The 978,178-nt window shown below is 53.6% G+C and overlaps 337 protein-coding genes, 3 non-coding genes and 1 pseudogene across 341 annotated transcripts; 166 read left to right on the top strand and 175 right to left on the bottom strand.

Annotated features, from left to right (window-relative positions):
- Positions 1-10,099: 10,099 nt before the first annotated feature.
- On the top strand, positions 10,100-11,685 carry EV422DRAFT_503585 (uncharacterized protein; the record flags this gene model as incomplete). Its single annotated transcript, XM_053068355.1, has 5 exons — positions 10,100-10,174; positions 10,474-10,833; positions 10,865-10,955; positions 11,073-11,140; positions 11,518-11,685. The coding sequence occupies 5 exons, from the start codon at positions 10,100-10,102 to the stop codon at positions 11,683-11,685; spliced, it is 762 nt and encodes a 253-aa protein (XP_052929774.1).
- Positions 11,686-11,890: 205 nt separating this feature from the next.
- Positions 11,891-12,576, bottom strand: EV422DRAFT_516148 (uncharacterized protein). Its single transcript, XM_053069362.1, has 2 exons — positions 12,311-12,576; positions 11,891-12,214 (listed from the first exon to the last, which is right to left on the bottom strand). Exons 1-2 carry the CDS (start codon positions 12,369-12,371, stop codon positions 12,024-12,026), a joined length of 252 nt encoding a protein of 83 aa, XP_052929773.1. The 5' UTR covers positions 12,372-12,576; the 3' UTR covers positions 11,891-12,023.
- Positions 12,577-15,336: 2,760 nt separating this feature from the next.
- Positions 15,337-16,540, top strand: EV422DRAFT_161410 (uncharacterized protein). The gene is made up of 5 exons (XM_053064986.1): positions 15,337-15,492; positions 15,559-15,732; positions 15,804-16,016; positions 16,131-16,442; positions 16,515-16,540. The coding sequence occupies exons 2-4, from the start codon at positions 15,561-15,563 to the stop codon at positions 16,238-16,240; spliced, it is 495 nt and encodes a 164-aa protein (XP_052929772.1). The 5' UTR covers positions 15,337-15,492; positions 15,559-15,560; the 3' UTR covers positions 16,241-16,442; positions 16,515-16,540.
- On the top strand, positions 15,949-17,283 carry EV422DRAFT_161388 (uncharacterized protein). The gene is made up of 4 exons (XM_053064985.1): positions 15,949-16,016; positions 16,077-16,442; positions 16,515-16,770; positions 16,850-17,283. Exons 2-4 carry the CDS (start codon positions 16,380-16,382, stop codon positions 17,146-17,148), a joined length of 618 nt encoding a protein of 205 aa, XP_052929771.1. The 5' UTR covers positions 15,949-16,016; positions 16,077-16,379; the 3' UTR covers positions 17,149-17,283.
- A 1,003-nt stretch (positions 17,284-18,286) lies between these two features.
- On the top strand, positions 18,287-19,621 carry EV422DRAFT_503582 (uncharacterized protein; the record flags this gene model as incomplete). The annotated part of the gene is made up of 1 exon (XM_053068354.1): positions 18,287-19,621. The coding sequence occupies one exon, from the start codon at positions 18,287-18,289 to the stop codon at positions 19,619-19,621; it is 1,335 nt and encodes a 444-aa protein (XP_052929770.1).
- A 394-nt stretch (positions 19,622-20,015) lies between these two features.
- On the top strand, positions 20,016-22,255 carry EV422DRAFT_161288 (uncharacterized protein). Its single transcript, XM_053064984.1, has 4 exons — positions 20,016-20,298; positions 20,377-21,156; positions 21,250-21,640; positions 21,703-22,255. The coding sequence occupies exons 1-4, from the start codon at positions 20,235-20,237 to the stop codon at positions 22,106-22,108; spliced, it is 1,641 nt and encodes a 546-aa protein (XP_052929769.1). The 5' UTR covers positions 20,016-20,234; the 3' UTR covers positions 22,109-22,255.
- A 1,521-nt stretch (positions 22,256-23,776) lies between these two features.
- EV422DRAFT_503580 (uncharacterized protein) lies at positions 23,777-24,335 on the bottom strand (the record flags this gene model as incomplete). The annotated part of the gene is made up of 2 exons (XM_053068353.1): positions 23,777-23,817; positions 23,852-24,335. 2 exons carry the CDS (start codon positions 24,333-24,335, stop codon positions 23,777-23,779), a joined length of 525 nt encoding a protein of 174 aa, XP_052929768.1.
- Positions 24,336-27,179: 2,844 nt separating this feature from the next.
- Positions 27,180-28,198, bottom strand: EV422DRAFT_161270 (uncharacterized protein). The gene is made up of 2 exons (XM_053064983.1): positions 28,177-28,198; positions 27,180-28,111 (listed from the first exon to the last, which is right to left on the bottom strand). The coding sequence occupies exon 2, from the start codon at positions 28,031-28,033 to the stop codon at positions 27,212-27,214; it is 822 nt and encodes a 273-aa protein (XP_052929767.1). The 5' UTR covers positions 28,034-28,111; positions 28,177-28,198; the 3' UTR covers positions 27,180-27,211.
- Positions 28,199-29,673: 1,475 nt separating this feature from the next.
- On the bottom strand, positions 29,674-32,802 carry EV422DRAFT_601352 (uncharacterized protein; the record flags this gene model as incomplete). Its single annotated transcript, XM_053073698.1, has 1 exon — positions 29,674-32,802. The coding sequence occupies one exon, from the start codon at positions 32,800-32,802 to the stop codon at positions 29,674-29,676; it is 3,129 nt and encodes a 1,042-aa protein (XP_052929766.1).
- Positions 32,803-36,479: 3,677 nt separating this feature from the next.
- EV422DRAFT_161165 (uncharacterized protein) lies at positions 36,480-38,043 on the bottom strand. The gene is made up of 4 exons (XM_053064981.1): positions 37,732-38,043; positions 37,461-37,642; positions 37,269-37,371; positions 36,480-37,194 (listed from the first exon to the last, which is right to left on the bottom strand). Exons 1-4 carry the CDS (start codon positions 37,933-37,935, stop codon positions 36,577-36,579), a joined length of 1,107 nt encoding a protein of 368 aa, XP_052929765.1. The 5' UTR covers positions 37,936-38,043; the 3' UTR covers positions 36,480-36,576.
- A 558-nt stretch (positions 38,044-38,601) lies between these two features.
- Positions 38,602-39,598, top strand: EV422DRAFT_161196 (uncharacterized protein). Its single transcript, XM_053064982.1, has 4 exons — positions 38,602-38,938; positions 38,999-39,189; positions 39,257-39,353; positions 39,421-39,598. The coding sequence occupies exons 1-4, from the start codon at positions 38,720-38,722 to the stop codon at positions 39,475-39,477; spliced, it is 564 nt and encodes a 187-aa protein (XP_052929764.1). The 5' UTR covers positions 38,602-38,719; the 3' UTR covers positions 39,478-39,598.
- Positions 39,599-40,148: 550 nt separating this feature from the next.
- EV422DRAFT_503575 (uncharacterized protein) lies at positions 40,149-41,435 on the bottom strand (the record flags this gene model as incomplete). Its single annotated transcript, XM_053068352.1, has 1 exon — positions 40,149-41,435. One exon carries the CDS (start codon positions 41,433-41,435, stop codon positions 40,149-40,151), a length of 1,287 nt encoding a protein of 428 aa, XP_052929763.1.
- A 317-nt stretch (positions 41,436-41,752) lies between these two features.
- EV422DRAFT_564093 (uncharacterized protein) lies at positions 41,753-43,369 on the bottom strand (the record flags this gene model as incomplete). The annotated part of the gene is made up of 1 exon (XM_053072159.1): positions 41,753-43,369. One exon carries the CDS (start codon positions 43,367-43,369, stop codon positions 41,753-41,755), a length of 1,617 nt encoding a protein of 538 aa, XP_052929762.1.
- A 3,848-nt stretch (positions 43,370-47,217) lies between these two features.
- On the bottom strand, positions 47,218-48,350 carry EV422DRAFT_161099 (Endonuclease/exonuclease/phosphatase). The gene has a single exon (XM_053064980.1). The coding sequence runs from the start codon at positions 48,151-48,153 to the stop codon at positions 47,440-47,442; it is 714 nt and encodes a 237-aa protein (XP_052929761.1). The 5' UTR covers positions 48,154-48,350; the 3' UTR covers positions 47,218-47,439.
- Positions 48,351-48,547: 197 nt separating this feature from the next.
- EV422DRAFT_503571 (uncharacterized protein) lies at positions 48,548-49,561 on the top strand (the record flags this gene model as incomplete). The annotated part of the gene is made up of 1 exon (XM_053068351.1): positions 48,548-49,561. The coding sequence occupies one exon, from the start codon at positions 48,548-48,550 to the stop codon at positions 49,559-49,561; it is 1,014 nt and encodes a 337-aa protein (XP_052929760.1).
- A 273-nt stretch (positions 49,562-49,834) lies between these two features.
- Positions 49,835-51,540, bottom strand: EV422DRAFT_161097 (uncharacterized protein). The gene is made up of 2 exons (XM_053064979.1): positions 50,289-51,540; positions 49,835-50,202 (listed from the first exon to the last, which is right to left on the bottom strand). Exons 1-2 carry the CDS (start codon positions 51,182-51,184, stop codon positions 50,109-50,111), a joined length of 990 nt encoding a protein of 329 aa, XP_052929759.1. The 5' UTR covers positions 51,185-51,540; the 3' UTR covers positions 49,835-50,108.
- Positions 51,541-51,897: 357 nt separating this feature from the next.
- Positions 51,898-52,524, bottom strand: EV422DRAFT_503569 (uncharacterized protein; the record flags this gene model as incomplete). Its single annotated transcript, XM_053068350.1, has 1 exon — positions 51,898-52,524. The coding sequence occupies one exon, from the start codon at positions 52,522-52,524 to the stop codon at positions 51,898-51,900; it is 627 nt and encodes a 208-aa protein (XP_052929758.1).
- Positions 52,525-58,169: 5,645 nt separating this feature from the next.
- On the top strand, positions 58,170-61,319 carry EV422DRAFT_564089 (uncharacterized protein; the record flags this gene model as incomplete). Its single annotated transcript, XM_053072158.1, has 2 exons — positions 58,170-61,212; positions 61,294-61,319. The coding sequence occupies 2 exons, from the start codon at positions 58,170-58,172 to the stop codon at positions 61,317-61,319; spliced, it is 3,069 nt and encodes a 1,022-aa protein (XP_052929757.1).
- Positions 61,320-67,869: 6,550 nt separating this feature from the next.
- EV422DRAFT_160962 (uncharacterized protein) lies at positions 67,870-70,546 on the top strand. The gene is made up of 4 exons (XM_053064978.1): positions 67,870-68,794; positions 68,866-69,461; positions 69,554-69,904; positions 69,984-70,546. Exons 1-4 carry the CDS (start codon positions 68,069-68,071, stop codon positions 70,417-70,419), a joined length of 2,109 nt encoding a protein of 702 aa, XP_052929756.1. The 5' UTR covers positions 67,870-68,068; the 3' UTR covers positions 70,420-70,546.
- A 2,905-nt stretch (positions 70,547-73,451) lies between these two features.
- On the bottom strand, positions 73,452-73,730 carry EV422DRAFT_481114 (uncharacterized protein; the record flags this gene model as incomplete). Its single annotated transcript, XM_053067307.1, has 1 exon — positions 73,452-73,730. A coding segment is annotated over one exon (279 nt), but the record flags the coding sequence as incomplete, so codon positions are not given.
- A 508-nt stretch (positions 73,731-74,238) lies between these two features.
- EV422DRAFT_516083 (uncharacterized protein) lies at positions 74,239-75,474 on the top strand. The gene has a single exon (XM_053069361.1). It carries the CDS (start codon positions 74,345-74,347, stop codon positions 75,110-75,112), a length of 768 nt encoding a protein of 255 aa, XP_052929754.1. The 5' UTR covers positions 74,239-74,344; the 3' UTR covers positions 75,113-75,474.
- Positions 75,475-75,609: 135 nt separating this feature from the next.
- EV422DRAFT_516081 (uncharacterized protein) lies at positions 75,610-76,734 on the top strand. Its single transcript, XM_053069360.1, has one exon. The coding sequence runs from the start codon at positions 76,011-76,013 to the stop codon at positions 76,407-76,409; it is 399 nt and encodes a 132-aa protein (XP_052929753.1). The 5' UTR covers positions 75,610-76,010; the 3' UTR covers positions 76,410-76,734.
- A 1,451-nt stretch (positions 76,735-78,185) lies between these two features.
- EV422DRAFT_160717 (uncharacterized protein) lies at positions 78,186-78,843 on the bottom strand. The gene is made up of 3 exons (XM_053064975.1): positions 78,604-78,843; positions 78,331-78,464; positions 78,186-78,247 (listed from the first exon to the last, which is right to left on the bottom strand). The coding sequence occupies exons 1-3, from the start codon at positions 78,722-78,724 to the stop codon at positions 78,245-78,247; spliced, it is 258 nt and encodes an 85-aa protein (XP_052929752.1). The 5' UTR covers positions 78,725-78,843; the 3' UTR covers positions 78,186-78,244.
- Positions 78,844-81,292: 2,449 nt separating this feature from the next.
- Positions 81,293-84,158, top strand: EV422DRAFT_160796 (uncharacterized protein). The gene is made up of 6 exons (XM_053064977.1): positions 81,293-81,838; positions 81,902-82,066; positions 82,136-82,540; positions 82,611-83,769; positions 83,829-83,912; positions 83,997-84,158. Exons 1-6 carry the CDS (start codon positions 81,519-81,521, stop codon positions 84,072-84,074), a joined length of 2,211 nt encoding a protein of 736 aa, XP_052929751.1. The 5' UTR covers positions 81,293-81,518; the 3' UTR covers positions 84,075-84,158.
- EV422DRAFT_160744 (uncharacterized protein) lies at positions 83,911-92,430 on the top strand. The gene is made up of 12 exons (XM_053064976.1): positions 83,911-83,912; positions 83,997-84,234; positions 84,307-84,670; positions 84,745-84,805; positions 84,874-85,133; positions 85,196-86,058; positions 86,114-86,422; positions 86,491-86,733; positions 86,802-90,694; positions 90,778-92,125; positions 92,182-92,350; positions 92,422-92,430. Exons 2-11 carry the CDS (start codon positions 84,154-84,156, stop codon positions 92,275-92,277), a joined length of 7,518 nt encoding a protein of 2,505 aa, XP_052929750.1. The 5' UTR covers positions 83,911-83,912; positions 83,997-84,153; the 3' UTR covers positions 92,278-92,350; positions 92,422-92,430.
- EV422DRAFT_160681 (uncharacterized protein) lies at positions 92,431-94,474 on the top strand. The gene is made up of 2 exons (XM_053064974.1): positions 92,431-93,765; positions 93,835-94,474. The coding sequence occupies exons 1-2, from the start codon at positions 92,512-92,514 to the stop codon at positions 94,150-94,152; spliced, it is 1,572 nt and encodes a 523-aa protein (XP_052929749.1). The 5' UTR covers positions 92,431-92,511; the 3' UTR covers positions 94,153-94,474.
- Positions 94,475-95,833: 1,359 nt separating this feature from the next.
- Positions 95,834-96,802, bottom strand: EV422DRAFT_564083 (uncharacterized protein; the record flags this gene model as incomplete). The annotated part of the gene is made up of 1 exon (XM_053072157.1): positions 95,834-96,802. One exon carries the CDS (start codon positions 96,800-96,802, stop codon positions 95,834-95,836), a length of 969 nt encoding a protein of 322 aa, XP_052929748.1.
- Positions 96,803-98,714: 1,912 nt separating this feature from the next.
- EV422DRAFT_601318 (uncharacterized protein) lies at positions 98,715-102,072 on the top strand. The gene is made up of 7 exons (XM_053073697.1): positions 98,715-99,540; positions 99,684-100,130; positions 100,214-100,422; positions 100,485-100,648; positions 101,101-101,270; positions 101,304-101,535; positions 101,601-102,072. The coding sequence occupies exons 1-7, from the start codon at positions 99,003-99,005 to the stop codon at positions 101,962-101,964; spliced, it is 2,124 nt and encodes a 707-aa protein (XP_052929747.1). The 5' UTR covers positions 98,715-99,002; the 3' UTR covers positions 101,965-102,072.
- A 1,649-nt stretch (positions 102,073-103,721) lies between these two features.
- Positions 103,722-105,492, bottom strand: EV422DRAFT_160586 (uncharacterized protein). The gene is made up of 2 exons (XM_053064970.1): positions 105,472-105,492; positions 103,722-105,381 (listed from the first exon to the last, which is right to left on the bottom strand). Exon 2 carries the CDS (start codon positions 105,221-105,223, stop codon positions 103,805-103,807), a length of 1,419 nt encoding a protein of 472 aa, XP_052929746.1. The 5' UTR covers positions 105,224-105,381; positions 105,472-105,492; the 3' UTR covers positions 103,722-103,804.
- On the bottom strand, positions 105,346-106,501 carry EV422DRAFT_160644 (uncharacterized protein). The gene is made up of 2 exons (XM_053064972.1): positions 106,260-106,501; positions 105,346-106,198 (listed from the first exon to the last, which is right to left on the bottom strand). Exon 2 carries the CDS (start codon positions 106,155-106,157, stop codon positions 105,468-105,470), a length of 690 nt encoding a protein of 229 aa, XP_052929745.1. The 5' UTR covers positions 106,158-106,198; positions 106,260-106,501; the 3' UTR covers positions 105,346-105,467.
- EV422DRAFT_160652 (uncharacterized protein) lies at positions 106,483-112,261 on the bottom strand. The gene is made up of 7 exons (XM_053064973.1): positions 112,232-112,261; positions 111,209-112,159; positions 110,479-111,133; positions 110,305-110,401; positions 109,883-110,230; positions 108,818-109,809; positions 106,483-108,749 (listed from the first exon to the last, which is right to left on the bottom strand). The coding sequence occupies exons 2-7, from the start codon at positions 111,881-111,883 to the stop codon at positions 106,747-106,749; spliced, it is 4,770 nt and encodes a 1,589-aa protein (XP_052929744.1). The 5' UTR covers positions 111,884-112,159; positions 112,232-112,261; the 3' UTR covers positions 106,483-106,746.
- A 1,070-nt stretch (positions 112,262-113,331) lies between these two features.
- On the bottom strand, positions 113,332-114,872 carry EV422DRAFT_160591 (uncharacterized protein). The gene is made up of 7 exons (XM_053064971.1): positions 114,717-114,872; positions 114,559-114,656; positions 114,314-114,468; positions 114,024-114,241; positions 113,768-113,922; positions 113,641-113,701; positions 113,332-113,568 (listed from the first exon to the last, which is right to left on the bottom strand). The coding sequence occupies exons 1-7, from the start codon at positions 114,778-114,780 to the stop codon at positions 113,507-113,509; spliced, it is 813 nt and encodes a 270-aa protein (XP_052929743.1). The 5' UTR covers positions 114,781-114,872; the 3' UTR covers positions 113,332-113,506.
- A 304-nt stretch (positions 114,873-115,176) lies between these two features.
- On the top strand, positions 115,177-117,276 carry EV422DRAFT_503557 (uncharacterized protein; the record flags this gene model as incomplete). Its single annotated transcript, XM_053068349.1, has 3 exons — positions 115,177-115,709; positions 115,794-116,677; positions 116,702-117,276. 3 exons carry the CDS (start codon positions 115,177-115,179, stop codon positions 117,274-117,276), a joined length of 1,992 nt encoding a protein of 663 aa, XP_052929742.1.
- A 343-nt stretch (positions 117,277-117,619) lies between these two features.
- Positions 117,620-119,522, bottom strand: EV422DRAFT_160469 (uncharacterized protein). Its single transcript, XM_053064967.1, has 5 exons — positions 119,485-119,522; positions 119,014-119,375; positions 118,273-118,947; positions 117,866-118,197; positions 117,620-117,783 (listed from the first exon to the last, which is right to left on the bottom strand). Exons 2-4 carry the CDS (start codon positions 119,275-119,277, stop codon positions 118,045-118,047), a joined length of 1,092 nt encoding a protein of 363 aa, XP_052929741.1. The 5' UTR covers positions 119,278-119,375; positions 119,485-119,522; the 3' UTR covers positions 117,620-117,783; positions 117,866-118,044.
- EV422DRAFT_160468 (uncharacterized protein) lies at positions 119,523-120,488 on the bottom strand. The gene is made up of 2 exons (XM_053064966.1): positions 120,423-120,488; positions 119,523-120,345 (listed from the first exon to the last, which is right to left on the bottom strand). Exon 2 carries the CDS (start codon positions 120,251-120,253, stop codon positions 119,660-119,662), a length of 594 nt encoding a protein of 197 aa, XP_052929740.1. The 5' UTR covers positions 120,254-120,345; positions 120,423-120,488; the 3' UTR covers positions 119,523-119,659.
- EV422DRAFT_160479 (uncharacterized protein) lies at positions 120,423-121,543 on the top strand. The gene is made up of 2 exons (XM_053064968.1): positions 120,423-121,336; positions 121,421-121,543. The coding sequence occupies exon 1, from the start codon at positions 120,648-120,650 to the stop codon at positions 121,272-121,274; it is 627 nt and encodes a 208-aa protein (XP_052929739.1). The 5' UTR covers positions 120,423-120,647; the 3' UTR covers positions 121,275-121,336; positions 121,421-121,543.
- A 132-nt stretch (positions 121,544-121,675) lies between these two features.
- On the bottom strand, positions 121,676-123,459 carry EV422DRAFT_160517 (uncharacterized protein). Its single transcript, XM_053064969.1, has 8 exons — positions 123,246-123,459; positions 122,952-123,098; positions 122,801-122,892; positions 122,670-122,720; positions 122,330-122,533; positions 122,151-122,243; positions 121,929-122,086; positions 121,676-121,867 (listed from the first exon to the last, which is right to left on the bottom strand). The coding sequence occupies exons 1-8, from the start codon at positions 123,257-123,259 to the stop codon at positions 121,772-121,774; spliced, it is 855 nt and encodes a 284-aa protein (XP_052929738.1). The 5' UTR covers positions 123,260-123,459; the 3' UTR covers positions 121,676-121,771.
- A 1,169-nt stretch (positions 123,460-124,628) lies between these two features.
- Positions 124,629-126,319, bottom strand: EV422DRAFT_515998 (ras-induced vulval development antagonist-domain-containing protein). The gene is made up of 2 exons (XM_053069358.1): positions 125,051-126,319; positions 124,629-124,966 (listed from the first exon to the last, which is right to left on the bottom strand). The coding sequence occupies exons 1-2, from the start codon at positions 126,170-126,172 to the stop codon at positions 124,832-124,834; spliced, it is 1,257 nt and encodes a 418-aa protein (XP_052929737.1). The 5' UTR covers positions 126,173-126,319; the 3' UTR covers positions 124,629-124,831.
- A 272-nt stretch (positions 126,320-126,591) lies between these two features.
- EV422DRAFT_515997 (mitochondrial import receptor subunit Tom22-domain-containing protein) lies at positions 126,592-127,818 on the top strand. Its single transcript, XM_053069357.1, has 2 exons — positions 126,592-127,293; positions 127,401-127,818. Exons 1-2 carry the CDS (start codon positions 126,730-126,732, stop codon positions 127,476-127,478), a joined length of 642 nt encoding a protein of 213 aa, XP_052929736.1. The 5' UTR covers positions 126,592-126,729; the 3' UTR covers positions 127,479-127,818.
- EV422DRAFT_515991 (ubiquitin-conjugating enzyme/RWD-like protein) lies at positions 127,819-129,223 on the bottom strand. Its single transcript, XM_053069356.1, has 5 exons — positions 128,936-129,223; positions 128,695-128,863; positions 128,509-128,557; positions 128,381-128,431; positions 127,819-128,309 (listed from the first exon to the last, which is right to left on the bottom strand). Exons 1-5 carry the CDS (start codon positions 129,027-129,029, stop codon positions 127,995-127,997), a joined length of 678 nt encoding a protein of 225 aa, XP_052929735.1. The 5' UTR covers positions 129,030-129,223; the 3' UTR covers positions 127,819-127,994.
- A 2-nt stretch (positions 129,224-129,225) lies between these two features.
- Positions 129,226-130,028, top strand: EV422DRAFT_160357 (uncharacterized protein). The gene is made up of 2 exons (XM_053064965.1): positions 129,226-129,342; positions 129,416-130,028. The coding sequence occupies exons 1-2, from the start codon at positions 129,259-129,261 to the stop codon at positions 129,791-129,793; spliced, it is 462 nt and encodes a 153-aa protein (XP_052929734.1). The 5' UTR covers positions 129,226-129,258; the 3' UTR covers positions 129,794-130,028.
- Positions 130,029-130,179: 151 nt separating this feature from the next.
- Positions 130,180-131,001, bottom strand: EV422DRAFT_564072 (Tctex-1 family-domain-containing protein; the record flags this gene model as incomplete). The annotated part of the gene is made up of 4 exons (XM_053072156.1): positions 130,180-130,227; positions 130,303-130,442; positions 130,521-130,654; positions 130,736-131,001. 4 exons carry the CDS (start codon positions 130,999-131,001, stop codon positions 130,180-130,182), a joined length of 588 nt encoding a protein of 195 aa, XP_052929733.1.
- A 270-nt stretch (positions 131,002-131,271) lies between these two features.
- On the top strand, positions 131,272-134,089 carry EV422DRAFT_515981 (uncharacterized protein). The gene is made up of 10 exons (XM_053069355.1): positions 131,272-131,589; positions 131,657-131,692; positions 131,768-132,130; positions 132,204-132,281; positions 132,345-132,407; positions 132,469-132,628; positions 132,691-132,777; positions 132,844-133,138; positions 133,205-133,518; positions 133,596-134,089. Exons 1-10 carry the CDS (start codon positions 131,431-131,433, stop codon positions 133,685-133,687), a joined length of 1,647 nt encoding a protein of 548 aa, XP_052929732.1. The 5' UTR covers positions 131,272-131,430; the 3' UTR covers positions 133,688-134,089.
- Positions 134,090-134,448: 359 nt separating this feature from the next.
- On the top strand, positions 134,449-137,087 carry EV422DRAFT_515979 (WD40-repeat-containing domain protein). The gene is made up of 7 exons (XM_053069354.1): positions 134,449-134,884; positions 135,015-135,315; positions 135,430-135,604; positions 135,678-135,870; positions 135,945-136,318; positions 136,428-136,658; positions 136,775-137,087. The coding sequence occupies exons 1-7, from the start codon at positions 134,678-134,680 to the stop codon at positions 136,785-136,787; spliced, it is 1,494 nt and encodes a 497-aa protein (XP_052929731.1). The 5' UTR covers positions 134,449-134,677; the 3' UTR covers positions 136,788-137,087.
- Positions 137,088-137,373: 286 nt separating this feature from the next.
- EV422DRAFT_160254 (ubiquitin-conjugating enzyme E2-binding protein) lies at positions 137,374-139,820 on the top strand. Its single transcript, XM_053064964.1, has 6 exons — positions 137,374-137,552; positions 137,606-138,355; positions 138,746-139,075; positions 139,181-139,340; positions 139,422-139,473; positions 139,556-139,820. The coding sequence occupies exons 2-6, from the start codon at positions 137,714-137,716 to the stop codon at positions 139,710-139,712; spliced, it is 1,341 nt and encodes a 446-aa protein (XP_052929730.1). The 5' UTR covers positions 137,374-137,552; positions 137,606-137,713; the 3' UTR covers positions 139,713-139,820.
- A 547-nt stretch (positions 139,821-140,367) lies between these two features.
- EV422DRAFT_617230 (uncharacterized protein) lies at positions 140,368-143,203 on the top strand (the record flags this gene model as incomplete). The annotated part of the gene is made up of 1 exon (XM_053073999.1): positions 140,368-143,203. Exon 1 carries the CDS (start codon positions 140,576-140,578, stop codon positions 143,201-143,203), a length of 2,628 nt encoding a protein of 875 aa, XP_052929729.1. The 5' UTR covers positions 140,368-140,575.
- A 264-nt stretch (positions 143,204-143,467) lies between these two features.
- On the bottom strand, positions 143,468-145,101 carry EV422DRAFT_159796 (uncharacterized protein). Its single transcript, XM_053064961.1, has 5 exons — positions 144,729-145,101; positions 144,389-144,460; positions 144,183-144,259; positions 143,931-144,043; positions 143,468-143,844 (listed from the first exon to the last, which is right to left on the bottom strand). Exons 1-5 carry the CDS (start codon positions 144,949-144,951, stop codon positions 143,607-143,609), a joined length of 723 nt encoding a protein of 240 aa, XP_052929728.1. The 5' UTR covers positions 144,952-145,101; the 3' UTR covers positions 143,468-143,606.
- Positions 145,102-145,527: 426 nt separating this feature from the next.
- On the top strand, positions 145,528-147,296 carry EV422DRAFT_564066 (Ribokinase-like protein; the record flags this gene model as incomplete). The annotated part of the gene is made up of 10 exons (XM_053072155.1): positions 145,528-145,609; positions 145,678-145,708; positions 145,811-145,856; positions 145,964-146,017; positions 146,096-146,142; positions 146,206-146,404; positions 146,537-146,641; positions 146,707-146,824; positions 146,887-147,004; positions 147,086-147,296. The coding sequence occupies 10 exons, from the start codon at positions 145,528-145,530 to the stop codon at positions 147,294-147,296; spliced, it is 1,011 nt and encodes a 336-aa protein (XP_052929727.1).
- A 551-nt stretch (positions 147,297-147,847) lies between these two features.
- On the bottom strand, positions 147,848-148,880 carry EV422DRAFT_564065 (BET3 family protein; the record flags this gene model as incomplete). Its single annotated transcript, XM_053072154.1, has 5 exons — positions 147,848-147,879; positions 147,992-148,085; positions 148,156-148,248; positions 148,421-148,538; positions 148,696-148,880. The coding sequence occupies 5 exons, from the start codon at positions 148,878-148,880 to the stop codon at positions 147,848-147,850; spliced, it is 522 nt and encodes a 173-aa protein (XP_052929726.1).
- Positions 148,881-149,122: 242 nt separating this feature from the next.
- EV422DRAFT_564064 (uncharacterized protein) lies at positions 149,123-150,524 on the top strand (the record flags this gene model as incomplete). The annotated part of the gene is made up of 4 exons (XM_053072153.1): positions 149,123-149,220; positions 149,315-149,682; positions 149,814-149,894; positions 149,950-150,524. 4 exons carry the CDS (start codon positions 149,123-149,125, stop codon positions 150,522-150,524), a joined length of 1,122 nt encoding a protein of 373 aa, XP_052929725.1.
- Positions 150,525-150,545: 21 nt separating this feature from the next.
- On the top strand, positions 150,546-151,592 carry EV422DRAFT_159892 (uncharacterized protein). Its single transcript, XM_053064963.1, has one exon. It carries the CDS (start codon positions 150,607-150,609, stop codon positions 151,216-151,218), a length of 612 nt encoding a protein of 203 aa, XP_052929724.1. The 5' UTR covers positions 150,546-150,606; the 3' UTR covers positions 151,219-151,592.
- Position 151,593: 1 nt separating this feature from the next.
- EV422DRAFT_159891 (O-acetylhomoserine/O-acetylserine sulfhydrylase) lies at positions 151,594-153,636 on the bottom strand. The gene is made up of 3 exons (XM_053064962.1): positions 153,285-153,636; positions 152,771-153,191; positions 151,594-152,688 (listed from the first exon to the last, which is right to left on the bottom strand). The coding sequence occupies exons 1-3, from the start codon at positions 153,435-153,437 to the stop codon at positions 151,916-151,918; spliced, it is 1,347 nt and encodes a 448-aa protein (XP_052929723.1). The 5' UTR covers positions 153,438-153,636; the 3' UTR covers positions 151,594-151,915.
- Positions 153,637-155,540: 1,904 nt separating this feature from the next.
- On the bottom strand, positions 155,541-157,180 carry EV422DRAFT_159757 (uncharacterized protein). Its single transcript, XM_053064960.1, has 3 exons — positions 157,096-157,180; positions 156,271-157,025; positions 155,541-156,200 (listed from the first exon to the last, which is right to left on the bottom strand). The coding sequence occupies exons 2-3, from the start codon at positions 157,006-157,008 to the stop codon at positions 155,721-155,723; spliced, it is 1,218 nt and encodes a 405-aa protein (XP_052929722.1). The 5' UTR covers positions 157,009-157,025; positions 157,096-157,180; the 3' UTR covers positions 155,541-155,720.
- Positions 157,181-157,442: 262 nt separating this feature from the next.
- On the top strand, positions 157,443-159,502 carry EV422DRAFT_515927 (lactate/malate dehydrogenase). Its single transcript, XM_053069353.1, has 7 exons — positions 157,443-157,587; positions 157,663-157,821; positions 158,121-158,281; positions 158,353-158,457; positions 158,533-158,671; positions 158,738-158,989; positions 159,082-159,502. The coding sequence occupies exons 1-7, from the start codon at positions 157,585-157,587 to the stop codon at positions 159,214-159,216; spliced, it is 954 nt and encodes a 317-aa protein (XP_052929721.1). The 5' UTR covers positions 157,443-157,584; the 3' UTR covers positions 159,217-159,502.
- Positions 159,503-159,781: 279 nt separating this feature from the next.
- EV422DRAFT_491817 (GPI transamidase subunit PIG-U) lies at positions 159,782-161,981 on the top strand (the record flags this gene model as incomplete). Its single annotated transcript, XM_053067564.1, has 7 exons — positions 159,782-160,016; positions 160,094-160,283; positions 160,764-161,065; positions 161,142-161,235; positions 161,323-161,466; positions 161,540-161,664; positions 161,737-161,981. The coding sequence occupies 7 exons, from the start codon at positions 159,782-159,784 to the stop codon at positions 161,979-161,981; spliced, it is 1,335 nt and encodes a 444-aa protein (XP_052929720.1).
- Positions 161,982-163,488: 1,507 nt separating this feature from the next.
- Positions 163,489-164,638, top strand: EV422DRAFT_159618 (PRELI-like family-domain-containing protein). Its single transcript, XM_053064959.1, has 3 exons — positions 163,489-163,736; positions 163,812-163,873; positions 163,940-164,638. Exons 1-3 carry the CDS (start codon positions 163,592-163,594, stop codon positions 164,270-164,272), a joined length of 540 nt encoding a protein of 179 aa, XP_052929719.1. The 5' UTR covers positions 163,489-163,591; the 3' UTR covers positions 164,273-164,638.
- A 324-nt stretch (positions 164,639-164,962) lies between these two features.
- EV422DRAFT_491834 (P-loop containing nucleoside triphosphate hydrolase protein) lies at positions 164,963-166,090 on the bottom strand (the record flags this gene model as incomplete). The annotated part of the gene is made up of 4 exons (XM_053067565.1): positions 164,963-165,546; positions 165,610-165,721; positions 165,796-165,899; positions 165,967-166,090. 4 exons carry the CDS (start codon positions 166,088-166,090, stop codon positions 164,963-164,965), a joined length of 924 nt encoding a protein of 307 aa, XP_052929718.1.
- Positions 166,091-166,880: 790 nt separating this feature from the next.
- Positions 166,881-171,117, top strand: EV422DRAFT_159454 (Piwi domain-containing protein). The gene is made up of 8 exons (XM_053064958.1): positions 166,881-167,560; positions 167,844-168,163; positions 168,251-168,648; positions 168,732-169,320; positions 169,397-169,831; positions 169,918-170,067; positions 170,135-170,574; positions 170,671-171,117. The coding sequence occupies exons 1-8, from the start codon at positions 167,220-167,222 to the stop codon at positions 170,773-170,775; spliced, it is 2,778 nt and encodes a 925-aa protein (XP_052929717.1). The 5' UTR covers positions 166,881-167,219; the 3' UTR covers positions 170,776-171,117.
- A 1,485-nt stretch (positions 171,118-172,602) lies between these two features.
- Positions 172,603-174,290, top strand: EV422DRAFT_601232 (uncharacterized protein; the record flags this gene model as incomplete). The annotated part of the gene is made up of 7 exons (XM_053073696.1): positions 172,603-172,629; positions 172,698-172,793; positions 172,854-173,123; positions 173,185-173,256; positions 173,319-173,489; positions 173,553-173,683; positions 173,752-174,290. 7 exons carry the CDS (start codon positions 172,603-172,605, stop codon positions 173,903-173,905), a joined length of 921 nt encoding a protein of 306 aa, XP_052929716.1. The 3' UTR covers positions 173,906-174,290.
- On the bottom strand, positions 173,997-175,269 carry EV422DRAFT_159317 (uncharacterized protein). Its single transcript, XM_053064957.1, has 6 exons — positions 175,032-175,269; positions 174,930-174,966; positions 174,835-174,860; positions 174,359-174,767; positions 174,163-174,287; positions 173,997-174,105 (listed from the first exon to the last, which is right to left on the bottom strand). The coding sequence occupies exons 1-6, from the start codon at positions 175,089-175,091 to the stop codon at positions 174,082-174,084; spliced, it is 681 nt and encodes a 226-aa protein (XP_052929715.1). The 5' UTR covers positions 175,092-175,269; the 3' UTR covers positions 173,997-174,081.
- A 553-nt stretch (positions 175,270-175,822) lies between these two features.
- EV422DRAFT_564055 (glycosyl hydrolases family 31-domain-containing protein) lies at positions 175,823-179,263 on the top strand (the record flags this gene model as incomplete). Its single annotated transcript, XM_053072152.1, has 8 exons — positions 175,823-176,606; positions 176,670-177,358; positions 177,428-177,554; positions 177,619-178,041; positions 178,116-178,359; positions 178,431-178,569; positions 178,639-178,833; positions 178,904-179,263. The coding sequence occupies 8 exons, from the start codon at positions 175,823-175,825 to the stop codon at positions 179,261-179,263; spliced, it is 2,961 nt and encodes a 986-aa protein (XP_052929714.1).
- EV422DRAFT_601218 (MCM2/3/5 family-domain-containing protein) lies at positions 179,232-183,462 on the bottom strand. The gene is made up of 13 exons (XM_053073695.1): positions 183,232-183,462; positions 182,999-183,154; positions 182,652-182,829; positions 182,486-182,574; positions 182,242-182,410; positions 181,934-182,153; positions 181,654-181,861; positions 181,430-181,564; positions 181,144-181,335; positions 180,377-181,069; positions 180,160-180,285; positions 179,912-180,094; positions 179,232-179,802 (listed from the first exon to the last, which is right to left on the bottom strand). The coding sequence occupies exons 1-13, from the start codon at positions 183,232-183,234 to the stop codon at positions 179,536-179,538; spliced, it is 2,619 nt and encodes an 872-aa protein (XP_052929713.1). The 5' UTR covers positions 183,235-183,462; the 3' UTR covers positions 179,232-179,535.
- Positions 183,461-184,584, bottom strand: EV422DRAFT_159162 (uncharacterized protein). Its single transcript, XM_053064956.1, has 2 exons — positions 184,521-184,584; positions 183,461-184,408 (listed from the first exon to the last, which is right to left on the bottom strand). Exon 2 carries the CDS (start codon positions 184,372-184,374, stop codon positions 183,895-183,897), a length of 480 nt encoding a protein of 159 aa, XP_052929712.1. The 5' UTR covers positions 184,375-184,408; positions 184,521-184,584; the 3' UTR covers positions 183,461-183,894.
- Positions 184,566-187,082, top strand: EV422DRAFT_159156 (uncharacterized protein). Its single transcript, XM_053064955.1, has 5 exons — positions 184,566-185,179; positions 185,621-185,904; positions 185,984-186,211; positions 186,297-186,637; positions 186,722-187,082. Exons 1-5 carry the CDS (start codon positions 184,766-184,768, stop codon positions 186,838-186,840), a joined length of 1,386 nt encoding a protein of 461 aa, XP_052929711.1. The 5' UTR covers positions 184,566-184,765; the 3' UTR covers positions 186,841-187,082.
- Positions 187,083-187,084: 2 nt separating this feature from the next.
- EV422DRAFT_515897 (uncharacterized protein) lies at positions 187,085-190,676 on the bottom strand. Its single transcript, XM_053069352.1, has 12 exons — positions 190,397-190,676; positions 190,200-190,295; positions 190,026-190,125; positions 189,905-189,937; positions 189,552-189,644; positions 189,345-189,491; positions 189,204-189,270; positions 189,002-189,136; positions 188,875-188,912; positions 188,712-188,793; positions 188,420-188,617; positions 187,085-188,336 (listed from the first exon to the last, which is right to left on the bottom strand). Exons 1-12 carry the CDS (start codon positions 190,423-190,425, stop codon positions 187,324-187,326), a joined length of 2,031 nt encoding a protein of 676 aa, XP_052929710.1. The 5' UTR covers positions 190,426-190,676; the 3' UTR covers positions 187,085-187,323.
- A 528-nt stretch (positions 190,677-191,204) lies between these two features.
- Positions 191,205-192,145, bottom strand: EV422DRAFT_159099 (uncharacterized protein). The gene is made up of 2 exons (XM_053064954.1): positions 191,997-192,145; positions 191,205-191,896 (listed from the first exon to the last, which is right to left on the bottom strand). The coding sequence occupies exons 1-2, from the start codon at positions 192,001-192,003 to the stop codon at positions 191,226-191,228; spliced, it is 678 nt and encodes a 225-aa protein (XP_052929709.1). The 5' UTR covers positions 192,004-192,145; the 3' UTR covers positions 191,205-191,225.
- Positions 192,146-194,905: 2,760 nt separating this feature from the next.
- EV422DRAFT_515888 (Alpha/Beta hydrolase protein) lies at positions 194,906-196,417 on the top strand. The gene is made up of 3 exons (XM_053069351.1): positions 194,906-195,458; positions 195,713-196,090; positions 196,170-196,417. Exons 1-3 carry the CDS (start codon positions 195,023-195,025, stop codon positions 196,235-196,237), a joined length of 882 nt encoding a protein of 293 aa, XP_052929708.1. The 5' UTR covers positions 194,906-195,022; the 3' UTR covers positions 196,238-196,417.
- Positions 196,418-196,916: 499 nt separating this feature from the next.
- On the bottom strand, positions 196,917-198,324 carry EV422DRAFT_159038 (uncharacterized protein). Its single transcript, XM_053064953.1, has 2 exons — positions 197,306-198,324; positions 196,917-197,232 (listed from the first exon to the last, which is right to left on the bottom strand). The coding sequence occupies exons 1-2, from the start codon at positions 198,237-198,239 to the stop codon at positions 196,961-196,963; spliced, it is 1,206 nt and encodes a 401-aa protein (XP_052929707.1). The 5' UTR covers positions 198,240-198,324; the 3' UTR covers positions 196,917-196,960.
- Positions 198,325-198,470: 146 nt separating this feature from the next.
- EV422DRAFT_515883 (uncharacterized protein) lies at positions 198,471-200,426 on the top strand. The gene is made up of 3 exons (XM_053069350.1): positions 198,471-198,603; positions 198,681-199,832; positions 199,931-200,426. Exons 2-3 carry the CDS (start codon positions 198,742-198,744, stop codon positions 200,010-200,012), a joined length of 1,173 nt encoding a protein of 390 aa, XP_052929706.1. The 5' UTR covers positions 198,471-198,603; positions 198,681-198,741; the 3' UTR covers positions 200,013-200,426.
- Positions 200,427-200,449: 23 nt separating this feature from the next.
- EV422DRAFT_515880 (uncharacterized protein) lies at positions 200,450-202,543 on the bottom strand. Its single transcript, XM_053069349.1, has 2 exons — positions 202,004-202,543; positions 200,450-201,684 (listed from the first exon to the last, which is right to left on the bottom strand). The coding sequence occupies exons 1-2, from the start codon at positions 202,487-202,489 to the stop codon at positions 200,800-200,802; spliced, it is 1,371 nt and encodes a 456-aa protein (XP_052929705.1). The 5' UTR covers positions 202,490-202,543; the 3' UTR covers positions 200,450-200,799.
- Positions 202,544-203,675: 1,132 nt separating this feature from the next.
- EV422DRAFT_564045 (uncharacterized protein) lies at positions 203,676-204,809 on the top strand (the record flags this gene model as incomplete). The annotated part of the gene is made up of 1 exon (XM_053072151.1): positions 203,676-204,809. The coding sequence occupies one exon, from the start codon at positions 203,676-203,678 to the stop codon at positions 204,807-204,809; it is 1,134 nt and encodes a 377-aa protein (XP_052929704.1).
- Positions 204,810-205,610: 801 nt separating this feature from the next.
- Positions 205,611-207,638, top strand: EV422DRAFT_515876 (GroES-like protein). Its single transcript, XM_053069348.1, has 6 exons — positions 205,611-205,862; positions 205,931-206,080; positions 206,161-206,404; positions 206,523-207,050; positions 207,128-207,216; positions 207,283-207,638. The coding sequence occupies exons 1-6, from the start codon at positions 205,752-205,754 to the stop codon at positions 207,436-207,438; spliced, it is 1,278 nt and encodes a 425-aa protein (XP_052929703.1). The 5' UTR covers positions 205,611-205,751; the 3' UTR covers positions 207,439-207,638.
- A 911-nt stretch (positions 207,639-208,549) lies between these two features.
- EV422DRAFT_491614 (histone H2A variant H2Abd2 copy A) lies at positions 208,550-209,321 on the top strand (the record flags this gene model as incomplete). The annotated part of the gene is made up of 4 exons (XM_053067550.1): positions 208,550-208,637; positions 208,832-208,887; positions 208,985-209,056; positions 209,139-209,321. Coding segments are annotated over 4 exons (399 nt in total), but the record flags the coding sequence as incomplete, so codon positions are not given.
- EV422DRAFT_583637 (hexokinase-domain-containing protein) lies at positions 209,279-212,020 on the bottom strand. The gene is made up of 5 exons (XM_053073419.1): positions 211,224-212,020; positions 210,809-210,900; positions 210,289-210,734; positions 209,892-210,193; positions 209,279-209,808 (listed from the first exon to the last, which is right to left on the bottom strand). Exons 1-5 carry the CDS (start codon positions 211,864-211,866, stop codon positions 209,735-209,737), a joined length of 1,557 nt encoding a protein of 518 aa, XP_052929701.1. The 5' UTR covers positions 211,867-212,020; the 3' UTR covers positions 209,279-209,734.
- Positions 212,021-212,380: 360 nt separating this feature from the next.
- EV422DRAFT_564041 (uncharacterized protein) lies at positions 212,381-213,816 on the bottom strand (the record flags this gene model as incomplete). The annotated part of the gene is made up of 3 exons (XM_053072150.1): positions 212,381-212,437; positions 212,518-213,235; positions 213,722-213,816. 3 exons carry the CDS (start codon positions 213,814-213,816, stop codon positions 212,381-212,383), a joined length of 870 nt encoding a protein of 289 aa, XP_052929700.1.
- A 1,668-nt stretch (positions 213,817-215,484) lies between these two features.
- EV422DRAFT_158618 (RNase P subunit p30-domain-containing protein) lies at positions 215,485-217,050 on the bottom strand. Its single transcript, XM_053064951.1, has 7 exons — positions 216,824-217,050; positions 216,624-216,682; positions 216,363-216,542; positions 216,089-216,302; positions 215,873-216,005; positions 215,731-215,810; positions 215,485-215,645 (listed from the first exon to the last, which is right to left on the bottom strand). Exons 1-7 carry the CDS (start codon positions 216,906-216,908, stop codon positions 215,530-215,532), a joined length of 867 nt encoding a protein of 288 aa, XP_052929699.1. The 5' UTR covers positions 216,909-217,050; the 3' UTR covers positions 215,485-215,529.
- Positions 217,051-217,773: 723 nt separating this feature from the next.
- On the top strand, positions 217,774-220,294 carry EV422DRAFT_564038 (uncharacterized protein; the record flags this gene model as incomplete). The annotated part of the gene is made up of 5 exons (XM_053072149.1): positions 217,774-218,038; positions 218,138-218,703; positions 219,672-219,686; positions 219,758-219,889; positions 219,965-220,294. 5 exons carry the CDS (start codon positions 217,774-217,776, stop codon positions 220,292-220,294), a joined length of 1,308 nt encoding a protein of 435 aa, XP_052929698.1.
- Positions 220,295-222,282: 1,988 nt separating this feature from the next.
- EV422DRAFT_158684 (putative methyltransferase-domain-containing protein) lies at positions 222,283-223,645 on the bottom strand. Its single transcript, XM_053064952.1, has 2 exons — positions 222,769-223,645; positions 222,283-222,619 (listed from the first exon to the last, which is right to left on the bottom strand). The coding sequence occupies exons 1-2, from the start codon at positions 223,415-223,417 to the stop codon at positions 222,309-222,311; spliced, it is 960 nt and encodes a 319-aa protein (XP_052929697.1). The 5' UTR covers positions 223,418-223,645; the 3' UTR covers positions 222,283-222,308.
- Positions 223,646-223,944: 299 nt separating this feature from the next.
- EV422DRAFT_564035 (uncharacterized protein) lies at positions 223,945-226,207 on the bottom strand (the record flags this gene model as incomplete). Its single annotated transcript, XM_053072148.1, has 2 exons — positions 223,945-225,960; positions 226,034-226,207. The coding sequence occupies 2 exons, from the start codon at positions 226,205-226,207 to the stop codon at positions 223,945-223,947; spliced, it is 2,190 nt and encodes a 729-aa protein (XP_052929696.1).
- Positions 226,208-226,531: 324 nt separating this feature from the next.
- On the bottom strand, positions 226,532-227,656 carry EV422DRAFT_515824 (mitochondrial ribosomal protein L11). Its single transcript, XM_053069347.1, has one exon. It carries the CDS (start codon positions 227,273-227,275, stop codon positions 226,835-226,837), a length of 441 nt encoding a protein of 146 aa, XP_052929695.1. The 5' UTR covers positions 227,276-227,656; the 3' UTR covers positions 226,532-226,834.
- A 128-nt stretch (positions 227,657-227,784) lies between these two features.
- Positions 227,785-229,748, top strand: EV422DRAFT_515823 (uncharacterized protein). The gene has a single exon (XM_053069346.1). The coding sequence runs from the start codon at positions 227,798-227,800 to the stop codon at positions 229,550-229,552; it is 1,755 nt and encodes a 584-aa protein (XP_052929694.1). The 5' UTR covers positions 227,785-227,797; the 3' UTR covers positions 229,553-229,748.
- A 253-nt stretch (positions 229,749-230,001) lies between these two features.
- Positions 230,002-230,614, bottom strand: EV422DRAFT_158540 (uncharacterized protein). Its single transcript, XM_053064950.1, has one exon. It carries the CDS (start codon positions 230,433-230,435, stop codon positions 230,073-230,075), a length of 363 nt encoding a protein of 120 aa, XP_052929693.1. The 5' UTR covers positions 230,436-230,614; the 3' UTR covers positions 230,002-230,072.
- Positions 230,615-231,138: 524 nt separating this feature from the next.
- Positions 231,139-234,147, top strand: EV422DRAFT_515820 (uncharacterized protein). Its single transcript, XM_053069345.1, has 3 exons — positions 231,139-231,515; positions 231,635-231,734; positions 231,855-234,147. Exons 1-3 carry the CDS (start codon positions 231,345-231,347, stop codon positions 233,906-233,908), a joined length of 2,325 nt encoding a protein of 774 aa, XP_052929692.1. The 5' UTR covers positions 231,139-231,344; the 3' UTR covers positions 233,909-234,147.
- Positions 234,148-234,405: 258 nt separating this feature from the next.
- Positions 234,406-235,709, bottom strand: EV422DRAFT_515819 (ubiquitin-conjugating enzyme/RWD-like protein). The gene has a single exon (XM_053069344.1). The coding sequence runs from the start codon at positions 235,241-235,243 to the stop codon at positions 234,422-234,424; it is 822 nt and encodes a 273-aa protein (XP_052929691.1). The 5' UTR covers positions 235,244-235,709; the 3' UTR covers positions 234,406-234,421.
- A 255-nt stretch (positions 235,710-235,964) lies between these two features.
- On the top strand, positions 235,965-236,416 carry EV422DRAFT_515817 (uncharacterized protein). The gene is made up of 3 exons (XM_053069343.1): positions 235,965-236,002; positions 236,070-236,127; positions 236,211-236,416. Exons 2-3 carry the CDS (start codon positions 236,080-236,082, stop codon positions 236,394-236,396), a joined length of 234 nt encoding a protein of 77 aa, XP_052929690.1. The 5' UTR covers positions 235,965-236,002; positions 236,070-236,079; the 3' UTR covers positions 236,397-236,416.
- Positions 236,417-237,384: 968 nt separating this feature from the next.
- On the bottom strand, positions 237,385-239,422 carry EV422DRAFT_158394 (MEMO1 protein). Its single transcript, XM_053064949.1, has 8 exons — positions 239,180-239,422; positions 238,880-238,997; positions 238,741-238,809; positions 238,643-238,663; positions 238,486-238,577; positions 238,311-238,422; positions 237,872-238,232; positions 237,385-237,800 (listed from the first exon to the last, which is right to left on the bottom strand). Exons 1-8 carry the CDS (start codon positions 239,238-239,240, stop codon positions 237,681-237,683), a joined length of 954 nt encoding a protein of 317 aa, XP_052929689.1. The 5' UTR covers positions 239,241-239,422; the 3' UTR covers positions 237,385-237,680.
- A 357-nt stretch (positions 239,423-239,779) lies between these two features.
- Positions 239,780-243,411, top strand: EV422DRAFT_583623 (P-loop containing nucleoside triphosphate hydrolase protein; the record flags this gene model as incomplete). Its single annotated transcript, XM_053073418.1, has 15 exons — positions 239,780-240,114; positions 240,228-240,345; positions 240,477-240,502; positions 240,565-241,036; positions 241,107-241,191; positions 241,258-241,328; positions 241,393-241,403; positions 241,469-241,762; positions 241,839-241,925; positions 241,990-242,062; positions 242,136-242,244; positions 242,316-242,338; positions 242,413-242,499; positions 242,565-242,587; positions 242,936-243,411. Exons 1-15 carry the CDS (start codon positions 240,066-240,068, stop codon positions 243,409-243,411), a joined length of 2,004 nt encoding a protein of 667 aa, XP_052929688.1. The 5' UTR covers positions 239,780-240,065.
- Positions 243,412-244,176: 765 nt separating this feature from the next.
- EV422DRAFT_564027 (uncharacterized protein) lies at positions 244,177-247,273 on the bottom strand (the record flags this gene model as incomplete). Its single annotated transcript, XM_053072147.1, has 12 exons — positions 244,177-244,679; positions 244,765-244,865; positions 244,936-244,961; positions 245,038-245,376; positions 245,441-245,622; positions 245,691-245,911; positions 245,982-246,295; positions 246,386-246,507; positions 246,568-246,613; positions 246,674-246,859; positions 246,931-247,056; positions 247,181-247,273. The coding sequence occupies 12 exons, from the start codon at positions 247,271-247,273 to the stop codon at positions 244,177-244,179; spliced, it is 2,259 nt and encodes a 752-aa protein (XP_052929687.1).
- Positions 247,274-249,645: 2,372 nt separating this feature from the next.
- Positions 249,646-251,199, bottom strand: EV422DRAFT_617189 (uncharacterized protein). The gene is made up of 2 exons (XM_053073998.1): positions 249,859-251,199; positions 249,646-249,789 (listed from the first exon to the last, which is right to left on the bottom strand). The coding sequence occupies exons 1-2, from the start codon at positions 251,008-251,010 to the stop codon at positions 249,712-249,714; spliced, it is 1,230 nt and encodes a 409-aa protein (XP_052929686.1). The 5' UTR covers positions 251,011-251,199; the 3' UTR covers positions 249,646-249,711.
- A 1,387-nt stretch (positions 251,200-252,586) lies between these two features.
- Positions 252,587-254,170, top strand: EV422DRAFT_515795 (uncharacterized protein). Its single transcript, XM_053069342.1, has 3 exons — positions 252,587-252,767; positions 252,836-253,602; positions 253,676-254,170. The coding sequence occupies exons 1-3, from the start codon at positions 252,649-252,651 to the stop codon at positions 253,840-253,842; spliced, it is 1,053 nt and encodes a 350-aa protein (XP_052929685.1). The 5' UTR covers positions 252,587-252,648; the 3' UTR covers positions 253,843-254,170.
- Positions 254,104-255,856, bottom strand: EV422DRAFT_515792 (Tricarboxylate/iron carrier). Its single transcript, XM_053069341.1, has 6 exons — positions 255,739-255,856; positions 255,597-255,666; positions 255,400-255,509; positions 255,197-255,315; positions 255,007-255,112; positions 254,104-254,930 (listed from the first exon to the last, which is right to left on the bottom strand). Exons 1-6 carry the CDS (start codon positions 255,776-255,778, stop codon positions 254,389-254,391), a joined length of 987 nt encoding a protein of 328 aa, XP_052929684.1. The 5' UTR covers positions 255,779-255,856; the 3' UTR covers positions 254,104-254,388.
- A 2,625-nt stretch (positions 255,857-258,481) lies between these two features.
- EV422DRAFT_564022 (histidine phosphatase superfamily) lies at positions 258,482-259,714 on the top strand (the record flags this gene model as incomplete). The annotated part of the gene is made up of 2 exons (XM_053072146.1): positions 258,482-258,867; positions 259,138-259,714. The coding sequence occupies 2 exons, from the start codon at positions 258,482-258,484 to the stop codon at positions 259,712-259,714; spliced, it is 963 nt and encodes a 320-aa protein (XP_052929683.1).
- A 103-nt stretch (positions 259,715-259,817) lies between these two features.
- EV422DRAFT_157937 (heme peroxidase) lies at positions 259,818-262,644 on the bottom strand. The gene is made up of 6 exons (XM_053064946.1): positions 262,135-262,644; positions 261,564-262,055; positions 261,157-261,477; positions 260,743-261,086; positions 260,518-260,669; positions 259,818-260,444 (listed from the first exon to the last, which is right to left on the bottom strand). Exons 1-6 carry the CDS (start codon positions 262,517-262,519, stop codon positions 260,024-260,026), a joined length of 2,115 nt encoding a protein of 704 aa, XP_052929682.1. The 5' UTR covers positions 262,520-262,644; the 3' UTR covers positions 259,818-260,023.
- Positions 262,645-263,678: 1,034 nt separating this feature from the next.
- Positions 263,679-265,497, bottom strand: EV422DRAFT_157955 (uncharacterized protein). Its single transcript, XM_053064947.1, has 6 exons — positions 265,304-265,497; positions 265,015-265,228; positions 264,810-264,950; positions 264,571-264,742; positions 264,265-264,484; positions 263,679-264,195 (listed from the first exon to the last, which is right to left on the bottom strand). The coding sequence occupies exons 1-6, from the start codon at positions 265,397-265,399 to the stop codon at positions 263,965-263,967; spliced, it is 1,074 nt and encodes a 357-aa protein (XP_052929681.1). The 5' UTR covers positions 265,400-265,497; the 3' UTR covers positions 263,679-263,964.
- Positions 265,498-265,578: 81 nt separating this feature from the next.
- Positions 265,579-266,324, top strand: EV422DRAFT_157984 (uncharacterized protein). Its single transcript, XM_053064948.1, has one exon. It carries the CDS (start codon positions 265,751-265,753, stop codon positions 266,192-266,194), a length of 444 nt encoding a protein of 147 aa, XP_052929680.1. The 5' UTR covers positions 265,579-265,750; the 3' UTR covers positions 266,195-266,324.
- Positions 266,314-268,512, top strand: EV422DRAFT_515776 (uncharacterized protein). Its single transcript, XM_053069340.1, has 2 exons — positions 266,314-266,472; positions 266,545-268,512. Exons 1-2 carry the CDS (start codon positions 266,422-266,424, stop codon positions 268,285-268,287), a joined length of 1,794 nt encoding a protein of 597 aa, XP_052929679.1. The 5' UTR covers positions 266,314-266,421; the 3' UTR covers positions 268,288-268,512.
- Positions 268,513-268,574: 62 nt separating this feature from the next.
- Positions 268,575-270,110, top strand: EV422DRAFT_515774 (uncharacterized protein). Its single transcript, XM_053069339.1, has one exon. The coding sequence runs from the start codon at positions 268,836-268,838 to the stop codon at positions 269,820-269,822; it is 987 nt and encodes a 328-aa protein (XP_052929678.1). The 5' UTR covers positions 268,575-268,835; the 3' UTR covers positions 269,823-270,110.
- A 353-nt stretch (positions 270,111-270,463) lies between these two features.
- Positions 270,464-274,238, bottom strand: EV422DRAFT_157832 (Meckelin). Its single transcript, XM_053064944.1, has 16 exons — positions 274,228-274,238; positions 274,010-274,150; positions 273,792-273,894; positions 273,632-273,706; positions 273,435-273,564; positions 273,148-273,358; positions 272,957-273,077; positions 272,727-272,888; positions 272,443-272,634; positions 272,198-272,371; positions 271,924-272,106; positions 271,644-271,841; positions 271,420-271,570; positions 271,232-271,338; positions 271,026-271,125; positions 270,464-270,944 (listed from the first exon to the last, which is right to left on the bottom strand). Exons 2-16 carry the CDS (start codon positions 274,015-274,017, stop codon positions 270,718-270,720), a joined length of 2,142 nt encoding a protein of 713 aa, XP_052929677.1. The 5' UTR covers positions 274,018-274,150; positions 274,228-274,238; the 3' UTR covers positions 270,464-270,717.
- Positions 274,239-274,326: 88 nt separating this feature from the next.
- EV422DRAFT_157858 (uncharacterized protein) lies at positions 274,327-275,269 on the bottom strand. Its single transcript, XM_053064945.1, has 3 exons — positions 275,023-275,269; positions 274,838-274,937; positions 274,327-274,769 (listed from the first exon to the last, which is right to left on the bottom strand). Exons 1-3 carry the CDS (start codon positions 275,149-275,151, stop codon positions 274,450-274,452), a joined length of 549 nt encoding a protein of 182 aa, XP_052929676.1. The 5' UTR covers positions 275,152-275,269; the 3' UTR covers positions 274,327-274,449.
- Positions 275,270-277,091: 1,822 nt separating this feature from the next.
- Positions 277,092-277,973, top strand: EV422DRAFT_157752 (uncharacterized protein). The gene is made up of 2 exons (XM_053064943.1): positions 277,092-277,196; positions 277,274-277,973. The coding sequence occupies exon 2, from the start codon at positions 277,289-277,291 to the stop codon at positions 277,871-277,873; it is 585 nt and encodes a 194-aa protein (XP_052929675.1). The 5' UTR covers positions 277,092-277,196; positions 277,274-277,288; the 3' UTR covers positions 277,874-277,973.
- A 366-nt stretch (positions 277,974-278,339) lies between these two features.
- On the top strand, positions 278,340-280,579 carry EV422DRAFT_583607 (uncharacterized protein; the record flags this gene model as incomplete). Its single annotated transcript, XM_053073417.1, has 6 exons — positions 278,340-278,418; positions 278,928-279,136; positions 279,199-279,476; positions 279,719-279,888; positions 279,960-280,158; positions 280,216-280,579. Exons 1-6 carry the CDS (start codon positions 278,406-278,408, stop codon positions 280,577-280,579), a joined length of 1,233 nt encoding a protein of 410 aa, XP_052929674.1. The 5' UTR covers positions 278,340-278,405.
- A 415-nt stretch (positions 280,580-280,994) lies between these two features.
- Positions 280,995-281,712, bottom strand: EV422DRAFT_503503 (uncharacterized protein; the record flags this gene model as incomplete). The annotated part of the gene is made up of 2 exons (XM_053068348.1): positions 280,995-281,135; positions 281,371-281,712. The coding sequence occupies 2 exons, from the start codon at positions 281,710-281,712 to the stop codon at positions 280,995-280,997; spliced, it is 483 nt and encodes a 160-aa protein (XP_052929673.1).
- A 795-nt stretch (positions 281,713-282,507) lies between these two features.
- Positions 282,508-283,444, bottom strand: EV422DRAFT_564014 (Sm-like ribonucleoprotein; the record flags this gene model as incomplete). The annotated part of the gene is made up of 4 exons (XM_053072145.1): positions 282,508-282,681; positions 283,019-283,137; positions 283,236-283,304; positions 283,396-283,444. The coding sequence occupies 4 exons, from the start codon at positions 283,442-283,444 to the stop codon at positions 282,508-282,510; spliced, it is 411 nt and encodes a 136-aa protein (XP_052929672.1).
- An 879-nt stretch (positions 283,445-284,323) lies between these two features.
- On the top strand, positions 284,324-284,854 carry EV422DRAFT_503502 (ATPase, V1 complex, subunit F; the record flags this gene model as incomplete). Its single annotated transcript, XM_053068347.1, has 3 exons — positions 284,324-284,374; positions 284,432-284,695; positions 284,807-284,854. The coding sequence occupies 3 exons, from the start codon at positions 284,324-284,326 to the stop codon at positions 284,852-284,854; spliced, it is 363 nt and encodes a 120-aa protein (XP_052929671.1).
- A 456-nt stretch (positions 284,855-285,310) lies between these two features.
- On the bottom strand, positions 285,311-287,010 carry EV422DRAFT_553452 (uncharacterized protein; the record flags this gene model as incomplete). Its single annotated transcript, XM_053071878.1, has 4 exons — positions 286,315-287,010; positions 286,060-286,244; positions 285,867-285,988; positions 285,311-285,786 (listed from the first exon to the last, which is right to left on the bottom strand). Coding segments are annotated over exons 1-4 (1,386 nt in total), but the record flags the coding sequence as incomplete, so codon positions are not given.
- A 1,235-nt stretch (positions 287,011-288,245) lies between these two features.
- EV422DRAFT_157683 (cytochrome c oxidase assembly protein CtaG/Cox11-domain-containing protein) lies at positions 288,246-289,969 on the top strand. Its single transcript, XM_053064942.1, has 3 exons — positions 288,246-288,461; positions 288,534-289,377; positions 289,457-289,969. The coding sequence occupies exons 1-3, from the start codon at positions 288,399-288,401 to the stop codon at positions 289,468-289,470; spliced, it is 921 nt and encodes a 306-aa protein (XP_052929669.1). The 5' UTR covers positions 288,246-288,398; the 3' UTR covers positions 289,471-289,969.
- EV422DRAFT_601107 (cation diffusion facilitator family) lies at positions 289,593-291,876 on the bottom strand. The gene is made up of 9 exons (XM_053073694.1): positions 291,194-291,876; positions 291,053-291,122; positions 290,908-290,967; positions 290,746-290,838; positions 290,325-290,671; positions 290,182-290,244; positions 289,991-290,110; positions 289,864-289,916; positions 289,593-289,773 (listed from the first exon to the last, which is right to left on the bottom strand). The coding sequence occupies exons 1-9, from the start codon at positions 291,414-291,416 to the stop codon at positions 289,618-289,620; spliced, it is 1,185 nt and encodes a 394-aa protein (XP_052929668.1). The 5' UTR covers positions 291,417-291,876; the 3' UTR covers positions 289,593-289,617.
- Positions 291,440-293,206, bottom strand: EV422DRAFT_515708 (uncharacterized protein). The gene is made up of 8 exons (XM_053069338.1): positions 292,974-293,206; positions 292,839-292,908; positions 292,692-292,768; positions 292,520-292,612; positions 292,290-292,451; positions 292,138-292,214; positions 291,941-292,061; positions 291,440-291,858 (listed from the first exon to the last, which is right to left on the bottom strand). Exons 1-8 carry the CDS (start codon positions 293,148-293,150, stop codon positions 291,784-291,786), a joined length of 852 nt encoding a protein of 283 aa, XP_052929667.1. The 5' UTR covers positions 293,151-293,206; the 3' UTR covers positions 291,440-291,783.
- A 31-nt stretch (positions 293,207-293,237) lies between these two features.
- Positions 293,238-297,982, top strand: EV422DRAFT_515705 (uncharacterized protein). Its single transcript, XM_053069337.1, has 7 exons — positions 293,238-293,665; positions 293,745-294,648; positions 294,736-295,419; positions 295,487-295,921; positions 295,990-296,442; positions 296,511-296,846; positions 296,979-297,982. The coding sequence occupies exons 1-7, from the start codon at positions 293,334-293,336 to the stop codon at positions 297,501-297,503; spliced, it is 3,669 nt and encodes a 1,222-aa protein (XP_052929666.1). The 5' UTR covers positions 293,238-293,333; the 3' UTR covers positions 297,504-297,982.
- On the top strand, positions 297,428-298,716 carry EV422DRAFT_157520 (uncharacterized protein). The gene is made up of 3 exons (XM_053064941.1): positions 297,428-297,461; positions 297,553-297,914; positions 298,029-298,716. The coding sequence occupies exons 2-3, from the start codon at positions 297,687-297,689 to the stop codon at positions 298,539-298,541; spliced, it is 741 nt and encodes a 246-aa protein (XP_052929665.1). The 5' UTR covers positions 297,428-297,461; positions 297,553-297,686; the 3' UTR covers positions 298,542-298,716.
- A 2,304-nt stretch (positions 298,717-301,020) lies between these two features.
- Positions 301,021-306,668, top strand: EV422DRAFT_157415 (ABC-2 type transporter-domain-containing protein). Its single transcript, XM_053064940.1, has 6 exons — positions 301,021-301,372; positions 301,485-302,357; positions 302,448-302,792; positions 302,866-304,847; positions 304,924-305,826; positions 305,914-306,668. The coding sequence occupies exons 1-6, from the start codon at positions 301,285-301,287 to the stop codon at positions 306,478-306,480; spliced, it is 4,758 nt and encodes a 1,585-aa protein (XP_052929664.1). The 5' UTR covers positions 301,021-301,284; the 3' UTR covers positions 306,481-306,668.
- A 550-nt stretch (positions 306,669-307,218) lies between these two features.
- EV422DRAFT_157410 (Cas4p protein) lies at positions 307,219-309,198 on the bottom strand. Its single transcript, XM_053064939.1, has 5 exons — positions 308,678-309,198; positions 308,176-308,327; positions 307,847-308,105; positions 307,499-307,754; positions 307,219-307,420 (listed from the first exon to the last, which is right to left on the bottom strand). The coding sequence occupies exons 1-5, from the start codon at positions 308,976-308,978 to the stop codon at positions 307,282-307,284; spliced, it is 1,107 nt and encodes a 368-aa protein (XP_052929663.1). The 5' UTR covers positions 308,979-309,198; the 3' UTR covers positions 307,219-307,281.
- A 528-nt stretch (positions 309,199-309,726) lies between these two features.
- On the top strand, positions 309,727-310,527 carry EV422DRAFT_515686 (uncharacterized protein). The gene has a single exon (XM_053069336.1). It carries the CDS (start codon positions 310,116-310,118, stop codon positions 310,359-310,361), a length of 246 nt encoding a protein of 81 aa, XP_052929662.1. The 5' UTR covers positions 309,727-310,115; the 3' UTR covers positions 310,362-310,527.
- Positions 310,528-310,641: 114 nt separating this feature from the next.
- On the top strand, positions 310,642-311,785 carry EV422DRAFT_491676 (chromatin associated protein KTI12; the record flags this gene model as incomplete). Its single annotated transcript, XM_053067557.1, has 4 exons — positions 310,642-310,885; positions 310,959-311,144; positions 311,250-311,546; positions 311,604-311,785. The coding sequence occupies 4 exons, from the start codon at positions 310,642-310,644 to the stop codon at positions 311,783-311,785; spliced, it is 909 nt and encodes a 302-aa protein (XP_052929661.1).
- A 317-nt stretch (positions 311,786-312,102) lies between these two features.
- Positions 312,103-313,548, bottom strand: EV422DRAFT_503494 (fructose-1,6-bisphosphatase class 1/Sedoheputulose-1,7-bisphosphatase; the record flags this gene model as incomplete). The annotated part of the gene is made up of 6 exons (XM_053068346.1): positions 312,103-312,351; positions 312,416-312,580; positions 312,650-312,765; positions 312,846-312,912; positions 313,011-313,266; positions 313,358-313,548. 6 exons carry the CDS (start codon positions 313,546-313,548, stop codon positions 312,103-312,105), a joined length of 1,044 nt encoding a protein of 347 aa, XP_052929660.1.
- A 2,045-nt stretch (positions 313,549-315,593) lies between these two features.
- On the top strand, positions 315,594-317,748 carry EV422DRAFT_564002 (uncharacterized protein; the record flags this gene model as incomplete). The annotated part of the gene is made up of 3 exons (XM_053072144.1): positions 315,594-317,158; positions 317,236-317,467; positions 317,548-317,748. 3 exons carry the CDS (start codon positions 315,594-315,596, stop codon positions 317,746-317,748), a joined length of 1,998 nt encoding a protein of 665 aa, XP_052929659.1.
- On the bottom strand, positions 317,641-323,603 carry EV422DRAFT_157004 (DNA polymerase family B-domain-containing protein). Its single transcript, XM_053064938.1, has 10 exons — positions 323,321-323,603; positions 323,018-323,225; positions 322,833-322,945; positions 322,500-322,736; positions 321,928-322,422; positions 320,918-321,843; positions 319,551-320,834; positions 318,793-319,468; positions 318,370-318,703; positions 317,641-318,277 (listed from the first exon to the last, which is right to left on the bottom strand). Exons 1-10 carry the CDS (start codon positions 323,396-323,398, stop codon positions 318,072-318,074), a joined length of 4,557 nt encoding a protein of 1,518 aa, XP_052929658.1. The 5' UTR covers positions 323,399-323,603; the 3' UTR covers positions 317,641-318,071.
- Positions 323,604-323,995: 392 nt separating this feature from the next.
- EV422DRAFT_515673 (uncharacterized protein) lies at positions 323,996-326,889 on the bottom strand. Its single transcript, XM_053069335.1, has 8 exons — positions 326,753-326,889; positions 326,566-326,638; positions 326,139-326,491; positions 325,937-326,018; positions 325,684-325,869; positions 325,407-325,609; positions 325,281-325,334; positions 323,996-325,190 (listed from the first exon to the last, which is right to left on the bottom strand). Exons 1-8 carry the CDS (start codon positions 326,798-326,800, stop codon positions 324,348-324,350), a joined length of 1,842 nt encoding a protein of 613 aa, XP_052929657.1. The 5' UTR covers positions 326,801-326,889; the 3' UTR covers positions 323,996-324,347.
- A 92-nt stretch (positions 326,890-326,981) lies between these two features.
- EV422DRAFT_617164 (MCM2/3/5 family-domain-containing protein) lies at positions 326,982-329,876 on the top strand (the record flags this gene model as incomplete). Its single annotated transcript, XM_053073997.1, has 3 exons — positions 326,982-329,320; positions 329,424-329,503; positions 329,617-329,876. The coding sequence occupies 3 exons, from the start codon at positions 326,982-326,984 to the stop codon at positions 329,730-329,732; spliced, it is 2,535 nt and encodes an 844-aa protein (XP_052929656.1). The 3' UTR covers positions 329,733-329,876.
- Position 329,877: 1 nt separating this feature from the next.
- Positions 329,878-331,974, bottom strand: EV422DRAFT_515668 (uncharacterized protein). The gene is made up of 4 exons (XM_053069334.1): positions 331,166-331,974; positions 330,909-331,066; positions 330,705-330,808; positions 329,878-330,628 (listed from the first exon to the last, which is right to left on the bottom strand). Exons 1-4 carry the CDS (start codon positions 331,849-331,851, stop codon positions 330,353-330,355), a joined length of 1,224 nt encoding a protein of 407 aa, XP_052929655.1. The 5' UTR covers positions 331,852-331,974; the 3' UTR covers positions 329,878-330,352.
- A 905-nt stretch (positions 331,975-332,879) lies between these two features.
- On the bottom strand, positions 332,880-334,852 carry EV422DRAFT_553429 (IMP dehydrogenase/GMP reductase). Its single transcript, XM_053071877.1, has 2 exons — positions 334,202-334,852; positions 332,880-334,129 (listed from the first exon to the last, which is right to left on the bottom strand). Exons 1-2 carry the CDS (start codon positions 334,713-334,715, stop codon positions 333,018-333,020), a joined length of 1,626 nt encoding a protein of 541 aa, XP_052929654.1. The 5' UTR covers positions 334,716-334,852; the 3' UTR covers positions 332,880-333,017.
- A 95-nt stretch (positions 334,853-334,947) lies between these two features.
- Positions 334,948-336,613, bottom strand: EV422DRAFT_515660 (mitochondrial carrier domain-containing protein). Its single transcript, XM_053069333.1, has one exon. It carries the CDS (start codon positions 336,543-336,545, stop codon positions 335,256-335,258), a length of 1,290 nt encoding a protein of 429 aa, XP_052929653.1. The 5' UTR covers positions 336,546-336,613; the 3' UTR covers positions 334,948-335,255.
- Positions 336,614-337,059: 446 nt separating this feature from the next.
- On the top strand, positions 337,060-339,741 carry EV422DRAFT_156869 (uncharacterized protein). Its single transcript, XM_053064937.1, has one exon. The coding sequence runs from the start codon at positions 337,205-337,207 to the stop codon at positions 339,656-339,658; it is 2,454 nt and encodes an 817-aa protein (XP_052929652.1). The 5' UTR covers positions 337,060-337,204; the 3' UTR covers positions 339,659-339,741.
- An 82-nt stretch (positions 339,742-339,823) lies between these two features.
- On the bottom strand, positions 339,824-341,986 carry EV422DRAFT_563993 (pyridoxal phosphate-dependent transferase; the record flags this gene model as incomplete). Its single annotated transcript, XM_053072143.1, has 9 exons — positions 339,824-340,349; positions 340,437-340,522; positions 340,626-340,712; positions 340,797-341,018; positions 341,097-341,230; positions 341,324-341,412; positions 341,496-341,607; positions 341,686-341,841; positions 341,953-341,986. The coding sequence occupies 9 exons, from the start codon at positions 341,984-341,986 to the stop codon at positions 339,824-339,826; spliced, it is 1,446 nt and encodes a 481-aa protein (XP_052929651.1).
- A 257-nt stretch (positions 341,987-342,243) lies between these two features.
- On the bottom strand, positions 342,244-345,014 carry EV422DRAFT_515646 (SRP54-type protein). Its single transcript, XM_053069332.1, has 6 exons — positions 344,665-345,014; positions 344,128-344,307; positions 343,775-344,058; positions 342,802-343,684; positions 342,552-342,728; positions 342,244-342,480 (listed from the first exon to the last, which is right to left on the bottom strand). Exons 1-6 carry the CDS (start codon positions 344,881-344,883, stop codon positions 342,352-342,354), a joined length of 1,872 nt encoding a protein of 623 aa, XP_052929650.1. The 5' UTR covers positions 344,884-345,014; the 3' UTR covers positions 342,244-342,351.
- A 142-nt stretch (positions 345,015-345,156) lies between these two features.
- On the top strand, positions 345,157-345,756 carry EV422DRAFT_563991 (uncharacterized protein; the record flags this gene model as incomplete). The annotated part of the gene is made up of 2 exons (XM_053072142.1): positions 345,157-345,562; positions 345,635-345,756. 2 exons carry the CDS (start codon positions 345,157-345,159, stop codon positions 345,754-345,756), a joined length of 528 nt encoding a protein of 175 aa, XP_052929649.1.
- Positions 345,757-346,261: 505 nt separating this feature from the next.
- On the bottom strand, positions 346,262-350,084 carry EV422DRAFT_156665 (P-loop containing nucleoside triphosphate hydrolase protein). The gene is made up of 11 exons (XM_053064936.1): positions 349,690-350,084; positions 349,181-349,331; positions 348,773-349,122; positions 348,542-348,702; positions 348,253-348,425; positions 348,038-348,172; positions 347,495-347,962; positions 347,346-347,427; positions 347,136-347,269; positions 346,920-347,066; positions 346,262-346,836 (listed from the first exon to the last, which is right to left on the bottom strand). The coding sequence occupies exons 1-11, from the start codon at positions 349,887-349,889 to the stop codon at positions 346,465-346,467; spliced, it is 2,373 nt and encodes a 790-aa protein (XP_052929648.1). The 5' UTR covers positions 349,890-350,084; the 3' UTR covers positions 346,262-346,464.
- A 305-nt stretch (positions 350,085-350,389) lies between these two features.
- EV422DRAFT_515635 (ADP-ribosylation factor) lies at positions 350,390-351,828 on the top strand. The gene is made up of 3 exons (XM_053069331.1): positions 350,390-350,883; positions 351,060-351,152; positions 351,226-351,828. The coding sequence occupies exons 1-3, from the start codon at positions 350,736-350,738 to the stop codon at positions 351,528-351,530; spliced, it is 546 nt and encodes a 181-aa protein (XP_052929647.1). The 5' UTR covers positions 350,390-350,735; the 3' UTR covers positions 351,531-351,828.
- Positions 351,829-352,159: 331 nt separating this feature from the next.
- Positions 352,160-352,796, bottom strand: EV422DRAFT_563988 (yippee-like protein; the record flags this gene model as incomplete). The annotated part of the gene is made up of 5 exons (XM_053072141.1): positions 352,160-352,240; positions 352,313-352,322; positions 352,403-352,501; positions 352,566-352,609; positions 352,683-352,796. 5 exons carry the CDS (start codon positions 352,794-352,796, stop codon positions 352,160-352,162), a joined length of 348 nt encoding a protein of 115 aa, XP_052929646.1.
- A 1,492-nt stretch (positions 352,797-354,288) lies between these two features.
- EV422DRAFT_491424 (60Kd inner membrane protein-domain-containing protein) lies at positions 354,289-355,395 on the top strand (the record flags this gene model as incomplete). Its single annotated transcript, XM_053067533.1, has 3 exons — positions 354,289-354,846; positions 354,942-355,043; positions 355,114-355,395. Coding segments are annotated over 3 exons (942 nt in total), but the record flags the coding sequence as incomplete, so codon positions are not given.
- Positions 355,396-355,910: 515 nt separating this feature from the next.
- On the bottom strand, positions 355,911-357,225 carry EV422DRAFT_617152 (uncharacterized protein). The gene is made up of 2 exons (XM_053073996.1): positions 356,497-357,225; positions 355,911-356,420 (listed from the first exon to the last, which is right to left on the bottom strand). The coding sequence occupies exons 1-2, from the start codon at positions 356,735-356,737 to the stop codon at positions 356,128-356,130; spliced, it is 534 nt and encodes a 177-aa protein (XP_052929644.1). The 5' UTR covers positions 356,738-357,225; the 3' UTR covers positions 355,911-356,127.
- Positions 357,226-358,635: 1,410 nt separating this feature from the next.
- EV422DRAFT_491611 (dUTP diphosphatase) lies at positions 358,636-359,389 on the bottom strand (the record flags this gene model as incomplete). Its single annotated transcript, XM_053067549.1, has 4 exons — positions 358,636-358,695; positions 358,774-358,844; positions 358,924-359,135; positions 359,298-359,389. The coding sequence occupies 4 exons, from the start codon at positions 359,387-359,389 to the stop codon at positions 358,636-358,638; spliced, it is 435 nt and encodes a 144-aa protein (XP_052929643.1).
- Positions 359,390-359,775: 386 nt separating this feature from the next.
- On the top strand, positions 359,776-361,626 carry EV422DRAFT_563983 (iron hydrogenase; the record flags this gene model as incomplete). The annotated part of the gene is made up of 2 exons (XM_053072140.1): positions 359,776-359,880; positions 359,953-361,626. The coding sequence occupies 2 exons, from the start codon at positions 359,776-359,778 to the stop codon at positions 361,624-361,626; spliced, it is 1,779 nt and encodes a 592-aa protein (XP_052929642.1).
- Positions 361,627-362,270: 644 nt separating this feature from the next.
- EV422DRAFT_563982 (uncharacterized protein) lies at positions 362,271-363,541 on the bottom strand (the record flags this gene model as incomplete). The annotated part of the gene is made up of 8 exons (XM_053072139.1): positions 362,271-362,288; positions 362,354-362,421; positions 362,496-362,615; positions 362,677-362,727; positions 362,797-362,957; positions 363,020-363,109; positions 363,186-363,288; positions 363,361-363,541. The coding sequence occupies 8 exons, from the start codon at positions 363,539-363,541 to the stop codon at positions 362,271-362,273; spliced, it is 792 nt and encodes a 263-aa protein (XP_052929641.1).
- Positions 363,542-363,730: 189 nt separating this feature from the next.
- On the top strand, positions 363,731-365,542 carry EV422DRAFT_156476 (ribosomal protein L5 domain-containing protein). Its single transcript, XM_053064935.1, has 2 exons — positions 363,731-364,461; positions 364,533-365,542. Exons 1-2 carry the CDS (start codon positions 363,842-363,844, stop codon positions 365,068-365,070), a joined length of 1,158 nt encoding a protein of 385 aa, XP_052929640.1. The 5' UTR covers positions 363,731-363,841; the 3' UTR covers positions 365,071-365,542.
- On the bottom strand, positions 365,287-366,614 carry EV422DRAFT_563980 (endonuclease V-domain-containing protein; the record flags this gene model as incomplete). The annotated part of the gene is made up of 7 exons (XM_053072138.1): positions 365,287-365,487; positions 365,553-365,707; positions 365,773-365,823; positions 365,925-366,059; positions 366,130-366,154; positions 366,250-366,499; positions 366,568-366,614. 7 exons carry the CDS (start codon positions 366,612-366,614, stop codon positions 365,287-365,289), a joined length of 864 nt encoding a protein of 287 aa, XP_052929639.1.
- Positions 366,615-366,693: 79 nt separating this feature from the next.
- On the bottom strand, positions 366,694-368,593 carry EV422DRAFT_515603 (uncharacterized protein). Its single transcript, XM_053069329.1, has one exon. It carries the CDS (start codon positions 368,225-368,227, stop codon positions 367,004-367,006), a length of 1,224 nt encoding a protein of 407 aa, XP_052929638.1. The 5' UTR covers positions 368,228-368,593; the 3' UTR covers positions 366,694-367,003.
- A 260-nt stretch (positions 368,594-368,853) lies between these two features.
- Positions 368,854-369,544, top strand: EV422DRAFT_515601 (uncharacterized protein). The gene is made up of 2 exons (XM_053069328.1): positions 368,854-369,106; positions 369,189-369,544. The coding sequence occupies exons 1-2, from the start codon at positions 369,007-369,009 to the stop codon at positions 369,326-369,328; spliced, it is 240 nt and encodes a 79-aa protein (XP_052929637.1). The 5' UTR covers positions 368,854-369,006; the 3' UTR covers positions 369,329-369,544.
- A 281-nt stretch (positions 369,545-369,825) lies between these two features.
- On the top strand, positions 369,826-371,007 carry EV422DRAFT_515594 (uncharacterized protein). The gene is made up of 2 exons (XM_053069327.1): positions 369,826-370,515; positions 370,750-371,007. The coding sequence occupies exons 1-2, from the start codon at positions 370,051-370,053 to the stop codon at positions 370,864-370,866; spliced, it is 582 nt and encodes a 193-aa protein (XP_052929636.1). The 5' UTR covers positions 369,826-370,050; the 3' UTR covers positions 370,867-371,007.
- On the bottom strand, positions 371,008-373,802 carry EV422DRAFT_515592 (pre-RNA processing PIH1/Nop17-domain-containing protein). Its single transcript, XM_053069326.1, has 6 exons — positions 373,471-373,802; positions 373,235-373,330; positions 372,812-373,145; positions 372,588-372,731; positions 372,022-372,497; positions 371,008-371,932 (listed from the first exon to the last, which is right to left on the bottom strand). Exons 1-6 carry the CDS (start codon positions 373,516-373,518, stop codon positions 371,186-371,188), a joined length of 1,845 nt encoding a protein of 614 aa, XP_052929635.1. The 5' UTR covers positions 373,519-373,802; the 3' UTR covers positions 371,008-371,185.
- A 173-nt stretch (positions 373,803-373,975) lies between these two features.
- Positions 373,976-377,634, top strand: EV422DRAFT_601041 (uncharacterized protein). The gene is made up of 8 exons (XM_053073693.1): positions 373,976-374,635; positions 374,692-375,010; positions 375,077-375,148; positions 375,209-375,314; positions 375,378-375,501; positions 375,566-375,649; positions 375,714-376,127; positions 376,213-377,634. Exons 1-8 carry the CDS (start codon positions 374,232-374,234, stop codon positions 377,492-377,494), a joined length of 2,805 nt encoding a protein of 934 aa, XP_052929634.1. The 5' UTR covers positions 373,976-374,231; the 3' UTR covers positions 377,495-377,634.
- On the bottom strand, positions 377,619-378,601 carry EV422DRAFT_515587 (uncharacterized protein). The gene is made up of 3 exons (XM_053069325.1): positions 378,381-378,601; positions 377,941-378,307; positions 377,619-377,863 (listed from the first exon to the last, which is right to left on the bottom strand). The coding sequence occupies exons 1-3, from the start codon at positions 378,427-378,429 to the stop codon at positions 377,788-377,790; spliced, it is 492 nt and encodes a 163-aa protein (XP_052929633.1). The 5' UTR covers positions 378,430-378,601; the 3' UTR covers positions 377,619-377,787.
- Positions 378,602-379,405: 804 nt separating this feature from the next.
- EV422DRAFT_515585 (P-loop containing nucleoside triphosphate hydrolase protein) lies at positions 379,406-384,440 on the bottom strand. The gene is made up of 12 exons (XM_053069324.1): positions 383,726-384,440; positions 383,581-383,658; positions 382,492-383,510; positions 381,584-382,403; positions 381,422-381,500; positions 381,258-381,358; positions 380,661-381,178; positions 380,538-380,595; positions 380,299-380,449; positions 380,076-380,221; positions 379,842-379,997; positions 379,406-379,762 (listed from the first exon to the last, which is right to left on the bottom strand). Exons 1-12 carry the CDS (start codon positions 384,284-384,286, stop codon positions 379,556-379,558), a joined length of 3,894 nt encoding a protein of 1,297 aa, XP_052929632.1. The 5' UTR covers positions 384,287-384,440; the 3' UTR covers positions 379,406-379,555.
- A 331-nt stretch (positions 384,441-384,771) lies between these two features.
- EV422DRAFT_515581 (Endonuclease/exonuclease/phosphatase) lies at positions 384,772-389,774 on the bottom strand. Its single transcript, XM_053069323.1, has 19 exons — positions 389,501-389,774; positions 389,291-389,376; positions 389,161-389,220; positions 388,978-389,088; positions 388,804-388,908; positions 388,712-388,726; positions 388,499-388,643; positions 388,335-388,439; positions 388,161-388,278; positions 387,975-388,091; positions 387,616-387,899; positions 387,430-387,538; positions 387,248-387,357; positions 387,014-387,173; positions 386,770-386,949; positions 386,597-386,693; positions 386,114-386,532; positions 385,419-386,052; positions 384,772-385,348 (listed from the first exon to the last, which is right to left on the bottom strand). The coding sequence occupies exons 1-19, from the start codon at positions 389,647-389,649 to the stop codon at positions 384,918-384,920; spliced, it is 3,435 nt and encodes a 1,144-aa protein (XP_052929631.1). The 5' UTR covers positions 389,650-389,774; the 3' UTR covers positions 384,772-384,917.
- A 536-nt stretch (positions 389,775-390,310) lies between these two features.
- Positions 390,311-392,474, bottom strand: EV422DRAFT_155950 (uncharacterized protein). The gene is made up of 4 exons (XM_053064934.1): positions 392,425-392,474; positions 391,726-392,312; positions 391,418-391,667; positions 390,311-391,351 (listed from the first exon to the last, which is right to left on the bottom strand). The coding sequence occupies exons 2-4, from the start codon at positions 392,250-392,252 to the stop codon at positions 390,401-390,403; spliced, it is 1,728 nt and encodes a 575-aa protein (XP_052929630.1). The 5' UTR covers positions 392,253-392,312; positions 392,425-392,474; the 3' UTR covers positions 390,311-390,400.
- Positions 392,475-394,042: 1,568 nt separating this feature from the next.
- On the top strand, positions 394,043-397,821 carry EV422DRAFT_155897 (uncharacterized protein). The gene is made up of 9 exons (XM_053064933.1): positions 394,043-394,254; positions 394,322-394,458; positions 394,529-394,678; positions 394,748-394,927; positions 395,003-395,095; positions 395,162-395,318; positions 395,376-395,469; positions 395,530-395,661; positions 395,728-397,821. Exons 1-9 carry the CDS (start codon positions 394,176-394,178, stop codon positions 397,793-397,795), a joined length of 3,090 nt encoding a protein of 1,029 aa, XP_052929629.1. The 5' UTR covers positions 394,043-394,175; the 3' UTR covers positions 397,796-397,821.
- Positions 397,822-398,607: 786 nt separating this feature from the next.
- On the bottom strand, positions 398,608-400,028 carry EV422DRAFT_491688 (uncharacterized protein; the record flags this gene model as incomplete). Its single annotated transcript, XM_053067558.1, has 4 exons — positions 398,608-399,012; positions 399,083-399,478; positions 399,543-399,624; positions 399,823-400,028. 4 exons carry the CDS (start codon positions 400,026-400,028, stop codon positions 398,608-398,610), a joined length of 1,089 nt encoding a protein of 362 aa, XP_052929628.1.
- Positions 400,029-402,427: 2,399 nt separating this feature from the next.
- EV422DRAFT_492052 (PSP1 C-terminal conserved region-domain-containing protein) lies at positions 402,428-403,115 on the top strand (the record flags this gene model as incomplete). The annotated part of the gene is made up of 3 exons (XM_053067579.1): positions 402,428-402,831; positions 402,901-403,002; positions 403,073-403,115. 3 exons carry the CDS (start codon positions 402,428-402,430, stop codon positions 403,113-403,115), a joined length of 549 nt encoding a protein of 182 aa, XP_052929627.1.
- Positions 403,116-403,565: 450 nt separating this feature from the next.
- On the top strand, positions 403,566-405,586 carry EV422DRAFT_155751 (GDP dissociation inhibitor). The gene is made up of 7 exons (XM_053064932.1): positions 403,566-403,764; positions 403,876-404,022; positions 404,091-404,415; positions 404,481-404,821; positions 404,894-405,065; positions 405,136-405,280; positions 405,345-405,586. The coding sequence occupies exons 1-7, from the start codon at positions 403,762-403,764 to the stop codon at positions 405,538-405,540; spliced, it is 1,329 nt and encodes a 442-aa protein (XP_052929626.1). The 5' UTR covers positions 403,566-403,761; the 3' UTR covers positions 405,541-405,586.
- Positions 405,587-405,961: 375 nt separating this feature from the next.
- EV422DRAFT_617137 (glycoside hydrolase superfamily) lies at positions 405,962-408,058 on the bottom strand. Its single transcript, XM_053073995.1, has 2 exons — positions 407,461-408,058; positions 405,962-407,393 (listed from the first exon to the last, which is right to left on the bottom strand). The coding sequence occupies exons 1-2, from the start codon at positions 407,862-407,864 to the stop codon at positions 406,097-406,099; spliced, it is 1,701 nt and encodes a 566-aa protein (XP_052929625.1). The 5' UTR covers positions 407,865-408,058; the 3' UTR covers positions 405,962-406,096.
- A 1,173-nt stretch (positions 408,059-409,231) lies between these two features.
- EV422DRAFT_491770 (PLC-like phosphodiesterase) lies at positions 409,232-410,349 on the top strand (the record flags this gene model as incomplete). The annotated part of the gene is made up of 5 exons (XM_053067561.1): positions 409,232-409,300; positions 409,374-409,470; positions 409,534-409,600; positions 409,669-409,896; positions 409,965-410,349. 5 exons carry the CDS (start codon positions 409,232-409,234, stop codon positions 410,347-410,349), a joined length of 846 nt encoding a protein of 281 aa, XP_052929624.1.
- Positions 410,350-410,422: 73 nt separating this feature from the next.
- On the bottom strand, positions 410,423-411,823 carry EV422DRAFT_515537 (uncharacterized protein). The gene is made up of 2 exons (XM_053069322.1): positions 411,779-411,823; positions 410,423-411,704 (listed from the first exon to the last, which is right to left on the bottom strand). Exon 2 carries the CDS (start codon positions 411,568-411,570, stop codon positions 410,434-410,436), a length of 1,137 nt encoding a protein of 378 aa, XP_052929623.1. The 5' UTR covers positions 411,571-411,704; positions 411,779-411,823; the 3' UTR covers positions 410,423-410,433.
- Positions 411,824-414,955: 3,132 nt separating this feature from the next.
- On the bottom strand, positions 414,956-417,468 carry EV422DRAFT_155602 (armadillo-type protein). The gene is made up of 5 exons (XM_053064930.1): positions 417,382-417,468; positions 417,188-417,296; positions 416,070-417,118; positions 415,889-415,988; positions 414,956-415,817 (listed from the first exon to the last, which is right to left on the bottom strand). The coding sequence occupies exons 2-5, from the start codon at positions 417,219-417,221 to the stop codon at positions 415,009-415,011; spliced, it is 1,992 nt and encodes a 663-aa protein (XP_052929622.1). The 5' UTR covers positions 417,222-417,296; positions 417,382-417,468; the 3' UTR covers positions 414,956-415,008.
- A 2,337-nt stretch (positions 417,469-419,805) lies between these two features.
- Positions 419,806-422,673, bottom strand: EV422DRAFT_155552 (uncharacterized protein). Its single transcript, XM_053064929.1, has 6 exons — positions 422,115-422,673; positions 421,822-422,049; positions 421,461-421,759; positions 421,037-421,370; positions 420,807-420,975; positions 419,806-420,746 (listed from the first exon to the last, which is right to left on the bottom strand). The coding sequence occupies exons 1-6, from the start codon at positions 422,532-422,534 to the stop codon at positions 420,079-420,081; spliced, it is 2,118 nt and encodes a 705-aa protein (XP_052929621.1). The 5' UTR covers positions 422,535-422,673; the 3' UTR covers positions 419,806-420,078.
- Positions 422,674-424,417: 1,744 nt separating this feature from the next.
- EV422DRAFT_515523 (DnaJ domain-containing protein) lies at positions 424,418-426,787 on the top strand. The gene is made up of 6 exons (XM_053069321.1): positions 424,418-424,687; positions 424,747-424,778; positions 424,853-424,948; positions 425,051-425,066; positions 425,144-425,890; positions 425,957-426,787. The coding sequence occupies exons 1-6, from the start codon at positions 424,622-424,624 to the stop codon at positions 426,683-426,685; spliced, it is 1,686 nt and encodes a 561-aa protein (XP_052929620.1). The 5' UTR covers positions 424,418-424,621; the 3' UTR covers positions 426,686-426,787.
- Positions 426,788-426,826: 39 nt separating this feature from the next.
- EV422DRAFT_155416 (uncharacterized protein) lies at positions 426,827-430,967 on the bottom strand. The gene is made up of 2 exons (XM_053064928.1): positions 428,659-430,967; positions 426,827-428,579 (listed from the first exon to the last, which is right to left on the bottom strand). The coding sequence occupies exons 1-2, from the start codon at positions 430,681-430,683 to the stop codon at positions 427,092-427,094; spliced, it is 3,513 nt and encodes a 1,170-aa protein (XP_052929619.1). The 5' UTR covers positions 430,684-430,967; the 3' UTR covers positions 426,827-427,091.
- Positions 430,968-431,742: 775 nt separating this feature from the next.
- EV422DRAFT_503462 (uncharacterized protein) lies at positions 431,743-432,859 on the bottom strand (the record flags this gene model as incomplete). The annotated part of the gene is made up of 2 exons (XM_053068345.1): positions 431,743-432,105; positions 432,152-432,859. 2 exons carry the CDS (start codon positions 432,857-432,859, stop codon positions 431,743-431,745), a joined length of 1,071 nt encoding a protein of 356 aa, XP_052929618.1.
- A 309-nt stretch (positions 432,860-433,168) lies between these two features.
- On the bottom strand, positions 433,169-434,785 carry EV422DRAFT_515518 (Alpha/Beta hydrolase protein). The gene has a single exon (XM_053069320.1). The coding sequence runs from the start codon at positions 434,461-434,463 to the stop codon at positions 433,573-433,575; it is 891 nt and encodes a 296-aa protein (XP_052929617.1). The 5' UTR covers positions 434,464-434,785; the 3' UTR covers positions 433,169-433,572.
- A 414-nt stretch (positions 434,786-435,199) lies between these two features.
- On the bottom strand, positions 435,200-437,451 carry EV422DRAFT_155382 (uncharacterized protein). Its single transcript, XM_053064927.1, has 2 exons — positions 436,689-437,451; positions 435,200-436,604 (listed from the first exon to the last, which is right to left on the bottom strand). The coding sequence occupies exons 1-2, from the start codon at positions 437,105-437,107 to the stop codon at positions 435,272-435,274; spliced, it is 1,752 nt and encodes a 583-aa protein (XP_052929616.1). The 5' UTR covers positions 437,108-437,451; the 3' UTR covers positions 435,200-435,271.
- Positions 437,452-439,020: 1,569 nt separating this feature from the next.
- On the top strand, positions 439,021-443,510 carry EV422DRAFT_515515 (CobB/CobQ-like glutamine amidotransferase domain-containing protein). Its single transcript, XM_053069319.1, has one exon. The coding sequence runs from the start codon at positions 439,167-439,169 to the stop codon at positions 443,277-443,279; it is 4,113 nt and encodes a 1,370-aa protein (XP_052929615.1). The 5' UTR covers positions 439,021-439,166; the 3' UTR covers positions 443,280-443,510.
- Positions 443,511-443,518: 8 nt separating this feature from the next.
- Positions 443,519-444,413, top strand: EV422DRAFT_155133 (uncharacterized protein). Its single transcript, XM_053064925.1, has 3 exons — positions 443,519-443,715; positions 443,904-444,071; positions 444,146-444,413. The coding sequence occupies exons 1-3, from the start codon at positions 443,664-443,666 to the stop codon at positions 444,298-444,300; spliced, it is 375 nt and encodes a 124-aa protein (XP_052929614.1). The 5' UTR covers positions 443,519-443,663; the 3' UTR covers positions 444,301-444,413.
- Positions 444,414-447,675, top strand: EV422DRAFT_155245 (uncharacterized protein). The gene is made up of 11 exons (XM_053064926.1): positions 444,414-444,612; positions 444,679-444,804; positions 444,870-444,998; positions 445,061-445,537; positions 445,600-445,737; positions 445,796-446,018; positions 446,084-446,712; positions 446,806-446,902; positions 446,968-447,169; positions 447,246-447,319; positions 447,383-447,675. Exons 1-11 carry the CDS (start codon positions 444,526-444,528, stop codon positions 447,565-447,567), a joined length of 2,367 nt encoding a protein of 788 aa, XP_052929613.1. The 5' UTR covers positions 444,414-444,525; the 3' UTR covers positions 447,568-447,675.
- A 737-nt stretch (positions 447,676-448,412) lies between these two features.
- Positions 448,413-449,477, bottom strand: EV422DRAFT_491971 (S-adenosyl-L-methionine-dependent methyltransferase; the record flags this gene model as incomplete). The annotated part of the gene is made up of 2 exons (XM_053067574.1): positions 448,413-449,282; positions 449,355-449,477. The coding sequence occupies 2 exons, from the start codon at positions 449,475-449,477 to the stop codon at positions 448,413-448,415; spliced, it is 993 nt and encodes a 330-aa protein (XP_052929612.1).
- Positions 449,478-450,552: 1,075 nt separating this feature from the next.
- EV422DRAFT_563955 (uncharacterized protein) lies at positions 450,553-451,646 on the top strand (the record flags this gene model as incomplete). Its single annotated transcript, XM_053072137.1, has 2 exons — positions 450,553-451,267; positions 451,354-451,646. 2 exons carry the CDS (start codon positions 450,553-450,555, stop codon positions 451,644-451,646), a joined length of 1,008 nt encoding a protein of 335 aa, XP_052929611.1.
- A 241-nt stretch (positions 451,647-451,887) lies between these two features.
- Positions 451,888-453,590, bottom strand: EV422DRAFT_515485 (uncharacterized protein). The gene is made up of 2 exons (XM_053069318.1): positions 452,495-453,590; positions 451,888-452,417 (listed from the first exon to the last, which is right to left on the bottom strand). Exons 1-2 carry the CDS (start codon positions 453,372-453,374, stop codon positions 452,059-452,061), a joined length of 1,239 nt encoding a protein of 412 aa, XP_052929610.1. The 5' UTR covers positions 453,375-453,590; the 3' UTR covers positions 451,888-452,058.
- Positions 453,591-456,326: 2,736 nt separating this feature from the next.
- EV422DRAFT_478545 (major facilitator superfamily) lies at positions 456,327-457,814 on the top strand (the record flags this gene model as incomplete). Its single annotated transcript, XM_053067269.1, has 2 exons — positions 456,327-456,419; positions 456,498-457,814. Coding segments are annotated over 2 exons (1,410 nt in total), but the record flags the coding sequence as incomplete, so codon positions are not given.
- A 404-nt stretch (positions 457,815-458,218) lies between these two features.
- Positions 458,219-459,661, top strand: EV422DRAFT_155114 (Endonuclease/exonuclease/phosphatase). The gene has a single exon (XM_053064924.1). The coding sequence runs from the start codon at positions 458,456-458,458 to the stop codon at positions 459,404-459,406; it is 951 nt and encodes a 316-aa protein (XP_052929608.1). The 5' UTR covers positions 458,219-458,455; the 3' UTR covers positions 459,407-459,661.
- On the bottom strand, positions 459,530-460,636 carry EV422DRAFT_155056 (uncharacterized protein). The gene is made up of 3 exons (XM_053064921.1): positions 460,430-460,636; positions 459,943-460,349; positions 459,530-459,877 (listed from the first exon to the last, which is right to left on the bottom strand). Exons 1-3 carry the CDS (start codon positions 460,473-460,475, stop codon positions 459,653-459,655), a joined length of 678 nt encoding a protein of 225 aa, XP_052929607.1. The 5' UTR covers positions 460,476-460,636; the 3' UTR covers positions 459,530-459,652.
- Position 460,637: 1 nt separating this feature from the next.
- EV422DRAFT_155062 (uncharacterized protein) lies at positions 460,638-461,391 on the bottom strand. The gene has a single exon (XM_053064922.1). It carries the CDS (start codon positions 461,289-461,291, stop codon positions 460,803-460,805), a length of 489 nt encoding a protein of 162 aa, XP_052929606.1. The 5' UTR covers positions 461,292-461,391; the 3' UTR covers positions 460,638-460,802.
- Positions 461,392-463,803, top strand: EV422DRAFT_155063 (uncharacterized protein). The gene is made up of 2 exons (XM_053064923.1): positions 461,392-461,769; positions 461,857-463,803. The coding sequence occupies exons 1-2, from the start codon at positions 461,491-461,493 to the stop codon at positions 463,531-463,533; spliced, it is 1,956 nt and encodes a 651-aa protein (XP_052929605.1). The 5' UTR covers positions 461,392-461,490; the 3' UTR covers positions 463,534-463,803.
- A 1,650-nt stretch (positions 463,804-465,453) lies between these two features.
- EV422DRAFT_155029 (uncharacterized protein) lies at positions 465,454-466,515 on the top strand. Its single transcript, XM_053064920.1, has one exon. It carries the CDS (start codon positions 465,621-465,623, stop codon positions 466,425-466,427), a length of 807 nt encoding a protein of 268 aa, XP_052929604.1. The 5' UTR covers positions 465,454-465,620; the 3' UTR covers positions 466,428-466,515.
- Positions 466,516-467,051: 536 nt separating this feature from the next.
- EV422DRAFT_155020 (polyadenylate-binding protein) lies at positions 467,052-469,611 on the top strand. The gene is made up of 3 exons (XM_053064919.1): positions 467,052-467,402; positions 467,472-467,919; positions 467,996-469,611. Exons 1-3 carry the CDS (start codon positions 467,159-467,161, stop codon positions 469,407-469,409), a joined length of 2,106 nt encoding a protein of 701 aa, XP_052929603.1. The 5' UTR covers positions 467,052-467,158; the 3' UTR covers positions 469,410-469,611.
- Positions 469,612-471,867: 2,256 nt separating this feature from the next.
- Positions 471,868-471,940, bottom strand: EV422DRAFT_t13. The gene has a single exon. It is a non-coding gene; the product is annotated as a tRNA-Arg (tRNA).
- A 1,399-nt stretch (positions 471,941-473,339) lies between these two features.
- EV422DRAFT_154971 (uncharacterized protein) lies at positions 473,340-474,118 on the bottom strand. The gene has a single exon (XM_053064917.1). It carries the CDS (start codon positions 473,975-473,977, stop codon positions 473,438-473,440), a length of 540 nt encoding a protein of 179 aa, XP_052929602.1. The 5' UTR covers positions 473,978-474,118; the 3' UTR covers positions 473,340-473,437.
- Positions 474,119-476,610: 2,492 nt separating this feature from the next.
- EV422DRAFT_154978 (uncharacterized protein) lies at positions 476,611-478,324 on the top strand. The gene has a single exon (XM_053064918.1). The coding sequence runs from the start codon at positions 477,022-477,024 to the stop codon at positions 478,033-478,035; it is 1,014 nt and encodes a 337-aa protein (XP_052929601.1). The 5' UTR covers positions 476,611-477,021; the 3' UTR covers positions 478,036-478,324.
- Positions 478,325-482,894: 4,570 nt separating this feature from the next.
- EV422DRAFT_t12 lies at positions 482,895-482,963 on the bottom strand (annotated as a pseudogene). Its single transcript has one exon. The product of its transcript is annotated as a tRNA-OTHER (tRNA).
- Positions 482,964-487,262: 4,299 nt separating this feature from the next.
- Positions 487,263-489,788, bottom strand: EV422DRAFT_503447 (uncharacterized protein; the record flags this gene model as incomplete). The annotated part of the gene is made up of 1 exon (XM_053068344.1): positions 487,263-489,788. One exon carries the CDS (start codon positions 489,786-489,788, stop codon positions 487,263-487,265), a length of 2,526 nt encoding a protein of 841 aa, XP_052929600.1.
- Positions 489,789-490,704: 916 nt separating this feature from the next.
- On the top strand, positions 490,705-493,731 carry EV422DRAFT_503446 (uncharacterized protein; the record flags this gene model as incomplete). The annotated part of the gene is made up of 1 exon (XM_053068343.1): positions 490,705-493,731. The coding sequence occupies one exon, from the start codon at positions 490,705-490,707 to the stop codon at positions 493,729-493,731; it is 3,027 nt and encodes a 1,008-aa protein (XP_052929599.1).
- Positions 493,732-496,396: 2,665 nt separating this feature from the next.
- Positions 496,397-496,714, bottom strand: EV422DRAFT_503445 (uncharacterized protein; the record flags this gene model as incomplete). The annotated part of the gene is made up of 1 exon (XM_053068342.1): positions 496,397-496,714. One exon carries the CDS (start codon positions 496,712-496,714, stop codon positions 496,397-496,399), a length of 318 nt encoding a protein of 105 aa, XP_052929598.1.
- An 8,164-nt stretch (positions 496,715-504,878) lies between these two features.
- EV422DRAFT_503444 (uncharacterized protein) lies at positions 504,879-510,061 on the top strand (the record flags this gene model as incomplete). Its single annotated transcript, XM_053068341.1, has 5 exons — positions 504,879-509,007; positions 509,146-509,246; positions 509,390-509,456; positions 509,511-509,707; positions 509,897-510,061. The coding sequence occupies 5 exons, from the start codon at positions 504,879-504,881 to the stop codon at positions 510,059-510,061; spliced, it is 4,659 nt and encodes a 1,552-aa protein (XP_052929597.1).
- A 103-nt stretch (positions 510,062-510,164) lies between these two features.
- EV422DRAFT_503443 (uncharacterized protein) lies at positions 510,165-510,584 on the bottom strand (the record flags this gene model as incomplete). The annotated part of the gene is made up of 1 exon (XM_053068340.1): positions 510,165-510,584. One exon carries the CDS (start codon positions 510,582-510,584, stop codon positions 510,165-510,167), a length of 420 nt encoding a protein of 139 aa, XP_052929596.1.
- Positions 510,585-529,925: 19,341 nt separating this feature from the next.
- Positions 529,926-531,307, top strand: EV422DRAFT_154894 (uncharacterized protein). The gene is made up of 3 exons (XM_053064915.1): positions 529,926-530,148; positions 530,210-530,314; positions 530,380-531,307. Exons 1-3 carry the CDS (start codon positions 530,091-530,093, stop codon positions 531,186-531,188), a joined length of 972 nt encoding a protein of 323 aa, XP_052929595.1. The 5' UTR covers positions 529,926-530,090; the 3' UTR covers positions 531,189-531,307.
- Positions 531,308-531,480: 173 nt separating this feature from the next.
- Positions 531,481-532,930, top strand: EV422DRAFT_154944 (uncharacterized protein). Its single transcript, XM_053064916.1, has 5 exons — positions 531,481-531,634; positions 531,709-531,785; positions 531,846-531,998; positions 532,082-532,300; positions 532,372-532,930. Exons 1-5 carry the CDS (start codon positions 531,613-531,615, stop codon positions 532,528-532,530), a joined length of 630 nt encoding a protein of 209 aa, XP_052929594.1. The 5' UTR covers positions 531,481-531,612; the 3' UTR covers positions 532,531-532,930.
- A 1,486-nt stretch (positions 532,931-534,416) lies between these two features.
- Positions 534,417-535,925, bottom strand: EV422DRAFT_563927 (uncharacterized protein; the record flags this gene model as incomplete). Its single annotated transcript, XM_053072136.1, has 1 exon — positions 534,417-535,925. One exon carries the CDS (start codon positions 535,923-535,925, stop codon positions 534,417-534,419), a length of 1,509 nt encoding a protein of 502 aa, XP_052929593.1.
- A 750-nt stretch (positions 535,926-536,675) lies between these two features.
- EV422DRAFT_617115 (uncharacterized protein) lies at positions 536,676-537,557 on the top strand (the record flags this gene model as incomplete). The annotated part of the gene is made up of 2 exons (XM_053073994.1): positions 536,676-537,015; positions 537,091-537,557. 2 exons carry the CDS (start codon positions 536,676-536,678, stop codon positions 537,555-537,557), a joined length of 807 nt encoding a protein of 268 aa, XP_052929592.1.
- Positions 537,558-539,475: 1,918 nt separating this feature from the next.
- On the bottom strand, positions 539,476-539,994 carry EV422DRAFT_482527 (uncharacterized protein; the record flags this gene model as incomplete). Its single annotated transcript, XM_053067326.1, has 1 exon — positions 539,476-539,994. A coding segment is annotated over one exon (519 nt), but the record flags the coding sequence as incomplete, so codon positions are not given.
- A 13,318-nt stretch (positions 539,995-553,312) lies between these two features.
- On the top strand, positions 553,313-555,152 carry EV422DRAFT_154846 (uncharacterized protein). Its single transcript, XM_053064914.1, has 3 exons — positions 553,313-554,221; positions 554,291-554,412; positions 554,485-555,152. Exons 1-3 carry the CDS (start codon positions 553,600-553,602, stop codon positions 555,037-555,039), a joined length of 1,299 nt encoding a protein of 432 aa, XP_052929590.1. The 5' UTR covers positions 553,313-553,599; the 3' UTR covers positions 555,040-555,152.
- A 283-nt stretch (positions 555,153-555,435) lies between these two features.
- On the bottom strand, positions 555,436-558,488 carry EV422DRAFT_154834 (uncharacterized protein). Its single transcript, XM_053064913.1, has 4 exons — positions 558,434-558,488; positions 558,250-558,310; positions 557,001-558,162; positions 555,436-556,929 (listed from the first exon to the last, which is right to left on the bottom strand). Exons 2-4 carry the CDS (start codon positions 558,283-558,285, stop codon positions 555,623-555,625), a joined length of 2,505 nt encoding a protein of 834 aa, XP_052929589.1. The 5' UTR covers positions 558,286-558,310; positions 558,434-558,488; the 3' UTR covers positions 555,436-555,622.
- Positions 558,489-559,333: 845 nt separating this feature from the next.
- On the bottom strand, positions 559,334-561,800 carry EV422DRAFT_154805 (uncharacterized protein). The gene is made up of 3 exons (XM_053064912.1): positions 561,637-561,800; positions 560,983-561,564; positions 559,334-560,917 (listed from the first exon to the last, which is right to left on the bottom strand). The coding sequence occupies exons 1-3, from the start codon at positions 561,662-561,664 to the stop codon at positions 559,470-559,472; spliced, it is 2,058 nt and encodes a 685-aa protein (XP_052929588.1). The 5' UTR covers positions 561,665-561,800; the 3' UTR covers positions 559,334-559,469.
- Positions 561,801-562,461: 661 nt separating this feature from the next.
- EV422DRAFT_515413 (uncharacterized protein) lies at positions 562,462-563,951 on the bottom strand. The gene is made up of 4 exons (XM_053069316.1): positions 563,555-563,951; positions 563,366-563,481; positions 562,736-563,276; positions 562,462-562,642 (listed from the first exon to the last, which is right to left on the bottom strand). Exons 1-3 carry the CDS (start codon positions 563,822-563,824, stop codon positions 562,937-562,939), a joined length of 726 nt encoding a protein of 241 aa, XP_052929587.1. The 5' UTR covers positions 563,825-563,951; the 3' UTR covers positions 562,462-562,642; positions 562,736-562,936.
- Positions 563,952-564,226: 275 nt separating this feature from the next.
- On the bottom strand, positions 564,227-568,105 carry EV422DRAFT_617110 (uncharacterized protein). The gene is made up of 2 exons (XM_053073993.1): positions 565,440-568,105; positions 564,227-565,372 (listed from the first exon to the last, which is right to left on the bottom strand). Exons 1-2 carry the CDS (start codon positions 567,769-567,771, stop codon positions 564,354-564,356), a joined length of 3,351 nt encoding a protein of 1,116 aa, XP_052929586.1. The 5' UTR covers positions 567,772-568,105; the 3' UTR covers positions 564,227-564,353.
- Positions 568,106-570,008: 1,903 nt separating this feature from the next.
- On the bottom strand, positions 570,009-570,920 carry EV422DRAFT_154685 (uncharacterized protein). Its single transcript, XM_053064911.1, has 2 exons — positions 570,612-570,920; positions 570,009-570,535 (listed from the first exon to the last, which is right to left on the bottom strand). Exons 1-2 carry the CDS (start codon positions 570,780-570,782, stop codon positions 570,068-570,070), a joined length of 639 nt encoding a protein of 212 aa, XP_052929585.1. The 5' UTR covers positions 570,783-570,920; the 3' UTR covers positions 570,009-570,067.
- Positions 570,921-572,383: 1,463 nt separating this feature from the next.
- EV422DRAFT_154554 (uncharacterized protein) lies at positions 572,384-573,492 on the bottom strand. Its single transcript, XM_053064909.1, has 4 exons — positions 573,426-573,492; positions 573,288-573,358; positions 572,935-573,221; positions 572,384-572,866 (listed from the first exon to the last, which is right to left on the bottom strand). The coding sequence occupies exons 2-4, from the start codon at positions 573,299-573,301 to the stop codon at positions 572,523-572,525; spliced, it is 645 nt and encodes a 214-aa protein (XP_052929584.1). The 5' UTR covers positions 573,302-573,358; positions 573,426-573,492; the 3' UTR covers positions 572,384-572,522.
- Positions 573,152-576,700, bottom strand: EV422DRAFT_154588 (uncharacterized protein). The gene is made up of 11 exons (XM_053064910.1): positions 576,382-576,700; positions 576,237-576,324; positions 575,650-576,174; positions 575,110-575,584; positions 574,721-575,045; positions 574,516-574,663; positions 573,866-574,450; positions 573,699-573,792; positions 573,583-573,636; positions 573,284-573,521; positions 573,152-573,221 (listed from the first exon to the last, which is right to left on the bottom strand). The coding sequence occupies exons 1-10, from the start codon at positions 576,562-576,564 to the stop codon at positions 573,371-573,373; spliced, it is 2,628 nt and encodes an 875-aa protein (XP_052929583.1). The 5' UTR covers positions 576,565-576,700; the 3' UTR covers positions 573,152-573,221; positions 573,284-573,370.
- Positions 576,701-577,878: 1,178 nt separating this feature from the next.
- On the top strand, positions 577,879-580,716 carry EV422DRAFT_515401 (uncharacterized protein). Its single transcript, XM_053069315.1, has 6 exons — positions 577,879-578,303; positions 578,389-578,532; positions 578,606-578,918; positions 578,994-579,283; positions 579,354-579,505; positions 579,573-580,716. The coding sequence occupies exons 1-6, from the start codon at positions 578,114-578,116 to the stop codon at positions 580,506-580,508; spliced, it is 2,025 nt and encodes a 674-aa protein (XP_052929582.1). The 5' UTR covers positions 577,879-578,113; the 3' UTR covers positions 580,509-580,716.
- Positions 580,640-582,091, bottom strand: EV422DRAFT_549771 (aquaporin-like protein; the record flags this gene model as incomplete). The annotated part of the gene is made up of 5 exons (XM_053071733.1): positions 580,640-580,690; positions 581,041-581,060; positions 581,117-581,127; positions 581,160-581,906; positions 581,982-582,091. 5 exons carry the CDS (start codon positions 582,089-582,091, stop codon positions 580,640-580,642), a joined length of 939 nt encoding a protein of 312 aa, XP_052929581.1.
- Positions 582,092-585,643: 3,552 nt separating this feature from the next.
- Positions 585,644-586,823, top strand: EV422DRAFT_154344 (trypsinogen 2). The gene has a single exon (XM_053064907.1). It carries the CDS (start codon positions 585,734-585,736, stop codon positions 586,565-586,567), a length of 834 nt encoding a protein of 277 aa, XP_052929580.1. The 5' UTR covers positions 585,644-585,733; the 3' UTR covers positions 586,568-586,823.
- Positions 586,824-587,502: 679 nt separating this feature from the next.
- On the top strand, positions 587,503-588,901 carry EV422DRAFT_154351 (TLC domain-containing protein). Its single transcript, XM_053064908.1, has one exon. The coding sequence runs from the start codon at positions 587,607-587,609 to the stop codon at positions 588,696-588,698; it is 1,092 nt and encodes a 363-aa protein (XP_052929579.1). The 5' UTR covers positions 587,503-587,606; the 3' UTR covers positions 588,699-588,901.
- A 508-nt stretch (positions 588,902-589,409) lies between these two features.
- Positions 589,410-590,229, top strand: EV422DRAFT_489847 (uncharacterized protein; the record flags this gene model as incomplete). Its single annotated transcript, XM_053067453.1, has 3 exons — positions 589,410-589,794; positions 589,876-590,060; positions 590,152-590,229. Coding segments are annotated over 3 exons (648 nt in total), but the record flags the coding sequence as incomplete, so codon positions are not given.
- Positions 590,230-590,660: 431 nt separating this feature from the next.
- Positions 590,661-592,674, bottom strand: EV422DRAFT_154210 (uncharacterized protein). Its single transcript, XM_053064906.1, has 2 exons — positions 592,500-592,674; positions 590,661-592,359 (listed from the first exon to the last, which is right to left on the bottom strand). Exon 2 carries the CDS (start codon positions 592,280-592,282, stop codon positions 591,107-591,109), a length of 1,176 nt encoding a protein of 391 aa, XP_052929577.1. The 5' UTR covers positions 592,283-592,359; positions 592,500-592,674; the 3' UTR covers positions 590,661-591,106.
- A 598-nt stretch (positions 592,675-593,272) lies between these two features.
- EV422DRAFT_153947 (uncharacterized protein) lies at positions 593,273-595,235 on the bottom strand. The gene is made up of 3 exons (XM_053064905.1): positions 594,653-595,235; positions 593,597-594,577; positions 593,273-593,532 (listed from the first exon to the last, which is right to left on the bottom strand). Exons 1-3 carry the CDS (start codon positions 594,767-594,769, stop codon positions 593,368-593,370), a joined length of 1,263 nt encoding a protein of 420 aa, XP_052929576.1. The 5' UTR covers positions 594,770-595,235; the 3' UTR covers positions 593,273-593,367.
- EV422DRAFT_153906 (uncharacterized protein) lies at positions 594,960-601,018 on the bottom strand. The gene is made up of 9 exons (XM_053064904.1): positions 600,849-601,018; positions 600,726-600,788; positions 600,405-600,650; positions 600,188-600,349; positions 599,989-600,128; positions 596,072-599,927; positions 595,879-596,003; positions 595,636-595,810; positions 594,960-595,573 (listed from the first exon to the last, which is right to left on the bottom strand). The coding sequence occupies exons 1-9, from the start codon at positions 600,849-600,851 to the stop codon at positions 595,151-595,153; spliced, it is 5,193 nt and encodes a 1,730-aa protein (XP_052929575.1). The 5' UTR covers positions 600,852-601,018; the 3' UTR covers positions 594,960-595,150.
- A 119-nt stretch (positions 601,019-601,137) lies between these two features.
- On the top strand, positions 601,138-602,087 carry EV422DRAFT_563906 (uncharacterized protein; the record flags this gene model as incomplete). Its single annotated transcript, XM_053072135.1, has 5 exons — positions 601,138-601,197; positions 601,266-601,355; positions 601,439-601,467; positions 601,537-601,978; positions 602,025-602,087. The coding sequence occupies 5 exons, from the start codon at positions 601,138-601,140 to the stop codon at positions 602,085-602,087; spliced, it is 684 nt and encodes a 227-aa protein (XP_052929574.1).
- A 779-nt stretch (positions 602,088-602,866) lies between these two features.
- On the bottom strand, positions 602,867-603,822 carry EV422DRAFT_489322 (uncharacterized protein; the record flags this gene model as incomplete). Its single annotated transcript, XM_053067438.1, has 4 exons — positions 602,867-603,117; positions 603,191-603,479; positions 603,545-603,597; positions 603,669-603,822. Coding segments are annotated over 4 exons (747 nt in total), but the record flags the coding sequence as incomplete, so codon positions are not given.
- A 215-nt stretch (positions 603,823-604,037) lies between these two features.
- EV422DRAFT_153792 (putative esterase D) lies at positions 604,038-605,284 on the top strand. The gene is made up of 2 exons (XM_053064902.1): positions 604,038-604,732; positions 604,824-605,284. Exons 1-2 carry the CDS (start codon positions 604,198-604,200, stop codon positions 605,147-605,149), a joined length of 861 nt encoding a protein of 286 aa, XP_052929572.1. The 5' UTR covers positions 604,038-604,197; the 3' UTR covers positions 605,150-605,284.
- Position 605,285: 1 nt separating this feature from the next.
- Positions 605,286-606,390, top strand: EV422DRAFT_153793 (VPS4-associated protein 1). The gene is made up of 5 exons (XM_053064903.1): positions 605,286-605,462; positions 605,531-605,583; positions 605,663-605,718; positions 605,784-606,118; positions 606,191-606,390. Exons 1-5 carry the CDS (start codon positions 605,423-605,425, stop codon positions 606,295-606,297), a joined length of 591 nt encoding a protein of 196 aa, XP_052929571.1. The 5' UTR covers positions 605,286-605,422; the 3' UTR covers positions 606,298-606,390.
- A 129-nt stretch (positions 606,391-606,519) lies between these two features.
- On the bottom strand, positions 606,520-609,672 carry EV422DRAFT_600930 (uncharacterized protein; the record flags this gene model as incomplete). Its single annotated transcript, XM_053073691.1, has 9 exons — positions 608,932-609,672; positions 608,795-608,868; positions 608,489-608,727; positions 608,262-608,432; positions 608,102-608,192; positions 607,684-608,042; positions 607,373-607,627; positions 606,651-607,309; positions 606,520-606,562 (listed from the first exon to the last, which is right to left on the bottom strand). The coding sequence occupies exons 1-9, from the start codon at positions 609,234-609,236 to the stop codon at positions 606,520-606,522; spliced, it is 2,196 nt and encodes a 731-aa protein (XP_052929570.1). The 5' UTR covers positions 609,237-609,672.
- On the bottom strand, positions 609,603-611,449 carry EV422DRAFT_503422 (peptidase S28; the record flags this gene model as incomplete). Its single annotated transcript, XM_053068339.1, has 5 exons — positions 609,603-609,953; positions 610,026-610,577; positions 610,663-610,942; positions 611,000-611,202; positions 611,276-611,449. The coding sequence occupies 5 exons, from the start codon at positions 611,447-611,449 to the stop codon at positions 609,603-609,605; spliced, it is 1,560 nt and encodes a 519-aa protein (XP_052929569.1).
- Positions 611,450-612,065: 616 nt separating this feature from the next.
- Positions 612,066-613,082, bottom strand: EV422DRAFT_503421 (uncharacterized protein; the record flags this gene model as incomplete). The annotated part of the gene is made up of 3 exons (XM_053068338.1): positions 612,066-612,646; positions 612,669-612,810; positions 612,984-613,082. The coding sequence occupies 3 exons, from the start codon at positions 613,080-613,082 to the stop codon at positions 612,066-612,068; spliced, it is 822 nt and encodes a 273-aa protein (XP_052929568.1).
- A 622-nt stretch (positions 613,083-613,704) lies between these two features.
- Positions 613,705-615,843, top strand: EV422DRAFT_153560 (velvet factor). The gene is made up of 6 exons (XM_053064901.1): positions 613,705-614,114; positions 614,243-614,341; positions 614,411-614,473; positions 614,545-615,198; positions 615,293-615,378; positions 615,445-615,843. Exons 1-6 carry the CDS (start codon positions 614,080-614,082, stop codon positions 615,558-615,560), a joined length of 1,053 nt encoding a protein of 350 aa, XP_052929567.1. The 5' UTR covers positions 613,705-614,079; the 3' UTR covers positions 615,561-615,843.
- A 798-nt stretch (positions 615,844-616,641) lies between these two features.
- Positions 616,642-621,692, bottom strand: EV422DRAFT_563900 (Spc7 kinetochore protein-domain-containing protein; the record flags this gene model as incomplete). The annotated part of the gene is made up of 20 exons (XM_053072134.1): positions 616,642-616,771; positions 616,853-617,163; positions 617,240-617,395; positions 617,459-617,613; positions 617,678-617,859; positions 617,932-618,000; positions 618,097-618,203; positions 618,294-618,419; positions 618,501-618,638; positions 618,741-618,811; positions 618,883-618,991; positions 619,064-619,116; positions 619,198-619,488; positions 619,547-619,843; positions 619,909-620,855; positions 620,923-620,967; positions 621,048-621,140; positions 621,200-621,274; positions 621,339-621,475; positions 621,555-621,692. The coding sequence occupies 20 exons, from the start codon at positions 621,690-621,692 to the stop codon at positions 616,642-616,644; spliced, it is 3,630 nt and encodes a 1,209-aa protein (XP_052929566.1).
- A 1,254-nt stretch (positions 621,693-622,946) lies between these two features.
- On the bottom strand, positions 622,947-625,359 carry EV422DRAFT_563899 (uncharacterized protein; the record flags this gene model as incomplete). The annotated part of the gene is made up of 2 exons (XM_053072132.1): positions 622,947-624,564; positions 624,629-625,359. The coding sequence occupies 2 exons, from the start codon at positions 625,357-625,359 to the stop codon at positions 622,947-622,949; spliced, it is 2,349 nt and encodes a 782-aa protein (XP_052929565.1).
- A 1,759-nt stretch (positions 625,360-627,118) lies between these two features.
- On the top strand, positions 627,119-628,498 carry EV422DRAFT_153400 (uncharacterized protein). The gene is made up of 2 exons (XM_053064900.1): positions 627,119-628,017; positions 628,107-628,498. The coding sequence occupies exons 1-2, from the start codon at positions 627,216-627,218 to the stop codon at positions 628,472-628,474; spliced, it is 1,170 nt and encodes a 389-aa protein (XP_052929564.1). The 5' UTR covers positions 627,119-627,215; the 3' UTR covers positions 628,475-628,498.
- Positions 628,499-628,814: 316 nt separating this feature from the next.
- EV422DRAFT_575918 (ethylene-responsive protein kinase Le-CTR1-domain-containing protein) lies at positions 628,815-630,270 on the bottom strand (the record flags this gene model as incomplete). Its single annotated transcript, XM_053073221.1, has 8 exons — positions 628,815-628,895; positions 628,945-629,143; positions 629,208-629,225; positions 629,290-629,412; positions 629,499-629,624; positions 629,699-629,786; positions 629,818-629,937; positions 629,976-630,270. 8 exons carry the CDS (start codon positions 630,268-630,270, stop codon positions 628,815-628,817), a joined length of 1,050 nt encoding a protein of 349 aa, XP_052929563.1.
- A 1,106-nt stretch (positions 630,271-631,376) lies between these two features.
- EV422DRAFT_600912 (velvet factor-domain-containing protein) lies at positions 631,377-632,888 on the top strand. The gene is made up of 6 exons (XM_053073690.1): positions 631,377-631,502; positions 631,599-631,636; positions 631,715-631,931; positions 631,997-632,099; positions 632,172-632,247; positions 632,313-632,888. The coding sequence occupies exons 1-6, from the start codon at positions 631,446-631,448 to the stop codon at positions 632,506-632,508; spliced, it is 687 nt and encodes a 228-aa protein (XP_052929562.1). The 5' UTR covers positions 631,377-631,445; the 3' UTR covers positions 632,509-632,888.
- Positions 632,889-633,008: 120 nt separating this feature from the next.
- Positions 633,009-641,191, top strand: EV422DRAFT_563897 (adenylate and guanylate cyclase catalytic domain-containing protein; the record flags this gene model as incomplete). Its single annotated transcript, XM_053072131.1, has 17 exons — positions 633,009-633,194; positions 633,280-633,474; positions 635,154-635,558; positions 635,627-635,902; positions 635,981-637,192; positions 637,259-637,624; positions 637,687-638,162; positions 638,239-638,278; positions 638,338-638,403; positions 638,464-638,692; positions 638,778-639,221; positions 639,304-640,254; positions 640,328-640,446; positions 640,514-640,594; positions 640,665-640,728; positions 640,797-640,834; positions 640,898-641,191. The coding sequence occupies 17 exons, from the start codon at positions 633,009-633,011 to the stop codon at positions 641,189-641,191; spliced, it is 5,442 nt and encodes a 1,813-aa protein (XP_052929561.1).
- A 1,084-nt stretch (positions 641,192-642,275) lies between these two features.
- EV422DRAFT_503413 (uncharacterized protein) lies at positions 642,276-643,623 on the top strand (the record flags this gene model as incomplete). Its single annotated transcript, XM_053068337.1, has 6 exons — positions 642,276-642,317; positions 642,343-642,520; positions 642,578-642,685; positions 642,745-643,027; positions 643,083-643,123; positions 643,406-643,623. The coding sequence occupies 6 exons, from the start codon at positions 642,276-642,278 to the stop codon at positions 643,621-643,623; spliced, it is 870 nt and encodes a 289-aa protein (XP_052929560.1).
- Positions 643,624-644,617: 994 nt separating this feature from the next.
- EV422DRAFT_152582 (uncharacterized protein) lies at positions 644,618-645,755 on the bottom strand. Its single transcript, XM_053064898.1, has 4 exons — positions 645,659-645,755; positions 645,512-645,564; positions 645,006-645,443; positions 644,618-644,948 (listed from the first exon to the last, which is right to left on the bottom strand). The coding sequence occupies exons 3-4, from the start codon at positions 645,441-645,443 to the stop codon at positions 644,856-644,858; spliced, it is 531 nt and encodes a 176-aa protein (XP_052929559.1). The 5' UTR covers positions 645,512-645,564; positions 645,659-645,755; the 3' UTR covers positions 644,618-644,855.
- On the bottom strand, positions 645,689-646,963 carry EV422DRAFT_152365 (uncharacterized protein). The gene has a single exon (XM_053064897.1). The coding sequence runs from the start codon at positions 646,870-646,872 to the stop codon at positions 645,934-645,936; it is 939 nt and encodes a 312-aa protein (XP_052929558.1). The 5' UTR covers positions 646,873-646,963; the 3' UTR covers positions 645,689-645,933.
- A 335-nt stretch (positions 646,964-647,298) lies between these two features.
- Positions 647,299-649,510, bottom strand: EV422DRAFT_153126 (uncharacterized protein). Its single transcript, XM_053064899.1, has 7 exons — positions 649,225-649,510; positions 648,886-649,088; positions 648,728-648,817; positions 648,458-648,667; positions 648,129-648,385; positions 647,812-648,056; positions 647,299-647,748 (listed from the first exon to the last, which is right to left on the bottom strand). The coding sequence occupies exons 1-7, from the start codon at positions 649,337-649,339 to the stop codon at positions 647,726-647,728; spliced, it is 1,143 nt and encodes a 380-aa protein (XP_052929557.1). The 5' UTR covers positions 649,340-649,510; the 3' UTR covers positions 647,299-647,725.
- Positions 649,511-650,222: 712 nt separating this feature from the next.
- Positions 650,223-651,500, top strand: EV422DRAFT_515254 (uncharacterized protein; the record flags this gene model as incomplete). Its single annotated transcript, XM_053069314.1, has 2 exons — positions 650,223-650,480; positions 650,606-651,500. The coding sequence occupies exons 1-2, from the start codon at positions 650,246-650,248 to the stop codon at positions 651,496-651,498; spliced, it is 1,128 nt and encodes a 375-aa protein (XP_052929556.1). The 5' UTR covers positions 650,223-650,245.
- A 630-nt stretch (positions 651,501-652,130) lies between these two features.
- Positions 652,131-655,885, top strand: EV422DRAFT_503410 (P-loop containing nucleoside triphosphate hydrolase protein; the record flags this gene model as incomplete). The annotated part of the gene is made up of 7 exons (XM_053068336.1): positions 652,131-652,192; positions 652,432-652,632; positions 652,671-652,852; positions 652,967-654,196; positions 654,795-654,899; positions 654,970-655,568; positions 655,640-655,885. 7 exons carry the CDS (start codon positions 652,131-652,133, stop codon positions 655,883-655,885), a joined length of 2,625 nt encoding a protein of 874 aa, XP_052929555.1.
- Positions 655,886-658,280: 2,395 nt separating this feature from the next.
- On the top strand, positions 658,281-661,217 carry EV422DRAFT_617088 (uncharacterized protein). Its single transcript, XM_053073992.1, has 8 exons — positions 658,281-658,986; positions 659,067-659,359; positions 659,426-659,576; positions 659,663-659,871; positions 659,934-660,211; positions 660,478-660,647; positions 660,719-660,917; positions 660,980-661,217. The coding sequence occupies exons 1-7, from the start codon at positions 658,437-658,439 to the stop codon at positions 660,901-660,903; spliced, it is 1,836 nt and encodes a 611-aa protein (XP_052929554.1). The 5' UTR covers positions 658,281-658,436; the 3' UTR covers positions 660,904-660,917; positions 660,980-661,217.
- Positions 661,218-662,548: 1,331 nt separating this feature from the next.
- On the top strand, positions 662,549-664,186 carry EV422DRAFT_515209 (uncharacterized protein). The gene is made up of 4 exons (XM_053069313.1): positions 662,549-663,096; positions 663,191-663,422; positions 663,486-663,577; positions 663,648-664,186. The coding sequence occupies exons 1-4, from the start codon at positions 662,791-662,793 to the stop codon at positions 663,750-663,752; spliced, it is 735 nt and encodes a 244-aa protein (XP_052929553.1). The 5' UTR covers positions 662,549-662,790; the 3' UTR covers positions 663,753-664,186.
- On the bottom strand, positions 663,970-666,008 carry EV422DRAFT_563890 (uncharacterized protein; the record flags this gene model as incomplete). Its single annotated transcript, XM_053072130.1, has 9 exons — positions 663,970-664,109; positions 664,164-664,458; positions 664,526-664,657; positions 664,741-664,946; positions 665,016-665,091; positions 665,174-665,290; positions 665,358-665,522; positions 665,591-665,624; positions 665,737-666,008. 9 exons carry the CDS (start codon positions 666,006-666,008, stop codon positions 663,970-663,972), a joined length of 1,437 nt encoding a protein of 478 aa, XP_052929552.1.
- Positions 666,009-666,153: 145 nt separating this feature from the next.
- EV422DRAFT_515203 (Non-repetitive/WGA-negative nucleoporin C-terminal-domain-containing protein) lies at positions 666,154-671,088 on the top strand. Its single transcript, XM_053069312.1, has 9 exons — positions 666,154-668,920; positions 668,985-669,180; positions 669,243-669,488; positions 669,559-669,701; positions 669,770-669,998; positions 670,064-670,187; positions 670,246-670,353; positions 670,421-670,575; positions 670,666-671,088. The coding sequence occupies exons 1-9, from the start codon at positions 666,399-666,401 to the stop codon at positions 670,897-670,899; spliced, it is 3,957 nt and encodes a 1,318-aa protein (XP_052929551.1). The 5' UTR covers positions 666,154-666,398; the 3' UTR covers positions 670,900-671,088.
- A 317-nt stretch (positions 671,089-671,405) lies between these two features.
- On the top strand, positions 671,406-671,492 carry EV422DRAFT_t14. Its single transcript has one exon. It is a non-coding gene; the product is annotated as a tRNA-Ala (tRNA).
- Positions 671,493-672,798: 1,306 nt separating this feature from the next.
- On the top strand, positions 672,799-675,223 carry EV422DRAFT_600869 (uncharacterized protein; the record flags this gene model as incomplete). Its single annotated transcript, XM_053073688.1, has 4 exons — positions 672,799-673,043; positions 673,107-673,171; positions 673,244-674,451; positions 674,526-675,223. The coding sequence occupies 4 exons, from the start codon at positions 672,799-672,801 to the stop codon at positions 674,757-674,759; spliced, it is 1,752 nt and encodes a 583-aa protein (XP_052929550.1). The 3' UTR covers positions 674,760-675,223.
- On the bottom strand, positions 674,975-676,931 carry EV422DRAFT_152077 (RNA polymerase II-associated). The gene is made up of 8 exons (XM_053064896.1): positions 676,825-676,931; positions 676,618-676,758; positions 676,311-676,549; positions 676,054-676,240; positions 675,714-675,981; positions 675,458-675,643; positions 675,233-675,385; positions 674,975-675,158 (listed from the first exon to the last, which is right to left on the bottom strand). The coding sequence occupies exons 2-8, from the start codon at positions 676,647-676,649 to the stop codon at positions 675,015-675,017; spliced, it is 1,209 nt and encodes a 402-aa protein (XP_052929549.1). The 5' UTR covers positions 676,650-676,758; positions 676,825-676,931; the 3' UTR covers positions 674,975-675,014.
- A 55-nt stretch (positions 676,932-676,986) lies between these two features.
- Positions 676,987-678,469, top strand: EV422DRAFT_152057 (uncharacterized protein). The gene is made up of 3 exons (XM_053064895.1): positions 676,987-677,253; positions 677,356-677,661; positions 677,734-678,469. The coding sequence occupies exons 1-3, from the start codon at positions 677,176-677,178 to the stop codon at positions 678,298-678,300; spliced, it is 951 nt and encodes a 316-aa protein (XP_052929548.1). The 5' UTR covers positions 676,987-677,175; the 3' UTR covers positions 678,301-678,469.
- A 168-nt stretch (positions 678,470-678,637) lies between these two features.
- On the bottom strand, positions 678,638-681,394 carry EV422DRAFT_563885 (uncharacterized protein; the record flags this gene model as incomplete). The annotated part of the gene is made up of 1 exon (XM_053072129.1): positions 678,638-681,394. The coding sequence occupies one exon, from the start codon at positions 681,392-681,394 to the stop codon at positions 678,638-678,640; it is 2,757 nt and encodes a 918-aa protein (XP_052929547.1).
- Positions 681,395-681,914: 520 nt separating this feature from the next.
- On the top strand, positions 681,915-684,403 carry EV422DRAFT_515188 (DNA polymerase subunit Cdc27). Its single transcript, XM_053069311.1, has 11 exons — positions 681,915-682,098; positions 682,202-682,340; positions 682,418-682,473; positions 682,561-682,685; positions 682,748-682,812; positions 682,871-682,935; positions 682,995-683,100; positions 683,172-683,266; positions 683,328-683,770; positions 683,842-683,919; positions 683,986-684,403. The coding sequence occupies exons 2-11, from the start codon at positions 682,281-682,283 to the stop codon at positions 684,219-684,221; spliced, it is 1,329 nt and encodes a 442-aa protein (XP_052929546.1). The 5' UTR covers positions 681,915-682,098; positions 682,202-682,280; the 3' UTR covers positions 684,222-684,403.
- Positions 684,404-686,098, bottom strand: EV422DRAFT_515186 (uncharacterized protein). Its single transcript, XM_053069310.1, has 3 exons — positions 685,603-686,098; positions 685,143-685,516; positions 684,404-685,079 (listed from the first exon to the last, which is right to left on the bottom strand). Exons 1-3 carry the CDS (start codon positions 685,997-685,999, stop codon positions 684,849-684,851), a joined length of 1,002 nt encoding a protein of 333 aa, XP_052929545.1. The 5' UTR covers positions 686,000-686,098; the 3' UTR covers positions 684,404-684,848.
- Positions 686,099-686,245: 147 nt separating this feature from the next.
- Positions 686,246-686,327, top strand: EV422DRAFT_t15. The gene has a single exon. It is a non-coding gene; the product is annotated as a tRNA-Leu (tRNA).
- A 575-nt stretch (positions 686,328-686,902) lies between these two features.
- Positions 686,903-687,235, bottom strand: EV422DRAFT_563882 (uncharacterized protein; the record flags this gene model as incomplete). The annotated part of the gene is made up of 2 exons (XM_053072128.1): positions 686,903-686,918; positions 687,003-687,235. 2 exons carry the CDS (start codon positions 687,233-687,235, stop codon positions 686,903-686,905), a joined length of 249 nt encoding a protein of 82 aa, XP_052929544.1.
- A 537-nt stretch (positions 687,236-687,772) lies between these two features.
- EV422DRAFT_563881 (NUC188 domain-containing protein) lies at positions 687,773-690,522 on the top strand (the record flags this gene model as incomplete). Its single annotated transcript, XM_053072127.1, has 3 exons — positions 687,773-689,191; positions 689,252-690,366; positions 690,435-690,522. The coding sequence occupies 3 exons, from the start codon at positions 687,773-687,775 to the stop codon at positions 690,520-690,522; spliced, it is 2,622 nt and encodes an 873-aa protein (XP_052929543.1).
- A 414-nt stretch (positions 690,523-690,936) lies between these two features.
- Positions 690,937-691,663, bottom strand: EV422DRAFT_563880 (uncharacterized protein; the record flags this gene model as incomplete). The annotated part of the gene is made up of 3 exons (XM_053072126.1): positions 690,937-690,971; positions 691,041-691,307; positions 691,534-691,663. 3 exons carry the CDS (start codon positions 691,661-691,663, stop codon positions 690,937-690,939), a joined length of 432 nt encoding a protein of 143 aa, XP_052929542.1.
- Positions 691,664-691,856: 193 nt separating this feature from the next.
- Positions 691,857-693,342, top strand: EV422DRAFT_151893 (mitochondrial ribosomal protein S25-domain-containing protein). The gene is made up of 3 exons (XM_053064894.1): positions 691,857-692,354; positions 692,436-692,813; positions 692,900-693,342. Exons 1-3 carry the CDS (start codon positions 691,918-691,920, stop codon positions 692,985-692,987), a joined length of 903 nt encoding a protein of 300 aa, XP_052929541.1. The 5' UTR covers positions 691,857-691,917; the 3' UTR covers positions 692,988-693,342.
- On the bottom strand, positions 693,271-694,572 carry EV422DRAFT_491672 (mitochondrial carrier protein; the record flags this gene model as incomplete). Its single annotated transcript, XM_053067555.1, has 4 exons — positions 693,271-693,338; positions 693,425-694,153; positions 694,359-694,376; positions 694,446-694,572. 4 exons carry the CDS (start codon positions 694,570-694,572, stop codon positions 693,271-693,273), a joined length of 942 nt encoding a protein of 313 aa, XP_052929540.1.
- Positions 694,573-695,054: 482 nt separating this feature from the next.
- On the top strand, positions 695,055-696,188 carry EV422DRAFT_151878 (uncharacterized protein). The gene is made up of 4 exons (XM_053064893.1): positions 695,055-695,373; positions 695,490-695,622; positions 695,686-695,933; positions 695,996-696,188. Exons 1-3 carry the CDS (start codon positions 695,150-695,152, stop codon positions 695,782-695,784), a joined length of 456 nt encoding a protein of 151 aa, XP_052929539.1. The 5' UTR covers positions 695,055-695,149; the 3' UTR covers positions 695,785-695,933; positions 695,996-696,188.
- Position 696,189: 1 nt separating this feature from the next.
- On the top strand, positions 696,190-700,041 carry EV422DRAFT_151863 (uncharacterized protein). The gene is made up of 7 exons (XM_053064892.1): positions 696,190-696,336; positions 696,393-696,898; positions 696,964-697,099; positions 697,163-697,437; positions 697,512-698,380; positions 698,443-698,781; positions 698,845-700,041. Exons 1-7 carry the CDS (start codon positions 696,237-696,239, stop codon positions 699,839-699,841), a joined length of 3,222 nt encoding a protein of 1,073 aa, XP_052929538.1. The 5' UTR covers positions 696,190-696,236; the 3' UTR covers positions 699,842-700,041.
- A 503-nt stretch (positions 700,042-700,544) lies between these two features.
- EV422DRAFT_151848 (uncharacterized protein) lies at positions 700,545-701,402 on the top strand. The gene is made up of 2 exons (XM_053064891.1): positions 700,545-700,894; positions 700,990-701,402. The coding sequence occupies exons 1-2, from the start codon at positions 700,715-700,717 to the stop codon at positions 701,293-701,295; spliced, it is 486 nt and encodes a 161-aa protein (XP_052929537.1). The 5' UTR covers positions 700,545-700,714; the 3' UTR covers positions 701,296-701,402.
- Positions 701,403-701,627: 225 nt separating this feature from the next.
- Positions 701,628-703,628, bottom strand: EV422DRAFT_515171 (tryptophan synthase beta subunit-like PLP-dependent enzyme). The gene is made up of 4 exons (XM_053069309.1): positions 703,571-703,628; positions 703,304-703,444; positions 703,143-703,237; positions 701,628-703,066 (listed from the first exon to the last, which is right to left on the bottom strand). Exons 2-4 carry the CDS (start codon positions 703,425-703,427, stop codon positions 701,792-701,794), a joined length of 1,494 nt encoding a protein of 497 aa, XP_052929536.1. The 5' UTR covers positions 703,428-703,444; positions 703,571-703,628; the 3' UTR covers positions 701,628-701,791.
- Positions 703,629-703,726: 98 nt separating this feature from the next.
- On the top strand, positions 703,727-704,870 carry EV422DRAFT_151787 (Gar1/Naf1 RNA binding region-domain-containing protein). Its single transcript, XM_053064890.1, has 3 exons — positions 703,727-704,385; positions 704,482-704,694; positions 704,763-704,870. The coding sequence occupies exons 1-3, from the start codon at positions 703,956-703,958 to the stop codon at positions 704,768-704,770; spliced, it is 651 nt and encodes a 216-aa protein (XP_052929535.1). The 5' UTR covers positions 703,727-703,955; the 3' UTR covers positions 704,771-704,870.
- A 350-nt stretch (positions 704,871-705,220) lies between these two features.
- On the bottom strand, positions 705,221-706,898 carry EV422DRAFT_151768 (uncharacterized protein). The gene is made up of 3 exons (XM_053064889.1): positions 706,426-706,898; positions 705,610-706,355; positions 705,221-705,536 (listed from the first exon to the last, which is right to left on the bottom strand). The coding sequence occupies exons 1-3, from the start codon at positions 706,801-706,803 to the stop codon at positions 705,404-705,406; spliced, it is 1,257 nt and encodes a 418-aa protein (XP_052929534.1). The 5' UTR covers positions 706,804-706,898; the 3' UTR covers positions 705,221-705,403.
- A 319-nt stretch (positions 706,899-707,217) lies between these two features.
- Positions 707,218-708,971, top strand: EV422DRAFT_515162 (2-nitropropane dioxygenase). Its single transcript, XM_053069308.1, has 5 exons — positions 707,218-707,476; positions 707,693-707,872; positions 707,940-708,032; positions 708,102-708,306; positions 708,378-708,971. Exons 1-5 carry the CDS (start codon positions 707,357-707,359, stop codon positions 708,773-708,775), a joined length of 996 nt encoding a protein of 331 aa, XP_052929533.1. The 5' UTR covers positions 707,218-707,356; the 3' UTR covers positions 708,776-708,971.
- Positions 708,972-711,517: 2,546 nt separating this feature from the next.
- Positions 711,518-711,958, bottom strand: EV422DRAFT_479806 (uncharacterized protein; the record flags this gene model as incomplete). The annotated part of the gene is made up of 1 exon (XM_053067286.1): positions 711,518-711,958. A coding segment is annotated over one exon (441 nt), but the record flags the coding sequence as incomplete, so codon positions are not given.
- Positions 711,959-714,367: 2,409 nt separating this feature from the next.
- Positions 714,368-719,626, top strand: EV422DRAFT_617069 (uncharacterized protein). The gene is made up of 4 exons (XM_053073991.1): positions 714,368-715,372; positions 715,444-717,896; positions 717,976-718,105; positions 718,180-719,626. Exons 1-4 carry the CDS (start codon positions 714,673-714,675, stop codon positions 719,529-719,531), a joined length of 4,635 nt encoding a protein of 1,544 aa, XP_052929531.1. The 5' UTR covers positions 714,368-714,672; the 3' UTR covers positions 719,532-719,626.
- A 995-nt stretch (positions 719,627-720,621) lies between these two features.
- On the top strand, positions 720,622-721,624 carry EV422DRAFT_563870 (uncharacterized protein; the record flags this gene model as incomplete). The annotated part of the gene is made up of 6 exons (XM_053072125.1): positions 720,622-720,660; positions 720,971-721,034; positions 721,094-721,152; positions 721,224-721,392; positions 721,466-721,506; positions 721,583-721,624. The coding sequence occupies 6 exons, from the start codon at positions 720,622-720,624 to the stop codon at positions 721,622-721,624; spliced, it is 414 nt and encodes a 137-aa protein (XP_052929530.1).
- Positions 721,625-722,169: 545 nt separating this feature from the next.
- On the bottom strand, positions 722,170-723,508 carry EV422DRAFT_491664 (CTLH/CRA C-terminal to lish motif domain-containing protein; the record flags this gene model as incomplete). The annotated part of the gene is made up of 3 exons (XM_053067554.1): positions 722,170-722,564; positions 722,627-722,788; positions 722,845-723,508. 3 exons carry the CDS (start codon positions 723,506-723,508, stop codon positions 722,170-722,172), a joined length of 1,221 nt encoding a protein of 406 aa, XP_052929529.1.
- Positions 723,509-723,771: 263 nt separating this feature from the next.
- EV422DRAFT_515142 (tyrosine phosphatase-like protein) lies at positions 723,772-725,121 on the bottom strand. The gene is made up of 6 exons (XM_053069307.1): positions 724,740-725,121; positions 724,654-724,672; positions 724,499-724,593; positions 724,301-724,422; positions 724,096-724,235; positions 723,772-724,035 (listed from the first exon to the last, which is right to left on the bottom strand). The coding sequence occupies exons 1-6, from the start codon at positions 724,956-724,958 to the stop codon at positions 723,944-723,946; spliced, it is 687 nt and encodes a 228-aa protein (XP_052929528.1). The 5' UTR covers positions 724,959-725,121; the 3' UTR covers positions 723,772-723,943.
- A 1,226-nt stretch (positions 725,122-726,347) lies between these two features.
- EV422DRAFT_151465 (uncharacterized protein) lies at positions 726,348-727,706 on the top strand. Its single transcript, XM_053064888.1, has 4 exons — positions 726,348-726,686; positions 726,765-726,933; positions 727,002-727,210; positions 727,282-727,706. The coding sequence occupies exons 1-4, from the start codon at positions 726,591-726,593 to the stop codon at positions 727,513-727,515; spliced, it is 708 nt and encodes a 235-aa protein (XP_052929527.1). The 5' UTR covers positions 726,348-726,590; the 3' UTR covers positions 727,516-727,706.
- A 1,039-nt stretch (positions 727,707-728,745) lies between these two features.
- Positions 728,746-730,206, top strand: EV422DRAFT_515136 (uncharacterized protein). Its single transcript, XM_053069306.1, has one exon. The coding sequence runs from the start codon at positions 729,148-729,150 to the stop codon at positions 729,946-729,948; it is 801 nt and encodes a 266-aa protein (XP_052929526.1). The 5' UTR covers positions 728,746-729,147; the 3' UTR covers positions 729,949-730,206.
- Positions 730,207-730,911: 705 nt separating this feature from the next.
- Positions 730,912-732,162, top strand: EV422DRAFT_563866 (uncharacterized protein; the record flags this gene model as incomplete). Its single annotated transcript, XM_053072124.1, has 1 exon — positions 730,912-732,162. The coding sequence occupies one exon, from the start codon at positions 730,912-730,914 to the stop codon at positions 732,160-732,162; it is 1,251 nt and encodes a 416-aa protein (XP_052929525.1).
- A 1,844-nt stretch (positions 732,163-734,006) lies between these two features.
- Positions 734,007-735,680, bottom strand: EV422DRAFT_563865 (uncharacterized protein; the record flags this gene model as incomplete). The annotated part of the gene is made up of 1 exon (XM_053072123.1): positions 734,007-735,680. One exon carries the CDS (start codon positions 735,678-735,680, stop codon positions 734,007-734,009), a length of 1,674 nt encoding a protein of 557 aa, XP_052929524.1.
- Positions 735,681-736,207: 527 nt separating this feature from the next.
- On the bottom strand, positions 736,208-737,029 carry EV422DRAFT_151446 (uncharacterized protein). Its single transcript, XM_053064887.1, has one exon. The coding sequence runs from the start codon at positions 736,782-736,784 to the stop codon at positions 736,326-736,328; it is 459 nt and encodes a 152-aa protein (XP_052929523.1). The 5' UTR covers positions 736,785-737,029; the 3' UTR covers positions 736,208-736,325.
- A 1,725-nt stretch (positions 737,030-738,754) lies between these two features.
- Positions 738,755-739,632, bottom strand: EV422DRAFT_515130 (uncharacterized protein; the record flags this gene model as incomplete). Its single annotated transcript, XM_053069305.1, has 3 exons — positions 738,755-739,144; positions 739,215-739,472; positions 739,540-739,632. Coding segments are annotated over 3 exons (632 nt in total), but the record flags the coding sequence as incomplete, so codon positions are not given.
- Positions 739,633-742,033: 2,401 nt separating this feature from the next.
- Positions 742,034-743,509, top strand: EV422DRAFT_491427 (POT family-domain-containing protein; the record flags this gene model as incomplete). The annotated part of the gene is made up of 1 exon (XM_053067534.1): positions 742,034-743,509. The coding sequence occupies one exon, from the start codon at positions 742,034-742,036 to the stop codon at positions 743,507-743,509; it is 1,476 nt and encodes a 491-aa protein (XP_052929521.1).
- A 271-nt stretch (positions 743,510-743,780) lies between these two features.
- Positions 743,781-744,478, bottom strand: EV422DRAFT_563861 (2',3'-cyclic-nucleotide 3'-phosphodiesterase; the record flags this gene model as incomplete). The annotated part of the gene is made up of 3 exons (XM_053072122.1): positions 743,781-744,110; positions 744,194-744,301; positions 744,362-744,478. 3 exons carry the CDS (start codon positions 744,476-744,478, stop codon positions 743,781-743,783), a joined length of 555 nt encoding a protein of 184 aa, XP_052929520.1.
- A 440-nt stretch (positions 744,479-744,918) lies between these two features.
- EV422DRAFT_151001 (uncharacterized protein) lies at positions 744,919-746,278 on the top strand. Its single transcript, XM_053064885.1, has 2 exons — positions 744,919-745,785; positions 745,855-746,278. The coding sequence occupies exons 1-2, from the start codon at positions 745,200-745,202 to the stop codon at positions 746,022-746,024; spliced, it is 756 nt and encodes a 251-aa protein (XP_052929519.1). The 5' UTR covers positions 744,919-745,199; the 3' UTR covers positions 746,025-746,278.
- A 1,560-nt stretch (positions 746,279-747,838) lies between these two features.
- EV422DRAFT_151117 (Cys/Met metabolism PLP-dependent enzyme-domain-containing protein) lies at positions 747,839-749,783 on the top strand. The gene is made up of 4 exons (XM_053064886.1): positions 747,839-748,371; positions 748,447-748,833; positions 748,908-749,222; positions 749,287-749,783. Exons 1-4 carry the CDS (start codon positions 748,317-748,319, stop codon positions 749,694-749,696), a joined length of 1,167 nt encoding a protein of 388 aa, XP_052929518.1. The 5' UTR covers positions 747,839-748,316; the 3' UTR covers positions 749,697-749,783.
- A 1,062-nt stretch (positions 749,784-750,845) lies between these two features.
- EV422DRAFT_575883 (uncharacterized protein) lies at positions 750,846-752,498 on the top strand. Its single transcript, XM_053073220.1, has 2 exons — positions 750,846-751,337; positions 751,468-752,498. Exons 1-2 carry the CDS (start codon positions 751,170-751,172, stop codon positions 752,155-752,157), a joined length of 858 nt encoding a protein of 285 aa, XP_052929517.1. The 5' UTR covers positions 750,846-751,169; the 3' UTR covers positions 752,158-752,498.
- Positions 752,499-753,388, bottom strand: EV422DRAFT_515108 (uncharacterized protein). The gene has a single exon (XM_053069304.1). It carries the CDS (start codon positions 753,196-753,198, stop codon positions 752,659-752,661), a length of 540 nt encoding a protein of 179 aa, XP_052929516.1. The 5' UTR covers positions 753,199-753,388; the 3' UTR covers positions 752,499-752,658.
- A 1,296-nt stretch (positions 753,389-754,684) lies between these two features.
- On the top strand, positions 754,685-755,257 carry EV422DRAFT_563856 (transmembrane proteins 14C-domain-containing protein; the record flags this gene model as incomplete). The annotated part of the gene is made up of 4 exons (XM_053072121.1): positions 754,685-754,721; positions 754,819-754,840; positions 754,900-754,971; positions 755,068-755,257. 4 exons carry the CDS (start codon positions 754,685-754,687, stop codon positions 755,255-755,257), a joined length of 321 nt encoding a protein of 106 aa, XP_052929515.1.
- A 2,721-nt stretch (positions 755,258-757,978) lies between these two features.
- EV422DRAFT_150842 (MIZ/SP-RING zinc finger-domain-containing protein) lies at positions 757,979-759,522 on the top strand. Its single transcript, XM_053064884.1, has 3 exons — positions 757,979-758,339; positions 758,397-758,468; positions 758,548-759,522. The coding sequence occupies exons 1-3, from the start codon at positions 758,010-758,012 to the stop codon at positions 759,274-759,276; spliced, it is 1,131 nt and encodes a 376-aa protein (XP_052929514.1). The 5' UTR covers positions 757,979-758,009; the 3' UTR covers positions 759,277-759,522.
- A 436-nt stretch (positions 759,523-759,958) lies between these two features.
- EV422DRAFT_150702 (clasp N terminal-domain-containing protein) lies at positions 759,959-763,329 on the top strand. Its single transcript, XM_053064883.1, has 8 exons — positions 759,959-760,819; positions 760,902-761,355; positions 761,419-761,683; positions 761,774-761,881; positions 761,949-762,208; positions 762,273-762,404; positions 762,487-762,717; positions 762,786-763,329. The coding sequence occupies exons 1-8, from the start codon at positions 760,092-760,094 to the stop codon at positions 763,107-763,109; spliced, it is 2,502 nt and encodes an 833-aa protein (XP_052929513.1). The 5' UTR covers positions 759,959-760,091; the 3' UTR covers positions 763,110-763,329.
- Positions 763,330-767,173: 3,844 nt separating this feature from the next.
- Positions 767,174-768,102, bottom strand: EV422DRAFT_583466 (GTP-binding protein rho1; the record flags this gene model as incomplete). The annotated part of the gene is made up of 4 exons (XM_053073416.1): positions 767,951-768,102; positions 767,623-767,820; positions 767,406-767,540; positions 767,174-767,335 (listed from the first exon to the last, which is right to left on the bottom strand). Exons 1-4 carry the CDS (start codon positions 768,044-768,046, stop codon positions 767,174-767,176), a joined length of 591 nt encoding a protein of 196 aa, XP_052929512.1. The 5' UTR covers positions 768,047-768,102.
- A 2,610-nt stretch (positions 768,103-770,712) lies between these two features.
- On the top strand, positions 770,713-771,831 carry EV422DRAFT_563852 (uncharacterized protein; the record flags this gene model as incomplete). Its single annotated transcript, XM_053072120.1, has 2 exons — positions 770,713-770,764; positions 770,861-771,831. The coding sequence occupies 2 exons, from the start codon at positions 770,713-770,715 to the stop codon at positions 771,829-771,831; spliced, it is 1,023 nt and encodes a 340-aa protein (XP_052929511.1).
- Positions 771,832-773,320: 1,489 nt separating this feature from the next.
- Positions 773,321-774,197, top strand: EV422DRAFT_515078 (uncharacterized protein). The gene is made up of 2 exons (XM_053069303.1): positions 773,321-773,624; positions 773,714-774,197. The coding sequence occupies exons 1-2, from the start codon at positions 773,591-773,593 to the stop codon at positions 773,842-773,844; spliced, it is 165 nt and encodes a 54-aa protein (XP_052929510.1). The 5' UTR covers positions 773,321-773,590; the 3' UTR covers positions 773,845-774,197.
- Positions 774,198-774,872: 675 nt separating this feature from the next.
- Positions 774,873-776,407, bottom strand: EV422DRAFT_563850 (uncharacterized protein; the record flags this gene model as incomplete). The annotated part of the gene is made up of 3 exons (XM_053072119.1): positions 774,873-775,073; positions 775,150-775,257; positions 775,334-776,407. The coding sequence occupies 3 exons, from the start codon at positions 776,405-776,407 to the stop codon at positions 774,873-774,875; spliced, it is 1,383 nt and encodes a 460-aa protein (XP_052929509.1).
- Positions 776,408-779,028: 2,621 nt separating this feature from the next.
- EV422DRAFT_150613 (uncharacterized protein) lies at positions 779,029-779,548 on the bottom strand. The gene has a single exon (XM_053064882.1). It carries the CDS (start codon positions 779,488-779,490, stop codon positions 779,092-779,094), a length of 399 nt encoding a protein of 132 aa, XP_052929508.1. The 5' UTR covers positions 779,491-779,548; the 3' UTR covers positions 779,029-779,091.
- Positions 779,549-779,737: 189 nt separating this feature from the next.
- Positions 779,738-781,917, bottom strand: EV422DRAFT_515071 (uncharacterized protein). The gene is made up of 5 exons (XM_053069302.1): positions 781,771-781,917; positions 781,295-781,710; positions 781,005-781,162; positions 780,623-780,934; positions 779,738-780,563 (listed from the first exon to the last, which is right to left on the bottom strand). Exons 2-5 carry the CDS (start codon positions 781,612-781,614, stop codon positions 779,965-779,967), a joined length of 1,389 nt encoding a protein of 462 aa, XP_052929507.1. The 5' UTR covers positions 781,615-781,710; positions 781,771-781,917; the 3' UTR covers positions 779,738-779,964.
- Positions 781,918-781,986: 69 nt separating this feature from the next.
- On the bottom strand, positions 781,987-783,695 carry EV422DRAFT_515066 (uncharacterized protein). Its single transcript, XM_053069301.1, has 8 exons — positions 783,186-783,695; positions 783,075-783,120; positions 782,988-782,993; positions 782,849-782,906; positions 782,730-782,770; positions 782,588-782,666; positions 782,481-782,519; positions 781,987-782,408 (listed from the first exon to the last, which is right to left on the bottom strand). The coding sequence occupies exons 1-8, from the start codon at positions 783,366-783,368 to the stop codon at positions 782,126-782,128; spliced, it is 735 nt and encodes a 244-aa protein (XP_052929506.1). The 5' UTR covers positions 783,369-783,695; the 3' UTR covers positions 781,987-782,125.
- Positions 783,696-786,091: 2,396 nt separating this feature from the next.
- Positions 786,092-787,195, bottom strand: EV422DRAFT_491788 (kinase-like domain-containing protein; the record flags this gene model as incomplete). Its single annotated transcript, XM_053067562.1, has 4 exons — positions 786,092-786,298; positions 786,367-786,553; positions 786,617-786,822; positions 786,908-787,195. Coding segments are annotated over 4 exons (888 nt in total), but the record flags the coding sequence as incomplete, so codon positions are not given.
- A 1,051-nt stretch (positions 787,196-788,246) lies between these two features.
- On the top strand, positions 788,247-790,906 carry EV422DRAFT_515064 (uncharacterized protein). The gene is made up of 4 exons (XM_053069300.1): positions 788,247-788,638; positions 788,729-788,852; positions 788,924-789,258; positions 789,322-790,906. The coding sequence occupies exons 1-4, from the start codon at positions 788,470-788,472 to the stop codon at positions 790,551-790,553; spliced, it is 1,860 nt and encodes a 619-aa protein (XP_052929504.1). The 5' UTR covers positions 788,247-788,469; the 3' UTR covers positions 790,554-790,906.
- Positions 790,891-794,299, bottom strand: EV422DRAFT_150448 (uncharacterized protein). The gene is made up of 3 exons (XM_053064880.1): positions 793,856-794,299; positions 792,650-793,753; positions 790,891-792,574 (listed from the first exon to the last, which is right to left on the bottom strand). Exons 1-3 carry the CDS (start codon positions 793,998-794,000, stop codon positions 791,229-791,231), a joined length of 2,595 nt encoding a protein of 864 aa, XP_052929503.1. The 5' UTR covers positions 794,001-794,299; the 3' UTR covers positions 790,891-791,228.
- Positions 794,300-794,355: 56 nt separating this feature from the next.
- Positions 794,356-795,625, top strand: EV422DRAFT_150478 (uncharacterized protein). The gene has a single exon (XM_053064881.1). It carries the CDS (start codon positions 794,599-794,601, stop codon positions 795,262-795,264), a length of 666 nt encoding a protein of 221 aa, XP_052929502.1. The 5' UTR covers positions 794,356-794,598; the 3' UTR covers positions 795,265-795,625.
- Positions 795,626-795,702: 77 nt separating this feature from the next.
- EV422DRAFT_563845 (uncharacterized protein) lies at positions 795,703-796,379 on the top strand (the record flags this gene model as incomplete). The annotated part of the gene is made up of 3 exons (XM_053072118.1): positions 795,703-795,926; positions 796,003-796,215; positions 796,283-796,379. The coding sequence occupies 3 exons, from the start codon at positions 795,703-795,705 to the stop codon at positions 796,377-796,379; spliced, it is 534 nt and encodes a 177-aa protein (XP_052929501.1).
- A 1,556-nt stretch (positions 796,380-797,935) lies between these two features.
- Positions 797,936-808,545, top strand: EV422DRAFT_575872 (uncharacterized protein). Its single transcript, XM_053073219.1, has 5 exons — positions 797,936-798,950; positions 799,023-803,290; positions 803,363-806,290; positions 806,357-808,125; positions 808,195-808,545. The coding sequence occupies exons 1-5, from the start codon at positions 798,003-798,005 to the stop codon at positions 808,392-808,394; spliced, it is 10,113 nt and encodes a 3,370-aa protein (XP_052929500.1). The 5' UTR covers positions 797,936-798,002; the 3' UTR covers positions 808,395-808,545.
- Position 808,546: 1 nt separating this feature from the next.
- Positions 808,547-809,976, bottom strand: EV422DRAFT_515051 (uncharacterized protein). Its single transcript, XM_053069299.1, has one exon. The coding sequence runs from the start codon at positions 809,817-809,819 to the stop codon at positions 808,644-808,646; it is 1,176 nt and encodes a 391-aa protein (XP_052929499.1). The 5' UTR covers positions 809,820-809,976; the 3' UTR covers positions 808,547-808,643.
- A 156-nt stretch (positions 809,977-810,132) lies between these two features.
- Positions 810,133-812,748, top strand: EV422DRAFT_150370 (uncharacterized protein). Its single transcript, XM_053064879.1, has 6 exons — positions 810,133-810,718; positions 810,940-811,403; positions 811,480-811,784; positions 811,859-812,053; positions 812,127-812,269; positions 812,354-812,748. Exons 1-6 carry the CDS (start codon positions 810,357-810,359, stop codon positions 812,580-812,582), a joined length of 1,698 nt encoding a protein of 565 aa, XP_052929498.1. The 5' UTR covers positions 810,133-810,356; the 3' UTR covers positions 812,583-812,748.
- A 62-nt stretch (positions 812,749-812,810) lies between these two features.
- On the bottom strand, positions 812,811-814,409 carry EV422DRAFT_563841 (S-adenosyl-L-methionine-dependent methyltransferase; the record flags this gene model as incomplete). Its single annotated transcript, XM_053072117.1, has 5 exons — positions 812,811-812,879; positions 812,955-813,375; positions 813,456-813,595; positions 813,681-813,811; positions 814,127-814,409. 5 exons carry the CDS (start codon positions 814,407-814,409, stop codon positions 812,811-812,813), a joined length of 1,044 nt encoding a protein of 347 aa, XP_052929497.1.
- Positions 814,410-814,748: 339 nt separating this feature from the next.
- Positions 814,749-815,799, bottom strand: EV422DRAFT_515046 (uncharacterized protein). Its single transcript, XM_053069298.1, has one exon. It carries the CDS (start codon positions 815,357-815,359, stop codon positions 814,901-814,903), a length of 459 nt encoding a protein of 152 aa, XP_052929496.1. The 5' UTR covers positions 815,360-815,799; the 3' UTR covers positions 814,749-814,900.
- Positions 815,800-816,030: 231 nt separating this feature from the next.
- On the top strand, positions 816,031-818,965 carry EV422DRAFT_515045 (glycoside hydrolase superfamily). Its single transcript, XM_053069297.1, has 6 exons — positions 816,031-816,701; positions 816,791-817,436; positions 817,507-817,976; positions 818,046-818,139; positions 818,214-818,446; positions 818,521-818,965. Exons 1-6 carry the CDS (start codon positions 816,494-816,496, stop codon positions 818,601-818,603), a joined length of 1,734 nt encoding a protein of 577 aa, XP_052929495.1. The 5' UTR covers positions 816,031-816,493; the 3' UTR covers positions 818,604-818,965.
- Positions 818,966-822,178: 3,213 nt separating this feature from the next.
- On the top strand, positions 822,179-824,614 carry EV422DRAFT_617038 (major facilitator superfamily domain-containing protein). The gene is made up of 5 exons (XM_053073989.1): positions 822,179-822,826; positions 822,899-823,242; positions 823,309-823,401; positions 823,488-824,100; positions 824,179-824,614. Exons 1-5 carry the CDS (start codon positions 822,508-822,510, stop codon positions 824,460-824,462), a joined length of 1,653 nt encoding a protein of 550 aa, XP_052929494.1. The 5' UTR covers positions 822,179-822,507; the 3' UTR covers positions 824,463-824,614.
- Positions 824,615-825,323: 709 nt separating this feature from the next.
- EV422DRAFT_515035 (uncharacterized protein) lies at positions 825,324-827,173 on the top strand. Its single transcript, XM_053069296.1, has 3 exons — positions 825,324-825,432; positions 825,578-826,016; positions 826,090-827,173. Exons 2-3 carry the CDS (start codon positions 825,594-825,596, stop codon positions 826,921-826,923), a joined length of 1,257 nt encoding a protein of 418 aa, XP_052929493.1. The 5' UTR covers positions 825,324-825,432; positions 825,578-825,593; the 3' UTR covers positions 826,924-827,173.
- Positions 827,174-827,535: 362 nt separating this feature from the next.
- EV422DRAFT_563835 (uncharacterized protein) lies at positions 827,536-830,439 on the top strand (the record flags this gene model as incomplete). Its single annotated transcript, XM_053072116.1, has 1 exon — positions 827,536-830,439. One exon carries the CDS (start codon positions 827,536-827,538, stop codon positions 830,437-830,439), a length of 2,904 nt encoding a protein of 967 aa, XP_052929492.1.
- Positions 830,440-832,160: 1,721 nt separating this feature from the next.
- EV422DRAFT_150125 (thioredoxin-like protein) lies at positions 832,161-834,403 on the bottom strand. The gene is made up of 8 exons (XM_053064878.1): positions 834,097-834,403; positions 833,958-834,026; positions 833,755-833,889; positions 833,594-833,672; positions 833,265-833,520; positions 833,009-833,193; positions 832,766-832,935; positions 832,161-832,704 (listed from the first exon to the last, which is right to left on the bottom strand). Exons 1-8 carry the CDS (start codon positions 834,151-834,153, stop codon positions 832,312-832,314), a joined length of 1,344 nt encoding a protein of 447 aa, XP_052929491.1. The 5' UTR covers positions 834,154-834,403; the 3' UTR covers positions 832,161-832,311.
- A 38-nt stretch (positions 834,404-834,441) lies between these two features.
- Positions 834,442-835,835, bottom strand: EV422DRAFT_515026 (hemerythrin HHE cation binding domain-containing protein). Its single transcript, XM_053069295.1, has 3 exons — positions 835,374-835,835; positions 834,865-835,250; positions 834,442-834,786 (listed from the first exon to the last, which is right to left on the bottom strand). The coding sequence occupies exons 1-3, from the start codon at positions 835,437-835,439 to the stop codon at positions 834,654-834,656; spliced, it is 585 nt and encodes a 194-aa protein (XP_052929490.1). The 5' UTR covers positions 835,440-835,835; the 3' UTR covers positions 834,442-834,653.
- Positions 835,836-837,342: 1,507 nt separating this feature from the next.
- On the top strand, positions 837,343-840,023 carry EV422DRAFT_150083 (uncharacterized protein). The gene is made up of 2 exons (XM_053064876.1): positions 837,343-837,811; positions 838,173-840,023. Exons 1-2 carry the CDS (start codon positions 837,444-837,446, stop codon positions 839,662-839,664), a joined length of 1,860 nt encoding a protein of 619 aa, XP_052929489.1. The 5' UTR covers positions 837,343-837,443; the 3' UTR covers positions 839,665-840,023.
- Positions 840,024-840,381: 358 nt separating this feature from the next.
- EV422DRAFT_563831 (uncharacterized protein) lies at positions 840,382-843,476 on the bottom strand (the record flags this gene model as incomplete). The annotated part of the gene is made up of 4 exons (XM_053072115.1): positions 840,382-842,369; positions 842,443-842,658; positions 842,731-842,811; positions 842,882-843,476. The coding sequence occupies 4 exons, from the start codon at positions 843,474-843,476 to the stop codon at positions 840,382-840,384; spliced, it is 2,880 nt and encodes a 959-aa protein (XP_052929488.1).
- Positions 843,477-844,628: 1,152 nt separating this feature from the next.
- EV422DRAFT_150111 (uncharacterized protein) lies at positions 844,629-846,649 on the bottom strand. The gene is made up of 3 exons (XM_053064877.1): positions 846,208-846,649; positions 845,025-846,129; positions 844,629-844,950 (listed from the first exon to the last, which is right to left on the bottom strand). The coding sequence occupies exons 1-3, from the start codon at positions 846,384-846,386 to the stop codon at positions 844,909-844,911; spliced, it is 1,326 nt and encodes a 441-aa protein (XP_052929487.1). The 5' UTR covers positions 846,387-846,649; the 3' UTR covers positions 844,629-844,908.
- A 3,675-nt stretch (positions 846,650-850,324) lies between these two features.
- On the top strand, positions 850,325-854,852 carry EV422DRAFT_515015 (uncharacterized protein). Its single transcript, XM_053069294.1, has 4 exons — positions 850,325-850,503; positions 850,584-850,825; positions 850,912-851,890; positions 851,965-854,852. Exons 2-4 carry the CDS (start codon positions 850,821-850,823, stop codon positions 854,434-854,436), a joined length of 3,456 nt encoding a protein of 1,151 aa, XP_052929486.1. The 5' UTR covers positions 850,325-850,503; positions 850,584-850,820; the 3' UTR covers positions 854,437-854,852.
- Positions 854,853-857,977, bottom strand: EV422DRAFT_515012 (uncharacterized protein). The gene is made up of 5 exons (XM_053069293.1): positions 857,410-857,977; positions 856,977-857,186; positions 855,848-856,908; positions 855,438-855,772; positions 854,853-855,360 (listed from the first exon to the last, which is right to left on the bottom strand). The coding sequence occupies exons 1-5, from the start codon at positions 857,701-857,703 to the stop codon at positions 855,227-855,229; spliced, it is 2,034 nt and encodes a 677-aa protein (XP_052929485.1). The 5' UTR covers positions 857,704-857,977; the 3' UTR covers positions 854,853-855,226.
- A 12-nt stretch (positions 857,978-857,989) lies between these two features.
- On the bottom strand, positions 857,990-858,486 carry EV422DRAFT_515011 (uncharacterized protein). The gene has a single exon (XM_053069292.1). It carries the CDS (start codon positions 858,326-858,328, stop codon positions 858,095-858,097), a length of 234 nt encoding a protein of 77 aa, XP_052929484.1. The 5' UTR covers positions 858,329-858,486; the 3' UTR covers positions 857,990-858,094.
- A 300-nt stretch (positions 858,487-858,786) lies between these two features.
- Positions 858,787-861,158, top strand: EV422DRAFT_563827 (kinase-like domain-containing protein; the record flags this gene model as incomplete). Its single annotated transcript, XM_053072114.1, has 6 exons — positions 858,787-859,117; positions 859,226-859,336; positions 859,449-859,597; positions 859,707-860,019; positions 860,113-860,373; positions 860,464-861,158. 6 exons carry the CDS (start codon positions 858,787-858,789, stop codon positions 861,156-861,158), a joined length of 1,860 nt encoding a protein of 619 aa, XP_052929483.1.
- A 527-nt stretch (positions 861,159-861,685) lies between these two features.
- Positions 861,686-864,202, bottom strand: EV422DRAFT_515009 (pyridoxal phosphate-dependent transferase). Its single transcript, XM_053069291.1, has 9 exons — positions 863,893-864,202; positions 863,591-863,748; positions 863,274-863,511; positions 863,099-863,208; positions 862,931-863,035; positions 862,711-862,861; positions 862,469-862,634; positions 862,226-862,368; positions 861,686-862,139 (listed from the first exon to the last, which is right to left on the bottom strand). Exons 1-9 carry the CDS (start codon positions 863,969-863,971, stop codon positions 862,000-862,002), a joined length of 1,290 nt encoding a protein of 429 aa, XP_052929482.1. The 5' UTR covers positions 863,972-864,202; the 3' UTR covers positions 861,686-861,999.
- A 773-nt stretch (positions 864,203-864,975) lies between these two features.
- EV422DRAFT_563825 (uncharacterized protein) lies at positions 864,976-866,806 on the bottom strand (the record flags this gene model as incomplete). The annotated part of the gene is made up of 2 exons (XM_053072113.1): positions 864,976-865,036; positions 865,122-866,806. The coding sequence occupies 2 exons, from the start codon at positions 866,804-866,806 to the stop codon at positions 864,976-864,978; spliced, it is 1,746 nt and encodes a 581-aa protein (XP_052929481.1).
- Positions 866,807-867,865: 1,059 nt separating this feature from the next.
- EV422DRAFT_491734 (uncharacterized protein) lies at positions 867,866-869,030 on the bottom strand (the record flags this gene model as incomplete). Its single annotated transcript, XM_053067560.1, has 5 exons — positions 867,866-868,046; positions 868,126-868,283; positions 868,368-868,549; positions 868,628-868,778; positions 868,887-869,030. 5 exons carry the CDS (start codon positions 869,028-869,030, stop codon positions 867,866-867,868), a joined length of 816 nt encoding a protein of 271 aa, XP_052929480.1.
- A 622-nt stretch (positions 869,031-869,652) lies between these two features.
- EV422DRAFT_150006 (translocation protein Sec62-domain-containing protein) lies at positions 869,653-871,445 on the bottom strand. Its single transcript, XM_053064875.1, has 4 exons — positions 871,059-871,445; positions 870,876-870,993; positions 870,228-870,744; positions 869,653-870,152 (listed from the first exon to the last, which is right to left on the bottom strand). Exons 1-4 carry the CDS (start codon positions 871,065-871,067, stop codon positions 870,053-870,055), a joined length of 744 nt encoding a protein of 247 aa, XP_052929479.1. The 5' UTR covers positions 871,068-871,445; the 3' UTR covers positions 869,653-870,052.
- A 1,889-nt stretch (positions 871,446-873,334) lies between these two features.
- On the top strand, positions 873,335-876,052 carry EV422DRAFT_514993 (uncharacterized protein). Its single transcript, XM_053069290.1, has 2 exons — positions 873,335-873,919; positions 873,989-876,052. Exons 1-2 carry the CDS (start codon positions 873,601-873,603, stop codon positions 875,761-875,763), a joined length of 2,094 nt encoding a protein of 697 aa, XP_052929478.1. The 5' UTR covers positions 873,335-873,600; the 3' UTR covers positions 875,764-876,052.
- EV422DRAFT_514991 (uncharacterized protein) lies at positions 876,053-877,857 on the bottom strand. Its single transcript, XM_053069289.1, has 2 exons — positions 877,675-877,857; positions 876,053-877,604 (listed from the first exon to the last, which is right to left on the bottom strand). The coding sequence occupies exon 2, from the start codon at positions 877,585-877,587 to the stop codon at positions 876,364-876,366; it is 1,224 nt and encodes a 407-aa protein (XP_052929477.1). The 5' UTR covers positions 877,588-877,604; positions 877,675-877,857; the 3' UTR covers positions 876,053-876,363.
- A 1,219-nt stretch (positions 877,858-879,076) lies between these two features.
- Positions 879,077-881,178, top strand: EV422DRAFT_563820 (uncharacterized protein; the record flags this gene model as incomplete). Its single annotated transcript, XM_053072112.1, has 5 exons — positions 879,077-879,797; positions 879,877-880,230; positions 880,299-880,486; positions 880,556-880,791; positions 880,881-881,178. The coding sequence occupies 5 exons, from the start codon at positions 879,077-879,079 to the stop codon at positions 881,176-881,178; spliced, it is 1,797 nt and encodes a 598-aa protein (XP_052929476.1).
- Positions 881,179-881,515: 337 nt separating this feature from the next.
- On the bottom strand, positions 881,516-882,034 carry EV422DRAFT_563819 (uncharacterized protein; the record flags this gene model as incomplete). Its single annotated transcript, XM_053072111.1, has 3 exons — positions 881,516-881,648; positions 881,746-881,848; positions 881,920-882,034. The coding sequence occupies 3 exons, from the start codon at positions 882,032-882,034 to the stop codon at positions 881,516-881,518; spliced, it is 351 nt and encodes a 116-aa protein (XP_052929475.1).
- A 112-nt stretch (positions 882,035-882,146) lies between these two features.
- Positions 882,147-883,775, top strand: EV422DRAFT_149488 (uncharacterized protein). The gene is made up of 9 exons (XM_053064874.1): positions 882,147-882,266; positions 882,327-882,482; positions 882,554-882,578; positions 882,638-882,724; positions 882,796-883,050; positions 883,120-883,245; positions 883,310-883,367; positions 883,450-883,542; positions 883,610-883,775. Exons 1-9 carry the CDS (start codon positions 882,259-882,261, stop codon positions 883,672-883,674), a joined length of 873 nt encoding a protein of 290 aa, XP_052929474.1. The 5' UTR covers positions 882,147-882,258; the 3' UTR covers positions 883,675-883,775.
- Positions 883,776-887,191: 3,416 nt separating this feature from the next.
- EV422DRAFT_149413 (uncharacterized protein) lies at positions 887,192-888,565 on the bottom strand. Its single transcript, XM_053064873.1, has 3 exons — positions 888,350-888,565; positions 888,184-888,283; positions 887,192-888,114 (listed from the first exon to the last, which is right to left on the bottom strand). The coding sequence occupies exons 1-3, from the start codon at positions 888,478-888,480 to the stop codon at positions 887,398-887,400; spliced, it is 948 nt and encodes a 315-aa protein (XP_052929473.1). The 5' UTR covers positions 888,481-888,565; the 3' UTR covers positions 887,192-887,397.
- A 414-nt stretch (positions 888,566-888,979) lies between these two features.
- EV422DRAFT_514976 (major facilitator superfamily domain-containing protein) lies at positions 888,980-891,362 on the top strand. Its single transcript, XM_053069288.1, has 3 exons — positions 888,980-889,186; positions 889,363-890,113; positions 890,179-891,362. The coding sequence occupies exons 2-3, from the start codon at positions 889,466-889,468 to the stop codon at positions 891,019-891,021; spliced, it is 1,491 nt and encodes a 496-aa protein (XP_052929472.1). The 5' UTR covers positions 888,980-889,186; positions 889,363-889,465; the 3' UTR covers positions 891,022-891,362.
- Positions 891,363-891,807: 445 nt separating this feature from the next.
- On the top strand, positions 891,808-893,958 carry EV422DRAFT_563815 (uncharacterized protein; the record flags this gene model as incomplete). The annotated part of the gene is made up of 2 exons (XM_053072110.1): positions 891,808-892,078; positions 892,148-893,958. 2 exons carry the CDS (start codon positions 891,808-891,810, stop codon positions 893,956-893,958), a joined length of 2,082 nt encoding a protein of 693 aa, XP_052929471.1.
- Positions 893,959-894,243: 285 nt separating this feature from the next.
- On the bottom strand, positions 894,244-895,681 carry EV422DRAFT_149320 (Calcipressin-domain-containing protein). The gene is made up of 3 exons (XM_053064872.1): positions 895,280-895,681; positions 895,114-895,208; positions 894,244-895,057 (listed from the first exon to the last, which is right to left on the bottom strand). Exons 1-3 carry the CDS (start codon positions 895,425-895,427, stop codon positions 894,530-894,532), a joined length of 771 nt encoding a protein of 256 aa, XP_052929470.1. The 5' UTR covers positions 895,428-895,681; the 3' UTR covers positions 894,244-894,529.
- Positions 895,682-897,189: 1,508 nt separating this feature from the next.
- Positions 897,190-899,902, top strand: EV422DRAFT_491952 (Nicastrin-domain-containing protein; the record flags this gene model as incomplete). Its single annotated transcript, XM_053067573.1, has 12 exons — positions 897,190-897,259; positions 897,315-897,435; positions 897,498-897,672; positions 897,729-897,821; positions 897,893-898,001; positions 898,064-898,290; positions 898,355-898,872; positions 898,941-899,091; positions 899,145-899,214; positions 899,275-899,427; positions 899,538-899,673; positions 899,758-899,902. 12 exons carry the CDS (start codon positions 897,190-897,192, stop codon positions 899,900-899,902), a joined length of 1,968 nt encoding a protein of 655 aa, XP_052929469.1.
- A 706-nt stretch (positions 899,903-900,608) lies between these two features.
- On the bottom strand, positions 900,609-904,402 carry EV422DRAFT_600791 (P-loop containing nucleoside triphosphate hydrolase protein; the record flags this gene model as incomplete). Its single annotated transcript, XM_053073687.1, has 16 exons — positions 900,609-901,087; positions 901,158-901,210; positions 901,271-901,651; positions 901,723-901,812; positions 901,873-902,010; positions 902,083-902,201; positions 902,276-902,518; positions 902,594-902,689; positions 902,751-902,766; positions 902,826-902,951; positions 903,013-903,135; positions 903,199-903,381; positions 903,447-903,803; positions 903,882-904,067; positions 904,133-904,219; positions 904,283-904,402. 16 exons carry the CDS (start codon positions 904,400-904,402, stop codon positions 900,976-900,978), a joined length of 2,430 nt encoding a protein of 809 aa, XP_052929468.1. The 3' UTR covers positions 900,609-900,975.
- Positions 904,403-904,931: 529 nt separating this feature from the next.
- Positions 904,932-906,117, bottom strand: EV422DRAFT_491660 (TMPIT-like protein-domain-containing protein; the record flags this gene model as incomplete). Its single annotated transcript, XM_053067553.1, has 3 exons — positions 904,932-905,534; positions 905,617-905,926; positions 906,053-906,117. Coding segments are annotated over 3 exons (978 nt in total), but the record flags the coding sequence as incomplete, so codon positions are not given.
- Positions 906,118-906,743: 626 nt separating this feature from the next.
- Positions 906,744-907,364, top strand: EV422DRAFT_148961 (uncharacterized protein). Its single transcript, XM_053064870.1, has one exon. The coding sequence runs from the start codon at positions 906,901-906,903 to the stop codon at positions 907,282-907,284; it is 384 nt and encodes a 127-aa protein (XP_052929466.1). The 5' UTR covers positions 906,744-906,900; the 3' UTR covers positions 907,285-907,364.
- Positions 907,139-908,624, top strand: EV422DRAFT_149049 (uncharacterized protein). Its single transcript, XM_053064871.1, has 5 exons — positions 907,139-907,259; positions 907,331-907,852; positions 907,926-907,991; positions 908,066-908,182; positions 908,262-908,624. Exons 2-5 carry the CDS (start codon positions 907,445-907,447, stop codon positions 908,310-908,312), a joined length of 642 nt encoding a protein of 213 aa, XP_052929465.1. The 5' UTR covers positions 907,139-907,259; positions 907,331-907,444; the 3' UTR covers positions 908,313-908,624.
- EV422DRAFT_148958 (armadillo-type protein) lies at positions 908,530-911,449 on the bottom strand. The gene is made up of 2 exons (XM_053064869.1): positions 911,040-911,449; positions 908,530-910,975 (listed from the first exon to the last, which is right to left on the bottom strand). The coding sequence occupies exons 1-2, from the start codon at positions 911,175-911,177 to the stop codon at positions 908,936-908,938; spliced, it is 2,178 nt and encodes a 725-aa protein (XP_052929464.1). The 5' UTR covers positions 911,178-911,449; the 3' UTR covers positions 908,530-908,935.
- Positions 911,450-912,606: 1,157 nt separating this feature from the next.
- On the bottom strand, positions 912,607-913,645 carry EV422DRAFT_491477 (kinase-like domain-containing protein; the record flags this gene model as incomplete). Its single annotated transcript, XM_053067538.1, has 3 exons — positions 912,607-912,655; positions 912,718-912,991; positions 913,060-913,645. Coding segments are annotated over 3 exons (909 nt in total), but the record flags the coding sequence as incomplete, so codon positions are not given.
- A 3,760-nt stretch (positions 913,646-917,405) lies between these two features.
- On the top strand, positions 917,406-919,128 carry EV422DRAFT_514945 (uncharacterized protein). Its single transcript, XM_053069287.1, has 3 exons — positions 917,406-917,625; positions 917,757-918,694; positions 918,766-919,128. Exons 1-3 carry the CDS (start codon positions 917,451-917,453, stop codon positions 918,928-918,930), a joined length of 1,278 nt encoding a protein of 425 aa, XP_052929462.1. The 5' UTR covers positions 917,406-917,450; the 3' UTR covers positions 918,931-919,128.
- Positions 919,129-920,284, bottom strand: EV422DRAFT_514943 (glycolipid transfer protein domain-containing protein). Its single transcript, XM_053069286.1, has 4 exons — positions 920,083-920,284; positions 919,783-919,838; positions 919,465-919,719; positions 919,129-919,388 (listed from the first exon to the last, which is right to left on the bottom strand). Exons 1-4 carry the CDS (start codon positions 920,198-920,200, stop codon positions 919,227-919,229), a joined length of 591 nt encoding a protein of 196 aa, XP_052929461.1. The 5' UTR covers positions 920,201-920,284; the 3' UTR covers positions 919,129-919,226.
- A 216-nt stretch (positions 920,285-920,500) lies between these two features.
- Positions 920,501-924,135, top strand: EV422DRAFT_514939 (peptidase family M1-domain-containing protein). The gene is made up of 6 exons (XM_053069285.1): positions 920,501-920,851; positions 920,961-921,062; positions 921,153-921,549; positions 921,614-922,875; positions 922,942-923,157; positions 923,226-924,135. Exons 1-6 carry the CDS (start codon positions 920,562-920,564, stop codon positions 923,887-923,889), a joined length of 2,931 nt encoding a protein of 976 aa, XP_052929460.1. The 5' UTR covers positions 920,501-920,561; the 3' UTR covers positions 923,890-924,135.
- On the bottom strand, positions 924,136-925,245 carry EV422DRAFT_514938 (acetyltransferase). Its single transcript, XM_053069284.1, has one exon. It carries the CDS (start codon positions 925,068-925,070, stop codon positions 924,453-924,455), a length of 618 nt encoding a protein of 205 aa, XP_052929459.1. The 5' UTR covers positions 925,071-925,245; the 3' UTR covers positions 924,136-924,452.
- A 292-nt stretch (positions 925,246-925,537) lies between these two features.
- Positions 925,538-928,082, bottom strand: EV422DRAFT_514936 (Alpha/Beta hydrolase protein). The gene is made up of 7 exons (XM_053069283.1): positions 927,577-928,082; positions 927,439-927,483; positions 927,083-927,355; positions 926,784-926,996; positions 926,663-926,711; positions 925,996-926,597; positions 925,538-925,920 (listed from the first exon to the last, which is right to left on the bottom strand). Exons 1-7 carry the CDS (start codon positions 927,805-927,807, stop codon positions 925,852-925,854), a joined length of 1,482 nt encoding a protein of 493 aa, XP_052929458.1. The 5' UTR covers positions 927,808-928,082; the 3' UTR covers positions 925,538-925,851.
- A 197-nt stretch (positions 928,083-928,279) lies between these two features.
- Positions 928,280-929,639, top strand: EV422DRAFT_514935 (uncharacterized protein). The gene is made up of 5 exons (XM_053069282.1): positions 928,280-928,886; positions 928,955-929,031; positions 929,101-929,179; positions 929,244-929,297; positions 929,373-929,639. Exons 1-5 carry the CDS (start codon positions 928,369-928,371, stop codon positions 929,560-929,562), a joined length of 918 nt encoding a protein of 305 aa, XP_052929457.1. The 5' UTR covers positions 928,280-928,368; the 3' UTR covers positions 929,563-929,639.
- Positions 929,640-930,722: 1,083 nt separating this feature from the next.
- EV422DRAFT_148800 (uncharacterized protein) lies at positions 930,723-932,800 on the bottom strand. Its single transcript, XM_053064868.1, has 6 exons — positions 932,703-932,800; positions 932,467-932,634; positions 932,224-932,398; positions 932,075-932,150; positions 931,669-931,997; positions 930,723-931,593 (listed from the first exon to the last, which is right to left on the bottom strand). Exons 1-6 carry the CDS (start codon positions 932,713-932,715, stop codon positions 930,882-930,884), a joined length of 1,473 nt encoding a protein of 490 aa, XP_052929456.1. The 5' UTR covers positions 932,716-932,800; the 3' UTR covers positions 930,723-930,881.
- A 1,371-nt stretch (positions 932,801-934,171) lies between these two features.
- On the top strand, positions 934,172-935,446 carry EV422DRAFT_617002 (uncharacterized protein; the record flags this gene model as incomplete). Its single annotated transcript, XM_053073988.1, has 7 exons — positions 934,172-934,398; positions 934,480-934,547; positions 934,630-934,717; positions 934,798-934,861; positions 934,934-935,065; positions 935,138-935,278; positions 935,354-935,446. Exons 1-7 carry the CDS (start codon positions 934,343-934,345, stop codon positions 935,444-935,446), a joined length of 642 nt encoding a protein of 213 aa, XP_052929455.1. The 5' UTR covers positions 934,172-934,342.
- A 91-nt stretch (positions 935,447-935,537) lies between these two features.
- On the bottom strand, positions 935,538-937,746 carry EV422DRAFT_148733 (WD40-repeat-containing domain protein). The gene is made up of 8 exons (XM_053064867.1): positions 937,541-937,746; positions 937,266-937,478; positions 937,025-937,184; positions 936,861-936,953; positions 936,539-936,790; positions 936,122-936,473; positions 935,859-936,052; positions 935,538-935,779 (listed from the first exon to the last, which is right to left on the bottom strand). Exons 1-8 carry the CDS (start codon positions 937,696-937,698, stop codon positions 935,723-935,725), a joined length of 1,479 nt encoding a protein of 492 aa, XP_052929454.1. The 5' UTR covers positions 937,699-937,746; the 3' UTR covers positions 935,538-935,722.
- A 2,611-nt stretch (positions 937,747-940,357) lies between these two features.
- Positions 940,358-942,626, top strand: EV422DRAFT_148647 (peptide transporter PTR2-A). The gene is made up of 4 exons (XM_053064866.1): positions 940,358-940,828; positions 940,898-941,739; positions 941,809-941,899; positions 941,970-942,626. Exons 1-4 carry the CDS (start codon positions 940,629-940,631, stop codon positions 942,595-942,597), a joined length of 1,761 nt encoding a protein of 586 aa, XP_052929453.1. The 5' UTR covers positions 940,358-940,628; the 3' UTR covers positions 942,598-942,626.
- A 315-nt stretch (positions 942,627-942,941) lies between these two features.
- EV422DRAFT_553269 (uncharacterized protein) lies at positions 942,942-944,409 on the bottom strand. The gene is made up of 3 exons (XM_053071876.1): positions 943,662-944,409; positions 943,289-943,588; positions 942,942-943,227 (listed from the first exon to the last, which is right to left on the bottom strand). The coding sequence occupies exons 1-3, from the start codon at positions 944,226-944,228 to the stop codon at positions 943,216-943,218; spliced, it is 879 nt and encodes a 292-aa protein (XP_052929452.1). The 5' UTR covers positions 944,229-944,409; the 3' UTR covers positions 942,942-943,215.
- Positions 944,390-945,262, top strand: EV422DRAFT_583414 (uncharacterized protein). Its single transcript, XM_053073415.1, has 3 exons — positions 944,390-944,664; positions 944,866-944,949; positions 945,013-945,262. Exons 1-3 carry the CDS (start codon positions 944,542-944,544, stop codon positions 945,079-945,081), a joined length of 276 nt encoding a protein of 91 aa, XP_052929451.1. The 5' UTR covers positions 944,390-944,541; the 3' UTR covers positions 945,082-945,262.
- EV422DRAFT_514919 (thioredoxin-like protein) lies at positions 945,257-947,788 on the bottom strand. Its single transcript, XM_053069281.1, has 6 exons — positions 947,466-947,788; positions 947,291-947,391; positions 946,072-947,222; positions 945,910-946,011; positions 945,743-945,811; positions 945,257-945,671 (listed from the first exon to the last, which is right to left on the bottom strand). Exons 1-6 carry the CDS (start codon positions 947,690-947,692, stop codon positions 945,552-945,554), a joined length of 1,770 nt encoding a protein of 589 aa, XP_052929450.1. The 5' UTR covers positions 947,693-947,788; the 3' UTR covers positions 945,257-945,551.
- EV422DRAFT_514915 (kinase-like domain-containing protein) lies at positions 947,789-949,669 on the top strand. The gene is made up of 6 exons (XM_053069280.1): positions 947,789-947,970; positions 948,060-948,129; positions 948,219-948,339; positions 948,404-948,636; positions 948,701-948,957; positions 949,024-949,669. Exons 2-6 carry the CDS (start codon positions 948,094-948,096, stop codon positions 949,313-949,315), a joined length of 939 nt encoding a protein of 312 aa, XP_052929449.1. The 5' UTR covers positions 947,789-947,970; positions 948,060-948,093; the 3' UTR covers positions 949,316-949,669.
- A 125-nt stretch (positions 949,670-949,794) lies between these two features.
- EV422DRAFT_514913 (uncharacterized protein) lies at positions 949,795-952,376 on the top strand. The gene has a single exon (XM_053069279.1). It carries the CDS (start codon positions 949,984-949,986, stop codon positions 952,225-952,227), a length of 2,244 nt encoding a protein of 747 aa, XP_052929448.1. The 5' UTR covers positions 949,795-949,983; the 3' UTR covers positions 952,228-952,376.
- Positions 952,377-952,606: 230 nt separating this feature from the next.
- Positions 952,607-954,545, bottom strand: EV422DRAFT_491623 (uncharacterized protein; the record flags this gene model as incomplete). Its single annotated transcript, XM_053067551.1, has 9 exons — positions 952,607-952,900; positions 952,972-953,181; positions 953,248-953,288; positions 953,346-953,460; positions 953,526-953,652; positions 953,715-953,877; positions 953,966-954,095; positions 954,155-954,242; positions 954,316-954,545. The coding sequence occupies 9 exons, from the start codon at positions 954,543-954,545 to the stop codon at positions 952,607-952,609; spliced, it is 1,398 nt and encodes a 465-aa protein (XP_052929447.1).
- A 218-nt stretch (positions 954,546-954,763) lies between these two features.
- EV422DRAFT_148271 (class I glutamine amidotransferase-like protein) lies at positions 954,764-956,535 on the top strand. The gene is made up of 9 exons (XM_053064865.1): positions 954,764-955,131; positions 955,238-955,264; positions 955,350-955,378; positions 955,442-955,562; positions 955,648-955,791; positions 955,867-955,961; positions 956,033-956,170; positions 956,237-956,268; positions 956,331-956,535. The coding sequence occupies exons 1-9, from the start codon at positions 955,083-955,085 to the stop codon at positions 956,467-956,469; spliced, it is 774 nt and encodes a 257-aa protein (XP_052929446.1). The 5' UTR covers positions 954,764-955,082; the 3' UTR covers positions 956,470-956,535.
- Positions 956,536-956,601: 66 nt separating this feature from the next.
- EV422DRAFT_503316 (uncharacterized protein) lies at positions 956,602-958,318 on the bottom strand (the record flags this gene model as incomplete). The annotated part of the gene is made up of 2 exons (XM_053068335.1): positions 956,602-957,724; positions 957,789-958,318. 2 exons carry the CDS (start codon positions 958,316-958,318, stop codon positions 956,602-956,604), a joined length of 1,653 nt encoding a protein of 550 aa, XP_052929445.1.
- A 627-nt stretch (positions 958,319-958,945) lies between these two features.
- EV422DRAFT_491538 (ATP synthase subunit C-domain-containing protein) lies at positions 958,946-959,771 on the top strand (the record flags this gene model as incomplete). Its single annotated transcript, XM_053067544.1, has 4 exons — positions 958,946-959,142; positions 959,212-959,289; positions 959,358-959,479; positions 959,548-959,771. The coding sequence occupies 4 exons, from the start codon at positions 958,946-958,948 to the stop codon at positions 959,769-959,771; spliced, it is 621 nt and encodes a 206-aa protein (XP_052929444.1).
- A 274-nt stretch (positions 959,772-960,045) lies between these two features.
- On the bottom strand, positions 960,046-961,000 carry EV422DRAFT_563788 (mitochondrial genome maintenance MGM101-domain-containing protein; the record flags this gene model as incomplete). The annotated part of the gene is made up of 4 exons (XM_053072109.1): positions 960,046-960,230; positions 960,303-960,566; positions 960,642-960,849; positions 960,923-961,000. 4 exons carry the CDS (start codon positions 960,998-961,000, stop codon positions 960,046-960,048), a joined length of 735 nt encoding a protein of 244 aa, XP_052929443.1.
- A 341-nt stretch (positions 961,001-961,341) lies between these two features.
- Positions 961,342-962,134, top strand: EV422DRAFT_549748 (mago nashi-like protein 2; the record flags this gene model as incomplete). Its single annotated transcript, XM_053071732.1, has 4 exons — positions 961,342-961,385; positions 961,549-961,731; positions 961,830-961,917; positions 961,994-962,134. 4 exons carry the CDS (start codon positions 961,342-961,344, stop codon positions 962,132-962,134), a joined length of 456 nt encoding a protein of 151 aa, XP_052929442.1.
- A 1,277-nt stretch (positions 962,135-963,411) lies between these two features.
- On the top strand, positions 963,412-964,974 carry EV422DRAFT_514891 (acyl-CoA N-acyltransferase). Its single transcript, XM_053069278.1, has 3 exons — positions 963,412-963,507; positions 963,605-963,836; positions 963,917-964,974. Exons 2-3 carry the CDS (start codon positions 963,649-963,651, stop codon positions 964,776-964,778), a joined length of 1,050 nt encoding a protein of 349 aa, XP_052929441.1. The 5' UTR covers positions 963,412-963,507; positions 963,605-963,648; the 3' UTR covers positions 964,779-964,974.
- A 67-nt stretch (positions 964,975-965,041) lies between these two features.
- On the top strand, positions 965,042-966,364 carry EV422DRAFT_514889 (uncharacterized protein; the record flags this gene model as incomplete). The annotated part of the gene is made up of 2 exons (XM_053069277.1): positions 965,042-965,399; positions 965,997-966,364. Coding segments are annotated over 2 exons (514 nt in total), but the record flags the coding sequence as incomplete, so codon positions are not given.
- A 5,189-nt stretch (positions 966,365-971,553) lies between these two features.
- Positions 971,554-975,501, bottom strand: EV422DRAFT_616986 (uncharacterized protein; the record flags this gene model as incomplete). Its single annotated transcript, XM_053073987.1, has 11 exons — positions 975,350-975,501; positions 974,967-975,278; positions 974,553-974,902; positions 974,242-974,497; positions 973,426-974,172; positions 972,839-973,366; positions 972,700-972,774; positions 972,463-972,638; positions 972,327-972,391; positions 971,948-972,262; positions 971,554-971,875 (listed from the first exon to the last, which is right to left on the bottom strand). The coding sequence occupies exons 1-11, from the start codon at positions 975,435-975,437 to the stop codon at positions 971,554-971,556; spliced, it is 3,234 nt and encodes a 1,077-aa protein (XP_052929439.1). The 5' UTR covers positions 975,438-975,501.
- Positions 975,502-975,589: 88 nt separating this feature from the next.
- Positions 975,590-977,628, top strand: EV422DRAFT_514848 (uncharacterized protein). The gene has a single exon (XM_053069276.1). The coding sequence runs from the start codon at positions 975,826-975,828 to the stop codon at positions 977,551-977,553; it is 1,728 nt and encodes a 575-aa protein (XP_052929438.1). The 5' UTR covers positions 975,590-975,825; the 3' UTR covers positions 977,554-977,628.
- The last annotated feature ends 550 nt before the right edge of the window (positions 977,629-978,178 follow it).

The following is a 978,178-nucleotide window of genomic DNA, read 5'->3' as shown; positions in this document are numbered from 1 at the left end:
CCTAACCCTAACCCTAACCCTAACCCTAACCCTAACCCTAACCCTAACCCCCTAACCCTAACCCTAACCCTAACCCTAACCCTAACCCTAACCCTAACCCTAACCCTAACCCTAACCCTAACCCTAACCCTAACCCTAACCCTAACCCTAACCCTAACCCTAACCCTAACCCTAACCCTAACCCTAACCCTAACCCTAACCCTAACCCTAACCCTAACCCTAACCCTAACCCTAACCCTAACCCTAACCCTAACCCTAACCCTAACCCTAACCCTAACCCTAACCCTAACCCTAACCCTAACCCTAACCCTAACCCTAACCCTAACCCTAACCCTAACCCTAACCCCTAAACCCTAACCCTAACCCAGACATATCTCACTTTAAGCGAAATCCATCCACTCAGAGTTTCAGAAAATGCATTTTGGCAATATTTTCATAGTAAAAAATCGGAAAAACAGATTTTCCCGGGGCATTGAGTGGAAAACATGCCCCAAGATTTGAAGCACATTACAGTAAGATGCCCCTGAACATTGCTAGCAACTTTATTTGACACTTTTTGGATGGCCAAAAATAACCCATAACCGGGAACAGTCCTGTAACCCTAACCCTAACCCTAACCCCTAACCCTAACCCTGTTCTTCAGCCAAAAGCAAGGTTACACAAGATTTGCTACCACATCAGCTATGCAAACCATAGGCTACAATCAACTTTCATTAAGTGCCCTACACTGGATAGTCAGCCAGATGTTGAGATATCACCACATTTTCCAACTTTTACCCCCCGTCGCGTGAAAATTTCGTTTTTCTAAGTTTCTGAAGCCGTTTCCGCACGGATTGCCAATCCGAGAGTACTTCAATTAGAGAATATGATATGGGGCCAACTTTTCAATTAGGACGCCAACTCCGGATCGGCACTAGAAAAATCCCAATTTGCACAAGTCCTATAACGTATATATAACATATATGTCCCCTTTATATCAACCCCCCCCCCCCCGTACCCCCGCACCCACCGCCCATATGACCCATCACTTGCCCTTGCACACCTAGTCCTCCCCGACTTGCCTAGGTGCGCAATACCCCCCGCCACTACCTCCCTCAGAGTCAAAAATTCGAACTGTAGAACACACCCAAAAGCCAGAAAACTCGAAAATTTCTAAGTCCCTAGGGTTCCAGGCAACCCAATAATAAAACCCAACCCAGGGGGTCTTGTAACCCTAACCCTAACCCTAACCCTAACCCTAACCCTAACCTAACCCTAACCCTAACCCTAACCCTAACCCTAACCCTAACCCTAACCCTAACCCTAACCCTAACCCTAACCCTAACCCTAACCCTAACCCTAACCCTAACCCTAACCCTAACCCTAACCCTAACCCTAACCCTAACCCTAACCCTAACCCTAACCCTAACCCTAACCCTAACCCTAACCCTAACCCTAACCCTAACCCTAACCCTAACCCTAACCCTAACCTAACCCTAACCCTAAGATGTTTTTGGGGATGTTTTCTGAGACATATCTCACTTTAAGCGAAATCCATCCACTCAGAGTTTCAGAAAATGCATTTTGGCAATATTTTCATAGTAAAAAATCGGAAAAACAGATTTTCCCGGGGCATTGAGTGGAAAACATGCCCCAAGATTTGAAGCACATTACAGTAAGATGCCCCTGAACATTGCTAGCAACTTTATTTGACACTTTTTGGATGGCCAAAAATAACCCATAACCGGGAACAGTCCTGTAACCCTAACCCTAACCCTAACCCCTAACCCTAACCCTGTTCTTCAGCCAAAAGCAAGGTTACACAAGATTTGCTACCACATCAGCTATGCAAACCATAGGCTACAATCAACTTTCATTAAGTGCCCTACACTGGATAGTCAGCCAGATGTTGAGATATCACCACATTTTCCAACTTTTTACCCCCCGTCGCGTGAAAATTTCGTTTTTCTAAGTTTCTGAAGCCGTTTCCGCACGGATTGCCAATCCGAGAGTACTTCAATTAGAGAATATGATATGGGGCCAACTTTTCAATTAGGACGCCAACTCCGGATCGGCACTAGAAAAATCCCAATTTGCACAAGTCCTATAACGTATATATAACATATATGTCCCCTTTATATCAACCCCCCCCCCCCGTACCCGCACCACCGCCCATATGACCCATCACTTGCCCTTGCACACCTAGTCCTCCCCGACTTGCCTAGGTGCGCAATACCCCCCGCCACTACCTCCCTCAGAGTCAAAAATTCGAACTGTAGAACACACCCAAAAGCCAGAAAACTCGAAAATTTCTAAGTCCCTAGGGTTCCAGGCAACCCAATAATAAAACCCAACCCAGGGGGTCTTGTAACCCTAACCCTAACCCTAACCCTAACCCTAACCCTAACCCTAACCCTACCCTGTCAATGTCAATGCCACTCCCCCTCTCTCCTCTCATTTTGCCAATCCTCTTGCAATATCGCCACTCCTCCTCTCTCCTCTCATTTCGCCAATCCCCCCCTCGGCTTCTCCACACCCCCCACTACTTCCCCATAGCCAGCAGCTGTAGCAATGCTCTCTACGCTCGCCACGCACGCTCTAGGAGCATAGCTGATGCCCCCCCAGTCCCCTCTTGTTGTTGTAGTTCTCTGATCTGCTGGGTTGCCTATCTATAAATAGCCGGCCTCTCTTTGTCCGTTCCCTTCCTCCCCAGCAGATCAACACCAGTTCTTCTCATCTCCTGTTCTAGTCCTTGTTTCTTGTTTTGCCAATAAAATCTCTTGTCGCCTATCACTCTCGCCCTGTCTTCTCTACTTCGCTTCCGCCTCCGTCCCCGAGATCATAGCAAAAATGAGTCATTCGCCGCCAACTGGAGAACACCCCCATATTGCCTGGAAACAAAAAGTGCCAGGAGTTGATGAATACTAGAGTAGATGAAGGTTCCTAGATGTTTTTGGGGATGTTTTCTGAGACATATCTCACTTTAAGCGAAATCCATCCACTCAGAGTTTCAGAAAATGCATTTTGGCAATATTTTCATAGTAAAAAATCGGAAAAACAGATTTTCCCGGGGCATTGAGTGGAAAACATGCCCCAAGATTTGAAGCACATTACAGTAAGATGCCCCTGAACATTGCTAGCAACTTTATTTGACACTTTTTGGATGGCCAAAAATAACCCATAACCGGGAACAGTCCTGTAACCCTAACCCTAACCCTAACCCTAACCCTAACCCTAACCCTAACCCTAACCCTAACCCTAACCCTTCCCATGCTCACCATCCTTGGTGAGGGATTTGGGTCCACCCGCTTTGACATTGCGGGTCACGCCAATGTTCGGGTTACTTGCTACCCAAAGCTTGTTCATGCGCTCAAAGCCTACTCTTCGACTTTGTCTTCGCGAATGCCCCAAACCAAGTCCACCCGCTCCACATTACTGGCATGCGAGTTGAAGTGCGAGTTCAGTGCGCCAGGTTGGAATCAGCGGAACAGATGGTTTTGAATCTCCATTTGGACCAGATCGAGACCATTTTCCAGCACATGGGCGCAAACTCCTTGAAGCTTGTGCCGGTGGAAGAGTACTACAGTCTCATCAATGGCATCATGGACGCTGCCACCAGAGTTCTATTCAGAGGAGATCGCAATAGACAGACTACTGTGACAGACTGTCAGCGCTTCCGAGATGTTCTCAACTCTTTTGGTTTCAACCCCGGATGGTTCAAAGGCATTGCACCCGTCATTGATCCTGCTCGTGCTTGGTGGGGTCATGGGGATGGGGAAGTGCCTGATGCTGCTCCCATTGGCAATATCCGTGAACTCTTCCATCAGCATCGTGATCAGCTTCAATGTCCCAACTGTGGAGGCTCAGCTTTTCATAGCATTGGCGGTCAGCATCGTTTCCGTCTCCGCTGCGCCAGGTACCCTGAGTGCCGTACGACTTTTGGACAGAACCAAGTCCGTGACATGCTTGCGGAAGTCCTTTAGTACTGTTGAATGCCGTTGATAACGTTACACCAAAACCCTTTTCTGAATGTGCGCTTTTCCAATGTACTCTAAATCAATAAATGCAATACTACTTCCCACCATTTTAAATGTTCCATGACAGAGACAGTTTGGCTGAATTTAATAAGTGATCTGGGAAATCTCTAACCCTAACCCTCTCACTCTGCGTACCCTGCAAGCAAGCCCAGGTCACGTGCTCTCACCTGCATGGACAAACTGTAGAACACTGCTTTAACCGGAAAATGTTCAACAGTTTTGGTAAATAACATTCCGCAAGGGTCCTACAAACAGTCTACGATGCACAGCGGAATCACAAAATGTTTACTGGAGAACACAGCCAAACCCCTTTGCCTGCACATACGTACTCGTGTCTTTTGTTAGGAGGTCTTGGGGGTCACTACTTGAGAATTGAAAAGGGGCCCTGTTCTTCAGCCAAAAGCAAGGTTACACAAGATTTGCTACCACATCAGCCATGCAAACCATAGGCTACAATCAACTTTCATTAAGTGCCCTACACTGGATAGTCAGCCAGATGTTGAGATATCACCACATTTTCCAACTTTTTACCCCCCGTCGCGTGAAAATTTCGTTTTTCTAAGTTTCTGAAGCCGTTTCCGCACGGATTGCCAATCCGAGAGTACTTCAATTAGAGAATATGATATGGGTCCAACTTTTCAATTAGGACGCCAACTCCGGATCGGCACTATAAGAATCCCAATTTGCACAAGTCCTATAACGTATATATAACATATATGTCCCCTTTATATCAACCCCCCCCCCCCCCTATTGGCACCCCTGCCCCCCCCCGTACCCGCACCACCACCCATATGACCCATCACTTGCCCTTGCACACCTAGTCCTCCCCGACTTGCCTAGGTGCGCAACACCCCCCCACCACTACATCCCTCAGAGTCAAGAATTCGAACTGTAGAACACACCCAAAAGCCAGAAAACTCGAAAATTTCTAAGTCCCTAGGGTTCCAGGCAACCCAATAATAAAACCCAACCCAGGGGGTCTTGTAACCCTAACCCTAACCCTAACCCTAACCCTAACCCTAACCCTAACCCTAACCCTAACCCTAACCCTAACCCTAACCCTAACCCTAACCCTAACCCTAACCCTAACCCTAACCCTAACCCTAACCCTAACCCTAACCCTAACCCTAACCCTAACCCTAACCCTAACCCTAACCCTAACCCTAACCCTAACCCTAACCCTAACCCTAACCCTAACCCTAACCCTAACCCTAACCTAACCCTAACCCTAACCCTAACCCTAACCCTAACCCTAACCCTAACCCTAACCCTAACCCTAACCCTAACCCTAACCCTAACCCTAACCCTAACCCTAACCCTAACCCTAACCCTAACCCTAACCCTAACCCTAACCCTAACCCTAACCCTAACCCTAACCCTAACCCTAACCCTAACCCTAACCCTAACCCTAACCCTAACCCTAACCCTAACCCTAACCCTAACCCTAACCCTAACCCTAACCCTAACCCTTGGGTCCACCCGCTTTGACATTGCGGGTCACGCCAATGTTCGGGTTACTTGCTACCCAAAGCTTGTTCATGCGCTCAAAGCCTACTCTTCGACTTTGTCTTCGCGAATGCCCCAAACCAAGTCCAGCCTTGGTGATCGCAGTGAGACACTGAGAGGTTTACGTCAATGGCTCAACGGTCACCCGCTCCACATTACTGGCATGCGAGTTGAAGTGCGAGTTCAGTGCGCCAGGTTGGAATCAGCAGAACAGATGGTTTTGAATCTCCATTTGGACCAGATCGAGACCATTTTCCAGCACATGGGCGCAAACTCCTTGAAGCTTGTGCCGGTGGAAGAGTACTACAGTCTCATCAATGGCATCATGGACGCTGCCACCAGAGTTCTATTCAGAGGAGATCGCAATAGACAGACTACTGTGACAGACTGTCAGCGCTTCCGAGATGTTCTCAACTCTTTTGGTTTCAATCCCGGATGGTTCAAAGGCATTGCACCCGTCATTGATCCTGCTCGTGCTTGGTGGGGTCATGGGGATGGGGAAGTGCCTGATGCTGCTCCCATTGGCAATATCTGTGAACTCTTCCATCAGCATCGTGATCAGCTTCAATGTCCCAACTGTGGAGGCTCAGCTTTTCATAGCATTGGCGGTCAGCATCGTTTCCGTCTCCGCTGCGCCAGGTACCCTGAGTGCCGTACGACTTTTGGACAGAACCAAGTCCGTGACATGCTTGCGGAAGTCCTTTAGTACTGTTGAATGTCGTTGATAACTTTACACCAAAACCCTTTTCTGAATGTGCGCTTTTCCAATGTACTCTAAATCAATAAATGCAATACTACTTTCCACCATTTTAAATGTTCCATGACAGAGACAGTTTGGCTGAATTTAATAAGTGATCTGGGAAATCTCTAACCCCAACCCTCTCACTCTGCATACCCTGCAAGCAAGCCCAGGTCACGTGCTCTAACCTGCATGGACAAACTGTAGAACACTGCTTTAAACGGAAAATGTTCAACAGTTTTGGTAAATGACATTCCGCAACGGTCCTACAAACAGTCTACGATGCACAGCGGAATCACAAAATGTTTACTGGAGAACACAGCCAAACCCCTTTGCCTGCACATACGTACTCGTGTCTTTTGTTAGGAGGTCTTGGGGGTCACTACTTGAGAATTGAAAAGGGGCCCTGTTCTTCAGCCAAAAGCAAGGTTACACAAGATTTGCTACCACATCAGCTATGCAAACCATAGGCTACAATCAACTTTCATTAAGTGCCCTCCACTGGATAGTCAGCCAGATGTTGAGATATCACCACATTTTCCAACTTTTTACCCCCCGTCGCGTGAAAATTTCGTTTTTCTAAGTTTCTGAAGCCGTTTCTGCACGGATTGCCAATCCGAGAGTACTTCAATTAGAGAATATGATATGGGGCCAACTTTTAATTAGGACGCCAACTCCGGATCGGCACTAAAAAATCCCAATTTGCACAAGTCCTAAAACGTATATATAACATATATTTCCCCTTTATATCAACCCCCCCCCCTCCCCTATTGGCACCCCTGCCCCCCCCCCCCCCGTACCCGCACCACCACCCATATGACCCATCACTTGCCCTTGCACACCTAGTCCCCCCTGACTTGCCTAGGTGCGCAACACCCCCCGCCACCACACCCCTCAGAGTCAAGAATTTGAACTGTAGAACACACCCAAAAGCCAAAAAACCCGAAAATTTCTAAGTCCCTAGGGTTCCAGGCAACCCAAAAATAAAACCCAACCCAGGGGGTCTTGTAACCCTAACCCTAACCCTAACCCTAACCCTAACCCTAACCCTAACCCTAACCCTAACCCTAACCCTAACCCTAACCCTAACCCTAACCCTAACCCTAACCCTAACCCTAACCCTAACCCTAACCCTAACCCTAACCCTAACCCTAACCCTAACCCTAACCCTAACCCTAACCCTAACCCTAACCCTAACCCTAACCCTAACCCTAACCCTAACCCTAACCCTAACCCTAACCCTAACCCTAACCCTAACCCTAACCCTAACCCTAACCCTAACCCTAACCCTAACCCTAACCCTAACCCTAACCCTAACCCTAAACCCTAACCCAAGCTGCAGGTATGATCTCATAAAGCTTCTTCTTTGTGAAGGCCTGGATGGAAAGGCTTTTGCAAGACGAGGTAGGCATGTTTACACGCAATGTCTTGTCCTTTCTGAAAGACAGAGGATTCTATCTTTCAGAAAAGATTTTATTCTTTGTTGGTTGCGTTTCGTTTCGGCGAGCGCTCTAGAGCCGGAACTTCAGGAGGCTTCTACACATGCGTTTTCTACCAGCGTGCGTGGTTTGCTTCACGGTGGTGCAAGTGTTCGGTCGCCTAGGCAGATGGTACGGAACCAGCCGTTGATCGTACCGGTATAAACGAAAGCCCGGGATGTCGACCGTCTGAACCTCCGCCTCAGTAAAGACCTGCGCCAGGTCCTTTTCCACTGCTTGCCGACTACTTTTGGCATCTTTCAAGCGCCGTTGAAGATCACGCACCATCAAATGAACTTCGATAAACTCTCGAAGCAGTTGCTTAGTGTTTGGAGTATTGATGAGTCCTCCAAGGTCTCTTTCCTCAGTGACCGATCTATCAGTGTCTCCAAAGTGCATGTTTTCTTCAGAAAGAAGGTGATACCTTTGTTTTTCATAGAGATAGAAAAAAAAAGTTCGAAACGCTTCTTGTTTTCTATCTCGGGGATTCCCGTCGCACTGAAGCTACGTTTGTCCAACGTTCAACGGAATGGGGCAGGAGACTGTATAGCGTACACTTCTTGCCGCGCGTTTGTGACGCGCTGTCAGAATGTGTCAGTGAGCGGACTTGGTATACACGGCAACTAGCGACGGAAAGGCTGCTGCGCCTCAGATCATATCCTCCGTCCCATTCTGAACGGCTCGAAAGCCATGTCTATCCCACCTTCAGATACTGTGACAACAGCTAGCTTACCAGGATACGCCGCGCCTTGGGGTGGACGGTACTGCCATGTTCCCGCAGGCCACATCGTGCTGCTTGTTCCGAACGAGATCCTTGAAGCAGGGAAAGCATGGGTGGTTAGTGCAGCTATCCCTGCAGCCGCGTGCTCAGCAACCCCACACGCTGTGAGATTGGATGATCTCCCTCCATACACCGATTCACCAGTCAAAAGAGAAGGGCCGATGACCAACCCGAGCTGTACCTTTTAGTTCCATGGCCGGATTGCAGTTCGGAGATGAAGCAGCTAAGTGCGTTTGCGGGTCACATTTTAATCCATTTGTACTGTATCAAGATAGAAACATCCCTTTGCAACCTTCAGCGTCGCACGTGAAACAAACATGAACAATATGAACAGCTTCAGCGGCAACTCTCAAGAGGGACGCCAGTCCTGCAACTCTTTGAGTGCAGCTTTGACTATAGCAGGACACCATGGGGACCCGGAAATGTTCACCTTCATGGTTGAATGCTACGTTCGGCTGTTGGGTGTCCTCGCAACAGGGATGACACACCTTGACATAACTGTCAACCTGTTCTATATGGAGAATAGATCCGAGCTTCATATACCCGGTCCAAACGCCGATGCTGTGGCTGATACCCTGGTATCATGCGTTTCCCACAGCTTTCCTGCAGCAAGATTGCATATCACAAGGCTTCCCACCCATGTAGTCCTCGGCGTTGGTCGTGCCGTGTGAGGAGATAATCAAGGACATGATAAAGGCTGTACTGCTGTCTCTCGGTAAGACTCGCTATTCCCACTTCTATCGCTATTGGAAACGGACACATCCGTCCGTATTCTCCATGTGATGCCCTGCAGACCCACATGGAGGAGGGAGAGACGCTTATGCGGCGGCCGTTGATCATACTGAACCTGAACGAACCTATCACAAGCCACTACCAAATCAATGCCATTCAACCACCCTAAGAATAAACATCAACGGAGAGCACGAGAGCACGTCCAACCACATACCTGGCTTAACCCCTACGCGTTCACTAACCCTGTTCCTAACCCTAACCCTTACGCCCTTAGACCTAAGCTTTAAGCAGGTCCCAAGTTTGACAGCCCTCGCTGGAGCCGAACTTGGTCAAATTTGGCCCTTGGTTGCCAAGCAGGCAAACTTGCTACTACCACTTTGATCCATCATGCCAGCATACCCAATTGTATGCCCATGAATCATTCCTGACTAATACCATTAAACCCATACTACCATAGACGCCCAAGCACCATACAGCCGACAATCATGTACATCAACTGGAAGGCAGGGAGCGCCAAGGGTGTTGTGTTGTGCTCGGACACGAGCTTCCATACTTCTTGAATACGGCAGTATGAGTTACACAGACAATGTCAGCAGAGAAGCTCGCACAGTAGTGATGAAAATAGCCGGCGTAAGAGACCCTTGTAATAAGCAGCGTTAGCAACGAATAAGGAATCTATTGGAGCAGCCCTACTTCTAGTCGGCAACTTCCAAAAACAAGAAAGGGATGAAAGGTGCATTTAAGATGAGGACCTATTGCGTCCAAAGCTACCCTTCTTGGATTCCACATGTGAGCTTGAAGTACAAAAAGCGATCGATCGGGCTGCGACGGGCGAACCACTGTTACCATGCGCATAGGCTATCCACAATCAAGAATGTGGACCAGATTGCAGTGGTTCAAGGGGGGCGGATTGCGGAGCTTGGTAATCATACGGAGTTGGTAGCTCGGAATGGGATCTAGGCTCAAATGTGTCGTGAGCAGAACTTTTGAATCAATGAAACCCTTATATATAGTGAAGCATAATCTTCCGGAGGACCAGAGACTGGCGTCGTACTTAGTGTAAGGTTTGCATCCTGATGAATCAGTTAACCAGGGTACGAACCCCACTCCTGGTTTGGCTTCGTTGGGACAAAGTATACGCCGTCCGCTTAGAGATTGAAACTCACTCAAGCACGGCTTTGCATGGGTTGCATTCCTCCAAGAAAAATTTTGATTATTTAGGTCACTAACATATACTTGAGCACACCCATCGGAACGGGAATGTCATATCCAGGAGCCTCGCGCGGCAACAAAAAGCATGTTGATCTGAGCAGGAGTAACTTGCATCGTCCCAAGGTCACAACACTTGATCATGAGCTGTCGGCCCTTATTGCTAGAATCACGAAACAGCTCACAGCTCTCCATTTGGCTGCCGAAACTGCATACATGATGCCTAAGCACGTCGGAAAAAGTTCTGAAGAATTGCTGGAGGAAGCTCGAAGCCACCTGCACCTGATAACCCACATGGCAGAACTCAGTGTGAAGATGCTCGAATCGCTCGAAAGGTTGCACACCTGCTTAAGTAGGTCGTATTGGGATAGGGTCAGATCATGACATGTCCACTAGCTGATAGGGGAGCGGGGAAAAAGTGGGCAAAGGCCGCCATGGCGTGCATGTTTTAGGCTCTTCTACGCGACCTGATATGTCACGGAGCGAGAAGGACGGTATTTGACGGTCTGTCAAGGTGCTGTCGAAAACGGTCACGGCCTCGAAAGGCTAACTTAGCGCTTTCCCCTCACGTACTCGGAAACCTAGTGCGTCAGAGCTATGTGATGCGATAGCTGTTGGATCTTCTGGTGGCCTGGAGACCAGTGGTATTGAAGGGACAGAACCAGGGCTGCATCTGTTTGTGGGCGCCGCTCAATGGTAACACGTTTGCCTGTCCTGCAGTGGTCGCCTTCTTTGAGGATGCGTATGATAGTATTCACGGATAGGCCAAGCACTTTCGACAATGCCCTGAGACTCTCCGCCTCCACAGAGCTCGGAGAGCATCCTGCCCATATGAGGCTCGCGTGATAGGAGTATCTCTGTTTCATGATGATTACAAGTGCTGTGTCAATTTTATTTTATTTTTCATGACGCATTTAAGCACCATGTCAGATCCTCACCCATGTGAAGTCAACGATTCACATGGAGTTCCTGTGCAGTTGCTGAGTACGAAAGCGGACACCTTTCTTTTTCTGAAAGATATACATAAGCAGTAATAATATATCAATGGACAAACAGGTTTTCAGACATGTGCGGTTGTATCTCAGCGCGCACTTCTCCATAAAGGAGCTGCAGAACAAACTGAAGGCCGTCAAAGCGGAAAGGAAAGCTTTAGAAAATCGAATCGCCCCGCTTCTCTCAAAGGGCAACGTTCAGATAGTAGACATCGGGAAGTACCGGGTGTAGAGAGATGACGATACGATTGTGCCTTACTATCTACAACAGTGACCAGGTGGCAGCCACAGCGGTAGGCTGATCATTAAATGTTAATGCTGGCCTCTGACACTAAAGTCAACTCTAGAGGCAACTGTCAGGTGGTATGGAACCAGATCCTGCAAGTGAGGACAACAAGGCTTCAGGCGAACTCATGAGAGTCGAGTGACGTTAGTGATGTCGGTTCACATATTGCACCCAGAACGAAATGGCTTCCAGCATGTCTTGTAGGGTCCCAGAGAACCACTCACAGTGTTTTTTTGATGTTCTGCAACCACAGCTGATTTTTCCCAACCATTTACCTTGGGCCTTCAGCTCGGTGTGAATGAGGTTCTTGCAAAATCTGTGCCTCTTGACTCTCCATTGACCATCAGCTCGGGAGCATGGCCGCAACTTTTTGCCCATTGTTGTAGGCGCTTACTGATTCCAACTCCAGCTCCGGTGCAACCGATCTTCCAGCATGGTTGGCTCTGACGGCAGCATGCAACTTTTGCACAGATGTGTGAGTGCTGATGTATGCTCGAAGCATATCTTTGACTGGACGGTCCATTTGATCAACTTACTGTATCTCGCCTTGTTTGTTACCTATATCTTTCAGAAATAAAAAGAACTGCAAGCGCGGTTGCTACGTGGACGGCCCCCGCCGCCGAGGCTCCCATTTCAAGGCAGTCCCATGCGTATCGCTATAGGTCGGTTTGCCGGGTGTTCTATGATCAAGGTCCTAGCGCCGTCATCAGTCTCCACGTATGAGTATATCGTCTGCCCGCAGCTGTCTCCGTTATATGAGTAGAGGTATGATACGTTCTCAAAACGCACACGGTCGTCTTCGAGTTCGACCCATAGGCGCCCCAAGCACAACTTTATGTCAGGAGCCACCTCAATGGTGGCTTCAACGCTACCAGGGGAGTGGACACATGCCCAGCGCGTGGACAACTGCAAATTCGGGGAGACCAGACGGCACCGGGGGAAGCGAAAGGGCTTCCCATCGCTCATACGGGTGTTAGCGAACGCTTTTTCCATGCGAAATCGGTCGTCCACAGCGGCCATTCTATAGATCTCGTAAAGGACCTCAGCCGGGAGGGTGGCCATGCCAAAGGCTTTCACCGAGTTCATAGAGCAGCTGGAAATTTCCGATGTCATGTTTTCAGAAAGACTGAGGGTGGGTGGGACGAATTTACTGATGAAATAGAAAAAAAGTTCGCCGACTGAACGCACTTCCCTCGCCCCACATGTCTTGTCTTGTGCATCGGGTTCGTGGTAAGCGTTCGACCCTCCCCCCTTCAGCTAACGGCGACCGTAGGTGCCATATTACGTAGCGGGCAAAGATCAGGGGTTATCCGTCCCCGCATTCCTCCCAGCAAGACCCTCCTGGCACCATCGTTACTTATGCTTTTGCTGTGCATTGCTTTGAAGACGTGCGATTGGGATGCTGTATGTTCGGAGGGACGTTGGTCTATCATGTCCCAGGCGCTCCGGACGTGACAGGGAAGTCACTTAGCACGACTTTCAGCAAGTTGGTCTCATCTGATTAGCCCTTGATAGTCTCTGCGCCGGGGCAAGTTCACGGGGTCGGTTCGTCCAAATCCTTCAACGTGCCTCCCAGTTCAGTAATGAAATGGAGTTTACGGACAGTCCGCGAGCCACTCGCCGCTCCCATACACACACAAAGCCTCGGTCGTGTACCGCATCACTATGGCTTCCCATCTACCCACATCCGTAGTCCATTCGCCATATTCATCGAGGGACCACCACCGACGACATTGTCCAGAAAGAACAAGCCCGCGACGTGTGGTTATTTCAGTGTCAGCTTGTCTAGCATCGTCACAGAACATCCGCTCACACCAACCGGCTCGTAACTTCGGGTCACCACTTAAAGTGGAAGGGCGCGATGTCGAGCATAGTGAAGGGTCCAATCACAATTGCTGATGCGGTCCGACATGAGCTATGGGCTGATGCAAAGGAAATAGATTTCGCGCAGCGCAGGCACTTCGTACCGGAATGCCACTCACGTCCATGTGGCACATCTATAAGTATGGAGCTGTACAGGCCATCAGGACCGCTCCCTACCGCTACGAACTCCACCGCTCTCATATGTTGAAGACATTGCGGGCTCGCTTTTCCAGTGGTACGATGGCCAATGGCCTTGGGGATTGAAGCCCTAGCTCTAGCAGCATCATTTCAGGAAGGTCGGGTGCTTCCAGATCTAGCACATCCTACGTCAAGGACGCAGCCGTTAGGTTTTTCAAGTGACTGCGAATGCCGGCTTAGGGTACGGAGAAGTCTGCCGAATGGACGCTATCTATGTTTGAGCTCAATATACTATCTGTGGACCACATACATCCATCCATCTTCAAAGGGCGCTCGCGCGTAACTCACAAAATATGCTCAGATGTTCTGTCGTGGTCGCATTGATCTCGTGAAATCACAAGGGACACATGAGGAACCTTGTATTATGATGCTTTGATTACGGCTTCACTATTCCCCGATGTGGACACGACATTCTTGCACATGGAGGAGACACATACACCCCTAGGATCGATAGTCGAGCTGGATGATGGACCCACCACAACAAATTTCGAGGATTCGGATCAAAAATAGCACGATGGTTGTCAACTGGAGCAGCAAAATGGACTCAAAACAAACAGACCTGGCCTGATGCTAAAGCATGCCCCAACCCTAACCCTAACCCCATGCGGCCTCGGCAACTGAATCCGTGTGCAGACCCCCGAGCTCATGGGTTTGCAAACTGGGAGATTGAATTCGAGCGAGCCCCGGCGGCCAAGCTCGTCACTGGGCAGGAGCGAACTTGCAAATGATTTGAATGGAGCACATAGGAATAGGGACGTTCCACAACGCCGATGATATAGGCCCCTGCAAGCCGCACCTTCTGGATCGCATGCCACATTCTCGCTATGAAGCTAATGGCAGCCTTCATCCATCGCTATTGGCCATGACGTTTTCCACTACATTTGTCAGGAAGCAACCTGCCGCTTGCCTTGTGATAAAAAAAACCGTCATAACCAACAATTGAGACGCAGTCCTTTAATCCTTGGGAAATGCCCTCCTTGCACTGAGTGCTTAACAAACCGTCCTGCGAGCGGTGTGTTGTAACACCTAACGAACTGCGATAAATTGTTGAGCGATGAATGTGTGGCCCTACATTGAATATGGAGTGCGCGAAAATAGCAGGAAGGAGGGAGATCCTGGCGATACGTTATGATAATTCCTCATTCTATTTGAATCTGCCCGACAACGAGGTGTCCCCCGAATGATTTCTTTCTAGCCTCACTCAATACTTGGTTAAAAACCCCGAAACTTTTTCGGTGTTAGAGATACTTGCGTTCCGGCGGAGACCGTACTTGAACCGCCAAGAGTGCCAGTGGCGATGCGGGCGGAAAAAGGGGTTGTCACACTAGTTTGGGCAGTCCTCATGGTGATATCGCAAACTAGTGCAGCTTGTCTGACACCTACTTAACCGGGGATGGGTACCAACTTTCGGACCAGAATGTGCGGTTGTATTTTACTTCAAATTATTAGAATAACACAGGGGTGGGGAAAGTAAGGTTCGTGGGTTTTCTTTGTAGAACAACTGAAGATGCTCGCGATCTGTGGCCCCCTGCCGATCCGGAGGTTTCCCCGACATTCTCCGCGACGGTGTATCCTGGAATGCCCAAAGCCTGAGAGTTTCTACAAAGCGTGCTGTCAAAATTGCTATCGCATCGCGTGATGGTGCAACTGGATCTTGCAATTGCAAGGAGTCCTGTTCTCACATCTGGCCAAGTGACAGCGGCTAGATTCTACCCATCCCGTATACAGCGATCTTACTGATTGCCGCTTTATATGTAGGAATGAAGTCCCTCAAGATTCCGTTAACGGTGAGTCAGGCAAAGGCCATTGTCTGGCTCATCTTGGGGACGGTTTGGTGCCTCTATGTTACATCGACCATCTACTCGTATGCCCATCAAGGAACGGTGATCAGCACGTATTACGATACAGAGACAGGGGCTTTCCATCTCCCTCGTGAGTGCGCATTTCCATCGCTGAGGGCCTACTCCGCAGCTAATGTGCGTGCATATGGATATTCTCCGCAGCCATTGTCATCTTCGTCCAAGGAAATTCGCCAACAGCTCCGAACATTGGTTTCAATTGGGTCGGCGATACAACCAATTACGCGACGACTGTTTCCGTATCTCCCGGAGGGTCAACAGATCCTTTGAAGTCTGTGTTTGAAGTTAGCACTCTGATCAAACCGTGCACTCGGGCGCCAACTATCAACTGTACGTTTGTGCAATTGGATCCTACAGGCAAGTACCCTTTGATACCAAAGCTCTTCGAATCGGGCCCCTCACAGTGAAGCATCGCAGAGACGGGCAGGATCCGGTCAGAACCCTTTCAATTGATGATGTACACTTCGTCAGACATCACCCTCTCCATTCAAGCATCCATTTTTGGTAATGACAGTGGGCCAATTGCGGAATCTTTGGGGGACGACCTGACAAGTGTTACACTCAGGATCTCGATACATTGACCCGCGATTCAGCGAAAATGTTCAATATCCAAGTTCTGATCCGGAAGATCTGTTGAATATTCCCCGATTAGCGAAGCGCCCCAACATTCTTCAAACGTCAGCTGGGGGCGTGGGAAATGTGCAGAACTTGCAGTTGACAATGGTTCAATATACTGAATATCCGGGACCCTGGGCAAGCTTTTGGCCTGATTTCATTTCGAAGGTGAAGAACTGCGGAAGGTCAATACCATCCCTGTCGATATGCAGTCCCCTCATAATGATTTCGCGATGATAGAGGATTCAGGAACCGCGAACGGAATACTTTTACCAACTGTATTCGACATCATCTTTCACGGGATTGAACGTCGATCGCGGAAACAACGGGAATCTTACTGCTATCATTCTGAACTCGGGCCCACGATATACGATTGTTCAAAAAGAAATCGGAACCCAGAAAGCCACTGACATCATCAACAGTATATCCGCTCCGTTCGGTCCCATCACCTCCCTCCTCACCATCTGTTTCGGACTGGGCATGTATAGAACACATGGTAAGCACCACAAGACCGTACTTGCATGAGGATATAAAGATAGAATATCATGCTCATTGTCGGCACTCGTTTCTGCAAGGTCTATTCCAGCAACGGTTACTTTCGCCACGTAAGTGGGTTAGCAGCCAATATACAATTGTGACAAACTCGGTCAGTTCCCCTGATAAGGTGAGCTTTGCGGAGTTGGAGGAACGGGTGAGGGCATTGGAAGGATTTCGGACATTGCTCCGTCAAGAAATTTTGCACATCGACAAGCATCTGCTCCGCCGGCAATCTCAAGCTGTGGGCGTGGCAAATGTTACCCTGAGCCAATCACAGGGCACGATAAAATTTCCGATGCCGGATATTCAAAATGTCCCCCCCGCAACGACGAAGTAACAATATATCAGGGACTTCGTCCCTCAAAAAGAATACCCGACGGACTGCGCAGCGTCATATGGGCAGTTCTTCCTTCCCTAGTGTATGTGTAGCACGAGGCGTTGCCACTTTTTGTAATAGTATGGACGACCAAATCAATCAGATCTGACGTACCAGGAAATCCTTGAGTGGCAATGGAAACTCCAAAGAGAAGGTAATGGCGCTTGAAGTGGCAACATTTGCCGCCGATCGGCCCTCTCCTTCTTGACTCCAAGTCCGGGCTGATTCACTTACAATAGGGGGCGGGGGCAATAGAAGCAAGCCCTATTGCAAACTGTAATCATCCCACCGGTAATCTCCTGGCCCTTGCAATGCCGGGGGTGATATGATATGATATGATATGACATAATAAGCCCGATGCCCACAACACGCTGCATGTCTTTCAAGTTCAAACCTTCCCGGAACGTACCCAGCAGTGTGTGAGGCAAAGAATCACGGGAAGGTGCGAAACCGAAGAATGCGTTGAAAGCTCGGTATTCAAAATTATGGGAGGCAGCGCATATAAACATTGGGCGGCTCGTCTTGTGCACGAGAGCCGGAAGCGCTGGAAGAGCTAGAAGACGCACACATCTACGCGGTATTCTGTCTCGGGTATTGAAATGTTTCCGCGCGGGCTGTTATCACGTCACGCGTCCGTCTTTAGCTCCGCTCCCACTCGGAACATCCGCTTTTTCTTGGTAGAAATTCTGACAGAACTTCGGGGCGGATTGGTAGAACTTCATGGGTGCCAAAACGCTACTATTTATGGGCTGACAACCGCCGTTTCATGTTATTGCGGACCACAGGCGGAACGAGCTGCAATGGTGTGTAGCTTACAGTAGATCGTCCCTCCAGGACTTCGGGTTTATCTGGGGTCAAAGGGTGGCCATAGATACAGCATTTGCGACATTGAAGACAATAGGAGGGTTCAAGTTTCGGCCCTCGAGATTCAAACGAGTTCAGCACATATAGAGCGCCGGTGCTGCTGCCCGATGACCATGTGCCATCGGAATGCACTCATCTCAGCTCAGCTTGGTATTCAATATAAGTGCAGTTCTTGTGGCGCGAAGCCGGAAGACATACACCTGCATTTCAAGTCCAGGCGGCGAAGAGAGCTCACATGTGCCACTCACTGAAGTTCTCAACATTGACTCTGGCGCTCGGGGTCTTCGTATGGCAAACCGCTTTCATCAACACCCAACCCCCTTTTTGTCCTGCGGAAAGTAAGGTATCGGACGCGGCACTGTCAGAATGCTTGTCATCAAGCGGACAAGCCAAACTGGACTGTAACTGCAAAAAGTTTTGGCCAGCTCAAATTGCTTACGGTAAATGTTTGAAACTGTCCACCGTCAATGATGCGAGGGAGCTGGCGGATAGTTGCTCCCGCGCTGCCATCGGACAGGCGGCGCCAACGTCGACCTCGTTGTCACCATCTACTATGATAGCAACCGGAGGTACGGCGACCGAAATAACTTTTCCGGGCCGCGGGGGCGGGGCTACTGTCGGTCCTATCGCTGAGACCACCGAAATCGCAAAGCCTGCCTCTAGTGCAGGCGCAGTGGCAAGCCCACCCCGGACGATGCCTTTGACAACCTCGGTCTTCCCCGCCATGACGACCGGAGTCCTCACTGATGACCAGATTCCGGAAGAAATCAAACGAGCAGCGAATACGGAGCCGTCTATTCTGGTCTCCAGCAACGCTGAATCGTCCTTTACGGATGTTTCCGAGGCCTCGCTGGAAGCCTCGGATGTTTCCGATTTGGACAGCATACGCAGGAAGTTCACGGCCACATCACGGACCCTGCAGAATTTACGGCAAGGGGTTATAACCGTTACGAAGAACGCATTCAAATTGGGTGGTGTGATTACCTGCGTATCCCAGCTGGGACTCCACGCATTCAAGGTCTTCACTGGTGGCTTTTCTGCTGTGGATTCTTCGGGTACGATGCTTGCGGCAGCTATGAGCGATGTCGCATATTCAACCAACCCCGATGTACAAGCATCTGCCGTCAGCAATGGGATTATTGGCGGGGTCAACTGTCTGTCGCCATCCAACTACGGATCTGTCGGACGACGCGATGTGACGGGATTGTCATTGCCGCAGTCGGACAATGACACCCTCTGGTACGGCTTTCACTACAACGCCTCGCACTTTCACCTCGCCGTTTTCAAGAATGGAAAAGCTCGAGCCCTCAGCGTTGCTCCGCTAACCGTAGTGAACTCGCCCACCTTGAGCGTAAAGGTTATCACCGCCGACTTAAGCCCGGTTTCACCGGTCAATAGTGGCGGAAGTTCGGATTCTAGCTCTAGCGGGACCAATACAGGAAACGTGGGATCCTCTGGTTCGAGGAACTCCTATACCAACGAAGCAACAGACTTGGGTTCCAAGTCCCTCAAGGCTCTTATAGGTGGAGTTGTTGCTGGGGCTGCCGGACTCGCTGCAGGCCTAGGATAGGAGAGCAGTTTGCTGATTTGGGGGAGGTGAATGGTTACGGTGTCTGTATCGTAATCTAGGACATTCCACCTATATCGTAATCTCATGGAATGATCTCTGGTGGTTTGAAGAAAAGTAGCGGCACCAGAGCCGAGGATGAGCCGCATTTTCCTCGCTTCACCGTCAATGGGAGCTTGACGGACTTCATTCCTGCATATATAAGGTGGTGCGAAATGGAATTCACTCAGTTCATTCATTGGGATGTATGATTTAGTTCGTGTGTGTCACGATCTAGTAAGGGCCAAACTATCTGCAATAGGTTTAGCGGGACGAGGTTGCGCATCACTACTGTCAAATGGGACGCACATACGACAGCGCGCCGGGGGCATTGTGTGCTGAACGACCAACGCACTCGACTGTACTAACTCTCTGGAGGCTAGTAAACTCCGAATCGTGAAGCAGCCTACGTTCGATCCAAACACCCTACTTACGCATACCACTTTGCATCGCATACCACTTTGCATCGCATCGTTGCAGTTCGCAGAGGCGCTTTGGCTTCGCGTCGACCCACGTTGTTGCAAAGGAGTCCACATACCGACTGTTTAGTTTCCCTTTTGGTCGCTCCGGAACTTCGATGATGCTCTCTCTGGTCTTCAGTACCATTGTCATCGTATGGACTACATCTGTCGTTGCGCGCGGTAAAGTCTAACTGAACCACCTCCATCTCATCTTATGCAGGCCTCGATTCTTATTGACCAGCTTCTCTCCAACGATAGGTGAGGCGGGGTTTTACCCTGCCTGTACTAGATGCGCTCACACGGATGTCGCATGTCTCAGTACATGCACCACTAGCACGTTCCTTCTCCAGATCACGAACGTTGATTCTATCAATAAACAGGCTTTCGGTGATGTTCTCTGTCAGGCCAGCGTTACTGACATCGTAACAGCCGCAGGTAATGGTTCTGCTCAGAGTCCCAGCGCTGGATCTACCCAAAACACAGGGCTGCCAAACAGCCCCGCCCGCAGTGGAGGGGCGAACACGGGTCAATTGAACCCCCAACCCGATCAGAACACAGTCATTGCTGGGACCGCAAACCAGGGTGCGACGGTGGCAAATCCATCGGGAGGTGGGGTTGTCCCAGGGCTAGGTGGAACAGGCGATGCAATTGGTTTGACTCAAGGAAATCAGAATCAAAATCCCGGAGGATCTGGAGGTCTCGGGCAAGGTCAAGGTGGAACAGGCGATGCGACTGATTTGACTCAAGGAAATCAGAACCAGAATCCCGGAGGAACTGCAGGTCTCGGGCAAGGCCAAGGTGGTTCTGGTGGACAACTCGCACAACCCGTTCTACCCCCAATTGGTGGTAGTCCTCCAAATCAGGATACGAACCCGCCTGCAGGTTCTTCACACGAAGATTCAACTTCGGATGTGACAAACCCGTGGTGGCTCTCAGGAAGCGCTGCCGGCGGAGACCCGGATATTGCGATATCGATCTTCACATCGCAAAGAAATGCGCAATGTTTCCGAAACAATGGGTTCGATCTATTCCAAAACGGTATGTACATACGACACCATTCTGCTCATCGCTGCGGCGTGTATGCAAAGAAAAGGGTCGGTGTTCTATGCTCACGTGTAGTTCTCGCCTCAGGTACTTGTTTCTATTGTAGCGCCGGACGGAAGTGGGTCAATCCTGGTTTGGCAATCACCAATGAAGCTGCGGTCAGGAATGGTTTCAACGGCACACTTGATGAAGAGGGGGGGGGAACCATGAAGACTCGCCTCTATAGTCTCGATGGAGTCACGATAAACAAAACGCTCGTCTGGTTTTCCGCGAAGACCGCTTTCCAGACGCCCGCTTGTTTGGATATTCGGCAAGGGGAGGTTTTTCAAATAGACTTCAACTTCGACACAATACCTCGAAAGATTTTCAAAGTTAATGTCGCAAACAATCTGGATTTGATCGTTGGTTTTATCGAATGGCGGAGTGTGCTTGATATTTATATGTGGGAATTCAGTGCCAGCCAACATTTCATCGTACCGTGAGTGAGAATCAAAGATTTGTCCCTATTTGCATGACTTTGACATGATGACATCAACATAGTCAAGAAAATCGAGAGCACCCGGCATGGGTATGGGATGCACCGGCTGGGTCAGGAATAGAGATTCTAGAGCGCACCAGCGGACGCTGCCTGGATATAGGAGGGATCGATCTGTTCAATAATGGTTTGAATCTGATGACTGTCTTTTGCGACGTGACCCCCCACGGTAAACTGTTTCTAGTTGACACTGAACGTCCCCGTCTTCGCGATAGGTACCTGCTTCACTTGCGGCTTGTTTTTCGGCTGGGCGTCGCCACACGCGCTTGTGCCTCACCTCGACGCGCAACTTTCCTACAAATGGGATGGCACCGCGCAGCGACAGCTTGGACAAGGTCCATTCCTCAAAGCGAACGAAATAGGGGCAACAGAGGCCTATGTGAGGCCCATCGCACCAACGGCGGGCGGTGATGGGGCTTGGCGCCCTGTGTGTCTCGATGGCGCAGTCAGTGTAATGGAAGAGGACATATCAAAGCCCGGAAGTCGGAGTCCAAATCAATTATCTGGAGGAGTGTTCTCAGGCGTCACAGGGGTATACGACTTCGATACTAGATTCGGGTGGTGGTCGGAGCGCACAGTGGAGTGGCTCAAGGACCCTGTTGACACCTCCGATGCGGCGTTGATCACGGCGGGAATTCGCACACAGAAGGACGCGACTTGTACAGACCACGGGAAATTCGATGTTTTGCAGGACGGTGGGTCGATTAGATTCGCTCGGAAGTTGCGGTCTTTGACATCAAGTAACACATCTTCTGAGCAGGCATTTGCAGGCGGTGCCCCCCCGGTAGAACTTGGGTGAATCCGTATCTACGATTGACCATGGAAGGTGTACTTCGAAATCTGAGGGCTGGGATCTTCCTGCCCGCCAAGTCGCTGAACAGCGTCGGACCAAGAGATTTTATCTGGAAAGAATATCCATTGCTAGCTAGCGGGGGCCTCCTTCGGGCCCGTGAGGTTGTTAATGGGCGCGATATCGCTACATGCCTGTATGTTGAGCAAGGAGATGTGTTCGATCCAACTGCTACGCAAAAGATGGACATCAGCAATCTGATCGACATGGTTGCTGGAGTTCCAGGTATGCTGTTGCTGTGAAAGCGATTCCTCTCATACGCTAAAAAACGTAATCAATCAATCCATAGGCTTCAGTAAGACTTCTTGGAGAACCCAAAGGAAACGACGTGCCGTCGCTTCTACGTCTGTGAGCGGCTCGCCTATGAAAATCCAAATCGACTGGAGTGGTTGCAACTCCTCTGTGCCGGATGGTGGCGCTCCTCTCGTGGGGAACACGTACTTGGTGTTCGTGCGAAACGATAACTCCACCATCTACAGCGCCGGACAACCATGCGGTCCTTTCTTGGCGCCTAGTAGCGAGATTGTCACCAACCTTTCGCGAAGTGCTCCCATCATTCAAACGTGCTTAGCTGCTCACGTTTCCTCAAGGTCGTCGGAATCGTCAGGGGCATCCACGACGATGAAAGGTCTCGGGGCGTCGTTTATGGCTGCGTTTGCCACTTACTTTCTTTGGCCCTTCTGAGTTACCACAGATCCGTCCAACCCCTTTTGTGCTCCGGTTGACGTTTCGCGCTGTGCCGAACACTGTGCATTGCACTGATTTCATTCTGTAATAGAGCCTGATTGGAATCGTCGTAGAGCTTCTTCGGAGGGTGACCGTCGTTTTTTGTCAGTAAAGCAGGAGGAGGGAATCTACTGACATTGCGCTGCTGGCACGGTGAAATTAAAGCAGTAACGGTAGTCAGGTGTATCCGGACTAGCACAGCATCCACCAGCATCCACAATCAATACCGTCAGGCATCGAGCGTACTACGACGGTGACATGTCCCGGGCCATCCATTCTGTCCAGCACCGGAGCTCCGGAGGCATAGTAATGTGGAGAAAGAGAAGATACATAGATTTCCTATTTACATAGGGCTGCCAATTTGTGAGCGTTAAGGTTCCTCCTCCTTCGGCTCCCACGAAGTGACGGATGTAAAGACCTCCCAGTGCTCTCATTGGGGTGATAAATTCAATAGTGTTGATTCACGTAGTTCACCCAGAATCCGATGGTTTCCTGAAGGTCAGCTAACGGGCCCCGGAACCACTCGCAATGGCCTTTCTGGGTTCTGCACTCACATTGGACGTTTCCCAGCCACTTACCCTTCAACTTCAGCTCGGAATGTATCAAGTTCTCACATAATCTGTGGTGCTTGACCTTCCATTCACCGATCAGCACAGGCGAGCGGCCACACTGTCTTCCCCATTGCGCCAAGCGTTTCTTCACTCCCACCTTGAGGCTGGTGCATCCCACTTTCCAGCGGTCCTCATCCATCGAGTATCTATGTTGCAGACCATTCCTGAATATGTACATAGCGCCTTCCCCATCGGAGCCTGGTCTCATACCACAAAGTAAGCGACGGAAAACAGGCACGGCATTACTGCCTGGAATGCGGCGAGATATCGCGTTGAAGTCATGCTGGATGCCAGCTCCAGCTATAGGTTTGGGGTCCTCTTCGGGACTTTTCCGCTGGCCGGTCTCGTTCCAGCCCTTGTGCCATTCCCATGCAAGTGCAGGAGGCGCAGCCCATAGGACACATAGTGCTATCAGGAGAAGAAGCCATATGCTTGTATGATAAATGAACATTCTTGAGGCCCGGCTCTGACCAAGCTACTTGTATATAGGCTTTTCTTTTTGGGGAAGGCTGATCGTTCCATCCCCCACACCATACTCAAAATGACGGGGAATCTGGTGGCAGATTATGACAAACGTGTGATATTGAGTGGCACCGCTGAGTGCTTCTGGGGTTTGCATCTTTGAGAGCTGCACTCCGTTTGCTCATGTTTAAGGGAACCCGGCTGACCATCTTGAGCCCGCTCGGAGCTAGAAGGAGAAAATGAGAATAGAACCAATGTGCAACAACGAGAAAATGATGTGTTTACCGATGCAGTAGCGGGGTTAGCTGGTCCGAGTCATGGATCTTTTATCAAGAGCGCAATTTCTCTTGCTTTATGCAAGGAGTACTTTCTGGATGCGAATGCCGGGCCTCACTCACATCATTGACCCATGTTGTGCGACTTGAGCAAGGGGCTGCCGCGTCGACGACCCAAGCGTTACCGGCAGTCGTAAGAATATAGCTCGGGACCAATAGGACCGTATGCCCCAGCGGAATATAACAACAGGGGAATATTCTTTCCTTGGTCGTACATACTTTGCCGATGGAAAGTAGGAGGAGCGGAGCAGCCGATGGAAAGTCTGCAGATGTGGCTCCGAGCAGCCAATCGACCGGATAGATCTTTAATGTACGGTGGCGACGAAATGCACGTTGGGAGTGTCTTCATGCCACCACCACAGCTTGGCCACGCTCCTTTGCTGTGTCAAAACGGGTTTAATCAAAAAGAATACAAAGCGGAACCTGTCCTACGCGCGATAGTTGATATTCTAGATACGTAGCCACACCGGCGGTCCAACGCTGTTTGGCTCCGTGCCGACATGCATGAGCGAGGGCGCCCATTGTAGCATACTCCGCGCATCATCGACGCAGAATCAAGGGGACAACGTAACTTCGGTCCATTTTTGGGAGCAAGACTGGGAGGATGATTGGCACTTGGGATTGCCCGAGCTTCGCTTCTGGTTCCTGGTCAGGATTTTCGATCGAACCTTCTTCGAACAAGAGGGACGATTTACGAGGCATACCACAGACAAATGCCCAAGCCAACGCCGCAAAACCAGCAAACGCTAATGACAATCATGTGCTGAAGCTATGGAATAAAACAACGGCCACTTGGATGGTCGGAAAGTGAAAGCATGTGCGAAAGACAGGTGCTGAGATGCTGAGACGTGAAGAGGTATATGGGGTTACTAGATTTCACCCTCGGCTCCGCGTCCGACCAACTTCAAGGATAGTATGCAAGGGAAGCTTCGTTATCTTCAGCGATGCTGCGGGAAATAATCTTTTGGCGCGGGCCATCAAGTAGTTCGCAATGCACTGGCATTCGAGCCGGGTATATAGAGTTGCGATGTGCCTGCCAAACGGAAGATATTGACTGTGAGATCCAGGCTTGAGCCACCAATTGCGGTTGATGCAAGTTGACCAATATAGCTTTCGACCACATAACTGAATACTTCCAAATCACCGTGGTCGCCTGGTATATCAAGAGCCGTAGTCAGAGCGCTCCGTAGCCAGAATTGCGACGGTCCCGTTCCTGTAGGCGACGGTCCCAATCCAGGAGGAGGATAGATATTCATCCTCCTGATCGAGGTTGAATCTTATGAGGGTTGTGTATCTCTTTTGCTACAGGTTTGAATATAATATTCGGCGGTGAACGCACTTCTTTTGCATGTTATAGTAGACGCGGGGATGCGAGAAAGCCCGCCCACATCCAACCCCACATCTCGGAGACCCTCCGATGGAAAACAATGAGTAAGCGAAGGAGGAAAGGAAAGGTACAAAGAATCTCGCTTGGGTGGTGCATGGGTCAAGCTCCCAGTTGGAAATTGACGGCACACTGTCAGTACGAAGGAAAAAGACGGCCTTTTGCGCTGTCAAAGGGTTCTCGGGAACTGCCAGAAGTAGCGAAAGATAGAAGTGCTGCTCCCGCGTCAGTCCATACGTCTCGCTTGTCTTGAGAACTGGAGCTCTGGTAGCTACAAAAGACAGCGTCTCCTGTAACGATGTGACTTTCTTCGAGCGGGTGTAGGGGCACCTCCACTTTCTTGTGTGGGGACATGAACTGAAAGCTGTGCCAAAACCGATGAGATAGAATCTTACCCTTGGGCATCTCTGCCTCGCGGCTCACTTGCGGTTGATACCCTTCGCCATGCGGCTACCGCTGTACTGTGCTACCGTCCACGGTACACACTATTCTTAGCAGGATGCATCTGAGTGTTCCGTCGCTGGAAGAAGAGGCTTGGTTGCCAATTCGCATCGCCGGCAAGGAGTGAGAGGTCACAGCTACTGTTGGCGAGAGCGGAAGTGAAGATCGCCTCTGAAGACGGACGGAACAGGGACGATGACCGTCTTCTATTGCCGTGTACGGGGACAATCCGGTTTGATCATACCCCGTTAGACATCCCTATCGACTCGTTCACCGTCGCCCCCACACCGCAAAGCAGTTGAATAGAACAGCCTCGGCAAGCACAGGTCAAAAGCCGAGAAGCATGCGTGACGCTGGCGCTAAGAACCTCCGCGAGGTTAAACGGCTATGCGACGCTTATCGGGTCAGGCTCATTTGGGGAAGAGTAAGGTCCACATCGGATGGTGATCAGGTCAGTGACGGTCTACCAAATGAATAAGGAGTGATATCGTGACAATTTCGTGCGGGCATTTGATGGAAAAGGGAAAAGGGTGATATTCCAACGGCATATGCCCGTACAAGAAAAGGTTGAAGGTGTACTTCAACTTAAACCACGCAAGGGGCATCGAATGATACTATGTTTGATGATGCCGCACAGATGAAGGGGAATCAATGAAGTATATGAATTGAAAATATGGAGAGCTGAATCTATTCTGTTGCGCGAAGTTACAATTCGTGAGGTACAGTGTTTCGAGGCTCAAGCGCTCGTGCGCTGGCAGGCTTCAGATGATCACGGCAAGGACAACGCCAATCGCACAACTCGTCTCTAGATTCAGACAGAGCACACGCGCCCCATAACCAGTGTTTGGCTACCGAATGCACCGATTCCGTGTCGTCATCTTCCTCGTCTTCGTCATCTTCCTCATCTTCCTCTTCACCCTCCTCGTACTCTCCAGAGTCGTTCCATCCTTCCGGAATCTCATGACCGTCAACCGTTTCGATCAAGCTTGCTCCAAACTCATCGATGTGCACAGTCCACGGCTGAAGCATCCAGCGATTTTTCACTGTGCCACAGTGTACTATCTCTTTGGAAGGGATTTCCGGATACGTGTTCGCACCCCAAATCATGGAGTGAATGCGGAGTTCTTTGTTCGTACCATCGATGGGGATGGTCAAGCTCCGACTGACAAAATCGAGAGGGTAGGTCCGATTGTCTGCTGTGCTGCGTCGTCCAAGATGGTCTTTAATGATGCTCCGGGCTGTCATGAACGCAGCCCGACGAGCAATAAGGTTTCGCCTGCTAGTGCGTATCATGTAGAGGAAGAGCACAAGTTGGTCGTAGTTCATCACTCCCGCTGCGGCTTCCGCAATGCGTTCAAGAACTTCGATTGGCAAGATATGTATCTTCACTATGAGCAAAAAATCATGATGATTGACGTCAGCTTGGGTTCTGGATTTGCTGGAGCAAACTATGTGCAAAGTGTTACCAGGCAGGGAAGTGTGACGACGTGTTTCATGACTCTGGTCAACTGTCAGGGCTGCGTGCATTGCGGCTTCTGGACCAAAGATGGCTTGATATGGCTTGATAGGGAATCGGTGTGCAAAGCGTATCGGAGATTGACCTCGCTGGTATCGGGTCGTGGAGGGTTACCTCGCTGATTTTGAAACAAATCGAGGCGAGTGAGGCTTACCTGGTGTCTGGATAGGTGCTTGCCGGCAGTGGATCGTGAAGGAGCTTTCTTCAGGTGTTACTGGGGCCAGTGCAGTGAGCAGTACAAGGGGACGCCTTCGTACAGAAGACCGGGCGATGTGATGGGCTTTACTTTTGGCTTGAGAAACAGGAGGCCAACACGACGGGTACGGGAGGGGAAGCTCCAGCGAGTTGAGAAACGATCGCCCACAACTTGCTAGGTCGCAGGTCGCAGTCGCAGTCGCAGGACAAGCAGCTTCTTACCATCCCTTTGTACTCTCCTGTCCCTCCATTCTGATCCCACCCACCTTATACTGATGTCAGGATGAACAAGTGGTGGAGGACGGACAAAAACGTCGCGTCATGAGGACGAAAACGGAATGGAAATAAGAAAACCGTGTAGCGAAGGTTGTGAGGGAGAGAGATAAGGGGAAATGGGTTATCGCCCCTGGCACGCGCTGGCTCTCTTGAATGCTCCCCCTGGCAGAGCCCTCCGACGCAAGGCCCATCTTCGTGGATTGCACAGTTGTGTTAATGCATACTTCACCTTGGCAATGGGTTTGCTTCCTGGCCCGTCGGACTATTCTCCACAATGAAAATGTAACAATCTCGAGAATGAAAGTGCGTTTGTACAGTATTGCCTCAGAAGTCTTCCCGACCGACATCTGATTCGAAGGATTGAAGGAAAAGGCAAGATTATGACAGTTTGGTGGCACCTTGCTCGTCCGTATTCCTTAGATCTTGCAAGCTCATGTGCTCACCCCTTCTTATGACGTGGAGCATATGTACAATAGCTATAAGGGGCACCTGCGGATCATTTGTGTAGCAGAGGGGCCCCTGGTGGGAAGTGTAATAGGATTTGGTCGCTAGAGGAGAAAGGGTAACGGCATAAGAAATAGGCGAAAACGGTGAGAAAATTGCCGGCCTCCTGGCGGAATTCCTTCGACGCGTCCCACACATTAATTACAAGACAGTCGTTCGTGTGTGGAACCGAACCGGCCAATGGGAACGCGTTACTGGGATGTCGTAGCCAATTCCCACGGAGCCTCCTCCTTGAATCGGCATGTGGTGGGAAATTCACCCTACGTGTCATGAACAATGGACCTCCGGCGGCCTGATGCAGACACACACTTGGCAGTCATGGCAGCCCGATCCTTAGTCATTTGTCTACATCGCAAGCCCTGGTACATGTAATTAAATGAAAACGACGTCACTCGGAAGGTCATCGACGCAGGGGGATGTCGCAGCCCCGGTAGGTGAGCCATCACATTGCAGACTATGCCTCTCCAAAGGTAGGTGAACTCGTATGGGACGGGCAGGTGGACTCGTGAGAGTCAGCGCCGGTCCGAGATGTATGGGCTTCGCGCATATTTGAAGGGATTCCGCACGCCCTTGGAAACATACTGCATTAGGTCTCTCTCTACAGTGCATCGTTCAGGTCGGTCATCGAAGTAGCCCCATGAGGCGCATTGCGGCAACAGTCCGTACTGAGGATTGCTCACATACACGCTGCCGCAGTTCCAATTACCTGAAGCCCAGCGTAACCACAACTGTTCTTCCCGTTAATATCAACCCCTTTGGAGTAGGTGAACCTTGAATCTCGCTTGAGCTTCTGGCTGAAGTCGTGTTGACGGATCTGGTGGGCTTCAGTCTTCTGCCAGTCGAAGAAAGCTTCCCATAGCGGCTTGCTGTGCACCTTGTACTCTGCACCGATTTGACACTTTTCTTCTAGGAACTTCCCAACCATATCTTGTGATTCCTTGTAGTCCCGATTGTATTGAGCGATTTTGTCCGGGACCTCGTCAAGCCCCTCCTCCTGCCACACGTAATAATATCGTATAAGCATGTGCATGAAAGCGACTTTCCAAGGCCCGTCGATCTTGTCTTTAACGCTCTTGTCCATCTCAAACACAGCATCTCCTTGGGCATCTTGAATCAAGTGTTCGATGGGCTCAACTGATGCGTTTCCTTCCTTGTGGGCTATCCTGCCAATCTTGGCCACAAACTGGCTTTCAAAAGGAACCATTCGGATCTTCCGCCAGATTCCGTGGTCCGTCCCTTTTATGGTCAAGGGGTTGTTCGTGCAGAGGATCATCTTGAAATGAGGATAGAACTCTCGCGCCTCTTTGAACAATGGGCGGTAGTCTATCTTGTCACCACCCAGTGAGCTCTTCAGAAGCGATTCGTTGACGCTTTCGCCAGAGTTTGTTTCCTGCATGGCAACCATACGTGCCCCAACTGCTTTGTTCATTCCTGGAGTTGCGTTGTCAGCGGGAGGTGACTTTTGGGTCAACATCGTGGCCTTCATCGAAGCTGCGTACTGACCCAGAGCCGCAGCGACAAGCGAGAGCAGCGTACTCTTGCCGTTCGCTCCGCCTCCGATCCACACATGGAACTTTTCGTCGCGAGTATCCCCAGAAACACAAGATCCCAGGAGCTTGAGTACGTAGTGGCGAACCGCATCATCGGGAAGAATCTTGCTGATAAAGGCGAGCACGTCGCCGACGTCTTCTTCGATTGGCTCACCGTACTCGTAATGCACAGTCATGCTGACATAGTCGTTCGGCTCCCCTTTTCGAAACATGCGCTCCCTCAAGTCAAAGACCCCATTGGCAAAACCGATCAGATACCGGTTCCCATCCAGGTTCCGTTCGAGCTCATCGCTGCGTTCGTTGAAAAACAACGCACATTCGTCAACAAAACCCCGCTGGCTCCCATGGTTTTGGAAGCTCGTAATGAGCTTGTCGATGTTGAACGCAATCTTCCATGAGACCTCGTCGCCCTGACTGTAGAGCTTGCGCGCTCTGAGGTACGGTTCGAGGTTCTCATCGGACGAGAGGTAGCGCATTAGGTATGCCGCGCCCGGGTCATACTTCCAGCGGTGGCAGTTGAACACGTGCCAAGCAGCTTGTCTTTCCCGATTGCAGATAAAGAGAGCGCCTTTAGAGTGGTACAGGTACTTTGCGTACGCCGAGTGCGTTCCTCGAAATGTACTCTTGAACAGCCGGTTGGCCTCCGCGTCCTCGAAATGCTGTGTCTCGTCTTTGATCTCGTCTATGAATGGGGTGTTGCCCGCTAAAGTCCCGCTGTCAACAATGAAGGTGCGCTTGTCTACATACTGGAAGAGCACGTTGGTCACACTGCTTGGCAGCTGTAGACCAGAAGCACCGGACGGAAAGAACAGCGCAGGATCTTGCCTGCAGCCGACAAAGCACCCGTTAGAATTCGCGATGAGATAGTTCTCAGGACGGTCGTGCTCCTTTTGATGACTGGGACAGTGAGTGTTCTCCTGCAGCACGCACACCCAGCCAACTCCACTTTTGCGAACCTCTGCGGGCTTGAACTTCAAGTTCATACTCGGGAGCGTTTTTGCCAGGGCGCGAACTCCAGACGCAAACGCCTTCCTTCCCTTGTCTGAAGATTCCACATGGAAGACCTTCGTGTACGCTTCCGAAAGCTCTTCCGGCAGATCGCAGAGAGGGATACTCCGGGTAGGCACCTTACTGCATTCAAAGCTTGGACACTTGAAGCGACACCCATAGCTGGAGATGACGATGTAGGGATTGTTGCTCCCGTGGGTATCGCCTTTGATGTAGCACCTGCGGCTCTTCGTACTGAAAATGAGAGCTTTCTTGGCCCTTTGTACAATGATCGAGTGAAACTGCTCCGTCAGCCCGTACTGGGAGGAGAAAAAGCTGGTCGCTTTCCCTAGCACCGCGCTGTACTCCGGTCCTGAAAACACCTCTGTGTTGCTGTTGCAATCGACTGTCATGTCGCTCTCCTCGGCTGAAACTCCCCTCTTCAATGCTTGTCGGGGGACTTTCGCAGTTCTACGCGATTGAAGGTCTCCATCAGCCTCGTCACAAAGCAAGGTCACTGTTGCATGAGGCTGTGGAATGATGCTGTAGTCGTCTAGATCCTCTCTCCGAATCGCGCGCCGCTCAAGTGAAACACTGTCCACGGGGGTATAAGCGTACCGGAAGGATCCAGCGCCGAATCGCGCTTCGTATGGCTCAACATCGGCGCCTTTCAAGCTGCTTCCCTTGTGACATCCAAGCAGGCGGAGGCCCTGACCATTGTAGACCGAAGTGTCGAGACACTTATCTGCTTTGTCCACTGCAAGACATGCCTTTGTGATCAGTCGTACCCGCAAACGCTCACATAGGAAGACCGCAACTTCTTTCGTCACGACAATGCCGGGACAGTTGACATGAATTTTCTGGGCGCAGCCAACAGAGACCAGAAGAGGCGTATCTCCATAATCGGCACCGTAGGATGCAACAAGTTCGTCCCTGATTCCCTGCACGACGGTTTGGTTGGTCAGCAAAATATCGTCATCGGTTCCGACTTCGTGAAGCTTCACATCCCAATCGAAGAACAGTCGAAATCGACCATCTTGTGGTATGCGTTCACACAGAACGCATGGGCTCGCCCGAATGTCGTCACCTGCCTGCTGAATCACAGCGAAGAGTATGTCGTAGAGATCCCTGCGCTCCTTTTCAGAGGGCACGCTCAACCTTGCAAATATTCCAGTGAAGCCCGGGAAGTTGAAGTGCGTCTGATGTGCTTGGGAGCTCTTGTCCATGCGCAACTGCCTGACCAAGCTTTTGTATGCGTCAGTTGTCATCGCAATCTTATTCTCGTCCTCATTGCCTAACTTTGGGCAACGTTTTTTATTCTCGAGTTTCAAACGCGTTTGCTTTCTCGAGTTGCCCATGTCCTGTATGCGATCCCCTTGCCCTGCTCCACATCCAAACCGCAGAGGCGAAGTTACCAGATTACCAGACGGCTGGTATCTTTGCTGGTAGTTTCGGCACACGAAGGCTTCAGAAAAGTCGAGTGCCGTATAGCATCTGGTAATCTGGTAACTTCATATCAAGATTTTGATCTGGAGAATTATTCCATTAGAAGAGATTGTTGTTTCTCACTTTCTTTTCCTGTGACAGAAATGGCTTTGGAAGTTACCAAGTTACCAGATGATGTAGCGCAATCGATATTCTCGACTCGTTTTCGATGTTTTCGCGCGGAGCAGATACCGGATAAGATACCAGGGCTGTCGGGGTTCTGGTATGCACATCTGGTACTTTCTCCATTCCATTAACGATGTTAAAGTAGTCCTCCGCACGCCCCAGGCTTTCGGGCACGGCGTCTGGCGAGCTTGCTTGGCATTGAGTCAAGCGCCACTTCGTCCGTGGCGCTAAAAGCAATGATAGGTCGCGTCAACTTTTAAGCTTCTCAAACGCAAGCGGGACCCCCTAGTTCACCAGGGTGCATGCGTAGAAGGTAGAGAGGTGAAATGCTTCGGTACGTTGAATTCCTGGACATCTCCCTGCCTCCGCTGCCTCATCCATTGTGCGAGGTGGTGTTGCTTGCCGGGAGATCAAGTTGCTCGGCAGACCCCCATGGATGCTGAGGGTTCCGGCCACTTTGACGCAGGGTCTCGATTGATTCTGGCTATTTCTTACCATCAATCCCCGCCGTGAGTGTTGGCCAGCACTAGTTTGTCAGAAATGTACCTGGGAACCAAACTTACCAGATTACCAGATGGCTGGTATATTTGCTGGTAACTTCGGCACACGAAAGTGCCAAATTCGTCGAGTGGGGTGGAGCATCTGGTAACTTGGTACTTTCATTTCAAGATTTTGACCTGAAGATTTGAAAGGAGGAAAGTTTTTTTAATTTTTCACTGTCACTTCTTGAGAACGGAAAGGTGTTCCGAAGATACCAGATTTACCAGCTGATCCCCGCAATCGATTTCCGACAGTCGTTTTCGATGTTTTCGCGCGGCGAAGTTACCAGACCAAGATACCAGGCAGTGCAAGATCTGGTATTCTCAAATGGTACTTTTCGACGAACGATTTTCAAGCGGTGTTTGTCAGTGGTTCTTCCACCGTAAGTACCCCGAGAGCGATTCCTCCCCGCAACATAACCGAGCTCTTCGTTGATTCTGACATCGCGAAGCTCACACCTCAGTCAGGGAAGACCCAAGCCTATCTATTGAGGCATGTCGGCTGAATGCGGTTCCCAGTCCGCTACATCACATAGAGAGATGTGGTCATAGAGAACTCGAATAGCGGCTTCGTAACATCGAATCGCCGCCTCCATCCTCATCCACGTCGCGACTGTGGACAACATAAACCGTCGTGCAAACCCGTTGCTTGCAACGTTGATGATTGGCATGCGATGCGGAATTTGTTCGCGACAAAGGGCCTGCAAGGCAACGTGGTAAGAATCACTCACGCATAACAACATTTCCATCAGCGACAACACCTTTTCTCATCTTCTCTATCCTGATAGGCATCTTACCTGTATACTTACCGCCGTCAGCAAGAAGCATAGCGGTGGACCTACTGATCTTGAGCAGCTGTGCGAGAGATCGCAAGCTAGAAGCCTGGAACCTCTTGCTTACGCCGTGGAGGTCATAAGTTGCAATGTAGTCGTATCGTGAGGCAGGCATGGACGACAGTTTGTTGCGTTGTTTAGAGTCGGTCCACAAATAAATTCAATGTTTCTGGGGACGCACTACCCTCGTTGACGCAGTAAGGCCGTCCGAAACTTGAGCCGCTTCCGAACCATCAGTGACGGAGGCTCAGGAAGGACTTTGACGGCGAGGGACAGGATGATCGTAATGAAATGCGGACGGGACTCCTCACGCCGCGGAAATCGGTGTCGTTGACAGCTGAACGGGAAAAGTCAAGGGACCTGTCGTGGAGCTACCGTATATCCCGCTCCGGAATGTCCGGGCTCCCGGACAGACGCTGGACAGATCGAAGTTGCGGGATTGGCCGCCCTCCCCCACTATCTCCATCCTCCCACCGCCACTCCCCGGGTGTGTTATGAGAACAAACCACTCATCGTCAAGTTGCCCAGCTGTGGACACGAGCTGTGCGTCGAGTGTGCACGCATAATCAAGAAGATCCGCTATGAGCATACCGTGCTGTTGGAACCGGGCGATTCCTATCCGCAAGGCGATGACACCCCTGACAGGATTTCGGACTCTGAAAGTCTTGACATTGAACCGGGGACTTGTCCGTTGTGTTGGCCTGGAAGCAGCGTCCACTTTGATGATATGACGTCCTGACATTACATTTTCAAGGCGATCGTTTGACCGCATTCACTCGCTGAGTCAAGGTATGCATGCGTATAAAGGTTTCCCAGTGTAAACCCCATCATGCCATTTTTTGAGCTTCGATACATTCATAGGCTGCCCACAAAGCTGCATTCCAGTTAGTCGTTGCCAGTTGGCAAAGTGCTCCTGAGAACACGAGTGTCACTGTTGAGTGATCCATTCGCACGTACACTCGCCTCTTAGCAATACGTGAGATTCAGGAACGCATAGGCAATTCACAATGACTGCACCGACGATGATGGTTTGCTTTGAAACCACTAGCCTATGTTCAACCGGCATCGTTGACCCCGGCCTCCGCAAGCCTTCACAGAATGAGCGGAAGGCGGGCAGAGGACGAAAAGTTGCGATAGGTACTCGCGTAATGTACCGACCTTTCCAGTAAAGGTTACGCAGAATGTTCCTTCCTGTCCGGGTCCAGAAGCAATAGGCAATGGACAGACGACCGGAAGGATCTCCCTACGTTGAGATGGCATGGGGCCGTGGTTTCGGCGAATATGGGATGATGATCATTTGAGAGTAAAGAGCAACGGAGCTGCGCGGTTTCGGCGAATATGAGATGATGATCGTTTGAGAGTAAAGAGCAACGGAACTGCGGCCCATGGGGGCGAACAAGCGGGTAATGATAATGGCGGGAGAGTGACCGACGAGACGCACTGTGCCTGGGCCTGGGACTCAATGAAGATGGAGCAGAAGTCTCTCCCTGGTTAATTGAATCAGATTCCGCTCGGCATGTGCACCCTCCTTCACGAAGCAGCCAGGTAATGAATGATTGGGCGAGCACCAAGATGCCGTTGGCATCGACTAGTATGCCTGGTATCGACGTCCGTCATCCCCTGCATCAGCGTCAAGGATTTCGTTAAAGCTCCACATACACAGTAGGCTGCGTATCTCGGAAATCATCAGCGGCTGAAAAGACCTGCTTCGTTCAGGTGAAGAGTTCCTCGTGGATGGGAGGGAGAGAACCCGACCTGGGAAGGTTATCATCGGCTGGGCACTGCCCGTTACTCCCGTGCCAGCTTTCGTACACTGTGGGATCTAAACACGTTGTGCGGTTGACTAAACGCCCTCCCGAGCAATGATGTGCATAGGAAAGTACAGGTGAAGCAGTCTAAAATCAGCGCTCTCGCCCTGCAATCGGTAGGTAAAACCTAACTTCCGCACAAATGAAAAGGTACAGTCCCGCACACAACCACCAACCCCACCGCCCGCCCAAAAAAAAGAAGAGATAACTCCCGCCCAATTCTCTTTGGTTGTCGCATGTTAACATCCCGCTCAAAACCCTGCTAACCTGCGCAACCTCTGTAGGAAGGCTATAAGGGATATGAACGACCCGACATAGACCTGAATTATGAGGAACAACAACGGAATTGCGATGAAGGCTAGGACTGCCTTGTGAAGGAGCGTGTCGTTGCCGAGCAGAACATCTTTCACCCACTCAGGGAGCTGCGAGTTCTGAATTATCATTTCCCAAGCCCACTGCGGTGCCTCCATCATGCCCCAAATACCATGTTGATTTCCGTCGGCTGCTTTCTCGCCGGTTGCTTGTCCACCATTACCGTCGTCTGGCTGTGGATTTCGCTTGGTGAACTTCTCAGCGAAGCTATGCCCGTAGTCCGTTATACAAGCAGCTGCATGGTCGAGAATATCCCGCAACGACGAACGTTTCGAATCATCTATCTTTTCCGGTCGGATCTTTTCCGGTCGGATGGAGAAAGGGGACAAACTCCGAGAAAGTTCGATAGCCGTTGTCGCCCAATCGATATCCCGCTCGCTACCGTCTTCGACGAAGGACTCCTTGAACACTCTGCCCTCCAGCGTAGCTTTGAATTTGGACTCAATCTCCTCCACCAACGACGCCCGACCCGCCTCCTTTGCCGCCCAAATGGTGTCCTGAGAGGTTGATCGAACGTCAGTATCTTCGACGTGCATTGCTCGTCTCCGCGGACGGAAGGGACACCACATACGTTCTTCCCCCGAAAATTGAAGAGTATAGCTGCATTCCTCCACATGGCTCTTCCAAACGCATTCTCCATGGCCTTCAGAGACAAGTGCAGGTCTTCACCGAACCTTTCGATAGATACGTGAATATTCAGCTCCTCGTCCTGCGTTAAATGCTTTGAACGGGCTCGGGCGCTGAAGCAGAAGTATATCCTCACTTTAAGTTATCGGTCCCCGGGATCACAATCAAGACAAGATGCACCTGGTCCTCTCCAGCCTTGTCGACGCACACGGGAACTGCGGCATGGTAATCGACGGTCGTACTCCTCGTCCCTGGTACGTCCCATATTTCGAGACGGTTCTGCTTTGACGCCTCTACTTGGCACTCTGTCGTACAAGACTGCGGCGGTCCAGAAAACGTGAGTCAGTCGTCGGCGCTGTGCTGTAGCAATACGGATGGGTCAAACGGTCGTCGGGAAAGTCACTTACACGCGCACTGGAGCAAACGGCGAAGAGTTGGTCGCTGGCGTAAAGGCGTCCCATCAACGCGTTAGCTGTGGAGCTAACTCCAGCGCCCGTCTTGCCGGTCACGACAATCCTCGATAGGCCTGAATTCTGTTCGGCAAGCACGCTAGTCGGCTGCAGGAACCCAGAACACACGAGGAACGACCGACCCCAGCTGAACAACCGCATAGTGGCGGTGACGGGTGGAGGAGGGTTGGATGACAGGATTGTAGCGGGTCAATGTTTGCCCCCGAGCTTGGCGATCCACGCGATGCAATGGTGATCGAAGCCAGCGTGTGGTGAACTCAATGCGAGCTTATTTGAAGCCCGCAGCATAAGTTGCAATTATATCCTTCAGAGTCGAAACGGTTCCTTTTCCGTGCAACTCACCGCGCCTCGAAATCGCACCGGCATGTGTGTGGATCCGATATATTCGATGGGTCAATGACATCAGACGAGGGGCACTCCAGGGGTGCTGGATATGGAAGCATCGAATTCGCGGGGAAACAAGGTTCACGCCGGCGATGTCTCTTGTCTCAATTTCATTGTGTCCCCGGACAATGAGGGCATCTCCCGCCGTGCGAACAATGAAAATCCGATGCTTTTACGCCACCAAAGCGCCCCTTTCATACGTCGGAGGAAGATACCATTCCTCAGCTGCTGGCAAAGTGGCCTGTTCATCTGGAGTGTATCGCATAATATAGCGCTTCATCCCAGGGACCTCCTTGGTTATTGACTCCGGACAAAAAGGAGACATGTGTCGGGATTTCCTAGACCCTGAGCCTTTTGGAAAGCCGCCCACGGCATCGTCCAGTGCTAAGCGTCAACGCAAATCGCAGGACTGTTAGTCTGGCTCTATCTGCGGGATATCGAGTATCTACTTGATTCGGGTCTCTTCGTGGTCCTGCAGGAACAGACACCCTTGAGTACGCAGCTGCGTGTCCCAGGTTCTAGAGCCGCCACTATCACGACCATGCAGTTCTGGTCCTCCATCGTGGTATTCTACACGCTTCACGTCGTCACAGTGTACGCGGCAAAGTGCGATAATGGCACTGTCGATGCCACAGTGCTCATGCTCATCGGATCGACCGGCGTTGGGAAATCCACCACCGCGAACCGGATCTACGAACTCAAATCAACTTGGTCAATGGAGAAGAAAAGCCATGTTTTTGCCGAAGGCGATACGGCGAAGGTAAGGGGCGACCATACCTATTGGGCCTGATGTTAGGTTGTGTCCTGACTGGCAATTTAGGCTTGTACGAACGAGACGCAGATGGAAGTATTCAAAACTGCACAAGGATGTCTTCGCCTAATCGATACACCTGGCGTTCAAGCGACCGACATGCCTGAAGGCGTAATCATGACAGACATTGCCCATACGATGTTGAGTCTGCAATACGGAGTGAACGCATTCATTTTCGTGATGCGAGGAACCAACAATAAGTGGGTAGTGGGCGACGTCTCTTCCGACGGATGTTTTGAAACTGATGCATCATCTCATGTCGTTCAGGCTTGACATTGGATTACAGAAAGGGTTGGACCGCTACACCAAGGCACTCGGGAAGGAATTCTGGAAGAATGCGATCGTTTTTTTCAATCAAAAGGAGGTAATGGAAGGCTGCGAGAGCAATCTTGCCATTGTCCAATTGAAACCGTCGTTTGTTGACAATTCAGTCTTCAGGACTCGATAGCGTGGCACACGGCCGCGAATGCTCGATCAGAGATCGTTAAGTCGATGGAAGTGCAGTACAACGTTAGCCTTGCCGGAAGGATGATCGATGGCAACTCGTATCCGGGCCAACCGATGGGTTGGAGGGACGACATCCATCGAATCGCCCGAACCCTACACGTCTGAATTCGTCAAGAAGACAAATGAGATCCGGGCTGACCCAAAGCTGACCGACATGCAAAAGTATGAGAAACTGCTGCCTATCTGGCTTTCGGCATTGAAAGATTTCATGGGTTTTGGGTCATGGAACGGGTCCGACTTGGACCGAGCAGCATTCATGCGGGAAGCGATACTTTTGGGTCAAGCACTGGGCATGAAACTTGGGATCAAGAGGGAAGACGTATATACGGCTCTCTTCGATATAATCATGTTCTATTTTGGGTTTGGATGGGTGTCCTGGGTTCGGCCTTGGTTTTGGAGATCCACTTACGATAATTACTTTGGGAAGCCATGGAATCCTTTTAGTTGGTGGAATCATAGCGAGCTCTAAGGTAGTTCACGGACGGACGCCGAGTACATCGTCCGCATTCCATCTATTCCATACCCCAACACGGCGCAGGTGCCCAAGCTCATCTTGCTCAAGAATTTCGTTGCGATCTCACCAATACATAGTACGCCCTAGGTTCCCTGGAGGCATCTCCGGGCTCGAACTGCGACAGATATTCCTAAACAATCACAGTCCACCACCGTCGTCCCGGAAGATGTCGAAGAGCTGGTCGATGGGCAATTCTTCAGCGATCCTCGTCGCAGGTCGCGGGCGCCGCGCTCCTGGCGGACGGGGGTATCTTAGTAGTGTCCACCGGGGAAGCACCGATACAGACTCAGGGGGGACCCGAACGTGGTATGGCGCGTTTCGGTGCGTCAGGGCCATGGCGTCAATAATCTTGCCGATGATACTTGCTTTGAGTAGAGTCTGTCTGTGTACGCATGCTTTGTAGTCGTCCTCGATGCTCTGGAAACCGTCGTCAAACTCGCTGTACCAGATGGGCGGTTGGTGCCCCAGGTTGAACCCTGGGGCATGTGGCTTGAATCGCGACATCGCGTAGTCCGCTTCCCGTACAAGCAGGTACACCCTCCAGTCATGCAACTGCGCTACAATGCTGGTTGGTTCAAGTCTTCTAGGTCCCCGGTCTTCATATGTCCCAAGAATTTCCCATATCTTCCCATTCTGCTGCTCATAAGATCCGCGGTCCAGCCTGCTGATGCGAAACCTTCTAGTACGAGTTTTCGCAATCGACAATGGGTCGTGTCGAACGCACGAGTAACACATTCTCTCATGCGCCCGGTCGTCCAAATACAGATCCATTAACTCGCACATATCATGGCATACAGACACAGCCGGGTTGCGTCTTTGATCCGGCGCGGCTTCTCCGGTAGAGGCAAAGTCGATGTGTAGCACAAGATATACCAGTATAGACGGTGGACTGGAGTCGACCCAACGACGTTTGAGCCATGCGGTCGACTGCGAGTTGACGTTGGGGCTGTAGAAATCGGGCGCAGAGCAGTAGAGCATTCCCAAACGCCGAACCGTTGTGGACGCGCGGTCCCTGGCGGACGGACTGATCTCGTCGTAGCTAAGCTCGTATATGTCCATGCCACCCCGGGAGACCGCACGTATTAGCGCCTCCTGGATGAGCTTACATTCTACTGAGTCGTCGAGCTTGTTATGCTCGATCCACCCTATCAGGGTGTCCGTGATGGGCACCAGCTCCTGAAGTGCGTTGCGGGCAATGTGCTGTACGGCGAACACGAGCATCGACACTCTTGGCATAGTGCCCAAGCGAGCGGCTTGTGCGGGTCGATACAGCGTTTTAATCCAGCCGCGGTCCCATTTCCCAGGGGGAGCTCCGAGCTTGCAGTTGCAGCAAAATGGGGATGAGCAACCGAGGTGGCTGCTTGGCTGCTCGGATTTGTCTCGTTCACGCGTCCCACAGTGCATATTGCGGCGCGTGTTAGCCATGTTGAACGCCAGCTCTCATACCCTGGTTCCAATTGGCTCCACATAGCGGAAACCAGACGCTCGAATATAGATGTATGTACCTAGTAGATTTCATTATGATCATTCTATATGGTTTACAGATACTGAGAACCCATGGGCATAACGCTGGTAGTCCCCTCCTTTCCAACAAACGCAAATCAGAGAGGTAGATAAGCAAAGGCAGAAAGAGCCATGATTGCCATGGCAGTAATCCGCGCGTGAAACGGGTGCGTGTAATAGGTATCAGCTGTCGCCAGCTACAGAAGTTCTAAAATAACTGTTTCCTCCTCTCACAACCATCATGTGAACAGATTCTCAAAGGCATCACCCAACGCCCGTCCCGTCTGACCTTTGGGGTAGTAATCTTCTCTCTCCGAGGCGGATTCAAGCACCAATCCGGTTTTCGTACCGTCCGCCGGCTCCGATTCTGGGAGAGAGCGTTTGACCAAATTCTTTTCTCTAATGCTTTCCAAAATAGGCTCGATGTGAAGTCTGGCGGTCTGAGAAAGGGCGGTGTCTCCCATTTTGGTCACTTTCCTAGCTTTCTTCATCTCAGACATGATGGACTCCAAGATGTCACCCTTCAGATGGTCCATCAAGATGTCGAATTCCGCCTCCGTCAGCAGATAATTGTTGGCCAAGTCTTCAATGACTTGGTGGATGTAGTCCATCATGACAGCATTGTCGTCCTTGATGCGGAAGACTTTCGTTTGGGTGACATCGGCAACGTGCGACCCGAGCTGACCGCTGACTACTGAACCGACTACCCCGCCGACGACACTTCCCACCACTGTTCCGAGGCCAGGAACGACTGACCCAACGGTTGCGCCCAAAGCAGCTCCGGCGGTCCAACCCGCTCCGCCTGCCGCCACCCCAGTACCGGTTTTTCCAATGTTCTTGATTGCTTGCCCGCCGCCGATTTCACTGTTGTAGTACTGCTTGACATCCCACAATGACATGATAGTGGTGGAGATGGTGTTTGTAACGATCGTGCCTCTCATGAGTTTCGAGATGTGAGACATCGCTGCGGCCCCGTGTATGGTCTTGCCGCTAACGGTACTGGCCATGGTTGCAGCGGTGGCCGCTCCTAGCTTTTTGACCACGGAATCCGTCATAGGACGGAGAAGTAATTCAATGCGAGAGCGAGCCACTTGCGAGGATAGAACATGCGTGAAGATTGAAGTGCTCAGTGACCTCCCTCCGGCGCGGAAGGCATTTCCGCTAGCTTTATCGAAATCCTCTCCTTTCCATATATCTCCGGCGAACGTAAGGAACATCGATATTCCCCCGGAAGCGAGCGATGTGACTGCTCCTGTCTGCGCATCGAAGAAAAGCCCATCCACGGTTCCGAAACGGGCAATGTTTCTGGCTTGAAGATACGTAATATGCCCGCGGGAATTGAGCTTCTCCGCGGCAGCCACATCGGTCACGCCAGGCACCTTGCCTTGCATGATTCTTGTCTTCATGGCGGCGACCGCCGCCTCGTAATTGTCCTTGGCGACTTCGATTACCATAGGCGTCCCGTCCTCGTTTAGGTACATGAAGAGTCCCGTTTTCGGGTCAAAGCAGTCGACAACCGATAGGAGACCCGTCTTCCAGTATTTGACTTGCACACGCTGGGCGCCTCCACGGAACTGGCTTCCTGTCCTGATACGATCAGGACCATTCCTCTCGTTGTTGCCCCCCACGACGGCAGAGGTATGGTCCGACATATGGTTCTCAACGAAGTTGTTGACATGTTCGGCGGCAAAGCCATGTCCCTGATGGCTACGGAACAAGAGCCTTTCCGCATATTGCTCTGCGGCCTTTCGACTACCCAAAGCCGCGCCGGCAATATCCGCTGCGGTGGGTTCCGCGGCGCCACCTAGCAAGTACCCGCAGAGAAGTAGCAGAATAGGAAAACGAAAGAGTGTCATTCGGGTTCCGGTACTGTGGATGTGCTTACAGCAGGAGAGACACCGTTCGTGCGAGAGGAACAACGCGAACGCTCGGGGGTGAGGACGCCTTTGAACGTTTGCAAATGGTGGTTTTGCTTTTGGTCCTCAACGCCTACACGCGACCATGAACCCTGGCCTTAAATCAGCTTGAAAAAGGTAATTGCATTTCAAGCACTTGCAGCCAAGTAGAAAGAGCCAAATAAAGCTGCAGTGTGTCTGTCTCACCAACTCTCACCAACAGCGCGAAATCATTGAGCGCTTCACGATTTCCGGTGGTGGCCGAAAATAGCAGGTTGTTAGACCACTGGATCGGAAATCTGAGCAATTGGACAATGCACCCAATTGATCAGGCAACCGGCTGAAGAGAAAGACATCTGATACAGGTAAGGAGCTACGCCGCATACCACGCTGTTTGGTTCCGTCTAGATTTGGAGAGGGCAAGGCCCCGAGTGTAGTATTATGCTTGGCTTGTTCCACCTGTAAGTTTCATTTCCTTTGATCTAATCAGAGCATCATTTCACCCCTGTTGCTAAATTGAGCACCATGTTCTCGCCACAACATGCCTATCGACGCACCGACACCCAGGCAGCCAATTTCAACGTCTCGAAAAGATAGAGTGCGTCGTCGTGGGAAAGAAGACCTTTGGCGCAGCAGCAATGAGCATGGCCGTCGATTGACCAATCTTCATCGTCGATGCGAAAGCGTGCAAGCTAGAAGCCTCAAGCTTCTTGTGAGGCTATAGAGGTCACGAGCGGCGACGTTCGTCATATTGTATGGCAGGCAAGGGACAAAGGTCGGTTTACTTACGTGATCTGACTGCATCCGTCCACTGAATAGGTTCCTGAGTCAAATCGGAAAGCTGGCTGGAAGACGGTCGTAGCCTTGGAAAGATATCCGGCGGAGATGCATTGATATTGAACATGGCGGTGAAGGTTCGGGACTATGTTTGCTCCTTTTCCAGCTGTATGGGCTTGTATGGCCCTCTGTCGAAGGTAACGTCGGATGTGACACGCGGTGAGGGACTGATATCTTGCATCCCTCATCACATAACGCCCCTCAATGGTGTTGCCATATTCCGGAACAGATAAACCTTGTCAGGCTCCATGTTGTCTCTGATGTGAGTGGTGTGACAGCCCAAGCAGATGGAGCAACGGGAAAATGCATGATACGCTACGGAGTGTTTTTATGTTCTCATGTTATGATGGTTATGTAGATGTTAATGACCGACCCATCATAACATCCGGTTTCCTCTATATCCAATCTGGTTGGAAGCAAATGGGGTTTGCTAGCTGTCCTCGCCGAGTTACTGTCACGTTACTATGATTCTCAACTCAACATTGATCTGCTCCTGGTTGTACCTTTGCAGGTATGCATGAAAAATACTCTATAATATCATAACAAGAAAACGACCTCCTGAACCGTATATCTTAACCTCCATCTGTACAGCCAGTGCTACTCTGCAAATGTTATGTTGCGATAGGCAGGGATTCACCGTAACATAACAAAACACAGAACTTCGACTCTGGTGCAAGGATGAATCACCAGCCTGTGAGGCGATGTTCGTTTCCTCCCCACTTGGGCCGCTTTGATAACACAGGACAGCCCTTGGCAAACAGCTACGGCGTAAGGGGCGTCCGTGGACAGGGGGGCCGCAACATACCCAAATAGTCCCCGCTGTGCCAAAACAAATGTACCAGTTACGAGCATGTACCTACCAATCGCTCGTCAATACAGGACGTTCATACGATTCAATCAGAAGTCCCAGAGTGCAGCATCTCTTGACCACACCCAACGGACGCAAGCCGGGATGAGAGTGGTCGGGCGGGTCCCGGTCTTGCAATGCCGGCTAGCTACAATGACCGTGGCTTGTGCCGTCCGCCGGACATCAAACATCAATGATGATCGTTGTTTCGAACATGCAGTCGCAGGGAAATGGGCGTGCAACCGGGTTGGATGCTTGGAGAAAGTAATGTGTCTTGTTGACGCGTGTATCGTCCGCAATGTGCCGCGAGCTACACCCTTTAGCGTAGTCTCCTGTTATGGACGCGTTTCGTGATCATCTTGGGACGCGTAGCAGAACCCCCCCCCCCCCTTCCCTTTCCAATTGCCGTTTACACTCCCCGTCACTATCATTATCTTCATTCCCCATCCCCTTTCTGCTATCGGCGAATAACCAAACCGTCCTATGCCAAGTCTCGTCAAGAAAACTTTCGGGGAGCACCCTTGCTTGTCCACATGGTAGTGACGTATCTCCTGTCACGCCAATAAAGTGAGCATGAGCAACCGAGATCTCAAGCCCCGTCCTGCGACATGGTACGGCCGAAAGACAAATCTACGGTGCAGGTACATATATATATACCAGTCTCTGGTTCCACCATCCTGGGGCTGGCTGCATACACAAACATTCTCCCGGGACCAACCCAACGTCGGCCTTCACCCTTCGGTTGCCCACAATCTTGAACAGCCGCAAACTTCACACTCCTCACGATACCCACAATGCCCACCTCCTTTCCCCAAGAGATCTCGAACAAGTATTTTGACCGTCTATCGTGGGACGACCTTCCCCAGTTCCTCCTGATACAAGGAAGAACCGATATCAGTCGCGAGCTTTTCAAGAAGGCATCTGCTGTTGTCAGTCACCACCTCACAAGACGTGCCCGAGTCAAGGATATCAACTTCTCGATCACTACGTCCGATAGTAGGTCGCCCTTAACGTCTACACGATCTCAACAAGCCTTCAAAGTTGCGATACCCATCACAGACAAGAAAATGTTGTCGATGAAAACATATCTCATCCGGGATGACTGTGGGCTAATTGTGGAGACAACCACGGATGTGACGTTGTTGGACGAGGGAGTTCCCCAGGAGACGTGGTGGGAGGTGTGCATGACACCGGAAGCCACCTCGGTGTTTTATTACGCGGGCGATTCGGATGACCGGGTATGCCACTGGCTGATGGGCAACTGTGCCATGGATGGGGAGACTCCTTGTGATTGGAGCTGCCCATGCCGTTTGCACTTGAAACCCAGAAGCGCTCACAGCATCTTGGATCGGGGTACAAATGTAGTCAACCTTGCCTTGTAGTTATGTAATTTTGTTCCAATGTAGTCTCCCTTGCCTTGTAGTAGCGTATTTTCATTTCCCAAATATATTTGATTTCCGGAGGAATTCGAAAGATGAACCGCTCACGTATGGGGGACGATGGCAGGATATCGTTTACGGTGAATGTACAAAGATACGGCACCCTCTAGATGAGAGGAAACAAAGTATTGTATTTCTTAGTTAACACGTCGCCAATGCGACGTCGAGTATATACAGATCCTTGGATGAGGCGCCTCGCAGGATGGCATCTAAAGCGGGGACCAGTTTCTGCCGGGAAACGTATGACGATGCAAAATGAAAGGGCGGGTCTGTTCTTGTTTTGTTACAAGCAGAAAGCAACTGAATTTCACTCGCAACCCAGCTCAACAGGGGTTGATAAGCTCTTCCACTTCCACCATTCATTCATCAATGTATGTCTCTGCATAGGTCGACTAAATGTCGATATATCCAGTGGAAAGAGCCTCGTAGGTTGTTCACGCATAGTGCATTTCGGTCCCGTTTGACAGGCAGTTGACCATGCCACTCATACACGGGACTCGACAGCGCAGAGCACCCGGTTGTTCATCGATCTTCCAGTTTCATGAAGCATTGATGAAGTCAGAGGTCCTCCAGGAAGAAAGGTGACTATACCTAGGTGCACACTCCGCACTGAATCCGGCACGGCCGGCCACCTCGACCAAACAGTAGAGGGCAGGCTGATCCACCCGACCCGGTGGGCGACGGAATCGAAATGACCGCTGTTTCCTTTTTGACACGCAACAGCATCTGGTCGGCCACAAACCAGGTGCGGTCATCCTCTGTCCATCGCCGTCGCCACCCCCAGAACGTGACCCCTCGGTCCTACGCATCGCTGCGGGTATCGCGCTCGACATATAACCCTGTCTCATATCCTGCCCAGAAAACGGCACTATCGGAGGAGCGCTCGTGCGCCTCTGGCGAGGAACTGTTCAACCCCCTGGTGGTGGTTCTTCAGATTGAGATGTGAGCGTAAGTTCCGCGTAGATTCCGAAATGATCGCTCGGGAACACGCCATCGACAGGCTCCGTCCCCACTAAACGGCAGTCGATGTTACCCACGCATTTAACGTATATGCGATCCAATCGCGACCGGAACCCGTCTCGTATGCTTGTGTTCGACAGCGAGTCGTACGTGTACTCGCTCGGCCCAACGTCCAGCCACGGTGAGGGGAAACCCTCTTGAGGAAGGATGAAGTTCATGTCGCCGCTCAACACGACGGCGTTTTCGGGTAGTAAAGCCCTATGGATCTGGAGTGTCTGTTCCGACCGGCGTCCGACATTGTGCTTGAAAGACTCCATATGGCAGCTGGCGACCGTCAGATTCAATTTTCGACATCGAGCTAAAACACATGTCCGGCCCATACGGCTCGCGAGAGGGACGGTCTCGAAATCGGCGGCTATCTTGTCGCGAGCGAAGAGTACCGTTTGCAAGCCGCTGCCGCTGCGCGCAAATCCCGAATCGACATAACAGCCCGCAGCAAGTAGACGCTGTAAGACTCCATAGGTGGCCAATAAGACCTCTTGAAAACAGAGTATATCCGGGTCCAGTTTCCGTACAGTCTCGCCGACAGCGGCAAGCCTTTCTGCCCTGTTTTCGATCCTTGCGTCTATGTTCCAGGTCAGGATCGTAATAGTCCGTCCCATTGCTGTGCTCCAAGTCACGCTGGTAAACTGCTGGGTTTCCTTCTACTTCGGGTTGCCCGTCCGGTGACAGGTCAACGTTCCGGTTCGTGGTGCTCGCTGTGTGAGTGTTGGTTTGTGTGTTATGTCAATCCATATGCGGGTGCTGAACGACGACATGAGGAAGTCCTTCTCAGTCGCCAATACAACTTAACCTGTGCCCGTAGCGCCTACTGGACTGCCGGACTGCACCAGTAGTACCTATCGCTTTGGGACCGGAGAAAGGTTTGCACCGGTGAAACGAGGAATCGACTCGATGTAATTTACAGTACGTCGGGCACGACACGCGTGTGGCTTCAAAAGTGCCGACAGCAGGAAAGAGACTGCAGCGTTCACGGGGGCACACCAAGGGCAAAGCATGGGCAAAAGACGTGCGAAGGACACTGAACGACGGAACGGTCTCCTGGAGCAACATTCGTCCTTTTCCATACGAGATGCGGCTCAACTGGTATTGTTTCTGACCAGCCCTATCGAACCGACACCGGAGAGCGAAGAAGCGGAGATACAGTACGTGCAACCTTTCGGAAATAAGGAGGACACGTATCGTTTGGTGGCCTGCTATGGAGATCAGCACGGCAATCGCACCTTCGTCAGGATCGCAGAAAATACGGCCACCGGGGCCTTATGGGTTTGCTTTCGACCGACGATCCTAGAAGGTCTCCCCGGTCTCCTGTTGAGGTCCTTATGGGATACCGCCGCGCTTTGGCCCACGAGACGCTCAGATCGTTGCCTCGCTAACCTGTACGACATATGTCGTGCGGTACACAGCAAACGCTGCGGAGACCATGGCTTATCGTTGGCTCACCAAGGAATGCTGAACGAAGCTATGGAAAACACGAACGGCAGGACGCTCATGGATTGTTTGCGTGACGAGGTGGCGAAAGCGTTGCGACGGAAACGAAGGAAGAATGGAACCAGCGTCATTTTCGCCGGTTACAGTTTAGGGGCTGCACAAGCTCTCTGCGCAGCGAGCATGCTGGTGAACCCTGTGCACTGCGTCCAGATTGCGGGCCCCCGCGTGGCCGCCCGGGACAAAGCGGCAAACATAGAGCGAAGGCTGTCCTCCTGCACATACATCGGTATCATGAACGACCCGGTTTCCGACATGCCCTTTGGAGCGGATGACATGTCCTTAGTGGGCAGGCAGGTGTGGGTGGATCTGTACAGTCACAGCTTTCATGTAGGGAGTCCCGTGAGGGAGAGGACAAGGCAAAACATGCTTCGTTTTGTGGCAGAAGTTTCCTTGGCCTTGCTGTTTGGTGTTCGGCGGGGCTTATCGGACATAGCAAATGCACTTTTAGACGTGCACTTGGAAGCGGAAGATAAGTTGTACGAGCTACTCTGCAGCGAGAGGATTCTGAAGTCCATCTGAGGAGCATCGTGTCGCCGTGGCCATTGCAAACAATACAGAGCTTGTCTCGGTTTGCGCAACGACGGGCGAGAAGTGACTGGGCTCTGAGGGTAAAAGGGGTGGGATGCGAGCGGCGACCAATGCATAGACTCTTTATTCTGGGGAAGGTGAAGACTGCTGTAGAACGAATTGCGAAAAGAGTACGGTGGGGTCGCGGTATGTGCGGCCCAAGTTATGATAATGACACGATTTGCTCGAAGCCGGTTCCCAACATCGTCAATCTAAACGACAGCAACAGATGAAAGCCTCTCCGGCTGGATCTACTATCTATCATCTACATGAGACGCGCTCCCGCTCAGGGATACATATGAACGAACATGCCTATTATCCTTGCATCGTAAATTAAAGCCTAAAGCCTAAATCTAACACTGTCTATCGCCCTGCTACCTTCCAAAACGAAGCTCGAGGTTCAGTTGGTTTTCGGTCCACCACTTCTTCACCGCGGCTTTATTAGGGTTGCTGGCACAAGTCCGTTTGAGCCAACGGGGATCCGCCTCCCATTTGCAAGTCAGCCCACTGTTCTTCCACCATTCCAGGACGTCGACGCGACCGAATGCAGTCGCCCACGTACACGCACAGCTCGCCACGATTCTTCCAGAAATCTAGGACAGCGGTCAGACCGCGACAGCTGGCCTCGTCCATCGACGTCCTCTCGGGAACGACGTTCGCATCAGTGTTCCTCTCCCACCTGAAATCGGTGGTATACAGCGTCCATTTGCCCGACCGGGCCGTAGTTCCAGGGCACGGCTCCTGTCCAACTTCCACCTCGATCGCGTCCTCGAAAACCCGAGTCACGACGTGGCCCGCCAACCAGCCCGGGTCGTCGCCAGTTGTAGTGTGCCGGGACATGCGCATGGTGGCGAGGTCAAGGATGCAGACCTGCGCTTCCTTTCCGCGCGTCCACATATAACCCACGGACCCGATGATCCAAATCTTGTCGCCAACCACAGTGGCCGAGTGTCCATCGGTAGGCGGGAACACGTCCGTCGGGTAGCCGTATATGCGAATCTCGCCGTTGGGCCGGACCACGGTGACGTCGTTGTAGATGCAAAAGTCATCGTCGTAGTAGTCCTCGTGCTCCCCGGCAATGAATAGCTTGGTTCCGGCCTCTAGCATGTAGCCTCCCACTGATGCTACCGGCCGATCGAGGACGGTGCGACTCCGACCGAAACGTGGCGAGAAGCACCACTCGGGAGCCCGGTCCAGCGAACTCTGCTTCCTTGTGAACTTCTTCGCCGCGGACCACGCGGACCAGCCGCACTTGATCATGGCGATATAATACGGGTTGGTGAGGTCCGTCGGGTTCTCCTCGCAGCGGCGGGGCCAGCGCCACTCCATGTACATGCCCTTCGTGACGCTCGGATCTATCGTTGTGCTGCTATACACCATATAGTGCTGGCTAGGTCCCGCATCATCGTCGAACGGCTCCTCTTCAGGGAAAATTGGTGGCTCTCGTACGTTGCGGGGAGGCGAGGCGATTCTCCGCCGAGGCTTCCGACTGCGGGGAGGTGCTGCATCTGCGGCGGCTACCGCAGATACAGATTCGTCATCTTCGGCGAGTGCTGCGAACCTGTTTCCGGTCATTAGCTGAACTTTACTTTGGTCGCAACCATCAGGAGCGAGCGGGTTCGGGTATTAATACTTCTTGGAGGGCACGAAAGGACAAACGCTAACCGCAAAAAACGCGGTGGGCTGGACGCAGCGTTAATCGGAGTTTCCGGTGGATCAGGAAGGAGACGCAGCAGAGACGAACGCGTGAGTGACTGCGCCGCCTTCTCCCAAGGGGAAGCGACTTGTCCACTTCAATCGTCGCTGAGTACAGGAAGTCGGCCGAAGATGAATCCGGAGTCTCATTCGACGGCCAGCAACAGCCGCCGAAGCATCGACCCTGGTGCTGGTAATCATGTGCCATACTCCATCCCATCATGAAGGGGTACAACGAAAGAACCGCCTGCCAACCTGCATACGGATCTTTGACGGAGCTCACCGGTTGAGGATATCGCGCGTTTGTGTCCGGTATCAGCGATTTCGCAGCTCGTAGCTTCGGTACTGGGTCATTGCCCAATTCCCCCGGATTCCTCTGGGCTGGGCTATTTCACGAACAAGCCATCCGACTGACCATCGTTCCTGCATGAGAGCTCAATGATCCTGTAAGACACCGCTATAGATATCCGTAGGCATATTCAAGCACGAATCACTGTTGAACATCTCTGAGGAAGTCAACCATCATAGCTTCGTATAATGTAGGAATCCCTATGAACCCATTACCCCAAGCGCCTTTCTTTCGCGATACCATATCAGTAAAACCGATTGACGTAGTCGACCCAGAACGAGATTACGTCCTGCATCTCATGGAGCGACCCACGGAACCACTCACAATGCATGGAAGTCTTGCAACCGCAGCGGACTTTTCCCAACCACTTGCCTTGCGCTTTGAGCTCGGCATGAATGAGATTCTCACAGAAGCTATATCTCGTGACTCTCCATTCACCAATCAGTTTGGGAGAGTGGCCGCAACTTTTTGCCCATTGACGCAGGCGCTTTCGCACCCCGACTCTGGCTGCCGTGCAGCCAATTTTCCAACACGCTTGGTCATCGGGTTCTCCTCCATGATTCAAGTTTCGGAACATGTATATGTAGCCTCCTTTTCCTGATCTAGCGCTGGGCCCACGGAGCAGGCGGCGGAAGATGGGGAAAACTCGTTTCCCATTCATGTGTTTCCACACTGCGTTGAGGTCATTGTTCAATCCTGCAGTCACTCGTACAAGAGGTTTCACCCCGTCCATGGAATGAGCCATGGAATGTCCCTGACTGCCGGTAGGCCAACTATTGTGCATCGTCACGAGCATTGCGCGAGGCATAACCTGCAATGCCTGTACCGCCAAGATAAATAGTACACATATTCCGAGATACTGCCAGTACATTGTACCGTTGCCTGCTGGATACTGGATACTTCACCCGGGTTTCTCTTTCATAAACAAAATCTTACGTTATATCCCTGTTCAACTTCATGACATGAAATCCAAGCGGGAAGAAGGCGTAAATACATTGATGATGTCCCGCTACAGGTGAAATTTTCACTAGGGGGATGACAGAGGTAGTCAATGCGCGGACCTAGGATCAAGGTGATATGGAGTTGTTAGGGATGGCGCCGTCCATACCATGGCTCACCTCAGCATTCATCTGGGCAGCAAGCCTTGACAGCCCGTCGCTGTCAGTGCCCTGTCAAAACCCGAAACATGTCAAACACATGTCAACCTCGCCGCCACATATATCCCCACTGACCCGCGTGTACGACTCGGAACACGGAGATGAATATTTCATCGACCAAATTTCGATTTGCGATTCGGGTAGAGACATGGAAATTACCGACTACAGGATGGTAGGGGACGTGGATATTCAGTGGCTAGTGAAAATAAAGCCTGGGGTTTCTATCGGAACCGCACAAGAGGGCGAGGTATTCATGAAATGGGAGATTTTCACCGAAACTCGTTTATTGGTTGGAGGGGTGGGCTGCTGTGGACAACCGTGAGCTGTGGAGAGATGAGACTTTCTACGGGGTGAGGGGGCATCTTTTCAGCGGCTAGAAGACGGGAATCGAGGTTGACGACGAAGAGTAAGGCAGAGAGGGCGTCAGGATGTGGTTGTCCCTTGGTTCCTCTCGCTTCCCATCGCCTCCCGCTGTTCGGGAAACGAACAGGCATGTGGAGTTGCGCGAATGGTATGCAAGTTCCGGTCGGTCGTTGGTAGATATCTTCCTGTGCCCTTTGTATTGAGGTCTTCGCCTAGCCGCCATGCGCCATGCAGCAACAGAATATGATGATTCCCGCTCGGGCAGTGGGATGTCCAGAGGACTACGTGCAGTTATCGCCCCATAAAATCACTCCCACATCCCTTCCCTCGGCACTCCGTTGCCAATGTTCCACCCACCATCAGCAATATAGACTTATATGAAATATTTATTTCGGCGGTGGCAGTGTTCCCCAAGCTAGCCCGCGTGAATGGAGATGGGTATCGTTCCGGAATGAGTTGATCCTCTCGGCACCGCTCACGATTGTTTCCATCTTGCCCCTCTTAGTACCAGGTAAAGGTCTCGGCTGCCTAGACCCTGGCGGAAGAGTGCGACGTTTCGATATCGTATTCCCGCATGTTGCTGTTGGTACATCTGCGGCAGCTTCGCTCCGTATAAGTTACCACCTCGCGGTCAAGATCAGGTAAACGTTGGTTAACAAACACGGACCAGACGGGCCAGTTGAAACATGTGACCGTGTGAATGATGTGGGGCGAGGGCCCTGAACAAGAAGCGCCATTTGTCAGAATCCCGACAGACAACGGGCTCACGAGTTGTTAACGCCTCGTACTCCGCGGGGTCTTGTTGAAAAAACGTATCGTCAATGTTCTATCCCTCATCCTTGCACCAAGGGGAAATACTGTTTTGTTATGTTGCGCTGAATCTCAACATAACACAACATAACATCTGCCCAGGAACTCACATTCACGCATGAGGAGTGCAGAATTCAAATCTAGATTGGTGTTTTTGTGTGTTATTTTGTTATGGAGAATTTGAGAACTAGAGATCTATAGGGATTCCATGGATACCATCAATGTCCTCACCATAAGTGGACCAAAGGTTAGGAAACCATCATAACAAAATAACATCTTTGAGCAGGAGAGCGCGTCAGGTCCCATTTACTTATGAGGGGGTTGGATTTCCAGCGAACCGCATGTTGCGAACCATTTTCTATCATAACATCATCTCAACATCAACATAACATCAAGGTCAACGTCAACTTCAACCTCAACTTCAACATATCGTGCCATCATGCCGTCCATTTGCTTCCACGTTTATCGTCCTCGGGCGTGCAACTCGACAGCCATTCTTGCAAGGACGAGACCTCCTTTGATCCCCTGTGAATGGATAAAAAAGTCTCGACTTGTAGTGCGGGGTTGGTACAGCCGAAATCATGCATGTCTCATTGCCCTGGCACCCTGGCTGTACATCCTTGCGTTTCCTCTAATAGTCGTGCGTCAGGTTAGTCACCAAAGCCGGCAGTAGACCTGTCACTGTTTTGATACCACGACGATGGGCAGTCAAAGTCGGCGACCCCAACATCCATGCCCTCAGATGCATTCTGACGGTCATGTATATCTTATATCGCTCAGCCGCCATGCACAAACCCGGCATAAAGATGTGTTCAGCAGGACGTTAGTGGTAAATGATAGCTCGACGCTCCCCATCGACGGGAGGTGACGCCCTGCCAAATTGATTGTCATTGTCAGGGCTTGCGGCGTCGGTTGTGACGCACGGCGACTCCGGAGCAAAGTGCGTCAGAAATTGGGGTATTAAATCTGCGGACTGGTTCTATACAACACAAACAATCCATCGTACATGCCGGCCTCACAGTACGACTACATCGCCACCTATGATCTCTACGGCCTTGAGAAAAGGTTCGAAGCGGCTAGCTTGCGAGCCCTCGCTCAGATGCTCAAGATCAATGGCTCAACCGCAATGCTCCTCGCTGGGGATGGCAAGTATGCAGGAAAGATGCCCATCCGGATAGAAAGGATTAGGAAAGATGACGTCGGGAACTCTACCGCTGGTCTGTCTGTGCGAACATCTTACTTCCCAGCGTCAGATTCAACTCCGGCAGATAAATCACAACCATGCCGCTCGAGAACATGACATGCAACATTTGCGTCGGTCAACAAATGTTAGACAGTGCGGACAAGGATGGATCTTGCGATGTCAGACGCGTCGGTCAAAGTGAAGGTTTGTGCGGCCCGAAAGGGGGGCGGGTAGAATTGAGATTGGCACGAAAGGAAATGACAGGTTTACGCGCTGTCAAATTCATTCCGCCTGTGTCGTGACTTCGCCAGGAAGGAGACGAAGGTCTGTCCGGGATACCCGACGCAGATGATTCTCAAACGAGAGGAGGTGTACTCGCCTATCACTCTCGCGCCCTCGGACATATCTTTATACAGCACGGCCGACACCGAACACGACGTGTGATGCAAACTTCCTGACGTGCAATCTCGCTGCAGGATAGCTGTTAGCGACACAACATCTCAACGTATCGGCGATGGCGTCTGCATCGGGACCCGGTATATGGAGTTCGGACCGATTCACCATGTAATGAAGATCGACAGTGATATCACAGTTCGCCATCCTTGTTGCAAACAGCGTTAATAGTCGCACATAGCATTCGACCACAAAGGAGAAGACTTCGGCGTCCCCGTATTGCCGTCCATCCAGCGCCAGAGCTTCAAGCAAAGAGCTGCAATACTCCACTTGCGCCTGCTGAGGGTTCCTCCTGGAGTCGAAGTTGGTTGTGTCGCTCATATTGCTTCCACGTGTAAAGATGCGTGTCTGTTTTGACACATGTACAAAGAAAACAAAATCCTCTACGAACGCACCTCGACTCATCCATTCCCCTGGCCTCGATATTTTGAAAGCCGCGAACCTTACCGGTTTTCCGCCGATGATCGCATCGACATCGTCGCTGAGGGCTCGTCTTCCAACTGACTACGGACCTCCTCCTGGTACGGTCAGGGATGTATCTCAGACACATCTCGAAATTGAACGTCTGCCTCCCTCGGTGGCCTCGAAGCTCTCCCATGGTTGGCAGACCCTAGCGTCATCGCTGGAATTCCTTCTCCGTGTCGCGTTGAGGTTTCCATGCCAGATTGAATATCACACGGCATGCCCACGTCGAGGAACCACTCTCGACACAGAGCCATGATATCACGCTGCCGGATTCTTGAGAGCTTGTTCCTTCCCGGACACCGCACGCTGATATCCTTTTCGAAGTCACTCAAAGTCATAAGGAACATAACTGCCGTTGTCAGATTCAGGGGGTTGGCGGGAACAGGTGTGCGTGTCTCCGTTTTGATACATTACATAGAAGAGTAAAATGTCCTCAGCGGACGCAGGAGAACTCATCCTCGCACTGCCGGTTCGCGAAAAATAAATTTTGGGGGTGCACTTGTAACCATTATGACACAGAAATATTCTTATCAGGCCAGATTTATCTGGGCTGGCTGCTCGCCCAGTTCAGTGGAGGCACAAAGTCTCAGGGAGCTATCAAAGGTCCTAGGCTTATCTGTGAACACGATCGTACGTATTCTCAAAGAGGGCGACCATTGCAGGACAGGTAAAAGAGTAAATATCGAGCGCCGAACTAGCTGTACATAGCCTAGGGATGATATCGTGCTGGGGATGGACCAGGGAGAGCGCGTTTCACGTCGGTCAGATGTACTGTACATACAGTCTACCATAATGGAGGGGAGGAACACCTCGGATGAAGTTACAGCTATACTAGCTAGCGTGCACAACTCAGGTTCAGGCGTGTGGAAGTCAGCGGCTGTCTTACCGGCATGTGCTATAGGAGTGGGTGGGTAGGCTTCAACGCTTCAAGACTCGAAACGCACGTAGTGGCCACTGCCTGTTGTCGAAGGGCGGCCACATTCTCGTGCTTTCCGATGTTGGTCTCCCCGTCGCGGCGTTCAAGAGAGGGAACTTATTTTGGGTTGCACGACGTTGGACAACGAGTACAACGAGCACAACGAGCACAACGAGCACAACGGGCACGGCGATGACAAGGATGAATCTGGCGATCAAGGATCATCGTTTCCTGCAAGAGGCTTCACGACGGATATCACGCATCAGCACGTTGGACTTCTTCTCGTCTTTACTTGTGGCAAAACAGAGACGGTACGGACGTTGGGAACACCACACTTTGAAAGGTCTTTCTGTGGCTGTCCCCAGGAGGAGGAGGCCCTATGTCCACCCCAGCGGACGAACTGCCGCGGTGGGACAACATCTTAGAACTAGAGCAGCCGTGATAGTCAGTGAGATTGATCTGATTGTTAGGATCCCGGTGAAGACGAGCGCGACGGGCAAAGTGTTGAAATTGTCCACGGCGGACGTCGGAGAAAGATTCATCACGAGGTACAGCACGATTCCTTGCGGGTCGGAGGAGACTGGACGTCTCATATCCATGACCGAGGCGCATTTGCTATTCGCACAAAGATCGAGGGGAGGTTCAGGAGGAGTTCCAGTGGCTCTGGAGCACTTTCGCTCTTGGTCCGATCGATGAATGTGACTGCAATTGCAAGTGTCGGGATCACCAAAAGCCGGTGTGTCACCGGCGGGTCGGTGGATGATTCGGCCATCGTTGTTGAGTTCGACCGTGAAGTGTGCCTCACACGCTAACGCTATCCTTGACTTTGACTAGACAACCATCGGAAAGGAGAACATCTCGTGCTGGCTTGATATTCATTTCGGAGTGGACCGTTCTCCTGGTCAGCTACCCATGCGGCACGTGCTAAATGCCACATGGACAGAGACAGCGGCTTCCCTGCGTAGTTTCGGAGGTCGTTCGCCGCGACTGTCGACACATCTACCGTTGACTTGCGTTCTGGTGTGATACTCGCCTACCGCTCAGACGGTCCTCTTTTGAAATCAGTTTCGACCATGGTGAACGAAGCATCATCGCGTTCAAGTCACAAGAAAAAAATTCTGTTGTCCATTGTTAGACAACGGCAAACGACAGCGACGACGACGACAAGGATGGAGATGGCACCCGAGACTTACAAAGACGCGGCCCGAAAGCTGGGCATGAGGAAGGGCGACGCACGTTACCAGACGCACTTCAACCTCCCCGGCCGAGGCCTGTTCGCAAAGTTGAGCGTGCCCTCTGGGCATGTGCGCTCCGACCTATATGACAAGCTGTTCCAGGTGATGCAGCAGGCCGGGGACCACATCCGATCATCACCGTGCGTTCTGTGCGAGCGCGTACCACAGGATGGACTGTTCCGACTGTTCTTCGATTGGGATGTTCAGGTTTCCGAAGTGGGAACGGACGAAGAGGTCCTGCAAAGTAATCGGCAGGTGGTGCAGGGAATCAGAGCGGAAGTCATTGCCTCCTATGGGGTAGGCTTTGCCGGGACTTGTCTACTTATCTCGCAGGGATGCATGCAAAAGATTCACGTAAACTGTCCGGACATCACTGTGACCAAGGACATCGCGAGAAGCTTTTGTGAACGTTTGCGCAAGCGGCTGCTGGAGAAGGGCTGTCTGAAAGCAGGGATGGAGAAGGAATGGCTCGACACCTCGGTTTATAACGGACAGGGGCTGCGACTCCTCGGATGTCACAAAGGGGATTGCCTGGACCTCGGGGACGTGGAGAAATACGAGATGCGCTTCGGTAAAGGAACTTTTCGTTACGCCTACGAACCCGTGGACAGCGCAACATTCGTCAGGCGGCGCATTTGCAGGGAAGATCTGGACGACTACAGTATCATCCCGGAACCCGTTCCCAGCGTAACACCCCTCTGCCCCGCTGCGAAAGCCGCACTTGGCCTGGCGACAAAGCGGACGACGGGAACCTCGGACGTCACACGGACATCGGGGAAATTCCGGAACACAGCCGAGCTGGCTGACGCGGCTGGTAGCGTGGCGAACTCAAGCGGGGACCACGTCACAGACGATGGACTGAAGCAATGGCTAGCTACGGAGTTCTCCCTGTCAGACGGGAATAACGTATGTATCGACCAGAGCAGGCGCATCCCCGGGCCCGGCAAACGGAAGGGGGAAGGGAAGAGGGTGGAGGAAAACGTTGGGGTTATCATTCCTACTCGAGATCGGGCGTGTCCTTTCAAACGAGGTCAGCACAAGGCGAACCACGTCTACTTCTTGCTCCATAGGACCTCCCTCGAAATACGCTGTCACGACGAGGGCTGCGGCACCCGGAGCTCAAGAATCACATACGATACCATCCCACAACCAATATGCGAGAGTTTGGACGCTCTACGCAGTCGGGTATTGAAAAGTTCCACCGATGGCGGACTAGCGTGGAAGGCGGACAAACGGAGCGGGGCCGATCTCATCGGCAAGGAGCTTGCCAGTTTACGAATAGAATATCCACAAAATCAGTTTGACTTTGATGAAGACCAAGCTGCAGTCCACGAATCGGGCGCTTGGCTCATGTTGAGGGACCTCTACTGCATCAAGTGCAAGAAGCACCATGAAGACCCTCAGAACTTTCTCGAGTGCAGCACCACTGGGAAAATCGTCCTGCACTGTCTCCGAACCCTTTTCACACCCGGCCATCCATTGTTGACTGTCCCGAGCAGCGTGACGAACGTTCTCTTCCAAGGTAATAACAACGTGATAAACGTGAACTGCGCGACCGATGATGGTAAAGGAGATATCCGGGATTTTGGACGCATGGCGGACTTTCCGAGGTCGCATGACAACGAAAGGTTGGACCAGCTCTGCTTCGAGAGTTTGACCATGGGCCGCACCGACGACATTGCTGCCTATGTCGAGGAGGCCATCAAAGGGAAGTACGCGTTCATCGACGAGAACTGGTATCGTTTCACAGGCTCGTACTGGAACAAGGGAGTAACCCCGCGAGCCTTCTTGACCAGAGAAGTGAGCAGAACGTACGCTTCTTTACGCGACTCCTACAATGACCGGAAGCAGATTCGATGGTTGAACATGATCGTCGAGGACCTCGGCAACAGCAACCGCAGGAAATACGTGATGGCCGATTTGGAACAGCGGCTTCGAGAGTCGACCGAACCTCCTGTTCCGATTGATAGCAACCCTTGCCTCCTCGGTTTCCAGAACGGCGTCTTCGATTCGCGCGATGGAAGTTTCCGGGAACATCGCCAGGAGGACTATCTTTCATACTTGCTTCCCCACAGCATACCGGGCAGATCCGACCCGGTCCTTCGCGCTGAGATTCTTCGTTTCTTCCAGCAGATCATGCCGAACCAAGGGGTTCGGAAATTCCTGTTGCTGACACTGGCCTTGAGCCTAGAGGGAAAGAACTCCCATCAGATCGCGACGATTTGGACCGGATGCGGAGGAAATGGGAAGTCTCAATTGAAGTCGTTCATCAAGATGGTCTTCACCCACCTCCTTTTCGCGGAGCCGATGGTTACTTTCTTGACCAACGAAGTGCCAGACGCGCAAAGGCCAGCACCACATCTCGTGGATCTCGCGACCAAGAGAGCTCTCTTCTGCTCTGAACTGGAGGCCGGGAAGAAAGCCAACGGTGCGTTCATCAAGGTCCTTTCTGGGAACGACCACATATCCGCACGGGATTGTAACAGTAATAAAATCGTGTCTTTCCTCCCGCGGTTTATACCCACACTTCTGTGCAATGACATTCCGAAGATGTCGGGTGGGGGGACTGACTTGAACGCGCTATGGCGACGTCTGAAGATTATCCTCTTTGAGGTGAAGTTTGTGAAATCGCCGCGGCCGGAGTGCCCCCAGGAAATGCTCGTGGATTTTGACCTTGGTGCCAAGATGGAACGGTGGCCGGGCGAATTCCTCCTTCTGCTCATGGAAGTCTACCGGGAGCACATCGCCACAGGACGACAGCTCACCGAACCAGCGGAGGTCAGCGCCAATCTTGAGGAGCAAAAGACAGAGAACAATCCATTTCCGAGTTGGTTCCACTCGGCGTTCGAGCCCAGTGCTGAAGCAGAGATCCACGCGCACCGCGTTGCCAACCTCTTCGAACAACATCTGCATAGGGAGAATAACGACGAGAAGCTCCGCGGCCCATCTACAAAGGAGACCACCAAGCAGCTCAAAGGTATGAATCTGAACGTCCCAGAAAAAGTGGACCGAGTCAAAGGAGGGTGCAGTTGCAACAACTCCGGTCGGATTCTTCTAGGTTGGACGTTGAAGCGGACGGAGTAACGGGAGCATCGACATGATGCAGTGGTGATGAAGACAATGATGACAATGATGACGTGGCGGTGACGATGCTGTTGCTGTTGATGTTGATGCTGATTTTGACGTTGTTGTTTGTCGATGTTGTTATGGTTGTTGTTGTGCTATGTTTTACAATCATAACAAGCGGTTTGCTTGAAATCCAACCCGTTAATAAGTAAATTGGGGTTGATAACCTCTCCTGGTCAAAATGTTATTTTGTTATGATGGTTTCCAAACCTTTGGCTCGCTTATGGTGAGGACTCTCATGGTATCTATGGAATCCCTATAGACCTCTAGTTCTCAACTTCTACATAACAAAATAACTAAAGAAAACACCAATCTAGATTAGAAATCTGCACTCCTCGTGCGTGAATGTGAATTCCTGAGCAGATGTTACGTTCTGTATGTTGCACTGAATCGCAACATAACAGAAGAACATCAATGTATCTAACATCGTGGGAGGCAATGCTCGGTTGGTGGTTCCTTTGAAGTCACCCGGAGAGTCCGTCCGAATTGACGGCAGATCGACTGATAGCTCCGGAGAGCGCTCCTATGGCCGCTGGACTGTGAATCTCGAATACCGCTTGCAGCAGCAAACCATACAGCGGATGGAGTCCGGGTATGATCACATATTATCTAGGACACCACAACCACATCACCAAGAGCATGGAAAGCATGGACGTTCATGTTATCAACATCAAGACCAAAAAAAAAACAACGAAACCACCACCAAAGCAACAACATGAGGTGAAGTTACCATCACCTTCGGCGGAGAACGACTTCCACTTGTCAGGCAATGAAAGCCCATTTTTGCCACCGGACACAACTGTTTCTCATGATAACCGTAGGCTGCACGGATTCCTGCTTTGAGCCCGCCCGTTGAGAGGCTGAGATGGTGGCTTTCATTCTCTGGGAAGGGGCGCCTTCTCGGCGCGCAACCCCTGTCGAAGAGGGTCCGGGAGACCCCCCCCCCCCCCCGTAGGCAGCCGGCCGCTTTTTGGGCTGCTGGACATCACTATACGACGCACAGGGTTGTAAAAGTTATCTTTCTCAACAGGACAAGCATGAAGAATGCCTGGGAACAGCTTGAACACTCCAGAAGTATGCACCCGTTTCGTGCGAATATGAGCGTGATCTCGACGTTTGTCCCTTCTTGCCTTACTCTTTCTTTCATGTTAGGACTTTAACATGTCTTTCACCCTATGGCCGTTTGCATATTTAACAGGCGGTCAACATTCCGTACGAGCTTACAGCTGCCAGAGAGCCTGTCCGGCGGATCCGCGACGCTTCGGAGTGGCTTAGCAACGTCATGAAGTGGCTTAGCCACAGAGTAGGTGGCTTACCAGCCAGTCGATGTGGCTTGTGTGAATTTTTCGGACATCATGTCCGACCGAAACCGACGCAAAAGTACGCACGCGTGTTGTGACTCATCCAAACGGCGATGCAGGTTGCCACTATGTCCGGCGCGTCTATAAATAGAGGTACAAATGATGATTTTGAAGCGATACAAACGACACGCCTGTGCGACTTGACATCTCCGAAATCTAAATCTCAGAAACGCGTCGCATTCACGATGACTCACAGAACCTCCCCGACCATCACTCTCGACGATGTCGCCGTCGTCACGTCGCCGACAAGCACCCACCTCCTCCCGGTCAGCTTGAACATTGTTCCGACAACCGGCGACGCCTCCCCTACCGACAACACCCTGCACTTACCCAATGGGGGTAAGGAGAACAGCACTCCAGAACATCCGATCGGTAGTTCCAAGGCTCCCTCAGCCCGCAGTAACAGCAAGGCGGTGAAGCGGGCGAAGCTCGCCTCAAACGATAGTGTCACCGTAAGTGAGGGTGGAAACAGATTGTGTCTAGCCTTAACTTCTCTGATTCGATCGTCTTCTCTTTTCCTGGGGTTTTCCGTTTCGCCAGCAGAACGATTCCTTGGAGCCCTTGAAACAGTTCGCGCAAGGACTCCTCGAAAGCTTTTCGGAGGTGACGGCGAAGCAGCTCGAAAGTTATAAGAAGCATGTCGAGGGCAGCGAGAGGAAGATCGTCACCGCCGTCAAAAGCCTAGCCGATTCGACTCGGGCCACCAACGACCACCTCGGAGCCATCCGAACGCACACGCACTCGTTGCAGTCCGATTGCAAGTCAATCATGGCTGATACACAGTATCTTGCTCATCAGGGGAAGAAAAAGGAGCAGGATGAGGAGTACACCTTCGAAGGCTTCACGGTCTCCGAATTTGTGGCCTTCCTTGAGGATGTCTTGGAGAAGGAATGGGTAATCCCCCCTCCGCAGGCTGCAATCGACGCAGCATTGCGCAGGAAGTCCGGCGATACTCTCCCGCGTTTAACGGTCAAGAAGCAGCTGGGCGAGGTTCTGTTCGCCCACATCAAGTCCATCAGAGAAAATGATGGAATTGTGCTGCAGAAGGCCGGAAGGATTTGCGACCACTTTCTCGAATACCTCCACAAACGGGGCGGTGACGGCCATGACTTTGCGGACACCCATCCCGTCAAATACTACAAAACGATCGGATTTACGGCTTATATCTACAATTGGGTGGTTTGTCGTTGTCCCATTCCCGACCCTATGGGCTCGTGCGAGTGGCATCCCACCCCCAATCGTCAGCTCGCTCGTGCCTCTCCCCCCTGATACCCGGACATTTCGACCCCGATACCCTGGCATCATCCCCCGTTACCCTTACGCTGTCCCCCTCGCCCCACACCCTGATTTGCAACTTCGTTTTTTGGTTCAGTTGTCGGCCAGAGTTGGTGTTCATTGTTTTCCTTGTACAAAGTCAGCCATGTTTCCATCAGTACCGTTCACCCCCCTTCTGTGTAATCGTACCTTTCGTTATCCTTCTGTTTTGATTGTGATGGGTTCCCACATATGTACCCAGTTGTCGCAATACAATGTATAGCATTTGTGTTTTCCGCACTACCCATCGTTGTGCGAGTCGGGAGGTGGCCTTGATTGGTAACCCCCATCAACCTTGGATGGTGGAACAGTGCGGTGCCTCAGCAGCGTCAGGGATCATCGCAGATGTCCACCAACGTTGAAGCTTGCTCGGCGTCAGGTCCCATCACTCGGCGGAGCCACCACACGGTTGATTCTGCGTCCAACGGTGAGAGAGGGAACCGCCATATGGTAAAATACGGGGAAGCGTGAATAATTCATTTGAGATGTGGCACTCTGTTTACAGGTAGCAGAGTAAAACCTAACGCCTAAGCGAAACGTCCGAGGCTCTCTGAAGCCGGACTCCCACTTCCTCGGTGACGATTGAAAGTATGGTTCCCCAAAGCTGGGCATACATCTGATAAGGGCTCTGTCATACATATATGGCAAACTTCTACTGTGCTGTAGCAGTCTGGTGAACCCCTGCAGTCGACGCTGTGCGTTTGAAAGATGGGATACGCCGATTCGAGATGAAGATGGATCGCTTGACTGTTCTCTGACCGAGACGTAGTAAAGCTCTGCGATGTCGGGACCAAGGGAAGATTCTTCAGACTATTGGGCTTGCTATGGGAAGATCTCAGTAAAGGCCGATGATTCATGGGCAAAAATCCAATCAAGAAATAGTTCGCCGAACGAAACCATATGAGAATACCATATCTTCCACTTCCGGGTATCTTGGTCTGGTAACTTCCCCGCGCGAAAGAATCGAAGGCATCCATCGGAAATCGATTGCGTGGTGACCAGCTGGTATATCTGGTATCTTCGGAACACCTTTCTCTTCTCCAGATGTGACAGTGAGAAATGAAAACAGTTTCCCTCTCTTTCAAATTTTCAGATCAAAATCTTGAAATGAAAGTACCAGATTACCAGATGCTCCACCCTACCCTACAATCTTCATGCTTTCGTGTGCCGAAGTTACCAGCAAAGTTACCAGCTATCTGGTAATCGGGTAACTTCCCATCCCGAGGTCGCGCTTGTGAAAGATCAGGGCTTCTCACTAAGCCGTAAAGTCGCAACGCCCATCGCAAGTGTAAGCTCTTTCGCATCGGAAACTATATCCTCCAGCAGGACTTAATTCCCAGATACCGGGCAAGTGCTTGGCGAAGAACTTCTGGGTTCTGTTTCAAGTGCCATATTCCCAGGCAACAATGATACGGGTCAACGAACGGGGAAGTACCGAATATGGTAACAGGTCGACGTAAACGCAGTCGTCATCGACGATGGCCACCCGAAAGCTATATCTCATTAAACTCGAACCCTCGGCTTCATATCTATCTCTAAGCTCGATAGCGGCTCGGCTCGCTGAGAAATGGGAGAAGGCTGAAAGGCTCCAGAGTTGACCTTGACGCTTGACGCTTGATAACGTGAGCGAACTAGTAGTGAAACAGCGCGGTGAAAGGGGGCTCTAGCGTCGCTTTGTAGTTTTCGGTGTGAGAAGGAGCGATATGCGAGCAAAGGCAGGGAAAGCGATTTGTGCTGTTACAACGGCGGTGGTGAATGGAACGGCACGCGCGACGTGTGTACTCTTTGCTAGAATTTGGGAGGTGCACTTGAGTTGAGTACCACCCGACTGTAATCGCGATCGCACCTCCGATCTGGCTGTTCGGTCACGTCGAGAGGGTTTCAATGATCGCTTAGGTGGAAGGCTTCCGCCGTCCAGCTGCGAGTGACATCCCACTATTACCCTGACGGACCGACGCAACAAACAGCAAGAGGACGTGGCCTCTCGGTAGTAAACTTGTAACCCGAAGTTCAGGGATTCGGCCGAGTCAACGATTCGTTATATAAACGATTCGTAATAAAACATACAACCTTCGAGGTCGCGCCAGAAGGATGACCTTTAGGCGTCTCTGTCGCTGAAACTCTAGACAATGCACACAGCGTGCGGCGGCTAGGCATCTAGGAACGGGACATCCATTGTGACGCGTGTGTTGTCTCACAGGGAGCTATTTGGGAGACGCGATAACAGTGCTAGCTTCCTCTGCAAGGATGAAGCGTTGCCAGCGATCGGACATGGAGCTTACCATCTTTAACCAACACACTGATGTCTGCCTCGAAGTTAGAGTGGACTATGATGATACGCTACGACGGGCCCGGAAGGAGCGCAGTGTAAGTGAGCTTCAGTGGACTTTGGCTCCAAACAACCCGCTCGGGATGATCAGTTTAACCAGTTTTCGTATTCAGCACCCACACCCGAGGCGGCACCTTGCGGCCAGCTTGATTGTTATATCGGGAAGCGATCAACGATCCTGGGCATGGTTAGGCATAGGGTTTCCAACGTACGCCTTTGCTCACAACTAGAGCCACCTTTCTTTGTCGTCAGAACAGACAATGCTGATATCACTATCGCGGACCGGGATTCAGCAGGAAGTTCGAAAAACGCATGGCGAACACCACCACAAATTGTTCCCGCCGATAACTGCGCCTAGCAGACTGCAGCCGCCGTCGCAAACGGAATGTATATGCGATATATTGAGACACATGCAAATGGTTCGAAGCATCGATTCGCACCCATGCTCTTTGATGCCAACACCACGGTAGCAGGAGGGATATTTGATGAACTTTGACAAGAACGACAAGCCACGCATGCAGCCGCCGAGGAAGTGACCGAACTAGGAACGAACGCTTCTTGACGCTACAGGTTGCAAGAGCAAGTGGTCCACTTCGCCGTACGCTGTTTGGATATCCCGGGTCTCTTCCTCAGCGCTGCCGAGAGTGATGTGTGAAGGTGCTGCTTTGACGATGAGACCCTTCTCGATGTAGGCGTACAGGTGCGAGGATCTTCATATGTGAGGACAACATTCGGTGCTGTGCTGAAAAAGTTTGTTCTCAGCGGCACGTCAGAATTCAAGCAGCATGTTCAATTCGACCCCCTGATGACCTCGGGCTCACTTGCTGTACGCCAGCGCCTTTTCGAGCTGACGTCGAGGTTCCGATATGACATTCAGTCCGTTTGCGATTAGGGTGTGAATCATGTGGAAAGTTTGTGGTGGAAGGGTTACGCATCACGTGTCTGGTTGCCAAGGACTCGTCTCACCAGCGAGCATAAATTGAGCGGCATCTCGCGTCCCCCCGGGGGAGCAGCTGATTTTTCATCGTTCGCCGCCGTGTCTTAGTATATTGAAGGTGGAAATCCGACGAGGATGAGCTTACAGCTGCCCGCGTACCCGTCATCGCTGCTCATCTGGCGCAAGCGGGTCGGCGATGTTGCAGTCCCTGTACTGAAAGGTTGGAATTAGATCCGCACCTTGCCGTGGGAACCCTGGAGAAACGACTAATTGATCTTTCTACAGACGAACGTTCAGGCACTACCTTTTTGCTTCTCAAAGATGCCTGCTCCGCGCTAGGAGTCGCGTATGGAAGAATCCGTGGCATGCTGAACAGGAGGAAGTCTGAGGCCCCGGTGCTGATTCTGACTGGGGCGGAACTGAGAGAGTTCAAGGCGGTGTTGGCCTACGGTACGACGGCCTCCCACCTGGCGTTCGTACAGCAGGCTGCGCTAGGGAAGCTTCTTCGAGATATTGGCTATACGGACGATCGATTTCTGGAGGGTCCTCCTCAGCGGACGCATACAACAGAACAGGAAGGAGAAACTTTGACGGCCCTCGATAGCGCGACTTTGCCGCGGGCGTCCGGTGAGTAACAATTGCATCGATTCCAATCGGCGTTGGAAATGCCATCCCCTCCCTGGCCAGTTTGCAGCTTCGATATCCGATAGCAATATACGAAATCAATCGGAGTCGCTCAAGTGGCACCGAAACTGACTCAGAATTGATGTTATTTCTTCACTTTCCCTTTTCTCAATCAGTTCATCACGCCGAAATGGATGAGGCGCACACTGCCTATCCACGGAGTCGCGGCGATGAGAGATCCAACGAAGCCGAGGAAAGATATGAGGTGTCTTCGCCGAGACCTGCCAGTGATGCGAGTCTAAATCAACGGGTTGACGTTGATGTACCCCACACTCCAACGTCAAGGGCGGTGCTACGAAATGTCACTCCGCCATCTACCCCTGAGACCGAGCGGCGGAGGGCAGCGGACTCGCCCGGCAATCCTTCAGAGAATAGGAATCCCCTTCCACCTACTCCAAGCAATGAGCAGCGAGATTTCGTCGGCGTCAACTCGCAAAACGAGGTCCTTCCTACCCTCGCGTACGATTCTGGTCGATCGCCATCGGTTCCTCCACCCATACGGCCGAGAGACGTTATGCCAGACGTGGATGGGGACGACTTATCCCGCGGCATCAAGAGCGTGGTCCGTTTCAAATGCTACACACTGCAGACTTTCGACATGACGCCGCTGAATCACGTGGAGTTCCACAATCTGCGTGCATTTTTCAGTGCCTCGCACGATTTCAGGCGGGGCCACGCTCACCCTCGGAATGAACAAACGATCGCCAAATCGCGCGAAAGGATTTGCGGTTTCCTAGGATGGCTGAAAGCGTCGGGACGTTGTCGAACTCCATCCTTTGAGAATTTCGAAGACGTTGACCTGTTCTTGGTGAGAGATCCTCTGACGCCATTTCCACATCCTCTGTTGTCGCACTCACCGCTAATGTCTCATTGCGGTAGGAAAAGTATGTAGACGGATATCTCGGCCGTGTCAGAGGTCTGAGCGCTGGTAGTAAAGGCAATCATCTGAGTAGCGCCCTCGACGTGTTGCGATACCGCGGCACAACAGAAGAGGCATCCGGTAGCGGAGCTGAAGCGAACTTGAAGATCCGCAAGTTGATGCGAGCTCGTAACAATTTACAGACCTTAGCGGAAAGGGAAAGGAACGATGAGAAATACTCTGAACCTCGGGGCATTGTCATCTGGGAACAGGTTCGTTTCCAGATTGTTGAAACATTTGTCAACGTTGGCGTATTGGCGGGTCTGGCATATTGGCGCGTATGTGATGACAATATGCTCTTCCAGGTCCTCGAAGCCGTTCACCGTCAATATCGGGCGCTGCTGGAACTATGGGGTGCGACCTCGGATGAGCCTATTAAAGCTTTGGCTGCCGAAGCTCAGGCATTCGTTGCGTTGTCGTTATACACGGCGTTGCCACCTGCAAGGTCGAAAGAAGTCCGACTGCTCTGGGGCTGCATCTTACCCGAGTCCGAGAGTCGGGGGTCATCGCAAAACCATATAACTACCTCTCATGGGCGTTATGTTGCAGTCATGAGGTGAGACGTGAATGTGGCTGTGAATGTGAATTTTGCAGAAGGTTTGAATAGTTGATTACTTACAAGAAGGCACACCGACGCCCCATCTTCAGTGATTATAAAAACAGATTATCGAACGGCATGCAAGATAAAATAGAACTGCCAAAGGATGAGGAAGTTCTATTGAAATATCTTCTGTGGCTCATGCGTGCGGATGTTCGCCAACTTACGACGTGCGGTAAAGATCATGGATTGCTATTCTGCAAGCGCAGTGGGGACGCATTCGATGATGCCAGTCAATGGACTGCGTATATCTCCGGTCTTGTGGAGAAGCATTCGGGCATTCCGCATGTTGGGCCGAATGCTTTGCGACATGCTTTCGCTACTTTCGTGGAATCTTCGGACGGGTTGGACCATCAGCGCCTGAGAGAATCGGCTAGCCGTGCGATGCGGCACACCGTCAGGTATGTGATGTATGTGATGTATGTGATGCACATCGAAGGACTGCTGGCTGACATTACGACGTTCCTCTGAACGGATCAGAATGCAGCAGCTCGTGTACAACGACGCGGGCTCTATCGAGCGGAAACGCAAAGCTGTGGACTTTGCGACGGACACATTTAAGAGGGCTGTTCTCGGTTTCAACAAAGGGACAGAAGGCGCTTCTTCCCCTCGCTACGTCATCCCGCCCATTGGGGCAGTGGTGGGGATTGAGCAGAGCGACGGGCTGCCTGGCTTCGCTAAGCTTGTACGGCTCGAAGCCAACACCGAGGGCCTTTTCCTGGCCTTGCAGCGATCGCAACCCGGGGGAACATCTGCAGATGGGGTCATCTTCACTGCCGACGCACGGGATGTTCTACGCAAGAGCATCCCGAGAGATATCGTCTGGCCGCTCGATTATGACAATGTAGGGAGCGACTACCTAGTGCGAACGACTTCTAATACAGTGAAGGACGCGTTGGAAGCCCAACGCGGGTGAGACCGATGTCCCATCTGGAGACTCTTCGTAGGCCCTACACCTGACTCTGCAGCGCCGCTTGGGCCCCGCCTTCCCTGTGCACTCATTCGAAATGTAAGTTGACCATGGCAAATATGTCAGACCAGGCCCTCGGCGCCGAAACTCGGGCACGCCCACTCATCGGCCCTGCGACGCAGGAAAACGGGAGCCGAAGGTGGCCCCATTAGTTATTTTCGTCGGGCAGGCTTGCGACGTTGCCGGTTTTGCTTTCATCTATGACCCTCGCATACCCTTTTTGTAAGGCCAAAACCATTCAACAGCGCACTGTTGACCCAATGCAACTTTGGAAAGTGAAAGTACCACTTCCGACAAACATAGGCCGATATACATCAAAAGCGGTTGGCCGAGCGGCAAGTGGACGGTGGATTCGGCCGCCAGGCTCCGCCGGCAATGGCGCGGGGTGGAATGATGAGATCTCGTCGGGTGTGGTGTGATTATCCTTTAGAGCCATATTCGGTCTCTAGCCTCCAAACCCGGAGCCTGCCCCGGCGGAACCTCCAGACTTATCAAAAGCGAAATGATCCCGCTCGCTCTGATCCCAAGCCAGTCTTCGGCTGTGGGGTGGTGCCCTTCGTTGCAGTCACCGCAGAGCCTGGGGAAGCGGGACGGAGGAAGTGCTTCAATGTGGGAATGGTACGGTGGAATCCCCGAGTACGAGCAAGGCTTCGGATCCCCTTGAGCTGTCGTGCAATTGTGGTTCCTGACATGTGCCATGTGTCGGCCTTGACAGAGCGATGTCTGCCTCGGACCCTTCTGTCCGACGTGGGAACCTCATAGCGGTAAGCCAGGTTTCGAGTGTTTTCAGTATCTCCAGAGTATATTCTGACATGTGGATGACCAGATGCAAGTGTCCTCGGATCTCCAACATTTCTGCAGTCGGGTTCTCTATGTGCGTTGGCGTAACTCAGGCCGTTTTGGCAGCAATGTTGACAGCTCTGACGTGTTCCTTGGCTCTGCCAACGCGAGTCAACAGCCCCAATGGAACGAGACCGTGCGCCCGTCCATAGCGTTCCCGTCCCGAACAGGTTGCTGGCGACAATGGTCAAGAGCGGGGGCTTCGTTTATTGTGTTTGACTGTCAACATATGAATGCGCAGGCCGATAGCTGCGCGAATGAGCAGTGTATGGAAGCTTAGAACGGAACGGACTCCAAAATCGCCTCCCACATTATCAACAAAAAAAGGAGGCTGGAGTCGTGGGCATCATGGAGCACCGGATGAGATTCAAATCCGGCGATCTAACCTCCTGTGAAACCATGAATACTCCGCATTCGATTGCGGTATCGGCGGAAACAAAGTGCTCCCGATCGAAGGAGGTGACGCTGTCACTTATATCAGAAATATGAACACGAATAGCCCGAACTCAATCCGACCCACTCTTACCACCTCTGCAAGATCTCTTCTGCAATGGTCTGCTCGGGACAATCGCGGGGACGATGCAAGTGATTTCAAGTGTTGATTACACCTCCCTACACAGAGAGAAGACCTGGAATCGCTTAGACCAGGACTTCGCCCGGTAATCAATAAAGGCGAATAGACTAGGGGAACGTGCATGCCCCAACCCTGTCCCTAACCCTAACCCTAACCCTAACCCTAAACCCAACCCAGGGGGTCTTGTAACCCTAACCCTAACCCTAACCCTAACCCTAACCCTAACTCTAAGTCCTGTAACCCTAACCCTAACGTTTGTCATGATTGGGGGCACCACGCGGGCGTCCCTTGCCCTGACGTATGATAAGGTCATGCAAGGCATAGTGCTGTGAGCCCATGGCACCTGGAACCTCCCGCATTCGATCTTGCTGGTGCGGAGCGAGACGTGGATAAGTTTCTTGTATCTGTGTCAACAGAGGCTGGACGGCAGGAGGACCAGGTGCCTGTGTGTCGAGGGTACTGTTCACAGGTGCGGTGAGGTGCCAATGCACATCAAAATCAGGTACACATAGGCCCCTGCCGTTTTCAACTCGAGTGTGTAACGTGTGGCTGCAGGTTATGCCCATGGTCGTGGTTAATGCCCCTGAGCACCGCTCATCCTTGGACCCCTTGATCATCCACAACGCAGGTAGATGCTGCTGGTGTGCTTTAGCGAGAGCGACGGATGAGATGCGGTAGGTTACATCTTGGTAGAAAACATTGTTGAACTGAAATTGCATGCGGATCTGATCGGATGCATGTGCGGCCTTGATTTCGAGGCTTGTTTTCGTAAAGTACGTCGCAAGTCGCTTCTCCACATCCCGAAGATGGAGTGTTGACACGTTGAGGTACTTCTTGATGGTTGCATGACCGCCTTCAAACCGGGACGTGTCGACATTGCCATAATGGCGCACTTGATTTGTCCAGGCTGCAGTAAAATGCTCCTTGTATGGCAACCAGGTTTCGGTGAGGTATTGAATGGCCCCCGGGTATCCAGCGTACTGATGGTGGAGATAGTCCCACGCTTCAGCAAACCCATCGGGTGTAGTTGCATTAATCACCTGCAATGCTTGCGTTAGTCATGGATAACATGTGCGCATTGAGTATATGTCCTTACCGCAGTCCAAAGCTTCAGGAAGCTGTCCCACTCCTCGCCTGCACCAAACACGGGCTTGCACCTGGCAAGTACGTTCTTTTGAATGTGTTAGACACACAGAAGGTTCGCTGCGTGCGGAAACCTTGAAGGGATTGCATTCACCAATGCCTTCTCGCAATCCGTGAGCATGACCTTCACTAGATCAGGTGATGGCAAGAGTTTCAGGAGTCACTCAAGTGCCCATGCATAGTTTGCCTCAAGTTCCTGTTGGAGGAACCTGATGGGTATGGTGAACGTTTTCTTGAGCAAGGTCTCGCCGAGAATATGAAACATCGGCATCTTGAACTTGTTTGTCTTGTACGTGCAATCCATGAAGATCACGGTAGGATAGCGCTGGAGGAGGGCAATGCACTCAGGATGTGCAAAGAAGAGGTGCGTCAGGTTGTCGTCGGCACTGGCGCGGTATTCGGTATGGTAGGATCCATTCTGTAGCTGTTGGAGAAGCGACTGCAATGGGGTGCGGCCATCCAATGCTTGCGTGCGGAGGGCTTGCTGCTCATTGTATATTGTCTTCTGGATGGCGTAGCACGGGTCCACATGCTGTCGTAAAGCGGTGACAGCTTGGCGTGGCTGAACGTTTGCCTGAAGCAGCGCATGTGTCATTCCTCTCTGGGAATCGGTAAGTCTCCGCAGAATTGGGTGGGCGGCAGGGTTGTGGGAGGGCTTGTGGTTATGTTCACCATGAACTACGGTCAGCTGCCATTGATAATCCAGCGCTTTGTAGGATTGGACGTATAGCTTGAACGGGCAATTGGTTCCCCGGGTTGATGTGTTCCTCAGGTGAACATCGAAATGTTGGGGAGATGGGCGTGGGGTTCTATGGCGGTCGCACACAAAATAGGTACTGACACCAGGGCGGGAGTTGATTTTGGTGACAGCGTAGCCTTGGGCAGAAGTGAATGCCTTTACGTTGTGCATACATTCCTCCAGCATGCCATACAGGGGCTCGGTGGGTGGTGGAAGCATGTGTGTGTGTGTGGCTCACTTCCTGCACTCGAAAATGCTCAGGAAAGGTAACTGGGGTGGAAGGTCACGTCAGAAGTGAGCCTCATTATACCCAAGGGCCCAGGGGCGCGCCAGTCGCCTTTTATATGCGACGCGTCGCAATCAGACTGTCAAAAGCTACTGTCAAAAGCGCGGAGGGTAGCGTGGATAGCAAACACGGCGTCGTTAGCAATTCCCTATTTATACTGTCACTCGAGAAGAAAATAGAGAGAGCTTACTAAGCAACCTCTGAACGGAGTCCATCTCGCCAACACGTCGTCCATAGAACCATAAGACCCTCGTTGCATCGTGCATCACCGGCTATCCCACACACAACTATGGACAATGAAGTGCTCGCTCTCGCTTTTCCCGACTCCCCACCACAGACGTTCCGCGTCACGTCTGTATCTGCAACGGATCGCATCAAAGTTTACCTTCCAGAGAATGCCAAAGCCGCACCCGTCCTCTCTTCTGATCCTTCACCTACGACCCTGACGCTTGACAGTCGTCCATACTCCGTCCTCTTCACTTTCTGTCGTGACATCGTGACAGATACCCACGTAGTTCGCCTCGCCTGCCGACACCGACAGAACACTCGCGTCATCGCAGTATATCGTTCGATTGGCCCAGCCTCAACGCTTCCTGCTGCGGTGGCCCGCGTACTGAGTGCACCGTGCCTGCACATCCCGGACGACTTACCGGCCGACGGCCAGTTGAAGATATGGGAGATGACGGACGATCTCGGTCCCGTCGTCCAAACCTGCGTTGATCGTCTGCAAAGAGGCCTTCAATATCGTCTCCGTCCCTTCACCACGCAACGAAACCAGGTACCGATCCTGATGAGGATGGGTCACACCGAGCCGGCGGAGAGAAAGATTCAACAGATCCTGGACGGGTTCGACCGGGAGTTTGTGGAGCTCGTTGGGTGGCTTGGCATCGAGGCGCGCCGGTTGGCCACGGACAACTTCGATTGTCTGCATATAGAGTTGGAGCGGGCGTTTGTGGAGAGAATGGGTCCAGGTTACGACCACAAAGCTGGAAAGGCGGGGTTCGATTGCCGCCATACATTGCCGGGAAGGGGAGATCGCGTATGGCGAGCAACCTAGCCTGATACCTACTGCAATCTTTACCCCGTGATGGAGTCATGACGACGAATGGCAGCTGGAGAGCAAGTCTGACCTCAGACTTAGCCCAACCGGCCGGACATGGATATACCGAGACCTGGCGGATATTGCGTCGCTATATCACCGGGGTATATCGGGATAGCGGGGGCCAGCGGTAACCCTGGAGGGGTCAGAAGTGTAAACCCTTCTCACTCAGAGGCCCCACCGTTAGTCGTCTCGCCACCATAGAATCCTTCACGAAACTATAAGCCCTTTTAGATAGCTTTTCATCCGGATAGACCTGCACCCAGCCAGTGTTAAATGATTACCTACAGTCAGGATGCCAAAACGGACGTTACGACGGGCGCGTCGAAATTGACGGCATTTGGGCTACTACCTAGGTTAGTAGTCGCGGCTGGCCGGTCCCCGGTCAACCACGCAATGGCTAGACGGCAGCCGGTGATGTATGTCGTCGTAACGTCCGTTTTGGCATCCTACTACTGTAGGAGGACGCGCATGCCGCAACCCTGTCCCTACCCCTAACCCAGAGCAATAACATTGTGAATGTGTGATGTGAAAGGAATCCCAGGAAATAATTTCTGTATCATCGACCCATTGCTACTGCTATGTACATGTGTCCGAGGGTGCTGCACGGCTTCAACAACAACAACAGGCACAATAGGGCACTTTCTTCCGCAGCAGCATTTCCCTTTTCCACTTTGGCGGGGTGCCGCACCTTCGGGGCAGACTCGTAGCCGTCGGCGCTATGGTGCCACGCCTCCCACCCAGAGAAAGAGCCCTTCCACGCGGAGTTATAGCCTGTCCGTGTGGAGTTACAACCCTTCCCCATAGCCCTTCCCCATGGAGTTATCACACTGCGTGTTCTTCAGTAGCTTAAGAGATGATGGAACTCGTCTCCTATTCCTACACATGCATTACCTTTCTACTAGCATGGAATAGCCCGCTCTCTCTCTCTCTCTCTCTTCTCCTCTCTCTGTCTCCCTCTCTTCTCCTGTATCCCCTGGGTGGATACGCGTGGGCAGTTCGCGTAGTCATGGGAGTGGGTTTGGTACAATGGTGGCTAGAATGGTGGCAAACGAACTGCAAGTGCCCAAATGCAGGCTGTCCCTCAAGCGGAAGTCGGGAGAGCGCAACGCGAGTGCTCAAATGCGGCTGTCCCTCAAGCGATTGCGGAAGTCAGGAGAGCGCAACGCAAGTGCCCAAATGCAGGCTGTCCCTCAAGCGATCGGCTTTGGTAATGTGCGTGGTAATCTGTGTGGCTTCTGATTCTCACCTATAGTGGGGCGGACCGTTCGTTCCATGTAGATGTAGATGCACGGCGTGGAGGTGAGGTCCCCTATGAGCGAAAGAGAGGGAGAGAGAGAGTGAGAGTGAGAGTGAGGAGTGGGTAGGGAATCGGAGGCGAGAATGCAGCCTGAGCTCTCTCTCTCTCTCTTCTCCTTTATCCCCTGGGTGGATACGCCATTTGCGCCAATCCGGGGGCTGCTGACATTGGTTGGATATGTCATATGCACCAAACCATCTGGGCAGGGTATAGTCCGCTCTTTCTCTATCTCTCTCTCTCTTCTCCTTTATCCCCCGGATGCATGCGCCATATGCGCGAACCCAGGGGCTGCTGACAGTGGTCACATGCGCCATATGCGCGAAACCATCTGGGCAGGGTACCTCATCTCCTCACATTCCCGCTGCTCACTCCCTACCGGATTTGTGATGTTGTAAAGGTCAGATTGCCCACTCCGTGTTGCAGTGCGGTGATTGCCGTGATAGCTGTGTGTCAAAACCGTCAGTGTTGTGGGGTGGTGGTTGGCGTAAGGATGTACTGCCGGGGCAAGAATGAGAAGACTGGTTTTGGAGTCACCTTGTAAACAAAAGCAGAGCAGAAAGTTGGGGTTCCACTCTGGAACACTACTGCAGCTGACGGGTGTGCTGTAGGTGTGTAGTTCAAAAAAGATCTTGGCAATGGCGGTGGCAATGGCCGTGGCAATCTGCAATAATATACTCTCAGGTTATGGGTGCATCGGGCGGGAATAATGAGGAGTCCGAATTTCCCCCTCCTGCGCATTCTCACTGGGCCTGGCTGGGAAAAGGCAAACGCGTCTCGCTCGACGCGTAGACTCGACTTCTCACTTCGTCTGTAGCCATCGAGTGTACAGGTATGTACTTACTTCGTCGACCTACTGTACGCAAGACGGCCTTTTCTCGTCCGTAGCGAGCGGTCTTATTGTACAGCGGATCAGCATTAGCAGCCTCCTATCCCACAGTCTGCCAGGGTGATTCCCCTTCGCGCTTCGGTGCATCCGCTCCCTTTCACGAATTCGCGTTCCCAAGAAAAGCACTATAGATCACCAAGGGCACCACCACGCGTACCTGGGCCTTTGTTACAATATTCTTAGAGACTGTGATTCCAAACAATCGGCACGTTCATCTGCCTGCCGGGGGAGATGGGGCTCCGCAATGGATTTGTTGGATCTGTCGGTTCTGGAATGTCTCTTGCCGCTCATAAGCGCTGGAGAAAATGGGATGGGATATCCACCTCGCGGCTTACCAGCCTTCTTCTGGTATGCCTGCTACTAATTTCTTGCGAAACGGCGAGCGCAGTCCACTTTCGCCTCAACCAAACATACAGCTATGAGGTGTCTACGAAAGTCAGCTCGTTCAACGACATCTCCGACTCATTCGCCGGGTTCTCTGGCCTTCCGCACCAAAATCGCGCTCAAAGGTAATTTTTACTATGCTTGCTACGCTGTTAGCACGGGATTTGGGGAATCGCCGTGCAATTCTAATCTATCCATTCCCCTTTTCTGTATGGCAAGTGTCGGAAAGTTTCATCTCGATGCCAAATTCGATGTGACTCCTTACCAGGTACGTCACGGCCGAAAGGAAAGGAGACTGGGAGTCGTGAGCGGAACGAGGATCGAGAGCGGTCCTGATGCATCACTATCCTTCCCCGCAAACATGTACAGATTGATGAGGATGGCCGTATGTACTGTCAAGTGACATTTCCGGAGCAGCCAATCATCGTTTCCGAGACCTCGCACGACGACGGAACCTTGAAGCGGGTGACTATACCCGAGAACGTGCTCAACTTTCATGAGCACTGGTTTGGCTTTGTGCTTACTGAGCAAGGAGATGTGCACAAGGTAAGATATCTCTTGCCTGGTTCCCGCCAGTACACGTAGGCCTTGAAGAGGTTGACTTACGCGTCCGTGGGCCTCTCCATAGATTCTGGCTGATCCCAAAGAGCATCCAAAGGCGTTGGAAATCAAAAAAGGGTATGCACAAATATCGTCACCGTTCCCTGAGCGGCCTACACCCATTGAGCTGACGTTTGATGCTTCAGAATCGCAAACATTTTTTCAGCCAGACTCCATTCTGATACCGGGATGCACAGAAGGGATTTCGAGGTCGTTGAGAATGACCTGACTGGTATGTGTCTTTGACTCTGCAAGGAACATATGATGAAAGACACTCACATCTTGCGACTCCGCAGGAAAAAACCTGGCAAAGTATGAGGTGCAGCATGATGAAGCGAACCGCAACTTGGTGTACAGCAAGCGTAGTCTTCGGGACGAGGAACATGAAAGGATGAGCCATCGCAGCGAGAAGCAGATAGCGAAGAGCATCGATGTCAGTGTTCGACGCGTCCTTCCTCTTCTCATCGTTCTTCTGGCTAATATTGAGACGGCATCCTCCAGGACGGCGCGATTCTGTCGGTCACGATTGATGACTTTGTGTCGTCGCATGGGTCTGCAGGAACTCAGGTTACCGGTGAGCAATCCTAGTATCTCCAACATCCGCTCGTCGCGTGACTGCTCCTTAGCATCTCCCTGCTATGTCCATATCAACAGGTCTCAGCAAACGTGGTGACGACGACTACGAAGATGCATACGAACAGCCCGCGCCCTCCCGCGCCGCGAGCGTTTTCATGCAAACCACCGGAAAGACAACGGTCACGCTACTCGGCCGTCGGTCTATGAATGGGAACTCCCCGCATCTGTTGCCACCCAGCACCATCGAAACCCTCTCACTCATCGTTCAACAAGATGCGATTGTACAGAAGATCTCGCCCCAGGAAGCCATCAGGATCGCCCGAAAGAGCATTGCATGTTTCGACGGCTCTGTCCTCCACAGCACGACAACCCCATCACATGCGCGAAAAGCGAAGTGTTTCGGCGCGGCGAGGATCGCAATGGCACGGCTGGCGGAGGAGCACGTCCCGCAAGTCATCCAGCGCATCGTTGCGGACACCATTCTAGCGAAGAATGCGTTTGTGGCTGTGGACCTCGCAGCAGAGAGCTGCGCCCTCAGCGCGGGAGTTGCCGACGTCCTGTTTCGCACGGTGTTTGGGTCGACCAAGGGCGGGCCGCCAGTTGCGGATAGTGTGAAGGAGAGCGCATTGCAAGCACTTGGGAAGTGTAAAGGCGCGCCGACAACAGAGTTGCTTGACGCGGTGTCTGAAATTGCATTCAACGGGACTTTAAATGGTGAGGCATGGCGACGGGCATCCACTGCATGCACGGAATCGCATTTCTGACGTACGTGGACTTCACCTTTTGCAGGGCAACAGCAGCGAGAGACGGTCGCCCAGCATGGCCTGCTTTCGCTTGGACACATGTCCCGGAAAGCGTTCAAAGCGCAAGATGAGGACACGTCCCGCAGGATCATGGAGAAGCTGCAAAACTCGCTTGAAAAGCAGGTAAGACGGCGACGCTGGGTTTGATGCCTCGGGGATGCATGCGTTTTTAACATCCGTTGGTCGTTTACTGTCTCCTGTCTACTTGCACGCGATGGAATAGGATCCGGCTCAATACGCAGCACTTGCAGGGACCTCGGTCCCTCTAAATAGGAACCGTCTCTCGAAGGAACCTTTCGATCGTGAAGGAATCATTGCTAGCAAGAAGGCTGCGAACCATGCAAATATCTTGGCCGCTCTTGGAGCTACTCAGCGAGTGGAAGCTTTTAGGAACATCGTGGATGCGACAGTGCCGGACTCGAAATTACCGGTGGTTGTGCAAACCACTGCTGCGCGGGCTCTTGGTCATTACAAGAGCAAATCTGCGGAAAATTTCATGTTGATGGTCGCATCCGTTCATCCATACGCTGTTGTAAGGCAAGCCGCTGCCGTGGCGTACAAAGTACATAAGCGAGAGTTCACCATGGAAGATGTCGCTTCGGGCATTGAAGAGTTGCAAGAGCGGGAGGGGGCTAATGCTTCCGAGCCGCTTTCCACCAAAGCGCGGCGTGCATCGGAATTGGTGTCGTTTATCCAGACGGAGACATCGGTGAAGTTCCATCTGCAGACACCGAGCTTCTCATGGGAGAAGAAGTTTGGCGCGGATCTGGTGGGAGGTACGTGATCGCATTTTCCACGCCGTCACGCCGTTTAAGAAACGTTGGGGCATACTGCTGAATAACATCCTTGTCTTTCAGTGCGAGCGTCGTTAAAGTTCCAGAACAGCGTCGATCTCCTGCTCTCCGTATTGCAATCCCGGCTGACCATAGACGTATCGGACTCGGCAGGCGCATTCCTCTATGTCGACATCGGTGGATACCTCGAGCTCCCGATCTTCGACGCTGAGCTTCAGTTTCACGCCGAAGTCGGGTACGATATGGACATGCTCAAGGATTTCAAGCTCTCAGACATCACCAACATTGCCGAGCTGTTTGACAAATTCGCCGATGATGTCAAGACGAAGTTTGAAGAAGTCAGGTCGGGTCTCACGACTGCTTTCCTTAGCCTCTCCACGGCATTCTCAAAGTTCAAGAAGTTGACCGACGGGACGGGCGGTGATGGATTGGACTTCACCAAATTTTCATTCAAGCTTCCACTTGTTCCGGCAAACCTGTCCTTGGATGATGTGGACGATTTCAACTCGGTGCTGATGTTTTTCAAGGACATTGAGGATAAGATTGTTGACTTTGGAAAGGAAGTCAAAACGGCGGTCGTCTCTGGAGTCGAGCCCGTTATTCAAGTGATTCCACAAGCAATAGGTTAGCAAGTAAATACCTGAACAACCGGTCCGGAGAAACTGACAAATCCCTTTCTGCAGCGGATATATTTGCCGGAGTTGCTCAATTTCTCGACTGCCCCCAGCAAGCATCAACAGCGATCGTTCTGGGAGTGGAGGTAACTTCTTCATTCCGGAAATAATGCTGGAGGATCTAGAGCTTTGATGCCCACGCCTTGCAAACACAGGACGTAGAGAAAACAATACACAAGGTTGAAGACGCCGTGACGACTCTGAAAGGACTTTTCTCTTTGACCGCCCTCGAGGGCCGTCTTCCTGACTTTGAGGATGAATTCTTCGATTCCCTAAAGTCCCTCGCCACTCAGTTCAAAGATCAACTGGGCTTCATCGATCCACTACTGGATGCGTACACCAAGATTATGGACATGGGCACCAAGCTCCAGGCCGAGTTTGTGCAGGCCCTGCATATTTTTAAAGAGTGGACTGCCAAACTGCGTTCGGCGTACGATAAAATCAAGACTTTCATTGACAGCGTGTTTGGTGCGAAATTTGCCAAACAGTTTCCTTCCAAGCCGGCCTCGTTCCAGGACGTCGCCCTCGTCTTTCCCAACAACACGTACGGAACGTACAATGGCACTTCGCTGCTTGCTGCGGCAGGAACACCAATCGTTGCTCCAATGGCGGGCGTGGTCAGCAAAGTTTCAAGCGACATTGTCAGGCTGGAAGTAACTGAGAACAGGTGCGTTCAACGCAGGCGCCTTGTTCTCGAGAGCTGAATAACTGAAGCTAGATGACACCTTAGCTTGCGGAACTACTACATTTTCCTCGGTCATGTGTCGCTTGCAGCTGGTGTCACTGGGCCCGTCAAGAAGAATGCGACGATCGGGACTGTTACCACCGGTCAAAGCACCATCCACGTCAGTATCCAGCACAAGTTGACAAAGCGCTTTATTGATCCCGCCAAATAGTACGTTTGCGTTAAGTTTCCGAATGAGGTGGAGGATGTGTCTCATCATTCGTTTTCGATGGTCCTCAGTCTACCCCGTCGAATGCCTGGGATTTTAGGAAACGGATTTAAACCGGATCCGAATTTCTACTCCCTCACGGTCGTAGGGAAGCAGATTGTGCCTCCCACGGCGATTATCGATCTGAACTCCTTGAGGTCGGTGAACAAAACCGGGCGGACGAGCACGAAAGCCAGGAGAGGTTTTGAAGCGGATATTGGGCAAGACCGATCACTGGCGAGACGAGACTTGCTTTCCGATCTTGGCCTGCCCGAGTTCAATGTCAAGATCCCCAACGTCTGCACGGACGACGAGTTTCAGAATGCACCGGAAATATGTGGAGGGGGAATGCTCCCCGAGTTTAGGCGCAGTCTGCTGCTCTTCAAAACGAAGCAGTTTTTCTTGGTTGCTGGGTTTGTGCCCGTCACGTTCGAATTGTAGGTACCGCGCGGTAGGTAGGGTTAGGGTTAGGATTCCCGTAGCTAATGAATCTGGAACATTTTACAGGCAGTTCGACGCAGTGATGGGCATTCAAGCTGGAGTTTCGGTTTGTCTCATAGGACTGGAAGTGAAGCCGAAAGTCACTCCGGAATTTGGGGTCGCAATGCAGGGATCTCTCTCCGTAGGGGCTTTCATCGAAATTACCTTATTGGCAAGGGGAACGGTAGCGGACACGCACGTGCCTATCGCCGTGTTTTTCCCGCTCGCAAAGTTTCCAATTGGAACATGCATTCAAATCAATGTGGAGATCCTGCCACTACAACTCGAGGTTTCAGTCGGGGTTGAGATTGACTTTGTCTTTTTTTCCAAATCGTGGTTCGTGACAATCGTGCGACTCACCTTGGACAAGATCACATTCTTGGTGACCGACACATGCCCGCAACCGGACTCCCGTCAGCTCCCGCCGAAGGATTCTGGCACGATCGTGGATGTCACTGCGCCCATCGTTCATCAGTTGAGCATTTCGCAAGTCGCGAATGTGCCAACCTCAGCGCCTCTTCTTTTTGCTCGCTTCTCGATTGGTGACCCCGAATCCGGCATTGCGAATGCTTCCATTGCCGTCGGCTGGAACCCCGGCGACTCTACCGTAGCCGCTCCCGTTCTGATACCCAGAGACCAAGGCGAGTCGATTACGATCCCCGGTCTCGCTGATATCTCGCTGTTCGACGAGAAGACGCTTTACGTCACTATAACGGTTTTCAACCAACACCAGATGATGACGAAGCAGTCGCAAAAGCTTGTATGGGATCTCAGTCCTCCCGTGATCAAAATCGCAGAGATATTCACGCCCTTTGCGCAATACACTTTCCCGATTGGCAAAAACGAGACCCGCACAGCACTGCGAAAGGCAATGCAGACCTTCAAGTACGATCTTACGCAACAGATAGGAGGCGGCGCGCTACAAGGATTTTCGGACCGGCTCGATTTTTCGTACGTGATACAGGATGCCACTGCTCAGAGCACACTGGAATATGCGGTCGGCACGGGTGCCGCACCAGATCTGATTACTTCTTTGAGGGATTGGACAGAGCTGCCGGCTACACAAACTCAGGGGACGCTGGCGTTTGATAGCTTGCAGCTCTCTCATGGCGTCACCTACCACTTGGCGTTACGATCTTTGAATGCACTTGGATACGAAAGCACAACATTGTCTAGCGGAACCCTTGTAAGTGTTGCGCAAATACGCGCTTCGCGGTTTTGGAATGCTCACGCTTCTTTTCCTAGATCGATTTGACACCACCAGTGGTGGGCAGCATCTTCATGGGCCCAACGCTTCGCCAGAATTGGAATGCCACCAATGTGATCACCGTAAGTACCTCGAGCACCTGTATAGGGAGGGACGGTAAAAACACCTTCGCGCATTGTCTGACATCTTTTCCCATCGACAATTAGAATGCGGTCTTCAATTTCTTTGGGTTTTCCGACGCGGAGTCCGATGTAGCATGTGAGCAGCCATCGTCATCGATTTGAGCTTCGTCAGCAATGGTTTAATCTACCGCTTGACCTAGATTTCAACTATGCGATTGGTCCCAACACTACGGCAGCGGAAATGGTTCCTAGTCGTCTGGGCATCTGGACACCATTCGGATCGTGGACATCGCCTGTTATTAGCACCGGCGGGGCGACCTCGGTGAGTGCCCGTAACCGCATCGAAACTATCCTTTCCTTATTCCTCCTCTGACTCATGTAATCCCTCTTGAAGGATGTGAATGCTCAAATCGGCAATTTGCGGCTGCCAGAAGGAAATCACACCATCTGCGTCCAAGTCACGAATTGGGTGGGCATGCAATCCATGGCTTGCCAAAATGGTTATGTCGTCGACACGACGCCTCCAAAAGGCTCCCTTTGGCTTGAACACGGAAATGATCCCGCTTCACCTGGCGATATTATAATCCATTTCGAGTACACAGATAACCTTTCAGGGGTACAATATGTGCGAGTCGGGCTCGGCGACGGATACGTACCGATCTACAAGGAGTTTTTTACCATTGAGGTCCCCACGAATCCCAACACGACAACATATATGTTCACTATCGATCAATCTTTGGCCGGGGTGCTCATTTACGGTAAATTTTTTCAGTTTGGCCTTACCTTACCTCATTCTACACTGCTTGACTTTCTCTCTCACCTCTGGACGCAGGGCAATTGAACCTGGTTGATTTTGCGGGCAACCAGTTTTTCACAGCTTCGGAGCAACCCATGTAAGCTACGATCGTATGGGCGTGGCCTCATGCCCCCAAGATGCACTGACTTGTTTGTCGCTTTCCAGTAAAGTGGATTTCTTCCCGCCTATCGCTGGCAGTGTTTTTGATGGACCAAGACTTTGGATACAAACGAACTATATTGACAACGCTACGGCACTTTCGTGCAGCTGGACAGCATTTATCGACACTGTGAATGGGATCGGTCGCTCTGAAGTATCGTTCGGTTTCTCTCCCGGTTTAACGGACGTCATCCTCTGGCAAGACGTCCCTGTCACCGCGTTCAACACTACTCTCGCGGTCCCGTCGAACGTTACCGTTGGACATCGTAAGTGGCACATTTTCCGAACATAAGGGATTATGTGAATTGATCAAGTCTCTCAAAAACAGGCAGCATTGTGTTCTGCAACGTTCGAGCGTGGAACAACAACGGAAACGCCTCCCAGGCCACCGTCAATTCTGGCAGCGGCACTCTCGTTGATTTGACGGCCCCACTCTCTTTTAACGCGACAGTCAAAACCGGTGGCCTCTCAGCGTACCAGTTCCAACGGTCTTATATATCCCTGGAATGGACGGCGGCCCAGGACGGGGAAAGCGGCATTGCTGAGTACAGAGTATCCGTCACAGACTATTCGAACAACAATACTTTGTATGAAGACGCCGTCGTGGACTATCAGGATCCACGGAAACTGTCGACGGTCCTGTTCGGTGTGCCCCTCTTCCAAGGTTCTCGGTTTTACGCTACGATCACGGCCTACAATGGAGCGTCGAACACCACGGCATCTCGTACTCAGGTGGTCACGATCGATGAGACGTCGCCTATCTTGCAATCCCTCTCTTATTTGGGCAGGAATTCCAGTGGCCTTGCGCTCTACGTGACTGATCGTTCTAGCGTTCCCATTCTTTGGTCTTGGGAGGATCCGGAGTCAGGGATTGATCCTACGACCATCAAGTGTCTTCTTTTCCAGATGATCAACGGCGAGGCGATAGAAGTTCCTGGCGCCAACGCGAACGCAACCTTGCAAGGCTGTACCATTCGTGCAACTCCAGCGCTCGTTGAAGGGACGACCTACATTGTCTCGGCGGCGGCCGGAAACGGCGCCGGTTTGGTATCCACGGCGGAACTGCCTCTAAAGATCGTAATCAACCCGCCGAAGTTCGTCTCTGCTGGAACTGGGAGCTCTGTAATCGGTCAAACAACGCTCCCGAGAACTACCGATCATGGATCCCTGCGGGGATGGTTTACGTTCCAGGTAAGTAAAAGCGTATTGAAAATTGCATGAGTCCTTCCTCACGCATTGCAAACAGGATGCCTTCGCGCCCATAACGGGCTATGAGGTTGCTTTTGGCAGTGGCCCCGGACTATCGGATTATGCCGCTTTCACAACCGTTCGTCAGCCTTACGTGGTTGTGCCGCATCCATTGATTGACGAGCAAGTCTATTTCATGAGCGTGCGAGCGATCAACGCTGCTGGACTCGTCTCAGGGATCCGAAACCTCACCGAAGGAACGACGGTCAAGCCGGGCGCACGTCCCGGTGTAGTTTTCATCGGTCCAGATCCGAAAAGGAGTGTAGATTTCCAAGCTGAAAATGATGTACTGAGCGCAACTTTTAACGTAAGTGTACCTAAAGTTCCACCTAAGCATTCCCTACGCCCCGCGACTTCGCTAACACGTTCTCCCAGAATTTCACTCACTCACTACCCGGGGCTTTCTACGAATGGTCTTTGGGAACGATCCCCGGCGGGACTGATCTCGTGGACTACACGACCGAATGTCTCCTCATCCCTTCCAAAGAGAAAAGTGGACAAATCTTGTACTCCGCCATCTCGCTATCTTCGGGGCAATATTATTATCTCACGGTGCGCGCCACATTCGGCGGAGTGTTAGGGACGGACATTATATCCGTTACGTCCAATGCGTTCAGGGTGAGTTGGAAGAGGGAGTGGGGCGGCTATGGCGAACTCCGCAATCAATCTAAACTTGCGATTTATAGGTGATTGATCAGGCACTGCCGAAGCCTATTGTCAACATCGCGACGGTGTCGAAATACATCACGAACCAGACTTCTTCCATCGTGCCAGTCTCCTGCTCGACGACGGCGGATAGCCTCGGAAGTGCAATCGGCCAGCTCTCGATAGTATGTGGTACTGCCCGGAACCATGCGGAACAAGTTTCCACCTCGCCAAACCAGTCTCTTACTACAACCGCCGAGCAAACAAGTGCTACATTGAGCTCCGTCCTGGATCTCGGCGAGTTTGCCCCTGGCGCCGGAATCTTTTGTAGATGCGTTGCCGTCGAAAGGAACACGGGCTTCGTCTCGAGCGAATTTACTGGACCTCTCGCTATCGATAGCACCCCACCGATTCCTCCTGCAGATCTTATATGCAGTCCAGCGATCGTTTCGCCCGGCAGCCCCATCTTTTGCGATTGGGGATCCTTCGTCGATGCGGAGAGCGGGATTGACCATGTTGAGATTGCACTTGGCACGTCTCCCGGCGGGTCGGAAATCACAAATCGTATCAACGTGACTGGGACGTACTTTGTCTTTGACTCCTCCAAGTACAGCATGGACAGGCAGACCGCTCGCTACTTCGTGACACTTTGGGGCACAAACTCCGTCGGCTTGCAAACCCCCGTTATCACTTCCGTGAATGTGGACTTTACTGAGCCTCTGGTATCACCCGAAAATCTGTATGTGGTGAAACCGCTGGGTAGAGGTCTCCAAAAAGACACAGAAGGATTTTTCATCGCCGAACTGGAAGAATCGACGGACTGCCTACGTGAAACTTCGCGTGTCCAAGTGCGTTGGGATGGAGTATTCAATGACCCCGAGAGTGGAATGAAATCTTATCGAATCGCCATCAAAGGTCGACGCTTGGATGACTCATTGTCACCAGGTGAAGTCCTTCTGGATTGGGTGGAAAAGGGAAATGCTACATCGGGGGTATTCAACCTGAACAAGCGTGCTGTGCACGGCATGCAGCTGTCTGTTATTCTGCAGGGAACTAATGTGGCAGGTTTGACGTCAATGGTCGAATCAAAACCAGTGGGTGTTGCCAATCAGGGGCCCAAAGTCCTCTGGGTCGGGCAATCGTTGAGCAATACGGACGATGGGGAGACCTTTTCCCTTGATTCAAGAACTATTTCCGTTGAATGGCAGTCGCAGCACATCTGTGCCATCGTGCTATATCGGTGGTCGATCTTCGACTCCTTGACTGGAGAACCTGCGCAGCCGGAGGCGTTCACAACCCAGACTAGAGTAACGGCATCGAATCTCAGACTGGCTGCAAATCGGACATACATTGTCAGAGTACAGGCATACGACAGTCTCCATATCCCCGGGCCGGAAACGGAAAGCAATGGGATAACAATCATCTTTCAACCCCCTTATCCCGGACGAGTGTACGACGGACCGTTCTTCCGAGTCGATATTGATGAAACGCGGGTTTCTACCAGTTTGTCCGCTTCATGGGATGACATGTCAACCCCAACCTGCGCTATCCGCTCCTACTCGGTCTCGTTTGGAACCAACTATAGAGACGCTTCGGGTGACGTTTTCCTTCTCACGAATGTAGGACTGAACACATCAGTGTCGTTTGAGCTGTCCACCTCGCTTCCTTCGTACGTGAGCATCTATACGACTGTGCAAGCGGTCACATGTCAAGGGAACGTTGTTTCCGCTGTATCGAATGGCTTTTCGATCGGCGAGCGACCACCGCCTTCGAAAGGCTACGTATGGCTTGACAACGGCCTCGAAACGAAGAACGCAACGGCCCAGAGCTCAACGACTACCGTCACCATAAACTGGGAGAGCTTTCACTCAACGTGGAGCCCGCTCCAATACTACGTCGCTCTTAGTAGTTCCGCCAATCCTGAGAACCCAACGCAGTTCCGGAATGTTAGCACAATCACGACCACGTACACTTTCGCCAACCTCAGTCTGAACGTCACCACTCAGTACTACGCTTTCGTCAAAGCGGTCGATGCATCTTTCCAAAGTGTCATTGGCAGTTGTTCCTTCATCGTCGATGTAGTGCCTCCAAAACCTGGGCATGTATCGTTCCCCAGCTATAGCGCTTCTGCGGTTTTGGCCAATTCAGAATTGATGTGGACCTCGGAAGCCACGAGTTTGGAGTTTCTCGTTTCAAATGTCTCCGCAAGTACCGGAATATTTGCCTTGGAATACGCGGTCGTAAACGCGTCTCTTCCGGACTTAATCGCCCGCAGGGATACGGCGGGTATTGGATCGAATCCGAGCACGGTGTTGGTTGATAACCTGTTGAATTTAATGCAGTTCAACCCGGAAACGGTAATTCAACCATTTCAATCTATCGGAAATTTTGACCAGACAGCAGGCGCCGCGAATATCAGCGTTGCAACAACATTGACACCGAGTGGGACGTATCGCGTTCTCATCGGTGCGATCAACGGGGCTGGGGTGAAAGCTTATACGCTGAGTGCCCCGTTGCGCTTCGACCCGAGCCACCCAGTCGCCGGAACAGTCAATTTGGGATCGGACGTCACGGTGAATCAAAAGTATAGCGCCTTCTCAAACGAGTCGCAGATCACTTGGCTCGAGGCGCAGGACGAGATTGGTATGAACTGCCCAAGGCGCTTTCAGGATTTTCGCAATGGCAGTCTTCCCGCCTGGATGCGGTATACAAGGGGTCCGGGGGATTTCAACCTCACAACAGCTCGAGTGAACTTCCGAGACCAGTGCGCCGCGTCGAACTCCAACGGCCTATCTCTACGAGGAAGCTCTTCTAACAACGATTCCGAGACATTCTCGGGCTGCGAAGTTTTGTCGAGCATTTACGCCTCCGGTTCGTCATTTTCTTTCCGAATGAAGGCCTCGAATGCTTCTCGAACCGTCAGTACCATCATATTGGCGAACACGGATCAAACTGTTCTCGAAAGAGATTACTGGAACACGACCTACCAAACGCTTTCCGAGGCCCCTGCTTATTCCGCACTTGGCTTTGACGTTTATGCCGATGCCCCTGGCGTCCTCGTTGTTTGGACAACTCAACAAGGGGATAAAATCTGGAGAGGCAAACAGGTTTCTTTAACTCAGAACGCCACTTCGACCTACCTTCGTTACACAGTCGCAATCGGTCAGGATGCATCACGAATTGTGGTTACGGATGATTCGGGCAATGCGGTAGGATCAGTCACGACAAGCGGGCTGGCAGCAGGCCCCATTGCTTTCCCGGCGCTTCCCAAAGTTGCTCCGCGGTTCCGTCTCTGGAGCCTGGGCGGTGTTCTCACCACAAACGCGACTATGAGCGTTAGTGAGATGACTTACCCATTAAACACAACGCATGGTTGTAATTACGGTGAACCGTGGAATGATCTTGAGTCCGGTATACATCAATACGAGATCGCGATCGGCACCCAGCCAGGGCAAACGGATGTCTTGTCTTTCACCCAGGTCGATGCGAAAAGCATTCAGCCCAACATATCCGCCTTTTCGGCTGGACCCGTGAACTTGCGGCCTAGCGAGCTTGTTCGACTTGGAATGGTGTCGAGTGTCTTGCCTACGACGGTCACCACCATCAACTGGTGTAAGCTCAATGCTACGATGGGAGGATGCTCGCCACTTGCCTCCTGTGCGCAGCTTGCAGCTGTGCCCCTCGGAGGGGTCGGTGCTCAAACGAATGTTTCAGCAAACGGCACTGTCGCAGTCACTGCAAATGGCACAAACGCCAACAATGTCGCGTCAATTTCTGTGCAGCCGGCTCTCCCATTCACTTGCGCATGCCCTCCAGGCTACGAGGGAGATGGAGTTGGTTTCAGTGGCTGCCGAGATGTCGATGAATGCGCCGTCGCACTTGCCCAGAACGTGTCTCTTTGTGGCAAGAACGCGCATTGCACTAATTTACCAGGGTAAATAATGACCTGTCGAATTGGCGTCACATAGCAATTCATGATCTTTGAGCTAATGCTATCCTCCCTGCACCGAATGATAGCTCTTACATGTGCTCCTGTGATGCTGGATTTGCGGGGACCAACCCTTATTCTTCATCGGATGGATGTTCCGACGTAGATGAATGCGCAATATCCGCCGCCAACCAAACTACGATTTGTGGAAATTCAGGTTGCTGCCAAAATCTCTCGGGGTCATACACCTGCCAGTGCTACGAAGGTTTCCGACGGATTGACCAGTGGACGTGCGTGGATATTGACGAGTGCGCAACCGGTCAGCACAAGTGCAATAAGCTAGCTACCTGCGTTAATACACTCGGGGGTTACCAATGCTTGTGCCCGTCTGGGAAAGTGGGGTCTGGAGTAGGTCTACAGGGATGTTCTTCACCTGATCCGGAACTGAGCTGCGCAGGGGCGGCCCCACTATACATCGGAACCAACACCACCGGATCGATCAGCGGCTTTTTCAAGCGGTCCGATAAGCGAACGCCCGTCTCAACTTTTGGCAACTGGTACAAGTTGGTGGGAACGGGGGACCAGTTAGTTGCCCGGACCCAGCGGACGCCGCAAAGAAAATGGGACTTTTTCATGGCAGCATTCGGCGATTGCTTCTTCGATGCCATGGCCGTTTCGGTCTGCTCTCCTTCCGTTGGACAATGCACGCTTCAGCTCGATGCAGCTCGTGGGCAACCAGTGTACATCCTGGTTCTTGATGAGGCTCCTGTGAACTATACAATTTCACTCTCCGCTCGCAGTTCCAATGCTGGAAATGCTCGCCAGTATCAAATGCTTCCGCGAACAACTCGATCCGGAAGGCGCTGCATCGAAGCGACTTCAAACAATCAAACATGGAAGTCAGGGATCCCCGGTCCCGCCCCAGGCCTACCTGTGAGTCCTGTAACTCCGGAGTTCAAGGGCTGCCTCAACACACCGCGGCCGTGGATCAATAGTGGAATAGAATTACGCGGAGCGATGGAGGGTTCCTTATTGACCTACGATCTGAGCCTAGCCGCCTGCGCTACAAAATGCTCGAATTTCAATCTTCCGTTCTTCAGCTACCAATCGGCTGTCAAGTATGGCTCTTCCTCCACGTCATCCGTATGTGTGTGCATGCCAAACATTCCGCCTGGAAGTATGGCGAGATCGACTTCCAGTTGCTCGTACCCGAACCCCGCCGTCCGCGGGGACACGTTGTACACGATGAGCATCGACTTCCCGTTATTTCAAGTCGCGCTGCCTCCGATGTGGTGTGGAATCTCCGAAACTTGTAAGGCAGATGGGAGCCTTAACAAGCCGACAGACACGGTTAGCCTAGTGGCACCCCGACGGACAACAACGAACCAGACCTGTGTTCTACCATTCTTGTACAACGCTACTCTTCAAACGGACTGCGTAAGCGACATTGCTGGACGTCTTCCCTGGTGTTTTGTTGACATTGCCACCCAAAGGAAAGCCTCTTGCAACGAAGTGGATTGGTGCTCGGCCGTGCCAACCCCGTTATACGGAAGGTGCATATCTGGCAACACAACGACGCCGTCGTATAGGATTCAGTGCGATACTGGCTTTGCATACAATGCAGCAACTCAATCGTGTGTCGACTATGACGAATGTTTAGAGGTAAGGACATGACCAAATGAAGCAAGCTTTCCTAGAGGCGAAGGCTAATGGAGTGATTGCCGAACACTTAGGGAACCGATACCTGCGAGCCATTGGCCACATGCGTTAATACTTTTGGCGGTTACTCTTGCATTTGCGACGATACGAAAGGATATGTGAAGATGAACGATAGATGCTTCTATGACCCTGCCCGTTTCAACATCTCTGGCGCACCAGCCGGATCCATCACACCCGACCCTGACATCAACCCCGCAAAATATTACGTTGGTCTGAAGGCCATCAACAGAGCGGGTCTCGAAGCAATCAAATGGTCAGACCAAATGACCATAGACACTGAGCCACCGCAGTTGCAGTCACTGGACTTTATGCGCAACGGCGATAACGTCACTGTGATCTCAAGCCAAAACATCAGTCTAGCTTGGGCAGCTGGAGACAGCGTTTCTGGAATTTTATTTTACGACTTTGCCCTAGGGACAACCCCGTTCTCTAACGACTTGTATGCGTGGACCCGAACCAACGCAACAGGGGCAAATTTTACGACTACCGCCCCACTACCGGCCGAAGGAGGGAGGGTGTGCGTCAGCCTGAACGCGACAGACGGAGCGCTGAATATGAACAGCACGGTCACATGTGCCACGGTGCAGACGCACCCCCCCGATAACGCGTCGGCATCTGTGAGGCTCCAGATGCATGGGCGCCAGATTGCTTGGACCGGTTTTATCGAGTCCGCTACTTCGATTGCATATTACGAGGTTTCTGTCAGCTCGGGGAACTCAGGCGCCCCTGATGTTCTTCCTTGGACTGCTATTTCGTTCAGTGATCGAGTGGAAAGCGCCATCATTTTTGGCCCGAATGCCTCTTACCTCCTCCCAACGAATAAGCGCACCATCCTTTCGCCGCTCTTCTACCGTGTTCGAGCAACGAACTTGGGGAGTCTTTCGAGCGAGGTGTCTACTCGGGCGGCGTATTATTTGGGCACGGATTCCATGTTGCTGGCTCCTCGCGAGAACAACTCGGCGATGATCAAGGGGTTTCAAGATGAGACCATCGGATTAAGTGTGGCAACGTTGTTGCCGGCGACAAGCGAACATGCGATCCTCGTCGTGCCATTGACCGCAAATGTCGGCTACGTGCCAGACAGCTTTGGCGGACTTCCTTTGCCACCACCTTTACTCGTTTTGCGAGCCGGAGGAAAGTACGGTCGGTACAAGCGGGCCGAGGCTGCGATCCTTAGCGTCACAAAAGACGGTAACATCAACAGTGGATCCTTTGTTGTGGTTAACGGTACTTTTACGAGCAACGATAATGCCACGGATGTAAAGTCGTTCGCGGTTTATGGCGTCAGGGTCACCGGCGGTCAATGGGTCGGAGTGAAGTCTATCGCCAACAGCGCGCAACGTTCCCTCAATTTCACGGTAGGTGTGGCGGGTACGACTTCACGAGTGTGTGCGTGACCGACTAACTTAGGCTACACGAATTCCTAGGCCACTTTCGGGGGGATGTACGCGCTTTACGTCAATGAAACCGTGCCTACTTTTGTCGATCTGAACCTGGATGGACTTCCCGACATCTTATATACCCAGGACAGCCCGTCTCATAGATTGCGTCGTAAAGAGGAAGAAGCGGAAGAAGTATCAACGATCGATGATCCCGCTGAAACAACAGTAAAAAGACAGAAACGTGCACCTGTCTCCTTCGTGCCAACGACCTACGGGTACTGGCCTTCGACCTCCTATCTTATGAATGCGACATTCCAGTCACCGACACTTACCAGCACCATGACGATCGTCTCACTTTGGTAAGAGTCGCTGCTCCTGGAATCTGAAGGGCCGTGGGCGCGCTTACTTCCCTCCCATTTGCTCACGTTGCCATCTATTCTTTGTAACCAACCATTACAGCGATCTGGATGCCGATCTGGTTACGGACGCCATAATCTACAACAGCGCTACGAACCTCTACCGGGCGTGGCTGTTGAAGCCGAACGGCACTTTGAAAGCGGAACAGGCGTTCTATTCACCTCCTTTGGGTCCGCGATTGCTGGGATTTGCAGATCTTGATCTAAATGATAGGCTCGCAAGGTACGACAGTCGACAGAGACGTGGTCTTCTTGGAGGATTTTCCCCATATGGTTTCTCTCCAACCGCTGAATTCAATGCAATTTTTAGTGTTTGGGTTTCGAGGATCATGAATGTGGTGTCCTTCTGCTTTGGCAGCAATTTCACATTGGTAAGAAAGCAATCGGACGCGCTGATTGCTTTTACCCTAGTTCTGACGCAATTCCACCCTCTTCTAGCCTTGCACCGAGACTGTGTATGTATCTGCCAGTGGAACGCCAGTTGGCCTGGGCGCATGGGGAACCAGAATCGGTTTCCTTTCCTGGCAACGAACATACGACGGATTCGCCTTTGCCATTCAAAACCTCGCTGTCACGGTCAAAGGGACGGCACATCAGATGACGGCAACCGAGGTGGTGCTCCGAACCACGCTGCAAGATCGTCGTGGACAGACATGGGCAGCATATCTTCCCGGAGACATGGATGGAGATGGCTATACGGACATGGTGAGTGCGGCCAGGAGCAGGCTGGTGCAACACGGAATAATCCTAACCGCGGCCCTATTATGCAACAGCTCTTGCAGTGTACGAGCCCAACAGCTACCTGTGGTCCGTCAGGCAATCTGCAGAAATATGTCCTCCTGTGGAGCATCAAGCCGGACGGAACGGTCATCTCCCAGCCATTTTCGCGAAACTTGAAGCCGGGTCAAAATCTGGCGTTGGCCACGACACTTGGGTGAATGCGGAGGTTTCTTTTTAATGAGATGGACAATACACGTAGTTGAGGACGCGCCAGAAGGCGGAAATGTCAGACAGACTGATGAATATGGATCAGACTTATTAAAGCCTGCGCAACGCTCACTTGATGAAACCCACGTGATGGAACGCTCTCTCGGACGCTCTTTTGGCCACCTACTGTAATTGCACTCTGATAACACTGGCGCTTTGGCACAATTGAATCTTGCTCTCCCTGCAGACGTGCAGGTAGCGAGTTCAATTCCCATTCCCAGACAACTTCTTTGTTCAGATTATGACCCCTGTCGCGCTAGGCGCGGCGTGGTAACTACTGTCGCGCTCGGCGCTTCGTGGGTGTTAACTGAACAGCACAACTACCGTACGTACTATGTATCGCAACAGAAAGCAACCTTACCCACTCTCAAACAGCTCGAGCCACGACCATTTTTCCTCTGCCTCACGGTCCTTTGCGTTTTATTCCTGCTGAAACGGGTTGTTTATAAACACTGCAGATCGAATTCAGTCGCCGTCGCTCTGCATTCTGATCTCATGGAACGTTCCGCTCTCAACTCCCGCGATCGATGGAGACAGCCCGGAATAGGGGCAGCCTCGTGATTTGCTCTATGAGAGAGCGTGTGTCAGGAGCAGTGGAGATGGCGGAGACAGTTGTCTCGGAGACAATGATGAACTCACCCTCACGCAAATGCATGATCCTCCTCCTCCCACAACTCGGAGCCCGCTGTCTCGTCGCCACCAGATGTAGATCCGTATGACGACACGGACTCGGAGTGTGGGAGGCTGCTCTCCACCGACGTATACTCCTCGTCATCATCATCGGCGTCGTCGGAGGCGGGGGTAAAAGCCCGCACTTCCTCGGCCTTCTCCTTTGCAGCGGCCGGGCGCGCTCGGTGTGCGTCAAAGAGGGGCGTGGTGTGGGCCTTCATCGCCTGGCGTGTTGTTGAACCGCACGTCTCCCTCACTAGCTTTCCCAACGCCCTCCAGTGCCCCTCCTCCTCTTCAAGCGCGGCCAGCTCCTCCTGCGCCATCTCGTCATACCCCTCCTCCTCGTCACCGGTCGTCGGGGTGGGCGCTGCTGCTGCTGCTGCTGCAGCTGCGACCCCTGCTATGGCGGCAGCGCGGGTGGGGCGGGTGGGGATGGGGGCAGGTTTGAGAAGGGCAGAGATTGGGGCGGGGTTGAGGAGGCTGGTGATTGCAAGGGGGTTAGGGATAGGGGCGGTGGGAGCGGCAGCGGCGACGGGAGGCTGGGGGGCGGAGACGGGGGGAGCGGCGGCAGAGACGGGGGGCTGGGCGGTGGAGACGGGGGTTGGGATGGTGGAGACGGGGGGATGGTGGGCGGAGATGGGGGGCTGGCGGGTGAGGTGCGTGGTGGCTGGGGCGGGTGCGGGGAGGGTGGTTGAGGGGACGACGGGTTTGCCCGGGAGGGCAGCGATGGCATCCAGATATGCCTGCGCGCGCCCACACTTATTGCAGGCCGCCCTGGCTGTCTTGACGTTGTTCACAATGCCCGTTCGCCACGCAGCGGACGTCCGAGCCCCGCAAACAACGCAGACTCCTCCAGGAGCAAGGCAGGAGTAGTTTCGGTCGTCCCTACCCCTGCCTGCTCCTGCACCAGATTGAGTTCGGCGTGGGGGTGCTTTGGGCATGGTTGTTGTCGTTGTTGTCGTTGTTGTTGTGTTGTTGTCGTTGTTGTTGTGTTGTTGTTGTTGTTGTTGCTGTGTCGGGGTGTGGATCTCGGAGTGTGCTGAGGTTGGAAGAAGAGAGAGCGAGAAAGAGGTCTCAGAGACAGGGACCGCAAAAGTAGGTACGTTTGACAGTATTTTGACAGTGTAGGCATATAATAATGACGTCTAAATTTACATATCCTGGCTGCACACCGAAATCGTTGTCAGTGTTTAACATTCGCACAACAGCGCAGATTTGCAACGTAAAGAGCCTCCACACAGCTGTAGCAAATCATATTCGCTTATTCACCAAGTAGCGTACACACAGCTATACAAGATCGTCGCTTTTCTATGGAACTAGCTACTCCTCATTGTCGTTCTCGCCGACCTCGTTCCCATTCTGGCTCCCATCATCGTCATCACCATCATCATCATCCGCCGCAGGCTCCTGACCTTGGAACTGTGCAAGGTCTAAGTAGGATTGACAGTCATACATACGCCCGAGTCGTTCTCCTCTAAGAGCAATGGTAAAATTCCTCATGACTTCTCTCATCCACCCTTCCACCGTCTGCGCTGAAATGCAATCCAGCCCTTCATGAATAAGATGGGGAAGGTTGTCCTGAGTAGCTCAAATTTCGTGACAACAAATGAAGGGCTTGCCCACTCTGCGCAGTTGAAAAATGGGGTATAAGAGGGGAGCATTTTCAGCGTATGGCCCGCATCTGGCATAATATCCTTGATAACACATCGACGGTGGATAGGTGCATTGTCCATAATAAGAACTTGGTTGGCTTCGTCGATTCTAGGGATGACATCGTCTCGCAAGAATGACTCGAAGACCGCTGCTGTTGTCATCGCGCCCACGAAACAACCCGTCATTGCAACATCCTCAAACCACGCTGAACTCATCGCTTTACATGAAGCAACCCGGGAAGCCATTTGGTTACGGATGATGATCAACCATGTGGAATCTACGACAAAAAGAGGCGACACCTGCCATGAACGAACAACGATATTTGAAGATAACTCCGCATGCATCTTCCAAATTGCCCACGGTTTCATTAAAGGCGACAGAACCAAGCACATCGAGCCCAAGGTTTATGCCTACATCCGTCAGGAAAATGCGAAAACGATCAGCGTCACTCAGATCAATACACATGACAACATTGCGGATATATTTACCAAGTCACTCGATGAAAACAAACACTGGAAGTTTGTTCACGCTCTAGGATTGCGCCCAACAGCCGATGTTTCCTGATACGACGATGCGCTCTTTTCCTACTCCCAGGATCTATTTTTTTTTTCCTCACGGAGGTTTTTACAACTGGGAGAGGTTTTTACCGAGGCATCCACAACCATGACGACGAAGCGACAACGCATCCCATGCCGGTCGACCTCCCGCAAGCGGCGGTCGTGCTCAGCACTGGAAGCGTCGAGATCAGCGATGGCGGAAGTTGACAGCGTAAAGTTGATGGCGTACCAATCGCGAGCCCGGCTCCTACTCCGATCTGGACTCAAGCGATTGCGGAAGTTGAGAGCGGAACGTTCCATGGGATCATGCAGAGCGACTGCGACGGCAACTGCGGATTGAATTCGATTTGCAGTCTGAGAGGGAGTGTTGTAAACAACCAGTTTCAGCCACAGCTTCCTTTTTATAGCTACCGTACCCCCCCTTTTCTTCTCTGCAGATACAGAGCTGGTTGTGTGTTTGGGCAGACCGTCCGATCAAATGTCTATAAAACGAGTGGTATGTGTGAAGGGAAATAAAGTAACGAGTTCCACAACAAGGTCTTTGGGAAGGTGCGTCGAGTAGCTTGCATTCTCTGCACTGCCAAAGGCGCTTCCTTCTCAAAAAAAAAGTCCCGCAATCACCTGCAACACCTGTACATGTACACACACCAGGAAGCTACCTTTACACGCGTGTAAAAAACGTGGGGATCCTCACTCCCAATTACATACCACCCTTCCTTCCCACCAACCTTCCTTCCCAACCCCCTTCCTTCCCAACGCAATTGTGAGCAGTAAGCATCCCCGGTTTCACCTTCAACCGCCACCAGGTAACAACCGCAATTCCTCACCGTTCTCAGCCTCATTACCACAGCACTGACGTGAGTTCCTTGACGCACAGCTATCACGGCAATCACCACCCGTCTCGGCTGACTTAAAGCACAGCACGGCCATCATGCCATCACACCAGGCGCTCCAGGGGCACCTGTGGTGTGGCATCTTTACCGAAGCTACCACACCACGGCGGAAGAGGAGGAAGGTTGCTCCGGTTACCCCGCGGTTGCCCATACGTCTGCCAACCGCTGTGCAGACACCATTGCAACCACCCCCGCGATTCGAATTCCCACCGTCTGTCCAACGCCACTTGCCCCAAGCAATCGCAGACATGGTTAGCGAGAGTTCTGGCGATGAAGACGGGCAACAGCAACAGCAGCGAGGGCTCTCACCCGCGGACAGGGGTCTGCAGCGTCCGTTGAACCTCCCCGCTCCCATCCCTTTCCCTTTTCCCAGCACACCGGGCGGATCCCTGGTGCTTGAACCCCCCCCACCACCACCAGTTCAACGACCCTGCCCGCAGACGCATGCCAGCACGAAGGTTTCCCTTTACCGAATCCAAAATCACAATCAAGTGCAAAGGGAGCGCCTAACAACCTTCATCGCCGATGTTCACATCCTGGCGCCCCACACCAGCTTTTTTCTCAAGTACTACCTTGGTGAGTTTTTGAGTTACACTGTATATTTCGCATAAACCAATGTCCTGACTGCTACGTCTCCCCCCCACCACATCCTCTACACGATTTCCCGGACATCACCGACAAGCACATCAGTGTGATATTTGAGCTGCTCAACAATCCAGGCTACAACGCCAATCCGGTCATCGCGCAAGAGTTGCATCCATGGGTTCAAGACTGCTGTGATGTTCACGGATTCGCCCCCATCCGCATGCGGTATTGCCAACAGACCGCAGCGTACACGGCTACGAGCATCTTCACAAACCTCAAAGTTAACGTACAAGAGCATTTCATGCAAATGTTTCTGCGCTACGTCAATGAAAGGCTTGGTTTGAAGCAAGTCGTACTGCATCTCCGTAGAGCTGGAGTCAACCGAGCGCAGCGGCGACGCTATTACCAGCGTGTCCGTCAGTTCAAAAAGTATGCGACGTTTGAAGAGTTTCCAACCGAAGAAGAGTTTGCGCGCCTCACACGACTTGAGCGGACCGTCCTCGACGAGTTATGGGCTCTGCTTCCTCCCCTGGATGAAGCGCTTGCGTACAGCCTTGCGGTGGACGCAATGCCATATTTAGGTGAGTTACATCCTGTATAATTATGCCCCCCCCGCGCTGCTTCCTCTTTTGTCTAATCGTAGTCCGCACCTGCCTCATCACAGGTGCCTATTGTGAGCTCTCACGCCTCTATGAGCGCCGTGGAATGCGGCTGTTTTCCGCTATCCCGCTGCGCAAATCTCGAATCCAGTCATCTGTTCGGATCGACACGAAGATCCTAACCACTCATATCCTGGCCTTGGGCCACCATCGCATGGGGAAACTCACCGATCAACGCAAGCGGGAGCTGTGGGGGCAGTTTCTCAATATCAATGTAAGTCTGTATCCTTCTGCGGTTATTTCAATCTGATTACCTTGCTGAATGACGGATTGTAGGACAAGGTCTTCAAGCATCGAAAGAAGCTTGGTCTCAAATTTGATGGGTCAATCAGCACAAACGGGTATTCCGCTACCATCCACTTCAAGAAGCCAGGGCTCAAGTACGGCCATCGCGCCCGGAAGCGCAGCAAAGCCCAAATGCAGGAAGAAGTCAAGCAGCTGTATTTTGAGCACCACATCGCCTAACTACGGGAGGCTCCAAACATCGTCAGCATTGATCCGGGCAAGCGTGACCTCTTGTTCTGTCGAGACATCAAGAAGGAGCGGCCATTTTGGTACGATTCAGTCGATTACTGCTGCCCTGCTGTCCCCGCTACCCCCCCCCCCCCCTTCTGCGCTACCCCCCCCCCCCCCCCCCCGTCTCCGCTACCCCCCCCCCCCCCCTTCTGCGCTACCCCCCCCCCCCCCCCCCCCGTCTCCGCCCCCCAGCCCCCCGTCTCCGCCCCCCAGCCCCCTGTCTCCGCCCGCCAGCCCCCCGTCTCCGCCCCCCAACCCCCCGTCTCCGCCCGCCAGCCCCCCGTCTCCGCTGCCGCTCCCACCGCCCCTATCCCCACCATTCCCATTGCGGCGACATTCCGCTGCAGCGTTCCCACAATGCACCACCCCGTATCAGATACACATCCAATCAACGGGCGGTCGAGACAAAGTCTCGGTACTTTCAAAGAGACATGAGAGAGCGAAAGATCAATGCCGGCATCGCCGAGATGGAATCACATATTCCATCGCACAAGAGCATGAACATCGAGGCGTTCTCAGCGTTCATTGTGGATCACATACATGCAGGTATGATGTATTATGCGCTGTCTTCAAATTTAGTATTACCTGGGCTGACATCCATCCATATCCCAGATCCCGCCCTGGATGAGTTTTACCAGGATGAGATTCACATCGCTCGCAGGTTCAAGGCCTTCTCACTGCGGCAAAAGTCTGAGAGCAAGCTCATTAAGAACATGCGACGCCGGTATGGAAAGAATTTTTCGGTCATCTTGGGTGATTGGAGCGATGCTGGGAAAATGATGCGCTTTCAGGAGTCATCGAAGACCAAGGGGTGAGTAACCATGATTGGTGGTACCTACTATGTATTATAATATGCTAACTCATCATGGAAATCAGATTCCGCACACTCTTTGCAAGAAACAGCATTCCATGCTACTTGCTAGATGAGTATCGAACGTCGTCCGTGTGCCCTGACTGCCACGGCCGTGTGAAGAAAAACATCCGACAGCGGCTGTCATCTCGGCCATGGCAAGCTAGAAAGGGAAGAATGGAATACGTCCATGGATTGGTGGGTTGCCCCAACCCCGAATGTATCAACCAAGACTGGACACCATTTGAGATTCCTGGAAGACGACCACTACGACTACGGATGAAAGTGCACAATCGGGACGTCCTGAGCACCAAGAATTTCCTCTCGATTGTGCGTTCGGTGGTGTTTGGCAATGGCCGCAGACCAGACGCATTCTCCCGTAACCGGTAGTCTAGATTTCACCCCATCCCATTTTCCGTGGTGGTTATCTGCCATCCACATCATTGTACCTCTGCCTGAGGCGTCGCCAATGAAGGCAACTTGTAGTTGATGCTGCCCGGGAGCGTTCCCTAACGGAGGCCTGGCGTTGGATTTTGCCGAGTATCAAACCCACCATTGCACATCTACCACAAACCCATCTCTCTCTCCATCTCTCTCGGCAATCCCATGAAAGGGGGAATCATTTTCTCACCCACCATTTATTTCCACCCGGACCACCAGTACACGCTTTCTCCGTTCTCACGCCATTTCCACCACACGAAGTAGGAAAGTCAGAAAGACTTGACTGACGAAGGATGGGTAAGGGTGCAGTTTAGTGGGTTTTGAACCCAAAGTCCCTCAACCCGCTTTCCTCTGTTGAACTTTCGCTTGCCAAATTTGGGTTAAAATGGTGGGTCAAGATTCTGGCAATGCGCGCTGGGGTGAAACACGCGGGCTGGGAAGAACACGCGCAGTAGAAGCTTTGGGTGCAGAATAGTGGGCACGGCGATCGAGTGGGCAAAGTTGGCAAAACCCACTAAACCGAAGGATGTACAGTACAGTACATTGGTTCATTGTACCTACTATGTACTGTGTACGATTCGGCCGACCGGGGCACCGGGTGCTATAATGTACACGCGCTGTCGAACTTTGCAACACCGTGCGTGTGAAGCACCGCACAGAGAAGAAGTTGAGGGAGATGGATGTCAAGGAAGTGATGCACAATGATAGTATATACGGATAGCATAACATAGGCTAGCATATACGTCTAAAATCATATTACCATCTACTCTGCCCTTTTTTCTTGCAAAGGAACAAAGTCCGTGACGGACGTTTCACCGGCGTCTTCGTTCACCAACGGTTTGAATCCTCCTCTGCGGTAGTTTCTCACCTGAGCAAATCCTTCTCGAAACGACGTCGCACCATGGTCACGTGAACGGGCGCCTGTAATTTAAATAAGGCAGATAAAAGGCATACCAGTTTCTGCCGCCGCTCAGCAAAAGTGCGAACCCGGATTCAACCTCCAAACAACACGATGCTAATAGAGCAGCCGATTCCGTCGCAATCGACGTCGCACATTGACATTCGCATCAATCAGTGTCCGGACAACGTAGTGGTGAAGCTCGAACTAACGCCAGTCAAGGAGAAACGAAAGCGACTGGAAAGGGCTCTGACATCAGAGAGCGGATCAGACTCGGATACAGCAACCGAGCCCGAGGAAGAGATTCCGAAAGAGGTTCAGGGAGCGTGGGACGCACTGAGACGTATCCGTGCACTGGGTTGCAAACGGGTTGAGACAATGAAAGAGAAAGTGCCCGAGGCGGCCCAGGGCTCCAAAGGCGCGCGCGAGAGCCCATCATGGTGAACAGAGACATCCAAGGAGGCGCCAACTTTCGTTACCTCCTCTACACATATGCGCGATATGACGGGTTCAGACCAGATATGAACCGTCAGCCTTGGGAACCCAATCCCTATCCCCTCTGGTTGTGAATGGGCCGTGGTGGTAGTTCTCCTTAGTTCACCATGATCCCCCCCTTTAGTTTTTAGATGGCGCCTGTTACAGGGTGCATCAACTTTACGCGGCTGGCCTTCGAGTTTGGCTGCGCGGAATAACCAGCATTCACCGTTGCAAAGTCGAAAACTCATCCCAAACGTTCGATGTAATCGTCATGCTCACACCAATTTCCGTATACGCTGTCCTTCCGCTGTCTACAAAATTCCGAGTCACCTAATTAAATATTATTTTTGTTCGCAAAATGTCATCTAAAATCGAAATATTCGTAACATGAAGCATTGGTGTGTGCACCAGCGATCAAGCGCCCGGAAGCATAGTAATCACTCTGGTCTCAAGTCCTAGCAAGCCAACACCCCTCACAACTGCTGTGAAGTTCCTTCCTTTCGCACTGGAAGTCACCGGAATGACCACCGGGGCAAGGCTACCCGTCGAATCGGGCTTCAAGGCTTCCAAGCTGTAGATATTGTAAGCGCCCACACTATCGCTTGAAAAAACTCCCAACGTATGATTGACGGGGTATGTCGGGGCATTAGCATCTTTGAAAGCTGAGATCGCAACCACAAGATTCTTGGCGCTCGCTGCGTCGGTGCCGTTCCTCCACTCGAGGGTGACGGCGCCAGGAACCGGTTGTTGACTGGATATCCTGAACGGAGCGGAGCGGAAGTCGCTCCATAAACCGGCGGCGTTGTTCGCCCGAACTTCCAGAGTCATTGTGTCCAGTTTCGGTAATCCGCCGCTCTCAATCGTCAAGATATCGTGGGGGCCAATCGGAACCCAGTCGAACATCTGACCACCATCTTTCGCGAGGCGGAAGGAAATGTCTGCAATGTCAGCGAGCGTGGCTGCCGAGCAAGACAGTTGTGCCTTGATGTCTGTTTGAGGTGACAAGTAGGTGATGCCTTTGTAAATTGCGGCGTCCGTCAGAGCCCGCAACTGCTCGTCCAGCAGAATGATGGAGCAGTTGCTGGGAGGTGCTTTTGTAAATCGAACAGTTTGGGATGTAGCATTGGCTTCCAAGCCAGCTGCATTGACCGCGATGACAGACACAACCATCTGCGCTCCCTCTACAACCTCCACCGTCACATTGCGTATCATGCTGTTCATTCCAACAGACGCGAAGTTTCGGTAGCTTTCTCTGTCAGATGGACTCCCAAGGGCGACCTTGTATTCGACGATATCTGTTTCCCAATCCACGAAGGACCACCGCGCGTTAATTTGCACGCTGTCCACAACATTGACAACGTCATTGCCGTCCATTGCCGTGACGGGAGATTGCAACACAGGAGGTGTGAGGTCGATGAGTACGGGCCCAAACGTTCCGACCCCTCTGAGGTCTGCGGCATTTCTGGCAATAACCATCGCGTAGACCGTGGAGTTGTGAGCGAATTCAAGTCCGTTCAAGGGCAGGAAAGATTGTCGTCCCACCGAGGTCAGCGGAAGGATCTGAGCTCCTTCCGGGGAACTACCGAGCTGCACCATATATTCCACAACCGGCGATTCCGTATCCACGAACGTCCAGCTGAGCTTTTCTTCTGTCACAGACGCTTTCGCAATAGAACCTCCTGTCCCAAAAATCATCCCTTTCAGCACGGGTGGCGTGATATCCACCCTAAAACCGTTTGAGAATGCAGGGTCGCTCCAAAGACCGGCTCCGTTGCACGCCTCCACACGGACAGAGTAGGTAGAGTTCGGCGAAAGGGAGAGATTGCCGGCCATCAAGCTGGTAGCTATTCCAGTCGAAACCGGTCCGTATATGCACCTGGACCCATCCCACACGCATGCGCGGAACTCGGCAATGACGCTCTCATTCTCGACGAAACCCCGCCAGAACGCCGTCACTGACGATGGGTCTGACTGATATCCGTTCTCCAAGACTGATGTCACGTTTCCATCATACACAATGCCCCTGTAGAGTATGAAAGTTTTGTCCTCGGCCAAAAAGTAACTTCTCAATCACAACCTACCCAGTTGGAGCTGTGGCGTCAACGGTTATGGGCGCCGACGATAGAAGCGACGGAATTCCCGCTTCATCCCATGCAGTTATTGTGACAAAGTACGCGACACCAACTTCGAGCGCCGTCGACGTGTTGAAGGATGTGCTCGTCAAGCCGCGAACAACATCAACCGCACTTTCAAACGGTGCATTCCCGATCATCATGTCATAATGGTCGATTTTCTTACTCCCTGCGTACTCGAAGGAATCTTTCCATTCAGCTGCCAAATTCTTATCCGTCGGCTGGAATTGGACCGCTTCGTACAAGAATCCTTTGGCAGAACCATAACCGAGGATGCGAACTCCGGTGGGAACCTGACTTTGGACGGCGGGATTCAGCTTCACTGGCTTGTTGTCAAAGACGATTTCCGAGGAGGCAAGACAGTTCTGTCGTGGCTCCGCACCGTGTCCGTAAAAGTAAGGGCAAACTTCGAAACTGACGGATGTCATGGCCTTGAACTGCTCAAAGTTCGAGAGAGTTCGGGGAATGGTAAAGATCCACTCGAATGAATCGCCGGGCACGATCGCCAATTGCGAACCGAAGGAGGATATTGAGTAGTACGCAACGCTTTTTGCCGGAAAACGATTGGGCCAGGTCATCTGAAACAAGGCCCTCGATATCCGGTATGCTGAAGCCATATTATTGCTGAGGCCCATAGTGATGACGGCCGAGGTGGAACCCCAGGTTGTAGGAGCGACTGTGAGAAGGATGATCAGCACCGCAGCGAGTCATTATGCAGAACTCTGGGCATCAAGTACCTTTGTGGACAAGCCGGATCGGGTTGGAAGTGCTTTTCCCGTCAGGCGCCACAAGTCGCAACTGGACTGCATCTTGATTGTTCAAAGCAACTCTCTTTGGTGGCGGGCAACGCACTTCGGCGTGGAAGCGATCCAGCTGAGTTACTTGGAATATTTCATAGGTTAGTTGTGCTGATGCTGAGGACCAACTCGCTTCGCCCGGATAAAGAAATTGACATTGGAAGGTCGGCTGCACGGCGCCTCCAGAAACAACGAAGTTCGTCAAGCCATATCCGGTTACTGTGACGGTTTCCGGACTCGATGCGCCGAAGTTCAACACATTCGGTGTGGCCGCCGATATATTCCAGGTGAATCCGGCAGCGGCCCTGATCAGGACTGGATCTTTTGTGTAGACCTGGCCGATGGAAACGGGCGCTGATGAAAGTCCTCCAGCATCCACCGCAAACACTGACGAATTTGAAGGTGCTTAGTCCTCGTTATCCCCATTTCAGACTAGACCTTCGAGTTTGGCCGCGCACTTACCCGTCACAAAGTACATGGCATTCTCTTGCAACGATATCGGGAACGTTTCAACACATGGGTTGCAATCCTTTCCACTTCCCATTTGAAGGACCCGAGTGGGTGCCACGTCGTTTGCGCCACGGAAAGACCCAATGAGTATTCGATACTCCACGATCTCGCTAGTCTTGTCAAAGAAACCATCAATTGTTGTGGAGATCCCATTCGGGTTAAAGTCGACTTCCACTTTCCCCCCCGAAGGTGGTTCTGTGTCGACAATGAAGGATCCGGATGTCGCTTGAGACACCGCCCCGGCGCCATTCGTGGCAAGCACCACCGCGAAGTACTTTTTGCCATCCTCCAAGAGGAGACCGTCGGCGTCCGTAAACCTCCAAAGGGTGCTTCCACCGACCGACACAAACTGTTGCACAAGTTGTCCGGATTCTTGTTCAGCGAGAGCGACTTGATAGTTTGCAATTCCGCTATCGCTATCTGAGAAACCAGTCCATGAGACCTGGACGGTGGACCAGTCTTGATAGATCAGTGCCCCACCGTGAGCAGCCGGGATGAAATCGGCCGAAGACGGATGATGGACTGTGACTAGGCCCAGGGTCGGTGGTGATGGATCGTATTTGAATGGTGGTGACATGCCATAGGAAGACAGGCCGGCACCGTTTGTGGCACGGATCTTGATGTAGTACTTCTTGCCCACAACAAGCTCAGTGTCCAAGCCTGCACTGTAGACACCGGTGGAGCCATAAATTTCCGTCATCTCAGATGCGCACCTTTTAGGGTCCGGGTCAGCGTCAATGCAATAATGGTGCCGGGCAATACCACTGTGCCGATCCAAAAAGCCAGTCCAGCTGAAGGACACAATGGCGGAACTCATCGTCCACAGTTTGTGAACTGTCCCACGACCTTGGATAACTCGACCCACCAGAGGCGGGCTTTCGTCAAACGTGATACCAGCCGTCGAAATTACATCGGCGATGATTCCATTTTCTCCAAATGCTCGCATCGAGGCGTACAATGTCAATCCGTCATTGAATTGTTCCGTTAAGATGATTGAAGCTTCAGTCTCCGAAGTAACTCTCGTCCAAGGATAGATATCGTTCTGCATTGGCCTGGTGCCTAGAGCATACTCCGCGTAGAGAGGTGACCCCAGTAACCTCCACGAAAGATTGTAAATACTTTTCTCCGTGGAGTATGCTTTCGTCGAGTAAAGACTTCGACCTATAGCAGCGCCGTCAACGAGCGAGAGAATCCAGACGGGATACGGCACCGTGAAGGAGCGGATAGACTCCTGCGCCAATCCCGCCGTATTGGTCGCTATGACTCTGACGACGTACGTGATACCGACGCCGAGCTGCAGATTTTTTGCTTCGGCAGATGTCGGCGTGTCAGTCCTCGTGGCTGGGAGAACATCCCCATATCCATATTGTGTTTCGATCACCCAAGTGACGCTTGCAACGCGGGTTTCCAAATCGGTCCAGTGATCGTACTCAATTCTGACATTCCAAACCTTGTCGGAAACTTGAATGGGACGAATCGCGGTGATGCCAGATGCAGATCTCGGCGGTGTGTAATCAATGATGACTTCGTCCGAAGTTGCGTTCGACGAAAGCCCGTTGTCGGCCGTCGCTATTACAGTAGCGAAGTAGCTATATCCGTTCAGTAGCTTAATGCCAGTTACCAGCGCTCTCCCGGCGCTTGGGTAGGATCGAGTGGCGCTCACAATGTCGTCTCCGCCCGGATATGTACCCAATGTCCATTGATAGAAGGCAATCCCCGATCCGTTGGGATGCAGCCAACTTGGGGATGTGAAGCCATCCCAAGTTATCACAAGCGAGGAGGAGGTCGTTGCGTATTGCGCACCCAGGGAAATCTCCGTGGTGCCAACAGCAGGAGGGTTTGAATCTGCTGCGACTCCGGCACTGCATGTGAAAACCGACTCCGAAGTTGCCTGCACTGTGACGTTGACGCACACCGACACTGTACAGCAAAGAGAGGGTGAGTTGATGCCCTACCACATACGCGCCCTGGCCGTATAAAATGCTTACCAGGCGTTGCGTCCAGATATGTAATGGGAACTGCAAACATGTGGACTGGCACGTAAGTACCTTCAATCAACATGGATTGATTGGTAGCTCCGGAGAGGTCGAGTGCGGTCAAAGGTATGATGTTGTCAAATATGCCCGTAGTGTTCGACATCGCATTGCCTACCGAGTACTGAACGGTCGCCAACTGCGTCCCCGAGCTTTGCAGTTGTGGAAACCCAAAAAAAGCGGCGGCGAATGTCATATCTCCTCCGGCGGTCATGGTGATTTCCTCAAGAAAGCCGAAATCCGAGCTATTCGCAGGAGTCTGGCTCAACTTGGTGAGGGGGACCGAGACCACAGCAGCCTTGTTTTTAGGCGTAGTGAGAGTCGTCCACCTCGCAGGCACTGTGATTGATGAAGACCGATTCGCAACATCCACAGCTTCGATCACGCATTCGAGCTGCCAAGGGGTCAGCATATTCGGAACCCCATACGGATAGGCGACCTTTCCAGCGAACGACTGCGAGCTCGATCCAACCTCGGACCAGGATGACGTGCGAAAGGTTTGGCCTTGACGGCGGAAGGCAAGCCGATAGTTGGAGATGAGCCCATAGGTATCCACAAACTTAGGCCACTTTGCCTGCAAAGTTGCCGCAGGCCGAGGAACGCTCACGGAAGATACATCAAACTGCACGTCACACGAACTTTCCCCGACTCCCGGTGTGAATCCGATCGTTTCTGAGATGATAAGCTTCTCCGGCGCCAAAGCAGTTTTCGCGATGGTAGTTGCGTTCGCGCCGTCAGTCAAAAGCAAGTTTACGTACACACGGTACGCTCCTGGATTCGACGGAATGGCGACCAGCGCGTCGAGGGAGCTTCCGACGGTTATATTGCTTGCTTGGTTGTCGAGTTCGGAAACGAATTGGACAGCATAGGAAACGCGATTGGCACCGCTAAAGCCCCGGAACTTTTGCCAAGTGATGTGCAACTTCTGATCCTTTCCCTGAGGTATGCTAATGGAAAGGATTAGTAGTGAGTTCAGCATGACGTTGACGGGTTTGATCATCGTGCTGTCATGGCACTTACAGGCGATAAAGCGTGCTTTGAGTTTGGAGCACAATCCCGTCCAATATTGTTACAACAGGATCCGGAAAGAGGGCAGGATCGACGGCCTTGATACCGCTGGAATTGGTCGGGCCACTGGAAAGTCCAGCGGCATTTGTTGCGTAAATCGAGGCGGTGTAGGTCGATCCGACGACCACTCTATACCCCGAGAAATCATGAGAAAACGTGCCATCCGCGTGCGGCTTCAGGTCCACGGTCGACAGGGTGACGGGTCCTGCAAAGACAGACTCTGTCTTGTTCAAGGACATTGCGGTGATTGTGACAGTATAGTTCGAGATGAAAGTTGCTGCATCCTGCCAGGCGTCCCACCTGTCGATCGCATTCTTTAGCGGGAACCCGCTCAACAGCATTAAACTTGACCACGCGTGCGCTTATGCACTTACCCTACTGAAAGTCCGGTCAGACTTGTAGTTGTTTGAATTGGCAACTTCGTCGCCGGATCAATGTTTCGCACGCCCCCCGTCGGCATTGGCACAGTTGCTAACCACGGATGCGAGATAAGTTAGCCGTTGAGTGATGATTGTGATGGAAGTCAAACATGCATGTTAACCACTCACAATCAATGGTGACCGGATTGGTACAAAATGGTTGGTGAGAATCGCCAAACATGTCCACAGGCGTTAGGCACACCACAATCTTTCCAATGACAACCGTACTGTTCAGGGGCAACGCCAAACTGGTGGTATTTCCAGAGAGAATGCCGCGCTTTCCACCATACTCAATTTGACCGTTCTTCACGATATTGTATTCGTAGTGATCGACCATATAAGTGGCTGACACACACGACATCCAATCTAATTGAAGCGTCGCCATGCTGTTTGCCGATGTAGGCAATGTCATTCCTGCGGTGCTGCAGGTTGAGAAGTCGGGTTCGACGGTGTTGATCAAGGTATCCTGGCAAACCGGTCCCACCACCCTGTGCGCGTAACTCATGGCCGTGACGCAAAGTTTCACTTTGGTGCTGGCTGGGAGGGGCCCAGACTCTTTGTAGCTCAAGGTGGCCGAGTTTGTGTACCAGGTTGACGGTCCTACCGCGAGCTTATCATCGAAATACAGCGACGCATTGTAATAGCTGACACCTGACAACGAAGCGAGGGCACACCATTTGGCCGTAACAGTTCTTTCGACGCCGGACAGATACTGTTTCTTGTTGAACAGAGTTGCCTGAACGATTTCGATCGAATTAATATCAATGGAAGGGCCTGTCGAGTCCTATCAGAGCGGTGGTCATGACGATGAGCATTAGATGACCAATACACTCTGCTAAAAAGCCGTTGTGGCACTTACCACCACGAGTCCCAGTGAGCACGAAAATGAAACGCTCTGCGACATGGAGGAACCAGCCGTCGCAGCCCGATTCACTCCAGCGATCCCCAAATAGACTTTCGAAGCATTGACATTGCCGAGCTTGAGCAGAACCGTCTGCTCGTCGGGTGCATAGGCGTCCGCGTCTGCAGGGAGTGAGAATGGCTGCCACTTGCTTCCTGCCGGCAGAGGCAATGCAAAGTCGGCTCCGGTGCAAAAGCTATTATCGGAGCCCCACCGATAGTAGAACTCCTTGATTCCCGACTCCAGGTCCGCTATCCCGCCAAATGTCGCGCTAACGGCGCTCGTAACAGTGGGATCGTAGTAGGACTGATTGAAGCGAACGTAGCCCGACGACGGAGGCGTGCCATCGACGATCACAGTTGAACTCCGCGAGCTAACAAGCCCAGCAGCGGATGTAGCTTGTATTTGAACGACATAGGGTTGTCCGTGAAAACTCTTGCCATTCCACGAGGCTGCGTCGACCGCCAGAGCACCGGTCGCATAATTGACATTTTTTCCGAATGGAAGTGTGCCAAAGATATTCGGAACGCTGTTTGTGAACTGTGTGAAATCTGCAACAGCCATGTTGAGAACAACAGACGATAGTGGCGCTTCCGGCTCATAAACGGCGGTGCTCAGTTTGACATCTGTCATCCGCGCATAAAATAGAGTCCCCTCCAATGGTTTTTTGTCGGTCGCAAACGTCAATCCCGTAATGACTGGGGGCGTAAGATCCAATTTCTAAAGGGGGCAGGGTTAAAAGACAGGTTGGCATTCCCAAATGCGTTGCGTACTGACCACTCCTGGCGAGACACTGGAGGTCGAGTTGCCTACAGCGTCGCTGGCAGTGACCAGTACGCTAAGCTTGCAAGTAAAACAGTCGACGCATTTGAAGAGGGCAGAACTGAGGCGACATTTTTCCATGGCGGACTGCAGTCATGTTCGGGCGGAAATCGGTCGTCAGAATGCGTTCATGACAAACAAGTCAGAAATGTAACTTACGGTTATGAGTGGATTTTTAGACTCTTTAAATTGTGCCTCGTTACCAGCGTACGATTCGACGCAAATCATGATATTTACGGGACCCGGAACTCCTGGGAAGTAGCTGCGGAGTGCGGTATTCAAAGTACTCTGATCCTTACTGGTGATGTCGAGCATCTGCATATCGTCAAGTGTCAGTGAAACAGCGTACATGTTGGAGTTGCGGAAGAGGCACTATTCCCACCGTGGTCAAGGTGTAGCCAAATATTCCGTGATCGCCACCCGTTGCCCAGAAGGTATTGCCAGGATAAGCTTGTTTCATAGCTTCCACAACTTTTGTATTCCCTCTAAAACAATTCGCCCAAGTTGTGTACAGGCTCGTCGGAACAGTCCAGAAGACGGGAGCATTCGAATCGCCCGATGCCTATGTACAACGATGAAAAGGATTAGCAAAAAATGGGTAAATGTTCCTCTAGGACGCTTGCCAGGGCTTTTGAGCTCTGAACCTTACATGCGAAGGAGCTGTGATTGCCTCTGGTCTCGCTTTCAAAATCCCGAAGCGCACCGTTTTGGGGTTGCTGAAAGTTGCTATTGGGTTCCCGTTGAAAGCCTGACCTTGAATATCGCAAGTTGCTTCCCAAACAGACTGTTTAAGGACACCCGCCGCAAAATCCAGGGCTTTGTAGAATCCGAAGCCGTTGGCGGTCGGCATCGTCTGACTATATGTCCAGACGGTCAGATCTCCAGGACTGGCTAAGAGTTCTGAGTACATCGTGCAGGAAACTCTGAACTCCAACTTGGTCACGGTGAAATCTTCGAATTGAGGTGTAGATTGCCATCCCAGGTTTCGGACATTAGATAGAAAGCCATTGCTGTCGAATTTGTCCGCCGCTAAGGCCAGATTCCATGCCTTTGCTGCGGGATAAACGAAGGAAAACGTGGCCATATCGACGTCTCGTCCGTTTACATTAGCTTCGGAGGTCAGCGTCGCTTTCAAAGTGAAAGTCTCGATACTGCCGAAGTTGATTTTTCCGAAAATTGTAGATAAATTCGCTGGCGGTGTGTAACTTATGGAGCATTGGAGGTTTGACGTGTAACTGTCGTATCGGATGTTGCCGAAGAGGATGTTGCCGAAGAAGTTTGCCTCGGTTACGGTTACGAGCGCGGGGTCGCACTTGACCGTCGGCTGCTCGTCGAGCTTCAAGGATACTCCATCTAGTGGTATGGAGAGGGATGGCGGTGACGATCGCAGAACATGAGTCAGAGTCGGGCTTTGTGACACTGGTTCAAGGACTTTCACTTACTATTAACGATGTAGAACGTTCTGGTTGTTGTTGGCCAAGCAGAAGATGATGGGTCTGGAAGTAAAGAGAGACGTGATTAGAGCATCATCGTCGAATACCGTGTAGATGCCGCGGTTGCCGCCTTACTTGGTCTGACTAAGTTGTTTGTATACTGGACGTCGTCAAAACCCAGCGGGTACTCACGCCACTGTGGTGCGGTGTTAAAATTGAGAATCAGGGGGATGCCTCTACTGCAGATTGGGGTTGCACATACCGAAAGCGTGACTGCAGGTTGCCACACATTCTGCAAATTCCACTGCTGCGAGAGGTATTTGACAATGGGCGCTCCAAGCGGGGCACATCCCCACGTGGCAGCAGCTCTCCAGTTGTTTACACCGTTGCAGTTGCACTGTCCGTTGGCACATCCGGCTGTTGATGACGGAAGATACAAGGTCCAAGGTCCTTAGGGTCCGAGGGTGCGATGTACTGTATAAGGTTCAACCGCACGGAACCGCAGTCTCAGAACTCACCGCCAGAGCACCCGCTCACGACGAGCACCTCCGGTCCAACCGGTTCATGGTTTCTTGGTGGACTGATGGTAGTAGTGGATGCTGTCAACTCGTTGACCGATTTACACGAGATGTCAGAGTTCGTCTCGTGATAGGTGCACTGCGAATCTTTCCACGTCTCCCGGTAATTGATAGTTCCTGCGATTCCGCACTGTGATCCTTTGCAATTGCCGGTTTCACTGACAGCATCGAGAATGAAGTGAGTATGGCAGCTCTGTAAGTTGTGTACTGCAAGATAGCCCTTGGCTTACCGGCCCGAATACTGGCAAAAAGTGGAGCCCGGCGAAGTGCAGGTCTCCGTGCCATAATTATCGTGGGGGTTTGACCATCCCGCACAATTAGGATTATTGGTATCGAGGTTAACGTTGGTAACAATGACACCACTTTCACAACATATCGCCGAACACTAACGGAAATTGATCAGGGTTCCGTCTTAGCAAGGCTTTCGTATGGAAAGCGTCCTCACGGTCACGTATCAGAAGCCGAATTAACTAACCCGTTTGGAGTTCACCGAAGCGTGACAGCACTTGCCATTTTCACAGCACTTGTCGCCGTACTGTGTCGTGCCATCTGGGCAGCTTTCCCCGCCACCGGCTGAGACAGGAAGAATATGAGTTAAAGGAAGCGCGTCCTCAGGAAAAGCAACCAACATACCGTAGACATTCGCAATTAGCAGGCATGCGACAAGGCACAACGCCCACTTCGTTTTCCGAAGCATTGTAGAGTATATAGCAGCTAGATCAGACCGAGCGTTCCCTGCCTGCCAACAAAAGAAACGAACCGTTCAGGTGAAGAGATGCGATGCGAGGGAGGGACGCGTTGTCCCGAAAGCCCCGCCGGACTCGGACGCGTCTCTCGTTGAACGCGTCGAGACGATACTGCGCGAACTGCACGCAGCGCCCACCCCCACGGAAATCAGTGGCGGACAAGTTGGACAAGCCGCGTCTCGAGGGGCCGGCCAAGCTCTGACGGGGGGGGCGCTGCTTTACGCCAACAGCTGGAACAAACCTCACGGCAACTTCCGCAACGAGAAAGAACGAACGAGAGTTTGGAGGGCAACTCTCGTAGGACGCTTTCCGGTTTGCATTCAGTCACCCCCCCCCCACCGTTTGCGATGGCGACGTGCGCACCATCTCCTCCGTTCTCGCTCCTGCTAAAGCTGCTGCAACCGCAGCTGCTCGGAGAAGTTTTGGTCTGGTTGGACTCGCCCGCCATCGCAAGCATTACTGCTGCTTGTCGGCCCTTCAAAGACCTTACCGCAGATACCAGCTTCCGCCTTCGCTGGTTGCGGCACAGGGGTAGTCTCACCCATTACGTTGCTCAACACTTCAAAACCAAGCGCCGCGATCTCCCGCCAGACCATCCGCTGTACGATCAGAATGACTTCAGCTGCAATGCAAACGTCAGGCCTTGCGATCTCCCCCGCACTCATCCTGAGTATGATCCCTCTGGATACTACACTGATGCCTTCCTTAGCACATACCCACACAACCTACGGCTCAACCTCCCGCCCGCAATCGCGAGAAGCGAAGCTGTATTGCAGATTTTGCTGGAACGTGAAAAGTCCAAATTGACCTTTTCCCCGACGGAGTTCCTAACCGCAACTCAATGTAACATCTTTCTTGCCATCGCACGGCAAGCGTTTTGGTATGTGTCTCTGAACCTGCCAGCCTAATCTTGGTTACGAACCCACATACATTCTGACTTTTCTCCTCCTTTCGCGAAATTCAGGTATGGGCTCCCAAAACTGGCAGATATGTTTCTGCTGGACCATAATCTCTGCCGCCGAATCGTTGCTGCCACCGGAGGAACGCCGGGGAAATTCGAAGCCCCGGACGGCGTCCTTCATTCCTTTACACCTTTCCGTGACGCCGCCGTTGTGCGAAGGCATGTCTCACTCGTACGGCACATACTGGAAACCGGAAAGAAGCTTGACCCCATCCTCTGGTATCCGTCGATCGAGGTTAGATTGGTTACCACTTACTATCACCACGCGCAGCAGCCCCCTGTGGATATGTTGGCTTTGTACCTTGATCACTCACGTGCACAGGGCGAGAGCTTCTCGTTATACCAACCGGTTAGAGACATCTGTCGGAATGGCGACATACGATCCCTGCAGCTGCTGCAACGGCACTTGCCAACACTTGACGCAAATTTCCTCTCCAAAAGGTTAGGAGTGATTGTTGAAGCAGCGCAGGGTTGCCGCGAGCTGTCTTATCTGGCCAATCGTGCCGTGAAGGATTGCACACGCCTTGTGCCATATTGCGACAACGACTCACGTCTTGCGGAGTTCAAGGACCTTTTTTCGGCGCTGCTGGATATGCAACAATTGGATGACGAAAGGGGTACATACTGCCCGACACTGGATTGCCTGCTGAATGGGGGATCAACCCGACAGTATGGATGCGCGCCATTCGTACCGTTCACCCTCGAGATCTTTCAGCTTGCGCTACGTAAACGACCAGCAGACATCGACGCACACGTCAACATGTTTCTTGCCTCGTTTCTATTTTTCGCAATGCTGCACATGCCCGAACCCATCGATGCCATTCAGGAGCTGACCCTGCCTATCTGGGATGGAGAAGTGGTCTCTGAGGCCGCACGCATAACTCTCCGTGAGTTGATCCGCCTGTGCGCAGACCCTTATGTATCATTCAGATGGGATAATGTTACCACCGAAGATGATAGTGAGACATTTGACGAAGATGATAAGGGACGAAGAGGTGGGCGCGGAGGTGACAGATTAGAGGTCAACAAGGCGGTACATCGCTTGCTAGCCGAAACGAGCAGGGCTGATCTTGCGATAACGTCCACAACCGGTCTTCATCTGAGGAAAATGCTTTTTTCTCGATACCTGGACAAGCGGCACTTGAAGAACCTTCTCCCAGCCCTCCTGGAAGCGGGGGAGAGCTTGCGGGAGTACACGGTGCCTTTCAGCGATTGGATGAGCACATATGAGGAAGCTGCGGACGCCGGGGATGATTGGGAACTCCTACGGCTGCTTACGTCGGTGGAATGGCTCTTGAAAGCAGGATATGATCCGAGACTCATTGAGCCTGAGTGTAGGGAGCAGTTCCAAGACTTTGGACCTTCGCTGCAGCTTCTGGCGAAGTACGGGGTGGCCTGGGCAGAGGAAGACTTGAAAAATGGGCAAAACGATGAAGCTCGAGACGGGACCGACGTTGGTCAAGATCCGTACGGCGTTTGCAGATAAGGCCAGGCGAGGAAAGATCGTTATACTGACACGAGTGCACTGAAGTGCCCTCCTTGCACCCTCTTGCTGGTTGTCGCCTGCCGCTTTCGTAAAGCGACTGAGGCGGGATGGGGGAGGGGATGAACCATATAGCATTTTCAGGTGAAGAAGTACTATCTGCCCCATTACGTTGTCGTTTAGTTGCGAAAAATCCTTTGAATGCGCCGGCAAACCAGAGTCCTCTTTACAAATAAATAATATAAAACCTGCCGTTCGCTGGAGTCAAGTTGTCAAGTCGGCAGCCACAGGCAGATGTTTTGAGAGGCGGAGAACTCTGCATGGGATGTCGGTATTGGCGCACTCGCCCCCACTGCCGGCGTTTGTGCATAGATCCGGATTAGCGGGTGTCGGGTAACCGAACATATACTCGTCAATAGAGGAATCAGTGACGACTTTTGCAACGGAGTCATCACTGATATCGTTTGCATCCCTCGGGGTATAATCGTTCCCGCAAAAGAATAGCAGGTCCTTTGATGCGTGGGAAGTGAACGTAAAGATTAGGACGTTGTGCTTGATTTCTTGCACTCTGGGGCTCTCAAATCAAACTCACGTATAAGGCACCGGCAGTTGAGGTTGCAAACTGAGGTCTGGTTTCTCCTCCAATTCCACAGTCGTTGTTTCCATCATAATCATCGAGGTCGTCCGGAATGAACACTCCCAACGAAGGGCATGTGAATTGCATCGAAGTGGCTCTAAAGGATATGATGGCATCGCAAACCAAGCGAGAGCTCACGGTTCGTCAGTGGGCTTCCTTTCTGCACACGTTTCTGGCATATGAAGAAAGGGTACGTACATATTTTGCGCCATCTCCCGAAGCAGCGCCGCCTTCCTGTCTCGATCTGCGGCAAGCGCATTGCTCAGCCGGACGTTATTCCAGTCACCCTAAATCGGAAGGAGTGTCCGGTTTAGACGGTTTTGGCGGGGCGGCGCTCATATCGAAGTCAATCGATAACCCACCAAAATGACCAACGGAATCCGCTTCGTGTTATCTATTGGCTGGTCTGTTGACGTTGCGGCAAAGTCACATTTATAACCGCCGGTGACAGCCAGGCTGTTACAAAAGCTTTGCATGTCGGACCCAAAATCTCCGAGAAGTTCCCCGGAACTCAAAACCGGATCCGAGCTAAAATCGTGAACGTTCCCAATGACCACATATCCCAACACGCTATTGCCCGACTGGCTATGGACCCGATACATGCAGTAGATCACCGACTTGGTAAAGGAGCCTCGAGTTTTTTGTTTTTTTTGGGCGGACCCATCAGACCGAGTAGCCTTTGCTGTCTTTGAGTACCGAGAGCTTTGACAGTCCACTTTTTCCAGATAGACGTCTTCCACGTAACCTAGCTTGTTGTAAAGATTCTTCTGAAATAGTTCGTCTGGTCGAATTGACGATGATCCCACCGGAGCGAACGGCACTTGGTCTGCTGGAATTGACGATCCCACCCGAGCGGGCGGCACTAATCCTCCCTCAATATTAAGAACCTGTTGCGCTTTGATCTCCTGGAAAGCCATGGCGTGAACAATCGCTGCGCCTTGTATGTATCTGCTGATGCCGGGTCCTATATCAGCATCACCATCATCAGCCACCGGAGCTGCGTCTGCTTCGTCCGCTTCGTCTGCAGCGTTAGTTTCCTGCAATGTGCGGGGTGCCGTCAGATATGCGTGTTTGAAAGTGTTGTAAATGGTACCGACACATACCAGGTTGTAGGACCCGATCCTAATCGCTTTCGTTTGATCGCGGAATAAACGGAGAGTAAAATAGACGGGGAAATGGTTCGTATATCTCGAACTTTGAGAATGGTGAGTAATATGTGCGATGATAGTGGGCCTCGGCATGGGAGCAAAGCGAACATGCGTCCCACCTGCATCTTCTTGGGCGCGCATTCCGCCTTGTTGAGCAACCGGGGATGCTGGGATCCAGCTCAGCATGCCTAAGGAAAACGGAGGTGGCCCAGTCGCCATCTGGACTGTCGTTGCAAACAGCCGCGTCCCACGGATTCAGGCAAACTTTATCGGGTGTTATGACGCTGACGGCGGGTACTGTTGGCAGGTGCGGGAACCTGCATACCAGAGTGTAAGCCGTGTGCGGAGTTACAAGCCAACCACAAGAAGGGACGGAAAACGCCTGACGGACGAGGAGAACTGCAGGTGTTCATTCCCGGGACTCACCAAAAGAAGTCGTAAATCTTTCCGTTGCGCCACTGTGAGGCAGTGGGGGGTTTGGCAATACCTGGAAGCGTTGCGAAATTGAATACGCCAATCTGCTTCTGAGTATTTTTGAAAAATCGCTGCCTGAATTTGTCCACCTGGACAACGTTGCCGTCCGCGTCGATGCTCTGCAAGATTAATGTAGGGATGGGTGAGTGCGTGGAATGTCATGGGGGTAAACGGGGTGCAGGGTTGAAGTGGCCGTGGCCGGGGTGCGATGCGCACTGCGTACCGGGACATTTTGAGCATCCGAGTTAAAATCTCCACCAACAAGAGTGGTGCAACCTTGGGTCACTCTCAGATGCTCAACGGCGAGCAGGACCATCTGAAACTCCAGATCATGCCATGTATCCTCCTTCTCGTTGGTTTGCCAATGAACTGAGAGAGCACAGAAGCTGTGGATCCTTGAACCATCCTCGAACGTGATCTTGAAGGCGCCAGGCTTGTTGGGAGGAGGTTTGTTGTATAGCTCTATCGGCGGACGCCTATTTGAACGCCCGGTGTTTGGACGCCTCTGGTTGCCAATACTATTCGGTAAATCGACGGCGACCACACTCAATCCGAGATCCGCCCTGACAGCCACGGCATGCTGCGTTGTTCCACTGTGAGCTGTTTTTAGCCAGAAGTCGTAAGGGTGCTCCTGACCATCCGCAGGTGGGTTCGGGAAAATAGCCTTTCCGAAGAGTTTGAATTGGTCGTGGGAATCTTTCCCGCTCTCCTGCATCAGCATGAGTATCGATTTTCCAGCGAGGAAAACCTGATGTTCCCCCTTGGTCGGGTTCTTTGCGTTCTCAGGCAAGCCTTCGACGTTATACGAAAGGACTTCGAGAGGAAGGTTAGATGGAAACACAATTCCAGTCAGACTTGACTGTACCATGCCAACGTGAATCCGAGCCTACCATCGTGCAGAGGTATGGAAGAGAGTTGATTGGGATACAGGCCGTTCGCGACCGCTCTTATTCGTCGAAAAACGGAGATGAGATATTCAGGACTGCCGGGGGCATCGATATTCCGCGCTTTCAAATTTGCGGCTGTCGTCGAGTTCCCTTCCACTTGGAATCCCGCGTAGCTTCCACACTGAAAAACGAGCCTAACGTTGATGACCCCGGTCTCCGAGTTTGCCGATGCTTGACCAGTCGTTGTACCTGGTGGCGGTAAGTTGGGGGTTAGAGAATACCACCACTAGCGGCTCGAAGGTCCATGGGAAAAAGTACTTGCTTTTTCGAAGGTTACGTCTGACCCGGAAGGTGAGACCAAGCCGCGTCGGACCGAAAAAAGGCCGCGTGAGGGGCAGATCCACCAGAAACTCGTTCCCCGAGATAGTAATCACGGGCGACAAATCCGTCTCGATGCTGGCAGGATCCTCCCCGGTCGAGTATTCATACGGACCAACCGGGCGGTCGTCAAAAGTAACTCCGGGCAGAGGAACTTCCATGATGCTTATACGCGCCGATCCAGCCACGACGCTTACGTCGCTGCGGTTGAGAGTCAACCCAAGTTGTTCCAAGTTTGTCAAATTTTCTAGGAGGCGGCAACATGGGAACACGGGACAAAGGGAAAACATGTCAAAACTCCGGACGAATTCGCCGAGACACATTTCTCGCAACATAAAATTCCTTGTCGACATACTTCCTGGAATTCTAAAGCGCAGCGATCCACCCACCAGGCAGCTTTCTTCATCAGGAAAGATCTTGATTGCCTTTTGCACAGATCGGGTGGCACCAATTGGAACGGTCCCGTTGATCGATTGAATAACGACATCGTCCGGATCGCTATCGATGCCTCCCGGCACTGTGTATGAGATGCAGAAAGAGTAAGTTCAGAAATCGTTGGGAGGGAAGGACCTCCGTAGGCCCGCAAAACGCCGCGGCAAAGTAACGGATGCATACATGTGTAGTTTGCCGCCCCGTTCGCAACCGCCTGTGCGCTGTTGCGCACCGGCGAGACCGCAGTGTCTCTCCGGCTCTTCCCAGATGGGGTGTCAGGTTCAACAATGCATTGGAAGAAAGGAAGCGTTCGACGTCCCGGTCCACATGATTTGGAGGCAGTCTTTGTAAGGTAGTCCTCGAGCGCGGCCATGAATTTTACACACTCGTTCGTGACCGTCGCCACTGCTGAGTTTTGGACGTGAAAATCGACGCTTGATACATCGGTGTTGTAAATGAGAACGCCCTGGGTTGTTTTGCGGAGAAAAGTTATGGCCGTTAGCCAAATACATCACATGAAGTCATGATTCTTAAAATCACCTCTAAAGCCTTCGCAAAGGCCGTTCCCGTTCTGATGGCCGTAACGTTTCGATCCACCCAGACGTCGACGTTTCCGGACAGGCCCATGGCGTACATCCCTGCAAACTCGGTGAACACCGACGTCGGATTGTCAACGTCGTCAAAATAATCCAGAGTCACATTCAGTGGGTTGGTCACAGTTTGCAGGAAATGCGTCGACAAGAGTTTATAGCCCGCTTGTCGGTTCAGACAATCAGGTACCCTCGCGCCCGTCGTGTTGAACCCACAGGCTTGGTTGAGCGACCACGTAAAGGCAGACCGAGTGGGAACCACAGATCCTGTTTTTGTCCTGGTTAGCACGAACATTACCGCTTGGAGAAACGAGAGACATCAGCAACCCACCCGAATACAAGTTGCCAGCATCTTTTGCAGTCTTGAACGGAATCGGAAAATTTAGAGCAAAGTATTTACATCGCTTTTTCCGATATTTCGTGACTGGGTATGAGTTCAGAGCAAGAAGCGTTTATCGCGTGAGATTTTTGCCCGCTGTCTCTGAGGGGAAAGACACATGGTTACTGTACCGGAGCGTGACTGGCCACACAGCTTGTAGCAGTCCATGAAGCGCTTCGAGGTTTTGGCAGAAAGAGTATTGTCGCTCGCTGAATAGTATCGCTGAATGGCTGGCCACGCTGTTTTGTCTGCATATGCATTCCGAGCGTTTGCGGTTGATGTACAGAAAGGTGTGGTGTCGCTTTTCGGTGTAATCACCGAGAAATCTGACATGTCTGATGCGCAAGCAGACAGACAGATATCGAATTAGCACGCTTTGATCATCGCGTAGATTTGCGCTTCCCCACGGACTCTATTCCGGGTAAATCGAGACCGTCATCAAATATTTCATGGCACCACAGTCGAGCTTACCATCGGGCCCGGAAAGCCGCTGAATTAACGAATAACTGCAGTTCTTGGTCACTGGAAAGCATTGCGATCAGTGCCGCCTTTCCCAAATGGATTGATATGGCGCCAAAGAGAACGAAGAATGTGCGAATTACCGCGAGTAGGGCTCCCGAACCACACTGGCACCCCGGGGCCTACGGGTACGTTCGTTTCCGTTGTTAAGTTGAGTGTCGCTGGCAGGAGCGGACTAGCTGTGGGTCATCGACTAGCTTAAATGACAATCTGATAATAGGCATAATATCATACCTCTCAGTTGTCGACAGAATGACGCATTTTACTACCTTTTCAGCGGCATTCCAAATCCCTGGCTGCACATACTTGCCAGGGGACTTGTCGACGGTCAGCGTACAGGTGACATTTCCGAGGCGTAGCGTCGAGTCAGTAACTGGGACACTATATGCGTATGAGAAGAGGTCGGAAATGGATTTATCCTTTCCAATGTGGAGACGATCTGAATTGCGAGGCAGTTGTGAGAACAAGGATATCCGTGATTGAATAGAATGAACATCAGGTCCTCAAACACCTACTCCAAATTCCTACCGCAACAAAGTCATGCAAGAGGGCCAGCACCAAGAGCCTGCCTGTAGCTGTAACGATGGACATGCTTGCTGTACAGACACTTGATCCGCTCTCTGTAGATCACCTTGAGCTGCAAACGATGTCTGGAAAGCAGTGCAAACGACGCGTCTATTGCTTACGTCATACGCGTTTTGCCCAGTTTTGCTGCGCTCCCCTCAACTTTTGTGAACTCCCCTCATCACACCCCCCTTAGAGCCAAGCGTCACTCCGACGTCGACCGCACCTGTCCGTAGCCCCCCGCTCTACCAACGACAAAGCCCCCCCCCCCCCCCAACGACAAAGACGACCCCCCCCCCCACACAACATGTGTGAAACAACGGGCCGGGTGTACGCCAAACTCAAGGTGTCGCGGCGGGGAGAACCGGGCGGGGGGGGAGGGGGGGTGGGTCGACGAGCTCTACGGCCGATGAGCTCACGGTCGAGATGCCCTCGACGTCGCTACGGGCATTGATTAGATTTACGCAGTGGTCGGTCTATGGGATTGGGGGAATGGGGGAAAAGGGGGGGGTGGTGGGTGGGGGTGGGAAGCAGTGTGGGCAGGGATTCTTGAACGTAACTAGTCTTCTTCTTCTCAATACATCGTATCTCCAGCCCATTATCGATCAAGCTTCCTTTGACGTTTACATGTAACCCCTAACCCTACGAGCGTGACGCTGTAAGTTCGAGCGTGAAGGGCGTAAGTTCGAGCGTGAAGGCTCTATGGCCAACCCTAACGGCGAACCCCGATCCTAACCCCAACCCTACTCCTTCTTGCGATATTACCTACCTGAACACCACCAGGTAAGGAAGGGGTAATATGGCTCCCGCCCATGTGAGACCGCAGGCAGGTGGCATTGTGTGATGTGGAGGGCGAAATTGGGGGAAGAATACTAACGTCAAGGGATTTTGTGGAGACGAGAGACAAGGGGGGCTGGACGCAGCGTGAATATAAGAAGCTGGTGTCCCGAGGCCCCCGCGGGGTTTCAGAGTCAGCTTTCAAGGCATCAAGGAAGATGGGATGTCATCCAAGACGGTCGTGTCGCACACCCACGAAGCTTCGGATTCGTAGGAATGTGAAGAAAAAGGGGTCGCACACCAATGAAGATTCGGCGGAAGATTCGGCGGCTGTGATGTGAAGAAGAAACAAGGGTCGTATTACCCTTCGGATTCATTGAGCAAGAAACGTACTAGCGGCCGATACAACGACATCCATTCTGCAGTAGGCGAGCGCCTGCCACTACTTACACAAAGAAGATTCGGCAGTTGGGAAAGGAGCTCCACCAACTAAGGAAAGGAGCTTGGCCGACCTGCCAGCAAGTTGTGCAGCCCAAAAGCGTAGAACAGCGCGTTGTAATGTTTAGTAGCCATCACCGTAACATAGAACCGTTCATAGAAAGGCAAATGCGAAAATCATCGCCATCGCATAAGATATTGAAACGTTATTCCACCAAGCGTTCCACCAAGAGCAGAGACCCCATCCTGAGTCCTATCCGCGCATCACTTGTAGGCAAGGTATCGGCGTATATACATTTTTATTACAATCACATCCACAGAAACACAACGCAGTCTCAAGCAGCATCCTCCGCGGGCTTCATCTTGGCCGACACCATATCCTTGAAATTCGCAATGATCTCCGCCTCTTTCTTCATATTCGCCTCTTGATTGAACAGTAGCAGAGCTCGTTTCTCTTCTGCGCTGATGACCTGGCGGAAGCGTGGAGATAATTGGGTGGTGAGCTCTCTGTAAAGTAATCCACGTCATTTGAGTAGGTGGAGTCCAAGGCATACCTGATTTTCCTTCCTGATCCGAACGGCATTCATCCTTCGATGCCTGCTTCCCGACATGACGAACCCGACCTTCTCATAATCTTCAATCTCATTCGACGTCAATCCGATTTCACCACGACGTGGAATACGTTTGCCGCTCTGCAGGTACGCTGCCATTGCTGACCCCTCTCCAGCGAGCAGTGCTCCACCGTATGCCCGGTCATCATGTTTTGGATCTGCGACGTTTAATGGGAGTGGTCCGACAGGCGCGTCGTCGACTTGCTCTACGGTTTTCTCTCTCCAGTAGTCTTGCACTGTCTCGTCTACCTCGGCGGATGCTTCGGCTTGCTTTTCCGTCGAGGTAGTGATTGCTACCACCGCTCGTTCCGACTCCCCCTCAGAAGCAGACGACGAAGACGACGATGGGGACGGCGTCCGAGTCCTCCGCTTCTTACTACTCTTCTTCTTCTTATCCTTCTTCGACTTCCTATCCCTCCGTGAATCTTTCCCTTTCCTTGACTTTCGCCTCGCCCCCGCATCCGAGTCGCTGCTCTCCCCCGCGCTGTCCTCGCTGTCCCGGCTACTCCTCTTCTTCTTCCGTCTCGCCGGACTTCCAGACTCAGACCGGTTCCTCCGCTTCGAGCTCTTCCCCTTCCGCGTAGGCGACACCGACGTATCCCTCACGCGGACTTCAGGCGATGAAAGCCATATCGTCGCCGTGCTAGCTTCCCTAATCTCCTGCCGTCTTTGCAGGAATTGTTGGAACGTTTCTCCTTGCTGTTGTTCGAGTTCGTGACCCCCTCGACGATCGCCGCGGTATCCGTCCTGCTCACGGTGATACCCACCCTGATGTCCGTTTGCGGGGCCATTGCTCTCGTATCTATTCTCCCAATCCCTTTCACTTCGGATGTTACGAGGCGGGCTCTGATTCTCCGACCGCTCTCTCGATCTCCCCCGCCTGTCATCTCGATACTCGTTGCGCGCTTGCCGCTCGTCGTCATAATATCTATCCCGTGGCGGATTCCGGCTGGGTCGCTGATCTTGACTCCGCGAGCGAGAGCGACGAGCGTCTCTGGCGGGTGCCCCTGAGGAGTGGGAATACCGCGAAGTGGGTGGGGGCGACCTGGTTCCGCTTCGGCTCATGATGTGGGTTTTTCGTTGATTTCGAGCTCAGCGGAGACGAGGGGAGATCCCAACTTTGCGTATGAAGGTGAGGCTCTGAAGACAGTCAAGAAGGGAAGCTTGCTGCAAAATGACTGGGTTGGGAGTCCACGCCAGATTGTGCTGCTGGGAGGCGTGCGATTGGCCAGATTTTCTACTGTGATGTACGTGATTGGCTGGAAATACATTCCACACAGAGGGGCGTGATTGGCTGGCTGTTAGATGTCCTGGCCAGATTGTTCTGCATGGAGGCGTGTGATTGGGAGGTGCCTGGAAGATCCGGCGTGTTCCTTTATTTGGCCTTCTCATAAAATGACGGCTTTTCTGGGCACTGTCAGAATCGCGGGCCGGCGCATATTCGCCCGGAATAAAACGGGGCGAGACTCACGGAGGACATCACGTGCTGTTCTCCCCATTTGTATTCCTCTCCCTCGCCTCGACGCATTGAATATTCCGCCCGCTGCCCACCTGCAAAAGCCCAAACAGAACAACCTTCCATCACACCCCCAACCCCAACCAAACACATCCCCTAACATTACATGGTGGAACTCAACGAAATGGAAGTCACAATCACCGAAACAACCGATATCGTCGTCGACCCAACCGCCACCGCCACTGCGATCGAGCAGGACGCTGCCGCGGCTGACGCCCTCCTCCTCGCGCTCCAAGAAGACGACGGCGACTCGCAGTACGAGGATGACGACTCACTCGGCGACGTTGACGAAGACGACGACGGCAATGTCGTCGTCCGCACCCTCGGCGCCCGCGACATTCTGGGATCCGATTACGGTTCGGATGCGACCGAGGACGACGACGAGGACGAGTTCGAGGAGGATGAAGATCTCGCCCGCGAATCCCTCCTGGAGCGCATCTCCGCGCTCCGGGACGTCATCCCCCCGACCACGCGGGTCCGGGTTGTGAAGACGGTGACCAGGGCGGTTGAGGCGACGTGGGGAGCTGCGCAGTGGGTTGGCAGCGCGGCGTGGGTGGTGTCGACGGCGGTGATGCTTGTGGGGTTGCCTGTGGCGTTGGAGTTGGAGAGGGAGCAGTTTGTGTTTCAGCAGGAGGCGCAGATGAGGGTGCAGCAGCAGCAGGCTCAGCAGGTATGCGTTTTTAAGGATCCAGCAGGATATTTGTTTTTTTGATCGGCCGCTTCAGTTTTTTGGGGCATACTTGGACTGTTTCTTATTTTCGTTACTTTCACAAATAGATGGTCCAACCTGGCCTCGGTGGTCTCCCCGGAGGCGCTCCCCCGCAAATTCCCGGTCTCCCCGCACCCAAAGTATAAACGGCACAAAGCTGAGATCGGCAGTACACCATCAAATGGGGGAGTGTCGGGATAGAGTGGACGCACCCGACTCGAGAAAGTGGGGATGCCTGCTTCTGGAGTGTTCGGGATGGCACAATGCCCTGGGCTGGAAGCGAGGTCTCTAAAGGCAAACCCATCCCCGCGATATGCAAAAGTCCGCACGCACACATCACCGCAGAGCAGAATACACCACATCTGTAGATACTCCCCTATGCACACCCACCTCAACGGCGTCACATATACACATACTTTGTTCCACACCACACACACCATTTCTTTTCTTTTCTTTTATATATATATACAACGTGACTGACGGCATTATCGACATCCGGTCCGTGAAATTGGGGGTTTGTTGCTTGAGCGGGCTGTCTATATCGTCTTGTCTACTGTAGCATTAGGGGACATGGGTAGGCGAGGCCCGCGTCCGTGTCACTGGCGGCACGAACCAGTTCCCTGCATGCATCATCCTACCAACTTCTCCCCCACAACGCCATCTCATAAAACATTATCCGCCAAAACCGCCTCGAGCGCCCTAACCTCATTCCCATCACTCTGCCTCAACGCCCTGACCACCAATGCCCTCGGGAAGCCCATCTCCGTCATCCGCGCTATCGCGGCGCGGTCCAGGCCTACTTCCTCTGGGGGTGGTGGGGGTTGCTTTTCCGGCTTTGGATTTGGTGGTGGTGTAGGATGTGACGGCGGTTGGGAGGGTGCGTGGGTTTCGGTGATGGCGTACTGTTTTGTCCAGTCGGTGGCGGTGCGGTCGAAGCCCGCGCGGTCGGAGATGTAGCGTTTTGCTACCTCGGCGTCCTGTGGATAGGAGAGGGGAGATGGATTAGTATGCTGCGTGAGGAGATGAAACTTTCCGATGGAATATGGACCTGCGGGTTATCAGGCGCGGCGTCGCAGAGGAGGGATTGCAATGATATGAGCTGTGCGTGTATGAGAGACCGTGGGTTTTGTTAGGATGAGGATCCTTCCCAGGGATCTCTATCCATTGGGAACATACCACGGTTTTCAGCGTCAGGACTGGCGACCACTCATCTTTCAAGATATCCCTATGGAACAAGCAAGGTCAGTCCTTCCGCCCACAAGTTCCCGCTTCCAACTCTCACAGCCGGTCCCCATCCGAACACATCATCAAATCCCCAGCCCCTATCCTTCCCCACCCCAACCACCCCTTCTTCAAACTCACAAACAAATAGCCCCAGTAACCGAACTGATATTCGGATGATAAATCCGCGTTTCAAACTTCATCTTCGGCGGCGCGAACGGGTAATTCCCCGGTAGCACGATATCCACAAAGAAGGTGCCGCCGGCATACGGCGTGTCGGATGGGCCGGAGAGGCGGCCGCGGAGATGGCCTGTGGGTAGGGGGAATTCATTGGTTAACGTGGTGGAGATGGGGATGGGGAAAGTGGGGTTATGCGACGTACAGAGGTCGTCGCCCAGGACCTCGACATGGACGTTGGCGGTTTTGTCGGCGAGGACTTGGCGGATTTCGCGCTCTATGCGGCGGGTGTCGGGCATTGGAGATTTATGGTTGCGGGTTGATGGAATGGAATCCAGACGTGCGAACGGGAGGTGCAAGTGGGAGGTGCTTTCGGTATCAGTGTGTTGGCTGTGGGAGTTGCTGTTGAAGATCACGCCTATAGGTCCCGTCCATCCAGCCCGTCCACCAGGTCCGTCTCCAACGCGTGAGAACAGTGAAATTTCCCCCCCTCCCCTCCAACTCGTTAATGACCCCCCGCCGAGAGCAATGTCAGACCCATATGTAAAGTGGTCAACCCTCCTCAAGGCATTCCACGACCACCACAGGGAAGGCATCCTGAATCTGCTCAAAGTACTGTCCCGTTTCGGTGTTTCTGTTGTGCCCTCAAGCTCCATTCTAACCTTCCCTCTACTCGTCCCCAAAGGAATGCCGTACCCGCAGCCCCAAACGCCTCCCCCGTCTCCTCTCCCTCACCCGCACTGTGCTCTCCAACCTCGAAGCACACCACACGATCGAAGACCGCGCAATCTTCCCCATCCTCGCCACCAAATTCGACATGTCCGCCTTTGAAGCCGACCACGCCGACCTCGACTCGCTGATATACTCCCTCAACGGGGTCGTGGCGCGTGCGGGTGGTGAGGATCCTGCGGGGTTTGATTGGCAGGCTTTTGAAGCGGATGTTGGGCGGTTGAGGGCGTTGGTGTTTCCGCATATGCGGAGGGAGGAGGAGTTGACGGCGCCCGAGAAGATGAGGGGTGTGTTTACGGAGAGGGAGATGAGGGCGCTGTTGGGTGGGCATTGATGGTTGGGTGAAGAAAGAGAGGGCCGGAATGTTCATTGACTCAGTTTTGGAATGGAGAGTATATAGCAGATAGACAGACAATTATCGACGGTGGGGCAGGACATGTGCAGTATAGACCCCTGTCGGAGTTCTGAACGACACCTCTACGAGGATTTGTATCGAATTTATGCACCAACCATCGCACAGCGATATTTGTGTCCCATCCCACATTAATGCGCACATATACACAACAAAATCCCGAACCCGAAACCGGCGTCATCCCTCTCACGATCCGAGATCCCTGATGACGATTGACGAGCCCCAACCACCTACCTCTTCCCCATACACTCCCAGAAAGAATATTGCCCAAAAAGAGATATTGTGCCAAAGGCAGGGCATCTACCCATTTACTCAAAATAGCACCCAAACACAATCGCAACTGCAAAGATCGTTGCCTAGAGAATCAAACATGACAGCCCATCAGCCATTTTCCCATTTGAAAAGGCACCGTTCCGAAAACACCCAGGTACATACGTTCTTGAACGACGCGCCGAAGCATACGAGTCTGTTGTCGTATCCCACACCGCGCGCGACGCAACCTGGATCCCCTGTCCTTTAAACTCACCGATGGTTACGTCTACCATGATCTTGTAGCGCTCATAGTCCAGTTCTGTCAAAAAAAAAAGGATAATCAGGACGACCGTTCACACTTTCCAAAACACCTCTGATTTGACTTTTTGAAAACTACTCTTAACCGCCCCCAGAATCTCATTTGAGATACTCTGCGCAAATATGGGCGACTTCCCGCTTTCATACTTCTGTTTCGTCAAGTTTCGCTGCAGGATCTCCGCCGCGATGCGGCGGACCGTCTCGCTCTGAAACCTGCCTCAAAAGCGATCAATCATGCCCCCTCATATACATGTTCTCCCCCTTGCCCCCAACATTTCCCCCCCTTTTACGCACTTCCGATCCGGCTTCAACTTAAACGTGTTCTCAAACATCACCGCGTTCACAGGCGCATCCGCAACCGTGCGCGCGCTCTGCGGGACGCCTCCTGCACCGCGAGGTTCAGAGAGATTCATCCGGCTTCCTGCGCGCGACATGGCGAGGTTGTTGCGGAAGCTGGAGAGTTTGGTGTGGCCGGTCGGGGCCCGTGTGGGTGGGGCGGAGGGGTCGGTTGTTGCGGAGTGGGCGCGGGAGGCGTCGGAGGGGGGCTCTTCGGTTGGCATCTTGTCTGTCGGCGGCGGTGGTGCGAGTAGTGAGGTGGGTGGGCTTGTGTGGGTGGAAACTGCCGTCCCGTGGGTGGACAACAACAAGCTGTTGGGGGCAGAGTCCAACGCGTCTGTCCGAACGCGCCGCTTCACTCACTCTGCCGAGAAGCTTTAGCGTTCTAGGACCGTTAGATACGTTCGGAGCGAGGCACTAATTTACGCTACACCTAACCCTAACCCTATCAGCGTAGTTAGAACATGAGTATGACTACGTAACCATTGGCCTCACTGTGTTTTCATGTTCGTGACTCATCTGTGTGGATGACTCACAACCCCGAGTAAAAAGTTGCCATAGGAACTCACAACTCATCCGTACTGCGATCGACCAATACTTAATTGCGGCCGTCGTCACAAGATCCCTCAACCTTGGTCGTTAAAACCCCAAACATGTCAGAATCCACAGAAAAAGCAGTGGAGGAGCTCACCAAGAACGTAGAGGGGATTGTCCTGGGAGAGGATGGCAAGCCACTTTCCAAGTCGGCATTGAAGAAGCTCGAGAAGGAGCGTGAGAAGGAGAAGAAGAAGCAGGAGCGTGAAGCCAAGTTGGTAAGGGTCGTCCCTTGTTGTTTGTAGTGGTAAATGAGATCGTGGGGCTGATTAACCTCTCCACCAGGCTGCTGAGAAAGCTGCACGCGAAGCCGCGAATCCCGTAAGTTGGCTAGACCAGACGTACGACGGCACGAGCCAGCGTTATGGAAGCCTGTCTGACGTTTCATTCACGCAGGATTACTCAAAAAATCGCTATGGACTGCTTCCAACAAACAAATCTCAGGAGCGAACAGGTCGGCATCGAACCCGGATCGTGGACCTGAACGGAAGTCCAGTTGGCAGCACAGTTCTCCTCAGCGCCCGTGTTCAGAACTCCCGTCCTACCGGTAGCAAAAAGTGCTTCCTTACATTGCGTCAGGGAACCGTTACAGTTCAGTGCGTGTTGACGGTGGATGCCGAGAAGATTAGTGGACACATGCAGAAGTTTGCAGCCGGAATCTCTTCCGAGTCGCTCGTGTTAGTGGAGGCCACTGTTGTCAAAGCTCTGCAACAAGTGCAATCATGCACGATCCAGGACCTTGAGCTCGCGATCGAGAAGGTGCGGTTCTTCACATGACTGATCGGATGGCCAGGACTCCATCTTGCTCACTCCACCCCCCTGCGCACGTTAGATCCACGTTATCAGCGAGGCCAGCAGGTTGCCTTTTACTTTGGAGGATGCCTCCCGCCCCGAGACCGACTACGAAACTGTATGAGCTCATTTTAGGTTTTCGCGACGTTTTGCCGGAGGGCTCACCGAGTGAATCTTGTAGGACCCCGCACTTGTGCGCGTGAAGCTTGACACGCGGTTGGACCATCGCCCAATCGACTTGAGGGTGAGCAGACAGTGGGATGTCTTGTGGACTATCGTTGTGCAAGCTAAGACGGAATCTGTAGACGACAACAAACCATGCCATTTTCCGCATGCAACACGGAGTTTGCCGGCTGTTCCGCGAATTCCTGGAGAGCAAGAACTTCATCGAGATCCACACCCCGAAGTTGCTCGGTGCAGCAAGCGAAGGTGGTGCCAACGTCTTCAAGGTTGAATACTTCAAAGGTAGGCCCCGTACCATGGTTCGTGCGTGGATTCATATTGATTGACACTTTCGATCTTAACAGAGAAGGCGTTCCTGGCGCAGTCCCCTCAATTCTACAAACAGATGATGATCACCTCCGACTTCGAGAGGGTTTTCGAGATCGGACCAGGTGGGTGCGATAAAGGGTAGTTCATCGGAATATGGAGAGACCCTAAAACACCGGGTCTCGTTACAGTTTTCCGCGCTGAGAACTCCCACACTCATCGTCATATGACCGAGTTCGTTGGACTCGATCTCGAGATGGCCTTCGAGGAGCACTACCATGAAGTGCTCGACCTTTTCGACGGTCTTTTCACACACATGATCAAAGGTTTGAAGGAGCGGTATGCTAAGGAGATCGAGGTCATCAAGAAACAATATCCTTTCGAGGACTTCGAGTTTGGTGACAGCTGCTTGAAACTGGAGTTCCCCGAAGCCATTAAGCTTCTCCGTGAGCATGGTGTTGAAATCGGTGACTTTGACGATTTCAGGTCAGTTTGAGAAAGGCGATTTTGAAGTCTGTGCCCAATTATGCCTGACGCGTCTCGCCACTGCAGCACCGAGACAGAACGTACCCTGGGCCGCCTGGTGAAAGAGAAATACCACACCGACTTTTTCATGCTCGACAAGTTCCCCTTGGCCGTGCGACCCTTCTACACCATGCCTGACCCAAACAAGCAGGGTTACAGCAACTCATACGATTTCTTCATGCGCGGAGAGGAAATTCTTTCCGGAGCTCAGCGTGTCCACGACCCGAAGCTCCTGCAAGAACGCGCGGAAACTTTCGAGCCCCCAATTGACCCCGCCACCATCCAGCCGTACCTCGACGCGTTCAAGTACGGTGCACCCCCGCATGCCGGAGGTGGTATCGGTAAGTTTCGCTTTGGTGGAGCATATTCAGCCTTCGAAGCTCTTCTCGATCTAAGTGCCGAATCTCTTTCCATCTAGGTCTTGAGCGTGTCCTCATGCTGTTCCTGAACCTCGGCAACATCCGCAAAACTTCTCTCTTCCCCCGTGACCCCGTCCGTCTGAACCCGTAGATCCAGCAAACATCTATGTACATTCGTAGCAACCTCCCCGATAGCACTCTTTTTCTTATTGTCAGACACGCCGCATACCATAGATGTACACATCGCAGCCGTTCATCATATCTCGCTTTTGCCGCCTTTACCTTTGTGAATATGTTTTATCTGAGATTTTCCTTTGGGAGGGCTATTCTGACTATTGCAATATATGTATGTTCGCCATTATGACTACTACAATGATGTTATTGAAGTCTACAGGACTACACCTACAGTCAGAGATCTAGCACTTTGTCAAATTCGTATACTGATGAGCATCCCCATCATTAAGAAACGTCGCCAAAACGATGCTCAGCGCGATGTTATGGCGGGCATTGACGGCGGTCTGCGGATCATCGGCCCATGATTCCGTGACCTCACACGGCAACACCCCAGGCAATGGCATCAGCCATCATGCACACAAATGTACCGCAGTTCTGGTCATCGGTCTGTCGAGGCGTGAAGAGGGCGGCGTTCGTAGGTGCTTGGTTGAGGGGGGCTTTAGTGGCCGTGATGCACCAATCTCACAAGAGGGAGCCGATATTGGCCATCTTATCAACGTAGTCTTGTCGCTTGGACGGTCTGCAGGCGGAAGGGACGGCGAAAAGCACCCAATTGTAGACCCGTTCGGAGCGAGGCACTGATTTTTATGATGATGATGGAGTACACGTGACGCTGGTCAAGTTGTTTCATTGCGCTTTTTGTTTTCAAATTCGTTCGCGCGCTCGGTCTGCGTTCATGTTCCTCACTTTCTGGTGGGAGTTTTCGTCGAATTGCCTTCTTTGTACTTTTGTTCTTGCGAGCAGACGCCGCCCTTAAGGTGCTTCTTCCTCCCCCTTGCAACCTTGTGGAAACTGAGTCCTCGTCATTTGAAGAGCAAAAGGTTTTCACTCCGTGCACCTCAGTTCTGACCTCAGTTCGTGCTCAACCTTAATTTCAGTTCCAGGATTCTCGAGGCATAACGCAACAATGGGCGAGACAAAATACCACCCATACGTGAAACCGAATCGGTACAAGAGGAATGACCCAGCGCCACCCCCAGCAGCGCCCTCGGGGGCTACTGTGGTAGCTCAGTTCAAGAGCGCGGACGACGATACCTGTGGACCTCCGCTCAATTTGCCGGCGGACGTAACCCCTGAGCAACTTGCCCTGCTGTTGAACAACTTGCTGCAGAACGTACGTCAAAAGGGAGAGGGCGGGACAGAGGGAGGGAGATATTTGATGGGTCCCTGGCGCTTCATACAGCCGAGGGATGGAATAGGCTTGCCGACAGTCGCTGATAATGTGGTGTCTTTTTGGCTTTTAGGAGGACCCATTACCGTACACTTTCCTTGTAGACGACACGGAGATCACGGCGGACCTGCATACGGATGTGATTCATGGGCTCGGCAAATCCACCGAAGACCAGATCACTATTCTTTACCGCCCACAGGCGGTGTTCCGAGTACGAGCAGTCACACGATGCAGCGCTTCGCTGTCAGGCCATACCGAGGCCATCCTTTCGGTGCAGTTTAGTCCTGATGGAAAACAGCTGGCGACGGGTTCAGGGGATACCACTGTCAGGGTGTGGGATTTGGATACCGAGACGCCACAGCACACGTTGGAAGGTTAGTCTGCGGATATTGCTTGGGATTGAGCAGGCCCATTTTGTCAGTGATTGGATGTTCCTTGCGGGTGTATCAGGACGGTACTGAGAATGTGCGTATTGCACTTCCACGCAGGACACAAAAACTGGGTCCAGATTGTTGCTTGGTCTCCCGATTCCGAGATGCTGGCATCTGGAAGTATGGACAGTACCATCCGATTGTGGAATCCGAAAACTGGAAAAGCCTACGGCGACGCTCTCCGTGCACATTCGCAAGTCATTACCAGCATATCATGGGAGCCATGGCACTTGTAAGTCTTTCCCTCTACACCCATCCGTTTCGGGAGAAACGCCATCCCTGATTCTAATGTGCGCGTCTTTCAGGAACGAGAACTGCAACCGGTTTGCATCAGGATCTAGGGACGGCACGGTTAGAATATGGGACGCCAAGCTACGGAAAGTCATCATGACCCTTTCAGGACACACCGCGCCTGTCCTGAGTGTCAAGTGGGGTGGGGAAGGGCTGATATACTCTGGAAGCAGAGATAAGACCATCAAAGTCTGGGACTCCACGGAGGTGAGAATTTCGGTTGAATACACGGGCGTTCATAAATCGTTCCGAGCACTTGACTGACGACAAACACTTCTCAGGGTAAACTCGTGCGCACGCTGGAAGGCCACGCCCACTGGGTGAATCACTTGACGCTGTCGACGGATTTCATTCTCCGCACCGGTCCCCACGACCACACTGCACCAAAGTTCGCCACTCGGACCGAAGCCTACGCCGCTGCCGTCACCCGCTACAACACGGCCACGGCGAATGGCTCTAAGAAAGAGAAACTTGCGTCATGCTCGGATGATTTCACCATCTTCTTGTGGGAGCCCAGCACGGGCAAGAAGCCCATCACGCGAATGACCGGCCATCAGCAACCGGTCACACACCTGTCGTTTGCCCCCGATGGGAGCACATTGGCTAGTGCCGGGTTTGATAAGAGTGTCAAGCTTTGGGACGGTGTCACTGGAACGTGAGTATACCTGACCATTTCCCGAGGCCATTCACGGTCTTTTACCGCCTTTTGCGTTGTACTTTGCCCTCTCAACTGACATAAACACGCTCTTCCCTACTCCTACCAGCTTCCTCACCACCCTCCGCGGTCACGTCGGCGCGGTATTCCAAGTGTGCTGGTCCTCCGATTCGCGCCAAGTGCTTTCCGGTTCGCGAGACAGCACACTCAAAACTTGGGATGTCAAGAACAAAAAGCTGCGCCACGAGTTGCCAGGCCATGCAGATGAGGTCTACTCGGTGGACTGGAGCCCAGCGGGCGATCGCGTGGCGAGTGGAGGAAAGGACCGTATTCTGAAGATGTGAGTTTCTGTGACTGCCTTGGGAATTGGGTTCGGAGTTGGAGGGTTGAGGATGAAAAGACTTGCACCGTATCTCGTCGTTGGCTGACCGTGCTTTCCCTGATGCCATCAATTAGCTGGAGACATTGAGCCTACAGCTTAGTCGCTTCGACGGAAGAACCGTTCTTTGCGAAACTGGGCCTTCCACATGCGCATCCCAATACCTCACACTTTGCCCCCGCGCCTGCAACAACACGTCTACTCCGACGACTCGACAATCCTCCGCCTGATTCCCAAGCCCGCTCCACCTGTATATAGCATCCCACCTTCCATATATGCAATCACCAGAACCCTATATACTAAAGGTCCCCAACATGTTATCTTTAGAGTAGATCTTCCGTAGCGGGCGGTGTTCTTCTAGTATCTTATCTATCTTTCAATATTTAACTATCTACAGTGCCGTTCATAAAGCAAGGCCGCACTTGACAGTGGCGTCAGAGAAGTGCTCGACCGCGTCGTCGCCGGCCGGACGCTCCGGACAACCCGAGCGTCGAGATTGGAAATGCATGCACAACACATTCTCGCCATCTGGCTGGGCACCATGCCCAGACCCCTCAGCTTTGCTCAGAGAAGCACCATTGTGGCTCTCGCACAGGGCAGTCATAGCAGCTAGAGGAGGATTCACTAGATACTAGGCATAGATCTATCTATATGGAGAGGCGCGTCCAGGGGGCCGGTGAATCAAATTGACAGCGGCCTTGCTTTATGAACGGCGCTGTACGCTAATTTTTCCATCAAGTTTTCGTCGAGCTTCCGCTGCCATTGGGCTGACACTGAAAACACAATTTCGCTTGCAACCTCGCATAGAACGCAGAAAGTTAGCACCTTTGCTCTCCTCCTGCCCGCTGTCCTACTGTAAGAGGATCCTCAGGATCGCGGTTCTAATCATTAATAAACATAATAAACAGGAACTGCGGGGCGTTTATTACAGTCCCCGTTCTGGTCCCCGTTAACGATTGATTGGTGATCTCTGGACTTTTCGGCATTCCTCAAAAAAGCCTGTTCAGGGGAGGACGATGACAGAAGAGGATGGAACCACCTCGGGGCACGAACCAAACCCAGGCAGCCCCATCCCATACTTCCTCGAAGTCCTCCTCAAACTCCGGTCACTCGCCGTCTCCTTACGCGGAGTTTCCGACGTCACCGCTGGTCCAAAACACCTCGCCGCGACTTTCCAATCAGCACGACACACACCAATAGAGATCCCATTGCCCTTAGAGGTCGATCCAGCATCGCTGAAGAAGATCCGTCATGATTCCGGAGTGGACGCTCAGCTGACACTTCGGTACGCGGCACGGATACCGGAGACGCCCAAGGAGCGTTTGATGGACGTGGAACCTTTACGTGGGCTGTCACAGGTTGAATGCCATCAATGTCACAATCCTCTCTTACTGCCGGGATCAGGGGAATCAAACGATAGCAGCGCATCGGGTCCCCGATTCAGCAGGGCGGTGGAGATGCCCTCCGAGTACTGGCACGAACTGACGGACTGCTGGGCATGCCACAAGGAGGATTATTCACAAATGCCAGGGCAGAAAGGCGGGGTCGTGTTGGCGGTCAAGGGCACGCTCCTGGTCGCCAAAAGCTACGTTGTGCTGCACCCGGATGATGTGGATCTGACGACGGCTGTGAGGGTGGAAATCGGTGAACGGGAAAAGGTGAGTGAGCGAGAACATTCTATTATGGCATCAGTTGGCGGCGTGCGAGAGGGTAGAGTTGCGACGGAAGTTATAGAAGAAGGGCGTCTCTATGAAGGCTGTCATATCGATACAAACTTCCAAAATCAATCATATTATTGAACGCTGTGAAAATACCTTCATGTCCAGAGCTTGTGGACACGAATCTACTACCACAATGGACATCTTTCTCGTTGCCTCCTTATTTACTCCCGGGTCATTCGGTGGAAGGTTGGCGGCGGGCCATTGGATTTGCGCCGGAATCAATGGAACATGCATCCTTAACCGAAAAGAGCATATATGACCTATAGCAAAGAAAAGGGGCATCGAAGGGCTAGAAAGTGACTTACTGATCCTTTCTCCGGTATGCAGGGCATCCTCCGCGTCGGCCGCACCGCCCCAGCCTACTGCACCCACTGCAGCCACGACATCGGCGAAGTGCAACTCGACCAAATCCCCGACGCCGGGACCGACATCCGGCCCTACATCCACGGCGTCAAGTTGTACAAGTATTGGACGGATCTTGTCGTTCCTTCACCGGCTTTGAAGGACGTGGTGGGGAAGAGGGGGAGTGAAGGGGAGCAGAGGATCCATGCCCATTTTGCGACGTATTTCGTGGAAGAAGTTTTGGAATCGACGGGTGCACATGCGGCGTTTCGGTTTGCGGTTTATGAGAAGGGCGGGGAGCGGCCGAGGATACTGGTAATGTTGTCAAACCTCCGGGGGGTGCCTCATTTCTGTCACGCGATTCGCATATCTCCCTCGTCTCAGACTCACATCACATCTTCCCCCCCCTTTCTTCGTCAGCTATGGGTCCTCAATCCGGACGTCCTGATCACCACCACCATCCATCCTTCCACGGACGACATCACATCCGTACTCGCCGCTGCGTCCCAGGAAACAATCGAAGCCGCATCGGCAGTCATCGTGGAGCGGTTGGCGAGGGAGCCGCGGGGCTTTGTTCCTGGTAATACTGCATATCATCATTGCACAGGCTTTCGAAGGGGCGTTCACTGATTTTTCGGAGCCCTTTTCGGTGCGATTGAAGCGCTGAAAGTGATGTACATGGACTGTCGGGCCGAAACCGCGGCAATCACCAGGTAAGGAGCTGAACAGACCTATCCAGCCTACACCGTCGGAAAACCTACGCCATTAATCCTCACCTATCCTTTTCTCCATCAGCACAATGACCCAATGGGCGTCCGACCCGCAAGTCGAACCTATCACCCTTCACGCAACGCTCTGCGAGGAAGTCCTGGCGTCTTTGAAGTTGAGTTCGGGGTATGGCGGTGGGAAGAAGATGGGGGGGTTTGAGGTCGGGTTTCTGTGTCGGGGATAGGGTCTGTAGTGCCGAGGGTAGGGTTTTTGGTGATACCCAGCGTGGGTGCGGTGTTTGGGATTGGTTACGCAGCGTACGTAGCTTTGCCCCATATAGGCGTATAGTGCAATGGAAGCGAATTTTTGGAGGCGTATCATACGGTTCCTCCAGAGACTAAACTCCAATACATATATGTGACCCATCTGGGTTCTTTCTCCCTTGTCGCTGGCAGCCAAAATGACGCCAAAATGCGGCCAAAATGGAAAAGCGACAAAGATCGGTGATGCGTTGAGCTCTGCGGGATCCCGCAAGCGGCCCTGGATCGGAGGATTGGGCAGCCTCCTGTACATGAAATATGCAACACATGAATCGGTCGACATCAGCCGGACAATAATACCCACCAGTGCCACCCCCGGCCTCGTCCGCTGGATTCCTCCCCTCGACCTTGATTGCAGTCCGTCCGCTTTCACGACCTCACACAGGTAAGAGCCCGGATAAAATAATGCGTCTATTGTATCATTACTCATGATTTCATGCAGGAAGCGACTATATGCTCAGATGAAGGACATGGAGGCCGCGGATCTGCAGTTTCCCGGTGTGCATATGTGGCGATGGGTTAGGGGACATGGTGGATGCGAAGTGCGAGAAATGCCCTGTTTCGACAGGCTCCAAGAATGGGTGGCGCAGCACGGGTCGGCCTGAGAGGCGCGTGACGTGTTCACCGCGTTCCCCTCTTTCCGCCGGGCTTCCCGTCAACTTCTCTGTCTGCGGTTTCTCGCGCGCCCTCGGACATTTTCCATTTCCATCCAGTCCCTCGAGAATGCGGCCATAGAAACTCGGTCAAACAGAAACAACTCAGCATACGTACTTACTCCCTCGAACAAATGACTCGAGAAACTCCAACACCGACCCTCCACCACACCTCCTTCCCCGGCATCTCACCCATCCTCCCAAACGAACTCACATCCCTCTACGCAGGCTCAATACCTCCACTGCATCGTCGCGCTCGTTCCGCGTATGTTAGGCCGCCAAGGTCAACCTTCGATGGTGATGCGCTCGGAAATGAGGCTGCGCTGGCGATCGATGCCGCCGGCTTTGTGGGGCCTATCGAAACGTACGGGTTTCGGCAAGTTGGAAGGGGATATGTGGACGGTAGTAGTGGCTATGGTGTCGCGGAAAAGGATGACCGTCCACGAACAGCCGCGCCGATACCCTTTTCATCCGATGTCAACCTACGAGAAAGACGCATCGCCACCGCAACGTCAACATCCCAACCAACGCCGATGGGACTGAGTGGAAGCAAATACGATCTATGTAAACGACCGCCGACCGCTCCGCCGCCTTTCGTCACGGTCTCATCTCCTTCATTATACGTCGAAGCACATAAATCGGCAACGTCACAAAGTTTGTTCGATATCCCCTCTTCCCGATCAGACAATCGGCGCCTACCAGCCGATAGAGAGCGGCGGAGAAAGAACACCGCAAAACACACCTCATCGCCATCGCCTCATAGCCCATACCCACCCTCGTCCGCCGACGAGTCCGACAACAACTCCAACTCCGACGACGGGCCCGCCCACGCATCGGAACTCGTCCGTCCACCCCCAGCCACCCTCGCAACACCTACACCCCTCCTCACAGACACATTCTTCGACGACATCAGCGGCTGGCACTCCTCTGACGAAGACGCAGCCACCACCCACGCGTTCTCGGGGGCTGCATACCAGTATCTCCGTTTCGACACCCCGAATGACGGGCATAACAGAGACGCGGACGCCTCGCCGGCGCCGGGGCCGGATGTTGTGAGGAGATTGAGGAGGGAGGTTGGGAAACGGGGAAAGAGGAAGGTTCCGGGAAAAGTGGTGAAGAAGGAAGATGGGGGCTTGTCGAGGGCGCAACGCAGGAGTAGGAGACGGAGTGGAGGGGGTGGTGAGGAAGATGAGGAGGAGCGTGGTGGGGTTGAGAGACCTGTGTTGGACACGGGGACGACGACGGCGCTGAATACGATTGCAGCCATAACGACACAGAAGACAGGAACACCCCCACCACCGTCCGCCGACCCGTCCCCCATCCCAACACCGCCCCCGCCTCGCCGTCCCAAAACAACCCTCGGCCGGCCGCCTCCCACTTCACTTCTCGAACCCATCCCAATCCCCATCTCCTCCCCCTCCCTCCTCACCCCGCGCCTCCCACCAGCCTCCCTAACCGCAACGCGGCCGCCAACAACAACAGGGAAAAAGTTCGCCCGCCCCCCACGGTTACCTGTACCGCAACCGGTGGTGGACGCGCTTGTGCCGGATGTGATGGCGAGGATGAGGAGGCGGTTGCAGAGTTCGGCGAGGCCGGCCGGGAGGCGGGGTGGAAGTGTGAGCCAATTGTTGCCGCCGGCTGCGGAGACGGTGGCGGGACTGATACCTGCGACGGTGGGAAGCCATCCATCAGCATCGATTCCGTCGGCGGCGGCGTTGGCGATTGAGGGGGCGGTTGTTATGGGGACGCGATACTCTGCCAAGGGTGTAAGTGGTGCGGGTAACACGGCCAGTCTTACCATGACAACAAGCCCGGCAGCGACAACGACGACAACAGCGGCACGGATAACGTCCGCCCACTCATCACCCAGAGAGTCGACGACGTCCACCTCGCTGACGGTCCCCGCCCAGCCAACATGGCCACGCCCAAAAACTGCCGGGTCAGCATTGATGAGCGTGCCCGTTCCCGTCGCATCCAAATCAGAAGCACTCTTCCCGTTAATCCATCCTCCCGCGACCGTGCAGAGCGGGGCGGGTTCGATACCACAGAGACGGGACCACCTAGCGATGCGGCCACATACAGCGGCCCCAGGTGCGGGGGGCGTAGGGCGGAGTCAGTCTGCGCCCAACGTCAACGGTGGCGGGGAGCCCACTGTCGAAGCTCCGACAAAACCCAAATGCTCCGCCTCCTCGACATCTTCAGCAATCGCGCCCCCACCACAGCCCCAACAACAAACCCCACCCCCGGGCCACCCCTACTCCATCCTCCACCCGCCCGCCCCGCGCTCCCCGCCAACACTCCCCAAATGGTTCGCCGCCCCACCCTCCCCGCGCCACCGCCACCACCACTCCCACCCGACTCTCACCACCCTCCCATCCAGCAACATGATGAATCCCACACACCAGCAATATAGGTCAGCGACCCTCGATAAATTCGCAGCGGCGTTGGGTGGCCGCGCCCCGGTCTCCGCGTCGATGTTGGCGATCACGTCTCCGACGACCCCGACGACGCCGCTGATGCCTGGGCCAACGGGCGTGCATGTTGTGCGGAGGGCGGGTGGGGGTCGGCGCCTCGTGCGGAATGGGGAGCCGTTTGAGGTGGAGGACATGAGGGTGTTGGCGCTGACGAGTGGTGGTGGGGGAGGTGGGGTTGCCGGTGGGGAGAGCGGGGCGGGGATGGTTGGGCGGGGTGCGCCGATACGGTCGTTCCGGGAGTCGGTGTGTGGGGGGCGTACGGCGGGAGCGAGGGCTTTTGTAACTTGATGTTTGGGTGGATGTGATGGACACGAGGGCACCGTTATCCCCCTTTCCTTCACCGAATCCATATCCGAGGCGCAAGCTCGTCGAAGAGGAAGGTTTTTGGTGTATATTGCACATATCTTTATACATAAATGATAATCTGACACGCGAATAGAATGCTCGGTCCCCTCAGACCGCCAGGAGATTCTCCAAGTCGGTGTGCCGAAGGAGAACGTTGACTCCGTGTATTTATGTGCATTGATTCTGCTCATTCCCTCAGGTTCTGAGGTTCTGCGATCTTTCCGCACACCGCCTCGAAGGCCATCCTTTTTCCAAAATGCGTCAGCCACTCCATTCCAAAATCGGGGTCACAATCCCCACCCGAAGCCCGCCCGGAATCAGATCTTACCCCTTCCTCCCAACCACGCTACGCCGCCTTCCCACCCTTCCCCTTCCCCTTCCCCCTCCCGCCGACCTTCTTTCTCTCCTCCCTTCTCTCTCTGAACTGCCTATACCCCTCGCGGAACTCCGGCGGCACCTTCCACAGGAACGACAGTGCGTCTTTGGGCGTATCTTTTGAGGTTGTTTGCGGTGGTTGGGAGGAGTCCGAGTGCCCGATTTGCATGTTGAAGGGGCGGAGGGCGTTGTTGCAGCGGCGGGTGTAGCTGTGGGTTGAGACACGGTGAGCAGGGGTGATGCGAGAATTGGAACCGCGAACATCTACGATTGTCTATGAAGATGGGTAACTCACATCCTCGCACTCAACAGTTTCGCGCGCATGGATCCGCTTGCGAGCAGGATGATGAATGCCGATAGCGGGACGGTCACCCCAAAGACGTGCCAGGAGCTTTGTTGCGGGATGCCCTGTGTGCGATGAAGAATGAAGGGTGAAAAGCCCTTTCGCTACTGCGATCCCTGTACGCTTCGGTCGGTCTCCACCATGCCAACGTCGATAAAACGCTCCACCAATCCGCCAGGTAAGGACCCTCGAGCAAAGACATACCCGCTCATTGACTTTATCGTTTGTGACGATCCGATATGTGCTCCAAGCCAGGAGTAGGAATAGGAGAAGAACGCCAGCTATCAAGCATGGTCGCAGATCGAGTGATTAGCGCGGAAAGCAAAGAGTTGAGACAGAGGTTGGGTGGGACCCTGAGTCTCTCTCCGATTTCCCGGGGATTCCTGCATATCTGCACTCGGCCGCCTTACCTTGCCACCGCCTTTGCTCCGTCCGCGCATCATTCAGGCGGGATCGCAGCTGTTCCTCAAACCTGGACAGATCTGGTGAAAGCAACAAGGACAATATTGAGATTTTCGTGTCGTTCCTCATATGGGGTCATCTGCTCCGTTGTGCTTTCCAAGGTGACCCCGGCTCCTGTTCATCCTTCTCAATGACGTTTGTAGGGTCATGTTCCCAACCTTCCCTCATGTCACATTTGTTTTCCAGCGGTGACCTGGTCTCCAGGACTCACTAAAGCCCACCCCAGCCAACCTTCGCCAAACCGCCATTCCCACCCCTCACCCTCACCCTCGCCTACCCCAAACCCACCTCGAAAAGCCTCCTCCTTTGCATGAAACCTTCTCTCAAACGCCGACCGTGGGATGTTCATCGACGGCACCGTGTCGACATTGGCAACGGGGGAGGACGACGCAAAGTCGTCTTCGTTTTGCTCCATATCTGCTTCTGCTTGGGAGTGGGAGGACGGTGTGTGGGCGGGGCCGAGAGACACAGAAGCGGTGGTGAGGGGTGAGCGGGGTGGGCGGCGACTCATTTTAGGGGGTTGTTGCGTGTGATGGATGGGTTGGATGGAGTCAAGATGATCTCTCGTCAATTCTGGTGGGTCTGGTGGGTCCTCGCCTAAGAACCGCGCGCTTTGTGAAATGGACAGTTGAAATCAATTTTGGGGTGGTGTAAGAGAATGCTCGCTCATGTCTCATATGGTCAACGTCTATGTATCAAGCTGCATGAAGACTGAAACAGGAGAAGGAAGCGACAGTACTCCTACTCCGAGGGCGTTGTTGCAGCGGCGGGTGTCCGGTAGCTTCACCAGCTGTGGGTGATAGGGACACCGATGACTGTGCTTCCATTACATGGCTGCCCTCGGCGGGTTAGCGGCCTCCAGAGAAGACTCCCGTCTCCCTTCTGCAAAGCCCTCTGGGCCTCCGCCTCGTTTACGTCACCCTTTCCCATTCCAGGTGGCATCCCGTCCTTTCCGAACAAACACATTCCCTTCCCAGCGAGGAGTTCAGCGACTGCGACAGATCCAGTAGAAAAAGACTCCATACCGTCCACTCTCACCGCTCTACTGTTCCAAACGAACGCAACTATAATTTCCAATTTCGTCAAGATGACCGCACCAGCCACCCTCATCACCACCATCAAGAGGCTTATCCCGCCTCTCAGCGGCGCGTTGCACAAGGGGCAGGCAGGTCAGTTCTTATACTGCTGTTCTCGGAAAAAGTGTTTGTCAGAAGCTCATATGTTTTACGTTTGGCAGGTCGTATTGGTGTTGTTGGTGGAAGCGAGGAGTGAGTAAATCTAGAGGCTGTCGACGCGAAAACGAGGCGGAGATGGACTGAAATGAGACCGAGGCTGACGAGCAATGCTTGGAATCATCTCTCTGTGTGCAGTTATACGGGCGCCCCGTACTTTGCGGCCATTTCGGGGTTGAAACTGGTCAGTTTTGAGCATGTGGACTTCCCTTGCCACAAGGGACAGCAACACAGACAGGGTTTATGGACATGGGCTGAAGTCGAAGCGTCTGCGATTGGATCTCATACTAGGGCGCCGACTTGTCGCACGTCTTCTGTGAAAAACACGCAGGCACGGTCATCAAGGTACGGTATGGATCGCACGGGCTAGAATTGCACATTTCTCCTCTCATAACACGTCCACCTCTCTCAATCCAAACCCAGACCTACTCCCCCGACCTAATGGTCCACCCCTACCTCCGCAACACCGAGTACGTCCCCATCCCCATCTCCACTTTTCCATTCCTCCCACACTCACCCCAACACCAATCTAGCTCCCTCGGCCACCCCCCCTCTTCGCCCGAAGGCAAAAAAATCATCACCGACCAAATTGAGCGTGTCGCATCCACGCTCTCCCGCCTGCATGTGCTTGTTGTTGGGCCCGGGTTGTCGAGGGATGAGGTTATGGGGGAGATGACGAGGCAGATTGTGGAGAGGGCGAGAGAGGAGGGACTGCCGTTGGTTATTGATGCCGTGAGTTTTTCAAGTATTTGATGGTGCCGCGGAAAGGGCTTGCGTTCGTTACTGGCGCGGACGGGACACTGGATCATTGGTTCGCGTTTCTTTCTCCTGCGATGGTTTTGACACGCCCTTCTTTTTATGCAGGACGGCCTCCTCCTAATCCAATCCGACCCCGAGCTAATCAAAGGCTACACCCTCGCCGTGCTAACCCCAAACGTCAACGAGTTCAAGAAATTGTGCGAGTCGCAGGTACCTCATACTGCCCATCCCCACCCATCCGTTCACCATGAGAGATTGATTGTTTGGGATTGTAGAATGTGAAATTTGACGGCGACCACAAAGACACCGCCGCGCAAAACCTTAGCAAAGCTCTCGGGAACGTGACTATATTGCAGAAGGGGCCGACGGATATCATTTCTAACGGGAAGGAAGGTGAGTCCCCAACATTTACATCACCCATTTATGACCAGCACTAGCTAACCATCTACGATCAGTTATAAAATGTGATACGGAAGGCAGCCCACGCCGCTGCGGCGGCCAAGGCGACCTCCTGTCGGGCGCGTGTGCCGCGTTCTTGGCTTGGGGGAAGAATTACGAGGCTAAAGCTTGGGAGTACGTATACCCCTTCGACCCCTTTCCCCAACCGTACATGTAACATGTACAGCACGACTAAGCACCGATCACCTCCACCAGCCACCCGCCAAACCCCGACCTCGACACAGACTTCCAAACCCGGCTTCCCCTCCTCGCCGCCTGGGCCGCGTCGCATACCGCGCGGCTGTGCTCAAAAAGGGCGTTTGAGGAGCGGGGGAGGAGTGTGACGACGGGGGATATGGTTGATGTGATTGGTGGGGTCTTTGGGGAGGTTTGGGAGGGGGAAGGGGTGGTTAGGTCACAATTGTGAAAGGGTTCTTAGGGGGTGGGGTAGATGTAGATGTAGTGTAGTATTCGCAGGTTTTGCTATGTATCATAAACGGCCACCGCCCCCCCGCTTCCCCGGTCTTGTGCACAACGTCCCTGCGGGCGTATGATGTGCTGAAGTTGGGTATGACAAACAGCGCCTGCCCGTAACGGCAATATGGATACCCTGCAAATGTACGGGGCAGTTTCACAAGACATGGTGGGGTATGGGGCGCGTGCACGGCCCACCGAGATGGGCGCGTGTCGATATTCTCTGTGCACGCGTCGTTTCTTTTGCAGGGGCCTCTGATCAGCACCAATGGCGGGTGGGGGCAGCGTCCGTCCGCGATATATGCGACAACTCCATCTATCCCTCCCTCCTACCCGGCCTTTCCACCATCAACTACGTCCTTCCAAAATTGTCAGTTAGGCGGGCAAAGTATTCCCTCTCGCCCCCGCCCCATCCGCCACGAAATCCCACCATCGCACCGTCCCACGGAAATATGCATGCGCGAAGGGCACCACTTCGGCCCCCAACGACGTCCCCAGCGCACCCTATGGCTTAGATATCTTGATCTGAAACGTGCCTACATAACAAATGACGCATCAGACAAACCCCCAATGGAGTGCAGGCTCTGCATACCCCGACTCATAAACAGCGATTGATTGTACGGGAAGACGGAAAGATACAAGACTTACATTGCGGCACAGTAGACACCTCCCCAATGACAACACTCGGCACCCCGAGGTTGCTCAGGGCGCCGCGGATGAGACCACATGGGAAGGCTAGGTGCTATACACATAAAACGTAAGTGAGTGTGAATGGAATGCTTTCAGTGGGATTTGATGGGAGGAAAACATACAGCAAACGCCTGCCGCCCAAGATCGGTACTTGTCCCGTCGCCGGACATGCGTGAGAACCAGCGGAAGTTGTTGTCTGTCAATACATAAACGCCCTGTTGATGGAAATCGGATAGGAGAATGAGTCGATGAGGCCACCGGTCGGTTGAGGACGCTCCTCCTCATCGCCGCCACGCACAACCCCCATCCCCTCGACTTCCATTCAACAGCCCCCCGCGACCGCATCCCCCCCACTGGACCAGCAGAACCCTCGTCCCCGGAACGCACCCGATGGTTTGTCTTCAAGTTATCGATCTGCTTCTTGAACACGGCGATCCAGAAATCCTTGCAAATGAACTTAACCACGTCTAGGTTGTCCATGAAGCGTGGGCGCTCCCGTGTTATCCTACGGGGGAAACGAAAAGGTTCCACGGTTGAGCTTCACCGGGGGTGTCCCTTTTGGTCCTGAGTTCCACATGCGCACCTCGATAGTTCCCCAAGACATGCAAGTCCCAGCCGTCCCCTCTCAATCCCTAATCACTCTCCACTTTATCCCAACGCACCTCTCAACCATCGCAACCCCAACACGGTACCCCAAATTCTCGAGCTTGAAGTACGCGGCCTCCTTATCGTTCTCGGTCTCGGTGGGCAGACGTCGCATGAGGTCGACCATCTCGACGACGAGAAAGTCGAGGGCGGAGTCGGCGACTAGACGGCGGTCGTCGTGGCCGAGGATTGTTGTTGCCATTGTTGTGGTGTGGGCGTGTGGATGGGAGTTGCTGGACAATAAGCGACATAAACTTGGTGGGACGGTAGGCTGGACGGTAGGGCTGTTACTCCAGTATCCTAACCCTAACTGGGGCACCTAACAATCAGAGTACTGTATGAGTGCGAATAGAAGAGTAGAAGCTCCTGCAACAACAACCCCTGGCAATCTTCCCTCCGCCTACCCCCACATCCCAGCCCAGCCAACACAACCACACGCACGCAATGTCCCTCCGATCCCGCATCCTCCTCGCCGGCGACATCCACTCCAAAGTCGACAACGTCTACCGCCTCGCCATGGCCCTGCAGACTAAAAAGCTGATGTAAGAACCACCAACCCCCCTCCACGACGGTATACTTCCACGACGGCTTACAAGTAGACGAAGGAGGCACTGAAGCATTGATCGGATCCGATAGGCCGAACCTAGTGATTCTGACGGGCGACCTCATCAACGCCAACCACGACTATCAATCCCCGTCGTCACCATCATCCTCCTCAGTCTCATCACAATTGACCCGTATGCGAACAACAGCCGAAGAAACCCAATTCCGCGCCGTGCTCACCGCATTCGGGAGTATATCCAGGAATGTGATGTACGTGCCGGGGAATCATGACCCGAGGGAGGCGTTTCCGGATTTGGTTCCTGCGGTTGATTTGGGGGTGAGGGACGAGGGGAGGGAAAGGAGGGACAACGGGGAGGAAGCGTTGAAACATGCGCCGTTGTGGCAGCGGATGATGTATGAGACGGGCGCTGTGAATTTCCATTCGAGGCTTGTGCGGTTAGGTATGTGTTTGCGTTTGTTGGCCTTGGGTTGCATTTTGGGTGTTGGATGAAGACGAGGTTCGTGAAAGGGAACGGTAGCAACCTGCTTTCGCTGACTTCCACTACCTATTCTTTGTTTTTTCGTTTCACAGCCCCGAACCTCGTAATGGCCGGTCTAGGCGGCTCCGTCCCGCAAACCGACTACAACCGCCCCAACACCACAATCCATCCAGGTACGTCTACCCCTACATTCAACCCCTCAAAACCCTTCTGACCCCCACCCCGAAGGCTATCCCTACACCGACCCCCTCCTAAAAACCGCCCTCCTCAATCTCCTCCGCGCAAAACGGCACTTCCTAACCCTCCACCCCGCCTTCAACATCATCGCCAAATCCCATCGGCGCGCTGACACATCTCCCTCCTCACTCCCGTCCGCTCCCACGACCCCAACAGACCCAGACACACACATCCTAATAACCCACTGCGGCCCCGCGCGCTGCGCCACGACCGACACATACCCCAAACCATGGCTCTGTGATTCGAAGAGGATCGAGAGCGGAAGTGATGGGGTTAGGAGTGTTGTCACCCATATGTGGTGTCAGGGTGTGCAACCACCCCCACCGTCATCCACCTCGCAAATCACAACCCCCACGGGTGATACCCAACAGCAACCGCCGCTATTATTCCACGCCCACGGCCACGCCCACACCTCCTGGGGCCTGTCCCAGCTCGGCAACGTGCCTGTGATTAATCCGGGGGCGTTGAGGGACGGGCGGTATGCGGTTGTGACGGTGGAGAGGAGCTGGGGGGAGGAGGGGAGGGTTTGGAGGGTTGAGGATGTAAGGTTTGGGTGTGTTAGGTGATGTGAGAGGAGCGTGGGGGGGGGGGGGGGGAAGACGGCGGGCTCTATTAGGGAGAGAACTCGGGCGCCCACCCGTGCAAGGAATGAGAATGAGGCGAGGCGGGAATCTCCGTCCGCCAGATGAAGCACCCCTCGACATTGGCGAAAGAAAAACACGGATGGATCCAAACCGTCCCCGCTCGGCCCCGGTCCATCTGAGCGAATCTCTCCTTCCCCGGCTTTGCCCTGTGCCGTGGAGTTGGCCCCCGGCTTCTCCTCCGCGCGTTCTCCCCCCCGCCTCCCCGCGCCACCAAAAGGGTGATTATCGAGTGCACATCCCAGTGGAATTATTCAGAGTTTATTTCACTGGTTGTTTGGCGCCGAGGACCGTCACATCAAGCAAGGGGATCCTGCTCAGCACCCACCCACTCTCTGTTGGATTTTGTTTCCCGTCACCCCCCTCTCGGGTATGGTCAACCAAAACTCCATACCCTGATCATGAAAACGAGCGGAAAAAAGGGACAACAAAGGGGAGCGAGATGAACGCATTGCGGGGAGGCGGGCGGAACGTCGATGGACCCCGGACGAAAGACTACGGCGGGCGAGGACGGAAGGACGGGACGACGAAAGGGAAAGAGGGGGAAACCAGTGATTCCTCCCGCCCCCCTCAGGATCTCGCAGATGGGTCGATGTCTGATGGGCTTCAGGAGGTATGACGATCCACCTCGTTTCGTGTGGTTTGAAAGGAGGCCGCCGGCCCGAAGACTGATTTGACCGATCCCGCCCTGCGCTTCCCGCGGGGTCTGGGTGGGGGAGAGGCTTCCTCTCGAGTCGATGTGAGCATTCGGGGGCGTTCTGTTCGCCTACCCACCGTCAAAAATGGGGGGAGGTGGGGTTCCGTTTTGTTCCGATCATTTTTTTTTTTCATGGTTTTCCATTTGGGGGCAACAAACATTACGACGGATTCGGTGGGGACATGTTTGAAACCTGCAATTTGTACCTGATGGCTTGTATGTATATGGGTTCGTGAATTTCAAGTACAGTACAACTACAAGCATTCGATTCTGTTGCACATCCCAGCGCGCACGCCTGGACCGGCTTGGTTGTTGGCGCTGGCTTCGGAACGCGCGCAGGGGACGACAGAGATCCCAAAGTCGCTCGCACTTACTTTCCGAGTTCTCAAAAGAAAGAGTCTGATTTGCGAAGACTGTCTAATATTTACACCAACCACAGGAAAGGGAACAAGATGGAGGAAACGGGACGACCGAGCATGATGAGAGATCGTACAAGCTACACTAGGACCTGCCAAGAAGCGCAACTCGAACGTATATAATGAAGAGTGAGGGACCGGATGAGCACACTAACTACGTTTCCAGACTTGTCTGTGAGTATAGTAGATAGGGGTTGGGTTCTCTAGTTGATCGGGTTGGGAGCAGTAGACGCCGCGGCCTTCTCCAGCGCCTGTGCAAAGTCTTCCTTGATATCCTCAATGTGTTCCAAACCCACCGACACGCGAACAAGGTCACCAGAGACACCGGACGCGACCTGCTCCTCCTTGTTCAGCTGCTGATGCGTTGTGGACGAGGGGTGGATCACCAACGTGCGCACGTCGCCGACGTTGGCTAGGTGGCTTGCAAGTTTCACAGAGTTGATAAACACCTTGCCGGCCTCCTTGCCGCCCTTCAGACCGAACGTCAGGACACCGCCGAATCCGTTCCGCAGATACTTCTTCGCGAGCTGGTGAGATGGGTGGCTGGGAAGACCGGCGTAGGATACCCAAGCGACTTCTGGGCGCGTTTGCAGCCATTCCGCTAACGCTTGTGTGTTCTCGACGTGACGTTGAGCGCGTAGGGAGAGTGTTTCCAAGCCTTGGATGAGGAGGAAAGCGCCAAAGGCGTTTTGGCACGGTCCGAGGTCACGGAGCTGCTCCACACGGACCTTGATGCCGAAAGCAACGTTCACGCCAAGAGCGCCGGTGGGGCCAAAGGCGTCCCAGAACTTGAGACCGTGGTAGCCGGGGGAAGGCTCGGTGAATGTTGGGAAGCGGCCGTTGTTCCATGGGAAGGTACCGGCGTCGATGATGACACCTCCAATGACGGTTCCGTGTCCACCAATCCACTTGGTTGCGCTGTGAACGACAATGTCGGCACCGAAGTCAATGGGTCGGCAGAGGTATGATCCCATTCCTGCGAAATAAGGAGAGAAAAAGAATCAGAGACGATTTCCGACGACATCAATCGAACGCACGAACCCAACCAAAATACCCACCGAAAGTGTTGTCGACAACCAATGGTACACCGTGAGCATGAGCGACCTTTGCAATAGCCGAAAAGTCCGGCACGCTGTGCTGCGGGTTCCCGATAGTCTCAACATACACCGCCTTCGTCTTCTCATCAATCAGCTTCTCCAGCTCCTTCGGGTCGTCTCCATTGGCGAACTTCACGTTGATCCCCAGACGTGGGAAAACGACCTTCATCTGGTTGTATGTTCCGCCGTAGAGGTAGCTGGCAGCGACGATGTTGTCTCCTACTTGTGCGAGGGTGGAAAGGGCGAGGAATTGGGCGGATTGACCACTGGATGTGGCAATCGCGTGGACACCGCCTTCGAGGGCTGCCATGCGCTTTTCGAAGACGTCGTTGGTTGGGTTCATGATACGGCTGTAAATGTTGCCGAACTCCTCCAAGCCGAACTGATGTGGTGGAAGGAATAGATAAGTCTTGAAGCCGGGAAAATTTCAAGCAGGTGCCAAAGCCAACATCGTATCACTGCTCCTCCTACATACCAATCGGGCGCCATGGTCAGCGTCCTTGAACGTGAAGGACGTTGTGGCATAGATGGGCGTGGCACGGGCACCGGTGGACGGGTCCGGCTGAGCTCCAGCGTGAAGCTGCAGAGTCTCGAACCGGTAGTTCTTGTTCTCAGGGTCGAGCGACATTGCGGTGAGTGAAGATGCTTATGGGGAGATCCTTAGTTGGAGATGAGAGTGGTCGATGAATTGGTATTGCAGACGTTTCAGTTGGGGTGCTGGACAATTGAGGGAAAACGGTGGGAACGCTGTGCTTTTATATGCTTCTCTGGACGAGCTAGTTACTAGTAACTTTCCCACGGGGCCAAGGTTTACTGTATGGTGGCACATGAAAGATAAGGCCAGCGACACACAGAGCAGCCAGAATCCCGCCCGCAGGCCGAGCGAGACCCAGACCGCAGCTCTCCCGCCCCGTTCTCCCACGCTCTCTCCCATAGCACGCACGACGCTGTCGTCTGTGTGTGGGTCTGGCAGCACGCAATACGCTGCCAAATCCATCTCAATCTCCCCTCGCTTCATGTTTACCCTCACACTCTGTATGGGGCATTGGGGCATGTGTCATCCATCAGCACCAGAAGCATGAGCGTCGTGCACAACCCTCCTCGATGATGCGATCCAAACGCGTCGCCATTGGCCAGCAACGCAAGGCCTTAATTACGTGACTCACGCACTTAGCAATGTGTACATACGTATACTGGCGTTTGGGCTTTTGATCGGCTTCAAATTCAAATGGGAAAATCCCTTGGAAAGGAGCCCAGACCAAGAGGCAAAAGTCAACATGGGGGTAGACGACGATGAGGACGACGTGGCGGGTCGCTCGAGTTTCGCAGCCTGGGCTCTCAGCCCCTTCATTCTCTTAAGCGCTGCCTCCTGCGCTTCGATCTCGGCGTCATTGTCCGCATCATCTTCCGAAGGCATTTAGAAACGGTGACAATAGTTGCTCCCGCTACCGTACTGCTGTTTGCTTCGAGGTTGAGCTTTCGACGTGCTCAGAATGCTCCCTGCCGGGATGCGGTGTTCACAATGCTCGCAATTGCCGCCCTTCGCAACGGCAGAATCGAAAATTGGGCCCAAAAACGATCGTCCTGGTCGTGGTACGGTGCACACAGCAGACGGAGGGCTCACAATCAATCAATCAGATATTCACGAATAAACTGCACACCAAAAATATGAGGTCGAACCCCAATGACGTTTTGACGCTTTTTGAACCCATAAACAAGGACTATTACGCCGCCTGCTCCAAAACTGCTAACGCTCTGAACCTAACCCTACCGGAACGTACCCTATCCCCATGAAACCTGCACAGAGACCAGTGCAAGCAAACCCACCATGCGCTCCATTGAAACCCGACTCACGACCCAAGGCTAATGGGTATCTCACTCCTCAACCGCGCCCGCGTTGCACGTCGGACAAGTACCCTTCTTCTCCATCCACTCCCTCCCACACCTCTGAAGAAACTGATGCCCACACTTCAACGTGCACACAGCCCCACACTCTTCCTTCATCAACAAATCCAAACAAAAGCAACACGCAGAACGTACCCTATCCCCATGAAACCTGCACAGAGACCAGTGCAAGCAAACCCACCATGCGCTCCATTGAAACCCGACTCACGACCCAAGGCTAATGGGTATCTCACTCCTCAACCGCGCCCGCGTTGCACGTCGGACAAGTACCCTTCTTCTCCATCCACTCCCTCCCACACCTCTGAAGAAACTGATGCCCACACTTCAACGTGCACACAGCCCCACACTCTTCCTTCATCAACAAATCCAAACAAAAGCAACACGCAGAACGTACCCTATCCCCATGAAACCTGCACAGAGACCAGTGCAAGCAAACCCACCATGCGCTCCATTGAAACCCGACTCACGACCCAAGGCTAATGGGTATCTCACTCCTCAACCGCGCCCGCGTTGCACGTCGGACAAGTACCCTTCTTCTCCATCCACTCCCTCCCACACCTCTGAAGAAACTGATGCCCACACTTCAACGTGCACACAGCCCCACACTCTTCCTTCATCAACAAATCCAAACAAAAGCAACACGCAGAACGTACCCTATCCCCATGAAACCTGCACAGAGACCAGTGCAAGCAAACCCACCATGCGCTCCATTGAAACCCGACTCACGACCCAAGGCTAATGGGTATCTCACTCCTCAACCGCGCCCGCGTTGCACGTCGGACAAGTACCCTTCTTCTCCATCCACTCCCTCCCACACCTCTGAAGAAACTGATGCCCACACTTCAACGTGCACACAGCCCCACACTCTTCCTTCATCAACAAATCCAAACAAAAGCAACACGCAGAACGTACCCTATCCCCATGAAACCTGCACAGAGACCAGTGCAAGCAAACCCACCATGCGCTCCATTGAAACCCGACTCACGACCCAAGGCTAATGGGTATCTCACTCCTCAACCGCGCCCGCGTTGCACGTCGGACAAGTACCCTTCTTCTCCATCCACTCCCTCCCACACCTCTGAAGAAACTGATGCCCACACTTCAACGTGCACACAGCCCCACACTCTTCCTTCATCAACAAATCCAAACAAAAGCAACACGCAGAACTCGAGGGAGTACACCAGGGAATCCATAAATCCCCCGCAGGGTATGTATTGGTCTGGATAACAAGCGAGTGCCAATGACACACCCCGAGGTCATCGCTGCTGAAGGACTGGTAGCAGTCGGAGTCGGTGATGGTCTTCCAGTCGCATTGGGCGCGCTCGAGGTGGCCGGTTTTGGGGTTAAGTTTGAGTCCGAAGAAACGGTATCGGCAGTCGCTGAAGCCGCAGTCCTTCGTGGGGACGTAGGTGGAGCATTCGGGGCACTTTGATTTGTGGTTGTCATGCAGGGTGTTGTATTCGGTCATGCCCATGTTGATGCAGACCTGCGAGGGATTTATGACCAATGAGTGACTCGGATAGGTTAGGTCCGAATGCAGATACTTAGACACAAACCCATTGATTGTAAGCGGCACATTTACGGTTCCGGCATTTTCCTTCGAGGGTTAGCCCGGGAGCGACGACGCGCCAATCAGGTGCCTTGTCGACCCACTCTTCCTTCTTCGGCCCTTTCGGGTTGCTCATATCGACGAATTCCATCCCCCCACTCCCGCCACGCAGGCGCAAGACGAGGTGTAGGGTGGACTCCGGCTGGATGTTGTAGGGGACTCTCCACGGACGCTCATTCCACGGACGCTCATCCACTTTGCGCTTCTTCCGAATGTTGAAATCGCAGAGGGCCCGCAGATCCAGAAGTTGTTGTCCTGCGAAAGCGGGCTTTTTCTGCTTGGGCTGGGGAATACCCTCCTCAGCATCCATCTTTCGTTTGAGCATTTTCGCCACCGCCGTCACGGTGCTGCTTCCCACTTCTTGGAGAGTGAGTTTCTTGCCGGCGACGGTTTCTATTACTTGTACGGCCGGAGGGACGTGCAGAAACCAGTTTGCGCCCAGAGGCTCAAAGTAGGAGATCGGTTTCTTTCCGTCGATGTCAGGCCACACACGGCGGTTTCCAATCCCGAGACGGAAGTCGCGATCAATGTGGAGATCCTTTAGAAGACCGAGAATGTGCTCGTGAACCACGTCGACCGTGAGCTTGTCAACCGTAGCCGACGTCAGCGGGATGCGGATGACGTCGAGGGCATCTAGACCAGACGTGTGAAGCGTGATCACCGGGCCGTTGAGTTCACCGGACATTGTTGATTTTTCAGTTCCTGTAAAGGCAAATGGGTGAGACGAGTACCTCTGTTCGCGAATAGCCCGGTTGAGTGGACTCTGACTGACCTGAGGATACTGCCTTGTCCTATCTGACGTATTTCCGCTAATTGCTCTTGGACACGCAGCTACTCTGCTTGTCTCTGCTCTTCCTCCTTTACCCTTGATTTCTGTGCCAGTTCCTTCTGCGGCTAAACGTAGCTGTGTGTTCTCTGTCCAGCTTCGTGTGAGACGCAGCTTGCTTGCGAGTCTCCCTACTATACTTGGCGCCAAGGACACAAAAACTGTGGAGAAAAAAATGCGGAGAGAGCGGAGAAGCTCGATGACTGCCTCTGACAGGATTGACAGCGCGTATACTACGTATTCAATGCCACGCGCCTCCGATTCCTCCCGGCCGCCTGTGACCAGCCAAAAAGGCCAAAACTCACAAACTTGCACGTTTCCCACGGGCTTTCTGCAAATGCAATTTGGCTTATAACCCTCAGTTGATCTAACGTCCCTCGACATATCATCACTGTATTTTCGGGCATATCCTATTTACCAAATAACAACCTCACTATGGTAGGCCTTGCACTCAGCAACCGTCTTGTCCGCGCTGGATCAAAAAGCTCACGATCATCCAACCCTTTTTCCCAGGCAAAAGTAGCAGTTCTCGGAGCAGCTGGTGGCATTGGCCAGCCCTTGTCCCTGCTTCTTAAAGCGAACCCGCTCGTCACCGAACTCTCCCTCTATGATGTCGCTCCTTCCGTAGTCGGTGTCGCTGCAGATCTGTCCCACATTAGCACTCCTGCTAAGGTAATTACTCGTGGGAGCGCCGGAGGGAGATAGGAGAGGGATCGTGAGCAAAGCAAAGCCGGTGTAGTACCGATACCTGCGAGGACGCGTGGCTTGATTCGCGCAACGGAGTCTGCGACCTGGAGCGCACAAGGGCTGCTGCGAGCGAGGCGCATGGGCTGCTTGAAGCAGGCGCGCCATAGGCCAACCCCGAGGCGCGAGCTGCTCCCCTCACATACCTAGCGAGCGCTGGCAGTCATCCATAGCTTCGCTTCATCCAACCGTCGGTCATGCACTCACATCCTTTCTTGGCATCCCAGACAACGGCGTACAAGACAAATGAGGACTTGGAGGCAGCTCTTACCGGAGCTCACGTTGTCGTCATTCCCGCTGGAATCCCCCGCAAGCCCGGCATGACCCGTGATGATCTCTTCAAGATCAACGCCGGAATTGTCAAGACCTTGGCCACCGCCGCTGCTAAGTAAGAGGAAGAGACGCGCGGACAATTTAATCGTCATGGGCCTACACTAACATGCAACTATTTGTCTTCAGGTACTGCCCCAAGGCATTCATTGCCGTCATCTCCAACCCCGTCAACTCGACTGTGCCCATTGCGGCGGAGGTTTTCAAGCAACACAACGTCTACGACCCCAAGAGGTGAGTGATAAACAATAACATGAGTTCGCATGCAGACCATACGTTGGCTGTTCTTAATGCATTCTTTCGAAAAAGGATCTTCGGTGTTACAACGTTGGACATCACCCGTGCCAACACCTTCGTTGGACAAGTAAAAAACGCCGACCCTCAGAGCATCGCCGTGCCGGTCATTGGCGGACACTCTGGTGTCACCATCATCCCCATTCTCTCTGCGGTTAGTTCTCACAGTCGGTCACATTGGTTTTCGTGAGCATTCCCAATCTCAAACATTCACACTCAGTCTGGCCACACCTTCTCCGACTCTGAGCGTGACGCTCTCACGCAACGCATCCAGTACGGCGGCGATGAGGTCGTCAAGGCCAAGGATGGAGCCGGCTCTGCTACCCTCTCCATGGCATACGCCGGCGCGCGGTTCGTCAACTCCCTCCTTGAGGCCAGTGTCGGAAAAAAGTCTGGTGTTAAGGAATGCACGTTCGTTGCGAGCTCTGAGGTTCCGGGTTTGGAATACTTCTCGACGGTCGTTGAGCTTGGGGTACGTGTCCCTTCTTTGATCGCTTCCAAACCCAACTACGTGTTGTGCAATTCGTCTCTGACATCATTCCTATGAAATCCACATATATACAGCCCGAAGGAGTCTCCAAGATCCACCCCGTCCCCGCACTCAACGACTTTGAGAAGAAGCTACTCGACGCCGCCATCCCGGAACTGAAGTCCAACATCGCAAAGGGAGTCGAGTTTGCCAAGGCATCATCTGCGTGAGTTTTTCGTAACAAAGCGAGAAAATTAGATGTCCTTTGTGCTGATTGCGTCTCTTTTCGGCGTAGTTAAGTTCGGCATCGCATTTATGATCTGAGGGGGTTGCAAAAGATACGCTGTGACAAATATCCAGACGCGACTGTGACTCTGAGAGTGTAGAATTTCGTCGTAGCGTAGGACATGCATTGCGGTATATACAGTAGGTACAATGGAAAAAAATGATACGGTCTCCAAAGCGGCAGTTAGTGTACTACGTTCACATCCACATATATACAACTTGGAGAAATGATGCTGGGGCGCGAGTTTTGCGATTTGTGGGGTTAGGGTTCTGGCGTACGCGCGCCTACGTGCTCACTTCCGGTTGCAATTTCCTATGTAGCCTCTCTGGTAGCCTCTACACCACCCTGACTTCGGGCGGTCATCTTCGGGATTGGCTTTGGTTTGGTTTCCCAACGCACAGTCACTCGATACGTACAGCTTCGACAAAGGCCGTATCACCAGTGCAACGAACAGCAGCACGCGCGCGCCATATCCGCCTTACTCCCCTCCTCATCACCCTTCACCCACAATGCCCGCCGAATCACCAGCAACACCTACCCGACCCCCGGTGCCCTCCCTGGCCGTCTCCCCCACCAGCCCCGTCTATGACAGCGCCGCTCAAGACCCCTCGCAGGACCCCGTTGTACATATCCCGCTATGGGTTGGCGTCCTCGTCCGGATCGTACTGTTCTTTTATGTCGGCGCAAGCGGGTTTTTTCAGGAGAGGGTGGAGACTACTACGCCTGTGAATGGGTGGAAGCGATGTATGTACGTTTGTGTTGAGAGAACTGTGAAAGGAAGGCTTACGGTCGGTGTTTCTGACTCGCTCTATGTTCTTTAGTCAAGGAAGGACTGTATCTTTACCAACATGGCATCCCCCCGTACGAAGGCGGCGTCTTCCATCAGGCCCCGCTCCTCCTCCCCGTGTTCACCTACCTCCCGCCCATCCTCGTCCCCATACTCTTCATATCCCTCGACTACGCGATCGCCCGCTGCCTCGTGGCCATCGCGGCACATAAGCGCAATCTGCAGTTGATGGAACACTGGCCGGAACCGAGTACGAAGGTGGTAGAGCCGGGGGGGATACCCGAGGGCGTAGAGGAGGAAACGGATGTGGTGGATGAGTTGCGATCGGGGCTGCATGGGGGTGAGACGCAGACGCACGCGCGGCAACGGCGGCGGTCGTCATCTGCGAATCGGAGAGGGAGCAGATGGGCGGACAGTATGGCCGAGGATCTGCGAGCAGCGCCCATGACGCCGACATCATCAGACATGCCCAAACGGCGCCGCTCGTCGTCCGCGAACAGGCGGGTGCATAAAGCCGATACGCTAGCGACCAGCGAAGCCGAGCTGTCCAGAACGCGAGCGCGGAAGAATAGTTTGAAACCGTCGCGCCAGCAAAACCCGCTCACCATCGTCCCGCCCTGGCATGTGTTGTCGGAAACAACCGAGGGGGCACCGAGGAGCGCGATAGGGGCCCGCAAACAAAGCCTGAAACCCGGCAGCAGCAGCAGCAGTGACCCCACCAAACCCGTCGACGTGCTCATAAACCCCACCGACGTCGGATCCATGTACCTCCTTAACCCGCTCAGCGTGATCACATGCCTGTCGCAGTCGACACTGTTATTCATGTTCTTGGCGATTGTGGTCGCGCTGCGGCAGGCGATTGAAGGGAACAGGAAGACGGCGGTGGCGGGCGTGGCCGTCGCCGCGTATTTGGGGCTGTATCCGGTCATGATGGTTGTGCCCGTGACGTTGCTTTTGGTGGGGGCCAAGACGAAGGCGGTACTGTATGCTGTGTTTGGACATGCATGTTACGTGTTTATGGTGATTGAGCTGACTTGGAATTTGGATGGTCTTGTAGATCAAGAGAGAACTAAAGACAACAGTACCCCTCCTCGTCCTCTACACCAGCGCCCTACTAGGCCTGTCGTACCTGCTCGTCGGCACGTGGGACTTTCTCAACGCTACTTACGGGGTCATGTACGTGCCAAATTCCCCCCTCTCCCCCTCTCCCCACCTCTCACCTTACTTTCCGCTCACTTATGCCTCTATGATTTCTTTTGTTAGTCTCTTCGTCCCAGACCTAACACCCAACATCGGCCTCTTCTGGTACTTCTTCACCGAGATGTTTGACTCGTTCCGCACATTCTTCCTGTGCGTGTTTCAGATCATGGCGTTTGCGTTCGTTATCCCCATTGGGCTTGTTCTCAGGTTGGTGCTATCACTTCCACATCCTCCTCTATTTATCTCCTCGTATTGATAAATGGAATTTGGATTTCTGTAGGGACCACCCCCTCTTCATCGCATACGTGTACACCGGCATCATGGCCGTTTTCAAATCGTACCCGACTGTAGGCGACACGGCCCTCTTCCTCGCCTTCTTTAGCATGCATCGGGAGGTTCATAAATGTGTGTCTGTCGTTCCGCCACCCTTCCCCCTTCCCCATCACAGCCCCCACTTACTCATTACAACCCCCACAGACATGCGCCACCTCTACATAACAGCAACAGCCCTCTTCATCGCCCTCCTGCTCGGCCCTTTATTCCACCACCTGTGGATCTACGCCGGCAGCGGCAACGCCAACTTTTTCTATGCGATCACGTTGGTGTTTAATCTCGCCGTTGTGGTGTGTTTAACGGACTCGGTGGGGGCGCTTGGGATAAGGGAGTGGGAGAGGACACACGGGGAGGGGAGGCGGGGGAGGTGGGTGCTTGTTCATAAATAGAGAGAGGGGGGGAATCTTGCACTGGAGGCCGCAATCTGGTTCAACGCAGGTTTCGGCCATCTTTCAACTACCGATGACTGCGTCAATCATAACATCCACCGCAGCCCTACTGAGATGCCACCCCGTTCGTGGGAAACCCTGTCTTGTACGACTTTAGCTGATTCTTGATAATGCAGTGTCCCTGGTACGTAGTACCTACTATGTACTGTATGTACATGTATGTGCACAAGGAGCATAAAGCACGACGACAGAGCCAAAGGCTACCTTGCTTTTGGGCTTTCCCGCATCACCAAACAAACCCCTCGAAACCATACCGAAACTCACTAACTCATCACCTCTGACGCTCCACGAGTGTGCAAGAAGTCACCTGCATCAGTCGCGGCAACCACACCCTCCTCCCTCTCCCCCCGTTCGTTCCCCGTTCAAGAACGCTTTTCTGTTATGGACTACCCGTGCCAAGGTCTCGTATCATACTCGCCCGCAGTCGCGCCGATGGCGCTCCGGCGACACTCTCTAGAGAGTGTCCGGCTTCACGCGCTCGAGTATGATACGATAGTAGCAGTAGCAGTAGTAGCCCCACGTAGTAGCAGTGCAGTAGTTTTGTCAATTGGGTCAAGCGCGATCATTGTGACTTACCCCTCAGGCACGTGGTTTGACAGCAACTGACACTATAATGCGTCTCGCCCTTTTCCGCTCCAGGAAAAAAGGAGCTTCCTCGTTTTCAATGCAGACCGCTGGACAGGCAAGGGCAACGTGTGAGTGCCGTTGGTGCGGGACTTCAGCGGAATTGGCAGGGCTATCAGAATCAGCAAAAATATCTGAAAAAAGTTCCAAACTGGCCGAGTTACGGCTGGTTTTGTAAGGTCCTTGCAGATTTTGGGAGGAGTGCCATCATGCACCGCACAACTTCCTTACCATCATGAGGCGTTACGCTCTCAGAAACTAGAGTACAAGGAACAAAAAATTATAATTGCGCAAGGTGATCTGGCTCAAGGCAGACATGGTATGGGTGTACGGACCTCTGTCACTTTCACCCATATTTCTCAGAAGCCTGTGATTCAAATCGAGTGTTGTTTATTGTGAACCTCAAGCCTAGGAGGTGCTGAACCCTAATATTGCCAGCGGAGGTTCTGTATGTGTATGTCTGTCGCAGAGATGGCCATGATGTTGGCAATGGTGGGTAAGGAAGACAATTTCGCGACATAGTCCAGTTACGGGTGGCGCAGCACGGGTCGGCCTAAGACTTACCTGGAGGTGTATACAGTACATGCGCGTACGAGTCGCTACGAGAGGCAACTGCTCCAACTGCCACGAAGCCTACCTCTCCTACCTCCATCCTGCCATTCTGAATAGTCACCTCCCTGACCGACATCCCAACGCCAGCCGACGAAAAAGCCTTCCATTTAGTTCCAGACCGGCTGTCAAAGCGCCAGTATTGCGACTTCACAAGGACCGTTCTTGGTCCAACGGTCCAGGTGTTCCACCTATACGACAAAGCCAGTTGGACCTACCCATTGACCCCGTTAAACTGCACCGACCACCTCAGCGTCCCACATACGATACATATATAAACACACTCAATATACATATACCTGTTCCGACTCGCAACGATGCCTCAGTTCTTCCAAACCACCAACTACATCCAGCACAATTGGGCAAACGTTACCCAGGCCGTATGGCAAAAATACCCAAACCCGTTTGCGTCCCACGTGCTGTCGTCCGATGTCGTTGAGAGAAGGGTCGATCCGGTGACCGGTATGTGGGCGGGAATGGTGGGGTAGCCTTTGGGAAAGGATTTTCGTACTGAAGCGTGGTTTTTGTTTTCGTTAGGTGTCATGAGTACCACGAGACTGTTCTTGAAGAAAGGAGCTATACCAAAATGGGGCCGTTCGGTTCGTATTTGGGACGTGCGGATATGGAATGGATGGCTCATAGACTAAACGACTTCAAATTCTTAGCTATTCAACGTCCGCGACGCCTTCATCCTCGAAACCTCCACAGTAGACCCCCGCACCCAAACCATGACCACCGTAACCCGCAACCTTTCCCACAAGAAGATCATGCTTGTCGAAGAAACCCAAACCTACACACCCCGCATAGACGATCCCATCAACTGCACACAATTACGCACCAACGTCCGCATCATATCAAACACCGGCTGGGCACCCATCAAATCCAGGATCGAGGGCTTTGGGCTCTCCAAATTCAAGGATAATACCATTAGGAGCTCGAAGGGGCTGATGCATGTGTTGGAGAGGCTGAAGCATCATCAGGGGGAGGTGATGAGGTAGAGATGCGGATTGCTGCCCCATGTCGACTGCTCGTCGTAAGAGCGTCTGAGCGTCTGAGCTCGTTTTTGTGTATCCTTTTTTTTATTCCTTTTTTGCGAACATCCACAATGTCATCTGTTCATAGTCTCGGCACTCTCGCGATTGTGCAGTCTCCCCAGCGGAATGAATATGAAGTTTGCGCCGGTCGTTGCTACTACATGTCCACACACATACACAATCCGCATATCCGCTACCTACAAAATATAGAACGCACAAACTCTACGCCGCAGATGAACGTGGTGGCGCAGAGGTAGTGACTGTTTCGCGCTTGCAAATCTCAATCAAAAGCGTTTCAATGTATGGGGAATCAACTAATCTTCATGGTCGACGAAGAGTCACCATGGGAATATAGGGAGGATCACAGCGAAAGTCCAGGCCTACGTATTAGATCCCCCTTCCCTTTCATATGTGGATGTGCTAATGGAGCCTACAGCTCCAGTCTTGTCTAAGAATGTATACATGCGATGTACAATCAAGGGCAAACGGAGGATGTACATGGTCGATAAATACGACATCACGGCGACACGGCGTCAGTGAGGGGTGAAGCCTTTTCTTTTCTGCAAGTATTGAGCGGATTGGCGCAGGGTTTCCGTTTAAGCGTCAGTCCAGTAGTTGTAGTACTTGTCAGCTGAAGCGAAAGAGAACACCCGTTCAGGGAACGTTCAAGAAAATGTGCAACTGAGATGCCGCAGCATGATCTTGGGCAAACTCACCATACTGCCTCATATTCTCGCTCAGAATCTCCCACTTTGTCATCACTTTCCCCTCTGGACACTTCTTGCCTTCCTTCTTCCACCGCTCCTGATCTTTCTTCAACCACTTTTCCACCACAAGCAGTAACGGCGAGTTGTCCAACAACCCTGCGTCGCCAGTCCCATTCGCCCTCAACTCCTTTTGCTCATCGTACTCTGGAAATCCTCCCGCCGTAGTGAGATCCCGGATAACATCGACGGCGCCGTCAGCAATGTGCGCGACGTGCGTTGACCAGCCGCCAAGCCCGTCGAAGATGTGCGTCGCGTAGAGGATGGTTGCACCACGCGTTTCGGTTTCGGAGCGGAGGAAGCGTAGGAGGTCGGCGCGGACGAGGACGTCCAGATCAACCGTCACTTCGTCGAGGAGGAGGAGATCCCATGGGTCCATCAACCCAAGAACGATCTGGACGCGGCGGCGTTGTCCGTCGGAGATCTCATGCATGTGCCAGTTGGGATCAACGTCCATGATTTCGAGGAGGTGTGCTGTTGATATGATATGGTTATTATTCATTCGCCACCTCCTTATCGTCAATGATTACGACTTACAGCAGCGCTCCTGATTCCGTTCAGCGCCCAAAGTCTTCAGTAGGCGTGACACAGGAACATCCCGACGAACAATAGGGTTCTGTGCCCACTCGGTCCCTAGGTATGTGATGTCCTGTCATCAGCGGCGAGGTAGTCCAAGGATGAGCCTGTGTCTTTATTTGTAACATGCCAACAGAACAGACTCACCTGCGACCCTTGCTTGAAGGGGTTCTTGCCCAAGACGTGCACTCCCTCGGTGTTGACTAGTCGTTTCCCGGCCAAAATCCTCAGCAGCGTACTCTTGCCCGCACCTGCATAACAATAGAGAAGAAGTCAGCCTGGCACCTCTGAAGCCAAAGAAGTAAACGGAGGGCATACCGTTAGCGCCAACGAGCAGACATCGCGAACCCCGCGGCAACTCCAAGGAAAGGTCCTTCAGGACGCTCTGTGGTCCGCCAAAGCCATAGGTAAGGTGTGATACAGCCACTGCTTGGTTGGTCATGTCGGAGGTTACCAAGCGAGATAGCAGGTTTTTCGAGAGGGACAGCTCCCAAGCTTCAGGTGATGTTTTATACGGCCGCAAGGGGGAAGAAATCGCGGAAGGGAAAAACCCTTTCCCAAGCGGTGACGTTTCGCGGCCTCTAATAGACTCGTGCGAATCGGAGGATCGGAGCACACGCGATCGCACCTCGCAGTCGTCTGAGGGACTTGACCCTCGACATCTGGCCACACACACCCAACTGACCTGAGACCTTTGTGGGATAACTAAACCAGGTATGGGGAGCAACGCTAGCTTGTCTGTTGGACGAAGTAATTACTTACTGCGGGCTTTTACCAAGCAGGACAGGAAAAGAGCGCACGCCCCCAACACACTTCTCGATAATACATGTATGGAAGTCCCTCATCTTTAGCGCAATACCCATTTCCTCAATAATCCACAAGGTCTGATGTAGGCCTGCGCGAAATTTCACCTCCAGGACTCACAAACTGACTCCAGGAAGGCCCTCTTAGCTGAAGCAAGTTAAAGTAGGCATCTCTTTGTTTTTAAGAGAAAATAAAACAGATGTAATGAAACAGTTTTGAAGAGCGGCCTCTGGCGCACATATCCTACCATAATACTTGGGGTGGCCGTTCGTTGCCTGTGTGCAGAACCCTCGTTGACCATCATGACTAGGATCACTTAGGGGGGACGCGCGTGCAGGAAGGAAGGCCGCGCGCAGTCGCCCTCGCCGCTCAACTCCTCATAAACAACGCTTCAACCCGTTTCCCAGGAACTACAGCACATACAGAACTCCAACAGAGCACTGCTTCTGGTCAGCGCCGCTTCATCCAAGCAGCCGTCCCCTGCCCTCGCTGTCGCTCCAAGCTCCTCGTACCCGCATTTGCTGCCGTCTGCGCTCGTTCGCCTTGGAGCTTGAAACCGCGCCTCTGACAACAAAGCAGAATAACCGACTCGAAGCGAGGCAGGGCCCACAGAGCACCAAGTATCGGGACGACCCAACTTACCGAATCCAGTGGAGGCGGGGAAGGGTTGTGCGGGCAGTCTGAACGGCGTACAGGCGAAAGCTCACCCAATCCCCGCGCGGAACCCCCCCACACGCATTTCCACTACCCACCAAAAGCCGCTCGCAATGGACGAACCCCCCCGCTTCCCCCGCCGCCCCGGCTTCGGCACCTCTGGCCGCCCACTGCAAGTGCGAACCAACTTTTTTCCCGTGCTCTCACTCCCCGGGCAAAACATCCACCACTACGAGGTCACCATCACGCCCGAAGCCAACCCGCGGACCAACCGGCGATTATACACGTTGTGGGAGGAGCTGAATCGGAATGGGATCCTGAAGAATACACGGCCGGTGTTTGATGGGAGGCGGTATATCTTTGCGCCGAGGGGGTTATTGATGAAGGATGATGCCGCGTCGTTTTCGTTGGAGTTGGGGGATGAGGTGGAGGAGGGGGTGCCTCAGGTTCCGATGTGAGTATGAGTGAGGGAGCGGCGAGAGACAGCGAAGCGTGAGCGGAGCGACTTCATATTGCGTCAAAGGCGCAAGGTTCCCTTCATCGCAGTACTTAGCGGGCACCGGGTTAGATCTTCTGCGAGCCAAGCGAGCACGCTCCGCCCACCGCAACCCAACATCCTTGTCGCGAGCGGAGCGAGCAGGATGTCGTTTTTCATCCATCAATCAACCCACCCATCGCTCTGCACATCCATCAACCAACCCACACTGATCACCAATCCTTCCCTTTCATAAATGTAGTCGACCAGGCAGAGGCCCCCGAAAATTCAAAGTCTCCATCTCCAAAATCGGGGAAATCAACATGCACCGCTTGCATCTCTTCCTCGAAGGCAAATCCTACGAAGCACCCACCGACGCCATCATGGCGTTAGACATTCTCCTGCGACACCGCCCCTCGATGCTGTACACAACTGTCGGGCGGTGCTTTTATACGCCAGAGGGGTCGGCGAGCATTGCGAATGGGGCGGAGCTGTGGCAGGGGTTTCATCAGGCGATTCGGCCGAGCCAGCATAAGATGTTGTTGAATTTGGATGTTTCTGCCACGGCGTTTTTGGAGGCTGGTACGTTATTGCAACGATGTGGCGTTCAGTCTCATCCCCAATAGCGGCACGATTCTGACCCGATTTTCCTTCTTCTGGTCATAATAGGCCCCCTGGTAGACACAGTCGCCAAAATCCTCGGCCGGGCCCGCCCGGACGACATCCGCCAACCCTTCAACGAACGCGACCGTTACCGTCTCGAAAAGGGCCTCAAGAACGTCAAAGTAATCACCACCCACCGCGGCAACAGCCGTCGGCGATGGAAGATCGCCAAAATCACGACCACACCCTGCAGCCGCACGTTCTTCCCGATGAAGGAGGACAGCGGCGGGCGCGAGGAGACCGTGTCGAATTATTTTAGGGAGCGATATGGGACGAAATTACAGTTTGAGCATTTTCCGTGTGTGGTTGTGGGGGATCCGGCGAAACATATTTATTTGCCGATGGAGGTGTGTAGGGTGGTGCCGGGGCAGAGGATTTTGAGGAAATTGAATGAGAAGCAGACGGTGAGTAGCTATGTTTGGAGCGTGGACTTGGTTTTGCCATGGCTTGAAAAGAAAGGGGCTGATGTTACATCCCTCCCACGCAGGCCGATATGATCCGCTTCACCTGCCAACCCCCCCACGTCCGCTCCAATAAAGTCTCTAACGGCTTCAACCTCCTCCTCACCCAAGACAACGAATACCTCCAAGATTTCAACGTCACCATCGGCCGCGAAATGGCCACCGTCAACGCCCGTGTCCTTCCCACCCCAACCCTCTCCTACCACCCCTCCTCGCGCGAATCCAGCATCGCCCCGCGCGAAGGCTCCTGGAACCTCCGCGACAAAAAAGTCGCACAAGGCGCATCCCTTAACTCATGGGCGGTAGTGGTCTTTGGCTCGGAGCGCGAGGTCTCGGTCTACAACGTACAGAAATTCCTCCGGGAGCTGATCTCGACCTGCCGGGATACGGGGGTGGATGTGCGGCAGCTGCAGCCGCCGATCAGGCACGCGAACCCGTTGGGCAACATTGAGGCGATTTTGAAAGCCGCGTTTATGGATGCGGGGAACACGTCAAATCATAAACCGCAGCTGGTGTTGGTCATTTTACCGAATACGGGGGTGCCGCTTTATGCGGAGATTAAAAGGATTGCGGATACGGTTATTGGGATTGCGACGCAGTGTATGCAGGCCAAGCGTGAGTAAACCAAACCTTGCATTGTTGGCAGACAGGGCCACATGTGCTAACTTCCTTCCCCCTTTATATTCTACAGACGTCTTTGCAGCCAAAAAACAATACTGCGCCAACCTCTGCCTCAAAATCAACGTCAAACTCGGCGGCATGAACTGCTACCTCGGGAACGCGCAACTCCCCTTCGTCGCCGAAAAGCCCACCATTATCTTCGGCGCCGATATCACCCACCCCGCACCGGGGGACAACGCCAAACCCTCCATCGCCGCCATCGTCGCGTCCATGGACGCCCAGTGCTCGCGGTACGCTGCGGCTATCCGCGTGCAGAAGGGGAGGAGTGAGGGGATTAGGGATTTGACGGGGGCTGCGGTGGAGTTGTTGAGGACCTTCTATCAGTTTTGTGGGAGTAAGCCGCAGAGGGTGCTGTTTTATAGGGATGGAGTTAGTGAGGGGCAGTTTGGGGAGATTGCGAGGACGGAGGTGGCGGCGCTTGTTAAGGCTTGTTCTATGTTGGAAGGTATGTGAGGGATTCGTTGTAGTGTAATGGAGTGGGGGAGCTTTTTGGGAGGTGGATGTGGATGCTTACCCTTTTGTTTCATTCAGAGGGGTATAGGCCGACGATTACGTTTGTGATTGTGCAGAAACGGCATCATGCACGGTTTTTCCCGTTGAAGAAGGCGGATGCGGATAAGTCCGGTAATGTGCTTCCTGGGACCGTCGTCGAGGCGGGAATCACCCATCCTGCCGAGTTTGGTATGTGCAATGTCCCTGTCGTTCCTCACCAGTCTCCTACTGAAATTTGTCCCTTACAAAACCGCAGACTTCTACCTCGCCTCCCACCCCGGCCTCCAAGGCACCTCCAAACCGACCCATTACCACGTCCTCTTCGACGAAAACCACTTCACAGCCGACGGCCTGCAAGAACTCACCTACCGCCTCTGCTACCTCTACTGTCGGGCCACGCGCGCCGTATCCGTCTGCCCACCCGCTTACTACGCGCATCTCGTCGCCGCGCGCGCCCGGTTCCATTTTATGGGCGATTCGTGGGCTGATCCGTTCTTTGTGCCCCCGAGCGTGGTGGAGTTGAACCTGCCGCCGCCGGCGGTTGTGAGCGTTAGTGTGGGCGGGCCCGGGGGGGAGAATGCGGTGCCTTTGGGTGAAAGGACGGTCCGACAGGGGAGTATACCTGTGCGGTCTCAGGAGGGTGTTGTGGCTGCTGCTCCCATCACATCCACCTCTACCACAACCACAACGGCAACGGCAACGGCAACCGCAACGACCACTTCAAGCGAAGTCGCGATGGAAGGCACAAGCAGCCACAACAGCAACAGCGCCCACGGCTCCGTGGCCGGCGAGTCGGCGTCGGCCCGGTACAGCCCGACGACGGTGGGGATGGAGCATATGACGGCTGCGTATGGGCTTGTGAAGCCGGATCTGGCGAAGGTTATGTATTACATGTAGGCGGGGTGCGAGGTGACGTATTATCGCAGCGTGGACTGTGGATGTGTTAGCTTTCCTATGGAGGTTTGGGGATGGCTTCCTTTTTTTCTTGGGATGGGCCTGGGTGTAAATGTTAATGGGTGGGGTGTAAATAAACGTATGTAAATTATTGAAGCTTTGCGAACGGAAAAGCAGGACGGGAAAACAACGTGGGGAAAAGTGAGGGAAAAGCGACGCCGCTGGGCCCGCGTGCGAAAGCGCGTGCCTCGCCCGGCCGACGCTTGTACTGTATGTAATATTCGAACCCTGAAGGCCCCTAATGTCGCCTAATGTGGAGCATATGACAAAGATCGTGGCCGAACTTCACGAATTTCGCCTGAGAAAGCCCTTGTTCCAATAGAGGGAACTTTCCCAACCTCCGTCGATCCCGTTCCAAGTTCCAACCTCCATCGTCACCACACAGCAGACCCGGGAAGGAGCACCCAGACTCCCTCACTCATTTGTCTGTGCGTTGTGCAGTATCTATGTATATAGCCTAGCTTTCCGCCACGTATACGAGTTGACTGTCCTCCAAATTACCCACCCCACCGGTGCAATTGACAGGCAATAAACGCGAATGCCACTACAGTAAGGATGTCAATCGTAGGTTCGAATACGGTGGCCGGTCTGACGCCGCCGCCGCCCGTGCCACTCGACGCAACTAAAAGCTCCACAAGCAACCTTGTAGAATCGACGCTTGTGGTCTTTGGCTCCCAGGTCCTGTTTTTCGGGGTGGGCTGGGTATTTGTGATGGAGAAGCTGTTCAAAGACTACGAAGTACGGATCAGCATTCTGAAGCACGAAATAAAGGCCCTTGAAACTGTCATGCATCAGCTTTTCCTGGATTTGGAGGATCTGAACATGGAACGAGACCGCATTCGAAATCGTCCTTTTCGTCCGAAAGGCCGTAAATTTGAAACGAAGCCGTCCTGTCGCCTCCCGAGGCACAAGGTGGGAGTGTCGTTGGCCATTTTTCGACACCTCCATCTGACCTCCATTCCTACAACGTAACGTACTAACCCGTACCCCCCTCCCAGTCCCCTTGTCCCCTCCGCCCGCTAATTCAACATATATATCCTCCCCCCCACATCCGCCACAACCCACTCCAACCCCTCCCCAACGCCCTTGCCGGTGACAGCGCTGCAACCCCCTCGCTCCAAAATGACGTCCATAGAAGTTATCGACCTCCCCCGCTCCATCATTGTAACGTCAGAGGAAACTTGGACGATATTGGGCCCTTCCGAGAGGGCTGAAAACATGTATTGGAGTGAAGAAAAGAGTAAGAAGGACAGAATATGAGGAGTTTTCGACAGCGACGACGGAGAAGCACGTTTTCCGTGTTTTCCTCACCATGTGCGAGAAAAACGCGTTGTCCGGAGGTCGTTCTGCGGTCTGGATTGCGGTGTTACTCGGCCCTTCCTGCGCTGGTTCTGGGTATAAACTCCTCTTTGTAACACGCCGGATTTTGCGTGCTTCTCATGCCGTGGCGAAGATGGTTTACCATGGTCTGGGCTGGTAAAGGGAACTGGTTTTGTCAGGGATACCGTCGGAATCCCTGGGACTGGAGACCCACCAGGGCGGAATCCCAAGACGACCGGCGACCGGAACACGTACATCCTTGTCCCTGGAACATGTTCCCTGGCACATCCTTTTTTGATTCCCCATAATAATCACCACCCTGGCGTCAGACAAGTCGAGCAGAAGTCCAAAATTCGATTCTACATCGACGGCCAGGGCACTTTTGGGAACTGTGGAAGAAGCAGCGCAATCCTCTCTAGTCCTTTTCTTTTCAGTCTTCGGTAGTAGAGAATGTCATTTTTCAGTTTTGGTGGCGAGGTAGGTCCTTCTTTGAACGATTCCCATTCCGCTTCACTTCATTGCTAAAACTGAAGAACGTCTACTAGGAAGCAAGTGTCGGGCAAGCCAACTCTCTGACGATAGGGCAGCCACCTGCAACCCCTGAGGCGCCGGCAAACCTCATTGCTCTGGACGACGCACTCGTAAGGAACGGCTCAGGCGACTTCAAAGCGTAGCTGTTCTTTCTGACGCTCTCCCCCTAGCTTTCCAGAGAACTGACAGTAATCGGGGACTGCCTTCTCACTGAAGGTGGGGCCTTCCATCGACGGAGCCTCGCCGACATAAAATGGGAAGTAGCCGTTACGGACAAGCTCGAAAAAGCAGATTACTTTCGCGACGCGATCCTGTCGCAATCGGACCTGATACCTGGGAGGTACGAGGGAGGGCTCAAGACATGGGAATGTGCGGTCGATCTGGTAAACTACCTAGCGACACATGAGGCTGAGCAGCTGCAAGGGAAGAGGGTTTTTGAGGTGAGGGCAATGCACAGGCGGCTTATGCAGCGCGACATCATACGACTGATTTTTGAGAAAGCTGGGGTGTGGGTCGTCGCTTCCTGGGATCTTCTGCCTCGGGAAGGGTGCTTTGGTGGATCTGCAGGACTATGTACGTCAAAGTTTGAAAGGTCTCACCAGCGTATCAACCCTTACGCTAAATCATCTTTCTAGAACGAGGAAGTACTTCGGCTCGTCACCATACCCAACGTACTGTTGAACATCGCCACAGAACTTCCACCAGAAGATGAACATGAAGGGGGAAATGTCGAGGTGGACTTGGATTTCACGAAATTGGCCACGCTCCCAGTCAATTTTTGGGCAGGGGACTGGGCATCCTTGAAGGTGCAAAGCTAAGATTGAGCTCGGTTGTATAACCATTGAGCTAAACTTTCCGGACTTTCCTAGGACAAGCTCGCCGACATGTCTGCAGAACAAAAGTACGACATAATACTGACATCCGAGACGATCTACTCAGCAGACTCGCATCGCAAGCTGCTCGATCTGATCAAAGCGGTGATAAAACCTGGTGGCATAGCGTGCGTCCCTCTAATCTTATCGCCCACTCCCACTTTAGAGAGGACTCACACACAGACACTTTTTGCAGATATGTGGCCGCCAAAACGACATATTTTGGCTGTTCAGGGTCCCTACCGCAGTTCCTGCAGTTGGTGGAGGAGGATGGCTCGGCGAAAGAGATACAGAGCGTATGGGTCGAGGCGCACTCCGTGCGTCGTGAGATTGTCAAGCTACAATTTTGAGAAATGAACCATCGGCGATGGTGCAAGCAGATGTAGAAATGAGACATAGACATAGACATCGGCACCGATAGACAAGGAGGTCCTGGTGTACGATAGGGTATCTATTACGTAGTAATGCACTGCACAATGTAGCGGAGCAACTTCGAGTCCTTGATTCACCATCATCATCCTTATCATCATCCTTGTACATCCGCTTCCTGCTTGGAGGAGTCTCAGAGAGGTGCATGTACATATGAAAAGCGCCTCGGAAAGCTTACCGAAGGTAATGGTACCAGCTTGACATTAGAGATTATGTCGTAGCTCCTGTCCCTTCCGTTTTCAACTTTATCGTACGACATCCTCAACGGCCTGATGGATTGCGATGACGATAACAGCCTCGAGCCTGCCGGAGAAGAGTAGACATGAGCATTGGCTCAACCTCCAGTGGTCAACGGCGTGTCAGTAAGCACGTACCCGTAATGATATCATACCGCCCACTGTCCTCCCCCGACACCTGCTTCCTAACCCTATGCTGTCCCCAATCCTTCATAAAATCCCCGGGCGCTGTCGCCGGTTTCACCACCTGCCGCTTCGCCAACGGGTTCGCAGCCGCGGCAGCCGCCACACTAGGTCCCGTCGGCGCCGCGCCATCATTCGGAGCGCTTTTGTTCCCCGCGACGGGAACGTTGGCGACGCTGCGGAGCCATTTGGCGTAGTCCTGGGATTTGAAGCTGTCTCTATAGATCGTTTCGGCGTGTTTGTTGGGTTGGGAAGAGGACGGGAGTCGGGGATCGTTGGATTTGTCCCACCATTCGCCGGCGTGGCGGGCTTTGCCTTTGTTTTTGTCGTATTCTGCTCGTTCTTCTTTGAGGATCGATATTACCTGTTTGCGGATGCGGTTTTATATTATGAATTTACTTCTAAGTTGAAGGGCTCTGCTCCTGACTTACATCATGCGGTTTGTATGATGCTCGAGCTATGTAATTTGGGATCTCGGGTCAGAATGGTATATTACACAAGGCGTTAGAAGCAAAGTGGAACTAACATGTTGACGAGAAAGGAGCATCGTTGAAAGCCCTAGCCTAGATTCCAGGCTGTCAGATATGCCGCTTATCACCCCAAAACTAGTGCAACATCGCCCGGTTACCTCCCGAGCCTGACGACTGGTCAAATAAATGCGATCCACCGGCTTCCTGATGGATGTCATCTGGCTGGCTTGGAAACGGACCGCTCAATAGAGTGATTAACGGGCGGTACCGCTCTCCCTGATGCTTGTGAACGGCTCGCAGGAGTGTTCGAGAGCGCTGGCTTTTAGGGTTTTGGAAGACGTCGAAGAAGCAACTGAAGGAACGTTAGGCCGGCGTCGGCGGAGTTGCTTACCAATGGGAAGGCCACGTAGGGTTCCCATTGGCCACAATGGGAAGCATGGCCGATGGGAAGGAACGTTAGGCTGGCGGCGAAGTAGGGGTCCCATTGGTCAATCGGAAGCGTGGCCAATGGGAAGGAACCTTAGGCACCGCGTCTTACAGTTAGGGTTACATGTGCGACGAGAAGCCAATCACAGCTTTCCGCGCGCCTAGCAGCCAATAACAGCGTTCCGGAGGAAATGACTGACAGTTAGGGTTACATTCGAGTAACAGCCAATCACAGCCTTCTGCGCCAGTAACAGCCAATAATCTACAGTCTCTGTTCTGGAGGGGGGAACGCAAACAGCGACTATATGTGAGTTGCACGTCATGTTTCCAGGCTGGAAGCGCCAAAGATCAAGGCCCGTCGGCTCGACAGCGCGATCCGGTAGCATAGTAGACTTCGAATTCACTCTCATATAGTCTCTGATCCCCTGTGCTAAGGGCGCAAGACACTTTCTGCCGTCTACTATATAGAGTCCGGACTTAATTACCGGTCAGGTTATCCAACACACACAGCGATCTCTCGGCGATGGCTTCAGTCAGGCGCAAGCCCACCATCTCCGCCGGCTGGAAAACCCAGATCGCATGCGCCGCGGTGCTCCTAGTAGCGCTCTTCCCCGCTCCCGGCTACATGGTGAAATCCGACGACTTCAAGCGCTGCGATCAGAGCGCATTCTGCGTTCGGCAGCGGGCGTACGCAGACTTTGCCGACAAAGTGTACAATGACTCGAAGGACTCGCGGCTCTCGCCTTATGAGCTTGTTGCCGGGTCGCTGAAATTCGATGAGAAGGCGGGCTTGGTGACGGCGTCGCTGCTGGATGCGGAGAACAAGATCCCGTTCTCACTCTCCGTATCTCTATTGGAAAGAAATACCGCGCGTGTGCAGATAAAGGAGACTCGGCCCGTTAAGTCTCGTTATGAGTTGTCCGGCGATCTCGCGCTAGCATCAGAGCTGCCCAAGTCAGTGCCAATCAGCAGCTCGACGAATAGCAAGGACTCCTCGGAGACGACCGTTGTTTTTGGGGAGAAAAAGCAGAACTCCCTGGTGATCCGCGCCAAGCCATTTGCTTTCTCGCTGAGTGTCAACAATGTTCCCGCCGTGACTTTCAATGAACACGGTTACTTTTATTACGAGCATTGGAGGGAGAAGGACGTGGCCGCTGGCCTTGCGAACCAGGATGCTTCCTCTTCGTCTGGAGATCTTGTTGTTGAGACAGGGATCACGGATGATGAAGAGAAGAAGCTGAAAGAGGCGCTGAACAAGGATTTGTGGGAGGAGACGTTCAAGAGTACAACTGATTCGAAGCCTAATGGTAAGACGATAAATGTTCGCCACAGCCGTTGAGTGTCGCTCCTAATCAACTCGCTCTCAAAAGGCCCGGCATCGATGGGATTTGACATTTCCTTCCCTGGGTCCAGCAACGTGTATGGACTGCCGGAGCATGCGGCGAACTTTTCCCTCCTGCCGACAAGGGGCAAAGGAAAAGTCTACGATGACCCCTACCGTCTGTACAACCTTGATGTCGCCGAGTACATCCTCGACAGCCCTATGGCTCTATACGGCTCGATCCCATTCATGTTCTCCCACAAAAAAGGCGTCTCAGCCGGCCTGTACTGGATGAACGCCGCCGAGATGTGGGTGGACGTTGAGAAACACGACGAGAGCGATATCTTGTCGAAAGCCTCCAAATGGCTCCCGTTCGGATCGCACAAGGCGCCCAAAGCGAGCACGACGGCACACTGGATGGCTGAATCGGGCGCTTTTGATGTGTTTATCTTCCTGGGCACGAAACCGATGGATATCTTTGACTCGTTCACTGCGCTGACTGGACGGCCGGTGTTGCCGCAGCATTTCGCTGTTGCGTACCATCAGTGTCGGTGGAATTACATTGATGAGCAGGATGTTGCGGATGTGGACGCCAATTTCGACAAATTTGATATCCCGTACGATGTGCTTTGGCTCGATATCGAACATACCGATGGCAAACGATATTTCACGTGGGACAGTGCCAAGTTTCCTAATTCGGAACAGATGCAGAACAATTTGGCTGTGAAGGGACGGAAGGTTGGTTGACGCTACTCGCTATCGTCGATCGCGAGGGGGTTTCATCTGACACCGTGGACTTTCGTGTAGATGGTGACGATCATTGATCCGCATATCAAACGAGATGACAGCTACAAAGTCTATAAGGAAGCAAAAGACCTGGGAATCTTTATCAAAGACAAGAACGGCAACGATGTCGACGGGTGGTGCTGGCCAGGTAAGCTTCACACAACGGCATACTGAAAGCTCAACCGATTTGGCTAAAACTAACTCACTCACAGGCAGCTCAAGCTGGATCGACTACACCGACGAAAAAGCACGCAAGTACTGGGCCGAGCGTTTCAAGTTTTCCGAATACAAGGGCTCAACGCCCTCCCTCTTCACCTGGAACGACATGAACGAGCCCTCCGTCTTCACCGGGCCAGAGATCACCATGCCCAAAGACGCGCTCCATAACGGCGGCGTCGAGCACCGCGACGTGCACAACGTCTATGGTACACTGCTACACCGATCGAGTTATGAGGGACATCTGCTGCGATCGGACAATAAGGAACGCCCGTTCATTTTGTCCCGTGCTTTCTTTGCGGGGACGCAGCGGTATGGGGCTATCTGGACTGGAGACAATTTTGCCAAGTGGGATCATTTGGAGGCTTCGGTCCCGATGTTGTTGTCTGTTGGGACCTCGGGGGTCGTGTTTAGCGGAGGTAGGGAGTTTGGCCATCAATATCGTTTGTGTAAGATTATCCCTACTAAATCTCTGTACTTTGTAATCTTGCAGCTGACGTCGGAGGATTCTTCGGCAACCCCGAACCCGACCTCCTGGTTCGATGGTACCAAGTCGCAGCCTTTCAGCCTTTCTTCCGAGCACACGCCCACATCGACACGAAGCGTCGCGAACCATGGCTTTTCGGCGAGCCCTACACCTCCTTGATCCGAGCCGCGATCAGGGAGCGCTACAAGATTCTGCCATACATCTATACCTTGTTCGCGGAGGCTACGAGGTCTGGGGCGCCTATAATGAGGTACGTTTGGGACTCGCTTGCATAGAGCTTTTCGTGGCGTGGTTGAGGCTCACGATTGACCCGTTGGACAGACCATTGCTTGCGGAGTTTCCTGAGGATGAAGCCACTTTCGCGATCGGTGATCAGTTTATGCTCGGAAGTGGCATTCTGGTCAAGCCTGTTATTAGCAAGGACCAGGAGAGCGTGAACGTCTACGTACCCCAGGCATCGGTATGTATCGTGTTTGTGTGCTCACACCTTCAGAAAAAGTGCAGTTATAATGACCTCACTTTTTTTCAGGTATGGTACGACTACCACACCCACGCGAAGCTCGCGGCCTCAACCTCCGGCCATGTCACAATCAAGACTCCGCAAGAAAGGATCCCGGTCCTCCTGCGGGGCGGAAGCATCATCCCCAGACGCGAGCGAGTCCGCCGCGCCTCGAACCTTATGTTGCGCGACCCTTACACGTTATGGGTTGCTTTGGATCAACAGGTGGGTGGCAAACCCTCATTTGTAATTGCGAGCGTTGGAATCAGGTCTCACTCATATATCGGCAACGTAGGGACAAGCCCACGGCGAACTCTACGCCGACGACGGCCACACCTTCCAATACCAAGAGAACAAGTACATCCTCTCAGCCCTCTCCTACACCCACAACACGCTCAGCAGCACCCTTCACACCACCCAAACCTCTGCCCCGTCCGAGTCGACGATCACCGAGGTCGGCTCACGCGTGGAGCGGTTGGTGATTGTAGGCTTGAAAACGGCGCCGAAACGCGTCGTTGTGACTGAGGGCGGGAAGAAGAGTGATAGGGAGGTGCTGGTGGAGAGTGAAAAGCTGGCGGATGGGCTGGTGAGGGTTACGTTGAGGGATCCGGCGGTAATTGTTGGGAGGGAGTGGGAGGTTAAGCTGGAGTTTTGAGTTGTATCTATCTTGTGTACTATAGTGGCACTACAGTGGCGTACGGCACAACTGTGGCGTACCGAATATGTCTGCTCAGAAAGGGGGTTGCTTTTGCATGGATGCAAGAAGCTGCTGTCCTGACGCGTCTGGAGTTTTGAGTTGTCTGTTATGTCTGTTATTTGTACTATATCCCATGGCATGGAAGTTGCACATTTGGCATGGAAGTAAGCACAACCTCGAACGGAATCCATTCCATGGTGCGTCCAGAAATTCATATGCTACTATTATCCCTACATCTTCTTAACAATAACCCCCGCCCGTTCATCCAACCTAAAGGCACTCCTAAAGATCCTGCTCTGGTAATACGGCGCCAAATCATGTATGTTCAGCTGGCGGGCGCGGACCACCAGCTCCTCAGCGTCGATGCGGATCTCGCCGGTGGGCATGGCGTCGTTGCGGTAAAAGTCGAAGCGGATATGTTCGGCGACAAGCTCGGAGAGGATGTGTTGGAGGAGCTCGAAGAAGTCGCGGTCGCGGGAGAGGTATTTGTCGAATGCCTGTGTGGGATTACAAGGGGATGGGTTAGATGTGCCGACAGGTGATGAGACTGCCATGACGTTTTTTTTTTTCGCCCGGGGGGAAACGGGAAATGACACCAGCGCGTACCCTCTCCATCTGCTTCTTCACCGAATACTTCTGCGACGAGATAAAGCTCCGGATCGTGACCGAGATGGCGCGGTCGACATCGTCCTGCCTCACAAAGTCGCGCAGATGCATGCGCGCAAACGCTTCCGACATGCGCACGATGGATTCGAGGTACCGGACCGTGATGGGGATCCCGCCCGTCATCTAAAGCATGGGTTGGGGGTCAGCTTGGGGTTATATGAAATGAAGATGAATGGAATAATACGCACCATAGATTCCCGCCTCAGCTCCGCATACAGCTTCTCGAGCTTGTTATGGTCGATATCGGCGATGCGCGGGTACACCTTGTCGCGCGCGTACATGATGTACTTCTTCAGCAAGTCTTGCGGGATGATCTACAAATCACACACACAAGTCGCACATAACAGTCAGCCACAAACGCCTCCCACACAAACCCGCAGAGTTTCAACTCCGCCAAAAACTCACATCCTCATCCTGCGGCGGCGCCACACAATCCTCCACATCCTGATCCTTCTGATACAACGGATGACTGCGTATATGGCTATTGACCACAAACTGCGCCAGCCGCTCATCAACCACGGGATCCGCCAGATCCCTCACAACACACAGCACATCGAACCGGGACAAGATGGGTTCGGTCAGCTCCACGTTCTGCGAAAAGGGGACTTGGGAGTTGTATCGTCCGCGGATCGGGTTGGCGGCGGCGATGACGGCGCAGCGGGCCTGCAGGGTGGTGACGATGCCCGCTTTGGAGATCGAGATGCTCTGCTGCTCCATGGCTTCGTGGATGGATGTGCGGTCCTGGTCGTTCATTTTGTCAAACTCGTCGATCAGGCACACGCCCTTGTCGGCCATGACTAGCGCGCCGCCTTCGAGGGTCCATTCGCGCGTGACCGTGTCCTTGTGCACCGAGGCGGTGAGACCGACGGCGGACGCGCCCTGGCCGGTGGTGTAGACGGCGCGGTGGGCGGTTTTCTCGACGTATTTGAGGAACTGCGATTTGGCCGTTCCCGGGTCGCCGAGGAGGAGGACGTTGATGTCGCCACGGAGTCGGTGCTTGCCTTGGGGGTTCTTGAAGACGCCGCCGAACATGGCGAGAGAGAGCGCCGTCTTGATCTCGTCGTGCCCGTAAATGGAGGGCGCGATCGATTTGATGATCTGCGCAAACCATCAACACATTTAGAATCCATTCCCCACAACCCTTCAACTCACACCGCCTCTCAAACACGTACCCGACTCAAAATCTTCGGATCCTTGGCCAACTGCCGAATCTTCTTCTGATCATCCTCCGTCAACCTAAAGCTCGCAAATGCATCCTCCTTCTTCGTGATCGAGTTGGCCTCAATGACCGTGGCAAAGACCGGGAACCCGTTGCGCGTGTTGAGCGACACGTCGAAATTGTTGCGGTAGATTCCTGTGACTTCCTGTTTACGGGAGGGGTTTCACTAATTCAGCAAACGATGGCGGTCGATCACACACCGGGAGCATGAGGAAATCAACCAAGTCAAGAAAACGTACCACTTCCTCTCCAGGCCTCGCATAGTCGACCAAATCCCACAAGCAGATGACATCCTTGTGCCGCGGCAGACGTCCGGCGGGCACCGATCCGGGAGTTTCCTGGAGCGTCAGACGCTGATAATTCCTGTACACCGTCTGTCAAAGCGTTCCCGACACGCAGTCAGCACTCAGTCTTAGAACAACGGCGACTCAAGGGAGCGAGGGACAAAACCCAGCCAACTAACCTCCTCAGCATTAACATTAAAGGGCCCTTTAGACTGACAACTCGTGCAGTTTCCCACCCGGATCTCCGTGTTGGCGTCCTGGTAGTACGGCCCAATGACGGCACCGCATTTCACGCAGTCGTACTTGACGTACTTCAGTTGGGGGAAGACGCCCGTGCGGCGGGTGACGACGCCCGTGACGCGGACGAGGGTGTTGAGATGTGTTTGTCTAGGAAAATGTCACATCACAACATCTGTAAACGAATATAGAAAAAGGCAAACACAGATAAACAGGACAGACCTCAGATCCCGCAAAGTCTCACACATAGGCAAATCAGTCATCCGGACATGAATCTCATTCTTGATCTTGTCATACTCCTCAAACCCGATCAGCACCACCTCCAGGGCCACAACGTCAAAGATCTTTAATGTTTCGGCGGGCACGTTGGCAACGTAGAAGGCGAGGTTCGGTTTCACTTCTGCGAGGTGCACGTAGCTGACTTCGAGGGATTCGCCGTTGGCTAAGAAAGATTTTGACCGTCGGGAGTTGTGAATATGCGGGAACTTGATTTTATGTGGTGGGTAACGGATCGGTTTGACCGAGCCTACCTTCACACATATTCCGGATCCGCTCTCCATAGACCGACTCCCCCTGCTCGTTCACGAACGAGGTCAGGAAATGGTGGAATTCGCGCTTGATGGTCTGGCGTGGGCCATCCATGATCACCCACTCGTTGAGCGGGCCGCGCACATCGGAGATGTCGGCGGGGACTTCCACCTGGAGAGAAGCAACACCCTTACATTCAGCGCCGTTCCGCATTGATGTGTAGACAGGCGGTGATGTTTTTCGTACCTCGCCATCCAGATCCATCTGCAGATCGTCCAACCCATGTCTCCGGCGTCTGCGCACAGGCATGGGGCCGTCCAGATCCTCATCATCATCTTCAACAAATAAAAATCAGCAACCATCAACCCCCCCCCCCCCCCCCTCCTCGCAAATGCCCCCCACCTCAACTCACCATCATCCATGTAAGCAGCAGGCAACCTCCCCTCCCGTCTAGCCGCCTCGCGATCGCGCCGTCTCAATTTCGCCTCCACGAGCTGCCGGGTCTCGAGATCCATCGCGTCGAGCTCCTCGGCTTCGGCCGCGTCGTCGATCTCGTATCGGTCGAGGCGCACGTTTTCACGGTAATCTCTGTTTCCCGTTGGAAAAAGAAATCAATGGTTTAGGTCTGCTGTGGTGAAGGGGTATCACACCACACCACAAGGGACAGAGAGAGGGAGGACGAGTTTCACATACATACCCATCAACATTATCCCCAAACAAGTCCTCCCCCCCTTCCTCCTCCTCCTCCTCCTCCATCATATCCAACACATCGTCCACGAAGACTTCATCCGCTTCCTCTGCTTCCTCTTCAAATGGCTGCGCTTCATCGCCATTCCGGGGGGGTGGCGAGGAGGCCGGGTTGTCGTCGCTGAAGGGGCGGGTTGGGGAGGTGGGGCGTGGGCGTTTACGGTCGACCTGCGGGTGAGAGGTGTGAGTTAGCGGCGGGTTGGGATGAGCGGTGGTGGGGCGGAGGACGGGATGTGGGTACGGACCATGTTGGTTGTGGGTAGGTGGGGATTACGGAGTGTTGTTGAGAGTGTGATTTCGGAGCACTGGTGCTGTGCCTGCGGTGGGATGCTACTGCTCTTGCCTCCCCAAGATGCTCAGCGTCTCTTCTATCTTTCCGTTGGTGAACACACTGATCCAGTGGGTTCAGTGGGGTTCAATTGGGCTGGTGCTGTGCGAAGAAAGGGAACTCAGCGACGTCTGTGCGTTCGGACACGCGCCCTTCCCAACGCTTGTCCGAACTCTATTCCCTTTTTAGAGACCAAAGGGAAACCTTGCCATGTTATCATCACAAATCCCATCCCCGCACAACACTTCCTCTCCCCCATCCTGTCAACGTGGTTTTCCATTAAAAAGGCGGTAGTCTTCAGAAAGTCCCATTCTCTAAACTGCATCCAGAAGTTCCCATTTTCTGAATCAAGATCGGGCCAGCTGCGTTGGATGGCGCGGGCGATGTCGCTGGTTTCTACCAACGCATAAGGGACGGCAATGACTTGTGAAAGGCGTGGATCACGGTTTGCCCACATACAGTAGACAATCAGAACCAAAAACTTTGTATAGTTGCTTTTTAGAAGTAGAGTTTCGGAGAGGCTCTGTCCCCCAGCACGAACAGATACTACATATCACTGAATCTGCCCTACGCACGAGGTTTATAGACCTAATTCCGAGAGCCCCGGATGATCATCGGGCCGGCGTCCCTGCGGCCAGTGATATTTGCGTTCAGACTCTTTGATAGGCAAATCATTAATGCTCGCAAACCGCTTAGCCATCAAGCCGTCGTCCGCAAATTCCCAGTTCTCATTGCCGTAGGAGCGGAACCAGTTGCCCGAGTCGTCATGCCATTCATACGCGTACCGCACGGCGATGCGGTTGTCGGTGAACGCCCACAGCTCCTTGATCAGGCGATAGTCCAATTCTTTCTTCCACTTGCGCTCTAAAAAGGCCTGTGCTTCGGTGCGATTCGCGACAAACTCGCCGCGATTGCGCCAGTATGTGTCGACGGTGTAGGCCTGGGCAACCTTAGCGGGGTCACGGCTGTTCCATCCGTCTTCCGCCAAACGGACCTTCTGAAGCGCCGACTCGAGGGTGAACGGAGGAAGGGGCGGACGCTGGGCCTGGGCATCGGTCATGTTTGCGGAAGTGGTCAGGTCGCACACTTTACGCCTGTAAGTAGGATATCAGGATGCAGCAAGTCAGGGTCCACCGCGGGAGGTGATGTTTGTCACATATCGACGTATCGATATCGTCCAACCGATGTAGCCATGGGCGTCCCTACCTTAGTGGGAAGCCAAGAACTTTCTTCAGCTGGCTGGAGCCTGGAGTGAATTTGAAGGGGTCTGTCTGCGCGTTACTTTCGCGCACAAAATCAATTAGCCGGCTCTGGGTGGGAATGTTGCTGTTTTCGACGAGAACCCAAACCCCCCAGCAGAGAACAGCGGACAAGCCTTACGAAAACAAAGAGACTGTAGAAGGACCACTCTCAGATACAGCACTGAAGCTACGCTACCAATCGTCCCCGCCATGCTACAGACCTGGATTCCCTGGCTGATCGCGGGCGGCCTCGCAGCGCAGCAGCGGGACGTCTACGCTCAATCCTCCTACTACGACAATGACGGCGACGACGACCACACCTACGCCTACCGCAGCTCCGACTACGACGACGAAGGGCCCGAAGCGTACACCCTGCCCCCGCTCGATACCTACGACAAGACAACGCAGATCATCATGTCCGCTTGGGTTAACTATGCGGCGATTTCGACTACCGTTTTGCTGGGGTTCGTTGCAACTGCACTGACGTGGGACGTGCTGAAGGGGACTTGGAGGTGGTGGGGGTTTGTCGGTGGGAGTGATGCGGACGACGAGGAGGTGGAGACTAAGGACATTGGTGCGAGCGACGACGAGAGTGGGAAGCAGATGGCTGTAATTGTGGAGAAGGTATGGTACGAAAGGAGACTCCGAGCGTAGAGATGGCGATCAGAGCGAAAGCCTCCGCGAGCGACAGCGGCGAGCGAAGCGAGACACAGGGATGCTTGAGACAGGTGACCCATGAGGGGAGCCTTGGTTTGCGATGTGAGCCCGACCGATAGCGAGCGCAACCATCGCAAACGCTTCGCGAGCAGAGCGAATCCCTTGCACCAAAAGGCGCAATGCTCCGGATCACGGCTCTTGGCGAGCCTCAGCGAGCGTCAGATCTTTTCAAGGGAGGCGAGCACCACATTGCGCCAAAGGCGCAACACTCTCCTCACATGGTTTCTAAGTGTGAGCGACAGCGAACTGTCGTTCGTTTACACATGCATCGTGCTCGATGATGGCTGATGGTGGTCTAAGTGATGGGTTGATGATTGATGAACTAATCTTTAATGGGTAATGGTTTAGCAAAACGAAGCGGAGAAGATCGCGGCACTCGAGGCCAACGTCGCATACCTGCAAAGCCGTCTGTCTAGCCTCGAATCCGTCATCCCTGTTCCCGAAACCACAGGGCTGCCGCCTCCACCACCCCCACCTCTTCCACCCGTGATCCCTACCGACACGTCTCTCAAGATTGACGCTCAGGCCAAAGGGAAACGGAACCAGATGAATGGAGTTGCAGAACAACCGATGATGGGTGACTTGTTGCAGGAGCTGTGCAGGGTCCAGCGGAAGGTTGTCCAGTATATAAGGTGCGTGGAAGGGTTACGCTCTTCGACAGAGGCTCCTCCCGTTTTCCGCATTTTTTGCTCATGTTCTAATCAACGCCAGCCCGAGGAAACAATACATGTCGAAAAAGGCACCTGCGAGCTACGTCGAGTCCCCCCTCAAACGTGTGGCGGCGTCCGCTGGCTCGCTGCCAGCCCGCCCTAGATCGGTCAGCAATACCAGCTCGACAAGCTCGGGGTCGGCAAGCTCGTCGTCGAGGCCTTTGGAAACGCTCAAGCGTATGAAGAGCCAGCTGGCGTCTACGTACGGGCCTACTAGTGATGCTGAAAGGTATGTTGCACCATTGCGATTGTAAAACCGGTGAACGTTTGACTCTCGAGGCTAGGGCTAATCCATCGTCGTACGTTATTTCCAGCCCCTTCGAAGCTCCCCAAAGCGTGGCCATCGCCGCCGAACCCATCGAACCCACATCCACCCCAACCCCCTCAGAAGACAAAGAAAACGACCTTCCCACACCGCCTTCCTTCTCCACAAAACCACTCACCGAGAACACTTCCACCAACGCCCAAGACGCTTCAGACCTTGCAAAGGAGGCGATGTATGCGCGGCTTCGCAAGACTAATATCCCGCGGTCGCCTGGAGGTACTACGTTGATTCCGCAGAGACGTACTAGTGCGAGGTTGGCGGGTGCTCCTGCGCCTGCGGCTCCTAGCACGGCGGGCGTGACGGGGATTAAGGGTAGTGGGACTGAGACTCGTGAGTATTGACCATTGCGCTGCCGATTGCCACCATTCTTTATGATTCGCTGAATAATCCCTTCTTTGCCCCCATCAAACATAGTTCTGTCACTGAAAGACAAATTCCAAAAGGCATACCCAGACCAGTACGCCAAGTCCGCCGGCAAAACCGCCATTGCTAATACGGACGCACCTGCTGCCGCCGCTGCCGAGCAGCAGTGATATCAATAATCGAGCACTCAAAAGTACATTCTTTGGCTCGTTGACGGGCGGACACTATCAATGGTAAAAGAGGGAGGAAGGAAGAAACCAATGTTGGGCGGAGCAGGGAAGTGGATCGAGCTTTTCGATGTTGAACATATGAAAAGGGAGATCATGGAGGGGAAACGGAACTTATGTAGCGTAGAAAATCGTATCGGCAACCTGTATAACCAAAATCAAAGATGTTGCCACTGTATGTCCATCGTCTGCAATCCGAACGTTCATTTTTTGCGACAATACGAGGACCAATGCCCTTCAAATAGGAAAAAAAAGGTTGAAGATAACAAAGAAGGAAACGAAAAATTCCACTATACAGAAAAGAAGGTCCTTGACAGCACCCGTCCCGCCGAACACGGGTTTTCGCCGACCATCCATAGCGTTCATGAATCAGCCCCCGTCCCTTGTCCCAAACATCCGACCATCACACCACCGCAGATCCAATCATCACCCGGCCTTAATATCCAACACAAGCACCACAAGAGCCGCACTCATCATAATCATCAAACTAACCCCCGCCACCACCCTCGGGCTCACCCGCCTCGTAACCCAATACGGCATCGCGCGAAACTGCCCCAATTCCCCCGTCACGTCCTCCACAATATAACTGGGCGCAGCCATATCCGCGTCCAACCGCTTCCCGTCGGTGCCTTTCGCTTCAAGGTCGTCCATGTCGGACACGGGAAAAATCTTGTTCAAGTTGCCCCCTCCGCTGATTAGGGACATCCGCCGGGAGCGGGCGCCGGGGGCGTTCGGGCCGCCGCCGGGTACACCGAGGTTGAGCCCGGACCCGCCCAAACTTGTGCGGCGGGACTGTGCGCCGCCGAGCATGACACTTGCGCCGTCGCTTCCCACCGCCCCACCTTGCGCGCCCAGTTTACGTCGTGGCGGGCGATCACCGCCCGGTCCAAGCATCTGTTTCATGAGCTGCCGGGCGGACTGGCCAGACGCGGTTGAGAGCGCCGACACGGATTGGCCGACCCCGCCGCCGCGGCCGCGGTACAGGAACTGGGACTGCATTGCGCCCGGTGGGGCGAGCCCACCCGCTCCTGGGACCGTTAACCCGCCGCCGCCCCCCGCTGCGGTTGGGTCGTGGAGCCCGTGCCCGAGACTCGCCTGCGATGCGCCCACCGCGTTTTCGAAGGGGTTATACCTCCTCATCCCCAACCGTGTTAGATCCGCGTGCGGAAGATGGTACACATAATCGAAATCATCATCATCATCCCTCCACTTCTTGATCCCGGCATCCAAGTCGAGGAACTCGAGTTCGTCGAGGACGGACTGCTGCATGACCATGTTGCGCTTGTGGAGGAAGAGGTAGACGAGGAAGGGGGCGGCGAAGTTGCAGGTGGATTGGAAGATGAGCGAGGTCCAGTTGGAGAAGACGGTGATCCAGGCGCCGGTTTGGAAGGGGAGGGCCGCGAGGAAGGGGACGGCGGCGGCCCAGAATTGGGCCCATGCTGTGTGATGAAATCCGAAAAGATGATCAACCCATGCGAAACATTGCTGCCCTTTTGCGAAATCATGTTGGGCTCCAACTCACATCCAGTACACAACCGACTCGACACCAAATTCAGCTTCACGATAATGATCGACACCGGTATAGACGTCAGCAGGACCAAGATCGGGTACGTGACGTTGATCAGCGCATTGATGTTCTTGCCGGACTGCGACACGTTCGTGCTGGCGCTGACCGCTTGTATCAGGTTAGAGTCGTCGGGCATCGGGAAGGCGGCGCCGCCTGTGGTATGAGAGGTGTTGGTCAGGGTGGGGATGGGGATGGGCAAAGCGGGCAAAGCGGGCAAAGTAGAGCGGCGATGGCTGGGGGAACATACCGAATATGCCGATGACGATATACAGAGCCGTGGAGATCCAGACGGAGTACCAGATGGTTTTCGCGATCGGGACCCGTTTGTGCTGTAACGACACGATCAAGTGGACCCATCAGTTTTCCATGCCCACCCAGCCACCCTCTTCTTTCCCAGCCTCGTCGTATACCTTCGTATTAACCCAACTAGGCACCGTATTCGCCAGCGCTACGCAAACAAGCAGAAGTCGGTCAGTCAAAACAACCAATCATGGGGGACTGGGACAACCAATACCCCAAAAGAGACAGAAACTCAACTGTAATTAAACATAACAGTCCCCAACACAGGCGTCATATCATTCCCGATCGTCTTCATCCCAGCATTGTTGAGGCCAACGGCCAACGCGATGCAGACGTAGATGAAGATGGCGAAGGCGAGGTAGACCACGGAGACTTTGCGGAAAGGAATATCAGCAGTCGAAGAAAAAAAGTGACTGCGTCGGTGTCAAGATAAACTTACGCAGTTGGACGATCAGGTTATCGTTCAGATTCAGCGAGATGAGCGGGATCACGAGGACTAGCAGTAGCTGTTTCCCCCCCAAAAAATTCTTTCAATCCAGCTCCTCTCCTGGGGATATCATCTTGACTCCATCAAACTCACAATAAACCCCGCAGTAGCCAACATATAGTTATCCCCAAACGGCGAATTCGAATTCGTCTGCTCGCTGACGCAAATGAAGCCCGCCTGCGGGCTGATGCCGTACCCGCATGTTTGGCCGGCTAGGGTTATTAGGAAGGAGTCGAATGTCTAGTTTGAGATGAGATGGGTGAGTGGGTGTCGGGAGTGGGTGGGAGACAGTTTACTTACCTGGGCGGCGGAGATGATGGAGGCGATGTTGAAGGATTGGAGGGAGCCGTAGAGGACGACGTGCATCAGGTAGTACCATTTGCGCCCGTAGAACTATGTGGGTTAACGGAAAAAGGGTTTTGTTAAGCGGTCGATGGATTGGACGACGGGATATGTTTTCGATCTGCTGCGGTGCATGTTGTTTGCCTGCGCTTTAGTCGTTATTGTCGCTTCACCGCCTCCACCGCCGGTTTCTAAGTCCTCCTCAACTCATTCGATCCTCCCAAAACCATCCAGGCGTGTTCTCCATTTGCTCGATCCCCAGACTTCCCACATGGGAAAGGACGCAGATGCTCGCAGCTCCAGAACCTTACCTGATGCACCAAGACAGTCAGCTCGACGTTTCTCTGCTCGATCCAAACCATACCCAAATGACCAAATAGCGTTAGTATTCGCACCAACGCCTCCTGATGCATGGAAGACGCCTCCACGCACCTGAAACTTCTCATTCCCTGGAAAATACGTCATGCTCTCGATAAGGAACAGGCAGCCGAGGCCGGAGAGGAATGCGATGACGATGAAGCATACTATTGGTCTGAATCGAATCGGGCGGCAGGGGCTTATCAGTAAGACCTCTTCGCTCACCGCGACGGGTGAATTCACACTCACAATAGCCACCCGGATTGTTGGAAGAGCAGCGGGATGGTGAGGATTCCCGGTCCCGTGACACTGCTGATGAGGAGACTGATTCCTCCTATGAAGCCACTGAAGTTGGACCAAGGATACGAAGCAGTTAGTGAGTTTCCGTGGCGGCTTGATTGTTCGGCGGAAGCTTTGAACCGAATGGCTGCCCTCGTCGCACTTACGCGTTCTTCTTGTAGTCTGCTCCACCCATGGTTGCTATGGGTACCGAATGTTGATGTTGTCGCTCGTCGTCGTTCTCTTGACTACTATGCTCGTATTACGCCTCTGATGTTCTGGTTGTTGATTCCGTACGTCCGCCTTCCCTGTCCCCATCAGCTTTCCGGTAAGTGGTATCAAGTAACAGGATGGGAAGGGGATAGGAGGTGGAAAATGAGAGTGTTTACTTGTCTCTCAACAAGTGACCGTCTGTTTGGCTCTGTGACAGCGATGAAGGATGCGATATGAAGGGAGCTTGATGGTAGTGCGAGGACAAATGGATCGAATGCGCGGGAAGGCCACGGAAACCTTAAATGGCGGATGCTCAATAATGCACAGCTCCGATAGAGTTGGAAAGCGTAGGTTACGGCGGGATGGCCAAGGGCGGAGTGTGGTCAGTATACCAAATCGACAGCGCGTTGAATGACTCATTCACCAACAGAACTGTCGGCCTGGATGACTTTTTCATGTGCAAAAGAAATGCACTGGAGGAAAGGAGGAGGCCGGTCGCAACTGATGTTCCATATCGCTGTCAATACGAGTAGAGAATCAACTCAATGTGCAGCGTTTCTCCATGTACTCCGCGGGGCTATATATCAAGAGATGCGGGCTATGACAAGAGAAAGCTTCGCCATGGTGACAAAAAGAGAAGGATACAAATTTTCTACATCCACTTCGTGCAAAAGTGTACGGGATATGCAGAGTGATGAGAGGCGAGGGGATGCGAGTCAATGTCTATCTATGTCTATGTGAAAGGATAGCACTCCGTCGTAGGCTTTACGGCATCAAATCGAATCAGACGACCCCCGCAGCGACGAATAAACCCGCCATCACCGCGATCCCGCCCGCACTAGCAGCCGCACCGAACTTGGCATCAAAGCCAAGCGACCCCGCACTCGTCGCCGAATCCGCGGACGTGGCCGCCGCAGGCGTCGCACTCGTCGCACTAGCACTCGCCGGTGTACTCGCACTCACACTCCCCGCCCCAACAACGATGACCCTCTCCGTCGGCGTCGGCGTCAATGCCGAGCTCTGACTCCCCCCCGCGCTCGTCGACGCCGTAATCACCACCTTCTCCGTCGTCCTGGACGGCCTCACAATCGACACGGTCGCCAACCCCCCACCGCTCCCTCCACCACCACCGCCAACCACAATAGTTACGCCCGGCTGTGGTACGATCGTCGCGGGATGTCCGGGTACGGGCAACGGGAAGTCGGGGCAGCACCCCGGGATAAGAATGCACTTGATGTCGCAGGGTTGGATTGGTATTTGGGCGTGGGTTAGGGTGAGGAGGAGGACGGCGAGGAGGAGGCGGGTGAAGGGGGTTGGAGATCGCATTTTGTGGGCTTTGGATGAAGGATGTGAGTAGGTGTTGGTGGTGGTGGAGACCTCGGGTATTTGTTCTTGATTGAGGTGAAGATTATGTGGTCGTTCCAGGGATGTGATAGAAGGTAGGTGTGTATCCGCTATCGAAACGATAAGTTGAAAAACGCCGACCGTCGTCGGGACCTCAACAAAGCAACGAAGAGCTTGACAGCCTAGCGAGGCTGAGAGACCTTACCTCACCTTTCATACTTCCTCAAATTCATCTCACAAACCACAAAAAAAGTCTCACTTCCGAATTGCTATCGATTATTAGGCGGTTGGCGCCATATGCTTTTGTTAAGGTTTGCTTGAGTCGTCGTAGCGTTTTCGTTTCCTGGTTAACTCCACTAGCCTGCAGCGGCCATGTGGTCTCCATTGTTCAACGTTCTCGCAATCGCACAACCGGGGAGCTTTCATGCCGGACATGTTCAAATCCAAAATCCTACATCCGAGAGTGCGCCTCGGATGCCCAATCCATCCATCAACACATTGGAATAACGTTGTATCAAGCATGTATCAAACGACCTCCAACAGCACAAATCACAGCCCATTCGCCATTCTCTCGATTTGAAACGCACACCTTGCGATTGCATATACTGTATATAAGAAGAGCTCGTTTACTGTACAAAATGTATATGAGAAGGTTTCTATCTAGGTCCTAACTTCGGTCGTATTCGGCGTATGAATAAGGCTTTCGGATAGCTGAGCGGCTTGTGACGTGAGGTGAGATGGGATCCCGGTGGCCTGCCATCGGGGGGCTCCTCATTCTATTGCCGGTACGGATAAAGGTGCGGGCGGGCGGCGGGAGGGGGATGATAAGCGGCTGGTTTCACGGGGATTGCCTGGCAACGTTGTCCAGTTGCGCCGTCTTGGATGTGGATTCGAGCGCTGACCGCACCGCACGGCCGATGTCCCAAGGGGACACTCCCACGCTCCCCTCGGAAACAGAAACACAAAAACAAAAACTTGTGGATAGCACCCAAATCATCTCTACCAGAGCCCTACAACAACGCCCCCAGCCGCCGCCACAACTGCCGCCCACCCCATGCCCCCCACCCTTTCCACCCCACTCGACAAATGCGTTGCACCCGCTCCAAACGTCATCGTCATGCTCAACGGGTCCACATAGCTGATACTCGGCAGCGGGTCCCGCGTCGGTACAGCAGCAACGGAGGTGGTGCCGTTGGTTGCGCGTGTTGCAGTGCTGTTGGTGGTACGGGTGAGGATGGGGCTGCCCGTTGGCGCGGCGGCGGAGGCGGTGGTGGAGGCGGCGGGGATGAGGTCGCAGGTGGCGCCGACGGTGCAGGGGCCGAGGACGACGCTGTTGGAGGATTGAGCGGCGGCGAGGGAGAGGAAGGCGAGGAGGATGGTGAGGGTTGTGAAGTGCATTGTTGGGGTTGATGGAAGAAAGGTGTTGGATGTGAGTTTCGAAGTGTGTGGCAGGTTCACAGGTGCGACGAAGCGGGTGTGATCTGGTTTATAAGAGCTGGTGAGGATTCGAGAGACCGCAACGCCGTCGGACCTTTTTGTGCTTTTTTCATCGACCCTCGCAGTCGTCGCTTCAGCATTTCTCGGCCGCTGGCTCCAGCGAAATGTTGGATTTGGGTGTAGGTATTGGCCCTTTTCTCAATTGAACTGTCTCCCGCCTCCACTATCTACCTCCTACCGTCCTATTCCAACCTATATGACAAGGTTACGTTCCCGAAGAGGCGGCCGCGGAGTTTCAGTATGGCTTGATCATAAAATCACACCTCTTCCACCGTCGACTCCCAATGGTACGCCGCTCTCGCAATTTGTGAAGGTCATGCGACAACAACAAAGCCGTCCCCATGTGTCACTCCGCCGACATTTTTCCTGTTGTGGATTTTGCGGGGCTTGCATAATTGAGTGGGATTCGGAACTGGGTGTGGTTTATACCGCTACTCCATGTTTTCAGCGGCGGATCTTGTTATTAGCGGTTGGTTGTAACCCAACCCAGGCAAGCGGCCCGATCGCCCAAGGCGCTTTTCCACTTTTGCCAAGAGGACTCCGATGCTCGCTGCTTCCTTCTGTCCGAGTCTGCCCTGGTGCCCTGTGATAAGTGATGCAGGCCAGCAACAAGTCTCGACTCCACAGCCTTCAACAACCGTCGGAAGGTATCCTCGCGGATCAACTCCCATCTCCCCACCCGTTCTAGGAATGAAGAAAGAGGGAAAGACTTGAAGCAACGCTCGTGACGCCGACGAAGGGAGATCAGGCACGACCGTGCTGGACGAGTCTCCTACGGATATCCGGACAACGTTCACGCATACATAAATCTTGGTATTTGACGCCTATATGTAAGGGATGCCACGAGCCGTTCACCACTGGGATGGCTATCTCTCCGCCAGTGTCCTCTCGTCCCTTTCGCCAGACCCATCACACCCGTCGGCACTGGGCAGCGTCCATAGTGGCACCTGTCGTTTGAGTCACTTAGGGGTATACCTCTTTTAGATTTTTCACGGCACATGCGGAGCGTAATAAAAGCAAGCGATATTGCTTTGGGAAATTTTTTCGGCCGTTTAGAATTGAGGGTAGGATCTCTAATTCACTGTCATAATGTGGTGTGGTGTGGTGATGGAGCCCAGGATGAAAGGTGGGAATGGCCTCACATAGCGGGATTCGGAGCCCGCAAGAGCAATGCGCAGGAAGGATGTCTGTGCTGCATTGGCATGGGGCATTTCCATATGTTCTCGAGACAAAACAAGATGGGTCAAGTAGAGACGGAGACCTTCTGCTCTCTGGCATATGCGCTGTGCGACGAAGGAAGCAATGTCCCACATCCAATACATCCATGTGTGCATCCATGTGTGATATTATGATATGACCCCTTTTTGTAGGTGATCCCCCTGCTTGATCGCCTGTGCGTCCGCCGCTCCGCTTCCTCAACGACCAACAAGTGTGGCGAGCACCACAAAGCGGCCGTCACCCAAACACTCTCCACTTTCCACAAAAAGGCTTCGCTGAGCTGCATGCACCTTACCTCAAGCTCATCCCGCCTCCTCGTCGCTGTTCGTGAGTGCAAGATCATCCCCGCCCCCACCGTCATAAAGTCCCACCTCCTGCCTCCAGCACACTTCGTTCCCACCCATCACTCCCACTCCCACTCCCACTCCCACTCCCACCTCCACTCTCACTCCCCACCGAAAGCCCCATCCCACCCCACCCGCCTCCCACCCTCCCACCGTCCCATCCACGCCCCAGCCAAAATGTCCACCGCCATCATAACCGAAGAATGGACCACCCACGCCCCCTCTCCCTCCCCCATCTACCACCGCATCTGGTCGCCCCCCAGCAGCACCCCGCTGCGGGCCACCGTCGCCTTCTGCCACGGGATGGGCGAGCACGTCGGGCGGTACGACCACGTCTTCAACAAGTTCGCGGTCGCGGGTATCAAGGTGCGCGGGTTCGACCAGCGCGGGTTTGGGCAGACGGTGGTGCACAAGGATGTGGTCAAGGAGGCGACGTTGGGGCATAATGAGGGGTGGGAGAGGCTGATGGAGGATGTGGGTGTTTGTGTGGAGAGGAGTAGGGAGAGTGGGGTTAAAGGGTTTTTGATGGGGCATAGTATGGGTGGGGGGATTGCGTTGAGCTTTGCGATGGGGAAGGGGAGTGAGAAGGGGTTGGCTGGGGTTGTCGTTTCATGTGAGTATCGGGAGCGAAGCGATTCTACTCTAATTACCGAGCGAAGCGAGCCCACATTGCGCTGGAGGCGCAACACCCCTGACACAGTTTTTAGCGAGCCTCAGCGAGCGTCAGATCTTTTGTGAGCGAAGCGAGCACGATCACCGCTCCTGCCCATCATCGCCCAAATCTCCTCGTCGGCAGCTGATTATCCTTCAACCATCCATCTACTTCTCCTCACTAACCCAACCCTCTCCCCTCCCCTCATCCCCCAGCGCCCCTAATCGCCCTCGGGCCCAACTCCGCCGTCTCGACGCCCGAATACTGGGCCATCCGCGGGCTCTCCAAAATCCTTCCGACCCTCACCATCAAATCCACCGTCGACGACGCCAACCTCTCGCACCTCCCCTCCGTGCGCGAATCCTACCGCGCCGACCCGCTCGTGCACGCGTACACGTCGTTCGGGACCGCGGCGAGCTGCGTGCTGAATGGGGAGAAGCTGGCCAAGACCGCGGGCAGTTTCTCGCTGCCGGTGTTGGTTGTCTGTGGGGACGAGGACAAGATCGTGTCGTTCAAGGCGGCGGAGCAGTGGGCGGAGAAGTGTGGGAGCAGCGATAAGGAGTGGAAGGTCGTCAAGGGAGGGTTGCATGAACGTGAGTTTGGGGTTTCATCCCGCATTTGGGACTAGGGGGAGAAACTGATCTTTGCACAACACTCTTCATCTCTCCCCAGTCCACAACGACACGGAACAAGACGCAATCATCCAACACTACATCGACTGGATCCTCAAGCGCGCCTAAAGCCACCCGTCTCATTCTATCGCAGGCGTACATAATTCCCTACCTTTCGTTCATGTATATGCACCCTCATCTCCCCGTTATGCATAGCCCCCGCTTTCTTTTCTTCTGCGAAGGCTGAGCATCCGTAGCGACTTGCAATATTACCGTCCTCTTAATGAAACAACGAATCCTAATGCTGCAATCCTGCGTTTGCGTCTGTGAAATGGACTTTCGGGATGGATGCACAACTTTGGCCATGAGATGATAGGATGGGCAATGAGGATTACGGCAGCGCAAATGGTATATAAATAAATACAGATGTGGATGGACGGTGACGGGATGGTATGGCATGGGGGCGGGGGCCCTGTTGCAATGTGGGCGGAGCCTCGTCGGGGATGGGTTGAGCAAGTGATTTGCGGATCCTCGCAGATGTGCGGTGTCTGTCTGCGAGGAGGGGTGGAGCGGCGCCTGTCTTTGTGAGTCGCGTCGGGGATGATGGGTAGCGAGCGGGCCCAGACAAGACACGGGTAGCCCTCGGCTCCGTCTCGTGTAGGTTCCCTTTTTTTGAGTATGCGTGTCGAGTCATTCTTTCGGCGGTTGTGCCATTCGCGAGGTCCCCGACGGCGAAGCCCCACTCCAAAAGCGCCTCTCTACTCATTTTCATTCTACATCCCCCCACTCCATCCCCCACTCCAAATTCCAAACCCCCCTCGTCATCACCCTGGCTCCACAGCAACCCTCGCCTCACTCCATCTCGCTCTTCTTTTTCTTCTTCTTCGGTACCGCCGCCTGAGGGGTTACCGCCGTGGCCGCCCCAGCAACCTCCTCAACCACCGCACTGGAGCGTTTCCGTTTCTTAACGGGTGATGGGGCTGTTGGTGTTGTCGTTGTTGTTGTTGATGGGGTTTTAGTGTGTTTTGATTTTTTGGGTGATTTGGCTGTCGATGGGGATGTGGAGGTGGTGGTGGGTTGGAGATGGGGGTAGCGTGCTAGGGAGAGTTCAAGTGCGCGGCCGGCTGTTTTCGCGAGAAAAAGGGGGTTAGTTTTCAAGTAGTAAGAACATTGGAAAGACGTGATTGCAAATCTTACCGGTATCAAACCCAAACGGCGCACTCTGCAACCGCATCCCCTCCGGATGCACCATGCGTTCATTCTTCTCCCCCCTCGCCTTCTCCCCCGCCTTCCTAACCGCCTCGGCACTCGCCACATCATCGTCCACGGGTGCCACATTCAGGAACCGCGTGATCGGTTTCGCTGTGTGCGGGAGGAGGGCGTACCGCTGCTGTTTACCCTGGGGGAGGACGACGCGCAGGTCGGCGGCGTCGAGGGGGTTGTGGGTTACGTCGAAGACGCCGTAGGCGTGGGTTGGGGGGCCGGAGGTGGGGATGGGGAGGGTGCCTAACAACTCGCCTTCTTCGCTCGGTGGTGCTTTTGACTGTGTCTTGAGCATGAGACCACGTAGTTGTTCAAGGGAGACATCCAGCGGGGCGCGGAAGAGCCATACTTCTTTTGAATCGTCCTTTGTGAGAGTGTCGACGTCGAAGGGGTTGGAGATGGATGTGCGGGCGAGGGTTTCGAGGGTGAAGCCTTTTGGGGGCTGGTAGTCTAGTTCGAGGTCGTCGACGGATGGGGTGTTGTGGAGGTGGTCGAAGGCGTTGGTGTCTGGCTCATCGTCATCTTCCTCATCCTCATCCTCCTCGTCGTCGTTGTCTCCTGCCGGTGGAGCATTCGCCCCCATATCATTCTCGTCCTCCGTCTCCTCCTCCTCGTCCTCACTCTCATTCGGACTTTCCGCCGGCGCTACGGCCGCTTTGACGCCATTCTTTGCCCCCACCGGTTTGAAGACTAGCGGCGAGGAAGCCGTCGCCTGCTTTCGGATGGCCTGGTATTCTTCGGAGTCGGTGCTGTCGTCGCTGGTTTCGACGACCTCTTTGGAGAGTGGTGGTTTCGCGACCTTGGGAGGCGATGGAAGCTTCTTTTTTGCTGAATCTGTGGAGGCGGCGGCGACCTTTTTCGGCGGCATAGCTGCGTTGGGTTGCTGAGAGCAGGCGCCTTGATAGGACCGGAGTGTTTTCCTCGCAATTGCCTTCCTTGCTGGCTGTTCAAAGCCTTCCCAGCACAGGAAGCGATTCATGCGAGGGTCGAGAGAGAGCGCTTACGTACAGCGCACAAGCCACGCAGACGCCACGCACAAGCCACACCCTCATGGCTGATCTTCCCCGCATTTCACACTCCTCCCTCACTTACTCCCGCTCGCCCAACACAAATCGCATACGAACTACCACCACTCGCAACAAGTGTTCTCGTTCCTTCTTGCGCAACGTCTCCCTATCCACTTGAGGTCTCTCTGCTGAGACAGTCTCGCCCACTCACTCAGAGCAAACAAGGTATGTATTTGTCACACCTGTGGCCCATATGGCATCGAGTTCAAACGGGTGATACTGTACTTTACATTCGTGCCCAGATAGAAGGGCTTGCAGAACATACCCCCAACTCAATCCCTTCTCCGTATCTCCGCGCACGGAATGCATCTCTGTTCCTTAGGTGTCTTCCGAAGTTGTTTCCCGTCCACCCACAAACGCCCTACTCGCCGACAGAACAGCACCAGCACCAGCGGAACCCTGCACTCAAACCTAGACTTACGGCGTCCCATCAACATCAGCGCCCCTTTAGGACTCTTCCAACCGCTCGGAGGCCCCAGACCGCCGCCTCAGCCTGACCATAAATCACGAGTGAAACTTCAGAAGATACGTCAATTCCGTCGGCCGGTTACGATCCCGTATAAGCGGTTCAGCCTCCCACCCGCACCCACTCTCCCACCTTCCACCGCCCCTCGCACATCAATGACAGTGACCTTCCTCCCCCTCGAGCTCATCGCCGAGATCCTCCTCGCCAGCGACGGCCGCACGCTCGCCCGCTGTGCCCGCGTCTGCAAGCTCTGGAACAACCTCGCCACCCCGACAGTCTACGCCGTTCCCGAGATCGCGAGCGCATCCGCGTTCGAGAAGTTTCTCCAAACCATCGAAAAGAACAAAACCCTGGGCGAGCTGGTCCGCGAACTCAACCTCCTCAGCGCGCCCGGCCACTGGGAATTCGTCAACAACGCAGCCCTAGAGCGACTCCTAAACGCCTGCCCACATATAACCCACCTCGACCTCGAAGGCTGTCGATCCCTGTACGACCGCGCCCTCCCCGCCCTCGCGAAAACAACACACCTCCAATCCCTCTCGCTAGCCTACTGCGACCGCCTCACAGACGCAGGCGTCCGCGACGCCATCGCCCTCCTCCCCCACCTCCGCCACCTCGAACTCAAATGCCTCCCCTTTGTCACCGACGACGCCCTCGAACCCCTCGCGCGGCATCCACCGGCTCTCCCACACCTTGAATCCCTGAATATAGCGGGCACGAACGCGTCGGATATGCATCTCCCCGCGATCATCAAGAACCTGGCGCATCTGACCTTCTTGGACATCTCGGGAACGCACTGCGTGCAGCGGTTCCTCGAGACGTGTGGGGACACCCTGCCGGCGGGGCTGGAGCTTGTGGTGGACTCGTTGGAGGGCTTCGAGAGCTGGGAGAATGTGGGGAACGAGAATGATATGACTGAGCCGGATTGGTAAATATCATTGGGAGTTTTCTTGGGGTGGGGCCGTGTAAGGGGGGGAATTCACACACACACACACCCCTTTCTTTCTTTTTTTTTGGGACTTGTAGGGGCAACCTGACAGACGACGACGATGCGCAGATAGGCTGGGGCGCGACCGTGCACGCGTTCACCATGTCGCTCGACATCTGAAAACAGCCCCGAGGCCCCAGTTCCACCGAGCGCAAGCCTGGAATCAGAGAGGTGCACACGCCACACTCGCTAGGCAGGCAACGCTGCACTGAAGATGTCCGCAGAGTTGATGTATAGACTTCCCAGCCGCTGGTGGATTCTGTCGTGCCGGGTGGATGGCCTCCCGCTACATATGCGGTATCTGGGACGACTTGGGGGCTGATGAGGGGCCGGAGTGTCAACGAGGGGAGTTACACATTTGCCCAAGTTCCGTGCCGACCATCGAAGCGGGTTCCCGCTGGGTTCCCCCGTGATAGACATCTCGCGTGCGTTTCCCCGCAATATCTTCCGCTCTTTCCCGTTGGCAGTTGGAAATCATCCCTTCTCCCATCCCACTTCTCACTACCTCTTGCTCAGATACAATATACTCCCCCCCCCCCCCCCTCCTCCCCCCCTCCCCCTCCCCCTCGTTTTTCCCTATTCGTACTGCTCATAATCCGATGTTTGAACTCACCAAATATGTGTCGGGTCACGAAACAAAAGAACAAAGGAAAGCTGAACGTCTTGCAACGGACTGAACTCGGATTATGACTATATTGATGCGAATTCAACATGACAGAACTGTGTGATACCACTCCCCATCTATCTATGCATATAGGCCTGTATATACGGTGGGTGGGTAGAGGAATATGGAGGGGGATAAATTGTCTGTGCAAAGAGCACATCTACTGTATGAAATGTTCTACGCCGTCTCACAAAACTAAAAGTGACGCCATGTGTAAACTATGATATGGGGAAAATGTCACCTTTAAAAGGCAAGACCGACGACACCAGCAGCCGCAGCAGCAACAACCGCAAACGACCCAGCAATAGAGTTGGCGCCAGAGTTAGGTGCAGTGGCAGCCGCCGACGGAGTCGCAGACACAACAGGTGCAACGCTGGTAGCGACAGCGGGGCGGGTCGCGGCGGCAGTAACGCGGGAGGATGTTATGGGCCTGGTCACGGTCGCGGTAGAAGAGGTGGTGGGGTTACCGACGACGGACGAAACAGTGGAGTTGGGTGCGGTGGCACCACCGGCGACGATGGGGATGGTTCCAAACATGGTAGGGGCACCGGGGGCGGCGGGGGGCAGGTTGGCGACACCGGGGATGATGACGGAGTTGAGAGTGTGGATGGCGCCAGCGGAGGTGGGCACGTCAACGAGGGTTCCGATCGCGGCACCGCCGAGGGAAGCGGTCTCACCGACAACGGTGTATGGGAGGGCGAGGCCGCTGAGGGAAGTCATGGCGACGTTGTCCTGCTCCGTGCTGAACTTGGCGGGGCGGACAATGTGGGTGGCCAGGACAAAGGCGAGCTGGTTAGGGGTCAAGGCGGCAAGAGCGGGTGCGGCGGCGGCCATGGCGGCTTCCGTGGGGACAAAGATGGTCACATCGGTCAGCGAGTCCAGGGTGGCGACCAGTCCAAGCTTGGTGAACGCAGCGAGGAAGGAGGTGGCGGCCGGGTTGGCGACGATTGCCTTCGAGGGCACAACCGCGGCCTCAAAGGGGATGTTGGAAACGTAGAAGAAACCGTCATCGCAGTTGACGGCCTTGGTGATGAGGCCCTGCTGGGTGGAAGAGCGGACGTGGATCTCCGGTGGGCCGGCGGGAACGTAGTTGTCGAACAGAAGGGCCGTCTGGGGGGCCTTCAAGACCTGCGACAATAGAAGCAAGCCGACGCGAAGCAAAGGTCAGTTGGATGAGCGAGGCGTGGGAAAACAAACAAGCGACGGTTGGATGGTTGAAACCATGCGTAGGTGAGGAAAATCTAGCGCCGTAGGCGCAATGTGGCTCGCCTAGGGCTCGCCTTCCTCAATGATCCCTGCGCCTCGCTCCCCTCGTCCCAGTCCGAGCGTTCGCTGTGGTCGTCCTCACGAACGCTCGGATTCCCTGACCGAAACCAAACGCCCTCGCTAACGCTCGGGTCGCCAGCCCTTGGGTCGCACCCGCTCGGGTCCCTTCACTCGGCCTTACCTTGTAGTTAGCCTTATCCCTATGGTCCACAGCAGTAGGCAAAAAAACAAATCCCAAATCCGTAGGGGCCAGATTCCCCCTTGCCCTCGCAGCGACAATGCTCGCATCAGTAGGAACAATCAAGGTCTTTGGGGTCGCAGCGGCCCACTCCGGGTGAGCAGCGATGGCGGCGGCGACTTGGGCGGTCCCAGCGTTTGCGCGGAGAGCTTCGAGGACAGTGATTGCGTTTACGGAGCCTGCGACGGCGGCGACCAGGGCGAAGAGTGCGGAGCGCATTTTTGGTTGTGGTTGGGGGTTGTGGTTGGGGTGTGTGTGAAACTCTATGACTCTATATGGTATCAGTGAGCGACGGCGAGAGCGAGGACGTACGGGCCAGCCGACGACGAAGCAGTGGGGTGATGAGGGTGTTGGTTGGGAATGTGCGGGAGTCGTGGGAAAGGCCGGCGACGAGGGCCTTTTGTCTCTTTCGTTGTTTCTTAGCCGCATAACAAGAAGGAGGCCGTCCTTTCTGTTTAGATTCTGCACCCGTTTCCTAATCAATCTGGAGGGGTTGGGGGTTGGGCCCTGTCAAAAGTGATCACCCGCCGCACTTGGATGTTACACTCGGATCCCTCACTTACTGTAAATATGTATCCTTATGATGAATTAGGGGGGGGGGGCCGCCACCCAGCCAGATCAATTTTGCACCCTTCAAATTCAGTCCACAACTGAAATCGGACAAACAGCAAACTTCGTCAGCTCCCTGATGAAAACGTGGACTGCGACTCCCGGGGAACACGGCCGGATGGAGTAAACAAAAGCCTTACTCGTGCCCCATGGTCGCGCGTTGCTAGCTCTCTGCGCACGTCGTCAGAGGTTGCATATTAGTAGATACTGTATATGCTACCTTGGCACGAGTATCCATTCCATATCACATCACTGCACTACATTCCGCCAATGTCCTTCTCAGCGTGGCATATGCGGAAGTGCGAGTTTTGCAAATGCAAAAGCAAGTCGTAGGCGTCGGGGCAAGCTCCGTATGGCCCCTGCCCATCCTTCCGCTAGAGACTGCTGGTGAAATGTACTGATAATGGGCGGCAACGAAATCTCTTTGAATGCCCTGCTCGTCCGTCCTGTAGTGCTGGTGATCTCCATTGATATCCCTCCTGTTGCCGGCAAATGAATCATGCGACAAATCTCCGTCCGAATCCTCATCTCAGAAACGACGCGAATGAATCAAATGGACGGAGCAGTCAGTCTCACGAATGTTCCTCCCAGTTTTAACCCCCGACTTCCTGTCGCGGCATTCCAACTCGGCGTCCGGGTCCTAGTCCTAGGATATCCCCTAATCGCATGTCCTGGTGGCGTGTCGTCTCACTCCTCTGCCCAGTGCTGGCCGTTGCGTATTGGGTGGAGCTGCATGGTGGCAAAGTGAGCGAGTTGGTTTAATGCAGAAGATGAACAGCGCACGTGACCGCAATGTCTCGTTGCTGAGCGACTGACTGCCGACGGGTCTTTCCTCAACTGCCACCCAAACAACAAACAACATCCGGAAGGCAGATCATCGGCCTCCTCAGACCCCGCTTGCTACTCCTGATTTAGGACAATACTCTAGAACTGCGGCGCATATCGAAGGACACTGGACTCGACGGCCTGAGTCGGCGCTAGCCAAACCACACCACATCCAGCAACAATGCTATCAACCCGCTGCACATCCCGCGTCCCATCAGCAGCCTCCCGCCGCTCCCTCCGCCTCCGCCATTCCCAAATACGGCCCATCACAGACGGCCGAAACGGGATCCGCGCCGCCGCCCCACAACCCTCAACCACCCTCCAACTTCAAAAGGGCAACACACCCCCTGCACCTCACCCCAACGACCGGTTGTTTGCCCATGCGGCGTTTTTTGCAGAACATAGACCTTTGAATTTGAAGAGTTATGGTGCCAAGGCGGTCGTGCAGATTGAGACTGCCAGGAGGGGTGAGACGGCGGCGCCAACCACGATGGGGCCGACGGGGAATATGTTTGCTGAAGGCCCACATCTTCGACACCTGATCGAACGAATTGGCGAGAAGCGGGTATTAGCACTCTACAACGACGAATACTGCAAAATCTTCGGCACCGTCCCCTACTCCACCCCCCTGCGCACATTCGGCGCCCCGCATTACCCCACGGGCCCACAAGCCATCGTCTCTCAAGCTCAGCTTCGCATGAAACGGCCTAAACACCCGCTCGACACCGTGTCTGAATATATCGCGAGTAAACGCATCGCGCAACCTCTCCCTTCCTCTCTCTCCCCACCGCCCTCCTCCGTTACGAATCCGATAACGCTTGCGAAACAAGCTGTAGTGGACCGCGACTTCACGAACCCGAGGACGCTGGAACCCGTCGATGAGGACACGGCAGAGGTCCTTGCGTGCATGCTAGTGGACTCCAAAGCGCAGTTGGGCCTGACCGAGCAGCAGATGCTTGATACCTTCGGCCCAGAAAACAATATCGACGACTCCGACCCCGTTGCCGCCGCTCTCGACGCCTTCCAAATGGGTCCGCGTGTCTCCAACCCCACCGCCGCTTCCCTCATCCGTGGTCGCAGTGGGAGACATGGCCGGATCTACAAATTCGCTGCGAAACGCACCACAGCCATTGGCGACGCACCTGCATCCACCACCGAAGACAAGACAATGCACGCGATCAGCATCCTCAAACGACGCCGAAAGGCGATGAACAAGCACAAATTGCAGAAAAGACGGAAGGCGGTGCGGAACTCGACAAAGTACAATAAGGAACGGAGGAAGAAGGGTGGGGCGCAGAGGGAGAAGCAGGAGTAGAGTGTAGGGAGGTACTATATCTCACTTACGCACACCGGCGCGGCGATTGGGATTGTGAATGGACGTAGAAAGATTGTAGCAAAGCTGTGCAGAATGGTGGACGGGCCTATAGAAATCGCTGCGAGGATAGATCTCGTCTTCTCCCCACCCCGCATATTCGGGAAACGGAATAACAATACAAACGTAATTGAGAATCATACAAATATAGCAGGCTCTGTGCCAATTGCGGTGTTGTTTTGTGTCTCCCATATCCCCCACTCCACCTTCGCATGGACTTTTCGATCCCCAGGACTTGAACTCTTTATTCGCTGCTTTTGTATGTGGCTTGGCTGAGGAAAGACGAAACTCACAGCTCTGAGCAACTTAGCTTCAGGCCGTTTGTCGGAGGCTATGTAAGAGCTCGCTGCCGATGCATTGTATGATGTCAGGTTACATATAATCCACTTCATGCGACTTGCGAGGCTTCGGACCTAAATTCCTAAATTCCCGCTTCTATATACCGTAATTTGTGGCATCACGGGCATGCATGCCGCAGACGGACATGCGCCATACCCCACATCCCGCAACCTCCTCCACCCGTCCCTTGCCATACCACCTACGAAAACCCCAAATCAACAACACGGTCCGGTCCCCTCCCCGGAAAGACGCGGAAATGACGACACCTTGACGCGCCCCGCCGAACTGTCACTCTGCTGTCACTTCACACCCTGCGATTTCCCGCACAATCGGCGGGGTTTGAACCTGTTCTGGCGGCGTTGCGGGATAACGGGATGGCATGAATGCCGCTGTGGATGGGAAGGGTGGGGGGTATAAAAAGCGGGGGTGGGGGGTGGAGGGACGTCCTCCGAGTTCGTTCGAAGCCATCCATCATCGCACGAGATATAGTCGCAACATCCGCACCGTTACCAAAACCACAGAAGTAAGAAACCGAAAGGCACAACAATGCAGGTCCAAAACTACATCGGCTCCCTCCCGGAGAAGCTCGTCGGCACCGTCCCGACCGCGACGCCTACCGTCAGCATCAAGGATCCGATTCTCAAGACCCGTGCTCTGGTACTGCGTCCCGGCCGTCAACTATCTCCCCCATCAGCTTGCTTTGCTCACCTCTCGGATATATATAGGAATTCTACGGCAAGAAGGATCTGAGGGTCGTCGACCGCCCGCGCCCGATGATCAGCCACCCCAAGGACGCGATTGTGAAGATCACGGCGACGACGGTGTGCGGGAGCGATTTGCATTTGTATCATCGGCAGATTCCCGAGATCGAGAAGGTGCGGAGACCCAAACCCCTCGATTGTCCTACCCTATCTCCCTCCCCATTTCCCCACCCCACTAACCCATGCCCATGCAGCACGACGTCTTCGGGCACGAAGCCGTAGGCATAATCGAGCAAGTCGGGGCGGAGGTGACGAACCTGCACGTCGGGCAGCGGGTGGTGATATCCGCGATCATCGGGTGCGGCGAGTGCTGGTTCTGCCAGCAGGAGCTGTTTTCGAGCTGCGAGACGACCAACAACTCCGGGACCATGACGTATCTGTATGGCCACCATTCCGCGGGCATCTTTGGGTACTCGCATCTGTTGGGCGGGTATGATGGTGCGTGCGGAGCTTAACAACGCTCTTTTGGGCGGGTCGGGGCAATGTCGACGAGGGGTGTTGATCATGGACAATTCATGTTGATTTATTCTTTGGGGGGTTTTTTTTTTCGGAACAGGCCTCCAAGCAGAGATCGCCCGCGTCCCCTTCGCCAACGTCAACCTCCTCCCTCTCCCAGACAGCGTTTCCGACGCGCACGGCATCGTCCTCTCCGACATCGCGTGCACGGGATGGCACGGGGTAGACCTCGGCGAAGTCTCGTCCGCCGAAGGGCGCAACACCGTCGCGGTGTGGGGGGCCGGGCCGGTGGGGCTCATGGCTGCACGGTGGGCGTTGCATCGCGGGGCCAAGAAGGTGGTCGTGATCGACACCGTCGCTGCGCGGCTGGAGGTTGCGCGGTCGATCGGGTGTGTGCCGCTGGACTTTGCGAAGGAGGATGTGTACGAGACGCTCATGAAGCATTTCCCGGCCAATGGAGGCGGGCCCGATGTCGCGATCGACTGTGTCGGATTCCGGTATAACAAGAGTTACCTGCATGCGATCCAGCGCGGGTTGAACCTGGAGACGGATGGCGTGGATGTCGTCGCCGAGTGTATCAAGTGTGTGCGGAAGTGTGGGGTGGTCGTGCTGATCGGGGATTACGCTGGTAAGTACCGACTCGATGTGAAACCCTCCATTTGGACACATGCGTTAACGGGCATCGGTCCTTTCTTCGTTGGGTAGGCCTCGCAAACCAGTACCCCGTCGGCGCGCAGATGGAAAAAGGCCTCACCATGCGCGGCGGACAAGTCTTTGTCCAAAAATACTGGAAGGTAAGCCCGTCCCGTCCCGTCCGGATTCCCACACGTCTAACCCCACCGTCTCTCCATCCCACCTAGCACCTCCTCCACCTCATCGAAACCGGCGAAATGGACCCGTCCTTCGTCATCACGCACACCTTCCCGTTCGAGGAGATGCCGAAGGCGTATGCGCTGTTTGATGAGAAGAAGGATGGGATCATCAAGTGTGTTGTTACGACTAGTTATTCGAAGTAGGCGGTGTGGAAAGGTTATCCAAGACTGGGGGTGGTGAGAAGTGGGGGATTTTACTTTCTTGGGGAGTTTTATCATCATCATAATGTACATATACGTCGAATATGCATCTGCTTCACGGTTGAGTTTGAACGGTGCGTGTGGTGTTGCGCTGGGGCATCTTGTGTGGAGTGGATGTGAAAGTTTGCGAGGGAACTACGCAGTGCCCGAAAAAAGAGCCGTTGGTGTGTGATTTGACGGGCTCGCGCACTTACTTAAGCAACAGCCGGCTGTCAATCTCACAGAGATAAACACCAGCCGTGGCTTCTCCACACCGTTCTGCCCACCCCACAACCCGCCGACATCACCACTAAAAGGTAAACAGTCCCCTGCGCTGTTTGTCTTCTACAAATCGATCAACACTTGCAAACCCTTTGTCCCATACCTCCCCCATTCCCCCATTCGACTTAGATCCATCCATAAACCGCCACTTGCTCGAACCCGGAAAAACCATGTCGCAGCCCGCCCACCTCAAGAACGCGCGCACGATGGTCGAGACCGTCAAAGAAGGTAGCCTACACAACGTCGGGAGGGGTGGTCGGTTCTCTGTGTGAGGGTGTGCGTGCATACGGGCGACACATAAGGTGGACGGGATGGCAAAGGCCGCGGGAGTGGGAGGTCCTGGTTCGTTGCATATCACCCCCCACACACGCTCATCCTTTGCTCGCATATGCAGGTTCCGCCCTCCTCGCCAAAGCCGGCAAGCCGCGGGTGAGTCCACCCACACCCGACTCTCCACCGGGCTGTGCTGTTTCGTTTGGCGGACATGGTTTGGTTTGCTGATTTCCCCGTTTCTGACTTTGTGGAATGGCTAGGGTCCACGTACGGTGCGAGGGAAGATGACGTCGCGGTCTGACCGTGCCGGTAAGTGAGACGGGAGAGCTAACCACCACTGTCTTGGGCGGGGGCATATCCGCCCGGGTCCCTCACCTGTTCAATTCTGCGCCCCTACAGGCCTGCAATTCCCCGTCGGTACGTCGTGGGCTGTCCCATTCACCCCTACGACAGCCGTGGACAACAGTCCATATAACGAAACCCATCTCTGACTTCCGGAACCCCCCCCTCCCGAAAAAAAGGTCGCGTGAATAGGTTTCTGAAGAAAGGCCACTACGCCAAACGCATCGGCGGCGGTGCGCCGATCTACCTCGCTGCCGTGCTCGAATGTAAGTAGTCTTCTCTTCTCTCCGTAGCTTCCCTCGGTGAGTATTCGCCCATGTGGGAGGAAACCCCCGATGATGGGTAGCAAGGGCGAGAGAAAATGGATTCATTCGAGGGGGGGCGAAAACCTCCCTCCCCATCCTCGCTCCGATGGTCCTCACTGACATTTCCTCCCCCCACCGCTTCCACGTCACACTAGACCTCTCCGCGGAGGTGCTGGAACTAGCGGGCAACGCCGCGCGCGATAACAAAAAGGTGCGTTGCGCGTCTCCCCTCGCCCCCCGACCACATATATCCACCCGATCGTTAACCAGATGTTCTTCTCTTTTTTTTTTGGGTTTTGGTGAATTAGACCCGGATCAGCCCGCGGCACCTCCAACTCGCCGTGCGCAACGACGAGGAGTTGCATCGGTTGCTTCACAAGGTGCGTTTCTTCCCCGCATCCCCCTCTTCTCTCCGCATCCCACCCATCTTTCACACCCCCGCTCACCTCGCTCACCCCGCAGGTCACGATAGCGCAAGGCGGCGTGCTGCCCAACATCCACGCCGTGCTTCTCCCCAAAGCGTCCAAAGCAGGCAAAGCAGCCACGGCCGACGAGGGGGCCGTCAAGACGCCGGCCAAGACCGCGGGTGGGAAGGGGAAGACGGGGGGTGGCAAGACGGGGGGGAAGACGACGCGGGCGGGATGAAGTGATGGATGGGGGCGCCAGAGGTATTTGTTCTTTTTGGCTTTTTATTTTATGGGAGGGATGTTCTGCAAATGGATGGTTTAGAGGAATTGATCTTTGGGGACGACTTTTGGGATTTTTGTTGCCGGAGTGCGTGTTCTTTGAGCGACATGGAGCGGTTCTTTGTCGCCCCTCTGTTTGTGCCGTTCGTATTCGACCATCGCACGGTTTTTCTCTACGAGGAGCAGATCCGTTCCAAACTATCATAACCGTACGCAGTGTTCATTTCATTTCATCATGATCTCTGGGAAGGGGAAAAAAGCGTAGCAGAAAGACACACAGGGCGGGGACAATATGAATGAGGAGTCCAAATCGACATTTTTTTGGCATGGTGATAACAGTAACCGAATGAGGGAAGGGTGATTTCGTGAATTCTACTGCAACTTCTCCTCGCCGTGGTCAGCAAGCGCAGCGATGAGTGCAGCACCTTGTCCTGATCCGTCGCGGGCTATCCAAAAAAAAAAAAGTCAAGATCAGCATCAGTTACGGAGAGTCACCCCAAACCACCCCTCCGCACAAATTCAAACCCACCCTGAGCCAAAACAATCCCCTCAGCATTGATGCCCAAAAGCTCCCTCAGCGCATCCCTCATCCGATTCGCAAAATGCGGATAATGCTCAAACACGCTCCCGTCCACCGCCACCGTCGTTCCGGCAAGTTTATTCGTTTTCGTGACCACACTCGCGATCCCGACCGCGGCCATGCGCGCGGCGCGGGTTCCGATGAGCTCGCAGATGCGTTTGACGAGGCGGCGGTCGGCTAGGGTGGTTTTTTTGACGGCGTAGAGGTCCTCGAGGATGGAGCGGGTGTCTGTTAGTTCCATTGAGTGGTCGCTGGGGAAGGGGGGCGGGGGAGAGATAAAGGAGATATGTGTCAGTGGCGGATTGTGTGGGGGTAAAGTAAACGTTGAGAAGGAATGGAGACTCACCGTTCGATACGCGACATGTTGGCCGTGTCGAAGCTATGCTGCACCTCCAACGCCTCACACCGTCGTCCCGCAAACAGCTCCCCAGTGGAGATCAAATCCACTATAATATACCGCGTCAATTCGCCCAAATACAACCCGGAGATCATCTTCTCATAACTCTGTTTCTGCGGGTTCGGGCTCGCACGATCGACTTTCACGTCGTAGTCCGTGGTGGGGAGGATGATCCCGTCCTGGCCCCATGCGCCCCACTCCATGTTGATGATCATTTCGTTGGTAGGGCATTTGGGGCCGGTCCATTTGGGGATGTTTTCCAGGCGCTCGACGTACGCGGCGTTAGTGCCCGTGCCGAGGATCACGCCCATGGTGGTGGCCGTGTCGAGGTACGCGTGCGAGATGAGGGTTCCGACGGTGTCATTCACTAGGGCGGTTACGTCGATTTTCAGGCCCTAGTTTGCGAGGGAAGAAGGAGGTTAGGACATATGTTGCGAACGTCTCGCTGATGGAGAGAGACGAAACCAACCTTCCTCCGCAAGGCAGCGTCAAGAAGACCCACGACATCCTGGCCAACAACACCTTCAGCAGTGAAGCCCTTTGTCCAGTGGTACAGGGTTCCTATGGATTGAAGAGGCGGAGTTAGAAATCGATGGATGCGGATGGATGATGGATGATGGTTGAACGGTATGGTTGAAGATGGTTGGATGGTCCAACGATATGCTGCTCGCTCCGCTCGCGACGAGGATGTTGGTCGCCGATGCGTAATAAAAGCGATTGTTCGCTGTCGCTCACGGTTTAAGACAGGGGCTCGCTACGCTCGCCTAGACTTGCGCCTGCGGCGCGGAACTCGCTTCGCTCGCACTCACTGCGTTCGTCCTCGCTAGCGCTCGGTATTACAGTGGACTCGCTATCGCTCGTCGCTCGCCGGCTCGGTCACTCACCTCTATTCAAAGCCTGCTGCTGAACCGGAAAGGAAAAGGTAAAACCCAATTTCGTGCCGGCCTGCTTATCCAAGCCAAACCCATCCATAGTGGAACTAACACACTCGGCAAAGTAATCAAACAAGGCGGTGGCGGTGCCGGTCTTCAACTCTTCGGACACGACAAACTTCTTCTGGCGGATGCGGACCTGTCCTTTCCCAGCGAGAGTGCATTCACAGACACGAAAGTTACTTCCACCGAGATCAAGAGCGAGGTACGTTCCGGTCTCGTCACCGGTGGGTCTACGGATGACATAGGAAGGGATCATCTTCATGACAGCGTTGTCGCGTTTCAAGCCACGCTCCATGTCGCGGATGAAGGCCTTGACGAGGTTATGGAGCATGGCGGTGGAGATTGTGAACTGGCGCTCGAGACGCTGGGTGGCAGTTTCGACATTCTTGCGTTGGGCGACGGGGCCTTGTTGTGAGGAGGAGGAGGAGGAGGAGCGGTGGTCGCGATCTTCATCGGCAGCGGCGCGGAGGTTCAGCGGGGTGCCTGAGATGCTTGTGACGAGATATTGGACTGCAGCGGTGAGGGCGATGCCTGTAGTGAGGCCGAATACGAAGAGGGGGACCCTGTTGTCTGCGGACCAGAGTTGAGTCATGGTTGCTATGGAGAATACGAGGTCGCTTAATGCTGTTTGGAGGGTTCTGTTCAAAAGGAAAAAGGCCTTGTCTTTGTTGCCGCCGGATGACGCACGCAGTCATTGTATCGATATTATTAGAGCCTCTCAGAGAAGACACGGCACCAACGCGTTCCGCTCTCTCTCGGGATTCAAGCGCTTCCGTCCGTCCCTCTCGCCTGAGATGCACCTTTTGGAGGTACAGTAAAAAGCACGATGTATTCGACGGCACTGAGGCCACACGTACAACGATATATACAGTAGGGATGGTGGGTGGGTGCAAAACGGACGGTGATTCTCGGTCTTCGTGGGAAAAAGGTAAAGGAAAGAGAGGGCTAGAAGAAGGTGGAAGGCTATATAGACGCCCGGTCTTTAAACCACTTCTGCTGCGGCAACTTTCCCGTAGTATGTATGTGGAGACATGAATTCACTTATATAGTAAATAATGCTACATGTTGCTTACACCTGAAAGGTTCTTCAATGAAAAGTCTCATAATCATGCAAATTCTGGAACATCATCCACCCCACCACATTCCGGCCCGTCGTTCCCCTCCTGCACAAGACAAAGAAACAAAAATTCCCATCCCATCCGCCGCGACCAACGTCGTAATAAGTCGCTTCTGGACGATCTACATCGATCAGCTCGACAATATTGTCGTCTTTCAGCGCCTGATGCAGTCTCATTAAGGTCTGTCTTTGCGCATCGTTTTCGAGACTGAACCACCCGCGGAAGAATCGTCTATCCCATTCGAACAGCCTGACGAGAAACGCCATGACCGCGTCTTCATCTGCTAACGAGATCCTTCTGATTCCGTAGTATCCGCGAAGGTGTTCTGAAACCTGCAGCCGAGCGAGAAGAGCGTTGCAGGCTACCGCGTCGGATGGGTCGTCCAACTCAGGGACAGCTGATAATAGCAATGGGAATGCCATCTCTCCGTTATATCCCGTGCTGCGGTCAATGTGCTCGGTCCCATCTAGCTCGGTATATTCCGAGCCGATGACTTGGAGCGGCCCAGCGAGGAACGCGAGATCAGCGCTCAAGGCCGACCATTGAGACATATCCTTTGGCGCATTCGGATGATATCTGCGCATCTTATCACTGTCAATGCCACGCAGGTCGGATTGCATGGTCGAAAGGAATTCGGATTGCATGGTCGAAAGGAATCCAAACTCGGAGGTCAGGTAGGCGATGTTCGGGCCGTCCCAAATGCTGTAAGCGTTGGTATCCAGCGCCTGGATGTGGAGACTCGCGGCGTTGTTGAAGACACGTCCGCACCCAATGCCATCGAGTTCTTCGAAGTCGTACTTGATGAGACACCGTTCTTGCGCGGGGAGTGCGGAGTTCCAGGCTCTGCATACCCGGAGGCAGTTGAGTAAATCATGGCGAGAGACGGAGGCCACCTGCCGCAAGATGCGAGCGAAGCAGCAGGTGCGCGGGTAGGGCGGTGGCCATTTTACTGTACTTATGCTTTGTGCAGTGGACTTGAAAGTCGAGAACCGTCTGGACGGACGCTGCCGGGTCTGGAGCTACAGTACATGACAAAGAACCCCCGCTCCCTCCTCCAAAGAAACAACGACGCAAACGCCAACCCACGGGCACTGTGCCACCCAAACAAAAGACGACTGCAGCCTGACTGCAGCTGCAAAACCAAAGTCTGGGTCCAAGCCTGACCCCAAGTCAAAGCGTACGCGTTAGAAGTCTGCCCAATCAAAGAAGATCGCAAAGGCCCTTTGGGCCGCATTCCGGTCATGCTCTTCAAAAGCACGAAGCATGTACGTCGGATCGGGACATACTCTACCTGCAAGAACGGGACAGGATCTCGCCATCAAATCGTACGTCACGATGTCCAAAACAACAACAACAAGCAAACCGGTGCTTCCGCCACGTCTCATCCTCCATGTTGGATAGGCGTTATCGTCGCATTCGAGCATTGTGCCGCTTGGCTTTCGGGCGCGTACATTGCAGGGGCTTGAGATGGACGGTGCGCGCTAGCTTCGCATAGAAGTCAATCACACCTGCGAGATCGACCAAGGATCCCCCATCACGGAGTTCTGGTCTTTACCAATGTCGGGCCGTGCGCCGGCTAGTTGCAGGCACAGACGGCGATGGCCAACTACGTTGACGATCAGCAACTCTTCGAAGGGGTGTGTGGTGGAGTTCATCAGTGGTTACATCAACAAACTTGCTGGACCGCACTTAAATTCGTGCCTGGACAACAAGGGGATGGGTTTAGTGGAGAACTGCTCTACAAATGTATCCCGAATACACCTTGCCGTCGAATTACAACCGTGCGATTGAAGACAGAGATTTCCCTCGACTACTTGACTGAAGTGGACGTGGAGGAACAGGAAAATGCCGGAGATGAACGGGCTCTCCTTCGGCCACAATGGATGTATTGCAAGCCCCAACGATGTCAGAGTTCCCTCCCTATGTGATACGAGATTCCTCGACATTGAACTGGTGCGAACGCTCCGATGTCGCTTGCAGCATCTCGAACGACGATGCACGAACTCCGGATTGGAGAACGTTGGAAATCGCGTGGGATGGGCAAGAACAATCATACAAGAGCTTCGGCGCGGTCTTGCCACAGCGTAGGAATTGGAATACCGGAAGAGAAAGATGTGATGACTGTTCGCAGTCACTACATCTTTCTCTCCCGGCATTCCAATGTCCCCCAAATCGATCTTTTTACGCAAACCGTTCGAAATTTGGAACCGGGACTTTCGGCGTCCTGAGGCGCTGTAGGAACGCAGACGACGGAATGACAACTACATTAAAGGATGGCTCAAAAGCCGTGCTGCATCGGTGCTGCAGATAGATATGTATTTACTTGAACATGTTCGAAGTAGGCGAACGGCTCCTTCGCCTCAAACAAGTAGCTATGGAGAATGAAGCCCGCGAGACGCAGCTCGTGAGTCAGAGCACACTGAAACATGTGCTGAAGGTCGGAGAGATGACCGGAGTAGCTAAACATGCTTCTCGCCTTTTTGCAGTGCCCGCCGAGGAGGTCGTTCTTGCGCGTTTTGGTAAGTGAGAGAAAGTGAGACCTCGGGAGTCCGCTTCACTTTGTAATCGTCGTATGCCGCCATGTCCTGAATCAGCTTTGGCGTTTTCTCTCCTTCCTTGTTCTCTTTCCATATTTCCGTTCATAGTAGCTGTCCTGGTAAGTTGGTTCATTTCGTCTCGGCTTCGTAGCGGGGCACAGAGCTGAAATTATGGTCACCCATTCAGGAACAGCAGCAGGAGCAACAGCAGCAACATCATATCCGCGCTCTCAGCGGTGTCGCCCGGCACCAGACCCTCCACGTCAAAGAACTGAGAGAGCAGCTAGCGCTCCTGGTAAGTCGGTGATTTCGTCAGGCTGGTACCGGACACATGGCTGAAAATCATGGTCAACAATCCAGGAACAGCAACAACAACAGGACATCCGCTCTCTGGGGAGCATCGCTCGCCATTCAGACAACGACAGTAAGGAGACAGCCTGCCGGCCTAGCGACGATCGTGGCTATACCTGGCTTGCGCCGGGCGACCTTCATCCATCCATATTCTTCATAAATACACATAAGTTCTGATGCAACCGTTAACCTCGATCCACCACCCACCACTGTATAGCTATCAAGCTCTACGCCCTATTGTTTTAACATCTACTCCTGCATAGCTTCGGTCTCTTCACCCTGCCCAAGCTTCCATGTGCTCGCCGCACTCAACGATGCGGCAGACTCCATGCTGAGTATGCCGCGGTGAGTTTGACGTCGGGTGGCTGTTTGATACAAGGAGAGTAGATCAGTTGTTGATCCCGCTTTCTGCAAGAGTGTCCTCGGTATCAAAAGGAAAGTGCTTCTTACCAGCATGTAACACAACAGCCCGACAGTTTGCGTCCAAGGCATTTTTCGCTTGTTCGCGAGTCATTCCAAAAATGGTCGCACTGGGTGAACAACGTCACTGATCAGTTCCCTCATCAAAAGCATCGAATCTGGCATCACTCACAGATTTATCACATCGTAAGGTCCTCGTATCTCCATTGCCTTTTGGGCCTCACTCGTGATCAGGATATTCTTGCCTTTCGTCGCTCGGACCAGTGCCGCCGCATTGCTGATGAGATGCCTTCGTGCCGTTGCATCTGCGGAAGAGGCAAAGGCCGTGCTCAGGAAGATACGTCACGGCAAACCACGTCATGCACGAGATCCATCATCCATCACTAACCTCGAATAGCAGCCCCATAAGCGATTTCGAAAAACACCCCACGCTGTAATGCCCCATTTACTGTTGGTCCTTTGATGAAAAATGGCAGGCGGTTGGACATGTCCAGGGATACAATATCCACATCGAACAGGCTGCAGGCTGACTGGAAGAGCTTTTCGTTTGTCGGTTGCACTGCAATCAGATCATATGACGCTGCGTTGGAGTTTGCTGATGTCTGTGATGGACATGATTAGATCCTGGTCCGCTACTCAATCTGAACTCTCAGATTGCCTACCAATTGGTAATTCGCGCTCGTATCATCAGCAATGACTGTCAGTCGAGACAGTTGCTGAAATCCATCCGTCCACGCTGCCACATTTGCGGATATAAAAGGATGCAGGGACGAGCGACCGGTCGTCGTTTGGGCGGATTTGATGCCAATCTCGCTTAGTTTCAGAGGTTTTATCGGATTTGGCTGAGGGGAGTGGGAAATAGTGGTCAACCTCCATAAGCTACGTCCTGCACCGTAGACGTTTCATCATTCCCCGAAGCATACCTTGGAAGTTGCCTCTTTCCCAGAGTAGGTCACGTTATATGCAACTGCCCCATACCCAACTAAACGAGAAGAAAGCCGTCAGACGGAGTGTATGAGGGAACATGGAAATGTACTATTGCACACCTCGGCCGAATCTCAACCGCAATATGAGGGTCCTTCAAAGAAAACTCCCTACGAAGAGAACACCCGCACGTACCTACATTCGTGCAGTATGGCGATAGTCTTCTTTAGCTCTGTGTTAGCGACCGCCTGCGGCTCATATGGGACGTTGAGGTCCCAGAACATCCTTGTTGAAGTGGGGACGGAATGGGAGTGTCAAGCAGTCCGCCGTGTGTGTGTCCGTCCGTAAATGAGCGACGGGAACAAAAGTCCGAAGAGCAACATGCAGGGCGCGTCATGGAAAAGAGGCAAGCGTTACCTTCATGCAGGGCGCAGCTGCGTGTGTGGGGTTACCTCGTTGCCTGCGTGGCGAACGGGGCTTGCGGCGGGGGTGAAGATCGCAGCGCAAGTCGTGCGGGAGGGCTGCGGCCTTCAACGCTCAGCTCGGCTCCCAGCTAGCAGCAGCAACAGATGTCGCCGGTGGCGTCTCCATGCGCCTCCTCTGCCTCGGTCCCACAGCCTCCCTCCCCAGGTTTGTTCAAATTTCCATCCGTTTTGCTACGAGAAGCGCATTTGCCCAGGATGAGGATGGCCATGTCGTGTCGTGAGTTTTCCAGAGACCTCACAGTTCTGTTCGTTTATAGATCAAGTACGAGGATGTGGGCCTGTCATTCGAGCAGGCAGTGGCCGAGTTTTCGGCGGTTCTCACGGCATAGCCGTACAGCTGGTACCAAATCCTTTTGAGCTGGATTCCTGAGTGCTGCAGTGCCTCAATAGGATTTGGTACCAGCTGTACGGTATCCAAAAGCCAACTGAGCGAAGCGAAGGCCAGATTCTGTATCTCTGGCCAGATTCTGTATCTCTCCCGGTTCTCCCATATGGGAGGCTGTTCATCCCATTGGACTGCATGGGTGGGAGTACGAGGCCCCCCCGCCGGTAGGATATTACCGCTTGGCGCAAATGCTCGTTCTCTGGTCTGACGGACGTTGATGTGTACTGGTAGCGAATACAACCTCATCAAGAGCTACTGAAGGTGCCGAACCGCGACATCATGCACCCGGAGGACGGGACGGCCAGCACCAACGGCACTGGTATGAGTGGCCACTACTGGCATCTCCTTCCCAATGGAAGACTCTTCATCGCGGCGGAGGGCATGCGCTTCGAATACGAGTTCAAGGGCGAGTTTCCGATGATCGGCGCCATTATGTTGCTCCACCGCACACCGACGCCGACGAAAGCGAGCATGCCATCGCATTTGCCACTTCGGAGGAAGGCGTCGACGCCGCTGACAGTGACTGCTACTTCGAGTATTCGGAGTATGGAATTGCTTTGCGCTTGCGGAACAACATGCTGTGGTCGTGTTTGCCGCAGTTGTTGCATGGGACGAGGGAAATTGATACTAGTTGCGGTCATAGGTATAATGGGGTGGTATCGATACCTGCTCTCTTTTGCCACGACGCCGAGTACCGTTCTGACCGGACGTCGTATCATACGTAGGGAGTACGGGTTGATCCGGACCAAGAGCGGGGAGCCCCACCACCTCCCCACGAGTACGAAGACCGGCGCGGCCAGCACCGAGGCCACTGCGATGAGTGTGGAAGAGGGTGACGGTGTGGAGGAGGGTGACAGGAACGCGGATACAATCAGCGTCTATGATCCAGAGGACGGTGAAGACCAGGACCACCAGGAGGATATGGGCGGAGCGGCGGATATGGGCGATGCAGGTGGCGTGGATAATGGTGTAGATACGGGGAGGCATGAAAATGCTGCAGCTGAATCTGGAGCAAGGTTGAACGCTGCTGCTACGAGCGCAATACCATTGGACCAATGGAACACTGCCAATACGAAGGTCCCAGTGACGAAGCGATTCCTGGAGAAGGCCGACATTCATGGTCGATCCCCACTGGATGTTCTCCACCTCATACAAGGGTCGATAATCGCCATGAAGAAATCCACGACATCCGGTATCCGATCTGCTCCTGTATGCTGTGACCCTGCCAGAGTTGTATGAGGGATATGAGGACGTTGCCCACGGTAAGCTCAATACTGCGCTCTGATGGCAAAGTTGTTGCCCGCACACTAACTACCGCTTCCAAACCGCGCATAGGGGACCTTAAAGAACGCAATGTTCAAATCGACTCCGCTCGGTTTGCGACATGTTCGGCCTTGGGACCTGCTACACGGGACCGCGTATGTATGGCAAATGGTGACTGCAGACCAAGCAGTGTCGGAGTCAACAAGCGAAACTTTAATCTCGTCTTTCGGACACATCAAGACCCCGGATACGTCTTCGAAGTGAACATACGTGCACTCATCCCACTGACCCGGCAATCTCTGATTGAGTTTTACAACAACCGGCGTCGAAGTGGTGCAAAAACCACCGGGTCTATTGTCTATTCGTCCTGGGGCCCCGATGCCGTCGCCACAGGTTTACAAGGGAATGAGAAGTCAAGATGGAGCAGGTCAAACATCTTCGAATCCCGCACTGATCTGGCTGTGCTTATTGATGGACCACCGATCCCAAACGCGAGCGCAAGTACGCCGCGGAGCGAGAGGTGAAACGGCGGATCACAACATCGGAAGCCCAGAGACGCTATGCATTGCAACCGGCACTCAACCACCCCTTCGCATGCCATCGATACCCATATACACAAGAGGAGGAGCTAGAACACTATCGATCCCGCCGGAAAGCGAACGGGGAAGCCGGCGCTCCAGATAGGACTATCAACCCGTTGTCGTGGGGAGATACATTCCGAGGCAAAGCCGACTCTCTGAAGTAGTTCATTATGTTGAACTACGCGTACTATTACGCATGAAAGGTTGCATTCGACGGGCTTTGCTCGCTGGATGGTTGGCTGGATTTCATTTGCCCCCGGTCCGCAAAATCTGCCAGACAGACGGCATTTTACGGCTGGAATATCTCACCTTTGGGATCAGTGACCCTAACAGGGCTCCGACACGCAGGTGATTGTCATTGCATCATGACTTGCAAACTCAACAAACTGGTTTCTGATTTCGGCCCTACAAATCTACAGCTGGAAGACGTGGTCCTCCTGCACGCCACCGTCGCTGCTCGAACACAGTGGATGGACAGAGCTGAGCGAGGTCGCCACCTTTTTGGGAAGCGGAGTGTGGTTGCAACACTACCTCTTTTTCAGCGGAAAATGGTAAGGCTTGTGAATGCCGTTTGGAGAACTTGGAGAACTGAACGACTCCATTGCACTGACAACCAAAACTCCAAGAACCGCAGACCCGACGCCGAGGATAGCCACCAGCTATCAGCACCAAAAAAACACAGATGCCACCCATCTGATTCGGGCCCCGGCAACCTGGACCCCCCAACCGCCCTTTCTACCACTCTCGACACCGACGACCTCGACACCTGCACCGCTACGCTGTCCACCCTTGCCCTCTCCGCACCTGTCGACACAACCTCGCGTCACGACCCGCGGTTCTTTCCCGACACGTTCCTTATCGCGCCGATCGGGAATGGGAGGGTGCATAAAGCGAGGGAGAGGAGTTTGAGTCCGAACGAGAGGAGGAGGGGTGCGGGGGATTCGTGGGCGGCGTAGAGGTGAGTTGAGAGGTTCGGGGTTGGATCTGGATCGGGCATATCTCGTTCATGCGCCCCGCTCTCTCCGACCTCTCTTTCAAATGGCGGAGACGCGTTACTCTCCGGGACTCGAGCTCGCGAACGCCTAGCTCACCCACCTCCTCGTCAACATTCGCCAAGAGTTCATCCGCGCCAACCTTCTCGCGGTTTGACGGGGTGGCGCGAGAGATGACGCGAGGGTGACCGCGAGATAACGAGAGATGACGCGAGAGATCTCGCGAGGGTGACGTGAGAGATTGCAACCCTAATTCTCTCCCTAGGACTGCAATGGCGCAGAGGGAGAGGAATGATGCGACCCTGAACTTCCAAGAACTCGTTCAATCCGCGCAACCATCCAATGCACCTCATCAATCCAATGTACTCTCTCACCAATTGATGCCCCCTCACCAGGTCGGGAATGAAACCGTAAGTCGATGGTGTGTTTATGCGGCATGAAGGGCTACAAGGTGCTAACTCTGTCATCAATCTGTGCCAGATAGCTCCCTCCTCCTCACCACCACGGCCGCTCAAGTCCGGCAATTCGCCTTTCTACCATCGACCCAGCGTCTCCAGGGGAGATGATAGGTCGAGCTCAAGGGGACGACCTTCACCGCGGGCTGCGGACCTGTTTACCGCCTCGTCTCCGGTGTTGGCTGGTCTCCCCTTTGCGATTCACGAAGCTTGTCAATCGGCGCTCGTGCGAATTCAAGTATCGATCGCGAGACGTCGCAATCCACACCGACCAAGGATACACGAGAGCGTGCAAGAACTTTGCTGATGGCGTCGGTTCCGATCCCAGCACTCAACGGGAACGCATCTTGATGAAGTCCAGCCGGTATGTGAACGAAATCGCATGTGGTTGTGTCTGCTTCATACCATGTTGAGAGGATGTGCTCGTTCTGACGAAATGTCCAAACATTCTTGTAGAGACTGCAGGCGAATGAAGTTGGACACCAACGAGAAGGAGAGCACCAGCACCACCACCACCAGCACCACCACCACCACCAGCAGCAGTTGCAGCGATGATGGTGGTGTTGGCTTCAGGTATATTTACATCACACCCTGGGCTTCGTGTTGTTCTACCGGCCAGATGATGTTCCGCGAGAGTGGAGGTGTGATGCTCTGTATTGAGCTAGCTACCCGTGTTTGCTATTCACGCTACCTATCATGAGTACACCTACGATTATTGTGGAATAGCAATTATAGTTCGGGTAGCTCACTGAGCTGTGACATTGTATTCGAACCTCATCATCCCATTGGCAACAGGGATGAAGTTCCCATTCGGCACCAAGCGCATCCTTCTTCCCCGACTGCCTTCCAGGCGGAGACGCTCGAATGACACGGGCAGCTGGCCCTGTGATGCTGCATTCGCCCTCCTCATCCTCATTGCTGTACATGCAACGCTCTTCTCGAAGTATGAGTTGAACTATCATGCAAAGTCAGAGTCGAAAGTCGTACACAGGCCTGCGGAAGAGCATATGCTCCTAGGAATGCTGTCTTGCATGCTTTGAAAAAGCGACTTCACCGTTGGATCGGGGTGAGAGCATCTGTACCGAATGCGGGCAGGTGGTTTGACTTGTTAGAGTCTACATGAACTCTTGAGAACTTCGTGCTCTGTGCAGACTGAAGGTGGGCCATCAACATTCCACTTCGGGAAGATTGGTGGGAGATGTTGTTCGCTAGTGCCGCCGAGAACGGAGTCGAGGGGGTTGTTTGTGGACGAGGCGAGAATCGCCGGTGAGCATGCTGCCGTCGACAAAAAGGTCTCACATCCCGAGGGAGGATGCTACATGCAGGGCGTGATCGATGGAACGTCATCTTAGACACAGGCGAGCCGGAATTGGCACACGGGACCCGCCAGTATCCGATCTGTCAAGCCGTTGCGTGGGCTTTGTCGGAAGCGCCTGTTCCGTGTCAATTCGGTACAGCGCCAAAACACTGATCACAGCATCTTGATTCGTCCAAGGTGGATCGTAACCCCCGTTCGGCAATCCTCACTCCCCACCCCTCCTAACAACCACACAAAAGTTATTCCGTTTCCCACCCGGTCTCATCTCCCTCTTCGGCCACTCCACAATCTTCTTCCCTCCCTTGCCCTTCTTCCCATTCCCGCTTTTCCGAAACACGTAGAACGCAAGCTTGCGCGCATGATGATGGTCGACGAGCTCGTAGCCCATGGATGTGAGGATGGCGGTGAAGTGTTCATGGGTCATGTAGCGCGAGTTGGTGAGGCAGGGGAGAGGGAGGGCGAGGAAGAGGAGGCCGTGGGGGAGGAGGTAGTGGAGGGTTTTGAGGAGCATATCGCCTGTGGGTAGGATGTAGATTCAGTTGGTGGGGATGAGTGGCGTTAGAAAGATGAACGCAAAATGGTGGGTCGACTAGTTGCACACCAAGCACATCGCCCAGCATGATAGGAGGTGGCATGCCATGCAAACAACGCAGCATATAACATACCTCTCGCCTTCGGATCCCCCACAAAATTCACCACCAAACTCAAACACAGCACATGAAACCGCTCCGCATCCGATTTCGGCAACGACCGCTCAAAGAAATCCTGCTTCTCAATCCCAGGCTCCTGCGGGTTCAAATCGATCCTGGACACGTCGATCCACGACGCCTGTTTCGCATACGTTTGCCCGTTCACCGCTCCAACGTCCAACATCTTCAGTTTTGTTGTCGGTTCTTTTGCTTTCGTCCCCGTCGTCACTGTTGCATCGTCCGCGTCCTTATCAACCTCTCCTTCCACCGCCTGAGCAATACCATGGACCCTCGTCCGCTCCTTCCTCAAAAACGGCAACACCCATTTCTCACTCGCCACAATCCCCTTCTTCTCATTCCCCGCCAAACTCGCCCTCTGATACGCATGCAGTCCACCCATTGCTTCCATCTCCCTACGCACGGCGGCGGCGGCGGGCTCGTCGTGCTGTTTGACGAGTGTTGAGAGCTTTTTGTTGAGGGTGTGGTAGGTGGAAATGAGCTTTTGGGAGGAGCGGAGGCGGGTTGTGGTGGAGGAGGAGGCGGTGGGTTTGGTGATGCTGGGGGCGGGGCGGGGGAGGAGGGTGGTGATGGGTTGCCGTTTGGCCTTGGTGGGTTTGCGGGCCATCGCTGCGACTATTGGGCTGTGGAACGACTAGCACTGGGCGGTGGGCTTTGCCGTCTGAAAGTACGGCGCTCTGTAAGGAATATGCCACCGAGGTATCGAGTTTGGCGGCAATAACTAAAATGTCGCCGTTGGGTGCAGTGAGTGGTGTGCGCTGGACAATTGCTGCTCATTATCGCAGTGGCTGACATTGCAACCAGGATGTCCGTGAGAAAATCCTACGCCAACTTACGTACGCAGAACGGGACACAAAAACGCAACCCGCAAAACCTCGCTCCACCAACCAAACCTTCGACACTCCGGTGAACAGGCAAACAGTGAAAGTCGTGGAAAGCAATAATTATGATGCAGAGGAAAGAAGCAACCGTCTATTATGATATCAAAATCGCAAGTATCGCGGTGTATATACGGGGGTCTACGGGAAACGACAAAGTCAAAAATGCACATTGCTCAAATCGAAGTGTTACGGTAAGTGTGGGTGCCAACGAAAACAAAAACTATGGACTACACTGAACGACCCCGCTGAACTATTATGTGAGCCTCTGCAAAATAGCAGGGTAGATATGAGGCAAATGATCAGACCCCAACCGGCTTGTAAACACGATCTGGTTGAACGGCGCTGGGATATGCGGATGTCCCTCCGGCGACACCTCAATCTCAAACGCAGTAGCTACAGATTGCGCATTTTCGGCGTCAGCGGTATCGTCTCCCTGTGTTGACGGCTTGGTATCAAACACCCAGATAATCCGACCAGCGGGGTACAGCTTCTCCTGCACGAGACACTCCTCCTCGATCTTAGCCCTCAGCGCAATATCGGCTTCCGAGTCCGTCGCGGTACGGTCCCTGACTTCCGGTCGTTTATGGATCCAGCGCACGATACGCGCCAGGTCTTGTACGGAGCCGAGGGAAAGCCGGGGTACGAGGTCGGCGCCAAGTGCGATTGATGTTACGACCGGTTTTGCGTTCACGCTGAGAATGGGTGATGCGACACACGGTGCCGCGTACGCAAAGCAGCGAATGGCGCGGCCGGCGGGTAGACCGGACGCGGCGGAGGTGGAGTAGGTGCTTGGGTCTGTCCAGAGGAAAGTGAGGCAGGTGGCAAGGCCGGCACCGAGGGAGTGGCCGGTGAGGAGGAGACCGTAGGATGGGTTTTGGGAGAGGAGCGAGGAGACGGCTTTGAAGATGCCAGATTTGTGGGCGTGGGATGCGATTTCACGAGCGGCGGCCATCATGCCTGAATGTACTTTTTCGGGTTGTTGTTGGTACGTCGAGGATTTGCGAGCATGGCTGGGCCCGTCGATTTCGTGGCCGCTGCCCCAATCAAACTCTTCGTACTCGCAGCTGAGATCAACCATCACGTCTTCGAAGGAACTGGTACCTCTGAATGCCAAGATCACCTGCTTGTGTGGGTGGTCCGCGATCACGTAGACGGTCGGGCTATATAGTGCGGCATTGCTGTCATTCGAGAATGCAAACTTCCATCCGCTATCGTCCGAGCCGACTCCGCTGGAGTGATATAATGATTCGAGTGGTGTGTCGGCATGTTTCGAGAAAAACCGATCGTCCTCAGTACCGGTTGTTTGTCGTGGGTCAATATTGTTGGAAACGAATGGGAGTGGTGGGAAGTTGGGCAGCGGAACGGTGATTTCGCCGTTGAGGGCGCCGATGTGGTAACGGCCGTACATTCCAGTGCTGAATTTGGCGTAGCGTTGGAGATCGTGAAGGAGTTGCGTATCGGCAATCACGGTTCTGTCACGGTTCGGGGAGGTTTGACGGTCGCTGCTACCGGACAGGCGTTTGCTATCGCTCTTGACAATGGCGGCTGATCCTGCAGCCGCAAAGTTGCCAAGCGCGCTCCAGTCCGATGCAGAAGCAGAGGCAGATCCAGACGGGTTCGATCTATCGGGAGACGCTTCCCGCTTCTCCGCTGCCATTCCTGGCTCACCGATGCTTCCTCTGATCAGATCACCCGGCTCGGCCGTTGCGCCCCCAGCGATCTTCGCCCAATCCACTTCTTCCGTTTCAGCTGCCGCTGCCCGGTCGAGATCCTCTTGCTTGGACTTGACAAACTTCAGCCGTCTCCCAGTGCTTTTCCCTTCTTCCCACCAATGCACGCTTGTAGCGCGCTGTAAGGAAATCCAAGCCATCAACGCCCTAAACGCATCCACCGTCCCAATATCAGCGAGAGCGGAATCATCTCCACTCGACGATTTCAACTCCCTCTGCACAAGCTGGATGAATTTCCGAACCGCAACGGCGACGTCCCCAGATCCAAACATGTTGTCAAGCGTCTTGACGCTCCTGTCGGCCGTTGAGATGCCGAACTTTGTCCAGTACTGGCCAATCTCGATGCCGCTGATTGCGAAAAACTCGGCAACGGAGATGACGCCATTGGCGAGAGGTGTCACGCCGGCGGCCTCGAGACCTGTTGTCCGGCCCACTTCGGAAACCACACCTCTTGCAACGTCTAAACCGGTCTTTGTGAAGAACTTGGCCGCTTCGAAGCCCACCTTCGTTGCAGCGGAGGAGACTCCCACGAGAAAGCGCTGTGATACATCGGCTTGTTAGTGACCTGTTGTGAAGCATACTCCTATATCGTGGCATATGACGAGCACTTACGGTCGCATTGAAAACGCGCGACAGGTTCGCTCGTGCATCGCTTGTTTGTCCGCTCGAACTTGCAACTGTGTTGTCGGGCGGAGACCGTGTTGCGACGGCCATGCTGTCCTCCCTCTCTCCCTCCTGATAGTCTGTGATGATCATTTCGCGGCCGGCACTAAGTTTCTGGTCCATGACTTTGATCCTGGAGGTACCGCTCTCCGCTTTTTATATCGCGCTGAGGCGTATGAAAGCACCGACTTTTGGAATAACACGGCAGCTGCAGACCCTTTCTCTGCTACTACTACAGCACTCTCCTATGAGTCTGCGGCGTTGGCTCGTGGGAATGTGTGCCAGCAGTGCTTCGTGGGGAAGGAGGTTGTGAACTGTTCATCCGGTTATCCGATGTTCCCAATTCCTTGGCCACTGCGCGCAGCCGTCTGTTGGCTGTCTTGCAGACGCGCTCCACGGGGATAAAGCCCCTGAAGCCCCAAGGTCTTCACACACTTCTAGCAAAGTGTTCTCCGCAAAAGGAAGCTATATGGTATGTGTATGCAAACGTTAAATACATGTATGGTCTTCCCCCCATCCAGGAGTTGTCGTTTAGACCCAGTAAGCCCAATCCTCGCAGACTTCCCCAGTCCATCTCTATCTGGGTTTTGCTGAGGGTCATCGAATGAGTATGCCAGATAGATTTCCTCCGGATAGCCCGCACTGGGTGTTCCGACAAGACAAATCCATGGATCCCCGCTCCCCGCACAGCACTCTCTCCCTCTCCCTCTCCATCCCGTCTGACTGTCGCCCCCATCTCGCGTCCCATCATCAATTCACAACATTGATCCCCATCCCTCTTGCCGTCCCTATCACCCTGCTCGCAACCTTCTCCAGCGGCACACCCCTGAACGTCGAATCCTGTGCCTTAATCTTTGCAATCTCATAAACATGCTTGACCGACACCGTCCCAACAATCACATCGCCCGGCCGTGCGCTCCCTTTCTCTATCCCGGCCGCCTGCAGCAGCAACCAGGATGTGGGCGGGTTGCGCGTCTCGAATGTGAAGGTCCTGTTGGGCTCAATGATCATTTTGACGGAGATGGGCACGCCGGGAACGTAGTGCTTTGTTCGGTCGTTGAAAGCTTTGCAAAAGTCCATGGATTTGACACCGCGCTGACCGAGGGCGGGACCTACGGGAGGTGTGGGGGCTGCTTTGCCGGCGCCGACGAGGAGACGGAGGCGGTGGGCTGTTGTTGGTGCTTTGGACATTTTTCCAAATAGAGTAAGAGAGCGAGGGGATTGTCGTTTTGCTAACGGAGGTGGGGAGACTGGAGGCGGCAGAAAATTGCTCGCAAGTCCGGCTGGTGCGTTGTTGACGATAGCTCGCTCAAGTGATGGCTCTATGGTGCTTCACAACCTTCTAGCGATCTATGCCCCTTTTTGCAGCGGAACTGCAGGCTCGTTCGAAAAGGGTGTTCCGTAGTGAGTAAGCGTAGTTCGTTCTCACAGGTTTCTCGAAACTTTGAAAAGCGGATTTGAGGTTGCGGAGGCGAATGACTGTTTCAGATTCAGTTGAGTGCGGTTGTTATGAGCAGGCCGATACTGGTGGTTGATCCCGATGTCCGCTCAGCCTGGTTGCGTGGTGCAAGTCCCAAAGGACGATGGAAAGTTGGAAACGCTTGGGTGCGAATTGGTGGTCGGTGCTCACGTGATTCCGAGCAAGTTAAAGTGACGCTGCTTTTCTGCACCATCTTTCGCTCTTTCCGCCCACGTTCGGGCTTACAGGGAATTATGGGAAAGACGAGTTGCTACTCCTCGCTCACTTTACTCGAAGCTTTCACGCCGACCGAAAGAATGAACGTCAGCGACTTACAACCGCCGGTGGTCCCGCCTCCCAGCGGGGCAACCCTCGACTCCGACCTCCACTCCGACCTCCACTCCGACGTCGACCGGCCTTTCCGAGTCCTCATTCTAGGAGACGGCAACTTCTCCTTCTCCCTCGCCTTATGCCGCCTGCTGTTTCCCAAACCGGTCGCTCACAGCGCCATATCCCACTCGCACTCGAAACCTCACTCGGATGTGCATTCCCTCCCTTACAACCGCATCCCTCTCGCCCTACTCGGCCTCCTACCTTCCTCCACCGCAGCAACAACCCCACAACCCCGCCGTCGCATCCTAATCACCTCAACCTCCTTCGACGACCGTACAGAGCTCCTCGGCAAATACCCCGAAAGCCGCGAAATCCTCGAATCACTGCAAGGCGACTGGCTCCGGAACGTATGCGGGGTCGAAGTCCGCCACGGTGTCAACGCCTGGGAGTTGAGCAAAGCCTTTGAGAACCAGCTCGCGGAAGCAGAGGGATTCGATTGCGTGATCTGGAATCACCCGCATCTAGGAACGGAGGATTTCCGGCTCCATCGGTTCCTTATGGCGCATTTCTTCGATTCCGTCGCGTCCGTGCTGCGTAGACATCCTCTTGCATCCGTATGTGTGTCGCTGGTCGATGGTCAGGAGACGCGCTGGGATGTCGTGGCACAGGCGGCTCGGTCGGAATTGCGGTTGAACCAGGTAGCGATGTTTGATGAGCGGTTATGGCCGGGATACGTGGTTAAGCGGAACAAGCACGGCGGGAGTTTTAAGAACGGCTTGACGAGGCGGAACCACCATAGCGAGATGAAGAGTCGGTTGTTCAGGTTTGGATGGGGAGAGGGGAAGGTCGTGTGGAAGGGGATGGAGGAGACTTCCGTGGATGCTCTCTTGGTCCCTGGCCTAGACGACGGTTTGGAAGCTCCCACCGAGACATCACAAACGAACGGAACGACCACCGGTCCCCATCCCAAACCCCCAAAACCCACCCTCGACATAACCCCCAGCAGCCCCGCCTCCACAACCCCCACCTCCCGCCACACCGCCAAACAACGCCGCCTCGCCCTCATCCCCGCCTCCCTAACCTGCCCACACTGCCTCAAACAACTCGACACAGCCCGCGGATACACCCAACACGTCCACATGGTGCACACCCTCCAGAAATTCGGCGCGGACTGGTCACCCGATAAAGACGCGGCGAAGAAATATAAGTGTGAGAAGGATGGGTGCGAGAGGCTGTTTGCGACGGGGGATGCGAGACGGCAGCATTGGGTGAATAGACATACGACGGTTGGGAGGGAGGAGTTGCCTGTGCAGGTGGGGAACTTGGAACCGAATCCGCGGCCTTCACAGATGTTGCCGCATCCCCCTGCTGATGATGCGGTAACGGCAGATACGATCGATACAACCCCCGCAGCAGACTACGACTACACACCCTGCCCCATCTGCGGTCAAGCGGTCGTGCGGCGTTCCTGGGGGATGCAGCTCCATCTCGAGACGCTTAAACCCGCTGTGGGATTGAACATGCAGTGTCCTTTATGTGTCGCGGATGGGAATGGGAAAGGGAGTGGGAAGGTGAGGGGCTTTATTGAGAGCAGGGCGTTGTTTCAGCATTATAAGTTTTGTAGGGAGGCGAGGAAGGTGCGGGTGGAGGGTGGGGAAGGAGAGCCGGCGGTTTAAGGTTACTGCCTTCAGGTGTCGTGATTGGAATCACGTAGCAGGGACGAACTTTGTTGTGACATAGATTATGTAAGACATATAGAAACTGGAGACGGTGTGCCAGGGGAGTGGTCTGTCACATATGGAGGTGTATTTCGATCTCTCCACAATTCGAATAAGGCCTAACTGCACATCCATACATCCGTACATCCCTCCATACCACGCCTCACATCCTTCCTCAGGAGACACAGCTATCATCTCAATGATACACCTTGACGCACCTCTCAGACGTCCCACAAGCTCGTCCAGTTTGCCTGCTTTGAACATTTGGTAGTACCTGCGGCGCCGAGGTCTTTACCCTCGCAGCCCCCACCCTTTTCCACAATCGCCATAAGATGAGCCGCCGCAAAAATCCACACTTCCACAAAGGAAGGGTTTCATACTGTTAGCTGACCGCTGACGCTCTGGCTCCCAACGCATGCAGAAACATAGAGACTCTTCAATTGTGGCTGCAGAATCGCTTGATTGCTTTCCTTTCATTCTATCGGCACGGTGGGCTGAAGACGAGGGGAAACCGGAATGCAAAACTGTCGAATGTTTTCCACCGAACTGACAGGTCTCGGTGAGATGCTGTCAGACAGTTCACGTGCGCGTAATTGCTGATAGATGATGTCACGCGAATAGGCTGCGCACACAGCAGATGCCGAAAAGCATCGCCACCAAACGGGAATGACGACGAGTTTGCCTCCCCCACGTTCACAACCATGGCCCGTTTTTTGCATCCGTCGTCGGCAAGACATGAGGCTTGTGTGAGTTGGGAAATGATGAGGGTCCCCTGGCATCTGCTACAGTAGGTGGCCAAAAGTCCGGGTACGACGCGACAAGGACACATCATCCCCAGCATAGCCACCAGCAGAAGTCGCCGGCCTGCCTGCCCATCTGAAGAAGTACGCAAATTGACGGCACCTGGTCGTTGACTTTTGGGTTGCACACGAAGGCTTGGCGAACCCGTCGCCGGACTTTTGGCCACCTACTGTATATCGCCGATGGACGATTAGCTCTTTGAAGAGATCGCTGATGGGAAGGCAGAGATCGGCTCCCCCGGGTTCATGAATTTGAAGATCGAGCGTCCATCTGCGAGTCCAGACCATATATATATAGTATGGAAATGGGACGTTCCGCCGAGCGTTTTGTGCCCGGCGATCTGCCTCTGTCGCTCTGGATGTCGAAAGCCTCACCAGAATTGCGTCACCTTCACTAATTCACTTCTTTTGGTCTGGGCTCTCTGCCTTGGGTCTGATGACAGCCGTTATCGACGGTAAACCTCGTTCGCAGGCTGTCCTGCTGGGCTGGGTGAGGCTGAATATGCTTTTTGTATGGGGCGATTGACGGTGTGTGGGTGAAAGGGAGGCGGGTGTTCTTTCGCACGGGGATCGCCACAACGTCATCTGTCCCTTTTTTGTCGCGCGGAGTCCCTTTCTTCCTCGAACTTGCGCCTTCCTTCTCTGTCCCGCCACCACGCACGAGTTCAGGAGCTGCTCAATCCGATTCTCATCATCATCAGAGCTGTAGCCAGATTCGCCAAGGATTACACCTTCCGCAGCGTCATAGTTCCTTGCAGGCGCGGTATATAAGAAACTACGGGCCAGCACGACGCGCCTCTGTCTTTCCACCAATTCCCTCATCTCGCAACACAAACACACCAACTATCCCACGACTCGACCTTTCTTCGTCGCAACTTCATATATAGCTCCCAAGCTCCATCTACTCATTATCTAAACCACTACGACTACTGTACTATACATCTACAATCATGCCCGTCGACGTTGAACGCGAACGTATCGAGAAGGCCCGTGAGGTCACTAGCGCGCTTCAGGAGGGCAGGCTCCCAACGACCAACCAGATCGTAGGCGGTCTCCACGACGCTCAGACTTCCAACGCTCTGCATCAGAACGCTGAGAACTTGAGCCCATCGGGAAAGAGGGTAAGTTGGAAATCTCCATCTTTCTGCTGCCTCCCCCACGCGTTCAGGTTGCACTCGTTTCCCTGCGCAGTTCCCTGACCTCATTTTCCCCACGCGTTCCTTGAATCGTTTTCCCACAGATTGCTGTCGACGCTGAGCGTATTTTGGAGTCGACGCAAACGGTTCTTAAGCAGGTTAACGCTCACAACGAATTGCAGAATGTGGTCTACTACGGAAATCGTAAGTTCTTTGTGATGCTTTGTCGCCCTAAGCAAGCTCCATTTTGCCACGGCGTCAAAACCGCTTCAAACACCCCATGCATTTGATCTGACCTTTCCTTCTCCGTTTCTTCAACCACAGTGTCTGCCCAGCGACGAACTCTCTTGAACCCTACAGAGGCCAACGAAGCTGCTGACCGTCTGGTTCAAGCCGGTGCCACCTCCGCCAACCTCGCAAAAATCATCATTACTTCTCCCGAATTCCGCACCCTCCTCACCGACATTTCCTCAATCGCACAAGACATCGTCCGCTCTAACGTCTTGGAAGCAAGCGATGACCTTGCCAGCGACCCGAATGCACCCGAGTCTGTCCGTAACGCCGCTGCCCAGGCCAGGGACAAGGTTGGAGCCCACAGCAGCCTTCAAGGTGCCGCCCAGGACGTCCGCCAACAAGCCGAACAGAAGGTTCAGGAGCAAAAGCAAACCGTTCAGGGGACCCAGGCGCAGGTCCAAGGTCAGGCCCAGCAGGCTGGGCAGGAGGCTCAGGAGGCTGGAAGGCAGACGTACCAGACGGCGGGAGACTCCCTCGCATCCGGCGCCACGTTGCGTGACACCGCCAAGAACATTGTCGATGTCGTGGCAGACCAGGCCGAGTCTCGCTTACCCGAAGACAAAGTGAACCAGGCTTCCAACGCTATCCGCAGTGAGGGAGCTCAGTTGTACACCGGCGAGAAGACCACTGGGGATTACAAGCAGCAAGCCCAGGCGCAAGCTCACGGCGTCATCTCGCAGGCAAAGGACTACGCCAACCAGGCCAGCTCTCAACTCCGTGACCCTTCCTCGCAAGTCCGCCAGACGGGCGAGCGTGTCGCGCGCAAGCTTATCAACTTGCCCGATGACAAGCGTGATGATATCGTTCGCCGCCTCAAGTCGGTCGCAAAGACGCTTCAATCAAAGCCCGAGTTCCAGCAGGGCATCGACGACCTTATTGACTTGCTTGCCCCCCTTGCGTACCAGGCTAAGGACCTGACAAAGACGGCTGTGGAGAAGACAGCCCAAGCACCCACCAACCCCGACGAGATCCAGGCCTCCAAGGACTCTCGCATCGCCATCTCCAACGCGAAACAGCTGATCGAGAACATTGCCAACGGAAAGTCCCTCGACCCTCTCATCGAGGTCATCCGCGACTTTGCCTCCGAGGCTCGCGACGACAAAGAGTTGACCACCTTCTGGCACGACCTTTCTACCTACTTGAAGAAGACCCTCCGCCAGCCTGGCTACACCGAGAAGTCTTCCTTCGAGAAGGACGCCTCGGAGTTGGTCGAGCGCGGACGTCGTGCGTTGGAAAAGTACGGTGACCACACGCAAAACATCTCGTACGAGGCCGGAGCCTTTGCCGCTGCTTTGGCCGCCAACAAGGCTACTGCCCGCTTGCAGTCCGACACCTCGCAGTTGATCAACGACTTGTTCCTTGACGAGCGCGGCAAACCCGCCTTTAAGCCCGAGCTCCTTGCCGATTTGGCCAAGGTCGTGCCGCTCATCGCCGACAAGCTCGCGTACTTGCCAATCCCGCGTGTCGAGGCCGACGACGGCACTTACCACATGATCTTCGACAACATCATCCTGCACTCCACCATCCTTCCCAAATACATCCGCATCGTGACCGACACGACCGTCGACGCGTCAAAGGAAAAGGCCATCGACCAGATCAACAACGCCGTAACGATCGAGATCTCCAAGATTGAAGCCAGCGCCCGCGACATTGCCTGGTTGTTCAACAAACACAAGGGATTCTTCAAAGCCGGCGACGTCGGTCTCGCGGACTTTGACATCAAGGGCGACGGCCTCAGCGTGAAGATCAAGCTCACCCCCGGTAACGAGGCTGGGCGCGCTGCGGAAGCCGGCGCCGACGGCCGCTGGTTGAACGCCTCGGAAGTCAGCTGCAACGTCAAGTCGCTCGACCTGCGCCTGCACGACTCGCACCACGATATCTTGTACAAGGTCGCTAAGCCTATCCTCAACAAGACCGCCAAGAAGCAAATCGAGAACGCGATCGAGAAGAACTTGAAGGATTTCATCTTTACTCTGGATGAGAAGCTTGCTCAGGTTGCGCAGACTGCAGGAGCTAACTCGGCGCCGGAACCTGTGAAGGGCATCCCGGAATGGGGAAGCAAAGCTTTCGAGGCCAAGGTCTAAACACATGAATTTTTCTCCCCTTGTCTGCGTTGACATGCACCAGAGACATCCTCTCCATGGACCCCTCCCTCTTGGCTGTTGGTCTTACTCTGTAAATAATTGTTCGCTTTCGAACCTCCTGTGTGGGCATCCCCGTCTTGTTGTCAGAAAAACTAGTTGTTAAGCAACCCCAATTTCCTGCTGTTGATAACAATATATCAACATTTTGTCGAACAGGATAACTCAAAATCATTTGGCCCATTTGTTCAATGTGCTTTTGCTTCGACCGGGAAGTTACCGGTATCAGGTATCATGGAACGTGACGCTAATGCGCCTATTTCTAATGCTAATGACGGGAGTCTACGCTTGTAGTTGACAATGTTACGCAAGTGAGGTTGACGATCGCAAAAGGAAGTGGTGGAGGAGTGTTCGTCCCCTTCCGCTGCTTGCTATGCGAAACTCGATCCTTGGGGATGCAGCAAGGGAAATCTATTCTCGGATACAGCTGGGGGTATGGTTGTCGTCGCTAATTCCTCAGTCATCTCTACTACTCCTAATTCCGGCCAAAACCGAATTCTCCTCCTCATCCTCCTCATCATCCCCCACATCCAGATCCTCCATCCCCTCAAACAACTCCGCATCAACCGTCACATCGCCGTCCTCAATATACGCCATATCAGAGCTCGCCAGGGTCCTATCCTTCTCAAACAACTGCCGCCCCGTCAACTTGCCCGATTTGCCCTTTATGGAGTCCAACAACCCCGCGACGGCCGCCGCAGCTTTCTGCGCAGGCGAGAGCGCCTCCTCCCCCTTCGTCTTGAGCAGGTGGGAGATCTCTGCCAAAAACTCCGCTTTCCATTGATCGAACGAGGCGGGTGTCACCCGCGTGCCTGCATGCCGGATCCGCTCCGCCTCCTCCTCCGCCGCGGCCCGGGCGGCAGCCTCGGCCTCCTGCGCCGCGATCCGCTCACTCACCACCCGCTCCGCAATCTCCTTCGCGCCGGCCGCCAACGTGAACCCCATCGCCATCCCCACACTCTCCTCCGCCATCGTCGTCAGCTCCGAGACGATCTGCCCACACTCCCCCGCGTCGAACCCGGCGACCTCCGTCAGCTCCAGCAACGGGATCGTGTCGGGGTAGGTGTCGGTGTAGGTGATGTCGAGGAAGAATTCGACGGCTTCGCGGGGTGTTGTGGCGTCATGGTCGTCCGAGGGCGGGATGAGGCTTTCGACGTCGGGTTGGATGTGGATGTGGAAATGGGCGGGTGGGCCGGCGTCTAGGAGGGAGAACTCGTCGGGGAAGATGGAGAGGAGGGCTTCGAGTTCGTTGGATTGTTCTTCCGCGTGGAAAGACATTTTGTGTGATTTTGGTAATGTGGGGTGGTGGTGGCTGGAGGACGTTGCGCCGGGGGGAAGGGATGCGCCCCAGAGAACGGGCGAAGGCTCTTTTTCGGAAAAGGTCGTTAACGACGCTTCGTGGGAGTGATCTACAAGGAGGAGCAGGGTCAACAGACACCTTTGGTCAAGCGGGCGGAAATCTTGGAAGGTAGTTCGTTGGGGAACCACAACCCCAACATGTATGTTTATTTCCGCTTACCGTTTCGCTCGAGATATCGGGATAGTCAGACCTCTGTGAGAGAGGCCAAACAAGTGCCGTGAGAGGGAGGATGCGAGAGACGGAATATGTGCTGCACTTCTCGCAAGTCCATGTAGCTGAAAAGTTCATATCGCGCTCGCTCTGTCCCACCCACCGACGGCTTTCGACAACTCGGTTTCTTTCTGCATGAGACCTATATTACTGATCGGATTTCCGCCTTTGTCGTACACATATAAAGGCATTCGGTTGGTTATAATTCGTCAAAAAATCTACTTCCATATTCACCAGTCTATACAAGCAGAAAAAGCAAAGGAAAATCTATGTAACATGTGCGGAAAAGGAAGCGCCAAGCCCCTGGTCTATACAGGTCTATGTGTCGGGAATATCTCAATCTAGAGTTCGAAAGAGCACTAGGCTCTATCGCTGAAACGAGAAGGCGCCGTTGGGTTATCGAGCATTGAGCCAAGTATTTTAGCAGCGGTGGAAGGCGAGTTTGACCATCTGCCAAGCCGTGCATTCTATAGCGAGAAAAAATTGTGAGCCGATATCCTTTCAAACATCTGGTGATGGAATGTCGACACTCACTGTTTCCGCAATGAAGCGCGCAGGTGTTGTAATTGCCAACCTGGTCCCGAGGTGGGTGCTATCAGAGAGGAAAAGAAAATAAAGTCAGCGTCTGTAGATTGTAAATACCAGATATATGAATAGAGTTGCAGATGAACTTACAGCAACGCACTGGCAGAAGCACCTCTTGCAGCAGCTCCAGCATCCCGAGCGGACTTCGAGGGTGTTGGTCGGCGTGGCGTTCACGACGTCGATGACGACGAACATGGCGAGGAAGATGGCGAGGAAGACGAAGAGTGGACGGGCCATTTTGGGCTTGTTGGTGATGGAGCAGGAATGGGTTGTTGATTTGAGATGGCTGTTGGGATGGCTGTTTGACTGTTGGTTGGTTTTGATTTGGTGAAAAAATGAGGGATGTCGGCGGATCTGCCCTGGCTTTTATAGGAAGTCCGTCCTCTTAAACTGCCATGTCCAGCCATCTGGAGGGTCTTTAGTGGCCTACATAGGAGAAGCTCTACGACTTGTGCTACGAGCCTGTCGCCGGTCTGGTCACTATTCCCGCCACCGGCTATCTTTCCTTACCGATCACGACCGGGTAGCTATCCAGGCCCTGGCGATGCAGATTTGTCAGACGACAATAGGGGCACCGCAAGAGAGAGCTTAGAAACCCCTCGCTTAGCGCTTGTTCGGTACTTCCTGTCACGAGGGTTTGCAGCAGTGCCCGCGCAAGTCACCAGCAGCCTCGCAGCACTATCAAGAGGATTTCGAATAGCAAACCAGTCCATACGCGCACGCGAGCGGGCTGTCGACTGAACATGGCACTCGGGCCGGGATTTCCTGGGTCGCGTTTCCTACCATGGGGCCAGACAGGGTATTCCGGGTTCCGGTCTACAAACCGGGCGCCGTCCACAGCCATGGGCAGCTGCGGTTTACGGTCTTTGAGAATCATATCAGTTCACAAGCAAGCAGTTTGCCATGGACATCAGTTTTCCCGGCAGCGGTGCGTCTGCGAGTTTCGACTCTGGGGAAGGATCGGGGCGACATGCAGGTCCTCTTATCGTTTTTGTGACCTTTTCAGGTTCCCGAGTGAGGAATCGGAAAATCAGCGCAAGGGACCTCAAACGCGTTTGTCGACAAGGTGTCGGAGCGCGCTGTCGTATTCCTGTCATCTATTCCATTTATATACTTGCGTGACATGGTGTCGAAGTTGAGCAGAAATGGGAGCCTCGAGGCCCCAAAACCCAAAGCTATGCAGAAGTGATGTGGCAAGAGGTTGAAGTATCAGCGAGCAAAGCGAGCGCTCCCAGCTATCTAGCCCATGCTAAAGGACCAAAACTCAGCAGCACATTCAGCCATAGCCTGAAATTGAATTTGCAATATGCCTCCTTTAGGTACATGGTTTACATTATTATCGCGACCGAACCAGCTATCGACGTACTACTAAGCAAAAAGAAAAAAAGAATACAGCGGGGAGACTTTTCAAAACCAAAACCGAACAAAAACCTAGGGCTACGAACTATCAAAATAATACATTTCTTGGCGGCGATGTGTTGGACTCGGGCAGGAAGTTCCTTATGCTGGGCTCGCTCAGCCGCCCATCGCTGTCGATCGGAGCCGTGCTGTAGCACGGTACTAGAGATCAAGATACACATACGCCGACGCATAGGATACGGAACTATCCTTGTCGCTAGTGACTTTGCTAGACTGAGCGTAGTGCGTGAACTTGATTTCTGCTGTTTTTGTTGCGTTTGCCTGCAGGTGGGAGGTTTCGAAGATGAACGGGTCTCCTTCCCATCGCAGAACGCGCCTAAGACCTGCCTCACCTCCTTAAGCGCCACAATAGAATTCAACAGCACCGCAATAGGGTGCCGTCCACAAATCGTATTCTTCGTCCGTTTCAAATACTCGGTAAACGCCGTCGGGTCAACGCGTTCGATAATCCCCATCCCCTCACGATCCAAACTCTCAATTCCCTCATATATGGGCATCCCGCTCGCTTTGTCTTCCGCGGGGCCTTTGTTGGTGTATGAGAATCGACGGCCCCAGTGGCAGAAATCGGAGGAGATGATAAAGAGGCTGGTGGGGTCGGAGAGGTACGGGGCAAGGAGCTTGCCGTAGAGGGCTTCTTTGGTGGCGTTGATGGAGCCGACTAGGATTGGGATGACGGTGTATGGTTCTGTCTTTCTGCGTTACATCTGCTAAGTTAGCGTTGGGACGACCAGAGCTGCGCAAGGTTTCGTGGGTAGTATGATGGCAACTCACGACTCCATGATCTTGAACAGATACGGAATATGCATCTCGATGCTATGCTCATCCTCATCCTGCTGAAGGGTCATCTCCGAGAACTTGCCCGTCGCTCGAAGCTCCTCGATCACTAGACGGAAGCGACATGAGTCCTTTCACGTCTCCATCCGTGAAGTGTCCATCAATAACCAACCCTCCAGATCCAATTGTAAATCTCCCAGCGGTGTCTCATAGACCGTGCACTGAGACAGCGCACATCCGTCCAGGTATACATGATGGCTCGGCCTTTACCCAAGGAAGCAGATAATCAGCTCCCGACATTGTAAGTCTCGCAGTGCGCTATTCCTCACCCCAGAATGAACACGCGTTTTCTGCGAAAGGGGGAGCAGCCTTAGCTTCATGTCCGTCGTCAATGCATGCGATGTTCTCATCACACTCAGGTACGTACATAGGCTCTGCATCTACACATTTGTACGCGTACGCCGCGGTCGGTCCGCTGTATGAGTATCCCGCATGCCTAATAACTCGGAGTGAGACCTTCCATCACCATATCCCCTTATGACAGCTCAAGCAGCATTCAAGCTCACGGTCCGATAATGGCGCGGCATTTGGAGATGGGTAGGTCATGAGAGCTCAGGGACCCCGTTGTTGAGGTCGTCGGGACTTTGGAGAGCCAGTAGTCGAGCTCGGTGGACAGTTTGCCTCCTGCAAGTGGGTGGGAAGGTCAGCAGTCACCCTGGGACGACATGGTGGACTACGATCTCAACGGGATAACACAACAGCCTCCGCGGACACTCGTGAACTTTTTGGCCGCACATCCATCACGACTCTCCGATAGCCCGCCTGACAGCAACCCATCGTAGAGATGGAAGATGGTTGACACCCACCTGAGCCCGTATACCACGATCCTGCGTGGGAGGCCTCTCTTCGTACTGTATCGGACGGCATCTTGGAGTTGTTCGAGGTTACCTATGTGCTGTACATAACACTACGGTGGAACTATGGTTGTCTGAAATCAAAGACGGGCTGACATTCCTGGTGATAGCAGCAAGGCGGAAGCTGCGGGAAGTTGCGCGCTTCCTCTGCTTCCTCTTTGAGACCTCAGACCCATTATTGCTGGAATGAGCCAGACGTTGGTTGTTGGACGTTGCTGGACATTGGCTGGACATGTGGTCACAGACAGACACACTCCGAAAGGAACGTGCTGAAGAGTTGAGTTTCAGCCGATAAGAACTGAGCAGGCACCCCTCATGGCCCCGGCGACGTATTAGTAGTATCAACTCTTCATTGCTGCGTATGCGAGGAAAGGGACATGAAAGTGCCATTGTCAGTGAGAGTGAACTCATCATTCGTACATAGCGTTGCATTGTCTCACGGGGATAACATATGGAACTGGAGAGGACTTGGTCGATGTCACCGTGCCGTCGACCATGGTCTGCCATGGTCAAGTCGCTCGCTGGGAAAATGTCCAAGTCTGAAACCAGGTCTGAAACGTCAGGTTCCGGACATGCCAGCGTGTGCTCTGTTTGTCACAGGAATCGTTGTCCGTCTTTTGCCAAAGAAACATTGGACCCAGCAGGTGTCCACCGGAGGATACCGCTCTCCTGGCCAGCACATACTGTAGGGAAGCGTACGGGTATTCCCAGCGCCCAAAAGTTTTCGGAGCAGGCCTCAGGCCTTCATTAGCGCAGGAAGACATAAACACACGGGGAGCGGTGATGATCTTGCGGAACTGAAGCGGGAACTTCATACCACGACACGAGGGAGATCGGAATGAACGGCCAGGCTTTGTTGCTGGAGACGCTGCGTCAAGTTGAGCTCGGTTAGAATTCGGTGTCCGTTGGTTTCTTTTTCATTGCAACCGCCCCTAACCACAGCTTCTTCATGCATGTTCCGTCCGGCTTCCTACAAATCGACGAAAACCGAACCTCGCAGAGCAGTACTACAGTAACTTCTCTGTAGTGGGTATCAACGATGTGGAGACGCTGGTGCAGCTGACCATGCAGGACTATGGCATTGTCGGGGTGCATAGTATGGAAGACCGCAAACGTAAGCCAGAGATCACTCTTCCCATGCGTAAACCTTCCCTAACATAACTATGTTCTCCTTAGGATTGTAAGTTTATGCTTAGATCGTATGGCTTCCCCGTGGAGGAACGCTAAATCATTGATGTTTAACCCGCAGGTTTCAGCTGATACAAATGCTTAAAAGTAAGACCGTAGCTTGCATGACGAACCCCGGGCTAGTTCTCACGAACGGTATTGCTTTTCAGCGGAGTTCCCTAGCTTGAATACCGACGCATCATCAACAGCGGCTTTGCTTCAAAAAGCATCCAGTTTGCACAACGTCACCCCGGAACAGCAGACATATCAACAGCCAGTATCATCGCAACGCGAGGACAGTAATCTCCGCCGCGTAGCGAGTTCAGGACGCATACGCCCGCCGTCTGGCAGTTTCGGCGGCAACCGCTACAACGACTCTTTCGGTGGAAACGGAAGCGATGATGCGGACGAGGATGGTCGAACGCCTGTGAAGTTTAGGAAATCGCAGGCAGTGCTAAACGCGTATGGAATACCGCTGGCGGCGGCGGGGTCGCAGAATCTTGCGAAGTCAAATTCGAGTCTGAGCGATAGGATCCGTGTGTGCGTCAGGAAGAGGCCGTTGAACTCGAAGGAGCGGAAGCGGAATGAGAGTGATATTGCGACGGTGACCGGACGGAGGACTGTGAATATCAACGAGCCAAAGTATGTACTGGCATTGCATCACCGCGACAGAACATCCTGTTCAGATGGCTGATTGGCACTGCTTTTGTAGGGTCAAAGTGGATTTGACGAGATACGTCGAGCAGCATGAATTCGTCTTTGACGAAGCCTTCGACTCACACTGCACGAACGATGATGTACGTTCGTTCGCTTCTGATATGATGAGATACGGTCGACATCGCCAAAGCTGAGCCATCCTGCAGGTGTATCGACGAACCGCGTTTCCACTCGTGGAATACATTTTCACAGGAGGAAAAGCTACCTGCTTCGCGTAGTAAGTTCCAGTGGGGGTCGTTCAGTCACAACCCGTTCTAAATTCTGATATCTTGCATCTGTAGCGGACAAACAGGTATACAGGAAGCATTGTGGAGCCACGTGTCGCTGCGATATCCATCTTAACGTGAAACTATGTAGGTAGCGGCAAAACCCACACTATGCTGGACGAAAAAGACGGCCTCTACGTCAAAGCCGGCCGGGACATTTTCGCGACCCTGCAGCAGCCGCAACACGCGCACCTGACGGCCTGGGGCAGCTTCTACGAGATCTACCAAGGGCAACTGTACGACTTGCTCAACTCACGCAAGAAGCTGTTTGCGCGTGAGGATGGCAAGCAACAAGTCTGCATTGCGGGGTTGCAGGAACATGAAGTTAAAGATGTGGAGGGGTTGATGAGCATCTTTGAGTTTGGGAATAGTGCGAGGAGTACTGGTGGGTGTTTTATGGACGCTGGGGAGGTTTTCGCTTCGTACGTGTTGCATCGGATTGACTTGGATCGGGATTCAAGGTGCTACCGGCGCAAACGCGGACTCGTCACGGTCTCACGCCATCTTTCAGATCGTCCTCAAGCATAAGAAGTCGAAGAAGCTAGCAGGTATGGAAGATGCGACAGGTTCTTCTTCAAATTGCGGGAAATGCTGAACAAGCCGTCCGTATAGGCAAGCTGAGCTTCATCGACCTGGCGGGCAGCGAACGAGGTGCTGATCGTGGGGACGCGGATAAGCAGACCAGGTCAGACACAAGACTAGCAGAAGCGATGGTTCCCGTGGTCGTGGTATGGAACTGACGGGCTCGCACTTGACAGAATGGAAGGATCAGAAATCAACAAGAGTTTGCTGGCGTTGAAAGAATGTATCCGAGCGCTGGATCAGGAGTCGAGACATACGCCGTTCCGGCAGAGTAAACTGACTCAGGTAAGCGTGAACCCCCGTACTTCATGATTTTTGAGATATGGGCTCTGGTTCTGACATTTCTTTCTTTCCAGGTGTTGAAAGACTCGTTCATTGGGTATGTGTGCATTTTGAAACTTCATATAACAATTACCACGTCGGAGTGTCTGATTCTCGTCCGTGGATACGTAGAAACTCGCGGACATGTATGATTGCCACTATTTCGCCAAATATGTCAAACAGCGAGCACAGTCTCAACACATTGCGCTACGCTGACCGGTACGTCCCATCCTTGATGAGGCTCACAAATGCATGGTAAACTTACTTTCCTCCCCAATACACAGTGTGAAAGAACTGAAAGGCGATAGTCAAATTGAAGACGACGACAATGACGAAGCCTACCAAGAGCAGCAGCGACGTCATCGCCATCAACCCCAGTTCGACAACCAAAACAACGATCTTTCAGACGACGATCGGAACGTGAGCGATCTTGACGAGGAGGACAACTTCCTGTTTAGCGATGCGCCGTTGAAGGATGATGATGACCACCCGCTGCCACCGGATTTTACAGACGACGAGGATGCGGATTTCTTGACGAGACCCATTATGGAGAAGCCGACGCGGGATGTGCAGGAACAGGCGCAGCGGGTGATTCCGCAAGCGCCACAACCAGTACAGAAACCGGTCGCGGCCGTTGAGGAACCGGCGGCAACAGGGTACAACACGCGTAGCAAGGTCCCTAAATCGATACCCAAACCAACCCCACGCGGGGGTTTCTCCAAAGACAAATTGACCTCCTCGTCGGCGGTATCGTCTGAGGACAACGTCAGCACCAGCGCCTCATCCCTCGCAAAACCGCCACCACCCTCCACATCCATCCCGACCGCCGCCAGCACATCATCCACAACCACCCGACCACCCGCACCCAGCACTGACGCGGAATCCGTCGACGACTTCATCCGCTTGCACCGGCAGCACATCCGCGAGATCACCGAGATCAACCGGCTCGAGAGCAAGTTGCTGGTTAACCTCACGATGCGCATGGGCAACAACACGTCCGCGTCAGACATGTCGCAGCAGCAGTCGGAGTTTGAGAGTTATGTGAGGGAGCTGGATGGGTTGATGGAGAGGAAGAGAGGGACGGTGGAGGAGGTGCGGACTAAGGTTAAGCTGATGTTGGCGAGGGGTTGAGTGAGGAACTGTGCAATGGTGGTGGGTGGATAGGATATGTTTATTTGGAAAGCGGGGTACCAGATGTGGTTGGAACTTGGGACTGGGGATGGGTTTGGAGTATTAGAGAACATCCACGGCGCTTTGACTGAGTGTGAGTTATGTATACGAAAATGAAACACTGCCAGATGGCTAGGGACTGACGTTGCTTGCTTGTGTCGAACCTGCCCCAGACTGTCTCCATGACCGTTAGAAGTGTCATTTTCCACCAGCGGACTCAACCCTTTGACCGAATCTCTTCCAGTTCCCATGAAAAATGTGACCAGATGAATGCAGGAAAGCGCTCTGTTATATCAAAGATCCATATAAACCAAGGACAGGAAGGATCAATCTTTTACAGGAACCGCCATCACATCGAGGAAACATTCCGAGGGGATCGAAAGCTTTCATGATTTCCATTAAGATGTTGAAAAGCACCACAAGAGGTACATTTGATTGAACGCACTCAATGAGCAATAACCATCTGCCGGAATTAGGGGAGCTCAGCAAATAAGAATAAAATGAAGAGCTGGTCTCCAGTACGCCGTTCGGGTGGGGTAGGAACGGGTTGCGAGACGTCTACGGTATCCAAAGCATCACGTATCCTTTCTACGCGCGGTCCGTTGACCACAGAGTTCTTTCCTTGTCGTGCGATGGGCCAGCCGCAACGTGAGACCGCCTTAGGCAGGAAGATATCCCTGCATTACGTCCCCATTCCGTGCAGCATTACCACCGCATCCTGTCCAATCACCCCTCCTTCACATCCGCCGACACCGCCCTCAGCATCGCTCTGAAGAAGCTCTGCTCGGCATGTAACGGCAACAGCGCCGTCCCCGTCCACGGGTTCTCCGCCGTTGCCGCAACATTTGCACCGGCAGGAAGTAACGTGTCGCGCATATCCTTCAACTCCAATGTATCGTGCTGTCGACGGATGATCGAGATAACCACTTTGGGTGTTAATGCCGCAGATGCTGTCGGCGTCGTTGTTGTGGGTGAAGAAGGATCAGCAACATCGGTATCAGAGGACGAGGCGCCAAAGAACGCCGAGATCCCGCCGGAGTTGCTGGCTCGTTCTTCGATTTTGGGCATGAAGTGGGAGATGATGGTTGCGATGTTGGCATAGTCGGAGGAGGTGCGGTGTTGAGAGGTGTGGGAGGATGTTCGTTGGAGGTATGGTGGGGTTTGAAAGCGGGTGGAGGTTGGGGAGAAGGGGGTGGGGGAGAGGTTGGTGGAGGAGCGGCGCCGTTGGACTGTGATGGGAGTAAGAGGTGGAGAATGAAATGAGCATTTGTCATTGCCGGGCCGTATGAAATGGGATATAGGTTGATGGCATACCAGAACCATCAAGTGCTGTAAGCTCCTGAGCATTGCGAATGATTTCGTAGTAGAGCACGTCCAGACCGTCCGAGTCGGGCAGGAAGTTGTCGCCGTACGTGCTGATGAACAAGACAACGTTAGCTTTCCGTTTGGTACTGGATACAAAGCGAAACCGATCAGACTACTCACATGAAAAGGTTGAAGACGGATACAATCTGCAACGAAAAACCATACAAACTCGGTAAAAGTGCCCTCACCAGCCCCATAGAAACCAACCCCAATCATGCATACCTGCGACCACAACTCCGCAACCAAATCATCCTTCATCATAAACGCTTCCCTAAACTGCACAACAAATCGGACAACATTCAGAATCGCATGCCAAACCTGCGCCCAATGGTACGCGACGACGCCCGTCAATTTCGACGATTTCGGTCTGTCGATCTGCGAAACGCGTGCGCTGCTGATGATAAATGTCAGCAAGCGGTGGATGACTGTTATACAGTGTGTGTAGGCCGTAACGTCTAGGTTTTTCGTTAGATTGTGGTTTAGGAATGTGATTGCGACGTCGAGGATGGCGAGGGAGACTGGGCGCGCGGTGTCTGAGGCTGGTGGGAGGTGTGGAACACGCTGGTTTCAAGAAGTGTCAATCAGAATCCGGCTAGGATGAATATTACCGGGTTGAAAATCATACCTGCCGACACAACCGGATCACCACCGCCATGTTGATGTCACACACTATCCGGCACAGCACTGGGTTCTCCACTAGCCGAATGAGCGACATGAGGCACAGGCGGGTGTATAGCATCGTTCTGCCATCCCGCGAGTTCTGAAACAGGTAGGAAGTAAAGGACAGGATGTCCACCAACGCGCTGTCTGGGTCAAAGAAAAATCAGAAATGTAAATCGTCATTCAAAAGCAGTAGGTGGGGGAGAGATCCTTACCGCCCTGCAACAATTGCGGGTATGATCCCGCCGAGCTCGATCTGCGAGTCCAGGAGAAGATATCTGACTGCGATCGATTGAGGCGGCCGGCGCCAGCAGCCAAGTGCGAGCTGTGCGCGCCAAACTTCATAACGGACGCGAACGTCATCGCTAGAGTGTCGACAAAACGATGGTTGCGGACGCATTCGTAGAAGAGCAGGACAAACACCAGTTGCCGACACCTGAAGAGACCGCGTTGCTCAGTCGATACTGCTACCCAACTCCCCATGAGTGACCCGAGAAGGCGCGTACCCCAATGTGCCAGCCAGCTGCGGACTTGACGGCGAATCCTTTCTAAACAAAACATCCCCAACGTATCCAATCGCTCCAAAAAGCCCAGCCGAAGGTGGCTGAACATCCGGCGCCAGCGCCATATATTTCGACCGGCTATCCTTGCAAGCAAGCGAACAGACAGCTTCCAACGCCTGCAAAACTTCCCGGTCATCCACGTCCCTCAGCCGGCTCTCGTATGGGTTGCTGGACTCGTATTTGTTGTAGCTGCAGAGGAATGCGAGCAGGATGGACGCATCGAAGGCTAGGGTGCGCGTTAGGGGGTCCGTTATGGTCTTTGCTTTGCGAGCGGATGACGAGGAGGAAACTGTTAGCAATTTGCGTTATACTGATATGTGTGGAATGCGATAACCAGTTATGCATACCCGTATCAGAGCGTCGAAGAAATCGTTCATCATAAAATACTCGTTGAACGAATTTTGATTGAGATTATCGCTAGCCGTTACAATCGCCTTGGCGAGGGCCAGGACGGGCCGCCGTGCTTCAACTGTTCGTAGCATAAATATGAGCCGAATCCGCGTGAACCTCGCAAGAACAGTGACATTACCTGAATCTTCTTTAAGCAAAATGAACGCCATGTTCGCTATCAACGTCTTGGATGCGTCAGACCTATTGCATCCCATCCCACCACAGCCTTCAGATGAGCCGCCTACCTTGAAGGCCGTATCAGCATTGTCCATCCCCGTGAGCACATTGAGGACATCGAAGCTTCGATTCGGGAACTTTTTGTACACTGCTTCGAACAATATCGTCATCGTTTGAGCAGCGTGCCCCTGCCGTAGCGGAAGTCTATCATGCAGCGTATCAATCGCTCTCGTAAATAAGGCGCTGATGCTGCTCTATCGAACGGATGCAGAGGTTTAATGATCGGAGTTTCAGAATAGGTCGTAGTTTAAGAAATCGGACGTACCGCTAGATGGAGCAGTTCTGGCTCGGAGGCGCTCGAAATAACAGAGGACAGAAAGCTTGTGTTCACTTTCAAAAGGAATATCTCCTGCCAGTACTCGTCGTCGTCTTCCGCCGGTATTTCTCTGCCCTACGTGAAAGAAAATGGCGTAAGACCCCACATATGCTTGTTTTCGATGGGCTGTGCCCAAAGTGCTTTTCATGCCGCCGATAGACTGTAATGTATGCGGCGAGAGGTTTCCCATCCGCCATACCTGGAACAGCTCCTCGTACATAGAAACCACCTTCTCCCTGAGCGGCGGTTGGTCACCTACGCCGGGCCTGAGCAGCCAGTCGTCGGTCACCATGTCGGGCGTGCTGTACGATGGTAGGGAGCAGGTAGCAAAACCAACTTGTAGAACTCCTTACAGCACAGTCGCGTCTCATCAGTTGACGGAAATTTCAGTTGACGGAAGACCCTCTCAAAGCATCTCACAGGCATCTCACTCAACAGGTGGCCCTCCCGAACTCCGAAAAAGCGCAATAAGACAGCCAGAGTCCTTCTGTCACTCAGTCAACAGCATGAAGTGCTTCAGCCACATAGATAACTGGGATACCCAAAATCCCCTGTCACATAGCCTTTTCCCACTCCCATTTAGCGGTATTCTTCTGCTGCCAATATACCTTTTCGTCACGGAATTTCTCACCACCTAGGGCTTTTCCAGGCAAGCTGTGTAATTGAAGGTTTTGAAGCACGCTCCGCCCTACATTGCTGTTCTCAAAAAAGACAACTACGCAGCTGGCAAAATAGGTTGGCAAAAACTGGATCCATGTTCAGTTGGCAGAAAATTCAGTGACGGAAAGGCCACAACCTTTCCGTCAATTGAGACGTGACTGCACCGTTGACTGGGAGCGAGCTGCTGAACCTGCCGATTGAATGCGACCCGCCGCCGGGCCGCCGGGCAAGTCGTTTCCGTGGTCAAGTGAAAGTCGTGAGATGCGGCAAACCAACCTTCAGAAACGAACACCTGACAGCGCAGTTCCATCTCAGCGCAGATCCCATACATCTCAGCGCAGATCCCTCCTAGCGCAGTTCCACTCTAGAGCGCAGTTCCATCTCCGACAACTTCAACGGACGAGGCGACTGATGCTTGCTGCACAAGCATTTGCACATGGTACACCGCTGAAAGAGGGGATTGAACCGACCGCAACGCATCCCCTCGTCGTCTGTTTGCCTACCATCCACATCGAGGAGCCAGCACATCCAACATAAACAGGCATGATCAGAGAATGGCTCACTGTTCGGTTCCATAAAGCAGCACATCTATCGTGGCGTAGCGCACTGAGGGGGATGTTGGGCAGATGATCCCGGAAATGATGAATCTGACATATGCAGGAGAAACATCAATCAAGAGAACGCACAACTTAGTGTCAAGTGTTGCAGGCGCTGGCCAGCGGCGCCAATCCTTCATGGGAAGTTGATGAATAGAGACTTACCGAAACACTCCAATATTCACGGGCGATTTACCATACCTCATCGTGCATCGTCGCCATCTGACCGGCTCACGCTCGCCCATCCGCACTTTCCCAAATTGTCCGTTGGACTCCCAAATGTGAACACGACGATGCAACAGGGATCTGAGCAGGGTTGCATGCTCGACCGCTATTGGCGGTGATCTGTCTTGCGCCTTGAAGTCCTAAAAGTGGAAAGGGTTTTCATGAACAGCGCGTCGGAGTTCTGAAATCCTCATTCGCCGCAAGTCCGATGCGATGCCCTCTCGACGTGCGATGGGAATTCGAGACCTGCGACTCGTTAAAATATTCACACAACATTCCGTGGAGGTGCTGGGCATACGGTTACTCACAGTGGCGGCGATGGTGCTACTCGGCAGACCAAAAAATCCCAGCATCGCCGAGGATGTCGTCTACGAAAACACCGGACACCGTTAGAGAGAAGCGCACTAAGTAATCAATCCGAAACCGAATTTGCTGCCGACATTGCTTCACTCACTGACAACGCACACTCCGCAAACCAAGCATCATCTCGAGAACAGCAAAGAACAGGTTGAGAAGTTCGCGAGTAGATCAGACGCAACACGAGAACAGCAAAGCACACGTTGAGAAGTTCGCGAGTAGAGTAGACGCACACGAGAACAGCAAAGCACACGTTGAGAGAAGTTCGCGAGTAGAGTAGATAGCATTGTATTAAAATAGACGAGTATATAAAGTACAACGATCATAACAAGAGAGGAAGAGAGAGATCATCATCATCGGAAACCATTCATATTCGCAACCATTCATATGTTTCTGCCTTTTTTTGGGGGTGGAACTCACGGCACATCCGAAGATGCCGTCTACATCCCCGTAGGGGTGAGTTCCCGTAGACGGATAGGCTGCCAATGCCCACACCAAGGCCCACTGTGTCCCAACTGTGATATGCCCTCAGTGCCCAACTGTGATGCTCTTCACGAAGTGGATGATATGCCTCAGTACCCAACCAATATGCCTCAGTGCCCAATTGTGCCTGCTCTCGACGGACGAACAGGGTGATATGCCTCAGTACCCAACTAATATGCCTCAGTGCCCAACACCTTCATGCCAACTGTGCCCTCAGTGCCCGACTGTCCCTGCTCTCGACGGACGAACAGGATGATATGCCTCAGTACCCAACCAATATGCCTCAGTAACCAACCAATATGCCTCAGTACCCAACCAATATGCCTCAGTGCCCAACATTTTCATGCCAACTGTGCCCTCAGTGCCCAACACGTTCATGCCAACTGTGCCAACTGTGTCCCAATTCAATCTAGACGCGCACCAAACGTCCGTTGGCACGGGCCCAGCGAGCGGGCCCGTAGGTCTTGCGGGTCCTTTTTCGTGGCTCCTGTGGACGACGACGAGTGTTAGCGGATTCCGAACAGTGACCAAAGTAGACGATGATGATGATATTTACCTTGGGTTCCTTGGCGGTGGGCTCCACGACCTCGTCGATGTCGTTCGTGTCGGCTTCCTCGATGAAGTTCTCGATGTCGTATGTCGGCGGAACGTTCTCCTTGTTGTCGTCGATGTCGATATCTTCTTGCCCTGTGAAAACCGAACCCCCCCCGACGAACACCGGAGTGTTGTGCTCGTCATCCGACGAGTCCCACTCCGATTCATCTTCCCAGTTAAACTCCACTTCCGAATCCTCAGAGTCCGACAACCACAAAACCACCGGTGGCCGGGGCTCTGGGTCGACGTTCTCCTTGTCTTCTTCCATGGCCTCAAACACATCCCCAACCCACCACGAACAACGCACTTGCCTAGCTTGAAATTCTCCTTGGTCCTGAGGGATCGTCGCAGTTTCTTCGGTGGCCTTGTCGTCGTCTTCGGGGACCGTGTCGATGGTCTCTTCTTCGCTTGAGGACTCGATGATTGCTGGCCGCCGGAAGGGAGTAGACGCACGCCGGCGCATTGGAGTTGGTGGAGGGAGTTGGCGATGGTCTTGGGAATCGGAATCGGAATCGAAATCGGTGTCGGAGAAGGGATCGTAGCCGCCTGGGTTGCCGAGAATGTTGCCGTCCAAGTCGTAGAATGTGGTGTCCTGCTGGTACGCGTAGTCGTCGTCTTCCATGTCGTAGTCGTAAGCAATCGGGATCGGTTCGGGTTCAATGTCGTCCATGTCGAGTCCAAGTTGTTCCATTATCGTAGTGCGTTCCATGATGTCGTTCCAAGAGGTTGGCGGGCTGGAGAGAGAAGACAGTGTATACAAAGAAGGAGAAGAGGAAATATACAAGGAAGGGGAAGGGGATGTATACACAGAGGAGGAAGGGGAAGACAAAGAAAGGGAAGGGGAAGACGAAACCGAAACAGGACCACTGTCATTGCCAGCAACAACAGGAGAAGAAGACGAAACCGAAACAGGACCACTGCCATTGCGAGCAACAGCAGGAGAAGAAACAGGACGGGGAGAAGGTTGAACAGCAAGCCGACCAGCCGCTCCCACGAAAGAAATGTGGTCACGGCAAACAGAGAGCGTCGACTTGCAAAACAGGCAGGGGAAACAGGCCAAACAGGACACTGACTTGCAGGAGCAAGCAGTCGAAGAGGAGGAAGGGGCGGACATTGCGGATGTGAGGAAGGTGTACGTTGCGGAGTTTGAGTGGAGAGTGGTATGTACGGTGGGTATGGGTATGCGGATGTGAGGAAGGTGTACGTTGCGGAGTTTGATTGGTGTGTGATATGTACGGTTGCTTTGGGTGGGTTTGGTTTGCAGTAAAGTTTTGAGCTTTAGATGCAAGGGTTGCGGGAGTTCTGTGGTGGCGATGAGCGCAGATGGCGACGACCCGAAGAGTAGAGTTGCGATGCGAGAAGTGGATGGCGACCGACGAAGAGGTGCGATAACGCGTAAGGAGTTGGCGAAAACGCGTGAGGAGTTGGCAAAAACGCGTGAAGAGTGTGCGACGACGACGACCGACGAAGAGGTTTTGAAGACCGAGGATGGAGGATGGAGTAGAGTGCGGCAGATGGAGATGACCGACGAGAATCAGGTACAGGTTGGAGGGTGAAGAGCGAAGATGGCGAAGATGGCGAAGAGACGGGGGCGAAGAGATGGGTAAAGAGACAGAAAAGAAACGCGAAAAGATTAGTACAACAAACAACGGCCACGACGACGACGACAACCACGGGAATAGCAGAGGATGCCCAGTGAAGAGCGCACCAGCGAAAGACCAAGATAGCACGTACCGAGTCTTTCATCAAACTAGAGATCAGGAAAGGGAATGGCGAAATGGGGCCTCTATTTATAGACATCCGGGCAGGCAGGCAGGCCAGGCAGGCCGTGCGAGCGAGCGACCGAGCGACCGAGCGAGCGCTGGCATCCTGGTCGGGCATGCTCGGGCCCACTTTGGCGGCCAGGGCAGGGCCAGTTTCGAGCGGAGTTGCAGAACGCGTCGCGTAAGCAATTTGCTACGCGTGAAACCCACTGTTAGTCATCGAGTCTCGCGGTAGTGAATCACGGAGCGCGACTGTCAGTGGCTGAAGATGACTCGGCGCGTCAGATGAAAGAGGGAGGAGGTCCTTTCAACAGACACCAGAGTTGCTTATGCAATTGCGCGTGCAAACCCACTATTACTAATGGACTCTGAGTCACTCAAGTGATTCACGGTGAGCGACTCTGAGTGGCCGAAGAATACCCGGCGGATAAACAACATAGGCCTTTGAACAGACACCAGGTTTGCTTATGCGGTTGCACGTGGAATCGTGGGTGAAAAGAGAACGCTGAACAATGGTGGTGAACCCGGCTGGACCCGAACATGAGGGGAAGCTGAGAGAAGGTCATCTCAAAAAGGTGGCACAGTCATGCTAAATGCCCGCAATCCGCGCGTGAAGAGAATGAGGGTCTCTGAGGGTTGCCGTGTGAGCGAGGAGTGTCTAGGGTAGGGAAGCTGAAGGATACGGGATTGTTACATTAGGGGAACGCGCTGGAAAGGGAGGTTTGGCTAACTTGCGGCTAAACAAAATTGAATTCTTGGGCGTATGGGGAGATGGGGCGAGGAAGGGCCCTGAACGATATGGGCCTTTGTCTAAGGAAAGTCTGCGCAAAGGAGTCCCCGCTAAAGTTAGCGCTAAAGAAAAATGGGTGTTTGATGAATCATGCGCGCTTGAATGACGCCAAGAATAATGGGTTGTACGCTGGCAGTTGGGAAATGTACTGTATGGGAATGTATGGGAAAAGCGTCAGGCAACGATTTTGTGAAACAAGATGCCACACGATTTTGAGAAGGATTTGCGTGACCGCTTCGAGCGACTGAAAGCAACCAGCGAAGGAACTGCTGGTGCGGGTGCGGGATCTCAAGATGGTCGCTCAAATCCACTTCCCTCGTGAGTAATGTGTGCAAAAATGTTTTCATATGGTGGCTTGCAAAGGCTCAAACTATCAAGTTTCCCAGAGACGATGAGCTCCTCTCCCGGCTGAAATCCCTCACAGGCAACGACCCGATCGCTGCGTCAAGTTCCAGTCCGCGGCCAGAAGCACCGTACCATCGCCGGTCATTCGGGCCAGTTTCTCACGACCTGGTCGAGTCACTACATGACCTTCCCGATCTAGACGCCGAGCTTAACTCGCTACTGAACGATACGAACCTGCTGAAAGATGTCGGGCTCGACCTCGCATACGAGTCTGAACGCATCAATGTGCCCTTATCCGATCCCGCCGAAGATGACCCCGACACCGACGACGACGCGGCGCCCATGGCTGCCGTCTTAGCCGTCCTCAACTCCTCCGCAGCCGTAGCAGCCGCCCACGCCGCATCCGGCCAAAAAGGCCCCATCCCCACCCGGACAGGCTCGTCCGACGGCGTGTATGTGGATTACACCAACCTGCTCCTCACATCGCCGTCCAAACCGTCGCGGGTGGAAGCGGAGCTGGATCCGGACGTGAAGGAGTTGCTGCAGCAGGTGCATCAGGAGGTTGCGTTGGAGAAGAAGTATGGCGCTTTTAGTGAGATGCAGGCGGATGATTTGGAGAGGAGGGTTAGGGGGTTGAAGGAGTATGTGCCGCCGGCATCTTCGGCTGCATCAAAACCTGCATCGTCATCACCGACCAAAGACACCGCAAATAGTAATGCTACATCACTGGGTCTGCCGCCACGCCCACCATCTTTGAAAGATTTCGACTACGGGACCGTAGGACACGAAGAAGGGGACGACTGGTGCTGTAAGTACTCCCCAAACTCCCTTCCTTTCTCAAAATCCCCCAAATCCCCTAAACTCACACACATCCCCCACAGGCATCTGCAACGACGACGCAATAGTCCTCTGCCCGCAATGCGACGACGACCCGTACTGCCTGCGGTGTTTCCGCGAGGGGCATCTGCAGGACACGTCTGATCCGGAACTGAGACGGCATCAAGCTGTTAAGATTGTCAGGAAGGGGGCTAAGAAGGCGAGGTCGTAGGATTGGGAATTTTTGGGTGCGGGGCGTGGGGTGAGGGCGGGATCATCTGCGCATAGCGATTTCCAGGTATCCCCGCATATTTTCATACCCGCACCCATGTACCAGCGTCAACGGATGTCTGGCTTGTGTGCGAGGATGAATTTGTTCCACATCGGATATCAGACCCACCCTCAGGATGCGATGTCTGTGTTGGTTGGCCTGCGGGCACTTCCATATAGCTTTGTATCTGGGATGGGTAATCCTCCCTCCTTCCAGCCAGTGCCCATGTACACATGTTTATATATCCCTCGCCCAAAACTTTTTTACAATCAGAACATGGTTCCTTCTATTGCTGGCGGTTGCGGCAAAATATGGATATAGTTTCACACATGTATTTCACATGCGTGGAATCGGCGGGTGGACGTGGTTCTACGGACAAGAGTTGTGCTGTGTGGGATGTGTGTCTGTGTCCTCGAGTCTTCCTATCCTGCACATCGAGTCCATTTTTCTGCCTTTCAACCTAGTCCCAGGTCTATGCACAGAACAGATACGCCAGCCCATACGCAACTACAATCCCCGATTGAACCAGACCGTCTCCAACACCCGTCCATCCCTCCCCCTCACACCCCTCATCCGTTCCTCTAAATCACTAACCCGCATCGTCGCGCGCTGCGGGAACAATGCAACAGCGCACGGTAGTGCCGCGAGCAGGGATCCAGTGATCGTAGCCAGGTTAATCGGCGTCCTATATCCCGGATGCCGTTTCAAGAACTGCGTGCGGTCGATCCTTGCCATAAGCAGCGACGGGATAAACACGACCGGAAACGAGGTGGCTACGCGGGAGATTGCGACCTGCGCAATTGCTTTCTTCCCCGCCTCTGTGCTCTTTCCGACGCTGTTGCCCTGTTCATCTGTCACGTCGATGCCTTCTGTTAGTTCTTTTTGGCGCATGAGGAGGACGTTGAGGGAGCCGGCGGCGGCGACGGCGACGAAGGGGACGCTGCGGGCGAGGAGGGCTTGGGTGGTCGGGCTGAAGGTGGCGCGTTTGACGTATTCGCTGAGGGAGACGGCGATGGTGCAGGAGGCGGCTACTGCGGTGCCGTAGGCGACTGGAAAAGAAGAGCGTGTGTGTGGGCGAGGATGACTGGCGTTGAGGATTGGGGTGAGGAAGATGATATCACGAACCTGCGGTTTCTTGAACGTCCATCACGGTCGTTTTGTTAGCGTTGAAGTAGTTGAACGCAACGTTCACGCTTTGGTTTACCCATTGCCAGAACACAATGCTTCGTATCTGCATCACATTTGCGCACTCTTTAGTCGTACTCCTTGCTGCCAAACTACACTACCAGTTTGCACAATACGTTTCGTCACCTACCGATGGATTCGGCATCAACATCCCCGCCACGATCGCCACATTGGTAGGCACAAACGACGCCATCCGGAACGGCAGGATGATCTTCTCGCCCGTGTCAGGATGGAACGTGCTGTCCACCACTGAAAACCAAAACCGCGGGTCAAAATCAAAGTTCTACCCTACCAAAACCATCAGTTCAATATGCATCCCTCCCCAAAACTTACGGGTCTTGGCCTTCCACAACGCCTCAGGGTCAGCGTCAACCTTCCCCGCTTTGTAGTCCGCTACCAACTGCTTTGCGGCATCTTGTTGGGCAGAGGTCGCCAACAGATTTCTAAAGTCGTCAACATATCAGCCTCTCATCATGCCACTGAGCTCAAGTAACGAGCTCCTTCCACCGCCGACCCAATTCCACACTCACAGAGGGTTGGTAACTTCTGAGAAATGGCGTAACCGTCCGCTGTACGTTGACTGGTCGTAGCGCGGTTGGTCTAATGGGCATGCAATGTGAGTTTTGTTGCCATTAAGCTTGAGCCTCCCTGCTGCTTCCTGCGATCCCTTACCTAGGTCTATCCTCCCGGTGGGCAGTTGCTGCTGTGCCATTGCCCGTCTAGGTACTGTGGTGTCTATGGGAACTGGTTCATGTGGCTCTCGATGTCCTGTGGGAAGAAGCGTTTTCTGAGAGGACTGGAAAGTCATGAGAGCGAGACTCTATACGCGCACAGACGAGGGCGTGACAAACCAGCTGCGCCAATCACTCCGACCGTCCTCCAAATCCACCATATCCGACCCACCTACATACATCGCTCGCACAGTGAGCAGCCGTTGATTCGCTTGCACCGCTTCACTAAACTTTCGGAGCATGATGTCGAAAGATTCTTCTGTGTCGGCTAGCTCACGGAGGATGGAGCGCTGGTGAAATTTTGGATGATTTCCGGGTTTTGGAAATCGAAGGTGGAGGCCTGGACGGGGTTGGGTAGAGGACAGCGGCACATCAGCAGCAGAGCATAGCCGTTGGAAAGTCACAACGCATACCGCATGCATCAACACGTTCAGCTTCTTAATCGGGAGGCCCCTTCTGCAATACACTACTTCGAACACCACACCACTTCGGGAGGAGAGTACGGGGACCCGCCGAGTGAGCAGGAACGCACTGACTACCGCATTACAGAAGGTGGTTACGCTCAGGCACGCAACGACAAGCACCGCGGACCGTTCTGTAGTCACCACCTCGCTCAGGAGCCTGTGGAGAGCAAAAGTGGGGATAGATCAAACACCCGCAACTATGGTCGTCATTTGCGATAGGATCGTCTAAGCCCTTACTCTTCGCCCAAGTCTGCGAACATAGTGGATCTGTTTGCGGCGTAAATGTTCAGGAACGCCCGCATTGCTGAGCCGTCAAGCGTGTCTGCAAGGCCGCCCCAAACAGACATTGAGTTTCACTCCTCTGCGTTATAAACTAGTGCCAGTCTAACCTCGCATGGTCGTGACACATGTCTCGGTGAGCTCCAGAACTGCCGCCGGGAGGTCCGGAAAATGAGAACCAGATCAGCCAGCATAGCACAGATCGGAACTGTTTTAGATGACAGTGATGGCGAACATTACCATTGGCTTCTATCGCGCCTCCAATCCCTGTAACCAGGACATCGCTAACTGTACCCGGCATGCTATTCAAAACATGCAAGGTAGAAAGCTTCGCGGCTGCTCACCAACATGTGTCGTATCCCGTAAGCCCTTGAGCACCAGGATCCCGAGTGGCAAGGTAAGAGCCGCCGCGACGACGAATGTCACGACTCCAAAAATGGCATATTGGTATTCCGCTTATGGGCTTTTTAGAAGATGAACACAATATCGGGAGCGGGTGTGTATATACCAAGCAAAGCAACAGCGTATCGTATCCTAGTAGGTCTCGGGGACTTCCAAGTCGCTGGAAACTGCATCATTGCTGCCGTTGTTTTTGATCCTGCGAATGTGAGCTACGAATGACGTGTGTGCGTTCGACTCTTAAAGGGGCCCGAATGGGCAGTTGTTCATTGCTGTCTCTTTGAGAGCACGTTCGCTCTTTGCCTCATGGGTTCGGAAAGTGGGTAAAGACGGGACTGTCAGCAGGGACTGTCAGTGGGCCTGTCAAAATACCGCCAATTTGGCGATCTCCAGATCCTCCCATGCGGAAAATCTAGTATGGCCTGGGGCGGTCGCTTTCGCTCTCTCTGGACGCGAACCGCTGCTGAAGCGTGGGTGCAATCGCTTTGCTCGCTCACTTATTTGGGCAGTTGGGATTTGGGGCGATCCTTCAACGCGGAGTCCCTGAGTCCTTTCGTAAATATATAGATGGACTTCGACAGAATCTCGGTGTCATTTCATTAAGGTCGACCGTCAAGCTTACGTCGCCGACAGTCTCATTTGTGATCGACTTCGCTAGCCAGAGATGGTTTCCAGAGGCGACAGCAGTCTTGGTGTTCTCGCTGGTTCATTCCACAGGCGACATCGATCTGGTTCTCGCTGGAGGCAAGGTCGTGCCATTACACGTCGACCGTTCATATGTAGACCCAGTTTTTTTTTTTGGCATAGAACTCAAATCAACAACTACGGCAAGAACATGATTACCACGCTGCCTGATAGGTAGGTTGACCAAGCGTCGCAGACGCTGGAATGTCGTACAGCGCAACGCTGGCGGCGATGTGCCGTGATCTACCAACCGCTGTCCTGACTCCACCCTTCGCCGAGCAGCCAGCGTTTCATGTGGCCATGGATATCTTTTGTCAGTGACAACACATGTCTCCAACACATGTACGCCCCTCACCTACACAGTTTGGGCCGTTTCCGGCCCTATCCAGGTGGTTTGATCAGCGGGTCGCCATTCGGGAGACCTTCCAGGCTTCCCACAACCTCTAACCACTTTCATGCGACCACTCACCGTGATCATGAAAGGATATCTCTCATGCGCAAGACGTCTTTCCTGCTGCATATTCTGCAGCGTAAGGCACGGCGGGGCCTGAAGGCTCATCCAAGAGCGTGAAAATGCGCGATCAAGCGCGACCGTGAGAAGTGGGCCTAAATCCAAAGTGGGCACGCGTTGGCACTCGATCAAAGACCAGGAGCACAACTGGTGGGACAACTGATCAGCGATGACATTCCGACGGAGGCCCCTTCCCCCTACGGCCTACGGTCAGACGGCAAGCTGAGGTGGACGTTGTTGAGAGGGAGTGCGGAGGACTCGAAATCTAAATAGGAGACTCAAGAATGAGTGCCCTGGAGTTGCGACATCTTCGATTTCACTCAAGTTCAAGGTTCAAAGCAGCAGCAATGGGCAGAATTCCATCTCGCGCCGGGCCGATCCTCGCAGGTCTTTCGTTCCTCTTGGCAGTCATCTCGACCGTCGTTGACGCTGCTCCGGGAATTTCGACCGCCGCCCGTCTCCTGCCTGTTCGATTCACCGCAGTCGACGGCTTCTTTGAGCAGAGCAGCGTTGCAACCAATCCTAGGGGATACCCTGCTGTTCCGTTCGCACTTGGCCTCGCCGATAAAACCGACGGGCGCTGGAACAGAGCGTTCGCAAAGCTCAATGCGCTGAAGAAACGCGTTGGCAAGAAGGGTGTTGTCAAGATGATATTTTTTCAACGCCATGGCCAGGGCACTCACAACGTCGCGGTCGATACGTACGGCATCAAAGCTTGGGATGAATATTATAGGTGGGTGAGCTAGGCGAGAGGCGGGGGAGGCGCAGGGATGTTGAGGCAGACCACCCAGAGAATTCAAAGATAACACCTTTGCGAGCGGAGCGAGCTACATTGCGCCAAAGGCGCAATGCTTCTCTTACCGCATCTCTTAGCGAGCTTAGCGCTCCACAGCTCGGCATCCTTGCCGCAAGCGAGCGAGCAGGATGTTGTTTTCATCCATCAACCAACCTCCCATCGATGTTACTGACCGTCTATTCTTCCTTGTCCTCCTTGGTATCGCAGCAAGCTCCCCCTCTACCTTGACGCCCCTCTTACCCCACTCGGGACCGCTCAACTCGCAAACGCCACGGCCATCATCGCTTCCGAAATCCAGTCCCAACTCCTCCCCGTCCCCTCCCTCATCGCCTCGTCCCCGCTCTCCCGTGCGCTGAACACCACGCAACTGGTCTGGGGCACCATCACCCACGGCCAATACCACCCGCGCGTGTATGAAGATCTGCGTGAGACGTATGGGCCGTATATCTGCGATCAGCGCCATAACCGGACCGAGCTGGCTCTCACGTATCCCGACTTTACGTTTTCCGACCTGGTTAACGACGCTGACACGCTTTGGAATGGCGTTAAGCCGGAATCCGATGCGCATATCGAGGCACGAGTCAGGAGCGTACTTGGTGCCATCATGACCACGCCTGCGTCGTCCACCGGCAACTTCACTGGGCCCAAAGTTTCGGACGACCTCATTGGCATCGTGGCTCATTCCGGAACGATCCAATTCGTTACGAAAATAGCGGGACACAGGTCTTGGTCCGTACAGCCTGGAGGCCTGCTGCCCATGGTTATCGTTGGGTACTACAATTAAACCCCTCTCCCTTATAAACTGTTACCTGACAACACCATCTGTTACCGGACACACCACGTCCTTGTACTTAGCTTTCTTCGTTTAATAAAGTAGCGCAGAGACCTGAGGTCCTGAAGATTCTGTGCAATACTATCACTCTTCGTCTGACCTTTGCGGAATATGAAAATGCTACTGGTAGTATGCTAATGCTACGCTACACAAACGTACGCCGTGACGAAAGCGAATCAGCTGCTTCGTCCCCATGCAAAAGACTCGATGGGTATGATAGAGGGTATAAATCCCAACCCAAGAGTGGGCCGGACAAGCTTTCTAGAACAGATCCGCCGTCATAAGCTTACTCCACCCTTGCGCAAACACCTTCCGGAACCTCTCCTCATCGCCCGCAAACCCCTCCACAACCCTCCTCAACTCCCCATCCCAAACCAGCGCCAAATCCGCATCGGTCACAAAAACCTCCGCATCCACCGCCTTGTACTGCTTCGCGCCCGATTTGGAGGTCACGCCCGTCGGCGCCCATTTGTGGGACAGGAGGGTTTTGAAGTAGTCGTTGGTGAGGCGCGCGGGGTTGCGGGTGTAGGTTTTGGAACCGAGGCCGAGACGTGATTGTTGGGTTGGGCTGCGGAGACGCGCGGAGAGGGCGGTGTATTCGGCGGCGGTGAGGTTGAGGAGGGAGAGGGTGTCGTGGGCGGCGATGGTGGCGTTGGGGTAGTAGGTGCGGGGGAGGGGGTTGCTGTATAACAAAGAAGAGTCAGCACACTGTGGACTTTGCTGGATGAGAGGTGTGGGGCAGGAGAGACACGAACCTGCCGTCCTTGGCGTCGACGCGGCCACCGACGAAGGAAAGGGATTTGCTACCCGCTTTCTCGAGAGCGGTTTGTCCAGCGAGGACGATCAGATCGGCCCAGGAGAGTTCGACGCCGTACTTGGCTTTCACGGGGCGCAACACGTCGAGGACCTGAGCGGCGGGGAACACAAGCGTTTACAAGAGTCTCTTTCATTCGGAAGACGGGATAATCAAGACGGCCTACCTGATTGATCCCAACATTCTCAGGCCAATCCTTCTCAGGCGCCAACCTAATCCTCGCCCCATTACACCCACCCGCGAAATCCGTAGCACGGAACGTCGATGCACACCTCCACGCGAGCTCAACAAACAAGGCGCCGTAATACTTCCCATTGGGGCCATCGCCCGGACACGCCGCGGCCGCCTTGTCCGTCTGCAGCAATCTGCCAATGTCTGATTTCACGGCGGAGAAGTTGGGTAGCGGGGCCGTGCGGGCGGGGAGCGGGTTTTGGAAGGGGCGAGGGGCGGGGACGGTAGGGCCGTGGCAGCGAGTGACCGGGCCCATGTCGCGGGTGGTTAGTTTGTACCCTACAATGAAAACACATATCAGTTTCGCGGATCCGAATACAAAGGCACATTCGAAAAGGGGTTGACGTACAAGCCTCAGAAAAGTCCTTCTCGAGGCTGCGTCTATCACGCGCATACTCCTCGACCAAAGCGCGGTAGCTCGGGTCATGCAGCAGCGCAACATCCGCCGTGAGCATGCGGATATGCGCGTCAGCGGGCTCAACGGTATCGGTAGCCGCAGGGCGCCACTGGTGGTGTCCTCCCGGTCCGATGAAGACGGTCCAGTTGTAAGTGAGCAGGTTGTCGAAGTAATCGTTGCCCCATTTCGTGGGGTGGGCGGTCCAGGGGCCTTCGAAGCCGCTGGTGAAGGTGTTGCGGCCTTTGCCTTGGTCGGGGCCTGTGCCGCATTTGCCTGGATGTGGGGAAGTCCGATGTTGGCACACGGCTTGTCGTCTCTCCGCCCATTGCATGGCAGACATCATTAGCGTTTCAACTTACCAGCTCCAGCCGTGCAAGCACCATGGGCCTTCCCAAACGAATGCCCACCGCCAATCAACGCAACCGTCTCGCGATCATTCATGCCCATCCGTCCAAACGACGCGCGAATATCCGGTACACTCCCACTCGGCTCGGGGATCCCCATATGTCCCTCCGGATTCACATAAATCAACCCAATGGTAGTCGGACCCAGCGGGTATGTGCAGTTCCCATTAACAGGGCACTGCACAATCGCCTCTTGCTCGCTGCTGGGTCCCAAGGGAAGGGAAGCGCGACCGTCGGCATCGTCGGACCGGCCGGCGCAGAACCCGATGGTGGGTCCGCCCATGGACTTGATAGCGGTGGTGCCGGTGAAGGCGATGAGGTCGCCCCAGGAGAGCGCAGCGCCGTATTTGGCCTTGAGGGGCTCGAGGAGCTGGCGCGCTTTGTCGAGGTTGGCGTTGTCGGCCCAGGAGAGTTCGGGGTCGAAGCGGATGCGGCCTCCATCACATCCTATGGGATTCGCAGAAACGAGATGTTAGACCATGCACGATCAAACAGTGAGCAAATGTGCAATGAAAGGGAGACCAACCTCCACGACCATCCGAGGACCTGTAAGACCCAGCACAATGCCACGCCAACCTGATGAAAAACGGGCCATAGTTCCCAAAGTCCGCGGGCCAGAAATCCTTCGAATCCGTCAGCGTCTTGATGATATCCGCCTCAAGGGCCTTGAAATCAATCTTGGAGATGTACGTCGTCGCATCGTCGCGGGTTTCAAAGACCGGCGCGGCAAAATGGTTGGAGACGGCAGGGTGATTGGGCGGCAGCGGCGCAGGTGCGGCGTTGCGGATCGAGAGACGGGGGTCACGAGCGGCGAGGATGGGACAGAGTGCGTCGGCAACTTGGATGGTGGTGCTGAAGACCGCTGCGGCCGCGGTGGCCGCTAGCAGGGTCTTGCTTGTGGATGTGAACATTCTTTCAAGCAATGGATGGACAGGGGTTGTGTGTGCCGGGGGAAGACGTCGACGTCCTTGGCCTTTATACTCTATCTAGTCGTCTCGAGTGTCTCCACAGTGTCCATACCCCTCGTATAGGATACATTCCCTTCGACCGGCGGCCCATCCACAGCCACAACCTGCCATAGCCGGAGCCTTTCAAGAGCAAGAGTTCATCACACGCAAAATGCCGCGTTGTGCACGATCCAGCAACGCGCATGACTCCAGACTCACATCAAAGAAGTCCATATTTTGCCCGCCCCACACGTTCGAGGCTTTTGGGACAGCGCAATAACCCGCGAAAAACAAGTATCAGGTGTACATACATAGACACCTGTGTGCCTCCCAGGCGCTACAAAAAAGGTGTGCAGTGTGCACGAGAGGCACATTGGGCACGCGTTGAAGCGCCCACAAAAACGCAAGAGACACGCCGGAGGTCAATGGCTCATCCGGTGCTGCGATTTATCATACCAGTAACACCCGGGATATTAGCCGCCCTCGTCGAGCAAGGCTTCACAGTGGGCTATGCCGAACCACCACACGCGCCGCAAAGATACCCCGCCGGAAGTCGGGTTCACCGGAGGGAAGTGAAGAAACCCCAGATGGTAGATGGCGGAGGAGCCGGAGGAGCCGGAGGAGCCTTCGAACCCGGAGCCGCTCTGTTCGTTGGGGGAAGATGGCCGGTGAGGCGTGGTGAATCGTGATGCCGCTCTCCACAAATGCACATGTTGGGCAGGGTGGCTCGAGGCAGCGTCCCAAACGGAGGCTCTTGCCTCGTTGTGCTGTGGGGCTCATCTTTCCATAACGGCAGAACGACGGTCGAATAGAATTGACAGTATGACAGTGCCTTGGGGTTGCTAGCATCTTCTGTGTTTATCCGTATTGGAGGTACTGTAGACCTGTGCCGGGATGCCAGCTCAGCGTCTATGTAGGTGGAGGAGTGATGGAAGCATCGGCTGGGAGGGAAGCACTGGTCGAGGTAAGCGAGGGGTGGGAAGGTGTCCGAGACGCTACATAATGATGCACACTCTACAGACCAATCCGTGCGTAACTCCCGACCCATGTCGTTTCCTTTTGTATCGTAGAACTGAATTCACTTATCCGGATATGTGCCGCTATTATTGGCTATGGGGATTGCCGTTATGGACTATATGTTTATATACTGTACATGTATACAGTACTGTATGTTTGAGGTGTGCAGGAACGCCCCCCCACTACATCCATGAAGATCAGTCACAACGGCCCTGAGAAAATGTGATACGCTCAGAGGGTGCGGAGTGCATTTCCGATCCGTACCCGGTATAAAGCCAGCCTCTATCTAACATATTGAAACAGACACCGCTATAAGCCCTACACTATACATCTCAGAGCAGATCCACGTGCCTCCCTCCACCTCAACCCCTACTCCAACCACCCACGCAACTCTACCTCCACCCCCCAACCCTCCTCTCCTCCTCCCACCGTCCCCTCACAAACTTCAGCACCTCCTCCCCATAATGCCCCGCCAGCTCCCCTGGAGGCACCCTCTCATGCTTCTCCGCCTCCGCGCGCGTGAGACAGACGATGTTCTGGAACGAGATCGGTTGCGACGAGTCCCATCGGAGCAGGGCGAGCTTTTCGAAGGTGCCGGAGAGGGCTGAGCGACCGCGCCATATCTTTGTGTGCAAGACAATGTGATTAGTGTGGAGTGGGGGACTAACAGCAGCAAGTGTATTATCCCATACCTCCTCGAAAATATACCCCACATCAGCAATATTCAACCCCATCGCCCCACCCCCATGTTTCTTCTCCCTATTCACCAAATCACGATGCAGGCGCGCATACGTCTTTTCGCGACATTTGATGGCGAGCGGTTCTGTGGGGTAGTTGCCGAGGGAAGTGATCACGTGGGTCGCCATGGAGTTGCCGAAGAGGGCGGGGAGGGTGCCGAGGACCGGGAGGATGCTTCAAAAGATAATCGAGTCGAGATAGTCAATATACATGTATATGTCCCCAGGGTGATGGGGGGGCAGGGATCATGTTAGACTTACCGGACACGAAAATCAGGCAGAGCAGAGTATTCCTTCGCCTCCTCGACTTTATCGTCTTCAAGCGGCAACAATTTAACAGCGCCCGGTTTCTCGGTGGAGTAGACGACAGGCACGCCGCTTTCGACGCCTTTGAGTTTTAGGCCGCGGCGGGTGGCGCGGGCCAGTGGGTCCTCTAGGTGTATCACATGCGTGAGTGAGTGAGGTGAGGGGGTGAGGAAGGGGAAGGGAGGGTGACTTACCGAATGTCTCGCTTATGTCGGCGATCTGGATCCGTGATGGGTCGGCTTTGGCGCCCGCGCCCATGGAGGAGATGATGGGGAGGTTGTTGTCTTTGCAGTATTTGATTAAATCGATTTTGGTGTTGAGGTTGTCGATGCAGTCTGTCCCAACAGAAATGTAAGGTACTGCCGTATAGAAGTTGTAAAAGAGAGACTGACCCCTCACCTAGAACGTAATCCGGCCTCCCACCCAACAACTCCGGCGCCGCATCCAGCGTGAACAGCTCATTGCGGGCGTCGATCTCGACGTGCGGCGCGATCTGCTTGAAGTGCTGCTCGAGACAGGTGCTTTTGGGGATCCCGACGTCGGCTTGGGTTGCGACGGCGTGCCGGTTTAGAGATGAGAGGGAGACTTGGTCGAAGTCGATCAGGCGGAGGCGCTGGGGGATGCGGGATGAGGGGTGTTAGCGTGCTGTTGGTTGGCAGGAGGCAAAGTGAATGGTGAGGGCCCGTACCTCGACGCCTGATCGCATGAGCATATGTGCCTGTGTGGTCATCCTGATATGAGCTAGTTCCTGCTCCTCTGTTTCGCAAGGAAACGTCCTCAACATACCGCATGACTCCCTGCAACAGGTTTTGATCAGTCCCGGAATCCAGTTTCCGTTCGTCAGAGGTCAAAATCTCCTACCGACTCCGCCCAGTCCAACCACTATAACAAACGCTTTCCGCACATCCGCCACGCCCTGCCATGATTGGGTCCCCCATTAGTGAATGCGTTGGTTGGTTGATGTGTGACGGTAGGATAAGCTACAGAATTGTCGGCCAACATGCAATAAAAACGACCCGTTCGCCTGTCCCCCGCAGTTCAATGCGGGAGCTAGTTGCGCTCGCCTGAAAACCTCCATTATTCCCTGTCGGCGCCAGTATTGCGCCTGCGGCGCGGAACTCGCTTCGCTCTCTCGATGACTGGCCTATGGCTCGCCAGCCTCGCTTCATTCGCGAAGGCGTTCGCTCTGGTCGTCTTCGCCCCGCTCGCAAGTCCATCGCAAATCAACCTCAAGCATCCCTGCACCTCGTTCCTCTCGCCCCACGCTACTGTACTGCCCATAGTGTCGCCGCGGTGGGAAACCCACCTCTTCACCCAAAAACGCATAGTTCCTCGCCAACTGTTCCCTAATCAACCCTTCGTCGAGCGTTCTCTCCACAGGGAGTCTCGGCCTCTTATCCTTCGGTCGCGGCCTCGTAACCGTATCGTCGCTGTTGTCGGACTGAGCGATAGCCTCCGCCAGCTCGTCCTTTATGCGCTGAATGCGAGCCTGCTTGTTGAAGCGCTGGGCGAGGAGGATGGAGGAGACAGTCAGTGCCGAGGCTGCGAGGGCGACTGCTGCGAGCGAGTAGGGGGTTGAGTCGACGGTTGGAACCTTCATTGTGTGTTGCCCGGCTGTGGCCGTGAGGTTGCAGTGGAGTGTTCAGCCCTTTCAGCCAGTGGTCCAAGGCTTTCAACTCTCGCCGCGCACGCTTTCTCCTCCTCTTTCCTCGTCCCCTTTTTTTCTGCCCCACCCCACCCCCCCAGGGATATATAAACTGGACTCTACCTGCAAGCCCTCCGCTTCTAGTTCAACCCACCGGGCAAATGTCACTGAGGCTCCTCCCGGCCCGTCGTCTGCAACAACCCATTCGCTACGTCCGTCCACTCTCACACTTGCGTCTAGCGCCATCCCGGAGATCGCTCACTCAACACTCATTCCAACCACAGCACTCGCGGACGGTCCTTGTTGCAAATAGCCTTTCGACCATGGCATCCATAGTGGGACAGAACGGTGGAAATGGGCACCGCGGGGTTGCTGAGAGAGTTCTGGTTATCATGAGGGGCGCACCGGGGTCAGGCAAGTCAACGGAAGCACGGCGGCTTCTGCAAACCTTCAGCGACACTATCAACGGCCAACAACCCACCGGCCAAATCCTCAGCACCGACGACTACTTCATCTCCCCCCAAACCGGCGCCTACGAATTCAACCCATCCCACCTCACCCACGCCCACACCTGGAACCAATCCCGCGCCCTCGCTGCCCTCGACCGGGGTATATCCCCCGTAATCATCGATAACACCACCATGCAGGCCTGGGAAGCGCAGCCGTACGTCGCTGCGGCGGTCGAGAGGGGCTATACGGTGAAGATTGTGGAACCCACGACGGGGTGGTGGATGGAACGGGATGTGGATGCGATGGCGGAGATGAATACGCATGGGGTTGGGAGGGAGGCGATTGCGAGGATGCTGGGGAGGTTTGAGGAAGGGCTGGATGTGGAGGCGATTTTGAGGGCGAGGAATCCGTGGGAGAACTCGAGGGATGTGCGGAGGCCTTCGCCGCCGGTTGTGGCGTCGCAGGGGTGGGAGAACCATCGGTCGCCAAGTCCGTATAATAATAGGCAGCGGCCTTATGTGCGGCCTGCTCAGCGTCCTCCACCAAAAGCAAAACAACTGTTTATGTTCTCTACGACTGCCGCGAGCGCGGTTGATGTTGCGGACGCAGATGCAAGGCTTGAGGCGTGGATTGAGGAGGTCAAGTCGATACGACTCGTAGATCACGATCAGATAGCGCCTGGACACGGACACCTGCTGACATTGACGCTCCAGGGCGGTCACTTAAACGGACCCGGTCAACCAAACGGAACAATAGGTTCCACCTCAATGCCTGCTACAACCCCACCCATCCCCACGCTCGGCACCCCCATCCCCCCCGCCTTTCACCTCGCCTTCTTCCCCCCCCACATCCCTGAACGCCTCCTCGCCCCGGACGGCTACGACACCCACTTCGCTCCTCCCCACCCCTACATCCAACGCATGTGGGCCGGCGGCTCCTTCACCTTCAACCCTCACAACCCGCTCCGCTACACGACCGAAACAGTAACACAGACCACAACCCTCGACCGCGTTGAGAAGAAAATGGGGGGGAGGGGACCGAGCGTGTTGGTGTGGATGGACAAGACGATAAAGAATAGTGCGGGTGTGTGTGTTACTGAAAAGAGATCATTGGTCTACCTTCCCAAACTGGATACGAATCCCGAGCGGAGAGCAGTGGAGATCAAAACCATCCCGGACTTTTCGCGCACATTCACACCGACCCCCGTCACCCTCTTCCGGTACTCGGCGGTCACCTTCAACTCGCACCTCATACACTACGACGACAGATTTGCGAGGGAGGTGGAGGGGTATCCGGCGTGTCTTGTGCACGGCCCGTTGACTGCGACACTGCTCCTTGATCTGCTGGAGAAGTGCAAACCTGAAGGCATGGTGGTGAGGGAGTTTGGGTATAGGGCGCTGGCGCCGTTGTTTGTGGGGGAGGAGGTGCGGTTGTGTGGGAAGAGGACGGAACGGACGGAACGGAGTGATGACGGGGAGGATGGGGAAGTACAGTATGAATTGTGGGCTGTGAGTGAGAGGAGTGGGTTGGCGATGAAGGGGACGGCTGTTGTTGTGCGGGATCCGTTGAGGAAGTAGAGGAGAGTGGAGGGAGGGTCCCTTCGATCTTTATGGTGGACTACATATCATGCATTGTTACGTAGATTTGTTGGACGCTTCTTTTGTATATCACGCAGCATATCCAATCCATAGGGCACCGTAGAGAGTTCACTCCCCATCATGTTCAACCAGCTCCCTCTGGTATGCCTGTGTTTGTGAAAGCCGGAAGGAAAACCTCCCTGTGTGGTGCGAATGGATGTGCGAATGGAACTGCGCCACGAGTCGCTCTCCGCTCTTCCTTCTCGAATTTCACACTTCCGCCGTGGCTCTTTTCCCGAGAGAACCCAGGACTGTCCGCCGACTTACAACCTCCCTGTTCAATCGCACGCTGCATGTGCAGCCGTCCGCTGTCTACATATATATATAGAACTACAACCTGGTTTCAATACCGACCTCACATAGTCCTTCAATCGTTGAGACACAGGTTGCGATCGTCCCCACTGCGGACGATTTCCAAATAGATATACCTTTGGAAAACCGGTCGGCAAGCGAAGGAACGAAACAAAGGGAAACACCGCTTGGAAGTCATGGCGTGGGCTCTGGGCTTGACGTCGGTACAACAGTGCAGCATACGGCCGATGGGGTTGCAATTGTGCGCACAGGCAATAAGAGCAGGCCGCGGACATGTACCAGCGATGGCATCACAACGGCCGAGTGCAGGCTCAATACACAGATTCCTGCGAACACCTCCGCCGAAATCAAGACGGGTGGGTGATACCCCACCACAGTACATCCCATCCCCATCCCCTCTCCCTCCCCAACAAGGTCAGCGACTCGGCAGAATACAACTAGCGAAGCAAGTCCCCACCGACCACCCCCCCACCGACCCATCTCTCATCCCCCACACATCCAGCCCCAAGCGCACCATCCTCCGCCCTATCCTCTTCTCCCTCGCCGTCGTGGGCCTATCCTTCGGCGTCGCATCCTACGAACGCGCACGCGGACGCTGGGCAGCCGAAGACAAAACCAAGCTGGGTGCCTTATTCAACCTCGACACCTTCTTCGGCACCGACTCAAGATCATCGACACCCGCCACGAAACCTAAACCGGGTAGTTGGGAAACCTACCTCCCTGAACCCCTCTTCCGGATCAAATCCATGCTCACCCACTCCTGGGACACCGCCAAACCCTCCCTCAAGCTGGTATACAGCATCATCGGCCTCAACACCACCATCTTTCTCCTCTGGCGCATTCCCTCACTCCAACCTTTCATGCTCCGCCATTTCACTCACCACCCTCTCTCCGGGCGCTCGTACACTTTGCTGACATCCGCGTTCAGCCATGAAGGATTGCTGCATCTTACGTTCAATATGTATGCGCTGTATGGGTTTGGGACGTTGTTGCAGGATCGCGTGTTGGGGAGCACGGAGCAGATGGGCGCGTTTTATGTGAGCGCGGCGGTGTTGGCGAGTTTGGGGAGTCATCTGTTCACCACACTGTGGTTGGGGAAGTATAGAGCCGTGAAGGGGAGTTTGGGAGCTAGTGGGGCTATCTGGGCGACATTGACGGGGTAAGTCGGTCAATCCCACCTCTACAATCTACCCTACCCACCTCTCACTCACCATCCACTCCCACATCCACAGCTGCGCTGCAATGTACCCGCACCTCCCCGTCGGCATCATCTTCCTCCCCGGCCTGCACTTCACGATGGGCGACCTCCTCCCGCTCATGGTCGGTCTCGACGTTGTTGGATTAGTTCGTGGCTGGGCGATGTTTGACCATGCGGCGCATTTGACGGGGGCTGTTGTCGGGTGGCTTTATGTGATGTATGGACGGCGGTGGTGGGTGGAGGGGCAGGGGTGGTGGGACAGGTGGAGGAGAGAGGGGGGGTGGAGGTGATTCCGGGGTGATGTGGGATTTTGTCGGAACTCACCGCGGCGGGGAAACCGGGTGAGGTTCATACCCGTTTCCTACGGCGGCACGCTTGCCAAGTCATCGGCAGACGCACGCTCGGAGGTGCTGAGCTGTCGAGGGCGGCGGCGAGTAACCAGGACACAGGAGACAAATCGTTATATGTATATGTGCTGCCCCTCTTATTTGCATGCACTTGGCGTAATGGAGAGAATAACAAGTTATTCAGGACGAACTCGGCTTTAGCTCATAGGGAATAAATAGAGGATAATGACCCCCCATATGTGATGTTGCGAAGGTGTATGACTTGAAAGCCTGAGGTTATGAATACATCCGGAAAGTGGCAACTTCGCCTTGACCCGAACGCAAGTACGTGATCAGCGGAGTTGTCGCCCATGTTCCAGGAAAACGATGCGCTACGAACAAGCTTTCAGACCCAGTCCCGCTGCTCAAAACTGTCCATGTAAATAAATGTAGATAATGTCCCCCCTGCGTCCTCCAACTCTCGCCCCTTTCCTCCCTACGTACACCTCCATCCCACCGCCTCCATCCCACAGCCTAAACCAAAAACTTCCCATCCATCAACCCCTTCCTCCCCACATTCCCCCTCCCAAAATGCCTCCTCCCACATCTCACCGCCACATCGACGCCATACACAACCACGACCGCCACACCCGTCGAGTCCACGGCCTGCGAGACGAGCGTGAAGAGCAGGGCGTAGAGGAGGAGGAGGTGCGGTTCGAGGCCGCGGAGGAGGAGCGGGGTGAAGGGGGTTGCTGTCGTGTCTAGTGGGAAACATAAGGGAGGGGTGTGAGTGGGGTGTTGGGGGGAGAGAAGGACAGGCAGGGCGAGGGTTAGAATTTTACCGTGGAAGAGAACGCTTGTATGCGACACATCCGGCGTCTTGGCCAGAAACCGCTCAAAGTACGTCCGGGTGCGGATGACATAAGGGTAATCTTTCAGATTCTGCGGTAGAGGGAGAGAGTTTTCGTTTAGCACGTTATGCATGTATGTATGTATGTATGTGCGAAAGTGAATGAGAGAAGTTGATAGGGTGACGTGCTTTTGGTACCTGGTCGAAAAACGATTTGAGGAAATGGTTGACGGTCTCATACGCGCGCACACGTTCCTCGTCGGCGCCCGTGAAGCGGCGCGCGCGGGGTTCCATCGTCAGGCGTTCTTCAGAGAAATCGAAAACATCAAAAAGAGGATGTCAGGGCGCATCAAAAAGGATCGAGTTTCGCCAGATGAATGACTTACGAGCCCTCGCCGCGGCCCCATCCCCCCGATCCAGATCCGCGATAACCGCCCTGTAGACTTTATTAAACGCCGCGCGAAACTCTTTTTGTGCGAGGACTTCGAAACATTGCTGGTCGGAGCCTTGGAGGCCTCTTCGTGGTACCAGGTCCGCCTTCACAAAAAAAAAGTCAATACTCTGTAAAACCACCCAATACGAGCAAACGTTGCGCATCCGCGTTCCTCACCTGCTCCTTCCGCAGAAACCCATTAAGCTCCGCAACACTCGTATCCGCACACTGATGCACGCTCTTGCCGTGGATGTAGTACCCATGGCACTGCTCGTCGAAGGCGAACACGGAGAGGTTGGCCATCGAGAGGACGTCGATGAAGTTGAGGAGGCGGTTGCGGTAGAAGCGGTCGTGGACGAGGTGGCGGAATAATGCCTACATGTTTTGTGTCGCGTATTCGTATATCAGTTGGGGGGTGATCATGGGCCCTTCAGTAGAGGGCGGGACCATTACATACCTGTGCAGCGGAGAGAGCAAGCCAAACCATCCCCTCGACGCCAAACAGCAATATTGGACTAGTGGGACCGGGCGTGAGATCCTGCCGGTCGGGCTGCGGGGTGGCGGCGTACCGGACTTGAAGCGTGTCGAGGATGAAGAACATGGCGAGGAGGTTGAGTTCGATGTTGACGAGTCTGTGTGTCTATTCGAAAAATCTCGTCCATTAGTCAAGAAGTCCCCACACAAGAAGCAAGAGTGCCCACCAATTGATAGATGATATCCCCAACACGAACCTGAATATCATCCCAGACATTCATCAAAAAAATACTCCGCCACACACTCACAGGCGCCAACCGCGCCTTGCCTTCATCTCCACTCCTCAAGATCCGTCCTTTGCTCTGCTCCCAATCAATGAAGAAGATATCCGCGGTGCATTGGGCGTGCAGTTCTTTTAGGATATACAATGCCTTCCAAAAAAAGGGTGATCAATTTATTAACAATCATAAATAGCATAGGAATGGAAAAAAGTAAGACTTACGTAGCAGCAGAGAGCAACAACCCCAACAGCACTAAACGTGCTCAAATCCCCGCTTGACCACGGTAAGAGGTGGTCCAGCGCGTTGGCGGTGTTTTTGAACGCGAAGAACCAGTAGGCGGAGATCCCGAGCAGGAGAAAGATGACGGGGGGCGCGAGGCTGCCTGCGAGGATTATTATGCATCTGCCGAAAAACTGAAAAAAAAAAAGAAATCATGTCAACATTAGATTCTGTCCTCTCCAAATATGATCCTGGGTGGATGATGCGGATGGATGATATGACATACCTGAACATCCCACCCCTCCCCCGCCCCCAGATTCCGCGCGCTCCACGCCCGCGCGCGATACAGCGCCAGAAAACCGGCGTACACGCATACGAGCGCGAATACGATCTTGACGGCTTTCCAGAAGGAGTCGAGGGGGGCGGTGTAGTGCATTTCGAATGTCACCTGTTTGTATCATGATAGGAATGTCAACATTGAAAGATGTGTACGGGGAGGGGGATGTAAGAAGTTACCTGCGGAAACGAGACATCGGAACCCCCGTCGGCCCCCGAGAGCGTGCTGACGTCCCGCTCAAAGTACGTGAGATCCACAACAGGGATGTACACGCTCCTCGCCCCGGGCGCTTTTCTTATCCTACAAAAAAACTCCATCAGGCCCCACCCCAAACCCCAAGTCCCCTTCCTGCCCTGCACGGTCAACTCACCAAACCCGCACCCCCTGCACGCCCCTAACCGCCCTCCTTACGCCCCCCTCAACCCCACTGACCCCATCCGTGACAAAGAACCGCCGGAACAGCGTTGACGAGCCGTAGCTGAGCGGGTCGGGGTCGAGGTTGGGTTGGCGGGCGCCCGTGGCGCGGTAGTTGGTGAGGCGGATTGGGATCGGGAGGAGGGTTGAGGTGGCGTCGCGGATGTCTGGGGGGGTTGTGATATGGTTGGGTCAGTGATGTGTCGGTATATATGATGATGAAATGAATGATATTTCACCCACATAGTTGATAAAAGACAACCCCTGCCCGTCCCTGGAGGAGACTGGTCAGATTCACCCGACATGAACCCTCAAAGTTATGCCCAATTTTCAGCCAGGCGGTCGTTTGGTCGATCGGGGTTTGGAGGCAGTACTGTGCATCGTTTCACCTCGTTAGCATCTACGAGAGTTGGGGATGGGGTGAGAATTTTGAATGTAACCTGTAGTTGAGCGCCGACGGGCTCGTAGCCTAGGAATGTGCCGTTGAGTGTGTAGGCGCCGAGGAGAAGGTTGAGCTGTAGGAGGAAGGTTCAGCTGATCCTTCAGTGGGGCATCAATCAACTTCACAAGCACTGCACGTTTCGTCTGCTTGCGGCGTACCGTATCTGACCCCGCCGGTAGAGTGACCACCTGGCTCGTAACGGTCGTCGAGTCCTCTAGCGTCGTGCCGAGCCCGTAGTATATTCGTGGGAGGCCTCTTAACCTGTTCCACAAAAATAGGGTCAGAATAGCTCTCTCCGCTTCGAACTGCCGTCCCACATTGAACGCCAACCATCTCCTCCCCGCTTCGCCCATAAACCCTCCCCGCACAAACGTACTCACTCATCACCCTCACCCGCCCCCTGCGCCTTAGCCTGCGCAACCCGGGCGTAAAGCGCACACGCCGACGCCGAGGAGTCGTAGAGCTGCAGCACGCAGAGGTTCGCGAGGAGTTGGCAGGATTCGGTGTCCCAGTCGAACTGATGGTGGATTGATAGGGATGAGTTGCGGGTGGTGGGATGTAATGGGGCATGGGAAAGAGATGGGCATATGTTACCTCGCAGCCGGCAGCGGCGCCGATAAGGGTTGATGCGAAGATGTCGGAGCGGGCGGTGAGGGTTGTCGAGGTGCCGCTGGGAGTTAGGATATCCTGTGTGCCGTCAAGTAGATATCGATGAACAGTGCTACATATGTAGGGAATGGGAGAGATATCATACCCTGTAAGTGACGGTGTAGATGCTTGAGGCGGGCACTCTGGATTGGATGGCGGATGTACTGGCTAAGGCGATGCATGTGCCGTCTTGCTGGATGATGAGGCGTGGGAGGGGTTAGGGAATGACGGGCACTTGACGCTTCGAGATGGGATCCCGCTCCCAACAGACGGAACCGAACTCAAATAACCCACCGGAGTCTCACTAAACCCCAAATCCCCGCGGCACACACACTCATACGTTCCCGAGTCGGCCGCATAGACGGCCTGCATGACGTGCTGCGGACATTCGATGCAGGTCGTGAGGTTACGCGTTGGGTAGGCGTAGATGGGGCAGGGAGTGCATGTTGCAGATGCAAGTGGGAGAGCAGTGGCGGCGTCTCTGTCCACTGATGATAGTAGAGGATGTTAGATTCAAGGATATTGGAGGGAAGATGGGGTGAGGTGGGGGACATACCTAGATACTCTCCGACGCCGCATGTGCATTGGGTGCCGGATAGGGATGGGTCGGAGGGTTGGATGCAGGTGCGGCAGAAGGTCTCGTCTGCTGATGCGTACTATCAACACATTCAGATGAAGGGACACGATCGGTTTAGAAACATCAGGTATAGGGACATGGTGGTTTGGACCCACATTGCTTACCTGCCCTGCAGGACACGCAACACATGTCTGATCCGGCAATATGCCGGTCCCGTTCGTTTGTTCGCGGTAGTATCCAGATGCACATACGCATCTCCCTAAATTCAATGAAGAGTGACAACCATCAACCATCAACAATCAACAACCATCAACAACCTATCAACCATCGACGAATGATTTAGCGCTCGGTCCGAGCTCGCGACAAGAATGTTGGGCTGCTTTAAGAGGGGCGTGGCTAGCTTCGCTCGCGATGTTTTTTTCAACGCTCGGTGCGGCTCGCTCAGAACCATAATAGGGATATTCCCCTCTGGCGCAGGGGACCCTCCGCCGCGGTCGCAACTCCCCGCAGATCATCGCGCACCGCTCGCCTCAAAGCCACGAATGCACGCTATCGCTCGCCCTACCTCCAACACCAACGACCTGATTCGCGGCACACCCATCACATTTTAGCAATACCGAATTCCAGAACTGTCCTGTAGGGCACGTCGGGACGGGGTGTGATAGTAGTGCTGAGTTGGCGAGAGCGACGCTAGTGAGAGAGTCTGAAGACGCGGCTGCGCACGGAGGGGAAAGGGTGACGGTGAGGACGATGAGAGTGAGAAGTGGGAGCAGGAGTGCTGATAATGATAGTGGATGATATATGGGCATTGCTGTGAGTGTATCCGTTATGCTTGTGAGAGTGCGATCTGAATCCCGACGGAAAGGGTGGGGAAACGAGTGCCTGCCTGTATTGTCGATCTCTTGTCGGACGGACGCAACGCGACTGACGACTCACGCGATCCTGTCAAACTGTCAGTACGGCCTTTCCACGCTTCTCCATTCTCGGGAACCTCGCGGAGAGTTCTGGAACCTCCAGAGTGTATAGGCGCCACTGTCCACTGGACCTCTCAAGCCGCTGACCACCGAGAAACCAAAGAGTCATTTGTGTTCTAGGTAAAGTGAGTTCTACCGGATTCGCAAAGAATGCAATCCCGCGAACGCTGAGGCTCCCGCCCGCTTGTCGCCTCCGTCACGCCAAAACCCTCCACGCCAGCCTCCTTTGCAGCTGCTGAGGACATTGCCTGCATAATAAACGCACCATAGATATATAACATATCGTTGTGACACGGTTGAATCGAGGAAGTGTTCAGTGACGATAGTGCGGCTTACTTTTGGCTTGGATTCGAGAAGTTCCACAGAGGATTGCTCAAACTGCCTCTGAGGCGACGGACGGCTTCCGCGTACCCGATGCGGCCCGGTGAGTTCAGGATTGCCCAGCAAAGCGCCTAGCAAATTCAGTGACCACTCAGAGAATAAGGAACATGTCCTCTCAATCCGACACCGACCGGAAACACACTTCCAAGACGCTGCAGATTGTGCGAACGGGAAAACGAACAGATTCAGGAGAATGGGCACGAAGAGTACTACGCTGCAATTGGATATGGCCGTCGGCGTGGGTTAGCTCTATGCAGGCCCCATTGGCTTCGCTACGTCCCGCTTCACCTCTTCCCCGGGAGAGTCGGAGCGGCAAGCGGAGCAAGGAGTTCACTCGTTTCATCGCACCTCAACTAGAGCTCGCTCGTCTCGGAAACTCCAAAGAGGGGATCTACCGCGACGTGAACAACAGTTCAACGAGCCAGAGTGCATTGTTTTACCAATTAAGGACTGTGGTAGACTTTTTAACTCTGATGTGACCCAGATGAGGTTGACACTGCACAGGCATCTACAGAACGGTAGCCAGACCGTTACAACAAACAATATGGCAGGCTCTAGGCGCGCATTATAGATTTACCCATGCTCCCCCCCCCCCGGCCCCACTTCGTAGCTCTGAATGCATGGTTCTGAAAGCAGACGTGGCTCGACAGAGGGGGGTTTTCGCCCGTGCGCTCCCAGCAGCAGCTCCCACTGTGGCCGTCAGTTGAACTGGTTGAGGCAACAGAGGGTTAGTTTCGTGCTCTGCGTTCGTTGTCGCCCCTATATTCTGCTGCACTGTCGTTTGCCCTGGTCTGGCCCGCGCTCCGACTGTCAGACGTTGGAGGGGTGGAGAAGTAGGCCAATCGCGATCGTGGTGACCCTTTTGAACATGCAGAAACCGGGTATATTATGTAGTTCCACCAAACCACAATTGCGCACACTTCCACCCTCGCACATCAAGGCAAACCCCCAACCAACCTCTAAAAGCCTTCAACACATCGCAGGTAAGCAGGATTCCTGGATCCTCCTCGAGAGCAGGCCCCTTGCTCGGTCCCCTTGATCTCACCACTTGCCTGCACAGCACAGCACAGCCATCATGTCATCACACCAGGCGCTCCAGGGGCACCTGTGGTGTGGCATCTTTACTGGAGCAACCACACCACGGCGGAAGAGGAGGAAGGTTGCTCCGGTTACCCCGCGATTGCCCATACGTCTGCCAGCCACACTATTGCAACCCCCACGATTCGAGCTCCCGCCCTCTGTCCATCGCCACTTGCCCCAAGCAATTGCAGACATGGTTGGCGAGAGCTCCGGCGATGAAGACGGGCAGCAGCAGCAGCCGCAGCGAGGGCTTTCACCCGCGGACAGGGGTCTGCAGCGCCCACTGAACCTCCCCGCGCCCATCCCTTTCCGTTTTCCCAGCACACCGGGATCCCTGGTGTATGAACCCCTGCCTCCACCCCCGCCTCCACCCCCTGCTCAACGACCCCGCCCGCAGACGCATGCCTGCACCAAGGTTTCCCTTCATCGAATCCATAATCAGAATCATCAGAATCAAGTTCAAAGGGAGCGCCTCAGAACATTCATCGGCAATGTTCACATCCTTGCGCGCCACACCACCTTCTTCCTGAAGTACTACCTTGGTGAGTTTTTGGCGTACACTACACTGTATATTTCTTGAAACAATGTCCTGACTACTACGTCTGCCCACCACAGCTGATCATCCTCTGCACGATTTCCCGGACATCACGGACAAGCACATCAGCGTGATATTTGAGCTGCTAAACAATCCAGGCTACAACGGCAATCCGGTCATTGCGCAAGAGTTGCGTCCACGGGTTCAAGAGTACTGTAATGTTCACGGATTCGTCCCCATCCGCATGCGAAATTGCCAACAGACCGCAGCGTACACGGCTACGAGCATCCTCACAAACCTCAAAGTTAACGTACAAGAGCATTTCATGCAAATGTTTCTGCGCTACGTCAATGAAAAGCTTGGTTTGAAGCAAATCGAACGGCATCTCCGGAGAGCGCAGCGGCGACACTATTATCGTCGTGTCCGTCAATTCACAAAGTACGCGACATTTGAAGAGTACCCAACGGAAGAGGAGTTTGCCGGCCTCACACGACTTGAGCAGACTCTCCTCGACGAGTTATGGGCTCTGTTTCCTCCCCAGGATGAACCGCTTGCGTACAGCCTTGCGGTGGACGCAATGCCATATTTAAGTGAGTTGCATCCTGTATATTTACCCCCCCCCCCCCCCCCCCCCCCCCCAACTCGTGGGTGGCTGCGCAGCGACGCGAGCGAGCGCCTTACTTGGTACACCGACGCCCAGTGGCTGCCCGCCGGGACCCCGGCCGACGTGGTTCGCGATGCGCTGTTGGCGCTGGGCGCCCGCACGCTTGGCTCCCACAAACCACTGAGGGTGTTCACCGAGTCATCATTCGACCAGCGAAAACTACCAGGCATCGATTATAGATATCGCCATCATATAGGGTATCTCTCGCCGGGGCCCCCACCCCCCCCGGCCTCGACGACGCCGCCAGTGCGCGCACAGCGGGCCCGGGGCGCGACCGATGCTCTTGCCCACCGCCATGGCGTCAACGTAACCAGCGCCGCCGACGTGTTCGCCGCGCGCCAAACATAACGCGAAACCGCCCCCCCCCCCCCCCCCCCCCCCTGCGGTGCCCTCTTTTGTCTAATCATGGTCCGCACCTGCCTCGCCTCATCACAGGTGCCTACTGTGACCTCTCGCGCCTCTATGAGCGCCGTGGAATGCGGCTGTTTTCCGCTATCCCACTGCGCAAATCTCGAATCCAGTCGTCTGTTCGGATTAACACGCTGATCCTAAGTACTCATATCCTGGATGTCAGCAGACGTCGCATGGGAAAACTCACTGATGAACGCAAGCGGGAGCTGTGGGGGCAGTTTATCAACGTGAATGTAAGTCTCTATCCTTATGTGCTTATTTCAATCAGATTACGTCGCTGAATGACGGATTATAGGACAAGGTCTTCAAACATCGAAAGAAGCTTGGTCTCAAGTTCGATGGGTCAATTAGCACTGACGGGTATTCCATTACCATCCACTTCAAGAAGCCAGGGCTCAAGTATGGGTATCGGGCCCGGAAGCGCAGCAAGGCCCAAATGCGGGAAGAAGTCAAGCAGCTGTATTTTGAGCACCACATTGCGGAACTACGGGAGGCTCCAAACATCGTCTGCATTGATCCGGGCAAGCGTGACCTCCTGTTCTGTCGAGACATCGAGAAGGAGCGGCCATTTCGGTACGTTTCAGTTGATTACTACTGCCCTGCTGTCCCCGCTGTCCCCCCCCCCCCCCCCCCCCCCCGTCTCCGCCCCCAGCCCCCCGTCTCCGCCCGCCAGCCCCCCGTCTCCGCCCGCCAGCCCCCCGTCTCCGCCCGCCACCCCCCCGTCTCCGCTGCTGCTCCCACCGCCCCTATCCCCACCATCCCCATTGCGGCGACATTCGGTTGCAGCGTTCTCACAATGCACCACCCCATATCAGATACACATCCAATCAACGGGCGGTCGAGACAAAGTCTCGGTACTTTCAAAGAGACATGAGAGAGCAAAAGATCAATGCCGGCATCGCTGAGATGGAATCACATATTCCGTCGCACAAGAGCATGCACATCGAGGCGTTCTCAGCGTTCATTGTGGATCACGTACATGCGGGTATGATGTTCTACTTCAATTTTGATCTTCAAATTTAGTAATACATGGGCTGACATCCATCCATATCCCAGATCCCACCCTGGATGAGTTTTACCGGGATGAGATTGACGTCGCTCGCAGATTCAAGGCGTTCTCACTGCGGCAAAAGTCTGAGAGCAAGCTCATTAAGAACATGCGACGCCGGTATGGAAAGCATTTTTCGGTCATCTTGGGTGATTGGAGCGATGCTGGGAAAACGATGCGCTTTCAGGAGTCATCGAAGACCAAGGGGTGAGTGACCATCATTGTTTTTTATGTACTATAATATGCTAACTCATCATGGAACAGATTCCGCACACTCTTTGCGAGAAACGGCATTCCATGTTACTTGCTAGATGAGTATCGAACGTCGTCCGTGTGCCCCAACTGCCACGGTCGTGTGAAGAAAAACATCCGACGGCGGCTGTCATCTCGGCCGTGGCAAGCTAGAAGGGGAAGAATGGAATACGTCCATGGATTGGTGGGTTGCCCCAACCCCGAATGTATCAACCAAGACTGGACGCCATTTGAGATTCCTGGAAGACGACGACCACTACGACTACGGATGAAAGTGCACAATCGGGACGTCCTAAGTACCAAGAATTTCCTCTCGATTGTGCGTTCGGTGATGCTTGGCAATGGCAGACCAGACGCATTCTCCCGTAACCAGTAGTCTAGAATTTTCCGTGGTGGTTATCTGCCATCCACATCATTGTACCTCTGCCGGAGGCATCGCCGATGATGGCAACTTGTATTATGTAGTTTACCAAATGATGATGAGTGCAAAGCCGCAACAGCAGGGGTGTCAGCCTTTTTCGATATCGAGCTGTTGCAAAGACTACACTACCCAACGGAAACTATGCACCCTAATGACGCTAGGGCGCTTAACGCCTCCATGAATCCCTACTTCTATTAGTTAGCCTCGCGTGCCCTAATTCATGGCGCATCTGTACCCCCCCGTGCGAATGTAGACAGTCCCGCTGTCTATATGATATGCTTCTCCCCGTCGAGCCGCCACTGTCGAGGCCGTTGCAGAGCCCCTTGCCAATCCCTTCTATGAGAGAAACCAACCCCATTCCACTCTTCGCTCACTGCCGCTGCCCAGAAATGACACCAGAAGAGACGTTCTGCGAATTGCTATTCGAGTCGGCGAGCGGGTACGGATTACTGTTCGATCCTCCTATCCCTGTTGCGGGTGCCCAGAGACCTTCCTTTTTCCATCCGTGGACCTGTGAACGGAAGGAAATCGGGCGAGGTTGGTTGATGCATATTCGAATCGCTCGCATGTACGCATGAAAACCACCATCCTGCCCGACCGCACGACTCCCCTAAGCCCGCTTGGTTCGCGAAATTCCAACGCTCGCCGAGGCTCGCCTATGGCTCGTCAACCGAAAGCAATTCTTGCCCCTCGTGCCCGGCCCAGCCTTCAGTGCCACCCCTCTCTCTCTCCCATCCAGAACCTACCAGCACAGAAGTAACAAACGGCAACGGCGTCCTCCTCGCAAACCTCCTCCCCTCCACAAGCGCCGCATAAATCGCATCATACGCCGTCGCATCCACATCCGCCAGCGCCGGGTTATCTCTGATCCACTGGTCCGTCACGGGGGCGGGGTTCTCCGTGTATGGCGTGTGGTTGGCGGTCCAGGCGGCGCGCCGTTGTTCCCAGAAGGGGAGGCCGGGGGTTGGTGGTGGTGGTTGTGATGGAGATTGCGGTGGTGCGTTTGAGGAGGAGGGGGAGGGGGTTGAGGGGGCGGGGTGGGAGGTGGATGGTGGAGGTGTCGGGTTAGGGGTGTGGTGTTGCCCCATTGTTGGAATCGGCGTGTCCGGCGTCGGAGAAAAGCGTTTTTGTGACAGGGTGAAAGGTGGCAGATTAGGAAGCGAGGTGGAAGGGGTATCTGAGGTATCCCGGTATGCAAGGTTGGTATCAGGGTTGGTGTGGTGGGTGTTGCACTGACTGTTGTGCTAATCGTCGCTGGCAGGCGGTTGTGCTGAGGGGCGGGCGGGGCATTGGGCAAAGAACAACTTCGACAGACGCGTGCGGCTCGTTCTCCAAAGCCTCCGACGACGACGACAACACCACCTCCCCACGTGTGCAACACTCCTCGCCCTTGCATACCGGAGTCCGGACGAAGAGAAAGAGGAGTCCGGTGGTGGTGGTACGTAGGGGGTACTGTAGTGAGGGATTTTATCTGCAGCGGGAGTGTTATGACGATATGAAACGAACCATTATGCATCATTGCCAGCGAAGGTATCTTTGCGCAACAAGGAAGATGTGATTCTGTATTTCTTGAACCACGTCCACCCGAAGTGTTTGATCTTTCCCAATGTACAGTCAGGGTGCTGTACTATGTAATGTGGTGCTGCGATGTGCACGGGATTTCGTCCGAAGGTATGTGCATTTCCTCGGCGCTTCTCTTTGCCACCCGTCGGGGCGGCCGGATGTGGTCTCCACATAGCGGCCATCATGGGACGGCATAAACATAGCAAGAGCACTTGTCCGTTCACCAACGGCACCCCAGGAATTGCCAAGCCACCACCAACATCGCTCCATCAATAGTGAACCTTCCGCTCCTCTTTGATCGTCTTCAATCCCCCACACCCCTAATACTGATCCCCCTCGACCCCATCCACCGAGAACCCCCTCTCCTGCAACGCGCGCCTCTGGGCCTTCTCGTTCCGTTTCCGCCTGTCGAGCTCTTTCTTTGCAGACGCTTTGGCGGTCTCGATGGGGACTTGCTGGAGGGTCGACATTACAGTTGTTTCTTTCTCTTTGTCCTAGGTGTGAGGGAGGGGAAGGAGTGGTGGTTAGTGCCTTTGATGGAGGGTCGCCGCCGTTCGGATTAGATGCTTGTCGCCTTGGTCTGCGGATGGTGGTTCATGACGGGACTCCCTACATGTTCCGTCTAGTAAGGTCTGCTCATGCCACCGCTTTCGTGGGTTCCTGCGCCGGAGACATGCTGACAAGGCACGCCTCGCGGTCTCTCCCACATCGCATGATGTCCCACTCCATCAACGATACACATCCCAACCTCCAAACACTTCCTCTCCCGTCGACTTCCCATCACTCTCGATATCCCCGTCCACTCTCCTCGATCCAGACACCGATACATACAATCTCACCCAACATAACAACATTCTCCCCGCGTATTAAGAAGATCCCCCTGTACACATCGCCGTACGTGTTGTCCTCCGCATAGGTTCGTTCGACCGTATCTTGCAGTACCAGGTTTGCTGTAAGGGAAGAACGGGGGGTGTGAGATCGCCGGCGCTGAGCCCTTGACCCGTTGCACCATGACAACCCTCTTGAATTGAGGATCCCCTCCACATACCGAATTGGTCGTAGGACCGCAACCACCCTATCAGTTTGCGGCTGTCGCGTAGTATCACCAGCAGTTTCTCTGCAATATCAACGCAAAACGGTAAGAAGACCGTCCTCGAATGAACATTGCGCATGACACAACGTGGGATAATCTCGAGGCCAAAACGCACTGTCGACGCAATCCACTAAACTCGCCGAGCCTGGTAAGAAGTTGTCCATTGCTTTTCGTTTGTGTTTTCTGAAATTGCTATGGGTGTCGCATGAACTACTCGAGTGAGGATAATTCCGGTTGGTAGTGGCGGCTCAAACGACGGACGGCGGCGGTCCGAAGCTGTAAGGATATGTACTGTCTGTATGTACAGCACTACTGTATATACTGTATGTAAGGTGGTGTCTGCGACTGGGGCTGCGGGTCTGAGAACGCAAGAAGGGCTTTTGGGCAACTTTGCAGCCGAGGCGGTTTCTCGTCTCATTCCCGTGGGAACTTGGAACGTCCGCCCCTTACGCACTCTCAAACCGCACAGCACACCCTCACGACCAGGTACGTACATAACTCTTCAATACCTCACACCCATCCCCACCATCCACTGAGGTGAACCAGAACGGGACGAACCCCTCATATCTCCGGAAAAGAGAGTCAAGATGACACAGGGTCGGTCGCGCAATTACCGGTGGGAAGACGCACCAGCACCACCAGCGCCATGGGAATCGGGATATTGGCTGGAGGCGTGGATGGGGGATAGAGGGACTGGATGGGGAGAGTCTGCGTGAAAGCCTCTGAAAGAGAGGATGGATGACGATGACGATCGCGTGGGAACCAGCCATGGTCGTTGGATGGAAGGATGGACCCTGCACGGGAGGAAGTCCGCTTGCTGTATAACGCTGCTCAATGAATGAACGTGGTCCGCGGCATGGGCTCGATGACTTTGCATGGGGAAGAGAAGGGAGGACCACCTTAAACCCCAACACCCGCTCACCTGCCTCTGTGTTTCCCATCTACAGAACCCAAAGAGATCCACGCTAAACGCACACATCAAACAACTAGTTACGAAAAGATAGAGATCTAGGCCTCAAACCCAGAGGGCGAGCACCTCAAAAATGGCAAACCCACAAAAAGACCGCGTCCTTCTAGCCGCCATCGGCGACGAGGTCCGTAAAACCCACCTCCCCTCCTCCCTCCCCACCCTCTAACCCCTCTTTCCCCAGGACTCAGTGACAGGCCTCCTACTCGCGGGCATCGGGCACATGGACACCAAATCCAAGCCCAACTTCCTCGTCGTCGACTCCAAAACACCCTTACCCAAAGTCGAAGAAACGTTTCAGGAGTTCACGTCCCGCAAGGACATTGCGATCATCCTGATTACGCAGCAGGTCGCGGATGAGATTAGGCATTTGTTGGACGACTATGAGCAGGCGTTTCCAACTGTGTTGGAGATTCCGAGTAAGGATAGGCCTTATGATCCGTCGAAGGTACGTTGCGGGGGAAGGGGGGGGGGGGGGGGGGGTGTGGTTGGGGGTGGTTGGTGGTGAGGGGAAGCGATTCGCGAGATTTAACGGTGTTCGGTTTTTTGGTTTTCGCAGGACTCGGTTTTGAAACGCGTGCAAAGACTCTTCGGCGAAGGATCATAAACCGACAACCCCCATAACATCCCGTCCGACGCTCATACATGTGTTCTCCCCTTCGCGTCGCCAAGCTCCACTACATACTTGGGTTGGAGTCAAGAAAACGAAATAACTGGAATCAAAAACGCGACATATACGCGATCTCAATGCAGCCGACTTGCATTCCATCATCCGTATATATGTTGGCCGCCGGTGGTTACCTCATCGAAGGGAAGGGAAAAGGAAAAGCGAAGAGGGGGGCTAGAAAGAAAGGGGAGGCGGCTAGGGGAAATGAGGAAGCGGATGTCAGCTTTTCAGCCGTTGGGAGAACCATTTTGGGGCGTTTTTTTTGTCGTTTTTCGTGTATGTATTATCGCGAGGGTAGTGAAGAAATACACGTTCTCTCAACAACCACTACGAAGGGAGATACAGCCTATCTACAGCTAAGATGCCAATCTACGCCATCCCTCTAGGTCCTTACCTCAACCCAACAACCCCCCAAACATCCCTTAAAGTCTCCCTGGCAACTGCCCGTGCCCTCTCCTCCCCCTCCTCCAAAACCCCCTCCACAAACCCCCTATCCCTCCTCAACCGCACCAACTCTTCCCGCATAGGCCCCAACCTTGCAATAACAGCGTCCGCAACCGCGTCTTTGAACGTCGCGGTGGTATGGTTCCCGAACGTCGCCGCCAAGTCCTCCAACCTCCCTTCATCCCCCTGCGCAAGCTCCGCCTCGTGAATGCACCCAGCATACACACCCAAGAGATTCGCCACCCCCGGCCTCGTCACCGGATCGTAGGTGATACCGCGTATGGAATCGGTGGTCGCTTTTCGGATCTTGGCGCGGATCTGCTCGGGGGTGTCGGAGAGGTTGATGCGGGATGCGTCCGCGGGGTCTGATTTCGACATTTTGGCGGTGGGTTGTCGGAGGGACATGATGCGTTTTGTGTGGGTGGACGCTAACATATCAAGGGGTTAGATATAGTGGGGGTGAGCGAGGGCGTGGGGATGTGGGGAAGTGGAAAGGGAGGCGTTTTACCGTAGATCCCACGCGGGATGGGGAAGACGTCCTTCTTGTAGGTCGCGTTGAAGCTCCGTGCGACCATCTGGGTGAGTTCCATGTGCTGGACTTGGTCTTCGCCGATGGGAACTTGGGTCGCCCTACATTGGATATCACATCGCGTCAGTTCCATGCCCTGCCCACGAACAAGAATGGGGAAATGTAAACGCACCGGTAGATGAGGATATCAGCTGCCTGCAGCACCGGGTACGCTAATAACCCGACATTGGGCCCTGGCCCGGCTTCGTCGGATTGGGCTGATGGATCGTCGAGGTTGAGATCGGAGGTGATGGCGAGGGTTGCGTTTGCTGATGTTGTGGAGGTGCCTGATTTCTGCTGCATCATTTGTAGCTTCGTCTAACCCAAACCCCGCATCAGTACATCAGGAAGTCCTCGCCCTCCTCCTCCTCAAACCCCAGAAACACACCTTCCACTGATGCATTCGACTCAACCACCCAATCGGCGTCCTACAAAATAACAACCACGCCAGCTCCGCATGCTCATGCACCCTCGACTGCCTAAACAGCACGCTCTTCTTCGGGTCAATCCCGCACGCTAGCAGCGACGCGGCCATATCCAGCACGTTCTCGCGGAGGAGGGATGGGTCTTGCGGGAGAGTGAGGGCGTGCAGGTCGACAATGCTGTAGAGGTGGGTTGAGGGTGGTGAGATGGGAGAGCTAGGAAGGGTGGAGATGGAGGAGGGAGAGGTCGAGGAGGCGGGTAGATCATCTTGGAGTTTGACCCAGTTGGAGAGGGCGCCGAGGTAGTTGCCGAGATGGGGGACGCCGGTGGGTTGGATTCCGGAGAGGGTGCGAGAGGGGAAGCGGCGGCGGGTGGGTTTGGAGCCGCTATTGCTTTTTGCTGTGGGGGCCTGCGTTGTTGGGGCATCGGCGGCGGGAGTGTGCAATGGTGTGGTGGTGGAAGCATGGCGGCGTTGTTGCGCGGCCGCGGCGAGACACTCATACCTGCCCCCAGCGGCGCCGTTACGAGGTAGGGCCCGTACCGCACAGGCCCTTTGCGGTATTCTCATTGTGTGTATTGAAGGGAGCCGTTGCGTTTGTCTGCCGTCCACCTTTTCCCAGGCGTCGTTCTGAGCCAGGCAGGTTCTGAGCAAAAAAGTCGGAAGAACGCGCGGGTCGAAAAGGCTCGCTTGCGCGAAGGTCGGTTTCCTTCTGGGTTTCCTTCAACCATTTGCCGTGAGGTACTCCTCAAGCAAGGCAAGCATATGTTCTCCATCGTATACCTTTTCTAAGGCCTTTTCTGGGAAGGGTATCAGCAAGCTAGAGCTCTCCATTCACGGCCTTTTCCATGTATCGCCACGAAACGGCTGCCATCAGCACTCATCTGTTAATGTACAGTATGTATATTCCAAAAACGACTGTATGCTACATTGATGAGGCGTCAAATTACAGTCAGAGCAACGGCTAACGGTTGGAGCTCGCTGCTGTGCGGTATGCCCAATTGACATCCTTTGAGCTGCGAGGTCGAACTGTAGCGAGGCTCGGAGTGCAATCATAAAACCCCTTTCACTCGCTCCTGCTAAATTGGCGCTGATGCAGACTCGGCAGCCACCAAGGAAGAATTCGCTTTCCTTCGCACATTCTCCGCTCGAATGAGCTCCATCAGGTGCTCGAATGTACCCTTCGCGCCTTGCGTATTGAAGTGGCTTGCCCGTATGCCTTTTCCCGCCCCCTCCTTAATCAGAGAAGAGTATCGCGCGTCTCCGCCAGCGGCGATGTATATGTGGTGAACAGTGACCGGATTCTGCAAAACCTGGAAGTATTTCCAAACGAGGAGATTGTCGGCAGCTTGGGAGTCGTCGCTAAGTGCTCTGAAGTGGTGGTAAGCGCCTTCTGAAACAAGCTTCATCTTCTGCTCTCCGTTGGCGTTGAACGATTTCGAAGAAAAGCTGAAGATCCGGAATGGGCTTTTTTTCGTTAATTTGGCAGCCTCCGCTGACCGCATGAATTTGACCGCGCCGTTCTCGACATCCACAAGGATCCAGATCTTGTCGAGCAAGTCCCATTGGACGGGTGGAAAGGCGCTCAGGGGAGCGGTGGCGGTGGATAGCGGCTTCATTGTCCTATCGAAAGCTCTATAGTTCTTCCCTGCGTGTGCTGTGTGCTGCACGTCAACTCTGAGATATGCAGCTGCTTGTAACGTGCTGGACTCGCTGCCAGCCGGTCCCCTCCAGAGTCCCAAAAGGCTCTAGTAAGCGGTGATATCACGTCCTTGTTTCTCAGCGGGCAGCCGTATGCGAAGGGCGAGAAGTATATGTGTAGAGGGTCCTCTTTTGCTAACTTCGGAAAGTCGATGAGCGCAATGATGTCGGGCCAGTGGGAAGTCGGAAGACGCGCAAGAATCCTCTTCAGTCCGCGCAAGTTGAGAAGCTCCCAAAAGCTGAACAAAAGGAACAAACGGCAGAAGGCATCCCCAGTGCCCACCTCCATATCTGGCTGATCTACATAAGACAACCAACACCTGGCCAGTCGGAACACATACGCTGCAGCAATGGCCTCCACATGCAGGTGTCCAACCTTCCTGTCCAAAGCAACCTCAGGTCTGCTGCTTCCGGTAAGAAGTCCTCTTTTTCTCCGCCCGACATTATCTCCCAAAACGCATCTTACTTACCTATTCCTTCTGCAGAGCCTGCGGATACGAGGAAAGAGCGCCGTGCCGACGGCTGGGCTCTCGTCCCACAGTTTGCCGCAGGGGCTACTGAGGACCAGCACTATACATCGTGAAGCATTTGCAGTTCCACGGACCCTTCGCTCCTTACGACCTTTCTCGACAACAATATACCCACGGTCCGCCACAGGAGCACCACCACCACCACCCCCCTCATCCCCCGGGCCAACCGCCCGCGCCGCCACCGCAACCGCCACCCACTTCCCGCAAGGCGCCCACTCCCACTATTCCCACCCCCGCAACCCGCGCCTCGCCGCCCGGCAAGCCCAAGCCCACAACACCCAATCCACTCTTTACTACACCGGCGCCATCATCGTCTTCTTCATCGGCGCCTCCTACGCCGCCGTCCCCCTCTACAAACTCATCTGCACCGACACCGGCCTCGACGGCACGCCCATGGTTTCCCCCGGCCACAAATTCGAGCCAGAGTCCATGATCCCGCTCGCAAACGCCCAGAAACTCAAAATCAAATTCGCGTCCTCGGTCTCAGACCACATGCGATGGTCATTCACACCGGTCTCACCCGAAATCCACGTCGTACCCGGCGAAACCGCCCTCGCGTTCTACACGGCGCATAACCCGACCGAGGAGGATATCGTCGGCATATCGACCTACTCCGTCGTCCCCGCGAAAGCGGCGCAGTATTTCAATAAGATCCAGTGTTTCTGCTTTGAGGAGCAGAAGTTGGAGGCCGGCGAGGAGGTGGATATGCCCGTGTTCTTTTACATTGATCCGGAGTTTGCGTATGATCCGTGGATGAAGGATGTTAAGACCATCACGCTGCATTATACGTTTTTCAGAAGTATGTTTTCTTTGGTTCGATGGGGTGGTGGTTGGTTTCAGGCACTTGCTGACTCGTTCTCTCTCCCACGTGCATTTAGGCAAAGCGCAATAGGTACACCCCAAGTCACATACACCACACCCTACACTCTATTCTGCATCTATGTATCATTAAGGCCTGCATCAGACAAAAGTAACTTGGAATATCGCTAGATGAACGTCTATATACACGCTCTACCGACCGCATCAACGACGTGATCTTCTAGTGTCCATGCCCGTCCCCATCATACTCTTTCGCATGTGCCGTAGTCATAGTACTGGTCCCTGGCCCACTCCCGTCATCGCACCGAATCTCGATAAGCACCTCCTGCAGGCCGTCGACGGCATGCATCAGATTCTCACGCAGGTCATTCGCGATCTGGGTGTGATTTGCACACAATCCAGTTTAGTGATGATGGGCTCACAACGGGGCAAGTGAATATGAATATGGTTGTGTCATTTTTCGTACCTGACTAGCCTCCGAGACCGATGTTGACGGGGTTAGGATGATTTGCATATCCGCTAGAAAACCATAATACATTGATAAGCATCATCTCAGGTGGGAGAAAGGCAAACATCTGTTGCAGGGCACGAACCATAACTGAACGGTCCCGTCTTGCGCACGCGTAGATTGCGGACGGCCGTAATGTGGCCCTGATGGGCGCGGAAGGACTCGAGAGCGGTGTTGATTTGGGTGTAGAGTTCCGGTGGGGCGGCTAGTGGTTCCAAATCACTCAATCGTCAGTGCCATCCACCCCTCACATCATCAGCCCCACGCCTCACTCACCAGCATCCAACAACTCCAACAAAGAAGGCCACCCAGCCTGCACCCCCGCCTTCACAATCATACCTACACACGCATCAGATAAGTATCACCCTCACCGTTCTACGCCCTTCTACCCCATACCCAATACGACATAGATCACCCACCAGAAACAACAACACCCCCCACAGCATCCGCCCACCCAACCCCCATCACACCCCCCGCCACGCCCCCCAACGCCACAAGACTACTCAACGCATCCACACGATGATGCCACGCATTGGCCAACAACACCGAACTGTGCGTTCGTGTGGCGACGGAACGCGTCCAACGGAACATGGCTTCTTTGGAGAGGACGGAGAGGAGCATTATTTGGAGGGCTGCGGTGGGGAGATGATGGGGTGGTGTTGGGGTCGGGGTGGAGGTTGGGGAGATGATGAAGGGAAGAAGCACTTCGTAGGAATGCACGGCGATCCCGGCGCCGGCGGCTACCAGTAACGCCGATACCACCAGCCTGGCAATGATAACACGGAATTAGCGCCACACGGAAAGTGAACGGACAGGGATGCGACGAGTGCGAACTCGTACCCCCCGACAGGCTCCAGTTTGCCGAACCCGTATGGAAACCTTTGTGATGGTGGTGCGCGCGCTTTGCCGTAGGTGAAGAGGGTTACGAAATCACTGTCGGGAAAAGGGCTTCATTTCAGTTTTTGGGTACACCCATAGGCGAACGTTGAGATGGAACGTTACCTGAGCAGATCACTCAACGAGTGCACGGCTTCTGCGATAAGCGACGCAGACTGCCACGCCCTGTAATCGCACCAGATGCAACGTTCACATATGGTTCCCCTATCTTCCGGCCCATGCACCCTAACGCGACTCTCGTTCAACTTACACCCCGCCAACCCCCTTCGCGATCGTCAACCCGACATTGACTCCTATCCCCGCTATCGTCACCCTCGTGCCTAATGCCGAAACTAAAATCTTAGCATCCGTTCGGATCAATTTCCACGAGGTGATGAAATGAAACTGATACCTTCCCGCGTCTCCATCCGCACGCCATGGTGATGGCTATGCGTTCCATGCTGTCTCCGATGTATTCCCAGAGGGGAACTGTCTAGGGGGGTGCGGAGGATGGTTGGGCGGAGGCGAGGATGGGTTGATATTGATAGGGATGGCAGAGAGGAGAGGGAGCGACAGGAGCGTGGGCGGGCTCTGCAGGCTGTGCGGGATAGGAGGAGGTGCGTTTGCAGGGTCATTTTGGGGATAAGTGATTGTGATTGTGGGAACTGTTTGGAGGAGTGCGAAGGATGCCCCCCCCGCGATTATCCGACGCGTTTTCCCTTCATGCGGGCAGGGGAGGTTTCTCCCTCCATCGATCAGGATGCTTTCTCGCTATACATCGACACAACGCCAGACATGCGGTATCCACGGGGATATGGGTTGTTCTACGGTACGGCTTTCCCCACGACATTATCTACAACGCGCACCCGATGGCTGCCCATCTACTCTAACTACAAGTGAAAGGGCTGTAACCCGTACTCCGGAGTCATGTTTGGCCGCCCGACAAGGGGAATAAAGTCTTCCCGATACGCCGTAGGGTCGGACACGTATGGTCACAGGACCTTATGCGACGGTGGTGGTGGTGGTCGTGGTTGTGGTGGTGGTGGTAAAAAATGTGTTGAAGATTTTTTGCGCGTACTACAAGGGTTATTCAATCACCCACATGTTAACACCCAGTGATAGCCCCTGTTGACGACGGAGGGGCGATGTTTCTCCATACCTGCACAAGATTGGTATGCCGCAACACAGCCTGTCTCAGTTCGACTTCCACGGAGGGTAATGCGAGTAGGGAGAGGATGATGTGCAGGTAGGCAAAGATGGTTGCGTCGAGAAATGTTGCTCTGTGTGCGTGGTAAATATGAGAGTGAGTGAGCGTTCGTGGGAGACTGCAAACTTCTCCGCCAAGGGGGAACGTACTTGGATCCACCAAAGAACTGCTGTTCCCCAAGTGACGTGGAGAGTGCGGCGAGCGCCTGCTTTGCCTCACCCAGGATCTGGGCCAACCACCACAATCAGTCCTTCAAGAGCCAAGACGTGACACAAATTCAAGACCACTCCCCAGAACACACCTCATCCTTCTGCAAAACCGTCTTCCTGCTCAACATCCACTCCGTCTTCTCCGATTTGGCAGTCCACGTAAGCACCTTATTCAACGGCCATGGATACAGCGCTTCAAACAGCGGGTACGTGACGGTGTCTCGTATCCGGACGTCGAACCACATTGTGAATAGCTGGGATGCCAGTGAGCCCGCAGGGTAACGACACGTTGAAGATGGAAGAGGTTCAAGCTCTCACGTACCAGCGCAACCTCCAACTTGGCCTCGGCGAGAGAGACGAATGCCCTGCTTTTCGACTTTTCCTCTGCTGTTAATCTCGATTCTAGGTCGCCTGCCTGTAGCGGTTGTGAAGATATCCGCAGTCAGCGTCCTCGCACGGACTCCGGTTCCTCCTTCCCTCCCCACCGGGTGTACCGTTGCTGTGACCTCCTCCACTATCCCCGACCCCGTCAATATCCTCCCGTCCGGTAGTGCGAGGAACGGAAGTCTCCCTGTTTGGAAGACACAGTCAATGCATATAGCTCATGCATAGGTTCAGTAGGACGTCACAGAAAGCCATACCCGACGGGGACATTTCCGGTTCATGGCAATCCCGTGTAATATGTGCATAATTTGAAAACGTCAGAAACGCCTAGAGCTCACAATTCAACGAGTTAGATACACTCATTGACACAAACTACCCGGCATCCACTATACCTGGTATTTGACGCACTCAACATCTGTTGAGGTTACGGCGTGTTTGCTCCGTGGGAAGATGAACAGGACGGGTGAGTTTGCGGCTTCTGCGGGGTTTGCGCTGGTGCGCTTGGAAGCAGGGAAACGGTACAGGGGCAGGGCCCTGTGCAGCGCCCTGAGGGGATTTTCGATTGCCATTGCTGTTATGGTCGTTCTGTCGAGAGACTGGGAATCAGACTGGGAATGTCCTTCCGTTCCGGGTGAAGCTTTTGGCGCGCGTTTCGCGTGAGGTTCCGCACAGAAGAGGACGGGAACGGTGGACATTGGACTCCTTAGAGCTGTACTTGCATATAGTACATACTGATACGAGGAGGACCCCACATGCATAGGCGGCTCCTCTCCCAGCGACCGCCGCCTGCCTCGCGGCTGGGGCCTTGGAGATACCCCGCCTCTGTCGCCATTGTGAGGCGGAGAGCAGCAGCGTCAGTGAGGACCTTCACTTCCAGCACCCTCACTTCACCGACTCCGGCACCGAAATACAAGCTGCTGCCGGTGGACCTCAACATCCCAGTTCTCACAAAGCAGCTGGAGAACCGCCAGATTGCGAAATTGGAGCTGCCTAATGGGATAAAGGGGGTGGTGATCTCCGACAAGGAGTCGCCCGTCACAGGAGCCTCGCTGTCGGTGGAGGCAGGAAGTTGGATGGACGGCATGTTAGTTGCAGGGGATATAATCATGGGGGTTTAGGGTCTCCTCCCTTGCTTGTTCTTACCCATATCTATGCATCTGTAGACACGATGGCACGGCACACTTTACAGAACACATGCTGTTCCTTGGGACCAAAACATATCCCAATGAATACGACTACGAACGATTCATTTATGACCACAATGGTGCCTTGAACGGGTACACAGCATCCGACCACTCCCTCTACTACTTCCAATCCGTGACACCAGATGCCTTCGACGGCGCTCTAGACCGGTTCTCGCGATTCTTCTACGAGCCGCTCTTCAACGAGTCGTGCGTCGATCGCGAGATGAACGCAGTGGACCAGGAGTTCAAGAAGAACATCGAGCAGGACGGATGGCGCGTACTGCATGTGCGAAAAGAACTGGCCGACCCCAAACATCCGTTCGCGGGGTTCAACACGGGGAATCTGGAGACGATGAAGCTGATTGATCAAGATTACTTGAAGGGCTGGTTTCGGAAGAACTACAGTGCGAATCTGATGAACTTTGCACTGCTGGGGAAAGATTCTATCCCGGTGCTTGCAGAAAAGGCAGCCGCGGCATTTAGTCCTATCCCAAATAGCGACGTCCCGATCCTCTCCACCACCAACGGACGCGTGTTCCCAGACTCCCTGCACGGCACCCTGACGTGGGTGGAGCCCATCAAGAACCTACGGGAGCTGACGCTCTCATGGGAGATTCCGTTCAAATACCACGACATGTCGACGAAGCCTGCTAACCTCGCCTCGAAGGTGTTGGGGTACGAAGGGACGAACTCGCTGTTGTCGCTTTTGAGGGCCCATGAGCTTGCGGAGGGGTTGTCGGCTGGGAAAAGCCATCTGGGGGCTGATAACCTGCTGTTTGAGGTGTCCATCTCGTTGACGGAGAAAGGGGTTAGGGAATGGAGGGGAGTGGTTTCTCGCGTTTTTCAGGCCATCAATGCATTGGCGGAGCAACCGTATCCCGAGGTAGGTCGATTCTATTGCGGTCTTGCGATCCGAGTCGCGGCTCAGTCACCCCAGCGCCGTGCTGATCAAGACGTCCCTCATTCGCAGCACCTCTTTGAGGAGGAAAACTACATGCGCAAGATAGGCTACCAATACCAACAACGCAACTCCTCCATCGCAACCCACTTCTGCGGCCTCCTCCGCAAAGAAGGCCTCGAGACCTTCCCCCGCCGCTCCTACTTCATCGACCGCTTCGATCCAGACGCCGCGCGCGCCCTGTTCACCGAGCTGGTCCCCAATAAATGCATGTACACGATAATCGCGCCGCCCAACGCAGAGGTCAAGCTTGATAGGACCGAAAAGTGGATGGGCGCGAAATATGCAAACCGACCGATTGCTGACGAGGTTGCGCGGTGGACGGGGCTGGGACCGGGCACGGAGGTGAAATACCCGAAGCCGAACCCGTATGTGCCGCAGAATCTGAAGATCGTTCCACGCCGTGACGGTCCGCCTGTGATGCTTTCCACGAATGGGGTCGGTGGTCGGGTGTCCTCGACGAAGAGCCACCCGCTTCGGCCACAAATCCGCGCGTACTCGCTGTCGGCACACCCTCCGCCGGCGTCGACCAAGAGGCTGAATGTCGGGATCATTGGTGCTGGGCCGGCTGGCTTTTATACCGCTCAACATCTGCTGAAGAACCTGCCTAATGTGCATGTGGATATGTATGACTCCTTACCCATCCCGTATGGTTTGATTAGATATGGCGTTGCGCCGGATCATTGGGAAGTCAAGGTGAGCGATGAATACAAGATCCCCAACTTCAAGTAAACGTACTCAGAAAACTCCCCTCACATTACAGAACGTTATCCACAAATTTGACCTCCTCTCCCAAGACCCCCGCTTCACCTTCATCGGCAACGTCACCATCGGGCGGGACCTCGACCTAACCGAGCTCAAACCCCGCTATGACGCCCTGCTCTTCTCCTACGGCGCCAGCGAGGACCAAAAACTCTCCCTCCCCAACGAAGACACCATCCCCAACGTCTTCTCCGCGCGCGCGTTCGTCGGGTGGTATAACGGGACACCGGAGTATGCGGATCTGAAACCGGATTTGGTCAGCAGTGATACGGCGGTGGTGGTCGGGCAGGGGAATGTGGCGTTGGATGTGGCGAGGACACTGTTGAGGCCGGTGGAGGAGCTGGCGAAGACGGATATTACGGAGTACGCGTTGGAGGCGCTGAGGGGGAGTCGGGTTAGACATGTGCGGCTTGTGGGTCGACGGGGGCCGTTGCAGGTAGGGGGGTCACGCTTTCTCTGTGCTCACGCGAGATTATGGCGTTCACTGAATATTCAGCCCCGTAGATCGCATTCACGTCAAAAGAGCTCCGAGAAATGATCGCCCTCCCCGACACCAAACTCAACCTCGACGTCGCCCTCCTGGACTCCCACGTCAAAGCCAGCGCCTCCATCATGGACCGCCAACGCCAACGCCTCATGGATCTTCTCCGCAAAGGCGCTACAAAGACCTTCCCGGCCAACAACCCGCCAACAAAATCATGGACGCTCGATTTCCTCCGTAGTCCCGTGGCACTCGAAACGCGAGACGATGGGCAACTGGAAGCAATGATGGTGGAGAGGAATAGGCTGGAGGGGGATTTAGGGGCTCCGAAGGCGGTGGGCACGGGTGAGATGGAAGTGTTGAAGGCGGGGTTGTTGGTGAGGAGCATTGGGTATAGGAGCGCGCCGTTGCCCGGGTTGCCGTTTGATGAAAGGAGGGGACGGGTGCCGAATGTCAGAGGGAGGGTTGTTGATGAGGTGAGTTGGGGGCGCGATATGCATCCCAGGTTGAGAACTCACATGAATAAACAACGAATCGTTTTTAGGACAACACAACACCCTCACCACCCCTCTACGTCGCCGGCTGGGTCAAACGCGGCCCGACAGGCGTCATCGCCGCCACCATGTACGACGCCGTCGAGACCGCCGATACCATCATCGACGACGTGCGGAGCGGCAACATCCCTTCTCTCACCCCCGCCACCTCGAAAACATCCGGCGGTTTTGCATCCGTTAAACCCCTCCTGGACGCACGAGGAATTCAGACGGTGTCGTTTGAGGGGTGGAAGCGGATAGATGATGTTGAGGTGCGAAGAGGAGAAGAGGTGGGGAAGCCGAGGGAGAAGGTTGTTAGGGTGGAGGATATGTTGAGAGTTGCTGGTGTAAGTAGTGTGGGTGGATTAGCGGGTAGTGTGCCGGCATTGCGTAGCTTCTTCTTTTTATCCGGGTGTAACTGCTTCGTCTATTTGATACATATATACTCACACGCACGCACACACGTTTATGTGCAACAGGACAAACCCCTCTCCCCCCAACTCACCAACCCCACCGACCCCGCCGGCAAACTGTACTTCTATCCCGACTCCGAATTCCTCGTCCCGGAATGCCTGCACGCCTTCACACTGAAGACCCCCAAGATCCGTCCGAACAACCCGCGCTCCATCGTCCTCGCCCACCTCTACACCCGCTTCGTCAACGAACGGCTCACCGAGCTCTCCTACGACGCCGCCTCCGCGGGCTTACACTACGACGTCGCCGTCGCACCGGGCGACACGGGCATCGCGGTCTCTGTTGAGGGGTACAGCGAGAAAGCGCAGTTGTTGCTGGAGAGCGTGTTGGGGTGCGTGCGAGAGCCCGGGTTTACGGAGGCGGAGTTTGGGATCTTTAGGGAGAGTGCGAGTAGAGGGTATCGGGATGCGGGGAGGGACGGGCCTGTGAGGCAGGCGATGGAGTGCATGTCGGCAGTGGTTTATGAGGAGTATTGTACTTCTGCTCAGGTGCGGTTGTGTGGTTGGTGGGGCATCCCTTTTTTTTGCTGACCGTCGTGGCTAACTGACAATGAATTTTATGGGCGGCAGCTCGCAGAAGCGGTGGACTCTATAACCCTCGCCGACCTTGAACACTTCTCCCGCACCCTCTTCGACACCCGCTACATCGAAGCTTTCGTCGGCGGCAACGTCACCGAGCACGATGCGCGGCGTTCATGGGACACTTTGCACCGCATGCTCCCCGGCCAGCCATGCGCGCCTTCGGAGGTGTCGCGAACAAAAGTGCGCCCGTTCACGAATACCCGCCCCATGCTGCATGAGATGGCGGTGGATGTGAAGGGGAACGCGGTGGTGTGGGCGTTGAACGTGGGGAGAAAAAGCTATGAGTTGCGGGCGGCGCAGGAGTTGTTGGTGAAGTTGGTCAAGGAGCCGTTTTATACGGAGTTGCGGACTCGGCAGCAGGTACAAGTGTCATGTCCCCCTCTCGCGTCTCAAGTTGGGGTGGGTCCGTGAATTGTCCCCAGTCAAACACTCACACCCTCCCCCCCCCCCCCCCCCCCCCCGCGCACAAAACAGACAGGCTACCTCGTCTCGTCCAGCGGCTTCCAAGCCGCCCACCAACTCTTCCTCCAAGCCGCCATCCAATCCAACACCCACGATCCACGGGACCTCCTCTCCCGCATCGAGCTCTTCACCGAAACGTTCCTCCGCTCCCTCGCCGACGACGCCGCCACCCTCCAACCCCGCTTCGACTCGATCAAAGCCGCGCTGTTGGCACGCCTACGGAGCCCGTACGACACCGCGGCGGGGAAGTTGCGGTTTATGCAGCATCTGGCGTTTGACGAGAACGAGATGGATGGGGATGATGACGACGACCAGCCGCATTTCGATGCGATTGAACGACGCAGGAGGGCATTGGAGGCGTACGATCTCCCGACGCTGAGGGCGCGGGCGGTGGAGATGCTGGGGGACGGGAACAATGGACATCCGAGACGGGTGGCGGTGCTTGCGACCGGGAATGGAGAGGAGAATGTGAAACGGGCGTATGTGAGGGTGGGGTTGGAGGAGATGAAGAGGAGGGAGGGATGATGGGTGGGCGTTTTTCGGTAGATGTAGATTACGACGTGTTGCGAGGGGTGGTGGGATGTAAGTAGGTTATATGTAGATATTGGGATTCACGTAGGGTATATAGATGTTTTGCCCGTTCGACGGGATGGAGCCGATGGGTTGTTCTGACTGCAAATCTCAAACCATTTGTTTTGTCCTAGCAGTGACAACTTCTACATGCATATTCGAACGGTGTGGTGCGCTGGTGCGGCGTGAAACTGGGGATATGGGACTTGCAAATGCAGGCGGGGGTTCGTTCGAGTGGAAAGCCTCAGTTTGAAGAACTGATTGCCGCGGCCGTTTACCATCCGTCCACGGGGCTGGAACCCTTTTCACCTTTTCATGTTGGCATGTGGTGACAGCACTCGGTATGTATGTATGTGGGCAGCAACGTGAGACGTGCATTTTGCTCCGGTCGAAGATTTGGCGGATCTCAGTGCTGGGCGTAGAGCTTCCCCACGGGAAGGCGATCGCTTGCTTGCGACGCACATGCATCCGGATAAGATGGCCTTTGGGCGCGCTCATGGTCCGGCATCAACAACAAAAAAACCATCGCGCACTTGCCGTCTAGTCGCGGTCCGTCTTGTTTTTTTCTTCGGCCTGAGCATCCTCCCCTCGTGCTATCTTCCGCTTACGGACAGATGTCCTACGTGCGTTGCGTCGTCGGACTCCTGAATGAAGAAAGAGGAGTGGGGTAAAGAAACGTTTGTATCTACAACATTTTGGCAGTTGAGCGTTGCATCCGGGGCGGTCGCCGTTTTCTTTTCGGTTGGGGCGTCCTGCGGCAATTTTTTCCTGACCATATTCTCTCGCGACGTATCGATGCTCCGAGGCCGCCTGCGTGGGGTTGGGATCAAGCTGCAGAATTGTGGTAGACTCTATGTTGGATATGCAGATCATGCGCGGAATCCACGGAGGCGAATCGAAATGCACACTCTCACACGGTGGATGTTCACATGTAACATGGCACTCGTCTGTGTCGGCACGCCCACCAAACTCGCTCCCATCCGTCCGTCTCCAATGTGCGGTCTACCACGGGCCTCTGTTTTCTCCAGCACGTTTCCCTCTCAGCCCCGAGCCTCGTGCGTTCTGCCGCTATGATTGTCCTGCGCTTTAGAGTCGTTGAGCTCCTTGATGGAAACGAGGCGTGCGCGCGGAAGTTGAGCGATGCATCCGGGGCGTTCGCCGGTGCTTTGCGGCGTTGGGCGTCCTGCAGTGACTTTTCCACGGATCTCCATTTGCCTGCTCGATCTCGAGGGCGTGTTGAGTTCACACCTGTGGCATGATAGCGGAGAGTCTGTCGGTGAGAGACGACTTCAAGCTGTGCACGGATCGGCATATGATTCTGGATCTTCCAAAAAGAGGATTTACGCCCGCAAGCCTCGGCACGAAGCCTCCGAGGTTGTTTGTTGGTTGTTTGTATATTTGATTGGGGGTTGACGCCCACCGCCCGCGAGTCCGTGGGTGTTTGTTGTTGTCGGAGATGGCTCCATGCCACAACGCGATTGTTGACTGCGCAAAGTGTCGAATTCCCCAGATATCGATCGCAATGGGCAGCGCAAGGATAAATTAAATTCTTGGGGAGCCAGTCGGCCCGCGGGTGCTCTTCACATGCCTTGGATTCCGCATGTCATGGCAATGATGGCATATGCTGCTTCCAGTCATCGATCGGTGGGTCTGTTCAGAATTGAAACCCCGACAATGACGAGTGCTGTCCTTACGAAAATGGTGTCCGAGATTCGTCCGAGACGTACCTTGTCAACTTGCAGTCACTTAACTGTCCATTGACTCCCATGGATTTGAACATGAAGCCTGTGGGGAAGTGAGTGGGAGCAGAGACGGACCCGCGGCTAGTGCTATGTATCGATAGTAGTAACACGCAAACGCCTCCGAGTCGCTCGCGAGTTTTTTTCCACTCGCAAAACGGCTCTTCCACGCGTCCTCGCTGCATGCCCAGGGCTTATGTATGTATGTTTTGCCGGGTACGGATAACCATTTCAAGTCTGGCAAAACTCCGTCATACCCGTCTCCCGCTCACTCGGCTGAGTCGGCTCCCGCTCGCTGCCTGCAAAAAGTGTCCAGCGGATAAGGTGCGGCGCCTGCCACTCGGTAAGGCTTTCGCAAACAAGGAATGCTTTGACCAGCCGGATTCCCGGACACGCATGCAACGCAGCGCGGGTGCGTCGATCGAGGGCGGTGCCTTCAACCCTCCTCACCGCTCTCGGACGCCGAACTTTCTGCAAAGAGCGTAAACTTCCAATTGACGTGCTTGCCACGGGATGCAGGGATATTCCCCCTTAGTACGCCCCCTCCCCCCACAACACTGAAAGAAATCTAAGCGTGCTCCAACACGCGAATAGAGTACCGTGGGCCTCGATGAGAAATCAGGGAAGCAAGGCGGCGTTCCTTATGAGATGCTGCACCCGGATAGGGCCATTTTCGACGAGTATAAAGTCCACGCCCCGTTTCGTGGCCGCCTCCCTGTTCCAAAGAAAGTGTTCATTCATTCCCATCGTTCGTTCCGATACCCAACCCAAACACCGTTCGCTCACTCTTCTAACCTCACTCGATCTCGAGTGCTGGCCTATCAAATATTCGTTGGGTTGTCATACCCTCAGATCTTGCAACAGCCCCTTTCATTCGCTTACATATACCGATCTCGATCTCGGGCATTGAGAACATCGAGCGCTTTTCATACCAGGTTTCTGTTGGCAAATAAGTACAGATGTCTGCAAACAACCGCAGCTCTGTCAATCTGGTCGTGACCGACAATGTCGGCGCGCCGGTCTGGAGGGGGAGTGTTCCAACGACAGGTATGTTTCGACGTCAATGTCATCTACAAGGAGCCCGCCCAGACAGACTCGCAGCGATCCCGTTCCTGGATATTCATGCTCATCCGCGTTTTTGCCCCCTGCCCCCACACAGACTCCGGAACCCACAACTCTGGCGACATCGTCGTTCCCAGCGAAGTCGAAGACGAAGCCGACGCCGCCGCCCGCATCCGCCAAGCCAACCGCGCAACGCTCTTCGGTGAAGCTCTCACAACCCCCCTCTACATCCGCGACGCCAACGGCAACGTCATCAGCGTCAACGAACTCGACCGCGACCTCGAATCCGATGACGACGATCATCACGACATCCACGACCCGTCCACCCCAACGGCAGCCAACACCGCCGCCAACGCCGCGGTCGTCGACGTCGACTACGCTAATAGCGACGACGACGACCGCAAATCGCGGAAAGGACCCTTGAACCAACTCACCCGCGCCGTCAGCACCGCGACCCGGCGCTCATCCAAAAAATCCCTCCTCATCCCCAGACAAAAGGGCGTGGATCCCACAAAGGATAACTTTGACCTGCAGACCTTCCTCGCCACCCGCGTGCAGGTCGCGGGAGATGCGGGGTTCAAGGTCCCCACCGTCATGGTCACGTACAAGAACCTCGCCGTGTTCGGAAACCGCATCACCCGCCCGCACATCGAGACCGTCGGCGCCAAGATCTTCAACATCTTCAACCCCGTGCCGCTTGTGGAGGGGATCGTGCGCGGTGTGACCAAGACGCAGAAACCCAAGCCGCCCGCAAGACAGATCTTGATGCCCATGTCCGGGTTCATCAAGCCGGGGGAGATGACGCTGGTGCTTGGACGACCGGGCGCGGGGTGCTCGACGTTGCTGAGGTCGTTGGCGAATGTGACGGAGGGGCTGTCGAAGGTGGAGGGGGATGTGCGGTACAACGGCATTGACCGGGTGACCTTCAAGAAGAACTACAGTTCTTATATCGCTTATAGTCCTGAGGATGGTAAGCGTCGGTTTATATCATCAGTTCGGGGCGCTTCACTTTTCGTTCTTTTTGGGTTGCTTACCGTATTTTCTCTCTTTCATCTGCCAGACCCGCACTACAGCCCCCTCACAGTCCGCCAAACGCTCCGTTTCGTCCTCGAATGCCGCGTCGGCGGCGCGATCGACACAACCCGCCGGCAACGCATCGAGACCCACATCGAGGTGCTCCTCCGCGTGTTTGGCCTCCGAAACTGCGGCGACACGAAAGTCGGCGACGAAAACATCCGCGGTTGTTCGGGTGGTGAGAAGAAACGGGTGTCGATTGCCGAACAGATCTGTGCTGCGGCTAGTATTGGGTTCTGGGACGGGAGTACCAAGGGACTGGATTCGTCGAGTGCCTTGGATTTCGTGCGGGCGTTGAGGACTGCGACCGATATTTCGCAGACTGCCAATGGTGAGTTCCTGATGAGTTTCTTACATGTGTTGACGCCTTCGATGTGCTCATGCACCCAACCCTTTGTTCCCAGTGTTGAGTTTATACCAAGCCAGTCAGGACATCTACGACCTCTTCGACCGCGTTCTCCTCGTCAGCGGCGGCCACTGCATCTACTTTGGCCCCGCCAAGGACGCCAAAGCCTACTTCGAGTCCCTCGGGTTCTACTGCCCCAAGCGCAAAGTGATGCCCGACTTCCTGACGGGTATCACGGAGCCCAACGAGCGCGACGTGCGAAAAGGCTGGACGGGCGCACTCCCCAACAGCGACGAGGAGTTTGAGCAAGCGTACCTCAAGTCGCAGGTGTACAAGGACATGTGCGCGGAGCGCGACGAGATCGACGCGCAGATCGAGCAGGAGAAGCGCAAGGAGACCTTCGGGACGCAGGTAACGGAGAACAAGAAGGCGTTGGGCCGGTTCGATCTGCTCAAGACGCAGTACACGACCTCGCTCTCGCAGCAGTTCAAGGCGGCGCTGAAGCGCGAGGTCGAGCTGCAGAAGGGGAACGTGGCGCTTATCGGCAGGTTGGTGTTTGACACCGTCATGGCCATCATCGTCGGATCCGCGTTCTTCCAACTGGACCCGACACCCAGTGGCTCGTTCTCCCGTGGTGGTGCCATCTTCTTCGGTGTGCTGTACAACTGTTTCGGCGCCCTTGCGTCCGTGCCGCTGGTCATCCAGGGCCGTGCTGTCGCGTCCAAACACAAGAGTTACATGCTCTACCGCACCTACATCGCCCCCTTCGTCATGCAGGTCGCCGACATGCCCGTGTCGCTCGGGATGTGTATCGTCTGGTCCTGCATCAACTACTGGATGGTCGGGCTCAAACCCACCGCCGGCGCCTTCTTCACCTACATCATCTTCCTGTTCGCCACCAACCAGGCGTTCGGCGGGTTGGTCCGCATCATCTCTCTCTCTGCGCCGGACATCGAGGTCGCCAACCAAGTCAACTCGGTGTTCCTGCTGCTGTTCATCCTCTACACCGGCTACACCATCCCGTACATCTCGATGAAACCGTGGCTCAAGTGGGTCTTCTGGCTCAACCCGCTCAGCTACGGAATCAAGTCGCTGCTCGAGAACGAGTTCGAGGGGTTCCAGATCGACTGCTCCTCCCAGTTCATGCCCATGTACCCCAACGCCCCCGCGGCCAACAAGGCCTGTGTCGGCGTGAAAGGCGGGCAGCCCGGCCAAGACCACGTCGACGGGTTCGACTACCTGCGCGCCACCTACGGCATCGCGTCGTACAACAAGTGGTGGAACATTGCGATCCTGATGGGATTCTGGCTCGTCATCTGTATGGGGATGATGTTCGCTGCCAAATTCATCGATTTCAGCCCGCAGCGGTACTCCATCAACGCGTGGAAGAAGCACAAATCCCTCGAGTGCCGCGGTGGCGACCGGCGCACACGCCGCGCCGAGAACGATCCGGGACACCAGGAGATGAGCCAACGGAAAGTGGATGTAGAGGACGGCGGGTCACCGGGTTCCGTGACCAGCGGCGTGACGACGACCAACAACCACGATGCGCAGAACCACCCCGGAATGGGCGGGATCACGCTCAGCAAAGCCGAGGATTTCAGTTGGAAGCATATCGACTACACCGTGCAGGTCAAGGGCGGACCCAAGCAGCTCCTCGCCGACGTCTCCGGTTACGTGCGGTCGGGACAACTCACGGCGCTGATGGGCTCGTCCGGTGCCGGCAAGACCACGCTGATCGACTCGGTGTCGCAGCGTAAGACGATGGGCAAACTCTCTGGCCAGATTTACGTCGGCAAGAACCCGCAAGGCCCCGATTTCAAGAACATTACTGCGTATTGCGAGCAGATGGACGTGCATAATGGTTGGTGTACCGTCCGTGAGGCGTTGCAGTTCTCGGCGCGCTTAAGACAGCCGGCTGAGATCCCGATGCATGAGAAGGACGCGTATGTGGAGAACATTATGCAGATTTTGGAACTTGAGCCGCTCGCTGATGCGTTGATTGGCGAAGTTGGTGGAAGCGTTGGAATCAGTCAAGAGGTATGCACACACTTCATCGTTGATAATTGGTTTATTGATCGTATACTAAGTCTGTGTTCTCTACGAATCTATCTAGCAACGCAAGCGTCTCACCATCGGCGTCGAGCTCTGCTCCCGCCCCCGGGTATTGCTCCTCGACGAGCCCACATCGGGTCTCGACTCGCAAGCCGCCTTCAACATCATGCGCCTTCTTCGCAACCTCGCCGACAACGGGCAAGCCATCCTCTGCACCATCCACCAGCCCTCCGCGGTCCTCTTCGAGAAATTCGACGCCCTCCTCCTCCTCGCCCGCGGCGGCCGCACCGTCTACTTCGGCGAGCTCGGCCCCGACTGCGAAACGCTCCGCCACTACTTCGAAGGCCACGGCGCGCCCCCGTGCCCGCCCACCGCCAACGTCGCCGAATATATGCTGGACGTCATTGGCGCGGGCACCGCCGTGCGCGAAGGGCTCAAGGACTGGCCGGCGTTGTGGAAGCAGAGCCCGGAATTCACCCGTCGGCAGGAAGAGATCGACGCGATCCGCGGGGTCGGCGACTCGGCCGCGCAGGACGTCTCTGTCGCGCAAAAGAAGGCGGCGTCGGGTACCCGGCAGTTCAACGTCCCTTTCGGCACGCAGCTGAGCCTTGTGTGGAAACGCATGCTGCTGTCGTACTGGCGCAACCCGTCCTACAACTTTGGTCGGATCATCTCGCAGATTCTGTGTGCCCTGCTCATTGGGTTCTCGTACTACCAGCTTGAAAACACCGCGACCGATCTGCAGAACAAGGTGTTTGCGATCTTCATGGCGATGACCATCGGCGCGCTGTTGATCAACTTGGTCCAGCCCAACTACATCAAGAACAGGAGCTGGTTCACGCGGGAGTCGGCCGCTGGGTTCTATGACTGGAAGGCCTTCTCGCTGTCGATCGCGACCGCCGAGTGGCCGTTCGCTTTGGTCGCCGCTACCTGTTTCTTCGTCATCTTCTACTACATCGTTGGGGTATGTAAATCCGCTCTTCCTTGCGAGTCTGCTTCCCTTCCTTTCCATGAAAACTCATCATCCCCTCCCACTCTTTCCCCTCACCAGCTCAACAGTGGCTCCGACCGCGCAGGCTTCTTCTGGCTTATCTTTGTCATCTTCCACTTCTTCGCCATCTCCCTCGGGCAGATGATCGCCTCCGTGTCGCCCACGGTGCAGTTCGCCGCGATCCTCAACCCGATCTTCATGTCGATGCAGATGCTCTTCTGCGGTGTCACGATCACCTACCTCGCCATGCCCGTCTTCTGGCGCAGCTGGCTGTACTGGATCGACCCGTTCCACTACTTCGTGGAGGGCATCATCGGCAACGAGCTCGGCGGGGTGCGGACGATCTGCGCGGGCGGCGACGTCGCGACCATCATCCCGCCCGCGGGGCAGACGTGTGGGCAGTACTTTGCGCCGTGGTTCGCGAACGGCGGGCCGGGGCAGCTGGTCAGTGAGGCGGCGACGGATGCGTGCGGGTTCTGCGCGATCAAGTACGGGGACGATTTCACGGATCAGCTGTCGTGGAGCTTTGACCACCGGTGGAGGAATCTCGGCATCTTGGTGGGGTTCTGGATGTTCAATTTGGTGGTGTTGAACTTCTTGGTTAGGACTTATAAGACCGGTCGTTAGAGATGGAACCCACCCACTCCACATCATTTTTCATTCCCCCACCCCCCCTAATTCTGCATTTCTTGGGACTTCGCTTCTCTTCTTCTTGATTATCCATTTCACTTGTCGTTTGGACATATATTGGGCTGTATGCACTTTTAATACTATTCGTTTCCATGCAATCTGTGTTCGTTTCATGAGCTTCAAGCGGGTTGGGAGACCTCTTCCATTCACATGTAGAAGGCAACATCTTCGATGGGCCAAAGGGGTCCAACGACACGAAAAGCAAAAGCGAGGGATTCGAGGAATGAGGGCGCACTGTTACAGAACCGGTACCAAAGCGTGTTGATAGGATCACTTGAAAATTAAATACCACTCCTGTTGGGAAGCGAGGGACACCGCAAGCTAGGTGCATGCCACCCACTGTCCGTCCGCCAGCTCCAAGAGCCATATCCAGAATGTTTTTAAATCTGCTCCCACTCCTCTTCGATGAAAAGAAAGCCGTCCGTCTATAATAATGTACAAAAATGTCCCTGCCCCTCTTCCCGCTCCTCGGTCTCGCGCAATGGCTTGTCGTTGGTTTGGCCCGTCTCCTGGGCGATCTACTATGAGAGGGGGGCCCGAGATGTCGTGATGCCGCCGTCGTGGATCAGGATCGGAACATGGGGCCCCCAGGGAGGTATTCTCCCGTCCTGATACCCTCTCGCAGAAACAGCGTCTCTGCAACCCTCCCCCTTCCCCTTCCCCGGCCTCTATGTCTTCGATGTCCATTCCCATGTTTCTCATTCTCCTTCCACTCTCCCTCAGCCCAGGATTTACAATCTACGGCCGAACCGGCGAATGCGACGCCATTGTCGGCAGCGCGTACTCCTTATCGTCGTCACGGGAAGCCATGACGTTGGCTGGTTTGTACCCGCCCTTTTGTGATGAAGAGAATTCGCCACCTTTGTTACTCAATAACCTACGAGAGCGTCAATCGTGAAGAAAAGTCAGTAGAGAAAAAGGGACCCATAGCGAAACAGCGGAACGTGAAACTCACCCCAGAACCCTCTTTACCCCCAACAACGTGCTCTTAACCGGATGATTCCAAAACGCCTCTGTCCGGGTCTTGTACCTGATCAGCCCGAGCAGGGCTAGCGAGTAGCCGAACCCCTGCAGGGTGCCGATGGGGGTGCTGTAGACGAGGGTGGCGAGGACGACAATGCCGATATCTTTTAGGAGGCCGCAGAGGGCGAGGACGAGGGTGGATGTCTTTTTGATGACGAGGACTGCCGAGACGTTTAGGAGGAATGAGGCTGGACGAGGAGGTTGAATGATGGGTTGGAAGGTGTCAGGGAGACAAGATTCTGGGGAGAAGCCACGAATTTGGTTCTTTGAATCAACTCACTAGCTCCATTGAACAGAATAACCGACAACCCAACATTCTGCGCCGCGGCCATCGTAATCCGATCCGACTCCAGCAAGTACGTCGTGAACATGTTGATTCCCGCACAGACGGGGGCAAAGTAGTACAGTCCAACCAGCGCCTCCATCTTGATATCCCGCCCGCTCAGCAGTTTCTGGATGAGCACCAGCCGCGTCGATTCGAAAAGGAGGGCCATGGATTGGAGGATGAAGCCGGTCATTACGAATGTGATCTCTCCGAACTGTGATGGGGTCGGTGTTAATGTGAGTGAGGGACGAGGATCAAGTGAGAGATGCGCCTTGTGATCTTACCGAAGCAATAGCGATACCGAATGTGATGAACAGGACGTTGACAAAGATCTTTGGATCGAATTTCTCGGTCCCAAAGAACCAGGATACCATCAGTACGGCCACGGGAGTGGCTGATTTCAGCATTTGGATGAACGAGACGGATAGGTAGACGTCTGTGTAATGGAGGTGAAGGGAGGTGAAGGGATGTGTGTGAGTGTGAGAAAGTGGACGATGAACGAAGCGAAGCGACGGATGGTTGATGGTTGGTTGAACGACACCCTGCTCGCTCCGTTCGCGACAAAGAGGTTGGGTTGGCTGGGTGAACGGAGTATTGTGCCCTTGACGCAATGTGGTGCTCGCTTCGCTCGCAAATGATCTGACGCTCGCTGAGGCTCGCTAAGAGCCGCGGTTAGGGGTATTGCGGCTTTGGCGCAAGGCGCTCGCGGAAGGCATTCGCTCCCGCCCGAGCTCCCAGAGCAACCCAATGCCTCACTTCGTTTGGCGCTCCGCTCGCGGTACTCACAAGCATAGTTCCCACAAGCGAGACTGCCACTAAACAGCAGGCCAATGGGCAGCACAGTCCTCGCCCATTTATCCCAAGTGAGCTTCTTATCAATCTCGTCGATTCCCGGCAACAAATTCGTGTACTTTCTCAAGACCCTCGTGGCGATAGTGGCAAGAGAGAGATGCCAGGTGGTGAGGAGGAGAGGAAAGGGGAAGTTGAGTTCGACGAGGATGTATCTGTTTGAGAATATGAGGGTTGTTGAGAAGAAGAACCAGAGGGATATGAGGATGGAGGGGTGGAGGCCGTCGTGGAAGGCCATTGTTGCTGCGTTGGCTGGCGAGTGGATGAGCGGGGGAGTGTGGGTTGAAGGCCTGGGGGGGGAAGAGGATGTCACTACTGCTGATCACTTGTGATGGTTGCAATGCTGCCCGGTGCCCTTTCGCGGAAAGGAAAGGAAAGGGAGCGCGGCGGCCGCAGCAAAAAGCCCAAAATGCTCAGAGCAATTTCAGGCGGAGGCCGCCGCTCTCTCTCCTGCTACTCCTACTAATGCTACTACTCCTACTAACTAGATACCAGTAACAAAGGCTGCGCAACACTCGCTTTGTGACAGGCTGGTCCCAATCGCCACGTTTCCTTTCCTCCGCCACGGCAGGTGGAGGTCTGAGTGGAGGTTCTGCGTGGGAATGGAACACCTGGTGTTGTCCCCCGTCCCTTGTTGCCTGCCTGTCAAACCACCCGCCTCTTCGTCTCGAGAAACATCATGGGGAGCTGGGAGCTACCAGTCGGAAGGGGTCTGAGCCCAAATCACAACTCCGTCAACATCTGCACCCGCAGACATCTCTCTCCTCGTCTACAGCTATGCCCTTGCCAGCCTGTGACGAAGTGGTGCGCGGAGCCACGTTTCTCTGCCTCCGCGCTTCTTGTAGAGGTCGGTCGCGTCTGGGTCCGCATTTCCCACAAGCAACGAGAGACTGGACTGGACTGGCCTGGGCCACCGTTCTACAGATGCCGGCGCAGAAAACCTTTGACGTCGTCTTGGAAGATCGGCCGCAAATCCGATCTTTATTCGAAACTGATGATTTCGGAAGGGGGTTAAAAAAATACCTCCAGGAGAACCTCTTGATCACAGAGAAATCTCGCATAACATTTGAATATGTGGAACCCTGTCTTTCGTCGCAGGTGTCTCCGTTTTCAAACGTCGGCGTCGAGGCGGAGAAGAGGGCGGCCGGAACATGTTTCCGCGCACAAACCTCCCTGGTGCGGGAGAAATCTTTATCAGACTGGATGGAGATTCCGCGTGCAATGCCGTGCGTCCATATCGGGTCTACTTTGCTTAGGACAAAGACGTAGGATGAACACCTAATGTCATGCCATCAGAGCTACCTCCCCCCAACCGAGTGCCTGCGCTACTTCGCCGCGGGACGCTTCCTGCTTGTCTTCAGGAAGCCGGACGAAGATGACATGCCTTTGCGAAATCTCATCCCCGCGCCGTTTGGATACCCGACCACCCTGCCGTCATGGAAAATCACCAGGTACTGAAGCAGAGGTATCGCCGTCTTTCATCGCTCTGGCGTCACTCGTTGTTGCATTCGCTATGCTCTTTAACTCCATCGGCGACAGTCTTGTGCTTTTGATGCATTCCGGATCTGGTTTCTTAATTACTTTCCTATTATGGGGCTTCTTCGCCACACTCGTTCTTTGATGGGACACGCAGACATGTAGATGGATAGCAACACCGCCTACTATACACCTTTCTGGTTAGTCTGAGATGGTGGCCCGGAAGCTGTTGCTCCTGCACAGGCATCTATTTGATTCCCTTTGCGGGGTGTGACTCCGCTTGAATATGCTTGATGTCGACTAAAGGAAGGAAAATACGCGTTCCTTCCATGCGCCGTGCTTCTCAAACTTCGAGTTTCCTCTACATTCCGCAACACCCATTTCCTTCGGAAATCAAAACACCCCTCCACCCCTCGCACCCCATCATGCCGCTAATAACAATCTGCGGCGTCCCGCAATCCGGCAAAACCACCCGCGCCCTCCTGCTAAAGGAAGAAATCGAAATCCACCTGGCCGCCGAAACCACCAGCACCCATGACCCAAACGAACCAAACGCATCAGCAGGGGACGGAAGGAAGAAAACGGGCCGAGCACCGCCGGTCATGAACCGCACTGTTGTTGTGGTTAATGAGGAGTCGTTGGGGATAGATAAGGGTGTTGCGTATTCCTGTAAGTGACATGTCTTACCCTCCGGCTTCTTCCACCATGTACGAACGGGTTGTTTATCTCGTTTCTCGGCCAGCACCGCATGAAGAAAAAAAAGCGCGCGGCGCCCTCCTCTCCGCCATCGAACGGCACCTCTCACGCGACACGATCGTCATCTGCGACTCGCTCAACTACATCAAGGGATTCCGGTACCAGCTGTTCTGTGTCGCACGGGCGTTGGGGACGCCGACGTGTACGGTGTTTTGCGCGCGGCCGTTCGAGAGTGGGGGGTATCGGCCTTATGTGGGTGGGGAGGGGGTTAGGGGGGTGGATGTTGAGGGGGAGATAGAGCCAGACGATGTTGCATCAACACAGTCACCACCCGTAGAGGGGGCGACACCATCGCCGAACACGCAACTCACACCGATCTTGATAGCAAACCTAACCTCTCGCTTCGAGGAGCCCGAATCACGTAACCGCTGGGACGCCCCCCTCTTCACCCTCCTCCCCACCGACCCCTCCCCTCTCCCCCATATCCTCGCCGCCCTCCTCCGCACGCCGCCGCCACCTAACCTCTCCACGGTCGTCAAACCACTGACGGAGACCAATTATCTGCATGAGATGGATCGCAAGACGGGGGAGGTGGTGGAGTTTGTTTGGAAGGTGCAGAATGATCCGACGTCGGGTTCGGAGAATTCGGGGAGGGGGTTGGTCGTCCCCGGTAGCTCTGCGGCGGCGGGAGAAGGAAACGGCAGCAGTACAGCTCAGCAACCGCGACTCCGCCTCCCGCCGCGTATCGTACCCCTGGCGGAACTGAGACGGCTGCGGAGACAGTATACGACTTTGAACCGGATGCATACGCAGTTGGATGTGAGGAAGGTTGTAGATGGGTTTGTGGAGTATTTGAATACGAATTTGGAGTAGGTGCGGGAGTAGGTGTAGTTAGGGCCATTTTTGGTGGTTTTTATTGATCGAGTTCGGCGGCTTAAGGGGGGTTAGAAGGAAGGCTGACGGGAGGGCGTACTTAGAGAGTGGAATAGTAGTAGAATTGCACTGCATGCGATCGTTCCGGCCTGGTAACCCACGTAGATGGTTCGAAACCTCGATTCATTCGACCGAATAGATGTCCACCCCGCTTTACGCAGCGGTCAAAAAACCCAGCCTATTTCCACCAAACTCAAAGCCCCAAGTATGTAACATACGCTCCTGGATTGAAAGCCAAACTACGCAACAAAACCCCTTTACTTCTTCCCCGCATCCACCTTCCTATACCACCCCTCAACAGCCTCAACCTCCTCCGCGGTCCCCAGCACGATCCCCGACCGCGCATGCAGCTTGTCCGGCACAATGTCCAGCATGCGTTGTCGGCCCGTGGACGCTTTCCCGCCTGCCGCTTCGATGAGGAGGGCCATGGGGAAGCATTCGTAGAGAATGCGCAGTTTGGCGCCGGGGTAGAGGAAGACGCCGCCGTAGAGGATTGTTCGGTGTACCTGGTGGGGGATAAAGAGGGGTTAGCGATTGCGGTGTGCGGAGGGAGTAGATGGGGGTACTTACGTCGGCAACCATACTCCCGACATAACGAGCCGAGTACGGGGTGAATTTGCCTGTGTGGCCTGCGGGCGGGAACTTGAGCGAGTCGATGTAGCCTTTGATGGCTGGGTCGAAGGTGTGCGCGTTGCCTTCGTTGACGGAGTAGATCTTCTTTTTGCCGAGTTTCATCTGCATTCGGCAAATGCGATCATATCAGAGGAGATCGATCTCAAGGCTCAACGCGATGGAGGGACTTACGTTGCGGTGGGTCAACACGAATTCACCGATGTGAGGGTCGAGGGTGTACCCGTTGACCTGGTTGGAGCCGGTGAATGTGAGGACTAGGACCGTCGAACTGCCGTACATGCAGTATCCTGAAAAAAATGTACGATGTCTCGTTCAATTTCGTGGTTCACCGGCCCGGATCGGATAAACATAGCACAAGATAACATACCAGCAGCAACCATCTCCGTTCCGGGACGGAGGACATCGGCCAACGTGGGCTTTCCCGATTCATTCTTCTGCAATCACCAGCAACATGTCAAATCAGTTCCCCGTGCACAGTTTCTCCAAAGCCACATCGCCCCAACCGGCCCACATCCTCTTTATCACAACCTACCACTTTATAGATCCCAAAAATAGTCCCAATCGACACCCCACAGTCAATATTGCTCGACCCATCCAGCGGGTCAAAGCACACGCAGTACTGCCCCTGCTTCCCGCCATCCACAAAGATCGCCTCATCGTCCTCCTCCGACACCAAGATCGCCGTGCGGCCAGACTCGCGCAGGAGGTTGCACATGATCTGGTTGCTGAGAATGTCCAGCTTTTGCACGTTCTCGTTTTGTACGTTCGTGCCGCCTGTTACGCCGATGCTGGGGGTGGTGAATTGCGTTAGTCGCTCGGCCCGCTTCTCACGACATCGGCCCGAAATCGCGCCTCCTAAAACCCCGTCCTAATACATACACTTTCATCAACTCCGCCTTCCTGACAACGTTCGAGATCCACTTGCACGCGCTCGAGATAGCGGTCAACAGAATGGTCAGGTCGCCGGTGGCACGGCCATGTTTGAGCTGGCCGGTGAGAATGTCGTTGGTGAGGGTGACAAAGTCCGTGCGCAGGTCTTCGCGATCTGTTGCGGGGTTTTCGTGGGACATTGTGGGGGGCGTGGGGTGGGAGGTCAAATGTGGATGAGAAAGGGGTGATGAACGATGATGCTGACTTCCGGGGGTGGTGGGCAGCTGCTGGGTTGTTTTTATGCGAATGTGCCCGTGGGAAAAGGCGTAAAGAAACCGGGACAAACCGGAGGGCGTTCAAGCGCGTGGCATCCATGAGTTGAAGCGTACTACTGTAGTACTGTACGTCACGCACGCGAAAAAGACAGAACCGCGCTGCATGGCAAAGGTCGTCGACGATTATTGACATTCACAACAAAGAGGTTCGTTCATCTTGAGAAGGTAACCTTGGATGGATTATATCAGAGGAAACACCGAGCATCTTACGGGGGGTATCTATACATGTATAGTACATTCCTCTATACTTCCTTCCTATGTCCATTTAATCCAGTTCATCATGATCACTTCTTTGCGGTTAGCGGGAGTCGAGGAAGTTTGTTCAGGAGGGGATGCGGTGTGCGTACGCTACTCAGACGATGCGCTGAGTGGGTTGTATTCCATCGGTTTCGGCGAGGCCTGCATTTGCTCCAGTCTCCGCCGTGGCGGTTGGCATTCCTGGTGCGGAGGACTACTGCCGAGGTCAGTTGAGGTGCTGATGTTAGTTGCGTTGCCCACGGTTGTGCCAACATCTGTAGGTGTGGTGGCACCGGAAGCAATGATCTGATGCCGAGTTCGTCAGGGCTCCATCCGTCTCCGTTGGCGTGTCAGCAGCCGAAACCGCCTGCGGTCTAATTAGCTCCAGCATCGGAAGATGATCATTACAGCAATGCCACAATCTTTCCCTAGTCTTTCCGTCTCCTCTCCGCGTGTAAGGTTCGAAATAACCTCTCCTGATGTCCGGCACCGACGCACCCACTGTATGTCCTCCAATTCCCAATCCCTGTCCCACAGGATGCTATAGGCCACCATGTTCTCGATAGCCTCGGTCCACTTGCGTTCATCAAATAAGGCCAGAAGTCGGCCACAAAGTCCTCATCTTCCTCCGTATCGTAATCCTCGTTCAGAACGTCTAGCACCGTTGGACCCCGCACCTCTTTAAACACGTCTTCCATTTTGTCCGCGATCCAGCGAAAACATAGAAGGTGGCCGACTTGTTGGGGGCTTTGAGCTCGGGAATATGGTCCGTCGGCTCCATTGGGGCCCTTGTGTGACCTGATCAAGAACCGTACATTGCTGGGCTAGTGTGAGGCGCTCGAAAGGGAAGAATGCAAGTGGGTCCCCTCATTGAGTCTCGTTTTGTCAGGCGGTTTTTAATGAGAAGGATAGCCTGCGTCGATCATCATTCCTGCAACCGCTTCGCAGAACAAACGGGCTTATGCGTTGCGGTGCAAATAGGATGCAGAGACAGGAAAGTTTGGAAGTCAGCGCTTCTAGGTAGTCCTGCTGAAGAACTAGAGTTCAACAACGACCTTTACGATACGGTTGCCGCTTGCAGTGTTCCAAGTCATGTGTCCGAATTTTGGATGGTTTTGGCCTACTTGCGTCTCTCCTCCAACCACTTCAGGCCGCGCTTGACAATTGGCCAAGACTTCAAGGACCGACGAGGTCCAAATTGACTCATGCAGACGACCTGTTTTATGTAAGACGTTGGTGGGACTGAGGAGAAGTAAGTGTGAACGTAAGGAGATCGACTTACGAGTACAAGTCCGGCGAGCACGACCCCCCCTGCCCTGACAGAAAAGAAGAGGGCTTTGGTTTCGCGGCGGCCACCGGGGAGGGTGTGGGGGGAGGGAATGCGGTCTGTTGGCCTGAACATTTGTGCGCTGAACGTGTTCGGAGGGAGTCGCAGCATGGGGTGCAAGACTGGGAAGATCGCGTATTCAGAGAACCCGCCCCTCTTCATACGGAAAGGATTTGGGCAACTTGTTGGTTTAGGTCTGCACGCATACTCGAACTATATATACAGTATGCTGGTGCGGATTCTGGAAGCCGCTCTTGGGGACATTCTACGAACGGAGGGCAACTGCTTCCGAACTTCCGACTGGGCATCGGCCAATTCTTTGATTCTGCCACGTGTAATCCTCGCAATGACATCCGCAGGCTCCGACCTGGGCTCCGACGTTCCTCAGTCAGGCACGATCCATCCAATGACTGTACAGAAGCCCACCCTCCTCTTTCTCTTGAACATCCACACCATCGCCGAGCGCCTCGCGCTTTTCCTCCCCGTGCGCTCATGGCTGCATCTCCGTGCGTCCTCCCGCAGCCTGCTCGCGTTGGAGTCCACTCCGATGCTCTGGAAACGCTTGCTCGACCGGGACTTTTCCGCGCAGCTAAGCCGTTCCTCCCGGGTTCTCCATGGGCGCTATCCGGACATATGTCGCTCTGCATACATAGCGCTGGCTTCCCGTCGTTTACTCCGCCGTCCAGGCTTGTTTCTAGTTCGAGACGAGTTCCCGCGGTTCTTTCAGCGCTCGGCTCCCCAAAATCAGACACACTTTGTAGTGGGGAGGCACTTGTATCGTATGGCGGTTGTGGCGGAACCGGACGGATTCAGCTATTCGAGGGAACTGTCTCGATTGGATCTTGATGGATTCCTGCGGAAACGGGAACGGTCCGCCCCTGGGTCCGGATTGCTTTATTGGGATGGGGCCGCCGTCGACCTCGTCCATACCGACAACAAAGTGGAATGGGAGGCGGTTACTCTGGGTGCTGGCCTGGAGAGAGTCGAGGGAACCTTGTTCATTGGACCACCGCAATCTGACGCTGCCGCTCTCTTTTACTGTAATCTGCGCAACAATCTTCACGCGTATTCCTCGGATGGCAACGATGAAGACGACAGCGATGAAGATGACATGGTCCCCAATGGGACGGGAACGGCAACGGACGGCTTAGGGGAGGACTCAAGCTCTGATGAACCGGATATGGCCCAACTATACCTCTTCCGACCAGGACATCCACTCCAAACCATCATCCCTGATCCACGCTGTCCGCATCCCATCCCCCTACCCGCATCCTCCGGCATCACCATCCACGCAACCTCCACCACAGAGTTCCTAATAGCCGGCACCTTCCTTCGCCATCCATCAGATACCTCTCTGCCATCCTCTCTGGACACTTTAAATTGCCTGGAAATCATACTAATCCCCGATGGACCAACCCTTTACTACCGCTGGGGGTGGCTCGGTTGCACTACCCACCCTTCAGCCCCACCCGCACGGGACCGGCACACATTCATTGACGTACCGCACCTGAACGCGTTCGCCTCGTTTGGTGGTACGCAGCCGACAACCCTCTCGCCCGCGGATCTGATCGATGTATATATGCTGGATGCACGTGACAAACAGACTTTCTTGAGACTGCCCTCGGTGGGTGACGATATGCCGAAAATCAGCTGCGAGCACTTCCTCCCGCATCATTCGACGGTGCGGGTTGGGGATGCGCTTTATGTGTTTTCATGGGGGTCGAGCGGCGCAGCGGGTAACGCGGCGTTGCATCGAGTGGATATTGTAGCAGCACCCAGCGGCGAAGGCGGTCCCACCAGTGCGGTCTGGACGCAGGTGGGTTTGGTTTCGGTCTGGCCCACTTTACAGGGCAAGCCGCTGGTGTTCCTGCATGAGGGATACATGATTGGAGTGGTTTCCGCCGCGCATGGGTTGGCCCAGGTTTTGGTCGTTTGGGACCTGCTGGATCAGATGAAACAGTGATGTAGTCTGTTCATCGACGGCTCAGTGAAGAGGTGGACAACGCGGAGGACAAGAACAATGTTATCGCTAACCTTGAGACGCAGCGGATGCTGATGCAAACGGCGTGGACGGATTTAAGAGCCCAACGACAGCAAGCCCTCGCGGAGGTTGCTAAACGCGGAAAAGTCAAAGAGATATGTTCGCCGGACTGTTGCGAAGTTACGTTTCGAGCTTTGTGTATGTGTGAAGAGGAGGACCATGCGCAGGACAAGGACAATGTTATCCGCTAACCTCGAGGAGGAAGGAAAGCTCTTGCAACCTGTAGTCGGCGAGCTCAATGCCCCATCTCGTACTCTAGAAAGGCGAAGGGGCGGCCGGACGACATAAACTCCCCGCTGAGCTGGAACAGGTGGGATTCAAGCTGGAAGCAGGACGACGTGAACTCACCTCTGAGCGGAAAAAGTCGGAACTGAACCTGGAAGCCGAGATCGCAGAGCTGAAAGAGCTGGAATTGAAGCGAGAAGCCGAGATCACCGGACGACTTCAACCCACCGCGTAGCTGAAAGAGCTGGATTTGAAGCGAGAAGCCGAGATCGCAGGACAAGACTTCATTCAACTCACCGCTGAGCTGAAAGAGCTGGAACTAAAGCGGCAAGCCGAGATCACCGGAGGACGTGAATTCACCGCTGAACACTTTTTGGGTTGTTTCTCGCGTTATTATTACGCGGGTTCACACACCCTCAGATATACACAAGCCTATGTATTTTCAGATGTATGTACATACAAACCCCTTCCATTCGCATACCAAGCGTGTACATTTATGTATCCGCATTTAATACGGAGTGCACAACTGCTCCTGCTACGCCGTGCGCCTCAACACCTTCACCCATTTACCGCAACCACCTGCCCTTCCACACCTCCAACCGTTCCCGCCCCCGTCTTGTTGCCGCTCCCGCTGATGGTCAAGAACCCAAACACCTGCCGCAGATCCACAAACCCACGGGCGTTCTTTTGCAGGTACCTGTCCGTGAACGCGGCCAATTTGGTGAGGGGTTCAGCGTCTTGGCGGATGAGGGTGTTGAATTGGGCTGTATATGGAAGCGAAGCGAAGAGACGTGTGAGAAAGAGTGCGTGGTGGTGGAATAAGCGCGTAACCCCACGAACAACAAAAAAGACCTACCCAACAAATCCCTATCCCCACCCACTCTCTTCTCCCCCTCCCTCGTCTCAAACAAACTGGCAAAATACTTCAACTGCGTATACAGCCTCGTATCCGGGTACTCGAACCTCACGGTGCCCTGACACCCCGGGACAAGGCACCGCTCGCCATAGACGCCCATGGAGCGCGTGCGGGTCGCGCAGGCCTGCTCGTCGCAGATCAAGAAAGCGTTGGCGTAGCGCTGGATGTGGGTGCGGATCGCGGTGGAGAGTTGCGCGATGAGGGAGGCGGTGCTGAGGCGGGTGCCGCAGGTTGGGTGCGGGCAGGCGAAGGAGCTGGTTAGGGTGCCGTCGTCCTGTGAGCGGGAGGAGAAAAAACGTTGCGTAAGACGCGGATTGTGCATCAATGGCCCTATTTGAGTCTGAACCGAACTCGCATACATACCACCCGCCGAACACACCCCATAAACTCCCCCATCTCCCCACACGCCCTACACCTCGGGCACCACTTCTCCACATCCTTGAACCGCTCCTCATCCGTCAATTGGCTATCCAGCGTATACAGCTCATCCAAGTCCGCCGCGGCGCCACCACCCGCACCCCCACCGCCCACATTCCTATACTTGCTCGGATCCAGCCCCAAACAGTCCGCAAGCCGGCCAGCGTCCGTGTCTTCAATCGGGCTGCACAGACGCGCGATGGGCGGGTGCACCTGGTTGGCGAGGTACCACTCGAAATCGATCCGCAGCGATGCATCGTTGGCCACGTCGTCCGGGTGGTATGCTTTCGCAGCCATCAGGTTGGTCGGTGCGGTGTTCACCGTGGACGACTTTCCGTCCCCGGTGGCATCCTTGTCCTTGATGCAGATAACATAGGGTATGGTATCCCCAACGCGGGCGGAGATTCCTTTGGCCTTCATCTGCAAGGCGACCTGCACGTGCGGCTGCGAGTTCTTGTCGGCGTACTCTTCGGGGTTCTTGGTGAGCGATTTGGTGATGACGAATTTGGGGATGGGGATCAGGCCCGAGCGGGTTTCGAGCCCGACTTTGCGGAGGTGGGCGTGGATGTTGTCGATCACTTCTTCGCGCGAGGCGCCCGAGAAGATTTGGTTGAGCACGTAGCTGAACAGAGAGTCGTCGGACACGGCAGTTAGTTAGAGAGTCAACGTCTTCCATCACGCAAAGAATCTATCGAGCTACTCACCCACTGACATCATGACTCAGCCCACACCAATCCCTCCTTACCAAATCCAACCCCTTAGTCTCCAACGTCGTCACCAGCTGCCCACCCTTCTCCTCAACAGCAACAGCCGCATACTTCTTCTTCTTCAAGAGCAACATCCGCTGAAAAAACCCATCCATCTCAATCTCCAGCAGATTGTACCGTTTATTCACCGCCTTCTTGAAGTCATTCCCAATCCGCTTCACCTGCTGCAGGTCATCGGTGTTGGTATGGATCATGATCGAGTCCGTGTCGCCGTAGATGACTTCCAGGTGCTCATGCTCGGCCAAGTCGACCGTGGCTTGGAGGATCTCCCGTCCCTTTGCAGTGATCAGTATCGCGAGCGGTTTGGCGTAGAAGCGTGAGTGCGAGAAACCCAGGCAGCCGTACATGGAGTTGGCAGTTAGTTTCAGCGCTTTTTGGCGGATATCGTACCCCGCGAGTTCCGTGGGTGTGGCGCGAGGGTCCTTCATCAGGTTCTTGACCACCCGACGACGGTCGACAAGCGTGCCTAGGAGTTTGGGGAGGATACCCTTGGGCAGCTCTGGGTCGGGCACGTCGGGCAATTGATCATCTCCTAGGACAAGCCCACCGGTATTACGCCCGCGTTCCACCGTCGTGAAGCAAATGTTGTACTCCTGGATGATCGACGGATACAGACTGTTGAAATCCAGCAGCAGGACATACTTGTCATAGAAGCCCTTCTTGGGCTCCAGAACAAGTCCACCCGCATACGCCGGTTTTCTTCGAGCGCTTGCACCCGCTTTCTTAGCCGGCTCCGGCTGGTCGTCGCCTTCCTGCAGCTGATCCACTACAATCTTGGCTCCGGGGAGCGTCTTATCCGGCACCACAAACTTCTTATCGTGGAACTCATGCAGGAGCAGGTACTCATTCCGCTCGGCCCGGGCCCCCGTCATCGTGCGCGCCCATAGATTCCCCGCGAGGTTAGTCAGCTGCTTCGTAAGGGGTAAGATCTGCAGCTTGAACATGAGCTGCGCCTGGAGGTATCCGTCGAACTGGCAGTGCTGGATCATCTCCATAAGTTTGCCCGCGTCCCAGAAGTAGGTGGGGATCTTTTCGTAGTCGATGTTGGGCCGGTCGACGTTGAGTTGCGAGGCGGCGAGTTGGGTGAGGCTGTAGGATTTGGATCGGATTAGGTCTTGTGAGGCGCGGTAGGTGTCGCAAAGCAAGCGGCCGCTGGCGATTTGACGTTCGCCGAATGTCGAGTCGGCGGTGCCTCCTGCTCCGGTTTGAAGCTTCGGCCATCTATTGATTCGGAATCGGGAGCAACAACGTCAGCAAACAAACCTCAATCAATCCAGTGAAAATACATCACAACAACACCATACTTCGTCCGCCTCAACCTCCCAATCTTCGACCAATGCTCCACATTACAAGCCTGCATCCGATGCAAAAGCACATCCAAATCGAAATCAATAAAATTATGCCCCACAATGATATCCGGGTCACTCCGATGGATCTGCGCAATCAAGAACCCCAGCAACCCGCGCTCATTCCTCGGCACCTCGATGCGCGTCGGCTGCTGTTGCAACAGATCATGGAACCCGGCAGGAAGCGGGATCTCGTTCAACTGTCGCATGACGGTGAACCGCGACGGGTGCTGTTCCGCCGAGACGCCGTCGACGTTGACGTTGGTGTACACGAGCCCGCTGGCGGCGACGATCTCGTTGACGTGCTTTTTGTGGTTCATGACTGTGCGGAGTGTGAGACTCATGACGACGAAGGGGGGCGCCTTTTTCTGCGTGGGGCTCATCTGCTCGTCTTTGAGGGGGCTGATGCTTTTGGGGTCGGCGACGTTGACTTCGAGCTTGCACCAGGAGACGTTGCGGTTAATCATGCTGGGGTTCTTGATCTCGACCCAGCATGGGCCCATCAGCTTCCGCTTCAGGATGAACAGCTCCAATGCGTTGGTTTTGGTTCCGAAAATCTTGCTGAAACTTTTACCGCTGAGACCGGTGGGGAGTGCCGGCTGTGAGAAAGGGTACACGACTTTCAGGTAGTCCGACTCGGCAGGTATGTCGGGCACTTCGAACGCGTAGGCGCGGGAGACTTTAGCGGACGCAAACTCTTTGATGTGGTGTTGGCGGCGCAGAGCGTCGAATTCGCGGTATACCTCGGGGATGGTCACGTTGATATCGGTTTCGTGGCCAGAGTCGTCCAGAAGACGGGCGCGAGGGAGGACAAAAAGGTTCCGCTGCATGTTGTTGACGATTGTACAGCACGACGCATAGCTTCCGTCCCTCTTATTCTGGGCCTGATTGGGAGGGAAAGAAGGTTTCGACGGTTACGAAAAGCATTCCACTTATGCCATCACAATACCCAGATACAACAAACCCACCTTTCCAAAAAGGTAAATAACCCCATCTCTATCAAACGCATCAAACCAGAACATCCTCAATGACCCATCCTCCTCCAAAAACTCCGCGGGTCCTGACTGTGTCGCCGACCCCGCATCCGTCATCGATTGCGACGGCTCCATATTCTGGACCTGGATCGCATCCTTGAGCGACATCCAGCCACGGCAGTTGGCGTTGTCGGGCGCGGAGACGACGGTTGATTCTGCTCGCGCTTCGGCTTCGACTCTGTCCACTTTTGGGGCGAATTTAGGTGCGAAGCTCAGTGCGGGTTTTTTGGCGGTGCTGGTTTGCAGGGCTTTTACTTTGACTGTAACGGGTGCGGGGAGGGCGGGTGCTTGCGTTTCGACTGCACTCGTATCGGCTTCGGGTGAATGGAGGTCCGCGACTTCATCCTCGTCTATCTGTGGGGGCTCCTGCGTTTGCAAATCCGACATGTCAAAAGCCGGTGGTGAAGAATCCTCCTGGGGTTCGCTGGTCTACACATAAGCAAAAATGTCAATACGCTTGGTTTTTAATGCAGCAATGGCAAAGGAAAGCACAGATGATGGCATACCTTCGTAACGGTACGCTCCTTAGGTACCGCGGGGTTAGCAGCATTCGTGTTCCGAGATCCCCGGGCATAAGCCGCAAACGGATTCTGCGCCGATGTGACATAGGCCGAGAAGGCATTCGAGATACGTTCCGATTTCTGCCGTTTGGCCGCGTGATCGTCTACTTCGTTGTCGAGATTGTCGAGATCTTCGAAAATGGACCCTAGTAGATCCTTCGCGGTCGCGTCGGAGATGGCTGTCTGAGAGAGTGGTAGGTGGTGGATGGGAGGGAAAGTGGGATGAAGGTAAGGGGATGCTCGATGAATCGAGGGTGATGTGACCAAATGACTACCTACCCGTGGAGCTACTTTTGGCTTTGGTTTCGGATTCCGCGCTTGTTGATTGAACAGATTCTGAATGTTTCCGCCGGCAGGTTTGTTATCATTCTCTTTCCCTCGTTTCCGCTTGCCTAACCACAATCAAGCAGATGCCAATCAATATCAAATCTCAAAAAGTCTTTACCGAACGCACTACCTCAGACCTTTCCCCGCCTTGCCCTTATCGTCCTCCTCGTCGCTCTCCTCACTGCTATGTTCGGACGCCCACTCATCCTGGCCATAGTCGACGTATCCCAGACCGTCGTCGTCCACCACGAAATCACCGCCTTCCTCCATGCGGCGACGGCGGAAGGCATTGTACTCTTCTTCCGTTACCTCGTCGTAGACGTCGAGTTTGTCGGGTTCATCTACCTGCGCGTTAGAAAGGGTTAGAAGACATTCAAGGTCCCACTTTCTCCCTAGCAGCCAGTGGGCGAGACAACTATGCGGAGGGCTGTCGTTCGTACCTTGTAGGCCTCCAAAGCGGAGACACCCGCTGCTTTCGCATTCCGCAGCTTCTGCAACGCAGCTTTTCGGTTGGACATTATTCCGGAGGCGAAGAGTGTGAAGGTGAAGTGCAACCCAACGCAATATCTCCTTCGGTTTTGCTATGTGTGTCCCCTTTGCTGCCCCTGCACGAAGCCAAGCGCAAGCAAGCAACGAGTCCGGATGGAAAGGCGAACGCTCAGCGAGTGTGAAATTGGGATTCTTGTCCGAATGTGTCCGAACGGCCGTCGCGGAGGGGAGACTACGCGATTTGCGGACAGCTGGTGTTCGGGTTACGAACAGCGAGCCGCCGTAGGCGGGGCGATTGCTATGGCGACAAAGCCCCTGCATTGCCGTTATGCTTACTAGTGCAGCGGAAGCCAGTGGACAGTCTCTGCCTTAGAGGAATGTCAGGAGGGGTAAGGGTTAACCCTTTTGTAGAGATTTCAACTCATCAGCGGCAGGCAGATCCCAAAGGCACTCACAGCATTACCGGTTCAAGCGTGAGATGGTCGCATGTAGCTCAGCTGACTATCCCCAGCTGGTCAAAGAAAAAATTTCTCACGTATGGGGAAGATGTCGGTTTTTGAAATGGTGGAGGCAGTAAGAACAGAAGGGAGCGGGTGAAGAAGAGTCACCAGCAGTCAGATGCGGCATGCGCGTTTCCCCCGTACGGGACACCATGCGACGAGCGCTAGGGCTCTGTCTGCTTTGCAGCCATAGAACAGTACTACGTACGCAAGGGTGTTGGGGCCTTGTGCATGGTGGAATATGTATGGTCATGTAAAAATAGATGTCATTCAGATGGAAGGGGAAGCTGAGAAATTGAACTGGAGCTCCATTTTGAGCATCGAATATATATTTAAGATCGCCAGCCAGCGAAATCCTCGTTTGAAGCCCGCCGGAGAATACAGCGAGAAACCAACCCTTCCTGTTTTCGCTTCCTTCCCCGCCCTTCCTTCCCCGTCAACCTTAATCAACGCTTTCAGATAATTAATTCAATCTGCTTCATTCCGATGGAGGCGCCGGCGACGCGGTTCCCGACTCGGCGGCCGGTGGCGACGCAGCAGCAGCGGTCGAATCATCCTTCCCGGTTACGCTGCCAGGTGACGAGGACGCATTCGGTTGGGCGGGTGCAGAAGGCGCCGCGGACGAATTCTGGTCGTCGGTGGGTGGTTTGTCTTCGGTGGTCGCGTCGGGGGCAGGTGCAGGAGGTGCGCCAGGTACAGCGGACGCATCGGGGACCGCACCGGCGGCGTATTGGGGGTACATGCCGTAATACTGCTGGTACTGCGCGTAGTAAGCCGCCCAGGCTTCTTGGTCGTACTGTTGTTGGGGTTGACCGCCCTCGCCTCCTGCGTCTCCTTGCGGGTTGGCAGAGTCGGGGCCGGCACCGGGGGGAGCGCCACCGGCCTCACCGCCGGGTTGCTGCCCATAACCGGCCGCGTTCCACCCGTATGCGTTGGCATCGTACCCGCCGTACGCGCCGGGGGCACCCTCCGCGCCGCCCGCCCACTGCTCATGTCCGTATCCGCCGTAGTTCCCAGGCGGGGCGTACTGCCCATACGCTTGCTGTTGAACGTGTTGCGGGTACTGCTGTTGTTGCTGCTGGTATCCGCCGCCACCGCCATGACCGCCCATCGGCCCACCCATCGGCCCACCTTCCCTTCGACTACTGTAAGCGCGCTCCATCACCATCTCTTTGGCGCGGGCGATGTTCTCGGGCGGGCCGGAGATGGTTACCGTGCGATTTCCTTCGGGGTCGGATTGTGAGTCGACTTTGATCTTGACGTCGCATTGCATCTGGATGGATTTGATGGTCTCGCCACCGCGACCGATTACTAGGCCGACCTGAAGAGGGAGAGCGATGTCAATGAATTCTCCGGTGTATTTCTTTGCAAAGGCGAACCTCTTCGCTTTGTCCGGCGTGCAACAACGTACCCTGTCGGTGTGGACTTTGATGATCTCAGTCTCGCCCCTGAAGTTGTTTTGGAACTATCGAACAGAAAAATCAGCATTTAACATTGTGCACCAACGCACCACAAAATTCAGAAAGAAAGGCATTACCCTGCCCGGAGGCCCCTGAGAGTTGACCAGCTCATCGATCAGCTGCTTGGCCATGTCGACCGAAGCAGGGTTTCCGGACAATGTGATGGTTCGCAAGCCCGAGGACGTGTCCTGTGCACTCTCCTGCACGACGTTGATGCTGGCGCCGCTTTGGTCCTGCAAGCGATGAATTGTTTCGCCGCCACGGCCGATAACAAGACCAACTGCGAAAAGAAGAGGTGAAGAACGATAAGTGCGGGAATGCGAATACGGCAGGAGAACAATGTGAGAATATCACCTTTATGAGCAGGGACGGTAATGGAGTCGGATGGGTTTGCAGGTGGAGCCGAGGACATTGGGGCGCGGAACGGAGGAGCGTTTCCTTGGTTGACTTGCTCCATGATCATTGCTTTTGCTCGCGCGACGTCCTCGGGCTCACCGGTGATTGTGGTGCGGCGGTCTGCGTCCGGCCCGTCTGTTTTGTCTGGCGGTGGGAAAGATAGTGAGCGAGAATGGAAGGCAGCATGTGGGCTGAACGATGGGACATTTACCTGACGCAACCTGCACCTTGACGTTGCAAGTACTTTCGATTCGTTTCAAGTTGTCACCGGAGCGGCCAATGATGAGCCCGACCTATACGGACCGGGGTCATGACCTGCCAACCACGGACACACACATATGCGAAACGAGGCACCGCACCCTCCTCCTCGTCGATCTCGGGAGTGGGAGGGTGGCGGGGTGAAGCACACTTACAAATTGATTGGGAACTGTAATTTCCTCACTCACAGAGGACCTGCCGTGAGAAGCGCCGGGACCGTAGTGCGACGAAGGTGGTGCGTCAGAGTGACCAAGACCGATGCGAGGCCTGCCTCCACCACCGCCACTGGATCCTCCATAACTATCGTTCGGGCGGTCGTAAGGGTTCGAACCGAAGCTGCGGCTGCCTCCGCCGTACTGATCGTGGTCGGAAGCCTGACGTTTGCTTTCGCTTTGGAAGTCCTCGCGGCGGTAGCCAGAGGACGGAGGACGGTAGTCATCGAATTCGGCGTGGGAGCGTTTGGTGCCGGAAGTAGTTGGACTGCTTGCATTTTCGAACTGATCCCCTGCTGCGTCAAAGAGAATAGGTGTTAGCGTGCAACGCCGCCTCTTTTGGGGACAATGGACAGGTTATCAGACGCACCTGGAGGTTTCACTTGTGATAGACGAGCGGCTATAGCCTTCGCTCTCTCCACGGCGGCATTCAAAATGGCGCTCTGTAAAATGAGCACGAAAGATGGGTTAGCGAGGGGGCCAGCAGACAATGCTGCGAGATCACACAAGAATAGACAGCGGCCTTTCCACCCTGCCGGCTCCAAGTGACGACGTACCGGGTCAGCAGCAGCGGGAGCGCCGTCTCCAGTACCGTTGTAAGTCATGGTAGGTGGTTGGCTGGCTGGCGGGTAGCTGTGGATGGCAGTGTTATGGTCCGTCGGCAAGTCAGAAACACCAGACTGGCCGCTTTGTGCTTTTGGCCCAAGAAGGTCAAAGTGGCTTGTCGAGTCCTTGGCCATTACCACGCAGATGGCACCCCACAGCAACGTACATACGCACCGCAAGATGAACCCCTCGCAGCTGCTCGCCTCTTTCTGGGATACCTACTTCCCACTCAAGACGTTCAGACTCCGCGACGACGACGTGGCATTCGCAACCGCCTTCTTCCACTACTTCGTCCGGAACTACTCCTGCGCGGCATCGTCCGACGATGTTGGGCATATTGGATGGAACAACAGCAATAGTCAAACGACGACGGGAAGGGTGCTATGGACGGACAGGGACACTGTAGAGCTGGAATATGGGGATTTCGTGCAGGGTTGTGAGGAGGTCCCTGCTCTGGAGGCCAAGCTTCGCCAATCACCAGGCTCCATCCTGCCGTGTCTAAACCTCGCAGCCCACGCAGCAACCATCTCCATACTACGAGCTCAAGCGCCTGCAAACTCTTCTCACGCAATCAAGCCGTCGTTTGAGAGACGCACAGTCCGACTCTTCAACTATACCCAATCCACCCCGATTAAGAAAGTCAAAGCGAACCTCCTATCATCCTTCCTCAGTATCCGCGGCACAGTCTTGCGCGTAGCAGTCGTCAAACCCGTGCTTACGTCCATCCCATACATGTGCGATGATTGCGGAGAAGTGCAGGAGATGGCATTCAAAGAGCAGCCAACGCATTACTACCGTGTGCCAGCCAAATGTGCTCGGTATGGCTGCAAGAGTCGAAAGTTCACCCCGCAGCTAGGCGCGACCGTCGCTCAGAACAAGCAGCGGATCTGGGTGCGGGAGGACGCGAGTGAAGGCGATCCGTCGTCGTCGTCGTCACGGGGAACGCAAGCGAGGGTCGTAGAGTGTGAGCTTGCGGATGAGATTGTGGATTCCATCATGCCGGGAGATGTAGTGACGGTCAGTGGGGTTCTGAAGGTCGTGGAAGGACGGAAAGTGGACACCTACGCGGGGCTCTATATCGATGTCAACTCGATAGTAAAGGCAAATGATGGGCGTGGGATAAACGCCCTTGCGAATCCGACTGGCAACGCTGGGGTTCTCAGTAAGGCGGGCATAGCCTATACGGAGGCAGACTTGTATGGCATTCGGCAACTGGCGGAGGATCCCAACCTGTTTTCTTTGCTGGTGCATTCACTCTGCCCAGCCATATACGGACACGAGGTGATCAAGGCCACTCTTCTGCTCGCGCTGTTTGGAGGTCGTGTGAAGGGATCCGCTGGAGCCCAAGAAGACAGAGGACCTCGAAATTGCGCGCCGGATCACAACACATCAGTATCCTCAGACATTCACATCATGCTGGTCGGCGACCGCGGAATGGGCAAATCTCAAATGCTAGCCTCTCTCAGCGCCGTCCTACCTCGAGGCGAATACCTCACCGTTGGCACCTCCAAGTCTTCACCACCAAATTTCGGCTTAAGCACTACCCGTCTCCCCGACTCCGGCAACGACGTGGCCGTAGAAGCCGGCCCCCTGGTGCTCTCGGACCTTGGGACATGCTGCGTCGACAATTTCGAAAAGTGCGCTCCCTGGCACACCTGGATTGCCCAGACCCTCGACAACGGCTATGTCACACTCGACGGCAGTGCGGAGGACGTGCCCATGTACGTACAAGTCCCCGCCCGAACCTCTCTGATCGTCGCCGCCAACCCCGTCTGTCCTACAAGCAGCGGCATGCCCTCCGGCGGCAGTGGCGGTGGGGCAGGTGGGGGCTGGAGAAAAAGTGCGCCCGGCGGAAGCGCCACCGCCGCGCCAGTCGGCACCTACGACCGCAGCAAAACCGTCTGCGAAAACACCCGCATGACCCCGGCCATGCTCGCCCGCTTCGACCTCGTCTTCGTCATCCTGGATATCCCCGAAAAAGAAAAAGACGGCTACATGGCCCGCCGCGTCCTCGACCTCCACGCCGGTGGGACAAACATGCGCGGACCCACGCCCCACCCGCGCGTCACAGCCTGCACCGACGTCCAAGACGACGCGTCCGAGTACCTTCAAACCGACCCGCTCCCCGACCGCCTCAAACACACCCTCCCCCCCGTATCCACCCTTCTCCCGACACACCAACTGCGCGCCTACATCGCCTACGCACGCACCCACGTCCACCCATACTTAACTCCCGCCGCGGCCGCCGAGATCCTCGCGAATTACCCGACTCTGCACGCCCTGCAGCCGGCCGCGGCGGCGCCGTCGCGCACACTGGAGACGGTGGTGAAGATGGCGGAGGCGAGAGCGAGGAGTGAGTTGCGGGAGGCGGTGGAGGTGGGGGATGTGAGGGATGTGGTGGAGCTGTGCAGGGAGGCGTTTGGGAGTTGTGCTGCTGTTGTCGAGGGGCCCGGTGCCGGGTTGGGGAAGAGGAAACGGGGTGCGGGTGGGGGTGGAGGTGTTGTGGCGGAAGCTCAGAGGTTGTGTTGGGTGGTTTTTCCCCGGTCTTGCTGGATCTTTCTTCGAAGTTCCCATTCGGGGGGTTTGTTTGTCGCTGTGCTTACTATCGATCGTTTTTTCTAGATTCATCGCACACCTCCGACAATCCGCGGCAAACGGCACCAACCGATACGACTTTGACGAGCTGAGACAGATAGCAAAAGGTAAAACACCACATATATCTCCCCCTTCCCCATCCCCTTCGCCCCCTTACCCATTCTCATCTTTCGTCTCCCCCCAACTCACCCCGCTCATACACTCAACAACAAACACACAGCAATAAACATCCCCTCAGCAACAACCCCAAACACCTTCTCGACTCTGCTGGACACGCTGAACGCCGACGGGTTCTTGATCAAGAAGGGGCCGAGGGTGTATGTTGTTTCGGGGTGAGACGAGGGGCGCAGAGCTGGCTATCGAACTGTTAGATGATCACCGGAAGGGAGCGTACAACCATTTGCCTATTATTTCTCGGACGGAGGATCAGTGATTAGGTAGTGGGGGCGGCGTGTATGGAATGGGATGAAACGGGATTGGATGGGTTCTATTACGGTGTACATATATGAACAAGGATGGGAATAGAAAGATTCCCCAAATCAAAAACCTCTGCACGATAACGTCCTCGGAAACAATAGCCCGATCCACACATTCAGATCACTTGCATCTGGTGGCGCCGGATAGAGTGGGCCGGATAGAGTGGCAATGGACGGGATGGGGGGTGGGCGGCCGACCATCTCACACCCAGCACCCGTGCTCGCTTGCTCCAACCGGGTCAAAGAACACATACAATCTATAGAACATATGTACAAACGTGCCCGCCGCACCACCCCCAATACCCCCACACTCCCAAAAAAAAAGGCTGTTCCTGACCCGTCACTCTGTCCATAGGCAAATGTGATATATACACAAGCGCGGCTTCATCCGTCACATCCTCTTCCTACTCATATACACCCGTTCCAAAAAAAAAAACGAGAGGGGAATAAAAGATTCCATTGTCCCGTCCCGCACGGCCTCTATCCAAACCCCCACGCCGCTGCCAGTCCCAGATACACGCTAACGCCGACGCAGTCCTGGACCGCGGTCTCGAAGGGGCCGGCGGTCAGCGCGGGGTCGATGCCCAGTCGCTTGAACAGCAACGGGCCGGTTGATCCGATGATCCCGGCGAGGGAGGAGGAGAGGAGGATGGCGGTGGCTGTGATGAGGCCGAAGGGCCAGGAGTCGGACCAGGTGTGGGCGATGGGGAGGAGGACGGCGGCGGCGGTTAGGGCTATTAGGGTTGCTGTTAGGAACTGAGCGGGGAGGGCGATGTGGGGTCAGATGGGTGAATGGTGATAGGAAGTGGGGAGGGTGGGAAACTGGTTGTACCTCTCGCAACATGACCCGCAGGACGCCTTGGAGGTTGGAGTTGGAGGCGTGACCGGTGGCGAGGGCGCGGAGGGTTGTGGTTGATGCTTGTAAGCCGACATTGCCTACGAACCCATCCGGAACCCCCAATCAGTATATTCGGCATGCGATATCGTTTCTTTTTTCCCGACCGCACACATTTCCGGGGCGTTTTTCCACACCCACCTGAGATACTCGACAGCACAGGGATGAACGCGCTCAAGCGCGGCTGGGCCGTGATCACGTCCGCGTAGCTGCTGATGATGGCCGCGACGACGAGCTCCAGGCAGAGGGTGAGGACGATGGCGGGGAAGCGGAACAGGGCGATTCGGTAGAACGGTGTTCTGCGTTGGGGCGGGGGAAACCCATCAGTCTTTCGTCGTGCGCCGGGTGTGCAAATCCTTGCTACACCCCCCTCTCTCTCACACTCACAACACCCGTACCTCTGCAACTTCCTCGCATCATCACTCTCAAACAAATAATCCAACCTCGCCCGACACAACTCCTGCGCGTCATCCAAACTCGTCTGATGCAACAACAGGTTCAAAAACTCCTGTTCAGGCAACTTCTCCGCCGACCTGAAATGCACGCTCTCGATCCCATCTTTATCCCCATAGCCCGGATGTGGCTGATTGTGATGGTGGTGGTGGTGCCCAGCGCCGGAGAGAAGCGCCACAACCGTGCTGTGATTCGCGTCGGCGTCGGGGTGGGAGTGATCGTCGAGGTAGCTTGTTCGCCGCGGGGGGGTCGAGGAGGTCGATGAGGTTGGTTGTACTTTCACTGGGGAAGTCCGGAATCCCGATCCCGATGGGGAATGTAATAGCGGTGGCGGCATGATCCCCCCCGCCCGTCTCGGTGAACTCGTCCGTCTGCGTGGGGATGGGGGATGGTGCTGCCGCGTCGGGGTGTGGTGGCGGGGATGATCTCCCCGGTCGTCGTCGGCGCTGCGGAATGTATCCGCGAGGAATGTGTCGTCGTCGTCGTCGTCGTCGTCGTCGAGGAGGTCGCTAGGCGGGAGTGTGGTGATGGTGATGTTCGCATTGTGGCGGGGGCTGGTTGGGCGGGGCGGGTATTGGAAGTCGGAGAGGGGGACGTAGGTGGAGGGTGGGGGCCGTGATGGAGGTGGCATTTTTTTCGTTGTTGTTTTTTTTTCCAAGGAGTTGTGTGGAGGGACCTGTGGCCTTGCGCATGCGAGAGGAGGGCCAGGGGGTTCCGGGATGGGATGACAGCTGGGGGGGCAGGTTGTTGGGGATGTCAAAGTGGTCGAGGGATCATTAAGGTTTTGTCCGCCGCCTCCAAAGTTTCCAACCCTTTTGACATTCGCATTGTCCCCATCCCATCCCACCCCACACCCAAATCCCCCCCAGCACCAATGGACTCCTCCCTCACACCGACCCTCCGCCGCCTGTAAGTCCCCCCCACCCCCGTCCGCTCAAATCCCCCTCCTCACCCCTCCTCCCCCCGCACAGCGCCTCCCAATCCCCCGAACTCACCTCCCTCCTCCTCCTCGACGCCAACGGGCTCCGCATCGCATGTAAGGAGGCGTGTCCTTTCTCGATCCGCTCCCCACACCCGGGCCTACTAACATCGGTATTAGCCCACGGGCCACCCCCACGTTCCTCCGCCGCGCACATCATCTCCCTCTCGGCGGCGGCATCCCGGCTCGCGGCGGGGGGGTATGAGGCCGTTTGTGTGGAGTTTGGGCGGGGGTGAGTTGGGTTCAGTTGCCGTTGTTAGTAAGGGGGACTTGACCGTCCTGATGATTGTTTGGTGTGGTTTTGCGAATCCAGGAATGTGGTGATCAAACCCTCGGAGGCCGGCACGATTGCTGTGTGGAATGTCGCGGAGGATTGAGGGGTGTGAACAACGACACACCCTAGGCGGCACGCCCCGATATCGTACTTCATACAGTATATGCATGGCAGGATTTGCCAGGCCGACTACATTGTACGTCCGAGAGGGAGGAAGAGCGGCGATCGCGGAGATGGGGAGAGCCACACCCGCAAGCCAGGCACTGTCCGGCTGTTGGTGGGAAGGGGCCTTGAGTGATCATATATACACCGCCATCGCCATTTTTTGGAGACTCAAAACGAAGCCTGGGTCGATTTTAGTCATGTAAATAGCACGTATGTTTTGTTGAAATGATAAATACAGGAAGAAATGGTCAGATGCAGATGGAAAGGGATGACGCAGGGGCACTAGACTAAGCGGTTTGTCCCGATTTGGCAATGCCGGGTTGTGCAGGATGGTGTGGATAACACAGCCGTGTGACGACATGTCGCTCAGTCCCCCCTTCTACGAAAACAACCGTTTCTCATACGAATGCAACCCATGCACGCCGCCCTCCATCTGCGCGCTCGCGGTCCGTTTCTCAAACCTCACATTCCCCTCACACACCTCGCTCCTCAACGTCTCCAGGCTCGTCACGCCGATATCCTGCAACGAGTGCTGCACGCCCGCCGCAAGATACCCGATGAACTTCTTCACGCTGCCTTTATCGACCACAGCGCCCGCGACGCCCTGCGCGACTTTGATCTTGTCTGATTCGGAGAAATACCGTTTGCCCGCCGCGTCGCCCTTCTCCATGGCGTCGATGGATCCCATCCCGCGGTACTTTTTCAGACGTTGGCCTTCGTGGTAGTAGTACTCCCCGGGGGACTCGGCGGTGCCAGCGAGGAGGGACCCCATCATGACGGCCGAGGCGCCGAGAGCGAGGGCTTTGACGATATGGCCCACGTTGGCGATACCCCCGTCGGCGATGACGGGGACGCCGAACTGGCGCGCGTACTGTGCGACGCGGTAGACTGCTGTCCCTTGGGGGCGTCCGCAGGCCATGACTTCCTGGGTGATGCAGATGGAGCCGGAGCCCATGCCGACTCTCAGGGCGTCGGCGCCGGCGGCGATGAGGTTGCGGGCTTGTTCTTGGGTGACGACGTTACCGGCGACGACGTCCATGTGCGGGTAAGTTTGTTTGATGTATTTGATCATCTCGATCTGGAAGAGGGAGTTTCCCTGGCTGGAGTCGAGGACGACAATGTCGAGGCCGGCGTCAACGAGCGCTTTCAGGCGGATCTTGTCCTCCTCGTGCGTGGAGATGGCCGCGGCGACCAGGAGTTGTTTCGAGGACGCCATTTTGGACGCCCAGGGGTAGTCCCTGGCTTTCATGAGGTCGGAACGCGCGAGGAGGGCGGTGAGGTGGCCGTCCTTGTCGACGATGGGGAGCTTGCCCTTTTTGGAGGCTTTGAGGATGGTGTTGGCTTCGAGGAGGGAGACGCCTTGCGGGGCCGTAACGAGGTCGGTGGTCATGACGTCTTGGAGTTTGCGTTTGCGCTCTTCGGCGGATTGGAGAAAGTCGATGTCGCGGGAGGTCACGATGCCGAGGAGTTTAGACTGCAGTTTTCCGTCCTCTACACAATCCGAAATTCGATCAGTATTAAAGCCTTATCACCCCGTCCCACATTCCCTTCTGTTTTGTTTACCTGTAATCGGAATCCCACAGAACCCCAGCGTCTCCTTAATCCTGACCACATCCCCCACCGTATCCCTCGGACTCAAACACTTCGGATCCGTGATAAACCCATTCTCAAACTTCTTCACCTTCCTCACCATCTCCGCCTGCTCCTCCACGGGACAATTGTGGTGAATCACGCCGATACCCCCGTTCAGGGCCATCCCGACCGCCATCGCCGTCTCGGTGACCGTATCCATCGGCGAGGAGACGAAAGGGGTCTTGATGGTGAACCGTTTTGTGATGCGGGATTCGAGGGAGACGGCTGTGGCGGGGAAATCGACGTAGCCGGGGAGGATGAGGAGGTCGTTGTAGGTGAGGCCGCCGGAGAGGGTGGGGGACATGAGCTCGGCGGCGGAGAGGCCATCTTGTTGGGTTACGGGGGTGGAGAGGAGGGTTGCGAGGCGGGTGGCTTGGGCCGAGGGGGATTCGGAGGGGAAGGTGGGGGCGGTAGGGAAGTCGGGGAGGGTGTCTGAGGCGACCATGTTGCTGGGGGAGGGGGGGGGGTGTGAGTGGGTTGAGTGGAGGGGGGTGCTGCTGTTGCTGTGTGTTGTGGGAGCAGCAGAAGCAGGAGCACTTGCCAGCAAGCCTTTGGGTCCGTTGGCGAGTGGGAATGTGCAAGTGCGCAAAAAAAAAGGAAAGGGAAGAGACCAGAGAGGATGAGTAAATGGCTGCACACGCGCCTAGCGAGATGCCGTCTGCGGGTTAGGGTTGCGCCTCGGACACTACACCTCTCAACAAAGCCCCAGCCAGTGCCCCAGGACGGCCCCACGAACCCATAGTATTGGCACCGCTCAGACTGTGCGCATCGCTCCCATAAGATAAATGTAATAAATACTCAAACATAAAAGAGAAAGAGTATACAGTACATCTACAGCCCGCAAGCCAGACGGAAAAGGACGTAAAAGTAAAGCGGACGTTTCGTCTAATCCATCAGCGGGGAAAAAGATCCACCACGATATCGCTAGCCCTTCCATCACTCTCCCTGTGCTATATCCGCTACTCCCCGCCTCCAACAACAATAATCAAACACTAAGCGCATCAAACCCCTCCTTACACCTCTCCACAATCGGGAAAAACATCGAACACACACAGAACCACCACACCGTCCGCGGCGCGGCTCCCACAAAGAACGCGCGTGAGGCTGCGGGGATCATGCTTATCGCCGTTCTCGGTGTCGGTGTCGTTGTTGCTATCGTCGTTGTCGCTGCTGCTGACGATGATGTCGTTTTCGCAACGTGTTCCCTTAAAATCATCCCAGAGATCTGTCTCATATTCGGCGTCGCCCCTGCGGCGGTCCCTGGGGCAGCCTTGAAGGTCATGATCCGTGCGCGGATGACATCAAAGGGGGTGGTGACAAACGCAGCCAGACCCCCAGCAAGACCGCCAAATAACGTCGATTTCAGGGTGGGTATCTCGTGGGTGTAGACTGCTGTTCCATCAGCAATATCTGCGGGTGGGGCGTTGTTGATGGCGAAATTGTGATGCACGGATTTAAGGGTGTCGTAGGTGGTGAAGAGGATAATCATGAAGGGCCAGTCGCGGAGGGTGAGGGACCAGAACCCGCGGAAGAGGCCTGGGACGCCTTCGGAGCGGAGGATGGTGCGGATGGCGTAGGTTGCCCCCTTTGGCTTGGAAACTCCTTGTACCGAGTGGGAATGAGATGGAGGTGTGTCGTAGTGACCGGTCTGTAAACGGGCAGTGACGACTTCGCGGGGTACTTTGACGATGGAGGATGCGAGGTCGCCTGCGATCGCTGAGGCCGCGGATGTGAGCATGAAGGAGGCTGATGGGAGGATGTTCTTTTTTCGTCTCGTCCCGTCCGCGGTCGTCCCCGTCCCCGTCCCTCCGGTCGTCTCTGGGACTTTCTCGGGAAACCGCGCGCACAGCTCCGTCTTGCACGCGTCAAAGGTCATCCACCTCAACCCGCCCTGTGCGGCCGCACCCAGAACGCTAGTGGTGAATCCTCTCCGTAGAGTCTTTAGAGTATCGCGGGTGAAGAAACTCTTTATGGTTAGATTTGAGTGTGATGTGGATTTTGAAGCGGCCTGCATGCGAGTTTTGAGGGTATCGAGCGGGTGCATGACAGCGAAGGAGGTGGAGAGGGCTATTGCGCCGGCGCCAAAGTTGTTGCGGAGGGTTTGGTAGGGGGAGAGAAGGTGCGGGTGGGGTATTTGTTGTTGTTGTTGTTGTTGTTCGACTGAGCGGGCGGACATTGAAGGAGAGTCGGGACTGTGCCGTGGGCTACGAGAAGAAGGGATTTGCAGGGTGGAGTGGAGGAAGGAGTGTTCTGGGGTGGTGGTTGCAGCGGCCATGGCTAGTGATGACTGTGTGTGAATAAATGTTCGTCGCCGGGAATGCCTGGGGGGGGGGGGGGGGGGGGTGGAATTGCGAGACGAGACAGTTTCCTCGCGGAGTGGGCGGATGCTCTTATGGTTCCGCGCCAGGGAGTCTCTACATACAGTTCTGACGAATAGCAGATAGTGAAGACGGAGTGGTATGGATATATGTACTTCTCGGCGACGACGGATAGATACAGTATGTATGGGAGGGGCGATACCCTTTGGGCCTTTTAGCTCCTCAGTACATACGTAGCTCGTCATAGCGCACGCACATGCGACATTGCGAAGAGGGATGGAGGATACGCGCCGCGCAGCCATGCGAGAGCACAGCACAGCAAGCACAGCAGCACATGCGGTGGGAGGGACTCGGAGGGAGATGATGCTGAGCCCGTGAGTCGATGGCTGATAAGAGATTCCCATTTGCATCCGACTGACTGACTCATCGGATTTCACTCCCACAACGCCTCACGTGATTCCCTCGCTCAACCAGGGGAAGCCATTCTGAATTTAAACGAGGACTTGGATGACATAACACAGGCATATCCCCCCCGCTTCGGGTCCCTTTCGCATACAGTACATACCAGACGCCGTTCAGAAGTGACCTGCGTGGGTAGCAGAAATGAATGGACTGAATGGACTATAGCAGAAGCAGCAGCACACGTCGAGAGAAGAGCGTCCCTAACTTCCTGGGGCAAAGGCACTCGGCAATGTCCAACCCTCCAGAGAAGCCTCCCTCCCCACAAGACCTGCTGACAATCACAGCAGCGCTCGCCGCTCCACCAACAAACGAGCCCTCCCAGTTCCTCACCTCCCAGTTCCTCACCTTCCTCCGCTCATGCCTCCTGCAAACAACCACACCTCCCATCTCCAACAAGTTCCGCAATGACATCTTGCAGGCATGCAAAAAGGTCTACGCCGCCGTCAGGAGGGCATCCCTCCGGAAGACGAGCGATTCGGGCGGAGAAGAAGATAAACTCAACAGCTTCGTGGAGCTCGTCCTGCGTCTGCAGAATGAATGTACGATCGTAACCGGGCCGTACCCGCACATTGCTCTCTCCCTCGGCCTTCTCCAGGTTTTTGTCGGCCTGCATCGCGGTATCTCTACCCCCCTCGACGATCGCACCACTATACAATCCATCGCAACGCAATTAGTCGAAATCGTCATCCACAATCCGTTTGAGTATGCCCGAGCAGCCGCCTTCAGTCTCCTACGCGACGAACCGGGATGGCTGAAGACGGTGCAGCCGCGGACGGGAGAGTTGATAAACACCGCTGTGGCTTTATCCCAGGACGTGTCGACGTTGGCGAGGTTACGCGGCGGGATGGTCTGGCGGTTGGTCGCCTGTCTCGAGTCTGCGATTCCCTCCGACATCAAGGATCCCGTGATTCACCCCACCTATGCATCACTCACCCACCTCTCATCCCTCCTCACAACCCACCTCTCCTCACCCACCTTCGCATCCGCCGCACCCAACATCCACGGCGCCGTCGAAGGTATCGCGTACGTCGTGCAGGATATCACACACATCCAATCCGTACCCCGGAACCTAGTGCGTGAGTTGGTGGATGGGCTTGTAAAGGCGTGTAAGGCGGCGGTGGGGGTGTTTAGGGAGACGATGTTTTTGGAGGTGGGAGAGGGTGATGATGACGAAGGGGAGGAGGACGAGGACGAACAGGCGGGTGAAGATACTGCATCGCAAGAATTTCCACGGAAAGTTCTAATCGCAGCAGCCTGGCGCACGATCCGATCCGGAGGTCTGGCTCTTTCGACGATCGCGGTCAAACTCGTACAGTCACACTCCTCTGCACGCCACACAGAAACAATCATAACCACCACATATCACCTCCTCACCAAAACCCTCCTCGAAATCCGCCACTGGGGCGCCGCCAACTGGACGCAGAAATCGCTCCAATCTCTCTGCGCCGCCCTCGTAACATCACCCACCTACCACCACCTCCCACAGCAGTGGCTGGATGCCGTCATCGCGGGCATCGTCTCACCCGCGGGTACGAGTAGTAGCGTGGAGGCGCAGGTATACCCCCGCCACGACGACCGCACATCCGGGCCCGCGCGGATCCTCCTCGCCATCCTGCACGGCGCCTTCCCCGACCCCACCGAGCGCATCACGGTCCTGAACGAAACCGTCGTCGCCCCCCTCCTCGCGTGTCTCAACCCCGGTAACACACATGACAGAACGAGGACAGTCATGGCGTTGACGATCTTGCATCGTCTCGTGAAGGACGCAAAGACGGGGCCGGGGATGCCGTTTGGCGAGACGCTGTGTGCTGCGCTACACTCCATCCATACCCCCGATGCCGCGGCGGGAGTAGCGAGCGCCGGGGTCCTGTTACTCTGCGCGGTCCTCGAGCGCGGCGTACCCGGGCTATGTCAGGCGGAGGCGTGGGAACGGGTCGAAGCCTTTTCTCGCATGTACCCGGCCGCGATGGCCGCTGTTGTCAGCGCGCTGGGCGGAACGGGAACGGAGATGGGGCGGGTGGCCGGGTTGGTTGTTCTGGAGTCTGTTGCTGGCGGTCGATCGACCCCGATGAACACACTGGAGGCGGGGAGGAGGGGAAGGAGACGCCAACACGCGGGGTCGTCAGCACCGGGCGCTCCCGCGATACCACTACCACCGGCACCACCGACCGACCCACTGACACACCACCTTCTGACCGCGTCGACCCACCCCTCGTACGCAGTCCGCACCCTCGCCGCCCGCTGTCTCGCGCACACCACCCCGCCGGCCCTAGTACATACCCGCGTCCTGCCCGCCCTGACCCGCATCCTCACCGGACGCACGGGCGGTAACGCGCTGCATGGCGCGTTGTGTTGCGTGGAGGCGTTGGCTGCGATGTATCCGACTGGGACGGCCGAGACGCACACGGCCGTGAAGGGGATCGTCACGACGACGCTCACGCTGCACGCCACGCTCGCGCACCGGCACCCGTTCATCCAGGCCGCGTTTGCGGATGTTGTGGATGCGGCGCGCGCGGGTGGGGTCGATGTGGGTGCGGATGTTGAGGCGTTTGTGGAGGGTGTGCGGAGGGCGGGCGGGATGCCCTGTTTGGAGTACCAGGTGGGATGAAGACTAGGATGAACGATAGGAGCGCGTATGTATATAGTAGCCGGGTAATCTAGTGTACAGGGAAAAGCGTAGAGTATCAGAAATCTGAGGACGAAGCATAGAATCTAGAGGCCGTATATCGTTATATCCTACATGGACGATCCCGTTTGCGCCGAACCGCCCACTCTACAAAGTCACAAACCCCTTCTCCGCATGCCCCTCCGCATCCACCGCATCCCCGCCCACGCTCACCGTCTCCAACGCGCCCCTGAAAGCCCTCACAAACCTCCACACCTCCGCGTACGTGTTATACAACGGCGCGGGGCTGACCCTCACCACGTCCGGTTTGCGCTCGTCCACAATCACCGCCTGCCTGCACAGCGCCTCAAACACCTTCATCATCACGCCCTCCTCTCTGAACAGCAGACTCAGCTGACACCCGCGTGCAGCGGGGTCGCGGGGCGTCAGCTGCGTGAACCTGTCCGAGTCCAGCGCGTCGAGGAGGACCTCGAGGTATCCGGTCAGCAGGACGGATTTGGCGCGGATGTCCTCCATGGTGGTTTGAGCGAAGACGCGGAGGGAGCCGAGGAGGGAGACGGTGGCGAGGACGGAGGGGTTGGAGACGCGGAAGGAGAGCGCGGACGGGATCGGGGCGAACGTGTGCGACATGTCGAATTTCGTCGCCGGGTCCGTGCCCCACCAGCCCGCCAGTCTGGGTTTTGAACAGAGAGAGGAGGAGCTGTATGTTTAGCTTGCCTGATATTTCGCGAGGGGAGTTTGCTGAACGTAGTGCGTTTACCTTGGGATATCGGCTCTGGCGTGGCGCTCGTGCACAAAGGCCCCGCCGATACCGCCGGGTCCTGCGTTGAGGTACTTGTACGTGCACTGAACAAACCACACCCATACCCATGAATCAGTTTTCCGTCTCCCTCTCAACGCGTAACAACTTCCCCCCCCCCCCCCCCCCCCCCCCCCGTTTGTTCCTTACCCAACACGCAAAGTCCACACCCCAATCATGCAACTTCAACGGCACGTTCCCCGCCGCGTGCGCAAGGTCATATCCAACCACACATCCCTACCCCCAGAAAAAAAAGAACGCCCGCTTCATTAGCACATCTCCACCCTCCCACGCACACTCAAAATGGCCCGCCACCCGCACCTTCGCCTTCGCGGCGCTCGTGATCGCATGCAAGTCAAAAAACTGCCCCGTATAATACTGCACGCCACTAAACATCACCAACGCGATGCTCTCGCCCTCGCGTTCGATCGCGTCGACAATGTCCTGCGTGCGGAGGGTATGCTCCCCTTCGCGCGGGGAGAGCTGGATGATGGCGGTGGAGGGGGGGAAGTTGTGGTGTTTGACTTGGGATTCGATCGCGTACTACATTTCAGGGGGGGACAGATTGTTGAGGAAGTGGAGTCGCATACCACCGGGGGGACTGAAATGAAGGAAGCGTACGTAGTCGGACGGGAACGATTTGCTCTCCATCAGGATCTTGTACCGTTGTTGCGTGGGGCGGTAGAATGAGACCATGAGGAAGTGGAGGTTGACGGTCAGGCTGTTCATGATGGCCACTTCGCTTGGTTTCGCGCCTGCCCCATCAAGACCGAATTCCCCGCAGTGAGTTCCCGCCCCCCCGGTCTTCGTTTGCATCGTCCTCGCTCGGAGTTACCCCGCACACCTACCGACGACTTTGGCGCTCTCCTCAACAACATGGTCGTCAATCGTGACCCACTCGCGGTTCTCGGGGTGGCGGAAGTGGCCCTGTACGCCTCTGTTGCCCCCTTCATCAGCTTCGGGTCCCAATCTTGCCATCCCTTTCCTCAGCAAACATTTCCCACCCCGGAAGATACTCACAGGGTAGCCCACACATCCAACTCCTCATCCACCAGCTTCCGCGTATGCTTCGGCTGCAACCCCAACGAGTTCCCACATAGGTATATCGCTTCCGCATCCGGGTCTTCAGTCTCTGCACCCCCCAAAGACCCCATCAATATCCACCATCATCACGTTCCCCGTCCCCGTAAATCTTTCCCGCCCGCAGTACCTGTCTGCCCCTCCGGCACACAATCCCTCCGCAGCGGTATATGGAACTGACTCCGGAGATGTCGTAACGGGTCCCGGGCGTCCAGGGCGGCGGCAAATTCGGCGCTGTCGATGGGGTGGTTCAGTTCGCGGCTGAGAATTTCGTAGTATTTTCGGCCTGTAGGGGGGCGGAGGAAATGGGTGTGAGCCAAACGTAGGGAATTAAAAGGGCGGGAATGAACTTTGTTGCTGCAGGTTTTGCCACCCGGTTGCCGTTTCGGACTCTCACCTGTCAGGTGCAGGCTCATTGACTCGGGGTACATCTTGGAGGAGTATGTGCTGGGAATTGAAGCGTGGCTTGACCCTGTTCCACTCTATGATCACAAATGCGGATAGTCGCGGAGCTTGTTGGCGGGGAGAGGAAGGGCTCCTGTGCAGTCGTCGACGGAAGACTCCGCCGTGAGTCAGTAGTGGATGTTACAGTACAGTGTGCGTTGGTTTTGCAGATCTCTTGAAGTGCGAAACTCGGGAAAGCCGCAGTGCCGCGTAATTCGATGACATGCATATCTGTGCATATGCCACTTTCAGGCATCTCACTTTCCATATCAATCCCAATACACCCTTTCATTCAATCCTCATTGAACAGAAGTACAGCTCCCCATCCAGAAACTCCTCCCGTCCTACATCACTACTTAGCCAACAAGCTCCCAACAATACTCCTCACATTCATCCGCCTCAAATCCGTATACGTCTGCCCGGTCCCCACAAACAAAATCGGCTGGCCCGTTATATGCGTCATGCTCAATGCCGCTCCCACCTATTGAAAACGCAAAAATAAATCAATCCAGTGTATCATAGGGGTGTATCATTAGGGGTGTTCTTTGTTACCTTATCGTCAATCGTGTCGAATTTCGAAAGCACGATCCCATCGATCTGTCGCGGGTCACGCACGCCGCTGAAATCTTTGAGGGCTTGGTTGAATTTGGTCAACTGGTCGACTGCTTCGTTGCCGACGAGGGCTTCGCCGACGAAGATTATTTTGTCGGGGTTGTTGAGTGTTACCAGCTGAAGCAAGTTTGGAGGATGAGTAGGGATGTTGGGGTGGGTGATGATAAGAGCGGGGTATGTGAAACGGTACCTTAGCCAAAGCCCTCATCAACGGCTCATTATCCTGCATCCTCCCCGCCGTATCCACAAGCACGACATCAAACCCCTTATTCGCCGCATACCCAATCGCATCTTTCGCGATCCCCGCTGGGTCTTTGCCATACCCTCTATCAAACAACTCTACTACCGCGCCGGGCTGGACAGCGGTCAAATTCCGTTGATGAACACGTAACTGCTCAACCGCGCCTGATCGGAAGGTATCGCAGGCGGCGATGAGGACCTTCAAGTCGTTCTTGACAAGCCAGAAGCATATTTTAGACAGGTTGGTTGATTTCCCGACGCCGTTGACGCCGACGAATGTGATGGTGTATGGGCGGTTGGCCTGTTTGGCGACCATGATATCGCGGAGGAGGTCGGTGGAAGTTTTCGGGGTGAGGATTTTGCGGACGGATTGTTCGAGGTTTTGTTTGATTGTTTTTGTGAGGGAGGTGAAGCGGCCGATTTCCTTCCCTGTTAACTCTTGCATGACAGAGGTGCAGAGGTGGTCGGCGACGTCGGAAGCGACGTTTTTGGTGATCATGTGCTCGCGCATTTTGGTCATGACGGGGTCGAGGTCTTCGCGGGTGAGTTTGCGGGAGGCGGTGAGGTTTTGGAAGAAGGAGAAGAGGCCGCGGGTGGGGGTTGAGAGGGGCGTGGAGGTTTCGTCGATGTCTTCTTCGGAGTCAGAGTCTTGGCCGTCCATTTCTGCGGCGTCATAGAGGCCGTCTGCACCGCGCGTTCCGAGGTGAGTTCCAACCAAATCGGACGTTGACGCGACAGCATCCTCCGCCTTGCTGTCGCTGTAATCCAGGCTTTCCGATGACGCCGTTCCCGCGATTCCATTCACCCAGGTTCGTTGCGGTTTAGGCGACCGGCTACTCGAGCGAAAACAAAACGGCATCAGTCGACGGCTGCCATGCTCTGAACTTCATCGATGAGACCACAATCTCGGATCCGGTACTTACTTGGGCGCCGGCGACCCCTCACTGCTCACAGCACTACTATTCTTCCCTCCCGACCCCGACTTGCTTCCAGGCTTGCGTCTCGCGGCCTTCCCACCTTTACGAGTCCCTAACCCAAGAGCCATAAGCTTCTCATCGAGTGTGTCTACGCGTTCCATCACGGCGGGTCTTGACCCCGCACCCTTGTCCCCAGTCGCGTCCGCTTTGCCCGTGTCGGATTGGGCGGCCAGTGTTGTCTGATACGCTTTGGTCTGTTCGAATTTGCGAGGGGCTTTCCTTTTCTGTTTCTGCATCCATGAGAATCAGCAGTCAGTGCCTTTGCGCCTGTGCCCCTCCATTATCCATGCATCTCTCACCATTTTATCCTCTGCTTCCAACGCATGTAACAATGTCTCAAAGTTATCGTCAAACAAGTCATAGTCGTGCAATGCGGTTGAGTCCCTGATCTCATCAGCGAACGCCTGGCAGAACAGACGTTTGAAGCCTTCAAGGAGTTCGTCGATGTAGGCGAGCTGGAGGATCTTCTGATACACGATCTTCGTAAGAGAACATATAGAATCCATGTCAGTGAAGGTGAGGCTGAGCGATGCGGTGGAAGGGTGATTGGAGCGGACAATTGAAACGATACTCTGATCGCGCCGCTCGCGACAAGAATGTGGCGGGCGGAGCGTAGCTCGCTTCCCTCGCAAAGACCCAACGCTCGCCGGTGCTTGCTAAAAACCGCGGTGAGAGGAGCATTGCGCCTTTGGCGCAAAGGCGTTCGCCCTCCCTAACGGTCCGACTCCCGGACCGAACCAAACGCCCTAGCTAGCGCCCTGGCTCGCCGCCGGGCATCTTGCCCCCCCTCATGAAGCACGTCACAAACCCATCCCACTCCTTCGCGCCAGACATACCACAAAAACCAACCCCAAATCATTAGCAAAAGTCCATTTGATCTGATAAGCGTCCTTTGTAAACCCCTCGTCAGCGTTCGTAGTCGGGTTCTCCTCGATAAAGACGGTGCGGACGAGGCTGTCGATCGGGTTAGCGGCGGGGCCCTTGGTGAGCGGGGAGTAGACTTTGGACCAGAGGACTAGGCCGCCTTTTGTAAGGACTGTTACTGCGTCTAGCATGGTTGCGAGAGTGGGCTTCTCGGTGTGTATGAGTTGAGGATGGATTTGAAGGTCAAGATTGGAGGCAAGTCAAAGTCCGACGGGCGGGCATATTGTGTTTTTGGGCGCTTTGAGCAGCTTTGAGCGGGACGTGTCTTTTCCCATGACGCCAGCCGCAAGCCGCAAAAGGCTGAAAGGACAGCCCACTCTCTGTATAGATCAAGAGCTTCACCAAACGCAGCTACCCCGCCACTGGACCTTCGACCCATCCTTCAGTAAATTCGCCCTATAACAATGGGTCGAGATAACAACCAGCGCGGCAAAAAACGAGGCGGGGGAGGCCGCAATGATCAATCCAACCCCGCAAAAGTCGAGAACCGCGAAGCCTACCAGCGCATGAACTTCCTCTACCAGGCCGCACTGCTCATGAACACCGCCCCCCTCTCCCATTCCCCTTCCTCGCCGGATGTCACCTTGGCACCGGACTCCACTTCGACAGTAGAGTCAGCACCAAAGCAGGCGAGAGGGAAAGGGAAGGGAGGGGGAGATATGAGACCTCTCGCCCGGTTCTACGCGCAGACGTACCACGTGGTGCAGAAGAAACTGGTGTTGAGGTCGCATCCGGCGGTTAAGCGGACGTTTTGCAAGTATTGTAGGACTGTGTTGGTTGTTGGGGTTAATGCTGATGTTAAGTCTGCCGGTGAGGGATTTCGCTCGTTGCTGTGCTGAACGTATTGGTTTGGTGTTGTTGACTTTCCGGGTTGTTTTGTAGTCAAGGCGGGAACGAAAGGCGTGAAAACGACATGCAGGGATTGCGGGCGTGCGAGGCATCTCCCTGCTGATGCGAGCAAGTCGCTGTACGTTGACGGACCGGGCGCGGAGCAGGTTCCCTGAGGGCACATCGCAAGCATTGTAGGGGCTCGTATATCATCAAAATGCGACCTCGATTAGTCCTGCAATTCATGGTAGAGGACGCAACCCCGCCCCTCAGGCCGATTACATATCGCAGGCCCGTATAGTCGGCTGGGGACGTACAGAGGTCGGCGTAGCTGCAAGTACCCGACCGAACACCGGGTGGGTTCAAAACGTGCGAACCGACATCTGAAGTGGTCAGACCGCGGATATCGTCGGCGCAGATCGCAGACTAAGACGCTGGGCAGCTGATGCCCCACCAGTCGGGCCCTTGGTGATTTCATGTGGGGGGATCAATACCGACAATTCGCCACGGACATCGACACATTCCCTCGCATCGTGTTTATTCTCAGCCGCACGCTATGCCGCCCAATCAACCGATGGGGAACGTCCAGGCCTGCGTCTTAGTGGTATCCCGAGTCAGGGATTCAATGTTAGGAGGGCTCGTGCCAATTATGTGATCCCCATCTACCACACGTTCGCCCTGGGGTGGGCGACGGAGAGTGGAGCTGAGAGTATAATCCACACGTGTTCAGTCAATGCAACATAGATAGCTAGAAAAAATGGCTTCTCAAGCACAAGTTACAGAAAATGCAAATGTTCATAACAAAAAAAGATCCACAGAGGCGCTACAACGAGTCTGATTATCTCGCAAGAGCATGCGTCACAAAAAATGCCTATTCCCATCGCTCACGCAATCGAAATCGCTTCCCTGCCCCCCTCCCTCCCCCCACCACCCCCACTCGTCCCCTCATCCAACACCGAATTCACAAACTTCTCCACCGGATCCTCCCTATCCTGTGCCGCCATCTCGGTAACCATCAACAACTTCTTCACACCGATCGCCAGTCCCCTCGCTTCCACATCCGCGTTCCTCAGGGCGTCGATCGCGCGCCGGCGGTCGGTGTCGCTGAAAGTGGCAAGTTCGCGGAGGACGGTGTCGATTGCGGGGAGGGTGGAGATGTGGGGGGTGTAGAGGGAGGCGGCGAAGGCTTCGGTGAGGTCCATTTGGGAGAGGACGTGGCGTTGGTTTGTTGTCGCGAGGATTAGGAGGCGGTGGTTCTGTGATGTGTGAAAGAAATGAGGCGTTGGTGAGATGGGGATGAGGGATAATAGGATTATGGGTGCTGTGATTGATTTCATACCTTCATTGGCGGCTTCTTGAGCAGTACCATCAGCGTCTGCAAAACCGTATTCGAAAACCTAGGCCCAATCGCGACCCAGTCCAGTACGCGCTCAATGCTATCAATTACGATACAACTGAACTCTGACCGATGTGCGTCGTTGAAGATCTGCAAAAGAAATAATCCGTCAGGCAATCGTGCGCTGTGGGTATGTAAAGGGCGAAAGCACAATCGTACCTTGCTGATATGGTTCATCTTAGCCTGCTCCGTGAACCCGACCATGCTTTCCGGGGAGATGAGCTTGATGAAGGGGAAGTCGCTCGCCATGGCGATTGTGGCTGCTAGGGCGGTTTTGCCGGCGCCCGATGGGCCTAGGAGAGAAGATGAAAAGGTTTTAGAATCCATGAAACCACATTTCGAGGTTGCAGTCCGAATCCGCTTTCATACCGTGAATGAGCACGGAAACGAGAGGTGTACGTTTACTGCGCCTGACTTGTTCGATGAAGAGTTGGCCATCCGATAAGATGCGCTGCGGTGATATAGCAGTCAGCATTGCCGTCACCCGTCGCGACCAGCCTTTCGACCACCCCACTCACCTCGATATGCGGCGCATACTTGATAACCCCATTCGCAACACACTGCTGCAACTCCATCTCCGCCACCCCAAACGACGGATGCACCTCCTCCAACGCCAACATGAAGTCCTCCCTTGCCACTTTCATACTCTCATAATCCTGATCCACAGCAACCGACGCCCCAATCTTAATATGCCTATTAAACGAGAACGAACTAGCCGATTTGATCAACCCGGCAATCTCGGCCCCCGAGAAATTCTTGGTGCGTTCCGCGAGTTCCTGCAGGCTGACGTCGTGCTCGAGGAGCTCGTGGGTGCGCATGCGCGCCGTGTGGACGTTGAGGATCTGGAGGCGGCCTTTTTCGTCGGGGAGGTTGATCTCCATGTGGATCTCGAGACGGCCGGGGCGGATGAGGGCTTCGTCGATCATGTCGAGGCGGTTGGTCATGCCGATGATGAGGATGTTGTTGAGTTGTTCTACGCCGTCCATCTATGGGTGCGGGGTTGAGTGATGGCAGTAAGCTGCATGTTCGAGCGTGGATGCGTGACGAATGAGGGAGCTTACTTTGGACAGCAGCTGGTTGACAATAGAGTCCCCAACACCTGTTCCATCGTTCTTCGACCCACGCTGTTTGCAAATAGCATCCAACTCGTCGAAAATAATGATATGCAATCCGCTCTCTTCCCCTTTCGCCTTATACTATGTGCAAAAAAAAGCAATTCAGCCTCGCTCGAATAGACCGACTATTCCTGTCTTAAGGACCAAGCATTGAGACCGACCTCCTGTTCCGCAGCTGCGAACAGCTTCCGGACGTTCTCCTCAGACTGTCCGACGTATTTGTTGAGGATCTCAGGTCCGTTGACGATTTGTGGTTCGCGGGCGTTGAGCATTTTGCCGATTTGACGCGCCATGAGCGTTTTACCCGTTCCCGGTGGTCCGTATAAAAGGATACCTGGCGCGAAGGAGTCCAGTTTAAAGACCATGATGGAGCATTGGCGGGCAGACACTACAGACAGCTGACTCCGCAGATGCCTCCCAAAATCGCATGTCATCAGTCATGACACTGACCTTTGACGTGCTGAATCCCAAGCTTTTCGACGATAGATGGCGGGAAAATCCTAGACGCAAAAGCCCTCCGGAAGATTTGCGAAAACTCATGGTCAAGCCCTCCAATCCCCAAATCCTCAAAGCTGAAATTCGGCTGCAGCAGAGCGTTTGGAGCAGCAGACCTAGCGCCGTAACAACTTTTAGCTTTCTATCTTTGTCCGATGGGTTAATGACTGATCTTTCACCACTGACTTCTTCTCTCCCTTCAACTTGATCGCCGAGTCGCTCGCTTTCACAAAGTGGATGATCGTTTGGTTGAGGAAGATCCCACGGGACAATCTTGCAGCAGCGCCTGCACCCTGTTGCGTCCCGCTCGCTGTGCTCGCCACACCCATCTGTCCCGCCCCGCTGCCGGCGATTTGCTCAAAGTCCACTGGGGTGATCCCGACGACTTCACACAACAGATCCGTGCCGTGGAAATCAAAGTTGACCGTTTGGCCGACTGCGAAGATCTGCCCGTCGAACGATGCGCGGAAGATCTGTTCCATCTCTTGGACGTTGAAGAGCTCTGCTGTTTCGAAGTTTCTTTTCAAGAAGCCAACCTGTATCGTCGCGTTAGCATGCACTTCTGGGATGCTGGGCATTGAAGGTCATCCCCACCTGAAGGTCGATGGTCCCCATGAAACAGTTTGGGTTCTCCTGCGCCGGATCGAAGGGCCACACACTGACTTCCTGATTCAGCGACAGAGACCCGAAACGCCGATGGAACAATGTCGTGAAGATCTCTCCGGGAGGTACGGCATCGCTGGTTCTGTTCATAAAGGGACGACGTAGGTCGGTCAACTATCAAAGTTCATCAACCATCAACCATCAACCATTGACCATCAACCCATCAGTGACCATCCAAACACTTCAACATCAACCATCAACGATTCATCAACCATCTTCAACCAGAAAGGTTAGCGGCGCCTTGCGCCTTTGACGAGATGTGGCTCGCTTCGCTCGCGACGGCGTTCGCTCGGTCTCCCAGACTCACCCATGGCTAGCCTCTTTCAAGCATCCCTGCGTCTCGCTTCGCTCGTCACAGTCCACAGTCGCAACTCTCTCTCGCTCCCACGCTCCCTTTGCCCGCCGCAGACAACCACCATCGCTCGCTGTCGCTCATTTACCTCACGTTGAACGCGTAATTATCCTCCAACAGAACAAATCTCGCATTCGGGTCAATATCTCTCGGGTTAACAAACACACAGTTCGTCCTCGCCATGGCCTCGTTTGGCGACTTTGCAACCCTCAATCGTGGCTGTCCTCTAAGACTACCGCCCCCTCCTCCGGAAGTAGCCACCGCTGGGCTGCCGTATGGGCGACTCATCTTGGGGGTATGTGTCGGTGATGGTTCGAAGAGCGAGGTGCTGTGGGTTTTGATAAGGGAGATAAAGGGAGGGCCTGCCGCTGCTGAGATTGGAATGGGTTCTTTTACTTCGAAAGGAGCAGTGGTAATTGCGTGGGAAAATGGGTCTTTGGAGTCGTGATGGGCCCAAACGTTGCAAGTTGCAAACAGTCAACGTGGACGGCAAACTCCAAGTTCAAGAAGCGTGGCAAGTCATGACACACAAGTGACAACGCGCCACATAAGCCTCCCAGCCGCCACGTCCGTCATCATCAACAGATTCTGGCACTAAGGGACTAGGGAACAAGAAGTCACAGCATTCCACCACATGCGCAGGACGGCGGCGGCAGGGCGGTGACTTATTCCTCCATCTGTTTACAGTACCATTCATTGCGTTTGCGGCTCGCTAGGAACGCCCAGAAGACCCGCCGCCAATAAACCCTCCTTCGCATTCTGCAATCTTAATCTGCAAACCCCAAACACACAGGTATGTATGTGCGGAACGCTCGGCTAGGACAGCATCGCTGGGGAGGCGCGAGCGGGGCAACCGCTGGAGGACAGGAAGGAGGTTATGATTCTTGGAGCTCCGGCGCCAAGGCACTTCGTTTTAACGATAGGATTGCCCCTTCGCGATTGCTATGCACATCTCCGCCAAACGCTCAAAATCTCCGCGTTCGCATTCCCACCGCACCTCACTAATCCTCAATACCCATCTCGTATTTCCTTCACAGCTCGGACTCCCTCCCACCGTCCGTCTACAACCCATTCCGTCTAACCCAACAAAGCAACGAACTCCCCGATTTACCCACTCAGTAACGCAAAAACAAGATGGGTCTCTCCTTCTCGAAACTCTTTGCGGGCCTATGGGGCCACAAAGAGATGCGGATCTTGATGGTGGGTCTTGATGCCGCTGGTAAGACCACTATCTTGTACAAGCTGAAGCTCGGTGAGATTGTTACGACGATTCCTACTATTGGTGAGTGCCGATTTGTTTTTGTCAGGGTTGGAGCGGTGATCTAGGTCTTTTGAGGGGAGGAATCCGCGAGGGTGGCGGTATTTTTGTACATGGCGGAACCCCAATTTTTACTGTGTGGTCGGGGACCTGAAACTGGATAAGGCAAATTCGGGCTCACATTGTTCCGTTTTTGAAAGGTTTCAACGTGGAAACGGTCGAGTATAAGAACATCAGCTTTACCGTGTGGGATGTCGGAGGTCAAGACAAGATCCGTCCTCTGTGGAGACACTGTAAGTCCAATTCACTCCCATTCATTCACCACAGCGACCATTGTCTAACCCACCTATCCCCCCTCTCCCTCAGACTTCCAAAACACCCAAGGTATCATCTTCGTCGTTGACTCCAACGACCGCGACCGTGTCGGCGAAGCGCGCGACGAGCTCCAACGAATGCTCAACGAAGACGAGCTCCGCGACGCCGTCCTGCTTGTATTCGCCAACAAGCAGGATCTGCCCAACGCCATGACCGCGCCCGAAATTACCGACAAACTCGGCCTCAACGCCCTCAGGCAACGCCAGTGGTATATCCAGGCGACCTGCGCGACGACTGGGGATGGGCTTTATGAGGGGTTGGAGTGGTTGAGCAATATGTTGAAGAAAAGGGGTTAAATGGGGAAATTGCAGATTTGATGTACAACGGAAATGGTGGAAATGTTTGAGATGGGGAGTCCGTGATGTGTGAAGATGTGGAGGAAACTCTCTGTTTCCCACCCTTGTTTATCATCGTGGTACCCCCCCTCCATTCACAAAGAAAAAGCAAAAAAGACATCTTTTTAAACCGAAACTCTCCGTGGCGTGTCTCTCCGTTCACCTCCTCTTTTTTTAAGAGCGATGCACCTCGTCACCGTCTCTTGTCCCCCATATCTGTGCAGATCCCTAATGTACTCGATGCTTCAAATAGAGTTGTTTCTTTACTGCAACAGGCCTGGATGGCATATTTCAATGGGGTTCCGTGAAGAGAATGTATCTACGAACCAGCGCATAACCTCATACCGCTCACAAGATAAACCAGAAAACTTAGATTTCATATCAAACAAAAACTGCTGATCGGAGAGTACGGGGATCAGCGAAAAGAAAGGCCAGTACAGTAGCCTTCCCATACGAGCAAAACTGGCGTGCGTAACTACAAAACAAAACAATAAACAAAACTGAGAGTGGAGAAGGCGTGAATGAGATGGCGAAAGGGGAGAGAACAGTCGGGGGTCGTACGGAGATGATAACTGATGAAAGGAAAAGCATCATATGACTTCGCAGACGAGTTGCCGCTCGAGGATGAATTTGCCTTCTTTGTATTTTTGGCTGTCTTCGTGTGCGTGTTCCTGATGGGATTGATAGCTGTCAGTTGGGAAGATCTAGCGCGTCATCAGCGTCGTAGCGAGGATGGGACTCACGTATTTCCATCTGATGAGTGGGGATACGAAACGTCGGTATCAGCAGATGGGTTCGCGGGTCCATAGATGCATTAAGCGATAGTCACATACCCGACAAGCGTCTGACACGCGGTGCAGAAAATGTCCTTGACGGTGTGGACGCCTGTGGTCATGGTTGCTGTTCGTAGATCGCCTTCAATCACGTTCACCCTATGAGATGCTTTAGGATAGAGCAAACACCGAAGAGAAACCATTACTGGGAGGTGTTGCTTACACACTCTGCAAAAGATACGCCCGCCCGGTCGTTCCCTGAAACGCCTGAAACCAAAAGCCCAAAAGGAATCAATCCCAATCCCAATCGCAAACAAAAATTCAAAGTATGTGTACACACCTTTGACACGATATCCTCGGTAGTCGCCATATGCGTCTTGCATTCCGAGCAGCCGAATATGCGGCTGTTGTTGTGGGTCGGTGTGTCTAGGTAGCGTTTGAATATGATTCCCATTTTTGATGGTGAGGTGTGGATGATGCGGTTTGTGGACTTCGGGGAGGACGTGGAGTTAGCGATTGTGTATGTTTTCACGATGGGGAGGTAGTTCTCTTACGTAGACTGGAATCCGGCTTTGCCTTTTGAAATCGTACGTCCTTTGCTTCGTACGTCCCTTTCGGCGCCGCGGTAAGTTATCGCGAAAAACTCAAACTCCGGCTCCAAAAAAGGACGGAAAAGAGCCCACGTTTCGCTTATCGACTAACGCCGTGTCAAGGCTGAATAATCCACTTCGGAATACAGTCGGCTACCAGCGTATGCTTTTTGGGTAGGAGTGGTATACTTTGCGTTGAAGCACTACGAGCTCGCTATCTACGTTGCCTGGGAGAGCGAGGCAATCGTGGGGTGTTCTTCGGCGAGGGTCGTGCGGGTTTCCTAGAGTGTTATGAGCAGTGCTGTAGACGACGGTGCTGTGCAGGAGTGGTGATATGTTTTTCTCGCATAGACTCTGCGAGGGCAGGCTGCGTGGGCAGTTGAGAAAGGGGGGTCATGGGGAAGGGCAGCGGGAATTTGGAGAGGTGATGACACACGCCGATGGGATGATTTCCGACTGGAGAACACGCTGATTCACCCGCATTGACAGGGCTGCTCCATTTTGCAAGCGTACTGTCGAAATCTTGCGACGACGGAAAGTTCAAAAACTCGCCATTTCTTTGCAAGGTGCAAGTTGCAACGTCGTGGTTAGCGACACGCAAGCCGAAGCCTATCCTGAGCACGGCAGCAGCTTGCTAGAACACAGGCGGCGTCCCTGCCTGGACTATTCTGCGAGCGTGTACAGCAAGAAGTCACCGGGCGAAAAAGTCGTCCTTCACACGGCTCAAGAAGGAGATCGTCCACCTCCCCTTATACCTGTGACAATTAGGACACAGCTACGAACGCCATGTTGAAGACTAGTGTGTCGCTGCTGCGCTCAGCAGTGGGTCAAAGTGGACCTCAGTTTCCCAAAGCCGGGCAAAGGTAGATGCCGATTGCCTGACTTGCTCGCGATCGCACTTGGCTAACTGTGCGTTTTTGTTTCAACAACAGGGTCATCACGTCGCGGATCAACGTTGTCAGCCGGAATGTCTCCTCGCTCCAGCGGATAGAAAGTCGGTCTCGATTGTTGTTTGTTGGGCTCGGCGCACGAAATGTAACACCCGATGCCGGAGCGTTCGCGGCTTCCTCCCGAACGTATTTCTGGTCCTCAAAGCCCAAAGAGGCCGTCGTCGCCCCTGACGTCGTACCCGTACCAACACCACCGACAGGCGCTGTCCCTCCTCCAGCGACTGTACAGGCCACCGCACCTGGGGCGGCACCATCACCATCACCAGCACCACCAGCCTCGCCTTCACCGATTGTGGAAACGACCGTAGATGCGGGCCAGGCAGCCTCCACCGCCTTCAGCGCAAGCAGCACAACCCCATCCTTCATCGTCGACCCCACCGTCCTCGACACCACCACAACAACCCTCATCGACACCGCAACAACCCAATCAACACTAACAGCCATCACCCACATCGGCGACCTAAAACTCATCGGCCTCGCAAGCAACTGGACACCCTCCGGCTGGTGCCAAAAACTCTTCGAGGCCGTCTACGTAACCACTGGCCTCCCCTGGTGGGCCAGCCTAATGGTCGGGACCATCCTCCTCCGCGTTGCCTTACTCCCACTGACACTAAAAGGCCTGCGCGCCGGCGCCATCCTGCACAACATCTCCCCGCAGACGGAACCGATCAAAGCCGAGATGATGCGCGCGAGCGCCAACAAAGATATGGTGGAGCAGACCCGCACGAGGCAGAAATTGTTGAAATTGCATGAGGACGCGGGTGTTAGCTTCTTCTCACCGTTTTGGGGTGTTATCCAAGGACCCGTGGCGTTGTTTGCGTTCTTGGGGATTAGGAAGATGGTTGCGGCGCCTGTACCCGGGTTAGAGACGGGCGGTGCGTTTTGGTTCACGGATTTGACTGTGGCGGACCCGACTTATATTTTGCCCCTGGCTGCCGTGGTGGGATTGATGGCCACTTTGGAGGTGGGTTTACTCGGAATAAGCTTCGTTGTGGGATTTTTTTTGATACCGATGGGAAGTTCCAACCTCCTTCTGATTGTTCGGTTGTTCCGATTTAGCTCGGCGCCGAAAGCGGAGGCCGACCCATGCCCAGCGGAATGCGCAACTTTCTCCGCGCCCTCATGGTCGGAGGGTTCTTCTTCACCGCCCAACTCCCCGCGGTAAGTGCTTTCTTTCCCCTTTCCGCCTCCCGGTCCCACCGCACTAATCCCCATCCCATCCTCCTCTTAGGCCGTCTTCATGTACTGGATAGCCGCGAACCTAATCTCCCTCCTCCAAGTCCTCGCCGTCAACAACCCCACCATCCGCGCCAAGTACCTGCACATCCCGCCCATCGACAAGAACGTCACGCCCAAACGGCAGACGATGAGCGCGCTGGCGAAGCTGGGAGTGTCCGATGCAAAGTGGATGGTGAATAAGGCGGCGGAGGAGAGGAGGGTGCGGGAGGAGTATGCGCAGAGGGCCGTGGAGAGGATGAAGGCGAAGGCGGCCGGGCTTAGAAGGGATTGGTAAGATGTGGAAGGTGTGTTCGTGGGTACAGTTACCCGATTCGAGGGGGGAGATGTTGGGAGCGGGTTGAGACTTCTGCTCATAGCTTTGGACCGACGGAAGTGCGTGCGGTAGAGCCGCTCAATTATTATAGAAGTATACTAGTTCCGCGGTATATGTACCGTATCCACACAGTTTCTGTAGCTGAATAGAGCGTGCCTAAGAGCGTCATTGGAAACGGGACATAAGCTTCCCGGTGGCATGCGAGCATAAGGAAATAATATGAACCAAGCAACGTTTACCGTTTACTTCTCGACATCGTCCTGCACCCAGCATGATTGAACGGAATATCAGTCCGGATCGAATCGTTTAAGACGGTCGTAGCGTTGGACGCGGGAGGTGGAGTAGCGCTTCATCCCCCAGGTACCGCGCCCGTAGGGATCAGAACGCTGTGTTGTCGAACGGCCAACACCCGGTGCAGCAGACACATGTCACAGGAACGTCAATTCATTATAGAGAAGAACCAGCTTCCGGGTGGTCTCCGAGTCATCTAAACTAAGTACAGTATGTGTAAGGGGCAGGTGGGGTGACTATTGTGTAATCTAGATTATAGCGACGGTGTATGTATCGTGCGGATGAGGACGGGTCCCGATGCTTACGGGTATCTATGTATGGTGCATATGGCGCTGGGGGCGGGATGTGGGCGGCGGTTGTACGGCGAGGGAAGGGGATTGACTCCCCAACGACCCTCGGTTATTAGTATCCGCCCAATTTGCAGAACCGCATCGCGTCGTCCTGCTCAAACCCTTGGCTCTTGACCAGATCATCCAAACACGCCACCAAGGACTCCTTAGTCGGCGCGCGGATGGTCAGTTTCTTCTTAGGCGTGTTCTTCTCCCACGGCAGCGCCTTTTTGTGCTTATGTGCGAGCGCGACGAGTTTCGCAAACAGCTTGTCGAAGCACGGCTTGCAGGTGCTGACGGCGGTGCGGCCGAAGCTGGAGCAGGCGGTGAAGGCCGCGAGCGCGGCGCCGAAGGTCACAGGGGCGGCTAAGAGAAGGGATGGAAGGGGTCAGAAATGTGTTTGGAGGTTTGTGGTTTGAAAACGAGGATATGTGAGACTCACCCATGATGGTAACAGCAAAGCATGTGGCAGCCTTGGCGATCTCCAGCGCGCACTTGAAGCCCGTGAAGATCGTGCATTGGCCCGGCGCGCGGGTGGCGAGGTCCGAGCGCGCGCTGACGGCGACGGCGGTGGTGTCGTCGGCGCCGTCGTCAAAGTCGAGACCGTTGAAGACGATCTTGTCGGCGGATGCGACTGCGACGAGGGCCGCGAGGAGGGCGAGGAGGAAGAGGTGGGTGCGCATGGTTGTGATGGTACGAGGAGGAGGAGGTGGTGTGCGTGGTGATGGAATGGGAGTGGGGATCTGTGAACGCTCAGGGATTTATACTATTTTTCTGGGCTGAGCTACCGAAAAGGGGCGGATCGCAAAGCCAACGGAATCATACAACAAAAAGTAATGGGCACCCCCGGAAAGCCCCCCTTCCCGACGAAATCGAACGTGCGTGCCACCCAATACTCACAAGTGGCGTACTGCGCGGTGGGGTAATTCCAACATCGGGAAACTACTCCGACAGCCCCGACCTACAAAAAACACGCCGAAGGACCTCCGATAAAGCGTATCCTTCACGGTCGGACATGGGGCACGACTCATCAGATTTTTGGCAATCGAAGGTGGCGACTCTCCGAGGCGAAGCTACGAGAGGTCGGAGATAGAAGAGATGTCCGCCTGACTGTCCTGACGGCAAGGAAAATGAGCCTTCATGCGCGAAACGTTCGCGCAAACCGTCGCCGCGGCGGCTGCTATCTCGCTCTAGACATTCGCTCTTAGACAAGTAAAAATTTCACTGTCATTCGCCTTCGTCGGGGGGAATCATCTCCGGTGGTTGGTTCACGCGTCTCCCACATGAACCGAAGGGTGGGTACTCAGGGTTTCCGAGAAGCTGGAATCCGGAATACTGTCAGTGGCGTGAACTGTCAAATGTTTTTGCATCAGGACCTGATGGGTCAGGGATGGGTGGCAGACCCTCCCACGCAAGGAGGCCTTACTAGGAAGTTGAATCGAGCTCTCAAAACAGCCCTGCAAAGGTTTTCTTGGGAGACTCAATAGCTGCCAGTGGAAGCGAAACAAATGCTGTTCTTGGGGGTTGACCCACCGATCGTTTATTCTCTGAGTAGCTATCTGGCTGCACCAGCACAGATCATCCATCCGAAGGAGAAGTGACGGCTCTCTAGGCTCATGTTCTTCACGGTCGACAGCTCTTCCTTCCTGTTCTTCATGGAGAGGTCCCGCCTTTGGAGGACACTGAGACCCGCCACAGACCCGCCGTTGGTCACAGCTGGTGAAACTTCTTCCTCTTCGTGCCGTCCAACGAGACTGTCCAGTCCAATCAAAACCGCATACTCCGACGCCATGGTGATCATTCTGGCGGCGACAATGTCTGTTTCGTCCTCAAGGTCGATCTCTCTCGTCATCATCAGAAGAGTCGTCACCGGCTGCGCCATTCTTGTCTGGCTGTCTGCATCTGCTCGCCCAGCCAGGGATGCGAATACTGATGTCATACCATAATTCAATGCAATAATGAACGTTGCTGAGTGGATAAAGCATCGCTACTTTCCTTTGTGCTCTGCGCGCATTGCACTCTGCGGTGGGGACTGGGCCAAGATGTTCCCACAGTGGTCGAACCTTGCATGAAAGTCAAAGCGCAGACCTGGAAAGAGGGGAATGTCCATAATTCTACAGCACGCCCTGCCCGACAGCAGGCTTTACCATCCCGGGTTGGAACGTCTCGTGTTCGCAAGCCTGGAATACGGGGTTTTGTGGATCATGAACGCTTGAGTATGATAGTTTCAGCTGGCGTCAATGAAAGGTAAACGAAAGGTGATGTGACGAGGAGAACGTCGATATGGGAGTGGACCCGTGGGACAGCCAGTTGGATATAGTGTCCAGCTCAAGGGGAAAGCATACACTAAGAGTGAGAGCTCAGTGCCCGCGGTCGGACGCAACAGAGCTGCCGCCGAGGGGGAATTGCAAGCCATCGCAAGCGTTAAATGTAAAGATTGCTCAATTTTCGCTTCGCACGTTTTTATGTTAAATACGATTCGAGCTCGCTAGTCCAACTAAACTATGTACAATACGTAAGGGATGTACGCCTACGCCGTCGTCCTTTTGCAACCATATCGTTCAACCAACAATGAGTTAGCTCACAACGACACGCCTGTTGATCCGAATCCCCCGGCGCCACGGACCGTCTCCTCAAGATTCTGTGCAGTGGTTATATGACAGGGTTAGACTGACGATGTAGAGAATGAGCATGCTGTGCGAGAAAGTAGAGTCCATACCTCGACCTCCATCACATCGGGCGTCACAATCTTCTCCAGCACCAGTTGCGCGATCCTGTCACCCTCCTTGACTGTATTCGAAAATAAGAGAGTCAGCACAGTCCAAAATGGAATACGGCATTGCGAAAGCAAAGACGCCAAATAACATACTTTCAAAAGGGTTCTCGCCAAAGTTGAACAACACAACACCCAGAGGTCCCCTGTAGTCTGCATCAACGACCCCGGCACCGGTATCGATAAAGTGCTTGACGGCCAACCCGCTGCGAGGTGCCACGCGGCCGTAGGTTCCTGCGGGCACGGCGATGGAGATGTCGGTGGGGACGACGGCGCGGTTGTGGGCGGGAATTACTACGTCCTTTGCGCTATGGGATAGGATGAAGCTCAGGAATGGACTTTTCAACAAGACCAGGAACAGTGTCGACTCCGCAGTGCCCAAAGACCACAACCGCATCACAAAACAAACGTTCGCTGTTGCTCAAATTTACTACTCGCACCGCTCGCCCTCCCATCGCAACCCAACGCACCTGTAAAGATCATAACCAGCAGCGAACGCGCTTCCCCTAGTAGGCAACCTGGCCTTCTCGCTCAGACGCTTGACGAGTAACGGGGCGTACATGGGAGTGGCTTGAGCAGCGGCGGGCTCAGCACTGGTGGTGGTGGAGTCGTTCTTTGCCTTCTTGACGGTGATGGCGGGCGGGGTAAACTCGTTGTCGTCGGTACGCTTGACGGGGAGGGCTGTTTCTGGGGCGGCGACGGTTGGCTCGGGGTTGGTCATAGCTGCTGGTTGAGGAAGAGTATGTGGAAGCGAGAAGGGTGTATGTAGTATCTATGGGTGCTTGTGAGAGCGGGAAAAAGGAGGAAGGGAGTCTGTCTGGCTGGACATGGCCGTGGGATCGCGCGCATTGGGGAAGCATGTCCGATCGCGGCGTCTTCGAGTCTCTCCCCAATTCACCTCGCACTGACAACTACAGACAGACAACAAGGCACACTCACCTTCTCATAATGGGCTTCTCGGGTGCAGTCACCCTCACCGACCTCAACGACTTCATCACCCCCTCCCAGGCCTGTATCAAGCCAGTCGAAGTCAAGAAGAAGGCTAATGACCAGGTAACCGTCGTTGACAGCATTACAAATACACCTACACTGCCCGAATACTCACAATGGACACCCCTTCCACAGTCGCAGATACGGATAGACGACACAGGCGGCTACTACGAGGTCTCCCGGGACGGCGACGAAACGAAACTCGAAACAGCTTCCATATCGCTCAACGACTGTCTAGCATGCAGCGGGTGTATCACCTCCGCGGAGAGTGTACTGATCACAATGCAGAGCCATAAAGAGCTCTATGATGTTCTAAAGGCGAACAAAGAGGCGGAGGCGAACGGCGGAGTGGTGTCGGCAGGAGAAGTGGCGATGGAGGTGAATGGCGAGGAAGCACCTCAGAGACCACAATTCCGCACGGTGGTCATTTCGGTCTCGCCGCAGTCGCGAGCGTCGTTGGCAGCAAAGTATAACATCACGCCACTGGAAGTGCACAAACGGTTACTGTGGTTCTTCAAATCGTACCTGGGTGCACACTATGTCTTCGACACGGCCTTCTCGCGCGATTTCGCGTTACTGGAGAGCGGAAGGGAATTCGTCAAGCGGTACAGACAATACCGCGGAGGGGGTGCAATAGGATTGCAAAGCCCCCTATCGACGTCATCACCACCCTCACCACCTGCCCCACTCCCCATGCTCGCCAGCGCCTGCCCGGGCTGGATCTGCTACGCCGAAAAAACGCACGATCACATCATCCCTTACATCGACAGCACCAAATCCCCTCAACAAATCATGGGCTCCCTCGTGAAAGACTACCTCGCGCGGCAAGTCGGCCACACCTCGCCCGCGCAAGTCTACCACGTCGCCGTGATGCCCTGCTACGACAAGAAACTCGAAGCGTCCCGCCAGGATTTCTACAGCGACCTGTATTCCACCCGCGACGTCGATTGCGTGATCACTACCGGCGAGGTCGACCAGATGCTAGCGGAACATAACATGCACCTCCCCGATATCCCCGCCCTACCACTGGACGACAGCCTGTTCACGAAAGCCGTCATGCACTCGCCGGCCGATAACTACAACCCAATGGCTATAACCGCCCTCATCGACGCACCCATATTAGCGGGAACAGAAGGCTCCTCATCAGGCGGCTACCTCTCCTACATCCTCCGCTACGCCGCCTCCGAGCTGTTCAACATCCAGCTGTCCCTCGAGGACGTCGAAGCAGGCACGAACGGCGTCGAGATCCGCCCGGGACGAAACCCCGATTCGAAGGAGTACCTGTTCTACCTCCCCACGGATACGGAAACGCCCGTGCTGAGGTTCGCGATCGCGTACGGGTTTAGGAATATACAGAATCTGGTGAGGAAGGTCGATGCCCCTGCGTCCGCTTCGGCAGCGACGGGGACAGGGACGGGGATGCGGGGCGCTGTGAGGAGACGGCGGGTGGGTGCGGCGTCTGCTTCCACTGCGGCTGTAACGGCACCATACGACTACATCGAAATCATGGCCTGTCCCTCTGGCTGCATCAACGGCGGCGGGCAGCTCAAACCACCCACGCCCCCTCCCTCACCCATCCCAACCACCACCCCCACCAACCCCCGCGACTGGATCAACCTAACCGAGCAAGCCTACCGCAGTGTCGCGCGCACAGGCGGCGTGCAGCCCCCGGATAGAAACGCGGCGGTGGATCTGTTGTATGAGACGTGGTTGGGTGGGAGGGAGACGGAGAAGGCGAGGGAGATGCTGCATACGCGGTATCGGGCGGTGGAGAAGACGGATGTGAGTGGGTTGGCTGTTAAGTGGTAGAGGGAGCTGTGTGTCTTGTGTAGATAGGGCCAGCGAAAGTTTTTCTTTGCAATTTGACTATTATACACTATAGATGTCCCTCATGTTATTTGCAGTCTTGTACGCTGTAAAAAAAAAAAGGGGGTGGTGCATATCTCATGCCCGGCGTGCGCTCACTGTTGCCAGACATCATCATCCAGCTGCCAATTTCCCTCTTCATTCTCGCATACGGGGAAAAAAAAAAGAGACCAACGGCCTGGGGTGATTGCGGGACACCATAAGTTTGGGGCCCGCATTCTTTTGGTGCCCCACACCCACTTCAGGCATCCTCCACAGTTCAATTCACAAAGGCACTCTCACGTGTTTCGTAATAAGCATAAAATGCATCCCATTGCTCTACGGTTTACATAGATGCGTCTTCAAATGCTTCTCAGAAACAACTCAATGTATCAATGTCATACGTCAGAACCCGAACAGCAAAAACGGCCAAAAGGTCATCATAATAGGGATAGGCCATACCCAGCAAACGGTGTAAGGCTTCGCTCCATGGTATATACCACCATCATGGGATGGGAGGAAAGCCGGGCATCTTGCTGCTTCCTATGAAAGTCCATGTCCCTCCGTCAAGGATGCCGACTGTGTCTCCGCAGGTAAGGCTCTTGACCTCAATCCTTCAGCATCGTCTATGCGCCAATCGTGGTCGGTTGGATGTCCGTGCGACATCATACTGCGCCGTGTGTTGACCTACCTTCAGAACCTCCATCCGACCCGTGCTTTCCCTGATGCGTCGCTCGATAGACCGCATTTCGTCAAACACTTTTTCGAGTCAAAACAAGAAGAATCGGATCAAGCGGCCTGCATTATCGTAGCTCCGAAGTTTCACATCTTACCCCATTCTGCAACCCCATCCGAGTTCTCGTCATTGCTGATCTCCTGGTTCTGGAACTTGGAGTGACCCTGCGCTTCTTCGGTGTCGCGGCGTAAGGTATCCTGCGTTCGTTGGCGAATCTCTGGAAACGACACGTTGAAGGCCACCGTCGCGTCGTCCTTTTCGTCATCTACGACCCGAACCTGTATGCTCCGCAGCTAATCGTGCCGCGGCCTCCTTATACTCCGTCCAAGCTATGCGACGAACCCAGGATCAGTTCTCATTCCGTTCCCAGCTGCTCCATGCGAGTGCAAGGTCATCACCTCTGTCAAGATCAAGTATAGATCTCTCCACCATCTCAATCGCGTCCTTCTGCACACCCGCATCGTCGCTCTTCTTCCATTCATCCAGGGCCTGGCGCAAGAGCTGTTCCTGAGCTTTCATCACCTCCTTCAATGACGTCCATCGAGCTTCGCAGCGGTATCTGTCCAAGTCGTATGAGCGATACAGGCGACGCTGGTGGGAAAGCCACGTACGATTTGAAACCTGAGAGTCTGCGTCCGATCGCGCTGATCGGCGAGACGGACGTCTCCGTGCCATGTTTCGTTGCTGTAATCCGTTATATGGACTTCCAGGCTACATCGGAAGGGTTAAGCAGCGAGATCTTCGGCCGATTTGTGTCTCCGCGTACGGTTCGTGAAGCGACGCTCACTCGTGAATCACTCTAACGTTTTCCTCCACGCGCGACTGAAGCTGCTCCTGCTCAATCCTCAAGTTCTCCAGGTACGTGCTCTGGTCTCTCAAGGCATATTCGGCTTTGCGTGCAGGTCGGTGCGGTTAGCAATCCCGTGGGAAAAATCCTCGGGGTGATAAAATCGAGCGCATACCTTGCGCAATCTTTTCCAATATAGCTTCTCGGCTATCCGCCGCCGGGATCAGGGCAGACGTGGCTGTCGTGCGGAGCTTCTCCAGGAAGCTTCCCAGGTCAAGTGGACCGCGCCTTTGTCGTCGCTGACGAGGCGCAGAGCTCACGGGGACCAAGGAAACTACTCCGTTGTCGAAGTCCATGCTGAACGAGGCGAGAAAGAACTAGTGCGGTGGGAAGAAGAAAAGCAGCTATACAGCCTAGCGAAAGTGCTTATGATATGTCTCTATCACGAGGTTTATGAAACTGCAGATGGGGAGCAGGAAGCCAAGTGCAATGTTGCAAATGGAAACCAGAATGGAAACGCCTTTGCAGGACGCGAGCTGGTTTTTCTCGTTCGCAGAATCTGAAATTTGAAGCTGCTCCCAAACAACAATCCTTCCTGGCCACGATCTAAGGGCTTCGACGAACAGAAGCAACTAGACAGCAGACCGAACTTCAGTATGGCGTCCATAGCTCGCGGCTGCAAGCTGCGGTCTCTGCCACGGCGGTCGCCAATAGCACCATTCCAGTCGTCCCCATTACGAAGCTTTGCAACCGCTGTGGAAACCCCCTCCTCGCTATCAGACACACCCGCCGTTCCACCACCAGCGCCCGAAGCCTCACCCAGCCCTCAGTCGATACCAGTATCCCGTCCCCGCCTCGAAGAGCACTACTACAATTCCCTCCTGGAAGATCTCCTCGTGCTCACATACGATCACAGCTCGGCGCACGCCTCGCTCTCGCACCTCGCCACACAGAAGGAATGGCAACGCAGCCTGCCGCCTAACCCGCTGCAGGCGCTCTACTCGGTGAAGGTCGAGCAGCTGCCGACATACCCGGGTTCCGACACGGTGACGAACCTGCTGACCCTGGAGAATGCGAAGGTCAAGGAGGTGGTGCTGAAACGGGTGTTTAGGCGGGGTTCTTTCAACCCGATCGATTATACGACGGTGGCGAAGGAGAGGTTGTTTAGGAGGGAGGATGCGCCGCCGCCGCCGCCGTACTCGCCGTTGCCGTCGAGAGTGCCGATTGTGTCGAGGGTGGTGTTGAGGATTTGGGACGAGAGTGCTGTGCAGAACAAGTAAGAGATACCGCCGACAGACTTTCGATGTACTCCACAGACGAGAGACTGACCCTACACTCCATTTTCAGAATGGTCCTGCTATCAGCCATCATGTCCCTCCAAGCCATCTCCGGCGTGCGCGCCGAACCCATCTTCGCAACAGCCGGCGACGCGGCCAAGAAGATCCGCGCCGGAATGCCGCTCGGCGCCCAGGTCGAGCTCCGCGGCGTGCGCATGTACGAGTTCCTCGACAAACTCACCCAGACCGTGCTCCCCCGTCTGCGTGAATGGAACGGGATCAACCCTGTCGGCGACGACAACGGGTCCATAACCCTCCGCCTCCCGGGCCCCGCCGTCGGTTACTTCCCGGATATCGAACCCCATTTCGACATGTACCCGAAGCTGTTCGACACGGACATCGTTGTGCAGACCACGGGAAAGAGCGATTGGGAGACTGTCATGTGCTTGTCGGGGTTCCAGATCCCGTTCTTGGAAGAGCGGGTTGTGGCGAAGGAGAAGGAAGAGGCGGATTCTAATGACCCGTGGGCCAAATTTAGGAAACCGAAGACGAGGGAGGAGAGACAGGCTATGGCTGAGAAGGCAAAGAAGGCGGGTTCCAAGAAGTAGGGAAACCCTCCATGGTCCACAGAGTCATGCATGTAGTGATGGCTATAGCGGGTACACGGCTTTTACTCCGCGCCCAGGTTTTCTTTACATACACATTATATATTTGGAGCCCGATGCAATGGCTGGCTATCAGCGTCAACCTAGAAATTACGCCTGCATGCAAATGTCTATAGACAAGAGATATTAGCTACCACCCCACACTGGACATCCTCCATCTCACACTTCAGATTTCTTAACAGCAGCTTCTCTCTCCACCGCCCTAACTACCTCTCTACTCGCATAATCCGCCGCCCTAATCGGCTCTGGCACTCTAAAAACACTACACCACGCCGTCAACTCCACCGACGTCCTCAACGAGATCCGGTGTCCCGGAGAGACAAACACCGGGTTGGCGGCGTCTGATGTTGCTCGTAACGCCTACGAAATCGGGAAATGGATTCAATCGTGCTGTGGCAGGCTTTTGTTTGGAGGCACAGACTTACAGCTCCATAAACCTCCCCCGACGCTTCACCCACGATCGGAAACCAATCCCCGGCTTTCGTCAGATGTTGCTTCGACATGTCCTTCATATTCCGGAGGACAAGGTTCTCGGAATCGATTTGCAGGAAGTTCTTGGCGACGCCTATTGCTGGGATGTCTGTCCATGGTAGAGGTGTAAGAGATGGGGTCGACCCACTCAGGCCCCGTGAGTGTACAACTCACCAGCAAGCACGCCGACATGACATGCCAGGCCGCATTTCCGGGGATGCAGAACTAATAATCACAAGAGATATCAATATCTCCCTCGATCAGCCAATGCTCATATCAGGTGTTCCAACGGCCCTGTCCCCTCGCTCCCCCCTCCCCCCTCTCACCTCCATTCCCATCAATCATCAACACCTGCGGCACCACCTCCGGCAGCGTATCCCGCACCTTCTGCAGCATCCTCAGCAGAATCGGCGCTTCGCGGAACGCGAGGTAGGATGGTATATACGGCGTGTCGAGTGTCACTGTAAACATACACCCGGCGTTAAATGAACTCCAATCACCCCTCCTCAGCAGTCCTCAAACTTCCCGCACCTTTTTGACAATCCACGTATACTTGCTGTCCGCAAAAGCGCCGCTCAATCAGCACTGAATCCTCGTCAATTGAGCCCACCATCCTCCGCCACCTAAACACAACATCCCACTCAACCCTACCTCCATCCCTGGTACACTCAACACGACAAGACACCCGATAGCCTCATCCGTGCCCTCGAAGAACGACACATCCATCCCGGCAATGTACTTCAGGCCGGGCCACGGGTTGGTATCCGCGTCGCAACCACGAGCCTTGCAGCCGCCGGCGTGCGGTGTGTGTTGGACGAAGGATGGTGATGATTCTGAGGGAGGCGGGTGGAAGGAGAGGACGTCGTGGGAGATGATGCGGGCTGTGAGGTCGGTTTGCTGCCTGAAACGAAGATGCCTGTTTTCAGAAGGAGTGTATAAGGGAGGTAGTGAGGGCGGCGGTTGACGTACCTGTTCCACTCTTCTTGGAGGGCAGCTGCGTCTATTTGGGTGGTCATAATCCTTTCCTTGGTTCTCGTGAACGGGTTGTGCGGAGAAAGGTGAAGGGGTAGGAAAGCAATGGGAAAGCAGTCGAGGCTTGAGGCGCGTTGGCTTCGCGTGTCGTGAGCATGCAACGTTGAACGAGTGACAACTTCCAGGTTCTTCTTTCGCATGTATTTACTCAGAACATTCGACAAAGTGCGCAGAGTCAGCCCAGGAACCGTATATGATTGATTACAAGGGAGGCTACATTCCCATCGTGTATATATAATCATCTATGGATTGCGGGGAACTGGGGGATACGAGGGGTATGGATGGTAGCTGGCGGGTGATGCATTGCGGAATGACGGATATGGTGTTCAGGTTGGTGGGAGGTAGCATTGATAATGGAGAAAATGCATGTTTCTCATTCCGATTTCGGCTTCTTGCTCGACATCTGACTCATGAGGCCCAAGATAGTGTCGACATCACCGCCTTGTCTCCGCGGAGGTGCATTTGAACGGTCGGTAGTGGATGACGACTCCGTTGGGGGCACTCCAAACGGCCGTCGACTCGCATCCACCGGGAGCTGTCCTATCAGCCTATCAATGCTCCTTCTTGGAAGCCCAGACTGTCCAGAAACCGGAGACATTCTCGACACGTTCTCCACAAAAGTGAGCTGAATCTGGGGACGGGCTTTGTCATCGAACGCAGCTTTATCGACCACAAACTCGACCAAGTTGGACCGCTCCTGTTGGCTACTGTAGGCGCCATCACCGCCCTCGCCGACGATGCCATCGTACGCGGGTCGTTTCTCGTTCCGGAGGATGGCGACGTGGCCGCCGACACCGACCGCGAAGACGCCGCCTCGGGCGATGGGGTTGAGGTAGCGACCTTTGACAAAGTGGGGTTTGTCCTCGTCTTGCACGAGGGTGTTTTCGGGCGTTGTGTTGTGGAAGTGCGGCGGGTGGACTTCGATGGCTGCGGGGTGGTTTCGGCCCATGGTCGGCTTGTAGACTGAGAGGTAGTATTCCCACTTTTCGCCGGCGGCTTCTTTGAGATACTGAGGACGGATTTCGCGAGCGAGTTGGAGTAGCTTCCGCCATTGTTTCGGCGATAGGTCCATCAAGCTCATGTCTGGTGGTGGTCGTCGGTTCTGCACCTTCTCCGCCTCTGCCATCCCACTCGATCCCTCAGGCTTCTTCGTCGCCTGCACTTTCGGTGCAAACTTCATCCGGCCAGAATCCTCATCCCTCGCAAACGAGTCCATCGCCTGCTCCCTCGCTCGCGGCACGCCAGTCGTCACCGGCGTAATCTCACTCCACACCTGCATCAGCTTCACTTTTTCCGTCGCGGGCTTTACGACCGCATATTTTGTCCAGGGATGGTCGTGGCTCTCGACCTGAATATTTTGGTAAGAGAGCGAGTGTTCAAGTTTGTTGGTCTGAACTCCGCTTATCTCGACATACTTTGGTAGGTCGGGAACTATCGGTGGCGGGATGTTATGCTTGAGACCATAGTTCCCAGTGATGCGATCGGCGACTGGTGCTGTTAGGATTTGAGGTGCGGAGTTGATATGTGGTAGGGTTTCTAAGGAAGCGAAGGCACTTCGGCGGAAAAGGTTGCCGAAGCTGCTCTGTGTCGCAGACATTATAGCGGACGCCACAGAGAACTTTTGGGGGATGGGGCTACTGCTGATCGTTGTTCCTCACGACGCTGGCAGCAATACCGTACCGACCACGGTGGGCGGCGACCAATTACGAACCAGATTGATCAAACTCCGTTGCCAATCTAGACAGAGAGAGCTGAGGCACGATGCTATTCGAAGATGCTTCCGCCAATAGTGTTGCTTCCGTGCAAATGGCCTTGTTGAATGCGATGCTTCGTCGTCGGCCATTGCTGGGCATTACTCGCAGTCTAGCAACCCCTCGCCACATGCCAAGCCACGCAAGCCTCTCGCAAACGCGTTCGTAACGGCGTTTCTGAACTCCGCCCATGAAACACGGAGATGAAACCGAGTTGCCCCCCCCCCCCCCCCCCCATCGCTCATTCGAGGGACCTGCTTCAAGACGCTCTGCATGGGGCTCAGTCCATTGCCAAGACAGCAGGAAATGCACAGAATGCGGGATTATCCATGCCCCTGGTTAATTGCAACCTCTTATGGACGATGACGAGCGCACAGCCAATCGATACTGAGACATGGTCCTTGTCCCTGATGGGATCCTGTCGCCTTCCCGCCGGCATCCGCTCATGTTCCATGTCCAATTTCGAAATGGATGTTGCGGTGAACATGCGCAGTAAGCGTTGGCGAGGCCATCTTTTAAAAGCGAGCTGTGCTTCCGGAAGGCCCTCAGAGTAAATCAACGCAATCCAACGGAATCGCTGCTGCAACTCAACTCGACTCAACCCACCACCAACACAACAACAACCATGCAATTCAAGGCCATCATTGCTCTCGTCTTGCCTCTTCTGGCCATAGCCGCGCAAGCAGCGCCTGTACCGCAGGCTGTGGAAAGCAACCTCAACACAGGTGAGAAAAACGGAAGCACATTACATCGAGAGTTGTCGTTATTTTGTAACCATCCGTCCTAAACCAAATCCCAATCGCGCAGAGGAAGCAGCAACAGGAAGCGTCGATATCCCCCTCATTGCCTCCACGGACCCAGCCACCCTCGAGGCACCCGCCGCCGTCGAGGTGGCAGCGTCGTCGTCCACGGCAGGAGACGACAGCCAGCCTGCTTTCTCCGACTAGAGGAATGATTAGATTACACGCACACTCCATCAGCACATACCGAGCCACGCACCATAGCAAAGTTGGCACACTGCCTGCTGGCATATTTTGGTGAAAGGAGTACCAGATATAGTTTGTAGATAGCAATAAAGTGTGCGGTAGAGCCATTTGTACATGTCATGTAAATACCTGAAGTTTTTGTAATCAGAAGACGATCTATGTCGCTGCTTGCATCAATTGACTTGCCTTTTGCCTTGCCATCTTCTACTAACGGAAAACTGTCTGGGTTGTTTTCGTGGTCGGTTCCGGGGGCGGGACATGCCCGAATGCGCAGTCTTTTGTGGTCGGTTGGCATGTGATGGTGCGAGCATGAGGGATCCAAGACAATATGACGAAAATCCTTAAGAAAGAAGTTGAGAAAACGCGTCGGCAAACGCGCGTTCTCCATCAAGGGGCCAAAGAAAAAGGGCGCAACCGCGGGAACTGAGAAGTTTCTGGGCGGAGTGGGGGTTCGAGGTGTTCGGAGGGGGCCTCGCTCGGGAGATGGACGGAGATGGCTGAGCACACTTCGCTTTTTGCAAGAGACCCTGGGACCTTCGTCGCATTTCGTATAAAAGCTATTTAGGAGATCGCTTGGCCCCCGCTCAGGTTCTCTTCCATCCCGCTCAGCGTCTCACGTCCAATCCCGCATCCCACCACCCAGCAACACCACAAAAAGTGAACCATCCAATAAACCCACCATCATGGTCGAACACGTAGAAACCAACTCGGTCGCCACCGGCAGCGGCACCAATGCATCCACCACCACCACCAACGGCTCGCCCACCTCCCCCGCGGCGTCCACCAAAACCTTCTCCACCCACCCCCACCTCTTCCTGGTCCATTCCTCCCCCAACTTCCAATCCAAAATGACCGCCACAACCCACTTCACACCCAACACCGTCCTCCTCTCCTTCGCCGACACCATGACCCCGGTCCCCAAACCATCCTACACGACCGTGCAGATCTCGACGACCGAGCACATTGAGTTGAACTCGAATCTGGTGTACTTGAACCACTCGTGTGACCCCAGTTGTGTGATTGATACGGTGAAGAAGGAGGTTAGGGTTGTGAGGGAGGTGCGGGAGGGGGAGGAGTTGACGTTTTTCTATCCGAGTTCGGAGTGGGATATGGATCAGGCGTTTGATTGTTGGTGTGGGAGTGAGAAGGTAAGCATTGAGCGGAAGGGTTGGGTTGGGGGGCGAGACTTTGCGAGCGGGGAGAGAGGGAAATGAGCCGTCGGCCAGCCGGATGCGCTAAGCGAGGGATTCCGAGACTGCGGGATATGCGAGCGAAGGCGCTGCACTCACAGGACGGAGACTGAGGGAGCGCGGGAACACCTTCCCTCGCAAGCTTGTGAGCCAGTGCTGACCAGTCATTCGTTCATCTCACGTCCACAACAGTGCCTAAAACGCATCCAAGGCGCAAAATACCTCACCGTCGACCAACTACAACATCACTACCTCAACAACCACATCATAGAGCTCATCACGGCCTCTCTGCACGGTTTACCTCGCTAAACTGACATGAAGATCATGATGTCTTACTCGCAGACGCCGAGACCCAGGACATCAGTGGAGATGTGATTTTTGACCATCGCCGCGGCTCTTTATTTTTGCATAGAGTTATCTTTAAATGACATCGTTATGGAAGCCGATTATTGGCTGCTTGTGTGTCCGCGCAAAGATGGCATGTTTCATTCATCGACGATGTCATCCACTTCTCATACCCAAGAAAGCCGACTCCACATTCACACCCCAAACCCCCCAAAAAGCGTCTAATCACATCCCATTGCGTCTCAAAACAGTCTAGTCCATCACTCCCCACCGCGACCCCAATTCACTCATCCAACTCAAACATAAGCCGATTCGTCAACGTCACCAGCACGGCGTCATCGTCAACCGCTACTTCCACTTTGCTGGTTGCGTCTCCACCACCCTCGGTCCCTGCATCGCCGCTTTCCACACTGGTATCGGTGTTTGTGTCTGTGGAGGGTTGAACGCGGACCCAGCCGTCGGGTTCTGATTCGTCCTCGCTTTCGGATGGGAGGAGGTCTGTGGGTGCGGGCTGCGGGCGGGGGTCCGGGTGAGGATCTGCGGGCGTGGTGAGAAGGGCGGGTATGGGAATGGGGTCGATGGCGGGAGGGAGGTCGGAAGGTGCGACATCGGGTACGGCCTCCGACTCCAAAGGGGAGGGGGATGGCAGTGCTTCTATACGCGACGTCGGGCCGCTGGTGTGTGTTTCGTCAGAGGGCTCTCCCAGCCCTTCCGCTGTTTTCGCGTCCTGCCCAGCATCTCCAACCTCCTCCCCATGTATATCATCGTTCTCCTCCCCATCACCCACCTCCTCAACAGCCCCTCCAAACCCCTCAACCTCCTCCGGCACAACCACATCCTTCTCCTGCACCCCCAACGTAACCACCAACTCCTCCCTCCCACGGTCAAGCACCGCCGTCCCGCTATCGGGGTTGATCGGGAACGGTAACGGTACGCTGAGTGTGTATTGCTTTGCGGGGCGCCCAGAGGCCGTGGCTTGGAGGGTGAAGGTTGTGGGGGTTGGCGAGAGGTGGATTTGGGTAGAGGATGTCTGGGGGGAACAGCAGGGGTGGGGGTGGTTAGATATGGTCACTGAAACGATACTAGAGAAAAGGAGGTTGAAAGGAATGGAGTACACACCACACCAGGCAACCCAACCCGAACAATTAACGCGTCCGGCCGCCCCGTATGCCGTCTCACGACCCGCTCGGTGGTGTAGGTTTGGTAATCGTTGCGTGTTGCGCGGTGGGTTATGGTGTAACTTGGCGTAATGGCTGACGGCTGTCCCTTTTCGGTATCATGTGCGTCGCTCCCTTTTGGCTGATCTACCTCCGCGGTGGCTGTAGTCAACGCCTCAACCCCAGCCCGCGTTGTACTCCCCGTCTCCCTTAACCCGCCATACGGTTCCGAGGCCGCCTCCGCAGCAGGTGCCTGGACTGTTCCCGGCGCAGGTGGTGGCGCGAGCGTCTGTCCCGCGATATTCGTCAACGCTGCTAGCGAGGGGAGTGATGTCTTCTGGTCGGTAGGTGTAGACGCAGCAGCTCCTCCGTCGGCGGCGGTGCGGATGACCGTGGAGATGGGGCGGCCTTTGAAGGACATACGGGGGGTTTTGTAGCCTGCGAGAGAGAAGAACGATGAGGTGAGATTTCATGATTTGCAGGCCCGGGTACGGATGAGGAACAACAGCCAAAGTATATAGAACGTACGTCGATCCAACTTGACGCCAAACTCGCGCTCGACGCCTTCGATGGCGGTCGCGGCCAGCATCGCCTGGAAAGCCGAGCTCTTGACGCCCTGTGCGTAGGTGACGGGGTGGAAGATGCAGTCATAGACTGTGCATACTTTTCCGGCTGTGTCGATAACGGACGGTAAACATCAGTAAGCGGCTTATGATACGATGCGGCGCTAACCCACGCGCGCAACACCTTACCATGATCAAAATCCTCCCTCCCCTTATTAATACTATGCGGAATCTTCCAATGCTGTCCCTTCTTTCCCCCACTCCCATTCCCATTACCATTACCGTTCCCACCCTTCACCCCACCCTTCGCCTTCCGCTCCGCAAACGCCTGCTGGATCTCCTTCGAAGTGCACATGTTGATAAACACCTTATCTGTCCTCTCCACAGTGGATGTGGATCCCGCAGGGGGGGCGGGGGCGCCGGTGAGGAAGCGGGTTTTGAGGACGTGGCCGGGTGTGGGGGTGATGAAGCGGACGTTGTTGCCCCGTTCGGATTCGAGTTGGGTTAGTTCGGCTTCGTAGAGCTGTCCGGGGGTGGGTTGGAGGACGAATTAAATATTGAAGAGCGGTATAGCGGCTTTCCTGGAGCATGGTGCAAGGGATCAACAAGTACCTCACGGTTAGCAGGGTCAGATATCTCGTTGACATAGTCCATGAACAGGTCGCGAAACTCTTTGTTTTTGAGGGATTCTTGGATTTTCTCGAATTCCTGCGCGGAATAGAGAGTTGGAGGATGAGAGGTGAGGTTACAATGAAAGGGTGTTTATCTTCCGCGGTGCATCTCGGGGCGTTTTATTCAAGCCTCCAGACTCCCTCCAGCACTTGGCGCCGCCTTCGCGTAACACTCACCGCAGGCGAGATATCAAGCTTCTCCTTGCGATCCTGAGCGGTAGCCATGATGAACGAGGGGATGTGGGGATTCCGAAATGGGAAAAAGAGGTGCGGTTCTTTCTGTTTCTTCTTAGACGGCTCACGAGAGTTTTCTTATAGCGGAGGTTGCGGATACGAGGCTGACGAGGTTCGGTCGCTTTGTATGCAGTTAGACAGTTCGTTTGTGTGGCGGAAGTGATTATCGAAGGTGGTGCAGCAGCTGTAGCGGGTATATCAGTATACGATCAAGCGTATGGGGTGGGGCAAGGCTCAACGTCGGAGTGAATCCGCAATATGCAGTTCGGCCGACGGGTTAAAGCGTTAAAGGGAAAGGAGACCCTGACGCGTTCACGCGAAAGAGGCGCGAGAGACTTGCATCATCCTAACAGCGCATGACTCAGGCGGTCCTTTCGTCACAGCAAGGAGTATCTCGATCTGCCCGTATCGACGCTGTCCTGAATCCCTTCCATGGCTGCAGGCACATTGCACATATTGCACATGCATGTGGGGAGAGTGAGGTACTGTACAGTATATATGGGGTGTGTGAGCAAGCCAAGCATGACCTTTGAGGTACTCGCATGCTTACTGCGCTCTCGCTCTCCAACCAATTCAACCATGTCCGAAAGTCGCCTGTTTCCGCAGTCTCTTTTTTGGGTGCATGGGAGGACGTATGAAGCACATGGCACACGCTACCCGCCCCCCAACTACCCTCCTCAAGCTCCGTACCCATCTTTCAGCAAATGAGAAATCCAAGGGGAGGCCCGCTCACACCGCTTGGCGCACAGTCCGGTCCAGGAAATCTAGGTCCCATCACCACCGACCTGTACGACCGCGCCACAAACATCAGACTTGCGCATGCATCTACCACGTCGTGGACGGTGGGAAGGGGCCGGAGACGGGTTGTTGGGGCGTCCACGCGGAAGGATAAGGAAGTGGCTCAACCACCGAACGCGAGGGATGCGGAACCACGGTTGAGTTCTCACACGAAGGAGAATGTCATCTTAGGGAAAGAACCGCAGAGGGCCGTGCCTAGGAACTACTGCGAGGGGGACAATGGAGGCTCAAATTGTGCGCCCGTTTATGAGCGGAAGCAGAAGACGGCATACCAGTATGAACCGCCCGCGGCTGCAAAGTACTTTTCCTGGTACGTCACGGCGATAGTAGTACCCTCCGAACTATCACACTTACCTCTGCATGCAGGGACAGTACCCCCATCGGCCCAAAAACCCACGTCTGCCCCGATCATGTCCAACCAACCCAAGTACAACTGATGCCCACAGCCTGTCGCGCAATGCGAGACGCCCTGCATCGGCGGGACCCACCCTCTCGAAACGTGATGTTTCTGGGATATCTTATTGGGCGATTCGTGTCCAAGCGTGAGAGATCTTCCGAGAAGCAGAGTATTAGACGAAGCGGCAGTTTCCTCGTGCTGGACCGCTTTGATCCGGGGCGGAGGAGCGGAACTGCCGCTGAGGGCATGGAACCTACGTTTGTAACATCGGGGGATGTAGTTTTGATAGTAGGTAAACTGTTTTCATCGATTGTGTCATGGCAACTTCTCAAAATACTGACGATCTTTGGCCAGGTAGCTAGAACGAATACTGCCCATGACCTCACGAACGATGTTGAGGCGTTCTGGAAGCGAAAGCTAATGAAGGTGAGTCTTGTGCATTTTCTTCATCCTTAGGTCCGGTCTGCTCAATGAGACCTTCTATAGTACCTCCGTGAGCCCCTCGTATCGGATCTGCATCCCGGACCAGGCTTATGTCCAATGTGGACGGAAATTGAGTTTGACACAGAGTACAATTTTGCCAACATCGAATGTAATCACCTTTCTTGATTGCATTCTTACCGCAAAACAAACCGCCTAAAAGCCTTCGTAACAGATCGATCCATAGTACCAACAATCACATTGACTCTAACCCGCATCCCTCCATTACCGCTCGTATCCTGCCCGTTGACATCACATCTCATGTCGCACGGCGCTGCAAAGTCCGATTTCGAGCTCGGGTATGTACCAACCCCTTTACCGTAGCCATATGCAACGCCGCGGGCGCGCTGATATCTTGCACAGGTTCATCGCTATCGACCGAGCCCGTCAGGTCCTGCCCATATCCCTGGACGATCCATTCGCCTTATCCGCCCCGTTAGTCGGAATGTAAGTCTCCTGCCCGGGTTCACCATCCCTGTGAACAGTACGTGTTGATACGCAAATCTTGCAGATGGATAAGAGACGTAGACGACATGCGAGACGCGAAACTCCACAACGCATGCATTCGATTCATCCTCGATCAACACGGCTACACCAAGCTGGATACCGGGCGGGACAAGATGCTTGTTCTTGTCATCAATGGTGATGGAGGGCGAGCGGCGAGGGTGGAGTATTACGACTGCGATTATATTATTGAGCAGGGAGTCGGGGATGGCGGGGGTGGTGAGGTGGAGGGAGGGGTGGAGTTGGGGTTTGCGCGGTTTCGTGGGCGGGTTGAGGAGGAGGGAGGGGTTGAGGAGGAGGGAGGGGTTGGGGAGGGGGGAGGGGTTGGGGAGGGGGCAGGGATGTGGGAAAGGGTTGTGAAGAAGGGCGTGACGATGGAAGTGGTGCCGGTGGTGGATACGTCTTCGGAACCTCAAGAAAGGTAAGTTATTCAGTTGGTGAGGCGAATTGTCGTGTTGAAGAGTGGAGCTACTGTCTGACGACGGACGAATGGCTCTCCCATCCAGATCACCTTCAACGACAGGCTCTGGGGAAAAGATGGGGGCCGTTGACATTGCGGAACGACTTGATACTGAGATCCCGAAGTCAGTGCATGACGAAGCGCACAGCATGGACATCTCTGGCCCCGCCCATACACCCACGCCGGACCGAGACGCACCAATCTCCACCCAAAAGCGAAACGACACCAACTCTTCGAATCCCGAGCCAGAGCGTAATCCGACAGACGACAAGGCCCGCTCGAGCCCAACATCCCGTCTCCAACCCAGCCAGGCACCCACTCACGACCACATACAAGCGACTTACCTAGACCTCCTCCAACACCAACTAAACGCCCTAAAAGCCCACCTCACCGCCTCCACTACCAACACCTCACCACAACTCAACCTCCCCTTCCCACTCCCCTGCTTCCCCCCATCTTACCCACCGCCCGCCCACGCGACCACAACCCACCGCTCCGTCGCAACCAACACCACCCTCTTCACCCCAAATGAGCCCTCCCCTCCCAGAGCGCCACTACCCCTACAGACACACAACACGCTAGAAACAACAGACCTCGAATCCCTCATGAAACGCGTGAACAGGACGGTGCTGGAACGGACGTACCATCTGCCGGTGGACGATGGGGCGAATTACCGGCCGGTGTTCTCGGTTGTTGAGCGGGGTGGTGAGGGTGGTGATGGTGATGGGGATGGGGTGGAGGAAGATGAGAAGACGGTGCGAGATGGGGCAGATGTCTCGTTTGCGGTTGTCGAGGGGGATGTTGGGGAAGACGGGATTGAGAACGATCCGGGGCCGGCTACTGTGAAACAGCCGCTGCCGGAGGGACGCACAGCCCATTTACTTCAGACGGTCGTCGACGCGCTCGACACGCCACTGGAGGACTCAGACGGGTCGATGGCTGATGCTTCACTACACCGCGCGTCTCCTCCAGAACTATCGCAGGACATCGGGCGGGGGTGTAAGATTGCGGATGGAGATGCCGAGACTGCGGATATCATCGCTAAGCTGGCTTTGAATCCTGAGCAGAGCTTTATTGTTATTCCGGAGGGAGATAGGCAGGGGGAGGATGGGGAGGGGTGGAGCGATGGGAGGGTTTTCCGGTCGGCGGGAAATGGAGGGGACCTGATGGAGGGTGGGGCATATGACGGGGATGCGGATGTGGGCAAACGGAATGGTGAACACATGGACAAAACGGTCTCGGATACGACGTACAACGCCACTGGATGGAGTTTTGCTACGTTGCAGTATATGAATAAGTATGGGTTGCTGGATTCTTCTATCACGTAAACATAGACACGGGGGTATATAGGAGAATATCGTGCATGCGGCGTATTTGGCATTTGCCGAAGCTGCGAGTGATGTTCATAGAACTCGGATTTTTGATCAAATGTGTATGATACAGAAAGCGCCTTCATTGAAAGACGCTGCATGCCTTGCCCCCCTTTCTCTTTCCCTCATCGATGAATTAATTCTCCGTGCTTGCGTGAATGTATGCGTGACTTGCGAACCAAGTCCACCCAAAAACCGACGTTGATGCTCAACATGAATTGTTGGCATATTTTGCTTCTCATGTGATTCTTTCAATCACCCTTGACGATGATGACGGTGGATTGAAGCTCGCGGGCGAGGTAGTCCGATACGCTTCCGAGCAGTGCCCTGTTTGATGTATCATACGACGATTAGCACATGAAAACGAAAACCACACGCAAAATGTATTCAATACAACAACGCACCTCTTGACAGCCCCAACACTCCCCCTCCTCCCCACAATAACCGCGGTCGCATTATCCTCATTCGCCAGCCCCTTGATCGTCTCCCTCGGGTCGCCTTTCACCACATGCGCCCGAACCTTGAACAGCTGCCCCTTCTCAAACCCGAACGCGCTCCTTGCCATCTCGCGGACGGTGGTCTCGACATCCTTCTCGAGGGACTTGAGCAGCTCGGGCGACATGGTGTTGGTGAACCCGGTGGAGATGGACGTTTCGAGGGATTTGGACGCGTGCACTACTACGATGCTGTCGCCGGGCACAAGGAATTGGCGCAGGGCCCAGGAGAGGACGGGGGAGGATTGCAGGCCGTGTTTGGTTATGCTGTCGATTCCTGGGGGATGGGGGTTGGAGATTAGTTTCGAGATGAGTTGCAGTCGGCAGCTGTTCTCAACGCGAGAACTTACCGATGAGGATGGTGCGATTGCCCGGCAAGGGGAGGGGTTGGTCAGCCATCTTTGCTTCTGAATTGATCTGAACGTTTGGAGTTTGTACAGGCAGCGAAGAGTGCCCGGGTATGTGTATGTGTACTGTATATATGCAGAGGTAGGGTGTACAGTGAGCGCTGGGGGATATCTTTTGCCAGAAAGCCTCAGTTCAAAGTTGCGGGGCGGGGGCGGCTCTAAATTGCAGGCGCTCCTCGGGTCACTATGCTCATTGGCGGGCATCTCATCGTCAGCCTCATTTGGCGCTCCGAGTGCAATGACACGCGCGCCGGGAGTTTAAACGACGGTCATGTGCGGTCACACGGCCTGGTCGGTTTATTGGGCCAGTCCCTTGCGACAAACGGACCTGCATCTGCATTCTCCTCACAAAAGCGAGTTCCAACCGTATTCAGCACTGAGGCGGCCTGTGTGCGGCATCAATGAAGCGACGCACTACCGCTACTACAGCAGCGACTGCAATAAAGTCTTCCGCTCCGAACAGACTCTCCAGCAGCACCAGGCGCAAACGAAGAAGTGCACCGTATGCAGGGGCAACACAGATACAGACGCGAAATGCGGCGGGAAGATTGTTCTCGACAAAATGGGGGAATCAGTCGTCCGGGACGGCAATCCCAATTGTAGCAAGTGCGGCGGAGTGCAGACTCAGTACTGGGATGTCGGGGTCACAATCCCAAAGGAAACACAGACTTGCCAGTACTATGAGGAAGCACTTGCTACAAGTGCAACGACAAGGGGAAGCCATGTGCCTAGCATGAAGCACAATCGTCGCTCCCTACAGGCTTAACACACCCGGTCCCCATTCATCAAATCTACTAGCTTTTCCCCATTCCGGCTTCCTGCTCCCTGCTCAGTGAGCAGGTCTCACCCGAACGGGGGCTCGTCACTGTTGCCCCTTAAAATTCAAGGAACATTTGTCCAGATCGGCAATAAGAAGGGCTTAGGCAGTGCGCGGTGCTGCTGAGAGGGCAAAACGGACCTGCAGGTGTGTGAAGAGCATAGAATGGGAAATGTATTCCGACCGACTATATATCACAGAGAAGAAGTGCATATGTAAAAGAAGAAGTACATCAAAACGCCGTCCATTTCTTTCAATGTTCCAAAGGTCCCTCGAAGTCCAACAGTACTGTTCTTTATCCTCAGTTCTTGGTCCGAGCCCAAAGCACTCCATACGCCACTACTCGGAACACCACAGTCAAGACCGCCACCATCACCATGTTCAGCACCCACTGGCTGTGGCTCGTGTCGAAGTCGAGGAGACGGAGGGCGTCGTCGCCTGTTTGAAACACGCAGGTCCCGGAGGCGGTCTCGGCGGGTGAGCAGTCGAAATGAAGACCTGTGAACTCCTAGAGAAAATGGGGTTGTTAGAAAAGAAGATAGAAGCAGTGACACCGTTTGTGGATAGGGCAAAACGCCGATGCGAACCTGAACAGCGACGATGCGAGCCACAAAACGCGTGATGAACAAGTAGTTCAAGCCCTCCAGGATCTTCGGCATCTTGACGCTGAGGAAACCCGCCATCATGACTTCCAGCGAGAGCACAGTGCTCATGGCCTGGACACTGAATCCGATGCTGTCGACCTATTTCACGAAAGAAGTTAGCGGTACGGCCAGGTCAGACGGGAGCCTGTCCACAAGCAGAACCGATGAAGAACCTACCAAAGCGCAAAAGGCGATTCCAAGACTCTCCCCAGTATTGATGAAACAAAACGCAATGTATGCCAAAGTGAAGAAATTGCTGACGGACGCTTGCAGGCCTACGGCAAACATGATGATGATGGCGTACAGCAGTGCACTTACGAGTTCTGTTCAGGGTTCGTAGACGAGAGTGAGACATCTTGTGATTCGAATACAGAGTGCGGGCCTATGGATTGAAACTTACCGAAAGGGAACTCGTTGACACAGTAGCTGACAAAGAACGAGGCCACGCTGTAGACGTTATCGCGGTACTCGAACCGCATGAGGCTGAGTTCTTGCGGGAAGACGGCGATGCAGTTCAGCATTCCTACAAAGATGAGGGAACCTTGTTGTTGCTGATGGAGCAACCAGTGGGTAGGGTTGACACTTAGCGATCAAGTTCCATCGCGTTAGACGGTAAGGACTTGATTGAGGTGGGCTTACCAAGATACCAAACCGTGATTGCACGGAGGCTTGATTCTTGCCAAGTCCGGCAAAGTACCTAACAAATGCAAATCAGGATCGAAGCCTTACCCCCAACCAAGCGTGCGATCCTTGAATACGTACAAAGCAAAGATGACAGCCAGGGCGACGACCTGCATGATCCTAGCGCTCGCCAAGTTCACCTGGCGCATCATATTTCTCATACTCCTCCTCACCAAAACCGACAGAGCGGTCGCGAAGACGGCCGGGCTGCGATAAGCGAGCGACGCAATGTCCACTGTGCTACCCTGTGCATTCTCGGAGGATTCCGGACCGCCTTCATGCGCGCTTCGTGTCCGGGGCGGTGCGGGGGGCTTGTAATTCAGCGGTTCGTCGCTGGGTGATCTGGGCTGTAGCATCGTACGCCAGGAAGCGACCAACTGGGTCAGACGTGCACGGGATGCTTCTTCGGCGGTGGGGTTGCGCAAGTCGATGGAGGACAGGTCAAGGGCAAAGTCGGCGGGGTTGGTGAGACGGGGCGCTGGGTGGTTTAAGCTGGCAAAGTAGGGGAGCATATCTTTTGCGGCGCCGGAGTACACTGTTCGGCCGCCGGATGCTAACAGCAAGACTGAGTCGAATTCTTTTACGATATCAGACCGAGGCTGATCGTGATGAGAGCAGCTTTAGGGCTCTAATCTTTCATAGAGATGTAGCCGCGATGTGAGGAGGAAAGCCCCTTACCTGATGGATACTGCAAATGATAGTCCTGCCAGATGTTGCAATTTCTTTCAGTTTCAGAATGAGGTTATGAGAAGTGAAGGAGTCGAGACCGCTAGTTGGCTCTGTAGAAGTGCATAGGCGTCAGAATAATGCTAACAAGAGAAATGACAACACCTGCAACGTACCATCAATGATGAGAACGGCCGGGTTGGTCAACATCTGCACTCCAATGGAAAGACGCCGCTTCTCACCGCCGCTGAGTCCCTGCACAACACGAACAGTCAACGACACGCTCAACCGCCTAAAGCACTCAACCATGATGATCCAACACCAGAAACAGCACATACCTTCGCAATCCCCTCCCCCCCAACCAACCGATCCGCACAATCCTTCAACCCCAGCTCCAACAACACCTTATCAGCCCTCATCAACTTCTCCGGCTTCGACATCTCCTTCGGCAGCCTCAACAGCGCCGAGTACCTCAGCGTCTCCCTCGCCGTCAACCCCGGCAACAAATGATGATCGTCTTGCACCACCAATGAGCACAGCGACGCCACTTGCGCAGGCTGCATAATCTCCATGCCTTTGTAGAGGATACGCCCGGTTTGCGTCGTTTTGAGGAAGGCGCCGGTGGGGAGGCCGCGGGCCATGAGGATGTTGAGCAGGCTGGATTTGCCTGCGCCGGACGCACCAAGGATGATAGAGAGATGCCCGGCTTGGAACGATGCGGAGACGCCGTCGAGGATGGTTATGGAGGTAGACGAGGCTTTTGAGAGAGGACTCTTCTTGGTGAGGTAGAGGGAGACGTTGTCGAGGGTGATGTTGATGCGTGGTACGGACGACTCGGACGCCGGTGTCTGGCCCTCCACGTCCAAGTTTGAGATCTTCTTCTCGGTCTTTGTCTTGACGGAAGCAGCGTGCGTGATTCCTCCGTAGGGCTTCAGGTGGAGGATGAGGCCCGTGAGGATCATTAAGACGAAGTAGTTGATAACGAGGGCGACAATGGGAAACGAGTAGTCATCTGTCCCGAAGCCCAGGGTTTGCAGAATGACATTGCCTTGGCAACGAGGGTCGTCTCGACCGTTGGTTGGAGAGACATCCGGGCATGCGTAGGATTTGTCGGAGAACTCGTTGGTGGAGAGAAGGCGGAAGCCGTAGGTGATATAGCTGATAAACGTCGAACGGATAGAAGTAAGAAGTGGATAAAAGTCAGTGGAAAAAGAGTTGGTAGGATACTGAGTCCCGTCTCTCTTACCTGATCCATTTAAACCATCGGAGGTAAATGGGAATCTGATCAACTTGGATGAAAAATCCACTTGACGTCGAAAGGAACGTGAAAAACGAGTTTCCGATCAGAGAAGCTGTCGCGAAACCTCGAGCCCATGAAATGCAGAAGTAGGCCCAGCCGATGGTGACAAACTGCATCAAAACGTTCGCTCCAACAAAGACGCCAAAGTGGAAGCTCGAGTCCGTCCTCAATCCGATCATGAAGTAGATGATGCATGAAAACAGCACCGCCAGCGCAGCATACAGCAGGAAATTGGCGATGAGCCATCCCACGAGGTACGGGACAACCGAGTACATCTTGTCCTTCCGCTCGCGATCGAAGACTTGCATCTCCTGACTGAGCTTGTAGATCATGAACATGAGTCCGAGGTAATTCTGCACGGAGGCGGTGATGTATAATGCACTCTTTCTGCCTAAAATCCCGCTCTGCGTCTCGTCGAGACGCAAGAAGATCAGACCGACCGCTCCAGCCAACAAGAGCACCTCCAAGACCGAGCCCCAGAAAGTCAGACGGTCCTGAAGCAAGTTCTTGAATGTGCGCTCGGCAATCACGATCGTCTGCTGCACCGGTGATGCCCCAATCTTTTGAGCGGCCCCGTGTTCAAACCCGCACGTCGAGGGTTGCTTCCTGTCCGCTGCCAGCAGGGCCCTCCCATCGCCGTCAAGTTGTGCCATCTCGATTCCCCCAACGGGCCCCACCCTGTCCTCGATGGCCGTGTGGCTGCGGAACACCCAAGCGTCGACAAGAGTCTTCAACTTCGCCTTCGACTTCTCCTCTGCTTCGGTGTCCCGGTTGTCTACGCTCGACACATCGATCAGGTAATCTGCTGGGTTCATGTGCTCCGGCACGTTGTACGAAAGACTTTCGAAGTAGCTCAGAACTGAGCTCCTCGGACCCGAGTAGACTAAATCTCCGCGCGAGAGGAGAACAATGTTGTCGAAGAGCTCGAAGATGTCACTCCGTGGTTGATGGATAGAAACGCAGATCTAAGTTAGCGGGTGCAGTCAGTTGCGAAGCTCCGGAATATGACATCGAAAAATCAGTACTGTAACATACCGTTCTCCCTTTCCGTGCCAACTCGACAAGAGTTTGGATCAATGAAAGCGACGTGAACGCATCAAGTCCGGTTGTCGGCTGACAAGATGTTGGGGATTAGAATCAGTTTCGACGACGTGATGAGACACCGATTCGCAGATCTAACCTCATCCAAGAAAATCATACTAGGGTTCAGCAAAAGCTGCACTCCAACCGACACTCGTCTCTTCTCTCCGCCACTGCATCCTTTCCTCCGATCATTTCCAATGATCGTATCCGCACATTCCTTCAGCCCCAATTCGGCAATAACGTTCTCCACCAGCTCAAATTTCTCCGCTTTTGGCATATCTCTCGGAAGCCGTAAACGGGCGGCATAGCGGAGGGTCTCTCGAACAGTCAGGTACGGCAGGAGCTGATCGCTTTGCTGAACGTATGCTACTCGGCCGCTGGCGATATAGGTTCTGGCCGGCACGGAGTCCATCGTCACCTCGCCGGACACTTGCCCGGTGTTCAACCGACCGCAGAGGGCGTTTAGGAGGGTGGTTTTCCCACTTCCACTACCCCCCATGATGGCCATGATATTGCCCTGCGGTACCGAAAGCGTGACATTGCGCAAGATGGACTTCGTTTCGGCTTGTTTCTCCTTGCCCCTCCAGTTGGACTGGAAGACGGATAGTTTTCGGGCCTCGAGCCCAGCTCCTTCGATGTTTCCGAAACCGAGCACCATTGTGGAACGGTCTAAGAGTCTAGGGATGAAAACTACCCTGAGGCCTGCGAACTTTATGTACGCTTCTTCAAGCCGCCTTCATTGACGGTCGACATGACCTGCGTTTATGGTTGACGGTTGACAGTTGTTATTTGCCAAAACGCAGTCCGCGGACTCTATTCAATATTGTCATAGCGGACTCTCTTGACGCGCCGCTCACCAATAAGCGGTGGCGGCCTTCGGACCCGAGATCCGATGGACGGCCGATCGAGCCCATCGTTGTTGCACGGTTTTCGTCATATACTTAACACACCTACGAGGCACTTTCATATAATGCTCCTGATCTCCATCCAGCCGCAAGTTGTGAACCGAAGCGCAGTTTCGCAAACGTGGCGGACGACCAGGGGTGCTTGCCACTGCTTGGTCATGTCCGAGTCGTTTCAACGCGACCGTTGAACGCGTTCCGTCTGGCGACCTCTGGCAAGTTGCAACCTCTAGCGTTGACGAATCCAGACTAGAGTCGATTACACCATGATATTGTGATACTAATGCCTTAGTAGTAGTGTATGAATATGAAAATATTGATAGGGTTGACGGCATGGCATGTGTACGTTTTACGCTGATAATTGATTGTGCTCTACGAAAACCTGCATCATGGAAGGTCCGGATTCTCCGGCTCCAAAAAATGCATCAAAAACATCCTTCTCTTGCGATTCAACACCTCTTCCTGCGAACTGCCCAGCTGCTGTTGCGCACCGGGGCGGCCCGACAGGCTCCCCGTACTGACATTCGCAGCCGCGACCCTCGCCAGGTTCGCTGCGGCTGAATCATGCGCCAACCCGGCTGTGCCCGTCCCTCCGCCCGGCATCGGTCTGCCCCCCGTGACGGGTTGGCTTCTGCCGGTTGTGGCGTACTTGACGTTGGAGCTGACGAGGGAGGATGTGCGCGGGTTGGTGGAGGCCAGGCTGCTGACGGATTGGACGGAGACGTTGCTGGCGTTGGCGTGGTGCATTCCGAGACCTCCGCTGTCGCCACCTTCCGTGAAGGTTGGGAGCCGTAATAGGATTGGGCCGAATATGTCCGCTGTATGGGAGTAACATCTGTTAGAATTCTCAACTCAAAGATTTGCGAGACACGGGCTTTTTGAACCCACCTAATCGCTCCACATCAAGCTCTCCTCTCCCCCTATAATTCTCCACCACCGCTCTCAAAAACCTCACAATGTACTTGAAGACATTGTAGTTCGCATTCGGCAGCCTCTGCACCGTCTGTCTCGCCGCCACAAACGTCAAGTATCCCTCTTGGGTACACCTCAACGACATGGAGCTCGGGACGACAGATTCCTCCAAACTGTCGAGAAACTTAATCAAGGTTTCAGCCATGGAGTACACGGACACCGCGCGCCCATGTGTCCGAGGCAGTGGGACCGTTTCCGTCGCGGCGCTCAGATTCGCGGTAGACGCGAGACCCAGGAGTGTATCAGATTTGGCGCCCGGTATATCCTTCAACAGCTTTTCGATGTCCAGGTGAATGCTGTCACGCTTGTCGGCTGGTGTACGAGCACCGCTCGAGCCGCCGGCCGCCGAAGGGCGACGTGACCGACTCCCTGTCGTGCTGGTGTCGTCCTCATGTTCGTCCTCGTCGTCCGGGTCGTCGTCTACAGAGTCATGAGGGTCTGTGGTGGGATCGAGGAGGAGTAACGGTACGTCGAACTCGACGCCGACATCCAGACATTCGCGGATATACTCCTCGATGGACGGGTCGCCGCCTGATGTGAAGATGTTGTCCTGGAATAAGAGCTTCTTAGAAACGATGTTTCTAGCGAGCCTGAATTGCGACCCAACATACCACGTCCATCCCGTAACGAAACAGGAAGTCAATCAACCTCCACAACTGGTACGGAATGCTGTAACGATTATCAGCATCCGGCACCGGTGGATTCGGACTAAGCCCATCATCATTGGCCGCGCCGGCCGACTCCGCAAAGCCTCCGTCGTCCCCAGCACCACCCAAAACCGTCGGAGAAAGGAACACAGTCTTCCGCTCCGCGATGGACCATTCCCTGACGGGCTTGATGAATTTGCAGAGGGCTTCGATTTTGGTTCCGAAGCAGCTGGGTAGCCAGTTCGCGGAGACGGACATGAAGTGGTCCTTGCTGTTCTCGGTGTGGAGGATCAGAATGTCGTCGAGGGTATCTTGTAGGGAGTTGAGGGCTGGGGCGGTGTGTTGGTCTACCAGAATTGTGACGTTGATCTTGACCTGATCGCCTGCGTTCGATCGAAGCTTTAGGTATTTCAAGCGTCTAATGCGGGCAGCGATGACGAATCGTACCTGGGAGAAGCATGCTTGCTGGTGGGTTGACGTAACACCAAGGCCTGCTGATGTGTTCCTCATCTGGCTTCGGCACAAATCGGTATTGGGCAATAACCTTTGAAGATCCAACGAGTTGGCCAATCAGCAAGCTTGCAACCCCAACGGCGTTGGACATATCCCGCCGCACATACCTGTCCCTTATTTTCAACCGTTATGGACTTGGTCACCGGCACATTATACCGGATATCGCCAAACTCCAGTATGTTTGTAGACACGGCCAAGTCTGGAAGCGACTCGTTCTCGAACTTGTCAAGCTCTCGCAGGATCTCCTCATGCACATGCGTCAATTTGTCTGCGTCGATCTTCCGAACCTAGCGTATGAAACGTTCACATTGGCCCAGATTCATCAACCAAATCAATATAGCTTGAACCGACCTTGGCTTCAAAGAGACCCATGATCGGCTTATGATCACTCAACGTCATGTCCATGCCGCTTCGATACCACTTGGCCGTCAGCCACGCTGGGTCTTCGGCATGCAATGGGTTCTCGAACCATAGAATTCGGTCGCAGAACGATGGTGTACGCTTTTTCTCACTTTAGAAGTCAGAGCCATCGAAGGAATTGAGTACGGCACGACGGTGTTGAAGATGGAGACAGCATATGTTCACCTCGTGTCAAAGGTATTTGTCCCAATGTCGTACTTGAAAGTGGGAACGAAAGTAATGGGTGCCTCCTTAAAGTCTTGGAATGCTCGTTTCGCTCGCTGCTCGATGAGTAACTACAAACAGGGCCAGAGTCCTCAGCATCTAAAACACTTTCGATTCCTATTCTGTCGCGAGCTGCAACGTACTTGATCGAATTTGAGCAGCTGCGTTACATCCCCCTTGTTGATAATAGCCTTCACATCCGTATCAGGAAGTGAGACGCGATAGTTTAGATCCCCAAAGAAGAACAAATGACTGTGCACGCGCGTAAGAAATGAGCGACCTACATCCGTGCCCTACACATGGGCATGAAAGCAGGCAGTCGTACTTACTCTGCATCGAATATCGTGGCAATGTTTTTCCCCGCTTGCTCACTGATGGTCGCCAACGCAGATTGGCGCGCATCATAAAAGCTCGCCACCCAGGGATTTGCGTGTGCGTAGGCAGTGAAATCGTCATACAAAGACGGTAAAGGGAATACAACTCGGCGGCAGATTTCCTGGTAATCCTGATTACGCCGATCTACCATGCTGGCATCTGCGGCGAGATGGGAGTTGACACAACAAATGTACGTGTCGTGAAAGCGGAATCGAATGGCTGCTGCTCCTTTGTTTCCCTGTGAAAGGCGAGGCATCAGTAAATAACTTTCCAGTTGACTCTAACCTCTCTGATGCGTGGTCCTTGGTCCTACCATCATCCCAAGCAGTCCAGTACCAAGGTACTCCGCAGAAACCTCGCGAAGGAACCCTTTCTCGGCTTCGCTAACATACATAACTATAAAGATTCCGACAAGCTGTTTCGATGTGACCTGGATGGCGGACTAGGCTATCAGATTTCGACCCGCAGGAAAACCCGTGATGGAAGAAGTCGTGCGCACCTTGATATAGTTCGTCTTCTTCGTCCGTAATGCCTGTTCTATGCTTTTGCACCACTCATCCTCCTTCGTGGTGTCAGCATACAGATAAGCGCCGGTATTGAGATCGAGCTCCTGGAACCTACGAAAGCAATGCAGATTAGAACTGCTTCCAGAAGGGTAGTCAATTGTACGCACCCTAGGATGTAGATGGATGGCTCCTCTTCAGCAGACACACCCAGCCAGGGCTTTAGTGGCTGTGAAGGGGCTTGTCCGTTCACATTCCAAGATCCTACGAAGATGCTGGATACGGTTGAGGTACTCCCGGCCTTCCATCGACACTAGCTACTACTCTAAGTTACCGTTTGGAATCAAAGTCGACGAATCTGCTTTCCCGAGCCCTAAGTTCTTTGGCCACCCAACCCTCTTTGATCGCTTTCACACTGCCGCCGGTAACGGAGCTATCGAAGCTGATGAATGGGTTGGCCATGTTCGATTGTGTTCGATCTGGAGGTCAGTGGAGGTTTGATCAGCGGTCCGCTCTCCATATGATGCGATCCGTCTATTTGCTTTACCCTGCTCCGCTTTGCCTATCAAAATTATTTAGGAATTGACGCCAATGAATGATGGGTGGTAAGATTCGGACCAACCCAATATGGGCACCTACCAGTGAGTTCTGCCTGCTTCAAAGCCGCAGCGGCGCTACTTCGCGTCCGCTCATAGTGCTGCATCCAGTTATGCGTTCCTCCATCGGCGACATAGCCCCTCTGTTCTGAACGCGGACAACTTCAACATAGGGTCCCAAACTCCTTCCCCTCTCCGACGACTCAACGGTACGCACGAGCAACTGCCATCAACCTCTTCAACTCCACCAGGACAGACTGAAGTGTCTCTAGCGACGCCGTTTCCAGAACCATCTGTTTCGGTCCCGACGAGAGTCTCAACGTGAATCCTAAGGTGGGAACATCCTAAATCCATGAGAAAAAGGGCCCCGCGGGGATTCAACGGGTAAAGATGTGCCAACCAGTCCTTGCACGGGTGACCGTTTGACCCTCTTCTTCCAGGTTCACCGGTTTGCTCTGCGCTGAGCAGGTCCACAGTCAGTATCTTTCGTGCAGACGGCTCAACAGTTGTCCCACGGCCCTTTGACTTACACACTCCCAGCCGAAAGTCCGCATATATCGGCATCATGTCATATATCGCTGGCGTGTTTCCGGCTCTTCGTTTCAGAAGGAAGACTCTGAAAGGTGTGTGGGAAGCCCAGAGCATGAGAAGGACCATGCTGGCCGGCATTCAACCCCACCAACGAAACCATTTCGGCTCATCTTCCGCTTGAACATGTCCAAGCTGGGCAATCTACCTACCCAGCTTCGTCCCCACCCTGAATATTCCTGTAAACAGCGAGCGTTCGCCTCTTCCGCTGTTGGTTACGGCTCACGTAGAAGAGATCGGCGGAGACGCTGCATACTTCTGTCGGTCTCAGTAACGCCGCAATTGCATCTTGGAAACTCATGTTTCGCAGTAGATGTGATGGCGCTTGGCCGCCTTAAGGACTACCGAACAACCGAATGTAGACGCCGGCAACACACAGCTCTCTCGAGTGCGCAAAATTCGGTCGAAGTTGGTCAGAAAGCAAAATCTCAAATCTCAGTCGATCGAGTTGCCCTCTGTCCAGCAAGCGATCACGTCACAGCCGTGTGACGCGTTGAGCGGTTGACAGGGACTAGCGATTTTTCGCCTAAAAACATAGCAGGCATTTATTTCACTTCTCAACCACTGCAATAGGAATCATAATAACTATCCTACGCCATTACTGATATGCCCCAAAAACTTTGAATCTACAGTACTCCTAGGCACAGACCATGCTGCATACTTTGATAATACTGGATTAACATAACGACTGGCTTTTCGAGTACGCCATCGAAGGATTGATGCTCTTCGAATGTGAATCTCCATTGAATAAGGCGCATGTACGATCTGCCTCTGGTACGCCGTTTCATTCATTACCCCAAAACGCATGTATAATTCAGCTGCTCTGTGAAAAAAACAAAAACTCGATAAATCCTGCACAACCCTGTCCGATTCTTCACCTTGCACTCACCGTCAGACTTTCCCCAACCTCACTCTGATCACCCTCGCTTCCATCCTCTTCACCCTGATGCCCCTCATCATCTTCCTCTCTCGCGAAATCCAGCTTATACCCCTCATCAAGCATCTTCGAATCCACCGCAACGCCCACCTCCTTCACAAACGCTCCCAACAGACTATGCTGCCCCTGACCATCCCGAAAATACGAAACCTTCGCAACAACAATCAGCCTGTCCTTTGCACGGGTAAGCGCCACATTCATCCGTCGCTGACTGACAACAAACCCCATCCGCGCCGTGCGCACCGCGCTGAAGACGATGATATCCGCTTCTTGTCCCTGCACAGTGTCGACGGTATGCACGCGCTCGTCGGCGAGGGTGGGTTCTGCGTCGGTTTTGCGGTCGGCGCGGAGGCGGGTGATGCGGTCGCGGAAACGGTTTGCGATGAGTTCTTTTTGGGCGACGTAGGGGGTTATGATAAGGAAGTCGGTGGTGAGGTAGTGGGAGAGGATGAGTTTGACGACTGTTTCGGCTTCTTTTGGATTCTAGCGGAAATGAAGCGAGGTTAGCTGAGGAGATGATGGTGCGAACAGGCTGAGCTACCGGTGCGCTTACCATGAACCCCGTCCCCAGCATCTGCTCCTTCCCATTCGCGACGTCAATCAACGCAACGCTGCACTCATTCCGCGGTTGCTTATGTGAGGTCAACACTCCATCGTACACGTACGCGGAAATAAACGAGCCGAGATCATGCGGCATGCGGTACTGTTCGTCCAGCATGACATCAGCGGGTAACCGTTCAAACACGCTCTGCACCGACGGATGGTTCTCGCTCCCAAACGGCGCCAGCTGCTTCGGATCTCCAACAAATGTGAGGCGTTGTAATGACGCCTTGTACGTTGCAAGGATATGCGGGAGATCGGCCATGGAGATCTGCGACGCTTCGTCGATGACGATATGGGTCAGTTTGCGTTGTTGGAGTACTTCGATCAGTTTTTCGTTGGAGAGTTGGGCGAGGGAGCACAGGACTACTGTGTGGGGCCCGATGAGTTTGTCGAGGATGTCTTTCTTGACTATGGAGGATTCGATGACGTGGTCTTGGATTGATTTGTATTGGTCCTCGTGCCACTGTGCGACAGTCAAAGGAAGGGGTGAGCGCACGATGCTGGAAAGTTCAAATGGACGAATTGTTACCTTCACGAAGAAGTTGTCCGACACAATGATCTTGAAATCCTCCACGCCGCGCTTCATAAGCGTGACGGCCACATTACGGGTAGCCGTGTTGGTTTGGCAAGCCAGTGCGTAAAAATTAAGATGTTCTTTCGATTTGATGCTGGGCGCAACGTGCGGTTTGAAGCTCGTATCGCCCAAGAAGAGCATGCTGAAGAACGGGATGTCCGAGACGCTGAGGTCTCCAAAAAGGACGAGCTTGGGGAAGAGGTCCCTGGTAACCAAGCAGGTTTGTAAATCGTAAGTAGATACCGAACGTCAGTCTCACATACTTGAGACACTCGTCCGCTGCTCGATGCGCTCCCTGCTCCACCACTGTAATCCTCTTGACATTTTCAGAAGGCTGTATAGGCTTATGCGGCATCACCGTCTTCGCCTTCCCATGCGGCCCTTTCACAACAGTCCCCGTAACCTCCTCGCCACACGCCAAGTACATGACGACTTTGTCATCAAACATAAGTTTATTCCGAAACTGGGTATTGAGGACGCTGTACTGCCCATTCTTGAGCCGGGTAACAGTGCTGAACTTGCTGTCGTACTTCTTCCTCTCCATGTCCTCCACGACCAGAATGGCGCTGTTGTGGTCCGTGAGGATGTCGAGTACCTGTTTGTTGGCTTTGGTGAAATCCAGGACGGGGGCTTTGGCGATCCCGGGGAGATCGTAGACGCCGACTTTGTAGGAGATCCAGGCGTTGAGGGCGCCGTACGAGAGCTGTGCGAACCTGAGAGGTACGCCGACCCAGCGGGATGTGGCGGTGGCTTTGTCATTGCGGAGCGGCAGGCTTTCCGGGAGATACATGTCGGAGAAGAGATGGAAGAGGCCCTTGGTGGTGTACGTAGGCGCTTCCTCGTTGTAGAGCTTGGTGAGATCGATGCCGCCGCGGATGTCGTGACCAAAGTTGGATCGAAGGAGTAGGGCATCTTTCGTCAGCTCGCAGCCGGTTTTGCGGATTGCGGGATTCGAGAGTAACCTGTCAAGAGCTGGATTGAGTGGCCTCCTTTTATTGTGAGCAAACGGGGGCTTTGAAACGACGATGAGTAGGCAGCGGGTCTCGATGGCCAGCTGAATCAAGCCGAGGTACGGCCCGTCGAACTCCGTATCCAGACCAACGACTCTCAACTCTTCCCCATCATGGTCCGTTGCAGAGAGAATCGTTACAGATTCCAGAAGCCACGCGATGTCGGCATCGGTAACGTCTTCGTATTTGAGGACCTGCGTTGCAAGATAGGGCTGCTTTCCGAGACCGCTGATATGCGGGAACTTCATGAAAAGGACCTTCATGCTGTAGGCGAAATGAGGTCAATAGGAAACGTTTCAAACGTGGGAGCGTTTTCGTTCTACCTGCTTTGAGGTACTTCGGAGCCAAGTAGCTCCTTACCCAAGCTAAAGGGGACGGACTCTCCAGATGCGCCCGTTTTTGGTGCAGAACGGTTTGTCGTAATCGAAGTCTGTCTGGTTTCTGGCGATCCTCAAAATTGACGGCGTCCGGCCCGACCCAAAAAGATCTTAGTGAACCTCCCTCGTCTCCTTTTCAAATCCAAGTAGCGGAGTGAGTGAGTAGACCCTACCTGAAGCGATCCTTGAAAAGTTGGCCAGAAGAAACAGCTCATGCTTCGCCCCAAAGACTGGAGATATCCCGTCAAATGGCACACTTGTCAACGCGGGAGACACTTGAGAGAGTACCGCCGGTTCACCGTTGAGACGGGTCCGCGGATTCGGATGCGGGATCTCCTTTTCGCCCCTTCGAAGATTGAGCTATGAAGGTAGTAAGATGCTACCTCAAACTTCTCCCTCAGCCTGAGAGGTCGCTTGCTTGCATTCAGAACTGTAAAAAAGCCCCAAGGCCAGACATTTCAGACAACGATAAAGCGGATGAATAACGAGCCTCTAGACACGACGGTCTCATATATACCTGGGATGCCACCCAGTTTGCTTTGAGCGAGTTGTGACTCGTGCGGCCCGTTTGTGCGGCCAGTGGTGGTCCTTTGTGTGGGCGGCGCCCCCGGAGCGAAAAAGTCAAAGAAATAACGAAACTCGCGCGCTCGCACCCAAGCCGCCGCCCGAGAGCCTCTCCCAGGAAGGGACGCGCGAAAGGGACGCTGGAAGTTTTAAGGCATGAAGATAAGTAGCTTATATAAGTGTAAGATATAAATAAAAGTTGATGATGAGAGGGAAGTGGTGGGGATCTCTAAGCCCAGGGTGGGGGAAACACCACAAAGAAAAGCCTAAAGGCAACAACGGGGGAGCGCAGGGAAAACACATGCGCGTCGCCATGAGAACACAAGAGGCGACATCGCTCGTCAATCATTCTTCCATCATCATCCCCCCTGCGAGATCCAACTCCAACTCCAAACCCAGCAGATCCAACACCAGACGGACGTCCGTCCTGCGGCCACCCAGAGAAAAGAGACGGCCCTCCACACAACCCTCCCGTCCACACAGAAAAACCCTGCATCTCAGCCTTTCGCCGTCAAAAGAGTGCTTCAAAGTTTCGAGCGGTGTAGAGACAGGAACATAGCCTTCCGTCTCACCGTCAAGGTTCTCGTGTCGAACACGAAGCAGTTGAACAAAAAAAAACTCTATTTTCTGATTTCCAACTCGGGCCTGGTACGTTCGTGTCTCTTGACTCAGCGCACCTGATCCTTCGGATCGCTTCGCTGATAACACATTCCCACTCCATTGATCTCCTATCGGTGTCCCTCAGCATACGCACCGGCCAACATGGCGGGACCTCCGCCCTCTTACCTTCCGGTAATTCATAAATTGTCTCAAAATGACGAGGCCGCTTGGATACAGATAGGTATGAACCATGGCGTAGGGAAATTGTCACCGCTGGTGAGGAGAGACAGCTAACTGGGATATTACAGGCTCTGTGGCGGAAACCATGGGCGACCTCGACCGCGCCATGCACGCATATGAGGAAGCCCTTCGTCATAACCCTCACTCGACCAAGGCTCTCACCCAAGCTGCTGCCCTGTGTAGGACTCGTGAGCAGTTTTCCAAGGTACGTCAGCTTATGCAAAACGTTGCGTTACTTGGAGCGGCTTCTGATGAACATTCTTTCCGATTATCAGGCTGTCGATTACTTTGAGCGAGTTTTGAACATCGATCAGACGAACGGAGAGATTTGGGGAGCCCTTGGGCACTGTTTCCTCATGCAGGATGATCTGCAGAGGGCATACACCGCTTATCAACAGGCCCTTTACCACCTGCCCAATCCCAAAGTACGTTTGATTCACGCCGTATGGGTCGCAGTCTCGAAAATATCAACACTAACGTGGTCGCATTGACAGGAGCCCAAGCTTTGGTACGGCATTGGTATCCTCTATGATCGATATGGATCATATGAGCATGCCGAGGAAGCTTTCTCAGCGGTCATCCGGATGGAGCCCAAATTCGAGAAAGCCAACGAGATCTACTTCAGACTGGGCATAATCTACAAGCAACAGGGCAAATACGAAACCAGTCTGAGTGTGAGTACGATTTGATGGGATGTGATGTGAAGTGAGAAACTTTGACAGATCTTGACCTCGATTTTCATGTCACAGTGCTTCAAGTACATCTTGACTTGCCCGCCGAAGCCCCTCACCGAGGTGGACATTTGGTTCCAAATCGGACATGTTCATGAGCAGCAGAAAGAGGTGAGCAGCGCTCGTATAACGTGAGGGTCTGTACACTGGCTCATCATGGCTACTCACCATCCACAGTATGCACTTGCTCGTGATGCATACGAACGCGTCCTTACGGAGAACCCGAACCATGCCAAAGTTTTGCAACAACTCGGCTGGCTCTATCATCAACAAAACTCCAGCTTCTCAAGCCAGGAGCTCGCCATCCAGTATTTGACGCGGTCACTCGAAGCTGGTAAGAACTTTGTGATGGGTGAAATCGAAGGTGAATTCGCGCTCACACACTTTGCAGATGTCAATGATGCACAAACTTGGTATCTGCTTGGACGATGCTACATGGCTCAACAGAAATACAACAAAGCTTACGAGGCTTATCAACAAGCTGTGTAAGTAGCAACTATTCATGAGCACTTTGTGATTATGGAGCGCTCACTCCCGATTCTTAGCTACCGGGATGGACGCAATCCAACTTTCTGGTGCTCTATTGGAGTGTTGTACTATCAAATCAATCAATATCGCGACGCACTGGACGCGTATAGCCGAGCTATCCGATTGAACCCATACATCAGTGAAGTTTGGTAAGTTTGGACAATCATCTTGGTCCCATGTTGCAGAGAAGTGCTAACCCATTGTCGATTCGATAGGTACGATCTCGGCACTCTTTACGAGAGCTGCAATAATCAAGTCAACGACGCTCTCGATGCATACACACGCGCTCTCGAGCTCGACCCTTCCAACCCGCATATCAAGCAACGCCTGCAAATGCTCCGCAGCTCGCAAGGAGGAGCAACTCAGAACCAGGCCGGAGGTTCCGGTCCCGCCCACCAGCCTGCTGTTCTCCGCGATACCAAACCTCAGGGCTATCCGAACGTCTCGGGTCCTCACGCCAACGCATCGGGTCCATTGTACCAAGGACCTCAGCCGCCCACTGGCTTTGGCCGCTCAGCCCATCCCGAAGGCGCCGGTCATGCGCCTCAGCCTGCCGACCTTGACCGGCGCGAAGGGATGCTTCCTGGATCATCGACGCTGCCGCCTTATGCTTCCGGACCCGGGCAGCGCGATGAGCGGAGGATCCCTTCGATGGCAGACAGACCTACCTTGCAGTCTCCTGGTGAACTCGTGAACCGACCGGGCAAACCCAAGGGTGGCCGCGCCGACAAGCTCGTCTCACCCAAACAGCAAAACCGGAACGGATCTCGCTCGAATGTGCAGGACATGCCGCCTAACTCCTCTGGACCCCGTCTGTATAACCCGCAAGACGAGGTCTCTGGACGCTATGGCCAAGACGGCCGTTCGTCCAATGGGCCTCTATCAGGTCTGGAAGGCCGACAGCGCGAGCAAGGCGAAGGCCGAGGTGACGGCTCGTCGCAAATGGAGGCATTGCGATCGTTTGGCGACATGCCGCGACACTCTCGGGACGCCAACGAGTCTATCCGGCTGCCAGAAATCATCATGAGGCCCGACGACCACGGCCGTCGCTCGTCTGACTCGTTCCTTGGCCACGGAGACGCGCTGCCGTTCCCTCAGAGGGATCAGAGAGAGCAGAGGGAACATGATTCCGGCCACAGGAGTTTGGAAGGCGTTGACAGGCCGAGGTTCAGCAACGAACGACAGAGGGAACAGCTTCCCCGTCCCAGGGACTTTTCCCCGTCGCATGAGCATCGGGATGCTCGTCAGATGGAGTCGAGACCCATGGACACTGGCCGTGGCCCTTACGTTGAGGAACGAGGACAAAGGATGCCTGAGAGATCCACTGACCGCAGAGGTCCAGCACAAGCCACTCCTGCAGGACCCGGCACCGATCAGGGCATGGAAAAGGAAAGAGCACAGGTGCATGATGCGGACGCTAGAGAGGGCAAAGGCTCCGATGCAATCAACGCTCCCTCCCGCCCGCAATCCTCCCAAAGCCAGCGCGGTGTTAACGCAATGGAGATCGACCAACCCCCGTTGCCCTCTCCCACAGCCGCCCAAGCCCAGCAGGCACACGACGATCGCGCCAAAGAGTCGGACGCGCCCGCGAGGAGGGAGACGAGCAGCGGAAGCACTAGTAAGAAGACGTCTGCGGGGCTGTTAAAGGGTAAACAGGACGATAAGGCGGGCGAGAACAAGGCCTCGCCGCAACGGGAGCGGCCACCGGCACAGAAGGAACGGTTGGCGTTGCCTAGCGATCGGTCGTACGGGCAGCAGCGGGATGAGGAGTCTGCGGCGGTGTCGAGGGAGTGGAGTCGCGAGAGGGCTGGTGAGGAGAGTGAATATCCGAGAGAAAGTGGGAGGGAGCGCGACCGTGACCGGGACCGTGCACGCGAGCAGCGTGAACGCGAAAGGGAACGGGAGCGGGAGAAGGAGAGCAAACCTGAACCCGAACGGCCTGCAGCGCAACAAAATCCACAACAACCGCAGCAGAAAGCAGCACCAACCCCCACCACCGACGACAAACGCCGCTCCGCCTCCAAATCCACCAGCCCCAAAACCGCCCGAGCCTCCGACGGCCTCGCGGCTCTAGCCAACTACGGCGGCGAAGAAGCCAACGGCGGCTCTACATCCCCCGACGAAGCAGCATCCCGATCTACGTCCCCACCACCGCAAAAAAAGGCCTTCCGGGACCGGGAGGAATCGGCTGGCCTGAAACGACCATTCCGCCGTGATTCCGTTGGAGGAAGCAGTGATGGAGGGTCGCCGGACCATAAGCGGGCTAAATCTGATAAACCATAGAGCACAGAACGCTGCGTTTACCTCCGATGTCGTATAATCAGGGCTCCCGGGTCACAGGGCAGCTGAGGAGAAGGAGGGTAGACGCGGGCAATGCGAGGGCAGATAGATATTTTTGTGGATCGATGGGTTGGAGCTCTTTGGAGGGCAAGAAGGGAAGTGGGATGGAATGGCGTCTTTCGATACCATACGACGAGGTTGTGCAGTTCTCATCATACGTACCAAACCCGACGTGTATTTATGCAGACACGAAATGAAAAAAAAAATATCAAACATGGGCGTCTTCATCAAAGCGGAAGCCGTGAGGGAGTTGGTGTACGGAGCGAATGCAGAATCGCAACATTTTATAGAATCCCCACTTGGTTGCCGTTGAGCGCTGCTTTGGAATGCTCCTGGAGAGTAACGTTTTTTTGTCGCTCCCAACGTGCCGGTGCCGGAGCGATATCATGGGCATGTGCTTGCCCTCTGCCATTTAAAAGGATCAAGGCAAGCACACACTGCCAAGAGGTTTCCCATTCTCACACCACAACAAAAAGTAGAAAAACCATGTGCAAATCCCTCACAAAGCGGGCCAACACGAGTTCAATTTGTTCAAGTTGAAGGTCGATCTACAGAGGAGATGGAAGTGGTGGACTGTCTTGGAGAGGCCCAGAAAGTCTTATGTGATGGGGAATCTGGCTGCGCGAAAATGAAGTCTTCTATCAATTTGGACGCCGCTTTCGGGTCGTTCGGGAAGCTGGTAAACCATGGAAAAATGTTAGCTGCCGCCCTCTTTCTTGCCCTTGCGCACTGGATGGAGGTTGGTGGGATGCCACTCACTCTTTCAATCCAAAGCTCCAGTCGTCATCTACAGGCCCAGTGAAGAATCTCGGTTGCCAAGTCACCCCTTTGGCCGCACGCTCCTTGAGGATAACGCGTTGGTTATCTTCGATCGCCGTCTTCTCCTTCGTGGCATAATCCAAGTTCTTGGTGGTGATTCCTTTCGTAACCCTTTCCCAGAGTTTCCGCGCCTCGAACTCTTCCTGCGCGTCTTCCGCAGGCGGAACTTTTGTGTGGATCTGCGCCGTGGCGGCGTTGAAGACCGTCTTCTTCTCCGATGTGCTCGCTTTGGTGAATTGGATGGAATCCGTCCATTTGCCCGCAATGTTGTATATCACCTCGCCTGAAGATTCTCGCTTTATCCGTCCCTTGACTCCGTTATATACCCCTGTGAAGAAGCCCTGGAAGGCGAGTCCTGACGTTAGAAGCTCGTCCAATTCATTGGTATCTCTCTCCCGAGTCGCTCCTCACCTTGGTTTGAAAATCAATGTCCGCAACAAGATCATTCTTTGGGCACTTGAGGACAACAGAATCACCCAGTTCTAGGTACATGGAACCGAAAAGGATTCCCCTGGCATATACGTTGGGCAACGTAACAGTGTACTCCTCTCCAGGCCAGGATCGCTTGAACTGAACATGATGCGTCCCCCGCATCAAGGTTGCCGCGGAGTTGCCCAGGAACTTGGACGCCGGGCGCACGTGGCCCGAAATCCAGATGTCGTTCTGCGGATTGGCGTAAAAGTAAACGGAGACGGGCGGGTGATGCGATACTTGCTCGCACACGTAGTATGCTGTTGAACCATCCTCAAAGTCCCATCGGCATCTGAAAAATTCTCCAAGCACGGGGTTGTACGGCTTTTTGACTCCCTTTCGTTGGATAACGGTGTTAGGGCGAGCCATGCATTAGCAAGCGTTCTGGACGTGGGCTTACCTTTGGCTTGATATGCCAACCAGATAAGAAGTATGCGACAACGTCAGCAAATCGGCCTACGGGGTCCGTGTTCAGAGGCGCACTATGATATGGCGGAAAAAGGTCTGGTTAAAACGTTTTCCAGACTGCTTTTGCATCTGAACGAAGGTCGCATGCGGAAGCAGTACACAGAGTCTGCTAAGCCTGCCTCCAAGTGGGCGCAGTATGCACCTTCGCGTAAGCCTCAACTTTTGAGGGCCATCGCCAATTGCCGACTTCAACCTCAACTTTGTGATCTTACTTATTGATGAGTTCCGGGTGGCTCATAAAGTCCGTTATTCTCTCCGTCATGCTCCTTGGCTCCAGAACGAACGTGGGTAAGGTGACCCGAGACAGGTCACCTCCCTTGCGTAGCTGCCCGATGATGCCAAGTAAGATGCTCTTTGGCTCATCGTCCAAAACTTCCTGCTCCACATCGGAGCCAGGAGCTATATCTTCGTCCGACATGGCTGCGATGGCCTGCTAAGATGCGAGTGAGAAGAATGTTCGGGGCCGTTCGCACCGTCTCCAGGCATGAATTGAAATTCCATACAAAAGGATGGCTGGTGTGCTCGCCAAGAGCTGTGGATCATCAACTAACCTTAAGTCAAGGGGATCCGATTTTGTGCCGAGTGAAAGGGTCCTACTAAGTATTCGCAGTTGAGCTTCTTGTTCTATGTTTTTGTTTGGTTCTGCATATGTACGGTGACCCCCAACGCTTGTGATTCCGGTTTTCCCACGACTCAACCGGCGCGTGGTTGGGGCTTTGATGTTTGGAGGTTGGGCTGAGGTTGGGCGTGACGCGGTGGGTACGCAGGGTACCAAACCTGCCCTTATGGAACCAAGTACGCAAAGACCAGCTCTTAGTAGGCTTCGTCACATCACAGTGCGTGAGAGCCGTATGTGGTTCATGGTGAGGGATTCCCCATAACGTAAAAGAGACATCAAATAATATGGACGGAAGTGATGAAGGTCTCCATCTGGGATCAACACGGTTGCGCAAGTGAGGAGCCATCTTCCCCTTGTATATACCAACTGTACCGTACAAAGGACCTGAGATTCGTATTGTGCCGATGTTACGATCCACTGTCCAGCTTGAGTGAGAGTTTCCTGCAGCCAAGTTGGAGCCTCCAACCGAGTCCACCGACGTCCGTGAGCCTCCGCTACTCAACCACCTGCAGCATGGCAGGCTGGCACAACACCTTCTCACAATCCCCGAGTCCCGGCAGTCACGGCTCTGATCGCTGTGGGAAGTTTGATTGGGAATCTAAATTATGAAGTTGTCGTAAGATGGAATCTGATTAGGATCGTGCGATCGTTATTTGTGCCGGTCGTCAGCGCGCGCTTCTTGAATTGTCGCCAACTTGCAAGTTTGTGGGCCACAAAGCAGAGGCACAAACACACTCCTGCACGCCCCAGCAAGGGGTGCTCCTGTCCCTTCACACTTGGCCTCATACATATGTAGGCTCGTCTTTGCCAACCCGCCTAGGCGGGTCGACAGTTCGACTAAGTGGCGGTTCTGCTGTAATCTCAAGACGATAACGCTCTGAAACAATCTCGTCATCTGGACAGAGCAATTTCGCGTGCAAAACTAGTATAACAGCTAGTTCCTTCACAGCGCCGCGAAGTTGGCGGATCAGTTCTCTTGGATCAACTTTACTCCGTCCTCGTTGTGCAGTTTTGCAAGCATCCTAGGAGTGACTCTGAGGGAATATTTCATCAAGCAGAGTTCGGTGGTGATGATGTCAAATATCCGTGGGACCGACTCACCAGGTATCCCAACACCCCGACGATCTAGCTTGGCCAACGTGGCCAAATCAGCAGCCGCGCGGTCTGCTAAGCAGGAAGCCCCGCAGTGGGCGGCAGATCGCAAAGGCTCGGAAGGTGAACAGGCTATGGCATTTTTTGATGCGAGATCGATCAGTCGTCTTATGACATATCGGGTTGGGTCTCTTATTCAGGAACGCCAGAACAGTCGAATAGAAACGGAGGGAATTGGGGAGAGCCTGGCGTTGAATGGCGAGGCTCGTCCTGGAACGAGGCGAACTTGAACAACGCTCGCAGCGCAAAATCCAGCCCGACAGATGGCACCAACATACCTTTACCCTATATACCCGGTGATGTCTCAGCGACGTTTCCCTCCCGACAGTACCGAAGTCTGTCGTTTTCCATGGGGTCTAAGGGCGGGGTAGGGGAACCGCAGGCTCACCTCGACAAATTTGAAAGGGGTGGTGAAACGATAGTCCCACTGCGGGATGGAAGTGAGCAGTATGACACGATTCCTGCGCCCAAGCTTCGGTCGCGATCAAAATCCTCGTCAGAAGTCTACGGACTTCCATCAACTCAGGAAGCCTTGTATACGTATCCTGCCGATGCTCTCCAAAGCTCCGTTTCCCCGACATCGGACTATGCCGACATGGACCGTATCTGGGCGGCGACCCAGAAACCGCACATCATACATAGAAGGCCGTCTGCACAATCCGGAGCGGATTCGAACAGCATTTCTCCTGTGCCACTGACGGCGTACATGTACAATAGACAAGACCGCCGTTTCTCACATGCGCCTGGCTTATACCACGAATATGAACCGTAAGCCTCGTGTGGTTATAAGAAGTAGACCGCGCCGTCTTGTAGCTAACCTTTCTTCAATCAGCGCCGCCACTGATATCTCAGACGTGTACAGACGCCGACACACTTTGGCTGGACCGGTGCAGGTCCCTCTAACCCCCGAGTATCTGGTGGCTGGGTTGGAGAACATGCGAATCAACGAAACATCAGAGACTCCCTTCCTAGACGAGATCGATGATTACTTTGAGAACACCAAAAGAAGGACAAAAGCATGGGTCGAGGCTGGAAAGAACCTCCAGATGCAATCCTACTCATACCAATGGCCGCTCTATGTGGTCGAATTCAAAGCCGGCCGCAAAGATTTCTTCCACACTACCGCCCTGTATGGCATGCCGGTGAAACGCGGCGATCTTGTCTTGGTTGAAGCTGACCGCGGCAAAGATCTCGGAAAGGTCATCCACGACAACATTCAAAATCTCCAAATACTTCAGATGTATCAGGCACAACACGTGGACTCCCTCCCGGAGTGTCACAGTCCCACCAAGGAAGTGCATCCGAAAAGAATATACAGAGCAGCCGGGCCTGCGGAGGTGACGATGCTCGTCTCCAAGAGTCAGGACGAAGCGAAAGCTATGGCAATTTGCCAAGCTAAGATTCGGCAGAAAAGGTTACCGATGGAGATCGTTGATGCGGAATATCAATGGTACGCACCTCCAAGCCAGCTTGAAGGTTGATTTCGGACGCTTGTTTGATGAACCTTCATTCTCTGCAGGGACCGGCGGAAATTGACCTACTACTTTGTGGCTGAGGGACGAATCGATTTCCGCGAATTGGTACGCGAGTTGTTTAAAATCTACAAGACACGCATTTGGATGTAAGTGCCGAACGCCGTTTTTCAGGGGATCCTGGGAGCTTCCTAAACTCAGCTATTACACGCTCTATAGGTGCGCCGTGAATCCCATGAAACCCCTCATACCTGAATATTGACGACCTCATTGCGAACTTTGTCCTCGACGCGCAGCCGTCACGCAGTATCGCTCATCAGAATTTTGGACAGAGTACAGCGGCGGACGCCGAGCCGTAGTTGGCCATGTACGTCACAGGACATGCGTTCATGCTCCTGGCTGCAGATGTACATGCCGACACGGTCCGCGTTCCATCATCGCCCCGGTCATGCCCTGGCACTTCGCCAGCAGGAAACACAAGCCAACTTTTTCCTGGCAAATTAGGGTGTCCATCAACTAACACTCCCAATTTAGGGACTGAATACCTGCAAGATGTAGATTTTAAACAGAGAAAAGGGACGTTAGGTGTATTCCGAGTTAGTTTGTTGTAGAAAGGCTGTAGAACAGAATACAGTACCTCTTGTTAACTGTACAGTACCTCTTTTGTGGAAAAAAGCGCAGTCTTTGGGAGAGCTTGGAGTTGAAACGCGTTGTCCTGTCTAAGGTTGGGCACTGCCTTGACCCTGTGGCTTGTTTCTCCTGGTGTGCTGTCATCATCACAAAGAACCAGCCGCTGCCTGCCTGAGCTTGACATCACCGACATCTTTTCCCACGACATCTGAGATCGCCTTCGTATTCACAAACAGTAACAAACAGCAGTGACCAAGAGAACAGTATAGTGCTTCAAAATGGTATGTCAGCTGCCCATTCGTATGACAGACCGGCTCTTGCGGAAGCAACATTGCGACTGCGCGTGACCGTAGCGACGATGAAGCTGAACCCCACATTTTGCTTATCCGCAGGACGAAGAATATGATGTCGTTGTGCTCGGCACCGGTCTTACCGAGTGTATTCTCTCAGGGGTCCTCTCGGTGGAAGGAAAGAAGGTTCTCCATATGGATAGGAACGACTACTATGGTGGTGAAAGTGCTTCCTTGAACTTGTCCCAGGTACGGTGGCATGCATTTATGATACCGTACGGCAATCGGCGACTGATAGGCCATCGTTTTCTTTGCAGCTCTACCGCAAGTTCCGACCTGGCCAGGAGCCCCCCAGCACCTTCGGCCGAGACAGGGACTGGAACGTGGATTTGATTCCAAAGTTCGCCATGGCTTCTGGTGAATTCACCAACATTCTCTACCACACCGATGTCACCCGCTACTTGGAGTTCCGCCAGATTGCGGGATCTTACGTGTACCGCGATGGCCGCATTTCCAAGGTGCCTGCCAGCAACACCGAGGCCGTAGCTAGCCCTTTGATGGGAATCTTCGAGAAGCGCAGAGCCAAGAAATTCTTCGAGTTCATCCAGGCTTACGACTTCAATAACCCGACTACTCACCAAGGTGAGACCATATATGGAGCTAATGGGAAGCATTGATGCAATGTTAAAGCGTTTTGTGTATTACAGGACTGGATTTGAACACCGTCACAATGACGGAGGTGTACAAGAAATTCGGCTTGGAGGCCGGAACGCAGGACTTTGTTGGACACGCCCTTGCACTGCACTTTGATGACGAGTACATGACCCAGCCGGCAAGGGACACGTACGAGCGCATCTGCTTGTACATGAACTCCATGGCGCGATACGGCAAGTCCCCATACCTGTACCCTCTGTATGGTTTGGGAGAGCTTCCGCAAGGGTTTGCTCGCCTCAGTGCCATTTACGGTGGAACGTACATGTTGAGCAAGAAGATCGACGAGATTGTGTATGAAAATGGAAAACTGGTCGGTGTGAAGAGTGAGGGCGAGGTAAGCTCTTCGGTATTGGTGAAGCAGGTGTCCGGAGTTTATAAGGATTAACCATACGTTCATCGAATGCAGGTTGTGAAGACCAAGGCCGTCATTGGCGACCCTACTTACTTCAAGGACAAAGTGAAGAAGGCCGGCCAGGTTGTCCGCGCCATCTGCATTCTGCAGCACTCCATACCAAATACCTCGGACGCCGATTCTCTCCAAATCGTCATCCCCCAAAAGCAGGTCAACCGTGCTCATGGTATGTCAGTGCCGGCGAAGTATGGAAAAAACCTTGTTTCTCTGCATACTCACCTTCGCTCTGCTATTAGATATCTACGTCGCATCTACCTCATTTGCGCACAATGTCGCGGCAAAAGACTACTGGATCGCCATCGTCTCGACCATCGTAGAAACAGCCAACGCGGAGCAAGAGCTCCAACCCGCGCTTGCTCTGCTCGGCCCCATCACAGAAAAGTAAGTCGCGTCGCGCCCATCCTCTCCTCTCGCCACTGTCCCTTTCTAAGCATCCGTCTTCCAGGTTCGTTGAGATCACGGACATCTTCGAGCCAGTATCCGACGGCAAATCCGACGGCGCCTACATCTCCAAGTCGTACGACGCCACCAGTCACTTTGAGTCCGTCTGCCAGGACGTTAAGGATATCTACAAGCGGGTGACGGGCAACGTCTTGAAGGTGGAGGGTAAGGTGAAGAAGGAGGGCGAGGCTGACGAATAAAGGTTGGCTCGCCTTGGTACGAAAAGCAAAACAGAAATTCGATTCTGAGAAGACCCGACTTTGCTGATGGTGTCTGAGTGCCTCCGTAACCTCATTCGTTCCTGGTTTTGTTGTAACATTCTTTCCTGGTTTTGTTGTAACATTTCATGTCATTGTGATACATCCGGAGTTTGTCTGTTCCGAAATACTGTATGTTGGCCAAAAGGATAGCTGCATTGTGTCGTTTTCATCAGTTCCCAGATAAGCTGGGCTTACGCTAGGCCCTTGTCGCAGCCCGCAGCTTCTGGTGAAATCGGGTTTGAGCACACCAAGTAACCTCACAGTACATATAACCTCCGGCAGGGGGACTCCTTCGAATCCGGAACACAATCCCAAAAGTGAACTGATACGTAGATGAGCGGGACCATTTGATATCCTTGATCCGATGTATATCATTCGTATATCATACAAAATCTAAGATGGCAAAAAAAAAGTCTGTGCGCATGAGGGGCAAGGACGCCCGAAGAGGAAGCATGAAGAAAGGCTATGTACAATATGAGGAGGGGAGGGTTTTGATTCAACCAACAAGCGAAACAACATTACTAAACTCGCTTACGCCGACATCGTTCTTCGCGCGCACACGGTAGCTATACGTCGTTCCCGCCTTTGCGGTTGTATCCTTGAACATGGTCGAGTTCTGAGTGATATTGTCGAGGAAATCTGTCTTGACCGGCTGCCAGTTTGCGGTTGCGGGTGCGTTGGCGCCATCTGCGCGCTGGATTTCGTAGCTGGACGCGGTTGCGGAGCCCATGAACCGCAAATCTTGTGTGGTTGACACCGAGGCGATGATGGATGGCGGGATGGGAACGGTTGGCGCGGGGATGGTGTATCCCGTTTTCGCCGCCATGTCGCGGGCGGCCTGCTTGACGAGTTTGATGGTACTGATATCATCGGCGGGGAACCCGGGGCCAGTGGATGGGAAGCCCGGGTAGTGGTATGAAAAGTATCCTTCGCCGGACTCGGAGTGGATGTAGAACCCTCCGTTGCGAGAGTGGCCGCGTAGAGACCAGACGAGGGCACCGGCGAAGCCTTTGGAGGGTTGGTCGACGGCTGTAGTGAGCATGCTCTGCATTGCGGCGGAGGGGGCGAGTCCGAATTCGCCGGCGATGTAGACTTTGTTGTGGGAGGCGACTATGGCCGCATCTTCGGCGGCGAGGTCGCCATAGAGGGATTGTTGGTTGTTGTTGCGGTTGAGGACGGCGATTCCGCCTATTGAGCCGCCGATGATGACGAGGGCGGCGGCCATGGTGATGCGCTTGCGGGCTTTTGATTCCATGTATACGTGCTCGTACATGGTGGGTTTCTTGAGGAACCGGAAACGATGAGAGAAGCAGCTGACCAGGATCAGTAGGAGGAATCCGAGGATCATGACCCCGGCCAAAGCGATGATACCGCCAATCTGAGGCGTTTTCGTTGTCGTACGCATGAAACCCGGGTAGTAGTGGTTTGAGTACATGTCGATATTTGGGTCATCCAACACCGTCGCATCCCACCCAAATTGCCATGATCCGTCCATGACGAGATGGTTCTTGTCGATGCTCTTGATATGCGCGGCAATGTCTTTTGTCCATGCCGTGGGCACTCGGCCTTTGTTGTACTCGAGCTCATTGCCGGTCTCCCAGGCAAGCAGGGCCGGATCGTCACGGTAAAGCAGGCCATTGACGGTGTTGTTGCGGTTCAGGACAGCCTGAATGAGCAACTTGAACTGATCGACGACTCGGTGCTCGGTGAAGAACGCAGTCTGCTCCAATGCGGGGTCCACCAGTTGCACAAACTGCTTGCAGCCGCCCCACCATTCCCACTGATCTATGAATCTATATGGAAGAAAGGGTTAGTTACCTTCACAAACACAAATGACAGCGAAAATGAGGTCCAACGTACGGGAATATTATCCGGATGCCCATCCGTCCGGCAGCAGCCAGAGCGTTATCGAGGCCTCGCATGAGTGGCTCGTTCAGGTCGAAAACCTGCCCGGCAGGCGCCGTGGAGTTATTCCGGCGTTTGATGATGTGCTTTGTCGGTGGGCTGTTGCCTCCATTGTCGTATACCCCATCACCTTTCGTTTGAACGGACAAGACGTACGTTCTGACGACCCGCCCGCCAAAATCCGATACCGACCGAAGGAGGTCCTCTTGCTCGTAGAGTAACGGCACTAGCCGGTCTGGGTCGTCTAGGTAAGCCAATTCTGGAGTGTTGAAGGAGGCGAACCGCAGTGGTGTCTTTGTCGTTGGGTCATATAGGTCTTGGCCGTTCCTGGTCACGAATTGCCCTGCTTGGAGAGCCATGGTTTAGAGCTGTCAGAGGATGCCGGGTATGTGAGAATGCCGTTCGTCTCGTAGCTCCGAAGACTGACGTTGTTGTTGAATACGGTAATACGGAGGAAGTTGCTGCGGAGCACCTCCAGTCCGTCTGTCTTGATATACTGTATCTTGCAGCGTTCGGAGCGGGTCCTATATTTCTCTCTTTGCCTGCCGCCGCCTTCCCCTCGCCGCACAGCCCCCGCGAGCAAACGCCCAAAAGTTTAAGGTTGTGTCCGGCCGCAAGCTGCAAGGGCGTTTCATCCTTAACCTCTGAGACTTGGCAACCGCCGAAAACGCCCGGGGACACGGTGCATCGACCCTCATCTCAACATTGATAAGGCGTACCGGGTGTCCGAAAATACGGTACGGGTTCCAAACAGTCGGTGCACCCTTCTCCTCTTCCGATTTCATGGTCAAATTGAATATCGAAGCTTCCATGATCGAGCGCCCGACTTCTGACAGCATTTCACAGGCCAAACCGCCCCCAAGCTGTTATCTGCGGGATGCGCTGGGATGCGGCATCTCAAATAATTGGTACCTGGCCTCACCGTGCTCTTCAGACGATCCGCTTCACGTACCTACAAAGTGGCTCTGTGGGTATGAAAATTGCTCACTTGTCCGTCGCTCACTTGTACAGTGGCCGGGATGGTCTTAAACCTTAACGAAGCACGTAGGAAGGGGGAGCCTCTCCGAGACACCAAGACGCGGCTTGAAACTCTGTCTGACTTGACTCTTGAGTTCGAGAGAACGGATTTGCGGACTTGCTTCCTGCTCGTTGTGTCCGGTTGGCGTAAGCATGGATGTTGGGCGGGCGTTAGGAACCGCACACCGCAATGAATTGCAGGAACGAATAGATCTGCTGTATGTTCATGTTGTCGTCTCCTGGATTCGGGGTGAAGGTACTGTACAGTACACTCCCAAAGCGGCTTGCTCGTGTCTCTTTGAGAAGGCTGCGGAAAAGTATTCAGTTACTCCCGCACCCACCATGAACAGCGAGCCCTGCGCCAGAGGCATGAGACGTTTATTTTCCAAACACTAGTTGCGGGTTCTTATGACAGTTTCCTAAACGCATACGCTGGGAAACATCGGGAGTGCAAAGCCCGGATAGATGTTACGCATTCGGTGTCATCATCATGGAATCCTTCGACATCGGATTTGTGACGCGTCCATCGCATAAAACGCTGGGAGAGGGAGACGACACATCGGATTTTGGCCTTGGGGACAGACTTGCGATGAAGCTCATTATAAATTCCACTATCAGACCAGCCACCATAGCAAACCTCCTTACCAAGCAGCTATCTCTTCGTCCGTCCGCCAGCGTCCGCCTCTCAAGCACCTCCGCTCGATCCACCATGTCGTCCACAGGAGGGCGACTAAATTTCCCATTTACCCTCATGTCCCATCGTGGGGGCAGTAGGCAGGTGCACCCTGGGTCATTAGCACAAGCGGTTGAATTGCATACTTATATTCACATGCCAACGGTTGTCTAGAGAGCGAGTGGAGAATACAATGCCAGCTTTTAGATATTCCGCGAAGGAGTTGAAAGTGGACCTGCTGGAACTCGACTGCTATCTGACAAAGGACAAGAAAGGTAGGGGTGCCGTGGCGCGGAGAAGAAATAGGCAACCGATACCAAGCTATATCGGCCAAAAAGCGGTCATATTTCACGACAGGGACTTGAAGAGGCTGTGTGGGCTGGAGGGGAAGGCCATCGGGGATTAGTACGTGTTGCAACTCGCTGCTTTGTCATGGACCACTCCCCCAATTCTGAGACATTCAATCCAAAAAGCAACTACGACGAACTACCACCACTATTAATCCCATCAGATCTCACCGGCGACAAGAAGGTCACGGGAGATCCCGACTCGACACGGATCCCCTTGCTTACGGAGCTACTGGGCGAGTTCCCACAGTACCCGATGCAGATAGATGTGAAGAAAGGACCGGAGGAGTTGGTGATACAGGTTGGGAACCTGATGCGCGAATACAAACGGACCGATAAGACCGTGTGGGGAAGGTACGGCCAAGCTTTTCTATTTGCTTTCGTCTCTGATGTATGCACCCGTGTGACCAACGCAAGCACAGTTTCCATAACCCGCAAAACGACTGGTGCCGAACGCACTTCCCGGAGATTCCCCACTTCTTCAGGATCTCCCGCTTGCTTTCCTCTCTTGTCGCGTGGAGCGTTGGACTTTTACCGTACATGCACCACCACGAAAGCGCGCTCATCATGCCCAATTTCAAATGGATCCTGTGGCCGGGATTCGCAGAAGCTCTCAATCGCAAGGGCATCCCCGTCATTGTGTATGGAATGCCTGGAGGCGGCGTAAATACTGTGGAAGGTTGGGAGGCCGTGCGGAGCTTTGGAGCGAATGGGATCTGTTCAGATAGGCCTGCTGCTCTACAAGAATGGCTGAAGACCCATCCCTTACGGAGAGTGCAGGACGCGATGAAGCCCAAATTGCAGTAGTCGTAGTTATTACGAAATGTCAATAGAGTTTTTAGACGCATTCTAAGAATGTATTTTCTATACGATCGAAAGTCTGAGTTTCTATTAATGATCCGAAATGTTGAGGCTAGAATAAGGCACATTGTCCAAGGCAAACCAGTAGTGATCCAAGTTGTCCGAAAATGTCACCTCTCTACGATCCTGCGAGTCGTTGGACATACCACGTCGCACGTGCGGGGGCGTCGCGCTGCTCGCTCGGATGCGTGGTGTAGTAGTAGCGTCAGAACCGTGCGTCCTGTTCTCTGGATGGAGGTGTTGGAGTGCAGGGGTCCCGCCGAACTCCATGTGTCCAAGCTCAGCGCGATGCGGAGGCGACGACGCCCAACCCAAGAACGGCGACGCCTGCCCGCTCGTAATCATCGCGCTGCTGACCGCATACACCGTCGGGATGTCCAGCGGCGCGTGGGAATCCCGATACGGCTGCATTGACCTATGCAGCAGCGCCGACTGCACCGCGTTCATCTCTTTCATATCGTCCGGCTGTGCAATCGGATCCACTTTGAGCAACCTATGGCACAGGTCGATTTGGTCCGTATCGTTCCAAAAAGCCGGGTCCGTCTCGCCGGCAATGGCGCTTACGTCTTGGTTCAGCTCGGGGTAGTGAGCTTGAACGTAGCGGTACCACAATAAGGCAGCTTGGCGAATGTGCGGGGAGACGGCGAGGAAATCGGCGGCGTAGCAGTGGCCATACCATAGACCGCGGAGGATGTTTTCGTCGTAGGCGCTTTGTGACATGCGCATGGGGACGCGAATGCAATGCATGGCCCGCTCGAAGGAGGATGTGACTGCTCCGGGTTGCTGACCGGAAGCCACGGCGGTGCTGTTGCTTGCTGACGCAGTGCTTTCTCTTTCGCTGCCATGGGATTCCATGGAGGAGGACCGGTGCGTCTCCGAGCGAAGCGGCTCGATCTGGGATCCAAGCTCGTCGGGGACTACCGGTGTCTCGCTACGAGTCTCTCGAATTGAGCATTGTGGCGCTGGGGACGGTGACCTCGAAGAAGCCGGGTAGACCGTCAGAGTGACTTTCGGGAGCGGGCGAACCGACGGGCTCGCCGCATGTGAAGCGGAGCGACCGCACGAAGGTCTTCGTTTCGGGGCCGGCTTCTGCTTTGACAATGGCGTTGGTGGTGCGACCGTTCTTTTTGGGCTTTTCTTTGGCGTCCCTCCGACGGTTTTGTCCATCTCGGCGATCACCAGCTTCTTTTTGGAGACTTTTTCTTTTGTGGTGACTTTCTTTTTCGTGGCATTTGATTTTTGAAATCTGGGGAGGGATCGCTCACTGGGAAGCGCTAGCTGTTTGGACCTGCGCCTGGGAGCTGGGAGAAACGAAGGGCGGCAATGAGCGAGCTGCTGGATGTACTTGCAATCTACGATGCGATTATGGACATACCACTTGGTTTCGTTTCCGGCTCGCTCTCGAGAAAGTCGGAAGTATCCTGACTCAAAACGGTGTCGAGATAGCTGCCAGGAACCGGGCGACTGCGACAGCCCGTGCCCGTGGAGGTTTTCACGGATGAACTGGCCTTGGTTTCATCTAATCAGACGCATTGTCAGCACGAGGGTCCTTCAAACGGGACGGTGAGGCCGTGGAGAAAGGTACCTGAGGTCCACACTTCCATGTACGTCTTGTGCTTGTTCCATTCATGACGAGCAAGGTCATACTTGAGGGAGAAGCAGCCGTCAAACTTGCTACTGCCCGAGTGTCGAGGCTCGCAGATGTGACAGCAGAACTTGAAGTTTCGTTCGTCGAATCTGCCAGTAACAAGTTAGCGCCTTCCCGTCGGGAGGGAAGAGGTCATCAACGAATGAATGACACTCACTCAGATGCAAGGTAATCGTTGTTAATCAGAGGCTGGCTTCGGTCCTGGAGCCACTGCCTGCACTCTGACTGGCAGTGCTTCTTGAAAGCTTTCCTGTCTTCAGGGAGGGGTTGTCGACAACTTCGGCAGATGAGCTGCTGAACGAAGGGCATGGTTATACTTGGAGGTGGGAAAGGGGTTGCGATGACGGATGGAGAAAGTCTAGACCCAGGGACGCTAACCCACCTTTTATGGCTCTCCACAGCATCCCTGCCTGTCGCCGCCGAAAAAAGGACGGTTTGCCAGGTGGAAACCTTGAAGTCAGCCCAGCTGTCAAACCACCACAGCTGTCAAACCCCATAAATCAGGAAACCGGAAACCAAAGCCCGGGCGTAATTGGGAGTAGGCATCATACGGATTTTCGGGTTTGGCAGCTATAGTCCGACACGTTATCCGGATTGTCGGGTTTGACAGCTGTATTTATACGGATTGTCGGGTTTGGCACTGTAATTCCGACATCCCGGTTTCGCAGCTTTCAGGATGGGCGCGTTTGACAGCTAACTCCGACACGGCGGTTAGCACTCACTATGTTACGTAGCTGGTCTATGCCCAGTGGAGCACACCGACTTTAGGCCGTTCTCCAAATTGTGTTTTGGATCCAAGGCCGGGGAATGTAACCCAGCTGCTTGAATGGTACTCGTCGGAGCTTGCACGGTTGCGTCTGGAATTCCTTATACGAATACGAAGACGGATGCAATGTTGCATGAGATGCCGCAAATTCATGAGCGGCAGCCCCAAACGGTAGGCTTCGTGAGCGAAACATCATTGGGCAGCATCCGCTCTGCAGTTTGCTTTGTTTCTGGACGCTCTCGTTCTCCTAGTCTGAACTTGTCAGCCAACATCGCAAAGGTGGAGCGGTCAGCAGTATAATGGCACTCGCCAAGCATATCATATGCCATATCAGTGTGGAAAGACCATCATGGGAGGCTTCGCATAACTTCGTAACAAGTGGAATGCTAGTCAGGCGCTTCCCTTGTGACATGCCCATAACAGAAGACCATGTGCCCTTGGCGAAAATACCGAATCATCAGTGATGCTCGTTCGCTCGAGTTGCTTACCTGCCCTGACTGCGAAACTCAACTTCTTTGCGCCGCCTGTGACGCCCGCAGCTACCGGGGTATCCGCTCCTCCCACTCCCGCACCCCGCTCACATTCTGCTGCACCGCACCGGTTACTGGCCATTCCCGTGATTGCCTGGCTCACGCGGACTGGCGTTGTGTGAGGAATGCTTTCACTTTTTACATTGTGTGAGGAGGGGTGAGCAAGAACGGATTGTGGCGCCGGAGGGATTGTGGCGCCGGAGGGATGTAGGGACCATGGATTCGATGTTGGGGGCGTGGCGATGACTGTAGAGGTGTATCTTGAGACCTGGCCTACAGTTGACGCAGTGGAGGAGGTTCTGGTGCGAATTGAATTTCCGCTCTCCGTGAGCCGGCGTCTCACGCTGCAACAGAGGTATTGGTCAAAGCTGAAGCGCTGGTAGGCGACGCCGTCTCGCCGATCTCCCCCTCCAAAGCAGGCTCCACGCCACTATGCCGCCGCGTCATTTGCTGAGGCAAAAGGCAAACGCCGATAGTACTAATACAGCGATGGTCATCAGCAGTCTGGGTGGGCAACAACAAAAAAGTTCAAATTTGCCCGAATTAAATTCACCCCTGCTTCACGCGCGGATTGCGGGCATTTAGCATGACTGTGCCACCTTTTGGAGTTGTGGCGAAGGGATGTGAGCAATCTCGAGAGCTCCCTCAGCGCCTATAAAAGGGAGGCCTGCCCAGCATCCCCCTGTGATCCTGCATACTTACCTGACTCACGGCTTCGTGTGATCAAGAAGGCACGGCCGGATTGAGGCTCGTCGGCATTGCACAACCGTTCGATGGCCTTGGTTCACCTGGCCCTTCGGGGTCAGCGTGGGGGTATAATTTTTGGTGGTGGGAGAGGCTTCGGCCTCTCCTGAAATTTACAAAATAAAGGAAGAAAATACGATATGATTGAGGAATGGGAGAGCATCCTGGTTGCGACTTTGTGATGTGTGGTCGTAGGTGAAAGACATCCTCGGCACTTCCAATGAGTTTGAGAAGGGTGCTGGTGCATGCCGCTCTTGAACAACGAAGCGGATTTGTGTTCCATTCTCGTCTCGCGTTGTGCATCTTGTGCTGAAATTTGGCACAATCGACGTTCCCGATTGTGAGCGTTCCCTTCCGCTTCTCATCACCGTTCAAATTCAACGCCTTGTTGAAGGGAGTGAGCTCATTGGGTGAGGTTGGATGATGAGGCCGTCACCGCAGAGCAGAGGATATGGAAGTTGTGCGTAAGACTGCAAGGATCAGATTGCGATTGCTGTGACCGAAATGCTGTGGCCTATTCTAGATGGACAGTTACTTGTCAAGACACCTGGGGTTGAAGCATGGAACCGCGCATCCTCTGCCAACGAGCGCCTAGCAAGGGCACATAGTCGAAGGGCCGCAGCAGCTTGGATAACTGTGCGGTCCAATGCCGGGGCAAAGTCCATACTACGGAAGTCTATGGACGTCGGGAACGATGCACTCGGTTCGCAACTGTGCTTGCAAGAACGGGGTTTCGACCCAGTCTCGACCCGCTGCTGCAGTATCGGCTTGCGATTCAGCTCGCAACCACCTTCTTTCTCTATATTCATGATGTACATATGCAGTACTGGGCGCCTGCTTTATCTCAACATCGGTCGTCCCATAGTCCTGCTTGCAGCGGATAGTGTTCGGCTGGGTTTGGTACAACCGAAGTCCCATCATTCAGCCGCGCCAGCCACCGTCCTATGCCGATTCTGCCACGGTCTTTTCATCGGAACCCCAGGCAGCTTCCTCACAATCTCGGGTAACCCAATATCAATATGCCTTCTCCCCTTCCTTTCATGAATCGCCTTTACATCCGGCACGTGATCATCTACAACTTCCTCATCTTCATCGTACGGGTGTGGACCTGAATTGCTCTCCATCACCTCGGCAGTGACACGGTCTTGCCCCGCCATGTCGCGGACCTGGTCGATTACGGCTTCGAGTTCCTTTTCTTCTACCAGCGAAGTGCGAAGGAAGACTGAGGCTTCTGCGGGCGACCGGTCGGAGAGGATGTGTGCGAAGGGGATGGAGAGGGTGGCATTGCTCGCATTGCTGGCCGCCCCGCGGCCGGATGTCGTTGGAACACTGCTGTTTCCGCTTCCTCTTGCAGTGGGCATAGGTGACCCGAGGCCAGCAGAGCCACCAGCGGCATTCGCGTTGTTGGTCGTTGCCGAAGGTGCTACCACAGCACCCGCTTCATTGGTCAAAGTGAAAGTTGGAAGATCTTGTCCCGGTCCAGTAGCAATGATCAAGCCCACGGCCGCCGTGAGTGCTTTGTCCGCCTCTTTCCGTACCGCCGGCGTGGGATCCACTTCTCTGAGGGTGAACACAGCTTGCTGCAGAACCTTGTCTTGTGCCAAGATACCCAATGACTGAGTAGCGTTGATTGCTTCGGCTCGTACTGACGGGTTGGGGTCGTGATATAGGACGCAGCGCAGAGCGGCATGTACTTGCGGGTCAGTGTTACCACTGTTGGCGACGCCTGCGATTATAATATGTGAGCATTGATTCACGATGTACAGTAGCTAACCGCTCTTAGTACTTATGCCTCACCTTTGACGGCGTAAGCCCTCACTTGCCACTCGAAGTCCGTGACGCGATCTAACAGACTGTTCAGTACGCTTCGATCTTTCATTTGAACCACGCAAGCAAGCTGAAGAAACCCATGGAAAGTACGATTAGATTTAACTGGTTTCCCTTATCGCTGCCCCACGAACGCGCTCATTGAGCTCACCTTGCACGCTTCAAGGCGAACACTTGCAAAGTTATCAGCCAAGCACATAACATAACTGTCCACAGCAGCCGCTAACAGAAAGCCGAGTCTCATGCAAGCCCGCAAAGCATCCACTCTTCTCAAAGGATCCTCCGCACCCAACATCGCAACCAGCCAATCCAGCACAGTCCGACCTTTTCCCAATCTCGCCAGCGCAGAGGACGCCACTTGCCGGACATCTTGATGCCAGTCGTTCCACATAAGTGAAAGCAGCATTTGCACAGACATTTGAAGTAGTTGCCGAGCGTTCGCAGAATCTTCTGATTCTGAAGGCGGGTGCTGCTGTGTGCTGGGGCGGGTGGACCGGCTGGCCACGCTTGAGCGCTCGCTGGACTGGCTCCCTCCGCCATGCAGGGTCGTCTGGAGGTCATCATCGTCCGTGGGGCATGGGAGCAACTCAGACAGTTTCTGAACCCACACTTCCAGCAACGTAACGGCATCGCAACGCACCCTCCAGCTCGTACTCCCACAGTCCTCCAGAACAATCTGCAGCACGCGATCAGCCAAAGAAACGTCCAGTCCACCAAGCATCTGCAATGCAAGCGCCCTCCGCGCCGCATCGACATCTCCCAACGATTTGCGCAAAATCGAAAGCACAATATCATTCAGCTCCCCTTGCCTCGCGAGAGTTGTCGCTGCCAGCCACTGCTCCGATGCGTTTCCATGTTGCAACATCTCGTCAATGACTCGCCTGAACGCTATGACCTCCCATCGCCCAAGCTGCGGTTCGTTGTCAATCTGGATGAGAAGACGGAAGGCTTCGAAACGGAGGGTTCGGTCGGGGCTGGTGTCGCATAGAGCCTGCGCAAGGGTTTTGAATAGCGCGTTGAAGGCAGGGGTGTTTTTCATAGGTGGTCGGTCGAGTGAAATGTAAGGGGTTTCCAAAAAATCGAGGAAGGAATGTTTCGATGTAGCGCTATGCGAGGTAGATGAGTCTCCGTCGGCGGCATTCAGCGTTCGGCCGTCGGAGATTGGTTTTGGTTTTAGGCGTTCCTTCGCGAGTCGTTTCACTAACGCGGACGAGGTTTGTTGAGTTAGGAGCGTTATCTTCTGCTGGCAACGAAAACGCAGAATCTTACGCAAAATCACAAAACGTGTCAATGAAAAGTGCATTGTCGATTCAGCTGCTTGATCCTTCTTTCTACGCTGGGCCACCTCAGGCAGCTCGAGCTGCGGAGTAGCGGGTTTCTATACATTCAAGCGAATGTAGCGGTGAGTTGGTGTTGAAGGTCGATGGCGTGAAAATCCCTCAGGGAAGCGTATCTCACCTTACTTAGACTATGTAGAAACTTGATATTGAAGTCCACCGCGAGCGGATCGGTAAGCCCACTACCGTTTCCACCACCACCTGTCCCATGCTGGGCCGTTCCGTCGTTCGATGGGTCATCGGTGACGGTTGATGTATCATCGTCATCCCTCGCCTCATGAGCACTCGGTAAACGTAACTGTATCTCATCTGCTCGTACAGGAGCCTGCGTTCCTGCTTTTGCGAGCTGTCCGGCCTCAACATATTTTCCCTCCTCTAAAGCTTGCATCGCACGCTGGAACATGACTGGGTTGTAGAATTCGTAGGCACGCCGATGCCGCTGAGTGGGAAGATGGGACTTTCTCGAAGGGGTTGCCGAGACTGCGGCCTTATCCGGTGCGGCTCCATCAGGTGGTGGCTGAGGCGATTTTGGAACGACGGCATACGGGATGTATCTCGCCGTTCTCTGTTCCCTATCCCATGTAGTGCCCGTGAGTGTAACCCGGAGGAGGGACTCGATGTTGCGCGAAGGGAGTGCCATGGCCTGCGCTCCATCCACTCCTTCACGGGTGAACTTCTTCAAGAGACGGACGGTCGAGCGAGATAAAGTCTGCGTTTCATCATCAGTCGGACTCTCATTGCTTCCAGTACCACCCAATCCAGCTGGGTTTGGCCTTTTCGCGGTCGATTGTCTGTAATAGGATCTTCGAGCTGCACTGGTCCTCTGCGTCACGGGCCTCGATGTCTGAGCACTCATCGGATGACGGCCTGAACTATTTCGATCTCCTTTCGAAAGGTGAGAGACATCCGAGTCGAAGCTATAGACACTTTTCATCCCATTCTCGTCAGCGTCATCCGTTTCGGCCGTCCTGACGATGAACAGGTCCTCATCCGAGTTGTCATGGCCATGCCTTTCATTCTCATGCCTCTTCACGACGGTCTTTCTTTGCTCCATCGCGCTGCTCCCAACCGCGCCTTTCTGTGATGACACGGTGTTCAGCCATTGGGTTTTATGAGAGATTACGGTCAGCTCATCCGAAGGCGGTGGAAGGTGACGATCAAAAGCAGTTTGAGGCATCTCGTGAAAGATTACATTTCCGGTAGAGTGTTGATACTGCCCCATTTCGGCGCGGACCATACGATCAAATTCAAGATGCAGCTGCTTCTCCTTCATCTTCCTTTCCTCCTCCTGCTTCTTCTCAATGTTAGCAGCGATTCTTTGGATTTCCTTTAGCTCCTCCGCTTGCGACTGAAGCATCGGTGGCAGTTTTGGAGGCTTTCTCACGACTTGCTGTTTGGAGTGTGCGTCCAGATACGGCAGATCCATCGCCGCCGCGACGGGGTTGACATGCTTGAGTGGTGCAGGATGCGCCTCCGCTGCAGCGAGTTTTTCGGCGGCCAATGAAGTGTAGAGAAGGTAGCGATGCCGATCCAGCCCAACATCTCGGGGTTCACCGCTCCGCGAGGCCTGAGTGGCTGCTTTCCTATGTGGCCGGTGATAATTGGTGAAGGGCTTATCGCTATGCTCACCGGTCGGCACAACAATCCCGATGCCGCGATAGCCTTTGGGTGCTTGGCCTGACAGCCGAGGGACAGTCAACGCAGGCTCCCAAGTCCGCGTTCCATCCAACGTTATGCTCATCTTGGCAGGAAGCCCGTCGGTCGAGAGAGTAGGGAGGACAGGGCCTGTCGCAGACCCGTAGACCCACGGCTGGTATCTTCTTCGATCCGTTTGCACCTGGACTCATAATGGGCCCGACTGTCTCTCACCTTCGTCGGCGGCCACCTGTGCGGACGGAGCAGTCTGCTGAAATTTCGCGTAACTTACGGGCTTTTACAGATAGGTGGCCAAAAGTCCGGGCACGAAGCCGACTTGATCACGTGAGGTCACAGACATATGGTCGCAACAATATTGTCCGACGCATTTTCTTTCTCGGGGCCGCAGGTATAAAAAGCGCGACGACTTCCGAAGGCAGGCCGAACAAATGCCACTACTACTCCAGCGTAGAACGTAGAAGACGAACCAGACGGGACGATAGCTATCTCCTTCCCACTCCACACCAAGCACTCCTCGTCCGTGCCTTGTGGGAACGAGCCAGTCTAGACCATGTCCGCCTGTGTTATTCGGAACGCAGATCACATCAGATCGCCGTAATGGATTTGTATACACAATCGCCATATCGGCTCAATTGAACTGCAACAGCAATGCTTCATCCACTTGCCGCTGATTGACTCTTGCCCCATGAGCCGCTTTTCAGCCTTTCTGTGGGTCAACATGACCAACTCTAGTTGAGGAGGAACTTCCAAATGACTTTGTTCGCTTTGGAACCAGAGCCCGCCGTTCGGAATGCGCACGCCGCCGTATCGCTAAGCGGATTTGACAAAGACAATGTCTTTTACTTCCAGATGTAGAATGCTGCAAGATAGCCCTGAGAACAAGACAACGCACATTCGATATGATATCGATAAACCTGATTTCTATCGTTAAGATTAACTAGCTCCCCCAACTATACAAAGTACTGGCGTAGTTGCTACGTGGATTACGTCCATGAATCGACGCTGAAGTATCATCTCGCAAAGTTTCGAGTCCTGATGAACAGATGTAACTAGTAATGACCAGAGGACTATTCTGAGAGTTTCATTTCACCTAATTTTGAAAGTTGACGGTTCAACCGTGAACCCATCTACAACAAATAAACAGTTCAATTTAGAGTTACCCAAGGACTATAACATTGGAGGACCTACCATCGAAGAGTTGCTATCCGGCTGACCACCTTCAAAGCGTAATTGAGCATTTTTCACATGCGCTCGACGTCGAAGCTCAGACATGTCGCCTCGGTTGCCTATCAGTTCTCTCGGATTGCGCTTCGGGGTGTGCGATATGCCGGATAGTTGGAACCGCGGCAGCATCTTCCGGTCCGCCTTTTCCAGGCCGACCGTCTTCTCCTCCTTTTCCGCCAAGTCTTCATCATCATCATTCTTCTCATCGTGAGCCTGACCAGTCTCCCTTGGTTCCGTTTCACGGTCGAATGCAACAGTTTTCGGTGCAGCCGGCGATTTACCGGCCGGAGATTTACTCCAAAACGGTGAAGACGGAGGTGCAGGAGCTTGAATGAAAGATTCCCCCATTGTGACGGATTCCTGTGCCGGCTCAACTTGCGCAACAGACAGTCGGATCAAAGACGGTGCAGGACTGGAGAAAGGGGGTCGCCTGATTACAGGTATCGACGAGCCCTCGCCCGCACTCGGTGTGTAGTAATGTGAAATTGGAGTTTCTGGTTGGTACCGGCCGGTGAACTGTGCGGTCGACGCTCGGATAGGGGTATCGCGCATCGGGGTGCCGTAGACTGAAGCGGGTGAGGAGCTTCCGTTCGAGACGGAATCTTGCAGTGCTGGAGGCCATTTAGTCAGCGTGAATCGTCGCCGATTACATATACCAGATAGTACCGTACCTTCCGTGGGAGGCTTCCTCATTGCCTCTAGTTCCTGAAAGTGTCGCCGCGTTCGCGCACTCGCAGGGGTCTGAACCGCTTGAGGCTTTCGGCTGGGTGTTAATTGACTAACTCGTCCGACATCCTTTCCTAACTCTTCCTTGACCGATGCCTGAGGGCGATGCGAGCTCTGCGTAATGATGCGTTAGCGGTTTTCAGTGAAGAGTTCCTTTCGCCCCTCTGGTACACACCTCGCTGCCATCAGGTGCCGCAAATCGATCAACATCAAGCCTGCCCTGACTATCCCGATTCACATAACGCCCATTGGGAGTCCTCGGAAGGGAGTTTACCGGAGAGAAAACAGCTGCGTACGCATTATCGGAGCCGGGCACATCCTGCTGCGAGGCTTCGTTTTCGGGCGACGGCGTGGGGTCCTCGCTAGGAAGAGGGGAGTCCACCTTCACTGGTCTTGGAGACACACTGTTCAGCGATAGGTTGAGGCTGGATTGCTTCTTTGCCAGTCCTTCGTTGCGGGCGGTCAGCTCTTGGATGGCGTTCTTGATGTCTGCTTCGTCAATGGAAGCCCTATTCATATCCAAATACGGAACATGAGTCGAGGGGGTTTACGGACGGAAGGTGGAAGGTCGCACTGAAATTTGGTGGGGCTGTGCTTACATCTGAACTTCCGGGTCGAATACCACAGTCTCCCCCAGATCGGCCCCATCTTCAGCGTCATCCACGAGACTCTCCCACACTGACAAGAAGTGATGAGCCTCTTTGAAGCGCACAGGTTGTCGATTGGACAGTCGCGTATACAGCAGACCAATCGAACCATAGACAGCCCGGCGGTGCACACCAGTACCATCAGATGCCGTCAATAGCTGGCCGGATGCAGAGACTCCGCGAATATCCCGGATAGCTTGTGCGAAAGATTCCTCGTCAAGTATGTTGTCAGCCGGGCATTGGTCGTCGGGCTGTGATTGAAGGAAAATCAGTAAAACAACGTTTGTCCGCCGGCAGGTCGACATTGACTCACATCTCCCAGTTTACCCAGCGCAGTCAACCAGAACCTCTGCTGCAATTCCGTCGGCTTCCAGGCCCCAATCGCAGAAAGATATTCCACTCCGCTGGAACCGGCATGCTTCCTCTGCCTGCACCACGCTTGCCGTTGAATGAGGAGCATCAATATAAAGGCATCAATGTCCGCCAGGGTCAATTGCGGACGTGTGTGCGATGCTTTCCGGTCACTGACCGAGCCAGATCGCTGGGAAAAGATGACAGGTCAGTCTTGAAGTCCGGCAGACAAAGTGGCATGTTCCTGCGCCTTACCTGGAATGTCTCAACCGCACGTGGGAGAACGTTCCGGAGGTCTTCTCTGAAACTATCCGTTGAATAGTGCCATGCAACCACATGAATGTACTCGGCAAGATTTTCGTTGCCGTGCTTCAAGACAGGCTCATCGATGGCAGCCAAACTTTTATGCATCCAGCCAAGGAGTACCATCACATCGCGAGGTATCACTTCCTCTGTTTCCGAACTCTCTGGCAGAGTCAATGTAGGAAACTCGATTTCATTCGACAGACGCGGATGCTGCTTCAAGTGGGAGTGGCCAACCTTCGTCGGGGAATGGAGCGAATCGGAGAACAGCCAGCCGTAGTCGAAGGTATAAAGAATGGCTAGGATGGCATGCGTCGCAACTGTCAAGCGCGTGGTTGCTGCTCGTGCAAGTCTAACATCCTGACTCGACATCCTGACTGTAAAAGCAAACTGTCAACCCACGGGGGCCCTTCGCGGAGCCGAATATTCTAGGAACTTACAAGAGAGGCACAGTCGAAGATGATCCAACGTCGCCCGAATTTGCGACTGCTGATGCTTCGTATCGGCTATTGTCCTCGTTTTCGAGGCGAGACTATGCAGAACGCTGAGAGCGCCCAGCAGTTCGCACTGAGCCAGGTATTCCTGTATGCGCAAAAGCTTGTTCGTGAGACTTCTCGCATAATCCACTTATCACCAGCTTACAATGCCCTACCGAGCGCAGGTCCGCAAAGAAGCGGTTACTTTCATTTTTGGCGATTGGCAGCAGCTCTACAATGTCGTTTAGAGCCGTCTCGAGGCTTTGGAAAGCTTCTTTGACGCCATTGTCGTTGAGGGGCTTTCTTTGAGCAATAGATTAACATCCGTGCCGCTATACAGTGCTCTCGTACAATCTAAGTTAACCCACTTCTGTAGGAGCAGACGAATGTGGGTCGCATGCAGCCACAGCTTTAGCTCGGCGATATCCAGTTCCCGTTCGTCGTTGGTGCATCCATCCGTAATATCGTCAATGAACTGGACGGCCGTCGAGATCCAGTCCAATGAAGATGCCATCGCTTCGCGTTGTGAAGTGACGTAGTTCCAGCCGCTGTCAGACACAAAAACTTTTAGTCCTTTACGCACTCAGATTGAGATTGCGTCACAGTTCGGAGCCTCCGAACCTCGCTGGCACAGCACTGCGGAGGACAGCCCTCAAGAGCCAGCCATGAAGATTTCTCCTCTTCCATGTTTCGGGTACACGCGCTAACTGCAGCAACCTCGGCAGTAGAAGCTCCGGTGTAGCGCATTCGGGACCTGCGAAACTGATTCAGAAATTCCTGCGCATGCAGCATCTCGGTAGACAGGCAAACGTCCATACATTGTTCGGCAATGAACTGATATGCCTTCTCAAGTGTGTCGATTGCATCTCGAGTCATCTGGTCGTCCACCTTGTACCGACATCTGTTGATAACTCCATGAGGCTTCAGCGGCTTGCAGAAACAGTATGAAGTCAGAACTCACGATGGTAAGTACACCAAAGCCTTCTCCACATTATCACACCGTGTAGTCGGGGTTTGAGAAGCTTTTGCAACTCTCAAATGCAGTTTCGCTATTGCTAGCAATAGAGTGTGCGAGTTTGGTTGCAGCTCGAGGAGCCTAAGATAAGTGGTTCCAACGTCGTAAGCTAGTTCAGCTCCCACTCCGATATGTTTGGGCATACTGACCTCTCGTGCAACACTAGTGCGTCCCGAAATTTCCCAACTTTCACCGAAGCACTACAAGTCCCGTCGAAATCAGTTCCCCGCCCCGAGCCTGCTACAGGCGGATGATGACGCGATTACCTAGCAAGGGCTTCCAGCGCCTGGGGAAAATTAGTCGTTCGTCCCCGGATACGAATGTTGGAAACCCTCTAACGAACCTCAATATCATTCGCGTCGTCGATTGTCTCCATGTACTTCCTCAGAAGGTTCTCAGCTCTGGAAAAGAGCGAATATATGGCAAAAGCTTTCAGTGGTCGTCCCTGAATACGCTTGGAGGCATCTATGATCTTCCCTACCGGCCGTAAGCCTCAACATTGTAGTAACCCAGGGCGGCTGTCCGAAGATGATAGGTGGAGTGGGCCGGCGATCGTGCCTTGCTTGCCCAGAACTGGTCGACCTCACCGGCGGAAGTGAAGTTCTTGGTCACATATCGCACGGGAGAGGATAGCATCGTGAAAAGAGCCACCGGAATACCGTGGGAAAGTGAATGATCTTGGCGAACGCCGTTGCGAATTGGGCTAGTGGAAAACAAAGGACCGAAAATGCAACAGGGGCAACGCGTTCTCGATTTGGGCAAATCGCTGTTTTTCTGGTCGACTTGTTCACAATCGGCAGCATTTCCGTCCTGAAAGCAACCCCGTAGGAGCTGGTTGTGACGGCAGTCCTTTTGTGCTCTCTCTCTGTCCATCGCAGGCTTTCTATTGCATATACGGCGGGACCCTCGGGTGTCTTCATTGCAGCACTCCCTTTCCACGCACCGACACAACCGCTCGGCTTGCCGACATGCGTACGTGTTATTACGAACTGCTCGGCGTCGAGCGAAAAGCCGACGCCTCGGAGCTGAAGAAGGTAGGCTTCAAAGATATCTGTCTCCTTCCACTGGGCTTCGGCTAACTTCCCTCCTACAGGCGTATCGACGGAAGGCCCTAGAGCTGCACCCGTGAGTCCTACGTTCCTGGTGAAACGCAGTAGGCATCGTTCAGTTTTCTTATCGAGGACCTTTCCTGGATACAGTGACAAGAATATTGACCGAATTGAGGAAGCTACGCACCTGTTTTCGCAGGTGCAGCAGGCGTACGAGGTCCTCTCAGACGAACAAGAGCGTGCTTGGTATGTTGAAGGCGCACCAATTATCTGTATGTGTTGCCAACGCTTTCGTCTGTAGCTTATTCATCTGGGGCTCTTGACTCACTATATGTTCACTTTCTTTAGGTATGACTCGCATAGGGTATGGGCATAGACGCAGTCTGCTCTATATACGTAAGACGCAAAGGGCTGACGAACATGGATTTGTTTGGTCTATAGGACGCAATTCTGAGAGGCGATGAAGACTCGATTGGAGAAACAGCGGGCGGAAGCGCCGCGTACATGGACGTCACAACCACCGATGTCTTAATGCGCTTCTTCAGCGCCTCTTCGTACTCCGGGTATGGCGACGGCCCCAAGGGGTTCTTCGCAGTCTTTGGCGACCTCTTCCGCCGACTGGAACACGAAGACGAAGAAGCCGCCGCAAACGACTCTGAGGCGCTTGTTGAGGAAGTGGAGGAGGTTGCGGAGACTCGCACGGACTTCGGCACGTCCACCGAGGCATATGAGGGCCGACCGCGGGATTTCTACAATAAGTTCCTCAACTATGTGACTGTGAAGTCCTTCAGGTGGCATGACAAACATCGGCTGTTTGACGCGCCGGATCGCCGTGTCCGGCGTTTAATGGAAAAGGAGAACAAACGCGCCAGGGAACTCGCACGACGGGAGTTCAACGACGCAGTGCGGAGCTTAGCAGCCTTCCTCCGCAAACGGGATCCCCGTTACAAGGAGTGGAAGGACAAGCAAGGCGTCGTGGACGCGCAGAAGCAGGCTGAGCTGCAGAGGAAGAAGCGAGCGGAAGAGACGAAGCGGGAACGTGAACTCCGCGCGGACGATTATGTCATTCCGGAATGGGCCAAGATTGCGGAGAAGGATCACCACGCTGCTCTTGAGCTGCAGGAGGAGGAGGAGATTGAAGAGCTGTATTGCGTGGCTTGTGATAAGGGGTTTCGGAGTGAGAAGCAGGTATGTCGATGAGTTGAATGCCCCATCTAGGCAGTGGGTGGTCCTCAAATCCTCATCCCCTCCCAGTTTGAGAACCATGAACGGTCAAAGAAGCACATCCGCAACGTGGAGCTTCTGCGCCGAGAGCTCCTGGAAGATGACGGGATACTCCGGGATGATGATGAGGACGACGACCTCTCGTCGGAAGGCGATACATTCCACGATGCCGTTGAAGAACTGGTGGACGAGGATGAGAGGGATGAGAAGGATGAGACCCCGACGGAACAGGTTTCAGAAATAATGCCTATCCCCGCATTCACAGCAGAAGCAGAACGCCTATCTTCGCCTTCCCCGCCGCCAGAACCAACCCCGCCGCGCGGACGTAAAGCAAAGAAGAAGAAGCAAAAGAAGCAGCAACGCTTCGGGTGGGCGCAGTCATCTGACAACGAAGAAGAGGAAGCTCCAGCAACGCCACCCCCTGCCAAACCCGACCCAATACCTTCCAAACCTGCTTCCGACGACGGATACCCAGATGCCGACCCCACCGACGCCGCCGTCGACAGTCTCGCGGACGCCTTGCATCAAACCACACTAGATGATGTCTCCAGCGTCGACTCCCAACCGTCCAAATCCAACGGGCCAGGGAAAGGTAAAGCGAAACAGAAACGCGCGGAGCGACAGGCGAAGAAGGCGGCTGCGGCCGCGAAGGAGAAGAATGCGGGGTCGACGAACTGTAATGTGTGTGGCGAGGCGTTTTCGTCACGGACAAAGCTTTTTGAGCATATCAAGAGGTCGGGGCATGCGTTGGCTGGGTGAGGCGTTGGAAGTAGGAGGGTCGTAATGTAGGAATCGTTTAGTGTCGTGCATGTACATACCATATCATTATCCGTATCAGTCAATGATCATTCTTGATGTTCGTCATTGTACAGGCTTCAGGACCAGGACAAAATGCCAAGACCTGGTGGCAATGTCTCTTTTGAATTCTGCCTCGTAAATGGTGGTACTTGACACGCTGTCAGGTTCTCAGCCCAATCGGCAACTTCAAAAGCATGCTCCTTTCATTGTGGGAACATTACACCCCCCCCCCGTATTAGACATTAGAGCACCTACGCTACTACAAAGCCAAAAACTCTTGACAACAAGAGCATACAAAAAGTTGACGGGAACACACAAGTGCCCCCTTCCATCTTTCCAAAATAAACTGCGAAGCGAGGTGAACTGCTCAGACACAAGCGGCGATGAGACCCGCAGACGGGCGACGCCATTGTTCATCAGTGCGAGATCCCATTCCTTCCGCCTCGCTGCCCTTTCCTCCACCACGACGCTTGCGGGGATGCTTGCCCTTTTTGCCATGTTCGTCACGAGCGTGGGCTTTGTCACCACGCCAATTGGTGTTCGCCACATTCGCGTCGGCGCGAAGAACCCTCAACCTTCCTCCTGCATCAATGGAAGGTTTGCCGGCCTTTGTGGTTCCCCCTATCGCAATGTTCGCGGACCCGTGTGGGCGGGCAGAGGTATCGACACTCCCGTCGCCTCCACTCTTCTTCGGCTTGCGTCGTTTCCGTTTACCTCCCGAATTGTCCGCCGCGTACGTGAAGCCCGCTTTACACGCATCAGCCGACGGTTTCTCTCGGTGCTTCGGTAACTGGGGCAGATTTGATCGCGCGCCTTGCGATCGCTCAACATGTTGTTTGTTGCCGCCATTGTTAGAATTCTTCCAGCACATCCACGCGCAAAGCGGAAGGTGGTCGCTCGAAACGCTCGCTGTCGGCAACGCGGGCACGGTGTCGAGCCATCGACCAGTGACCGGACCCAACATGTCTCGGACCGTCAGCGATTCCTGGGTATAAAGCATGTGGTCGATCGTACCAGTGAACGTCGCAGTTCTGTTCGTGAAAGGCAGCTCGCCGCCTGCGTACGCGTTGCGGAAACGAAGAGGCGCTTTCAAATGTGTAGACGTCGCCGTGACGCCCGCGTTACTTCCGTCGCCAGCATTCGCGGTACCGTCTCCCCGAGTCTGGCCATCATCTGGCGTCGTGAACGGTCCATACTCTTTCCCAGCCCACCCCCAGTCCCCCGTCACATCAACCTGACCCGTTTCCAAAAATCGCATGACACGCTCCGCAGGCATAGAGTTCAGATCGCCAGCAATGACAATCGGAATCCGCGAGTCCCCACAACCGTTCGTCCTTGAACCGCCAGCCTTCCTGCCCCGTCCCTCGCGCGCGCCATCCTGCATATCCGTCGCCTGCATCTTCGCCAAAAACTCCATCAAACATGCCGCCTGCAATAGCTTGGTGCGCTCATGTGCAGGGTTCCAATGCAAATGGGTTGTCACGAGTCGAACACGGTTGCGGGTGCTTTTATGGAACAATGTCGCGCAGATAGCCGTGTTGGGGAACCGCATCATATCCGTCCCGAGATCATGCGTGGCCGGCAAGAGCAGGCTGGTGGCGGCGAGCTCCGGGTACGAGAAGGTCTGCACTGACTGCAGGCGGAACGTTTTCGTGTTGTAAAATAGTGCGCAACCGTCAGGTGTTGTCAGAGTGGGAGAGGGCGGCGCGCCAGGGCTGGACCCATCGGTACTCGTAGTGTTGAGTTCTTGCTCGGTAGCTAAAGGGGAGCGGGATTTGGCGCGGTATATGCCGCGGTAGCCAAGTTTGTGGAGGTGGGGCGCAAAGTAGTACAAGAAATCAGCTTCCGTGAGCTCCTGGTTGTAAAATGTCGGAAAGACGAGTCGGTCAGATTCATGGTCGCAATCACGCGATTTCCGAAACGACGACACAAACCTGCAAGCAAACAACATCGGCAGCATAGTACACAATCTCATCCAAAATTTTCGCCCGCCTATACTCCCACGCCTTCCACTTTTCACCCAGATCCGGAAACTTCTCCCGCGTGCAGTACATGGGCGCAAGCACATTCCACGTCATGACGCAAAAGTCGTTTGCCGATGCAGAGAAGGTCTTCGCGTTCTTCCATATCCGATTGGGAATCTGCATTGTACCCGAAGCGACGGATGGTGTGATGATGTCGGTCGCCTCGTCCGTTTCCACGGGTATCTCGCGCGGAAGTGTGATCAACGGACATCCGTCGGGTCCGCAGTAGGACTGCACGAACTTCTCCACCAGGTTTTCGGTGACGGGTAGGACCGGACGCACTCCCAGCGCCTTGGTCTGCAAACCAGGGCTTGTGGCAGGGTCGCATCGCATGGTGATCTCCTTTGGCAAGTTCACAGTCGCTAATATGTCCGTCGCTCGAGCACGCATAGCCAGCAAGACGGGTATCTTATAGCGAATCGGTCTATCCTGCTGTCCAACGCGTAAGCGGGACTCGGGTGTCTCAGCGAGTCGACAGGGACGAGAAGCAACAATGTCTGTGCCAGGCAGCTTGATAAGTGCCATTGCATGGCCTTCCGTTTTTGTGCAAAACATTCTGGGTGACGCGGGAAGTTCGACCGCTGAATCAGGGCATGACGACGCGCTCAGGGATGGCGAAGTCTGCACGTCCGGCAGTGATGTTCCAGATGACTTCAGAATGGATTCAGGTCCTTCGATGCGAGGTGTTGCGAGTTTCGTGGTTTGGATGTCCGGGAGACTTGCCGGTAGGGGCTCCTCCAAAAGCTGAGCGGCGTTGACCAAAACGTTGCTAGCCGTCTCGAGTTCCACGTCGTTCATCGACGAGTGCAAGTCTTCCAGCAACGCATTAGAGATCTGACTAGGTGCAGATGGGCACATGTCAACTCCCGTAGCTGTGACATTCTGACTGACGCTGGGAATCGCTTCAGTTGCGAGAGCGCACCCAATGACCTGCTCGTTGCGAAGAGGCTGAGAGTCGACCGCATTCACTACGCCGTGAGCAACGTATGGAGCGTCTTTGAGCGACGGCTGATCGAGCGGAATCGTCACGGAGGTGGTTATGTCCTTACGTTCATCCGACGCAATACATGCCACATGCTTTGTGAACGCTGCCATCGATTGCCGTTGAGAGGCAGCCTTTGTAAGCACCGACGAACAGGATGTCTTGTCGAGCTCGGATTCCATAATCATGTCAACGATATGTTCCTGCGCGAGACTCGACGGATAACGATATGTGCTTTGGGTCGCCATGGCATCGAACACGGCTGCAGGCGAAAGATGCTCCCCATAGAAGTCCTCTGCATTGGTAGAGCTTGGAGCAGTTCCCCCGCAGTGATGCCTGGTGTCAAGCGCGCCATACGTCCGGCCATGCACGACGATCTGCAATGTCTCGGAACGCAGCTCATCCTCGTCAACTCCAGCATATCGATGGTCACCGCTGTCCATTGTGTCGAAAAGCAGCTCATGATATCCGCTGTCTTTACGTTCAGTGATCAACGGCTTGTTCGCAGTCTGCGGGTCGAATGGCATCCCGACAGGAACGGAGGGAATCATATTCGCAGATGACATGCCGGTGGAGGCCGATGCCGCTCCGCTTGTGCCATAACCCGCTGGCAGCGATTCCGTCAACCTGGCAGATACCGACGCTCCTCCATACCCACACTCCACATTCCGAGCAGTCAAGCGCGTCGGATGCATCTGGTGGCAGAGCATGAATCGCCTAACCGACGCCAAAGCTGAAAGACATGACAACCCGGCGAGGACGGCGATCAGCGGCTTCAACGAAGTGTTGATGAAGGTAAGGATGGCCGTGCTTATGACCAGAGAGCTCCAAGTGAGGCCTAGATCTAGAACGACCCATAGGAGCGCCGTGCCTCGAGCTGCCGTTGCCATTGGCATGTGCCTAGATTGGTAAAGGGACACGCTGCCATCGGAAGCTACCGAACGTCCCGACATTTTCGATCGAACCAGAAAGAGACGCTAGCGGTGTCGGTGCTTGCGATAACCGTAGCCAAGGCAAATGATCGTAGTCAAGCGGAGTCGGATGAAGGGACAGAGTGTAGCGAGCGCGTCTTTTGACAGCACCGCCGAGCACGAGACCCAGTTGAGGTTGCCCAGCAAGGGAGCAAGCGGTTTCCAGTCCGCAGTTTACACCCACATCAAGTATGACCGTCGATGTATGCCCAGCGGTGTGAGCGCTTCTGTGGAAGTAGCGTACTGACGATGGCAGCAGTCGGGGTGACAGGTGCCGAAGGTGCTCCGTGATATCCGGGATATCTGCGGTCGTCAACCGGTGGGACACCGAAGAGGTGACCTCCAAGTGGTCGAAACACGGCGGTGCACGATAGCGTGTCCGGTGGTGGAAGGTTGTGGGAGGTGAGAGGGGCTCCCTATGACACCAAGATATTTATACGGTTACGGTTTACCCCACAACACGACTACCCGGGACGGACAGCGGACAAGAAGAATCGGAGATTGAACACTGATTGAACAAACGGCTTTTGATTTATGTGATTTGATAGGGAATGCGATCCAGGCTCAGGCCGTTCAAAGGGTGGACACAGGACGGTGGGCGGGCAATGAAAGGCAGGTGTTCAGGCATTAGCGGTAGCCCGAAGTCGGAGAAAAGTGTCCTCGATGTGCCCCTTTCCGCCCCTTTCGCGTCGCGATCAGCTGAGTCATCAATTAGCGATTCAGCTGAAGTTTATACCACAATTTACGCCTATTCTTTTCTTCATCCCGTCAGGCAGTCATCGGGCTGGCAACGTGGTCGGTCTTTGCTCTCGGGTGGATTTGAGAGGCTAGGATACCGTCACTTTACACTGTCCCTTGAGCCACGTTCCAAAAGAGCGGAGCACGTGCTTGCCCGTTTGCAGTATCTTGGAGAGCGACTGGCAGTATGTTGTGGTGAGAGCGTCCCTCTCGTATTTACAGTACCGTCCTAAAGGCGTTCTGGTCGCGTAACGCCGCATATGGATTTAGAGCGGCCGCATTTGCAGCATTCATTGAGGAGGGCTAATCAGCAGAATCGCGACGACGGGGCATTTTCAAAATGACTCCCGATGCCATTCCCATCTCTTCTGCCCAATCTTCCTCTTCTTCCTCCTCCATCACCGCCCAACCCCCTTCCTCGTCATCCCACTCCTCGTCCCTCTCCCCGGCTCCACGGCATTGGCGGAGAACCGCCTCTTGCAGGTGGACCAAGAGAAGATCATTATGCGGGAACTGCCGAAGAAACACGTCTGGGATGGAACACCGTGGATTTGGAAGAGGCATGGCGAGGGGATGGTTGTGCGGGACAAGCACTGCTGCTTGCTCATTGAAGACGAAAGTGTGGGGTACGCCGTCCCGAATCCAAAAATGACCAGGAAAATATGTCTAGGAGCTGGTGGACGGTGGAGGTCAGCATGAGCCCGTTGCGCACGTCATACGGACGCTTGTTGGCAATGACCTGCGGTTCCTCAAGCCACTGCGCGGCGCGGCGGTCCTCAAAGAAAGAGAAGGCATACTCGGGGCGGAGAATGTGTGCGCACTCGAGACCGACAAGACTCCCCGACACCACGCAGAACTGATCCCTCCTGAGGCAGTTACTTGCCATCTGAGCCTGTAGAGTTGTTGGGGCTAATTCAGGCTCGGCATCAAGTAACGCCTCGGCGAGGGCTTCGGGATCAATGGCTGGCGGTGAAGGTTCGTCAGCGAGTCCGGCGCGGGAGGGAGAGCCTCGGGTCGAGGCGGTGGAGGCAGGGGACGCTGACGACGGCTTCTTGGAACCCCTGCGGGGGGTGTAGCCAACAGGAAGGCTTCGCTTGCCTCCCCCGTGCTTGGACATGCGGCCGTTGGGAAGTTTCGCGCGAGGGAGAGCTGGAGCGGTGGACGTGTCGCCTGGGGAGTGAAGAATGACGAAGAGCGGTACGTCCTCGCTGTCGAGATCCAAGGGAAGAAATCCCCCTTGGGCATCCACCAACGAGAGAGCGAAGGGAGGCAGACCGGGGTAGAGTGTGCGAACGACAAAGTCAACGAACGCAGCCGAAATGGGTCCCATTGCAACCGGGAAGGCCAGCGGCTTTGCCTTAGGGTACTTTGCCCATTCGTCCGGAGTATAGACCTCGACCCTGCGTTGCGTTGCGCTCATGATAGCCTGGACAGTGTGAAGTGTATATATGTATATATTCAGTAAATTCTGACACGAAAAGAGAGCAAGAGAGTCAATATATACATGGGGAACCTCTTTCCGTTCGCCGTGCAAATAAATTCGTACGGCACCAGCATAAGACGAGACGGGCCATCCACTCCAGATCAGAACATGAACAAAACATGATCCTAAACATAGTACGGATTAGATTCAGAATGTGAGTAAATATGCACAATAGAACGCGGGTGAAATCACGTTCAAACCAGCGAGGGCCGTCGGATAAATTGAACAATTTAATTAACCTTTCAACTCGCTGTTTATTTATGTCTATATAGACTGCAGTAGCGTACAGTACGCACCTTCCCTTTCCTTTCCTCGCCATCCTTTTTCTTCCCACAGAGTATATACTGTTAGTAGCATGTTTACCCACCGACCATCCCCCGCTGTCCATGACAAGGACGTTTTTGCACTTTCGAAACTTTAAAAGCGCAGTGTATACTGTTACAAGATCCGTATCGAATCTCGTAGGGATGCACGAATATATATAGACCAGCTGCATATATGCTTGATGAGGCTAACATGCCTCCACTCTCCCGCTACATCTGGACAAAATGTTCAACCACCTATGCCGTGGTAGCACAGAGGAATATCTTCTTAACTACTCTACAGTCTAGAGTCAAGTGTCAAAATTTGCCTATTCCAGTCAATCCACATCAAATGAGATACTGCTGGAAGAACAACGATGCCTTGGTGAGAGCACCATCAACAGCCGCCTTGACAAGCGGGTCGCTCACATCCCCGCGACAAGCGAAACCATGCGTGGTGCCACGGTACACGACAAACTCGTAGTCGGTAGTTACAGGCGCAACCTTGTCCTCCGCCGCCTGGGTAGCCTCCTCGCGCCTTTTTTTCAAGCACTCCTCCGCGCGTAACCTGGTCGCGGTTGAGAACCAGACATCCTCCTCGGCACACAGGAAGAGCGCTGGAATCTTGATAGGCTCAATGTCCCCTGGCACCGCCGTCCGAGATGTATGGGCGACAGCGAAACAAGCTACTTTAGCTTCGTGGGCAAGGAGCGTCGCGTATCGGCCGCCCCAACAATGTCCGATTGCGCCAATATGCTCGCGCTTGTAACGGTCGATATCGATTAACCCGTTCAGGAACTGTGATAGGCGAGCCATCATGGTCTTGTCGTTGTTTTGTACCAGGAACTGTGCGCCGGTAGGTAGTGCTTTGACCACAGTGAGACCTAGGCGGAGGCGATCGACGATGCCCTTCACCTTCTCCCTGTCCTCGGCCACTTTCATTACGGGCTCAGGCGCCATCGCTGTTCCATTGAAAAGGTCGGGTAGGTAGACCGTTAGGCCACTGCTGTTAGCCAGGTTGTCTGCGTAGAGCCGGTTGTTGATAAAATCCAGGCCGAAGACGTCGGTGAGGAATACTATGCATTTGCGTGGGGATTCGGCGGCAGACGTGGGGAAATTGGCCGGTTTGGCGACGTAGGTTTTGAGGCCGTGCAGGTTCTCCACCGTTCCTTTTGCGACGCCATCGTGCACGTAGCCTTGACGGCAGCACGCAGGGAGTTCTTCCGTTGCTGTTGTCATTGTGTCGGGAGGGAAACGCAGAATGATCTAAGCGCGCGAGGACTGTGTTTCTTGCTGAACAACGCTGAGTGCACGACGTAAGGCCGGGCAGGACAGTACGAGTTGCTGATATATACGTATATATATGTGGTGAAAGCAACCAGCTTCGTCTCGTTGGCGTCCGAAGACGAGCCTCCTGCAGAAATCCATGTCCAGCGAAAAGCCTCCACGCGCTTATCGGGATTCGGGAGCCGTCGCCAACCCTACCGTCACATGTGGCCCCTAGAGTATAGATACTGTACATACAATCCCATATGCCGCATGCGAGACGAAGAAGTGTCCGAGATTCGGAGCATGTTTTCTCGTGGCATCCGAGGCCGCTGACTCGGAGGCGAGTTTCGAGCGAATTGGAGCGACTACCGTGAGAACTCGCCGCTTCCGAGGACCAAAGGCTCCAATAATTTGCATTGTCGGCCGCGTTTTCCAGGTCCGAGTCCACGTGAAGATCTGTATGGGAGACGTCCTGCATCTGCGTAGGATTTCCGGCTTCCGCACGTAGTAAGCACTAATCCCCTTGGGGGAAATCCTGCGGCGTGACATATCAAGTACTCGGTGACCGAGCGCTTACGGCAAAGAATGCTTTGAATGCACCGGTTCGGCATTTCGTATATTTGCAGTTGACCTGATGAACACCATGTAAAAACTACTGAAGCTTTCCAAATCAGAGCTATCGCCAACAGCTTCATTGCCAACTGAAAAAGGATCAAGATATATGTAATCCAAAAAAAAAGGAGTAAAGGAGTAACGAACATTCGTCCTATTCTGCCAACTATCGAGGTGCAACGCTTTCCTTGTTTGCACAACATCCGCCTCGTTCATGCCTCCTCAAATTGCTCAGCACACTGAAGCTGCGCCCGCACACGCAGAGGAACGGTTTTTCGCCCGTATGTGAGTTGAGATGCGTCCGCAGCGACGATGGGCGTGTGAATCGTTTCGCGCATTCAGGGCACACATAGCGTTTGTGGGGGGATGACTTCACGGGCTTACGTACGTCGTCTGATGCAGGCGGTGGGTACGCTTGCGATCCGTCCGGTGTGGACGCGGGAGATGGGGAGAGATGCATGGGTCCGGACATGAGACGATCCAAATGCGACATCGGTGGTCCTTGTCTGTACGACGACCCAAAGTCATCGGAGTGAGGCCCCTGAGAGCTCGGTGGGGTGGCCATGTAGGTCATCATGGGCATGTAAGCTGCGGTGTGACCGTCAGGCACGTTCCCTGCATTGCGCGGCACATGGAGCGGATGGCTAGATGCAAGCTGAGGAGTTGCGGAAGCGACAGGGTTGTGAATGTATTGATGTGATTGGTATTGCGGTTGAATATGGGGCCCGCCACTCAGGGTGCCAAAGCCGTTCTGAGGAGGGTGTGCGTAGTGATCGTGTGGATGGGTGAAATTGGGATGCGCGTAAGGTGAGAAGTTCATGGCATGCGGTGGGAAGCGTTGGGTATCGTATGGAGAAGTGACCGGTGCCGCGAACTGTTCATGTGCGGCATTGGATGACACTGGTAGGGGTTCGGAGTCCGCCGGAACGCTATTGGCAAGCTGTTGCTGCTCCTGCTCGATATGGTGATGGTGGTGATGATGGTGGTGGTGATAGCAGTGTTGCGGTTGACCTTGCATTTGCCAAGTTAAGGTTTCATTCACGGGGTCGCCTGTGGGTTCCATCTTCGCCGACATGTACACTTGAGCGTCCGAATCTGGTTGCGCAGGAAGGTGTGCATAAGCGCTTAGATGTCCGACAGGGTCCGCGGTATGGTCGGAAGCCGGAGGATGATGGCGGAAGGGTGATGCCTGCAGCCGAGGTTGAGGGGCCAGATGGGCTTCGGCAGCCATAGGCGCACGATGGGATTCGCAATCGTAGCGGTGTTGATGGTCTTTACATGTGCAGGGGCCCTGTGATTGCTCCACACTCGGTTGCACCGTTACGGGAGCAGCCGTGGAAACCATAGTCGACGATTGACTGGTCTTGTAAGGCGCCATAATGCTGACTGCATGTGGGTCCGGCCCACTGACGCTCGGCCACCGTCCTAGCGGCGGCGTCGGGTAGGGGTAAGCTCTGTTTGCGCCGTGTATTCTGAGTAAAGCGGGATGGCTTCCTTTTCTGATATTCGAAATGTAGATTTGATGGATGACGTCAATATAAGCTGGTGTACAGACTGCCTCACACTGGGGGCTTTCAACTTACAATTGACTGTCCGATGATGGACGACCATGCTCAACGGCCACTTGATGAGAGTGACCTTGTGAGGTAGCAGGAGATTGATATTGGTGGGTATTGGGTAAAGGATACGAATTGTGCTTTGTCAACACTTTAGGAGGAAGTTCACTTGCTTGACCCACAGGAGGGAAGGTATACGCATGATGGGGAACAGGGGGAATCGGCACTGGAAGGTAAGGGGCTGGCAGCGCCGACGCGGCAAAGTTATGAGCATACGCAGTTGGGTGTAAAAGAATCGGAGGCAGTGATGTGGCGGTGCCATCGTTTGTGACACTCTGTGAATCGTCCGAAGGAGGGGTAGTTGACGGAGACAGTGACATCTCGGACGGCCTTGCAAATTGCCTCGTTTCCTCTTGCACCTTTTGCTGAAGGCCAGAGGAAGCCATCTTGAGGTCATGCTAGAACAAAGACACAGAAAATGTCAGTGAATGCTTTTCTGCCAGATCTATATGTCTCACCCGCCAAAGATACTTACAGCAAGCAGATTCAACGAAGCGCCAGCACTTTCCCCATGGCGTTCTGGGGTAACGTCACGCAGATGAAGGACGTTGGCGAGCGAAGAAGTATAACGGGTAGCCATCACGTGCTTGTCCGAAGCTTGAAGCCCGTATAGAAAAAAAAGTGAGTCGGGAGGCGATAATGAAGCCTCGCCACTTGTGAAGCACCGATTTATCAATCGGGTGCGCTGCGGGTACTAAGAGGTGCTAGCACAACGTCCCGCGTCGTCATGGGTTGCTTCGAAGGGTAGAGAGGATAGCGAGCGTTCACAGGCGAGAGAACAAGCAGTCGTACGTTGGGAGAGGAGGGATTTGAGGCGACTGACAGATAGATGATCGAAGTCGCCGGCGGCTCGAGATCCACTTTGCCAGCCGAAAAGTCGTTGAACAGAAGCTCTTGAAAGTATGGCAGGGAGACGAACCAGTTCTGAGGAACTGGGGCGGTTGCCGGCCGGAATATAAAGGGTCGGTGGGATCTACGGCGAGGAGGAGCTTTGAAATTGAGAACCCGGTTTTCTTTCTGTACTTGGGAGATTCGCCGCGATCCGGCGGATCGTATTCGGGTACTGGTGGGGAAATGAAGAAGGGAGCGTCCGTTTGGTGCTGTAGAGTTTGGTCGCTGAAGATATCGATATTATCGTCTTTGCTTTCACACCAGTCAAGCACAGTCGCCCAGACAGCGCCAACCCCCTTGCTCCCCTTGCTGGTTCACATTCTTTCTGTCATTGCCATACAACGACACAAACAAGCAACCGGGTGATGGGAGGGATTAAGCCTGATGAGTCGTAAGAGTCGTTGCCACGCAGGCGAACAGGAGGAAAAATCACTTTGGGGATCGGCGGATCCGCGTGCTCGGTAAGGCCAACAATGGGAGGCATTCACTGGGCAATCCCATTGAACAAGGCCTTGGGATTATGGGATCAGCTGGACGGGCTGTCGCAGAATGAATCGTGCATGACGTAGGGTGTAGCCCGTAGCCCTTGCCAAGATAGGAGATCGCCCGGCGATATATGATCAGCGTCCCGGTATATACCGCGGCGTTACTGCTGTTCACGCTCACGTTCAAGAGAGGGATCCACGTCTTTATATCCGCTGATCTCATGGCGCCCTTCCCCCCCATTGTTGTAAGACGGAGAAAGGGATCTACGAGACGGACATGTAAGGGATCTCGTACGAGGCCGCACTGCCATCCAAGTCGCGCTTTTAGAAATGACAGTTTCCGACACCATCATTGAGCCAACTATCTTCACAGCTACGTATAAGGCGTGGAAGATAGACAGTATATGTGTGAGGCACTGAGAGTGCGTACACAAGATGACGGACTGTCCATTCATCCAACCAACCAGTCACATCAGACATTATATTCACATCTAAAAATAAGGAGGGGAACCATAAAGCGATTGCATTTCCCTTTGCAGTGTGTGCATCAGTCCTTCCCGCTCGATCAATCCCATCCAGCAATTGGATTTCGCCCGTACACGTGATGAGATATGATAGATCCTAGTGTCACTCCTCTCGTTTGCCCCATTGATGCAGGGCTGAATGACGAGGGCGATTGACGGCGGACCTACCATGTGTACAGAGCCGCCGTTTGTGCGCCGTAATGGCAGTTACGGTGGATCCCGAATCCCAAGATCGCTTTACAGGAAAAGGATCGTCAGGTTTCCGTCACATTGCAGCGACTCTAGAAGCCGCGATGCATGCATGCATATCTCGCCTTTCCGAAAGACTCTGAGTCAGTCACGTGACAGCACGCACAAAAACCTGTCGGAAGCGTAGGAGGTTTCGGTCATCAGAAAGCACCACTTGCTTCCTCGTCTGGGAGATCTGGCTGCAGCCAAAGGGATTCCTGACGGCGACCCCTCGCAGCTTTATCTTCTCCCTCAGCCGGGTTCGTCAGCTTCACCATCCATCGGGCGAGACCCCCTGAAAGCCCGAAACAGACACGATGCTGGTCCTCCCCGGTTCGGCCGCGTTCTCCCCCTTCCGGGAAAGCAAGTTGCTCAGCGACATCCAGGTGCTTTCTCCCAGCGTCAAAGCGATTTCTGGCTTCCACGTCCACTTCGTCCGCACCTCCGAAGCGTACTCGCACCTATCGACGGAAAAGGCCATTGAGGTCCAGGCAACTCTTGAGGCCTTGCTACGCTACGGCTCGATTGATGCCAACACTTTTACGCCAGCTGAGCAGAAATGGTTGAGCAGTTTGGCTACAAAAGGGCACGCTGGCGCCGACGCCGACCCTACACGTCCAGAGCTGTTGATTGTTCTGCCACGACCCGGTACCATTTCACCCTGGTCCTCTAAGGCGACGGATATTGCCCGGACTTGTGGTTTGGGTCATCTTGTGGGGAGAGTTGAGCGCGGACTGGCTCTGTTTGTCGAAGTCGATGGTGGAAAACTCACGGATGCAGACGCACAGCAGTTTGCTCACCACATTCACGATCGGATGACGCAAACCGTAGTCCGCGGAATTCCCACTGAGGCCGAGCTCTTCAAGACAGGAGATCCTGCGCCTCTGAAATCAGTCGATCTGCTTGCGGCTGCGAAGTTTGGTGCTGACCCTCGTCAAGTGCTCGCGAAGGCGAACAAGGAATGGGGACTTGCGCTTGCGGAGGATGAGATCGAATATCTCGTTCAGGCGTTTCTCCATCCTCCTGCTGGGCAAGCAGCTCGAAACCCGACGGATGTTGAACTTATGATGTTTGCCCAAGTGAACTCTGAACACTGTCGCCACAAGATTTTCGGTGCGTCATGGACTATCGATGGTCGAGACCGTGATAACTCGCTATTTGGTATGATTAAGAACACATTCAAGTTGCACCCCGAGTACATCATTTCTGCGTATTCCGACAATGCGGCCGTCATGGAAGGAGCTACGGGGATGAGGTGGGCGGCGGATCCCGCCAAGCACTACAAATACGGACCTACTACGGAGGCCCTGCATTACCTCGCGAAAGTGGAGACTCACAATCATCCAACCGCCGTCTCTCCATTCCCCGGAGCCTCTACAGGCTCCGGTGGCGAGATTCGAGATGAAGGTGCTGTAGGCCAGGGGTCCAAGCCGAGGGCTGGGCTGACCGGATTCACCGTCTCGAACTTGCGAATTCCGGGATTAGTCCGGCCCTGGGAAGAGCTGGAAGATATTGGACGACCTGGACACATCGCGTCTGCTCTAGACATCATGATCCAAGCTCCTCTGGGCGGGGCGGCGTTCAACAACGAGTTCGGACGCCCCAATTTGACCGGATATTTCAGAACGTTCGAGGAGCGTGTGCCAACGACAAACGGAGGATCTGAGGTTCGAGGTTATCACAAGCCCATCATGATCGCCGGAGGCGTTGGTGCCGTGCGTCCCATGCACGTCTTCAAGAAAAAAATTCAACCCGGCGCGAAACTAATTGTTTTGGGCGGACCATCGATGCTTATTGGTCTGGGAGGAGGTGCCGCATCGTCCATGAGCTCAGGCGCCAGTTCGGCCGAACTGGATTTTGCCTCAGTCCAGCGAGACAACCCGGAAATGGAACGCCGCGCTCAGTCCGTCATTGATGTTTGCACAGCATTCGGAGATAATACTCCCATCGTTGCAATTCACGACGTCGGCGCAGGAGGACTCTCCAATGCGCTCCCGGAGATCGTTCACGATTCGGACCTTGGCGCCGTGTTCCAGCTTCGTGATGTGCCATGCGATGACCCTCGCATGAGCCCGATGGAGATTTGGTGCAACGAGTCGCAGGAACGATACGTTCTAGCTGTTCAGCCGGAGGACTTGGAGAGGTTCAAGTACATCTGCGAGCGCGAGAGGTGCCCGTTTGCCGTTGTTGGTGTAGCTACTGCCGAAAAGCGCTTGGTGCTCGAGGATTCGCTACTCAAGACGACCTCGATTGATCTCCCCATGTCTACTCTGTTCGGAAAGCCGCCTAAAATGCATCGGACTTCCGAAACCGTGAAAGCTGAGCGTCATGCCTTCAGCCTTCCGTTGGGTGCGTCTCTCGAGGACGCTGCGGCGCGGATCCTAACTCTTCCCGCCGTCGCTTCCAAATCCTTCCTCATCACGATCGGAGATCGTACTGTGACCGGACTTGTCGCCCGAGACCAGATGGTTGGACCATGGCAAGTGCCTGTTGCCGACGTTGCCGTCTCCTTCGCCTCATATGAAGGTTACAAAGGTGAAGCGATGGCCATGGGAGAACGCACCCCTGCTGCTCTCATCAACCCCGCCGCATCTGCTCGTATGGCAGTCGCTGAATCTTTGACGAATCTCGCTGCTGCGAATGTGGAGGACCTGAAGACTGTGCGATTGAGTGCAAACTGGATGTCCGCCGCCGATCACCCGGGAGAGGGAGTGGCCCTTTATGACGCCGTACAAGCTGTTGGCTTGGACATTTGCCCGAAATTGGGATTGACCATTCCCGTGGGCAAGGACTCGATGTCCATGAAGACAAAGTGGACCGACTCGAAGGGTGAACAGAAAGCGGTCACGTCACCGCTGAGTTTGATCATCACCGCGTATGGACCTGTGGAAGATGTGCGGAGAACGCTCACACCTCAACTGCGTGCAAACGAGGGCAAGACGACCCTTCTCCTCATCGATCTCGGTCTCGGGAAAGAGCGCTTGGGTGGAAGCTGTTTGACCCAGGTTTACAACCAGATTGGCACCGACACACCGGACGTGGAGAGCACTGACGCTTTGAAGGCCTTCTGGAACGCAATTCAAGCGACTCGCAAGGAGGGGCTGTTGCTTGCCTACCACGACCGTTCCGACGGTGGTTTGTTTGCCACCATCACTGAAATGTGCTTTGCTGGACACGTCGGTGCCAAAATCGATCTGTCACCACTTGCGGGAGCTGACCCCACCGCTGCGCTCTTTAACGAAGAGCTTGGAGCCGTGGTGCAAGTCCGCACAAAAGATGTCGACCGCGTCCGTCAGGCCTTCGAGTCTGCGAGTTATCCTAGCCAACACTTGCACATCATTGGATCCGTTGGCGCCGCTGGATCGGACAAGATCAGCTTCGCATGGGGCACCACGGTTCGTTTGTCCGGATCGAGGAAGGAGTATCACAGGAAATGGGCGGAAACTTCCTTTAGGTTGCAGTCGTTGCGTGACAATTCAAGCTGCGCTCAGGCCGAGTACGACACACTCCTTGACGTGAAGGACCCTGGGTTGAAGGCGCAGCTTACCTATGACCCGAACGAAGACATCACCACCGCCATCCTCAAGACGCCATCGAGCCTGCCAACGCCAAAGGTGGCCGTGCTGCGTGAACAAGGTGTCAACAGTTTCGGCGAAATGTCCTTCGCCTTCTACAAGGCCGGTTTCGAACCTGTCGATGTTCACATGACTGACATCCTCAGTGGTCGCGTCGAACTGCGCGGGTTCACCGGACTGGCGTGCCCAGGAGGATTCAGTTACGGAGACGTCCTAGGAGCTGGCGCCGGATGGGCCAAGAGCATCTTGCTCAACAAACGTGCACGGCACATGTTCACCGACTTTTTCCAACGCGAAGACACCTTCACATTGGGTATCTGCAACGGCTGCCAGATGCTGTCCGTCCTCAAGCCCTTGATCCCCGGTGCTGGCCACTGGCCCGCGTTCATCCGCAATCGCAGCGAACAATTCGAGGCCCGCGTCGCCACCGTGGAAGTGCTCGACTCCCCCTCCATATTCCTCAAAGGCATGACGGGATCCCGCATCCCCATCGCTGTCGCTCATGGCGAAGGCCGCGCCGAGTTCGTCGGTGGAGAAGCGCAAAGCGCGGCTGCGATCGCCGATAAAACCATCGCGCTACGTTTCGTCGATAACTACGGCAAGCCTGCAGACGTGGAACACTACCCCTTCAACCCCAACGGAAGCGCCGGTGGCATCACTGGTGTGTGCTCGCTGGACGGTCGAGTACTGGCGCTGATGCCCCACCCTGAACGTGTAGTCCGGTCGTGGGCAAACACGTGGGGTATTGATAAAGATACCGCGCCTGGCTGGGAAAGCAACGAGTGGGGCGGATGGATGAGGCTGTTCTGGAATGCACGGGCGTGGGTCGAGGAGGTCCGGACAAAAAGGATCTGAGGCTCGGGGCGAGCGAATTCATTTGCCAACCCATCGACCATCGAAGTTTCGGCCGAATGTGATTTAATCTATTCCAACATCCCCGCCTTATGGAACAATTGTACATTTACACAGAGTCTTTATATATCGCATCGTTTTCTCCATGCTGCTGCACCTCGAATCCCATTCTCTGTTTGTGATTTTTGATTTGTTCCACTAAGGCTTGGCTGGGTCCACAGGGCTCACAAGTCATCCGCGAAACTCATCACGTCACGACTGAACTGCGGTTGTTCTTTCCTTGCCAAAACTACCCTGGGAAACGAGACATCACCCACACATCCGGCGCCCAAGGTTCTTCGACTTCCCACCAGCTGAATACGGCGTCGGAATGGGCCTGCCGTGATAATGAAAAAGGCCGTGCTGTCGAGCATTGTGACGGGAAAAGGCACTAGATCAGGTACGCTATCTTATGGAATTGAACGTTTGAAAACCGGCTGGGTCGAGAGACATGGCCTTATGGAAGGATGGATACCGTTGCGTAGGCGACTTTCATGAGCGCTTATCCTCCGGCTTAAACTAACTTGACCATAATTTACGTTCGCGCACCCCGTTCTCACCGCCGTCCCATCGTGTTTGGCGAAACAGATGTCCCGGTCTACGCAAATACCTCGAGTGACCAGGCTACTCCCGGCGCTGGGAAGCACGCTTTGGACACCATCGTAGATCCATCGCTGCGTTATCGCTTGAATGCTGGACTGAATGCCTTGGCAGCCTCGCCGGAGCAGGACTGGTTGGCTGTAGCAGGGAGGGAAGGCAAGTGGAGGACGCTTCTTTCCGCACTTGCGAGTCGGTTGTGGGCGACCGCTTACTTGGTGTACTCCTTCTAGTGCTGAAGATCTTGTCAGTCTATGAGTCTGAGGTGAAGGAGGTGATGAATCTGCGGAGTGGAGTCAAGTTGAACCTCAGCTCCAATATCAACGATGTGAAGTGGGGGAATGCTTGTGCGTACCATTGGTGTCCTATGAGGGACTTCTACAGATAGGTTGCTGGTGACGGATTTGCTAATCTGGTGGACGACAAACTACACAGTTGCCAAAGGAACGATCGCTACCGCTGCCACGAATGGGGCCGTAGCAATCTGGGATTTGAACCGGCCAAATGTACAAAAGCTTGGTGGGTGCTCGCATTCCCACGTCTACCACGTGGAAGAGGGGAGGTGTAACAGGGAGTTCGTTCTCCGCCATCAGAACGGATCCTCACGGAACATATGCGAGCGGTAAACCGCATTTGTTTTCATCCGACCGAGCCTGTGCTACTACTGAGTGCTTCGCAGGATGGATCGATGAGACTGTGGGTTAGTGAATGATTCTATGTCTTCGTAGCGCTCACGTCAAGGTGACTGAGGAGTCGGAACATCTAGGACCTGCGAGCAAAAAGCATCGCTCGAAACAGCTTTGAAGGGAAGGCGGAGAGTGTGCGCGACGTCCAGTTCAGCCCATCTAGTCCATTCGAGTTTGTTGCTGCGTTTGAAAACGGGAATGTCCAGGTATGCAGAACGATATTATTGTTCGCCCACAAGAAGCTTTACTGAAGGAGGACGCTTCGCTACAGAAATGGGACATCAGGTTTCCCACCCAGTATGAACGCAAGTGGAATGCGCATAATGGCTTTGCCCTAGCGGTCGATTGGCATCCCGATGGGAGATGGGCTGCGAGCGGAGGGAGGGATCGGCTGATCAAGGTTGGAGCCCGAAGTTGAACTGCTATTTCTCACTCATCGCACTCATATAGACATATGACCAGGTGTGGGATATGAAATCCGTCAGCCGCGTACCTTTGTACACGATTCAAACCATTGCGCCCGTCGCGCGAGTCAGTTGGAGGCCAGGGCATGAGACGCAGCTTGCCAGTTGCGCGTTGTCAACCGACTACCGCATTCAGACCTGGGACGTGGCCAGGCCTTACATTCCTGTGCGGACGCTGGACGCACATGACGGCGTAACAACCGGTTTCCTGTGGCGTGACGCCAATACCGTGTGGTCATGCTCTAAGGATCGCTCTTTTGCTCGCCATGACATCCGAGATGCTCACGAACCATTGAGATACCTCAACACGAGCGTCGCTGGATTCAATGTTGCAGGCGAGCTTGCCTTTGCTATTGATGATCGACAATCCGACAGTCCTGCAGAGGAGAACCGCTCGGCGCCAATTGCACCATCCTATCCACTGCGACGAGCGCTGCGCCGAGCGGCTACCGACAAACCCATCGAAGATGAGAGGGTAGGTGATCCGTTAGGAAGCTCAGGGGTGAACCTGGACCCTAACCTGTTGAGCGTCGACAGGTCGCGCAGTACAAACCTCGGCAAAAGGTGGGAACCGCCGATACCGAAACCTTTCATCACGAAGCCTTTGTTATTTTGGCGGAGGAGCTCTGTATTGGAAATGAAGACCCGTGGGAGAGTTGCGATTCCAACGCGCAGGTAAGAAACGATCCCCAGCATCTTCGCCGCATGGCTACTAATCGGACAACACATATAGCTTGCACTTGAGCTAGGCCTACACCGCAGTGCACAGACTTGGAGAACCTTGCAGTTGCTCTATGGAACGCCGGAGCCGCCAGCTCGCAATCTCACCGCCCTCTTCTATCAAAACTCTGAAGACCAAGCCAAGAGAAGCAGACAGAGCTCGTTGTCCAGGGATCCTGTGTCAGCCCTGTTCGACCCGGTGGATCCTCCAAGGCTGGATGGCGCCCCTCAGCTGGGTATGAACGGATTTGTACTTTTTTCAAGTCTTCGAAGCGCATAACTGACAGGGTTCCCTCGACAGGCCAAAGTGATAAACTTGACATACCCGATTCCTCTGAGATGGAGAACGTCACCATTGGAAGTACGAAATCTGATTCAGCGCTCCTGAAGGAGAAAGCTACCACTGCCCCAAACGACAACTGGCTCAACAACTACACCTCACACACCGGATTCCGCCACTCTCACGGACATGACGCTACAGTTGGGGGCGAATTGGTCCCCAGCGAACTAGCACACGGGGGCCAGCAGGATGATGATGGCTACCTCTCCGATGATTCCGAATTCGATGGTTCGTCGTCGGACTCTGAGCAAGGGTTCACTTATGGTCTGAAAATCGGGGCAGGGCGTCGCACCCTGGCGAGGTTCGGGATCGGCATCAAAGCCAACAAATCTCGCTTTGGAGGCAAATCTCTGAGATCCAGTACTGGTAGTCGGGATCGACGGCCCAAAGACACTCTGGATCTCCTCACTTCAAATAAGATCCTGGACGCGGGTTCTGTGGCGAGTGGCTTGAAAGCTGATTCCGCCGCCCCGGCTTCCAGTCAATTCGCGCCCTTCGCAGCTCTACAGACGAAGTTGAAAGGCGATGAGATGAAATCTTTACGACCCATTCGCGATTTTCTTGTTCCCTCGTGGAATCACGAGCCGATTGTAAGGGAGATGCTGGAGTACTATGCTGAGCAGGTACAGTCGTACGCTATCATAAGGGCCAGCTCCTCGAATCCTCACCGGGCATATGTGTAGGGCAACGTCCAGATGTGCGTGGCCATCGTACTCATCCTGAAGAACAAGCTACGCGTCGATGAGGACCGTGTCAAAGTGTGGTTTTGGTCATATATCGGTAAATATAGGTGTCTGCACGAGCGTCCTTCCGCGTATCTGACGAGCTGCTCCTTTCTCCAAAAGATTTGCTCCACAGGTTCAAGCTCTGGGTCCCTGCGACCGCCATCATACGAGCGTGTCGCATCCCAGTTGTTGAAGCACGCAACCAGGAATCGACGACCATCCACACCATTTGCAATCACTGCCACAAGCCCATGACCAATACGTCCGGCCCGATCTGGGGATGCGAGAATTGCGGAAAGTTGGTCAACCCTTGTTCCCTTTGGTATGAGTTCCAGCGATCTTTCCCTAAACGCATGATTATGATCGGAGTTTTGCTGCTTACAAATTGTCATTCGTAGTCATAGGACCACGAAAGGACTCTACGTCTGGTGTCAAGGCTGTGCCCACGGTGGACACTTGGCTTGCCTGCAAGGTGGGAGCCACAACCTGTTCATTCATGGCTTGTCCCAGCGCTAACTCCTTCATCTGAACCCAGAATGGTTTTCGGCAAACCTCGATTGTTGCACCGGCTGCGGACATCAATGCATATTTCGATTTTTCGTTGATCCGACAAACGCGCGTCCGGGAACGAACGGGGATGTCGCGGGGATACCGTCTTCGCTCTTTCTCAGCGGAAACAACTCCATCGCGATCGGTTCTTCCTGGCTTACGGAAACGTGAATGCGATTGTCAACGATTTTCGACATCGTGACTGTGGAACTTGCCGATACCACCCATAGGGAGGTCACCTTCACGTAAGGCGATTGATTGAGCGCGATGGTGCGCGACGGAAAGCCACCTTTTGACGGTGCAGAATATCCCCCACGATCTGTAGGCCGCTGGTAACTCATCTCGGATAGCATCAGTCTGCGCTGGGTGCCTTCCCGGCAACGGGCTCACCGCCCATACCCATGGATCGGCTTCCTGTCCTTGACCGGGCAGTCATGTCGCAACAAGGACGGGTTCCAGCGTCGGCGCGACCGCTTTGAGCCGCCATCTACCCCTGTAGCGATCGAAAAGATACCTCGGCGTAGAGTATACATCCTTCGCTTATTTTCCGCCATATCGTATAAGAACCAAAGGCTCCATTCATCCATCCACCTGATTCTCATAGCTAAAAAAATCAGCATTTCTTCAAAACCTAATTTGCGGGACACTACGTGGGTGCATGTAGCATGCATGATCTATTTGATGGTTGACTAGGCGTTTCTATGGAACGTGAATAAATACATATAAACATGGAGCCAAGATGGCGACAGATGTGTGTGGTATGTACAGTGATTGGAAATCAGTGAAGCCGCTGGCGTATTGGTCAACCGATTTTGCAAGACGACTCGGGGAATACCCAAAGTTCTGGCTGGGATGATGAACGATTGCCGACAGGGCAGAAGGAAGCATTTGTTGGTTTACGCCGGCAGGTATCCTCATGAACAGCTCACATCACGGGCCATGCCCTGGGCGTTCGTCTCGTGGTGTTGCGCTGAGTGGAGGTGTACCAGCACCGCCTCAACGTCGTCGAAACACCTTTATCTAGGACGATGTGAACCGGAAACCTGCATCAATGAATGCGCAAAGCAATCTGGTAGGTAGGGGAACACATGGTAAGTAACCACGACAGGGAGCGAGAAAAGCCCATGCATCAAAATATACTTCAAGAAATCGTCGTTATCCATCTTTGACGCACGCATTTCCGACATGCCGACGGAATCCAGAACGGCCAAGACCGCTGCCTTGACATCAAAGTCCATCGGCACATCCAACCCCCGTAACGAGCAGTACGTTTTGTAATTGTGCTCCAACATATCCAGAATAGACTGCGTTTTGAAGTTCGCAGCGACGGTCTTGTTCTTCCTCACAAACAAGACTCGCAATAATCCATCCCATTCGTCAAAGTCTACAGGCGGTGGAGGCTGTCGTGGCTCGATCCTCACAACGCTGGATTCGACCTGCGGTGGTGGACGGAAGTTGTTTCGGCCGACTTTCATCACGTGATCTACTTTCGCGAGCAGCTGGACGTTCGCAGACAGACGGCAGTACAGCGCATCTCCCGGTCGAGCGGTAAGACGGAGCGCAAATTCGCGCTGAAACATGAGCACGGCGCAGCGCCATAATGGGCGGTGCTGCAGCAGTTTGAACACCAATGGCGAGGAAATCTGGTACGGCGTGTTGGATATGCAGACGTCGAAGTAAGGCAAATCGACTTTCAGAAAATCTCCGAGGATGATGTTGAGTTTATGCTGCTCGGGTGTGCCTTGCACACGTTTTGTCAGTTCGGCGGCGAGACGAGGGTCCATTTCCACGACGGTCGTTTTCTTCGCTTTCTCGAGGATTTTCACTGTCAAATTACCGGTACCGGGTCCTACTTCGAGAACGATATCTGTCGACTTCAGTGCAGCCTACACAAACCACATTTGTAAGCGAGGAACTCTGAAGGAGAGAGGTACTGGGAACGTAGCTCCGGAACCCACCTTGTCAACAATTCCCTGCGCAACAAGCGGGTTCTTCAGGATGTGCTGACCAAGGGTCTTATCGAAGAGAGGATTGGCCGCGCGAGTGGAGGTCGCCGAGCGGACCTTTTCTGCTTTAGGCATGACTGGTTCGACGGACGGAGCTGGAGCCCGTTAAGAACCTGGGAAAGCGAGCGGAATTGAAGCGAAGTTGAAGTAAATGCGGCTTGTCAGCCCAGGTAGACAAAGTGCCGTATGGCAGGCGACGAATATGGCTCTATAATCTAGTGTCCTTAGTGAGTTGGTTGAGTGTGAGCACAAGGGCAGGGGTGCTTCTTGAGCTTCGTAGTTGAAGTGTGCGTTTGTCAAAAGGGCAGTAAGTCAAAATGGAAAGAGCAAAGGCAGCAACATGTGGCTTGCGCGCGGCGTCGACGTGGCGCATGGCATGCGTGCAGTGTCATCACTTTGCTGAGACTGTCCTTCGTAGATGTTGAGGTACAGTACCGCTGTTCGGATATAGGGTTTTACATTTGTGACTTCTTAGCGGGACGGTCATAGATTTCAATGCAGTATGGGACTCACGACAGTGTCTCCTCTTGGTCTCTTCCCCTGTGTGATTGCATCTGCCAAGGGTGCTTGGGGTCGTCTGTCTTCCGTCGTTCACAGGTCAAACCAGCCGGACCCTTCCTTCTTTTCCAATTTTGGGTTTCGCGTCAGTAATCGCGTCCGCTCCAATTTCCCAATGTCCCCTTACGAGGAACCACCCCTAGGGCTTTTACGGCTCATTACCCTCCTTGGAATGCATCGGATACACCAGAGACACCATGAACACCATGAAGGATAGAATTTTTTGGTTCTGTGAGTGACGGACGGCGTCCGGATATATAAAGACCTGTTCATGAAGCCAGAAGCCCTCTTTCTGTCCTGTTAAGTCCACGGAATCCTCCAGCATCTTTTTCTGTATATAGTATTGAACGCAGCATTGACATAAAGCAGCAGGTACGTCAGTTAGGCTGAAAGTCGGAAAAGGACAGAGAGTGAAGACGCTGCGCACGCGTCCCTCAGGTCTTTCCTCAACTCTTACTCTCGCCATCCCAGACAGATTCTGAACTCATCACACCATCACGTAGTGAACAGCTGTTTCGTCAGAAGCCTAGAACATTGGGACTCTCGCATACATCAACCGACCCTCATCTCACACCAAAAGCCAACAATCGCAATGGCGCCGCCTAGCGTGAACCATCCATCCCACAAGACCTCCCGCTTCTCCCCACGCGTCGCAGTGGCCGCAGTCATCGTTCTAACCCTCCTCTACCTCGCGCTCCCCCACAACCACCACCACGCCCAAAAGCTAATCGACACCATCGCGGAAAAGTCCTCCTCCCTCAGCTCGCACCCCGCGCCCGAATGGGCCCTAACAGACGACTTCCACGCCGACGACGCCGCTGCGCAGGAGCATAAAGAGAACCAGGCCGCGCCAGCCTGCCGAACCGACTACGTCCGCTCTCTGCAGGACGCGGCCCAGAACCCGACCAACAAGCCCCAACTGTCGTTCGAGCAGCTGCTCTGGATCGCAACCACCGTGCAGACCTCCGCGTACGCGCTCACCACCCGCGGCGGGATCAAACGCGACCACCGGTTCCTGGTCTGGGGGCTCGGCCACGACTCGCCGCTGTGGGATAATGCGAACTGCTTCGTTCCCCCCCATGCGTCGCCTGGGTCGGGGTTGGCGGCTCGGAGGGGTCGCACGGCGTTTGTGGAGAACTGGCAGACGTGGATCGATACCGTGTCGGCGGCGTACCCGTCGTTGGAGGTGCATTTCTTTGACAAGTATACGTCGACGGTCGCGACCTCCGACGCGTTCTTTGCGAGCCCGACGTCGCTGCAGTTGCCGGAGGAGGTGCAGAATGTGTGCTGGGATGTCATTCTCGTCGGTCGGTATCTCTTCCTGAAAAGAACCTTGATCGTTCTCATGATGTCCAAAAAATAGGCTCACGCTCCAATCCCCTCACCCCTCCAGACGCCCCCCAAGGCTACCAACCCGACCAACCCGGCCGTCATGAAGCCACCCACTGGTCCGTTCAAAAAGCCAAAGACTGCCTGCGCGCCAACAAGCTCTCCGAAGTGCACATTTTCCTCCACGATGTCAACCGCGCCCTCGAGAACAAGATCGTCGACAACATCCTCCGCGCCGCCGGCGGCACCGATTTGGGACGGATTAATGGCGTGGCGGGCGATTTGGTTGCGTTTAGGTTCACCAAGGCTTCGTTGGTGGATGATTTGCATGGTTTGGGGGGCCCGGGGAGCCATTGAGGGTTGAACTTTGGAAGGACACCGTTCACACATTTCAAGATTTCTTATACGTTATTTAATCCACTTTTTTGTAAATTACTCGGTTCTTTTCTTTGAGATGACGGCCCCGCATTTCTTGCTATCGGGTTATGGACGCTAGCTTACTTTTCGCAGTATTTATTCGGTCTTGTTCTTTCCTTCTTTTCATTGTATACATTTGTGTTGTGTTCCGTTCTACTTATTTATCTTGGCAATATTTCAAATGATTATGTCGTCGTATTATGAGGGAAGGATTATGATTTCGGATTAACCCACTATCGCACTATCAAGCTATTGCAACTATCGTAAAGAAGCAAAGATACATTCCCAAAAAGAGCCACACCCAGAACAACCACCCCTTCCCATCAAAACCCTCCCGCGCACACATCATAACCTAATATACCCACAGCGCCGCCAAAACCACCCCCACAACCGCCGCATTCACCACCGCCACCACAACCCCCCTTCGTCTCCTAAGCCTCCCTTTCCCAATCCTCCACGCCAGTCCCACAACCCCTCTCACAAGCCCCGCCACATCGCGCCACCCCTTCTCCTCGATCTGGTCGTCGTCCAACTGCGCGATCGGGTTTAGGAGGGCGTCTTCGTACATGTCGTGGAGTTGGGAGGCGAGGTCGGGGAGACGGTAGAATTCGGCTTCGAGGGCGAGTTCGAGGAGGGCTGGGGGCGTGCGGGAGAGGGAGAGGTGGGAGGGGAGGCCGCGGAGGTAGTTTATTATGTGGCGGAAGTGCGTTGCTGTGTGGAAAGGGATTTTGCATTTTAGTTTCCGTGGCAACTTGACATATCAGTGTGAGCAAAAAGACAGCACAAACCATCGCGATCCACGAAATAACACCCATCCCTCAACTCCAACGACGCCCGTTTCGCCTCATCCCCAAACCACTCCGCAAGCAGCGAATCCGGGTACGCCGTCGTTAGCGTCTCCAGTGTCGTCGCAAACAAGGTGCCACCCACATTGACATAAACCACGTTCCCATCTTCCGGCAACAACCCGTCATCCTTCTCATCCGTCTTGACCTGTTTCGCGGGTTGGCGGGCGATGCGGCGCGCTTCGATCGGGTCGACGCCCATGAGGACAAGGGTGCGTTCTTTCCCGAGGACGGCTTCGCTGCCGGCGGTGACGACGTTGCCGGCGACGCGGAGGGAAGAGTCGAGGTAGGAGGCCAGGACGCCGCGGACCGTGCCGTCGCCGGGGTCGGCTGAGGCGTCGAGGGTGCCGCGTTGGGGTGAGTTGCCACCTTTGCCAGAGCGCGTTGATAGCGTCGTTGGGATATACTGGTCAATGGGCCAATCGGTCTGTGTCCCTGCGTCGACGAGTTGGGGTGGCGGTATACCACCCGGCAGTGAATCTGCAATAACGCGCACGATCTTCACAGGCTGGTTCCCAGCGGCGGCCGCCGCCTTTTCCGCCTCTTTGATAGCCAGCATCTGCATCGCAGTCTCCTTCTCTCGCCGGCCAGGTGCCATTTGGTAAGCCAGCCCTGCGCGTATGGCGGCGTTTGCAAAGATTCCCGTGGCGGTGATTCCTGCCGATACGGCTTTTTGACCGGCGTGCACGATCTTCTCTTCAACGCCGAAAGCCGTGTTGACCCGTTTGTAACCTTCCAGCCCGTAGCCGGTCAGGGAGACCATCATGTCGGGGATTGGGCTTCGTTTGAGCAGAACGGCGCCTTGTACCATGGCGTTTGTCATCGACTCACTTATGATTTGCCCGTAGTCTGGAATGAATCACATGGCATTAGTCAACCATCAACAACCATCAACCATATAACCATCAACCATCAACTGTCAATCGTCGAACCGCCGACCGCCCATCAACAAACGGGCGGATGAGGGAAGTATTGCGCCCTCCGCGCAACATGGCTCGCGCCGCTCGCGTACTCACCTCTTTCATCTTCCGATTCCTCCTCCTCCTCCTCAGAATCCTCCTCCTCATGATCATCCTCTTCAAAGTGTACATCATTCGTGCTCAACTGCCTCTGATTATAATTCAACGGCGACGGAGCCTTCACAACACTCCTTACCACTCCGTCCCCATTCACCACTGTCCCATCACTCCTCGTGATACCTCCCGCCTTCCCAGCAGCACTTTTCACACCACCACTCTTCGCCTTAGAAGTCCCTGAAGACACGGACTTTCTCCTCTTTCCCTTCCTCGAGCTTTTTGACCTTGCTTTGGCACCCAACACGCGTAGTACGAGTGTGAGGAGGCCTATGAGTGCGAGGATGTAGGTGAGGTAGGAGAACCATGTTGTGGGTGTTGGGGATGGCGGGGCGGAAGCGCCGTAGACGGGGACGTAGCGGACGGGGGGTTGGTCGTCGTGGTGGTGGGAGTGCGACGAGGGGATGCCGGCGGCGGCTGCTGCGACCGGTTGTGGGATTGTCATTTGGGTGGGGAGTTGTTTGACGGTTTTTTTCCGGATTGGGGTGTGTTTTTGAAGCTGCCGAGATTGCCCGAGCTGAGGATTTTGCGGTGCAGAGATGTTACTCCTTCCCAGACTTTCCCTTTGGGCTGGGGGCACCTGTGTGGGGTTCTTTACGGGGTCGACGGTGGGTCGGGGTATATATTATGAGTTGCGTTGAGCCGCTGCTGCTGAAGGGTTCTTTCTGGCCAGGGGCTGTTGTTGGCTCTTTGCATATGATTTTTGCTTGTGCTGTCAGTATCCGCGGACGGGTGCTTGGTGGGCGGGCCGCTGGGGGGTCAAGTCAACAATATATGTGAGGGGCCTCTGACGTTTGCGTCTTTGGCATGTGCGATCGGACGCGCCTCTTCAGACCCCACTTACGGACAGAAAAGTTGCGCGTTATCCCCGGCGTGCGACGTTTTCTCCCGCGTCAACTCACTTCGAAAGCATCTGCCTACTGAGACGACTCGATCCCGTTGTTCTCGGTGCAGTTTGGTCGCTTACCGCCGTTGGTCAAGACCCACTGACTGGCAAAGGTTTTGGAGCGTTTATCACCCTGACTTCCCACCCCCCCCCCCCTCAACGCCCAATCGTTGACCGAGGTATTCAAGGTGGCGCCAATTTCAGCTTCCTTCAGCATCAAAATTCCCTACATCGAGGTCATCGACCCACGTGGAATGTGGGGCCATGGGAGCAGAATCCCGCTCCCTTGTGGTAGATACGTACGTAGAAAGGAGAGTGGTGCAGTACAGCGGTTGGGTACGTAGATAATTAGCTAGACCAAAGCTCACCCCTTTCCCTTCCCTTCCCGATGGCACTCTGAACCGAGTTGCATCTTGAATACGCGATCCTTCGCCCTGTGTGGGTTGCGAGTCCCACACGTCGGCAACCACGCAAGGGAACTACCGAGTCCGTCTTTGCTCCAACCGCCCTTCGCTGAGTTTATCGCGTTAAAGCAGTTTGACGTCGCGAACCTCCCGGTGGAACACCATAGAAATTCGCTGGCCCCCCCTGATTCTACAACTCAATGGTGTCCAAAGTGAAACCTGCATGCGGACAAGATGACAGATGAGGTTTCGACGGTTCATATTCCCAAATACAAACGTCCCATCGAAACGCCCTCTTCCATCACGCCGAAGTGAAACAAAACGTCCACTGCTCCTCTGTCCCATCTGCCAGAGAGCTCCCATCCTTTTTGATGTATTGCCGGAGTTCTATGACGAGAGCTTGCGGGTAGTAGTCTTCACTGGCGTTTCCGCTATCGAATCCAGAATCGAACGATTGTTCGTGTATCGCGAACCACTGGGAAAAGGGATGAATCTGGGGTCTGCTTAGAAATTAGACTTTCCATCTGCTATCATATTGCGCGATGCGTGCGCGTGGCAGCTTTCAACCTTAGTTACAGTTACCTTACGAGATCATACCCACTGGCAGTGGACAAGTTCGACTGCGCCGTTTCGGACCCCGAGGAGATCGCACCGAGTCCACGGGCTCGTGGGTGGCTGCTTTGCCCGACGGGCTGGAATCTGGATACTCGGTAAGTGTCGTGAGGGAGGCAGTTCTTCAGTGTTCACACGCTAATAAGGGTGCGACTTAGGAATCTTAGCGTCGATCGCCGGCTGCTCGTGGGAATAATTTAATTCGGCGATTCGTTACCGGCAGATCGCCCCCCCACAGAACAAACATGAATTTTTTGCATCGCGGGTTCTGCGCAGACGCGTTCGGCCATTACTAATTCCAATGGCTTTTCTTTCGTCTTTTCCACTCGGGCAAGCAGGCAACACCCATCCATACGTGGCCAAGCTGCACAGGAGGATGCATACAATACAGACAGGCCCCTGCAGTTCTTTCTCGATACTGGTCCGTCCTGACGTGAAACCTGTGTCGGTGGAATAGCAGGCTTGTCTCGCTGTGCGGGATATAAAGACGGAGACCAAGTGTCCCAGTTCCCTTCCAGTCCAGTTCACTCCACTTCACTCTAGCTTCTTGCTACACCACCGGCCAACACTACCGCCCAACTTCATTTTGCCGACTTTATCCTGACGCACTTTATAACCTTCTATTCCTCAACCTCCACTGCCTACCTTTACGCTCGGCAACCATGATTATAACAACAAAGGACTCGGATCAACAGCCAAAGGTCGCCTTGGTCGATAGCGGAGAAACACTGGTTGACGCATCGGCACTCGGACGTCTCCGTCAGAAATTGAGCCCTCTCTTGCTGCCAACTTTCTGCCTCGCTCAACTGCTGGATGCTATAAATTTGTCCGGTGCTAGCGTCGCTTTGCCCCTGATTCGCAAGGATCTAGGGTTTTCCGTTAGCTCCCTGCAGGTAGGCACAGGTTCACCGTGGGATCATGCTGGCGACCTTAATAGCTGACTTTGAAGTTTCTTTGCTTTCTTTCCACAGTGGGTGATATCTGCGTATGCCCTCACGTTCGGTGGCTTCTTGCTACTCACGGGTCGTCTCGGCGATGTATACGGCCACCGAAAGTTCTTCGTCGCTGGACTGGCATGGTTTACAGTGTTTGCAGTGGTGTCTGGTTTGTCGACATCATCGACGATGTTGATCATTGCTCGTGGTTTACAAGGCGTCGGTGCCGCAGCCACTATCCCCAACGCCATCGCCCTCATTTTACGAGTCTACCCCATTGGACGCTCCCGGAACCGCGCCATGGCCATGTTCTCCTCCACCGGAGCCGTCGGTTTCGTCGTGGGTCTCATCATCGGCGGTTCCGTCACTCAGAGCTCCCTAGGATGGCGCTGGATGTTCCACCTCTCCGCAATCATCTCCACCATTCTCTTCGTCATCGGCGTGGTCGTCATCCCAGCGGATCTGCCCGGGGAAGAGAAGAAGAAGGCCCCAACAAACGCCAGCGACGAATCGCTCGTCTCACCGGTGACCGCCCCCGAGAAGAAGCAATCAATTGACTGGTTTGGCGGCCTCCTCTCCACCGGCTCTATGCTCCTCCTCGTCTTCGTCCTCACCGACGCCAACAGCCGCGGCTGGGGTTCCCCGCTCATCATCTCCCTCCTCATCGTCTCCATCGTGGTGTTCGCCGCCTTCATATTCGTCGAGTTCAAGGTCGACAGCCCGCTGATGCCGCCCGCCATCTGGAAACTCCCCAACTTTGCCCCCGCATTCGCCATCGCCGCCTGCGTCATGGCGTACTTCCAGGCATACCTGTATTTCATGACCCTGATCTTCCAGCAGATCATGGGCTACGACGCCCTGCAAACCGCGGTGCGTTACCTACCCGTGGGTATCATGGCCTCCGTCGTCGGACTCTTCTTTGGCGAGAAGATCCTTCACTACCTCAACCCCAAGATGGCCCTCGTCGGCGGTCTCGCCCTCGGCACCGTTGGCAACATCATCCTCGGATTCTACCGCCACGAAGACCAGTACTGGTCTATCCTCTTCCCGGCCTTCATCGTCGGCATCCTCGGCATGTCCTCCACCTACGTCTCCGCCTCCGTCGTCGCGATAAGCGTCGCGCCCATGCATCTGGTCGGAATCGTCGGCGGGCTCCTCAACACCGGGTTCCAGATTGGAGGTGGACTCGGACTCGCTATCACTACCGTCGTCGCCACCTCCGTCATACCGGACACGGAAACGGCCGATAATGAAACGTTGATGAACGGGTACCACGCTGCCATCTGGACCGCATCGGGGATCGTTCTCCTTGCACTTTTTGGCGCGATCATGTTTGTTAAGAACATCCCCCCGCCAAATCCTGAGGCGCCCAAAGTCGAGGTCATTGCGATTCTCGATGACGGGACCGTCGCGGCAACCCGAGCGGATGAGGCGCCCCCGGCTCCACCACGGACGGACTCGGTGGGCACTGTCATCGTCGGTAATGTCACGGACGTGTAGTGCGCATGTGACACCTTTTTGGGTTCGTGTCGCGTATATACACTGGGATTGGGATATGTGTGGTGCACTTTCTTGCTTGATTCCCCCCCATTCATCCCGCTTGAAGCTGGACTCCGGACTTTTTCGCTGTATATAGGATACATTTTCTACTTTACTTGATACTTAATGGATGTCTGATCAAAACATACGCATTACTGTCTTCATGGCTCCATTTGACATCGATAAGATGCGGTATATCAAACAACAGATTTTGTGAGCAAGTTCTCGCACTGCAGACAGGCGTCATGAACGCGTTGAGAAACAGAGAGATGCAGGCACTGCCAGCAGCACTGCCAGGCAGCCCCATCGTCGCCCAACTCGGAGTCGCAGGATAAACAGGTTGGCGAGATGGTCTTCGTCATACGGCGTACAGTGCAAACTCTCACAACGCAACAAGCGTAATCGCATCTTCCTTGCACGCATTGAGTCTTGGCGTGCATCCTGTGACAGCAACGATGCACTCCTACCGCTTCACCAACGACGCATGGAGACCTGCTCCTCCCCTCTCAAATCTCACAGAGTCCAAGTCGCCAGATGCCATGCGAATCCTAACCTACAACGTCTGTTTTAAAGGCGGAACAGTATTTGACCCCTCCCCCACCGACCGCTCTCTCTTCGACCACCGTATGTCCGGCCTCCTCACCCTCCTACGCGACCATTCCGCCGACATCATCTGCCTGCAAGAAGTCACCGGGCGCGGGCTCCAGATCTTGCTGAGCGACCCATTTGTCCGAGGCGAGTACTACACGACGGACGCGACGGGACGGACGCTGGGGCGTTATGGGGTTGTTATCCTTTCGCGGCTGCCGATGGAGGGGGTTGAGATATATCCGCTTCCGACGGGGATGGGGAGAAACCTTCTGTGTGTGACAGTGTGTCTGTCGGCGTCGGCTAGGGCGGTTATCGCGACGGTTCATTTGGACAGCTTGCGGGATTCTGCACCTGTACGGAAAGAACAGGTTCTCGAACTCGATAAGGTCCTCGGAATGTCTGAGGGGTACCAGTTCTCCATTGTATGCGGGGACTTCAATTTCTCGAATCCAGACGAGGATCTGGCGTTTGTTGGCGGGGGTTGGAAGGATGCGTGGCTGACTGTTCGGGGTTTGGATGCGCCTGGGCATACAATTGGCGTAAATTATCCCTCCGACAAATACCCTCCGGCGCGATTTGATAGGTTTTACTGGAAGGCTGGTTCACATCCCACGTATGAGATGAAGGGGATCGCTGTGTTTGGGGACACGGTGATGGAACTGGGAGGAGGGTCCGGATACGTATCGGATCACCTCGGCGTTAGGTTAAATATTGAAAAGATCTCTGGCGAGGACCAGGGTCGAAATGACCCGAAATCGGACGAACACTTGAGTGGTTCCTTTCGGGCGGAATATTTTGGAACAGCGGTTCAATGAGTAATTTTACAAAGTGTTTGCTGGGAGGTTCTTCATCTTTGGCATCACATCCAACATTTGATTCCATGAGTTTTCTCCCCTTTGAGACCTCACGTCGGCCGACATGCAAGTGAAATCTCTGAAGGCTCGTAGCTATGCTAGCATGCTAGTGGCTAAGTTCTATCTATCGCCTCCGCATTCTGTGTATCCCAGTCTTCAAAGGGTACTCCCCATCTCTACATAACCCATCTGTGAGCGAGAGGTACGCTAATCGAACGTCATAGTCATCCCATACTCAGCCTCCAAATCCTTCGTGTTCGAAAAGTCGCTCAGCCCAGACGGATCATGCACAACGATAGTGAAAGGCTTATCCACATCCAGGATCGTTTCGAGGCCCTGGATGCAGTCCAACGTCTTCTCTTGCTGGTCTGGGGGTAAGTCCGAGCCTCGGATGTGCTCTGTTAGGTTGAAGACTGCCGCGCCGATATGGTTCTGGCGATGCGAAAGTGTGAGATCCCTGAACTGGAGAAGCGTTGGGGCCTAGTCCATGAACTTACGTATAAGGTGTCGATCCGCCTATTGCCATCCGCCGAAATCTCAAACTCGAGTTCCGGGATCTCTATCCGTGCGTGTGGCGATTTGTACAGCACCCACCACAACTGCGACCTGTCCGTAATCCTTAACGTCCATCGTCTGGCCACCCATTCCGACTGAGGCACTTCCGGCTTGAAGCGGAAGACGAGTCTCCCAGTGTCGTCTGTTTTCGTTTCCACCAGTGGTATCACTTTGAGAAAGTCGGAGAAGTTGCCCTCCAACGAGGCCTCGAACTCGTCGACATCCTCGTAGCCTAGTTGGGTGCAGAGGAGCTGGGCCACGTTTTCGGCAGGGAGCCAGTGGTCGTTTCCGGGTGTTGACCTGTAGATCTTTTCTAGCTCGTCCACAATGCGCTCGATTTCTTGATGGCCTGAGTGGGAGTCCCTGCGTAAGTATACAATTTCATGGAGTGAAGGGGAGGAGGAGAGGAGCGCTGCTGGTCCCGCTTACCCAAGTCGAGCTGATAAGTCTGCCCTTCTGTTGCTGCTGATGACATTGTTCGCGAGATGCTTTATTATTTACATTTGACAAGTGGACTGCCAGCGCAACCCATTTCAACATGCACCGACGAGCTGGGCACGTGCAATACGCGCGTTTGCAACCGCCGGTTACATTGAAGACTGAGACTTATTGAAAGCCATCGTTGCATATTATCCCCACCTTCCCACCGCCTCGCCGTTGTACTGTATTTAGAGGCTTCGTCTGTCTTCCAGGACCTCGGAGCGTTTACACTCCACAGTGGTAGGTCACGTGACCCGCTTTATGTAAAAGCGAGCCTCCAGACGCTCTCTCGCGTGGGCAGGTCAAAATTTGCAGGTTTCCATCAGGCAACTCCCCACGGAAGCCAATGATCACAAGTTCTCCGGTACCCACAGTGCTGTAGTACTCGCAAAAACAGCATGTCCAACAGTCCAAGTGTCTCTTTTGCGTTTCTTTTTACCCGTGCATCTGGCACGCAGGCATTCCACAAAGGAGCCGGAGCAGCGGTATGCTGGTTTAGACTCGGATGTCGGCCCCAACTCGCCGTCCGACGCCCGGCGATGGGACTTGGACCACTGCCATATGCGCGTCGGGAGAGGAAAGGAACATTCACAATGCCTGAATCCTGATGGCATGCACATTGAGGTGGGACAGCGTGAACAAAAAGGAGAGCACAAAGGACTGGGTTTTGTGTCTTGTGCACGGTATCCTCCTCCAGTGACGGTCGCGAAGGAGTGCTGCGCGAGGACAACAAAAATACAAGAACCCTAGAAGAAGGAACACGGAAAAGGGACTCCCTGGATTTTGACGGAAACTTTTTTCCTGCAGACATTACTCTACGTACTGGACCCTGCCGAAGAAGGGTTTAGCTACCGAGGGTTCTGCTCAGCTCCGCTTATTTATCTGAAGACCCCCAGTCGCCATCGGCTTGCGATCACGGCGACGACTCGGCTCCTCATTCCACCGTTTCCTGCCGAAAACGAGGGACTACGCCGATCACCAACCCCGAAGACTTCTGCGTGAATGCCACAATGACGAGGAGAGGCACTAGAGAAGGACGCACCCGCTGCCACATTCAGCAGACGATGGTGGCTCTCTTTTGCTTTGCGTCACTGCTTTCGTTGATCATGCCGCAAGCTTCCGCGGGATCCCATGCGCACCACAACATTCATGGCGAAGATCTTGGTCTGCCCGTCACCTCATCGTTCGAAGGAGCGGTCGGCTACTCCAGTCGATGGCGGCGTTGGTGGTGGGCTCCAGTGACACTCCTGGTTGCATTCGTGGGGATTTATGCACACGGTGCCATTATGGTGGGTGTTTCTTCAATCTGGCGAAGCAATTCCGATTTTCCATCAGACTAGGATTATTAATTACTGTTGTTCCATTTCTTCGAGAAGACTTCTTTCAAAGCATGTGCAACACAACTACGGAGATTATCGATATCGAAAGCATCCCACATTCTCAGCATTGACCCAGTTACACCACCTCCTAAATCGAAATTTGATCCTCACTCAACTGCCTCCGTAGTAAGGAGGCAAAACGGACACCTAACGGCAACATCCTCGATACGAACCCAGAGCGGGACGTGGCCCTTGAGAGGCCAGCGCTTGTTTGAAAACCCCAACGACTCCATGGTTGATGGAGCGGAGTCAATGGAAGAAGGGGAAGTTGACGATGCAAAATCAAGCTTCTCTCCTTTCTCACCTAACGACCCTTCAGTAAATGTGACTTCGCCATCGGTGGACATTGTCGTGGCTGGAGATACGCCTTTAAATACGCAGTCATTGGCCAGCGACAGTGCTGCCAAGTCGGCAGATAGAGAAACGCGCACAAATCCGGATTCACGAAGAGCTCTCGTACCGCCGTCTTCGTCATCGTCATCACGGAAAAAGAACCGTCATCGTCGACATGTATCTTCCGATCCCCTGATTGAGAACAGTGCTAGCGATGTACCGCATCGTGATGCGCAGTCGTCGGCAACGGGAACCGCTCCATCGCGCATTGCGAAGGAGAAAAGAGCGTCTAAGCAGCCGAAACCGCCTGTCGCGAGCAACGAGACCACTATAGAAGCGCACAATCGTACATCAGTGTCACCCGTTGGCAAAGATCTCCCAACCAAATCCGCTAAGCCGGCTGATAACAGCAACGCATCGCAGAACCACATCGGCCATTCATCGAACATCAATGTGAATCAGAGCAAAACGTCAGCAAATGCACACAATCGAAGCGTTTCCACACCGTCACCCCCAGGCCCACGCACATCAACCATCATACCCCACAAACCAAACACCCTGTACTCTACATCCATCACATCTCCACAAACACGCCCATCGCTCGTCAGCAAATCACCACTGGCCAATGCTGCCGAAGACAAACCATCCTCGTTCAACAACATCAAACAGAATGCGACTTGGCCCGCCTTGACAACCAAGAAGTCCCGGAGTGTCTCGCCTTCACCGCCACCACCCAGCTATGAAGACGTATTGTTGGAGTCTCGACATCAGGCTCAGCAAAGGCGACCTTCGTTGAACGGAGTACGTTTCTATGATCACGAGCGGGACTTACAAGTCAAGCATACCGTTCGCTCCCCGTACATGATGGCAGACTCCATGCCGCCGAGAAGCGTGGCGGATGTGAGGAGCCCCGAGTCGGATGCGCTCCATACCGATCAACAATGGTACAGTCCGTTCGAAAGCGGCTTGGATTTCGGATTCCGCCCTCAGCCCACCGGGTGGGCCGACCACGTCACCGAAGCCCCCAAGCCGACCAACCCAGTCGTCACGCCGGAAACGGCAAAACCTCCTCGCACAGGAATACCCATGGCCCAGTTCATAACCGCCAAGCCCTTCATACCATCGAGCACACCAACAACAAAGACACCAACGGTCCCGCCTCCGCCAGGGTTCTCGCCCCCGCCCGCCGCCAAAGTGATGCCTAGCGTTATAGGCGAACGCAACGGGCGCGCGTTCAGGAACCGAGACGGAAGCCATGGGCGGCCTGCATCGCCGCCTTCTGTATTTAGTCTTTTTGATCGGCGTATTTCGTTTATGGTGGGGCGGCAGCAGAATTCTTAGGTTCTGTTCCTGCGTTCTTCTTTTTCTTTTGCGACGACCTTTGCAGGGAGATTATGGCGATCGAGGAGGGGATTGGATGGCAAATAGCTGCATGTGGGGAAGGTGGATAGTGCTTCAAACGGGGACAGCTTCAGGAAGATTATAGGTGCCTCGTTCGCGTCGCTTAGGGTTCAGCGTTCAATGGGACCCTGGACGTTCGTCGGGAATAGCATCTAATGATGGGATACAATCTTCCATAGATTACAGATAGAGCTGTATAGCGTGTGAAGCATCCCCGTCGTCAGTCTATGTCTCTCACACGTCCCACACATGACCATTCTGTTTTTTTGATGTTTTGGTATTGTGGTGAATCCATCTGATGTAGCGCTCACAGGTAGGGTTTATGTTCTCACGGTAGGGACGAGTTGGTCGCAGAATGCACAACCCACGCGCTCCCGTAACAAGGCCGTCGGGCAAGTTAGTTAAGAGCCTCTTGCCGAACAGCGGAAAAGCTTACAAACGGGCGCGGTGTACGAATATGTACTGTACGTCTGAATCTTTCAAAGAGTCGTGTTGGGGCACGCTGAAGTATATGATGCTGTTCTCCGATCATAGTTCATGCGGGCTGGGCGGGTCCTCATTTTGCGTATCAACGGGGTGGGCAGGAGCGGTCGGCACCCGCAGCGTGTCTTTGCGCACGAAGACGTAAGTTACTCGTCTCCGATAACGCGTGGAGGTATCCGTGGTGAGCTCACGCACAACTGAATTCCAATCTGATGCAGACGGATATAGAGGCCAAAACCGCAACGGTGCTCGTCTCCAGGCCTATGATTCCCTGCGGTCCACGTAGAGGTCTGCGAAGGGTGACAACTGCAAGAGGTGGTGAGATAAAAGTGGAATCCAAGCAGACCTTCTTTGGCACGGGTCTCCCGCAGTCTTTCCCCTCGACCAAAATGTCCCCCGTACGTTCAGCGAGCACTTTCCCGTAATGCGTCGCTTGCACCGCATATGTAAAGACCGAGCCGTTTAACGACCATGCATTGCGACATATGCGGTACATCGAAGGACACGCTTCAACTTCCTCCTCATCACTGGCGTAGGGGCGCCGAGCTCGGTCCCATATTCCGAAATATACAATGCTTGTCGAAACCCAGTGCATCCACTTCTTGGTCGTACACCATCTTCTTCCTGAGCAACAATCTCCTGCAATAATGAGCAATTGACGTGGCAACAATCCGCTTTCCTTCTTTACGCCATACCGGTCGATGTGCCGTGCCAAGGCCGCACCCGCCCGGCAATTCCCTCCCGCCCCTCGCTGAGCTGAGCCCCGCATTATGTGGCACTTCCGCTTGGACGGTGGAGGTTTGTAGGTGGTCCTATACATTCAGATCTCTGAAGGCCCTAAGCTTGTACAGTATAGCACAGTAGGCTGCCAGATATCTCGTTAGGACGGGTAGTTGAGCCACATGTGAGATATCTGGCAGCCTACTGTAGACAAGCTTTCCAGGTCCGCTTCCGTTCGCCAACTGCCACCGCCGCGTCGAATTTGGGTGACGCGTGGAACGTGGCTCCACGCACAAGGGTGACGGCGGGTTGTGATTCATGTTCAAAGTCCACGATTCTCAGCTTGCCGCATACGCATATGGGAGCAATCCTGGGCTCGTAGATCCGGCGATCCCGCTGAGCGGCTCTCAGCTTGCGGTCCGCATATGGTGGCAATTTATCGGTCCATATCGGTCATCGATTGCAATAGCGCTAAGCGGGGTCTGGTAAATATTCACTCGGAGAGATGGAGCTGGGCTTGTCGTTTTCCCCTTGCGTTTGGCGTGGGCGGAGCACTTAACAACGAACGTATCGGGGTGAAGCGATTGTTGGCGGGTTCCGGCGGCGCTGAAGCCGCTGTGCCCAAGAGCCTCCCTCGCCCAGTTTTGGATCTAGTTCCTAGAGTCTGCCGGCTATAAAAGGAACGAAGGATTTGCGGAGTTCCTGTTCTCACCATCAACACTCGCAAAAGCATCGGCTAGCAAACACATCAAACACACACTGCGTCCGGTATACTCTTCAAAAGCCGCCTTTCAATACCCTCAACCAGCGCTGAATTGAACGATATGACCAACGACACAACCATCAAGCACATCCTTTTCTTCGGCGCATCCCGCGGCTGCGGCCTGGAAGCGGCCGTTTTCCTCCTCCAGGATCCCGTCAACTACCTCACTCTATTCCTACGCAACCCGGAAGGGCTCGACGAACGCCTCAAGGGCAACGACCGAGTCAAGACCGTATCCGGCGACTGCTTCGACATCGAGAGTGTACGAACGGCGTTCCAAAGCATTGGCGCTCCCGTCGACACCGTCATCTTCAGCATCGGCAGTCGTAATTTGGACTTCAAGCAGAACCCTTTCAGACCTCCGATCGTCCCCGCCAAAATCACCGAGCGATGCATCAGCAACATCATCCCACTGCTTCGTGAGCAATCCGAACAGACCGGCGTTCACGCCCGCCTGGTGGCTGTCTCATCGAGTGGGTTGGGGCCGATTGGACACCGGGAACTACCACTGGTGATGAGGCCTATGTACTCGTGGATGCTGCACCACCCGCATGCTGACAAGATCAAGTTGGAAGGCACCGTTTTCCACGCGGCTGGTCTCCCTCACATTGACCCCGAAGTCGAAAAGGACTTGCAGCAGGATGGGCTCACACACATTGCGTCCGCAGACGAGTGGAGGTTGCGGGAATTCATTCTGGTGCGCCCAGCCTTTCTCACGAACGGCGACCTGACTGAGAAATACAGAGTGGACGAGCACCTAGTCTCGTATACCGTCAGTCGTCTCGACATTGGCCATTTCATTGCAACCCAGTGCGTAGGCGCCGAGAAGACCAAATGGGTCAACAAAGCGGTTACCATCGGGAACTAGATATCGATATAACGAAGCGATGATAATCTTCCCATCCCACTTTGTATATGAATCTCTCTTTCCTTTGGCATTCTGTCTCTTTAGCGACACCCATATACCTCAATAATACTGCACATACAGTACATGAAGTCCTTTTTTGCAAAGCTTTCGTTCTCCCTTCTCTCCGATCTGCCTGATGCCTGCTTGCGTGGGGTGTCCGAAGTGTCCGAAAGTCGCGACGGCATATTTTACACGTGAGTCGCTGGTGATATTCCACAGGCTGCTAGATCTAGAGGGGACTGCTCTGGTGCCTGCTCCATCCCTTGGCTTAATCCCCCAAAAAAACCAACAAAAAACCCCCAGCTCGTCTTCTGCAACTTTGGGACTCTTTGCTTTCCAAAAGTTTACGAAAACGGCCTTCGCCTTCTCCATATTTCTTCTTAAAAGCATAGAAAAAAAAAATCCAGCGGAACAGAAACCGCAACGGGGAAACCTGCCCAAATCTTGCTGAGTTGGACAATCCGGAAACCCCTTCATCGAGTTTTGCGTGAAGAGACTCCTTAATTGTGAAGCTCTCTTCTATTCCTTCGCGCCCGCAAAGTCCTCGGTTGATCCGCAATTTTCGTCCCGGTACGTTGTCTTCGAGCAAGCAGGCTCTTCTGAACCCGCAATTGCCCCTAAACAATATTTCGGTTACGCAGACAGTAACGGTACCTCCTTCTCAAAACTCCTCGGAAAAAAATTCGAAAAACATGGCCGCTACAGCTGCTCCCGAGAAAGTCTCTCTCGCCATTCCCACTGAGACCCAAATTCCTGCGCAACGCGTCGCTCCCACGAAGGCAGCCGATGTGACCGCCGCTGCTGCTGCTGCTGAGCCTGGTACTGCCAATGCTTTCCCGCAACCCGCCTCTCTTGCCCAACTCCCCAATGGCGCAGCTCCGTCCGACCTCGAACGTCCTACACCTGCCACAGCCAGTCTGTATGTGGGCGATCTAGGTATTTTCTGGAAATTATAGGCGGAGCTGGAACGCGTACGTCGGATTCTGACTCCCCTTTTTGCGACAGATGCGTCTGTCACGGAAGCACAGCTGTTCGAGGCGTTCAATGCAATCGGTCCCGTCACCTCCATTCGCGTCTGCCGTGATGCTGTGACTCGCCGTTCCCTGGGCTACGCGTACGTCAACTTCCATGAGGTTGCGGACGCGGAACGGGCTTTGGAGGCGTTGAACTATGCTCCTATCAAGGACCGCCCTATGCGCCTCATGTGGTCCCAAAGGGATCCAGCGTCACGCAGATCAGGCGCCGGAAACATATTTATCTCGAACTTGGACCCGTTGATTGATACCCGTGCGCTTCACGAAGTGTTTACCACTTTTGGACCGATCTTGAGCTGCAAGGTTGCCATGGACGGTGAAAAGTCGCGCGGCTACGGATTTGTGCACTTTGAGGAATCCGAGTCGGCCGATGAAGCTATCAGAAACCTCAATGGAATGCTGCTCAACGAACGTAAAGTGTAAGCGTGATGTGCATCATACCGTCGAACATCCCTATGAGCAGTCTCTAACCCTGACTCTTCCCTTCTCTTCCAGCTTTGTGGGATATCACATCCCGAAGAAGGAACGCCTGAACAGACTTGAAGAGCAGCGGGCGAAATTTACCAACCTATACGTGAAGGGCCTCACCGACTCGATCACCGACGAGGAATTTGAGCAACTGTTTGCAAAATTCGGGAAGATTACGTCTTCATCGGTAGCTCGTGAGCCAGACGGCAAAGGTCGTGGATTTGGGTTCGTCAACTTCTCTACGCACGAGGAAGCCAGCGCGGCAGTCGAAGAGATGCACGAGAAAGAGGTCAACGGCCAGCAGCTTTACGTCAACCGTGCTCAGAAAAAGTTCGAACGCGAAGAGGAGCTACGTCGCAAGTTTGATCGCGCTCGCGAAGAAAGAATGATCAAATATCAAGGCGTCAACCTCTATGTGAAGAACCTCGATGACAGTATCGATGATGAGGGCCTCCGCCAATTATTCGCCGAATGCGGAACCATTACCTCGACAAAGGTCATGCGAGACGAAAAGACCGGCGCCCCCCGCGGATTCGGCTTTGTTTGCTTCTCCTCTCCAGAAGAAGCGACAAAGGCTGTTACAGAGATGAACGCCCGCATCGTTTGCTCCAAACCCATTTACGTCGCTCTTGCCCAACGCAAGGAGGTCCGTCGTCAGCATATCGATGCGCAAATGCTGCAACGAACACAAATGCGCATGCAGCAAACCATGGGAATGGGTGGCACGTATCCCGGCTCGTTCTATCCACCGCATGGCATGGTTCATCCGTCGCGAGCAGGGGTGGTATACCCTCCTCCACCCATGGCTTCGCGTCGGTGGGCTGGTCCTGGCTCGGAAGGTCCCGCACAACCGGGTCAAGCCCAAATCCCTGTTGGCGCTTACGCTGCGGTGCAACCTGGCCCGCTTCCCGTGCAATTTGCTCCGCAAATTGGCGCCCGACCTCGTCAGCAACAGCAGCGAGGTCCCCCTGGGACACGGCCTAACCTCATGACATCCCAATCATTTCAGTATACCCGACAAGCTTACCCCAACGGCGTTCCCCAAGGTCAGCCTGGCATGGCATACATGCAGCCTGGGCGTGGACCTCGCACAGGCCCGTACAGATACAACGGCCCTCATCCGCGCAACGGACCCGTAAGCGCTCAAAGCACCCCTAACGGAGCTGCTCCCGCTAAGACACCGCTAACAAGTGCGGTCCTTGCTGAAATGTCGCCAGACCAGCAAAAGCGCACACTCGGTGAAAACTTGTTCCCACTGATAAACGACATGACGGTCCATGCCGGGAAAGTCACGGGCATGCTGTTGGAGATGGATCAGAGTGAGCTGCTGCATCTGCTTGAGGATACAACGGCTCTGAAGGTCAAGGTCGATGAGGCCGTCGCTGTGCTTGAGCAGCATCAGCACAAGCCTGAGGAGGGCGTCGAGGCGGGAGAGAAGTGAGCCTTCTGTCCATGTTTTATAGATCATCCGACCCGACTCCCCTACCTCCTTGAGAGGCTCATTGTCCTCCTCCGTTCATGTAGGAAACTAGGTTGATGTTATTTGCAAGGTGTATTTCTCGCTTGTATATATACTAACAATATGAAGTGCGAGTGATGACTGTGGTATACGTGATGGAAGGCGCGAAATTGTGGCGTGGCTGCTGCAAGTCATAGTGACAGCGTTTTGACAGTTCCCATGCCGTCAACCGTGATCTCGTCCCCCCATCATCCCCACACATTGGGCAAACCCTCCCTCCAAGACGGGGCAGACTGCGACAAGTGCGTCATTGCTGGAGAAAGTGTGGAGGTGGGCTAGGAACCTCCGCGAACTTCATGGACTGCGACTTTTCAGTTCCGTTTCAAAGCAGCCCAACTTGCTATATCTCACGTTCAAGACCACAAACCTTCAGACCCGACTTCGACTCTAAACGACCAGCACGAAGCTCAAACATAAAACTCGATCTCTGGAAGACATACAGAAACAAAGGAATGATGGCCTCCCGCTCTGAAAACGACATTGCGTTGAACAACCATGCGCTGAGCGTTTGGTATGCGTTCTTGTTCTCGTTTCTTGTTTGGTAAGTTTTGAGAACAGGGGGTGATGGGCAGAAGGTTGGGGAATGCTCTCAACCTGCGATTTAGCGAGCGCATGGCGATCGTTTATCGAAATCCGGGGGCCAAGCATGTTCTATGCAAGCTCTCGGCTGTCTCGGGCTTCGTATGCGGTGTCGCTCACTACCACAAGATCAATCAGTTCCGGATCACCCTGACTAAGCTTGGTTTCTTCTCACAGGTGGCTCGCACAAGTTGCTTTCCACATCATCCGCGCCATTCGCGCCGGCGCCGCGCCTACCTCCGTGCAGCTGCCTATGGGCGAAGAAATTGAGCGCTCGGCTCAGACCTCATGGGTACGTCTCGTAGGATAGCGGCCGCCAACGATGAATGTGGACTCATTTGGCTTTACGATTCTAGGCGTCGAGGCTCCAGAGCGCCTCCGAAATTGGGCGGGACTCGCTTTTGATGCTGTTCCCGGCCGCTGTCCTCATCTCTGCTGGTACGTCTTCCTCACAAACTTCCAATTGCCATCATCGCCCTATCACGGTCATACCTACATTAACCTGAACCTATTCACTCTAGTCGGCGCAACCCAAACCCTTATGATCCTCTTCTGGACCTTCTTCCTCCTCTCGGTCACCTGGAAGATCGTCGCAGTCTCGTACGGCGAGCCGTTGGTCCACATGGCGTTCTCCATCCTCGGCGTTCCGCTTATCTTGGCTACGTTTGTAATTGGTTTGATGCGTGCTTGAGGGAAATCAAATGTGCGGGGATTCGGTGTTGATGCAAGGGTTGGGGCCAAGGGTTCTCTTAGTGTACGTAATCCGCTGGATGTGGAAAGGGGGAATTTCGTGGCGGATGTATGTTTTCCTCGCCATTAATTGGCTGCCGAACGGTTGATGACCGACTTGGCTGTATTCTCATTTCTCGCATTCATTTCCTCCTTGTGGTTCGCGCCGTATGTGTAATAATTCCTTCGATATAAATCTAAGTACTATATGATCGCCGTCGTGAAGCTGCCTGGCCCATGCTACCTGGTATGTTTCATGTCACCGTAGCCCGTGAACTGCTTGCGGCGATAGGAAGATGCGCGCTGTCGGCCTTCCACCGCTTGCTGAACCTACGGCGGCTCCCATAGGGGATTAAAAGTGCTATTGGCGCAAAGCAGCCACAGTTGTCCAAAACAGATTTCGTCAGCATCGGGGACAGGTAAACCTTGATGGGGCCAACAGGTGGAGCCAGGGTCAGAGAGCTGTCGGCAAAGCTGGGAAGGCCTTGGTCTTCACAACAGGTCCGTGGCCGGTGTCGAATTCTCTCTCCCACGTTGTCTTCCCTTGCCCGTCAACAGCGTCAATGTATCGAGGCATTCCAAGCGACAGCCAGGTCTTGCGATCATGCAATAAGTCGGAAATGATGAGAATCGCCCAGGACTCGCAGATTTGTGCCTGGACTCGGGGCCCGTAGCGAGGATCTGCTCGACAAGCGGATTAAAGAGTTTCATGGCTCCCAACCCATCTCTGACCTGACCTATGCAGCCGTCTCGGACAAGATGGCAACCACATCGCACAACACATCAATCGGCCCGCCTTTTGCACTTCCGGCGATCTTCTCAGACCTGCCTCACCGTTTCCTGTAATTCAAGTGGACCCGCAAGACATGTTGTCGTTCAAAATGAACCAGCGCTGGGGGAACAAAATCGCTCGGTGGGTTTTTCTCAACAACCCACGCCAACGTACAAACGCAAGTTTTCCGTTCGAAGAATTCTGCGCCGCAACACCACTGTTCCCGGCATGCCCTCCCACATGCCGAGCGAACAGTGGGAGGGCGAAACAAACGAAAAGAAAAAAAGAGCGAAAAATACGCACCCACGGGGAGACTCGAACTCCCAATCCCTGCCTTAGGAGGGCAATGCCTTATCCATTAGGCCACGCGGGCCTTCCATAACTAACATTGAGCAAAGCACATTGTTCACATACCATGGTTTGATATGCCTGACACTTCTCAAGCGTCCCATTTGGCCAACCGCAACCACTCTTCATGGCGACACTGATGAGACTTGATTTTGAGGGGAGCCAGCTTTTTGCGAGGGTACAGTACAGTAGGTGGCCAAAAGTCCGGGTACGACGGGTTCGCCAAGCCTCCATGTGCAACGCAAAAGTCAACGACCAGGTGCCGTCAATTTCCGTACTTCTCCAGATGGACAGGCAAGCCAGCGACTAGTGGCGACTTCTGCTGGTGGCTATGCTGGGGGATGATGTGTCCTTGTCGCGTCGTACGCGGACTTTTGGCCACCTACTGTATATAGTAGGCTGCAAGCTATCTCATTACGACGGGTTGTTGAGCCTCCCTGTGCAACCCAGAGTCACCGGCTGTCAATCTTGCCCTGGGCTATAGATCACAACACCATAGTTAACGCAAATTGACGGGCGTGCACCCGCGTCGCCCCATAGAGCCAAGAAACTGGTTGACAGTATTTTCCAGCGGAATCGCCGGGTTTCTTTTTTCCACAAGTTTCCTTTGTCAAACACACAGACTATCATGACAAAGTAACAGTGTCAAGTCCGGTTCCGACAATCTCTCTATTCAGTAGAAAAAAAATAATGCAAAATGTTGCCTATTCATCCCCCAACATGCCTTCTTCCTCAATCGATGCCTCAATCTCAGCATCCAAGACATCCTTCACATCACTGTCACCATCCTCCCAGTCAATAACCAGTGACGTTGGCGTAGAAGCGGCCAGTTGATCGTTCAAAACAACATGCTTCTTCTGGATATACCAGTCTTCCCATCTCACGGCCTTTGCAACCTTCCGTTTCCATGACTCCATGGAAACCTGGTCAAATCCTCGAAGCACCAGTTCCCTAACCTTCTTGAAGTTGCTCCCGTCGTTGTTCTGCGCCACCCAATTCTTCACATGTCCCCATGCAAGCTCAATCGGGTTCAGCTCACAGTGATAAGGGGGAAGCCAAAGAATGCGGTGTCCGTATCTCGCGGCGATGAGTTCACACTTGATGCGGGGATTGTAGCCTCTCTCGGTTGCCATAGCCTGCATCGATGCCACTGTTGCCCATTTCCATCCAAGACCTGTCTTTTTACTGATCCGCTTCAACAGGACCTGCAGCTCCATTTCATTCACGCCATACTTCTCCTTCAACATGGTCATCAGTTCTTCCGCCTTCATGCTGTTAAGGCGGGGCTCATCCAAACCGCGGTGGTAGGAAGCGTTGTCCATCATGAAAACTGCTTTGCGCAAAAGTTTGTTGGTGCAATGATCACATAGCGCCTCAAATACCTGTCATGGTAATCTCCTTGTGACTGAGTGGCAGCAAAGACAACGGGTTCTCCAACCCACCCATCAGGGCCTCCCGCATGCACAATGATGAGTCTGGGTCCTTTGTTGCCTCTCTTCACTATTGTAGTTGCGTCCACCAACTACGTCTTCCGCTGGACATGGTGCTGATTGCAGTATGTTTCATCTAGCCACATCTCCATCTCGCCAGTCGGATTGGTACGCATCTCCATCCTTGCTCGCAAATACTCTGAGCGCTTACGGTGAATCTCAAGGGTTTCAGTGTATGACTGACCGGCTGAAGCGTTGGCCCAGCTGAAGCCAAGCCCTTTAAGGATACGGTTGATAGACTTTGTCGATATGTTGACCTTCCACAGCTCAACCATACGCTGGCGCACAATGTTTGACGAGACTGGGGAGCCTCCAGCGTTGAGAGTATGAAGCAGCTCTCGGATATCAATTTTCATGGCACGGTGGTTCAGTCGGAGACGTTCGTACTTTCCCCTCTTGTCAACGGACTTCTCAAAGATTTGGGTTTCACGGTACCCCTTGCAAAGCGCTGTGACGGTCTTGTTGCCAACTCCACAGGCCTCTGCCGTTCTCCCACGTGCGTCAAGTGCAGCTGGGTTGCCGGGATAGTTGTCTGCGTGAAGGTAAAGGAATCTCGCCATTCTGACAACCATATATTTTTCCTCTATGGTCAAGGGCTTCCCACGAGGGCAAGAGAGAACAGGAGGGAACAGGTGTTGCGGGTTGGCAGTGTTGGTGAATCTAGGTGAGCGGCGCAGCGGAGTTGACTGGGTGGCTGGTGTTGACTGGGTGGCCGGTGCAGACGTGTTGGTAGGTGTTGAGGGTGGTGCCACCACGTCTAGTCCAGCGCGGGGAGGCCATTGGCACACTCAGGAGGGGCCTGTGATGGGCCACGAGGTCTCAGTGTGCTGTGGGGAGTCAGTTTGGGACTCGCAATGGCGCAATGGCAATGGCGCAATGGCAATGGCACAATGGCAATGGCGCATTGGCAATGGCGTCGGAGTGAGGAAAAGGTGTATTTGTCGCGTGAACCTGCGGGCGTTTCTGTGCGCGCATACGCACTGTCAGGTTGCGTTAACTATGGTGTCCTGATCTATAACGGTCGTGCTGAAAGGGTTTGCATGGCGGCAACTTGAGCCGGTAGCTATGCTCGGAATGATGTGTCCTTGGGGCGTCGTAACCAGATATCTGGCAGCCTGACTGTTGTACATATACAGTATGTGCTACGTGGATTGAATTTGAAGCGTTGCTTGTAGCGGCCCTACCGCACGACACCCTAATCGCTACATATACAGGGCAGACTACACATACCTATACGCCATCTGTAGTCTGCCATCTACCGCTATCTGTACGTATATGGGCCGGCATCCCACTACACGTTCATATACGGTACACGGCCATCTACCGACCTACCATGACCTAGTCGGTGGCCCAATTTGCAGTTGTCGGGGGCGTTGTCAAGATCCCGCCCTTAGAACTACCGACTCCGATGGTGGCCCCGGTGTACCATTTGAACCTCCCGGGGAAGATGATCTTCTGGAACCTGGAGGATGCAAATGCCGACGAGTTCTACCTATTTGCCCGCCTGGCCTGGTGCGAGGACTGTGGGATCATGATGGGAAGCGGCTGGAAGGCGAGTGCGAAGAAAGCGAAGAAATGCGACCCGTGCAGGAAACGTGTAAGCCCAACCAAACTCGATAAGCAAAAGCTCCTGCTCCATTGTCGAAATCGACTCCAAAAGCGCATTTGCGGCAAGTTCGCAGACGCATCAAAAAAACACGCCGGTTTGGTCAACGCATACGTTGTCGTACGAGACCACCACATCTTTCCCCGCTCTTTGGCGCTTGGCCCTAAACCGTGATGTAGCCTTGCGCCAGGTCCTCTCAAAATTTCGACATCGCATGGGCAAAGAAGGTGTCGATACCACCGATGTCAATCTGCAAACTCTGTCGTTCCTGATTCCCGCGGGCACCGAGATCAATGACTGGACCCGCAACACTATTATCTGGCCAACAATCACATGACTATAACGGATAATGACATGGTGGGTTGGCTGAATCTACCGCGCTCCCAAGGCCGGACGAGCAGAACCTTCTGGACGATCAGGAAGTTCACTACGTGAGGGGCTGGGCCGTTGCCAAGGAAGACGCAGAGCGTGTGCTTCAGCACTGGTTGGAACAAGGGATGCCTGTTCATGAAGCGCAAGTCCTAGGAAACGTATTGATGATACTCCGTCAATGCCCGGTGATTTTCATGCGATATGTCGGGAAATGCCGCACCCCATCTACCCCATACAAGCGATTCAAGGAGGACATGAAAGATGGCAGCTCCATCATGAACGACTTCCTGACCTTGCTTCAAAGCGTGGCCCAGACACTTAGGCCGCGGGGAGGTTTTCGAGGTCGGCGGCGCCCGGTACCCAGCTTTTGCATCCAGCTCAGCCCGTGACAACAGAGAAAATGTGATCACAGCCCTGTTTGGCGGACGAGATGCGTTACTGAATCGACAACTGGGAGGAGCATGTCTTAGCTATGTTCCAGACATCGAATCCCATGGCCTTGCCGAATCAACACTAGCCAGGCATCAATACTTGACGAATTTCATCAGCGACACGCATGCGGTGGCGGCGTCTGTGTTAAGTATGGCGCAGGACTGGCGAGACAAGGTTGTAGTGCATTGAGAATGAGCCTGGGCTCACTGGGTCGGGCATCCACGAGATCTCCGCTGACGCAATCGCCAGTCTGTACGAGCAGGCAATACCACGATGTCGGAAGGATACCAAACATATTCCCTTCATTTTCATCGGCAAGGACATCACAAGAGAAGAGTATTTTAGGGGGAAAGGGTATTGGACTGGCAAATCGCGATCTGCTCATATTGTGAAGGACTTCATACGCCGCTATCAAGCAATTGAGACGAGCTCCTCAAGTGAAGGGCTCCACTTTGATAGCAGAATCTTCCCGTTCGTCGATCTACACCCGTGGCCCGCTCCGTCTGACGAGAGCATATCGGCAGGCCTGTCGCTTCTCCGCCGATATATAAAATATACACGCCACCTCATGGCCGTTACATTCTCCTATCTGGTCGCATCCTGCGCGAAGGCACGCATCCTGCACAAGCACTTTTTGCCGATGGACTGCTTTCTTGACTTCGTGGGACTCCCGTTTATCTCATCCACCGGGCCGACCGGGTGGGTTCTCGACCCAAATGTGACCGGACCTCCGGCCCACAGGACATTCTAATCATGCCGCATCTGCACCCGGTTTTGACAAATACGGACGCCAACCACCAGCGCTTCGTCAAGTTTACGATCTGACATGGCTCATCACACTTCGCATGTTTCGAGTGGTGAACGAACTCGATGATGGGTATCAGCAGAATCCTGGAACGTGGGATCGTCGAGCTTTCTGCAGGCGTGTCCTGGCAAGAGTGAGTCCGGACTCTCCTACCATGGATGAAGGGTTCGGGCCACTCTTCACAAAACTTGCAACAGCCAAGCGTTTGTTGGCGGACGTGTGGGGACGAGAACGAGCAGAACACAGACGCGTTCAAAGGGCGATATCTGCTGAGGAGGTGGTGGCCCGGCAGGTCAACGGTAAAGAGCGGATGCAGCGTTGTCAGCGGTCTATTGGAGATCCCGGTAGCGCGGAGCGTCGCCTGCAAGTGAATCTCCTTTTAACTCCATTATCCCGATTCCATGATGCACCTCGCCGACCAAACGAACGAGAATGGTTGGAAGGCGTGGGCCGTGCAAGTTCCTCGTGATCGTTACTACATGGCCTGGTCATTGCGAGAGTGTGGACTTCGTGACGGTCGACACCCGCTCTGCACGATCCTCCGGGCGTTTGCACCTGAAGGCGCCACAGACGATAACTGGATGTTTGATCTGGAGGCCCGAACGAGAGCGTTGATTCAGAAAGGGGAACAGCTCCGAGCGGGTCTTCCCGATGGCTTCTTTTCCGCGCAGAGACAGCGGGATAGGAGTCTCATGCGATTCGCACCGGAAAGGGCGGCGTTGATGCGACCCGCAACTGTCCTCGAAGGGCGGGGTATATTGATCGACTCGCGGGGTCGCTTTACTCTCCGGTGGCTGCAGGGGACAACGCCGATCAACCTCGACTTCAAAGTGCACAAGCAACTTGTCCCGGTAACCCCTACCGAGACAAGGTTTATTCACTTTGTAGCAGAGGGTCTGGAGATTCGCGACGAGGACGGCCTCCCTATCGCAAATCCTGGGTGCGGTGGAAATACAATTCTCCACGCGCGAGCTCGAGATCTTGAAGCCCTTTGGAACGCTGAGCGCGCAGCCCTGGGGCCGGCCCCAGTGGCCCTTCCACCGCCTTCAATCCCACCGGGCAGAGAAGCATTTTCATCCGGACATCCGAGGAATCGGAGTCGCGCGCGAGTCAGATGGCATCTCCCTCGGCCCAGGGCTCCGCTCGCCGAAGGAGATGCCATCTGGCTCTTGCGCGACTTTTGCAGGAGAGCATCCGACGGGCGGAGTCATACTCATGGCCAATCCGGAGTAGCTCCCCGACAGTTTGCAAGTGACCGAGAGATCGTTTGCCGCACCTTTTCGCGAATACCTCTCGCGGCGTTTGGAGCATCCGTATCACAATTTCTGCAGCGGACTTCTTCAGGATACAGGGCAAAATGCGAAGCAACTAGTCAACAACGTGGAGTGATTTTGCGAAATATTGGCAGATGGTAAGATCACTCGCCGTTACGGAGGCAAGGTGAATCGCCCCCGACAACGGCAAACTGGGCCACCGACTAGGTCATGGTAGGTCGGTAGATGGCAGTGTTTATAGGACTCTAGTCACGGAATGTCACATAGGATGCGCCGATGTCACGGTGGCGCAGCCGTGACAGCAAGCCACGCTGCGCCACACGAGCGCGCTTCCTAGTGTATATATAACTGTCGACTAGTAGACCTCACTTAGTAGCACGTTTTCATACCCAAAAAAAGGATATGGATGTCACACATACCTCCTGTATGGCCTACGGTTGAACAGTAACAGTTGATTGATTGGAGCCGCCACCCCATGACAGTAGTTACCTTCGCAGTTCGGCAATTCGGCATTGCATTCGAGCATTTTAGCATTTCCATTTGCCATTCCATTTTTCACTTATCAGGTTTTGGTCACCCTCCACTGCCCGGTGCCTGCCCTTCTGCTCTCTGGTGCTCTCTTTTGCTGCCCCTCCGTGTTTTGTTTGGCGACCGGCGACCGTCTACCTTCTGTCCTTTATTTGCCCGCCATTCCACCGTTTCCCTCATTTCCAAGCGTCTGGAGCACTTTATTCGGACAGAAGGTCTGTGAGGGTGCACTGCGACCGTCCGTCCATCCTTGACGCTGTCACGGACACCACTGGATACGCAATAACCCTTCTGTTCTTGGAGGCCTTCAATTCAAGCGAGTTTTTGGACTACCGGCTTTTGTTGACTGTTTATCAGGACAGAAGGATGGACGCCAAGGAAAGGCGCACTGTGGACCCTAGACTTCTCCCAGCCTCAGTGACAGCTGCGGCCGTGTGGCAGAATCAGCTGTTGCGTGGGGGCTTTGTGTCTGATGAAGGCTGCAATAACGCACTTCATGCGATTCATCGACAAAATGAAATCGCAGCGGCACGCCAAGCATCGGCGCCTGCTACAAGGGCGAGCTATGATCCCATCCAGATCAAGTTTTCCGCATGGTGTAAGAATGTGAAGAACTATACGGATGGAGTGATGGTCAACGCCGATAAGGTCATTTGTTTCCTCAATGAAGTGGTGCTGCCTCGGGGCAATCGAAAGGAAAAGATTGACGGGCGCCCTGCACCGCTGAAACGAGCCTCCGTGCAGCAGTGTGTCAAGTCGCTGGTGTTTCTATGGAAGGAGCAAGGAAAGCGGTGCCCTGGCGGTGTCCACCCATGGCCCCGTCCTCGAGATTCAGTGGTTACGGACAAGCTGAAAAGCATCGCACAGGATCGACACAACGTCCGGCAAGCGACATACGAAGACCGCGGGAAAGGCACGCTGCTCAACAAATACACAAGCGAGCATCAACGGAAATTATCTGACTGGTGGATGAAAGACCATCATGTTGGCGTCGGCTTGTGAAACCGGGCTTGCTTTTATATGCAGCATTCAACCTTCGGGCGCGGGCAGAGCGTGCGATTCATCCAACTTGCCGATACATGGTTGCGGGAAATGGAAGGCGAGGGGCCCACGGATTGCTATTTATTGAGTCTCACGCAGTGGCAAGGCAAAGAGCATCGAGTCGGTCGAGCAGAGTACAAAGCGCTCATGCGCCATAGTGACGTTCAACTTTGTGCCTTCGGTGCTCTGAGCCTTTATTATTTCTGGGATTTCATGGTAGAAGGAGAGTTGGCGCCGGATACAACAAGGAAGGAGCGTTGGTATGACTTTTATGTCATGAAAGGCAAACGCAGCAACAGCAACAAAGGGAGGAAACAGCCAAAGACTGGGCTTTACGCGTCCACGCTGGCAGCACTCAGGGAGCAATGCAAACAGAATCACTTGCCAGTGAGCGGTGATAAGGATACTGTGTGAAGCGTTTGCGAGAGTATATGCGCGGACAGGGTACCGCAGATGTGATGTGGACTACCTTCCACACGGGTTGTATAACTGATGTTCGTGTACAATAACTACTTTGCTGTAAGGTATTGTAGACGGACTGGGTGTTCGCCGGCGCTGCTATTCGGTATGTAGTAAAAGAACTACTTGTTGTGAATAGGAACTCGCGACGAGCACTGTTATAGTACTCATGTGGTCGGGGTCCACTGGAGAACACTGTTGTGCGTGAAGGGCGTAAGCCTGAGCGTGAAGGGCGTAAGCCCGAGTGCTTAGGGCGTAAGGGCTTTCACTGACGCGTCGTTCTCCAATAAGACCGGACAACCCAACACACATTACACCCCCCCCAAATTCTACGATGCGAACCTGCCCAGCAATCTCCAGCAGAGTAGAATATGAAAGTGTCCGGGATCGCACCCAGCGCAATCCTTAATGGTGCTTGTCGTCGTCGGTCCAAATAACCATGCAAAAAAGCCATGGCTTTTTCGCTGAAAGCCATGGTTTGCCAACTGGACGTCAGAATAGTGTGTCATTCAGGAAAGCTTTCCATAAGACCGTTGTGGGTAGCGACGCTTGCAAACCATTCTAATTCAATGGTATACGCCATCCACGCTACCTGCTACCGGCAGCGGGTACCCCAGCTGTGAATGCAACGGGTGTGCTTTGTATCGCACGTTGCCTAATACAAGTTGTCGGGCAATGGATGTACGCAACCATCGAGCCAACGAAGCTCTGTCGTTCAGAGTCAACGCCTATGTGTACCTCCGGGCATACACACCACTGAGTCTCCGGCTACAGATCATTCATGGCCCTCAGCCAACCGTGCACTCTTGTGTCGCAGAGCCTCAGTTCCCTTAGAGCGCTTCCGCTTTCGCTTATCTGTAACGGATTCTACTTCACCATGGACCAAGATGGAGTCGTCTAACGCAGCGCACCTCTTACTCGCTCATGCGTTTCCCATGTCGTCTGCTCAGGTGGGTAACCAACCCACTGAACGAGATACTCGGGTTTTCCATGGACCAACCTACGTCCGATAATCTTATCGACATAGTATTCTTCCTCGCCTTCGACTTGGACAGGCTCTGGGTTAGAGTCCTCTACATCGTCGATGCGCAGCAGACCTGAAGTCGGCTCATGCCAAGGCTTCAAGATATCTGTATAGAAGACCGGGTATAAAGCGCCCATTAAAGCTGGCAGCTCTAACTTGTACGTTTCCGGGTGTGGTCCTTCCTTCTTCACGATGAAGGGTCCTAGCCAGCTCTGTCTAAACTTGAGCGGCTTCTTATTGAACGCAGGGATCGTTATCCCGTCGCTGTTCAACAGGACTTTATCTCCTGGACAAAAGCTCTGTACACGACGTCCACGATCGTGATACTTCGCTTGTTTGTCCTGGGCTTCCGGCAGTTTCTGCTGCACTATGAGTTCAATGGATCGGTATGCCTCGGCACGCTTCTCCATCTGTTTGATGAGCTCACGTCGTGACTTATGCAAGAGTGGGATCGACATATTGTCCATACGTTGCAACACTTTTGCGTCAACTTGCCAATGCATTGGCGCCTGCAGAATTCTACCCAAATCAACCTGGAAAGGGCAGTATCTGGTGCTGTTCTGCGTACGGTTGTAGGCAAACTCCAACAACGGCAGTTTGTCAACCCAATCGTCTCCCGGTACATTAAGGTACGGTTTAATCATCTTCTTCAAGATAGAGATACACCGTTCGACTTTTCCGTCCGTCTGTTGGTGTTGTGCCGTGCTCAAACTCTGTTTAGAGCCCAACAATGATTGAAACACATTCCAAAAGTCTGCCAGGTAGCGTGGATCTTGGTCTCCGACGATCACAGTTGCAGTACCCGTATGGCGCCATACCTCTCGGAAGTAAAGATGCGCCAACTGTTTGGCAATTATTGTGGATGCCGCAGGTACAAAGTATGCGCGTCCTGACAGATAGTCGATGAAGACAATAATACTGTCATAAAACGCATCACTATGCACCTTCCCCCCCCACGACCGTGTTATTGGCATCGAGACAGGATCCATACCCATCATGTGCCAACGTCGGTCGGGAACTGGGAGCGAACGAAGTAAGCCAACACGCTTATTGTTCGGCGACTTAAACCTTTGGCAAGACCCACAAGTCTTGATGTACCCTCTCACATCTGCGCCCATATCGGGCCAGTAAAACTCACGTAGGAGTTTGCCCAATGTACCTTGTACCCCTGTATGCAGGCAGAGAGCAACGAGTCATGGTACGCCTGCAATACAGTCCCTCGTAAAGCAGCTGGCACATAGAACTTATCGTGGTACAGTAAACGACCATAGTCATCGATCGAAAAACGGCAATCGAATGTAGACTGTCGTTCCTTTGGCTGTGAGAAAGCCTCTTTGCGCAAAGCGAAGAATTCATCAGCCTCCAAGGTTTGTATCCAATCATCCAGCGTAACATTCCCCAAAGGAATATAATCGATGGACATACCCATGGCCGCAGCGATTTCAACTTGCTTACTACACTCGGCGCAGCGTGGGGCGTAATACGGATTACGGCTCAACACATCCGCCACAGTGTTCCAACGACCAGGTTGATATTCATTGTCAAATTTGAATTGCTGCAGGAATTCAACCCAACATGCTTGGCGATGGCTCAGGAACGGCTGAGCCTGAAGCCATACCAGACTGGCGTGATCGGTGAACGCGCGAAACGGGCGGGCATTAGTCCGATCTTGCAAGTAATGCCTATAAGCCTTGCAAATGCCGACCAGAGCTAATAGCTCTTGTTCGTGCACGGGATAACGTGTCTCAGCGGGCTGCATCTTCCGCCCAAAGAAAGCTATTGGCTTTAACCGTGGCAGATTTTTAAATCCCTTCACTGAGGTAGGCAACGGTGATGGGTAATGCTCTGATGGATCAGCCGGCTGGGCGAGCCATCTGTTAAGGGAATCGTCCCGATAGCTCGGAACGCCCGGGAGAGGTGGTACAGTCACAGAAAGAAGAGAGAAATGTTTGGGGAAGGTAGGAATCGAACCCACGCCACTTGGGTGAGAGCCAGGTGTCTTAACCACTAAGCCAAAATGTGTGTGTTCCCGTTACACCTCCTCTTGACTGTACCAGCCTCTCGGATATACGTACCAGTGTATCGGTATTATGGACCAGTGGATCGGTCTTATTTTAGTTGGAGTACCAGCCCGGGTCTCTGGTCTGCTGTGGGGTACCTAGGACTGGGTCGTTGGTATTGCAGTATATGTATGGTCCCAAGAAGGACTTGTGGTGCTACCATGTGAAGGGAATCTGTTATGATCTTGACGACGGGGGCGGAAGCAAAGTAGAGAAGACAGGGCGAGTGTGATAGGCGACCAGAGATTGTGTTGGCGAAACAAGAAACAAGGACTAGAACAGGAGATGAGAAGAACCGGTGTTGATCTGCTGGGGAGGAAGGGAATGGACGAAGAGAGGCCGGCTATTTATAGATAGGCAACCCAGCAGATCAGAGAACAACAACAACAAGAGGGGACTGGGGGGGCGCCAGCTATGCTCCTAGAGCGTGCGTGGCGAGCGTAGAGAGCATTGCTACAGCTGCTGGCTATGGGGAAGTAGTGGGGGGTGTGGAGAAGCCGAGGAGGGATTGGCGAAATGAGAGGAGAGAGGAGGAGTGGCGATATTGCAAGAGCATTGGCGAAATGAGAGGAGAGAGGGGGAGTGGCATTGACATTGTCATTGACACTGACATTGACACTGACATTGACATTGACATTGGCGTTTGACATTTGGCGGTTGACATTGGCGGCTGTCAGTAGGTAAGCTTATGGTATGGGCGCGTCGTCCATAACATCACCCCTCTCTTTAGCGGCGGCGGCAGCGGCGTCGAGTTTGGTGTGGTTGCAGAGGAGGTGCTACGGGGACAGAGGAAGGCTTGTTGGAGTACGCGCTGTGGAAGTCCTGGAGAAGTGCGTCGGTATGGGTGAGGTGTTCCACAGGCTCCCAGGTGTTCTCGGAGTCAGGCCAGCCCTGCCATTTGACCAAGTACTGAAGGCGACGACAATGGATGCGAGAGTCAAGGATGGCTTTGACAACCCACTCTTCTTGACCCTCAACGGTCTCTGGGGTCGCGGGTTCGGGTTCGTGTTGTTCGGGGATGGTGAAGCGGGGTTCGAGGAGCGAGACATGGAAGACATTGTGGATTTTGTACGTAGGCAGGGGCTTGAGCCGGTAGGTGACTGCATTGATCTTTTCAACGATGGGAAATGGCCCAATCTCGCGATGGTTGAGCTTCTGAGAGGGCCGGGTCGTCTGGAGGTTTTTTCGGAGGAGCCAGACGTGGTCACCAGGCTTGAAGTTTGGTCCAGGAATTCGTTTAGCGTCGGCGTAGCGCTTCATTTGATCTTGGGCTTCCTTGAGCTCGAGGGCGAGCTGTTCATGGACTTCCCTGATTTGTTTAGCGCGGGCTTCAGCGGCGGGGTTGACGGATTTGGAGGTAGCAGAGGCCGCGAAACTGAAGCGGGGGTGGAGACCCTTGTTGGCGTAGAAGGGGGTGGTCTGGGAGGCGGACTGGTGGGTGTTGTTGTAGGCGAACTCGGCGGACGACAGAAGCTGCTTCCAGTTGTCCTGTTGGTGGTTGCAAAAGCATTGGAGATACTGCTCCAGGATCTGGTTGGTGCGTTCCGTCTGGCCATCGCTCTGGGGGTGGAAGGCCGAAGAGAGGTTGGCTTTTGCCCCAAGGAGTTCGAGAAGTCGACGCCAGAACCGGGACTTAAGCTGGGGTCCTTGGTCAGAGATGACGTCGTCGGGGAGGCCGTGGAGACGGATGATGTTGTGGAAGACTAGGTCGGCGGTGGATTCGGCGGATTCTGACTCGCTGCAGGCAATGAAGTGGGCCATCTTGGTGAGGCGACAGTTGACGTTCAGGATGGAGTCGTACCCGTCCACGGGAGGCAGACCGGTGATAAAGTCCAGGGACCAAGATCCCCAAGGGCGGGTAGGGATACTGTTGGGCTGGAGTAGGCCATATGGTTTGTGTCGACTGGATTTCGCTTGGCTACAGGTATCGCAGGACTTGACGTAGGCCTTGACGAAGCGCCACAGGCTGGGCCACCAGTAGTTGCGGGAGGCGAGTTCAAGCGTCTTGGACATCCCGAAGTGGCCAGTTAGGGGTGTATCGTGCATGTCGTGGCAGACTTCAGCTCGGAGCTCATTTGGGGGGACATAGACAAGGTTATTGTGCAGCAGGACCCCATCTTCATCTGAGAACCGCTTGATACGATCTTGGGTTTCCTCGGTTCGTTGGGCGAGGGGTATCTTGAGCTTTTCGCGAATGGTCTTAGCGAGGGGATCAGAGGCCTGGGCGGCCTTAATCTTGTCAAGCAGCGTGGTATCCATGGGTGTGAGGTAGGCTGCGGCGAGTCGGAGGCGTTCCGGAGTCAAAATTGTGGTTGCCTGGGAGCGGAACGCTTCTTCCCCCTCTTTTAGCTCATGTTCGGAGCGTCGGGAGAGGGCATCGGCTTGGCGCTGCTGGGAACCGGGGCGATAGGTAATGACAAAGTCAAAATCCGAGAAGAATATTGACCAGCGGGCTTGGCGGCGGTTCAGGGTGCGGGTGGTCATGAAGTACTGAAGGTGTTTATGGTCGGAGTAAACGGTGATCTTGTGACGGGCGCCAATGAGATGGTGTCGCCACTGGGCAAAGGAGTCTTGGATGGCCAGAAGTTCCTTGTCGTAGATCTTGTAGTTGATCTCTTCGGCCGTGAATTTGCGAGAGTGGAAGGCCACGGGGTGGAGCTGATTGTCCTGGTCAGGTTGGAGGAGAACTGCGCCAAGAGCGAAGTCGGAGGCGTCAGTTTCGACGACGAAGGGCTTCTGTGGGTCAGGGTGAGCAAGGATGGGGGCGGTGGTGAATGCTTTCTTCAGGTTCTCGAAGGCGGTGTTTGCGGCGGGTGTCCAGGCGTACGGGATGTCTTTCCGGGTCAGGGCTGTGAGCGGGAGCGATCTTGGAATAACCTTGGATGAATCGGCGATAGAAGTTGGCAAAGCCAAGGAACCGTTGGACGCCTTTGACAGTCTTGGGAGGTTCCCAATCCGGGATGGCAGCGATCTTCTTGGGGTCCATCTGGATGCCTTTCTCGGAGATGGGGAAGCCTAGGAACTCAACGGATTCGCGGTTGAATTCGCACTTCTCTGGTTTGGCGTACAGCCCATGCTGTCGGAGGCGGGACAAGACTTGGCGGACATGTTTGGGGTGATCTTCGGGGTTCTTGGAGAATATCAGGATATCGTCGAGGTAGACGACAACAAACACATCGAGACTGTCGCGGAACATGTCGTTCATCAGGTACTGGAAGACGCCAGGAGCATTGCTGAGTCCAAAGGGCATGACATTGTATTCGAATAGGCCATAGCGGCAGCGGAAGGCGGTCTTCCATTCATCGCCCGGGCGCATGCGTAAGAGGGTATAAGCGCCGCGGAGGTCGATCTTGGTGAGACGGCGGGCGCCGCGCAAACGATCCATGTGTCACAGTCCACCCATCTTATATAAGATGGGTGGACTGTGACAGGTACCATAGTCAGTATTGAGACTGGACTGACTATAAGTTCACTTTGATAGGAACCATAGTCCGTTACGGGTCTTGTTACCCTAATTGAAGACCGCATTAATTGAAGACCACACTAATTGAAGACCGCACTAATTGAAGAGCGCACTAATTGAAGACCGCATTAATTGAAGACCGCTCCACGCGTCTCCTGTGACTGCAAAAAGTTCAAGACCAATTTCCGACGCGGGTTTAACGCGTCTCCGATGCACAAGTCATTAAACTCTGCAAGTCAATCACGTGACCGCCCATGTGACACTGCACGTGACATAATAGGCTCAACGAGTCACTTTCAGTCGCGCCTGTCGAACACACCGTCACTCCTTACGTCAGCCCTTTTCCACACAAGTCCGCCGTTGCCCATCCCTACGCAAGTGGATCCAACAAAGAACCAAGTGAGGTCCACCCAAATATCCTCTCACCTCTCCATACATCGAGTCAATAACGTCGCAAGTCGTAACTAACCCCTCCACAAGTTATCGAATAGGTGGAAAAGTGACTTTTCAAACCAATGATGAACAACCGGAAAAACTAACGCATGTACCTCATCCCCATCACATCATCTTTACCCAGATTCATTCATTCTCTCATAGGGTTTCAAAAGTCACTTTTCCACTTACTCCATAAATTATCGTAACAAATAAGAAAAACCTTTATCAATCCCCTCCACTCATCGAAACAAGTGACTTTCCAAATCACAAAAGTCACTTGATACCCCCCAAAACTCACTTGACACAACTCTTATCGATATCATATGCTCAGTTATGCTCAATTAAATACTGTTGCTTCTTAAACATCAAAGAACTCGTCACCTTCATTCGACCTTGCCGTTCTCTTCAAGCCTACATACACCTGATAACCATTACGGATGCCGGTTTTGATTTGAATCCCTTCTAATTCCTTGTAGAATTGCGTTTTGCCAATCCTCTTCTTCACGTCAAACACGGATTGTGCGTATTCGCAATACAGTTCTTTCTTCCTCACAACATCTGTAGAATCGCCGGTAATCTTGTAATGGAACTTGAGCCATTTTGCAGCAGCAAGGCTTGTAGCAAGATTCTGCTTTGTAAATGCGAGCACCTCATCGGGGACGTCAATCTTCATGCTGAGGGACCCATCGCTTTGAATGAACATCTCTCTAAACAACGAAATCAGCAGAAGCATTCCTTCATCGCGGTACGCCTCAGACTTGAAGTCGCGTTTCAAGTTCTCGTCACCCTGTTTCTCGATTGCCTTATATTCGCTCTCGTCTTCATCAATTTCCATGGCATCAAGTTCGGTATCGTCTGTCTCCATTAGCTCAATGTTTGTGAAGGTGAAGGGGTACTCCTGCATACGGGTGCGCTTTCCCAACGCCACGTCTACTTTATCAAAAACAGGGTCCTCGTTGGTTTGAACATTCAGCAAACCTGTGACGCGGAAAGTGATAGGTTTGCCGTTAAGCGTGCGCACACTGATATAATCGTTTCCCGAGAATCCTTTGAATACCTCAGAGAGGAAGCGGTCGTTCTTATTGGTCTCACTGGTTGTCAGATATCGTTTACCGAAGAGATTGTACACTTGTGAATTCGGTCGGTCCACGTCCTGCTGGTCACGAGTGAAGTTGCGCTTATCGAGGCAGTAGAACAAGTTACCAAAAACATTTTGAATAAGGGTTGTTTCAGCTCCTTTCCCGTTTCGTCCCTTGCCTTTCTGAATCACAAAGATTTCTTCGACGATTTCTCCGTAGAGGCAACGCGCCACTGTAGCGAGTCGATATTCGGTGAGCTCCTCAGTCTGGAAGATGGAGGTGTAGAAGTCGGTAATCTTCTTTCGGATTTCTTTGTTTGACGTTTTTGGGAAGTTATATCCGCAAGTGAAGAGAATGTAATCTGTGGGTTCAATAGGTCGGAATTCTCCCTTGACCAAGTCGTACACCCCATCGTTGAACGGCAGCAAGTAAGGTTTGGAGAGGAACAGGTCAATGCATTTGTCGTCGGTTTTGCAAAGTCGCTCGACATTATACGCGACACTTCCAGAATATGCGGTGCCTTCGACTTCGGGACGAAACGTTTTGAGCTTGGCCTTCAATATGTCGACATTACCATGTTGAAGTTCGTTGGTAGCATCGTCAATCAATTTCTCGAAGCTGCTAATCAAGTTATCAGCGATTTGCAAATTGAGGTCACTCGCTTTCACGCTGTCAAATTTCCTCCAAATATTGTCTTTGCCGAGTATAAACAACAGCCCGCTCGAATGTTTCATGATTGACGCGTGGCGTTGTTCTACGTACCACTCCGCGCTATTCTTGTGAGTCGGGCTAAAAATACGCCTGAAGTCGAAGTTCTCCCAACCCTTGATGCACTTAAGGTCACGAAAATCTACTGCATTGCCATCTGCTGGTTTAACGGGATTTACATCTTCTTGGGGGATTGCGAGCAACGGCAATTGAGGATGAGCTTCGAAATCGAGGCTTTTTTCAACGAGCTTCACACCAGCGATTCCGGTTTGGTCGGAGACGTATTTGTTACATTCCTCTAGCAGTTCGGGGGTCATGCTCGTATCAGGTCGTTTACGAATCATCACTCCGTCAAAAACATGCACATCGACAGACCAACCTCGATTCGTGAAGAATTTGTCAACAGCGAGGCTGATTTTAGTTTCAATAGTGTGGGCGACTTGACAGAGGAAACTACCGCCTCGATTGCGTTTAACTTTATCCTCGCGAGATTTCATGACTTTCTCCCAGATGTGGTTGTACTTCTCCTTTAGAAGCGGCACCAAGGTTCGGTAAAGTGTATCGTGAATCTGTCGGAAGAAGGGGTCTGCTATCATTCGAGGTTCGTAGGTAAGGTACTCCATAACCACCTGCTTGTCGATGCCTCTTTCTTGGAGAATCGTCGGACGCTGATTGATGTAAGTATCTAGATTGGGACAAACAATCGAATGTGAAGCACAGAGATGCGCCCAAATGGTAGGCATGGAGTTTGCTTGATCGATGTCATGGTATTCTCCACTTGCAAGGTACTGGCGGAAAGGTGGATTTTTTTTAACATTTGCCGGCAAGTTTTGAAGCGACCTGCTTCGAGCATAGAGACGCCCACTGTCGTCGACCGAGTGGGAAGAATAAGCGTACTCCGTTCGGTAAAGGTTCAAACCAACGCGGTTGTATTTGACCATCGATTGCAAGCCTTTCTTGAGCTTCGCGTCTAAGAATGGAGATTGAAGCAGAACTTTGAGTCTATTCTCGTTCATGAATTCGACCTTCCACAAAACCGTTTTGTCGTTTAGCTTCTTGTAAGGCTCAAGGTCAAACTTATCATCAATGTCGGTCATACTCACGTTGTTATCGTTGTCTACTCTTCAGCAACAGATGTTTAAATCACATTCTAAACGCATCCATCTTGCCTCATTATGATGTGTGCGTTTTGGCGGCGTTTAAACATATGTTTGTATAGTGTTAAACATACGTTGTCAAATGGAATACATCGGAATACACGAAAGATATGGCACAGAACACAAGTTTGTCGGGAAAAGCATCAGGGAGTTGGCGATGAAGATGGGAATTGACCGCGCTACTGCCACTTCTATCAGCAAATCGCCGAATGGAAGGAAGGAACGGGGGGTCTTGCCCATACGAATCTATAAAGTGCCAGCTGGGCAAACCATCGCGTCTCAGTAGACAAAATTGGAATGTTTGACTTATAGAAAACGAATGGAAGAGTTCTATAAGTCACATGGTATCAGCGGGGAAGAGGTTGAGCAGGAGGTCTTTAAAAAGGAGGTAATGGACGAGGTTTTGGGCAAGTTCGATCAACGAACCCTCACCTACCGTGGCAAAGGCGGAGTGGAGATGACTGTGACATCAAGTAAGCAGGCTTACGCAATGGCTTGCGCAATCGCAGACAAACAGTGGAAAAGACGGCCTCAATCTTCATCAAGCTTCAAGTCGAACGCCGGCTGAGCAGCTTTCCACTTCAGATGACAAGAGAGACACCTGACTCTTCGCCTGATCCATTCGATAATAGCGGGACAATCCTTGCAAGTACGCGGGGGACGTTCATAAGGGCTGAATCTGGGTTGCATCTTTTGTTTTACTAACAAGCTACGTCTTTAATTGCGAGATGTTGACGGCACTTTGAGAAACATTTCTCAAAATCCCGTCAGTCGCGCTTACGTCACAACTCCGCCATCCGTATAAACATTCGCTGTCCGTTGCAGCACAACACACAGCGCGCTGCCGCACACCGAAATGGATTCACCGCTACAGATACAGGAGAGCAAAATCAACCAGCGATACCTGCACATCAACCCCGAAGAGAGTGAGGATTTCCTTACGACATGTATCGCCGTTAATACCATTGTGGAGCACCGGCTCTACAAGAACGAGGCGCCAGCGCTCGAGGAATATGTCAAGAAGTTTCACAACGTGACGCGCAGGACGTTCTACAATATCTCAAACTGCGGAGACGTTCTCTTGCGGTTGAAGAAAGAAGGCGTCCCAACCGATGAGCTGCCTTGCAATGCCGCACTCTGTCTCGCTTTGCTGAAGCTGCATAAGAAATTGCGTTTGCCTCTGAAGACGATTTGGGACAGAAATGTGGAATTCTACGAAGGACGACAGAATGTAGTGGCATGCAGGCTCAGTGCACCTTTCAAGGAACCCGAGGTCGACTCAAATGCCATTGATTTGACTTCGGAAGCCTCGCCTACAGGAGCGTCTTTGCCTGAAGTTGATGAGGATGAGTTTCCCATGGACGAAGACGAAGAAGAGTTGATCGATCAAGCGAGACTGGCGTCAGGCAAACCGGTCACCGATATCGGGAAGTGGAGGCATTCACTTTCCGCACGAAGGCGGTTAGGTGAAAACGAATACAATACGCCACCAATCATTTGCAAGTTGTTAGACGACTTTGTGAAAACATTCCACGATAGCATCGACTTGGATGTATGCTCGAATCCCAGTTCGGAGCTCGTTTGTAAGCATTACTTTGGTGTTCAACCCCACGGGACGTTCATCGATGCATTCGATTTGCCTCGTTGGTGTATCCCAGCCGACGAAGACGAAGCGGCATTGCACCCCCGGGAATGGACAGGCAAAGCAAGCGTTATCGTGTGTAACCCGCCTGCGAGGCCGCTCAATGAAGAGCAGGCTAGCCGTATGGAAAATGAGTTCCCAACTCCGAAGTTTCTTGATAGGCTTGTGCAGATGCTGGATGACGAAGAATGTGACCATCTGCTTCTCCTTGTGCCGATGGATTTGCGAAGGTCATGGTGCCCGCCTCTCGTTGAAAGATGTGACCAACTTTTAATTTTTAACCGCTTCAACAATCATCTCTCGAAGGCGGCCTTAGAACGCTCACCGCAAGCGAAACCTGTCGTCGATGACCCGAACCCACGCTGCTTGATTTATCTGTCAAGAGAAAAGCACATGGATATTGAGCGTTCCTTCTGCGAGATTTTCGGCACGCTACCAAAGACGTATCTGACAAAAGACGTCCGCAAAAAGGTTATGTCGGAGGAGGCAGAGTCCGAAAAATCCGAGTCAGAGGAAGAAGAGAGCTCGGTAGAAAGGTCGAAATGGATTCACTGCAAACGGTCTAGGACAAAGCTAGGGGAGAACGAGTACAACGCAGCTCCGGAAATCTGTGACAAGATAGACCAATTTGTCAAGTGCTTTCATGACTCGATAGACCTCGACGTTTGCAGTAATCCTTGCGCGACAATCAATTGCAAATACTACTACGGGGTACAGCCCGACGGTTCGTTTGTGGACGCCTTTGGATTAGAACGCTGGTGCATTCCCGCAGACGATGATGAGGCTGAACGGGAACCAAGCGAATGGACAGGGCGACCGAGTGTGATTCTCTGCAATCCGCCAGCTAGGGCTTTGTCTGACGAACAGTCAAAGCACATGAAGAAGTCGGAGAACCCTACACCAAAGTTCATCGCACGGGTGATGGAGATGATTGATAAAGGCGAATGTGACCATGCGATATTCTTATTGCCTATGGATGGCAGGCGAAACTGGAGCTTCCCGCTCATACGGCGATGCGACCAATATGCGCAATTCCATCGATCAAACAATCACCTGTCGAGAGCGGCGTTAGAGCGTAATCCGCACAAGAAAGCGATAAGTGATGACCCTAATCCGAGGGTTATTATATACGTTGCACGAGAGGCGAATCTGCATATACAAAAAGCGTTCTGCGATGTCTTTGAAGGGAACACGATTCTTCCCAAAGACGTGCGCGAACATACGCACAATTTGCGAAAGCGCGCAAGGCAAAGCTATGTCGAGTCAGGCGAAGAAGAAGAAGAGGACGAAGATACACCTCCTCCTCCGAAGAAGTCTCCGGTTAAGAAGCAAGACCGCATACACAAAGCGATAACGGACTTTGCCGCAGAGAATGAAGTGACTTGTATCGAAGGAGAAGATTTCTTAGACAAAGCGAAAAACGATTTGGAAAGCGGTGAAGTGATACGCGCTGTCGGAATCGTGTCAGAATGCACCGATGAGCTGTACTCCGTCGCGATGCTGTGTCACCTGCGGAAGGGGAAATTAACAGTCGCGTATCTTGACAGCGAGTCTGGATTTCCGCTTGCGAAGAAGTTCGTCGCGGCTTTCCAAACGCATGGATTCATTCCCGGAGTGAACAGCTTCGCTTGCACGCCGTCGTTGCTCGACGTGGAGAAGAAGTCACCCTTGCGCTACTTTTCCGCTTCTGCCGGAATCGGGGGAGCAGACCTTGCTATGAATCGGGTGTTTGAGAACGCCCACTGCGTCGGTTATTCAGAGTTAAACCCGCGAGCTGTAAAGATTTACGAGATACACCACATTCGGCAAACGAACTATGGAGATATTGAGAAACTCGAATGCAATGTTCTGCCTGTATTCGAATTTCTCATCGGCGCGGGAAATGTGAATGGATTCGATAAGATTTTGAGGGCATGTCACCCTCGCTACTTTTTGTTTGCAAACACGGAGCCGACCGCAACGATAAGCGAGGCTTTAGGAGTGAAGCCGATAATGTTGGACGATGCGGATTTCAACGGTTTGTCTAGGAAGAGATGGTATTGGGCGAATTTCCGAATTCAGCCTGCGCCGTTTCATAAACGGCAAGCACCGAACGATAAGCGACTGACGTGCATAGACAAAGAGCGTGCAATGGGGTTTCCTGATAATTACACGCACGGAATCTCTAGTGCCGCAAGGTTAAGTCTCTTAGACAACGCGATGTCAGTGGAGACCATCTGTCATATCTTGAAACACATATGATGCAATTCTTATCGATAGCCGATGCACGCGAATGTTTATATAAACGCCCTAACTATGGGTTCTGTCATTGTTTATTTTCTATAATCAGTAACAAAGATGGCTGAATTCTATCTGAAAACGGCCAACCTCGGCGAGTTCCTTACGAAGGATACCAAATCTTATACAGGCGATTTGAAAGATGTGACCGAATTCCAGAAGCGCGGCATCTTCGATTCCTTGGAATCCCTATCCAACCTGCACGACATTAAAGCTATCATCACTCAGTCAAAGCAATCTGCACGTTTAAAGGACGGGAAAATTGCTGACTCTAGTATGGCGGATTTCATTGGGAAAGTTCATCGTATCTTCAGAAATTGCGGTCACGAACCCCTCGGTATTTCATTCGACCAATGGGAGGAGGTCAGGAAGAAACTCGCTGATGAGCAACGTCGATTGAAACAGCCTTACAACACAGCCCGTTCTAATGGAGAGACATTATCCGACGATGAATTGATTCCTAATTGGAAGGGAGTTGTTGACGAGATGCGCAAATACTGCGATAGCCTGTTCTACATATTCGACCTTCCTCACCCCAGCAAGCATCAGATTGAACTTTTGCAAGACGGCATCATCGGATTGTTTGTCGCTTGTTTCTACAACGTCCGAGGCAACTTTGGAAATCTCAAGATATTCGACCGCGAAGGAATCGATTGGAAAAAGGATAACATCTTTATCTTTGCTGCTACCGGAAGGCCTACCATTCTATGGAATGATAGGAAGTTTGACAGACAATCTGTAAACAAGAAACACAGACAGGACGAGGTTCAGTCATTTCTGCAACATTTTGTAGACGCACCGGAGTCGTTTCAGGATGTCATCGACCCTGCGTTTGTCTCTGACGTTCTCATTCGATTCATCAAGCGGTTTCGCCCGGAAGGCGCTCATGTGTTTATCGATTCAAAGGGAAATCCATTCACACCAAACAATTTCAATACCCATATACAAAAGTCATTTGAAGCTGCGTGTGGACAGAAGCACGGTGTTCGAAGTTGCAGGAAAACGCAGATTACTCACCTGCGTAGGAACGGGCTGCAAGACCCTATTAGCAGGCTGTTAGCTCTTAACAATCATCACAACGAGGAAGAGAGTTCCTTGTATAATCGTTACAACAGTAACAAAAAGCGTAAACTTAGCGTCGATTCCTCTGACTCTCAAACTCCCGAATAAGATTAGGCGCATTGATATTAGAGACCTTTTCCCATGTACTTTGTTCGATAGGATAGTCTTTGTATTTTACTAGATATTCAATGAATGTTCGTCTACCTACTCTGCGCGTTCTCTTGTCTCGAATGTATTCGACTTCATACTCCCTCTCGGGGTTAAGTCTTCCCGAACGTCTTGGCGCAACCGGTTCCTCTACCGGTTCCTCCACGGGTGGCTCGCCTACATTCTCAACAGGTCGAGGCGGGTCGATCCGGATACCTTCACTGGGCACCAACAAGAGTTGACTTCGAGCGAACAAACCCTTTTCCACAACACCCGCGCTGTTCTTCAGCTTGTATGATGGAAGCTGGTTTGCATAAGGGGATGGGACAACTGCTACAATCTCGAACTTTTCTGGCGCAAAGTATCCCGTCCTTGATGGTTTTTGAATATTTGTGCCCGAATATTGAAACACTTTCCTAACCGTATCCCCAACTTGTAGAGTCGTTGCACCACGGACATTAACAGATTTTCCAGCTCGCTTCATTATGTTTGATCCAGCCTTAGTGTGTTCTTCGCTGTCCGGAGACGTCTCTTCTAACTCATTGGGCGAATGTTTCGTTGTTGCATTAAAGGTCGAGTTCAACCGTTTAACTAAATCAGGCAAAGCAGCCGGCCAATCTTTGTTGCCTGTGGTTTCCATATAAATCGACAGTTGTTTTCTTAACGAGGCATTACTCCGCTCGATTATTCCATTTGACCAAGGCTGATGGGGACGCGTGACGTTATGCGGTACCTCAAGTTCCTGCAGGTACTCATCGAATACATTCTGAAATTCTCCACCGTTATCTGAGACTACGCGGTGGAACGCCATGTGTGGGTTCTCATCTAAAATTTCCTTCAAGGCGCGCGTACATTCTGCGGCAGTCTTTCCTGTGATTGCTCGTGCATACAAACGTCTGGAAAACGTGTCAATCATGGAGAAGATTGCACCGAATCCTCTGTAGCTGTCTGCAGACATGTCCATCGTATCACATTGAAATGAACCGAGAGCCGTTGATACGATTGCTCGCACACCTGTGGCTCTCACAGGTCTTCGAAACTTTTGTGCTATGGGTTGTTTAGCAAGCCAGTTCATCACCTGTCGTCGTGATATATCATTTCGCGGGTCTTGCTGCAAAAGAAAATAGAGTCGGTCTCTACCGAAAAAGTTTTTTTCCGAATAAAAAAGAGTCTTTAGCTTCTCTTCCTGTGCTCTAGTTAAAGGAGGAGCCATAGTTACATTGTGGAGGGAATATTTTTCGGGAGACTTTTTGATCGATCAAAAACACTTTGAAAATTGCCAGCGACTATGGAGTCACTGGCACCGTTCATTAGTCAGGAGGTAGCACCACTGGGCTGTTGGTTTGTGTTCCTTCGAGGGAACGGGTTGCGAACAACAGTACAAAATCGCTTGCAAAAACACTCAAAAATAACGGGTCGATTACTCTTCATCAGCACTTGACTCTTCTACCTTTTTCGGCGTGGTCTTTTTTGCAGCGGGTTTCTTCCTGACTTGCCTCTTTACTGCCTCCCACTTTACCTTTGCTGGCTCACCTTCGATTTCGGTAATAGCTGTTTGAAGTGTTTGATAGACAACATCGTGTTTCAATTTTGTCATGGCTTCGTCTCGCTTTTCTGGAGGTAGGTCTGCCCAGAGCTTGTTCTCAGACAAGCTTTTGAGTAAGGAATCAAAGTTTTCTTTGTTCTTGATGTAGACGTCAATATCCTGAAATGTATTCCCTTCCCAATTCCCCCACATATCTTTGAATGTATCGTAGAAATTAATCTGACTGAAACGCGTTGATTTCCTTTAAGTGGGGCTATTTACATTCTCTTGCTCTTAGAGTAGTATGCTTCCAGAGGAACTTTTGATCGATCAAAAAGACGCACAGACCCAGACTCAACCGGTGAAAAAGAAGAAGAAGAAAAAGAAGAAGGCCCCGAAACCCGAGCCGTTCGACTTTGAATACAGCGAAAAGGAAGGATACGTTATAGTGCGGTTCGATGACTAGACCTCTGCCGCCGGTTTGAGCTCTTTGAATACATCTTCGTTCTTCGGGGCTTTTAGATCGACATACAAAGCGTGGAAAGGCTGCTTAGTATACTCTTCCGCCTTGCCTATAAATTCTTTCTCACTTAGGTGACACCGAATCTCAGGGGCTATCTTACTGTATTGCGCTTCATTGAGGCGATACAAAATCCAGTGAGTGGAGTTCACTCTTTGTAAAGGGCTCATCTGCTTACAGTCATGAAAGCTGGCGAGAACCGACATGCCGTTATGTCGAGCTCGGCTATACAATAAATCAAGCATCTGCCTGCAACCGCTCGATACGATTTCCGCTTCTCTTGGTTCTTTGCCTATATCGAGGCCCTTTTCCTTGGCAAGCAAACCGAAATCATCCAGTATTAAACACATGTGATTCTTTGTCTTGTCCTGTTGATAAAGCTTCTTCTGCTTTTCAAAGAGCTTGTGTAGAATGTTATTAGACACCAGATTAGACATAAAGACGTTATCGAACTTCCTCAAGGCTGTCCACTCCGGAGCGTCAGCACTTGGAGAGAATATGATTACATTCGAGTAACACCGTGCGATATTCTCAATCAAATTTATGATGCAGGTGGTCTTGCCCGCTCTCGAAGAGCCAACAAGTGTCAATGTAAAGAATTTCCTGGGGTACCCCTCGGGCGTCTTGTCTTTGATGGAAATTTCAAACTCCTTTGGAATCTTTGTCCTCTTCACTTCCATGTATACAAAATAATCTCTTGTTATTAGACAAAGAGAAACTTCTCCATGTATCGTGAGCTGATTCTAAATACCGGAACGCTTCCGTCTCTAAACGAGCCGACCTTCCGCCTTCAAAAGACCATACCCTGTTACGCATGGCGTATCGTTTCGGTTTCGCTTCTTCAGAATTGGGATGCCACAAGCTCCACAAACAATGTGGTGATGTTTGCAGAGAACGGTGACTCTAACCTGAAGAAAGCAACATTGCCTTCGGGAACCTATGACTCGACAAGTATCATCAGCGCTCTCGCAGGCGCTCTTACAGCAGCCGGTACTCAGAATTATACGGTTGATTACGACCAGACGACTCGGCGTTTGCGGGTCTCTTCAAGTGGAGGCAAGACTTTCAAAATCGTAGGAGGGAGTCGGGGCTCCACCGCTTTCCTTCAACTGGGCATTGATAAGGCGAATGAAACGGGATACGCGAACAGCATCACATTTCCTAACCCGTTGAATCTCAGCGCGTCCCAACCCATTCTCATTACGTCACGGACTCTGCAAACTAACGGTGCCATCGTTTACGCGTCTGGGATTAACTCCGACCTGAACGTTCTCGCTGCAATCTCGCCCGATTCATTCAATGATGTCCTCAGTTGGATCAACCCGAGCGACAATTTCCACCGCTCGGAAGACACCACCTTGAATCAAGTGGATTTCCAGATTGTTGACTCGGGTTCCCTCCAGGTCATCAAGCCAAGTGCGCCGGTTGTAATAGTACTCGGTATCTATGATGACCCGATGGATTTGGTCGTTTAAGGTCTGATATTTCTTTTTCTCTACTGTACAGTAGAAATCAGAACAAGATGTCGGAGAATGGACAGACTGCTATTGATGTACCCGCTGAACAAGTGCCGTCTCAGGAGGAAACTCCTACCGACCCTATCGAAGAGGTCATCGTATCAAAAGTAAAGACAAAGAAGCCTCGAACGCCTAAACAAATCGAAGCGATGAGGGCCGCACAGCAGAAGCGCACGGAGAACTTGAAGGCAATGAAAGCTTTGAAGGAGAAGACCGATAAAGAGCAAGAAAAGGAAAAGGCCAAGTTGGAAAAGGAGAAGCAAAAACAGCTTGCAGCTCAAATCATTGAGAAGTATGAGAAGGAAAAGCAAAAGGCGAAAGAAGAGAAGCGCTTGAACAGGATGACAGCAAAGCCTCAGCGGCCTTTGGTAAAGCGACCACCGACCCCTGAGCCAGAATCAGAAGATGATACATTCGCTAATGTGCATGTAAACATTCCGCAAGAGGAAGAGGACGATTACATGGGAATCTTTGGTGGTCGTCGTTAAATTTTTTCTTTTCTTAATGTAAACCGTTCGTCTATTCATTATGTCTACGAATCCTGTTGTGCCTTCGAACTGGATCTATGCGAGTCGCCAGTTTTCAATGCATAGCGACGCCCTGTCAGAGAACATCGCGATTTACCGAAGTATCAAGGAGTATTTTGACTCTCGCTCTCCCGGCAATGCCATCAAGATTACTGTTGATAGCAACTCGTCTTTCCTGCGTCCTCAGCGCTCCTACCTGTCTGGAAAGATTGAAGTCCGCAACGCCGATGGTTCGCCTTTTACAACTGCGGAGATTTCACAAATCGGCGCCATGGCTTGTTTCCGCACATTGAATGTTAAGATGGGCGGGAAAGTGGTAGATGAAATTGAGGACATGCCGCAGTTCGTTGCAGACTCTTACCAAACTGTTGAAGTCGAGAAACGAAAGTATCTCAAATACAACGAAGGCGCAGGCAACAAAGATGCCTTCAAGAATTCCACCGGAACGTTCAATTTCAAGCATCATTTGCTTGCCGGCTCGATGAGACCATTGAACGGTCAGCCGATTCCAATTTGCGTTTTGCCCAATCAATCCGTTGAACTAACCCTAACGCTCAACAACCCACAAGCGGCTTTCACTAATCTTCCCAGTGGTGCGTACTTTGTTGTCTCGAACTTGCGCTATGTGGCTCAGATGGTAACGCCTAGCGCACTGTATTTATCAACTCTCTGGCAAGGCATCCAAGCGGGCAAGTATTTGGAAATTGACACTGTTGGTGTTACCCAATTGTCTAACGTCTGCAGCGGAGCTTCACAGAATAATTTCATTCTCCCCTTGACCAATGCACGCGTTGTCGGTTTGACTCATCGGTTCCGCGATGACAGCGACTACGCTACCACAAGCGGGGACAAGAGTCTCATCTATGATACTGCAAACCTCAAGTCATGGAGGTACCAAATTGGATCTTACCGTTTGCCACTCACGGAGGACTTCCAAGTAGAAGATGCGGTAATGATTGCGAACTTGTCTATGAACGACAACTCTTCTTACGCGAGTGAGGATTTGGATCTAGACAACTTCTATGACAAGAACTTTATGATTCGCTACTCGTGGCAGAGTGCTGATGAAGATGCTCAATCGGCCTTGAACTTGGTTGGAAGCAACGGCAACATCAATTTGATTACTCACCACGCTTTGCCAGCTCCTAGCACTAACGTCTCATTGATTACGACGGTTTACTCCCAGCGCACCATCTTGATTGGAGCGACTGTCGATGTGGTGTAAGTTATTTTCGAATGTAATGATTAGAACCAAGTATGCACAAGCATCGTAAAAGAATCCTCAAACCTGTTGCATTGACAAAGGGAGCGGCAAAGACTCGAACTGGAAAGCCTCGTAAGGGCGTTATCCCTCCAGCGCTATTGCCTTTCATTCTGGCGCGACGGGCTGGGAAGAAGATTTAGAATGTTAGTTGTGGTTGTAAGGAAAAGTGACGGGCAGTTCTTCACCTTCATCACATCGCCGCAACCTAAAAATTCGGGAAAAATATCAATAATGCAAAACTAGGAGTCTCTATATACAGATTCCTAGTTTTACATTATCACAATCAAAACCCGAAATAACGGGCACCCCAATCGAATCGAATGTAATACGAGGGTTTAACCACCTCGGCTCCTTGGCCCGCTTTTGATATTCTCCGGATTCAAGCCTTGCATCTCGCGTTTTCCAACACGCGGCTTCTTCTTCTTGCGGACGGGGGCTGCAGGTGTATTCTCTGGAGCCCTAACAGCGGGGTCATCCGTGAAAATATCTCTCTGAGTAGGAGTTGGTGAAGACCCAGCGCTCGACTCTTGTTTAATGCCGAAATCTTCAGTGAAGAACTGCTCAAGTGGTGGCGTACCAAGGTCCATAGGACTCGGTGTTTTACCCTTCGGCAAGGTTGACTTGCTTCGAGCGGAAAAGATATCAGATTCATTCACACTGCCTGCGCTGTTATAAGACATCTGTGGAGACAGGTTTCGAGTAATGATGGGTTCAGGTCTACGCTTTGCAGCGTTTGGAACCCCAGTAGGTGAATATTGGGTCCCTATGTCCTTCTGTTCCTTGAAGCGCTGCTCTCGCAAAGTCTCGATCAAAGTTCTCATGGCTGCTGCCTCGGTGAGCGCGATGGGCGTCAAGCTCTGTACCTGGTTGAGAAGTCGCTCCATATCATCGGGGGACATCGTCGCAGGTACGTTCTGGAAACCAACGCTTTCCAACATACGTCTAAATTGTGTCATGGTAGCAGCCGACATGCGTCCAAGCTGCTCCTCTTGACTCCTTAATTGAGTTTGAAGAGTTTCATTCGCATGTTTAACTCCATCGATGAAATGGGTGAACTTTCCACCATGTGCAAAAATCAAATCCAAAGTATCAGAGTCCAAATCGGGAATGTTGCTCTGAGTCGTGACGGTTCTCATGTCACGGACTCGGTGGAAAGGAATATCCGTTTGAGTGGAGCCGTTACTCATAGCGAATCGAGAGGCCGCTCCAATCCTCCCGACTTCATCAGTCATAGTCTCACGGTCGTTCATCTTTGTGACGACCTTGTTATCACCTAAGATTGTGTACTTTTCTTCCATGTTTGCCTTATCGGGCAAGTGGTCATTACCCTCGATTTTCACGTTCTTCACATCATCTCCTATGAACTGGTTCTGTTGTGCTCGAATGTACGACGGCTGATGGAAGATTGTAGTAGACCCGTTACCATTGTCTTTGGAGGCAACCGTCTGTGTAAGTTGCACGGAACGACCACGGCGTGGAAAAATGTTGTCCTTGTCTAGTTCGTCGAAGTAAGCCTGTTTTGCGCGCACTTTGTCGATGGCATGAAGCGCCGTTACAGCGTCCTTTGCGACTTGGCTCTCATATTCTGCTGCTCGAAGTGTGAAGGGCTGGTCCAATGTTTGTCTGGTGGTGAAGACATCTTTTACGTTTCCTTTTCCAGGCACGAAGAAACGGGTGTGGAAAGCTCGATCAAAGGTTTCGTTTGGGCGCCCTTGAATGTATCCAAACTGTTTCGTATGGATATTCAACACCGGCGGGCTTGGGAACGTTGTGGTGGGCAGGGCCGCTTGCCTATCATCGAATATGAGAGGCATGAATTTATCTTCTTGTGATTAATACAAGAAAAAGAATTCATTCACATACGATGGGCTTCTTCCAAAAGGCAAAAGGAAAAGCTCGCACGTTCTTCAATGAACTGCCACAGAACTTGGGCAAGGCTAGAAACTTCTTAGACAAGGCCGTCGGCGCCACTCGCAAAGGATACGCAATCGCTTCCCATGTTAACAAAGGGATTCAAGGGAATGACATCTTCCATGATAAGGTGAAGGAAGCCGCGAGGAAAGGACAGCAGTTCGCTGACTTGGGACTACAGAAGGTCGAGGAATACCACAAAGGTGGTGACAAGTTCTTAGGACACTTACAGCAGCTGCCGCTCGCTTGAGTTAAATTTTCTTTCTAATCTAGTAAAATGAGTAATCTCAATAGCCGAACTAGTTCGGGTATTAGGACTTTAGAGAGAACTAACTTAGTCTCCCCTCTCGTGACAAACAGCCTTCGAGCGAATGGAGACAGTGTTGCGATAAGCGGATTCGATTCAGCAAGGTTCAATCGAGTTGCGAATGAAAATGGAGATTTCCTTGTTAATGATGTGAAAGCAACAGAGCCGCTTGAGGTAAAGACCGACAAAGGAATCGCAACGATTGACTTGAAGATAGATGAAACGGACTTGAAAGTGAAGAACGGGAAGCTTGCAACAAAGGAAAACAACTATGAGTTCCCACTGACATATGATGCCGCTTCAAGGACAGCGGCTGTTATCACGGATTTGCCTTTGGGCGTGTCACAAGATGGTATCACGCTTTTCCACGATGATTCCCTTAAACAGACCGATGATGGTTTGCTTAGCGTCGTCTTCCCTGAAAAAGAGGATATCAATAGTCCTCTTGCAAGGGATTCTAATGGGTTGAAACTTCTCACGGACTCGTCACTTACAGTGAAGAGTGATAAGCTGAGTGTGGTAAGGGAAGATGTTGAATTTCCAGTTACGCGTGACGTGGGTGGCTTAGGGCTGCAGCATGACAGTACTTTGACAGTTACTAGCGAAGGACTCTCGGTGGCCAGCGAAAATGTAGAGAGTTTGATCGATCAAAAACTTGTTGTGGACAGACCTCTGAGGAAAGACGATACAACCGGTCACATTCTCCTCGATACCGGAAAGGGATTGAAACTCGATGATAGCGGGGCCTTACAGACTGATGTTGACACTGTAATCGTGGGACGTGGAGCCATTTCCAATGATAAAGGTTCAAGTATCTTGCTCGAAGATGTGCTCCAAGAAGGCTTCGATAGCATTGCAGATTTTCTAGGAGATGACACTGATATTGATACGACCGTCATTCGCTTGAAAACTTCAGACGATTTCCAACAGTCTGGCAACAAGCTTGCTATACGTTCCAAAGGTATGGGGCAGATTCCTTACTACTCTGCTTTGAGCGGATTCAATGGAGATTCTTCATTTTATTACAATGAGACTCTGAATGAATTGCATGCCCCTCATATGTATGTGAACACTGACTTCGACCCTGATAACAATCAAGTACCGTCGACTGCGTATGTGGAGCAGCTTTATCAAGCAGGTTCAGGTATAGACATCTCTAGCGTGAGTAACGGAAGACGTACTATCGATGTGAGAACGGATGCGAGCTTAGCAATTGACTCTTCACAAAATCTTGGAGTCAACCCTTCCGCAATTGTGGATAACAAAGGGATACGAGTAGTGAACGACAAATTGGCGATAGGTTTGACGTTTCAACCAGTCAACGGCGGTTTGAAGATTGAAAATCAAAACCAGGTCAAACTCGCTCCATCTGTAAGCGGGGCCATTACATTCGATGGTAACAATACATTCGGGGAGCAGCTGACCGCATCGAACGGCGTGAAGCGAGTAGAGAACGACTTGCAGCTAGATTTGCAGGCTGGTGATTCAACTGTAACGGTCACGGGCAACTCTGTTAAAGGGGCTTATACGGGCAGCAACGGTGTCTCCGTAACTGGAAACAACATCGCCGGAGCTTATACGGCGGGGAACAACATCTCTATATCTGGGTCTACCATTAGTTGCACTTATCAGCCTGAACCCGAAACCCCGACTGTTATCACTGCGGCTTTGCCTATCATTGTGACGGGAGGGGATAAGGAGTTCAACATCGCTAAACAGCCGTTAGTGATTACGGGCGGGTCGGGCATTCTTGTTGTCGGTTCGGAAGAAACCGGGTTCAATATCAGCTCCATACAGCCCTACAAAAACCGTAAAGAGAGCGATGACCCTGAAGAGAAAAATGAGGACTCGAACCCATCTGGGGAGAGTGACCCCCTCACTGCATCTGGGACAAACCCTGCTGTATCTGTGACCGGACCGCTTTCCTCAATCTTAGGAGGAGCGGTGGGGCTCATCGGACCCGCTGCAGGCGCTCCATTCGCCACATCTGCTATCGGTGCCGTAGGAGGACTGCTCGGAGGACCGGCAGCAGCAGCCGGCATCTTAGGGGGATTCATCGCTGTGTCAGGGCGAGAGAGAAAAAACCAGAAAGATGCGAATGGCAACAATGTAGTAGACTCCAACGGCAACCCATTGCCAGACCCAAACGGAAGTCAAGTGATTATAGCGACTTTCCCCAAGACTGATGACACATCGTGTGATGTAACACGTTTGCTGCTTGATGACATTCCACCCTGTTCGTTCAAAGGAATCAAAAATGAGGTTCCTCAGACTGCGATATCGCTGTCTCTTTTGCGGCAATACGATAGCGAGATTATACAACCGGCATACATGAATGTTATAGGAGACACTAATGCCTTACTGCAAACCTCTATCGACAGCAAAGTTGCAAAGACAGATACCATTCCATACACAAGGTTAACCGGCACTCCAGACCTCTCTGTCTACGAGAAGAAGCTGACCTTTATCGGACCTGTCTTCTCTAGAGACACGAGTAATTCGATTAGCTTCAACTCGGGAGCCATAACAACAGTAGGAACGCTTGGTACATTGAATGTTACAAATACTTTAACAGCGGGAAGCATCAGCAGTCCTACTTTGAACAACTACCTCACCGTAGCAAATGCAGCCACGACGTATCAACCCCTTAATGCTCGTCTGACAAACTTCGCAAATATAGCACCGACAAACACGTACATGCTTATCGCAAGCGGCGGCAACTTCATTCAATATAGTCCTGCAGATGTTCGTGCGAACTTGTCCTTGAAGAATTTAAGTTTGCTTGATACATTAGATTACACAAGTTCGGCGTTGGTGAATAAACCTGTCCTTGGCAGTCTCGCTGCGCTGAATAGCATCGACTATGCTTCGACGTACATTACTGGAAAGCCAACTCTTGGCTCACTTGCAGCACTTAGCAGTATCGATTACACTTCGGCTTTACTTACAAACAAGCCTTCGCTTGGTTCACTTGCAGCACTGAGTAGTATAGATTACACTTCGGCTTTACTGACAAACAAGCCTTCGCTTGGCAGTTTGGCTGCTAAATCCGTTATCAATCTTGCAAGCGCAGATGTCACCGGTATTCTTCCTGTTGGAAGTATTGACCCGAACATTGTGCTTGCTGGAACCGGTTTGACTAAAACTGGTCAGACTTTAAGTGTCAATCCTGTCCAAACACAAATTACAAGTGTTGGGACTTTGACGGGTCTCACCGTTTCTGGTTCTAGCACATTTACAGGGTCAATAACCGTACCTACTCCAACCACGGCTTCGCATGCTGTGACAAAATCATATGTGGATGGATTGATTTCTACAACGCAAACGGGAGCGCAACCGCTAAATGGAAAATTGACTGCTATTTCTTCGAGCACCGCCACTCTCAACAATTTCCTTGTAGGAGATGGAACGAATTATATCAGTACGCCTCCATCAGCATCTAGGACGGCTTTGGGTTTAGGCTCGATTGCATTGAAGAATTCTATAGATTTAGCAAACGATGTTGGAACAACTGTCCTTCCATATGCCAACATTGACGGAACTGTCGCCTTGAAATCCTATGTAGATGGTTTAGTCTCAACTGCTGGAACGGGATTGACAAAAACAGGAAACGTTTTCAGCGTTAATGCTAGTCAAACAGGTATAACATCTCTTGGGACCCTATCATCATTGAGCGTCGGTGGAACAGCAAATATTGCTGGAGATGTCACGGTGTCAGGAAACGCTGTCGTCTCAACAGCACCGACCTTAGCAAATCATCTTACAAATAAGATTTATGTTGATACGCTTCTTAGTGCTGGAACAGGATTGACACGAACTGGAAACGCCTTTAGCGTAAATCCTGCTCAGCCTCAAATTACAATCGTTGGAACTCTATCATCTCTGAATGTTGGTGGAAATGCGAACTTATCCAATGTTCAAATTGCCGGAACGACTGATTCTACCTCGACCACATCAGGTGCGCTCCAAGTTGTTGGAGGAGTTGGTGTGGGGAAAAGTGTGGTGGTTGGCGGCACCGTATTCCTAGGAGGAACAACAGCGAACCTGAATACCACAACAGGACAGACTTTGAATATAAATAACGCTGCATCGACTGTAGTTACTTCTACTCTTGACTCCAACGCTATAAATGCTGGTTCTCTCCAAGTTGCAGGCGGCGTTGGTATCGCTAAATCATTATACGTCGGTGGATATGGAATCATAAAAGAATCTACAGCCGGAAATGGACCTTCTGTAGGTCTTATAAACTCAAACGGTGGAGGTTGGACTTTGTGGCATATAGGCCAAACTAGTGGCCTTGGAACTAATAATTTCGGCTTATACAACAATACTGCCGCAAATCTTGCGTTAACGGTGAATGTGGCAACAAACGCATTAAATATCAATTCGACAACTGATTCGAATGGTATAACAACAGGGGCTTTACAGGTCGCCGGAGGTGTTGGTATCGCCAAGAAATTGACGGTAGGAAGTGATGCGAGTTTTGTCGGGTCAAATCAAAGTATCTTTTGGTACAACGGTTCGGTGTCCACACCCACATTTGGAAGCAGCATAACGGGCAACGTTTCAGCAGCAGGGTACTTTTCCTCAAATTCGGCTATTGGCGATATGGTAATTCGGGCACAGTACAATAATTCACCGACAAACCTTCGATTCGCTAACGGACCCGGCGTATCAAACCTTGATATATTGACAAATGGAAATGTTCTAATCAATACAACAACGGACTCCTCTTCTACAACAACTGGCGCTCTAACAGTTGCTGGAGGTCTAGGTGTGGGAAAATCTCTATTTGCTGGTTCATCGGCCACTGGGAGTCATACACTGCAAGTAAACTCGACATCAACAGATGTTTTGAAACTTCAGAGTCTTTCAGCATCTGGGTTTTCTTCGATCGGTTTTGTTAACAACACAGGAACAACGGTGGGAGCATTCGGTTACGCAGGAGTCAATACGACCGCTCCAAATGCTGGGAACTTTTTTCTCTATTCCGGGTCTAATGCCAATTTCATAATCAACTCTAACCTCCCCAGTGTACAAATTCTTTCCACCATAGATTCTACTTCGACCACTTCAGGTGCATTTCAGGTGAGAGGTGGAGCGGGTATTGCAGGGAATGTCAATATTGGTAAAGATTTGAACGTCAACGGTACCATATACTCCACTATTTCTTCGAGTGGCCCTATTGTATCTTCGCATCTCGGAACACCTAATTTGGCAGCGGGGAGTTTCTCAACACTTCAAATTGGAGTAGGAGCAGCAACAAATAATATGGCCAGATTGTACTTCAATTATGCTGGAGCAGGTCTTGCGACAAACACGTTGGGTTTGGGATTATGGAATGCACCACAAGGTCTTACAGTGGATGGAACGGGGAAGGTTGTTATTCCCACCGGTTCTATCGGCAGTTTGTCAGTTTCAGGAAACATGAATTTCACCGGAAATCAAGCAATAATTTCTGCATCTGGTTCAGCAGGTCCTCTCTCCATAGACCCGAATCAAAGTTCTAACCCTTATGTACGGGTATGGGACGATTTACGGGTGGTAGGAGATTTTTCTGTGTGGAATTCGGCCGAAAATACCACTTGGTTCAAAGTTTTTACAAATACTGGTATTGCATCTGTCTTTACCACAACCGATTGCACAGGAGTTGGATCAGGCGCTCTTCAAGTGTCTGGAGGCGCCTCTGTGGCGAAAAACGTATATGTTGGGGGAAATCTGAACAACAGTGGTACTGTATCGGTCTTGAACACTTCTGATGCAACTTCTAATACATCGGGCGCTCTTGTAGTGAATGGAGGCGCATCTGTAGCGAAATCTCTATATGTGGGGTCGAATCTTAATGTGACCGGGGACTTGAAAACTTCTGCCTTAAATTCTGTCACAACTCTCGTTCCATATCCACAGACGCCAGCAACAGGTCAATCATGGTCCGGGTATTCAGTTATTGGTTCTTCCGAATACACGTATGCAAACGGAAACGGTGTAGATGGATATACGGGACATGTTTTCGATTGTTATAGTAATGCAAGTATTGCTTCCAGACTGCGGTGGGCAACCGCGAGCACTTCGACAGCAAACCTAGGACTCGATGGAACAACACAAAGTCTTCATTACTCTTTATTGAGACTCCCGTCGGCCATTGCTATGAGTTCAATCAAACTCACCGCCTACCTGATGGACGCCGTGGCGATGCCTACTACGTTCTCCGTGATTGCCGGAACTACCGAGTCCGCTATGGTAACCATTGCAACGTTGAATATACCTGGTTCTACTTGGACCACTGATGGAAACTCATTTAGTTTTGCAAACACCACGCCTTATGTAGTATGGGGCATCGCATGGGCATATGCCAATCAAACCACAAGTGGAGGATGTGCAATCCGCCAGATTCAGTTCAATCAGGCTGTTCCAAAAGCAACCCTTGTCACCGCTTCTGCAAACACTATAGATGTTTCCGGTGCGTTGACTACGGGAACCGTTTCATCAAGTGGTTCAGCAACGGTAAATTCCATGACATGTAATACAACAGCTTTGGTAAAGAATGATTTGACTTGTAGTACGAACATCTATGCTTCACAAATCATTCAATCTGCAGTTTGCATCAAAGACGGTGTTGTAGATGCGTTGTTAACAAATGGAAATGGGTATACAGGAGGTTTTTCTCCCATAAATTGGAAAGTCGGGATGTCCGGAGTGGTAGCCCATGTTTCCTTTATGGGATATATGAATTCGAATAATTCACGCGTTACGATTACCGTTCAGATATTGGACCAATCTTCTACTGTAGTGGCTAGTAGAGGAGTGTCATACTACTGTGATATAAATACGTATAATACTAGGTACCCGTTCAGTTTCCAAGTGCCGTTGCTGTTCTCTTCGACGAATACTCAATTGAGCGCACGAATTGTCATACCAACATCTATAACGTTGTCTAATTCATACCTCAATTTTTGGACACAGTGCTACTAGGTCGGCGGTTCTCCAAAAATCACTTCAAGGATGCTGTGTTGCCGGTTTATATCACTGCCCACGATAATGCGACTGCCTCTGTCTTTACTCCAACAGAGGCCGAGGTAACCATTCCCAAAGAGAAACGCTTTTTTGAATTTTGGCTTTCTATTTGTACAAATTTCATATATCGTTCGGAAAAGTTCACTGTTCGTCTCGTCACGCTTCACATAGACCATCTGGTTTGATTTGCCACGGACGCTTTCCAGCAACCGACACAGGGCTCGTCTGTCTGAACATGGCAATTGGATAATGGTAATACCCTCAAGTGTCCTAATTTTCACCATTTAGATTACTTTAGTTCTTTGCTTCTTATAAGTCGAATGAAAGAACTACAGCAACTTGAAGACGCATTCTACGCCATGTGGAAAGAGCTGCAACGGCTGAAGTCCAACTTCTCATGGAATGATAACTTGCAGAAAGAGCTGCAAATCATTGAGCAACTCCTACTAGACATCTATGAGACACTGACGAAGGCGCGACAAATCTTAAACGATGAATGAGATGATATTGCGAATGTATTGCGAATGATAGTGTATATGTCTTCCTCTTTAAACGAAAAATATTTATTGGATTTAAAACGAATGTATTACAAAGCATATTTGTTCAAACGACTTGTCTATTGGTAACCATGCATGACATGGCAATTTGGCGACAGTTCTGCAGTTTCACTTGAAGTTCATCATCGGTGGCCTTTTGCGCAAATTCAACGAGGTCACCAAGTGCTTCAAGAAGACACTTGCGCGTATTCCTGCAAGTACAAGTTTCCTCTTCGGGTCGATTCGCTTCAAAGACACAGCAGTTAATGAGTTTACGCAAGCCGTCAACGTGATACTTGGTCTTCTGGGACACGTAATTGAATTTGTTCCTATCAGGGCCGAGATAAAACACTCCCGTCTTGTCGTTGTAATAGCGTTTGACAATAAGGTGCGAAATGCTGTTGAGGTGGTACTGAACAAGCTCAGCGGGCTTCTTTGACTTGAACGTGGGACGTTTAGCGACCTTGGACTTGGTGATACGAGCCATGTTAGGAGAATGAAGTGTTGATGAGAGAAGTAGCGAATGTACGGGGGATGCACAAGGGGCGGAATCGGTGTTTATATAAACATTGAGGATATCGATAAGAGTTGTGTCAAGTGAGTTTTGGGGGGTATCAAGTGACTTTTGTGATTTGGAAAGTCACTTGTTTCGATGAGTGGAGGGGATTGATAAAGGTTTTTCTTATTTGTTACGATAATTTATGGAGTAAGTGGAAAAGTGACTTTTGAAACCCTATGAGAGAATGAATGAATCTGGGTAAAGATGATGTGATGGGGATGAGGTACATGCGTTAGTTTTTCCGGTTGTTCATCATTGGTTTGAAAAGTCACTTTTCCACCTATTCGATAACTTGTGGAGGGGTTAGTTACGACTTGCGACGTTATTGACTCGATGTATGGAGAGGTGAGAGGATATTTGGGTGGACCTCACTTGGTTCTTTGTTGGATCCACTTGCGTAGGGATGGGCAACGGCGGACTTGTGTGGAAAAGGGCTGACGTAAGGAGTGACGGTGTGTTCGACAGGCGCGACTGAAAGTGACTCGTTGAGCCTATTATGTCACGTGCAGTGTCACATGGGCGGTCACGTGATTGACTTGCAGAGTTTAATGACTTGTGCATCGGAGACGCGTTAAACCCGCGTCGGAAATTGGTCTTGAACTTTTTGCAGTCACAGGAGACGCGTGGAGCGGTCTTCAATTAATGCGGTCTTCAATTAGTGCGCTCTTCAATTAGTGCGGTCTTCAATTAGTGTGGTCTTCAATTAATGCGGTCTTCAATTAGTGTGGTCTTCAATTAATGCGGTCTTCAATTAGGGTAACAAGACCCGTAACGGACTATGGTTCCTATCAAAGTGAACTTATAGTCAGTCCAGTCTCAATACTGACTATGGTACCTGTCACAGTCCACCCATCTTATATAAGATGGGTGGACTGTGACACCATGATGCCGTTGATCAGGGGCAGGGGGTAGCAATTCTTCACCGTGATGCTGTTCAGGCCTTGATAATCGCCGCGGAGGCGGAGAGAACCGTCCTTTTTCTTCACGAATTAGACTGGCACACCGGCAGGGGACTTTGTGGGTTTGATGAATGCTTTGGCGAGGTTTTCTTCGAGGTATTCGCAGAGTGCCTTCATTTCTGGTTCGCTGAGGCTGTAGATCGGGCCGAAAGGTGGCTGCTTGCCTTCTTCCAGATCGATTGGACAGTCGTAGGGCCGGTGCTTGGGGAGAGTGTCAGCATTTCTCTTTTCGAAAACGTCGGCGAAGTCTTGATACTCGGGGGGCAGGAAGTCTTTGATGTCTTTCTCGGGTGTCGGGGGGTTACTGGGGCTAGGCGAGGCCGGAAGATCGGGTTTCGCAGGGTTGGCGTAGGCAACAAAGACCTGGTCATGCCTTGCTGCGACCCGGAAGGCTGGGGCAGAGATGAACGAGACTCGGAGCGGCGTGGGAGCCGGTTCTGGGGTGCTGGAGCCAGATACCTTGGGTACTGGAATCGACCATGTTTTGTCGACGGGGACTTCATCCTGGGGGATGCGGATCAAGGGCTCGGGGGTTCTGGCGGGTGCTGGGCTCGGGGGTGCTGAAGAGTTGTCCCAATTCGCGAATTCATGGTACTGACAGTCGCAACGGAAACCGACCGAAAGGCTCTTGAAGTCAAGGTTAATGTCGTGGAGGCGGAGCCAGGGGAGACCAAGGAGGATTGGAGCATGGGGTGATTTGGTGACATGGAAGACGATTTCTTTGAAGTGGTCGTCGACCCACATGCCTACTGGTTGGGTGTGATGGGTGATTGGCCCAGCAGAGCTGGGTTGACCGTCAACGAGTTTGATTGTCAGTGGACGCTGATGCGGGACTAGGGCGATGCGGTGTTTGCGGGCAAAGTCTCTGTCGATGAAGCAGGACAGGGCACCGTTGTCGATCATGGCTGAGGTAGGTATCGGGGCGCGGCTGGATGATACCATGATGGTAACGGGGTAGTTAAAGGGTTTGACAGGACCCAGCGCAAGCATGGCGCGGGGGTTAATTTCGGAGTTTTCGACATGGGCAGCGGCTAGGAGGGTTGTGTCGGCTATAACGGAGTCGGGAACCAGGGGGGTGGCCTCTCCCGTTGCAGGAGCTGCAAGGTTAGGAGGCCCGGGGCGGTGTGTGTTGTCCAGTCGCTGGGGCTTTACTGCGGCTGGACTTTGGGAAAACCCTGTTCGGTGGAGGGTTCTTTGATGTCGACGTTGGCGGCACGGGTGGTGGTCTTGTTCTTGACGGGGCAGACTTTTGCAATGTGCCCCGCGCCACCGCAGTAAAGGCAGAGGTTGTTGGAAATGCGGCGTTGGCGTTCCTGAGGGCTCAGAGGGCCGCAGGGACGAGCGGCGTCAATCTGCATAGGCTCGCTGTGGTCGACAGTGGTGGTAGTAGTAAACGAGGTATGGGGAACCGGGAAGGTCTGGCGGCTTCTGTTTCGCTCCAGGCGGCGCTCAAACAGCCGGTTATCGCACTGGATAGCCTGCTCCATCACCACATCAATGGTGGCCGCAGGGGGCATTGTGAGCATCAGGTCTTTGACGTCTTCTTTGAGGCCACGGCGGAAGGTAGCAATCAGGGCCTGGTCGTTCCAGGAGACATCGCATTGTAGCTGGCGGAACTCAGCAACGTACTTGGTTGCTGCACGGGTTTGGCGAAGGTTCTGGAGCTTGTTTTCAGAGGTGCGGACCCTGTCGCTGTCTCCGAAGACCGATTGCATCTGACTGATAAAACTATCAAAGTCCTGAAGGCTGTGATCTTGGCGTTCGACTAGGGGCGCCATCCAGGCTTGCGCAGTGCCGGTGAGGTAGGTGCCAATAGTTTGGATCTTGATGATGTCGCTGGGGTAGCGGTCGGGCTGGAGAGCAAACATCAACCGGATGTTGTTCAACCACCCACGGAATTTGCTGCGGGTACCATCAAACTTCTTGGGCGAGCTGATTCTTGGCTCCAGAGCAGGGATGGCGACTTGGGGACGGGTGTACGTATCGGCTTGAACCTGGGCGGCTGTTATGAATGGGCGGCTTGAACCTGGGCGGCTCTTCTTTCTGTGACTGTACCACCTCTCCGGGGCGTTCCGAGCGATCGGGACGATTCTGTTATGGACGACGCGCCCATACCATAAGCTTACCTACTGACAGCCGCCAATGTCAAACGCCAATGTCAATGTCAATGTCAGTGTCAATGTCAGTGTCAATGTCAATGTCAATGCCACTCCCCCTCTCTCCTCTCATTTTGCCAATCCTCCCGCAATATCGCCACTCCTCCTCTCTCCTCTCATTTCGCCAATCCCCCCTCGGCTTCTCCACACCCCCCACTACTTCCCCATTGCCAGCAGCTGTAGCAATGCTCTCTACGCTCGCCACGCACGCTCTAGGAGCATAGCTGGCGCCCCCCCAGTCCCCTCTTGTTGTTGTTGTTCTCTGATCTGCTGGGTTGCCTATCTATAAATAGCCGGCCTCTCTTCGTCCATTCCCTTCCTCCCCAGCAGATCAACACCAGTTCTTCTCATCTCCTGTTCTAGTCCTTGTTTCTTGTTTCGCCAATACAACCTCTGGTCGCCTATCACACTCGCCCTGTCTTCTCTACTTCGCTTCCGCCTCAGTCGTCGAGATCGTAACAGTTTGATCTGCTCCAACGCTGCGAAGTTCAGAACCCGTCCTGCCCTGCATCTGCCACACCTTTTCGCCATGTCCCAATCCGAATCCGTACCTTTCACCGCCGAGCAATGGAACGATATGTGCCAAGCCATCGCCGCCTGGCAAAGCCAAAACGCCAACTTGCAGGCCAACCTAGCGCAAGCCCAAGCCGACGCACAAGCTGCCCAGAACATTGCTGCCCAGGTCCAAGCCGATGCGTACACCCGTCCTCAAGTCACCAACCCTGCTCCCGGAGCTCTGGAGCCAAGAATCAGCGCGCCTGAGAAGTTTGATGGTACCCGCAGCAAAAAAAAAACAAATTCCGTGGGTGGTTGAACAACATCCGGTTGATGTTTGCTCTCCAGCCCGACCGCTACCCCAGCAACATCATCAAGATCCAAACGATTGGCACCTACCTCACCGGCACTGCGCAAGCCTGGATGGCGCCCCTAGTCGAACGCCAAGATCACAGCCTTCAGGACTTTGATAGTTTTATCAGTCAGATGCAATCGGTCTTCGGAGACAGCGACAGGGTCCGCACCTCTGAAAACAAGCTCCAGAACCTTCGCCAAACCCGTGCAGCTACCGAGTACGTCGCCGAGTTCCGCCAGCTGCAATGCGATGTCTCCTGGAATGACCAGGCCCTGATTGCTACCTGTAATGTCAGAGGAAACGTAGACGATATTGGGCCCTTCTGAGAGGGATGAGAGCAGTGTATTGTAGTGAAGAAAAAAGTAAGAAGCTCTTCCCAGCGGGCGCTTGACTGACAGCTTTATATTTGGGCTGCCAGTGGGGCTTGCGTGGCTTCAGTGAGGCTTGGCGCCTTATGTAATGTATCACCGAGAGCTCGGGTGGCCAGCCCGGGTCTCGGATCAAGTAGAAGTAAAGAGATATAATATGAAATACAAGTGAAGATGAGATATCCCCGACACCTCCCTCAGATCCTGAGGAGGGCGCCGAATAAATAAGAGGTGAACTACAAGGGATATGTGAAGAAAGGGAAAGTTCATGTTCATTTTAAAGTGTTGACGCACTTGTTCAATTGATAGTGTTAACGCACTGTGTGATGTGTGTGTTTGAGGCAAAGGCGTCCCTAAGCCGACGTCGTGTGTGATATGTGTGTGTAAGGTCGGTTCTTGCGTCGCCCCGCGTAATGTATGTTGTTTACGTCGCTATTGTCAGCGGTGTGATTGATAGTGAGCGGTTCTTGCGGCGTCGCGCGTGTGATGTGATATGAGATGCTTTATGCTGTTCGTCTCCGTATCCACAAAGATTGTGGGTGAGCTTTTCGCCATCGTTTGTGGCAGGCGTGTAGCGAAGTGCGGATTTGGGTTCCCAAGTAGGGTCAGGATAACCGAGCCATTTGACTAGAAGATTTCGTACGGCGCGTCGCTCGTCGATGATATCTTCTACAACCCATTCAGGTTGTCCGCGTTCTTCGATTGGTGGAGGAGGTTGTGGAACTGCACATTGCGGATATTGCTCTTCGCAATGTGATCGTAAAATAACGACGTGAAAGACGGGCCAGATGCCGCTAATCTTCGATGGTGATAGATAGAGTTCGTAGGTATCAGGATGTGCTCCTAGTGCGATGATTTTGAATGGTCCGATCCACGTAGCTGAGTATCGAAGTCCTCTTCAAGCGTCTACTTCTAGGTTGATTCCTTGTCGATTTAGGTCAACGAAGTCGCCAATTTTGTATGCGATTGGCGTTCGGCCTTTGTCGTGTTGACGTGCGAATTGATATTGCGATCTCTGAAGGTTTTCGCGTATGATACGGGCGATGTCTTGCTGCCCTTTCTTGAAGAATTTGATTTCGTTTCAATCTACACCTTGAATATACCGTCGGAGCGTACGGTAGGCCAGTAATAGTCCGTAAGAATTCTCGCGAGAGTCTTCTTAACACCAAGATGTCCTCCGGTGGCGAGTTTGTCATGGAATTTCCGTAAAATCTTCGGGCGAATATCTTCAGGAACGTATAGACGTCCTTCATGTCGTACTAATCCATTTTCAAAGGTATAACGGAGTTCTTTGAAGTTTTCTCGTGTTGGGGCTTTCGAGAAATTTCATCGAGATAATCCCAATATGGATCTTTGCGTAGCGCTTTTCTCCATTCTTCTTCTGAGCAGGTAGGTGATTCTTGTGGATTGTCTGTCGTAGCATTGGAGGAAGGTTCATTGACAAGCATGTTGCTGATCTGCGTATGCATGTCGAGGTGTCGTTGACAATCTACACATCGAGGCGCATAGATTGGGTTGCGGGAGAGCATGACGGCGATATGATTCCATCGTCCAGGTAAATGCGGGATGTCGAAATCATACTCTTGTAGCTTCTCCACCCAATGGGCTTGTCTTCTGCTCAAATGGGGTTGCATTTGGATGGATTCGAGTCCCTTGTGATCGCTAAAACATCGGAAGTAACGACTGATGAGATATGGTCGATTGGCGACCAACATCTTGACAAGAGCTAAAAGCTCCTGTTCGTGCGTAGGATATCAAGTTTCTGCGTCCTTCAGCTTTCTAGAAAAGAAGACCACAGGCCGGAGCCGAGGTAACTTCTTCCATTGTCCGACGAGAGGAGGCAGATTCGTAGGGATTGTTTCATCACCAGAAGGTTGTCCAATCCAGCCAGCGATAGCGTAGCCTGATGAGTCGGTAAAGACGTAAATCGGCTTGGTTTCATCGATAGTTGCTAGCGTAGGCGCATTGATCAACGCTTCTTTCAACTTTTGAAATGCCTCTGGTTGCTCAGGACCCCATCGAAATTTGACTTTTGAAGATTGAATACTTGATAGGGGCAGAGCGATGTCCAAATAACCTTGTACGAAATCGAGGAAGTAGTTCGTGAACCCGAGAAAGCTTTGAACTCCTTTTGTTGACTTTGGAGTAGCCCAATCTTTGATAGCTTGGATTTTCGAAGGCGCGATGCGAACATCATGTCTTCCGACAATATGTCCACACCAATCGAGTTCTTCTTTAGCCCATACGCACTTTGAAGGCTTGATGAAAAGGGCGTGTTCTTCAAGTTTCTTCAGGATGCAATCGACGTGTTCCCGATGTTTGGCTAAGGTCTTCGAGAAAATGAAAATGTTGTCTAGGTAGGTAGCGAGGAATTTGTCGTAATCTTTATGGAAGATCTTATTCATAAGACGTTGAAATGCAGCAGGTGCGTTGGTAAGCGCGAACGGCATGACCAAATACTGGAAATGTCCAAAGCGAGTTCGTATTGCCGTTTTTTCTCGATCTTGTTTTTGTATAAGAAGACGATGGTATGCTTCTCGAATATCGATAAGCGTAAACCATTTACAACCTTGAATCCGATCCCTCATCTCACGAATATTGGGTAAAGGAGTGCGATCTTTCTTGGTGACGGCGTTGAGACCTTGGTAGTCCCAACAGATGCTCAATCCGCCATCTTTCTTTTTCGCAAAGACGACACTAGCTCCCCAGGGACTTGAGGAGTGTTGTATCCATCCTTTCTCAAGCATCGAGGTGATTTGTTTCTTAAGTTCAGCGAGTTCTTCTTTGTTCATGTGCCGAAGAGGTTGCCAAACGGGTTCAGCACCTTCAGTAAGTTCGATCTTGAAATTATCTTCTCCGCGATCAGGAGGTAGACCTTCCGGTTCCTTGAAGAGCGTATTGACGTATTTATTTAGGATATCCTTGAGATGTCCTGGATTTTCTTTAAGCTCTTGAGGAGCGTCCGGTATTCCGTTAAGAGCGAGGCGACAGACCGTGTCTTTTTCAAACTTGTTCCGTCGCCAAGCCTTGTTGAATCGCTTGGCACTGTGAGATATCCCCGACACTACCTTCCGCCGTGGCCTCAAAGAGGACGTCAAGGATCTGATGCTCACAATGCCTCCTGCTGCCACCATTGATATGGTGATGGAGCAGGCTATCCAGTGCGATAACCGACTGTTTGAGCGCCGCCTGGAACGAAACAGAACCCGCCAGACCTTCCCAGTTCCCCATACCTCGTTTACCACTACCACCACCGTCGACCACAGCGAACCCTTGCAGATTGACGCCGCTCGTCCCTGCGGCCCTCTGAGCCCTCAGGAACGCCAACGCCGCATTTCCAACAACCTCTGCCTTTACTGCGGTGGCGCGGGGCACATTGCAAAAGTCTGCCCCGTCAAGAACAAGACCACCACCCGTGCCGCCAACGTCGACATCAAAGAAACCTCCACGGAACAGGGTTTTCCCAAGGTCCAGCCGCAGTAAAGCCCCAGCGACTGGACAACACACACTCCTCTGGGCCTCCTAACCTCGCAGCTCGTGCAACGGAAGAGGCTACCCCCCCGGTTCCCGACTCCGTTACAGCCAACACAACCCTCCCAGCCGCCGCCCATGTTGAAAACTCCGAAGTTAACCCACGCACCCTGCTTGCGCTGGGTCCCGTCGAACCCTTCAACTACCCCGTTACCATCATGGTATCATCCAGCCGCGCCCCGATACCTACCTCAGCCATCATCGACAACGGGGCCCTGTCCTGCTTCATCGACGCGGACTTTGCCCGCAAGCACCGCATCCCCCTAGTCCAGCATCAGCGTCCGCTGACGATCAAACTCGTTGACGGTCAACCCAGCTCTGCTGGGCCAATCACCCATCACACCCAACCAGTAGGCATGTGGGTCGACAACCACTTCGAAGAACTCGTCTTCCATGTCACCAAATCACCCCACGCGCCAATCCTCCTTGGTCTTCCCTGGCTCCGCCTCCATGACATTAACCTTGACTTCAAGAACCTTTCGGTCGGTTTCCGTTGCGACTGTCAGTACCATGAATTCGCAAATTGGGACCACTCCCCGACACTCCCAAGCCCAGCACCTGCCAGAACCCCCGAGCCCTTGATCCGCATCCCCCAGGATGAAGTCCCCGTCGACGAAACATGGTCGATTCCAGTACCCAAGGTATGTCGCTCCAGCACCCCAGAACCGGCTCCCACGCCGCTTCGAGTCTTGTTCATCTCCGCCCCAGCCTTCCGGGTCGCAGCAAGGCATGACCAGGTCTTTGTTGCCTACGCCAACCCTGCAAAACCCGAGCTCCCGGCCTCGCCTAGCCCCAGTAACCCCCCAACACCCGAGAAAAACATCAAAGACTTCCTCCCCCCCAAATATCAAGATTTCGCCGACGTTTTTGAAAAGAAAAATGCTGACACTGTCCCCGAGCACCGGCCCTACAACTGTCCTATCGATCTGGAGGAAGGCAAACAGCCACCTTTTGGCCCGGTCTACAGCCTCAGCGAACCAGAAATGAGAGCACTCTGCGAATACCTCGAAGAAAACCTCGCCAAAGGATTCATCAAACCCTCAAAGTCCCCTGCCGGTGCGCCAGTCTTATTCGTGAAGAAAAAGGACGGTTCTCTCCGCCTCTGCATCGATTATCGAGGCCTGAACAGCATCACGGTGAAGAATCGCTACCCCCTGCCCCTGATCAACGGTATCATGGACCGTTTGCGCGGTGCTCGCCGTCTCACCAAGATCGACCTCCGCGGCGCTTACAACCTCTTACGCATGTATGCCCGGGCGATGAATGGAAGACCGCCCTCCGCTGCCGCTACGGCCTATTCGAATACAATGTCATGCCCTTTGGACTCAGCAATGCTCCTGGCGTTTTCCAGTACCTGATGAACGACATCTTCCGCAACGTTCTCAATGTGTTTGTTGTCGTCTACTTTGATGATATCCTGATATTTTCCAAGAACCCCGAAGATCACCCCAAGCACGTCCGCAAAGTCTTCTCCCGCCTCCGCCAGCATGGGTTGTACGCCAAACCCGAGAAGTGCGAATTCAACCGTGAATCTGTCGAGTTCCTAGGCTTCATCATCTCCGAGAAAGGCATCCAGATGGACCCCAAGAAGATCGCTGCCATCAGGATTGGGAACCTCCCAGGAATGTCAAAGGTGTCCAGCGCTTCCTCGGCTTTGCCAACTTCTATCGCCAATTCATCCAAGGTTATTCCAAATCGCTACCCCGCTTACAGCCCTGTCCCGGAAAGACATCCCGTACGCCTGGACACCCGCCGCAAACACCGCCTTCGAGAACCTGAAGAAATCATTCACCACCGCCCCCATCCTTGCTCACCCAGACCCAGAGAAGCCCTTCGTCGTCGAAACTGACGCCTCCGACTTCGCTCTCGGCGCAGTTCTCCTCCAACCTGACCAGCACAATCAGCTCCACCCTGTGGCCTTCCACTCTCGCAAATTCACGGCCGAGGGGATCAACTACGAGATCTACGACAAGGAGCTTCTGGCCATCCAAGACTCCTTTGCCCAGTGGCAACACCATCTCATTGGCGCCCGTCACAAGATCACCGTTTACTCCGACCATAAACACCTTCAGTACTTCATGACCACCCGCACCCTGAACCGCCGCCAAGCCCGCTGGTCAATATTCTTCTCGGATTTTGACTTTGTCATTACCTATCGCCCCGGTTCCCAGCAGCGCCAAGCCGATGCCCTCTCCCGACGCTCCGAACATGAGCTAAAAGAGGGGGAAGAAGCGTTCCGCTCCCAGGCAACCACAATTTTGACTCCGGAACGCCTCCGACTCGCCGCAGCCTACCTCACACCCATGGATACCACGCTGCTTGACAAGATTAAGGCCGCCCAGGCCTCTGATCCCCTCGCTAAGACCATTCGCGAAAAGCTCAAGATACCCCTCGCCCAACGAACCGAGGAAACCCAAGATCGTATCAAGCGGTTCTCAGATGAAGATGGGATCCTGCTGCACGATAACCTGGTTTATGTCCCCACCAACGAGCTCCGAGCTGAAGTCTGCCACGACATGCACGATACACCCCTAGCCGGCCACTTTGGGATGTCCAAGACGCTTGAACTTGCCTCCCGCAACTACTGGTGGCCCAGCCAGTGGCGCTTCGTCAAGGCCTACATCAAGTCCTGCGATATCTGTAGCCAAGCGAAATCCAGTCGACATAAACCTTACGGCCTACTCCAGCCCAACAGGATCCCTACCCGCCCTTGGGGATCTTGGTCCCTGGACTTTATCACCGGTCTGCCTCCCGTTGATGGGTATGACTCCATCCTGAACGTCAACTGTCGCCTCACCAAGATGGCCCACTTCATCATCTGCAGCGAGTCAGAATCCGCCGAATCCACCGCCGACCTAGTCTTCCACAACATCATCCGTCTCCACGGCCTCCCCGACGACGTCATCTCTGACCGAGGACCCCAGTTTAAGTCCCGGTTCTGGCGTCGACTTCTCGAACTCCTTGGGGCAAAAGCCAACCTCTCCTCGGCCTTCCACCCCCAGAGCGATGGCCAGACGGAACGCACCAACCAGATCCTGGAGCAGTATCTCCGATGCTTTTGCAACCACCAACAGGACAACTGGAAGCAGCTTCTGTCGTCCGCCGAGTTCGCCTACAACAACACCCACCAGTCCGCCTCCCAGACCACCCCCTTCTACGCCAACAAGGGTCTCCACCCCCGCTTCAGTTTCGCTGCCTCTGCTACCTCCGAATCCGTCAACCCCGCCGCTGAAGCCCGCGCTAAACAAATCAGGGAAGTCCATGAACAGCTCGTCCTTGAGCTCAAGGAAGCGCATGATCGAATGAAGCGCTACGCCAACGCTAAGCAAACTCCTGGACCGGACTTCAAGCCTGGCGTACAAGTCTGACTCCTCCGCAAAAACCTCCAGACAACCCGGCCCTCTCAGAAGCTCAACCATCGCGAGATTGGGCCATTTCCCATCGTTGAAAAGATCAATGCAGTCACCTACCGGCTCAAGCCCCTGCCTACGTACAAAATCCACAATGTCTTCCATGTCTCGCTCCTCGAACCCCGCTTCACCATCCCCGAACAACACGAACCCGAACCCGCGACCCCAGAGACCGTTGAGGGTCAAGAAGAGTGGGTTGTCAAAGCCATCCTTGACTCTCGCATCCATTGTCGTCGCCTTCAGTACTTGGTCAAATGGCAGGGCTGGCCTGACTCCGAGAACACCTGGGAGCCCGTGGAACACCTCACCCATACCGACGCACTCCTCAAGGACTTCCACAGCGCGTACCCCAACAAGCATTCCTCTGTCCCCAGTGCCCCTCCTCCGCGACCACACCAAACTCGACGCCGCCGCCGCCGCCGCTAAAGAGAGGGGTGATGTTATGGACGACGCGCCCATACCATAAGCTTACCTACTGACAGCCGCCAATGTCAACCGCCAATGTCAAACGCCAATGTCAATGTCAATGTCAGTGTCAATGTCAGTGTCAATGTCAATGTCAATGCCACTCCCCCTCTCTCCTCTCATTTCGCCAATCCTCCCGCAATATGGCCACTCCTCCTCTCTCCTCTCACTTCACCAATCTTCCCTCGGCTTCTCCACATCCCCCACTACTTCTCCATAGCCAGCAGCCGTAGCAATGCTCTCTACGCTCGCCACGCACGCTCTAGGAGCATAGCTGGCGCCCCCTTCAGTCCCCTCTTGTTGTTGTTGTTCTCTGGCCTGCTGGGTTGCCTATCTATAAATAGCCGGCCTCTCTTCGTCCATTCCCTTCCTCCCCAGCAGATCAACACCAGTTCTTCTCATCTCTTGTTCTAGTCCTTGTCTCTTGTTTTGCCAATACAATCTCTTGTCGCCCATTGCTCTCGCGCCTTGTGTTCTCTACTTCGCTTCCGCCTCAGTCGTCGAGATTGTTACACTCTGAGCCCCCAGGAACGCCAACGCTGCATTTCCAACAACCTCTGCCTTTACTGCGGTGAAGGGGGCACATTGCAAGGGCCTGCCCCGTCAAGAACAAGACCACCACCCGTGCCGCCAACGTCGACATCAAAGAACACTCCACCGAACAGGGTTTTCCCAAAGTCCAGCCGCAGTAAAACCCCAGCTACTGGACAACACACACCGCCCCGGGCCTCCTAACCTCGCAGCTCCTGCAACGGGAGAGGCCACCCCCCTGGTTCCCGACTCCGTTATAGCCAACACAACCCTCCTAGCCGCCGCCCATGTCGAAAACTCCGAAATTAACCCACGCGCCATGCTTGCGCTGGGTCCTGCCGAACCCTTCAACTACCCCGTTAGCATCATGGTATCATCCAGCCGTGCCCCGATACCTACCTCAGCCATGATCGACAACGGGGCCCTGTCCTGCTTCATCGACGCGGACTTTGCCCGCAAGCACCGCATCCCCCTAGTCCAGCATCAGCGTCCGCTGACGATCAAACTCGTTGACGGTCAACCCAGCTCTGCTGGGCCAATCACCCATCACACCCAACCAGTAGGCATGTGGGTCGACGACCACTTCGAAGAACTCGTCTTCCATGTCACCAAATCACCCCATGCTCCAATCCTCCTTGGTCTCCCGTGGCTCTGCCTCCACGACATTAACCTTGACTTCAAGAACTTTTCGGTCGGTTTCCGTTGCGACTGTCAGTACCATGAATTCGCAAATTGGGACAACTCTCCAGCACCCCCTAGCCCAGCACCCGCCAGAACCCCCGAGCCGTTGATCCGCATCCCCCAGGATGAAGTCCCCGTCGACGAAACATGGTCGATTCCAGTACCCAAGGTATCTCGCTCCAGCACCCCAGAACCGGCTCCCATGCCGCTCCGAGTCTCGTTCATCTCCGCCCCAGCCTTCCAGGTTGCAGCAAGGCATGACCAGGTCTTTGTTGCCTACGCCAACCCTGCCAAACACGATCTCCCGGCCTCGCCTAGCCCCAGTAACCCCCCGACACCCAAGAAAGACATCAAAGACTTCCTGCCCCCCGAATATCAAGACTTCGCCGACGTTTTCGAAAAGAGAAATGCTGACACTCTCCCCGAGCACCGGCCCTACGACTGTCCAATCGATCTGGAAGAAGGCAAGCAGCCACCTTTCGGCCCGATCTACAGCCTCAGCGAACCAGAAATGAAGGCACTCTGCGAATACCTCGAAGAAAACCTCGCCAAAGGATTCATCAAACCCTCAAAGTCCCCTGCCGGTGCGCCAGTCTTATTCGTGAAGAAAAAGGACGGTTCTCTCCGCCTCTGCGTGGATTATCGAGGCCTGAACAGCATCACGGTGAAGAATCGCTACCCCCTGCCCCTGATCAACGGTATCATGGATCGTTTGCGCGGCTGCCCGCCGTCTCACCAAGATCGACCTCCGCGGCGCTTATAACCTCTTACGCATGCGCCCGGGCGATGAATGGAAGACCGCCTTCCGCTGCCGCTACGGCCTATTCGAATACAATGTCATGCCCTTTGGACTCAGCAATGCTCCTGGCGTCTTCCAGTACCTGATGAACGACATCTTCCGCGACATTCTCGATGTGTTTGTTGTCGTCTACCTTCGACGATATCCTGATATTCTCCAAGAACCCCGAAGATCACCCCAAACATGTCCGCCAAGTCCTTGTCCCGCCTCCGACAGCATGGGTTGTACGCCAAACCAGAGAAGTGCGAATTCAACCGCGAATCCGTTGAGTTCCTAGGCTTCATCATCTCCGAGAAAGGCATCCAGATGGACCCCAAGAAGATCGCTGCCATCACGGATTGGGAACCTCCCAAGACTGTCAAAGGCGTCCAGCGGTTCCTCGGCTTTGCCAACTTCTATCGCCGATTCATCCAAGGTTATTCCAAGATCGCTACCCCGCTCACAGCCCTGACCCGGAAAGACATCCCGTACGCCTGGACACCCGCCGCAAACACCGCCTTCGAGAACCTGAAGAAAGCATTCACCACCGCCCCCATCCTTGCTCACCCTGACCCAGAGAAGCCCTTCGTCGTCGAAACTGACGCCTCCGACTTCGCTCTTGGCGCAGTTCTCCTCCAACCTGACCAGGACAATCAGCTCCACCCCGTGGCCTTCCACTCTCGCAAATTCACGGCCGAAGAGATCAACTACGAGATCTACGACAAGGAACTTCTGGCCATCCAAGACTCCTTTGCCCAGTGGCGACACCATCTCATTGGCGCCCGTCACAAGATCACCGTTTACTCCGACCATAAAAACCTTCAGTACTTCATGACCACCCGCACCCTGAACCGCCGCCAAGCCCGCTGGTCGATATTCTTCTCGGATTTTGACTTTGTCATTACCTATCGCCCCGGTTCCCAGCAGCACCAAGCCGATGCCCTCTCCCGACGCTCCGAACATGAGCTAAAAGAGGGGGAAGAAGCGTTCCGCTCCCAGGCAACCACAATTTTGACTCCCGAACGCCTTCGACTCGCCGCGGCCTACCTCACACCCATGGATACCACGCTGCTTGACAAGATTAAGGCCGCCCAGGCCTCTGATCCCCTCGCTAAGACCATTCGCGAAAAGCTCAAGATACCCCTCGCCCAACGAACCGAGGAAACCCAAGATCGTATCAAGCGGTTCTCAGATGAAGATGGGATCCTGCTGCACGATAACCTGGTCTATGTCCCCACCAACGAGCTCCGAGCTGAAGTCTGCCACGACATGCACGATACACCCCTAGTCGGCCACTTTGGGATGTCCAAGACGCTCGAACTCGCCTCCCGCAACTACTGGTGGCCCAGCCAGTGGCGCTTCGTCAAGGCCTACGTCAAGTCCTGCGATACCTGTAGCCAAGCGAAATCCAGTCGACACAAACCATATGGCCTACTCCAGCCCAACAGTATCCCTACCCGCCCTTGGGGATCTTGGTCCCTGGACTTTATTACCGGCCTGCCTCCCGTGGACGGGTACGACTCCATCCTGAACGTCAACTGTCGCCTCACCAAGATGGCCCACTTCATCGCCTGCAGCGAAGTCAGAATCCGCCGAATCCACCGCCGACCTAGTCTTCCACAACATCATCCGTCTCCACGGCCTCCCCGACGACGTCATCTCTGACCGAGGACCCCAGCTTAAGTCCCGGTTCTGGCGTCGACTTCTCGAACTCCTTGGGGCAAAAGCCAACCTCTCCTCGGCCTTCCACCCCCAGAGCGATGGCCAGACGGAACGCACCAACCAGATCCTGGAGCAGTATCTCCGATGCTTTTGCAACCACCAACAGGACAACTGGAAAGCAGCTTCTGTCGTCCGCCGAGTTCGCCTACAACAACACCCACCAGTCCGCCTCCCAGACCACCCCCTTCTACGCCAACAAGGGTCTCCACCCCCGCTTCAGTTTCGCGGCCTCTGCTACCTCCGAATCCGTCAACCCCGCCGCTGAAGCCCGCGCTAAACAAATCAGGGAAGTCCATGAACAGCTCGCCCTCGAGCTCAAGGAAGCCCAAGATCAAATGAAGCGCTACGCCGACGCTAAACGAATTCCTGGACCGGAACTTCAAGCCTGGCGACCACGTCTGGCTCCTCCGAAAAAACCTCCAGACGACCCGGCCCTCTCCGAAGCTCAACCATCGCGAGATTGGGCCATTTCCCATCGTTGAAAAGATCAATGCAGTCGCCTACCGGCTCAAGCCCCTGCCTCCGTACAAAATCCACAATGTCTTCCATGTCTCGCTCCTCGAACCCCGCTTCACCATCCCCAAACGACACAAACCCGAACCCGCGTCCCCAGAGGCCGTTGAGGGTCAAGAAGAGTGGGTTGTCGAAGCCATCCTTGACTCTCGCATCCATTGTCGTCGCCTTCAGTACTTGGTCAAATGGCAGGGCTGGCCTGACTCCGAGAACACCTGGGAGCCCGTGGAACACCTCACCCATACCGACGCACTCCTCCAGGACTTCCACAGCGCGTACCCCAACAAGCCTTCCTCTGTCCCCGTAGCACCTCCTCTGCGGCCACACCAAACTCGACGCCGCCGCCGCCGCCGCTAAAGAGAGGGGTGATGTTATGGACGACGCGCCCATACCATAAGCTTACCTACTGACAGCCACCAATGTCAACCGCCAAATGTCAAACGCCAATGTCAATGTCAATGTCAGTGTCAATGTCAGTGTCAATGACAATGTCAATGCCACTCCCCCTCTCTCCTCTCATTTTGCCAATCCTCTTGCAACATGGCCACTCCTTCTCTCTCCTCTCATTTCGCCAATCCCCCCTCAGCTTCTCCACACCCCCCACTACTTCCCCATTGCCAGCAGCTGTAGCAATGCTCTCTACGCTCGCCACGCACGCTCTAGGAGCATAGCTGGCGCCCCCCCAGTCCCCTCTTGTTGTTGTTGTTCTCTGATCTGCTGGGTTGCCTATCTATAAATAGCCGGCCTCTCTTCGTCCATTCCCTTCCTCCCCAGCAGATCAACACCAGTTCTTCTCATCTCCTGTTCTAGTCCTTGTTTCTTGTTTCGCCAATACAACCTCTGGTCGCCTATCACACTCACCCTGTCTTCTCTACTTCGCTTCCGCCCCCGTCGTCGAGATCATAACAGTTTGATCTGCTCCAACACTGCGAAGTTCAGAACCCGTCCAGCCCTGCATCTGCCACACCTTTTCGCCATGTCCCAATCCGAATCCGTACCTTTCACCGCCGAGCAATGGAACGATATGTGCCAAGCCATTGCCGCCTTGCAAAGCCAAAACGCCAACTTGCAGGCCAACCTACCGCAAGCCCAAGCCGACGCACAAGCTGCCCAGAACATTGCTGCCCAGGTCCAAGCCGATGCGTACACCCGTCCTCAAGTCACCAACCCTGCTCCCGGAGCTCTGGAGCCAAGAATCAGCTCGCCTGAGGAGTTTGATGGTACCCGCAGCAAATTCCGTGGGTGGTTGAACAACATCCGGTTGATGTTTGCTCGATCGGCGTCGTCCATCAGCTTCTTGCCAAGCTTGGCTTGAGCCTCGCCGAAACGGGGTTTCTTCGCCCCCTTCTCCTCCTTCTCCTCCTCCTCCTCCCGCGCTCGCCCCTTTCCCTTCGAGCTGCTTGCGGCTGCAGCCTCCTCCTCCAACCGTCGGATTTCTGCTTCCTCCCCCTCAAGCGCCTTCTTCTTGGCCTTGAGCGCGGCCTTCTTCTCTTCGAGGGATGACATACTCACACGAGAAGGTTGTATCTATCAAGCAGTGCAGGTTTTCGGTAAGTTCACCTCTACACCTCCGCTAATCAAGAGGGCGGCCAAACAGGCAGGTACCAACCTTAGAGGGGTTTTTAAAAAGAAGTTATTGTCGTTGTTGTTGTTGTTGTTGTTGTTGTTGTTGTTGTTGTTGTGGAAGGCGTTGTTGTTGTGGTTGGCAGAAGAGGAACGCTTGAGTACCCCTCCAATCATATGCCAGCCTGCATCATGTCCCCCCCTCCCTCCCCCCCGCTGGCCAGTTGCAATTCTCCATCCCCCATACGCCTCATCCCCACACCTTTCACATGGGGAATTCGTTTATCTCTCCACCGCACCGCACCTTTGACTCTTTTCACTTTTTCACCCGGACATGTCACGCCTCACCCCCACACCTTTCACATGTGGAATTCGTTTATCTCTCCACCATGTGAAAGGTTTGGGGGTGAGGCGTGACATTTCCGCCGCACCTTTCACTCTTTTCACCTGTCACCCGGACACTCTTTTCACCTTTCACCCGGACATATTTCATTTCATTCCATTTCATTCCATTTCATTTCAGCCCCGCACCCGCACCTTTCACATGGGGAAATTGGTTTATCTCTCCACCACACCTTTCTTTCACTCTTACACTTTTCACATGGGGAATTCATTTATCTCTCCACCGCATCGCACCTCTCACTCTTTTCACCTTTCACCCTTTTCTTTTCTCTCCACTGCACCTTTCACTCCTTTCACCTTTCATTCACCCTTTTCTTTTCCGGCCCTTGCTATGTGCCTCTCTGACAAACGGGAGACTAATCCTCTCCAGAACTCCTGTAATATGACGGACCCTTCTGTCCGTTTTCACGTGCTGCCGAAACTGCCACTGACGAATGGTGCATATTCTAGCCTTTCCCCCGGACAGAAGGTGTGGGGTGCGAAAGGATGGCAAGGCAAAGATACTACTACCCTTTACTACTACCCTCCCTTCTGTCCGTTTTGATGTTCTGACGTGCTTGCTGCCGAAACGTGCTGCCCCAAGACCGCTACGACCCTTCTGTCCGTTTTGACATGCTCGCAAGATCGCTACGGATGAATGGCGCAGTTTGAAGCATTTCCCAAGGACAGAAGGTATGGGGGTGCGAAAAACAACAGTATATGCAAGCAAGTGTTGGGGGAAAGCGGGGGGTGGGTGGGGCGTGATATGGAGAGCGGCTGATAAGCGGCTGATGGAGCGGCGGACTGACAGCGAAAAGCGACAGCGCGTTATCTTCGCTTATTGGGGTTTTATTCCATTTAATATGACAAAGACGCGTCTGCACGTGGTTCCTCGCCGTTCGATGGTATGTGACGCCATGTCACACCTCTTAAGTGTGACAGCTAGATGTGACGCCGTCACACGCGTCATCAAACGTTCATATACCCTCAGTGTATATGAACGTGTTGTGGGATGCCGGCGTATATATGTATGTACTGTATGTGTATATGTAGTCTGCCCTGTATATGTAGCGATTAGGGGTCGTACTGTACGTAGGGCGATTGTATGGAGGCCGATGAAGGAGGGCCCGATACTTCTTCCTTCCCATAATCAGATTGCAAGCGTACACGGGCCACGCCGGCTTTGGCCATCATGAAGCCATCTTTGTTTCAAACACGAGTACCGATGCCTTCATAAGTAGCTGTCGGGGTCTCTCGCACTGAGTGGCCGAAAGCTTTGAACTTGCGGGAGAGAGCGGAAAACCTCCTGCAGACGATGCTTCCCGTTACATGCACTATCCTTACACAAAGGACTCGTTGAATATTGAAGTTTGCGTTCCTCGGAGTTATCGACCCGTTGAACTCAGCGTTAAACTCCGCTGAAAGCGTTTGCTCACTCACGTCGCGTCGTGTGCGAGACGGTCCTCAAAACGCATGGAGGCACTCTGGTGCGAAAGAACAAAGACCGACAGGGTCGAACGGGCAGAATGCGGCGTAATGTGAGAGCAACGCAGGGTAGCTCGGAAAATCGCCAGGCAGAAGAAGGTGAGTTGTTCTCTCCGCTATCTATCGCACTACCTGTGGCTAACTTCGCTCGCCTTTGCAGATCTACCAGGCATAGTCAGCAAGCTTTTGGCACAAATCGGGGTGCCCATCACAGTAGCGACCTTGAAAGAGTGTGTTCCGGCTATATGGGTTGCTCTTTACGAAGGTGTGGCCTTCGAGTTCCAGAGCCCATTGACTGGCTCCTTCTGATAAACCGGTCCTTCCAAATAGGTCTCTTCCAAGTCCGCATACCGGGACTATTGCGCGGGCCACCGGCGTCAACAGAACAGGGCCGTCTGCACAACGTTCGACTTGTCATTGGCGAGCTGTCCAAAACTGTTCTTCGGACCGACTTGAGTCACATCATACCAAGCAAAGTTGTGAGAGGAGACACAGCTACGGTGGCCAACTTGATACAGATTTTCAGAGAGCTGGGCAGAGTGGTTGAGCGTGGAAGCGAGAACCTCAACGAGCGAGCGGCAGATAGGTCTGGCCTCAGTAGGGAAGCGGCCGGGAACTCTGAAGGGGCGTTCGAGTCGGAGGAAGACTATGAAACTGACGACGCGCCGGGATCGGATCCTGAGACTGATGATCTTGACCACGACGATGACGAAAATGATCAGCCGGCGGGGATACCATCCAATAGTTCGGGGCATTATGCGGAAACTCTGGAGCATGAGTTAGACATATCGGGGATCTCGGAGGTTGCACCTGAGAGTCAGTTCGACTCGGACGAGGATCTCGCGCCACCACCCCCGGGGATATCTCACAGTCCACCCAAAAAGCGAAGGCGGCGAGCAGGCTCCGCGACAGACATTGCGACGACAGTGACGGACGACATTTCGGAATACCTTCAGAGTCAAGGCAATGAGGCTACGAGTACATCTGGTCGCACACGAAATGCAAACACCAGCTTAGGCACATCATTGCGACGCGAGAAATCCTCAGTATCACATCGAGAGCAGCCTGTCGGAACCAGACGCAAAGCTACACCAACGGTGCGTTGTGCGTCGAGATTCCTGCGGATGAGTTCGTCTTAGCTCTAAAATCTTATTATCAGAAAGGACAGTCGCTGCTGAAACTTCTGGCGACAGACACACCGTATACCAGGGCTTTGAAAAGGCGAAGACTGAATATGCTGCGGGCAGCATCACACGTACGCGCTCCAAAGCCGACCCTGAAAACAAAAGGCCAAACATCACGAGAACCGCCAAAACCTACTGTGAAAACCAAAATGCGGAATCGGCACGACGACTCTGGGGACATGAGCTCTTTTCATGGAAGCTCGCCCCGCCGAAGCTCGAATCATGCGAAAGAGGAATTTGTGCCAGCAGAAGCACACCTCGAGCAGTTCGAGCGCGAAGTGGAGGAAACTTTGCCAGCGGCTGCATCATCAACCACAATTTCGGAGCGAACTCGGAATAATGTGCTTGGAACGTGGGAGAAGGCGCTTGATGACCGGCTATGGAAGAGGAAGGTCAAGAAGGTATGTTGGGAACTGGCTCGTCTTCTGGGCCGAGACAGGTTGTGGCAAGGTGCTGACTGTATCCTTCTAGCAAGCGGCCGTAGGACAGGCCATCGATGAGCTTCGGCCTTTGAAACACTTGGCGGAATCGACTGCATCGGACTTTTTACGGGTATGCGAGGGCTCTTGGCCACAGATGTGGTGATCATCCCGGTACTTACAGTGAGTTCAGCGGCAACAACATAAGGAGAATGCGACCCTGCAATCGGGGAGAGCCGCACAACAAGAACGACGACGACGCTTGGCGGCGATGGAAAAGCAAAAGCGGGAAGCGGAAGAACTCGTTGAACGGTACAATATCAAGTTGCGGAACAAGGATGAGCAGGTAAATCCGACAACGTCTTTCTTCAGATGGAGGAAGCCTATAGGAACACACACCAATCCCTCCTCGTTCGTCATTTCTTTCAGCTGGTGAAGTTCCTGTACGAAGACTATCAGCGAAAGCAGCGGGAAGCCATTATAGAGGGTCGTAAACTGCAAAAGGAGTCCGAATCAGCCCTCATCTCAGAGATCAAGAAGAAGCAGCAAGCAAAAGAAAAGTTCTACCGGGATCAGCTGGAGATCTTGACCGAGCGATTGAAGGAAACTGAGAAAGAGGAGGATCTTATTTTGAAGGCTCATGCCGAGGTGGATACATCCTCTTTACCGCGCCGCTGCTGTACCTGCGTAACTGATTATGCTCCTCTATCCGTTATTAGGAGAAGCGAAAGCTGATACGTGAGCATAAGCAGTCCGCAAAGGTTCACATATCTCGGATGAAGGAAAAGCTGGAGGTTGATGTAAACGACATTGTTTTCCGGGAGGCAGATGCTCGGCAGCTGAGTGCGGATACGGTCTTTGGATATCGGCGCGCATGAAAGCATCGATATTTGATAACCGTCGCAGGCGCAAGGAAAAAGATACATCAGGCTTTGCGGTCTGCTGGGGTCTCACCACCTGCTTCATCCTTTCTTGTTCTTTTTGGCAATCTTCAATATATCTGAGGTGACCTGTCACCTCAGAATTACAATGTCTGCATATTTGGAGGCTCTGCATGCAACTCATACCTATCTAGCATGTAGCAAACCATTATGAAGGGAAAAGATGGGTCGGAGCTGATTATGCACCGCTCGCCTGTCAATTATATAAGAGACGCGGAGCAATTGCAGGCCTGAGTTTGATCGCTCCACTGAGCTCCCCCCCTTTTGGGGGAGAGCTAGCGAGCGACCTTCGCGGGCGAAACCGCGTACACGTATATTATAAATGATAATAAATACATATGATCCAGCACATCTTTGGACCCAACGACGCCGGATCGCGCACGGCGAGACCCGACTTCGGCGAAATAGTAAATGAGATGCATTTGATGATATGGGAGATAATATGAGGGGCTACGAGAGCCCCGTGCGCGATCCGACCCAAAGATGGCGGCGATATGAGGGATACTGGTGACTGGCAACTTGACATCTATTCTCCGCGACGCCGTCGGGGGACCAATTTTCGCCCCACGCTGTACTAGTCAGCCCTCAATGGGTTTTGGGGAGAAATTCGTCCCCCGCACGTCAAACCGGGAAGTGCCTGGGCACCGTGCCCCATCTATTCTCTTTGCTGTAAAATGTACGACTTGTAGGTGTAAAAACACTACTACCGGCGTACGAAAAAAACACACATACTGTATATATGTAGAGTTTATGGTATTAGATACAAATCAGAATGAGTCAGCCCGATCGCTCTAAAGTCTCCGCAACCCCACGGATGCGTCCCGCCGCGGCATTGATACCCTCCTCCTCCCGTAGCTGCAACAACCGCTTGACTCGTTTTGCCAGCTTCTCATTGATTTGAACGGAGGTCCCAAGGCGATTCGAGTCTTGGCCTCTGACGGATGATGTGGTTGCGTGTGCATCCTCAGGCCCTCGCCAAACGATCTCGACTACGCCGTCGCACGCATCAAAATCCACATACACACGGTAGTCCGCATTCACAAAGACTCCACCATGACAGGCGAATCCATCCGCCTTGCTCTTCAGCTTGCCTGTCTTGTCCGATACTGGGAGCCAGATTCCGTATGTGAATTTTGATGTGTGGTTATCGCGGTGGAATTTATTGGCAAAATCATCCCATGTGGCGGTGATATTGCTGGCGAGAGAGTCGTCTGCAACGAGGTTGCCGAATTCCGCTTGTGAAAAGCTTGGCACGCGTAGTTCCTTTGCCCGCTTTTTGATGCGAGACAAGAGGTAAGGCGAAAGCTTATTGAGAAAGTATACGTAATGTGCCTCGATCTTCGGTAACTCAGCTTGTAACGCGACCCACTTCTCCTTGCTGACGGAATCCTTTTTTCGCGGTTGGTAGATCCCCATGCTTTTTCCACGATCTGTACCTGCACGCCAGCCAACACCGATCATGGTACCAGACGTCTGTGCACCGTTTATCGTCACGGGGTAAGCTAACTGACGCTGGTGGTCAAGGTGGAGCGCAATCTCCTCAAAACGGGTCCTGTCGCATCCTTGACGTTTTGTAGCATCGATACACACGAAGATGCCAAAGCACATTCCCCGAGCAGCTGGCGGCTTTGACGCCGATGGGCACGCCGGCCCGAACGGCGCTTGTTGTTGGTGTGGTGACCCCGAGAGCGCGAGATGGCGACCCGGCGGGGGAGGAGGGCAAAGAGCTATTGCCCCTGGAAAATAGATAGGGGTGAGTGGAAGAAGGGGGATGGGGAGGAGACGGGGAGGGACGAACCTGATCTTCGGATATGCTAATAGTTTCATTCAACCACTTTGCTTTGCGTGGAAGTTGAGGAGCCGTATTGTTTTGCCCTGTTCGAGGCGCACGACGATGTTGGTGCAGGGTTCGCGGTCGTTTTGTGGTGGTGGTGTGGGTACGGATTGTCCTCATCTTCATCAGGGAGGCCGTATTTCCGGATGGCCGCGGCCGTCGCCAGGGGCAGCGTCACAACAGCCGTGTGGCGACTGGCGCCGGACGTGTCAAGCACCGCCGTTCTGTGGAGCTTGTCAGACATCCACGTCCACATGCAGTCGGGCTGCAGCACCAAGTAGAGGCCTTGCTCTGGCAGCGCAAATATCCACTCGCCGACGACGGTTGGCGGAGCGGCGGCGTAGCCTGCCACCCATTGCGTGCAGAGCTTGGGGGCCTGAAGCTCCTCCGGAAGCTCCTCCTTGGGGGTCAGCTTCCATATGGCGCGGCCTGTGTGTGGGTTCAGCTCACCGGCTACGCCGTCGTCCGACGGGTCGGAGTGAACGACCACTTGATGGTTGGTGGAGGCGAACAGCGGGGGGAACTCATCGGAATTTGGCCCGTACACCTCTGGCATGGCCATCATCAGGTAGGCCACCGCGGTGGGGTTGCGTTTGGCGAGCTCCAGCAGCAGTCGCTTGGTGAAGGCCTTTTCCGTGGCGACGAGAAACTTCTTTGCGGACATGTCTGCCCCTCCTTTCATTGAATAGTGCGATGTCCCCCTGGCATATCCCGAGTTCTTGTTGCCACGACAAAGCCCCGGGGTATGCATTGTGCCCCTTGAGGCCTTCCATCGAACCACAGCCGGCCGGGATCCACAGGACTCGATCATGAGCCCCAGCCGCAGGTCGTGTTTGCGACGCCCCGCGGTATTGTACGAGATTGTGGCCACAAGGGCGCCGTGCTCGTCGCGGATGTAGATGTCGGCCCCCGCCCGTGGTTCAATTTGCTCAAGCTCATCCAGGCCCCTCGCCTTCGCCGGCCTCTCCCCAAACCCCGCAAAGACCATCTTGCCCTCCCAGCCATCGCACGAGGCGGGCATTGGCACCACGATGTGAACAGCCGGGCGGCTAGCGGAGGGCTGGGGGTCCACCAAGAAGTCGGCCGTGGTAAGACTGCCATCGCTGATCGCGGCGATGATGCCGGACTGGAGCCCAATGTGGTGCTTGGCGCGCTTCTTCTGGTGACGGGACCGCGTTGGCCTATTGATCCACCAACCCCAAAGGGTGGGGTTGTCTTGCTTGATCTTCTTTGAAAAAAGGCCAATCGCCTTGGCCTTGTCTTCTAGGCTGGCGTCCCCGGCGGCAAGGCCGGCGTCTACCAGCAGGGGATACAAAAAGGCCACCGTGTCGCCGAAGATACCTGTGGCGCGGCTCTCGCCCATGCCCATCAGAAGAGCCTCGACCGCGGTGGGTGCGACGGGGGGCGTGGCCTGTGGCGCGGTAGAGGGGAAGGGGGGGAGGGAAGGTGTTAGCAGACCTAGCCCGATCGCGACCACTGCCGCGGCACGGCAGCGCATCCCAGGCAAGGCGACCTCAAGCGGCGGTCGTGCTCAACATGGACCGCAAGGTCAGCGTATAGCAAACACGCCCAGACAAACACGCCCAGACAGCACAGCCCATGCAGGTCGACCTCCCGCAAGCGGCGGTCGTGCTCAACATGGACCGCGAGCCCAGGCGGTCCGCCCACGGCTGCACAGCAGCCACTCACCTCGTCGGCGCTGAGCATGCTCAGAGCGTGCTCTGCGTGAGTTGCCGGGCTTGAGCTGGAAGGAGGTGGGCGTTGGCCAGGGGGCTGTCGTCCGCTGCGAGCGCTTGACGCTTCCATGCTCAGAGTGTGCTCTGCATGAGTTGCGTGAGCTGCGAGCGCTTGACGTTTCGTGTGAGAGGAGGAGAGTGTGGTCTTGAAGATGCGGCGATCAGCAGCAGTGTGGACAAGCCACGACTGCGCCACAACTGCGCCAGGCTGTAAATCCTCCCCGCTCTCAGCCTACGGCACTGACGCGAGTTCTTGACACACAGCTATCACGGCAATCACCTGCAACACCTGTCTCGGCACAGCACAGCCATCATGCCATCACACCAGGCGCTCCAGGGGCACCTGTGTTGTGGCATCTTTACCGGAGCTACCACACCACGGCGGAAGAGGAGGATCGTTGCACCGGTTACCCCCGCGGTTGCCCATACGTCTGCCAGCCACACCATTGCAACCCCCGCGATTCGATTTCCCACCTTCTGTCCATCGCCACTTGCCCCAAGCAATTGCAGACATGGTTGGCGAGAGTTCCGGCGATGACGACGGGCAGCACCAGCAGCGAGGGCTTTCACCTGTGGAAAGGGGTCTGCAGCGTCCGTTGAACCTCCCCGCTCCCATCCCTTTCCTTTTTCCCAGCACACCGGGTGGACCCCTGGTGTATGAACCCCCGCCACCACCACCCCCGCCACCACCACCAGCTCAACGACCCCGCCCGCAGACACACGCCAGCACGAAGGTTTCCCTTCACCAAATCCAAAATCACAATCAAGTCCAAAGGGAGCGCCTGACAACGTTCATCGCCGATGTTCATGTCCTTGCGCGCCACACCACCTTCTTTATCAAGTACTACCTTGGTGAGTTTTTGAGGTACACTATACTGTAAATTTCCCATAAAACAATGTCCTGACTACTACGTCTGCCCACCACAGCTGATCATCCTCTACACGATTTCCCGGACATCACCGACAAGCACATCAGTGTGATGTTTGAGCTGCTCAACAATCCAGGCTACAATGGCAATCCGCTCATCGCGCAAGAGTTGCGTCCATGGGTTCAAGACTACTGTAATGTTCAGGGATTCGTCCCCATCCGCATGCGAAATTGCCAACAGATCGCAGCGTACACGGCTACAAGCATCCTCACAAACCTCAAAGTCAACGTACAAGAGCATTTCATGCAAATGTTTCTGCGCTACGTCAATAAAAGGCTTGGTTTGAAGCAAGTGGTACTGCATCTCCGTGCCGGAGTCAACCGAGCGCAGCAGCGACGCTATTATCAGCGTGTCCGTCAGTTTACAAAGTATGCGACATTTGAAGAGTTTCCAACCGAAGAGGAGTTTGCCCGCCTCACACGACTTGAGCGGACTGTCCTTGACGAGTTATGGGCTCTGTGTTAAGAATGGGCGGAGCCGACGGAAATAGAGGCGACTTGTGGTGCAGGTTGTTGACAGGTAATGGTATTCAGACCGAAACAAGAACTAGAACAAGACTAGGAAGAACTGGTGTTGATCTGCTGGGGGATCAGGAAGTGGGGAGCTCAGGGGAGGCGGCTATTTATGCTTTTCTGGGAAGGCTGGGGAAGCGTGGGGAAGCAGAAGGGTGCGGAATGAGAGGGAAGCCAAGAGAAGCGCCAAGGGTGGGGGAAGCATAGAAACAGAAGACTGGGGATGGGGTGGCTACGCTGAGGCTGTGGGCGGGTACGTGGGGAAGTATGAAGAAGGGTTTGTAAGCGCCGAGTGTTGGGAGGTGGGGCTACGTGCGGCTGCGTGGAGAAATGAAGGCAGTGGGTGTGTGGGGTAGCGCGGCTGCGTGCGGCTGCGAGGTTTGGCAGATGTCAGGTTTTGACAGGGAATTGACATTGACTGACTGTTGGGATGCTGTCATGAGGTAAGCGCATGGTATGGACGCGTTGAGGTAGGCAGGGATATATAGATGTATTATGGGTAAAGAAGAAAAGAGAAAGCCGGCGCAGTCGCGCGCGGATATGTACAAGTAGAAAAATACGACAACAAGTCATGTGACTGGGGATATAAACTAGCTAGTGGGGTAGGGTTACCGCAGGGAGTTAGGGTTGCGGCAATATGACCTGTTTCCTCACCGCACCACATTCCTCCCCCTGCCTCCACAGTGCCAAGCGAGTCACGAGAAACCGAAACAAGACGCAACACAAGTGATCCGAAACCGAAAAGAAGAAGAAAAGGACGTTAATCGACGCAGAGGCACTGACGCGGTATAGACGGACCGTCCCGGGGGCATTAGCGGGCGCGTGGTGACGGAGGCGAGCGATCGTTCGAGTTGATGAAGCGAAAGCGAAAAAACCGAAACGAGAAAAAAGCGGAACGGGAGAAAGGCGGGAAGTCGAAAGAGGAAGAGTCAACACCTGCGGCGAACAGGATGGGCGGGATCGACGGGGCGTTCGCAAGGATTTGAGGAGATGTCGTCTGAGGGAAGCGCCGCGGAAAGGACGGCGAGGGAAACTTGGAGGTCGTCCGGGATGGGTTCAGGGACGGAGAGAGAGTCATTGTTGATCTCTTTAGTCGTAGCGTTGGGAGGGGGATCCAATTGGTCGTCATGGAGCGGGAGTGGGAGGTCGGCGGTAAACGCGGGGCCGGACCACGCAGGGCGTACTCGAGCGGGAACTAAGCGGAGATGGTTGACAGGGCGCGAGTTGAAAGCAGGGGTCCCGTGTTCATCTAGGAGCAGATAGGCGCCACCGGGGTAAGCCTTGGAAATCTGATATGGACCGGTCCAACGGTTGACGAGCTTGCGGGTCGAGACGTAGGTCGTGTCCAGCTCGTTGCGATGAACGTACACCCAATCACCGACCGCATATGTTCTCGGGGGTTTGCGGGTAGCGTTGATGGCCTCGGTTTCGTGGATGCGGTTGCGGTTAGCGGTCTGAAGAGCCCATGCGCGGAGGACGTCGCGGTCGGCGCGGTATTCGTCAGTGAGCAAGGTGTCGAGCGCTTCCGGGTCGAGCAGGCCGGAGGTCGCATGTCCGGGAACGTGGCAATGCTGGCCGAATACAACGTTGTAGGGGGAAACGGCTGTGGTCCGGGCGACGTGATTCAGGTAAGTGTACATCGCCGAATCGAGGCAGTCGGGCCAAATCGTCAGGTCCGGGGGGTCGACCTTGGCTTCTAAGTTCCGTTGCAATACGATGTGAGACAGAACACGAGTGATGTCCTGGACAAACTTCTCAGCCCGACCATTCCCCATGGGGTGCATTGTCGACGTTTGAACGAGCTCGATCGATTTCCTGGACGCCCATGCCGCGAATGCGCCTTCAATAAAATACTGCGCGTTGTCAACCACGATGTGAACTGGGACACCATACCGAGCGCACCAATCGCGGAGCGCGAGAACGATGTTGAGGCCGTCGAACGCCTTGAGCGGGTAGGCCCAACCGTAGCCGGACGGGTAATCAATGACGCAGACGCAGCCGACGTAGACTTGGGAAGACCGACCGATCTGGGCGTTCGGGTAGGTGACGCAGTCGAGACCTAACAACGTGAAGAGGAGCGCCGGGGGAATGATGCGAAACAGCTGGTATTGCTTGGGGCGGCGTAATTGACGGAGCTGACATACTGGACAGGCGCGCACCCACTCTTCAATGTCGCTGTACAAGTTGAACCAGAAGTAGCGTAAGGCAATCATCTGATACGCTGTCAAGACGCCGAGATGGCCGAAGGAGCCCGGATGGTCGCCATGGAAGGTACGCTTGATGGCTGCGACATCCTCTAAACGGGGGACCAGTCGGGGTGGCATGCGAGGAAGGCTGCGGCGATAGAGGCGACCGTCGTAGATGAAGAAGCGGTGAGCCAATGAGCGGAGGCGCGTAGCGTGTGCCGGGTCGGTACCAAGGAATGCGTGATCTCCCCGGAGGTAAGCGTGAATGGAGTCGTACGGTTCCCAACCGAGCGTGAGGAGGTTGATGTTGGCGCTGATGTGAATGTCGTTCAGCGGGCACGGATGCGTCAGATCCAGCTCATCGTCGATCGTGGAAGTGAGAAGTTCGCTCGGGGCTGCGGGTCGACGGGAGAGAGCGTCGGCGTCGATGTGGGCGGCCGTGCGGCGGAAGATATATTTCGGCCAACCGTCAGCGGTAGGGAGTGCGTTGATGTAGTTGAACCATTTGAGGATGCGTCGATTCTTGGTATGCGCGTTCTGACACTTGACCCAAGCTTGATGATCCGTGATAATGTAGAATTCGAAGGTGAGGTGGACTTCCGCTTTCAGCAACCCGAAAATGATGGCAGCCAATTCTCGTTCGGGTTGTTCGTAGTGAAGCTCGGCTCCGGTCCATGTGCGGGAGAAGAATTCACATGGAACGTAGCGAGTGTCGGCCGTAACCCGGTAGTCATCGGCGGGATCGAGACAATGAGCGACCACAACCCCGGCGCCGGTACCGGACCCGTCGGCGGCGATGATCAACGGCCGATTAGGGTCGTATGCGTGAAGAACGAAGCTGTCGGATGCGAGCTGCTTGACATCTAAAAAGGCACGACAGTACTCTTGGGAGCGGAGCCATTCGGCGCGGAACTTGCGTTTATCGGCGAATTCTTTGCGGAGGAGCGTATTCAAAGGTGCCATCAAGAGACCGTAGTCAGGAAGCCCGTCCGAGATGAAGCCGATGAAACCGCGGAAGGAACGGAGGTCTTCTTGATGGCGTGGGGTAGGCCACTGGGCGACGACGTCAAGTTTACTGGCGGTGGTCGCGATTTGTCGATTGCCGACGAGTTTGCCCAGCGCGGGGACCCGGCCAGCGGCGAAGAGACATTTGTGCTCGGAGATTGAAGCGTTGTGAGTGCGGGCGGTTTCCAAGAATGCGCGGAGGCGGTCAATGTGTGTGGGTCTGGAGTGGTCTGTTAAATTGTCTTCGCACAGGTAAGCGTCGTCGCGAAAGAGGTGGGTGTGGTCCTTGAGTAACTTGACTTCGCCGATCATGGTGTCGATTTGGAAGGAGAACCATTCGCCCGTGTCGATGAAGCCCATGGGTCCGACTTTGTACTGATAAATCCCGCGCGGAAGTAAGATGGTGGTGAGGTAACGAGCGGCGACATGGAGTGGGGACTGATGATAGCCGAGGCGGAAGTCGAAGGCCGTGATGCGGTCGGCCGCGGCGACACGTTGCAAGGTAAGGTGAGCGGGAATGATGGGGTACCGGAAAGCTTGGATCTCGCTGTTGACCTTGAAGTGCGCACATACCCGCGCTACACCATTCTTGTAGACGACGATGGGCAGCGCAGCGACCACTGGGGGATCGGTAACCGGCTCGATCTTGTCCCACCGGAGCATCCGGTCGCACCATTCGTTTAACACCTTGGTATCCTTGGGGCTGTGCGCGCGCGTTTTCGGGAAAGGGAGTTTGCGTTGACCGGTATGGTCGGGCTTCAAGACCGGATTCATTTCAGGCACGTTCTTGAAGGTGCGGGGCACTTCGTCTTTATTGCAGAACTCGTCGTGGTATTCGTGAAGAAGTTGTTCTAACTCGGTAACGACCGCGGGTGGTAAATCTTCGGCAACCTGGAAGGTGCGGGTGCCGACCTTGAGTGGGCGCATGGGTGTCGGGCGTATGGATCGCGCAGTGATCGACTCGATAGTGATGCCGGCGACTTGGCGGACGAGCGTAGGTGAGTCGCGGGGGGCTAGGGGCGAAACGTACTCCGGGGAAGCGTTGACTAACGACGACATCTTGGCGTGATACTCGGGGATCGTTTCTTTGACTATGGTGCGTAGGGTGAATAACAGCGGAACGTGATCGGAGCCGTGGAGTTCGTGCAGGACATTGCAAGTGATACGAGGAGTATAATCCGCATCCGGCAGACCGAGGAAGACATAATCGAGTCGAAGCCCAATGTTCCGTTCGCGCGCGTGCTTGGAGAACCACCATGTGGTGTAGCCATCACCGGCCGGCGCGTCAGGGTGGCAGGTAGTGTAAGTGTCGACGAAATTGTGATCGGTCAAATGCGTGAGCAGTTGTCGCTCCGCTGGGGTCACACCGGTGTGCATCTGGTGTTTCAGGTTGGGGTGAACATCCGAATCGGTATGCGCAACGTTGAAATCGCCGGCGAATATGACGTGTCGTCCGCTCGTCCGGGCCGCGGTGGCGATCTGAAGCAGAGTCTGATGGAGGGCGATCTTGGAAGTAATCGCATGAGCCTGTTGATCAGCGTCGCCCATCCCGCCGTTCGGATAATAGACGTTGATCACGGTGCATTGGTCGAAGTCGAGGGCGAGAACACGGCCCTCACAATCGGCGTCCGGGTCGATCGGTAGATCAGCGTCGGTTGTGACCTTGCGTAGCGTAGCGGCTAACTCAGCGCGGACGTACGTCCCAACGCCTTTGACACCTTGTTTGGTCTCACTGAGCGACCAAAAGGAGCGGTAACCCGGAATGTCCGTGAGCGACAGCGGTAATGAAGAACGCGAACACTTGATTTCTTGGAAACAAACGATATCGAGGTTCAGGCGGTTGAAGAGGGAGCCCAGGTCGACCCCCTTGCGGACGAGGTTGCGCAAAGAATTAACATTCCACGTGAGGAAGCGGAACTCATGTGTCGCGGGGAGAGTGAATTCGGGCAGTTTGGGCTCGAGTTGCAAAGCCTGTTTAAGTTGTCGGAAAGCCGGGACGGTGATCTGGTTGGGGACCGGGGCATTCGCGAAGGTGCGTAGCAGGTTGATGCGGAAATCCATCTGATCGGAATCCGGGGAATAGTAGTCGCCGGGTAGGGGTGGACAGGGCTCAGTTTGTAGTATGCCGAAGAGAGCGCCACTACGAATGTCAGCGAGCGTCTGATCGCCCGTGTGATCGATCTCCACCTTGAAGCCGTCAGCGATCAATGAGGAGATGTTGGCTTGCCTGGTTTGGGAACGGGTGCGTGGCGCCGGAGGAGTGATATCGAGAAGGGGTGTACGACCGTGCTGATCCCATTCACGTTCCTCGGCCGCCGTGAGGGTACGGACTTCGCGCGTCTCTCCAGTGCTACCTTGGACGAGGATCCAGGAGCCGTGAATCTTGAAATGGTAAATGGAATTCTTCCAATGGGTGATGCCCATTACCATCTCCAGAAATGGACGACCTAGTAAGCACTCGGCGTCCATTCCGACGATGGAAAGGACGTTGATCGGAACTTGATGACCCTCGATGGTGACGACGAGGTTGTGGACCTCTCCCTCGAGCTTAGGAGCGGAACCGTCAACTTGGCGCAAATGAAAGGTAGAAGGAACCTTGGTGAGAGTCCATTGGTGGCGCTTGCGGACCTCGGCGCTGATGGCGATCAAGCAGCAACCACCGTCGAAGAGGCACTTCGCGGGCGAATTCTGGATGAGCGCGTTCATGTAATGGGTGCCGGTTGCGGAAACATCAACCTTGGAGAGAGCTTTGAGGTGAAAGTCGAGACGTCCGTTGAGGGTGTTGTCGCTGTCATGGTCCGGAGGCTCAGCGTCAGGGTGCCAGGCACCAAGTAGAGGTTCGCGAAAACATAGAGCCGCGCGGCGCACCTTGGGGACGAGTTTCATCGCGTCGCGGAGGCGTTCGCGTAAGGCCGGGCTCCATTGGAGTAGGTCGGCAAGAGTAAGTCCGCGCACTTCAGTCTCGTTGAGGAAGTTGACGATATCGAATTGTTTCTTGTCAATCAGCGCACGGATGGGAGCAGGAATGCGCGGATCGTCATCACCGACCAGGGAATCGGCGCGGGGCGGCGGTGAGGGGGACTTGCGGGTGGGAACAATCGGTGACGGCGGCTTGTGCGGTGCGGCAGGTCGGGTTGGACCGGATGTCCCCCGGGGATCGATCTCCATCGGTGTACTGGTGGGAGTGTTGAAGCGTACCGATTTAGGCGGTGGAGTAACGCGAGGTAACTCGACAATGGGTGTAGGAGGTAATCTGGTCGGCGGGGGAGGTACCGGGGGAAACCGCGCCGGCATCGGCGTACTCTGTTGTTGACCGACAGTGTAACGTGAAGGAAGGACACCCGGCGGGCGGGCGGGCGTCACCGAGGGACGAGTCTTGAGCGGGGGCCGTGCCGGGAAGGGCATCGGGTGCGTCGAAGTGTTCAGTCATTTCGAAGCCGGTTCGGACGGGAGCTCATCCGCTTTTCTCTTCTCAGCCATAAAAATCGCCAACGACATTGGGCGGGGATCCGGAGGATCGTATTGCGGGAGGTCGGAGTCCCCTACTGCTCCGAGCTCCCATTGGGAAAATCCTGGTCTTCCGGGTCCGCGTAGTAGTGGCCCACATCGCGGAGGACCATCGAGTAATATTCGGTATGATCTTCGTCGTACTCATGGACTTCTTCGGGGTAGAAGGCGGCCGCTAACTGGTACCCACGCCAGGTATCCAGTTTCGTGGTGGATTGACAATCCCTGAAGATGTGGCCGGATTGTCCGCAACGAAAGCAGGCGCGGTCGCGGCGTTGAGGGCGCGCGCTGGGAAGGCCCGGAGGATACTGGTTGCTATTACCGGCGGTCTTGATGGAAAGGTCGCGCATGCGGGCAGTCAAGTCATCCGGACCAGACGCTGCCGGAGCCGCCGAAGTCGTCGGGGCCGAAGCTTGCGGCGCTGGTTGCAAGACCCGTGGAGCGGGCTGTGCGCGAGGTACCGAAGGACGCTGGTTCCGCGCATTTGAGGGATACTGGTTGTTGGTGCCCGGGATGTTCGTAGCCGTCGGTGCGGGGTACGATGGACGAGTCGACGCCTGATACGGCACGTTTGGCGCTGAGTATGCGTCCTTGCGTTCGGCGTAATCGGCGCAAGCCCGAATCAACTCCTCGATTGGAAGCTGGTTGAAGTTCGGCAAACCAAGCGCGTGCGCCAGCGTAGCACTATCGCCTAGACCGCGGATAAAAGCTCGAGCAATTGGGTCCGGGTGAGTTCCGTAGCGACCGTTGCAATGTGTTTATTGAGGTATTCGAGTTCGTAAACTAATGACAAGAATAGGCTGCCGTACTGACGAATGGTTTGCCCCGGAGCGCGCTGGAAGGTTGAGATGCGGTCGGCGAGGAGCGACGGGTCGCGGTCGACCGACGAGGCGCATTCTAAAACCATATCGGTACGAACGTGGTTCCAATCTTGGGTGTTGCCTTGATACGACGTAAACCATGTCCAAGTGAGCTGGTCTTTGTCATCAATCGCCTTAGACAGCCAACGGAAGCGGTCCTTTTCTTGAACGCCGCAAGAGTCAGCGAGCTTGTCGAAGGTGCGGAGCCATTGCAAGATTCGTGACGAGTCCTGATGATATTTATTGCCTTCGTATTTGGGCAGGCCTTTGTTGAGTGACGCTTGTGAATTGGTTGTCTGCGGGGTGCGCTGAAGTTGTTCGAGGGTGCGGAACATCAACGTGACGAGATCCTGTTGACTAACGGCGCCATCTAGAGGGGCAGCGGCTACAGGTGCCGAAGGTATAGCACCAGCGCGATGCGGAGGACGAGAAGTAGGGTTGTTCGAGGGCGCCGACTGAGGACGAGTCGCCGCATGCGGGCCGGCATGGTAGCGATCACGCGAGAGATGCCAAACAGTGGCAGTTTTGACGACGTTCGCAAATTCACGGAGGGCGAATTGCGCGGGATGAGCGTCGAGTGCGAACTTGAGGGATTGGACGTAGACTCGATCAAGGGTACCGTCCGCTAAGCCTTCACATACTGAATCGAAGCTAATGCCCATATCGGTACAGAATTGAAGCAAGCCGACAAGGACTTCTGCATCGACATGCGAAATGGCGCCATACAATCCGATCTTTACACCCGCATGCTCGATTTGTGAGCGGGCAAGGAAGGCGTCGATGCGCGCGCGCGCGGACTCCGTAGCGCAGGCGCAAGCGGAGTGGCCGTCGCTGCTGTCGTGCTCGCTGAGTTCATTGTCTTCTTGGGTGTCGCTAAAAAGAGGACGAGTGTCACGCCAATCGTTGCTTCCGAAGAAGGCGGGAGTGCCAGGGAACGCCATTGGATATTCTCGACGGACGGTTACGAAAAGTACGGTTTCTGTGTTGTTGCGAGTGCCCAAATCCAGGCTGCACCTCAAGCTGGGCTTTTCTCACGGGACGACGACGTGTATGAATGGATCGTTGCGGAGAGTGGTCCAATCAATGGATACTCAGCGGGAATGGATAGCCGGGACGATGATGCCTAGGAAGCCCTCGTCAGATTGGTGGATTGTTGTCGGGAACTGATGGATGGATGGATGCCGGGGATCGCCGCCGGTAACTAAGGAAATCGCTATAGCCACGCGGAAAGTGGCGGGAATGGCGTGGAATGCTCAAAACGGTACACCAAGTATGGACGAAACGGAAGAACGGATACTCTTCTTTGTTGCGGTTGTAGCGACGGTGTGGGTGTCCCCAAAACACCTACTTCCCAATTCTCCACCAGAATGAGGTAGGCAGGGATATATAGATGTATTATGGGTAAAGAAGAAAAGAGAAAGCCGGCGCAGTCGCGCGCGGATATGTACAAGTAGAAAAATACGACAACAAGTCATGTGACTGGGGATATAAACTAGCTAGTGGGGTAGGGTTACCGCAGGGAGTTAGGGTTGCGGCAATATGACCTGTTTCCTCACCGCACCACAGCGTCGTCCATAACATCACCCCCTCCTTTAGCCACGGCGTCCGGATGTTGTCTTGATGTTGGCAGGCTTTGGTCGGGGTTTGTCGGGGTACTTTTGGTGGAACTGCAAGCTCTTGACAGCGGGCAAGGTGTTCCACTGGCTCCCATGTGTTCTCCGAGCTTGGCCATCCCTGCCACTTGATGAGGTACTGAAGGTGCGTGCGTCGAATACGGGAGTCAAGAATGTCTTCCACAATCCATTCCTCCTGTCCTTCGACTTCTTCTGGTGGGGTGGGTTCTGGCTCAGTTCGCTCCGGAATGGTGAAACGTGGTTCAAGAAGGGAGACATGGAAGACGTTGTGAATTTTGTAGGATGGGGGAAGCTTGAGGGGATATGTGACCGAGTTGATCTTCTCCGTGATTGTGAAGGGGCCAATCTTACGGTGATCAAGTTTCTGGGAAGGTCGGAGAGTCTTGAGATTCCGCTGTAAGAGCCAGACACTGTCCCCGGGTTTCATGTCTGGGCCAGGTGCCCTCTTAGCATCGGCAAAGCGCTTCATGCGTCCTTGGGCCTCCTTGAGCTCAGTGGCAAGCTGTTCATGGATTTCCTTGAGATGGTTGGCACGAGCTTCGGCTGCAGGATTAAGGGCTTCGGTTGTGGTGGCGGAAGCCAGACTGAATCGAGGATGGAACCCATAGTTGGCGTAGAAGGGGGTTGTCTGGGTGGCGGAGTGGATGGTGTTATTGTAAGAGAACTCAGCAGAAGACAAGAGTTCCTTCCAGTTATCTTGTTGATAGTTGCAAAAGCAGCGAAGGTATTGCTCAAGAATCTGATTGGTCCGCTCGGTTTGTCCATCGCTCTGGGGATGGAACGCCGATGAGAGGTTGACCTTGGTTCCCAGGAGAGCCAAGAGACGTTTCCAGAAGTGGGAGTTGAACTGTGGGCCACGGTCAGATACAATATCGTCGGGGAGTCCATGGAGCCGGATGACATGGTGCCAGATCAGATCTGCAGTTGACTCAGCGGTGGCGGTTTTCCTGCACGGTACAAAGTGCGCCATCTTGGTGAACCGGCAGATGACAACGAGCACAGAATCAACCCCATCACTGGCGGGTAGATCCGTGATGAAGTCCATGGAAATTGACCCCCAGGGGCGGTCAGGGACCTGCAGGGGTTGGAGGAGTCCGTAGGGCTTGTGTCTGCTGGTCTTGGCTTGAGCACATACATCGCAGGACCTGATGTAGGACTTGACAAAACGCCACTGGCTAGGCCACCAGTAGTTGCGTGAGATGAGCTCCAGGGTCTTTGACATGCCGTAGTGTCCTGCCAAACGCGTGTCATGCATGTCCCGGCAGATCCCAGCACGGAGCTTGTTGGTGGGGACGTAGACAAGGTTGTCGTACAGCAGAACCCCATTTTCCTCGGAGAATCGCTTTATCCGTTCTTGGTCTTCTTGAGATTGCTGGGCAATGGGGGCCCTAAGCTGTCGCCGGATGGTTTGCGCAAACACATCGGATGCCAGGACAGCTTTGATTTGGTCAAGGAGCGAGGAGTCCAGTGGGGTCAGATAAGTGGCGGCCAGGCGGAGGTGGTCAGGGGTGAGGATCGTGGTTTCCTGGGAGCGGAATGCTTCTTCCCCCTCCCTTAGCTCGTATTCAGAGCGACGAGAGAGGGCGTCAGCTTGGTGTTGCTGGGTACCAGGGCGGTATGTGATGACAAAGTCGAAATCAGCAAAGAAGATTGACCAGCGGGATTGGCGGCGGTTGAGGGTACGGGTAGTCATGAAGTACTGGAGGTTCTTGTGGTCACAGTAAACGATGACCTTGTGGCGGGCACCAATGAGGTGGTGTCGCCATTGAGCAAATGAGTCTTGGATAGCCAGGAGTTGCTTGTCGTAGATCTCATAGTTGATTTCCTCAGGAGTAAATTTGCGGGAGTGAAAGGCCACGGGGTGGAGTTGATCTGTGTCAGTCGGGTTGAAGGAGGACGGCGCCAAGGGCAAAGTCGGAGGCATCGGATTCGACAATGAAGGGCTTGTCAGGGTCGGGGTGAGTCAGGATAGGTGCGGAGGTGAAGGCTTTCTTGAGGGTTTCAAAAGCTAGGTGTGCAGCGTGGGTCCATTTGAATGGCAAGTCTTTGCGAGTGAGCGTGGTCAGGGGTGCAACGATCGCAGAGTACCCTTTGATGAATCGCCGGTAGAAGTTGGCAAAACCAAGGAAGCGCTGGATGCCTTTGACATTCGTCGGGGGTTCCCATTCGGTAATGGCAGCCGTCTTCTTTGGGTCCATGGAAATGCCTTGCTGGGAGATGATAAACCCCAGGAACTCAACAGAGTCACGGTTGAATTCGCATTTTTCCGGTTTCGCATACAGCCCGTGCTGGCGGAGTCGTGAGAGCACCTCTCGGACGTGATTGGGGTGGTCTTCTGGGTTTTTTGAGAAGATCAGAATGTCGTCAAGGTAGACCACAACAAAAACGTCGAGAATGTCACGGAATATGTCAGTTCATGAGGTGTTGGAATACTCCAGGGGCATTGGTGAGCCCAAACGGCATGACATTATACTCGAATAGGCCGTAGCGACATCGGAACGCTGTCTTCCATTCATCCCCTGGCCGGATCCGAAGAAGGTTGTAGGCTCCCCGGAGGTCAATCTTGGTGAGCCGGCGTGCCCCTCGAAGACGATCCATGATGCTGTTAATCAAGGGCAAGGGATAGCGATTCTTGATGGTGATATTGTTGAGTCCACGATAGTCGACGCACAGACGGAGGGAACCGTCCTTTTTCTTGACAAAGAGGACTGGGGCACCGGCGGGAGACTTGGAGTGCTTGATGAACCCCTTAGCCAGGTTCTCTTCAAGGTAGTCACAGAGTGCCTGCATTTCAGGCTCGCTGAGACTATAGATCGGGCCGAACGGTGGCTGTTTGCCCTCTTCTAAGTCGATGGGACAGTCGTAGGGTCAGTGCTCTGGGAGGGTATCCGCGTTCTTCTTGGTGAAGACGTCCGCAAAATCTTGGTATTCTTCAGGAATGATGGCCTTCGGATCTTTTGGAGGAGTGGTCGCCAGGGCTTGGGAATCTGACTTGGTCGGATTGGCGTAGGCAATGAATGCCTGGTCATGCCTTGCCGCCACACGGAAGGCTGGGGCGCTGATAAACGATACGTGGATCGGTGTGGATACTGGGTCCAGTGTGTTGGGTGTCTGGGCTAGGGAGACTGAAATCTCGTCTTGATGGATACGGATCAGAGGTTCAGGGGTTCTTGAGGGCTTCGGGCTAGGTTCTGTTGGCAGGGCATCCCAGGAGGCGTATTGTCCAAAACCGCAATGGCAGCGGACGCAAAGAGTGCGAGTCTTCCAGTGTAGCTCCACATCATGGAGCTCAAACCAGGGAAGCCCCAGGATGATTGGCGCATGCGGGGAACATGTCACATGGAATACCACCTCCTCAAAATGGTCGTTGACCCACATGCCCAAAGGTTGGGTGTGATGGGTAATGGAGCCCGCATGGCTGGGACGTCCGTCAACCAGTTCAAGCGCAATGGGGTCCTCCTTCTTGACAAGTGGGATGCGGTGCTTGCGGGCATAACTTTCGTCGATGAAGCACGACATCGCACCGGTGTCAAGTAGTGCTGAAAGCTGAACTGGAGCTCGCTGGGCCAATATCTGCAGGGTAACAGGGTACTCGAATGGTGAGGATGGGCCCAAGATCCGCATGGGTGAGGGTATCTCAGATCGGAGATTGACATTGTTGGTGGTCAGGAGAAGGGTGTTGCTGGAGATGCCAGGATCGGTGCAAGGTTTTGTGGCTTCTCCCTTGGCAGTACTTGCGTGGTGAGAAGGCCCAGGACAGGTGTTGCCCAGCTGCTCGGCCTTTACTGCAGCTGGACTTGGGCAAAATCCTGGATGGGTGCAGGTTCCTTAACCGCGACATTCGCCGTGCGTATCTTGTTTGGGCAGAGTTTGGCTATGTGGCCAGGTTTACCACAATAGAGGCAAAGTTTGTTTGTGATGCGGTGTTGGCGCTCTAGCGGTGTGAGGGGTCCTCGCGGACGAGCGGCGTCAATGACCATAGGGTCGTCTGGGCGGTTGTCGGGGCTCATGAGGGTGGGGCTAGTGGTAACTGGCACATATGGCTGTCGGTTCCTGCTTCGCTCTAGATGGCGCTCAAACAATCGGTTGTCACATTGGATGGCCTGTTCCATCACGGTGTCGATTGAGGCAGTAGGGGGCATCGTGAGCATTAAGTCCTTGACGTCTTCTTTGAGGCCGCGACGGAAGGTGGCAATCAATGCCTGGTCATTCCACGACACATCGCATTGCAGCTGTCGGAATTCAGCTACATACTCTGTTGCTGCACGGGTTTGTCGAAGGTTCTGGAGCTTGTTTTCGGACGTGCGGATCCTGTCGCTGTCTCCAAAGACTGCTTGCATTTGCTGGATGAAATCATCCAGGTTCGTAAGGGAATGATGGTCTTGTTCGACAAGGGGCGCCAGCCAGGCCTGGGCGGTGCCAGTGAGGTAGGTGCCAATAGTTCGTATCTTGGTCTGATCGTTGGGGTAGCGCCTGGGTTGGAGGGCGAACATAAGCCGGATCTGGTTGAGGAACCCACGGAACTTGCTTCGGGTGCCATCAAATTTGTCTGGGAGACTGATTTTGGGTTCGGGGGCGTGAGTGGCAGGGGCAGTGGTCTGGGTTTGCGCTAGTTCGGCTTGTAGGGTGGTATTCTGCGCTCGAAGTTCGTCAATCGCATTGCACATGGCTTGCCAGGCTTCGGCCGTGAGGGGAAGGGCGTCGGACATGGTGATTTGGCGTGGAGGCACAGTGGCTGGGGGTTGTTGAGCAGATCAAACTGTTAAGAATGGGCGGAGCCGACGGAAATAGAGGCGACTTGTGGTGCAGGTTGTTGACAGGTAATGGTATTCAGACCGAAACAAGAACTAGAACAAGACTAGGAAGAACTGGTGTTGATCTGCTGGGGGATCAGGAAGTGGGGAGCTCAGGGGAGGCGGCTATTTATGCTTTTCTGGGAAGGCTGGGGAAGCGTGGGGAAGCAGAAGGGTGCGGAATGAGAGGGAAGCCAAGAGAAGCGCCAAGGGTGGGGGAAGCATAGAAACAGAAGACTGGGGATGGGGTGGCTACGCTGAGGCTGTGGGCGGGTACGTGGGGAAGTATGAAGAAGGGTTTGTAAGCGCCGAGTGTTGGGAGGTGGGGCTACGTGCGGCTGAGTGGAGAAATGAAGGCAGTGGCAGGTGTGGGGTAGCGCGGCTGCGTGCGGCTGCGAGGTTTGGCAGATGTCAGGTTTTGACAGGGAATTGACATTGACTGACTGTTGGGATGCTGTCATGAGGTAAGCGCATGGTATGGACGCGTCGTCCATAACACTCTGTTTCCTCCCCAGGATGAGCCGCTTGCATACAGCCTTGCGGTGGACGCAATGCCATATTTAGGTGAGTTAGTATATTTCTGGCCCCCCCCTCCCCGCGGGTTCCTCTTTTGTCTAATCATGGTCCGCACCTGCCTCGCCTCATCACAGGTGCCTATTGTGAGCTCTCACGCCTCTATGAGCACCATGGAATGCGGCTGTTTTCCGCTATCCCGCTGCGCAAATCTCGAATCCAGTCATCTGTTCGGCTCGACACGAAGATCCCAACCACTCATATCCTGGCCTTGGGCTGCCATCGCATGGGGAAACTCACCGATCAACGCAAGCGGGAGCTGTGGGGGCAGTTTCTCAACGTGAATGTAAGTCTCTATCCCTCTGCACTTATTTCACTCACCTCACCTTGCTGAATGACGGATTGCAGGACAAGGTCTTCAAGGATCGAAAGAAGCTTGGTCTCAAATTTGATGTGTCAATCAGCACAAACGGGTATTCCGCTACCATCCACTTCAAGAAGCCAGGGCTCAAGTACGGCCATCGCGCCCAGAAGCGCAGCAAAGCCCAAATGCAGGAAGAAGTCAAGCAGCTGTATTTTGAGCACCACATCGCCAAACTACGGGAGGCTCCAAACATTGTCAGCATTGATCCGGGCAAGCGTGACCTCTTGTTCTGTCGAGACATCAAGAAGGAGCGGCCATTTCGGTAAGTTTCAGCTGATTACTACTGCCCTGCTGTCCCCGCTATCCCGCTGTCCCCGCTATCCCGCTATCCCGCTGTCGCCGCTGTCGCCGCTGTCCCCACTATCCCGCTGTCGCCGCTGTGTGCCCAGACTGCCACGGGCGTGTGAAGAAAAACATCCGACGCCGGCTGTCATCTCGGCTGTGGCAAGCTAGAAAGGGAAGAATGGAATACGTCCATGGATTGGTGGGTTGCCCCAACCCCGAATGTATCAACCAAGACTGGACGCCATTTGAGATTCCTGGAAGACGACCACTACGACTACGGATGAGAGTGCACAATCGGGACGTCCTGAGCACCAAGAATTTCCTCTCGATTGTGCGTTCGGTGGTGTTTGGCAATGGCCGCAGACCAGACGTATTCTCCCGTAACCGTAGGTAGTCTAGAATCCTCACCCCATCCCATTTTCCGTGGTGGTTATCTGCCATCCACATCATTGTACCTCTGCCTGAGGCGTCGCCGATGATGGCAACTTGTGGTAAGAGACGCGTCAAGTCAGGCTCGACAGCACAGCAAGACCCTGTTGCTTTCCCCATCTGGACTGTGCATCGCAAAGGATTACGGCAAAGCGGGTCGTTGAGTTTGCAAATCTCAACGGTGTGGCTCCTACTTCCCAGCATTTGACAGGTATCTCGAAGTCCTTGCGGTCAATAGAATCTTCCGGTTCGCGAATCGGCTCTCCTCGCGTCAAAGCAAGAGCAAGTCCATCTTTGGGTGGTCTTAACGCTGCTGTGAACTTGGACTAGTCACCTCTCTCCTTTTCAGCAACGTCGCTATGGATGTCGGACAGCTATCCAGACTAGTGGTCCGCCCGCCTCTGCCTAGAGGTGTGGATGAGGCCGATTTGCTCATAGCCTGCGAAGAGTTCGAGGACTTCACACAAATATTCTGGTTCCCACACTTCCATCTCATATGCTTCACCTCGCACGCCAACGCCGTTCGTGCTCTGGGGACACTCAACCTGAAACTTAATGCTCGTGTCAAGCTGCATTGGGATAAGTGGTCGTTTGCGAACCCGAAGAACGGCCCGTTTCCCATCGCTTCGGTTGCCGTCGAGTCGCCATATGTCTATATACCTCGAAACTTTCTGCCAGTTTCGGTCGTAAAGAAGATAGCGCAGCGACAACCAGGATATGATCAAGGGAGAGCTTTTCCTCGTGGGAACGTTGTCAAATTTAAGTCAACTCACGACGCTTTTAGCTTCATCGATTACCTCACTTCGAAAACAAATTTGCTGCCTTACTTTGTCGATCGGTACGGGAATCCCACGGAACCGATCTCGAAATTGGACGACTTTGGGGACTATCTGGCGGAGCAAAACGGCAAAGTGACGAATCCGGATCTCTACAGTAAAGCACGCGGCGTTCGTGTCACCCCCTATGGCGATGAACCGGCTGGTATATGTTGTGATGGAAACCACTCAAATGGTCAAGACAGAAGTCGTAACGATTTTGATTCCCAAATAGTTCTCATGCATCTCTTATCATCATTCTGGGGCTGGCAGCGGGTGGATCTCTTGTCCGAAATAGAATGCATCGCTACGTTTTCCGATCCGCCCTCGGCCAGGCGCTTTTTTCGTTATATCGAGGTATGGGACCGACGAAGGCCCGCTTTCACCGCTTACATCAGTCCCTTTCCTCAAATCGTTTCCTCTGTGCAGGGTTATACCCCAGCCACAGCCGAGATGGTGTCGCCACCCGAACGAGCCCCTTTCAAAATGGCGGATGCCAACCCCTCTGCCGCCATACAGGTCGATCTTAAGGAGACGATGTTGTTCAATACCAATTTTGGAAAGAAACGATCCACGGAATGGCTTGGCTCGTACGAGAATGCGAAGGAGATAACGTATAGCCGCTTCGAAGATGGCACCAGCATAGCATATGCGGAATTCAAGACAATCGAAGCTGCTCAGTTTGCAGCGGAACATATCAACTTAACGACAAACTTGGAAGCTTCCTTTGTCGACGTGAGCGCGGGACGACGTTCGGAACCGCCAGCTGGGGACTACGTTCAGGAATGTGCACCCCCGAAAAGCACTGAGCCGCAGACTGGGAACTACGCCTTATCATCGCGTGGGCTTGATAGCCATGCGTCGTTGGGCAGCATCCGAAGCGAGGCTTCTTGTTCGGCGATCTCCGACAGCCCTTTCACGTCTTCTCTCAGGACCGCAGCCTCAGCCGCTGAAAAGAGCCCACGCGGGATCACTCAACATTGACGTCCTTGCCGATTCTCCGGATCGAGACATCCTGTTCAGCGATATCAGGCAACGCTATCACATCTTCTCTTAGTACTGCAGCCTGAGAAGCTGGATCAGGCTCGTGTGGAATCGGTCACCTCTGAAGTGCTAGAAATTGGCGCAGCATAAGTAGACCGGCGTATTTGGGTTTCGTATGTATGTTATGTGAGCAATGTACAATTTGTAGCAGTCGTTACAGAAACGGATGCCTTTGGAGATGTATGGTAATATGTACAGAGGCCTCATCCATTCCTCTGTGTTACGCTCACCTGTCGGGCGCTGGCTTGCATCTGAACGTGCTCTCCGGGGCACTGTAATACGTAAAATGGGAATACATTCTGTCTTGACCAGATGCTCATCTTTGGCTCCGAGAGGACAATGGAAAAAGATTTGGTGAAGTTGAGAACAAAAGGTCACCGATATGAAAAGGCTCAAAATTGCAGATTATTACAAGCGAAAATGAAAGAAGATACAAAGCCAGCGAATCGGAAGGGAATGACAATGATACGCCCGCGGCCCAGGCATTGTGAACAGATAGGCAAATACGGGGATTCCCTCCAGCTCAAGGCAATGTTTCCAGCCAGCTTTCGACACGCTTAGCAACCTCAGAATTGGATGGCAATACCTCGTGCAACAACTCCCGAAGCACGTGCTTGTCGTTGGAGACGTTGGCATGCTCCAGAATACCGCCAGAGAGGTCCTCAGACCTCGGGGTGGCGTCGTCGCGATGCGCGATCTTCTCCGTCTCCTCTTTCTCAATGAGGCCATGGAGGAGCTTTCCAAACACCTTATCGTCATCGACGGCGGATTTCAGCCCGAGGAACCAGTCGAGCTGGCCGATGCTGGAGGCGATTTGCTCGCGGATGGCGTATTGGCCGGAATGTGTGGAGGAGGTGGGGGATGGTGGGCGGACAGGTGCGATGACAGGCGCTGCGGATTGCAATGATGGACTCGTGGAGAGGATCTCGCCGGTGCCTTCTTCTGCCGCAGCGGTGCTTTTGCTGGCAGTGTCTTTCCGCAACTGCTGGATGCCGGCGACCTGAGCAAACCCGGTCGACAACTGGATATCACTCTCCAGGTACGTCTCGATGCGTTCGGCCCACTCGTCGTCGTTCATTTCCTCCCGTGGTGTGACGAGCAGAGCTTTGAAGCGGCCGTACTGGTCGCCAAGCTTGCGCTTTATCTTGTTGAATAGTTCAGGAGCGGCAAGCTCGAGTCGCAGGATGCGCGCACGGGCATCACTGACGCCTCGAATCGGCGCTTCGAATCGGCCAAGGTATTCCTCATCGTCCGAATCCATAATCTCGGACGTGGAAATGACCATAGCGTCGACGACTTCACGGAACATCTGACGCAGGCGCCGCGAGCCCGAGAGGAAGCGATGTGTAATCAACGCTTCCCACTTGTCGTCGGCGATGTGTTCTCGGGGAGCGTAGAGTGCTCGGAGGAAGCGATGGTATTCGTCACGAGATGTGAGTTGCTTCCTCAGCAGGTTAAAGAAGAGTGGGTGGTCCGTTTCCAAGTCCCTCGTAGCCGAAGGGTCGGCACGGGCCTTCACTTCGATCTTGGACGCTGGTCCTTGAGCCTGGGTAGGTGCTGGACGCGATGAGAAGTCGACCTTGACGGCAGGCTCAAAGATACTGGTCTCCGGCTCCGGTTTATCTTCATCCACGTCAAGTTCGTAGAGGGCAATCTCGCGAAGCTGGCTGAGAAGCGACTTGGATCGTGCGAGATACCGCAGCATCTCGCGTTCCCACTCCTGGTCAGACATGGTCGAAGCAGGACTGTAAAACGCACTGAGGAAGTGGGAGTATTCCGTCTCATCCTCCGCTGCAATGGCTTTCTTGACATTGGCAAAGAATTGCGGATCTGAGAGAGATGGGTGTGAGTTCTCATATACAGGATAAAGGCGGTCAACAACACAGAGCATTGACGCTTACAATCATTCTCAAGCCGCTGCATGATCTCCGGGGCTTCCCGCATCTTGACGACCGTGTCAAGCCATTCAGGCTTCTCGAAGGTATCGTCTTCCTCATCATATAGATCGCTATCCTCGTCTTCACTTTCTTCCGCAACTTCCTCGTGCATGTCATAGCCAACTAGTTCTTTGAGCATTGCAAACAAGCTTGGGTTGTTGCCCATGTGGTCTCCGATCGTGTGCATCCAAGTCAAGTCATCCATCTCTTCTCGAGATGTCAACAGCACGTCTTCCAGCTCGATCCACCGATCGTCATCCGCACAACAGCTATTACGAATGTTCTCGAAGAGTTCGGGGTTCCTTGCCATCAGTTCCCGCATTTCGCCGGGCCTGTCCATCATGGCCACATGCAAGTCGTAGGCGATGTAGTGTCCGTTCAAGCACACCTCGTTCTGTTCCTGCTCAGGGATGGCGGCCGGAGCGGTGGCATCAAATGCGAAAGACTTGTCGGCGGGTCCAGCGGGGCTCATCGGGGTTGGGGATCTGCATTCGGAGATGGAAAGGAAAGGAGACTCACGCAGGTCGACCGCAGCTGGGGTGGGAGGATAGTGAAGGATGGTTGGCATATCTTCATCCGAGCCCGCATTCTGTACCTCTCGTGTTTCGAATTTCACTTTGCTGCTGGAACGACGGACGAAGGGTTTGCCCGTCTCAGCAGCGGCTGCGGCAGATGTCGGAGTGAACGCCTCATCCACATCATGCGGGGTGTGATCGTCTTCTCGTATGCCAAATGCTTCCTTGAACTCCTCGTACAGCTCCGGCTGCGGCTCGAGAAGCGTTTTGATGGCCAAAAGCCATTCTGCGTCGCCAAGGGCAGAGACGGGAGTAGTCAAGAGAGCTCGAAGCGCACTGTAGGTCGACTTGGGGGCCTGCTCGGAAAGACGCGAGGATCCGCTCGAAGGCCGCGACGAGTTGAAAAAGCTAAGATCCTTGAGCATGCGCATGGCTTTCTTGTCGGAATCCGCACCGGCTTCGTCAAACGTCTTTTTTGCGTGCTCAAGGAACTGGCATTGACGAAATGCGTTGGTGGTGAGCGCGTTTATACGCCAGGTGTGGAAGTTCACCGCCAAAGGCGACGTCGCGACGTCCATTACTGACAACTTCCTGCGAGGCGACGAAACCGCCTGCAAGTGAACATCGTTAGATTTTGTCGGGCTCGTCGCGACGTTTAAAGGGACGGAAATGGCAGCATGGTTCTTGTGCCCACGCACATTGAACGGTGCGGAGATGTCTAACGCTTCGGTCATTGCGATACTGGTTGTTTAGGCGACGCTATGAGGTAGTGATGAAGAGTGAGCTAAACCGGGATATCACTCGCAAGTGCAACTCGTGCAGGCAAACACTCTGGAGAAGACCTTGCAAGTGGCAAGTCCGCCTGAAGAGCTCTTCACTCACCAGAAAGGTTTCGAACCGTAGAAAGTTGTCAGGACCGATCGGAAAGAGACGAGAATCGTACCCGACGAGAATGTGTGGACGTGGTTGCAACTTGAATCGAAGACTTTGGGGAGGGAAGGCGGTATGCACAGATAGGTCAGGTTGCGACACCGAACCGAGTATGCGTATGTGGGATAAAGTTTCGTTCAACGAGTGGAAAAGGAACACCAAATGGTGATAACGCTCGGAAAGACGAGACAGCCGTTTGCTGCTGGTGCTGCTTGCTGCTTGCGCCGAGTGGATGTATGTATTGCGAGTGAGGAAACACCTGGCAAGTATTATTGGACGGATACCGTGCGGATCTTGCAAGTGAGGCTTTCCTATCTTTGCGTAGCGGGTGGATCAAGAATCCTACGTACGATTTTATCCTTTTTGCACGGAAATATCGATACGCAGGGAGCGGTGTCCTTTTCCCCACCTTCATGAGCCAGTTATGATGCTGCATGGATGATTGCATGCAGTTCTCATCAATCCAGGAATATCCCTCCCTCATCAGCGGGTAAGCAAGAAGGGAGAGGGAAGGACTCTGCGTTCCCCCCCCCCCCCCCCCCCCCATCCCTGATTCGCGGTGACGGTGACGTGTGGATGGGGCGCGTGACAGGCGTCTTCCCTCGAAGTTCCCGACGCGTTGAGCTGCCAAGTGAGAGTTGTGGATCTACAGACTTTATGATGTCATCTATATTCGAGCAACGCACGTGATTCAGCGCCTCCGAGCCGTCGCACATTTATTGGGTGCTTTGTCATCTGCGTTTTACTTTTGCCGTCCTCTTACGTACTATCAATGGAAGTTTCGGATGGACTATTGACATTTGCATATATATATGTACATACAACCGATTGACAACAACACAAGGGATGAGTTTCTACTGTATTCACAGGGGTGGGGTCAGGCTATAGTAGCCACTGACCCGTAAGAACAGACATATGAACACACCATGCATAAGAACAACAATCCGAACAGAACATCCAACCGTGCGAGTAAGTGTGGCAGTCCACATCATTTGTTTTGCAGCTTCCGATACTCCTCATTGAGCACGCGTTGCTTCTGCATCCGGATATCCATGACGCGATCGCTCGGCTGCTGGGATCTATCTCGACGCCGTGAGCGGGACCGAGATCGAGAGGTGCTCCGTGCGCGCGATTCAGAACGCGAAGCTGCGGTGTCAGGGTGGTCGTGGGACGTCTCTTGACTTCTATCGCGGGTCCGACCTGGTCGACGACCCCTGCGACTGTCATCCGTCGACGACGAGGCGGAACTGGCCGCGGATGAGGATGTGGTGGAAGAGTTGGACGCGAAGCCATACTGAGGCTGGTCGAAATAGATCTGGTATGGCGGTGGTATGCTGAGCATTCCCATCATCGGGTGGTACGGATCCGGAGAGCTTAAGATCGGAGGAGGCGGGTGAGGCATCAGCATCGGAACGCCTGTGGCCGCGTAAGGCGGAACCGGCGATAACATGGAACCTGGCGTAAACAACGCGTTCTCCCACATATCGCGTCGAGCACGCATCGCTTCCCGTGAGCTCGTGGACCCGTTGGGCGAGGGAAGGCGCGAGGCTGATGATGCTTCCGATCTGAAGGAGGACCCCGAAGAGCTGAGGGAGGATGATGTGCCGCTTTCGATATGGAGGCGAAGAACGCGAGGGTCCTGACGGACGGTTGGTGCAGCTGGTCTTGGACCGACGAAGTTGATCAGCGGAACGTCGTCGTTGGCTGTCATCAGGTCGGTTGCAGGAGTGTTGACCCGTGTGTTATCGCTGGGGTTAGAGCCATCCACGCTTGCCGATGGTGTGGACGACTTCACACTGCTGTTTTTATGTTGCTGATAGGCAAATTCGTCAAGGGCGGCTTTGCGAATAAGCTCCCGGTTCACAGACCGACCGGTGTCGACATCATCGTAGATTCGGCCGCCGGGGTTGCGAGGCTTTTGTCTCTCGCGGTGGGCTAAGATGGGCTTTCGGGGTTTGCCTTGAGAATTATACGAGCTGTTCGACGTCGCGGAGGACCCTGAGCTGAAGCCGGAAGGGGGTGCACTGTCTGGTTGATGTACTTGGATGGTTGGGATGTTCTGTGCAGCAAATCGTTCAGGCTGATACGACTTCCCAGCAAATAACGGTACTTCCAGATCTCTCGCAAGCTCTGGTATGTGCGTGATCGTTGGAATGAGAGCGCTTCGCTGCTCATCTGCTGTCAGTCCTCCTTCGCTTCCATTCGAATGAGGCGCGGAGAGTGCTGCTGATGGTTGCGCGGGCTTTGCAGTCTTTCGATCAGGCTCCAATGGCCCTTGCCACGCCTTTGAGACCATGTCCATGAACTTCTCTCGTTGCCCGCTGGCTTCATCTTTCACAAGAGGTGGTTCCTTTATCCCGCCCACGCGCACGGAGCCACCAGGCTTCCTCCATGCCCGCTGAGGCCGTGTTGGGAGATTGCTGTTTTCACTGAAGTCTGTTCCATAGACGAAAATCAGCTTGAAAATCGATATCATATAGGACAATCCTGATTAGGCGTACCTTTAAGCGAGTCCATTTTACTACCGAAGAGATCCCCTTTCGCCTTCTTTTGTCTGCTCCATATGCACCAAACCGCCCCCAACGCAATGCAGATGCAAACCAACACAGGAATCCCAACCACGGCTGCCGTTACGGCTGGCGCCCACGCTCCCATCTCCGAAGACGACGGCCTCAAAGCATTCGCATGCAGCGCCAGCGTATTTTCACACGTAACGACATTGGTGGAGGACGCATCACAGCGCAGACAGCTGGTATTCTCAGCGTTTGCATAGTGTCCATCGGGGCAAGTTAATTCGCTTCCTGCGTCTGTTTCGGGGGTTACGGTGCTAATCGCGGATGAAACATTACTGCCTTGCACGGTCGCCGGAGGGCTGGGTACTCCACTAGAGACCTTTGCAGCTTGCGGAGGAGTAGGGGTCGAGCCGGTGCCTATTGGTGCAGAGGGCGTGGCGAGCGGGGGCAGGGTTGGAATTGCCGGGGCCAAGTCGTTGGCGGGTGTCGGAACGTCGAGAAACAATGGGCTTGCCAGACCAGGATGGGTCGCAAATAGCAGCACTGCTGCTGTTTGAATGGTAAAGGTCACTGGTGATGGAAGAAGCCTTTCGTTAGCATCATGCTAATCTCCAATGCGCGAAATGCACCATGACACGTTACCTTTCCGCGGGCTCCGACGCGTCAACATCGTCGCGAGATTCGTAGCGCGAAATGCGTGGGCAAGATGACAGAAGAACAGGACGGAAGAGTGCCTCCATTCACAGGTGGGTCTGCAATTGTTGTGCTGTAGGACGGAGGCACGGAGAGACGCAGGAAGCCGATGCTTTTTTAAGTAGTCCAAATGAAGATGTCGACGGTGGCGAAGGATCCTGTTGCGCAGCCTCGGTAACTTATGATTCTCGCCGTGTTCACCGTCCTGCGGTAGGTTTCAAGAGAGAGGTCCTACAATGCCGTATACCGGATGAAACTGGATCCGTTGCGTGCTTGCACAAGGAGTCGAGCAAGGCGGGAAAGGATCTACGTTCGCGGAATATATACGTTTTTCTGCTGGTGCAAAACCCAAGGAATCCACTTTTCGGAGGCGAAGGGAAGGAGGAACGAGAGCTTCTGCCACCAGGAGAGGTAGTGATCCCGCCCAAAAAGTAAAACGGACGCAGCCTCAACACGATCGAGTAAATGAAGTACACATCCGCTAACTGGTGGGTATGGTTGGCGGGGACTTTGCAGGAGTCACGGACTTTGTATTGCAAACAACTCAGGGGCGATTGATGTGGATATTGGCAGACCCCATCGTCCCGTACATGTTTGTTTTGATGTGCGTCTTTGGCAAAGAACCCATCGGAGGCGTGTGATGCGGTAATTACGGTCGAGTCCCTTCTGCGGGTCGGGTTCACCGTCCATGGAAGGAAAACGGTTTGGTAATTTTACAGGGGTAAAAAAGGGCTCGCGGGACGCGCTCGTCGCTTATGAGCAGTTCGACGCGTCCCCAAATCGACATTTCTCACACATGCCGCATATATAATCATGGACTCTCGAAGCTATGTTTAAGGCATGATCCCTCTACATCACCAGTTGGAGTCGCCGGCCGCATTGTTTTTCTGCATGTATAGGACATCGGCGGGCAATTACCGTTCAGGTGCAGACCTAGGCGTTGAGGTTGGGAAGGTACGTATTGCAGCAAACACTTTGAAATTGAGATAGGTGTGGACGATGCTGCCGCAGTTCTCTGTCTTTCCCATCTTCTCATTATTCGCTAAGGGAAGAAAGGTACACCAACCTCGCAGCGACAGGTGCCCAAATGATAGTCACAGGTATGTGGAAAAAGCTGATATTAAGAAAAACTAAAAGAAATATACAAATGTCTGCATTATGTAGAAAAAGGGATATGTTACGCCGCGCGATGTCTCTAAATCTACATCAGTGCCTCAGTACAAGGAAGGAAAAATAAGTCCGTGAAGTTTTAGAAGACGAGCACCGCTGCAAGGGCAGCACCAACAATCGGAACGATGGCGGTCAAACCGCCAAGAGTGTAGCCCTCAGAGTTCGCACCCGCGGAAGGCGTAGCGGTAGCAGCCGCAGAAGCAACGGACGTAGCAGTGATAGCGGGGGCGGCAACGGTGTTACCGGCGGCGGTAGCGGTAGCCGTTGGGACAGCAATGGAGGAGATGATCCAGGGGGCGGTTGGAGGAAGGTGGTTGGCGTCGAGGTTGGCGGCTGCACACAGGGCGACGACTTTCGTCTGGTAAGCAACTCCTTCGGCCTCAACCTTGGCGTTCCCTGGGCACTGAGAGTAGCAGTTCCTGAAAGGGACCAGAGTCAGCAATTTGCGAGGCGAATAGCTGGCCACCCTCTTCTTCAGGAAGGTTACGACCCGAAAAATGTTACTTACTTCATGTTCACGGCGAACCTGCATTCACAGTCCGCGTACCAAGTAACGTTAGTCTTCTGCAAGGGGTCGCACGTGCTGGTCGTGGCAATGTTGATGTTGCTCTTGCAAAGGTCGAACTGCAATCCGGGAAAGAAAACGTTAGCATGAGGAACAAGAAATATGGCCGTTGGAAGCAAACATGAAGCGTACCACAGGGCAGTCACCAGCGACGGTAGTAGCGGCAGCCCCAGCGGCAGACGTCGCTTGTGTGGCGGCGCCAGCGACTTGTGTGGCAACGCCAGCGATGGCGGAAGTGGCAACTCCAAAGGCGGAAGTGACTTGACCGGCAACCGATGTGAGCGCAGGGAGAGGGTTTGGCACGCCCGGAATTTGAGCGCCACCGGGGAGAGTGACCTGTGCGCTCGCAGTAGAGATGAAGGCAGCAGCAGCAAGGAACGCGACGTTGTTAAAGGCGACCATGTTTGCAGTGATGTTGGTGGGTTTGATGGTGAGTTTGAGGGCGTGGGAAAATGGGATGGTCGTTGGTGGGGAATGCAATGCTTCGCAGGTGGGGTTGCTTGCTTTTGTATCGATGGTCCCTTTTTGCGCTTTTCCTTTGCAAAATCCAACGTCACCAGTGAGTCCAAACGCGCCGGAACGGGGCTTGGTGCAGGGGTCGTAAGTCCCCATTTGTACGACCACAACAGCGCGTTTTGCTTGGCCTTTTAATATTTACCCCGGCGCTGATATCTCACGTGACGTTGCGCTGACTTGTCGAAGTTCCAAGTTCCTATGACTTAATAGGGCCCGGGGGCTCCTTCGCCGTCCATACATGAGAAGCATCCAGTAAGACAATTCACTAGAGTGGAAGAATGGAGCAATTGGCAATTGGCTTGCATGAGACTCGTGCTTACGAAGACAAGTAATAGATGTATATTGATTGTGACAAAAAAGGAGAACCACAGTAGAACAAAACCGGCAACCATAACCCCCCTACGACCCAAGTCTACTAGTAAGGGGCATTGCTCCCATCAAACAGACGTTGGTAAATCCGTACAAACTCCTTCGCAGTAGCCCTACCCTGCACAGAGTCTTCCGCACCCTCCACCAATGCGCTAAGGAGCGTCCTCAGCTTGTACCCGCAGCGGCTGATGCACTTCTCAAAGATCGGGTCGGATGCACCCCAATCCGCTCCCACAGCGACAGACGCGTTGCTCTGCTCCACAAAACGTTTGAGGCCCATCACGGCCCAGCTGATGGCGAGGAACTCGGCGAGGTTGTTCATGTCGTCGGCTTTCTGCGATGAGAGGGTGACGGTGTTGAGGCGGGATGATTTTGGGGATAAGGTGACGGCCAACCCGTCCGCGAGCCTGCTCAGGGCGGCGACGGCTTTCGCAGCGTCATAGTCTTCGTTGTCGTACTCCATCGCGGTTGTTGCGGCGTAGGTCAACAGGGCCAGCCCAACGGTGCCTTTCAGCTGGTTTTCAGAGATCAGGTGAGCGACGATATTGGTGCCTTCCTGCGTCGAGCCCGAGGCATACAGCGCAATGACCACCAAGGCGGGATGTTTGCGGCTAGCCGACGCGCCAAGGACCTTCTCAACAAGAGTGAGCGCAGCCGATGTGCCGGGCGACGGCAAGGGACGCAGTGCTTGGATGGCGTCGCGTTGATAGATAATTTGACGCATCTGAAGCTTGCCAGCAGCGTCCTTCAGAGATCGTACCGGATCCGCAACGTCGATCCATGCGTCACTCTCGAAAGTCGTGACGAGGTCAGCCTTCTCAACACCTTTAGCCCATTCGAAGTTATCGGTTTTCAGCGCGGCCGAGAACCATTTCGCGGCGCGGGAACGCAGAATGCGGCTGGCGAGGGGAGACTTCACGGTAGTGAGGGCGACGCGCAGACTGACGGCTGCCTGGAAGTGTCCTAACGAGACGAGCTCAGCCGAGTTTGCTGGTATGCGGTTGACCAGGCTCAACGTGTTGAGTGCGAGGTATACGCGATGCGCTGGCGGCAACGATTTCGGTTCTATAGCGGGCATATGGTGGTTAGCAAAGAATCCGGGACATGGGTGTCTTACAGATCAATCACTTACCTCGAAGACTAGCTTCCAAAACGATCAACGACAACTTCGCAACACCGGTCGACGTCTTTCGCGCAGGTAGGTACTGCGATGCAAAGTACCTTGGCAGTTCCAAGATGACTGTCCACCATCCCGCATGCTCCAGTTTCCTGCCTTGTACAGTGCACAACTGTTTATAGCGCTCCTCGTACGGTGCATCACTTACGAGTGCGTGCGCTTCGGCTGACGCATTCGCCATGCGAGAAGTGACACCGGCCCCCAATGACGGGGAGGCCCATCGGAAGACGCGGAACATGCCAAAGATAAGGAAGAAGATCTGAGCGACATGGTAGAGCACGGGAAGTGAGGCGGCAACAAATCCGAGGTTCGCAATGGCTGACGATGTGTTGGGGTTTCCGAACACCTTGGCCATTCCGTGGTGATGGTCCGCGGCGTTGGCGAACGGACTTGGTGCCCAAAGCATGCCGACGCACATGCCGCAGAGAACCATCATCTTCAAGCTTTGACCGTCGTCGCGAGGACTGGCTGGCTCGGGTGATGGAGAGCCAGAGGCTGAGCTCTCTGATGAGATCGGCGCGGTCCTTTCGTCGTTGGAGGAGTGATTGCCAAGGTCGTTCTGCTGCTGCTGATGAGCGAATTGGATGCTGGCGCGCTGCTGATGGGTCTGGAGTGCATCGAACTGGCGAAGGATCTCAGCTCCGCCTAAAGATCGGATGATTTCCCTGAACTTTGCGTTCTGATCCAGGACAATGTCGTTGGAAGACTTCAAGTGCAAGATGTATTCCGTGCTCTTCTTCAAGATCGTCGCTTTGTTGAGCTTCTTAGCAGCGGGAACACCGTCGATGAGTTCGCCTTCGTCCTCGTCTTCGGAGCTGCTTTCGTCTTCAGGACGGTTCCTCTTTGAACCCTTTGCATCCCGAATCTTCGGCCCATTCAATGCGGGAACGACTGATCGCAGTTCGGTGATACGATCGTTGATGTTGTTCCTATATCGACGCTCGATCGCGTTGTGGGCTACTTTCCGCTGGTGCTTCAGGATCTGCGCTGCGAGGAAGTGTTGAGGTGGTTGCACTGGTTTGGCCAGGCGGGGTAAGGGCAGCTTTGCCGGAGGGACCTCTTTCGGGGCATCTGCAAGTGCCGGCAAGATCGCCAGCGGTGGCCCGTAGGATGTGGCGGCTGGCGCAGACACGGGACCATGGTCGGGTGCTACTTCGGAATACAATGTCAAATCAGGCGTTGTTGGTGCCGCACTGAACGCCATCTGGAAGGCGGGTACCATCGCCGGACTCTGTGTTGCGTCTGGGATGGTTCCAGCGGGAAGTGTCATCGGGCTCATCGATGCTGGTGCAGATGTGAGAGCGAAGGCGCTGCCGTCCGGTAAGGGCAGTGCGGACGTCGCAATGGGTTGAAGCATAGGCGCTAATGTGCTCTCAGCACTAGCCGCGATGAACACTGCGGGCTCAACCGAACCCGGGGCCGAGCTGAGTGTACCGTTGATTGTGGCAGGCGCCGACTCTGTCATGGGCTCACCGGTCGCCAGAGTTGGCGATTTGACGGCAGCGCCGGCCTTCGATACGGACTTCGTCCGAGCTTTCCTCTTTGTCTTTGTTTCGTCGTCGCCTTTGCTCGTCTTCTTTTTCTTCGAGGAGCTGGTATCGTTGCTGGCACCCTCCACTGAGCCACCGACACTGTTATCCACTGACGCCTTACGCTTGGACTTTTTCGACTTTGATTTGCCGTCAGCAGACTTCACTGCTACCGATGTTAGTGAAGGTGTGTGAAGATCCATTGGGATCACGCCCGAGGCGTCCAATATCTGTTCAGTGAGCATATTGAAGTCCGTGTCGAGATTCAGCGTGTCGAGGTAGGAGAACGCTGGCGCTGAAAGGGTGGAATGATTGGTAGTCCCGGGGATGGTGGTATAAGTGGCGAAAGGGTCGTGGGAATCCATCGGAGATGCGGCTGGGAATCCATATGGCGATAAGCTGGACGGTACAGATGTGTTCGTCAACAGCGTATGTTGATTAGCTAGCTGATTCGGCGGGAGAACCAGCTGTGGTTGAAATCCACCAAGCTGTGGTGCAAGCTGCTGGTGGGGTTGAAGTTGCTGGCCGGGAGGTCCGAGCTGCGGGAACATAGCGCCAGACATATGCGGGTTCGCAACATAGACCGGCTGGGTGTTCTGCTGCAGCATGACATGGATCTTCCGCTCATAGCGCTCCTCTTGCTCCTGCAGGAGCTGTCGAGTACGAGCATCCTGCTCTGCGAATAGGGTGCGGGCTGCGGCTTGAAAACCCGCCAAGTACGGGTCCAAGTCGGGTTCCGCTGACTGCGTGGGACTCATGACCTTTGGACTCCCTGTTCGACGTTGTTGAACTGCTCGACGACGGCCTCGCCCGTGTGTTCTACTGTCTGGGTTTCGACTGCAACTCCTCTTCGTATCTATCTAGTATCCACTTGGCGATATCCTGGCCAATTGCGGGAACCTTTTGGTGAGGAAGTTTTTACACAGAAATGTTCTTGAATTGCACGAAAGCGGAAGTGGTGCCAAGGCCCGCCCTGTCCTCCTTATCTACTCCGACCCTGGATATCCTTGTGACTTTTAGAGTACAGTATCTCATGCGGTGTGGGCCGCTCTTGCCATGTCGGCTTGTGTCTACTATGGGTCTCGAGAGTCGAGACTCTTCACCCGTTCTCCCCACCGGCCGAAGTGCAGCAACCCGCAGGGCGCGCATCTGCTCACGTCCCGTTTCCAAATTGTCGCGTCGCTGATTGGCTGCAGGCTTGTCATGCCACGGTTCTTGTTACGCGCGGTTATTTAAGCCAAACAGCTATTTCATCCTAACCCTAACCCCCACACTCTGGCCGCATTGGACATGGAGCAAGACTCATTCACAACGGGTCGGCGAGAGGCAACACTCGCCAGCAACGGAACATTCTCAGCCGTCGCCTACTCGCTACCAGCTGGGCGTTCGCTTCCTCGCCAGGAAACCTCTGAGAACTAAGTACCTGAATGCATGAGGAAGTTAGTCGGTGAAGTCTGTGCTAGCTTTTGCTCGCGTGCATGGCCTGTCGGCTCTTCTCAACATCCGCACCATGCCAAAAACGGAGCGCCTTTGCGATGATTTGGAATCCTTTCGCCTCCCGTTTTGAGCTTAGATCTAGAACTTCAAATGGCGAAATGCAGGCCTTGTCAACTTGCAAGTCATGGGCCTTGGGCATACGTGGAGACTCCGAAAGGACGACGATCGGCGGGGGAGGGCTGAGTAAGAGCCGATTCGGGAGTCCGGGAGGGCTTGGGTCTGTCTGGGTTCTGGGACAGCGGGGGCTTGGTGGAAAGGAGAGAAGGGCCGAGATTCATCATACGTCACGCCTATTGTCTTGTCTCGCGCAAGGTTGCGGAGGGCTTGTGAGATCGTGACAGGCGCGTCTGTGAAATTGGCATGACGTATTCAGTCCTGGAGGGCTGCGAGCTCAGGAGCTCTTTATAAAAGGCAGGCCCTCCCAACTTCCCTGTTCAGAACAGAAACGAAAACAGCAACCCCACAAAACGCAAACCCTTTTTCTGAAACCCACCGTCCTCATTACACCCCAAACAAAATCAAAAATGGCCTCCCAAGCAAAGAAGAACGTCGCCAACGCTGAGCTCGACACCGCTCAAGCTGAGGCCAACGCTGCTGCCCAGCTGGCCGGAAACGCCGCCACCCACGCCGGTTCCGCCGCCAAGCTGGCTGCCCAGAACGCAAAGGAGGAGATTGAGGCTGAATGGGAAAAGAAGAAGCCTGGTGAGTTTCCGGATATCGCTTGTTTTCACAGACGGGAGGTGTTTATGGTCAGGGTGGACCTGTCAATAGTACTTCCGCCTACGTAAGTTTTTACGGACATTGACGATCCATCAACGATTGCAGAAATCAAGGCCACCTTCAACCAAGGAAAGGATGCCGACATTGTCGCCGCCGAGGAGGAGAGGAGGAAGTTGGAGGGTTCCGCATGAGCTGCTTATCCGCGAACATCGCTTCCCCACCAGACACAAATCAATTCCTATCATCCCTCATCCTCATAGCCGCACAAACGCAATTTTGGAAACACGAATTCAACCCCCTCCTTGCGCGTGTGCCGTGCTCCCACTTGTTACCCGTCGGCGTGCTACCCCTACCCTGTAATTAAAGCAATAAAAGCAAAAGCAAAAACGACTTGAAATGTTTCCTTTGAATTGGTGCCTTATCATGCGTCGATGAAATTTCTTACGGGCTGGACGTTAGACTGTGGAAGAAGTGATGAGATTAGCATGTGGATTCGGACATCAGAACCATCTGTCCGTCCTGGCCCATGATATTTTCCGAAGCACAGTTTCGCTGGCCGAACTGCAATTTGCAAGTGTTGGTATATCATTGCAAACAAGAGGCATTCACGTCTACGCCGTATTCCAACCCCAGGAATGTACCATATCTACATACGCATCAAACTATCTACTAACAATCGTGCACGATGTTCCAAACTATGTATGAATGATGCCCCCTGAGAAGACGGAGGGGCAAAAACACAAAACGCCGATGTATGGCTAAATGCAAATCAGAAACCCAGACATGTCGGGACCGGACCAGCGGCACCAGCATTTACCGGTCTGAAAGTCTCGCTTCCTAAAACTTTCCCCTTTTCGACGACTGTTGAGCGGGTCTCGACGGGCGAGAGAATGAGTCGTAAGCGGGCGGCGGGGCTTCTGGGTCGTATTCATCCGCGAGGTTTGCGTCGTCCGTAAACGGGTTCGCGGACGATCCGTGGCTTTCCCTTTCATTGGCGGACGGTGAGGAAGTCAGGTACTGTCTTGTACTTGTTGGAGGCAGACGCGAGGGTCCCGGGACGGACGACATGGATATAGCCGATGAGGCCGGGCGTGCTGGGGCCGCGAAGGCTGCCGCCGGTTGCGTACGCGGCGCCATGGACGTTCCCGTCAACGGGGCCTGCTGGTACGCATAGGGCGCGGCGAACTCGCTCTGTGACACCGTTCCAACACGAGGCGACATGGACGCCATCGGCGGCGTAAACACTGCGTCGTCCATACCAGAGAGCGAAAAGGACGGGATGGGCATGACTTCCAGTTCCGCCATCTGCGATATAGGGAATGAGAGCTTAATTAGCGAGGCGAACCAAAACAGGTGGTGTGGGTGCAATCAAGTATCTTACCGGAAAGTATTCCTTCGTTTGGCCTGTACGTCGACCCCCTTGGTATGTCGTCGTCGTCCTCTTCATCTCGTTGTACCTCCAGAATAGACCGCGGGGATTATCCTGACCGTTCAGGACTTCCAGAGCTTTCCTTGTTGCCTTTCTGGCGTTCGTCAAATCGTTCTGTCGCATAAAGTAGATGACCACCCCGGCGACAATGAACGCGACAAATACGATGATGATGGGAACGAGGAAGCTAATGAATGACGAGAACAGAAAACAGAACGATGAGATAACGCCGGCACATAGTTGGAGAGTTGACCGCAGGATATTGCTCGCGATCAGGTCCTTGCGCCTATGGCGCAAGTCGCGAGTCTTCGGCCGCGAAAAATGCGAATGCTCGTCGTTTATTCTCACTGTAATCGGCCCCTCCAGCACCGCCTGCCAAACGAACCCAAGCCCTCATGACTTACCCGTTGAAAGGTGTTGAACTCGTACACGAGTCTCGTCGGTGGAGGCTGCGACGCTTGGATGGTGTCCTGCCATAACACCTCTCGACGCAGTCGTTCCAGGGCTTTGAAATTTCTTGGCGGCAGGCCCAATAAGCGTCTGAACTAACGGGCTGCGTGCACTGACCGAACGGAGGCTTCGGACAAGCGAATGTACATGCAGTTATATCTTTTTGCCCGGAGGATGACGGCGGAGACGAAGAGCCACCGCCACTGGTGCTTCCGCCGCCATTGCTGCTGCTGCTGGGGGCAGGGCTGTCCGCGGGTGGCAAGTTGGGACTGGTGTTGGTGGCAGGCGATAGTGTGGCAGGTGCTGGCGTGGCGTTTGCAAGCGGCACAGATGCCGAGCCCGTCACGGACACAAGTACGGTAGTCGTTCTGGCAGCAGCAGCGGGCGTACTCATAGGTACCACGGACGGGAACGCCGGGAGGAAGGCGGCAGACGCAGAAGGCTTGCTGTCGGACGGCAAGGTGAAATCGGACGATGGTTGAGAATTGTTGTCGAAGCAGCTCTTTCCCTTCATTACGACGCCAAAGATGACAGAAATCCATATGATGAAGATAACTAGGGGAGGGAGGGAGTACCAAATGTTGGCTGGAACCTTTTTGCCTGTATGCAGAAATAAGACAGCCGATTAGGTATACTATGAAGAAAGTGGCATCACCATCATCATTGCATCGATTACGAAGATACAAGAAATCGTCGTCCGACACATGCGATGCTCGCAGTTTGCTCGCAATAGATCAGGGCACGCTGCAAGCAGACATTGCCTGCAACTCGCCAGCGGTGCTATGAGTCGTTCTCAATTTTGCTGCTCTCTTCTCTGGTGGCACCTCTCTGCTCGCTTCGCTCGCAATACTGTACAAGGGATGGGGACTTACCGGCGGTTGAGTTCAAGTACTGTATTCTAGCCTTGAGAGTCTCTCGGTCCATGCGGCCCTGAAGCGAGGACGACCATTCCCCTCCTATAAATTGATAGATGAAGTATAACCTTTCAGCGATACTTGCCCACAACAATCACACCCCCTCAATACAATTGCAGTACCTTTGAACTCCCCTCGCGAGAAAGCCCTTCTGCCTAGTTTCCATTCCAACATTATGAGGTTGATGCTGACGGGCAGGGGAACTGAACTTGTAGGTATGTAACCGGGGATGCCGTAGCCCCTCCCTTTCTAAATATATACTAGACTACCAGTCGTGCATGTTCTGAGTAACCTGCATGCCCACCAGCGGGACGCCCACGGAAGCCGGTGCGGCTGGTGGGCGATATAAGAAGCGGCGAACCGGCAAAAATATCAAATAAAACGCGTCAAATTCTCACCGACTCAAAGTCTCAAACACACTCGTTTCCGGGTATGAAGTTTCGAGGGAACGAGCATCAACGAGTAAAGTCAAATGCGATGGAATTAGACGTCAATCTCTCTATGGGTTCTCTTCGTCTTCCAATGCATGGGATGCTATATGTTTTTCAGTCGCAACCCCGTCTACCGGCGAGGGGGTCTCCCCTCCCGGGGCCTCGATTTCTCTGCGTTTTCCGCCGCCCCCAGCCTTAGATTCTTCATCCGAGTAGTCGACCGCATCTTTCTCGGTCTGCGTGCGGTGATGATACCCGTCTGGCCTTCGAAGTCCTAGACTGGCCAATTTGGTGTCGGCTGCTTGTTTCTCTTTCCTGTATGTATCCCGAAGGTGAAACCATCCTAACGTTTCTTGCAAGTTGATGGCAAACACGAGGCAACTGAAGCCAAACGCGAGCAAAAGGGTGAGGCCTATGGAGTTCAAAAGGTCAAGATACACGCACTATTGAAAAGTAGGGAAATGAGGCAAGACACCTTACCGCTCCCTTGATGTTTCGCTACCACAATACTGACGAGCAGCATCATCGCACTCTTCACCATGCCCGGAGCAGCGACCGCGATGGTTATAATCACTTTTTGGCGCAAACTGTTCAGTGAAAGAAGCGACAGCTGCAGATCAGGGTCGTTCTCAGCGTCCTGGATGCGCTTCAATGCTTCGACGGATGTGGTCCGCGCGCCGGCTGCTATCAGCTTGATCCCAGAAGAACGCGTCCGGAAGAGGCGCTGGATGTTGTAGATTCGTAGCGCGGCGGACAGAAGTGTGATCCTATGCGGATGAGACAATCAGTTCAGATGCGAGAGGAAAGGTGAGTACCATAGTGATCTTACAAACTCTGGAAGATACATCCGACAATGAAGAACAGTCTGGTTCCTTCATCTTCGGGAACACTGAGAAACGCGCGCCTGTAGCGTACTTTATAAGTGACCGGGAGATTGAAGCTCCCAATACAACGTCGAGGTCAAAACATACCAATCCAGCGCACATTCTCCTGCGTCCATTCCAATCTGCATCACGGACAAGACGATATCGTGCACCAGGCGCTTCATGGCAACATCAGCCTTCAGCCTACCATAAAAGTTCAGCTTTTTATCAGAACATAGAAATTATGGCATCGAGATAGTCTTACGCTTTCTGTTTCGACGTTCCCATCTGTCTCCGTTTGATGGCCGCCATACGTCGCCTGGGGTACAACGCAGGGTTGGCGCAGAACGAAGGAAATGAAAACCGCAAGAGTAGCCATACCTGTAGACATAAAATCCAATACCGGCACCTAGTACAATCAGACCAAGAGCTATTCCGATAATCTGCCCGGTTTGGGACGAGCCTGACCCAATCGCTGTCGTATCGGCGACCAACCAGTCAGCATATGAGCAGGGACCCAGATTCACGAGAAGACGGAATAGACTTACGCAGACAGGTAAAATCATTGAAAAAGGTGCCAGCAGCACATTGACACTGCGTCGACGAAATCCATATCCGGCCCCTGTCGCACGTCTGGCATTGCGTTCTCCCTGCCGCGTCACTGAAAGTCCCTTCTTGGCAAACAGCACACGTTTCCAGCCCGCTAGTGGTCGTAACGCTCCCAGCCGGACACGCAGTGCATTGAACATCGAGGAGCCCGGCGTATGTTCCCGCTGGGCAACCGACGCAATTGCCGTTGTCAAGAATGTATCCTCCGGGACAGCCGTCATGAGCGGCGTAGCTGAGCTTCACCCCGCTGCCGGTAAGCGGGCGATTTGCAACGAATCGCACGCCTACAGACACTACATTTGGGATGCCAACTGATGACGGCAGAGATGTGTAGTTCGCTGGGACCATGGAGACGTTGTCGGCGGGTGAGCGCACTTGCAGGAGCTGGTTGGTCGCCGGATTGTATAGATACAGGACGTCCGTGGTTGGATCCATCGTAAAGTTTCCGAATGACAGATTGATGGAGCGCAGGGAGGTTATAGTCGGCGTGATTGTCCAGGAGACATTCGTCCGGAAACGGGATCCTGATGAAGGTGCAGCAATGAGTTCTCAATATTTGCGTTTAAGGCAGCAGAGCCATATTACAAACCTCCATCACAAGGGTCCAAAAGGATGCTTGAAGCGTTGGTCACAGATGTCGCAAATTTGCAAGACCCCAAGAGCGGAGGGGAGGATGGGCTCGTCGTGGAAAGGTCAAGGATACGTTGACCAGCCGGAGGAGATATGGGAGACTGGGCCTGCACAATCCACATCATTAGAGCATGACCCACACTTCCTGCCCTCCCAAAACTTACCGCCATATAGGACCTGAGGGCGACATCCAACTGTGTGCCTTGAGAGAAGGTGCTCAAAGCATTGGTCAGCAACATCGAATACCCATCTCCGCCATTCAGCATGTAGTCATTCACACAGATATTGTATATCGCATTGGGATCAATGTCGACATACGTTCCCTGGGTGCGATTGAAGATTTGTGCGGACACTAGGCGAAGTGCATCCGGCTTGTTGTTGACATTGTAGGTATAATGGATATTACCCACTTGGGGAAAGCGACCAGCACTCCCCTGTGGGAAGACTTTGCTCAAACCACTGGATAATGCATCCAAGACGTCTATTCCTCTGCGAAAAGCTCAGCATGTGACCGCCACTCGTATGAACTAACTCGCGGCAAAGCAATAAATACCTCAAACGAGTCACCGAGATGGTATTGTGGTTTGGTAACATCCCCATGATGTTCTTCATGGTCACATTACCAGCAGGAAGTGAATCCCGGATACTCCCGCCATTGAGTATCGCAGCATCGCACTGACCGTCGGTCACCCACAACATGGAATCGCAGACAACGCTCCCAGCAGTGCAGTCGCTCCTCCTGCAAGGGTGATTCGGAAGTTGGGCGCCATTCAACAGCGCCGTTGTGCTTCCAATAACGACTTCCAACGCCTTATCGACTTCCACATAATCCGCAACAATGTCAGATACGAACGCCGCATCGGGCGGAATGCATGTTGCCAAAGGAGACGGATCGCCTTGGCAGGAATTCAACGGGTCCCGGGTGCCAGACCATGCGGCCAAGGAACCGTTCCTCCACTGCAGATCCACCCGGGCTAGGCCGCGTACGCCTTCGGGTGTCATGTCAGCTACTATGAGGACGGGTCCGCCTATTGCACGCCATGTTTACGTTCAATTTCAACGCGCAAAGAAGATATCAGATCCAGATTCTCACCTTCAGCTCCAGTAGCAGCTATCGGGAAACTCTTCGAGCTCACTGTCTTATCGTCGCTCGTGATGATCACATCTATTCCAGGCACCGCGGACGCAATAGCAAGGTCCCCATTGAGATCTAACCCACTCGACATCGCTATAACGACATCCGGGTTCTCCTGAAACTGCAGTTGCTGTATGAACGCCGTCATTTCGGGTATTATGTCCAACACCTTGACTTGAGCAGGCGAGGATGCTGACTCGGCGCAAAATGTGAAACTACAGAAGTCTGTGACCACATACGAGACGATGGCGGCTTTGAAGGTCGTCTGCGTGTTTGCATCGGTCAATGTGGTGACCTTGTAGCGCTGACAAAGGTTGGACAATGCCGAGGATTTGGAGATCCATGTGTTTGATGAGATGCATGCAACTGACGTGTTGTTGAGGAAGTTGTTTGCATAGACCTCCGTTCCATGGAACAAATCTCTACTTCCAAATGTAGTATACTGGAATCCGAGTCTGCTCAAGTACGTGGCTTCTTTCTTGCCTACAGAAGTGCCCAGACCATTGAGACGTGGGCTTAGGTCCAAAAATCTTCAGGGAACGGACCTTTGTAGTACTGAGAAAACGAGTACATCCCCAGCGCAGATAAGCCGTGGATGGCCAAAGTCGGTGTCGATGTGCTGGCGAGATTGACCTGCTGTGGGAGTTAGGGTGCGCAGCTCAGCGAAGGGACACTGCAAGCCGCACATACCCTGGCTTTCGAAAGGGCCGTCTGAAGTGTGGCGTACCCTCCATATGTTCGACCGGAAGGCAGCTGCGTGACCTCCGCCGCAGTCGAGGAAGTGGTGAGAATGGTCAGGTTGAACTGCGAGCCCGCAGCTACCACAGCTCCAGCGGTCAAGAGCACGCAGAGGAAGTGGAAGATTGCAGCCATCTTGGGAGGCGATTGCTAGCAACGGTGGACATTCGACTTTGACAAAGTATTGTCCTCTGCTGAACTGCAAGGGACACGCTGGTAGATAAGCTAGACCAAAACCCCCCCCCTTTCCCTTCCTCCCCGATGGCCCTCTGAACCGAGTTGCATCTTGAATACGCGACCCTTCGCCCTGTGTGGGTCGTGTAAGATTGAGCTTAATGGGCTTTCGCTTTCCGTCGAAGGCCGTGATCGTATCGTCAATCGGGTTCCAGAACATATTTGACGGCGCCGTCAGTTCCTCGTCACGTGACACATCTCTGTGATAATGACTATTACGCAGGCCGGAAAGTACCCGGATATCAGTTTTTGGATAATGACGACATCTAAGACACCGCCCCCGACAACCCCGACAACCTTCTGCCCCAGACAACCTTCTTCGCTTTGGTGAGATGGGGCAGGTCCATCAGGGAGACATGTATATGGGAGACATGTATAAGGGAGACATGTATACATAAAGGGGGGGCCGACGTTGGTCCAGATTTCTCTTTGTTGGAGTCTATATTGCATTTCTTTCCTTTGAAGTCCCTTACCAGTGCATGCATGGCGACAGATATCGCGGGAATCTTTTGGGTTTTGCCCCTCATGTCCGTCGTACGTAGCGAGTCCGGGATCCACATTTTAACGTTCATCAGACCCGGGATATTTGCGTTCTTGCCACAGCGCCGAGTATCGTTCGATTGTTCATTTCTTTCGGGCCGCAATGCGGCAGTAATGCCCCCCTTGTTCCCATGGCGTAAATTTCTGTACTGTACCGCGGATCTTGTCTCCGGTTCTCCGGTAAATGTGCTTCCCTTGACTTTATGACGTCATGCAAGTAGATCCTTTGCAGATCATTTTTGAGCTCCGACTTGTTCACTGGCCATACGCTTCTCGATCCATATGACCATTAGTAACCGGAAAGAGTGACGCGGGACTCCGGACCAAGGAACCCATTCTTCAGCATCCGAGGAGCATTGAGGAGGGAATGGAATCGCAAAATGTAACTCGGAAGCGCACCTCCGAATCAGGACCCCTAATCAAAATCGAGATCCTCATTGCCCAAAACGTTCAAAGAAATGCGGCGGATATTCACGATACGCCAAACCATATGCCTTTGGACGTCTCGGCGCGCTCACTCCCCGAGACCTCCGGCTGCCGCTCCATTGTGCCTCATGGTCGATCCACGCGTACATCATACTTTTCTCGGCTCGGACCTTCATCGGAGGGTAGCCGTGGACAAACAGAAAGGCACGGTACCGATCCCCTCCCCCGGAAATATATCCATGTACATAAGTACAGCATGCACGCCCCCCGCGCCCCAACCCCAACCCCTTACCCTTCCTACAGGAAAAGTCTAACACAATTGCTCTCGCATTCTCGTATACCTCGTCCTTGCGTTAAGCCAATTCTATCTCAGTGCTGAATAACACTCTCGGCCAGCGCACACTTAATACCGTCTCTAAACGTAGTCCAGCTTCAAAAGTAATACGAATTCAAATACACCGAAACGTGGATAAATAAGGGAAGGATGCCGGACAGCGTGGGAAACACTTCGTTTCACCGCGCTTATAGCGACGAACTCTCAGGACCAGAAGACAGCGTGTCGGACTCTAGGCCGAAAGCTGGGGCAGCCAGCACAGCAGCTTCTCGTCAATATCGCACCGCACAACGCCTCAGACATGCTATTGGCGCCAATAAGGTTTGGGCCTGCGATCGATGTAAGTGAAGGACTACCGTATTTGCGCTTAGTGCCGCCGCTTAGATATAAAACAGGTGCTGATAATGGTTTCCATCTTCTCGCAGGCTACCGATTGAAGATCAAGTGCGACTCGGGCAAGCCGGCATGTTCTGCTTGCGTCAAACACGACATTGGAGACACCTGCACGTACGGCGGATCGGAGCGCACAAACAGTTCAAGTAGACGCGGGAGGCGTTACGACACGACAGGTGAGGCTCTACAACATCCGAGAAAGCTGGAGGCTCGATCCTTTGGACTAATTGATCACCGCCATGCTGGCAGGATACGTTCGAATGCTGGAAGCCAGAGTCAGAGAAGTCGAAGGCTGGTTGCAGAACAAAGGGCAACCAGATGATTCTCCGGCAACTCCGCTTCGTGAACACCAGAATCAGGACATGCGAAGAAGCCATCGACCCAGTTACAGTCGTGCGGAGCAAGACCTACCACCACTATCTGCAAGTTATGTCCGGACGGTGACAGAGCTGGTATCACCATCGCGTTCTGTGGCTCGTCCTTTCCTTGCACACGACGATCTGTTTGCGCCAGACCTGCAAATGGAGTTGGTGCGTCTGTTCCTTCGCATCATAAATCCACTGTAAGTTGCGCCCTACATCGTGATGGACGCTGCCATGATCTGACTAATGTGATTCCCCCATTTCATACAAAACAGCATATGGGCTTCCCCTTACCACGACAGCACAATCACGGCGAAACTGTGCCTGGAGCGACCGAGCCACTCAGAGTTTCTCGTCATGGGAATGTGTGCTATGGCTGCACCATTCTCAGATCATCCAGCTATCAAGCGGTTCATGGCTGAGAATGGACTGCCAACGTATGCTGCTGGCAATGCATACGCAAAACGGGGACAAGAGATTCTTGACACCATCATCAACGAGCCATCGCTTGACTTGGTTGTTGGCACGGTGTGGCTAGCTTGCGCGGTTTCCCAAAGTGGAAGAGGTTTGTTGTCCTGCTGCAAATGCATTCAGCTCTTTTGTGTGAAGCCTCATTGCTGACATTCGGTTCACAGGAGGATCCTCGAAAGACGCTTACCTTGCGCAGGCTTTGTCAATTGCGCGGCATATCAACCTGAATATAGATCCTGATGTCGAAGAAGTGCACGGTGTGCTACCGTGGCTATTGAAAGAGACCCGGAGAAGGGTGTGGTGGCTGCTCGTGTCGGTAAGTAACTTCATCGATGGCATTAACTCTTGGCCGAACCTTATGCTAACTTGCATGTCTCCATCAGCTGGATATCATCAGCGCCATACCCACTCCTGCTGAGGCGCCGTCTATAGATGGGCGAGATCACCCGTTGACTGAACGGACTCCATGCCTTCAAGGCTGGAGACCTACCCCCCGAGCGCCGGCTCCAGAAGCCCTTTTCCAGTCGGTTGCTACCCTCGACGGCCTTCCTCGGTTGAGTGCCTTCGTACCTGGTGAAGACTTCGATAGCGCGGAAAACATGGTGACACTGACCAAGTTATACGCGCGCATCAAGGCGCTGAGAGGCTCCGCATGGTCGATGGCGGAGCGCGCGGCTAAGATCGCCTCTCAAGACGTACATCCAACGGCAGCAATCAATCGAGCACGCATGGAGTCCATCTCGGAGCTCGAGAACGCATTGACTGCGTGGTTCTCATCATTACCCGACTGGGTTCAAAACATCGATCGAATCAACCAGTTTGCGGCGTCACCAGCGAGTCAGAGCCCGCCATCATGGCAGCTCGTAACGATGCATGTGTACTACCACGCAGCGCACATCTCTCTCCACCTGCCGACCATTCTCGATACTGGCTTCGCTTCCCTCTCACCATCAGAGCAACTCGGTACAAAGGGATACGCTTCTGGAGCATACAACATCTGCGTCCACCACGCCATCTGCAACGCCGCCCTGCTCTGCAAAATTGCCGATCTTGACCCAGAGGGTCTCACGCAAGGTCCGTGGCTCGCGCTCTTCAGCTTCTACTCGGCTCTTGTGCTGGTCATCGCAATGAGGATAAAACCTCCACCACACTTCGGCAGCGATTTCCGCCCACATTTGGAGGCGCACTTCAAAGTATTGCAACTGCTGGCACCCAGATGGTATCCAGCAGGCAGCATCCTCAACGTCCTGATGGCCGTGCTCGCAGAGAACGAAGAGCTGGATGACGAGGCGGGCGTTATCTATCACCACGCCAAGTAAAACTTCACATCACGCTGAGGTGTCTTTTGTAGAAAGAGTATTTGGGTGCAAGATGTTTTTTTGGAAGCGGGAAAGGCGCGTTTGACATCTGACCGTCGCTTTTTTTGTGAACGGTTTTGTGAGCTACCTCCCTACCTAATATATACTGCGTACATATTATGAGTGCAAATCCTAGCGTTTGGCTGTCCTGAAGGGTTTTAAACATCCGTTACCTTCGTGCTGATTTCAGTGTGCCTTCATGATGCATCTCCCTCCTGCACGCCCTCGTCAGACATGTCCGAAACGTGTGGGAAGAACGCGACGAGCTTCATTCAGCGTGGAAGAGTTTCTGACTTGAAGGGGAAGGCAAGATCAGTTACGATTCCATAGTGTCAGGGCAGTCCTGGTCTCCCGCATATTCACTTGTCCTTCTGACGGGTTGAGCTTAGAACCTTCCTACCTTTCTGGACCTCCCCCATTCTCCCGTTCCCACGCTCAAATATCGCCTACACATACACTCTCCAACGACGCAGCTATGACTCAGCGGACTAACAAGCAAACGGCGTACCGATGCTATCTGAACTTGACGAGAGATTATGTATTACAAATTTGGTATGAGAGTTATGTACACTTTGTCCATCTTAAACGAAACAGGAACGACCAAAAAACTACAATATGGGGGCATTGTCATACTCGGTAAAAGCCTGGTATACGAAGCCTCCGAAGATACCGCCGGTGATGGGGCCAACGATTGGGATCCAAAAGTAGTAGTTGCTAACCGTAAAGGGGTCCGTGCCCCAGCCGGCGACGAGGGTGAGGAGACGGGGGCCAAAATCGCGGGCAGGGTTGATGGCGTAGCCGGTGGGAGCGCCCAAGCAGATACCGAGACCGAGAATCAGCAGTGCGACGGCGATGGCGGAGTGGGACTTGGGGCGGTCAGCGTGCCTGCTCTCGCCGATGGCAAAGAGCCCGATCATGAGGACAGCTGTGGTGATGAATTCCGAGAAGAAGGCGCCGACGGTGGTCAGGTAGGCCTGGGGGTAGGTGGCGAAGATGCCGGCGGTCTTTAAGTCGCCAGTCGTCTGGCGAACACCTCCGTCGAAGGCGTCGAGTGCAGAGTGATAATTAGCGAATACGATCGCGGCGCCCATAAAAGCGCCCAACACCTGGGCCGCACAGTAGCGGGGGACTTTCCGCCAGGGGAAGTTGCTATGGACGGCATTGGCGATCGTAACGGCGGGATTCAGGTGTGCACCTGATATCCCCGCACTGACGTAGATGCCCATCAACACACCGATCGCCCATCCGAAGTTGATGGATAAGTACTCTCCCGTGTTTTTGTGGAGAGATGTCTGTGCGCAGACGCCGTTTCCGAAGATGATCAAGATGAAGGTACCGAAAAATTCGGCAAGCTCTTCCCTGGGTGATGAAAAGTCGCATTCATTCAGTTCGACTGTTCCTCTGGATGAAACACGGCGATGAAAACTATCTCACCTCATCTGGCGACGCAAACGAACGAGCGGTGACAGCTTGACGTGGTTGATGACATCGTGCTCGGCGACATCGACGACGGTGTCTTTACTGATTTGCGACTCCAAGGACATGGCAACGGGCTATATCACTTGGGAATGTGAATGGTGATGTGGACTAGTGGATGATGGGTGCACGAGAAGCCTGCTTCTCGCGTTGACGTCGTTGAAACTTGTTGGACGAGGTGCGGATGAGAGGACGTGGGGCCGGCCTTGCTGATTTATACTTTTCGAGCGAATGCTTTTACAGTGCGCCCGGGCCAAAACGTTGATCACCAAAAACTGAAGCAAGCCGCTTCTGAGAACGCCTGCCTTCGAAGTTGTCCGTACGGAATCGTGGATGTAGCGCGCGGGTTGCGAAGCAAGAAGCGAGGAAGAGTGCATCAAAACACGAAGCGGCGGGTCAGCAGGGGTTGAACTTTTTGAGGCCTCTTGGCGCACATGTCGAAAATGTGTGGGGTGTGAAAGGAATCCCGAGGGCTAACCTTGCCCTGCAGGCTTTGCAGGTGTGCGGATATCCATGTTCTCACTTTTGCGCTTCTGGCTTGCGTGGGCTTTCGCGTGTTTCGATTATGTTTTTGCCCGAGGGAGCTTTCAGTTGGACCGAGCCAGGCGTTCCGACACCGTGTGACCTCCTTCAACCGCCATGGACGACGAGGCTGAGAGGATTTCTCTTCCGGACCCGAGCTCAGCTTGTGCATTGCTACACACCAGCCACCCTCGTACCAGCCATCCGGGACCATGAATAGCTGCACTGGCCAACCAAACCGTAACTTGCGTTTGGTTCCGCTTTTTTCTCCGGAAAGAAGTCTTGAAACATTGCCGTGCAACAACAATGGCCATTTTTGTGCCCGGCGCCGTGGCAGCCGGCCGCATTTCGTCACCATCTGTTCGCGTTCATAGCGCGCTGAGATCTTTCCCTTGGGGCGCAAGACGTGTGCGCGTCATCCATCACATTTGTGCGGCTCCTCCCTCGTCACGAGGAGCTGCAGCAAATTCGCACATTTTTACACCAACGCGCTTGTGGGGTCAGGTGTGGACGTGTTTTTTGACCTTTGGGCGGCAGTCGTCCGAACCTTTTTCGGACGTTGGCTGTTGGCTCCATGAGTCTATTGCTGTAACCCGCTTACCGAGAAAACCTCATAGCGCTGACTCTCCTCTCTAATGAGTCGTGCAACCATTCCTGAATTTTTAAACCAAACCTCTCATGTGAGCACGAGGCAACAAAGCTCGCACGGCTAGGACATATCGAAGCAGATGGGAATTGTCTTGTGCAGATGGGGCCAAAATTCTGCCTCTCTCTGAACCCGGCTCAATCTAACCCGGATTATGCCCTGCAATCATCTGTACGTCCAGTGCTGCCTGGAGTTACTGTGCCTGCTTCCGTGAGAGGATGATATATAGGAGGAGGAAGACATCGGCTCCCGTTTCTTGACCTCATCCATATTTCACGAACACGGTAAGCGTAGGCAGCTCATCTTCGGAATCCAGCAATTTCGGGCCCTGGAGCATCCACATTTGATAGGGAGTTTGTCCCATGGTTTTAAGAAACAGTTTCCGCTCTTAGGGCAGGCTTTGCGAGCGATTCCTGTCATATGGTAATTGTGCGGGATTTCCACAAATCAAAGAATATTATTGTGCGGCTCTCCATCGCATGTTTCGCTCCCAAAGTAGCAAACGGGAGTCCAGAAGGCGAGAAGGTGAACGTCTCAGCGCCGAACTTCATCCAGGACCGTGGCGCATCCGTCCCGTTCCATTTGCCATCTTCCCCCGGAATGTGATGGATTGCCTTCGAGAATGGATCCGAACACTGTCCGGTAGCGGTCTTCTTCAGTGAATCCCGCGTACTGTACATTACGCATCCAGGCGATGCGGCTTACCCTGCTCGCTGCGGAGGTATAATTCGGTGATGGGGAAAGTCGTTAACAACAGACGGTATTCCTCGCTTTGCCTTGACCCAGGCGGCGTGACTTGAGGCGCACGGTCGCATTCCATCCGTTCCAACCAGGGATATCTTGAAGGAGCCTCCTTTATATTTTCGCTATGCCGTCACGTCCGCAGTGCATTCCGGGAGCGCTTCGTGACCTTGTGGGAAGTAAGACTGGGAACGGAAATGTTCGGTTACGCGATTCGGAAAACTCAGCATTGGAGACCGCTCATGAATTTCAACCATCCGAAGGCAGGCTCGCCAGACTCCAGTGCAGGCGGGATATACTGTACTGTGAGCAGCGAAAGAAGAAGCACAAGAGGTTTACGCCAACGCTGTTGGCTGCAGACGCGGTGAGTTGGGCTTGCAAGTTTCAAGTTCACATTCTGGTTCACATGTTCATTCCCGTCGATTCCTTCGCAAGCTCCGTCACAAAAGTCCGCGAACTCACCTCTCATCATTGCCCTTACGTAGATCCGAGATTTGGGACTGCGTCCAGTCGGCCCCGAGTCGGGCACGTCGGGCGAATGCGCCCACACTTCATGGTCCACGCGCATCTTCACCATGTTCACACTACTTCTCTATCACCTCTGATTCCGCTGCATCGGCTTCTTCGGCTTCTCGTTCACGACTGAATTGAACACCCGGCCGCTGCAACAATGAGAGCCTCAACGGATATGTACATACTGTACTCGCATACTGTACAGTATGCGCCCGCCGCCTACATCCTACTGTACACATGTTGGATGCCTCCATCGTGAGAGTGTTCCTTTCATATGTACTATATATATAGCAAGGCAATACCAGTCATGGGCAGCATGGACGCCGTGATTTGTGAACAACAAGGGATCTTGAATCTTGATCGTTTGATCGCTTGGACAGTCGGACAGGTAGCATTTTGTCCGACTGTCAAACGCGTCTTCCGATACTGCGCGGACAAGACTCTCCTTAACGTTCACACTTGCGGATTGGCAACCTCAAGGCTCCGTCCGGTACAGTCCTAGAACGTTCGGGACGCCGCGGAGTGCTTGGAGCCTTGGAGGTTGCCTAAATTACCAATCCAACACGACGTCGTAAAGGCAGCAACGTCACCCGTGCTTGCGTTTGGACCATCTTGCTCAACGGGGGTGATCATGATCGCTTGATATCGCCGCTTGCAGCCAGGGGAAGATATCCTCTATCGCTCTCTCCAGAGATCGGCGCTCTCCGCGGTAAGGGTACTAAAAGTACGCTCTTCAGTATTGATGGTCGCCAATGGCTAGCATGTGTGCATCATAGCCTGGCGGCATTGAACTAGGGGCAGGGCCCCTGCGATTGGGTATAGACACCGACATCGGCCATTCGGGGAGCTAGTACCAACGGAAAGTACAGGTGAGCCTCTGATCCGAATTCAGGGAGCAACGTGTTGGTCATCTTTTTGCATTAGAGCCTCGGAATGTCACGATGACAGTAGCCCTGGGCAGCATGCCCGCCAGACTTTTTGATCCAGTCGATATTGGGGGCGGCGTCGATATCCAGCATACACTTTTTGAGTGGGGAGTTACACGAGCAATCAGGCCGTGAAAACTCCGATCCTTGATCAAATACTTGGTGGGCAACGAACGTAGCATCAGCAGGCTTTTCGAGAATATGCCGTCTACTACACTGCTGGCATCAGCGTAGGCTGAAGGTTTCTAGCGACATCGATGGTCCGTCGGATATAAAAGCCGGGCAGGTCGACCTGGGTCCCTCTTGATTCCTCATCCTCTCATCCTTCCTTCATCGCCAGCCCCACCCACCGAACAAACACAATGGCTCCCTTGACCAGCCTCCTCCTCAGCGCCTTGGCTGCTGCCCCGGCCGTGTACGCCGCCGCCACCCCCAGCCCTCCCCTCATCGGCCGAGGCGGAGCCCCCATTGTCGGTGGAACCCAGGTCACTCCCTACACCATTCCGTTCATCGCCTACGTGACCAACCCGCTCTGGGGCTCTCCCGGACAGTACTGCGGAGGCAGCATCATCGCCCCCAACGTCTTCCTCACCGCCGCCCACTGTGGCTCCTACACCAACTCGAAGGTCCATGTCCACCGTCACGACAAGACCAAGTCGGACTCCAGCGAGAAGGGTCTGGTTTACTCGATCAAGAAGATCGTCATCCACCCGCAGTACGATGACAACCTCAACCACAACGACATCGCGTTGTACTTCCTGAAGCTCGACAAGGCTTACGGCCCCACCGACTTTACCGTCGGCATCTACGACGCTCCCGTCGTTCCCCAGAGCGGAACCGTTCAGATTGCCGGCTGGGGTGACACCTCTGAGGGCGGCTCCGACTCCCGCGTGCTTTTGAAGGCCAGCGTCCCCATCGTCTCGAACGCTGCCTGCAAGTCCTACTACGATGGTCACGGAAGCGCCGGCCACATCGTCGACTCGAACATCTGTGCCGGTGCCAAGAATGGTGGTGTCGACACTTGCCAGGGTGACTCCGGAGGTCCTTTGTACACGACATCCGGTGGCAAGTTCTATGTCCACGGTATCACCTCGTGGGGTGACGGTTGCGCCGAGCCCGGTGTCCCTGGTGTTTACACTCGTGTGTCCAGCTTCGTCCCCTGGATCAAGAGCACCATCGCCGCCAACAGCGCCTAAGCGTTTGCCTCAAGCAATGCTGTTGAGGAGAGGGTGGCGGAGGATTGGGTTGAGTAGATAGCTACGAACGCAATGTCGTCGGTGCATCGACATAGATACCCATTGTTTACTTTTCAGGCCGGACCTGTACATGTAATAGTTGCAAATTGCATAATAACATGATTGTACGTCCCCGTATTTCAAAAAAAAAGTTGAAATATCAGCATGTTGTCCGTATAGAGCGTGAGTACCGCAGAACCCTCGGGTCTCGACGGCGCTCTTCTCCGCCTTCTTATATAGTTGGGCGGATTGCCGGCTAACTGAGCACCGAGATACGGAGAATGCCGTTCTTCACTGCTGATCGACGATGAGCAGTTTATAAGTACTGTACGCTCCCCAGTTACGAACGGTACGAATTGAATCAGCAGCTTTTGGCGCCGGTTTTCCTGCCTTCGACAGCGATGCCGGGCTTCGACAGTGAGACGATCCTTTACGCGGATCCTGGCCGATCGAGAGGGATTTTCCTTATGGTTTTCTGGTGAGGGCCAATCGATGAGATCGGTAGGGTGCAACGTGCCAAGGCGCCGTGCCGTCCCTGCCGTGTATGTACTACGGATAAATGCGGAGGCGGGCGTCCGGACCCGAACAGGGATAACATACGATCGCCCGGGGGCCAGAGATAGGATGTATAACTCACCAGCCCAGTGGTAGAAGGTAGATCCGTATGACCAGCGTGTACCATTGCGGCGGTGCTGTCTGTGCTTGAACGGCCGAGGAGCTATATTTGAGGCTGAAATTGTTACATAGGACGCGGCGCCGAAACGCTGGTTGGCTTTCCTTCCTTCCCTTCATATTTACCACCTTTCCCCCCCCCAGCACGCAACGGCCCAAAAATCGTATATACACTGAGGGTATACACACAGAGGAAGGTTCAGGGAGCGTAGACAGTTATAGCATACCCTGGCGATTTTGTATTTGCCCTGAGCAGCGGGCGTAGTTCTTTTTTCGTCACGACCGGTTCGAAATCGAGGCGGAAGTTCCCAAAGTCGATCAGGAAAGAATGTCCTTCCTCGACAACATCATTCTCACGGAGAACAACTACCGGTTAGCGCTCCTCGCAAACCCAGCTTATGCCTTCCCACAACTCGTGGCATCCTGGGTCCTGTTCTTCTTTGCGTGCTATCAGACCGCCCACCACCTCTTTACACCAGCCAACCGATTTTCGCTCGGTCTGCTGGCTCCCAATGCTCCGGTATCAAACATAGAAGAATGGGCGAATCGAGCCACTTCGACACTGCACGCCTGTATGGCGGCTTTCGGCTGCCTTTCCTGGTACCAGAACGATAAGCACCTCCTCAAAGTACCGACCGACTACGCGTTTCTCAACAGCTTCAGGAATGACTTTTACCTTGCTATTACGCTTGGATACTTGTCTTTCGATCTGATGCGTCTGTGCTATTACAAGTGGTTGCAGCCATCCTCGCATGAGGTTTCTTCCGCTCCCATCGGGTCGATGTTGTTCCACCACCTCACCATCATATTAGCGTACACAATCGGCGTACAATATCACTACGGCACCGTGTACATGTGCCTCTTCCTAAACAACGAAATCACCACGCCCTTCTTGAACGCTCGCTTCTTGATGGGTGAGCACAACCTGAAGAAACACTGGGCGTACGGAGCCAATGAAGCCATTTTCGTGATTGGTTTCTTCATCTCGAGGATCGTCGGAAACCTGTTCATCCTGAGACATGTGCAGATGCACCTTCCCACGTACTACGCGTACCTGATCCAAAATGGATTGCCAACCGGAATGTACTACCTGCTCCCGGTCCTTGCGTACGCGCATTGCGGATTGCAGGTCTACTGGTTCGGGCTGTTGTTGCGAATGGCATTCCGGAAGATGAAGAACGGCCAGCCGACGGGAGTTCCCATGGTTTCACCGGCGGAGTTTGCGAAAACCGCTGCGCCAAGTGCGCCAGCGCTCGAATCCAAGGCGGCGAAAGTGTTGGGAGTAGAGACGCATATCGTGACAGAGAAATCCTTGCGGGTTGGAATCGCGCACGACAAGGCGGCGGTGGTGCTGGGGTTACAGCAGTCCCCACCATCATCGCAAGTCAACAGACGGAAGCGGTCACCTATAGCCTCATGAGTCGGCATCGTGTGATAATTGACCGATCGATTGTTTAAAGCGTTTAGGCTACGAGATTTAGCGCCCCGAGGGCATGCCTCTTTTTCGGCTGGTGCTTGTGTTTCGGAGGATCGGGGCTCCAAGTTTTACATAGGCATTTCACCTGTATATACGTATATATCCTTACTTTTACATCATACTTCTTACTCGTCTGGACTTGTGCTGTTTGCTGCACGCCTAAACCGGACGGGGAAGTCACGGTTACTACTGCCCGGTTCCCGGCGGGTGCGGCGTGTTTCAAGATCCGCGGTGAGTCACGGAACCGGTTCCATTTCATCACGTCCGCCGGAAGTCAATTTCAACTTGCAAGGCTTGGCATTGTGGAGGTCTACAAGAATACACTAACAGCGAAGGTCCTTCGGGAAGGGAGCGCTTCACGCAACATTGATTGCATACAAGGCAACGACCTGCTACGCAACAACAGTTACCATAATGTCCAGATATCAGGCACTGCCATTCCATCACGAGCGGGCGACTATCCCGGGCGAGGAAGAATTCGAGGAGGAAGACATTTCTGGCATCCCACCCCCAGAATTCGAGGAGACAGAAGTGTTGTTCGCTGCACCTCATGACGAAGACGTAGAAGCACACGAGGGGAGGGAGGACGAAGAAGCCAATGAGCAGCCCCACCATGTGGCTCCTGCCGCCGAGCTCGCGGCGTTCGAACACGGTGGTGTCCATCCCTCGTCCACCGGAAGCAGCAGCAGAAGTCGAAGCCCATTCTCCCCCGCAGTCAACGACGGTGTCTTCAGCAATCTCTTCGCCAAACCCACCACCGACACCACCGACAACATCCCGCGGGTCGTCAAAGAATTCGAACAACTCGAGCCCCCAACGTACACGGAAACAATAGCGGACCAACCCGCGCCCGCGTACGGCGAGACGACCGTCGTGATGGCGGCGACGTCTATCAGCGAGGATGGGGAGTTCCTGATTGAGGGGATGCCTGTCGGGGATGGGTTCACGTTTTTTGTCAACTTTTTGATTGCGGCGGCGTTTGATTTTGTGGGGTTTTTGGTTACGGCGATGCTGGCTACGTCGCATGCTGCACGCGCTGGTATGTTCTTCCTGTCAATGAATCGCTTCAAGTTTCCTAAGGCTTCTTTCGAAACATTGACACATCCAATTTATCCTCCAGGTGCACGAGTCGGCCTCGGATTAACACTGTTCCGCTACGCAGCAATGATCTCCGGCCGCCTCGCCGACGAGGAAGCAAGCAAAGGCTACGACCCTTACGACCCATCCAACCCGGACCAGGACGACGTTCCGCAAGGGATCTGGTTACCCACGTTTCTGTCGGTGCTGGGCACGATCATTGCCATGGTACGTTTTCTGCTCCCGACATAAAATGTTTTCTAGAGCGGGCCTGACATTCCCTCCGGCGATTATACTCATCCCGCTTCTCTCCTTCCAGCGTGGATTGGCTGATTACATATACGCTAAACGCATGGAGACCGTGTTTCGGGCTTCTTCCGAGCCCGTTCCAGTGTAAACGAAACCGATCCTCGGTCTCAGTGATCCACACCCCCCCCGCGCTTTGCATATCCCCTCGCAACGTCTTGTACATATCTCAGTTCCCGGTTTTGACAACTAGCCCCTTTTTAGTCCACAGGTAGACCTCGTTGACAGTATATATCATCCCATTCGATGCCCCAGCGGGCGTTTTCAGCGTCGCAATCCGGCGTTGTCTATGAATCTGTACAAATAGTTCCTCATGGAAATTAGAAAAACGGGATCTCAATTGATCACAGGTTCGAAGAAGTGCCGTCTCATTCGGCTGTACTGTATAGATCAAGGCTGTCAAAATCCCGTCAAAACTCGAGATATTACCGTACCTCACTTCCATGCATGAGGAGGTGGGAGAAGAGCGCGTGGCATCATTGAGCGCAACACAACGAAAGATATGGTTCAACTCAGCATCATGCAAGAAAGAACATTTGCGCGACATAAGCCAAAGATCGTGTATTATTTGACGAAGGTATTTTGAAAAAGGGCAAAAGCAACAATGGAATACAAAGCCAAAATGCGGAGGAAAATATACAATATGCCTACAAGGCCGAGAGAATCTGACGTACACCGGTTTCCGCGGTGAGAGCGGTCAGAGCTTCCACCAACGACGGCGAGGGCGTGGCGGTAGTGGCGGTGATGCGCACGTGAAGGGAGGTCGTGATTGTTGAGGGAGCGGGCAGCCTTGAGGAGGCACGGTGGAAGATGGTGGTGGACGCCGAGGTAGGGGAGGTGGTATGTCCTCCGGCGTGTTGCGTTTTGAATCAGGAAACGGGTGGGTGCTGTCCCGAAGAGTGACAGAAGGGGAAAAGGGCAGTCGGTGATGTCGCGTTGAAAGCGGTTGGTATCTCTACGTAATCTACTCACGCGAAAAGCTTCTTGACGCCTTCCTTCTGCGCCTGCGAGATCGTCGGCGGGAACCTGACATTCAGCTTGACGATCAGATCCCCCTTCTTGCCCGGCTGCTTCGAGATGGGCATGCCTTCCCCTCTAACGACGATCTCCTCTCCCGGTTTCGCGGGTACGGGACCTTGCGCGCCGGATACCTCGACGGTGCGGCCGTTGAGGACGGGTACTTGCTTCTTGAATCCGGTGAGGGCTTCGACGAGGTCGATTGTGAGGTCTGTGCGGAGATGGTCGCCGTCGCGTTTGAGATTCGGGTGGGGTTTCTCTTCGATGACGAATTCGATGTCTTGGGCGTTTCCGCTGCCTTGGGGGGGTAGTTCGTCGCCTTCTTTTGCGAACTTGATCTTTGTCCCTGCTTTCCATCCCGGTTTGATTTGCACCGCGAGGACCTTTTCCGATGATGTGCCGTCGAGATTCTTGCGGGTGACTTTTAGCTTCTTGGTGGCACCTGCGCTTAGGTCCTCCAGTGAGACAGGGAGTTGACGTTGAACGGAGGAGCTGGCGGAGGGAGTTTGAGCGCCTGCGCGACCTGGTCCACCGCGTGCGCCGGTACCTGGTCCTCCAGCCCCGCGAGAGAAGAAACCGGCAGGAATGCCACCCATTCCTCCGCCCATTCCACCCTCATCGTCATCGAAATCCGATCCCATTCCGCCGCCCATACCGCCGAACGGGCTGGCGCCTCCAAAGAACTGACGGAAGATGTCTTCAGCGTTGGACGGCTGGAACGGTCGGAATCCAGCACCACCGCCGCCTGGTCCGCCCATGTTGAAGCTGAATGTGCGCGCACCACCTGGACCACCTCCTCCTGACGTGAAGCCAGGGAAGCCAGGGAAGCCGCCGGGGAATCCGCCGGCACCGCCGGCTCCTGGGAAACCACCTGGCCCTGCACCACCGGCTCCTGCAGCGCCCTTCAATCCATCTTCCCCGAACTGGTCGTAGATGGTTCGTTTTTGTTTGTCGGATAGGACTTCATAGGCTTCGGAGAGTTCCTTGAACTTCTTGTCGGCTAGCTCCTTGTTGTCTGGGTTACGGTCTGGATGCCACTTTAGCGCGGCTTTCCGGTATGCTTTCTTGATGGCGTCCTCGTCGGCGTCTTTTGCCACACCGAGGATGGAATAGTAGTCTCTGCCCATGGCGTCGGAGTCGGTGTGGGCGCGTTTGTTGGATGTGTTTTCGCTTGAGGGACTGTCACGAGCTCCGTATGTTCGAACTGGCATGGAGGTAGGGTAGGTGAAAGGATGAGTTTTCCGAACGCAAGTTCCAAAAGCAGTTTGTATGAGATGAGTGGTTCGCTAGTGTTCCAAGTGATTGTGGGTGTGCACTAAGAGTGTGGAGACGATCGCACCCCACTCACCTGTTTTATCACACGGCCTGGTTGAGGGAAAAGAAGCGTTCGGGAGGAAGAAAACGAGGAGATGTGGCGATGCGGGGGCAGGTGGAAGGTGGGCTTGCCCGTTGAGGAGTGCCTCAGTGTTTCTTCTGTGGCGGACCAACGCGTCGTCCGGCGTCTGAGAGATTCGAGAAAGTTCTCCCCAACACGCCCGCTGTGATGTCATTGCCCGCACATCCGCAATCGCTTGCCTGTCAAATGGTGCGTTCAGGGGTTCCCCCCGGACATACTGTACGTATATATATATTTGCAGTTCTGAATCGGGCAAGTAGTAAGACACACCGACATGAAGAGCCGAAATAGCAGATGGGCAGTGTCGTCTTGCATCGTCATCGGCCTGAGCCCGCATCATCCCCCGTCCGCCGACCGCGTGTGGTTTTCATAGATCTACTGTAGTGTAAAAGGCCACCAGAGTCCCAGTACTAGTGATTGCTGGGCACGATCGATATCAGAGTTCCAATTGATGTTGTGATTGCAACCGTTACGAGAACCAAGAAACATACTGTACTGTATATTGCGCGGTATCGTTTCCGAAAAACTATCTCTTAGATACTCGATGTGAATCGATGAGGACAGCTGTAAGGCTGAACGTAGTCTAGGCTTTTTCGCATCAACGTAATGCATATGCATATGCACCATTCCCTCATTCCGAGCCTGCCCAAGAAAAGTACACAAGCACCGGAACTTCCGACGCAGGAAGAATGAATGGGGTACTACACCCGTTTTGACAAAATACAGATGATATACTTATACTACAATACCAAACGATGATGCAACAAGAAACAAGGCGCCCCTGCCCATAAAGAGCGTTGGGTTTCGTGATTGCTCCTAAGTGAGTGACGCTTCAGGAAGTTGAACCCATTCGTACGAATCAGATGAGCTCAAGCTCGGAGATGGCGGAACGGATGCGACGGACCCTGCCGAGGATCGTGAGACTACGGAAGGGACCCTAAGCTCCGAATGCATTGACGCTGTGAGGATTTCTTCCAGTCGCTGTATCAAAACATGTTAGATCAAATGATGGCAAGTCGGTCAGATTTACACCCATGATACATACGGTTCGGAGGGTCCGATTTTCCTCCTCCAGCCGCTCAATGACGTTTCCCTGATATCCCAACCGTGTCTCCACATCCGTCACATGGTTTATGCTTCTCTCCAGTGCCTCCGCCAATTGTGTGGCGCGAGCCGACAGCTTCTGAAGTTGATCATTCATGGATCGATTCTGCGATTCCAGTTGGGATATATACGCTTCTTGTGGCGTCGGGTCGGGAATGGACGGTATCGGGACGGGTGTTTCAGGGGGTTCATTGAAGAGTATGCCGTCTGGGTTTGTCGGATCATTTAGAGCTGCGACTCGCAACGCTTCATCGAAATCGGCTTGGGCAGATCGTGACGAGTTGGGGAGACGCCGTACGTATAGCCAAGAAAGGGCGCTCAGAGCGGCGGCAACGACAGAGATGTCAACCCAGGGGTTGGCCAAAAACTCCTTGCTCAGCGCAATAATAGCAAGCAGCGTCCGCTGCAACGCTCGAAGAAGCCCTTCCTTCCCAAAATGAGCGACGGACGAAACCGCCAGCTCTTTGCCATACTGTCCGCCAGCTCGAGCACCACAGGCCAGCATCTCCGACGACGACCCTTTCCCAGCCATCAACCGAGCCAGATCCCCGGCGGTCAACGCCACATAAGCCGCAAGGTCCCCGTGATTGTTGCTCAACGCAGCTCCCGTGGACATGGCCCGCAGATACGCGGCTCTTTGAGCAGCTGACGGGAGAGCGGCGTATCCGATACTTGAAAACGCCGACCGTCCAGCGATACTGGAGGCGCCTCCTGTCGATGTAAAGTCATGGTGTTTCCGGATAATCGCGGACGCTAGCGCTCGTAGGATTTTGTGGTGGGCGTGGAAGAGGCGCCATGTTGGGGTGGCTTCGAAAACGGACGGTTGGGACGCTGCTCTTCCGCCGGCTTGAGTGAGGTTGGCGGCCATGTTTGGGGGTTCTTTTGTGCTTTTTTTCTCCCTTCGGTTCTTGGCTGGTTTACACTGCGGCGTTGAGTTTGAAAAGACTGAAGAGGTGGCAAGCGGAGTAGCAGCGGAGTGGGCACAGAAGTTACGTACGTGTGTAGGAAGGGTTGGAAGGCCGGGGCGTGCGTTGCGGAGAGGAAGTTCGCTGAACGGCGGCGATATGGACAGATATCCACAGTTGATTTCATATACTAGACAGCAGCAACACATGCCAGAGGGGGCGGAAGGGCACACATGGCTGCTTGCTAGGAGGGTCCTGTCAACCCAACGCGTCGGTCCGGCCCCCCAGCCAATCACGTTCGGTTACCGTGACGTATCCGCGTTGCTCCTTCTGTCACGTCCCCATGTCCTGTGATGGCACCATATCTACGAGATTGGAGGGGAATAATCTTCGGACACACGGCTCCAAAAGATACGCCTTACGTGTACAGTACAAGGTGGAGATTCTATTCAAACGCTACATTGGATGAAGATCCTCGCCTGTCTACAAACTACGATGATTTTCTTGCAACGGTCAAACTCGACGGGGAAAAATGCTTGGACGTTCCGAGATTCGATACTCTCTGTGAAAAGCGAAGTATCATCGGTATATTACATGGTGGGGAGTTTGCGGCATCGCATCAGGATGTCTTCGAGTCGGACTGGGACGGACGCCTGGGGAGGTGCAGTCGCATCATCCATCGGGACGTCCAGACCATTTGTCGACGAGTCTGCAGCCAGCGTGTCTGGACCGGGCTGTGTAGTTGCCTCTGGAATCGAGTGGGCGGCGTCCAGAAAGATGCTGCTGTAGATCGAAGCCATGAGAACACGAAGCTCCTTCGTGTCCATTTTTCCTTTGTTGAGGTCTTCAAGTTCCACGCCCCAAAGCAACTGCTGTAAGCCTGCGGGTCTGTTCTCGGCAGTGAGGATCAAACGCTCTACTTCCGGGGCCCGCCGGTCGAACGCTTCTTTAGACAGTGTTTCGGGCAAAAGAGAGGATGCATTCCCGTTGATACTAAAGGTTTGACGTATCACCTGATACGATACCAAAAGTCAGCGCCCGACGTATGCTGTTGTCGAGCGATCATTTCTCTTACCCTCAAACCGCCCTCGAACGCCACTTGCCAGAGCTTATCTGGCCACAGCAGAACCTCTTCCACCTTTGTGAACTTTTTACAGAGGCTCCGGAGTCCGTCAATATCATTGAGTTCCACACAGAGCTTTATCATGAAGAGTGTGTACTTGTGAATCGACATGAAATGCTTTCCCGGTCTGCAATCGAATGGGAAGTAAGGATATTGCGTCTTGAAGGCCTCGTCTCGACGCTCATATTCCTGTACCTCTCGAATTCCGGCTTCCAAAAATGTACGAATTTCCGCTGCTTATCGTCCAGGCGAAACAGGTTACTCAAGATGTCTTTCGCTCTGGCAGGGTTTCTGTGTACACGGTACTGTATCCATGCCATCTATGTACCAAGCTGTCCAGTCAGAGCCAGCGGCGCCTACCGGCGAAGGCGGAAAGGAGAAGACCTACCCGGAAGACTGGCTTGTGTTGATAGGCATTCAACGGCCTCAGTCGATCCAATGCTTCGTAAATTCTGTCAATTGCCATTAAACGGGCAGCCCCTGCTTCATCGTCTCCATTCACATATCGTTCGTCAGATGGTATCGTCCGTTGGAGCTGTGGGAAGCGAGGGTATACGTCGGCCCAGATCTTTGAAATGGCCGCCAGAGCCGCCTGTGGCTCAATGCGCCGCGCAAAGAGGGTCTTGCAAAGGTATCCCAACAGCTTCACCACCGGATCCAAGATGTTCTCCTGGTCTTTCGTTGTCCAGTCCCTTGGAACGAGCCTCATGGATCTCAGATACAAGCCGATGACGTCTTTTGGCGGTCTCCGCTGTTTTGCGTACAGAGTTGCCAACATGAAAGGGAACTTCCAGTCGGTGGTGTCCATGCGCTGAACTTTGCGGAAGCAGTATGCCGCCAGACCAGTCATTGCCGCCACAGTGCCCTCGAGAATATCCGCTTCTTCGGCTTCATCGACGGGGCCTGTTCCATTGGGTTCTTGCTGTGGCTCTTCCGCTCGCTCGCTTCCTGCGCACCGTCGAAACCAAAGTTCCCGAATCTTTTGAGCCTTTGAGTACGCTGCCACTCCATGCATTGGCTTGGAAGCAATGCCATAGCAGAGAAATCCCAGGTCGCTCCACAATGTGACAACGGTATGGTTGTTCGGTGCCTCATCGACTAGACGGTATGCCTGAACAAAGCAATGGAAGGCTCTTCTTTGCCATTCCAGAATCCCGTCCGAGGCATCTACAATCAATGCAGCGCTTCCCGCAAGGTGCTCGTTGATCAATGCAGAGTAGCAAATACCGAGAAGCAACCAGCTCTCAAACCGATGCGGGTTCATGTACAGATCGAACAGGAAGTGTGGGGCGACAGTGTCTTTGAGAATGGAAATTGAGCGATGAGTGTCGGTATAACTTTGCGCCCGAGAACGATATTGTGTTAGGGCCAACTTCGCTTGCAGGAAGAAGATGTTGAAGTGTACGTGAGATACTTTAGAGCGCTCTTCAGATGTGAAAGCCGGGATCGTATCACTTCGAATCCTTCCTGGTGCGAACTGGGCGATATCGATCGGCTCCTCGAGGAGGCGATCGATATATTCGCGATTGAGGAAAACGCGGGCGTTTTTCCACGGCGGGGAGGGGAAGACTTTCGCGACCTTGTCTAAGCATTCCTTCAAGTCGCCTGTGATCCCGCGGCTGTTTCGCACGTTGAGTTTCTGGAGCATGGTATCTGCAATCGCATCAAAGACGTTGGAAGCAGCGGCCTCATCGAACGGACGCGGCGCTGCCGAGTGTTCTGTGAGAATTGCCCCATGGTCGAACTTGATACCATAGAGGCAGTAGTAACATTGCTGCAATTCCGCACGTAATGCTTCGTCGTTTGTTGTCGCCCGGTTCCGAAGAATGGTTTGCAAGAGCAGACCATCATCTGCACCACACATTGATCGTCTTCCCAATTCGGTATGTGCGACACTCAACAGGTCTCCGTTGAACTCGGTACCTCTATTCTCTTCATGTGCGGTTTCCGATACAGCAGACACTTCTGTGTTTTCTGACCCGTTGACCGTGTGGCGGCCATTCGGAACCGGCGAGTTGTGCCTTGTAGTGCTTTTTCGGCTCTCATCCCGCTGCAATGAGAATGAGACGTAGTACGCCGCGACCCAGCTTCGTAGGGAAAAGAGCTTCAGTGCAGCGATGCGTCTGGTGATAGTGATGCGTCGAGTCTGACTTGGGATATCCTGATAGTGTTTCAGATATGCGCACGTCATCCGCATGGCGACGAAGATGGCGGACACGAATTGGTCGTAGAGTGTGCCACTCGGGCGTAGACCATGCGGCGGGTATCCTCGCAAGAGCCGAGTCCAATCATTGGTGTCTGCCGAAGAGCTTTGCATAAAGGTGATGCAGTGATGTAACGATCTAGCCAGCATTTCGAGGCAGTTTTCGAAATCGTCATCCTCTCCAGGGGGATGATACAGACCCTCGAGAAGCATCTGAACCGCCCCAACGAATGAGTGTTGCGCTAGTCCAAGCTTATCGCATGATTCGCGAAAGATCTTCAGCAATTCGAGCCGCTGCTTGAAAGTGTAATCTCGAATCACAACTTCCCGGGCCTTGGACATGATTCGTAGTTCACGCTCATCGATTTCGAAGTCACCTTCCAGTCCTTCGCCTGAGAGACTCTGAAGGAAGACCCTGCTTAGCAGCATTGCAGACCTGGTATAGTCGCCTTCTGCGAAGTGCTTTCGAACGTCCACGATGTGCCGATGCACATCCCATGCGAACGACTTCCGACTTAGGGTATCCAGAGATATAACACCGTCTAGAGGACAATGCGGGATGACGACCTTCCGGACTGGGGCATCCACGCGCGGGTGGGCGTGGAGCAGCTTCTCGCGGCAGTCGGCATAGCTTTTGAAGGCCTGAGAGTGGTCTCCGGAACCTTCGTTGATCCGGCCGTGCACCCAGAGGTAACGGAGGTTTGCAGCCAGTCCAATGCTCTCACCGCCACTTTCCAAAATCTCATGCAATGAGTCCAAAATCTTTCGCAGTGCGAGCGGCACAGAAATGCCGTGAATTGGGTTCGAAACTGAGTCATCTCCGTCCATGGGCAGAAGGTCTTCTTCATTGTCTGCGAATCGCTCGACTGATGTGGTACTACCGTCCAGCCACTGAGAGCATAGTATTTCGCAGCTAAGCAGGATGATTTCGAAAACCCTACGCCGTCGGTCCTCGATCTCCCAGTCAGGAGCTTTGGTTGAGCCAAGATTTGGTGCGACCTTGTCAGCGGTTTCGGTTAGACCAAAAACTGGTGCATCTTCAGACCTAAGGAAAGTGTTCCAAGCATCATGCTTTTGGAGTATGACCAGCATAACACCGATGATGCTTTGCAAGGCAGGTGACCGCAAAGGCTGAGGATCTTTCTCGAGGGCGTCGCCGTCGCAAAGTTCCGAAAGCAAGTGCAGAACAAATCGGGCAATGACATCTAGAATACCGGAGTTCTTCGAAGTCGACATTTCAATAAAGTTCGCCACATCTTGACGTGTCTGCTCATCAGAAGAGTGGCTGTGGGGGCCGCGCATCGGCAGGCTCCGTGGTAGGTCTCGTTTCCCTTTCGATCTGCGGTTGACATCGTTCGGTACGGGGGCAGCCAACATCCTTGCGCAGAACTCTGACAGATAGACTTCCATATCCAAGAACATTTGGGCTTTTCCAAGTGCTACGGAGGGCATGCAGCACCTCACCGAGCATCCATTCGGGAGGCATCGATCGATGAGTGCTTCCAAGTCGACGTCAACCGTAGTCTTCTGTTGCTGTTCTTGCTCTAACCGGTGCCGAACCCGCTTTGAGACACGCCTGGAATCATCGGCCTCGGGTAACTGACGTTTCTTCTCGTTGTCGGGTTGGATGGGGTCACCCATCCCGTCGTCAGCTACGTCTGGTTCGGCGTACTCCATTACAGCATCAGCTCCTTCGTCTACACCATTTGCCGGGTGAGTGCCATTCTGCGAGTTTGGTATTTCAGTTGACGGCCCCTTCACCATATAATCGTATTCGAAGCGCAATTGCCGGAGCTGCCATCCATCTTGACTGTTTGGGGTTCTATCTGATGAGCCAATCAAGCCACCGTAGACGTCTATGAGCTCGTTCCCGAGGGATTCCCAGGTGAGATCCTTCACATGTAGGGTACGAGGAGCCTGTGAATAATTGGCACTGCCCGACGGCACAGGGTTCCTGGATTGCAGCATGCTATCGGCTTGTTGTGGAACTCCCGTTTGGTATTCCACTATGTCCTCCATACTCACTTCATCTGCCTGGAGACTACAGGGAGACTGTGTTAGAAAGCGCGTTATACACGCCAGAGTGCGGTCAAAGCCGGTACCTGATCAGTGAGAACCCTTTCGCATAGTCCGCCACAATGTGACGTTTCAGCACATTGCCCCTCTCCCAAGCAGGATCGTTCTTCAAAGCTTTCTTGATGTAGTCCAAGCATGTTGCGAGCTCTCCCATTTCATATAGCGCCTAGAGTAAGCGGCGTCAGACCGTGTTGGGCAGGATGCCAGGGGCCGGAACGAACTCACGTCGACAACGCCCTCGTAACATTGTGTTTTCAATGCCCTGATTTCGGTGCGTTGGAGTCCGTCGTAATATGCCGCACATGCGGCATCCCAGCGGCGAAGTCTCATAGCTGTTCTTCCCAGCTTACACCAGAGGGCAGCGTCCGACGCATCTACCAAGGTGGCCTGCTCCAGTGATCAGTACCCGACCCGAAACAGGTCTCTACCGTCGCATCCGTACCTTCTGGTAGTGCTGATGAGCAGCGGCCCACTCTCCTTGAAGTTCCAACAGGCCTCCATAATTGAGGTGGACCACATATTGAAGCGCATGTAATCGTGAGCTATGGGCCCCTTTCGAGGCAGCTGGCAATCTCTCCCGCAAGACGTCTCTGGCAAGGATATCCTCGAGCGCTGCTTGAGCTTCGGCTCTGCGTTTGTTCTGGAGCAGAAGAAGAGCCCTGTTGTAGACGTCGAGAGCTCGCTCGATCTTGTTCCGAAAGCAGGAAGTCACTAAGCTGTTTCACAGTTGGCATTACGGACCGGTAGCACCAAGTTGCTATACCTTCACTTCTTTTGGGATATCTCTCTCAACTACGACATCCGGGTTGATTACGGTGAAGGATATCTGCAATATGTTGCAGGCTCAGTCCAGAGGAAGATGGTAAGACGTGACGGCGGAGCCTACCATATTGCCGCTCTACAGGATGTCACGGTCCTAGCCAAAAGTGAAGATGGGAGCCGAAGTATCTACTGTACAAAACTACATGCCATAGTGAGCTTCTACGGCGTCCCTAGAGACCTCAACATTCAACACTCAACAGCGGAAATGCGAATGGGAAAGTGAGAGAAGTGAGGAGACTCTGCGCAGGCAGGCCTGAGGCACGCGTTTCCGAATCCCTTCGAAGCTGCAACTCTCCGGACTGCTTGCAGCGCGGTTCAACGTACCCAAAAAAGCACACAAGTGATAACCCATCATGGCGAAGAAGGAAAGAGTAGCCCAGAAGGCGGCCTCTGAGGCGGAGAAGAAGTCCAAGGTATGCGGAGAATCGGTGTACTCACACCTTGAGGCGGGACTATCATAAACACGGAGGGGTCAAATTAGGCTGCACAACAGAAAGAGGAGCAAGAGAGTGCCAAGTGGAGCGATGGCGCAAAAGGCAATAAGAAAAAGGAGCTCGAAGAGCAGAAGAAGGTGGGTTGACGTATGCAGTGGTTACCTTCTTTCCCCGTTCCTGGTTCGCCGTCCTTTCACGAGCTAACTTACTCTGTTTGCAGCAAGAGTTGTTAGAGAAGAAGAAAGAACGGTGGGCATTTTGTATTCGGGTTCGTCATAGCACGGCATTGAAGGCTCATTTGAGATCATTCCGTAACAGAGAAGCAATGCTTGCAGCGGAGGAGAAAGAGCTCAATGCAATAGCCGCCAAAGGTGCCGCTTTGAAGGGCAGCGCAAAGAAAGCAGCGCAACGGACCGAGAGACACGAAGCGTTTGCAGCGGATGCACGAGCTGACATCCCCGAGTTCGCCGCGTCCGGTATCGATGCGGCCTTGGACTTGTTAGATTTAACGACGGGAGTGGGCACGGCACCGAAGAGCTCGGACAAGATGGAGAGACATCCTGAGAAGAGAATGAAGAGTGCCTGGGCGGCCTTCGAAGAGCGAGAGATGCCTTTGCTCAAAGAGGAGCAGCCAAATCTCCGTCTAACGCAATACAAGCAGCTTCTGCAAAAGCGGTGGAAGAAGTCCCCCGAGAACCCCATGGCAAGTGGACCGATATCTCAATTTACGCCGCGTATCCTGCCACCTAATTCCTTCTCGGTCGGAATAGAATCAACAAACTGTGGCCTACGACACCACCCGACAGGAGGAGCGAGAGCTCGTCGAGAGCCGCCGCGAAGAGGCTTTGGCGAAGCTCCGGGTCAAGTAGATATAGACGACATCAATGGTATCACCATTCACATTCGGTATCATGAGGAGGATAGACCACAGTGGCAACCCAAACATCGGTGCTCAGCGGCGTACAAGGAGACCGGACGGCCAGTATTATTGAATGAATACATTGAAATCATGTGACTCCACAGAATCTGCTCTCCAGCTACGCTCGGCGTTTTCCTGAATGCTCATTGTTTGCAGACCATCCACAAGGGCTGATACTGTCGTCTCCTCGTCATCGATACCAGCTTGCGGGTGGTCCATTCCAGGGGGCACATTCTCGTCATCGCTATCTACGGGGATATGGATCACATATTTTCTTCGTCTTACGTGCTCCGCTGGCGGCAGGCTTGGCCGCTGACTTGTCAGTGTGTCCGGCTGTTTAGGTGCATAGGTTTCCTTGCTCCTGCTTACCACTGTACGTACATATTTTGTTCGAGGGATCTGAAGATCCCGAATATGAGGATCTCCTGGATTGGGTTCTGGGGGAATACGGTTTGCATTCGACCGCAAGTGATCGATGTCGTTTATCCTCATGGTCGGAACCAACACTGGGCGCTGCGTGAAGACCTCGACGGTTTGCTGTGTCACGGCAGCGCGGGTCATTCGCATAGGTCTAGCGGCCGGTCTACCGTCTTCCCCATTTCTCAGGCAATCTTCCTCACACGTCGTTGGCTGACTGGGCTCATCAATATCATTCATCTCGTCGTCCGAGTCGTTTCCGGAAGAATCCGAGCTATCCTCGTCCGATACCGCGGTGCGCGGCTCATTCCTCCTCTCTCGTATCCGTGAAATCAGATCGCCCCATACAAGTTCCATGTGGCACAGCGGACAGTCTCCGATCACCGGAAGCAGTTCGGCCTTTGCCGTTTCATCACGGCTTCGATCCAATTCCTGCTCGGTCACTAAGAAATGATCTGCCATACAAAGGAGATGTGCCTGCATCTCGCAATCCTTCCCATGGCAGTCGACATATGAATCGGTCTGTCTGGTGTCGAGAACTTGTCGGCAAAGCGCGCATTCGTCTCTGATAGGAGCTGGCCTGGTGGCTGCAAACTCGCCGCATTAGGCCTGAATTCAAAGACAATACAAGAAGACGTGACGTACCACATGATGGGATGTACGAGATAATATCGACAAGCGATCCAAAGTAGACGCGGATGTGCGGCGGAGGAGCCGTTGGAAGCTTATTGAACGCTGACGCCACCTTCTCCGACGTGAAGTGGATGTTGAGCGGCCAACGCGCCCACTGCTGCAAGTGCAACATATCCGAAAGAACACGCAGCTTAATAGCCAGCAGCTGCTCTGCCCATGATCCTTTATAGACCCCGGGGTACGCCGTGGTAAAATGCCGGGAAAGATTTGGTCGTTGCCAGCCCCACTCAAACTATCCAGCGACGTAACACGTGAGTTGTGGAACACCAGGATTGACAAGCTAGTGCATTCTCTCACCTGAAGAGCCGCATATTTGTTTGGGAAGCCCCACACTACTGCAACCATTTCCCCTGCAGGCCACTTTCAGCGGTGAGAACAACTTCAATAGGACAACGTAGTTGATATATTCAGAAACACGCACATGGCCTCTTCCTCATGGTCTTCTTTGCACCACCCTTGATCTCCCCGTTGTGCTGCCGCAGTCTCCGCAAGGGATTCGGAGTTGACCCTACATAAGTGTGATTGGCGCATTTTGGCTTCTGCGACAGCAGTAGGTAGCACGCGTAGAAATCGGGCGGAAAGTTTGGCGGTCGAGTTCGAGGCGGCTTTGAAGGTTCTTTGGGAGGCATTCCGAAGAGAGATGAGAACGAGAAAGCAAGAGGTTACAAAAGGCGAGTTCCGCGAGTTGCAACGGGCGAATTGCACAAATGTGAAGAAGCGCAAGTTGGCGAAATGCTCAGCGCCGACATACGTTTGGCGGGCTGCGAAACGACGCTTGATCCTCCCTTGATGCTCTTGGCGACGCTTGCTTGACAAACGACGCGAGGAAGCAGGAACTTAGCAATAATCGGATTTCAAGTACAGTACGCAGATATAGAACCTGCTATAGTAGTGCCAGTCAACCTTACGGCATACCCGCTCTCATCGAACGCAAATATCCGACTTCCAGCATGGCTGCACCGAAAGAACTGTCTCGCGCCAAAGCGCACGGTGGCTTCGTCGTGAAGTTTTCCCACCAATCGTCGCTTCTCGGTTGCGAAATGAAATACTCGGTCTTTCTGCCACCGAACTACGCAACCAACTTGAACCACAAGTTCCCCACCCTCTACTTTCTATCGGGCTTGACTTGCACTGAAGACAACTTCATGCAAAAGGCCGGAGGCAAGAACGTGATGGCGGAACTGGGGCTCATCGTGGTTTCGCCGGATACGAGCCCACGTGGACTGGGTATTGAGGGCGAAGACGATAGTTGGGATTTCGGGACAGGCGCTGGATTCTACGTTGATGCGACAGAGGAAAAGTGGAAGAACTACAAGATGTACTCGTACATCACAGAGGAGCTGCCCAAGACCGTGGAGGGACACCTGAGAATCGACACGGCGAAGGTCGGCGTATTTGGGCACTCCATGGGAGGGCATGGAGCGATTGTACTGGGTCTCCGGAATCCGGAGAAGTACAAAAGCATCTCGGCTTTCGCTCCTATTGGTAGGTTCTTCCACGTAGAGACTTTGCAAAACCCGTCGACCTTGTAACCTTGCAAAGATCTGATCATATCCATCTCGTCTGATGAACCCAGCGAATCCGATGAACGTGCCCTGGGGCAAGAAGGCATTTTCGAACTATCTCGGGGCCACCAACACCTCGGCGTGGAGCAAGTACGATTCGACAACGTTGATCGAGTCCTATAACGGACCCAAACGCGACGTTTTAGTTGATCAAGGCACCAGCGACAACTTCCTCGAGGAACAGCTGCAGGTTTTCAAATTGACAAGTGCCGCAGAGACGAATGACAAAGTACAGGTGCAAGTCCGTATGCAGGAAGGATACGATCATAGCTACTTCTTCATCAGCACCTTTGTAGAGGACCATTTGAGGTGGCATGCGGAAAAGTTGAGCAAATGAAGGTTGAGGTCATAGGATAGCATAGGAAAAGGGAGAGCTTCGAAACGTCGGCGTATCTCAATAAGTTGTTAATCTTCATGTTCTAGTCCGTACGTCCAATACGCAAAACTACCGGATGACGTGTGAGACGGACGCGTTCTTTGAGCTGCTTTTCCAATGGAGAGTTTTCCGGCTCCGCACTTCAAGAGCGTGGTCACTGGCTAGTTGAGAGCAGTTTGTGGGAAATATAGCTACGGATTGTCCGCTATCTTTTAACTCCAGGAGCTACACAGGATGGCAACGTCCTTCCCCAACTTATATCAGCTGAAGACAGGTAGCCAACGCCATCGTGCTTCTTTGTCTTTCAACAGTGCATTCAACTGACGTTGTTCATGCTGAAAGCTACCAGTGAGAGCACTTGTTTTATTTGCTCAAAATTCTGCACGAGTGTGCTGGTGGGTAGCCATGGCGCCGTTTGTTGTGATGTCTGGGGGAAGAAATATCCCGACCCTGTAAACTCGTCACTTTTGGTAGACAAACAACAGCGGCGACTGGTTTTATGTTTGCCAAGGGCATATCAAGGACCCCAGGTATGAGGGGTTTGAGAAGGCATTTTCCAGAAGACCTCATCCCTAACGTTTGGCCTTCTCGGTAGCTTCTGTAAAGTGGCGCCTACGCCAATAGCATATACAACTGCTCCTGCTGCGAAAGCTCCAGGAAAACCAGCAGCAGCCACGGCCAAACCTCCGCCAAAGGCAGCGGAGAAAGTACCACCGAAAGAGAAGGAGGACCTGAATAAGCCTGATGAGAAAGTACCGGGCGGATGGTTGTCATCTATTGCTCAAACCATTGGATTGAGTTCGGAAGACCTCACAAAGCCCGCACAGCCATCGGAAAAGCCTGCAGCTGAGGCGGCCCCAGCAACATCAGCAGCGGCTCCCGCCCTGCCTCCGCCGCCAAAACAATACATCCTGTCTGGGAATATTTTCTGTGAGTATCCCGTGCTCCTTGTGAGATGGACTCGCCAACGTCCTGATGTACGACCTTTTCACTGGTGCTCAGACTTAAGGGAACAACAGCAACGAAAAAGAGCGCAACAGCGCTCCGCCGCTACCGTATCATCGCAGCTGCCATCGGTGCCGAGGAGCGCGATGGCGTTACCGTTGTGATATGAGCAATGTCAAACGGGTCGATTCATGATATCAGACATGGGGTAGATTGGAACATCGTGAACTATACTAGACCCAGACACGTCTACTCTAGTCCGTCAAAGCTTCCGTCGCCATAGATTCTACGTACAACGCCCTCCCATCCCTCGTCCGGCGAATCGAATCCTCTGGCATGCTTTATACTCTTTACGCCGCCTTCAAAATCCCAGAGGAGTATGTACCCTAGTAATCGATTTTCAAGAGATTCCCATTCCCGCCTCCAATCCTTTCGCGCTAGGTAGCTATCCAAAAAGCGATGCAGCAAGTGAGGTTGGCACCGCAACGTTGTCGCGTATAGGATGGCAATGTCCCACATCGGGTCGGCCGTGTCGTCTACGCAATGCAGCGAATCGCCAAAATCGATCAACTGTGTGGGCATCCATGTGGCTATATCCAGTCCGTTCCATCGGCCGATGATATTGCCGGGAGTGAGGTCGCCGTGCAATAACGTGACGGCTGGTACGCTGGCCATGGCTTCGATTTCGCAGCTGAGAGCAGTGCCGATGAACTCGTTGAGGCGACGCAATAAGACGGGCGGCACATGGCCCCAGCGTGCGTGCTCGGCTTCCGCCCGTTCAATCCTCCCTTGAAGAAACGGGCTCCATAAACGTACATCGGTCAGATCTGATGCTCGTGGTGTCTGATGGAGCGCCCGGACATGCGCTGCGATGCTATCCACGCAAGCGGTCCAATGAATGTCAGTGAAGTACGCACAGACATCGCCCATCGAGAGCGTTTCCAAAGCGCCATCGTTGGACTGGACGGTGTATGGCCATGACCAGGCGTCGAACTTTCTGGGATGTAAATCAGCCAGGGTTCCACTGGCGAGGAGTGCAGGAAAAAAGGAATGGCCTTTGGTAGTATGCGCTGAAAGTCTCGATAGAGCTGATGCCTCCGAGTGGAACGATGCTTTCCCGCCCCCTAGATGCGAGTAGAACTTTACAATATGGTTGCTCTCTGCATGGAAATACACCTGCGTTGCATACGATTGAGCTGCAAACTCGCCAATCACGTTGCAACACAAGAACACGCTTACCGGATTTATACCAGTGCTTAGAGGTATTACGTCCTTCAAAAGGACAGTTGAGCTCGTGGGAAACTTGGAAGCCCATATCATGTTGATCCGCTCTATCCATTTATCGGCATCCGAGTCGAATCCCTCATGAAAGTCGCTACGCGTACTGTAGCCTTCCGATAGAATGATGGGATCGGTACTCGGTCCATGAGTTGTGAACGTTGATGCAAACTCCGGGTGTGAAACCATAATCGCATCTCGAAATCGTTGGTATTTCTGCAGCATCAATAAGCAGATCGATCACCCTCCAGTGGAACCAAGTCTAACCTCACCTCCCGAAGTTTGGGTTTCCCCGAATCAGCCATCTCCGAAACAACGCCGCTCAGATTCCATCTGCTCGCCCAGTTCTGGGTTACGGCAATGTTGCACGGGTCAATGTTGAGCACCAGGTGCCACCATCCAGCAGGGACAAATATGATTTCTCCAGGCTCCTGGATGACTTCGATGGGTTTCATATGACTCGGTAGGTAGGGATAAACCTCTAGATACCATTCCAGGCTAGACATCCCTTCCTCATCGTCGTCCACGCCTGGAGGTGTGACCTCTGGCGGATAGAGCGCCCAGCGCTTCCGTCCCGATATCAAGGCATTCCACGCCGAAGTGCCCAAGGGATCTACATGCCAGCTTGCTCCTGTGCAACATGTGAGCTCGAGCTTCCATCGAATCTATGTACTTCGAGGCGAATCCCACCTGAACGAGATGGTCCTATCACCAACCACCGGTAATCTGGCCTATCATCCCCTAACACTTGCAGCAGGTCGTCGCTGAACATTGGCGGAACCTGGCGCAAACGCTTATGTCTGAGACACCATATGAGTATCGCATCGACAAGTTAGAACGTGCCACGTACTGCATAGTCTTCCAACATCGAGGAGGCCTTCTCGGCGAAGTCCGAGTCAAAAACGTAAAGCGGAGACTCGTCGTTCTGACGGATCATATAATCGGTGTACGCGCCGAATGACATGTCGACTTTTCGCGGGTTTCCGTACTCATTGCCAACTTTGAAGCGAACGTGTTCGTACTAGCTATATCTTTCAGTCCTACGGAATGGAATAGAGTTTCCAATTACGGCAGTACCTGTTCCAACAGACTCGCCATTGTCCACTTCTTCATGGCCGTCCAGTTTGACTTGACGTATTCAGGTCCGATCAGGAGAGGTATGGATAATGACTCGAACCTGCTCTGGAACTGCTCCGCCGTGAAATCGTGACTAGAACCCCTCTGAATGCCGTTTGACATGGAGGAATTGTTAAAGCCTGAGAGATTCATATGGCATCGGCACCACTTGGCAAAAGAGTAGGGAAACAAGCCCGGGTCTGAAGGTTTGGCTGGTCAACTGGGTGTTCTTCATAGCGTGACACGACTCCATGTCCACTTCCTCACCGGGCGGCGGAATGTTGGAGGCTCCAGTGAGAGCTCGAAAGCGTTTTGCTGCTTCCTCGTCAGCTTCCTCGTCCCTAGGGCAGTAGTATGTTGTTCGCCAGTCTCCCTTGTAACGCAGAGAGCCAAGGTTTGCCCACTTCGCCAAGCATATCCGTCTCCACAGCTGATCGTCCCTGCAATGAACTTGAAAAGCGCGGCAAACTCGAGATAACGTCTCGATTGAATGGGGGCTCAGCAGGGGAAGGATATCCTCGACTATTAGCTCCTCTGGAAGATTGTCGAAGATTCCCAGTTGAACCTTTTGAGGTCGTTGGCATGCGACCCGGAAGGCCTCCCAAGGTGGAGGAGGCCCCGCGGGCGGTGAGTACGTTATAAGTGGTGGAGGAGGTGGTCCCGCCGGTGGGGAGTACAGCCCTTGTTTTCCCGGTTCGATAATGGCCATCTTTTGGCGGATGCACGACGGGCGAGTGATGGGATTGCGGACGCCCTTTTGCTAGTATTACAGTATTCTCGCGAAAAACGACTTCGCGAAAGCGTTTGAACGCGCTTTGAATCTCTGATGCACCAGCCACCCCACCCCACGACCGCCAAGACTGGTAACTGAACATGAACCACCCAATCTGTTCACTGGCTCATCAGAGTTGTGCTGATTTTGATGGAAGATCGTGAAGGGCATGTGAATATTACGCAAATAGCTCGTATATGGATATCTTCATGCGTCAACGCATTGTTCTACTTAATTCTACGTGCTTTACGATGGTATCTATCTATCTTCCTACATCGGCAGGCGCGGCTTGGACGGTACGACCTAACGGATGCGCGCAGCACGGGCCTGGTAGCCGCCCTGCTTGCCCTTGAACTCGGCCCACCACTTGTCCCAGAAGGCCAGCAATTGACCCCTCCACGCAGCCTGGCTTTGAGATCCCGAGAATTCGTCGCAGTGGTAGCCGAAGTGCTGAACGACGACGTTTTTCTTAATGGATTCGCCGGTGCCCTTCAGGACGCTGAGAGTGTGCCACGGGTCGATTTGTCCGTTCGCGAACACGATGTGGTCGGTATGCTTGATGATGTCGGTACCGAAATAGTTCTTGTTGATCTTGTCGGTGTTGGGGCGGTGAGAGTCAACTGCGCGACCAGTGTTAGGGTCGATTACCTTAACCTAATAGAGCGATGTCGAAGGGATCAGAAAAGTCTTCTTAAGATAATGCAAATGTTCAAACTGTGTACGCACCCCCTTGAAGATCTGCTTGCATTGCCATGAGAAGTACGGGTCGGTGAGCAGCTTGGAGTAGGTCGACGGTGCGTAGGGCAGAGAGATTTGCCAGTATCCGAATTCTGTGCAAACTTGCCACAACCAGGACGTGGTCTCGGACATAGTCGGGGGGCCAACGGGCGTGTTGATGGTGCTGTAGGCAGCCTCCATATCACCTCCGAAATACTCCAAGGTAGCATTGCCGACGATGGACGCGAGTGCATGGAGCTTGTCATTGGCCGACAACTTGGAGGAGGTGATGACAGAGTTGTTGCAATAATAGTCAATGGCAAGCTGGTTGTTAACCAAAGAGGACTTGGGTCCGTACTGAATGCTGGACGCAAGGAACGTTGTCGACCAGGACGCAAAGTCAGAGGGGTATTTGACACCAGAAAGGCTGAACAGGGCTTGGAGATCCTTGATCTGCTTCTTGTTGCCCTTCAGAAGGATCTTATCAAGAGCAGCGGTAGCCTGCTTGAGACCAGCCACGCAGGCCTGCGAGCCTCCGATTTGAGGAATACCAACATCGACCTGAAGAACAGAGAGTCCAGTGAGATATATGTGCGCTGGTTCTTTCAGCTAAAAGGGCACAGGACAAAGCCCAAGTGCAACATACCGAGTACGCGTACTCCTGGAAATCCATTTTGGCATACACGGGGCCGGAAGCAGCATGCGCGGCCCAGAACGACTGGGGATACTTCAACCTGGCCCAAGCAGCCAAGTTGGCAGAGTAAGAGCCTCCCCAGGCGACCCACTTGCTTCCAGCCTTGACTGTTACGTTCCCAGCCTTGAAATCCTGGGTCTTCACGAAGTTGTTAGCATCAGCCAATGCCTGCTCGACCGTCAAGAGCCAGAGGTCCTTGGGATCTTGGGAGGGATAGGACTGCCCGTAAAACCTGGTGGGGCGAATGGTTAGATAAAAACAGCGAGACAGTTGAAATCAAGATAGTTACCTATGTTCAAGACCAACAAGCAAACCATTGTACTTGGCGATGAAGTCGTGCTGCAAACCCTGCCTTTCGCTTCCGGGCGTCACCGTCCATTCACCACCAAGATCCAAGACAAGCGGGCCACCAGGTTTGTAGTGGTTGGCGTTCACGACGTAGTACTGTGGGTAGGTTTCGTTGCCCTTCACCTCGCCAAAGTGGTTGACGGTCTGTCGAACGGGACATCCGGGGGGGAAAGTTTGGTTAAACGCGTTCTCAAGACCTCAGCAATCACCTGCTCACCTGGTTGAAGAAGTGCTCAGTGACAACCTCTTGAGCGGAAGCCAAACTACTTGGTTTCGTGTCGAGTTTCAAATGGATGGCACGACTCTTTTCGGCCAGCAGACGGTCCGAAAAGATGTTGGCCTGCACGGACGAGGCCGCGACGGCGAAAAGAAGTGCTGACAATAACTTCATGGTTGGTTGTACTCCCGATTCAAGAGAGGGTCTCCGTCCCCGTAGCCTCCTTTATACGGCCCCCGTCGATTCGCCATGGCGACAACCCTACGTCCTACGTACATCTTTGTGCTGCTCCCTGAGCCGTACTGTACGCGACGCGGATCCCGGCTTGATCGGTCAAATTTCTTCCCACCGATCAGGTGGAAGAAATGTGTACAGCAAGTACAGTATACCATGATATATACTATATGCATGACTCCAGATCACAATATCGTCGGCCGACTCTGTCACTCCGATGAGTCCGATCAGCAATGCTTCGAGATGGGTCGGCTTTCTCGCCGTCAGCTTGCTCATCAAGCAGTCTCTTTTACATATATATATATATGGTCGACGCCCGTGAACCTGGAGCTATTTGGTACGGAACCTTGATGCAACTGCAATGTTATGAGGAGGATGGGGTCTTGACTTGACTGCCATGGGTAGCATATGGGTAGCATTTTGTACACTCGTACCCTGTATCGCACCTGTGTCGGAACATTCCATGAACACATCCGATCTCGCCGAGTTACATGAAGTATGTTAACGAGGAAACACCCACGTTTGGTCCGCTATCCATATCATGCGGCCCAATGGCTCAGCTGTACAGTACCTGCCATATCCCAACTTTGCCGACGCCCTCGCTTACTTCCCGTCTTCCCCTGCTGGGCCCGTGTGCCCAGACCCAGTGGCAGACCGCCACTAGTCGTCCACACCTGGTGACTACCACTTGAATCTGGACTGCTTGCCAGTAGTTGCCGATCACCATCGTCCCAATTGAAGGCCATGGATGCCCTACTATGCGCAGTGTAGCTGGGCGAGCCCCGATATGCAAGAACACGATGTCCCGCAAACACCCCAGGTCACCAAATTTCTGTCCTGCAAAGGCTCTACCACCGCCACCTGTACAGTATGGCTCAGCTCGCTGGCGGCGTTGTGCATGAAGAAAAACGGTGCCGAGTTGTGTGTTGCTTTCGGCTAGGTCGCTGACTAGTGCAGTTTGTGGTTGTCGATGGGTTTTCGGAATGTGTCTGCCGGTCGGAAATGCATGCTCAAAAATTGACAACTGTCGTTCCTCCGAAGTCGCACGTCTCTGACGCTCTGAGCTGAGCATTGTCTGTGATATAGAGGGATCCGCTGGATCGGTTGTTTCAGCGAAACAAAGACTACCAAATTCCACTGCAAGGGAAAGTATTCGCACGGCCAACATGGACCAGGTTTTCAAGCCAAATTGGCGTCCGTGACATTGCCATCTGGACGAGCTCGCTGTAACCAATGAACCATACTCTCGGAAACCTCCAACGCGCCCTGCCGCAACGCACAGTGCCCAGCCCCGCTGCAATCTGTATAGGAATCCACAGGAGGCTCCAATAACGGCTCAGCTAACCGAGCTGCGCCCTCCGCTTTTACCTCCGACAAAGATCGCCCAAGAAGATCGCCAGGACAACGCCCAAGGCGGTTTTTGATAAAGCTTTTGTCATCATTTACCGCCGGCGCTCGTATGTATTGTACGTACTTTCCTGAGAACCGGTGCTTTTTGTCCATGGGAATCGGGGCTCATCAGGCGCGCGGCATGCATGCAGATGACGAGCCGAGACCAAATCCAGCGACCCATCGTTTCCGAGCAATGCGTGTGGCCGACCCCTGAGTTTGAGGCGACATCCTCCTCCTGCTCATCAAGATTCGAGCTTGTTGTGGATAAAGGCCATGAATGCATCAATGCAAGATCCTTGAGGGCAATGGTTGGTTGCTTGTGGGCACCTCGCATGCCATGCACCTTCAGCAGGTGCATCCACTCTCAGGAATCACTTACACTCACGCTTACGGATATAGCGCTTACGAATTTCCACCTTAAGCTTCCTACCGCACAAGAATGGCCATTCAAGTTGGTATAATGAGGTGGTTCAAACTATTCAAAATCTTGAAAATCCGGCCCCGAAGGGTTGTAGATGTAAGCGTAATCACGCTGGGACGGAGCGTTTTTTTACAACCGGTAACCGAAATCGAAGGTGACATCCGGGTGCCGGTTTGACTTTGGAAGGCGTCCTCCTATCACCGTTAACGTAATAACCGCACGTTGCGCTGTCATGGGATGTTACCCTCCTATATCGCAGCATCTCTGATGGTTAGCCTGAGGAACCGATGGTGATGAGGCCCAGGATCGAAGGGCTCCAAGCTCCAGCGGTCTTTCGATGAGTCCAGATCCTCTCCCATCGGAATCCCTGAACCGATGTCCTACACCCAGGGCTACCCCCCACTTTCCTCTCCAGTCATATCGCTAGCACAAGGAGAAGCCTTGGTCAATTGGGCTAAGCCCCCGTCCCTGTAACAATACACCGTTTTACGCGCCCGGGAACCAGAGTCGCCTTGCGCTTTCCCCAAGCCTCCTTGCCGCCGGCACCGGTACTGTCCTTATTAAGAAAACGACGGGCCTTCCACTGGGACGAGTCTATGTACTTTATTATTGCCGGCCCTGTATCGCTCTCGCCTCTCGTTTCTCAACGCCTTTCACCGTATCGCCACCTGTGCTCGCACACACTAGGGGGCGTGTCAAGCAAAAAGAGGTTCAGGCGCGTGGAGCATTTCCCGACTCACCATTTCCTTTCGTGACAATGGCCTCGCCATCATCGTCTTTCAGCTCGGCGCAGTAAGTACCGCTATATGATGTACTCATTCTCTCAAACCGGCTTGTGCGTTCGGGCGCAGGGAATATGCAGCTGCTCCCTGAAACTCTCACACCTCCCTTTACCTCCCGTTTTTTTCCCTGACTCGTAGAGGCGATTATGGCGGAGGGCGCTTCAAGCTCGTTCTGAGGCAACAGCCTCGTCGAGCGCGTATGTGCGGATTCAGCGATATCAAAGACCGTAGGCTGATGTGAGTGTACACCCGATTTTTGAAATTTGACACACCGTTACAGAACTCAAGCGGAATCTTCCCAATTAGCGACCCTCCTCCTGTGCTTCAATTGATCTTCTACGACGCTCATGGTCGTGAAGTTCCATCAAGGTGAGATCCTCACCGTCCTCGAGATGGTCGCCAATTGGACAACCACCAACATCCCTGACACGTAGTGATAGACCGCTGGAAGCAGCCCACTTCATCTGCCATGCATCGTTGTATGCCCCCGACACGGATGAAGACCGGAATGTCATCGTCCGTCCTTCACGAGGAAGCTCCAGCGCTGACTTGCGAGAAGCGATAACATCCGGCGACAAATCTTCAAGGAAGTCATCGATGACCACTCAGATTCCATCCCGTCCACCACCACCACCGATTGTTCCAGCGGAGCGGAAGTCGTTTCGCCCATGGGATGCCGATTCTCAAGGGGCAGAAACCCTTCCTCTGAACGACCCGAAGATGTCACAGTCAAACTCCCGATACGCAAATCTTCCCAGAACGACACGGCCTGCTCCGTCGGGTCGCCCCGCGTCGTTATCCCGCCTCTCCTCTTCATCTCACCTGTCTTCTCCATTGCAACGAGACTCTCCACCAGTAACACCGCCTCAACCACCACGAACAACATCAATGGAATCTTTGGAAAGCGATTCACAGCTTAGAATGGAACCAGATGCCGCAACATGTATACAAACGCTGGTCGGTGTGACAGTAGCATCTTGCGAGGTTCTCGCGGACATCGATGGGCAGGAGAGCATGTTCTTCATCTTCCACGACCTCTCTGTGCGACCCCAGGGACTTTATCGGCTAAAGTTCGTCCTTGTGCACATGAACTTGTAGGTGTTTTCATGCGCTTCACTTCGTTCGTTCTTCTGATTTTCGCAGAGAACAACAATCTAAACCACCTCTTTGTCCTTCTGGTCGAAAAAGTGAGAATACGGCAGCTGCATTGAGCACGTCGCTCATGTCCGATGTCTTCGAAGTCACTCCACCCAAAGCCTTCCCAGGGATGACAGGTATGTCTACGAGCTCCATGCCATCGAGCGGTGCCTGTTCCGTACTCACCACAATGCCCTCAACAGAATCAACAGCACTATCGAAATGCCTGGCTCGTCAAAGCGTGCCCATACACATTCGCAAAGACTGGTCACAAAGCAACGCAGATACCAAACCGCCTCCCGGGCCGTCAACAAGCTGACAGTCGCCCTCTCTCCTATTCCTCCCTCATGGCTATGAGCACGCCACAACCTGACATAGATTCCGCTCACTACGCCTCATATTTTCAACCCATCAACCTAATCTCGCGAATCAAGCCGATGCTTCATCCCGCCGACCATCAACGGCTTCACTATCCCGCCTGCAGCCTATATTGCTCCATCTTGCCTTCATGTATGCGGTCCCCTACTCTCTTATAGTGCAACTCCTAGCTTCCCCAAGCTTGAAACGCACGCAATTTTGATAACACACTTCCCTTTCATAATCTTCAATAATCAAGCTTGTCGGCGTAGCCTCCTAGCCTCACTCATATTGTCGGATGCCCTAATATCGAAATTGCTTCCAGCCTTTCTCACCTAAAATCGGCCACTTGCAAAGGGAGGGTACCTCGAGACTTGTGAGGAACGGCGCGGTGATAACCGTCCGAGTGGCTGTTGGTGATGGGGGAACGAAGAGGGGACTACCAGACGCTTCCGCATGTAACGTGGCTTAGCGAGCAGCGAAGTCAATACTGAAGTCAATGGAAAGGGTCGCACATCGCTGTGGACGATGGGCAAAGTGGAGGAAGCAAGTGTTGAACTCCCTGAGGAGGGTCTTCCGCAATGCTCTGAACGTATCCACCCAATTCCTCCGTCCTCTGTTTTTCCGTGGGCATGGCTTCCTCCGCATGTAGGTCGTGAACCTTTCGGTTTGTCCATGGCGGGTGGAAGACAACCAGGTACACCGTGATGGACGTACTAATTTTGGCGTGATCGTGCTGCAGATCGTGCTGGCGTTTTCCCTGGTTTCCCTGGGAGTGAGAAAAGCGAGCGGCACGTTCCAAGACGACACTTCGAACAAGGTTGCAAGGCCATGTGGAAGGCGCAACAGGTCGCAGCTGTAAAGGCTTGTAAGAAGCCGTACTATATGTATTCATGGAAGTGAAACCTAATAAGTGGAGGACTGTGCAATGCGACACCAAAGACTGTCTTTGTCCATGAAAGCAGGGGTTCATCAAAGCTCTACATTAGGAAGAGCCTTGCGGCAATATTCCAAATCGAGGGCGCGTAAGGGTTTCGCAAAGCTCAACGACCCGCAGCGAGATGTTCCAGCCGTCGCAGCGCCCGCAGCAACTTGCCGGAAGTAGACGGCGTGCTGGCTTGGCGTTTACGGTCCTCAAGCTCTTCGGCGACGACGGCTCCAACTTGCTCGAAACTGTGATGGTACATTGAACGTTCAGAATGAGTTTCAATATCAATGAGCGCCCAGTCGGAATAGACGAAGTACCGCACAAACCTGATCCGCCCATAAATGACCTGGGCTTCCGACGCCCACGCCTTCGCCAGAGCCAACGCTCCTGATGGTGCCACAGGAACGCCGAAAGCGACACGGAACCGGGTTCGCGATTGCCGGCAAAATATGGAAGTGGTGACGGCAACACTGGCGTTGAAAGGGATCGGGGATGACTGTTGCCTTGTAGGGTGAGGGCTGGTAAATGGAACTGCCTCGTTGTCGGCGTAATCCAGCAGGTATTCGTCGCGAGCGACTTCGACTTCATTGTGGAAATCCCGTAACGTATTCCACACGTTGGCCACGTGGGTCATCACCTGAGATAAGCTCATGAGTGAGAACGTCTGACAACTGCTAGCATAGATGCAATGTAGCATGAAGCACCCCACTAACCCGGCCGATGTCCGCAGGACCTCCGCAGAGCCCAATGACATCCTGCTCCCGTCGCAGGATGTTCGCGATCTTTGCCCGTCCAAACGCAGCAACGGTGGGATGTGACTCGTGTTGCTTGATCGTTGAGAGGACTTTGTGATAATGATACGATGACTTCTACAGCGTTTTGAAATGTCGAGCATACGAAGCATTACAGAATAGCACACTCCGAAACCATACCGGCTCTTCCACAACAGATAATTCCACATGCAGCTTGTTAGATTCAACTTTCGTGAGCGCTACTTGAATCACTTGGTCGTATATAAGCACGTGCTTGGACGGTGATGCGTGGGACGAGGTCCATGAAAACATAGTGGCGAGGAGCTTGTATTCATCTGAGGGAAATTTACGAACGTTAGTGATGCCCTGAAAAATGGCCAGCGCTTGCATTTCACGCACCTCGAAGTGTAGCCAGTTCTACGGGATCAAATATCATAAGGTCTCTGCAAATATCTTCCGCCTTGCGGATAGCATTGGTCATTTCGATCTTGTCATTTGCCAGCTGTTGCTCCCGGATCTGCTCCTCGTCACAAAGCTGTCGTAGTCGATCACACTCCGCACGAATTTGGGCGATCTGCTCTCTGCCACCATCCAAATTTTAGGCGCGTGGCCCATGTCTCCAGCGAAACACAGACACCGCATTTGACACGTACTGTTGTTCTTCGCGCTCTTCATTCAAGGCTCGGAGCTTCTCCGTCACTTCCTTCTCTTCATTTTGCACTCTGGTCGAAAACAGGAGCCCAGCCATGAGTTTAATATATCCACAAAGGACATGGCCCTGAGCCATCAGAGGGTGACAATTTCTGTCAGATACGCACCTTTGCCTAGTCTCTTCCACTTGGCGGCGCAAGTCTGCCACTACTTTCTCTCCATTTGTATTCATGTCTGAAACCCGAGAAGCCATCCTTTGGATTTTTCTCCAATCCTACATTGTAAGGATGAGTCTTTCCGACTATCACGGGAGCGTGACCACAGAAAAGACGAATCCGCCACTATAGCGCTTCTGAAAATTTACCTTACGCAGGAATTCCAGATGCGCCGTGAAAAACTCCACGAGATTGTCAAGGTGTTGACTCCGCCAAGCGTGCCAGTACTCCTTCGCTTCTGTCCTTGTAAACGATCGGGCTGCTTTCAATTGACGCTGTCACGTGAAAGAGTGGAGGTCAGGTTTGCCAAGCAGAGAAACCACGGGCAGCTTTCCCACTAATTTGGGTGCGCCAACCTGAATCTCCGTCAGCTCATTCACAGTGCCTTCGCATGCGTCAAAAAAGATTGGTGGAGGATTGGCGGCTGCCTCGGCTTCAGCATGCGTTATTTCCTCTCTCACGTCGTCAATGATCTTCTGCAGTTCTGTGCAACCCTGCAACACGAGAGTAGAATGTCGTTGGACATGAATATGTCTGTCAGCAATGACAGGAAGAAAGGCCTGAACAGCCGTTCCACTTATGGACGAATGACTTACAAACTCATATGTGTCCAACTCGCAGGACCACACCAAAGCCGCTGTGTAGTACTCGAGGTCCGTAGGTTTTTCTGATGTAAAAGCAATAGTTGATGAATGAGATGCAGGATGCGTCAAAGGTACACAGTCTTCGGGTTCATACCAGTATGCAAATACGCCTGAGATTCACGCCGGAAACCGGTCGTCAAGCTGTCCTGAAAGTAGATTCCAGTCGCTTGCAGGAACTCGCGCACTGAGGTTATGCTCTTCGCCTGATGTGATATCGAATTAGCTGAGGCACATCTTACAGGTGTAGTCGATCAAAAGGCTCTTGTCGATCAAACCTCCTCCATAAACGATTCTTCCACCATGGACGGTTCGTTCATGATATCATCTTCTGCGAAGCAGCGCAACAGGGCACAAGAGTTTCTTTAGCAAACGTGCAGAGTGCATATTACTGTTCGGCACCAACACTAACCGAAGTTTTGGTCGCCGATAAACGATCCTGCATCATCCAGGTCTTCAGCTGGCTCGGCAGGACTCTCAACGTGTGTTTTTACCGCAGGCGAGTCAATGTTCGAGGATCGCGTAGAAGGAGGTTTTCGCGGACTGGGCTTTACGTTAGATTCGTGTCGTGGCACAGGCTCGGAAATGTGGACTTCGCATTTTTTATCTCCAAGAAGGCCTTTTAGCTCTGTGATAGGCACGAATGGAGACGCCTCTACCGGTTGACGAGATGAGGGCGTTGAAGCACTTGACGAGCGACGAGCTGTTACGTAGTCAGTGCATGCTGAACACCTGCAATGATTAAGTGGCAAAACACTCACATCTCAGCGATTCACGCCGTCTCTGTGCGAACGACTGTGTGGGCGTCGCCGACAACATAGTCTCAACCGTGTTGGCCGTATTGTCATCCTCATCCGGTAGGGGCGCCAGTATTCCTCTCCCAACACAGCGAGTGATGTCCATTGTCATTTCCATATCCAACTCTCCCCCACCAACATCGTCTTCACTGGAAGAATCCGCATCCAAGCCATTCTCGCTGGCATTTCCGCCTTCGGGTGTTTTGAAGAACCGGCCGATCGTGTCGTCCTTATCATCCGCAGCCGAAAGACGTGAGAACGCTATGTATAAGGCAGATGAGTTTTGCTAAAAGTTGGGTGACTTGCATGCGAATCAAGCAATTTACCTGCACTGCTCCGCGCTGTTTCCTGGTCATCTGCCTGGACCCTGATCTCCGCACGCTTCTCGACAGTTGGCTGCTGCTTAGCCGATGGGAACTCGCGTGGGAAAAATCCCGCGATCGTATCATCTACGTGCTTGAATCGTTTGGCTAATGGTTGGTTCGATAGCTCGGAATCGTCCATTCTCGCTTTGCCCTTTTCGCCAGTATTTGGTGCCGGGGACACGCTGGGTCCGGGTGACAACCATTCCCCAAACCTTAGCGGGGCTTTCTTCTGGCGAGGGCTCTTCCGCGGTGATTTGATGGGGATGACCGATGACTCTGGGCCACTTTCTTCTAATACAGGCTGAGGCCGGACGTATCTTCCCCCGACATCCTGACTTTCGGCCACGGCTTCGAACGCAACCGAGTCCTTTGGCGAGAGTGACATTTCTAAATCCATGCTCATAGAAAGTTCACCAGCACTGGATGGAGTTTCCACTTCGGCTGGGTTCGCCGGATGGACATCGGCAGTCGGATAGCCGGGCCATTGTTGATCCCTCTCATCATGACGAGTAACGTCTTCGGCGTCCTGCTCATTTTCAGTCTCTTCATCGATGTCCATCTCCGAGTCGTCATCGCTAGCATCATCCCACTCGTCATTCGCAAAATCCGGACCCTGCACCGTGATGTCGGTCAGAACATTACGAAGCTGCTTCGGGCCAGTACCGGTATTATCGAAAAAGCCCGCGATACTGTCCCGCATGGATTTGCGTCGGCGTTTGCTAGATTTCGCTGGCGAAGCAGATCCTTGGGGATCTGAAGACAGCGGTGGCGGGTTCGTATTCGCGTTCCCGACGTCGGTAGGTGCCAAAGCGTCAATGGAGAAATCATTATGCGATCGATGTAATGGAGAATCCGGGTGTGCTGCAGGAGGTGCTAGATCAATCTCATAGCTCGTGTCTCGATGCTCGCTGTGACAATCGTGTTAGTGCTGATTTTCGCGGGCAACCCATCCTTTGAGAGACCAATGAACCCTACCCTTTCAAGTCACTTCCAGGGCTCAGCTGAATATCGTAGTGCCCGCTATATCAAAGTGTCAGTCATATCACCACCTGATAGTCGTATTGATCACTGGACCACCAGAGTCCATCTCTCGCTCATACCTTGTTCGGCGGATGGAGGATAAGTCCGGAATTGTGAAGACGCGCTGATTTGGAGATGGCATGTCCGCCTTGTCACTGTCTTTCGTGAAGGGGCTGGACCATATTTCGTCAGGTGAAGATGCATGCAGTCAAACGCTGACTTTTGCACGTACCGAACGTGCGCTCGCGGCGCAAAGCTAACTCTACGTCCGAGTGATTTCCGCGATTGCTTCTTCTGGTGCCCCTGCCTGCGAAGTGTCAGCGCACCCAAACATTCGTTGCCCTGTGGTCCTCATTTCCACTAATACGTACGCGTCGCCATCGCCGTTATCCTCAATTTCGTTCCCGAACGCCCTATCATCGTCAAGCTTCCCATCCAAGACTCCTGGCACGGGCGGCCATGTAGAGTCTGCGACTTCAGTAGCCCGTAAGATACCCTTTCCAGCGAACTGTCGCGTCGATAAAAGGGAACAGTGGGGTTAACGAATGTACGTTCGCGTATGTCACTCTGAGTGGTAGGACACTGACCGACGATCGCCTACGCGAACCGCGTTCTACCCGAGGACTGTCCGTGACTCCATCACCTTTGCTCACACCTGGAGCGGAAACAATGTCTCCAAACTCGTAAGGGCTATCCTGCTCGTGAGCTTCATTTTCTTTGTCCATCGTGATTAGGTCCGTTCCAAAGTGTAACGAATACCGGGTGTCGCCGAGGTAGATGTTGCTGAAGAGGGGGAACTACGTAGCGCGTTCGCAGTCCCGATATGCGACGGCGGATTGAGCTCCTTCTCCAGCTTTCCGAGTCGGTGTGGGATTGCGGGAGTGTGATCTGGTATTCACCGCAGATGTGGAGGTTGTAATGGGGTGGGTTGGCACTCGCCGCCCCAGTTATGCGCTGCATGTAACGGGATAGTTGCGCGTTGAAGGGACGTCCGGACACGATGAACTGATCACGTGTCCAGGCCCTTCTTATTTTCACTCGGTCCAAGCCACTTCCTCAGACTTTCTTATAAAAAGGCTCTCGTGCTGAGCCCCAACGTTCAACTCATCAGCGAGCCGCTATTATTCGACACGTTCTCAACAGAAGGTCGCTCTGGGACGTCGTTCATTTGCCTCTGTTCAGAGCAGGAAGAAGATAGCACTCTTTGCGTTCGGTCAGGCGCCGCCATCCGAGTTAGGGCGTCGTTCCGCCTTGTTTCCTTGAACCGCAACTGCGCCAGCATTGTCATTACGACCGCGATCAATTAAGCCGGCTGGTTACCCTTCTCCTCCGTGGGCATCACTGTGACTATGTATCGCGAACACGAAACTTTACAGTTCGTGCGGCCAGTTCAGCTATTGACGCACGCTCCGTTTCGGCGGTTCTGTGCTCGTAGAGGGGCTGTTCTCGGCGAGCCCATTTATGTCTGCCCGGTCGTCCTCGTGGGCGGACGGGCCTGAGTGGCTCAGACATCTTTCCGTTGCTCTTTCAAGTACCTACTCGCACAGATAGCCACGACGCAGCTTGTGCTGATGGCGTCCTCTGCCATGGGTTCTTGCATACTGTAGCGCTTCCTTTGCTTCATGCAAACATTTGACTCTAGAGCACCAATTACAATCGTGTCCGCCTGTTCCCATGTGTCTACGATCTTGCGATGGTGCCGAAAGCAGAAATTAGCTACCAATTTCCTTATCATCCTTCCGCCCAATCATATGCGGACGGATCATTATGCGGTGGTATATTCGTCGGACTTTTGGTTCGAGAAACAAAACAAATGAACGGTAATACGGTATATTGGGTCCTCGAACGATAATGAATAATATGTGCAAAAAGAAAAGACCCTAAATCTATACGTCGCTACGGCGGAGGTATCCTATGCTATGTAAATATGTACTCTGGTGAATGCGTATCAGAATGTTTGTTGCATGGAGTGCAGAAGATCAGACTGCGATCGCATTGCCATCGCCCAAAAAGGGAGCTTCATCACCAAGTCCGCCGCTTGCAGCGAGAGGTGCGGCTATAAAGGATACGAGGGAGGGATATCCTTGCAACCACTCCAACGCGGCATCCTCAAATTCCCCGCGAATATTGGCAATGTGCGGAAGCTCAGCCCACGATTCGTTGAAGGCCCTGGCATCCAACTCAGGGTCTACGCCGAAGTCATCAGTGCCCTGAGTTGGGGAAGCGAACACATGCGGCGTAATTGAGATGGGGGCGGGCGGAGATTCCAAAGCAGTGGATGGCGCGGTGGCGAGGTAAGATTCGTGATCAACGAAGTCGGATGTCAACGTTGATAACGACGGGACAATGATCGTTGACTGGGTAGAATTCCTCGAACCTGGCAGCGAGGATGATCTGGGCGATACTTGGCTGGTGAAAGACGAAAGACCCAGGCGGTGCGGAAGCGAAGAGTGCCTGGGTGGCGCTATAGCAACAGTAAACTCGTCCATGATCGGCCCCCCTCGTTCCGCAACGGGGCACTGCATCACCGGGATGGCGAGCCCCGAGGCCGCTGGCATGAAAGGCTCGACATGCGATTGGACCGATGATTCGTAGAAGCCGCTATAAGCATCATCGCGCGTTCGCTTTAGAGTCTGGCTTGACTGTGACCCACGAAATGCGAGGGAGGTGGACCGTGGATTTGGGACTATAATCGGGACGCTCCGTCTTGGCAAGTCGGCGGAAGTTGAGGTGGATGTTGATAATGATACGTGACGAGACTGGCTTGATGGCTGCGACGGAAACGTGTAGTTTGCGGCCGAGTTGATCCACTGTTGCGACTGACTGCTGGAGACCGCGCCGGTCTGGGCAGAGGGGAATAGGTGACCCGGACGCTGCTGCAGAGCCTGCTGATCGCCGATTTGCAAGGCAATAGGATGCGAGGTGTACGTGTCGACTCGCTTGAAGCGCACGATGATTGTTCCCACAGCATACCCGTCTTCCGTGACCGTCTCTTGTACATCCTCGATGGTCGGTGTCCATTCTACCACTGCCTTCCATCCGTCCACATCGCCCAGCCATGCAAGGTCGGCGGCGATGGCTTCGACGTAAGCGCGGTAAACCCGGCGTCGTAAACCCACCACCCCAGCAATGCGCGGTGCCGACACCACTTCGTGCTTGGGGTCCAATGGCTTTTGCCGGACGACACATGCGAAACCGTCGGGAATGAGCTTGATGACATACGGATCCTCGGAATTGCACAGTGCTTTGATCGCACGAATCATGTCGCTACCACCGAGAGCGAAAAGCTCGTTTTTGTCCCGCTTTCCTGTCGTAACCCCAGTGTCGTGTGGCGAAAGATACGTGCGAACGAAGGTGGTCAAGGCGCGATATATGACGCACGAGTATTCCGATCGGCTCGGGACACTCAGGATGAACCTCCTCATAAGCTCGTCGATTTGGTCGCCGCTCATGTTCTTGTAGACCAGGTTCAAGAATATGGTATGCACGTAAACGCCGGGGAGATACGAATCTCGTCGTTCTGCGTGAGAGATCAGATCAAGACAGTCCTGTGGTGGAGTGGCGGTGGGGCACATAACCTGCATAATAGATAGCAGACTGAGCGGTTATGGAGAGTTAGCACTGATAGGAATGATTTAACACAAGATGAGAAAGAACGTACCGACTGATAATAGTGGCTTTGATACCCAAAGTCATGGGAGTAGCCAATGAGTTGGGTATGCCTACCACATAGGCGTTTTCATGATTGATCGCAACCAAGTCTGACTGCATGCGGGCGCCTCCTCTTTTCGTAGGCCTCGAACACTCCCCATCCCAGTTACTACCCTCCCCCTGTGATGTCATTGACGTGGAAGGTGCGGTATGCATATTTGCTCCATACTCGGCGCCTCCTTGAAGTGGCATCAGAGATGTACCCCATCGTTGAGACTGATGGAAAGGCACCGGTGAGCCCACGCCTGCTTGATGCGCCCCTGTTAGCACATGATGTCCTTGGGCCGCCCAGGGAACTGGCAGGGGTGGAATGGGCGACGATTGGCCCTCGCGAACCAGGCTGCCGGATCGGCTCATCTGGTCTGGGGCAGATGTGAGCATTTGCATGTAGCCCTGTGGTGTGGCCGAAATGTGTGGGAATGCTTCACGACTGTTTTGCATTGGTATCAGAGCAGCGGGCATTTCCGCGGATCCCCGGTACCACTCAGCGGCGCTCGCCGCGCTGCGTTTTTGTATCGTCGCTGTCTCCCGCAGACTCTTCTGATCTTCCAATTTGATTGCTTGACTCGCTGGAGGCAAGTTGCGGGCGGAGTAGTGATCTGGGATATGAGCAGAAACGGGGCTTGTCGATATTGCCGAACTCGCAGATGTCGTTATTGACGCGGATGTCACTGTGGTCATCGGGGACGGAGTCTGGGATGTATGGGGCGTTGGAGATGCGGCTCGCTTGCGCCCCTTTGGTTTGCTAACAGGCTGCTCGCCATTTGTCTGATGTTTCGATTCGTGACGCTTCACGTCTTGTCGGTTGCGCAATCGACTAGGGCAGAGCTATACAAAAGGAAAAGGTCAGCGTAGGAAACAAAAGCAGACCAACAAAAACCTAATCCAATTCCACCGTGGATGACCCACCGGGCACTGTATTGGTCTTAGTGCGGTGCTGAAGTGAGTGACCACATGGTCTGCGAAATTCCCACGGTTCCTCAATAGCTGCCCACACACTGGCCTGCCCAAGTGAGGATGCCATGCACAGGACTGCTTGCCGTCCCTCGCGTGGGATTCTGTCAAGTGCCGGAAGCAGTCATCTTCAGTAGCGAAAGCCTCTATACACCCTGACCAGAGGCATTTCACGGCGTTCGATGAGGAGCTCGAGCTAATGCTGCTAGGCAAAGGAGGTAAAGCAGACGGTGTCGCGTCTTTGCTGACAACATATCCCCGTTCCGCAGCCATAGCGGACACGTGCGCAAATGGAGTCCGACAGCGTGTATAGGCGAAGGAATACCGACGTAAGTATAAACCTTATGTTGCTCGAGTCCTATATGAAAACTTGGCTCGGGTCCTGGGGGAAAAAGTGACGTCCGCGGGCTAAACGTTCACCGAAGAAAGAAATGGGCTAGAAGGCTCCAAAAGCCAGACGACGATGCTATAAGGACGATTGCCGAGGGTCCCGACTGAGATACGACGAGTCTGCTCTGAGACAACCCAGCAGGGGAGAGAATTGTCGTCGGAGGCGGTGAACTGGACGTGTGTTTATGAGACCACCGAGACAGCGCGTATAAAATCCAAATTGTTGAACGTTTCCGAGTCATTTCAAAGCGCATTATAAGGATAAACAGGGCGGTCTACCGAGAGCCAGACATAGAGTAATGGCTACCCCCAGGCCCAGGATATCTCACGAGAAGCCCAAGAATTCGAGTAAGACTTGATCCTCGCGGGATCCACCTGGAAATCCCGCCTCGAGAGCTACCAAGTTCTGGGGACGGGAGTAAGGTCTAAAACACCTCCCGGAGACAAAAAAGTGTTCGCTTTCAACACTAAACTTCCTCACAGCAGTCATGCGGACGGACAACGTCAATTGGTGCCGACGCGGAAGACGGATATGGGGTTGATTTTACCTTTCTACCGTTGACGGCGTGACGGAGATTCGAATCTCCGTCCTCAATCTCCGTCTCCGTTCGGACAACAATTTTCGGACAGGGGCCTTGCAAAACACCGATCACTTCCCAACTTCCTTAGGAAAGGTACGATACCATATGTTTTTGGATGTGAGACCCACGATGATGGTAATGGACCATGGTTCGGTGCGGTGGCGAAGATGCGAAACCGGCGGAAGCTTACGTACTGTATTGTATACATTACGGAAGCACGCAAGTCCAACATGGAACTGAGAAAGCCCTCCTTGTTTGCGATTGTTTGAACTCCATCGAGGCTGCGCAGCCAATGCCCCATTTGTTTCGGCAACGCGTATGACGGAGTGAGCTCAGCAACTTGACAACCTGGGACACTGCAATAAGTTGACCCTGCGCAGAAGGCATTGCGAACATTGTCCTGGGATGCCAGCCTCATCAGTGAACGGACATCCAGCCATGCCGCAGCCTTAAGTACCTGCGGTCATAACAGTACTCGTCCTGAAAACGAAACTCGTCTGTTCATCCCATTCACATTATAATTGCACACGACATAGAAAGGCGGACCCGATATACGACGAAGACCATAGCGCATCGCCTTTCCTTTATATTTCATAAAGAAACCTTTGAACGATGCTGAACCGCTTCGCCCTCGGACTGAGCCTGCTCCTGCTTTCGTCGAACGCCGGCGCTCTCAAAATCGATAATCCTGGCCCATTGTCTACTGTTTCACCCGGCCAAAATGTGCCTATCTTTGCCAGTGCGGACGGAAGGTCAAGTCCAGCAACATTCACCTTCTGTGCTGTACTTGACGCCGCGAACCGTCGCGTCAGCGGGTGTGGAGGCGGTACTTCTTTCGACGCAGCTGATCTCAGCAGTGGAAGGGTGACCGCTGTGCTTCCTCCCAGTCTACCCCCAGGCAGCTACCGCGTCGCCATTGGAACAGCGGGTGCGACGTGTGCGGGTCTTTCATGTGCTAGCAACCAGGTCGTGGGAGATGCATTCACCATCGCTCCGAAGCAGGTGTCCTCAGCAAAGCTATCAAGCCCAGCGAACGACCCGAGTGCTTTCGGAATCATTGTGACCATAGGCACGAATGTCGCAGCTGGTCAAGTCACCCCCTTTAAGGTCGACACGGATCCACGCTTCGATGAAGCCACCGACATCACTGCCTGCGAGTTCCAAGCCGCTGGCACGACTGGGGGCGATGGTATCAAATGTGTTGGCGCTGATGGAGCGCCGCTGTCTGGAACACTCAAGATCGCTGATTTGCGCTCAGGGAAATATGGCGTGAGCCCGGCGGCCGCGACGAGAGGATCGTTCGTGGTGCATTTGAGCGTCTCGAGCGCGGGATGCCGCGTGGATGACGGTTGCAGAGCTGATGAGGTGACGAGCGCAGCGTTCCAAGTGGTAGCTGCGAAGGACGTTAATCCAGGTAAGGCGGACATTTTAGAGATGAGCTTCCTTTGTACATGCAATCGAAAGGGAATACGTGCCGACTACCCCTCTTCTTACCTATAACAGCACCTGCTCCCGCACCTGCTCCCGCCCCGGCCCCCCCACAAGTAACCTCACCGGCAGTCCCACAAATAAGCGTCCCTCCTCCAGCAAGCTCGACCACCTCAGCGCCTCCCGCGGCAGTCACCAGAAGCACGGTGGTTGTTGTCGAGCCATCCGCATCAGCGCCTCCCACGGCTCCGGACCCCACCCCGTCCAAATCATCAGTGCGAGCATCCACCACCTCTGCAGCAGTGTCGAGGTCTACCCCAGCAGCGTCGCCCACCGTCCTCATCCAGAGTGCAGCCGGACGCATGGTAGCGCAACCGGTCGAATGGTACAGCTATGTTGTCGCTTTGATGGTTGTCGTTCTCTTTACCTCCACTCCCATATGATTTCTCGGGATCGCTCTATTCGGGGATGCTGAACCTGAACATTCCTCCTACCTATGTGTACATACTCCTGCACCTTCCCATTCATAGTGATGTACATACTTTGCGTCCGCCGTCTGGCTACCGTAGCATAGGCCTTGTAAAAACATCCTTCTTGCCCCTTCTGTACATAGCCCCGTTTCCATTTGTATATATAAACGTCCCATACAAGATGTTTCCAACTACATTTAATGACGACGATGGTGTAGTGGAGTTGAGAAGGCTCCCGGATGATCAACACTGAGCAGGGGTCACGTCGCAAATTGCACCTGCGTTGCGAGCAACATGGAAGTCCCTGTGAAACTTAAGGCTGAAGATTACACCATGCCAGAACATCAAGGTTCTCAATCTGTTCACAGAAGTCCCTCTTTTTTCTGAACCACCTCTAAAACATCAGCACCGGTCTGACATATCCCGCAAAACAAACTACGAACCTGCGTGAAACCCAAATGTCCAAACGACACCTCAGTCGACGTCCGATACCCTTTTGCCCGACCGCTCCCATGCCGCGTCCACGTGAAGTATGGAGAAGTGGGGTCAATGAGGTAGGTCTCGTCATGGCTTTCCGGTTTATCTGAACTCGATGGCGAGTTCGATGCGGCTATCGACTCCGATAACGTAATAATGTTCCACCTGGGCGGAAAAATGCCGGTCGCTTTGAGCTTCACAGGATGTGTCGGAGACCAATTCAACTTACTGGTGCCGCGCAACATTGCTAGGACATCCGACCGGTTCCAGTTAGGATCGGGCTTACGCCACTACTAAATTCGCGAGCTTACCTGTAACCCGTTACCAATGCGCAACTCAGTCCGACGACGTCTGCGAGCACTTTGAAAAGTAAAGCCTTGTGTCGACAGAGGCCATTTGGCACTGAGCATAACAAGACAAAGTTGTGACCCTGCCTTTCATGCGAATATCAGCCATGGGTCTGAACCGACCCAAATCCTCGTCAATCACCGATTGGACATCTGTGGTATGCGAAACCTACCCGACCATGGTTTCCAACAACTTTGCCTCGCATTCGAACATGGTAGGACCGTTTTCCAAGCCATAGTCTCCAAAGACATCTCGCACAACCTGCAACAGGTATTCCACGAGATCGCCTCTCTCAAGCCTAAGTATGGCAACGGCTCAGATGCTGTACCCATCCCACGTTTTTAGCTACGCGTTTGGCTCTGAGTTGCTCACCGTTTCGCCTCCCCCGACACCTTCTTGACGACGGACGCTAATCGTGCGTCTCTCTCTTGATCGATGACAATGATCTCACAATCAGGCCCTGAGATGGCCAATGTGCACATATGATGCACCTTCCATACGTTTCCCGTCTTCGTTGTCGCAACCGCGGAATGTTTGCTCACGCTGGTTTTTTGCCCATTCTTCGTGACCACCGTCGTTGTTTTCGAGAAAGTTTTTCGAATTGTTGAATGCTGCCACCAGTGGTCAAGCGTCTTTTTCTTCGACACACTGGAATACACCTCGCGTTGGTGTTCCCGGTATTCGCGTGAGGATCTGGGACGGAACCGCCACGGCAAGTAGACCGGGCTTTGTCGGTTCAGCGACACGCTAGATGGGATGCAGCCCTCTTCATGGGCGTATACTTCGGCAAGATGCGGGTCGTAGTGAACTCCACGAAACTTCCCACGAGACGAGTCGCAGTCGAGATGGTGGGTGCATTGCGTGCTACATGGAATGCAGGTGAGCTTCACGGTCTTACGTCCGCCGGCTGTCGAGGCTGATACGGAGCCGTCCGTTTCACGCATTGCCGTGGGGTTTGCCGTACAAGTCCTTTGTCTCCTTCGTCCTGGTTGTCACTGCTGTCGTAAATAAGTAAACAGCGATCCGTGCCAATTTCCCTAACTGTTTCCGGCAACGTCATGTTTCTCGTAAGCCAGGGACCTCCGCTCTGGGATCGGGATGGGCCGGTTGGATTTAAATTACGATACCCTCTTCTCATCATGGATTGGCTCGGCCATTTGATATTTTTGTTTATGCGCCGCGTATTGTCTGCCCACGGATTTGTGCCTCTCTTCCCATTTCAATCGGTGTCTGGGATCTGGGGAGCGCCCCTCAGTTTTCTTAATAACCCGCTTTGTGGGTGTTTGGGATCAACCGTCGTTTATAAATTTACCACGGCTTTGCGCTACCTTGTTTCCCGTCACATCCCATGCAAGGAAATAGTCAGCTGCTTCGGTTCCCAACGCCGACCGCCCCAAATACCGACGTCTTCGGGCCAAACGCTACCCGGTCGTAGAGGCTTTACCGACCTACCACCGGCCTGTCTGCTTTTCTGCTTGCTGGTGTGTGTTTTCCCCTGCCCCGTTCCCAGCCCCCGCCCCAGAACCAAGACAGAGGTGGATAAAGCAATACCGCGGTACGTGCTATGTTATTTTCACAGAACCCTTCGACGTGCGCAAGTCGTCTACGTGCGTTGTGCTAGTCCTGAAGTCGTCTGCACTTACATCTCTTGTCCGTGTTTTTCAACACGGCCGCGAGAGCAGTGCCAGATTAGGATTTGGGAATTCGGAAATAGGGCGCTGAACCCAGGGCTCACATACGTGTCGTTTTCCTTGTTTGCAGGGGTGAAATTCAGGAACCCCTTTTGTTCGTCGTGTGTGTGCTTCAAGATCTTCACGGCCGGACATCTGAAGTTCAAGTCCAATCCCATTCCCCCCCCACCTCTTGTCACTTTCACTGAATCACTGAGGGGGCACCATGTCTGCGTCCAGCGCGCAGCCGGCTTCCGCTGGCAGTAATGCGGATAGCAACCCATACCAGTTCATCACCCTCAGCCAAAGCCCGCGTCAACGTGCCAATAGGTGAGTTGGGTATCCAATGCCTGCACTCTGCAGGTTCTTGCCGATCGCAACTGCTAACTAAGTCTCGTCCTGATAGAAACTACAACCTGAAATTAAGACAACAGCCGAAGCATTCGCGGATGTGTGGGTTTGGGGAGAAAGTTGACCGGCGTCCTCTGGACCCACCGCCGATCATTGTAAGTGGCTGTTCTCATGATGCTGGGGCAGTCGTTGACCATGCTGTTGTTGTAACAACCCTCCCAACCCTTCCAACCATCTCCTTCATATCATAGCAACTCGAGATCCAGAATACATCCTTTACGGACGAGAAGTAAGCTGCATTCGTGCATTTCATCAATCCCGTCGAATCGCATCTGACCTTACGATCTTTCGTCCCTTTTCCTTCCAGCTCGTACCTTTACAATCCATACTATTTCATGTACGCGTCGCTTATTTCCCCTGAAAGCGAGGAGGAACTTCATCTACTCCGCGACGGCAAAACGCGATCGACAACGGGTTCCATCGTGTCATCGTTGTACCGGCTGAAGGATTTGGACAATAAGGACGGTGCTTTTTTTGTCTTCCCCGACTTGTCAGTCCGCATGGAAGGGACGTACCGCCTGAAGGTATGCGCTTCTATGAACATTGCATGAACATTACATGTTTCTGATCTTTGGCAAATGGACTCTAGTTCTCTCTGTTCGAAATCATCAACACCGAGATCTATCACTGCTCCTCCATTTGCTCTGACGTCTTCAACGTATATCCAGCGAAGAAGTTTCCTGGAATGGAAGGTATGTCACGGGCGCGACTCCCATATCATAGGCTCCCTGCCTGACTTGGGTTCACATTCTTTCATGATGCAGAGTCCACCTTCTTGTCGAGGACGTTTGCCGAGCAAGGTTTGAAGATTAGGATCAGGAAGGAGCTGAGGATGAGAAAGTAAATGTCGAGTTGAATCCGATAATAATGCACTTCCTGGTTCTAACTTTCTTGGCTTTCAATAGGGGTCGCGGGAAAAAAGGAGCCAATGATGAGTACGACAGCGGTGATAATGCAAACAAGAAGCGCAGCCGCAAGAAGAGCCGCCGTGGAAGTGCTGACCGCAGTGACAAAGATTCTGAGTCCGGATACTCTGACGAGGGTCGTTCTGATGCCGCGCAAAAGAGACGCACTGGAGCCAAGGCATCAACGGTAGTCTGATGTCATTCAAAGCAGAGGGAGATCCGTAACTCTGCAATCTCATATACTCTTCGTTTTGTTCCAGGACGCCGGTGATAAGAGTGGTGCCAACCAACAAATGTACCCTGGGTACGATCGCGGCTATGACCCGAACCGACCGATGGGCCCTATGGGACATCATGACCCGCGCCATTACCATATGCCGCACGATGCTTCCCATCCCTATCCGCATCCCTACGGGCCCATGTCGGGAATGCCACCTAAAGTTTGGCACGGCCATGGAGATCCTTATCAGTCGTCAATGCCGCCTCACGGATATCCACCTCTGCCGCACTACGATCCCAACGTCCCGTACCCTCAAGGTCCTCCTGGTCATCACGGTGCCCCTGATCAAGATGGAGCGTATCCGTCAGTGTACAACCCTGGCCAGCGTCCCGTATATCCACCGCCTCCGCACATGTACAATTCTCGGGAGCACGACGGGCAGATGATGGAGTGGCACCACCGTGATTACCGTCATCATGGCTATGGGGCCGGCCCGGGACCTGCAACTGGACCTTACGTCGGAAGTTCTCATGGATATGAAGACCCTAGTCCCAGGGCGGCCGCTCCAGCTTCAGCGCAACCTCCTGGGGAGCATGCGGCTGGCCCTGCCGCTGGTGCAAACGTTCCCTACTACGGTCATCATCCCTCAGTTCCTGGTGCAGGTAAGCGTCGTTGCTTTTGGAAAGTGTGTGTACACAGAATTCTCACGCTATCGGCCATTTCCCCTTGTCATCCGATTTTTTCCAGCTGTCCGCCCAAGCCCAACAGCCCACGGAGGGGAGCACGGATCTAGTCATGCTCACGGTATGGAAAAGCCTTACCCTGGACCTCCTATCCCGCATTACGGTGCGCCGCCTGGGTATTATGGAGGACCATACCCCGGAAATCAAGGTCAGGTCCCGCCCGGCATGCCGTATCCGTATCAGGGTGTACCTGTGCCGGGTATGATACCACCCGCCGGTGGCGATGTGCTAGGAGCTCCGGTGCAGACACCTGTGCGAGATCCTCAGAGAGGCCCTAAACCTGTCAATCCCGAAGATGCCAGTGCCTACGTAAGTACATCTCAGTGTAAATTGCGCGCCCTTACTCGTGTTCTAAGCCGATGTGACTTCCAGCTTGCAGGCCAACAGCAGCAGCAGCAGGCGACTCCCAATAACAACAGAATAGTAGGCGGTACATTACAGTCCAACGTAGGCCAGACCCTGCCGTTGGGAGTACAACCGCAACCCGTCCAGCCCTCGGGTGTTACTGCCGGTCAGGTTTCACCCCCACCGCACTCGCATCCCGGAGGGCCTGTGACGAGTACCACAAGGAGCTCGGATTGGATGTAGTGAATATTTCGTTTTGCTTAGGAGTGTTTCTTATTTTTGTGTTCCGGTGATGTGCTTTAAGCATTATGCTTAGCCGGCGGCTACTGAGGAGGGTGGGATTGCCCTCGTTTGAGCGAGAAGCATCGAGTTTCCCTTATAGATGGTTCAATGATTTGAAGGAGTGCCGTTCTCACTGTATCATTTTTGCTGTGCTTTCGAATATAAGTCTTTCCTTCTTCGCATTGTGTGGGCCTTGTCATTGCGAAATAAGCAATAAAGTTTGAGGTATGCCCACAATGATGTGCTTCTGCGAGCGTCTTCTTCGTCGGTTGGCGTCGTGGAGGATGAATTTCCGATTATAACAGTTTATATTATGTGAGCCGTATAAAACCTACGGATCATACAAGAAGTTCAAGACATTGATGTTGGGCACATACACTAGTCGATCCGGGGTGTGCTTTGGAATGCGGTTCCTCCAGATGAAGTCTGTGAGGAGCAAGAAGTCAGAAATTGGCAATCACGTAATCAACTCCGCGCCGCTGTCAAAAAGGCGTAACTCACCGGGTACGCTGCGATGTAAGGTCCACGGGAGATCCCCTCATCCCACCCAAAGCACCTTTTGGATTAGTCCGGTTCTAATTCAGTTAAGATATGGTTTACGTTATTTGAATGGAGGGAACTAAGAGGTGGAGAGAATGTGCCCCAAGTGGCGGGTCATTTGCAGCTGGATGATTCAGGCAGCCTTCCAGAATGAACGCATTGTCCGGCAGCCTCAAACATTCGAAGCAGCCGAACCCGGAGGGTTTGATCGGACAAGCTTTTGCTTACAGCATAGGCTACAAGTCTTCCAAATTCTGCCAAACTGACGGGGCGTGGAACATCCAAGCGGTTCTGCACAGAGTAGAGTGTCTAGAGCGGGTGTGAAGCCTTATTGTGGAAGTACTGCCCGGCCTAGTTTCGCTACTCGATCCTGGCAGACCGATCGAACGAGGCAAGCATTGAGCCAATAATACACCCATCTGGAATAAACCTGTCACCTTCTTCGGGAATAGTAGATTGCCTTTCATCAGAATATTTGGCCACGGATACATCGTGTGCGCCGTTGTCTTGATGTGGGCCGGTCCGAGTCATGGCGGGAAGGCCAACAATTCTTCAACATCCATACGCACGAGCCCGAGATCGTCGCAAGTCCGGCCGATGATGGCTGAGATATTGACCGCATCGCCAGACAGTAGCGCCCAGAGAGTTCAACCGACGTTAAACGAATTCCTGACAGAGTCCCAAGTGGAAAGTAACCCAACGTTCAACCAGTTCCTCAACGAATCGCAGATTCCACTGACGGAAGGCAGCGACGATTACGATAGTATCATCGATATCGATCCCGAGGCATTGGCATTATACGATCAGCAGGTCAAAGAAGCGGCACGCCGGGAGAATTCCTCCATGCTTGGGTTGCCCATTCGCAGCGAAGTCTCGAGATCGCCATCCTCCTGCGTGCCACCAATAAATCAGTCTCAGGATCATTCTGATTCCACCCCGTCCTTCCAAGCGCTGCCGTCGCCTTCAACTCGGTTTTCATCGCAGCTTTCAAGTGGAGCGATGCGCCCTGGCGCTTCTTCCTCCGGCTCCGTTAAGGCCAGCTCGATTGAATCCTCAACGCAGAAGAAAGAACGTTCTGATGACGGCCTTTCGGTATCAATGGCAACCGACCCGAGGGTAAGTACTGTCAGGGTCGCAGCTGCTTTGTGAGAACGCCGATGCTTACTCGATTCTGTTGTCGGTAGTTGCACCTTGCGAGCAGCACACCGAGTGTCCCCACGTCCCTGAACATGGGCAACGTAGACTATGTGACCATCGATATGCCAGCCGCCGGGGAAACCCCACCGTCCACCAGACAAGGAGTGGCCTTGTCACCTTCTTCATCGATTTGGCTACGATTGATACGGACGGGTCAATGGGTCACTAAGAAAGAAACATCTGCTGAGAGCGTCGAAGAGGCGGGTCTCTCAGATGTTTCGGAGGATGGGTCTGCTGGCAACCGCACGAGTCCGCGTAAGCAGGTAAAACGGCCACGCAGTGCGACATTCGGTCAGCACAGCGATCGACAAATCTCGAGAGAGAGTTCGTCGCAATTGCAGAAAGAGGCACAGCGGTCAAAACGATGGATGGGCAGCTCAAATCAAATGGGAAGTGCCGAAGCTGCGAAACGTGCACCAGAGGATCCATTTGCACAAGATGGAACTGCCACAATCCATGCCGAAGCAAATTCTCTTCGTCAAATGAAAAGCTTGTTATTGGATGGAAGGAAAGAGCCGGAGGAGCCGAAGTATGACCCGGGGGCGTCAACCGACTATTTGCACTCCACTATGCAAGGATTATTTGCCCGCACACAGCGGAACGTGCCATTTCATGGACAGTCGCGGCGCTTTCCTACTGCCTTGACACCGTCGGGGTCTGTCATTCAATACAGCAGACCGTTGAATGACCGGATTGAAGACTACTTTTCTACCTCCGCTGCGTCGAACCGCGGCGCTCAATCTCCGCATGGTAGCATTGGGCCTGGACCGATCACCGAGTTCGGAAGCATCCCTTCCACGCCTCCAGTCCCCTTTGACAAACCGGAGATGGTGGGGATAAAAGTAGACCCAGGGCCACCAACGCTTTCAAAGGGGAGCAATCGCAGACGTGCGGATGCGGCATGCGACAGTCGGAATGGACGCTCATCGGAGCAGCAAACAAAGAGCTCGAACGACCGGCTAACAAGCATTCCATCCTCTGAGGCCTTGAAGACCTTTCGAAGACGGGTGGTTTCGGAGGGTACGAAGAGGTTGGAAGGGAAAGGGGAGCCCTTAAGCCCGCGGCCCTTAACTTCAAAACGGGACCTGTCAGCTTCCAACGATCAGACCGACTGTACGACTCAAGAGGTTATGCTTGTCCCGTCTCAAGTGCATGGGGCTGACAAGGATGTGGCAGAATGCGATACTGCTCGTAGAACTGAGACGCAAAAGGCGCCCGAGTCCTGGGATACCGGTTCCTTACCCGTGATTCACCATTCTCTGAGCAGAAACCCGACCGCTCCTGTGATGCCACCAGTCCGGGTCGAACCTCCGGATCTGAGCGCATCGTCGCTGAACTTCGAAACCGGCGGGATGGTCCCGGAAAAGTATATGCCGGCGGCAAACTCGGAAAGAAAGACATCTAGGGTTTTTGCTCGGTTTCAAGGGGGCTCACGGAAAGGCTCTGGGTCGCCACATCCCGCCTTCCAAGGTCTATCGGAAGCTAATTCCCATCCCGAGATGGTCAAGAAACCGCCCCGTGGTATCCTCGAGGCCTTCTTTCAGCCTTTACACGTGCGTTTGACTCCTTTGATTTTGCCTGTTTCTTGAAAAGGATCTCCACTGACCTCTAATAAATAGGAGAGCCCATTGACTGATTGGAGACTACTCTTTCCACTACCCGTCGAGTCCCTTTATCGTGTGTGGCTATTCCATTTGTGGATGAAGCCTTTCGAACAAAGTGCCTTAGGTCTACTTTGCATCTTCAATGTTGGTTGGGCAATCTTGGAATGGTGCTTCTACACCACCACACTGCCAACTATCCACATCGGAAGCATGATCACCGCCGGAGTATGCCTTTTCGGTTTCATGTGGACCATGCGAATGAGCTGGGAGACTTGGTGGTACAGATTTATGTGGAGCATCAGCATCCTGCAAGCGCTGAATGCCCTGAATGTCTCCGCACAAACCTTGTTCCTCTCTCCAGAAGATGGCCCGGAAGATGAGGTGTGTTTCTCTTCAGCGCAAACCTTCTTGATTGAAGCTGATCGAGCCTTCCTTCTCTACAGGGCCTCACATTCATCCAGCTGTTCACAGTCAGCCGTATCATCTTCGTGCAGACTTGTGTCAGCGTGTTCGGTCCAATCCCGTTTTATCAGCTTGCTGCGATTCTTTTCGTCATCACTGCGGGTCAGGTCGGAATTGAAGTCGGCTCTCATTCCAACGATGATGGACCGTCAGAAAGAATTATCGGAAGCGCCCTACTCTATGTTGGAACCGCCATTGTATGCCTATATTTCCGGTACGCTGGCGAGGTACATCTTCGGAAAGCCTTCATCAAGTATCGGGTCGCCTATCGGAATCAGGAGCGCCTGTTTGCCGCACGGGAGCAAAGCGAATACCTTCTGTCGATGATCTTACCCGCTAAAGTCATCGAGACTCTGCATAATCTCCAAGGGAGAGTTTCCGACAGACTGATTCTCAGCACGCATGAAACTTTCCTTGAATTACATGGAGTCACTATCATGTTTGCGGATTTGGTCGGGTATGTATGGGATCCGCCGCAATTATGTACATTATCTGCCTTGCGAAAATATGAACATCCCCTGTCTTTTCCGAAGGTTCACCGAATTCTCTTCGAGTATCACTGCAGACACGCTGGTGAGCTTGCTCTTGTTGGGTTTTTGCCGAGGGCTTGGTGTTCATTCTGCCGCTCTTAGGTCGAGGTTCTCAGTGAATTATTCTCGGAGTTCGATGCTGTTGTCAGCGAGTTTGGACTGGAAACGGTTAGTACCTACTCACATCCGATTGGACCTTATATTTGCCTAACACTAGGATTTCTGCAGATAAAAACCATTGGTGACTGCATACAAGTTGCTGGCGGTGTGCCAGAACAGTTGACGAGCGAGGCAGACATTGCAAATCAAGCCGAAAAGATTTGTGCAGTAGCGCTCATCATGCTCACAACAACAAAACGGATTAGCGCCCATGTGGGACGGACTTTGAAATTGAGAATTGGGATACATACTGGAACTGTTATCGGGGGAGTTATGGGTCTGTGGAAATTCAAATATGGTATGATTCCCGGCACCTGCCGTTCTATGCAGATCAGCCAGATGGTTATCTCACATCTTGCAAATCTTTCTTGTCCCGATGATAGACATCTGGTCAAAGGACGTAGACATTGCCTCATATATCGAACAAAGCGGCAAACCAGGAATACCGCATCTTTCTTACGCTACATACGCCCTCCTTCATAATCACTCGACGTTCTCTTTCAGTCCTGCACAAACCATCACGGCTTTCGGGAAGGAGATTCCGACGTATGACATGCTTGTCCTCGAGAGCAATGACGAGAATCTGGAACAGCTGGCCTCCCGGCTCAGAGTGCGGGAAAGTTTGGACCCACTAGGGAGAAGCAAAAGGGATGGCAGTGGAGAGGCAGTGACGGCCGCTGCCGTGCGTCAAGCCATAGGAGCATCCGGAGCTCTTATGTTTACGGAGATAGGCGCGCCTGGAATGCGGCATTCTCCTCATACGAGGAATAAAAACAACATCGGAGGAATGATGAAAAACTTTGCGCGGAGTATCAGGTTTTGGCAAAGTAAGCATTACTCGTCCCTTCCTCGCTGAATAGGACAGTGGGGCTTGGTGTGGATGAAGGTAACTGACAGGAATTGTGGTAGGCACGTTTCGTGACCCAACTATGGAAGAAAGCTACCGTGACAGCCATGTCCGAAATTGGCCAGGTGCTACCATCGTATCCTCTTGTGTCGTTTTCATCCTTTACCTCTGCCTGCTGGGAATGCACATCGCCGTGTTCCGATCTATATCGAGCCACACAACATTTGCGATCGAAGGCGCTGTCGGTCTTGTGATGCTTTCCATCATCATCGTGTTGCATCAAATCAACTTACCTCTTCGGCAACAAACTATCGTTATAATGGACAAGGGCGACCGACTAGGCAGCGCGCTTTGGATGAGTTCAGCCGAAGAGATTGGGAGGCGCCCCAATCCAGAGTATGGTCGCGAGCACGTTGCGGGAATATTGGATCAGCAAAGACCGGATCGTCAATCGATAAGCGATGCATCTCCCCGAATGCCAGGCAAAGCCCCAAGAGTTGCCGACAAGTGGGGTTGGCTTCGGCCGAATACATCAGCAATTCTTCTCGCGTTTCTGCTGCTAATCACCATCGCTATCCACTTCGGATCATGGGACCCTAGCGTTATCGTCTATCATAACGGAGCCATGATGCTCACACTCGTGACGTGCATTGTGCATCCTGGGATAAGAATGTTCTACTTGAACATATTCATCTTGATTGCCTCCGCCATTTATATCATTGTCATTGCGTCACGAGAGAGCCAGACCTACCTTATAACGGGAGTGGGCTTAATCGTCGCCGTCGCGATTCGCGCCAACAGAACCTTTGATATTATCAGTCGGATGAATTTCTACGTGAAGCTGCAGACTGAACGGGACTATGCGGAAACCAAGTCGACACAGGCAGCGGCGGAGCGAATGCTTCTCAATATCCTGCCGCTAAACGTTGTGCAAAGACTCAAAGACAACCCAGCTCTCCGTATCGCTGATGACAAGGAGGAAGTGTCCATTCTCTTCTGCTTCATTTCCAACGGTGGGTAGTGACGTCGAAGTACTTTCTTGGTACTGATGTCGCAAAATGTCGCTAAACGTTTCGAAACTCGCAGTTGTGTCACAGGCGGACGCGACGGAAATCGAGAACATTTGGACACTCAACGACATTATCTGCGATATAGATGCGCTGGCGCGGACGCGGAGTGTTGAAAAGATCAAAACTATAGGCAAGGTTTTGAGAATTTGTGAACAAGGCCCGACTCCCTGCGGAAATTGATCCTCTCTGAACAGGAACCAAGTACATGGCAATGGCAGAGCCGATAGCGGAAGTGCCGGAGTATCATTTGGAACGCTTGTGTGACTTTGCATTAGATCTTCTGGTACGTTGTTATTCATCACAGCTATGCGCCGAAGAGTGCTCGCATCATGGAAATTTTTTTAATGCTATAGGATGTGGTACGGGCGTTCAATGCTCGATCTGGACAAAGTTTTGGTTTACGAACCGGGATACACGGTATGGTCGTTACATGACGCTTGGTATTTTGAAAGCAGTCTGCTGATTTGTATCTGAATCTACGCTAGTCGGACCTGCAGTGTGTGGGTTGATCGGCACGAAAACAGTAAGGAACATCCCATCATTCAAATCTGAAAATAGTTTCTAATGACTTGCTCCTTTTCCTTAGTTCACTTTCGACGTATGGGGCGACACTGTAAATGTGGCATCTCGGATGGAATCCACAGGAGTAGACGAGAGCATTCAAGTAACGCAAGCCGTCTACGATCGCATAAAGACACGCTTTATGTTCACTCCCCGTGGAACAGTCTACGTGAAAGGCAAAGGGGAGATGGAGACCTACTTCCTCACTGGCAGGAACGCAAAAGTTGGAGGAAAAAGGGATCGGGAGCGTCGAATATCAATGTCCCCGGCACTCGGGATGCAGAGTTTGCAATTCCATTTGCCACACGAGGATAGCTGATGCGACAAGAACATCTGAAGTTCCCCGCGACGATGTTAGGGATGAGCTGGGCTGGGATGAGTTTGAAGGATTTATTTTAGGACATTCCAAACTGTGTTTATAGCTTTTTCACTTGGGGATTACGCACCCGCTGCTTCTCTGCTTCGACCACTACATAAATCACATTATGGCAACTATCGTATGGCAACTATCGTACCTTCATCCAATTTCAAGTAGGGTCGACCCATAAGGACGCAGATTAGGCCGCGTTCGCCGCCCAACGGCGTCCACAAGTTTTTACTGACGTTTGTGAACCGTAGCTCAGATCCATCTTATACGGTAGCTTCAAGGTGTGAATGGAATGAAAAGCCAGCACACGATGCATGCACACCGGAGCGAAGACATATCAACCCGGACCCACCGCTCATCTGAATCAAGACTGTAAAGTCTTCATTTTGCACAACGTACTGTTGAACAACCTCCTGAACCTATCGAAGTACGTGGCCAACCTGAATGAGTTGTAGAAGATATCATCGACAAGCGAAGACCCTGAGTGAAAAGAACAAAGGAGGAAAAGGAATCTTCCGCTACTTACTACTATTGTTTGTATGCCTTCGAGACTCTTTTATCTTGCCATTCCGCTTCACGACAGCATCAAAAAAAGTCATCTTCGGGGTGGTCAATCATGGCCGGTACGAGTCAGGGAGAAGAACGCACTTGAGAGAAGGCCATGGCTAGGAGCAGAAAAAGAGCAGGAAAAGGCCGTGACAGATATGAATAGGTCTCACAAAGCATTTTCTCGCTCAGCTTGACGTTGGTGTTGTCGAGCTGATATCTCCGGCGGAATCCACAGAACAGGGCATCTCGAAAGACCCCGAAGTTCCTTCCCGTCGGTTCGCCGCTATATATGCATGCAGAGCGCTGGAGATCCACGTGTCAGCGATTGGGAGAAACTAACCATTCCTTCCTACCCGTGCCAAGGTCTCGTATCATACTCGCCCGCAGTCGCGCCGATGGCGCTCCGGCGGCACTCTCCGGCGGCGCCGGGTAGGCGTCCCGAGCAATGTAGAGCAGAAGTCCGTCAACGGTTTCCAATCCGTCCGCAATGCCCTACCTTACACATTGGAGAGTCTGGCCGGGCTGCAAGGTAAGTCTGTGTACACCCACGTTAGGAATGGAGCCACAGTGAGCCGAACAAGGAGTGCAATGGAAAAACGCCTACCAGACTCTCCAATGTGAATGGCATCATTCCTGGAAACACACTCTGGCATCGCCCACCAACGGTTGGCTGGTACTATATGGCCAGCAATTCTGCGCGGTTCTGGGCCTGGCAGCTTGGAGAGCTTGGAGGTTGCCTTCGACTTCGAGTTTGGAAAAGGACCCCTCTCTAGCACCCTGATTTATGAGGTTGGATGGGTGGCAGCCTCGCGCCCCAAGAACCTGTCTCCCACCTCTATATCTACCAGAACCCAAGGAATGCTCGGGAAGCAGAGGAAGTCTTCCTGAACCACTTGGGTGCGACTGCCGACAACACCCTGGACAACACCCACATCACTCTCTTCTCATGGTCGAAGAACTTCTGCGACGAGACCCTTCGGAAGAGGATGTGCCCAGACCACCAGTGGAACTTTTGCAACTGCTGCCATTAGCAGCACTTCTCTGGCCTCCCAGAGAAGGCAGACCACTTGAGGAAGTCACCAATCTTGAAAATCCGGAAGCAATGGCGTTCCCGTTGCGTAGTCTCGGGCATGTTGTCGGGGAACTCCTTCCCTTGAACGCATACGTCTTCCATACCGCCGGCGATGACAGCAGGGCCCTTCTGGATATCCTCATCTACGTGAGAAGCTGGTTCGTAAGGTATGTCCATATTTTTACTTCCTGCTCTCTCATCCTTCCTTTGCACTCCTTGTAGATCTTCACAGAACGTTCTGCCTGGTGTCGGCCCCGTGATATGTACGCTCTGTGCAAAGATTGCCTGTGACTATGACTGGGATGTACGCCCTTGGGCTAACGAGCATCGCTACTGGTCCAATGGTTGCGTGAAGGGCGCATAAATTTACCGTACAAATGGGCAAGTTACTTTACACAAAGGGAACCGTCTGACAACCGAAGAGGCGCGAGTAACCAAGTGTTGAGACATCGAGAGAGTATAAACGAAAGATAAGGCATGGGATATCGAGAGTGTTAAAGTCTGACTAATGGATGGATGCTGTCTCTAGGACTAATCCGGACAAGGGTGCAATCCAGCTCAGTGGATAAGGGATGGGATGGAGAGCGGGAGGTGGAAGAGTTTGGATGTTGACGGGTTGAGGGGGGTTGTTGAGTCCCCAAAGATCGAGGGTATCATGAGCCAACTCAGGGTTGATATTGGGTTTTTCGGCTTTCGGAGGCAGCATTTCGCTTCACGTTGTTGGGTAACGGCATCTTTACACTACGGTACCGGCGAGTTTTGACAGTACCGCCAACTTCGAATCCGCAAGGAACGAACTAAACGGGATCCGTAAGGAACTAACTTTTAAGGCGATACAATGTGTATAATGGATGATATGTATGAGTCTCCTATGTTATCTGATTGTCGTCGAATTCTCCGAATGACTTTCGCTCAATCTCAGGCCTTCTTCTCCGGGGTTTCCTTAAGTTTTTCGACCGGTACGTGAACCATGCCTCCTGCTGCGATGAAGTTCTGCAGCCTGGGAGCATCACTGACAATCTCGGGTGGCACCCAGAAAATAACATGCACCATCATCTTGATCTGCTCCTGGATGTTCCTCATGACGAGGAGCAGGAAGTAGCCGCAGAAGCAGACGTAATATATCGACGTCAATGCGAACAACACATGTCCGATGGCTTGATACTTGGCGGCAGCGTCCCGAGCAATGGAGAGCAGAAGTCCGTCAACGGTTTCCAATCCGTCCGCAATGTCCGGCTCGATGGCCATGACCAATCGCAGTTCCGGATTGGTCGCCGTGAAGTCTTTGGTGTCCAAGTACTTTCGCGCCTGTGGTAGAATGTGTACAAGCGGTTACCGTCACTACACCGTCCAAGATTCAAGTTCCGCACCCCCGAGTTCCTACCCCCATGAGCAGCACATCGATGAGGTAAGTCGCTCCGGACATTACAAGATCCCTGGTAAAACCGTAACTAGCATTATACGGCCGATTATCACAACCAGTCGATCTCAAACAGATGCCGCCCGTGCTGAATCGTAAGGGCGTCAGAGATTCATCCGTCATCCCATACCCTGCGACTCGCTTGTCACTGAGAACTCGTCTGCTCACCGAAGATATGGGTCGAGCTGAGGAAAAACGTATATCGACGGGGTATTCTCATCTCCTTTGATGCATATCTCGTGCAACGTCTAGACCGTACGGCACCCGACTTGTCAACCTATGCCCCGCCGGCGCATGTGAAGGACTGCAAAATCTGGACACATACCCGCAACGTTTGAATCCGTTTCTCAACTTCGATTTGTGCCCTACGTGAATCAAATGCAGTCAAGTAAAGAACGCGAGAAGACTGCATTGGGACGAATGCTCTCACTTCCAAGGCGTCCACGTGTTGGCGTCGCTTGCTGCAAGTTCCTATTGGGGCATTACGTCAAAGCGTCAACATCTGAAGACTGGATCAGGAGTAGAGAGTGAGGTACCTGGCTTAGGTAATTGATGGACTGCAGAAATGTATTCAGTTATTGCTTTGCGGGGCTGATGGAAATGCTACACAAAAATCTTACTTGTCCGTAAAATCTTCGCGGGTTACTAGCGAGAATCAAGGTTGCCGTCTGCGACAAAGCGCTCGTCAGTCATGTCATAAGACAGGAGGCGCACATATCACGAACCTCATCCATCTGCGAGCTCGACAGCAATGGCGGAGCGAACAGACACACAGCCAATGCGGCCAATCCAAAGATTGAGACTACATATCCGGATGCGTATCTTTGAAGCAGCCAATGGGACAAACGAGTTTCCATATGCCTTGTGGCCGCCGTCTGCGCCCGATCTTCCAAGCCCTCGAGTTCGAAAAGCTCTTCGATCTCTTCCTCAAGGTCCATTGTAAGATGGCGCAAATGAGAACGCGGAATCCCCTTTAGTACTTTCAACCATTTTCTGCCTTCAACCTTGGTGTGGTGTAGTGACATCCAAAAAAGGACGGCCGCAACCACGAGAACCACAACCACAACCACCAACAACCCAACGATTATCATAGTCTGTTGGGAAGAGCGAGCTTTGTAATCCTTGTACATATCGCCAGTAAACATGTGAAAGGCATCGCACATCTATAAATGGGCTGTTGTGAGTCCTCACGTCGAAGTAGAAGGAGAAGGTGAACACGACGTGCTCATACATCGAGGGTATTATCGAACCAGAATCGGATCTCTATATCCTGGTCAATCGTTGCTGTGTCGACGAAACGCGTGTAGTCATATTGAAGAATGCGTTCGAGGCTGGTCTTCGTGAGACGGGCAAGTTCGTACGGGTTTAACCCCAATACCTCTCGCGCCGATCCCCAGCTTGCCTCAGTGTTGCGGACAACGGTGACGATGGTTGGATAAGAGTTGGCCTGGGTAAATAAAACCGGAAGCACCACTTGGGTGTGACGATCGACTTGGGCAGCCAAGCTCGTTCTTGCAGTCTGAAAAGTTTTGTTGCTGGCCGCCTTCCCAGCGCTCCACATTTGCCGAACTAGGATTGATTGCGAGAGGCATATCCTGCGCGCACGCGTTTCCTCCTACAATACGAGACTGAAGTGAGGGATACTAGTAATCGCTACGAACATATTTGTAACATACGTCCCGTACGTACTCGCAAAGTGCTCAAAAACGTGTCCGGGGCCTGAAACATTTGCAGCGATCTGTCGTAGTTCGCAATGATGAGTCCCAAAAGAACCAGAAGCCACAAGCGCTCATAGAGAATATAACGCCGAATTTGCGTTGAGAGATTCTCCATCATGCGCATCTTCTCCGCCCTCATCTTTCGGATGTCTTTGTTGGATGTGGCAGATGATGTTGTAGAGCGCGCCCCGCCAACCTTGTGACGGGGTACGGCCTCCGCTTCTGGTCCTCCTCCAGCTTCATCGTTGTACGATGCTAAGGATAGCCCAGCGCTGGAAACCTCAGGCTTGATCGAGACTTTTGCTATTTTCGCCGTCGGAGGTTCGATCTCTTCTTCTGGAAAATGTGTCACACGGGCATTCTGGTACCCGCGGCCTGACTCCTCATCGTCCGAGATTTCCATGCTCCGTCCCGAAGCAGCACCGGCGAAGCCCACGGACTCGTGGGCGGTCGAGCCAATCACCTTGGAGAGACTTGGGTGGAATCGCCCAGTCGTACCCTTGTCGCTCATCATAGATCCGGCGATTTCGGGATAGTTGACAGCGGGTGGAGAGGGATAGCCTGCTGAATTGGCTGCGGGTAGAATGCCATTAGGTCCTTCGAGACGCTGCCGAACGTCTCTTTGCTCACGGAACTCAATATCTTCTGCTTGACTGAGGAGTTGAGCAGAAAGCTCGGCATTGTTTTCCACTGTGAGCAAGTATTTCGCATAGAGACGCAGAATCTGCTTGGATGAGGGAAATCTTTCTATCAACTTCTTATAAGCGGATGACGCACTGCCTTGTGTCGTGTGCATGGTGTCCAGGTATGCCGCGACGGTGTTTGAGTTGACCTGGTCGGACAGGAGACCTTGCCAGAACACTTTGAGACACATCAGAGAGCGTAAGTGCGATGTTATTGCGTGGTGCTCGAGACTTTTATATTCAACATAGCTGGCCACGTCAAAAGCGCTGTGGTGGGGAGAAGCGGCAGTTGGTAAGGAACAGCCTTGCCCGACGTACTTGAGGATTACTCGCCTAACCTAGTTGAGAGATCATCGGCTCGAGTTTCCTGCTCATGCTCCCGCTCCTCCGCAAATATCCGGAAACGAACGTCGAACGGGGGCGAGAGAGTTTTGGCGGCTTCCAAATGCATGGCCGCGGCGGGGTTCCCTTGGTCGTAGGTTGCAAGGTAATACGTGTAGCTAAGATTCACCGCCGATGTAGGGAATTGACTGATCGCTTCACGGAACACCGCATGCATGATCTCTAACGCTGAAGAGTCGCATACAGCTCCCCGAAGAAAGCGACAAGCAATTTCTGGCTCCAAAGCACTATGGAAGACAGGGGCCGGCTCCACAAGCTTCCTTGCCGCTATCGTTTGAAAATGTCCCACGGCATGGAGTGCGGTTAGCTTGCCGGAACTATTCTCAAGGGTGATTGAACCTTTGTGTCGGGGAGTTGTTCCGACTCCGTTATTTTCATCTATTGTCATCGATCTCATCAACGACCCACGGCGCTTCGGACGGTCCAGCTTTCCACTCTCTGCATCCTGAGAATCATGCTCCATCTTGATCTTCAAGTTGCGCATAATCCGGCGGATAATGATGTTCTTCGAAAACATCAGAAGTCCTCGCCCTAGGGCCAGCCCGATTGGGACAGATAAAATGATCATCACTAGCGGGGCCGGGGAATCGTGGACGCCTATCTGATATGTGATGTAGCTGATTATGGCGGATAGAAATGCCCCTAAGAAAATCCCGACTCGCAGGCTGTACAATATGAATTAATCAGTAACTTGAAGACAATCAGGTTTGCGCACACACAAAATTTACCGCATAAAGTCTTCAGAGAGATATGGCATATAACGGCAGTAAAAGTACACCAGCATGGGAAGGAGGAAGAATTGAGCCACCAAGGGTTTGTCAGCAGTCGAGTTGTGCTCGATGACGACCAACAATGCCTGGCACGGAGGGAAAGGGTCAAGTACGCAACGAGAAAGAAAAGAAAGCCCTCACAATGTACCTTTACGACCAGGTAGACCAGATCACAATATCCGTTCGCCTTTGCATGAGGGTTCCTGCAGAAGCGCCGAATGCTGTAAGTATTGTCCCCAAGGCGACTCGCGGCGATCCAAATATGTCAGACTTACTTGCTCGACGGTGAACATTCAACAAAAACGTAAGTGATAAGGAGACCGAGAGGGATGAGAAGGGCGAGGCCCAACACCCCAAGCGCAAGTACAGATAAGTTGGCTCCATTACAGGAAACGGTGCGAAACTGGGAGAATACTTTGCCGGTGCCGTCGGGAGAATCGATACATTGCAGAGCAATGAGAAATATTGTCACCATAGGCTCAAACAACAAGGAAGTCAGGAGAGTGGAAAGATAGCGCAAAAGGGCAAGAGGCTAAGAGATGTTCATATCAGTCAAAGAGGAGGGGCATACGCGCGAGAAAACCCCTTTTTTGATGAGACTGACCCAAACGTATTTGAACGATCCTCTTTGAAATTGCACTGCGACGTATGCCATCAGGCCGGTCGTAAGCATCGTAGCAGCGAAACAAAGCCAGAACACCGGAACGAAAACTCCCCAGCTGTCTCGCGTCCAGTCCGCCGGGTGTAAAATGGACGCCAACCATTGTGGCGCGTATGGAACGTCCAAATGATGCTTGAGCGAGTATGCCATTAACTGGAACGACAACTTAATCATGTTTCCTTTCACTTGGTTCGAATTGATACCATCGGATACCTGAAGATCCTCAAAAACTTGGATCAGCACCGAAACCGAATGAGGAAACTCTGCCCCTTTTGTCATGGCGAAGAGAAGTTGGAACAGCGCCTATTTTATTGATGAGTGTACAGCCAAACTTTGGCGATACGTGCTGAATGTAGAACAACTTCACTTACCCGCTCCACCGGCGATCGCCGCTGGCGCTCGTAGGCTGGCTGTCCTTTGGCAGACATTGTGCTTAGGATTTGCTTCCAACTGACAGGAGATGAATAGGTCGGTGCCGTTGGCGTCACGGATATAGAAGGTTGTTGGGGGGGCTTCGCGGGAGAGGGTTGCGCGGTTGGCTTGTCCAATGCGGGCGGCCTTACAAGTTGGTCGACTGTCCTTCAACAAGGTGTCCATCAACACCAGCGCAGTCGCGAGAAGGAACATCAACATAGAAGGATTGGCAACAGTTTGGCTGAGCCCCCATTTTGGCTGAGCCCCTATAGATAAACAAAGGAAATTTGACCTGCCTTGTTGACAGTCACTGTTCGTGACGGAAGGAACGTAAGGCATCTTCGAGGACCAAGTTGACCAGAAAAAGTTAGGGGTAAACAATCTCCTATTGTAGAGTAGTATCGGTGCCATGTTGACGAGAAGAAGCCAGGTGCGAGTGGAGGGATGTATGCCATCATGTTGGTCAGGAGAATAATGTAATCGGAATAATGGAGGTGAATCTAAAATCGAGTCTCAAAGTAAAGTTAAGGTAAAAATTGGATTGGGGCGACTTGGGGACAAAAAGAAAAGGGAATCCCTCAACCCAAGCCTACTACTTCAGTAACGTCTCGTTTATTTCAATTCCGGTTACTTCAACTTCCGCTTATTTTAACGGTCAGAGGGTTAGGGTTAGGGTTAGGGTTCGGGTAACATTGACTTTGACAACACTGAGAGCACGAGGCTTGAGCACACTGAAGAGTTCATTGCTCGCCAGACTCTTAGTGAGGAAGGGTTGGAGGTTATGGGGTTAGCCTAGGGAGTGCAGCTTAGCGTAGGTTTTAGTTGCGTACCTGTTTGTATACCCTTTAGTATGAGGAGGACTTCAGATATTTCAACTTTCGCTTATTTCAAGGGTCAACGGTGTTGAAATAAACAAGAAGTGACTGTACTGCCAGTCGGTATCAGCAAGTTCAACCGCCCAGAATTTGGTAACGGGTAAAGAAAACAAAAATCACACCCGGTGACTGGCCTACAAAAAAAAAAAGAACCATACATACAGTAATACACGTTATACTCCCCTCCAAACTACGGGTCCGTCCCGTCCGGGATGGGCCGGGTTTACCACGGCCCGGGTACCGGCCCGGGCGTCCCATGGGATCTGACCGGGATGGGCCGGGCTTTATATGTGTCAGCCCGCCACCCGGCCCGGCCGGTACCGGGTACCGGGACGTCCGGGATGGGACGCGTCCGGGACGGAGCCCTACTCCAAACACTGACCTTGACCATAAGAACCCGACGACCGCTGCTTTTACTCCATCGTTACAATCCGCAGTCGACATGCCCAAGGACTCCGCACTACCTACCGACGCTAACAATGAAGCTGTTGTGGCCTGGCTGGAGAGCATTCAAAAGGCCCACGGCTTCACAAAAAGTCTTGCATACGAATGGAATAAGTCAGGCGGGGACGCTGAGGTGCTCTACTCTCTGGAGCAGGTACACCTAACAGATTTATGGGGTCTCGTTGCGGGCACTTATATATATACCCTGCTTCATCCCCGGCACGCAACTCGAAGTAAGTTCAGCACGGCGTCCATGAAATGTTTCCTGGTCCTTGCTGTGCAATAATTTCCACAGAGCAAACTGCAGGTCCTGTGCACGACCTGGTCAGTCAAGTTAATGCCTTTTTTTTTCGCGCAGACCACTTGGAAGCCGCGTCCGTGCACTCCGATCTGACAGCTGGCTTTGAGAATGAAGCTCGACGGATTGTGCTACGAAATCTCTGGCGTTTTTTCCTTGTCGGCTTTGGCGACATGAACGACTACTTTAACGCTAGCCGACCTTTGCTGCCCGCCTCCCACGTTCAGAGCCACTTGGATGCCTATTATGCCAAGCGTTTGCAGCGAACTTCCTCTGGGGAGATAGATGTTTTTATGTACGCCACAAAGCCACCAACATGGTCCGCGCATGGTGGACTTGCGGCCCCGGAAGATTTCCGACCCTTTGGTGTCCCAACATGGCAAACCTCTATCAATTCGCTCAACAGCGCGGCAAGTGCGCCATATCCAGTCCCAATCTCGCCCCCTTCATCGTCCAACGATCTTTTTGGCAGCACCCCCGCCCAGCAAGCACTCCAAGCAAGCTCGGCGTATTACGTGGTCTTTGAGGCGACGACCTTAAAGAAGTGGATTCCAGACAAAGTGGAACAGTTAGAGATACAACTTGCGTCTGTAATCTTTCGATATCACTCGCTAAAAATACCCAAATGCAAAGGCAAGGCCATGGGCAATTGGCTGGCGCAGGAAGTTCTGAAGTTGGTTGCTTTCGCTGGCTGGGCGTTGACAGAAGCGTATAGCCCTGAGCTGGAGAGAGAGGTCGTTCGCCGTATCAACGCAGCGAGTGGCTATAATTTTCCGTGCTTATGGGGCCTGTTAAAAGCCGGGCGTCTCCTATACGTCCGCGCCCCACATGTCTCTGAGCGGGTGTCGTCCCTGAGGGACAGAGTTGAGGCGCTCTCATCTCAACTCGAGAAGGCTTTGTTAAACGTCGAGAAACTCGCCAAGGTGGGCAAGGACAAGGACAGCAAGAGTTAAGGTTGAAATCATAGATTTTGGTGTCATTTTACAGTACTACATAAAAAGCGTGTTACAGCGTGCAAAACGATTCAAAAAGGATGAAAAATCTAAATATAGAAAACGGGTTCGTGAATTCAACGCGGGCAGACATTCCATGACACCCTGACACGGATGAGAAGTCGTCTGCATTATGTCACATGATACGGCGTGCTCTCGAGCTCCTAACGGTGACGACGGGACGTCCACCGACGGAGATGCAACGGATGTGGACGCCCACCTTCCAAACACTCCACGTCAGAATCATCGGATGAGGAAGACGACGACGCCCGCTGGCTGGGCTGGTGTTCTATCCCTTCCTACAACCGTTTGATCCGGCACACCACCGGCTGAATCCCTGGCGACACAATAATGACACCTCCCAGCCGCTCCTTCAAGTTGTCCGCCGTCCTTTCCGCCCCACCTCCGTCTACCACCCTTACATTGACCCCACAACGTACTTTACCACCTGGCATGATGCGGTGCAGGAGAATTGCGATTATATCTTTGTCGGAACAAGGAGAAGACGGAACGTTTCGGATTCTCAGCGCCGTCAATCAATAATGCAACCGGCGAGGAGAAGATGAGAACGCGATTGGAGTGTGTGAAATACCATGCCAAATCCGAACGTCGTCTCTGATCATGTGTTGCTTGCCGCAGAGTTCAAGATCTCGTCGTGAGTTCTGCGTCGTCTTTCCCTGGCCCATTTTAAGTCTGTGGTCGTATGCAGCTACTACGCTACCGCCTTTCTATTATGCCTGCGAAATACCATCACCAGCATCGTCGTTGCGAATGTACCCCACCAACTATACCACACCAAGTCGCTCATACCACATTGTAGCGCTTCTTGCTCACTTGTCCATCGGAAGCCCGAAACCCTCCGTCCCCTCAAACCACCCATTCCCTCTTTTTAAGAATGTACAAATTTCCTTCAATCATGGCCTCCCACGAATCTCGTGTACTTAATTCCACCAACCAGATAACAGAGATGTGCAGAGATGTCGGCGTAGGAGGAGGTGCAGAAGGGGGTGCAGAAGGGGGTGCAGAAGGGGGTTGTGCCGAAAGATGCGAGCTCCTAGTTGTGATAGGGGGAGAGTATAGTATATTATACGTATAGTACGTGCCTTCGTATCCGTCATCCATCCACCTCGTAGCTTTCCTGAAACGCGTTGGAATCGTCGATCCAACAACTGTGGTGTATACGCGCTTGGGGACGGATGGGAGGCGCTTGCGCATAACTTTGTGAATCACATATTTCGTGATTCACATATTCAAAAACGCGACGGCTTCGCACAACAGCCTACCTATACCACCCCCAAAGGGAAAATCTCTCACTGTGAGGTCTCTCATCACTTACCTACTACTCCTGCACATCACCTTCAACTCCAGCGCCAACCCCAATCACATACCACACCAACCACCAAGCGATAACAACAACACCAACTACCAGGCAACAGCAGCAGCATGTCAACCGCAGAAGCTCAGCAAATGCTGGAGAGGAAAGAGCCCAACATATTCAACGGGAAACCGCACACCCCAACCCACCGCACACGGGCCCGATCGGGCTGGGAAACCTTGCCAGCCTACGATCACAGGGATGAGTTATTGGCGCACCTGGCTGCGGGAATCACTCAATTCCTAGTGATGGGTCCGACGGGCAGTGGAAAGACGACAGCGTTCGTCTATTTCATCCTTATGTATCTCTGGGATGCCGGTGTCGTTAAAAAGGGCGAAAGCAGGGTTACGGGGTGCAGCCAACCCCGTGTGGTCGCGGCCATCGCGACAGCCAATCGAGTCACAGAAGTGATGGACATGACAGTTGGCCAGGAGGTGGGCTACAAGACGGGCCCTGACACCGCTTACACCAAGGGCACCACCAAGCTCTGCTTCGCTACGGAGCAAATCCTCATCATCGAGGCCCAGAATGACCCACTCCTTTCGAAATATGCCGCAATTGTGGTTGATGAGGCCCATGTCCGCACCCTGCACGTGGACATGCTCATGACTACACTGAGACTCGCAATCGCTAAGCGCAAGGATAGAGGAGACCCTCTCATCACCGTGATAATGAGCGCGACGATGCAGAGGGCACTGGACATGTTCAAAGACTATTTCTTCGGCGCAACTGTGGTTCGGATACGGCATGATCCCCACAATATCGCGAGGCTCTATGATAACGAGGGTCTTGACCTGTCGAAGAAAAAGACGGAGAAGGACTCGTATTACGCCCGGGCCCTGGCAAACGTTATCAGAATACTCAAGTTCAAAGATAACGACCAGGAAGGCGAGCCTAGGCCACCGCAAGCTCTTCCTGGAGGTATCCTCGTGTTCCTACCTGGACGTGAGGACATTGACCGCATGGAGGCCGATCTCGATAACTGGATGGAATACTCTGGCCACCCCGCTGAAAACGTAAAACTTGGCAAGTTATACGCCGGGATGCCTACGGAAGTGCAGCAAAGGGTGATCGGAGCACAGCCTGGAAAGAGGAAGGTTGTCTTGGCGACAAACGTGGCGGAAACCTCCCTCACAGTTGGGGGCATCGACCATGTGGTTGACTGCGGTGCCGCCAAGATCATGGTATTCGACCCGCGCTCTGGCCTGCACGAACTTAGCACCAAGTTCATCAGCAGGGCGGATGCAGAACAACGCGCGGGAAGAACTGGTCGCACTGGTCCCGGTGCCTACTGGCCATGCTTCAGCATGGCAGACTTCTCTTGTTATGGACGCCGCGTCCATACCATGCGCTTACCTCATGACAGCATCCCAACAGTCAGTCAATGTCAATTCCCTGTCAAAACCTGACATCTGCCAAACCTCGCAGCCGCACGCAGCTGCGCTACCCCACACCTGCCACTGCCTTCATTTCTCCACGCAGCCGCACGTAGCCACACCTCCCAACACTCGGCGCTTACAAACCCTTCTCCATACTTCCCCACGTACCCGCCCACAGCCTCAGCGTAGCCACCCCATCCCCAGTCTTCTGTTTCTATGCTTCCCCACCCTTGGCGCTTCTCTTGGCTTCCCTCTCATTCCGTACCCTTCTGCTTCCCCACGCTTCCCCAGCCTTCCCAGAAAAACATAAATAGCCGCCTCCCCTGAGCTCCCCACTTCCTGATCCCCCAGCAGATCAACACCAGTTCTTCCTAGTCTTGTTCTAGTTCTTGTTCCGGTCTGAATACCATTACCTGTCAACAACCTGCACCACAAGTCGCCTCTATTTCCATCGGCTCCGCCCATTCATAACATCTCTGGCCCCTTCCTTGACATATCTTTAGCGGAGGTCAAACAAGTGCGACTCGAATCGGCTGTCCTTTGCGTCAGAGGATTCGGATACCGCGGGGTTGCGGGGGATGCTCCTTGGCCCTGGTTCAAGCAACCTGGTGAGTTGTATAGCATTCTTACAGATCTGGGTCCTTCCAGGGAATTGTCCTTATACCTGTCACTGCACAGTGCCGGAATCATGGAAACTCGGGAACGATGTTTTGACACGCATCGGTGTCCTGAAGGAGACAGGGGAACTCACTCGTGTCGGTGCTGTGGTGGCAAGACTCCCCATTGACCCTCAACTGGCGACTGCTCTTTGGCACGCTTGTGATAAGGGCGTGGGACGACATATGTGCGATCTGGCGGCAATATTGCAACAGCGCGCCTCGGTCCTGCAATGGCCAAATGATCCGCTTGAGCGTGGTGAAGCCCTGCAAGTATGGGGCTCGGGCCCTCAAGGCCGGAAGTTCATCGACGACACGAGCGATCACTTCGCACTCCTTAACGTGTTGGCTGCGTATAGGAAAGTCCATGTCCCACTTCGACAGACGTGGTGCCGATCGGGGTTCATCAACATGCCATCATTAAAACTCGCAGAGCACTTGAGTGGTCGGTTGTTGATAGCCTGTAAGGAGGCCGGCCTCAACACCGATGATGGCACATCAATCACGACGCCGAACAAGCGCAAGCTCATTCTCCAGGCACTTGCGAGAGGCTTTGAGACGCAACTAGCGGTCAAACCGGACACTGACACGTTCTTCACCACTGTCCACTTGAAGACTACAGTGAGATCTTAATGATTCAGCGTCATCTCTGCACACTTACCGACCACCATTTCTGCCGTCCCTCCCAACAGGACGTCGTCATTGACAAAAATAGCTTCATCCCACAGAAACCGCAGGGAGTTGTCTTGTACCACTCAGGCATGATCAGGGGCGAAACCAAGAAAAGGGTGATCTCCACATGTACTGTTCTGCCGGAACCGCCATCCGGACGGACGATGTCAGATTACCTGCCACACCCAACATGGCAAGAAGTGCAAAGAATGCGGAACCATCCTACCAGTTCTGCAACCGCAACGGCAACTCGTGCCACCGCTTGACAACCAAACACCAAACTAATACACCAAACACAAAATAACACCAAACACCATCGAGTAAGCGTCGACAAGAGACAACCGCTCGGACCTTTTAGGTCGTCGGTTCTATTTTTTCCTATTCGAACTGTGCACTCTCACCTCCCTTTTCTGCGCACCGCTCGGACCTTTTAGGTCGTCGTGCTCACTTCACTCAATCGCTTTTACTCCCTTTTCTCCGCACATTCGGGCCAATTTGGCCGTTGATCAACTGTTCTGATCTATCTGTTTTCACATCATTTGCTTGTCGGGGAAACGTTCGGACCTTTTAGGTCGTCGGTTCCCCAGGCCCGGATTTTGCTGTAAAAAATACGACTTGTAGGTGTAAAAACACTACGACCGGCGTACCGTTCTCAAAACGCACATACTTTATATATGTAGAGTTTATGGTATTCGGTACAAATCAGAATGGGTCAGCGCAATCGTTCTAATGTCTGCAATCGTTCTAAAGACTCAGCAAGCCCAAGGACGCGCCCGGCAGCAACGACACCCTCCTCCCGCAACAACCGTTCGACTCATTTTGCCAGCTTCTCGTTGATTTGAACGGAGGTCCCGAGGCGATTCGAGTCTTGGCCTCTGACGGACGACGTGGTTGCGTGTGCATCCTCAGGCCCTCGCCAAACGATTTCGACAACGCCATCGCACGCATCAAAGTCCACGTATACACGATAGTCTGCATTCACAAAGACTCCACCATGACAGGCAAATCCATCCGCTTTGCTTTTCAGCTTGCCCGTTGTGTTCGAGACCGGGAACCAGATTCCATATGTGAGTTTCGATGTGTCGTTATCGCGGTGGAATTTATTGGCAAAGTCGTCCCATGTGGCGGTGATATTGCTGGCGAAGGAGTCGTCTGCAACGAGGTTGCCGAATTCCGCTTGTGAAATGCTGGGCACGCGTAGTTCCTTTGCCCGCTTTTTGATGCGAGACAAGAGGTAAGGGGAAAGCTTATTGAGGAAGTAGATGTAATGCGCCTCGATCTTCGGTAACTTGGCTTGTAACGCGCGCCACTTCTCCACACTGACGGAATCCTTTTTTCGTGGTTGATAGATCCCCATGCTTTTTCCACGATCTGTACCCGCAATAGGAGGGGGGGGGGGGGTTAGCATATCAACGCAACCGCTGACCCTCCAGCCATTGAGAAGAATCCGAAGATGACCAGCTACGCCGATCTCCCCTTTGAGACTCGAATCAACATCCTTCAAACACACCGTTGCCAGGCGTTCAAGGCGAAAATACGACGATTCGACTTACTTTTTACTCAAATGATCAGTCGTCGCTGCGTTCGTATGAGCAGCATCGAACTGATGGAAGTCTGGCTCAACCCAACCCCTCTTCGCCACGTGTTTTTCGAGTGGATCCTCACCCATCGTTATCCGCCGCTCCTTGTTTCTTGTCACCTGCGTTCTGCGACTTCCTCCGTATACCACACAATAGCACCATCACAGAGAGGGAAGCCTTGGCCGCCCTCACGACATACGCAACCGAACGAGACCTCATCACCGACTCATTCGTGACGCTCGACGACACCTTACGGGCGCTTATGCAGGATGAGGGGATGGAGGGGCCCTTACCACTAGTAACCTCCCTTGACAACATAGTTCAGTGGAACATCGGCGAACGGGATGAATATAAGAACTATGTAGGCTCCAACATCTTCTCTTCCTACTGGGCCCATTGTGCCAACTCGTCTTGCGGTGAACACCCTTGCTTCGAAGCCACTTCCGAGTGGTGTAAGAACGACGGGATTTGGAAGGAGGGCAGGCATAGTTATACGACGGACGAGCAATGTCTCCCTTCATAGCTTCATAGATGTGAATTGCTATATAAGCACCGGTCACCAGCATATCATTGTACTGCCTGTCTGCTCTTTGCTCCTTTAAAACTCCTTTTTACTTGCGCAATGCTGGCTCTAGACTATGATCATATTCGCAACGGTCTGCTGTTAGAGGGCCATGGCGGACCCAACTTGACATACTGTAGTTTGCTGCCATAGCCGTCACTCGCCGTCACTCGCCCAGGTAGCTGCTGCCATAGCCGTCACTCGCCGTCACTCGCCCAGGTAGCTGCTGCCATAGCCGTCACTCGCCGTCACTCGCCCAGGTAGCTGCTGCCATAGCCGTCACTCGCCGTCACTCGCCCAGGTAGCTGCCCAGCTAGCTGCCCTGGAAGCTACCCCACGTCCTTTACACGCGTGTAAAGAACAATCCTCACTCTACTCTTCCTCACTCTACTCTTCCTCACTCTTCGCACACCTCACGCTCTTGATTGCACCTCATCATGGCCCCCAATTACATACCAAACCTCCTTCCCAACCCCCGTCCTTCCCAACGCAATTGTGAGCAGTAAGCAACCCCGGTTTCACCTTCAACCGCCACCAGGTAACAACCGCAATTCCTCACCGTTCTCAGCCTCATTACCACAGCACTGACGTGAGTTCCTTGACACACAGCTATCACGGCAATCACCTGCAACACCTCATCTCTAGCAGGCACGCAAAAGGCACAGCACAGCCATCATGTCATCACACCAGGTGCTCCAGGGGCACCTGTGGGGTGGCTTCTTTACGGGAGCAACCACACCACGGCGGAAGAGGAGGAAGGTTACTCCGGTTACCCCGCGGCTGCCCATAAATCCGCCAACCGCTGTGCAGACACCACTGCAGCCCCCGCGATTCGAGCTCCCACCTTCTGTCCGTCGCCACTTGCCCCAAGCAATTGCAGACATGGTTGGCGAGAGTTCCGGCGATGAAGACGGGCAGCAGCGCCAGGAGCGAGGGCTTTCGCCCGTGGACAGGGGTCTGCAGCGTCCGTTGAACCTCCCCGCCCCCATCCCTTTCCTTTTTCCCAGCACACCGGGATCCCTGGTGTATGAGCCCCCGCCACCACCACCACCACCGCCACCACCACCAGCTCAACGACCCCGCCCGCAGACGCATGCCAGCACGAAGGTTTCCCTTCACAGAATCCATAATCACAATCAAGTGCAAAGGGAGCGCCTAACAACGTTCATCGCTGATGTTCACGTCCTTGCGCGCCACACCACCTTCTTTATCAAGTACTACCTTGGTCAGTTTTTGAGGTACACTATACTGTATATTTCCCATAAAACAATGTCCTGACTGCTACATCTGCCCACCCCACCACAGCTGATCATCCTCTACACGATTTCCCGGACATCACCGACAAGCACATCAGTGTGATGTTTGAGCTGCTCAACAATCCAGGCTACAACGGCAATCCAGTCATCGCGCAAGAGTTGCGTCCACGGGTTCAAAAGTACTGTGATGTTCACGGATTCGCCCCCATCCGCATGCGATATTGCCAACAGACCGCAGCGTACACGGCTATGAGCATCTTCACAAACCTCAAAGTTAACGTACAAGAGCATTTCATGCAAATGTTTCTGCGCTACGTCAATGAAAGGCTTGGTTTGAAGCAAGTGGAACGGCATCTCCGGAGAGCGCAGCGGTGACGCTATTATCAGCGTGTCCGTCAGTTTACAAAGTATGCGACATTTGAAGAGTTTCCAACCGAAGAGGAGCTTGCACGCCTCACACGACTTGAGCGGACCATCCTCGACGAGTTATGGGCTCTGTTTCCTCCCCAGGATGAACCGCTTGCATACAGCCTTGCGGTGGACGCAATGCCATATTTAGGTGAGTTAGTATATTTCCGCCCCCCCCCCCCCCCCCCGCATGGCTTCCTCTTTGTCTAATCATGGTCCGCACCTGCCTCATCACAGGTGCCTATTGTGAGCTCTCGCGCCTCTTTGAGCGCCGTAGAATGCGGCTGTTTTCAGCTATCCCGCTGCGCAAATCTCGAATCCAGTCATCTGTTCGGATCGACACGATGATCCTAGCCACTCATATCCTGGCCTTGAGCCGCCATCGCGTGGGGAAACTCACCGATCAACGCAAGCAGGAGCTGTGGGGGCAGTTTCTCAATGTGAATGTAAGTCTCTATCCCTCTGCGCTTATTTCAATCACCTCACCTCGCTGAATGACGGATTGCAGGACAAGGTCTTCAAGGATCGAAAGAAGCTTGGTCTCAAATTTGATGGGTCAATCAGCACAAACGGGTATTCCGCTACCATCCACTTCAAGAAGCCAGGGCTCAAGTACGGCCATCGCGCCCGGAAGCGCAGCAAAGCCCAAATGCAGGAAGAAGTCAAGCAGCTGTATTTTGAGCACCACATCGCCGAACTACGGGAGGCTCCAAACATCGTCAGCATTGATCCGGGCAAGCGTGACCTCTTGTTCTGTCGAGACATCAACAAGGAGCGGCCATTTCGGTAAGTTTCAGCTGATTACTACTGCCCTGCTGTCCCCGCTATCCCGCCGTCCCCGCTATCCCGCCGTCCCCGCTATCCCGCCGTCCCCGCTATCCCACCGTCCCCGCTATCCCGCCGTCCCCGCTATCCCGTCGTCCCCACTATCCCGCCGTCCCCGCTATCCCGCCGTCCCCGCTGTCGCCGCTGTCGCCGCTGTCCCCACCTCCGTCCCCACCATCCCCTTCGTTCGACATTCCGCTGCGGCGTCCTCACAATGCATTTATCAGATACACATCCAATCAACGGGCGGTCGAGACAAAGTCTCGGTACTTTCAAAGAGACATGACAGAGCGAAAGATCAATGCCGGCATCGCTGAGATGGAATCACATATTCCATCGCACAAGAGCATGAACATCGAGGCAGTCTCAGCGTTCATCGTGGATTACGAATATGCGGGTATGATGTTCCACTTCAACTTTGATTTTCAACTTTGGTAACACATGGGCTGACATCCATCCATATCCCAGATCCCGCCCTGGATGAGTTTTACCAGGATGAGATTCACGTGGCTCGCAGATTCAAGGCGTTCTCACTGCGGCAAAAGTCTGAGAGCAAGCTCATCAAGAACATGCGACGCCTGTATGGAAAGCATTTTGCGGTCATCTTGGGTGATTGGAGCGACGCTGGAAAAACCATGCGCTTTCAGGAGTAATCAAAGACCAAGGGGTGAGTGACCATCATTGTTTTTTATGTATTTTAATATGCTAACTCATCTTCATGGAAATCAGATTCCGCACACTCTTTGCAAGAAACAGCATCCCATGCTACTTGCTAGATGAGTATCGAACGTCTTCCGTGTGCCCAGACTGCCACGGGCGTGTGAAGAAAAACATCCGACGCCGGCTGTCATCTCGGCTGTGGCAAGCTAGAAAGGGAAGAATGGAATACGTCCATGGATTGGTGGGTTGCCCCAACCCCGAATATATCACCAAGACTGGACGCCATTTGAGATTCCTGGAAGAAGACAACCACTACGACTACGGATGAGAGTGCACAATCGGGACGTCCTGAGCACCAAGAATTTCCTCTCGATTGTGCGCTCGGTGGTGTTTGGCATTGATGGCCGCAGACCAGACGCATTCTCCCGTAACCGGTAGTCTAGATTTCACCCCATCCCATTTTCCGTGGTGGTTATCTGCCATCCACATCATTGTACCTCTGCCTGAGGCGTCGCCGATGATGGCAACTTGTATTAAGGAAGAATCATGGAGAAGTAGTCCTCACAGGCACAATCAGAGCAGTTTCCATTTAAATATCATCATCGGAAAACGAGACATACCAAAAGAATAAGTAGTCGAACTATATACTCTCTAAGCCTTCCTGACATCACCGTCTAGCTAAACCATATCTCATTGCACATTAAAGGACAGACTCTAACCAAGTGGTTTGTATCCTGCCGTCAACCCTCCTATCCTCCAAAATTCTTCAGGAACAAGCATTCTCCTTCCCCACGCCCTTCCTCTCTTCCTTTGCATCCCATTTCCATAGATTTGCCCGAAAAATGCCTACAAGCTCGATAAAAAGTCCGTCAAGCTCAAAGCCCCACTTCCACTTCCAGAATCTCTTGTCGGAGTTCGCGCTGTCGAATTCACCGGCCTGGCTTACATGTACAGTCTGTTGCCATAAAGCAGGTCGCGCCTGGCCGTGCACAGTCGGCCCGTAGCCGGGTGCTTCGGACACACTGGACAGCCCTTCACAGTGCCGCAATTGCGAGATCATCTTCCCCATTCCCACACCGACAATGCCAAAACCCCTCACCCCCCAAAAGAGGGCAGCCATTGTTGCGTTGAGCAACGCTGGCAAGACACCCAGAGAGATTGCAGAGCAAGAGTCCGTGCCTGCAGAACCGTTCAGAGAACCCTGAGGAGGTTCCAGAATGCAAATTGCGACGACCCCAACGCATTCAAGTCAACAAAACCCAGGAGCAGACCAGTTAAGTATCAACCCTTAGCAGACGAGCTTGCTGAACTTTGCAACGCTGAACGGGATTGTGCAGAATGTCTGGCAGACAATGGATGTTCATTTAGAGAGACTTATTGGTTCAATGCCTGGACGCATGGCCGCTGTCATTGCCGCAAACGGGGGACTTACAAAATATTAGGAACCCAGATCTAGTTTAGATTAGAGGTCCCAATACCGTGATTAGGAACCCAGATCGAAATTTAGATTAGGGGTCCTAATACCGTGATTAGGGAGTCGGGACCATGATCAGCCGCGAGGACAGTGACTCAATTTCAGGCGCGACCTGCTTTATGGCAACAGACTGTACATGTCTACGTACCAGCCACAAGCACACACCACAAGCCACACAGAGCGGAGTTCGCCTGGACCTCCCTGTCATTGGAAAAGCGTTCGGAATCTGGACCTCGTTACAAAAAAGCGACTCCAAACGGAAGATAGGGCATCGCATTGGAAACGCTCACCAATTATATCCTCAGTTGGGACGTTGAACCTAGATATCAAAAAGCGACCCCAAAACGGAAGATACGGTATCACATTTAGAAGCACTCAAGAATCACATTCTCGGCAAGTCAATCGAATGCATCGTATCGTCGTCGGGCACCCGATCTTCAAGCCCTTCATGACCGAATACAAGGAGAGCTACAAGGATCCATTATCGGGCAAGTTGCAGTCCCGGGGGAAACCAGGGGCATCGTCACTTTTGGAGAAGAAGGCGGGCACCCACCTCATGCACGATAAGGCCTGCAAAGCTGGAGCCGCCGCAGTGTTGTCGTCTCGGGCGCAGAAGGATCGAAAGTTGGGCGTCATTGTAAAGGGCATGAGTAACTACCATAACGGAAAGCAGGTTCAGCTGCCCAAATTGCCTAGTAGGCACCTCAAAAACGTGAGCTTGCTGCGAATTCTTTGTTCACGTGTATCACTGCTGGGACTGAAGCTTACGGAGATGTTCCTGGTGCCTTTCCTTGGACCCCACTCAGAATTTGACCGTGACAAATGGCGACTTGTCGGGAAAGCCTACTGTTGCGACTGAGAAGACTGAAGTTCAGAAGGGACCGGCACAGCCACAGAAGGTTGAGGGAGGTAACGCTGGTCGCAGTACAAACGCTGAAGCTGCTGGGATTAGAGCAGCTCCGGAAGGAACCTTCCGTCCAGGATCACCTGCAGCGGTTGGTTACGGAGAGAACAAGGCCAGATATGATATCATTACAGGTGGAGAGGCCAGCGTGCAATTCATTCAGAGAGTTCCGCGAAACTAAGAATGCCGATTCTCAGGAGTACAACTCTACGGAGACCAATACGGTGGATACAGAGCCGGTCACCGCGCTGTGATTGAGACGTTCCAGCATCAAGATGATGTCGCAAATGTACGGACTTGATGATTCGCTCACATTGCAATCTTCCGTTGACTGAAAACATATGTGTTTGCATTTTTAGGCTCGATCTCCATACTACAACATCATAACAGGCCAGGACCCGTTGGCCGCGCAACGCTCCCCATGGTCCCAGCAAAGAGATGTGATACAAGTTCGTCATTCTTGAAATCGAAGGCCCGTAAATAAATAGATGGAAAGCGATGTCATTGGGAAGCGCGCAAAGCGTTCAGATGCGCATGATGGGTCTGATGAACGACAATAACGGTGCTGCACAAATATTCACACAATTCTTTGCAGAGTAGAGTTTTGGCTCTGCTTCGTTTGACGGCTGTATACACAAATTGCAAGGTTCATAGCGAGCGTCTGCCTCAGGGTTTCAAACACTAATGTGTTTTGATGGCAGAAGCCTCCGCTGGTTGGGAAATGGACGCCATCATAGGGCTAGGTGTGCCCGCAGGTTGCTTCTTTCCCTTCACCGCATGGTCTTGCCCGAGGATAGCCTGTTCCGTTCGCTGGGCGATATCTGCGGACAGGTTAACCGGGGAATCTTAGTCAGTAAGCAGACGATAACACTTACGGCCCAAATCTAGCACCCTATCTTGTATTGCGTGAAGCCTTTCGCCCAGTGCTTTCGCTGAGTTATCAACGTAGTCTTTCGAAAGAAAGGCTGGCGGTGGTGGAGGAACTAGCGCTGCTCCAAATCCTCCATGTTGCTGTTGTTGCTGTTGAACCAGTGTATCTGGGCCGCGAGCAGCACCAGGTGGGGTAATGACCACCTGCGCCGGTGGCGTTTCCAGCGCAGCATGTGGCCGAAGTCCGATGCGGTCGTAAATGTTATTGATAGCAAGTTTTGTTTCGCTAAGCATACGCATCTGGAGTAATAGGATGTAAGTGTTTCTGTGCCAACGTACAACAAATTTAACCGGAGATGCGGCGTACCCTCTCCTTGCCGGTGTTATCTCGTTCTTCAAGCCTTTGCTCAAGGTATGCACATTCCTGTTTCAGCTGATCTAGCCGTTTCTGCTGCGTGCCCAGGGTGGAGTTCTGCACCAATATTAGATCGTTCTTCTCCTGAGAGTGTCGTGGGCAAACAAGCGCTTGTATTAGATCACAGATTTGGTGCAAAAGGACGATGCGATCCGTCGCATACATACCTTTACCAGCTCGCCCAACCTCGTTTGCTCCGATTCGATCTCGTCCTGCGATTTTTGAACGGCCTGCCGTAAATCATCATTTGTTTCGACTAGCGTTTTGTGGCGCATAAGGATGTCGTTGATATGTGGTTCATTGACGTCCAGGTACTCTGGGGGAAGGACGTCCACAACTGACTGCAGATACGCCTCATAGATCTCGTACTTCTCTGTGAATTGCAGTAGCCGGATCAGCCTTCTTCCATCATTAGATCGACATAAAGCTAGGAGTGCTCTACTGATGAGGTGCAAAACGCTTCCATGCTTGATCTGCTCCAAATTTAACTGTTTGAGGAGTCCAAGTAGTTCGTGCTCCTAAGAACGCAGGGTTCGTTTGTCATATGATGTGAGTTTGCTATGTCATAGGCTCCTTGCAAATTATGTATAAAATGCTTACCTTTTGCTCCCGAGATTTCTTCTCTGTCTGGGCTTTGAGATTGGCACGTTGCCGTTTTGCGTCGTTTTCTTTTAGGAACCTCTCGAACTTGTTCACCCGGTCTCGTATTTGCTTTTGCTACAGATGAGAACGGTAAAGTCAATACGATGCTACGCTAGTATAGTGCCAATGTCCGGGATAGTACCTTGGAACGAAGTTCTTCCTGTCGGTCTTTGCATCCACTCATTCTTTTGGCGAACTCTAGCCTTCTTTTCTCCAGCTCCAGCTGTACGGCCTGCATTTCCTTCTTCTTTTGCAGTAACAGAGTTGATTGAAGCGTGCGACGAGACTCGAACATGGACGGCATCCGCTGAATTGAGATGGATACGCTCAGCAACTTGAGGACGAATTATTTAGATCATTTCTATGGCCACTCACCTCATTTTGTAAAGTGACCTGCGGATTTTGGACGCTATATCAGACCAGATCCCCCGCAGCATATAGGAATGAGGTCTCTGTCAGCGACATGTGCTGTGAGCAGAGTATTCTTTCAACACCTGTCTTGTGGAACTGTCAAAACTCACATCTTTCCTCCTTTTTGCGTGACGAAAGTTTCGTCGTTGTCTGCCACCTCAGTTGACGGTTCCACCACAACTGTTACGCCGTGCGCATTTGACGCACTTCTTTTGACTGGGGGTGGTGCGGCTCCCGTCGTAGATAATGGTATATGCTCTGGCACAGGCGTTCCCTTCTTAACTCCTGGCGGAAGGCTCGCTGCGAATGTGATCCCGCCCAAGACCGCTTGGGTCGGACGACTGCTGGCTTCCGCCGGGCCTTGGTGAGAGCCTGGCGGCATAGCTTTTTTGCGTATAGGTGCCATCATTGCACAGAGTATCCTGAAGAAGGGTAGTCTTCTCTTCGAAAGCTGATTGCACCAAGCGACTGATGATGCGGAGAGCGGCGTAGGTAGTTCACAGAGCAATTCGTGCAAGTGTTGAACTCTTGTGAGAATCGATTTGCCCGGTGTCGAAATGTGTATGGGGCTTACGAGAAACTAAATATACATATGGGGTATGCCTTAATTACAGTATTAAGTCCCTCGACTGCTCACTTTGCCCTTCTGCTCCTTTCGACTCTGGCCTCAATTTTCAACTTGAGCGCGCATTGTTGCCTTCGAAATACTGCTTCCGTCAGGGCTTCTCGGATACTGGTTTAGTTCGACTTCGGTTTCTAGGCAGCTTGTAGAATGCCGTACGGGAACCTGGACGATCTTGCGCGTCCGTGGGGTGGGATGGTGGGCCAACCACCACAAGCTGCTGGCTATGGTCTCCCCGCTCGAGACTTCGAAATCACTCAACCACAACAGCATCGCCAACAACAGCAATCCACTCTGCTTCAACGGCATGATCGTCTACGAAACGCCGCGGCGGTGCTTGATGAGAATTTACAGCGCGACCGTTACCCTGATCTCTGGGAGCTTCTCGTCAGACTTTCCGATGAACAGCTGAGAGAAGCCTCAACAACGCTTGCGGGAGTCCAGAACTACTTGAGAGCCGACGGTTTCGTGTCTCTGCCCAACTATGTCTACGAGCAGTACGATTCCGTTCAGTGTAAAACCTTTATGGGCCTGTTCCCAGAAATCGAACGAGTGTGGATAACGATGGATTCGAAACTGTATCTGTGGAACTTCAACGATAACAGCCCGAACGCCACCTCTTGCTACGATGATCAGGAGCAGCTGATCTGTAGTGTAGGCCTTGTGCGGCCCACCCCAGGAGTTTTTCTTGAACAGATCGATTACCTGCTTGTTGTTGCTACTCGACTGGAGATTATTATTCTTGGCGTGGCTTTCGCCGTAAAGGGTAATCCGTCGACAGAATTGACAATTTTCAGGACTGATCTGTCGATTCCTACCGATAGCGAGCATATTCTGCAGATCGAGGGGTCGAAAGAGGGGAGAATCTTTCTGCGCACGCTGAGCGGAAAGCTATTGGAGTTGCAGTATCAGGCGACGGAAGGATGGTTTACAAGGAGGATCCGGCTAATCAATCATTCTGCGTCAGCCTTGTCAATGGTTGCTCCGACTTTCCTGAGAGACATCGGTCTCCAAAACCAAGTCTACTTGATGACTCTCGATCTCGAGCGCAAAATCCTTTACACCGTCACATCTCGAAATACCGTTCAGCTTATTTATCTGGGCCGGGATGGCAAATCATTCCACCGCGTAAAATCTGTGTCTGATGCTTTGAGCCGCCTGTCGTCAGGGTCTCGCACCGATGAGGGAATTGCCATTCAAGCTCTTTACCCCGTCTCCAACGCGGAGTCGCAGAAGATTCAGATGGTGGCTATTACCACCAGTGGCGACAGGCTTTTCTTTACCGTATACTCGAGCAACGATCGCAGCGGCTGGGATGGACAACCTCCCTCGTCTGAACCAAATACCCTGGAGCTGGTGTATATTTTGCCATTGGTGCAAAGGATCGTGGGCCCGGGTCTCTCGTTGCACGAATCGTACTACGCCAGCGGACTTCTTCTGGCCACTTCTGCGATGAGCCAAGATGTTGATAGGTTGTACGGCGTCGCAGTACATACTGGTGCCATAGCTCAGCAAGCTTCGAAATTTTGGATAGATAATTATGGATATCATGATCAAGAAGGGAAGATCTGGCAGATATCAGAGATGGCCACCCGGTCGACTGTGCCGACTGCAAAGATTAGCAAGAGACCGGAAGCTGGAAACGTACTCAACGAACTCGCTACGCAGTTGGAAGGCCCCGCTCGATCCTTTCGCGTCCTTACAAATCAGGGGATTTGGCGACTGAAGAAACTCCGGCCGCTGGATATCTTGTGTGAGAACATCATCACACCGGAGGAGCAGAGATCCGGCGGAGGATTCGAAGAGTTCTTGCATGTCTACGGGAGTGCGGAAGCTTGTGCTATGTGCTTAGCCGTCGCATGTCAGCATCCTGCATCTGAGACCTTGTTTCAAGAACATGTGGGCAGTAAAGGCTTACTCATATCAACAGCGAGTCGCCTGTTTGATGACTTTGGTGGCCAACCCTCCATGGCTCAGCTCAACAGCGGTTTCGATGGTAGCGGACCTTTGGGATATGCCATGTATTCCCCGGAAATCAGACACAGCGGGAGGCATGACGGCTTGGCACTCTATCTGACACGGGTACTGAAGCCGGTCTGGAAGAACAAAGTGGTGGTCAAAGAGAAGGGCTACGCTTCCAACTTTTCACCACAGACGCTAAGTGACATCTTGAGCGCTCTGGACAGCCTTGGCGCCTTCCTCAAGGAACGGCAGAACTTCACCGCCCTGCCTACGCCCGAAAGTAGACCTCAGTCCGTGGAAGGCGAAGCATGGAGAGCTGAACAGGAGTCGTTGCATAATCTCGATGAGCTGCTCCGCATTAGCACAGAGACGGTTTCTCTTGTACTCATGCTCGCGGAGAACAAATTGGACGCTCTCATCAAGCCGTTGCCGAAAGCACAACAGGAAGATGTGGATGGTCTGACTTACGAAGCAGCAATCACAACGCAAAAGGGTCTCGAGACTATCAGAGCTTTGATGGCCGCTTACATCGACCGCGAGATCGCCGAAGAGAGGAATATGGAGATCATCGGAGAACAGTTACAGACCATATGTCCGTCCATCTGCCGACAAAACGATGTCATTCTATACAAAGGGATTGAAAGCATTCAATCGGCACGCAATCAACCTAGTGCCGATATTCAGGCTATGAAGCTCAGCGAAGCATTAAGGTGTGATTTTGCCAGTGCTCATTTGCGTAAAGCTGATGCCGCGTGCTTATGTTTCTCATTTTAGCCTGTTTACCCGCGTCATTCTTGACATTCCTTTCAACAAACTCCAAGAGATCAACGAGAATTTACGTGATATGGAGTGCTTTGAAGGGATCATCGACTTGACTCTGAACTGGGCAAGGGCGCAAGATGTCAACGAAGGTGCGGAGGCACGCAATTCGCGGTATAACGCCGGGTACGGGGAAGCCTTACCGCAGACGGTAAGTCTGTAACTGGCCTGCTGAAATCGGAAAGGGCCAATCTGATGTTCATGGGTACACAGGAATATCAAGAAAGTGGTTTGGTTCGAAGAGGACGCGCCTATGATATCATATTCCAGACGATCGGCTCGTTGGATGTATCTGGAATCCAAAACGGCGGCATATATGGGCAGAGACATAGTAGAGACCACTTGGCGAGGACGCGGTTTCACCTCATCAAGAGAGCTCTTGATTCAGATGATGTTTCCTTCCATGAGGCATTTTACAAGTGGCTCATCGAGCAAGATAAGACCGACGAGCTGCTTAAGGTGAGCTGTGGATTTGGAGTTGTTCCCTCCATCAGCCGAGTTCCTCCCACAAATCCATGATCCATCTTAGCTGCATACCCCATACCTCGAAAAGTTCTTGACCCAAGCCTCCGCGGACCCTGGGATGATGGAATTGCTCGCACGGTATTATGTCCAGAACGAACGCTTTTATGATGCGGCGCGCGTGTACCGCATGCTGGCCGACGCCGCTGGGTACGTTCTTCATACATTTAGGATATACGAAAATGCGGAAATGTACCTAAGTATACCGTTCTACGCAGGCTTACATTCCATGACCGCTTGACCTTCTTGAACTTCGCGGTTGTGCAAGCGCGTACGGCTCTCAATACCGAGCGGAACATCAATCGACAGGAGATGGAAGACATCCTGGAGGAAGCTGCAGTGGCTGAAGTGCAGGCGGAGCTCCTGGCAGTTGTGACACGGACAGAAGTCGGATTGACAGATGAAGCGCTTCACAGACTATCTGAATGCTTTTTGCCAATGAACGACGTAAGTTCGCAAGCATTGAGTGTCGACGTCAATTGCAAGGCTTGGGTGCTGATATTTGCAATCAGCTCTTCAACCACTACGCAAAGCCTTGCAAGTTGTACGAGATCCAACTGCACATGATCCATGTCTCCGAAACGAACAATCCCCGATTCCACGCCGAGCAGATATGGAGCGAATTGCTACGTAAAAGTGAGTTTATATCATGTCATGACCATGGTCGTTCTGAAGCCCTAAACCTATTTCCCAGCGAAAGAGAGCGCGATAGAAGCCAACAGGGATGTTTTCACCGTATTGCAAGACAAAGTCCGTGAGATTGGACGGCGCTTCATTTCCGATGAAAACATCTTCCCCATACGTAAGTCTGCCCATCCCTCCGTCCATGCCGGCAACTCCGATGTGTCTGAGTGTCTTCCTTCCAATAGCCTTCTTGGTCAACCAGCTTGAGCAGGAGTGCTACCAGGCGGTCCAACAGAATCGACCGGCCCCCGAGCACGGCTGGGCTGTCAAAGTATTCCGTCAGGTCAAAGTCCCTTTCCCGCTCTTGTTCCGCGCTTACAACGAAATCTTCGATGCAAAGGTATGCAAAGGCGCTTTCGGTGCCCCAACTCCTAAGATTTCTCAGAACGGATGGAACATGAAGCTTACTCGTTCACGTTCGTTTTCTCAGCTGCCGCCATGGTCATCGCCTCGCGCGCTGACCTTCCTCCTCGAAGACATTGCTGTGCTTATCAGCGATTGGTTGCGGGAGCGAAAATCGGGGGCCGGAGATCCATCAACACATATCCCGGTGCAGATCATCGACGATGCCATCCAGAAGTACCTCGTGACTGTGCACGATGGAGAAGCACGGGAGCTGGTCGCACGTTTACAGACTCTCGCTCACAGGATAAGAGAATCATAACGACGCTTGGAGCGCGGGGAGATACCCCGTGAACTTGGCTGCGACTAGAACGAGATCCGAGGTTCGCAAGGTGGATTGGCACTTAGAACCTGATGGAAGGCTTTTATGATTATCATGTTGATATGTATATTTTACATTCGAAAGGCCGCTATCATATTATAATGCTTTCTTGATTTCGAAATTGAGCATCAAAATCTTGTGCTGGCCCTGTTGCTTCTAGATCCACCTCGCAGGATATGAGGAGCCTCCGAGGGCCTAGCTTGTTCCATCCCCATCGCTTCTCGCAGAGTGTGAGAGTCTCCTATTCTCCTTTACTATCCATTGAGGTCCTAGGTTTCGCGCTTCTCGTGCAGCTGGCGTCCCCATGGGTATGAGTGATGAAGCGCGCGCGCGAGACACCATAGCTGCGCACAAACCCTGCATGCGTCCCAAAACTTTTCGCGTGCACATACACAAAGCTACACCTTCAACATTCAAATCATAAATGGACGACACCCGAATATCCCGGGGAATTAGCTCAAATGGCAGAGCGCTCGCTTAGCACGCACTGCCTAGCATGCGAGAGGCAGGGAGATCGATACTCCCATTCTCCACAATAATCTGTACCCTCGCGGAGTGGTTCGTTTTTCGTTTTTCGTTTTGCTCATCGACACATTGCAGTTTTCGGCAAACCTGAGCCTACTTCTGGGCCTCGACAGGAAGCGATCTCCATAATCGACTCAACCGCGGCGGCCCTTCCGAGTTGGTGGAGCCTCGTTCCGTGACGCAAATGCCAGGCGACCGCCTCGAGAGCCCGCACACACTTCTAGATCTGCGGTCTGGGGTTTCCGGCGTGCGATGCGAATACACCTGGAGTTCACTTCCATGCACAGAACCGGTGTCGAAAGTGGACTTGCCGGTCGAAGATCCCGTTCAAGATGACTGATGTCCAGCCCTCGCGTATGCTCGGAAATTTCCGAAGTAAGAGAACCCACGGGTACCCGACCACATAATCTGGCTAGAGTTGCGTACTTCGCCGTTTCTTGGAAGACCAGCATTTGGCCATCTCAAGTTCAGCATCATCCACCTGGGTGGTTCAGCCCCCGCCACGGGAGCCAGCCTTCACGATTCGAGTTCGATGATTAATGCTGGTCTGAAAGGAGTAAAACCAGCTTCTTCTCATATTCAGATACATCCGGAAGTTCGTCACGGTATCCGGATCCTTGCCACAATTTCTCATCCAGTGCTGAGCGCGCTCGTCACCAGTATCACCAGTATCTCGAGCAATCTATCCGCTCGCCCCTCTCTTCGCGCGCGTTATATATATAGATGGGTTTCGGACATCGATATCGTTCGACTTGCTGAGTGCCCAGCTCGCATGGAGGAATTACGCCGTCGAGTGGAACGTAAGTCGTTCACTCTATATACCCGCCTTGTGGCCAATATATAGCCCTACGCCTTTGCCCAGAATTTGGCGTATCTCCCCCTTCGCCTGTCTGTGCGAGAAGTCTTTCGCGTCAGTCCCAGCGACTCTCAGGAGATACAGTACACACCTGGACGTAGGACTTGGAACCAGACTGTATGTTGGGGAAGCGACCGAAGTGGACTTGCGTCCTTCCTGGGGGTCATCACCTCCTATCTCGGTGGAGTTGTGATGACTAGTTAATGTCATTTCTGCTTGCGCTGAGGTCGAAAACGCGGATTAAAGAAATATTGAACTGACCACTGCCCTCTGGCTTCAAACCGCAAGCTACTGCGACTGGTGCTGACCAACAGTGTTTTTGGGACTTCCTCCCTTTCACAGGTCAGTTGGGGACAGCGTAACTTCAGAATCGCTGTATGATATACTGTTCTGCTACTGTAGTTCTAAACTTCACTCTTTGCTAGTACCGTGCCCTATATTCAAGATAGCTTCAACCGATGTCGGTTTCCGGTTCACGGGTGAAGCTCCAAACGCTTCCGCCCCTGCCCACCAATAAGTGCTGGTTCGAGATCACTCCCAACGACGGGCACGGGACAGTGAGAGACGTGGCCATCTCTATCTGCACGCTACTGTCTTTGGGGCCTTCCATTCGCGCGTCGGATCTCAAGCTGGAAGTGGAAGGGTTTGAGCTGATTCATACGTCCCTGACGAAGGGCATCGTTCGAGACAGTGACTTGATAACGTACGTTACTTGGCTGAGAAGAAACCTTCTTATGTCGATACACTGACGGTTTTTCTGCCATAGGGTAAGTTTGTCTCGGCGTGTACCTAGAGATGAAACGGCGAAGGAAAAGTTACCTCCAATCAAGAGTGAGTTTGGGCTTCAATCGTCGATTGTGCTGAGCCTGGAACACTTACGATTAGACTTTGACTGTCACCTAGCTAAACGGAAGCGTCGGGGCGACCAGTCGGAGGAGGAGCCTGCGCCTGAGGAGCCACAAAAGAAGAAAAAGACAGTTGAAGTAGATGATACCCAGCACGAGATCCATGCCGCGCGCAGACAACACTTGAGAAACGCTCTGACGGACTTGGTGCGAGATATCGGGAGTAGTAGCAGCTCTGAAGAGGAAGAGGATGAACAAGAGGAGACATCTTCCGAGTCTGGGGATGAAATGTCCGGAATCATCAGCGGAGAAGTTGGAAGTGCTGCTCTCAAAGAAGTGTCCAATGATGAAACCACATCATCAGCCGAGTCGGATGAGACCTCCTCTTCGGAGTCAGAAACGGAGGCATCCGAGAGTCCTCGCAATTCCACATCAGAATCCTCAGATGATGACTCGGAAATAGAGGAAAGCGTGATGTCTGGAAAAAAACACCCGGCGGACTCGATAGCTCGCCCAGCTGCCCCCCCGTTGGACACTGTGAAGGCAATCATTGCCAAGGTAGTTCCTTTAAAACCGCCGAAGCTTCCCGCGAATCAGAAGGTCGCACCTCGTTCGAAAGAGAAAGCAGCAGTGGCAAAGCAAACTCCGGCCCCGCAGGTACATGAAGTGATTGCGCCCCCTGTATCACTCGGGAGACATAAGAGGAAGCAAACGCGGACGCTATTGAATGTGGAGCGGACGCATGTGATTTTCGCCGATAACGATGAGGACGCAGCTGATCAGGACGAAGAGGAAGGAGTGGGCGAGCTGGAGCTTGCTACTAGCAATCCTGTCGAACCCGCAAAAAGCCTTTCGAAAGCGGGCACACTTAATGGCACGCGTACGAATGGCCTTCCACCAGCAAAGGCGACACTGGCCCCACCGCGCGCGATCCATACCAAAGTTTTTCTCGAGGACGATTTCAACAACCCCACACCGAAGAAAGGGAGGAAACGAAGCCAAAGCCGAACATTGCTGGGCTCCGCAGGCACCCCTGGAAAGGGTCGTGGCGGCACAACTCTAGCAAAAAATGGTACCGACGGCGTGTCTCGTGAGGCAGCAAATGGCGCAAAAGCTGACACTGGTCTGCAGCAGCCCGACGCGGCCGCCGCCGTAGACTATGATGCGCTGCCTCTGTTGGTCGGCAAGCCGAAGACGGGCCAGACTATCGCGTATAAAGTGCTGCAGATGTCGGAGTCGTACTGCCCGGAAATATCGGATTTCAAAGTATAGTTTTGTTGTTTTCTGGAAAGCGGCGATATCTCAGGTCTGACTGACTTTGCATACCTCCTTCAAAACAGGAAGCGACGATCATCGCCTTCGACATACAACGCTCGCTCATCACTCTGAAGCCGAAAGTGGTCAAGCAGCCCACACCTCAACCCACGGAGGAGTATGAAGATTACGAAACAGGTGAAATTGCTTTAGGGAGATTCGAATTGCCGCCGGACGATGAATGGATCACTGAAGCGAGCGCCGATGAGGTTACCACCTTTGATATGGCTGCCTTGATGGATGTCCGCGTCGTCTCCTGAACTATGCCTTATAGCGAGTTCTGCCTGTATCTTGTCTCCGCGGCGTCCATGTACATTTCTAGCTAGCGTAGGGTATTTAGGGAACGATCTTATAACATTACATGAACACCCAACAAAGGCGCAGGATCCTCCGCCGAAGTCTTCCGGACGGGCAAGAATGAACGGAATTAGGTGACTTCAGCTATGAACTATGTGACAAGAATATACAGAGGGGTCTCGCTACCGATCCAAGATCTACCCTTGCCATGAGAAAACCTATCCCTCCAGATCCAATTCATCTTTGACGACCTTCCTCCGTGTCCTCCTCTCCTCTGGTGTAAATGGCCGTTTCCGTATGGACAAAACAGTTGGCCTGTCCCTCGATATTTGACTTTGTTCACGGTCCTGTTCCTCTTTCCGCTATAAAGTAAACGTGACATCCGTTTCAGTTTTTCAGGTCGGAAACAATGCTTGGCGTGGTGTTTAGCACATACCTTTGCGCGCTGGCGCTTAAAGTTGATTCGCGACCGCAATCGCTTGAAGAAGACTCCGTGGTGCTCATTGTCGATTTTGAAGACTAGTTGATCGGATATGCCGTCTTTTGTTTGATACTGGAAGTCACGGACCAATGGGAAATCGTATGACTCCTAGAAATATCCCATGCATGGTAGTAAGTCGTTGTTCAAGCGGCTCTGCCCGAAAGTATGCCTGCCACTTACGGTATCCAGCTCATCCTCATCCCTGCCGAAGATATCCGCCTTTTCCCTCTTGTCTTTTATCTTGTTGACAAGTTTCTTTTCTGGTTGATAGTAGCCCATGAAAGGTTCATGTGGCGGATCCGGCTTCTTTAGTGGCTTAAGGAACGCCTCCTCTAGGGTAATAGCTTTCTCCGACCCCTTCTCAATCTGATGGAAACATGGTTAGGTCAGCGCTCTCCCGACCGAGCACTTTCTGACATGTGAAAGCATACCGTACCTCTTTGTTACCGTTTTCCACTCCCTTTTCCAACGGATCTGCGTCAAATACAGCGAGCACGAGCGGATCAGGCCATGACCCTGTGAAGTCTGGGAATATTGGAAAGATCTCCATTGCTTTGAGGTCCTTCCCGCCGGGATGCTTGATGTTCTCGGTCGTGAATCGTTTGACGCTTTCAAACGTCTGTCGGATGGCGCGGAGCTTCCCTTCCGTCGTATGTGGTGCTTGATCATGGATCTTGGTGTCATCTATTACCGATTGCCCAATTCTATGAAGGCAGTGTGCGATTAGATTTCAAGCCCTAACATTTTGCTCGTCGCAGCCGGTCTTCAAGTCGTACCTGCTCTCCGTCGTCACCGGTCTCGTCCTCCCATAAGTCTTCGCGTCGCCCGACATACTGATCTTATTCTGCCTTAGGAAGAGCACATTGGGCGTTACTGCATTCGATGGACGCGCTGTAGCAGTTGCCGACGGTGGAGCCAGTAGTTCTTCATCTTCTGGTTCGAGTCGTCGAACCCTAGCCTTTTCTGATTCAGAAATCAGCATTAGCGTCTGCAGCGATATCCGTCTCTCTCTGCGCCCCGAGCCCCGCTGTACCCCTCGGTGTGTAGAACGCGTCAGACAAGGTTCCCATCGCCAATGGAGCGCAGGCAACGCCGTTTTCGATATTCCGCCCCGTCACTTCAAAGAGAAATTTGTCCTCCAGCGAGTCTGTCCCTGGCTCGTATTTAAACAGCCGGTCTTTTGGACTCCCATAGTCTAAGAGCTTCGGCTCGAACGGGTCCACGGGAAGATCGTTCCGATATACATATCGAAAAGCCCAGTCGTTCCCATACCTATTATATCAACAGAGCTAAGTCAGCACATTGATATTGAAGAAAGTCAGTGCACGTATCATACGTACTTCTTTGGCTCTTGTACCTTGTGTTTGGACATTGCGACCTCTTCTCGTAGCTCGGATGTTGCAAACCCAACTGTAACGAATTACAGTATACAGTACAGGTATCTTACGCGCTTCTTAGCAACCAAAAGCTCACTAATCTGGCTGCTAATCTAGAACCGTCAGAGCAAGGTCATGCGCATTGTTTCGCATTTGATTAGCTCTCCTTACCTGTGCAAACTTGCAAACGCGGTCACGCCGCGCCAATTGGGTCGCAGTCTGAAATGAGTCTGAAAGAAAAAACGGCAAACTTGAATCCTTAGCCTGGCCGACTTAAAGAAGCAACCCTCCCAACCCGCTCAGGCTCCTTTGGCCAGGAAGACACTTACGGACGGGCAAACCCTACCTATTCGCCGCCACTTCATAGGTTCGTACGTTTTACCACAGTCCGCACGTCCCGTGTAGACACATTTCCCTCGAATCTCTGCGACATCTGCTCTTGTCCAGTGTAAACCCTTTCTTCGAGAGACGCGCCGACTTATTTTGGCTTTCGCGTTACCTTCCAATAGAATCTTTTGCAAGATGCCTCCCAAACCTAAGATCCCGAAGGCGCATACCGATGCTCGTGAGGCGTACCTGAGGTCCAAGGCCGGTGTTGATGTATGTATCATTGCGGGCTTCCAGTCGAAAGTCAAGCGTTTTCAGTCTGTCTGGACGCGCCGTTTGCTAAACCTCCATATCCACCTCTCCTCCCCGTTGCAGCTCTTCACCTCCATCGCCAAAATCTCGGAAGGGCTCCGCGAGATCGGTCAATGGATGAACAATGATCTCCCTGAATTGATCTTCGCTCGGTCTCTCGTCACGGACAAGGACTTTGCGGACGCCAGTGGCAAGAAAGCCAAGAGGCAAAAGAGCGAGAACGACATTAAACGACCCCCGGCGGGATACTTGATCTTCTTGAACTCGGTTCGAGCCCAGCTCGTCACGCAGCATCCCCAGACGCACATGAAGGACATTACGACGGAGGGCGCCAAGCTGTGGCAGAGAATGACGGATGAGGAAAAGAAGGTACGATTGAGATGTGCTCTATGATAACTTTTCGTATTTTGTGGCAAGTTCACACGTCCATTGCTATTGCAGCCTTACAATGACGAGGCGAACATCCTGAAAGAAAAATACCGGGCCGACAAAGCCGCCGCTTCTAGACAGGGAACCCCCGCCGTCATTGCCGAGGTAGAAGAGGAGGAGGAAGAGGAGGAAGGCAGCGAGGAAGAGGAAGCCGACCACCCGGCCGCCACAACGGTCTCACAGATAGTAAAGCCTAAGGCCACCGCCAAGAAGAACGGCAAAATCGAGGCACCCAGCGCCCTCCCCCCCGCACCGCCAAAAACCCCGGTAAAGATCAAAAAGGCACCCGTTGCTCCTCAAGTGGCCCCAGGCAGTGGTGTCCAACCCGCCGTGGTCAAGAAGCGCAAAGCCGGCGATGCAGCCACCGTTGCGGCTCCCGAGGCGGCACAGAAGAAGGCTAAGACGAAGAAAGCCCTAGCAGCCCCGGCCCTAGCACTGCCAGGCACGCCCAAGTTGGGAATTGGTATGGCCCCACCGCCTACAGCGCAAAATGCGTTGCCGATCCCCGGGGGCGTGAACCCCAATGGACAGCAGCCTCGCAAAAAGAAGGGCCCGAAGCCAATCAAACCGGCCGTTTAACGGTTGAATCTGGCCCAAGCTGATGTCTTCACATCATTTCATTAGGATATTCTCGCGCTTGTAATCGGCAATTATCATCGCCAACCCACTTCTCCATGTAAGCTCCTGCTTTGATGGAGCATCTTATCACTATAGAAAGTTTGCGCCCGTCATCTATATATTGGTTCAATGAATGTCCTCCCTATGCATCAAGTCGACGCTAGCATGAGAGTGTCGTCGGCAAGGCCAGTATGATATTGGCAAATTGCATATATACACGTCGAGTTTATCCAAACCTCCTGTCTGGTAACAAACATGGAGGAAGAGGGAGGGGTATAGATCTACATCTACCAGAACGCTAAGGCGATTCGTCAAACAGAGTCAGGTGTTCCGGAGTGACGAGGTCCGAGAACTCCGTGCGCAAGACCTCGAGTAGGGGAATAAGCTGATCCTTAATTCTGGCGGAGTGCCCAGCCCACCGTACGTAGCGAGCCAGGGGAGGCAAGGCGTTGACGAGAACCGCGTCGAGGGCGACGCGGATGGATGCGAATGTGCGGATGGATTGCTGGAGACGTATCTGTTGAACGAGTTTGCCGATGGATTCACTTTGCGCCGATGGAGGCGACTCCGCTGGGGTATCGCTTGCAGGCGCTGATTGTAATGAGGGTGGCGAGTCTGTGTTGTTGGATGTGGCAATGATGATCTCGGTCTCCGCTCTCAATGGCGGCGACACATTCCGCACCCTATCACATAACGCTCTCAACGCGATCTCCACAATCTCTGCAGCGACCAACACATCTCCACGCCCAGCAACCTTCCGGATCAGGACATCCCACGACCTCCCCGTGAAAACCATATTGTTCCCCACCAACCACCGCGTCTCGTCCAGCAGCCGGTTTAACCACTCCAACCCTTCTTCCGTCTTGACGCCGCCCAACCGTTCAGAGAGCCCCAAAACCGCATACAGGAACATCAGGAAACACACGTCGTCGACAATCAGTACCGGCGCGCAGTCGATCGGGTCCGTCGCCACCGTGGCATCTTTCGCATTCTCGCCGCCGACAGCATTCTCCTCAGCCCGTAAATTCCGGAGCTGTTCCCAGATTTTGATCGCCATCTCCGGCTCCCCCGCCCGTCCAAACGCAAACATGATCGCTGTCCAAGTGTACACATCCGGCTCCACCCTGCGCGCGATCATGTCCTCCATCACATGGCGGATGTCCTGCGAAGCCGCCTTCGCGTGGCCCAGCATGTTGACCAGCTTGGAGTAGATGTGATTGTTGGGCACGACGCCCTGCGCGACCATGGCGTGGTACATCTGGAGGCCTTCGTGGATGTTGGATGTGGAGATGTAGCCCTGCATGACGCTGAGACAGGTGTAGGTGTCGGGTTCGATGCCGGATTTTCGCATTTCTTCGATGTACCATCGTGTTGCGTGGACGTCGCCGACGCGGATGAGCTCCTTGATCAGGATGTTGTAAGTGTTGGTGTTGACGAGGGATGGGACCTTGTCCGGCCTCCGCTCCTTCCTCTTGGTCTGCTTCGCAGCCTGTATGTCGGCCTCGGCGTCCGTGGTAGCCAGTCTCTTGTTCTGTTCGTCCACCTCTGCCTGCCGCCGGACAAGCTCGGCCATCAGCCTCTGAGCAGCCTCCAAATTCTGCGCCTGGATATAGCCCATCAGCAGAGCGCTATACGCATAGGAATCTGGCGTATGCTGATCATCCAACATCATCTTGAACCATCGTTCTGCAGACCCCGCTTGGCCCTGACGAGCGTACGCAAGCATCATCGTGGTGTACGCGTGCAAGTCCGGCTTGATTTCAAAATGCGTCATGTCCGCCCACACGGCTTCTAGGCTCTCCAATTTTCCTTCGCGCGCGAAATGTGCTAGCATGTTCGTGTACGCTTTTAACGTCGGCTTGATGTGCTCTACCACCATAGAATCGTACCACATCATTAGCAGGGCGGTGTTTGCATGCGGCGGTCGAGTGTATGCCCGTATAAAAGCGCAATAGATGTTCGTATCAGGCTGAAATGGGTATCCGACCATCTCTTCGAACGTGGCTGTTGCTCGTTCGATGGCACCGAACGCGAGGCAGGCTCGGATGACCGTTTGGTAAAGCTCCTTCGTATATACGACGTTCCGCGCTTTCATCTCTGCGTAGGTGCTGGAGAAATCGAGTTTTGTTCCACACTTCGGAAGAGCAGAGAAAAGGCCGAAAAACAGGCGCCTATTGCTCTCTCTGTTGAGATGTTGGCGATCCATCAAGTTGAAGATCATCTTCGCATCCTCGAAGAGACCTGCGTCGCACAGATCCAGAACAAGCCGCACATCCACAAAGTCATCACGCTCCAGCTTGGCGCGATGGAAGGCGTCTATGGCTGCCTCAAATTGCTTCACTTTGAGGAAAGATGCGATCAACTGGCCTACAGCCTCGCGGGAGCCCCAGGGAATCACCAAAGTGCCTTGATAAAAAGCATTCACGATATGTTCCAGGGTATCATCCGTTCTCCGGATATGTTTCAAGATGAAAACAGCTAATGCGGTCCCTTCTGGTCGAGCGGATGCTAACCGTAGCAGGTCTTCGAAATCAGGAAATGAAAGTGGCTCCCGTTCGTATGCTTTCGGAAGGACTTTCAGCGCGCTGGCGAAGTCCCCGTCAGCTGCCTTTGCCTTCACGGTCGGCCAGAGCGAGCCTAGTGGCTCATCTTTCTCGCGCATATCGCCAGGAATGTAATTCGTCCTAGAGGTCCTCTGAGGAGCTTTGCTTCGTGCACTCGTGTGCGCGGCGCTTCGTCTTCGCTTCTCATTTTTCTGCTCGGCTTGCACCGCACCCGTAACAGTCTCTAAAGGCTCCGCGACAGTGCCATTTACTTTCGAGAATCCGGGGTCCCAAAGGGTATCTGTTTGCTGTGGCTTCCCTGTTGTACTCCTCTCATCGTCCGCAACTCCTAAAGCTCTTTCGTCGACCGGTGCCAGCCTCATGACGCTGGCTGGGCCCTTCGCCGTCAGTACCGCCATGCTCTCGGTAACCGTAGTTCTGTCTTCATCAGGTTCTTGTTCGGCTAGCTTGTGAGCAACGGACGAGTGATGTCGCCGACCGAACGGTGCCATGGAAGGCCTATTACCCCTGCAGCCATTTCGGTGCCCAAGGGAATCGTTCGACAGGCTGCCAAGGAAAACAAAAAAGGACCTTGCGGCGTCATTCAAACGCCGCCTTGGTGCAGATCCACACTGTCCGCTTGCTGCATCCCGAGGCATTGCAGCACCGTTCAATGTCCTGGGTATATTTCCGGAGCCGGGCTGACCCGCTCGACGAGGGTGCGGAAGGCGTCCGGTCGCTTCGGTTACAATAAGCTGTGCTGCGTTGCGGGACGGCGGCGATTGTGCAAGTCGCCCGAGAACCTGCATCGTCCAACCCCCAGCAATGCCCTCGGCGGAGTGTTGACTCTCCTTCCAAACTCAATTCCTATGAAAAGGCGCCCCCGTCCCGACCCACCCTGCTTGCCGCTGCCGCTGAGCCGTCGGGGGTCGAGAGTCAGGCAGCGAGAGTGTCGTAAGTGCATGTGCACAGCTAGCGCCTGCCGAATGCACGTTTTTTGTTTCGCGGCCTGGTGGGAAGCTGGGTGGGAAGCCCTGGTCAAAAATGCTCTTCTCCCGCTCGCTGGCTCCTCTGGCCGGACGCTGGGCCGGACGCGTTCGATGTGTTCCCAATTTTTTCGGACTCGCTTTGAGCTCTTTCCCACTGAATTTGAACGTCGTACTGGCACGAATTAAGGCGGACACAGTGCTTCCCACAGCTGGGGCACGATATCCAGGTGAAAGCCTTTGACGAGTTGACTTTCTTTTTGCGCAATACGCTTCGGAAGCACCTCGCACTCCCGTTCGCAACAACTGAGTGACTTGTGATCTTGGACCAAGGCCCCTCGACATCTTTCTCTGGGAACACTCGATAAGGGATACTCTGCTTGGGTAGTTTCAGTTTGTGCTGTCTACAACGATGACAGAACACAACTATTTCGAGGCGCTGGAAACAGCACTCGTACACGAGAAACGAGTGGTATGTGTGTGAAATGGCGAGAATTGTGTCGACGGGCATTTCCGCAAAGACTAACGGGGCTCTGTGTGCTGTAATAGGTGACCTACAAGTGGCTCAGTCGCAAGCTGAAGATAGACGTCAATGTGGCCAAACAGTAGGTATAGCGTAGCGTTATTCACGCGGTCCCCACCACCCACTATCCGGTCGCGCACGAAACGTCGACTGATACGACCGTTCGCAGAGTGTTATACAACTTCCACCAAGCACAACCATCTCTCGGCATATACGCAAACTACTATCTTCAGGGAGAGCAGAAGAAAAGTGGAATGCTGCGATGCGAAGTCGTTTCTCAGGAGCGTTTGGAAGGTGGGTGGGAAGCCTGCGGCCTTCGATAACTCCTGCCAGGTACTCACGCGTTCTGCAATTAGAGGCAAAGGATCGATTCAGGCGGTATACAATCCATTGCTATAGTCTGCAACCGGCTCCGATACAGGTAGGCTCGGGCGAATATGCACGTTCAGCTGTGCACGAGCTGATGGAAGTACACATAGGATAAGAATGCCCTTTTCAGTACGGATTTCGAAGTAGCCAAGAGCGACACGCCTGAACTGTTGAAGTAAGCTTCCTGGCTGCATACCTGAAATGCATCGGTCGGTTAACAGAGCCGTCATCTAGAGCTTGTCGTGTGATAACGAATGCGGACGTGCAATGGCGGAAAGGCGTGAAACCTGCTGCACAGGTCAAACCACCAGCAGATACAAAACCTGTGGTCGTCCCCAAGGCAAGCTACTTACAGTCGCTGTTTAAGGATCGCCAATGGACTCTCATATTATGGCAATGTTGAAATCACAGGCGGATGAGGAGCCGGAGGTCATTCCGAATAAGGGTCAACAAAAGCTGCGGGTGAGCTCATCAAATGGCACCAAGGCACCTCTGACGCGTAAAGGGTATGTCTTCCTATGCGCCGGCTTACAGCACGAGAATCGTCCTGATATCTCGTTCTTGAAGGTCTGCAACTGCCAACGAGGTAAAAGCAAAAGCAACGTTCTTCGACGCATACGCAAAGAAAGCCGTAAAAGACGCCGCTAAGGAACTCCCACCTTCCAAACCCGAACCTAAATCGAGCGCGCCCAAGAAAGGGTCGGCAATCAAAAAGCAGGGTTCAGCATCAAGTATACTCAAGGAAGTGCAACCAGACCCGGACGCCGTCAAACGCGCTGAGGATCATGACAGTATCGCCAAGATGTTTGATTCGGACGCGGATAACGAGGATGATGAAGGGGCCGAGTCGGATTCCGAGCTTGCTCAGATACGGGAAATGGCTCGACTTGCAGCGGGTGCAGGTGATGATGAAATGGATGTGGATGAGCCTAAGGTTGCGCCCTTAAAAGAGGAAGAGCCTGAGGACGTGGTGGAGATGCTGTCGGTGGCAGATGATCAGGGACAAGAAGGTTTGTTGGACACACTTGATACCTGTTTTACTATTCCGCATTGCTCGGATGCTCATGCGGTTGGGAAACAGATGGAACCCCCTCCCGACGCGTCAAGAAGAGGAGACGAGTCAAGAAGACCCGTACCGTGGTAGACGGAAAATACATGAGTATGTCCCTACGGAGCATGTTACTTGCATCAACAGAGGAGACCGCTGACGTCTTACTCCCTCCAGAAACGGAAGACTACAGCGACTGGGAAGAATACTCAGAATCAGAACCCGACGTTAAAGGCCCACCTATGAAACGGTCTAGATCGGACGGTCCCCCTCATGCACCAGTGGCATCAAAAGCTGAGGCAGGATCCAGTTCTCCGACGGAGGGGAAGAAAGCGAGCGCAAAGGCAAAAGCTGGCAAGAAGGGTGGGGCGGGACAGCAGAAGACGTTGCTGAGCTTCTTTGGCAAGAAATAGTGGTGGGTGGTGCAGTGCGTGCTCTGGTGTCATATATGATGTGGTGTTATGTAGGAGGTTAGGCAGCGGCGTAGTATATAAGCTTGACAGCGCCGTCAGCGTTATGGTACAGCCTGCCACAGCGGCCTCGGCCGGAAACATTTTGGCACCCTCCTGAGGCCCTCAATGACACATCCTTCACGGCGTGAAAAAAGTGACATGTATTGTTGGGACCAGTGAATACACCCAAAAGTGGAACGAAACCCAAAACGAACGAGAAATCGAGTATGCAATGATGATGCCGTGGATCATACATCTACAGATGCGTTGCAGTAAGGCGAATCCACTGGTATAATCGCCATGCCCACCGGACTATACTTTCTGCCACGTCTCCTCGCTAGGAGTCTCACGGGCCGGTGTGGAATCGCGAGAGCCGTCTTCACTGTTGCGGGCACTATCGTCGTTGTGCTCTTCTCCGCTCCCTTCACCGTCTACAGACGCGGACCGTGAGCGGAAGAAGCCAAGAAAGCGGCGCTCTGACATGGGTGAGCCCGGGGAGTCGCCTCCATTGCGTTTGCGACCGAAGAAGAGACGGGGCTGGGATTGCGGAGTGAGGGGTTTAGGAACGGATGCATGGGTTGTGGGATTTCAAGAACGCTGAGAACTCACTATTCCCTCCTGTCCAAAGAGGCTTGTGAAGCCCTTGACGAGCTCGGTGCTCCTGTCGTCCCAGTAATCCAGCGTGGCCTTCATGTATGGAGGTAAGTCGCTCTTGGTGTCGGCCCAGTTCTTCTTAATAGACGTCTCCTCCTGTTGTAGACGGTTTTGCAGTGATTGCTTGATGTTGCCGAGGCGGGACTTCATTCGGATTTCCTTCTCCTGTCGTGGCTCACGTTAGGATCCGTTCAGCGTCTTATGTGACGCGGAAACCCCTAATCGCACCTTGAAGAACGAAATGTTCAATTCCTTCGGGCTAACACCTCGCTCCAGATTCCTTCTGACGTATGCGTCATAGTCCCTCACGATACGCGTAATGAGATCGCTCGTGCTGACACCCTCAGTCCTCGCCGTTGGTAAGAACCGCCCTTGTTGCTTGACGAAAGCATACACATCATCGCTTTCGACGCTCTTATACGGGATGTCGTCGTGGGCGACATAATCGATCTTATGCTTGTCGAGGAATGCTTGGTCGATAGCCCATGGTGCGTCTGGGACGACCTCATCGACCCATTTGCAGTGGCGGAGTGATTCGTAACGCTCGATGTCTGTCATGACGGTTTTGCCTTTCTTCTCGTGGGTCAGCTTGTCGTTGCAAACTAGGATAAGACGTCGCCGGGTCAACATTTTGCAACCATATCCCACCCGACCTATATCGAGTACTATAGACTGCCGGCTAACTCACCACCAACCATGAGATACACGTTCGGGAAGATCTTCTTTGCCTGCTCCAAGGCCTTTGCATGCCCAAAATGAAACAGATCCCATATCCCATCGGAATATATCCTGATTGGTCGGTCGGTCGGTGGAGCGCGCAGGTTCGGAGGCAGTTTGCCGACTCTCGACGAGTCACACATATCGGAGGCTAACTGTGCGCCTTTGCCAAGCGGTGCGTCTTCCTCGGCGACGGGGGCGGGCGTGGCGTTGTTCGTTGCAATTCGATCCCCATCTTCGTTTTTTCTGCTCTTCGTTGGGGGAGTACCGTCGGAGTGGGCATCTTCGTTGACTAGGAGGGTTACGGGAGGGACGACATCGTCCACCTCTGCCGGTGCTTGTGCACGCTTTCTCTTCGGAGTCGACATTATAGCTATTACGATAGTTTGTTTGTTGCGAGTGGTTGAGTGAGTGGATGAGGTGCAGGATGGAGTGGAGGTGTTTATGAGAAACGAGGAGGATGGGAGTGAGAGCGGGCGAGAAGCAGGAAGGAATGACGCCGCGGGCAAAGGCGTATTCCTGTGTTTTATGACGACACCCTGATGAATCAGGACATGCGCGCCTGGCTGGCTGGCTTGCGTTTTAAGTGTTGGCCAGCTTACGTGAGCTGGCAAGGCGAGATAGTCAAGTGGTCTACGACGTTACGTTTAGGCCGTAATCCCGCAAGGGGCGTGGGTTCGAACCCCACTCTCGTCACATTTTTTTTTTCATCTTTCTCTTTCCCGGGTTTGCCATCGTCTTGTCGCGTTGTTTTCCTATCCATCACATCCAAGTGTGATCAGCCAAGGGACATCCGAATGGCGCATTTTGAGCCAAGCGACTTTTGTGTTTTTTCTTCTTTTCCTCAGCTGCATGTCCCTAGCCAGATGAAGCAATGTCGCCTTGCTTTCTGTGGGAGCCAACGAAACCATGGCCGTTTACCTACTCGCTCATCCAGTTGTTCGTGTGTCAAGTGGATCTCATCAGAGACAAGCTTTTGTTGGAGGGAGATATCCAAGTCGATCGTCTCGCGTTACGGCCTCGACACGTTTCCGGGTTATCTCAATTCGGTCCGGTGAATTTGCTTATTCTACTCCTCGCTTCTCTTTCTTTTCATCGTCAAGTTTATTCACATTTACAACGCTACCGGTTTTTACAAAAACATTACAAGACGCTGACAAGGCTCAAAGCCCTTGCCACTACATAGAATCCCCCTCACCAGCATCCGTCACTCCTCACTCCCGCGGATCCGCGCGCCTCAGGATCTCCTGCAGGTCTCCCTCGTATTAAGTTTATCGTACAGCAACACTAAGCAACGAAAGGAAAGGTGTTGGTCAGCGAAGAACACGGCGGAAACTGTCAAAACAAGCAAAACTGAAATGCTATACTCACATGTCATCAATCTTCATGATCATCTTGACGGTCTCCGCAGCGAGGTTGATAGCGCTGGTAGACACCAATAAAGGTTGAACGACATTCTCCTCCAAAATGTTGGTGATGGTTCGGCTCACGGCACACCCGCCTTCGAGTTCGGCGTGAGTTTGAAGCCCCACCTCGAGGTCTCCAATCAGCTTAAAGACGGAACAGAATCTGTTTGAGAGGTGGCACTGACCAACGCAACGCATGGTGGTCCAGGAAGGTCTTTCAAGATGGGTTTTGCGGTCAGGCGTGATGCCAGTACATGTGTTCCTGAGAGTTCCGCTGTTCGCATGGTTTCCTTCCAACTATCCAACGTCTTCGGAGTTCGAGCGTTCCTCGCTCCGTCTAGGTCAATGCTTACCTCGTATTGGCCCTGTATGGTTGTCGCTGCACCCCGGCTCTATGCGGCTGAAGGAAATGCACTCCAAAACTAGTTCCCGATTGCACCTTTGCGTCTCTTCAAGGCTGCTGCTTCACGCAAATTGCGCCCTGTGGGTTTCGACGGCCACCTACCCTGACCTTTAGGTTATGTTGAATTCAAGTCCTGGCGATTGCCTGTAGTCTCCTGAATAGTAACTACTGTACAGAGTACTGTATGGTTCGTCTGTTGTTGGAGCATTCTCACTGAAAGCATGAGGACGCGCTTTTGGGATTTTGAGAAGCTTGGAAGTTCTCGACGAGCTGCTTCGCAAAATCGCCTTCCGCCCCAGTGATTTCCACTCGCATAGTGCTTCTCAGAAGCCATGGACGGGCAACAGCGCAAGGAGAAGACTCCGGGCGAGTCCACACCTGAGACCACCAAGAAGAAACAGGATGGAAGTGGTGGTGGGAATGGGAAACCGAACAAGGGCAAACGTCCCGCAGAAACGACCTTAAATGCACGCGAGCGCAAGAAGGCTCGTCAGCAAATGCATATTCAAGAGGTGAAGAACGCCGATTCGCCCGCTCAGCTAACAGGCGATATACCCGCCGGCCCACCGCTTACTTCCAGGCCGCCCCCTCGCACCATAAGCGTTGTTGAATTTGCAGAAGCTCGCGCGTTCGAGATATCCGCGTTGGAAAAGGCCTTAGAGAATGCAACCGAGCACGCAGGTGTGCAGCGGGTGTTTCAAACGGTGCCGAGGCACATGCGCCGGAGAGCCGCCAGTCACAACGTCAAGCGGTTGCCCCGACGACTCCACGAACGAGCTCTTATTCAGATAGGGAAGGACCCGCAACCGCAGAAGAAACTCGGGGAGGCTGGGAAACTGACTCGGTGCAAAAGGAGGAAGAAGAGGAGGCAGGATCTCAAGCCTATGAAGACGGGGTGGTTGGAGACACATATTTGGCATGCGAAACGGATGCATATCGCGGATCTGTGGAATTGGAAGATTTCGGAGCATCCGAATGATAAGAGTTTCCGAGCTGGATTCAGAGCGGCGAGACATCAATGCCTCATGCAGGATGTGTCTTACTTTCAAGTGGTCGAGCTCTGTGGGGAAGAAAAGCATTTGCAACGGCTGTTGACTACCATCACCGATCCTACCCTTCCCGCGGTTGCCAGCGCGAGATACTTGAAAGGCGACCGACAGGGAACCACTTTCCTGCACGATTACATGGCGTATCCTGCTGCCCCTATTGGACCAGCGACCTTCCTCTGGCAGCCTGTCTCTGGCAATCAAACCGCTACTCGAAAGTTATGGATATGGCTGCATCCCGCCATCTATCAGCTCGCGCTCACCACCATCAATCACGCCATAACCGCACTACTGCCGGACGAACCTGCGGTCGCAGTCAAAGAGCTTTACGGCGAGCTCCTCCGCTTCGAGATCACAGGACCGCGGTCAAATGCCATATTACATCACATTCTGGGACTTGATGATACACAACCAACGCTGAATGCAGCCGGGCACAAAGCATGGGCAGATCTGTCGGATCTGAATTCTCCTGCATCTCTCCCACCAGGAGTGGCATTGGGCCTGACTGTGGTGGACCCGAGGCTGAGCTTTCCCCCGAAGATGCCTCCCAGGAAGGAAGTGCCTGTTGGAACGCCGGAATGTGAAAGCACCTTGCAGGCTTGGCCTGAGGGCGTCGCAAACAACAGTATCTGGGATTCGAGCGTACGAGAGGCCTTTAAGACACAAAAGGTTACCGAAGGGGCGATAAATCGCAGGAGAGCAGAGGTAAGAGTCCCTACGTCAGTCTTTTACCCTTGCATAGGAGCTGACGCAACAATCCCGCAGGCGCTCATTCCCGGAACACCACTCGACCCCACCCCCGAAGACGCCAGAGTACCCATCCTCCTCCTCCAACGCAACTGCCTAACCCAAGTCTCCGACGCCGCCATCCGCAAAGACTCTCGCGAATACGTCTCAGGCTGGGACATCGTCATCCCAGCCGGGTGGGGCATGGCCATCTGGAAGAACCTCGTGTACGCCGGTGCGCGCGTGGGCGGTCTGCGTGAACGGCATATGATGCATTATGAGACGGGCTTGCCGTGCTTTCCGTATGATTTTCCGGAAACGACGGCGAGCGAGGCGTGGGCGGCCAAGGTGGGGTTGAAGGAGGCTGAGTTGTGGTTGAAGACGCCGCCAGGGAAGAAGGTTAATTTCGCGAAGCTTGGGATTGAGTACCCGTTTTTGTCACCGTTTGAGGAGTTGTGCAATGCGAGTGGCGAGGACGAGGATGAGTCTCCTGAGGAGGTCAGCGCAGGGGTTGGAGTACAGCCGGGCACAGAGGCGACGGCTGCTGATGTCGAAGGGAAGAAGGACAGCGCAGCGGAAGTGAAGCCCGCTATCACTCGGGATCCATCGAAAATCAGCGTCCTTACCGGGCAAACACCCTCAAGTGACCTCAACGGTATACCCACAGCAACCACCCGTGGCATCATCGCTATTCAAAGCCCGCGCATGGTCGAACACCTCCGCCGCTCCCTGCCCTCCAGCGCAACAATAACCGCCCTCGGCAAATCCCTCATCGACAAATGGAAAAGCATCGCACAATGCCGTGGAATGGATCTGCCCACATTATCGGAGATTACACCGGAGACGGTGGGAGACATGCTCGTCCGCGTGCGGATCGATATGTTGCGGAAGGGTGTGCCTGGTGATCGGGCATATGTGTACTCGGCCACGCAGGAGGAGTATGAGTTTTGGATGGGTGTCATGAAGAAGAGGCCCGATGGGGATGATGCGGGGTTGGAGAAGCAGGCAAAGGATAGGTTGGGGCAGTTCCCACCTGCTTCTGCGGTTGTTGGTTATGTCACGACTGGCCGTTTTTCGGTAGCTCAGGGACATGGGTCTGCTATTGCGAGTTGCACTGTGGGAGGATTACATCGCGCTATCCGTGATGGTGTGAGGTATGTGGACTGGGTGGCTCATTCGCATCACTGGACACTCTCTAACCGCGTTTCTATCCCATTACTAGTCACAAGCGCACACATACCAACTTTGCACTCGTGAGGGGAATAACGTCGGAGCTGTGCTTACCGGCGAAGTTCGAGTTGATAGCATAGGGTTCTGATAGAGTAGAGGCAGATAGGCGCCCTCCTGCAGAAGGTGTCGCCTGATTGCGATTCCCGACCGCTGCTATGCAGCAAACCCACGCAACTGATACTCGTCGTCATAAATGTGCATGGCTGGCACGGCCGTTCTCCGCACCATAGGAAATTGTGGTACCTAAGCTACTGGCCGACTCTCCATTTTCAGCTCCCACCCGTCCAGAGGTTGCATCCCAAGGAACCCGCGAGCCCACTGCACGCATTCTCAGCCATCACAGCCGGCCGCGCCAGAACCATCGACATCAACCGCAATCGTGGGGGGGAGAGTTAATTCCTATCGGTATATATTTGATAAATGCTGAGGTGATCGGCTGAGTTGTTTTGAGTCTAGATGGATTGGCTTTCTCGAGATCCGTCCATCAAAACTCTTTAGTGACCGCCCTCTCCGTCGAGGTTGTCCGCACCTTTGAGGAAAGAATAATGTTAGATACCATCACCGCAGCACTGCGGAAATCCAAAAGTGTGGAAGTTACCGTGAATCTGGTATCCGATAACGCTTCCCCGTCCAATCATCTCTCCAACAAGGAAGAATCCACCGATCTTGATTCCCTCGAGAGACAACTGTCCAACGTCCCTCAGGGTAACCTTCTTCCAGGCACCGGTCTTGAAAGCGCCGTAGAAGTTGGACAGACCGACGATGCCGTTGTCAATGCTGGGGATGGCCACCTTCTGGTGGTGGGCGACGGAGCGGAGGAATTCCAAACTGACGCGGGAGTAGTAGATGATGGGCTCAGCGAAAGCTATTATCGTCGTAGAGTGGCGAGGTTTGTATTGGATTTCGAACGTGGCGATTGCGAAAAGTTATGGAAGAAGAATAAGGTAACATGCGTCAGCCAGTGAACACAACCCCGGCGTAAATCCATACGCAACACATCCCAAGAGGCTTCCTTCCAATAGACAAAGGTCCTGCGCCGATTCCCTCTGTGCTTGATTGACTCGATCCAGCGAAGTCTCACGAAAACTCACCGGTAGCCTTTCCAACGACACCCTGGGCCTGGTTCTTGATGGCGGCGGTGTCGACGGAGGGGGTAGAGACGCCCCTGCGGGAGAGGGTCTGCCTTGCGGCGAGGTTGAAGTAACGGACCGGGCGAGACATGGCTGCTAGGTACGTGAGTTAGTTGCGTGGGGGGGGATTGCAAGAACGTCTGAGCGCAAAGTAAATTCACCAAGCAGCCTGTGCATCCTGCCAGCCACGGCTGCTTGCGAGTTGACCCGAGATTTAATTCCGCGCACGTGCGTCTACTAAAAATGTTGCTATGGGAATTGTATGGGAATCCTCCCGTTGGCGAAACGACGAAAGCACATCGCCAATTCCTGACAGAACGCTCGTCGGGACGAAGGCACGGCAGCATGGCTCCACCATTACGGAACAACGCATATACGCTCTGTCAGAACGTCACTCGTCTCGTCGACGCAGAACGGATAAAACAAACACCAGCATGGTACCAAGCAGTCCTCCGCTTTCCTGGCGCCCAATTCACGCCGAACGGCATCATCCCGGCCCAGCAAGGCCAGTTCCGCAAACCCACGACCACCGCATCACCATCGACGCCATTCTCTACGACCGAACACAATCTCTATAAGCGCGGGAACAGGAACTATAAGCCAAAATATGTGACGAGGCCACCGCGCATTGTATACCCCGAAGACGAGATCAGAAGAGCGTTCTATAGGTGGCATCCTCTGGAGTTAAGGAGGCCGCGGTCGCTGGTTGAGACTGAGGAGACGCTAGGGGTGAAGGATTGGTCTACCATTTTCGGGGATGGTTCTTTCCCGACAGGAGAGAGGTAAGCGGGAAGTTCGTCTACGCCCGGTCTTGTTTTCGGAAGAAGTGTTGAACGAACCATCCTCTGCTTGGTACCTTCTAGTGTTGTCCAACACACCCTTTTTCTGATGGATCAGCAAGGGTTGACGCGGCATGCCGCGTATCAGAAGGCACTGACAGCTTTCTATGACGCTCGTGGGAAAATCGATTACCACCGAGCACTGGAACGAAGGGAGGCAGAGGTTTTGGCGGAACAGCAGATGTTGGCCGAAGAGGAAGCCGAAGAGGAAGCAAAGGCGGCAAACTTGAAGTTGGCAGACGGCGATGGCAAGATACAGGCTGAGGCGGAAAAGATGGGCAAAGATCCAGTAAAGGAGGAGATGAGGTTTTGGCTGCATAAGAAGGTTACGAAGGAATTCGTGGATGCGGAGGATCTTCAGCTTCAGGATTCCAGCGCTTATGAGGAGGAGATGTCGAAGGCGTAAGTTCCGGTTTATGCAATCTGGGAATCCGGCAAATTCGGGGATTGAGTCAGACTTCTTATCCAACGCCGATTTTTTTTTACAGTAAAAACGCCCAGGAAGAGATTAGGAACAAAATGGCTCAGTACGAAAAGAGAAATCTTTCCGACGAGTCTGCACCCGGGAGCGCATAGATATGGACGACTGCTAAATATTCTTCCATCGTACCCTGTCTGGCACGACCTATGCACATTGGCATCGGCCGGTCGTGGGGTCTCGGATGGAACCGCATCTCCGCATCAAATGTACAGCTTTGTAAATTAATCGAAAGCATCTCAGACACCACGTAGGACCAGCTTGGTCCAGTATAGTTGCGGAGTGATTAGATGGCATGAGCTCGACGGAATGGACCAAATGTACGTGAAAATATGGGTAGTCTAGAGTATGTATCAAGTTGTGCTACATCTAGGTCTACGTTTACTTTCCACCGCTGGTACCCATTCCCATGACGGTCTTGAACGTGTCATAAATCCACCATTGCAGACCTGGATGTCAGATGGATCTCACATTAGCAAAGGCCCAGAGATAACGACGCTTTTCACATTCAGACATCAAGGATACGTCAGCTTACCTGTGAGAGTGCCGATCATGAGGACACGAGTGCCCAGACCTTTGGTGGCCAAGTTGGCAAGTCCCGTTTCCGAGGCAATTTGACCAAGACCCTTCCCCTTATTGGCGGGCTTGGACATCAAAGAAACGAGGGAATCGGCGGGGTGAGACACGATGGCGCAAATGATACCGGCGGAGTATCCGGACGCAAACGTGATGCCGAGCTGAGTGCCCTTCGAGTAGGTCTCCTTTGGCGCGGTGAAGACGTTCGAGTAGAAGAACTGTACAGCCTTCTCAAAGAAGAAGAATTTGGCGACAGTGTAGGGGATTTGACGAGACCAGAGAGGAGTCAAAGATCCGAAGGGGAAGCGAGTGATGGCGCTGTCGGCACGCATGGTCGCAAGCGCGGGGCCGAAACCAGTGGGGAAGGTACCAGGCACGGAGGTCTGAACCTTGACCTTGACCATTTCCATAGGGCAAAGCGCAACGTCCGCGAAGAATTCGGCAGAGGCGGAACCAGCACACCAAATGAGACCCTTGTATTTCTCCGCATCCTCCTTACCAAGGAGGTTAGAGTAGGTGTCCTTGAAGTATTCGTAAAGACCGTACTTGAAGGCGCCCTGGGCAGAGTAGCCGATGAGCGTGGGCGCCCAACCCTTCCAGATAGCAGCGGCACCTTCCTCAGCGATGATCGTGCGAAGACCGGAGATGAGGCCCCTGTACTTTGCGGGGTTCACTTGCATGTTACATTCTGACGTGAAGGATGTTCGAACAGTAGTTAGTGAAAGACTTAAGGTATGCGGCTCAACATGGGATCCAGCAGTTTCCTTTCCGCTACGCCTTCTTAGAGCGACGCCGCGCCCGGCGCTCCGAGATTGGCCACTTTGCCATCCGGCAGTTCATCTACATCCGCCGTTCTCAAACTCACACGCTGCAGGGCTGGAAGGGACACTTACTCGTCACATCCATGGGAGCTGAAGGGGGGAGAAGGTCAGATACGTGCCTTGCGATCTGCATACTGGAGTGAGTTCACAAAGACTTACTGATTGCGGTGTGCGTGAGACCGCAGGCAAGGACACCTCCGAGCAAACACTTGGAGTAGTATGAAGCATCGTGAGGTACGGCCCCAGCGTAGCGAGCATCCCACGGCTTGTTAATGATGGTCGACATATTTGCAACCTTTCCTGCTGGATTGATGAGCGATGCTCTCTGGAGTCCGAGTCCCTGCCGAAGTTTTGACGAGATCAAATCTGATACTCGTATCGGCGGCCGGCAAGGATAAACGTCATAGCCGAGCGGGCCACTAGTCACGTGGGGAGTCCGCGGACTATATCCTTTTATGTGATCCCTTTGAGACGTCGATATAATTTCGGCCTGATGTGCTTATGGGGGAGTCCTTAATCAATGATCGCCGGGGCCTTGCTTCGACCTGCTTTCCACATTGTTCTGCCATCTTGGCCAAGCATCTGCAAAAGGCTTATACCTTTTCTATCTGGAGGATCAGCGGTTCCCACAGCATTTGGGCAGACGAGCGGCTTCAGGAGCTTGTCGTCTTGAACTTTCTCTCGACCTTTGAGGACGATAGCGTGGGACATTTGAGTCGACGGGGGCTCGACACAAGTGCTTGTTGTGCAGCAAGGGAAACTTTTTTCAGGCGACCTGGACCTGCCTATTGCTGGGAATGTCCTGCTGAGAGAAGTAGGTCAGGACCAAGCGTCTCGTGAAAGGTCGGGTGGCATTCGGCAATATGGAGCACAGCAGCGCAAGCCACGCAGCTGGGGCGGTAGTGCCTTCGACGTCGGCTTCAGCGGGAGAACGCGGACCAGCTCAAGCTGCGGGGGTGGATGGCAAGCATGCTGTGCGACCGCTGCCGGAACTCCCGCACATGCCAATGAATCCGATTCCGATGAAGGTGATCGCTGGCCGGATGATTCAAGCATCCTACTCCAATATGCAGCGCGTCATCAAAGAGTGAGTGGGAACGACTCTTTCAGGGGTCGGGGGCGCTCATTCTAGCAGCCTCTTCGTGGTCAGCCCAATGTCGAGCTTTGGAAAGTGGATGGACTGACTTCATCTCCTTGACGCAGCCTTGCCCATGATGTACCAGACAAGCGACAGAGAGGGCTGTTGGATTGGGCAATGGAGGAGCATCACGAGATGAAGAAGCTGCTGGTTCTTATGCGCTGTAGTCGAAAGGCCAAGGATTGGCAAAAGTTGATGGTATGAATAGCACCCACGACGGGGCAAAATGGGACTACACGTACTCAAATAGGCGGTCGATAGAATATGCACGGATATCTCGATCGCCAAAGTGCCTGTGTAGAGGGCGCTGGTCGCGGCTTACAAGCTATGGTGGCACACCTAAAGCAGTTTGTGGAGTAAGCAGAATGACAGGTTTCAGAGGATGTCTGTCGAAGGTTCAGTGCTTACCGACCGCCCTTATGAACTGTAGAACTCCAGCTCCTGACATGCAAACGGCGGTCGACATCATTCGGAACAGGACCTACACGCAGCTTCCCTCCGTAATGAAGGTACTACCAGGGAATCTTCCGTGTTCGGTATCGTGACTGTCATTTGTCTTACAATTTCGTAGGATGCACTTCCGAAACAACCCTTGTCGAGAGAGGAGACGCTTGAGACTTTGACACAGCTGGAGGACATCATACATGAACGGCTGGAATTGGAAATAGTACCCGATGCCATGCGGAGTAACATGGTTGTTGGTACGCATTCATTAACTTAATGGGGTCGCGGGAGGGGGACTGGGACAAGCATGGGGCTGACACGCTCGTGGGGTTGCAGAGAAAGGTTGCGTGACCTTTCGCGTGGACGATATGTTCCAGCTGTCTTTGACTCCTGCTGGCGGCGACATGAACCTTCCGTGGCGTATCGTGGAGCTTGAATTCTTGGTCCAATCGACCGACGCGTCTTCTGGTTCGTACCCGTGCAATTCGAAGCAGTGATTCGCAGATTCTGATGATTGTTTGCAGGACTGGTCACCGGCTTGCTAGACCATCAGAAGTTCACCATTCTGCAAAGGGCTCAAGTATTGCTGGAACAGGTCCAGAAGCGGAACGCCAAGGGTCCCTCACTGCCAAGCAATGCGAATTCTCAGATTCCGGCAGACGTGGGCAAATTCCGGCAGTCAGGAGGGGAAACGAGCGATAAGAAAGGCGCAAACCTCTTTTCGCACACGGATGCAACCGACGAGGCAAAGCGGCCGAAGAAGAAGCGGAAAGTGGAAATCACTAAGCCGCAGGCGGAGAATGGTATCTTTGAAGGTGGTGCATTCAATCATGACCCTTCGGCTGCGATCGCCATGGACGTCGATGGAGAAAACCTTCTAGCGGATCCTAAACCTCGGTCGAAGAAATCCCGAGGAAAGAAAGGATTCAAGCAGATTCGATGGGTTCACAATCCTTTCCCAATTCTTTATTTATACGAGTTTCTCGAAAGCCTTTTGACTCGCTTGCAATTTCGGATCGCTGCCGCACAGGTTCGCAGCTCTTGCATCTCTCGAATGCCAACTACTATCACGGATTAACCATTCGACTCATTCAGGCGCATTCACTTGCAAGGAATCGATGGCGGAACTACCTAAAAGTGGTGGAAGGGAAAGGTCGAGAAGCATTCGAAGTCCACTTTTGGGACATGCCTATCCCCGGACCGGATCCGAAAACCGTTCCTGCAGGATATCGTGAGTTGCATTTCTATTGTGCGCCAATTCGTGCTTTGCCGATGACATATGTTTCCCTTGTAGAGCCGCCGCATAAATACTATGTGTTAGAAGTGGAGGTGAAGGTCGATCAGCCTACATCAAACTTATTGTTTGAGAGGTGGGCGAAAAAGAGGAAAAGGACCATGCTTGCACATCTAAGCCCCGAGCACATGCGATACAAAATGTTCGGCCCCCAAACTCGTCCTCGCACCTACCTTCAACTACGGTGCCACAGCGTCCTCCCTAATCTTGAGGGGAAACTGGAAATCCGAGACTTCATGAATCCTGAGACAAAGGAACTCCTTCCGCTGAGATTGGTGGGTAATTCCTTCCGCTTCTTTAAGGCGGATCTTGTTTGTTGTTGACGATGCGAATGATCAATTGTGCACAGAACCCCTCTTCGATCGACCTTGGAGAACTTCTTCACAACATCACTCAGTTGCAATCGCGGTACATCATCCACCAGCTGCGGAACATGGTGACAGGAAAGCCGAATAATCACGGACTGAGATCAGTTCAATGGAATTCGGCAGCCAGGCAAAGACGGAATGCTATACCCTCGGATGTAGTGCAAAGGTGGCATCCCATGGTCCATTCTGTGCCATCATCGGAACAACGTCCATCATATACCCAAACATGCACCGATGAGGCACGTGTTACCGAAGCAAAGCGACCGGACAGTGAGTCTGTACACGGCAGCTTGAAAGTTACGACTTTTGCCGAAGGTGATGTGGACCTGAGCGAGTGGAGGCCAGATGCGAATACAGATCACTGCGTTGCGAGGCTATCAGTTCGCATGAACAAGTCATCAACCGCGATTGTTAACATCGATGCATGGAGCGGCCGGATAATACTGAGACACACGGGTCGCCCAGAAACTTCTTCCCACATGCCATTCCTACCGATCCTTGAGCAGCGATTGAACGATGGGCCCAATGAAGCTCCTGAAATCTTCTCATTTATGCGACGCGCAGCTCTCATCGAGGAACTGCTTTTTGCTTGCCAACGTCTTGGATTGGTAGCGACAACACTGTCGCCTCTGCAACCTACGGAGGAATCAAAGATCAACCCTTCCCTACCTATCAATAAGTTATATATTCGCATCGCTGGTTTGAAAGAGGCTTGGATTTTGATCGCTGTAGCGAGCTCTCGGGATTGGATCCCCGAGCATTGGAACATCCCTGAAGAGATTGCACATCAAGGGGAGAGGAGCAGGCAACAAAATGAGCCACTTTATCGTGTGTGGCTGATTGAAACAAGGTAAAGCTCATGCGTGTTGCGATTCCTTGTCTCCTTGAAGCCTTAACAATCGGTATGAGCAGTTCTGACGGTCAAGCCATGATAAGGCTTGGTCGGGCGAAGAAGGAAATGAACCGGCGTATACGACGGATCACACCAATAAGGGTTTCAGAGGTCTTCTCAGGGGATTCCGTCGAGGAATATCGCGGAACATGGCCGGACCATCTGATGCACAACGAGGGGTCAAACTCGACATCGCGCGATTCTACTACCTCCCTGCAAAGCATGTTGTCGAATGATTCAATGGGAACTGATCTCACTCAGTCTTCGAGCGGAGCTTCGGCTGATAGGCGTGCACATCTTCAATATTGCTGGGACTGTGTAGATATGGAGACTGTCGTGTCTATCGAGAGAATGTGCCGGTAAGTTTCACACTGGGTTGCCCAATCATCGCGTTTCTTGCTCAAATATGATGCTTCCCACAGCCTCCAGCATGTATATTCTACAGTGGTCGAGAATCTACGGCACTGCGGTTTACCTTACGAATACGTGTCACTCTCTGGCGATGAGTACATTAGCCCGGATGAGCTTGCTAATGAAGAGTCCCGCGTCGCTGGACGCGGTCTGAAACTTCTCGTTGGTCGCGACGAGCTCGCTGCCGTCCTATCTCGCAATGGAGAGGATACACGAACGATGTTTGACGATTTATACATCAGCGTGCAGCCATCACGCTCGAAGGGTTTCAAAAGCGCTAGTAACGCCGCGCCGAACACTAGGGTCCCTGATGGAGAACCTTGCGACGCCTACGGTGTGCGAGTGATCGGAATCTGTGGAATCGCCGGTGCCATACCTGCAAGCATGTTTACCACACAGGATGTTAGCGGCGACTTCTGGACCTTCAACCGAGAGCAGAAAGCTCTGTACTTCTCCTTTGACACGGAGGATAGCATAGCTAGTTGCGTGGAGCTCATGCTTGATACACTTCGATCGAACGCTGCGGTAGCGCTGCTTGCACAGAAAGCAGCTCGTGATAAAGGCCGTCTGGAACAGATTGGCGTCACAATCGAACCCTTCGATTTCCGACGATTATCGTTCACGTATCAGAAAAGTCTCCGAGTTGAGCTCCTCGCAAAATCATCTCCAGATGCAGGACATCCGGGGGCGCTACCGATCGGCGGCCAGAATGACCAGCAATGGGAGTTTACATCACTGGTGGGCGAGAAGCAGCTAGCGAACGAGACCAATATGAGGCTGGTGCCTCCAGAGTTGATAAGCCAGATAAAACCGGTTTGGTTGGAATTCATCAGACTCGAGAAAGATATCGCAACTGCCTTCCTGGTAATTGCACGCGCTTCGGTTGGAACAACAACCCCACGAAGGTTTCTTATACTAACATGCAAAATTATTCTAGGTTTTGTGGCATATGGCGCCCCTTCTTCGGTTAGTGCACAGACTACAAACAAAGCGAGGCGCACTTCTTGATGCTCAAGGTGTCGGTGATCCCACCGTCTGCCTGACGCTTCTTGATTTGCGGCGTATTCAACTCCTGTATTCCGGGAGATATGCTGTTGAGCTTGTTCTGTTACGGAGTAGTCACTTCGGCCTCTATGACGCGGTGCAGTTACCGAGACGGGGGGTCAATCGACGCTTCCTCGAGGACCCTCGGGACGTCTACAAAGACCTAGATCCGATCCCATTATTCAACGGACTGGTCAAGAACGTCAGCAAACTCGTGCGAGACCCGTCGATACCAATTGGTACGACGGCCATACCGGTACATTTTGGTTTGATGTTCGACGCGGTTTTACTGGATCGGGTGTTTGCGAGCATCGACAATCATCTGAACAATGTGGGACTCCTCCTCTGGTTGGAGAGTGAGGCTCAGAGGCGATTCCCTCCAACCCTCGAGGTAGAAGCCGAGAGCATCGATGTATCTGCCGGTCAGCATGAGCTTACACTTACCAATCCTCTGTTTGAAAAGGGGCCCATTGCCACGACATCGGTTGATTTGCCATTGATGAAAGCAAACATACGGACCATCTCAAAAGCGATCGTACTGAAAGTCAATCCTGCAAACAAGTGGGAAGTCACCGCAGTGCCATTCGAGTCCGCCGACGAAGCACAAGAGAGTGCACCTGGAGTGGAAAAACAGAGTGGTACCCCGCCGTCTTTCAAGGAGCAATTCGTTGCCTTTGCTGATATGATGGCGAGAAAGGTGCGTATCGCTGTAGAACGTTTCTGTGCGCGGCGCAATTCTCTGATAGTCGCGTGTGTTTTGGAAATCCACAGCTGAACGGGCTACCTCGTGGAACCGACCTCCGTCCTTTTCTCCTCTTCTTCCTCGATTTCCTAACGATGCCCCCCGTTTTGGTGTCGAATTTCCTGCAAATCGCCATTGATGAGCAAACTGCAGAGAACGATGTCTTCTCGCTCGAATGGAGCTTCTTCATCCCTCCCGGTGCGCCAGCGTTTGTTGGACCACCGGGCACACCCGCGACCCAAATTGAGTGGGACACGCGAAGAATCAGCGTCTTGGTACGTCATCGCTTACCCTCTGGATCCACATCGTTGGTAGTGAAACGGAAATCACACAACAGATCCGCTAATGTATTCCATTCTCATGTTCACAGCTTCGAGGCTACGACAAACGCACCAACGAGACCGTCCTAGCACCTATGCGCTACAATTGGGCAACGGGCGTTCTCGGCCGTTGGCGAGCCGGCTCCATGCAAGACGACATGACATCTGTTCCCGAAATCAACAGCTTCATGACCCAAGCCATGCAGTATAACTACCACAACAACGACCTGGGCGGCCTGCTTTCGAAGCTCACTCTGAACAGTAATGTTTCGATCGTGAAGAAGTCGAAACTCGCCAGCCTGATACGCATCAGTGCCAAGCAGTGCCGGAAAGAAGGGGTCCGGTATCTCCAGTGAGTCGTTTGCGAATCCCACCTTGTTCCTCCGCGCCATACTATTTTTTTGGGTTTCGCTATCGGTGTATGTAGTTGTTCGTTTACTTCCCATCCCTCCAAGTCTCCAACCCTCTATTCCCCTCATCACCCCCATACAACCCCTCCATTATCCCGTCCCGCAACAATTTTGGTTTTTATGCGATGGCCGGTTGACGGGTCAGCGCGCTGGTTCTCATATGTATACCTTCCGCCTGTTACGTATCAATGGATATTGGCCCTGTGGTTCCTCCGTCTCTGTGCATGTGTTGTCGGGGCGGAATGAGAATTCATGTGCACACGAATCTGAACGTATTGGTAAATCAAAGTTCTCGTTGTGCGTCTCTGATATGACATTTGGTATTGAACAAAAATGAATGTGTATTGCGTAAAAAAGTGACACTAAACTGCGGTAAGTACACTCTAGCCAATGGATAAAAACTCCTAAGCACAGAAATGATTATAAATGCGCTCAACGCTCTCTAATTGGCAACCTTGGCCGACTGCAGCAGGTATCCCAACAAATCCACCTTGGTGACTACGTGCTTGACTACTTGTCCTACACCACCGTTGGGCAGGCCGTCGGCGCGTTCCGTCACAACGGCGGAGGAGTGCTTCTCGAAGAACTTTGATAGGGACTCCAGTGGTGTGTCCACGGTGACCTCTGTGAACTTCTTGGTGTTTTGGAAGTGGAACATAGCTTTCTCCACTGGGTCGTCGAGTGTTACCCGGTTGCTGGCAACCTTCGCCAGAACGTTACCGAGGGTGATAAGGCCGGCAAGGTGGGGTTGCTGATCGGCAGATGGCGACGATGTGACGGGGAGCTGGTCGAAACCGTTGCTGTGCATGATGCTTACCGCTTCGCGGCAGGTGGTCGTTTCTGGAACGGTGACGGCTGTGGGCAGCTTGAGGTCCTTGATGGTCGCGCCAGCCCATTGGGAGACACGCTCCTGCTCCTTCTTTACGGTGTTCGAGTCAATGTAGCCGTGCTCGCGCATCCAGTCGTCGTTTAGGTGCTTGGTCATGTAGTTACGGATGGAGTCCGCAAGGAGGACGACACAACGCTGGCCGGGCTTGAGGGACTTGGCGGCCTTCAGCGCTCCGACAACGGCGGCACCGGAGGATCCACCGCAGAGGAGACCTTCTTCACGAATCAACCGACGGGCCATGAGGAAACTCTCCTTGTCGTCAGTCTTGATCCACTCATCGACGTACGTCCTGTCGAGGACTTCGGGGACGAAGTCGTAACCGATGCCCTCAACTTGGTATCCGTGAACACCTTCCTTGTTGAGGGTCTCAGGAAGCGCAAGGATAGACCCGTTGGGGTCCACACCGACAACCTTGCATCCCGGGAACTTCTCTTTCAGCTTCTTTGCAATACCTGCAATGGTACCACCGGTTCCAGCAGAAGCAACAAACATGTCGATCTTTCCATCGCACTGAGCGATAATCTCCTCAGCAGTGCCGTAGTAGTGGGCGAGCGGGTTGTTGGGGTTTCCGTATTGGTCGGGGATCAAGGAGTCCTTGATCTCCTTGTTCAATTTGCGAGCGACACCAATGTGCGACTCGGGTGCGTCCCACGCAGCCTCGGTGGGTGTACGAATGATCTCAGCGCCCAAAGCCTTGAGCACGTCAACCTTCTCCTGCGACATCTTCTCAGGGAGGGTGATGATGGCGCGGTAACCTTTGACAGCCGCGGCAAGGGCGAGTCCGATACCGGTGTTTCCGGAAGTGGGCTCGATCAGCGTGAAGCCAGGCTATGGCGGAGAATGGAGGAGTGTGTGAGATACCACTTTCCCGCATCCTGTCGCAGGTTTCAACACACAAGCATACCTTCAGCGTGCCATCCTTCTCCGCACCCTCAACCATGCGTTTGGCAATCCTGTCCTTCACGGATCCTCCCGCGTTGAAGAACTCACACTTAGCAACTATTCAAATAGGGGGGTCCGTTAGAGGTCCACTATGCTGGCCAAAAAGCTGAGCGGAGGTCTTACCAATTTCACACTCTATGCCAGCATCTTTGACGACTCTGTTCAATCGGACACACGGAGTTCCTCCAATGTGGTCGAGGATGTTGTCCAGGATCTTGCACCGGTCGAAAGCAGGGTGGCCAGTCATTATTGTGTTATTGGTTTCTGATAGGAGGAAGCTCGATAAGTAAGTCCACCAGAAAGGCAACTGCGGTCCGGGCAGCTTTATATGGCTCCCCAGGTGGACAAGGGCAGCTCTCCAGTTTCTATCTTTGGGGCAGGGCAACTTACTTTTAGCTGCTGGTGAGATGTGGAGGGAAAATTGGGGAGGCCAGTGTTTGGGTTGCAGGTGCGAAAAACGAAAAACAATGGGATTTCAAAAGTCCGTGCGTCGTGACCCATCCGCGATTTCTCATAGCCGTGTGTGGGAGTCACGCTCATCAATGGAGAGTCATTGGAGACGGACCCCGCGCCGCGGTATATGGGAAGCGCTTTATTCACATCATCATCAAATGCGCCACTTCGCGCCACCTCGCGGCGTGTGGCTTGGCTTGGAGGGCAAACGGTGAGCTTCTAAGTGAGCAAAAAGAACCTGGCACAAAAGTACTGTATCATAGCGGGCATTTGTAGCAGCACCGCTGATACAGACACCACACCGAACACGGAACAACACACAATGAGCGGAAGAGGAGCACCTCGCGGACGGGGTGGTTTCGGTGCAGGCGGTCGTGGTCGTGGAGCCCCGCGCGGTGGAGGCGGTCGCGGAGGAGGTCGCGGTGGATTCAACAACTTCCAACAGGGTCCCCCGGACTCGGTCGTCGAAATGGGCGCCTTCATCCACCCTTGCGAAGGCGAGCTCGTCTGCTCCCGTTTGGACTCCCAGGCCAAAATCCCTTACTTCAATGCTCCTATCTTCCTCGAGAACAAGACACAAATCGGCAAAGTCGACGAAATTCTCGGGCCTCTGAACGAAGTCTTCTTCACCGTTAAGCTTCAAGAAGGTGTTCAGGCGAACAGCTTTAAGGGTGGAGACAAGGTCTACATTGCGCCTGATAAGCTGCTGCCTCTGGACAGGTTCCTGCCGAAGCCAAAATCCTTCACAAAATGTGAGTTTTTCAAGCCGGCACTGCACTTATACCGCGTACTTGCGCACACTTCAATGCGCAAATAGCGTTCTCTTTCTGACACATCTCATATTTCAGCTAAGCCATTGGGACGACAAGGAATGGTAGAAAAGCGAGGAGGACGTGGGGGTGGCCGAGGAGCACCCCGGGGCGGCCGTGGTGGATTCGGAGGTGGTCGTGGTGGAGGCGCGCCACGAGGCCGTGGTGGTTTTGGCGGAGGTTTCGGTGGAGGTCGTGGTGGAGGCGCACCAAGGGGCCGTGGTGGATTCGGCGGTCGTGGCCGTGGACGTGGTTAGTCTCTATTTGAACCCCGCATAGCCGCTTCTGGAAGGCCGCCCTAACATGCATTTCAAACGCAGGGCAATAATTTATTTCAATCGAACGACAAGCCGTCTGGTACTTTTCATCCAACCTCACAAGAAAACACCGAGGAGAATGCAAGAATGCTTCTCTCTTCATTGAACCCGGGAATTCGTCGAGGGAAGAGCGTAGACATAGCCACACACCTACCGTAGAGCTGCCACCTCACCGTGAAGTTTGTAGGGCATCCCCATCGTCATCTCTCATCATCTCACGCTCACCATCCCTCCCTCGCGCGCCCATTTCTGCACCCTCTCCCTTTCTGAAGCGTTCGGCTGCGCTATATTTGTATTGCGCTCGCTTTCTCTCCTTTTTGATTTATCGCTTCTTGTATAATATAGATTTTCTTTATGCCGAGCTTTCCGGGGCGAGAGATGTTGAGCTTGCGGCCACACTTGCGAATCTAGCGGACAGCACGCAGCTGAACTAACGATGCTTTCGAACATGTTATTAGTCATCTCACACCATCTATTTTTCATACGCCAGAGGTCCTGATCCCACTATCTACAACAACAGGTAGGCAACTGCTACCCTCCGCGGGCACCTAATTAATAGGGTAGTGCTCCGCCTTTGTCATATATACAGCAGCGCAATAGGTCCAATCTACATGTTGCGTTTTCAAGGCCATACGCCAATCCTTTCATCCCTCCCAAAAGGTATCACGCCAGACTATCTTCTTCCTAACCAGCAGGATAAACTTCCTTCTGAGTTTGCGCTGAAGCTCCGTCCTGCCTTTCGCATTGTGCTCGCGTGGGAAGTACGTTTTGATCAAGCTGATAGAAAGAGGGCGTTGGTAAGTCACAAGGCACAAGGAGATGAAGGAACGACAAACAAGAAAGTGCATACTTGTTCAAAGCAACGTCCTGGAATTTGCATCGGCCGGTATAGCTTCCTCTGCATATGGGGCACTGAACATCAATCCAGTACAGGTACGCCCAAAACGCAGAGAAACGTTCATGCTGGTGCAGACACTCGCTGCAGAAACGGTGCTTGCAGGTTTGAAGCTGGACTGGCTCGTAGAGGGTAGCGAGACACACGGCACACTCGTACGTTTCTAGATCTGGGACGAGGTCGGAGACGAGTTTGGCGATCATGGCTCTGCTTTCTAGGGAAAGGGTCTGCGCGAGGTGGAGGGCTGATAGGAAGCCTGAGGCGGGTTGAGCTGGTGTTGCGTCTCCATTTGCCGAGGATATATGATTCAGGTTGCGGGTAAGCTCGTCGATGTCAGAGATCGATTTTGCGATGAAGTGCAGGAGGGACCGAAAATCCGTTTCCATCCTCACAAAGACTTTGAGCGAGTCGCTTATGTCGCCGGATCCCGTCTTCTTAGCCACCTTTTTCGCCTGTTCCCTCAAGTCTACCAGGTATTCATCGAACATCGGATCCATGACGGGGAAACCCTTGTCGCGTTTGGGGGCCATGGATGCACTCTGTCGTTGGAATGTCCGAAGAAACGGCCGGATGGCGTATAGTTGCTTCTTAGAGTTGCAGAATGGCGACGATAGACGCACAACGGCGGTCTGTAGAGCTGAGATATTCGCTGCAAAGGCGTCAGCTTTCCGGCTCGCGTAGTCGCTGGCCCGATTCATTTCCTGCAAGAGTTCACGTAAGTCAACCGTCCACCGCCACGAACACAATGTCCATCCATTTGCCGAAACGCACCTTCTCCGCAACCTTCAATAAATACGTCTCCGCCATAATGCGCTTTTCTCCAGAGTATCCTCTCAGCTCCTCCAACAGAGACTCCAGATACTTCATCCTCACGCAGGCTTGCGCAACCATCGGGTCCGCCCTCTCGGACACACTGATACTAATCGTCACTGCACTCTTCGGCGACTTTATCGGCGTAGGCTGCACGTCTCTCGATGGCCGACGGTTTATTTTCAGTGCTCGTAGGTGTGTCATTGCTTTTGTGATGGTCCTCTTTGCCGTACTAGGCGAGTTCGGTTCGGCGGCGGCTGCTAGTTGCGATGCCTTGTCCTTGGAGAGGTGTGGCATTGTGAGGGCTGGAATATTGTGTTTGCGGGTTGGTTTTGACATTTTGTTGCTGGTGTTTGCTGTATGAAGCCGATTGAAGTTCGAGAGCGGGGCTGGTTACAGTGCTTTGGGGGTAATGTATATGATGGGGAATCAGCTATCCGGTTGAGGAAAGAGTTTTGCCTTGCAAAAAGAGCGGGGCGGGCGCGGTGCGAAGTCCTCGAATCCGAATCCAGGGGCTCTTTCGTTTCGCGTTCAGGTTGAAACGCGACCCGGATTTGTCACTCCCGTCATCACGTGCTGTTTTAAAAGGCTTTCGATTTTAATGCACTCCCTCGTGTGAATGGAAATGCAATTCACCCACGGAAGCGGGGGCTCCGCGTGTTGCTCACATCACGCGCGCTGCGTCTCGTCAAACCTTTCATACAGCTGTGCTGTGCTTGTTTGCCAACCCTCACACAGTCGTGGGAACGTTAAAAAGTACAGTACGCTCTCAGAAGGTATTAAAGGCAGGGACGTGGGATTCAGCGGAGTCGCATCATCGTTAACTCACTCACAGTTGCCCAACAGCCTCGCAACATTCTCCGCTGCGAAAAAGCACCTCCCATCTTCGAGAATGCCGTTGCAAACGAAATTGACAAAGGCGTTGGGCATATTGCATCCCATAGTCCAGGGAGGAATGCAATGGGTCGGCACGGCCGAAATGGCTAGCGCAGTCTCGAACGCGGGTGGATTGGTATGTTCGGTTACGGGTGCAGAGTCGGGCAGCCTTGGGAGACGTACCACGCGAAGGAGGCGACGAGGAAGCGAGCGAAGCAGGTGGACTTTCTAGGGGAGGTTGTGGTTGAGGGACGCAAGCGCTATGCGTCTCGATGGAGTAGCTTGGCGACATGGCGCAGCTGTTAGAGTGGGGACGGTAATTTCTCACTTGCATCCTTTTTCTCTCTTGTAGGGTATGCTCACCGCGTTGACCCAGCCTTCCCCGGACGCTCTGCGGAAGGAAGTCGCCAGGTGCCGAACGATGACCTCGAAGCCTTTCGGAGTGAACATCACCTTCCTGCCGTCCATCAACCCTCCCCCATACGAAGAATACGTCACGGCAATAATACAGGAAGGAATCAAAGTCGTTGAGGTAAATGGCCATTGATCTGTACACCCCTTGTCTTACGGTTCGTTTCCTTATCTTCCTCTGTCCTCAGACGGCTGGCAACAATCCTGGTCCCCACGTTAAACGGTTCAAGGAGGCTCGCATCATGGTCATCCACAAATGCACCAGTATAAGACACGCATTGGTACGTTTCTGCCAAATTTTGCTGCAACGTTGCGAGTCGCGTCTCACGTGAGCTTCCACCATCTCATAGTCCGCCCAAAAACTTGGTGTGGACTTCCTTTCGATCGATGGATTCGAGTGCGCCGGCCATCCAGGAGAGGACGACATCGGCGGTCTTGTGCTTCTCGCCAAAGCAGCCAAGACGCTCAAGGTTCCATATCTCGCCAGTGGTGGATTTGGTGATGGGCGTGGACTCGCCGCGGCGTTGGCATTGGGAGCTGAGGGTATCAACATGGGTATGTGATGGCACTCTCACAATGCATAGATGAAACAAAAGGGCTCATGAATGATTCCCTCTTACCCACAGGCACCCGCTTCATGTGCACACAGGAAGCTCCAGTCCATCAATCCGTGAAAGACGCGATCATCAAAGCGACCGAAAAGGACACCAACCTCATGTTCCGCACCATGCACAATACCGCCCGCGTTTTCAAAAACGCCGTATCTTCCGAGGTTCTCTCCATCGAAAAGCGACCAGGGGGTGCACAGTTCTCGGACATCCAGCATCTGGTTTCGGGGCAACGGGGTAGACAGGTGTTCACGAAGGGCGATACTGAATATGGCGTATGGACGGCGGGACAGGTTGTTGGGCTGATTGATGATTGTCCGCCGTGCAAGGATCTTTGCGAGAAGATTGTGTCGGATGCGGAGGAGATCATCACTAAGAGGCTGGGCGGGATGGTTGTGTCGAAGAGCAAGTTGTGATGCATATGCATCTCTTCGACGATGAGGGTTACTGCTGTGTGTCGGCCATCGGGACACTCGGCGGGAAACCCTCTGGGGGCCTCTGGGGAAAAACAATCCGGCTTAGCTAGTTATGACATTTCATAGGCGGTGCGCGCGGATAGAACAGACGTACTGACTAATGATTGCAATGAATAGACCAGGTATAAGTAAATATGTGTGTATACAGATGGGGGGAATGGTTTGAAATGTCTTCTATATGTGGGGGTATTGATGAGGACGATGGTCCATTGGGGTAAGTGTTCAAAAACGTGATGGATAATGATGGCCTTCTGGCCGAAATGGGGGAAGAATGCAAATGCAGTGAAAAAAAGTGCGTGGCTCAAGTCTCACAACGTCACAACAACCGTCGGCGGCACGGTTGCCTTCTCAACTGCGGCGATCAGGTCCCTGATCGCCCGTTCCCCACCGACGACGTACATGGCGCACGTCCCGTCACACACCCTCGCTAACGCATGCACAGCCGACACGTTCCCCAAGAACGTCGCCGTGAGCGCCGGCCCGCGCAGACTTCGCACAAGATCAAACTCTGCCTCATTGCTCGCGTCCGAGAGCACCTCCTCGATCTGCGGGCGATGACGGAAATCGCTTTCGGATTGCGATCGGCGGACGAGCGGTGGCGACGTGCGTGTGACGGGCGAGGCTGTGGGGAGACCCGCTTGCTGTTGTTGTTGGCGCTCGATGAAGGCGGTTGTGGCGCTTGGGCTGCGGTCCATCTCTTCGCTGATCAGGGTTCGGCGGCGGTTCCGGGAGGACGATGCTGAGGAGGATGAGGAATGGGTTGGTCTCCGTGTGCACCAGTAGAGCTGGCTACCGATGACGTGCAGTGCGTATTCGAGACCTGAGGTGGGCTGGATGCCGTGTTCTGAGAGGGTCTCGACAGACAGGGATGGGGAGTCGGGTGCAAATATGTCGATTGAGTGTTGCGCATGTTGTGGGCTAGCGGTTATCGCAGCCGTTGAATTACTATTGTCACCGTCGGCTCCAAACTTCTTCCAGACTTTGCCAACACGCCACTCAAGTAATCTGTCTACACGCTCGCACTCCGCCCGCTTCTTGGCCTTTTTCTTGATCTCCTTCTCGATCAATGCGAGCATGTTGAGCGCATGCGGGGCGTCCCGCTCAACGAACTTGACCAAGCGGACTTCTCCGCTGAACAGCATCTTACGATCCGATCCAGGTTCCGTGGGACTCTCGGAAGAAGATGAGATGCTCAGTGGCGAAGATGTCGCTGACATTGGGGAGTTCTCAGGGACATGTATCCTCCCTAGCAACGACGTGCCGTTGCGCACGGCTTCGAATTGCCGTTTACTCTCGTTGGAGTTGGAAACCACCCGGGAGACGATCCGCGTGGCTTCCAGGCAAGCGCTGTAGTCGGCATCGGATGGTGACGTGGCTTTCAACAGAGTATCCAAAAGCATCTTGTAACGAGGCAGTCGTTGAACAGGCAATATGAGGTACGCTTGTAGGCTGATTTGCGACGCATGTAAAGGGTTGGCCTTTGCGCGTGCTACAAATTGTCGGTATTGTTTGGCCATGGGCTTCAGTTCGCGTCTGCGTTTATCAGACAGCGTCTTCTTCTGGGAGGAGTTCGCGTTGGTCGAGCCGCCTGATGCATTGGCAATGGTGAGGAGTAGCGTGACGAAGGAGTTCGCGGTATCAAAATTGTTATAGTATGGTTCGTAGAGGGCAAGCTGAGAACCGAGGCGTTGGAACACAGAGCCAAGTGGTTGCGCACCACTCGCAAGAGCTTCTTCCAATGCCGGGAGCAGTGTGCTGTTAGGAGCCGGGACGGAAATTAGCAAACCGTTAAGGTCCCTTTCCAAAACGCCATTGCATACGTACTATTCATGTAGTGCAAGGATGTCATCCACATTTCCGAACACGGTACGGATCTCGCTCTCGGAGAAGATGTTCTGATCTCGTAACGGACGAACATAGAGCTCCATCAGCGCTTGCAGCTCACGAACAAAAGTCCGTTCCGTGACCACTATCTCGTTCGCTATCTGGCCGCGGCGTTCCGGGGACGGAGACGACGTAGGCGGGGGTGCGGGTATATTGACTTCGACACGGGTGACGCTGCCCGGTGTTGCTAGTGCATCGGTTGGTATTAAGGCTGAAGTCGCCGGGGTTAGTCCAGCTCGCTCAGCATCTTGAAGTTCATCTGCCGATGCCCTCCCTTTCGTCTGTCCCACTGGTGCCAGCTCATATGCATCTCTCAAATGATTCAAAAGCCGGCGTAGAGCGATACCGTATGCGGATGTGGGGTGCAGGCGGCCTAAGCTCTCGCTTCTGCGACCAAGGCTGTCGCTTTCGCCGGAGCCTGGACGCTGTGTGTACTCTCGGCTAGTTGGCCCTACAGACATGCACGTCACGTTAGATTGCAAGTGGCGAGTAAGATTCTTGCATCAGATACATACCATCGTCCATTCGCGCGCGAGACAGAATTCTCGAAATTCCCATATCCGCCACGCCGCTATCAAAGCTCGTCATGCTTTCTCTATCCTCATCCGCCCAGAGACTGTACTCGTAGAGATCATCCTCGTCCTGACCAACTGTCGAGCCTTCCTTTTTGAACCGGCTGCCTCCTAAGATGATCGACTTGACCCTCCCAGACTGCAATTCCCGGGAAGATTTCCGCTTTGATGGGGACAAGAGCGGATTGACAAGTGTCAACAACGATGGCTCGATCGGGTTATCATCCAAAATCAGCCTCCTGAGGGTTGGCAAGCGCTTGTGCAGAATCAACGGCACTGTCCGCATGAAGTTTGACGACAGGTCCAAAAAGCAGAGATGCAGCAACGGCGCAAGCGCTTCAGGTGTGACCTCGTACAGTCTGTTTTTCCCCAGCGATAGAATGCGCAGGCCTGTACAGACGCCCAACTCAGAACCCACTCGGTCTATTCCATTGCTGGCAACATTGAGCTCCAGCAGATTCGGAAGGCGATCCAAACCTTCCGGAATTCGCCCTAGGCAGTTATCGGAAAGATCCAAGACCTTGAGATTGGGCATTTGTTCGAATAATGTCGATGGCAGCGAGGCCAACCGATTCCGGGAAAGCAGCAGCTTGGTCAAGGCGCCACAATGATCCGTTGACAGAGGTGGAAGGACGGCGAGATCTCGCTTATTGAGGTTCAGCACTGTCGGAAGATCTGGAGTCTTTGCGCTTCCATGCGATACATCGGAACTGGTGTCCTTTTCGGCATCGGCATCCGTCTCAAAGGCCAAGTCGCGGTCTGCTGGTGAAGGGAGCTCCTTCCCATATCCAGCAGAGTGTCTACGAGATGGCGTTTCTCGGCTTTCCGACGAGCCGATCAAGGGAGAAGAGACTTGCGGAACGACGGGCAAAGGTCTGTAGCTGCTCTGTCGAGAGCCGGGGGTCGGCCGCCTGTCCATGCTGAAAGAAGCAGCCTTCCTCACTGATCGATCACTGTCTTTACGCTCACTCAGTCTTTGCGAAACATGTCGTTGAATGGTGGGAGACCTCTGCGACGGAGAGTCTTCGTCGCCAGATGTGAGCGCGTTGGGCTCTGCTATCGCATCGTTCGAGGGTCGAGTTGACCGTCCCATTTCAGGACTTGCGCTTGCGCTGATAGTGGGATCTTCTATCCCGACGGCCTGCCAAAACTCTTCTGCGAAGCTTGATTCTCCCAAAAGGGACTGTACAGAGGGCTTACGTGAGTCAGACAGAAGAGATGATGCTTCGGAGGGGTCGTTCCTTTGGAACCCGACCAAAGGATCCTTCCGCGCCGCTGGCTGAACCAATGACGGCACGATGCTAGACTCCGAACTGATGGATGCCCATGTAGTCCCTTCGTTGCTAGCGGGCAACCGTATGCTGTCCTCACTTTTCATTGTGGGTATTGCTGGTTCGCTCGTCCGTTTTCCAGATGTCTGCCCATGAACACCATCTGGCTCTGTCCCCTGCTTGTGTTTATGGGTCCCTTCTTCTGTCGGCGTTGATTGGCTTGCCAATGCCAGCTTCTCCTCGTCGGAACTACTGGCCCTTTGTAATGATTTCTCTGAGACTGGGGAAACAGTCAATGCATCGACGGCTATGGTGTCCCGAGGGATCGAGAGCGTGGTGTTTGTAATCAAATTCGACGGTGCATCCGGCTTGGTGGCAGGAGTAGAACTCATGCCATGCCTCTCGATTGCATTGAGTGATGCCGCCTTTTTAGTCGACTTCGAAACATTACTCTCGTCTGTCCGATCAGAAGCCGTCAAGCCGACGTCTTGAGCGACCCCTATGCTCTCCTTTGAAATCGCTCTTTGACGCACGCCCCACGCCGGTTGAAATGCCCCTCGCAGGCCCGAATCGGCCGATGATCTGGATGCACCCACGTCTCCGTCCGGAATGCTCCCCTCGTACTTCATAGCCATTTTCCGAACGAAGGATTTCTTGGCAGTTTCGGTTTCTAATGTAGTGCCTTTCTCTTTTGCCAGAAATGAATCAGTTCCCCCCGCGTTGGGCGATGAATCCGCTAACTCGACGGGAGGGCCAAGTTTCGGCAGTGTTGATGGGGCTCTAACCCCAGGCTTCCGAGCACTTATAGAAGATGCCGACGTGCGATCGGTGTTCTTAGATGGCCCGTCAGATGTATCTGCGTCCCCTGCCTTCCGGTCTGGGTCTGGCTTGTCGTCACGGATAGCCTTCTTCCACCAGCCGCGCCCCTCGCCGATAGTCCAAACACCGCGAGCAGCCACAAGTGTCAATACGACGTAGAAGAAGGTCCACATTGTTGCGTCGGGTCGCGGGTTAGACCTTGTCATTGTCTGCCTTACGAGTCGAAGGCGTTGCACTGAGCCAACAGATCTGGAAAGGAGGTGTTGCGTTTTATGGTCAATGAGACAGGGTGGGAGGGACGCCGGGTCGCGCGCCGAAGACTCGAGTTCCCAAGAATACATAAGCTTAAACTGTAAGCGTCTTGGTGTTGTAACTCACCTGGAAATGAAGATGGTCAAGACCGCAATGGCTCGCTTTGAGTTAGAGTTAAGGAGAGTTCCTAACGAGGGCCACAAAATCATCTTCGAGGACACGATTTGGAAACGGGTCCCTAGAGCGACCGCACCAGAGTGCTTGCTACGTAACTACAGCCTCAGAACTATCAGCACTCTAGACCCTGAATATGGTGTGTACAGGGGTATCTATGTATCTACACTGTATCTGTGTTCAAGGTTTGCTTGGTTGTGCGAGGCAGGGAAACGAGGCTTCTTCCCAAATACAGTATATCTGCCGTTGAACAACTTGAACTGAACGGTTGAACCTGGCCTGGCGTGGCTTGATCTCACCGCCAACGACAAGATCTGGCAGCAAGACCTATGACAATACTATCCATGGAGGGTGGGTCACCTAAGACCTTACCGTAACCCCAATTGGTCCCTAGCACGGCGCTTTATCATCGTTAGAACTTGTCATGTAACTTGTATGTATACGTATGATACATAAGTCACGGTTGTGTCGACTCCGTTGTACGCAGACGGAACGCGGTGGTGGCCCCTGAGAGACGCGTGGGAAAAAAGAAATTCGACATCCTTGCCGTCGTTGTTTCGACAGCGTTCACCGGAGGACGTCAGACGTAGCTCAAGTAGAATACATACGGCACACTGTTGGAGTCTTCTGTCAGCTATCTGGTGCTGGTGCGAAGCAGAGTTTCCGTCGCTTGTATTTAGTCCGTGGGCACAGCAGCAGGGCTCAGCACGGGCTCTTTGGACGACGGAATACGGTGTAGATCTGCCTCGGAGCGCGACTCCGGCCTTGATCTACTACGTGCTCCACAGTCTCAACATCGACGCAGTCAGCCCAGCCTTCCCGTCTCCCGAGGCCGGTTGAGAGATAACGACCTTGCTAAAGCGGCATGTCAGGTCGAACGGGTGGTTTGGCCGGGCGGCCAAAACTCTCTGAAGAGCAGCCTCGGGCGGGAAACGCAATCCTTCCCGCAATGATGCAGAAGCTGAAAATCGAGAACGAAGACTTGAGGAAGCGACTGGAAGAGTCGGAGGCACAGCTAATAACGGCAGCCACGGTGGGGAAAAGGCTTCTGGAGGACCACGAGAAGCTTCGAAACCGACTGAAAGAGGTTGAAGGCATTTCAGCAGGAGAAGAGTCAGACTCCTCCAGAAGAAGGACGTCGATAGACAGGCTCCGGGATATAGAGCAGGATGCCGACGCCCTGTCTGCCTCCTTCAAGGACTTTATGGGGAAACTGTCCCCATCCAATAGTCCCGAGATGCCGCGGCGCAAGAGGAGCTCCATGGAATCAATAGAGAGGTCCCATTCGCTTCTGCAGCGGCGAGCTCAATCGCCGCGGCGGGTATCGAAGAAAGGATTCAATAAGCCTCAATCACCGCGCCGACTTGCTACCAAGCCCGCTGCCTTCATCGACACTGAACTGGCCTCCGACATCGACAATCACTTGATATATCAAGTCCGAGCACTGCGCCATGATCTGGGAATCGCACAAGAACAGAACGTGGAGTTACACGATAGGATTGCGACATTGGAGGCACAACTAGAAGGGGTGCAAAATCAACATCAGAAAGACTCTTACCTAATTGGTGCGTACTTGCTCTCTTACACTATCGCATTACGCCTCCGGTATACTAACGTTGAAGTTCAATCAATGCAGCCAAGCAAGAGGAAAAGTTGTGGGACATGGAGTTACAGAACCAGCAGTTCAAGGACCAGATAGCAAAGAGTGAAGCAGATGCTTCCCGGATGCTATATAGTTATCGACAGCTCGATTTTGCATACCGAGATAAAGTCGAAGAACTGGAAGCACTGAGAAACGCCAATGACGAGAAAGAAGGCTCCTTCGATAATGCAAAGGCCAAATACGAAGGAGAGCTAACTCGCTCCCAGCACTTAATTTCCACCCTAGAGAGTGAGAAGGCGGCTCTCGCGCGACGCTGTACGGATATCTACAGAGAACTGGAAAAGCAATCGTACCCACGGTCAGATTCCAGTATCTTCGAAGCTGCGGGGAATGCAACGCCTGAGCCACAAGTAGAAACGGAAGTTGCGTCTGAAACACCGACATCAGATCCAGACAGTCCAGAACGATCGCCCTCGAAACCAAACTTCTTCATGGAATCCCTTTCGTCTTCTTTGGCGCACGCCCATCAGCAGATTAGCGATTTGGAGACCACCATAGCAGAAACTCTCAGAGAAAAGGATGAACTCTTGAAACTGCTTGCTGAAGCACAGGAAGCTATCGAGTGTGTGCAAGGAAGTGGAAGCGGCTCAGGGACGCCACTTGATGCGACGCTGGAGGAAGTCAAAGGCAAACTGGCGGCGGTGAGACGCCTACGAAGAGGTTCTGGAGCGTCCTCCATAAGATCATTCCGAAGCTCGCGGATTAGAGCGGGTGATCAATGGGGAGCATCTCCCAAAATGGCGTCAACAGCCCGCAACCTGTTGAAGGAGTTTTCGGCAATTGCGGACCAGGAGAGAGATGCGGCGGACCAGGCTTCGAGTAGCGCTCTCGAGCCCTTGGCGAGTTCCACATCTGACCTTGCGATTAGCGACTTGACCACATCGTCTGAAAGAGCTGACGACGACATGCCCGAAGAAAGGCCAGAACCAGTCGCCCAGCCCCCGCTGATAGACGACGTCTTCAGCAGCGCTACCGATATCACCGTGGCGGAAGTATCTTCAAAGCAGAAGCAACATTCCGCATCATCAGCGCCTAGCAATCCGGATCAAGGTCTTGAATGGTCCGCCCCGGACAGGATTGCCTATGAAGACCGATCCGCTGAAACCCCGAAGGAAAATGCACTAGCAGCGGCTGCTGAAATAGACCTCATAATCAGCGGTCAACAGACCGCAGAGTCGCAAAGTTCGTCGGCAACGGATCTTTTACGCGGCGAAGACACCGTGCCGCCGGTAGCTGATGCCGGACGATCTTCTATAGAGACGTCAGCCACTGTCCGTCGAGTACCTGCGCCGGCGGAAGTCGGCAGGCCTGCGCGCACCGTCAGAGATACATCCGGGAAACTGATGGTCGTTTTCGATGAATGCCTGGATCGTACCACCAGTTTTGTGCTCTGCATGGACAGTGGTATGCAGACTGTGCAAAACGCAGAGGATCGCGAGCCCCTAGGAGAGTACACCTCTCCACAGTCTACTACGCTGAGGATCACGCAACTTTCAAAGACAAGGGATCGCCAATCTGACGAGTCAATGCCGAATTTGATAGATCACGCCACTTCTGCCGACGGAGTGGTGTATGTTGGCGAGCTCGTTCTGCCCGTCACCTCCCTCCCACGAGCCACATCGCAACCGGCCATGCCCAGTACTGGCAAATCGCCCTTCGAGAATCCAGCAGAGCCACACGCTCGTACAGCCTCCGTTCCAACAAAACTTGCAATCCCATCACCTAGCGGAAGTTACCTTCCATCGGCGCAACGCGGCCTACTCAATCGTTGGGGTACACCGCTTTACACGACCGGCGAGTCGCCATTACCTTGGCCTCTACCTCCATCGACGCGACCCCAATTGGATGAAATGCAGAATGAGTCCCCCCTGAGAAGGCCCCAATTGCCTGAAGCAGATTTGGAGAACAGAGAAGTAGGGGACGTCAACCCTGGAGTCGGATCCGTAAACGAGGCTCTCCTGGATCGTCTGGAGTTACCAATGTCGGACCTGAACGTCCATCTACCACTTGCACCGAGCAATATTGATACAGATGTGAACCTGCCATTGAACCAAGTTGAGCTCGACGCACATGACAGCGATTCCGACTCGGATGACGAAGATGGAGTGTTCTCTATACCAGAATCTCAGGACACCCCTACCAACGAATCCGTCACTCGCCTGCGTCGCTTCACCAGCATGCTTCGCACGAAAGGGAGCAATGCTACAACACCGACCCGCCGCCGGGCTGGTCAGCATGACGAAGAAGCGTCGGAGGGAGACCGCAGCATAGCAGACTTGTTGCGGGACCCGCGGCAACTTGCTAGCATGGCAAGCTTTGGAAGCAGCGCGGTGTTCAGCGAAACATCAGAGATGAGTCGTGATGAGAAGAAGGACAAAAGGGATAAGGCTATCCATGGGTTGACGCATACCATGGTCGGAAGCTGGGTACGTCGAGATATCCATTTCACACGGCCGGAAATGGTGGAGGATGGTTGTCTGATCATTGTTTTATTGCTTCCTGCAGTTCCAGAAGTTCAACAGGCATAACAAGAACCCCAAGCTTCGCTATTTTTGGGTCAACCCCTATTCTCGTGGGCTAAACTGGGCACCAAAGCCGCCTAGTCAAGGCAAAAAAAAGATGCAGACCAAGACAGGTATGCTTACTCGGAAGAGAACTGAGAGGTGCCATCGTTGCATCATTCTAATCCGTTGAACATCGTCATTTTAGTCTTCATCGTCTCTTTGAAATGGAAGGAGCCTGACCATCACTACAGGAACTATCCTCCAGGCCCTGAACACGCCATCTCGATCGTTACACCGCATAGAGAAGTCAAAATCGTGCCAACGAATTGGACGGACCACGAACTATGGATCCACGGCTTGTCCCTACTTCTGAAGCGCACACATAGCTCGAAGCCTTTGTATGAGCAATTTGGCATGAGGGATGACGAAAAAGAACCAGTGGAGGAAGAAGAGGAAATTAAAATTTCCGGGCCCATAATGCGGGCGTCAACATTTGGTCCAAGTGCACTTCGATCAGCCGATTACTCGCAATCCACGCCCGTGCTTCCTTTCCTCCCTGAGAAATCCGTGGGTAGCGACGACTTTCCGGTTGCGACGAACGACGCCGAATCCATGGCCGACCAGGAGATGACATTGGAAGACCTCGGGGGTGCGCCATCGACGGCACCAGAGCCACTTGACAACACAACAACGCCGCGGCCCCACTCGATTCCTAACCAGCCCCGGATACCCACCACCACCAGCACAGCAGGCCCTACACCGGAACGGAAACTTCTTCGCAGAAATTCGCTCTGGAATTCAATGTCGGATCTCCCCCTCCCGCGCTCCCGCTTGCCCCGACCAGGGCCAAAGACGCCGACGGCCCAAAGTCGGATCGATGCAGCAACGCCGCCCACGATCGATGAGTCCTCAACAAGGACGCTGGACAATCGAACGCCGCGACCTGCAGAGGTGAAACGGATGCAAAGCTTTGGGGATATGCTCCTCCGTCGTCGGAGTTCGTTTGCATTCAGTTTAGGCAGCAACAGCAAACAGCAACACCCACCCTTGCCAGCAGGAGCAGTGGGACGGGTTGCCGCTGCGACGACAGACGATGCATCCAGTAGCAGTTCTATGAGCGCCGGGACACCCAAGAGCCGGAAGGCGATGTATCGCAAGAGCATCATTGGACTGACTAGAGAGCCTACTATCGCCCCGGCAGCAGACCCACCAGAACTGCCCGCCACGCCGGTACGAGCCAAGACTGGCCCGGACACCTCATCGCTGACTATGGTAGTGGAAGGCACGCCATTGATGGAGACGCGGCGACCCAAAAAGAACAAGAGCGTCATTACGCATTTGAGAAACTTCAGCGGGAATCTGAGTCGATTGAGCTCGCAGAGTGGCGACAGTGGACGCAGCCAACCGCTCACTGAACCGGCCTCAGCAAATGGCAGCATGTCCATTGACCCTGACAGTTTTGCGGCCGCCGAGATCAATTCCCGATCCACCACCTCATCATCTAAACCACCTCGGCCTTGGAGCGAGGCAATGGCGGACCCGCTGCACAACCTTTGATCTGCGCGAGCTCTTTCGCAAAGCACTATTGTAACGTTTTGTATGTAGTTTTGAACCACATCCCCTAATACCGCACCGCTCAGTCTCATCCGGGCATAGTCTCGATGTTGAAGATCATAATTGCATCTCATAGTATTATTTCAATACAATCATACGGAAAAAACTTGGAAACACTCATATGCATATGCTAGTGCTTCCTCTCCACGATCAGCCGCGGAATGACACATTAGGATTGCTCAGACGCTGCCATTCTTGACAAGGATTATACCACAAAAGCGAGAGGGACCAGGTGGGTTCTCCGCATTACACGGCTCCCAGTCACACTCCCGCGGCAATAAGCCCTTTGAGTCATCATTGCAACCGGGGTCTCGTAACGAAGTGCGTGAAACATTGCACCAACTCCATTGGGATGGGACACTATGACGAAAGTCGCCTTGCATCCCAGGCCATTAGATATCGGCGCTTAACGTCATCAACGACAATAGAGACAAAGTCACCGTAAGAAATTTGAAGGGGAAGCAGCTTGATTCGTTGCCAATGCAGCCTGGAGAGACAGAGAAGAAGGAACGGCAAGAAAATAATTAGTTTATGTTCATACCGCCACGTTCACTGGCTCAGGGAAACCCGTTTTGCCCACAAAGGATCAGTAGGAAGGCAGACATATGTTGTATCGTCAACGACCGAAGTCTAGGACGCATTGTGACATCCATATGCTTTTTCATCAGGATTTTGTGGGCGGAGCCGAAACCGAAGAGGAGGTCACAATCGCTGGAGCGAGGTTGAACCATCCTGTTCGGGCTGACAGGCGCGGAAGGCGGAAGAGGTATCTCGGGAAGGAAGAGGGGTACGAATGCTTGCTTACCTTGTAAACTCAGTTTCGCGACAGTTGGGAATATCGAGAGATGCTCGTGGAAGTTTGGGGCACTGGCTCCGCTTTTATAGCCGCTGGGAGGGAAAAGGAGCGCTGTGCCACTCCTGCGCCACTCGCGCGCCACAAGACAAGTCGGATGCTGCCGGAACAACACACAGCAGCTCTTTGAACATCCGCGAACCGTTCTGCACTTGCTATCGAGAAGACATCTGCAGCACAATGTACTCTCTCCGTATCGCCCGTGCGGCTCTTGTGAGGGTAAGTTTCTTTGGCGTCTCGAACCGTGATGGTTCTTCGTCGCACAGCAGAAAGAAGCTCGCATTTCGGAGTTGGATCGACTGTTTCCGAACCACTACATCAGAGTGAACTTGGCGGCAATTGAGAGGAAAGCTTCGGGAAGGGAGCTCGTGAAAACTTCTGCAAAGGATTTGGGAGTTTGGGACGGGCGGGGGGTTCATAGAGATGGCGGGTAGAACCTGGGGAAGATCCTTGGGAAACTCTGCGGTTTGGCAGCACTCACTGCAGTCCCCGTACCAATGTACTAAATTCTCACGTGTACCCCTATCAGCCCGCTCTGAAGATTAGCGCCCCCTCCGCTACTCGCGGTTTCGCGCAAACCGCCTCGGTCAAAGGTACGTATTAGAACGCTTTATAGCGGTATATGCGTCGAATTTAAGATATCTTCTTCCAGCCGACATTATCTCGCAAATCTACCTGCAGCAGTTGAAGGCCTACACCCCACCAAAGGATGTATGTGATACTCTCGAATTTGGACTGTGGCTGGAATCTCGGACGGAGACATTGATATTTGACAATTGCAGACTGGAGCTAAGGTGGACCTTCCAACCTCCTTCGCTGCCCCCGCTCCGCCTCCCAAGCCGGAGTTGGACGTGACCGTCGCTGAGGCGTCCGGAGCTGTGGAGCAGGGTGTTGAGGAGGAGCAATGGCCCCCGGTGTACAACCCCATCGATGACCCAGCTAACTACCCTGGTGCGTACCATACTACGAAACTCCGCAAATTGATATGGATCGAACCACTAACGGGTCTTCTCCCCGTTTGCAGATGAATACGACTTCACCACCGACAACGATGACGGCGCTTTGGTACGAACCTATTTTTCTCGAACATTACTTCTCCGCAACTGGTGTTCATCATTTTTCCTCATATCACTTTTAACAGTTCCCCAAGCGTCTGCACCCTATCGATTACTTCCACCACTAAACATCACCGATGCGAATGGGAGCATCGTTCTGACGCCGTCACGCAGAAATAGGTGTTTCTCCGATACCTGGTTTTACGGAGATTGCTGAGGACTCTGTTCCGAAACGATCGAGAATAGCTATACCAATTAACATGCATAAACGCCACCAGAAGAAGCTGTAACTGAATGGCTTAAACATTCCTGTGTGTTCTTTGGCCATTGGGTGTGGATCGAATGAAGTTCGGAGTGAGAGAAAATGCATCAAGGGGCGATCTGGAGGGGCATATCGTGCGGTGCTCAATCGCGGGGGAAATTTGGGTTTGACAAATTCCGCCGGTGGCTCGGTAATACTCGGATGACTATCAGGGCCAAAAATTTTGGCGGACGTCGGGGCAGCTAGGCCGTTGAAGCGACTGTCCAACATTCTATTGGGAAGTACATCGAAGGTTGGGGGATCGTATTCTGTTGTGGCTGGGACTGGGATGGGTGCCTACATGGGGGTATGGAATGTACAGGGTAACCACAAGTGGACGTCGTAGACGGGTGGGTTTCCGTGGCTAAGGCTTCAACGAAGTAATGAATCTTGGGAATAGTCCATGGATGCGTAGACTTCAGCATTCGCTCTGCATGATCGTCCGTTCCACGCCCCATTGATCAGGGATGGAGGACGCCCAGCTTTGCAGCCATGATCGTCGGTAGTCTCCTCATTCGCCGGTAATACTATGCTGGTCGAGCGTCGCCGGTTAAGAGGGACAGATCCCATCTCCCATACTGGCTCTGATTGTGGGAGGTGACGGTATTCAGCGTTTAGGCCAAAATCATGTGCACCACAGCATGAAGCACCTACTTTGTTTGCCTTTTTAGAGTCCTTATCGGCATCTTGATGCAGCATTTCGCGCACAACGGTAGCTTGGCGTGCCAGTGTCTCGATCGCGGTTGTGGGCGAGTATCCATGTGACGCTGGTGTTTGGGACACTTTAAAGACAAGATCGCAAATAACTCCCGAAATGAGTGCGGCATACCTAGAATATAGCTATTCACCAGTGTGGCAACGTCTATTCGCCGTGTTTCTGCGAGATACTTTGCGAGTGGAGACTTCAGTGGATCTGGATAGGCGATGAGGGCAACGATGTCGTTCACTTTCGCCGCGTAATCTGGGCGGGTCAGGTCGAATTTGCCCAATTCTGAGGAGAGGAGTAAGTTAGATGATGCACTCAGGCCGAGTGGTGCTGCCGCTTACCTTCTTGCGCAAACGCCATAGCCTCCACAGCGCTTGTCCTCACCAGCTCAATGAACCTTTGGCATTGCAGCTCAAACTCTACTTCTGTTTTGTCTACAGACCCGCCAATCAGCACATCTGGGAACGCCATCTGACAATATTGGATCGCCTCTGCAATGTTCCCATCTGCGATCAACCGATACACGGCTTGTCGATCCGGCAGCGTTTGTAGCGGAGTTGCGCTCGTCGTGCCGCGTGAGCTCAGAGAACTGCCGTCGCCTCCCATCCCCCCAATGCCGAACGTTGAATGATTTGCTTCATCTGAATTATGGTGCGGAGCCCCAACTATGTCCATCGGTTCAGCGTCGTTCGTTTCGTCGGTTTCCATTGCGTTGTCGACATCCATGTCCGCCTGTCCAACTGCTCCGAGATCCCCGTCCACTCCCTGCTCTCCCCTCGCAAACAACCCTATCTTGCCCGGCCCCGGAACCCTCTTCCCTGACACAAGCTTCGACGACGTATTCGCGCGCTTGGCGAAGAGCTTGCCTGGATCGCCCAATCCACACGCGTCCCCAAACGCCTCCGCTGTTGCGCTGTAGCAATGGTGAACTAAGTGCTCGTAGACGAGGAAATGAAGGGTCTCCGGACCTATGAGAAGTTCGCTTTGGTTGTACACGTCAGCCATAGGGTCGGAAGTGCCAGTGCCCGCCTCCGCCCTCTGCTTTTGAGGCGACTTATTCGTGTCTACCATCGCAATCTTTACTGACAGCCAACAGCTTGAGCGGGATACACGTATACAGGTTGCTGCTTTCGATAGGTAAGGTTTCGTTTGGGTTTCTCAGTAATCTCCGCTTGTATGTGATGTTCGTCGTGCCTTATCGGCGCGTTGGTTGAGGAGAGGGATCAGTGACAAAGCGCGCCAAACGCTCCCCTCGCTGCTTCTCGCACGTCTTCGCACGTCATTGGATATTATTCTGAGAACTACGCCGGCTCCTACAAGCATTACAGACGATTCAAAAAGCTATAAAAATCTGAATAAACTATGCTAAGGAACGTTGCCCTTGGCCGGTGGGAGTAGTATGACTTTCTGCCAACATCAAATCACCAACACCGCAGGGAATCATCGACTCTTCTTTGAGCGGTCGACCCAATCAGTACCACCGATGTATTTCCTCCGCTGGGCCATCATGTAAGTATACATTGTGTAGAGACCTGCAAAAGAGAACAAAACGTAAGAGGCTTTGTGTGGTTCCATGTATCCACCGATCCTACCTGGCGGGTACAAACACGCAACAACGATGTACGCGTAGTAAATCCGTTCATCGATAGCTTTGACGTAGGGCAGAGATTTGATCAACAGAATCCACTCCGAGCCGGCCCCGATAGGGTAGAGCACAAAGAACAATGTGTATCTACAGGAAGATATCGTTGGCAAATGGGGCTCTTCAAGCTCGCAAATGCAGCGACGTATGCTCACCTAGCCCATTGCAAGATTCCAGGAACGCTGCCCACCATGTTGAACACATAATAGATGTATCGCACAATGTCAGCGATTGCCCATGCGCTGATCATGGTGGAGACAGCCCAGTGTTCGCGTAGCTGCAACAGATTGTGCAACAGGTCGTGAGCACAATGCCCGCGACAGCCGTAAGGGAACTTTTCGATGACTACGGACCAGAGGAAGCCCCACGAAGTTGAGCACGCCACGAACTATCAACAGCCGGGTTATGATTTGTATTGCGCTGGTGGTGACAGGCGCCTTCACCAAGCCTATGTAAAAGCGTGAGACCCTTCAAACTAGTCAAATCGCAAATCGAGCCCAATCCATACCAAGGGCGGCGTGGGCAACCTAGAAAGTGGAAGAGGCTCAGACGAAATACTGCCTTTGCGTTTTCCAACCTCCCGAACATACACACCTCCAGAAGCGCCAGGGTTTGGACGATTGTGAGCTTTTCACCTGTTGCACCGTACACGCTTTCATGATGCCCATTGTCGGCGACAATCTGGGCGACAAGCTTCCATAACAGATACATCCACGCCCCAGTGGAGGCCAGGTTGTACAGCACAAGGTATGGCGTGGTCAATGCTGCCAGGGGGAAGTTCAGCGCATCCGCGGTTTCGCATCGAATATGCATGCATCGTGTAGATAAATATACACCTACGTCTTGCCTTCGAGCCGGCAACGATGGCCGCCCGACGTTTAGCCACTGAGGTTTGGATGCCGGTCATTCTCTCCTTGAACGCCGGTCAGCGATGTTGCGTCGGTCCTGCTTCGTGTCGCGGAAGTGCGAAAAGTGCCCTTGGAACGCGTGACTCGCTCTTGTCCGAAAGCACCTCAGGTGGCCCAGAACTAGAGTGCGCGATTTTGGACTGCGGTGCGATCATCACCGTCTAGATCTACGCCAGTTGTCTACTGCTACCAGTGCGCTCTCTGGTACAGGTTACCATGTTGTTGTGGGCAATTTCCTCTGTCTGACTGCCTACTCTGGTGATAATCATTTGTTCTGGGGCGTAGGCTCGTAGGTTTGCACCAAATGGAGTCCCACTTTCAGGAACACATAGCAAACGAGTTCGTCCCCTTCGCAACGACTCCGGAATGTTTTCATCGGCGTTTATGGGGCAAATGGGTGTGCCCGTTCTGTGCTTTTGATAACGTCTGCCGGCATCTGAGAGATATCCACATGATACCCTCCAACAACAACAACAACAACAACGATACACTACCGGCGAGTATGACCCCACTCACTCGCCGCCGCACATACCTATATCCGTCGGCGTCTAACAACACGGACATGTGCAGCAGCAGGTAACAGGTATATGTGTATCAAACAACCGCGTATCATCCGCATCAGCTGCAGCAGTTCGTATACCTCCAGGAACAACAACTGCAATACGGCCCTTCGCTATCAAGCAATCGCCTACCACCCCCATCAGCAAGTTACAGCAGCCCAACAAGCCTACCCCACCCAATACCCCCACCCACTCCAAGATACACAACACTCACAACAACCCTGCGGAACCCGCAGCGACGGTTACATTAGCGTCCTCGTCTCCGGGCCCGTATCACCCGCCAGATCCGTACCACCGCCAGATCCGATGGGTATCCGGTCCCATCTGGAGCGGTTTACGACCAATACCCACCACAGTGGCAACAGTCTGGCTGAACGACTCGGACAACCGCTCTCCCTATTTCTTCTCGTTGTACATCCCCCATACAGACATTCCCAACATCATTATAATAGACAGACAGACCCGATATGTAGATCGGCTTCCGCAATGCAAGTGTTTCCAGGCACCTGGCACCCGTTCTTTTCCCGCTAACCGGTTTTCCCGGTTTGAAGTTTTCCAAGCCGCAGCCTCGCTCAGCCGGAGATGGATTGTTGATAGCTGATGATGAGCGGGCGGGGCCTTCCCCTCACTTCTCAGCGCGTTGAACACATGTGGGCGCTTTGCAAACGCATGTGGGAATTTGTAGCCTTTGTTCATAATTACGACTGGCGCGTCAAGACTTGAAGGAGCATGACGGAAGAAGATAGCCGGGAGCAGCGAAAAGGTTGTGGAACTTGCTTTCTCCCTTTGCTGAGCCGCAGGCCCCCAAAAACGTCTTTCCTTGTGCGTGTCCTTGTGAACGGCCGGAGGCGGTCCATAGTATTTGAAGGGGACAGGTCGTGCCCCCCGCCCTCGCTTTCAAACCCACCGCAAACCCTTTCGCAATCGCAATCCCACTCCCACACTCTCCAAACCCTCAACCTAGAACATCAAACAAAATGGCTGGACTTATTGCTACCGCTACTGAGACCGTGACCTCTACCGTGCAGAGCGTCGCTACCGTCGTCGACCCCTACGTTCCCCAGGTTGCGAAGGTGAGGCTCACATTCCGACAGCTTCGAATCGCTTTTGGTGAAGGGGACCGGTTCTGATCTCGCTTCTTGTCCTCGTAGAACGTCGCAAATTACGCTCTTGGTACCGCCGTAGCCGCTAAGGACTACGCTGCTTCTACCGCGACGTCTGCTACCGACCGCGCCTATGCCGCCAAGGACTACGCCGTTGGCACCGCCGTGTCAACGAAGGACCGTGCCGTTGGAACTGTCAACGCTACCACCAACTTCGGTAAGTCAGATTATCTTGCTCTCTCATATATTAGGATGATTGGCTGACAATCTGGTGAACAAATAAAGCTTCCAGCAAGGTCTACGAGGCCATCGACTTTGGAAAGGTTGTTGTGACCGGCGCCACCACCACGGTCACCGCGTACACCCCCTCCCCCATCCTCAACCTTGTTCAGGGAACCGTCGACCAGGCCAAGTCTCTCCACGCTGACCCCGTCGGCACCGTCAAGAACTACGTCCCGACCTTCGTCATCCACGCTGGAGAGAAGACCTACGAGGTAAGCTATTCGGATGATCTGAGCTGTATCACAGCACATAAAAAACTGACAAACACTCTGTCGTTCATCAGATCGTTCACAACACCAAGGAGAGGGCCGTCGGCACTGCCAACGCCACCACAGGATTTGTGGTTACCAAGGTCAACGGAGTCGTGTCATCCGTGACTTCCATTCCCCAAATTCACAACTTGATTGAGCAGCTCAACAAGCTCACCGCCCCTGTCCTCGCCAAGCTAGGCGTGTCCAAGTCCCACAACGTTGTCGCTGTCCCCGTCGCCTCCGTTGACGCCCCCGTCGCTCACTAAAGCTCGCTTCTCATATACACAAGCCCCGAGAGTTTCCTCTCGCCATCTATATAGTAGATTAGCCTCATTTAATTCCCTTGAGACTGACGACCTTGGACTTTCGTCTGAATCGTCCTCTCCATAATTGTACACTATTTTTATCATACCTGATTTTTGTTACCAATATACTCATCACAAAAGCATTCTTCTTCAAGAAGTCCTAAATCTGAAGAGACGCTTGTAGAAGTACATAAATTTGCAGTGGGTACACATTTGTCATTGCTGGCAAGGAGTGAGAGCAAATCCAAATGAGGCGGGCAACTGGGAGTAAAGCATCTCTGCTCCTATGGAAATGAAGCTGGCCATCTAAGCTTTCTCTCATAGTTTCGTAAATATCATGGTTCAACCGACCAGAGACAAGGATATGAAAACCAAACGGAAGTGCGGCAGCAGCCATCGAGACCTTCCCCGCCGCTGACTCTGTTTGCTCTCATGAACACACGAGTTAGGGAGCATCGGCGACACTATCGCGGGATCATGCAGTGTGGGACATCACCCTCTACTTCGCTCCTTTGCGAGTACACAAAAGGACGAAGAAGGAGGTGGTGATAGCTCGCTGCACAACCTAATCGATTGGATGCCGGTTCGTAACCGCACTGGAAAGCTTGTTTCGCCTACGCACTTCCAATCTCCACCCTTTCGCTTCAAGCTGATCAGCTGCCGCGGCTTAGCTGGCGGCTCCCAACGCCCACGACCGGCGTGATATCTCCACCTCCGACAGGTGGGCTGCGAATCCTCGGTCTTTCCGAACGCACCTACAGTGGTATCCAACCATTTTATGCAGAACACGTAGGATGTCCGGCTGTGGCGGATCATTCTCGCCGTTCCTACGCAAATCGGCGTCCACTCGCCAAGCATAGTCCAGGTACACTCCCAGGAAATAGGGACATCGTAATTGGATCCACGCCGTCGCGGTATGAATTTGCGGTTTCCGTTTGAAGACACGTATGTACTTCCCCGTCTGAGCCCCTCCCTATCCAGTAAAACCTTGCCAAAACTCTTTCTGAAGCGCCACGTAGCAGGGTTTCGATTTCCAGAGATGTCCTTGGGAATGTGGTTGGACTGTCGAAAGGATTCTGATTCCTGAAGGTTGGACGTCACGATCTCCGGATCTTTCCGAGCGTGACTCACCGTGCCGTTGATGATGTCGTTTGAGTGCGTCGTGTCTGTCTCCACTTGGTTGCAACGTCGCGACGACGAAAAAACCCCGCTCAACCGAAAAGAAAGGGCAGACATCCTACCGCTCTTTCGAGATCCCGGAGACTCTGTCAGCCTTTTGCCACCAGAATGGGTTTTATACACAGCGACGGACGGACCTGAACGTATAATATATATATAGAGAGTAGTCGTTATCAATACCCACTTCGGCACACAATTGTTCAAAACCTTGCAACAGTCTCCACAACTTTTCGATTTTCGAAGCTCTGGAAGTTGCGACCTCAGCACAGCTACTAGCATCGAAGCTCGAAACCTGAGCACGAATATATCGAACACAGCTTCCGTGCAATCACGTCGTCGAAACTTCCGTCATACATCTATTTGGCGAAAGCAGCTTCGACAACCGAACAACCGCTGCCTCGCCGACAGACCAATATGAGTGGGTTCAACCTCGCTCTTAAGCTGGCTGTCGGTGTGGCTTGCACCGTCGCAACGGGTGTGGTCGTTTCGTATGGCCTTCAGTACCTCATCGCGGACCACAATGCGGTAGCTTCCAAGCGAGCTCTTCGCGAGCAGAAACGAAAGGCGTGGGAATCGCTCAAATCGATCGAGGCGGATTTGGAGAAAACGATACAGCCGAGATTGAACGTTGTGAGACAGGTTCTGGAGGGGACGGATGGGAGCCTTGCGAGTAGCCCAAAGGCCGGGCCACAACAACGACCGGCGGTGTCGAGAACGAGCACATCTGCATCGATCAGCTCTCCGACAAAAGCAGCATCGCTTCCCAGAGCTTCGTCGCGAACTCCATCCCCTACATCTAAAGCACCGCGATCATCGCGCTCGCCATCCTCCGCGTCCTGCGAAACTCTTAGTTCTTCCGATGTGGACCGTCGCCTGCGAGACGTCGACAACTTGCTGTTACAAGTGTTGGAGAAGCTCGATTCCGTCCGCCCGGCCGACGTTGCGGATAATGCCACGTCCACCGCAACATCCCAGCATTTTTCAAGTGCCTCATCTTGGCCTATACTAGGTCTGTTCACATACTCTTCTGGGTCGGACGCCGCCATTGATCAGGAAGTAGCGCGAGTTGCCAACCGAGTAGTGGAAGGCGTGCGAAGCAAGAAGCGTGCTCTCGTCAAGCGCGCTCAGCAGCTGCTTGATGATGTTGATAGCCTGTGTTCGCTCGCTGGAATACCATCTGTCGGCCGCCAGCATGCGTCGATTCAATCCATCTGATCGAAAGAGTACAGATTCCGCTTTCATTCCGTCATTTATTCGACCTCATCTAAACATATCGTATACCTGACCTCTGCGTCCCGATGTCATATCACTTTCAGCCGAAATTGTCGTAATCATATTTCTTGTCGTACCGTCTCTGTCGCTTCTGAAGAACCGTACTCCTATCTAACATAAAATACAGCGGATAGCGGTCTTTCACCATCGCATTGCACAGAGAAAGGAGGTCAATTGAAAACCGCTGTTCTCCACGTGACGTGTTGACAAGAAGTTGTATTCCTTGGGTCTGGGCGCGTCGAATGATCTCCTGGCGAATTTCCGTCACAGAAAGACCCCTTGGGGCGGCCACAGGCGGCCATAGCCTTGTCTCCAGACTCTCCAGGAGCCGTCATATCGCTATTCTGAGATTGATGATTGTGAGCCCTCCGTCTGCTGGGTGCACCGTACCACGACCAGGACGATCGTTTTTGGGCCCAATTTTCGCCTTTGTTTTCTCTCCCAAGCTGAAGACTCTACATATACATACATACCTCTGACGCCTACCACTCAAGCCCATTCCCAACCCCAGACTCAGATAAGAAGCGCTGGCTGTTTGGAGAAAGTCACCTCAGCTTGCCGATACTTTGTCATTCGCAACCCGTTTGTTAGTGCGCACCACCCGCGTCGCTCTGCAAACGTCACCATTCGCATTCCTACTTTCCCTGGCTGTGAACTTAGGCTGACGTTGGCACCCTGTTGCGTCTAGCTTGCTGTCACCCCTTGGGCTGGTCTTGCCGGTCCTTCTCTCGAGTACATTCACTACCGCAGTCGCCGCGTACGGTTCAGAACGAGCGCAGCGACGCCTTTACGTCGACGAGTGTGACGTCGCGAACCTCCCCCGGCCTCAGCTGATACCCTGAGCGCAATTCTGCCCACCGAAAGCTCCCCTTTCCCGAAGTGATCAAGTGGTGGAACTGGCCTGAAATGGCTCGGAGCGCTGCGTCAAGTAGGCGACACTTTGCGAAGCTGGCTGCGACGGTTGCATTCTCGCTGTCTTTCCTGCCGGCCCTCACCCGAGCTGCTCAGATATCCTCACTGAAGGTCACCTGTACCGGCTCTGCCGACAACGGTCCCTGCAACTTCGATAGCACCCCAGGTCAAGTGAGCGTTAGCCAGGACCTTCTCCTGTCGTGGACCGTCGACAACTCCACCGCTCCTAGCGCCGCCCCTGGCACCCCAGAAACCTTTGACCTCTTCATCCTCCCTGGAAATCGATCGATATGGGAGTCCCAACATCAAATCAGTCCGCCGGACAACTCATACCTAGCTCGCAATGTTGCCGTTCCCGCCCTCCAGCAAGCCTTCCGGATACCTTCAAATCTTACCGCTTTATCCTCATACGTGCTGGCAACATGGCAATCTGACTATAATTCCTCATATCTGGGTGCGACTTTCACAATCGCTGCCGCTCCTAGCAATGGCACAGACATCCAGGCTCCTCCGAAATCTAAAGGCGGCTCCTATATTGCCCTTATCATGGGGTTGTGTGCGGTGTTCGGCTTGATCTTCCTCTTGACCGGATTCTTCACCTGGCGGTGGATTGTGAGAAATCGCCCAGGTTACAAGGAGAGGAAGATGCAGCGAAAACACGGCATCAGTGTCATCGCCTACCGAATCCGACGCTTTTACGAGAACGTGGACCAGAAGCTGCACTCGTTGACCAGAGGTCACAGCCGGTCAAACTCGGCAGCGTCTACGCACAACAATGCCGCCCACGACGACCCGAACAAGTCGCATGTCGATCTGGATGTGGAGTCCCTCCGCGTCGCAAAAGACGACATCCGCATGTCCCCTCAAATATCCCATCCTGCACTCCAAGTTAGATCACAAAGCCCTCCACCACCGTCTCCCACCCACTCAATCTCCCCATCTGCGCGAGCAAGCCACGAAGATCTCGAGGACCCACACCCGCTACCCCTCGGCACCAAGCCTGTGAGGCCGGCAGCCCCTTGCTTCCGCCCATCGGAAGACCGGACAATCCTTCCGCCAAGATTATGCAAGACATATGTCTGGCAATCGCAGGACCCTCCTAGTCCGCGCGACAAGGAATCGATCCACCGTGTATCTGGAGCTGATTTTTACGAAGACTTCGAAGACGATCGTGCCTTGTTGACGAATGCCAAGTCGATGGCGTGCATGAAGGATAGGGGTTGGGATGATCATGGGAAGGAATGATGGCGAGCCAAGTCTTACGTAGATCGTGTCTCTTAGCAGCCTGTTGAATGTGGACCTTCACAGGAGGGAGGACCTTCTGGATAATTTTGTGAGACCTTTTCAACAAGTTCATCAGCTGCGCCTAGACGGGGCGCTAGGCGGCGTAGGGAGTGCATGTAAATAGTTTCGTTGTCGGACAGATCTGCGCTGCGACCTGCAAGCAGAGTATATAGGAACCGTTCGCTTATTAGTGTTGCCATTTCGAAATATACCAATTTTTCATATGATGAGCTGGGTGTCTGTACGGATGTTTGGAGAGCTTTGCGCCATGGATCTGAAGGATGGGACGGGGAAAGTTCAAGCGCATCCGTCTGGTCCGTATTCTGCATCCATAGATTTCAAGGTGGAAGTGAGCTCAGAACCTGCTCAGGATCATTGCCGCAATCAGTCCATACACGGACCCCCCCCCCCCCCCCCCCCCCCCACAAGGCATAGGGGCCCCCCAATTCACGGGACTGCCTGTGCACCTAGGGCAACTTACCAACCGGAAGGAGGTGGTAAATTGCACATCACACTGTAACGTAGGAGGACTTTCGGCCTTGACCTCTCTCGTCCAACGGTCTTCGCTGACGGATCCCACGAACAGACCAAATCGGGATAGTATAGTCAGGGGACATAAAGCGGTCTCTCCTCGAGTTTAAGTCAGTGTCCCGGCCGATGTACTGTGCATCGGCCGGTCGAAGAATTCCTCTCAGAATCATCCATCCTCCACCCTCTCGATGCACCCTCTCGATGGTATCCAATGACAGGCGCATCTCCAATAATGCCGGTTTTAGGATGTAGCCTGCTTGACAATACTGTACAACCGCTATGAAAATAGTCCGGTGCCCGCATCCAGGCCCCGCACCCCTAAAACGATGCGGGCTCTGCACCTACATATTCTGGATCTTCACTAAGGTCCGATGACCAGAGACAGACCCACATACAGTACATGGTGCATGGATGTGTATTTCAAAGACAAATGTCCCACTTCGAATGATGGTCATCTTACAACACAAAGCCCTCAACAAAGAGGTCTCTGCAAAAAAGCCCACAAAGTGATGAAGCGATGATCCCCCTTCGCCCAAAGGGCGAAAGGAAGACTCAGTTTTCCCAACACGATAGAGTTTCCGAGACATTGAACGTGCAGTTTGTTCATGGCCAAGATCAAACGACCAACCTTGTTCAAATAGCGGTCTCTCGGAAAACAAAGATCGTGCTGGGGATGGAGAAGATGTACCAAACGCTGTCGATTGACCGCATGCACCATAGCGGAGGAAGCCGATGGCAGTTATCCGTGCCACAAACCACTACCTCTTAGGGCACAACCTTTCTCGGAATCGGTCGGTGAGGAAAGGGAAACCGAGCAGACATTTCATAGTCCCGCAACAAAAGACAGCTACGTCGTGGCAGTCGCTGGAGTATGAGGTATCTGTCCGAGAAAAGCGCCGATCTTGGCACTCGTTGCCGATGTTCCAGTTGGAGGAAAATTGCGAACAGGGGGGTTAGGGGGAGCTTTTGAACCAACAACTTTTTTCTCCGCTGCGCCACCTTCTGCCGGCATTCGACATTGCTTTTCATGATTGAGCAGTGCGACTCCCGGAGGGCCTTCGGTTGCAAACATAATCGCACCATGACCGGCCTGACTATTGAAAACATTGAACGATGGTATAATTGGACAGACAGTATGAACATATGAGGAATGACGGAAAGGTTTCAAAATTGTTTTGGAGATTTTCTCAAGAAGGACCTGTGCGGAGTGTTCGACAGGGTGCAAATTGAAGCCGGAGGCCCGGGCAAAGAGCGGTGGGTTCGAATGATGCAATTCACACAACGGTAACCATTCCGCTTGCAGCCATGACGGCAAGAGCCAACACTTCCTTCACGAGAAGAGTGCCGGTAGCGAACGCAGCTGCATCAACGGACGCATCCAGACCGGGCACGGTTTGCAGGTGACCAAGCTTGATGGATTCCCATGCCGCTCGGACAACATCTTCTTTCGAGAATGGGAGAGCTGCTGAAGTGTATGGCTTTGGCGAGAAGTTGAGTGCCTCTGGCCTGGGCACGAGCGCCTGGGGCTTTGGTATGACCTCCAGGAGATGGTTGTCTTTCGGATTTGTGGGAAGGCGAATCGGTTGGCAGGGAGCCGGGATGTTGGTGGTGTAAGCTGGCTGTGATGCGATGGGGAGCACGCCGGCCGCTGTCGGCTGAGGAGCGCTGAGCGGCATGCGAGCAACAAAGTCGACGAATGTCGCAGCTTCTTTGCCAGCATGAACATACTCGTTCGGGATGGGATTGACTGGCTGCTTCGGTGCCGCTGCCAACGCTTGGCTGGTTGGTGGTTCGACTGGCATATGCACGGAATGCACCTGAAGCCGCTGAGCGCTATGACCAAAGTCCTGCACACGGTGAAATGGTGCAGGTGTTGGTGCGGGTATCGGTTGGCTGAACATCAACAGGGTGTTCGAGAGATCTCTTGCCTCCTTCAGCTCCCTGCGCAAGTTTTCGGTTTCCTTGTCTTTCGCAGCGAGTTGTGCTTTCAACTCGACTGTTTCCTTCCGAAGCATCTCCGCTTGATCCTCCAATTGTGTCACGTACTCCTTCCTCCTCACTCGGAAGTTTCTCGCAGAGAGTTTATTACGCAGCTGACGCTTCTCTTTCGGAGTTATCGATTCGTCAGCTTCTAGCTCTTCGACGAACTGCCGAAGATCTTCTAGGCTGTAACCAATGTTATCCAACGAGAACTTGTCCTTCTTTACTTTCGTGGCTTTCTTTTTGGTCTTAGCGGGAGCCTCCGAGGCAGCTGGCCGAATCTCGTTCTCCTGCCCTGCATCTGCGTCAAGCTCCACTTCCGCGTCCGATGCGGAACTTGACAATCGCCTACGCTTCTTGTTCACACGGGTGTCGTTTTTATCCGAAGCTGCAACTGGCTTCGCTTGCTCATGTGCATCTGCGTCTGAGGACACGCTTGGTGGAAAATCTTCCGAGAAGGCACCAGCTGCGCTAGCATCCATAGCCGAAAGTTCGCTGCTGAAAATGTCGGCAAACTGCTGGCTCATATCAAATTGCTCTTCCGGGTCAAATGGCAACACTGTATCAGCGGCGTTGTTAGATTCGTTGCTCTCAGCGGTGGTTCGCGGTTCCCCTACGAACTCTGCGTTGATGCCGAAGGGGTATTCGAGCGAATCCATCATCGGAAAGAACGGGAGAAGATCCAGCCCGAGAGCCGAGGAAGGCGGTTCTTCATTTGTGGTCAATGATTCGGTGAATGCGGGTGACGGATGCATGGAGTACAGATCTGTCGGTACGTCAATCTGAGACGAAGCTTCGGGGTATTGTTGCGGCTGTTGCTGTTCTGACGGCTCCAGATTCAGGAACTCTTGCAGTTCCAAGTCCAACTCATACGGCAGTTTGTCGGCGGTAGTGGCTCGAATCGAGTTAATCTGAGCAGGCACTGTTGCCCCGAAGAAGTCGAAGCCCGCAGGCAAGCTGGTCTTCATTCTTCAACTGTAGGTATTCGGACGTGGTTCGGGACTGAATGGCTCCCTCTTAGGCTATACTTGGAGAACCCGAACGGAAGTGGAATCGAAATCCATATGATGTGGCAGACCCTGCTTATGGGCGCGGCGTCTTCCCGCTCCACTGCTTTTAGACGTCTTGGCGTGGCACCTGCTAATGGGCAATTAACACTCCGAGTTGCAGTTTGGCCCTACATATCATGGGAGCCTGTGGGCGTATTTTGGGTTGGCGTGATTTTAGACGTGATTTTGGTTTGTGATTAGACGCGAAGGCGAATTTCCATGTCCTTCTGAAAACAGCCGCCGTTTCAAGCCACGGATCGGTGCAGGTGTGACGACGGGACTGTTCCCGACTGTACACGCTGTCGAAATACCAATAGCTGAATTGAAGGGATTGTCCCGCCAGAACATGATCAACTGTTCATTGTTATACTGTTCATTGTATCCCAGGAGAAAGGCAATCACGCAGGAGAGAGCTGCAATGATGTAAAATTCGCGCTTTTTGGCGCCCAGCTCCTCCATCTAAATGATCTGATGGGCGTTGCGTTTATCGTATTTCAGGCGCAGCGTTTCAATCTCAACGTATTCGTGAGGAGCGAGAAGGCTAGAGAGGGGCGCGAAGTGGAGTTAGCCATGCTCGCTCGCTGTGTGAGTACCGGTACCCGCGACCGCCGCCAGAAATTCCGGCAAGTTCTGTTCCACGAATTCTTCATGGGCATGGAGATTCGAGGTGGTGAAGGAGAAGAGAATGGAGCCATCTTTTATCTGCTCCCGGGTATAGAGAGTGAAGATGGTGGGCGCCGTGTTAAACCCTTCTTTCCCCGGGGGCATCCTGACGTATACGTCCACTATCCGCTCTTCTTCGACGTCAAGATCTACGAGCCGTTCCACTGCCGTCCGCATGGCTTTCCTCCCTTGAACTGACGGAGGTAGGACCGCGGTACGCTCGTGCTGGCCGTTCAAAATGACTTTCATCGGGGCGGTATTCCAATTTCCCTTGCCTGCAACCACGGCGAGCGCTGACCCCACTCGTGCCAGCTGGGTAGTTACGGGAGACGCTGCGATCACTTCGGCTCGTCGACGCATGGGCGAGGGCGAGGATGAGGCGGAGGGGGGCACGTCCAACAAGAATCCTGAACTCTGCGCTCGACGAAGGGGCGGTGGGTTGAGTGAATGACAAATTTGCCGTCCGCGTCTCCGGCCGGTACAATTGGGTCATCGTCGCTTTCCTCAACCGTCGTCGCATCGAGGCTATTTGGATTTGCGAGTTTAAACAGCCTCGCGACGGCAGTGTCCACTAGCGATCCCTCTCCAACCAGAAGGACGTCGGCGGCTCGCGGGTACAAGCGGATACGCCAGCGACGTCCTTCTGCTTGGAGAGGGATCGCTAGAGGTCGGGTACCTAGAGAGATTCAGGTTGACCACGCCCGCTACCGACGAGCCCCCCACACCCTGTGTGGCCAATTGTAGGACGGTGGAAACATTTCCGATGGCGTTGTTTGCGCCGGTGCAGATGGTCAAGGGAGCCGTTAGAGAGCTGTAAGCGGTCAAGTTGCCGTTGTATCCTATCACGTTGCCTGCGGTGGCATTTGTGGTAAGGGCACCCGAGCTCGCAATGTCTCCGGTGTAGATGTTCACCGCAAACCGGCTGTTCCATGTCCCAAAGACGTCTCCCATGTAGTATCCGAACTGGAAACCGGTTCGACGATGAGTCTGCCGCGCCCGACATGTGCACATGCAACGCGTCGCCCGAGTAGTTGTAGGTGATGGAGTAGTCGTACGAGGAGAACGAGGTGTCAGTCCGCAACTTGATACCTCCACCCGCAGTGACCAGCCTGTTCGCCACGACTGTTCTCGCAACACCGAGCCCCCCAACAACCTGAAGAGCGCCGCTTGTGGTCGAAGTCGAGTCGATCGTCGATGAGAATTTAACAGAGTTATCCGCATTTGCCGCATACAACACCGGAGAAGATCCGCCCCCAGTGATGTTCAAGAGCGACAGGTACCCCGCTCCGACAGTGTCTCCGGTGGTCGTGCTGTGTAATTCCCACGACGCTCCGCCGGTTGATGTGTTCACCAAATTCAGGGCTCGTTGAGTTCCTTGGACAACTACACCCAGGGTTCGACGTTTCCTCCAACGTACAGCGTCTTCCCAATTCCCCCTCCGCCCGGTGTGTTAAACGAGTCCGTAGTGACCGACGTCGAGTCCATAGAATTCGTGAGCAGCGTTTCACCGCTGATCTTGATCACCATGTTGGGTGCGCCTTTCGTGAACACGATGTTGTGCACGTAGTACTTGGACTGGGTGGTGCCGTTTTGGCTTCCGCCGAACCGCCACCGTGGTCGTCCCGTCTGGCCGCACCACAATGACCTGCTGGGTGTACTCTGTGAAGACAAAGTTGAACCCGCCGTTGGAAACGTATGTGGAGGCCGTGAACGATGTTACGCTCGTCGTCGTGCTGTACACGTTCCTGTTCATGGAGTCTCCGTTTCCGCCCCGCGGTCTGGTTCCCGTTCATCGTCAGAATCTGCGCGCCTGTGGGGGGGGGGGGGGGGGGGGGGGTAGGTACACCCTCACGGTCTCGTCGCCCCCAAAGGTCTCCACCCTAGAGTCCTGGAATCCCGCCGTACCGAAGTTTGTCGTATTGCCCGTGTAGTCTATGGTCCTCCTTGGAGGGAACCTATTAGGCTGCTGGGCATCAAACAGCTGTGTTCCCGTAGGAGCGATTGTGCGACATTGATTAATACCCCAAACAGAATCATGACCACAAGATGGTTTGAAGATACCAAGAAACAAAACTCGATATGTGCCGGTTGCGTTTACCTCACGAAACAATCCTCTGAACAGCACCCGGCAACAGCGGGACGTTTGTACACCATTTCTTTCTAGCCATGAGGCAAGCTGACAGTAGATGTTGGAAGGCAACGGTCAATAAAAGAAAGGAAATGCAACGGAAATGCAACGAACACCTACGCAGTGGCGGTGCAATTTTGTCTTCTGGAATTGCCCACGGTTTAAGACATGGACAAAAACGGCGACAATCTTCAGGTTGCTATTTTGTGAAAGAGAGGAGAGGGAATCTATTCTTTGTGTTGTGTTTTTAAGTGTATTACGTATGGATTACATAAGGGTTTAAATGTGGCGACGGGACTCCCGCTCCATTTCTAGGCGGAGCTGCTTCGTCGATTCTTCGGCGATTCCAGCACGAGCCTCTTCAATGCGTACCTCTCCATCTGCTTCGTGCGCTCCATTTCTAGGCGGAGCCGCTGCAGCGCCAAGTCGGCCTGCTTTGTCGTTTCTTCGGCGATTCGAGCACGAGCCTCTTCAATGCGGGCCTGGGCCTCTGCACCCATCTGCTTCGTGCGCTCGCGCGCAAGTTCCAGCTGGTCGCTGACCACCACTTTTGAGGCGCGCCACGCCGCCAGAGTCGCCTGTTCGTCAAAGGCTAAATATAAACTCAATGGTAAGCTACCTATTCATGCGGTTAGTAACTTGCAGAGACCCCTTCGACTCACCGACGGTGGGGCGGGCGGCATTCACCGCAAATTGCCCAGCCCATCTTCCAGCCGGCCCGACCATGGAAGTGGCCGCCACCGGGCCGCCAACCAGCGAGCTAAGTCCGACCGCCGCCCCGGTTACAGCGGCCTGCACGGTGGGGCCGCCCGGCACACTCTTCCCGATGTAGCTGGGCCAGGACCACATCCGCTCTAGGAGACCGACAGATGCCGCATAGGACGGCGGAGGCTGCACCAGATATGCTTGGTCCATGTCACCTATAGAAAGGCCACACCGTGTGAGTTCTACGGGTTACTGCACAATTTGCTTCAGGGAATAGCTTACCGCTTGATCCGTGCCGGAAGATGCTTCCGTGCTTGGCGGTCTTCTTCGAGGAAGCTGCCGGCGACGAGACCATGTTCCGGGCGGCGGTCATAATCTCGTCGCCGGCAGCTTCCTCGATCACCCCAAAGGTGAAATGGAGGTCGGAAAAGGAGCTATAACGAGAACGCTTTACCATTGTATGCTAGCTCATCGCTTTGATTACAGCTGCAGCTGTTGCGAAAACCTACCTGCGAAGTTCTTCGACAGCGCTTCTTACAGCGCTCGTTGGGCCTTCGACCTTTACTATGGTGTATTCGGCCACCCTTTCCATTTCGACGGAGAGGCCGTGCGCAGCCAAGAGCCTGGCGGCGACCGACTTGAATGGTTTGCCGTCTGTAAGTACTCGGAACGTCGTACGTGCCATGGGGTTGCTGCTCGACGGGAGAGCGACAGGTGGGGAAGGGGAAGGAGGGACAATCGAAGCAGGGAGAGTGACTGGTAAAGAACCGGAAGTGATTGAGGCAGATACGTTAGACATTGTGGTGCTACTCTGCGGTGGTGAAGCCCGGGGGAAACCGAAAACCTCACCCTTCTTAAGTAGCAGCGACGGGGAAGTCCTGCGTAGGGAAGAACTATCAACATACGCCGTTCTCGGATGTGTTTGCGTTACAAATGCCAGTTGTTTGTGACTATGTACAGTATATATGAAATATATAGATATGATAGATAGGCCTAACCTTATATGTAGTTGAAACAGAAATAGAAAATCAGGCCTTTCCGAAATTGACCGTATTGCAGTCCTTTCAACGCCTCATCGAATCCATGCCCGCTCCAGTTGTTTGTTACATATATATATAGATAGGCGATCACCACACCCACTGACTCCCACCCGTTCCGTAGAACCATAGCCAGAGTCCAAGAAAGGGCTCTGTCCGGACCACACCGCAGCAGTGGATAGACAGCCAGCCGGCCTAGAAAGACACCCGGCCCCACCAAAACAGTGCCTCTGTTCCTTAGCCCCGAACTGGAGAATTCATAAGGCGTACGAAATTCCGAACACTTATATATAGCTGAAACAGAAATAGAAAATCAGGCCTTCCCGAAATTGAACGTATTGCCAAAGCAGAATGGGATAACATCCTTTCAACGCCTCATCGAATCCATGCCCCGACGCATGCGGGCTGTCATAGCAATGGAAGAAGTACCAAATATTGACTTCTCTCAGCCTGTATTTAGCTTCGATTTTTGGTTCTACAGTACATGCCTTTGAGGGTCAGGTCCATGGTCCAGATAGGGCCAGAGACGGTGTACTGTACTGTACTGTCTATGTGCGTGCTGCCCCTGAAATCCCTTCGAGGATGTGCCTTCACCTTTCCGCACAAGTTCCCACCGGATCCACTAACTGCATACCATGCAGCAGCCTCCTTGGTTACACATCCCCTGACCTTTAAATTCAGCCCGGCGGAATTTTGCTATGTCCATCGCAAATTGAGCTAAGTTGATCGCCCTGATCAAGCTACCATATTATCGCCCTTATTAATGAACCCTATTTCGATACCGCCTGCAACTTTTTCTTCGTTTCGTGTTTGTGCTCTTGATCTTCGGCCAGCGTTGATTACACCGACTGCTCGTTCCTATGGATTTGTTTGGCGGGAGTGTGTGCGACTCCCGCGTTCATTTCAACCCAAATTCAATCGGGCCCGTCAGACGCCCTGTGTTCCGTTCCGTTGACGCGCGGATCTTTCCCCAGTCGTTTCAATGTCCACGCCTGTTCAGCTCACTGACGAACGCGCTTTTTTTCTGCGCGGACGTTGTCACGCTGGCCGAAGACTTCCGAGATCAGGCTTATTATGTTAAAGGTGTGAGAGCTAAATTCATGGGTCAATGGATTGAGCGGCAGTCAGGGCGGTCGGTCACATCCCCATCCCACAGCCCATGGGGCCATGGGGGTTGGTGCCCAACCTGGTGCAGCCTCCGACCGCAAAACTCAAACTGTGGAGATCCCATGATAACGAGCTCAAGTTGTACAACCAGCTGGCTCACAGTGCCACACACGGGAGGCGCAGGCCCGCAAAGATAAGCAGGCAAACACGCAATCCCACAGTCCAATGGACAAGCGCAAGATCTATGGTACCCCGGCTGTGACCGTACCCATCCACGACCCCAAAACCCCCAGCATATAAAGCGGACGAGCTCGCTGTCGCCCTCGCCTTTGCCCTGCAGTCCCTTGTAATAGCATCTCAGTCCCGCTGGTCGGTCACGTTGAGGTGTCAAATAGTTCATCGCTGGTCGATTCACCTCTTTCTCCCGCTTCGTCAACAACCGCTCAGTAACCCCATTCATCATGGCTGACGTCGCAGTAGCCAGTGTCCCTCACGATGAGAAGAAGGACATCTCCACCTTCGTCGAGCAGGGCGAGGTCCTCGAAGAGGACATCGTTGACCGCGAGCACCAAGAGCGTGAGGCCAAGATCAATGCCGCCATTGACGCCAAGCTTCGTGAGACCCCCGAGCGTATGCCCAGGGCTCTCTTCTTTATCATCCCCAACGAATTGGGAGAGCGTTTCTGTTACTACGGTATCAGCCCGATTCTCAAGCCTTTCCTCAAGAAAATGATCGGTTTCGACAAGGCTAAGACCGACAGTATCCAGCACATCTGGAAAGCCTTCACCTATTTCACCCCCCTCGGAGGCGCCGCCATTTCTGACTCCTACCTCGACAAGTACAAGACCATCGTCATCCTCTCCGTGGTTTACCTCGCCGGTCTTCTCATGCTTACCATTACCTCGAGGCCCGGCCTCGTCCCCGCCACCGAGGGAGGCTTCATTCCCTCCGGTGCTCCCCTCGCTGCATTGTTCCTCATTTCCGTCGGTACCGGTGGTATCAAGCCCTGTGTCTCCTCCCACGGTGGTGATCAGTTCCTGAGCTTTCAGAAGCAGAACCTGAACAAGTTCTACAACTACTTCTACATGGCCATCAACGTCGGTTCCATCGTCTCCGGTTTCATCCAGCCCAAGATCGCCGAGAAAAGCTGCTTCGGCCTCGAGGGTGGTAAAGACTGCTACTCTTGGGCTTTCGCCGTCTGCGCTATTGCCTTCGCCATCGCGTTAGGTGTCTTCGCTTTCGGAAAGTTCTGCTACCGTGTCGTGCCACCGGCCGGTGTCTTCTTCCCCGCCATCCTCGCCCGTGTTGCATTCAAGTACACCCTTAACCTCTTCCGCAACGGCTTCAGCCACGAACGCGCTCGCATCGCCACTTCCGAGACCGAATCTGACGCTGTTATCATTGAGCTCTTCGACTTGTTGAAGGTTCTCTTCGTCATCTCTCCCTCCATCATCTTCTGGCTCGGTTTCGACCAGAACGGAACTTCATGGCAGGACACCTCCGACCAGATGGACCACTCCAACTGGTTGAACTCTGAGACCACCAACGCGGTGATCAACCCTATCTGGATTATCATCCTTGCTCCGATCTTCGCCAACTTCCTCTACCCCGCCATCGAGAAGCGTGTCAAGTTCGGTCTCCTCCGTCGTATGGTCGTCGGTCAGTTCTTCGCTGGGATCTCGTTCATCATCATGGCTGTCATTCAGCAGAAGATCGATGACAACTGTGTCGACGAGACATGGAAGGAAGCCGGCAAGGACGTCACCATGTGCATGGACCGTGGCTCCCACACCGCTATGTTCATCGTTCCGTACTTCTTCATCACGGTCGGCGAAGTGCTCGTGTCCATCTCCGGTCTCAACTTCACCTACACTGAAGTAGGCAAGCGTTCCAAGTCCTCTTGCGCTGCCTTGTGGTTGTTGGGCACTGGTATCGGAAACCTGGTCGCCGCTGCTCTCTTCGAGACTCCTCTCGGTTCCAGCACCGGCAAGGGTGACCGACCCAAGTTCTTCTATGCCGTCGCTGGTATCATCTTCGCTGCCATGTTCGTGCAAGCATTCTTCAACCGCTTCTACACTTACAAGGCCGACCGTAAGGCTCGTGCGTAGATTAGTCTTCCTGATGTCATCATTATTAGGCTGAGGCCTTACATTTTTTGTAATATACCACCTGGCTGTTTTGTGTGCAAATATCAGATCATTTTTTGAACACATTCATCTTGTCGGATCTGTCCCTGATACCATTTGTTCATCCATGGCTTCGAAGTTCCTTGAAAACTTATGATGAAGACTTCCTCGTCCAGGCTCCTGTCGCTTCAATCACTGTACCGTGTATTCTCCTACGGAGCGTTACAAAGAGTCGTTGTTCTTGGTACTACTACTACATATCTAGTAAAGCCTCCCCAATCATCTCCCACTCCTCCACGGATCGTCCCGTCGTCCAAATCTGTAGACGTTCGATAGGGATCACTTCACCAAGAACGCCAATCCCTACGCCCGTCTGTTCCTTTAGCCGCTTAATGACGGCCTCCTTAGCAGGCTCATCAAGCTCGCCATATAGCAGGCTTAGATGCGGGCGATATGGTAGAACGGACTGACAATGTCCTTCGAAAATCTTCTCCGCTGCAGCGCGTAAGGTTCGCAGCTCGGTCGTGGGAGAAGGTGTTGCGGTGATGCATTCGAAAAATCTGGCGTGGCCGGTGACTTCGGTCTGGGTTGGGAGTCGGCTTCTATTAGTGACATCCTCCCACGGCAACCCATCATCCCGAGGTATGGCGGTACATCCACACGTACTAGGGTTGCATTGAATCTCCGGGCCTCCGCCGCCACTTTGAGTGTGAGTTCAAGCACTTCATCCTTCGGCACTGGGATACTTCCTAGAATTGTAATATGCGGATCGAACTACGTGCAGTAAATGAGCTCTCAGGTGATGCGCACATTCCCACCACACCGCCTACCAACCTTAGACGTTCCAAGCTCTTCCGCAAGCGAAGCGATGACATCCGCCAAGTGTTGAGGATTGGCAGGCACTGCCCATAACGAGAGGACTTCGTTTTCAGAATGAGGCTGATCTGCCATTGTAACCTTCGCGTGATGTTCAGCCTGGACATGGCTGGACATTGCACATATGCGTTCCTATCGCACGCGTCTGAGTGTTGCATTCCGGTCAGCAATCGGTTCAGACGATACCCCCGCCCCCAGCCCTCGAGGAAGCTGTACCATAAGTGCAGAACCATCTAAACCCAGCCATAAAATGGGAGGGCTTTCAAATCATCCTTGAATGTCAACCAGCACGGACGAAGTTGTGCAATGGTAGGCTGCACTTCCAGTGGAATTTGGAAAGCCACGAATGAAGGCAAGTCAGGTTAGCCAAAGGTCCGCCTCCATATCCCTTTTCTTGAAATTACGGCCAGCATTTCCCACGCTTCAACCCTTCATCAAGCGGTGTAATGACAAATCACCGAAATATGTCGGACTCGGAAAGGCGGAACGCGTCGAGCAATGGGGTTCCGCCACAAGGGCGGGCGGCGGCGAAACTTGTCGGGAAGGCGCAATATCACGTATGTGGAGAGAGTAAGGTATATGCGTACGAACGGGAATGCAAGAAGGGGGATGGGCTGACAAATATGGCCGAGGCGTGCACGTTGGCTTTTCACGCTCCCCAGCACTTTCCAGCCGTCTATAAAAGCAACGCTTCATCCGACTCCCTATTATCAATCGAACATCAATCCGTCGAGCAACTTGCTTCATCTTACACCTTTCTAAACAAGCCGCCCTTCTGATATCTCAACCACTCAACATGACTGTCAACAGCGATTCAATCGCCGCGATTCTCGTTACTGGAGCCAACCGAGGTATAGGCCTGGGCCTCGTCAAAGCCTTTGCCGAGAGGCCAAATACTATCGTCTTCGCCACCGCCCGCAACCCCGCAAAGTCTGAGGAATTGCAAGCCTACGTAAAGCAGCACACCAACGTCCACATCCTCAAGCTCGAAGCTACATCTGACGAAGACCACAAGAAAGTTGCGGAGGAGATCAAGAAGGTCGTGAACGGCTTGGACGTTGTTGTCATCAACGCTGGCATCTCTTCACCCAAGGATGGCTACGGATCAAATGTTTCCATCGAGGCGTTCCGTGAGACGCTCGAGGTAAACACTCTCGGCCCGTTGCGTGGATGGCAGGCGTTCTCGTCTCTTCTGAAGGCGAAGCAAACTCGCAAATTCTTCGTAATCAGCAGTCTGTTGGGATCCATCACGGAGATCCCTCAGGCCGCCGAGTTCCCTACCATCGCATACAATACCTCAAAGTCGGCGGTCAACAGCCTGACCCGGAAGCTTGCGTACGAGAACAAGAAGGATAACTTCAGCATCCAACCCCTTCACCCAGGTAGGAAGGTCTGCGAGAACTATCACAGTTTCCCAAGCCACGAACTTACTGTACATTCCGCAATTTTAGGTTGGGTCGCCACCGATATGGGCAACACTGGAGCGGCAGCGGCAGGCCTCAAAGAGGCGCCCGTCAAGGTGCCCGATAGTGTTAAAGGCCTAGTAGCCCTCATCGACAAGGCAACACCGGAAAACACTGGCACGTTCTGGGGGTTCGATGGCCAAGAAATCGCTTGGTAGAGACGGGATTAGAAGTAGCATCTAGCATCTACCGGTAGGGACTCTCTTCGCCTATAGCAAATTGCAGGACTGGAATTGCACTTTTGTAAATACATGAAATAGCATTCTTTTGGAATCTTCACCACTGGACCGAACTGTATGGTGTTTCCGCCTTCATGGCTTTCTGTCCGCACAGACCGCACAGAAAAACATGACCGCTCCACCATATGAACCGAAGTTGAAGGAGACCCAAATTTGACGTTGAAACGCCGAATGATCAAAGTTACGAAAAATTCTAACCTGATGTGCACATGTAGTGCTACCTTCAGCCCTCCAACAACTTGGCGAGGTCGAGTCTCAGTTGTCACATTTACGGGATGTATGTTCAGCAACGCCGCATCTCCGAAGTGCTGTTCAACGCCGGAACAGCACGGAATAAGATGAACACTTTTCAGCTTACGCTCGGTTGATCACGACCACACAGTGCCCAGCAGTCAAAGTCACCTCGATTTGGAGCTTCGTCTCTTCAATGAACCGGTCGAATGCCGCAGATGAACCAGAGTCGCCATCTCCAGAATCTCGCAAACACGTCCGAGTCCGCTTATCGCCGTGGCGTACACCGCTGCTGAGCGGGCCTGTGGGTGTCCTTCCTTTCCCTTTCAAAGAGAGCCCTCTTCATGTCCAGGGGGTCGATCATTCGCCTATATGGGCCCTCTAGCTTGAATGAGTTCAAGTCCATCCCAGTCGTCGGCGAAGCCTTCCCGCGACCTTACTGATCTCTGAGCTCCAGCCTATATGTCTTCCCTTATCTCACTCCGTCAACAAAGTGCGACCGCCCAGGCGCTGGTGTCAAGCATCCCTCTCAAGAACTTCTCATTGTGAACAATCGTGCACTCTCTCGTGATAGTAGATCCAGGTTTATTGCTTTGCTCACTGTTGAGTCCACCGGAGCGCCGTTCATCCGCGTCCCGCGTCTGCTGTCCACAGAAATGAAGAAGTTTCCCATCCGGTGCTCCGAAAGTGTGACGCAAGGGCCGCAATCGCCCTCAAACTCGTGCAGCTTTAGAAAAAGCCGCCAGAATCAATTGCAGTCATAACTTGCTCGACCAAATTACCGCGGTCGCAAACGCGCGAGCGACATCCGAGCACCGGTTTAATCCTCCGATTCGGTCGTTACTTCAGAATGTACGCATTCGTCCTCCTCGAACTTCTTGCTTCGATTGGGCCTCAACTTCGAGGGGCGATGGCGGTTTTAGTCTCTATGCCATGTGCCCTCCTCGGCATCTATCCTTCCGCCGCTCTTCCCCCTCGGCCTCTGACCGTTGCCGGTATGCCCTTTGTCCGCCTTAACCTCTGACCGTTGCCGGTATGTCCTCTGGTACGAGTTTGCATGCTGAACATAAACGGGTGAGTCTCGAAGTGATCTTCGGTGTTGTTAAGTGCGGTGCGCTCGTTCGCACCGTTCCTGTGTGAGTCTGTAAAAGGTTTCGTTTGGGGAACACAGTCCCCTAGCCTGTTTACTAACTTCTGCCGACCCCTTGTCCTTCTGAAGCGGCGTCCGACCACAAACCCGACATCGACAACGCATTCATTACTAATGCACTTTTCTTCTGAACGCCCGTCTCCTTTAGTCACCGGACCGTCCTCCACGTCTTGCGCTTGCCGTCCTTTCACCCAACCATACTTTGTCTCATGACCCCGCGGTCAGAGACGCGAGAACGGAACAGCTTTCGCCTCGACTTCAGCACACGTTCCAATCGAGCCTCAACGACGTTTGTCACCAACTTACGGCCCACGTTGAATCCACGTTACTCAGCGGATCTGCAAGGTTTTATGATCTGCCAGTGTGCCCGGGGTCCCGTTGCTCTTGAACGGGTCCATTTGGATCTGGATTTATCGGCGGATTCACAGCGGAGTCGGGGGTTTTGCGCCTTGGAAGTTTTGGATGTCTTTAGAAGTTGTTGTTGCCGGTCACGGCCAATCAGGAGGGTTGTGCAAGACGCAATTACGGTTGCGCAACCTGGGACTGATGGGCGAGCGCGCAGTCATAGCAGTCTCAGGTGTGGTTTGAAATCGCGTCCTTGTGCATCTGCTGAGCACACAGGCGGACTCCAAAAAAAAAACACCACTGCCAACACCTTGCTAAAAATACTGCGTTGGGGGGGTCACCGAGACGCTGGCAGCCTCAATAGAGCAAGAGGATAGACATATATAAATATCAAGGGAGTCGACAGTCCGCCCTGGGCGAGCTCACACTTCCAGCATCCCCAAAAGAAACTTAATTCTACTTCGTGCCAACCACCTACCTCCACCATGACCAAGACGGGACAATTCGCCACCCTTGCCGTGCACGCTGGCCAGGAGCCAGGTATGTGTCGCGTCTCTAGAAACGGAAGGGTGTTCTTACCGGTGGGCTTCAGCTGATCTTCCGCTTCCGCTACAGACCCTATCACCGGTGCCGTTATTCCACCCATTAGCTTGTCGACCACGTTCGCGCAAAGTGCTGCCGGCGTGCATAGGGGTTTCGACTACTCTCGGTCCGGCAACCCCACTCGCCAGGCTTTCGAGACGGCTGTTGCCGCTCTGGAGAAGGGCAAATATGCTTTGGCGTTTTCCTCGGGCTCCGTCACCACGGCCACCGTTTTGAACATGGTGGGCCAAGGTGGCCACGTTATTTCGGTCAACGACACGTACGGTGGAACCTTCCGTTACTTCACAAAGGTTGCCAAGCGCAACGGTGTGGAGGTTGAGTTCCTGGATCTTTTCGACCCCAATGTGTTGAAGAAGGCATTGAAGCCAAACACTAAGATGGTGTGGATTGAGACACCGAGTAAGCTTAATTGTGATTTAGGGCTTGGAACCAATTTGGGATTTGTCACTAACGCGGTAATCACGATGTTCCAGCAAACCCTACACTGCGATTGGTCGATATCAAGGCTATCGCCGAAATCGCTCACTCCCAACCTGGCGTCGTCCTTGTCGTTGACAACACATTCATGAGCCCATACTTCCAAAATCCCCTTGAACTCGGCGCCGACATCGTTGTCCATTCCGTCACAAAGTACATCAACGGACACTCTGACGTTGTGATGGGTGTTGCTATCACCAACAGCGACGAGTACAACGAAGAGCTGAAGTTCCTGCAAAACTCCATCGGCGGTGTGCCTAGCGCCTTCGACTGCTTCTTGGCCAACCGTGGTTTGAAGACACTGCATCTTCGTAAGTACATCGCCCGATTCTCGCCTTCTGCTATGGAATCACATATTCACATAACTTTCTACAGGGATGAAACGTCATGAGGAAAATGCGATCGCCGTCGCGCGGTTCCTGGAAGCATCCGACAAAGTTGAGGAGGTCATCTACCCAGGACTTGAAAGCCACCGGCAACACGCCCTCGCAAAGAAGCAGCAACGTGGATTCGGTGGAATGGTCAGCTTCCGCCTGAAGAGCGGTGGCCTCCCCGCATCCAACCGGTTCCTTTCCACATTGCGCATCTTTGCGCTTGCGGAATCCCTTGGTGGAGTCGAGTCGCTGGCCGAGCTGCCGGCCGTTATGACACACGCCTCTCTGACGCCCGAGGCACGGCAAGAGGTTGGAGTTACGGACACTTTGATCCGGTTGTCCGTCGGAATCGAAGATGCTGAGGACTTGATCGAAGACGTCCGTCGTGGTCTTGAAGCCGCTCTTCCATGAAGCGCTCGCCCGTAATCCACAACACCCATCACATCAGCAATCACATCGCGACCCCTCCGTTCACATCTACCCCGCGTAATACCATCGGTACAGAGACTTTACTTAGTTAGTCGGATCTTGAGCACTGCGTTGCGATCTGGTCGATCGTTGGATTTCCTCGTTTCCTTTTCACAATGTGTCCCTTATTATATAGAGAACGTTGGTCTAACCCCGGCTTTTTGGATACAAATTCATACTTTGTTGTAACACTGCGAAATGCATACGTTTGCGAAACATCAGAGCTTCCGTTGAACATATGCGCTTGTGAGGGTTCGCTTTGTGTCGGAGAGAACATCCTTTGGGCGTACATACTTAGCTTCGACACTGTGGTCTCAACACTACAGTGTATGCCTTGCAAAGTGGTGCAAAACGTGAGAATCCTTTCTGTAAGAAGGAGCTCGCCCGTTCACAAACGTAAAAAGGAGCTCGCCCGTTCACAAACGTAAAGGTACTTCGGATGCAAAACCTTCAAAGTATCGTCCGTCAGAAGGACTGAGGGACCTCCCATGCACATCTGCTTCGGGTGAACCTATCCGGCACTAAATGATTATCATGGTCTCGATCTTTGGCCGGTCCTCCGGCGGTGGCTCATCGCGGATTCGGACCCCTGACCTAGAGCTTCTACATCAGGATCTTCCATATAGTACGTAGCGAGTTCTTCGATCAAGCGAGTTCGGTTGGGGAGGCCCGAAGTCGTAGCAACAATAGGAGTGGGATGACGGGGTCGTCGTTCTCCTCGCAGAGCTGGACGTAGGAACGATGTTGATGGAGGAGATATGCCAGACGATGCCGAACAATAACGAACTCTTGCTCATATACGCTGGCACCGGGCGTGGAAATCGGCAGAAGACGCGCAACTTTCGGTATATAAATCGACGGTGGGAAACAAACTGTCAGTAACCCAGCTCCGGAAACGCGGTAGCGGTCTCTAAACGCTTATGTACCTTTGGCTAACACCCATCCTTCAGGTTTGCTTGTCGGAGTGTGTTTTGCTCCGAGTGTAACGCGTCGAGTGTTCTTCAACAAAAAATGCGCAGTCAACGCGTACCGCATCGGTATAATCATCAGTGAATTTGAAGTTTCATGTTCCCCTGTTTGGGGGCCCCGACGCGCCACTCGACTTATCCCAAAAGGCCCCAATCTCGTCGTCTTTGTCTCGTTGCTGTGCTGGATCTGACTCAAAACGGATACGGTCTAAACGGCGGAAACAGGATATGCGCACTATGCGGGCACCTTCTGCGTGAAGCTCAGGGCTGGCCTGCCGAGAGAGTCGGAGAGACGTCGCTTTACAAAAGAAGCCCGCCGCCCTGCGTTTCCGTTTCCGTTTCCAGCCCTCTCCATTTCATTCCAGCTGTTCCAAAATCGAATTCACCCTCCTTGCCACAGCTGCTTCGCCTTTTTCTCAAAGACTCAAGCGCATTTCGTTGATTCACCATGCCTTCCTTATCCTCTTTCTTGTCCTTGTCCGTCCTTCTGGCGGGTGTTGCGCAAGCTCTTCCCACCGGTGCCCCGAAGTGCGCCATCAACCAGGCGGCCATCTCTGCAGCGCACTCTGATCCTTCCGCTGCCGGCTACACAATCACCACCTCGGCTTCTACCTACGTAAGTGTTTGCGTGCGATTGTGCGACGTGGTGCTCTTCAGTTGTCCTGGAGGGCACAAGCAAGTTGTGATGCGCTATCATCTTCTATAAGCACAGCGATACTCATTTCTTGTTTGCCTCGCTCATCCAGACCCCAGGAGCCCCGCTCACGTTTACAATCCAAGGTGATAAAAATGTTGTCGGAGTTCTCATGTATGTGAGCGCGGGAGAAGTCAGCAAGCACGTTGGTGCCTTCAAGGTTCCCGAAAACTTCCGTGTGCAAAATGCCGATATCTGCACTGGTGCCAAGATCGTCAACGACGCTCCGGAGAGTACCATCACCCACGCCAACCCCACGCCGAAGGGCACGAAAGTTGATTTCACCTGGACTGCGCCGGCTGCGGACCAGGGACCCCTCACCCTTCACGCCGTCGTTGCCTCTGGAGGCCCCGGCAACCCGTGGCAGATTCTGGACGTCGTCACCCTCAACTCGGCGTCTGGAGGTTCCGGAAGCGCTCCCACCACTGTTGAAGGTGGTGCCGCGTCCACTGCTGCTCCCGTCCCAACCTCGGACATCGACGTCGTCACCAGCGACACCTCATTCCCAACTGGTACCATTGAGCCTTCCACCCCCCGCCGCAAATGCCACAAGAAGAACTCTGACCACGCTTCCGTTGTCATTGAGGCCCCGTCCGCCACGGTCGACTCTTCCTACCCAACTGCGACGGCGACATCTAGCGAATCGAACACCGGTGTCGTCTCCTCCTCTGAAAAGCTCTCGTTCAGCGGCGTAGTTGCTGCGGTGGGCGCCTTCGTTTTGGGGCTCTCTCAGCTGGCGTAATCAGGATACGGATATTTGACTTCACAGTAGCATATGTACATATACACTCGTCGCACATGTCCTTTCGACCTCTTTTTGTTCATATTAAGCTTTCCTCCCTTTTGATGTACGGAGCTGTTCACCTTTCTTTGTTTCTCCCTTCCTCATCCGTTCTCTTACATTTACACCTGTACTTAGATTTGATTTTTTGCGCTTAGTCCCCTGCTGGACACGTTCAGATTTACCCCTTGTTGTACATCATAGAATGATACTCGATTGTATACTACTTCTCACTGTGTTGCAAGGAAGTGAATGTGCTGCAGCGGTTTGTTAAACTTCGGAATGGTTACATGAATGTGTTAAGGTCGAAAATGTGTATTCAATCAAACGGTATCTATTTACATGCTTTGTGACACAATCAGTGGCACTCCCTCACGACCTGCAATCCTCTAGATCTACAGTAGATCCAACGCATGGCAGAGATCCGCCGGCCAAGGGTTCCAACCCACCGCATCATTGCTCTCATCCGCCAACATTGAAAAGCTTGAAGATCGCCGAACTACTCGCACCGGAAACCTTTTTGACCAACGACGGGTTCTCAAACTTGTGGTTTAACCACACATCCTTGTGGTAAAGCACCTTGCCCGAGGTCTTATCCACCGTGATGTGCGTAACAGCCTCAATCGGGATCTCCTTCGGCTTGCTCGGCTCCCCTCGTCGGTAGATCTGCGTATTCGGCACCGAGATCAATTCTCCGTTCGCGAGACTCTCGCCTTGCGGCGGCTGCGTGTCTTTCAACGATCCGATGGAGTTCAGGGGCGTCTCGTTGGCATCGATGGAGGAGAAGAAGGAAAGCAGGGCGTGGAATTGGGAGATGATGTTGGTGGGGCCGTGGACAATCATCAGAGGGTCTTCGAATGTTGCGTTCGGCGCATAGTGGGTTTCGATGATTTGTTGCTGCTCTTTGGGGTCGCGGGAGGTGTAGAGACGAAGCACTTTGCTGATGAGGGGGGCGTACTTGGTGGATGCGGCGGTTGCGCTAGTTGCTGCTGGGGTTGCCATAATGAATAAGGGGATTGACTATGCGGTGATGAAAGTGGAGGGTGTGTTTAATGTGTCTGAAGAAGTATCCAACGGAGTGGTATAGACGATTTTCTGTGTCTGAGAAAAGGAAAGGACGAGAGGCATCTGCTTTTAATATCGGTCGCCGGACGGTTATGAGTGGCAAAAAACATGGGACATTGGAAAAACCTCAGGGTGCGAAGGGAAAGCCCCGTTTCTTGCGTCAACGTGCGTCACTCAGAACGCGTGGGCTCTTTTTCCGCCAGCGCCAAATGCACACCTTCGCGCTGTCAATTTACGGATTGCGAGATGTCATGCTGCGTTCGAAGGTCGATTATCCGCGACCCCCTTCGGGGCTCCTGGGGACTACCGTAACCAACGCAAGTAGTACACGTCTCAACAATTCAGGTCAAAGTACGCTGAGCGTTGAATACGTGCATGGATAACCCTGCTGCGTGGATAGCTATGTCACATCTCTGTGGTTTCATTCGATGCATTGTCACCAGTTTACAACTTCACAACGCAGCATAGATCCCATCGCAGATCTTGGCACAGTCCGGCTTCCTCCCGGCTTTTGGATTGTCAACAAGGGTGACTGCAAACGTGCAGTCATGTCATGCCCCATTTCACAGTCGCCCTGATTTCCGGACGGCCCTACATAGAACGCTACGCTTGCATTTGCGAAGTACTCTCCTCACCCGCACATCTGGTTGCTCCATCATGAGCGAATGATTCGTCAAAAGCATTGGTTGGCAGTATGCTTCAAAGTGAGAGAGATGACAGCCGAGTGCTGAGGTGATTCGCTGTGATCCTTCACTAAAAGGCTTTCCGACGCAGATATGGCTTTTTGGCTAGTCTTCGCTCGCAATGCTACCCGTAACATGCTGTTTCAAGACGACTTCAAGATTGTTTAGATGACTTGTCGAAGCACCTTATCGAGCCCTCCTCGAGGAAGGTCCTCATATCGTTTGAAAGCGGATGAATGTGATGGCAGCTTTCCAGACTCCTCGACAAAACGTGGAGACGACACACTTCGAGCTCAAAACAGTATGCTATAGGAGCCGAAAAGATTCGACGATTCGACGGAAACTGGACAGCCTCGCTCCCCTCCTGCCCTCTCCGTTGTTGTATTCGGGCTACTGGTGTGCGTGTGGGTTGGTTGCGTACAGGCGTTTTCCGACGTCCCGGAGAACCCAGAAACTTGCGGACTATATTCCATGTTATTCAAGAAGCTACCAGCGGGTCTCAACTGCGTGCAACTCGATCCGATCCGCCAGCGAATTGCGACCCTTCGGTTGACCTGCCGTTCGGTGGTTTCTACTTGGCCGATGCGGGCATCGCGTTGAGACTTCCGAAGCCCCGACCTGGCCCAGGACCTGGCCAGTCCCGAACGAACGCGTGGCAGCTCCGAACTAGAACCAACTTCCGCCAGGCATTTCGACAAATTGCGACGAAGATTCAATTTCCCAGACAGAAATAACGAAACATGTCCCACCACCCTGCATTCACCCTGGGAGGCCTTTGTAAGTACTTTGTCCTTGAGGGACTTGGAGAGTCACTCCCGCGCCCATCGTGAGAGTCCGAGCTCATGCGCTAAACCAGTCGTCTCTTTTCCGCTAGGTGCCATCGGCGGAGCCATCGGGTAAGGTACCCGAAAAAGCAGTTTACAGAGCAACAGCCGCTCACCTTCAACTCCAACAGCTACTCGCGTACTAGGTCGCGCCCCTCTCTGATCGCTGGTTTGGCCTTCGGTGCTCTGTACTCTGTATCTGGGTGAGTTCCACGTCAAATGCGACACACCGATGCCTTCAGTCCTGCCTGGTCTTTGTTACGCTACAACCGGCCTTGCTAATATTTGATCAATGGCAGGTACCTTCTGCAACAAAACGCAGAGTATGGCGCTCCGCTTGCTGCCGTGACCTCTGCGCTCTTGTTGGGCTCTATGGGACCTAGAGCGTTAAGGACACGCAAGCCAGTTCCCATTATGCTTGCTTTCCTGGGAACATTGGGCAGCGCATACTACGGAAAGCTCGTTTACGAGGGTTACTACGGCGTCTAGATCTGTAGCAAGGCCGGTTAGATCCAAAGCTTTTACCCTGCCCTACTGCTCTATATCCAGCATTAGGAGAATGTAAATATTGCTCGTCTCGTTAGGCAACCATCACAGCAAGTGCTTTCCCGAAAGTCATTGACGACACTGTAGGGTCGTTCTGCCGAACCGCCGTTGGCCGTACATGTACGGTGAACGGCTCGCTATGGGGTGTCGTCGCCGGTCGCGGGTTACGCAGTGAGTTTACGCTTTATGTATGGCATATGCTGAATATCGGTCCAGACTCTTCTGGCCAGTACGTAAGTATAGTGGAGCCCCCTGCGATGCAGCTTGTCTGCACATCGTGACGTCCGAGAGAGATACCCCTTTTCCGATATAAGAACGCGTGCCCTGGGAATTGTGAGATGGAAGGGGGAAATCACACGTTCTTACCGGGGATGTCCCATATACGTACTCTCATTATCTCAGGGTTCTGAGGCTGCGCGGGCTTTCCCGGTGGGTCACGCCGACAGTTCCAATGTTCTTGATGTCTGTCGGACGGCTCACGACTCCAGGTATGTTTTCGCCCGGCTGGGCCAAACCTTCGTGTCGCGGCCCCTCCTCGCCCCAGATATCCGGACATCCAGATCCAGATATAAAGACCATTGCATGCTTCCCTGCTTTTTGCCCCAGCATTTGCGATTTGAAGGCCTTTGCGAACAGCCGAATCCATCAGCCAGATCTGCCAACTTGGATCTACGGTGATCGCCGTCCTTAGGGGATCGACATTACAACACTCGTTCGAATTGGACACCGACTTAAGGTAGGCTTCCATCCCGTACATGCATATGGTAAATAGATATAGCGATCCGACCACCCGTTCAGCGAACGTCGTTGAGCCGACTCCGGAGATATCCACGAGCTCTTGATCTTCAGTGTTGGCGGTATTCGCCATGAGTGTCTGTTCATTCTCAGACCCAGCTTCGACTCACAAGAGGGCGAAAAGGAGGCCAGAACGCGTCGGTCGCGCCTAATTTGTCACTGCCCCCGTTCCCGTCAGGCTCACCCCGACCTTCTGCTTTCTTCGTCTCTCAGGTCCTCCAGCAGACGGGACTGCTTGCAGAACTTGCAACACCAGAGAAGTTGCTCCCCGACGATAAGCGACCCCGTACGGTCTCCTACGCTTTCGCCAACAAAAGCACTGTTCAAAAACGTAGCGCAGGTGTCACCTGTCCACTCGCAACTTTCGTCCGTCTGGTCCCTTCTTTTCATAACCGACGCGTGAAACCTCCACTACTGTCACCGTTGCGGAGATCCTCGCCCCGTACAAACTTACGTGCTGACTTCGGTGGCGAGAGCGTCCGAGTTGCAGAGCTTACCAATATCCTCCAACGGCAACTGCTTTTTGGATTGTAGAGCGCGTCAACACGCAAGATCTTGTGTCCAAGATGAGCTTCTACGGAGGGCCGTACGAATTCTTCCCACCAGTTCACCCTCGTTTCTCAACCCACGCCGACCCTTTCCCTCACGATCCTCACGACATACCATCGCATGACCTGTTACCTGGCGAAGAGCCTTGGATGTATGGTCCTGGAGGTCACCCTCCACCAATATACCCGTCTCACCATCACGCTGCACCGAACCCACCGTATGCCCCGTTCGATGGACCTGGGTTCGAGCCTGCACTCCCAATGATTATCGACAGAGGGGTAGCGGACCGACCGCTGCCTGGTAGCAACCTCGGCAACAGCTTCGCCGTTCCAAAAGGCTCGCGCAACGCTATGCATAGGGTCATAACCGCAAACGATTCAGCTGTGATCAATAATAGAAATCGCGCTCAGTGCCTGAAGAGTACCGCTCACACCGTCGGAGCTACAACCGTCGCACCAGCCTCCGCAAAACGTCTTTCTGTCCCAAAGTCGACAGACTGCAAATCCGCGACTGTGAAAGGAGAGGTCACCAAAGTCTCCACATCGAACAAGCCACCAGTCTCCCCGATCGACCGACCGACCTTTGCGAAGAATCTTTCCTCATCGCCAAACGGAAAGAACAATGTTGGGCCGTCTTTGATAGTGCTTCCAGCATGGAAGCGAATGTTCGAAGCCACTCGTGTCAGATCACAGGGCGAAGTCGGGGTGGTGGCTCCCGTTGTTGAGCTCGCTTCTCAGATGCTCAACAAGCGGTGCATGCAAGTGGATGGGGACAAGCGCAAATTCACAATTACAGTCGACTCGACGATCATCAGGCGAGGGGTACTAAGCAGTCGTAGCAATGAGGGCATGACAGTAGCGTTATATCTGTTTCAGCCCGGGCGTGCCACCGGCGGAGAAGTCGTTCCGACGGACGTGATGCTATGCAAAATGAGGATATGCGTGAATGGTACCCGATTATTGGTAAGACAAATTGTTAAGCTGCTTTGATGATGGAAGCCATCTTGCTCAACCATCTCTCCTCAACATTCAGCCCGCGCATGGGATGTCGAACGGGGTTCAAATAAACCTTCTTCCGGCCTTGAATCAAGAGAAATTTGACCACAAACACATTACGATCACGATCGAGTCGCATGCTGAGGACTTTGCCAACGGCTTTGCGATGATTTGCCTTCGAAGATTAGATCCTCAGGTACTACGACCTGCCTATAACAATACTGCTTAATGTTGTTTTTCTGACCGCATTGCTTGGTTTGGCAATGAACAATGCAGCTGCATCCCAATGGGCGTGCTTCCGGTAGGTCACTCTCCGACGCTTTTCATGCCGGTGCAGAGGGCTAATCCCTTTTGATATGTTAGCCGTACCATCCCTCCTGCGCCGACATTCTGCTCCGGTACGACCCCCGTACCCTCTGATAGCGCCAGCGGTGGGTGTATCGAAACGGTCTGCGTCAACGATTTCTGCATCCCCAACTGTCGCATGCGACCCCATGCTAGCCCGGGATCAATCCGCTGAAAAGGATGGAAGCCTAAAACGAAGCGGCACCTCTGACCCTGAAAACGATGACTGCATTGAAATTGGGGACGAAATAGTGAACCTCATCTGCCCAGTTGCTTTGAGGAGAATCGTTGTTCCTGGGAAAGGTCGACAATGCCGTCACGTGCAGTGCTTTGACTTGGAGGTAATGGAGTTCTTGGTTGACTCGGATCCGCTCGTGTACTCAACTTGATGCCGCCAGACCTTCACCAATATGTCTCGACTCAGTCCGAAGTGGAAATGTTCAGTGTGCGGCGACATCATAGAAAAATCTGTAAGACGTCGATCCTTGAGCTTGGAGATTCTGATATACTGGCCTCACACTGACGACATTTGTTCCGTGCGGACATCAGGACTTGATTGTGTCGGAGCCATTCCTGCATTATCTGGCGGCATATCCCGGAGCTGAACGTTGCATCATTCGATCCAATGGATCCCATGGTCCGTACACGGAAACTATGAGCCAGATGCGAAAGAAGACAAAGGTTGGGTCGAAGAGCAGTCCCCAGCCGGATATTGAAGTTGTAGATCTTTGCGACGATGGAGAAGAGAGCACTCAATCGACTCAGCCTACGGTGGTGTGCCAGCCGCCAACTCCCCGACCGAACAGCCCATCGCCCGGAATGGTCATCGAAAATGTTTCGCAACCATTGCTGAAGTACGCTGAGCCCGCAAAGGTTGACCAAGAGCAGATCCCATTGCATGTTCCTCTGGAAGCATCGCAACATTCCATGATTTGGTTGGATCGTTGCGGCGAGAATAATCAATCTCCCGGCGACATTGCTTCGGCTGCCGAAGGTTATCACTGCCAAACCGACTCTGCGCACGACTCTGCGCACGACGACATTTCGCGAATGTCTCCAGAGGAGCGCGCTGCACTCATTCAGCGGATCTTCGCCGATGCCGCAGAGGCGGCCAATCAACAAACGGGCAGCAGCAGCAATAGCCCAGGCGACGAAGAACACGACCTATCGATGAGAAACGGTGATACCGACTACAGCTCACAAACAAGAAGCCCACGAAGATTTGGTGGCATGGTCGCTAGCATCTCGTCTCCTCGCGCAGACTCGCCATCGCCATAACCACAATGATTTCGACCCGTGGACACCACGACCCGCGGTTTTGAGGTCTTGATCTGAGATCCCTTGTGATTCGTTTCTTTTTAGAATTTTTGATATTTTTGGGCAGAAAAGGAGCTGAGATATTATGCTACGGTACATAGGAAGAAGGCCCTCAGCTACCCTCCCTCAGCCTATGTGCTTTATCTGTCAGCACACTCCTGGTATATCTTCCGTTTTTAATTCCTGTACCAAATTTCCCCATCCCCGGACTCTATGCTATGTGTATTCCTCCATTTTTGGGACCCTGCTATAGAAAGGATACGAAGAGCAGGAGTCGGGGTGGATTAATAGTCGGCTGGGTAATCGTTATGATCTGTTGAGGAATAAGGGTGGTTGAAGGTAGTCGTACTCGAGAAACTGTAAATGTCGAAACATTAAGTGCTAGAATAGATTTCCATTGAATTATGGATGGCTTTCTCTTGATATGTTGGATCAGACTTGGCTGTTTCCCTCTACTGCATGAAGTCCCAGCTGCGATGAACAGCTCCTTGTGATCTTGCGTTGATACGGTTAGTAGGGTTGCCGTTCACGGGCAAGGTCGACAGTCCTGGCCGCACACGTAGGGTCGGACTTTCTTCTGTGGTGCTGAGTCAGCTCATGTCATGTCCGGAAAGCTCAAACCCTTCTGCGCTCGCTTCTTTCCTCTCCAACAGAACATTTGGGCGGCAACGAAGGCTTTCATTCCTCCCTCCCACCTTACTTACATCCGTTCGACTGCAGCAATCTATCAAGTCAACCGAGAAAACTCTAGTTGACAGCAAGTACTGAACACAGACATGCATGCATCTTCGCCCCCGGCGTTACCATCTGGTGGCTCTACAGCGCCGACACCAACTCCCACCAACGTGAACTCGCTGAAAGAGGCTGAAGCCGAGATCAACTCCTGCGTTGCGATATTCGAAGGGAAGGAGACTGAGGAGAACTGGCAGGCACGGGATGCTGCCATTCAAAAGCTGCGCTCTGTGTGCCGCGGGAACGCGAAGGGGTTCCCAGGCTTTGTGCAGTGCTTCCGCCCTGCCGCCGAGGCGCTCGCTCGAACAGTGCATAGTTTACGCACTGCTCTCGTTTTGACCACCTGCACGGGCATCCAGGATTTGTGTTCGGAGCTGGGGCGGGATGTGGACCCTTTGGCCGACCTGCTGCTGTCCAATCTACTCAAAATCACCAATCAAGCAAAGAAAGTCGTGGCGACCGCAGCCATCAACGCTATCCAAGTGGTACTCGCATCGGCTTCGTACCAGCCGAAGTTTACACAATACTTTTTGACGGCTCTTGGGGACAAAAATGGTGCCGTGAGGGCAGCTGGGGCGACATTTGTCAAGACAACGCTAGAAGTGATGTCGTCTACTCCTGAAAACAAGAGTACATTGGAACGCACAGGAGGTCTGGAAAATCTGGAGAAAGCACTGAAGAAGGGCCTGCAAGACGCGACTGGGCCTGTGCGACAGACTTGTCGGGAAGCTTTCGCAGTGTATCGCGGAGCTTGGCTGAACAGATCAGAAGTGTAAGCTGTACCATCCATACATCGAAGAGAACTTGCGCGGTTACACTGCGCGGTGACAATGATTGACTGTTCCTCCCCATAGACTCTATCAAACTCTCGATGCAGCAACCCGAAAGGCAATTGACAGGGCTCAAACAGCGAGCGCACCATCGTCGGCGAGGCCATCTATCAAACGCGTCGTGACAGCTCGGTCGGGACTTGTCAAACAACGGTCCAGCGTAATCTCCGTTACAGATATTCCCGTGGAGATTGTCGTACCGACTCGCAAATCCAAAACACCACGAGAAATCGTGGATGCCATGGAAATCACCTCAGCGAGCAATGTGCGAAAATGGAACGATATGATGAATGTTGCGGAAACGGAAGACAGGGAACAGCAAGATGTGAACTCCGTTCCTGAAGGAGGCGACTCGGACATTCACGTGGCGGACCTGAGTAGAATTGATATGGTGGAGCATAAGACTCTTTTGGACATGACGAATATGACTTTTGAAGGGTCGCTGCTTGATATCCGTGACGAGCCTGACATCATGGATGTAGGTTACTCGTCGGTTTCCTCACGGATATTCAAAGGAAGCTTGCTGATTTTGTCTGCGCAGGAAACTATGCCCTCGGGCTTCGTCGACAATGATGGTCACTCCAGCTTCAGCGTCATTTCATCGGATAAGGCGAGCGGATCTGTCAACGGGAAGGAGTCCAACAGCAGCCAATCCCAAGAGCGATCTCGAGATGTCGAGCAGCCCGCAAATCAATCGACGCCGAGAGCGAAAGGTCCGGAATACAAAGCAGCCGCGCCCTCTCCTACGTATCCCCCACAGGCGCGTCAACCATTATCCGAGAAGGGACAGAAGGAGTTGCATGTCTGTAAGTGTACAGATATATGTCCATTGCTCCAATCAGACTCTTAATGATGAAACTAATCTGGGCCAACTTCCGAATTGCTTCAATCTCCAGCGACGGACGCCTTAGGGAAACGCAAGAGCCCGCCAGTATCCCCATCCCCGAATAAGCCAGGCAATAGCATGGGTACTCCCGGCGATCGTTTTGCAGCGAACCAGAATTGTGAGTGATTGAACGTCGGACTCGGAGTCCCAGGCACGGAATTGACTCGATATTGTCGTTATCGAAGTGCTCACAACAGGGGGGACTCCGCTATCGGAGCAGAAGACTAAATCGGCACGCGTATTGGAAATGCCCAACATCTTGCATAGCATTCAAGAGGGCCGCGCGACTATCAGCGACTGGAGGCGTCTATACCGCATTGTGGACAACTCGGATGTGCCGGAGTCGGGCAGGCAAGGGCCGACCTTCGATGAATCAACATTCTGGAATGATTCGTTCGACAAAACGCTAGGAGCTCTGCTAGGTGCCTTGCAGAGGCGTGACTGCGTATGTATTTCGACCCTTTCGCAGAGATGTGGGCTCTCCGGCTGCAACTGGTTTCCTTCCCTAGGATGATTTCGCGATGGAGACCTGTCTCCTTGTGCTCGGAAGACTTATACAGAAGCACGATAACTTGGGGGCAGACACACAATCCCGAATTCTGAACGCGCTACTAAGAAGCATGTGCAGCGAATCGAAAGAGGTACCAGCGCCTAAACGAAGACCTGCTGACGCCCTTCGGCGTCAATGGCCGCATCACTGACGTGCTCTCATCTATGTATCAGATTTGTGCGAGCGCCAATTCTGCTCTTGAAATGCTGCTCAGCCAGATGAAGCCGGAGGATGTCTACCGCGTGCTCCTAGCATTACTCGACGCGCAACGCTCCGGAACTGGAGGTAGTGAGCCTGGACTTTCGAAATTAGCTTTGGACATCATTACTAGATTGCTGCCCGGCCTTGATGGGCTCATCCCACAACACGAACTCTACTCACGCGTCGGGTCGATAGCCTTTGAGGTTTGTCATCGGAGAATTTCGCGTGTCTTGTACGCATGGCGGTTGCTCACCATCATTCCTTTGCATAGTACGTTAACTCGTCCAGCTCTTGTCTACGACGAGCGGCCACATATTGCATGGTCGAGCTCTACTTGGTTGCTGGCGAGAAGATGTGGCAACATGTAGGAGCCCTCTCCGGTCCGCAAAAGAAACTCGTTACCGTCGCCTGCCGGCGAGAGATGGGGCGACGACAACGGCTGGCGTCTACCAACCTCAATGACACGCAAAGCCCCCGTTCATGGAACCAAAAAACGGTCGAGAAAAGCTGTGATTCTGGTTCCACCCCCCGGAAACGGCGGGAGTATAATCAGCAGAACTATGCCCTAGACACGAATTGGCAGGTGGGCCAATGAGCTTGGTCTCCTGATATTCTAGTCATCGGATGACGGCAGAAATCGCATCCGACGGTTCTTCTAACCACAGACATGGATTTTGCTTTGTATAATCGAAACATCGCTTTTTTGGGATATTGAGCTACAATAGTAATCTTTTCTTCCGGGACCTTCCATCCATATGTATATATCCACGTTCCCACGTAAACTTGCTTCCTAATAGAGCCTCCCCTGTCTCAAAGCTGGGTGTCGTTTTCTCGTGAACGAAGTTGTCAGATGGGCTCTTGAGAAGTCCCATCCTGTCATTTTGTCGTGTTCACGCCAGGAAAACCCCCGCTCGGGGTATGCATGGAGACGATGGTCTTTACTGTTGCTAAACACCTTCAAAGAGCTGAGCAGCCACACGACCCAAATTCAGAAGACGTCTCTTGTCCACGCGACGAAGATTAACATCCTCACGATGACAAGACCTATTCACCACGAAATTGCATATAGGCAGTAAGTCCTCCATGGAATAGGCGACCTCGCACAGAGCTTTCTAAATCGTATTTTGCATTGCAGGTTTGTGATAGTCCCCTTATCCGACGTAAAAGCTCGAAAAACAGCACGCGGAGCAAAAATTCCAGAGGAAACTACAACGAACTTAGCAGCGCCAACGGCACCAATAGCGCCTTTGCCACCCCATCGAAAGCACGCGAAGAAGCCGAGGGCGCCATCGAAGCCGGACGAACATCGGCGGACTGACGCAATCATTCAGCTGTTGGAGCGGAAACGATGGGAGTTTAGAGAACAGAAGCGGATCGAGCTTGAGGAGGTGTGTTGTGCGGATGTGGTCTTTGGCAGGGCGGCGTCAGATGTCTTTGAGTGGGGCTCGCGGAGGATGGATCATTGAGGGCCCTAATCGAAGGACGCGGAGTTGGGCTGACCATTGGATTACTCAGAGATTGGAGAAATCAAGGTCCAAATGTGCGCTGCTTCAAGAGGCTCATGAGAAAGCTGTGGCGAAGAAGAAGGAGGCTGATGCATTGGTATGTGCTGGAATATCCTCAGAGGGGGATTCTTCATAGGTCCATGTGAAGGGCTGGCATTGCGTACTCTCGACTAACGCTTGACTCTCCCATTGACCAGATCCACCAACAATTCCTCGTCCGTTCAGATGCAGAGAGCCACGGCATTCCTGCCACATGGAAGGACACGGCATGGTACCGGGAGATCCTTGCCCAAGAACAGAAGCGGCGAGCACACGGTGGACAGTACAACGTAGACGCTGCAGATGTCAAACACCACCACGACCACAATCAAGCCCTCTTCAAACTGAAACGAGCAAACTCCAGCTGTGGCTCATTCGGACGCTTGTTGACCCCCGGCGTGCTGGCTTTCCGGGATCCGGTCAACGTCCCCACACCAGAATCGCAGAATACCTTTGCGAGGAATAACTCTCCGACGAGAGAAGGTTTTGCGGGACTGGCAAGTCGGAGGAAGAGTAGGAGGAAGAGCAGAATACCGAGGAAGTTTATTCATGTAGGTCTACTCTTTCCCACTGAAGTCAATACATGCTGCATTTGGGTTTCCAACCTTTATGGTTTGGTTGATCAGCATCACGCGAGGACCAAGACGGCCCAAGGACTCCCGCCGATACCCATTCCCACGATGACCTCCATATCTCGCGATATCAGTCTCTCCCAGGAATCGAAGGCAATATTTGAGGATACAACCAGTGACGCAGTGTCGGACGTAGGTTCCGGTGACGATTCGCACTTCAGAGTCGGTTGTACTCGATCAGGGCTCTGATTGCACTATTCTTGTCAAATAGCCGGCTGCACGCAGATCGCATTACCGATTCAACCGGATGTTGTAAGTGCCTGGATCCGCGTGTTATGCCTGACTATTGGCGGGACGGAAGCTTACCCCTCTTGCTGAACCCAGTGAAAACGTGCATCGCAACAAAGAAACGGCACAGAAGCTGCTCCAGCTGAAAGGACTGTTGCCTACCGTCGCACCATCATATGACGACGACGGACAACTGCCGACAACGGGCGTGTGGGTCGACTCGGGTAAACGTGGAGAGGAATACAACTACATGCAGCTGTTCGCTGATGTCGCTGGGAATGGGCAAGCAGCTGATAGTGGGCTTGACCCGTCAGCTCGTGGGAAAGCAGCCGATGAAGATGGTGTCGATGATGATCAGAGGCCAGCCAACCAGGAAACACCTGTCGTCGCCGGAGATGAAGCTACCGAGTTTGGACAAACTACAGTTCCGGAAAAGATGCCTCCAGCCGAAGACGAACTCCTCCCCATCCCCGGTTTTGCAGCAGAGAACGTCCGCCGCATCAATGAAATCATCGTAAGCGCCAGCCGGCGTGGAGGAGGTGCCGGACCGGGAGCCGCCGACTTTCGGCAACGGGCTGTGACTGCGTCTGCGGTGTTTATGCGTGACCAGCGACGGATGTCGATTATGGCGTCTGCTGGGAAGCCGCATGAGTCTGCGGGGATGGCCCAGATGTCGCAGGGTCAGAACGCTGGAACTTATGGTCGTCCGAGTGTTGGGCAACCTCTGGGACCCATCACGGCTTTGGATGATCAGACCGGAGTGCCGTCGAGTGCGATTGGGCCGGTGCGCCCGTCAACGCCAAGGTCGCGATCAGCTCCTGCGCTTATGCAGCCGGCAATAGAGGATGATGAGGAGGAGGAAGAGGAGGAGGAAGATGCGGAGCATGCGGCCGCCGAACAGGAGATGGAGGCCGATGCGGAAGACGACCCAGAATCCCTCATTTCAGACTCCGACTCGGAAGAGCCCGAGCATTTCCAATCCAAACGAACAAGCACCAAATCCGACGCCAACACAACCAGCATCCACTCGAGATCCCACTCAACGGCGTCTTCCACCCGCCCCTCCTCACACACCACATCCCGCCCTCACTCAGGTCTCATCGACCCCTCAATAACCCCCATATCCTCCCGCCACCCATCTGCATCGACATACAGATCATCCAACATCACAGCCACGTCGAGACGGTCGCGGATGTCCTCCGCGCGGCCCAGGTCAAGCGGGTCAGGGCAGAAGCCGAGGAAGAAGAATGCGAACCAGCGGCCGGTGGCGCCGCTTACGATGGCGGCGTTGATTGAGATGGAAGGGTTGAAGATTGCGGTGCCGGTCGTGCGGCATCAGCGGACGACGTGGACGGTTGTTTGAGACGGGGGGATGGCCCCGGTTTCGTGCGGCCGTCACCATGGGAAGCTGAGAATGCCATTCAAGTGGGAACGTATGATTTGGGGACAACATTCTTGGAAAGCACATGTTGAATCAGACTTTAGTGGTTCAAACCGCTCCATCGGGAACTCTATGAACATTCCGTGGATTGATAACGATGTGTATGAGACGGTACAATCAAAGAACAGTTGGTACGAGAGCAAGGAGCATGTTTTTCTGGTAGTGGGTAAAAAATTCCGTTGACGACGTTGGAAAGAAAGCGAGAAAAATAAAGAAACCCAGCGTAGAGCGAGGTGCATCTCGATTGAACAAGGTAAAAACGAATACTGTTTGGTTTTTGGGATTCCTGTACTGGCGGGAATAAAACCCTCTATATGACGCTCAAACAAATGGGGAATGGGGAATGGGGAAGACAAAGAAAAACAGACAAAGAATCGAAAGCCCAATTCCGAGCTTCCAAGAATATCCTTCCTGCTCGAGAATAACTCAGGATTTGGGCGGTTCGGCGGCGCGATTTCGAAAATGCAACGACCAAAGAAAAGAAAAACTCTGCGCGCTGGCGTGAGAAAACCGTCTGGTATGGTATCCGTTCCCCACTCTGCCCTCTCTCCCTTTTTCCTTCTCAGGAAGCAATGAGGCGGTCAATAAGAGGTCAAGTCGGGGACGGAAGTCGAGGTAGTGAACGGAATTTGGCGAAACGGCGGTAAAGGTTTTTGTTGTTGAAGAGAGATAACAAAGAAAGAGGGGAGGGCAGAGAGGGCATAGTGGCGCGCTGAAGATCGAAGACGGAGGAGGAGAAACATGTGCTAATATACGATGATAGGTTGATTTTGATTGGGGTTGGAAAGGGTTCGTGGGTTGGGTGGTGGTCAGATTAGAGGAGTTGGCAGCCGGGCTTCTTGTTTCGCCCGACCTTCCGGGAGACGGTGAGAGCCGCCCGCGTGGCGTGCTCAAAGACCTCCCTTACGCCCTCATTTGTCCGAGCACTGCATTCGAGGTACTTCCATGCGGAGATCTTCTGGGCGACGGCGTGTCCCTATGAAAAAAGAAATCACGATTTCAGTATTTAGTCCAACTCTAAATGACGACGCAATTGTCGGCAATACCTCGTCCTGAGTAACTGGGGATTGGTGGGTTTTGCGGAGCTCCTCGATGGTTTTCGGGTCGTTTCTCAGATCCTTCTTGCATCCAACCAAGATGATTGGAAGGCCTGCGCAGAAGTGCAATACCTCGGATATCCACTGCAAAGTTGCAAAAATAGTTAGGGATCTTTTGCCACAAGGTTGATTCCCAACGCCAGTCTTCAAAGCGCGCAACATATACCTTCTCTTGCACGTTGTCAAGGGAGTCTGGGGAGTCGATGGCGAAACAGATGAGGATGACGTGGGAGTCGGGATATGACAATGGTCGTAGACGGTCGTAATCTTCCTGTCCAGCAGTATCCCAGAGCGCCAGCTCTACACGCTTTCCATCTACTTCCACATCGGCGACGTAGTTCTCAAAGACAGTGGGGACATACACCTGACAAAAATCAAGATGGTGTTGTTAGTAAACCTGAACTGTTACGGACTTTTGTTGAAAGAAGATGTTGTGATTCTCGTCGAAGGTTCCTATCCATCAACCACAGGGATCTGAACGATTGAACACATACCTCAGGGAATGTACCCTTAGAGAAGACAATCAACAGACACGTCTTTCCGCAAGCACCGTCTCCAACAATAACCAGTTTACGGCGGAGCTCGGCCATTTCGAAAGATTTCGACTTGATATATGCTCAACGGGGAGGATAGGTCTGAGTGGACTGCAGTGCCTCTGTTAGACCAACAACAAATACGAGAGAGAAATGGCCTTAGTTGACTGGTGGGACGCGCTCGAGGTGCATTTATTGAACCTTGAGGACCACCGCCCCTCCGTCCGTACAAATCCTCGAGAGCCTCCTGTTCCCCTCCTCGTCCGGTGTAGAAAAGGAAAGAGAGCGCCTACGAGGACCTGTTTTTGACAGGTCATACCCCGAATTCACGCAGCCTAATCCAGAACTGGGCTCCGTATTGATGCCTAGCCATCAGGTATTCCGTGGATTGGACAGCCTCTGCCTACGCAGGATGTCGGGAGCTGGTCCGCGTCCGTAGACGTTCGGGTAGCCTAGCCGTTTGACAGCGCCTTTGTCGTCAAGAAGGAGATCGAAGCTCTTACCTTTTGTGGGTGCTGGCTTCGTGCGACTGAGGGAGACCAGCACGAAATGGATTCCGAAATCGGTCTCGAAGACACTCCGCGAGTAAGGATGAGGGATTAAGCGGTAGCGACGTCGACGAAAGCGCCTACGAGCAGGTCGTTTTTCTGTTTGTGATGAGGGCTGGTGGGCGGCTGTGGGAGGAGACGAGCTTCTTTCTTTCTGGGCGGCCTGGCCTTAGTACGGACGGACGGACGCACGAGAGGCTTGTATCCCATCGCCTATTTTCCTCCTGCCTGCCTCCCTAGCAGTCTGGGCCGCTCACCGTCCGCCGTGTTCTCACGTTGGCGCAAATGATGACGCGATTACCTAATATTAGGGCGTGCCCAACTTCATATGCAACAACCGCCGCTGTATGCGGCAAGCGAAACCATCCGGCATTCGTTCGCATCGGTGTGATCACACGGGCTTTCCATCGAGTTAGTTGAAGGTTCTCTCGTCTGTCGCCGACAACCGATATGTCTCACGAAGCAAGGAAGGAATTGAGCACGTACGGAAAGATCCACCGCCAACTGATACGCAGAAGCAGAGCCTGCTTTAGAAGAAAGGCAGTCCAACCCAACCGAGGACGACCCATCTGAAGCTGGAATTCTTCGGGGGACCCGCAGTGGATAAATCAGCACTGGAACGAAGCCACCAATGTCCAGCGCTGCTGACCCCGGCCCAGCAGCCTAACAACACGTGGTGGGATGAATGCCGGAAACCGACAGGTGATGACGGGACTAATGAAACATGGTTGCAAATGCTATTGGGAAAGGATTCAGAAAGTGGCTCGGTGAGGAAAATGGCGCTAGGACATCTCTGGACAGGTTGGGCCTGTGCGATCTCGTAGCCTTCCTAGGGTGAGTATAAGCGACTTGAATCCTCGACGATTTCTTGATGGTCCATTTCCTTTTGGGAGCCGTAAACTCGACAAAGCTACATACATACATATAATTTGACCCGGTCAGACATATCTTCGGTCGATTCAGTTGAGACATGTGGCTCATGCTATAATAACTCAATCATCGCTTCCTTGCCAGGCTCGCCCCGGATATCTGCCTACAGTAGTAAAACAATTGAAACGTAGTGCCGTGTACAGTACAATACACGAGAAAGAGCCTCCAAAAGATGCTCCCTTCTGCTTTTTGCCTTTGGACCCCACCGAACTTAAAAAAACGGACCTCGGTGGGGGAACCGGATGCTTGAAACCGTGAAACGATTCATGAGATAAATTCCCTGAATTTGAATCCACGCTGCGCAGGGACAGTTCCGAGTCTGTCCCGACTCCCGGACGTGCTTTTGGTTTTTATTCCTATACGGCCCCACGAGACAAAGGGGCACCAATTGTCCTTATCATATCTACCGGCGTTTGGCCCTTTTGGAAGCCTCGAGTTGGGCCGAAGTTGGACTTTCCCCTTGTCGCTAATCTGTTTGCGGTGCTTGTAGTTAGGCCATTCTTGATCGATGCCTGATCAGTGAAATTTGAATGGGGGTGTTACTCGGCGCGGTGCCACCGGGAACAGACCCTTGATTTGATATCCCATCAATTATTGCACATGCATGTGGATCTGGAGGGGGGGGGGGGGGCCGATGGGGCCATCCATCTCTCCCATCACCACGCCCCCGCGCAGTCCGAAAGTCGCCGAAATACAAAACCAAGCCCATGCCTCCAAGCCCGTCTGTTTTCCCCGCTTCCCCAAATCTCAGACACACACACAATCTACACACCCACAGCCTAGCAACAATGTCCGCCTAAACGCACCCCCCTCTCTCTCGTACTCTCAACCTCGCGCACAACCGTTCGCCCATCTCTCTCTCAAACCCAATCTCGCCCCCCAACCTCTCTCGTCAACCCTCGCCAACATGGCTCCTCAGCAACCCCCCCAAAATGGATCCCAACCACCCTTGAACTCTTCGTTGTCAACCACAGAATCAACGATACAGTGTCCGTTAGCCACCGCTCCCACGCAATCGCAATAAGTCGCAGATATCAATAGTATCTCGATCACTCAACTTCGTCAGAAGGGAAATACAAGAACAAACTAAACATCGGAATAAAAATACGAAAACAACAAAAAAAAATAGAACGATACACGTCTGAAGACCCCGACCATCCGCTTCCACTTCAACCATCTGTGAACGATACGCCTTCTTTCATCATCATCCCCAATCCAATTTTTTTCCATATGAGTACCTTGAATATGTCTGTTTTGGAAACCGAGTCCTTCCTGGATTTCGAGCAGCTGTTGGCAGGTATGTGATGACGGATTTCCTTCAATCGAAGGCCATACTCATCGCAATATGTCCCCCATCTCACTCTTCTGTTTCCATTCCCCTTCATAACCTCAGCTCCTGAGGCTTTGTTCGCTACATCGCCCTATCAAGCCAATTCCCATCAACCCACGATGGGCGCGGCTGATTGGGCGACGGACGAGCGCTTCCTCGACGAGCTCATCATGGCCACCTCCTCTCCTGTGAGCGAGGTTGCGATGTCGCCGGCCTTCACGGACGTCAACGACATCAACTCTCCCTTGTTCTCTGGATTGTTGCAAGACTCTCCCGTCACTTCCATCTCCAGCAACTTCTCGTCGCCTCAGTTCGAAGTACCCGTGCAGACGGACATGTGGGCTGGCATAGACGACGGCCTCATGTTCCCCTCGCTCATGTCCCCGACGAAGCAGCAAGGGATGTTTCAGCCTCAGATGGCAGCGCAACAGATAATCAACAACCAGATCATCAACCACCAGATCATGCCTGCGCCTGCTCCCGTTGAGGTTGTCGCACCCGCTGTCGAGATTGCCCATCCCCTCTTGAGTGGCATCGGACCTACGGCGGCATCTTTGGCTTTGAACCCGACTGTTCTTGCCGCTGCTTCTGCGGCGACCGGTTTGGACGTCAAGTACCTTCAACAGCAGCTGCAGAACTTTGCTCAAACGCAAACCGTTCAAACGGCTCCTGTTGCCGTACCGAAGGCCAAAGCCGCCGATATGGGTGCCGCGGCAGCTCCCGCCGAACGCCCTCGTACCTCTGCAGGCCCTGGCCGGAAGAGGAAGGAGCGTCCGACAGATGCCGCTGCCATCCTCGCTGAACTGGACATGAAGCGTCAAAAGAATACCGAAGCCGCTCGTCGATCCCGTCAAAAGAGGCTCGAACGTCTCTCGGAACTGGAGACGCACGTCAAGGAAGTGGAAGCCGAACGTGACCAGGCCAAAGCCGAGTTGGAGGCTTTTCGGGAGGAAAGCGACGCCAAGGAGGGAATGCTGATGAAGGAGATGGCCGAACTTCGTGCAAGGCTCGCGCTTTACGAAACTGCTGCATGAAGGATTACGCATATGGATTGGAATTTTCTTTTTGGAGAGGATGATGTTGAGATCGGTGTTTGTGAGCTGGAAACAAAATGGAAGACTTGGAGAAAAAAACAGAAAATTAGAAAACGACAAAAAAAAGGGGTGGTAGGCGGGGATTTGTTTGACTGTATTCTTTATGCACTCCCGATGTGCTGTTCTTTCTGTTTTCCTTTCTGCGAAGGAGGGGAGATACTTATCTGCGATATTTTAAAAGCGATTGTGTGGTGATGTGAGCTTTGTCTTTGAAATACGAAATGATATGTGAAACATGACTTGGGTTTAGCTCCCGTTGATGGATTGAAGGATTGGGACGAAGGCATGCATGTGCATGTGCACATTGCAGAGTGCGGCCTAATCTCTTTTTCGATTGCAGCTAGCTCCTGCTGTGCGTTGGCCCCAAGCCCGAAAGCCACAGCGTCATGGTCTCGTTTTTCAAGCAAATCGCAGAGACAATCGTGGTGCACAACGAACGCATACGCCATCGCCAGCAATGTCGGGATGTCACCGGGAAAAAATGCGCAAGGCGACTGCACAGGCTTCCTTGTATATATTATAGCCGCCGCCCCCGAAGTTGCCAGTGGCTGTTTTGTCCTGCACCTTCTCCTCCGCACACTACTACTGCATCTCTTGAGTGGCATGCTAAACCAAACCGTCATACCGCAATGAAGCGGAAGTCGATGCCACTGACCTTCAAATTCAGGTCTAAAAACTTGAGACCGTCATCAAAGGAAAGCATGCGTCAACGGTTCCCAAATATTTTCTACGATATTCACACATGCTTCCTCGTAGCCAGCTCGCTGTTTCCAGTTTCCGATGGTTCCTGCACCTTGTGCTGCATCTCCTACATATACAGTACTCCTAATCGAGGCTGCCTCACTTGGGTGGCATCGCTAAACCCATTTGCCATACCGTAATGAGGCTGGCATGCCACTGATCAATTCAAGTCTTACGTCTTTGAAGGCGTCGAAAAAGCAGGCTTGAGTCCACGGTTCTTTCTCGTACGGACTTTCGCGTTGAGGCTGCGACTACCTCCACAACCTTCGGTCGAGCCCTGTGCACCAATGAGAACTTCTGCTTTGAGATCCTGCTTCTGTTTTTGTACCGTCCGATGGAAAGGAAAGTATGCCACCCGTCTGAGCCATATACGAAAAATGGGGCCTTTTTCGCCACAGCGCCTACTTCGGACGTTTCCGTGCCTTCGCACCCGGTATCGTTTGCGTTTTGCGACGTCAGTTTTCGAACTCCGCGAGTGTCTTTCCCGGAGCCTGGAGGGCCAAGCTACGTCATGCATCCTTTTTCGCGCGCGCGGGTGCAAAACGTGACCAAGATTCCGTGGTGCCGGGCTCAATAGGATGACCTCATCATGAGTCAGGGTCTAGATTCGACAGTTTTCTTGGCCGATATGCTGTCATTGGCTGACTCATGATGAGGTAGATTCCCATTTTTGTTGTTGCCTTTCTAATGCAAGGCGACCAAGGCCAAGAAAAAACGGGAGGGGAATGATTCGGATGGATTTGCCCCTGTTGCCCTTGGCCCTAGGATGTAGGGGAAAGGGCGCTCTTCTCACCACATAAAAGGCGTGCAGGGTGTCGCCAAAGCCCTCCTGCTTTCTTCTCCATCGAAAAGCAAACCAACCTTCCAACACCAACCACACAACCACATAACGCAGTCCCACCGTACTGCAAATCTCAAGGCGAATCTAGCGCATATCACACAGCAACATCGCTAAACCATGGGTTCCGTATTCTCCTGCCTAGGCAACATCTGTAAGTAGATATGATGCACTTCTGGCCGACTATTACGTGCTTCCGCTATTGAACACCCGCTGATCCACTTCCGTTTTCTCGACCATCAGGCAGCAGCATCGCCAACGGAATAAATACGATCTTCGCAGCAATCGCATCATGCTTCATGGGCATCGTCAACGGCATCCGCAACTGCGTCGCCGGCACATTCCGCGCGATCGGGAGATGTCTACCGTGTTAGCCGCGGCACCAACCCCGGCACTCGTTTCCTAAGAACGAGTGTTGAAACCTGACGACAAGCAACGAGACGAAAAAGCGAAATCCAAAAGCATCACGCCATCATCTTCGGCGACCACGAACTAGCTTAGTGGGTGGGATTTCTTTCGATCTGTTGCTCAACTGAGGGTTGGTGCCTGTATGTATTGTGATGGGCGGGACGAGGTCTCGATTTTGTACGAAGGGAGGGGGAAAGCCCTATTTAGGAAGGAAACTCAGCTGGGTCTTTTTTGGGGCCTTGATGGAATGTCATTGTAATTGTTTATGCTCTACTGTAACCGTCCAAGTTGTGAATACCATTGAAATTTTGAAACCCACTTTGGGAGGGCTGAGACTTTCTTGCTTGACAGTTGGAGTTGCTTGATCCATTCTGGAGACGATGGGCTGCATCATGATATGGTTGTTCGTAGGGCCTCTGGTGTATGCGGGATGTGAATGGAAGGGAGCGGTTCTCAACAAAAACGTCGAGAATGGCCGCATGTGTGGTATATCTTGCCAAATCCACCTCCATGTGTAAATGGATTGAAAAGGCATCGTCCACCAGAGAGCGCCTCTACATCTGACATCGACTTCGGTGGACATAGATATGGTAATAGAGCAAAACCAAATGTCAAGTTGTTCTGCAGCCCAAAAAGCAACGCGAATAGGAAAAGGAAATTGCGATTACAAGAAAATAAGATCGCAGAACATAATTGGGAACAGATACTGTGCTACGAGGTTTTAAAGGGAAGATACATCAAAAGTCTGTTCCGAGAAAGGGGAAAAGCTAGCTCCAAGAGTTTTTGTACAACCAGAAAGAGAACAAACCAAGGGGAAAAGGAGAATCCTCAAGTAGCGCCGACTCGAAGAAAGGACCAGCCCTTCGCGCCAAGATACTTCTTGAAAATCAGATCTCAACGGCTTCCAAAAGGGTGGGGAAAACATAACCGAGATCGCAACTAGACCTATTTATTCCCAAAAAGACGGGGTCCGAGTCCAAAACTGGTGTTGAGTTCAGCCGTGCGAGTACCGGCACATCGATCCTGCCCAGCATTTGCCTTGCGCGAAGTAGCGGCATGGCTTCTCTTTGGTGGTGGATTGGGACATGCCCTGTTGCTGACGGTTTTGCTGCATGTGCATAGGCATGGGCGGTACCGGCAGAGGCATCCCGTTCGATCCGGGGTGTGCTGTGAATGCGGTTCCTCCAGATGAAGTCTGTGAGGAGCAAGAAAGTCAGAAATTGGCAATCACGTAATCAACTCCGCGCCGCTGTCAAAAAGGCCTAACTCACCGGGTACGCTGCGATGTAAGGTCCAAGGCCAACATAGTGGCTGAAACGACAGTTTGCACCGGCCCAACAACGACCCTGCTGGAAGTATCGACAAACTGGGACGACCTGCTGTGGCAAAAAGCGGGTTATTGTTGCCGTTCTCGAGCACTGGGGAAGTTACGAGTTCATTACCGCATCCACATACCTGAGAATACATCGGCATAGGCATTCCCGTATACTGATCAACTCCCAGGCTCATCTGCATACCAGGGTTGCCCATTCCGACACCCATCTGCATTCCCATATCGCTACCCTGATTCTGCATCGGCATCCCAGGCTGCATCGAACTGGGTCCGCCGGGCGACATGGCCATCTGTCCGGGATACATCGGCCCCGGCGCCGCGTACGGGTACTGCGGCATCATTGGAGGAGACGACAGATGTGGGAACGTCATATTTGGTACTCCAACAGGGTATGGGTTTCCTGGATACGCCAACTGAGGGGTCGAGTATGGTTGCTGGTATTGCGGGTACTGTTGATTCTGGACTCTGGGTGTCGACCGCCTTGACGAGTGCGACGAATTGGTTGACGACACGAATTGATTTCCTCCGGGTTCTTCGGTGCCAGGTATACTCCTTTGCCTATCGTCCGGTATCGTTGACAATGGCTGACTGCGCTGAACGGGTGTAGCCGAGCCGCTGTCGGAAGCAGACGGAGCGGAAGTGGGATATCCTTGCACGACGTATGGATACGGATAGTAGCCCATCGGAAGCGCCGGCTGTCCCTGTGCGCCTTGGTCGTAGTAGTACGGCACTGGAGGGAAAGATCGACTGTTGTTCTGGTTGGTCTGAGCATGGCCGCCGAAGCCTTGCTTTCCGCCGCGGCGTTGGTCTGTACGAGGTTTGACATTTTCGTTGTTGAAGGGGTCATGTTGATTTTCTTTTTCCGAATGATCAATCGCGGACTCGGGATGAAATTCTGCTCCTACAGCGATGTCATTGGGTGGCGTTCCGTTGATAGATGCACTGAGAGGCTGCAACGACACCCGCGGTGAGCCGCCAATGTCGCCGGAGGCCTGGTCTGATCGCAAGTCTTTCCCGGCGCCAGCACCGAAGACCGAGGACCAAGACGGTGAGAAGCCTGCATGCTCGAACGTGCTGACATCAGATTGACACTGTTCGGGTATCGCCTCGGCGTCGTCTGAATCTGTGACTGCCAGCTTCCTGAACGTGCGAGTGACTCTCTCAACGGGGTCGACGTGATGTTCGCCACTTGACATCATGATGGGCATCAGTACCTGAGGCAGCGCTTGGGTGTCGGACAACGCGGACGGCGAACAATGAACCTCGCTGGGGTCGCAGACCGTGGGAAACGCTCGATCTTGTATGTCGGCGGCGAGCTAGGGTGCGTGCGAAGCTACGATCAAGTCGTGGGAAAATCGGTGGAAATTGGGCAAAACGCGCGCACTATGCGTGGGAAAATCGGGGAACGACGTTGACAAGTGGATTGCGCTGGATGGCGAAGACGATCGGCAATGGGTCTTACGACTGACGACGGCGATGAAGTGTACAGGCGTAGGCAAGGGGAAGGTCGCAGGTCCTGATGTATAGTGGTGGCTGTGCGCGAACACGGTCGATATTTGGAGACTCGGGAGGGATTTGTACGTGCGGCTTCCGACAGTACGATACGCCTCACGGTATGAAGGGAAATGTTCTAGACGATTACGGTAAGGGAAGCGAGGGGAGGTAGGCGTTGCGAGCAGTAAGACGAAAAAGAGTCCTGGGGGACACGAGAAAGTTCTGGTGTTGTTGTGGTGAGTGGGTGCCGCGATGTTGCTGTGCTGGAAGAAATACGAAATGGGTTAGCATCCGCGATGCGGGGTTTACGCCTCAACGAAAACGGGGAAGCTATGCAATATGGTAAGGAAACGATCGCCGGAAACCATCGAAGTAACAGCAAATAGTCAAAGGCCACGAGCTGCTGAACCCTTTTACAAATATTGGTGTTTGCTGGGACGCGTTTTTTCCCATACGCAGTCTGCCGTCACAAGGTGGACGAGGAATAAGCGTCGGCTGCGTACCTGGTGACTCGGTGAAGCAGAGCGTTCAGGCTAAAATGCGGCTAATGGCGAAGGATGAAGGCCGGGGCTGGTGGCGAGGGGCAACCGTGCGAGTGACCGCGATATCCTGGTGCGGTGGCCTTGCTAAACGGTTGAAGCTTAAGCTTCACTACAAAGCAGCAGTGCCGGGTGGAAAGAGTCGGGAATAAGCGCAGGCTTGACCACTTGGGGCTTGACTTCAGTGCCCTGCCAAGAAAGAACCCTCGGAGGTGGTTGGTCAGCCCCAGGACGAGGTGCGTAAGGATCGGGGAGAGCGTATAGAATCTACTATAGGTTATACGCCTGGCGGCTGGCGGCGTAGGTGAACGTCATGCACGTCGGAGTCGAAAAAGCACAGAGGGCTGTTGAAAGCCGCACAAGGACTTTTTTAGGCGGGCTTCTGCGGACGGCGTCACCGTATATCTCTTTCTTTTTGAGCGGGAGACTGGAATGTGTCGGGAGGTTCTTTTCCACAGCGGCGGGATATCTTACAGCCGGCCGATCCGCCCGGTGCGCGGGATCCTTTGCACCTTTAAAGGGGCATCCAGTATAGAATTGTACACCTTACCCCTCGAACATAGTCACCGTAGTCACCCGCCGTTACTGGACTGCCATACGGCCAACGTGCGATACATCGAGATGATGCTCGGCCTGCGTCGTCTGTACACATCAGGAAGGTCACGATTTTATCGCAAATTCCGGTCACAAAAAGCACTGGCATCAGACGTGGTTGCATGCGAATCCCACTGAAAATGCTGCTTTCGCACAGCCTGTCGAACCAGCGTCCGGTGCGTCATGCTTGAGCCCCTCGGTCCCATGGACCCAGACCCAGGGGAAGGTTGGGACACTCATCTCAAAATTGCGGGTCGATGTGCATGCTGCGATCTCTGCCGCAGCAGGTTGTGCATGTCCACAGGCAGGTCCAGAACGCTGACTTTCCCTTGAATGGGGCCGCTTTGATATTAGGAGGTCGTTATCAGTCGCGCTGTCACCTTAGGCCGTCACTTTTGTGTCCCGATCGCCGTCATTGTAAGAGGTCATGTGCTGTCAAACAAATCTCCCATTGTCCTTAAACTCGGATGGATAAATCTCTGAACCCTTCCACCTGTCGGCTGTCCAATACATCAGACTCCCTACCCAGAATTGAGGCAGCAGTGACCGTACATACTGCTCTGTAGCTCCGTCTCTGAATTGGAAATTCGGAAGTCATAGACGACCTGTCTTCAACGCATGCCCGCATTGGAGGACAATATTAGTTTGGTGCCGTAAGGTCTCGGCTACAACCGAAATTGCCTGTCACCGACGACCCGAAGAATAGTAGATTTGACCATATGAGGACAGTCCCTCGTGTGTGCTGATTTTGTTGATGGTGATTGTGAGCACCAGGCGAGGAGCCTTGCCCTGGTCTTTATGCAAATGCTCCTACGATTTGGTATAGGCGCTTCGTTGATGGCAGACTTCGCTGCAAGGCATGTACAGTATACAATTCATTATGTACTAGCCGGGAGCGCTCGCTTCGCTCGCTACGACATCTCTCTCCACCATCAAATTGATGGAGCTGATTTGGATCTGGAAGCCCTCGGTGCGCTCCCTTTGCTGGCACACCTCTCTGGGCTGTTCTACTTAGGCGTTCCAGTGTAGGAGAGCATTTTAAGACGGTGGTGGAGTGATTTGAGGTTAACGTTGGCCGAACCTGCCACGACATGTTGGCAGTTCATATATAGAAGCCACGACTGTTTTGGGCATGAACCCGCGCTGGCACCGGAATATATAACACAAGGACTCGGCAATGGTATCAGAATTTCTGCGCCTGGCTACCATAAGGCCACTGAACAGAATACGTCCCTGTCTTGACTCACGCTATGTTAATGGAAAATGTTCAAGACAGGGAGATCGGCAACGGTCAAGTTGAGGTTAGTGTAGCCGGTAGACTCCGCGACGAACTTGATGAGGTTGGACACATTGGGGTCTGTGTTTTGACGGCCAAGGGAGCCTATACCCAGTTGGCCTGCACGGTGCGGAGGGTGGTGTAGTGTGTGTGTGGAAACGGTCGTGTCGGTGGTAATCTTCAAATTCTTGAGAGCAACCACCAAGGAGAACGGTTTAGATGGTGTTAGTGTCGGAGTACGTCTCCCTCTTGTCGAAGCTGGGGACAATGAACGTGCGGTCGTTGTTGGAGTTGTTTTGTTAAGAAGGCTTCCGAGCCAGTACTCAGTACATCCGCCATCATAGTCAATGCTTGAGTCATGACGGTCGTTCCTCATATTGGGTGTAACGAAGATCTATTAGGGGAGGGCGTTAGCGGTGACATCAGCAGAAAAGTCGTTGAGTTGGGGATACGGTTAGATGGCAACACAGTGCTAGGTCTACCCGATCCAACGGTTTGTGTTTGCGAACGTTGTTCTGGAAGTGGCGGACATGGGCATAACGTAAGCCGACGCGTTCGCGACGCGTACTGTACAGCACTTTGTCCTGCCACTCCACCAATGCCGTCTCAAAACGAGAGTAAACCGGATGGTAATACCGTGACTTTTTACCGTCCAAAATAGTAAAGAGTAGCCGGGATAATATTTACGGTGCCAGTACCAAGCGCTTTCGAAGTGTACGAACGCGGACGCTACTGGTTGAAACACCCCTCACCCAGCTTCGTTGCGGTAGTTCGTCCTACATACTTAAAACAATAACGATGCTAGTTCTGCCGGAAGCGACTCTGCTATGTCATTAACCATAGGCCTCTCCTATTTCTCGCCGGTTGTTTCTTCTGTCTTCAATTTCTTGGATACATCAGCATCTTGCGTGCTTGCGGGACTAGCTTTCCTCTTCTTGACGAGGCTGCTGATATCTGTCACAGGACCCGACGATGCAGGGCGAGTAGATGCTCCATCCGCCTTGGGGGCTGACGACGACGATTCGCCTTCCAAATTTGAGCGGAGGATGGCGGATGCCTCGGCAAGCTGAGCTTTTTTGTTGGCAAGCTCCTCCGATTTCGCTTCGAGATCCAGCTTCAATTCCGAGAGTTCCTGAATCTCCTCTGCCGGTGATACTTCTGATAGATGCGCAGAGGACGATGCCTTGTCCTTGCCTTTATCGCTTCCCGCCGCCTGCACGCCTCCGTTGGTCATCGTCTGTTTCAAAGCGTCCAATCGTTCTTGTACGGCTTCGATGGATAACTGGACTTGTTCTCGCGCGCTATCGTACTTTCCTGTTGCTTCAAGTGTGATGCTGTAGAAGTATCGAGCTGCGGCGATTTCGCGAGTGCGGGTAGGGCTGGAGTTGAGATGGTGCAGCTTGAGGTCCAAACACTTGGCATACTCAGCGCTCGCTTCTTCCGGACGGTCTGTCGGAGAACGTCAGTCAGTGAAGAACTATTGTAATCTCCCTACAGCAAAATAATACCGTTTTCCAGGTGGTAGTGGCCCAGGTACAAATACACCTCAGCCAGCTTCGGCATGTTGTCGTCAGAAGGAGATGCCAGGTAGGCAGTTGCAGCAACTGTGAGAATTTCGTAGGCCAGTTCCAGGTCGTCAATGTTGTCGGCATCATCGGCTCCGACATCGGTACTTGCAGATGGACCTGCTTTGCTTGAGCTGCCACTCGCACTATTGGTGGCGTTTCCCTTTGGCGTCTCTTCCGATGTGAGAACTTCATCGTCCCCATCGCCCTGGAACACGAATCGGCTGGCGCCTTTCTTCATCATCTCGGCCAGAGCTAAAGTGGACCATTTTGAATATCACTCGGCGTCGGGAAACGGTACAGGAAACATGAACGCATCCAGTACCTGCGGCAGCCGCCTCGGCAGCTTCTGGATCCAGCACAGTTGGCTCCTCCTTCCCGGCGAAGATTGAGCCTCGTTCCGCAGCGACGTGATAGAGTGCCATGCCATACAGCTGTAGAGCCGCAGCGCATTCTGGAGCGCCGTCTCCATACGTGGCTGACCTGAATAGAAAAAGTCGATTGTTAGTTTGTTGACGCGATATTCCCAGACAGACAGACAGACAGACAGACAGACATTGCGGACGCTCCGCTCAGCTTCGACAAGACAAGAAGCAACGCACAGTCAATACTTACAAAGTAGCCACAGCAGTGCTTGACAACTCCGCGGCACCCTCATAGTTCTTCTGCTTGAAGAGACCCTCCGCCTCGTCAATCATCCCCAATGCATCGGCAACAGAAGGTATGTCATCGTGTTCAAACCCCTCGGCCTCGTCTGAGTTCTCAGCATCGTCGAAAACATAGTCAAACTTGCTGCTGCTAGCGATGGCGCCTGCCGACGTTGGCCGCTTGGTACTGTCGCTTTCCACGGACGCTTTTCCAGTCTCAGACGCAGTGGTTCCTTGAAGCTCGGCGTCGCCAGTAGTGGGCTCGGACGGCATTTGGTCAGAGGTCATCGTACGGTATAGGGGAGGGATATATGGAGCTCCTTGGGAACGGCGAGGAGCTGAAAATGGAATGGTCGACGGGTCTTTTGGTTGGAATTGCAAATGCTGGTGGGAAAGAAATATCAGGAGGCGGTGATACTGTGGGATCTAGGCAGTGCAAGCTACCTGTACCGAGACGATGCAGTGACAGACAAACCTTGGCTGTGAAGGAATAGGTTCAAAGAGGAATTTGGGTAAAGAAGGAGCGTTGGAAGCGTTTTGTTTGAGGGCAGGAAAACCAGACGCAAATGGAGTGCCTGTGCCGAATGTCCGAAAAGGACGATGTGCGTGGGGAAACTGACGCGCGAGTGAAGACGAGGAAAGACTACAAAACAAGACGTGTGAAGATGCAAGGTTGCTCACGCTCAATTTGACAAAATATACAAGAAAAGCATGCTAAGAAGGGCGCCGAATGAAGGAAAAGAGCTGGGTATGCAACCAACCGGCGATAATATGAGGATGGGGAAAACTAATAAGCAGACTACCTGCAGACAGTGGTGCTGCTGAAGAGATATACTTCCACTCGCTCAACCATGGGTATCTGGGCTTCAATCAGGTATCCACCCACTGGAACGATTTTGGCCATTAGAGAAATAAGCCCCTTCGATAACCTTGCGGCCTTGCAAAGGCGCCCGCGCACATCGAAGTACGAAAGGGATTGAATGTCGGAGTGGATCTCATAAAGCGTAATGATTTCGAACTTCAGTGCGCTCCAGCACTTGCCGCTCCAGAGGCAGAAGTCTCGCATTGATGATAGGACGTGTCTGCAATAAGCAGGGACGACGAGTCAGCATGGAAGGTTTGCTTCCGGAAACGTCTAACCAAACGACGTTTACCTGGCGCCTTCCTTGCTGATTCTTAATTCAGGATTTAAACTATGATGACAATCCAGGTTAGCCCAGCTCGTCAGGTCCGTAAGAGCAAAGCGGGCTCGATCACATACCTTTGGATGTGATCAATGATGCTCATCAGAGTATCATAGTGCCCCTCCAAGAACTCATCAATGACTTGTTGCAAGGCGTCTGAATAATATCCGTTAGTAAGGAGCTCCCACCGACATCACTCTTTCATCTCTCATAGCTCACCGGCAAATGTTTGTTCTGAACCGTTAACTCGTTTCCCGTACCTAAGGCAGAAAGAAACGTACACCTTTGAGCATAGAGCACAGTGAAATCACCCGTGCGGAAAGCTCGTTGTCACATACATATCATATTGCCGGCGATGGTTTGGGTCGGATATCGTGGAATAAGCGTCGTTCAGACCTGCATAATGAAACGGCCGTGAGTGGTTGTCCTTCATGACAGGAAACCCATCCGGTCAACTATCGCTCTCTCGACACATACGCTGAACTGGAAGAAAGAGACGTATGTGAGCAAGAGTTCCGTCTCGGATATATATGCCAGAGCGAAGCAAAAGCAAAGTGAACTTACAAGCTTCCTTGGCGAGCGGGTGGCTCTGTCTATCGGGATGACACACCTGTTGACGCAACTGTCAAAACCCGTTTGACACTTCCACTTTTCAGTCCCCATTCAAGCACCCACCTTGCTACGTCGCAGATATGCCCTCCTAACGAGCTCCGTTGGTGCGTCTCTTGCTACGCCTAGCCGTATGTAAAAGTTCTCCGTGGAGAGGATCTCCGAGATGATTTGTTCGTCCGCCGGCGGGATTCCTGTTGCGTTCGGTTTACTGTAAGCTGGGTTTGGCTTCCTAATGTAGGGGTTCATGTCGTTCTGCGAAACGCAGCGAGGTGCATTGTTTGTGGACAGGGAGAGCTCGGAACGTTGCGCCTCTCCTCACTTGATGAGAGTTAATGCGGCGCAAGTATTGGGTTCCGAGTTCGTTGTTGGAGAGGCCGTCGAGCGGGACTTTATGAACTCTTTTCTTGACACCACTAGCAGCTGCGATATGGTCGGGTTGGGTTTGCGTGATACACCGTGAGTGAAAAGCAGTATGGCGAATATGTGTTAGAGTGTCAACGGTCTGTCCGGCAGGCAGTAACATGAGTAAGGTGAGATGGAGGGAGGCACAGGGCAAGCAGGTGGGAAAAGGAGGCGCTCGCGCGATTCCAGTCTGGCAGGCGTCACAGCGCTGCATCATTGCCAAGCGCGTGGGAAGGCAAGAAAACCTGGGGATCTTCACACTTTCCCGTCTCCTCGTTAATCGTTGTTGAGTAGTGCAATTATGAATTGGTTGTAGATCTTCAACACCAAGCATCAACTTCGCACATATGAGTTGCCGGCGGAGTGGAGGGTGAACGTGCGCAGACCCCGCTAAAGGCAACAACCTACGTCCCGGCCGCGGGCCCGCATATTCGGAATGAGAGAAAAAAAATGTCGTTATTACGAGCGCATGGCATTGCATGCGAAAGTTGTTGCCAAAAGCGAGAGGACCGCTATCGACAGCATCCGAGATGGCAGATCGTTTCAAAGCAAAATCTGGACAAAGATACCGCAGTGGGTTTTGAATCGGATGCGCATGTCTATTCAGGCTCAAGCTAGTTGCATGGCAACAGCTGTCGAAACCAGCGTCTTTCTATTCGTAACGTAGCTACGTAGGGGTTCTAAATACAAATGTACATGGGCGGTTTTTGGTAAACCGCGTGAAGGAGCCAGAGTCGTTTGAACTATATATACCTGAAAATAATGTGGTGGATGCCGGCGATAGGCATATGAAGGATGGTAGCAGTCCAACGATCACTGTGATGCCAATCCTTCGTGTGCATCACACGACGATACATGTTGCAGACAAGAGCATCAGGAATCCATCCGCACTAATCCATGAGGTTGAAGGCACCTCCCCCATTACTAGACGGCAGCGAACATGAGATCGGCGTTGGAATGTCCACGGCCCGAACGACATCCTGCGTGCTTTGCGTTTGCCTTGGCGGAGAGGGACGGTTCAGCGTGCACAACGCTACAGCCTCAGGAACCCGTTTCGGACTCGACCGCGGCAGTGTTGCAAACGTGCTCGGTCGTGATGCCGTTGGGTCAGATTCGTGGCGATGCTCGGAGAATGCGGTTGTTGTGGAGGAGGAGGGCGATAGGCCTGGACGGCCCTCGGGTGACCCGCCCGGCGGTCGTTGGAGGTGTTGTTGGTGGATGGTGGCGCTTTGATGTTGCTGCGGTGGATGTGCTTGTTGCTGGTATTGCTGCTGCTGCTGCTGGTGCTGATGATGCATCTGGCCCAAGCTAAGGGACGGTGCCCCTGGCTGGGTCTTGCCTGGCGAATGCGTATTTGGCTGCTGTTGCGAAGCCGTCCGTGGGAAGGTCCCCGGTTGCGCAATGCTGAGAAGCCCATTCGATGATGGATTTCGCGGTAACGTGGTGGCGGATGTCCCAAACCCGCGGAGGTTCAGCTCTTGCAGCTCCAACAGCTTCCGTTGCAGCTCAGGATCGATCGGATGGGACATAGCGGTCGATGCCCTTTCTAACCCTGCCATCCGGGTTAACGGCGAACTTTGCAAGGGGCCCCCCGTTGTTGGTGATGCTTGCGGCGCAGAGTCCGCCCTTGTGATGCCCACTGGCACATGCCGTAACGAATCCGTCCGCCCAGGAATAACCGATCCACGCGCGGTCACTGCTGGTTGCGCGGCAGGATTGGGTGCGACGGCTTCAACATGCATTCCATTTGTCGGAGCCATCACCAGCACATCCATCGGAAAGGCTGCAGATAGCGCGGAAAGGTCGATGGAGGATCCGTGCGGGGACGGATTGAGGTGACCGGGATCCCGCGACCTTGGCAGCGAAACCGCCCGTGTAAGATCGGCTGTATCGGGTGCCTTATATCGCGGGAACGTCGCAGGACTGGATGGTGGACTTGCAGCGACACCAAGGTACGCGTCTCCGCTCCGTCCTGCCTCCAGACTCGTGGTACTGCTGCCACCTGCAGCAACCTTCACAGCCGCTGCCAAACGTTCCGTGGCAAGCGTCCGGTCCTCGAAGGAGATGATACCCTCCTTGACCATCTCCTCCACCACCTCACCCGCGGTATCCTCTCCGAACGTGAACGGAAACTTGATTTCCTGCGTTGGGCGGCTCGAATGTCCATATATCATCTTCACGACCACTTGCCCGTTCGACAGGCGCTCGATCACTTCGACGGAGCACAATGTTCCAGATGTGGACGCCATGTGTGGCGTAGCCGAGCTCGGAGAATGGTGCGCCGCGGTGGAGGTAGGTAAAATCCCACGCTTGTGGATGGTGTACGTGTGGGACGCCGCATCCACTTGCACCGCTTCCACAATTCCGGGAGGAAGAGCAGTCTGGCCCGACCGACTTTCTATCGAGCTGCTAGCCACAGCGCCTGTATCTGTGGCCCCAGGACTCTCCATGGAAGACGTTGTCGTGATACTGTCACGATGCTCCAAAACCGGGACCACTCCCACCCGATTTTCCAACACCATTATATCGATTCCGCTTCCACCCTGACTCCCGGGCCCTACAGACGCCACGAACGGATGCGTCAAAAGCTGTGCTGCAGTCGGACGATCCCGCGGGTTGTATGATATGCAGAGGTCGATGAATTGCCTGGTGTCGTCATCCGCTATTGTTGCAAGGCCAGCGGGTTTTATCCCCGATGTCACCTTTTTATATATCTGAGCCTGATTCGTCAACTCGCTGTATGGGTATTGTTTGGTGACAATCTCCAGGACCATCTGATTTGCGAAAAAATATATTCAGGTGCTGCTTTTCGTACCGAGTCCACGTCCTTGTGAGTACATACCATTCCAAATGCGTAAATATCGACTTTTTCATCGTAGCTCTCATCGTACAGTTCCGGTGCCATGAATTCCGGAGTGCCAAGAACAGAGGATACGTGATCTCTGGACTTGACTACAGCTAATCCCAAATCCCCAATCTTTGCCTGCCCATTATTCCCATTGATGAAGACATTTTCGCATTTCAAGTCCCTGATGAACGAGATGCGTGAGACGAAAAATTAAATAGAGATGTTCACATAGTTGCGACGTTACCTATGAATAATTGGGGGTTCCCGGGAATGCAGATAGTCCAGGCCTGAAAGGATCTGCTTGCACCAGCTTTTCAGAACTTTTGGCTTTACGGGTCCTTTCGACTTCTTGATGTAGTTCTTCAAAGTTCCAGAAGTCATCAATTCCGTGATAAAGTAGACTTTCTCCTTCCCGTCATGGCCTCTTGCAATCCACGAGTGATACAGATTCTGGGATCGCAACATTATGAGATGCGGGCTTTTGGCGAAAGGTAGCCTTCATTGTAATCAGTGCTGGAATAACGTAGACACTTACGATAATGTTCTCGTTCCTCAGACTTTGCAAGATTTGGATCTCATCCATAACCCTATGGGCCTCACGCTTCAAGAGGTGATCGACCCGTAACTGATTCCAAGCGATTTCGACCCCCTCCTCCGTATCAAATCCTTTGAAGACTTCTTTGTATGCTCCCCTTCCTAGACATTGTGTATACCGCTCAAAGCGTCTGGTCGGATCTGTTTCGACCACTCGATGTTCATCGTCCTCATCATCCGAGAAGTTGGAATAATTTTGGGCATTCACTGGTCGGGCGCCGTTCCCCATCTGCTGTTGGTAATGCGGATCGGCCATGGCTACGTCTCCGTTCGCAAAAAGCTGGGGTTATACCCGCGAACCGTCTCGCCTTATTTCAAGTTGACCGTCGTTGGGTTCAAACCCGTTTTCTGTCCGTCTGCATACCGATGGGAAGACATGCAAAAGTTGTGAGAAAGGGACCGGGCCTCCATAATCGTCGCCATTGCCCTGCTACGTACAGCCCAGTAATCGCCTAATTCAGGGGGGATATTTCAGTGTGGTAGGGCTGTCGAGTTTCGTCGGTTGTAAGGGTGGTCTCTAGCCTATACTGTAAGTAGCGTTAGAGAATTTGGTAGAGTTGATGTACAAAGGCCACAGTGGCTTACCATCAGCGTACGACTTGGGATTATCACTGCATTCAGTGCGGGGAGTATAGATGCGATCTATCGAGCGTCGCTCGTTCCCTGATCTCTTTTAGCGGGCTGTGTACTGTACAGGACGTACTGTATGTGCGTTGCGGGGTTGTCTTGTGGTGTTTGAACTTTGGGGCTGGTCAAAGAGTTGAACGCCGTGAAAAACATGGACTTGCAGAGTTAGGGTTGGATGAATACAACAGACACAACGTGCATGTCGCTGTACGGAGACACCGAGCCGACCATTTTCGGTAAAGGCTCCGCTTACCAGGCGCCCATATGCACCCTTGTAGTACCCGTGGGCTATACCGCTGCCCACAACGTACGCAAAATGGGCGGATCCCGTTGAAACCGCTGGTGCCGTTGGTCTCTGAAGACAAAAGCGAAGAAGCCAAGCCCCAGCTGCGACGGCGAGGTCCGGAGATCCCTTGTTTCCCAATGCGGATTGGTTGCACTTGATGCAGCGGTCGTTGTACGACTTAGGGGCTGGCGGGCGGCTCTCTCTGCGACTTTGAGAAGATCATGTCGTTCCCCCAGCCTCAGCCAGCGCCAGCCACCATGAATTATAGTCCAACTGTCCCAGAGTCCCGGGAACTTGCGACGGTGGATCCAGCTAGTAATACAATAGACCGCAAATCGGATCATAATTTCGGCCTGCTCATGTGTCACAGATATCAGCGAAGTTCAGAGGCCCAAGAGTCAGGCCGTCGAACTCGCTGGGTCCAGACTATAGCGGAGGGGCGCAGGGATTGCCACACTCTCATCAAGCAACGGAGAGAGCCGAAAGAAGGACGTTGAAGAGGAACCTTCGCAACTTGCTGAACCGTTTCGGGCACAGAAGTCGACGCCGTCAGTGAGCACTCGTGGCATTTCACGAAGTTGACGCTCAAAATGAAGACTCAGGCGGTGAAGGGTCTTACGGCACTCTGGCTGATCAAGCAAGTCGCCGCGCAAGCGAATGCGACGACTGCTTGTTTGTACTTGGACGCTGATTCGATTTGCGGACCAGCTTTCGTTGGCTATCCCGTTCCGAAGACTTCCGGCATCGACTCGGTGGCAGGTATGGGGCCAGCCTTTTTGCAAATAGAAGTATCACGCCAAGAGCGACCACCATCTAACGTTTTGATATGTCATGACTTTTGACGAACAGCCCTCAATGCTGCGATTTTGGGTTACACCGGCGATGGTCTAGCAAAGAAAATATCTACTGCACCGCAGAACTTTGCTTGTTCAGGAGACCTCAATCTGCTTAACGGAGCCGTGCAGCATAACAGGTAAGACTCCGATAACCCCTCCTCATGAAAATGGTCTAATGCACCCTCACTAACTGTCTTTGAAATTGTAGATATCAGATCTCCGTGTGGTGCAGTGGACTGGTAGCACAAACTCTACTTAGCGGAAAGTGTAAACCAACTGCTGCGGCACCTACCGGTATCGATCCGACAGTGCTCTGTGCCGAACGATGCAACAAAGCATTCATGACCATGAACGGTGTGTTCACCAATACAAGCGTTTGTCAGACGGTGTTACCGGTAAACTTGAAGGAGAGACGAGACGATTTGTTGGGCGGACTGTTCACGGCTTTCACCTCGTCGATTCCCAATTACTGCACATTCGCAAGCTCGAAAGACCAAAGCACTTGCTTCAAAGGAGTGCCACGGGAGACCAGCAACAACTGTGGTATGTTGGTGTTCTGGAAGCCCATATGTCAAAATCGACCGCTCATCCACCTTCTTTTCATAGGTTATTTCAGCGCCGCCTTGGCGCAACAAGAGTGCCAAGCCAACACGGGAGATGCCTGTTGCAAGAATCTTCTGGACGCTCTTGCAACTGGCGCGAGCTTCATTGACTCGGATAAATCCGTGAATGCCAAGAAGGTTTCAGTCTTGAGTCCGATTGGCATCGCTGCCATCGCGCTGGGTGTGTTACTCTTCATCGCTGTCATCGGGTTCGGATGTTGTATCTACAAACGCCGTCAGCATCGTCGACGAAGACTGGACCGTCAATCCGCGAGCAATGCAGGTGTCGAGGACGGTTTCCAAACGGAGACTGTACCACCCGTGCCACCACTTCCTAGAATTGAAACAAACATGGACAATGTGAGCTCGCGAGGACGAGCCCAGTGGTCTCCGAACGTCACTGGTCCTCCGATGGCTTACAACTCGGATTATTCTGGCCCCGCCGCACCACCTGGATTCTTGACCCAAATGCAACAGACGCAGGCAGTACCTGCGTTCCCAGGTCATACCAGAAAGTCGCCTATTGATCGTATCGGCGGTGCGCCACGTGCAGCCTGGGAGGAACCGGTAGTGACTCCGCAGATGACCGTTCCATTCGTCAAAGCCCCCTCATCATCATCATCACCACAACCTTCGCCGGCGGACCCGGCGGAGATGAACCTCTCCCACGAAGAACCCATGGAGTTCCTGAATGTCCCCGTCACCGTCGTCCACCCCTACGTCCCCGCCCTCTCTGACGAGCTTCCTCTTCACGCTGGCAGCACTATCATGATGTTGAAGAACTTTGACGACGGATGGGGTCTAGGCACCAATGCAGCCACCGGCGAAACCGGTGCATTCCCTCTCGTCTGCGTGCAACTCCCGGATGAAGTAGCCAGCAAAATCCGGACATCAGCGCTCACACCTCTGCCCTCTCACAAATTGTCGGTCCTGATGACGGTGTCCAAACGCGATTCAAGCCAACTCTGCCTCGCAAAGATGGACATGAACCGACTTTCCTCGACAAAGAGGAGCACCACTAGCTCTTCGGGCGTGGGCCAGCGCGTGTCCACTGCCGCCAGCAAGGTCGCCTTCCCTGAACCTGAAGCCTCCACCGATTTCCAAACCGCAGACGCTGGCTCGTCGGCGGAGAACCCGGAAACCCGTCCGAACAGCCTCCGCGTTATACCCCCTCCTAGGGTCTTCAACCCACCTCCTTCGGAAAGACTCTCACAGCAACCACCTCCGACGGCATGAGACCCCTTGCACCATTCCACCTTCCGTCCAATTTGTTTTCCGTCTCCATCCGGCGTATTCTTATCCCCGACCCCGATTTTTCTCCCGCCCCCGATTTTTGCCGATCTCGGCGTATACGAAGTACTCATATTCACACCCCTCCTTATACTTGTAGACATTCTTTTTTGTACCACTGCGACTGCGTTTGTAGATAGATATCAGATAGATATCACCATTGCACCACTCGCGGCGTAATCGCCGGCTGCCAGGGTTTTTTTCACTCACTTGCCACCCATTCACTTCGTTTAGAGGTAGATGACTACATCATTACTTTTGTACTTCCAATCAAAATTGTCCTCGGTGAAACTCTTCAATTTCGCGTCATAACGCTCATTCAGCGACTGTGGACTCAGCAACTCGTATTCTTTGGACACGTTTCTATTCCGACAACGAACAGGGCTGGGCGCCGGGTTGTGGAAGGAGAATCGACTCGATGGGTGAGGGGGGTGAGTCGTCCAACGTAAATGGAAGCAAGGTCTGGAGATGAAATCGAGTGAATGCATGATTGATAACGACAGAAGGTAGAAGGGAAGATGCTATGCTCCCTGGTATTATAGTACAGCGTCCCAAGAGTCCCCCCCCAACCCACATTAAAATTCTATGCCTAAAATCAGTTCCCCGTCCCGCAGCTACACGCTACACACTAAATGACGTCCGAAATTCCTTCGTGATGCCCGTGACATCAATAGCCGCCGAGTCCATAGCGATGTTGGTGGGGATCTGTTCCCCAAGGACCAAGCTGCGCATCGCGTCCCGAAGTCTGTCAACAAACACGTTGAGCACGGGCCACACACGGCCGGCGTTGACAAACATAGGCAGCATGTCGTTCGTCAGTGCAAACACGCATTCCTCGCGCAGGGCGTTGCGTTGCGGGTTGTCTGGCGGCAGGCGAGAGATTTGGCGGATATGCACTAAGCAGACGGTGAAGCATGATTGCACGCAGAGCGGGTTCTGCATGAGTACGAGTGGGGGTGGTGGCGAGTTTGGCCCGATGGTGGTGTGCGGAACGGCTCCGAGGGCGCCGCCGGGCGGGGCCAGGAAGACTTCGGAGACGCTGGCGAAACCATGCATGGCGTAGATGGCGCGGATGAAGAACAAGTGTGCGCGGAACGTAAGCAATAGGATATGGGTCGACGTCACGCGAGGTGAATTCGAATGCGGGCCAGTTGGGTACAACGGTTCTGAGGTGGAGTCGTAATGTTGAAGATCGATCCCTTCGCGGTGGTGGAGCCAGGAAAACAGGCCGGTGAAGTACAGATTCAGCAAAGAGAACTGGAAACTTGCGAGTTGCGTGACGCTTGGTAGGCGAGGCATTTCGCGTCCATCCATAAATACGTCCAAGTTGTCAAACGCACGTTCTGTGGCTGGGAGTGCGTTCCACCATTCAATGAGCGCATTGTGCAAGTTCGCACGCTCCTCTTCGCGCTCCTGCATGTTGTTACCGTTCGTTTGCTTGATCGTCTTCAAGACGATATCGGCCGCAGTGCGAACAACAGGGCTAACCTCGAAAGGCATCGCGCGGTTGAAACGGTATAGGCGTCTCGAGAAGTACATCATCTGCATGGCCCAAGGTTTGGTTTTCGTGCAGTGGGATTCCAAAAGGTACCACGAGGGCCTCCAAGCCGCCGGACGATAATCGTGGATGGAGTACGTGCAATACGACTCCAAGAAGGTCGCCCAGTGCTTGATGGCCGCTTCGGCTGAGCTCTCGGGCGGGTTCACGGGGGCTTGTTTCTCAGTATCGCTGATCATGGCCAGGATGTGACTGTACTGGGACTCGTCGATCAGCAGGTTCGCGTTTGCTCCCATGGTCAACAAGGTGTCGGCTTGGAAGCACAGGCACCAAGTCGCGATGAGGGTTTTGGGCGAGTGGTGCTGCAGATCTGCGCGAGGTAAAGATCCCCAGATTGTGAATGCCTGATTCTCGTCCGAGTTCTGAATAAATCCCAGTTTTGCACGTTCCGCAGCTTGTACGGCGCTTCCTGAAAATTTGACACAAATTCATTAGTAAATATCCACATGCATAGAAGTTGAGATGTCAGACCGCGAGTACATACCGAAAAATTGATATGCTTGAGCGGGACGACCCATTCCGTAGCAGAGTTTGCAAAGCATGACAAGCACGCTGCACCTTTCGCAAATATCTGTCAAGTCATCGACCTGATTGAGGGCCTCAACGATGAACATGTTTACAGCATTCATCGGAGTCTTGTACGGTTCTTGGTATAGAGCTGGATGGCGTGAAAAGAGCGCGCCGTACGCGTAGATGGCATACAGCACGGCAGGGTGATGACGGTTGATGGGAGTAAGATTCGTCATGAACTCGGCGAGATCGAAGATTGGCATGCACGTGTTGATGGAGACGAAGTACAGCGCGATGAGATGTGTGAAAAGATGCGGGGCATCGGCGGGTATATGCGCCGCGGTGACAGCCATGGACGGGGATATAGATGCACGGGGGTTGGTAGCTTGAGCAAAATGATTGGGGGCGACACTGTAGGACAAATCTGGAATGCTCTCCATGAGATCATCCGATATCAATCCTGACCAGGAGATCGGTTCGAAGGGCTCGATGTCGTAATGACCCGGTAACGCCGAAAGGAGGTTGGGGGTAGTGACCGGCGCCAAAGCTGACATCGAACCGTTCAAGGACAGGTTCGAGGAAGAGAACACCGATCCACTAGAGGACATCACGGATGGCGATTGAACCATCGGAAAGGACGAGGGTCCAGTACCACTGGCTGCTGTACCGCCTGACACAATGCTTCCATTCCCAATGCTTCCGTTCCCAACGCTCTCATGATCACCGTCTTCCTCGCTGTCCGTGTCCACAGCCTCGTCGTGTTCGGCCTGTTCCGCCTCAATCTGCTCGCGAGCATTCCTTTTCTTGAGGCCTTTCAACAGGCCAGCTATCTCTGCCCTGGCCTCTGCTCGACTCTTATCGTCCAAAGGATGCTCATCTTTCCCTTGCAGCGGCAAAAGGAGCGTTTCAAGCACCTCTAATCGCGCCATCAGCTCGTTGCGGACGCGTGGCTTTCGTCGCTTCTTTTTCTCGGCATATTGACATACAATGCCTTGCTGGCCTTTGCTTCTTGCCAATGAACAGTTGTTGCAATATGGCTGGCCTCCGTTGCATTTTCGTTTCCGAAGTCGGCATCGGTCTGCACATGCAAGATGCGGTCGTGAGAAGGTAGCCAATCATCGAAGACAGGAGAGTTGATGCTTTTCCGCCAGGCGCTCTTACACGACAAACGAACACTTACCACAGGCTTGAAGTCTGCCCTTTGACGCCGGTGGCGGAGTGGGTCCACTTGCAGAACTGCTCGTCGTCTGCATATGGGTTGGGTTGAAACCGTTATCACTCGATACGGCGGCTGGAGGCCATACAGATTCGCTCTGCGCCGTCATCCCGCCGTTAGGGTGCTCTCGGTGGTAGGGTGTGTAGTCTGTCGTGTGCTCGGTATATTGAACGGACGCTCAAGAGCGCTTCGCCAACACCGGTCAGGAACTATGCTCTGATCCCGAAAAGAAGACTGGGGCGAGTGCGGAACGATTTACAGCGGCGACGTATATGTATAAGGTAAGTACCCGGAGTTGAGGGAGTGGGTTGAAGTCTCGTTGATGCCTAGTAGGCCCCACGTCCTTACGTAGACAGAAAGAATCTTGTGTTTGGCGGGTTACATGCAGTGCTGTACCCCTGGCCAGTGCAATGCTCCCAGCGGCATGCGTGTTGGCGAGCTCGGTTGCAATTGTCAGCGAAGTTGGCGCCGCAGCGTCGCAGCAAGTTGTGTTACTTGTGTACGGTACTATGTACGGCCACACCCCTGCACATGCACCCGAATGCCATGCGGCAAACTGACACAATTCATGAAGCACCGGACCCCGGCCTGCAAGACTTAGCAAGAGATGAAGTCACAAGGCATTCAATCTCGCGGAGGTGTCCCCACAAAACACTCAAAAATTGATTTGGACATCGACCAGGAATGGGGTAACATATATCGATCGCATGCCGTCTACGGGAAATATCCGTCATAATCCATGCGCAAGCCGACGACGATCATTTGCCAAGCCCATCATGGGACCGAAATGTTTCTCTCCTCAATTTTCGTGGAATAAGCCTCGTTCGAACTTCGGCAGCGTAAACCGTAGAGCCTCATCATCAATGGAAACCCATTGTGAGGTTGTGAGGGACATCCGGCAGAGCAGGCCCTGGATTAAGTTGCCCATACAGCGCGAAAAGATGCTACCTTTTTCTTTCGCTCGCTGGTTGGGGGGGGGGGGGGGGGGGGGTCGTAACGCACGTCTTTCGAGAAGAGTGACGTTATGGTTGGAGATGGCCCACACTTTCTGCGCAATCGAGGAATTGATCTTGAGGTATACGGTTATACCCATCGTTTTCCACGCTGATCCGCTCCAGTACCCATCTGCAGAGCCGGTGAATCTGCCTGCGTTCCAGTGTCTCCTCATTGATGCCGTACGTCGTGTACGTGAGAACATACTCGTCCTGATAGCCACCGATGCCGATGCGTGGGCTGCTCCTAGCCCTCATTCAAAATCCACGAGGATTCTCTACGCATTCCTGCCATCAAAAATCGTCGCCTCGTCCTTCTTTAGAGCGCCGTCGCGAAAGCCCCGGCCAGCAGTTTCATTTGCAGGCGATAGACCTCGCTGATTACCTCTTTCTCTCCTAGTCCGTGGGATGAAGGCGGCTCTTGACCAATCAGCCACGCTTGTGCACATGGACATCGGTTTTGGCGCCTGCTGGGTTTATTGGGTTTATTGATGCTGAATCTTCTTAGATCGTCTGAGACGGCCGCGAGAAAGAACTTGGTTCCGGCTCTACACCTTTTGACATTATGTGAAGCGCACCGGTCGAAGCTCGTTGAGGTCTCCATATGGGCAACCTCCGGTCTCTACTGCGTCTGTTGAAGTGCACGCAGAACGTTCCGTCCCACAGCGCGCAGATGCGGGGCCAATACTGCCAACGGGGAGACTATATGAGCATGGGCACCACAAGTTCACAACGCGTTTTGACAAGAGCTTTCAGGCTTTGGAAATTGAACGGAGTCGTCCCAATCTTCCCAATCAGCTCCACCGCCTCAGGGCAGAAATGTCTTCCAAAGGTGCCCCCAACCCAGCCCCCGGCCGTCCACCACCACTCCCTGCATCACTCGACACCAAACTCACCCGCACAGTCTCCGCATCGAGCAGCCTGGCCAGCCAAGATGCTGGCTCCGACGCAGACATTTCCGCTTCCAAGTACTTCACCCGGGCGCTGGCGTCGACTGTTGATGCGGAAGAGATGGCTGCGATGGTGAGGACACAGGAGACTACGTATGTTGAGGGTCTTGTGTGGGATAGATAGTTGAGGAGAAACTGGGAGGAAGGAATTTCGGCCGGCCACTGGTAGCGGCGTGACCCCGAGCGCGCAGACGTTTCTCACCCCACTCCTCGATATCTCCATATCCAGTGTAAACATCCTCCGGGATACCTCTCTCACCCTCGAACGGTTCAACCGGCACTCCGCTTCCAGATACGCGCACTCAGTCAGCGCCCTAGCCCTCTACACAAAGATGATGAAGACGATGCACGCGGATTTGGAGGTTGTCTTCAGACGGATACGGTGTGTGCCGCTTATTCTTCCTCTGGCGAAGGCATCACAAAGGAATTGACATTGCGTCCATATGTAGAGCGCTGCGAGCCAGAGTAGCCGGGCAATACCCTGAACACTCTGCTCATGTTGCGAGACAACGAGCTGTTGAAGAGGCCAAGCTGGATGTTGAGTAACGGACTCCTAAGGAATCATCGATCACACGGGAAGGGGCCGTGGAGCTCAGCGTTTCTCACCTCTGACGGGGGGTTGAGCTCCGCTATCCTCCAGCCATCGTTCGTGAGCACGAAGACCATCTCCCAGTCGGAGAATCCGATACGGCATCACGGAAGCGTCGGAGACTGTTTCCCAGGGATTTGCAGCAGATCGACCAAAGTGACATGCGGCGTATACCATGGGCAATGCTGGGCTGGCCCAGGACTGCCCAATATGATGGGGCTAGTATGATGGGTAGCACCGGCGACTTCTACGGGCACGGTTGCCGGGAGCGATGTTACCGAGCGCTACGTTTTTGGGAGTAAGATCGGGGAAGTGGGATCGAATAGGTATATATTTGGCGAGGGTGTGATTAGCGGTGCATAATCGGTTCTATATGACTGTATATTCTACAATAACCACTTTTCACCATATGGCGCGTCCACGATCATCTCCCGATACCTGATGTCTCATTCAAATGTACGGCGACCTGCCTTCCCCACCTGTCTCAATGGGCTGCCGTACCATATAGGTGAAGGTGTAGGTGCCCCATGGTTTCCCCGCATCATCCGTAACGGCGTATCTGTCCAAGTCCAACACCAGCTTGCCCATTTCGACGAACCCCTGCCGCAAGAACATGGACTTTCCCGCCTCTGACGCGTGCACCCAAGCGGCGACACCGCCGGCGTCGGCGCGGCTCGTGCCCCATCGCACCAGCACGGACCCAACACCTCGGCCCCCATGCCTCGGGTCGACCACGCACGAGCAGAGGTATGTACAACATCTTGCTTTTTGGTGGCATCAGGCGCTTCTGCCAGCGCTGCATATTTTCTGACGTGAGTTGCTCGAGACCCTCCGGTGTCAGCCTTTTCCCAGTAGATTGATCAGCGATAGCCAATGCCCCCTCCTCCTCCTCGGCGCGTGCCCCGCTCGCAGCAACTTTGTCATCGCCTTTCGGAGCGAATCTGCCCCACACTTGTATTTGTCGTAGCCGATGCTGCTGTCGTCTCGGCGTACCCACTAAATCCCCAGCACACCCATCCTAAGACTTCCCCAGTTGATGAGACTTTGATGCAGCGCGAGCAGGCACAAGCTGGCACACGCGCCCTCAGCACGGGCCCGCACAGCACAAGCGACACTGCTAGATTAGACCACTGCACAGCTACTACGTTTCTTAATGCAAGTATGTAAAGCGACCATGGTATGTATAATGTTTTTAAGCCTACATTATATGCAAATGAATGTTCCAAAAAGGAAGCTTCCAATGCTCCAAATAGTATGTTTTCCAATCAGGCCGAAATGATGGTCATGGGGGATCTGCCGGCTAGAATACCGAGATCCGCTTCGCGTTGGAGAAGCTGCAAGACACCGACGAATATCTGCTTCCTTCTGTGTTCTGCAGAAGGGGTCCGCCGTTCGATGTCAAGACCCCGAATGAAGATGTTTAAGCGTACGCTTACGTGTTCCAACTCCGACGCGAAACTTTCGGACTTTCGTGGCTTTTTGTCGCACATAGGATCAGGGTCCCCGTAGCCGACCTTCCGTGACTGCTGTGAAAGCCCCTTGTGAGAGCTGGGATCTGCTTTTCATACGGAAGCCACAAAATGGCAACTTCGGCGTACTTGGGTCTTTGCGATAGCCACTTGGCTACGGATTACAATGACAGGAATCGCAATATCGTCCAGTCGACCCTTCTCCCGCTCAGCAAAGGCGCCAACAACACCTTCCTTAACTTGCTAGCGCCTCCGCCTTCAATTGTTCATCCGCTTCTAGGTCGCATGAAGAGAGCATCTCTTCTACATACTTTCGATAATGAGATCAGGGCATGCATCCGACGCATCCGAGCGTTCGCTGCCAGAAATGAGGTCGAACCGAAGGAAAAGCAATCGGTATCCCGTCAAAGGGTGTCCGAGAAATCCAAAAAGCCGGATCCTTCGACGGTCCCACTTCATGCATCATCCAACATGCGGCGTCGGCTTCTCGCCACACAGCTGACCAAGTGTTGGGAAATGTTCACGCCACATGTTGATCCGCAATATGTGCACACTAGGATGGTCGAAGCCGGGGAGCTCATCATGGAGATTGAAGACTTCTGGCAAGTGGCCAATGCTGCATGCTTTGATAGGTTCCTGGAGAGCATCAAGAAGCCAGAGACGCCGATGAGTAGAAGTCGTCCGCAGTCAACCAAAGAGCAGCCGCTCAAGTCGATACCAGCACTATTTCCGGTTCCTCTTTCATCAGACGCCGATGCAAAGCGAGGGTATGCGCAACCTGCACCGTCCTCTCAAGCTATAACACCTGAAGCGCTTATGTTCCGAGCAAAGTATGGACAACTGGTGTGCGAGCTTCAGCGACTAAAAGGTATCGACACGTTCCTGAAGAACTCTCACATGGTGAGCAGTATCTTGCGGGTGCTTTCGGATATCATGGGCGTGATGCGAGAATGCGTGAAGTCGAGCAGCAGTAAAGAGGTTACGAGCCTGCTTTGGAAGGCAGGACAAATCATCAAGGAGATGTGCGACGGGTTGCGCGAGGCAGACTGGCTGGAGGAGGTGCGTTACTTTCGTTTCTGTATTCGGGCAAAAAATTGAGCCGACCCAACTGATTCGTCGGCATTTATACAGATTGCTGACTTGTTAGTCGAGTCTGTCACAATCATTGAGACATCACCGGAACTTTCAGAACCGAGATATTTAGGTTGGCGGGTTGACCAATACACCGTGATATACAACTGCCTACTGCGGACCGATGGGTACGACCAAGCACTGGACTTGATTGACGGCGTCATGAAGGACGTTGAAAAGATGAAAGAGATTCATGATCTCGTGGCGAACGTCAAGGACATAGAAGGGAACGAGAACGACCCAAAGACGGCAGATTGGCGTGACGTGATTACGCATTCAATGTTTCGACTGAATGTGTTAATGTTCGGTTGTGAGGTGCGAGCAATGGCCGATGGGAAGGGGAAGGAGATCGCGACCGTGGAAATTATTGTAAAAGCACCAAGCGCCCCAGGTTCTGCTATGGGATTTCGGCAACGTCCGAGCGTGACACAGGATAGTGCTGCCGATGACGGACCCAGAACATCTGTGCGAACAAGAACGCCTCTGCGGAAACTCTTTCAGGACTCGCCGATCCGGGGGGCAGCGATCTGGAAAGGACAAGAGGATCAGGAACACCTGCGGGGATCTTCGGTCCTCAATCTTAGCCAGTCGCAGCAAAGCATCGCTGGTCTGTTCATGAAGGGGCAAGGTGATGCATGGGATGAAAATTCAGAAGATAAGGGCGACTCGATGGTCAAACTAAGAGGAGGGGGTCGGAAGTTGGCTCGGAGTCTCTCGACAAGAGCCGTGGGACAACTCATCAAAAAGCAAGGATATGCTCCGGGTCGAAACATGATGCGTCCCGGTTCATTGTTCGATGAGGGCAGTGCACTAGCAGAAGGAACTGTCAGTGAAGGATTCAACGATCTCAGCCGGCCCAAGCCTCGGCAGCAGGTAGCAGCTTCCGCCAGATCGACTGGCAAGAAAGGCAAGCCTGTGGCACCAAAGCTTGATGAATCCGAAGAAGGCAAAGCCCGGAGACAGATCATGTTCGACATCATGTATATGCTGGCATCGTTTCATGGTGATAGGGACAGATTTCGGGCCATTGTCGAAGGACTCCACGCCCTATCATCTTCGACGGTCGATATGAAGGCAATCGAGCGCTTGTCGACGGACTTTGACCGTCGCCAGCAAATTCTCCTGATCCTGCTGGATGTTGGATTTGAAATTATTCTGCTCGACTCCGAAGAATTTCTCACACCATCACGGGTGATGGCCGCATTTACCACAGAGTTGACCCTTGGAAAGCCACCTCAAGCAGCAGAGCTCGCTCGTATCATGGTACACCATCGATGGACTGGATTGAATTTTGAGGACCTAATGTCATACTGTCGGAAGCTTTACGAGATGCATCAGTGGCAGCGCTTCAGCGTACTTGGACGTCTCCTGGACGATTCATTCCAGCAGGATCATTTTGGCAACAGTTGCTCAGACCTTGATCAAATGGCGACATCAAAGGAGTTAGTGCTGCGACTTGCCTGCATCAACTTCCACAACGTAGCTCATGCCGATCGAAAGGTGGCCTTCGGCGCAGACGTTCCGGCTTCCAGCAGATCGATGATGGCTCTGAATCGCTCGCGCTTCGAAATCTCGACGGAATTGCATACGGCCGCTATAGCTGTGCTCGATGCCCTTGCCGATTGCATCGAGAGTGACTCGCTCGTCACCTGGGCTCCAGGGCTGTTCGTGGGTACCGCCCGTCTTCTATGGGAGTATCTGGAGCCTATGCTCCGTTCCATCAATTCTGTGGCGGACGCAGCTCAATGCGAGAACTTGAATGGGGATAGTTTACTCATCATCCTGCTTCGCTTCTTGCACGCGGTCCTGACTGAAATGCCATTCGAGGACTCCCTTCTCCTCATCGATGTGGCTGGAAAACTTGCCTTGGTTCTCGAATGCACGGGCGACCTCGAGGAAGCGGTTCAGGTTCTGGAAGATATGGAGGCTGTCCTCAACTTCGCCCGCTATCGACTGGGAGAAAGCGCCGAAAGCGTCTCCGCCATCACGTGCAACCTCAACTTCCACCCTAACACCCATCTTTCCGACACGGCGGAGTTAATCAGGGTGGTTAACAGTTCGATCGATCCTACAGCGCCTCTCACGAGGAGCGAGAAACTGCAATTCTCGAGACGGAATCTAGCATGCGCGGCTGTCAGTGTTTACCGTCGGTTGTTCCGTTGCCGAATGAAGCTCTCCTATCATACACGAGAAGCGGAGCAACGGCGGAAAGAAAGTCAGTATGCACTCCTCACAAACAAGGTCCTCCAGGTGGACCCAGTTCTAACGACACTGAAAGAGGAGGACATAAAAAAGTACTGCCGGGAGAACTTGGCCTTGAGGGCATTATTGTGCGCGGCTCACGCTTCGGAAGGCTCAAACCTGAGCCGAAGCGCAAAGCATGACCTGCTTCAAGAGGCAACATCTCTGCTTCACCGGGTTCATCAAGATGAACGAAGGCTGCTACTTGATTTGAATCGGAAGGATGTACCGCCATCGACCACGGCCCTCTGGAGGTGTCCACCGCCAATCTTCGTGCGCAGGTCACCGACTTCGATCACAGTCCGACCGGTACATATGTTGGATGACAATAAGCAGCCCGTAATTCCATACACTTATCAGGTGTTCTGCCGAAGAGTGACTTCCGAAGTCGCAATCGTCTCCGTTGCGGATGTAGCCTATCTTGGAACCGGATCTCCTCTACCTACTCGAGGAACTACAACAAATCTGGAAATGATCGTTTCGGGGCTGACGCCCAATGAACGCTATGTGTTTGCCGTTGGCGCATACGGAGAAGACGGGGAGATGCTCGGGAAGGGTGTGGGCGAGACCAGCAAGCCTATCGTCGCATGTCTGCCACTTCCATTGCTGCTATGCTGGGGTCAACTTTCCAGCATTGCGCAAGAAGTGCAGTGGAGCACTGTGGCAGATGGAGCTCACAAGGTGCTAAGCAAGCAATACATCTTGTGGCTTGCGCCTGATAATCGGTTGCGTCGCCCGATAGAAGCCGATCCAAAAACTGGTATTGGATTTCAGGAGGAGGAGGTATTCAAACTTCACGAGACCGACCTAGACGCAACTGCACCAGCAATCATTCGGGGCTATATTGAAAGCATATATGCAAGCATCGATCGGGCGTTTGCCTCTACGCAAGCCATTGTGCACTCAGATATGGAAGGCGCGAGGGATACCTTGAGCGCGCAAATGTTGCGATTGAGGAGCTGTCGGGAGCTTCTCGTTGCCTTAAAGCTTGCCGACCGTATTGGGGACGAGAGATTGATGCTCTTATCATCTTTCAAGTGCCATGAGCTACTCGTCCCTCTACTTCAATGTGATGACGTTGCCGATCCCACGAAGTTGCAAATGCGCCCGAAAGATCCGGCTCCTTTCCCGTTTGTCACTCAAGTTCTCCTCGCATGCCACCGCACATTCATACGATGCTCCGCCATCCTTGGCAACGATCGCGCCCAAGGAGTTCGCGATCACTACTCTTTCGTTGCATTCCACCTTACGCGACGCTTACTAGCAGGCCGACGGACTTCTGATATCCAAAAAGCCGTGCAAGTCGCCGAGGAAGCACTTACTCTCATTCGCTCAATCGTGGGCGTTGATTGCGAAGCGCGCATCATGAGTTCCAACTCCCTCGAAGAAGAATGGCTAGGATCCTCACACAAATCTGTCAAGCGCTTCATCAGCAAGAAAAAGGGCAAAGGCAAAGCGCTAATGACCGAATGCCTTTTCCACGCGCTCCTTGCTGCCTCGCATAACTTCAAAGCGGGATACGATCTTAGCAATTCGAGGAGACTCGAAAGCATTTGCGAGTACTTCGACATGGAGATCGGAAAAGCGCACCTTGCCACGCAGGCCAGTGGGCCTGCATCCCAGCAAGCAGCGTCGGCGCGTAAGGCCATGGATGCCGCCTCCACGACCCTGAGAGAGATTCACATGCTTTTGACCCAAAGTGGACCTGACGTGACGATGGAGAATCTAGCTCGCTATCGCAAGAATCCACGATTCGTTGAGTTGATGGCCTTCGCGGCCGCGTGGTGTCTTGCGGCAGGCCATTTTATTGACACGGCGATTCGGATATGCTCAGATGCGGAAGATTGGACTGAGAAGCGGAACTTTTGCATTGTGAATTTCGATCAGCTGATGAGCTCTGAGGAGGACGAAAAGCAGAAGGACGGTTGGTGGAGCAAGAAAAAGAAGAAAGGCTTGTTTTCGGATAAGACGGCTGGATTGTCGATCGCAAAGGTTGATGATAAGAAGAGGGGCCGGAAATCGCAAAAGTAGAGTCGATTAGTTGCATACAGTATCCATACGGTGCCACCAAGCACTAATACATTAACTCTAACTCATAGGGAAACACTCAAACCACCGGGTCCCACCAAGGTTCAGGAGAGAGCATCCCGTGAACCTAAAGGGCCTGTGGCTGATGCTAGACCGCCATTTGATGACGAAGGCGAGATGCCTGCTAGTAAACATGCGCCGCCAGAAATCAAGGAAATACCATCGACCCCAGGAGACGACAAAGCCGCTTCAAGCGCATCAGGCTCCCGCGGGAGCACCGCCAGCCAAAGAGAAAGGGAACAATCGCAAGGCAAACGAGAGCAATCCCCCGGCCGAGAAAGCAGATCTCGCGCTGGAAGCGCGCACTCGGCCAAGTCTCGAGGCGCGGCACCGGACGGGGCAGATGACGCTCTGGCCCGCAAGCGACAGCGTAACGCACAGCGCCAGGCGTATCTGGCCGGTATACCTGCAGCCGATCGGGACAACGTGGAACGGGCCGCTCGGATTCTCGACAAGTCCTTGAGTGCTTTCTGGCACTACCGCCGGTATACTCGTCGGTTACGATTAATTATCAACTACGAGGCACCTGCTCGGTCCCGCTTGGCGCTGATACATGGGCTGGCATGTCTTGCGCACTTTTCGAGGGATACCGTCGGGAAAGATTTTGGCCCGGAGGCACATGTTCGGGACGAGCCGTTCGAGCTTCGCAAGTGTGGACGTATCTTGCTCACAGATCTGAAAATTGCTCATGCCAAGGCGTCCAAACAGGCTGGAACGACAGATGCGGCATCCATATCCAATGACAATTTCCGCTTCATCATGGACGCTTACCAGGGCATCGTTCAATCCGTCGTCATCGGATCGCGAGTAGGGGAATGGCACCAGGTGTTGGACAGCTGCAAACATCTTTGGAACATGCAGCAGCGACTTCTCAGGCGCGGAGTCCTCACCGGCGCCGACTTCCGCACAAACCATATGTGGAGGGCGTGGTGGATTATCGGTCTCTGTCTCCTTGACTTCTTACAGGATGTGAGAATTCGCAATGCTGACGACGAGCCCGATGTTGGAGAGGCCGTTCGTATGCCGTCATCACGGCCTTCGACGGGACGGTCGTTCATGTATCCATCGCGGCCCGTGACAGCGACCTTCCGCTCTGGGAAGAATCAGCGGCACACTTTACCGTTTCAAACCTACTCTGAACTTTGTTCAAATCAGTACGTTGCCGGCTGGTCGGATCAGCACGGGGAAGTCCAGACCACACTTGTAGATTTGCAGATGATTGCGTCGATCAACTTGTTTGCGATCGAAGCGATGCATATTGCCTCTAAATATCACCGCGTCATGGAGTTCGGGCTGAGATTCGACCAAGTCTTCCGAGGAGTCTATGCGCCCTTCTTGAAGCCCGTATTGGCGACGGCTGCCAGGAGCTTTGAGCAACTCTACGGTGACGCCGCCTTCTCCGGGCCCGTCTTTGATCAACTCGCAACATGGCTAGCGTCCTCTCAGTCTCACTCGAGTCCATCACGCCTGCATTGGATTGCCCGCGGGCTCTCAGCCAAGCTCGAACTGACCATGGCCGTCACCGGCGCAACATCCGACGCATACGGTGATCTATACGTCGCAGCGGCTGAAGCGTACGAGCAGACCCTCAAAGTGTCAAAGAAAGTCCACAGCCGGACGATGGAAGCCATCACCAGCTACGAGTACGCAAAGCTACTACACACCCGGAATGACCATGAATCAGCCTGTCTGTTCTGGTCCAAAGCAATCGACGCCGTTTTCGGCAGCCAGCGTGTCGTCACGCATTGGGTGCGGCTGTTTGCGGGTACTGCGAACGACTGGGATCTGAAGCACGCTGCCCATTTCGCGACCATGGTCGCGCGGGCTGGAGGGCTCAAGAATATTGCACTGGCCGCCATGTCAGCCACCAAAATGGTGCAGACATCGTATTTGACCGTCAATCTGGATAAACGGTTATCACTGGCATCGTTCGCGGCTAGGCTATTTGGGGTCTTGCTGAGGGGTCACGCATCCCACCCGACCGACCCTCTATTACTCGCACACTACAGTCCACCCTTCGTCCTTCCCTACCTCAACCTTTTCTCCGATCCGCAACGGCTAGACCCGCGGGAAATGGCCACATCGCTCACATTCCTCGCCAAAGAACTCATCCGCGCCGAAAGGCCCTGGGAGGCTCTCCCCCTCGCCTGCCTCCTCGACCACCTAGCCCAAAACATCTTGCTCTCCTCCCCACTCACCTGCGCCAGCCTCCTACTCAAATCCGAAGCGCTGATCCAGATGGGCGCAGTCTCAGCCGGCCTGGACTGTATCCTCACCATTGCGTCCGGACGCGCACTCCTCAGCGAAGACAAGATGTTCTATACAGCACCCGTGAGCGGGGCTGGCGCCGCGCTCCCCGCGGAAATCAGGTTCGATGAGACCGCTCATGTGCTGGACTGGGTCGTCAACCTCCGCGTGGTGCGGTATATCGCAGACCATGTCATACCCGACAAGCTCGCGTTCTTCATGGGGCAGGAGACGCTGAGAGAGTATGAGATGTGTCGATGCAGGATCCTTATCAAACTCGCGCATTTGGCGGGACTGAATGACCCCACCGTTAATGGCAGCAAACTAAGCATGTTGTTGCATCAGAACCTGCCTCCCATTGGAGAAATCGAGACTCTGCCCACGGACGGCCGGCGCGGCTCGGTTGTCGGCGGTGGGACCGAGTCGAGTGATTCATTCACACGGTCAGGGTCGACGATCAACATGCATATTCCGTCGGGCGCCGCGCAGACGACGACGAAGCGGGATGCGCAGGCTTTACTCAACTCGGTTCTGTTTCGTGTTGATGCGGTTTTGGCGAAAGTGATGGCGGATCTCGATCCGAGCGAGAAGTTGGTGCATGATTGGGCTCGGTTTCATCTTTTAGTCGAATGTGCGTCGTTAGCGGGACAGGTGCATCTCCTGAGATGGAACCTTGGCATGGCCATGAAATGGTAGGCTTTTTTCGTACGTTGGCCTTATGTGATTCACCTCTCACCACCGTCTTCCACCATGCACAGCTTCTCATCGATCATCACAACACTCGAGCAGGCAAGCAAATTCTCCCCGCATCGCGTAGACCACTGGTGGCAACTCCACACGACCGATCAGATTCTCACAACATCACTCATGGACGGAAACTTCACAACAGTAATCCTAATCGGCGAATCAGCAATCACATCCGCGAAATCGCTCAGTTCAACCCCCTTTAAACTAGAATTCGCAAATCTGGTCTTGTCGGCCGAACGGCACAGCATCGTGGCGTCCGGGGCAAACGCCGAGGACGATGCCTTCGCTGAGAAGCTGACACAGTTTGAGAACGATCTAACGACCGCAGGCTCACGGTATGGCTGTGAACGAATCCTAGCACGGGGTTGGGAGGCCCTCGGCGATTCATTGGACGCAATCGAATCGAACGACCTCAACCGCATCACCAAAGCCTACACGAAAGCTGAAGAGCATCTCAAACGTATCCCTGCGTACACGACGACCCGCCCGTCAGGCTACAGCGGCAGCATCCCGCATCTAGCCGTCATCCAAGCCAAGCGGGCCTTATCCATACTCAAACTTCCCGGAGGAGACGTCACCCAAGCCGCAGACCTCGTCGACACCGCGTGCACGTCAGTCCAATACCTCGTCAACCTCCCCTCCACATGCACCACCTTCCTCGCATTAGCCAAAGCGACCGTGACGGCCGCGGCAAGATTGCAGAAGCCCGTACCATGGGAAACACTCGTCACCAATTACACCACCCTCCTCAAGGCCCTCACCACCGAGGGCGAGTACCGCCACCAACCGCTCCAGGAAACCTTACTGGGTCTATTACGGCTGTACGCGGAGCGCGCGAGGGGGCAGATAAACGAGGATATGAGGACGACGGTGGCGGTGTTGGGGTCGCAGGCGGGGAGATGCGGGGTTATTAGGGAGGGGGTTGAGCGAGGGAGTTTGGTGGTGGAGGGGGGGAATGTGAAGGTGCATGAGGCGGCGGGGTTGACAGTGAGGGAGTATCATCATTGGGCAGCGACGCAGACGGGGGCACAACCAGACAGCCTGAGCAACGCAGTTTCCCTCCTATCACCCACCCTCCCCTCGGAGATAATCGGCGCCGGCCTTGCCGCCTCACCACCACCAACCGACACCAAGCTCAAAACCACCGATCTAATAACCTACATCACCACCCTCCACCGCCATGCCTTCCTCATCCGGGGTACCCCCGACCCCTATCAATTCAGCATCGCAAGCCGTCTCCACCGCGCGCACGCTTTGATGGCCGAGCAATCCCACAGCAACGCGTACACGGCAGAGATGTGCGTCACCGATAGCAATGTGTCGGTTATAGAAAATGTACCGACGCGTGTTCCGCAGTTCACATCGGAGGGCGTCAAGAGCGATGCGTTGACATTTACGTGGTTGCCCGCTGACACTGCGACGCGAGAAGATGGGAAGACGAAAGACGTGAAAGAATCCGACATCGTCGGCGTATTCACATTCATGGCCCGCCGCGGCGGGAGCGCGAAGGGCAAGAAAACCTCCCCCGGATCCAAACCCTCCTCCTCCCGCTCCGGCACATCAGGCGGTTTAAGCGCGTCGCTGATTGCGCACGTTATGTCGGTTCCGGGTGCGAAACTACAGACTGTCGGCGGGATTATGCGGAAATTGGAGGTGTTGGGTGATGGGGACGACGGTGAGGAGGGGTTCGAGGTGGAGACGGGGGAGATTTGGGCGAATGTGTTGGGGACTGTGAGGATCTTGTTTGGGGTTGATGAGGAGGTTTGTATTTGGAATGTCTGTGAGGCTGGATGATGCAGTTAGGGAATATGCTAATTGGAAACGTTCGCCTCTCCATCCCGTTCATCAGCTTCCGATCCCCGAGTACACCCCAGAAACACGTTCAACACTCCTCCAAATCTTTGGCATTCCACTCCCTCTCCCCTCCCACCAGATCATCTGCCGCTCGTTCCAGATGACGAGGCCACCAAGTCCCAAACCAAGCAGCGCAAAAAGCGGCACCCGCACACCCGCGTCCACAGGCGCGCTGGCGCTGCTGGAGTGGCTTAAACAGTTGATGGCGCTGGCCGAGTCGAAGGAGGGTGGGGAGACGGGAGCGGAGGGTGACCGGCCGGTGAGCCGGAAACGGAATAAAGGGCAGGGGTTGTGGGATATTGCTGATGAGACTGACCCCGTTCAATAGGCGGCGGGGACGATTTTTATCCACATTTCTGTATCTAATGCTTATTGTCTGTGTAATAGCCATTGACAAAACTAGTATATTACAATTGGTTCGAAAGTTTCCGACGACCGCGGCGTTCAGCCCTTCAGGACCTTATCCAGCTTCTTCCCCGTCCCTTTCAGCCGGCTCTGCACCCTATCGACCTGCTCATCCACTTCACCCAACAGACCATTCTGCAGATCCAGCTCGTGGCCGATAGCGACCCCGATTTCTTTCTGCCGCCTGATGATCCCTGATAGCGAGTCCAGCGCGTCGTCTTGCGTGGTCATTATGTCTTTTTGTTGGAGTAGTAGTTGTTGTGGATCTGCGGATGACGCTGTTGCCGTTGATGCGGAATGCGTGCCGAAGCGGCGGGAGCTGGAGGGTGAGGAGAGGAGGGACTGACGATCGAGCGCTTGTTGTGGAGTGAGGCCCGCATTGCCTCTGCTGGGATCACCCACAAGTGGGTTCCTACTCGAGGCCGCCGATGACATGGCGAACGACGAGAGAGACCGCGCGATTCCCTCTATCTCTCCCACCAAACCTCCCAACAGATCCTGTCGACGCATGAGTTCTCCTTTTGCCAACTTTTCTGATGGTAAGGATGTAGTTGAATGTACGGTTAACGACTTTTCTAACGCGTCCGTTCGAGACTCGAGGCCCCTCAACCCCTGTTTGCCTGCGACGCCGGCGCTCTGAGCGCCTTGGACGTCGCCAGCAGCGGCACAGCGATCTCGCGTCGTGACATGGGCGCGAATGTCCCTAGTGAGCGACTTGAGGGCGTGGTATTCGGTCATCCATTCGGCGGGAGTGAAGGAGGTGTTGGGATTGAGGAGCGTGGAGGTTGATGAGGCAATGGAAGACGTCCGGGAATGGGTTCCGTTGACGCTCCCGGCGTCGGCGCTTTCGCCTCCAATCCCCAAAAAGCTCATCCACGCGCCCGTCCGTCTCCATTTTGGATCGTTACAGTACAGGATGCTTCTCAAGAACGCCTCGAGGCCTCTCCGCCTCTCTTCAATCTTGACCGGGTCTGTCATGGTCGATCCAAATATCGAAAAGTGCTTTGGCGGGAGAACGATGCCTGCTGGCGGCTGACCTAGGTCAGCAACGAGGGCCGCAAATAAGGCCGCAAACTCCGAGTATCGTTTGTTCGTCGTCCATGTTCGGCCGTTGGTGCCGCGAAGAGAGACGGTGTAGGTGGTGTGCGGGGTGGGAGCAGTTTGGTTGGTGGCGGTGGGAACCGATATGGAGGTTATCGGTTCTTTCGACGACATTGTGAACAGACCCTGCTGCGTTGTGCTTGGATAACGAAAGAGGTGGACGTTTAGATACAGTAGCTGGATATTTCCGACAGCTTTTGGCAAACGCAGATCACCCTCCTCCTCATAGGACGAATGGGGCCTCGAGACGGCAGGTCCAGCAACCACTGTGGGCGACGGGTGGTGACGTGGGCGCTCCCCAGACCGGAAAAGCAGACGGCGCATATAAACACCCCGATGCATCACGTGGCAAGATGCGCTTTATTTGCTGTCTTTTCTCTCCTTGTATACTGTACAGTACGCGGCAAGCAAGCTCCTTCCGCGTAACCCCCAAACCACCCCTCGCCTCAAGGTGCCTGCACTTGCAGCAGCATCGCAGAACACAAAGGAAACTCTCGGCAACGCATACCTCAACAACGACAACGAGCGCACCCGCCGGCTGATTCCAAGCCTGCCTGCAACCCCATTTCGCATTCGCCCCGGTGTCACTCAACCCCCATCTATCACCCATCTTCCCTCAGATCCAAAAGAACGCGCCCACCCGGCACCACGATGGACAAACTCAAAGCCGCCTTCTCACAGGCCTTCACAACCTCCTTCAACCCAAAGTCACCTACAGGTCTCTCCTCCGACAGCATAGACAGTGCACTTCAATCCCATATGGTCTCGAAGCTGCGACCCTCGCGGCCTCCACTCGATAAGCGCAAGTTCAGTAGTCTCGCCGTCGAGAATGTTATTGAGCGTGTTAAAAGGGTGTTTGAGGAGAAGGGAAGGAGTGAATTGGCCGATCTATTTGAACTTTGTTATCCCAATACTCTGGATACGACGGTGGTCCATACTGAGGTGGAGATTGAGGGGGGCAATAGACAAGGCGATGATACTTTTGTCATCACGGGAGATATTCCGGCTATGTGGTGAGTACCGCGAGCGTGAGCGAGCGCTTGATTCGCGCAAGGGAGCCTGCGACCTGGAGCGAATGCGGACTGCGCCGAGCGAAGCGAGGAGCAGGAATGCTTGAGGCAGGCGAGTTGACGGTCGATACCCAACAGCACATTTCGTCTCTCAGCGAAAGTCATTGGAGGGCAGTTCGAATCCTGATGGCGGACTTGTTTTTTTTCGCTTTTTTCTTGTGTAGGTTAAGAGACTCGACGAACCAAGTGAACCCATACCTCCCTCTCGCCAAAACGCAGGCCCCCATCCGGCACATGCTCCTCGGCCTCATAGCGCGTCAAACCCGCTGCCTAAACACCGACATCTACGCGAACGCCTTCAAAAAATCCCGCCACCAATGGGGCGAATGGGACAAAGACCTCGTGCACCCCAAACTCTCCTCGCTAGCTTGGGAAGGCAAATACGAGCTCGACAGCCTGTGCGCTTTCCTGAAGCTGTCGAACCGGTACTACGAGGTGACGCGCGACACGTCGTTTGCGGATGGGGAGTGGACAACGGCGGTGGATGCGGTGTTGGGGGTGATGAGGGTGCAGCAGAGGGGCACGTTGGAGGAGTTGGAAGAGCCGGCTTATTCGTTTGTGAGGGTGGGGAATGTGCCGATTGATACGTTGATGTTGGATGGGAGGGGGCCGCCTGCTAAACGATGTGGTGCGTACCATGAGGAGCCGCGTTTATCACGATTCCTACCCAGATCCTCATCGTTCCCTCGACTTTATCCTTCCAGGCCTGATAAAATCCCCCTTTCGCCCCTCGGACGACGCCTCCACCTACCCCTTCCTCGTCCCCGCCAACGCCATGGCCGTCGTCGAGCTCCAGAAACTCTCCGCACTCCTCACATCCCTCGAAGCCGACTCTGCAACCCCGTCATCATCACAAACGAGAAGTTACAAATCCCTCGCGGAAGAAGCAAACAGCCTCGCGAGCGAAGTGAAAGAGGCGATATATAAACATGCGCTGGTGGAACATCCCCGTTTCGGGAAGGTGTTTGCGTATGAGGTTGATGGGTTCGGCAACGCGTTGTTCATGGATGTAAGTTGCCATCATCCCCCAATAATCCATTCTTCCTTCCCGACCACTCACACACCCACTCCCATACGTAACAGGACGCAAACATTCCCTCCCTCCTCTCCCTCCCCTACCTCGGCTTCCTCCCCGCCACAGACCCGGACTACCTCCGCACGCGCACCTTCATCCTTTCCGACTCGAACCCTTATTATTTCTCCGGCAGCGCGGGCAAGGGCGTCGGGGGGCCGCATGTGGGGCTTGGGTGGATTTGGCCTATGGGGATTGTTGTTCAGGTATGGATTTTCAAATCGTGGGTATTGAGATGGATGACGCAAACATGTTGAATGGCCTCTCGTGGCGTCATAGGCACTGACGACAGCGACGGAGGATTTGGGTTCGGACCCGGAGGTGCAGGCGTGTGTGGAGATACTGGTCAAGTCGACGGCGGGGACGGGGTTTATGCATGAGAGTTTTTTCATGGATGATGTGCAGAAGTTTACGAGGCCTTGGTAAGATGGGAGGAGAGGAGATGCGCTTTCCTTTGTTGATGTTGTGAAATGCAAACATACTGACCGCACATATGGAATCAATAGGTTCGCGTGGGCAAACTCCCTCTTCGCCGAGCTCCTGCTGAAACTCGCAGGTAGCGACGGGACGGTTGATGAGCCCGGAAGCATCAATGACGCCCCTACTGATGCACATTTAGCGGCCGCACACACCGCTGTCGGTGCTGCGACGACGTGTTCGACGGCGGGGGAAGAGGATGCGAAGATTGTTGGGGAGGATGTGCCTGAGGCGGGTGTTGATGCGCCTTCTGTGTGAATGAACGTTTTTGGGCAAGTATTCAAGGGTCATCACGGACCCCGTTTTGGGTCTGAGGAATCTTTTTGGTCAACAGCATGCACCTTGGTCCCACATGGCTCTTTTGGGACAGTCTCTATGTTAAGGGGATCGCGGTGTGGGAGACTATGTATATGTTGCTAAGAGTGATCTCATAGTACGCCGCGAATAAGCAAGGGGGTGTAGCAATAACTCAAGCAGTCTACATATCTACTCTCTGCGTTTGAACAGGTAGTGCACGACGGGCCATTCATTCCCGTCGTTGTAGCCGAACGTTTCCTGAAAGCAGGTCAAGCCAGATCAGTCTCCAATACATGAGCACAGGAGGACACCACGGCCACAGGACCAACTCACCGCAACAGCAAGGTAAAACACCCTCCACCGATTAAACCACATCCTCGCCGCCTGCGCACTCCCATAACCCCCCTCGAGAACCTTCATCGCCCTCTCCCTATTCCCATCCAAAAGCTTCAACCACTCCTCACTCGTCCTCGCATAATTCCTCCCATTCACCGTCCACCGCTCCACAACCTCCACATCCTCCTGGAAATACGTAAACAGATCCTCGCACGGCATGGTCCCGCCCGTGAAGAAGTACTTTGCCATCCAGGAGTTGTCATCTTGGGTTTTGAAGTCGTAGGGGGTGGAGTGGTGTGCAAAGACGTGGACGAAGAGACGGCCTGTGGTGGGGGTGATCCAGTGGGAGATTTTGCGGAGGAGGGCGGAGTAGTTTTTCATGTGTTCGAACATTTCGATGGAGAAGATTCGGTCGAAGCTGGGCGTGTGGGGAGGATCATAATAAGGACCCCGTTGCGCTTTCGACAATGGGTGATGAATCGCATTTTCAAAACTCACGTCCTGTCCATCTCGAAGGTGTTCATGTCAGCAGTCAAGATCTCGACGTTGGTCAACCCTCGCTCAGCGGCCATCTTCATGATCCATTCGCGTTGACTGGCTGAATTGGACACGCCCGTGATTTTCGAGTTTGGGAAGCGCTGTCGATGTTTTCGAAAATGTTGATTTAGAACAATCGGAAACTACTACTTCTGCTGATGGAACGTCTCCATGTGTATGCCATACCTTTGCGAGGAACAGAGACAAGCTTCCCCAACCACAGCCGACATCGAGGACAGACATCCCATCTTCCATCCCGGCGCGTGCAATGTACAGTTCCAACATCTTGTCCTCTGCCTCATCCAACGTTGTGGCTCCTGCCGAAGCAAAGATTAGTCAACCATCGACCCATCGACCATCATCAACCCATCCAACCCATCGACCATCTACCATCGACCGATGAATATCAACCTTCCACCCATCAGCCCATCAACGCATCAACCATCAACAATTCAACCAACATGGAGCGGATGGTTGAACGATACCCTGCTCGCGCCGCTCGCGAGAAGGATATTGAGCTGGTGTGTGATCCGCAATCCAAGGCCTCCGGCCCAGTAAGCTCGGCCTCGCTTCGTTTGGCCTCGCCGCACTCAAACTCGCTAGACAGACCCTCCCTACGCTCGGACGCTCACCATCCTCAAACAGACAACAACTATACTTCAAGTTCTTGCCCAAACACATAGTAAAAAACTCCGAAGGCACCTCATAGTGCTGCTCGTTCGCTTCTTTCGTGTTTATCGCAATCGCTTCCTTTTCCTTCAAGGACTTGATGTATTCTTCCTTCTCAGCAGGTGTAACAGCGGATACTTGCGCAACCTTGCGGCCCAGGAGGTGTCTGATACCTCTGCGGGTGATAAAGTCGGGCAGGTAGCCTTGGTCGAGGAGCGGCTCGTAGATGTTGGAGAGCGCGACCATAGTAGATGGTTATGCCGAGCAAGGAGGTGATAAGGAGCGGGGGCGGATGACGACGACGACGAAGCAGTTTCTTTTTTTGAGTTCTGAGGTTCGAACGAGGAGGGCTCTCAACTCGGAGTTGGTTCTCTGGCTTGGGGAGGGTTGTTGGTGCAGCGAACGAGGTTGCCCTTTTGAGGACACACAGGGCTCACTTGGGGAAGCGGAGAATTGAACTCGGAGCGCGTCGTGACTCATGCTCATTACGCGCTGCGATCGGACATGCGCGATCCACAGGAATCTCACAGTCTCGATGGAATGTGGACGTTGCTTTTCAGATTGCTCATGAACCTCTCCGAAGAACTCATAGAAGCTACGGCCAGATATCCCCGATCCACTCGCTACATATACAGCAAATACTTCGCAAACACAGTACTGCACAACGCTAGATGCGTCACAACATCATACGCCGTCCCAACGCTCTGAACCCAATGCGAGACCCCTTGCATTTCCCATCAACACCTGAGAGACGGCTCGGCACTCCATTCCCTAATCCTCTTCACAAGCGAGCAATCACTATCCCACAAAGTGATGTAGACCAAGTGGAGCAGAAAATGGCCCGCCTCTAACATCGCTAGCACGTTCTCCCACATGGAACTTGGAGCCAACCCCTGATCTTTGATGACGATGAACGCCAGCAGCGCCGAGAAGAGATCGCTGATGAAATAGTATCGACGGCTTTCCAATTCCTTGGCCGTGTACTGCGTTCCCAGGCCGAAGAGAACCTTGATGTGCAAGATGGCATGAGTAGCTTCGCTGAGCGCTAAAGTCAACGCAATCGGAGCGGTGACGATGAACAATCCGTAAATGACAGCTAGGCTGCAGAAAGCGACGTCGTCCAGTGCCAGTCGCTTGCGGGGCGATTTGATTGCCATTTGCTTTGCTTGATGGGATTCCTTCCTCGACATTTTCATCGCTTTGCAGATTTCGCTGATTCGCGGGATTGCGCTCCTATCTTAGCATTCCGACCGCACGCCGTTCGTCTTTTTTGACGGTCCCACCTCTGACGGCGGACCTTGCTGACTTCTCTCCACCTGGGTTCCATGACTTCCCCTGATAGCATTGATGATCCTCATTGAACCATCCCCACTTTCCAGTCTCGTATCCGTCGATTCAATCCCTAGCCCTGAAATGTCTGCCGTATGCGTACCTGTGGAGAGGTCCAGTGACGACACTCTTACCTGCCTCTGCTCAACGCACGGAGATGGTGGAGGCTGAAATGGTCGGCTCCATCGCGAGAGCGAGAGCATGAGTGTTGACTCTTTGCGTTTTTCCCGCCATGTGCAGGACTCAGAATGAACTTTTCTTCCCTCGCCAGAGCACTGCTATGCATTCGTGACTGTGGAGGTCTAGGTCCTTTGGTTTGAAGTCGAGTTTCGGGTCAAAACGCGTGGTAGCTGCTTACGAGAGGAACGCCAGCTGACGTGGACAATCGGAGATTCTGAGGTTCCATCCTGTTGACCGGGGCCCCTTCGAACGAGCTTACGAGCAACTCGTAACTGCACAAGGTTAAAGTTCTTCTCGACATGCTGCCCCGGCCGGAAGCATTCCCAAGGTAACAAGTGTAAGCTTAAAACGTAGCCCCAGCTTACTCAGCTTTAGCTTTGGTTTAAAGTTGCCGCCAGAATCCAGACCCCGGCTGCTTCTGCACAGGGAAACCGAGCTGGCTACTATGATGCGATATCCTTACCCAACCAGAAAAGATCTTTTTGCTGATGCGGGCACCCAGAACGTGATGCGGGCGGGATTCTTTTGGGTCCTTGGCATGGTGGCCCTTCTATACCCGCGCAATGCATGGTTTGCTCGGAGTAGAGCACGTCGCTACATCGTTCACTTTTGCCTCCATTTTTCTTGCATACCTTCGTGTCCAAGCACCCCTGCATAAAAGAGCGGCGGTCATTCCCCATCCTCTCTGAGATTTTTCTGCATCGAGCAAGATTGCAGCGTGAACACACCGTGCCTATCCTCCTATCGTCCGTTCACTCAATCTTCGCTTGAGGTCCTTTCCCTAAACTTTGATCTATCCACCGCTCATAAGAGCTATCAAGATGCAGTTCACGACGACACTACTCCTTTTAGCGCTATGCGCAACGTACGCGTCCGCTGCTCCATCATTCCGGTCGCCATTCGCGCGCCCGTTTGCTCGATTCTTCGCCGCGCCAGAGTCAGCCACCAACCGATGGGAATCGCGGGTGTATCGGCAGGGCATAACGCGTGAAGTCGCGATGAACTTTCTTCAGCCGACTGGACTGGCTGGTGAGCACGAGAAACTGCTCCTCTTTCGGAGTGAAATGTGAATATGTACACGTGAATGAAACGCTGATCGCACAACTATCTCATTCTAGGTCAAAGCACATGGACAGGATCTGTTGATTTCACGCTAAAGATCTGGGACACAGGATTCTGCACGCACATCCAACTCGTCAACCCCGCCACCATCGTCTCCTCCACATGGACCCTGCACATCACCCTACCAACCGGCGCAAACCTTGTGAACAGCTGGAGCGGCGACTACACCGAAGACGCGGACGGCGACGGTCAAACATACACCGTCACACCCGCCGAGTGGAACGACAAGATCGTGCCGGGAAGCAGCAAGACCACTGGATTCTGCGCGGATATGGACGATGGGCTGACGACGGCTAATCTCGAGACGCCCGAATTCGCGTTGCAGATGGTTGGAGGCTCGTCAGATTCGGTGAGCACGCCGTCTGAAATCCCTGTCGACACGCCCGTGGCTGTACCGACCCCGAGTGTTCCGTCGACTCCGGTGGCTGCTCCCGCCACCACACCAACTGCTGCACCGGCTACGCAGATTGATAATGGCCCGTCCGTTGGCACGCCTCCCACTACGACTTCTACCCCAAGGACTACACCGTCGGCCGTTGCTACCCCCGTGACTGGACCCACCCCGGGTAACACTGCTACCGCTCTCGCCAAACTCAAGGCTGGAAAGCTTTTGGTTGGGTACTGGGGACAAAACACGCCATTGTAAGCACATTTCTACTCGTTACCAAATTCGTTCATTGCAACGTCCTAACTTCCATTTTCCCCCTCTCAGCGGCACATCAGGCGACGAACTCGAAATCGACGACTACTGCAACGGCCCCTACGACGTCATCAACGTCGCCTTCGCCAACGTCTTCCGCAACACCGAAAACACCATCGACATCAACCTCTCCTCCCACTGCGGCGAAGCCTTTCCGGGCAGCACCGTCCTCTCCTGCCCGCAGGTCGGCACCGCCATCAAGAAATGCCAGGCCCTGGGGAAAGTCGTCATCCTATCCCTCGGCGGCGGGCTGGCGTCGGTGGGGTTCACAGATGCGGCGGATATCGACCGGTTTACGAATGCGTTGTGGAATATGTTCCTTGGCGGCACGGATGCGACGTTCGACAGGCCGTTTGGAAAGGATGTGGTGCTCGATGGGTTTGACTTGGATGTTGAGGGGGGGAGCGATTATGGGTATGATATCTTCATGCCCAAGATTACCAGTCTGATGAATGCGAGTGGAAGGAAATTCTACGCCACTGGTGAGTTGCTATTCCTCTCTTTCGCGTAACCAAGGGTTTCCGATCCTCATCTCTTCCGTTCCATTTTAGCTGCCCCACAATGCTTCTTCCCCGACGTACTGCAAAACACCGCATACGCAAAGGGATACTTCGACTGGCTCAACATTCAGTGGTACAACAATGCGTAAGTCTCCTCACCACATCCCATCCTTCCGTCCTTGCATAACCTCACACACACAACTTTCTCCTCTCCCCCAGATGCGGCAACTCAGCCTTCCCAACCTCCGCCTGGAGCGACGCCGTCACCTTCTGGTACAATTGGGCAAACACTGTCTCCGTCAACCCCAACGTCGGCCTCCTCGTCGGCGCACCCGCATCGATATCAGCCGCGTCCGCGAGCAGCTACGTCCCGTTGACGGCGGCGGGTGCAACGACGCCGAGTATTGCAAATATTGTGAAGGCGTGGAAGACGAGCTATTCTGCGCGGTTTGGTAGGTTGAGCCTTTGTGCGACTATTTCCGCTGCGGTGGGCATCGGTGGACTTATCAATCTCTGTTAATGCCAGGTGGAGTCATGCTATGGGAAGTCAAGACCGCCGCACTCAACGGTGATTACGCAACAGGCGTCCGCAACATCCTCGGCGCTTGAACCATCAACGTATGTGAAATACGCCACCGTCCATTCTCCGCAACCAACACCGTTTCCGTTTCGGCCGCCTGAAATAACCTCGCCTTCGGCCATCCACCTTGACGTGACTCGTTATGTATCCCGCGTACTTAGTGTGTTTTTCCCTGTATATCTTTGGTTTTCCGGCTGTGTGTCTTCTTACCGTTTACATGGGGATGTTGGGAAGCTTAGTTTCGCAGCATGCGGAGACGCTGCGGTTCGACTGTTGTGATTTACAAAAAGACGTATAGTGTTGTAAATGATGAAATATATTGTGCCAGTATGCAAAACAGATATGCTATTTCTGTTTCTTCCGATGCGGTTGGGGTCTTCCCTCTTCGGGGTGCCTTGACGGAAGACTTTCAACGAGATCGCCGAAATCTCTCAACCACGGGCAAGCAGTCAGTCGAACTCGACGAGATCGCGCTGTCGAAATGCCTGGGCAATACCCCCACTCACTCCGCTCAATTCTGCCCTTCCCTTTGCAGACGCCTGCCCCTCCAGGTAAGATTGGACACCTATGTACCAGTGCGGAGCAGCCCGAGAGCACATCACCGGTCTTGGCGAACGAGAAAGGAAGCGGTACCTGCCCCCATAATCTTGAATGACCCCCACAGCCTTGTTTTTTTGACATCTACAGTACATTACTTTGCAATCTGCTCTCCACATGCACTCATCTATTTGACATGATACGTCAAGTCGATGCATTCGAAATGAAATCACAAGGCCATGCAAAAACGGGGCTTTTCTCATTTTCTTTTGGGTCTATCAAAATCTGGAGAGCAAGATCATCGCCGCATGCATCGCCGCATGCAAGAACATCCCCAATCCGAAAAAAGGCATGAGGAAAAAAGAGAGAGAAATGCCCAGCGTATCTTGGTATTGCTCGTTGGTGATCTATTTGCGGAGCGAACTTCACAGATCTTCTCCACGCTCCATGCCTATACGTTTTCTTGCTCTCTCCACCCGCCAGCGCCTCAGCCCCTCTTCATTCCCGAGTTTGCCGTCCTTTCCCTCGCCCAGATCCTTCGGTCTCAGGTTTATAAAAAGGTGAGGTCCCGAGCCATCTGTCCCTTCCCAACAGCACACCACATCACATCGCTCATTCCGTCTGCGGAACTTCAAAACAGTATCCCCGATCGGCGGCCAACAAACAACGAGCAAGAATTCTGGTGAAAGCTTGATACTTCACCATGCGGTTCGCAACCTTCATACTCGTCCCGGCGTTAGTCGTCCTGGCGGCTACCACGGTTTCGGTGAGAGCACCCACCTGTCCATGTGGATTCGCTTCCCTACGTCCGCCTTTACTGATGACTGACTGACTGACTTCCTTCATTCTTCCAATCGCAGGGTCTCCCCCAATATCCCGTCGCGGGCGTCGCCGGCGAACCGAAGAGAATCACAACGACCGCGACGATGGCAGGCACCACAGCGACCGTAACTACCACGCCCACGCCCACCAAGAAAGCCGAGGACGCCGATGTCAAGAAGGATGACGCGGCGATTGCAGCAGTTACGGCGCATATTCAAGCCGCTGGAACTCCCGCTCCCGACGTTCCAGCTCCTGCTCCTCCCGCCGACGCGCCAGCTCCACCGCCCGATGCTCCTCCCGCCGACGCTCCGGCTCCTCCGCCCGATGCTCCTTCCGCCGACGCTCCAGCTCCTCCGGCCGATGCTCCTCCGCCTCCTCCCGCTATCCCAGCACCGGCACCCGCACCCGATGCTCCTCCCGCCCCTGGCCCCGATGCAGGCGCTCCCCCTGCTCCCGCCCCAGCTCCCGGTCCTGACGCAGGTGGTCCTCCCCTACCTCCCGGCCCTGACGCAGGCGGTCCTCCTGCTCCTGGCCCTGGCCCCGCTCCTGCTCCTCATATGCCCGGCTCCGGCGCTGCTCCCCCTGACGGACCTGGCGGACCTGGACCTGCACCTGGACCCGGAGATCATCCTGCGCCTGGACCCGAAGATCATCCTGCACCTGGACCCGGAGATCATCCTGCACCTGGACCCGGAGGTCCTCCTGCACCCGAAGGTGGGCCTGGCGGACCCGGTGGACCTGGTGGTGCTCCCGGCGGATTCGATGGAGGTGCTCCCCATGCCGGACCTGACGGACCTGGACCTGCACCTGGTTTCGGAGATCATCCTGCACCTGAAGGGGGGCCCGGTGGACCTGGTGGACCCGGACCTGCACCTGGACCCGGAGGTCCTCCCGCACCCGAAGGTGGGCCTGGCGGACCCGGTGGCGCACCCGTAGGCGGACCCGGTGGTGCTGCTCCCGGAGGTGCTGCTCCCGGTGGTGCTGCTCCTGCCCCTGCCATAGACTTTGGACCCGACGGATTTGGTGGCGGCACAGGCATCTTTGCTCCCGGCGGAGGCGGTCTCTTCGGTGGCGGCGGGGCCCCGTTCGGTGCTGGCGGTGGCGGTGGGGCTGCACATTAAGATATGCTGACCGTGTCGACACGAGTAGCGATGGTGAGCTGTAACATCTCGTTTTCATCACACGGCCGCGACATTTTCCTAACCGCCCACTTCCGTCCGTTTTTAACTCTAGAAGTAAGCAGACCTTGGTAATGAAGAATGGTGGTCAACGTAGTGTAGTCCCGTTTGCCCATCTAGACATTTGTCGTTTCGTTTTTCTCGATGTTGTATGTTGTTGATGTCTTTGTACCATAAGAGTTTTGTTCGCAAATAAGACGTTTGCTAGTGTGCTCGTTTTGTTGCCTCCTTCTGTCCTTCGACCATGATGTTCCTGAACTTCTGAAAGTGCGACGAACGTTGTGGATTTTGCTTCGGCTCCATGTCACTAGCGCCACCTTATTCAGGAAAAAAAAGAAAAGATTATTGTACACGGGCAAGGAAGAAAAGCTCACCGAATCATAATCTGTAAGCCCGGATATGTCAAGAGTGTATTCAATGTGAAGTCATTTGAAGTTGAATTGGAGCAATGGTTCGTTGTTGTCTTCATTGGGCAATCCCAATCTCCCGCCTTCTCTCTAAATCCGGCCTTCACTGCTCCCTAAAGACTTCAAAAAATAGCCATGGTGAAATACGCAACTTCGTCCGAATGGCGTCGTTCAGTCGAATCCATCCGCGAGCGGGCCTCTGTTGCTAATAAAATCTTCTTCCCCTCGACGTCGTTTCCGGGACTTTTCAGGTTTGCTATATCCTCCCCCAAACGATGGAATCCCGTAGGAGTCATTTGTATGGTCACATTCACCCCAGATGCGCCCGCCACATACCGATGCCACTCCCACCGTTCCCACCATCCAAGATCGCCACCATCATCAGCACCTGCCCACGCGTACTTTGCTGAACCAACCCGCCGGCTCGCAAACTTACTGTCGATACTGTAGCTCCCGGCCTGTTTTGATCTTCCATTGGGCAGCGAACCAGGAAGGCCGCTCTCAGGAAGTCCAGGTCTTTAAAAGCGGTACATCACGTGCTCGCGATCAAGATTAAAGGAATGATTTGCGCAGTGCGAAGTGCGATAAGCGGACGGTTGCCTTTCCTACTACGACAGTAGGGTTGGGTGACAGTAAGGTTGGGTCCCAATGGGTGGGCGCTGGAACTTGGCTGATGACGTTTGTTCTCGCGCTGTCCTCCCACGACGCTCTGCTTGGCGCTTCATGGCCTCCCACGAACACCTCAACCGACAACCTTCGTGCCCTTTTCACACGCTCCCTGCACATAGTACTGTACATACATAACATAGATAGTGTCGATACCCTCTGTCTCGTGGGGGTGCTTTCTTGGTCTTACTGTAGACTCCTTTCCTTCCCTTACCACTGCGTTTGTTGGAGTACGCAACGGCGTACTGTATATAAGGCGGGAGTGGCATTTGGGAGAAGCAATTTCAAACTACAATACAGCACACTATTACCACCCACCCACAATGCCATACTCTGAGGACTCGGCGGGGACTGCCCCTCTTGGCGAGCACGAGCGACTTTCACACCGTGAACCGCCACCTTCCGTTGGGCGTTGGCACCCGACAACCGGTCTAGACATGGGCGACGTTGACGGCCCAATGGAGACCAGCCACCTTCTTGAACAAGAACGGCTCCTGGACTTGGACAAAGACCCACCGGCAAATGCGTACCCAGACAGCAAGAGGATTGTGGCACTCATTTCCATTACTGCGGGTCTCATCAATTTCGCTATTGCGATCTCTAGCCAGGTGCTGGATCAGGCTATCATGAAGCGATTTTGCGGTCCGTCAATGTGTCAGATCTGCCTTTTCCCATCATGACTAGAGGTACTCACATTCGAAAAATGTTTCAAAGATGACTATTACGCAACGGAAGGCACCGAAACCACCGACTGCACCTTACCCGCCATCGTGGGCCCCGCATCCGAGTTCGGGTCCCTCCTCGTCACACTAGTCGTCCTCCCATCCCTCATAACGACCTTGATCGCAGGTCACCTGTCAGACACCTATGGGCGCAAAAAGGTCGTGATGGTGTGGATGCTGGGCATGATTCTGGACTGCGCGTCCCAGATGTTTGTGTTAAGGTCCAAGACGTTTGGGTTGGTGGTGCTGGCGGCGGGGAAGTTCTCGTTGGGGATCTGTGGAGGTGTTGCGGTGCCGCTCATGGTGATCGTAGCTTCGATTGCCGACATCTCGCCGGTTAGTGTCCACCTTTCGATCTGCTTGGAAGTCGCCGAAAACTCATCCGAGGCCTTCTTACATTAGGCGGATGAGAGATCTAGAAACTTGGGCATATTGAACGGAGTCGCGATGGTGGGGATGCTCCTGGGAACATTTATCGGCGGTGCAGTCGTCAAGGTGAGAAAGGACGATGCTTTTCTCGTCCACACATCAACCTCAGTCCCTGCTTGCAATCAACTCACCTTCAACTCATATCGCCGCAGTATACCTCATCCTTCGAGCTAGCCTTCGCTATGTCGACAGTCGGCGCCATCATAACCTCACTATTCTACATTCTCTTCGTCCCCGAAACCAAACCCGTGGACATCGCCGACCCCACCACCACCCCCACCGCCCGGGAACCCCTGTGCAAACGCCTCACCAACCTCCTCCTTGCCTACAAAAGGAACCTCAGCCGCATCCCCCTTCTCGTCGTCTTCGCCGCCATCGCCTCCTCGACGGAACGGAACGTGCCCACATTCCTGTTACCGTTCTACACAGCCAAGGTGTTTGGATGGACGACGTGGGAGAACAGCGTCTATACGATGGAACATAGCGCATTGGGGGCGATTGCGAACGTGGTTGTTTTGGGGTTCGTTGATCGGTGGTTGAGGAGGCGGATGAGTGGGGAGCTGGAGTATGCGCCTTTGCCGGCGGGGGTGGGCGCGGGGAATCCGCAGGAGGCGAGCGACGGGGAGGAGGTGGATGAGGAGGACCCACGCAACAAGATCTTTAATATGAGATTGGCGTTGACGCAAGTGCGGGTCTACTTTGCGTTTTGCATCGTGCACTCCCTTTTGTTTGCCTTTGCTGATCGGTCGTGGATGTTGTTTGCAAGTAAGTTTCGGGGAACGTTCTTTCCCTCTTGGTATGGTTCACTTGGCTTACAATACACCCTCCCGTTTTTACCCCTAGTCATCCCGATCAACTGCATCGGCTCCCTCGCCGCCCTCCAAATCCGCAACATCGTCTTCGAACTCACCCCAAAAGAAGCCTACGGCATGGTCAACTCCGTCTACGACCTGCTCCTCTCCACATCCTTCATGGCCGTCATCAAACTCTTCAGCGCCATCTTCACCGCTACCGCTGCCAATATGCCCAATGCGTCTTTTTTCATCCTCGCTGCGGTTGGTGGGATAAGTATGTTGGCGTCGATGGCTATTAGGTTTAGATACCCGGGGAGGGGGGAGGTAGTTTGAGGGACCTTCTATGAGATGTTCAATTTTCAGGACTTGTTTTTTGTTTACCCACGGGATTTTGTGCTTTTGTTTATAGTTTAATGGACTTCTGTGTTTTGGACTTATTAATGAATACCATGTTATACTGTACCGGCCCGGAACCGTACAACAAGAAAAAGCGACATCCGGCGTTCGCAATCTTCGTATCTCATAGTGCCATACACCAACAACTTCGACTGACCGTCGGATCGTCGCCGCCGGCTGAACGCCAATTCACGCTCAAGAGCGGTCACGATGCGTCATTTCAATGGCTTACTAAAAGGCGTCACCATGTTACTGTACAGCGTCCATCGCTCTTGCCGTTCTTTGATAAGGCTTTGAAAAAAAATAATCGAGATAATGGGGATGTGATATCGGGGCAGCAACGACGCCCACACCGACATGACCACAACAAGAATCGAATTGCGATTAATTGACAGGCAAGCGGAGTTTACCCTGATGAATATGGATACCGGGATGCCCGGATTGCAGAACATTCCGAATTCGCAGCCCGCGGACCGGGCATTTGGCACGGGATGGAGGCGAACGCGAAAAAGAAGCAAGGGGCTGTGCCAGTGGATTTTCGAACATGGCACAAGGCCGCTGTGAGGCCCTGACGCTGCGCTTTTCATTGGGACCCGACAGGCTGGATAAGGAGGGCAACGTTCTTGGCACCAGAAAAAGCCATGCTCGCTAATCTTTTTGCTAATCATTTCGTCGCAAATCACGGCAGTCGTAATCAGGGGCCAACGGAAGGCATCACTCCTGTGGCACCAAAACACAACCCCGCAAAACACGCCAATGCGCCATGCACGAGGGCGCGGTCAACTTATCCCCCCCTCCCCCATCCCACAGCTACTATAAATGAACTGCAAATCCATATAAAACGGGGAGACTGTGCCAAACCCCCCCGCAACATTCCCCACACAACCATTTGTCAGAACATTCTCAGGTGAGTTGCTGCTAGAGTACCCTAAAGGATATGCTACCACAGTTGCTATCACCAAGACAACAACCTGTGCTTCTCCCTCCCTTGGCCAACGCACGAGGACCCTTGTTATTCACATTCTCACACTTTTTTCTCACCCCTACTACAGCCTCAATCGACCGAAAATGTTCCCCCGTCTCGCTCTCGCTGTTTTCAGCACGGCCGTGGCCGTCCATGCCCAGGCCACCGGCACCCCGGCCGCCCCGGCCAAACCTGCGCATGTTGCCGGTCCTCTCCCTGCCAACGCCCCCGTCGCTGCTGGTGTCAACTACCCCAACATGCCCACCTCGTGGCCGGACCCGGACCAAACAAAGGGCACCATCAACATCCCCGCTCTTTTGCAGGCTCCTTTGGTCGTTGAGGGTATGAAGCGGGTGACCGCTGCTGTCCCTCCGGCCATCCTCGCCCTAAACAGGTCGACTATCAACGCTAACGGCACCGTCGTCTACCCCGGCGGTGCGGCTGGTCAGGCTACCAACTGCTACGGAGGTACCGGATGCAGGAGGGCTGTGGATCTTGCTACTTGCACTGCGGCCAACACATGGGGTGTAAGTATTCATATTGCATTCTACAAGGTGCACACCTGGCAGTCTTCTAAACTCCTGTTACCTTTCTCTTCAGCTCACCTACGACGATGGACCCACTGCCGCACCTGACAGCCCCAACTCCAACGACCTGTTGGCCGCTCTCGCCAAGCTTAACAACCAGAAGGCTACCTTCTTCGTTGCCGGTTCCCCCGCCTACTACAACCCGGCTACCCTGAAGGCAATTTACGACGCGGGCCACGAGATCGGTGTCCACACTTGGACGCACACCGCCATGACGTCCGAGACCAACGAGCAAATCGTTGCCGAGATTCTCTACACCGAAGCTTTCATCGTCAACACCATCGGTGTGCGTCCCGCGTTCTTCCGTCCCCCCTACGGTGACCAGGACGACCGTGTCCGCGCCATCATCGCCGCCCTTGGATACAAGAACATCCTCTGGCAAGGTGACCGCGACACCGGAGACACTCTTGGCAGCGCTGGTCTCGCTACCACCGTCCCACTCGTGCAGAGCTGGTTCAAGGCCCAACCCGGCTTCATCTCCCTGGAGCACAACATCACACCCAACACCACGGCCATCTCCATCGCCGTCCTCAACGCTATCGGCGCGACCCCGAACTTCCCATTGAAGATCCAGACCGTCGGACAGTGCCTTGGTCTGTCCCCTTACCTCAACGGCACGGCACCCCCCACCGTCGCCTCTAGCGCCATTGCCAGCGCCACAGCCACCGCGGCCCCAGCGGTCTCCACCTCCATCAACGTCTCCCAGGCAACCGTCGTTGTGACGCCCGGAGCGACCGCCGCCCCATCCCCAAGCACCACCGCCATCTCCGTCAACAACGGAGCGACCGGCCAGCAGGTGTCCCTGGCTGCTGGTGTCTTTGCCGCCATCGCCGCCCTCTTCATCTGAGCGTTGAACGCCTCGGGTTCGCATCATATATCTCATTATCCATCTATGTTGGCATCCCAATTAGTGGTCTCTATCGCCGCTGCTGTATATCGTAGAATTTTCATCCCATCAACCCCATGTCATGTGTTGAGAAGCGCATGTTGGTATTCGTTTATTTTTTCATTCTGTCAAATAGACGTTGATGTGCTTACATTTAGAAAGGAGAAGTAAAGTGAAATAATGATAAGTCTTTCCTCTCAAGAAAACGGCACAAAACCATCGCAGTAGATGGGGTGGATCGCTCTGACTTCTCGATCGGTGTTTTTCCTACGTGTTGAAAACTATTGCCACCTGCAGAAGGCTCCTAGTTCCCCGAGGGTTCCAAGATATTGCAGCAGACTGCTCCGTCGCAAGTAGTTGATGTGTCGTAACCCTAACCTCCCCGGTGGTGGAATGACCGCAAATTGAATGGCGCCACGCCTCGTCACGGAACGACGTCGATCGACGCCCAAACTTCTTCAGGTTGCTCCTCCGAATATCTACAGCGGACTGCTAGATCTCGCCCGGGAAGGGAAGTTCCGGCCTCCAGTATTCGCAACGGGATCCTCGCCACCCATAGTTAACGTCGGAGCCATGGGAGGTGCCCCGAACTATACCATCGACGAGGTGATCGCCCGTCTTGTCGCTCTGGGAATTGCACAATTACCAGCAGCTGCCGTTCAACAGTTGGAGACACCCGAAAGCAGTGATATACCCGAGTCTACGAACCCTTCCAGTGAGCAGGTGCAGGCGCCGGTCGACGCTGCTGGGCTTCCGTTGGACACTCTCCAAATAGGCAATTTCACATTTCCATGCCCAGCGAAGTGGTCGAGACAGGAAGGGCTAGGACAAGATCCTGTAGATCTCCAAGAGCGTACCGATAGCAATCACCAGCTGGAATCATCCCCACCATACCTCGAAAAGCCACTCACCAGCTGCCGTATCCACTTCCTCCCGATCCAAAGCTTCCCGCTAACGTGGCTCTCCATCTCACCCGCCTTACAACGCTATCCCTCAACAACAACCCCTTCGGAACTCTTAGATCACATCACCTGCGCGGCGCACAGACGATGGGTGGAGCTGACGAGGGATGTGCTGCATATCAGATCTGGGCGGAATGCTGTTGCAGCAAGCGAGGAGGATCCAACGTTGCGGAGAGCGGGGTTTACGATTGTGTTGCGGGATGGGCCGAAAGGGCTGTATCGGGGCTACTGTTTGGTCCAGAAGCTGGGCTCGAATCCTGCGGGGCAACCGACTGGAAATCTGGCGGACGACGCTGTCCCCACGCTGTTGATTGTGTATGACTGTACCGACTTGGTGGAGTTTGCGACGGGCCTGGATGCGTTTTTGGACGTCATACGGAAATGCAAAGCGTCGAATGCGTCGAATGACAGTGAATCGGCGCCGGTGATCAAATCGCCCTCCCCCCCTCCAGTGGAGATTCCGATCGATTGGCGGCAGGCTTTGGCGGATGCGTTGAAAGTCGACTTGGACGGCGTTCAGCTGTGGATCAAGAAGATCACCGGGTATCAGTCGGGGCAGCAAGCACAACCGCAAGCAGCGTCCTCACAATCCGCCGTTCCAATGGGCCCGTTCACGTTTCCCATGCCATCAAATTGGGGTCTCGCTTCGGGCCCCCAGCCACCGTCAACAGCAGCAGATGCCCAGCAAGGCAATCCATCAATATCACAGCTCACCGTCATCTCACCACTCAGCCCTGTCCATCCCGCGTGCGCCATTTTCTTCCCACCCTTCACCTTACCAGCCGGGCATCCCCTTCTCCAAGCAACATCTGCACCAACAACTTTAACCTCCGATGAAGTCATACCCACGCTAGAAGTCGTAGCCAAAACTGCCCATGCAGCGGGATCTCTAACATTGGCCAACCCACCCATCACAACGCGTTTCTCAGAATGCATTGTTCAACACTATGTCTTGCAGCAAAGTGGCGCACAACGGAGAGCTACGTGGGAGTTCCGAATCTACGCTGCCGTAGTGCACTTGGGCGCACTCTACGTCACCCTGTTTTCGACAAGCGGGATGACGGGCTACGCTACACATAAGGACACATTCCACGATATGGTCAGGGATGGATTTGGCAGTTTGGACGATGACAAGCCGGATCACGCCCATCATGATACGTCTGCGAATCCGGAACCCAAGGACGCCAAAGAGTCGCATGGCCCGACTCCTGGTCAGCCACGACAGGGCCACAAACGCACTACCCGGCCCAAGTTCGCGACCAGTCATAGGCCGATGACACTCGAAGGTCTTTATCTCGGATCAGGGATGGGATCGTTACGACTCGATCCCGTAACGGACAAGATGCATAATCCTTATCTGGTCATAACTCTTCTGTTGACGCACGCTGCTAAAGCGTATGTGAACTACGTCCCCACGAAGGGACGGTTGTCTTATTTCCCGCATAACGACGATGAGCAGGAGAAGCAGGGTCAGAAGCGCGCAGGCAGCGTTAATGGATCCACTTCCTCGCTGCTATCATTGTCGACCGATGCCTCGATCGAGGTACCGGATGCGATTCCAAGTCAAACACAAGCGCCGAAGGAGTCGGATCCCCCGGCACTACCACCACGGCCACCCGCTGAAGAACCCACTCCAATCGGCACCTACACGATGGAGGATGACGGCGACCGGATTGTCATCACCCTCCCACCCACCACCACGACACCCACGTCCACACTCATCTCCGGCAAAGTCACCGATGACTACACCCTCACCTTTCCCACAACCGCCTTCCAAACCTTCTCCTCCCTAACGCTCACCTCCGTCCTTCCCTTACCGAATCCGCCACCGGCTCCGCCAACATCGTCAGGGCAAAACGGAAAGATGCAGAAACGGAAATCAGTCTCCGGGATCGCGGCGTCGAATGCAGCTGTGCTGACGGCGTCGAAATACACGACCGAGGAGGGCGGGGCGTTGGTTTTCCAGCGGCATTTGGTACCGTTGGGCGGTCCTGAGATCGCGGGTGGGGCTGAGACGAGGGACTGGTCATTGACGTATGATCATCCGGTACTGGGGAAGGCGACGGATGTTCGATTTGCGATGGATCATTATAGTATCATATTACACCCTGTTGCGGGCGCTGTTGTTGAGCCAACGACGCCCGTCACGCCCGGAGACCAGCCGGCGGTATCTTCGACCGAGTCCGGAACTACGACCGCGAAACCGCACTCGGTCTTTAGGCACAGCAGCAGCACCAGCGGCGCGCGCAAACCGCAATGGACCGTCTACGTCCCCCGCGAAGAATGCGAGCGGCACCTGCAACAACAAAAGATGTACCGCGACTCGCTGGGCAAACAGCACGCGAAGAATGCGAAACACGCCGGTTCGACCGCGTCGGCTGCTGGTCATGCTGAGAACAGCGGGAATGGGAACAGGTCGCGGTCTGCATCGGATACGGCTTTGCCGCTGTGTGAGTGGCCGCCGGAGGTGCTGTTTGTGGAGGGGATTCGGTTCGTGCGTGATCACGACGCGTGATGAATGGACGCAGTCTGGAAGAACATAGCCTTTTATCACACTAGAGAAAGATGTTCATTTTTGCATACGCCATTAGAACGAGGCCTTTCTACACTGCTATTTGGTCCTACGCCGTGGATATGATATTCTACAACGAAGCTGCGTTCACCCCTTCTTTGTTTCCATGTCTATTGGACCTGAGAAGGAGGAAGAACAAGACTGGCCATGCGTTTATGGGTATACGGCGGCACTACCGCCAACCATACGGGGTGAGTTGGAAACAAACTGAAGGCACGAATGGCACGCGTCACGTTTGGAAACAACGCACCTTTCTCGGCGGCACACACCAGTCCCATCGTCGCTGATGATAAGACTCGCTGGCACCACATGCAAGGTTGATATAAGGCAACCGGAAGGTGCCTTAGCAGTTTGGTCGCCGTGAAGGAGCACTACGTCAAAGAAAGCACTTGTCGGAGACTGCTATCCCACTCCCAGGAAGACCTCCCTCAGCGTCCCTGTTCGACTTGCCCCGCCGAACTCATTTGTCGCATCTCGGATGCGGACGGGGTCTTCACCATCGGCAACCATTATATGGACCTCCAGGTGTTGGGGAAGCTGCGGCAAACGTGCAACAATCTGGCAGAGTCGCTGGAGCGGAAGAACGGTCTTTGGCCTTGTACGCGGCTTGCGACAATACAGACCGACAGTTCCCATCTAGTGGAAACGGTAGTTGCCAATGAAACTCAGAATAGTAAGGCAAAGAAAAGCGAGCCTCGGCAAAAGGATCATCAGCGCCGGCGCCGGAGCCTCCCCTTTAACTTTCACGCTCACCCGCCTAGCCCATTGATGTTTCGCAGGCTGCAAGTCCACGCCTCAGGGCATGGTGCCTTGCCTTTTGGTCACTACTGGTCAATGAAACTAGACGTTTTGGTTAAGTGGTTGCGTATGCCCCGCGATTCGCTAAACCTATTCCCACAAGTAATATCCTGACAAAGCTGTAGGTAGAGGTCGTTCAGAGTGCATCCTATAAACGAAGAATGGGAGTGGCGCAGTGACGATCTCTCTGCTGGGTGGGAAAAAGAAGGGGTAGCAGAGAGGGGATTTATGAAGTAAGGAGTGTCGGAGTAGTCGGTAGGATTGCTGCTTATGTAACGCGTGAAAGCCTCTTTTGCGCGTCCGCCTTTCTTCCTCCTCCCCGGAGGAGCCCTGGGAGCAACGTGAATACCTACGCTAGGGTAAAACGGGCAATCCTCTCGAATTGACAGCGAGCATGGTTTTCCGTCACTGTCTACGGCGTGACAGGCGACCGAGGCCCTCCGTCTATACGCCCATCTTGATTGCACCCCGACTGAATGGCTATCATGGAGTTTTATTAAACGAAGGCGCGGATCCCGATGCTCCTTTCGATTATGAGCTTCGCTACCTATACAAGCATGGGGCCCCCACGGGGTGACGAAATTCCGGGGTTCGCTGAGGCACCTGCGACACCGCGGGAGAAAGCCGCTCAATTTGGAGTACAAGAGGACTTGGAACGATTAATCAATCTACGAGATCAACGTAGCCGCCACCGCCAGGGAATAGAGGAAACTTGAATCGGCTTTACCGAATGTGAACATACATGTGCCTATCGCGGTGGAGCCCCCGTTGGAAGTTTCTGAACGCGGCTGGATCTGACCCGGGCAAGGTAGCATCTAATTCTAGAGTAGACTATGTGGGCGTAACAAACAGTGTACTTTGATGAATCACCCAATGGATTTGATAGCATGCTCCTCGCAAGCGGCACGTATTTCTGTTATACTCTGTCTACATCGACTTCGGCCCGTCGGGTTCATTAGCGGGGTATGTACGCACTCATTCTTCAAAGGAATAAACAAGAGACGGGTGAGACGCTATTTACGCCTCTTCCACGACCAAAGACGCGCTGGGCACCAACCCAACCTCCTTCAAACTCTTCTCCAGATCGTCATACACCTCCCTCGGAAACGTCCCCACAACCAAGAATTCGCCCTCAAGCGGCTCCAGATCCCGCGTCTCGACAAACTCATACAGCTTTGAAACCAGATCGTCAGCATCAAACCGGCGAATGACGCGGTCGCCGCTGGGGAGGCGGATGGACAGCTTTGTGATGTTGGGCGCGTCGGCTGCTGGCTCGGTAGGCAGGTTGGCGAGGAGTTCTTCTCGCCGCCGTTTCCGTCGCTCGAGAAAGGCCTCCCGCTCCTCTTCTTCTTTCCGCGCGGCTTCCTCTTCTAGGCGGGTGCGCTCTGCTTCCTCTTCGGCTTTCCGGCGCTGTAGATGACGTTCAGTTAGCTCGAGCCGGTTCCTCCCCCAACAGAACAAAGCAAGATACCTTTTCTCTATCAGCCCGCAAAGAAGCCTGGTACGCCTCGTCTTGCTGCTCGCGAATCGATCGAGATTGTTCTCTCGATTCCCGCTCAGCGCGGAGAGTCGCGACATGTGGCTCCGTTATTTCGATGACAGCCGTCAAGGCGTCAATGATAGTAGAGGGGCTTGTCGGACCTGTCAATGTGGGAGTGTTAACACATTTCGCGGCCGACTGCTGTCCCCACAGCTCGTTCCGGCTTTTGCATACCCTCTAAACGCGTAGCCACAGCCAACCTTGTCTGGTTTGGTGTGATGACCGCAATGAAAGGGTAGGTAGTTGCGGCGAGAATGTGGCTGACTTGGTAACCCTCGACCGTCCCGACGTCCCCGGCCCAAAAGATCACATTCCTCCGTTGCAACGCAGAAATCAAGTCCTCTGAGCACAATGTTTGTCTGCGAAATCCTCCTCGCGTAAGCGCTGCGTCCGCAGCCATATTGTTGGTACCGACGGTGTGAACGCATACCTGCAAAACTCCTCGGTATCATCATGCTCCGCGGAATGCAGATACACGACCAGATACCGCACCTCCGTCTTCGTCTTCTGCAACGCCTGCGTATACGTCCCCTGGAAAAACTCAGGATGCTGCCTGCCATACGTATCCTCGAAATCCAGGAGGAAGCGGTGGGCATCTGCGCGAGGATCTGAGCTCTGTGTGCCTGTTCTTTGCGGGCCTGCTGGGGTTAGGAGGCTTGGTCGCAGGGCGGCTGGTAGGAAACTGGCTGGAAGGAGTGAAGGGTTTGTGTGAGACCTCTTTCGAACGGACGCGTCAGGTGATGGTGGCTATTACCTTACCTGCGTAGGAGAGTAGCACCCATACTATGTTCAGAGGTAGTGTGATCGGCAGCGCTAGCAATCCCCAGACAGAAAGCATCTGCGTAATATTCGTCGTGCGGTCGAGAATGTCAAGATGAGGGTTTATGCGTTGTTGCGTCAAAGTGATTGCTGTCCCATACCTTTGGACGCGGAGACCGGACCCCCAAATCCGGATGCCCTTGCTGTGTTTGTAAGTCTTCTGGCGGAGCAACCTCAGCTTCCGGAACCTCCCTCTGCGTTGGCAACTCATCGCCGAATGCGCTCGCGACCGCTCTCTGCACACATCACCCATAGATCAGCTTCAACAGCACTTCGAAGCCACACCATAACCAACGAGGCCAACCTCCAAATTCCAGTCCTGTGCTACGAGAGTGGCGATGGCGGTGTCGATATCCTCATTGTGGATGACAGCCTGCGGGATGGAAAGGTCGTTATATCAAACCCGGAAGTGTTACAAGATCACCCTGAGCGGAAAGCCATACCTGGAACGTTTGCAGCGTGTCCCGCTGTTCCGGGGTTAGGTTATCTAGGGAGTCCATAGAGCAGCTTGGTGTGCATAGAGCGAGTGTGGTTTGCCGGGGCCGGAGATGTTGTGTCGACCGTCGCAAGTGTGAATTCTGAAGTTTGAACTCGGAGGGTTGGCCAACTCACGTCACGGCATTGCGGCTCTTCCGGCCCTCACAACGGTTTGGGACGGCCGCACAATACGGCACCATGATGCGAGTAGATACACCCAAAACTCGCTACCACTCCGTCTTCGTCATCCATCCCAACGGCAATGTGCATGGCCAGATATGCCCGTTGGGTTCTGCGAAACAAATCCGACATCAACTGTACAGTATATGCAACCATGTCAGACGAGCTCCATACGATTTTTTTGCGTATACTTTGTACAAGTGAAAAAGAAATGCCCAGCAATCTCTTCCATATCTCTCCTCGCTTATAAGATGGGATCAGACCTCCCTCCTCCGATTCTTCCCTCCCAAAAAAAAAAGCGACGCGTGAACCTCATACTGTCGCAAGAAACTGCATATCAATTTCAAGGCTCAACAGCCTGGACTTGCTCTGTAGTGGGGAATTTTGAAAAGGCGTCGCGGAGCTTGTCCAGCGGTGCCGCAAGCAGGCCGGCGAGGGTTTCGAACGGGGGCTTGTCGGGGGCGGAAGGGTGGGAGCTGGATGGCGTGAGGAAGGTAGAAAATAGTCAGCGTCCTTATCTACCACACATAAAGGGAAGCTCAAGACGAACATACCGAGTAGGAACAAAGTTCTTAGTAGTCTCAAACTGCCTTCCCATATACTCCGCATCCTTCTGCGACAACGCCGCGCGCAACTTGGGCAAATCCTCCTCCTCCTCGTGCTTGATATGCGCCCTCAACTCCCTCATCATCTTCGCAATCAACGGGTCAAAGTCCGCATCCTTGCCGGGCGTCAGGCTCTGCAGGGTGTAGAGGTCGTTCTTGACCTGCTGGTGCTCGGCGCGGTCTTTGTCGGCGAGGGCTTTGCCGTTGGGGAAGTGCTTTTCGTAGGCGGGGTAGACGATGAGTTCTTCGCCGATGGAGTGACGCGCGATTTCCCAGCGGAGTTGGTTGGCCCATTTTTCTTGCTCGGTGGGGTTGTCGGTGTTCGCTAGGTATTGCTATGGAGTTTGATATTCGGGAAGATTGATGGGATGTGAGAATCAATGAGACTCAGTGATCATATGAGCCACACTTTCGCGACGTTCCATCCATGCTTCTTCGGTCCCAATCCCCAAACCTACCTCATAGTAAGCCTGGATCTCCTTATGATCCTTGAGAATAGCATCAACGATGTGTGTTCCCGTCATGGTGAATGAATTCTGTTATTTGGATTGTAATGGCTATGAGTGTATGGCTCGGAATGGTTTCTAGTGGCTCGACCTTCCCGATAGAGAGCGAGGTTCCGTTTTATACGAGCTCTCCAGTCTCCACCAATTGGCCTTCCGACCCCCCCGTGCGTGGCTTTCCCCTTGCCCTGTCTCCAACCTCAGCCCAAAGGCGTGATCGGAAAAACTATGCGTGAGTCTACATTACGTCAAACCGACGAAATGTGAAGGGAGGGTTCCCTCGAGGTTCACAGGAAAGACATGTCGCTAAGGAAATGGATTATCGGACCGACGATGTGGAACGAAGCCCCCCCAAAGTGACGAATCTGACGACAAAGAACGACATTCTTTGTGTCGCCATGCGTCACAGCAGGGACGTTGGCGGAGGTAGGCTGGGCTCTTATCGCGAGGGTTACACTACATTGACAGGAATTCGACAGCGCGTGGAAACAGTTCTCGGACCCGTTCCTACATACCCTTTTCCATTCAATAGCCTGTTATGGTCTGCGGAATTTGAAGGGACTCTGTGCCGGCTTAAATGGGTGAAGCTGGACGAAAACCTTTTCCTGTCCGAGGACTCCGCGTTTGCACACAATATACTGTAGAAAGCCCGAAATTGCGCCATGGGAAACTGTCAGTTCATTAACGTACAGTATATGCCTCTTGACAGCAGGCTTAAACGGAAACTAGACCGTATGTGATTCAAGGCCAGGTTTACATGATATTTCACGAGACGTTGCGAAGAATGCTATGAGGAGACGGTACATGAAATATCGCCAAGCCGGCAGCGGTTATACTCGAGCAGTGCAGGAGACATATACAGTGAGTAAACTGCTTCAAGAACCGTAAGCGTCAAGCTAGGGTGCGTAGGATTGACAACGGCTGCCCACGTCGCCAGTTATGGTGCGAGAGCAGAGCGGCGAATCCTTCAACTTCAAAAAGTTATCATTCGAAACCTCGAGTGATGATTCTTGAAACATGTATACAAGACTGCACATGTCAATGTTAACCTTGAAGCTTGAGGCCCAACCGGGGAAGCCCCCAAATGTCTCATGAAGGTTGTAAGGCAAGTCACATGGAGATGATAGCGGGAGCCGGCTGCGCTGTTTGTCCCACATGGGCGGCGGCCAACAGTGCGCTGCGCGGAACAAAGGAGCATCCGTATTGAACTGATCTTCTGATGAGCACTTCAAAGTTCAAAGTTCCCTCATCCATAGATTCCATACGATCGCCTTCAAGATTGGGAGCTCAAGTTCAAATTCATAGCGGCCAGTCTGTCCTCAGCGGCAGGAAGAACGAGAATCCCCTCTTCCCACGTGCTTTTGTTGCGAGTTGTTGATCTGCAAAATTAAATGGCGTCTCCGCGACATCGTGTTACCGGTGTTTCGTTTCACCGGTTGGAGGCTAGTGAGATGCATCAGGTCAGGAGGGGGGGAATGAGTGATGAGAAAGAGGGGTCGATCCTAATCTAAATCGCAGTTGCAATGTGAAGTGACGCTAATCAACAGGGCGGAGGAGCGCGGGCCGTCATCACGCTCGTCACAATGGGGCGGGCGTTGTCCCAGAGCGAGCACATATTACTGCCCGCCTCCAGAAACATCCTCCAGAAACATCCTCCAGAAACAACCTCCGGAAAACAGGCTGTGCCTAATTACGACGCAACACTCCTCAACCAACAGACCCCCTGCGCCTCCACACTACCCGCACTAACCGGCATTGCGGAGTGCCTTCATGAAAGACAACTTAAGCTTTTGGAAGTGTTGAGAAACCACGAGGGGGAATGACCCGCCACAAACAGGTGTTATAACACTCAGTTGCGCCAACAGTGCCCGCCTTTCAACAAAAAACAATCGTTGGCTATCAGACCAACCGTCGATAACGAGAAAACCTACAGTACTTGTAGCAACCCATAGTCATCGTCCAATCGCCACAGCGGATAGTAAGCAGCATTCCACCATCAGGTGTCGCAACCCACCAACCAACGAGATGAACACAACCGAACCAGAACAGCACGTCCTCGCGAACGAATACGACTTTAGCAGCAAAAAGCACAACCACCACAAGCGTTTTGCTACTACGGCTTCATCAACCATCCCCAAAGCTGCAACTACCAGGAAGCATAAGGCTCGCCCGCACCTCAACTTTGATAGTTCTGCGCTTGGTTCCTACACTTCTCATCACCACCACCACCACCGCTCGTCCCAGTCCTCTCAGCCACAGTCGCCGCTTTCGCCTGACGAAGGATTTGGAGTCAGTCATTCATCCGCTTCGTCTTCGGCTTCATCTACTACTTCTTCGGGAGTCATGGATGAACGACAGCTTGGAAATTATACCACTTCTGATGATGATGATGGGTATGTAGTCGAGTGGCCAGCGTTGGAGAGGGAGAAGGTGGGGGTCGAGCGATAGCGACCGAGCGAAGCGAGGGTTTGGCTCGATATGGGAGACCGAGCGTAGCGAGGCGCAGGGATACTTGAGGCAGGCGAGGCATGAGCCGAAACGCCCACGCGAGCGGAGCGAGCCACATTGCGCCAAAGGCGCTATATTCCGCTAACCACGACTCCTAGCGAGCCTCAGCAAGCACATTGCGCCAAAGGCGCAACATCTTTTCAAGAGGATGGTTGCTGGGTTGATGCTTCGTTGATGGTTGATGGTGACGGTTGTTGATGGTTGACGATGGTTAATGCTTCACTCACTCACTACTACTCCTTTTAGATTCACAAACACGCCATTCCATATCCCTCACTTTTACCGCAACTCGACGGCGTCACCCTCTGGAAGCACCAACTCCGCACCGGTCACCAACTCGGTCAGCGCGCTAAACCGCACCCTAACACAATCAGTGATCCGCTTCGACCAGCTCACAACCGAGTTTATATCCCTCCGCAACAAACTGCGCACGTTAATAGATGACGTCGCTGAGCAGGAGCTCTCGTACGAGTCGTGTGTCGAGCAAATCACGCAACTGCGATTTGAACGCAAGTTCTTGCGCGAGGTCGTGCAGCTGTGCGATAGGAAACAGATACACTCACAAAGTCACTGTGATGATGATGAGTCGGGTGCGAACAGCGGCGGCGGAACTGGGAAACGATGGAGCACGCCGATGGGATCGTCTGGTCTCCCATTGTCTTCCTCCAACCCTTCGTTACCATTGACAGACCGCGCGGCAAATCGACGAACAGTCGCACTCTACGGCAGCGGTGCACCCACATCATCACGAGAGTCTCTCTTCTCCACGCTGACAGACCGAAACGGAAGTCGCAGCAGCTTCGGTCTCCAGCGGACCAACTCATCCGACTCACAACAGCGCGTGACGGTCGATGACCTCTCATCCCGTCGCATCCAGCGCGCTGCATTCACCATGATGTTGCAGACTATCCGCGACACCCTTCTCAACGCCAACGTCGGTTTCCCCAGCAACATCGATCCTCTACTCGCGGACCCTACCACCGTCCTCGAAGACAGCCCCCTCCTCTCGTCCTCCTCGCTCGCCGGCGGGCTACAGAACAAACACCTCGGTCACTCATCCCAACACCTCCACCGCCGCACCGCATCCTCCCTCAGCTCATCCTCGCAGACCTCCCCTTACAACTCCTCCCCAAACCTCGCCGCCAACCGCACACCTCAACCCTCCCCCGTAACCACCGCCCTCACGGCGCGCATAACCCACCTGAGCACCCTCATCGCGATCCTCGAACCAACCGTCCAAGAGCTCCGCGACTCAATCCAGGACGTGCAAACGGGCCCCATCATCGCCTACCGCGCCTGGATCCGCGAAGCCACCCTCGAGCTCGAGATGCTCCGTGTCGAATGTGAGGGTTTACGCGAGGCGAGGGAAGAGACCGCGGACGTCGGGCGCCGATCGGTCCTCATCAACCCGCACCCGAGCGCGGCGGCTGTGGCGGCGTTCACGTCTGCGGATGATGTGCAGAGTCTGGTGCGGACGATGGAGAACAGTATCGAGAGGTCGAACAGGGCGTTGGGTGGACGGCAGATATCGTTCAGTGCTGCGGTTGAGGAACACCGTGACCAGCATGATCATCACCACCATCAGCATGGCGATGAGGACGTTGACGACCCTTTGACGTCGCAGTTTGATGTTATGCGACTCTTTGCTGCTGCGGCGGACGACTCGTTTAGACAGAAAGCGCTGTTGGACGATGCCGCCAGCGTGTACTTTTCTTGCGATGAGGGCGACAACGAGTGAAAACCGTACACTTTTGTTCCCTCAACACACCCCGCTCGTCCTCCCTTACCCACAACATAAACCACCCACGCCCTTGCAACATCAACGCGAAAAGGAGCCGCTGGGCGATCGTGCCGCTGCGCGGACGCAAACGACCCCACACACAAACCCTCCGAGATTTTTGGAATTACTTTACAGCTCGTACTTTTGTCCTCCCCCAGTTTAATCTTACATTTTTGTCATTTGCTTTTCGACCTCGTGTTCGTCTATTTGCTCGATTTGGGTGATTCATTGGTTCTATTGCCTCCTTTTATGGTTCAAATCTGTTGAGTGTCGCAATATCCTTGTCAAGATCTCATGTTCTCGTTTTCGTTCATTTCGCATCTATGCACTATTTTCTTATCTTCATTTGGTCCGCGATAATGGATATAATGGTCATGGTTCAAACTGGTCTAAATTACTGCAGAGGAAGACAACGACGCATAGGAGAGTATACACTTTATACAATGTCAATGCAACGAAGGGTGCAAAGTCCCAGGAACAGAGAGGATGGAGAAAGGGGAAGGCGATATGAAGAAAGGGAGGGTACAGCAGAAACTACAGAAACGAACAAAAATGTACATGTAAAAGACGGAGCAGGACGCCTATCAGGAAGGAGGAAAAGCGCAGAGCAAGAAAAACGAATCCTAGCCTTGAATGCCAGGGGAGTAACTTTCGATGGGCCGGATTCCCAATTCGTCATGAACTACCCCATGCAATCCATGCCAACGATGCGAGACCAATCGATAGCGGGACGAGGTTCATTCCCCACATCCAGCAGACGAGGTAGTACGTCAAGCGGAGGATGGGTATGACGATTCCGAGGTAGTAAGAGAAGGCCATGACGGCGATGGTGGCGGCGACGGCTTTGCGGTTGAGAGAGCGGAGTGTCGTGGTGAGGGAACGAGGTGGTGACGGGGCCTGTTCTGATGATACCGCAGATGGGGTGGGTTCAGGGGTGTCTTCGGGTGCGAGTGTGAGCGGAGTTCCGGGTGATGGTCCCGATGGAGACGAAGCGGGTTTGACAAGGTTGTCCACAAATTTCACATGAAGGCTGGCTTCTTGAAGGCTTGGCGAGTGCTGCTGTGATTGTTGCTGTGTGAATACAATCTGCTGATCATGAGACGGCTGCTGCAAATCCGTCGAATACTGAGCGCTGAAAGAGATATCCTGCAACAGCCTATGCAGGACAGGGGTGTCCTCTGACGAGGCATCGACTTGAAAACTGTAGTCGTTCGCTAGCTCTCCTGGCATCGGGAAAGTCGTCAAAGCAGCAATAGGCGGAGGAGCATTATCGACCACCGCTGCAACCCCTCTATGCTGAGCTTGTAACTGACTCTGTATACGCCTCTTGGCTGCTTCGCGCCATTCTGCGGTTTCAGCGGCCGTTTTGGGCGTAAGGTCCATAGACGGGTCTGTATATTCGGACGTAGACTCTTCTGCAGCTGGAGCGGGCCTATCTGCGTGCGCCACTGCCAGGAAAGGTTGTACGTGACGGTACACGTCCACTTCATCGGTGTATTCCGTGCTGACGTCCTCAGAAGTTTCGGAGGAATACGATCTCTGTAGGTCGGTCTCCGGGATGGGCTTGAGCTTCTCGCCGTGCAGGCTCCCGATGACATTCAGGGGAACCTCATGCTCTTGTGTTGGGGTGGAGACAACCTCAGAGGGCATTTTCGGCATGCCTTGGGTAACATCGCGCCCTTCGTGAATCACAAACTGCTTCCCATCCCAGCAGGCGACAGCGCCACCCTCTCGCTTGAGCACCCTGTCACGCGGGATGGTCGAATAAGGGGTCGACAAGCTGGAGCTGGAGGGATTAGAAGTGAGAGCGTAAGGCGTTGCAGCGCCTGATGGTGTGGCGGCATTGGATAAGTCTGGCGACGCCCCGGGTGTGCTCACGGTCTCGCAAAGCTTTTGAGCGATGACAGGATGAGCTTCTTTCCATCTCTTGCCGTCCCAAGTTACCGCTTTTGGTTGTGGGGCGTTCGCCTTCAATTTGGCTTTGATGTCGTTGACGAGAGCGCTGAGACCGCCGAAAGGACGTGGTCCGTAAGGTTTGCGATCGATGGTGGCGGTGGTGCCGATGGTATTTAGCGTTGCAGCGCTATTAGTGCGCATGGCGCTCGAGAGCTGAGGACAACTCTTGTTGGAATGCAACATGGCGGGCATGGCACGCGACACGGGTGGGGAAGAAGAGATTCCATCCACGGATTCGCGGCGTTTGCCAGACATAGCCCTGGGACCGTGCAACACCCTGATTTTCAGAGGATTGCGGGGAATAATGGCGTCCTGTGCCATTGTCGCCGCTCCTTCTGCAAGAACGACGGGTTGTTGGCCATCGGCAGGGGCAGCACCGGACGACGCGGAGGAGCCGCCCGAAGATGCCGACGAGGATGACATTGAGCGTCTGGGCGCCGCAAGAGATGGCGAGTGCGGCTGTGAGGCACCCCCGGAGAAAGTGAGAAGCGATGCCGGGAGGATATCATTTGAACGCGACCGAATCGGTTGAGGGTTTTGCGATGCGTTTGATGAAGTTGAGGAGGATCGTGTTGCTGTCGCCTGCATAGATTTCCGGTGAAGTCGCATTCGTTCCCCTCGCCGTTTGGCGGCGAGCTTGATGAGGTACTCGTCCAGATAGCGACAGGTGTACTGCTGCTCCCTCAATTCGTGCTCGACTCGTTCATCTACTTGATGAATGCAACGTGAGAAAGGTCAGCCAACGCTTCGCCGTACAACTCCTGTCATTGTCTTGCATACCTCTTCCTTGCCGACCCAAGGTTCTCTCGGTCGCGGCATGGATCTTCACTTTCGCACCACGGCGACCACCAACATCCGCAAGTGTGATGCAACATCGTTGAACTACGAGAGGTTGAGGATCTGCCGGATAGTGGAAACGAGTCTCCACCACCATGGCATCGGGTTCATCCTGCAGCACGCTTTGCGCTTCGATGACCTCCCTTGCTATGCGTCCATCTGCCGAACAACATCGTGTCAGATCCTGAAACTGCTCTCAGTTGACCCTTGCATGATTTCAATGAATCTTACCAGCCTGTACCATACGATATGACACGCAGCGCGAAGCCCAATGACCTCCTTCGTCCATGTGCCAGTCCTCCGCCATCAAATCTGCAGACCATTTTTGTATGAGCCTTCGAGTTCCAGCCGCCAACCCGCCAGTGTAAAGGTGATAACCTACCAGCACATCCCCGGCGAGCGCCGATATTCTGATACGCGTCCATATCAGGACCATACAGTGCATTCACGACATCGTGTACTGGTATCGCATACACCGCCTCCAGCAGAACCAGTCCCGGGTGCGAATGACATGCGCAGCCCTGCGCGTCGTCGTTCACGTCTTCTTCATACACAGCATCTCTTCGTCGAATATCCTGCTGTGGCTCTCGGTCCGCCGCATCCGCCCCACCTTTTGCTGGCTGACGCTCTGTATTCCTGTCGTATTCATTCTGCGCCGCAGCCGCGGCAAGCTCCGCTGCCACAACCGGACTGACCGGCGAGCTGAATGTCAGGAATGGCGAGGTCATATTCAGTTCCGGGATCCCTAAAAAGGACGTAACGCCTTCGCCTTCAGGCGCCGGCTGCTCAGAACCAAGATGGTGGTCATCATACGCGTGGCTATGACCGGCTTGACCCTCCCCATTCGTATACGCATCCTTTCCCGGTTGAGGAAACTGCTGGTGAGGAGGCATAGCGTGACCTTGCTGCGGCGACTCCCATTGCGTGCAGTTGAACAAGGGATTTTCGTCCGTATCTGCGTCCGCGTGGAACGTCATGACGCGTTATTCGAAAGGCAATGGCAAACATGCAAACGGAAAGGAAAGAAGACAAAAACCGGCAACCGGTTTGCAATACGCTTAATCTTATCGGCCCCGCCATAGGAAATTCTTGAACGCACCTTCTTGTGAACTGCGACGAGATTCCGGCGGTGTCCCGTTGTTGACCAGAATGCGAGGGGTCTGGACAGCGCGCCAATTCTGCATAATCTCTTGGACGGTGGGTCGGTTCTTTGCTGGGTGCCGACGGTTGACGTGCTTCATCGCTTCCTTCCTCAAGCGTTGCTCTTCTTTCTGAATGCAAAGCGGAATATGCTTTTGGGTGTCGACCTCCAGGAAGGTATCTCGTATGTCGCTGAGAAGACTTTACTGGTGCGGGCCGGGACCAAAGGTTGCTCCCAAGTGCCTAACTGGGGAGTTTCGTAGGAAGCCTGCCGCTGAGAACTCTATCGGGAGAACCTTTGTTCTACGAGTCAAATATGGGAAAAGTCAAAAGAATTTCACAGGAAAGTTCGTGGGAAGATGACCAAACGATTGGTGGAAGTCAAGCGCATTCGGGACACAGCGCATGCAGTATGCAGCTCACGCCATCTCCTTGGCTTGACCCCCACTCCTTGAAGATAAAAAGGAAGAGACCCGGCGGCCGGCAACCATGCCAACTTTCGTTGCCGTGATAAACAGCCGGTGAAAGGGGAACCTCCACCGTTTGCAAAGGGGTTCAGGCCAGACTCCGCAAAGTGACAAACCGAGGCTGGTGGGAAAATCGCAATTTCGATGACGGTCAACGCGTACAAACTGGCTCTATTTGTCCCTGGCCCCTCCTCCCAGCCCTTCTCCCCCTCTCGATGTGCTGTCCGGACTCCGCAACGCATGAATCATTCATGCAGGTCCGACGTCGCCCCGCTCCGCCGGCGTCCTACGGGCCTGCCACATCAGACGCCAAACTCGATGAGAGACTGGAACAAATTCAAGAAGGCAACCACGACGTACATACTTAAATTTCAAGTTACCAACATTCGATATAGTACAACATCCATCACCGCAAAGACAAGTGATCAACAAGGAAAGGGAAAGAAGCCGAACCAAAACAAAGAGAGACCGCGAAACTTATATAAAGATAAGAGACCGCATAATCATTGAGAACGAAGCAACAACTGCAAATACATAGAGAATTCAAACAGATATCGGTGGAAGATAAATGATAGATAGCGTGCGGTCTGTCCAAAAAAAAAGAATGGCAGGGGTGACGAGCAAGCAGGTAGAAGACAATGGCGTTCTACATTGCATGCATTCCGGTTCAGGGGAAGGCAGTCTCGTCTGATGGTGGGGGGAGACAAAGATATGTCTATGATGATGATGTGTGTCGGATGGAATGTGGATGGTATGTGATGATGTGTGGGGCGGATGATGAATGGTGTTCGATTCACCTCTCTTACGCACCGAGAAGAGAGAGATGCGCGTGCTCGATGTGATACTGACGATTGTGGAATGACACATATTAGTGCTTTGAACCGACGTAAACCATAGAAGTGTAAATCAGATACACACCTTTAGCCCATTGAGATTCTTGTATCTTTTTCCGCATTCCGGCACTGTGCATTGATATGGTTTGTGGATGATGTTGTTCATTTCCGGATCGCCCGTGTCTTCGCAGTGCCCGTGCTGCATATGGTATTTCAGACCGCCGGGATTCTTGTAGGCTTTCACGCAACCGGAAATCTTGCATTTGTACGGACGATCGTCCTTCGCACCGCCGTCTATCAGCATCGACATTCCGTCTATCAGCATGACCTCGTCGGCCGCTGGGGTAGGTGGCGAGCCTGAGTTTGTAATTGTGACGCTTGGTGTTTGTGCAGTGGAGTTTGAAAGAACAGAGCTGTTCGAAACGATACTGTTGCCCTGTCCGATAGCATTGGCGATGGCTTGGGATGCCGCCGTTGCCAGCTGAGATTGAGTCGTTGCGGATAATGGGGAGGTTGTAGGGGTGGGAAAAGTAGTTGTCTGAGTAGAGCCGGCTTGTGGCAGGGTGACTGGGGTTGGCAGGGATTCAACGTGTGCTGCCTCGTCGATATCCATGTCCGTGACCATATGCGTTGGCCCGTCAGCGCTGAATGGCAGAGTAGGGTTGGTTTCTGATATCTGCGACAACATGGCCTTGCCTTTCTTGTTACGAGAGGATGACGATCCAGCGCCGCCGATACGTTTTCGGATCACCGAGGTATCAAAGGCCGATGCGCTCGATCCGGATCGGTTGCTTATCCGATAGTCTTCCGCATAAATATCCGCTAGTGCGATGGCAGGGATGTCTCCGACAGCTTGCTGTGTTGAATACTGCTGAGTATGAAGGTAGATGTCGTTGAAGCCAGACGGTGGTGAGCCGCCAGTTGTTCCGTCACCGTCGCTCATGTCCGTGTCCATGTCGTCCATGCTTTCAAACTCGAAAGGCAAGTCTTCATCTTCGTCGACATCGGACTCGACACGCACGTGGCACTCTTCGAAGTGTTGAAGCAGGTCATGCAAGTTTCCGAGGTTTACACCGCAGCAGAAGAAGTCCTTGCAGAAGTTGTCTTCCAGGCCCGCAAAGTGCAGGAGATCATGTCCCGGCGAGGCAGCAACGCCTGGTGACCTGCCTCCGAATTGAAAGTTGTACACGCTGCACAAAGTGATTTGGGAACTGACAGTGAGCCACATATCGCCAACCAAAGCGCTGCGAACGCAACGGAAAACTTACTCTAGGAGACCGTCTCTTGTCATGCTTCCTCGACCAAAGCTTCCGTAGGATCGTCCCATGCTGTTACCCATGGACTTTCCCAGGCTACCGATGATGGAAAACCGCCGTCGATAGCCATCGGCGGCAGAGGTGGGTGTGCAAGCCATTGACATGGGCATCGACACGTCGATGGCCGGCATCGTGTTGGTGTTTTGCGTTATCTTGTGGAAAGTTACGTTGCCTGGCCTACGGGTTGGCCAGAGATCCGTGGGAAGAGAAGAGTAGGCGTTGCGTGTTTGGCCTCTCTTCTCCGGGAGTTTCCCTCGGAGTTAAGCAATAAAGCTGGAAACGGGACGAGCAGGCGAGTTCTTGTCTTGCAACCTCTTGACTTTGCCGTATGCGATGTGGTATTGGCAAACGGACGGACGGTGGGAAAGAGGCGCTGAGCGTTTCTGAAGAAGGAAGGGAGCTCTGATGACGTGATCGTAAATAGTGCTGGGAAAAGGAAGGACGACGAATGGTGAGTTCACAATAAGAGGTATGTCCGACCGACAGCGCAGACGGCCCAGACAATGAGGAAGGAGTGGAAGGGTGGGTGTTTGGGTTTCCCTGCGACGACGGAGCCAGCTATAAAAGCAACGGCTGTGCGTCTCCCACGGTCAATGGGCCATTGATTTGACATGTGTCAATTGGGTATCGCATTTGCAATTAGCTTGTCCCACGGGGGATGGCTTTGCTGCGAAACCCTTACTGTCAGGCCTGCCGGGGAAGCGCTCATATTGCTGAGTCCCCCATGTCCAGATTCCATAACATGAAGAACCGGGGGGGATTGCATTGCGTTCCCATCGTCCCAAGCGGCGCGTTTACCGCCATTCCAATTACGGGGAAAGGGGCAAATCGAGGGGAAACGGGGGAGACCGGTGGGAAGGGTCGTCATGAGCAACAATGACCGCCTTTTAGACGCTCGTCCACAGCACACTTTGCGTGCGAAATACGCTCTCAATATGACAAAGCTTATCGGTGACAAGCAACGAAAGGAGGGCACAGCCTCCCAAAACGTTGCTTGAGCTGCTTGAGCTTCGTCTCCCTTCCCAGGTTGTCGACCAGTCGGCCATCCCTGAGCGGACGATTGGTGTTAACTTACGTTCTGCGCGGTTTCACTCTCGACGACGAAGAGGAGGTGAGGTGCGTGTGTAGTGATCGTCCTTGGTCGGTTGTGTTGGCTACGAGTAGGGTGTGCGTTGGCAATGGTGTAAGGGTGTTGGGGTCTTCCGGACGTGCTTCGCGAACGGAAGGGTCAAGGGCGGGGAACGCTAATCAGTTCTGGCTTAAGTACCGGCTGTTTTACGTCAGAGGCTCGCTTTTATGAGAAGCTGCCGAAACGGGGAACCCTCGCAGCTAAGTGGAACTGTGACAACAAGGTAAAGTGATACAAGTGTTCAGGCAGTCTCGTCTCAACCCTGATTTGCAACTAGACCAGCGCATTGTTGAACACATTGTGAGCCTGCCTCCCCCCTGCTCGCTCCCAACGCGCAAAAAGTAGCTCTCTGTGTCACCGCAGAATCCACGGCTGCATGGTCTTCAGACTCTTCACGCCACTGTCGGCGTGGAATAAACAACACGCATGCCGGTTTGGCCGACACCGTATGAACCGAGGGTGTGTTCCTCAAGCGCCAGGGACCGGGTGCACATCAGGCAATATAGGATCAACAAGCGGTCGGATCCCTGAACCTGACTCCGCTGCGGGAGACTTGTGGACGTTGTGATTGGCACAACTCTCGAATTTTTTAGCTCGGATGGCCGGGTCCGATGGGCGATGACCGCCGCGGGATAGTTTTGTTGCCTTTTCTGTTTACTAACAGGTACACGAGGTCGCCAATGCGACACCAACGGATGGTATTGCACCCTAGGGTAAACAAGGTTCTAGCTTCACTTCTAAAGAGAGAAAAAAAGGAGGCATTGCGAAAGGCAACGCAACGTGAAACGCGTGGCTGGCTTCATGCCTCCATGCCTCCACGCCGTTTCAAAACACTGGCTCCTGCGTGTGTCTTGCTTCACGTTGCTTGACCTCAATCCCAACTGTCGAATTTTTTCCATCCTTGCAAAAGAGCCAACTACCAACGATCGACAAGCGACGGAACTGGCACTCCGTTATCCCATTAAGCGACTCAATGAGATCGTCGGTATGTAGTACAGTAGTAGCGCCGATGTGCGCATGTGCCGTGTGAGAGCATGTTGTGTGTCTGCCCATTGTTCGTCATATTTTACGATAAGAACGGGACCCTAACACGGATACGCAGCTATGCGGGGTCGCGGACTCTAGCCTGATATTTGCATTGTGGCCGTGCCAGGCAAATTCTGTGTGTCTGTGAACCTCTGATTGGGGTGAGACGGGGGATGCCATACTGTCTCATCCCAACAGGGAGCAGCAGGACCCGTCCAAAGATGCCTGGATCTCACTGCGCTCGGGCTGAGCCGCTTGGCTCGTCGCAATGACATATCTATCGATATGTAGTGTGGTAACTCCACCATGCAGGTCGAAAATCATCGGGTGGGTCGAGAACTCGAGACCCGCGGACGCTTGACCTGGGGCTTTGCTCCTTCAACACATATCTTATCACACATACGGTATGATACTAGCCGTCAGACCCGCCGGGGAAAAGATCCAAGGGTCTTGACGAAAACTCGGATACCCGCAGTGTCGTTGGTGAAACCCATGGCAAAGCGAACTTTCGCGTTTTTGAAATTTGCTCCGCGCGGACCCTATCGAGAAGCTTGAACTCGGTTCAACGCGTGCGATGACATGGCGAAATTGTGACTGGGCTGTGATGCTCATTGGCGATAGATATGCGTGCGAGACCTGCAAATTGCGTGGCCACTGGCGAGGAGGTTTTTGCCGTGCTGCCATTCTTAAGTAAGGCGGGCATCTCAGAGTATGGATCCCTTATCGGGATTAGAGGACATGGCAAAAATGCGAATGGGCTGGGGTGGCCAAAAAAAATATGAATGCAAGGGCATACCGCGCAGAACCCTCGTTTTCCCTTCGATGCCGAAAAGAGGCAGGCCTCTCAGAGTACTCGTGCCAAGGTAGCATATATCAATATGCAACCCCTGGCTCGCGGGGCGCGATCCTGAGGCACGTCTTCTGACGTGCCCAGGGAGCTAGCAACGCGCGACCATGGGCACGAGTAGCTGTCGCATCCCCTTTGGATGTGTACAGGGTGCAGTCTCTGACCACTCTTGCTGCCATCAACGACGGCGACTTGCTCAGCTCAAAATGAGGCTAATGCTTCTGCACAGAACAACCTACTATGCAAACATACTGTAGCTCTGAGGATGGACTCAAGGCAACATGGATCGCCGTATGCCCATGAGGCAGATAGCGTAATTCATCCGCTCGCCATTCCATGTAATGCTCGCCACTCTCCAATTCAAGGCATGGCAACATACTTCATTGTATCCGCATGCAGCCAACCGCTGTCTGCTTTCTTCTCACCGTATTGCAACACGGCACATGAGTTCCGCAGGAACAGCATTCTCATTGCCGGGAGCTCTTTGTAATACAGTACATTCATTCGCGTCGATGGATCGCGAAAACAACCATCCCGCTAGTGGAGGAAGGATGGAGAATTACTCCTGAGAGCGATCTGTTTGACCGTCATAATCACAATTTTACGAAATCCTGGTCACCCTGATTGCATTGAACTTGTTCCGGCAGCAACCCGGTTCTAGTACTTCTTCTCTGAAGACCCCTGTTTCGGTAGTGGCTGTTCACGACTGAGGCCCAATTGACTTCAGTTCTTCACTGCCTGCCGGGCTTTTGACATTACCTGCGGGAGCGATGTGGGTGGGGAATGCTTCAAGACACGCCCTGCCAACTCGAGGGTGAAAGCCAGTTGAAGCTCACAGGGACTTGACCTGCTGTTGAAACCATTCAAATCCAAACCGACGGTACACGTCGCAAAGTCTATGTCCAAGGTCCAACATTGTGGTAAAGAGTGCGAGTGTGATGTCATACGTCGACGACCCACAGTTCGTTCGATGCGTGCCGTTGCCTCGGACCGCATGAATCCGCGAATACGAGAAACAACAATGCCGACCACCACAATCGGTGCCAGCGCGCTCGGGGTGTTCACAGTGACGGGCGCCCCCACCCGGAGGCCAGCGGAGAGTGGGTGTTCTCCGTCCAAAAGCTTATAGAGTTTGGGCCGTCGCTCAACGAGAGCTCAACGAGACAACGAGCGAAAGTCGAGAGCAAAGTCGGAAGAAAGAGACTCTCATTCCAAGAAACCAGCACCCATCACTCGGTCTAGACCGGTCTGTTTCCTGAGTGGTCAGGCCTGCATGTGGAACACGTACATTCGCCGAGCGTCCCCCTCATCATCATCCCCGCTTAGCCGGTGCGGCTACATATAGCAGGACTCCGCCCAGTACAAGTCTCTATCTGCGCCGCTTCTTCGTCTCGACGTGCTACGAAGGAGACGAAGGGAACACCGTACAGCACGCTTTCTTGGAAAGAAACCTACAATCTGGGAGCACTTGAATTGGCGGTCGAAATTTGGCCCTGCCCCATCAACATCCGACCTGGCTTCTCCTTACCCCATATTCGTGCAGCAATTGGAAGTCCATTCACCATGTGGTAGTGTATTCAAGTTGTTTTGTGTGTGCTACCCCAGTCGAAACGCGATCCTCACGGCGATGTCTCCCTCGTTGCCTCCCTAATAGGATTGACTTGCTAAGCGTGGTGAGCGACCACGACATGACAAACACCGACATAACAGATACACTGCGCTCATGTTTGCTGCGGACCTGCGAGGCAACTAAATTCGATGTCGGCCGCTACTGCTCCGCCAAAGGGGATAATGGGGAGCTATCCATAGCATCGGTGACAACTGTCACATCAGACAATGAGAGGGCCTCCGAGGCCCTAGCAAAACTACTGGAGGCAGATGCTGCAAGAATAAACACGATAGGACAGCGCACCGCTAGAGCCGCAAAGTCAATTTGGTTAGAGGACATGTCAGTTGACAGAACAGGGGCACCTACGCCATTCGAATCCGTGTTCTCGTCGTGTTTTGGTGTGCCGGTCTTCCAGCGGGGCATCGTCGTGGGAGTCTTTGAGTTTTACTCAACCGAGCGAAGATCGACTGATGAACTAGCGCAGCGTGTCGTCGGATTGGTCGGGCAACAGCTATCCCGTCTGATGCACACATTGGAAACCCAAGCCGAGCTGCTCAAAGCGAACGAGCTACTGAACGTCATGCTCTCAAATGTCGCTGCTGGCGTCGTCGCGTGTGATGCGGACGGGAAACTCACGCTCTTCAACGACGTCTCCAAGTCCTTCCATGGCTTGGACGTCCGACACGATTTGAACTCGTCGGAATGGGCTGGTACTTATGATCTGTTCCGACTCGATGGCACGGCATTGCCTGCTGATGAGATCCCACTCGTTCGAGCGCATCAGGGGAAACCACTACATGGACAGGAGATAATCATTGCTCCGCATGGCTTGCCGAAGGTTGTTGTCTCATGCTCTGGACGTGCACTGCAGGATACGGATGGGAACACGATTGGGGCTGTCGTGGTCATGCACGATATCTCCGAGAGGGTCGAGAGGGAACAGAAGCTGCGCGAGAACAACGAGCTGCTGAGACGAGCTCTGGATACCATAACAGATCTGGACGGCTTCAAGCTCATTGCTGAGGTGAGTTGCGCGGCGTTTTTTGCGATGTTACGCAGCATGCATGACGTGAGCTTACCGATATTATATTACTTCAGGCGTTCCCGGAAATCGTATACACCACGTCCGCCGAAGGGAAGGTTTCATATTTAAACAAAAAGTTCTACGAGCACACGGGCTGCGGCCCCATCGAACGAGGCCAATGGGACTGGGCGGGTATCCTACCCAGATTCGTACATCCGGACGACGTAACGCCCACCGCAACTGCCTGGACTGACGCCATCAACGCCTCAGGCCGCTTTGAGACCGAGTTCCGCGTGAAAAGGAAGGATGGCGCATGGAGGTCACATCTCGCGCGGGCCGTTCCAGTCCGTAACAAGGACGGTGTGGTCATGCGGTACATTGGAACGCTGACGGATATCAATGACCAACGACAAGCAATGGTGGCTCTGGCGCAAACGCGGAATCGCTTGAGCGCTCTCCTCCACTCCAATGCGTTGCTTGTCTGGTCCATGGACTCTGAAGGGATCTTCACGCTGGTGGAAGGGAAATTGGGCGGTGCTCTCGCGAGCCGGTTCCTGCCTGAACAGGAAACGGTTGGGAGATCCTACGTGGAGGTGTTCAAGGATTACCCAGCATTGGTCAAAGCAGCGGAGGCATCGCTGTCAAATGAATCGCTCTCATTAGAAGTGTTGTTCGAGGAGCGATGGCTTTACATCACCTTCTCGCCCGATCTGGCAGGGCACGGCGTTGTCGGTGTATGTCAGGACATTTCCGATCGAAAGATTGCCCAGCAGCAGAAGGCAGAGGCGGACATACGCGAGCAAGCCGCTCTGGAGGCTTCGAAAGCTACCCGCTTCTTGCTCAGCTGCTGCTCACACGAGCTGCGGACTCCGTTGCACAGCCTGGTCGCGGCGTCGGAGCTGCTCGCTGATACCCATTTGACTGATAATCAGCAGGAGCTGATTTCGACGATCTTGAGTAGTAGTCGTTCGCTGCTTAGCTTGATCTCGGATTTGCTGGAGCTGCAGCGGATAGAGTCCGGTAAATTCAAGGTGGAAACGGTCACGTTCTCGCTGAAGGAGTTCTTCAGCGATATGAAAACCCTCTGGACGCCTGCAGCGAAGCTCCACGGAATCGATTTCCATATCCATATACATACGGGCGAAAACGACATGGATGAGATCGCGGGTGATCCCAAGCGATTGGCGCAAGTGCTCAACAATCTGATATCCAATGCAGTGAAAGGCACGCCGTCAGGCTCCATCGAAGTGGAAGCGCGTCACACGTCGACACCAGAATGGCAGCACGTCCTGCACGTCGCCGTCGTGGATACCGGTGTAGGCATGTCCCCGACGCTGGTATCAAAGCTCTTCCAACCCTTCTCCACCAACCAGCAATTGACCTCCGACAGCTCTGGATTGGGTCTCTACCTCGTCTCGAGGCTCGTAGACGCGATGGACGGGTCGATCAATGTGGAAAGCGAAGTTGGGAAAGGCTCACGGCTGTCGTTCGTGGTACGGTTCGGCCATCGCGATGTGAATGGCCGGAGGAGTCGACGGGAGTCGGATGAAGAGGCCAGACCGCGGAACCGGTCGCTGTATGGGAGTATGGACTCGCCTACTCGGTCGCATGGGTCGTTGGCGATCTCACCACCACCACCGAAGGAGGCAGCCTCGAAAAGCATGAGGGAGTTGCATCAGATCGTTGGACCGACGCCGCAGGACAGCCCACCGATCCTGACCCTACAAGCGCAGATGGATGCCCGCACAATGATGCACAATGTACCTCACTCAGCTTCAATGCCCGCGCTATCTCAGCAAAGAAAGCCGACGACCATGACAATGTCCTTCCCTACCCTCCCCGGCATCCCGATAGCCCGGCAGCGCCCGCTCAAAATCGTCATTGTCGAAGATAACTCCACGAATCTGAAACTGCTCACGAGGATGTTGACGTTGATGGGACATACCATATCCGGCGCGGCCACCGGGTGTGCAGCACTTTCACTGATTCTTGGTGACGATTATGAAAGTCCGGCATCAAATAGATGTGTCCAAGAATTGGAGGAATCGTCTGCATCGTTCAAGAACCCACGCCCGTACGATATCATCCTCATGGACTGCAATCTAGGCGACGGCTTAGACGGGTGGGAATGCAGTCGACGGATCCGTCAACAGGGCGAAGAAGCCGATGAGGACAATGACGATGATTCCACAGCCACACCCACCCCCACATCACCGTCACCGTCCGACGTGCCAACATCACCACCACTCAAACCCGACACCCTCCCCACACCGGCCACCCAAATCGCCACACCACCCCTCCCGACCCACACCAGCAGCGGGTCCTCCTCATCATCCCACACCCACCTCCACCCACCGCCCCTCTCATCATCAGCATACAAGAGAGCGCGAAAACAATGGTACCGCGAAGTCCCCATCATCGCGGTGACCGCGGACGTGATGGACCATAACAAGCAGCGGTGCCTGGACGCCGGCATGTCGGATTTCCTGACGAAGCCCGCGGATAGGCAGAGTTTGAGCCGGGTCATCGCTAAATGGTGTCCATGACGCGATCAGATGAGGGAGGGATACTGAGAACCCGGCGGCGCAGACGGAGGGCAGTCGTCTTGACCCGACATGTTTTTGTGCGTTTCTGGATGCGTCGGTGGTGGCACAGCACGAAAAGCGATACCTTCGATGCCTGGGAAGAATACAAAGCCTTGATGGAGATATATCTCCACCCCAAGCTAGAGTGCTGATACCCTTAACAATAAAGCCCGCCATTAGCTAGTAGTCGGTCCGCCTTGGCGGTTCCCCTGACATGTTGTATACCCTCGCGAACGTTTCTGCCGCGACACAATGCATCGAATCTGGTCCATACACATAGTTCCGGGTTGTTTAGCAATGTTATCATAGTGTAGATAGACTTGCGAACGAGACACTCTTTGTATAAATGATTTTCTACTCGGGTGGTCCATCCCGAATGTGGGTCAGAGCCTTTTCGGCACTCTTGCTCGCCGCACCCGCTCTCAGCCTCTCCTCATGCGGCTCCATATGAGCCGAGCCCTTCTCTCCGCGAAACACACATCAGACATCGTGAAATCAGGCATCTTATTAAGAGAAAAAAGCTAGGGGATACTAAGATCACGACGCAAAGGCCGTGCATAAGTAGGCGCCAACTTCCCCACCGATCCTCATCATAAATCGCGCGTGCTGCGTGCGAAGCCCCACCCGGTGCCCATGTCAAATCCTCCGCTTCATCCACGCTGCAGCCCGCCAAATGCCCCTCCCCGAATCTGCAGTTATGTACAAACACAAAAACGACATGCGAAATCAGTTTCCACACTGAGAGCTCTCTTCACGCAACAGGGCATCCCTGGCAGCTGACAGCGAGGTAGATGGCGTTGATGGCTCCGAAGAGAAGGACGCCCGTGGTGAGGGCTGAGCCGATAGCGCGGCCTGGTCCGCGGCCTTTGGGGCTGAAAATGCCGTCTGTTTGAGGAAATAATGGGACTTGGTGAGTATAATGAACGACAAGAGAGTCAGCCTCCGCTTGATGGAGTACTTACACTCAGTGTGTGCAATGTTCCCAGCCAACAACAGCACGCTCAGCAAATGCAGCAACGGCCTGTACGCGCCCTCCAATTCCAAAGCGGCGAGGAGGATCAAGTACAGCGGGACAACATTCGTGAACGCGCGGCGAGCCTCGGTGGCGCGGAGAAGCTGCTTGATCTTCGGGACCTTGCGGTCGTCCTCAACGTGCATCGTGGCGGTGGTCTTTTCGGCGCGGGTGGGTGTGATGGTGGTTTCGGAGACGACGACGTCGCGCATTGCTTCATGGGCGAGCTCATAGGTTCCGTCACCGAGGTAGATTTTGGAATAGTTGCGAGCGCGCCACACGCGTCTGTTAAAGCGGAAATGAAGACAATGAAATTAAAAATCATCCCTTAAACCCATACAGGCACAATAGGATACATACCTAGCAAGCCACAAGAACCAAAGTGTGCTGAGCGCAGTGTAGAACGCAGTAACAGGTACAGGGTTGGCGTTGTAGGGACTGACAAGGTCGTGGCCACCCCAAGGTTGTGCGTGAAGGTGGTGACCCTTCTGGTGGTATCCTTGCGTCCTGGGACCGACGCAACCAAGGCACTCGGCGGCCTGCTCGACCCTGTGGAAGATGGAGCCGGCACCTGTCTTGACGTTGTCAATGCCGTGGTGGACGGAATCGCGGACATCATCGGCGGCGTGCTTAACGCCCTGCTTGACATTGTGGGCTGTGTCCTTCACGCCTTGCTTGGCGTTGTGGGCGGTGTCTTTCACCCCTTGCTTGACGTTGTGGGCTTTGCGTTTGATGGCACCGGTGGTCTCGTCGATCTCTTCCTGTACGTAGTCGGCGGCATCTTCAACACGTTGCTTAACATTCTCTTTCGCTTTGCCAACAGCGCCAGCGGCCCTGTCCGCATGGTCCTTGACGCGGCGGCCTGTTTCGTCAACAGCGGCCTTGGCGCGCTTGGCCGCTTGGTCAGCGGTCTCCTGGACTTTGTTGACACCCTCCGCGACACCCTTTCGCGCATCCTGGTACTTCTTCGCAGCCTCCCTGTTGGCCTTGGCGTACTCGGCACCAATCCTGTCAGCAGCTTCCGCAATCTCGGACTTTGCTTTGTCCTTGACCTCTCCGGCCTTGCCCTTCACCTGGTTGACCTTCTTGCCAGCCTTATCCTTTACATCCCCGTACTGCTCCTTGACGTGGCCCTTTGCCTTTTCAGCCTGGTACTTTGCGTCGGCTTTCGCGCGCTCGGCTGCGTCCACCACTTCGTCGTACTTGTCACTGGCTTGACCCTTGATTCTCTCGGCTTGGTACTTCACGTCTCCCTTGACGCGTTCAGCTTTATCCTTGTACTCATCGGCCGTCTTGGAAGCGTCGTGCTTTGCCTTTTTGTACTTGTGTTCTGCCTCGCCTTCGACTTCGTGGATCTTCCTCTGCCCACCGCCGATGGCGTTGTTGATGCCGGACCAGATGCTTCCCAAGAAGCCTTCAGCCTGTGAGGAATGAGAGATTAGTTTCCAGTCATTTCAAAGCCTCAGACAGACCAAAAATATCGACGTACCTTCTTCTCAACTTCAGCCTCTGCGTTCTCCGCTTTCCGCTTCAAGTCCTTCGCGGTACGCTCCGCCTTGCTGCCCAATCTTTTCGCGCTATCCTCGGCCTGGTTTTTGAGGTTTTTAGTGCCCTCTCGCACATTGTCTTCGATGCGGTCTGCCTTGTCGTGTATCCGGTGTCCGCCGTCAACGACTTTATCGTGAACGTGGTGTCCGTCCTAAGAATTGGGAAAAGGTTTCATCAGATCAAGGCTCTACAGGACAGGCCCGATACCACTGAGGACTATGGGCACTGGACCCCGAAAATACAGTGATGCTTGCATCGCTCACAAAAAGCACTGATGGGCGGCTCGATAGCTCACTCTCTCCTCCGCCTTCTCTCCCTTGCCTTCTCTCCATTCACGCAACTCTCTTTCCATTCATCCAAAGCAATCAACGTACTTTCTCATAAGTATGAGTCCTAATGACTTTGACCTCCTTTTCAACCAGAAATTCATCCTTGTCCGCAGCCGGACCCAAAAGAAAACTCTTCACACCCGCAATGATCCCCGGCGACTTCTTGCCGTGCGGGTGCGCGTGAGCGTGGTGTGCGTGTTTCCCGGCGTGCGAGTGAGCCGTGCCGTAGCTGACACAGCCCTCGTCGTCGCACTCAAAGTCGTCGTCGATATCTTCGGTCTCCTTGACCTCTGTGCGCTCGCGGTGGTAGTGGTAGTGCTCGTGGTCGTGATCAGCCATTTTGTTTGTGTGTGGAGGTGTGAAGTGTGGATAGTGGAGTGTGTATAGTTAGCAGAAGCGTGAAACACTAGTGCTTATGTATGTAGGGGGTGGTGAGGCAGTTGGAGATCAGAGCGATCGTATGGACCGGTTTGTTGTGTTCTGGGGAGATGAGAGGGGGGGCGTGGGTGCCTTTTTATTGCAGCAGCGAGCCTGCGAGAGACGGGAAGCCACAGGAACAAGTCGCGTGCGTGGAGCAGAACACGTCATTCGCTCCTGGCTTCACATACATACGTCACCCTCCTCCCCCTCACTCACTCACTCACTCACTCACTATATATACGTGGAATACAGAGGTCACGTGCTTGCTTTCGTCTCTTCCTGGCGACCTTCTGCTTGTTCCTTGACGGTGTCAATCATGCAACAACAACAACGACAACATGTACTTTCGGACGACCCGAGCGAGCCAGGCATCAACTCCTTGGAGAGGATGCAGCGTATTTTGGCAAGGGCAAGCAATCGGGTGGGGATGGTGTATGATGTTATAGGTGTAATCAAGGGGATATCTTATGTTCAGCACGACGTAGAAGAAGCGGGCAAGGAGGGACAAAATGGAAAAGTGGACGGCCCAGACAGCGATGCGCATCGTATCTGCGAAGCTAACGGTGTTGGTGGGCGGTGTCCCTGTTGTACAGTAGTAGATGATGAAGTAGTAGGGGAGCACCCACGGACTGCTAGAACTGCTTCGGTTCGGAGGTCCAACGGCGTCTTGTTCAGAAGTCTTGTTTGGTGTTTTGCCCCACGCGTTATTTAATTTGAGTTAGCTTGAAGCGAACCGGACATAAATGTACTGTTACTGTGTGGGAAGCCGCTGGTCTGCGAGGAAATGCCTCTCGGCCGCTGCAGAGCACCAACCGACCTACTAGACTTGACTCCCCACGACCAACACCACAACAACAACTGCTCCCTGCTGACCCAGCCAACCCCCGCTCGTTCGCTGCTGCAACGAAAAACACCACCCCTCAGCCAGACTCTCTCGCCGCTCCACCACCGCCAAACCTCCACCAGAACCACCAGCAGCAGCGCTCTCGAAAAAGGTCGCTCATGCCAGACTTGAGTGACGACCAAGGCGGGTCGGCTTTGCAGCCGCCAGGTCAAACGCAAAACCACGCCCACCAATCGAGCGTCCCCACGAACGGCGCCGTTCACGGGTCCACGGCTTCAGGAAATGGCCTCGCGCCTCAAGCTACCGCTGCAGGAGGACAGGCTGGCTCCGCGACAGCCGTCAATCGCCACGAGTCGTCGCGAGCTCGGCACCACCACCAGGGCTCGTCCTCCACAAAATCTTATACATCATCGGGGCCGACGGTCGTTGGGGGGCATTTCAAGGTTGGCAAGAAAATTGGGGAAGGCAGTTTTGGTATCATCTACGAGGGTATGGTAATCCAATTCCCGTAGTTGTGCACTCCTTTGACGTGCATGTGACTTCCAATCTTTTTGACATTGCATGTCTCACGCTCCTCCTTTGTTCCCGTACACACAGGGACGAACCTCAAGACCAACGAACAGATCGCAATCAAGTTCGAGCCGAGGAAGGCCGAAACACCACAGCTCCGTGACGAATACCGGACATACAAACTGCTCGTTGGGCTTCGTAAGTATCTGTCTTCTCTAAAGTCCTTACCACATACCCACTCGTTCCCACGGCTATCTCGACCACCTTCTGACGCACGTTCCTTTCCCCTTCATTCCTTTGGAATATCCAGCTGGTATTCCAAAATGTTATTATTTTGGGCAAGAAGGTCTCCATTCGGTTCTGGTCTTGGAACTCCTCGGACCCAGTTTAGAGGACGCCTTCGACCTTTGCGGACGGCACTTTACTCTGAAGACTGTGTGCATGCTGGCTAAGAATATGGTATGTGGGAGAACGTGGGGAGCCATCTGGGCCATCGAGCATCTTTGTTCATCAGTTCATGTCGTTGTCGTTCAATGTCGCACATCCTAATTCTCTGCTCTCCCATCAGATTCGGCGAATGCAAACAGTGCATGAAGGGAACCTCGTCTACCGGGATATTAAGCCGGATAACTTTCTCATCGGGCGGATACCACGTTTCAACGAAAAAGTAACAGACGACCCCAGTTCCCCAGACCCGTACTCGATTGTGCAGAACCACTCGCCCCAACACCCATCGCCATGCTCCCTACTGTATCTCGTTGACTACGGTATGGTTAAACAGTACCGCGACCCTCGCACGCACATCCATATCCCTTTTAGGGAGAAAAAGTCCTTGTCAGGCACCGCGCGATACATGTCGATTCACACACATCTTGGCAGAGGTATGTTCGAACTCAAAAGTCGAGGCGGTTGCCAGCTGTGTCGTTGAGTCTTTTACTTACATCTGCGTCATCTTCATCTGTATGTTACAATAGAGCAAGGCCGTCGCGATGACATCGAAGCGTTATGCCACGTCTTTTTTTATCTTCTCAATTCCCACCTCCCCTGGCAAGGGTTGCGGGCGAACTCGAACAGGCAAAAGTACGAACGAATCGGAGAAGTGAAGCAGGCCGTGAGCATCGAGGCTCTGGGCCATCCGAACCCCCCAGAGTTTGGATATCTACTTGACTACGCAAGAAATATGAATTTCGACGAAGAGCCTAATTACGAAGGCATGATTGACATGATCGACCAGGGTAATTGTCTTCTCTTCAGCATCTTCTTGAGCCTGGTCCTCGTCGTCTGAAAGGAAACTGACTTTCGAATATTTCCTTCGCATTATATAGTTATGAAGCGACACGGGCTTGAGGATGACGGGCTCTACGATTGGCTTGAGGTCCTTGACCAGGAGCGCGCGGCGAAGCGCCGTAGAGATGAAATCCGTGCCACCATGAGTGAAGAGGAGCGGAGAGAAGACGAACGCAGGGAGAGGGAGGAGCGAGTGGAAAAGGAACGTGCGCTCCGCGTCCGACAGGAGGAGGCGCGGCAGCGATACGAGCGGAAGATCGTGCACTCGTCTCCTGCCCTAATGAACCGCATTCACTACTTCCCTTCCTTCGTTTCGTCTCAAAATGCCGCCCGGGTGAATGACGCGAAGATCCCGCCTATCGTCAAGCAGCCCCCCGTAGACCCAGCGACCCGCCAATCATCCGCTGCGCTTCATAAGAACCCACTGACCGCCGGCACCGCGGCAGGATCGTCGGTTGCGGGCTCTCCGCGGGCGGACCCCGCCTCCTCGATCTCCACCGCCGCTGCTGGGCGTGCATCTGCGCAGCAAGTCAAAACCACTGGTGGGGCCGGCCATCTGGAAACGCCACCGCAGGCGGTGGCAGCGTCTGCAGCGGCCGCACAACACCACGCTATTGGCCCGACAACGACGGCAGGCGAGGCAGCTGCCCAAGCGACGGATGGCGGCCGCCGGAAGAAGCGGAAGTGGTACAAGCGGATGTTCGGTTGTTTTGGACGCCACGAGAGCGATTGACAGGGAACTTAGTGGTGGGGACGGAGTCGGGGGTCGATGGTGGGATGCTGGGAATCATCACAGCCAACTCATATGCTGTTTCGTCAACTGGAGGGCTCTGCGCGGGTTGTGAAGGGGGTTTTCATTTGCCGAGGTTCGCGTGCCGGCTGCATCATTTCGTGTCTCGAGACGTGTCGGATTTTATGTTGGAGGAGCGGGTGGGAGGAAGAAGGCGTCTTACGTTTTTTTAGACTTGGCTGGCGGAGGGAAGCAGGGAAAGGTGCCGACACGATTACTCGCAAACGTGGCAAATGTATATGTAGGGAGGAGCAAAACCTCTGTGCCACGGCATCCATTTGCGCGTGTTTTCTTATTTTGTTTCGGGTATATACGATTTTCCCTTCGCGGCCTCAGAATATTTTACAAGCAGATCTCATTTTTTTGCTACTCTCTTTGTGCTGTTGTCATTGCTGTTTGGGTTGGGCGAACTTCTGTGGATTGTACCGCTTTGGTTGGACACCGGAAAGATATAGCACGCCAATGGGAGGGTTCTGGGAGATAGGGGTTGCGGTCGCTTTTTGTGCTTCGCGCGCAATTCATGTAAGAGCAATACATTGTTGATGAACAGGAAACCACGACGACTAAAGTGTATCGGAAATAGGGTGGTGGTGGGGTGCGCGACACTAGATAGATGCAAACGTTGGAAAACAAGAAAATGGCCTCTATCTACATGGAAACTCTGTTTATTACTGCCGCCGTGCATGTGCCCAATCCGAGATGCCTCGCACAGCGTGTTGTCTCCCTTTCATGTCCTTTTGGGGAAATTGGTGTATGATAAAATGCTGAACATCACATGCACGCGTTAGTTAACGTTACGCACAACCCAGTCGAGCGCCTCAGCAAAGGTCCGAACGTTGCTCTGGTTCAGGCCGGCGACGGAGATACGGCCGTTGTCGGTGAGGTAAACGTGGTACTTCTCTTTCATGACGCCGACTTGCTTGACTGGTGTATCAGCGATTTCAAAAAGGGATATTGGGACCATTTAGTTTTCGGGAAATGGAGGTATGAGAGGCTGATAAACAACGTACCGGAGAGGCCAGTGTAGCAGAACATGCCGATCTGATCGGTGATGTGGTTCCAAGTCCCTGGGGTCTTGAGCTCGATGAGGGCATCGTGCAGCAGCTTGCGCATGGTTTGAATGCGGCCGGACATGATCTTCAGTTGCTCGGTCCTATTCATTTAGATATATAAAAAAAGATCGTTGGAATTGAGTGGTCAATGTTTTTGCAACATCACAAACTTCGAAAGACATACTTTCGGCTGGAACTTACCATTCACGGAACATGGTCTCGTCGTTCAGAATCAGGGACGCGACACGGGCACCAAACGCCGGTGGGCTCGAGATGGCGGCGCGTTGCAGGCGAACGAGCTGACTGCGGACTTGTGGAACCACGGATGCGGACTTGAGGACCACGGTGAGACATCCCGCACGCTCGCCTGATCAAACAGGTATCAGATTTCGATCCATCTCGACTTTTCCATGTGCACTTTCTGAGCATGAAGGCCCACTAACCGTATAAACCAAGGTTCTTGGAGTAGGACTGACACACGAGGAGTTCGAACCCCTGCTCAACGAAGTACCGCACGGCGCTGGCGTCGCGGTCGAGGTCTCCGGTGGCGAAGCCTTGGTAGGCGCAGTCGAAGAAGGGGAAGTGGGACTTTTCCTTTTGGGATGAGGGACTTCAATATCAGGACTCTCTCGAGCTTTGTGATGTTTTGATGAAGATAGGTACCTTCAGCACCGCAGCGATTTGTCTCCACTGCTCGGGCGTGGGGTCCACACCGGTAGGGTTATGCGCGCAAGGATGTAAGACAATGATGGAGCCGTTGGGTGCGTCCTGGGAGTGGAACACATTTTAGCTTACGCGGGGGGCGGCCCAACCTAAACGAGCATCACCGACCTTCAGACTTTTCAGCATATCCTCCAATGCCAACCCACGCGTCTTTGGGTCCCAGTACGGGTATGTGTGGACCTCCAATTCAGCGTCCTTAAAGATGTCGTGGTGATTTCCTGACGGCGACGTCCCCGTTCAGCATAACTTCCCCCAATCTCATATTCCTCGCTCCAAAACTCACCCCATGTAGGGTTAGAAACGTAAATCTTCGCTTTCCTGAACCGGTTCAGGAACGCTCCTCCCAACCTCACAGCGCCACTCCCACTGATCGTCTGGATGCCGACATATCGCTTCTCCTTCACGGCCGCGCTGTCCTTGCCCAGAATCAGACGCACGGAGGCCTCGTAGAAGGGCTTAAGCCCGTCGATGGGGAGGTATTCGTGGTCGAACTTGGGGTCTTGGATCAGCTGCTTCTCGGCCTGTTTCGCGATAAGACGTCGAGCCGAGATTTAATCATCTGGCCAGCGGAAAGCGGATCACCATGGTGGTAAAACCTACCTTCCGGACGACGGGCAACACCCAAGGCTTGCCATTTTCATCCCGGTAAGCACCGACGCCGACGTTGATCCTCTTTTCGAAGGTGTCCTCCGAGTGCAGGTGGGAAAGGTGCAGAATAGGGTCTGGCGGTGCCTGCGTCACGTGCGTGAATGCTGAGTCTGTTGGGAAGATTGAGGTTCAAGTATATCAATATCAGCTTGCTCGGGATGTTTGCTGGGTGCTCGGCGATCGCCAGCAGCTCTCGCTGTCTCCACAAGTGGAAACTCGCTCTTGATGACTTTTTTGATGACTTTTAAACTTACCTCCAGATGACATGGCTGCTGCGTGTGGGTTGCTGCTCAAGTGAGAAGACAGCTGGTTGATGCGATTAGCGCTTGCCATGTAGACGGTCGGCGGAGGCGGCTGTTTGGGTGAACTTCCAGAAAACAATAGGAGAAGCACCAATACCCAACACGGGATCAAACGGGCGGACCCCGGTCATAACCGCGACATGAGAACAACCGTCAAAGACACACAACCGCCGGTCATTTGCACAAAGTCGCGGATTCAACATGCAACTCGGTTCAGAGTGCCATCGGGAAGGGAGGGACAGGGGTGGGCTTTGGGTCTAAGCTAATTATCTACGTACCCAACCACTGTACTGCACCCCCCTCTCCTTTCTACATATCTACCACAAGGGAGCGGGATTCTGCTCCCCTCTCAACCAAGGTAAGGTGTCGGCGGGCTCAGGTGTGGGCGGTGATGAGGACAGCGTATGTTACAATGTCCATTTGGGTGTGTCCGGGAGGAGGGTGGAAATGAGGTGGCGGATTTCGGTAGGTGTGAGGTGGTGGGATTTGAGGGATTTGAGGGAATATCAAGAGAGATTTCGGAGGGCGAATTGCACCAACCATAACAACGGAACGGGCGCTGGAGATGGCATGTTCTCCTTGGCATGTTCTCCTCGGGCGGGATCAGGGCAATCAGGCTCGCTAACCCCATTCCCCTTCTGATCGATGGAGTCAGGTGTGAGATTGATCCGATTGATGTTTCATCACTAGTCGAGCGCAGGGGAAGACGGCAGGCAATTCATCTAGTGAAAATGGGCGTCGGGGTGGGTCCCACATTCCCTTTCCCTTGCTACAACGAAGGAAACTGTACGACTTGTATATACAAATAGTTCATAGAAAAAGCTAAATACTCCACCACGCGTACATCCAATGCCATACTTCCCGCATTGGACCGCTGGCAACCAAAACCATTCGTTGCCCCAAACCCGGCAAAACGAAGAAGCAGTAGACGACGAAACCAGCAAAAGGGGTAGGGGTAGGCAGAGTTGCTCCCTCGATCCGAGGGAGAGGTGATATGAAACTTGCGGAACGGGTGAGGGGTTGCGCGTTTCCCTTTTATTCAGGTGCGGGTACCGGGGGAGGTGGGACTTTAGCAAAGTCTGCTGCTGCCAGGTCGCTATTCAGGAGAAGGTGAGTGTTCCGAGGACCCACAGCAACCCGCCGACGGCGCCCCCTGCAATGGAAACCCCCTCAAAACATACCTGATAATACTAATCCACGGAACATTCACATACGTCATCGAGCACCTCAGACTCACCACCTTGCCCTCCCCTGTCCCTGGCCCACCACTGTCTACACCGTTCCCACTATCGATCCCCGCACTCGCAGCGGCCGCAACGATCTGCGACCGCACGGTGTTGCCGAAGCGGAGGAGACGGTCGGAGAGGGTTGGTTGTTTCCGGGGGGATGGTGATGTGGAGATATTCGAGGTGGTATTCGACGGGGAGGCTCCCAGGGTCGCCGAGGGGGGGAGGTGGGACGAGGAGGAAGATGGGGAAGATGGGTAGGAGAGGGGTGGGGTGGGGACGGGTTGTGGGGCGGAGGGGGTAGGGAGTGGTGTTGTTGGGGTAGTTGACGTGGGTGATGATAGGGTGTTTAAGTTGATTGTTGACTCGACTACAGGATCGTCTTTGATAGCGACCTGACACTGCCCCTTTCCGCGTGGACCGCGCATCATGATGTATTCCGTGCGTTCGCTCAGTGAGGTTGCTGATGAATTGTTCCCACCTCCCGGCGCCATATCATGTCCCGCCCCACCACTATCGCGTTTCCACCCGCCAAACCGCATATGATTCCGTGCAGCGAGCCCCTTTTGTTGGAAGATGTCGAGGAGAGATGTGTATGGCACCGCGCCCTGGAACAGGACCGTTTTGACGCACTTGGGGGGCACGGGGAATGGGGCTGGGTCGTCGGTTACTGAGATGTTCCCCACCGCGTCTGTACCTCGCGAGGACGTCCACACATTCGAGTCCCCAGGCGCTTGTGGATCAGGCAGCATAACACTCAACTCGACACAGAGGTACTCGTTCTGGCGGATGGAGAGATGCAGATCGTGGGACTCGTAGTCGTTGACAGTGTAGTAGACGAGCGGGAAGGAGCATTCATTCATGAAGGCGTCTTTGACGTCCATACGGGATTTGTATGGGGCTGCGTAGACCGTTTTGGAGATGCGTTGGATGGCGAGCATTTTGGATTTGGGTGGTTTGTTTGGGGGCGTGGGGGTGGGGTACTCTATTGTTGTTGAGGGTGGGGAGGAGGTGGTGGTATTTGCGTCGTTCGTTGTTGTTACAGTGGGTGTTCCGCTCGTCGTCGGACTCGCATACATTGGGCCGTTGGTCCCAGAAGGCGTCGCAGCCCCATTCCCGGCGCTGAAACTCGTCTGGCTCCCCGGCATCCCTCGCTTGCACACGGCCACCGTCAAAGTACACGGCAGCTGCACAATCAAATTCAAGAAGAAAGTCTGCTTCCAATCCACCAGATGATCCAGCGCCGGCATCTGTTTCCCGACTTTCCGCCTCACTAAAATCGGGTCCTCGGCCGGCGCCGCCCCCCCCGCTGGCGGGACATAGTATCCCTGACTGGTCTGCTGCAACGGGAGCTGTTTGACGAAAAACAGCAGATCGTCGTTGCCTTCTGCGCCACCGACTACAAAGTATTCGAGGAAGAGTTCGGCCCAACGCGGATCTTTGGAGTCGTCATTTGCTGGGTCGGAAGGCTCGCCGTCAAGGAGGATCCAGGAGTCGCGGTCGCCGTTGGGTTGGGCGGGACTGGTGGAGGGATGCGAGGGGGTGGAGGTGGTTGCAGCGGCTGCGAGGAAGGTGGCTAAGAGGTTTTCGGTACCTAGACGGTGGAAGATGTCGGGCAAGATGGACCCTGTGCCTGCCATCTTCTGGGACCCTTGGGTGAAGATATGAGTTGGAAAACGAGACACAAGTGCTTGAAAGGCAACGACTATGCAGCCATATGGAGCTCAGGACACTGACGCTAGCTGGGATACCGATAGCCTGCAAGTATGTAAGTAGGAAGTGCTGTGCGGTGGTCTGTCTGCCAACAGGTTGCACGGGGTGTTTCTGGGAGGACGAAGGAACACGAGGAACACTCTCTTGCGAAAAGGTGTGACGTGCCTCACTGCCTCTCCTCCCTTCTGGCCGTCGCAAAGAACACCTCCCCCCCAAGTGGACCATAGACCTCAAAGACAACCCTGAAGGCGCCCATTCCTCAGAGAAGCAAGCAACTCAACGGGCTGGTAGAAAGTACTCTGTATGTGTACAGTCCACACGTCTTTGTACAGTAGCACTGGAATAATGGCCTGCTGGACAGCCCATCTTCCGGGGAAGCTACATCAGGGAAGCTACATCTTCACGTAAAGGCACTGGTTCCTCCCGCAGGAGACGGAAACCACTACCTGGAAACGGCCAACGCTACTTCTTCCGGCAGCAGCCGAACTTCAGGCTGTTTTCGGAACTTCCGGAATTGGCGGGCGGCGCTTTTGACGCCCTGAGAATAGGCAGCCTCCGTGCAACTGGAAACTCCTATATGAGCGGCATCTAGCGAGCGGAGCGTGTCGTTATGTAGGTAGATGGTGGCCAATGGGAAGCGTGGCCAAATGGACTCCGTTCGGAGGTTACTAAGCAACCTCCTCCTCGTCCATAGACTCTAGAGGAACGTAATGTCCAGGGAAACCCGTAAACCCATAAATATTTGTTACACCGATCCGAATTGAACGGCAAATGCGGCGTCGAGAGGAGGTGCTTGGTGCGGTGGGTGGTGAGGTGGGATACTAAGCAACCTCCTCCTCGTCCATAGACTCTAGAGGACTACGTTCCTCGTCCAGAGCACAATCACAATCACATTTGCATATGTATGTACATCTACCACCCACCATCCTCCCTCTCGGCCCGCTATATACAACCTCCCCTCTCCCACCCATATAAAAAAATAGGGTTCACACAACACCCATCCCTCCCCCACCTCCCCCACCACCCCTCCCCCCCATATCACTCGTAATATTCGTCAAATCCAAAATAAACTGCTGGATCTTCTCCAGCTGCACCACGGTGCTCCCCGTTGCCACGAGCCGGTTATTGACGTGGCTCTTCACCAATTGGAACAAATTATTCGTTGCCCTATTGAAAATCGACAGACATCAACAACCCTGGCAAGGGGTGTGATAACAAGAGAAATATGATTTTCCTTTTGACGTACATTTTGATCTGGCCTAATAGGAGGGATTTCTGGGTGGCGTTGTTGATAGTCTGATCGCATTCGGATTGGAGTTTCGTTGTGCGGGATTGGAGGTGTTCGAGTTTGGATTGGAGTTTTGCGATTTCGTTGTTTTGGTTTAGGATTGTTGTGTTCTTTTCCTGCCCAAACCGAATATCAATCACTCAAACATTACCCCCGTCGAGGATAGCTACCATTTTTTTTGTCACATTAGCACCCCATACCTCGGTGCTATGAACAAACCCGGAGCGGTCACGTTCGGTGCGTTCCTGCGCCTCGCGCGCACGGTCGAGGAGGGCGCTGTTGGTCGCGGCGAGGGTGTCGAACCGCGCGATGATGTCCTTGACTTCGCTGAACTCCTCGACGGTTTCGAGGAGGAGTTCTAGATAACGTTGGTATGCCAAATCTAGCATCACAAGAAAAAAATTGGTTGATGAGCCCCCGGGGAAGTGTGAATGGGGTGATGTTAAGGGTGATTACTGACTGGTCTCGACACTTCGCCCCTGCCTCTCCCGCACGTCGGTCAACTCGGCCATGTTGGTACGGAGGACGGTGATCTCGTCCTCCTTCTGTTCGCGGACTCTCCGTTCGTCAAGGGATTTTTTTTGGGCGCGGGTTCTTTTTGCGTCGTTTTCCTGAAATTGAAAAAAAAAATCACACTCATCAGTAACCCCATCCCCACATTACACACGCATTCCCCCCAAAGAACACTGTGCAGTATGTCCCCTCCGACAGACACATACCTTCAGAAACTTATCAAACTTTCCCAAACTCTCCCGCAACCTCCCCTCCTTCCTCGCCAACTCCTCGCGCCTCATTGCCAGCCCTTGGATTTTTATGGCGAACTCTTCCTTCTGGTGGGTGAGGCCATCTTCGACCTCTTGCATCTCCCGCCGCTTTTCGAGGAGCTTTGTGGCGGGGGTTAGGTCGTGGTCCTCTTGTTCTGGGGCGCGGCTGCGGGGATGGGAGGGGGGTTGGTGGGTGAGGGATGGGGGGATGGGGGTGAAAAGCAGATGGGGAGGGTAAGGGTAAGGCAGGACGTACACCATGAGTTTCTTTTCCATGTTCATGCGGAAGTATTCTTCGACGTTTGCTAGGCTGGAGGTCATTTTGGGCGGGTGGGGGTTGGGGGTTAATATGAGAGGAATGGGTTGTGGGGTATGGACGAGAGGTGGAAGGAAGGATTGGACTTCAATTCAGCAGGCTATGTCGGTGGGATTCGTGGGAAGGCCGTGCACGGGAGGTTGGGGCAAGAAGGGCTTGATATATCGCCCGATTGCGCCGCCACTCCAATCTCCCTCGTCGCGATTCCTCAGGAACGGCTTTCCACAAAAGGGAGACTCACGCGTAGGTTCGCACGGAGTTCTTGGAAGCCCACATGGATTGATTTCTAGCACATCCGAAGCTACGCAGAGACTAAAACTACTAAAACGATGCACTGCATGTGCCCCTGTTGTCAACGAGTCTGAGAGTGGGCGTGGTCGCCGTTCGACACCGGAAATCGATTTATGACAGTTGTGTTGTGCGCGAGATCGGAAGTAGCCGACGATGGTCAGATCGTATATAGAATGGTCGTCCATTGAAAAAGGTATAGAAAACGGGGGTACCGCTACTGTGCGAAGCCGTCGTCTTCGCACTGGTCTTTTCTACTCTAACCCTAACCCGCAGAACTAGTAGCTCGCGTCGCTCGGCACAACACTCCACCGACTCGAGCTTCCAGAATCCTGCAGAGCTTCCTTTTTCTTGCTCTCGGCACAGCACTCCCCCAACTCGTGCTTCCATACGCCTCCAAGTCTTCTTCTTCTTTCGTGCGTATACGACGTCTCTCTCACGAGGTTTCGTTTTCGGGGGGATGTATCCCACATAGCGACCGTAGATGGGTAAACGCGGGCTTCGGGATGTGTGAAATCTAATCCTCATGGTCGATATTCCCATCTCCGTCCCCGTCGCTGCCGACCGCCTCCTTGACCGCTTTTGAGCGCTTCTTTTTCGGTTTGACGTCTTCCCAGCTGACAAAGTGGAGGGATAAGATGTCAATGTCACTGTACAAATGAAGAGGCCAGACCCCCAAATCCTCAACTCACCCCCAAACCGGTGTAAAGCTCTCCACAACCCCCACATCCGCAAACAAATTCGGATACAACCACCCATCCCTCCCCGTCCCCGCCTTCAACACCAACCAAAGCACCATCCTAAACAGCACCAACACCATAAACAGCCCCATCAGCCCCAACAGCCCCAACGACAAGTAATACACCCCCTGACGCAACGACGCCGGCCACAACGGGAACATCACCCCCGCAAACGTAACCGCCAACACGCCCGTTCCAATCAATATGCCCTTGAGCTGCGACCCCTCGTAGACCCAAGCGTAGTAATTATCCGGAGAGAAGGGTGCTTGCGGCTGGGAGAGTTGGAGCGGGATGGGGGGCGGCCCGCCGCCGGGGGTGGTGGGCTTTGTGGGTTTGGAGGAGCGGTCCACTTGGATAAAGAGGCCGTTGCGGTGGAGTTCAGAGAGGTGGGATTCGGCGGTCGGGCGGGAGGTTACGGTTGGGCGTTTGGGGGAGGGTTTGCGGAGAAGGGCGTTTACGGCGTGTTTGCCTGGATTTGATAGACGTCTATTAGTTGAATGGTTCCAGTACCCACCGAGCCCTTGATGACCCCTCTTCACTACCCCTTCCTCCTATTTCACCCCTTCCTCCTCACACGACCGCCCAATATCCTTCCCATACCTTTGAAGAAATCCACCCGCCTCCCATCAAGCGTGCCCTGTTTCAACGTCAGCTTCGCATCCCCGCTACGCAGAAAGTCGGCGGTCGCGACAAACTCCTTTGGTATGCTTTTCAAATCCTACACAGTCATCATGTTAAGCTTGGTGTCTGAGAGGAGTGAGGATGACAAGCCGGCAAGGTTACCAGTGCCATGACTGCAGTGCTTTAAAGAAGTATGCGGCGTTGCTCTTCAAGAAGGGTCCCTAGCTTTTCCGGCGGTCCTTTCAAAAGCGTCGTTCGATAGATGTATCCGCGCTAATGTTGCGGGATCTTGAGGCAGCGGCCAGGCGCCCGAGAGCCGATAATCGCACTCACTTCTATTCGCACTCACTCTCAGCCACTTAACACTATAATAAGCGACATAAACTTGGTGGGTAACTAACCTACCATAACAACACGCTCCGCTCCCGACTTCGGGCTAGGTGTAACGAACCCTAATCCTAACCCTAACCCTAACTGGGGCACTTAACAATTAGAGTATGAGTGCGAGACCGTTCACCACTTTCCTGCGCGAATTTGAAGCTCGACCACCGTACGCAGTGGGTGACCGTGCAGCAATGAAGGGTCCACGCTCGAGGAGAAGCGGCAACGGAAAGGCTTAGAAAAGACCAGTGCGAAGGCGACGGCTGCTTCCCCATTTTCTATACCATTTTCGATACACAATCAAGAATAGACTACATCAGTATACGATCTGACCATCGACGGCCCCTCCGAGGCTAGGGTGCAGTTTAGTGGATTTTGCGCGCGTAACCCACCACCGGAACATATCGACAACCAATGCACACAAAGCATAAAGCACAAAACTAGCAGAAAGTGGCAGTCAGTCGCTGGTTCACGTCGTGATCAAGGTGAAACCACCTTCGATCCTGCAGCAGTCTCGGTCCGAGGAAGCGCCGCTGTGCCAAGCTTCAATGACGTTGGCTGGGGAGCCGAAGGAGAGCAAATGCTTCCGGACTCTCGCTGCTTATGCATGTGCAGCACAGAAGAAAGGCTGATTTGAAACTGCGGTCACATTTGCATCGTTGAGCAGCGTTGCGTGCCCGAGCGGCATCTTCCGTTCAATTTCGCGAATCCTTGATTCCTTGATATGGTATCTGCCACACGCACGTGTATTGACATGCGCCGTAACCTTAGCCCTTTTGCGAACCTGAGATGTGCGAGGAAGAAGCGTCATCACATGAGCGATTCCGCCACCATCCTGTGCCTAGCAAAACTGGCGATGAGCATGTGCATATGTAGTTGGAAGCATTGCGAGGGTCACATGCGTTGGTCGACTTGCACGCTTGCAATTTTCAATCGCGAAACGCGTCGGAGAACAGGTTGATGACGTAGCCCCATCGCTTACGTACATACATAGTAGGTACAGTACAGCACGGGGACGAAAAGATTCCACGTTATTACCATTGCCCCACGCATTTTTTGTGCGTGCCCAAGTTGGCACATCAACCAACCATCCCCCACATGAGACAAAATGGAATGGACAACGTTTTCGTTGGGGCCTTTCCACGATTTTTTTCAGAGGTCGGAAGCGCCTGCTGCCATGGCTGGCTGTTGTGAGAAATGTTGCGGGTATGATCAGGCCGCTAAAATCAAATGAAGCTTGCCGGGCGCCAAATCCCTAAAACGACCACGGTTGCTGGGCAACAAAAGCTCCCCTCCTTACAGTTTCTTTAGCGGAGACAGCAAGGATTGCGAGATGATTAGTCTGATGAGATGATAAAGAGTTATGAGCATCTATGATCTATACGAGGCATCTCTTCGAACTTCCAAAGTCGAGGTCGGAGGAATGAGTTGGAGGTGTAAGGTTTGTACATAAGTTGTATGTATGTACCAAGCGGCCTAGATTGGGCAGCGGTGAAGTTTCTTGTACGCCCAGCGGCGCGCCTTTCAACCTGGCATTCGCAATTTCGCAAGTACCGCCGGCCTCCTTCCCCGCGCTTATTCCTTTTCCCACGGACTCACAACTTGCACAAGAGACTCGCAGGGCAACGGAAGGTTCACACGATCACAGTGACAGGCTCCAGATCCAGCGCGAGAGGCCACCGTGCGTCCCCACACCACAGCGTTGTCACCTTGTCATCATAGTCCTCCCACGTACCACTACAGTACGTCGACCCTACGTACTCGTAAAACCGGGAAGCACCTCGTGGCAAGCACAGCAGTGAGCAAGTGCTGTTGAGCAAGAGCAGCACGAGCAACAATCAAGCAGGGCTGAACACCATCAGGGCTCACTGGCACACCACCAGGATTTTCAAGGATAGAAAAGGGGGCTGGCTTTCGGAGGGAGGCGTCTCGCGTGCCGTTCAGCAAGAAGGTGGAGGCACCAATCCGACGTCTAGCAAAACGTGCAAGCCCTCAGCAACCTCAGGCATTCCTTCAAGGTGTAAAGAATTGCCGCAGTAAAGTGTCCCACTGCGCGAGCCACCTCTGCCGACTCTTCTGCGTAAGTGTATGAAAGAATATTTCCCCCCCGATGGAGAGAGAATGTGAAAACTAACTCCTCCACTTCCAAGTTCTCACCGACTCTGTGACACAACGAGAAGCGCCAGAAGGTTCAGTCTAGGTCTGGGTTACAATGCAACCGCGGTCCTCCGGCGCATGACTACACAACTCCTGTTTCCACCGAAACCCACCAACTCACGACGCTCGAAAGTTAACCTTATCAGACCTCATAACCGGTGCACTCATGTCTGACCAGAAACGAGCCATCGGAGTACTCTCGCCGACCCTCCTGCTATTGGCTTTCCTCGTCCTCTGTGTTGCCTCGATCGCTGGGGCTGCGCCGTTAGCGAACGATACACTAGACAGCTGCCAAATTCTCACGAACCAATGTCAAGTGAAAGCCGCTGCCTCCACAGCAAACAAGAAGTGTCTGCAGAACTTGAAAACGACATGTAGCGACGCGGTCCAGACGTCTAGCGGATTCTGCTTCACTTGTCAATGCGATACTCTGCAGGTGATGGACTCGCTGAAATGCGGTGGGCTGAAGGCTTACATCAACAAGGGTATGTGTATGCATGTGGTTCACCGTTGGGCAAAGACCATACAGTCTTACCCGTCTCTCAACGTCACAGCTCAAGCTTTACAAGCGACGACTACGAGGAAGCTTTCGCCAAAACCAACTTCCATACCGAAACGGCCCAAGCCCAACAACTCGAATGATGGAAAGGATGGCAAGCCCAACGGGGATAAAAGCAACGATAGTGGAATCATCGTACCGTCGCCGTCGGAGGATCCATCGTCCCAATCCGCTGGAGTGCCCGATTTCTCCAAAGCCAAATTGATCGGAGGCGGTGTGGGTGGGACTATCGCATGTCTTTTGATCGTTGCTGGAGCCACGACTCTCGTGGTCACTCAACGGCGGCGGAAGGCTGGCACTGCTGGACGCTTCCTGGGAGCCCGGAAGCCGTACGATCGGGAACCGGGTTGTACGCAATCACCTCGAAGTGCAGTGTCCTCCACACCACCGATGCTAAGTGAGATCCATTTCGTCGAGGAGAATTCAAAGAGAAACAGCAAAGTCAGCAACGTCTTCAACCACAAACGGCGCAGTTCACGGATCGAAGATGCCTCCGTCGTTCACGCGGAACAGGAACCGCACAAGAAGGTCGATGTAGATCCCGAGATGGCACAGGTGCGGCCCTCCCCATCGCCGGGCCACTCGGCACTCTCAGGATCACTGCGACCGGATACGGGACCAACGATGCCTCACTTGGCCATCTTTGCCAGACCCGACGCTCCAGTCAGGACAGCAATCCCGGCCATCAGCAGCAACGCAGCGTCTCCATCTCCTGCTCCGGTCGTTCCACCAATCGTACCCCTGAAGCCTACGCCACCCGTCCAGAGCATGAGCAAGTTCTCGCTTCTGGATTCGTTGAACGGTATAAGGCAAGGATCAGAAACAGCAGCGTCAGCAACAAGCCCGGTGCGGTCACTCATCAGCAATCCCTTCTCGCGAGTGCGAACGGATAGCTTTGCCGACGCTCAAGGGCCACCACCTCTCGTGCTGGCTCCCGCTGCCGAAAGCCTCAGGAACGATCCACTATACATGCAGCATCTGCGCGAACGGGAGGAGATGCGGCGGCATTGGCAGAAGCTCCAAGGACCCGCTGCGTCCACTTCTTCAACTAGTGACGCCACTGGAAATGCCGCAGCCGAACCATCAACAGCGCCACGACCCACGGCGGCAGCTGTCGCCTCTCTAGCCGTCGCCGGGACAGAATCGCCCAGCACAGGATACCCCCACCAAGTCTTGAAACCAAGCCGTATACCCTTCTCCTGTGTCCCGAACAAGCCCTTCATCCCATCCCCACTGCGTCAAGCCACCACCAGCTCCCAGAGCACCCTCGCATCCACGTCTTCGATGATGACGACTTCGTCGCAAGGACTGAACACCCACACTGCGCTATCGAGTTATGTCCCGCAGCGCGATGATGAGATTGCCGTCCACTGCGGGGACACGGTAGCAGTGTGGCGCGTGTGGGAAGACGGATGGTGCAAAGGTGCCGTATTGACCGGTGGCGACGACGATGACCTGCCCGGCAGCGAGTACAGCTCCGAAGATGAGGACGACACCATGGACGTCTCCTCGAATCCCACCTCCAAACGGTCACCCACCCCCACTGCCTCGTCAGTCTCCAACTCCACCACCTCAACATCCATAACAACCACCTCAACCCGATCACAGGTCAAACTGCGCAAACACCGCCAGATTGTCGCTGAGGGCGTGTTTCCCGTCCGATGCCTGCGTGTTCGGCAAGACGCGTATCAGAGTGAGGACGGCGATGTGGGCACGTTGTGTGGGTGGGAGGGCGAGCGGGCGGATAGTCTTGAGAGCGAGGACGTGTGATCGTATCTGAATCTTCCCGGCTGTTGACCGAACTTTTGGCGTGTTGCTCTTTCCTTCTTTTTCTTTTACATACTTGGCGTTAGCGCTTTCTTTCCCTTTCCCTTTCTCCTGTATAGTCATCAAGTCATCGTTGTCTGCAACTTCATCATCCCTCACTCTCTCTCTATGTGTGATATGAGTTTGCCGCAGGCTGAGCTGTGCGGCTGGACTAGCCATCTTCCTTTTTTTCTTTTAAATGCGCATAGTAGACCTGTAATGATACGAGGAAATAGGAAAAACTGTACAGACAAATGGATCGACCCGGTACTGGTTCACTTTCCCAAAAACGAAGCTACGTGGCTACACCGTAACTTGGATGAGATGTATGTGATGTAAGAAGACAACTATGTAAATAGATATGTCACAACGTATGTATATCAGAAACTTTGTGGGAGGGGAGGGGTACAAAACAAAAAGTCCGGTGCGAGGTAGACAAAAACACCGACTACGAAAACTTTCACTAAATACAGGTAAAGCACTACCAGTGTATGTACTGTAACAGGGTGTCTAGATATTAAAATGTCGTTCAGTGACCACTGGATAGCCGAGTACGCCGAATGTCTAATAGCCGTGATGTGCAGGATGTTGTGGATTTCCATACGCCTGCGCAGGAGCCCCTTGGCGGTGAGGCTCGTAGTTCTGACCGTACTCCTGGCCATACTCATGACCATATTCATGACCGTACTCCGGACCGTATTGGCCCTGTGGGTGAGGTTGGATGGGGTATCCGTACTCGTGCGTCATGCCTTGGGCTGGCGCGCCGTACTGTGCGCCGTAGGGTAGGCCGCTGAAGCGTGGGTCAGTGGGGACGCCGCTGAAGCGGTGGTCGGCGGGAACTCCGCTGTAGCGGCTTTGAGACATGGCGTCGGAGCCGGGCAGGGGGCTGGAACCGCTGCCCGTGCGCGAGCCGCTGTCAGTGTACGGTTTGTCCAGAGTGCCTGAGGGGTTGGGTGTGTTGGACCGGTTCGATGGTGGTGGCGGGGTTACAGGAAGATTAATGTGGTTGTTGATGGTGGTTGATGCAGGGGCAGCGGCGGCGCCCGCTCCAGCTCCAGCTCCAGCCGTTTCATTCCTGAACAGACGGTCACGGAATCTGTCCGATGGTTTGAGACCCAACTTCCTGAACGTAAAGATGGCGACGGCGGCGGCCAGCACGGCCAAGGAGCCTCCGACCGCGATCGCGACAATCTTCCCTTTCCCGAACGCCTCCACACCTGACTTTGTCTGGCCGGACGTGGCGTTGGGGTCCGCAACAGCGTTCGTGGATATGGTTATTTTGGTGCTGGTAACATAGACGGTTTGGCCGTTGGCGTCCGTTGACGTAGCGACGACAAGCGACGTGGAAGAGGATGTCACAGTGGAGGTAGCCCGCTGCGAAGTGCTTGAGGTGGTTGTAGTGGTGGATGGAGGAGTGGTTGGAGTTGTGGTGGTACGTGGGAACAAAGCGCTACTGGGATCGAAAAAGGTCGTGATGGTAGGGTTCGTAACTACGGGTTCCGTAACTGGGCGGGGCGTCGTAATCGGGACGGGCGAGACGGGCGAGACGGGGTCCTCGACGGGCGTGGGCACATCCGGCACTGGCGTCGGAGGATTCTGCCGTCGGTTCAGGCTAGCACCCTTGACGAACTCATCAGTGCCGTCGCTTCCCAGTCGCGCATGCAAGTTCCCGAAAGCGGCGACACAGTTTTCGTCGGAGATGTCACAACCAAGAGAGTTACCGGAGACCACTGAGGTTACGGTGGCCAGGGCGGGCAGTGCCCAGAGTGCCACGGACGAGAACTTCATTGCTGGTTCTTTTCGATCTGCTGTTGGAGCAACGGTTAGGCCGAGTACTTTGTGATAAGAGAACAGGGAAATGGCGGAGAGTCTCACTTTTTTCGTTCCCAGTGAAGCCCAAGTGGGAAGTTCCGTCGTTTTGCGTCTGTCGACTGACTATCTTTATGAGTCTATTGGCGTATGAAGTGTCTTCCAAGCAGGCGAGAAAGAAGCAACTTTTGCTGCGAGCGAGCGGATTGTTCCAGTAATAGTGGGGACTCGAAATTGAGGGAGTGAGGCGGGCGGGCCTGGACGGGGGGAGGGGGGGGGGGGGGGGGGGGCGGTGATGTGTTCTGCCACTGCGGCCGCCGGAGGTGACTCGCTCCCGTGTACCACCCACCACGAGCGGAGCGTGTTGTTGTTAGTTACCCAAAATGGGTTAGGGTTAGGGTTAGGGTTAGGGTATTGCTGATATGCTGTGCCGATGAACTCCCGGACGAACACTTGCTGATATCGACTACCCTCCGTGTCCCGCTCAAGGTTGAAACCCCGCAGAGGAAGAATGCGCCGAGGAGAGCGCGGGCGGCGAGGCCTTTTAAGGAGGTTTTATCGGATGAGGAGGTTGATGAGGGGCCGGGGAGGGGAGTGGGGAGGACCCAATCCCATTGCCGCCACCTGCAACCCAATGGGAGTGGCAGCACTTTTCTGCCGGAGAATGACCAAAGAGTGTTGTGTCAAGTACTTGGTGAGGGAAAAGAGCGTGGGGCGACTATGATATGCACTCCCATGAGTAATCAATCACCTCAAGCGAGTACACAGTCTGCTCGACAAGAAATCGCATCCCATCAACCCATCACAAAATTACCCGGAGTTAATGCATCTCCTCACCTCATCTCAAAGATCTCGAAGCGATATGGAACCACCAGCGGCCTTTGCTCTGGGATCCGTATACAGCACTTCCGCAGCTGTTTCTCATGGATACGCGGCGATGCAAACCGAATCGACTGACCATCCCCCGTCAAAGTGATTCTAATGGCTCAAAGTCCCGATGGAACGCTGGACTGTATGCTAGTATTTTCATCATCCATGATATGAGCATTATGAGTAAATGCTGGTTCGGGAGAAAACGCTGATTGGGTCTAGGCTATTTGTTTGATGCAACTTTGTGAGAACTGTCATTATTTTGGTGGGAGCGGACTTGGAAAAATCACGCGCGGTAGAGTGATGACGACAGGGGCAAGTCCGCCACCACGAGTCTCGCAAATTGGAGGAGGCCGGGAGGAACTGCACGTTCCTCTTTTCCTTCAGGTTCAAAACGCAGTATCAACTGGCAGCATTTTCAAAGCACGTTCTTATGCGAGAGGCAAGAATGCCCTCCTAAGAAGCCCACGCATCCTCATCCTTCCGTATGCTATGTACCCGCCGTTGCGTGTGTACCAGCACTCGTTTCTTCAACAGAGGTCTTAGGAGTTCTCGTCATCGCAAATTCTCCTTCACTCCGTCCGCCCACCATCCATTCATGCCTCCAAACTCGTCCAACGTCTGGAAGACGGTGCTCCACCCGTTCACGAAACAGCCTGCGCCAGGTTCTTTAGCGCCTGGGGAGGGTGAGGTGCAACCTGCGACGGAAGGGAACGTGCCGTCTGAAAGTGCAGGGTCGACAACTGACGCAAAGTCCGTTCGCGAGAATGGCCTGGCACCGAAGAATCCACAAGGCGACGAGGCAGCGTCAGAGGCGACCGTCCCTCTGACTTCCGACAGCGCCAGTGTTGGAGGGTCAACGATAACAGGGCCGGCGACAATTCTGGAGCCGGGTGATCAGCTGCCTTTCGACGCAAAGCCCGGACCAGACTGGCCACCAAACGAGCCGACAGCCAAACCTTCCTCTCCATCCCACATCCCCAAATCTTCAGCCGACTACACCGGCTCTCCCTCGAAATCCGGGAGCATCAGTTCCGCGGCAGCAACCGAACCGGTGAAATATAGGCGGCACAATGTGGTCCTTCCATCATACGAGGCAGAAATGCTGCCAGACAACACCGTGGTTCCCGAAAGTCCGCAAAAGCAGCTTTTGCAGCGCATAATACATATGACGACGAGCTGGTTGTGGCCGCGGTCACCCACGGATGAGCCGCGGCGGATGAGTATCTTGGAGCGCTTGATCAGGACGCCCCATACGATTCAGAAAATTGTGGTCATCGGCGTGCATGGATGGTTTCCTGGGCGATTCCTGCAGCGAGGTAGGACACATCAAGCAAAGGCAGACCGGAACTTGCTTCGGCGTTGGCGACCTGATTCTGACATCTGCATCGTCCTTAGTTGTCGGTGAACCAACGGGCACATCAGGCCGATTCGCCGAGAAAATGGCATTAGCAGTGCGCGCCTACTTCTCGGAAAAGTACAACATCATGCTGTCAGATGACGCAATCACGATGATGCCATTGGAAGGGGAAGGGAAGATCGAGCGGCGCGTCGATATTCTACATAGGCAGTTGGTGGATTCCGATAAGGGTTGGGCGAAGAAGCTTCTCGAGGCGGACATGGTCTTTGTGGCCGCTCATAGTCAGGGCGTTCCAGTGTCTACGATACTGCTCTCGCGCCTGATAAAAGAGGGGAGGGTAGATCCCTCGCGGCAGAAGGTGGCGTTTTTGGCAATGGCGGGCATATCGCATGGTGAGACTCGGCCGTCTTTGTCCGGCTTTCCCGTTTCATATGCTCACCTCTCATCTCTATCATATCAGGCCCGCACCCCTTCTTGAAGGCAAATATGATCGTCAAGTACTTCGAGGCAGATGCCGCCAGGGAGCTGTTCGAGTTTAATGACCCAAATACGGAAATCGCGAAGAAGTATCAAATAGCCATGCGATACGTACTGGCACACGGGATCCGAGCAGTTGCAGTGGGGAGTTGGTATGACCAAGTGGTGCCGGTAAGCAATCCTCATGGGGCAGTTCGTATTGGTCCTTCGGTCCGACTCACCCTCAATGGTTGTTGGCAGCTGTATTCAGCGGTGATGCATGGTTTCAGGCACCCGAACATCTATCGGGCGCTGTACATTGATGGCGCGGATTACATACCGGACTTTTTGAGTCACCTCGTGGTTTTCGGGCTGAAGCTGCAGAACGCTGGGGTGTCTGATCACAACCTTATCGTTCATCTTTCCGATGTCTTGACGGGGACCCTGTTCGGGACGCAGGGACATTCCGTCATTTACGAAGAGATCAACACATACTTGTGAGTGCTCGCTTGTCTTGGAGGATTCGATGGTCCCCCGTGGCACATCCATGAAATGTCTGACTTGACTTGGTATCGATTACGATTAGGCTCGCTGTCGCATGGGCAATGGGAGGCAAGCCGGCATGGAGCATCCCAGCCTCCCCCAGCGCGCCCTGGGGCTCAAACATGATGGTCTCGAGTTCACTAAGCGCCCCAACGCGGCTAAATCCCTACTACCTGCCATGGATAATGGCCCGGCTGATCGATGACCCGTTCATCCAGGCGAACGAAGATCTGCAAAAGGATCTGGACGCCCTGATGAAGATGTTTGAGAATTGGGAACCGAGTTCGAAACAGTTGAAGGAGATGAGATATAGGCTTGAACCTATACGTTCTAGATTGTAGATGAGGGTAGGCTTTTGGGAGGCGTGTATGTAGGGGTGAGACGGATGATTGATGTGCACATATTTCTCGTAGTGGGGTTTTTTGGGGGATTTTGTACTTATGACCGCCATATGGATGATTCAAAAGAAAAGTATGTCTTGAACAAAATTCCTATTTCTCCAATGTTCCGTGAGAAAATACCACAAAGTACAAAATCGGCGTGATAAAATTGGCTCCAGACCAGAAACTAATGGCCATGGAGCCTTCCGCCACAACAAAAACTTCGAGTGATTTTAGATCCTTAACAAAATTGGGCTGAGGCTCCAATTGGATGGGAAGAGCACCGTTGATAGGCATTTCACATCCTCTTCTTTCCGGGCATCGCATTTACTGGCTGGTCCTCTTCCACCGAGTCTACTCCGGGTATAGCGGCCAAGGCGGTGGCGAGCTTGGCGGGGAGGTCAACAACAATGGCGGGAATGACGCTGAATCTGCAGCCATCGTAAAATAGGACAGCGTCAGATACCTCAGTCCACTCACGAATATGCAACAACTGCACACACAGATATGCGATTATTGCATACATACCGGTTGATGATATCGCCTCCCAACTCCTTCACCTTGGTGGTAAGGTCATCCAGGCTAGTCGTTGTGGCAGTCTCTTTGAAAGATACGATATAGCGCTTGATATCTGCAAGAGAAGTATGAGCAACTCTGAAAGTACTTTGGGTGCCTGCTGGGTTGTGAGAACTTGACACTTACCAGACGCAGTCTTGGTGCCGGTGAACTTGTACTGGTTTGGTGTGGCCGCCTGGGCGAAAGCGCAAAGCGCCAGGAAGGCGAAGAAGGTCGCAAGGAAAGATACTGAGAGACGCATGGCTGAATTGAGAGAGGAGCGTTGTTGGGTTGCTGTCTGAGTGGGGAGATTCGTTGAAATTGTTTGCAAACGGGCAGTGGAGGAATGCTTTCCGCGGTGACTGTGACAAACGACGTGAGTTACCCATTCCTACAGTAGTCACGCCCAAAGCCTCCCAAAGCAGCCTTTCCAACCGATTTCCAACCGACGTTCAACAATTAGCGAAGATCGGAGACTCCATTACGATGTCCAGGTAAGTCGCCACAATTCAACTTTGCCATATCTCCTACTAACCTCTTCCTCCACTACGCAGACACTCGAAAAACAACACAGCGTTAGCGTTCTTCACGCACTATGAAAAATCGAAACTAAACTATGGCACGACGAAGCAGAGACTCGGAAGAGATTCTATGAGGAATTTTGACGCCTGTTTCTTATGCTTGCAAAGAGCGCGAGAACCACTATGCTGGTATGCTGTCCTTTCAGTTCGATTGTCTTCGCTAATTGGGGCTGACCGGAAGGGTCTGATCGCTATTGCAGTCCTGAGGGGCATTTATCTTGCAAGGTAAGTTGGGATCACTTGCGGAGCCATATATGTTTATATGCTGAAACTAGCTACTCTAGGAATGTATGTACGAAAACATCCTTGCGCAGAAGAAAGATATTGCACGGCAGCAAAAGCTATACGAAGAGCAGCAGGCTTTATTGGAGGTGCGCACAGCGTATAACGCTGCTATCTCGAAAGTGCGACGAATCGTCGTGTCTAACGGTTATGAATCCAGGCCGAACGTCAAAGCTCGAAAGACGCAGCAAAAGAGGCGGAAATAGCATTATTCGAACAAACGGAAGCTCAGTTCCTGCCGACATCGATGAAGGCGTTTGTGGAGATAGGGGATGACAAGAGGCTGATGAGTGGGAAAGTGTACAAGATGGTGCATACCGCAGATGGGGTGGTATATCAATACGATAAAGACGAGAACCGGACGAGGGCGGAGGAGACGGCTAAGTTGACAAATCCGGAGACAAAGACGATTGGCGTAAGGGAGACTATGCAGCACATGTGTCACCGGGGCCACATCTAACCACCGCTTCGATTGTTTACATAGGTGGACCCGAAAGGCAAATCGCTACCTAGTTTCTGGATCCCATCGCTGACGCCGGATGCAAAGATCGAGATTGTTCACGCCCCGAAGTTGGAGACGATGTGCACAGCAACAGAAACTCCACATCCAGTGACGTAGGTACCATTGTGCTCTCAATGCAAGGACCCGCGCTAACAGATGGATATTATTCCAGTATCAAACGACTCATAGAGACCAAGTTCACCAGCGCGAAAGGCGATCCGACACAGCTGGTCTGTCCGGCCTGCTTGAAGACGTTGACAAACGGGTCGAAGATTGTGGTTCTGAAGAACTGCGGGCATGTCCTTTGTAAAGGATGTTGCGCCAAGTTCGTGCGACCGAGTCTGAAATGTCACATATGCGAAAAGAAGTGCAAAATAAAGGATATCGTGGAACTTGATGGAGAAGGTGCGTTGACTGAGTTCCGATGTGATTTGCTTCTCTTCCTGTACTAACTTACTCGTCAACAAACCAGGGACGGGTTTTGTCAGTGGTGGGGGCAAGGTGGAAAGCTCGAAAACGTCAGTTGCGTTCCAGTAGTGATGATGCGAATCCAGATCAAGTGGATAGTCGCTCGTATGAGCACGAGGGATAATAGGAAGGTTTGCCCATCGCGGATTCAAGCGGTGCACGTGTACATACTTTAATTAGATGGCGAATGGACCGCTAACATGGAAACGAGGGCTGCCTTGCTCCGAGCGACTTCACGGCTACGGGCAACGGTAAGTCGCACGGCCGAGGCATGTTCAGAATCCTGTTCTTTCTCTCGAACTTCGCGCTTTCTCTATATGGTTCCTCGGGAGAGACCACTCAAAATCATTCGGGTTTAACATATCGCAAACACGTCTCGCACATTTCACGTGCACGGTCGCTCGGTCACTTTGCACGGCAAAGATATCCTACATGGCCCATGGACAAAACTGTATAGGAACTGAATGACAAGGATGGATACGGTGAGGGTGCGTAATGAAGCAATCGGTGAACAAATGTGCACAGTGTATTTGGGCAGGCATGCCGGACGTTCACAAAAAGACAGGGTGCGCCATATAGAGGTTGGTTGGTATGACTGCCCGATGAAGAGTTGAAACGCAAGGGTGCGAGGAACGGTCGGCAGGAAAAGAATCTATAAAACTCCGGCGCGTAGGCCACAGAGGCTCGACTTGAATCATACAACTTCCGGCCGTCGTGGCGAGATGGTCGCCTGGTCTCGAGGTTGATGTAAAGAGTATGATCGATTCCGGGGGATGAATTCTATGGTGATCAACGCGGATATTGACGAGGACGTGGGCGCCCTGTTACGTAGATGCTGCGGGGGCCGATGTCCTCGTCATATCTGTATTGATCATCATGGAAGAGAAGGGAGACACTGAAGACCACGTGGCGAGAGAGAAAGGGGTGGATGTCTTGTCGACAAAGTAGTGGGCGACCTCGTGGACGGTGATCACTCCAACTGCCTCCATAGCTTCTACGGCACCCTAGCCGCAACCGGCAATGGCGTCGACCGTAAGCCCAATGCCTGCACAAGATATAATGAGGCATCGAAGACTTTCGGCATTTGCATTACACGGACACCCGCAACAGACCAAGCTACGGAGTCCTATCAATTGCTCTTCTTCGTAGCGAGAAGTCCATCCCCTTACTGCCTCCCCAAGGGGAATTTCAATGTAAATGAGATCGCCTGCCTCGTTGCGATCGGTGTTCCATTGGTGAATATCTCCGTCACTGTCTCGAGGGTTTCCGCGACAGGCGGCCTGCCTGTTTCCGGATACCATTCTGGCAAACCAGGAAACAAAGGCCGGGTGACTGATGAGCTCTTCACCCTGAGGTAGATATGATGCGCGAGCCTTCTTGGACGTGGTCTCGGTCGTCGAGCCGAAGCGTTGTGCGGCTGGTGGTAAGAGCGTAATAGGTCCTGACGGGAAGGCGGGGTGGTAAGAGCGTAATAAATGGAAACTCCTATGACGGGAAGGACCTATCTCTCCACGAAAATGGAATAGTACAAGGGAAGCTTGAGGTGACAGGACGTTGCGCAGGGGGAGGTCCGGGAGGAATGTTGCGAACCTTCTTGTCGACGTCGCTTGCGGAAAGCCAACTTGCAACAGGGCCAGACATTTCCTACGGGAGACGTGTCCGACTGCGTCCGACCGCTTTCGGACAAGCGTGAATGTCCGTCCGACGGTGTTCCTTTCCCCCACGCGTGAACGGTGGACCCTTGTTCCCTTCCCGGAAACGCATCCTCCCGAACAGAAAGTAGTGTATAGTAGTAGTCGTCTGCGGGCTACCCGGGCTCTTATCCGCTCGCAGTTCTCCCTTAGAAGCCCTCAGCACCTCCACCGGGTCCATCACGGGGCAGACGAAAGGTAGCGGGACCTTGCTCCGAACGCGAAAAGAGGTGTTCGGACTCATCGACCGGCGCCAATACAGGAAACCACCAACGGAGCTGTGTGTATACGATCTTAAGAACGATCTCGACGGAAAGGCCACGAGCGGGGTTCCAATCCCGGTAGTTGTGAGTGAGCGTACAGTGTGTTGCTTTGAGCCGAACATTTCGGCCGCAAGCACACCAGAGGGGCCGATCCAGTGTCCCAAAGCCGCAGGACCGTGATAAGGACCCGCCAGCATATAGTGTTTCTTTTGGGCAACGATATAGCCATGACCAAAGCACATACGGCGTCAACGCCGAGCTTACAGAGCTTTTTCCCGTCGCAAAAGAGCGGGTCGGTCACTCGGTCTAGGGCTAAGGTAGATTCCACATTCGTCGCATAGCACTAGGTCAGCTCCACTAAAAGAGTCCTATTCAAGCAGCTACAGTCAGGGAAGACACCAGTACAGGGTGCCCAGAGCACGGCCCGCAAACGCGCAGGCCGTGGAGATACTATTCGATTGGCGACTACAACGCATACAGGATCGCCGCTGGCGAAAGAAGTTCAAGAGGAGTCGGTGTTTCATGTCGGCCTAAAGGTATGCTTCTTTGCTCTCAGGTCGTGGCGGTTGCACTGCAAGCTTGTTATTAAGCTTTTCGCTTCTTATGGGAACAGCGTCGAGCAGAAGAAGTGGATCCTACACCATGTCAGCTTCCGGAAAATAGGAAACGACTCAAAACGGGAGAGAAGACTAGGAAGTTGAGGACAACCCCTCAGGTTTGAACCTTACTCCTTCATGCATACATTTATGACCTGGATTCTGACATGGTCGCTCCACCTGCTTGGCAACAGAGAATTGAATCCAACAATGATGCTAGGGAATCAGAGAGCTCACCTCCCAGCAAAGGCACATCAACACCCTATTCAAGGGAAACAAGGGAATCTCCATATGAGACAGCGGACCGAACGACACACAAGATTACTCGACCAGCACCACCTCGCTTCGTCAAGATCGACGCTACACCCAAGCCTCCATCGACACTTCTCGATTCTGCGATACTTCCATCGCCGCGTGCTGAACACCAACCGGAGGTTCACGACCCCAAGGAACTCAGTTCCCCATCGACGTAAGTTCCCATCAGAGCTCGTTCTTCTGCGTTTCCGAAGAATCGTCTCTCAAAAGCAGTTATCGTTCACAGCGCACCCACAACACCAACGAAACCTTCACTCAAGGGCTCTACGCTCGCTACTCTTGCACCAAACTCAACTTCAAAGGTGCTACCTGCTCATCAACGTTATCGACACCTCATTATACCCGGAAAGAAGCTTCTTCTGCCATCTAAATATGAAACTCTGGAGAAAATGTTTAACGCGCTCGAGTACACCGTCATGTTCATGCGAGGTCGAGATCAGAAGTGCGTGTACCACAAGATTAGGAAAGCCGTCGAGAACGTTTGCCATCGGTAAGGGAAACTCCTCCTGTTTGTGAGCGAGGTGTGACGTCCCTTTTGGGGTATGAGGTCTAACGTTATACCTGCTTACTGCAGTGACTTTGAAATACGCAATCTTGCTCAAATCCGACACGTGTTTCCTGAGGCATACACGTATCAAAGTGTGCAGACAATCGACCAGGGCGTGCGTGTCACTTCCGTGTGCATCGAAGTTCCCATGCCCGAGTCCATTACCCAACCGTCAACACCCACATCGTCACCATTGACATCCCCATCCGTGATACGGGGAGGGACGCTGGCCGCCCCGTCGCGATCTGCGCTGGACAGTGTTAAGATGCGGGCGACTGCAGACGCTGCAGCGAGCAGTATGGGCGAACGGAGAAAGGAATTTCACGGTCGACTTGTGCGCCTTGTGCGGGTGCAGCATGATGTGAGTATCGAGTTGTTGCTCAGTGACCCTCAAATACCAGATCACTCAGATCGTCTCCCTCTTCTTTCCATGATAGATATTTTTGGACTCGCTGACCGACACGGTGCGAGGAGTGAACACTAGAGGACACCCTGGCGAGGACTTGATGTGCTGGCACCCACGGTTCGATCTGGATTCCGTCCCGGAGATTGAGGAGGCGGATATGCCGGAGTTGAAGGAATCCTTGCCGGACTTTAGAAACTCGATCGCCTCGTCTAGTCGTAAGCAGATGGAAGCGGCCGCGAAGACGACAGAGGAGGCGGTGACGCCGCAGGGAGATTCCAAGACTAGGACTGGACTGCCTCATCCCATCGATGGACCCGCCGATATGGATTTGGGGAATATGGAAAGGGTAGATACCCCGCCACCGCGGGTCTTGGGCAAGGTGGGGGGAATGATAGGCGTGGTGCCTGGAACGCCCGAGACGCCGAAACAGGAAGTTAGAGAAGCGGTGATGCCCAAGCCACCGACGAAACCGAGGTCGAAAGCGTCGGATATCTTGGCACGGGTATGTCCTTGTTGTGATTGTCTCGATTTTGCTGAACCACACGCTTACAAGTTCGGCCACCATTTCGTAGATTCGAGAACGGGAACGCAAAGCGATTGAGAAGGCGATGTACGAGAAGAAGCCTTCCCCGGACCAGATACGCGAAAGGGCCATGATGGCGCGATTGGGAGATCTTGCCCAGGCTTTGAGCTTGTACGTACGCCGTGTGGTCAGGAAATGCATGGGACTACGATTTCGGCTCAAGTGCTAAACATTTACCTCTCCCATGTTTTCCAACAGTATGATGTCTTCGGCCAACAAGTCTGTAATGCCCCTCGCCAACACTGCCAAGAAGATGGCCGACAGTCTAACTGCGTCTCTATCCGAGAGTGAGTCCCTGTTACATTCGTACCGTTCATGTCATCCATCATCCACTAATTCTTACATCTGTTCTGCTGTAGGTGAAGCAGCGGCGCACATTCGGTTGTTGGCACAGGTGGTTCCCCAATGGTGCACGGTTACGGATCTGGACATGGCGGGCACGGTTGTACGGATCAAGAACGGCGCCATGTCCATCAAGGACGTGCGTGACGCGATCAAGGCTAGGATGGCGGCGGATAGTGAGGAGCTCAAGTGAAAGATATGAAAAAGCCAGGAGGGGGGGGGGGGGGGAGGGGGGGGGAGGACACCGTGTTTATCCAGTGAAGGTGTCGAAAGTGGGAATTTTGGGATGGGGGCCTAGGCAACATGAGGGGGAGGCGGATTGGAACGGGTGTGGTACGTTGGAGAAGGCTCATGTACGGGACACCCATTTTGGACTAGTGGCTACCACTGTTGATGCAAAATAGCCCATATGTAAAAGACTTTGAATAAACCCATACATCTACCCATTTTCAGTGTCAATGTGGCAAGAGGACTCGAGACAAAGTGGAGGAAGAATGCAGGACAACAAACGCCAACGTCACCGGTTCAATACCTGAGCGCTGCGTAGACTTTCAGAATGGGCCACGTACGGGTGTATAGTAGGATTATTATACCAAGGTGTGCAGTTTCAGTCAGACAAACATCACATGTTCCTGCTTGTTCACACGCTCCAATTACAAGGAAAGTCCGATGGCTGACGGCTGGGCTGGATTCAGAAAAGGATCACATATTACAGGTGTTTATGGAGCGGCAAGGTCAGAGTGTATTGCGATGTTCTCCCAATGTTCGTATATTCCGGTACACCAGTGACGTCCGACGCCCGACGCCTGCGAAGTGTTGCCGACGCGCGATTTCCACGACCTGGAGTGTTCGTAGGTATGATATTTCAGCCTTCACGGATTGCGCAAAACATTCCACGTTTCTGCTTGTTCGCATCCTTCATCAATCCGCTTCATATATAGAATGCCGGCCCCGTTGTGCTTCCATTCCGCCTTTGAGTGTAATCTTGCCAAATACCCCACACATCCCCATCGTACGTCTTATTTACCCGATCGCCAGAGGTCCAAGCCATCTTCCAACCTTGACCGCTCCTCTACCGCTCTACAAACTGATAACCAGTCGGTCCCCTTGAACGGGGATGCCCGAGCAGCCACAAACGGCGCTGAAGCGTGCGAAACTCTCCGAGTCTGCAAACCCCGACGACACCTGTGCGTCCCTGTCCCCACGCGATGCTGGGACCGTTGTTGACTTCGCTGGTCCTGACGATCCGTATCACCCTCTCAACTGGCCTTTCACCAAGAAGTCACTGACGACCATCCTGTACGGTCTAACTACTTTCAGCTCCACCTATGCAAGCGCTGCATACTCGCCAGCGAACGCCACGGTATCCGCTCTTTTCCATGTCGATCAACAAACTGCGTTGCTCGGGACAAGTTTGCTACTTCTCGGTTTTGGCTTTGGACCCCTTGTTTGGGCGCCAGTCTCCGAGTATTACGGTCGAAAATGGGCTGTGTTGGTTCCTTGCTTTCTGGCAATGCTCGGTTCCCTCGGGACCGCACAAGCCCAGAACTTACAGACTCTCCTCATCACGAGATTTCTGACCGGTTTCTTCGGATCCTCGCCCATAACTTGTACGGGAGGGGTCTTTGCCGACATCTGGCATCCTACGCAGCGCGGAACGGCAATCGTCGCTTACGCCCTGGCGGTAGCGGGCGGACCAGTTTTTGCACCCATCGTGGGCGGTGCAATCGTCGCGTACGGGGTTAATTGGCGTTGGACGGAATACGTGAGAGCGTTCACATTCGCATTCACCCTGGTGACTCGGCTGACAATGCGTCGTCTTCGTTCTAGTTAACTGCGATCATACAAGGAAGCATCTTTGTGCTGGATGTGCTCCTGATAGACGAATCATATCCCTCGATTCTCTTGGTTTACAAGGCCCGAGCCCTGCGGCGCACAACCGGAAACCCCACCATGCGCGCAGAATTCGAAGGACGAGCCGTATCATTCCGAGATATTCTCACAAAGTTTGGATTGCGACCTATTCAGATGCTATGCACGCCAATATGTTTCCTGGTGGCCCTTTACGCTTCCTTCATCTACGGGGTCTTCTACGCGTGCCTCGCTTCGTTTCCGATCATTTTCGGAGAAGGACGGGGAATGAACCAGTTCGTAGGATCGCTACCTTTCTTGGCACTGCTGGTGGGAATTTCCTTGGGCTCGGCAGTCAACGTCTGGAACCAGATATATTATCGCAAGCGGTATGTCACAAACGGCAATGTGGCCGTTCCCGAGGCACGGCTACCGCCAATGATGCTTGGATCTTTCATCTTTGCGGGAGGACTCTTCACCATCGGGTGGACCGCTTCTCCCCACATCCACTGGATTTTTCCGTGCCTCGGTGCCGTAATGATGGGACTCGGGTACTACACCATCTTCCAGTCGGCTTTGAATTACTTAATCGACGTGTTCGAGAGGTGGGGCGCCAGTGCTATCGCTGCCAACACGTTCCTGCGCAGCACTCTGGCCGCCGCCTTTCCGCTGATCGTACCACCCCTTTATCATCGCATCGGCATTGGGTGGGCAACCAGCGTCTTCGGCGGGGTAGCTGTGTGTTTGATACCCATTCCCTTCTTCTTTTGGAGTTATGGACCCTCGATTCGAAAGAGGGGAAAGTATACTGCCAAAATGTAAGGGTGCAATAGCCAGAGATCAATAGGTGAATAGACGGACAATATCGTACCATAGATACTGTATTAATTGAAGAGTATTGTGAAGTGCTGCCATTGGCGCAGCAGTCGTTCCTCATATACCAACGCAAGTAGAGCGGCGGTGTGCGGGTCACAAGCCCATAATAATGAAAGCCCCCCCGAGGACCATCTTGTCCTGGGAAATCTTGTTTTCAAGAACACATGTGCTTCAAATGGAGAGGCATTATGCATCCTTTCTTTTGGCAGGAGAGCGACAGGAGTATCTATCTGTTCCTGCTGAAGAGAGACAGGGGTACCGGTCCTCTTAGTATTCAAAGGGACGTCTTTTCCGCAGGAGAGTGAGCGGGCATCTACAGTATCTAGGGATATCCCGAAGACACTTCGGTGGAATCGGAACGCGTCGGAAAACTGCCGGGTAACGCCTTATGTCAGCGCGGACACGTTAAAGCCATATTAATCTTTTCTCCACGTGATACGCCGTCGGGATTATTGTCAAGTTTTCTGTTCCAACTTCTGCGTTCGCTTTCTACGCGTTGAGAACCGGGACTCCCATTGCAGTGGGGTAGTGGCAAAGCATTTGAAGGCTTACGAATAAGTCCGTCCCGTGCCCACGTAACGCACGGCTCAGAACTAGAAGGTCGTTGAGCACCTCTACGGCCAAGTAGATATCGGGCATCCTTGGTTGTTTTCTTAGACGCTTCGCCCCGCCTTGTTTTTCCCTGTCCTTTCGGCAGCATCAGCAGAAGCCGGCAGACAGCGCAGCAAAACAATGCTAGTCTCCTCTTCTCTCGAAGTCGACAATTGCAGTCCAGCTGCAATAGACGACATTGAAGAGTTAGGAAACGATCCCGAACTCGCGAGTCAAACGAACGTGCGACAAAGTTTCCGAAGCGTTGCTGTGAAATCTTTCCGCAAAAGAGGCACTCCGACTGCGGGCGACGCCGAGAAGAAAGTGGTTCAGGAAAGCTCCCCTCTTCCTGCGGAGAATGATCACTTTCTGCCCGGAAGAGCTACTGTTTTTGTCAAAACATGGGGCTGCGGTAATGGCTCGTTGCCGTTGGCTTTAACTGGACGACCGCACGAATTCTGATCTTCCTTACCCTATATAGGTCACAACAACAGCGACGGGGAATACATGGCAGGGCTACTCGCCGCCGATGGATATCAAGTTGTGCTTGAGGACTCTCTTCGTGACCAAGCAGACTTATGGCTCCTCAACTCCTGTACAGTGAAAGGCCCGTCCGAGCAGACGTTTGTTAATGACATTCGCAAAGGCAAAAACGCGGGCAAGAAGGTGGTCGTGGCGGGCTGTGTTCCACAAGCCCAGCCGAAAGGGAATGAGTGGGCAGGATTGAGCGTCATTGGGGTGCAGCAAATCGACCAAGTCGTCGGAGTCGTGGAGGAAACGCTAAAGGGCAACAGCGTACGGCTGTTCAAGGAGCGAAAGAACCTCGAGGACGGGAAGAAGAGAAAGGCGGGTGGTGCGAGATTGGACTTACCGAAAGTGCGGCGGAATCCGTACATCGAAATCATTCCCATCAACACTGGCTGCCTCAACCAGTGCACGTATTGCAAGACAAAGCATGCCCGAGGGGATTTGGGCAGTTACGCTCCGGAGGAGATCATCGCACGTGTAGAGGCTGTCATGAGCGAGGACGTTCAGGAGATCTGGCTGACGTCAGAAGACACCGGGGCGTATGGTCGCGATATAGGTGTCTCCATCGTGGACCTATTACGAGGCATCGTCGTTGCGATGGACAGGCATTCAAATCAGACGACAATGCTGAGAGTCGGGATGACGAATCCTCCCTACATTTTGGAACACCTGGAACACATAGCGGAAATTTTACGGCATCCCCGTGTCTACTCATTCCTGCATGTACCGGTACAAGCGGCGAGCAATAAAGTTTTGGACGACATGCGACGAATGTACACGAAAGAGGACTTCTCGCGCGTCGTCGATATCCTGAGGGAGCGAGTACCAGGCGTGACGATCGCAACCGATATTATATGCGGTTTCCCAACGGAATCTGAAGACGATTTTGAGGAAACACTGGAGCTGTGCGCAAAGTACAAGTTTTCGGTGCTGCATATTTCCCAATTCTACCCGAGACCGGGAACGCCTGCTGCCCGCCTGCCTCGACTCAGCACTGACGTGGTGAAGAACAGGTCGCGGAAGCTCACCAAGCTTTTCGAATCGTATACAACCACGGCCGACATGCTTAACTCCTACCACGAGATTCTGATTACAGATCGGAGCGGGGATGGGAAGAATTTTATTGGACACAATAAGGCGTATATGCAGGTGCTTGTCCCTGCGGGAGGCCACATCATGGGCAAGATAGCGCTTGTGCGGATCCTGTCCGTTAGCAAGTGGAGTCTGATGGGTGAAGTCGTTCGAACATTGAAGCGCTGGGGCGATGGGTCAGACGGAACCCATGCTTCCACACCCGTGCCAACTGAGCTCTCAGCCACAGCAAGCGCCACGAAGGGTGTCCCGAAGCTCGTCCGAAAGGGGCGTGAGATGGTTCGGATCGAGGCTGAAACTGAGACGGAACCAGAAGCGAGGGCCGGCGACGGCACGGAATTGAGTCTGGGAACCTCCTTCGTCACACGGCCACCACCAACACCAGCCCAAACAACCAATCAGTGCTGCGGCGATAGGGATTTCTGTTGTAGCGGGTCGTCGACTGCGGACGTCGATTGGCAACCACCACCATCACGCAGAAAGGCCTCCCCATGGGTTGTCGGGTCGGTCGTGGGTGTGGCGGTCGCTGCTCTCGGATACGTGGCGTTTGGCAAGCCGGATGTGAGGAGAAGCGTCCGGATCGCTGTTGCTGTCGGTGTTGCGTCGATAACCTGGGAAGCGCTGGATCGGATGGGCTGGAGTCATGGAATGTTTTCTCGCCGGCGGCGGTGACCTCATTTTCTGCGAAGGCGACCTAGTCGGACGGAAGGACCCACGCAAGGCCCTCGCAAAAGACCATGTAGAAGCTTGGGGGGACGTTATGCTTCCGTTACGGAAACGTCCAAAGACGTCTCAAAGACGCTTCTCACCCGCAGACCCGAACCATACCAAGACCATTCACAAGCGCGCTCTTGAACTTTCAGTTCACCGCCAGCATATCATTCATGCGTACTACTTAGGAGGCCAAGTGCTCTGGTAGCTATAGCCGCTAGAATTCTGCAATCACTATCTTTACTAGACCGCCGCGGTGGCACCCTACAAAGCGACTGTATTTGGAACATTCAGTAGGGCGTAGTACATAGAAGGGCGGTACGCAGTCTCTTGGGGTGTGGTGTGAATTCCGCAGGTTGTGAACGGATCCTACCGCCATGCTGGGGAGAGAAAGAACAGACTAGCTAGCTACTGCTCCCACATCAACTCATGTGATTATATCGATACCAAAATTGTTGCTAAGGCGGCAATTGCATGCCGAAGTTAGGATTTGCGGGACGTCTATGCTGGCTGTGCAGCGTCTCGTCCCATCTCATCTCGACGGAGCCGGTGGCATCGCTGTTTTCGGCAATCCACCGTGCTGTCGTCCCACAATTGCTGGAATTCCCAAGGTCGGCACCGGTAAAGATTCGGATTTGAGATTGAAAGATTGCGACTCCTCCGTATCTTCAACAATAACCACCGGTAACGATTCCGGCATTGTAAAGCTTCCGGGTGGGCTGAGCGAGAGCGAAGGCGGCTTGAAAACCAGCATTTGTCGGCCAGGGCTCAGTGCATGTTCCTCGTATGTCTCGCTGACGGGCGATAAAGGCACATCCTGTTCCCCATCATCGCGTGCGCCCATCTCCAACATGAAATCATCATGTTCCAACTCTTTCAGCGCATTCAAAAGGGCCTGGGAGTGTCCACCTGATGCTGGGCCGGCTTCTCGTATTTGTACCCAGTCCACGGGTGGAGATCCGGGAGGCGACAGTAGGAAGTTGCGTTCAAGTTCCGGCACCTGCAGATAATTGATGTGTGTGCCAGCCGAAGGGTCGAGGAGGTGTGTATCATCGGTATGCTGCAAGCCAAACATCAGCTCCAGTCAATGGGACTGCGAAGCCAGGCAGAACCCACCTCGCCGTAATACACCCTGACGTCCGGCCCTAAAATCGGATTCAAATGCAGCTCCCGACGAGCATGCTGAGCGTCTGCTGTTCGCTGGAAAACAGCTATATATACCGAACGCCACACGTTAGTTCAAGCAGGTTCAGTGAATGTTCACTGCAAGTTCGTCACCCACCTAATATGCGACTAAACGACTTCAACAGCACAGCGCTCTTGACGTTCCCGTACCCAGAGAGCAGGGATTTGACTTTCTCTCCGTCATCTTTGAAGCATACCGAGGGCAGGTTCGTAAGAAGGATGGTATTTGTTGCTATTGGCCTCATACTGCACGAGTTTGCGAGAGTAGTGAAGGACAAGTTGAGCCCACGGACGAGCTAAGTACGGTGAACTATACTGCGTGATATTCCAGAAGAACGAGGGCTTTTCAGGTCTGACTGCGGTTCTCACGAGAATAGGCAAGGACGTAGAATGGTTGGTTGCCTATCCGTTGGAGCGAAAGGAAGGGGGAGCGCGGAAGAACGACGATGTTTGCCAAGTTTGGGCGCAAGCGCGTTGGGATCAGATTGACAGTTGTAATCACGGGATGGGGCTGAGGTTTGGAACTTTAGGTTTTCATCGCAATCCACAATAGTGGCACGCAGCAACTATGAGATATAGGTTCGGAGCGGAGTTCTATCGGTCGAGTTGGGTATATCTATGGTCTATGATATCTCCGAGTCAAGCTTCCTGCCTGGATTGATTTAACAGCACGATGGGATGGCGGAAACAGGGATGCAGGATTGGGAAACTTTTCACCGCTTGCCTGCTGTGAGAAAAGAGGGGTTTTTACGGTGAACTTCAAATCTACAATTATATCGAACGCCCGCATGTGGAACCTACAGTTCGGCCCTTCAGACCACCACCATCTGGATCCGTTGTCTGGATGGCTCCCGGTCGCAAACATTGGGTTTGCTGTGAAGGCGGGTGCGTTGCTGGAATGAAGTTTCGCCTCGCGACGCACATCTCGGGGAGGTCCATGGCTCGTCGATGAAGAGCCGAGAAAGCGGGATGAGACATTGGGGTTGAGGCTAGCAAGCTTCGGTACGATCGCCATCTTGCAGTACGGAGTCGGGTGAGCAAAACGTTCTACATGTACACGCAATTTGAATTCTGCGAATACCTCAAGGATGGGATCCGCTAGAGAGTTCCTTTGAAATCGCAGATGGCGGATCTCTCGGCGGAGCTTCTGTAGTTCAAGTTGATATGCCTGAATTTGTAACAGGTGCCCCATCGCGGCAATCAGTCTCATGCTCGCAGCATTGGAAGCTATTACGGAAGATGGAGAGCGACATCCGAAGTTCCCGTACCTTCTTCTGTCGTTCCCGAGCCACTCTCGGACTCACCCCGGTACCGGGTCCGTTTCCGGGCTTTCCAGCAGAATTTGGCTTGGGCTGTAAATACAGCGTTGCATTTCGGTTATCAGGCTATCACGCAAGGCTCATTCAACAATCACCACAAATCCACCTGTCGATCCTCTAGCGAAGAAAGAGCCTTGTCTTTCTCGCCAATCTGCCCCTTGAGCAACAGTATCTGCTCTTTTAGCAGAGAGGTGGTGGAGGCTGCCTCGGTGACGCTCATTGCGGTGTAAGTTTGTGGAAAATGCATATACACTGGCTGTACGTAGAGGTTTTATGCCAAAGGGGGAGTTGGGGGTTGTGACAGCGCCAGTCGCGACTGTCGAAAAGACACGGCAAGACATGCGCGGCAAGTTTGGCAATTCGCGCACATATGGCGCCTCCGATATCCGTATTCTTCTCTCTTGGCCACTCGTGAAGGAAGCGACCGCGGCAGCGTTGCCGGACCGAAGCGATTCAGTAGCGAAGGCGCAGGTGGGACTCACAATGACGGACCGAACACCAAAGCGATCGAGGGGTTATGCATGCCACGGTCGCTACATTACGGCGAAAATGCTGTTCTTGAGTTTAGTTCTTGGTTAGTTTTGAGCTAGCCGTTTTGAACCCAACTAGGGACTTGTATAAACATGTCGACGTAAATATAGGACTAGGGACCATCGTCTGCGGCCAGTCAGATTACCTGGAAAAAATTATGTACCAAGGGGTCCCTGTCGCGGGTTGCTTGCGGCATCTCAGTTCAGACGGGAGCGTGGGCTGTCAGAGTGAGTGGAAGCTAGTCGAGAGGAGCGCTATAGGAAGCTGATATCGGTATCGCAGCGCAGCCATCGACAACGGGGATTCTGTACAAGATTGAGGATCAACCGGGCTTGGATTCTTTTATAACCGACGCCCCGAAAGGGAAATATGCCGTTGTCATGCCCTACAGCGTATTCATACCGTAAGCGCAGTGGATTGCAATCAACGTGGAGAGGCATGGATAATGATTCCAATCTATGGTAGAGCAAACGTTATCAAGCTCAGACAATCTGGCAAACTGGCTGGGATCATTCTGGTTAAGAGCGGCCTTGGGTTTCAAAGGCCGTCGGCGTTCTCAGTTGATGAAACATGTCCGAACTGCAAGTATGGCTTGTATGGACGTGATGCGCCCAGCTCATGGCATCAATGGAATCCGAATGTAGGTGGAACAATGATATCGAAGCCAGGGATCGAACACGGACTCAGTTTTCATAGGGCAATTCGATAGCATATCACGAGTACGATTTCCCCATCTTTGGGATCATGGACGTAGCGAATGCGTCGCAGAGTGTCCCGCCCATCGAAACGGTATGGATTGCATGATTGTGTACCGGGGTCAGGAGGGTGATCGCGATCGACTCGACTGACTCGTCACGAAGGCCTTGCAAGCGAATGCAGCTAGCGGCTATAGCTCTTTCCCGCTGTATGCGGTGGAGTTCGATGCCTTCATGTATGGCGCACAGAATACCGAAACGTGTCTGCGACGAGGTAGATACCGACTTTTGCATCCCGAGCATGTATTCTTGGGAACCTGAGTTCTCTCGTCATAGATACCTGCAGACCGGTTGGAGGTGTCTCTGTCTGGGCGAGCATGCCCAGCTACATCAATAAGACCGACGATAGGAGACCGATCATCATAGTGTCAAGCAAGATGGACAGCCGCGCCATGATCAACGACTGGGGTCTGTTTTCATCGTCTCCCGTGTTTTCAATCGGCGCCAAATCCTCGAAAACTGGGCTGGTCACAGTGATGGCGATTGCGGATGCCATAAGCAAGGTGAGCTGCATGACCGTTATCGTCTGGAAAGAGAAGTTCGCTAAAGATGAATTACTCGATTCAGCACCTCCAAAATGCAACCGCTCCACTCGTGAAAGATCTGATCTTTACGTTCTTTGACGCCGAGTCGTGGGCCTTTGCAGGATCTGAGCGCTTCGTGGAGGATATCATCCAACCTGTGACATGCAAAGAGAAGAATGGCGCGACAAGTGCGTGTCCCGTGAAAGGGAACGAATGCTCAAATCCATGTTACTTCGACCTTGACTTCAACAAAATCAAATGGGACAACATTGAAGGCATTGTAGAGTTCGACACGATTGGAGCAACACAGGCTGGCGGCGCAGATATTTACATGCATGTCGACGCTCAAAATGCCGCCACAAACTCTTTGGCGGCTACATTCGCGGGGACGTATCCCGCCGCGCCATATCGGAATAGCTCCGTTACTTCCGTCAATCTCCAGGCAGCGGCGCAAAATGGCGTAAATAACAGACTGCCACCTTCAAGTGTGATGGCTTTCCTGAAGAGGAAGAGCATTCCGGCCGTTGTCATCAGCGATTACAAAGATGCGTTTAGCAACCAGTGAGTTAGATAATAGTGAGACTGTCGGTCACAGCTTCGAACAAGATGCTAATAGTTGATCAAACCAGGTTCTACAATACGGAGTTCGATGATGCCACGACTTTGGACGATTCCACAGTGTCGGCAATGTGTGCAGTGGCGTCTGCGGCTGCTAGCAGCCTGTATGCCAACGCCATTGGCAACATCACAAAACCAAACGTGACAGCAGATTGCGGCCTTGTAAGTTGTAAACTCTCTGCTTGAGGTGCAAACGCCGGCTAACTCTTTCGAAGATTTCTGACATGATGTTCTGCTTCACGCAAAACCTCTCATGCCCGCTGCTGACGCCCTACTATCCTGAGAGTATGTTCCACTATGCCAAACCCGTACGGAACGTGAAAACTGATATCTCACACTCTGCAGTCTCTAAGTTCCACATAACGCAGGAATCGACATACGCAGGAATCTTTGATTACGATACTAGTGTCTTGGCGTATGTGATCAATAGATTCATGACGGACCGAACGGCAACGAATGTGACAGGCGTATGTCTGAATGACAACGATTGCGATGTGAGTATGTTTGCCTCCACGCTCGGCGGATTGCATCCTTTGAACGATCGTTTCGCTTGCAGGATGACTTTGCATGTGCGCGGTACAACGTACAGCCCAACGGGACTTACGTAGGCCAATGTGTGCTGGGCTTCTCGAGATACCATTGGGCATACGGAACTGGACTACAGATGAATTACGGGACCTCCCAATTCGGAGTGGTTGACCCGGCCAAAGGCACCTGGGTGCAAAGTACATATCGAGACTATGGGTAAGCTCATGCTCTGCATCACAAGGCTAGCATACTCCTGCATATGGCTGACTCACAAACTCTTTTTGTCAGATCGTCCGACAGTGGGGTACGAATGAGAGTATTTCTAGTCCAATCATCCTTATATCAAGGCATGCAACTGGGAGTCGGCCTAGCATTGACGCTCCTCTCAATTGGCGTATTATTCTCCCTTCGGGTATACTCCAAGCGGCGATTCAAAAGTGACTAAACTATTCATTGCATCATAGCAACTACATCTCTTATCCTCATCAGTAGATTTGCAATTTTGGCCATAGCTATGTACCATTATGCTGTGTTTAGAGAGTTATTTCGATAGGGCCTGCAGGCCTTGATTGACGTGCTACAATATATCAAGAGAAAGCAAGAGAAGCATAAGGCAATTTTTTGCGGTTGTGGGAATGCGGGCTTTCATTGGCTCTTACCTTGGTGAACTTGGATGATATGCCGTGAAACCCTACGGGCATCTCGTGAACCGTTGGATGGACTTGCCATAGTCGCCGGATGTTGTCGAATAGAGTGGAATACTTAGTTCCGACGAAACTGGAAAGAAGCTCAATGCAGCGTCTTGACAGCATGCTGTTGATACTTTGCGTAATCACCGGAAGTCAGCCCGGCCTCGCCCTTGGGGTTTTTTTCCTCTCCTAGAAATCTTTTGCCTCCCATCTGCTTTCCGGCTCACTGCCTCTCGACAGTCTGACTGAATTTGAAGTCCATCTGCCTCTACTGTAGCATCCGTAAAGGCTCCACTCTTGGTTTCCGTGCAAGCCCACCGCAGGTCTTTCAGAGTCCCGCATAGCCGATCGTCGATCTGCCGTGGGCGCATGTGGCTATCAGAAGTGGTGCTAGCTGCCTGGCTTACAGTCCAGCACCAGCTATCATTTCCACCGTGCTTGGTATGTAAAGGAGGCTATTGCCCAACGGAAACGGCCCTACCCATCGTCGGCACAACTTTACGAAACCCGTGGTCAATTAACCTGCATTTAAGTCTCCATTTGGAGGCGATGTAATGCTGGCTACTAAGCTGCGGAAGAGCAACTCTTTCTATACGTCTGACCCATATGTGCGACAACGGTCTGCTTGCGACTGCACCCCGTTCTCAAGCGGACCGTCGTTTTTTCAAGAATGGGTCAGAACATCCAAGGGACCGTCCGGAAACATCGATTTCATGAGTTTCATAAGGCTCGCTAGGCAGAAAATCATAGCTGTACAGTTAGGCGGTTATGCAATGGTTGTATTTACATGTGTTTGGAGTTCAGCCGATGCCAGCTCGAAAAGGTCGGATTAGCCCCTTTGTGTCAAGTTATGGACTATGGAAGAGTATCGCTTCTGTGACTTTCGTCGTGCCGGAGTTTCCACATCATCGATTGCAACGGCTTTCTTGCCCTTCAGCCGTCTGGCGAGGAAAGTCAAGTACATCCATTAGCCAGTATCGGGGCCATCAGGATATCGGTCTGGCAACCCACCTCGTTTTCTTCACCGGCGCCTCCAATTTGACGTCTACATCTGGCTGTTTCGGCTGGAAAAGACTGCGATGAGCTCAAGCAATCACTACATTCATAATCCGCGCGAGGCTCACCTCCGTGCTTGGCTCGTTTCCCAAATCAGGGTTACTTCCTGTTCCGCGTCCGGATTGAGATGCTGCCAACTCTTCTTGGCTCTGGGTGGACCCAGTCTTCTCATTCTCCTTATCCAGCTCTTCCTCAATGGGGGAGTCATGCAGAGAAGCGTTCCCGTCAGGAGGAATCACTTGGTCTTCAACACTGGAGGTGGGCCTCATATCGCTCCCCATTGGCGGGTCGGGCGCGGAAACTGGGGGTGGGGTATCGTCCGGCGCGCCACCTTTCTTCGTCTGGGAGGTGTTGCTACTCTTCTTGGAGCGCTTCGGCTTGCTCAGTCGTCGGACGTCGTTCTGTAGTTGTTCGATCAGAGCCGCTTGGTTCGCAATCGTTGCCTTGAGCTGCAAATGACATTGTCAGATTGGAGGTCTTACGCTGCTGCTCAAACGTCTTGAAGATTGCAAGAACGCACATCCAGTTGCCTTTCATCCTGTATCCGCCGTTCCTCGTCGCGACTTCGGGAAGCCATTTCTGCAGCCTCAGCTTCGCAATTTCGTCGAGTCTGGTCAAGAGATTGGGCTCAGAGTGGGGAATCCAGCGAATTGTGTCGATTTCCCCTCACCTCAGCTACTTCTGGTTGAACATTAGAAGTTGCGTTCAGTCGAAGCCTTTCCACTTCTTCCTGTAATGCGAGCTTCTCCTTCCGCTCCTTGTCCAATTTCTTCGCCTGCTCATTCAACTCGTCATGAAGGGAGCTTATCTGCACTCGGATGAAGGCTGCTTAGCATGTGAATCTAGAAATGGATGGTCAGGTCCATATGCAAGGCGATACCTGTTGCTGCAGCACCTGAGTGACGGTGTCCTGCGTTAAGTTTCCCTCGATCTGCTTTCGCTGTTTCTCGATCAAAGATGATTGCTCCGCAATCCGCCTTTGCAGCTTCTGTATCTGCTCTGACGAAGGAAAGCAGGAACATTGAGTTGTGGCTTTGCCAACACAGGATTTTGCAAACATCATTGGTGGGCACCTTTGAACATAGCTGATGCCATATCCAGCTTCTTCTCAAGTCTTTCCGCTTCGAAGAGCTCTGCCTGCTGTCGGCGATCCTGGTATTTCACTTCGATCTCATGTAGCCGTCGGCTCATGTCTTTAGCGCAGGACTCTCGAATCTCCATTTCTTGCTCCACAAGTTTGAGCTGCTGCTCGTAAAGTTGTTGGCGCAAGACCTCGATCTGATTCATCAACTCCGTAACCTGGCTGTTCGCTTGCGCTGCATTTGTAGAACAACGGGTGAACACTGGGACGGCCATAGAAATTGTGAAACGCGCAGTGAGGTATGCCCTACATGGTGCGATGGCTTGCTCGCTTCGCAGAGCGCCTGCTCTTTGTGCAAACCTGAACACCTCTAGCGTTACTCGCCGATAGATCATCGAGGGATTGACTAGGGACGGTTCGTCAACAACGGCATGCTCATTCACGCAGGAGCCCCGCCTCGGACCTACCATTAATTATGAAAGCCTGCAAAAAGTCAGCAATTGTGTCGATAGGCAGGGCACTGACGAAAGATGTACACGTACTGGTTGTCCGGCCTCAAAGTAAGGCTGCAAAAGCATCGTCAATTTGCTATCGCGCCATGGAATGTGGGACTTCTTTCCAGTCCGTGCGTGGTTTTGCCTCATGATTTCGATACAGTTTGCGAGAGCCTATACATGAGGAGGTAAGATTTGTCGCATGCATTTGCGCCTTCTTTACGATCAGTCTTACATGTAAACCTTGATGAATCTTCTTCGTCTCTCCGTGAGCCTTGCCCTCGACTCCGGAGATTCCCAACCGTTCCGAACCAGCAAGATCAACTATTGATATGCGACTCGTTTCGATATTCTCGAGCTGCGAGTACACGGTAAGCAAAATGCACTAGCACGCGCTCTCAACCCGAAGAAACATAACTACCTGAGGACTTCCGCTTTCCGACAGTGGCACCCGCAAAACCTTCACCACCGCAATTAGATGTGACCGCGAGCTTGCACTATTCATATTGGTGGATACGTTTTGCCGGCTTTCGAGCATCCTCGCAATGGCTTGTTCGGCTTCCGCTTTGTTGCGGATGCGGACCTCGTTTTGTGCGTACAGATACTGTTGCAAACAAAGCAGCGGGTGAGCATGCGGCTTCCCGAGCGCCTGCCCTCTTTGATCCACACCTTTCGGCCGTTCGCATCTTCCTTCGTTTGTGCCACTCGCCGCGTACTGTCAGCTTTGTTTTTAAATACTGCCTCCTTTCCGCTACCGGCCACCTTCTCCGCCGGCTCGCTGTACAGATCATATATTTGTTCCATATAAACCTCAGCAAACGATAGAAAGAGGCAGAACTCCGCCTTCCCGCCCAGGATCGTGTTCTTCGCTGTCTCGATGATCCCGTGCGACAGCGTCTTGACGTCGTTCCACCGGGCCGGTTTAATCTCCTTCCTACATAGCGCCGTACCGATCCGTTGCAGCACTGAGTCGATGGTTCGCACAAGCAACCCCGGGTTCTCGCTAGTCCCATTGACCGTGAACGTCTGTGAAATAGACGTGTCAAATGTGCTGACCCGTTTGAGCATGGCTTCCCTCTCGACTGTTGTATGTCCCACTCCCACCTTTCCACTGTTGGATGCTCCATACGCCAATACCACTCCGGTGTAGCCCCCTGGCTTGAAAACGCTGTCAACCATCGGTCCTACAACTTCCGCAAAAAGGTCGGCCTGGGTCGTTTTTTCGCCGTATACTTTCGAGAACATGTAGTTTTCCGTCTTTGCAAGCTTGACTTTTGTTACCCGTGCTGCCTATCGAAACGTCAGGGCACCGCTTTTTATGCAAGGTCCAAGCCTTCGCAGAGACTCTCACGAACCTCCGCACTGGAGACCTCCACCATCTTATCGTTGACAGCATTTACAAAGCGTTCCTCACCGTCAGAGGGCCGCATGCGGAGATAAACCTGGGAAAAGGGAGTCAGTATGGATAATACTAGGTTACTGACTTGCTGTCCTCCCCAACTCACTGGCACCAGTTCGTCGGGGTCGAGGCTTTCAGACGCGGAGTTATCTGACGCCTTTCTTTTCCGAGACGACTTCTCAGCCTCTTCGGTAGGCGGAGAGACGCTCTCCCGTTTGTCAGACATGATTGCGTGGCGGTCAGAGTGGGCCGGGGCGTAACGATGATATTTCGGCGAAGGACCGTGCGAAAACGCTGTTCCCGGCAAAAAAGTTGGAAGGCCGCCGGTCGGACACGCCGCGTAAAAGATTCGGACAACTGATGTGTCATCAGCAATTGGAATAGTTCTAGGTCGTCGTCCCGTCCTGGCCTCTGGTACCCACCGATGCTTCAGCAAGGTCCACTTACATCTAGCAGCACAAGAATGCCATCGGGAAGTACTACGGAGGACAGCTATACCCGTAGTGTCAACCTTTCAAAATTTTCTATTTATTGTATGTATGGTGACAGTATGGCCCGTTATCCTATCATAAGCATCTACGATAGAGACTATCTTGCGGAATGTAAGGCAGAAGGTTGGGGATGGCGAATAGCTCCGGAGACACTCTAGTCCGCCACTATGCTACGGATAGTACGACGCGGAGGTGGCTCGAAGCGGTCTCATGAGTGCGCAGTGGGCACACCGGTATTGGCGTAGCTATGTTGAGAAGGCCTAACTATCGTTCGGATAGCTTGGAAATGTTCGGCTTGTGTTGGCTTTTGACTGCTGGGAAAGGGTACTCCTCCTGCGCAGCAGTTGCCGGTTGTGGTGCAGAGGGTGCAACCGATCCGTTCCCATTCAACGGTGCGCTTGAGGTGGGAGACGTCGGGGAAGCGAGTGGCGAGGTTATAGGAGGGCTCCCCGGCATCAAGGAGCTTGGCAGGGAAGCCCCTTTCTTCTTCGCGCGCCACGTCCGTAATGTGGTGACCGTGTTCCCGACTCCCAGTATTGCGAACAGGATTGCTGCAGCCAAGCCTTGCCAGCCTTCTTGTCCCTCGGAAGTGTGCCAAAAGACGTAAAGAATGTACGCATTGTAGAGCTGCCATAGCTGGCCGATGACGAGAAAGGGGACCAGGAGGAAGAACTCGCGCTCCATTGATGCTGAAAAGAATCCATCTCCAGCTACAGTGTCCATGGGCCGAGCCCGGTCTAGTGTGACGAGAACGTACAGCCGGGATCGTTGGTATCGGTATTGAAGATATTGCATGACTTGCATGAAGCCGGCGAAGGCAAAAAAGGGTGTGCGGAAGGATCGGTACGCCGGAGTGGATGGCCATATCTTAAAATGACAATGAGGTCGATTTAGCAAGTGGTACAAGGCGAAGTTTCTGGACAGAAGTTTGCTGTAAGACAACCCCTACCAGAAGAACTCCACTCAAGATGATGGAAAGGTAGTGATGCCCGAACCACCAGGATCGGATCCGGCTGCCGTTGACAAGCAAGATGTGCTCACGTAGAATACATGTGCAGTAGTAGTAGAGAATGGCGAAACCAAATATGGCGTCAAAGGCCCGGTTTCTGATGACTCCCAGACCCAGGACGGAGAAGGCGAGGAAGATGAGCGAAAAGCGTAATTTGAAGATCTCATATTCTTGCTTGTATTGTAACCGTAGTTGCAGCGGCTTCAATGATACCGGCGCGTAGGAGCCAAGAGCGAGGCGCAGGATGATGCTATAACCAGCCATAATCAGTAAATCCCAAGGTAAAGTATATAAAAGCACGAAGAATACAGTCTTCGTGAAGGACTCTTGCAGACTGTCTCGATATTATCATCATTCGCCCGTTGCCTATACTTACTGTGCAGGTTTAGGGAACTGGAACTCCAGATGCTGGATCTTTCTGCGGATAAGTTCCAGTTTCTCATCCCACAGTTGCGCGATAACTTCTGCCGAGCCAGGCTTCCCATTCGGGATGGCTATCTTCAGTCGCGACTTTGGTGATGCATTTGCCGCTGCCTCCGCCTTTCTCGTTGCCTGGAGCTCCTTCAGTAGTTTTTTGCATTTCCCAATCTCCTTCAGGCAAGCTGCCTCCTCCGCGTTGACTTGACGGGCTAGTTCATTGAAAGCGGCTGCCCTTGTCTACAGGGAGATGCAGAACAGTTATTGATAAGTTTATGAACTGGAGTGAGGAAACAAGAGGAAGAAGGGATCTATCGCAGTGGAGACATTTTACGTGGCCGGAGCACATCCACAATTTGCCGCCTACGTCCGGGGCAGGAAGCAATGAAGCAGACCGTCTCACTATCGACATGAACCCTACCTCCAGCTTCTTGAGTTCGGCCAAGGCTTCAGTGACCTTGGCAATGTCCGGAGGACTTGCAGGTGCTGCCATCGTGTTTCTCGCCACAACCGCTTGAGGAGATCTACTTGATGAGTTTTAGGAGGGGAGGGAGGGAGCGAGCTGTCAGTGGGTACATAGATATGGCAGATCGATATGCAAGCGTCAACGAGAGAGATGCAGAAGCAACGACGTGATGGCTTTCTGGAGCTGTTCTCGTGTCCGTTGCGTGCGCGCGTCGGGGGCCTTGACTGCGCACGCACAAGTGACATGCCGGCGGTCGGACATGAATTCTGGGCCGAGAATTCGCAAAGGTGCATGAGAGATAAACCACCTTTAACGACGAGGCAGTGAGAATAGAGGGCGCAATGGACCCCGCACGTTTTCTCCAAGCACAGCCTTGGCTCTCTTTACTTTCAAGAATCTCAGCCGACAGCTTAGGAGGAGAAACTCAGGGGGAGCAGGCTGGCACAGCGGACAAGCAGTATGCGGGAAGACAAAGGCGATGCCGCTATGAATGTGAGGCCCTTTTCACAGGGTGGGCCAGTCTAGCCCTTGTCGACGTGAAAGGTGCAAGTTCCTGCTTCTGCTTGACCTCGTGGTATTTAGAATCCGCGTCTGACGCACGTCCGGTACTTTTGAAGATGATGACACTGGGGCGCCCATCCTGCTGCATTTTGCACCAACAGAGGACGGAACTGGCAAGGGAGCCCTCGAATCTAGTTATGTATGGCACGCTGCGTGTTTGTTGATCCCTCAACTGCTGGATGCCCAGGCTCACTCATCAAAGGCTAGTAGCCTTTCCGTCTGCTCACAGGATATCTTAACTCCAACCGCGTCCTCGTCCCGGAGTTCACGTTATCCGCTACACGAACTCTGCATTTTGCGCTTCACCACACAAGCGTAACGAAAATGATCCCTCCATCCTACTCAAACCACTCCCGCGCTTCCCCTTCCGCATCATCAAACTCGGAAATACGAACACAATACCCGCCAACAGCTTTCCTACAGTTCCCACATGCCCAGCTCCTATTCTACCCTGGATCGGGCCCGTCGTGGCAGGCTGGCGCGGCGATGGTCAACAAAGCGATTGGGAGCATGTTTGCATGGCTGAATGGCGTGGCTGGGCCGGAAGCGAAGAATATCACTGTGAATCTGGTCGACGGGCAGCTCGACATGGCAGCGAGGACCGCGGAGCCGCAGGATGTCGGATTGGACGTGTACCTGCAGTCGCGGGATGACGCTTGGATGAATTTCTTAGATGGGGTTCAGGGCCTCGTTCAGGATGTGCCTGTGTCTGGGAGGACATTGACAACCTTGGTGGGTACACGTAGGCGTAGGGCAACACTCTGATGAGACTGTGACGGAATACTCAGGGACTTTCTGCCGACAGGCCAGGACACTGCCGCCCCTCCGGGAAACCGTCCCTGCCGAAAAGTTCCCGCAAATCAGCGAGCAGGTTAGTCAGCGGTTCCGTTCGTTCCCCAAAGCGGGCAATATTCGTGCGATATCTAACGCCATTTGTGCCTTCAGAAAGAGCGTATGAAACAACGCATGGCGTCACTGATCCTAAGCATGGGAGACGGCACATGCACAATCGACAAGAAAGCTTTGCAGAACTCCAAAGAGGTTGCAGAGATTGTCAGTCAGGTGCGATATGATTCATTCGTTGCCCTGATTCCCATTGCAAGCTTTCTGACTTTCAACCTATGTGCTTTTGGGGGCATAGCTTCAAAGTGCGTTCGAGGTTGAGACATTGCATGCGCTGTATGAGTGTTGATTCCTGGGGGAACGCGACGTTCAACACGCATACCTCGCCCCGTCGGACTACAGGTTGATGCGCAGGTAGCATGCTGCCAATTGTTGTGGATGTGTTCCTTGCGAGCAAACGTGGTGCATGTAAAGGTCCGAGTTGGGCCGTCCAAATCGGAAACTCGGACGTATTTAGCGGCCGCCCGACGGGTTCTAGCGTAGACGATGGTTGATGCTGTGTATGATCCCTAGAATTGTAGATACAAAGTTGCTCATCCACAAAAGCGTATGCATGAAGCGGATGTGTCTCGGAACTTATACATCGATACGACTCTTTCGATTTTCTGCTAATGTCCGCTAACGAAAGATGCGTGGGAAAAAAGGGAAGAAAGGCAAAGAAGCGAAGAAGGACATGGGTGTAACCCTAACCCATGACAGTAACCCTACCCCATGACACTATTATACACGTTTAACTAAGGTCACATGTTTCGGTCGACTTGTTCACTCGTAAGATTCGTTTGAGGGTCATGAAGTGATGCGTGCCATGTGGTATGTGTTTTGCAGTAATAAATACAGTGGGGTTATAAACAAAATAAATCACATCGTGTGGCTGTGTCGCAGCCGTTCTGCAATGCAGAATAGCAGCGCAGACTACGCTCGCACAGGCATATTTCTCCTCTCCTTCTCCTTATAATCGACAAACGCCCTCATATTCAGTAACGCCTCCTCAGCCCGTTCCCTAACCTCCCTAAACTTCCGCTTATCAACGGTTTTCACCGCCGTCCTGAACGCCGGGATCAGCTCCTTCAGCTTAGCGTTCATGTTGTTGGCGACGTACACACAGTCGGTCGGGTCCGTCAGCGCGTCGGGGAAGATGTCGTAGAACCCGTTTAAGATATCCGACGCGAGTGAGACGGATGCTGCGTGAGATTGAGGAGTGCTTGAGGATTGTTGCAGGGTAGACGCAAAGAGGACGAGGAGGTGGATGGTGATCTGGGTGGTGACGGGGATGGACGGGGACTGCTTGGCGAGTAAGGTGAGGATGTTTGCGGCCTTTTGACGAACGGCGTCTGGAATCGGCGTGGATCCGAGGTGTTGTGCAGAGGATTGCTGCAGGGTGGTGATATGTGTTTCCGACGGTGTAATACGCGTCGCGGGCGAGCTGTCCATGTGTCTTGTGACAGCCCATGTGGCACCCCAAGCGGCGTCCAGCACATCCTGGTGGAAATCATCAGTACCTAGGCCACTGCTCTGAGCGGCGATGAAGAGGTGGTCCCAGAGTTCATTGGTGATGGCGGAAGAGGTGAGGAAACGGGATGCGAGAGGAGTTGACAGGATGTTGGTGAGCGCGATAAGGGCTCGGGTTTGGATGATGATGAGCTGGGCGGTAAGGTTTGTTTCTACGGGGCCATCGGATGATGTTTCTGGCGCAAGGGCTTTCGGCGGAGCGATCAGCTGGACAACCCTGGTGAATATCGCTGGGAAGTCGCCAAGCAGCATGTTCAACACAGGATCGAGGGGCGCCTCCGTCCCATTTGGTGCACCCGCCTCGTCCTCCTTGATAGTGGCCATGTCAGCCTCCATCATCTCCATCACATCCTCATCGTCGTCCTCCATCTCATCTCCAGATTCACCGTCACCGTCCATCCCTTCCACCGCCCAATCGTCGTGACCCTCTTCGACGACAGCAACATTGGCGAGCAACTCCAACGCGAGCTGCACCGTCTCCATGTGACCCTCCAAAACACCCATGCGGGCATTTTCCTGGTTCACAATCTCCTGGATGTCCACTCCCGCATCGTTCCCGTCGCTTGCGTCTCCCGATGGCAATTTGGCCGCTGTCTCTTCCATCGCTTTCGAGATCGCCACCGCGGCAGCCTGCGCCGCGGGAATATCGCATCCTAAGCAAGACTCGATTGCTCGAAAGATAGCAGTATAGATAGCCTGCTTAGCGACCGGTGTCTGCGCGATTGGTGCCTCACGAATGTTGTACAGAATGCCTGCACTCAAAGGTCGGAGCAACATTCGATTCTCATTCCACGTATCAAAAGCGGATTCAGATCCAGATGCGATAGCTGCCAACTTTTCTGCGTAATCGGGGTGTTGCTCAAACAGCGAATGAGTTTGAGGGTTCTCATCCGTGAGAGTATGCAAGCATTGTGCAGAGACCTGCACCAACTTCCATGGAATGTCATTCGCGTGCTTCACAAGCTCCATCAAAAACGGAATGACCTGCGTCTGGGTCAAGAACTTGACGACCTGGTCTGACGCCTCGCACAACGACCACAACAACTGAACAACCGACTCGGCAATGTCGAAGCAGTATCTCCTGTTCTCCACCTCTACTTTGTCCGCGATTTGAGGTACGGTTCCTCCCTGCGCGATCACTGCCGCGTCAGCCAACCGTGTCGAGATCCATGTCTGCACCTTTTCCAACAACCCCATCAGCGGGGCCACCCCATTACGACGACCGAGCTCCATGCAGACTTCTTCTCCCCCAGCAACAGCTAGGTTTCGGAGGGCTCCGCACACCTCAACGATCACCTCGGCGTGACCTTCAGTGGATAGGACAGAAAGTAGCTGGCCAATAATGTCGTCGGCGAGAAGACTCCTCCGAGTGTGGGCATCGAGGACCAGGTTTGACAAGGCCGTTGCTGCCCATGCTCTGTCGTCCAAAGAGGCCGAAGCAAGCTGAATGGGGTGCGGACTATGAGACCGTGTCCCTGCCTTGATTCAGGAACGAAAACGAGCTTACCTTCTTTACTATTGGCGCAGCCTGGGTGGTGGCCGGTGCATCTGAAGCCGTTTGGACATCGGGAACGTTGTTCAACCCGGTAGGGTCATTCCGGCGCTGCCGAGCTGCTTTTTTCTTGTTGTTGGCTGCCTTGCCCATTTTGATAACTTCCACTACTGATTCGGGTAGCTTAAAGCTCCGAAAACCTTTCCAAGGCCTCTACAGTGGAAATCGCAACAACTTGGGACCGAAAGCCGCCGGTTACGTCCCTCTCAGGTGTCCAGACAGACGCAAGTGAGGAACGCCTGCCGAGACGAGACAGCAAGTCGAGAGTGCGAATCCAATGACGGCATCACGTGACCGAATAAGAAACCGACGAATTGACATGACGGTGCCGTGGACTTCGGCGACGAACCTCTCGTCGTCAATCTTGAACCTTCGGGGCGGTGGCAGTTTGTCGAACGGGTCATGCTTGATACTGGCGGGCGCGGTCCTCACTCCATTTTGTAGCGAAGTCCATTGGCAGGGGACCGCGAGTTAATTTCGTAAACCACCGTACCATCTCCCATTGCTCTTCCTGAAGAGCAACTCCCATGATGCGTTCCGTGACGGCCTCGGGATTCTTGGTGTGGAGCCATTCAGTTATCTGCAGAGAGTTATGCCTGACCGCTAGCTCTACGATGGGTTGAGCGCGAATAAAAACTCCTCAAGACCGCTGAGACCGTCAAGTCCTGTATGTGATGATATGAAATTTGAAGAGTAGTATGTACGCGAGAGGAGGATTCCAAAAAATGTAGACTAAATAATGGAGAAGCTGCCACGACAATATGGCTAGAGTGTCTATGATGTAGAATATGGGAGACGGGGAGAAATATGTACTAGGGATGGAGAAAACCGTGAGCGAACAGGGCTCACGCTGGAAACTTGGCCAACTTGACGCCGTTGCGAGGGTGTGAAGCCCTCGCATCAAAACCGGCCAATCGCGACAGAGGGATGCATAGATCCTTCAAGACATCATGGAGATGCCAGCTCGCGCAAGGAGTTTAGGGACGGATCCCTTCTTTGGCGAACTGGAGATTGGCGACTGTGGGCTTGAGGACAGGAGATGTGGTGACATGGGGCTGGATGACGGATTTGGCGACTTGTGGCCTGCTGATGTTTGGTTCATGGTAAGCGGGCTTGGCTTTGAAGGGATGTTGATGGGCTTGGCGGTGGTTGTGGTTGTGGTTGTGGAAGGCTCTGGTGATGTTTTTCGCTGCGAAGCTGCTTCTGCTTGAGGAGTTGGTGCTTGCTCGACATTGTTCGTTTGCGCTTGGGTTTGCACCTCAACAAAAACAGATCTCTTGGTCGAGTTCCGCTTGACGCTGAACATGCGACGGCTGGCGGAGCTCCGGACAGTGTTGGTGCGCATGGACACGCGGGACGTTAATCGGGGCCCCGCTCCACCGGCGTACCGTACGTCATCCAACTCATCCGATTCGTAATCTTCCGAGTCATAAGAAGACTCGGCTTCTTCCTCGAGGCGTTTCTGTGCGATAGCAGCCTCTTTGTAGGCTCGGAAGTCGAGATCTGCTGGGTCGACATCAGCGAAGGAGTGATCGAGTAACTGTGCCGCTGTGGGGCGTTGATCGGGGTCACTGCCATAATTGCAAGAGTGTTAGACATCGAGTCTCCACCGGAGCCAGATCAGAAAACCTACATGGTGAAGCATTTGGCCAAAAACTCCTGTGCCATAGGCGACAACCACTCGGGTATCGGCGGGGCGTTCTCTCGTCCCAGTTTCCACACCGTCTGCAATTCATCCAGTTGCCTCCAAGGGTTGTATCCCGTAAACATCTCGAGAACGAGACATCCCAGACTCCAGATGTCGACTTTGGCGGAGTACCCTTTGGCTTTGACAACCTCCGGTGCCATCCAGTGGACGGAGCCTTGAAGAGACATCTTGGTATTCATACGGTAGGCGAGCTTGTATTCTACGCAGGATAGTTCGAGTTCAGTCTCTACCAGTTGCAGCCCCACAAGGTCGACGACCGACGCTCACCATTCTTCTTGGATATGCCAAAGTCGGTGATCTTGGCAACACCACTTTCATCCAACAGTACGTTCCCGCCTTTAATATCTCTGTGTATGATCGCCCGCTCGTGCAGATACTGCAATCCGCACAAAATCTGGCACGTCAGACTCCTGACCAACGGCTCTTCAAAGCGTCCCATTGTGGCGATTGCGGAAGCTATAGATCCACCGGAAACATATTCCAAGAAGACATTGATATGCTTTCCCTGCACGTCATATCCGAGGTATCTGACGACATTTTCGTGGTCCAGATCCTTCAGAAGAGTAATCTCCTGGTGGAGGGCATCGACCATCCGTCGCCTGGCATCCTTCTTGCCGCCGGCCTTTTTGCGCGGAATGTTGATCATCTCGACTTGCTTAACCGCCATGATATCGCCTGTGTCCACCTTGATCCCGTAGTAAACCTTGGCGAAAGATCCTTTGCCAATCAATGGGCCACACATCCATTCCACGCGCCGTGGAGTGTCTGGCTCGATGGTGAAGGCTCGGGGAAGTGTAGCGATATGTGAAGATGGGGCATCCTCTGATTCAGCGGCTTCTGCGACGGAGGGCATCGGGGCCGTCGGAAGAGGACTGGCATCTACAACCGGCAGCTCCTCAGGTTGCTCGGGTTGAGGCGCTGCAGGAAGGTCGACCGGTTGCGCCAGATGCGATGCATCTTCAGAAACTTCAATCGGCCCAACGACGTTGTCCTCCGTCGCCATCGCGGACGGGTCTACGGGTCGCTCTGATGGCTCGACATTGGACTTTAAGGGCTCATGAGCAACCGCAATGGAAGCCCGTCGTTTACTCTGCAGACGAGCTAGTGGATCTTCTGAGATGAGAGGTAGACTACCCCTTCTCCCACCGTCAGATCTCCCCAGGGTGGCCAGTCCATACTTCTTGGCATACATCGACTTCATGAGCTCCCCAGGCTTGGTGAACTCCATATTCTCCTGACTCTTGACCCGCCTCATCGATGACTCGGCCTCTCCTACTGTCGTAGCAACCGCATTTCGTTCATTGCTGAACTTTCGTGAAATGGAAAGCGCACTTCGATGGGGCAGCGATAACGCTTCCCGACGGGTTGTCCAGACCCGCGCCATGGGCTTGCCGGGTCGCTGGAGGGACAATGTTTCCAGTGCCACGTCCATTGATTGTCTCCGAACCCCGGGCTTGCCCAGCAAACGTTTTTCGGAACGTCTCCGGCTAGCCATTGGCCGGTCCAGCGTGTCCCCCTCTCCATCACTTACGCCAAACATACTTGACCTCGTGGTAGGCGAGCGCGGCAGCGGCGTGGATACGGGGACCCAGTCAGCATTCTTTCCAGTAACGACACTGATTTCCTCCGGGATGTCGGCAATTCGATCTTCCCACTGCCGTGTGATATTGCCATTCTCCGTCACAACATTGTGAGGTGATGCCGATTCTTTGGTTGCTATCGACTCCGATTCCGCGAAAACCGAATCCGTGGCTACAGAGGAGGCCACCAGGGTCTCCTTTCGCGTCGTAACCCGCACCGTAGTAGGGCGCCTACCAAAGCTAGACGAAGTAGTGCCCACCCGTTCGAGCTTCTTGCGATTCAAAGTTTCGCGAACGGTGTGCTTCAGAGTCTGTGCCAACGAACCGCGTCTCACGTTGGAGACGCCCGCCGGCGTCTCGGAGGAAAGAGCCGGGAAGAAATTTTCCAAATGATCGCAAATCGCTTCTGTCGGTGGACGCTCTCCAAAGAATGGATCCATCCCTTGCATGGCATACTGCGCGACCAAAAACTCCGGGGGCCCTTCTTCCTCTTCCCCGTCCTCTTCCCGATCAGAAAACCTACTGGCGGCCGGCTCCGACTCCACAGATGCCACTTCCCAATCCGACCCGAACCCGTCCTGGTCTTCTGGGCCTAGTGGCGGGATCGTTGACGAGCTCTTGAATATCGGCAAGGGGTTCCCGAATTCCTCTCGATCGCTCCCTTCCTGGGCGTCCGAGTCAGATCTGTTGTGATGTCCCAGTTCTTCGTAGTGTCCATCGCGCTGTAAGCTGGGCATCGGGACAGCTGCCGTGGAAGATGGTGTCACAACTGTCGGATCCGAGGATAATTGAGATATCGCTCCGTCGAAGATCTCACCGTTTGTGGCCGTAATATCGGCGGCGGGAGCCAGCCGAATGTCCACTTTCTTTTCGATGTAACCCACGTTCCAGTCCACATTGTTGGTGAAGCCGTCTTCGCCAAGTGCTCCCTCTTTCTCCGGCTCCTCTGCAGAAGAGACCACACATTAGTGAAACCGTTTGCGGAACGGTGAACTGAGGGAAAGTGCGTAACATACCCCCTGGACTACCAGAAGCGTGCGGGAATGAGCCCATCACAGGCGAGAACGGGGCGTTGAATTGCTCGAAAACAAAACTTTTCAGTTCAACTGGAGTCAAACCTCGGTCCGTATCTCGGCGATCAGAAGGTGTCAAGGACGACTTGCCCTCCATAGCTGCGACTGTATCCTCCAGATATGACTCGAATCGATCACCGCCCTCATAGATGTTAGGAGACTGGAAAGACGACGCCGACGCGAATGAATTGAAATGGAAATTTTCGCTCCGCCCTTCGCTCCTCGGACTACTGATTCCGCTGTCCTCCGCCCCGAAGCGACTGTCATTTGAGTATAACGTCTCTGCGGAGCCATCTGTTCCGGGGGACGGCACGAGAGGTGAGCTTGCACTGGACAGAGAAGCAAAGTTGGTGCCAATGGAAAGGTGTGGCCTGCGCACTGGTCCTTGACTCTTGTCACTTGGAACCGATGGCGCAGGCGACCTTCCCCTGTGGTCTCGGATAGCTGGGTGTCTTCGCAAGATGCCGCTCGAGTTGCTTCGAAACCGAGACAAACCGTCACGTGGGTTGACTGGGGATAAGGGAACGTCCTGTACAGTGAGCGGAGGCGAGGGCATGTCTTGTACATACACCGGAGGCGAGGAAACATCAGATGCGCTCTGCGTGAAAGGTGATCGTACAGTTTCCGAGGCATAATCCGTGTCCGGAGGGTCGCTAGGTGATAATGGGGAGTTGAAATCGAGAAGGGAGTCATCCCTTGGGGGTAGGTTGGGGTGGCTGGGAAAAACAACTTGTGGGGTCGGGATACTCAGTGGTGGAGAGGGCGTAAAAGCGGTGTTGACGCGGAGTGTTTGCGGCAGTGGGGCATTACGATCTACAGGTTTGAACGGCAATGTGATCGTTTCCTTCTCCTTCTCCGAGACGATGGCTTTCGAAACCGTAACACCATGCGAAGCGTCCCATCCGTCAGGGAATGCGGCATGGCTCTTCGTCCTTGGCGGTATCAGTGCCGCACCTGACGTGGAAGTCGTGTTCCCCGCCGCGTTCCGAATGTCCGCAAGAACTGGCCTCTCTAGACTTCCATAACTGCTGGTCCCATTCGCTGACCGAGCGCTTGCGTTTGATGGTGACCGCTGGTGCCCAAAGCTAGCTGACAGAGACCCGGGGTCCTTCGGGACAACAGGTGAAATGTCCATTCCCTTCAAGTCCGCCACGGCACTCAATATTTGAGCCCTATGCCGCAAATTTGTTATACCAAGAAACCTAAGGTCTTCCGGTGTGATGCCCAGGAGGGAAGCACCCGTAATGTGGCTATCAATGAAAGCCTCGGAATATCTGCAAATGCCATAACCAAAGAGGTGTTCAATTGTGGAATGGTCCACACAGGAACCGAAATGAAGCAAACCTCACCTTTCCAGTCCCGTTATCTCCAGCCACGAAGCGACTTCCTGAGGAGTCCAGAACTCCACCGTGTGCTGGAGAGATTCCATGCTGCTCTTTGAACCCTTTACCAAGGGACCCAAAGTGCTCACACGGTGGGGCAAGAAAACGAAAAGCAAAGCAGGCGCCCAATGTCGGGAGGCTTCTACAACGACAAAACGAAAACCTTTTCGTTCGCCGCGGATAGTATGTACAGTACACACTAACTAAAGCCACCTCAGTCCGATATACGATAGACAGTACGATATAATAACGCAATGGCTGCACATGCACGCAGCTGTCCGTCGTCGTCGGGCAGACGGCTGGCAACAGAGGCTTTCCAGTTATGTGGTGTTCAAGTAAGCCATGAAAGGATAATTAATTTCACACGCATATGATTCACGGTTGAAAACTCATCACACATGGAAAAGGGAGCGAAACGCGTCCAGGCCAGGGTGACACACTGTGATGGGGTCGGCGCTGCGCATTGACGTTTGAGGGGCTGTCAATCCTGCGGAGAGAATAAAAGCAGGCCTTGTCACGTGACGAGCTGTCGTGACGTTGGTGAGAGCCAGCTCGAATCAATCTCCACAAGTGGCAACCTTCACACGACGTTTGCACACTTCCGACACAGTCATCACCGCACCATGGGCACTACAACAGGCACCTCAGGCAACGGGACGGGCAGCAGCAACGGTGCCACTCCGAAGAGCACGCCGGCGAAGGGCTCGAACTTGGTCGGGCAGGCGGGTAAGGACTCGGGAACGAACGCGTCCACGCCGTCGACAATCCTGAAGACGAGGCGATCGTTCGCTGCTCAAGGTATGTGGGCTCCTGTGTCTGGTGCCGCAGTTGACGGCCGTCGACGGATCGCCATACAGTTCGTAGCCCCGTCGGCCACTTTAGGCCATGGACTCCAAGTTGGCTAACAGCGTATGCGTTTCCTGCCGCAGGTCTGACACCAATAGTGAAGAGAACATGGGGAGGCGAAACAGCAGTAACCATCGCAATCAAACCCGTCATCTCAACCGAAGCATCCCCGGAAGCTCCACCAACAAGCACCACATCGTCCAAAAAGGGCACTTCAACAACAAAAGCCCGCACACCCTCAGCGGAGCCGCCTCCCACCACCGCACCGAAACTAAAATCTAGCGTAAAGAGAAAGTCACCATCAGTGGATACTTTCCCATCTGAGAAAAAGGCGGAAACGGCAACAGATGGGCCACCACATCATCGAAAGAAATTGAAAACACGAGCCGCGCAGACTCCCTCGCCTAACAGCGAGGAAGAGAACATCGATAGCAGTAATGACTCTGTATCTCATTCCGAAGCCCCTCCGAAGAGGAGAGCAAAGCCTGCCAATTCTGCAATAGCGGCGAAAGCGAGTCGGTCTAATGGGAGTAAACAGAGCAATGGTGATGTAGTGCCGGCGCAGGCAGAGAAAACGACACCAGGGCCCCGACGAAACGCCAAGCGAGGAGCTAGCACGTCCCTGCCATCTGAGAATGAAAATAATAGCGATGCGGACAACACGAGGAAGGCACCAGAGCAGACATCGTCATCAGCGGCATTGGTCCCGCCAAACAAACGAGCAACGAAGAAGATATCAAGCGGGGAGTCGAGGGATAAAGAAGCGGACGAAGGCAACGGCGATAAAGCGCCGTCGACCACGAAAAAGGGGCAAAGTAGGAAGGGGGCGAACGCCAAAGCGAAGGAGGCGGCGGTGCAGGAAGAGGTGGTGGATGAGGAAGAGGGGGGGCAAGATGAGGAAAAGAAAGGGATTTTGGATGATGATTTTAGGCACGATAACGGCGACGCGGAAAGGCAGGATGCTCCGGTGGCGGAACTGGCGCCGGCTGCCTATCCTTCGCAGTTGGAGGTGATACCACCGGTATATATTGCTGCCTCTGTTTTCGATTTGCGTCACCGAAAGTCAGCAGGTACTAACACCCGGTAATCCAGCCAACCCGCAAACTACCTCTAAACCAAGCCCTACAAATGCTCTCGAGGGAGTCGCTGGAACGACTCCTCCACTACTCCGTTTTGGAAGCCACCCGGATCGAGCTTGCTGATATTGCGGACGAGCTGGAAGCGTCGGGCGCGTTGAGTTTGCTACCTCAGGAGTGAAGCGGGAGAGGCGAGATCACGCAGCGAGTTTTGGCCGATGGGGGCTCCCGGTTCTAAATCGCGTGATCAATGGATGACCTTTCAATTATTTTGAGCGTAGTTTGAGCCGCAAGGAAATCAGTCCGGGCATGTGGCGAAATAGGCGGCGTATTCCGTGCATGTTTTCAATATGCCAAAGTGTGAAATAGGAGGTCCACGTCTTTCATGTTTCTTATCAATCTATTCATCCCATAAGTTCACCTTCGTCCAAAGCTTATGTCTGCCTGCCTGCATGTTCTCCTAATTTAGTGTTCGCTCTACAACTTCTCGTAGCCGCCCTGCTTGTAAAAAGCGTTCAAAATAGCTACAATCCTTTCTAATGCGGCCAACCACTTTTCCTCTTCGGCCTGCACCTTCGCTTCGTCGGAGCCCAGTTTGGCGTAGAATTCTTTGCGGTATGGGCAGGCTTTCATTGCCAGCTGTAGAAAGTGAGGGAAGATCCGCTGGATGTCATGCCGCTGAATGAAACTCGGTCGGTTTATCCACGTAACTCACCGAAAAAACAGGCCTGACCATGAAACTATGGTGCTTGCTCAAAGTCTCCTCATACGCCTTTGTAAAAGACACGTTCAACTCCTCATTCTTGTCGTTCAGATTCCTCCTCAGACCCTTGGAGGTAAACTCCAGCCCGCGCTTGAGCCACAGCAGACCCTCCGTTGCCGTCTTCTTTCCTTCGGCGCGCTCAGTAATGACGAGCTCTTGCAAGGTCTTGTTTTTGGTGGGGTTTTCGGTGTACCGGGTTCGGAGTTTCTGTATGGGTCGGGTGAGGTGAGTGTGGACAACCTATTGTGTAAGGAAGGAGCTCTTGCTTACGGCGACATTGCCGAGGAGATCACTCTTGACGGGACCAAAGGCAGCTCCCATAGAGTCTGCAGGGAGGAAAAGGGTGGGTCGGTGAGAACAGACATCGCACGTTGCAGCCTAGTAATGACATGCTTCCGCCCAAACAACGTCGCGTCAATTCAAGATGGAATTCCCATCTTCTGCGTACACTGCCCTGCCCTCCTTCCCCACATCTCAAGCACAGTACGGTCCACTATCCCCATAGCCATTCACAGTGTTCCTCCTCATATCCCTCCCCACGTCGTCAAGATGCTGCTGCTACTGACGTACCAAAGAGCTTGGTCAACGACTCGGTGGCCTCCAAGAACTCCTGCACGTCAATGTAGTCGTTGGCACCGACGGGAACGTCGACGTAGGAACGCTGCATGGATTCGAAAAAGTCGGGCATTGTTGCGTTGGTGCTGCGGGTGGTTTATGAGAAGAATGAGCGCCGTGCTTGGGAGATCGTTTGGGATGACAATGTTGGGGAAAGTTTCTGAGCTGGACGGGAACGGATGCGGCCATATTGGGGGCATTGATCCATAACGCGCGGGCGGCTTTGTCTCACCGTGATGACTGCCGTGATGATGGTCATCATCAGTCACGCTGCTCCTTAATTATTAACATTAGAGAGTCTGATGAGAAGGGCGCGTTCGGCTCAATTCAATTCGGCAATTGCGTGGGAGTTCCGCCGGATAAGAACTCGCCATGGACCTTCGTGGACAAGCCTATCGCAAACGGGTGGATCCAAACAACGCTCTCTCACGACGATGTTGAAGAGACTGACGGCTTGCTTCACCACTTCGGCCCCACAACAAAACACAAGGGGTCCTAAAACAACCACCGGCGCTGCCACGAACAACGACAAGCCATCTTCAGCTCACCCTCGCTCATCGTCCGAAGTCACAATGTGTATGCACAACCACACCGCGGGCGGTGCCGGCAGCGGAAACACAGGCGAGAGGGAGATCTTGCCCGCTACCGTCAAGCCTTCCCACTACAAGGTCGAGATCACCCCCGACCTCGTCTCCTTTGAGTTTGCCGGTGTCGTCGACATTACGTGAGTTGCAATTCCTTCCTTCAAGTCCCACATGATCTATGGTCGCTTCTCTTCGTGCGGTTCTCATCGCAAACGCTGACTCCTTGAACCTCTTTTAACCGGGACATAGGCTCGATGTCAAGGAGAAGATTGACAAGATTGTCTGCAATGCCAATGAGCTGACTTTCAAGTCTGCTTCCGTGACCTCTGTTCACATGAAGACTGAGAACACGTAAGTTTGCCGATGTGCGGACGCCCTAGGTGTTCCATTTCGTACATACAGCAGGCGCGTTGAATTCTGACCATTTCGTTCAAACAATAGGCAAAAGGCGACCAAGATCAACGTTGATGAGAAGGCGGAGACCGTCACCTTCGAATTCGCCACTGCTATCGAGGCTGGAGCGACCGCCACTCTTCACGTCGAATACACTGGTATCCATAACGACAAGATGGCCGGTTTCTACCGCTCTTCTTACACTGCGGACAACGGAGAGAAGAAGCACATGGTTGTCTCCCAGTTTGAGGCTACGGACTGTCGTCGTGCTTTGCCTTCTTGGGATGAGCCCAACCTCAAGGCCACTTTTGACGTTATCTTGAATGTCGAGAAGAACTTGACCGCGCTCTCGAACATGAACCAAACGGAAGAGAAGATTGTGGAGATCAACGGCAAGGAGAAGAAGGCCGTTCACTTCGCCACTACTCCTATCATGAGCACTTACGTGAGTTCAGGCCGGAACATGGGTACCAGTCCAGAGCAATGCCCTGATCTTCTCTACTCCACAGCTTCTCGCTTTCGCTGTTGGCGATCTCGAGTACATTGAGGCTACCGCTACCCCCAAATCTCCTGCTGACGCCAAGCCTCTGGTATGCCGTGTCTACACCCTCCCCGGACACAAGCACAAGGGTCACTTTGCCCTCGAAGTTTGCGCACGCACCCTCGAGTTCTTCTCGGAATACTTCGATATTGCTTACCCACTGCCCAAGATGGACCTCATTGCCATCCCCGACTTCAGTGCTGGCGCTATGGAGAACTGGGGTCTGGTCACTTACAGGGAGATCCTGCTTTTGTACGACGAGAAGTTGACCAGCGCTGGAACTAAGCAGCAAATCACCTACGTCGTTGGACACGAGCTTGCCCACCAATGGTTTGGAAACCTGGTCACAATGGACTGGTGGTCCGAGTTGTGGTTGAACGAGGGTTTCGCCACCTTCGTCGGATGGATGGCCACCGACAACCTCTTCCCAGAATGGAAGGTGTGGACTCAGTTCTTGGTTGACGACTACGCCTCCGGCAAGTCCCTCGACGCTCTGCGAAGCAGTCACCCCATTGATGTCGATGTCAACAGCCCTGCCGAGATTTCCAACATCTTCGATGCCATCTCCTACTGCAAGGGTGCCTCGGTCATCCGGATGTTGAACGCTTACCTGTCCACCGAGACCTTCAAGAAGGGTATTCGTGACTACTTGAAGAAGCACCAGCTTTCTAATGCCACCACTGGAGACCTGTGGGCGGCTCTTCATGCCGCCTCTGGTCGCGATGTCGCGTCGTTCATGCATCCATGGACCCGCGACGTCGGCTACCCCTTGGTTCACGTTGTAGGCGAGTCCTTCGACGAAGCCAAGGGCGAAGTTACCCTCAAGCTCAAGCAGAGCCGGTTCTTGTCTTCCGGCGATCTCTCTGCCGCTGAGGACAAGGAAGGCACCGTTTGGTGGATCCCGTTGTTGATCACCACCCACTTGAGCTCCCGCAAACCCACCGAGCACATCCTGGCCGAGAAGGAGGCTGTCATCACTTTCCCGTACTCCAAGGCGGACGGTGCTTTCTGGAAGCTTAACTACGACACCACTGGTTTCTACCGTGTGCGTCTGAACGAGGAGCAGCTGCGCCACCTCGGGGCTGTCATCAAGAAAACCCCCGACGCTCTCACCACGGAGGACAAGTTGGGTGTCCTGTCTGATGCCTTTGCTCTTGCGCTCTCTGGTCAAGGAAGCACCCTTGGAGCGTTGGAACTTCTGAAGAGCTTCGAAGCCGAAGACAATTACATGTGAGATTGGCCTTCCTCACGCTGTTCGAACGAAGAACAGATTTCCAACCTCTCCCTCATTGCCAGTGTCCTCAAGGAAGTTGCGTCCCGCATTGACTCCGTCCTCGCGGCCTGGTACAAGGAACCCGAAGAAGTGGTCAAGGGTCTCAAGGCCATCAAGCGCGCCATCTTTGCTCCCAAATTCAAGACTCTTGGTCTGGACTACCCTGCCAAGGAGGATCACTTGACCGCCATGAAGAGGACTCTCGTCATTGAGAGCGCTGCTCGTGCCGGAGACAAAGAGTGGGTATTCACGGTTGTTCCCAGAAATTGCCCTATTAATGGGAATCCTAATCGTTTTTCCCTTGCAGTGTAATTGCCGCCCTGCAAGAGCGTTTCAAGCGTTTCATTGGTGGTGACGAGTCTGCTCTCCCGCCAAACATCCGCGGCATCGCGTACGAGATCGTCCTATACCACTCCACCCAGCCCGCCGAGGACTTTGAATCCGTCCTCAACATCTACAAGAAAGCCGAAGCGCCCGACCAGCGCCTCTACGCCCTCCGCGCCCTCGGCTCCACCAGCGACGAGAAGCTCGTCGACCGTCTCCTGAACGAGATCCTCCTCGACACCGAGCTCGTCCGCTCCAACGAGGCCTACGTACCCCTCAGGTACCTCGCCTCCAACAACCCCAACCCACACACCGTCCGCCCCAAGCTGTGGCAATTCGCGACCACCAAGTGGGACGCGGTCCTTTACCCCCGCTACAAGCCCACCATCTCCCTCCTCGGCCACATGTTTGTTGCCTGCTTCGTCTCGCAAGTTGGTGACGGCGTCGCGCAGATTGTCGAGGACTGGATCGCTGGAAAGGAGCTGAAGGACGAGAAGGCACGTGAGAAGCGCGTCGAGGAGGTTAAGTCCATCAAGCGACCTGTCGACCAGGGTCTTGAGAGTGTTCGTGACAAGAGCGCCTGGGTTAAGAGGGATGGGCAGAAGGTTGCTGCTTGGGTTAAGGAGTCGGGTGTGGCCACGGCTTGAAATGGTTGATACGTGCTGATTTGGATGTGACATTGCTTTTATGTATGTAGTTCCATCTCGCGCTGGAAGAGTTCTGTATGTAGATTCCTGCAGCGTAGATCCTCATTCCCATAGCCCTCTTTGCATAGCTCTCATGTCTGTTCTGATGTACTGTAGATGCTCGCTCATGGTACAATGAATGTCTTGCATCTGCTATATCCTTTGGCCTCACGCTTTGTTCTCGGCATATCAGGCTGACAGTCGTATGAATTTTTGCCGAGGGCAGCCCTTCCTCCGTCCAAAGCATGCACACATCCATAAGCAATATGTCATCAAATCCCTGCAGGCGACGGCCGGTCGTCCTTTCTTCTGATGTATTGCTGGAAATATCTTGATTAGTTGTCTATGGAAGCCTACATTTTTTGATGATAATACACTCCGGGAGTGTATCCCACCGGGGTCTACGGTACATACGCCGTGATGTTCTATGATCTAGTTGAGGGTTTCTGGTGGAAAGCGAACGTCGGCGGCCGTAGGCAGAAGGCTCCCTCGGTGATTTACCAGCATCGGCTTGCAAGCAGCGCCTATTCTCTCGCCTCCGTCCTCTCCGCCTCAACCCGATCGTCCCACACCAACGCCATCATCCACACATCAAACACACCCCTCTCCTTCCTATACCCCGCCGCCCTTTGAATCCCCTCCCTCACAAACCCACACTTCTCCAAAACCCTCCTCGACCCTTCATTCCCCTCAAACACCGCCGCCTCCACCCTCACCACGTCCCCCTGCGTCGCCCTCACACTCTCCACCACCCACGCCGCCACCGCCGTCGCGATCCCTTGGCCCCAGTACTCTTCACCGAGCCAGTACCCGATCTCTGCCGTCCGGGCGCGGTAATCGCCCAGGAGGGTAAACCCGCCAGCCCCACCCAATTGCCCATCAATCTCAACCGCGTATGAGAAATGCCGTTGGCGAGGTACAGCCGGCCCCGTATCCTCCGGCGATGTTTTGAGCCGGTTGGCAGCGACCCAGAATTCGGCGTCGGCGAGTGTGTAGGGGTGCGGGAACATGGTGGTGAGGTTGCGGGCGATGTTGGGGTTGTTGGCGATTTGCAGGAGGCGCGGTTCGTCGCCGGGTTGAAAATGGCGGATGGTGATGCGCGGGGAGATGCGGGCGGGGAGGAGGGCGTCCATTGAGGACATTTTTGGGGAGCTGTGGCGTGGGTAATGGGGATGTGGATCACGGGGGGTTGGGATGAACGGACTATGCGTTCAACGTTGGAGGGTCGACTGGGTCGGAGGTTTGAGGAACGTGAGGAACGGCCGCCTCGTTTATATATGGGAGCTTGGGCTCTCAGACGGTTGTTTTGAACGCGTCAGACAACTCATAAGAATCATACGCGTCGTAAACGCCTCTGCAGACTCGAGATCAATCCAAATCGAACAAGAAGTAAGATATACTTGATTGGGTAACGGGAGTTTGCGATGACCGGGGAAGTCCTCCTCTTTGTATACGGAACGCTCACCAAACTCGTCAGACAATGAGACAATGATAATACGTCCCGATGTATGTACCTCCAAAAGGGGCTGCAAGAGCAAGCCAGCAGGACGGGCGATAGGTGAAAGGATGCAAAAGGACACTGATTACCGGCGCTTGAGTGCGCCGTCGACCGGTTTCATGTCTCCTGCAACAAGCGTTGAGCTCTCTTCACTTTCCGTCCATCCAGTCTGGCGGTCTTCGGTTCACACGCAAGAAAGTAAAGGAATCTGATTTGGGATAAACCTATGAAACACCTTGATACAGAAACACAAATACAAGACAATGGGAGAATGTCCTGCCGTACAATCCCCTCCCCGTGATCGAAGAAGTCCAGACTACATGACAGGGCGGTCTCCGCTCGTGCCTCGTGCGACACACAAACCGGTATAATCAGAGTAACTTGGCTTCTGCGACACATTGTCCCTATCCACCAACTACAACCCTTCATTTCTTGGCGATCTTGATGAAGGTGTTGATCATTTCGCTACTGTGCTTGGGTTGGTCGTAGGGAACCTGGTCATCGGAAGAGAGGACTGTGAGTGCCGGGGAAGACAATCGCCAAAAATGTACTGAACATATTGAGCTTACCATGTGACCAGCCTCGTACACGCGAAGGAAGGTGAAACCATCGTGGGTCCTGATCTCACCAGCCTGCTTTCCAGACGACTTGGAAATCCAAGGAATGTCCTTGGCCTTCTGGAACTCCTCGGCGCCATCCCACTCCAACGCGAGAGCCCAATCCTTGTTTCCGATCCAGTTACAAATGAAGTCGGCATCACCGGCGTAGATCAGGACCTTGATACCCTTGGCGAGCAAAGGAGGGATCACGCGGACGAAAGGACGCATCCAGTCGCCAGCCATCATGAAACGCATGTTGATGTTCTGCTTGCATCCTTCGAATTGCCTGTCGACCTGAAGGATTTCCTGGATGTCGGGCCGGTTGAGGTAGGACTCAATGTCCGTAAGGATGGAGTAGCAAAGAGGGTTGCTGGGGTCGCACTTGTGACGAATGTCGTAGATGTTGAGGCCAGTCTTCTGGAAGGGCTGGATCATGGCGTTGTTGCAGTAAATCGCTCCGGGAACGCAAGTAAGAGCGGTGTTGTACTTGTAACACGAGTTGATGAGGGACTTGCAGGTTGGCCATTTGGAACGCATGCTTTCGATGTCGGATTCGTCCAAGATAGGGCCGTCTAAATCACAGAAAGAAGGTAAGAAGGAATCCAGCGGGAAATAAGAAAGAACAGTTTTTGCTCACATTTGTCATCAGCGGCCATGTCAGCGTACGCCTCGTATTGGTTCAAGGGCTGGATAGAAGCGCAAGATGCTTGTTAGGTCAGATAATGGACGTCTTGGAGAATGGCACCCCTTCCACTTACGTCGGTCAAACCGTTGCCGATAGCCAATCCTTTGAGCTTGATTTCCAATTTCTCAGTTTTCTTGCCCTTGCCCTTTAAACCCTCGTTCTCCTCAGCGATCTTGGCGCCGATGGCCGGGACGTAGTGTCCAGCGTAAGATTCACCAGTCACGTGGAAGTCGAGGTCCTTGTACTTGTTGTACTTGGACAGGAATAGTTGGAGGAAAGCGTAGACCTATCGACGAAGAATGAGATCAACGTTGATGACGATGCTCGACAAAATGAAGGACAGGATGAATGAGAATAGATTGAACTTCTTACATCGTCGGCGGCATCAATCGTGTTGGTCACTTCGTCTCCACCATCCGTGTAAGAGAAGCCAACATTGATCGGTTGATCCAGGAAAACCAAATTGGCCTCGTTGTTCCAGGAATCGGGGTTGTTTGTGGTGCCATTGCCTCCAGTATCCACTCGGCATGGGCCAAGCTCCATGAAGAGACCGGTCATAGATGAGCATCCTGGACCGCCGTTCAACCACAAAACAAAGGGATCCTTGGCAGGATCACGACGCGACTCGAAGAACCAGAAGAAGAACTGTGATGATACAGCAAAAAAGGATGTCAGTTGATGCCCAGAGAAGGGAAAGCGATGTGACTGACAGTGACATGCGAACTTACGTGCTTGTCATCGGACTTTCCAGCGACGTCAACGTAGCCGACATACTAAGAATGCGAAATAGGAGGGAGGTAACCATTCAATATTTTGTAGCTCCCAAATACCTCTGTCATGCACCATTCGCAAGCTCTAATCCATACCTGCTTCACGTCAGGGTCACAAAGGCGAACCTCCTCCTTCACGCGAAGGGTGTAGTTGGGAAACTCCGCAAGGGTATGGATGTTCCACGCATTCACAGTGTCCTGGCCAGGGCGATCCAGTGCGAGCTGGGAGCCAGACGAGAACTGCTTGTGGAACAGATGCTTCCAGTTGGACGGGAGAGCAGTGACGAGCGAGGCCGTCGCCAACGTGATCAACGCGGCGAACCTCATCTCGGAGTTATGAGTTTGAGTTTAAGGAAAAGTGAAGATGAGGAAGGGGGCGGTAAAGCGTGACGACCCTGGGTGGTCGGTAATGAGTGGAAGTGATGGAGCGGGAGGAAGATTCCGATGGTACAGTTGGGGGGATGGTGTTCCGCCCAGGTCTGTTTATATGTGCAAGCCTTGGCAATTGGGGGAAGTCCCTCAGCAACACCCAGTGCCGATGGTCATGACTCAACCGGGCGCCCCCTGTTCGTCCCCAGACTCCCCACCCCCACCCATGAAGGGGGAAGGGGCGAGCGTCATCGCCGGTAATAAGGTGAGATGTTCAGACGCGTCGCTGGTGCGACCGACGACGACGACGCTTTATAAAGGGATCCACGTGACCTTCCCGGTGGTCACGTGGCTGCACGGATAAAAGTCACTTTCTCGGCGTCTTTCGGACTACTCGCGCTCTGCCGGACGGTTTCTCGCACTGCAGTCAAATTCTGAAGGATCTATTCCCACGGATTCCGTACAGTGTAATTCCACCAAAGGACCAGCAGCAACCTTACTCTCAGTACGATATCGTTGATGATGGCGTACAGCGGTAGCTCGGCCGCCGTCTCTTCCCAAGCGGTTGGCGGCGGTGCAGGTGTCCCACCACCTCCTCCTGGCCCGCCCGGTCGCGGTCGATCTCCCTCAGGCAGACGCTCGCTTTCTCCACGAGGAGGCCCCGGTCGTCGTTCGGTTTCTCCTCCCCGCGGCGGCCGGCCCGCCCCGCCTGCTGATTATTACGACTCCCGCGCTCCAGCACCTTACGACGGTCCTCGCGGTGGATCTTACGATCACCACGGCAGCTACGGCCCGCCTCGCGGTGGTCCTCCCAGCTATGGCGGAGGCTACGATCGTGGTTACGATGACAGAGGTCCCTATCCTCCTCGCGGCGGAGGTGGTTACGGCGGTGGTGGCGGCTATGGTGGCCCTCCTCCTCCTCGTTACGGAGGCGGCGGTTACGGCGGCCCACCCGGTCGTTACGGAGGCGGCGGTGGCTACGGAGGTGGTTACGGGCGCCGTAGCCCCCCACCCAGGAGGCGATATGAAGTCATCAAGTAAGGATCCTTCTCAGTTCAAGGTTTCTGAGCCGAGCGTTTTACTCACGTTACCGGGTGTTCTGCAGAGGCAATGAAGAGGAGAGGCTCACCAGTACGTGCTTGTATGTCGGTAACCTGCCGTACAACTTCCGGGAAGAAGATGGTACGTCTGATTGGCAAACGCGATAGCCTCAGCTCTGTCAGCAAACGTCATATCAACCAATCTCTCCAGTCCAAGACCTCTTCGACCGTTATGGTCGCTTGGTTTCCGTCTCGGTTCCACAGGACCGTTTCACCGGGCGAAACAAAGGGTGAGAAACTTTTTAGCTCCATTACGCATATGCGTGCCGGTTGCTGATCATTCCACAACCGCAGGTTTGCTTTTGTCACCTATGAAGACCGCCGTGACGCTGAAGATGCAAAGAATAAGTAAGCACTTTCGATCTTAGAAAGCAATATCTAAACATCGTCGCTAATTTTCCTCATTTTGTTCTCACGAATCAGATACGACACCACTCAGGTCGAAGGTCGCCGTCTGAAAATCGACTGGGACATCGGTCAGAACAAGAAAGACCAGATCAAAAATGTTTCCCGCCCACCACGCGAAAACGGACCGGACGGTGCTCCCCCTGCTGGTGACGACTTTGGCCGGGACCGTGCTCGTTCTCCCCCGCCGTCGGCTGGTAATCCCTAATGCACGCTTTCCGCTGCGCAGAATCTACTGTACTCACTTACTGTTTGCGTTGTAGGCCGAAGATCTCCCCAGTACAGCCCTTACAGGAAACGATCTCCCAGCCCTTACTCTTCGGCGCGTCATCCTTGAAGTCTAACTTCATGAACGGGACTTCCGTTGGGGGTCATAAACGTACAGAAATGCGTAGCACCCTTGGATGATATGGAACGTGGATACCCCTCGACGGTCCTGCCTCCGGGTCAGGAGCGGAAAGTGGAAATGGAAATAGTATGGAGGAGATTTTCTTTTTGTGGAATACTTTGGAGGAAGTTTGGAATCCTGTGGAATCTCGAGAGGAATGTTTCGAGAAGAGTTTGGAATACTTTGGAGAAGAGTTTGGAAGGCGTGTTTATTGTACAACAGTTGTTATAAAGATCGATCGTCGAAGAGTATGGAACCGCGCGATTGGATTAGCTCGGGGCGGCGTCAACCCGGGGCCGCAGCGGAATGTTGACATGTGCAAAGAAAAGAGTCGATTTATCGTCGAGCGGACGGGCATTATTTGAGATTGCGAAACGTGCATGTGGATTGGGGAGGTCGATCCTGGATAGAATACCCATGGGGAATATTCATTATCGCTGCGTGAGGAATCGCTAAAGAGGATGAATTCCTGTCGTGACGAAGAAGAAACCCATGTCAGGAGACGGCTCGGAAGAGGAGTCCAGGAGTCGGTTCGGACGAGGAGTCCAGGCACGCCAGAGATACCGCGCCCGCGCAACTAGAGCAGTTCGAGTGTCCCTCTGGGAGAACAGGGGCACTATATGGGGCATTTGAAGGGGGGAGCGGAGAGGAGTTGAGGTATGTAATGACTTGATACAACACAGACTGTTACTGCTAACCGCCTCCATGGTGAACCCTTGCTGAACGTCTCGCAAGCGATTCTGTCGGTCAACCTTTCTGGAAGCATGGAAGGGTGTGGCAGACTCTTGTATTCGTTCTCTTTGGAACCCAATGTATGACATTCATGCAATACAATTTCATGTACAGATGCATCACATCGACTTCAATCAGTTTCTCATTCTCTGTTTACGTTGTCCAAAAAATCACCCGATTTGGTTGAATTGCGGTGGAAGTCACACGGATGGATTGAGTGCTTTCTCAGTTGTGCAATGCAAGGTAGTCCCCAAGTCACCAAAAACCGACCATCGGATTACCAAAATGTCCATGGAATAGGTGTTTGCCAAAAAAGAATAGTCCGGCTGGCGGATTTTCAGCGACTGCATCGGCGGTGTAACCCGGCCGGTCTGCCGTCGCAGGGAATCTACGAAAACCCGCGATACTCAACACAAAGGGGGGACATCTGGATCATCCCGGAACCCCTCAGGCACCTCTGGCGGGGCTACTGTGAAGTTCCGGTCGTAGATCCCATTCCAAGCGACGCCCGCTCCAGCTTTCTTTGCATTCTCCTCCACAATCTTGGTATAATCCACCTTCTTCGCCACGTTCCCACTAAGCAACAACTTCTCCCCAACCCTCTTCGTCTCCTCCCTTTCCCTCTCAACCCTCTTCCGTCGCTCCTCCTTCTCCCTCTCCACCGCCTCCCTCCTTCTCAACTCCACGATATCCCCCACAGCAGACTTCTTCGCCATCGTGACAGCCAACCACCCAGACACCGTGCTCCGCTCGCAAATCACATTCGCGGTCTCCACCTCCTCGTCCATCACCAGCTGCAGTACTTTGCCCTTGACGGTGACCCGCACCCACGTCGGATGCACGTCGACGTCGATGAGGGAGGTATCGAGGAATTTGGAGAGCTCGACGTGGAGGGTGACGGTTGTGGGGGTGGTGGAGAAGTGGTAGGTCCATTTGCCTTGGTTTTTTTGGAGGACGCGGCCGTCGGGGGCTGTGAGGACCGGTGGGGTGGGTGGGGTGGTGGTGGTGGTTGCGATTGCGGTGCCTTTCATTTCGGCGAGGTCGCGGGCGGCTTCGAGGCGGGTGGCGGGGGTGTGTGGTACGGGCTCGTTTTGGAATTTCCAGCGCTTCTTCTCTAGTCTGCAAATCAAAAGTCACCCGGGTGTTGGAGTTCCTATGTGAATGTCATTTCTCGTTTGAGCCTGCAAGACTTACGCGTCTTCTGTGGTTTCGACCACCTCTTCGCTGGCTCCCACCATTCCCTTCCCATGGCTTTCCGGCAATTCCTTCACATCCTCGACCTTTGATTTCGAGGATTGAGCATGCCCGGTCGTTGGTGCGGCATTGATCTGCTGATCAGGCGCCTCCTCCACCTTCTTCACTTCGGAAGTACCCGACGCATCAACCCCCTCAGACTCAGCTTTGGAGCCCTCAGACTCAGCTTTGGAGCCGCTTCGTTCACGTACGAACCGCGCTCTGATCTCCTCAAACACCTGCGCGGCCTCTATCCTCTCTGTTCGAGTGATCTCACGTCCATCTAACATCTGGAGAAAAATGTCAGGTACGCGCTCGTCTTCATTCAGGCTAGCGTATGGGGTCGCCATGCGGCTCTCTTTCGCACCTGTAGTTGTGGCAGAGCTGTGATGACAAACTCCCGATAACCTTCTTTCTTCGCGCATGGGTTGCCCATAAGATGTCTACAAGTTTTTCAAGAACATCAATAAAGACTGCGCTGCGATTTCGGTTGCTTCCAACGCAAAATCCGCGTACAGCTCTCGCAAATGTTCATTCCCCTGCAACGACTCCACATCCAACGGATCTTCCACAAAATTCACCGTCAGATCCAATTTCTCCAACGATTCGCATCCTTCCAGATTCTCAATTTTGGACACGTTGTTGAGCGCAAGTTGCAGGTATTTCAGTTCTTTCAACTTATGCACATTCTCTGTCGGAGAGCCGGAGTTCAACTTGCGCGTTCTTCGATGGCAATGCAACGAGCCGCGCAGGCCTTACCAATCTTGGAGATCTGGTTATTCTGCAGAAACAAGATTTCCAAATGACGACAATATAGATCGAGGTTCTCAATCTTCTCAATATCGTATTGATGTAGCGTTACTTCCCGCAGAGAGGAGAGTTCGCCGTCGTTGTGTTCTGCGCGCTTCCGCAGGAGGGCTTTATCGACTAGGTATTTTGCGGATAATCAGTTAGTTTTCCGAACGCTTTTAGGGAGGGGGTTGAAAGAAGCTTACTTCTCTGGACCATGGTTTCGTGCAGCGCCCGCTTTTCTGTTGTTTTAGAAACGTAACTTGCGTGCCAACAGAGGTGGGAAGCTGGGGAAGCAGCGTGAGAAGTACCAAAACGCGTCAAGAGCTTCTCATCGCCATCTTCTGGTTTTCACCTCTTCGGGCATCCTCATCTATCGCCAAGAACGAAGAAAATGTCAACCCTACGGACCCTCGCCTCCCTCCCAGACGACGTCTTATACCTGTTGCAAAATCATCTCTCCATCAGAAACCACAGGACCCCTGCAGACGGGAACAGTTTGCCCACGAGTGAACCGGGCTCGGCGTCGCCTTCGGACGATAAACCTAGAAGAGTGGGAAGATCTCCGCGCGGTTGAGTTCGCCTTTATTACGATAAACCATCCAGATGAGGGCACGCAGTACGGAGAAACAGGATTCGGTCTGACCAGTCAAAACCTGGATCTCTCCAACGCAGACACTTGGGACCTGTTTACGCACGCTTTTCAGGAGTTACATTGGCTTCAAACTGGTGATGGAGGCCAAAGCGGCGGGAAAGATGGAAATTGATCCAGACAATGTGTTCGGCTTTTCCGGTGGGCGCAGACAACAACGGAAACGGATGTTCTTTCTACTTCCGGAAGGACGCGTACGAAGCCGCCAATGCTCAGCTGCGATTGATGAGCGACAGGCGCTGCTTCGATGGGATCGATACGGACGCAGTGCTGGAATCTATGATTCGAGATCTGGAGCAGAACTGCAAGGTCAACCGGTTCCCGAATGGAGAGTTCCAGGAGATTCTGCTGGAACTGACAGTGGTCTTGGCAAGCCAAATCAAGTGGCACTACCGGAGTTAATGTTCGCGGATAGCTCGGACGCTCGGAGCGACCTCGAGGAGCGCTTTCCAGGCGCTTTGAGTTCGGCAATGCGGTCGGCACGGATTGTTGTGAATGGAGCGTCGGAAAACCTACATTCGCACTATGAGCCATTAAACTTTGTACAGAAGACCTTCGGCTCGCCATCCGTCGTGTACTTACTATTACCGAGAACAGCACTTGGCAGATCAAATCCGCACTATTCTTTCTCCGGCAAAGAGGAACGACATGCGCATTAAGCTACAACGACGAATCCCGCTACCTACGGACACTGGATTGTGATGGCGAGCGACTGATTCAGACGAAGAGTGAGGATGATGATGACCTGAACATTAATGAGAAGGGGCTGAAGAGAATGATGGACAAGCTGGAAATTGAGGAAGAGTTTGGATGGGAGAATGGGCAGTTGTTTGCGGAGTTGCTGTGGGCGATTGCGCTGTGTTTTGAAAGTCGTCCCGACCAATGTTATAGTGAAAGTAATGAAGGCAGGACTACAATAATCCGTATTGGTAAAACAAAGATATACAAAGATATTTTGCACCACGCTCTCGTTCTTTCGCCTCCGCTTGATGTTTGCCATACTTTCATTATGCAGCGAGAAGACGCACAGCGAAGCCGTCCTGCAAGGCATGTGGATGGGAACGCGTCAAAAGCGTCAAATGGCGCTGTCCTGCTCGTGTGGCCCAGCGTCTGGCCGCTGCACTTTCCCACAGTGCTTTCGGAGTTCCCGCCCCCCAACATCCCACAAAGCATTCAGAGGCGTTGATACCAACTATGGTAAACGCAATACGGCACTTTTCCCTGGCCTGGCTGTTTGCCGTCGCATTGCTGTAAGTACTCGCCATAACGTTGCTCTTGGTCTGGCTGAAGATCACCTTGGAGTATTTGCTGACAGTCCGACTGTACAATAGCCTGGTGGGAAATGTGCAGGCCGGGCGACCGCTTTCCGGTCAGATTATCTCCAACCAGATTCTTTCAGGTGTGTAGGGCAGTTTGTCTGCTGACGCAGTGGTATTTTGTCCAAGTGATACGGCATGACAACCTAACCCTCGGCCTGACAGACATATCAGCCCTCGGACCAAATACGAAAGTTACGATAGATGGAGGCCTGTTGACAACATATGTGACCCTGGACGGGAGCTTCTCATTGTATGTGGAGAGGATATGAAACACCCTTTTGGCCTTATGGGAGGGACGAGGGATTCTAACGGATATGCGGGCTTCAACAGTGCAGACGTCCCGGAAGGCAATCATATCCTCCGGGTTGTCTCGCATCTCTACTCGTTTGACCAGGTGCATGTCCAGTGTGCATTAATAAGTCGTAGCGTGCACAAGGTCCGTCTAACGCTAGGAATTCCATGAAAGGTCCGAGTCGTAGTCTCGTCGAACGGCATTATGGCCTACGTATCCCCAGCCGGCACAGATTGGAAGCGGCCAGGCCCACCATTGTTGACTCCCCTCTCCCTACCGGCCAGGGGAAAGTACGACTTCTTTGTGGTGAGTTGATATGTCGTTGATTATTCTGTTGGGGAAATGGTATACTGAATCGTTTTGTTGGCGACTTTCTAGCCTCGTGAGGCATTCAACTTCATGTCCCTCCTTTCAAATCCTATGCTTTTGATGTCGGGAGTATCCATGCTGCTGGTGTTCGTTCTGCCAAAGTTGTCGGCGGCTGGTGCAGATATAGCAGCGGCTGATGCGGCGGCGCAGGTAAGACTCATCCTATCCGTTCATATCGTATGGAAATGCGACATCCTTACTGAATCTCTTTACCTGCATCTGTAGGAACCCGTGGAACCGACTCCGCAGCTCGAGTTGCCTGACATCAGTCAAGGACTTGCTAACTTCTTCGCCCCCAAGACGCCGGCCAAGAAGTGATCATCCGCAATTGTCGCTATTTCTGAGTGCTCATAATACCATTACATACACCGCATACTCTCCGAAGTATGCCGATGTCCCATCATGCATCTCCATAGGGCGTATCCTCAATCGGGAACCATGTCACATGTGCAGTGGCTCAGGTGTCGGCACAAATGCACGCATCCTTCAAGACCCCAGTGTTTAACGAGCTTCTCGTTCCTCCACGCGGAACAGAAGTATATCATGAATATGTACAAGAAAATACAGGTGGGATTCGCGGCGAGACCGGCCAGCTCAAAAGCCTCCCCGCCCCAACTTCGGCTTCCAATTGACCGGATGCGTTTCTGGCGTCTGTATTGAAAGGAGATTATCAGAACACGTGCGGACAAACTAAAGCCAACTTCAGTGCAGGAGAGGGGGCAGAACTCACCGCATTCTCATCCTCCTTCCAAATCTTGATCGTCTTATCGGCTTCACCGGTGATCAAACGTGACCCCGTTTTGTCAAAGGTAGAGCAGAAGATACCCGCTTCGCTCTCCAGCGACCCCGGCTGGACCAGCGACTCGGCCGTTTGGAAGTTGTACCCGGTTTTGTAGTCCCAGAAGTACATTGAGCCGTTGTCACCTAAGGGTCACACAATAAGTGAGCTGCTTTGACGTAGCATGTGAAGCCCGTGTGCAACTACGAACGCACCTCCTGAGAAGAGCACACCATCCCGGTTACAAGCCATCGTATTCACAATGGCATTGTGCCCCTCCAGATTCTGCATGAACTGTCCCTCTGGGCATTTCCATTGCTTGATGTTATCCGGACTTGCACTCGCAAATGTAAACTCGCTCGGGTTCACGGCGAGCGCCCTCACGGCTTTCTTATGGTGTGTGAGTGTCGTCATGGTCTTCCCTGCAGCCAAATCCCATAGCCTCACGGTGGAGTCCATGGAGGCACTGATGATTTGCGGATCCGCCTCTTGGCATTTCACGTCTGATACTGTCGATTCATGCCCTGTCAAGCCGAAAATTTGTGCTTTGGTTCGCATGTCCCACACCTATGTTGAAATCTGGATGAGCATTTGCCTGATGTTCGCTCTCATCAATCGGTCGATGACCTTACCCGAGCACAAGAATCTCGGCCACCAGTGACCATGATGTCCAGCGTCGGGTGCAGGTCCAGGGTATACACGCCACTCAAATGGCCATGGTAATGCCGGATAACCTTGTTGTACTCTAAATCCCAGCATTTGACCATCTTGTCCTCCCCTGCCGAGAATAAATAAGGATGCCTCGGAGACACGGCAAGACCTCGCACAGCCGAAATGTGGCCGGTTAACGTCAGTTTCAGCGTTCCCGACGCAAGATCCCAAATCTAAATCCAGGCGTTCGTCAGTCCTCCTGCGTACGGAATGCAGCCAAGAAGGATCCATCTCGAAGCGCACCTTAATGACCCGGTCTCCTGCCCCTGTCGCGAACCACTCATTTCCAGGTTCCACCGCCACGGATCGTACCCAACCCAGATGCCCTGCGATGACCTGCAAACCATCGACCACAATGTCAAACGTCCGCTCTTTTCCCACGAAGGAAGATCCGCCCCAGAACCTACGCGCATGAGCTTCCATGGTGCATGCCATTTCGGTTTCGGAACCTTCCGTGGTTCTCTTATGCGCACAAGCGCCGATGCAGATTCGGCAGGGTATGTCTGCGATATTGGCTTCGATTGACTCCGTAATGTCAGCGCCCCTGATGCGCCATTCGCCCCCTTCCTGTATACCCAAGAGCGAGATATGGCCCGTAAGCCAAACAAATCTGCATCGTTTATATCGCGACCAACCAATTCCCCATACCGTTGATCCTGATTCGTAGTAACTGCTTCAATGAGGTCTTGTACCGCTGTATCTGACGCTTCCGAAATCCCTGCCCCTTTGGCTTTCGCTTGTGATGCCCCTGCAGCTGCTGCCCGTGTCGCCGTCGCTTTGGATTCCTCCACTACCGCCTTTGGTAAATCCTTCACCTGCTCCCACTCATCCACAATCTTTGACGCTAGCTTAATCCTCTGGCTAAAGTATATGAGCCTTTAGTACCTTCCTAGGGTTTCTTCCTAGCAGATCACCGTTCTTACCTTGGAGGATCTACAGGCGCAGGCAGTCCGAAGTTGGCAATGAAAATGTCGTGAGTGCGCTTGATGGAAGCTTTCACGAGCTCTTCGAGTTGTGGAGGCTGCTGTGCGGCCTCTACAGCGGCCCCTCCGCTTGCTCCCTGTCCGTTCGAATGTGCCATTTTCTAGATATAAACTGCAGGATGTCGAATTGGTTTCGACAAGGGGAGGTCCAGCCGCGATTTCATTCCCGTCCAAGTTTAATAAGTATGGGATGGATTCACGTGATACTCAACAGAAAGAGTTGCAGATAAATCAGCTTAATGATCTCACTTGATCAGGTGACCGGAGAAACATCCAAATTGGTACGCTCTTGTGATGTCACCATGATGGGGCCGCGTGCAGCGCCCCGATCATACACCTGACGACGAAGGGACCCCACTACAAAGGGACAAGAGGGCGTTTATTTATTTTGATCTCGTCGAGTCGTAATTACTGGCGGGATTTCCGGCACCCTGCACCTGGTGCTGATACCGACGGTTCTGACAGTAAGGCGCGCCGTCAATTTGGTGTTAACATTCGCACCACGGTAAATTCGAATCTTGTCGCATGCAGATCGAACAGGCGAACATGGATTATGCCAGCTTTGAAACACATATGAATTGGACGCTTTCGGAGGGGAAACGACGAACTCACTAAAGTCCTACACGGAAATCTACGTTATATCACACTCCCGTCCAATACTCTCAAGCAAACAGTACGCTTAAGGCAGTTCTACGAACAATGCAATCGGAACAGGTGGCACTCAGAGCATAAACCACTTCACGCGTCCATCGGCAGTTGCCACCCACACTTCGCCCTTACCCTTTTCTCCCTGAACAACGAACGTGCGGGTAGTCATTGCGGGGTCCACAATATCGAGCTTGGCGAGCGCGGTGCCACTGTCGCCATCCTTTCAACTGAAAAGCTTTACGTCCTCCATCAAAAAGAGCAGATGTTTCCCGTTTGCTGTCAAGTCAATGAGGGGTGCTTGAGTCAGAGTCGGATTGAAGCGCCAGTCATATGTGACATCACTTCGGTAATGCTCGTAGATTTACACCTCACGCGGGAAGGCCAAGGCAATGAATACCGGAGCATCCGCGCTCGTTACCCCCCCGGCAATATGAACAAGGCGCGTATCGAGACATGTGTTGCCAAGTCTCCCTCGAGGTCGAACTCCAGCAGGAACGTTGAAGTCCCGACATCCAATATTTGCGGCAAGACGGAGGACGATCCTTCGAACGATAGGTGACTGGTACGGATATACATTCCACCATGAATAGTAAACCGACGGGAAATGGTTGGAACTTGCACCGAAACCCCGACTGGTGGGAATGGATTATTTGTCGTTATCCTCACACGGCATATGTTTCTGGTTGTCCCGGTATACATAACACAGTTCTAGAGCGTCGGTGACCAGCGCCGAGTGCACAGCTTTGTTGAAAGGTCTTCTTTGTCGTAGATGATATCGTCACTTCGAAGATTGCGCATCCATTCGGTCCAGCGCCAGCAACATCGTACCCCTCACGGCCAACAACACAATCTTCCCGAGTGCCCGAATGCGAGACGATATCCGAGGGCAAAGCAACCCAACCCAAGACAAGAGCTAACCGTTGGACAAACACGTAAATATCTTGTGCGGTGTAAAAGTACCAGAAAATTGGTGTGACGAGGGCATAACGTGTCAAACCAGTTCCCGCTGCCGCATGATGTCCTGATATCTTGAGCAGGACTCGACTGACCGCCGATGGGGTTTGGAATTGCGGTCTTTGCGAGAGAAGGCGTTGGTCCAGCGACAAGAGCGTTGATTTCGTAGTGGCGCTGAAAATAGTGTTTAGGTTTGACCGAATAAACCTTATTCCATTTTTGCACGAGTGGGGCTTGACCTGGATGGAAACTCAAGCCATTTAGTAGAAAAAAATCTCACGCAGAAAGCGTCTGCACTCCCGAACTCCAATCCCTTCTCTTCGAATATTTTCTGTGGGACTACATATATAGGGCCAGACCAAGTCCCACGCGCTGCATACGGGACATATTCGCCGTGCGGCCTGCCGCCGGCCGCGGAAGACGCTCGCGGGCTGCATCGAGGACTGTGGGTCACTGACAGGTCGCCACGGGGCGGGTCTTCGTACAGGACGTAGCACTGAATTAACCTGTGAAGTGGAAGTCCGCTATGTTCCATCAACACTGCATGCAGGCAAGACAGAGAGGTTGGTTGAAATTGACAATTGAAATACAGAGAGGTTGAGTGAAATCGACACTTGTTGCCGAATTACTAAAGGACACCGGGATTCAGTTGGTCCCGCCTTCTCGGTTGTTCCTGGGTGCTCTTACGGGCATAATGCTACGATAAGTCCCGGCGTTAAGCGTGTGTGACCATAACACCTCAGACAGTCAGGGATCAAGTTACGGATCTTATCGTTGCGTTTGTGTGCTGATGGAGAAGTTGATGAAACGCGAAGCGAATTTTCCATTAATTCATGTTCTAAATCCAAGTGTGGGTGTAACACCCAAGTTGGCCCCTTGGGGTAAATTGCGGCGCGTCACCATGCGCGCTACGCGAAAAGCCACAAAGGAACTGCCAGTGCTGGAACGGTGTCAGGAAGCCTCTCGCAACGCTCAAGGTCAGAGGCTGGCCGACCCCTGCCCCCGCTGTCCCCTTCTGATCTCATCACTTGGGCGTTCTGGGCATTGGGCGTCGTTCTCCCTGTCTCTGCTGATGATGAATCCATGTCAAGGGGCGTCGCTGCCAAAACTTTCGTGGCGTGGGGGGCATAAGCCCGCAAGCCGCGATAGCAGTCAAGATTGTTTGTTTACGCGTGATTTCCCCCCCCCCCGTCTCACAAAAGTCAGCGAGTGTCTCACAGCGGCGGGTGATCCCACAACGGCGATCGGCGTCCTCCCCTCTGCTCCCACTTCAGCTGTGGGCATGCATTATAGATATAAAAGACGGGCGACATCCCGCACGGCCGCGACCTTTAGCGACATTTAGCGTTGATCGTTCGTCGCAAAGGCAACCTCATACCTTACTGCATCACATAGCTTCAACCTCGACCGTTCTAGCGCTCCAACCATGTCCCAAGAACAGGACCTTCGCGACCTTGCGAAAGCGCAAGCGGTCAGCCAAAAGACCCTCCACGAGTTCAACCCGAACGAGGCCACTCCGACGTATAGCAAGGATGACAAGATGGATCAAGCCGTCCATATTCCCGAGAACGAGGGCTTCTTTGGGCACTTTCCTCACATCAGTGGAATTATTCCCGTTGCTGCCTGGTGCGTTTGTTGACTAACTGCTCTCGCCGTGCGCATGGACATCACATACTGATCTGACCCGTACAATAGGCTCATTGTCATGAACGAGTTCTGCGAACGATTCGCGTACTACGGCGCATCCAACACCTTCCAAAACTACGTGAGCAAGGGCCCAACGGCTCCTGTGCCTATTGATGGCTCCAGTGACACAGTCCCCGGTGCATTAGGCCGCGGCCAAAGCACGGCCACAGCTCTCAGCAACTACTTCACCTTCTTCACGTATCTCACTCCCCTCATCGGCGCCATCTGTGCCGACCAATACCTCGGCAAATTCCGGACGATCGTGTCATTCAGTATCATCTACCTGGTCGGATGGCTTTTCCTGATGGCCACGTCCGTGCCAACCGGCTACGATGAGGCGGTGCCTAGGTTCTCCGGGTTTGCCTTCCCAGGTTACGTGATTGCTATCACCGTTATTGGACTGGGTGCCGGTGGTATCAAGTCCGTAGTCTCTCCGATGTGTGCCGATCAAGTGCCTACCGAGCCTTACGTAGTTGAGAAGAAGGGAAAGAAATACGTTGTCGACCCCGATTTGACCGTGCAGCACTTGTACAACTGGTTCTACTGGGCTATCAACATCGGCGCCTTGCTCGGCCAAACCATCTGCGTCTTCTTGGAGCGTGAGGCTTTCTGGAAAGCATACCTCCTCCCATCCTGCATGTTCCTCTTGTCCATCTGCGTCTTCGTGTCCGGCCGCAAGCGCTACATCCACGTCGCTCCTCGCGGATCCGTGCTGCTCGAAGCCTGGAGGTGCATCAGGTACGCCTTTGTCCGCCGTCGGTCGCACCCTGGAGCTCGCCCTGTTCCGGCTGGCACCAACTTTGCATTCCTGGAGTACGCCAAACCCATCGAGGGTGAATCGCAAGCCGAAGGTTTGTATTTCTTGAAATTCCCATTCGATATGTAAAGATTTGACGCTAACCCCTCTTTCCGTTCACTAGCTTCTCGCCGGACATGGTCACCATCCTTCCCCGACGAACTGCGTGCTGGATTGAAGGCGTGCTCGATCTTCCCTCTCATGTCCTTCTACTGGTATGTCCTGTGAACCTTCGATCGGAACGAGCATCATGTTACACGACACTTACTGTAAACTCTCCTTCAGGATTTCCTACAACCAAATGTTGAACAACCTCATCTCGCAAGCCGGTGTTATGGACCGCCCCGGTTGGTTGAACAACGACTTGGTCAACATCCTCGACCCCCTTCTCCTCGTCCTCGTCATTCCCATCTTCGACTACTTGATCTACCCCGCTCTGTCTCGGAGGAATATGCACTTCGGATACATGCTGCGTATCACAATCGGATTCTTCCTCGGCGCGCTCGCCATGGTCGCGGCCGCCGTCATCCAAAACGCCATCTACAACAACGAGGAGAACTCGGTGACCGTCGCGTGGCAAATCATCCCGTACGCGCTGATCGCCCTTTCCGAGATCTTCGCCAGTATCGGATCCCTCGAGTACTCCTACACCCACGCGCCCAAGAACCTCAAGGCCGTCGTCAGCGCCTTGTCCTTGTTCCCCAACGCCGTTGCCTCCCTGATTGGAATCTTCATCTCCCCTCTCGCCGTGGACCCCCACCTTACCTGGTTGTACGCATCCGTTGCGATCGTCGCTTTCGTCGCCGGGTGCATCTTCTACGCTCTCTTCCGTCGTTTCGATGTCGAGGACAAGAAGGACCTTGCCAACAAGCGTCTTAACCAGGGAGGTCAGCCCGCGATCAGCGCCCAGTAAATAGCTGAGGGCGCTAACGAGGCCACTGGGGATTGGAAACGGTCCCCGTCCTCAAGTTTACCCACAACCCCTTCCTGGACTCTTATCGATTGTAATGAGTACTTTTAGCATTTCTGTACAGTTTTTAATGCATCCATGGCCGTTATTGAGCAATTTTCGTTGCCATGGTGTCTGTCCACGTTTCTCTGTCCGCATCATTCCTTTCTGCGAGCGGAAGCACAGAAATACTGGACACAAACCGACATGCCGTTGGCATCGCTGTCCATGCTTCGTCCATTCTTGGCTAACCACGTAGGGAGACAAGTAGCGAGCGTCAACCACAATCTCGTTCAAGAAAGTTTACCCGTCACTTTTGGAAGGTACCCCTTGAAGAATGCGTCCGGGAAGAAGTCCCAAGGACACGAGCAAGCTGCGCTGGTTCTTCAATATGTATGTACATTCATGTGCTCATACACATCACGAAGATATATAGATTCATAGGTAGTCTGCCAAAAAACAACTCCCAAAACCATGGTGTCCAAAAACTGCATACATATCAATAGGCGATCGCCGAGCCCATCTGATGAAAAGGACCTTGGCCGCTCACCCCTGTCTACCATCGGTCTTAATAAATGGCGTCTACCATAGCGTCTGGGAAAGACGTTTGCATCAGTCATCACTTCAAAAGGATATGCGGAGATGCGCAACCTACCGTCTTCCTCATCACATGAATAAAATCCTCCACCGTAACCTCCTTATCCCCATCCCTATCCGCCTCCTCCAACATCTCGCGAATCTCATCCTCCGTCAAATGCTCCCCAACAACAGCAGCGATAGTGCGTAGATCGCTCGCGGCTATCCTCTGCGGGATGATTCCGTGCTGCTGCAGCAGTTTGTCGGCGGTTGGTGCGTTGATGAGCGCACGCCCGCCGGATGCCCCGGTTTCGCCAAGAGCGGGATTTACAAAGTATTGAAAGAGTTTGACCATCTCTTCGCGGGCGACTTTCTCTGCCTAGCTGGCGGGATTGCTTTCAGTCCATGGATGGTCGATGAAGGCCCCCGAAGAACAACATACCACCACTCACCATCTTCCGCTCCATCAACTTCAAGAACTCCGCAAACGTAACACTCCCACTCCCATCATCATCCATCTCATCCAACATCCTCCTCACATCCTCGCTATTCGACTCAAAACCCATCGCCCGCATCGCTACCCGCCACTCCTTGCCCGTGATCTCCCCCGACCCGTCCTCGTCAAACAGATCAAAGGCTTCCCGGATCTCCCGTGTTTGCGCTTCGGTTAGTTTGAACTTTCGTGTTTTGGGGGCCGGGCCGTGTGTTGATACCGGGACCGCTGTTGGTGCTGGCGCTGGGGCTGCGGCGGGGAGATTGTCAATGGATACGGATTTCTTTCCACCAGCTTTCTTCGCTCCTTCGCCGTTGGTAGCTGAGGCCTTTCCTGCTCCTTCCGCCGGACCTTTGCGGGTCGTGATGTCTGGGAGCTCTTTATTCGAGGGCGCCTTGTATGTGATTAACGGAGCAGCGTTGGAAGAGGGCGCGGCGTTTGCATCTCCTCCTAGCTGTGGTGGTTTGCGGGGTATTGGAGGAAGCTTCCCGCCCTCAAGATGGTTGGCCGCTCTTGGCGTTTCCATATTCTACGTCGTTGCAAGGAATGAGCACGGTACAGCCTTTCGTTCAGTAGTCGATTTACAGGTTGACTTGGTGGCTTTCGATCAACGAGGTATCTCAGGGAGACCAAAGTACTGTATGTAGCGCCCTTGTCGCCTGATACAGTTGTCGCAATCTCCCAGGGCCTTCCTCCAAAAAATACAATCGTGAAGCCAACAAGTCGAAACGAGCGCGTCCTCAAGAAGACGGCAAACGGACAGCAGCATTCAGGGCCGATTCAGAGCAGCTTTCGTACAATTCATTCAACTCAGTCCGCACGAACAACATCTCACAGCAATGTCCGGCCAACGGTGGATCGTCCCAATAGAGCCCCTCTTCCCGCTCCTCCTCATCGGGGGAATGGGCTGGGTCATGAAGTCTGGGCTGGCGGCATATCAGAAGTACGAGAACTACGGAAAGGTTCGTATTTTGCGGACACATACACTTTACACAGGAGTCGAAGGGACGGGGAAGATGGAGGACGGAAGGGGACCGTCGGATGAGAAGGGACCGACTGAGGACTGTGGATTCCAACTTGAAACCAGCTGCCTATCAAGTGGTCGGATCCGTCACCGGGAATTACCGTTAACGAACATTCCCTTCAACTCTTTCATACTCCAGCCGAAACGATGGAACGTCGACCGCTGGGACCGACGCATGATGGAGCGGGACAGTCGCTTGACCGGAAACGTCAACTTCCAAAGGGTAAGTTACTCACACACTCAATCCCCAACGCCAATCACGTACTCAACAAACATCTCCTTGCAGGCCGAAGTAGAGGCACCGACAGCGTTCCTGACCAACAGCGCATGGGAACTCGAGCGACCATTCTGGTAGAGCCCATCGAGAGCGGATAGGAATGGAATGATGGGACCCTTTCTTTGTATACCAGCGAGAGTTTTTTTCGTAGACTATATGCAAAACGATGGCTTTTGCAGAATACAACATGTTCAGAACGATTTGATGGGTTGTTTGGATGCCCTTGAGGAGTGCGGTCGGGAGCGGAGCGTCTGCGTGCTGTCTACGGTTGGTCCGGAGAGACAGTCTGCTTCCAACGCTGCACTCAGTCTGGCCCAACCCAAAGTATGACTCAAGTGCTATTGAACCGAAGTTCATGCAGGTTGTTCCAAAGGACAGGGTAGGAATTTACAAGCAATGGTTGTCGTCAGGGAATCGGATCCATACCGTTGGGTATGCTCTGTAAGTCGGTACTATGAAGCTATGCCTAATGGGGGACTATCGTGGGGACTATACGCTTTGACGAGGTGAAGAGCCAAAAACAGAATGTTGCCAAACGTAAACGCAATCTACTCCCCTTTGGGAGTACGCCTCGCTTTGCGCATACCCGGGATAGCTTCGAAAATGTAAGCCAGTGCCATAACAACACCGAAACATGAGAGGAGGAAGAAGTTGTCCCGTGCTACGGCCTGCACGGAAGGATTATCAGACACAGGACTCCACTGTGCGAGGCTCAACGTAATGAAAGGCAGTAACGTACCACGGCGTGGCCAACCCCTGTGACAGCTTTGCGCCCTAACCGAATGAGGACGTTCGATGTGTATTTTGGCTGCGGATGTGGAGAAAATGAGGGCAGAAGGGGTGGATTGAGCATACAAATCCTGTTGAGAAAAGCGAGTTGTGAAGTTCATGGAGGTTTTAGCATACCTCCACTTTGCCGTCCAGGATGTCCTCGATTGCTGACAAGACCGAGGCTTTCTCAAAGCCAATGGGCTGACCGGACTTTTGGACCGTGTAGAACTTGTCCTCCTACGATAAAGGAACTTGAGTAAACCAGAAATCTCCAGTAGCTACTGATGCACACCGTACCTTCGAGTCCACAACAATGAGATACGGATACTTTCCCCGAGATACGCCGTAAATACCATCAACGTAGGTATCCCACTTCACACCATCCAACCAGGTAAACAGAACCGGTTTCGAGTCCTTATCCTTCGCCTCAGCCTTCCCGCGAGCAGTCGACGCCTCTCCGAGAGATTTGAGGAGGTCCGGCTTGCGCGAATCCGACGGGTCCATGATACCCATAACAACAAGATTGTCCCCTTCAAAGATCTCTTTATGGGTATCTGAATCCAAAGTCAGGACACGCGGGTGACGGTGGGTGGACACGAATTTGCGCAAGTACCGACGCCCATCGTCGTTGTTGTGATAATCACCAACGTATTTAATGGCCGTCGCCCCATGGTCTTTCATGGCAACCAGATGCGGTCCGTGGGCGGAGACCTTCAGCAAAGTGTTCGCCGCTGGGTCGATGGTCATGTAGAATTTGGCGTCGCTGCGCAGTGAGGAGGCTACGGATTTGTAGGCTTTGATGGCGTCTGCGTGTTTAGTGAACTTCTCGCCTAAAGCAAGGAAGAACGCCACTTCGTTGTCCTTCAGAATCTTTGGGATCTCCCCGGACTTCACAACGTGGAAAGGTTGCGTCCCCATGTGCTCCAGGACGTATTCTTTCAATGCTTCCAGCGTACGCTTTCCGTTGTAATCCACCTCCGTGCCCGGCAAATCGAGAAGCTTGACGGTGGGGTATCCTTTGATCCCATGTTCGCGACACAGCTTCCCGTTCTCGTCACAGTTGATACCCCCGATGTTGATCTGGCCCTTCATCAACGGCGCGAGTTCCTCGAAAACGGGCTTCAGTCGCTTACAATGGCCACACCATGGCGCATGGAACATGACGAACCATGGTACATTGTTGGTCAGCGATTTGAAGGTTGCCTCGGTCAGATGCACCATCTGACCATCCGGGTTGGTCTTTTTCTCGTCCAACTCCGCACGCTGCCCAATAATGTTTTTGAGCGCCTCCAGCTTCGATTCATCGGTAGAGGTTTTCAGGATCGCTTGATCAATGTAGGCGTTCAGCTTGTCGATTTGACGCACATCCTGGGGCTCCTCGAGCACTTTGCCGTCGTGTAAGAGACGGACTGTTGGGTAGCTGAGAATCTTCTGGTCCAGGCATAGATCTAGGGGAACCAGGCCTTACTTTCGACTTATTCGCCTCCAGACCTAACTGTAGATTCCTCTTACATACCCTCGTTCTCCGGCCTGCCTGTGCATTCCACTTTGGCGATATTGATCTTCAGCCCAAGCTTCTCCACACGTTCTTGAGCTTTATGCCAAACCGGTGTGTACCTACCACAAACATAGGTTAGACGATCTTCACCATCGGAACTCGTCAGCGCAAAACAAGGACACTCCATACTCACGCTCTGCAATGTCCACAGAAGTTAGACCCAAAGAACAACAAGTGGGCCCCGGTCGCTACCGTCTCCGTAAACTTGGATGGCTCGAGGTGCTTGACGAGCTTGTCGACGGCAACGTACTCTTCTTCTGAAGGAACGTTTGCGCTGCCTCTCGCTGGCGAGAAGGTGAAGAGGGCTAGCAGGAGGAGCCATATGGAGGCCCGCTTGGGCAGTATTGCTGTTGTCCTCATCCTGGTTAGTGCTATGTGCTCCCCGGGTGAAGCAACGGCGTGAAATGTGACCCCCAAGGCCGATGAGAAATAGCGGCTGCTGCCGCCTGCCCAAGATCATACAGTCTCTTGCCTCACGCGTTTCCCACGAGCCCCGCTCCCCCGCCTTTCAATAACGCTCCAGTGCTATTTTAAGACCCCAGGAAGGCACTTCATTCTTCCCTTCGGAGGTTGGAAGCCGATCTATATCTCAGCTCCCTGCTGTGCGAGTCCTTTCCATAGTGCTCTCGAGAACCACAGTACGATAGATATACCGTCTCGTAGAGCAATTGCCGCTCCATTCCCTAACTCCTGTCAATTCGTATTCTCGCTGCGCCTACCTACAAAGCAAGGCTGTCACTGTGCTTAACTGGTAAAAGAGTATGGTTGTGAGGATAGCTGATCGGTGGGACGTTTCCGTAAGTGTTTACATTGAAGCTTCTTACAAGGTTGCGTCGAAAATTGTCGAGGAATGCTAACCTCCAGGGCTGCTTGTTCACCTTAACAGCGGAAAATCGGTTCAGGCTCTTTCGGCGATGTGTTCGCAGGAGAGGACGTGATAACCCAGGAAAAGGTTGCCATCAAGCGTGAACTGGCCTCAGCACCCTATCCGTTGATCAAACACGAATGTGAGTGCACATTCGATTCGTCTTCCCCCAATATACACAGGATTCTCACGCTTGCCTTACTCAGATGGAATGTATCAAGAATTCGTACACGTCGAAGGATTCCCACAAATCAAGTATGGAGGCATTGAGGGGCCGTATCATATCATTGTGATGGAGCGTTTGGGACCAACGTTGAAGGACCTTCACTTCGACTCGCCTGGAGGGAGGTTACCGCTGCGGACGGTGGTGTACTGTGCGGTGCAGACGTTGCGGAGGCTGAGGGCGTTGCATGATCGAGGGATAGTCTTTCGCGACGTGGTGAGTTTGCCCTGCTTCGAACTATTTCAGCCGATGCTCGCGTGCTAAGTTTGTATGCATTCAGAAATCGGGGCAGTTCTGCGTTGGCCGTGCCGGCGACGACATCAGCCAGTCGCCGACAATATACATGATAGACTTCGGCTTGGCGAAGTGGTTCATAGACGAAGCTGGAAAGCACGTCACCGGCAAGAAGATCGATATCAAACGATCCAAGACTGGAACCGCTCGATATGCGTCGCTCAACGTACATCGAGGATTAGAGCATTCGAGGAGGGATGACCTTGAGTCCCTAGCATATGTCCTCATTGAGTTGGTGCAAGGGTAAGGCTTGGGTCGAAAGCAGAAAAGTCGAAAACTCTACTGAGACATCTTTTTTATATTTTCCAGACGTCTCCCATGGTCCAACCTCCGAGCCCACAATCCTGGGGCCGGCTGGAAGAAAGCGCTAGCGATGAAAGAACAAGCGTACATATCAGAATTGGTATCCGGTCTCCCCGACGCCTTCAGAATACTTCTCGAATATGCGCGTGGAATGAAGTTCACCGACACGCCCGACTACGATATGCTGGATAAGCTGTTTGCGGATCTGTACGAGAAACTGAGTCCGCGCGGCCCAGGAGAGGACGGGGAGAGACCGCTGGTGTGGGAGGTCGAAGCTCCGGCTAATGGAGGCTGGTAACGGACAGTCCTTTCGGAGAGCATGTCCCTCAACCACGACCATGACAACGGTGGACGACCGCAAACATCGTGCGCACCGCCGCTTCGTGGACAAGCCAAACCGTATACCCTCCATGCGTTCACCACCGCTCTTACGATACCCCCCCTGGACATCTTTCGAGATCCTGAGTCTATTTGAGTGATGTTGCTCCTGCGTTTTCATTCTGCTTACGACGTATCGGCGTATCCCATTCCCCCCTCCCGTATTTGAGTGTTCTTTGCATGTCTTCCTATTTCTCTCCTTCCCCGTCCCTGCTTGATGTGTGTATGATTCTGTGTAGATATGGAAGAGTACTCTCTCAGTTCTTTCATGTGCCACTTTGCCCTATGCCCTATGTCTGTCTTGCACTGTGGTTGCCCTGAGCAGTGGTAGTTGCCCAAAACAAGCCTCTTATGGAGCGGAGTTTGGGGTGCAATGGTGAGTCACACCACGCGTTTGACAGCAGCGTTTCGCCGTTTTGCGGCCTTTCCTTTTCCAGCGCAACGATTCAACAGCAACACAGGGCCCTTCCGTCTTGCTGGCAACGATACGCTTAATTCGCCGCATCGTTGTTGAGCCACCCCCCACCTCACTCACTATCAACGTTCGGCCGGGGTCTTGGAGGGGAAAGTGACTCCCCCCGCCGCCCCATGCGTTGGACTGCCTTAGTGTTTCCACAACCTCATTATTTCATAGAACCAATCGGTCCGAAAACCACCGCCCTCGCCCGTCTTTGCACCTCGCACAGTATGCCCCTCCCGTTGGTCTCCGGCCTCTCGATGGGTCTCCGCTTCAGGACGAAATTTATATTCGGACTCGTCACGGCACTCTGTCTGCTCTACTTCCTTACCGGCCGTCGGAGTTCGGCGTCATTCGAACAGGCATTGCAGGAGAATGTGGTGTTGGAGGATATAGCCGCAGCGAACGGGATAGAGGAACCCGCCGCAGCCGCTGTCGACGCAAAAGTCCCACCCGTCGTCGCCGCTGTCCTCCCACCACCCTCGAAAACAACCTTCCCCCGACCGTCAGGGGTGGACCCAGCACTAGTCCCAGTAGTATCCTCCTTCTTCAACGGTCGCCTCCCGAAGGGAATAACCGGCCGCGCCCTGTCGCGAGTGTACGAATGGGCGGAAAAGGCGGAAATGGCGGATCTTGCCGCTCGCCGGGCATACGACGAAGCGGTCGATGCTAAAGCTATGCTCTACATATCGGCCGCTACGAATATGAAGGACCTCATTTCGCGATACTGGCAAACTCACGCTTTGCATTACAATGCGTCTATCCAGCTGCGGGCTGCTGAGCGGATCCGTGAGTTCCTGCTGGACCCCACGTTTGCGGTTACTGGATCGGGCGTCTCGCCTTTGCAACCGAAGAAGACCCCTCTTTGCCTGATAGCGACATACGAAGGACAGAACGATGCGTTCCCCGATTACGCAACCGTTTTGGTGGATAGCGTTGCCAGGAACGCGCCGTATGCAGATCTTCACCTGTTTGTGCACAACACGACAAAGGCGTCTTTCCCTCACGATATGCAGAGACCGAACGTTAAGATCATCGATATTTCGCATATTCACCCTAGTTACTCATACCGTGGATTCGCTGGATTGGCTACCGACCGTCTCTGCAAGGCCCTGGGCCGGGAACCGCCGGCAGATTTGGCATTGGGTTGGGAAGGATATGACCAGGAGTGCGATACTCTCGAGCGCCGACTCCGCGCGTTCGAGGGCCGCGGTGGGTCTGTTATTGACCAGTTGCGTGGTGCTTGGGGCACACTCTTTGCCGAGCAAGTCTCGTCAGACCGGTGCGATTCGTGGGGGTGGATTGATGTAGGCACCGCGGTCGGAGACCTGAGTCGCTGGATGGATAACAAACTCATCAAAGACGCCGACCTCTTCACCGCCCACGAAGGCGACGCCTGGCGCCTGTACCTCCGCAGCTCCTTCACCGTACACAACTACCGCACAACCCAACCTTCCCCCGTCAAGAAGTCCGTCACCACCAACCCGCGCCCCACCCCGTCCGACATCACCACCCTCTGGAAACACTGCAAATCGCTCTCCTCCATCCCCGCCCTTCTCACCACCTTTGCCAACCCCTCCGACTGGCTCTCCCTCACCGAAGGCTGCTACTCCCACTCCGCCATCCACGCCCCGGGCATTTCCACCGTCCTGGCCCCCTGGCAACTCCCCTCATGGGCCGACACCCGTCTGCTGATCGTCCACGACGGCCGCGCACACTATTGCGTTGGGGAAAGCAACGCCGAAAGTTGTCGTGGGTGGGTGAGGGGGTTCGCGCGCGAGAAGGAGGAGCTGGCAGCGGCGATGAGAAACCCGGCTTTGGGCAAGAAGACGGCCATATCCAAACCCCTCGCGTTCCATACCGCGAAAGAAATCTTCTCCAACCCATCCACATCCTCGCACCCTGTCACGCTCCTCCCCCGCAAAACACAAAAATGCTCCGAATGGTTACCAGCTGAATACAACCTCTGCACCGACAAAACCGCCGTGGAGCTCATCGACCAGGCCGTCGCGAACAACCAGATCGCCGTCCAACTCGTCGTCTCGGACGAGAAGAGCAGCGTCATCGCAACAGTAGAAACCTTCCCGCGCCCAGACGACGGTGTCGCCAACCCCGGCGTCGGGGGTACAAACACCAACAGCCGCGGAGTCGGGGAGATGCTGCTCGTGCGGTTCTTGGAATGGACGTCTAAGCAGTCGAAGGACGCTGACGCCAAGAAGGACACTGCTGCTGCTGCGGTTGCGAATATGGGGAAGGAAGCCGGTGTGAAAACGCCGAAATTGGAGAAGACGTGGTTTTATACGGTTGCGAATGGGAGTATACAGATCTCGCCGGGGAAGATTCTTTTGCATACCGTTGGTGGGTGGTGGTATTGAGTGCTTGGCTAGATGACGCACGGCGTAGACTCTACGTTGAGTGGCGTACGGGCTTGGGGACCCGTCTGCTGGATGGACGTGGTAAGGTTGTATTCGGATGGCGTATGGATTAGCAGTGGAATATAGTAATTTAATCGGTGGTTTTAGGCTACATTCGTTTCTCAATTATGATATTTTTGTCATAGCGTTGCGGACTCTGTCCTGGTGCGTAACATTTTCAAGCCATGGAGCTTCGGAAACATGGTACCAAAACGGATGGGGATTATCCTTCGTAAACGTAACGTGGCGTACGGTTTTGCCCAAAAAATCGACAAAAAAAGTGCGGACCCCAAAACTATCGGCGGAGAACCCAGCCCAGCCGTCCAAAAACGTGAGCCTCCTACTCCTGATTCAACTTCTTCCACCCAACCACACTCCTAAAGACAAACTCCAACACATGCTTCGCATCCCTTTTGTCCGCCTCCAACCGCTCATTCACCCCCAATATCGCCCCGCACTCCCGCACATAGTACTCCAGATCCTCGTCGGTGCACTTGTTGGTCAGCTGCGCGAGACGCACGCGGTCGCTTGCAAAGGCGTCGTCGAGGTCGAAGAGGTCCAAAGAGGGTGCGGGGAGGTCGACGAGCATGGGCGGGAAGGTGGCGGGGGTGAGGGGGAGGAGGGGGGTTTCGAACTGTGTGGGTGCAAATCTAGATTAGCTGCGCTTCGAGACGCTTGCTGGTAGTCCGAAACCATCCGTCTCACCTGAGGCTGTATCAACGTCAACGGCTCCTTCTTCAACCCCAGCTGCTCATACATCTCCACAGCCGCAGGCACGAGTTTGGCGTCAAACTGAAACAGCTGCATATCGAATAACGCCGTGAAATCTTTTGGCAGCTCTTCGCTTTCCTGCAGGCAGGACCGTAGCGTTGTTGATAGTTCGGCGGTGTCGGGGAGGTAGTGGTAGTCGGAGATCTGAGATGTTTACGAGGAATGAGGATTGTGTACGAGATGGGGTGGAAAGGAAAGGTGGGGACTTACGTCGGGTTCGTTGGCGTCTATACTATTGAGGACAATCTTATCTTCACGAACAGTTAGTAACCTGATCGGTTTGTGTTCAGCATTCAGAGCGGGCGTACCTGATGTGCAGAATTGTATCAGGACATCGAGCAGTTTCCCGTTTTCCTCCTTGTCGATGTACGTGTCGGAGAACATCTGCGTGGACGCCACGACCACCAGTTTTCCGGACCCATTCTGTTTCGTGCTTTTCATTGAGTGACTGTGGTGACGGCGAAGAGGGAACTCTGAGGGTAACTTACGGGATTTACGTAGGCCGCACCCACGGGCCGGTTGAGCGGGTACGATACGGTACCGGACGATAAGATTGGTATTGCCGGTTTTTGTACGTTGAGGGTGGCGCCAAATGGATATACGAATGTCAAAGAGCTTTGGACGTCTTGAATCAGACCCAAGGTTGGCAATGACTCGATCAAAGAACGTAACCTCACCTTGGACTGAACTTCCCAGTTTCTGGTACGGTGTTTGTCCCTTCTGCCAGCACCCCCACCCGCTTGCCCGCTGCTCGGTTGATCTCGCGATTGAGCACTCCGTTCGCTACATAGACCTCTTTTGGGTGGTAATATTTGTAGTACACCGTTCGCGTTACAGAATCTGCCGAGGGAGGCGTGCCGCCGAGTCAGCCAATGCGTTCGAAGCGCAAAACTTAATGCGTATTCATGGGGCACATAGTTGTGCGCACCTGGATTGACCATCATGCCGTACTCCTCCAGCAGGTAGTTGAAATTCGTTTCCAGGGCTGCCTCCCCTCCCTCTCCCGTTAAGTACAATATCGAACCTCCATTGTCCATATATGCTTTCAGCGCTGCGAACTGGAAGACGGGTCAATCGATATGCGCTTCGAGCGATTTGGTGACGGACCCTCACATACCTCTGCAGTAGTGAACTTTTCTTTCGGCCCTCCAAAAACTAGAAGATCCGTATCCGCAAGCTTTGCGGCGCTCATCTCCTCCTTGAAGCTAATATCATTGATAACAGATTAGACCCTGCATCTTTCATATGGACCCAATCCGACCAGCACAACAAACTCACAGTCCCAGCTTGAATCCATTGCGCAATCTTCTCTGCATCGTCTTGAACCCATTACTCGGCGTCATCGTCTCCTTCTTGCTGATATTGAACAAGACGTTCGCGACGCCCTTTTCGGTGTTTCTCCCTCCCGGTCCCACCCCACCCACAAATGTATCTTGCCCTGGCCCTATCGTTATGCCACCACCGAGGGTCCCGGGCTTCCCTAATCCCCCTGCATATCCTGACGGCATGTTGGTGGTGGGCGGGCCATAGGATTTTGACGACGACCGAGGGTAGCTGCCCGGCAGACTTTCTGGCGAGCCGCCGGAGAGCATTGCTGGAAGTGTGGATATGACCTGACTGGCCGAGGGTCTCCAAAGCCGACTACCGGTATTTGTGGGAGCACTGCTGTTTGAAGTTTAGCAAACTGGAAATGGCGAACGCAAAAAGCAGGTCTGCACCAACGCACCGTTCTAAAGCGCTACGCGACAGGCAGTGTTGCAAATGACACGTCGCAGATGGTCTGAAAACGCGTCCTTCTCGCTTCGTCGCCTCAGCTAGGTACTCTCGGGAGAACAGAGCAAGATGCCAGGATGAAGATGGGTATGGTTTGTCCTGTTCGGTGTTGTCAATTGGGTGGGAATGGGCAGCGTCGCCGTGGGAAGAAGCCCCAGCCGTAACGCGTCTTGCTCCTCTTGCTCGCCCTGCGTGACGCTGGCTCTTTCAAACTCCTCCGTCGAAGTCCGACGTGGACAGTTGCATTCAGAACCCTACGGTCGCCGGGAAGAATGAAGCAGCTGAGGATTGCCCTGCTCGTTTGCGACACGCCGTTGCCAGGTATGATAGGACAGCGGGCGGCTCAATGGCTCGATGCAACTCAGGCGTGATGTCATGACGTTCAGTCACCGTTTGCTCATTTCCCATTCTCTCACTCGCTTTGCAGTCGTATGTGAGAACTATGGGGACTATCGTACGTACATCTGCAAGATGAATCACACGGCTCGTTGGAGTTCGCTCTGCTAACCTCGTTTTCTCGCTGTGTCCCACCTCTGCAGCCAAGCTCTTTGAGGAGCTGTTCAGGAAGGTCAGTACCTTCTTGAAGCTGCCGAAGACAATGTCGCTGCTTTAACCCGTATCCGATTATTAGGCACATACCTCTTTAAAAATGAGAATACCCATCGATTTTATATTGACGTCTTTCGATGTGACATTGGAACAATATCCCGAAAATGTCACCGATTTCGATGCCTACGTTCTCACCGGGTCGAGTAAGGCTAACCCGTTGCACCACCAAAGCCCTATTTCGCACATCCAGAATCCGATAATGATGCTGTTCCTTCCTCCCTCTTTCAGAGTTCTCGGCCTATGAGAAGGACACTATCCCATGGATCAAACGCTTAGGCGATTACGTGGTTGAGATATGTGAAAAAACTGACGCGAAGCTGGTTGGGATATGTTTCGGACATCAGATCATAGCTCAGGCGTTGGATGGAAGCGGTAAGAAGGCGTGGCCCCGCCTGAGATGGTTTTGATGGGCAGTCAATCCTCAGCGTGCCGTTCATGTTTTCGCAGTTGTGAAGAATCCGAAGGGCTGGGAGGTCGGGTGGACGGAGATGTCGCTCAATGAGCGAGGGATGAAGCTCTTCGGCACGGACAAGACGATCGTGGTAAGAAAGCGGTCGGCGCAAGATGTCCCATAGTGGAGTATCTCAACCTTCCACGTACAACTCGACATCAGAAACTGCAACAAATGCATCAAGACCATGTCGCCACCGTCCCACCGGGCTTCGAGATCCTTGCATATACCGAGAAGTGTCCTGTGCACGCGATGATTGGGCGGGACGGTCGGATCTTGACCGTGCAGGGGCATCCGGAGGTGAGAGGATGAAGGGCGTTATATCACCATGGGAGGACTCCGAGCCAACTTACTTGTCCTTTTCAGTTCGTTCCCGGCGTTGTCATGGAAATCGTCAAGTAGGTAATGGACCGGCGGCACACTATGCACTGAGGGTACTGACATGAATGATCATTCTCAGAGCAAGGAAAGCCGCCAACGTCTTTTCCGAGGATGTCGCGAAAGCAGTACAGGAGCGCGTGAACAATCCGGCAGACAGCGCTTGGTTCGCAGAACAGATATTATCCTTCATTGCTCAGCCAAATCAGACTAAGCCATAGAGTATATGCAGGCGAACTACACAGTGGAAACTGTGCCCAGCGATGTAGCGTAGGCCTAGTTTTTTCGTGCTTTACAGAATTCCGATATACATAGAAATGATACAATACGTCCACCCGATGAGGCGTCCCCACTCAAGATGAAGGTGTAAGGCCCCTAGCTCCAGCCTGTAACCGCCCATGCGTTCGCGGCAGCCCTAAAAGCCAAAGCATCACTACTTTGTAAGTCGCCATCGCCCAAGGCCGCTGACTGAACAACGGCACCTCCGCATACGGCCCAAAAGCAGTGTCCGCAACTCCCAACGCCCTACAAATAAGCGGCAGCGCTATCGCCACAACAAGCAACAACATGACATTAGCAATCAAATGCCGCGCGGTAGTCCGATACGGACGCAACTTGATCTGCGGAACGAGCGCGTAGAACCCAACCACCGTAGCGACAGTAAAGAACGCCGAACCGAGGAATTCGGTCAATACCCACCACAGCGGTGGCGGTTCACCCACCACGTTGACATCTACGGTGGAGAACCCCCATAGCCGGATACTGGATGAGGTCAGGACGTTGTTTGCGAGACTGAGCAGGATCCGGAGCATGACTGACAGGAAACATGTGATGTAGATGCCGTAGGAGAGTCCGACTAGGAGGAGGCGGATGAAAGGGTTGAGCTCCTGGGTTTTGCGGAGGAGGGCGATTTTGGTGGTTAGGGATTTGATTTGAGTGCGGAGGGCGCGGTCGTCTGGTGAGGTGATGCTGTTGCGCGGGGCTGGTGATGAGGAGCGCGAGCGGGTTGATGATGGGAAGATGGAAGACTTTCTTCTCGTGGTGTTGTTGGTTGTCGTAGATGAAGATGAGGTGTGAAGCTGGTTCTCGAGGGCCATGATCTCAAACTCCAATTCGGTAATCTGACTCGCTATCTGTGTCCGATGGTTGAGGGGAAGTGCGTATGCGCTCGTCATGCCAAAGATCTCGGATACCCCGTACGGGGTAGCAAATCCGCACACCAGTCCGCACGGTAAGCTGACGAGGATGTTGAGAGCCGACATGTACGGATGCGACTCCATGAACGCCTGTACGCCGAGGATTCGGGTGGTGCTGTAGATGAAGCCGACGCCTAGCAGCCAGAATAGGACGGCGGTTTGCAGGGATTCTTTCGTCCGGGCGAACCAGGTTCGGCCATTGGCTTCGAGGAGGAGGTAGCAGTATGGCATGATGCCGTAGAGGGAGATGGAGCACGCCGTGAATGAATAGTTCCAGAACCTGCAAGAGCAGGAGACGTCAGGTCGCAGCTATTTTACAACAACCACATTTTGCGCTTACTCACCTCTCAAGCAGGGACCGCGGCATCATCCTCACGAACGCTACAGTGATCGGAAGAAGAGACAACGCCGACAAAGCCGACGCCAATCCCATCGAGCAAAGCAAAAACGCGACAACAGGCTGCTGCGACATCTCATCATCGTCCACATCCGACTCATCCGACGTATAGGTCGCCACCTCTCCCAACCCACTCCCTCCCGGCCCAACACTATTCCGTCTCCGCCGTCTCAGGTTCCGGGGTGACGGGCTCCCGTTAGCCCCACCTATACTCCTCCTCCTCGTCAAGCTCGGCGGCGTGCCCGGTACACTGTCTCGCCCCCACGTACTGCCCCGTCTCCCCACACTCGACCGTCGACGCGCGCGCGGCTGGCGGATATCGACGAACCGCCCGTCATGGAGCCGTAACCAGCCGCGGTTGTACTGGTATCGACGGAGGATGGCGATGGAGCATGATTGGAGGGCGAGGGCGCCGAGGAGGCAGTAGACGACTTCGGCGGAGTTTTGGGAGAAGGATTCGAGAGATGGTTCGGGCATGCTTGCGCGTCGGTTTTGAATTCAACGCTCTCGAGCGAGTACCTGAAATATGGTTGAGACCGGGAAACGAAGGGTCCCTATTGAAGTGCCATGCTGGGCTCTAAAGTACAAACCCCTTCCTTCTTATTGTATCAATGTCTTCATATGACGTCGCAAGATGACAGTTGGAATGGAGATTGAAACGCAGAAAAAACCCGTCTGACACGTAACCGCTATTGGCGTCCAAAGCGCAAGTCAAGAGGTCAAGCTTCAAGTCAAAGTCATCGTGAAGCCTGCATGCCTCCCCTGGGACGTCTTTGAGTAAGCAACGGTATAAACTGCTCGCGGAGAGGGTTCCTCAACATTTCCGCACCCACGCCCCGTCGGCACATGTTGAGACGAGGCCGGAGTTCAGGAAGCAACAACCCCTTTGGCCGCGCTCAAGACGCCGGAGACGAAGAAGACTACCCGCTTCTGCCCACATCCACTTTCAGTTCCCCTCGCTCGCGTACCACCGCCGACTACATCCCCTCCTATTCCTCATCGTACGCTAGGACCCATCACGGCGAACGTCGTGTAGCCGCATCCTCGCAGAGTGAAGACCCTCACGCCGTGCCGCCACCGAAATTGGAAAACAAATACGTCACGATGCTTTATTACTCGAAACAGGCTTACATCGCCTACGGCGCCACCATCTTTGGCACAATCGTGTTTTTGAACTTGCTGTTCAGTGGGAACGGGGAGCAGTTCAACGTGGGGAAGTTTTTGACGGAGACTTCGCCGTACATGTGGGCGTTGCTGGGAACTAGTCTGACGGTCGGGTTGAGCGTTATTGGTGCTGCATGGTGAGGCACTGGGAAAATTTTCTACTCTGCGTGGCAAAGCCCAACATACTCAAGACATTTTCGCAACAGGGGAATTTATGCCACTGGTTCAAGTCTTTTGGGTGCCGCTGTGCGAGTTCCTCGTATCAGGACCAAGAACCTTATCAGGTAAAGTCTCTCGTCATTTGCACAGCACAAGTCAAAGCTGGGAACATTGACTCTATTGCGCACCGCAGTATCATCTTTTGTGAAGTCGTCGCCATCTACGGTCTCATTATCGCCATCGTCTTCTCGTCGAAACTGAACGATGCAGAATTAGCGGATGGTGCAACATGGCCTAAATCTGCTTATTATTCAGGTGTGGCAGAACTTCCGTTGATGTGGGTTTACCCATTTCCTCGCATCCTAACCGGACTTTGATGACAGGATACGCTTTATTTTGGGGTGGCTTGACGGTGGGATGTGCGAACCTTTTCTGCGGCATATCGGTCGGCATCACGGGATCCACTTGCGCAATAGCAGATGCCGCCGACCCAGTCTTGTTCGTCAAGGTTCTGATTATCGAGATTTTCGGGTCGATTATTGGGCTCTTTGGCCTCATCATTGGATTATTGATGACGTCCAAGGTTCGGGAGTTCGATGTAAAGTAGAGCGGCTTCCAATATATATGGAATATACGACGATTGAGAAAGAAAGTAAACCATCCAGTTCCGCCTGCTACATGTTGGTCTTGCCAAGTGTGCGACACTCGTCAGGAAAACTACATGCTGTTCTGCGCTATATACAAATTACATACATTCGCCGGCCTGCTCTTTCCGTTTCGGGACATCCAAATATATACATAAAAAAGAGATTGCGGCCAACTACGCCTGCAAAGAACGACCCCAGATAAAGAAGGCACAACGCCAAGATTCCTTGTCACGTTTAGGCGCTCTTCCTGGTGTACGATCCACTTGACGCGGTCTCTTCCTTGACAGGGTATGCGAATTTGCGATCCTTCCTGCGCCAGAGCATTTTCCTGGCTTGGCTAGTGGCGTTCGACGTCATGACGTGTACAGCGTGGTTTCTCTTGAATTCCTCAATGAATACGGGGTCCCAGAGCTCAGAAGCTGAAAGCAAAATAAATTGAATAAGACCGAGTGCGAGAAGCAAACTACAGAGAAGCGGACGAGGTAACTCACCGATACCCAAATCTTTGCAGCAGCGCATCAACGCATTGGATTTGACTCCCTCCGACGCGGTGGCAAGTCCTTCTTCAGAGAAGAAGTCGTTTTCCCCACGAGCTTGAGCGACGAACCGGCCGTTGCAGAAGAGGGCGTACTCCCTCGAGATGGTCCTGTTCGTGACGGTGTGATCGCCACGAGGGATGAGCCCCCAAGCTCCGGGACCAAATGCGCGGTTCAGGATACGGCGGTACTTAATCTCTGGCAGGTAAATCATGCCATCTGAAGGGAGATCAAGTCAGGATGCACGCGACCAATCGGTTTTCATTTCTGCTTAAAGAGTTATCTCGCACGGACCGGGCTTGACCTCGATGTCAGCGTTAGGGAGAGGAGCGAGCAAAATCTCGGCCACCTCCTTGGGGAACGGCTCCTGAGCAAGCCCCTTGTGGGACGAAGTCAGATTGAACTCCAGATCACCCTTGCTGGGCTTCGTCTCGTTGGCAAAAGCTGTCGCAGCAGGGAAAGCGGCAGGTTTGCTGGTGCTGTTGGTCGAGGGTGCTTGGGTCTTTGCGAGAGACTGCGGTGAGTATTTGAGGGAAAGTCTCATCCAAAGAGTGACTGGTGAGACAGAAACTCACGGCGAGAAAGCGAACGCTGGACGCTCGCCTGGTGGAAAGGCGCAGGGCAGCGGTGGACAAACGGGTGATTCTGAGCATTTTGGAAGTGTGATTTCAAGGTGGCTGGGGGGATTTGCTATATGAGTACGAAAAGGATTCGAGCAACGTAGGTTCTGTACTCTGAAGAAACCCACCAGCTGAAGATCTGGAGTAGTCGAGTTAGTTGTGATTGTTCTTTCGGTGATCAAGATGGAGTGCGAACTGAAGTTGTCGGTGACGTGAAACGGATGTCCAGAAGGGGGACTTGTCCGGAAGGTGGCGCAGACGTGGCGCGCGCTTGCCTAACGGTTCGTCACATCGGATAGATAACCAAGTCCGCCTGGCCTGTATTCGCAGAGTTCGAAACAGCGTGCAGCCAAACTTACGGCAAACCAGTAAACATGGCTACAGCTACAGGAACAGAAGAAATCTACGTACGATATTAGTAAGTAGGGCCAGTAGACGATGCTCGCTCGGGTTTGGATGCCGGAGAGTCTGCTAGGACTCTTTAGCGCACATTCCACCATCCACCCGTCGATTTGAAAGAAACCGGAGATCAGTGGTTCCACCATCTAGCTCGTTCTAACGCCGCATCTTTCCCACTACAGCGTCGGACACGTCGGCAAATTCGGTCACGAGTTCCTCGAATTCGAGTTCCGGCCGGACGGAAAGCTCCGATATGCGAACTCTTCGAATTACAAAAATGACACTCTTATCAGGAAGGAGGTGTTTGTGAGCCCGTCCTTACTTACGGAGCTGAAGAGGATTGTTGCGGATAGCGAGATTTTGAAGTATGGAGAAGCTGCTTTCATGCTTGGGGAGCTTGCGGACGTTATTGGAGGGCTAGGGTTCGATGGACGGTTGAGTCTGACAAATCTGCCTCAAACAGGGAAGACGATAAGCTATGGCATCAGCCAGATCGCGTTGGACGACAGGAGCTGGAAATTGTGATGGGCAACGAGCACATTTCGTTCACGGTGCGTCCTTCGTGGTGATTCCTTCCCTCGCAATGTACACGGGGCTCATTCAGGATCATTATATCCCGACCAACAGACAGCAAAGATCGGATCATTGATTGACGTGCAGGAAAGCAAAGACCCCGAGGGACTACGAGTGTTTTACTACCTGATCCAAGATCTGAAGTGCTTAGTGTTCTCGCTGATTTCGCTCCACTTCAAAATCAAGCCCATCTGAGGGCAACGATGTCGAAAACAGCTGAGCTATGTAGAAGGGAGGTTACTGGAGGCGGGACGGATGCTGGAAAGCTCTCAACTATACGACAACCGGCGATAGGTCATGTCCAATCGTTCACCACGAGGCCATACTTCATTCGATAATGGCCGAGACAGCTTGCTAGTTGATACGGGACGGGCATTGGGTGGGCAGTTCGACTGCTGGCATCTCTATCTGTAAATAGGTCTTATGTTGCAATAGCTATCTACTCGATATCTACAACACGCATTTCACAGTTCGAGAGTTGGGCCATGGACGTCTGGCGGAATATGCTTGTATACAAGAGGTTCTGCGATGCTTGAGAGGCGAGAGGACTGGTATCCTGCAAGCGTATCCCGAAGCTTAGCTGCTCTGTGTCGCAACATACACGATGTGTCGCAACATATACGAGTCGATCTTCCAGCGTCTTGACGACTTGTGGGACTTATGTGATTGTGACGTTGCAAATGCTTCTCTGTTTCAAAAGCACATAATGGCCCGAGACTCGTAACCCCCGGTGTTCGCAGTGCTAATCCTCAGGTTTAGCTTATCGTGCATCTCTCAAAATCATCATCCAAGTTAGATTGCCATCCGCTTTTGCTTAGCCTCATCAAGATGTTCTGGCTAGCAAGATAGATGCGACCATCACCAGCCAACAAATTGCGGAAATCTGAGAGAACTGCAGCGCGAAACATTAGGGTTCGGTTGCCGCGCACGCAAGACAGGAAGGACCCGATATTAGCAGCCGTTGTTCTACGCGCAAGCCTGTACCCAGTGAAGGATCGCTGTCCATTGAACTCAGGAGCTTTAGGGTATGTATCCACCTCCGTATGCCCCAGATAGCACTGACATTTATCACCGAGACTCCGAGAAGACGAGGGAGTATATGAGCGGTAGGGGCGTGCAACAGTGACTAAACCGCAGCTTGCCCTCGAACCGGAAAATCGTCCAGGAAATGGGGTCTCCAAACCCTAGCACTGCAGATACTCCGGAGGGTGATGAGTTTGCTGTGGACGGGCAGAAAACGGGGGGAAATGGCTATCCTGCACCGCTGTAGGAGGCTGAAGGAACCGCTGGTGCTCCTGCTAGCCCACACACAACGACGACTGGGAGGACGTCCGGTGAACAACTGCTCCCGCTACCCATGTGGAGAAGCCGAAGTGGGCCCTGGGGCAACCCACCGCGGGCAGTTGTGGACGAACACCGTTGGGAAATTGGGGACGCGCAAACAACAGGCAGGACGAGCGGCACGCCTGTGGACAGGGTGACTTTCCATCATGGAAAATGGTCAACCTGTGGTAGAAAACTCCGCCGCTGGACTGTCCGTCGCTGCACCGTACTGTACTGTACTGTATGTATGTACGTATGTAGCTAGCCCTTCTCCCTTCCAACCGCCGACCATATAAAAAGGGCCAGCTGTCCACTTACTGCCTCCCTTTTCCCACATACCAGTCCCATCTTCCTTCCCAATCATTCTTCCAACAAATCAACAAATCATGACCGTTCCAGCCCCCGCCAGCCTCGTTTTCGAGACCTGCACACCTGCGACTTACGACGAGTTTCTGGAATTCGCCGCCCAGTGCAATAGTGACCGCAAGACTCAGTACTGCTTGCACGTCGATGAGACAGCCGTGGGAATCAAGAACGACCTTGTGCAATATGAAGTTGATCCTTTCAAGACCTGGTGAGTACCATTACAATGCTTGATGAAGAAAGTGGCTCTTCAAGTCGTACATCATGGACTGAACGGTTCTTTCCACATAGGTTTGGAGCCAGGAGCACAAATAGCGGCAAACTCCTGTCCGTCGTCGGGTTCGAAGTGAACGAAGCGAGTGCTACAGGCTGGATTCACGGACCATGGGTCTCATACGACGTCGCGGACCCCAACAACGTGATCCGCCGATGGACCTTTGACCAGGCCGTTGCGGCTCTTCCCGTCATGAACATCATCAGGACCTACTACGACATGCGTAGTCAAGACGTCCTCGAGGCTCTAAAGGTCATGGGCTTCACCCCTGCAGACAAGATGTCTTTTGGCATGCAAATGGACGCCAAGGACGTGCGCGGTGTCCCCTGCCCAGCCCTATCTCCGTCCGCCGCCGCCGCCGCAGAGTCTTTCCTCGTCCGCCAGATAAAGATCGATGAGAAGGACGATCTCGCTGCCGTACGCGCCCTGCATGGCAAAACCTTCAAAGACCCTCTGCACGAGTTCAAAGAGGACTCCGTGATCTGGAACTTTGGCGTGTACAGGAAAACCCCCGACTCCGACGCCACAACACCACCCCCAGCATCGGCGCTGGTTGGGTACGCGTGCGTCAGAGGTCAAGGCGACATGCCCACCTGCTACATCGCCTTCCTCGGCATCGAAGAGGCCGAGCGCGGCAAAGGGCTCGGACGGTTGCTCCTTGCTACTATCCGCAAGTGGTTCGCTGAGGAGGAAACCACCCAGCTTGACCAGATGACGTTGACGGTCGATGCGGACAACCTGCGCGCTAAGGGAATCTACCTCGAAACGGGCTTCAAGGAGATTTGCACGGGCGTTGGACCTCTCGGCGAGCGCGACAAGCTGAAGCCCTTGACTGCGGATGAGGTCGCTGAGGCGTTCAAGAAGGCCGAGACTTTGTGAAGAATGATATTCTGAACCGGACGATAGATATACCTTTTAGAGTAGAACATATATATACCGTGTAGCGCTACGGAGGGGTGTACTCGTTGTAGTTTTGTTAGGAGCTTTAGTTCCTCTTAATATGAACAACGACTGCCGGCGTATGTTTCCTGCAAGACACAAAGTACAGTAATAGCAGAATCAATGGAGTGGCTCGTTTAAGTTATATAGTGCACTGTCCTTGCACGCTCTCGTCGTCTTCTACCGTATTCCTGTTGTCATTGCATGAACGAAGGTGTGCGGATAGCAACGAGATGCGCGTTGGCCAGGCGTATTCGACAATTTCAACTCTCAACTCGGCCTCTAATTAGTAAACTTCCACGACGCAACACACTCCCGGCCAAAACAGACATTACGTCTCCCGCCCTATCATACCAAACGACCACAATGGCAACCGTCATCCGCGAGCTATGGGGCCACCACCCCGCCTTCCTGCAGCGCGCCAACCAGCACCGCAACCTCATTGAGCTGATCGCCCACGCACCGAACCGCGGCGCCGGCCTGCGAGTCACCCCGACTGAATGGTACCAGCGCGGATGGAGCGACGCTTATTGGACCGTGAAGAACATCGTTTTGGAGGAGGTAGGGGTCGTGAAAGAGTGGGGAGCGGTGGCCAGGGGAGAGCTAGTCGGATAAGGAGGTTTTGGACTGGGCTGCACAATGGGGGTGGACGACGAAGTTCGGGCTGGGTGAAGCGCAATGCTCTGCGAATGGGCCTGGTCCAAAGTACTTCTTATTGCAGACCTGGACGGGGGCTGCGCTCTTGGAGAAAGGGCTCTCGGGCCGGGGTTACTTGGGAGTCGAAGAGCGTACGCCAGTGAAGCGGAATGTTGGGGGAACGAGCTTGGCTGCAAAAGCTATCCACTGCAAGACTTGGGTTTGGACTTCACCTGTAGGGAAAATGTGGGCTCGAACGAAGCTATCGATGGCAGGACGGAGGTGTGAAATTCGGGATGAGGGGAAAGCTATCCCCCACAAGAATTGGAGCCGGCGTTCGGATATGGGAAATGCTCCTCGATTGGGGTTCGGCTCCTCGATTGGGGTTCGGCTCCGACCTCGAAAGATAATAGTCGGGGGCAGGACCGAAGGAATGCAACTTGGAAGGATGGCATTTCGAGCATGGGAGAAAATTTAAATACAATTCACACTGTTTCTCACCATGCCCTTTCTACCCTCCAGGACCTAGCACACGGTGAAGTGTTCGGGCAGCTTACATGGCAGGGTCGGCCAAAGGGACCGGCGAGCGCGAAGATACCAAGCATTTACAAAAAGAAGTGGCACTTGTACGAAGCACCCGAGGAGTTGCGGGCATTGGAGAGGAAGCTGAGGTTATGATTCTCTCCACGGATAGAGGGGCTGGATAGGTAGAATGGCCTGTCCGTATTGCTCACCCGTCCGTTTGGCGTGTTCCGTCAAGGCATCTATAGACGGCCGTCCTCCCCATTCTTAAATGTAAATTATTCCCCACTCTGTAATATAGTATCTCTTGCATCTACTTGATGCCCCACCCGCTACGTTGGTAGCTCCGTCCATACCTTCACTCTCTTGGAGCTAACCGAAGACTCTTCAAAGGGGGTGCAAACCATCCGCCAGACTCGTCGTCCAACTGAAATGGCCACCCGACTGAAGCGACGTCCTTTGAGTTGTATGCAGATCACTTGCACCGCCAAGTGTGGAGCACCCGCCGAAATCCCCCATAATGTTAGGCAACCCTGCGTTCCATCAGACACTTACCCGTTGATCGAACGCTCTACACGTTAACCAGTCCAACATCGGAATTCGTTTCGGTGCATGCCGCACCCTCATCACTTGTCAGTGTCTCTTGAACATCAAACGCCGGAAGGTACATAGACTTTTGGTGTTTACCGTATGTATGGGTGGTTCCGGGCTCTGAGCAGAAAAGGGCTAGGCGTGGAGAGAGACACAAACCTGGCCTGGAGTGCAAAGCTGTCGGCACCCCGCAAAGGAGCACTGTACAAAGGAATGCAAGTCGATCCGGAGGTTTGTTAGACTACCAACCCACAACTGAAAAGTGCTTGAAGTCCAACGTGTCAACGACAAACTGACAAAGAAAGCCGACGCGGTGTCGAAATATGCGCCGAACGCGCATTCACTGCTGTCAGCCGAAGGTTTTTGTCCCCACATGGCTCTCCACACGCAAACAACGAAGAGGATGCGCTAATGCAAACCTGGGGCACTAATAATAGCCCTGCCATTTGGGACAAGGTGAGCCCATATTAAGGGCACACTTTCATGACTGATTGTTCCCAAGCCTCCACAGAACAAATGCAGCTAAAGGCAGTCAAGACTGACAGTTCACATATGGGGGCTGGTTCTGAAGACGGGCTTTGCTGAAGTCAGCTGGCGTTGTTAAGATCCCAAAGACCGTTGTACCAAAACTCCATTTTTGGGATATTCCAGAATTCACGCGGACGTGAGAAAAGCCTTGGGTTACATAGGACCTTCTCGCACATACCCTTACTGCCGATATCAATCAGCAACGCAAACGCAAAAGCTCGCTCTACCGCGCCGCCATTTGCAAGTACCTGGCTCACGACCTTCGGTGCTCTCAAGGAATATCTGTAGTTTAGCATACCTGTATTTTGGCTAGTAGCCATACATTCGCATCTCGCCTGCTCGAAATACCCCGTCAACTCTGCCAGTTGCCATTGTTACGTTCGACCAGCGATCAACCCACTGACGTGTGATACCCAAATCCTTCATCAATTCCTTCTCTCTGCACGTGCGACGGATTGAAAACGTTCCAAGTCGCAATTGACAACCTGCGACTGACACACCGCTTGACAGATTGGACATCCGTACGGGATCGACCCAATCGTAGTTGCAATCCATCGAACGACTTAAATACCAGCTCGACAGAGAGGGCCGTCAACAACAAATCGAGCACGCCCATCCAGTTTTCCAATCGATCCGTCCCTCGGTCTCGCCAACATTCCTGCACCGCCAGTGACGTCCACCGGGTCCGCCCGGATGGGGGCTACCAAGCATAGCGCGCTGTTGCGAAGCAATTTCACACGGAGGAGTCTGGGGAACCTTGTAGATAAGCCGGGGGTATGTTATCTGTCCAGTCCCTCCTTTCATTTATCGTACGCGGCAAGCCCCTAACGCTTCCGGGGATGTTTCTTCCAGGCGGTTTCAGAAGACCGTCGGATAGCGGACCTCCTCCTAGACAACAACTGCACTCTGCTGGCGCTGATATGTCAAGTATCGTTTGTGGGAGACACGGCCGCCAGCGTTTCGCTGGAGGTGCTGTCGTTGTTGCGGCAGCAGGGATCAGAGGTGACGGAGGCGTTTTTGAAGCGGTTATTGAGGTCGCGGATATTGGGATACAGTGAGTGATGATGGAAGACCATTTTTTGGCATTGATTGCATAGAAGTATACCGATCGAAGGGCTGGGAAGAGGGATATATACTGAACAGTACTTCTATGTGTCCTTTTCTCCTCGTCGCAGTTGTGAAGAACCGAGATCTGAGTGACATAATACGAGACAACAGGTAGCATTCCCAACGTCGCTAGGTGTTCCCAGCTCCGATCTACTCATACTGACGACATCTCTTCATCCCTCAACCAGCATGGCAACTATGCTCTTGAACGCCTTCGCAAGATACGAAGGTCTACACTACCTGGGCCAGTCACTCACCGAACCATTACGAGACGTGCTCCCCTACGCCGACGGTTGCGAGATTGATCCCCAAAAGTTCCCTCGAGACATGGACGCGTCAGCAATAGAAGACCAGCTAGCAGAAAACGAAGCGCGGCTGAAAGGCGCATGTTCACGGGTCCTCACCAGCGTAGTCGAGAAGCGCGAACTGATGCCCGGATCCCTGCGGCGAATGTGTCACTACCTGAGGGAGACGGTGGAGGAGATACACAAGGAGCAGGGGCTGTTGGCGGCGGTGCATATGCAGTCGCCTATGGTGACGAGCGTGCTGCCCGCGCCGCCTACCCCACCGACGCCGAAGTTGTTGTCAACGGTGGAATTGGAGGAGAGTGGTGAACCAGCGGCGTCGTCTTTTAGTGCGTCGCCGCTGGGGAAGTCGGCGAGTGTCACTGAAGAGCCAGCAGAGAGCGAAGGCGTGGATGACGGCAATGCCGTTCCCGCACCGACCGCGATATCCGAAGAGCCGGCCGTAGCACAAGGTGATTCCGAAACGACAACTCCCAGACCGAGTACTGAAGCACCATCCCCGAAATCGAATCCCGACGCAACATCCGCAAAGCCGAATGCCGACGCAACGATTTCCAAAATGAGTTCGGGGACCGATCTCGCCTCCAAGCCACCGGGCACATCCACGCCGAGTCGGAAACAATCGTTAAAAGACACGGACACGGCGTCATCGCCTCTGCGCTTCTTCGGACGGCTGCTGCCTCGGGCCAGCCAAGGGAGCATAACCAGCTCGCCGCTCGAGGGCGGGGACGAGACTAGCAGTCCGAGGGGGAGCGCGGAGCAGTTATCAGCTAGCAGCGGTAGTGGAAATGGTGGCGCATCCACGATACTACGAAAACGCGCGACGTTGAAATCCAGTCGGCGGAGCAGCGGGGTGGAAAAATCACTAGACCTAGAGAACAACAGGACGGGTAGTCATTCGCGAAGCAACAGCACGGGCAAAGAGGGAGGGTTGGCAACGATAGGGACGACGATACCACTAGCGCCCCCGTCGGGCGGAGGCAAAGAGACGGGCCTGACGATCAACACGGGAGCGACAGGGACGTACGACCAGCAGAAAGCGTCGTACATCCTAGCGCGGAAGGCGGAGATGGCCTCCAGTTGGTCGAAGCAGAATAGCGCGGGGGCGTTGATGTCGCCGCCGTTGTCGGCGGTGGAGCCGGCGAGTACCGGCGGACCTGGCAAGGCGCGCGTCACGAAAGGGGCTTCCGATACGTTTTTGTATGGACGGGCTAGGGCTATGTCCACGTCTACGTCCCGTATACCATTGCCGCAGAGGACGTCTATGGGGTACTTGTCCATTCCAGAAAAAGTGGTCGGATCGTTCTTGTTTTTGCGGTTCTTCGTACCAGGTACGGGCGCGGAAGTATGACCTTTCTCGCATATGGTTTGAAAACGGATCACTGATGTTGCTTTCTCGAAATCCACAGCGGTAACATCCCCCGACACATACGGGCTGATCGAAGGGCGGGTCTCTCCAGCCGCGCGCCGGGGTCTTGTTCTCTGCGGCAAGATCCTCACGGCGATGTGCAACGACGTGGATTTCGGGAACAAGGAGCAGTACCTGATGCCGCTAAACCATTTCTTACGAGAGAACCGGGAAAAGATAAAAGATTATCTGACCTTCGCTAGCTCTATGCCGCCGGAAGTTTCGGAAAAGGTAGGTACAGCGGGGAGACGATGGAGGAAGTGATCTTACAAGACGACTTTCACCTACCATCTAACTCACATCACTCTTTCCCCAGAGCACAAACCCCGCCTCCGCCTCCCGCCCCCAATCCACAACCGACCGGCCCATCTCCACCCTCAGCCCCTCCTCCAAACCCCTCGGCACCTCCAGCACCCGCACCAGCAGCGGCCTCCGTAAAGCCCTCTCCCGCTCCATGCCCTCCCTCAAAGCCGACCTCGACCTCCCCCCCACATCCACCCCAACCATCGCCGCCTCCACCATCCCGCGCGCAACCCTCCCCGGCAAACTCCCCCGCTCGCGCTCGGGCGACTACATGGACATGGCCAATTTCTACGCCTACCTCGCTAAATCGGTCCACAAGATCGAGCGCGAGCTGGACGAGCAGTTGTTTTTCTTACCGCCTGAAGAGGCGGATTATGTGCTTGCCAACTTCTTTGAGCTGAAACGGGTGCTGGAGGGGAGTAGCTATGCGGAGGGCGGCGCGTATCTGCCGGGCGGGCAGAGCAGGGCGAAGAGTAAGAGTCAGACGATCTTTGCAAAGTTGAGCGCGAGGTGGGGGTTGAAGGGGCTGTTTACGGGGTGAGTGGCCTTTCTTTTAGTTTTTGAAAACATATTGGGGTTCGACAGATGTCTCGGGCGTGATGTGAGAGGATGGCGGATGAGTCGGCCACTGCGCCTTTCCTCGTAGTTTGTGGACAGATGAACTTACAATCCCAAACCCCTTTCCCCCGTCCTCACAGGCAGCCCGCAAAAACCAGCCGCTCAATGGACGACCTAAGCCGTCTTACGGGCGCCGGCCGACAGTCCGCGACAGGCCGGTTGCCGATGAGCGCTACGCCGTCCACCATTGAATGAACTGCATAAACCTTTGGGGCCCCGTGCACACAGCACAACGAATATCGTAATAACACCTCCGGCGCAGTATGGTCCGATCCTCGTGCAGATCCATGACGGGGGGCGTGGCGACATCCGCTTGGGCTGGCTGGTCTTGCCCGCGCCTCCTCTCGTTTGTCATGACAGACGCCTTCAATGATTTTCTTTCCCATCCGCGCGAGACTCCTGCCCACAACCGCTTCCCATCCCCACCCCTACCCGCTCCTGTTTAAATAGTATCCGCCCTCCTACTTTCATGAGACACCCCCAGACGATGGCTTTCCGTTCTTTCGACCGAATTTTTCTCCCATAATTCATTCCCTCAATACTGCATCTTACATACAAAATGCAATCTTCATCAGACGTATTGTGAGTGCCCGATCTATCTACCTAGCCCTGATCCGGCGAAATACGCCGCCTAATCTTAATAGGTCCAAAGCTCGTTTGATCACAAATGCCCATACTCCGCCGCCCTCCCAACCCTTCACTCCACCCCAATCCCCAATTGGGTGTTAACCATCTCCCAAAACACCCTCAACCCCCTCTCCGGCACCCACACCCCGACCTTCTCCACCACCTCCTCGACACTCATCAGCATAAACTCCCTCAGCGTCATGATCGTTAACACGATCTGCGCCGAGAAGGAGTTGAGCGTCGGGAAGGAGCGCAGGAACCGTTCTTGCGCGGATTCTTCATGTGAGAGCCAGGTGCGCGTTTCGTAGGCGGGGCGGGAGAGCCAGGCTTTTGGGGTGGTGGAAGAGTTGGGCGGTGTGTCGTAGGATTCCGCGATCGTGTCGCCGATGTTTCTGAAGACATGAGCAGTGCGAAATCTAGGGTGTGTACAATTGAAAAAAAACCAAACAGAGCAAAACACTCACCTCGCGATCCACGCACTCTCCTCAGCCCCCAAACTAACAACCCACCTCACCTCCGCCCAGTTCCTACAACTTGCCGCAAACGCGCCAACCCACTGCAGCGCATTCACGACAGGCGGTGTGAGCATATACGCGCCTGTCTGTGGGCCAGCTTCCAGGACGAGATGCACGCGGGTGAAGCGGAGGATGCAGCGGAGGAGAAGGGAGCCGAGTTCGGTGGTGCCGAGGGTGCCTAGGGCGGTGAGGGGGGAGGTGTGGGGGGTGGGCGTGGTGGGGAGGTGAGTGGTTGTGAGGGGGAGGTGGGGGAGTGGGTAGAAACTTTCGAAGGGTGTTAGGTCAGGGCACCGATGTTTCAGGACAGACAGATATGATTTGTTCATACATGACGCAGGTTCTCTCATCGATGATCAAATCCGCTTCCAGTCGGGCGCCAGGCGCTGCATCTTCCTGCGTTGACAAATCGACGCGATAAATCCAGACCCCATTCACAACCCCATCAATAATACAAAGCCACTCACGGAAGCACACTCCAAATCCCGCTCAATCAAGTCCACCGCATAGGTCTTCTCAAAAGCCCTGACCAGATCCTTGTTCTTCAGGATACGTTCGCCGGCGATATAAGTGTGGCGGGTGGCGCTTTCGCTGTCGAAGGGCGGAAGGGCGAATTTGACGGCGGTGGGCGTTGGGAACATTTCTGTGGAGAGCGGTATTTCAGGTGTCTGACGAAGAGTCTGGTTTTTTGCCCGTTTGCTTACCACTAGTGGGAGTTCTGTTCTCCGCCGCTTTATCCGCCTGCGCCCCGACGCGTTCAACAATCCCAGTAACAACCGCTAATACAAGTCCCTCAGCATCGACACAAATCATCCACAAACCCACAACCCCACTCCCAAATACCTGGCGGCCGACCCCTCAACGTCAAAAACTGATCCAAAGAACTCCTCACCGAAAACGGCTTCCTATATTTCGCTAGCACTTCTTCCAAGTTCTGTGCGGGGTCGTCCATTGCATTCTCACGTGTCGATCGCGGGTTGTCTAGAGGTAGGGGTGGGAGGATCTCCTCAACTGAATGGATTTCGAATGCGGGCTCGTCCTCGATTTCTATAGGTGAGTCTACGTTATGCCGTCGGAGGCCGAGGTTGATCATGTGATCTCCGGGCTCATCGAATCGTAGGTCAATGACGGGTACCGCTCCTTGCTGAGCGTTGTGGGCGGGACGTAAATTGTTAGGCGGAGGGTTGACTAGATCGACGACCGGGATGGTTCGCTGCGGAGTGTTGCGGGCTGAACTTATATTGGGCGGTGGAGGATGGCCCACCGGTGCGGTCTTTGGGGGTTTAAGAGCACGGAGAGTTCGCATGGCCTGGATTGGAGATGAAGGCCTGTCCCCGTCGTTAACGGAGGTACTCTCGAATTCCATGTAATCTAATGAAATTCGGTTAGCGACACTGTCTCGATGGCCGCCGAAAAGGTGCATGCCATACCTCCAGGGTTAAGCTCCTCCACCTCACAAGCCTCGACAATCACCCTTCTCAACCCCTCGTGATCCTCAACCCCAAATGCCCCGCTCAAAACGCCCCTCCCAATCCCGCCAACAGTAATCGCCTCATCATCCCCAACCCCCATCGCCCTCATCATCGCCGCAATCGGGTTCCAATGCATCAACGCCAGCTCCGTCGAGGTCATATTCTCAAACGGGCGCAACTTCAACGTCTTTTGCACCAGGGCCCGGAAACTCGTCCATGCGTCCGGGCGAGGGTGGAAGGGGGGTGGGTGGGGGAGGTTGGGGATGCTAAGTTGTTTGGTGGATGCGACATCCCAGGGGGAATCGAGGATGGGGGTGTAGGGCTTGGTGGAGGCCGCGCCGGCGAAGTCGAAGAAGGTGGAGAGGTCTTCGGCTAGATCGTCCCCATCGGTCGTACTTTGTTGGGGCTCTTCGAGACTTTTGTAATCCATTCCGCCAAACTGCCCGTTAACAACTGCGTCCAAAGTTAACTCGGGTAACGAATCGTTTTGCCGACGGCGTTTGGGGCAAAGATCGGGCTCATCTGCGAAAGAGAGAATGGGGGATTCGATGCGTCTCAGCCTTCGCTTCTTCTTGCTGGGGTTAGGCACGTCGTCTTCATCTGTTGTTCCCATGCGTCTCATTATGTCTACGTCCGTTGTCGCTGTGCATACGTGGTCGATGGTGGCTTGCACTGTCGCGTCATCTGCGGCGTCTATCAATGGTTCTGCCGGTATATCAGACCACGGTTACGCTCAGTTGCTCTGCAGTCAGGCCGGGTGGTACTGATACGTACCACTGAGTGCCGCCAAAAGTCCGTCAGGAACCACGCGCCCCGCCATGTCGTCCTCTTCTTCTTCCAGCCCTTTGAGAAAGCTGATCCCGGCCCCTAAACCTTCGACAAGCGCAGACAACGGCGCGTCCTCTGTCAAGCAATCTGGCATAAGCTGTGACTCCGCCGGCAGAGGAGTCGTAAACTTTGGGGACGGCAGCTTTTCGGGATCGTTTCTGGTAGCAAAGATTGGCGCTTCCATTGGTTCGGAGGCTTCCATCTGTTGGGGCATGAGTGATTGTACGGAAAAACCTATAAATCGACATGCAGCCGACCTTTTTACTCAGGTTCTCCGTAAGCAGCTCTCCCAACCACCGATCTTCCGCGAAAGGATCGGAGACTGTGTCAAACGGATCAACGATACTCAACAAGAGCCGAGCCGAGGAAGGTCTTCCCAAAAACGGCTCGCTCAAGGCCGCGTTGAATTGCCGCCCCATGGCTTCAGCTAGTTGCCCGCCTTCTTCTTCAAAACCCTTTTCCTTGATTCCCAATCTAATCATACGCCCAGCAAGCTGCTGGACAGTCGGCAAAGGCTTGAATTTTGGGACAATACTCGTCATGGTTGTTTGCGCAGGTAAAAGTGGCTCGTCCATAATGTATAACGCTCTTGCGTCATAAGACGGCTCTGAAATACGTAGTGAGCAAGCTTTATGCAGTCGAAGGACAATCGGCTACGTCCAAACCTTCACCTCGAATCCGCTGTTGAACAGCGCTATCCGCTGCCTTAGCGTGGGCGTCTGTAGCGACTTTTTCCAAAAACAGAAGCACACTCGACCAAACAGGGTTTCCTTGCTCATCCACGCGGACGCAATTCCCGCTGAGGTCCCATTCCTCATCTAAAAAGTCGTCAAACAACTCGCTGGGTTCTATGGACGCGTCGTCGTGCGCTGGAAGTATGCTGCGCAAAGAGTTCACGATGGCCAGAAAGCTCAGCGGTGGGTCATGGGGCTCAGGTACGTAGTGACTTTCAAGAGTGGCTGACAGATACTCGTTCGCTGCATCTAGGGAGGAATTGGGAGTGAATGACACTGTGCTGAGCGGTGGAAGATTTGGCAAGATGGCGAGAGCAAACCTTCGTCTGGGAGGCGCATGGTCGCGAGGACTAAGGCGACGTCCTCACGCCACTCTGCGTCCTCAGCGGTGTCAATGCACAGGTCCATGTACTTCGTCCCTGTCCTGTCCTGTCCTGGCTGTGCAGAAGTGGCTGTTGCTGTTGCACGCGGGATGGAAATGGGATGGAAATGGCACAATCTAACGGGCGGCCGATGGGGCCACAAATTACCCTGCACTTTGTTGGGCGCGTGTGCGGAAACGGGAGGCTCTTTCTTGGTCGGAAAACTGCAGGACCACTATCCCTCGCTCGCCCGTCGTTATTGCAACAGCTCAACAGGTTAGGTCTTGAGCTCACCCGCCTTCAACTCTCGCAGAGGGCCGAGCGGTCTTATCTTACTGCTGTGTCCGCCTTCCGGAGGGGTTCCTTCAGTCCGCAGCTTGTTCTGTCGGCACTCCGCCGTGATCTCTTGACGGGTGTACATTGTGCAAAGCACGATGACCGACGGCACCGCCGCCAAGACACCATCTTCTACTCATAACTTGCCTCAACCATCGCCTCTCAACCTCTCCGCTCTTCGGTCCACGAGTCCGGCGCCTCCCTTTGTCCCGACCTTCGACGCAAACTCCGGCGCCCGCAGAGCTTTTGTGGAGATTGAACAAGTGTATGAGCCTTTCCGCAAGCAACAGAACGAAGCAGCGGACTTTGTCTTTTCAGAAGAGAAGAGTGCGAGACTCGAACCCGCAGAGCCTCTCCCTACTTCTCCCCCACCTCCACCGTACCACGATGCGGAGCGGAAAGCAGAATCCAGTGGGACGCCGGGCACGATGAAAAATGACATATTTGCTTCGGCTTTCAGGGAGGGCTCCATATTTCATGGCTTGCTCTCGCCGCAAGTAGACACTCCGAAACAGCGGCAGCGTGATGCGCCCACTCCACAAAGCAATCGGCCCAATTCAGCTTCCACGCCAGCTGACACACCACGGAGCAAGAACTCGATCTTTGAAATGTCACATACCATCTCTAAACCAGCGGTAAACATGGACGCAAACGAATTGAGCGCGCTTCGACAGGGACGTCTAATCAATAGCGACGAACTCACGTACGCGGGGACGTCACCACGCTCGCCGCATCAGTACTATCCACCTCCACATGCCCAGCCTCCTTCCACTGGCAAGACATACTACGGTCAGGGATCCCCTTACAGCTCATCCATGACCGTTCCGCTATCACTTCCGACCCCTCCAGCAGTAACGCCATCAATCGCATCGCCGCCGGCAATAGACAACGAGGCCGTTTTCCTGACCGACGCGAATACATCCGGCCGACGTGGCTTTGTGGACTTGGATGAGAGTCAGTTCAAGGTGACGCCCATTGTCACAGTTCGGAAGCGACCTGTGGACCCGGACACGGAAGCATTGACATCACCGGCACTGCTATCTCCTTCATCGGAAGCAACGCCAGCCCCATCAGCGAAACTCCGAGCGGCCGCTGAAGAAGCTCGCCGGCGAAAGGCGCGAGACAGGCCGCAGGTCATTGTCTCGCCCGCAAAGTGGGACAACATCAACCTCACCTTCCTCCCCACGCGTCGCAATTTTCTCGGGGAGGGCCGATACGCCCAGGTCTATCTGGGCTACTATACCGTAACGGACTCGTCTCCCGAAAAAACACCCTTCCCTGCATCCTCACCTCGGCCGCCACAGTCGGGCCTACCGGACCTGGAGAGTTCAGATCCGCTCGTACCTTCATCTGGGAACTTCCACCCTTGCGCTGTCAAACGGCTGCACAATACCCTGGAGTCACAGTCGGTTGGGCTTTCGGAGGTCTGCATTCTTCGCAAGCTTTCGCCGTTGCATCCGAATATCGTGAAGTTGATTGGGGTCAAAGACGAGGCGGACGTTGACAACCCGAATGTCAAAGCCCAGCTGGCTTCTTCGGCCGAGAACCCGACTTTGGAATCACGCCCACAAACCAAAAAGCGCACCTTATCAGATTCCAAAACGATCGACCCGTCGCCCAGACTGCTCATCTTGCTGGAATATCTCCCGAAAGGCGACATGTGGGAATGGGTGCAGCGGAACAAGCAGAGTGTTGGGAAACGGTTGTGGGTCAAATGGGCACGGCAGCTTGCTAGCGCTATCGCCTGTATGCATGCGGAGGGGATTGTGCATCATGATATTAAGCCGCACAATGTTTTGGTATGCCTAGGGAAATCTGCCAATTGACGCATGACGCACGTCAGTATTGAGTTACTTACCCCTATCCCGTGATTCCGCAGCTTACCGACTTCCTGGACGTACGGTTAGCCGATTTCGGAAACGCCTGCTTTGTTCCAGAGCAGCAGGCGACCATGGGCATGTTCGGTGACGGGCCGCCACCGTACACCTCCATGTCCGACACGGAAGCACTGCCTCGAGAGGCACCGCCAACATCATCAGAGTCCAATCCAGCCACTTCAAACAAACAAACCACCGCCCCAGCACAACTCTCAACCCCACCCGCCCTCCCAACCCTCTCAATCACCACAACCCCAGCCGCCTCAAACACAAATCCACCCCAACCCCGCCCAACCCTCAAACTCCTCATACCCACCTCCACCGACCCAAAAGATCCACACCTCCACGGCCCCATCACCCCGGGCTCCCCAACCTTTCCGGACTCCCAAACCCTCCACTCCGGCCTCGGCCGCGGCACAACAGCTTACACCGCGCCCGAACTCTTTGGCCGGTCTTCGGGCAGTTCAATGAAGTCCGCGGATGTGACTAGCGAAGCGGATCCAGACGACGCGGCGTACTCATTTCCCGTTGACGTATATTCGTTAGGTGTGACGCTGTATACACTCCTCACAGG

The sequence above is a fragment of the Fimicolochytrium jonesii genome (assembly GCF_025526975.1).
Source record: "Fimicolochytrium jonesii strain JEL569 chromosome Unknown EV422scaffold_2, whole genome shotgun sequence".
In the NCBI taxonomy this organism is placed as follows: Eukaryota; Fungi; Chytridiomycota; class Chytridiomycetes; order Spizellomycetales; family Powellomycetaceae; genus Fimicolochytrium; species Fimicolochytrium jonesii.
This window is presented reverse-complemented; position numbering and strand designations above follow the sequence as displayed.

Bases quoted from the DNA above. Each gene is read 5' to 3' on its own strand.
- EV422DRAFT_617137 (XM_053073995.1), bottom strand. From the start codon at position 407,864: ATGGCTCTCCAAGCAGGGCAATTCGTGACCAGGAACGGCCAAGACCTA. The intron at 407,394-407,460 runs GTACGTTGGACC...TCTTCCATATAG, and splicing joins GGCATCCGGATAATATTCCC to ATTCATAGATCAGTGGGAAT.
- EV422DRAFT_601218 (XM_053073695.1), bottom strand. The intron at 182,830-182,998 runs ATGATGGAGGAG...CCAACGGGAAAC, and splicing joins TCGTGGACGATGTGTTGGAT to AGAGATTACCGTGAAAACGT. The intron at 179,803-179,911 runs GTACGCGCTGGT...AATCCCACACAG, and splicing joins TGAAGAAGCAGATGGAGAGG to GCATTCGACAAATACCTCTC.
- EV422DRAFT_157937 (XM_053064946.1), bottom strand. From the start codon at position 262,519: ATGTTCACATCCACAAGCAAGACCCTGCTAGCGGCCACCGCGGCCGCA. The intron at 262,056-262,134 runs GTTGGTCTCCCT...CGAATCCCATAG, and splicing joins GTCCTCGGATGGTCGTGGAG to GATGTGATGGAGGCCGCATC. The intron at 260,445-260,517 runs GTTCGTGTCTCT...TTTGTTATACAG, and splicing joins GTCGACGCCAAGGACGGCAG to CAACCCCCTCCCCCGCACCT.
- EV422DRAFT_514935 (XM_053069282.1), top strand. From the start codon at position 928,369: ATGATGGCGTACAGCGGTAGCTCGGCCGCCGTCTCTTCCCAAGCGGTT. The intron at 929,180-929,243 runs GTGAGAAACTTT...CCACAACCGCAG, and splicing joins TTCACCGGGCGAAACAAAGG to GTTTGCTTTTGTCACCTATG. The intron at 929,298-929,372 runs GTAAGCACTTTC...CTCACGAATCAG, and splicing joins GCTGAAGATGCAAAGAATAA to ATACGACACCACTCAGGTCG.
- EV422DRAFT_515009 (XM_053069291.1), bottom strand. From the start codon at position 863,971: ATGGCAAGCGCTAATCGCATCAACCAGCTGTCTTCTCACTTGAGCAGC. The intron at 863,749-863,892 runs GTAAGTTTAAAA...TCTTCCCAACAG, and splicing joins AGCAGCCATGTCATCTGGAG to ACTCAGCATTCACGCACGTG. The intron at 862,635-862,710 runs GTTAGTGGGCCT...CTGTTTGATCAG, and splicing joins CAAGAACCTTGGTTTATACG to GCGAGCGTGCGGGATGTCTC.
- EV422DRAFT_149413 (XM_053064873.1), bottom strand. From the start codon at position 888,480: ATGGACATGGCGCCGTTCTTGATCCGTACAACCGTGCCCGCCATGTCC. The intron at 888,284-888,349 runs GTAAGAATTAGT...ACTCTCGGATAG, and splicing joins TCACCTACAGCAGAACAGAT to AGACGCAGTTAGACTGTCGG. The intron at 888,115-888,183 runs GTAAATGTTTAG...CGTACGTACAAG, and splicing joins TGTTGGAAAACATGGGAGAG to CTCAAAGCCTGGGCAAGATC.
- EV422DRAFT_516083 (XM_053069361.1), top strand. From the start codon at position 74,345: ATGGACAATGAAGTGCTCGCTCTCGCTTTTCCCGACTCCCCACCACAG.
- EV422DRAFT_161388 (XM_053064985.1), top strand. From the start codon at position 16,380: ATGGTTCAATATACTGAATATCCGGGACCCTGGGCAAGCTTTTGGCCT. The intron at 16,443-16,514 runs GTGAAGAACTGC...TCGCGATGATAG, and splicing joins GGCCTGATTTCATTTCGAAG to AGGATTCAGGAACCGCGAAC. The intron at 16,771-16,849 runs GTAAGCACCACA...CGTTTCTGCAAG, and splicing joins GGGCATGTATAGAACACATG to GTCTATTCCAGCAACGGTTA.
- EV422DRAFT_153793 (XM_053064903.1), top strand. From the start codon at position 605,423: ATGGCAACGTCCTTCCCCAACTTATATCAGCTGAAGACAG. The intron at 605,463-605,530 runs GTAGCCAACGCC...TCATGCTGAAAG, and splicing joins CTTATATCAGCTGAAGACAG to CTACCAGTGAGAGCACTTGT. The intron at 606,119-606,190 runs GTGAGTATCCCG...ACTGGTGCTCAG, and splicing joins CCTGTCTGGGAATATTTTCT to ACTTAAGGGAACAACAGCAA.
- EV422DRAFT_160591 (XM_053064971.1), bottom strand. From the start codon at position 114,780: ATGCTTCGGAAAACGAAGTGGGCGTTGTGCCTTGTCGCATGCCTGCTA. The intron at 114,657-114,716 runs GTATGTTGGTTG...TTCCTGTCTCAG, and splicing joins GCTAATTGCGAATGTCTACG to CCGGTGGCGGGGAAAGCTGC. The intron at 113,923-114,023 runs GTGAGTTCTGAG...CGTCATCAACAG, and splicing joins CGTGAGCGGGTGCTCTGGCG to CCGGATGTGCCAACGGACAG.
- EV422DRAFT_150478 (XM_053064881.1), top strand. From the start codon at position 794,599: ATGCCGTCTACGGGAAATATCCGTCATAATCCATGCGCAAGCCGACGA.
- EV422DRAFT_154978 (XM_053064918.1), top strand. From the start codon at position 477,022: ATGATGCACCTCGCCGACCAAACGAACGAGAATGGTTGGAAGGCGTGG.
- EV422DRAFT_516081 (XM_053069360.1), top strand. From the start codon at position 76,011: ATGATGGAACTCGTCTCCTATTCCTACACATGCATTACCTTTCTACTA.
- EV422DRAFT_515660 (XM_053069333.1), bottom strand. From the start codon at position 336,545: ATGGCCGCTGCAACCACCACCCCAGAACACTCCTTCCTCCACTCCACC.
- EV422DRAFT_515162 (XM_053069308.1), top strand. From the start codon at position 707,357: ATGCCGTTGCAAACGAAATTGACAAAGGCGTTGGGCATATTGCATCCC. The intron at 707,873-707,939 runs GTAAATGGCCAT...CTCTGTCCTCAG, and splicing joins AAGGAATCAAAGTCGTTGAG to ACGGCTGGCAACAATCCTGG. The intron at 708,033-708,101 runs GTACGTTTCTGC...ACCATCTCATAG, and splicing joins CCAGTATAAGACACGCATTG to TCCGCCCAAAAACTTGGTGT.
- EV422DRAFT_515668 (XM_053069334.1), bottom strand. From the start codon at position 331,851: ATGCCACCTCCATCACGGCCCCCACCCTCCACCTACGTCCCCCTCTCC. The intron at 330,809-330,908 runs GTGGGTGTGGAA...ATGGGTTCGTAG, and splicing joins TGTGCTGTCGAGTATCTCAG to GCAATGTCGGCTTACAAGCA. The intron at 330,629-330,704 runs GTACAACCAGTT...CTCCCCGCTCAG, and splicing joins TGCGGGTCATGTTGCGAGAG to TTCCTAACAGCAACCCTAAT.
- EV422DRAFT_155063 (XM_053064923.1), top strand. From the start codon at position 461,491: ATGACGAGGAGAGGCACTAGAGAAGGACGCACCCGCTGCCACATTCAG. The intron at 461,770-461,856 runs GTGGGTGTTTCT...TTCTTCGAGAAG, and splicing joins ATGCACACGGTGCCATTATG to ACTTCTTTCAAAGCATGTGC.
- EV422DRAFT_515035 (XM_053069296.1), top strand. From the start codon at position 825,594: ATGTTCCCCCGTCTCGCTCTCGCTGTTTTCAGCACGGCCGTGGCCGTC. The intron at 826,017-826,089 runs GTAAGTATTCAT...CTTTCTCTTCAG, and splicing joins CTGCGGCCAACACATGGGGT to CTCACCTACGACGATGGACC.
- EV422DRAFT_153400 (XM_053064900.1), top strand. From the start codon at position 627,216: ATGCTGAACCGCTTCGCCCTCGGACTGAGCCTGCTCCTGCTTTCGTCG. The intron at 628,018-628,106 runs GTAAGGCGGACA...TACCTATAACAG, and splicing joins TGCGAAGGACGTTAATCCAG to CACCTGCTCCCGCACCTGCT.
- EV422DRAFT_161097 (XM_053064979.1), bottom strand. From the start codon at position 51,184: ATGACCGGAAACAGGTTCGCAGCACTCGCCGAAGATGACGAATCTGTA. The intron at 50,203-50,288 runs GTGGGAGAGGAA...CCGCTGTCCTAG, and splicing joins CTGTATACCACCGATTTCAG to ATTTCTGGAAGAATCGTGGC.
- EV422DRAFT_159038 (XM_053064953.1), bottom strand. From the start codon at position 198,239: ATGCCGCCGAAAAAGGTCGCCGCCGCCTCCACAGATTCAGCAAAAAAG. The intron at 197,233-197,305 runs GTAAGATTTGCA...TCGCGAAAACAG, and splicing joins GCCGTTTGGGTTTGATACCG to CCGGCCGCGCACTTGAACTC.
- EV422DRAFT_617088 (XM_053073992.1), top strand. From the start codon at position 658,437: ATGTCATCACACCAGGTGCTCCAGGGGCACCTGTGGGGTGGCTTCTTT. The intron at 659,872-659,933 runs GTAAGTCTCTAT...GACGGATTGCAG, and splicing joins GGCAGTTTCTCAATGTGAAT to GACAAGGTCTTCAAGGATCG. The intron at 660,212-660,477 runs GTAAGTTTCAGC...TGCATTTATCAG, and splicing joins AACAAGGAGCGGCCATTTCG to ATACACATCCAATCAACGGG.
- EV422DRAFT_515792 (XM_053069341.1), bottom strand. From the start codon at position 255,778: ATGGCACAGCAGCAACTGCCCACCGGGAGGATAGACCTAG. The intron at 255,510-255,596 runs GTGAGTGTGGAA...TGACGACTTTAG, and splicing joins TCAGAAGTTACCAACCCTCT to AAATCTGTTGGCGACCTCTG. The intron at 255,113-255,196 runs GTAGGTGACGAA...AATGTGATGCAG, and splicing joins TGTTGATGCCGAATCCATCG to ATACGAAGCATTGTGTTCTG.
- EV422DRAFT_159454 (XM_053064958.1), top strand. From the start codon at position 167,220: ATGGACGAACCCCCCCGCTTCCCCCGCCGCCCCGGCTTCGGCACCTCT. The intron at 168,649-168,731 runs GTGAGTAGCTAT...CCTCCCACGCAG, and splicing joins AATTGAATGAGAAGCAGACG to GCCGATATGATCCGCTTCAC. The intron at 169,321-169,396 runs GTGAGTAAACCA...TATATTCTACAG, and splicing joins GCAGTGTATGCAGGCCAAGC to ACGTCTTTGCAGCCAAAAAA.
- EV422DRAFT_160517 (XM_053064969.1), bottom strand. The intron at 122,534-122,669 runs GTAAGCTCGACT...CTTGCGCATCAG, and splicing joins GCGGCTTTCCGGGCCCGATG to ACATGTCAGATTTCTCGGTG. The intron at 121,868-121,928 runs GTGACTCTGGAT...CCGAGTTTGCAG, and splicing joins CTGTGACCAACCCACTGAAT to GGATGTACGCCATGGGCCTG.
- EV422DRAFT_153947 (XM_053064905.1), bottom strand. From the start codon at position 594,769: ATGTGTTGCTGCTGTCTAGTATATGAAATCAACTGTGGATATCTGTCC. The intron at 594,578-594,652 runs GTACGTAACTTC...TCAACGCCGCAG, and splicing joins TTCCAACCCTTCCTACACAC to TGTAAACCAGCCAAGAACCG. The intron at 593,533-593,596 runs GTATGTATCATG...GTTTTGATACAG, and splicing joins AAAATCGGACCCTCCGAACC to CGACTGGAAGAAATCCTCAC.
- EV422DRAFT_514991 (XM_053069289.1), bottom strand. From the start codon at position 877,587: ATGAAGTTCTCGTCCGTGGCACTCTGGGCACTGCCCGCCCTGGCCACC.
- EV422DRAFT_151787 (XM_053064890.1), top strand. From the start codon at position 703,956: ATGAGCGGAAGAGGAGCACCTCGCGGACGGGGTGGTTTCGGTGCAGGC. The intron at 704,386-704,481 runs GTGAGTTTTTCA...CTCATATTTCAG, and splicing joins GCCAAAATCCTTCACAAAAT to CTAAGCCATTGGGACGACAA.
- EV422DRAFT_155029 (XM_053064920.1), top strand. From the start codon at position 465,621: ATGACCAACGACACAACCATCAAGCACATCCTTTTCTTCGGCGCATCC.
- EV422DRAFT_160962 (XM_053064978.1), top strand. From the start codon at position 68,069: ATGTTATTTCTTCACTTTCCCTTTTCTCAATCAGTTCATCACGCCGAA. The intron at 68,795-68,865 runs GTGAGAGATCCT...TCATTGCGGTAG, and splicing joins AAGACGTTGACCTGTTCTTG to GAAAAGTATGTAGACGGATA. The intron at 69,462-69,553 runs GTGAGACGTGAA...CCCCATCTTCAG, and splicing joins CGTTATGTTGCAGTCATGAG to TGATTATAAAAACAGATTAT.
- EV422DRAFT_153792 (XM_053064902.1), top strand. From the start codon at position 604,198: ATGGCTGCACCGAAAGAACTGTCTCGCGCCAAAGCGCACGGTGGCTTC. The intron at 604,733-604,823 runs GTAGGTTCTTCC...TGATGAACCCAG, and splicing joins CTCGGCTTTCGCTCCTATTG to CGAATCCGATGAACGTGCCC.
- EV422DRAFT_515581 (XM_053069323.1), bottom strand. From the start codon at position 389,649: ATGAGTTTCCAAGATGCAATTGCGGCGTTACTGAGACCGACAGAAGTA. The intron at 387,174-387,247 runs GTGAACATATGC...TGACTTCTAAAG, and splicing joins ACAAATACCTTTGACACGAG to TGAGAAAAAGCGTACACCAT. The intron at 386,694-386,769 runs GTATGTGCGGCG...GGATCTTCAAAG, and splicing joins CGGTTGAAAATAAGGGACAG to GTTATTGCCCAATACCGATT.
- EV422DRAFT_515823 (XM_053069346.1), top strand. From the start codon at position 227,798: ATGGGAAAGACGAGTTGCTACTCCTCGCTCACTTTACTCGAAGCTTTC.
- EV422DRAFT_160681 (XM_053064974.1), top strand. From the start codon at position 92,512: ATGAACGATAGATGCTTCTATGACCCTGCCCGTTTCAACATCTCTGGC. The intron at 93,766-93,834 runs GTAGGTGTGGCG...ACGAATTCCTAG, and splicing joins AACGTTCCCTCAATTTCACG to GCCACTTTCGGGGGGATGTA.
- EV422DRAFT_515991 (XM_053069356.1), bottom strand. From the start codon at position 129,029: ATGCCCGACACCCGCCGCATAGAGCGCGAAATCCGCCAAGTCCTCGCC. The intron at 128,864-128,935 runs GTACGTCGCATA...CCCTACCCACAG, and splicing joins GGTCCTGGGCGACGACCTCT to GCCATCTCCGCGGCCGCCTC. The intron at 128,432-128,508 runs GTATGTTCCCAA...ATACACGCACAG, and splicing joins TCCTGACGCTGAAAACCGTG to CTCATATCATTGCAATCCCT.
- EV422DRAFT_157984 (XM_053064948.1), top strand. From the start codon at position 265,751: ATGACTGGCCTATGGCTCGCCAGCCTCGCTTCATTCGCGAAGGCGTTC.
- EV422DRAFT_156869 (XM_053064937.1), top strand. From the start codon at position 337,205: ATGGACTATAGCAGAAGCAGCAGCACACGTCGAGAGAAGAGCGTCCCT.
- EV422DRAFT_601107 (XM_053073694.1), bottom strand. From the start codon at position 291,416: ATGACCCTGCAAACGCACCTCCTCCTATCCCGCACAGCCTGCAGAGCC. The intron at 290,839-290,907 runs GTAACGTTCCAT...TTTTCCCGACAG, and splicing joins TCGTTGAGTGATCTGCTCAG to TGATTTCGTAACCCTCTTCA. The intron at 290,672-290,745 runs GTACGAGTTCGC...TATCATTGCCAG, and splicing joins AAACTGGAGCCTGTCGGGGG to GCTGGTGGTATCGGCGTTAC.
- EV422DRAFT_154685 (XM_053064911.1), bottom strand. From the start codon at position 570,782: ATGCGACAGAACGATTTGACGAACGCCAGAAAGGCAACAAGGAAAGCT. The intron at 570,536-570,611 runs GTAAGATACTTG...CCTATATCGCAG, and splicing joins AAACGAAGGAATACTTTCCG to ATGGCGGAACTGGAAGTCAT.
- EV422DRAFT_515824 (XM_053069347.1), bottom strand. From the start codon at position 227,275: ATGTCCAAAGCACCAACAACAGCCCACCGCCTCCGTCTCCTCGTCGGC.
- EV422DRAFT_514891 (XM_053069278.1), top strand. From the start codon at position 963,649: ATGACCGTTCCAGCCCCCGCCAGCCTCGTTTTCGAGACCTGCACACCT. The intron at 963,837-963,916 runs GTGAGTACCATT...CTTTCCACATAG, and splicing joins GTTGATCCTTTCAAGACCTG to GTTTGGAGCCAGGAGCACAA.
- EV422DRAFT_161270 (XM_053064983.1), bottom strand. From the start codon at position 28,033: ATGCACGCAGCCCTGACAGTTGACCAGAGTCATGAAACACGTCGTCAC.
- EV422DRAFT_514938 (XM_053069284.1), bottom strand. From the start codon at position 925,070: ATGTCCTCAATGGACGCCCTCCTCCCCGCCCGCATCTCCCCGCGCATC.
- EV422DRAFT_161410 (XM_053064986.1), top strand. From the start codon at position 15,561: ATGAAGTCCCTCAAGATTCCGTTAACGGTGAGTCAGGCAAAGGCCATT. The intron at 15,733-15,803 runs GTGAGTGCGCAT...TATTCTCCGCAG, and splicing joins AGGGGCTTTCCATCTCCCTC to CCATTGTCATCTTCGTCCAA. The intron at 16,017-16,130 runs GCAAGTACCCTT...ACACTTCGTCAG, and splicing joins TGTGCAATTGGATCCTACAG to ACATCACCCTCTCCATTCAA.
- EV422DRAFT_151446 (XM_053064887.1), bottom strand. From the start codon at position 736,784: ATGCGTCGACGAGCCGAAGTGATCGCAGCGTCTCCCGTAACTACCCAG.
- EV422DRAFT_151768 (XM_053064889.1), bottom strand. From the start codon at position 706,803: ATGTCAAAACCAACCCGCAAACACAATATTCCAGCCCTCACAATGCCA. The intron at 706,356-706,425 runs GTGCGTTTCGGC...GAACTCTTGCAG, and splicing joins TATTGAAGGTTGCGGAGAAG to GAAATGAATCGGGCCAGCGA. The intron at 705,537-705,609 runs GTATGCACTTTC...TCTTTCTATCAG, and splicing joins CAGGACGTTGCTTTGAACAA to CTTGATCAAAACGTACTTCC.
- EV422DRAFT_155062 (XM_053064922.1), bottom strand. From the start codon at position 461,291: ATGTCTGCAGGAAAAAAGTTTCCGTCAAAATCCAGGGAGTCCCTTTTC.
- EV422DRAFT_150370 (XM_053064879.1), top strand. From the start codon at position 810,357: ATGGACAAACTCAAAGCCGCCTTCTCACAGGCCTTCACAACCTCCTTC. The intron at 810,719-810,939 runs GTGAGTACCGCG...TTTCTTGTGTAG, and splicing joins GGAGATATTCCGGCTATGTG to GTTAAGAGACTCGACGAACC. The intron at 812,054-812,126 runs GTATGGATTTTC...GTGGCGTCATAG, and splicing joins CTATGGGGATTGTTGTTCAG to GCACTGACGACAGCGACGGA.
- EV422DRAFT_514939 (XM_053069285.1), top strand. From the start codon at position 920,562: ATGTTGAAGAGACTGACGGCTTGCTTCACCACTTCGGCCCCACAACAA. The intron at 921,063-921,152 runs GTAAGTTTGCCG...TTCAAACAATAG, and splicing joins CACATGAAGACTGAGAACAC to GCAAAAGGCGACCAAGATCA. The intron at 923,158-923,225 runs GTGGGTATTCAC...TTTCCCTTGCAG, and splicing joins GCTCGTGCCGGAGACAAAGA to TGTAATTGCCGCCCTGCAAG.
- EV422DRAFT_515485 (XM_053069318.1), bottom strand. From the start codon at position 453,374: ATGACAAACGCCATGGTACAAGGCGCCGTTCTGCTCAAACGAAGCCCA. The intron at 452,418-452,494 runs GTTTGTGCTGTC...CTTTCCACACAG, and splicing joins TTATTTCGTGGATCGCGATG to CAACGCACTTCCGCCACATA.
- EV422DRAFT_160479 (XM_053064968.1), top strand. From the start codon at position 120,648: ATGCTTGACCAGTCGTTGTACCTGGTGGCGGTAAGTTGGGGGTTAGAG.
- EV422DRAFT_617069 (XM_053073991.1), top strand. From the start codon at position 714,673: ATGTCAGGTCGAACGGGTGGTTTGGCCGGGCGGCCAAAACTCTCTGAA. The intron at 715,373-715,443 runs GTGCGTACTTGC...CAATCAATGCAG, and splicing joins GAAAGACTCTTACCTAATTG to CCAAGCAAGAGGAAAAGTTG. The intron at 718,106-718,179 runs GTATGCTTACTC...TCGTCATTTTAG, and splicing joins AAAGATGCAGACCAAGACAG to TCTTCATCGTCTCTTTGAAA.
- EV422DRAFT_515592 (XM_053069326.1), bottom strand. From the start codon at position 373,518: ATGGCTACCGCTCAGGATCGCAAGGAGAAGCTTGATATCTCGCCTGCG. The intron at 373,146-373,234 runs GTACTTGTTGAT...ACCCCCGGACAG, and splicing joins CTGACCCTGCTAACCGTGAG to CTCTACGAAGCCGAACTAAC. The intron at 371,933-372,021 runs GTGTGTACTCCA...TGTTCCCCCCAG, and splicing joins GGGTTGGGTTGCCTGGTGTG to ACATCCTCTACCCAAATCCA.
- EV422DRAFT_151878 (XM_053064893.1), top strand. From the start codon at position 695,150: ATGGAGCACAGCAGCGCAAGCCACGCAGCTGGGGCGGTAGTGCCTTCG. The intron at 695,374-695,489 runs GTGAGTGGGAAC...TCCTTGACGCAG, and splicing joins ATGCAGCGCGTCATCAAAGA to CCTTGCCCATGATGTACCAG. The intron at 695,623-695,685 runs GTATGAATAGCA...GGCGGTCGATAG, and splicing joins AGGATTGGCAAAAGTTGATG to AATATGCACGGATATCTCGA.
- EV422DRAFT_515051 (XM_053069299.1), bottom strand. From the start codon at position 809,819: ATGTCGTCGAAAGAACCGATAACCTCCATATCGGTTCCCACCGCCACC.
- EV422DRAFT_159757 (XM_053064960.1), bottom strand. From the start codon at position 157,008: ATGTCCGGTGAACTCAACGGCCCGGTGATCACGCTTCACACGTCTGGT. The intron at 156,201-156,270 runs GTTTGTGTCTAA...AATCCCTCGCAG, and splicing joins GTGCCGCTTACAATCAATGG to GTCTGCATCAACATGGGCAT.
- EV422DRAFT_515585 (XM_053069324.1), bottom strand. From the start codon at position 384,286: ATGGTGCTCGGTTTCGGAAACATCGAAGGAGCTGGGCTCGAGGCCCGA. The intron at 383,659-383,725 runs GTTAGATCTGCG...ACATCTTGTCAG, and splicing joins GTATGATTTTCTTGGATGAG to CCGACAACCGGACTTGATGC. The intron at 382,404-382,491 runs GTAAGAGAGACG...GACGTTTATCAG, and splicing joins CGATGGTTTAAATGGATCAG to CTATATCACCTACGGCTTCC.
- EV422DRAFT_159156 (XM_053064955.1), top strand. From the start codon at position 184,766: ATGCTACAGACCTGGATTCCCTGGCTGATCGCGGGCGGCCTCGCAGCG. The intron at 185,180-185,620 runs GTATGGTACGAA...GTAATGGTTTAG, and splicing joins TGGCTGTAATTGTGGAGAAG to CAAAACGAAGCGGAGAAGAT. The intron at 186,638-186,721 runs GTGAGTATTGAC...CATCAAACATAG, and splicing joins GGGTAGTGGGACTGAGACTC to TTCTGTCACTGAAAGACAAA.
- EV422DRAFT_515515 (XM_053069319.1), top strand. From the start codon at position 439,167: ATGCTGGTCCTCCCCGGTTCGGCCGCGTTCTCCCCCTTCCGGGAAAGC.
- EV422DRAFT_151465 (XM_053064888.1), top strand. From the start codon at position 726,591: ATGGCTGGACTTATTGCTACCGCTACTGAGACCGTGACCTCTACCGTG. The intron at 726,687-726,764 runs GTGAGGCTCACA...TTGTCCTCGTAG, and splicing joins ACGTTCCCCAGGTTGCGAAG to AACGTCGCAAATTACGCTCT. The intron at 726,934-727,001 runs GTAAGTCAGATT...GAACAAATAAAG, and splicing joins CAACGCTACCACCAACTTCG to CTTCCAGCAAGGTCTACGAG.
- EV422DRAFT_515026 (XM_053069295.1), bottom strand. From the start codon at position 835,439: ATGACGGGAACACACATCGTTGATGCTATTCTCAAGGATCATAAGGAG. The intron at 835,251-835,373 runs GTAGGTTTGGGG...CAAACTCCATAG, and splicing joins AGATCCAGGCTTACTATGAG to CAATACCTAGCGAACACCGA. The intron at 834,787-834,864 runs GTATGTTCGTCT...CACGCCATCCAG, and splicing joins AAGAACTTTGTTCCTACTCG to CTCCCACCCTTCCGCCCCCG.
- EV422DRAFT_156476 (XM_053064935.1), top strand. From the start codon at position 363,842: ATGGCGTCCATAGCTCGCGGCTGCAAGCTGCGGTCTCTGCCACGGCGG. The intron at 364,462-364,532 runs GTAAGAGATACC...CTCCATTTTCAG, and splicing joins GAGAGTGCTGTGCAGAACAA to AATGGTCCTGCTATCAGCCA.
- EV422DRAFT_515209 (XM_053069313.1), top strand. From the start codon at position 662,791: ATGCATCGTATCGTCGTCGGGCACCCGATCTTCAAGCCCTTCATGACC. The intron at 663,097-663,190 runs GTGAGCTTGCTG...GACCCCACTCAG, and splicing joins CTAGTAGGCACCTCAAAAAC to AATTTGACCGTGACAAATGG. The intron at 663,423-663,485 runs GTGGAGAGGCCA...GCCGATTCTCAG, and splicing joins CAGATATGATATCATTACAG to GAGTACAACTCTACGGAGAC.
- EV422DRAFT_152582 (XM_053064898.1), bottom strand. From the start codon at position 645,443: ATGTGCGATGCCTTTCACATGTTTACTGGCGATATGTACAAGGATTAC. The intron at 644,949-645,005 runs GTTCGTGATATG...GCTTTGTCGCAG, and splicing joins CGAGCTCGCAGATGGATGAG to ACGGCAACCTTGATTCTCGC.
- EV422DRAFT_515188 (XM_053069311.1), top strand. From the start codon at position 682,281: ATGACAGAACACAACTATTTCGAGGCGCTGGAAACAGCACTCGTACAC. The intron at 683,267-683,327 runs GTATGTCTTCCT...TCGTTCTTGAAG, and splicing joins GCACCTCTGACGCGTAAAGG to GTCTGCAACTGCCAACGAGG. The intron at 683,920-683,985 runs GTATGTCCCTAC...TACTCCCTCCAG, and splicing joins GGTAGACGGAAAATACATGA to AAACGGAAGACTACAGCGAC.
- EV422DRAFT_160254 (XM_053064964.1), top strand. From the start codon at position 137,714: ATGACAGAAGAGGATGGAACCACCTCGGGGCACGAACCAAACCCAGGC. The intron at 138,356-138,745 runs GTGAGTGAGCGA...TCCGGTATGCAG, and splicing joins AAATCGGTGAACGGGAAAAG to GGCATCCTCCGCGTCGGCCG. The intron at 139,341-139,421 runs GTAATACTGCAT...GTGCGATTGAAG, and splicing joins GCCGCGGGGCTTTGTTCCTG to CGCTGAAAGTGATGTACATG.
- EV422DRAFT_156665 (XM_053064936.1), bottom strand. From the start codon at position 349,889: ATGAGTCGCCCATACGGCAGCCCAGCGGTGGCTACTTCCGGAGGAGGG. The intron at 348,426-348,541 runs GTCAGTGTCATG...CCTTCGCGCCAG, and splicing joins TGGGATTCAGCACGTCAAAG to GTATCCTTTTATACGGACCA. The intron at 346,837-346,919 runs GTATGAAATCAA...CACACATCACAG, and splicing joins TCAAGAAGCCGCCAATGAAG to AACCACCGCCTCCTAATCCT.
- EV422DRAFT_515820 (XM_053069345.1), top strand. From the start codon at position 231,345: ATGCCCGTCGACGTTGAACGCGAACGTATCGAGAAGGCCCGTGAGGTC. The intron at 231,516-231,634 runs GTAAGTTGGAAA...GTTTTCCCACAG, and splicing joins TGAGCCCATCGGGAAAGAGG to ATTGCTGTCGACGCTGAGCG. The intron at 231,735-231,854 runs GTAAGTTCTTTG...CTTCAACCACAG, and splicing joins TGTGGTCTACTACGGAAATC to TGTCTGCCCAGCGACGAACT.
- EV422DRAFT_617152 (XM_053073996.1), bottom strand. From the start codon at position 356,737: ATGCGCACCCACCTCTTCCTCCTCGCCCTCCTCGCGGCCCTCGTCGCA. The intron at 356,421-356,496 runs GTGAGTCTCACA...CCCTTCTCTTAG, and splicing joins CTTTGCTGTTACCATCATGG to CCGCCCCTGTGACCTTCGGC.
- EV422DRAFT_583414 (XM_053073415.1), top strand. From the start codon at position 944,542: ATGTCCGGCCAACGGTGGATCGTCCCAATAGAGCCCCTCTTCCCGCTC. The intron at 944,665-944,865 runs GTTCGTATTTTG...TTCATACTCCAG, and splicing joins AGTACGAGAACTACGGAAAG to CCGAAACGATGGAACGTCGA. The intron at 944,950-945,012 runs GTAAGTTACTCA...ATCTCCTTGCAG, and splicing joins GAAACGTCAACTTCCAAAGG to GCCGAAGTAGAGGCACCGAC.
- EV422DRAFT_515046 (XM_053069298.1), bottom strand. From the start codon at position 815,359: ATGAAAATGTCGAGGAAGGAATCCCATCAAGCAAAGCAAATGGCAATC.
- EV422DRAFT_154554 (XM_053064909.1), bottom strand. The intron at 572,867-572,934 runs GTAAGGTGTCTT...TGAACTCCATAG, and splicing joins AGCGAAACATCAAGGGAGCG to GCCTCACCCTTTTGCTCGCG.
- EV422DRAFT_515876 (XM_053069348.1), top strand. From the start codon at position 205,752: ATGCAGGTCCAAAACTACATCGGCTCCCTCCCGGAGAAGCTCGTCGGC. The intron at 205,863-205,930 runs GTACTGCGTCCC...GGATATATATAG, and splicing joins TTCTCAAGACCCGTGCTCTG to GAATTCTACGGCAAGAAGGA. The intron at 206,081-206,160 runs GTGCGGAGACCC...ATGCCCATGCAG, and splicing joins AGATTCCCGAGATCGAGAAG to CACGACGTCTTCGGGCACGA.
- EV422DRAFT_161196 (XM_053064982.1), top strand. From the start codon at position 38,720: ATGCAGTTCTGGTCCTCCATCGTGGTATTCTACACGCTTCACGTCGTC. The intron at 39,190-39,256 runs GTGGGTAGTGGG...CATGTCGTTCAG, and splicing joins ATGCGAGGAACCAACAATAA to GCTTGACATTGGATTACAGA. The intron at 39,354-39,420 runs GTAATGGAAGGC...TTGACAATTCAG, and splicing joins TTTTTTTCAATCAAAAGGAG to TCTTCAGGACTCGATAGCGT.
- EV422DRAFT_154344 (XM_053064907.1), top strand. From the start codon at position 585,734: ATGGCTCCCTTGACCAGCCTCCTCCTCAGCGCCTTGGCTGCTGCCCCG.
- EV422DRAFT_515518 (XM_053069320.1), bottom strand. From the start codon at position 434,463: ATGACAACAGCAACGGAAGAACTCCCTGCGTGCTGCCGTCAAGGCTAC.
- EV422DRAFT_160586 (XM_053064970.1), bottom strand. From the start codon at position 105,223: ATGGCCGGCAATCTCTCCCTTTCGCCGAACTCTACCTACTCTGTCCGT.
- EV422DRAFT_155897 (XM_053064933.1), top strand. From the start codon at position 394,176: ATGGCGGGACCTCCGCCCTCTTACCTTCCGGTAATTCATAAATTGTCT. The intron at 394,255-394,321 runs GTATGAACCATG...GGGATATTACAG, and splicing joins GGCCGCTTGGATACAGATAG to GCTCTGTGGCGGAAACCATG. The intron at 394,928-395,002 runs GTGAGTACGATT...TTCATGTCACAG, and splicing joins AATACGAAACCAGTCTGAGT to TGCTTCAAGTACATCTTGAC.
- EV422DRAFT_514976 (XM_053069288.1), top strand. From the start codon at position 889,466: ATGCCCGAGCAGCCACAAACGGCGCTGAAGCGTGCGAAACTCTCCGAG. The intron at 890,114-890,178 runs GTGAGAGCGTTC...TCTTCGTTCTAG, and splicing joins ATTGGCGTTGGACGGAATAC to TTAACTGCGATCATACAAGG.
- EV422DRAFT_515064 (XM_053069300.1), top strand. From the start codon at position 788,470: ATGAAGACTCAGGCGGTGAAGGGTCTTACGGCACTCTGGCTGATCAAG. The intron at 788,853-788,923 runs GTAAGACTCCGA...TTGAAATTGTAG, and splicing joins GGAGCCGTGCAGCATAACAG to ATATCAGATCTCCGTGTGGT. The intron at 789,259-789,321 runs GTATGTTGGTGT...TTCTTTTCATAG, and splicing joins GGAGACCAGCAACAACTGTG to GTTATTTCAGCGCCGCCTTG.
- EV422DRAFT_160469 (XM_053064967.1), bottom strand. From the start codon at position 119,277: ATGGCGACTGGGCCACCTCCGTTTTCCTTAGGCATGCTGAGCTGGATC. The intron at 118,948-119,013 runs GTATGTGTCGGT...CGCACATTGCAG, and splicing joins GGATCGGGTCCTACAACCTG to GAAACTAACGCTGCAGACGA. The intron at 118,198-118,272 runs GTGGGTTATCGA...CTTCCGATTTAG, and splicing joins GGATTCCGTTGGTCATTTTG to GGTGACTGGAATAACGTCCG.
- EV422DRAFT_515705 (XM_053069337.1), top strand. From the start codon at position 293,334: ATGCATAGGCGGCTCCTCTCCCAGCGACCGCCGCCTGCCTCGCGGCTG. The intron at 293,666-293,744 runs GTTAGTTGCAGG...ATGCATCTGTAG, and splicing joins GGAAGTTGGATGGACGGCAT to ACACGATGGCACGGCACACT. The intron at 296,847-296,978 runs GTAAGTAGTGTG...TATGTGCAACAG, and splicing joins ATATGTTGAGAGTTGCTGGT to GACAAACCCCTCTCCCCCCA.
- EV422DRAFT_515888 (XM_053069351.1), top strand. From the start codon at position 195,023: ATGTCCACCGCCATCATAACCGAAGAATGGACCACCCACGCCCCCTCT. The intron at 195,459-195,712 runs GTGAGTATCGGG...CTCATCCCCCAG, and splicing joins GGCTGGGGTTGTCGTTTCAT to CGCCCCTAATCGCCCTCGGG. The intron at 196,091-196,169 runs GTGAGTTTGGGG...ATCTCTCCCCAG, and splicing joins CAAGGGAGGGTTGCATGAAC to TCCACAACGACACGGAACAA.
- EV422DRAFT_149488 (XM_053064874.1), top strand. The intron at 882,725-882,795 runs GTGCGCACAGCG...TTATGAATCCAG, and splicing joins AGCAGCAGGCTTTATTGGAG to GCCGAACGTCAAAGCTCGAA. The intron at 883,368-883,449 runs GTCTGTCCGGCC...TCCTTTGTAAAG, and splicing joins AAGGCGATCCGACACAGCTG to GATGTTGCGCCAAGTTCGTG.
- EV422DRAFT_151863 (XM_053064892.1), top strand. From the start codon at position 696,237: ATGTTCCAGCTGTCTTTGACTCCTGCTGGCGGCGACATGAACCTTCCG. The intron at 696,337-696,392 runs GTTCGTACCCGT...GATTGTTTGCAG, and splicing joins ATCGACCGACGCGTCTTCTG to GACTGGTCACCGGCTTGCTA. The intron at 697,438-697,511 runs GTGGGTAATTCC...AATTGTGCACAG, and splicing joins AACTCCTTCCGCTGAGATTG to AACCCCTCTTCGATCGACCT.
- EV422DRAFT_515795 (XM_053069342.1), top strand. From the start codon at position 252,649: ATGCCACACGATTTTGAGAAGGATTTGCGTGACCGCTTCGAGCGACTG. The intron at 252,768-252,835 runs GTGAGTAATGTG...CAAGTTTCCCAG, and splicing joins CGCTCAAATCCACTTCCCTC to AGACGATGAGCTCCTCTCCC. The intron at 253,603-253,675 runs GTAAGTACTCCC...CATCCCCCACAG, and splicing joins AGAAGGGGACGACTGGTGCT to GCATCTGCAACGACGACGCA.
- EV422DRAFT_514919 (XM_053069281.1), bottom strand. From the start codon at position 947,692: ATGAGGACAACAGCAATACTGCCCAAGCGGGCCTCCATATGGCTCCTC. The intron at 947,392-947,465 runs GTGAGTATGGAG...TGTTTGTGGTAG, and splicing joins TTCTGTGGACATTGCAGAGC to GTACACACCGGTTTGGCATA. The intron at 946,012-946,071 runs GTACGGTGTGCA...CCTTTATCGTAG, and splicing joins TCATTGTTGTGGACTCGAAG to GAGGACAAGTTCTACACGGT.
- EV422DRAFT_150006 (XM_053064875.1), bottom strand. The intron at 870,745-870,875 runs GTATGGGAAGGA...TATCAAATCCAG, and splicing joins GCGGGTGGATTTCTTCAAAG to GCAAACACGCCGTAAACGCC. The intron at 870,153-870,227 runs GTGAGTTGAGGA...CCACTTTGTCAG, and splicing joins AGCTTTACACCGGTTTGGGG to CTGGGAAGACGTCAAACCGA.
- EV422DRAFT_514945 (XM_053069287.1), top strand. From the start codon at position 917,451: ATGGGCACTACAACAGGCACCTCAGGCAACGGGACGGGCAGCAGCAAC. The intron at 917,626-917,756 runs GTATGTGGGCTC...TTCCTGCCGCAG, and splicing joins GCGATCGTTCGCTGCTCAAG to GTCTGACACCAATAGTGAAG. The intron at 918,695-918,765 runs GTATATATTGCT...CCGGTAATCCAG, and splicing joins AGTTGGAGGTGATACCACCG to CCAACCCGCAAACTACCTCT.
- EV422DRAFT_155114 (XM_053064924.1), top strand. From the start codon at position 458,456: ATGCACTCCTACCGCTTCACCAACGACGCATGGAGACCTGCTCCTCCC.
- EV422DRAFT_617189 (XM_053073998.1), bottom strand. From the start codon at position 251,010: ATGTCCGCCCCTTCCTCCTCTTCGACTGCTTGCTCCTGCAAGTCAGTG. The intron at 249,790-249,858 runs GTAAATATCATC...CGTCGTCCACAG, and splicing joins CCACCGCCAAGGAACCCAAG to GAGCCACGAAAAAGGACCCG.
- EV422DRAFT_159317 (XM_053064957.1), bottom strand. From the start codon at position 175,091: ATGACATCCATCAGGAAGCCGGTGGATCGCATTTATTTGACCAGTCGT. The intron at 174,861-174,929 runs GTTAGTTCCACT...CAAATTACATAG, and splicing joins TGCTCCTTTCTCGTCAACAT to CTCGAGCATCATACAAACCG. The intron at 174,106-174,162 runs GTAAGCTTTCCG...GACTCCTCCAAG, and splicing joins AGCTGGTACCATTACCTTCG to CAGGAAGCGGATGTACAAGG.
- EV422DRAFT_150125 (XM_053064878.1), bottom strand. From the start codon at position 834,153: ATGGACTCCCTAGATAACCTAACCCCGGAACAGCGGGACACGCTGCAA. The intron at 833,673-833,754 runs GTATGGGACAGC...AATATTACGCAG, and splicing joins TCCGGTCTCCGCGTCCAAAG to ATGCTTTCTGTCTGGGGATT. The intron at 832,705-832,765 runs GTATCTTGCTTT...CGTCATCTACAG, and splicing joins TGCGGGCTGATAGAGAAAAG to CGCCGGAAAGCCGAAGAGGA.
- EV422DRAFT_148733 (XM_053064867.1), bottom strand. From the start codon at position 937,698: ATGGCACATTCGAACGGACAGGGAGCAAGCGGAGGGGCCGCTGTAGAG. The intron at 937,185-937,265 runs GTATGGGGAATT...TTGGGTATACAG, and splicing joins ACTACGAATCAGGATCAACG to GAAGGGGGCGAATGGCGCAT. The intron at 936,474-936,538 runs GTAAGGTCATCG...ATTTCAACATAG, and splicing joins GCCGAGATTCTTGTGCTCGG to GTGTGGGACATGCGAACCAA.
- EV422DRAFT_514915 (XM_053069280.1), top strand. From the start codon at position 948,094: ATGGTTGTGAGGATAGCTGATCGGTGGGACGTTTCC. The intron at 948,340-948,403 runs GTGAGTGCACAT...TGCCTTACTCAG, and splicing joins TCCGTTGATCAAACACGAAT to ATGGAATGTATCAAGAATTC. The intron at 948,637-948,700 runs GTGAGTTTGCCC...GTATGCATTCAG, and splicing joins GGATAGTCTTTCGCGACGTG to AAATCGGGGCAGTTCTGCGT.
- EV422DRAFT_160357 (XM_053064965.1), top strand. From the start codon at position 129,259: ATGTCAGACCCATATGTAAAGTGGTCAACCCTCCTCAAGGCATTCCAC. The intron at 129,343-129,415 runs GTACTGTCCCGT...TCGTCCCCAAAG, and splicing joins GCATCCTGAATCTGCTCAAA to GAATGCCGTACCCGCAGCCC.
- EV422DRAFT_158394 (XM_053064949.1), bottom strand. From the start codon at position 239,240: ATGCCGTCCGATACAGTACGAAGAGAGGCCTCCCACGCAGGATCGTGG. The intron at 238,578-238,642 runs GTGAGGAATAGC...CCTTGGGTAAAG, and splicing joins AAACGCGTGTTCATTCTGGG to GCCGAGCCATCATGTATACC. The intron at 237,801-237,871 runs GTGAGGCAGGTC...TCCCACCTGCAG, and splicing joins CTATTGTGGCGCTTAAGGAG to GCAAACGCAACAAAAACAGC.
- EV422DRAFT_151893 (XM_053064894.1), top strand. From the start codon at position 691,918: ATGGCTCCACCATTACGGAACAACGCATATACGCTCTGTCAGAACGTC. The intron at 692,355-692,435 runs GTAAGCGGGAAG...GGTACCTTCTAG, and splicing joins TCTTTCCCGACAGGAGAGAG to TGTTGTCCAACACACCCTTT. The intron at 692,814-692,899 runs GTAAGTTCCGGT...TTTTTTTTACAG, and splicing joins GAGGAGGAGATGTCGAAGGC to TAAAAACGCCCAGGAAGAGA.
- EV422DRAFT_514936 (XM_053069283.1), bottom strand. From the start codon at position 927,807: ATGAGGTTCGCCGCGTTGATCACGTTGGCGACGGCCTCGCTCGTCACT. The intron at 927,356-927,438 runs GTAAGTTCGCAT...GTATCATCACAG, and splicing joins GAAAGTCCGATGACAAGCAC to TTCTTCTTCTGGTTCTTCGA. The intron at 925,921-925,995 runs GTAAGCTCAATA...TCCGATGACCAG, and splicing joins TGTACGAGGCTGGTCACATG to GTTCCCTACGACCAACCCAA.
- EV422DRAFT_515203 (XM_053069312.1), top strand. From the start codon at position 666,399: ATGCCGTACGGGAACCTGGACGATCTTGCGCGTCCGTGGGGTGGGATG. The intron at 668,921-668,984 runs GTGTGATTTTGC...TTCTCATTTTAG, and splicing joins AAGCTCAGCGAAGCATTAAG to CCTGTTTACCCGCGTCATTC. The intron at 670,576-670,665 runs GTATGCAAAGGC...TCGTTTTCTCAG, and splicing joins ACGAAATCTTCGATGCAAAG to CTGCCGCCATGGTCATCGCC.
- EV422DRAFT_152077 (XM_053064896.1), bottom strand. From the start codon at position 676,649: ATGTCCAAACACAAGGTACAAGAGCCAAAGAA. The intron at 676,241-676,310 runs GTACAGCGGGGC...TTTCTGAATCAG, and splicing joins CGCGTTCTACACACCGAGGG to AAAAGGCTAGGGTTCGACGA. The intron at 675,644-675,713 runs GTACGGTATGCT...TGTTTCCATCAG, and splicing joins TGGAAAACGGTAACAAAGAG to ATTGAGAAGGGGTCGGAGAA.
- EV422DRAFT_154834 (XM_053064913.1), bottom strand. From the start codon at position 558,285: ATGACCGAAGCGTTAGACATCTCCGCACCGTTCAAT. The intron at 558,163-558,249 runs GTGCGTGGGCAC...GTTCACTTGCAG, and splicing joins ACATCTCCGCACCGTTCAAT to GCGGTTTCGTCGCCTCGCAG. The intron at 556,930-557,000 runs GTAAGCGTCAAT...CATCTCTCTCAG, and splicing joins GCAGCGGCTTGAGAATGATT to ATCCGCAATTCTTTGCCAAT.
- EV422DRAFT_515998 (XM_053069358.1), bottom strand. From the start codon at position 126,172: ATGAGCCGAAGCGGAACCAGGTCGCCCCCACCCACTTCGCGGTATTCC. The intron at 124,967-125,050 runs GTATGCCTTGGA...CGCTTCCGCCAG, and splicing joins GGATCAGGAAGGAAAATCAG to GTCATCAGCGCAGAAGAGAA.
- EV422DRAFT_575872 (XM_053073219.1), top strand. From the start codon at position 798,003: ATGGCAACTTCGGCGTACTTGGGTCTTTGCGATAGCCACTTGGCTACG. The intron at 806,291-806,356 runs GTAGGCTTTTTT...CACCATGCACAG, and splicing joins CTTGGCATGGCCATGAAATG to CTTCTCATCGATCATCACAA. The intron at 808,126-808,194 runs GTGAGGCTGGAT...CCCGTTCATCAG, and splicing joins GGTTTGTATTTGGAATGTCT to CTTCCGATCCCCGAGTACAC.
- EV422DRAFT_515587 (XM_053069325.1), bottom strand. From the start codon at position 378,429: ATGGCTGACCAACCCCTCCCCTTGCCGGGCAATCGCACCATCCTCATC. The intron at 378,308-378,380 runs GTAAGTTCTCGC...CCCATCCCCCAG, and splicing joins CAATCGCACCATCCTCATCG to GAATCGACAGCATAACCAAA. The intron at 377,864-377,940 runs GTGCGTTGTTGT...TACATCAAACAG, and splicing joins AGTGTTGGGGCTGTCAAGAG to GGCACTGCTCGGAAGCGTAT.
- EV422DRAFT_515708 (XM_053069338.1), bottom strand. From the start codon at position 293,150: ATGGCAATCGAAAATCCCCTCAGGGCGCTGCACAGGGCCCTGCCCCTG. The intron at 292,769-292,838 runs GTATGGCTTTCT...TCTTCCAAACAG, and splicing joins ACCGGAAATGTCCCCGTCGG to GGAGACTTCCGTTCCTCGCA. The intron at 291,859-291,940 runs GTATGGAGAAAC...TAACCCTTGTAG, and splicing joins GGCATACCAATCTTGTGCAG to TACGCGCAAAAAATCTTCAA.
- EV422DRAFT_155020 (XM_053064919.1), top strand. From the start codon at position 467,159: ATGGCCGCTACAGCTGCTCCCGAGAAAGTCTCTCTCGCCATTCCCACT. The intron at 467,403-467,471 runs GTATTTTCTGGA...TTTTTGCGACAG, and splicing joins TCTGTATGTGGGCGATCTAG to ATGCGTCTGTCACGGAAGCA. The intron at 467,920-467,995 runs GTAAGCGTGATG...CTTCTCTTCCAG, and splicing joins CTGCTCAACGAACGTAAAGT to CTTTGTGGGATATCACATCC.
- EV422DRAFT_516148 (XM_053069362.1), bottom strand. From the start codon at position 12,371: ATGGGAGCCTCGGCGGCGGGGGCCGTCCACGTAGCAACCGCGCTTGCA. The intron at 12,215-12,310 runs CTGAAAGATATA...ATCAGCACTCAC, and splicing joins GCTTGCAGTTCTTTTTATTT to ACATCTGTGCAAAAGTTGCA.
- EV422DRAFT_515927 (XM_053069353.1), top strand. The intron at 157,822-158,120 runs GTAATTACTCGT...TTGGCATCCCAG, and splicing joins ACATTAGCACTCCTGCTAAG to ACAACGGCGTACAAGACAAA. The intron at 158,672-158,737 runs GTTAGTTCTCAC...ATTCACACTCAG, and splicing joins TCATCCCCATTCTCTCTGCG to TCTGGCCACACCTTCTCCGA.
- EV422DRAFT_158618 (XM_053064951.1), bottom strand. From the start codon at position 216,908: ATGTTCTGGGACCTCAACGTCCCATATGAGCCGCAGGCGGTCGCTAAC. The intron at 216,543-216,623 runs GTATGCTTCGGG...CACTCCCCTCAG, and splicing joins GGAAAGAGGCAACTTCCAAG to CCAAATCCGATAAAACCTCT. The intron at 215,811-215,872 runs GTGAGTGATGCC...TTGTTCACCCAG, and splicing joins CCTTACGATGTGATAAATCT to TGCGACCATTTTTGGAATGA.
- EV422DRAFT_148800 (XM_053064868.1), bottom strand. The intron at 932,399-932,466 runs GTAAGGCCTGCG...GCTCTCCGACAG, and splicing joins TAACCAGATCTCCAAGATTG to AGAATGTGCATAAGTTGAAA. The intron at 932,151-932,223 runs GTACGCGGATTT...AAAAACTTGTAG, and splicing joins AATGAACATTTGCGAGAGCT to ACATCTTATGGGCAACCCAT.
- EV422DRAFT_515686 (XM_053069336.1), top strand. From the start codon at position 310,116: ATGACATGCCTTTGCGAAATCTCATCCCCGCGCCGTTTGGATACCCGA.
- EV422DRAFT_150842 (XM_053064884.1), top strand. From the start codon at position 758,010: ATGTTAGCCGTACCATCCCTCCTGCGCCGACATTCTGCTCCGGTACGA. The intron at 758,340-758,396 runs GTAATGGAGTTC...TGATGCCGCCAG, and splicing joins TGCAGTGCTTTGACTTGGAG to ACCTTCACCAATATGTCTCG. The intron at 758,469-758,547 runs GTAAGACGTCGA...TGCGGACATCAG, and splicing joins GCGACATCATAGAAAAATCT to GACTTGATTGTGTCGGAGCC.
- EV422DRAFT_515186 (XM_053069310.1), bottom strand. From the start codon at position 685,999: ATGTCGACTCCGAAGAGAAAGCGTGCACAAGCACCGGCAGAGGTGGAC. The intron at 685,517-685,602 runs GTGAGTTAGCCG...GTCTTATCCTAG, and splicing joins CGTGTATCTCATGGTTGGTG to TTTGCAACGACAAGCTGACC. The intron at 685,080-685,142 runs GTGCGATTAGGG...GAGCCACGACAG, and splicing joins TGAACATTTCGTTCTTCAAG to GAGAAGGAAATCCGAATGAA.
- EV422DRAFT_155950 (XM_053064934.1), bottom strand. From the start codon at position 392,252: ATGTATCTCCCGGAAAGCCTGCCGCTCCGCAATGACAAAGCCACCGCC. The intron at 391,668-391,725 runs GTATGTGAGACT...CTTGGTTACCAG, and splicing joins GCAGCGGACGAGTGTCTCAA to GGACCTCTTCCCCAAGCTCG. The intron at 391,352-391,417 runs GTAACAATTCGT...ACTGTCGCACAG, and splicing joins CGGACAACTTCTTCGTGAAG to TGGCACGAGGACCAATACAA.
- EV422DRAFT_157004 (XM_053064938.1), bottom strand. From the start codon at position 323,398: ATGTCCAACCGAAAAGCTGCGTTGCAGAAGCTGCGGAATGCGAAAGCA. The intron at 321,844-321,927 runs GTGGGTTTGTTG...CCTCCCAATCAG, and splicing joins TTATTTACCTTTTTGGAAAG to GCCCAGAATAAGAGGGACGG. The intron at 318,704-318,792 runs GTATGTATGCGA...TCCCGCTCACAG, and splicing joins TGGGGTGTGTTCGGCGGGTG to GACGACGGCACCCTAACCAG.
- EV422DRAFT_515880 (XM_053069349.1), bottom strand. From the start codon at position 202,489: ATGCGGCTAAGAAACAACGAAAGAGACAAAAGGCCCTCGTCGCCGGCC. The intron at 201,685-202,003 runs GTAAGGCCGAGT...CTATTGTCGCAG, and splicing joins GGGATAAGGCTAACTACAAG to GTCTTGAAGGCCCCCCAGAC.
- EV422DRAFT_154944 (XM_053064916.1), top strand. From the start codon at position 531,613: ATGGAAGAGGAAGGTCAAGAAG. The intron at 531,786-531,845 runs GTATGCGAGGGC...CAGTGAGTTCAG, and splicing joins CTGCATCGGACTTTTTACGG to CGGCAACAACATAAGGAGAA. The intron at 532,301-532,371 runs GTGGATACATCC...ATCCGTTATTAG, and splicing joins TTTTGAAGGCTCATGCCGAG to GAGAAGCGAAAGCTGATACG.
- EV422DRAFT_158684 (XM_053064952.1), bottom strand. From the start codon at position 223,417: ATGGCCCGCAAACCCACCAAGGCCAAACGGCAACCCATCACCACCCTC. The intron at 222,620-222,768 runs GTATGTTATATG...TCCTACCCACAG, and splicing joins GGGGGATCCGAAGGCGAGAG to GCGATATGCTCCTCAAAACC.
- EV422DRAFT_157410 (XM_053064939.1), bottom strand. From the start codon at position 308,978: ATGGCCTTCCACGACGGCCTCCACCCCTCCATCCTCATATCCCTCTGG. The intron at 307,755-307,846 runs GTGAGTTGATTC...CTCCTCGTCCAG, and splicing joins TATTCTGTTCAATGGAGCTA to CCTCATTCCTCCTAAACGTC. The intron at 307,421-307,498 runs GTGAGTTTCACG...ACGCTCTCGTAG, and splicing joins GGGGTAAAGAGGGTTCTGGG to GTTATTGAGTAACAAAGGTG.
- EV422DRAFT_553269 (XM_053071876.1), bottom strand. From the start codon at position 944,228: ATGGAAACGCCAAGAGCGGCCAACCATCTTGAGGGCGGGAAGCTTCCT. The intron at 943,589-943,661 runs GTGAGTGGTGGT...CCCGCCAGCTAG, and splicing joins AGTTGATGGAGCGGAAGATG to GCAGAGAAAGTCGCCCGCGA.
- EV422DRAFT_515635 (XM_053069331.1), top strand. From the start codon at position 350,736: ATGGGTCTCTCCTTCTCGAAACTCTTTGCGGGCCTATGGGGCCACAAA. The intron at 350,884-351,059 runs GTGAGTGCCGAT...CGTTTTTGAAAG, and splicing joins TACGACGATTCCTACTATTG to GTTTCAACGTGGAAACGGTC. The intron at 351,153-351,225 runs GTAAGTCCAATT...CCTCTCCCTCAG, and splicing joins CCGTCCTCTGTGGAGACACT to ACTTCCAAAACACCCAAGGT.
- EV422DRAFT_515071 (XM_053069302.1), bottom strand. From the start codon at position 781,614: ATGACCTCTGACCAAATGCCGTCCGAGCCCACTACTGGCGACGCCGAG. The intron at 781,163-781,294 runs GTAAGTATTGAC...TTTTCTATTCAG, and splicing joins AGCACTGCTGTGGCTACTTT to GTCAGCCACGTATGGAGACG. The intron at 780,564-780,622 runs GTATTATTTTGC...GTTCTCCGACAG, and splicing joins CCACTACCACCTGGAAAACG to ACCGTCCGGAAGAAGCGAGC.
- EV422DRAFT_515537 (XM_053069322.1), bottom strand. From the start codon at position 411,570: ATGGACAAAACCGTCGGAGGGACGCCAAAGAAAAGCCCAAAAAGAACG.
- EV422DRAFT_153126 (XM_053064899.1), bottom strand. From the start codon at position 649,339: ATGGCACCGATACTACTCTACAATAGGAGATTGTTTACCCCTAACTTT. The intron at 648,057-648,128 runs GTAAGTCTGACA...GCGCTTCTGCAG, and splicing joins GAATGTTCACCGTCGAGCAA to GAACCCTCATGCAAAGGCGA. The intron at 647,749-647,811 runs GTAAATTTTGTG...CATATTGTACAG, and splicing joins CTCTCTGAAGACTTTATGCG to CCTGCGAGTCGGGATTTTCT.
- EV422DRAFT_515673 (XM_053069335.1), bottom strand. From the start codon at position 326,800: ATGACTTACAACGGTACTGGAGACGGCGCTCCCGCTGCTGCTGACCCG. The intron at 326,492-326,565 runs GTGCGTCTGATA...TCTTTGACGCAG, and splicing joins ATCACAAGTGAAACCTCCAG to CAGGGGATCAGTTCGAAAAT. The intron at 325,335-325,406 runs GTAATGCCTTTC...TCTGTTCGATAG, and splicing joins CTCAGGGGCCTCCGGGCAGG to TTCCAAAACAACTTCAGGGG.
- EV422DRAFT_514848 (XM_053069276.1), top strand. From the start codon at position 975,826: ATGACCGACGGCACCGCCGCCAAGACACCATCTTCTACTCATAACTTG.
- EV422DRAFT_515646 (XM_053069332.1), bottom strand. From the start codon at position 344,883: ATGCTAGACGCAGTAACAGTCCTTACAAAAGGCGGCCTAGTCCTCTGG. The intron at 344,308-344,664 runs GTATGTCTGGCG...TCTCTTACGAAG, and splicing joins ATTTGGGGTTGGTTTTTGTG to ATCGTGTATCAGAAGATCCT. The intron at 343,685-343,774 runs GTAAGTACCGGA...TCGCTCGAGTAG, and splicing joins GAGGGGTCGCCGGCGCCCAA to CCGGTCGCCTAAACCGCAAC.
- EV422DRAFT_160717 (XM_053064975.1), bottom strand. From the start codon at position 78,724: ATGGCTCATCCTTTCATGTTCCTCGTCCCGAAGACTACGCTTGCTGTA. The intron at 78,465-78,603 runs GTGAGTGTCTTT...GCGATTCTGAAG, and splicing joins TTCCTGCGGAGTCGCAAGAT to CATCAAACGTCAGCTCAATG.
- EV422DRAFT_514913 (XM_053069279.1), top strand. From the start codon at position 949,984: ATGCGTTGGACTGCCTTAGTGTTTCCACAACCTCATTATTTCATAGAA.
- EV422DRAFT_515142 (XM_053069307.1), bottom strand. From the start codon at position 724,958: ATGCATATTCGATGCGAAACCGCGGATGCGCTGAACTTCCCCCTGGCA. The intron at 724,423-724,498 runs GTCCGTAGTCAT...AATCTGTTGCAG, and splicing joins ACTTCGTGGGGCTTCCTCTG to CTACGCGAACACTGGGCTGT. The intron at 724,036-724,095 runs GTAGGATCGGTG...TCTCTTTTGCAG, and splicing joins TGCGTGTTTGTACCCGCCAG to GTCTCTACACAATGTATACT.
- EV422DRAFT_515012 (XM_053069293.1), bottom strand. From the start codon at position 857,703: ATGGCTGATCACGACCACGAGCACTACCACTACCACCGCGAGCGCACA. The intron at 857,187-857,409 runs GTACGTTGATTG...CCCAATTCTTAG, and splicing joins GGACTCATACTTATGAGAAA to GACGGACACCACGTTCACGA. The intron at 855,361-855,437 runs GTAAGTACTCCA...TTCCTCAAACAG, and splicing joins GAACATTGCACACACTGAGT to ACGGCATTTTCAGCCCCAAA.
- EV422DRAFT_159796 (XM_053064961.1), bottom strand. From the start codon at position 144,951: ATGAGTCGCCGCCCACCCCGCTCACCCCTCACCACCGCTTCTGTGTCT. The intron at 144,461-144,728 runs GTGGGTTTGGGG...TGCTTTCACCAG, and splicing joins AAAGGAGGAGGCTTTTCGAG to ATCTGTCCAGGTTTGAGGAA. The intron at 144,260-144,388 runs GTAAGGCGGCCG...CATGCTTGATAG, and splicing joins GGAGCAAAGGCGGTGGCAAG to CTGGCGTTCTTCTCCTATTC.
- EV422DRAFT_515171 (XM_053069309.1), bottom strand. From the start codon at position 703,427: ATGACTGGCCACCCTGCTTTCGACCGGTGCAAGATCCTGGACAACATC. The intron at 703,238-703,303 runs GTAAGACCTCCG...CTATTTGAATAG, and splicing joins TGGCATAGAGTGTGAAATTG to TTGCTAAGTGTGAGTTCTTC. The intron at 703,067-703,142 runs GTATGCTTGTGT...TCTCCGCCATAG, and splicing joins AGAAGGATGGCACGCTGAAG to CCTGGCTTCACGCTGATCGA.
- EV422DRAFT_157955 (XM_053064947.1), bottom strand. From the start codon at position 265,399: ATGTTGAGGACGTTTCCTTGCGAAACAGAGGAGCAGGAACTAGCTCAT. The intron at 264,951-265,014 runs GTGAGGGGTCAG...CTGTTGGGACAG, and splicing joins GAGGCCGGATTACGTTCTAG to ACTGCATCGACAACCTCAAC. The intron at 264,485-264,570 runs GTAAGTCTAACA...TATCTTTTGAAG, and splicing joins CTGCCTGATTTTCGTGTCCG to CATCCTCCCGGTCCTCGGCA.
- EV422DRAFT_583637 (XM_053073419.1), bottom strand. From the start codon at position 211,866: ATGACTCAACTCTGGTCCGCAGACAACAGGGTCCCCCTCTTCGTATTC. The intron at 210,901-211,223 runs GTGAGTGACCGA...TTCAATCCATAG, and splicing joins GCAGCAGGCTTTGAATAGAG to GAACCCTGTACCACTGGACA. The intron at 210,735-210,808 runs GTTGGTTTCGTC...CTCGCAAACTAG, and splicing joins ACGCTGCCTTGCGGAGGAAG to GGCCTGAAAATCGACGTAAC.
- EV422DRAFT_150111 (XM_053064877.1), bottom strand. From the start codon at position 846,386: ATGCCGGCCATCGACGTGTCGATGCCCATGTCAATGGCTTGCACACCC. The intron at 846,130-846,207 runs GTAAGTTTTCCG...CACTTTGTGCAG, and splicing joins ACAAGAGACGGTCTCCTAGA to CGTGTACAACTTTCAATTCG. The intron at 844,951-845,024 runs GTGTGTATCTGA...CACAATCGTCAG, and splicing joins AGAATCTCAATGGGCTAAAG to TATCACATCGAGCACGCGCA.
- EV422DRAFT_514943 (XM_053069286.1), bottom strand. From the start codon at position 920,200: ATGCCCGACTTTTTCGAATCCATGCAGCGTTCCTACGTCGACGTTCCC. The intron at 919,839-920,082 runs GTACGTCAGTAG...TCCTCCCTGCAG, and splicing joins GTCGTTGACCAAGCTCTTTG to ACTCTATGGGAGCTGCCTTT. The intron at 919,720-919,782 runs GTAAGCAAGAGC...CGACCCATACAG, and splicing joins ATCTCCTCGGCAATGTCGCC to AAACTCCGAACCCGGTACAC.
- EV422DRAFT_601041 (XM_053073693.1), top strand. From the start codon at position 374,232: ATGAGAAATCCAAGGGGAGGCCCGCTCACACCGCTTGGCGCACAGTCC. The intron at 375,149-375,208 runs GTGAGTCTTGTG...GACCTTCTATAG, and splicing joins GGAAGCGAAAGCTAATGAAG to TACCTCCGTGAGCCCCTCGT. The intron at 375,315-375,377 runs GTAATCACCTTT...CCTTCGTAACAG, and splicing joins CAATTTTGCCAACATCGAAT to ATCGATCCATAGTACCAACA.
- EV422DRAFT_150083 (XM_053064876.1), top strand. From the start codon at position 837,444: ATGAACACAACCGAACCAGAACAGCACGTCCTCGCGAACGAATACGAC. The intron at 837,812-838,172 runs GTATGTAGTCGA...TACTCCTTTTAG, and splicing joins ACTTCTGATGATGATGATGG to ATTCACAAACACGCCATTCC.
- EV422DRAFT_515997 (XM_053069357.1), top strand. From the start codon at position 126,730: ATGGTGGAACTCAACGAAATGGAAGTCACAATCACCGAAACAACCGAT. The intron at 127,294-127,400 runs GTATGCGTTTTT...TTTCACAAATAG, and splicing joins AGCAGCAGCAGGCTCAGCAG to ATGGTCCAACCTGGCCTCGG.
- EV422DRAFT_157683 (XM_053064942.1), top strand. From the start codon at position 288,399: ATGGCCTCCACATGCAGGTGTCCAACCTTCCTGTCCAAAGCAACCTCA. The intron at 288,462-288,533 runs GTAAGAAGTCCT...TTCCTTCTGCAG, and splicing joins CCTCAGGTCTGCTGCTTCCG to AGCCTGCGGATACGAGGAAA.
- EV422DRAFT_155245 (XM_053064926.1), top strand. From the start codon at position 444,526: ATGCGAGCGGTAAACCGCATTTGTTTTCATCCGACCGAGCCTGTGCTA. The intron at 444,613-444,678 runs GTTAGTGAATGA...CGGAACATCTAG, and splicing joins ATGGATCGATGAGACTGTGG to GACCTGCGAGCAAAAAGCAT. The intron at 446,903-446,967 runs GTAAATATAGGT...TTTCTCCAAAAG, and splicing joins GTGGTTTTGGTCATATATCG to ATTTGCTCCACAGGTTCAAG.
- EV422DRAFT_151001 (XM_053064885.1), top strand. From the start codon at position 745,200: ATGACTGTCAACAGCGATTCAATCGCCGCGATTCTCGTTACTGGAGCC. The intron at 745,786-745,854 runs GTAGGAAGGTCT...CCGCAATTTTAG, and splicing joins CATCCAACCCCTTCACCCAG to GTTGGGTCGCCACCGATATG.
- EV422DRAFT_514993 (XM_053069290.1), top strand. From the start codon at position 873,601: ATGTCTGACCAGAAACGAGCCATCGGAGTACTCTCGCCGACCCTCCTG. The intron at 873,920-873,988 runs GTATGTGTATGC...TCAACGTCACAG, and splicing joins GAAGGCTTACATCAACAAGG to CTCAAGCTTTACAAGCGACG.
- EV422DRAFT_157415 (XM_053064940.1), top strand. From the start codon at position 301,285: ATGTCTGCAAACAACCGCAGCTCTGTCAATCTGGTCGTGACCGACAAT. The intron at 301,373-301,484 runs GTATGTTTCGAC...GCCCCCACACAG, and splicing joins GGGGAGTGTTCCAACGACAG to ACTCCGGAACCCACAACTCT. The intron at 304,848-304,923 runs GTATGCACACAC...GAATCTATCTAG, and splicing joins GCGTTGGAATCAGTCAAGAG to CAACGCAAGCGTCTCACCAT.
- EV422DRAFT_155416 (XM_053064928.1), bottom strand. From the start codon at position 430,683: ATGTCGGGACGTTCGGTAGCTTCCGATGGCAGCGTGTCCCTTTACCAA. The intron at 428,580-428,658 runs GTTTGTGTCGTC...TTTTACAACCAG, and splicing joins CCGATGTTGTTTGCTTGCAG to GAGCTCACGGAAGCTGATTT.
- EV422DRAFT_150448 (XM_053064880.1), bottom strand. From the start codon at position 794,000: ATGACGGCGCAGAGCGAATCTGTATGGCCTCCAGCCGCCGTATCGAGT. The intron at 793,754-793,855 runs GTAAGTGTTCGT...TTGCATGTGCAG, and splicing joins GGGCAGACTTCAAGCCTGTG to ACCGATGCCGACTTCGGAAA. The intron at 792,575-792,649 runs GTATGTACTCGC...TCAAATTTTCAG, and splicing joins TCAAGCATATCAATTTTTCG to GAAGCGCCGTACAAGCTGCG.
- EV422DRAFT_515594 (XM_053069327.1), top strand. From the start codon at position 370,051: ATGGTCGAACACGTAGAAACCAACTCGGTCGCCACCGGCAGCGGCACC. The intron at 370,516-370,749 runs GTAAGCATTGAG...CGTCCACAACAG, and splicing joins GTTGGTGTGGGAGTGAGAAG to TGCCTAAAACGCATCCAAGG.
- EV422DRAFT_152057 (XM_053064895.1), top strand. From the start codon at position 677,176: ATGCCTCCCAAACCTAAGATCCCGAAGGCGCATACCGATGCTCGTGAG. The intron at 677,254-677,355 runs GTATGTATCATT...TCCCCGTTGCAG, and splicing joins GGTCCAAGGCCGGTGTTGAT to CTCTTCACCTCCATCGCCAA. The intron at 677,662-677,733 runs GTACGATTGAGA...TTGCTATTGCAG, and splicing joins TGACGGATGAGGAAAAGAAG to CCTTACAATGACGAGGCGAA.
- EV422DRAFT_154351 (XM_053064908.1), top strand. From the start codon at position 587,607: ATGTCCTTCCTCGACAACATCATTCTCACGGAGAACAACTACCGGTTA.
- EV422DRAFT_160468 (XM_053064966.1), bottom strand. From the start codon at position 120,253: ATGCTGATGCAGGAGAGCGGGAAAGATTCCCACGACCAATTCAAACTC.
- EV422DRAFT_515136 (XM_053069306.1), top strand. From the start codon at position 729,148: ATGAGTGGGTTCAACCTCGCTCTTAAGCTGGCTGTCGGTGTGGCTTGC.
- EV422DRAFT_154971 (XM_053064917.1), bottom strand. From the start codon at position 473,977: ATGGTTGTCAGAATGGCGAGATTCCTTTACCTTCACGCAGACAACTAT.
- EV422DRAFT_155602 (XM_053064930.1), bottom strand. From the start codon at position 417,221: ATGCACTTTTCATTGACACGTTTTGTGATTTTGC. The intron at 417,119-417,187 runs GTAAGATTCTGC...CGTCCGCGTTAG, and splicing joins GACACGTTTTGTGATTTTGC to TGAAACGACTCGCGAAGGAA. The intron at 415,989-416,069 runs GTGAGCTCAATG...GGGTTTCTTCAG, and splicing joins TTCGCCTTGAAGCGTGCAAG to CTTGCTTGCGTGGTTCAAAT.
- EV422DRAFT_150613 (XM_053064882.1), bottom strand. From the start codon at position 779,490: ATGAGGAACGACCGTCATGACTCAAGCATTGACTATGATGGCGGATGT.
- EV422DRAFT_515883 (XM_053069350.1), top strand. From the start codon at position 198,742: ATGCATCTCTGTTCCTTAGGTGTCTTCCGAAGTTGTTTCCCGTCCACC. The intron at 199,833-199,930 runs GTAAATATCATT...TGGGACTTGTAG, and splicing joins GATATGACTGAGCCGGATTG to GGGCAACCTGACAGACGACG.
- EV422DRAFT_515979 (XM_053069354.1), top strand. From the start codon at position 134,678: ATGGGCGAGACAAAATACCACCCATACGTGAAACCGAATCGGTACAAG. The intron at 135,871-135,944 runs GTGAGAATTTCG...AACACTTCTCAG, and splicing joins AAGTCTGGGACTCCACGGAG to GGTAAACTCGTGCGCACGCT. The intron at 136,319-136,427 runs GTGAGTATACCT...TACTCCTACCAG, and splicing joins TGGGACGGTGTCACTGGAAC to CTTCCTCACCACCCTCCGCG.
- EV422DRAFT_601318 (XM_053073697.1), top strand. From the start codon at position 99,003: ATGCCATCACACCAGGCGCTCCAGGGGCACCTGTGGTGTGGCATCTTT. The intron at 100,423-100,484 runs GTAAGTCTGTAT...GACGGATTGTAG, and splicing joins GGCAGTTTCTCAATATCAAT to GACAAGGTCTTCAAGCATCG. The intron at 101,536-101,600 runs GTGAGTAACCAT...CATGGAAATCAG, and splicing joins GAGTCATCGAAGACCAAGGG to ATTCCGCACACTCTTTGCAA.
- EV422DRAFT_154805 (XM_053064912.1), bottom strand. From the start codon at position 561,664: ATGTTGACGCGTCGGAGCCCGCGGAAAG. The intron at 561,565-561,636 runs GTAACGTGTCAT...TTCCATCACCAG, and splicing joins GCGTCGGAGCCCGCGGAAAG to TGACCTTTACCATTCAAACA. The intron at 560,918-560,982 runs GTACGCCTAATC...TCTATGGAACAG, and splicing joins TAAAATGGACTCGCTTAAAG to ACTTCAGTGAAAACAGCAAT.
- EV422DRAFT_157520 (XM_053064941.1), top strand. From the start codon at position 297,687: ATGCTCCCCGGCCAGCCATGCGCGCCTTCGGAGGTGTCGCGAACAAAA. The intron at 297,915-298,028 runs GTACAAGTGTCA...CGCACAAAACAG, and splicing joins AGTTGCGGACTCGGCAGCAG to ACAGGCTACCTCGTCTCGTC.
- EV422DRAFT_515601 (XM_053069328.1), top strand. From the start codon at position 369,007: ATGCAATTCAAGGCCATCATTGCTCTCGTCTTGCCTCTTCTGGCCATA. The intron at 369,107-369,188 runs GTGAGAAAAACG...CCAATCGCGCAG, and splicing joins GGAAAGCAACCTCAACACAG to AGGAAGCAGCAACAGGAAGC.
- EV422DRAFT_157752 (XM_053064943.1), top strand. From the start codon at position 277,289: ATGTCATCACACCAGGCGCTCCAGGGGCACCTGTGGTGTGGCATCTTT.
- EV422DRAFT_159891 (XM_053064962.1), bottom strand. From the start codon at position 153,437: ATGTCGCTCGACCCTGAGAACAAGAACTACCGGTTCGAGACTCTGCAG. The intron at 153,192-153,284 runs GTATGTAGGAGG...CCACCACATCAG, and splicing joins CTGACCATGGCGCCCGATTG to TTCGGCTTGGAGGAGTTCGG. The intron at 152,689-152,770 runs GTGGGTATTTTG...CTTATTTCGCAG, and splicing joins GGTTGTCGACAACACTTTCG to GAATGGGATCATACCTCTGC.
- EV422DRAFT_515776 (XM_053069340.1), top strand. From the start codon at position 266,422: ATGTCACTGAGGCTCCTCCCGGCCCGTCGTCTGCAACAACCCATTCGC. The intron at 266,473-266,544 runs GTCCGTCCACTC...TTCCAACCACAG, and splicing joins TGCAACAACCCATTCGCTAC to CACTCGCGGACGGTCCTTGT.
- EV422DRAFT_157858 (XM_053064945.1), bottom strand. From the start codon at position 275,151: ATGGTTGATGGTTGTCACTCTTCATTGAATTTAGGGAGATGCGTATGT. The intron at 274,938-275,022 runs GTAAGCAATGTG...ATGTGTTGATAG, and splicing joins TTGCGTGTCCTGCAGGGCAG to TACGCATCAGCAGACGAGAC. The intron at 274,770-274,837 runs GTATGTCCCCCA...TACTATCATCAG, and splicing joins CGGCGTCGGAGAGTATCTAG to TGGACAGAGACGCCGCCACT.
- EV422DRAFT_515897 (XM_053069352.1), bottom strand. From the start codon at position 190,425: ATGGGTGGAGCAGACTACAAGAAGAACGC. The intron at 189,492-189,551 runs GTAAGTAAACTG...ATCTCAAACTAG, and splicing joins CCATCATCTCCGCCGCCCAG to ACATTCGACTCCTTCCTAAT. The intron at 188,913-189,001 runs GTTGAGTTTCTG...TTGTTTGCGTAG, and splicing joins GACTGTTATGTTTAATTACA to CGCTGGCGAATACGGTGCCT.
- EV422DRAFT_160744 (XM_053064976.1), top strand. From the start codon at position 84,154: ATGGTTCCTAGTCGTCTGGGCATCTGGACACCATTCGGATCGTGGACA. The intron at 84,671-84,744 runs GTAAATTTTTTC...CTCTGGACGCAG, and splicing joins GGCCGGGGTGCTCATTTACG to GGCAATTGAACCTGGTTGAT. The intron at 85,134-85,195 runs GTAAGTGGCACA...TCTCAAAAACAG, and splicing joins GAACGTTACCGTTGGACATC to GCAGCATTGTGTTCTGCAAC.
- EV422DRAFT_154588 (XM_053064910.1), bottom strand. From the start codon at position 576,564: ATGGCTGCAATCTTCCACTTCCTCTGCGTGCTCTTGACCGCTGGAGCT. The intron at 576,325-576,381 runs GTATGTGCGGCT...CTCCCACAGCAG, and splicing joins CGGCCCTTTCGAAAGCCAGG to GTCAATCTCGCCAGCACATC. The intron at 575,585-575,649 runs GTGAGAATCTGG...GGCGTGCAATAG, and splicing joins AGCTGCTACTGGAGCTGAAG to GCGGACCCGTCCTCATAGTA.
- EV422DRAFT_149049 (XM_053064871.1), top strand. From the start codon at position 907,445: ATGATCCCTCCATCCTACTCAAACCACTCCCGCGCTTCCCCTTCCGCA. The intron at 907,853-907,925 runs GTGGGTACACGT...TTCTGCCGACAG, and splicing joins GGAGGACATTGACAACCTTG to GCCAGGACACTGCCGCCCCT. The intron at 907,992-908,065 runs GTTAGTCAGCGG...TTGTGCCTTCAG, and splicing joins TCCCGCAAATCAGCGAGCAG to AAAGAGCGTATGAAACAACG.
- EV422DRAFT_161288 (XM_053064984.1), top strand. From the start codon at position 20,235: ATGATGCTCTCTCTGGTCTTCAGTACCATTGTCATCGTATGGACTACA. The intron at 21,157-21,249 runs GTATGTACATAC...TTCTCGCCTCAG, and splicing joins GTTCGATCTATTCCAAAACG to GTACTTGTTTCTATTGTAGC. The intron at 21,641-21,702 runs GTGAGTGAGAAT...ACATCAACATAG, and splicing joins AGCCAACATTTCATCGTACC to TCAAGAAAATCGAGAGCACC.
- EV422DRAFT_515015 (XM_053069294.1), top strand. The intron at 851,891-851,964 runs GTGAGTTGCGCG...ATATTACTTCAG, and splicing joins GCTTCAAGCTCATTGCTGAG to GCGTTCCCGGAAATCGTATA.
- EV422DRAFT_575883 (XM_053073220.1), top strand. From the start codon at position 751,170: ATGCCTTCCTTATCCTCTTTCTTGTCCTTGTCCGTCCTTCTGGCGGGT. The intron at 751,338-751,467 runs GTAAGTGTTTGC...TCGCTCATCCAG, and splicing joins CCACCTCGGCTTCTACCTAC to ACCCCAGGAGCCCCGCTCAC.
- EV422DRAFT_148961 (XM_053064870.1), top strand. From the start codon at position 906,901: ATGGACCCCGCACGTTTTCTCCAAGCACAGCCTTGGCTCTCTTTACTT.
- EV422DRAFT_515078 (XM_053069303.1), top strand. From the start codon at position 773,591: ATGGGTTCCGTATTCTCCTGCCTAGGCAACATCT. The intron at 773,625-773,713 runs GTAAGTAGATAT...CTCGACCATCAG, and splicing joins CTCCTGCCTAGGCAACATCT to GCAGCAGCATCGCCAACGGA.
- EV422DRAFT_515045 (XM_053069297.1), top strand. From the start codon at position 816,494: ATGCAGTTCACGACGACACTACTCCTTTTAGCGCTATGCGCAACGTAC. The intron at 818,140-818,213 runs GTAAGTCTCCTC...CCTCTCCCCCAG, and splicing joins ATTCAGTGGTACAACAATGC to ATGCGGCAACTCAGCCTTCC. The intron at 818,447-818,520 runs GTAGGTTGAGCC...TGTTAATGCCAG, and splicing joins GAGCTATTCTGCGCGGTTTG to GTGGAGTCATGCTATGGGAA.
- EV422DRAFT_151848 (XM_053064891.1), top strand. From the start codon at position 700,715: ATGCCCCCCGTTTTGGTGTCGAATTTCCTGCAAATCGCCATTGATGAG. The intron at 700,895-700,989 runs GTACGTCATCGC...TCATGTTCACAG, and splicing joins CGCGAAGAATCAGCGTCTTG to CTTCGAGGCTACGACAAACG.
- EV422DRAFT_155133 (XM_053064925.1), top strand. From the start codon at position 443,664: ATGAAAAAGGCCGTGCTGTCGAGCATTGTGACGGGAAAAGGCACTAGA. The intron at 443,716-443,903 runs GTACGCTATCTT...TTGGCGAAACAG, and splicing joins GGGAAAAGGCACTAGATCAG to ATGTCCCGGTCTACGCAAAT. The intron at 444,072-444,145 runs GCAAGTGGAGGA...TACTCCTTCTAG, and splicing joins GGCTGTAGCAGGGAGGGAAG to TGCTGAAGATCTTGTCAGTC.
- EV422DRAFT_161165 (XM_053064981.1), bottom strand. From the start codon at position 37,935: ATGCGGTTGTTCAGCTGGGGTCGGTCGTTCCTCGTGTGTTCTGGGTTC. The intron at 37,372-37,460 runs GTGAGGATATAC...ATCTATCGAAAG, and splicing joins CCGGGGACCGATAACTTAAA to GTTCGGTGAAGACCTGCACT. The intron at 37,195-37,268 runs GTATGTGGTGTC...TCAACCTCTCAG, and splicing joins TCAATTTTCGGGGGAAGAAC to GACACCATTTGGGCGGCAAA.
- EV422DRAFT_617038 (XM_053073989.1), top strand. From the start codon at position 822,508: ATGCCATACTCTGAGGACTCGGCGGGGACTGCCCCTCTTGGCGAGCAC. The intron at 822,827-822,898 runs GTCCGTCAATGT...AATGTTTCAAAG, and splicing joins TATCATGAAGCGATTTTGCG to ATGACTATTACGCAACGGAA. The intron at 824,101-824,178 runs GTAAGTTTCGGG...TTTTACCCCTAG, and splicing joins GTCGTGGATGTTGTTTGCAA to TCATCCCGATCAACTGCATC.
- EV422DRAFT_159892 (XM_053064963.1), top strand. From the start codon at position 150,607: ATGAGAATGAGGCGAGGCGGGAATCTCCGTCCGCCAGATGAAGCACCC.
- EV422DRAFT_155552 (XM_053064929.1), bottom strand. From the start codon at position 422,534: ATGTCGAGTCAGGATGTTAGACTTGCACGAGCAGCAACCACGCGCTTG. The intron at 420,976-421,036 runs GTGTGTACCAGA...ATCATTACGCAG, and splicing joins CGGCACCTGATGGCAGCGAG to AGCTCGCATCGCCCTCAGGC. The intron at 420,747-420,806 runs GTACGGTACTAT...AATGGCCTCCAG, and splicing joins GAGGAAGCCTCCCACGGAAG to CACTGCAAGATTCCGTCTCG.
- EV422DRAFT_161099 (XM_053064980.1), bottom strand. From the start codon at position 48,153: ATGGGACGGACTATTACGATCCTGACCTGGAACATAGACGCAAGGATC.
- EV422DRAFT_515819 (XM_053069344.1), bottom strand. From the start codon at position 235,243: ATGTCTTTCCACGCGGAAGAACAATCCAACGAACTCGAAGCCCTCCTC.
- EV422DRAFT_149320 (XM_053064872.1), bottom strand. From the start codon at position 895,427: ATGAGGCCAATAGCAACAAATACCATCCTTCTTACGAACCTGCCCTCG. The intron at 895,209-895,279 runs GTGGGTGACGAA...CGGTATATATAG, and splicing joins GTCGTTTAGTCGCATATTAG to CTGTTTTCCAGCGAACAGCA. The intron at 895,058-895,113 runs GTGGGTTCTGCC...TTTGGCTTGCAG, and splicing joins TCAGGGTGTATTACGGCGAG to CATACCGATGATACACACCT.
- EV422DRAFT_515603 (XM_053069329.1), bottom strand. From the start codon at position 368,227: ATGTCTGCGACACAGAGCAGCTTCGGCAACCTTTTCCGCCGAAGTGCC.
- EV422DRAFT_160796 (XM_053064977.1), top strand. From the start codon at position 81,519: ATGGACATGGGCACCAAGCTCCAGGCCGAGTTTGTGCAGGCCCTGCAT. The intron at 82,541-82,610 runs GTAGGTACCGCG...AACATTTTACAG, and splicing joins GTGCCCGTCACGTTCGAATT to GCAGTTCGACGCAGTGATGG. The intron at 83,770-83,828 runs GTAAGTGTTGCG...TTCTTTTCCTAG, and splicing joins CATTGTCTAGCGGAACCCTT to ATCGATTTGACACCACCAGT.
- EV422DRAFT_515066 (XM_053069301.1), bottom strand. From the start codon at position 783,368: ATGAACCCCTACATTAGGAAGCCAAACCCAGCTTACAGTAAACCGAAC. The intron at 783,121-783,185 runs GTGGGTGCTTGA...TTGCGTCAACAG, and splicing joins CATATCTGCGACGTAGCAAG to GTGTGTCATCCCGATAGACA. The intron at 782,667-782,729 runs GTGAGCTATGAG...GATATTATTCAG, and splicing joins TTCAGAACAAACATTTGCCG to ACGCCTTGCAACAAGTCATT.
- EV422DRAFT_157832 (XM_053064944.1), bottom strand. The intron at 273,359-273,434 runs GTGGGTGAAATA...CAACCCCCCCAG, and splicing joins GGTTGTCTTTTATCAACTAT to ACATCCGCGACGCCACCTCA. The intron at 271,126-271,231 runs GTACCAAAAGCA...CCTCTACCGCAG, and splicing joins TCAAATCGTTTTTCGACCAG to AATCTGAAAGATTACCCTTA.
- EV422DRAFT_148271 (XM_053064865.1), top strand. From the start codon at position 955,083: ATGAAGCAGCTGAGGATTGCCCTGCTCGTTTGCGACACGCCGTTGCCA. The intron at 955,132-955,237 runs GTATGATAGGAC...CTCGCTTTGCAG, and splicing joins TTGCGACACGCCGTTGCCAG to TCGTATGTGAGAACTATGGG. The intron at 955,792-955,866 runs GTAAGAAGGCGT...ATGTTTTCGCAG, and splicing joins TCAGGCGTTGGATGGAAGCG to TTGTGAAGAATCCGAAGGGC.
- EV422DRAFT_152365 (XM_053064897.1), bottom strand. From the start codon at position 646,872: ATGTGTCTCAAAGTGTTCTGGCAAGGTCTCCTGTCCGACCAGGTCAAC.
- EV422DRAFT_160644 (XM_053064972.1), bottom strand. From the start codon at position 106,157: ATGGGCCTCAGCAATAATATGGCTTCAGCATACCGGATATCGAGGGCC.
- EV422DRAFT_159162 (XM_053064956.1), bottom strand. From the start codon at position 184,374: ATGACCGATGCCCAGGCCCAGCGTCCGCCCCTTCCTCCGTTCACCCTC.
- EV422DRAFT_160652 (XM_053064973.1), bottom strand. From the start codon at position 111,883: ATGACAGATGTCAAACTGAGCACCGCCGTTTATGAGCCGGAAGCGCCA. The intron at 109,810-109,882 runs GTAAGTGCCATG...CCTTTCCATTAG, and splicing joins CAAAGCACGCTTTATCGCCT to CATACCTCAGGGAAAGGATC. The intron at 108,750-108,817 runs GTAAGCATTTTA...TTTGCTGTACAG, and splicing joins ATATCTGGACGCAACGCCTG to TGTCGGTGTGCGTCAACGTC.
- EV422DRAFT_159618 (XM_053064959.1), top strand. From the start codon at position 163,592: ATGCCTCAGTTCTTCCAAACCACCAACTACATCCAGCACAATTGGGCA. The intron at 163,737-163,811 runs GTATGTGGGCGG...TGTTTTCGTTAG, and splicing joins AAGGGTCGATCCGGTGACCG to GTGTCATGAGTACCACGAGA. The intron at 163,874-163,939 runs GTTCGTATTTGG...TCAAATTCTTAG, and splicing joins TACCAAAATGGGGCCGTTCG to CTATTCAACGTCCGCGACGC.
- EV422DRAFT_153560 (XM_053064901.1), top strand. From the start codon at position 614,080: ATGGCCTCGCCATCATCGTCTTTCAGCTCGGCGCA. The intron at 614,342-614,410 runs GTGAGTGTACAC...CTTCCCAATTAG, and splicing joins ATCAAAGACCGTAGGCTGAT to CGACCCTCCTCCTGTGCTTC. The intron at 615,379-615,444 runs GTATGTCTACGA...TGCCCTCAACAG, and splicing joins AGCCTTCCCAGGGATGACAG to AATCAACAGCACTATCGAAA.
- EV422DRAFT_148958 (XM_053064869.1), bottom strand. From the start codon at position 911,177: ATGGGCAAGGCAGCCAACAACAAGAAAAAAGCAGCTCGGCAGCGCCGG. The intron at 910,976-911,039 runs GTAAGCTCGTTT...CACCCCATTCAG, and splicing joins CTGCGCCAATAGTAAAGAAG to CTTGCTTCGGCCTCTTTGGA.
- EV422DRAFT_153906 (XM_053064904.1), bottom strand. The intron at 600,651-600,725 runs GTATAGCAACTT...TTTCGGAACAAG, and splicing joins ATATCCCAAAAGAAGTGAAG to ATCGAGCGAGCTCTCGACGT. The intron at 595,811-595,878 runs GTACAGGAATAT...ATTCGATTGCAG, and splicing joins TGGAAGCCGGAATTCGAGAG to ACCGGGAAAGCATTTCATGT.
- EV422DRAFT_155056 (XM_053064921.1), bottom strand. From the start codon at position 460,475: ATGTCATCAGCAGCAACAGAAGGGCAGACTTATCAGCTCGACTTGG. The intron at 460,350-460,429 runs GTAAGCGGGACC...ACTCCCACTCAG, and splicing joins GACTTATCAGCTCGACTTGG to GCCATCAAGAAATCGAGCGC. The intron at 459,878-459,942 runs GTAAGTTCATGG...TCGCATCGCCAG, and splicing joins GGCGGATCGACACCTTATAC to AACCATATCGGCGCGGCAGT.
- EV422DRAFT_158540 (XM_053064950.1), bottom strand. From the start codon at position 230,435: ATGCTGGGGATGATGTGTCCTTGTCGCGTCGTACCCGGACTTTTGGCC.
- EV422DRAFT_600912 (XM_053073690.1), top strand. From the start codon at position 631,446: ATGTGTGGGTTTGGGGAGAAAGTTGACCGGCGTCCTCTGGACCCACCG. The intron at 631,503-631,598 runs GTAAGTGGCTGT...TTCATATCATAG, and splicing joins TGGACCCACCGCCGATCATT to CAACTCGAGATCCAGAATAC. The intron at 632,100-632,171 runs GTATGTCACGGG...TTCATGATGCAG, and splicing joins GAAGTTTCCTGGAATGGAAG to AGTCCACCTTCTTGTCGAGG.
- EV422DRAFT_155382 (XM_053064927.1), bottom strand. From the start codon at position 437,107: ATGGCTTCCTCTGGCCTTCAGCAAAAGGTGCAAGAGGAAACGAGGCAA. The intron at 436,605-436,688 runs GTAAGTTGAAAG...TTCGAATATCAG, and splicing joins CCATCATCGGACAGTCAATT to AAAAGGAAGCCATCCCGCTT.
- EV422DRAFT_553429 (XM_053071877.1), bottom strand. From the start codon at position 334,715: ATGGTCGCCTCAGACACCCTCCCCGACTTCCCTACCGCCCCCACCTTC. The intron at 334,130-334,201 runs GTAAACAAAACA...CGGATTGTGTAG, and splicing joins CTGTGGGATTCCGATTACAG to AGGACGGAAAACTGCAGTCT.
- EV422DRAFT_151117 (XM_053064886.1), top strand. From the start codon at position 748,317: ATGACCAAGACGGGACAATTCGCCACCCTTGCCGTGCACGCTGGCCAG. The intron at 748,372-748,446 runs GTATGTGTCGCG...CTTCCGCTACAG, and splicing joins GCACGCTGGCCAGGAGCCAG to ACCCTATCACCGGTGCCGTT. The intron at 748,834-748,907 runs GTAAGCTTAATT...ACGATGTTCCAG, and splicing joins GGTGTGGATTGAGACACCGA to CAAACCCTACACTGCGATTG.
- EV422DRAFT_515011 (XM_053069292.1), bottom strand. From the start codon at position 858,328: ATGCGCATCGCTGTCTGGGCCGTCCACTTTTCCATTTTGTCCCTCCTT.
- EV422DRAFT_515817 (XM_053069343.1), top strand. From the start codon at position 236,080: ATGAAGCGCGCAGGTGTTGTAATTGCCAACCTGGTCCCGAGGTGGGTG. The intron at 236,128-236,210 runs CTATCAGAGAGG...AGATGAACTTAC, and splicing joins ACCTGGTCCCGAGGTGGGTG to AGCAACGCACTGGCAGAAGC.
- EV422DRAFT_148647 (XM_053064866.1), top strand. From the start codon at position 940,629: ATGTCCCAAGAACAGGACCTTCGCGACCTTGCGAAAGCGCAAGCGGTC. The intron at 940,829-940,897 runs GTGCGTTTGTTG...CCCGTACAATAG, and splicing joins ATTATTCCCGTTGCTGCCTG to GCTCATTGTCATGAACGAGT. The intron at 941,740-941,808 runs GTTTGTATTTCT...TCCGTTCACTAG, and splicing joins GGGTGAATCGCAAGCCGAAG to CTTCTCGCCGGACATGGTCA.
- EV422DRAFT_154846 (XM_053064914.1), top strand. From the start codon at position 553,600: ATGGATGTCGGACAGCTATCCAGACTAGTGGTCCGCCCGCCTCTGCCT. The intron at 554,222-554,290 runs GTATATGTTGTG...ATTCCCAAATAG, and splicing joins CTATGGCGATGAACCGGCTG to TTCTCATGCATCTCTTATCA. The intron at 554,413-554,484 runs GTATGGGACCGA...TCCTCTGTGCAG, and splicing joins GCTTTTTTCGTTATATCGAG to GGTTATACCCCAGCCACAGC.
- EV422DRAFT_515413 (XM_053069316.1), bottom strand. From the start codon at position 563,824: ATGGTCGCCTTTAACAACGTCGCGTTCCTTGCTGCTGCTGCCTTCATC. The intron at 563,482-563,554 runs GTACGCTTCATG...CCCGGATTGCAG, and splicing joins TCGCTGGTGACTGCCCTGTG to TTCGACCTTTGCAAGAGCAA. The intron at 563,277-563,365 runs GTAAGTAACATT...GGTCCCTTTCAG, and splicing joins AGGTTCGCCGTGAACATGAA to GAACTGCTACTCTCAGTGCC.
- EV422DRAFT_515774 (XM_053069339.1), top strand. From the start codon at position 268,836: ATGGCGTGGGCTCTGGGCTTGACGTCGGTACAACAGTGCAGCATACGG.
- EV422DRAFT_617110 (XM_053073993.1), bottom strand. From the start codon at position 567,771: ATGAGTCCCACGCAGTCAGCGGAACCCGACTTGGACCCGTACTTGGCG. The intron at 565,373-565,439 runs GTAAGTGATTGA...TGCCCGCTATAG, and splicing joins TTTGGAAGCTAGTCTTCGAG to AACCGAAATCGTTGCCGCCA.
- EV422DRAFT_150702 (XM_053064883.1), top strand. From the start codon at position 760,092: ATGCATGCATCTTCGCCCCCGGCGTTACCATCTGGTGGCTCTACAGCG. The intron at 761,356-761,418 runs GTAGGTTACTCG...TTGTCTGCGCAG, and splicing joins ACGAGCCTGACATCATGGAT to GAAACTATGCCCTCGGGCTT. The intron at 762,718-762,785 runs GTTTGTCATCGG...TCCTTTGCATAG, and splicing joins TCGGGTCGATAGCCTTTGAG to TACGTTAACTCGTCCAGCTC.
- EV422DRAFT_515523 (XM_053069321.1), top strand. From the start codon at position 424,622: ATGCGTACGTGTTATTACGAACTGCTCGGCGTCGAGCGAAAAGCCGAC. The intron at 424,688-424,746 runs GTAGGCTTCAAA...TCCCTCCTACAG, and splicing joins ACGCCTCGGAGCTGAAGAAG to GCGTATCGACGGAAGGCCCT. The intron at 425,891-425,956 runs GTATGTCGATGA...ATCCCCTCCCAG, and splicing joins GGTTTCGGAGTGAGAAGCAG to TTTGAGAACCATGAACGGTC.
- EV422DRAFT_154894 (XM_053064915.1), top strand. From the start codon at position 530,091: ATGCGGCGTAATGTGAGAGCAACGCAGGGTAGCTCGGAAAATCGCCAG. The intron at 530,149-530,209 runs GTGAGTTGTTCT...TCGCCTTTGCAG, and splicing joins AAATCGCCAGGCAGAAGAAG to ATCTACCAGGCATAGTCAGC. The intron at 530,315-530,379 runs GTGTGGCCTTCG...CCTTCCAAATAG, and splicing joins ATGGGTTGCTCTTTACGAAG to GTCTCTTCCAAGTCCGCATA.
- EV422DRAFT_515108 (XM_053069304.1), bottom strand. From the start codon at position 753,198: ATGGCAACCCCAGCAGCAACTAGCGCAACCGCCGCATCCACCAAGTAC.
- EV422DRAFT_515981 (XM_053069355.1), top strand. From the start codon at position 131,431: ATGTCAGAATCCACAGAAAAAGCAGTGGAGGAGCTCACCAAGAACGTA. The intron at 131,590-131,656 runs GTAAGGGTCGTC...CCTCTCCACCAG, and splicing joins AGGAGCGTGAAGCCAAGTTG to GCTGCTGAGAAAGCTGCACG. The intron at 132,131-132,203 runs GTGCGGTTCTTC...TGCGCACGTTAG, and splicing joins TTGAGCTCGCGATCGAGAAG to ATCCACGTTATCAGCGAGGC.
- EV422DRAFT_515401 (XM_053069315.1), top strand. From the start codon at position 578,114: ATGCCGGACAGCGTGGGAAACACTTCGTTTCACCGCGCTTATAGCGAC. The intron at 578,304-578,388 runs GTAAGTGAAGGA...ATCTTCTCGCAG, and splicing joins GGTTTGGGCCTGCGATCGAT to GCTACCGATTGAAGATCAAG. The intron at 578,919-578,993 runs GTAAGTTGCGCC...CATACAAAACAG, and splicing joins CTTCGCATCATAAATCCACT to CATATGGGCTTCCCCTTACC.
- EV422DRAFT_155751 (XM_053064932.1), top strand. The intron at 404,023-404,090 runs GTACGGTGGCAT...TTTTCTTTGCAG, and splicing joins CTTCCTTGAACTTGTCCCAG to CTCTACCGCAAGTTCCGACC. The intron at 404,822-404,893 runs GTAAGCTCTTCG...CATCGAATGCAG, and splicing joins GTGTGAAGAGTGAGGGCGAG to GTTGTGAAGACCAAGGCCGT.
- EV422DRAFT_154210 (XM_053064906.1), bottom strand. From the start codon at position 592,282: ATGGGCAGAGACTACTATTCCATCCTCGGTGTGGCAAAAGACGCCGAC.